Raw genomic sequence first — 1,022,145 nt, forward strand, 5'->3', positions numbered from 1 at the left:
AGGATAGAGGCAGTGGCATTCTCCCCCAGAGAGCAGTGCTGGGCTCCTTGAGATGGGAATTGGGTAAGGTGGCAGCAGCAAGGTCAGGGAGCTCTGGGTTGGTTGCAGAGCTTTGCAGGTACAGTGGTACCTTGGGTTAAGAACTTAATTTGTTCTGGAGGTCTGTTCTTAACCTGAAACTGTTCTTAACCTGAAGCACCACTTTAGCTAATGGGGCCTCCTGCTGCCGCTGTGCCGCCGCTGCATGATTTCTGTTCTCATCCTGAAGCAAAGTTCTTAACCTAAGGTAATATTTCTGGGTTAACAGAGTCTGTAACCTGAAGCGTATGTAACCTGAAGCGTATGTAACCCAAGTTACTACTGTATATGCATACCTGCAGGATGGCCAGCTCCCCTGACTTTGTCATCACCACTCCATCCCAACAAGTGTGGCGCCACCACCAGGACAATGTCACGATATCCCAATCCACTGCTGCTCATATGTTTACCAAGGCTGTACTCCCTCCCTCTTCTGTTGCCACACGGGCACTTACTACATCTATTTGGTATGAAGAATGAAAGGTCTATATATGCTTTCCATTTCTCAGCCCAGCCTTCCTCCTGCTTCATCAAATGGCATGAGCTCTGAGCTTATGTTGGTCTATGTCCAACCTGGGTCCCATCCACACGGTACAGTTAAAATACTGTTGTGCTACTTTAACAGCCACAGAGAATGTTGGGAGCTGCACTCTGACTGCCAAAAGTGGTACTATAGTGCTTTAAATATATAGTGTGGGTATGACCCTGGAGAGGGATGCTGGAGAAAGATAGGTGAACTGGTGTTGTACAGAAGTGTGTTCACATGTTGCATTTGACAAGTATGTAATCTGTGTACTCATGTTCACATAAAGCAGAGCTGTACATATCAACAAGTGTAACCCTTTTACACAGACACTTGTACATGTGTAGATACAGCTTATGTGTTGTACCACAGAAGTTTAATACTCTTTAAGAAAAGTAATGCACACAGCTGCCCAGATGATGATGATGATGATGATGATGATGATGATGATAATAATAATAATAATAATAATAATAATAATAATTCACATCACCAGTACAGTCTTATTTTTAAAGTCTAACTCTATGGAAACTCTGGATTTGCAAAGAGTAATTTTCAGACATAACAGAAGATATGTAAACACTGCAATATTTGCAGATATTTGGAAAGTATTAGGGAACCTTTCCCTAGATTATTCCTTAGGCACAACTGCCTCCTGCTACTGAATTTGGACGATTCTCAATTGCTACAGTTTGCTACCCAAGCTGTGAGTAAACAGGCTGGCTCTGCTATTTCCTGGCAGCCTCACTAAAGCAACTTTGCTTCTAAATGCTGGTGAAGGGGATGTGTCCTGAGTTTTGAGTGGTTCGGCTAGAAGACGTAGTAGCTTCAGCGGACCATCCTGAGTTTTCCTTGCACTGTTTTTGAATAATCATGAAGCATACATCAAATATTAAATAGTACAGCAGCTAATCAGGCATTACTGTCGCTCAGATGCCAGGCAATTCATGTTTGTTTCATAAGAAATCTATGTTTGTAATGTATGTATGGCTTTCTGCGGTATGTCTGCAACCAATATTTGCATAAAATATGGATGCGCTATAAAATATAGTTGTGCAGAAGAGGGGAGGGGGACACAAGCAACCTAAGGCATTTTCATATAAATGGTTGCAATTTAACTTTAAAACAAACTCTCCATTTTATTTGTCAACAGTCTGCGCACTTCAGAATGCGATTCATGCGTTTGATCTAGCCAGGCATCTAAAACAACAAGACAAAACTCAATCAGCTGCATCAATTATTAATCCGTGAGGATCCATCATGGATTAAATATGAATGGGGACGTGGCACAGAATGAGGTCAGCACATTTGCACTTTCTGTCGTTCTAACAGCAAGCTTTTGCATGCAACGCTTCCTTGGGTAGATGTCCTGTCACATCACGCCTTGGGTAATAGTCATAGAATCATAGAATCATAGAATCATAGTATGGTCGAGTTGGAAGGGAACCCAAAGAATAATCTAGTCCAACCCCCTGCCGTGCAGGAATACGCAGCTTTCCCATCGGGAGAATCAAACCTGTGACCTTGGTGTTATCAGCACTACACTCTCACCAACTGAGCTATCGGAGGAAATGCACAAGAACCTGTCAGTAACCTGGAAACCCTTGATCTGGCTCTCGGAGCCCATTTTGGAGTCCCAGTTAAATGGCAAAAGGCTTTATCACCTTCTCCACATGTATACACACTGCTCACCATAATGGGGCTACTGATACCATCACAGCTAAAGGAATATAACATGTGTGCTGTCCAGAGGAATGCATCAGAAGCTATCAAATGTAAAATAGATCACCAGCAGCAGCCTGAATGCTGCTAGCACAGGTAGTTTTCAGGAAGCAAAGGCATTTCACCTTCAGAAATGCAGGTGGCTGAAAAGGGAAACTAATTTGGAATGTCTACTTGCTGGAAAATTTAGGGGATAAAAATCAACTCTATAAAATGTACACTTCCAGACAGGATTCAGCAATAGTGGTGACATAAAAGTTTTACAGGCAGCTTTGGCCAGTGGACGAGTTCCTGTGTTATAAAATCAATGTTTATTAGGATTTCGGCAGGCAGAATAGCACCTCTTTTTATCTACATAGGGAAAGCTCTGTCAAATGTATTTTTCTCCCAACTGCCAACTCAGTTACCGTTTTCATTAGGAATTTAGTGTCCTCGTGCTGTAGAGAGAGGCATAACAGACTGAGTACACATATACATCATCCTGACAGCTCTTGAAAAGTGGGCCTACCTTAAAAGCTTGGATTCTACTTTCTGTGGGCTGTATGTTTGGAACATAGGCAGGGCTTTTGGTATCAGTGCAGTCAGTGTAGTTAGTCCTGAGCCTTGCTTTGCTTCACAAACATTCCTCAGCATTTTAGTGTACATTTCTCCTAATATACACATTTTGTAAGCAATTTTGCCTAATACAATTCATTTTTAGATATTATTTTCACTAACATATGCACATCTATGCATACTTTACCCTGGCATACTCTAGTTTATTTTGGACCTAAACTTTGGAACTCCCTGTCTCTTGATGTCGGACAGGACTTGCCGATCAGAAGGTCGGCGGTTCAAATCCCCGCGACGGGGTGAGCTCCCGTTGCTCGGTCCCTGCTCCTGCCAACCTAGCAGTTCGAAAGCATGTCAAAGTGCAAGTAGATAAATAGGTACCACTCTGGCAGGAAGGTCAACGGTGTTTCCATGCGCTGTTCTGACTCGCCAGAAGCGGCTTAGTCATGCTGGCCACATGTCCCGGAAGCTGTACGCCGACTCCCTCAGCCAATAAAGTGAGATGAGCGCCGCAACCCCAGAGTCGGCCACGACTGGACCTAATGGTCAGGGTCCTCTTTACCTTACCCAAAGATGTAGAGTGCTGATGCACATTTTGATAGGTTTTTAGATTATTATTGATTTTAACATTGCTGAACTTTTTTTTTTTTACAATCAAACAGTGTGTATATTTTATTAAATAAATAATAAAATAAAAACAACACATGTGGACCGGATCACAGCTAGTCTTTGAAATTCGCACTTTTCTGAATTTTGCAATGCAGTTCTCCAGCAAATAAAGTGTTAAAAAATGCATACAGTAGTTTAGAAATGCATATTTTGAGAGAAAATATATCATTAAATGAAAGTTTTCATCATGTGGGTTTTAAAAAGACCTTTCAGATTAATGTGAGGAGAACAGATTTATGGTTGAACACATACGAATGTGATGTGGACTGAGTGATCAACCAACCCTTCCTTAACCTTTCCCCCTGCTTGTTCCTTTTCTTCCTAACTCACTTTCACAAAGTCCCCTTTCCTCTGACTTGGTTCAAGGTCTTCTGTATCTCTAATTTCTGCAGAAAGTGGCTCAGGGAAGTGGGTTGTAATTCAGCCTTTTAGTCATTGTAAACCAAAGTCACCTCCAAATGGCCAGTAGGGAGGGATTCAAAAACATGTGGGAAATTTGGGTTCATGCAATTAAAGCATATTGAAGCGCTCTGTCACTCTAGTGCAACAAAGCTGCTTTGCAGTTAGGTAAGTGACAGGGAAGTGCATAGATGTGTATGGGTTGAATTAATGATGAACAGGAAGACATCTAAACACCCACAAGCAAATCAGGATGAATGCTTATTGGCATATAACCTCTCTGTGAACAAATCAGCATTAGTGCCCATTAAGATCCAACATAATCAAACCTCAAGGTGAGCTTTGTGAAACCAGGCTCTTCCAACTCTGTAATTCTATGGTTTAACAATAAATCCCTCTTCTCAGGGAACTCTAAGAATTGTAGATCTATGAGGGGAAATAGAGATCTGCTAACAGCTCTTAACCCCCTTTAACAAACTACAGCTCCCAGAATCCTTTGGGGGGGGGGAAAGCCATGACTGTTTAAAGTGGCATCATAGTGCTTTAAATGCATAGTGTGAATGTGGCCAGAGTCTGATTCATCTACATCTCTGGATAAAACTGAATGGGTGGATGGGGAGAGAGACAAACAATAATTGTGATTGCTGCTCATTGTACTAATAATAACAGAAAAGCTGAGATGTCCTGCATTTCACAGATAAACCCAAAACTTCTATAAGGCTATTGGATCTGAAAACTAAGGAACACATGAAACATTCTAGTGAGAGAGAGGGGGGTGGACGGGATGAGAGAAAAGAGAGACTGAGAAAGAGAGGGAGACGGAGTCAGTTTGCTGAAGGCGAATGGAGCTATGAGAGCATAAAGGACCTCAAAGTTCTTTTACTCCTCCTTTTGTGTTATGGTCCCTTTTAAAACAACGTACCCTTTTAAAGTCAGCTTTTTAAAATCACCAGAACCACTTCTTTCATTCTTCAGATGCCAATTTTTTTTTCAAGGGCTCTCATAATTTTGCCTGAAAAGCTCCTCTTCACTAGTGCTCAGATGCTGTACTTAATGAATGACATTTCCCTTATAGCGAAACATGAATGAGATACATGTGCGCACACACAGAGGTCCAACCTGCATAGAGATTTAAGAGCTTAGATTTCTCTCCCCGCCCCCCAACCTGAGACACTCAGTACTGTTGAGGGTGAAGCACCACACGCAGTTTAGGAACATTGAATAGATGCAGCTGTTTAACACCATGAAAAGCCAAGGCAATACATGCATAGCAGCAGTAAATCCCTGAACCCAGGCACCAGGAAGTAAAAAAAGAGCAGTCAGCTGGATATTAGTGCTGCCATAAACATATTAAACTATTACTTTGGGTGGATGCTGCTATCTATATCAGCAACACCCTCGCACTTACCCTTGGCAATTTTGCCGTATTAAAAATTCAGACCTTCTTTCCTCTTATTATTTGAGTTGATTGAAAGTGCTTGTGATCAATAAGGGGAGGCTTCATCTTAACCACAGATTGCTAGTAAAGATGCAGCTTTGTGCAGCCCCACTAGTGCCGATTACTTTGGGATGGGTGACCCAGTGGAAAGAGAAGACACCTTTTCACATCTTTGTGAAAATCTATATAAAGAAATTAAGTGTGTTCAATTCACCTCTGCCACTAAAAGCTTAGTGGTAGTGGTACCCTTCGCTATTGCTACAATGCATGAAAATGTCTATTAAAATGCCATGGAATTATTCATCTCTAGATAGTAGACATGTTCCTGCATGTTTATAGGAGGCTGCAGAAAACACACAAAGCAAGTTATCGATGTTTTGATTAAAATTGCTTTTCAGCAGCTCTGCTGCACTTAAAGGTGGGCACATATGAATCTGACTCATATGGACTCAGGCCAATGGCTCTTGTAATCCACGATTGTCAAAAAATGCAGAATGCTGCAGCCTGACTTTTGGTCAGAACAGCTCCGCATCAGCATATTACGATGGTGATGAAAGCTCTGCACTGGCTGTCAGTACCTTGCCAAGCTAAATTCAAGGTATTACTGTTAAGGCATGAAGTCCCAAACCATCTAAGACCAGGTTACCTGAAGGGACCAACCTGTCCTTCACACACACACATCACAGATCACTGTGATCATCCCAAGAAACCCTCCTAACTGTCCCATAATTATCTTATTCATTTAGTATCTATGTGAAGCAAGGTTACAGGCCCAGTATTTTGGACACCGTTCCTGTCTGAAATCAGACAAGAACCTGGTATTTTGTCACTTGCTGAAAACATATCTACATACCTTCCAACATTACTCTGATGAAAACCAGGATGTCGTGATCTCAGGGGAGCCAGCTGACTCACATGAAAGTGCTGGCAAACACTGGCTCATCTTCCTCCCTGAGCTCAGAAGTGGCACTGCAGGGGGGAAATGGGACATTTGAGGATCAAATCAGAAACTGGGGTGGCTTCTCTAATTCTGGTATGTCCTGGGAAAGTGTTACCTCACAGGTGAGAGCTGAGTGGAAGGTGGGGACCAAAGTGCACATGTTACCCCCAAAGCAGTGTTACCTCAGCTAGACAAGTAATATTATGAAAATCCTGCTAAACTCTGCTGCACTTAAAAGGGTTCTGTTTGTGTAAGATAGAAATTTATAAAGAAAGATGCTCCAGTTGAGGAGTTGTAGAACTTGTAACAGGTGCACATTGACACTCTTCTCATCCACTGCTGATGGCCAAATGATGGCATGACAAACTTTTCAGATTTAAAAGACTCTGTTCTTCTGTCAGAGGAAGGGGCTTTTAAACTCCACAATTAACAACAGCAAGATAAGAAGTGCTAATGTTTTAAAACTGCAAACAAGATTTGGAAGACTGAGAAGGGGGCATTTGGCTCTTAAAATGGACTGCCTGGCTATATGTTCTGGGCTCTGTCATTAACCCCTCTGTCCATTTACAGGTTTTCAGACCATATTTTCAGTCCACAAGTTTTTAAAGCAATAAAGGTGGCTCTTTAAATCTTTTTAAACTAAAGAAATAGATGAAATGGAAAGTATTTCAACAAAAACTAGTTTATTCTGAATTCCCATGCCTCAGTCAGAAATTCAAAATTCACATAATTTTGGATCAGTAGGTATGTTTTTTTTAAAGGAACCTTCCTGCCCTAGAAGGTATTAACTGTTGTTTGTGTCTGGAAGTCGTGGGGTAGATTTGCACATTCATTTCTTATATAGAGCATAGATATCCAAACTCAAATATCAGCTCCCAAGGTTAACAATCACTGTAATTCCTCCATAGTTAAGGATTGTTGGGCCCCATGTGGTGAAAAGGAGGTAGAACAGCTGAAAATGTATCTGTTTGACTTTGTGTAGGGCAGTTCTGCCAAATCAAGAGATTCCAAGATGGAGCAGACATAAGTTTCTTTTCTAGAATCTGCTTAAATTTAAGTGTGAGGAGAAATAGACTTTGAGGAAGAGAATATGCAAAAAATCCAGTGATAACATCTTAGGGACTAGTTTTAAAGTCTTTAACCCTTTTCGTTTTTCAAATAAGTGTTGTGTGATTGTGTTTCCAGTTTTTAAAATATGCTTTAAAGCCATAATGTTTGCATGATATGTGAATTCATTTTCCATTATAAGCTTTTTAAAATAATCTCTCTCTCTCTCTCTCTCTCTCTCCCTCTCTCTCTCTCTCTCTCTCTCTCTGTGTGTGTGCGTGTGTGTGCGCGTGCGCACATGTGCTATGTATTATTAGAAATCCACAACACCACTTCATATCATGCAATGGTAAGGAGAAACCGAAGTCCCAAAGTCATGTCTGATGATTACTAAAGCCAAAATATTTATTCACAAAGTGTCTCTGTATCAGTTCCAGGCAAAGAAAAGCTCCCTGAGCCCCTTTCTTCATTTAGGTCCAAATGAAAACATTTCACAGGTTAATCACAGGCTGTGACAAGCAGTAAGACATTCTATACTGGGGTTTCTGGCCGACATTAGATGAATTCTAATCATAAATCACACAGCAAATTAAACTTGCTTATAACGCAAATCCCACTGGATCTGTTGCATTATGCAAGGCCAATTCATCCATCAAAGGCACGGGACATTTATCTGTAAGATTTGATTTCTTTCATGATGTGGCCCATGCGTAATGCTCATCCTGTCACATTTACATGTGCACACACCATGTATGCCAGTCTATTCACATGAAAGCTTGGCACGCCAGTATTCAGGACTGATAGAAACCATTTTGGGCAAGGAGATGGTGATGGTGGTTGAGGTTCAGGCATGCATGGAGGAAACAGATTACTTGGGTCCATTCCAGTCCGGCTTCAGGCATGGCCATGGCACATAAACTTCCTTGGTTGATGACAATTGGCAGGAAAGAGACAGGGAGACTGTGACCTTGCTCGTTCTCCTTGATCTCTCAGCAGCTTTCAATACAGTTGGCCATAGTAGCCTCCTGGAGGGAGGTGGGGCAATGTGCTTTAGTGGGTTCTGCTCCTGCCCCCAGAGTCATTTCCAGAAAGTAGTTATCAGAGGCTACTGTAAGCCTCTTTTTCTGTTCTTACATTCCAGGGTCTGGCTGGTTTGCCCTTCCCATGCCATCTCAACCCCGCCCATTCAGAGCACCATTTGATATACCAAGTTTCCAGCCTCAAGTCGACCATTCCTTAATTTCTGCTTCTGTTTTTTATTTCATTAGGCTGCTGAGAGTAATAGCTAATGACAGGAATAAAGTACAATAAGATTAACAGATAATCATTTAGGAGTTAGTGCCCTTTACTGTGTTGTGGGATTATGAAATATTATATTCTGTACATTTCACAAGACAATGGGCTCCTGTAAATCTCAGAGATTAATATGGAGATTTACAGCGGAAGGTTTCAAAAGTATTAAAGTGGCATTTATGGTGATTGAAGCACAGGCATGTTCCAGGGAGAGATGGCACAGCGCTGTGCCTGCTGTCACACAGTATAAATGCAAAATTAAGACCTAGTTGCTGCATTTAGGTGGAAAGAACAGAGATGGCTTTAAGAGCTTTTTTCTGTGGCTGGCTTTCAAGTGCAAGAAAGAATAGCTGCGTGCACTGAAAACTGTCAGCAACTTAGAGAGGAGCATTTCATGCCTTGCTATGCACAGCTACCATCACACAGATACATTTACCCCACAGGCTGCACATATGAACTTGGCTGAAATCAGAAATGCCAAGTAAACCTGGTGATGGTTAAGGAAATAGCCAGTGTTGACTGTTTACATGTACAGTATAGCATGCATTTTGCCCAAATACAGACTTTGGAACATAAATAGCTATTAACTGTAAATTAAATATACGCCAAACTATAGTAACAGTAACTTGCACATATGATTCCAGTTACAGATAGGTAGCCGTGTTGGTCTGCCATAGTCAAAACAAAATAAAAAAATTCCTTCCAGTAGCACCTTAAAGATCAACTAAGTTAGTTCTTGGTATGAGCTTTCGTGTGCATGCACACTTCTTCAGATACACTGAAACAGAAGTCACCAGACCCTTCTATATAGTGAGAAGGTGGGGAGGGGTATTACTCAGAAGGGTGGTGGGAATGGGTGATTGGCAGATAGCTGTGATGAGCCTGTTGACGACTCTTAACGACTGCAATAGGTCTTACAGGAAAAAGCAAGGGGTGAGAAGGTGAAAAATGGCTTTGTCATGACAAATAGTGATTTGTTTCACTGGTTTAGTGGGAGACCAAATGCTAGAAAGAGAGCGAAGCACTTTGTTAGTGAAGTGTGCTGTGTGCCGGATTAGTAGGAGAGTTTCCAACTCCCAAGCTGAACTGAGTATAAGGCGAGAGGGCCATCAAATGTGGCTTCCAGCAGTCCTTTTCTCTAATCAATGCATCCCCCTTCCAAGAGCCTCACATTAAGCGTCACCCCTTGCATCCTCTTCTGCCCTTTAAAGAGATGGATACTGAGAACCTGCAGAGATTAAGCAGTATCTGTATTACCACATGCAATCGTAAGAGTTCATTGCTCCAAGCATGAAGGTAGGTTTCTTGCTTTTAACAAGCAATCTTCATAACTTGCTAATTAAACAATAAGTATAATGAAAAACTGTTAATTGCTTAGTTGCATTTTTTATGATCTAATGGAAATTTTTAATTATAAAGCACTGTTGTGATATGGAGCCTGTAATGACAAGGGGGAAATGAGCCTGATTTACTGGTGTTCAGCAGCAACATCTTTATTGCCTTCCAAATAAAACGGCCCATCATCTTACTTTACAACATGTTTGCTTACATCACCACCCACTGTCTTGGTTTTAGACAGTGCAGGGCACAGCCTTAAAAGCATGAGGGGTGCGTGGGGGGCATATGTGAAGTGAATGAAAGAAATGAATGAATGATCATAGACTCATAGAACTGTAGAGTTGGAAGGGACCCCTAAGTGCCATCTAGTCTAACCCCTGCAATGCAGGAATCTTTTGCCCAAGGTGGGGCTTGAATTAACAACCCTGAGATGATTTACTCACGTGCCAGATTTAATCTTTGCTAAGGTTTATGACTTTATGGACTCAGCTACATTGGTTTTAAAAAAGTGTTTTAAATGTATTATAACACTGTGGCACCAGATGATGCTGGAGAGTGTGATCCTGCAGCAACATGATTTCTCATTATGAGCTTTACAGTGCAATTTCCTGAAATGTTTTTTTAATGTGTCTAGATCCAGCCTATATGTTTTGGTTTTCCATGTTGGTGATCCCATAGAACAAGGACGGGAAAACTTTGGCTCTCCAGATGTTGCTCAACTATAACTTCTATCATCTCTGACCATTGCCCACGATGGGTGGGGCTGACAGGAACTGTGATCCAAAACACCTGGAGGCTATAAGTGCCTCATCCTTGCCTTTTTGGTTGATGAGGTCAAAGGTCTTTGTCAGGTCTATAAAGGTGATGTACAAGGGGCGTCTCTGCTCTTGGCACTTCTCCTGCTGTTGGTGCTGTGAGAAAATCATGTCGAATGTTGACCTCTGAGCTCTAAAGCTGCATTTTGAGTCAGGATAGACCCTGTTAGCCAGTGACTGTAATCTGTTGAGAACTACATGGGTGAAGGCTTTCCTCACAGTACTCAGCAGAGAGACTCCATGGTGCTTGTTACAGTCATGGTGGTCACCTTTGTTCTTGTAGAGGGTCACTGTTAAGGGCGCTTACCAACCAAGGAATGCACACAGTAGAGAGTTAACTCTTTATTGTCAACTACAGTGGTACCTCGGGTTACATATGCTTCAGGTTACAGATGCTTCAGGTTACAGGCTCCTCTAACCCAGAAATAGTACCTCAGGTTAAGAACTTTGCTTCAGAATGAGAACAAAAATCATGCTCTGGTGGCGCGGCAGAGCGGGAGGTCCCATTAGCTAAAGTGGTGCTTCAGGTTAAGAACAGTTTCAGGTTAAGAACGGACCTCCGGAACGAATTAAGTACTTAACCCGAGGTACCACTGTATTACAGTCGCTTCTACAATTCTGGAGGCCTATGTACACCAGTCTAGCATCTAGGCAGCTGTTCCCAGGGAATAGGGGATTTGGAGGCAGGGAATAGGGAAACTGCTCTAGGGAGCAATTGCAGCAACTGGAGACCCTTCCCCATCTACCTTCCCCTCATGGGCTGTGCACATATAGCCAGAGACCACACCTGTGTGGAAGCAGCTTCTGCTCTTCCCATTTCAATTTCCCCTGGAAGACAGTGATGCAGGAGAGGGTGGGGAAGAACACGGCCCTTCACTTACCTGGCCTGCCTCTTTCCCCAGCTCTCAAGCTTCCCCTGCCTCCGATTCTTGCATCCTGGCTGATACAGGTCCCCATAGACCACTGCCTCCCTCTCCTGAGTCAGACTCAAGCCTCCCTTCCCCTGATAAACACTCATCACCGTCCTGCCAGTCCCTGATGGTCACAATGCTGGAGTTGCACATATCTTGTGGCACAGATCTTGTTTCCCTGCACTGCAAGAGGAGGCTGTGGAGGTGTGTCATGAGGTCAGCTGTCAGCACTTCTGTTGGGATTCTGTCCTGCCCTGTGGCTTCCCCACATGCCTGAGGGTTGATGGTAGGCAGAGTCCAGATGCTGTCAATTGCTGTGTTGAATACCAACTTTTCCCATGAGTACCGTTCTTGCTAGTGATCTGCCCATCACTTCATCTACTTGCTGCAATCTCTGATGGTTTCTCCAGACAAGGTTTTCAGTGGTGCAATTTTTCTGATTGTTGGTCCAAAAGCTTTCTTCATGCCTTTATACATTTTGCAAGTATTGTCACCATCAGCTGCAAGTTGAATGCTCTGACAGTGTTTTAGCCGGTAGTCATTGGCACACTGTCAGGCAATCCATTGGACATAGCTCCTTGCCTTTATGATTGCGTAAGAAACCCTTAGTTTCCTGACTAGTTGCGGAATTATTTTAAGGAGTTCTATAATGGGAGCAGAACCCCTCTCTAGCACGTGCTGGAAGTGAATAGAATTTAGAACTGGGTGAACAAGTGATCTTAACCATAATTTCAAAACACCAGTAGCCAATATGATGTCCTCCAGAGATTGGTGAACTACACCTCCCATCATACCTGAACACTCGTCATGTTGTCTGGGGCACACCTGAAGGTCACCATTTTGGCTGTCCCTGTTCTAAGCGATCATTTCCTCTTTATTATCAACCCCATGCCCTTCTTTCCCATCCACATTTCAGATGGGTTTTGCTAACAGTAACCAGCACACAACAAATTGGGATTTTAAATACAATCAGAATAACCACAGAAGACAATGTCATTCTCGTGCTATGTTGTGTATATATATACCGGTATATCATTTTGGGAAGTATGAGTTTTCTTTCGGTCCTGGGAAGGCAGATTTGTAGCATGGCTGACTACGAGCATCACAAGCCTCTGTGGAAGTTATCAAATTCAGACCTCAAAGGCAATGTTATGGTTTGCTGGTTTGTTCATTTTTTTATCGCTGTAATAAAGACTTTTGAAATGGCTACCACTGCGTATAACTACTTTACTGGTCTACCTTGATGGGTGCTTTGTGACCTCCCAGGTTCAGGTGAGCTTGTACTAACTGAGCATCTTAAATTGCTAAGGGTTTGTTACTTACTTCTGAAGGTGGTTGTACCTTCAATCTTGATTTCCTAGAGGCATTATGAATCCCAAAATAACATTAGGCTATCAATTACTTTTATACTGCATGTGCAATAGGACCCCATAAACAGCTAATGTTCCAGTAGGTCCAAGGGTATGGTCTGAAGGAATGTGAGGCCACCATCTGGCTGAAGCTAAGGACATCTGGATCTGGCCATTGCCTGGGTGGGGAACTGCCAGGGAACTACATGGATGCTGCCTTGGATTCTAGGATGGGAGAAAAGTGGGGTGTAAATGTAAGAAAGTATAAATAATGTTTAAAATGGAACATGTCACACCAGAAATTATAATCAGAATAGGAGAGTGGTTGAGGGTGAGGGTTCATGGTTCTCTCAGTTTCCAGACCTTCATATTTGTGTAGGTGGGTGGATGTGAAATCTGGATGATCACTTTATTCCATTTCATATATCCTGCAACTGGGTCAGTAAGCCCAAAGTAAAGGAAGGTGTGACATCCTGTTTTTGCTGGCATCCATCTGTCTTGGAAGACAATGGAGGAGTGCACCTTTGGGGTGAAGTCAAGGTGTTGGAAAGTTATAGCACCTGGTGTGGCTGTAGAGACCGATATGGGAGAGACATGTTTTGTTGCAGCTGGGGCAGATGAAGGCTTCCAGCTGTGCTGCTGCAAGTGCTCCAAGTTTCATTACCTTCCTGTCATCAAGAATTGTAAAAGGCCTCCACACGTCTAATAAAATCTTTGCCCTTAGATGTCAATTATACTGCATAAAGCAGAATTTCCCAAAAGGGAGCATCAGATCTACTTAATATTTGTGTAGGTAGCTTGCTAGAGTCCACAAGTCTCTGGTGGGATAAAGAGGAGGAGTTTGTAGCTGCCTGTCATGACCTGGGGGTCAAACTTCCCTTCTTCAGGGGATGAGGACAATAATTCAGAATTCAGAGTAGGAAAGTGAATTGCCCTCAGGCCCAGCTCCAGAAGCACTTAACCAACTGGAAGCACTTCCAAAGGAAGTACCTGTGATGCCAGCACTCCAGTCTGAAGACATCGTGTAGCCTTCCTCAGGTTCAGAGGATTTCAGCTCAGAAGCCCTAGGTCAACCACAGTCTCCTCTGTTCCATCAAAGTCAACCAATGCTAAAGCAGATGGAGCTTATTAAATGAAGAGCCACTAAGCTGCTATGTAAGCCTAAGACTCAGTCTGAGGATGCCTGCTGTTGAAACAACACCTGAGCTCCGCTTTCATGATGTCTCCAGCCTTATCTCGGCTAAGGTCAGTGCTCACAACAGAACATTGCCTGATTCTCCAGTTGTCCAGAATAGATGTAGCTGCAAGAACTTAATTAGGATAGTCACTCATAGTGTAAGGATGGAAAGCTGGTGATTTGAGTATGTGTGTATGGTGTGTGGCTTTGGTTTCGGAAGTGCAAGCACTTGAAGTCTCGAATTGATATTAGTAGATAGATGATATTAGTATACAGCATTAATACTCCTGGATTGCTTTATATTGGATCTGGGAGCAAGGCTGCACTCACCCTCTGGCATCTGCACAATGAATGTGAGAATCTGTAGTGGTGGAGCCTTTGCATATACAGCTTTATGTAAGAAGCGTTCCATAGGACCTGGGATCCCTTTGCCACGCATCCTTCCCATTCCCAATTCCTCTCCTTCTGAATAGATGCTGGCAGCAAGGAAAGGACTGCTATACTTGCCCTGCCAGGACTATTCCACCCATTTCCTCAAACAGCTGAACAGCCATAGAACTCCCTCACACTACTGTCAATAGTAGCTAATTGGTTCTAGTTCAAAAGAGTGCTTTGCCTTTAAACTTCTTGATCAAACGAATTAAACCTAACAACTGGATTTGAGTTGTCTGGTTCTTTCCCCTCCACACACAAGATCTACTGCTGGTCTCACAGTCCTGTCTGTATTTCCATTTGCTGATGAAACTGGCGTTAGGTCCCATGGTTTGAGAACTTCATGTGTTGCAGCTTGTTAGGATGAGATGAAGGTAGCTGTCAATTTATAAAGGTCTCTGGATGTGTTGCAATGATTGCCGTTCCACATTATCCATTAATCTCACAATTTAAATTTGTCACCTTCGCATTGTAGCCTGCTGGCCACGTAAGCTGAAACAGGCCTTGCCCCCATTCTGCCCCAGACCATGCATATAGCATCTCATTAGCTGGCAAATACAGTTACCACTTGTGGTCTGACATGAAATATTCATTGGCTGCTTTGTACAAAAAAAGAAAAGGAAAAAAAGATTGGCTGTTAACTAGTTGAGAATATATGAGAAAACAGCCAAAGGAATTACAATTGATTTTCTTGTCTTATCGGTGAGAGCACATACTGTATTATTAATATAACGCACTCAGTGCAGTTCTATCAATTGGGGATTAAATTGTGATAAAAATACCAAAGTTTCTGCATTTCTTTGCAGCTTCATGTTGCCCCAGTATTCCACCACTGATACGTGCTAAATAGAGGGTAAAGTGGAATTTATTAAGGGTGTGCATATGAATAATTTTTAATGATATGCAGATTCCTCACCTGCACTTTAGGTTCACAATGGAAATCATAGGGGGGAGGGTGACTCTGAAGGTTGGCCCTGCCCCAAGTTGTCCCCCAAGCTTCCATATATCATTGATGAGACATGCCACCCAATCAGAGTTTTCCATGGCCATGCTAAAATCGCATGCATCCACTGGGATCTTGACTCCGCTGCTACAGCAGGGGACTCTCAAGGGGTGTCCAGATCACTGTCTAGTCCCGTTGTGTTAGGTGGGTCTCAGTTAGTAAGGCTCAAGGATGTGGACAAGGTGCTTGGATTGGTCAGGGCCATCACTTGCACTCTGGACCCTTGCCCTTCTTGGCTCATAAAAACTAGCAGTGAGGGGACAGCTGGCTGTGCCAGGGAGGTGATTAATACCTCCCCATGAGAGTGGGTGGTCCCTGCATGCTTGAAGGTGGGGAGTGGTAAAGCCCTCCCCAGACCTGGAAAATTTAAGTAATTATGTACCGGCCAGTTGCCAATCTACCCCTCTTGGGTAAGGTTCTTGAGTGTGTGGTTGTGGACTGGATCCAGCTGCTATTGGAGGAAAATGATTTTCTAGATCCATTTCAAGTGGGGTTTAGGCCTAGTTTTGGCACAGAAACTGCTTTGGTTGCCCTGGATGTTGACATCTGTCGGGAGAGAGCTAGGAGAAATGTGTCCCTGTTAATTCTCCTCAACCTCTTAGTTGCTTTTGATACCATTGACTATGGTATCCTTCAGCAGCAGCACCCTATTGGCCCTTCCTCAGAGTGAAACTCTGAGGGGGGAGGAGGTGGTGGAGAGACCGGAAGAGACCATCACCTCACTGGCTCAGTTGGCAGCCGGTGGGCAATAACAAGGCCAGTAATGAAGCAAGCAGGGGGCAGGCAGACAGGAGAACACCAATCTGCCATTCTTCTGCATCTGTCACTTCGGATAGTTATCTCATCCCACCTCCTGACTGGACAGCTCCTGAGAACATGTGAAGCAGCTCTGAGCCTTAGACATAATAGCACCATCTCTCAAGGTCTCAGGACACATCTCACTGTCACATCTGACCTTTAGCTGTTATAAAGATGCCACTTCACTAGTTGCATTGCAAAAATGCAACATCCAAAGTGGTCATGATGTACTGAGCTTCACTTAAGGAATGCCAGAAGCAAAAATTAACGAAAGCCTGGAATCTCTTAAGTACGCTGGCGTGGGAGATATTAGAGCTGTGTGCAAATGGCCCCAGTTTTTTCTCTTCTTATTTGTGGCCAGAGAAGTGGGTGCTGGGAATGCATTTCACCCAGTTTTGGCAGGGAGGGAGAACAGGTTCTTAAGGGTGTAGCAGAGCATTATTAGTGGCAGGAGCCAGACAGCTTTTCTTCACCAGACTCCCTCCCCCCCCCCCTGCTGCTACTGCTGTTATTAACATTCTGGCTTCCAATCTACAACCTCCATAATGTCCCTGAACTAGTGTCTTTTGGGGGAACTGTAGAGGGGAGTTGGAAGTTGCACCACACACAAAAAACTGTGGAAATATTGAGAGAAGTTTCTGCAATGTGCCGTTCTTTTTCTAGGGAGACGGGTGAGGTGAGAGAAAAAGAAAAATCTCAGAAATTTCCTCAGGAAAAGTTTCTGACAAATTTCTAGTAAATATTCTTTAAGATGAGATAATGTGCACCAAGGACAACTCCTCCTCACTCCCTTGGCTTCCGGCCTGAGACATTTTGCCTACTATTTGTTTCTAACGTTTCCTTATTATAGCTCTATCTCATTAGCCATGATATATCCGCAAGCTGGCAGCCAAAGGTTAACTGTGACATGCAAGAGTCTCTTAACATTACAAACCCCTCTGCTCCACCCATTTGTATTCATTTCAGTGGCTACTGCAGGCTCCATGAGCGGGTTTAACAAGTCTCTGAAGGTCTCTCTTACTTACAGAGCACAAGTAAAATTTGCAAAAGGAGCAATTACAGCTCCTTCCTCCTTCACTCTCTCCATGCTCATCTGAGTCAGACACCAGCGTGGCTGGGCCTGCAAGATCAATGGTCTGAAAAGGGCTCTCGCTATTTGTGCATTCAGCTGTGCTTTCTGAGTTGGTTGTCTCACTGCGCAGCTGCCTCCTTGCATGCCAGATAACCTAATAATAGACTATAGCTGGAGCCTGAATATCATAATTCTGCTGAGTTCACTTTTGGTGATAATCTTAGCCCAGGGTGCACTACTTGGATACAGCCTTTGCCTTGAACACTGGCACCTATGAATATGCAGGGTAATCTCCTTTCTTCCATAGTGACCTTGCCCCGGCCTAGCTTTTCACATTTTGCCCCACTATTGGTTGGGAGAGAATAAACAGGGAGCTGGACCCTCAGGGCAAACACAGGGAATAAGTCCCATCACATTGCTCTTCAAGTTATCTTGTGTGGTGTATGGGATACAAGATGGCAGCCTTCTTCATGGGATGTGCTAAAGGTCAGTTTTGGACCCTTGGGGATGTTGCTTAGAGAAGGCCAGCGCTTGCAATGCTGTGCAAAGAAATTTGTGGCATTGGTATGGCAGGAATGGGGAGGCCGAAGCGTTCTGCTCATATGATATGCTTTCTCCATCATACCAGCTTGTTTACAACTTGAACTGAAACAGGCTTCGCACTTTCTCATTTATAGCCAATTACTAGTGATGGAAGAGTCTGCAGTAGATTTGAGGGTCACAGGTGGAGCAGCGTTCAAGCTACAATTCCAGGATTTATAGAATCATTTCTGCCCTCTTGGGCAGAAATATGTGTGTAGAATATCTTGAACAAATGGAACATCTTTTCTACTTCCTGTCTCACTGCATGGCAAGGCTGGACAGCTATTCCATTAGGACGTGCAGGAGTAATTCTAATGTATTGATAAGGCAGGGAGTTGGAAAAGGTGGGTTGCCGGGAGCAAAACCACTGGGTCACATTTCACCCCAGCCATTAATTCTCTAGGGAAGTTGGCCACATATGCATTGTGAAGAAAAGAAGACAGAGGTTTTATGCATTTGCATAAAATCTGCACGTGCAAATTTATATGTAAACATGCAAGTGTACATCTCACTGTAATGTGAAAGATCATGACCAAGTGGCCTGACAGCTAACTGAGTGACTTTAGGGGCCCTGCTTTCCCTTCTTATACAGTAGGTCTTAATCTTCAAGCCAGACTTGTACCAGACACTTCTTCAAAACATAAAAGCTAACTCCCCCCAATAAAATACCCCATGGGATGGGGCTTTCCTGGGGCCCCAATATTTTATTCAAGTTGCCACCCTTGCTTCCAATAGAGGACTTCTTCAAATGGAGAGGGAAATGAACAGCTTGTGCTTCTGTTCTTTCTCTTTCTTACTACAGCAAATTTGGAAGTTCTATCTAGTTGGTAGTGGGTCACTGCCAGGGCTATTGATGCCAGGCCTGGAGGTATTGTGAGGTTTTTGGTTTTTTTAAGGCATGGTTGATGGATCTAAAACAGACACTTTTCTTCGCTGAAGTGTTTATCTAAGTCTAATTGAAGTTCTGTGTGGAAAGCACCAGTTAATTGCTATTAGAAGATTATTATAACAGCTGCAAGATTGGAGTCAGGTCAAGGGATTGATGGGAGAGGTGGGAGAATAGCTTCAGTGGTAAACACCAAAGTTGTGCATCTTCCCAAAGCTTATTTACCAAGCAAACAACATGTTGTTAATTATGTTTTTAACACAGCATGCAACTTCACTTGGAGAAATCTGAAATTTGAGAGGGGTGTGTGTTCTAACCTAATGTAGTTTTAGTTCAGGCTTCCCCAACTTAGTGTCCTCCAGACTTTTTTGACTACAACTTCCATCACCACTGACCATAGGCCATGCCGACTGGAGCAGATGGGATTTCTAGTCCAAAACATCTGGAGAGCACCAATTTGGGGGACGCACCTAGTTAAATAAAAAGGTGCAGGGTCTGAATGTACTTTAACTCAAGTGATGGTTTATGTAGATTGAGATGGAAGACCTGATGTTTTGGAGCCTGGATCATCAACTGAGTCATAATATAAAGAATACGATGACGTGTTTGTGTGTGATCAGGCTTCCAATTCTACTGGTGACAAGGAATCAAACTGAATCTGGTCCTGAACCTGGACTGAAAGGAAGGTGAACCTTATTTTCCCCAGAACTACTGTAGAGCACACCTGGAACATTTTTTTTTTTTTGCAGCCTTTGTTGAACCTCAACTAAAATAGAACCTTTTCCCAAATTCAAGTTACCCATTCAGAATAAGGATTTAACAACAACAGCAACAACAACGCTAGTGGAGTGATAAATGTATTGGCCCCAATCAGGCTGAATAATGATAACTACATTAAAAAGTGGAAGGGTTTTTTAGTTTTTGTTTTTAATTTAAGGGCTGGTCTGACTTTGCCCACTTTGAGGATGGGAAAGTTGTTGTCAAAACCCGATTTTTTCTAACTTTTGACCTAAAGTGTCAGCACAAGCCCTACTGTTCAGGTTCCCTGACTGCATCTGTGATTGTTAGTCCCCAGGATCTCAGCTTGTGCAGAGTCTAACCATCTCTCAGAGTCCTGGCTATGAGGTCCTGACGAGAGAAAGCCATTCTGGCCTGCTGAAGGTGGCCGGTACCTAAGTGAGCAAGAAAGTGCTGAATATTAATTTAAGTTATAATTGAAGATTAGCACTTTTCCCCTCTTCATCCCATCTTAGCTAGACAAACATGCATGTGGTTTTAGCTGCACAATATGAATTATAATAACAAAACCAAAACTAATATTGCAAGGGGTTGGACTGGATGACCCTCGTGGTCCCTTCCCAATCTGATTATATGACTTTCTAAACCGTAAAATAAAATGTCATTTTTTGAAATGATGCAAAAATAAGTTAAATAACTTATTTATAGATTTTCTAGATGACTACTTAGTTGCTTTTTTGAAATCAGATGTCAGTTTATTTTATTTATTTTAAGCACCTTGCTGTTTCTCGTGCCCTATTGGGTAATCCAGCTCTGGTTTATGGGCAGCTTCTGGGCCCCTACTCTCACTTCTTAGGTTTACTTATTTTTAAATAGCACTTGGTCCAGAGCACCCTTCAGATTTAGTAAATGCTCCCTCCTTTAGTCAGCGTTAACCCCAAACCTAAACCAAGTAATTTTTTTATTTTTTTTTTAAATGGAATAATTTTTTACTTTCTGCTGCTGTCATGCCTTCTGGGGCCCTGATGGAATTTAATTGCCTGCCACTAGTTTAGATGAGCAAGCAGTAAACGTGGCCAAAGGAGAAAAGGTTCTGACCTTTGATTCCTCAGAAACTCTTTCATAAAACCTTGATCCTCACTTTAGCCTGTGCATGTGGTACAATTATGTATCAGAAACCTCTGAGCAGACAGCATGGAGGCACTATGCTGTCAAGTAAGAGATGCTCTGAATGAGAGATGGGTCCTGGTTAGTGAGTTGTGTAGATAGGTGACAGAGACCTGGCAACAACGCCCTCCACCCCTCAAGGAAAGCTCAGGGGTGAGGCATGAAATTTCTCAGGAAGAAGATGGACTGGTCACCTTATGTAAGAGGCAAGAACCTAGGGGATTAATAGCTTGAGTCCAGGAATCCTTTGAGCGTGGAGCATTTATCACACTGAGATTTGAGAGGAGACTCACCCCCCCCCCAGTTAATATAACATGTAGCAAAACTGTTGTAAGCCCTTTCAGGGACTGGTGGGTCAGGTTATGATGTTCTTTGTACTGTATTCCCAAAAGGGGAATGTGTGAGAGAGGTAGATAAGGACCCTAGAGAGGAAGGACCTACCCATTTTTCTTTGCCTCCTCAATTACTCTGATCAGCCCAGCGTGGCCCCTGCAGGCATTGTGCTTTCGGCTTCTGTACGGGAAATGTGCAAGGGGTTAATGAAGCTTTTGATCTGACCAGCAAGCAAAACATTAGTTGGAGGCTCTCTGAAGCATCGCTACTTTGTCTCAGCCCAAGAGCACGGGGATTATTTCTCGTTTCCATGAACAGCGTGAGATTTGCTGGGATTTCAGTGCTGCATCCAGGCCTGTAGTGTTGATGAAAACCAGAGCTTGGGGGGGGGGGGTCGGGGAGAGGTGATGTCCAGCACTCTGACAATATTTTCCAGCCTGTTTGTAGTTCATCTGAGGAGGATTCTGCATTTTGTATAGTTCCTCTGTCACTGATCCTCCGGGTTTCGCCATTCATTAAGAGGGACAGTGAACTGCCGAGGTTGTGTCAAGTCCTAATGAGAAATGCCTAACAATGCTCAGCGTTTGATTTATGAGCGCTGCTTAAGTTAGGCTTAGAGTCATGCCAAAACAGGCCGACGAGATAAGCACACATTTATCTATAGAAGTTACGGAATAATTATGCGAAAGCGTTACATTTTTAAGAGAAACAAAGACAGACCTGCGGGGAGCACATTTTCACAGCGTGATTTAGCAAAGCCCAATCAACCCCCTTGCGGGAGGACAATTAACAGAATTAAAAGTTGGAATTTTAATTATCATACAAATTAGGGGGAAATTAATCAGCTCATATTTTATGACCACTGCGCTCTCAGCCTTGCCAGTTGAGGTTTTATGGCAAATCTTTTGATTAATTGAGATGCAGCATGAAAGCATAAAATCTAAACTTGAGTGGCATTTTAATACTCAACCCTCTCGTTCATTTGCTTCTCCAGCATTAGGAAAAGAAAGTGAAAGCTCTTTGTTTACCTTGCAGCTCCACCAGACGCTGCCTCTTTTGCCTTAAGTCTGCCTTCCCCAACTAGGTGTCCTCCAGACATTTTGGACTACAATTCCCATCAGCTGCTGACAGGCTGGGGCTGATAGGAGTTGTAGTCCAAAACATCAGGTTGGGAAGACTTCCTTAAGTGTTCTCTAGCACTCTGTTACACTTTCTTTGTTTCAATGTAGAGAAAACTTCTAATCGGTGCTTTTTTCTACAAAAACAAGGTGCAGGAACTCACCGCCTCAGTCGCCAACCTGACGCCATAGGGAAACCAGAATTTCGTGACAAGATGCCGGGTTTGCAGTTCAATCTGCCACCTGCTTTGGCCGCCATCGTGCCAGTGTGCACCTCGCCCCCACCAGTCCAGACTGCTTTGGCTGCCATGCTGAGAACCTTGCTGCTTGGGAACTTCTTGGACAAAGCAAGGCAAAAAAAGGTGCCAGAACTGCACTCTGGCATGTTCTGGCAGACAAAAGCCCTGCTTCTAATTCTGGTGGCAACTGGAGTGAGTGTTGGCATATACCCAGGGATGGGTAAATATATCCATTTTGGTTTATCTCAGTTTTCCATGGCTAGCTGTAGTTTCCCACATTTTCTCATCAGTTGTTTTTTTAAAAGACATTATGAAAATGTTTTGGTATTTTAGCACAATTCTCCTAATACAGTGGTACCTCAGGTTAAGTACTTAATTCGTTCTGGAGGTCCGTTCTTAACCTGAAACTGAAGAACTACTTTAGCTAATGGGGCCTCCTGCTGCCGCCATGCCGCCATAGCACAATTTCTGTTCTCATCCTGAAGCAAGGTTCTTAATCCGAGGTAATATTTCTGGGTTAGCGGAGTCTGTAACCTGAAGTGCATGTAACCTGAAGCGTATGTAACCCGAGGTACCACTGTAGACACATTTTTGTATGCAGCTTTATTTCATATGCAGAGTTTTTGCAAGTCATTTCCCCATATAAATTGTAAGTTTGCATGTTATTTCTCCTAATATTTTGCACATCACCTTGGGGCATATGGGGCGTCATTCGTGCCCCCAAGCCTGAGGTTCCCCACCACTGCTTGTAGGGCTCCATCTTGTCCTCTCATCTGTTCCGTATTTATGTGAAACTGCTGGGTGAGATAGTTTGTGGTTTTGGCACTAGGTATCTTCAATATATTGATCATGCACACTGATATTTTCTCTTTTTTATGCTCTGGACACAAGACTGAGGGCATGTTGGTTGATGACTTTTCTGCTGTGAGGTGGAGAGATAGGGATGGGGTATGTGCACTCAAAGGGAAACTTGCACAAAAGCTTCGGAGAACATTAGAGAAACAGCAATCCAAAGATAATAAACAGTGGCAGAGGAGGACATTTTGCCTATAATACATCTTGACATGAAATATTGCTCAGTTCTTACCTACTTAAAATGCAGAGTAGAGTGTGCTCCAGGAGGCCACAATATGTTGCCATGTATGATAGGCTAGGAATACAGCCAAGGATGGCACTGGTCAGTTTTTTTCTAGCCCTTGAAGCGTCAACTAAGATGCCTTACATATCCCCCTGTTGGAGATTCTAACCCTGTTCTGTAATCATTTGTGAGAAGTCGCGTTAGGAACCATCAAAAGGAAATGCTACAGCTAATGGTCAATAGCTAGAGATTCATGTTCAATTTGACTAGTTTTATTTCCGCCAGAAAGGCTCAACTGGCACATGCTGCGGTCTGAATATTTCGGGAACCATCTGCTGGGATGTCTTTATTTTCTAGCCCAGCTCCATTTGCATCCATGATCAGTACTGTGCATTTGGCTGGAAACAGCAGGCTGCAATGGTTCTGCTTGTCAGTATTTGCTTCAGCCAATCTAGGGCTGCAAATTAGCCTTACTTCCAGATCAAAGCATGACTACTCCCAGGAAATCTCAACTGAGGCACAGCAGAAATATGGATCTTGCATAATAACTTCTGCCTAGTACAAAATGCAGTCTTTAACCTCTCATATACCTTCAGAAGTATAGCGTCTGCATAGTAACGGGATGGGAAAGATTGGGATGGAAAAGTCTTGTCCATTTTGGTTCTCTCGCTTTCCCAGTTTCCCAACTTGAAATTCACTTCTCTGCAGCAATTTAATTCTTTAGCATTAGAGTGTGATTTTCTGCTAATGAAAACATTTTTGTATGCTCTTTTGACTAGTGCACACATTTTTGCAAGCAACTTCTCCTAAGTATGTTATTTTTGTTAATATATTCATTTCAAAGCACTCTTATTTATGCATTTTTGTAAACATTGGGCAGAGAGCTGCATCACAAAATTTGGTGTGAATTTCCAAGGCTGGGTGTGTTTTGGGTCTCCTTGATTTTGGGAAATGAATACTTGATAGATTCAGTTTTAAACATGAACTGAATTGATTTTCTCCCCCATCCTTAGGGTAAGGGTAGCTACCCAACTGCATGTGGGCAATTTGTTTGATGGAGGTAGGAAGGAAGGAAGTTTCATCCATGTCCACCAACACTTACCCACAGAGCGCCTAGTGTCCAAGAGACAACAGCATTCCAATTGCCACAGAGGGCCCCCAGGTTGAACCAATTTTCTGCTGGTTAGTCATGTGTAAAAGTGGCCTTTAACAGGAAACACAGCTTTTCATCTGCGTAATGCAACTTCAAAGCCTCTGATTTTGCTCGTGCCTCCAAATGGTCAGGGCATTCTGCAGCCAGATGGTGTGGAATTAAGGATTGCTCTGCAGGGCTGACTAGTGACATGGAAGTGATTATTTTAATTAGCCCAAGATCAGATTCTGGATGACAAATGAGCTCAGACCCACTGTCTCAGAACAGACGCAATTTATGGTTCAAACACAGCCTCCTGACCTCAGCAAAAGTTATTCTAAACATAAGGATAGAATTAGGGCTGTGCTTTGACGAACAAAAGTTGAACACAGCTCAAGCTGGACTATTTACATTTCTGATTCATAATCCAAATGCTGTACTAGCATGTGAAGATTGCAGGAAAAGCATATGCGATAACTTCAGTGGACAAGCAGTTAACAGGTTCGTCCCCAGAAAGTTTACCCTTCAAGGCTGTTCCAAGAAGGAATGGAAACCTCGGACCTTTGATATATATGCAATATCCATAATGGTCCTCCTGTGAGCCTTGACTTGGTGTACAAAGTTTTCCACGTTTTGTGTCGCCCATAATTTGGCAAGTCAGGATAAGACAGAACAAGGCACCCCATTTATCTCAACAGAGACTGCTCCTTTCTCTCTGTAGCTGGGACAGATTTGCCACACACCCTTTTTCTGGGAAAAGTTGATTTCTCCCAAGGAAGGAGGTCTAGGGGAATATAGGGGCAGGAGTTCCCAATAGGAAGGGCCGGCTGGCTGGCAAGTTAAGCTGCCTACATGCCCACAGCTCCACCTGCAGCACACATCCCCCCTCCCACAATGTAGGCTTTTGCTATTCACCTTTTGGGGCTCAGCAGGAATAATTTTGGGAGTCTCTGATGGGCTGCTGGAACTTCCAGCCCCACTGAGTGCCATCTAAAACACAGTAGCTAATGAAGCTGTTGAAAAAAGGTGAAGGATCTGGGGTCCCTCTTGAGCACTGCAGAAGTGTGCCAGCTCAAAAAGAAGTAATTCAGCCACCCTCTGTGTGGCTCCTGGTAGCCATTTATTGCCCTACCGCCACCCCAAGCATCTACTGCTTAGTTCCCGGTGGGGCTTCAAGAATGTGCTAACCACTGAGTTAGGGCTCTTGTATACTTTTATTATGATTATTTTGGATTCTGGTATTGTCAGTGAAGCTGTTCCAAATGGCTGGGACATTTCATCAGCCTGTTTATTGGGACTCCAGGACACTTGGAACCCTTGGGCAGTAGAAAACATTGACTGAGAGGAGGTCTATCTTACCAAACCAAGTGCCTGGAGGGGAGGGTCCAGAAGGCAGGTAGGGATGTCATTCCTGTGCAATAATATTGGTAGGGATGGCCGGTCTGGATGGATGCTGTAATGCTAAGCTGAAGAGCATACTTCTGTCTACAGTCAGGCACATAGCTACAGAGAAACATGGCAGAGAAACCCAGGCAGGGGAGGTATGGCAGCCCTTGAATCCTTACGCAGCCCAAGACCCCTGCACCTAAAGGATCATCTTTCCCTATAGGAACTTGCATGGAACCTGAGATCCAAGAGATGTCTGGAGGGTGGTGGCGAGAGATGGGTCTTTTCTGTGGTAGCTCCCCATCTATTGAACACTCTCCCCAAAGAGGCCTTCCTAGCAGCAAGTTTGTCATTGTTTTGGCACCAGGCAGATGTTTCTGTTTGCATTTTGTTTGTACAGTGATTTAGTGTTTTTATTCTGGCTATGTTTGACTATCTGATATTGGGTGGCACTGGCTGTGAAAACAGCTCGGCTCCAGAGGATCCTCAGCATCACACCCTGTCCTTTTGGAAAACCCCATTTCAGAGCCTTCCACTGGGTTCTGCCAGCAGCAACACACATGTCTGGTGGACAGAAGGGTGAGGTTTGTGTTGGTGCTTCCAACAGAACCTAGCAGAGGGGCACCTGCACTTAGTCCAATCCTTCTTCAGCCTGTCATAAGGGTTATTTTTATTATTACTGCAACCTAAGAATTATAAGCTATTAGCCTGCTAACCTTGGTGTAGCACTGAACAACCTTTTGGTCATCAACTCTATGTACAGTTCAGAAGAGCAGCAAATGCATGAAAGACAGGTGTGCGTCATTTGATAATGTTGAGAATATTTAAATACTACGACGAGAGAATAAATGCATTCCACGCATACTGTAGATGGAAACTGTCAGGGGCTCAGGAGCAGAAGCACAGGGAAGAGAGGAGATGGAGAGCGAAGGGGAAGAATCCGAGGGGAGCGTAGGAGAAGAGGACAGTGGACCGAGGGATTCCATGAGCCTCTCCAGCGAATCGGAAGATTCACAGAAGGGGGCGCCGGTGGCCAGGGCAAGGGGGGTCCCAAGGGGGACACCCCAGAAGCAAGGGGCCAGCGGGGACTCCCAGAGCAGCAGTTGGAAATCAGGACCAGCTTCCCCACCAGAGCATAGTGGGGGGGAAGAGTCACAGGTATCGGGAGTAGCGTCTCCCCCAGCAGGGAGAGGAGAGGAGTCAAGGCTGACCACGCCTCCATCGGAGAGTCAGGCAACGGAGGGGAGGTCAGATCTGGCCAGTATCCCGGAAGAGGGAAGCAGTGACAGAAGTAGTGTAACGGTCAGGAGGAAGGTCACTGGGTTGGCGCGAGAGGCAAGTTCAAATGTACAGGAGCGCGGGACAGCAGAGAATGAGGATTGGGAACCGGGTCCTAAAGCCCGCCGGAGGCAGGGGGAGGAGCTAAGCGACTCAGCGTCAGAGGAGTCCAGAAAGGGGAATGCACCAGCGGGCAGGAGGACCCAGAGGAGAAGAGAGCAGCGGAAAAGGTGGAGCAGGGCTAGGATCTTAAACTGGTGTCAGAAGGGAGGAGATTCAGACGGGACTTCGCCGATCTAGGGTTTAAGATGTAGGGCTGCGCGCTGCGGCTTTGAAATGGAAATTGAACTTCAATAAAGACTTTTGTACATTACGACAGCCTAGCGTTGGTCCTCTGTGAGCTGGGACCTAGAGGCAGCTCTGACAGAAACTATTTGTTCATTCACTGATTACCACACGTGAGCCGGAACAACATTGGCAATATCAGTGTTTTTGTTTTGCTTTTTTACCCTTGTACTTACAACAACTGCCCTTGTGCAATTCAGAGTACATAATCATGATTGGTGAAACATCATTACTAGAGAGAGCTCCCCCCCCCCTTTAAGCCCCAAACTAACAAACAATCAAGAGCACTAAAAAGTTCCAGATGGCAAGGTGTAAGCAAACTCTTCCCAGATGTAACATCTGGTTTTTTGACAAACTCCTCGAGTTGGTCCTTTCCTGAAGTCTTGCCATAAGATCAGACAATGAGCTGATGGCCTGGAATAGTGGCCTCGTTTTAGATCTGCTCCTATTTGCTCTTTTCTTTAAAGCAAAACAAAGCAACAAAATACAGAGAATTTTGTTATAAGCAACAAAAACGAAGCCCTTCCTTAAGGCTCTTCTCTCTTGTGTCGCCTCCAAGAGATGTTTTGGGGGTGGCAGTGAGGGAAAGGGCCCTCTCTGGGGCAGTGCAGTCCCCCACTATGGAATGCTGTCCCCTGGGAAGTTCACCTGGCATTGACTCTGTTATCTTTCTGGCGCCAGGCAAAAACATTTTTATTTTCTCTGGCATTTGAACTGTATTAATGGTCCATATTATAGCAGCTGTTTCTAGTCATCATTCCTATGTTAGGTGGGGTGGATATTCTTGTTTTTTTATTATTTTGTGTGCAGATTTATTTATTTTTTACTGTGTTTGTATTGCTTTTCTGGGTATCTTATTAATTTGTTATTTTACTTTTCTTGAAAAGCCACATCGTACTTTTGTAGGAAATCTATACATTTTTGTGCATTCCACAGTCTCCACTTCAACAGTCTTTGAAGTGTGCTGAGACTTTTCAGGAGATCTCCCACAGAACTATAATTCCCAGCACCCTTAACAAACTACAGTTCCCATGAATCTTTTGGGACAACCCATGTCTGTTAAAGTGCTATAAGAGTGCTTTAGACATATGGTGTGGATATAACCTAAACCTCCTTTGGGACTCATTTCAGTTGCGCGAAGTGATAAATAAATTTCATAAACTAAATTAAAGATTAGTAATGAATAAAACAAATCCATAATTATTTATGAGCTAATCACACATGGAGTCATTTTCCTCCTACGGGTGGTTTCTTATTACTCCCCCCGTTTTCTGCAGTAATAAGGAAACTTATTTCCCACTAGCCCTCTGTGTGCCTTGGATAAACATTTCCAAGTTTTTAAATGCAATGACTGAAGAATGAAACACCAGTCTAATTATTGTTCAATACTGTCTGTCAGCACCTCTTTATAATTTAGCAATACTACTAAAAGGGAAGAGCGGAGGAATAATCCTTGCAACTTCTGTTCCTCATCGCTAACATGCAGTGGTGACGAGTGCCCATTTGGATTGGTGGGGAGGAAGCCAGGGAGTCCAACAGTAGGTGGTGGCAGAGTCAACGAATGCAGAACCAGCTAATTCTAATTTTGCCCCAATCCAGCTCCCTCCTGGTTTTTAAAGGAGAAACACAGAGATGGAGACGGAAGCTATCAAGGGGTGTCTTCCTCTGGACTGGATGTATGCAAGAAGGCAGGCAGGTGGCAACAGGCCTAGAGCAGGTTGAAGTTGGTGGGGCAGAGCTCCACTTGCCCTCCTGGACCAGACTCCACTACTAACATCCCTCTGTAGTGTTACTGTGACCTCAAATTCTTAAGAAAGTTGGACCTTCAAGGAAAAGGCCTGACTTGGCTCCCATAGAAATCACTGGAAAGCTTGCCTCTGAACTCTGCGAAATCTGATTGAGTTGTGAACACGGGCTGCCTTACTGAAGTAGTTGCTTTGTCGATATTAAATTCTACGCAGCATTTGAAATCTTTTTTCAAGGCGTATTATCTGTTGAAACTTCTTTCACAGCAAGGGCATGCTTGTTTATGGAATGTCATATTTCACCTGTTGTTGAGAAATGCCCACATCTTAAAGTTGAGTGCTAGAAGAAATCTTTCGGTGACCAAATTTGCATTCGGTGTCCTTGTGCACTAGGAACAACAGAAGAAAGAAATATTGAAAACGAGGACACTGATGGTTTGGTAAATAATTCTTTGAGTGACTATGGAGGGAATGCTAGTAAATTCTACAAGTGTGCATTGGATCTGTATGAGGGATAAATGAGATGAATTGGGGTGATTCAGGGGTCTCCCCTGTCCACAAGGCAAAGGATGATGCCATTAATCTTTGCCCAAATCAAATTAGGGTCCCCACAAAGTCTCGTGTCACTGAATTGTTTCTGTACTTTTATGTACCATAGAGGTCTGCCTTTTCCTTTATTTCCATGCCTCTCTAGATTAGGGGTGGGAGACTTTTTCAGCCTGGCAGACTGGAATCTTGGGGAAAACAGCCACACATGCCCAGTTAGGGGCGTGTTGGGCAGAAGTAAGCCAATAGGACCAGAGGCTGCCAATTGCTGGGGGAGGTCCATGGCTTTTGCAAGAAGTGAGAATGTCCAAAATATTACATGTGGAGCACAGGAGACACAGCAGGATTGTTTTTTTTTTTTTTTTTTTTTTGTTAAAGCAGGTCAGCAGAGTATTTTAAAGATGAAGTTAAATGCTTTATTTAAGTTTTTTAAAATCCTATGATTTAACAAACAAGCAATCCTACCCTCAAAAAAGCCACCAAAATTTTTCAGAACTTTGGAGGCAACATTTTGGACAGCCTCAGACTGAAGGTCCACTGAATATATCCCACATTGCTAGAATCCTTCCCTTAAAAATATTCATAGTTATAAACAAGAATAGGCACTATTTACAAATTAATTACAGCTGCTGTCAAGGACAGAACAATAAAATGATAATTAATAAAGCCTACACAGGAACTTCCTCCTATAGCTGCCCGATTATAACACATCTGTAATTTATAAACATATAATATTAAAAATTGAGCATTAGAAAATAGAAGATGACATTTAATGGGACTCAGCTACAGGTGATTTTAGTTGAACAGCTTTGATAATGATGGGGAGCACCTGTGAAAGCTGTTGGCATCTTGCTGGAGGCCATATGTAATTACAGTGGTGCCTCACAAGACGAAAATAATCCGTTCCGCGAGTCTCTTCGTCTAGCGGTTTTTTCGTCTTGCGAAGCATCCCTATTAGCGGCTAAGCGGCTATTAGCGGCTTAGCGGCCTAGAAAAAGGGGGGAAAAGGGGAAAAACTTGCAAGACTCGCAAGACGTTTTTGTCTTGCAAAGCAAGCCCATAGGGAAATTTGTCTTGCGAAGCGCCTCGAAAAACGGAAAACCCTTTCGTCTAGCGGGTGTTTCGTCTTGCGAGGCATTCGTCTTGCGGGGCACCACTGTACACCAAGTCATATTGCCTCTGTTAGGCATGTCCTTAGAAGGGATTCCCTATCAGAAATACAACAAATATTTTATGCTTCCTCCTAGTGTTTTAAATGGATTTTGTTCTTTTTTGGAATCTGCATACCACATATTCAAGGGCTTCTATGGGTGGGGAAAGTCTGCAATTGCAAAATAGTAACAACATAACATTGAAACTGCTTCCTTGTGGTCCCCAGGCAATGAATTCACAATTAGCCACTAATGAATTCTCTTTAAGACTTGATGTTTTGTCTTCATATCCACCACTTCTCAGATAAAAAATACTTTTGTCACTCATTTCTATAATTTGAGTTGGGTACTGTCGGAGCGACATTTCTTTTGTGCTGGCATTTCAACTGTGTCCCCTGTTTTCAATTAGGAGCCTCTTCTCCTCCCACTGTCTAGCTACATACTGTCTTGCCTCTCTGGTCAACTGCTGCTCCAAGATGCTACCTCAGCATTTGTCCACCCCACTCCAAGTGATTGCTTCAGATGTTCAGAGAAGGATGAATAATTGCCTATTGGATTCCAGTTAGCAGAGGTCAAGGTGATATCTGCCTGGCCTCTTCTGGACTTGCCATACAACTTGCTGTTATTACATGGGTTATTCAAGCCTATAATTGGCTGAGTTCCACTGAGATGGAACCGTCTGCTTCAGTGAATTGTTTTTTTGCAGCACAGCCGCCAGGATTTTTCTGCCCTGGACAGCAGGAACAGGAGCGGTCAGTAAATTTTTACTCATGCAAACCCATTCTATTTTTAGTTATTATGTAGTAGATGAGTAATGAACAAGATCAAGCAGTGCTTTTGAAGCAAAGTGACTCCCCCAAAGCTACAGTAGTTTGTACAGCAGTGTTTTAAAATGTTGCGTTGTTGTTTTGGACTGACTGAGAGCACAAATAGTTGTGCCCCCACCATAAAATATGCTGGGAGGAATCACTGTGTACCAGAGTTTATTCTAAAGGAGGGTTTCTTCTTACAGATATCTCAGGCAGAGGCAGCCCAGGGAAAATCTTGAACGCAAATAGATGACACTCACCAAAATTAAGGAGACATTCCTAAGAATGAAGCAGAAAAACACAAGTCTTCTTCCACATGAAAAGAAAGCCTTTGAGAAATTGGAAGAGCTTTCAGCACAGCACTATTGCAGACCAGCCTTCTCCAATTTGGTGTCCTGCAGATGTCTGGGACTACAGCTGCCATCTTCCCTGACCATTAGCAAGGCTGGATAGGACTGATGGAAGTTGTAGTCCAAAATATATTGGACGACACCAAGTTGGAAGAGGCTGACATAGACTATACTGAGCCAGATGGACCGGTGGTCTTACTCAGCATAAGACAGCTGCTTTTAATCTGAGCAGCTTTCCATTTCTCCACAGAAGCTCCTAATTGAAAGTGCATCAAATGGACATCCATCAAAACTTTGAACCATGCTGGAAAACACAGAAAGTAGGGAAGATGTGTACGACTCCCCACAGATCACATTTCTGTACCAAAGCGCCACGATGAAGGACTACAGTTCTTGTGAGGTTTTTCCAGATCAATTTCCTTCCAGAAGGTGAGTCTGGATGACATTCAGAAGAATATCTGAGCAACTGGTATAGATTACTATTGCTCTTGAGGCAATGGCTTCCAAGTATCGGAGACGCCTGTGTATACTGCACATATGTTGCTTCCACTAAGGAAAAACAAGTGGGATTAGCTATAGGATCCCAGGCTCAAAATTGGTATTTTTCTTGCTGCAACTTGACTTGCTATAAAAATGGTTATGAAGACAAATTCTGTGAGCTAAACTTGGCAGCTCTAGCCTGAGGAAACAGCCTGTCACATACCCTTAAAAAAATATTGCTCTTTATACTTTGCACAATTGGCCAAATTTGTTTGAGCCATATTAGGTGCTAATTCAATGGACACAGTTAGTGTGCAATTTTTCTATTATGTAAATAGAAGCATGGGTGAAGTTTGAGCAACTGCTAAACAACGGATGAGGGAACTTGTAGTCATCTGGATGTTGATAGATTCTATTTCAATTTTTAATCTTTTGCTTGAGCCACCCCCCCCCCCCCAATTTCTATACCAGCATTCATCAGAGGATCACAGGAAAGTTTACAATATAAAAACACAAAAATGTACAACACAGTAACAAACAAAAACAATCCCCCCTCAGTGTCTCCCATCAGCCCCAGCCAGCAGGGCCAGTGATCAGGGATGATAGGAGTTGTGGTCCAATAACATCTAGAGGGCCACCAATTCTCCTTCCCTGTTCTAAACCATGAATGGGAACATCACTTGAAATCCAAATAACAGCATCAGAGTGGAGATTCTTGTTGACAGGTACAGGAAGAGTTAAACTCCCCTTTGCTATGATCCTGTGTCTGCTGTAGCTTCCCCTGAGCTGCTTTTCATTCACAGGTGCACTTTACCTGCATGCCTAAGTCTGGCCCACAGTAGTTTTCATGCAAAGAAATAAAATATAAAACGTACAAGATGCTTACCTGAAAGTTGATTGCAATTCAAAAAGACAAAACTTAGCAATCTTCACACACATGCGCACACACCTTAAAACAGCATGGACTCTATCTACAAAGCTTCTGTCACAGGATCCAGGATTGCCTACAACTCAGATAATCAAAATAATAAACTGTAAAGGGGGGCTTCCCAGATAGATGGTGAGTTAGCTGCCGCACCCCATGAGCCCACCACCAGAGTGAGCAACAGACAGAAGAGCCCACCCTCAGCACATTCGCAAAGCTTCCATCTGCTGCTGCAGAAGGAGAAAATGCAAGAATTGCCTCTAGCCAGAATTAGAGACTTTGAAAAATAACAAAGCCTGTGGCTGGCTATGCAGACCTACGGTGGCTAAGTGGTTGGGGCATCCAACATGGTTTCCAAGCCTTCTCAATGCATATATAAAAACCAGAGTGCCTGTTTCAGTTAAATTCATGTAGTGACTACAAGTGGGGCAGTTAGGAACAAGGAAGCTGCCTTGTACTCAATCAGAGCACTGGTCCTTCTAGCTCAATATTGCATGCATTGACTCTAACAGCAGATCTCCAGGCAGAAGTCTCTTCCAGACCTACCTGGCAATTCTGGAACTGAACCTTCTGCGTCCAAAACGGCTGCCCCACCGCCAAGCTTCTTCATTTTTTTAAAAGCTCTCCTAGCATATCAGAAATCACTTTCTCTCTGAATTAATTTACACTTACATCCTGCCCCTTCTCCCAGAGCTCAGTGTTAACTTATGTTTTCCCCTTCCTGCTCCCGCCCTTTATCCTCCAAACAACCCTGCAGAAATTTGGTCCTCTGTAACCAGTAGACCTTGGATTTCTTGGGCTCTCCTTCCCACCTACCTGGAAAACATGCATGCTGAAATGGGAATAAATTATGCATATTAGCTTAGTACAGTCACACCATTGAACTTATCTGTGCAAACCTGAGGGCTAGGAACATTTTAAAGAATGAAAGTCCAAATGCTCATGATTTTTTCATAAGACTCATGGCTACAGGCTTTTAAAAATAGGCTTTTACAGGCTTTTATGATTGCAGGCTTTTATCTACTTATATCCTCTCTACCACCCCTCCCTATTACAAGCCCAAGGGATAGTGTTAGCGTTCTTGCTCGCATAAATGCAGAAATTGTTACACCCCTTTTACAGTCAAATCAAAAATTCATACATGTAAATAATTCTTGCCAGCTTCTCCATTTTCTACTAGACGCATTCAAAGCTATTATCAGAATTAGCACACTTAGCTGGGTTTTGAACCCACCTTTTATCCCACAGATCTTCACCTCCAGAGCCACCACATGGGTCAAGTGACTGCATCTTGCCACTTTTATCACATTGCAACTTGCATCACATTGCATGGCAACTCAAATGGTCGCTGATACTTAAAACAACAACAAACAAACAAACAAAAAAAACCCCAGTGCATAAACATATGCAATTCCACTATGACGATCTTGCACCATTGAAACAATTCTGATTACACAATTCTGATTAAGAAGGGCTATGGATGCAGCAATGGTTCTGCCAGTGGATCCCACATCACCTGTCATAGGATAGCTTTGCCTTACGCTAGAGCTTTGTTGTTGCCATTAATTATTATTATTACTTTGAATTCTCACCTGCCCCTCACCCTAAGGTCCCAGAGTGGATGTTGAATCACCTTGTAAATGGTTCATAAGGCTGGGCTGACACAAGCTCTGCAGATTGATTTTGGAGGACAGCTGAGTTCATGCTGACCCTTGATCCCAAAACGGTAGGACTGTTTTCAATAACTAGATCCTCATGCAGTTCCATCAGGATTGCAGTAAGTCCTCTGGTGGATCCACAAGACAGCATGAAGCTATCTTACATAATAAGTGGCAGATTGAACAGCATTCTGCTATTCTAGAATGCATTCTTCTTTTAACTGTGTTTTAGTGCTCTTGTGTGAGACTCAGAGCTAAGCATAGAATATTGACTCGCTTGGGCCAGTAGAAGCAGCAGACATAGCAGTGCCTGCTTTATCTATAAACTAGGCATTAAGAGCAGGCTGTTGTCTCTGTTCTCTGTAAGTTACTGATTCTGTCAACACCACGAAGGTGAACTCAATAGGTGATTGTCACGGGGGAAGCAGTGGTGAAGAGCAAAGCAATTTGTGATTTAATTATTTTTTTGCAAGTTTCCAGTTCTCTTGTATTATACAAAATGTCAAACCCATTTTGGAAAAGAAAGCATTTCAAAAGTCTCTGCTCACTTTATGCACTGGAACTTGGAAGCCCTTTAAATTAATCATTTCTGTTGTAAGCTCAGAACATTTAGCTTCTTCCTTTTGCCTGTGGAAGAGCTATGCAAAATAGGAAAGTTTATGCACAGTCACCAAAAGATGGGAGAATTCCCCCAGCTTTTCATATCATGATGTTTTCTTCATTAGTTGGATTGCAGAATCAACTTTTCTTATGCATTTTTCTTAGGGTTGGGAGAGCAAGAGAGCTTAGATACCACTGTAGGTTGGTACTGGAGCCAACTGGGTCTTCTTCTACAGAACTTGGTCTTCACTATGGATTTCTTGCAAGCGGAATAAGATTATCAGTTTGGAAGGGAGAGCAGCTCCAGGTTTCCAGTACACAGTGCTTGAATGGTAATGAGAGCTGCATCTCATTAGGATTAGCAATGCAAAAAGGGTTCCATTTAATGAACTGCACAAACATTTTGGCAGTTGCCAAGCAGCCTATTGCGGGGCTGCTCATGCTGTTGTCGTTCCGAGTTCCTAATGAGGCTGTCCATTACCAAATTGGAATTTTGAGGGGTTATTACTTCTCCAGGAAATTGATGCCTCAATGAGACTTGGCACCTAAGCACTCATCTCAAGGAGTATGTTCTGTGATGTGTAATCTCCTTTGTGCCACGTACAAAACTTGCACTTCAGAGGTTGTGAAGGATGGCTTATACTTGCAGGAGCCTGCCCAGAAAGGCTTCATGGCTTGGGAAAGCAGACGGAAGCGGGTGGCTTGCCGAAGCCAATTTGAAAAGGCAGCCCCTTTCATGGTGTTTTCACTGAATACAAACCACATCTACATGCCTGCAGATTTGCTTGCCTTTGGTGTAAGTTGTCTACTTGCTACTCATAGAATCATAGAATTATAGAGTTGGAAGGGACCCAAAGGATCCTCTGATCCAAGTCCCTGCAATACAGGATTCTCAGCTAAAGCATCCATGTCCAACCTTGGATTTAAAACCTCCATGGAAGGAGAGCTCACAACCTCCTAAAGGAGACCGTTCCACAGTCAAACGGCTCCATATGTATACCTTATCATTGACTGTACAAGTTCATGTATGCTCCCCCACCCTGGCAAATCACAGCTGTGGGAGGGCTTTAAATCAGGAAGCTTGTGCAGGGGAAAAGGACTCGTTCCTGAACTATTATGGCCCTGTCAACTTTCAGATTTGAAAATAAGGGATCAGCAGCCTTGAAAATAAAGGATCAGCAGCCTCACCTGTCCCGGGGACAGTCTACAGGGTATCTAACAATCCGGAATAGCAGCGGGAAACAGCGGGAAATGGCGCTGAAATAAGGGAATTTCCCACAAAAAAGGGGAAGGTTGACAGCTATGGCTCTGATCTCTCTCCACACCTACTGTGATTACCTTTTTTTATAAAAATAAACAAACATTGGTGCCTCAATGGGATGGCAAGGGGGGAAACCTACCAAGAACGAACTCACCAGTTCCTGAGTTCTCGTCGCTCCCCACAATTTTAACAGACATAAAGTAAGTTGGGCCTGTGTTGGGATGGTTGGGATGGTTCTAGTCTTCCAACAAGCCATGATCTCCAGGGAATTTGGTGAAGGAGTTTCCCTGCTCCGCAACCTTCACATTAGACTGAACCTGGAACCTTAAACATGAATACTGAAATAAAAATGATAAAAATAATTTTTTTATTTGTACCCTGCCCTCCCCGGCTGGAGCCGGGCTCAGAGCAGCTAACATCATTTAAATAATACAATATGCATAAAACAAGCAATCAATCCATTAAAATGCACCCCAAAATTAATTCAAATAAATTAAAATTAAAAACTGAACAAATGACAATCCTCAGGTTAAAATTGAAAGCGGTTAATACTAGCCAGGACCAACTGTTTCCACTGATATTATAAGAACCTGTGAGAAGGCTGGGAAACCTCCTTTGTGCTTGTTCTTATACACAGAGAAAATGAGTCAGACTGAACCCCGATCAAAGGCCTGGCGGAACAGCTCCATCTTGCAGGCCCTGCGGAAGGATGTCAAATCTTTCAGGGCCCTAGTCTCTTGTGAGTGAGTGTTCCCCCAGGCCAGGGGCACAGCTGAAAAGGCCCTGGCTCTGGTCGAGGCCAGTCTAATCTCCCTGGGACCCAGAATCTTCAAGGTGTTGTTATTTGTAGACCATAAGGTCCTCCGTGGGGCATACCAGGAGACCACATCAGCAATGGTCAGGTTTATGAACAATGAATGGACTGGGGCTGAGGAGCAAGGTTGAGGACACCTACCTGGAATTAGGTTTGTGGTTGCGGCATCACACCCCTACTTTTTGGTCATGTCCATGATGGGTACTGAACACACTTTGTGTTCTCTGATGGAGAAATGCTTGCAGTCTAAAAAGCATTGTCTGTCCGTCCCCCGCAAGTGGGGTCAGCACAAGGTTTCAGGACGTGAACACATCCCATTGCAATAGATGTCCAATTTAAACAGCTACATCAGATTTTACTTTTTTTCTTGCCCAAAGCAAATCTCCCCAAATAAAGAATGATAGTTGAAACGAGCAATGGCATTTAGTAGATATGCTAATTAATATCTAACAGCTATTTTCTTTGGTGCAATTAAATCCAGGCACATCCTTTTAAATTTTTAGTGCTTTTAATCAAATGGCACCTTCATTTCTTTGGCTAACCATTTCGCACACAATAGTTAAAAATACAAAGTAAATGCTCCGCAGCAAAGTATACTGGAATTTAATGAAATTGTAACAACTGTCCTACTGAATCTAATTTAGGTGCTTATTTCAGACGCTTCATTTAATGTGTTAACAAAATAAATTGCGTGTAATTGGAAGCATCAATACTGCAATGAAGGTTACTGAATTAGCAATGGGATGCAGGCAATAACACATTGGTATTAAAGAGGCAAAAGCAATGTCAATTCTTTTCAATTTAAATAATTAGGGAGGGGGAAGTGGTTCAAGGTATAACATTAGTCTTTGAGTCCTCATTGTTTATCTTTGCCATATTCTGTTTTCTTCCCAGCATGTTGTATAAGTTATCACTTTAAGATAATTCGGTTTTGAAGGCCAAATCCGCAATTAGACCCAGGGGCTAAAGTACAAATTGAAATAAATGTATACAAGATTCATAACCGCTCTATATCTATAGTGTATAGGTCAACATTTTCAGTTCTTTCAGTTGCTCATTTTCTGCCTACCAAAGACAATATATTTTAAAGCCCAGCTTTCAAGAATTATTAATCATTTACTTTGGGGAAATCAGACTTGTGAGGAGTCTCAGCTGACTCCCAAACTCTCTGGTTCTGGAAACGGTACATTCACAATTTAACTAAGTACTTTGTAAAGTTCTTTTAAACATAAACGGTTTAAAGGATGCCAATTTCTTTTTCAGCAGTGTCTGTTTCCTGTGAAGTGTATCATGGGGGGGGGGGGCAATGAAATAAGTATTCTGAGTAGGGATGCCACCAAACAATGACTTTAAAAATGGATTCTGTGGCCATATCTGAAGTTACCCTGTGCAAAGAGGATGATTCCATGGGATTTGAAGAGGTTATATGTGTTGAATGTGCTTCAAATGTACAGTGTGGATTTGCCCAAGACCTGGAAGGCAGCAAGTTCTCAGTCTAGGCTTAGTATTTCACCTTATTTTATATGCTTAGTTGTCAAACATAGGGAAGGTAAATGGACCCCTGACCATTAGGTCCAGCAGTGGCCGACTCTGGGGTTGCGGCGCTCATCTCGCTTTATTGGCCGAGGGAGCCGGCGTACAGCTTCTGGGTCATGTGGCCAGCATGACTAAGCCGCTTCTGGCGAACCAGAGCAGCACACGGAAATGCCGTTTACCTTCCCGCCGGAGTGGTACCTATTTATCTACTTGCACTTTGAGATGCTTTCGAACTGCTAGGTTGGCAGGAGCAGGGACCGAGCAACGGGCGCTCACCCCATTGCAGGGATTCGAACCGCTGACCTTCTGATCGGCAAGTCCTAGGCTCTGTGGTTTAACCCACAGCGCCACCCGCGTCCCTTCTTGTCAAACATACCATGTATGAAAAAATATAATGCAGTGAAGAAAGGTTTTGATTCCGGAGAGCTGCCCATTAAAGGAATGATTCTACAAGGCTTATTCTGAAGGCTGTGGGTGGAATAAGCTCTCCCATGCAAAGGCAAATCTAGCCCAGACAGCATCTCACTTTGATCAGTCATGATAGGCCTGCAAAGAGAGATAAAAGATTATTTATTAAGGGTGAGTGAAAGGACTCACAGCCATTTTAGACACCAAAGGGCTCATCATGCATTACTGGATCGTAAATTCTATGATGTTTGCACAATGAAATGAATTTGATTTGGCTAATTATATCTGCCAGTGGTTGCTGACATCTAAAAACGCTTTGTTATTTAAGTGCTGGTGGTCAGAATGATGTTAATATGGGATATTTGAGTCTGAACCAGATAGTTTGTATATTCATTTTAGAGAAGACTATGAATCGTGCCTGCATATGCTAATTAAATAATGAGTTTTCTTCCTTAGGAGAATTTTGTGCAGCTGACTAAATGGATAATACGCTTTTCACAACTGGAGATCCATGAAACTTCACAGTACATACACAGATGCAGTACATACTGCAGTGGTATCTGTTTCTCACACCCACACTCCCTTAAGAATACCCTGCAGTAATATTACTTAAGCCTGCCAGAGACCACCTTATACCTTGCATATTCCGTGGGTCACTGTGTTCTGCTGCCGAGCTTTTCCTTGAAGTTCCTGAAATATCGGAAGCAGGGCTTTCAGTGAAGACTGCTCCTGTCTTGGGGAATAGCATCTTGTTGAGATACATCAGGTGCCTGCTATTTGTAGTTTACAGGGGGAAATGAAGATACAGGCAGTGACCATTTTGCACAGGGGTTCCTTTCCTGCCTCCCACGCTTATTAGTGCGTTGTGCCCCACCCCATTCTGCCCTCTTCTGGATCAAAAAGGACCCATTTGTCAGCATCAACTGGAAATGCACAAAATGGTCACTGGCTGTACCGTTTTGATAAGTTTTTCCAGCTGGATGAGTAAAATTGAAGTCTGTGCCCTGGGTGTTTATTGTTATAGCTTTACACTCATTTTTAGCTGTTTTAATTCAGGTGTGGGGAACCTGTGGCCCTCTAAATGTTGCTAAACTCCAACTTCCATCATCCTGGACTGTTGGCCAGGCTGGCTGGGCTGATGGAAGTTGGAATCCAACAACAGCTGGAGGGGCACAGGGTTCTAGTTTAGAGTACTGTTGTAAATCACCTTGAAATTTATATGAAAGGCATTAAGTAAGTAAGTAAATTGTCCCAAGGGTTCACTAACTGTACAGAGCCCTAGAGCATCACATTTCCAGCGAATATATAAAGTAGTACAAGTGTAGCCATAAGAAGGCATGGCAGAATTTAATGCGTATAAAGGAGTTCTAATTCCCCAACTAAGGAATAAGAGCATGAGATACAGATTTCCACTGAACCAGGACTACAAGCTTTCTTTCAAAAAACTTGCAACAGGCTAAACTCCAGGCTCCTGTATATGTATAACTCCCTGCACTGAGATTGTAGAATCTACTGCTCAGTGCTTTTTTCTTTAAAAAAATGTTTAGGGGCACTCTCATTTTCCTACTCATATTGAAATATTGCCCCTCAGTGAGGCCAGACTTAGATTCACAAAATGTTTAGGGGTATGCGTACCACTGTGTCTGACACACAGAGAGACAGTTCTGAGCAAGTGCCATCCTGCCTGCAAGTCTGTCAGCAGTTGCCATTGTTCCTCCTCCTAGTTTTTTTGCACACATCCACAAATGCGTTGAAGGAGGCTTACCTCTGTCACACACACCTTGCAGCCCCTGATATTTGTGTGGGTGAAGCAGGCATGGCCCACAGGGGATTCCAGTCCTTATCCCCTAATCCTTATAGTCCTAAGAGGCTGACCTAGGGAAGCCCACTTCACCATCCAGTTAATGCCTCAGGGTGCTCACAAACACCTTCCTATTCCCTTCTTACCTGCACTGACCCAAAATCCAAAAGGAACATCTATGGGCAAGCTGAAGGGGCAGGCTGCTACTTGGAACAGAGCAGCTATTAATGCTACATTGCAACCGAAGAAGGCTAGACATGCTACCCTGCCTTAAAGAAATGCTTAGGGGGGAGCTTTTAAAATCAGAGCCCCCCTCTCCAATTGGCCAGGCTGTACAAGGCTGGTGCAGCAGTAGTTCACCATTAGCACATTTTGCCTTGCCCCCACTTGCCCCCACTCCTATTGGGGATAGAATTTAAACTGCCTTTGCATTTTAACAATAAAATACCTAATCTGCAATTTTCAAACCAATACGCAAATCAAAACACGATTAGCCTTCTAAATTGACACTTCGCTGAATTTTGTGACGCAGTTCTCCAACCAGAAAATGTGTACATTAGTAGGGCATGCATGGGGGGGGGGGCTTAATCTAGACCAGTAGACATCTAGACCTCTACTGCATTGTCATCCAGTTGGGAGTTTGGTGAAGGAAGGTTCAATTCCAATTTCTATGGCAGGGATAGCTCAGTAAGTAGAGCACAAGACTCTTAATTTCAGGGTAATGGGTTCAAGCCCCATGTTGGGCAAAATACTCCTACGTTGCAGGGGGTGGACTAGATGAGCTTTGGGACCCCTTCCGACTCTACAATTCTATGATTCTGTGATCTTGCCAATGTTACTGTCCACTTGCTGTTAGACAAGGTCTTTCAATCAAGTGCTGTGATAAGTGTCACGGGGTGAATCATTGGTGTGGAAGGCTAAGAGGGTGGGTGCAACAAACATCACAAATTTGAAACCTTAAGAATAATCCTGATCATTTGTGGCAACTGTGTTCTAGATGAATATAAATACCAACAGGAGAAGATTAATCAAACTTCCCCCCCCAAATGAGCAGTGATGGAGAAGAGAAAGAGGTGTAGTGGAAATGAATTGGAATTACACATTGCAAACTGTTCTCATAATAAAATCTCTCTTATATTAAAGACTGCAAGGAAAGCTGCATTTTGCAATAAATCTTAAAATCCTGAAGAGAGTCTGAAGATTTTGTGGCTATTCAGCAAACTATGTCATTAAATGTTGGAAGACCCATTTAAACACAATCTCCCAGATTGTTAGCTCATATACAGATCTGGCAAACCTAGGCTGAAATCCTAGCTCTCATTACCAATTCTGTCCGCCTTCACTAAGCTGTTTCGGACCTGCTCATTGAATATCATAATATCACTGAACAAAGGCCACCTGCCATCCAAAAATGGCTGGATCCAGTGACAGGAAAACACAGCAAAGTTGCTCGTGTAGGGAGTCTCTCTCTAAAGCAGGGATGGGTAACCTCTGCATTGTGCATAAGATTTGTGAACATCCCAGCTGTCCTTTGGAAAGGAGCCTGGACTCTGTGGCCTTTTTTATCTCTCCCATCACTATGATAATTTGAAACATCTTTTAAGCAAGCTTTGATCTTGCTTAAAAGAACTGATAGTAAATGAACAGATTCATATGCAGAATTCTTAACATGCCGCCACATGTAGAAAACCCTCTCCTTTCCCCTGGGGACCCAAAACAGAGAACCGTAGCTTGATAGAACTTGTTATGCTTCCTTCAGGGGCAGACCTTAGTAATATGGTGCCCTGTGTGGAGGAACCAGCCATACTGTGGGAGGAGCTTATCAGAGCTTGCAGGGCAGCAGCTGAAGAAGGAGCAAAAAGGGTTTTCTTGTGTGTGTGTTTCTTGTGGCTGATTAGCTGCTCTCCCTGTGCAAAGGGCAGAGGGGGCAGGGTTTCTGTTGAGGCAGGTGATTAGCTGTGGGAGGAGCTAATCAGAGTTTGCAGGGCAGCGGCGTGCGCCTAGCAGCGCGCGCAGTTTGATCCATCTTTTAGATTTAGGGGAGCTAGTCTCAAACGTTTGTTGGGGGAGACCTAGGTTTTTTTTGGGGGGGAGTTATTTGTCCTGTCTTCACGCTTTTTATGATGGAGGACCGCTGTAGTCACCCCCAACGACACGTTCTCAAGATGGAGGGTGAGGGAACAGCTGCAGTCGCCTGCGGTTCCTGCGCAATGTTTGCCATCTTGCCAAAGGTTGCAGGCAGCTTTACCTGCAGCAATTGCATGTTGATTGCCCTCTTAGAAGACAAAGTCCAGCAACTGGAGGAACGTGTAGCTACGCTCCAAAGAATTAGAGAGCTGGAGCTCTTCTTGGAAGCAACAGAGCACACCGTCTCCACCAAGGAGGAGACAGGGGACTCCCCTGAGAAGGAGGCTAGTTCACCAACACAGGAGCCAGATATATGGAGAAACGTGACTCAAAAGAAGTAGGAGGCCCAGGGTTCGCTCTGATTGTTTAGAAATACACAATCGCTTTGAGGTCCTCTCCCCTAGCATGGAAGACGAAGAGCAGACTCCATTTGAGGATCTCTCCCTCATTACAGTCGATCAGGTATATGAAGACAAGCAGCAAAGTCAGTCTTCAGGGAATGTGCAGGCGACCTTGGAACCGACAGCTCACGGAAGAACCCCGACCAGACCTAAGAGGAGGCGTGTAGTGGTGATAGGGGATTGCCTACTGAGGGGAACAGAAGCAGTGATTTGTGGGCCTGACAAGATGTCTCGGGAAGTGTGCTGTCTCCCTGGGGCTAAGATCCAAGATGTAACTGAACGACTGCAAGGAATCATAAAACCCACTGACAAATACCCCTTCCTCTTGGTTCATGTGGGAACCAATGACACTGCAAGCAATAGCCTCCAGAAGATCAAAAGAGACTACGAGGCTCTGGGCAGGAAATTGAAGCAATTAAATGCACAAATTGCCATCTCATCTGTCCTCCCAGTTGAACGACGTGGCCCAGGGAGAGGGGAAAATAGTGAAAGTGAACAGCTGGCTTCGCAAATGGTGTAAACAGGAACGGTTTGGATTCTTAGATCACGGACTGCAGTTTCTTGAAGATGGACTTCTAGCAAGCGATGGTCTGCACCTCACAACGGTTGGGAGGAATGTTTTTGCCAAAAATCTCAGAAACCTCATCAGGAGGGCTTTAAATTGACTAATGTGGGGGAGGGAGACAGTGCTCCTGAAGGTAGGAGTCTATCAATTGATGAAGATGATCATCCAAATGTCATAGACCAAATGGAGCAAACAGCACGCAGACCTAGTGGTGGGAGGAAAAAATCCTTAAATAAGAGACACGGGGGAATGATTAATGGACTTCAATGTCTGTACACTAATGCGCAAAGCATGGGAAATAAACAAGATGAGCTTGAGCTCTTGGTACAGCAAACTAAATATGACATAATAGGCATCACTGAAACCTGGTGGGATAAGTCCCACGACTGGAATGTAATAATGGAGGGATACAATCTATTTCAGAGAAACAGACCAGACAAGAAAGGAGGAGGAGTGGCATTATATGTCAGGGCTGTGTATACCTGTGAAGAGATCCAAGATTTAGAACCTCAAAGCCAAAGTGAGAGCATTTGGGTCAAAATTAAGGGAGAGAAGAATAACAGTGACCTCATTGTGGGAGTTTACTATAGATCCCCAAGCCAAACGGAGGACATAGATGATGCCTTCCTGGAACAGATGGCCAAGCATGCAAAAGGAAGGGAGATAGTAGTAATGGGGGGCTTCAATTACCCGGATATTTGTTGGATGTCAAACTCAGCCAAGAGCATAAGGTCAAACAGATTCCTCACTGGCCTTGCAGACAACTTCGTTGTCCAGAAAGTGTCAGAAGCAACAAGAGGAACAGCCATTTTAGATCTGGTCCTAACCAATGTTGATGACCTGGTTAGTGGGGTAGAAGTGGAAGGATCATTAGGCGCGAGTGATCATGCTCTTCTGAAGTTTACTATACAGCGGAAAGGAGCAGCCAAGCATACTAGGATTCAATTTCTTGACTTTAAGAAAGCCGACTTCATAAAACCTAGGGAAGTGCTGGGTGAGATCCCATGGACAGTAATACTAAAAGGAAAGGGAGTTCATGATGGCTGGGAGTTTGTTAAGAGGGAGATAGTAAAAGCACAACTTCAGGCAATACCAATGAGACGGAAACATGGAAGGTGCCTAAAGAAGCCAGGATGGCTATCTAAAGAACTTTTAACTGAGTTAAGATGAAAAAAGGATGTGTACAAAAAATGGAAAAGGGGGGAAACCACCAAAGAGGAATTCAAACAAATAGCCAGCACGTGTAGACACAAAGTCAGAAAAGCTAAGTCACAGAATGAACTCAGGCTTGCTAGAGAGGTTAAAAGCAACAAAAAAGGCTTTTATGGGTATGTTTGTAGCAAAAGGAAGAAGAAAGAAACAGTGGGGTCACTCAGAGGAGAAGATGGTGAAATGCAAACAGGGGACACAGAAAGGGCTGAACTCCTCAATGCCTTCTTCGCCTCAGTCTTCTCCGATAAAGAAAACAGTGCCCGACCTGAAGAATTTGGAGCAAATGATTCAGCAGAGGAAACACAGCCCAGAATAACTAAGGAGATAGTACAAGAATACTTGGCTAGTTTAGATGTATTCAAGTCTCCAGGGCCAGATGAACTGCATCCAAGAGTATTAAAAGAACTGGCAGATGTGATCTCAGAACCACTGGCAGTCATCTTTGAGAATTCCTGGAGAACAGGCGAAGTCCCGGCAGACTGGAGGAGGGCAAATGTTGTCCCTATTTTCAAAAAGGGGAAAAGAGAGGACCCAAATAATTACCGCCCAGTCAGTCTGACATCAATACCAGGGAAGATTCTGGAGCAGATCATTAAGCAAACAGTCTGTGAGTACCTAGAAAGGAATGCTGTGATCACCAATAGTCAGCATGGATTTCTGAAAAATAAGTCATGTCAGACTAACCTGATCTCGTTTTTTGACAGAATTACAAGCCTGGTAGATGAAGGGAATGCAGTGGATGTAGCGTACCTTGATTTCAGCAAGGCATTTGACAAGGTGCCCCATGATATTCTTGTAAAGAAGCTGGTAAAATGCGGTCTTGACTATGCTACAACTCAGTGGATTTGTAACTGGCTGACTGACTGAACCCAAAGGGTGTTCATCAATGGTTCCTCTTCATCCTGGAGAAGAGTGACTAGTGGGGTGCCACAGGGTTCTGTCTTGGGCCCGGTCTTATTCAACATCTTTATCAACGACTTGGATGATGGACTCAAGGGCATCCTGATCAAATTTGCAGATGACACCAAACTGGGAGGGGTGGCTAACAGCCCAGAGGACAGGATCACACTTCAAAATGACCTTGACAGATTAGAGAACTGGGCCAAAACAAACAAGATGAATTTTAACAGGGAGAAATGTAAAGTATTGCACTTGGGCAAAAAAAAATGAGAGGCACAAATACAAGATGGGTGACACCTGGCTTGAGAGCAGTACATGTGAAAAGGATCTAGGAGTCTTGGTTGACCACAAACTTGACATGAGCCAACAGTGTGACGTGGCAACTAAAAAAGCCAATGCAATTCTGGGCTGCATCAATAGGAGTATAGCATCTAGATCAAGGGAAGTAATAGTGCCACTGTATTCTGCTCTGGTCAGACCTCACCTGGAGTACTGTGTCCAGTTCTGGGCACCACAGTTCAAGAAGGACACTGACAAACTGGAACGTGTCCAGAGGAGGGCAACCAAAATGGTCAAAGGCCTGGAAACGATGCCTTATGAGGAACGGCTAAGGGAGCTGGGCATGTTTAGCCTGGACAAGAGGAGGTTAAGGGGTGATATGATAGCCATGTTCAAATATATAAAAGGATGTCACATAGAGGAGGGAGGAAGGTTGTTTTCTGCTGCTCCAGAGAAGCGGACACGGAGCAATGGTTCCAAACTACAAGAAAGAAGATTCCACCTAAACATTAGGAAGAACTTCCTGACAGTAAGAGCTGTTCGACAGTGGAATTTGCTGCCAAGGAGTGTGGTGGAGTCTCCTTCTTTGGAGGTCTTTAAGCAGAGGCTTGACAACCATATGTCAGGAGTGCTCTGATGGTGTTTCCTGCTTGGCAGGGGGTTGGACTCGATGGCCCTTGTGGTCTCTTCCAACTCTATGATTCTATGATTCTATGCCCTAAACACACCTCCATGCCATGCCCATGCTGGTGTCACCATGCATCATGGCCTTAGATTATAGCACTCTTCTTCAGCAACAGAGTCCCTCCCTCCCTCCCTCCCTCCCTCCCTCCCTCCCTCCCTCCCTCCCTCCCTCCCTCTTCTTTCATTTGGGTGCATTGCAGTTTCTCTATTGATGGAAGCAGAGGTGTGATCTGATGTGAGCTTCATTATCTGACATAACGCTCAGTGATGTCACCATCTCCTCTTAATCACCATAGCCACAGCTTCCTGCTTTCTGTTCCCTTGCAACTGACATATGAACATACAATGCTGTCCTATATTGCCGAGACCTCAGTTCCGCCAAAGTGGGTGGTAAGCTTTCGGTTCTCCAGCTGGGTCTAGCCTGCAGAATGCTGAAACGGGGCATTTTGGAGCAGCCTTGCAGATTCCACACTCAGCTATGTCAGACTGGAGCTGACACATATTGGGAAGAAAGGTGGCTCCCATCTTCTGTCCTGGCCAGCATAAAGTAGCAGGGCTCTGAATAAAGTGGAAGACTCCTTGCCCTCCCGGTCCCTCTTTAGGATTATTCTGCCCATCAACCCATAGCTGTCCCAGATGAGATACTCTTTTTCTGAAGGTGTGGGTACCTCCTGCATGCAAAACGCAGAGATCTATGGTACTTCCCCCTTACTATCCCTCTTACACTTTCAGGTTTCCTATCTTAGCATTGCCTCCCCCCCATCCCGCAAATAAATATATATATATATATATATATATATATATATATATATATATATATGCTGAAAGTTGCATGTGCACTTATGCAATATAATTGTTTTGCACACCTCCTTCCATAAGTTAAGTGGAAAGTTTTAAAGTTCTAATCCATGCAATTTGGAATTGTTGCTCAGTGAGTTTGCCCTAGAATAGGCTGGCATTGTACATTAGCTGAGTTTGATTGCCTTATATTACTGATCTCTTTAATTGTATCTTTAAAATAGCTTCATTTCTTCTGGCATGATGAAATAATTATCAGCAAGTTGTTGTGCTTTTTAATCATGTTTCTTTCATTACGTTTTCAATACACATTTTATTCAATCTATGGTACACTCCGGGGAAATGCTTTCCTAATCTAGAGAAATTGTTGCAATAGTGAGGACTGGAACCCAACGGTCTCTTGTCAAATAACCTGCTTGATCCCTATCTGATTGTTTTCTCAAAGGGTTTAAATATTAATCTAATTGTTTTCTGGCAGAGTATAGATATTAATATGGCTGTTTTGGAAATTTAATATAAAATAGCAGAGTGCTCACAAGAGCTAACACTCACCTTTCTCTCCCAGGGTTAGCAGTTCTCAATCCTGAAAAGAACATAAGGATTAATAGGTCAATAAACTGTTTTACAGCAATAGTTACTCTTCTCTTTGCATTTCAAGTGTTGCTTGTCTGCAAAGATGCTCCTTTCCTCTCAGAACTTTGTGAATAACATTAAGACAGTACTGAAGGATGATCTTAAAAAAGCATGATCTGATTCACTTGCCCTAACTTCTGTGCCCCATCAAACTGAACAGGGGAATTTCAGCTTTAATTGCACTCACATTTACCCAGTTGTCAGCCTATGTGTAATTTATTTACTGTAGTAAATTTATACTGCCCCTTTCCAACCATAGTTAAGTATAACCATAGTTTCTGGTTTGTCTATGATATAATGAACCATGGTTACTGAAAACTGCCTAGCTCCTGCTTGTGGTCATGTTGGAAGGGCAGAGGGAATGCACAAGCTCAAGGCTTGAGCACATAATGCCAAGCCTTAATTTAGGATTACAGTTGTGCCTTGGTTCTCCAATGGAACTGGAAGTTCATTCGACTTCTGAAAATGTTCAGAAACCAAAGCGTGGCTTCCAATAATAATAATAATAATAATAATAATATAATAATAATTTATTATTTATACCCCGCCCATCTGGCTGGGCCTCCCCAGCCACTCTGGGCGGCTTCCATAGAAAGCAAAAATACAATAAAATATCACACGTTAAAAACTTCCCTGAACAGGGCTGCCTTAAGATGTCTCCTGAATGTCAGGTAGTTGTTTATAGCTTTGACATCTGCTGGAAGGGCGTTCCACAGGGCGGGCGCCACTACCGAGAAGGCCCTCTGCCTGGTTCCCTGTAGCTTTACTTCTCGCAATGAGGGAACCGCCAGAAGGCCCTCGGCGCTGGACCTCAGCGTCCGGGCAGAATGATGGGGGTGGAGACGCTCCTTCAGGTATACTGGACCGAGGCCGTTTTGGCTGCAGGAGCTTCCTGCACTCAATCTGAAGCCACGTCAGCCACGTCGAATGTTCGGCTTCCAAAAAACGTTCACAAACCAGAACACTCACTTCCGGGTTTGCAGCGTTCGGGAGCCAAAACGTTTGAGTCACAAGGCATTCGGGATCCAAGGTACAACTGTACATGCAGACCAGATCAATGAGACAGTTATTTGCACATCCTGCTGAAGTTGAAATAAAGGCAAACAAAAGTGATTTCTACACAACAGGAGCAAGTTTCATAGCTCCTCACACCCAACCCAGAAGCTTAATGTATAGGGCTCATGTGGAATGAATCACTCTGGCCTTTTGGTGCAAGGAGGTTTACTTCACTGGTGGGGCTGGTCTCCTTGCAGTCCCCTGGCCAGAGCTGAGTTGGTGGCATACAGCCCAACTATCTTGCATCCTGTTCTCACAATGGCCAACCCAATGTCTATGGGAAGCCTACAAGCAGCATGTGACTGTATTGAGCTAAATTCTTGCCTGACGTTCTATATTTAGATCACCAGCTCACAAGCCACTATGATCTTCTGTTCCAACACCTGCTCCTCTAAGCACTGACTCACATTTCAGCTGTGCCATGCAACTTGAAATCAAGGGAAAGAGATCCAAATGTGGGTCCGAGGTGTTAAGGCTTTTGAAAGGTATATCCAGTCCTAACGATGTCATCTCTTTTAGAAATATGAATCGCTGCGTGTCACTGGGTGGCATCTTCTCTGATTCCCTTTTTATGCACATGTCTGGGTATAAAATGAGAAGTATTTCAGAAGTGTAAATTCAGCATCTGTGTACAGTCATGAGATGGAAGACAATGCTGCCGTTAACCCCAGCCTGCCAAAGAATTCTGCATCCATTTCTATTGTGTTGCTGTAAAAGAAATCCAGGGGGGAGGGAGGCTGGTTCCCCATATCCATGACCCCCAAGCCCGTGATAGGAAGCATAATGCAAAGAATTCTCCAAAGTGAATAGCTTGCCCAGCTTCTATTGTTAAAAACATAATGAGTTCATGCATCTGACTGTAATACAATTATTTCCTGGTGATGTTTAACAAGTTGCTGTTCCTATAAAATGTTACAGAGCCCTATTAATATTGCCCTTCTTTGGCTATGTAATTTTGCTAATGATCCAGCATATTTAGTGGCATTATTATGTCCTAAGAGAATGATGAGCCTGACTAGCAAGCCTCATGAAGCTTGGGTGCGCTGTTGTAACCCGTTCTGTGCTGAGAAATTTGTTCTGCCCTACTGCACCTAATTGCATTTTAACTCGTGTTGTGAAGTGGGGCTTTCTTGCTCTTGATAAATGAATAATAATTGCTTTTAATGGAAGTTTGGAGAGCTGAATCTGTTAATTGTGCAGTATTGCTGAGCATAGTGGTGCATTTAGCTAACAGCTTTCCACAATGCTGCTTTTTAAAATTCAGATGGAGGTTGCTGTTCCAATATTTTTATATTGACTTTTATGTCAAATCATGGTGCTAATTATAGACAGCAATGCAGCTCAGAGACTGAGATCAAATACATCTCTACTTTATGGGTGCTAGGAGACATTCACCTGTGAGTTAACTGGGTAATGTAACTACTAATAATAGGCACCTAGGTTTTTTTCTCCTTAAATGCCTCTGTAGCCCCTATGTGATTCCTTTCCTCTTCTCCTGCCTAATACTGTTGTTTTGCTACTCAAACACAAAATAGCTGTGGGTGTCTTACTGCTTTCCTGATCCTAGGATAGGGCTCCATTAACAAGTCCCTCAAAGTTCTGAGATCACTGCTGAGAAGGTTCCTGACATTTTGATCCCTATAATGGCGACTTTCATTGGAATAAAATAATTTCTCTCACTCTTGTTACACATTCCATCACTTCCTGAAAATGTAGAGAGGGACAGTTAGATGCTGTTAATCCATAAGAACATTGGTCTGTATAACTATCCTCTTGACAGTAGTTTTACTGCTTATTACCATTTAGTCTTGCAATTCTTCCAAATAGTTCAAGCTGGGATGCATGATTACACTCCACTCCATTTTATTCTCACAATGGCCTTCAGAGGTAGGTTGGGATGAATCATATCTGCTGGCTCAAAAGTCACCCAGTAAACTTTGTGGCTCAGCAGAGATTTGAGCCAGAGTCTCACTGGCCAAAGCACATTACTATATTGAGGGGCAAGAAGAAATCATATATATATATTAAACTTTTTCTTCAAAACTGGCATTTTATTGTTTCTTGAGGAACATGTTATATCCGGTCAAACAAAATATGCTGTCTTGTACACACTTATCTAGCAATAAGCCCCACTGAACACAGTGAGAAACTTACCTCTAAGATAGGGTTGCCATATTTCAAAAAGTACAAGACCCCAAAATTGTTGTGTTTTTTTTTAGACAACCCCCTCCAGGTTGTTGAGTGCTGCTTTTTGGAAATCCCCCTGGATGTCAATTCCGCCTTTGAAATTCCGGTAATGTCCAGGAAAATATGGACGTATTTGCATTATAAAGCTGTTCTGATATTGTAGAGCATGTGAAAAGATATCTCCCAGCTGATATTCTTGAGATAATTAATGATATAATCAGGATTCTGCTATTATATGGCCAGGCTCCATGTGATCAAAGAATAGCTCAATAGCCTTTGTTCAAAGTTTCCTTCATCTTTTCTGGCTGCAATCCTATTAACACACTTACTTGAGAGTAAACCCTATTGAATTCAATGAGACTTAGTTCTGAGTAGACGTATATTGGACAACACCATTAATGTGGCATAATTCACTGACAGATAAATTCCACAGTTACAATAAGTCAGAGAAAGAGGGAGACTAAATTGTATTTTTCCATAGAAAGCCACTACGGCAAATAATTTCAGTGTTGCTTTGGTACTCATTTTGTTCTGAGATCATTCCGGTAATGTGGGCAGTTTCCATTGTATTAAGATAAAGACATGTTTGGCAGACGATCCTCCCTCACTCTTCCTTTGGAGCCTACCGATGACTGAAATAGGCTTTCCTTTCAGGTTTAATAAGCAAACAGCATAATCTTATTTAAGCCTATGGTTTAAACAGCTGTGTTAAGGGGGGAACTGCAGAAAATCTATTTCTAGTAATGTGCTTACAGGAGCTAAAGTACAGATATTGTTTTCATGAGATTTCTGGACTGTTTGATTCCATGTGGAGTAAACCAGATTATAGTGAGAAAACGTTCCATAGTTCTGGTGCATTGTTTCACTTTATCTAATATAGGTTACCTTAATAGGTATCCTGCAACACTGATGGGTTGTTTCTCCACCAACTCCCTTGTAAACTAATAAAAGCAGGTGTTGCGTGTGGAATTCAAACAGCCCAGTAAATGCTGCCCCTTCCCTGCCTGTGCTTTAGTCACAATTTCTCTGGTAGTCTTTACGGAGGGCAGCTGTGTCTCTGATGGAATTCCTGAATCAGGCAACCAGGTTTGCACTCCTTTAACATCAATGAAAACAGTCATTTCTCCCACTCGAAAAAAACGGGCATTTCTTCTGCTGGGAGAAAAAAAAAAGCAATTATCTTCAGCACATCACCAAATCAAGGACAAAATAGCATTTTAAAAAATGACTCCAGTAAAGGTCAGGTGAAAGCCTTCTGTTTTGCAGCTCTCCGCCCTGCTTCGCAGGAAGGCATTTAGCTGACTCACAGTATGTGACTCATGCTTTGAATTTGCTTAAGTACAAAGGCAGCTTAAGCACAGGAAGCTCATCCTTTGCCAGGACTTAGCTGGTTGAGAAGAGAGAAACTGAAGGAGTTAATGAATAGGAAAGGTGCCTGGCAGGGAATTGAATTTCCTGTATAGGTGAACAGCACTGAATCTCCTTCAGGCATGTGAGGGAAATAGGATGGTAAACAGTGCTGGGCAGAACTCTCAAGCACTGCTTTTTATTAATTCGCATCAGTTGCTGTATCTTGCTGGTATTTTTACTGCATTTTAAAGGGTGCAATTATATATTTGAAATTGTGGTTGGGGTGTGTGTGTTCTGTGCTCTGCCTTGTGAGAGTGCCTGTCCTGAAAGGCGGGATATAAATTTCTGAATCAATATATTGCAAGCATCCCTCGTGATCTGCTACCTTGCCACCAATAGCTTGGAGAGCGAGGAGATGTGCTGGCTTCATTCCTGCTGCCTGGCCCCCTGTGTTAGAAATCTGCTCTTCAGAAACAGTCTTATGAACTGTGACTTGTCCTAGTGGTTAGCAGGAAGGTGACTGTTTATTTCCTCTCTGAAGTGTCTCATGAGGTATTTCTGAGGAACAAGAGTTCTTGGGAGCAAGAGTTCACCATCTTATGATGGTGAACATGAAAGAAGTGGTTCTTCATATTTAAAAATCTTCTAGCGAGTTGGAGATTAATAGATTAGATACAATCAGCAGATCCTAACATTTTCTAAGGTTATGGTAAGCTGTGGAGAATGTGATTTGAATACAGAAACTGCTTTCTCTCTCTCAACATTTAACGTTATTAGGATCAAAGCACAATCACCATGAAAATCCTTTACTTATAATTCATGCAAATTGACTTCCTTTAAAGTAGACTTCTCAAACACTTGATATCTGGCTTATTATTGTGTTATTAAAAGTGGAGTCTGCAACAGAAAGCTGCAGTGTGAAATGTTTCTCTTCAGGATACTCCATTCCATTTGCCTTCCCATTAAATTTTTTCACACATACACCCTGCCCTTTATAGTCAGACACCATTCCCTGGCCACTGAGCAGACTCAGTTTTCATTGAGCTGTAAAGGGGTGCCTATAAGCCCACCTTGTCCCATTCCACCCTGTATCACCCTGCCCCACCCTACCCCCATTACGCCCCCTTTCCCAGCCACTTTTGTGTTTGTGGCGTTGAGCACATGTATGGTCACGCATGCTTTGAACGTGTGCGAATTGGTTGTTGCTTGTACAAAATTAGATGAGTAAATGGTTAATTTTTACTGGATAAGTAACAACACTTTAAGATAATGTACATAACTGTCTTTCTAGGTTACAACTTGTACTTAAAAAAAAAAAGTATTAGTATTAGTATTATTTCTTTCGATATACCCCAACTTTTCCCTAATGGGACTCAGGGGGAAGAATGAACTATCAGATGGACCATATTTTTTTGCTTGAAACATATTAATTGTAATGCATTGGTACTACTTTGTTTTTGTTATATATATAAAGAACAAAAAATTCACTGTTATGCATATATTTGAAATTTAAAATAAGATCTAAAGGGAGAGGATGAAAGAAACAAAATCTCAAACTGGTGAGTCAATGGGGCGAACTGAGAAAAATGAGAAACTGAAACCGAGACCTTTGTTCATTTCTTCTCCCAGGTAAGAGGGCACTGGATTGCAGCCTTGGTAAGAAATTTGCCATCATTCTACAAGAAACTCTGGTACAAAGGGGCCAAGCACTCTTCTTGACTGTGCAGTTTGTTCAGGTTATCCTGGGGGACGATCTACTTTACTCCTTTGAACAGCTGCAAGATTAAAACTTAAATGAAATAAATGGACTCTTTCTTTGAGTGTCAGAATCTGTCTTCTAAGAATCACTGTCCTTCATGCCTTTCCAGTTTTGGGGCTGCTGAGTAGACTCATCTTCAGCCTGCTTCTAATTCACGCTTCTAAGACGATAAGCGAGAAGCCTTCAGTACGGTAAGTTACGCTGGTAGGTATGTTGATGGCGAAGACACCCAGGAGGCATAAAGCTCGACATCTTTTACTCTCAACAAATATCGGATCACAGTCCTTCAGTGACTTACAACAATGTCCACACCTTTCAGGAATAGATAAAATACATTCTGCTTTGTGTGAAAGCTTTAGCAACATTTCTGTTCTCCTTTGAAGTTAAGTGCTTAATGGAAGTTCAGTTTCATATTTTTCACAGCCTGTCAACAGAGTTCTGTTAAGAAATTCCACTTGAGAGTTCAGACATGTATCCATTACACAAACTCCCTAAGAAGTAAGTGGAGCGACTCTGGCCAACTTAAAATGATTGCTGTATACAGCCTTGTGATCTGTTTCCCTTCTGTTGTCCAAACAAGCTTGTTAACAAGTTCCTTAAGAACCTTTGCATCTCTCTTTCTGTAGCAATGAACCTCGGAAAAGTTCTGCAAACAACTGTATGTGTACTCATGTTCTACGGTGACCAAAGAGGACAAGTCTGAAAAGTGAGTGTTGCAGACTGCCTGTTTGCAGTAAACATGTTTTATACCAGCCTTCCTCATCCTGGTACCTGGCAGTGGTCTCCCTCAGGAGGTTGTGGACTCTCCTTCCTTGGAGTCTTTTAAGGTTTTTAAGCAGAGGTTGGATGGCCATCTGTCATGGATGTTCTAGCTGATATTCCTGCATCGCATAGGGCTGAACCTTTGGGGTCCCTTCCAACTCTACAGTTTTATGATTCTATGACTACAACGTCCATCACCCCTAACCAATGACTGGGCTGGCTGGACTGATGGGAGTTGTAGTCCAGAAACAACTGAAGGGCAGAAGGCTGATTCCGTAGTAGTCAATTGTTGCTTTTATTTGCACAAATGTGAATCAAGAAACAATGTTGTTCAGCCTATATTTTTAGTATGGGTTCCCTTCTTCCATATGTTCCTCACTGCAAACTCTGATTGTCATCTGCTCCAAATCCCTCATCCTCAGAAAGTGAGGGGGTGGGACCATTTCTGTTGTGGTACTTACCCAGGGCTGGTTTTCAGGGGGAACTCACAGGAACTCAGTTACCGTATGTCACCTCTCAGGTGGCTGTCATTGCCATTTTAAGAGAATAAGGGAGGTGTTCATCATGAGTTCTGGCACCTCTTTTTCTAGAAAAATAGCACTGTACCTGCCTAATAGCACCATTGCTATTCTGCTGCAGACCTGATTTTTCTTTTAAAAAAATGACTGCGACAGTGACAGTGACTGAATGAAGAACATAGGTTGTTTACATCATCATCTTCTTCAGTTTTAAGAAATAAATAGTGAAAAGATATTTGATTAACTGTATTTTTTGCTGACTCAGCTCTATGTTATTTTTGTGCTGCTGGGATTTCTTCAATGGGTCGGATATTGTTAATTTATTAATCTGAATGTATGAAGGTGTTTAGATAATTTTGTTTCTTTCATTCTGTTTTTCTTACAGTTTGTTAGTCGCTTAGACTCTCTTTGGAGAAATACACAGGACAGATTTTTTTAAAAATAAACATAAATAAATAAATATTCTGAAATATCATGTACATAAAGGTAAAGGGACCCCTGACCATTAGGTCCAGTTGTGACCGACTCTGGGGTTGCGGTGCTCATCTCGCTTTATTGGCCGAGGGAGCTGACATACAGCTTCTGGGTCATGTGGCCAGCATGACTAAGCTGCTTCTGGCGAACCAGAGCAGTGCACGGAACTGCCGTTTACCTTCCTGCCAGAGCGGTACCTATTTATCTATTTGCACTTTGACACTATTTATCTACTTGCACTTAGACATGCTTTCGAACTGCTAGGTTGGCAGGAGCAGGGTCCGAGCAATGGGAACTCACCCCGTCGCGGGGATTCAAACCGCTGACCTTCTGATCGGCAAGTCCTAGGCTCTGTGGTTTAACCCACAGCACCACCCGCGTCCCTATCATTTACATAGCATATTGCTAATAAATTGACATTTTCAGTTATCACGTTTTCATTCCCTTTTATAGTGATTTGTTTCAGAGGCAGGATTATAGCAAATGTGACATCATAAACTACATCACTAGAATTCTTGCCACCTCCTGGTTATGGAACAAATGACAGTCAACCCTTGAAATAATTGGTAAGAGAGGCTCAGCCTTTTATCTACATAGGATTACTTCTCTGAAGCCTGAAGTGCTCCTTGAGAATAATAAGATCTTTCCACAAACTGCAATATGTTTCAAGAGGAGATGCATCTCAGAAGAGTTTATCAAACCTTATGAACTCACATGTCACAATCACAGGTATTAGCTCCGTAATGACTCCTGAGGATAATAGATTGAATCTATCCCTTTTTTGATGGGAGGAGGAATGCCATTTTTCATATGCAGGGTGGTAGATAGATTCATATTGGGGAAATGTTTTTACATGAGAGCACATCCAGCAATTACAACTATATTAACCTGAAAAACATTAACTTGTGGGAAGAGGTTTGGGTTCCCTTCACACTTGATAAACACACAGCATAGATAGTCAAAGTATTTCCACTTTCCTTCCTCAGCCAGCAGAAGCATCTATTGAAAAATACAACTACTTGAAAACTATTTGAATGCCCAGCGAAGCTTTATTCCTGTGACTGTGGTGCTTTTTTTGTAGAGAGAGTGTTTTTCTGTCCCTAGTATTGTGCAGACTGTGGCATCTGCCTCGGGTGGCAGGTGCTCACTGATGGGAAATAGGGGCAATGGTGTGTGTGCCATGTACAGCTTTTTCTGAGCCCCCTAAGCTAGTCTGTTGCTTCAGATGTGGTGGAGAATGCTGTCCTCTTTCCAGTGCTGAAGGAAGCCAGTCTGGCTGGCCTCTGTATGTGGCTCTGGGAGGGGGCGCCATCTTATACCAGCTTCCTAGTAAGCTTCATGACTGAGTCTGGATTTTCTATTTCCACGTCCACCACTCTAACACTAGTTTACTCTTCATATTAGATTAGGGGTAGAGAAACCTCAGGCCTGGGAGCTGAATGTGGCCCTCCACATCTTTCTATCTGGCACTTGTGACTCTGCACCAAAACAGACCCTCCTTAGGCCATACCTCCCAGCAGTGCTTTTTTTCTGGGGGGACACAGGGGTATGTGCAACCCTAAACATTTTGTGAATCTAACGGGAGAAGAAACTTTTTTAGTTTCTTCTCTAGCATGGTGAATTGTCAGTTGCGTTGCTACCCCCGATGGCAGCCTCATTTCCTGTCATGGTGTTTCCTGAGTCTCAGACAGAAGCGGGCGTTTAATGTGTGAAGTAAGAGTTGGAATCTAGTTTCGTTGTTACCACCCCTGATAAGAGCCAGTGTGGTGTAGTGGTTAAGAGCGGTAGACTCATAATCTGGTGAACCGGGTTCGTGTCCCTGCTCCTCCACATGCAGCTGCTGGGTGACCTTGGGCCAGTCACACTTCTCTGAAGTCTCTCAGCCCCACTCACCTCACAGAGTGTTTGTTGTGGGAGAGGAAGGGAAAGGAGAATATTAGCCACTTTGAGACTCCTTAAAGGGAGTGAAAGGCGGGATATCAAATCTAAACTCTTCTTCTTCTTCTTCTTCTGATGGTGGCTTTCCTTGTGTTTCCTGAGTCTCAGACGGAAGTGAGCGTTTAATGTGTGAAGCAGGGTGGAATGTGGATGTGTGGAAGCTGCTGTGAGCTGTCAGCTGTGTAATATGAGGTAATGCGTTCTTTGTACTTTTGTCCATTTACTGTATCGTTTTCCCCAATTTGAACTAAAAAAATGGTGGTTTTCTTGAGTCAAAATGAGAGTACCCCTAAACATTTTGTTTAGAAAAAAAGGACTGCCTCTCAGACACCCTGCTCCACACACTCCTCAGGTGTTTTTGTGTATTCTTGAGCTTTACTAATGCCTTTTCCTTGCTTGGATGGAAAAATGTCTACATAAAAACTGAAGGCAGCCTCTGGTGCACAGGTAAGAGTCACACCTGTTGTTCCACCTTCTTTTGTCTCTGGCCCCACCCACCAGTGGCATGCCGTCCCTCCCAGATGGTTGCTCATTATGGAGTGGAGTCCTTGGGCTTAACAGGTTCCTTACCTTTGTATTAGATGAAACATTTCTTTACTAAAAGGGGAGGGAAAAGTATATCTTCACCCTTTTTAGAATACATTTCCAACATTTTAATTTATGGAACAATTCAGATTTCCCACCACCACACACACACACCTCCAACAGAAGCAAAATGTATTGGCTGAGGAGGGGAGGATATAATGTGGTTGTATTTCATCCCCCAACCATGGGTTAAGGAGAAAAAATTTAAGATGCAAATTGCATGTCCCAATAGTAAAAAAATAAAATAAAATAAAAAATGGTTATGACACGAACACTTGTAGACTAGTACTTGAATTTGAAGATGAGATATAGTTTAATGTTCCTGTTGTAAAGCATCCATGTCTTCTTCCAAACCTTTGCTGAGCAACTTTCCTGTCAGATTTATTGCATGGGAAATGAACCAAGCAATAAAGAACAGAAGTAGTTAAAGACATTCTATTTGAACCTGGAAACCAATGTGGAATGGACAATTAATAGCTTCCCCCCTCCTAGCAGTCACAGTAGCTCTAGTGGTTCTTTCTGTGATATATGTAATGAGACACATGTCAAATCATAGTTCTTGGCCTCCATAGATTTTTAAATCATGCTGTGATGTCCCGTCAGTACTCTGCAGAGTTATTGGTGGTCCTGCTGTTTTCTATCTGGATATCAGACCCATTTTCCCAGCAGTTTCAGATCTACACATCTTATTAAAAACACTGGGGTGCGGGGTTCTTTCCTTCCCTTTTTAAAGCATTTACATTGTGCACAAAACACACACCACAGTCTAAAAATTTCTGCTAAATTAAATGTTTCCTGTGAGAAAAGGTAGATGAATTAAGCAGCTATGAGGGGCTCTAATTTTTTTTGGATTTTTTTTTACATTCTGATGCTCAGTTCATAGATCGAAAAATAAGTCCTGAGATTATAGATACTCTAACTGAAGCACTCTCTCCTAGAGATAAGCTAGCAGCCAACCAGAGTTATGCCTGTCTAGCAATGGGAAATGCCATTAAAAGTATGTATTTCCAAGCTGGGTTTGAAGGTCACATATTGTCAAGCCCTGTAATCGTCAGGCATAGTATTCCAAAGTGAAGTGACTATGACCTGTGAGGAATGGAACGAATGCAAAATATAGCTGTGATTCTCAGGGCTTTGACCTTCCACAGCAGATCAGACTTCAAAAGCAAGGTCCACACACACACACACACACACACACATACCCACAGAGTGAGGTTCAGAGGTTTAAAATCTTCTAAACGTTGCCTCTTGGAGTTTGCCCCCTGGGCCTGTTCTGAATTTCTTCTGATGTTTTTCAGGGGCTCAAAGATGTGTAAAGTACACTTTGCGATTCCCCAATTTCCAGGAGAAGGTAAATAATTATGGTTCGGAGGATTTCTCTGCTTTTGCTTAATAGAAAAAAGATTTATGAACAAATAAACTGTCACAGAAAGAGCTTTCTTCTGCTTCACTCACCATTTTGCTCAGAACACATCCTAAGCGTACTGCTTGCAGGGAAGGGGGGACCCTAACATTTAAGTTGATAGAGCAAGTTTCTTCCCTAAAACATAATGCATGGGGGAAAGAGTGAACTGTCGTGATTCCTTAGTCTGGCTAGTGAATTTTAGCGAAGGGCAAGCTAATGAACCTGCCAACTAATTCAAAAACCATCTCATGAAAGTAAGAATATTTTTTTAAAAAACATTTTAACATCCAGTCCTAATAAAAAAATACAATTACTATGTTTATTGCTTCACTATGGCTTATTGTACAAAGACCTAAGTTTGCATTCAATAGCTCTTGCTCGTCTAGAGATAGGCCACCACTGGAAGTATTAAATGCAGTTCAGGGACGGTAGTCCAAAATCTGGCCTCTTGCCCTGGTTGAAAAACTTACACAAAGACATAAGCTAATGAGGGATGAACGCAGGAGAGACAAATTTGCAGATATGTGGGACCCCTTCTTGCATTATGTTATTGTGGGCAATTTGTTTGGTTTTTTTTTATTATATATGTTGTGTTCTCATTTCGTATTTTTATGTTGTGAACCAACCTGTGACCTTTGGGTGAAAATTTAATAAATAAGTAAGTAAAAATAAGTGGCTGGTCAGAGAGGTGTGATCCAAAAATTCCCTCTCCAGAATATTTTGTATGGTTGTTTGTTAGATTTATTGCTGAGATACCTCCTTGGCTAAATAGTCCCTGGTGGTGCTTGCTAAGTGGATGTATTTAGTGTGTTTCTGAATTTTCTTTTTTAACAAGTAGTATATTGTTGTGCATTGTATTGTTATGGTTATATTAAAGTCCTTTTGCATAATTAGGTATTGTATGCTGGGGGAACCCTATTTAATTCACCTCATTTTAAAGCAGTGCATACTTCAACTGGCCATTTTGCCTCATGAACTTCCTAACTCACAAAACAGTTTACATAAATAAATAAATAACACCTACTTCATCCAATAGCTTTCCTAGCCTATTGGTCTTTTCATCGTTTAGTAAATTTATTGCACACTGAAGTATATTCGACAGATTCCCCCAGAGACTGTTCATAAAATCTCACTGCTTTGCAACACGATCAATTAACAATCCAGAACTCACGTTTCGCTTTGTCTATGCCCTGGAAATTTTTCACATGAGGATGACATCTCTAAAGCACATCTGTTTGATAATTTTCCTTTTAAATCCATAGAGAAAATCCACACAGAATAAGAAATAAGGGGAAATAAAATATGCAGTAAATTAGCTTGTAAATAATACAGTAGCTGCTAATTTTTCCCTGTGAGTGTGAAGCAAGGTTATGAGCAGAATCCAACAAATTAAACCTATGGAGATCAATAGACTTTACCTAGGGCAGGGGTGGCTAACCTCCAGCCCACAGGTCACATCTAGCCCCAGTAGATTTTTGTCTCTATCCCCCCTCGCTGTAAGACCCTCCCCTCCAATTAAAAAGTTTTAATCACACCTAATTCTGTTGGGTTGAAGTTGAAAATAGAGCACTAAAACAAAAGGAAGCAAACCCTCAAGACCACACTGAAAGAATGCCTTTATTAACAGTCCCAATGAAAAAGTAAAATGCTCAACACATCAGTGACAACCTTCACTGGTGGCACAAAAGTTTCCCTTTCAAGGCAACATGTCTGACATGCCCCGAGGAAGGCTGTCATCAACCAAAATCCATTGTACACGTTATTTTATAATTATAGCTATTATCAGTGCTATTTTTCTAGAAAAAGAGGTGCAGGATTTCACCATGAACAGCTCCCTTGTTGTCTTATAATGGCAACGGTGCCCACCTGAGAGGTGCCAGAACCTCTCTCTCTCTCTATATATATAAATAATGTATGTATGTATGTATGTATGTATGTATGTACCGTATTTTTCCGTCTATAAGACGCCCCCATGTATAAGATGCCATCTATTTTGGGGGACTCAGATTTAAGAAAATGTGGGGGGGGGAGATGTAGCCATGTATAAGATGCCCTCTAATTTTTGACATTACTTTTTAGGGGGGGGGAACCTAGTCTTATACATGGAAAAATACGGTATGTTTATTTATTTTTCTGTATTATTTTTGCTTCCTCTTAATATTAGGCCACCTTCTGTTTTTCAATGTACTTTCAGGAGTTGGTGTTGTTTTTAAATGGGTACATTTATATCCCACATTTATATACCACCTTACTTCCATCATGTGGTTCTCTTTTGCCTAAGACATGACATTTTTTTTGAATGGAAACTCACAGAGACACTGTAAAGGATCTCAACATTGGTTTCCAGCAGGGATGGGGAACCTGTGATTCCCCAGATGTTGCTGGGACTCCAATTGCCACCAGCCCCATCCAGCATAGCTGATGGTCAGGAATTATGGGAGTTGTAGTCCAAAAATGTCTGGAGGGGTTCACTGGTCCCTCACCCATTGTTTCCAGTATACTTCAGCACAATCCTGGAATTCATGCTATTGTGTCTCTGTGTTGAGGATCATGTAAATGTTTTGCTATGGGTTTCTTTTTGTTTGTTTGCTTGTGAAAGCTCAAAAAATGTCATGGCAGATTGTTTAATGGTCAATTGCATGCAGTACTTTACTGTTTCTGTCCAAGTAGCCTTTAAATTATACATATTGCAGTAAGATGTCTGGAGTTTTTTCTCCTTGTTCGCTGAGTATTTCCTTTTGTGCTGGGTTTCAACAGTGGTATGACTCACTAGGAATTATATATTAGTTGAAGGGGCATAGACCCCTTTGGAATGTACATTCCAGAATATTACAGACCATAGCAGAATATGAATATTTCTATGTTGCCTTGTGCCCTTCCTAGCTTTAATTGTGTTGACACTTACAGAGCTAAACTTAAATGTGATAAGAGGAGCACATTCATTCTGCTTCTTCCTCTGTCTTATTCAAATGCATATGAGGACAATTATCTGTTGACAACGCTGATGAATAACAGTGCTCTTTTACTTAACTTGTCACATTGATCACCAGCTACTGATACAATTAATAAAGCATTGCTGTCCGCATAGCATATTAATAATTAGGCTGAATTGGAGACAACAAGACCAATGCATCCAGTGCACTTAATGTTTCATCTTTTACACCCTGCCAGTTCCCAAGATAAAATAAAAATCTCCAACACAGCTCACCTCCCAGCCTCCAGATCACAATAGGCTCCTGACCTTCTCAGCTAGAGCAAAAGCTGGGTGAACATTTCTTACTGGGTGTGTGTGAAATGTATTTGTCAAATCCAAATGGATGCTTGCAAAAAAAAACTGGGCATGGCCTATGACTCCTCCCTCCCTTTGAATCACAGGTGGGGATTGGGAGAAATTTGACTGTCTTGCCATTTTAATGTGAAACTACCTAATTTACACTTTCTGAAACAATATGCAAACTGAAACTCAGCTGTCCTTCGAAATCCAGACTTCTGCAAAGTTTGCAATGCAGTTCTTTGACCAAGTAATGTGGACAAAAATGCATACAGTGGTACCTCGGGTTACAGACGCTTCAGGTTACATACGCTTCAGGTTACCGACTCCGCTAACCCAGAAATAGTACCTCGGGTTAAGAACTTTGCTTCAGGATGAGAACAGAAATTGTGCTCTGGCGGTGCGGCGGCAGCGGGAGGCCCCATTAGCTAAAGTGGTGCTTCAGGTTAAGAACAGTTTCAGGTTAAGAACGGACTTCCGGAACGAATTAAATACTTAACCTGAGGTACCTGAGTGGTACCCGAGGTACCCAAGGTACCACTGTATATTATTGAAAAGTGTTGATGAAAATGCATACGTTACTAAAAAAAATACAGTGCTACCTCGGGTTACAGATGCTTCAGGATACAGACTCCGCTAACCCAGAAATAGTACCTCAGGTTAAGAACTTTGCTTCAGGATCAGAACAGAAATCGTGCGGCGGCGGCGGGAGACCCCATTAGCTAAAGTGGTACCTCAGGTTAAGAACAGTTTCAGGTTAAGAACTGACCTCCAGAATGAAATAAGTTCTTAACCAGAGGTACCACTGTAATAACAGAGTCATAGTACTGTATAGCTGGAAGGGGTCACAAGGGTCATCTAGTCCAGACCCTTACAATGCAGAAAATTATTTTGCCCAAGTTAGGGCTCAAACCCATGACCCTGAGATTGGGAGTCTCATGCTCTACTGACTGAGCTATACCAGCATACAGAACTCCATTGCATTAGGGGAAATGTGCATGAAATTGCTGGTGAATTTCCATAAAGATTTATTTATTTTTAATGTGAAATGATTCAGATTTGGAGAACAGCTTAAGACTGGGGAAGTGATTATTTTATAAAAACAAACCAAGGTTTTATTAAATATTTTTCGTAAGATAAAAGAAACTAATCTAAATAAAGACAAAAACAGAGAAAGAAACTGAAATAGATAGATTCGCTCAGTCCCAAGTCCACAGACCCCTGTGTAATATCATTAACTGCTTTTGAAAGTTCCCTCCATTTCAAAAGTTGTTTGCTATTGGCTTAGAGAACTGTTGTCCAAGACATACAAACCCAAAGGCCTCCTAGGGCACATGGAACTGATTAAGCCTATATTTTCCTCATCCTTTCCTCTTGCTCTTCCTGTTTTTCATTCATACAGGATAAGATTTCATTACCAGTTTGATCAATTCAATCAGGAATTGTTAAAATGAAAATGTCTTTCTGATTTTACAGGAATGTTTCTTAGTGTTAATGAAAACATCAAGTTATAAACAGCCTCACCTGTGAGACAGACCAAAGACTGAATTGAACTCACTCTGTGATTACAACTAAAAACCTGGATATTCACAGCAAACTTGAAATCCTATTAAATGAATTAATTGACATGGCGGGAAAGAAAATGTGAGCTTTCAGACAATGCATGTCATTGGCAATGGGTTTGTATGCCTTGTGGCTTTATTCATTTGTTTCAATTGTGTCTATATTGTCTTTCCCAAATTCAAGATTGTACATATCATATGTGCAATTAGTGAGCTCCCTCCCCCCTCATTTTAGAAAGAAAGGTGCCAGTATTCACCATGAAGCTGTTAAAGCAAGTGCCACACTTTTAACATTTGAAGAAGGAAAGGTGCCTTGAGTAGCCCTAGGAAAAAAAGCACTTTGTGCAATAAAATAATATACAGTGGTACCTCGGGTTAAGTACTTAATTCGTTCCGGAGGTCTGTACTTAACCTGAAACTGTTCTTAACCTGAAGCACCACTTTAGTTAATGGGGCCTCCTGCTGCCGCTGCGCCACCGGAGCACGATTTCTGTTCTCATCCTGAAGCAAAGTTCTTAATCTGAGGTACTATTTCTGGGTTAGGGGAGTGTGTAACCTGAAGCGTATGTAACCTGAAGCATATGTAACCCGAGGTACCACTGTAATGGTATCCAAGACAGTAAACAATGTAAATGCTGTAGTTGAACATTAAAGTCAGCAGCTCCCCCCACCCCTCACAAAAAGAAGTGATGCAAGATTACTTTCCCATTGAGTAAAGAGGGTAGTCATTATGAATTGTGGTGCTAAGAGCCATCAGTATGCTGGTGACACTCTGCTCTATTTTTCCATAGGAACTGAATCAGAAGTCATGGTAGTCCTGAACGGGTGCCTGCATGCAGTGATGGGGGAGATGAGGGAAAGTAAGCTGATCTTGTATCCTGGCAAGATTGAAGCACTGTGGGCGAGTGTCCAGAAACCCTGTTCTGGACAGCGTTGGGCTCCCCCTGAAGGAGCAGGTTTGGGGTGCTTGTGGATCCAGCCCTGTCCCTGCAGGCCCAGGGAGCTAGAAGGACCTTTTACTAGTTTCCACAGGTACAACAGCTAGGGCTGTTCTTAGACCAGACGATCTTGAGCACAGTAGTTCAGGAATTGGTGACTTCAAAGTTGGATCACTGCAATGCACTCAATGTGGGGCTTCCCTTGCGCTTGACCCAGAAGCTGCAGTTAGTGCAGAATGCTGCAGTATTGTCGCTGGCAGGAAGGAGACCTGATCAGCATACAGCACACTCCAGACCAAGTTCAAGGTGCTACTATTAGTAAATAAAACCCTTAATGGCTTGAGACCAGTTTACTTGCCTTATCCCATGGATACTTGCTTATCCACTTCAAATCTGTGGAACTGGCACTGTTACAGCTGCCACATAATACTTGTTCTGGTCTAGTGGTGCAGCACATTCTTCATACCCCCTGCAGTGGTGGCTGCTGGGCTCTGTTCTCCTAAGTTGCCCCACAGGTCAAACATTAATTAAATGTTCTATCTCTGCACCATAGGCTTGTTCTCTCCCAACATATTAACTGCATTGATTTCACCCTGTAATTGATTTCAAATGTAGAAACCTTTACATTTTTGTTGTGAAACAACATGGCTACCTTGTTCTGATCACAGCTGTTCTTACATTCGCCTTACAAATTAGTCATCGCAATAATCATCCAACTCTTCCTCAGTGAAATGTCAACTCTTCTCTGAACTTAATGTCTGGTTTCCAGATTTTTGGAGTTTGCACATATCAGTGCGCGAGAGCTGATTTTTCAAGCAGACACATTTTTGGTAGCTCATACTTTGTGGCTCAACTGCAGGCTAGCTTCCAGTGGGGTGCACTTGCCCCCATACTTTATTTGTTTTTACATACATTAAGGTTTTCTGGCATTGGGGAACTATGCTTAAGCACATCATGCTCCCAGGTAGAAGCCACTCTCCTGGAGGTTTAAATATATAATTTGGGGTAGCCCAAAGCTAAGGTTGGGGTGCACACCCTCAACTCGGTTCTTCATTCATTTATACATGTTTGGGCTGTTATCAGTATGCTTGACAGTGTTTGCTGCCCAACTAAAATACTGTGATGTCAAATGTGACGCTGTGGCAACTCAGAGATGACTCTGTACTGGAATTGTGAGTGACCACACAAAAGACTCTGGGCAGTCTGCAAGGGATGTGTGCTAGCAGAATGGAACTTTCCCCTTCTTTCTTCTCCCCTGCAGACTTCTGTGCACCCACAAAATTGGTTCCAGGGGGTTCTCTCAGTTTATATTCTTCCAAATATTAAATTCAATGCTCCACATTTTGCAGCAATTTTTGAATTTTTAAATCATCATGAAAATTCCTCAACATTTTGGAGAACATTAGACTCTTAATCTTCGGGTCATGGGTTTGAACCTCATGTTGGGCAGAAGATTGCTGCATTGCAGGGGGTTGGACTAGATGACCCTCATGGACATTTCCAGCTCTACAATTCTGTGATTCTATGACTCACGTACACATGTTTGCAAGCAATTTCACATTCAGCATTATTCATCACATCTGGTCAGAATGTTGATCACAAACTAATTGAAACTGATTAACAAGAGGTTCAAGACAAACACAAGGAAACATTTCTTAAAGCAAAGAATAATTATGGGATTCATTAATTGTTGCCATGAGGTGCTGTTATGGTCACTGGCTCTAAAAAGGACTCACTAAATTCATGGATGACATATCTGCTAATTGCAAAATTAACCGTAAGAGCAAGAAAAACAGACCCTCTGTGTCCAAAGGCAGTCTAACTTGGAGAACTATAGAGAAACACAGGAAGCTACCTTAGACCAAATCATACCATTGGTCCATATAGATCAGTACTGTTGATACTTAATGGCAGTTCCTCTACCTGGGATGGGACGTGGGACCTTTGGCATGCAAACAGATGCTCTACCACTGAGCTATGACCCTTGCACAGATGCTGAAGGCAAACAGCAGAGAATGGCTCTCTCCATTATGCACTATAATAATTTTAATAATAATAATTTTATTATTTATACCCCGCCCATCTGGCTGGGCTTCCCCAACCACTCTGGGCAGCTCCCAACCAACTACTTGTTGGTTTCCCAGGCTCACCCATATGACCAAAGGGAGTGATAGAAAGGGTGGTTCTTTGGCCTGACTCAGCAAGGTAATTCCAATGCCAAGTACAATTTCTTCCAAAAAGCTGTAAAGGCCTTCTGTTTTATTGCCGTGTGCTTCTATTGTTGCATGTTTGAATTTGTACAAACGTCAAAATATTGCTCATTGGCTACTAAAATGCATCCATTTGTCATTTTCCTTAATGAATGTTTCAAAAGCTACTTAAGATGTCTTTAAATTCTTTTGTATAGCAGTCCATTAGCTAAGATGTTGCACAGCAGGCAGCAAATGGAACATTTCTGAGGACTGTTGACAGGTATGCATCTTTGAAATGGTTTGCCACACAGCAATATCACCGGGCAGAATGCAATTCAGAAACGGAGAGATGATGTGGAGTGGAGAGTTTTCAGCAACTGACAGCTTTGGAAAAGCTCTGCAGCTGACTGCGTCCCACTGTGCAAGGGGCAGCTTCTAACATGTGACAGATCACACAAGATGGGAAGCATGCAGTGAATCAGCAGTGCCCTTGATGAAATCCCACACAGTGTAATGCTGCGGTGGGAAACCTCTGGACTACAAGTCCCATTATCACTCCTTGTTGACCATGCTGGCTAGGGCTGATGGAAGCTGGAGAAGGCCAGAGGTTTCCCATCCCTGGTGGAGTGCATAGCAGGGGTGGTTAAGTTGTGGCCTTCCAGATGTTGCTTGATTCAGGTCCCATTAGCCCCAGCCAATGGTCAGAGATAATGGGAACTGTAGTCCAACAACATCTGGAGAACACTTTTTTAAAATAATAATAATAATTTAATTTAATATATTTATATCCCACCTTTATCCAAAACTGGGACTAAAGGAGGCTTACAACATTTAAAACATTATAAAATGCAAAGTAACAAAACCAAATTAGTTAAAAACAATAGTTAAAATACATCAAAAGACATTTCAAACCAGTAATTAAAATACAGTTTGCTCCAATAGCACCCCAGTGATCAGCATCATCTGTACCTTAGTTTTGTAAGGTGTGTCTGAATTGGACTTAGCCTGCTGGTGGAAGGCTAACAAACAGAGAGCCAATCTAACCTCTCTTGGGAGGCAATTTTCAAAGATGGCAGCAGCCACAGAAAAAGCGCTCTCTCATGTCACCATCAATCGTGCTTCTATTGTTGAAGGGACTGAGGGTAGGTGCTCACCTGAGGAGCTTAGCACCTGGGCAGGTTTACATAGGGAGATATGGTATTTCAGGTAGTCTGGGCCCAAGCCAAATACAGTAGTGCTTTATAGGTCATAATCAGCACTGTGAATTCTGCCTGGAAACAGACTGGTAGCCCGGGAAGTTGTTTTAAAAGGGTCTTGGGCTCCATGATCACTGCAGATGGTGACAGCCATCACGAAATTAAAAGACACCTGCTTCTTGGGAGAAAAGAAACGACAAACCTAGACAGCATCTTAAAAAGCAGAGACATCACCTTGCCGACAAAGGTCCATATAGTTAAAGCTATGGTTTTCCCAGTAGTAATGTATGGAAGTGAGAGCTGGACCATAAAAAAGGCTGATCGCTGAAGAATTGATGCTTTTGAATTATGGTGTTGGAGGAGACTCTTGAGAGTCCCATGGACTGCAAGAAGATCAAACCTATCCATTCTTAAGGAAATCAGCCCTGAGTGCTCACTGGAAGGACAGATCCTGAAGCTGAGGCTCCAATACTTTGGCCACCTCATGAGAAGAGAAGACTCCCTGGAAAAGACCCTGATATTGGGAAAGATGGAGGGCACAAGGAGAAGGGGACGACAGAGGACGAGATGGTTGGACAGTGTTCTTGAAGCTACCAGCATGAGTTTGACCAAACTGCGGGAGGCAGTGGAAGACAGGAGTGCCTGGCATGCTCTGGTCCATGGGGTCACGAAGAGTTGGACACAACTAAACAATAACAACAAACATGCTCCCTATAACTAGCCTCAGACAGCAGTCTGGTCACAGCATTCTGGGCAAGCTGAAGCTTCCAAACCCTTTTCAAAGGCAGCACCATGTTGTGGAAGACTGGTGCCTGTGGAATGACTCAGTCTGAAGGGATTGCAGACCCTGTCCCTTCAGGATAACAGAAAGCCAGTTTGCAGAGGAGATAATGATGATGATGGTGGTGGTGGTGGTGATTACTGCATACAGTGGTACCTCAGGTTACATACGCTTCAGGTTACAGACTCCGCTAACCCAGAAATATTACCTCGGGTTAAGAACTTTGCTTCAGGAGAACAGAAATCATGCTCCGGTGGCGCGGCAGCAGCAGGAGGCCCCATTAGCCAAAGTGGTGCTTCAGGTTAAGAACAGTTTCAGGTTAAGAACGGACCTCCGGAACGAATTAAGTACTTAACCCGAGGTACCACTGTATATGCATCAAAGGGGAAGGCATCTTCATCCTCAGCCAGTCAGGCCAAACAGCAACACAGTATTTTGCAAATACAGAAACAGCAGGATTATCTTCCCTGGAGAGAAAAGCAGGATCCTGAGTCCAGTGCAGACATTACTGGTGTTTGAAGAGCAGGGACTAAAGGAGATTAACTGCTTCAAGAGAAGTAACTGTGACCTACATAGGAGGGATTCAAGTTTGCTATAGGTCAAACAGAAAATACCCCTGACCTCTTTTCCTTCCTAAGTAGTGTTTGTGTGTGGACCTCTTTGTGGAGAACACCTGGATAAATGCACTGGAATTCTTATGGGCAGGTGAAGACTATTGCTCATTTGTAGGATCACAGATCAGCTTTGCATGTGGCAAGTTGCCCATCTAGGGTTGCAGTTTGCTAAGAGAAGCTCCTGAGAGGACACTGGTATCCTTAAGAGTTGAATAGAAAGGGGAGGGGTGATTCCATCAGTTGCAATGGGGTTCCCCATTGCAGTGGGGAAAGCTGCACCTGGTACAGTTCTACATTCTGTGAAATTGCAGGAGCTTTCTCCATGTCTGCACAACATATGTGAATGAAGGGGTTGAAGAGGCATGGAAGGTGCTGCTGAAGGTGACCCTCGGCATTCTTTTACCTGTGCACATGGACCATGGTACTGACACAAGGTCACAGTCCATCCTTTCTATGGTATTATGGAAGTCTAATTTTGGAATAGATTTGGTGATTTTGTCAACAGCTTTTCTGAGCTTTGGGAACAGGGAGCTCCAGGGGTTTTCTTCCCTTTTGTAATGTTTCTTTTCAACTCCTCACTGCCTCCACCCCCATCCCAGATCAGATCAGGATTTCCATGGGTTCCTAGAGGTAACCGTCAAAGATGCTCTGGGCTTTCTGATGGAAAAGCAGCACCAGGTTTTAATCTGAACTCTTCCCTTTGCATTACAAGGACCCATAGTTCTGCCACAAGGGTGATTTCACTATGAGAGTTTTAATTATGTGTTAGTTTGTCTTTGGTTTCAAGGGCATGTTTAACTTACCTCCAGGCTAACACAATGGGATATCTTATTAGTCTATTTACATTCCACTGATATAAAACTGACATGGTGGTAGTAATGTGGATTTGGGAAGCCTTCAGTCACAAATCACATTTCAGTTCCATCAAAAGGGTTATTAAAGGATCCTTGACTTTCAGTCATGGAGTGGAAGCTCATGATGTGGCCTGATTCTTTCCTGTTTTTGTCTCTCTCGTTCGTCGGTGCCTCATAGCATGTCAACAATTACCTAACAAGTCACAGTTTGTTGGCCATAGGGAACTCAACTTTACTGAGACAGGTTGTTAGCCTATTTTACTGAGTATTGTGCACATCAGGCTGTGCTGGCTGGGACTGATGGGTCCAAAATATCAGGAGGGTGCCAAAGTGGTGAAAGCTCATCGGCATTGACTGGCATCATTTCTCTAAGGCCATGATGTAAAACCTGCTTCCCTGACCATGCTAGTCCAGGAATTTGATTCAAGTCACTTTTGGTGAGACTTGGCTTCTTTTCTTTTCCTTTATAAACAAGATGGAAAATACTTTTATTCCACCCTCAGTACAAGAGTCTCTATGCAGACGATAGCTGAACTGAGAATACATAAATAAACCTATTGATTGTGTGGTATGTACTGCATATGAAAGTATAAGAATGTACAGTACCACTGGACAAGCTACTGGTGTTGTATGTTGCTCTTGTATGTAAATGAAAAATTATTGGGGGGGGGGAGCTCTCTAGGATTTCCCAACCCTATCTGAGAATGCCACCAATTGAGCTGCTTGTACATGCAAAAACATAGTTTTAATAGCTACATTCAGATGTTCATTCATACCATCGTAAACCATGGTTTCTGAAGTCATGGAGGAACACTGTGGATGTGTGTTCCTCCCTTGCTCCTCCTCCCCAGGTGCACTGGTTTCAGCTGATAGATCTTGCCTTTTGTTAAGCCACAGTTTCCCATGGCATGCCCAGGCGCTGTGAACCCACAACCCCAATGAAAGGTGGACCAGATTCAAATCCCTTGGTTTGCATGAGTTTGTCTCCCCTGGTTTGTCTCCCACCAGCCAGAAGTTCGGCAGGAGGAATTTAATGTCAGTGGCAGTGGGGCTGGCACCATGAAAAAGGTAAGCAGAATTATATCCAAACCAGGGAATTCTGGGTTAATGCTGGTTAACAACCCAGGATAATAAGCCATGTTCTGATCGAACAAGATCATTCACGTAGCACTAAATTTATGGTTTAGTGCTTACATTCAAACGGGACGCAACGTGTTTGTCACATAACTCAGTTCTCACTTGCTTCTACTTCCTTGCCAGGTGGTAGTTATGCATGAGACGTTATCAAGTTACTCAAACTGGTTTCTCAATAAGAAAAACAAATACAGATTCACAACACCCAAATGAACAATCTATTTTTGTAACACCAGCTTTGGGAATTCATGCAGCTGATTAAAAATACATCTTTTCCTGAGTCCCAAACTGTTGTCTATAGCTAGGTTTGTTACACATTGGTATACATTTTAGCTATGACAACCTTTCTATAAAACCTAAATGCCTCTGCCCCTACTCATCCATGTGTCTTCCCCAGCTCTCCTGCGTAACCCTCATCAACTGTCTAACTCTCCGAACCATCAGTTTAAATCATCATATGACCTTATGTCCTTTACTCTAGTTCTGCTTCAATTCTCCAAGTGCTCTCACTTCTGTAGCCAAAACAGAAACCACCCAACCTACACACCAATTGGGACTCAACATGCTTAATAGCACAGAATGCTGAGAGGAAACTGGGTGGGGCAGGGGGATGGAGTGGCTGAGAAAGGAAGATGGAAGAGGAGGCATATGGATATAAAAAGGTTAGAGAGACCCATCTCATTGTCTGGATAGGACATTTCCTGGTTCACTATTTTATGCCCCAAGAAACAGGAGTAAGAGCTGCCCACATAAATCAATAGACAAATCCATCTTGCTAATGTAGCTAGCATAGGGCATAAGTATGTCTATCCCAACCCAACCCATTAAAAAAACAAAACAAGACAGACCAATCAATGTGGGAGCCATGCAGTCACTGTAGTAGCTTGTAACGCTACGCAGTCCCTCACAGAGCTCAGTGAGGCAGCAGTATAACCATATATGGAGTTGTGTTTCCTCTGGGCAGTGATTACCTTATATGGTGATGGGAGTGTTAAACCATTACCAGGTGATGACGTGAGACATTGCCAGATGACCATGCTGTTGGTGAGGACAAAGGATAATAAAAGTTACCGGAGGAGAGGGAAGGAAAAGGAGCTGCCCCTCCATTATGAAAATACTCGCTGCCTCTTTGTGTCTTTTTTCTATGCTATGCTAAGCACCCTCTAATGACGGCAGGACTTCCGTCAGGTGGTGTCCTCTCTGAGGCTAACTTAAAAGAAGAGGCTGACTAAAGAAAACAGCGTGAGGCTGACTTCAAAGGAAGCCGTGTGAGGCTTCTTGATCCAAGTAACGGATATCATCGACTCGCTATGCCCGGCAAGGGTTTCAAAGCGCTATTCATCTTAGGATCCCTGGTGAGTCGATCCCTTTTATATTGATTTTAGAAAAATGGGCAGCCCTTTGTCTATTCCCCAACAGAAATTTTTAAAAGACTTAAAATTTCTCCTCTCCTCCAACAAATTGAAAGTTCCTGAGGGTGATCTGATACAGCTTATTCAGGCCATCGATGAGCATTGCCCCTGGTTTCCTGAAGATGGGACTTGGGAATTAAAACATTGGGATAAGATTGGAGCACATTTTCATGGACACCCCAGCATTGGTGTTCGGATTCTAAATGCATGGTGCAAGGTTCGTTATGCCATGGGCTCTTTATCACCAAAAATATCTCCATGGCTGTATTGCCAACATTACCTCCGGCTTCTTTAGTCCAGCCTGCTGTGTTGCCATCTGTTCCGGCACTTGCCTTGCCAACACCACCAGACCCCAAGCCTCCGGACTATAGTTTCTCACCAGAGGATCCAATCCTGCAAAAATACCGTGGTCTGGCTGGCAATGATCCTACTCTCTCATCAACAGAACCAGCCACCCCTTTTCAACGTGCAGTCCTTGCCTGTTCCTTAATTCAGGATACTGTGGCATTTCCCGTTATAGTGCCACCTGCTGGCGCTCCAGCAGGAACTCAAGCCCAACATCAACCTTTTGACTTTAAAATCTTGAAAGAGCTGCAATTGTCAGTAAGGACAAATGGACTCCAAGCCCCATATACGCAAGTGCTTTTGGAAGCCACATTTGGTTCCAGATGACATAAGGCTTCTGGCCAGTATGTTTTACCCCCATCAGCAGGTGTATTGTTTGTCCATGAATGGGAAACTGCCCGCCGTGTTTATGCTCTGGCCTTATTACAACAAATCAGGGGAAATAATCCAAATATTACCCTCGCAGACGTCCTAGACGCCATGATGGGGCGTGGTCCCTTTGTTCAGGCTTCAGTGCAAGCCACACTGTCGCAAATCTTATTGAGGGATACCGCTCTTGCTGCTAAACAAGCAATGAGAAAAATTCCAGAACCCTCCAGTATTCAGTCTAGGTGGGGTTCAATCAGACAAGAGCCAAGAGAATCATATTCTTCCTTTATGGACAGGCTGCTTACAGCAGTGAGTCGCCAAATTGATAATCCTGAAGCCAAACAAATAATTATCAAACAATTGGCCTTTGAAAATGCCAATGAGGATTGTAAAGTTGCATTACGACCAATGATACACAATCCCACCACAGACACAGCAGCCATGCTTCGCATTTGTTAGTCTGTAGGTACAGCCACCCATAAGGCTCATTTGCTGGCGGCGGCGCTAAATAAAAACCAGCCTGTAGCCACCGATAAAACATGTTTCCAGTGTGGCAAACCAGGACACTTTAAGGCACAATGCAGATCCACGCCACAGCCTAGGCGTCCTTCTACGAAATGTCCAATCTGCAAAAAAGGCTTTCATTGGGCCAATCAATGCAGATCGCTTCCCCAGAACCAACAGCAGGGTCAGTACACTGCCCGAAACCAGCAAGGACAACAGCAGGGAAACCGGCAGCCGGGCCCACCCCAAGCCCAGACAAATCAATAGGGGACCCCCCGGAGTCCAGGGAAACAGCACCACGGCTCCGCCTGACTCAGGACGTGGAATTCCATTTGCCTTTCTGCCCTTTAAAGACTCATGTCCTCGCTGAAACAGGGTTGGACAATCATGCCACTTGTCTGGTATTGCCTTTATTATCTGCACAAACAGCAGGAATTCATGCGGTACCGATGCTAACACACGGACCATATGTGAATTTCCCTGAGATCACGCTTTACGCGGATCGTCCATGCAGGGTACAGTCAAATACTTCAGTGGCAAAGATTATCATTTTCCCCCCATCCGAACAACTACCCCTAATTGCAGCAGCCATGAACATTACAGCCTTGCGCCCTTCTGTGTCTCTGACAGTGGGAGGTCGACGCATTGAGGGAGTTCTGGACACAGGGGCGGATGTAACAGTCGTGGCAAAATCTGCTTGGCCATCCAGTTGGCCCACCTGTTCAGCCACACAAGTTATTGGTGTGGGAGGTGAATCACAGGCACGGCGCAGTCTCCACCCAATACTCATCCAAAGCGATAGCGGGGTTCTGCACACCCTCTATCCGTTGATAATGGACATTCCAGTCTCCTTATGGGGGCGCAATATTTTGGCTATTGCAGACACCAAATTGGAGTCAAATTTATTCTAAGGGCCGCCCCTGCACTTCCTCACACGGCACTGCCGTTACGATGGATCACTACTACCCCAGTATGGGTAGAACAGTGGCCTTTACCAAAAGAAAAATTAGCGGCCCAGCTTATTTCTGAACAATTGACTCTTGGCCACATTGAATCGTCCACATCTCCCTGGAACACCCCAATTTTCGTTATTAAGAAGAAATCAGGGAAATGGCGTCTTCTGCAGGACATGAGAAAAATTAATAAACAAATACAGCCAATGGGAACTTTACAACCTGGCATGCCAAATCCAAATATGCTCCCGCGAGGATATCAGTTGGCGGTGATTGATTTAAAGGACTGTTTTTTTTCTATCCCACTGGCCCCAGCAGACAGGGAACGGTTTGCTTTTACATTGCTAGTATATAACAATTCGCAGCCCACCCAGCGATATCAGTGGGTTGTTCTGCCTCAGGGCATGCGGAACTCCCCTACACTTTGTCAACATTTTGTGGGTGAAGCATTGAAACCTTTCCGCATGCGCCACCTAGAGGACAAGCCTTTGTGGTTTCCAGCTCGATGCATACGGCCATGGCGAGTCCCTTCAACTGCGGAAGCGCCTTCCTAACCATTTGCCTTGCCATCCTTTGTTGCACCGTTATACAAGGAAGAGAAGCACATGACCCAGTCCAGTTGAAACCACCATATTTCACCTTATCAGCTGGCAAGCCGCTGTCATCAGAATCCTACTTTGGCTGGCAGCATCCACGGCTCAGCCACTCTCGAACTAGAAGAACAGCATTGTTGAATAAGACTTTTAGGGGAGAAAATTATCATAAGATATGGAGGGATAATATTTTTGTACAAGATATGATTATGTTTACCAGTTTATTGCATGCTTCTAGATGCTGGTTGTGTATGCATATGCCCCCTTTTGCCCGTCATTCAGGCATAATGCTTCATGGTGTGCCTATTAATGGATCCTTTCAATTTACAAATGTTATATCTCCTAAGCAAACTTTTTGGCCTCCAGTACAATTGACCCTCCATGAGCCTGCCCCCCATTTGTTTTCAAATTAAAGAGGGGAAAGAATCATGGGGCATATATCCAAACTGTCAATATACATTGAATTTCACTTTTAATAGCTCTTGTTCTCTTACAAGCTACTACAGTGACTGCATGGCTCCCACAAATCAGAGCTAAGAATGCTCAGTGGGTACAGAATGATGATTGACTGTTGGGAGGGGGGGGCAGAAAACTGGGGTATGGGGCAGATGGAATGGAGTGGCTGGAATCCTGAAAGCTCTTGTTGTTGTTAGCCCACTTCTATATACCAATCACAAACTCATGTGCTCCTTTTATGACAATGATGCAGCCCAAATGAGGCTATTGAGAAACAAAAGGGGGGATACCACAGGCCAACATTGGTTCCAGCTTAGCTGATGAGGCCATTTCCCCTAAGCCATGCCCACCATCAGGTGTGGGCCAGGTAGAGACATGGATCCTAAGGAACAAAATGGTATGTGCCCAGTTGCTCCCTTCAATTGAGATGTTCTGTCAGTGGCAATCAGCTGACTGGTAGAATCAGCTGTGTGACAGAGCCCCCAGTCAGGTTTCTGTAAATGCAAATAAGCTGATTGGGTCTTTTGAGAGCCATTTTAGAAAGCAGCTAATAAGGACACAAATCACCCTCCATGTGGGAGGGGCATTCCACAGTGGAAGGGGCAACGACTGAAAAGGCTCTGTCTTTTCTCCCCACCAATTTGATGGAATTGACCAGTGGGCCCCCTGTGGATAATCTTAAGGGCCAGGCAATCTCATGCAGGTGCAGGCAGTCCTTCAAATTGCCTGGTCCCAAGCCAGTTAGCTCTATACTGTAAAGATAAAACCAGCACTTTAAACTGGGTCTGGAAATTTCCTGACAACCAGTGCAGCTGGTCCAGAATAGGTCTTATATTCAAAGTAACTGAAAGTTTCCCATGAGCTTTACACACAGCTACACAACATATTTTGCTTGACTCTGAACCAGGTGAGAGTCACCAAGTAATGGAAATGTATAGTAGGGAATACTTCATCTTCACCAGCAGTTTTCAATATGAAATGAAAATATATAGGAAGCAGTCTGTGCTCCACTGATCAAATGGATCTGCAAAGCTCTGGTATCCCCCTTAGGCCAACTCTGCAAGACTTCTGAATTGTGCCTGGGAGGAAGGAGCTATCCATTTCAGTGTTTACACAATTATTTGTTTTATTTGGGCCCCATGAGAGTTTATTTACAGGTATGCAAGCCACCTTTTATTCTTCATCCGGAAAGCACTGTGTTGTAGGGTGCAATGCAGTAGGAATTTTTCATGTCTCCCTGACAGAGGCACCAATACTCCCAGGCAAGAACAGAAGATTCAGAGCCAGCATTATCAGATTTCACACTCAAACCCAGGAAGTCATGGAAAGTCCAATGACAGTGCTGGGGAAATTCCCACCAATTATAAAACAGACTGAACTGAAGGAGGCCTCAGGGGAACATTTCTTGGAAACAAGAATGAAACAAGGATCAGGTACATGTCCTTATGTGATCTTTCCAGTATTATATTTTCTGGGAAATGGCAGAATTTGGGGGCCTCAATGCCTGCACAGGCAAAGCAGGGGACTTCCAGATTCCAGTATCTTCAAACAGCCAATAATAAGAGGAATAGGCAGTTTCAGGAGCTATCACAAGCTTAGCTATCTGAAGACACACAAGCTGGATCTCTAGTAGAAACAAGACATGTTGATGTGGGGATAAAGGCTGGAGATATCATACCAGCAGGTGCAATATGATAAAGAGTCCTTTCCAATAGAAGCAAGGGTTTGGCCACCCCACCATACCAGCAATTGATCCATCATCAAAAAGATGCAGAGTAAACCGCACCAGATCTTTAAGACAGACAAGCAGGAGCTATTTCTGCTCTCTTACATACCTTAGTTTTCTGGGCCAGTCTTTGGCATCACCATGGTCCAGGTGGACAGCCAGTACTGTAAAAGATGGTGAGGGAGTGACGAGTCTGCAATGAGGGATCAGCAGAGATGTTTCAAACCCTAAGAAGGAATAGAACCAATAGTGATTCTTAGAATAGAGTCCACAAAGATGCAGGTTTTGTGTGCACAGGCGAATGTTCTAATAAATAGACTGTGGGACATTTTAAAGAGCAAGAACCCAATTAGAAATGTTAGGTCAGAGGGATCTGCGTTCAGATCTCCACCCAGCCACAAAATGTTCTGGGTGATAATGCAGTTAGTCACCAATTCTTATCACAAAACAGCTTGCAGAAGTGGTGTTCACACATTACATCTGAGTACCTGTATAGTTAAGCTGTACATATAATGATCAGCAAGTGTATAGCCTGTTGAACACAATAGCTAAGCTGAACAAATCTAGAGGCATACACACTTTCACACAAACACTTATACATGGGTAGAGTCAGCTTCTTCAGTATAACTTGTGAAAAAGTATTTCATTGCTGTCAGGCTAAATAGTGTGTGTATGGTGGTGGTGGGGAGGGTGTCTTATATGCTTTTGTTTTTGTTCCACCACACCAGGTGGCAGCCAAAATCTCCACTCCACTGAATGCCATGGATGCTCCAGGACATTCTGGGTAAAAAAGTGGGTGCCACAGAAAGGGTGCCCCCCAATTTATAAGCTCCACCCCATGAACATTTCCGCAACTGCAGTCACCCAAAGTACTGAAATGGTCTCTCCAGTTTGCCATCTGTAAATAGAGCACTGAGCTGAGGTGCATTTTTGCTCAGTCGTATATTCTTTGTAAGGTAGTGGTGAGGAATATTAACCCAATATAGGTAGAAACCTCTATCACTTCTTCACTTTGGTCAATATACCTTATGATAATGCTTTAAGTGCTGATAACCCCCTCACCACAGCCTCTTAAAAAAAACTTCAATAAAAGCTTGCTCCCCACTCTCCCTGCAATAAAATGCTGGGAGCAAGGTGATTCAAGTTGCAAATAAAGAAATGCAATGAGCAAAACAATGAACTTTACTGCTTTGGTTGGATGAAATGAGATCTAAAAATAAAGTTTGGCTCCCCATTTAGCTGGCCTACCATCAGTATAACGGTTCAGCTAATGCAGTCGCACTGTACCCAGTGAACAGCTGGTCTCTAGCAAGCATGCCTCTGCCAGGATCCCGTAAGACAGAAAGAAGTGGGGGCAGGAAATCAATAAGTGCAGACCAATTGCAACCTTTAAAATCACTTTGGATGGCCTCAGGGTGGCTTTCCAGAACAATATACTGCAGAGTAGATTGGTCAAATACTTACAGGCCTTGAGAAATTGAAATGCATGTGGACTCTGGATTATGGAATGTCAACAATTATGTTTGTATTGTAGTGCAATTGCTTTGCAATTAAGAAAGCAGTAACAAGTAGCAACAGTGGAAAGGTAACACACATGCACCTCCTACAGAGCCTGCAAAGGAACAATCAGAAACCTTGAAGTGCACTCCCAATTATTCCTTGGCAACTGGGGCTTGTATTCGCCACCTCTTAAATTTGGCACCAAATGCAAGCCCCACTAGGATTGCTTCCACTTGAGAGTTCCGGTGGTGGTTGCAAACCCCACTGGCATCAGCTACATTTGGGTGTTCCCAAGACCACCCTGAATGGCACCAAGTGCAAATCCCAGGTTGGGCAGGGATCTTTCTTTGCAGGCTTGATGTAAAGAAAAGAAGAAAAGAATCTTGAACACACTCAGTGTGGGTTCCTGATTCTTTGCTTTGAAGCTAGGATCCTTGATGTCATGGTGACATCAGGTGATTGACAGGTGGGTGGCCCTGCCCACTTGTCAAAGTGGCCCATGAGGGAGCTCAGCTCACTGGCTGGATCCTGTTCCACACCCCTGCAATATAACAACAACAACAACAACAACAACAACAACAACAACAACACAACAATAATAATCATAATCATCATCATTATTATTATAATTTATACTCCGCCCATCTGGGTGGGTTTCCCCAGCCACTCTGGGCAGCTTCCAACAGAATATTAAAATGCAGTAGTCTATTAAACATTAAAAGCTTCCCTAAACAGGGCTGCTTTTTATGTGCATATTATAAACAGGGCTGCTTTTTAAGTGCTTATTATGGGATGGACATATTGGCAACAGTGGATATGTCAGTCATCATCAGGATGTATAATCTGTTCCATATGAAAAAAGGAGTGTTTCAAATTGATTTGCAACACTCCTTTTTTCATATGGCAACTTATGCTCACAACAGGGCTCATTCCTAGAGAAATGCCATGGCTACAGTCTGGAACAAGTGCAGCACGTTTACTAAGGCATATATCCTAGTAACTTCATTAGGATTTAATCTATAATCCACGTGCATAAGGTTTCAGCCTGACCCATGCAATGTCCTCCAGCTCAGTAGGACTCAAATGCAAATAATTATATGCTGAACTGACACCCGTATGTTTGAAATAATGATGGTGACGCAGAATAAAAGCTCTTGCTTAGCCATCCCTTAACAACCATGTCTCATTCCATAAAAGTTGACACTTATCTTCTTGTTGTCAGCTTTTACTGATAGCTTTGCAGCAAACTATTTTTCCTTGTTTTTCCTTCTCTTCTTCCAGTTCAACCTTGTTGAATGGTCAGTCATTTCAAGAAATACAGTTCCACTGACTCCAAGCAGCACATTGGCAGTAGGATTAAATGTTCCCTGCCACAATATTACCATTTTTCTTCATTCCAGAAAAAACTGCAGTCGTTAGGATACCAACTTCCATGTAAACATATTCAATATTGGGCTGCAAGTTCTATTCAAGCCAATAGTGTCCATCGCTCCCACCTTTGTAAAAAATAGATATTTAAAGCGCATCCCAGTACTATGCATGTTATTTAGAAGTCAGACCTTCTTTCCAGAGGAAAGTGTGAATAAGATTGCAGCCTTAGTTCAGTATTTTCAGGCTAGAATATTATTACCAAGCAGCAACACTTGGTAAGTGTGTTAGGAAAAGGGCTGTTATCAACAAGCAAAGGGTTGCAATGGGTTTCATTGTGCTCAGTAGGCCTTACTCCCAGAGTCAAGCAGGCATAGGATATCAGGGTAGGTTTGGTATTTTCAGGCTGGAATATTATTCATAAGCAGTGGTGTTTGGTAAGCATGTTAGGAAAAGTCCAGTCCTCTCTATGGGTCCTCTTCTAATACAAAGAAACAGCCCACTCCAGATTACAGATAGGCAAGAAATGCAGTTTCATTTGAGCTTTAATGAGAAACCACCTAAATTCCTACTTCTTGAACCAATGCACAAGCTCAAACACACCTATCCTTCAAAAGTCACATTCTTTGAAATGTCTGATGCAGTTCTCCAACCAGTGTATACAAACGTGCATATTGTTACAAAATTTGTGTGCCACCCCCACACTCTGCAAGATTCCTGGGGGTTCCAGGCATTCACCTGGGGTCTGTGTTCCTTTGGAGAACTGAGACACAGTGGAAGTTGTCGTAGCTTTAAGAAATATGGTTTATTCAGCTATTTACACCTTCAGTCTACATGGAAGGAGGCCAGATCTGGCAGAATGATTTCAAGAGGGCTTTGCCCCCAACAGCAGTACAGCCCTTGAGTCCAAGGCATCTTAGCCAGCCTGCCCAAGAGGGATCCCAGATTTTCTTCTTCTCAGAACAACCAGCTAAAAACTCTGTTTTCCTGTCACCTCACACCCAGTTAACCTGGCAACCTTCCAAACCTTCCAGGTAGAGCTAGAAGAGACTCCTACATGAAACCACGGAGAGCCACTCCACATCACTGTGGACAGTACTGAGCTAGAGGCACCAATGGTCAGACTCAGTATAAGACAGCTTCCTGTGTCCCTTCCTAAAGATGGCATCCTCTGACATATGTTGATAGACCGTCGGATCTGATGGCTCCGTTAGCTGCAGCAGAACCTGAGCATATAAATTTCAGGTCAGCATTTAATTTAGCTTCGAGAAGCGTGAGTAATGGTGCTGACAAATACTGCCAGAGGGGCTGGGGCAACTTCCAAGGGCCCTTGCACTGAGGATGGGATCTTTGAAGCTTGATTTCATGCACTCTGGAAGCAGAGCTGTTAGTTTCACCCAAGCATGTTATATAGAAGGATATGCAAATTACCATGAACACGACTATATCAGAGTGTGCAAATGAGCATGGAGGAGTGGAGATGTTGATGACGGCACCCTTCAGTCTTTCATCTTCCAAACTCATTTACATTCAAAATTAGAGCAGCGGGTTTTTGATGGATTTGGTTATTTTGCACATTATTTTTTATATGTTCTTATTAGAATGTTCAGCTGGAGTCATCCAAAAGTCCTTCTTATTTAAATCACCAAATTATGTCCTCAAATCAGTCAATTGCAGCAACAAGAGACGAATCTGGAATGCTGGTCAGGTAAACCGCCAGCCTTAAGGCAGCGTCCAGAATAGCAAACTATTGAATATTTCACAGATGAGAATAGGGATAAGCTTGTAACATCCTTCTTCTCATACCAAATATAACTTTGTGAGCCTGATTGCTTCCACTGTGGCATATCATCAATGGCTTTTCACCACCTGGTTATATGCTCTGCTTCTTTGCTCTGCAAAAGTCTGCCCTCCACAGAAGGCTGGTTATTTCTTTGGGTTCAATAAATGCTAGAAAAACATCATTGTCCTATAAGCAATACCTTACCAATAGTGCATGTTAGAACACTTATGGTTTTATGTGACTAAATGTGAAGTCTCAGCATTAGCCAACATCTCAACTCTAACCACCATTCTTGCCATTCCTGTCAGCACCCCAGGCCTTTGCAGGGGGGGAGGGAAGTGTCATAGATGATGCAAAACGTCTATTTGCCTTAATCCCGTGGGTTTCTCCCAATCCCCATTAATTTCCTCAGAATTTTGTTTCATGAATGCCCAGCTAAATCCTGAAGAATGCTCTCAGGAGGAATGTGGGGAAACAGTTTGAAAAGGCTGACCTATATATATTTTTTAAAAAACCAAAAAAAAACAAATACCTTGCAATTTCCATAAGGTTGTGGGAGATCTGTGCTCTTGGGAAACCATGTCTGCTAAATTCTCCAACATATTGCAGACTTGTCCCTTCAACCTCAATTAATTCTTAAGTTTGCTTTGCCTTCTCTCTGCAATGATGTTCCTTATAAGAAAAATCTATCAGTTGCTCTAATGAGAGTTGACTTCCAGAAGTTAAAAAATATTTATAGGAGGCAGACTGCCCTGTTAGCTCTGTTACACACTCCTAGAGTTTAAAACAGCCTTTGCCAACTTGATGCCCTCCAGATGTTTTGGACTACAACCAGTGCTTTTTTTTTCTAGAAAAATATGTGCTGGTACTCAACATGAATCTGTTACAGTAAGTGCCACCGTTTTTTACCAAAAAAGGAGAGATGCCGGTACTGCATACCCTTGAGTACCCCTTTTTTAAAAAGAGCTACAACTCTGATCAGCACCAGCCGCCATGCTGCCTGGAACTGATGGGAGTTATGGTCTAAATTATCTGGAGGGCAGCAGGTTAACAAAGGCTGATCTAAAGCATCTTTTCCTTGGAGTCTTCTTCGGGGTCCTACCACTAGCTGACTGTTGTATACTTCCTCAGAAGTATGCACCACACCAGTATACTGGGCTGGATGATTCACTGGAAGAGCTCTGCTGGTTCTTTGTCTTATAGTGAGAACAGGTTCCCCCCTGCAATTAGCTAAGGAAAAACAAGATGAATAGCTAATATTTAAGTGCATATACAGTTTGGCCCTAAGAAAGCAACTGTGGTTTCTGTCCGGCCCCCCCACATTACCTTCCTCTCCAACATTGCTCCAGTGAAAATAGGGATGCCCTATTCCATACTCTCCAACATTGCTCCAGTGAAAAGCGGGACATTCTGGGATCAAATCAGAAACCAGGACAGCTTCTGTAATTCTGGGACTGTCCCTGGAAAATCAGGACACTTGGAGGATGCGAATCACTCCCTGACTTTTGCATTCCCTAAGCACTAGATCCCATTCCCTGTGGAAACTGATCATGAGAAGAAACCAACATCAGCACAATCTGCTGGGAGGTTTTCCTGCGCAAGGTCCAGGGAGATGGATGGGGGCAGCAGAAGTGCACAGCAATTCTCTTGCATTCATTTGGTTTTTACAGGAGAACTCCCCACTGGATTATACTGCAGGCTTCCAAGGAAGTCAGCTTTTCTAGGCATGGTAAGCGTGCGCGCGCGCGCACACACACACACACACACACAGCTCCTTCCAACAGCTTAGCTCCATGGGGATCATGCTGCAAAAATCAAGGCTTATATGGTGATGAAAACTGAACTGAATTGCCTGTTACACATCCATTTCTTGCAATGCTTTTGACTCTTCTTTTTAGAATCCCATGATGGTTCTAGTTTCTGAGAATTAGGCAGGGAGAGAAGGATAGATCAATTCACCCTAATTCACATAAGCCCAGCTGTCTGGCATCTCAATGCTTTTTTCTTTTCTAACTTGTGAAAGCTACTTTTCTCCAGACCTGCTATTTCACCCCCTGTAGTTTTGGGGAAATTGTGCAAAAATCAAGACATAAATTAAGCTAGCACAATAGGATTCCCAGCATAGTAATTCAGCTTCTCAGGTCTCGTCTTTGACTGACCTGAGGAATTCATAGGGATTAGCTGATCAACGGCTTGGATGCTACTGCAGGGGTATCCCAGTGTTAGTTCCATGTTATTCTCTTTAGGTGTCATTAGCAGGAATGAGGGACAAGAAGAGAAAAGCGGAAGAGGAACAAAGCACTTAACTACCATCAAGACTAGAGCATATTAAAGTGTGAAACAGATGCTTTATTCCATTAATTTTTCACCATCTGTTGGCATCTTTTGGCAGGTCAGAGGCAGGAAATATAAGATCATCAAACAGCATGAACAATGTCACTTTGATTCTGAAGATCAAATTTTAACAAGGACAATGTAACTATCTACGTTACAAACTCTGTTTTATACCACTCTAATTGCCTTGCTTTCTCTTCAAGAATCCCAGACAGGGATGGATGAATCCGTTAATTTCACTTTCTCCATTTTTCATTTTTCCAATATTAAGTTCAGTTTTCAACATTCTTGCATACACTTTGTGATTTACTTGTTGTTTTACAAAAAGTCCTCATGAACATTTTGGAGTGCATTTCTCCTAATGCACAGATTTCTGGTTGCAATATTGCCTACAAATAAGCACATTTTTACAAGCAATACCCCATGGAACCCAGGATTAAGAACAATCAGGTCAGCTCTAATTAAACTTTACTTTGGTGTTACTTACGCCTGTGTTACTGGACCTGTGTTATTTATGCCTGCTCTTCACCTAAGGTTTTGTGCTGGGAATATCCTTTCAGGTGGCATTAAAGAGAAGCAGAGGAAAGCCTCTGCAGATCAATTCCCTGGCCTTGTTTGGCTCTGTCAGTCTTAGAGCAGTCATACAAGGGTGGTGTATATACTTCCCTTTTGTTTCCTGTATTCTGACCTTTATTTCAAAATAAAATTCCATTTTAAAAAGCACACCCCTGTTTTTGTACATGGCAGAGCAGCTCCCTTGCGAAAGTCAGTCCTCGATGCAAGCTGTTGGAGTTGAAAGTGGCTGTGAAATTAGTTAAGTCTTTAGTGCATATACACCCTGAGACTCTCTCTCAGAAAGGATACAGTACAGCTGGAAACAAACTGAATGCACACTGAAAATCTGGCAAAAATGTCATAATTCAAAATTATAATAGCCAACATTTTAAACTGTTGCTGTTGCAACCTGACCTGCATTCATGAGCTAGTGACGGTTTTTGGGATATTCTACCACAGCCCCTGAGAGTACTTAATGTATGGGAACCAAAAATGAGTGTGGGAACTGGGCAAACTGGTGACTCAGTAGATGTTGGAAGACCAATGAGAGAAGGTCCACCAGATGGATGATTCACTAAATAATATATCTCATGCTGTCACTCAGATGAGTCAGAATCAGGTCTTGCATTGATCCTGGGCCCTGAGCTGGGGTGAACTCACCCTAAGCTAAGTTGGAGAGAGGCAGTGAGAAGGCATCTGACACTGGGAATTTGAGAGCTAACAGTTAAGATCATAAAAATCAGCAGATGGGAGAACCTTTTTTTTTTTTTTTTTTAAATATTTTTATTAATTTCCAATTTTTAACAGAAACAAAAAACAACAGAGAAAACAAACAAACAAAAAACTCATATTTTCATAACCTTATTTTCATAACCCTCTTTTCCCGGACTTCCCCATACCTTTCCCTTTTTGCATCCTTAGTTTAGTACCATTATTCAGCAACCTATCAGATGGGAGAACCTTTAAGAGGCGGATTTAGGGCAGCATGACCGATTCTTCCCATACTGGGAAGGGGTGCTGCGGAACATCGCAACTATGTCACAGTGAATTGAGCAGAACAGAAGGTGGGAGGGCATGCCAAATTTTGGTCTCATACAGGGTGCAGCTGAAATTTGAAGACCAAAGTCTGCCCCTGCTTTAAAGACTTCAATCCTAAACCTCCAGGGTGGGGACTCTCACGCAGGGGCCAAATGCGTCCCTCCAGGCCTCTCTAACTGACCCTTACTACTCTCTCCAGGCCACATCCTCTCTCCCTCCTCAGTCATACTCTTCCCCACCCCCAGGCCACAGCTTCAGATCCTCCTGAAGTGTTGTTGTCCTTGACCTCTGTAAATGCCTCTTGCTTGCCTGGATGGAGCATGGAGAAGGGTGTGTGTGCATCTGTAAATACTAGGATAGTGTACGTGCATGGCACTGTGGTGTAAACCACTGAGCATCTTGGGCTTGCTGATCACAAGATTGGTGGTTCAAATCCCCACAACAGGGTGAGCTCCCATTACTCTGTCCTAGCTCCTGCCAACCTAGCAGTTTGAAAGCACACCAGTGCAAGTAGATAAACAGGTACTGCTGTGGTGGGAAGAAAGGTAAACGACGTTTCCGTGCACTCTGGTTTCTGTCACAGTGTTCCATTATGCTAGAAGTGGTTTAGTAAAACTGGCCACATGACCCGGAAAGCTGTCTGTGGACAAACGTCAGCTTCCTTGGCCTGAAAGCAAGATGAACACCACAAACCCATAGTCGCCTTTGACTGGACTTAACCATCCAGGGGTCCTTTACCCTTTTCTTTTTACCTTTACTGTACAAAGATAAAATATACATTCATTGCTCTACCCACTTTTGCCTCTGGCCACACTCATCACTGGCAACGTGGCCCTCAGAATAGAATAGAATAGAATAGCATAGAATAGAATTTATTATTTATACCCCGCCCATCTGGCTGGGTTTCCCCAGCCACTCTGGGCGGCTTCCAACAAGGTATTAAAATACAGTAGTCTGTTAAACATTAAAAGCTTCCCTAAAGAGGGCTGCCTTCAGATGTCTTCTAAAAATCTGGTAGTTGTTCTTCTCTTTGACATCTGGTGGGAGGGCGTTCCACAGAGTGGGTGCCACTACTGAGAAGGCCCTCTGCCTGGTTCCCTGTAATTTGGCTTCTTGCAGTAAGGTAACCGACAGAAGGCCCTTGGCGCTGGACCTCAGTGTCCGGGCAGAATGATGGGGGTGGAGACGTTCCTTCAGGTAGACTGGACTGAGGCCGTTTAGGTATACTTCAGGTATACTGGACCGAGCTTGCGCAGAACGCAATGTGCTCTTCAGGGTGAAAAGGATTCCCCACTCCTTTTGTGGGTTAAGTCCCACACTGAATTAAATAGGCCTTACTCCTGAGTCAAGTAAGTTGCTGTGTGTTATCAGCAAACTTGTAGCTCTTGTTTGACCCCCAATAATTGTGTCTCGCATATTGGTATTCCTAGGCCCCTAGGCAACCAAGGCAGGGTGAAGGCAGACTTGGCTTGGTTCCTCAGTCTCAGCGCTAGGATTGACCTGAAAAACGGTCCTGTTATTTGCGAAATATAGCCTAGGAAAGCAATCACTACTTGATTGCTGGTTACTTGCTGAGTTGCTAAATGGAAAATTTCTTGTGTGAATGATCCCTTAATGTAATGCCACCTACACCAGGGATAGTTTTAGTTTCTTTCTGCTTCACTTGAAAGCACAACTCCTTCTGTGAATAAAGTGGGTGAATGTGACTGGTAATGAGTAAAGGCTAAATGGTCTAAAGCGTCTCTTGACAGTGAGCCAGCTTGTTCAAAATAAAAGGAATGGTACATTTAAGAGCTTAACGTTTTTATATACTTTTTTTTAATGTCATTTCTATCTGTAATTCAAAACTTGATGAATTAAAGATAATTCAGATAATTGCCCAATTTCCATTTTAATGGAGAGCTCATATTCCCATTTATGTTATTGTATTCCCATACACCCCATCTTCCTATCAATATGGAAATTTGGCAATTATCTGAATTCTTTTTAATTCATCAAAGCTCTGAATTATAGATAGAAATGGCATTTTATGAACAGAATTCCATGAACTTAAACACGCTTGCTCCTTTTATTCGGGAAAATTCTGGCTTACATGTTAACAGAGGGACCTGCCAGTGTCAGCAGATAATGAGGCCACTAGGAGAGGGCCCCAAAGTATTTAGGTGCCCCCAAACAGGTGTGCCGCCAGGCCCATTTCCCAATGTCAAAGGCAGGATGGACAGCTGCAACTTTCAGACCATGGGGATCATCACAGTCCATGAACTGCAACCCAGAAACCTCTACAGCACAGCAGCACACCTCCTGGATTGCCAGTTGCTCCATTTGTGTCCCTAGAATGACACACATACACCACTGGGGTTGCTTGCATACCCTTGACTCAAGCTCCATGTCTTTACATTTTAAAAAAACTAGCTTTTGGGGAAATTAGGGCTGTGGTGCTAGAGAGAAAGGAGGTTTATTCTCTCTCCTCCCTGCCCCCCCCCAAAGCTGGTGTATTTGCACTGTACCACCCTTCCCGCCATCTTGCCCTCCTTTTTGCATGAAACAGCAGCAGCACCTGCCAAGGTAAGCAAGCGCCTCTGATACTTTTCCACCTCCACAGTCCTGGCAGCACACAATCCAGAGAAAAGAAAAATGAAGAAGAAATGATGAAACTGAGAATAGTCACATCACTATTGCAAAAGGAATAGAGAGGAACCAAACCCTTGAAAGAATTAAGCGTCTTTATCTTCTGAGTTTGGCTAAACAGAGATGTTGAATGAAAAGGGATGTAACAAGATTTCATTGGTAAAGTGAAAAATGGTGGAATTAGGGGGCTATTACATGGCTGGTGTTACTAGAAACCTCATTCTTTAACTCACATCCAGTGCACTGATTAGATCACCCCATGCCTTAGTAGCTGGCAGGAAAACAGAGATAGTTAAAACTCATTTACAAGTGCGAAAAGTTTAGCAAAGAAGGTCAAAAACCTGCCCACCTTTTCAGAGACAACAAAAGAAAATTTCACTACAGCCTTACTGAAAATTACCACTGTGTTTATTTAGAGGGAAAGGTGTCCATGGGGGCAGGAAGTCAATCCATAACTCAGTATTACTAGGAAGCTTGTGTTCAGGACTGGGCTAAAATCATTTTCCTTCGGGGGGAAAGTATGTATTCGATAAGGAGCTCTAATCAGTGGTGTTGTGGTAAATTTTGGAGTGCAGGAGCCACACCCACAAAGAAAGCAAAAAATAAAAAATGCAGGCAGCTGTGTTGATACATAATATTTGGTTCTTCTGCCTTCCTCTCTGAAAGTTGATTGCTATGGCAACATACTGAGCTTCTCTTAGATCCATCCATTCCATCTATATTATATTGCACTTCTGGCAGTAAAATCTATTATCTTGATTGGATGAGGTGATGAGATGGCATGGAATGTGTCACAGGCATTTTGAGTGCTCAGGAAACAAATCTGTTAACTTCTGGGAGGGAAAGGACCATTGTCAGTTTGGCTGGGATTAAAAACCCACACACTCTAAGAGACAGATATAGCTTTGGGAGTTATACTATGAACTGGGAAAACACCCAGGAAGATAAAGGGGAAAGGGTAGGTAAACAAAGTGAGGGGGGAATGCACAGGAAACTGAAAAGAAGTGGGTACTGTGGTACCTGAGGTTCCAGATGCTTCAGGTTACAGACTCTGCTAACCCAGAAATAGTACCTCGGGTTAAGAACTTTGCTTCAGGATGAGAACAGAAATCATGCGGCAGCAGTGGGAGGCCCCATTAGCTAAAGTGGTACCTCAGGTTAAGAACAGATTCAGGTTAAAAACAGACCTCCAGAATGAATAAAGTTCTAAACCTGAGGTACCACTGTAGTAAGAAACAGGGGAGTTTAATTTCACATTGCTTATAGAATCATAGAATCATAGAATCATAGAATCACAGAGTTGGAAGAGACCACAAGGGCCATCGAGTCCAACCCCCTGCCAAGCAGGAAACACCATCAGAGCACTCCTGACATATGGTTGTCAAGCCTCTGCTTAAAGACCTCCAAAGAAGGAGACTCCACCACACTCCTTGGCAGCAAATTCCACTGTCGAACAGCTCTTACTGTCAGGAAGTTCTTCCTAATGTTTAGGTGGAATCTTCTTTCTTGTAGTTTGGAACCATTGCGCCGTGTCCGCTTCTCTGGAGCAGCAGAAAACAACCTTTCTCCCTCCTCTATGTGACATCCTTTTATATATTTGAACATGGCTATCATATCACCCCTTAACCTCCTCTTCTCCAGGCTAAACATGCCCAGCTCCCTTAGCCGTTCCTCATAAGGCATCGTTTCCAGGCCTTTGACCATTTTGGTTGCCCTCCTCTGGACACGTTCCAGTTTGTCAGTGTCCTTCTTGAACTGTGGTGCCCAGAACTGGACACAGTACTCCAGGTGAGGTCTGACCAGAGCAGAATACAGTGGCACTATTACTTCCCTTGATCTAGATGCTATACTCCTATTGATGCAGCCCAGAATTGCATTGGCTTTTTTAGCTGCTGCGTCACACTGTTGGCTCATGTCAAGTTTGTGGTCAACCAAGACTCCTAGATCCTTTTCACATGTACTGCTCTCAAGCCAGGTGTCACCCATCTTGTATTTGTGCCTCTCATTTTTTTTTGCCCAAGTGCAATACTTTACATTTCTCCCTGTTAAAATTCATCTTGTTTGTTTTGACCCAGTTCTCTAATCTGTCAAGGTTGTTTTGAAGTGTGATCCTGTCCTCTGGGGTGTTAGCCACCCCTCCCAGTTTGGTGTCATCTGCAAATTTGATCAGGATGCCCTTGAGTCCATCATTTATAAAAGTCAATATTCTTTAGGAAAATGAAAGCTAGTGAAATGTTTTTCCTTTGGTTAGTGACCCTGTTGGAGAGCTGACATGAAAAATATAATAAGCATCATAGGAACATCACACTTTAGGTCAGACCAGCTCAGCTTGTGATTTCCAAAGCCAAATGCAGGCCACCAGCGGCCATGTATGGTGGAGCACCAGGGTCACAAAATACATTCCTTTCTATAGGCTGCCTGGTGGGTCACACATTGTGCTTTCCTCCTGCAAAAAATTAACAAGTGCACCAACAACATCCATGCTATACCTTGCAATATGTGAGGTGGATACATGCCTCTTCTGAGACTATCTGCCCATGCTTAAAGAAATGAGAGCTTGGACAAATTGTGACTCTCTGCCTCTTGTGGGAGCAAGTGTGTCATAGTTTAAATTGCTTTCTTTAATCTGCCTTGAATCTTTGAACATTCAGCTTCATTGAATGTCCACAAGTTCTAATGTTAGGAGAGAGGGAGGAAAACTTCTGTCTATCCACTTTCTCCTTAATTTTTCCATGCATAATTTTATAAACTTTATAAATTAAATATTTCAATAATAGAAAGTTTGGAAAAGTTTCTACTATTTGAAGTAAATGTATATGCTCAATACTGAATGTTTGTTATAATTACAAATTACATTGGACTTTCGGAGTCTGTAACTACGTATTATGGGAATACATAAATATTTATATCCAGATTGTTAGAACAATATACTGTATAGTACAACCAGAAGACAACAAAAGAAAAAGCAACAGAGTTTCAAAAATGAAATACCATTGTAGTTGAATAATTTATATGTTTTTGAATATGGATACAGTGAAATAGCTACGTCTACATTTTTAAGGAGGCATACAGGATTTAAACAGGGACTTTTTAAACATACAGTTCAATGCAAAAAAAAAAAAAAAAGAAGAAGAACCCACCTTCCATTAAAATCAGAATGAAATATATACAGTTGAGAAAATTCAAATGCCCCAATGCAAGGACATGAAACTTCCCCTTCTGTGTTCCAACTTCTGGCGTTCAGAAACCAAATAACATTTCCGATAATGGCACCCAGTCCTGCACTAATGCTGTTGGATGAGGATAGGAGGCAGAGCACCAAGATATTCCTGCATGTGGGATCCATGCCAACTAAATATTACAGTTATGGTGGCATAGCCATGCACCAGGGCAACTCCACTGGTGCAAAAGTAAACCAAACGAAAAGGTGGTGTCAGGGGTGTCCCCTCCAACATTTATCTGATGAAAAAGGGACATCCTAAGGAAATGCAGGGCATTCCAGGATCACATCAGAAACTGCAATGGCTTCTGTAAATTTGGGACTGTCCTTAGAAAATAGGGATACTTGGAGGGTCTGTGAGAGGCATTAGACTAAGACTGAGTACACATGATACCTTTAAAGCACTTTTGAATAACATTCTTTCGCACAAAGAATTCTGGGTACTGTCGTTTGTTAAGGTTTGGTGGGAATTGTAACTTTCTTTGGTGTAAGCTACAGTGCTCAGAATTCTGCAAGGGAAAGAAGGTCCTTTGACTGTGATTTAAAGCTATAGTGCGTGTATTTTTGTAAACACTGGTTTGTTTTTTTGAGAATTGCATTGCAAATTCGAATAAGTGCACCTTTCCAAAGAATGGCTGTGTTTTGGTTCTCATATAGTTTTTGAAAGTGTGGGTTTCATAGATCTGCCTATAAATGCAAACTGAATTGACTTCCTCTTCAAATCCCTACCCAGTAGGGAACATGCATGTGTGAACCAGTTTTCTGGCATAACTTTTTCAAATGGGCTTCATATGAGGGGGAAGCCTTTCGAAGAACTCTTTGCCCTGGCACCGTGCTAAAGAGTTGCACTCTGCTATTGCTCTCTCCTACTTGGTATGCTCAGCACCCCTGTTCCCCAGTTAAAGTCTGTGCTCGTCCAAAGAGGACACGGCCTCAGCTCAGCAGCAAGTGTTCTAAATTGGAAACACACAATGAGGCTTAAAGGTCAAGCAGGACGAATTAAGGGATGATGGCATGAATAATTTGTTGCAGTAATTTAGCATCATTGGGGTGTTGTTATTGCCACCAACTCTTTCCCTTTTTGTATTCATAATAGAGCGATCTCACAAGAGTTATCTGATGGAGAAAGTAAGAAAGATTATCTCTGTTGTGTTTTCTTGTTGCTAACAAAACTTTCTTTTGTCATTCGCACGATTGGTACTCAAATATATTTGTTATCTTTGAAAGGTTAGAGCCTCTACGAATGAGAGAATGCCAGACCCTTCAAGTATCCCTAATTTCCAGGGACAGTCCCAGATTTACAGAAGCCATCCCTGTTTCTGATTTGATCCCAGAATGTCCCGCTTCTCCTTAGGACGTCCCTATTTTCATCAGAGAAATGTTGAAGGGTATGGAGTTATGTGACACCCCCCCCCCCCCCAAGCCAAGGAGATAAGTAACTATACAACCTGTAGAAAATATCTGAAGGCAGCCCTGTGTAGGAAAATTGTTTAATGTTTTACAGTATTATGTTTTTATATATGTTGGAATCTGCCCTGGAAAAATGTTGGAGGGCATGGAATGCTATGCTATATGCAGGCTTTTCCCAAAAGATCAAAACTGGACCCACAATCCTCAAATTGCTTTTTGCTATGTAATTCTGCTGAAATCCATGACGTCTACTTTGCACTGACATAACAGATAAAAGGGCAGACAAGAGCAATGAACTTCTAGCATAGATTCCACCCTGCTGGCGCCATCCAGGTGTTTGGGACTAGCTGGGTCTTATGGGAGTTGTTGTCCAAAACATCTGAAGGGCATCAGGCTGGTGAAAGCTTCTCTAGCATCCTAAGAAGAGGGTGAGATCTGCTTTGTTTAGAGCCTACAACTACCACAAACTCAATAAGCCAGCTGCCTTTTCTGCTTTTTAAAATGCACTTTTGTGCTTCAGCCTGCAGACTGGGCTTGCTTCATGCTGGGCAACAAGTTACTCAATTTTACTGAGAGTGGAGGAGAGGCAGCAGGAGAAGACTGTGTGAATAAGTTGTGGCAAAGAGCACAGCACAGCGCACCTGGATGGTAAATGGCTTAGGTGGTTAAGGCGAGGAAGCGGGGAGAAGAGTTATTTTTAGAAACAGGCGATGCCGGGGATTGGGCCACAATGCAGCTCTGCTAATGAAATCTGTGATATATTTTCCATCGCTGCCCTGTTTGGAGTGAAGCAAGAAATTGACCAGCACAAGGTCGCCTGGCAAGTTTTGTGGGGAGTGAGGATTTAAACCCAGGTCTTGCTGGTACTACATACCCTCCAACATTTATCCAATGAAAATAGGGACGTCCCATTCCATAATGATAATTTTACTATTTATCTCCCCACACATCTTACCTGCTACTCTGGACAGCTTGCAACATATATTAAAACATTAAACATTAGACACAAAAAACCCTCTCTATACAGGATTGCCTTTAGATGGCTCGGGGGTCTGATAACTCCATACCCTCCAACATTTCTCCAATGAAAATAGGGGCATCCGAAGGAAAAGGGGGACATTCCAGGACCAAATCAGAAACCAGGATGGCTGCTCTGACTCAGGGACATCCCTGGAAAATAGGGACACTTGGAGGGTCCCTTAGGTCCAGTTGTGACCGACTCTGGGGTTGCGGTGCTCATCTTGCTTTATTGGACGAGGGAGCCGGCGTACAGCTTCCAGGTCATGTGGCCTGCATGACTAAGCCGATTCTGGCGAACCAGAGCAGCGCTCGGAAACACCGTTTACCTTCCCACTGGAGCAGTACCTATTTATCTACTTGCACTTTGATGTGCTTTCTAGGGCCCAACTACATGATAAACACACTTTAAATAATAATAATAATAATAATAATAATAATAATAATAATAAATAAATAATAAATAATAATAATAATGGTGTGCTTAAATTGGTCTCTCTTAATTTGAAGGGAAAGCAGTTGCAGGGCCCTGGTCTGGAATGTGTTCCTGATTTCTGACCAAAAATAATGCTCCCCCTACACACACACACACACACACACACACACACACTATTTGCAGCAAACTACAAATGGCATCTTTGGGAGCAAATAACAAGAGGAACTTGGACAGGAAACTGGTGTAGGGTCCCAATCCAGGTTACGAACACATTCAGGCTGGCATCAGGCCCCTGTGACTATAATCTCCCTCTGCCTGCCTGCCTGCCTGCCCGCCGCCGCCACCACCAGACCCCCACACCAAAGAAGCCAGTTTAAGCACAGTATTTTAAAAACATGTTGCTTGGCCTCTAATCTAACATTCAAATCACTACACCATGCTGGTTATTAAAAGGAGACTGTCCATACTCCGTGTGGGATGCAAGTATGTTCTTCATGTCCTTATGCAGGTCTTCTGCATGCACAGGCTTTCATTTCCTTGGGGAAGAAACATAGCTCAGCAATACAGCATCCATTTTGCAGAAAGCCCTAGGTTCAGTCACTGGTATCTCCAAAGGAGATGGCGGGTGGCGGGTGGCGCTGTGGGTTAAACCACAGAGTCTAGGACTTGCCTATCAGAAGGTCGGCAGTTCGAATCCCCGTGACGGGGTGAGCTCCCATTGTTCGGTCCCTGCTCCTGCCAACCTAGCAGTTTGAAAGCACATCAAAGTGCAAGTAGATAAATAGGTACCGCTCCGGCGGGAAGATAAATGGTGTTTCCGTGCGCTGCTCTGGTTCGCCAGAAGTGGCTTAGTCATGCTGGCCACATGACCCGGAAGCTGTATGCCGGCTCCCTCGGCCACGAAAGCGAGATGAGCGCCGCAACCCAAGAGTCAGCCACGACTGGACCTAATGGTCAGCGGTCCCTTTACCTCCATCTTTATCTCCAAAGTAGAGGTGGGAATGTCCTCTATCTCAATTTCTGTAGAGCTCCTCCCAGTCAGTGTAGACAATATCCAGCTAGATGGACCCATGTTCTGACTCATACTTATTATTGTCTGCACAGGAAGACAGCTTCCTATATTCCTGTTTACCTTACATTATTGAACTCCAACTCCAACATAAAGGAGAAAGTTATATTATTACTACCTCCTAACAGTGTCTAAGACAGAACTTTGACAACAGACTTCTTTCAGAAGGGTGGAACAACATATATCAAACTTTCCTATTAAACTCATTTGTAAGGAAGCATTTCTTAAAGATTAGCAAAAGGGTTTACAGGAAAGCCAGTTGTGAAGTAACTTGAGCTGGGGATTTATGTTTCTCCATCATTCAGTAGGGCTACAGAGCACCTCACAGCAACTGAGAATGCTATAGTCTAAGGATCTAATTTTAGCCCTATGTTAAAAGCAGGAGCCTTCAAATGCTGCCTTTTAAGACAATCTTTAAAGTCTCCCTTTTTTAGCTGCACTACAAAAGAGCATGAGATGTAAGAAAAACTATCAGTCTGGTCTTCCCATAGAATGTTCAAAGCAATTAAGAAATCTCAGAGGCAAACCTTTCAAACGCTCCTTTAGAACTGACATCCTCACAGACGGAAGCCTACTTTAGAATCGCATTAATGACTTCTTTAACATATCTCACGGTGCCTTTTCTTCAGGATAGCACTCTAAACACGACATATTAATGTGTCATTCTTCATTACTGGAGGTCTGGGTATGGGTGTGGGTGTGTTCAAGACACATGTGGGCCCACAATCTGAACACCTTGCGACAGGGCAGACAATTCCAGCCGTGAGGGAGATGGATATAAAACATTGGTCAGCAATTCAATTGCCCCTCAGTAGAAGAGTTAGTTGGGTTTGGAATGTTGTGAGGTACTCCCACATCTCATGTTTCTCTACAGAAATCAAGGCCACCGCTGCTTCTTTCTTTCGTTCCTCTCTCTTCTCCTTCTTGATTCCTGAAATGTCCATTTCTAGGAATATTTGGAAAGAATAGTGCTACTTTGCACATGAAAGCTGGCAGCTCTGCTTACTTAAAATGAGGTAATGACATTGAATCCCAGTTGCCCTGCCACATAAATGAAGATCCAGGAAAGGGGCATGCCGTGGAGATAGAGCATTTGCTTTTCTGACCGAAAGTTCTAGATTTAATCCATGACATCTCCAGGCAGTGACGGACTTTGGTGTCTCAAATTTCAGTGGCACCCTGTGTGATGCCAAAATCTGGCACCCCTTCACCTCTCACCTTCCATTGGATGTAATAGTGGTGGCACCTGCTGCAGCGTCCCAGAAGTTCTGCACCCAGTGTGATCCTACCACTCATGCTCCCATAGAGCCACCTCTGCTCCAGGTAGGGCTGGAAAAAACCCACATCTGAAAACCTACAGAGCTGCTGCCATTAAGTGTAAACCAGCGTTCTTCAACCTTGGGTCCACAGATGTTGTTGGACTAAACCTCTTCAGCCAGGTTGGGCAATGGTCAGGGATAATGGGAGTTGTAGTCCAACGACAACTGGGGGCAAAAAGTTGAAGAACACTGGTGTAGAGCAATGGTGCGGTATAGTTTAAGGGAGCTTCCTATGATGGTGGTAATGAACCTGTGTCATGGACTGGCTGGCTGTGGAGGAGTGGGAGATGGCACCAGCTGGGGAACATCCAGGGGAGGAAGTCTCGGAGCCAGCGGATTGGTGGTGGGATGACGGTGCATGCTCAGAGAGAGAAGAGGGAGCAGACTGGGAAGAGGTGGTGTCAGAAACTGAAGAGGTGACAGGGTTTAGTCAGCAGGAAGAGGCTGGGACAGAGAGCAGCCCAGACTCGGAGGCAGAAGATGAGGGGAGCCAGGAGACATAGATGAGGCAGGCTGCTGAAGAATCCAGGGAGTCTCCCTCTCCTGCTGCAACCAGTTCCCTCCCTCCTCCTCTCCCCATCTCCCTGAACATGTAGAGAAATGAAGAAGGTGGAGCAACAAGAGGCAAGATGATGAAGCCTGCAGCTGCTGAGGAGGGAACAGGGGGAGAGCGGTGGGAAGGCAGGGACCTTCAGTCCTCACAACTGCTTCATTGAGGCAAGACCTACTGGGAAGGGTTGCTGTGACCACTAGGACTGAGCTGCTTTGTTTCTTTGAATAAAGAGTTAACTTTGTTGCATCTGGTGATTTATTGTAGACCTATGTCTGATGCCAGCTCCTGACAAACAGTGGCCCTCCAGGTGTACAGCTTCCATCATTCCTGATCACCAGCTGTGCTGGCTACGGCTGAGGGGAGAGGGAATCCAACAACATCCCTGATTTAGCTGCATGTGTGACTGTACAGTACCTTCCTTTTAGGTTTGGGGAAGGCCCCAAGTAAATGGGACTGGCTGTCAGTAGCACAGTCAGCAGAACAGCTAACTCCTTTTAAATAAAGCCTATTTTAATTTTAGACTTCTTCATGCCTCTTTTCCTGGTGCAATCATTCTACAACACATCCAACATTCCTTTTCGGTCTTGCTGTTTGCCACATTGAAAGTTTGATTCACACCACCATAAAAAGTGACTGGAATAAAGCAAAGGCTCACCCTATGATGGCTGAGTTCCTTGGCTGAACTCTAGAAAACTGGAATCTGATCCCTGAGCTTAGCAGGAAATGCTATTACACTACGGGTATCAGTGAAACTATCACAAAAGACACCTACTAGAAATGGAGAGAGGGCGGTTCGCTGGGGAAGGCAGACACCGAGAAATCTCCAAAGCACCAAATATGTATTCATAAATAAATCACACATGCTGTGTGGCCCAACAACTGTGTATTCATAATCAGGCGCTCGCGGACACCAACGCACACATATTGAAAGCCTGCGTTTGTCAAAATTTCAATCAGCAGCAAAAGGCTTCTTCTTTAAAACACATTTTAACATCTGCTAAGGCAAGATGCTTGTTTATAGCTTCTCCTTGCGAAACAGAGTAGTGCTTCTCACCTAATGTACAAAATGATGAACAAAAGGCTATTTAAGAGATCCACGCGGGGGTATAATTGAAAGAATATTTCTGGGGGCGGGCACCATATGTTTCCTATTGCCACTAAACCTATAAATATCCTTATAACAGTTTGGAGCAATAAATGCCGGGACTGAGATTTTAAAGCATTTCCTTAAAACTTTTTTATAGCTTTAAATTTCTTTTCCCCCTGACAGCGCCTTTAATTTTCCTTCCTAGTGCACTGAGTAACGCTGAGAATAAATCTGAAGTGTCAGTGAGATTGTTGGGATGTATTTAGAGCCGACCTACTTCAGTGCTTTCCAAACAACCCGATTTCAGTGGAAGCACATAACACACTCCCTCTTCCCCCCGCCCCGCCGCCACCCCCCTGCACCTCACTGACACTTTTTATTTGCAGATGGTGTCCGCCCAATGAGGTTTGTCTACTGCTGCTGCTACAATGAAGTGAGGGAGGGCAAGGAGGGGTGGTGGTGAAGTGAGGACGTTTTACTGAATATTTCCCCAAATAACCAGTGAAATATACTCAGAGTCGCAAAGTGATTTCATGCTCTTTATTCAGCTCATAGTGGTGAGGAGGAATGAATGAAAGTCCCCTCAAGGTATCTGCTTTATATACATTATTTACACAATGGGCTGCACATGATTGGCTAATTCTGGAATTCTACTGTAAGCCAATCAGGTTGTGGATTCACTTCTATCTGGAGCATGATTGGGTAGTTCCTGCCAACCAATCATACTGCTGCATTGTTCTAGGACCAATCAGACTGCTGCATTCTGAATCCTATTGTTCTAGGACCAATCAGGCTGCTGCCTTTTGGATCCTATTGTTCTAGGGCCAATCAGACTGCTGCAGTTTGGATCCTATTCAACCCAGTACATAACACCCCTCCCCTCTAAGTTCCAGTCCTGCCTGGGAGGTCGCATTCATAGTCCTCGAGGTACGCCGGCGGCCTACGTGTGCGTTGCGGCCTGGGGTGTTCCCTGGTCCGGGGTTCAGGTTCTGGCTCGTGTTCCAAGGATGCTGGCTGTGATGGGGCTGTTTGGTCTGGTGCAACCGGCTCACTCAGTCGTGGTTCTGGTTCCGGTGTCCTTTCGGCCTCGCAGGTCCTCTCTGTATTTACTGATTCTGCCTCTCCTGCTGGCCCCTCGTGCTCTATGGGCCTCACTGCCCCTCTGTTCCCTTGGGACTCCTCTGCCCTTTCCTCCTCCTGGTTTTCTCCTGGGAATCGTCGCCGTATCTGGTCGCAGTGGCGGCGCCAGCATTGCCCCCCATCCGTTAGCACCTCATACGACACGGGGCCAGTGACCCTGGTGACTGTGGCGGGTACCCATGCTGGGCCTGCCCCAAAATTCTTTGCATACACTGGGTCCTGAGCCTCGAAGGTCCGGGGGTTCTTGCCTTCCCCCACCACTGCCTCATCCTGAGCTCTATCGGGGTGAAGGCGGTCCAATCTGATTGCAAGGCGCCGACCCATTAGTAGTTCAGCGGGGCTCCGGCCAGTCGTTGAGCTGGGGGTGCTGTGCTGTGCTAGAAGGAATGTGGCAAGGCGGTACTCCCAATCCCCTTGTGTCATACGGCGAAGGGTGTCCTTGGTGGTCCGCACCATGCGTTCTGCTTGGCCATTGGTGGCAGGGTGGAATGGCGCCGAACGGATGTGGCGGATGGCGTTCTGCGTTGTGAAGGTTTGGAATTCTCCTGACGTAAATGCAGTCCCGTTGTCTGAGACGAGAGTGTCAGGGAGCCCGTGGGTTGCAAACAGCCTGCGTAGTACCCGGATGGCTGCGGACGTAGAAGTGGACGGTACCAGTGCGACTTCCAGCCATTTGGTGTAGGAGTCCACCACTATGAAGAATGTTTTCCCCTGAAAGGGGCCAGCGAAGTCCACATGCAGGCGTGACCATGGTGCTCGGGCGGACTCCCAGGACTGGACTGGGGCCCTTGGGGGATCTGGGCGGGATTCTTGGCAGGCCTGGCAGTGTTTGACCCAGGCCTCTATCTCTCCGTCGATCCCTGGCCACCACACATAACTCCTGGCAAGGGCCTTCATTCTTACTACCCCTGGGTGTGTCTCGTGTAGGGCTGTGAGGACCCTTTTGCGGAGGGGCTGGGGAACAACGACCCTGCTTCCCCATAACAGGCACCCCTTGTGGGCCGACAGTTCATGTTTGCGGGTTGTGTAGCCGGCGAATTCTGGCCCGGGGCTGTTGCTGGGCCATCCCCTCCACACCCAGTCCAGGACCCGGGAGATGACCCTATCTTTCTTGGAATGGTGTGCAACTTCTTGTGCCTGAATGGGGCGGTCAGGAAGCAGCTCCAGGCTCATAACCTCTTGTGCAGGTGCTGGGTCGGGGCCTGTTTCCGGTAGTGGTAGCCTGCTGAGGGCGTCCGCATGGCCCATCGCCTTCCCCGGACGGTGAATCAGTGCATACTGGTAGCTGGCAAGGAAAATTGACCACCTGAGGACGCGAGGAGACAGCACTTGGGGGGTCTGCTTTTCAGGGGCAAACAAGCCAAGCAACGGCTTGTGGTCAGTCACCACGGTGAAGGGCCGCCCGTACAAGAAATCATGGAATTTTTTTACTCCCTTCACGATTGCCAGACCCTCCTTGTCGATTTGCGAGTAGTTCCGCTCGGTTGCGTTGAGTGTCTGGGAAAAGTATGCCACTGGTACCTCTCTTCCATCCGGGAGTTGGTGTCCCAGGACAGCGCCAATTCCATAGGGCGAGGCGTCGCATGCTAGCACCACCGGCAGCCTCTCGTCGAAGTGTGCCAAGACCGAGTTTGAGACAAGCAAGTCCTTGACTGCCTGGAATGCGGCCTCCTGGCGCTGGCCCCACACCCAAGGGGCCCGCTTGTCCAGGAGTCTGTGTAGGGGCTCCGCTACCGCCGCCTTGTGGGGAAGGAAGGAATGGTAAAAGTTCAATAGTCCCAAGAAGGCCTGAAGTTCAGTCTTGTTCTTGGGAGCTGGGGCATCACAAATGGCCCGTACCTTGTCCCCAGTCGGGTGGACCCCTTCTGCGTCCACCATAAATCCCAGAAAGTCCACCTGAGGCACTCCTAGTAGACATTTTTCCCGCTTCACCTTGAGACCCGCCGTCTGGAAACGATGCAGAACGGTGCGGAGGCGGTCCTCAAACTCCTCTGGTGTGGGCCCGGCAATCAACACATCATCGAAGAAGGGGGTGACGCCCGGAATCCCTTTAAGTAGAGAGTCCATTAGATTCTGGAATATGCCTGGTGCCACGCTGATACCGAATTGCAGCCGCTTTACCCTGAATGCTCCTCTGTGCGTCACAATCGTCTGTGCCTCTGCTGTGGCCTCATCTACTGGCAGCTGTTGATATGCTTGGGCCAAGTCCAGCTTGCCAAAAATTTTCGACCCAGCCAGGGTGGCAAGAACATGGCTGACCACTGGCACTGGGTATGCATGGGCCGTAAGGGCCTTGTTTATGGTACATTTGTAGTCTGCGCAGATGCGGACCGAACCATTAGGCTTGACGGGTGTGACAATTGGGGTTTCCCAGGGGGCATTAGGCACCGGCTCCAGCACTCCTTGCTCCACAAGCCGGTCTAATTCCTCGTCTATACGGGGTTTCAGGGCGAACGGGACCCGGCGGGCCTTGAGTCTGACCGGTCGTACTGCGGGGTCAAGCTGTAGAGCAATTGGGGGGCCCGTATACTGTCCCAATTTCCCATCAAAAACCCCCGAAAATTCCTTGCATATGGCGTCCACGTCCACTTGTAAGCTAGTGTGGTTCACCCCGGTGACGGCTAGCCCCAGTGGTCCAAACCATGCCAATCCCAGTAAGCTAATGTAGGGGCCCTTGACCACCAGCAATTCCAGTTGCCGCGTCCGCCCTCGGTATTGCACCCTGAAGGTCCCCACCCCCATTGTGGGGACCTTACGTTTCTGGAAGTCCCGGAGGGTGAATGGGGCCGGCCTGAGTTTGGGACCCCCAGTAGGACACAGTTTCCTTAAGGTCCTTGCCGAGATTATGGATAGAGTTGAACCCGTGTCAAGCTCCATGCGGCATGGGGCCCCCTCTATCTGTACGTCAACATAAATTTTCTCTATGTTGGGGTGGGGCAACTGGTATACCTGGAAGTCCGTGAGCTCAGTCGAGTTGCCTTGGTGCGTTGGGCCCCGGGACCTGGGGCTCTTGGATTGGTCATCTGATGCCTGGCGTCGGGTGGGCCGAGCCCGACACACCCGGGCGATGTGTCCCGATTTTCTGCACTGCCTGCACTCTGCGTTGCGGAAACGGCAGGTCCTCCTCTCGTGACTTTCTCCGCAGCTTGCGCAGTTCCCTCCTTCTCGTCGAGGCAGCTGTGGTATGTGGGCTGCTTGAGTGCGCTGCTGTACTCGGTGCACCTCCTCCCTGTTGGATCCTGAGTCGTCGGTGAGGTCTTCATGGTGGACCCTCGGTTGGGATGGCTGGCTCGGCCGTGCCTCTTGCGTCGACCTCTCGGCAGCTTCCGTTGCCAGGGCCTCCTCCAGAGCGACCTGGAACGTTAGGTCCTTCTTAGCGTAGAGGCGTCGTTGCAGCTTCTCATCCCTCAGGCCACCGACGAGGCGGTCACGAAGCATGTTCTCCAGCTCTGAGAAGTTGCAGAACCGGGCGGCTTGGCGGAGAGAGGTCACAAACCCAGTTATGGTTTCCCCAGGGGCTTGCCGCTTTGCGTAGAAGGCATTTCGACGAGCCACCACTGAGGGCTGCGGCGAAAAGTGCCCCTTCAGCTGTTCCATTATTGTTTTGTATGGAACAGTAGCGACGTCTTCAGGCGCAAGGAGAGCCCGGGCGATTTCAAACGTCTCCTCTCCGCAGACGCTGAAGAATATTGCCCTCTTCTTGGCGTCTTCTTCATCGGTGACCCCTTTGGCTTCTAGGAGGAAGGTGAAACGGGAGGCGTATGCTTCCCAGTCTCCAGATGCTGGGTTGAACGGCGAAAAGCTGCTGTTGGTTGCCATTCTGAGTTCCTTGTGTCCCGGAGCTGAAGCCTGGATACACGGTGCGAGGCAGCGATGCGGCAGGTGGCGGTGCTGCGGTGCTGTGTGTGGCAGTCAGCTCAGCGGGATCCCACCTTCGTCGCCAGTGAAATATACTCAGAGTCGCAAAGTGATTTCATGCTCTTTATTCAGCTCATAGTGGTGAGGAGGAATGAATGAAAGTCCCCTCAAGGTATCTGCTTTATATACATTATTTACACAATGGGCTGCACATGATTGGCTAATTCTGGAATTCTACTGTAAGCCAATCAGGTTGTGGATTCACTTCTATCTGGAGCATGATTGGGTAGTTCCTGCCAACCAATCATACTGCTGCATTGTTCTAGGACCAATCAGACTGCTGCATTCTGAATCCTATTGTTCTAGGACCAATCAGGCTGCTGCCTTTTGGATCCTATTGTTCTAGGGCCAATCAGACTGCTGCAGTTTGGATCCTATTCAACCCAGTACATAACAACCAAGAAGTGCTTTTCCTTCCTGATGCATTTACTGGAACCGCAGAGCACAAAATTGTAAAGAAAGAAAGTGGTGAAAGGGCTTCCAAAAGAGATAGGAACAGCTGCCACGGACATAACGCATTATGCAAGGCCAACTTTGCCAGGAAAAACTGCTTAGCTGCTTTCCAGGAGTTGGAATTTCAAAGGCGGCCACTTAGAAGTATTGTTAATCACATAAGCATTTCCCAGAAAACATTGCCTTCCTTTTTTCCCTTGCTGGGTCGGGGTGGGAGGCTGTTCAGAAGTTGCTTGTCTACTATAATACTGACTCTGATGTGTGTGTTTTCATATTATGGTGTGAGGGTAATTTGCACTGCTCTATCTTTGTGCCAATGAACTTGAAACAGCCAGGGGTCCACAACCCATCACAGACCCCACTGATAAGAGCAACCCTGGAGCTTGTCGACCACTTCATCACTGTGACGGCCTGCTCACCCACCTCACACTCTGACCCAGATCAGCAGCGGTGCTGAAAAGGAGGAGCAATTTATGTCACTGCCTGCCTGTTCGTTGGCTCTCCATGGCAAGTAAGCAGGTGGCAGAAAGGATGGGGAAGAGAACAAAAATGTGCTGAGGAAATAGACTCAGGCCACATTCACAGCATACATTGAAAGCACTATGATGCCATTTTAAACAGTCAAAGAATTCTGGGAGCTGTTGTTTGTTAAAGGTGCTGAGAGTTGTTAGGAGACCCCTATCTCCTCACAGAGCTACAATTTCCAGAGTTCCCTGTGGAGAGAGATTGGATGTTAAACCATTCTGGAAACTGTAGCTCTGGGAGGGTCTTCTTTTTATCTGTCCTGACAAAAGAGCACAAGAGTACCTAATCCACTTTGCACAACCTACATTTGCTGACATATAATATCCTAGTCTGGAAGCAGCCATAGCATCCCTCCAGATGTCCTTTGTTTTATAGTGCATTCATTAATATTATACATGATTCTGCTTTCAATGCTGTTTACACCTACAAAGCTTTTGGTGTAGACATACTGCCTCGTTTCCAATTGGGACGTATCCCATCGCTTCCAACTGAAATCCAGTAACTTTTTATACCGCAAATGTCCCAGGGGTGTGTGTTTGTCCTGCCTATGTTGTGCTATAGTGCAAAAGTGCCCTGCCAGATGGCAATAAAGCGGTAACATTGGGGAAGCTTTGCAAAACAACTAATAAAGCAGAATGTTGTGTGAATGATAAACTATATATCCACTGCAAAAGCACTGTTGTTGTGCCAATGACATCTTACAGGACATGCCCTCACACACAAACCAGTCTAGAGGGGCCCACAATAAGTCAAGAGCCAAAATGGTGCATTATAGCAAGCTGGAGGTGTTCTTATTAGGAATTGTTTGAAGAAACCAGGGGATCTAATAATAAATAGTAAAGCAGTATGAAATAGTCTAGGAATCAGTAATGTGATTTTTGTCTTCATTCTGTCAGTAAATATGTGACAAACCTAATTATGAATACAATACAAGTGGTGGAAACATTTGCAGGAAGATGCTTTGGTTTCTTTGCAATTCATCTAACATCTTTGAAGTTTATGAAGTTTGATGAAGAAGTCACTGACAGGAATTGCAAAGGTTCTCATTGCTACTTCTCATCTTGAAATGATGTTGCTCCTTTAGTTTCTCGATTTCTTAGGCAAAGAGAAATAATTTCCTCTCTTCTCCCTTGAAACACGGAATTGCATCTGAACTCCTTTCTTTCAAAGTCCATATATGGCAACCATCCTGCTAAAGCACAAGGGCCTGTCGAGATGTTGAGGATACACACTTCCAATGAAAGCATTACGAATTGCACTTCTTAACCCCGTGGAATAATTTACATAGCCAAGCAAATATCCTGATGTTTCTGTCTCGCTAAAGGGGCCTGTACCGTTTCCACGTAGAGTGGATCTGCTTCATAACATTGGTAAGGCAGAGAGATGAGATGCCCTAGAACATAATATGACATGACAGTGCGTGATGTCAGGGGAGTTCTTTTCTTGAAATAGTCTCTATCTCGAGTTGAAGGACGGAGACATGCCTTTTTAGAAATGCAACTCTTTGAAATCAAAAGAAATGTTGTACTGTCTGTTGAACATGAGGTTACATTAATAAAAAAAGCTCTTCTTAAAATATATTTTAAAAATCAGCACACAGAAAAGGAAACTGGCTGATCCAGTAATTACTTCCTCTATGTTTTCATGGGAAGCATGAAACTCTCCTTAGAAATATAAGCTTTGGCTACCCTGATTAAGAGTTTGGGAGTTCTGCTTCGCACACTTCAGTACAAATTGTCCTTGCTGATCTTAACCATGATTAAGGCTTATGCTGACGTTGACTTCAACCATGGTTGGTGCGAACTAAGGTCCACTTTCAACCATGGCTTTGAGAGCTTGGTTTCAAAAAACATGGCTAATATTGAATAGCAAAGAGTCTTGTGACATCTTAAAGACTAACTAATTTATTATGGCTTTGACATTTGTGGACTAGAGTTTGCTTCATCAGGTGCATGAGGTACGGTTCGCAATTACAGGTTGGCAGCAGGGAAAAATTATAAGCATTGAGCTCAGAGAAAAATGAAATGCAAGAAGTACGCAGAGGGAAAATTAAATTAGAGCTAGAATGTATGGAACTAAGCACAGTGACTCTTTGCAACTAATGTGGTAGGTGCTAAAACAATCAACTTGGTGATATTGAGTTAATGAATATCTGCAGTGGAATAGGAAACCATTGTCTTTATTCAGGCCCCACATGAACTGATGTATGGATCATAATATTATGGTCTGTGCCAACATATGGCTTAAGCATGGTTAAAATAAAGATGGGAGAAAGTTGGGGAATTCCAATTAAATGGGGGAATGTTGAGGAATTCCAGTTAAATAGGCTTGGGAGTGCCCCATCCCTGATGTGGCCTAGTTCCCATGCAACATTAAACTATAGTTTAAAATGTGCAAACCTGGGCTCATGGTTTGGTTCCTCTGAATGCAGAGGTGGAAGTCAAGAACCAAACCTGGCTTCTGCTCATGGTTTGCTTAGAGAAACCTCAAGCCTGGGTTCATGAGTTACAACAAGTAAGACTCTGGCTTGTTTCCTTCCACAAGTGGCACAATCTGGAGCAGAGGAGGAGCAAATCACTCTTGCACATGAAAAGAGAGTTTATTTTAAAGTATGGCTTAGTGAACCGGGCCTGTATGGGCAAAGGGGTTAAAGAGAGAGTTGTGTGTACCACCCACTAGTTAGAGCTTAAGGCTGAAGCTAAGACTATTAGCAAAGGGAAGAAGAGGGGGAAAAGGGAAGATAAATAATGTTGGCATCCTGAAAAAAAGTATTTTGGAGCGCTTCCAGATGACTTGTCTCTCATCTCCATTTGTTTGCAGGGAGATTAGACAGTGACTGTTTAGTGAGCATTCACTCTTATTTGTTTGCATGGAGGCCAAATAACATTGCGTCAAGGAAATGTCATCCCACATGTTCAAGTGCATTTTCTCATCACTTTCCCTATCGCAAAAAAACCCTGATCTTTTGAGGAGGTGGATTTGTTGCTTAATACCTCCCAATCCACTATAATTACACAACCTGAATTTGCCAGTATGCAATTGACTCCCACCAAGAAATACTGACAGTCTGGAAATGCTCTTACTTATGAGTCTCTGTGAGAAAAGGATAGCAATGTTTTCTTTTACATTAGATATGCTAGACTACAACTCCCATCATCCCTGACCATTGGTAAGACCACCTGAGGCTGATGGGAGTTGTGGCCCAAAAGCATCTGGAAGGCCACAGGTTGCCTACCTCTGCTTTAAAATGAAATACTTTAAAAATACTAATCTGATGGACTCAGAGCACAGGATTACCTATATATCGAAGAGCAAGCAGACATATAGGAAGAAGAGGAGGCTGTGCATATGCTGTACATTTAAAGCACCGACCCCACCCAAAGAATCCTGGGAAATCTAGTTTGCCCCTTGCAATCCTAGAATTCTCAACACCCTTAACAAACCTCAGTTCCCAGGATTCTTTGGGGGAAATCATGTGCTTTGAATGTATGGTGGGAAGGCAGTCAGAGAGACTGCTGATGGCACAGATAAAGAACGTCCTGCTGTATTCTGAGGGTTGCATTACAGAGAAAAACAATGCACAAGGTACTTTGTTTCTGACATGAGCTTCTATCTCAGCTTGAAGAGCACTAATCATCTTTCAGGTAACATATTAAAATCACAAATGCAGGTTGCAGGAAACAACTCAGAGCAATTACTGGTAAATACCTTTGAAGAGCATGCACTTCCGCAACAAATGGATATATCCCATGTTGTCCACCCTACAGTGGATTTTGGAGTATTTGGGTGTTACTGGAGGAGGAGTACCTCTGGTGGGGAACACACTGTGTTCCTTTTGGGGTAGTTTGTCCACCTTTGGTCCTCATCCTGCACTCAACTCTCGTCTGTGACTTCTAGAAGCTGTCAGCATGTGACAGTGGCCCCATCCCAGAAACTGCTATGACTGGTCAGCTAAACCAAGTGAAGGTAACTAATGAACATCCATACACACTGCCCAGGCTTGTGCCCCGGGGAGGTCACTTTGGTGCTGCTAACGCAGCAATTTTGACTTCACCTTCAGAGGTGCACCCCACTGTCTTTTGAGACAGATAAATGCTGCCAAAAAGTCACTAAACACAGTTCAAAACTCAAGAAGCATCTTTCTGTAACAGTCCTCTCCAGCCCTATCAGTAGCAACTTCTGAGGTTGGTGATATATCCCAGGAAATGCCCTAGTTTCTCAACCAGTAATTTCACCACCTACAGTCAAAACAATATTGATCCTGGAAGGCATAGCATCATCTATGGCTCATCCTATCCTGGAAATGTCAGCTATTAGCAGTCATTCCTCCTGGCTGCAGCTAGGGTAGCCATATGTCTATTTTACAGGGAAGAGTCCTCCGTTTCAATCAGTCCTCTATCTGAAGAGCTGTCTAATCTAGAGAAAGAGAAAGAGCCAGAAGAAGGGACAGGATGGTCCTTGAAGACTGAACTGTCAGCAGCTGGGCAGCTGTCTGATTAGGCACACAGATCATCTGGTTACAGACTTCAGTCATTATTTTTAGCAATTGTTTAGCATTTCACTCCTAAATCTATTATAATGCTAATATAAATTAGCAGATACAATTTTTATGCAAATATGCATCCTAAGTGGTTCCCATAGCTGCAGCAGAGGGAGAGATGGGGCAGCCAGCACCCTTGACTCAGTGGGAAGATCATTTGCTATTTGACTCTTCTCCTCTCTGAATTGTCTCTGTTCAAGCTAGTTGGCCATTGTAAGAGCACCTATGCAACTTTAAGAAGGGGTGCTTACTATCCTCCTCTTCCCTCTTCATTCCTTTTCCCTCTTCTGTCATGTTCATTAGATTGTAAACCTGCAGACAAGGACTGTCACACTGTAGGTCATTTGATTGTTAATAACAATGGATCTCTCTTAGCAGACTGTGGCTAAAATCCTATGTGGACAGGATGGCCAGTGTTATGTACTGAAGTTCTCACCCTGGGCCAGCAGGGGGATACTGTAGATAGTTCAGGTCCACATATGCAAATAAGGGATCGAAAGTGATGTTCAGTGATTGGATAGTTACAGAAAGTTGTTACAGTTACATTGTACTGGAGCTCTATATAAGCAGGCTGACTGAACCCTTCAGTTCAGTTCTGTTCTGACCTGTGAATAAACAAGAGCTGTTTGGAGAATCGCTGTGTCGTCTGATATGTTCACCTACAACTTAACAGCCAGTAAGCAGCACTGAACTCCATGAGACAAGTACAGTGGTACCTCGGGTTACATACGCTTCAGGTTACATACGCTTCAGGTTACAGACTCCGCTAACTCAGAAATAGTACCTCGGGTTAAGAACTTTGCTTCAGGATGAGAACAGAAATCGTGCTCTGGCGGCACAGCGGCAGCTGGAGGCTCCATTAGCTAAAGTGGTGCTTCAGGTTAAGAACAGTTTCAGGTTAAGATCGGACCTCTGGGACAAATTAAGTACTTAACCCGAGGTACCACTGTACAGAAGATCTGGACTAGCACCCCCAATTTAAGCAGATTTGGAATGTTGCAGAGAAGACACCCTGACGGATTGACTGAAACTTCCAACATCTCATGACTCTTCCAGCAGGAAACTTCTTGCTTTAGGTTGGACTCAGCCAGGAGATCACGCAGGCTTTTATTATCATATATAACATGAACAGATGGCAGCAGAATATAAACCTACATCCACACACTCCTTCAGCCTCCTTCACGATGACTATCATCAGCATGCAGAGAATTGCATTTCATATCCATTGCCTATTGCACCACATTCCAAATATGCCATAACTCAGCTCCAGTAATTCCTATGTCAGCCCAAACCTGCATCTCAGTGTATCCATTGTTTTCTTGAAAGAAGTTATAACACTCTATTTATTACATTGCCATTCTGACACTTCATCTAAGAACATACGCCAGGCATGCAAAGGCCAAGCATTGTGAGCAGATACCAAGACGGCTTCCTTTCCTGCACCTGACGCCACTCAAATTTTTGCTTTTGTGAGAGCAAGGTACTTTCCAGGAAAAAAACAAAAGGGGGTGGGGAGAGGAGAATAAATTTCTGTCCCATTTCATTTTTCAGCAAGACTGTTCCACATGACAAGTTCACTTGGCAATAGAACCGGGAGAGGACCCCTTGAATAATGAATAGCTCAGGCCTGTGATGTGCACTGTATAAGAAAAGATAAATAGAATGGTCTAAGTGAGATGTAAACAAATAAATCTGTTGCTCTCCCACGCAGCCTCCTAAACTCCCTGCTTAGCTTTGTGTTTTTATGCAAAGAAGTCACCTCATGTACTTTTTTTTTTTTTATAAATAACAAAAAATAATTTCCTCTTCCAGCAATGGCAAAGGAAAGGAAATGCAATTTAGGTGCTTTCCAGTATGAAATTTTATCAATTTCCCCCTGGCACTTGTGTTTATAGATTATTGGCAAATGGAACAATAATACTTTGCCTTTCTTTTCGAGCAATTATGTGGCACTTTTAAGGCTCTCTCTACACCAGGGGTGGAGAAACTGTGGGCTCCCCAGGTGTTGCAGGACTCCAGTGATCCCTGACCAGTGGCTGGAGGTGGTGACAGTTGGAGTCCTCTACCTCCTTACTGTGAGGCTGCAACAGTGCCAGAATGGGATAGGGGGTGAGTGGTCTACTATAGTGCCTCTATAGGGTAGAGCCACTCACCCTATAGAGCAAGAGGATGAGGCTGGCTGCCGTCCCATTCCTTTGTGTACTCCCTTAAGGATTTGCTCAGTGATGATGCAGTAACGATTCAGGAGTCAGGCAGCCTATTAAACCTGATTGGCAGGGTTTGCAAGGAGTCATGCAAAGCCCCACACAAGTCCCAATGATCAACTGATTAGGCTTGCAAATAAAAAACAAGCAAGGGGCTTTGCAAGTCCCACCAATCAGCTGCGACCAGCCACATCTTTACCTGCCCCACACCAGATGTCATGTTTGTCATATATGATGTCAAGTGTAAAGCACTTGGCTTGGCTGAAACGGCCTCAATCACCATATAGGGAAGTCTGGTAGGTCTAGTGAGATCTATGGGCTGGAGGGTTAAAGCTATGGTTTTCCCAGTAGTGATGTATGGAAGTGAGAGCTGGACTATAAAGAAGGCTGATTGCTGAAGAATTGATGCTTTTGAATTATGGTGTTGGAGGAGACTCTTGAGAGTCCCATGGACTGCAAGAAAATGAAACCTATCCATTCTTAAGGAAATCAGTCCTGAGTGCTCACTGGAAGGACAGACCCTGAAGCTGAGGCTCCAATACTTTGGCCACCTCATGAGAAGAGAAGACTCCCTGGAAAAGACCCTGATGCTGGGAAAGATGGAGGGCACAAGGAGAAGGGAACGACAGAGGACGAGATGGTTGGATAGTGTTTTCGAAGCTACCAGCATGAGTTTGACCAAACTGCGGGAGGCAGTGGAAGACAGGAGTGCCTGGTGTGCTCTGGTCCATGGGGCCATGAAGAGTCGGACACGACTAAATGACTAAACAACAACAACATGGGCTGGGCTGGAGGTATTCCCCACTGCTCCACCAGGTAAGCCCACCCACAAGCAAGAAGGTGAGGCTGGCTGCTTACTCCTGGAAGACCCAAGCAGCAGCATGCTCTGGCGGTCCTCTAAAGGAAGCTTGCCTGAGGCCCTGAAAAGTTTGGAACCAGTTCTGAGACCTGCTGTGAAAGAAATAGCCAGCACAAAACTGTTGAAGACACAATCAGCATGAGATATTAGTAATTAACTAGCATGACTTGTTAAGTACTATCAGTGCTTTTTTTCTATTAAAAAAAATGTTTAGGGGTACTCTCATTTTCCTACCCATATTGAAATGCTCCCCCTCAATGAGGCCAAACTTACATTCACAAAATGCTTAGGGGTATGCATACCCCTGCGTCCCCCCAGAAAAAGCACTGTGTGTGCATGTTTGTGTAACACACACACGCACACACATCACATTCTCATGTCTGTGGTGGTCGAATCAGAACTATTAACTCTTCAATTAACCCTAATAATGAATTGTAATACAGTGGTACCTCGGGTTAAGTACTTAATTCGTTCCGGAGGTCCGTACTTAACCTGAAACTGTTCTTAACCAGAAGCACCACTTTAGCTAATGGGGCCTCCTGCTGCTGCTGTGCCGCTGGAGCACAATTTCTGTTCTCATCCTGAAGCAAAGTTCTTAAACTGAAGCAATATTTCTGGGTTAGCGGAGTCTGTAACCTGAAGCGTATGTAACCTGAGGTACCACTGTACTCATTCTTATTCAACATGAGTCTTCTGAATGTCTCTTCGTTGCAGTGATCCAAAATATTTACGTGAAATGCATTCTGTCTCTACAACCTCCCTGGCTTCTCTGCCACACTCATTTTTGCAGCTTTCCAGAACTGTGATGGAGATTCAGTACTGCAACATTATCGCTGAATGAAACGTGCTACATTGTAGAATCCCATTTACAAAGCCTGCTGCAGAAGAAGCCCTTACGGCAATGCTGCGGTTATATTTTTAACTGACCTAAACAAAGGAATGCCCAAGAAGAACTTTAAAATAGGAACAATCTGGAAAATGACCTCCAGAGAGGCCCAGGGGGAGGTATTAGTGTCTCCAAATGATTAATACATTTAAAAGAGCACAGGCATCAATTACTATACAGATTCCAAGGCACGGACATTTGTATTCCAGCCCAGTGGAATGTGCTGATGAAAACCTCTGCAAATGTTGCTCTCTAGAAATGCTGCATCTGTGGACAAAAGGGATTGTGTGCATTGCAGTTAATTGCAAACTGAACCTTAAGGGGTTCTGCTCATCCTTAGAAGAGATCACAGTGGGCTTTTCCTAAGCGATAGATAGATAGATAAATAGATAGATAGATCCAAAACTAGCATTTTATTTACTTAAAGGCTGCCTGTGATCACAAAGAATTCCACATGCCTGGACTAGAATTTCAAAACATAGCAATAGCTTCTACCCTCTGAACTGTTTAAAATTTGACTTCATTGTATCTTGTTCATATTGCCGTGTGGAGCTGCCAGACAGAAATGCGGGATGCGATTTGAGTGAGCAAGCAAATAAATAAATAAATAAATAAATAAATAAATAAATAATCACCATTTCACAGATGGCAAACTATCTGTGCTCAGACCAGCTATGGGGTGTGCATATATCCAGTGACACTAAAAGCAAGGCAGAGGATTATCCAGATTCTAGGGCAAATGTGAGCACCCTTTTCCTTCAGATCTGACAAGGAACCTTGTGTGCAGGGAATCTAGGTTGGGGGCTAGTTTTGGGGCCCCAGGGAATATTCCTTCTGCTGATGCTGATGAGTCATCAGAGTGTACCAGGGCCTTGGACAATGTATAACTAATTTGACCTCTGGAATTATTTCCCAGATGTCCACTAATGCCATGAAGGTGAATTTGATATATCCAGCGGGTTGTGCTCATCCTTAGAGGAAATCAGAGTCTTCAAACAATGTAAGTTTCCTCATTGAAATACAATGAAATGTAATATTGGGTGCTAAATGGTGCCCGTGATTATTATTAGTATTATTTTAAAAAGCTCAAGGTTTATCACTGTCATGGATGTTTTCTAAGATTTCAACTGTCACATATACTGCACCTGTTTTGAAATTGGCCAATCAGACTGGGTATGTGAGATGCCACTACAGACAAACAGAGCTGGCTCAGAGTGCCAGCACATCATTTCTTTTTACCAAAAAAGAAAAGCACAGTATATACATGTAATGTCTAGTTAAATCCCAAGTAGAGAGGGGGAGGGAATTCAATTCAGTATGCATTTAAAGATGATTCACACTTAATTCACACTTTCCTAAACAATATGCGAACTGAGCCATCCTTTGTAATTCACACCTCTCCAGATTTTCCAGTGCAGTTCTCCAGCCAAATAATATGTACAAAAATGTACATACTAGGCTAAAGTGTGCATAGGAGTGCATATAGTAGTGAAAATAACATGCAAAAAGGCATTTTATTGGGGAAAGTGTTGTGCAAAAAAAAAAATGTGTCTATTAGAGAAAATTGGGGGGGAGTTGATTGTGAGAAATTTGCAATAAATGCTAATGAATTTTTATGAGGGATTTTAAAAAAAAGAATTGCAGATTGCTGAATAAATGCAGAGAACCTATAGTGGGGGGGGCGATGACGAGGAACTGAGAGAACTGAAATTGACTGATCCATCCTTCCCTAGCCCCAGTAAGAAAAGATGGAATAAATTAAGAATAAAATGGAAGGACAGCACCTGTAAAGGCCCAGAAAAGGCTCCCAGTTGGCAGCTTTTCATGCTACATTTTGATGACAGATATCTCCGAGTACAAAATACATGACTACTCAGCAGTTGTAAAAAGGTCCCATGTGTGTAAATTGCATGCTTTCCCCCTTCAAAATACAGAGGCAGAAACCAGGAAATGATTGAGTTCCCCTCCTCCTCATAAGAGCCTTCCATGTATTTCAAACTGAAGCAGTGGGCTTGCATTTTGTACATAATATCTGCATGCAAATATTAACTGTAATATGATGCACTTTCTGGTGAGTTCAAGGTTACAATCCGAAGGACACCCACTTGGACACTAAGGCCAACCCACCCACTGCGTGCCACCGACTAGTGGGCAAACAAGGATGGAGGGAAGTATAAGTGCCATTGCCCTGTGCAGGTCTCCAAACCAGTGGCAACTGGTGTCCATTCGAACCAACAGAGCAGAAGGCGGGGGAAAGCAAAAGGAAGTGGAGCCAGAGCCAATCACAGGAAGAGCCAACTAATTTTAATCTTGCCCCCATCTTCCTCCCTGATCAGTTCTGTGAAGGATATGCAGAGACTAAATAGGAGTAGTTACCATGCGCAAAATCTGAACCTTATTAGACTTCCTTAAACTCCAGTGCACACTCTTCTCCCATATTTTTGTTCTCTGGTTTTGTTCAAACCAGGGTGTGTATGTCCAGGGTGTGTAGACTGCATAGCTGTCAACTGTCTCGGAAAAACCGGGACATCCCACTTTTCCCTGCGAGAATATGGCAACCATTTTGGGTGTCTTGCTCTTGCACAATTTCAGGCCAAGATCTTGCCCTGAAAAAAGTGGTATTTTCGGATCCACGATTTTACTCAACACCCCAAAAGAGGCGTTTTTTCTGGGTCTGCAATCTTGCACGGGTCACATGACTAGTAAAAGGTTCAGCACCTGTGAGTTAAAAGATCATGTAGCAGGATGCACGAAAGACCTACTGCCAGTCAGAGTAAGGCAATACTGAACTAGAGTCTTGAAAGACACTGGTCTTGAAAGACCTTCATTGGCTCCCAGTATGTTTCCAAGCACAATTCAAAGTGTCGGTGCTGACCTTTAAAGCCCTAAACGGCCTTGGTCCAGTATATCTGAAGGAGCGTCTCCACCCCCATTGTTCCACCCAGACACTGAGGTCCAGCGCCAAGGGCCTTCTGACGGTTCCCTCACTGCGAGAAGCCAAGTTACAGGGAACCAGGCAGAGGGCCTTCTCAGTAGTGGCACCCGCCCTGTGGAACACCCTCCCACCAGATGTCAAGGAGAACAACAACTACCAGACTTTTAGAAGACATCTGAAGGCAGCCCTGTTTAGGGAAGCTTTTAATGTTTGATGCATTACTGTATTTTAATATTTTGTTGGAAGCCACCCAGAGTGGCTGGGGAAGCCCAGCCATATGGGCTGGGTATAAATTATTATTATTATTATTATTATTATTATTATTATTATTATTATTATTATTAACAATACTGGACAAATAGTATGATCAGGTACAAAACACCTTCCTATGTTCCTAGCCACCCATGCAGAATATTGCAGTGCCTGACCTGCTCTAACTGGTTTTCAGGATCTTTCTGTGGGGATAAATATCAGCAGCCAGCTTAAGCATCTGAGATAGTGAATACATTATTTCATATGGATGAGCAGAGCCCTATATCACAAGAAGTGTAGTCCACATCATTCTGATTTTTGATCACATTTAACTTGTGCATTCATTCATCCATTGTCTTTGGGGGAAAGCACGTTCATAACTCTTTATGTCTTGGTGTCTGGCAAATTATATCTCAAGCTCCATGTGGGAATTTTAAGGCCTATTTTAAATGAGCTCAGGTTGCAAAATGAAGTTGAAAAATGCAGTGTTCGCTGCCTCTGCACACAATACAATCCAGCTATTAAAAATGAAACGAAGTGATTCAATGGTACTGCAAATGACAACCTGAATTCATTTAATTTCACTTTGAAATATATAAATCTACTGAAGTGCTAAAGGTAATATTTATGAAGCATTGGCTTAAGAATCTCTTAAATACTTTAGAGAGCTTGTTTCTGTTAAAATTATTCATCCAGGTTATCGTGGATCTTGGAATAATCTTGACAACAGGCTAAAAAACCCCTCTACATTAGCCAAATAGTCTAATTTAGGTAACAATTCTAAACAGTGATAGGCAATCTGGATGTTTTGGGAAATGCAAATAGCATCCCACTTTAGAGAGAGGCTTGATAATTATTATGACTGGAGCACGTTTGGAGGAGAAATGTGGCTCTTTCCTCTCCTGCTGTGGCCACGAGGAAAGCCCTACATCTTAAACCAGTGTTTGCATCTGGGGTGAATCCTTCACTGATGAAAAATATAAATAAACCTATGTGCTAAATGCAAATACACATTTAATGTCACATCTATTTTAGCCCCAGGTTCCCACTTATCATTAGTGGAACGTACTTCTGAGTAAGTTATTTATTTAAAATAAATCAGCTCCCCCGAAAATTCCCCATTACATTGGCTTTCACAGTCTGTACCTAATATCGTGGGGTCTCTGTGTCCTGTTGGAACACGCGTTCCATTTCTGAGGAGTTCACAAGAACTGTTGTTCCCCAGAGCAGGCTGGCCCACTAGGGCACTGTCCCACCAACCTAATTCTGTTCTCAGCCAGCCCCTGCTAATCCAGTACAGCAAATGTTGAGTGAGACCCAACAGAAAGGTTAGCTACAGGACGAAAACTATAGCAAAGGCCTCCAAGGATGTAAAGTGTACAGGTTATCAAATGCAGACAAACTGGTACAGCTATGAACTTGGTTTATATGACAAAACTTTTCAAATTCTTGACAGGCAAGCCTGGAAATACAGAGTGAGATCCTATGCTGCACCCGTTCTTATATGCAGCAGGGGAGTTCGCATCAAAGCCATTTCCATCAAAGGGGCATTTATTGGTGCTCATCTGAACCATCTCTGAGTGATTTGTATGAAAATATCAGTGCACTAGAGGGTAATCTTCAAAAATACAAGAAGAGATGACAGCATCTATCTTCTAGGAACAAAACACATTTCAGAGAACAAGCTGCAGAGTCCAGCCAGAACACACAGATTCATTTTACCAGGGTTACCTTGAATGATTATTCAAGCCCAGCCTATATGCCACTAAAGCATTTGAGAAATATGTGGGCCTCCTCCCTCTCATGCAAACAGAACATTTTGCTGTCATTTTTATACTCCCCATGGGGGAACCACAAGATTCTCCCCAGATGTTAGAAACATCAGGGTTGGTGCCCACAGCCAGCATCCTAGGGTAGCCTGAGCACCCAGTGTGGCTCATTGCTTGTGCCTGTCTTGCCCCCATGAATTTCTGCCCCCTAGCCTACCACCACAAGCAGTGCCAGGCAGCAACTTTTAACCTCCATTTTCATTTTCCACAATGCTGTATATTGAATGTATGAAGTTACTAGTGTGCTTCACATGGGCACCTGGCCAGCTACTATGAAAAGAGGATCTGCCCTGAGCCAGCATGGCTCATATTCCAATGTCTCATACCAAGTCAGACCCTTGATCCATCCAACTGAGTATAGCCTCTAATTAGTAACAGCATCTAATTAGGTTCATGGACTGGAGGATCCTCAGTTGCTCTCCAGGGTTTCAGACAGGCTATTTCTCAGTCCTCCTTGGAGATTCTGGGGACCGAACCTTTGGAGTATTGTGGGAAATTTTATTGGTGGCAAGATGCAGCCACCTGGGGCTGCTTAGGGTGCTGCTGCCCCTACCACTGCCATATAAACCCATTGACAAAGGAGAGGACCTTTTGCTCAGGGCCTCCTCCTGCCTGGAGTTGGCCATGAGTAGCATACAAAACCTGCAGATGTGGATTTCGTGTGTCCGCTATTGCTTCTCTATTTGAAACTGGCTTCCTTCTGAAACTTGTGGGTTGTTAATGAGTTGGTTCTTTTGAAGCCTGCACTTGCTCTCCAAGCTTCTCACTACCACCACGGCCAATTATTCTCAAATCTCACTAGAGATATTCCATGCACACTCACACAAAAAGGAACTGCACAGATCACCTTTAAAAGTCTTAAGACAAAAATAGTTATGTACAGGTGCTTCCTGGAGAAGCTGGGGAGGGAGGTGATTATAACTTCACAGGTATAGTAAAAGTGCTAGAAATAAGTTTGGAATGAAACCTGCACCATTCAACCTGCACTGTGGGGTCAATACTGCTTCAACCAGTTGCCAGCCCAAGTATGCGACCAAGCTCTGATTAGCTATCTGCTTTAAGGCCAAGTACTGATACAGGCAACTACCCATCCATCCAAGGTACAGCCAACTATTAGATCAAATGACTCACATAATGCCACCACGACAGAAGCCTAGGAAAGATCAATTCAATATAAATCTCACACGCTGCCATGACATTTTCATTTGTGTAGCAACAGGAGCCCATTATGTTATGACAGTGTCCTTGCTGATAAACTCAGTAAAAGAGCAGCAAGTGGAACTCTTTTTGAGGAAGCCAGCAAGTGAAGGGGTATTCCCCCCCCTTAAAAATAAAATTAAAATCTGTAACAGCAAACCCAAATCATGCTTGAGGCAGAAGAACAGGTATGAAAGTATAAACCAAAAGTGCAAATAGAAATTGTGGGGGGAATGAATTTATTCAGGCAATGTTGCTAATAACGACACCAATATATTAGCCTAACAATGATGTTCCAATTACAGATAGGTAGCCGTGTTGGTCTGCCATAGTCAAAACAAAATTAAAAAATTCCTTCCAGTAGCACCTTAAAGACCAACTAAGTTAGTTCTTGGTATGAGCTTTCGTGTGCATGCACACTTCTTCAGATACACTGAAACAGAAGTCACCAGACCCTTCTATATAGTGAGAAGGTGGGGAGGGGTATTACTCAGAAGGGTGGTGGGATTGGGTGATTGGCAGATAGCTGTGATGAGCCTGTTGACGACTCTTGACGACTGCAATAGGTCTTACAGGAAAAAGCAAGGGGTGAGAAGGTGAAAAATGGCTTTGTCATGTATAATGAGATAAGAATCCAATGTCTTTGTTCAGACCAGGTCTCTCCATGGTTTTAATGTTCCAAAAGCTGCCAAAGTTAAGTTCATACGCAACGCATAGATGTTATTAATTTGAAAGGGGGGGCGACTACCCTGTGCTATAAAGCCCATTCAGTTTCAAGATGCTTTGCTAGACATCCTCATCCCCATCAGATTGGTACCCTAATTCCTTTCTCCCTGTTTCTTCCTCACCTCATATGGTACCCATTTATGCCCCTGGAATCAGGTTTCTGTGGATACTGCAGAGAGTTGCTGAAGATTTGTTTGCACACTATTTTCCTTCTAACTGACAACTGTATGGTCTTTGCTTTCTCTAAAAAGAGATGTTTTGAGCATGTATTCTGTCTTTTACTTGACTACTTATGCCTGCATCTGTGCAACCCACGCTTCATCTAAACTTAGATGAGATGGGTCTGTCTCAATTATGGCTGAGATACAAACACAAACTCTTACAGACCCTAGGAAAGACAACCAGCTCTTCCTGAGCTCTGCTGGGCTTTTGCTGGCCAGGGCAGAAAGTGGGGTGTCCCCTCTCATATCTTTATCTTCCATTTTTCCTTTCTTTTTAGCTTCCTGTCCCCTTCTTGTAGCACTCAGCGCAAACAATATCAAGCTCCATCCATTTTTCTTCTCTGCTTACTGATATTTCACACTATTAAACAGTTACTTTAGTAAAGATTTCTTTACTAAATCTTCCCTTTCACCTCAGTCACATCCCTGCACATTTAAAGAACTCTTATGCCACTTTGCCAGGCATGGCTTCCTCCAAAGAATCCTGGGAACTGTAATATTCTGAAGGCTGCTGACTGCACAGAGCTACAAATGACGGCACCCTTAACAAATGGCAGCTCCAAAGATTTTGGAGTGCTTTAAATGCATGGCGTGAATGTGCAGCTTCACCTTTCTGTCTCAATTGGTAACATTCTATATTTTCAGCAAGAGGCTGGGTGTTACCTTTTATGCATCACTATCTGTCTTAATTCACATAACTGCTCTAGCTAAGGTTTGTCAGTTTTTTGTAATCAGTCAAAATATTGTCCTCTCTTATCTACTGATCTCACTAAAACCCTTATACAGACATGCAGCATCAGGGATATGCACAGCAATGCATCCTGCGAGAATCAAAATGGTGACAGAGGTAAATCTAGCTGCATGGGGCCAGCGCTCCTTTCCATGCCACTGGATGCCTTCTGTACTGGAAGAAGCAAAGACCACCAGTGTCGAAGCAATGATTCTTTGACATCAAAATTGTTGGACTGGTCATGTTGTTCAGATGCCTGATTATCATTTTCCAAAGCAACTACTTTATTTCCAAATGGAGAATGGGAAGTGAAATACCGGTGGACAACAAAAGAGGTTTAAAGACGTTCTCAAGGCAATTTTTTAAAAAATGTAATTTGTTGTTGTTTAGTCATGTCTTACTCTTCATGACCCCATGGACCAGAGCACGCCAGGCACTACTGTCCTCCACTGCCTCCCGCAGTTTGGTCAAACTCATGCTGGCAGCTTTGAGAACACTGTCCAACCATCTCGTCCTCTGTTGTCCCCTTCTCCTTGTGCCCTCAATCTTTCCCAACATCAGGGTCTTTTCCAGGGAGTCTTCTCTTCTCATGAGGTGGCCAAAGTGTTGGAGCCTCAGCTTCAGGATCTGTCCTTCAGTGAGCACTCAGGGCTGCTTTCCTTAAGAATGGATAGGTTTGATCTTCTTGCAGTCCATGGGACTCTCAAGAGTCTCCTCCAGCACCATACTTCAAAAGCATCAATTCTTCGGCGATCAGCCTTTTTTATGGTCCAGCTCTCACTTCCATACATCACTACTGGGAAAACCATATCTTTAACTATACGGATGTATAGTTAAAAAATGTAATATGAACACTTATTACTGGGAACCACTGGCCTACGAGCGCTCCAGTTGGAGAACAGCCTTTACCAAAGGTGTTGTGGACTTTGAACAACCATGAACTCAGGATGAAAAGGAGAAATGAGCTAAGAAGAAGGCACCCAGAAAGCTATCCTCACTGTGGAAGGACGTGTGGATCCAGAATTGGCCTCCATGGTTACTTACAGACTTACTGTTAAGACCGTTTTCATGGAAAACCATCTTACTTGGCTACGAGTGATCGCAGAAAAAGAAAGAAAGAAAGAAAGAAAGAAAGAAAGAAAGAAAGAAAGAAAGAAAGAAAGATGCCTTCTGCTGCCAGGCCACTCTAGCCAATGACCTCATGCATATTTTTTCAAAATGTAAGGCAGTAAGACTTTTCCAAATGTACATCTGAAAATAAATTGTAGGTATTCACTCCCAAATAGTCTGGGATGCACAAACAGAAGTACATTGTCCTGGATTAAAGTATATGATATCCTATGCTGAACCACATTCTAAGATAACAGAGAAGCCTGTGCTCCACTAGAATTTAGAAGTATGCATACAGTGTCACACTAGAAATCTGCCATAGCGCAGACAATCTGAATAGAATCTTCTGAGTCATATCTGGAGTGTTCCACTGGTGTACCTGTCGTGGACTTCTGTGGAATCCTGTAGCCTTTCAGTCAGGGTATCTTCAGTATAGGATTGCCCTCTTTATCTTTCCTTAGGCATTTCCTATTAGCAGCCATGTAAATATTCATTAGTATTGCAAGCATGGAGTGGGGAGGAGAATTTTTAAAATGTGGAACTGAATTTGCTAAAGGTGCATGTGCATAATATTAATGCCACTGAAATGTTGGTAGTTCTGAAGGAACAATTTGCATTAACAGGGAAGCTGTTCTCCAGCATTTATAATGGTTCTTCCTCTCTGTTAGATTACACATTTTAAAATTTTTTATTTTTTATTAGCCTGCACTTTCCCCTTGTCCTGGAAAGGCAAATGTCAACCACATATGCAGAATTAAACTGGCTCTGCCCTTAGCTCTGCCTGTGCATATAGAATTTTGTACAAAATGGTATTTACATATAATCTGGGGAAACCTTTTGAGTCCAAGGTCCTCATTCCCCTTTGGGAAACCATATGGGGGCTAAATGCCAATAGTGGGTGGGGCAGCAGATGTAAATATTAACTTGGTGCAGTGGGCTAGTTTCTTCATACATTCTCACAGTGCTCTCTATCCTCTACCCAGGCAAGGAAGAGGAATTATTAAAGTTCAAGGAAACATTCCATTCAGACAGAAATGTGTTTGAAGGAGGGTCAGGGAGGGGCATGGCCTAGAGATAGGGGTTGTGGGTGAGGCAAGAGGGCGTGGAGCATGGGTAGGCAAACTAATGCCCAGGGGCTGGATCTGGCCCAATCGCCTTCTCAATCTGGCCCGCAGACGGTTTGGGAATCAGCGTGTTTTTACATGAGTAGAATATGTCCTTTTATTTAAAACGCATCTCTGGGTTATTTGTGGGGCCTGCCTGGTGTTTTTACATGAGCAGAATGTGTGCCTGGAGGAAGAACTGTGAAGGGAGAGACTCCATCAGGCAAGGCCTCCTTCCACCTGCCTTGCTCCACCCTTTAGTTTCTGCTTCTCAATTTTATTGTATTATTTTATGTACTGTGGCTTTTTGTTGTTTTATTGATTATAGTTTAGAAATTATTTATTGTAACTGTTAAGTGGATTTCTGTTTAACTTTTATATGTTGATATTATTATTTTGTACTATTCTAATAATTGTTGAATGTTACTTTTTGATGTAGGTTGCTTATTTTAAAGTATTGTCTTATTATCACATTTTTGTATTGCATTATATTGTTATAAGTTGTATATTTTTTGTTTCTTCAGCTTGTAAACCACCTTGAGTATTGTAAGAGAGAAAGACGGAATACAAATAAAAAAATGATAATGAGATGATGATGCTTTTATTTAAAATGCATCTCTGGGTTATTTGTGGGGCATAGGAATTTGTTCATCATCCCCCCCCCCCAAAAAAAATATAGTCCGGCTCCCCACAAGGTCTGAGGGACAGTGGACCAGCCCTCTGCTGGAAAAGTTTGCTGACCCATGGTGTGGAGATATAGAGGCTTGGATTTGGACTCCAGGCCTGAAGCTCATCCCCCTTGGTCTAGGCCCTGTGCTGTCCATGACAACATGCCTAAAGAGTACCACCACTCTTTAAGTGCAAGATAGATCTGGCCCATGCCCCTTTCTTCTCAGAGGGGAGGGCAGTGAACACACAGCCGTGCTGGATTTAGGGTGGTGTGGGTGGTTCTTCTGCACAGGGTGCTGAGCTAAAGGGAAAGTAATAGTAATAGTAGCAATGATAATAATAATACCTATATTTATACAGGTACCTACTCAAAGTAAGGCCCTGGTCAGATGGCGACTGAGTTGCCGCAACTATGATGTAGTTCACTTGAGAGCATGTGCAGAACAGAAGGCAAGAGGGGAGAGAGGGTGACAAATAAATATTTAGGGCATCAAATTTTGACCTCAGTCAGGGCACCATATTACCGAAGTCCACCTCTGCATACATGATTGGCTTTTTCTGAACTGCCTCTCACACCAAGGGAGCACTGTTCCTGGCGAGGTTCATCACCCAACCCTCACTGTTGACTTTCCATCACCTGGTAAAAAGGAAGCTTTTTTCAGCAAGCTTGCTCTGCAGACTGACTCTCTGTCTGTCTCATCTATATGTTTCTGTCTAGGTGTTTTTCCACTGTGAATTTTACCATCTGGCTGTTTTATTGCAGAGCCTTCTTGTATTTCAGTTTTGTAAGCAACTTCAGGTGCTATGTGAACTGCAGATAATTTCAGTATATAAATATTTAAATATGTATCCCCCAGGTGGGCTTAGGAAGGGGTGGAATCCTGAAAACTCAAAGCAAGAGTTAGTTGTTTATTAGGCTTGGTATAAACATATAACAGCTCAGTCCCATATTTGTCTACACAGAAGTAAGACCCACGGAGGTCAAAGGGGCTTACTCCCAGGTAAGAAAGCAGGGCGCCAGCCATTGCTTATCTGACCAGAGGAACCACTCCTGTCACTGCAACTTAAACATCCAGCTGGGTTGATGACAGGAATGGTCTATGAGGATTGATTCACATTTTGATTTGGGGTGGCTTTTACACTTACCATTACACATGAGATTTCTACTCATGTGAGCAACAAAATTTATAGCCTGTGGAATCTGAAACAATGTTAATGATCTCACTCTGTCATAAATTTTGGAACATCAGAGACCTTAGAATTCATGGCTGCTTTAGTTCCGCATGCTGCAAATACTTTACTAATTATTCTTTTCTACTACACTTTAGTGCAATTTAGTTCATTACCTTGCTGGTTATCCAGTGCTAGTGCCTGATGTGTCCACCTGTCACCCTAATTTATTACTCTCACTGCTGGCGTCTCTACTACCAATTTTGTCAAGTCCTCTTGAAAACATCTTCCTGCTTGAACCTTAATTGGTCTTTCCATGCCATCTCTCCCTGCCTAAGCCTGCCTTGCATTCTTGGACATAGAGTAAAACCTGACATTTGACAAATCTGCTTTAAGTACCCTAAGTTAAGATCTTTAAATTCCTATTGATTTCAGTGGGGGAGTCCAGCAATTACTTGACTCTAGTCTCTTCTCAGTGAAATTATTGAGATGCAAGAGCTTAACATGGGTAGGATCATGTCCAAGAAAACCACTAGGGAATAACTATACCTCAGTTGTGGAGCACCTGCTTTGCATGCAGAATGTATTGGGTTCAATTCCTGGAATCTCCACGGAGGGCTGGGAATGTCGGAAATACTGGAGAGCCATTGCTAGTGTAGACCAAGTATGGGGAGCCTTTACCCCTGAGATGTTACTGAAGTACAACTCCCATCATCCCTAGCCATTGGTCATGCTTGCTGAAGCTGATGGGGGTTGCAGTTCAGCAACATCTAGAGCTCCAGCAGTTCATCACCCTTGGAGTAAACAATACTGAACTAAATGTGGGGTATGGCAGCTTCTTATGTTCCTACACTCAAACTACTGTGTCCCATGTCTCTTGGCAGGCGCAAGGGATGAAACATATCTATTTCATCATGACTCCCTCCTATGAAATAGCAGAGACACTCTTAAGTTCCAGTTTTCTCAGATGAAAACTAAAATGGCAGATGTTAGACATATTCAGGAATTCAGCCTAATCTGTGTGGAAGAGGCTGGATGCACACATTATCAGGGTTCCCAATCTCAAAGAGGCTTCTAACTTGCTATACTCCCCTACCCCTCCACACACTTTTAATCTGTGCATGTTCTGGCAAACATCTGAAGAGGGCTATAGTTCATTCAGTAAAGCAGTGTTACTCGTTAACTGGTTATTCATGCTTTTTCATTTGTGTTTCTAACCCTCGAGTTAGCAAAGGGAATGTGAAAAGAAATGCACTATATCCCATAGGGACTTAAAAGCTTTTAATGAGACCTATAATTATTTATTGTTCTTTTCAAAAACACATTGTGTTGTTTACCTAAGATTTTTTTTTTAAGTTGATCACATTATTCTGCCTGCCACTGCATCTGCTTAGACAAGGAGAACATCTCAGCATAGTCACATACCCAAGTAGCATTCTGCGCTTTTAATCCCTTTTTGTATAGCTTCCCAATCTCCTTGCCTTCTCTTATGCTATAATGATCCTCCTGTCCTTTTATTCTCTGTAGACTCCATCATCCCCAAGTAAGTCACCAGCATTTTAATAGCCGAGAACTTAATTATAATTTGAAACAGAGCCACCTAACTACAGATTTTGCTAGGAGTTTCTGTGGGGAATAAAAAAATTAATTTGGCGAAGCATCCAATTACTTGTTCTAAGGGCAAAAGAAAATCATATACATGCCTCTGTTAAAACCTGTATTATGTGCTCAGAAATAAAAGACACCAGCCATAGATATCTACTGTACAGCTGGTGTCCCCCACTCACCGTATATTTTTGCCAGAATGAGCTGCCTATTTCTCTGCAAACTAGAATAACAGAATCATAAAACTGTACAGTTAGAAGATACCCAAGAGTCATCTACTCCAACACCCTGCAATGCAGGAATCTCAGCTAAAGCATCCATGACAGATGGCCATCGAATCTCTGCTTTAAAACCTCCAAGGAAGGAAAGTCCACTACCTCCAGAGGGAGTCCGTTCCACAGTTCTTAACAGTCAGAAAGTCCTTCCTGGTGTTTAGTTATAATTTCCATTCTTGTAACTTGAAGCCATTGGTTCAGGTCTTACCCTCCAGAGCAGGAGAAAACAAGCTTGCTCAATCTTTCATGTGGCAGCCCTTTAGATATCTGAAGATGGTCATATCTCCTCTCCGTTTCCTCTTTTCCAGGCTACACATACCCAGATCCTTCAACAGCTCTTCATAAGGCCTGGTTTCACAAAGCTTACCTGGAGGTTTGACTATATTGGGTTTTAATGGGCACTAATTCTGATTTGTTCACAAGGAGGTTACGTATATGCCAATGAGCATTCATCCTGATTTGCTTGTGGGTGTTTTGAATTCAATGAAATTGAAATTGAAATGCAATAAAATTCAATATAAGAACTAAAAGAAGCAATAAAATACAAGTAAAGATCACACTGCATCTAGCACATCGTATGGCAAATGCTACGTACAACCAGCAGAAAACCCATTAAGTGATCCACCAAGAAGACCCTTCACAATTTTTGAGTGGTCCACAAGAAAGAAAAGGTTTGGGAATCATTCCTCTAAATGCATTCTTAGAGTAATGAAATGAGTGTTACTCAGCAGAACACTCATTTCAGCTAGAGTCAAGAAAGTGTGTGTTCTCTATATCTACAACTCAGCATGAAATCCGTATGGTGTCTGGCACAAAATCTGGCATCCTGACAAACTCAGTTAGAATCATAGAATCATAGAATCATAGAGTTGGAAGAGACCACACGGGCCATCGAGTCCAAGCCCCTGCCAAGCAGGAAACACCATCAGAGCACTCCTGACATATGGTTGTCAAACCTCTGCTTAAAGACCTCCAAAGAAGGAGACTCCACCACACTCCTTGGCAGCAAATTCCACTGTCGAACAGCTCTTACTGTCAGGAAGTTCTTCCTAATGTTTAGGTGGAATCTTCTTTCTTGTAGTTTGGATCCATTGCTCCGTGTCCGCTTCTCTGGAGCAGCAGAAAACAACCTTTCTCCCTCCTCTATGTGACATCCTATTCTTATTGTTTTACAAGCAAATCACTAGCCTTCTAGCTGCAGAGGAAAGCTTAAGGGTGTATGGACAGTATCTGGTGAAATCTACAAAGCTAGCAAGGTCCAGATTCAGGAAAGACATGGCATTCCAATGCTCAAGAAGTATGACTTCAATGTCTTGCATTCTTATTTCACTGTCACAAGTGTTCTTTCCAGGATACTACGCTTGCATTTCCACACTTATTATTTTGTATGGGTGCACCGCTCTAAATTTGTAACCCCATTATGAATGTGTCCTATACAGTGTCAGCCCCACCCAATGCTCACTTATCCTAGGCAGCTGAACTGCCTTCCAGAGGTCACCTAGCCACCTTTACCATTGTTTCTATCTTCACTCTCACAGATTAGACGGTGCAAGTGTTGTCCGTTGCTAGCTGGTTCTTGCTCCTCCGCTCCCCCTATCTCCCAGGCTCATTGATCAGTACCAGATGTACTGGTCACTGATGCCCTTTGACCTGATATCCTGGGAAGAATACACAAAGGGAGAAAGGCTTCTCGTGCATGTCAGTTCCACACCCCCTCCATGTTAATTGATAAAGTCCTAAACCCAATTGTTAAGCTGAAGTTCCTGACAATTCTTCTCGGATCTTCAGGGAAGGTTCATGGTGTACACCGTGTACACCATATGTATACAGTGTGCACTGCAATACTTGCTCCTGGAGAAATCAAGTTAATAGATTTTACTGTCCAAAAGCAGGGCAAAGCAAGGCTCAGGGAGGTCCTCAATTAAATGAGAGGAGAAAGCTCTCCTCCTCCCTCTCACACACTGGCCACTCAGCCCTTGGAGAATGACACCTTTGTAATCTTTCAAGACTGTCGCCTTTTAACGTATAACATGTCAAACTTGAAAGCTGAGAGAAGACGTACAATGAGGCTACAAGCTGCATGAGACATAACGCTGCCTAAGCCTTTGCCCATCCGCCTCTTGTTACACTTCTTTCAACTAATTGTTCTCACATTGATTCCCAATCTTTCCCTTTGCCTGGTTGTGTGACAGCCTGCACTACCACTGTCAGCATTTGTTACATTGTCCATTGTACAGCCTCTTGTCCAGTCTCCCATCAATTGACTTTCCTGTCATCACCATTTATGTTTCAGACATCATTGTTTCTGCACAACTAAAAGTTCAGGGACACTTTCCACAGCAATTTATTTTCCTCCTCCTCTTCCTTTCCAATTATTATCACTCCCATTTCCAGTTCTTCCACAGTTGCATTGTTCCAAGTTTGCAGATTTGCTGCCTTACAGAATAGGTTTTTCTGTATCAGCATCCTCTAACAAGGTCTTTCTTACTGAACTTAGGTGCATGGCTGAGACTTCCTTGCTCCAGCAGGCATATTAAGGTAGCGTTTGTTTTTATGAGAACTATTTCATTTTGCGTGGTTTGTTTTTATGTTCGCCACGTAGAAATGCATATTATTAAGCAGTATATAAATCCCTAAAATAAATCAGCAGTTTGTTAAGATTTTGCATTATCTGTAACATTTGTCAAAATATGATGCTTTGGATTGCTTTATAAGTATTGTAATCCTTTGCCCCAGGGCTGCGCTATATTTGTTGGATATTGAACAAGTTATTATTTGTGAAAGTTCTAAATGTTAGTTTCCATCTGCAAATTTCCACTAACAACTGGAGACTCACCCAGATGCAAGACTGGACCATAATTGTAACAGAGATAAAGATTCCCTTTTGCATTTTGAGACTGAGGCAATATAGGTTAGCTGACAGATTCAGATTTTAAATATTTAGGCCTTGCTTCTGTCTTACCCAGAATGTAAATTAAGTGTACTCAGCTCACTGAAGCCAGGTGCCACATCAAAAAAAGAGGAGAATTCATTTCATTGTTTCCTTATTGTCTAATTAGGTTGTAGCTGATTATCTGTGACATGCTTTTCACAACACCTGACAAGGTAAAAGTAAAATACATGATTCCATAGAGCTCTCGTGTCAAGTTTCTGGAGCAAAAGGAAACAGCCTATCAAGAGCTTGATGAAATGCTGATGATCTGCTTCCATAAGAACCTCTTTATAGATCTGCCACCAAAATTTAAAAGAAATTGAAATTCAGGTTCAACATTAGCTTTATTAACACATCCAGCTGAGCACTGGGGAGAGACTGTGCCCACAATCCCTGATCCTGAATTCTGTGCAGCTAAAGGTGTAAAAGGACCTCTGTGCAATCAAGCTATTTGGTGTGTAGGCAATCTTTGCCCAGTAGGAAACACTGCAAAATGAGGCTCCCTGTTCATGTGTTGGCATTGTTCAGCTGTTCTGCTGAACTCACAGAAGCCTTGGGTAACCTTCAGACATAATGCCGCTCCCACTTCATGCATTATGTGAAGACATGGAAATGGTGTGAGCACAGGACTGCCCCCTATCATTAGGCATGTTGAGGTTTGTGGCTCATGAGCAGGGCAGTGGATTATGCGCTCCCCCTCCATATTACCTTCAGGAGACATCTGAAGGCAGCCCTGTATAGGGTAGCTTTTTAAGGTTAAATGTTTTACTATATTTTTTAATATGCTGGAATCTGCCCAGAGTGGCTGGGGCAACCCAGTCACATGGACAAGGTACAAATTATCATCATCACCATGTACAGGGCCAGCCATCAACTGTCATTCACAGGTTGCTGCCAGAACCACTTGGAGGAGGCATCATGGGTGATGTGTCCCAGACAAGTGTCTGCACTATGACCGCTTTGATGTGCTTTGTAATAACTTCCAAATGTTGGTCCAGAAATTCTGGGAGCCACGCTTTCAGTGAATGTGTTTAGGAGTCTCAATTAAATGTATGAGCCTTCTGTATTCACATGGCATTTGAATTCTTGTGAACCTTGAACCTTTTTGTTGCAAACATTGTAGAACTTTTTTAAAAAATGTACCGTTTAACTCCGAAAATCTTATTTGCATAATTTCAACCCCTCCATAGCAAACTTCCCTCATTCCTATGATCCAAATGGATATGCACAAGACTGACTTCTTCGGTAGCCTTACATTACAAAATCTATTATCCATTGCAACTGTGGGGTGAAGGTATTTGGGCAGAAACACCCAGGGTCATTAACTGAGGCAACTGAATGGTAACACTGAAGGAGTGGTTGTGCAAATCTAGGCAGATGTCAATCTAGGAATGTTGGATTTTCTATGGAAACTCACTTGCTTGGGGCAAAAGCAATTCCACCAGCGAGTTTCAAGCAGTACAGCTTCTTAGATACTAAACAACAAATGGATCACACTCAGCAGCTTTATACGGCTTTTATCATTTTCTATCTTGAGCTGGCAAGAACAGGAAGCAGAAGGATTTATGAAGGATGAAATAGTTCAAGAATAAAATTCCAGAACTGTAAGCAAGTTGGTTCTACTTCCAGCAAAAGCCTGTTCTAATCTGCATTGTTTGCACTGGCCTAAGGAACTGCTGCTTTTAAGGGGATGGTGTCTGGATGAGTAGGATAACAGTTACACCTGCCAGCTGTGCTTTGGTGCACAGGCGAGTATTGCCTCCCTTCTATCTCTCTGACAGTACAGGCTGATCTCACAGATTGCTGTGCTATTTATTTAAACGCCGCACAAAATGATACTCAGAATCTTGTGGAATGAACCAGATTTTTGACAGCGCAGTTTACTCAGAAGAAAATCCCACTGAGTTCAATTAGACTTCATCCCAAGTAAGCGTGTGTAGGGTTACGGCTACATGAGTTTTTAAAACGTTTGAATTACAGTTTTAAGTCAAGAAAGAAGCACATTGAGAGATCTCAGAATGAGCATGTACACAGGTAGAAGTTGGTGCTTTCATCACTTTCGGTGGGAAAAAACCAGTCTGTTAACCACAGCCTGGATAAAATAAGCATAGTCTCAAAGTTTCCACATTAATGCTGCAAGGGATGGTGTTTAAAATGCTGCTAACTAATTGTTTTAAGTCTAACACTAAATTGGTTACTTTAAATGTTCTGCTCACACACATAGGTAATAGGAGGAATAAATTGTAACATATATCCTATCCTACCTACAAAATCTATCCAACACCAACAGTGTGAGAAGCAATGAGAGAAGAAAATCAGTAAATTTATTTTGCTGAACTGTATCTATCCATATCTGGAGAATACGGGACAGAGGTCCATGATATATCTCCAATACAAGCAACATAATATAGAAGCTTTATTTATACCAGAGAACATTAGGAATATATATATCACATATTAACACATTCCCACTGTAGTAATTAATCTTAATTGTTCCTGAATATTTAGGTTTAACTTTCAACAAGTCTATGCACCCTCTGTTTTCTGTTATCTTATTATATTTCACTACACTTTCAATAAACCTATCTGTGAGTGGAAATGAAAATCCAATTAAAATTCTTTGCCCAAACTAGAGTTACATTTGCACCGTATGTCCAAAGCTTAGTCATTGCATAATATGCAATTAAGCTGCAAGAATATAGCCAAGATAACAGTATATCTGTCTTGTGAAATATGTTGGGAAAGCAATGGCAGTATACCAGATTGTACAACTTCCTGGACAAGAATAAGAGATGGATGATATTTAACAGTTCCAAGTATGCCTGGGAATATATGTTTTTCCTAGGAAATAATCAGCGGGGGAAAAAAGAAGAAAGGGCAAAGGAAACTTGGGTGATTACAATATAATTGATGTGTTGCAGCTGCACCAAGCAGGAAAAGCAATTCTAGGGTATAAGAGGTACAGGTCTTCCAGCAGACACATGGAAAATTAATAGACAAGGTACTGTCAAGACATCAATAGAAATTGTGAATCCAGTTTCTGTCATTCTAAGGAGAAGCGCCTAGATGAATGTAGCCTCTTCCTTGCCCCATAGTCCTATCATTTCAGTCCAACACAACCATACAACTTTCATCTAGCTTATAAAATAATTCATATTTCACACTGAAGTCAGTGTGAGGGATATATGTAATAAGGTGCGTGTGAGAGAATTTTTTCATTGCCCATAAAACAAAATGGCAATGTCATGACAATCGTGTGGTGACCAGGTGGCAAAGTTCACATCTCAAAACGTCAATAGTCCATAATTGGCCCCAGTGTGGTTCCCCAGCAGGTCAGTCAGAGGCCAATTTCAGTCATGTGAAAGCACAATAACCTGACTGAAATTGCTTTACTAGAAATATGATTGGAAGGACACCTTATAAAACTTCTTGGCTGTTCATGAAGTTCATAAAACCTGCAGATAGCATGCTTCCTCCTAAATATGTCTGGAATGTTTGGCAGCTTGTGTCTTCTAACAAGCACATACAGAAACTGTTTCAGACTCATAATTTTAGGGCAGTATAAGACTATTATATAGGTGTCGCTAGAGATAGGGAGAAATGCATTTGGTTTGGATTTTAATGGGATCCTATGTAATTTGCATTTTCTGAACCAACATGCAAAGCAAGACACAGCTATCCTTCAAAGGTTGCACTTCCGCTAATTTTGCTATACAGATCTGCAATTCAAAAATGTCTACCAAAAAAGCATTATGTTAGGGAAAGGTGCACACAAAAAAATCATATCTTAGTGAAAATAACATTAGAATGCACATTACAAAAAGTTTCATACTTGCATGTATATTTTTGTACAAACTCACAGATTGATGCAAAAATATGGTGAACTGAATTTAAGGCTGGAAAAATGTGAGAAACTGAGATGGAAAGATTTGTCCTTCCCCAGGAAAAATTGTGCACTGAGTAAGTTTCATGATTCTTCAATACACTTGTGATAGTTTGGCTGATGTAAATATAAAAGATTGCGAAGTTCTGAATACAAAATGTATACATTCGTAGCTCTTATGGTTCAAGTGAAAGCTAGTTGTCATGGCATAGCCTCAGACTTTCCTAAATGTGTGAAGATGCACACATGCCCATATTTCCTAACTTGCTCAGGTCTTTCCTGCCTCCTCATCTTCTTAATGTCTCATGTCAACCTCTCACTCTGCAAACTGTTCAAACTGTCCCTTGCAATTAGGGGTTTTCACATTGCACTCCAGTATAGTTGAAGGCTCTCCACTTTCAGTGCCGTGGAGCTTGAACACAGGAAGTGCAAGGCACTTGTGTTTTCTGTCCCTCCTTCAGCATTTTTCAATGTCTACAGCCACTAATAGATATGAAAATTCATAAGACTGATCAAGGAAGAGATGACTTGGTTTACATCTCCACCAGATGCGAGACAGCAAGGCTTTTGTGGCACATGAAATGTTGAGCCCTTCAGGACTCTTGACATCTCCAGTCTGCAAGGGGCTCTGAATCAAAACTGTAAACAGCAATCTAATGTAAATCATAGCTGAGAAAACTAATCTTGACTTGGCAGTTCTTGGCCCTAATGTTGCATTTTACAGTGGAAAGGAAGTCAGCGCGACCAAATGTTTGCCTAATATAAGTTCACTGTCAGTGCACACTGTAACCCAGAAGAGCCTTTATTGAAGAAACCATCAGTATGATGGTACATGAGCTGCAATAACCATCTGGCACACTAAATTCAATCAACACCTCATGCAGGTCAAGAAGTGGAAAGCTGCAGATCAGTGTAATTCATAAAACAATGAAGAAAACAGCAGCATGCCTTGGCAATTCTCCAGCCTGACATCCTGCCAGAGAAAAGTAAATTGCCGCCAAGTAACTGGATAATAATCCTAGGTTTACATGTGGCTATAGAAAGTTGAGCCCACTATAAGTGACTATGTAAAATCCTGGAAATTCATACAAATGGAACATGCTGATCCAAAAACTAATAGTAGCAGTAGACTGTCAAGTATGCCAGGTGTTGGTTGTCTTAACCGCTGCTTTCAAAGACAAGATTTTCTCATTTACAAAACAAAATGCAGGAAACCATAGAGAAGCTACATCATTATAGAGCTAATATTCAATGAACCAACTATTGGGTAAACAGTGAGTCCTAAATAGTAAGAGGCAAGATGTATTGTATCAAGATGAAGTTAAGTTTTCAGGGGGGCTAAAGATTTTGGAGAAATTGAAAAATGAGGAGTAATGCTATAGCAGCTTTCTCCGAACCTGATGCCTTTCAAAAGCAGTCCCAGCTGCCTGGAATTGATGGGAGTTGCAATCTAAAAACATCTGCAGGGCATCAGGTTGGGGGCAGCTGCCTTACAGTGCCTTATTGCATATTGCATAGCCAATATGTTGCTAGGTTTATGCACACAATATGCACAAATCATTTGCCTGAATTCACATTCTACTTAACAACCTGGCAACATGTATCAGTCTATATATATAGACCAGACAATATACAAAATTTGCAGAAAAATGCTCATTGCATGCACTAATGTCAATATTGAATAGGAAAATTAATGCACATGAATGCACACAAATGTGTAGGCGGCACGGTAAGCAACATGCAGTAAATAAGATGTTTGCATTGATGTCATGTATAGAGACATTCCACCCACTATCCACTCTGGAAATAAACTTTGAGAACCATAGGGGCCAACTCCTAGGGGCCAAGGTCCCTTCGCCTGCCCCCAATAAAATATTTGAGGGGGCCAGCCCCCCCATTGGCACCCCTGTTGAGAACCAAAGTTACTGCATATCCTACATTGATCAAAATAATCTAGTCTCCAAATAAGGTTCAGAGCAGATACCTAATGTCAGCAAATGGCACCCAACACAAAAATTCTTCCCACTGTTTCTCGCCACCCACCCACCCAGAATATTACCACGGTGTGTGTGTGTGTGTGTGTGTGTGTGTGTGTATGTGTGGAGCAGAGCTCATCTCAGATGCTGTTGTAGAGCCTTCACTGAATGCTGTCATAATCATGGACACCATCTGAGGAAACTGAGTGCAATAACTGCACATACAGTTTTATCAGCCCACAGAGTATGTTCACAAAGTTAGCTGAAGGTATGTAGGATGGGGCAGAACCTGCCCGCTGCCCCACATGTACACACATTCACAGTCACTCATCCTGTATTTCTTGGAAAGAAAGGGCTGAGAGTTATCTCCATGTAAGAAAAAAATAATCTCGTATGAACTGTCTCTTGAGAGTCAAACTGGAATCCACATAAGCAATCTGCCACAAGAAAAATAATGAGTTCTGTTTACTGGAGCGGAGACATCCCTTGATTTGTACCTTCTCAATTTCCCAAAACAATGCATTTCAGTGAAATAGATACATATACAGCAGAAACAATAGTCTTGCTTGATAAACTACTTTACTACTGCTGCCACTATATGCAAGTTCAAACAAAGATATTTACATGGAAATGAGTGGAGGCTCTTTCAAGCAGCATGTTCCCAGTAACTCCAATCACAGCCCACTGAACCCAAAACATTTGTTTCCCAAAAATAAATGCATTTTAAAATTCCAACTGATACACTGAGTTGCACGTACTGCGATCCTTCACTAAACTAGGAGTAGCTGCTACTTATAAGATGACCTCACTTCCCAAGAAGAGAATTAAGGTTATTTGAGCATCTGTGTGCATTCCTTATATCAGACTGGAATGAGTTTATGCCGCCATGGGAAGCAGGCAATGCTCATCAGTATATTACTTCTTGTGAGTCTATATCACATTTGTAGGGAGCAACATCTGCTGTCCACAAGACTGTATGAATCCAGAGAATGGCACCTTTGCAACATTTTTGGGAGGGCTGGTGCTGAAGAGGCGCAGCAAACACTTGCCTCACTCTGGCAGTGTGGGTAAAATCCTTATTTTTTAAATTTATTTTGCAGACGGGGGAGTCTTTTACGTTCTTCTTTCCCCTCTCCAGCTGACAAGGCTTTGTTGCCCCTTCAGGCAGTAGCAGAGTCACAGGGAGCAGCCATTGGCTTTCTCCAGTCCTATATAATGCCCCGACAGAGATGACACAATGTCATTCCCAAGTCATTGTAAAAATAAAATAAAAGAAAGAGATGGCAGTTCCCAGTGGCTGCCCTTTCCTGAAAGTCTCTGAATTTCTTGGGGCACTTTAAAAGGCCTAGCATGAGTCTGAAGCATGAGTCTACTTTTGGCCTAGCATGAGTCTGAAGGCACATAATGCTGTCATGTTGTTAAAGCTAAGCATAGGCGCCAACTGCTAGGGGCCGAGGGGCCATTGCTTTCCCAATAAAATATCTGAGAGGGCAGCCCCCCCCCAGTTGATGGGTATTACTATTCAAATGGTGTGTGTGCACCATGTCATGTGATCGCTTATGTGGGGCGGGGCTTACCTCCCCCCAATACTTTATTCAAGTTGACATCCCTGAAGCTAAGTCTCAACCTTGGATAGAAGAGTGATTGAAAAGCAGGAGTGTATGAGCAAGTGAGTGAGAGTGAACGTTTACCTTCTTAACTACCTTGCTAAAACAAATTCTAGATAAATGTGTGGCTCTGATAACTAGGGACGGAGGAGAAATTCTATTCAATTCACATATAAAGGTGAACCTACCTAATTGCCCCTTTCTGAAACAATATGAGAACCAAAACACACCCCTCCTTTAAAATGCACACTTCCTTGAATTTTGCAACAATAAAATGTACCAAAATACACATACCAGGGTAAAACGTGCAATAAAATGCATATATATGTGAAAATAACATTAAAAAATTCACTAGATTAGGCTAAATTACTTTGCAAAAATGAAGGTATTAGGCAAAAGGGCATTCAGTTTTGTGTATATTAGGATACGTTCATAGTAACATGCTGGTGATTTTTTTTATGAAATTAATTTTTTCAAATTGCAAACTGATGTGGAAATGTAGAAAACTGAACTTACATGAGGAACTGAAAGAAATCTAAAACAGCAGTTTCATTCATCCTTCGCAATGGCATAAAGGTGGCTTAAGTTGCATTCTGCAGAAGGAAGGGAGAAAACAGGTAGCTGTGAGGCACAGAGCTAGATCACAGGCCTCTTACAACATCATGTCTCAGCAATCGCAATTTTCAGTATCTAGTGACATCCCCCCCCCCAATATTCTACTAGAATGGCTATATGCATATTATATATGTATAGTAGCTCTAAAGTGATCAAGGAATGGCCATGTTGACTACTACCCCTAGCACAATTAATACTTTCTTTGCCAACTGTTGGTTCAAAAAATGTATATTGTTGCAGGCCACCCCAACCTTTGAGCGGCGCAAGATTCCAGGGGTTCTAGGTGCTTAGCCAGGGTTCGGTTTCCTCTGAATGATGGAGAGCGGAGACTGCGGCATCTTTATGATATATGTTTTTTATTTGCACATATATACCACCTGAGCCTGTGAAGAAGGGGCTCACAGCGTCAACACCCCAAGAAGGTCTTGCTTCTCCCATGGCTGCAGCCTTGGATCCCAGCAGAAATCAAGCCTGGCTCCGTCTCTCACTATCAACTAGGAGAGGTGATTATATGGTGGACATATTGGTGTGGAAGCCAGTTGTGGCTCTAAAAAGAAATTATCTGCCAAGCAGGAGGTGAAACAAAGATCCTGAATATTGCGCCTGACAATAAGGAAACACAGCTATCCTTTTCGGAACAAAAATGTATGAGGAATGAGGTGTCATTTAACAAAGCCCTAAGTAATTCTGTGCTACACTGGAAACAGTGATGTCATGCAAGGCCCTTCTCATTCTGTGAAGCTGTGGATTACCTTGTTTGCCCTCCCATCAACATTTATTCTGAGAAGCAGTTTAGCACAGCTGGAAGGATTGCAAAAGGCAGCAGTATGTTCCTGTGTTTTTGTTTAAGCACATGAACCCCTCACAGATACCAAAAGTTGCACTAAATGCACCCTTAGAAACTTGAAAGCCGGTTTCTAACAAAGATGCATGGACAAGTAGCGCGTATGGAGGAGAAAGGGGGAGACACGGTTTTTCCAAAGGAAATGCTTGCCCACAATGAACTTTATGAACTTTTAAAGAATAAAATGCAATGCCGCACACTATTCACATCATTCACATCATGCCTGTACACATAGCATTTCTTATCTTTGGGAATTACTTAGATGGGGTAATTTATATTCCCTGCCTTAAAAAAAAAAAAGTATAGTACAAAAGGGCAAGAAAGGAATTTGGCTTCCTTTATAACAACAAAAATAGCAAACCTTTAAACTGTATGGGCTGCTCCTGCCTTCTAACAACACAGATAAAAATTAAGTTATTTTCATGCCTTATAATAAAATAACTGTGTGTTCTTTCTTGGTTTGTCCATGTTTAAAGCAAAGAAACCTTGTTGTCTTCTGTAAATGGATCACCTATGTGCTGGTTCATCTGCACTTCCCTCTGCATCCTCCTAAGTCTGCCCTGCTTGACATTTTGTGCTTCATTCAAGGCTCAAAGTGCTGCATGTGCCCTCAAAATCCCCTCCACCCTGTGCAAATATTCTCAAAAATCGGGAGTTCTTTGCACTGTGTTCATTGGGGCAACACAACTGAGGACTCTGGCAAACAGGCACATGTGTTGTTGTTTCTTCTACTTGTTGGATCTGCTCCACAACCACCAGCTCTGGCTGTGGTTCCATTCTGATCTACTCATTATTATAAATGGCAAGTCAGAGAAAGATGCCTTGCGATGGATGATGTGATGCACCACGTGGAAAAACAGGGTCTTCCTACCCATGTCATGTTTCCAAGATGCCCTTGGGGGCATGCATGTAAATGCAAAGATGCCTTGAAAGATTGCTTATTTTTATGCAAAAGAATTTATATACTGCTTGCCAGTACAAAAAAGAACTCTAAGCAGTTTACAAGATCAAATCATAGCATAGGAGAACTTTCATTTGATTTTATAATGCTGGATTCAGAGCTTGGCTGTTAGATTCCAAATGTGACGGGGTTAAGTCAGCCATTACTAGCAATGCCTGCAAATTGTCTTGAAGCTCGTGTGAAAGGCAATTCATAAACTAACAAAATAAAATAAATAAGTTTGATTTTATTACAGTAATGTGGAGAAGCAAACGTTTGCCAGTAACCATGGTATTTTATATAAATTTAGCACAGAGATAATTTGCGCTGAGCCTTTATTTTAAGGTATCCTTCCCAGAGACTTTGCATTTGTGATACAGCTGAGCAAGAGACATCATCAGCTCTCCAAATCCCAGCAATAATTCCTGCTGCTGATGAAAACATTTGAAATGACATATTAACCTGCTGGTTTGGAGTAGAAGGCATGGATGTGTTTTGTAAGTTTCTGCTGCGGTTCACATTGTCTTTAAAAAGGAGGAAAAAATCCGTCTGGGGTTGAAAAATATAAGCTCCGGTGGTGCCTTCTCAATGCTTTCATGTTGCTGCACCAGTGGCGAACATTATACATCACAGCTTCTCCATGTATTCATTGCCATAACTTTCAGAGTGGGATTAGGATGATTAGCACACGGTTACTGCTAAGCTGCTGCATATCAGGATGATTGGACAAGCTGAGCACAATCACAGCATGACATTTTATCCGTAGAGTTCTGCACGCTCTCACAGGTAGAAACAGATGGCAATGTTTTTGTGCTATCACACAAAGTATTAACTATGTGAGCAGAGGGCTTAAGGATATGTTTAAAAATAACTTCATCATGTCAACATGTAGGTACGGTCCTGAATTTCTACAGCAGCCGGCTGTTAGGCTGAAGTTAACACAGAGAAACAGGATCCCCACTCCCACCCGGATCTGTTCAGTACTCTTAACTCCTAAAGCAAAGAGAGCTTAGGTCTTTGCAAGTCTTTTGGCCCCAGCTTCATCTTTTTCTACCCCACACCTGATATGATATATATGATGTCAAGCCTAGGGCAGGTGGGTGTGGCTTGGCCAAAGGGGCCAGAGGTTCCCCACCTGTGGTTTAGGAAAAAGAGATGGAGGGTTGCAATTATTTTTATATTGAAAATATAGATCCAGGTTTATATTTTAGTTCAAAGCTGTTTACATTTGTATTAGGTCCAGTCACCATTAGGTCCAGTCACGGACGACTCTGGGGTTGCGGTGCTCATCTCGCTTTATTGGCCGAGGGAGCCGGCTTACAGCTTCCGGGTCATGTGGCCAGCATGACTAAGCCGCTTCTGGCGAACCAGAGCAGTGCATGAAAATGCCATCTACCTTCCCGCTGGAGTGGTATCTATTTATCTACTTGCACTTCATGCTTTCAAACTGCTAGGTTGGCAGGAGCAGGGACCAAGAAACGGGAGCTCACCCTGTCATGTGGATTTGAAACGCCGACCTTCTGATCGGCAGGCCCTAGGCTCTGCGGTTTAACCCACAGCGCCACCCGGGTCCCTAAGCCATGATTACCCTTAGGCAAATTCTATGACCTGCAAATTCAGCTTCACAATTCAAAGTCCTAGAATATCAATCCAGGATTATATAATTGCTCATTCTATCCCCCACCCCATTCTTATATCTCCCAAGCAGACCTGAGTTCATGCTAGTTCTTCACCTCTTTTCACAGCAGATGAGGATGAAATCAGGTGCCGTGCAATGCCCCATCTGCTGCAAGGTTCACGTCCGTCACATTGTACCACCTCTGTGCAAAAATGATAATAAAAATGGACACAAATCTGACATTTAAAAATGACGATATTCAGACGCTGCTGGTAGAACTCTCAGGACACGCTGCTGCCTGATCTGAAACCATTATTCTTCAGCAATGGAACTTCAGTGAGAGATTCCAGCATGAGTGCTGCCGAAAATTATTATGGGTTTAATCTACTTCCGGGTTAGCGCCTCCGGCAATGGTGGAGCTCCTCCGAATGGGAGGAACTTGCTCCGTGAAAAGTAGGGTCTGAACCGCCACGGCGAAGGCGAAGACCCACTGAAATCACAGGCAGAAGAAGCCTGTGAACTTGGGATTCGGCTGGCACCCTTTGCGCCTCTCCTACTCGCGAGGAAACCCTGTTCTGGGGATCCGGAGCAACGTGGGGTGAGCGGCGCAGTGCTTTGAATCGACTGCTTCTTTCACGGAGTAAAGCCGCATTGCTGCTGCCGGAGAGCGCTGACTTTTTCCTGTGGACAATTGGACTTTAAACAACAACCCGTGAGTAGTACGGAAAATTGGATCTTTAAATACCTTAATTTGACAACGAACGGGGAAGGTTCAAAACAGGAAGTCCGCCTTCCCCTTTTGTAAATAGACTGAAGCAAAGAGCTTACAAGTTAAGGTCTTGGAAAGCCTTATGTAAAGGATTAAACTTCCATCGATTGAAATTATTAGACCCCCCCTTGGAAGCAGGAGAAGAGGGGGAAATTTTGGAACGTGCATCCTGCAGGAGAGAGTGATTAGAATTAAATTCCCACTGCTCTGAACCTGGGAACAGACTGACAGTGATTGACGTTTGGGAGAGTTCATTGACAGCGAAGAGAATGGATGTTGACAGTCGGTTGAATAAGAGAAATATATTGTTTCCATTGTCTGCTTCTGCATTTAAAAGGGAGGAAAAGTAACTGAAAATTGAAACCAACTTTACTTTTTGAACTTTCTTTGAAAGGATTGATACAAGTGGAGACTGTTTCCCTCTAGAGGGAGCTTTTGAAACTGTTACAAGAGCAGAGCTGGGAAATTTCCAGCTGCTTGATAAGAAGTGTGGGAACTAGAGATTGACCTTGGACATTCGAGAATGTCGACAGGAGAAGCCTTAGTAACTGCATTTTGCAAGATAAACTATTTGTTGGAAGAGCTTCATAAAAAAATGGATGTTATGATTACTAAAACTGACATTTTGGGACCAAAAGTGAGCACCAATACAGAAATTATTCAGGATTTGGCACAGGAATCTATTTTAGCAGGACAAATTGTTGAAAAGGAGAAGGAGAAAGTTGTTGTTGTCGAACCTAAAGCAATACAAGGGGGAGCCTTAGTCTTACAGAGGCAAATCGAAGACTATAAGTTGAGGCCCTTTATGATTGAAACTAGAAAAAGTCAGACTTTGAAGATCGGAGCCTGGCCTGGACTGGAAAAGGAAAGTTGGAAAGATCCCTCTATGCAGGGATTAACTGACTTTTGGAATATGGACTTGGGTCAGGAGGAGATTGGAGCTCGGGGGGCCTTTGGAGTTGGAGGAACTTTGAAATATGCCCTGAAATACTTTATGGATCCTAGTTTTAATTGTGGAAATTTGGCTGACCTGTCGAGAGGGAGTGGAGGAGTCACTGGATTGGAGTTTTCTCGAGATCTGCTCTTTAGCATCAAAGAATATGAAGAACAACTGCGGAAGGGACGTGGAAAACAGTTAAGAGCCTCGGACATAAGAGCTCCAGGTTGATGGACTGTATGGAGTGGACGGAAGTGTCTGTCAGAGCCCGAGACCGGCGAGAGGAGATGGTGGAAGAAGATTGGAAGATTTAAAGTCTATATATAGAAATATTGTAAAATTAATGAGTGACAGGAAAATGTTGGAATGAATTTTTATGGCCTCAGTAGAAATGCTATAAGGAGTTAAGCTTAAATAAGTATACTAATTTTAATGGAAATAAGATTAAAAATATGTTAAGACATTTATATGATAGAAAATGGAGAAAGATGGAAAGGAATTGCTGAAACAATTAATGGAAGCGGAAAACAAAGAGGGAGGTGAGAGGAGGTCGATGATATAAGGGAATGAAAGTTAGAATATGGAAAAGGTATGATGTATGTTTTTAAATTGTTTTTGTTTTGTTTTGTTTTGTTTTGTGTTAGACAATGTGTTAAGGTTGTGTGTTGTATGGTTTATATATTGTATTGTATTATTTTATTTTTTCTTGTTCTTGTTCTTTTTTTTCCTCTTTTGTCTCTTTTTGCTTTTTAAAAAGTAATAAATATTATTAAAAAAAAAATAATCTACTTGTTTAGATCTTAAATGAGAGCAGGACATCTCTCCCACTACAGGTGTTAAATAAGCAGAGCAACAGAAATTGTCCCACCAGCAGTTGCAACTGTTCTGCTCTTATCTTGTATAGATTTTGAGCTTAGCACAGAAATGTTGTTGACCTTTTAAATTTCATGGTCATTAGGCCCCATTCATGTTTTCTTCTTCCTTACATATCTGCCAGCTGAGGTGACACTTCCTGTATCTGAAGATGACAGCACTAGTCTACAACACCTTATGCCACAATACATTTGGGGGTTGTGAAGCAAACTGTTGTGAAGTGGTTGTGAAGCAAACTGCGAGCATTCCTGGAAGACACTGATTATCTAGATCCAGGTCAGTCTGGGTTTAGGTCTGATTTTGGCACTGAATCTGCCATGGTCGCCCTGGTGGATGTCTTGAATTGGAAGAGGGACACAGAGTGTGTAACCCTGCTATTATTACTTGGTCACTCAGCAGCTGTTGATACCATAAGCCCATGGTCCAGTCCTGGATCAAATGAGTGAGAAGGATATTTGAGGAACTGTACTACAGTGATTCTGTTCCTATCTGTGTCATTGAGTTCAGAGAGTAACACTGGGGGAGTTCTCATCAAACCCCCACCACAAAGGGAGAGGCAGAAGCAAGCAAGTAGGCAGCAGAAACAGCTGTGTGCATACAGGAAGGTGAACCCACTGGTGATATATTGCCCAAGCTCCACCACCCCAAAACTGGAATCTGCAATGTTTGCAATCACCAGGGCAAGCCAGTCAGTCTTCTATGTCCTGCACTAATAAAAGTGTCCCAGTTAAAAATGAAAGTTAAGTGCAATAATTGTGTGCACATACCTTAAAGCAGGCTTCCTCAATCTCGGCCCTCCAGATGTTTTGAGACTACAATTCCCATCATCCCTGACCACTGGTCCTGCTAGCTAGGGATCATAGGAGTTGTAGGCCAAAAACATCTGGAGGGCCGAGGTTGAGGAAGCCTGCCTTCAAGAGATCTTAGCAATGTGTACCAATGATATGCTACACAGAAAATCCCCACTAACTGTGTCATTCATTGTCCTGCAACATCAGCCAGTGAAACTTGGGGGAATGGAGACTAGCAGTTGTCCTCTTTGGACCTTTAACCATGGATGGATGGATGGAGATGACCCCTCTTTGCAATTCTACCTACCTGCTCACAGTGGATGGTACAGACAGGTGCAGAGAGCAAGGATGCCGTGTTTACCTTGGAAAATTTTTTTTTTCCTTCTTGTTTTGTCTACTGAGCTGTACTCATCAGGAGTGCAGCTCTGTGCTCTGACTTTGACATTGTAAAACACATTTTTTTAAGCTACACATCTTTTAAAGTTAACATGAAAGCTGCACACATAAAAAAAATGAATCAGGAAAACTCGGATAACAGTAGAACTTCATCTTAATATACTTTTATCCTCTTTGTCATGTCTTTGATAAAGACATTTTATTTGTGACATTGATTCTAAATGACCCTTTTTAGTTTGTTGCCTGTGGGTCATAATGACCTGCTCATTCCAGGGATATCAACATTAACATGCAGTTAATTCTGCTCTAAAGGGAGAGGCTGTTATCTTTTGAGAAGCAGAAAGCTCATAACTACCCAAATAAAAACCTTTCAAGCTTCATTATTCCACCAATTGATGCTTCATTATGGTAAATATGCTTAATGCTTTAATCCTTTAAGAAATATTGTTTTGGTGTGTGGGAAGAACCTACTGCATATTGATTGCACGACACATTCACAAGTCACTCACACTGTGCATGACCATGCACATAAAGTATTGTACCACACACACACTTCTAGATTTAAAGATTTGTGCCTAGGATGTGCATTGATCCCAATCTTACTCTCTCTTGCCAACAGACCATCTAGCCTAGCATCCTGTTCTCACAGTGACCAACCAGATGCTAGCCTCCTGTGTAAGAATAGAGACATAGTGTTCATTACCTAGTGCATCGGTTCCCAACTGGTGGTCCATGAACCCCTGGGGGTCTGCATAACCTGCCCAGGAAGTCCATGGCACCATTTACATAACAAAAACCATAGAGATATCAAAATTTTCAAATGTAGAGGGTCCATGGCATGGCTTTTGAAAAACAGGGGGTCTGCAGAACTTAACTAATTGGGAACCACCGACCTAGTAGATGAAAGTCAGTCCTCATTAGCTCAAATGGGATTTGACTAGCAAGACCACCACTCTCAAAAACTGTTTTCCCATGTGTAATAGATTTTATTAGCTAGATTGGATGTGGTTGCCACTGGTCATTGGCAGAGCATCCCCATGTTGGGAGAGGACAAGTTCAAGCTAACCCTTGCCACCTCACTACAACCATGGCAAAGCTTTTCTTTACATTTTAAGCCCTTTATGTTTATATTCCTCTCCCACTGTAGTCAGAATCATGTGGATCCTTGGCCAACTCCAGCATGCTCTGGCCATAGCTCCAGAATGCTCTGGTTTGGTCCCCACTGCTGTACGGGGGTGAGGGTTCCAGTGGTGTAAGTGTTTCCCCACCGAATGGATTTCCTCTCTCCCAGCAGAGCAGCTGTAAGATTGCTCTCTTACTGACAGGCGCGCGTGCACACACACAATTATATGTGACAAATGAAAAGTTTTTCTCCCTTTCTCATAACACTAGACTAGGCATAGGGAAACTCGGCCCTGCAGATGTTTTGGGACTACAACTCCCATAATCCCTAGCTAACAGGACCAGTGGTCAGGGATGGAGTTGTAGTCCCAAAACATCTGGAGGGCCGAGTTCGCTTATGCCTGCACTAGACCTCTTGGACAGCCAACGAAGCTGAACGTTGAGAGACAGGACAGTGAAAAGAAAGTACTTCTTCATATAGTGCAGAGTTAAAACTATGGGATTCACTCCCAGAAGAGGTAAGAATGGCCACCAACATGGATGGGTTTAAAAGAAGATAAGACAAATTTGTCTTTTCATTTACATATATATATAGAGAGAGAGAGAGAGAGAGAGAGAGAGAGATTGAAATGTTAAAACAATAGCAAAGCTGTTTTCAGCAATATAACACAAACATTGCTCAGAATAATCTTATAACAACCAGCCTGTGTTAGGTGTGTGTGCAGGAGCCAGGGCCTGTGACCAATAGAACTCTGCAGGACTGGGGCCTTTCTAAGTTTGTTCTGAAGAGTGCAACTGCACTGGGTCTTCTTCCTAAGCAAATAAATTCCACTTCAACAATTACCTACCAAAGTCTTCATTTGAAGTTCTTTTATTGAAGTGGGAAAAAATATGACCACTTTCAGAGCAGCAGTAGAACATACTGGAAGAATGAGATGCTGCACCTCTGTTTTTTTTAATGTTGCAATTTTGAAATTTGTTTCCATTTATATATTATTTATTTGCGTAGAGACTAACCTGTTTGTCATATTGAGATGGCAGAAGGGCACTGTTGGTGGGTGGTGGCATATATCCTGCTGAAGCCTGCTGCTAAGCCCTCTTTCAATATTAATAGATTATGTGAATCGGCCCAGAAACCAAGACAACCCTGAACAGGGTTGCTAGATGCAAAGCTAGAGAATTGACACATCATCTTCCAATGCAAGCAGGAGGAGGTAGTTGTGGTTCCTTCTGCCTTCTCCCTCCCCATTCCTGACCATCGTGTCTGCAATGTGAGAAGGCATGGGAGGACAGAACCAGAAAGGGCAATAGTCTAGAGAAGCCATGGTTGTCATCTCCTAAGTTGCACCCAAAGATTTAATGGCATATGAATGTTCTTGAACTGTGAATCTGGCAACCCTATGGCTGATGCTCCATTATTTCATCTGACACTGTATTGAAGCACTCAAATTTTAATGAGAGGCTTTGCCTGACACACTCGTCACACTGAGTAGGCAATACCTCAGCCTTTGGACTAAGACAGCTCAGGTTCATTCCTCTGAACAACCTCAGTATATATCCTATTGAAGAGTGTGTAAAATGACACTCTTTTTGCTTCCTCCATAGCCATTTTACATTCTTTCAAGCACCGAAATCACTTTTCTTTGGATGGGTCTTAAGAAAATGTCACCTGTTTCAGATACAGGTGTGAATAACATTTAAAAAAATGACACCATTTTGACTCACAGATATAAACTATTTTAAGTTTAGCCTGAACAAAATTTGCCTGTATCTCTAATGGGTTGGATCCAGATGAGGTTAGTTGAATTTAGCCCCCACCCCTAAAAAACCAATGGGACAAGTACCATTGATTTCAGTAAGAATGAAGCTCAACTAACTTAGTCTGGGTCCAGCCCAATATTTGCACTATTTTGAATCATAGTGATGAACTTTGGATTGCCACCTTTTAATATATACACCAGTGCTAATATTATTTGCTTACTTCTGCTCAATTAATTGTTTTTTGCACAGTATTAATTAACACAGGAGTAGCCAACACAGTGAGGGACGCGGGTGGCGCTGTGGGTTAAACCACAGAGCCTAGGACTTGCCAATCAGAAGGTCGGCAGTTTGAATTCCCACGACAGGGTGAGCTCCTGTTGCTCAGTCCCAACTCCTGCCAACCTAGGAGTTTGAAAGCACGTCAAAGTGCAAGTAGATAAATAGGTACCGCTCCGGTGCGAAGGTAAACTGCGTTTCCATGCGCTGCTCTGGTTCGCCAGAAGCGGCTCAGTCATGCTGACCACATGACCCGGAAGCTGTACGCCGGCTCCCTCGGCCAATAAAACGAGATGAGTGCCGCAACCCCAGAGTCGGCCACAACTGGACCTAATGGTCAGGGGTCCCTTTACCTTTGCCAACACAGTGTCCTCTAGAGGTTGCTGGAATGCAACTCCCATCATCCCTAACACTGGTCATGCTGATGGGAGTCAAACCATATTGGGAGAGCCACAGATTCCTCAGCTACATATTCATCATTTTTTAAGTGTGTTTGTGTGTTTGTGTGTGTGTGTGTGTGTGTGTGCGTGTGTGTGTGTGGACTCCTGACACTACTTCAAATTCTCTTAAATTTGGAGAGTTCCTTTCAAAATCATTACATTTGTAGAACCCAGAGTTTGCATCAGATATTTAATACTGCTCCAAAGTGAGAGACAGAAAAGACGTTGGATATTTGCCTGGGGGGAAAAATAGAATGACATCGCACACCACCCCCAGCACCAGGTGCCAGCTAAGAGAACCAAGTTTGCTTTTAATTTAAAGAGCCAGCTATTGAAGGATACAGCCACTGATGAACAATGGATAAAAAACAAATCACCAGTTTCAGTATTCCCTGCTAAACGTGACTCATGTCTCATGCACTTTTTTAAGGATCCTACTTTGACAAACTCCTGATGTGACAAAGCAAAGGAGTCCTTTAAGCCTAACTAGAGATAGGGGGCTACCATTTATTATGTTGCTGGTGTTGGTCAGTGCATGGGCCTTTATAAAGTAAATATCTGGTGTAAGGGATGGGAGAATCTGTCAATTTCACTTCCTCCCAGTTTCTCATCTTTCCAATCCGATGTTCAGTTCTTCACATTTCCACATCAGTTTGTGAATGTTTTCACAAATGGCTCAGGACCACAATACCTCAAGGACCACCTCTCCCCATACGAACCAAGCCTGACCCTGAAATAATCACCTGAAGCCCTTCTTTATTTGCCTCCTCCATGAAAGGTCTGGAGGGTGGCAAAACAAGAAGGAGCCTTTTCTGTGGTGACTCCCCGTTTGTGGAATGCTTTCCCCAGGGAGGTTCCAGGCAAAAACATTTCTCTTCAACCAGGCATTCAGCTGATTAACATTCTATGGCTTTTTGGATGTATTTGGGGAGAGGGGGTTATTGGTTTATTTTTATTTTTATTTTATATGCATTTTATATTCTCGTTTTGGTTTTCTGTTGCCACCCTGGCATCTTTGAATGAAGAGTGGTATATAAATAAATTAACAACAACAACAGCAACAACAACATTTTCATAAAAAGTCATCATGAAAAATCATCACATGCAAATTTCTTCTAATATACACAATTGTGTTGATAATATATATGTTTTTGCAAAGTCATTTTCTTACAATACATTTTTGTTATTTTCACTGATATTAACACATTTTATTTTACAAAAATTATATACCGCTTGACTATAAACAAACATTTAAGTGGTATATAAATGATTTGCCCTAATACGTACATGCATTTTTTTACTGAAGGGCTGCATTGCAAAATTCAGATATGTGTGAATTTTGAAGGATCGGTGTGTTTCTGTCCACATATTGTTTTGGAAAGTATGAATCGGGTAGGAGTGTCTTTAAATGCAAACTGAATCAAATTTCTCCTCCATCCCTACTAATGATGATACAGCCGTAACCAGTACGTGATATTGAAATATTGGTGGTTCGACTTTATGTATTGTTCTATATCCTTCCATAGCGGGCCTTTTAAATTTAGCACGCACACAAGCACACACACAACCATTAAATGGTGCCTGGGAAGAGATTACATTATGCCTTTTCCTTTGCTCTGTAGCACCTGAAATGCTCCAGTGATTAAACAAATCCCCAAGGTAAACTGAGCAGAGGGGGCTTGATTTAGCCTGAAACATCTTGATGAAGCCATCTTCATTCAAAGAAAATTAGAAGACAGCACCATGGCTGTTTTATTATCAGAGGAAGAAATTTAAGCACAGGAGGGAATTTAGGCATACATATGAAAATCAATTGTATCTTTTTCTTATTCTCTCTCTCTCTTAATTATTTATCGCCTGAGTGCTGCTGACTCAAACACACCAAAGCAGATAATTATTAAAGTTAAAAGTAGTCAATAATATGATTAACACCAGCGGCTTGGATTCACCCATCAAACTGAAGAAGAGTCAGCACTGAAAGTGCCATTTTTCTTCATGCATCCCTAGTAGGCTGCCTGTATCCTGAAGCAGTCAATAACAATCAGGAAGGTGTCCTTTAAAATGAGGGCTATGAATAGTGTAAACCAGATAAATCACACCACTTAAGATGGTTCCCTTCAGTGCTTCCCTGGGGTCTAAGAGCCTGATCCTATAGATTTGCTTAGCTGCTGCTGACAAAAGGTTCAGCAGCATCCTGTGACAGGTCGGTGTGAAGCAGAGCCATCCATCTCTTTCAAAAATTAGAATGTAAACATGTAGGTGGATCAAAAGCCCACCCTGCTGATTGCACAGGCTCTGTCATGATCTGTAATGCAACGTATAGAGAAAACCACAGAGAACTTAAGCAGTAGACCATCCCCTGTGTTCCCCACCCCCTCTTCTTTGGGAAATTGTAAGGTAAGGAGGAAGAAAAGAGAAAGAGATTGGCAGGCCCAGCCAGAAAGCGCAGCAGCTAGAGCAACGCAGCAGCCTTTTAAAACATGATCTGAGTGCCACTCTCTGTGGTTTGCCTCAGAAGGTAGTTCCTAAGGATGCTATGCCGCTCTAGCCCCCATGCTGTGTACTGTTTCCTGTACTCACTGTGCCCTGGGGTGTGTGGGTGAGAGAGAAAGAGAGTGTGTTAGTTTAGTTCACTGCCAGTTAATGTGAAAGAATGAATGACAGAGAGGGTAGCTGACAGATGTTAGATCAGGGCTACCCAACATGGTTCCCTCTCCAGATGCAGTTGGACTACAGCTCCTGTCAATCACAGCTGGCATGGTCAATGTTCAGGGATGATGAGAGGTGGGTTTTTTTTGTTCTTAATGTTTAATGTTTTATTATGTTTATGTGTGTTGGAAGCTGCCCACAGTGGCTGGGGCAACCCAGCCAGATGGGCAGGGTATATAAAAAATACAAAAAATGAATTAAACAACATCTGGAATGCATCCTGTTGGCTACCCCTATGTTAGACAAACAGGGCACATATTTCTGTGGATATTGTGTGTGTGTGTGTGTGTGTGTGTGTGTGTGTGTGTCCCTCTGTGTGTGTGTATGTAAGAGAGAAAGGGAATGCATGGATAGATGCAGGATAAATGGATGTGGCACAGCCTTGTATATACGAGTGATAGAGTTCACAAATGGGCACTTGTGCAAATGAAGGAGTAGTGTGCATGTGACAAAATAATGGATGGATAATGTACATAGCTGTCAAGTGTCCCTTATTTGAAGGGACAGTCCCTTATTCCAGCGCCATGTCCCGCTGCTGTCCCTTATTGATGGATGTCCCTTAAATGTCCCTTAAATGATGTCCCTTCAATTTCAAAGGAAGCAGCTCCTCTCCCTCCCTCCCTGCTGGCCAGGGAGGAGGGAGGCTCCAACTGTGTTGCTTGGCTGTGTTGCTCACCCAATAAGAAGTCTAAGAACGACTGGGGGGTGGAGCTTGCATGCCTTGTGCTGATCAAATCGGCTGCGTTCCCTGGGGACTCACCTTTGCTCAGCGCTTCCCAGCAGAGAGGTGACGGTGGTTTTCCTTGAGGCTTCATTTGGCTGCTGGCTGGGCTTTCTGCCTTTGGCTCAGAGGGGCTCAGAGGGGCTCAGAAGTTGAACATACCTGTGCTGAGTGCTCGGATCGGAATCGGATGGATACGTCATCGAAGGCCCACTCACCCTTACTGGTGAAAAGGTCTGTCTGGAGCAGGGGCACATGGTGGGGGGAAAGGAAAGGAGATCTCGGGGGAGGGGGAAGGCCTTGTGTGTGTGGCTAGTTAATGCAAGCTGAAGGGGTTTTTGAATGCTGGACACCATTTTGTTGCACATGCTGCTGCAAACTTTGCAGTGCAAAGCCAGGCCGGGGAGCCATCTTATGTTGAGGCTGCATAGGCCTTGTGGTGCATGTGATTCAGATTCTATTCAGTTGAACCTCTGGTTACAAAGTTGGTTGGACAGTGTTCTCGAAGCTACCAGCATGAGTTTGACCAGACTGCAGGACGACAGGAAGACTGGAGTGCCTGGAACAGGTGAGGCTGCAGGTCCCTTATTTTGGCTGCTGGTCCCTTATTTTCAAGGCTACTGGTCCCTTATTTTCAAATCTGTAACTTGACAGCTATGATAATGTAGGACTGAAGGAGTAGCGCAGAGAGAGAGAGAAGATAATAAAGCCTTTTGGAGCCAAGGTGTTGGGGAACACACTTGGTGGCACAACTGAGCCCAACTCAGTCATCAAACCCCCTCCTTTGGTCCTGTATCCTCTTGCAGATTAATACTGCTTAAAATCACTCCTGGATCTTTTGTATTTTCTTACAAAATGGAAGGTCGTAAGGCAAGATATAAAAATATATCTTATTACTTCTATTTGTGTACTATACTGGAGTGCATGTGTGTAAAGGTTTCTTGAGGCTACTTTTTGCCACAGGCTTTTACAATTTTTTGATGTAAGGGCTGGGTTTTATGCCTGAATGGTTCTATAAGGTACCACTTGAATTAGATTTACCGGGTTGTGAACAGCAGTGGCAGAAGCATTGAGCTAATCTGAATTAACCTATGCAGCCTGAATACACCTCAGCCTATAAATGTAAGATGACATTAATCATAAATTTCCACTGAGCTTGGATCAACTTTGTATAGTGCTGAATACTTTTGGGAACAAGATGGCAAGGGGGAGTTGAAAAGAATATGAATTTTTAAAGGCGGGAAAATCTGCTCCATAAGGACTAGTATAGAAGCATTTGAGTTTCTTGACATGTTTACCATTTCAATTGTTATGGAGCAATATTTTGGGAAGACTTCCTTTTGTGGAGGAGGATTCTCTATCAGTCCCCTGAAAACCTACAGCCAGGCCGTTGTCCCCCACCGGAACTCAGTTTCAGCACCCTTCAGGTGGGCGCCATTGCCGTTATAAGAGAACAAGAGAGGCGTTCATAGCGAGTTCCGGCACCTCTTTTTCTAGAAAAATAGTACTGTTATTTTTGATGTGGTGTCCACATCAGCTGTGCCTTGCAAGATCAAGGAATCTGGAGCAGGGCCAGAGATGATGGCTGGAGCATGCAGGGAGGAACATATGGGGGAAAGTGGTCCCTAGGGAACCCAGGTCCGAAACCTAACACCAAAAGCTTGAAGTGAGCCCAGAAACAAAATGGCAGACTGTGCATGTTGTGCAAAACCATGCCAGCAACTTGGTTTCAGGATGTTGTAATAATTGTAGTTTCTAAGCACTTTGCAAGGGCAGACTCAATGGAGAGCAAATTACAGAGGTCAAATATGGAGATGACTTGGGCATGAATGATTGTGGCAAGGTCCAGTTTTTCAGGAAAGGCAATAGTTGGCCTTTAGTTAGTGGACTATCTAGGGCTCATTCACCTGCATATATTCTAATATCCCAAATGCCATCTACCTGCAAAAAATGCCTCTAAACCAGAAAAGAAATATACAGTGGTACCTTGGAACTCGAACATAATCCATTATGGAAGACCGTTTGACTTCCAAAACATTTTGAGTTCCGAGGCGTGGCTTCTGATTGGCCAACAGCTAGGTTTTTGCATAGCGGAAGCCATGTCAGACATGTTCTGAGAAACGTTTGAAAATTGGAGTACTTACTTCCAGGTTTTCAGCATTCGGGAGCCAAAACGTTCAAGAATGGAGCCATTTGAGTTCTGAGGTACCACTGTATAAGCAGTAGCAAGTTTCTGCACCACTAAGCCATTTTGCCTACAGAAAATGCGGCTACTTTCTACCACTACACGGAGACATTGTGATTTTGTCCTTTTGAAAAATGTGGCCTAGCTTCTCTGGGAGAAGCTTGTTGCAAACAGAGTTTAGATGAGTCAGAAGTGAAAACTATGAAACATGACAATGCAGTGAGCAATGGGTGTGAAGATATCCCTACAGGGCACAAAGAGTTCAGTGGAGCAATTAAAAAGAGATGTACTCTCGCTAATGAGATTTATCCAAAAATAGGAGCTTGATCACGTTTCTGGTACAAAGTGGAGAAGTTATTACGATTTGACATTTACTTGTAGGATGTGAGGTCACTGTTGAGATTAAGAGACAACGAAAGGAGTAGTATGAACAGAAAATGAGAAATCAAACAAAGGAAGTTCTTGGGTGAGAAAAAGAAAAGAAGCTGTATTTCTAAAGCTGCAGGTAAGAGATAATTGCTTGAAACTTCTGATGAACTAAATTTTAAAAACGGGAATTTAAGAACATAAGGCCCCTTGCTGGATCAAACAAGAGTCACATTTAGTAAGAGGATTTTGCTTCCCACAGCAGACAATCAGTTCACAAGTGTTGAAAGTGCAACAACAGGGATCATTCAGTGTGCAACTGAATAGGTTAATTCTGTTAATGTTAAAGTCAGATATCCAAGAGGTGGGTGGGTGGAGGTGTTGCTTAGCAACCAAGTAGAATTGCATGACGTTTGCATAGTAGCACATGCTCTGATTGGCTATGTAGTTCTGAGGGAGTTTTTCCTCTGAATGCTTAGTTGAATGTCGTCCTACTGTGTTTAAGGCCTGAAGTAAGAAAGACAAAACCTCCCTGTTCCTTTCTGCTCAAAGTGTGCCCTATTTGTTCAGTTTGCTCAGTAAATTGTTATCAGAATTCATTTTCTTTTTGGACACTGTTATTTAAGTGACTTTGCTAAAAAAAAAAAAAAAGAGAGTGTAAGAAATGTCCTGCTCGATCATACCAAAAGACTGAAGAGAAGAGATCTGAATTCAAATCCCTGTGCAGCTGACTGGCCCATGAAGCTCACTGGGTGGCCTTGGGCCAGGCACTATATCTCAGCCTCACCTACTTCACAGGGTTGTTGTGAAGAAAAAGCCCACCAGAAAGCTGCTGTTGTGGGATAACCAGCCTCATATAACCAACATTTTCTTTTAGAAGACACCTGAAAGCAGCCCTGTTTAGGGAAGCTTTTAATATCTGAAGGACTATTGTATTTTAATCTTTTGTTGGTAGCCTCCCAGAGTGGCTGGAGAAACCCCGCCAGATGGGTGGGGTATAAATAATAATTAAGTCTAATTAATGTATGAAGGGGTAAATGTCAAGGAGTAAAGTGCCCTGCCAGGCAGTTCCACTCACCTTAGGAGGAAACTAATCAAGCCTATTGTTGTACCTCAGTCTACCTCAGAAGCTCAGCATGTAAACAGGTCAAAGCTGGTTGCTCCCAGCTGAGACCACATGACTCTAACAAGCCTTCATTGAGTTCCTATGCCAATAATTTAGGAACTTTCACCACAGTTACTAAGCCAAGTTTTTCTGCCCATGTTTTCTGCCTGATGTAGTAAAAAGCACATAAACCTGACCTTTGGAGTGTTTGTAAGTAAACCATTTTTAACTTACCAAATGTGTGGTCTTTTCTATGCTAGGAAAAGTAGGAACTTTAGAAGGAACTCACACAGGAATATTTTAAAGGTATAATAGTCTACATTTCCACACTTGACTTTGATGCATATTTTTGATTTTAAATCTCTGCTGGGGTTCTCTCAACAAAGAATACTTGCCCCAAACCTACATTGTAGCATCCAGGGAATTCTCCATCTATACCTAATTTGTTTACCCCAGTTCTGAGAAAGGAGGACAACATCCAAACGTGAGAATAGATGAATGACACTCAGGCATCACCTGGCTCAACATACAACATCAAGGCCAGCATTCCGACCTCACCTGGAAACTGATATATACATGTGTTCAAACATTCATACAGAAGTGAGATATATGACCTCAGTGTTTATATTCAAGCAGCCAGTGGTTAGGCACTAACATTTATTTCTTCAAGCGTTTCACAGAGACAGAGTCTTCAAGCTTGACTTATATGTTTCAAAGTGTTTTATACTCACAGGTACAATGTTCACATCTTGATTTATACCTCCAGGAGTGCTTTATGCTCAGTGGTAGACTGCTCCAGAACTGATTTATAGTAAGGTTGAGTGAACCAGTCCAGTAAAATGTGATTTAGTCTGAGCCTTAAGCCAAAATAAAACTAAACCTTTTTCTGGGATTCAGAAAAGTTCAGCTAGATTCTAGACTTCATTCATGCTCTCAAGTCCTGGCCAGGGACCATGGCTAAAAACAAGGATGAAAAGCTGTTAATCCACCCAGCAGTGCCTTAATTTGTTTAAAAGGAGGATGGAATGAATATTTTAAACTATATAGATCAGCTGTGAATTCAGCTCAATACTAATTTGTCAACTTGAATTTGATATTAGCATTCCATTTGCACATGAAGTTGGCGAAGTGTCTTGAATTATTTTTGGTTTAGAACACATAGCTCAGTATTCAGTACCCATGTTCAATATCCATAAATATTCATTAATGTACTAATCTTGCAAAATGTCATTGGTCCGTCGCTGTCACATGCTGCAGACTATGTTGTTTAACATGAATAAATGTTAACGCATCCAAAGACTCAGCTCAAACTAGCTTTTTACAAAGCCCCTTGGAGTTGAACTTAAAATTTTACTTCCTGGAGAATCAAACAAATAAAACCTCATGAAATAATGTAATCACATTTGAAGCTTTGTTATCTGAGATCCATCTTACTCTGCATTTTATAGATTCGCAGCAGAGCTTTTTTTCTGTTTTTAAAAAATCATGCTCTCAGTGAAGATTTAACCCCAGCTGGGTAGGCAACTTACAGATAAGTAACAAATGAGACAGTGGCTGCCTCATCAAGCAGACACAAGCACCAAATCAGACAGAAGTTGAACTGGGCACCCAGATGAAGCAGAAGCATATATAGAAGAATGAGATAGCACAAAACAACTAAACCCCAGAGCAGTTCCAGTCATTTAACAGGACTGCTTTTGATTCTGAACAAAATGGGACCTGTATTTTCCAGCACACTGAACTGGAACACTTCTCAAGAGCTTCCTTTTACACATCGTCTTCCTGGGAAAAATCTTTATTCGTGGTATCTTTCCACAAGCTTTCTTTTCCCAGGCTTTGGCCTAGCATAAATTTCATATTTGGTGTGCTGAGAAGAAACCTGATCTCACAGCCAAGGAGTCCCCTCATCCCATGTACAGTACGGTACTTTTTTTTCCAGCAAAGAGTTTTCCATTAAAAAGTAGCCTTGCAAAGGAGAGTGGCATTTGGCAGACTCAGGTTGGGAAACAGAAATCCTTAAGAAACTCCCCCCTGGTACCCAAACCAAAGATTTCAAATCCATACGACAGCACGGGTGACAGGGGACCTGGGGGGGATAACAGAGCTCCCTATATATTTTTTTCTTTCAATTTCCCTGTGTGTAACTCAAGACCAAATTAGACAAGGTGCCATTCATGCAATTAGGAATTGCAAGAATGGCTTCTCTAAAGTAAATTGCAGGAATGGGAGGGTTGATCTGGATCAGGGCCCTGCTGTGCATGGTAGTGGATGTAGCCCTTTGCCCTGGCTATGGTGCTCATTGGGCCAGGCCACCTTCTATTTTCAAGGGTGGGGGAACAGCAGAAATAGCAGCTGTGGAGGGTGGGATCATCACAGGGGCAAATCCAATGGTAGCCTAGAACTTGGAGTAGATCTGTGGAAGTTAATAAACATGAATAACTTAGGTTCAAGAATTTAAAAGGCCTTCTCTGTGTAGAACTTAGTTGGATACAACCCATAGTCTCAGTTATAACTCTCAAATGAGCATATGCAGGTTGGCAATAGGGGAAAGTCAGGTGAACCCACTCCCAAACTCCATTCATTGAAATAATATATTGATAGCCATGAGAAATGGAAGTTCTATCTGTTTCTCATTTTTCTAATCTGAAATTCAGTTCTTCACATTTCTGCAGCAATCTGCATTTCTCCCCAAAGAATCCTCATGAAAATTATTCAGCGTTATAGGGTGAATAGGGGACGCAGGTGGCGCTGTGGGTTAAAGCCTCAGCGCCTAGGGCTTGCCGATCGAAAGGTCGGCGGTTCGAATCCCTGCGGCGGGGTGCGCTCCCGCTGCTCGGTCCCAGCGCCTGCCAACCTAGCAGTTCGAAAGCACCTCCGGGTGCAAGTAGATAAATAGGGACCGCTTACCAGCGGGAAGGTAAACGGCGTTTCCGTGTGCGGCTCTGGCTCTGGCTCTGGCCAGAGCAGCGATGTCACGCTGGCCACGTGACCCAGAAGTGTCTCCGGACAGCGCTGGCCCCTGGCCTCTTAAGTGAGATGGGCGCACAACCCCAGAGTCTGTCAAGACTGGCCCGTATGGGCAGGGGTACCTTTACCTTTACCTTTATAGGGTGAATATCTCCTAAAATGTATGCAGTTTCATTGTATGCAGTTTTAATGAATATGCACATTTTTGCAAGCAATTTATTCTAATGAAATGCATTTTTGTATGTTATTTTAACTAATATATTCCTTTTTATGCCCACTTTCCCATAATATATGTATCATTGTAAGTATTGTTAGGCTAGAGGACTACACCATAAAATTTGGGTAAATGCAATTTTGAAAGGATGTCTGTGTTCTCATATGGTTCTCATATGGTTTCAGAATGTGCAAATCCGGTAGATTCAGCTTGAAACATGAATCAAATTGAATTTATTCCCCAGCCCTGGTTACATAGGTGTATCAGTATGGATACCGTATGGCACTATTTTAACACTACAATTTCTTGTGAAATGACATGGGAATGAGACCCATGAGACTGTGCAAATATTGTTGCCAAAAGGGGGAAGGAATTATACCCTAGAAACCTCAGCTTCTTGAAATCATCAATTTTTCACTTCTTGATATAAGCAAAAACAAAAAACAAAAAAACACCTCTGGAACACTAAAATGCTATTTTACTCATGAGTTGATGTTCAACAGAACATCCTTTTTCGCCAGTTGCAGAAATCTCTGCTGACTGCCAGTATAAAGGAAATTATCCACAGTACAGCAATGATAATGCCCTGAATTGCAGAAGCAACCTTTTGCTCCTGAATCACTCAAATAGTTGTATGCTCTAATTAACAGAAGCAATGTAGAAATATTGTGGGGTGAGGGGAGCATAATATATGTCAGGCAGAATGTAGGAAAAATATCATCACTAAATAGCAGAATTAAAGTGGTGCACGTAGGAAACTTGCCTCATACCGAAGTTGCATTTTTTTTTATATATATATTTTATTAAGGGTTTTCTTGTTTTACAGTGTAAGTGTAATGCCTCGTATTTTTTTTTTTTCCCGTGTAACATTTTTACAAATCCATTTCATTTGTTGAGGCATTAGGGGGAGAAGAAAAAAGAAAAGAAAAAAAAAAGAAGAAGAAAGGAGGGTGGAAGGAGGGGAGATGGATGGGGGTGGGGTGGGGGTAGCGGTGTTTCTATTATGCTTAATGTATGTAGTTTGGTGTCAGCGTGCTTGTGTTGTTCACTTGTGTTCCTTTGGTGGTGAGAGAGGTTGGGGTTGGCCTAGGATGTGATTGTTTGTTTGTGATTGGCTGTGGTGATCTTTGTTTTCGTGTGTGAGTGAGGTGGGTGGGTGTTTTGGATCAAGTTAGCCATATTGATTTGTATGCTGTTGGTGGATTATTGTCATTGTCCTGTTGGGCTGTGTATGTGATAAAGGGGAGCCATACCGGGGTGAAGGTGTCTTCTTCTGTTTGTCCCCGTGTCAGTTTCAGTTTGTTAGTTAATTTTTCTAGTAGGGCTGTTTCCCATACTATTTGGTACCATTGGTCCATGCTTACTCCTGACAGGTCTCTCCAGTGTCTGGTTATGGTGTTTCTGGCTGCTGAAAGTAGGTGGGTTATGAGTTCTTTGTGGAGTAAATGGGCATTGTTGTCTTGGAAGATGTTTAGTAGGGCCAATTCTGGGGTGAAGTCTAATACTTGCTTTGTTATTTTACATATTTCTTGCATGGCTGTTGTCCAGAATAGTTGGATTTTGGGACACTCCCACCACATGTGGAGGTATGTGCCTGTGGAGGTGCACCCTCTCCAGCATTTTGGTGAGGTTCCTGGGTGTATTAGCGCTAGTTTCCTTGGTGTTAGGTACCACCTGTAGGTGAGTTTCAGTGTGAGTTCTTTTCTTTTCGTTGATATGGATTTAAAGGGGGGTTTGGACCACATTCTGGTCCATTGAGTGGGGGTTAATCTCATAGCCAATGTCATTCTCCCATTGTTTTTTGATTGCGTCTAGGGGATTTGCGGGATTTTGGAGTAGTATTTTGTATATTGCGGATACCGTCCCTTTACCATTTCCCTTTGTTGTTAGGAGGAGGTTTTCAAAGGTTGTCAGGGGCCTAGTTGCTGCTGATTTTACTGTTGGGTTGTTTAAGAGGGCATGTAGTTGGTGTTGTGTTAACCAGGGCATTTGGGTGTCTTCTAGTTTGTCTTGTATTTCTTGTGTTGACAAGGGTTTGTTATTTTTATAAAAGTCTATTAGGCGATATAAGCCTTTGGTTCGCCAGGCTTTTATCTGGAGGTTTTGTGCTGCATGGTGGAATAATGGGTGGTACGCCAGGGGGATTAGTGGGGATGGGGTTGGGGATAGTTTGCCTATTTGTGTTTTCCATGCTTTGAGCATGGTCTGTGTGTACCTGTTAAGTGTTGTGGGAATTTTCTTTAGTTTGTTTGGGAGGAGTGGGTATGTTGTGGTGCAGGTATTTTCAATTGTGTCCCTCTCTAGGTGTACCCATTGTTTTGTCTCATCTTCTAGTATGTATGGAATTATATGACGTATTTGGTTGGCAATGTAATATGCTTCTATGTTGGGGATTCCCCATCCTCCTTCTGAGGTGGGGAGGTGCAGGTATTTGGGGCTTATTCTTGGTTTTTTATGTGAGAAGATGAAAGAGTGTAGTTTTCTCTGCCAACTGCGGAGTTGGGTTGAGGGGATCCAGATTGGGAGGGTTTGGAATAGGTAGGTTAGTTTTGGGAGTGTGATCATTTTGATCATGGCTATTTTGTCTGAGAGAGTGAAATTCGTGTAATTCCATCTCTTTAGGTCTTTGTTAATTTGCCGCCACAGGGGCTTGTAGTTGTGGAGGTACAATTTGTTGAGGTTTCTGGTTATTTGTACCCCTAGGTATCTGAACTTGGTGTGGCAGAGTTTTATTTTGGTGACCTTCGTGAGCTCTTTTTGGGTGTGAGGAGGGGTGTTGAAGCACATAGCTTCTGACTTTGTAAAATTTACCTGTAGGCCCGACACCATTGCAAATTTGTTGAGTTCTCTGATTAGGGAGGTTGCTGTGCTTATGGGGTCTGGTGTTGTCACCATTAGGTCATCTGCAAAGAGCCCTAATTTGTAGGTTCTGCCTTTTATTTCCACTCCCTTGATGTCTGTGGCTGCTCGGATGCGGATTGCTAAGGGTTCCAGAGCCAGGATAAATAAGAAGGGAGACAGTGGGCATCCTTGTTTCATGCCTCTTTGGATAGCTATAGTATTAGAATCCATATTGTTAATTCTGCATTTTGCTGAGGCTTGGGAGTATATTTGTTTGAGGATTTGTAGGAAGTTGGGGCCAAATTTCATGTTAGTTAGTACTGCTAATATGTATTTCCACTCTAAGCAATCAAGGCTTTGAGGATGTCTAGGGACATAATTGTCAGTGGGAGTTTCGTTGCCTTGCTGTGTTCGATCAGGTTCAGTAGTTTCCTGATGGGGTCTGTTATATTGCGGCCAGGGACAAAGCCAGTCTGGTCTGGGGCTATTAACTTGTGTAGGAAGATTTTTAGGCGGTTGGCCAAGATTGATGTGAATATCTTGTAGTCTTGGTTTATTAATGAGATTGGGCGGTATGATTCTACTTTGAGGCTGTCTTTTAGTGGTTTTGGGATGGAGACTATTTTGGAGTGGGTCCAGGTTTTGGGGATGGGGCCCCCTTTTATGATGTCGTTGAATAGGCGGGTCATGTAGGGCATCAAGGGTTCTTTGAATTTCCTATAGAATTCTGCTGTGAAGCCGTCTGGGCCTGGGGCTTTGTGTGGTTTCAGGTTTTTGAGGACCACATCTATTTCCTCTGGGGTGATAGGGCTGTCCATGAATTCCTGTTCCTCATCAGTTAGGGTAGGCATGGTCAGTCCTGCTAGAAATGTTCTGATTTCCTTCTCTGGTGGGTTATGGGAGGTGTATAGGTTGGAGTAGAATTCTGCAAATTCTGAGGTTATTTCTTCAGGGGAGGATGTTATGTTGCCGTCTTTTTTGGTGATGCAGTGTATTCTTGTTTTGAGTGCTTTTTTCCTACATCTATTTGCTAGTAATCTGGAGTTTTTCCCTCCATATTCATAGAAACGTTGTTTAGAATATAGAATGCTGATCATTGTTTTGTTAATTTCTAGGGAGTCTAGTTCTCTCCTTTTTTGTTCTATAAGTTTGAGGAGTTTTTTAGATCCTGTTTGTTTGTAGCGTGTTGAGAGGGCTGTGATGTCTTGTTCTATTTTGCTAATTTTTGAGGAGGTTTGTTTTTTAAGGAATGTTTTCTCTTTTATGCAAGCTCCTCTGGTGACCGCTTTCATTGTGTCCCATAGGAGGGGGGTTGTTATATTGTCTACATCGTTTTCCTTGAAGTAGTTTTGGAGGGTTTTTGTGAGACTCTCTCTAATTTGTTTGTTTGTAGTTAGGATGGGACTGAAGGACCATGATGGGGTGGTTTGTGTTCCTTCTCCTATTTTAACGATGACTTCTACTGGGGCGTGATCTGTGATTTTAATGTTACCGATGTTTGTTGATTCCACTGAGGGGATCAGACCCTGTGTGAGTAGAATGCTGTCCAGTCTGGACACTGTATCATGACGTCCCGATTGGAATGTATGGCTGATGTCTCCCGGGTTTTGCTCACTCCAAATGTCGTAGAGACCCCTGTTTTTTAGCATTTTTAGTAACTTGTAAGAGTTCCTAGTTGTTGGGGGTTTCCTTCGGAGGAAGGTTGCCCATGGGGTTGTAGGGTGGATATCTTTCAGGGATATACCTTTCATATTTAGATTGAGGTCCCCTCCTAGGATTGCTTCCCCTTCAGAGAAGGAGAGGAATTTGTTTAGTGTCTTCTGGAAGAATTCTAATTGTTTCGCGTTTGGGGCATATATGGAGCCAATTGTCAGTTTGATTTTACCATCTAGTGTCCCTTTAGCGAAAATGAATCTGCCTTTTTTGTCCCTGAGGACTGTTGTGGCAGTGAAGTTCAGGTCTCTACTGAGTATTATGGCTACACCGCGAGCTTTCCCTGAGCCTCGTGCGACCCACTGCTGACTGAAGCGGGGGTCGCTCAGGAGTTTGCTGCCTTTGGGTGGGTTGTGTATTTCTTGTAGGAAGGTGATGTGTGGTTTCATGGTGTTTATGTATGAGGTGATGCGTTTTCTTTTGATGGGGTTTCCCAGCCCCCTCACGTTTAATGTAATTGCTTTTAGGTTAGCCATCTTGCTTATCTATTATGTGGGGCGATTCCCTGCCAACCCGTTCGGGTTGTCTTGTGTCTCTCTCTTCGTGTTGTTTAAAGAACCAGTGGGGTTGCGCTGACCTAGGGTGTGGTGGGTGGGGGGCTAATGGGATTAGAGTAAGATTTGGGTTAAAGAGTAGGGGGTAAGTTGTAGAGAGTTTCCTATATGTAGCCATATAGGTGTTTGTTTGGGGTATTTTGGGCCATCTGGCATTTAGCCGGTTGGTCCTAGGTCTCAGCTGGTGTGGAAGGCCGTGTTCAAGGACAGGCCGTCCCCCCTGTTGTTTGCGAGAGGGGGAGATCAGTGAGACAGTGTGAAGTGACTTTGTAACGTCGCTGTCAAGTATAAGGTTCATGAGCAATGTTGCCAATGTTATGAGCAACATTGTTGGTGTGTTGGTGTGTGGGTGTGGGTGCTGGTACGCTCTGGTGCCACCATAGTGCTGGTTGGGTATCAGATTTTAGCCTGATTGTGGGTTGTGTTATTGAGGTTGGAGGAGTTGTTTTTCCTTAGTATGGAGTATGGGAATGTTGAAGGTGTGGGTGGTGGGGAATGTGGTTGAGGTCGTCTGGGCTGGTGTTGGGGTGGGGATTTCTGTGGGGGTGTGGGGCTGGGGGGATGTTGATGGTGTTAAGTAAATCTATGTTTTGGGGGGGGGGAGAGGGGGAATGGGGGGGGGGAATCACCAGTCCTTCAGTTTGTGGCTTCATTCAGCTGCGGTTGTTGTTGTTGTAGGGTTGTCCATCTGCGATGAATTGGTTTGGTTAATCTTGGTCTGGTTTCTTGTGTCGTATGGCCGGCGGGGTGGTTCTGAGCATGATGCTTGTCTGTATTGGTTTGCGTTGTTGTGCCGCTTCTGTTGTTTCCTTTTCTTCTTCTCTACCGTCGTCCAGTTGTTTGCTGTTGTTTCCTCGTGGTTGGGGCTGTCACTTGGTGGGTTTGTCGGTTGCCATTCCGGTGGGAGGTCGAGTTCAAGGTTCTTTAGTAGTTGTAGGGCCTCAGATATGTTGGTGGCTGTGTGTTGTGTTGTATTAGTTGTTACAATGAGGCGGAAGGGGAAGCCCCATCGGTATTTGATCCCGGCTTGTTGGAGACGCTGGGTGAATGGGCGCAGGCTTTTCCTCCGGTTTAGGGTATCCTGGGATAGGTCCTGTAGGGCCAGAATGGGGGTTTCTCCATATCGAAGGTTGGTTGAGTTTCTGAGGTTGTTCCATACCTCTTCCTTCTTTTTGTAGCGCGTGAAGCATACAATGATGTCTCTTGGGGGGGGGCGCTGGGTTTTGGCATGGGTTTTAGGGCTCTGTGAGCCCTCTCCAAGTCATCTGCCTCGAGTTTCAGGCCTGGGATTGTGTTTTTCAGCCAGCGTATAATTAGGTCTGCTGGGCTTTTCTCCTCTGTTTTTTCAGGAAAGTTGCGGAAGCGGATGTTACAGCGTCTATTGCGATCTTCAAGGTCGGCTTGCTTAATTTTCATCTCTCTGTGTTCTGCTTCCATTTGGTTTACCAGTTCGTCCAGTTTCTTGTTCACACGTGCGTTCTCCTCCCGGTATTGCTCTATTATTCTTTCTTGCATTTGGTTCTTGTTCTCTAGAGCTTCCACTTTGGAGGTTAGATTGTTGATTAGTGCCTGCATGGGAGCCATTGTGGCCTTCACTGTTTCTTCTAATCGTGCTTCTAATCTTGCTTCCATTTCCCTCAGATCTCGTTTCGTTACTGGGTGGTCGTCATCTTGAAGGGGAGTTACGGTATTGGCATTGTTTGCCATCTCCCTGGTTGGTGTCATCTCAGTCTCCCTAATGGTTTTGGTTTGAGGTTGGCTTGGCATCCTCTTGGAGTAGGGCGTGTGGTGGTTAGGAGTTGTGGCAGTGGTGATTCCTGGGTATTGGGTTGCTGGGCTGATCAGGCGTTGCCGGTGGCTTTTACAGAGCGTTTGGATTAGGTGGTCATTTGTGTCACTTCTAGCCTGTGTTTTAAGAACTTGTCTAGAGTTTCTGTGGTTGCCTCAGCGATGCCGCCAAAGCGGGGGGGGGGGGAGGTAAGTAGAGATGGGTAGACTAACGGACAGACAGTTCATATAAGGGGGAGGGGTTAGCAGGTAGAGATGCAAGAGATTAGAGGGGTGGGGCCAGGGAAAATATGTGTTTAGGAGGGGGTTGTATATACCCAAAAAGGGTATTGGGGTCCGGTTAAGGTGGAGGTTGGGGTTGGGGGTGCGCTCAGAAACAGAGACAGACAAATAGGCTATATGTAAAGGGTGGAGGGAGAAAAAGGAAGAAGAAGAAAGAAAGAAGAAGGGGGGAGACGGGGGGGGAGAGGGGAGATTGGAGTAAAAGAGAAGAGAGAGAGAGAGACAAAAAGAGAGTTGAAAGAGAGAGGAGAGATAGTACAGTAATATCGGCGGTATTAGATTGCCGCAGTAGTTTTAGCTATAGTATGAGGGGGGCAAAGTAGGATATGGTGATATGAATGTGTGTATGTGTTTCCTTTAGGGGAGGGGGGGATGGAGAGAGGGAGGAGGAAGAGAAAAGGAGAGGAGGAGGGGGAAGGGTGGGAAAAGGAGGGAGAAGAAAAGAGAGGGGGAGAGAAGGGAGGGGGAGGGAGGGGAGCTGTGGCAATGGTATGGGGGGGAGGTCTTATTCTAAAAGAGGGGGTGGGGGGAAAGGGCTCCGCCCTCAAAAACAAGCTGACGAACAGGCTAAAAAGGGGGTGTTGATTTTAAAAGATAAAGGGGATAGAGAACAAAATTGGGGATGGAGAAAGGTGGGATAAAAGGAAAATAAAGGGGGTGAAGGAAGAGAGAGAGGAGAGAAAAAAGGGAGAGAAAAATAAACGGGGGGGGGAGTATCAATAGCAATAGCAGTGATATGGAGGAAATTTTTGTTTAAAAAGAGAGTGGTGGTCGTGGATGGGGGTGAAAGATCCCCCCCTCGAGAACAAGCTAACAAATAGAATAGAAATAGAAATAGAATAGAGGGGGGGATTGTGTTTTTTTTTTTTAATATATATAAAAAAAGAAACCTATTTCCCCCTAATTATTATTATTATTTTCTGTTTGAAAAAAGTAAGGGTGGCTGCTGCAGCAGTGGCCCCTCTTTTAAAAAGAAAAATGATCAAAGTAGGTATATGGGGGGGGGGAATAAAAAAAAAGGACTTTTTTTTTAAAAAACAAAAAAAAGGGAGAGGGGGAGGAAGGGGTTAAAGGATATATTTTAAAAAAAAAGGGGGGGGAAGAGGGTAGTTTCTTCCTTTCTGCGATCTCCTTTGTCATGCGGTTTTCCTCTGTTTTCCGGAGGGGTAGGCTCCCGTCGGCTCAGCCACGTGTTTTTTCGGAGCCTGTTTTTTCGGAACCGTGCTCACCTACCTCTCGGGGGGCAGCAGCGGTAAAGTTGGGGCTCTTTTTTCTTTCTTTCCTTTTCTCCTTCTTTCCCCCTTTTCTCTTCTTTTTCTCCCTCTCTGCGTTGGCTGCACTGTCCTCCTGGTTTTGGAGCTCCTCTTAGCTGTTGGGGGGGGTGGTCGGGTGCCTTTCCGGGTGCCTTTCCAGCTCAATCTCAGTCCTGGGGGGGGTGTTTTGGCTCCTTTGATGGATCCCCGGGCACCCCCAATTCCTCTCTGCTGGCAGTGCTGGCGGCAGCAGTCCTGGGAGTCCGGGAGTCGGCCAGACAGAGCCTTTTACTCTGGCTGGCTTCAGGAGCTCTTTTCTGCTGTTGCAGCCGCCATGCTGCCTCGCCGGAAGTCCCACCGAAGTTGCATTTTGATCTGAAAAACTATTTCAACTTCCTTGTGTTAGCCTAGGTGATACTGAAGTCCCAGCTCACACAATGTAATATAGGTTCTGGGCTTCCTTACACAGCTGCCCACATGCCCTTGTGTATAGAATGATATGTGTAATCTTGGGAATGTGCCCAGGTATCAGAATCATAACTTATCAGATTCCATAAAATCTATCAGTTCAACCACGCAGTATAACAACAGCATTCAATAAGACTTTTTATGACAAATGAAACCCTCTATAAACTGAGCAAAGAACTTGTAGAAAATCATTATAGTATTTCACCATTGCAGCTTTGTTAGCCAATTAAGAGGCACACAAGCAGAAGCCATTATGCAGGGACTTTCACAATTCAAGCTCATATAGTTGGTGGTGAAAGCCAAGTTGGTACGCAGCACTGATTTCCCTCACAGCATCTTGGGACTGAGGATACTGCAGGTCACGGTTTAAGCATGCCTGCCCAAGTCCTTGCACCAAGACAGTAGCAACCACACATACAACAACACAACACAACAGAGAGAGAGAGAGAGAGAGAGAGAGAGAGAGAAGGCACCTCACTTAATACAAGCAAGTTCTTCACTTCTCAGCTGCCTGATAGTTACGTAGCATCCATATCCCTCTCCAGGAATTCTCTCTAGGACAACCTCCAGGTTATTCTACATCTTTCAATATTGTCATCATGGCTTCCTCCATGATTCCTCTTAAAGCATATCTTCACAATAGTGTTGAAAGAGGAAATTTGTGCAGGATAGTGTGCAGTCACAACTTGTCAGGAAGCTTTCCTGTGTAAGTAGGGATCAGCAAATCTGTCGTATTCCCCCAGCCCTCATTTTAATAGGATGGTGGAGAAATTAGATTCACTTCTTGTTCAAAGGTGAATTTTCATTTTTGATCACCTGTGCCAGTCTGCAAATGACCATTACTGTCAACCAAGGTATAGAAACAAAAGGAGTATGCTGTACTGGTTGTGCTTTATACTACCCCACTCAGGAGAACTTAGTACTGACTGCTCAAGAATGAATATTTTTCCGCTGAATTGGAACAAACGGCAATCCATGTCTGATTGTTGTTTGCTCTGGTTCACAAATACCCAAATAAACATTTAGAAATACAGAAATGTGTAGAAGGGTTGTTTGTTGCATGAATGCATGAAATTATGTTATGTATTCTACAGGTATTCTTCAAATCTTGCCCCCCCCCCAATTATATTGTAAGTGATATAACTGCACAGACATCTACATTCAATAAATAACAAACTGCAAGACTCTGGATAAGTATGTGTTGGCTGTATCATAGCTTTATGTCTGGTATACAGAAAATTCCATTAGAGGATGCTCGAGTTATTAAAACTACTTTGAAAAAAGGAAAATGAAGTATTTCAGTATTGTGTGGATTGTTCAATGCACTTATCAGAAGAAAGGCCCCATTACGGCTATAATTATGACACTTTTGCATCTGCAAAACCACCATGACATTTATGGGTCAGTTACATTGCACAGGGCTTTATTCCTCTATGCCCTTTTTTATAAACTCGGTCAACTTTCACCAACCAAAGCCTATTGTCCCTGGCCAATTTCCAGTTCAACCTTGGTCTATTATTGCTCAACCTTGGAACTGTCAAATTCCAAGTTTCTGTCTAAAACCTCTGGAGAATTACAGCTGTTAGAAAGCAGAAATATCCCAGCTATTTATTTACAACGAGAAGACAGCACATTCATTGTTCTCTTGGTTTTTAAAAACAGCTGAACCATGCATTCTCTTCCCAAAGTTTAGTGGGTTCAGCTAGCAATACAACAGCATTATGGAGATCCCTGGATAGATATCAGTAGTCACTCCTAGGCCATTGTTAGAGAATGGCACAGCTTTCCCCATTTCCCCACATCATGTGTGCATGGAGTCACATTACATACATAGAGCACAAAGCCTTTCTCTCAAGGTTTCTCAGCATGTCGTGGCCCTAAGACCCTTAGACTGCAGTACTGCACAATCTTACTCTTCCCAAGCCAGAGGTGGAACCTTTTCTTGCAAAAGCTACAGTGTGGAACTTCTAGAGTGTGGAAGTGGATGCTTGGGGGTGAGGAGGTGAGACAAGCTTGGTGTTGGAGAACAGAGCTCTGCCCTCCACTCCTTTAAAGAGCCTACTACTCTTCAGTGAGGTAGAGGATGCTGCCCCATTGCTAGTGTGGAAGCTAAACTGCTGCTCTAGAAGGTTCAATGTAGAATGGAAGGACACAATCTTGTCCTTTGCTTCAGGCAGCAAAACATCTTGGGACACCTCTGTGTGGCTACCATTAGGACTGTATACTTCCCTTCTCTTCAATGAGCAGCTAAGACAAGAGATCAATGAGCAGAGAGGACTTACTTTCTCAGAAAATTACACAAGTGTGTTGAAAAGCGGAATTCATGCATGATAGTGTGCAGTCATATGGCATACCTTCTTAGACCACAACTTGTCAGGAAGCTTCCCTGTGTAAGTAAAAAAGTAAAGTAAAGTAAAGTAAAGTAAAGGGACCCCTGACCATTAGGTCCAGTCGTGACCGAAACTGGGGTTGCGGCGCTCATCTCGCTTTATTGGCCGAGGGAGCCGGCATACAGCTTCCAGGTCATGTGGCCAGCATGACTAAGCCGTTTCTGGTGAACCAGAGCAGCGCACAGAAATGCCATTTACCTTCCCGCTGGAGCAGTACCTATTTATCTACTTGCGCTTTGACGTGCTTTCGAACTGCTAGGTTGGCAGGAGCAGGGACTGAGCAACGGGAGCTCACCCTGTCGTGGGGGTTCGAACCGCCAACCTTCTGATCGCCAAGTCCTAGGCTCTGTGGTTTAACCCACAGCGCAATTTCAGATTCTCTTTTTCTCCCAATCTTATGGGAGAAAGTGGTGGATAAATTAGATGAAGTTCTTGTTTAAAGGTGAATTTACCCAATTTTCACTTTCTGATCATCAGTGCCAGCCTGCAAATGACCTCTGCTGTGAACCAAAGTGCAGAAACAAGAGGAGTGAGCTGTCCTGCCTGCCTCAAGGAGAACTCTACTGGCTGGTCAAGAATTCATGGTCCATATATAGCAACGACCATGCCATCATTTTCATGACAGCAGCTATTGATACCATGTTCCAAATAATGGTTTGCATTCAACAAAGCACTAGGGAGATTGCTCCTTCTTCACAAGCATTTCTGCTTGCCCAACAGAACAATATTCCCTCTTTCCCCCAATGTGCTGTTCTGGGGTTTCTACAGTCCCTCCAGAGAACTTTTTTTGGGGGGAGGAGGGGGAAAGTCCCATTTCACTAGCAGGAATCATTGCTCTAGCTTCCACTAGCAAAGTGATTTAGTTGAATGGCGTGAGTTGACCACAGCATGACAATATCCTTCCGAACCGCCCTGAGATCTTCAGATGAAGGGCATTAGACTGATATCACCATTATAATCATCATCCAACCATCCATCCTGGGCCCTAGAGAGCTACATCTATATCCTGTATATCTAAAGTAGCAGAAAAATTGGGCCAATGTATTTTCTACCACAAAAAGAAAATATTTTAACTGTCATCTCACATAGCTCAAAATTAACTTGGATGCAAGCTATGGGAAGAATGAAATCTGCTGAACTTAAACCTCATTTTGTAAAAATGTTTGTACTTGCTTCGAAGGAAAATTCCTATGGTACATTGTCTTATACATAACGTTTCAATAAAAATCACACCTCCTAAAGAATTCAGTTACTGACTTTGTAGGGAAAGAGATAAATATTCAGAAGATACTGCTTGCTGCCAAGCAATCTAATATCCTACGGTTCTTTTTCACACTTTGATGTTGGTGAGCAAATCATTTGTACTTAGCTTTACATATAGATCTCAACAGATAATATCTTCCACATCAATGAAGAAATACTCGGAAGGAATATACTGCAGATTAAAGATGGGCTATTGTTTTCTTAAAGTAAATTATTGGAGGGGGGAGAAGATGAGCTAATGTAGGACTGAATACCATTAAACCATTTCTCCTCAAGGCATATCCTTGGTACTTCAGAATTAATGGACCATGAACTGAACATCAGACAGTCTAGGGGTTTTTTTGCACGTTCACAAATGTGGGTATACTGCATGGATACCGGGCCAGCAAGGTCACATGCCTGCTCATTCCCTGCATGACCTCACTGAAAGTGATTCTATTTGGGGAAAAGGAGGAGGAAGATGTATGCTCAACTTCTATCTCTCCGCCTTTCCTCTTCTCTTTTCACCCCATCCCCTCTGGGCAACAATTTTGCTTGGGGGAGGGAGTCCCATTTTGCAAAATGGGGACAGTTGTCAAGAGTAGGAACATGGCAATCTGCCTTAAACTGAGCTCCATCTAGCTTGGTACTGGCTACGCTGACTGGCAGCAGCTCTCCACAAACCCGGCAAGTGGAAGCCCCATGAAAGGACTTTCACCTGTGCAATGTGGCCATGCAGGTGAAAGCATGTGTTTGGTTGTCTTTGCAGAGGGATTTCTGCCACCTGCGTTCTAGGCATCACCCAACTTGTTACACCATAGCACTCCACAGTGGCCAGAGAGGGCACTCCAGAGCTCTCACTGTTCAATAGTGAGATGAGGGTCTTGGCAGGATTGTCAGTTCTATCCACCATAAAATCCCCCCAAAGCAATCAGGAATCCATTGGAGTCCATAAATCTTCAGGGCAGACCATCCAATGGAACCTACACTCCTACAAGGGGAAGTTGGAACGAGGTCACAGAAACCCTCCCTATTTCAGAGCCATCAGTCTTGTCATCGGGGGTAAAAACCAAACCAAGGATACATCCACCAAGGTCACATCATATGTTTAAAGCACACAAAGAACCCAAGGAACTGTAGTTTGTTAAGGGTGCTGGAAATAGCAGCTCTGAGAGGGAATGACAGTTCCCAGGATTCTTCAGTGGGAAGCCATGTGTTTTAAATGTGGACTGTGGATGTGATCCACGACAGACCACCGGTCTTAGCTTAGTACTGTCCACACAGCCTGGCAGTGTCTCTACAGGTTTTCATACATTCACAGCCTTACCTGGAAATGCCAGGGGGTCTTCTGCATGCAAAACAGCTGCTCCACCACATTTCTGCAAGCAACCCTTGGCCAGCATCCTACCACAAAGCGCCTGACCAGCCAGAACTTGGTCCAATTTAAGCCCCATTCAACACCACCAATTTAAGCCCCATTCCATACCACAGGATCTTTCCCATTCCTGCAACACCCTCTAGCCTGAATAGGATTTCAAACATGTTCCTGGAATGCAGAACCTTGATCCTTTTCTCCTGACTTCCCACCGACAAAAAAGAATGAAAACTTCAGGCAAAAGTAGTAGAAGGAAAGCTCAGGGCACAGCAAGACTTCCTAGAGGCCAGACACATCCTGGCAGACAAATTCCTGCTTCCACCCTACTCACGGTGGTCCCTTTAATGTCTAATTGCATATAATTAGAACAGAATAGGAGTCTATGGGAAGTGCAGGGGAATTCCACGGGACCCAACGAGCGGTACACTCAGCATTATTATTTCAATAAATACTAATGAGCTCACAGTCATGCATACAGTTCCAAACATACAATTACTAGTTGCTATAGCAAGCTCACTTCTAATTACACCTTCTCTTTAACTGGCTCCTGCCAATTTGTGTTTGTATCAGTTGGCAGGTCCGACAATTTAGCTCTATTTTGAGTGGTAACTGATGCAATTATTGGCATTTTATTGGGGAGGAAAAGGTCAGAAATGCAGATTGCCGCAGCCCTGTCCTTTTCGTTGGAGGGCCAGCGACGCAGCCATTCAGTCGCAGGCAATTTCTAGATACAAGGGGTGAAATTACTGTGTCAATATTTTCAGCTCCGGGGAAAGCTGTATATTTTTCTGACCAATTAGCATGTTTATAGATGCCGTATAATTATATCTCTGTAACTTAAGTGAAAATCGATGTTCACGCATCACAAGAGAGGTTATCGAGCAGCATGTGTGACACTTGGCCTCAGAACAAACAGTTCATCCAGAAACAGCGCTGCAGAAGTTTGGACACCTCAAAAAAAAAAAAAACCTGCCTGCAATGCAGGGGGGTCTAACCTATGGTCCACTGGCTGCAGGCCGACCCCATGTGGATTTTGTGCACCCCAAGACTCCCCATTTGTATTTTTTTATGTTAAAAAATACACTAATCCTATAGGTCCTTTGCTGTGTTTTCATTCCATAAAAAGTTTATTTCTGCCCCAAGATGCCCCCAAATTAAAATATTAAAAACACATTAAATTCTTCTTTAATAAACTTTTTTAAAAAACTGTTCTCATAGATTCCTCACTGTGATATTGTGAGGACAAAAAAAAAATGGTGTCCAAGCCTCTCACCACAAAGTTGTCCACTTTTAAAAAGTTTTAAAATAGGAAGACACAAGATTTGCCCACTCTGGAAGAATGGCAGATGCAAGTGATAGACTATATGGAATTGGCAGAAATGACTGGCAGAATCCGAGACCTGGGAGAAGAGTCGGTGGAAGAGGACTGGAAGAAGTTTAAAGAATATCTTCAAAAACATTGTAAAATGTCTGAATGTTAAAATGATGTTGGATATAAAGATAATATGGCATCAGTGAAATAGCTAAAAGGAATATGCAAAAATGTTTTAAAAGAAAAGGGTGAAAAGGCCAGAGTAATATTATGTCGAAATTAAACATAATGATATAAGGGATTAAGTTATAAAGAACATGTAAAAATGGATTTAAAGGGAAAGGAAAAATCGAAGACATAATAGGTTGAAATGTATAATATTGAATAAGATTTGAAAGAGGGTAAGGAATTGCTGAATTTGATTGTGTAAAGGGGAACACAGAAAAGGGAGATGTGAGGAAGTCAGGAAAGAGGGTTATAAAGATAATAAGCAAAAAACTAGATTTTCTTTATTTTTTGTTTTTTCTTATTCTCTTTTTCTTATGTTTTTTACTGTGCTTCTTAGTCTTGCTGGATTGTGTTGTTTTTTATTGTCTCTCTCTTTTGTTTTGCTTGACTGTGATATTTGTTTTATTATACAAATTCTTAATAAATATCTTTTAAAAAAAATAAAAAGTTTTAAAATAAAATCATTAACACTTAGTATTTTTAATTACTGACTGTTCCCATAGGTATGCCACTGAGATAATGTAATGTCAGACAGTTTTGTCGCCTCCCCAAGGTCCCACAAGACTCTGCCTATTTTAAATAGTCTGACCCCCTCCTTCTGGTATCCTCATAGCACTCTAACCCAATGGTTGCCATTTGATTTTGAATTGATTTTAGAATGTATTTCAATTAATTGATTGTGATTTTATGTAAACTGTGTTAATTTTACTGTTGTTAGCAACTCTGAGCCTGACTTTGGCTGGGGAGGGGGGATATAAATAATAAAAAATTATTATTATTATTACTATTATTAAATTTATATCTAATAACACTTGCTTCTCTGACCACTTACATGTGGCTGTGATTCAGTGATTCAACCAAAAGGCTTTCATAACAGAGAGAGAGAGAGAGAGAGAGAGAGAGAGAGAGAGAGAGAGAGGGAGAGATCCCCAAATGTGTCCTGAGAGCATTGGCAATGGGTTACTTGGGCCCTCAACCTGAAAAAAATTAACTGCTCCTGCTCAAATGAGTACAAATGGGAATAGTCGGAATAGATGGGAAATTGATGGTGGGGAAGGGGAGGGGAGGGAGGAATAAATACAAAAGAAGCTCATGGGCATCTTCAAGAGCAACAAGGGGTGTGGATTTGTTGCACAATATCCATACATCATCCTCATCAAAATGCCATCCCATATTTTTCTCATTTAATCCAGATTTATTTTCTGCAAAAAAAGGGAGGGATTATTTAGTCGTCAATCCAGATAAATTTAAAAAAACGGGAAAGCATTTTAAAAAATAAGGATAATGTCATCAGGATGCAGTGCAAAACTTGTATGCACAAGCAGCGCCAGGTCCACAATAAACTGCTGCTTGGAAGCGCCCAAAAAGTATTGTGTCATCTGTTTTTGACATGTGGAGCAACATGGTCCTCATTTGCTTTTTTTTATATGGTCCTAGCAAACAAAACAAAAATAGACATTTTAAAAGGGACATTAACGGGAGACCAAGCACAGCTCCTCCTTTGGAGTCAGGTGTGCCTCAGCTTCCTTGGAGAAGGGAGTCAAATGTTGTTATGTCAACTCCTGGTAGGCAGCATTTATCTCCCATCACACTAATGATGTAGATAATTAAGCACAGTTTTATATAACAAGGAACATCTGCCGATGCAAGAAAAAAAAAAAAGATCACAACTAGCCAGAATGTGGGCTGTGTCTTAATGGTTTTGTCCCCCTCATTAATATCAGCAGTCATTGTAAGGTATCCTTGTTTTGATCATTTAGCCCATTTGTACTATGTTGCTTTAAATGCACACATTTATACAATGTTGGTGAAAAAAATCTTTCCAGTATACATGATTTGACAAATTATCATAATCAAAATTGTCTCTTTTCCCCATCAATGCCCAGAAAGCAGCAGACTGGAATACCTTAATATTTTCTTGGTTGCAGGACTCTTATCCAACTCTATTTTTTTTTTTTGAGGGGCCTCCTTCACGATATTCTACAGCAGTGTTTCCCAACCCTGGGTCTCCAGCTGCTTTTGGACTACAGTTCCCATCATTCCTGACCACTGGTCTTGCTAGCTAGGGATGATGGGAGTTGTAGTGCAAAAACAGCTGGTGACCCAAGGTTGGGAAACACTGTTCTACAGTACTCCATCTCCTCTCCCTGCCTTGCAGATGCACAAAGTAAAAATAAAAATAAAACCCAGTAACTAGTCTTTCTTTTTTTAAGGTAATGTTTGTATGAATTACTTTCAAGTGGGACTTGGAACAAAATGCTGCAAATCGTGGAGAGCACCTGCCTATTAATCTAGTGAGTCAGCCATGCTCTTCTCCAGTAACCTTCATTCTATTGCTCTCTCCCACTCAGTTTCCTATTCCCTATCACAAAACGTTGATCAATGTTCCATGGATATTAACCACCCAGTCTTCAGTGGGTTGTTTGCAAGGGGGAGGGTACCTCCTTAAATCTTGAACACCTGTCTACTAATCCCCTCCCCTCTGGTGAATCGGCAGTGTTGTTATTATTATTAGTTAAAGATTTTCTTGGGCTGCAAAAGAAGCCAGTGTGGTGTAGTGGTTAAGAGCGGTAGACTCGTAATCTGGGGAACCGGGTTTGTGTCTCCGCTCCTCCACATGCAGCTGCTGGGTGACCTTGGGCTAGTCACACTTCTTTGAAGTCTCTCAGCCCCACTCACCTCACAGAGTGTTTGTTGTGGGGGAGAAAGAGAAAGGAGAATGTTAGTCGCTTTGAAACTCCTTCGGGTAGTGATAAAGCGGGATATCAAATCCAAACTCTTCCTTCTCTTCTTCTACAGACATCGTCTCTATTTTCAGATCATAAAGTCCTTTCTACAGATCAGTTATATTCCATTAATGTTGTATACCAGTGGTTCCCAATTGGTGGTCTGCAGACCCCAGAGGGTCCACATAATTCACTCAGGGGGTCCATGGCACCATTCACGTAACAAAAACTTCAATAGAGATACCTACATTTTCAAAAATAAGAGATTCATGGCTTGGCTTCTGAAAACCATGGGCCCTGTAGTAGTTAGCTAACTGGGAACCACTATTGTTTGCAGTATAAGGGAGGGGGGAAGAGGAGGGTAGCAAACCTGCATTCTTTGACACAGTGCATGTGCAAGGTTCTTGTGACTACATAAGCATTGTCACGTCTTCATCATTACTTCTTCACACATTGCAGAGATAAACGTTGGAATGCACTCCCATAACTTGGGTGGCTTTAAAGAAGGATTACACAAATTCATGGGGGGTAAAGTTATCAATGGCTGCTAACCCTGATGGATATGTTCTTCCTCCACTGTCAGAGGCAATATGCTAATGAATCCTAGTTGCTGGAAACCTTAAGTTCATAAGAAGAAGTAATGACCCATCTACTTCAGCATCCTATTCACACAGTGGCCAACCAGATCCCCGGAGGAAACCCTCAAGCACCTCCTGCAGCTCCCAACAACTGGTGTTCAGAAGCAGGGCAGAGCCATCATGGTCATTGGCCATGCTGGCTGAGGCTTCTGGGAGTTATAGTCCAAAACATCAGAAGGGCACCAGCTTGGAAAAGACTGCCCTGGAGGATGCTTATTCATGTCAGAACTCTTGTTAAGGCCCCATCTGCACTATACATTTAAAGCAGTATCACACCACTTTAAACAGTCTTGGCTTCCTCCCCAAAAAATCCTGGTAAGTGTCGTTTGTTAAGTGTGCTGAGAGTTGCTACCCCAATTCTCCTCACAGCAGCTACAGTTCCCAGAGATCCCTGGGAAGAGGAGTTGACTGATACAGCACCCTGATAACTGTAGATCTGTGAGGGGAATAGGGGTCTCCTAACAACTCTCAGCACTCTTAGCAAACTACACTTCCCAGGATTCTGTAGGTAAAGCCATGACTCTTTAAAATGGTATAATGATGGCGCCTAAGAAACATTGTTCAAGAGCTGCTACAGCACTGCGGCTGACAGTAATGAACTGGGAACCAGGAAATCACTCCATTCAAACATCACCTCATCCGTCTATTATATATTTTCTGATGTTTGGAGAGGTTTGGAGAATAAGTTTTGAAAGTGAACAAAATCACGCTTTAACGAAGTATATAGAAAATAGAACTTTTCTTCAGTCTTTGTAATGCACTTTTCATTTTATCTGCCTGCCATGGTTGCTGAGTTATATGGAGAACATTTACCTTGCTTGAATGGAAAACCTTATCGGCAGCTGCAATATGGCTATATTTTTGTTGTTGCAGTTAGACAAAAACAACAATCAAAAAAACCACCCCTACTCTAAGGACAGCTTCTCTCATATAAATACCCCAATACATGTTTAACTCACTGGCTATGGAAAGTTATGTGAACATAAAAATCACTACGTTTTCTTCAAAATACATAGAAGCAGGGTATATCGCCATCCACTGCTTTCATATATGTGAAAATATACGCAGTAGCAAAGAGTGCGCAGTGAGCCACCACTCCTCACCTGACCTGCAGTCTGTCAGTTGCTGCTGCTTCCCAGGAGGTCTATCACGGTCCGGTTCACGAGTGACTTAAGTCCTGGCTGGGGACATCGGGATGGGGGGCAAGATGGCGGGGTGGGAGCAGGAACGGGAGTCCAGAAACCAGGAGTCAGGAAGCCAAGAGTCCAAGGGTCAGAGAGCCGGGAATCAAGAAGCCAAGGGTCCAAGGGTCAGGAAGCAAGGAGCCGCGAAGTCAGGGGTCCGAGAATCAAGAAGCAAGGAGTCACAAAGTCAGGGGTCCGAGGATCAAGAAGCAAGGAGTCACAAAGTCAGAGGATCAAGGAGCAAGGAGTCACAAAGTCAGAGGTCCAAGGAGCAAGGAGCCAAATACAGCAAAGCAGGGAATGTGTTGCTGTGGCAAAGAGCAAGGGAAATGCTGACCTTATATCCCTTCTGGCTCTTGCCACCAGGTGCTGTGAGTTACCAATCGGCCTCACCTGTGCAGCCACGCCTTGCCTCTCCAGAACAAACTTAGAAAGGCCCCAGTCCTGCAGAGTCCTACTGGTCACAGGGCCTGGCTCCTGCACGCACTCCTGACAAGGTCAATGGCAAGAGGCGAGGTGGTGGTGAGGGCAGTGTGGTGCAGACACACTCTTGGAGACAATGCACTGTATTGGCACCACCCTAACTTTACAGCCACTTTGCCTCTCCCTTGATACCTCCTGATAAATGACAGCAACTGGAGGTCAGGTGAGTGATGAGATGCAGATTGACCAGTTTATCACACATCTGCAGCAGATATGAGAGGAAATCCTTCTTGCCTGACACCAGTAATGAAGACACTAAATGTGTTTAAATGGTTAACAACTTTATTTAAGGAGGGTAATTAAATTCTGGTTACGTGAAGGTATATCTGAGGAGGAAAAAAAATACCACAACTGCCCAGATTGGCAACACCACTCAGGCCCCACAACGGTAGCACTCAGGCCCCACAACGGTAGCATTGTTAGTCATGTGAGTGAACTGAGGAGATCCTATTAATCCATCTCACCACCACCACTTGTCAGCCTTCAGCAAGACAAAGCCACCAGATCCAAAGTCACAGATGAACATTCAGTTCCCTTAATATCAGTTCAAACAACATATATCCCGCCCCCCCCAAATGAAACCAGTTCATACATTTAGCTGTAAATTCTAAACTAACGATTAATGCACATGCATGGGTGAACTAGCTCCAAGTTTCAGTTAAATGAGCAGAAAACTCTGTTCACATTATGAATGTTTTTTGGGGGTGGGGGACTTAGTTACAGTAGGCTGTGAAATTGTTTCTTTTTTTCCTTTGTACACACTTTTCAGTACTATTAATTGCTGGAGTCTAAATTGTCTCAGTTTGGCCAAACTACTAAGAGTAATTTTTACTGTCTTGTTGGGCTTCTATAATCACTGCGTGTCTGTGGCTTGCTAATTAAAGAAAACACTTTTTGTTAGAGAGATGAATTCTGTAAGAATGAAAGACTATTTTTGTTCTGAGGCAGGAGCCGTTTCCCTTCCAGCAAAGTATTTCTAATACATGGAGAGTAATTATTTTTAAACTACATGTGTCACAGTGAGATCTATGCCAAGTTCATGTCTCTTGTAGAAATCAGTATCTAGACCTGTATCCTATGGACAGATTACAGTTTCTCTTTCTTTTAGATAAAGGAAAACATGCATTCACATTAACACTTGTGGGACTGAATTAAGTTTCCATTGTCTAAACAGCAAATCATTCCCTATCAGTCTTTTCTTTTGGTAGCATTCAATGACTAAACATCGTCATCCTTTTGTAAGCCTCCTGTGTCTGCCTAGTGATTCTTCCTTCTTTTTGCTACTGTGGACCAGCTCTGCAGCAGCCATCAGAATATAGTCTCCCTCAAATACATTGATAGCGCTAGAGGACCCCATTCCGGAAGCACCATAAGCCTGTCATTCTTAAATGGCAATGGGGCACTCAGGTGGAACTGAAACTAATGTAAAAAAACTAGGGTAAATGTATCCAAATATTTAATTAAACAAAATGGAGGGCTAAAATACACACAGGGAGTACAGTGGTACCTTGGGTTAAGAACTTAATTCGTTCTGGAGGTCTGTTCTTAACCTGAAACTGTTCTTAACCTGAAGCACCACTTTAGCTAATGGGGCCTCCCACTGCCGCCGTACCGCTGCTGCATGATTTCTGTTCTCATCCTGAACCAAAGTTCTTAACCTGAGGTTCTGGGTTAGCAGTAACCTGAAGCGTCTGTAACCTGGAGCGTCTGTAACCTGAGGTACCACTTTACAATTCTATGCCTGCTTAACAGTAAGTCACTGAGTGCGAACAGGACTGCAGCCTAAACTGATTAATCGCCCTGTATTTGAACTTTTTGCACAGATACTTTAGAACCCTGGGTGAACAAGAATCATTCTTTCTCTTTGGTGTTGCCGATGTTAATTTTGTTTTCTACTCATGGCTTGAAAAGGTTGGAAGGTGCAGCTGCTGAATCCTTTAAAAAAAAAAACAAGAAGAAGAAGAAAGAAAGAAATTCTAATCTCTTTGAAGTTTTGGATGAATTTCAGACTCAAATCTGAGCCAAATCACAGCAAATGTATTTGCAGCCTTTCAGAACTTCATCAGCTTTTATTCTGAATGGAGCATTACCTGTCTTGTCCCACTTGCCCAGGAGCAAAGTTCTTTCTTGTCTCCTGACTCTGAGCCTTCATGTCAATAATGTTTGAGCTTTATTTCTCTTTTGCTTAAGCCAATGGAATTCGGGGTGGGTTTTTTGTGGCAATATTGTTTAATTGGTCTCTTGAGCTACAAACTACTTTCAATGCAGGGAATTAGTCCTGGACCCTCTTCCTAGCCAGACGTCCCTATATCTGCCTGAAGCCTCCTTCTATTGGCATCTTTGTGGTTTTCCTCCACACAACCTTCTTAATCATTATATAAGTCTCCTGCCATATGCTGTTTGCGGCATGCCCATTCCCACCCCCGGCTGTTACTCTTTTATCCTTGGAAAAAATGCAAAGGAGGACGAGAGTCAATCAACCAGCTGTGGAGGTCATGAGGAGAACACATAGCAGTATGTCGAAAATAAAATATGAAATAGATGAAACAAAATACAGGTGTATAACCTCCTACTTAGCTTTAACTCGTATAAACATGCTAAAACATCGCCTTCTGAAAATGCAGAGGCTTGAGAATCCTAAATGGTAGGCGCATAAGAAACCTTCAGTTCCATCTTTAGTTCTATAAGCAGTGAAGTTTAAAAAAAAAAAAATCCACCTGCCATTCCTTCAGAATTATCGATCGGTCACCTAAAGGTTTGACATGGCACAGAGAAAGTGGGTAGAGAAAAGGTTTCCTCACTCTCTCATGACGCAAGAACTTGTGAATATCCAAGGAAGCCGAATGTTGGAAGATTCAGGACAGTTAAAGTGCTTCTTCACACAACACACAGCTGAACTGTGGAACACATTCCCACAGGAAACACTGGTGGTCACCAACCTGGGTGAATTGGACAAGAGAATCAGACAGATTCGTGGAAGATAAATGTTTCAGGGCATTATCAATGGCTAATGCCTCTGCAGTCAAAGATTGTATGCTTCTCAGTACCAGTTGCTAGAAACATCAGGAGGGGAAAGTGCATGGATCCCGCTTGCAGGTTTTCCACAGTCATCTGGGCGGCCAATGTGAGAACAAGATGCTGGACCAGATGGGCCTTTGGTTTTCCTTACAGTCTTACATTTGAGAAGGTGTGGTTTTTCATGCACACATTTTGCTTGTGATCACTCGCTATGTCAGCGGTTCTCAACCTGTGGGTCCCCAGATGTTGTTGGACTACAACTCCCATCATCCCTGAGCTCTGGCCTTACTAGCTAGGGGTGATGGGAGTTGTAGTTCAACATCTGGGAACCCACAGGTTGAGAAAGGCTGCTCTATGTGATCACTCATTATTGGTTACATTAAATCACTCGTTATTGGTTACATTTTAACCTTGATTTTTGAAGAACCCAAAGGAATTTAGCACCCTCCCCTCAGGTGTTCCAAACAGGGCTAAATTAAACATGTGATGAGGGACAGTGGTGTGAGCGTGGTAGCTCTACCTTCTCTCTGTTGCTGTTTTCATGGCCTTGCAACTCATGGAATGCAGCTGTCTGCAGTGGGGAGCCCATTGTATCTGCAGAAAAGCAGGGTTCTAAAATGTGTGGGAGGCCTCCATTGATACAAAATGCTATATGAAGCATTATCCATGCTACGCCCTTTGCCAAAATAACCCTATTTTGACTACCTGAAATTATGTTGGCATCTCAACTACAAAAAGAGGTATTCTAACTAAGGGTGCTGGAAAATTCTGTCAGAAATGGAAACAAGATCAGAAATTGTTGCAATTTGCATGTTTGTCAGAGGTCAGGATTAGAAATCACACTATTACCACTTCTGAGTCCACAGACATGTAAACAATTACATTATTTTTCTGCATTTCTTGTTGTTTCCCTTCTATTGAGATGCAGTGAAAATGATTACTTAATGAATTACTTTACCTTTGGCCATAGCAGATAGCAAAACCACTAGCAAAGGTTTTAGCAGAAGCTGAACTGCAGCAGATTGGAAACAGCACTGATTGTGGCAAACATAGGACAGAACAGAAATTGCTGCCTCCTTACATCCCAAATTCTAACACAGGGTAATATATCAGTAAGATACAGATGGAGCAACTGAAACTACCATACAGCATTAATATCTTCAGGCTATGAATCAAAACCCCTTAGAATCTGGGTTCCATCTCAGGCATCTCCCTGATCATAAGTTTTCTCATAAATTCTTTACAGCTCCTCTGAAAGTTGGTCGGTTCGGGTAGTTCATCACCAACCAGCCGTAGGCATTTAAATATGCTAAGTATGAAGGGAAGGCGAAACATTCCCTGCTGTTACTTCCATGTGACTAGCCACCAAAACAACCCTTCAGCAATTATAGCTCCTCTATTCACAGGGTTGAGCAGCACGGTGCTGTTGACCCCTGACCTCGAGAAGAGGGGGGATAACAGGGTCAAATACCAACCTATTTATTGCTGAGCAAAGGCAGACATGTCTCCAAATGTAAAGACGCCTTGTCTGGTCTCCCCAAAGCAAGTATAAAATGAAATAACTCTCATTCACATTCTTTCCCACAATGAAATTCTCTCATTCCTTGTTTGTTCGTGAGGTTTACTGAGGGACCAGGATACAAGAAGCGGCCTGGAATTGCATTCCAGTCTTTTAAATACACCATTGCAAGAGTTTTGGAATTAAGGATAGCAGTGTATAGTTTCAACAGAAATTAATTATTATAGTAGTGTGGTTTTTAAGGGAGTTCTTAAAGAGTCTCGCGGTGCCACAGACAAATAATAATCTTTAAACAGAAAACAGCTTCAAGTCTGCTTTCCAGCTACTGTTAAGAATATCACATGTTACAATCTAAGAATGTTATTTTGCTACAAGACAAGGTGACACTGAGCTATGGAGATAATGCAAGAGCATTGGAAACAGAAAGCTGGGTGGAATGTCATTCCAAACACTTTTTTTATAACTTAATAACAAATGCAAATAACGGCAGCAACTTTGGAACATAGGTTGCAAATAACAACCTATCATTTTGTGTCATTTTGCGGGGTGAAACTTAACTTTTGCAAATTTCTTCAGTGAAGGGTCTTAAAAATATTTTTTGGGGTGTGAGGAATTCACATCTGCTATTATTTTTGTGGCTAGACAAGATTTAACTTGTCTCTGTTTGATGAAGAAGCACATAAGCTGCTTCTGGAAAACCAAAGAATTTTAATTTTACCTTATGAAAATGTAAGGTAATGCTAAAAAAATTATATAGAACTGCAAGTACTTATGAATCATTTTTAATTATTTCTTTGCAATTTCACAGACATTTTACTTATCAAGCAAAACTAAGTTATATTTATTAAGCTCAAATATCTTTGGAATTTCCAGGTCATGTTACAACTTGTTAGCACCCTTCATTTTTTTGAATTTGCATAATATCCAGTCACTTTGCACATTCACCAGGCCTCAAGGAGAATAGGCACATACTATAATAATTTGATGAAATGTTGAGGAGGGTCCATTAGAACTGTGACAGGGGTAAAAGTTTCATCTTCCTGTAAATTCCCTCACACTGTTCAGCTGACTGGAGAACAAGTGAGAGCGCTTAAAAGGGGGCTGGACTGTAAAAAAAAAAAGGGATCCTCTGAAGGAAGGGTAGGATATAAATTTAATAAACAATAAATAAATATTTATCTGGAGCCCTGACCCACTTATTCCTTTTGTTTTGCTGATGAATGGAAGGATACATTGTGAGTCATGTAAGATTAGTCAGCAAGCCAGAAGGAGCCCAGAAAGCACAGACTGCACATCTGAACAAGAAATATGGGGGAAGGCATGTTTCTTGGAGACTATGCATATTGACCAGGGAATGTACAAAATGCAGTTGAGATATGTACACAATTTAGTCACTATATGCACATGCCTCAAGGCCTGTTGGGGATTATTTACATTGACAGGAAAATGTACACAATTCCATCTTCATGGGAAAATTACTGTATGTGCACATTTTCCACAAGGCCTAGTGACTGTGCCCAATGGCTAATTATTATGCACATTAACTTCTCAATTTGCATTCCCTTTAACATATATACACAAACAGTTCTGAGGCAATGATCAGCCATCACAACGCAAAAACTAACCAGTAAAGTCCCATGCGTTATATCTACACAGTGTAGTCCTTCAGTTGCACTAAAGAAACACAAAATAGTATGAATGAAAAATGCAGAATTCTCCTTCAAGCTTCCTCATGGCGCTAACACTTATAAAGCAGCTTTCAAAAAATAAAATTGTCAGAATGAGGATAACCATCAAAATAGTAACAAAGAACCTATCATATACATGATCTGTCCTACTGCTTGGCCACAACAAATGCCAAAGAAGCTATTAAACACGAGGGGAGGGAAATTAAAATTAGGGGTGGTATCCAACAAACATGTCCCATCAGCACAAGGATCTATGTGTGCACAATGGAACTTCCCCCCTCCTCCCTCACACACACTGAATTTGTTCACACAATTCTCCACAGCAGATTTGGGAGTGTGCAGGCTGTGCATGGGAAGGGAGAGGAGAGTTCTACTGCGCATGTGTAAATGCTTGCACTGACAGGGCACACCTCGGTCTTAGGCTGCAACCCTATTATGGAGTTACGCCACCTGAGGGACTTTAGGATTCACCAGGAGCCTCACAAGCAGAAAATCAGATATGTTGTTTCCAACACATATGTCTGCAGAATCTGCCGACAGAGCCATTTTGCTAATGAATACACATGCCAGCAGAATTATATTTTATCTATTTATTAAAATGGCCAGAACACAGCACAGTTGTGGATGGGACGTGGGTGTCCTGTTCAGGTCCCATTTAGTAAGTCCACAGACAGGGTAAGGCAGGGGTCAGCAAACTTTTTCACCAGGGGGCCGGTCCACTGTCCCTTAGGCCGGACTATATTTTGAAAAATAAAAATAAAAAATGAACGAATTCCTATGCCCCACAAATAGCCCAGAGATGCAACTTAAATAAAAGGACACATTCTACTCAGGTAAAAACACGCTGATTCCCGGACTGTCCGTGGGCCAGATTTAGGAGGCGATTGGGCCGGATCCAGCCCCCGGGCCTTAGTTTGCCTACCTGTGGGGTAAGGTAATGCAGTTCTTGCAACACCAAGGAGAGCTCTCAGGGAGCAACTACAATGAAGTCTGGAGGTGAGCGGAGGCCTTTTGAGCCTCTGCCTCCAGTCCACCTCTTCTTGGCTCTATCCCCTTTGTTGGAGAGGTACAAACTCTCCAAGGGTCAAACCTCTGACCCGAGGACAGATGTTCCACTTTTACTTTGTGGTCTCCAATCTGCTGCAGTCCCTGCACTGTTGGATTGGTGGGATAACCTGAGAGGCACTAATTTCTTGGGCCCAAGGGAAGACACATGTGAGTGCCATGGGGTTCATGGGCCCAGGAACAACAACGGGCCCAGGACAGAACCTTGTGGCACCTCATTTGGCCATTTTTTCCCAGGATGACAAAGAACCATTGGTGAGCACTGTTTGAATTTTGACAGTCAACCAGCTACAAATCCACCAACAATTACATCATCTAGTCCACATTTTACCAGCTTCTCTGCAAGAATATCATGGGGGACTTTGTCAAAAGCCCTCCTGAAATCAAAATACACTACATTCACAGAATTCCCCTGATCAATCAAGCTTTTATCAGGAAAAGAAGTGAGATTCATTTGGTATGACTTGTTTTTGAGAAACCCATTATGGGTCTTAGTAATCACAGCATTCTTTTCTAAGTGCTCACAGAATGACTGTTTAATTATCTGTTCTAGGACCTTTCCTGGTACCAATATCAAGCTCACCAGTTGGTAGTTACCGTACCTCAGTCTTCTCCCCCCACTGCTCTCAAAAATTATTTCCTGGTTTGTTTTGAACTAGAAAAGCTTGCTCCAGTTTGTTTCCCATCGTCTTCTTGCTGAAAACTGAGTGAAGGAGCTCTTTTCAAGCCTGAGAATTCCCTTACCACTATCCTGTACTAAATTTTGAGAGAGACTTGGCTGTGTGGCTGAGTTGTTATCTGTCAGTATAAATATTTTGCTACAGAACCAAACCGGGTGCTTTTTATTAGCTTTATAAATCCAACTGAGTCAACAAGTAAATAAATAGAATAAATCTTTGTTCTGTTTTCAGAACCCACCAAGGGTTGTTGTCAGGGAATGGGGCTGGGTTTTCTTTGGAACAGCTTATTTTTGCTAATCAAAACCTCCAGCATAGATCTCATGAAGTGAAATGGAAATGGTCTCCTCCTGGCAAATTGTCTTGTATGAATTACTTTTGTTTGTGTTTGGTTTCCCTATCACTGTCTGTTTATATAGCATGAAATGCAGAATAATAGAAGACTGAGTATTTACATTCTCTCCCGGGTAATTTAATCCTGACCACAATTCTCCTGATGTGCCGCAGCACAATTACATTCTACAAACATGGATCGTTGCAACGCAGTGATGCATAGATGTTCCGGTAATCATTTCTGCATTGCCATGCAGTTAATTCATTGGGGCCTTCGAGGCAGCAGTGTTGGATTGCTTTAGGCAATTACTGCTATTTATTATTTCCAACATCACCCACAACATGATAGGTGCTTTGCCAATACACAGCAGGCACCATCCTGGCACCAGGGAGAGTGATAAAAATTGGCCTGATTAGAAAAATATCACATCTTATTAAACTTCCCATGCTTTCCATTTTATTATGATTGAGCTTATAGGACTTTTTCACTGAGTGTTATAATCAAACTGTGGAGGTATGCATATATTTAGAGAAGCGTCGCTCCAAACCTTACGCCACATGCTGTGAAGTGCACCTTAATGAGATTTGCATCTTCCTCAATCTGGCTTCCATAAGTAGAGACTGGGAAGGGAGAAGGGATTTGCTCTCGGGAACTCATAGAACCTGCAAGAAGGGCTTCCATTGCACCAGATTTGCTCCTAAACATTACAGTCGGTTTCCCTAATTTAGCACATATTATGCAAGGCACAATCTCTGCCGGTCAGAAGATCAATTTCACAGCTCTTTCTGTTATAATCACAGTTAAAATGTTAAATGATTAATCTGAAGGTTACCTGTAAGTTTTGTTAGAAAAACATTCTTGGGAGGGGGAGTAAGAAGGGCAGTTGTTTGTGGAAGAAACTCTGAAGGTATAGCACAAAGACGTACAGCAACTTTTAGATCAGTGGATATAAGTACAATAGCTCTGGAGAATCTGGAATAGAAAGCCCTGTTGAAATGGACAGGTCTATGTACTGCAGAGAGGATATGTCCTAAGCTAGAAGATTTGACCTTGAAAAATTTCAGTACCTTAACACAATGTCAGTAGCTGCTGTAATGTACACGCGGCTGCCCTGTGTGGTAAATTGCTGAACTACAGGAGCCAGTGAAGTACCTTCTTAACTGCGTCTGCACCCCGGGCTGACTATGGGATCCTCATTCTAGACAGGAAGCAGAGGCGGATTTAGGAGGGTATAAGCAGTTCTGTTGCACCGGGTGCAGAGCATTGGTGGCACCACCAGGGATGCCACAACCATTATTTACAATGTATCATGACAGAAGGAAGGGCGCCAGATTTTGCCATTGCACAGGGCACTGCTGAAATTTGAGACTCCAGGTTCTGCCATTGCAGGAAGGAATATAATGGTCTTCCCTTGCCAGCTTCGCTTCGCTTGAGCAACAAGGTATTTTGGAGCTCTGACATGTTCTTGCATCCTTGATTATTCTACAGCTATGCAAGCTGAGGCTTTTGGGAATCATAGTCCAAAGCACTTACAGCTCCGGCCTAGATTTCTGATGATACTAAAAAGTTTGGGCTTGTTAAAACATAAAGAAGATCGTGAAGAGCTCCAAAAGGACCAATCCAAACAGAGTGAATGGGCAGTAAAGTGGCAAATGCAATTCAGTGTAAACAAATGTAAGGTGATGCATGTCAGAACAAAAAAAGAAAAAAAGTAACTGAAAAGAAAACTGCTGATAACATAGTGCCATTATACAAATCTGTGGTGCTACCGCAATTGGAATAATGTGTACAGTTTTGGTTATCTTATCTCAAAAGGGGTATTATAGAGCTTGAAAAGCATTCTGAAAAGGGCCACCAAAAATATCAAAGGAATGGAGCAAATTCCATAAGAGAAAAGATTGTGGCATTTGGGACCTTTTCGTTTAGAGGAAAGGGGAGTAGTAGGTGACACAACAGAAGCTTATAGAGAGTGGATGGAGAAAGGTTTCTCTCACTCTCTCATAACATTAGAACTCATGAACATGCAATGAAGCTGAAGGTTGGGAGATTCAAATAGATAAATGTGCTTCTTCATGCAGCTCTGTGGAACTCACTCCCACAGTGATGGCCACCACCCTGGATGATTTCATGGAGGAGAAGCCTATCAACATCTACCAGCCACAAGGACCATGATCCATCCCCATTGTCAAAGACAGGATGCCTCTGAATACCAGATGCTGGAAACTGAAGGTGGGAAGAGTGCCATTGCGCCCATGTTCTCTTTCCAGGTTTCCCACAGGCTTGTATCTGGCCACTGTGAGAACAGGGTGCTGGACTAGGTGAGCCATTTGCCTGATCTAGCAGGCTTTTCTTATGTATGAGACCACTAGATTGCCAAAGACAGCACTGGAGTACTTTCTGGGCCCTGGTTCTCCACTAGTGTCAAAGAGGAAAGTTCTTGGGATTCCATTTAATGCCCAGTATTCACCAATTGAAATATTTTTTTTAGGGGAAAACCAAACCAAACCTGAGATAACTTAACAATAGGACAAGGCTGCGAGGGCTAAGAGCGCTAACTCTTAGTATTCACATGCATTGTGTAGCTATACAAATCCACAAGAGGCCCTTTCAACAAAGAGCGAGGGGAGCATATTTTAGCATATCCCATAAATCATATGCACTTACAAATGGCCTAGCTGTTCATTGCTGCTAGTGTAAACACTGCTCTGTTCTCATCCAACCAAGAAAAGAAGCAGGAGGAACTGACTTTGACAAATGTAAACTATTCAGCGTTTGTTGGCAGGATTCATTTTACATCAGTCAACAACAATTCTGCCAGGACTGCTAAACATCTTTGGGGAGTCCACACCCTGACAGTGATTTCTAAAAAATATCCCAAGGAGAACCACAGGCTGAAGAAAAGTGCTAGTATAAATTTAGCTGGAACTTTCCAGGATAATGTTTCAAATCTTTGGCAATTCAGGCCAGATATAGACAGTGACAGTCAATGGACTTATGCATACCCTCCAACATTTCTCCGATTAAAATAGGGACATCTTATTTGATAATGATGGATGGTGATGATGATATATATATACCCCACCCATTTGACTGGGTTGCCCCAGCCACTCTGGGCTGCCTCCAACATATATTAAAACCTAATAAAGCATTAAACTTTTAAAAACTTCCCTATGCAGGGCTGCCTTCAAATATCATCTAAAGGTTATATAGTTACTTATCTCCTTGGCTCGGGGGCCGCATAACACCATATCCTCCAACATTTCTCTGGTGAAAATAGGGACGTCCTATCAATGAAAAGTAGTACATTCTGGGATCAAATCAGAAACTGGGATGGCTTCTGTAAATCCAGGACTGTCCTTGGAAAATAGGGGCACTTGGAGGGTCTGATTATTTTCAGTAAGACTCCACATCACCTCCCACTAAATTTGGTAGATACCTGAAGGCCTTTTCATACATTATATTGTCTCAAATAGAAATTAATCTCTGCAGAAAACAAAATTTTATCTGGAATGTTTGAAGGATGGCATGGGGGGGGCAGTGGTAACTTTCAAATATGTGTACCCAATCCTATAAAAAGTACTCACAACTTCCTTCATGCATTACAGTACTCCCAGCATGTCAGCTACTATGGGCAATAATAGTTTGATTTGAAAGTTGTTGCGTTTGGCACTCTAATTGCATTGACTTTAGGCCTTAATAGAAATGGAATAATTGAATAACCCTGTTTTAATGGCAGGTTTCTGTTTTGGTATACTACTACTACTACTACTACTACTACTAATAATAATAATAATTTTTTATTTATACCCCACCCTCCCATATTAAAGTTTGCTGCAATCCAATCATGTCATAGTAAGGTTTGGGCTTATGTTGACTTCTTTCCCTGCAGAGGTGGTAAATCTATTTAAGTGTCTGCCCCCAGAAATGGATAGAACTAGAAGGCTTCTTGATGGACTCACCCCAGGGATTCCCCAGGGTATCTCCAGATGACATGGCTGCTGCTTCTTTCAAAGCCTAAATTGGTCAGAGGGATACTGAAATAATTTGAGCTGTTGGCACAAGACCATGAGAGCACCATCTTTCATTCCATTGGGAGTGAAAGTCCATCACTGTACAGTACAATCCCTGGAGGATACTGCCTCCCCCACTGGGGAGCTGAGAATTGCCAAGGCTGTAAGAGAAACCTTGAGAAAGGACAGAAGGAAAGAAGATCTTTGGCTACCTCATATTTAAGCCTAACACAACCCACCCTGTCACAAATCCTTAGACTCTGCTGACTTCTAAAGATTAATTGAATTTTCACCCACACACACCCTTCCTGAAACTTACAAAAACTGCTGGGCTGAACACCCTCAGCGGTGACACCCTGTAAGCGGTATTCCCCTCCCTAGCAAGACCCACCTGGCACCAACATTGCTATCTTTGGGGCGCAAGGCTAATTTCATTCCCCTTCGCTTTTCCATGTATTATTTTTAACATGTTGTTATTATATGCAATGTTTGTATTTCATATTGGTTTTGTAAGACGCCTTGAAAGCTCTACATAGAAATTGTTCAAATTGACCAAATGAGCAAACCAGCAAATAAATAAACCAGATGCATCTCTAAGAAGAAGAAATAGCCCTGATAGTAATTACCAGGTATGATTTGCTATATCACTTTCTGTGCCTCCTGATCAGCACTTCCTCAGCAAGATAACCATGAGCACGAACTTGATTCTGAGTAGACATGATTAGTGTTGTCCTGTACAGATATCCTTTTGCTCTTCTTTCCTTTCCTTTTTGTAAAGTATATTTCTATACTAGGTTGCAAACTAAGCCCGCAGTTCGTGCACATTCAGCTTTACATGTATGGGCAAATTTTTAAAAAAATTAAAAAGGGGGCAGAAAGGGGGTTCCTGGAAAAATGACTTTGGTAATCCTACCCACCATTGAACCCAATGGGTTTTGACTATACATGATTTGGCTTTAGGTGCAATCCCCAAAATGTAATCCCTATGGAGGTTATGGGGCTATGGTACTCTGATGTTATATTAAACCTGGAAGCAATTGGTATTTTGCCTTCTCAGTTAAAGACTCAAGGTGGAGCCGCTATACTAGCTTTTTGGAAGGTGGGTCACTGTTGCTTACCAGGGAGGGCAAGGTGGCAGTGAGATTGCCATGATGCTAATGCAACAGCAGGAGTGCCAGTTTGGCTCCACCGGACCATTTGCACTGCACCAACTTCCCCGCTGCCTCTCCCCTTGACCTCTCAGTAAGCAACAGTGACCTAACTGCCAGGAAGCTAGTGTAGCCCCCCCCCCTTCTGCAGCAGAGTGCATCATTTTTAGACTTTTGGCCTTTAAGCGATAATTTCCAGGTGAATCCTTCCTTAACTGCAGCTCCACAGCCAGATCAGCCTTCCCATAACCTCTAATTAGTTCACAAAACCTTTTTTTAAAAAAAATATTCTTGTACCCATCTCTGTATCTCTTTAACTTAGGGACAAGCATTTCCTTGAACACAGCATGCTCGGTTTTTCCGGCTTGTGGTGCCAGAAAGGAGGGATTACATTTTGGCTGCTGGCTGCCTTCCAAACTATTTTAAACTCTATTCCCCCATGTCTTTGCAAACACATTGATCTTTAACAGTCTCAGCATTTCCCAAGTTTCAAGGCTCAACGCTGATATTATTCTAAAACCAGATTTATACTCTTAGGAGACAATGCTCTCAGAAATATCGTGGTGCTAACAGTAAGGCCCCTTCCTAGACATCTAATTGGGTCCTAGAGATTCATTTCTTTATCTGGGGTAAGCAAGGACTGGAGGGTGACTGGTAAAGCAATGTGCTATTATTGAGCCATGTTCACCAAATGATGACTACGCCCTCCTCCCCACACAACCTGAATAAGGGGTCTGCAGGAGCATTGTTCTTACAGACTTCCCATATTTCAAATAGGAAGTACTAAGGTGAGCATCTTTCTGCTGACACCACCTTTTCAAACTGTGAAATGTATCATGCACAATAAGCACTCTTCAAATCAGGACAAAAATAGCTCCATGGTGTAAAGGTTGATACTTTATTTTGCCTCCAAGGGCAGCGCAACGTGCTGGTCTTGCATGTAGGCAAATTAGTTTTTCTTCCAGAAGATGTTTCATCAATTCTCCCTCAACTGATACCAATGCGGCTGCCAATATCAATATCCCACAGAAGAGATAACAGGAGAAGTGCTGGAGCGAGGTGGGAGATATGCTGGTGTTTTGTCTGGTTTTTTAAGGTAATTTGGCTCCTGCCTCTCAAGGTATTTTGGTTTATTGCAGTATTACGCCTCTTCCTGGTGCAATACTGCACAAATTTCGCACACTGCCTTACGAAGCTGTTTTCCTCCATAGCATTTGAGCCCCCACCCCAATATTAAGCATTGCGGACACTGACTTTGGTTCCCGCTGTAATCACTGTCCTGGTAGATCAGATGCAAAACAGCATCAATAAATGTCCCCACATTGTGTGTAAAGACAGAGCAACAGAACAACAGAAAACAACAGGTTCTAATTTCCCCTCCCATTACCCGTTGCATTCTATTGCGTGGACAGGCGGAGTCCCCAGATCCCACGCGGTCCCCACGTCATGTGGAATAACGACTCAAGACAACGTGCTATGGGATTAAATTGGCCACAACTTTATTAAATTTCAAATGTGGGTAGACCTTGGCTCAGGCATTGGGCGTTCTCCCTCCCCAGTCCCCAGCCGGGGACCTAGGGAGCATCAGGGTTATCCAGTGTGTGGGGGGGGGATGGGCCGGCTCTGGAGAACATATGTTCAAGCAGAGATAGCCGCCCCCGTTACGCCGCCACCGCAGGGGAGAGCAATGACGACCTTTCGGCGTACGGTCAAAGCCTCCCTTCAGAAAACCCCTTTAACGGGGAACCCTGGTATCACCGCCGCAAAGAGGAAGATGGACTAAAGGATTCTGCCCAAGGCCTGATACCGCCACCCGAGATCGCAAAGATTGCGGTCTCGCCGCCAAGACTACCTACATCTGAAAAGTGCCTTTGCCATCCTCCAACCAGTCAAGTCAGGCCATGCCTGATGTCGCTCAGCCAACGCTTGTTACCAAGGTCCGATAGGTGCACGCCATCGGGCCGAAATAGCTCCTGCATGTAAACTTTAATGTTGGGGTGTTTCACGACCTGACCTCCCATGCGAGTGGTTGCAGAGCGCACTGCCCTATTGATTTTTTCCACAGTGTACTTAAGTCTAGTGGGTTTGATGTTGCCACGCCAATGCAAGCGTGGCAGAAGTTCAGACCAGAAAATCGTGATACTGGGGTGAGTGGTGTGTACGCTTTCCAGGTCTGCGATCGCTGGAGCCAAGTGAGGATTCCCAGGTAAGATCCTCCCTCTATTGTGTGGGCAGGTAATCCCTCCCCTACCTGGCCTGGTCTCCTTGGCAACGCTTCCCCCAGGTGGGATTGGACAACTGGCTGAGGTAGGCGGAGACCTTCAGGTATCCCACCTGAGGGAAGGCAAAGCCAAGCCTATGCTGTTGGAGCCGCTCCAGATCTAGGGGCTGCACGCGTCCACGCAAAGGCCGCCCCCCATTTTAAGCACTTTGTTATATTAGTTATCATCCCAAAAAATTGCCGTTATTTATATACACCATGATGAAACTAGTTATTCTTTTGACATCTCACTGCCCCCCTTGCAGCAATGATCCATTGTGTGGCAAGTCTGTTCACAGCAACGCTGAGCAAAGGGGCCTTTCTGAACATTAGAAGAGCCTGCTGGATCAGGCCCATGGCCCATGTAGTCCAGCATCCTATTCTCACAGTGCCCTCTCAGATGCCCGTGGGAAACTCCCAACCAAGACCAGAGCATAAGAGCATGTGGGTTCCAGAAACTGATGTTCAGAAGCATTGCTGCCTCTGACTGTTAAGGGTTTACATTGCACTGGGTGACCTTGGTCCAGTCACCATCTCTCAACCTAACCTACCACACAGAGTTGTAGTGAACGTAAAATGGAAAGGGGGAGAACCACGTATGCCACTTTGAGCTCCTTGGAGGAAAGGTGGGATAGAAACATTAGTACAGTGGTACCTTGGGTTACAGACGCTTCAGGTTACAGACGCATCAGGTTACAAATTCTGCTAACCCAGAAATAGTACCTTGGGTTAAGAACTTTGCTTCAGGATGTGAACAGAAATTGTGCGGTGGCGGTGGGAGGCCCCATTAGCTAAAGTGGTACCTCAGGTTAAGAACAGTTTCAGGTTAAGAATGGACCTCCAGAACAAATTAAGTTCTTAACCCGAGGTACCACTGTAGTAGTAGTAGTAGAATTTCTCTTTCCAGTTTTGCCTGTCACATTTTCAGTCTAGCATTCAAGAAATAGCTTTTTTTTTTTGTCAAACAAAATCACATTCATTTTATACTTCAAAAAATAGTAATAGCTCTTGTAGCTTATTTAGAAAAAAAGTGCTGAGAAATACCAGTGAACTTAGGATTTGTTGCTATACATACTGATGCTACTGTGCACATAACAAAATGGCTGTTTGGAGAAGAGGTATAACGGTAACTCCTCTGAGCTATGCTGGGTTTCTGGCTTGAATCTCAGTGGATACTCAGAAAGTATGCTGCCAGTTGTGCACACACACACATACACAATCAATGAACCTCGAGTTATCAGTCTAGCTGCTGCTCTGACTTTGATTGCCTTTAAGTGTATGATGGCAAAGGGCCCATTGTGAGAAGATGCTATTAAATTTGCATTAAATTGTTACTAAATTCATAATATCATCTGTGAATACCAACTAGCCTCATAATGATAGGCCGGGAACAAAATTACAGAAAATTGTAGTCTTTGCTTAGAAATTCTGCCTATTATGATGAAAATTGTGAGGGGAAACCCAGGCAAACTGTTTAGTATTATAAGAAAGTAACAGTATTCATATCTGACCCCTGGTCTGTAATAAAGATGATTGCAAAAAGCTGTGTGCTGATCAGAGGAGGCTTGTGCCCCTGGCTCTGCTCCCCTAAGCTAGTCCAGGCCTTTCTCACCAGCTCACTTTTCACCTCCTGTTCCCTGAGTACAGCATTTACTGAGGTGAAAATTCTGTGCCTAGGCGCTACCATTGCAGCTTGAAGGTGGCAGCTCACACAACAGAAATGTTCTTCACAAAGAAAACTAGTGTCAGGGAGAAGGGTCTGCAGAGGACAAATGCCCATTTGTAGGGACAGTTTAGATACAAGCCACTCTTGCAAACGGACATTGCTGGGCTCACTGTTTACGTCAATCAGTTGACTGGCACAGACAGTGGGCACCTTCAGTGTCATCATCTGATGCCATAATGGCATCAAGTGGTTGACAATGGAAAGCTCCACCCACCTGGAAATTTGGAAATGGGGTTCCTGGACATAGGACGGGACACACCAGTGGGCACTTTGCTGAGGCCCATTCATATCTGGATCAGGTCATGTCCAGACAGCTGGAACATCAGAGCAAGTCATCTAGATCTAGAAAGACTGGATAAGCAGATGAAGCAGAGGTGGAAAAAGCAAAGCCAGAACTACATATTACCTGTAGTTCCATGGTTATTTTCCTGTAGACTTTCCTTCTTAGAATAAAGCAGCTGCAGATGCCTTCAGGCTAAGCCAAGGATCAGTGGGCTTCTCAACATGTCCCCCTCTTGATCTCTACAAACTATGAGGGAGAAGATTCAGTGACTTCTATCCTTATATACACCACTCAATCAGAAGTCAGCTGTGGTGGTTTTCTGCTGTAAAAGAAAGTTGCTGGTTATGTGTAGCTCTGCTCCAAAAAGGAGGAGGGAGTCTGGACCTTCAACGGGAAGGTTTGATGACACTCATCGCCCATCATGCTGACAGGCCCTTAGCTTATCATGGATATAGTGACAATTGCTAAGACTTATAAAGTGAAAAGGATAGCTAGCAGCACACAATAAATGGGATAGCTCCAATCACACTGAAGTTTGAAACAGAAAAGAACTCACTTGAAACCATCTTGCCCAGTTTCTCAAAAATCTCAGTTTAGAATCTGCTTCAAGATACCAGGTTCACTTTAGAAAAGCAATCCCAAAAGACAAACATTTCCCCCATACGCTTAAATGTTTTGCTCGCACTCCAGCATATATTTCATTCTTCTATATTACTCTCTAATGAAAGATTCCTTATTCTGAAGCATCTCTTGTCCCTTTTTTACTTTCTTGGCAATAATGAAATGCTCATACAATCAGAGTAAGGGTATTTTGTACCATCAGAATAATTAGTGATCCCTATTCTGTAGTGATAAGAACATCTGGAAATGTAGCAGCTGTTTGGGTCTGATGTAAAAGAGAGAAAGGACACCAAGAAGGTGACTGTTTTTCATGGACTATTGGATCCACACTTCCTACAACATGATATGGAAACCACAAAAAATGCATGCTTATTTCACTAAGAAATCAGTAAGTCAATTACCTCCCTACTGGGGAAAGCAAATATTACTTAATTTGGAGCTTGTAAACATTTCCGTTAAAAATGACTTATAGGTATGGCAGCAAAACAACATCAAAGGATGGCTATCTCATATTGTAGCTGCCTACTGAGACATCAATAGCAGCCAGCCCAGCTCAAGTCATTAGTCAATGTCTTGGAGAACAGCCAATATCAGAAACTTCAGGGAAATTCAGTTTCCCCCTTAGACATTTGTGGACTCACCTACAGAAAGGGAAATTTCTAGAATCCCTTACAGGAAGGTTTAGGCGATGAAAAATGTGTGGTTTTAACCACACTGCTGTAATCATAAATGTCTTAATTATCCACAGAAATATCTCATCCTATTTGAATCCTGCTAAAACATTTAGGTTTCTGCCCTCAAACCACATATTCTAAAGTAGGACTATCACAGGATTCAGGCTGCAATAGTTCATTCTGGCATGCTCTCTCTGTTTGTCTGACACAGAGATGTGTGTGTGCACATATGTCTATATTTTCCTTCTTCCAATTAGCTAAAGAAACACCAAAATTATTACCCCATTTTATCACTGTAAAAACTCTGAGGTGGGTATGAGATAATCAGCCTCATATAGCCAACATGTTTATCTCTAATTAATGTATGAAGGGGTTAAGACCATAGAGTTAGCTGTCCTGCCAGGCTTAGCTAGGTCACCCCCCTTCACCTTAGGAGGAAGGGTTATGAAGCCTTTTTGCACCATAAGAACACTTCCAGGAAGGAGGTCTAAGCTGGATGTTCCATGGCATAAGCAAGCCATTTTTGTGTTTCTATGCAAATAATTTAGAAACTCACTACTTTGGAATCTAAATCTTATTGCTTGTCTTTTCTGAATGCTGTATGGAGAAGCACGTGAAGAAAACCATTTTTAACTTACCAAACAGGTGTTCTTTTTCTATGCTAAGGGAAGTATAATTTAAAGATCTAACAGTACGTATTTCCACGCTCTACTTTGCTGCATATTTTATGATTTTAAATCTCTGCTGGGGTTCTCTCACCAAAGAGTATTTGCCCCAAACCTGGATCTTGGCATCCAGGGAATTCTCCTTTATACCTTTTTTTCCCCCTTGCCACCAACAGCTCTGAGGAAGAAGGGCAACATCTAAATGTGAGAATAGATGGATGACATTTTCCTTTAAACATATTTTTCCTTTGACCATAATACAAAAACTAAACTAGGATAGGCTGGCATTAACTGGCTCAAGGTCACCTACTTAGTTAAGTGGCTGCAGAGGGATTTGACTGGACCACGTCTACCTCGCCCACAACTGGACCTATGTGCCTAAACATATTCCAAATCCACTTAGAGCTTGCACTTTTCTCAGGGAGAGTGGGGGGGAGCATGAAATTTCAATTTCAGGTGAAAAATAGGGGCCCTTGCATTTCCTTTTCCCTCTATGTAATTCGCATTTTCCAACAAAATATGTGAATTACAACCCATCTACTTTTCAAATTTTGCAGTTCTCCAAATTTTGTAATGCAGGTCTCCAACTAAATAAATGTGGACAAAAATGTATATATTAGGCGAGAACATGCATAAAATAAATGTATTAATGAAAATACAGTATTAAATGCATTATGAGGATATTGCTTGCAAAAATGTGTATTTCAGGCACAATTGTACACACACACAAAAATTGCCTGTCTGGAAAAAATTGCACTAAAATGCTGGTGATTTTTATGAGCATGTTTTATAAAATGATGATGATGATGACGACGACAAACTTATGAAGAAATGTGGAGACTTAAGGACTGGACAAATGAAAAACTGAAAGAAACTTTAGCTGCCATATTTGCCGCTCCCTACGATAAGGTCTTCAATGTGATTGCAGCAGCTTAGTGGAACTTGGATGCAGGGACAAGACAACTGCCTTCTATTTTCTCTTTTAGAAACCTACTGAAGACTTTTCTATTTCATTAGACTTTTGTCAACTGAACTGCTATTAGTTTTGCCTGTGGCTCACACTGTTAAACACAGGAGTGACTGATGCAGTGTGGCAGTAGTGCGCAGCTATCCTCCCAACCCCAGCATCACTGCTATATAACTGGACAGGGCAGATTGACAGTAGGGTTGGGGCTCCATTAGAGCACTGGTGGGAGGGTTGGATTGGTTCTGCCAGTACACCCGCACAGCCCTGACCTTACTGCCATTCTGCCCCTCTGTGACACTGTCCCATGTACAAAGCAGCAGCGCCAGTTCTAGGAGGGTAGCTCCACCACTCCCTGTTATAGGATGCAATCTTACTTGTTGTTTAGTGCTGTTTTATGATGGAAGTGGGTGGTGCTGTGGGTTAAACCACAGAGCCTAGGACTTGCCGATCAGAAGGTCGGCGGTTCAAATCCCCGCGACAGGGTGAGCTCCCGTTGCTTGGTCCCTGCTCCTGCCAACCTAGCAGTTTGAAAGCACGTCAAAGTGCAAGTAGATAAATAGGTACCGCTCCGACGGGAAGGTAAACGGCAGCCTTATTCAGAGGAGCACAAGCGTTCCCTTTGTGTTATTGAACATCTTCCCTTGTTTATTCTAATGTATTCATTAAGGCCTAAAACATTACTTGTTTAAGTATGCCTATTGGCAGGCTTTTCCAAGGCTGTTCCTGACTCACTCCTCCAGAAGGAGAAAATTCTGATGCAGTCCTTAGTAACATATTGCATCTATATTAAAATTGCTTCCTCTGTTTGCTTTTTCCGCCCTTCTTTCTAGTTGAAGAGTAGAAGAAAATAGCCTTGGGGTCTAAGCAGATGTTTTTGAGAAGTGGTGCCTTCTGGGAAGAAAGGAAGAGCAGGTGAGGTCACTAAAAGGTCACTTGGAAAGAGTTTAAAATGCCAGGAATGGCATATTGATTTTTCACTTTTCTTATAAAGAAAAAGTAAGTAAATGCACTCTTAATGTCCTCTGTTCCAACTGCTAGCAATGTTTGTTCTACAGACTATCCAAGCTAAATGGAGCTAACAAATGTATCCTGTGGAACTAGCCTTTTTTTAAACCTGCAGGTAAGGGTGTGCAAATAGGACAGTGTTAGCTTCTCTTGGTTTTTCATTTTTCCAACCTTCAGTTCAGCTCTTCACATTTCCACATCAGCTTGCCATATGAAAATTCTTCAGCATTACAGTGCAAAATTCTTCCTGGTATACCCTTTTTTGCATGGAATTTCCCCTGATATACACATTTTTGCAAAGCACATGTCTCTGACAATATAAAAACAGATTCTCAGGACCTCAGATGCTGGATTCCTTGCTTGCAAGGCAAATCTTACAGACACAAGGAGCACACGCAGTCCTGTCTGTCTGGAGTCCTACAGATCTCTTTGCAATTCATTTGGTAATTGCTTCCATACATCCGTTTTCACGCCAATGTTAATTGTTTCCATTTAGTTCCTTATCTCTGACATACATTCCTATCTCAGCGCTTCACTTTGAAAGTGGAGCCAGTCCCTGAAGTCATTGCTTTCATTTTGGCTGGCTAGCTGGAATTCCATTGTTAACCAAAGACAGTCGAGAAACCATTGACCCAGAGTTGGAATGGACAGGCTTTAAATCAGAAATAAACTGCATGGGATGTAGTTGGACTAAAAATAATCAAGGTTAGTAAGAAGAAAAGCACTTGATGGATAGTGAAAATCCACCTAACAATTGAACAGAAACGAAAGGAGCCAATAGGTAGGTACACTTCTGTCTGTTTGACAAATCCCTTTATCTGTTAACAAAATCCATGTTTCTTGCATGTCTCAAAAGGATCAGTTTCTTTTATGCTAGTGATGCTGCAAAACCATCAGCCTATTTTTGCTATCCCATAAGAATCTGGCTCTTTCCTTACTAGTTTTGAGCAAGCCCCCATCCCCTGCTGGAAGTTTGCCAGAGATGACTTCACGTGTAATTAATGGAAGCCCTATCTGGCTACGTTGCACAGCAGTAGCAGCTAATGATCAAAACACCTCCTCCTATTAAGTTACCAAGTGAGTTTCAAACTGTTGGTCTGGCGAGAGTTCTGTTTTCCCCACCACAGGCTTTCTTTGGATCAAACTACAGGGACGCTGGTGGCGCTGTGGGTTAAACCGCAGAGCCTTGGACTTGCCGATCAGAAGGTCGGCGGTTCAAATCCCCGCGACAGGATGAGCTCCCGTTGCTCGGTCCCTGCTCCTGCCAACCTAGCAGTTCGAAAGCACGTCGAAGTGCAAGTAGATAAATAGGTACCGCTCCGGCGGGAAGGTAAACGGCATTTCCGTGCGCTGCTCTGGTTCGCCAGGAGTGGCTTAGTCATGCTGGCCACATGACCCGGAAGCTGTACGCCAGCTCCCTCAGCCAATAAAGCGAGATGAACTCCAGAGTCGGTCACGACTGGACCTAATGGTCAGGGGTCCCCTTTACCCTTTACCTTACAGGGCAATCACAGAGGTATGTTGAACATGCAGTTTGTCTTGTTCATAAACACCGATACAGTGGTACCTTGGGTTAAGTACTTAATTCGTTCCGGAGGTCCGTTCTTAACCTGAAACTGTTCTTAACCTGAAACACCACTTTAGCTACTGGGGCCTCCCGCTGCTGCCACGACACCACCACACGATTTCTGTTCTCATCCTGAAGCAAAGTTCTTAACCTGAGGTACTATTTCTGGGTTAGCGGAGTCTGTAACCTGAAGCGTATGTAACCTGAAGCATATGTAACCCGAGGTACCACTGTAAAGCTGGTGGACCCAGAAACATAACTCCGGGCTATACTAAATAGAGTTTTGTTACAGAGGAGAAGGAAAATTGTTCACCCACCCCACCCTACCTAGCACTACACAACACTGCATTGCAGTGAAGTGGTTAGATCGAAGGTCTAGGACCTGGGAGACCAGGGTTCAAATTCCTGCTCAGGAAGCTCACCTTGGGCCAGTCATGGTCTCTCAGCCTAACTTATCTCACAGGGTTATTGTGAGGATTAGATAGGGATAGGAACAATGATGTACACCATCTAGAGCTCCAGTGGCAGTGGAAATGAGACATAAATATAATAATAAATGATTTTTTAAAATAAGTGATTCCCCCCCCCCCATGCTTGGTTCACTTTTGAGGGCTAAGTGCTTCAGAGCTACTAAAGCACAAGGTAACACAGGGAAAGGGGGGAGATTTCAAGCCCCTCTCCTCTGGGCTCATATTTTGTGTAAAAAGTAGACCTCCGTTCCTCTATGTTATAGGTGATTGGAGCAACTATGAGGCTGCGTATACAACTTTTCATTAAAGCACATTCTTCTCCTCAAAGAATTCTGGATACTGTAGTTTACCCCTCACAAAATTACAGTTCCTAGCTACCCTTAAGAAACTATAGTATCCATAATTCTTTTTGGGGGGGGGGGATGCACTTCAAATGTGTTTTAAATGTACAGTGTGTATACAGCCTGTGTGTAACAAACTCATGACTGTGATACATAACTAGTTTGGCCGTACATCTGGAGAACAGTGGAGCCCCACTTCATAAAAATGTATAACAGGAGAGCCAACCCAGGGCCATTTTATAGTACAGTAGACTCGTAGCTGCCAGCCTTAGGCATGTAGGTCTAAGAAAGGGGGGCCAATTAATATATTATCCAGTGTATGTATTCCTGTTCCACTTTTGTTGTCAGAATTACAGATTAAGAGATTGGATTTCCTTTCCCCAGTGGCCAATCAACACATTTCCTTTCCCCAGAGGCCAATCAACACATACATAAAGTGACACAAGGAAAACCCTTCAAACACTTGCTTTACCCCTTTCACTGACTCATAGTTTTAAGGAGAAATCTGCTTCTATTGCTGTGCAGCAACCCAGCACCTAACTTCCTCAATAGCAGACTTTGTTTCAATAAGAATAGGCAAAAATACTTCACTTGCTCTGGCAGCAACTGCCACATGAGATATCTTTTCTCCCAAAGAGGTTGGGTACTCCCTTCTTAGCCCACTCAGACACAGGAAGTAATTCCCCTTCTTTCCTTTTCTCAGATTAACCATGGTTTGCATCTTATGTGTACTGATGCAAATCATAACCGACAAACAATAATCCCCTCAAAAACCACAGATGGTAATCACAGTCTTCAAAGTGTTTGCAAACCATGGTCACAGCGCACTTGGTTTGTGCTAACCATGGCTTGTTTGGGTGCAAGTGTAATGTGAAACCATGTTTAATGCTCAGAAAGGAGGGAGAACACCCCAGAGATTAAGAAAAGGCTGGCTCCCAGTTTGCAAACCATTGTTTCCCAGGGAGCCAGTGGTATGTCTGCCATGGGCCGGTATGATACCCATGAGTCTTTCACCTTTTTAAATGATGTCTGAAATCATGTCGCAGTTATAGCGTCTGGGTTTCATCAAGCTACCTAACAAATTAATTACTTGAGAAATTAGATGTAATGCATCGCAAAATCTAAGTGCTGCTGAACTTACATTTAGTACATAGCTGTAGAAGATGTTAGCTAAATCACAGACAATGATGAGTGAAGTTTGGCTTCAACTGGCGGCGAGTGTTGGCTGGGTGAATGTGTGACTAAGTAGCAATAAAGATTTTAGTAGATGCTGGAAAATCCAAAGCCTGATTAATGTATCTGTGAAAACTTCTCTATGAAAGCCAAGCCGTTATCTCTAGATAGCTACGAGTCGCCGTTAAAAATTGAGTTAAAGCTATGGGAAGAGTTGAATTCTCAGGCCTCATTCACAAACAGCATTGCACTCGTGGGAATACCCTTTTTATGTATATGATGTCACAACAAGAGGTTTTTAGTAGCCTGATTTGTTCGCAGTCGTACCAGAGACTTGACAACATTCTGGGTGTAAAAAAGGGGATGCAGCTGGAAAATGGAGTTTTAGCTGCACAGACACAATGGTGGGATTTATTTTAAACTTGTCAGAAGAGAAGCTTTTGAAATGCTTGGAAGTTTCTTCCATGCTTGAAGAGGGCGCAGTAAAGAAGCCTAGGCAAACCGAATGGGTAACCAATTCTCCCTGTATATGTTCTACCTCAATACATGTTATGCCTCCACTGCTGGAGGCAGTATTCTTCTGAATACTAGTTGCAGGGAATCACAAGTAGGGAGAAGGTTGTTGCACCCAGGACCTGCTTACAGGCTTTCCATAGACATCATCTGCTTGTCTACTGTGACAACAGTGCTGTGCTTGATGGGCTTCCCATAGGCCTGTTTTTGGTTGGACACCATGAAAACAGGGTGCTGAATGATATGGGTCTTTGGCCTGCTCCAGCAGGGTCTTTCTTGTTCTTATGTACTTGGGCATTATGAGTAAAAGCAACAGGAGAGCAGGGCTGTGCCAAGAAGTCCCAGGGCTCTGCTGTCATGTTGAGCAGCCATTCCACCAGGCACCTCTGTATCCAGCACAGGGCCTGCAGAGAGGGCAACTTTCACACAAACAGCTATACACACAGATCCCAGGGTGAGGAGCTGATGGCAAACCCTCCAACATATCTCCGATGAACATAGGGACGTCCCATTCCATCATGATAATTTTACCATTTATACCCCACACATCTTCCTGGGTTTCCCAAGCCACTCCAGGCAGCTTTCAACATATATAAAAACATAATAATAAGAAGAAGAGTTTGGATTTGATATCCCGCTTTATCACTACCCTAACGAGTCTCAAAGCCGCTCACAATCTCCTTTCCCTTCCTCCCCCACAAAAAACACTATGTGAGGTGAATGAGTCTGAGAGACTTCAGAAAAGTGTGACTAGCCCAAGGTCACCCAGCAGCTGCATGTGGAAGAGCGGGGAATCGAACCCAGTTCACCAGATTACGAGTCCACCGCCCTTCACCACCCTACCACACTGGCTCTCACATTAAACATTTTAAAAAAACATTCCCTATAGAGGATTGCCTTCAGATGGCTCGGGAGCCAAATAATTCCATACCCTCCAACATTTCTCCAATGAAAATAGGAGTATCCTAAGGAAAAGTGGGACATTCTAAGATCAAATCAGAAACTGGGACGGCTTCTCTAAACTAGGGATGTCCCTGGAAAATAGGGACAGTTGGAGGATCTGTAATGGGCATGCACGACTACCTGGTGCAACCCCCACCTCCAGTTCATGTACAAGACCTGTCTACTAAACGTTCATCCTGGTGTGTTTACAGAGAGATTAGATGCCATGGACTGGCTGGACACAGGAAGAGTGGGAGGCACTAGCTAGGGAACCCCCAAGGGAAGATGGTTCAGAGCCTGGGAATTGGTGGTGGGACGGTCAGAGGAAGTGGTCAGAGGAAGAAGAGGGGGAAGAGGGGCGGAGGAGGTGTTGGAAGCTGAAGAGGTAACAAGGTTTAGTGAGCTGCGAGAATATGTGGCAGAGGGAAGTCCTAAATCAGAATCCGAAGCAGGAATCAGGCTGATGAAGAAGCCAGAGAGTCTCCTCTTTCTGCTGCAACAAGCCTTCCTCCACCCTAGGCTCCCGGGACCTGTAGAGGTATGAAGAGGGAGGTGCAGAGACAGGCATGTTGGTGGAGTATCAGATTGCTTGGGAAGGACCTGTGGGAGTAGGAGATTTAGGCTGCTGTGGGAAGGCGGGGACTTTCAGCCTCCGCAACTGCCTCATAGGGACAAGACCCACGAGAAGAGTTGCCATACTCATTAGGCCTGGGACCCCTGAGCAGGTCTTCCTTATTTCTTCAAATAAAGAGTTAACTTCGCTTACTCCATGTGATTTATTATTGGCTGGTGCCCTGACATTAGACAATGTTCCATCCCACAATTTCCAGGGCATTTTTTCCATCGCTTTCCATATCACAGAAAGGTCTGATATTCAATGGGGAAAACAGGTTTGTTGCACAAGACCTCCCAGTCAACTAGAACTGTGCAACCTAAACTGGCTGATAAGTGATTAATCAAGCTGTTTGTTTCTTTTTACATATATATTGATCTGTTCTGGTTTGGGATTAACAGAAATACGGGGGGAGGAATAAATCATGTTTCGTTCAAGCTTAAGAAAATATAAAGTTGCAGGTTCGTGTGATTCCCTGGCTAAAAACACCTTGTATCGCTGCTTGAAGGCGGGGGGGGGGGGAGAGAGAGAGAGACCAATTTAGCTGCTTTTGTAACAACCTTGATTGTAAAAACAATATGCCCTCTTGGCATTATGCACCATGGTTCCTTCTGTACGCTATAATTAAGATGAGTGCAGTTCTAATCTCTTAGGGGTATTGGGGTACTAGGGAACTGTAAAGGCCTGAAAACATTTCCATTTAGAGCTGAGACCAAATTTCTCAGAACGTTTCAGAGAAAATTGTTGATATTTTTCTTTTCCTAACCCCTCTAGAAAAAAGGTCACTTTGCATAATTATCTGTGAACATTCTTAGCCATTTTCCTGGTTATTCCCAAGGCTTTCTTTATTTCAGCATCCTAATGTTGGGGGGTGTGGTGGGAGAGGGGGGAAGCAGGTGTTTGCAATTGCTAAACAACTGGTCAGTCAGAAATCTCAGGTGATCTACTGCAAATCAGTCAGAGACATTCCAGTTGATTCTGATCTACCTTCTGCTCACCCCTGTCTTGATGAGGTCTTTTTGTTTTATAAGCCAGGAGGTTGCGCTACATTTAGGATTATGATGGAGGGGGGTTAGGGTGGGGGAGGATATAAAAACATTTAAAGGTTGGGATGATCCTTTGGGTACTCATAAAGATTAGCCAAATACACGTCTGAGGAGAACCGCAGGAGAGAAACCATCTGTTCCAAGGTGACCAGTACATTACTAAGGAACAGGTACCTCCAAAATCTGCTTCTCATCACCCCATAACTGTCACACATGACAAACTCACTTCCTACTGAAGAGTTAATAATACAAGAGAAAAATACTGACTTGAAAATCTGTATCCATTGGATGTTAAAGGCATGGTGGAGTTCAGAGATAAGGGAACCACACCTTAAGGCAACAGCAGATTCAGAAAGCAGCAGGCTAAATCTCAGGCAGTAACCTTCCATCTACCCTTTAGTGCTCACAAGTATTTATCACATTATTTTGCAGTGTTTACAATCAGTTCACATCATCCTTCCTTCCTTAATCTGGGTTCTTTTTAACCGAAATGGATTGAGAGAGAGAGAGGAGAGGTATATATAGAGAGAGGTATATATAGAGAGGAATATATATGTGTGTATGAAAGTATGTAGACCAGTGGAGGAGGGGGCTTATACAGGCTTCCTCAGCCTTGGCCCTCCAGATATTTTGAGACTAGAATTCCCATCATCCCTGACCACTGGTCCTGCTAGCTAGGGATCATGGGAGTTGTAGGCCAAAAACATCTGGAGGGCCGAGGTTGAGGAAGCCTGGCTTATCACCTCCTTCCTACTGGTCAAACTATCTGATGACCAGGGTTGGGGCGATTTCCAACCTCATCAGGGCACTGACCTTTTCCCAATTGTCACATCCCTACTGCAATTTGACCCCAGCCCTCTCTTCTGCAGAGTATGATTCAACATAATCCCAACTCAACCATAAAGCACGGTAGGTGACCACAGCCCAGACACTCTCTGTTTCAGCCTAACCTACTACACAGGGTTGTTGTGACGATAAAATGGGGAGGAAGAGAAATCTGTATACCACCTGGAGTTCCTTGAGAGGGGAAAGGTGTTCACTGCTTGCAATGAATTGCTTCTAATATAAACGTAATGCTAACTAAACGAACAAAATCCATCCAATGAGCACAGATCTGAAACACCCGGCATGGAGTGGGTGCAGGGAGAAGCTCTGTAAAAGGACATTGCAACAGAAAGGCAGGGGGAAGAGGAAGGCCCATCCTTGTAAGAACATAAGAGCCTGCTGGATCAGGCCAATGGGCCATGTAGTCCAGCATGCTGTTCTCACACTGGCCAATTGGATGCCTGTGGGAAATCTGCTAGCAGGAGCCACATGCAAGAGCCCTCTCACCTCCTGCTGTTTCGAGTAACTGGTATCCAAAAGCACTGCTGCCTCTGATTGAGGAGGCAGAGCCGGGCCATATTGGCTAGAATAAGGTTACCAGATTTTTTTCAATGAATCCGGGGACACTTTTCAACTTCCTACTAAATAGATGGATTTTATCACGGGGTCTGATTTGTGGAAACGGGGACGTCTGGTAACCTTAGGCTGGAAACCATCGACAGCCTTAAAGGTAAAGGGAACCCTGACCATTAGGTCCAGTCGTGACCGACTCTGGGGTTGTGGCACTCATCTCGCTTTATTGGCTGAGGGAGCCAGCGTACAGCTTCCGGGTCATGTGGCCACCATGACTAAGCCGCTTCTGGCGAACCAGAGCAGCACACGGAAACGGCATTTATCTTCCCACCGGAGTGGTACCTATTTATCTACTTGCACTTTGACGTGCTTTCGAACTGCTAGGTTGGCAGGAGCAGGGACCGAACAACGGGAGCTCACCCCGTCATGGGGATTCGAACCGCCGACCTTCTGATCGGCAAGCCCTAGGCTCTGTGGTTTAACCCACAGCGCCACCCGTGTCCCTATCGACAGCCTTACCCTCCATGAAATCATCAGCACTTCACTACTACAAAACTCCTTTCTCAGTTGCCTTGACTAAAAGAAGCAGCTGGCAGGGTTTTATTAAGCACATCTGTGTGCAACATGCAGTTTAGGTCTATACGTTCCAGTAATCAGCATAAATTGAAAGTGTATCTCATGCGTACATCAGCAAGCCTTCCTATTTAACTGCTACAACTTCATCTGAATGAGACACAAACTGATTGAAACACTAAGGACTTCAATGAGAGTTCATCCTTTTGAACTTCTAAAAAAACGTTAACATACGTGCCAAGTGTCCCAATTTTCCAGGGACATTCCTGGAATTATGAAAGCCATCCCAGGTTCTGATTTGATCCTGGCATGTTTCTGTTTCCCTTGCCAGCACTGCCACCACTGAGCTCAGGGAAGAGGGTGAGCCAGCACTTGTCCTGAGCGGCGGTAGCTGTGCAGGAGCATCCCGTTTTATCTCCATGGCCTCTCCACTGTAGCGGCTGCTGGAGAACGGGGGAGGAGGAGGAGGAGAGGTTGTTGCCACTGAGGCCCAGCACTTGCTCCCCAGGGCAGGTAGAGGGCAATGCAGTCCAGGGCGGAAAGAAATGGGGAGCACAAGGAGTCTTGGTTGATTTTTTTTTAAGCTTTGCGTACACATCTAATCTTGCCCCTTTCTAAAATTTATCGGTATATGTTTTTCTTTTTATAAATCTACCAAAGAATAAAATAATCAGGATTAAGGGGTTTTCTCAGGATTGTGGAGGGTGTGTGTGCTGTGTCCCATTGCGACACTTGCCTTTCTTCTGCTAGGAAATGTTCTATGGGGGTGGGGAGCCAAAAAAGGGGGGTTGAGGAGGGTCAGTTGTGAGGGTGAGAAAGGTCCCTACAGTGGTACCTCAGGTTACATACGCTTCAGGTTACATATGCTTCAGGTTACAGACTCCACTAACCCAGAAATAGTGCTTCAGGTTAAGAACTTTGCTTCAGGATGAGAACAGAAATTGTGCGGCGGCAGCGGGAGGCCCCATTAGCTAAAGTGGTGCTTCAGGTTAAGAACAGTTTCAGGTTAAGAACAGACCTCTGGAACGAATAAAGTACTTAACCCGAGGTACCACTGTATTTTCATCTGAGAAACGTCAGGGGGTATGTGTTAATGTTTGGGTAGTACTGTATTGGCCTGAATATAAGCCGCACCATTAAAATTGAAGGGGGGGGGAGAGAGAGAGAAAAATACCCGAATATAAGCTGCTCCGTTTCTTGTTGCTCCTGGCTGCATCCTGAGCGGGGGGGCGAGAGCCGCGCTGTGTTGCCTTTCCCCTTCCTCGCTCTCTCCCTTCCCAGCCTTGGGGGAGAGGACAAGGGACTACACACAGAGCGCTTAACCGGAGCGCTTAACCACGCTCCTGGTGCTGTTTGCCCTGCGCTCCTGGCTGCATACCATAAGGTCACAAATAAGCCGCACTTTAACTTTTCGCAGTCAGAATTTGGGGGGAAAGTGAGGCTTATATTCAGGCCTGTACGTTATATGTCAGGCATAGGCAAACTCAGCCCTCGAGATGTTTTGAGACTACAATTCCCATCATCCTTGACCAGTGGTCCTGTTAGCTAGGAATGATGGGAGTTGTAGTCTCAAAACATTTGGAGGGCCGAGTTTGCCTATGCCTGGTATATGTTGTCTGAAACAATAAACCTTTCGCTCTAGTCCTCTTCAGATGCTCAGTTTGAATGTGCAAAGGGGCAAGCATAAATGGGCAGAAGGAACCCCACCCAACTCGAAAACACTGTACCTCAGTGTCCCTAAATGACAGGGGCACTCTCTGGCCAATGAGCGGTCAGCATGAGTCAGAAGGCGAGTGGCTCATTTGCACATAGGATTTCCAACACAGATGGAAGCGCTAGTCAATCAGGGTTCCCATCCTGTCTTGGAGACCCAACCTGAGTAAGGCAGCCGCTCCAAGCACACATCAGGCAGGGACCATGTCCAGTATATGCAGTATTATTAAGGGAAAGGGGGCTTGCCCTACAAATTCCTGTGTGCCCCTTTGTGCATTCAGACTGATCATCTGAAGGCAGCTCATGCTGCAGGAAAACGTGCTTATTTTGACATATGGATCCTTGTTTGAGAAATTGCGCCAAAATAGTTTTGGAATCTCCTTCAATATTTTGTTCAATATCTCCAAATATGCTTTCCCCAAAATTCAGTAACCTTTGTTATTTGGACAATAACGTTTTCCAAATGTTTAGCTAGGTTTCTGGTTAGCATTATGCTATGGGTGTCTCATGCACTTGATAAAAAATGATAGTTCCTATTTCCCTCCACGTAATGTTAGAAGGGGACTCTCTAGCTGTTGGCTGGATACGCCACAGCAGGAGCCCGTTCAAACAGAAGCAGCAAATGTTCCAAAGCTGACCTTACAGTCTGCTGCTGTTACCCTCCTATCCTCTGATCCTTCTCATGTGTTCCCACTCGCCTGCTTATAGAAGCAGTGGATCATGCACCAAACAAATTAGCACAAAGATCAAAAGAGTATAATTCCGTCTTAAATTAATTCTCATGTGGCATAATCAGAAGGAAAGGCTGAAACGTACGCTCAGGCACATCTCATGAGCATTTATTTCTGTTTTCTGTTTTCTTCTCCACTGGCCAGCCGAGCTCCAATGTAACATAAGCTGCTCGGCTTTCATGTTTGATTATGTAAGATATCAGTTGGTATCTGAATTTGTCTGCGCTCCTCTTCCCTTCCCTTCTATGCCCACTCCTTTTTCTTTATATCTATCACAACTCTTCAACTGGAAGCCATTATTAACAATGGAGGACCACCTTGACTGCACTGGCAGGAAGCATGGCAACTAAGGCTGCAACCCCAGTTACCTGTGAGTAACACCAAGTGAACTCAGTGGGACTTACTTCTGAGCGGAAATGGTTAGGAACGCACCGTTACAAAGTAAACGTCTTCTACAGGAAATATCCAAGTGTCTGGTGAATGTTGTGTAGGCCTTTTATGAAATGGCCCTGAACTATTTGTCATAGGTGACAGCTCTCTTGGTTAAGGGTCACATCAGCCTTTGCTAACCTGGCACCTTCCAACTGCCGTGCACTACAACTCTTAAACAACCAAAATACCTGGAGGGCACCAGGTTGGCAAGATGCTACAAGGATGCATCTTCTGGTACAAGGGTTTCTGGGCAGGGAATCAAATCATTACAGATTATTAGTTTGGTTCCAGTTCAGGTACAGCTGTGACTGCAGTTCTGCTTTGATTCCGCTTCAGGCCAATAAAGGCTGAGTAGATGCCTGAATAGATTCAGTTCTTCTTCCTGAGGAGAAATGTAAATATAATTCACATGACTGTGCCTATTTGCATATGCCATGCAGCGATTAATGTCACAGAGATATTGTACCCTAATCTCAGTACTAGATGGTTAATCACACCAGACAGAAAAGCCTGTACAGGAAGTTGGAAAAGAGCTAGAAGGGGAATGGGGAAGAAATGCAGGAACTGTTTGCTGATTCCAGATTAGAACCCCTCCTTGAAAGACAAAATGGAATGTATATAGAAAGATCAAACAACAGATACATATTGATCAACTGCATCCACCTCCATGCCAGCAGATTCCCTCCTTATGGCTTAGAACCCAGTTGAGAGGCCCAGAAGGTTTGGGTGGTGTGTGTGCGCAAAATTAAATAAATAAATAAATAAATAAATAAATAAATAAATAAATAAATAAATATTTATACCCCAACCATCTGGCTGGGTTTCCCCAGCCACTCTGGGCAGCTTCCAACAAAATATTAAACTACAATAGTGCTTCCCTAAACAGGGCTGCCTTCAGATGTCTTCTACAAGTCTGGTAGTTGATTTCTCTTTGACATCTGGTGGGAGGGTGTTCCATAGGGCAGGTGCCACTACCAAGAAGGCCCTCTGCCTGGTTCCCTGTAACTTCGCTTCTTGCAGTGAGGGAACCACCAGAAAGCCCTCGGCACTGGACCTCAGTGTCCGGGCAGAACAATGGGGGTGGAGACGCTCCTTCAGGTATACTGGACCGAGGCCATTTAGGGCTTTAAAGGTCAGCACCAACAGTTTGAATTGTGCCCAGAAACATACTGGGAGCCAATGTAGGTCTTTCAAGACCGGTGTTATGTGGTCTCGGCGGCCGCTCCCAGTCACCAGTCTAGCTGCCACATTCTGGATTAGTTGTAGTTTCCGGGTCACCTTCAAAGGTAGCCCCACGTAGAGCGCATTGCAGTAGTCCAAGCAAGAGATAACTAGAGCATGCACCACTCTGGCGAGACAGTCCACAGGCAGGTAGGGTCTCAGCCTGTGTACCAGATGAAGCTGGTAAACAGCTGCCCTGGATACAGATTTGACCTGTGCCTCCATGGACAGCTGTGAGTCCAAAATGACTCCCAGGCTGCGCACCTGGTCCTTCAAGGGCACAGTTACCATTCAGGACCAGGGAGTCCTCCGTACCTGTCCGCCTCCTGTCCCCCCAAAAAAGTACTTCTGTCTTGTCAGGATTCAACCTCAATCTGTTAGCTGCCATCCATCCTCCAACCACCTCCAGACACTCACCCAGGACCTTCACTGCCTTCACTGGTTCTGATTTGAAAGAGAGGTAGAGCTGGGTATCATCTGCATACTGATGAACACCCAGTCCAAACCCCCTGATGGTCTCTCCCAGCGGCTGCATATAGTTAAAAAGCATGGGGGAGAGGACAGAACCTTGAGGCACCCCACAAGTGAGAGCCCAGGGGTCTGAACACTCATCCCCCAACACCACTTTCTGAACACGGCCCAGAAGGAAGGAGCGGAACCAAGGGAGATTAGGAACCAATTGTCCCATCAAGGAACCAAGTGACAGTAGTGGCTAACTTGCAAGGAGAATATGGAATCAGAGGTGTCCCTAGACGAGGGGAAAGGGCAGGAGACATGTTCTTTCCCAGACAAATAGCCTGGGAAAGTTATACATAGACGTTATAATTGAATAATCTTCTGGAAATTGAAATAAGACTCCAACCCTAATAATGGTTCCTTGAAAGCCAATGCAGTCAAAACCAATAGGACTTACTTCAGAGGAAATGTGTTGAGGATTAGAGCCAAAATGTGAAATATTCCATTATTTCTCTTTCAGGAATCTAACACAAGGGATAAAGCTGGCTTCTTTATACCAGAAATCTAGTGTGATTAGGGATGTCAGAGAATTCCAACAAAAAATGAAGGAGGAAGCAGAAATTGCTGCAATTCCTGTGTTTGCTTGCCATCAGGAATAGAAATTAGTCAAGTGAATAGGACGGCATTCATTTACATTGCTGCTGGTGGTTATTTTAATTCTGCAAATAATACATAGTTGATCACAGGGATTTAGATTATCTTCACATTTCCTTTGCACTGAAATGAATGTAAGTTACCTAAGTTATATGCCGTGGAACAGAAGCTGAGGCGTTGAGCCAACAAGTGACACCCACCTTGCACCTTCCTTAGGAAGAGTGGTGTGGGCTCAGCAAGGGGCCAGAGTCCTGGGACTCAGCAAGCAAACAGGCACTCCTTTGAGTGGCTTAGCTCTGTGAGGTTTGCTCACACCAGTGCACCAGTTTGCCAGAAGAAGCAGGCTCCTCACTGAGAGGAGGAGGGGTTACGTTAGGGACGTTCCTTTGACAATCTACTTGAAACGGGAGTTTCAGACCCTAAGGAGGGACCAAGACCTCCCTCACCATCTGACACTTCTTGGGGCCCCAATTCCACCATCCCACTGGGACTTTCCCAAGGATTCTCCAATTCCCCATCTCCTCCCACTCCTCCTTTGGGTCGGACCATCCCCTCCATGACATCTCATGAGCCTCATGAAATTGACAGGGGTAGCCCCTTAAATAAAACAGGAATTGTTAGGCCTTTTCTTCTTAATCACATTGAAGCCATTGAAGCCATGCCAATAATAAGACCTGCTTTCACACGGCTTCTCAAGCTAGCAGCTGCATCCATTTCTAGATAAAGACACATCATTTTCACATTTCTTTCCAGCACATTTCTTACATAGGGGCCAAGCGCTACATAACAAAATGACTTGTCAGCAACCCTTTTGCAAGCCCAGCGTGCAGTTATATGGTCAGGCTCCAAGAGTCTGAAATAAGGATTTAATTTTTATGTAATGAGATGGGTTCAGGATCCTAATTAAATACAAAATTGATGATTAAAATATATTTAGCTTTAACAACTGTGCCATAAGAGATGCATTTATTACAAAGCTGTTGAACCTCAGTGGCTGTGTTCTCAATCAATTAGCAGCTATTTCATGTTCAATAACTGAAGCCAACCCAGTTTAATTAAACATAAAGTTCAGGCTATGTAGGACACTGTATAAACCGCTTCCTCCCCACTCCCTGCCCCCACCATGCCTTTTTAACACAAAAACTTCTACACAGCCCTGACATTATTTTGAATGAAACGTGATTTAACTTGCTGGGTTTGCTTTGAAAGAAGGACCCCTAAAGAATCGCTATAGGTAGTTAATTCGATTGAATGGCAAGATTTTTGCTCTGCACCTCCATGTCTATCACTGATAAAATTGTGGGTGGGATGATATGCTTAATTAACCCTGTAATTCTTAACATGTGGGCTAATTAGCATATAAATTAGGGTTTCCTTTGGATTATGTGCCTGATGCAGGAGTCTCTTCTATGCAATTTAGTCCTCTGGCAGGAAGATAGTGCGGCTTCTCACACGGGTAGATTACATTAATATTCAAATAGTGCAAGTGTTCCTTTCTACCTTGCTAACCAATCATCTCTTCCATAGAGTTTACTGATGCAGAAGCCTACATTCTGGAAAATCTATGCCTTTATGTGTTTAAGCCTGTAACGACTAGGAACGTTTCTGATTACCGGAGTGATTTAAAAGCTTCTCGCTTTACATGCCATTTCAATGTCCTCTCAAAACCCAGCAGGATTCCAGTACGCGTTCGCTTGCATTACTGCCTAAAATCAGAGACCTACTAGTACTTAATACTTCTATTCCCAATGAAGAACAAACTATTCCAATGCTGTTAAGAGGAAGAGGTACTTTATGAGGCCTTATAGAAACAAAATATTCCAGTGAAATGTAAACTATATAGAAACATCGGATGAGTAAAAAAAAAAAAGCATCGAGCTAAAGAAAGTTGGTTAAAGCACATACTCTTCAGATGACTATCTGAAGTTTTTGAAAGCATTAATGTATCTGCTTTGAGAAATGTTCCTGCATAGGGGCATCAGGGTCCAGCCGGGTCAAAGCAATGTCCCATCAAGCCCAGCATCCTGCTACCTCAATGGCCAGCCAGATGCCTAAGGGAAGCTCACAAGCAGTTTATGAGCACAAGAACTATCTCCCCACTTGCGATTCCCAGCGAGTGGCACTCAGTGGCATGCTGCTTCCAACACAGGTCTTCGAACTGAACTGCATTTGGCCTGCCAAAATGTAGCTTCCTCAGCACTCTAAATATAGACCCCGGATCATTGGGTCATAGGAATTTAGGAAGCTGCCTTATACCAAGTTGGATCATCGGGCTCAATGTTGTCTGCCCTGAGCAGCTCTCCAGGGTCTCAGACCAAGGGCTCATGAAACTCTGCTTGAAGATGCCAGGGATCAAACCTGTGACGTTCTGCATGCAAAAGAGATGTTCTAACCCAGGGGTCAGCAAACTTTTTCAGCAGGGGTCTTGTGGGGGAGCCAGACTATATTGGGGGGGGGGGGGTGAACGAATTCCTATGCCCCACAAATAACCCAGAGATGCATTTTAAATAAAAGCACACATTCTACTCATGTAAAAACACCAGGCAGGCCCCACAAATAACCCAGAGGTGCATTTTAAATAAAAGGACACATTCCACTCATGTAAAAACACGCTGATTCCCAGACCGTCTGCGGGCTGGATTGAGAAGGTGATTGGGCCGGATCCGGCCCCCAGGCCTTAGTTTGCCTACCCATGTTGTAACCCACTGGCCTGGGGCCCTTCCCAATAAAATGCACAACCCTACAGTCCTACAATCCTGCACAGGAGCCATAGGATATTGCATACCTCCCTCTCTGCAGCAGGCGTGCCTCTACTATGATACTAAGGAAGCTTCAGCTTCAGGGCCTCCTAATCCCGGAGGGGCCCCAGAAGTGACTCTAGTCTACACTGCTTAAAATTTTGGGGTCTATTAGACGCAACGAGAGTCGCACAACTCAAAAACCATAAGGTGTAGGAAATTTTTATGCACACCAGAGACTTTGACATGTGAGATAATCCAGTACAGCAATTCTAATCAAAATCTGAGGTGTTGTAGTTAACTTAAAAATGGCTGGTGATCTGTCATGCAGCAATCCCATTGGAGAAGGTAACAGTGGTTACCCAGACATCATTGCTGGTTGCAAAGAGGAGCCCTATATAAATTCAAGCTGCAGGAACCCAAAAATGGAAGTCCGCCACTGCTCTGCAGATAGAGAGAAAGATCTGCCTCTCAGCTGCCACCACACAAACCTCCTCAGCAGCCCCATCTCCTTCCTCAGAGCTTGGATGGCAGGAGAGCGGGGAGCATTACTATGCTCCTTGCAATTGAGGCATATGCCACAACTAGGTTGGCAGCACTTATCTTTCTCCATACTTCCAGATCTTTATGCCTTATCAAACAATCGCTTAATCTGCATAGTAATCTCCTTCCGAGTAGGGCTTCCTTCAAATCTAACCTCCATAGAGCTGTCCTCCTCTTATTTCCGTTCACTCTGAGGTGGCCTAGCTTTCTAAAATACACAACGGCCCCAAGAGGGAATTTGAATTCTGCCCCAGCTTCTGCATTGGGGTGAGCAGAAAAGCTGCTGAAAGTATCTTTAATCCCTCCCACACAGACATACACACACACCTCCCACTTGCCTGCCATCAAAACCAAGAATTGCATATTTTGCATATAATTGGCCCCAGGCACGCTTATGAAAGTGGGGAATAGAAAAGTACAGTTCTTCTCACTTATAATGTATCCTGCACAGTATCCTGCTCTTACTTATCTAAGGGTGCATTCATATATTAGAGTACATTAAATAATTTCACAGGGGAAATTACCATGGAAATTGTGAAACTCTACTGCACTCAGGGAAATAAATCCTTGAATAATTATTCAGCAGAAGTACTTCTGGCAACCTGCCTTCATCGGCAAAAATTCAAACATGTGAAAAAGTGGAAAATAGATTTTCTTCATTTTCAACCCAAAGCACGGTATTTTTTTATTTTTTATTTGCTGTATTTAGAAACCACTTTTCAACACACTGCAGCCACAAAGCACTTTCCAATGTGACCAATAAAATAACACAGCATTTACAAACATAAAACACAATTAAAAGGATCATGAATTAGCAACAGTGCAGTGCTTCTGCACAATAAATAAAGAAATCGTAAGCTCCAGAGCAAGCTTAGCCAAATCTTCAAAATGCATGGGAGAACAGAGAGGCTTTGATTAGGCTATGGAAATTTATCAGTGGTTTAACCATCCATACTTCCAAGTGGAGAGTATTCCATAGGTGATTCCATAGGTGGGGCATAACTACAGGGAAGGCCTTATCCCGGTCCCCACACAATGAGCAACACTCAGTAAGAAAGCCCTTGCTCAGCTGATCTCAGAGCTTGGGCTGGTTGATAATATGAGGAAAGGCATTCCATCAAATGCCTAGGTCCCAAGGCATTCAGAGCTTTATATATTGGAATCAACTTCTTAATTTGAGCCCAGCAGTATATAGGCTACCAGTACAGATCCAATCATGACAGGTGTTGTATGGCATTATATCATAAAGGTAAAGGTAAAGGGACCCCTGACCATTAGGTCCAGTTGTGACCGACTCTGGGGTTGTGGTGCTCATCTCGCTTTACTGGCCGAGGGAGCTGGCGTACAGCTTCCGGGTCATGTGGCCAGCATGACTAAGCCGCTTCTGGCGAACCAGAGCAGTGCACGGAAATGCCATTTACCTTCCCACCGGAGCGGTACCTATTTATCTACTTGCACTTTGACATGTTTTTGAACTGCTAGGTTGGCAGGAGCAGGGACCGAACAACGTGAGTTCACCCTGTCGCGGGGATTCGAACCGCCGACCTTCTGATCAGCAAGTCCTAGGCTCTGTGGTTTAACCCACAGCACCACCCGCGTCCCATGCATTATATCATAGTACCCAGCTGGTGCAGAATGCTGCTGCTAGAGTATTGCTGGGCATTATATCATAGTACCCAGCAATACTCTAGCAGCAGCATTCTGCACCAGCTCCAATTTCTGAACTGTCTTAAAGGACAGCACTATGTAAAGTGCATTACAGTAATCAAGACAGGCAGTTACTAGGGTGTGCTGGCGATCCTGCCAGAGCTGGAAGCGGACCTGGGTCTTGCGTGACACAGATGGATCGGTGAGCACCCCCAGACTATGTACCTGCTCCTTCAAGGGCAGTGCAACTCCATTCAGAGCAGACCAGACACCCAGTTTCCTGCCACAAGAACTACCTATCTACAGGAGCCCTGTCCTGTCAGGCAGGGCTGACCCTACCATGAGCCTTCCTGAGGCAGTTGCCTCAAGCAGCACTCTGGGAGGGGACAGTAGGTTTGGATCTCCAGATACTGGCTCAGCTTGTCCCACCTCATGCAATAAGTGCACGACTGAACTAGGAACTAAGCCCAGGTTCCCCAGGTTTCAGAACTGACCACTTGCCACAACTAAATACTATCCTCATTGTGTGGGTTATCCAGTGGAACTGATTGTCAGTAGATTCAGAAGAAAAGAAAGTATACGTATTTAGCAGAGCTGGCTGGCTTTCAAAGGCATTAAACCAATTCACGGAAGGTGGCTCTGTCAGTGGCACTTAGTCATGATGGCTAAACTGTACCCCTGTTTCAGAGGAAGTGTGCCACTGGATACAAGTTGCTGAGGAGCAACAGCAGGAGAGAACTACTGCCTTCATGCCTCCCTTGCAGGTTTCCTGAGGCAATTGGTTGGCCATGGCAGTCTGAACCAGGAAGGTTTTTAACATGTTGTGACAACCTATAAACTGTGGGTTAGCATGTGCTACATACATGGGCTGTAGTGTGAGGGACTGGATCAATGCTCTTGCTTGTGTTGTGTGTGCTTTTAAGCTTTCTTCTTGCTTGTATGTAATTTGGCCATATAGTTTAATTAGGAAGCTGTTGCCACCTTATATACGTCATTTATAGCATGCTGTAACCCAAAAGCATACTATAAAGATAGCAGCCATTGTTTTAAAATAAAAAGTAAAAAAATAAAAATAAAATAAGTGTCTCTCTATCCCAGATAGACTTGCTATCTAAATAATGACCGCTGACTTAAATGGGACTTCTGGACAACATATGTAGGACTGGGCTGTTAATTCAAATTGTGCACTGGAACAGATTTGCTCAAGAACTGTAGAAACAATAAGATGGTTCTGCTTTCCTTCGAGAAAGCTCCCTCCCAAATAAATAAATAAATTTGACTTTCTCTTCTTCTTCTGTTTATGGGTGCATGCTCTATGTGTTTCCTTCCAGAGGAGTGTTTCTCATTTCTCCATTCTGAAAAGAATTCTGTGCATAAAAGCCTTGGCCTAATTTCACAGCTTGCCATCTGGCAGACCCACGTCTGTACTGTCGTTGGACTCACTTGAGCTCTGGTGCACCCAGCAACGGCGAGAAACCAAAGCAACTGAAACCGCTCAAGAGAAGATTAGAAAACAGAAGGGAAACTGTCAGTCACCAGTGGAGCTTGCACTTTGCCAGGAAAGAGGGGGAAAGGAACTTCACTCTCCAAGGGCAATTATGTAAATGTCAGTGAGTTACTGAGCATTCATTTGGAGGCCATGGTGCACAAAATGACAGGGATGAAAAATCTGTGTGGCGAGGGAATGAAGTGCCTCAAACCTCAGGAGTGGGAAATGTGATCAATGTGTCAGCTTTTGAAAGGTTACCTCTAGGAGCATTTGTGTCACTCAGTTATGAGGCCAGCGAAAAAAGATCTGGAGGATATAGAAGGATGCATCAGAGGATGTAGAAAGATAGCATGGGGTGAATGAATGAACAGGTCGGTGCTGCAGAGAGACAAATGGGACATGATCCAGTGGCTGGCAAACACACATCCAATTTTCCCTGGAGATGTCTTCCTATGGCAGCACCTCCTGCAAATGGGCTCTCATCTGTGCTTGGTTGGGTGGATTATAATTTTCCATCACTGTCACTCATCCCATCTTCCCTGCTACTTAATTGTCTAAAGCTAGGGAGATTTGTGAGGAAGACACGGAAGACAGCACTTAAAACCTATCTAAAATCTATCATATTCCAGGCATCAATCCTATATTCCAATCAGCAACCGGTCTTTGACACAACATCCAGTGAAGTTTAACTGACAATGTCCTAAAACATTTTGGAAACCAATCAGATCCATCAGCCAGCCATTAGTGGTGGGCTGTCTTAATTGATCCACCACTGCTGCAGAGGCTAAGTGGTACAGTAATAGCCACACTAACTGAAACGTATCTGACCATGGTAAGGAAGTTGTTATTGCATCCCCTCTCACAATCCTATCCACTAAGCTTCATGCATGACCTGCCATATGTGCTGGAGGAATTGGATGCTGAGACAGATTCATCTTTGCCATGGTGGTCAAGAAGTCCCAAGTTGCTCCCAACAAAGAGGTCTCAGCACTACAAGATTTGGTGGCCTCTAACACCATCTCAGGGACGCAGGTGGCGCTGTGGGTTAAAGCCTCAGCGCCTAGGGCTTGCCGATCGAAAGGTTGGCGGTTCGAATCCCTGCAGCGGGGTGCGCTCCCGCTGCTCGGTCCCAGCGCCTGCCAACCTAGCAGTTCGAAAGCACCTCCAGGTGCAAGTAGATAAATAGGGACCGCTTACCAGCGGGAAGGTAAACGGCGTTTCCGTGTGCGGCTCTGGCTCGCCAGAGCAGCGATGTCACGCTGGCCACGTGACCCGGAAGTGTCTCCGGACAGCGCTGGCCCCTGGCCTCTTAAGTGAGATGGGCGCACAACCCCAGAGTCTGTCAAGACTGGCCCGTATGGGCAGGGGTACCTTTACCTTTACCTTTAACACCATCTCAAACACCTCTGATGGTGTATGATAGTGAGATGATCAGTACAGTCACAGATACAGAATCTTGTGGACCTTTGCAACAATGCCCAACCCCACTCACTTGCTCATGAAAACCAGAAAACCTAATTGGGTGCATCTGAACCAACATAAATGAGCTCCCCTACCTCTCTATGCCAAGACTTGGAAAATTGGATGCCAATTGGACAGCCTACCTGGCATTTCAAACCAAAAGGGGTGGGCTCTAGGGGCAGCCAGCTCCTCTCCCTAGGCTGTCTAGGCTTCGAGAAGAACCAGAAAGAGAGAGGCATTCAGAAATAACTCCACTGGATTGAAAGCACTGGTCTTCTATTCAGCATCATAGAAAATAAACACTTTTAAAAATACCTATCTGCATTAATTTCCTGGATTCTATCTAGCTTAGAAAATTAATCATTAAAACTCATTTACTTTGCACTTTTCCTTACAGTTCTGAGTTGAAAGAGATTTTTTTAAAACCCACACCAGCAAACACAAAGGTAGAGGAGTCCCCAGCAATTTTTAAATGGCTTTAAACAGTAAACTGTGTGCGCACTATGCATTTAAAATGCCTGTGTATTTAAAGGTTGCAATTGCATTATTGATTTTTTTTGACAGCAGAATTGTTTTAACCTTTTAATCTGTTGCTGTGTATGGTGCTATTAGAAAATGTTAAGGAGAACTTTCTCTGCTAGCCTAGTGTCCAGGGAAGCAGACCTACAGACTAATCCCCCAATAGGGTTATTGCTGGCAGATCTGTAGAACAGTCCATTTTTTAAAGTCCTTCGCTTTTTTTTTACCATCTCTGGTGAAATGGAGTCCTCCCATTTTTAATACCTCTAACATTTTCTCAGCATGACAGACCACCATTTTTAATCCTCTTGTAATCCTGCTCAAAGTTGCCATGAGTTCAGGAACCACCTAAATTAGCCTTTCTGTGAACTCCTCTCTCCAAAAAAGCCACCACTCTCTAAAATTTACAGATACTAATTTTAATGCTGTGGAACAAATAAGAGAACAGGCCCATTCTGATCAGCCAACCATTTATATCTCTAATGGTAAAGTGCAATAGCTGCTTAATACTTGACCTGCTCATCAGCAAAACAGTTGCGCAAACTAAGAACACAGTCAAAAAACTTATTAACCTGTCCATTTGGAAGAACAAATAATAGTGAACTGATTACACAAGCAGATTTGCAGCCCAGCCCTATACAGTGGTACCTCAGGTTAAATACTTAATTCGTTCTGGAGGTCCGTTCTTAACCTGAAACTGTTCTTAACCTGAAGCACCACTTTAGCTATTGGGGCCTCCCGCTGCCACTGCGCCACCGGAGCACAATTTCTGTTCTCATCCTGAAGCAAAGTTCTTAACCTGAGGTACTATTTCTGGGTTAGCGGAGTCTGTAATCTGAAGCGTATGTAACCCGAAGTACCACTGTACATATTTACCTGGGAGCAACTTGGGACTTCTCAATATGCAAATGACTGAAGCCTTGGGGCTCCTCCAGACTGGGGTGCTTTTTTGCTGTTATATTCTGTAGCACGCCAATGATTCAATGATAATGCATTAGTGTTGGACTTACACTGGACCATCCACCTATCATCCAGCTTTGTTAGTTGTTCTGCAGTGCTACCCTAAAGTTGCCACGTTACTTGCCATCTGGAGGTGCACTCCTCTGCTACAATGCAATTAAAGCAGAACCAAAAACTTTGTAGAATGAAAAGTTACAAGGTTTCATCAGGAAGCTATGGGATGTGCATCACTGAGAAAGAAGACAGTTTACGCACCATGAAACTTTTGCAGGCACAAATAGTATTGAAAGCGGGATTGCATATAACTGCCACATCATGAGCACAAATCATCATGAACGTCCAATATAAAAAGATGCCTTAGTGTAAATTGCTTAAAAAACACACACAAAAACCCCAAGTATATGGCAAATGTTAAAACCATACAAGCTGAGGTGCTTTTCTGTTTTGATCCACTTTCCAAGCCGAGTGCCAGCAAATGAAGCTCTTTGTGTCGTGCCCATGCGAGGTGCACAGAATCTCTGTGCTCAAATCATTCCTACAGAGGCAGCTTATGAATTATCTCACTAGTAAAGTATGCGGTTTCTCAGCCCGGTTTAGCATCACGAACATATTCCAGTTTCCCATCAAGGAGGAAACACAGACGTTATTTGCATTAATGTTGTGGTTTGGTGAGTGAAGGGATTTTCATGCACAGAGTTCCGTGACTAAAAGATGCCTCTCCGTTCCATTCTTAGTAAGTTACCATGACATGTGTCTAGTTATAGAACCACATACCTCCAGACTTGCAGATTAAATTAAGCTCAATGTCTTGGCATCTCACAACAAATATTTTCTTTCATAGCAATTCTGTGCTGCGAAAACAAGTCAAGAGAAATGGAGCGGGGCACTCAAAGAGGTGAAGGCGAAGCTGCCGATAGCAACCAAAAAACGGTTTGTTTGTGTACCTCTGGAAAATCAGAATTTCCTAATGCATTATTTATTAGAAGCACATTAAGTTGGGATGACATCACTGCCATTCAAAAGCAATTTGGGGAATGTATTGTCTAGGAATGCAGGCATCATTTACCTTTGCAACTAAAATGAGATAACTTGGCAGAAACGCTGTGACTTTATTTACTTTTCAAACCCTGAGCAAAAAATTAAGTGGTAAGGAATCTAATATTCTTCTGAGCACGAAGGAAGAAACGACTATATGTTATTCATCACCTAAGGTTTCGTGTTTGTCCTGGTTGGTTGTTCTGTTTTTCAATGCGAATTTGATGCTATGATATGTGGGTGGAAAGTAATGGTTTTTAATTTGAATGATAGCCCTTGGAAATGCAGCTATGAAATTAGAGCGATCTCTTAGATGTGCTTTACCATGCTCCTGGAAATAAGCAGGCTAGATCCATTTTTCATAGTTTTTACCAAAGACAAATGTATGAGCTGCTTTTGCCTTGTCCTTCTGTACTTTGTGAACTTTTGAGGAGGACCAGGGCGAGGAATCTGAACTCTAAACCTTGTTTTGAATCCTGAACTCACACTATGAGGTTGCATTCAATCTGATTTTTTTACATAAAATTTGTTTGTGGGGAGTGTATACACCATTGCATCCGCATTACTCCTGTACTTTCCTGTGCATTTCCCCATCACTTTCTGTACTGCAAAATGCCGGGGGGGGGGGTCTGGAGGGGGGGTGCTTAAGCAGTATTTATGGCTGTTTTGTGGGTGTTTTTAATGATGTTTCACTCATGCTTTTTGCTACATGCCATATACCACCCTTGATACATTTTAATGATAGTGCAGATTATAAATAGGTTAATAAATAATCAGTCAGCATTAAGCGTGCAGCCTGAATTTGCTGGTATGTGATTTAATCCTACCCGAAAATTGCAACAAGTTGGAAGTGTCCTCAGATTATAATAATGTTTTGTTTTGTTTTTTTAAAAGCTTGAAAACATCACTATTTGGACCAGCATAATGAGGATTGGTGTGAAACCATAGCTCAACCACAGGAAAACAGTATGATTATTTATTAAAGGAAAACTACAAAATGGCCAAGAATCTGGATTTAAACTTCGTTTTAATAGCAGCAATGAGGGTAAGGTAGGAAAGTGGTCAAAAATGTAATGTTTGCTCTTCCTTCTTTTCTTTGTCCTCTGTCCCCCACCCCAGAGAACCGCCAGTAAACAGCGGTGCCTGGAACCGCAGCTTTTGAAAGAGCAATTTGAAAGCATTTAGTGCTGTGAGTAAATCATTTCCAGTCTTTTGCCCACATTATTTTTGCAGCTGCAAGAAGATATGCCATAAAGCTTCTATTCTTTTGCATAAATAATTCCTTCAGACAATCCCAATTTTTTTAAAAAAACAACAACAACCAGCAATCCATATCCTGTAATTTAGAGATGGAACACAGGAGGTCTTTCCAGAAATGTATAACAAATGCATGAAAATTCTTCCAAGAGAAGCAACACTTTGGAGCATGAATTCAATGTATCTTATCTTCATTGTTGAATGAGATCAGGGCCAGACTACATATTACCTTTACTACATTGCTGTGCCTTTAAGTCAGGGATGGGGAATCTTCCCTGGCTGGTGGACCAGATACTGACCTTCCCCCACCTTTCATGGGCCACATTGACGGATGGGTGGGGTGACCACTTGTCAATCATCTGGCATCTTAACGACATCAGAAAGGCACTCTCTGTCATTGTCAATCATCCAATGAGACCACTGGGGAACTCCCACCTGTAATGACCTGACATCAAGTTTAAGTAGAGGGAGGTTTACACGAATTGACACCACAGGGGGACCACTCTGGGTAGGAAGCCTAGCATGGGTGAATAACAGGGCTATAACCTTTTATCTTTCACTACCGTCCCAATCCAGATCAGCCCTATCACACCTGCAATTTGCATTTTAGGAGCAGGGAGGAACTCCCTTGGCACTTGAACATAACTGTCAGGAACATCCATCCACTTCAAGAGATCCTGCCTGGGTTGGAGATCTTCAAGGGAGGCCCTTCTCTTGGTCCCTCCACCCCCACAGGCACGCTTGGTGGGGATGCAAGAGAGGGCCTTCTCGGTGGCTGCTCTTAGATTTTGGAACTCCATAAAAAGCAAGACTGGCTCCCTCCTTGTTGTCCTTCCACTGGCAGGTGAAGACTTTTTTGTTCCAACAGGCTGCTAGGAACTGACTTCTAATGAAAGGGCTGGTGCTGTGCTGTTTGCATTGCTATTTGTATGGTTTAAATATATTTTAGATATGTATATACTTGGACCTCTAAGTATATAACTCGGGTTAAGAATTTTATTCGTTCCAGAGGTCCGTTCTTAACCTGAAACTGTTCTTAACCTGAGGCACCACTTTAGCTAATGGGGCCTCCTGCTGCGCCACTGCTGCATGATTTCTGTTCTCATCCTGAAGCAAAGTTCTTAACCCTAGGTACTATTTCTGGGTTAGCGGAGTCTGTAACCTGAAGCGTCTGTAACCCGAGGTACCACTGTATTTCATTTCATTACACTTTTAATTTGTATACAGTGGTACCCCAGGTTAAGTACTTAATTCGTCCCAGAGGTCCGTACTTAACCTGAAACTATTCTTAACCTGAAGCACCACTTTAGCTAATGGGGCCTCCTGCTGCCGCCGTGCCGCCAGAGCACAATTTCTGTTCTCATCCTGAAGCAAAGTTCTTAACCTGAAGCACTATTTCTGGGTTAGCGGAGTCTGTAACCTGAAGCGTATGTAACCTGAAGCGAATGTAACCTGAGGTATCACCGTACCACCATTCCGCATTACTATACATAAGGTGGCTTACGGCAGCAAAATATACAACAAAGAACACACACCTTATAATAATCTGATCCAAACAGAAAGTTATAATAAAACATAATAATCTGCACCACCCATTTAACTGGAGCTCATCAAGAACAGGCACTGCCCACCTGGATGGAAGTTGGAACTAGGTCTTCTTCAGATCCTTCCTGGTCACATCACCCCTGCTCCCTGTGACCCCCTATGGCCCTTTTGGCCATATGACAGCATGTAAAGCCACTGAGCATTCCCAGACTCTTCATGCTGAACATTGTATCAGAATACCCATGTCTCCCATTTTTAAAGGGTTTTTTTTAACCTTTGCCAAACACGCACACACAAATGTGGATAGCAAAATGATTTACTGTATAAGCCATAATGAGGTTTTATAATTTTTGGTTTTTTAACAACTTTTATTAATCATTAAATCCATGGGGTTTTCCTTCTTGGTTCTGATTTATGATTATGAGCAAGGGAGGTTGCCGAAAGCACTTGAAAGCCAGCTCATGCTTTGCCTTTCTGATGATCTGAACTCCACAGACTCCCCCCTCCTCTTAAGTTTCTGGACCTTTCATTAGAAATAATTGACCCTAGCATACAGTATAACTTCAGGAAAACATGGCACGAAAATGAATCCAACCTGCCAAATAAGGAATGCATCTCACTCCACTGTTATGAGAGCTGGATCGGCAGTTCAGAATCCCATGGGAGCTGCTAGACTGGCTACTCTTTTTTTCCCTAGAATGGAATAATTTTTTTAAGTTGAAACAGCACCGTTCTCCACTTCTCAGCTGCCTGCAACAACAAACTTCCAGCCCAGAGTAGGGCTAATGCCAATAGAACATCCCAGTCACTTCTGCCCACCTTAGAGCTGCTTTCCCATGACCCTTCAGAAATGACCCTGGCTGCTCTCCACTATATATGGTCCATGAGAGGCTGCTCTTGTTCATAATATTATGATAGGATAGACAAGATACAGAGGATCAGGAAATAAGTAAACTATCTCCATTTTAGAAGCATAAAACAGAGCCTAAGAAACAGTAAACTCAATCCTGGAGGCCCTCAAGTGAGAGGCTTCCCAGCTGACAGAACCAGCAGCCACTTCAGCCATTTCTTTAGCTTAACCACATGGATCATTCCCGCCCATTTTGGCGTTCCACCTTGAACCAGAATATTTCACAATATCTGGATTTGTCCACCAGAAAGGTACATTTTTTTAGATGTTCAAGGAGCACATCTGTTCCATTCCTATCTTCCCCTTAAGAAATATTCATCAACTTAACTTCCATTTGAAGGAATATGTCTGACTTACAGTTAATACTGAAGCACTAGCAGAAATCAGGGCTGGCCAAATACATTTTGCTGCCTGAGATAAAGGACAAGATAGCACCTTGCATGTACAAAAGCTATACAGACTGGAAGCTTAATCTTACTTTGACACTGGCAGCAAGGCAGCAGGCTGGCTTAGGGGACACAAAGCAAGCCACGCGGCACACATAGCTTTATCTACTCTGTTCTTCAGCATCTGATGTCTGATGCAGCTGCCTTACTCTGCCTAATGGTAGGGCTGGCCTTGGTAGGAATGTTTAAGGCACTGATGTCATGAGGCCCTCAGCTAGACCATGAATGAGAAACATAGAGTTCTATGTCATTGATTCCAATTCTTATAACTCTTAAGCTAGAAAGGCCAATGACCAGGGATGATGGGAGCTACAGTACAGCAATATTTGTAGGGCCACAGGTACCCCATGCCTAAACTAGACCAATGAGAGAGCAAGTTAGATGCAGAGTGTCCTGAACCGCTGGTCTACCTGGCAGTAAGTCAGTATGTCAAATCCCCAGTCCAGGGTCAATCCACAGGTCCAAAATCCTACAGAAATCCTGGCACATCCAAACTGAGATCCTTCAACATGGGCAGTTGAGAAGACACAGCACCTCAGCTCTGCTGCCCTGGGCTTGATGAGGCATGTGAGCTTCACCTGTTCTGAGTTTACTCCAGCTGAAGAGCTAGCAAGCCCCACCTGGCCAGCTAGGGAGCTGGGCTGTGGGCTCTTGCCTGCCTCAACCTCCTACAGTGCCACTCTGCTGCTTCCTACACATCAGAGTCCACTGTGTTCATGGAGACAGGAGCCCCTCTGGCTCTGGTGATGTGTCCTGCTGCGCTGGTTCCTGTGCACTGATCCCCATCCCCTCATCATCCTCTGTCACGCCATGAGTACTTCCTACACCAACCTCCCCTTCGCCATGCCCAGCTGGCCCCAGTCCCGGCCACACCCCTTGCTGGAATCCTCTCCCTCCTCCCTGTTGTCCTGCCAGTCCATGAGACACAGAGAGAAAGACCTTTGGGGAATTTTAAAGCAAACGAGCATTTGGAGATAAGGGGAGCAGAGAAGAAGAAGAAAAAACTACTGGAGAAGAAAAGGAAAAGACACAAAAGATGGAAAAGGAAAACAAATAGCTAGCTAGGCAGAATGCCAACTGCTTTGAAAAGAGACAATTTGGCTGATCAATGGACTACTTGGACAGACGACTGGAACTTTCTGCAAAGAGCTCAACGAAACAATAGCTGCTGTTTGTTGCTGGATGGAGGAGCCTATTCTGATAGAGCCAAAGAATTTCCTTTGGAGGAGATTCATGAAGTAATACAATATGACTTGTTGAAGATTAGTAAACAGCATGATTGACTACAGAACAGATATGATTTGCATTATATTGTTATTTGCTCCAGTGGTGCTACTGTTTTTAATTCTGTGCAACAAAGAGACAGGGTGTGCATTTGTGATGAACAAATTTCTTGTGGCAGAAGCATCCATAGACTAGACCCGTTCATCAAGTGCATTAGATGCAGTCTTCAGGTGCTGTACACACACACACACACACACACGGGTTAGATACAGTGAAGAAAAACTGGAAACAGTGGGAGGCATAATGCCATAAAATGTAATGTAGCAACAGGTCAGTGGCATTTTGATGCAAAGCCTAAAAGTACACTATTTAGCATAAGTACAGAATGAACTATCTGCAATATCACACAATGTGATAATACTTGCTTTCTAGATATGCTATGCTAATTTAACACCAGGGGTGTGCTATCCAACAAATTTTTCCTCAGAGGAGACCTACTGAATTTAATGAATATGACTAAGTTAGTTTCACTAATTTCAATAGGTCTAATCTGAGTATAACTTAGATACCACCCCAGGAGCGGCAAAGAAACCTGGACTCCTAATTAAGTTTCATCAAGAAATAATTTTAGAGGTAGTGCTGGTTATCACTTTTGCACATCCTTAACAAATTTCTGTACTTTTCGTGTTCATTTTATGGAGTCAATAAATATATGCGGCTAATAGTAAAATGTTATGCTGGCTGGGGCTGGTGGGAGTTTTAGCCCAGAACATCTGGCGGGCACCTGACGAAGGAAGGCTGATAGGACACATTTCTTACCAATGACTGGGGCTGTCACGGAAGAAGCATTTCATAGACGGCAGCCAACATGTGCTATCTTCTAGCCGGGCTGCCAGTTCCTTCTGTCACTGTGTATCAGTATTAAGAGAATAAATCATTCTTCTAGCACAGAAAAAATTATAATCTTTTGGCATCTTAAAGGCTAACAGATTTATTGGGGCATAAGGTCTGGTTGACTAGGGCCCAGTTGGTTAGGAAGTGTTATTTTGAAGTTGGCAGCCTGATAGCATGATACTGCTAGACTTTTAGAAGCAAGCCGGTGCCACTGATGTAACTTTTGAGAGCTACAAAGTCACAAATGACAAATGCAAGTTAATTTTTTAAAAACTTCTGAAATCAAATGCATGAATGCCAAGAAGAAAAGCGTTTTAGGAGTCCCTGGTGTCTCCAGAGCTTTGAGAGTCAGAAGTAAGAGTTGCAGTCCATATATATATATATATATATATATATATATATATATTGCCAGAAATGACCCCTTTCCAGAAGGGGTGTGTAAAAGAGCTATAAAATGCCCAACACTAAACTGCCTATAAAATATGCCCATGTGTACAGTGCTGACTTGCCTGGCCTTTTATTGCGGAGGCAGCAGCTATTTTAAGAAGAGCTGCTGGTGCTCTGGGCACTGCACTAGATCAGGTGAGAAGGTCACAGTGACCTGTAGTGACCTACACTGCAGGAAAGCAGACATGCCAGATGGCACTACAAGAACAATTAAAAATATGGTTTTCAGTCAGAGCCCTACCACAATGATCCATGCCTTTGAGCAATTATGAAGGCAAGAGGGCACAGCACAGAGAAAACCCAATAGGATACCTCAGACAGATTAAACTCTTTTAGGCCCGCTGCAGCTGGCATGGGACTAGTATGAACGATGGTCCCCTGTGGCCACACTTTTTGCTTATTATAGATGCTAACTCTTCATTTGGAGCCAGGACTTTGAATTGTTGGCATCTCTGTGTCTCAGGAGGCAATGGAGATGAGGTCAAATCATTGGAAGCCTGCAGTACCTGCTGTGGCTGTAGAGATCAATGCAGGAGAGAAAGGTGTGTGTTAATTTGAACTTTTCCTATGGTTTATTACTTTAGATCATGGCACAAGTAAGAAGGTTGGCATAACTTAATACAGTGTTGGCCAAATTTGGGTCTCTGGCTGTTTTGGGACTACAGTTCCCATCATCCCTGACCACTGGTCCTGTTAGCTAGGGATGATGGGAGTTGTAGTCCAAAAACAGCTGGAGACCTAAGTTTGGCCAACACTGACTTAATATGGCAGGAGATCCCCATTATGAACTTTCTTGACCCTGGTACCAGTTGAGACAAGACGGCAGAAGGTCCGTAACTCACTCACTCTCTCTCTCTCTCTCTCTCTCTCTCTCTCTCTCTCTCATGCTTCCTCTGAAGAACACATGCAGCTGCAGGACGCACAACTTGGAATGGGACTGCAACACCATGTTGGTTTTCTGACTCAAATCTCCCCCTCCCTGAAGTTGCTATTTGCTCCCCAAAGCATACAGGTACAGTATCTACATAGTACTTGCATGCTTTCCATAAGCAGAGGTTCTCAGAATGTGGTCTGTGAGCTCCATTCAGATGGGCCATGGAAAGTCTGTGGAAGAGCCAAAAATATTTGTACATGATCCTGAGTTTGATTTTTGTTTCTGATAACAGAGACCAAGGCCATTTTAACAAGGGCTGGATTTATCAAATAGGCTATTGAAATATACTCAGAGTCCTGTAGTGATTTCTTTTTTTTTTTTTTTATAATATTTTTATTAAATTTTCACATTTTATAAAGACAAACATACACACACAAAGACAAAAACAACACGTATAAAATTTCATAACCTTACTTTCCTAACCCCAGTTCTTGACCTCCCCCCACCCCCCCTTCATACATCCTAGTTCAATTACATTAACTCAGCAAATTCAAATCTCTCATCCATTACATATTATTACTATATCTGGGGAAAAATCTGCAGCTGAATCAGAAGAGATAACTTTGGAACAGGGGGAGAGCGAGCAAGGGCTAGCACAGATGGAGACTACCAACCACAAGCCTTCATTGTTAGAATACAAAGAAGAAGACCCTTGGATTACAAATCTGCGAAAGATGCGAAAGAGGAGGGAGGAAGCCCCTGGAACATCTGGAATACCTGATTTTAAAAGAAATAAGAAATATGACCGGGGCTTCCTATTTGAGTATGGACTGGTTGATCTTCTGCAGCAGCTGGTGTCAAGTACTTTGGATGGAAGAAATTTTGATGAGACTGAGCTGAAATTTCCCCGAAACCTGAGGACCAATGAGGAGGGTTACCAACAAGATCGGCAAAGAGAGACTGATAAGGACTTAAAGGCCTCAGATGTGAGGAACCCAGGCTAAAAACTGTTGTTATGGATGGGGGGACATTTGGAAGGGATAGAAACCGGGGAAAGAGAACTTGTTTTTAAATCTTCATGACTTTTGTGTTTGACTATTATGACCTATTTTTAAGATTAAAGGGAAATTCGTGGAAGGAACTCGAGACGACCTTAGAAAAGGTTTTAATGTTTTATAAGAAAATTGGATAAGTAAAATCTGGCCAAGTAAATCGCCTTTTTTATAAAACAAAACAGAGTCCTGTAGTGATTTCATGCTCTTTATTGCAGCTTGTAAAACAGTGATTGAATTGCCCCCCAAACCTCAGGCTTTTATATACATTATTTACACAATGAGTCTCGCCTGACTGGCTAATGCTGCTTCCCTCCTGGAGCCTGATTGGTCTTTTCCTGCAGGCCAATCAGTTGTTGCATTCTACGATCCTACCAGCCTAATAGGCTGATTAACTTCCCTCCTGGAGCCTGATTGGTCTTTTCCTGAAAGCCAGTCAGTTGTTGCATTCTAGGATCCTACTTGCCTATTGTTCTAGGTTCCAAGCTTAGTACAAAACAGCTATCAAAGCCCTGGCCTAAGACTCATGATTTTATTAGTTCAGGGTTGGTGCAATCAACTAGTTTTTCCTTCAAACAATAAAAATGAGCTTTTCAGTGGCCTAGCTATGGCTCATGATTTGAATAGAACGCTGGTTTTGACAGTGAAGGTATGTTAAATGAGAACAAAAGATCCACCCCAAACACCAACAAGAGATCTGGAGGGGAGGGGGGATTTGAGAACCATTGCCTTTAAGAGGAAAGTAGCAAAGAATTCTACTTTTTTAAAAAAAATCTACTTACTTTTTTTAAAAGTGCCTTTGTAGAACTTTGTTCCTTCACATCTGACCCTGTTTTACCAGTGCTCTTAAAAATGCCAATGCAAACTTTGAAGTTGCCTAGTTAATAATAGGAGGGGGAAAAGATTACTCTCCTCTCTTCTTTACTGTCTTGTGATAAAAAACAGGAAATATTGGGTGTTAGTATTGCACTCAGTCTGAAATCCCCAGGAGATTCCAGGCTTCAATTTCACAGCTTACTGTATTCTCTTTTATTAAAAGTAGTTTAATAATACACAATTTTTAGTGCTGCATTGGGGTGTGGGATTGTGCTGGGGTGTTTTTTTGCATGTTCTCTCTATATATATACAAAATTCAGAAGGGCGGGTCAAAGAAGGAATGAAATATCAGCTATCAAGGAAAGGTTATTAAAATACTATTTCCCTAGTAATTTGCTCTACCGCTGTGACTGCAACCTTGCCAGTGGGACTTCTCAAGAAGATGAAAGAGATTATCACCCAGGACAAGAGTTTTCAGCATTTTTGACAAGGCCCTTCTATTGGCTAGTCAGGTTCATCTTGAAAATAAGGATGTATGATATTCCCATCTCATGCTATAGCTATGGGTGGTGTCGCCTCGCAATTCTTAGCTACCAAGCAGCAGTGTTGCTTCTGAACCAGGCAATGTGTGGGAAGGCAACGGGGGCTGGCTACAGTGTGTTAAATGGTAATAATGGCAGTAACAGTTTTATTTCTATAGTTATAAGCCATAACATAACTAAGAGGGGGAAATACATTCAGAGCTGAGCCACAAAGATGGCTCTCAGTTTGCTGCCACCCAACACAAATAGAGAAACATGCAAGGTAACATCATTTTCCTTGTTCAACATCAGAAGGTACACAAACACACTGAATGTAACAAACTTTTTCCTGCAGCTAAACTTAGGCAGATACTTTTTCATGAGGATGTTTACACAGAGGAAAGTGAGTAATGTCGTGAACATAACCATTTTACAAAAGTTATCCACCTGAATGAATGTGTAAACATGCTCAGTCAATTGTGTCTTCCTGACTCCACACAGAACACAACTGCAAAGGCCAAAAGCCAGCATTTGTGTTGCCTGATTTAAGATGCAAGCCCAAGCCCATTGATTCCTATCGAACACGGCAATTCATTAAGTTTCTAGCCGTTTCTCATTGTTGCAATCTTAAGCCCAGTTCTCCACATTTCCACATTCATTTGGATATTATTATTTTTTTGAAAATGAAAATGTCCAAATGAAAATCCACCAGCATTTGCATAGAATTTATTTTCACTAATGTGCATTTTTATGATCCCAAGTATATCCATTTTTGTACACAGAAATTGGCTAGAGAACTGCATTGAGAAATGTGAATTTCAAAGAATGGCTGTGTTTTGGTTCGCTTATTATTTCATAAATAATTAATTAGGTTCACTTTTAAATGCAAACTGAATCAAATTCCATCTCCCCCTATGAAGACTGCATTGTCTATCATCCTAAACGAGCCTAACCCTTTGAAAATTAGTATTCGAAATCCTATTCTCACCTTACAATTACACCTATATTATTTCCTTGTAAACTGCTGGTAACTGCAGCATTGGGGGGAGGGGAGGCTTTTACTGCAACTGATGCTTTCCAAAACTCATTCTGCTAAGGGTATATGATGCTCTAGGCGAAGGGGGGAAACCCAGAAAGAATTCAACTAAGGCTGTGATAAAATGCCAAACTTTTCTAACCATTTTTTTATTGTAGCTGCAAGCGGAGACTAAAAATCAAAGTCATACAGAGCCAAGTCAGTTGTGCAATCAGATCTCTATTGCTTTTGCCCCCATACTCTTGTCTGTGACCTTGAGCCAGCAAACATTCACCTGCAGGCCCAGCAATGTTTATAAGCATCGTTCTTTTGAAGAAAAAAAGAGGGGAACCAGACAATGGGACAACTTAAGCGTTTTAGCCATAAGAAGAAGAGTTCAACAGAACATGGTGCCTTGCAGACTACTGAAACCATTATGCAAAATGTAAAGCATAACAACATTCAGCATCAACAGAAAGGTTCAAGTATTGTGTCTGAGAGTAAGAGCCAGGACAACCGGGGGCGGGGGGCGGGTTTGAAAAAACCTACTTAAAAGACACATTTGGTTGCATTTACAGCAAAGCACTCTTTGTGGAGTAACTGAAAATGTTCAAGCACACTTGTAAGTGTAACTAAGATCTTGGATCCAATTCCTATCCGGGGAAACCTGGCTGTAGTTCAGTATTCAAGTTGACTGTATTTACAAGGGCATGTATTTCAATTCCAGGAAACCATTCCTAGATAACTGTGATGACTGGGAACCCTGAAGCATATAGCTGCAAACATTCAAATCTACAAGTAAACCTCTCAAAAATCATGAGGTGTAGAAATCTCAAATGGAGATTTTTTTAAAATTATTATTCTGTGCATTTTCTCTTAGATCTTCAGGTTTTGAGAAGACATTGCTCTAACGTGTTGAAACTTTTGTCCAATACCATGCAGCTACAGTTTGGGGTATGTTATTTTACAAGGATGAAAGCTTCTGTACACTTAATCAAGCATCTGTGGGCCTCTCAGTTGTGTCCCTGGAGCTGAATGTAGCCAAATGGCCTGTTTTTTGCCAATTCCCAACCTTGACCTCACACAGAAGGGAATTATCAATCAGAAGCAGCCTGGAAATAGACTTGTAGGCTGGGCTGCAAAATGTTTTGCCTTGATATAGCTAAATTAGTATCCTAAGCAATGGCAGCTGGGGCACGAAGAACCATGTAGCTCTGTCCCACTGTCTGTCCTTCAAATGACCTAAAAGCCTTTCATATATTTTTTTAATCATGCCTGCAGAATTGCTGCTCCAGTAGCAATCTGTGTCCTATGCAACACAGTGTTGCAGTTTCAATCTCTTCTCACCCAGATAAACAGTCTGCATGCTATGGTTGGAAGAGGTATGCAAAACTATGCACAACAGCTTTGAGAACTGTGGTCAAAGGAGGATCAGACTGTCCTGGTTCAAATACACTTGCACAATGGGCAGCATCTCAAGCATTGGGACCATTTGATCTAACCACCCAGCTGCTCAGCAGCCAAATCATTTAAAGAGGTTATGTAGCTTTTAGGGAATATGACACTCAATAGCATCATCTAAGCCTTTATGTAAGTTCTAGAGAGTTCTTTTAAAATAACTGAACAAAGCTTTTGAAATTTAGTTTTCTCACTGCAGATTTAAAACTTTCCAGCGATCCACAGAGCAAGGGCTGCTCATAGGTTTATGTTTCTGCATTTCATTACTCTCTCACTTCACTGTTTGCACTTTCCCCTCCTCCTAAAAACCCTGTAACTCAGGATAAACATCTGATGAAGTAGATTACAGTCCATGAAAGCTGATAACATAATAATTTTCTTCAACTGGGGTTGATGAGAGTTATAGTCTAAAGCTTCTGGAGGGCACAGGGTTAGCAAAAGTTGCCACAAGAGGGCTCCTATTCAGGTGTGATGTTTCTTCCCACAGTGCTACACAACTGGCAACCATTCATTTGAGATGTAAGCAGCTAAAGGTATGGGAACATCCTTCAAGACTATCACCATGGCAATCAAGGCCAAGTATTAGCAACCCCCAACCTGTGATTTGACAATATGCTGTAGGCACAAGGCAATCTATTCATTGATCAAAGATGCATCTTGGTTGACTACAACTGCATGTTTGTTGATCACAGATTATAAGGATTTTACCATAGATTATAAAGAGGCCTAAGCAGTTTAGGGGCCAGAATGCATTCCAACATCCCAAAGTACAGCATCATGATCTAATTTATTTTTTTTAAAAAAAAAACCCTATCTGGCACCATTCCAGTAAAATGCTTAAATGATAGATTGCTGGAGGGCTGTGGCTTTGGACGCTTCCTCCTCAAAAGAGAGATGCACAAACCTTTAACCTCCATAATGTTTCCTTCCTGCCCTCCGCTCTTTTATCCCTCTATGCTCTCTTTCCAAGAAAGGTTATTTGCTGTGTTTTAACCATCTTAGTTAATGGACTGGATTTAATGGAAACAACTAAGAAAACTCTTTCCAGTTGGTATGCACACTGTGGAAAGAGGTGGGCTGCAGGGCTCTTGAACAGAACTAGAATTAAGGGACTGGAGAAATCCAGTCCAGTTTGCATTTAGAGGCAAAGCTACCTATTTTGTACCTGCCAAAACCACAAGGGACCCAAAGCACAGCCACCCTGAGAAATGTGCATAACTCTGAATTTTGCCATGCAGTTATTTAGCCAAGGGATGTACACCAAAATGGATATATTGCTGAAAACAACAAACAAAAATGCATTATATTAGAGGGCATTGTTTTGCAAGAATGTGTATATTAGGCAAAATTGCATTTAAAATGTGTGTGTTAGGAGAAATACTGAAGAATTTTCATGAGGACTTCTTTTTAAAAAAATCCACAAACTGATGTGGAAATGTGAAGAAATGCATTTAAGATTGGAAAAATGAGAAACTGAGAGAAACTGAAATTGGCACATTCACCTATCCCTACCTGGAATTGAATACCCAAGGCAGTGCCCACTGGTAAATAGCATAATCCAGGGTGTTAAAGAAAATCTGGGTCTTCAACAGAACATTGGGATGCCAATTCTGATTTAGGGGTGGATATAAAATTACTTTAGAAGACTAAAGTTCAAGACTGACTATGGTTGTGCCATTTTTAGCCCAAACACTTTAGGAAGTGTGCTTTAATTTGTTGCTTTTTTAAAAGTCTTATAATTTCAAGCACCTATCTCATGACCTGCCAACCTAGCAATTCGAAAGCACGTCAAAGTACAAGTAGATAAATAGGTACTGCTCCGGCGGGAAGGTAAATGGCGTTTCCATGAGCTGCTCTGGTTCACCAGAAGTGGCTTAGTCATGCTGGCCATATGACCCGGAAGCTGTCTGCGGACAAACGCCGGCTCCTTTGGCCTATAGAGCGAGATGAGCGCTGCAACCCCAGAGTCGGTCATGACTGGACTTAATGGTCAGGGGTCCCTTTACCTTTTTACCTCATGACCACACAGTCTAATTTTGCAGTTGGACATCTGATTTGTTCTGCCAACGTCTTAAACAAACGTTGTCCTATTGGAAGTGAAAAGAAAGAAACAAAGAAATCCTCACATATGGAACATTAAAGCATGGACCTCTGCCTGGAAATAGCAGGGCAAAAAGTGAGTGTGGATGAGCCCAACGCCTCTTGCTTGTCCGAGTGTGTGTGTAGAAAGTAACCTACTATACAAAGGTAACATTTATATTCATTGCTCATTCCACTTTTGCCTTTGGCTCTGCCCACCACGGACATAGGGCCCTTGGAATGGCAGCGCCCAGGCTGAGAAAGTTTCCTCACTTCTGCCCTAGGGTCCCAGAATCCACTAGAATCCATTAGCTTCTGAGGGTAGGCTATCTGAAGGGGTCCTTCACCCTTGCAAAGGGGAACAGCCACATGAAAACAAAGTAGATGTGAAATCCTCTGCTTTCAGATCGCAAACCCAGTTTTTGTTTTTCATCAAAAGCTTTTCAATTCACATGTTTACAAAAATACATTGACAATAAAATACAGCCAAAAATAAACTATAAAAAGGGAAAGTCAAGATAGTAAAGAGTGGCATAGGTTAAGGCTGAGCTGCCCTCCAGATGTTATGGACTACAGCTATCCACCCTAGGAACAGTCTGAAATTATGGGAATTGTAGTCCACAACATCTAGAGGGCACAACACTGGCTGCCCTTGGGTTAAGGTATTTTGACCGTCCAAATTGTTCATCTATCTGAAGACCTGCTAGCTCAGAGCAGATGAGAGGGAGAGGCGAGAGAATGGAACTATTTTATATGCCCAGGTGCACCGTCTGTCTCTTTAGGGCACTATGACTAAACTACCCAACAAGTCCAGGCAGTGACTGTCTAGGGGATTATTGCTCATGTTCAAGTGATTAAAATTGTTCTGTTTGGGCTTTGGATTCAATGGTTCAAAACACCACCTGAGGCACATCAAGCTAATTGCCCTGAAATACACTCTCTCTCATACCAGTTGCTGAAACTCATAAAATACCATGTTGTGCATTCTCGCTCTGCTTCCAGAGAAGTCAGCAGCTTCTCAATAGCTTCGGGGGGAACCAGGTCAGACTGCAAAGGTGTATAGTTTGCAACCAAGTATGCCTTGAGCAGCATTCACATTAGCCAGTGGATTTAAGGCCCCATTTTTAAATGCTTAACATTCCCTTGGATTTTGCCACCAGAGGGCCTTCCTTAACCAGAAAATGCATGGCAGCATGAGAAGAGCACCCTGGGAAGAGGAGGCCATGCAGAGGGTAGGTCGGGCTTGCAAACCGTCCCTTGGGCTCCCTAGCGTGACACAGAGGTGGTGCTACACAAGCTAAGCAGGGCTTTGGCATATCTCATGGATGGTATCAAAAGCCCAAAGGAGCCCACAGTCTGTGACTGTGACTAGACATCTGCACTATACATTTAAAACAGGATCGTGCCACTTTGGCTTCTCCCAAAGAGCCGTGAAAGTGGTAGTTTGTTAAGGGTACTGAGAATTGCACGGGGACCCCTATTCCCCTCACAGAATGACAGCTCCGAGTTCCCTGGGAAGAGGGATTGACTGCTAAAGCACTCTGGAACTGTAGCTCTGTATGATACTGCTTTAACTATATAGTGCAGGTAGGCCTAACTATTAGCGGGGCTTCTTCCAATTGTTGTGTCCCAGCAGGCGGGAGGGGGGCACTCAGGTAAATAGTGGTCTAATTACTTACAATCTTATTGTTAGTACAAGAAGATTGGAATAATTATGATAGCAGACACAACTTTTGTGAGCATAGTAGGGGTGGTTTCCTGCCTAACAGTTCCCAGCTGTTTCCTAACACATTAGTTGTTTTGGTTATGAAATGGGAACTTAAGTAAAAGAAGAAGAAAAGGCCCAATCTCACAAACACAATTATGGTTGCCTTGTTGTTAATTTCCAATACTTTCTGGTGAAACTTAAAACAGCATTTGTTAACTGTGCATCAAACGCCATGCATCACTTGTTTCAGAAATGACTGAATGAGCTGTGCATAAATTAGCTACCTGGCTCCTGGATGTTAAGACAGTATAAGAAATAAAGGCCCTTTAAAGCCTGTGGGCCCAAGCAAATGTTTGTGGTGGCTGGCGGGGGGAAACGGTCAGGCATTTGGCAGATCTTCCTGCCTTGCTTCTGTTATGTGTTCCTCTGAGATGTGTTGTGATCTGTTGTTGGCAACGTGATCAGTGGCTTATGTGATTTGCTTTAGGTTTGCTTTAAGGTTTTGTGTTGGATGTAGTTCCTGGCCATCTCTCTTTGTCCAACTCGCAGCTCCTTCAAAGCATTCCAAATTCCTTCTCATTCTTACCAAATAACAAAGGGACTCTATTCACCTACTCTCAGAACATTTACCTTTTTTAATTTAAAAATTAAAACTGAAGCACTGCCATTGTCCATAAGCAAACTGGAAGAGAAACTGCTGAAGTCTATCAACTGCTTAGCTATTATTCCCTTTCTTTCTTTCTTTCTTTCTTTTTGGAACAAAAATACAAGCTACCAGTTTAATCAGCAACAAGAAAAAGTACAGCTAATCAGTAACAGACACACACGTGCATACACTGACCTTTTTGTACATTGTTGTAGTCTTTTGGCCCTTTTCTTTTTGTCCTGAGACCTATTGTCCAAGCACAAAGATGTGGCACCTAACTTTTTTCATGCGGTAATGTTCTCGGGTACATATGACCTGCAGCAGCAACCATTATCCCTATTACTCCAGAAAGCTTCTAGGCCCCAGTAGAGCATGCGTTGTGTCCCAGTGGCATGCTGGGATAATAAAGATGGCAGCTGCTGCAGCCACGTCATTCTCCACTCCTCTGCTGAGCTGAGTGCTGCCACTTGTCCCTGCTTGACTTAGGAAGCTTACATGGGATGCAGGGAGAAGATGGCACCAAGGACAGCGCTCTGCAGAGAATGTTGTGGCAGCAGCAGTCACTGCTATCCCTATTTTTCTGGGGAGGATCACCAGGGTGGTGCGAGGTGGTGTTGTGTCAGGCTCATGCACAAAGCTGGCATCAGCCTGGCACAGCAGCACAGAAAAACTTTACTGTGAAGCCTGAAAAGTGAGCTGTACCTTCTCTTCCACCAGATTTCTTGCATAGGATGAGCACCATACAAATAGAGCACCATACACATTAACAGAGATTTCTTCCTTCCCTTTCACATGTATTGTTATGTACTGAAGTTCTCACCCTGAGCCAGCAGGGGGATACTGTAGATAGTTTTCACTCAGATCCGCATATGCAAATAAGGAACTGAGAGTGACGTTCAGTGATTGGATAGTTACAGAAAGTTGTTACTGTTGCTTTGTAGTTGAGCTCTATATAAGTAGGTTGGCTGAACCCTTCAGCCCAGGCCTGTGAATAAACAAGAGCTGTCTGAAGAATCGCTGTGTCATTTGATATGTTCACCCACAACTTAACGTGTATGTTGTAGTGAATGTCTAAAACGTGACTATCACAAGGAGAGGAGGTAGCCAGATTTTGTAAAAAGGGGACAGGGCTCCTGCATCCTTCAAAGTATTGTAAATGTGGGAAATTTAGCAGATCATGCAATCTACTCCAGCAGAAACATCTCCTTCCGCATAACTATTGAAGGTGTAGGAGCACCTTTCCTTGTTCAGCACAACAGTTAAAGGTACAGGAGTCCTATCGCCTTTTTTTGCCTAGCCATCCTACTTCCAGAATAGTACCTCCAGAATGATTGCTCACCAGCCAGAAAGCCTGCCTATCAGTTCTGTGTTCTCAAAAGCACATTGACTTGAGTGCGTGACACCTGTGGCCAGGGCACGTTTGCGCTCCGTATTAGTTGTGAGCTGATCCATAAGTACGCTGCAACAGTTCTTGGCAACAGATCATCAAATTAATAACCAACTGCACCCAAACAGAAAGCGCAAGACAGTTTTATGCCATGGCTTTGTTTCAGCAAGTGCATTAAGCCACCTCAAAGCATATAGAACACAGACTACTGAGTTTATTTAGTTAGTCAGATTAATTCTATTTCAATATTTCCATTAACCACTTAATTCATTTTAAACTTGGCACTGCACTGTAATAAGTCCTTTCAAATATTGACAGATAGGAAAGTAAATGCCACTCAGCCTTGTAAATCTGTTTTTCAGCCAACTTCTTGGAGATTGAGGGACTGCAATCATCTTTTATTTATATATTAATAGTTGTCCTGGTTTTATTACCACTTCTTCATTTTGGGGGAAGGATAAGATTTCTGCTGGATTACATGACCATGTTTGTTAACTCGTGAACATTCATAGCGAAAAACTTTGTAGTCCATGTGTTGGAAAGGAAGAAATAAATGCATACCCTCACCAACAAGACACTTAGAGTCAAAAGAGCAAAGGAAATGTGTGTGGGGGGGGGTATTGTTGCTTTAAATGGCCAGAGCTTTCACACTGACGTGGAGATCTGCCTGATTGCTAGATATACTTGCTCTGAGACAGCCAGGCTTTAATTTAAGGACTTGGGAGCCTGCATCTTGGAATTTAAGAGCAGCCCATCTGAAGTAATAAAGGAGAGAACTGAAAGAGACGATAAATTAAAATAGATTTGTTGGTCCTTCCAGCTTTGCTGCATTTCATAGTCAGTCCAAACATTATGCTATGAGAAACACTTGCGTACAGGAAGCAGCATCAAAACTGGGGGTGACAATGAACATCAGGCTTGGAGTACTGAGGGGAAGACGGCGGACGGACTCTCTGCAGGCTCCGCGCTGCTCAAAAAAGTACAGTCATACCTCATGCTGCGTTTGCTTCGGGTTGAAGGTTTTCAGGTTGCGTCCCGCGGTGACCCGGAAGTACAGGAAAGAGTTACTTCCAGGTTTCGCCGCTCGAGCGTGCGCAGACGCTCAAAATGATGTCACGCGCATGCACAGAGGTGGCGAATCGCGACCTGTGAACGCACAGACGCGGGTTGGATTCCGCTCAGGTTGCAAACGGGGCTCTGGAACGGCACACCCCACCCCAACGGCTCGCCTCACCCCATGTGTGGTGCATGTGCGCAGGCTGTGAACACTGCCCCCAGGTGCCCAAGCGGCTAGCTACACCACTGACTGGAGGCGTCTAACTATGGATCTATTTGTCACCAGATGCAGCTGTCTGGTGACCAAACATGGGTGCATTAAACATGTGGTCACCTTGTCAACATACGCTAGTAGTGCTGCTGTTGTCCAATCAGGATGGCTGCATTCTGGAAAAATTCATTCTCAGATGAACTACAACAGTTTAATGCAGTTGTGAAGTTTCACAATGTCTGAGCATTTTCCTCCGATAAGGTCCAGGAGACCCGCCTGTCATTAAGTGTGCACTTGGCTTGCACAGCCGGCCACCAGGCTTTCCATTAGAAGCATATCTAGATTATTAGAGCTATCGGCTGATATGATTTTCTAAAGGGACATTTGGATCTACTTGGTAAGAATACAATGGAGTTATGTACATCAGAAAGGAAAGGCATTAAAGTGCAGTCTTGTTGCTGTAGCTGCAATTTCCTAGATTTGTTATCTACATATTGGGTCTCTAAATTATCTCCACAGTTCTTACTGGCACCCTCTGCAGAATTAATGAGGCTCTGTTTAACCTGCAAATCTTGAAGCTAGCAGAAAAGGGAAGGGGGGGAGCGGGAGGGGGAATTGTATTTCCACAACCAAAATAGGAGTTCATAAATTTTCCTCAAACTGCTTCATATTTATAATTTACATATCAGCCACATTGGCTCAAATCACAAAAGAAATGTGAATCAGAGTGTGGAACAGGTCAATAAAACCAGGTGGCTGAAGGATTTCATAATTTCATAATTGTCTAGATTATTTTTATGACCAGGCATGTATCATTCCATAATAATCACTCTTTTTTGGGGGGGTTAAGATGAAATGCACCCAGGGAATGCAGTCATATGATAAAACATAACCTGTAAGGGTTGGCTGGGTAGTGTGTGTGTGTGTGTGTGTGTGTGTGTGTTCTCATTCAAATAGCAATATTAATTTAATAAAATCTCTCATTTTTTTGCCTCATGGAGGTCCCAGGTCCCAGGTCGCAAGGTGGTTAGATTGGTCACAACTAGGGCCAGGGCCTTTTCAGTACTAGCCCCAACTTGGTGCAACACTCTGTCACAAGAGACTGGGGCCCTGCGGGACTTGACATCTTTCCGTAGGGCCTGCAAGACAGAGCTGTTCCGCCTGGCTTTTGGTTTGGACTCAGTCTGACCCTTATGTTTTCCTCCCCTTATGGTTTTGATGAGGCTGCATTTTAAATTGCATTTTAACCTGTATTTTAAATTGGGTCCCCCCCCCATTATGTTTTTACTGTAAGTTTACTGTTGTTAGCCACCCTGAGCCCGGCTCTGGCCGGGGTATAAATAATTTTTATTATTATTGTTGTTGTTGTTATTGTTTAGTCGTTTAGTCGTATCCGACTCTTCGTGACCCCATGGACCAGAGCACGCCAGGCATTCCTGTCTTCCACTGCCTCCCGCAGTTTGGTCAGACTCATGCTGGTAGCTTCGAGAACACTGTCCAACTATCTCATCCTCTGTCGTCCCCTTCTCTTTGTGCCCTCCATCTTTCCCAACATCAGGGTCTTTTCCAGGGAGTCTTCTCTTCTCATGAAGACAAATCCAAAGTATTGGAGCCTCAGCTTCAGGATCTGTCCTTCAGTGAACACTCAGGGCTGATTTCCTTAAGAATGGATACGTTTGATCTTCTTGCAGTCCATGGGACTCTCAAGAGTCTCCTCCAGCACCATAATTCAAAAGAATTATTATTATTATTAGCAATCAAAAGCTCAAAAGTGAAGTTATATTCAGCCCTCTGTGAAAAATATTGCCTTCAGGAATTGATAGAAAGAACCTAGAACGCAGAAAAAGGGGAAATAAAGCAAATAGAGGCCAGAGCCTAACCTCCCCCAACCACCCTGGTCACTTGTGACTAGGAGGAGTGGCTACCCAACTGTCAGTTGCCTGATATCACTACTATATCCGGTGAAGCTCAGTGGACTGTCAGCTCCTGCAAAGGCACTTTGCAGGCACTGATCAGCCGCACTTGCCCTTGGGGGGGGGGACACTCTCTCCTCACATAACTACAATTGTATTGAAATTTTCAGGGTTTCAGACAGTGGGCATTGCCAGTCCTACCTGGAGATGCCGGGAATTGAACTTGAGATCTACCATTGAGCTAAGATCCTTCCCAGTAAGCTCACCACTTCAGACCCTCCACTCCAATGCAGCGAGGATGTGGGGGAAGAGCTCATGAAATGGGCTGTTTCTTCCCGTATGCTAGTTTTCTGTTTTTAAATAGGGTTGTTGTTGTTTTTTTGAGACAGATAGAAGATTTAAAAATTGTAAAGCCTCCCCCACCTGCAGTCTGAGACAAATTCTACCACCTAATCATTCTTACACATCACTCTTCTGCATTAGTTTCTTCCTGTCTGCACATCGCCTGCTTCATCTTGCCACCTCCCACAAGCATGGCTTCCATTATTAACTGCATTCTCTGCAGCATGCAAGGATTCCATTGCAGATACAGTACACAGAGGTTATTTGACAGACAAATCAATTGTGAAGAAGCTAGGGATGGATGAATCTGTCCATATCAGTTTCTCCCAGTTTTTTCATTTTTCCAACTTTAAGTGCAGTTGACATTTCTGCATCAGTTTGTGATTTATTTTTTAAGTCCTCTTAAAACTTAATCAGCATTTTTGTGTGCATTTATCCTAACATACATATTTTTGTTTTCAATATTCCCTAATATAATGCATTTTTAAATGTTTTCACATAGACATGATTTTCACGCACACACACACTCCCTTAGTATATGCATTTAGTTGGAGAACTACACTGCAAAAAATCAAAGAAGCTCATGTTCGGGGGGGGAGGGGATAGCTGTGTTTCAATTCATTTATTGTTTCAAGAAGTCCAAATTAGGTGGGCTCACATTAATAGGTGTACCAAACCAATTAGTCTTCCATCCCTAGAAAAGGTTAACTCCGCTGCCACCTGCAAGCGTTCAAAAGAGAAGTTCCAACTTTCCTGCAAAACAGTTCAGGAATAGCCCTAAAGGTAGAGGCACTCATTCTTTACAGTTGGCTCTTGACTGGGTCTTCCACATTACACATCCCAGAATCCTTGTCTGTGCACCATACACCCAAGTCCAGGAAAGGCATAAATCTAAGTAAAGAGCTCTCCACACTGTACTGTCATTAAGGCACTAGATTGTTAAGTGGACAATTACCCGGAAAACGCATATCCGAAAGAATAATCTGGCACTGCTAATGAAGAAGGTCCTCAACCAAAAAAAATGTTTTTGAAAGCCCAAATGTGGAACAGCTAAACATTGTCATGTTTGTTTTGTTTTTTGTTTTTCTGTGTAAATACCTTTCTTCCCCGAGAATAATTGAGCTTTCTATTGCAGTGATTTATGAGAAATACTTGAGGACATTCTGCTGAGATCTATCTTTGTCATGAAAAAAACTCCTTTGCTAGACTTACTAACATGCAAGATTAAGTCTTCCAAACTGTCCACCTAGAAAAGTCTTCATAAAGCTTAAGAGAACACACACACGCACGCACGCACACGCACGCACACACACACACACACACCATAGACTAACCACATTTGGATTTAGTGGTGAAGACATGGAATTGTTTTTGCAGATATCATGAAGGGGTTTGATGCAGCAATAAATGCCAGGAGTTCTTCCTATTGCTTCTTTCTATTTTAGGCTTGCCGACACTGACATTTGGATTTTGAATTGCCCTTGTAGCTGGCAGGCAGGGTGGTCTCTTCAAATTCAAGACAGATTGGAAAGATAGCTGAGAGTGCTATGGGAAGTCAATGATGCTTCACCTCACAAAGATTAAATATTTCAATACACTCTAATTCAGAATTGATGAGGACATTATTGAAAGTGCTGCTTACCAAAGGCATTTCCAGATGACTTCTGTTTCAGGACCAGTGTAGTGTTTCACTGTTTCACATCACTGCAGTTCAGATTTGCAGATTTAAAATGGTGGTGTGACCCCTTTCTGTCCACATGACTGACGGAAACCAGGACAGAACAAATGCCAGTTGTGCAATCTTCATTCTACCTTATTTTGTTGTTGATGATATGCTATATTATTGTCCCAAGGATCCTTTCTGCACTCCTGGTTAAGTGCCAAAGCACTCAACCAGTAGGACAAGAGACTGGTATCTGAGAATGACCTAATGCGCCAAATGGTGTGTTTATGCCCCATTTTAGACAACCATTCATATCTATGGTTGTAGTTTATGCCACACCCCTTAACACTCTTGTGTATTAATACTTTGTACTCTTAATACTTATGTGTCAACTGGAGTGGGTGTGGATTCTTACCTCCTATTGTTTCCCATCATGTAATTCTCAAGAAACCTATGATAGTCTTTTTTCTTTCTTTCTGAAGAATGCAAAATGTAGTATTTCATCTATCAAATATGTCTTTATCAGAGTCCTTCATTTTACAAGTGCTTAGTTCAGCACCAAAACATAATAAACCACAATGCCTCATAATAATGAGGGTATGAAGATTAAATTGGGACAGTGCACAGAAGTCTCCATGGTACTGCATTTTAAATATGTTGCATGCTGTTACAAATCATGTTACCATACTGCATACCCCAGGAAAACCCACTTTTGTCCAACCAGTGAAACTGGATATTAAGCATGCATCAATGAAATCATGTGATCACAGTTGCTGTGTGGCACATACTAAACAACACATCCTGAAGTGGCCATGTATTTCCATCCATATTTCTGTACTGATCACAGCTACTGTATATAGTTAGGGAGCCAAATTCTCATCTGGGATAAACTGATGTAGACCTTGGAAACAGATTGCCCCGTAAGGTGCCTAGGTACATAAATGGCAGTAAGGTGGAGGAAACCTTGATTAAATTATTGATCAGCAACCACAGGTGAAAAAAGGCCCATAGGGAAAAATAAACCATGTTGATCTTACCCATGTCAGAAGGGCATAAGGAATAGTTTGCTTTTCCCATATTCTAAAGTCTAGGCAAGGCTTCTAAGCAGGGCAAGTCTAAAACTGCTATTGAGCTAAAACGTATCAGGAAAAAGTCCCTTGTCTTCAATGGAATAAGATCAAAGATAGTGTTTGATTCATTTCCCCTACAAATTCTAATGGTCATCTCTAAATCTGCTTATCTAAATCCAATTAGTAGCCACAGAGAAAAGAAATCTATTTTGCAGTCCTGCAGTGCGAGAAAACAGATTCAAGACTAAGCCCACTGCATATGCTATGCATAGCAATAAATGTTTCCTTTCACGTGGTGATTCTTCCCTCTTAAGAGCCCTTCTGTACAATCGTTCTCCTCTGCAGTACACAACATAAATATGCACTTGTTTCTCATTTCACAAAGTCCACATATCTTAGCGCAAGGCTTCACTTCAGTTGTGAAGATGTATTTTCTCAGTACTCAAACTGCGGTATTTGAAAATGCCATTTTTTTTCTGCCTGACATTACACCCATTTGCCTGGTTTGCCCATCATATTAAACCATAGCTAAAATAAATGATAGTTTAAGGTGTACAAACAACATGCTGGTGCAGGTTGCTGCTCCTGCTGTTGGGAAACAGGTTGTGGTTTGGCTTACCATGTTACCACAGCACAGACTTGTGAACCCATCTCTTCCAAGCAACAGCAACCATTCCACCCAGCTGGAGCAGGAGAGATGGAAAACAGTGTCCATCTCATTAGTGCTGTTGAAATACCAACTCCATTTGGCTCCTACTCTCCCTGAACAGTTTCTATAAGAGCAATGTAACTTTAAGAACTGAGTTTATCAGTTTCCCTCTTCCCTCCTCATCCCCTTTTTCCTTTTATGTTGTGGCAGCCTGGGGGCTTTGTTTATTATTAATATTACTTAAGCTGTTCTGGGATCTCTTTTGGCTGAAGAGTGAGGTTATTTTTAAAAAAATAAACAACTAATAAATAAAATATATAAGGGACGTGGGTGGCACTGTGGGTTAAATCACAGAGCCTAGGGCTTGCCGATCAAAAGGTTGCAGTTCGAATCCCCACAACAGGGTAAGCTCTCGTTACTTGGTCCCTGCTGCTGCCAACCTAGCAGTTCAAAAGCACGAAGTGCAAGTCGATAAATAGGTACCGCTCTGGCAGGAAAGTAAACTGCGTTTCCCATGCACTGCTCTGGTTCGCCAGAAGCGGCTTAGTCATGCTGGCCACATGACCCGGAAGCTGTACGCTGGCTCCCTCAGCCAGTAAAGCGAGATGAGCGCCACAACTCCAGAGTTGTCCGCGAATGGACCTAACGGTCAGGGGTCCCCTTTACCTTTACCTTTAAATAAAATATATAAGTAGAGAGAATCCAGTCAGACTTCACCAATTCCAGTCCAGGTAGGAAGAACTGGCGATACAAGAGCAGTGACGAGAGCGGTAGGAACCAGTGTGGTATAGTAGTACTGGGCTAGGACTTGGAAGACCAAGATTCAAATCCCCACTCAAAGGTGACTTTGGGCCAATCACTGCTTCCCAGCTCAAGCTACCTCACACAGTTGTGAGGTTATATTGGGAGGAGGAGGAGAGCCATGTTTGTCAGCTTGGAGGAAAGATGAGCATAAATATAACAAATAAATACATATGAATGAATAAATACAACATCCCTCAGTTTTGCAGTCTAGATCAGATTGCACACACTTTCATTCTGTGGAAAGTCCCTCAGAAACCTCCCTGGGCTCCTTCCCTTAGTTTGCAGCATTGCTCCTACAATGGGTGATAGAGAGGGCAGAGAAATCTCAACCTAGGTAGGGGGAAAATAGCTATTGCTTTCCCAATCCATTAGGGAAAAGGAAGTGAAAATGCAGATATGTGTCATTCCAAGGTATTTATAGAATAAGCAGCCATCCTGAGCCAAACAGCTATTTTTTGCTGATGAGATCCTTGCCTGCCAGATGCAACGCTCACATCCTACTGTATTAAAATGATTGGTGTGAAACTGTATTTCACAAGGGATAAAGCTATTTGCTTGTCACATATCCGGCCCCTCACAAGAGGCTCTTTCATCTCTAGAGGTTTCCCAGCGTGTATTTAACTGTCACCAGGAATTCTGGTAGCAAATAATTTTGGCACAGAATGGCTGCAGCAAGCTCCTCAATATGTCATTGTCAGAGCTCTTTCCAGTCACTGAAATACCAGGAGTCCCATCTGTCTTTGTAATAAAGTAGATTATCTCCATGACACACAAACCAGTATCTCGCCCCCATCCTTTCCTATTCTGCTGTAAAAGGTTGTATGATGTCAAGATAGCCTAGCTTGATGAGGGAGATAGTCTCCCAGGAAAGATGATAATGTGATTAAGACTCAGATTCAAGGAAAGTGGGATTGGTTCCAATCTCAACCATATACATTTCTTGTATGACCTTAAGCAAGGTCATTCCATGTCTTGAGTCTTGCCTGCAGACATGCGGACAAAAGCTGTGTGTTATATTAAGGTTCAATGAGGTTAACTGAAAAGCACTCTTTTAAGATCAGCCCAGCCTCAAGTCTGGCCCTACTGTTAGGCAGAGTGAGGCATCCACTTCAGGTGGCAAATGCTGGCGCCATTAGTGGCAGCCCCCACCTCCAACTTTTTCTCCTGAGCCCCCAGCTGTTCCCCTCTGTTGGAGGGCAGGAGCTGTATGTGCATACAGCACAAAAGAAGGAATTAACTGCTGGTCAAGTGTGGTGTTCTTTTCCTCAGGCAGCAAATGTCTTGGTCTAGCCCTCCCCAGTTCTCAGACTATCTCCTTCCCTCATTTCCCTTAGGCTAGGGGAAAACATCAATTGCAGGCCTGTATTAACAGACCTGCTAGGTAGTGATATAAAATAGTTGAGTAAACCAATATGCCCGAAATTTATGTGGTGGGAGCCTGGACGAAGGTTTAACACTGCCCATTATCTGCCAAGTTAAAGGTGGCAACACTTTATGGAACTAGATAGGTTATTGGTCTGAATTCATGTGTGGAAACTTACCATCTTTTTAACATCATGTGAAGAACCTCACAACCAGATGGACAGAGATCATCAGCTTTGAATTCTACTAGATTAGTGGTTATTTTTACTACACCTAAGGCTTCATAATGGTTAAATATTTCCTGATAAATCATGTCTGCTTACTAAACCTTCTGGCTGCAATTAAAGCTTTCCTCAATTTATATGGTCTTTTTCCTTTTAGATCTCTGCCTTGAGCCATGCAGTTAAGCAAACAGGGAAAGGAGTGAACATTTAGGCTTTGTATAGTTTCCACAAAAAATGTTTCCAAGGATATAAAGTATTTGTCCTGATGAGAATCTCATGAACACAAGCATGGCTGGATGAAATTTAGAAAGACTACAAACGTTCCAGGATATATTTCCATTCCCTTAAGAACTGGATTACTGCTTTGTCAGAAAAAAAAAATGGCAATGGGCTGAAAATATGCACACTTATTTTTAATTAGTGTTACAAAAACTGCCGATATGATAAAAAGCAGCAGAGTCTGTTAAAGCAAAGCTGGCAGGTGTGAAGCTGAGACAGCTCTTATTGTGAGAACAGCAAGGCAGCAGGTGTGAGGCAGATCTGCGTTTGAAAGGATGTTGAATGAAGATTCATAACACATTAGACAAACTAGAACAATTAAAAGTGATGATGTTTGTGAAGGCCCCCCCAACTCCCTCACTCAAAATAAAGCTCTCCATTTTTAGCTGTTTAAGCGCATCTTGGCTTTACAAACTCCCTAAAGCGGCTGAAACTGCCCCTCACTTTCCTCCTGCGCCAAAGAACTTTTTAATACCTTGAAAACTGTGAGGTAGGCTTAGCCACATTCACACCATATGTTTAAAGCACTATGATACCACCTCAAACTGCCAGGGCATCCCCCAAAGACTTCTTGGAGCTGTAGTTTGTTAAAGGTGCTGAGAGTTGTTAGGAGACCCTTATTCCCCTCCCAGAGTGGTTTAACAATCAATCCCTCTTCCCAGGGAACTCTGGAAATTGTAGCTCTAGGAGGGGAGTAAGTGTCTCCTAACAACTCTCAGCATCCATAACAAACTAACAAAGTCCCATAATTCTTTGGGGGAAGCAATGCAATTTGAAAGCAGTATCATAGCGCTTTGAATGTGTGATGTGATTGTGGGCTTAGACAGGTATTGACACTGTCCCAGCAGGCATATAACCCTAAGGAGTGTGTTTACAATACTGTGGGTTTAGGCCAGGGGTCAGTAAACTTACTGCGCCTCAGGCGGGTGTCTCCAGCACCAATCATGCGGCGGGCCGGAGGGCAGGGGAACGCGTGCCCATACACGTGTGCACACACTATTTCTGGTGCACTTCCGGGTCGGAGGAGCACCGGAAATAGCTTGTGTGCATGTGCACGGGCCTCCTCCAACTCGGATGTGCAGCGGATGTGCACAAGCGATTTCCGGTGCTCCTCTGACCCGGAAGTGGGCAGCCGAGCAGCGCAGAGCACCACCAGTAAGGGCGGGCGGCGGCAGCGGGCAGAAGGGTCGCCGCAGGCTGGATAAACAAGTCCCTCAGGCCTTATCCAGCCCGCGGGCCTTAGCTTGGGGACCCCTAGTTTAGGCCCTCCAGCTCACATACAAAGTGTGGAGGCAAAGGTGACATGAAGATAGATGCCAGAAGACTTGAGGGCACAGAAGAGGATTACAGTGAAGGTACTGAGGGTATGTGGGCAGGTCTCTCGCTCTCTGGAGATATGATGTGGGGCAGGGGATATGCTTCACACTAGCAGAGTCAGTGTTCCTTGCCTCCAATTACACTGTTCTTATATAATGGTAATTAAATCAAATATTACAAAGACAAGCCCTGGTAAGCGCTGTCCCTGGAACTTCTCACCACCCAGGGAGGTGAGAAATGCATAATAGCAGTGCTTTTTTTCCCTTTTTTTTTTAGAAAAAGAGGTCAGGAACTCCCACCCAGAAGCCTCCGACACACAGCTCTGGGCACCTCTGGGCACCGTGCCTCTCTCTATACAGCTGCCATTATGCTACAAAGAAGTGCACCAAAGAGGTATATTCCGGTTCAAAAAAAGCCCTGCATACAAGTATCTACAAGTCAGTTGACAGCATTCTGGCTGCAGTGGCTTCAGGAAATAGAATCCAGGCAGTAAAGGGACGCCTGACCATTAGGTCCAGTCGTGACCGACTCTGGGGTTGCAGCGCTCATCTCGCTTTATTGGCCGAGGGAGCCGGCGTACAGCTTCCAGGACATGTGGCCAGTATGACTAAGCCACTTCTGGCGAACCAGAGCAGCACACAGAAACACCGTTTACCTTCCCGCCGGAATGGTACCTATTTATCTACTTGTACTCTGACATGCTTTCGTACTGCTAGGTTGGCAAGAACAGGGACCGAGCAATGGGGTTCACCCCGTTGCGGGGATTCGAACCGCCGACCTTCTGATTGGCAAGCCCTAGGCTCTGTGGTTTAACCCACAGTGCCACCCGCATCCAATCCAGGCAGTACTATGCAGCTAAAGGCAATAATGGCTAACCAAGGCTCCCACTGAGTTCTATGGAGCTAAGAATTGCTCAGTGATGAATTGTCCATCATTCTCCATTGACTGTGATAGATCATTCACTAGTCAAGTAAATAAAATAAGGTGGTAAGTCCCTGTCTCCAAGGTGGAAGACAGGTGTTTATGGGGGTCAAGAAACACTGAAAGAAGATTTGATTTGTAAATCCTAAGATTTTCTTCTGCCTCAAAATACTGTCTAATTTTTACTGCACGTAATAATCATTTGCAAAGACCCTTACATGTTGCATAAATTGCTTTACAGTCTTTATTGTACTGAACCTTAGAGTGAACCTTGGAGGAAGGTCGCTTAGTGTTATCCCCTCTTTACAAATAGAGAACTAAGTGAAAGAAAATGCCACCCAGCGAACTCATGGCTGAGATGGGATTGAACCCAGATTTCTGCATTTAATACGCAGATCCCTGTTTCTGTGGAAAACAACTATAAATTGGAAATAAAGTGTTTTACCTGGCTCCAGACAGTGATCTTTAAGCCATAGCAGCCCTTTTAATTAAAAGCTTATCGGTTAATTGGTTTGACCTTACAGGCTGCTGTTCATTAAGAGAGGTCATCTCTGTACCCAATCAAGCCAAGTCTAAGCTTTTGCATGGCTCACTGCCTAGATTCATACCTGGGGATTCATACTTCTAACTTTACAACATCAACTCTATTTTGTGGTCATCCAACTAAAGTGAAGATTTTCCTACAATCCCCTTGTTGAGAGTTCTTTTATTCATTACGAAAACAGAGAATGGGAAAATTTAATGGGCAGGTCAAAAACATTTAAGAAAACATCGCTTAACAATTTCCCAGAACGTGTTATGTTTGATAACCCCATTTGTAGCTGTCAAAACAGATTGCTCATTATCATATTGCTAAATTAGTTGCTTTACCTTTTCTTTTTCAGTCGCCTTTGCAACAACTTATTTGACCTCTACAAGAGGTCTACTGATGTTATTGACAATTCTAAAGAATTCTAACTGGAAGCTAATGCCCCAAAAGAGGTTTGTTCTGTGATAATCTTTGTACTTTCCTTCCATTAAACTGGTAGTGCAATATTTGTTCAGGTCCAGAGGTGTTCATACTATGAGGCAAACTCAAATAGTCACCTCAGATAAGCTAGTCTGGGACGTCATGGCAGTAAATTGTTAGTGTATTACTCCGCATGTACACCATACATTCCCCCCTCCAAGAATCTTGGGGACCATGGTTGGTTAAGAGTGCTGGGAATTGTAGCTCTTTGATGAGGTCAACTACAGTTTCTAGGATTTTGGAAGTGGGAGAAAGTGTTTAAATATGTTTTAAATTTATGGTGTTTATGCAGTCTTACTGTTCTTTTTTATTTTTTATCTTTTGCCAGAGTGAGGGAGAAGAGTTTGCAGGCCTTTCCGTCCTAGTGCCAAAACAACTTAGGTACTATGCACCTTGACTCCAAGTGAGCGCTATTTGCTGCTCAGCCTCAGGCAGCAAAACATCTTGGCCTACCTTGTTCAGGTTCTACAAGCACTGTGAGAGAGTTTCTACCATGACAAAACAGATGGAGGGCAGCCCTATTAAGGGTAGTTGACCTTCATTTTTACAAGGGGAAGCTATCCTAATGGCAGACTGGACTGGCAATCACTGTCTCCTGGACTGATCAAAGGAAGGAGATTAACTACACCATCCTATAGATGTTAACTCGAAAGGCATTTAATTAATAAATAATCTGTCTTTCTGTCTGCAAACCACTTCCCAGCACGTGGCTGCTGCCCCCCAACATCCTGTCAGATATAGAATCTCCTATGCAGATAGGAGAAAGTTCAGTTCTTGTGTCACCAGGGGGGAAACAGGTTTAGCTTCTTCTCTGAGTGTACCCTTTTACTATCTCACATGTAAGCAAATGCTTGGCATTCATTATGAGTGGGAAGGGCAAAATACTGCAGTTGAGGTTGCTTGCTGTAAGGATAAGACCTTCTTTCCTTCCAGCCCTGACATGGGGGTCCCTGGAATGGACACCCCTTCTCTCTGCATGCATCCTACCCATCATAACAACAATAATTGGTTTGCATATTCATAACTCTTGAGTGTGTTGGGCAGAATGGGACGGCGTTAGCACAGCAAAATGAATGATGTATGAACAGGAGGCACGTATTTATGTAAGCAGTGACCTTATGATATATTGGACTGAACAATAATACTTGCTCTAAACATGTGTGGTATGCTATGTCACACAACTGAGGCACACAACTGAGGCACACATAAACACACTAGCACAGAGCTACATGTGCTTAACCCCATGGAAATCAATGGGTTTCTTATCTCTTAGCTGTCCTTTAGCCAGAGCAGTTTGTGGCACTTCTCAAGAATGATTTCATTTCATCTGCATCTTCCTGCGTATTCCTGGCTCTGTCATGCCCGATTCTCCCTTGGATCAAAAGCCTGAAAGGGGCCAGTATTTACTGTTATGGGATAATTCCTCTTTCCTTTCGGGAACTTGGATATATAAAGCAAGACTGCAAAATAAACAATTACATTAAACTAGCAACAGCAGACCTGGGTTGGGCTAAAAGGTCAATGCTAGAAAGTGGCTGCAGGATTCTGAGCAAAGATGCTATATACCTCTGACTTATTGCACAGAGGAGTAAACAAAGTGAAGTTTGCCTTATCTCACCAAGCCCAGAGTTGAAGGGCTAATGCAGCAGGGGATTTATTTGTGTGCAATCATGAATGGAATAACCTACAGTATCAAAAATTGGAAAGGCATGGAGCAGATCAATAAAGGATCAAATAGTGGCAAAGCTGAGGGCCTGATATTTCTGTGCCACTATGCAGCATAAAGCTAATCTTATCTGAACTTCACTAAGCCTAAAACTTTCCAAGCTGCAATTTACAATTATTCTTTTCACACTCTTAGTTTTCAAACTATCATGGAGTCTTCATGTATCATATTGGTCTAGGGGCATGGGTGGTGCAGTGGTCTAAACCACTGAGCCTCTTGGGCTTGCTGATCGGAAAGTTGGCAGTTTGAATCCCCATGACTGGGTGAGCTCCCGTTGCTCTGTCCCAGCTTCTGCCAACCTAGCAGTTCGAAAGCACACCAGTAGATAAATAGGTACCACTATTGCAGGAAGGAAAATGGCGTTTCTGTGTGCCATGGCTTCCATCACGATGTTCCATTGCGCAAGAAGCGGTTTAGTCATGCTGGACACATGACCCGGAAAGCTGTCTGTGTACAAACACTGGCTCCCTCGGCCTGAAGCAAGATGAGTGCTGCACCCCATAGTCGCCTTTACCTCTTTACCTAATATTGGCCTATTGTTCTTCCTAGGATGAAGCAGCATCCAGCCAGGTGGAGGTGTGGGAAGGGCCCACTCACCTGTTTCTATGGCAACATGGCCCACTCTTTAGAATACTAATGGGGTATTTAGCTAGGCCAGCTAGGGGCATTATCCTGCAAAATGACTAGTTGAACCAGTTCAGCAGGTTCCCTCTGCTACAATTACAGGCTTGGTTGGGATTCCCAGGACATCATCTAACTCTAAACCAGTGTTTTTCAACCTTTTTTGGGCAAAGGCACACTTGATTCATGAAAAAAATCACGAGGCACACCACCATTAGAAAATGTTTAATATTTTTTTCTTTAATGGCAAACAAAAATGTTGCGGACCGTTCTCTGCTCAGCGGGGATCGATCCGCTGATCCCCGCTGAGCCGGCGGATGACAGCTCCGTCTCCACACTGTGTGCGGAGAGGGAGATGTCAGAGCCCCGCTGCTCTCTATGGGGAATCGGATGAGAGCAGACCGCCTGTCCACTCTCATCCGATCCCATCCGATCTGATCCCCACCCAGGATGGATGGAAAATAGGGTGGACACAGTCCGGCGCCCGCCTAGTGGGCGAAAATTTGACATTTTTTTTAAAAAAAAAATCTTTCGAATTTTTCAATTTTTCCCATGGCACACCAGGCAACATCTCGCAGCACACTAGTGTGCCACGGAACAGTGGTTGAAAAACACTGCTCTAAACCAACCCCCAGTCCTATAACAATATATTAATGGAGAGGGACAAAAATACATTATATTAGGAGAAAATTGTTTTCACAAATGTGTGTATTAGGTAAAAATGTGTCTGTTAGGGGAAATGTACACTGGACAACTGAATCATTATTGTAGGGAGTTTTACAAAAGTACAAACTCAAGTTCAGTTTGTCGCACTTCCACATAAGTCGGGGGAGGGGTTAGAAACTTAGAGAAACTGAAATTGAGAGATTCCTCCATTCCTAACCAGAAGGCAGTATCACATTTTCAAAGATAATTAGTGAGCATATAACTGTCTGGTGAGTCGCCCTTGGGAAAACAGAAGACACCTAAAAAGGGGGCAAAGTCCTGGGAAGGTGCAGAATCTCTGCATACACTGCTGTGGAACAGATGCTGTGTTTGAGGGAAAGCAGAAGGTGGCATAAAGAGATGGGAATGTAGAAAGATGCTGAAGTTTCTGTGTGAATTAGACAACAGTAGACTCAAGAGCAAGCTGGTGCCATTTACAGGTTTAAAATAGCTAGTTGCCCCCTCTGTCTTATGCTGCCTACAGACCAGCAGCTCCATTCAGAGAAAGTGAGCCCAGGCTTGCTGCCTTTAAAGATTCCATATTTGCAAGAGAGCTAGGAATCAACCTGAGCCCATGCAATTATGTGACAGACATTGTTAACTGCAGACTAACTTTTTTAAAAGGACCTGATCATCTCTGGTTTCCTTATCAAAGCTGTCTGAGCAGAACAATGAATGGTTTCTCGAAGCGGAAAAAATAACTGGGCTAGAAATACACTAAGGGAATGTAATGGGGTATGAGGGCTGGTATTCCTGGAACTTATTCAAATTGGAACACAAATCAGCCGAAGACATCTCTGGAGTGCTGATCGTGTTCCTGGAGTGATTGCTGTCTGACAGGCAGGGGCAATCCACCTCAGAATGGTCTGCATGCTGTGCAAGTTTGCCTCGGGTATGACTCCTCCTGACATACAAAGGATGTTAGAGAAAGCCATTCCCCACCCCACCCCCACCCCACCCCCACCCCACCCCACCCTGAGAACCCCATCTGACAAACAGCTCACCACAAGACAAAAAGGGAAAGGTTGCTGGTCACCTTATGAATGCAACACTGCGTCTGAGATTTTAGGGGATTCGGTGATATAGACAGGTGATTTTAAAGCTGTGTTGGCACTTGGATCAGCTGTTTGTCATACCACTTCATACTGTTTTTACTTTATTACTTAATGTGGACTAATTCAGGCAACAACGCAAACACAAATGGCACTTTACAGAGTAACATAAGCCCCCCCCCCAAAAAAAATGAATTTATAATCTAATTTTTAGCAGTTAGGAGAGACTTTAAAGGGGGGGAGGAAGAGGCAAGGTAAGGCAAGAGAAGCTGAATGGGAGTACAGTGGTACCTCTGGTTACGTACTTAATTCGTTCCAGAGATCTGTTCTTAACCTGAAACTGTTCTTAACCTGAAGCACCACTTTAGCTAATGGGGCCTCCCGCTGCTGCCACGCCGCCGGAGCACGATTTCTGTTCTCATCCTGAAGCAAAGTTCTTAACCCAAGGTACTATTTCTGGGTTAGCGGAGTCTGTAACCTGAAGCGTATGTAACCTGAGGTACCACTGTACATATAATGAATGGACTCTAAGACTTTGATTCAGATGAGGATGGGAAGGCATCAAGAGTTCTGTTCTGGGATGGCCTAGAGATGAAGAGGCTAAAAGAAAGTAGACAGAAACCAACAGCAGAGTGAAACTATTTAATTAAGATGTGAGCTGTTCTGCCCTATGGCCATCTCCACTTATAGCTGCCTCCACCTCACATTCCTGATTGGGTGCTCATCATACACAGGCCGCATAGGCACTAACTTGTTTGTAGCACAAATAATTACTTGAATCGCCCGTGCTTATCCTCAATCTAGATTGATTCTAGAATTTGCTGTCCACAAGAGTAAGTATGATTACCTGATATGCATTTGAAAACCCTCCCCTTGCTTAAGTTATCCATGCCTTTTCTCCCCTTCACATGCCCCAGGTGAATGAAGGAGGAAGTGGTGGTGGCAGTCTTGCTATATGCCCACCTACAATGTTTTTGGGCAGGTGTGGCTACTCACCCCACTTGCTGGGACTGCCTACAACTGTTACTGTTTTCATCTGTTTTCTAATGGACACGCTTGAATCTACAATGAGCTTTTCTTTTGGGGACTATCAAGAAGCGAAAATTTTCAGGGGCAAACAATTTGCAATAGCTCTTGATGGTGTGTGGACTATATGGAAAAATGAGTGCAGAGTCTCCATTGATTCTAGAATAAAATATCATGTGTACGCAGCCTTAGTGTCAAAACAAGGCATTTCTCCATTCAGTTGAAGTTCCCAATTCTATGCTCCCTCCCTGAGGAACCAAAACAGCATTAAGGGTATTACTGCTGCTGGAGTTCCAAGTGCTCACTATCAGAAGTTGCTGAACCACAACAACAAACTTGTTAGCTGGTACAGTGGTACCTCGGGTTAAGAACTTAATTCATTCTGGAGGTCTGTTCTTAACCTGAAACTGTTCTTAACCTGAAGCACTACTTTAGCTAATGGGGCCTCCTGCTGCTGCTGAGTCACCACTGCACGATTTCTGTTCTCATCCTGAAGCAAAGTTCTTAACCCGAGGTAATATTTCTGGGTTAGTGGAATCTGTAACCCGAGGTACCACTGTATAGACCAACGTCAGTCTCTCTCATTTCCCTCTTTCAGCAGCAGCAACATCCAGCAGATGAAGGTGTACTTTGTTACACTCAGGGCTGGCCCTGCCATGCAACAGGGTGAAGCAGTGATCTCTGGTGGAAGGTGGAGTAGATAAAAGCAGGAATAAATGGTGCAGCAAGGCTTCTTTAAGCGGTGCCCCTAGCAAGGGGAGGAAGGCATCCTTTGGTGGGGAGGCCCAGCTGAGAAAGCATCTCAGCCCCAATGATAAAGCTTCAAGGTAAATAAAAAGTTAAAGAGGAGGTGAATAGTCCCAGCTGCAGTTTAAAGCCTGTAGCTGATGCTCCACACAGCCCTGAATTAAATGCTGGCCAAATAATAATTTCTGACCTGAAAAAGTAAATGTCCTCTACAGGCAAGTAGGTTGTACTAATGACTCTCAAACCCAAGGCATGCACAACTTGCTTTGTTTTGGCTGCTTTCACCAAATTTTAATGACAAGGAAGGGATATGTCTGTAACCCAGGGGGGTGTGAAATTTCTGCTACCTAGAAGTTACTGTCAATCTCCCCCTACACCCCATGGTAACAGTAGTTATTGTAGGTCAATGGTAGTATCCCAATTCCTTTCTCCGGATTTAATCAGCACAATGGATTCAAGCACAAGTGCAGCTCTGTGCAGATGGCTCTGTGCAGCTGTGTCTATGGCACAGAAGTAATCTCTCAGAAGGCTTCCATTCTGCTGTTACTGGAAAAATCCGAGGGCTCCCTTGGACAAAAAGTAAAGACACCAACCAGAGTAAATTGGAGCAAATCAGCAGCCTGTAGGCTTGGCCTTTATTGAACTGTTGCAACAGGGTGCTCCCCTCACTTGCAGGTGAGAGAAAAAACACAGAAAAATGGTGTGCAAGACCTTATAAAAACTTTTGAAATTCCCCTCCTCTAGGTCAAGCCCACCCCCAGAAACATCATGCATACATTACAGAAAGGAGGGGTTGAGGGAGGAGTTGCAGTGGTAACCTGAGTGTCCTGTCACCTGGCTGGTTCCCTTCTCTCCCCCTCCCCATGAGTCATTTCCAGGAGACAAAGGGGAGTTTGCAGTTTCCTGCCCCCTGAGGGAAGATCTGATCAGTGTCCTTTGTTTCAGTCCATGCTGAATCCACTCCCATATGCAAGTTCTTTGTGATCTTGATTGTCTTCTGTCTAGCACCACCAGGGTTGGCATAGCAACTGGGCAGGGCTCCTGTAGATGTGCTGGGATGGTGAAAGGATTATGGCTGCCCTGTATCAAACCTTCCCCATTTTGTAGTCCTTCCTTCATGGAGTAAAATAAAAATGGAACAGTGCAAATCCGGTGTATGGTTGATTTTCTTATGAATTTATAACAGAAGTGTGGCGTATGTAGTGTGTGAGTGTGAGTGTGTGTGAAGTTTGTACAAACAGAATGATTGGGGTGGGGGTTCCTGCTACACTGCCAAATATCAACTTAAGGCACAGAGTGACAAACTCCATAGGACCATATTTTCTAAAACGGGGGTTCATGAGGACACAAGGTATAATTCGCCTTGTGATAAAGCCATAGTAGTTATTCTAATTCATTTGTTCCTTCGTTCTCCAGGCAGCCTACAGGCCTTGTGCCATATCAGCACGGAAATTAAATTTCATAGTTTTACTGAAACTCACAAGGGGCCCTGTGCATCATTTTAAGCATATTTTGTCGTAATAAGAAAAATATACCATGTGCTGAAAGTAAAGATGTGCCTCCCTTCACATCTGGAACTGTCTGCTCTTGCAAGCTTATATGATTAAATGTTGTCCTGGCTTTCTTTTTATGGCTGGCAAATAATCTTCATCCAATAAGTTAATGGAATGAAGCAATGACAGGACAAGCCAGTTGTGGTTCCTTGGGGGCTTATGACGGTTCTTCATCAGATGATCCACTTTAAGCCAGCAAAGTTTGTGGTGTGCGTGTGTGTCCTCCCCCATCCCAGAATTCACACAGATATTTTTAAAAGCAAGTAGAAGGGATTATGTCTGAGAGGAGACACTATCCTATCCTTGCAGGATAGCCATGCATTTAAAGTTCAGAGGCTTTCAACTCAGTAGAAATTGTAGTAATGGACTTGCAAATGTAGATGTAGCTCCTGTTGCTGGAAGAGAATGTTGGCAAGAGCCCCGGGAAATAGAGTGCAAGATGCAAAACGGATGCAATCAGAGGCACATTTTCCATTTTGTCTGCTTGCAGAATCTCTCCAAACATGCTCAGTCATTCTGCATTACAGGGAATAATTAAAGTAGAAGTAGAAGCTCTGCCACTTGATTTTCAACCAATTACCACAATTTGCAGCAGAACCGCTTCACTCTCTTCTTGCTGCATTAGGAATCTACTGGTAGTTTTAATTCATGTTTCTAGACACAATTTAGTGTCTGCTGTTAAAGGTGGAGGTTGAAATGCTTCCTTTCCCACATGGTGATTAAACATGCACTTCCTTTCCCATGTGATGATCAGACATGCTATCTAAGATATCTGACAAGAGAAGGAAAACCCTGATCCCTGTCTGCTTCAGCCAGTTTGAAATTCAATGGGACTGGGAATCCATCTACTTGCATCTGTGACATTCCAGGCTTGTGTTAGTGACAACCAATGACATCCTTTCAGATCTCCCAAATACCATTTTATTTTAATGCTTATCATTGCTGCAAATAGATCCCATGTAATCTTTTGTTCCAGAGCATTCAGAAACACTCTGGGTTTCCGTTTTAAAGCTTTGTCCAACCCCCCACAAAAAATATATATATTCCATTTGATGTGTCGCTCCACAGAGAAAAAGAAAGATCTCTGCCAGATGGAAGGCTTAGGGCAAACTACATTTGTTCCAGGACAGCTCAGAGGGAACAATAAAATTGCAGGCATCTCACCTTTGGCACAGCAAGGTTTCAGACTACACAAACCAGTGTGCCCTACTGACTGCATTTATTACACTGAAGATATTATAATCTCCTTTCCTGAGGAGCAGGGCTTTGGGGGAAAGAGGGATAAGGATGAGCCCTGAATGTAGAACACTATTTCATGGTAGTAGATAACCAGGCAATATGTGAGATACAGGGAGTGGGAAGATGTGTCTGTTTGTGCAAAAACCAGGCCCCAATGAAAGTAATTAGGCTACTTTCAACATCTGACAAGTATGAACTGGGTGTGTCTTAAAAAAAACTGAGAATGAATACACTCTATGCATTTAAAACACATGACTTCCTCAAAAAAATCCTGGGAATTGTAGTTTCTTAAGGGTGTTGGAGGTTGTAGCTCCGTGAGGGTTGTACTACAGTTCGTTGTTCCAAGGCACAGACCTGAATGGATTTTCAGCCATGATTTGACAGTGGGTTTTGAAGGAAACAATTCTAAACATATTGAGGGTTGATAAGGATCCATGCTTCAGAACCATGTTTTCCTCCCTTCCTCATATACATCAGGCAGATGATAGGCATACACTCAAGAGAACAAACAAAACAATAGTCATAAAATATTATTCCAATATATCTAATAATATCAAGGACATCCACTGAGCTAACAGAGGAAAAGTTGAGAAGGATGATGAGCAAAAGGCTATATATCTATGTTTTGACACTATATCAGTGCTGAAAAACATTGGATCCATATTATGGTTCATATAACGGAGACAGGTGCGATATGTGATTTGATTATGGTTGCAGTGAGAGGGGAACTCACAAAAATATGTCATTTCAAAAGAATCCATTTTCTGAGTCCTACTTTTATGTTTGTGTGCACGCATACAACTTCTCTTTCTTCTCTACTTCAAACTTTGGCTTTGTCTCCTAACTATCTAAGAGCTAGAGGAGGGACACCACCCACTTGCTATCTGGCCCAGAGCCCCCACTCCTTAGCTTTCCAAATGGTCCATCACCTTTTTTTTTGTTCTTTCTTAATAGCTCATCTCCCAGGTGATTACCTCATAAGGAATCTAGCCTGGCTTATTTTTTAACCCTTGCTGGATCCAGGTGTTCAGGAGGCTTGATTAATTTCTAACACTTACTGGGTCCAGGAATTAAGGGGAGTGTGGCACCCACAAACTCATAACAATACTTTTCAAGAGAGAAAACAGGTAGCCACCCTCACCATCTCATGACGAAGAGGATAATAGAAGACAATATGAAGGAAGCACTATACAAATGTTGTTGTTTCCAGCTGTGTTACCCAATATCCTTTCCACTACAGATGCCAGGGACTGAACCTGAGAATCGCTGCATGTAGGGTATGTGCTAACAATGAATTATGGCTCCTTTCTAATGTCACACATACCGTAATCAGACTGTTGACTGAAAGTGCTAAATGCAGACAGTAGCACAATGTAACTCCATGCTCACCCCTCATCTCTATCATGCCTTGCCCAATTTGCCTGGCACCAGTTACACTGTACACAGCTGTGTCCAGCTGGTGGCAAACCTAAGCAACTTCCTTGATGAGTGACTAGTGGTTGATGTGTGTTTTGTAAAAATAAATAAATATGTAAGTAGGAAATCATAGGTTGTTTTTTCCAAGCCTCAGTATTTTCTCCTGTGCTATTAAAATGCTGCTATTCAAAAAGCAACACAGAAAGCCCACTCACTCCTTTGCTGGAAAGTACACAATACCAAGAATTAGGGCTTTCTATGACCTCAGCAATGTGGATAGGTGGGAGCGCAGGGTGGGCTGAAGCACTTTGTTATGCACCTGCAGCAGGTATCAGATGTGCTGGAAGTTCCCCAAAAGCACTTCAATTACTCTAAGTGTGGTGGAGATGTTGCCTACCCCCTTCCTTCCTTCATAACAAGTGCCTGGAATGTTCTGTCCCCTCTCTGCTGGTGCATAAAAGCTCACGTTATGCATGCTCCATCCCTCTGCACTCTCTGGCAGAGAGAGATAATAGGTGAATGAGAAGTTTTCCAAAACACTCGAAAAAGAAGATTCCTTTCTTTGTAAGTCTATAACCCCACTTGGGAGTTCACCTCCACCAGAAATAAATGGTGTCATTCTCTTAAACCGTTCAGAGAGGGGAAAGGCAGAAACAAGGGGGGAGGACTTCATGTGCAGCCATGCACATTCTCCTACACACACTGAACCCCTAGGTACATCTGCCATGAGCAGGGCTGTCCACAGAGGAAAGTGGCTAAGTAAATCAGCTTTACAAAATAGTCATAGGAGAATGATTTTTTTAAGAGGCTCCACATGAATTGTAGCATTACTTTATAGACTATAATAACGATAAAAGAAAATTTGATAAAGATGTTTTACAGATGGTATTTAACACCAACCAAAACATGTAAAATGTATAAAACAAAATCAAAATTATGTTGGAGGTGCAACCAAGTAGAGGGGACGCTTTTGCATACGTGGTGGTCGCGTGATAAAATCGAAGGCTTCTGGGATATGGTGTATGAAGAACCAAAGAAAATGTTCAAACAAAATTTTGCCAAGAAAATAGAAGCTTTTCTGTTGGGAATATTGGATATAGGTATAACGAGGGAAAGTAAGAAAATATTTTTTTATGCCACAGTGGCAGCGAGAACATTAATTGCCAAAAATTGGAAAAAAGAAGTAATACCAACAAAAAAAGAATGGCAAGATAAATTATTTGACTACTGGTATATAGAATTGGCCATAATGACAGATGCAATTAGGGATGAGACCAAACATAAATTCCAAAAAGAATGGGGAAAATATAGAGATTACAGTGGTACCTCGTATTACGTACTATCCACTAACCCGGAAGTAGATGCCTTTGTTGTGAACTTTGCCCCAGGATGCGAGCAGAAGTTGTGCTCAGGCAGCACGGCAGCAACGGGCGGTGCCATTAGCGAAAGCGCGCCTCATGTTACAAGCGGTTCTGATTATGAATGGACCTCCGGAACGGATTAAGTACGTAACACATGGTACCACTGTACCATAAAAAGCAGTGCCCTCAGATTAATACTTGGACTTGTTTTGATTAACTTTTGCAAAACGAACTATAGGGTAAAAGCTATAAACAGAAAGAAAAAGGAGTAAAAATGAAAGGAGAATGAAAGTAGAACCGTGCTGAGGATGAAGGAAGTCAATTGGAAGAAAAGAAGAACTGAAATATGGTATATAATTATTGTTTAATATTTGCTTAGTATAAGTTTTTGTATTTACCTTTGATTTTTTTGATTTTTTATGTGTTATTTTTCCTTTTTCCTTTTGTTAGTGTGTGTGTTTGTGTTGCAAAATAAAAAAAAATATTTAAAAAAAGACTATAGGTCACCAACCCTTTTGAGGCCTGTGGGGACATTTAGAGTTTTGAATAAGTGCTATAGGCACCAGCCCCTCTGCTCACTCATCTCCCTGCATCATTGCCCTCTGAGAGGGCAGTGCCGCCTCAAAACACATTGCTGATTGGAGCGATGTCTAAATGGTACCCCTACCCTTCAAAAAGCCTTGCTGCACCATAGGAAGCTGCCTGATCCTGAGTCACACCACCAGTCCGTCTATCTCTGCATTGTCTTCCCTGACTGGCAGTGGCTCTCCAGGGATTCAGGCAGGGGACTCTGGCAACCCTCCCCAGGGATTGAACCTGGGACCTTCTGCATGGAAAGCAGATGTTCCACTGCTGAGGTACAGCCCTTCATCCATCTCTCCTTCTGGTGCTGAAGTTGGTTCACCCTGCTATGTCACAGGGCCAGCCTTGTCAATAGGAAGCAGTGATGCATGAGGGTGGAGAGAAGCTAAGAAGAGGCAGAAGCTTCTGGCAGAAGATTGTTTTTGACTGCTGATCCATTCTGTTAACTGATCACTGGGAAGTATGTGTATTATTAGCAAATTGGAAGAGCGCTAATCTGTTTCCAAAGACAGGGGGTGAAAGTTTCTCTGTCTTGTCAGTACAGTGAGTATAGGAAAGTCTGCATCAACACTTTTGTAGTCAAGGCCATGTGTTTTACAAGTGCAATGTATCAGATGAGAGGCTCAGTAAACTTGCCGGAATCTAATCTACAGAAAGAGGGGTTTATAAATATCACATCAGTCACCAAACACAAAATGTAGACTCCAGCCAAGAGTGAAACATTTGCTCAGGCCCCAAGCTGCACAGATGCTTATCCTCCATGGTCTGCTTCAGCTAGTGGCACCATAATTTGTCTATAAATCTAAGAGAAGCAGAAGTGGGGGAAGCTATTGTCCCACTCAGTTCCAGTTGTTATATCACATACCTCAGATCTTTCTCTCAACCACTGGTAAGGCCACAACTTTCAACCTCTAATTTTCCTTATTTTGTTGGTCACTATCAACTTACCATCAACCTAGATTAGCTTCCAGGACACACCCGGCAAGATTATGCTGGCAGTCACTATAATGGAAACCATCCCAAACTGAAAGTCTGGCAACCTGCACTTGCAGATAGTGGCATACAATATCTTTGGAAAGATTACAGGGTAGTAAGCCCAAGAAGATGACTTGACTGATAGCTTCCACATGCTCAAATCCAAGGAGGACCAAGAATACAAATATCTTAACAGGGCTGTATGGAACGCCTAGAACCATACTATGATAAAAATCACAGTTCCAGCCCTCTAAGAATTCTTCAGTAGTGGGCAGCATGGTGGAGTGACAGTGCTTACCGGACCTCCTGACAGCTGAGTCATTGCTGCTTACCAGGAGGGAATGGGCAAGGCAGCAAGAAGCTCAACACGATGCTAATGCATCAGTGGAGTCACTCTGCTACTCCTGCCAGTGCGTTTGCACTGTGCTGACTTTGCCCCCTCCATCCTAATAAACAGCACTGGCTCAGCTGTCGGGAGACAGGTAAGTACTACTGGAATTCTCATGTTGGCCAAAGACTCCTACTTCTGTAACAGCAAAGCAGGCAACACACACCATCCTGAGCTTTGCCTGACTGCAAGCAGAAGCATATGTCAAGAAAGGCAGCTTCTTCCATGGGCTATGGGAAAGATACTAAGTATTGTCATCTGCACACTTTTTGGACCCCAGGACCATACCTAATTGGATACTTACTATCCCTCATCAATCACCATCCCTCCTGGAATACATCATAAAGCAGTATTTTGCCTCTCTTTGCCTGGAGGATCTCTGCTTGCTCTCCTAGATGACAGGTCCCATGATGTTTGCACATCAGTTTAAGATACTCTGCTTGTAAATTATAGAAGTTAGGAACTAGAGATTAACCGTGTGTGTGTGTGTGTGTGTGTGTGTGTGTGTCCCTTTCAATGCAATCTCCCCTTCTCTTGTATTTGAAATTAAACAAATTTCAGACTGGTCATAAAAACATAAGAAGAGCCTGCTGGATTATAGCAATGGCCCATCTAGTCCACCATCCAGTGGCCACACAGAGATGTGTGGGAAAGCCTTAGGCAGGACCTGAGCACGAGTATTTCCCCCTCCTTTGGTTTTCAGTATCTGGCATTCAGAAGTATTGTTGCCTCTGACCATTAAAACAGAGCATAGCCATCATGGCTAGTAGCCATTGATAGCCTTATTCTCCAAGAATTTGTCCAATCCTCTTTTTAAGCCATGCAAGTTGATGGCCATTCCGGCCTTTCGTGAGAGTGAGTTCCACCGCTTAACTATGTACTGTGCAAAGAAGTACTTTATCTGCGCTGAATCTTTCAACATTCAGCTTTGTCCCTGGGTTCTAGCGTTAGGAGAAAGGAGCAAGCACTTTTCTCCATCAATTGATTTATCATTTGATTATAATAGTAATCAAATATACTATTAAACATTTCCTAAAAATTAGATGCCAATTGCCAGGTGTGTGAGAGTCATCCCACAGCATTTGCATGCATTTGATGGAACGCTAGAAGATGGGAGAATGTTTATTTCTTAGTGAATCCCGCCTGCACCCCCCCCCCCCAGGGGTGAGGAACCTGTTGCCCTCCAGATGTTGCTGGACTTTGAATTCTGATCAGTTGCAGCTAGCATGCATTGTCAGTGCACAGGGATTGGGGGAAATGTACTGGAGTCCCCCATCCCTGGGCTAAAGACTCTCTTTTCTGCTTTAAAGAAAGCAGATAACCCAAGGAAGTGGCCTGGAATATCCCTTGGAGTGGGGTGGGGGCCTCTGGCTAGTGCACTGGATCTTAAATATACAGTATATTGTTTCCTTTTGTCCCCCAAACCAAAGTACACTTTCACAAAACTGACATTTTCCAGGGGCTGAGAGGGTGGCAGGAACTGCCAGTGCTAGAAACAGGAAACTTCCCTTCCCTAGCCTCATGCAGTGAGTCAACCAAGGTTACAGGTCAAAAGGTTCCTATAAATCCACTGCATTTGTTGATTTGGTCTGGCCTGACCTGGTTAAGCTGTCAAGGCATCTAGGTTAGGCTTGACTTTTGCCTGGTTGAAGATCGACCTTGACTGCATCTGCCAAAGCACATTTAACCGGAGGTAAGTCTTACTAACTAAATGGGATAGCATTTCCCAAGCTTGTTCTCTGTTTAGAAAGGACAGCAAGAGAGTGAAAATAAGACCAAGAACAAAGCAATGTAATCCACATGTGATTAAGCCTGCTTCTTCACACTGACAGCTCTGTTAAATGCTATTTGGGAGAAGCAGATTACAGTTTTACTGAGAAATCATTTAAGATAACATTATGCTTTTTTAAAAAGAAAACGTGAATAAAATCTGGCTGCTGTGTTTAGAAATCTGTGTTGTCTGTATTACTCTTGTGCTTTTTTTGATATGAAAGTTTACATGTCGCTCATGCTTTTCACTTGGTATAAGAAGTCAGGGTGAAGAGGCAGACAAAAATACAATATACAGGACATAGCCAACCTCAGTGACTAAATTATAAAAAGTAAGGCTTATTTGGCTATGTTATGTCAATATTTCCAATTTCTGAGGATGCATCACATACCGAGTAACTGGTTTTCAAGGTCATGTGCACCTGGAAAGCAATATTAAGCAATATTTTGGGAATTAAGAGATTGAGAAGAAAAATCTTGCTCTGTGTGTGTGTGTGTGTGTGTGTGTGAGAGAGAGAGAGAGAGAGAGAGAGCACATTAAAATCCACCACTGAGGACAAGTTTAATAATATAAGTTAGTAAAATGCTTATGCTAAAGCGTGTGTGAAATTCATGAACATTTACACCCCTGCAAAATCAGCAATTTTCAGGGAAGAAGGGGTCGTGCGTATCTGATAGTAAGGGCTTAGCCACCACTGATGTTCAAGTGCCTCCCTATGCTCTGGGCAGGGGCACCGACTATAGGGGGTGGGAAGGGCTTCAGCCCCCTTGATATTTGTGGGTAGGGGTCTAAGCCCCCCCCCAAAAATTGAGGGGGCTGCCATCCACCACAGCCCACAGTCGCGGGCAGCACTCACCTGCCAGGAGGGGGCAGGGGGCATGTTGGGTGAAGATCGCCCTCCACACGCCCCACACCCACCATGTGAGCGCTCATGCTCCAGGGACGGGATGCATGGAGGGGCACACGACATCATGCGTGTGATGTCATGTGACGCTGGGCCCCCTCAATGTGTGTGGGGGGGGTAAGTTGGCGCCCCTGGGTATCCCTTCCAGTGACTGGCATTCAGTTAGAAGCACCCTAGAACAAGCTCTTCATAGCCCCGATAGCTGCAACTTTGACACCATGTTTTGCTTGAAAAATGCTATTTGTTTTTATCACTGTTACAAATATTTTTAAAACTTGAATTTTTTGAAGCAAATTACTGAGGGAAAAGAAACATTTTTTTTTTTAATCAACAGTGACATGTGGCCAAATCTGACATGTGATATTACCACCATGAAGAAGGGCTATTTTCAACTGCGTATGTAAAGCACCAAAGCTGCAGCTGATCAGAACTGAAAGCAGCCATTTACTAAAGCAAAAGAGAGGTAGTTTTCTGGGTGCCCATTGCCAATCAAAAGCCACTTTTTTCATATGGAAAATGTTTACCCTAGAATATTCGGCACAGTCTTATAAGCAGTGCTGTACGGAAATACCTTGAAATTTGCCACAAGGTTCAGAGCTGCCCTATGTATTGTGGTTTCTTTACTATTTGCTTTCTATTTTACTTTTTTGCACTGAAGGCGGGCAATGGTAGCAGATGCAGTACTAGCAACAATGCTCTTCAAGTCACAGTCTGAAGTTGATTTAATATCCTGGCTCGCTTCAAAGCTGGTAACCATAGTTTCTCAGTTTGGATGAAACAGAAGAACTATGATTAATTAAAGGGTTCCTGGCTTGGTTTATTTATTTGTTTGTTTATTTATGCATTCCAAAGGGAAGGACAAAGAAACTCCACATGCGGGCAAAAGGCTTATTCATATATATCCCAAATGCATTTACTGTATCTGAACATGGATATTACAGCAATGACCAAAAATATCACTTTTGAATTCTGAATGTGAGTACATTATTAACAGCTGTTTCTATGTGTCACAGTGTCGCATCACAGAGAACAGATAGTGTAGAATGAAAACTTCCTTTATGGGTTCAAAGGTTCGTTTAATACTAGTATTCCAGGAATAGTTTGAAATGACGGTTTGATTCTAAGACACCCTCTTGGCTGCTGGGCAAGAGTAGATAAGTGAAAGTGACCACTATTAGAACACAGGTTGTTATCAGCTGGTGGTAATCAGCTGCTAAATATTTATATATATATATATATGGAAAATGGTTTGCCACACTAACATGGGTATAAGGAATGTTTCAAAAATTTCTAAAACAAGCATAAGGCAATGATTTCTAAATGGTCAGCTGTGACCAACAAGGAGTGTGTGTCACAGAGGAGCCTTGTGAATAGATCACCACATTACAAGCAGTAGTAGGTTTTTTTTTGGGGGGAGGGCTTTCCTTAACTGTGTTGATGCAAAAGAAAGAAAGAAGGGATTCCTGGATGCCAAGATCCAAGTTTGGGGCGAGTACACTTTGGTGAGAGAACCCCAGCTGAGATTTAAAGTCACAAAATATGCAGCTAATTAAAGTGTGGAAATATAGGTTGTAAAACCTTAAAATGTGCCCTTTAAAATTCCTTCCAAAGTTTCCCATTTCCCCTAGCATAGAAAAATACCACACGCTTGGCAAGTTAAAAATTAGTTTACTTACAAGCTTTTCAAAGGTTCACTTCACGTGCTTTTACAAACATCAGTCAGAAAAGCTGCACAAGCAGTAGAACTTAGTTACAAAGTGGTAAAAGTTCCTACATTATTGGTATAGGAACTCAAGAGTGCTGATGAGAGTCATGCAGCTGAGCTGGAGCAACCAACTCAAACCTTTTCACATAATGAGCTTCTCAGGTAGACTGGAAGAAACAATAGGCTTGATTACCTATTTCTTCCCAAGGTAAGGTGAAATGAGGTAGCTAAGCCTAGCAGGGCAGCTTATGGTATTCAGAGTTGCCATAGGTCCAGGATTTCCCAGAGATGTCCTGTTTTGGGGGGTCAGCATCCCCATCTGGGCAGATTTTTGCTTTTCGGATTAAATGTCTGGGTTTGGAGGGTGTTATTTTCTTTTCTTTTTGTGGGGCACGCGAATGCTCAGAAGGCGCGGTGCCCCGGAACAGAAAGCACATATCGGGTGGCCTGGAGTGGCCTGCCGGGGATCGCAATAGGCCCTGAGCTGGTCCTAGCAGCTGCCAGGAACTTGTGCAGTTTTCCTGGGGCTGTGCTAGGCTCCACGATAAGAGAGGAGAACGAAGAAGGGGGGAGCAGGTAGGCGAGGAAGGGGTTAACAGCAAGGAGGGGCGAGCTACGGAGATGCTGGATGGTGGGGGGTTATCCCTATGGTGTGGGAGGTGTCTGGGTTTCTGATCCCTGGAATATGGGAACCCTAATGGTATTAACCATTTCATGCATTAATTAGACTTAAGCTTGTTGGTACACGCTTGTCCCACAAACTGCACAACTGCTGCTTGGCCTCTTTGCAACAAATAAATGTGCTACCAGTTCTCGGAACTAGCTTCTCCAGCCATCTCACTGCTACACCATCATGCATCTGGCAACCTTTATCATTGAGTACGTGATAGGTCTGCACACAATAACAGGCTCTTTGTAAAGCTATGCTATAAAATGACAGGGTTACTAAATGCAACAGAGGTCAGGAGTCCTATGCTCTTAATGGCTGTGCAGAAGAGAGAGTTTTAGCAGCTGTGGTACTATGTCACAGCACTGCAGAGTTGAGATAAACTGCACCTGCCCAAATCCCTTCTTCTAAACTACATTCTAGGATTCCTGTCCTCTGTTGTGCACTGGCCGTCCTGTAATCACGGTCCAGCAATCGTCTCACAGTGGCAGAAAGTTGTGTGAATCAGCCCTGTCCATGTTCTCTGTCTTGGATGGTACTGACCGTGATGGTTTTGAATGAAGGGAAAATGCTACCCATGAGGTGAAATATTTGTGAACCCAGTTAAATTCCAGTCAGCTACACTTACAGATACAGGGACCGTCTGTAATTATGATGGTGTTCAACTGTTTTGAATCTTTTTATCTGGGTGCAAATTTTATTTTATATTCAGGCACAATGATTTTACTGTGCTCTGTCCCCCATGGACAGTCAAGCCTTCAGGTTCCCACTTCCCATGGACTTGGAGAAACCCAGCTGAAGACCTGCGCTAAGAGCCCTCTTGGCCACTGTATATAAGCCTGTTTAATAAACTTGTTACATTATTGATGTTTGTGTGGAGTCCAAATGTCATAGTTCAGCAGGCAACACAGCTTTCGCATCATATATAAGAAGGCGCAGATGCTTTTGCTATGCTTCATCCACCTCATTTCAAAAAACTCATTGTGAGAGCGTATTGGGGAGAGACAACAACTAAATCCTTGAATGCAGAGGCCTGATTTCCTCGTGTCAGTCTAAGGAAATATAAATTCACTTATTTTGTGGAGGAAGCTGATTCAAACAGTGTCCCCCTTCTTTTCTTGGGTTTCCTTATGAATATTCTGTCTGTTATCCTGTTCATTCGACCTCCTTTCCTGCCTGCCTTCCACTTCTCCTTGTCACCGTGTTATCACGCCGCCACTACCTGTCTCCTCAATGCAAATCTCTTTTCAAGTCTCCTTCCTTTCATTTTATTTCTTGTATGTCTTTCTATGCTTATGTCAATTTCATCATCCTGCACAGCAATCATTAAGGCTCTTACAGAGCCAATAACATCATATATCCTGATCCAATATATATTTGCACAAAGGCAAGCCCCAGCACAGAGTTCAGTAAGACTTACTCCAAACTGTATCTGCCTAGAACAGCAGTCTTTGCCTCCTTGGCTTACATGTTGGGGAAGCGCCATTACTCAGGAGGGGTACAGCATATGTTCTGCATGTAGAATTCCCAGCATATCCAAGTGTTGCTGGGAGAGAACTCTGTCTGAAATCCTAGAGAGCTTGAGCTTGGTGGACCAGTTCTGGCTCAGGATAAAACAGATTCCTGTGTTCCTGTGTCAAATGCATTCAAGAAAAATGTCTACCCTAAAGTGCACTGAAGTGCATTGCTTGGTTATTTCTTGTACTGGCAAAAGATGAAGCTATTCCTTTACATTACTCTGTTTAAGGAATACTCAAGAAGCAGTCTTCTTTTGTGACAGGGCATCCCTGAAAGGAACGATTAGGACTAGAGTCCTAGACTGTTTTTGATATATGCTCTGTAGACTCACTCTGCCCTATATATTGATTGCCTTTCTAAAATCCTCTTGAAATGTTATTGGTGAAAAGATTAGGATACTTCTCCAGCTCTGAGCAAACTTTCCAGGAAAGGTACTCATATTTTCCCATGAAATAAATAATCTCCTCTTCGTTGTTTTAATAGGAATTGGGACATATGCAGAAAAGGAATATTATGTGCCACCAAGACAAAATGTGAGAAATGACCCCCCTGAGATTGTCTGTGCAAAACTGTGGATACTTGGCTTTTGATGGGGGTCCTTGGAACAAATAGTCCGTCCTCAGCCTATTTGATACTTTTATTCCTACATTTTACATACCCCCTCCTCAAAAAAGAAAATTGTTTACTGAAGCTATAATGTAACAGATGGGTCACAGGAATCTTGTGTTAAAACCACAAACTGACTGAAACAGAATTCTGTTATTTAATCGCATGAACATTTTTCAGCTGGTATAACAACATGTGATAGCAAGACAAGCAGGTTCAGATATGGCACATCAACAGATTATCATTTCTAGATGTTGTTTCTTGACTTCTGCTTTTTGAAGGTGACTTTACTTTGCCCAAAGCCACTGCTTAAGGCTGTCACAGCTACCAGGGCCCAGGAGGAATATTAGGAAGGAATTACGCTTTTGAAGCATGCTCTGGTGGTACAGTGACAGCAGAGAGGAGGGATAAACCAACATTTATTTCAAAATCTTGGTCTGAATCAATACAGGCATTTGAAATTGTTGAAATGTTTAACTGTATGTTCTCATTCTGTATTTTTGCCAGATTTTAAGGTAATTCAAAGTTTTGCTTGAACTGTCAATGGCCACTTGCACCCTCCAATCTATTTTGAAACTTAGATTTCCATATTTAATGAGCATTCAAGTCATACACACCATACATTTAGGGCACATACCCCCCCCCCAAAAAAAACCCTGGGAATCCCTCACAGAATCCCTTACAGAGCTACAATTCCAATCATTCTTTGGGGGAAGACATGTGTTTTAAATGTATGGGGGTAAAATGAGTCACTGTGCCGCAATATACAGCAGTAAGTCATCCTTTTAGGTCTATGCTAACCCCTAGTACTGGTGCTTGCCATGGTGAAGTGATGCTTAAGCCACTCCATAAAACAGAGATGTCTTCACCAGAACTGCAACTCAAGTCATCCCTGACCATTGGCCATGCTGGCTAGGGCTGAATGGAGTTATGGTCCTGGAGGACGCTAGGCTGGGATAGTGTAAGTTAGACTGCAATCCTAACCATATCTATTCATAAGTATTCTCTCCCTAGGAAGGCTCGCCGGGTGCCATCATTACTTATTTATTTTTGCCAGGCAAAACTAAATCTTTTCCACCAGGCCTTTGGCTTTTAATTTTCTGCAGCCTCCTGCTGTGAGCATGATGTTTTTTTAGACAGCCCTGCCTTTTAAAAATATGAATGAGTTTTAGATTTTCCTGTTTTATTTTGTGCTGGTTTTAATGTATGTGTTACTTATTTATTTCAGTAAATCTAATACCCAGTGCATTGTGGCAAACTGTGGGAAAGAGGAAAATATTTAGTGTCAAAGGCAAGATGGTTCCCTTTCCATAGCAAAATATCAGCAAATAATTTCCATGCAGTAGGCTTTTGACATCTGCTTCAAAGAAGAAGAAGAAGAAGAAGAAGACGACGACCAAGAGTGTTGTGGCGCTTTATGACAAATAAATATAAACACAGGATGGCATAACCTTCCCTTGACTACATTTGATGAAGTGGATTGTAGTCCATGATAGCTTACACCATAATGAAGGTGGTGTCACAAGATTCTTGGCTGCATTTGGAAATGACTGCCTAAGGAGAAGCATATATTTGGTCTAAAATGTTAGCTTCTGTGACCTTCTTGTCCACAACCAGCTAAAGATATTTTGCTGCCCAATGAAGAACTGTGAATGATGCACAGACCTCATCTCATCAAGTTAACTATATAGGGGCGAGGAGGATTTTGCTTCACGCCACATTTTTGGAAGAACTTTCCCATTCCCCCCACCCCTGGGCCCAAGTGTGGATTGAAACACTGATCTGTGGGGGTCAAGTCACATAATCAATTGACAAAATGGCACATCAGTCCATACAATAGTTACAAGGTGATCTAAGAATCCCCTCTTTTTCCTTTTTGACATGGTACATGGGGGCAGCCATCTTTTTTTCCTTGGAACATTTTCAAAGACACGATTTACCACATGGCCATGGCTCTCCTCTGAGCAGCTTAAAAAGTTAAGCAGGATATAAAAAGAAGAAAAAGGCCATTTTTAAGGTGCCAGGCAAAAGTCCTCATAAGTCCTCCTCCGCTTTTTCTTTTTTGTAAAGGGACAAAGCCAAGCTGGTTTCACAAAAACCGAAAGTGTCTTAGGATGGAAATAGGATGATTTGTCTGTCTCTAATAGCACCCAAGGCCAGCCAAGTTATTTTGGCAACTCACAATCACCTCTCTTTTTCCCTAGCAGTAAAAATGCAGCAATATTACATTACATAACTAACCATTTGCTGCTCTTTGATGGCACCTAAAATCAGATCCCTGAGAGGTGCCTGCCTTACTCTGCCAAACTGCGGGATTGGCCAACTGTCTTACTGCAATATAAAACATTGCATTGGGCACCTAGTAGGAAGAGGACATACAGAACTTCCTATCATAAAGAATAAACTGCAAAGAAATTTTCAGGCAGGGGCTGCAAGGAAAGACAATTCTTTCCCCCAGACCCATTAGGGATCACATGAATTTTATATTGGCCCTTTCTTAGATTGAAAACGTTTCCTATTTCTGGGAGTGGTGGTTCAGCCTTTTCCATTCCACTGCCTCACTTTGCAAAACATGAAATGGCTTTTTGCCCTTGCACTTTCCATTTCATTTCCATTCCTCGACAAGCATGTTTCTATTGCCAGACGTATACAAAGGGCAAGGTATATGCTTTCAATCTGAATTACTTTCACTTCCCACAAAGGGAAGAAGCCTGAGTGAATGTAGCATTTAGAAGCACGCCCCGTGCATCTCATTTGCACAATGGAGACTAATAATTCTCTAAAGCCAAGCCTTGTGCTGCAGAGATGTTAGAATTGAATGCTCAGCAGATGCTGTTCAGCTCTTCTGCCTGAGCCACAGTGGTTGACCCGATATGGTCGCCATCCAACCACCAGAAGCTTCTGCTGCCGCAAGACCTCCCCATTTCCATCAAGGTTCCTTTTCTCTGACCCCTTGGAATTTCAGACTAGATAGAGGTGCCCTGCCTCTTTCCCTGCTCCCACATTGCCCTTGTCCTCAACAGTCACAACAACCTGGAGCACAGGTGTGGAACCTTCAGCGCTGGTCCAACCAACAGGTGGACTGAGGCAACCACCTCAGGCAGCAGAAGCTGGGAGATAGCAGCAGAAACCCTCCAGCTGCTCTTCCTAACCTCCTGACCACTCCTCTCTAATGGAGGACAGAGCTGGGTTCCAAGTGGCCAGCTGCCCAAAGGAGTAATGAAGGTATTAGTCTGTCACCAGTAGTTGGGTGTAGTTAGGTATGGAGGAAAGGACATGGCAGTTTGAAGCCCCAGCAATCAGCTGATTGTCAGGACTTCAAAGCAGTGATCAGGGTCCTTATAAGAGCCCTGTGCAGTACTTTAAAGAACAAATGATGGGCATGGGTCTGCCATGATGGCCCTGTGGACCGAGTTAAGAGGTCTGATGGGCTTAATTAGGATGGAAGTTCCCCCACCCCTGACTTTAACAACATCATCATCATCATCATCATCATCATCATCATCATACAACCCTTTATCAAAAGGTCCCAGGGTGGTGCACAACATTAGGAATATATTTTACACATCATAATAATAAAAACATGAAATGAAGAATAGTAATAATCAGCAAAATGAAAATAATCACAACAACAGTCTGTCCATCCCCGGCTTTAACAGGCCATAGATTATTTAATGGTTGAAGGCCTGGGTGAAAAGGAATAGTTTTGCCTGGTGCCTAAAAACCTGTAATGATGGCACCAGAGGAGCCTCTTTGGGGAGAGCATTCCACAAATGGGGAGTCACCACAGAAAAGGCCCTTCTCATGTTGCCACCATCTGAATATCTCAGGGAGCAGGGACACAGATTAGGGCCTCAGATTACAAGCACAGGGTCCAGGTCGGTTTGTATGGGGAGAGGAAGACCTTAAGGTATTGAAGTCCTGAGCCATGTAAGGCTTTATAGGTCAACACCAGCACTTTGACTTTTCAGTCAGAGCTGTCAGACAAGGATTGGCATTATATTTACCTACTAGAATACTTCAATAAGTGTGATGCAGCTGGTTCCCTGTTTCAACAGTAATTGTGAATGTAGGCACCTTGCCCATCCATCTATCTACATTGCAGACTCTACAGGGCATTGCTGTGATCACAGCAGAATCAATGCTCCTGTTGGTTGTTTGCATTTTTTTTTTCATTTAGTTTGTATATTTATGGCCTAATTCCTTGCCAAAATTAGCTCTCAGCAATCATAATCCATAGCAAAGATACAACACAAAAAATTGGGAAATGGGTGTATGGCAGGGAGAGAAGGGGGTAGAATGGATGTTTGCAGCTCACAGTCCTCACTTCAGCTTTTTGCTTCCATCTTGCATTTTGTGTTGTTTTTGCAAAAGCGAGGACCAGGGACGGCATAGCGGGGGGGGGGGGGGGGCTCTTTGCTGGGGAATAAGTTCGCATCCCTACAAGCAAGTAAAGGGAAGACAAATAAATGTCCTCTATGGGTAATTTATTCCCCTCTTCCTTTTTTCATTTAGGAACCGTGCCTCTAATGGCTTAGAACACCCCAAAGAAAGCTACCTTAAGAGTATTATTTTGATTCAATTAAAAATTGGTTAGGAGCTATTTGCCTCTTGCAATCCTCTAAGAGTTTTTTTGTTCTCCATATTTTATGTCCCTTAATTCCCGAGATCTGATTTCATGCTTTCTAAAAGGGTGTTTTGATAAGATGCTGACAGAATCACAACTAAAGAACCAAGTGTGGAAAATCCCATAATTTTGTAACGTCAACTGGTTTGTAAATAGATCAGAATTATTATTGACAGTGCTGCCCCCACGCTCCGCAAACCAGCATTGCACTGAGTTTCAGATCCAAAAAGAAGCTTCATAGGTTGATCTTTCGTTTCTCAGACATGAAACTCCATGTAGTGAGAGGGTGGGAGGTGGGTTTTTATTAAACTCTACCTTGAGACAAGAACTCTACTAAAAGACAAGAAATATAGCCTTTAGTTCTGCAATTTGTTTTAAACAGGTGGCAAATTTAAATTCCCAGTCTAAAATAACAATAGGTCTTAAATTACTAGTTCAAATAGCTTACAGATTTTAAATGTCAAGGAAGCAAAGTACAATTAAGGATAGGGATGATTTATTGCTGAAATATTAGGACAAAATGCTATAAATACAGCTTTCTATGGCTTTGTGTAATCAGTCCCAGTAAGGCAATGGTTCTTTAATATCACAAAAATGTATATGATTCTGAATCATAAACCTTTGTAGTATATATGGCATAGGTATTCCTGTGATTCTTTAGAAAGCTCTGCAATTTACTCTCTTCACAGGTAAGAGACACACATGAATCTGATACTGTAGGAATATAGTACAGGCACACCTATTTATAACTTGATTGCTATTTAAAACTTCTATTTTAAGTCAAGTAATAATAATAATAATAATAATAATAATAATAATTTATTATTTGTACCCCGCCCATCTGGCTGGGTCTCCCCAGCCACTCTGGGCGGCTTCCATAAAAACCAAAAATACACTAAAATATCACAGATTAAAAACTTCCCTGAACAGGGCTGCCTTAAGATGTCTTCTGAATGTCAGGTAGTTATTTATTGCTTTGACATCTGATGGGAGGGCGTTCCACAGGGCAGGCGCCACGACCGAGAAGGCCCTCTGCCTGGTTCCCTGTAGCTTTGCTTCTCGCAATGAGGGAACCGCCAGAAGGCCCTCGGCGTTGGACCTCAGCGTCCGGGCAGAACGATGGGGGTGGAGACGCTCCTTCAGGTATACTGGGCCGAGGCCGTTTAGGGCTTTAAAGGTCAACACCAGCACTTTGAATTGTGCTCGGAAACATACTGGGAGCCAATGTAGGTCTTTCAAGACGGGTGTTATGTGGTCTCGGCGGCCGCCCCCAGTCACCAGTCTAGCTGCCGCATTCTGGATTAGTTGTAGTTTCCGAGTCACCTTCAAAGGTAGCCTCACGTAGAACGCATTGCAGTAGTCCAAGCGGGAGATAACTAGAGCATGCACCACTCTGGCGAGACAGTCCACAGGCAGGTAGGGTCTCAGCCTGCGTACCAGGTGGAGTTGGTAGACAGCTGCCCTGGATACAGAATTGACCTGCGCCTCCATGAACAGCTGTGAGTCCAAAATGACTCCCAGGCTGCGCACCTGGTCCTTCAGGGGCACAGTTACCCTATTCAGGACCAGGGAGTCCTCCACACCAGCCCGCCCCCTGTCCCCCAAAAACAGTACTTCTGTCTTGTCAGGATTCAACCTCAATCCATTAGCCGCCATCCATCCTCCAACCGCCTCCAGGCACTCACACAGGACCTTCACCGCCTTCACTGGTTCTGATTTGAAAGAGAGGTAGAGCTGGGTATCATCTGCATATTGATGGACACCCTGTCCAAACCCCCTGATGATCTCTCCCAGCGGCTTCATATAGATGTTAAAAAGCATGGGGGAGAGGACGGAACCTTGAGGCACCCCACAAGTGAGGGCCCAGGGGTCTGAACACTCATCCCCCACCACCACTTTCTGAACACGGCCCAGGAGGAAGGAGCGAAACCACTGTATAACAGTGCCCCCAGCTCCCAGCCCCTCTAGACGGTCCAGAAGGATGTTATGGTCGATTGTATCAAAGGCCGCTGAGAGATCCAGCAGAACTAGGAAACAACTCTCACCTTTGTCCCTAGCTCGCCGGAGATCATCAACCAGCGCAACCAAGGCAGTTTCAGTCCCATGATGAGGCCTGAATCCCGATTGGAAGGGATCCAAATGGTCCGCATCCTCCAGGCGTGCCTGGAGTTGTTCAGCAACCACGCGCTCAATCACCTTGCCCAAGAAAGGAAGATTTGAGACTGGGCGATAGTTGGCCATACTGGCCGGGTCTAAAGATGGTTTTTTAAGAAGCGGTTTAATGACCGCTTCTTTCAGCGGATCTGGGAATGTTCCCTCACAGAGGGAAGCATTCACCACCGCACAGAGCCCATCGCCCAGCCCTTCCCGGCTTGCTTTTATTAGCCAGGATGGGCAAGGATCCAGGAGACAGGTGGTTGGTTTCACGCGTCCAAGCACCTGTCCACATCCTCGGGGGTAACGGATTGAAATTGATTCCATGCAACTTGACCAGACAGAGCTCTAGCACTCTCCCGCCCCGGCACTGCTCCCACGGTGGTGTCTAGCTCCTTCCGAATATGAGTGATTTTATCTGCAAAAAACTTTGCAAAATCGTTGCAGGAGATCTTGGGGTCTTTACAAGGCCCCGGTGGTAAAGGTGGTTCCGTTAAATTACGAACCACCTGAAAGAGTCTCCTGCTACTATTTTCTGCAGATGCAATAGAGGCGGTGAAGAAAGTCTTCTTCGCCATCGCTATCGCCACTTGGTAGGCTCGACGTTGAGCTCTAACCTGTGTCCGGTCAGATTCGGAGTGAGTTTTTTGCCACCGACGCTCTAGCCGTCTCAGCGATTGTTTCATCGCCCTCAGCTCTGAAGAAAACCACGGAGCTGTCCGGGCTCCATGCAATCGGAGAGGGCGCTTCGGAGCCAGACAGTCGATAGCCCTGGTTAACTCCGCATTCCAGCGGGCCACCAGGGAATCAGCTGAAAGGCCATCAACATGGGATAAAGCATCCCCTACCACTCTCTGGAAACCATTTGGATCCATTAAGTGGTGGGGGCGGACCATCCGAATTGGTCCCACCTCCCTGCAGAGGGGAAGGGTCGCAGAGAAGTCCAGTTGCACCAGGAAGTGATCTGACCATGGCACTTCTTTTGTTTCACTTTTACTTAGTGTCAGATCACCCACGTCACTAGAGGTGAACACCAGGTCTAAGGCATGTCCATGACTATGAGTTGGGCCAAACTTATTCATGGACAGCCCCATGGAGGCCATGCTTTCCACGAAGTCCCGAGCAGCCCCTTGTAAGGTCATGTCGGCATGGATGTTAAAATCTCCTAGGACAACCAAACTAGGTGTCTCCAGGAGAAAATCCGCCACGACCTGAAGCAGCTCAGACAGGGAGTCCTTGGTGCAGCGGGGAGGTCGAAAAAAGTAGCCTCTTTTGTTGGATTCCAGCTCCTATCAACACCACCAGCATGATCCAGAGGGATGATAGTTCAAGAGCAGTTGGAGAACTACAGCCCCCTCCCCAGTAGTGGGCACCATGGTGGGGCAGTGCTGGTCACCTGACCTTCATTTGGTCATGCTATCGCTGCAGACTGGGAAGAAGAGGTGGACAGGAAAGGTGGAGGTGCAGCGCAAACACACCAGTCAGGAGCACCAGATTAGCTCTGTTGGTGCATTTGCACTGTGCCAGCCTTGCCACCATCTTGCTACTCCTCTCTGCCCCCCAGTAATCAGCAGCAAAGCACCTGATTGGAGGTCAGGTGTGCACCACTGTATCACCACCACTAAGCATCACCACCACTGGTCTAGGAGAACAGATGTGCATGCAATATTCCAGTGGCCTGAAGGCTTTCCTGGGACTCCCAAACTGACCCTGGATAATCTTATCTCTTGCTGTAAACATGAGGACGGCAACAGGTCTGATGTGTTTGAAACTGCCGTTTCTCCAGGCTGCACACAATTCTGCTCTACAAGTTATTATTGACTGGAAAACGCTTTGTATTTTGACAACACAGTTCAAAACCAAGCCGAAGCCTATAAGCATTTAACAAATTTATAACTTTCATATCTTCAGAACAGCTAAATCAATGTCGAGAATGAATCAGAAGGCAAGTGAATTGTATCTGTCACCAAACTGCAACTATTGTCATGCAGATGCATGCTTAGGAACTTGGGGGAATGAAGGAGAAAATTCAGATATAACTCAGGTGGAGGGTTTTTTTGCGGGGGAGGGGAGGCTGTCTACATAAAGCCTCCAGCTCTCTCTTTGGTGAGATCACATGCCTACTCCTAAGTGGCTCAAGACCCTGCTATTGACTCAGATTCTTTGAATTTTGTATGATTCCGCAGCATTTGACAGTTGCTTGATCACTTCTGTATTCCTGTTTCCTTAGGTGGATTAGACCGGTGGCTTCCATGGACCTGTGTGTATAGGAACAAAGGAAGCGTTACGCTGAGTCAGACCAAGAGCCATCTAGCTCAGTGTTGTCTAAACGGAATGGCGGTGGCTCTCTAAGGTTTCAGATAGAGAGTATCCAACCTGGAAATATAGAGGATTAAGCCTGGGGCCTTCTGCATGCAAATCAGCTGCTCTACCACTGAGCCATGCACCTTTTCAGTTGCTTGATGCTCCAGGCAGATGCAGAGTTCAACTCACCTGCCATCTCCCAGGCTTTCCCCCAGGACTCTCCCCTCCTGTGGTTTCCAGTAACTACTATTCAGAAGCATTGCTGCCTCCAACTGTGGCAACCCAGGATTAAATGGAAGGGAAACGCAGACTTGCATTCTGATGCCAGTGACCTCATGCAAAATTGGAAACAGCAGCACAACTGCATGCATGAGGAGTGCCCATCCCACAATAACCATCTTATTGGGAAGCCTCCTTTATCTTTCCTGGGAATTTACTAGCTAATACCACCTATGACACAGAGAACATAGCTTCTCTCCTTGATTGCTTCTGGGTTTCGTTCTTGCCAATTTGCTTGCCTACCAGAAAGAAAACAATTCATAACAAGCCTGTGGCCTACAGGGACAGCCCAAGGCATTTTGCTGCCTGAGACAAAGTACAAGAAGGTCCTCCCACATTTCACATATAACAGCTGCCCAGGCTAGGAGTTCAAATTTATTTCAGCACTGGGTATAGAACGGTGTCCTGCACCAGAGGGCAACAGGCTAACTTGGAGGCACTGGGAGCAGGCCATAAGACACAAAGTCCTTTCCTTCAACACCTCACTACCACTCACCCATCTCTCCATCTGGTGACTCTAGTAAGTGCTGCAATGCAGCAACGTTGGTACCAGCAGGCATGTGTCACATGAGCAGAGCAATACCTGCCTGTAAGAGGATGTGGCCTGGGCTGGCTGCTTATTTGCCTGACCCCAATCACAGTACACTAGGACAGTGGTAGCCAGCATGGTATCTTCCAGATGGCATTGGCCTACAACTCTCATTAGCCCTTGCCATCATGGCCAATGGTCAGGGATGTTGGGAATCGCAGTCCAACATGTGGCAGGAGCCATGTAAGTTATCCCTGCAGTAGGAGAATGAGACGAGACTGCCAGACCAGGCCAGCAACGAGCAAAACTGCTAGTATGGGAGCAGCCTGCAGGGGGTGGAGTGCTCAGGAGAGCAACCAGAGGGGGCTCAGGAGGAATAGCTGGGGGGGGGGGCTGCTGCAACCCACCCCCTAGCATCTGTCAATTGAGGAAGCCACCTCGTTCTCCCTAATGGTATGGCCACAGCTTAGTCTAACATGAAGCTAGGCATGCTTTGTGTGAGGTTAACAAAGCACAACAGAATACTGTGCAGCATTACATAAGCTTTTGTATAGTTGGGAATAGTAGATTTAATAAGAAGTTGGGCTGCTTCTAAAACAAAAATCAATAGGAAAGAGATAAAAAGAAATAAATAATGAAGATGAATACTGTTGCCTTTCAGTCTTCATAACCTTTCACTAATTGCACGTTACAAGACTAATTACTTGCTAGGCAAAGGCATTTATTGTCTCATATCGAACTCGGCTTAAACAGTCAAAACAAAGATTATGTGACTGTGCCATGATGCCTCCTCTCACACGATCCTGAGCAGTTGATTTAGCTTGCTTTGAGATGTTTAGATTCGCACCATTTAGGGCTGGGTGGCATGACCCATTTTCCTTGCAAGCCTCCAAGTAAATTCCCTTAAACCACATCTGCTGCCTTGTGTCAGCTGTGTCTTCACAGCTATGGCAGGAGCAGGCCCCCCAAATAACCCATCCAGTCAGATGCTGAGTCCTGCCTCGATCCCCAGTTCTGTCCCTTCACACCCTGGGGCTTGAGGATGAAGAATGGCATTGGACCCAGTGGGAATCCCAGAGTCGCCACAGAAGTGACCATTTGGCTGCCAGAAAGCTCTGTTGCCAGGGTTCTGCTCTGGAGGAAGCTGCCTCCACTTGGAAAGATGAAGAGGATCCACCCAGAAGCAGGCAATGAAAAAGATGAGCTGGCAATGAATATACAGGCATCTCCTCTGAATGCCTGTTGAGTGTGGAGATTATCAGTACCTATTGTACTTGATCTAAGGTGCCTTCCTTTCTGGGCAACTTTCTGGGGACCATAAGTGGGTGGTTGGTTGGGGCCAGAGGCAAAAGTGGGTTTAACAATTTAACACACGTTTTACCTTTGTACAGTAGGCTAGTTTGTACACACACTCACACACCAGTGTTCAAAACTCCCATTGTTCTAGGCGCATTTTGCGACAATAAATTTCATTAGTGCAAGCAGTTTCTGAGCTGTGGACACAGTACTGGGCCTAAGATTTCAGAATAAAACTGCAGAGTAGAAGGAAAGGAGGACCTTTTTCTGCCTCCCCACTTCCAGCTACTCTCTGAAGACTAGAGAAGAGACCCTCTTAAGAATACTAGGGGGGTGGGCAGGGGAAGGACTAGGCTATGTGAAAAATGAACATAGTATTTTAGCTGCAGTTCATTCATTTTCAGCTGTGTATTCTTGTTATTAAAAAAGCACACCTAGACATTCTGCTGTTGCACCCATAACCTAGGTTTAAGGTGCCATTTAGCTCCTAGCTTTCATATCTCAGTTTCTAACACTGTCACACACCCTTCTCTGTCCTTCATGCAGACATGTGAGAGGTATTTCCAGAAGTCAAGGACACATTCCAACTAGGCAAAAGCAAAGCTGTGAAGGAGGTGTGGCCTGGAGAAAGGGGTGTGGCCTGGGAAGAGTCTGAAGGGTCAGGAAGACAGATAAGTTCTCAAGGAAGACTTGTCTTTTCTATTACTAATCTCTGGCGTTTGGTCATCATTCCAGCATGCTGTTCATGAAGCTGGATGGCTGTTCAGAGACTGCACTTTAGAAATGTGCAGCTGAGTCTTGTGTTTGAATGTGCTGCAAGCTGAGGAATGCAACTGCATTCATTACAGTGGTACCTTGGGTTAAGTACTTAATTCGTTCCGGAGGTCCGTACTTAACCTGAAACTGTTCTTAACCTGAAGCACCACTTTAGCTAATGGGGCCTCCTGCTGCTGCCACGCTGCCGGAGCACGATTTCTGTTCTCATCCTGAAGCAAAGTTCTTAACCTGAAGCACTATTTCTGGGTTAGCGGAGTCTGTAACCTGAAGCGTATGTAACCTGAAGAGTATGTAACCCGAGGTACTACTGTACTTTAAAAATATGTAACAATAAAGTATCTATCTTACACAATAAAGTATCTATCGTCTCTGGAGATAATCGGCTCCTCTTTTTAAACTGTGTGTGTGCATTTTATCCCATAGTCACCAAACAATATACTTGCCAACAACATGAGCTAGGAAGGAGATCTATTAGAGCTGCTCCACTTTTACCACCGACAATCAACATGGTACAGGTAAACAAAGGTTTCTTAATATTCTCTTCATCCTTCACATTTGCTGCTAACTCATTCTACAGTAAATAACCCTTGCTCAGAATTAACACTCAGCGGGTTATTCCACTAGTTATATACTTTTACAACCAGAGGCAAACATCAATACCACAAACTGCTTTGTGGCTCTTTATAGCTTCACATATATTTCAGCCACTTACATAAAATAGTGCATAAATGCCAGCACTTCCCAAATCAAGGTATAAATTCCCAAACTTAAATTGACCTCCAACTGTCCACTGTGGTCTTTCCATAATGATGATATAATTATTCTGAAATAAGATACACACAAATATAGAGAAAGTAGCAGTATTTTTTAAATGGGGAGGGGGAATCAAAGCTAATAAAGAGCACGAACGCAGCATGATTCTTTGGAGTGCTATAAAGACTTTTATTTTATCTAGTTTGGGAAGATCTGAGTTGTGTAATTCACCCTGCCTGTATACCTTGTGACTAACACAGCTGTCTCACTCTAGCTTGTATATTGGTTAAAAAAAATTAAACTGAAACCTTTGCAATATTATTTTCCTTCCAACTTATGCATATGGAAAATAGCTCTTACAAAGAAATATAATCCTAGCTTTGTTGGATTCCCCATCCTTCCCTTTGGTTTTTCACACCATATTTTTATGACAGACTTTTTGGATTCCCCTTCATGCTACTATGGCTGCCTATGAACTCAACGAGTGTTGCTTACATCCACTAAGAGAGGTGGCTGCTTGTAAGCTTTGTCTTTCAGCGATGCACCAAAGAAGTTTTACCAGACCTCCACATTTAACTGGAAGGAAGGAAGGAGAGCACCACTGGATCAGACCAAAGTCCAGCTTCCCATTTTCCACAGTGACCAGGCAGATAGCCCAGGGAAGTCCCCAAGCAGGACTTTGCCTTCTTGTTGCTCCTCAGCAATTGCCCCTGAACTTGAAAGGTCCATCTAGTTATCATGACTTGGAGTCATTTATCACCTCATCCTCCATAAATTTGTCTAACCCCCTTTGAAAAGCATCTGAGCTAGTGACCATCACAACTGGTAGCAGTGAAATACCATAACTTAATGATGTCTTGAATCTCCTGTTAGTCTGTTTCACTGGATAACTTTGGATTCTAGTACAGTCATACCTTGGATCCCGAACACCTTGCGAGTCAAACGTTTTGGCTCCCAAATGTCACAAACCCGGAAGTGAGTGTTCCAGTTTGCGAATGTTCTTTGGAACTCGAACATCCAATGCGGCTTCCATGGCTTCTGATTGGCTGCAGGAGCTTCCTGCAGCCAATCAGAAGCTGCACCTTGGTTTCCGAATGTTTTGAAAGTCAAACGGACTTCCAGAACGGATTCTGTTCAACTTCCAAGGTACCAATGTACAGCGAAAGGAAAAACACTGTCCCCACACCATGCAAAAACCATGCCCCTCCCCTTTAGATAGGCTTTCTATGCAACTGTCAGTACCACTATAAATTTTTAAACAGCCTCTGTGGCACAGGCAACTCTGAACCCACACTTGCAGAACAAAGAAGTAAAAAAACGCTTGGAGAACTCTAAAGCATAAATACCGTGATCCAAAATAACTTTAGAGTAATTTACCTCTGTTCAGGGATTGACATGTAAATTCAGTTTTTCTCATGGGGAACTCTCACCCATCACCCAGGATTCCACATCATTTGCAGGACAGATCACATGGAGAAAAAGAGGGAGGGGCTGGAAATAGGAATGGAGAACTTGTAAGAACCCACAAACAGCATTACCCTCCACTGTCTGGTACCTGCAATCACTATGGGTTTTAGAAGGACACAGAAGGCAATTGAAACTGCTTTGAGGCAGGGCCACAAATCCACCCAACCCAACAAGAGCTGGTCCTCTTTCTCCTCAATCAGGAGTTACCACTGCTGTCAGTATCCCGTCAGCTTTACTGCCAAATATTTACAACTACTGTCAAAAACATGGCAGTTTCACTGCTTGCATTCTGGGATTTCCTTGACCTCTGTTACACTTCAGAGCAGCAGAGAGAAAGCCTTCCTGGAGGCAGATTAGCCCCTTTTGGATTTGTGTGCTGTGCCTTGTTGAATCATCCTCCTCCACAGTCAGCAATTGTGAAATCCACAAGCCCTACTTGTGCACTGTTGTTGTTGTTGTTGTTGTTGCTCTAAAAAAAGTCCCAACCATTTTGGGTGCCAACTGCTCCTTTAAACTCCATACGTTCATGCCAAATCAGTTCCCCATAGATGACACTGATGTGGCTGGATTTGCCCTCTTAGCCATTTCAGGTTCCTTCATGTTTTCCTTAATCATGGGCCTCTGTCTGTTGCATGCTTCTGCTATGTATTCTCTACCACTTCTCATCCTCATAATCCTGCCTTTGTGACATCAGAATAGCAGCTATTTGTGACATCACAATGAAAGGATTACTGTGGCTGATGTGAAGGGGGCAGTCACATTTGGAAAGGAGGGGAAGGTTGTTTCTCATGAAAATTCTCTTGCTGCTTGTGTTTTCCCTTGCAGAAGTAAAGACATTAACAAAACAGCAACAAGATTCCCTCTTTAGATGGCCAAGTTAAAAGGCAGTTATTTAAAAGCGTTCCTTGAAGTGGTAAATGCAGACATAGAATGAATCAGAGAGACATTTCAAGTCTTATCCAGCAATTGTAGTTGTGTGGCTCCGACAGTGTAATCTTCTACATGTCTACTCATAAATAGGCCCCAGTGAGTTCAGCGGGGCTTACTCTCAAGTAAGTGAGGATTGTTGCTCAGAATTCTCATGATTTGGCTGTTCTTCACTTTGGTGAGAGATGCAGAACCTCTGTCCCTTCCAGATGTTGTTGGACCACAGCTCCCATCACCCCCAACAATTGGTTGTGTTCTCGGGGGCTGATGAGTTGGGAGTCCAAAAAATATGTGAGGGGAAATACCTAGAAGACCATCCCTGATCTAGTGATACTGGGCTGAACATGAGGAAGGCAAAACCAGAGGCAGTCTTTTAAGGGTCATCTGTATACTTGGCTCAGTATACCTGAAGGAGAGTCTCCATACACATTGTTCAGCTCAGACACTGAGATCCAGCTCTGAGGGCCTTCTGGCAGTTCCCTCACTGCGAGAAGCGAAGTTACACGGAACCAGGCAGAGGGCCTTCACGGTAGTGGCGCCTGCCCTGTGGAATGCCCTGCCATCAGATGGCAAGGAAATAAACAAATATCTGACTTTTAGAAGACATCTGAAGGCAGCCCTGTATTGGGAAGTTTTTAATGTTTGATGTTTTAGTGTATTTTTAATATTTTAAATATTTTGTGGCTGGAGAAATCCAGCCAGATAGGCGGGGTATAAATAATAAATTGTTGTTGTTATTGTTGTTGTTGTTGTTGTTGTTATTGCAAATGAGCTATCTCTAGATGGAATCACAAAATTCCTACAAACACAGACATGAGAATTTCCATGTTCACTGCTGCTCATGGCTGTAGAGAAAAGCTTTCAGCTGCTGGCAGGTACTCCCAAGGGCTCCAAAAAAGAGGCTTGTTATGAAGATGCCTGAATGACGTTTAAAACCCCACCATTTAGCTGGCTACGTCAATATTGTATTTTAACTTAAAAATAGAAAACTCATTTATGAGAATGATATTTCACCACAACTGGTTCTCAAATTCCTTTCCAAAACCAGACAGCAGCAGGGCGGCCACTTTTATTCTTTCCGCTGGGGCTCTTGCGCCTTTTCACATTCCCACAACGAGCAGAAATGAAGAGGCCACTCTTTGCCCGGCGCTGCACCGAGCGGGAAACCGCACCTGTTGAATTTCTGCCGATTCCTTTCAATTGTTCAAGAGGAGGAGGTGAGGGAAAGCCAAGAAGCCCCTAAAGCAAGAGCCTGTAGGCTCTGTTCATGCAGGGCTTGGGGTGGAGAGACTCAAGCTTTTGGCCTCAAAGCTTAATGCCCCCTTTTCTTTCTTAGGGGGTGGTGGTGGAGGGAGGTCAGGAAAGCTCCCTTGAGAGAGCCACCTCCGAACGCCAGCGCCCCTCCGGGCTCGAGCCGCCCCGCTCAGTGCGCTTCCCCATTGGCGGAAGGAGAAAGAGGAAGTGAAAGAGCCTCGAAAGAACCAGGAGGAAAATAGCGAAATTATCCTGCGGGCGGGCCCTGGCAACTCGGGAGCCTCCAGAAACGCTGCCTTTGCGGCGTGCCTGTGTGGTGCTGCCGCGGCTGCTGCTCTGCCTCCCTCCGCCAGCGCGCGCCTGGAGCGGCGAGCGGAGCGCGAGGAGGCGGCGCTGTGCATGCTGGGCTCGGAGCGCGGCGGCGGCGGCGGCGGCGGCGGGGCTTTGCCCTAGGAAGCGAGGCAGGAAGGACTTGAACTAGCGTGCAGCCGCCTCCGCCAGCCCTGCCTCCGCGAGACCCCGAAGGGGCTGCGCGCCCGGCGCCTCGGCCGGGTGGGAGCCGGGGCCAGGAGCGGCAGAGGCAAAGTCCCGAAGGCAGAGGCGGGACGGGGCTGCGAGGGAGGCGGAACCGGGGGAGGGCGGTCGACCCTGGGAGCCGCGCGCTCTCTCTCTCTCTCTCGCCGCCCCCCCCCCCCCGCAGTCCCCGGTGGCTGATCGCCGCTTGGCAGGAGGAAGCCCCCCCTGGCTGCGGATCTGACTGAAGGGGGGCCGGGCGGGGAGGGAGGAAAGGGGTGGGAATCCCTCGCCCTCCGCGCGCTCTCCGGGGCGCACGGCGCTTTTTCGTCGGGGTGGTTTCGCGGGGCTTCTTCGGAGCCGGGGAGCGGGCGAAAGGGGAGCCGACGTCGCCGGGGGCGCCTCCGCCAGCAGCAGCAGCAGCAGCAGCAGCAGCAGCTCTCCCGCCGCCTCCCCCTGGCCGGGAGATGGTGACATATGAAGCGCGCTGGAAGGACCATGGTTGAGCGGAACAGCAAGTTCCTGCTGATCGTGGCGGGCTCGGTGTGCTTCATGCTCATCCTGTACCAGTATGTGGGGCCGGGGCTGAGCCTGGGCTCGCCGAGCCTCCGCTCCTACCAGGACGAGCTGGACCTCTTCCCCACGCCGGACCCGCACTACGTGAAGAAGTACTACTTCCCCGTGCGCGAGCTGGAGCGCCAGCTCGCCTTCGACATGAAGGGCGACGACGTGATCGTGTTCCTGCACATCCAGAAGACGGGCGGCACCACCTTCGGCCGCCACCTGGTGCAGAACGTGCGCCTCGAGGTGCCCTGCGACTGCCGGCCCGGCCAGAAGAAGTGCACCTGCTACCGGCCCAACCGCAGGGAGACCTGGCTCTTCTCGCGCTTCTCCACCGGCTGGAGCTGCGGGCTGCACGCCGACTGGACCGAGCTCACCAACTGCGTGCCGGGAGTGCTGGACAAGCGGGAGAGCGCCGCCGCCGCCGCCGCCGCCGCCAAAACGCCCAGGTGAGCAGCAGCAGCAGCAGCAGCAGCAGCAGCAGGACGGGCAGGAGGGAAGCCTGGCTCTCCTGGCGCCGGGAGCTTCAACCTCCTTGTTTCCTTTCCTTGCTGCTTCTTCTCCCCACTCCTTTATCCTGGCAGCAACCCTGGGAGGTAGGCTAGGGCCCCAACTTCACTACTGATTTCGCAAGTGGGTGTTCTCTCTCTCTGACCTGCTAACCACTGGGCTACACTTCCTCTCGAGGAAGAGGGCCTGGTTGGATCTCCTGGACCCGGGTTCCAGAGTGTGTGTCATTCCCATAGCCTGCTTATATGGCATTGGTTGTACTCCAGCAGACTGTGGTGGTAAGGGTGCACACAGAGATCACACGTGGCTTGGCTGTTCCTTCAGACTTGGGAACTTGCATTTATTGCACTTGCTGCTCAGCCAGCTTCTGGGGTAGGTTTGGTGATGAGGCAGAAAAGAACAAGAGAGTTGCAAGTTGGGCACATGCAGCCTAACAGACTCTGTTCACCCGGCCCTTGTCCTCAACATGCCAGCTTAGTCCTGTGGAATTGTCCTCAGAGCAGATCCCCTTCATCAATAGGGTCACCACTCTGTCCCTGATCCACACTTGTGCACCTTTAATAGTTGCACAATATACAGAATTTAGCAGCTGATGTTGGGGGAGGAGGAGGGAAAGTACTGTGCCTGTGGAATTTCTGCCCATAGTGAAGCTGTTAAATCTGCAACAGAAGCCGGGGCAGAAAGGTGTCAGCCCTATCTGCAGCAGCCCGCCTGTCCGCCTTCATATTGTGCTCATGCTGAACCATCCCTCTACCTCATAATAACCATCTCCCCTAATACCAAAGCCACTTGCTACTCTTTTTCTTCCCTGCTCTGTACTCTCCAGGGCATGCCTTCCTCCACAGACCTTAACTGGACTTGGAGTTACGATATTGGAACCACCCTCCCACTTACATCTACATTTGCAGGCTGGCTTGAGAGAAAGAGCCTCTGAGTATGAGCAGAGTACCGTGAATTGCAATGGTGATGTGCAGGTTAAAGAAACAATTAATAAACAAAATGCCCCCTCATTCCCCTTAACAGCCTTTCACTCCCCATTTGAGAAAAGGGAGCAGAATGTTTGAAAAAGATTGGGTACTCCTCAAGCAAATTTGAGCCCCGGGATTTTCCAGTTCGCAAATGAATCCCTGCATCTCTCCCAGCACATGTTGGGCAGATGCCTCCGCACCTAATTCTGGGATGCCCACATCACCCCAATGCTGCAGCATATAGTATTACTCCGGATCTTGCACCCTGCTCAGCACCGACCCCTTCCCCTGCTCTGCAGTCTGCACCTCACAGCCTTGACCTTTCTGACTGCTTAGCCCACCTATAGGAGGCACACCACAAGGGCCATTGATCCATTGATCTCCTGGCCATTGTACTTCGCATGTCAAGTATCTGAACAGTGTTTCTGCTTGTTGCCCCTTTCTCATACTACCCTAAGTGTTGTCCTGTAGCCCTACATATCCTACCCTTACTAGTAGCATTTTTCTCTCCTGTAGTCTCCCATCTATATATACTGCACAGAGTGCATTGTTCAAAGAATACTCCGCATTCCTGCTTGTGTGCCCTTGTCCTCGACTGCATCCCTAAAAACTTTTTGTTCAGGCTTAAACTGCCCTGCTGTTCATCCTTCCTTTCCCCCAAACCTGTGGACACACCCGCTTGATTAGCCTGTGAGCCCTGATCCTCCTTTTTAGATGGCACAAATTTGCCTTGTTGCAAAGCATCATTCCTTCCTCATCTGGTTGCCTACCCCTTTTCTTGCCATGTGTACTTGAACCCAGTACTTCCACACGGCAACCACCGAAATCTTCCTCCTGTGGTTGCTTTTCCTTTCTCTTGGATTAGTGGGGGTTTTTTTTTGGGGGGGGGGGGAACAGGACCGCTGAACACCAGCCTTTGGGAAGCAAGGAAAGTTGTCACTAGGCATGAGTCCCATTCTGCTGCCCTGCTTTCCACTTTCCGTATCCTAACTTAAATAAATAAATGTCCCCTGCTCCTCTTATTTCTCAGTTAATATCTCTTGGCCTTTCCTGATCCTCCAAACCGGCTGTGTTTCTTTAAATCTTTTAGAGATGCTTCTAATTCCTTCCTCTGTAATTTTAATATGTTGGAGTCTCATTCAGAGAGCTATTGTTCCCTCTGTTGTCCTACCTAGTGAATGTAAATCATCAATTGTTACTACCCTTTAGAGCCTTTTGTTCCAAAGTTTAGCTCCCATAGCTCCGCAGGATTTTATGTTCACATTTGTTAATGCCATGTGCTGTGCATGTATATTGTTAATATCCTTTATAATCCTTGCAGTGAGTAGGCAGCCTTGGAAGGCAGAACCTTGTATTTTCCCCCCTTTCTTCACTGCTGCTATGCTCATTTCTTTCTCTTCTCTTTTTTGCTCCATTTCGGTTAGACTTGTTCGTCATGCAGTGCTGCATGCAGTTATCAATTATGTCTATTGATTCTGTTGTTCTTCCTAGCTTTTTAACTCATTTTGGTGGATTTCATCATTAATCGCTCTCGCCCTGCCTTATGCAGGCTGACGCAGGAGTATCAAAACAGGGAACTTCTCCCAGAAGGGCCAAACCCATTTAGGTTTCTTTTCTGGGAAGACAGACATGTGTAAACAGTTACAAACAATGCCCTTCCATGTTTACTATGTTGACATTTGGTCAAGAGCTGTGATGTCGGAAAATACCTTGCAAAGTTAAAATGGTAGAATGTTTATGTTCTTGTGGCTTTTGTGTTTAAAGAAAAGAAAAAAGAAAAATCTGACCTTTGACTCTTAGCTAGCAAATCATTAACTTTGCATAAAGACCAGTACACAGATTTATGGGTGAATTATCCTTTCCTCGAATTAAAACTTACATGCTAATGCTAAAATGGGTTTATATTTTGTTGGAACAATGACAAGCTGGGATAGTGAGAGTAAGGGCTTTGCTATGTGATTGCTGGGGTAGCAGTGACCACTAAATTTACTTGTATTGGCTGAGTGGTCTGTTCTTTTGGGAAGTGAATCCCAGAGAACCCAGAAGTGCTTTTCTTAAGGCTGTGTTTGTGATGAATTTTGTATTGTAAATATTTTTTGGATTTGTAATGACTCTAGGTTTGGGATTTCTTTTTCCCTGGTATCTGATTCTAGTAGCAGTTAGCAGCTATCCTTTTTTAAAAAATAACAAGCTGATCTTAGTGAGTTCAGTGATGAGCATGGATAGGACAATAGCCTCAAACTGAGGTTGTGTAAAAGAGAAAATGTTATTCTGCAGCATACAAATTCTGATGTTTGGTTTTGGCCTCTGGCTTAGTTTGCTTATTTTTTTGTCTCCCTGATGGTTGCCCTGCTAAGGTTGAGGAAGGTCTTGATGTTCAGCCATGAAGGGCTTCTGGTGATGAGGAGGTTTAGCAATCAGCTGCTCATAACCTTTCTCTATTAATATCCAATGTTCTGGCCATTCATTAACTGTGTACAGGGGAATGTTTTTGATAACGATAAACAAGAGCTGCTGGCTTGACTTTGTAATATTGTCCTATCAAACAGGCCTATTGTGCTGCAGTCCATTTCAGCATGTCCACAGAAAGATAACATTTCTCGCCGCTTGTAATGAAATCTGGCTTCATAAACAAGAGCTGTTTATGTAAAACCACTGGTGGAGCGTATTTCCTTTGTTGGGATAGAAAAGGGATTCATTCTTGCATTATTTCCACTACAGTGGTGACTGTATCACTTCATTTCCCCCCTCTGAATAATGTATCTAGGGTAATGGAACAGCCTCTGCTTTTCACGTCTGGCGCACGTTACAGAGCCTGCTGAGAGCAGCGAAATGCGTTGGGTGATACCTTTTGTTGGACTTGCTTTCTTGGCTCAAGCATGCGCAAGGTCCTGAGATTCACAGAGCTCACCCTGTCAAAACTGGGCTCCAACATTTTTTATTTGAAAACAGCAGCCGACAAAAGAGCCGTTATTTCAGATCCATTTCACTTGGACGAATTTTGTCTGCAATTCCAAGTATGTATATCAGGAAGGAAGCTCCATGCAGTGGTGCTCAGCTTTTTGAAAATATGCATAGGATCAGGTTGTCAGTTGCTTAATAGCACAGGCCTGTACATGTCTACTCAGAAGTAAGTCTCATTTCGTTCAGAAGCTTTTACTCCCATCTTAACAGGGGTATAGGATTGCAGCCTAAACAACTTTTTTCTCAAATGCACCTGTTAGGATTACCAATTTGAATTGATATAGTCTCTTCCATTCTGTAATTTTCTGCTTGCTGATGTTCTCTTTCCAGTTGTTGCATCAGAGCTGTAAGTGTAGGAAAGCTGTTTGTTTGTTTGTTTGTTTGTTTGTTTGTTTAGAGCTTTTTTAAAAAAGAAAAGAAAAGATTTTTGAGTTTCTCTAATTCACCCTGCCAGTGTCTTACAGGCATTCTTGAAGGTCGTTCAGCAGTGCTCATAAATACATACAAATCATCAGCTAAAAGATTGTTAACCTTGTAAGCTGTGCCATTTCAGCGCTGCTAAGTGCATTCTTCCACTACAGTCTGTAGCCTGGTACAGTACATGTACGGAATGCAATGGCTCTTGTTGCTTTCCTGCTCCACCAGTGACACCAGGGCCTTTTTCCTTCCTCTCTTTCTTTCTTTCTTTCTTTCTTTCTTCAAAGAATACTTAAATTGCTTCCTTCATTTCCTCATGTCTCTCTGACGACATCTTGCTAAATCCAGTTCTGTGTGTTCAAATGCATTGTTGTGTTTTGCAGGGAGGTCTGATGAATTGTGGAAAGATTGCTGTTAGACAGTTATAAAGTTGTTACAATATCTTACAGATTTTGGTTTAAGAGCCCACACCTTTTCATTGTTTTCCAGTTCTCATCATGGGGTTTTTTTTTTGGGGGGGGAGGGATTATTTGATGTTCGTTTGGCTTATGATCCCTTTTCCTGAGGAACAACAGAGCAAAAATGACTCATGTGTGCATAAACCCGTCACACTGTGGAAGAAGCCCTTTCATGACATAGGCGGTGTATGCACCACAGGCTTAAAGCACATGATTTCCCCCAAAGACTCCTGGGAACTATGGTTTGTTAAAGCTGCTGGGAATTGTCGCTCTGTGAGGTTTTCAGGATTCTTTGGGCAGGAGCCATCTTACAAGCCCAGACAGTGGAAGCCCTGTGCAAGGACTTCGGGGGGGGGGGCTTTCCCCAATAATAATAATAATAATAATAATAATAATAATATTTATTTATACCCCGTCCTCCCTGGCCAGAGCCAGGCTCAGGGCGGCTAACACCAATAAAATCACAGTAAAAACATAATAGGGGGCGGGGGGGGGGGAGAAACACCAATTTAAAATACAGGTTAAAATGCAATTTAAAATGCAGCCTCATTTTAAAAGTAGCCGATAAATCAAGACCCATAAGGGGAGGGAAACATAAGGGTCAGACTGAGTCCAAACCAAAGGACAGACGGAACAGCTCTGTCTTGCAGGCCCTATGGAAAGATGTCAGGTCCCACAGGGCCCTAGTCTCTTGTGACAGAGCGTTCCACCAAGTCGGGGCCAGTACTGAAAAGGCCCTGGCCCTAGTTGAGACCAATCTAACCACCTTGTGACTTGGGACCTCCAAAATGTTGTCATTTGGTCCTCTGTGGGGCATACCAGGAGAGGCGGTCGCGTAGGTACGTGGGTCTTAGGCCACATAGGGCAACCCCTCTAAAAATTGGCTTGGGATTTGTGCCAGGATAACCTCCAGAACAGTGCATTTCTCTCAGTGCAACTTCAAATTCCACCCCATGTGCTTTATGTATGTGTACACAGTCATCAAGGAGGATGAAATGTGCCTCACTAAAGTGATAGGTGGATAGGTGTGTTTTATTACTGGTCATTCCGAAAGGAACACCACCATCAAGGAACTACCACACACAGGATTGTGGTGTTTAACTTGGGAGTGAGAGCCACTGAATTCAATGCCACTTACTTCCAAGTAAGTTTAGTTAGTTCCTTTCGCTGCATACAGAAGCAGGCCCCTGTTACATGTTTATTGATGGGCAAACTGGTCATTTAGTTGGAGTTGTATAATTAGTCTTTCTCTCTCTTCCCCGCCCATGCAATTATCCTGCTCCACTTCAGGGTGGGGAAGTGGCACTCTGGGTAAGAGTGTGTCAACCCTTTCCTACTCTGAAAATTCCGCCTCCCGAACAAGTTACTCATGGCATAGGAGGAGATGGAGACAAACAGCAACCTGGTGTATATTTTGGTTTTGAAGCTTGCAGCCTCTTTAACCTCTTTAATACAAGCATCATGTTGGTGTGGAAGGCCTTCTGCAGTTGCTACTGCACACAGAACTACCGTATTTTTCGCTCTATAGGACGCACTTTTTCCCCTTCAAAAATGAAGGGGAAATGTGTGTGCGTCCTATGGAGCGAAGACGCCATAGCCCCGCGACCCTCTCCCGGCTGGAGAGGTGACGCGCGGCTATGGCAGGAGCCTCCATAGCCATGCGTCACCTCTCCAGACGGGAGAGCGCGCGCGGGGCTAAAGAAGGAACCTGAAACCTGGAGAGTGAGAGGGGTCGGTGCACACCGACCCCTCTCGCTCTCCATGCTTCCAAGGTAGCCGCCTGAACGGCACCTTGTTTTAGAGTGGGAAAACAAGAGGGGGAAAATTCTCCCCCTCTCTGCGCAGCGCCTCCTGGCGCTTCGATGAAGGGGCGCTGGGCAGAGAGGAGGAGAATTTTTTTTTCTTGTTCTCCCTCCTCTAAAACAAGGTGTGTCCTATGGTGCGAAAAATACGGTATCTCTTTCTTTTCCATATTTCTTTCTATATCTTTCCTCCCACACCCTCTATTTCTCTGCCTCCTTCTTCCTCCCCAAATTGACTTCTTTTTTAAAATATGAGCTTCATTTGGAGGCTTACTTAATCTCTGTTTTGTGTGCACATTCATGTGAGTGTGTCACTGAACTCTTACCTGCTGAGCTTTTCATTTGACTTTGTCACTGCTTGCAAAACTGTTAGGAACACCCCTCCTGTGACCACAATCTAAAATAATAATGATAAAAAAACCCTCTGCTATCAAGTGGCCTGGTTGATTGTTTCTTAAATTCAGAGAACCTGCCCTCAAGGATCAGGGGGAAAATAGACCTCTCTGTGCCTTTTTCCTTTTCTCTCTCTCTCTCTCTCTCTCTCTCTCTCTCTCTCTATTTTGGCATAAATTTCATTTAATAGATCAATGAGATGACTTCTCTAACATCTCTGGCAAGCTATTTTTAGCTTTTTAAGCTTTAAAAGAAACAACAGGGCCCTGATAGTGTGGTGGCTTTTGTTTGCGTGTTGTGTTGTGGACTTTCACAGCTTGGTACCAATTCTTCCACCCTCGCTGTAGATTCGGCATATCCATTTTGTGCCCATTTGGAAATGCCATTGGCATCATGCCAAGAGGCAGACTGACTTGAAATGTTTCTCATAAATACATTTTAATTTGGGTGCTTCACAATGGCAGAGCAGAGAAATATCACCCTGATCAACAAAATATCTAACTTGTTCAGATTCTTTGGTGCTAGAGGTCACCCGGAGGGCATTTGGAGGTGGTGTAGGTAAAATGTAAAGGTAAAGGACCCCTGGACAGTTCAGTCAAAGGCGACTATGGGGTGCTGCGCTCATCTCGCTTCAGGCCAAGAGAGCCAGCATTTGTCCACAGACAGCTTTATGGGTCATGTGGCCAGCAGGACTAAACCACTATTGGCACACAGAGGACCGTGACAAGTGCCAGAGCGCACAGAAACGCCGTTTACTTCCCGCCGCAGCGGTACCTATTTATCTACTTGCTCTGGTGTGCTTTCGAACTGCTAGGTTGGCAGAAGCTGGGACAGAGTAACGGGAGCTCACCCTGTCGTGCAGATTCGAACTGCCGACCTTCCGATTGGCAAGCTCAAGAGGCTCAGTGGTTTAGACCACTGCGCCACTTGTGTCCCTTGATATAATAGCCAGCTCACCCTACAAACATGTATTCTCTGTTCTCCCCATTCAGCTCCGCCTGGCACCTTCATTGACTTATTTTTGGCACCAGGTAAAGACTTCACATTTCCCCCCAGGCCTTTGATGGACCAAGCTGATTCAGTGCACTGCCAAAGCTTACTATGGCTGCTATGGGGTGGGGAGTTGGGGGGTTGGTATGTTATATAAATGATTTTTCCTAGGGTATAATGTTCTTACATTTATGCTTTTAAATGTAAGTCGCTTGGATACCTTTTAGGTAACAAGCAACTAATAAGTTTAATTAAGTATATCATATCACATTGTACCGTATCATTCCTGCCTTATACTGAGGAACACCATTGTCCCATCTAGCTCAGTATGGTTTAATGCCTGGCAGTAGTCCTCCAGAGATTCTGTCAATGACAGATCTTTCTCAGTGCCCCTTCAACCCATCTGCTGCTGCCTCTATCCACCCACAGAATTGCCTGCTGCCATTTCACCAGCCGGCGAAATACCACGGCCACCACGACTGACAAGCCCCTCCCAACCTGCCCACCTGAGGCAAGGAGCTCATTTTAGCCAACCCTATCTTGATGCCTGCATGTCTTTATTGCCTTCCTAAGATTGAGGGACGCGGGTGGTGCTGTGGGTAAAACCTCAGCGCCTAGGACTTGCCGATCGCATGGTCGGCGGTTCGAATCCCCACGGCGGGGTGAGCTCCCATCGTTTGGTCCCAGCTCCTGCCCACCTAGCAGTTCGAAAGCACCCTTAAGTGCAAGTAGATAAATAGGTACCGCTTTATAGTGGGAAGGTAAATGGCGTTTCCGTGTGCTGCTCTGGTGCCGGTTCGCCAGAGCAGCTTCGTCATGCTGGCCACGTGACCCGGCCTCTAGAGTGAGATGAGCGCACAACCCTAGAGTCTGTCAAGACTGGCCCGTACGGGCAGGGGTACCTTTACCTTTTTTAAGATTGAGGTACCGGTGACCTGGACAGCCCTTTGGGATTATCACCCCTACAGGCAGCAATTGTTCCAGGTGCATCCGATATATGCGTGAACACAACTGCACACTTTGCACCTAACATCATAAAAAGCAATGGGGCAGGGGCGGAACAGTGTGTTTGCAAGTGAATGTGTGTTGCAATTATATTAGGGCTGCCATACGTCCGGATCTTAGGCAAGTAAATAAAAAAAATCACTTTTTTGGCATTTTTGTTAAAAAAATAACCCCAACAATTTTTGGGATGTCCTGGCAAGCCGGAACGCAACGCCCACGTACATTGGTCACTACCTGTTCTTTGCTCTTAGGCAGTGATTGCATAGATGGCTTGCCAGTTCTTCATTAAATGAAGTATTTAGGTGGGTTCCTGAGAAAGCTTTTAGAATAGCACAGTATGTAAACTCCTAATATATACACCAACTTAGGCTGCCGTCTGCATACATGAACCTCATAGTAAGCCCCACTGAAAACAGGGGGGCTGAATTCTGCGTAAATATGTACTGTTTGCTTGCACTGTTAAAGAGTTATCTCTCACATGTTCCCTAAGAGCTCTTAAGGGCACTTCCTATAAACAAATGGTAAAATCCTTTGCAAGGATGGAATAATATCAGGAGCTTACATGGTTAGAGTTGTTTTCCTATTGGGGATTGGTCAAGACTAGGGCTGATTCAAAGGTTCAACCTCCTCCAGAGAGACAAAACTCCTCAGAAGAAGGGCTTGAAAACAGCTCTCTGTGTGAATGTTGCTTTTTGAACGGAGAGTCCATACTGGCACCAACAATTTCACGAATACGCAGAGCTGATCCCAATATTTCTTTGGAGCTTGGTGTTTGTATGGCAGGCCGCTTTCCAAACTTTATGCTCACCATTTGGAGTGCTGCCATCAAAAGTGCTTTTTACGGCGCTCCCTTCCCAGGAGAACTTTAATGTTTAATGTTGTGTAGCACATAGTGTATAGAAGGGTTGGGAAATTCTAGCCTATGAGCCTGCTAGAATTGAACTGTGAGGCCATTTCGACCAAGCCATGCCCACCTCTCCTATACCTGATGCCATATATGACGTCAGGTGTTCAGCTGGTAAAAACTCGGCACACAGGCAAAAGGGAGTTTGCAGGCGCCCTCTGCAAAGCGCCCCGCAAGATAGCACTTTGAAAGGGACCCTGCAAGAACCCTGTGGGCAAAGACGGTCATGTGATGTCATTGTGATGTCAGGTGGGTGGCCAGATCAAGCCTCCCCATCCCTATAGAGGCCTGGGCTTGAATTTTTGTTCAGCCATGGAGCTCCCTAGGTGCCCCTGGACCTGTCTCCTAGCGCAGCTCATTCCCCATCATTAGGGAAGTTATTGCATGCTGCCTTGATCAGCTGCAGGAGAGGGTGTGGTGATTTTTTAATGTAAGAAATATATATGTGTGTGTGTGTGTGTGTGTGTGTGTGTGTAATATCTGTAAGCTACTTGGTATAAATTTCTATGGGTTTTAACTTATAGGAGGTGGAATGATTTTCTGTGTTTCTGCTGCTTCAGAAGACAATTGAGCACAGCAGTTCTCTTCTTTGTGAACTTCTTTGCTTGCCTGCTTTTAATTTCTTGTCGGGATACTTTACTTCTGAGTAAACATGTATAGGACTGCACTGTCCCTGATTTTCCCCGTCACTTGTGAAACCAGCCTTAACTTGCTTACACTATAGCTATTCATGTTTGTAAGCAGAGTAAACATTGTTGCTATGACTTTTGTCTTGTTTTAATGCTCCCTCCATTGGCAATAACATCCAATTTCTTATAGGAAAATCATTTGTAAAGCAAACAGCATTTTAATTCAAGTTATTTAATTCAATTTATTTGTTGCTCTCTCCGACTGAAGAAGCTTCAAAGAAACTACGACTGGAAAAATATAAGAAAATACACATCAGAGAGATCATTTTATTATCATGTATTTTCAATTTTAAAATAATGTGTGCTAACACTAAAATGTTAATCAGCAAATAATCAGTTACAAATAATAAAATATCCTTTCACACCCAAAAATCAAATCAGCAACTGTAATAAGTTTTTTTTTTTTATCTTTCTATTGCAGGAATCAGAATTTCTTCTTTTAACTGGTGTACTGTAGTGTCTTAGAGACTGAGGGCAGATTCACATCATACATTTCAAGCAAGTGACTCCTCACATTATCTTGGGATCTGTAATTTCCCTCTCACAGAGCTACAATTCCCAGCATCCTCAACAAACTGCAGTTTCCAGGATTTCCTGGGAGAAGACATGTATTCCATATGTCTGGTGTGAATCTGCCCTGAGTTATGAATCGAGAATTCACCAGTCTAGATCTCAGAACTGCCATGAACTTGCCAAGCAGCCTTAGGAAAGATGTTGTGTCTCAGCCTCAGTCCCCTCGTCTAGTGAATAATAATAATACAGACTTTAATTGCATGGTCTCTGTAAGGATAACAGCTAGATGATGCAGGTGAAACACTTTGAAAGGCTTGAAAGCGCTATACAAATGTATTCTTACTGCCTCTTGGGGGCCTACTTGAAAAATGTGTGTCACGTTAGTCTTTTGGAAACCTGCTCCCTTAGATCATAATCAAAGCAATGTTCAAATCCCTTTTCCGTGGAGGATATTTTTTATAAGGCTTAACTACATGAGATGTTCCTTTTCCCTAGAAATGGTTGTGGGGCTCTTCTCGTCTTGTTCTTAATTGAAAGGTGCTTTTCTTTTCACAACCAAGTATCTCAGAGCATATTCTTTAGAGCTTCTGCTCGGTAACTGTTTCCTCTGGGACCACGGAGCGTTATGAAGTGCTCGCCGGTACCCTTAAGGGAATTATGATCAGAAGCAATAATGCAGCGAGGCTTTGGAAGGTGGATGGAAGAGATAAGCAACTTTTGAAGACAAACCCTGCAGTGTGTACTCAAAATCCAGAGCCGGCAGGTGAGAATGGATGGGAGACTTACGTCTAGCCACACATGAGATCTCTTTATTTTATTCTTTATTCATGGTATTCTTATACCACCCAATAACAGAAAGTTCCTTGGGAAGCTTGCAGGAAATAAGTATAGAAACAGCTTAAATACAAAATAAAACTTAAACTCATGTGCAACATAAATCCAACCAGAGAAACAGAAAGCACCATAAACCCAAATTTAAAAATAAAGGTTTAAAGATTAAATAAAAAGGTCTGCACCTGACACTGAGAAGACTTAGACAAACCAGTTGGTCTTTAAGGTGCTACTGGAAGGAATTTTTTTATTTTGTTCTCTCTAGGGCTATAACTTTGTGGTAGATCATCTGCTTTGCATGTAGAAGGTACCTGGTTCAGTCCCTGGCATCTGCAGCTATAGCTGGGAAAGACTTGTGCCAGGAATTCTGAAGAGCTGCTTGCCAGTCAGTGTAAACAATTCTGAGCCAGATAGATCAATGCTCTAACTCAGTATAAGGCAGCTTACTATGTTCCTGTGAATATAGAAATTGGGATGCCACTACTGAAAAGGCCCTGTCTGTGGTGGTTCCCTGCCCCCACTTCATTTGGCAGTTTCTTTGTCTTACATTCCTTTTAATCACAGCCACTTCATTTCTGCCAGAATTGTTGACTTTACACAGGCATCTGAAATACACCTAAATTTACCCAGCTCAGCTCTGTTTTACCTTGAGTTAATGCTAAGTTCATCTTAACAGCTGAGAACCTCTTTTTAAAAAGCAATTCTTTGCAATTGCCTGTCATCTTTAAGAAGAAAACGGTGATTTGCAATTAGTGATTTTTATGCTAACACCACAGCATGTTGCATAACTCTTCTCTACCTTATGAACCAGTGATTCTTGGTGATGCTTTGCCATGGATTACATCACCAGCATTTTCTTTAGTGCATTTTGAGAGTTTAAAAACCTCTCTTTCTTTTTCTGCAAGCTTTTAACAGTGCAAACACCAAGAGATATTGATATTCTCTTTTTAGAAAAAGTGCTTGCATTAGCAAACAGCCCATGTACATATGTTAACTGATGATGGAAGTAATGTGAGCTTCAGCATGGTCACTAAAATGCTCTTCAGATAAATGCATGGCATGTCCCCATTTCCTCCTGCTCTGGTCAGACACGCATAAATGAAGCTCCAGAAATGATCTCCCATTTAGGTACTGGCCATTCTAAGAGATAGAATGGAGTCAAACACTTTGAGAACCTTCTTAAGAGCTATATAATTTTTGGTGTTTTACTCAGCACCAGAAAGTTTTGAATTCTCCCTGCTTCCCTGGATCATAAATGCCATGGTGGAATCTCATTCTGCATCCTGAAATCGATGATCAGTGCAAATTAGACTTGATCGTCTTAAAGTAGAGGTTGCCAACATGGTGACTATGTGCCCACCAAGGGATTTTCCACAGGGTATCTGCCCCCACAGCTGAAATTAGGCCTGAAAAAAGCATTCTGTTGTAGCCAGTACAATAGGTTGTGTTGTCAACTTGAATTCTGTATGTGTGTGTGTTTGGTGCCATTTGCAAATGTGTCCCCTGATCCAAAAAGATTGGTGACCCCAGTCTTAAGATATTGCTATAGAATGAGTTTTTGTGGCTGTTCTTCAGTGTCTGCTTCAATGAATATCATCTTCAATGGGAAATGGTCCCACACAGATGGAACCCCTGAGTGAGATTTGCATGCATCTTGTATTTTATTTTCATCTCTAAGTGCTTTTGATCTCAGCCATCTACCATCAACAACTTTCCTGCTCCAACCAAACCTTGTAAATCAAGTATTGGTTGAGGGAGTGGCTCTTGTCTATGGTCCATTTTTCCTTTCAGCAGTGATTACTGTTAGGATATCAATGACAGCATTGACAGTATTGGGGTAAGAGGGTGGGAGGGAGATCAATGTTGCATTGCTGAGACAAATTGCAGTAGATTGCTGACTCGTCCATTCTTAACTGTCTTCTGCTTTTCCTAATGGAGACACTGGGCAGACTAGGAGTAGAAGCATTAAAGTACAATCATAAGCAGTCAACAGTTTCTCCTGTTAACACACTTGAAATCAGAAAAGACAGGATTAATTTTCTGCTTTCCCCCTCCACTTGCTGGACTTTTAAAGCTTCCTTTAAAGAGGCTTTGCCAAAGTAAAGTGGCATATACAAGTTGTGTTGCTGTGCAAGAAGAAAGAATAAATGGCTTTTATCCTGTCTAATGCTGTAGCTGTCTGTTGAAATGAATAACTGTCTCAAAGAAAACATGCTCCGTGCCCCTTTGCCAAAAGCAATAGCGTGCCCACTTCCAGAAACTTCTGGAATTTTGGGGGGTAGCCTGCAAAAAGCTCTCTTTCCAACTAAATGGCCGACTCATGGAGTTTCTTGCACTCTGACATTGACTGTTAGGCGAGTATGGATTTTGTAGCCAATGAGAGTGGGTTTCCTCGTTCTAAGTGTGATGGACCATAATAAGCAAGTCAGGTAAGTTCTTGCGTGCAAGTAATACATTACCAATCTGACTTTGTTTTGCTTTTGTGGTGATACACAGATAATGAATAATATTTGGCAGATCTGCAACACGCGCTGGCCCTCACAAGGGCCGGCACCTGAAATTAGATGAAAGCAGCACAATGCGTGTAGCAGCATGGGAGAAAGGAGGCTAAGCAATATGAGGGTGTGCGCTTTCTGTCTCTGCCAAAGACTGTGAGCAATCTCACAGTCCATATCACTGCATGATGGACCAGTTTCAAACCCAATAAACTAAACAAGAGGTAGGCAGCACTGATCTGTATCTGACCTCTCAAGGCTCTCTCTGGCTCATGCAGCACAAATCATTTGATGTAATTTCAGTGTTTGTATTGTTTTCTACCTCCCAAGAGGAATCGCAAAGCTGCTAACAATAGCATACTGGAAGGAATCCAATAATCATGAAAAACCACAACACAACTGGTAAATGTAATACAACATTCATAAAATGTTAAGGCTTGGACCTTAAGTTGACAACTCCCCCTCCAGCTATAGCCCTCCACATGCCAATTACAAAGGTTGCCCATTTTCTAGGAGTAGCTTTTCAGGGGGTTATGGGAGGAAAGGAGAGGTGGGAAAGACATTGTGTTCATGGGACGAAAGGTGGGATCTAATAAATCCCTACAATAGAGGCATTTCAATAGAATAAGAGGTTCTCCTGTATCGTGGTGGGACTAGGTGGTCTTTGTATCCTCCACGTCTCTGATTCTAATGGAACACAATATTTATTCTTAATTATTGTTTAACTTAGTCCTCAAGGGGACCAACTATACTTGGTTAACAAAAAATGGAATACAAATAAAACAACATCAAATCAGATATAATGCATTGGTCTCAAAATGATACAAATACTTAAAAAGTACAACCAATAGCTTCAGCCAAATATACACACTCTTATGCCCCCTACCTAGTTTACTGAGGCTATAATACTATAAACACTAATTTAGAAGCCCCGGTCATGTGTATAGGGTTGCATGATTGCATTGTGAGACTTTAATCCTATGCAAACTTCCCTGGGAATAAGTCCCAGGAGAAACAGTGGGATCTACTGCCAAGTAAACATGCAGAGGAACTGTTAAGAAGCTGCTTAGTTTCCCCCTTAATCTCTAGATTTCAGGAATGGGAGAGGAGGGCTGGAGCAAGACTGGATTCAAGCCAGATGTTGAGTACCATAGAGGCAGACATTCAACAGAACTCTGGGTTGTCCTAGTACCTCCCACTCTGCTGGGAAGACAGAGAATTGACAGAATATTGTGAAAGAGTCTTATCCAGCTGTCATCTGCAATTTCCTCAGATGTGCACAGTGGCACACTTTGACTCTGTGAAACTCTTTGTGCTGTTGAAGTTGACAGTTCTCTTGTTCCTAACTGAGCACAGGTTGGGTGGGGATTGTGGAAGAGAGGGGCAGCACGGTGAGTCCTTTCCTCGCCCCCATGATTCTCTTTGGAAATGTGTTGCTAACTGACTTGATTTTGCTGCTTTCTGTAAGTACATTGCAGAAATTGGTAACTGTTCCTTTCAACCAAGTCATACTCAAAGTTGACCCACTGAAATAATGGACTTAAAATCCATGGGCTTACTCTGAGTGTTGCTTAGTTGGGTACAACCCATAGAGTTCAGCAAATCACAGAATGCCAGAACTGCTTGTGAGACATGGTTTAGACTTTGCCCGCTCATCCCTTGGATTTATTTTCCCTCCCTAGGGATTTTCTGAACCCCACAGCCACCCATGTTCCAGATGAGTTTTGTAGGATGGGAATCTGCTTATTTGATCTGAGAGGCAATGTGAGTTGAGAAGTGCCTTGCAGATGGTTAGCAACTTTTAACACTCCCAGCATTAATCTTTCAACCTCCATTTCAAAGTTTCCCTGACTTCTTGCGTCTCCCCCCTCAAAAAAATACCCAACACCACTGAGTAATTTGTCTTGCAGTGGTTGGCCTTGGAACACAACTCATTCATTTAGATTTTTGTCTCTTCTGCTTTTATCTTTGCTGAGAAAAAATAGGAGTAAACCCACCCAGTGCTTTCCCACAAGGACTTGGAGGTGTGGTTTAAAAAGAACTACAGAGAATGAACTTCTATATGGAGTTCAAAGGAAATCTTAACAACAAGGCCTTTGTTTCAATTTGCATCCTGAACTTTGGTATAAAATACTGTACTTCCTGGCTCTGTAGTTTTGGCGTTGGCCATTAGTCACGTTTAAGTAGATTATGAGCGGAAAGAGAGGAAAAATAAAAGCCTATAATAAATGAAGACTATTGCACAAACCACATCAGTACTGGTTTGCTTGCATATAACGCTATGAGAACGTGCGTCATTTTCTACAGAAGTCCACAAGAATGTTGAGCTGGTCTAAGCAATATTTGATGTTAAAGTTCTTTGTCCATGTAAGGAATGAGCAAGGATGCTATGCATGGTCCTCTAGTGCTAGTCTGTTCAGAAGGTCCTGGAGGATGCATCTTACCAACCAAGGTCTGAAGTCTTCCTCTTTTGTAGACAATGCATTAAGGAAATCAGAGGGTGTGGTATAAAGGCAGAGAAAGCTGCAGTTCCTGTCTCTTCAGTTTTCTGGAATCAGCTTGGGGCAAAAGTGTCTCTAGCTCATCTTCTCCCTGGCCGAAGCTCTGGTATGGGGAAGTGCAAAACAGTGTTTGCTGTCCTAAGGTTACAATGAGCCATGTATGTGTCAGATCTGGCAAATAATTTTCTCTCAGCATTTTTTTTTTAACGAGTCTCTTTCGGCAGAAAGGAAGAGAATTAATCAAATTTGACTGCTAAATTTTGGATTAAAATGTGTGCTTCCTGGAGAGGGGTGGGATCCTGTATGAGTTGAGATTCCTGCATTGCAGGGGGTTGCAATATATGGCCCTTAGGATCCCTTCCAACTTAAAAAGCTAATCTTAAGGGTGATGGGATCGATGCCACTTCAGTTTAAATAGCTTTTGTTTGCATACTGAAGCCATGACTGCCTTAACAAGAAGGCAAGGGAACACATCATTCTGAAGTCTTTCCCCACTGAAACACTACTGCGGTTGGGAGAGCCAAAGCGAGGAGATACCCCCCCCCCAAAAAAAAACCACTCCATAAGTGTTGGGAGTCTCTCTCTCTCTCTCTGCTTGTTTGACATAAAACTTAACACAGTTCTAGATTCCCCTGGCACTCTGTTGTGAGAGAGTTGTCCACCTTGGCTTTGTGTTACTCAAAAGAAACTGGCTGCATCGCACTTCTATAACCTTTGGGTCTTAGAGAGGAACAGAGCGTGGGGGGTGGTTTGTTTTTTTTAATACATTTTGCAAACTCACTGCAAGCCAGGCAGATTTTGTGATGCATGACAGCAGTTGCCTCTTGATGAGCCCAGGGCATATGTGCAATTGCATTTTGCCAGTTTTGTGATTTGGGAAAGCACCCACGGGATCATTAGTATTAGCACATCTCAAACAGAAATGGGCCACTTCCTTACAGCAACAGCACAGAGATTTTCTTGAGAAACACCAGTGCAAGGATTGGCTTGGTTCAGGCTTGTTTTCAATTACATCTCTCTCTTCCTGTTGATCATTTAAAATACAAAAATAACCTCTTACTGTGGATAAAATAGATTTTGGTTGGGACAGAATTTTTATTCCCCTCGAAGCCAATCTGCTGATTGGTTTCTTGGGAGAGAGAGAAGCTGAACGCTCTGGTAGTATTTTGAATGCAAGTTGCTTCCTGTTACTATTCTTAAGAACTGGGTTTGTAACCAGACCAGGTACCCATTTCATATGCTGTTCAAAGCACCACCGATTTCCAGAGCAAGATTGTTTTTTGCCCCTGCCCCCCTCCTCCACTTGTTCACACTAACAAAATCAAAAACGGCAGACACAGGCCCAAGTCTTATAAATACAGTCGGACAGGCAGAGAAGATGGAATTTGGTTGGTTGGCATTCAGCCAGCAAAGCTAACTAACCCTACTGTAGGATTTGCTGCGCTCACGCACACAAAAAAGAGGGGGGGGGCGGTTTGGTTTCAGTATCTTTGCAGAGCAACCCATCTGTAGCTAACTGTTTGCATTTTATATACTGTACTCTTGAAGAAGGAAAACACACGAAGCCTTTAGGTCTGGTCCTAGTTGTTGACCCTCACAGAGCTGGGGCTAGTTGTGTCCGGTCCTTCTGTTCCAGCAGATGAAGTGTCTCAGTTTTTGAAACCTGGATTGTACATTGAGGTCAGGGAATAAAATAAAGGATTCTCACCTCCCTTCCCACTCCTGTCACATTTTGTTGTTCCAGTATAAAACCCTTTCCAAAAACCAAGTGATACTTTTCATGACTACTCCAGAAGATGTTGTTTCTCTCCCGCTCTCTCTCCCTCTCTCTTTCACACACACACACACACACAGAGAGAGAGAGAGAGAGAGAGAGAGAGAGAGAGAGAGTTTAATTATGAAGAATGCAGGGTGGATAAAAATTGATTTTAAAATATTTTAAAAAAAATGAAGTCACATTTTATATTAAGTCACTTAAAAGACTTGATTGAAAATGAAATCTGAATTGAATAAAAACATAATGAATTCTACACTTATCTTTTTGCAACTGAATAGAATTAACACCTGTTTTCCTATGCAACAGGACAAAAATGGAGAAAATGTTTTATTTGTGAGGTCAAGTACTGTAAATATGTTACAACAGGTCTCTTATTGTGCAGCATTATTGCAAACTATAAATATTTATGACTATAACAAAACAGCTTGAGCATTTATTTTCGTTTTCATAGCTTACTAACTTTACTTTAGGGAGTTCTGAACACTTAGGCCATAGTCCAGTATGGTGTGTGGCTCCTGCATTCTATCTTTGTTCCCTTGCACATGCCCTTTTCTAAAAGAGAGTGTCCTCTGTTTTTCAGCATCCGTCAAATCCTGAGAGCAGTTTAGTAGGTTTACCAAAAGTAAAGATTTCTTTTTCTCCTATGCACAGTGTGTCTTGGGGATGGGAGGTGCCGATGGAGCAGTAGTAAAGTGAACAGCAGTTGGCAGATGCTACAGTTTTCCTGTGAGTATCTCAATTCAGACTTCATGCCAAAATATAGTTGAGAATGCTTGACTTAGAATTTGGCAGATGTCTAAATGGATGGACCATGATTTGCGATCAGCCAGAAATCCAGAAACTGGTGTGTGAAGCAGGTTTGCAAACCGCCCTGAGACCTCTGCGTATAGGGCAGTACGTATATAAATTCAAATAATAATAATAATAATAATAATAATAATAATAGTAGTAGTAGTTTGGCTGAATTGAGAAGCCATATTTACCATAGTCACTGTGCCTCAGAAATGCACAGAAACAAACCAAACCCAGCAGCTGCATATATGTCTGGCTTTTCTGCTTTCAAGGACACTTAAGCTGAATCTAAATGTTTCCAAACAGGAAGTCCTAAATACTTAGTGTAATGTTACCTTAATTCCTGGGTAGCTGATCCAAGCCATATCCAGCCCCCAAGTGACTTTTGGTGACCTGCAATCCACGCTGCCCAAATTTGGCTGCATTTTGTCAAGGTTTTAGAGAGGCTTAGGAAACAGGAAGAAGCATGGCCTTCTTTCACCTCAGAGCTGGGCTGGTGTAGGAGGAGACAGTGCTACCTCACTGCTGCTATGGGAAACAAACATTGCATTATTGTCCCTCTAGGGAAGTACTGGGGCAGGAGGAGACCCTCCTTCACTGGTGTTGCCCTAGAGAAGCTTCCCCCCCCCCTGCCTCCCCGGCTCTCTGTGTATGTCTGTTTGCTTGTCTGTTTCCCACCTCACTATGGATGTGCATATGCATTTTCCCACCACTTGTCTGTGTCCATCCCCTCTGCAGAATGCATGCATGTGTGAGTGTACATCTGCTTGTGAAATGGGCACAGGTTAGCATGCCAACGCTCAACATGGTCCTTCAGCCGAAAACCGACAAAACCCCAAAGAGATAGCGACCTCTGCCTTATTGCAAACTTTCATATAATTCCACATTTACCAAAATGGCTACCAATCTTGCTCTTGGCTCAATTCAAGTGTGGCAATCTGATGTGCCCTTTGGGGCGCTGCATCAATGGCATACAATGCTTAGCATCTCCCAACTCGACTGCTTTACTTGGTGGTGGGCAAATCTCCAAGAGCCTCTGCTTGTGCAGATTCTGCGCAACTCCATAAAACCCCCAAATTTGTCAGAAGTGCAGAATTCAAATGTAATGATTAGAGATGGGCTATCAGGGCCACAGTTTTCCAAGCTATGGTTTTCCCAGTAGTGATGTATGGAAGTGAGAGCTGGACCATAAAGAAGGCTGATCGCTGAAGAATTGATGCTTTTGAATTATGGTGCTGGAGCAGACTCTTGAGAGTCCCATGGACTGCAAGAAGATCAAACGTATCCATTCTTAAGGAAATCAGCCCTGAGTGCTCACTGGAAGGACAGATTGTGAAGCTGAGGCTCTAATACTTTGGCCACCTCACAAGAAGAGAAGACTCCCTGGAAAAGACCCTAATGTTGGGAAAGATGGAGGGCACAAGGAGAAGGGGATGACAGAGGACGAGATGGTTGGACAGTGTTCTCGAAGCTACCAGCATGAGTTTGACCAAACTGCGGGAGGCAGTGGAAGGCCTGGTGTGCTCTGGTCCATGGGGTCACGAAGAGTCAGACATGACTAAACGACTAAACAACAACACATCAGGACCATTGTGCACTCAGTAGCTTCATGGTGGCCTACAGCCCGTTTGTTTTGTCTGCTTCCCCCTCCTCTATTTCTGTGTCTGCTGAAGGCATTCCAGTGTAGATAAGCAGAGGGCAGGGCCATTCTTTCTCTAGCATGCTCTGGCTCTGCTCTTGCGTTCGTTGTACGCCCCTTGAAATTCCATGGCGCCCAGCCTCCTATATTAATCCCTTTTCCTATCTGCCGTCTTTAAGATGCAATAAGGAGTTTGACTGCCTTGTGCCAAACAGAGTGGCACAGCTGCCACCCACTTACTTGATTGTCTTTGGAAGCTGTGCCCAACAAGAATTTCATGCTACTCAGTTATCAGTGCCAGTGTGCTGTAAATGTGCAGGAAATATATTTTCATCTCTTTGTCATAAAAAGAAAACTAAGTGCATTATCTCTTTTGTATAGAATATGCAACCAAAATGTTTTGGGTTGTTGTTTTTTTAAAATGAGACTTCACTGGTTTTACCATCAATTGCTGGTTTTGCAGTCCTTTTGCCACTCCCTGAGAAATTTGACCAGTGAGGCTAACAGGAGCAGGCCTTAGTTAGAGCCTGGAGGCATGTCTTACTCTAAACATCAGTCTGTTTGCTTATTGCCACTGGCTCAAAATTACCATAATCACCCTAGGCTAATATCCGAAGGGTTAATATTTGCTTTTGCTTCCCAGAAGAGCTGATCTCTGCAAAGTGTGCAATGAGATGAGGGAAACATTTGTACTCTGCTATCTTGGTGACAAACACCCGAGGGTTGTCAAAGTAATGATGGCTTTCCCAATTGGGATGAGATTGAATAAAGAAAGATTCATTCATGCTGATCTTTCTGTTGCTGTTCTAGGTGCTGTATGACTTTACATTTTGTTTTTATTGCTGCTTTTATTTCTTATTTCTTACATCATTCAAAGCAGAGAGTCACCCAAAGATTCTTTTTTAGAGTGGATGAGCAGAAATTCACTGGTGAGGACAGGATTTCTCTTTCCTTTCTACATCAGGCAAATGTTTTAATGTTCCAATTAGAAGCAGCCTCTTAAAATGACCATGTAAAGTTGGAGACTGTATGTTCCTTTCATAGGCACTTTTCATAACACCACAGGCTTTGAGTTGTTGTATCTTGATGTGTATTGTGTCTCTCCTCAGAGCTCTAGGAAAATAGCAATGCTGTTAATCAAACCTAAAGATAAAATATTGAATAAATGTCATTAAAATTGTATACATCTAATCCACTTATTTTTGACATCTTTATCCTGCCTTTCTTTCTGAAGGGCAGCTAGCAAAAGATGCAAAATGCCAAAGTACAAAATGATGGTCGTAACAATGGTGAAAAATGGTTCCATAATGGCTTATCAGTGAAAGCCAAAAGCCAAGCCAGACAAAAAGAACTTGAAGTGCTTCTAGAAAGTTATCCTCAGTGAGAAAAGGAATTCCACAGCTGGGAAGCATCTTCTGAGAGGGCCTTGTATGTGAAGCTTCATTATTTGATCACGCTACACAGAATAAGGTAGTAGCCTTTGGTTGCTCTTGGCAAGTGCACTAGACTACAATAGGTGAGGTCATCTGCTAACATTACTGGACCCAAGCTGTTTAGGACAGGTGCCAGTCCTTTATTGCCCACGCTGGCTGATGAATAGTTTCAGATCCCTATTTAAGGTGTTGGTTTTCACCTAGAAAGCCCTACATGACCTTACATCTAACGGAACACCTCTTCCCAGATCTACCTACTAATACCTTCAGATCACCTATGAAGGCTCTTCTCTGTATACAGTAGCTCCTCAATCTGAAGGGTGGCCACAATAGTGGGTGGCTGAAAGAAGGCCTTTTTGTTGGTCCTTCCTTGATCTCATCTGCACTATACATTTAAAGCAGTATCATACCAATTTAAACAGGGTTCTGAGAGTGTCTAGGAAACCCCTAACAGCTGGGACTGGTAGGTCTATGAGGGCAAGGGGGTCACCTAACAACTCTCAGCATCCTTAACAAAATACAATTCCCAGGATTCTTATGGAATGCTCTGTCTATGGAAAATTGCCTAGCACCCAGGTTGTTGCCTTTTTTGATGCCCTGCTAGGACTTTGCTCCCCCAGGCTTTTGACAATTCTGTAGAATCCATGTGAATATTTGATAGCTGCTTCAGTTCTGTGCTGAAAAAACTAAACTGGCAAGAAAACACCATCATCCAAGTGATCACTAGTTTACCATTTCAACAGACTTGCCCATCAGTGAGCAATCAGAGACACAGCACTGACTGGATGTCAATATCGAGAGTCAATGTCTTAAGCAAAGATACTTATCTCAATTCATTTGCAATGAGGAAACAGCAGCACTTCCTCTGTATTGTCTGGGCTATAAACAGGTTGCAAATACATTGTACAGCACTTAGGATTGCCCTGATTTTGCTCAGGGCTTCTGAGCATGGCCGTCATGTAATCAGATCTTGAAAAGAAAACATTTGCAAACTTTCAAAAAGCCCATGAAGACCTAGACGCTTTGAATGCTCCTTATTTTGGTTTGATATTGACTCTTGATATTGACTTCCAGCCAGTGCTCATTCCCTCTTGATTTTAGAAACTTAACTGCGGTTTTGCATGAACAGCCCAGGTTTTAGGTTCCCATATTGACTTTGGCCCAGCTAATAATATTGAACTGCCTAAATCAAGGGAACACAATTTGCATGTTGATAGGAAACAGTTGCAAAATTGTGCAGAGAATTATCGCAAGTCAGCTCAGCCAATGGTCGGTGTGATGGAAGTTGTAGTCCAAGAACACCTGGGGACCCAAGTTTGAAGAAGACTGTGGGTGATCCCTTTAATTGGAGATGCTGGGTATTGAATGTGGAAACTTTTGCATGTGCTTATGATGGTCTGTCACTGTAAAGGAGAAGGATCTTGCTGTTATCTGAATGTCGAGGTAGTAGCTAAGTTTGATTTGATATGGAAAGATATATCTACACTGTTTTCTCCCCTTTATTTTTTTCCTCCTTTATGGTGCCTTGAGCTTCTGTTTGTCAGCTTCTAAACAACAGAATAAATGGGTGATTTTAAAGCTATTTCACAGTTGCTCTTACAAGTTTGTGAGTAGCTGTACTGAAATTGATCAGATTCTTGTTAATTTTACTTTGTTTGGGGAAATCTGTTTGGTGGAGCTGCAATTTTGTTATGGTTGCCAGTGTAATCTCAAGCCTTGTTGTGAGCAGAAATCAATTTCATGAAATTTCATGATGGGGGTTAAAGGCTCCCAGGCAGTGGAAGTGATTGCAACATCAAGGTGCAGCAACAATCAGCCTGCGGTTGATAATAGCGCACCACACTCAGTAAACAAATGCCATAGCACAACAACAGCCATTAGTTCAAATCTTGAACTTGGCCTGGGAGACGTTGTTTGGAACAATTTAAGCTTGGCTTTCCTGTTTGAATATTTGTGCATTATACATAATTATCCCACCTTCCGCTCTCCATGAACCCAAGGCTGCATGCAATAAAATAAAATAGCATCCTGTTTCTCAAAATGCAACTGTTTAAATGAGAACAGCTTTTAAAAACACCAGCCAGCACAAAAAAGTACTAATAACAGAATCTTGAAGGTGTGAGCAGCCCAGAGACCACACACCTTAAGAAACCGGACCCTAGTAATTATGTCATTGGATGTAATTGTGCAAATTTGCATAAGGCTTGTGCTGGCATTCGGTTATTATAGCTTGGCCTTTACATGACTCCGTTTTCTCTCTACACCTCTCTTTTAAAACCCGCTGCAAATTATTGTGGCAAAGTGGAAGCACTAGAGTGTGTTAAGGGCACCCTTGGAGAGGAGGTGGGTGGGGAGAGATATTCTTAATCTCCTTGTCTGGCTCCTCATTGGACCATTAAAGGCATAAGAGCTTGAAGCCTCAAGTATGATACACTGCAAAGTTTTCCTGCACAATCCCCATTGAAATGAATGATAGAGGGGCAGCTATGTTACTCTGCTGCAGTAAGACCAACAAAGAGTCCCGTGGCACCTTAAAGGCTCACACATTTTATTGTGGTTTTAGCTTTCATGGACCAGAGCCCCACTGGGTTATAAATTCCAGGACTCCTTGGAATTTCTCTTTAAATGAAATAGAAGCTAGCCAAGGGAACTGCCACAATGAAGAATATGGGGCAGAGGGATTTTCTTCCACAGTAGCAAGAGTACACTGGGCAACAGGTTAGGCATTTAATCTTTCTTTAAACTTGTGTAGAATTTGGAGGGCAAGCATCTTTGCATTTTTCAGCGTTTCCACTTCCAGTTGGTGGGTGTCGTTTTCAGGCTCAGCTTAAACGGTTTATTAATAACAGTTGCTAAAAATCTCAACTGGTTATTTTAGGAATGATGTGTAGGAAACATTTAGTGTGTCTCAATTTGTTCCTTCTTAAAATAAGATGTGTGTGTGTGTGTGTGTGTGTGTGTGTGAAGCTGGGTGGGGGAGAGATTTGGTTTATGGGGGAAGGAAATGCCTTGAAATCTGAAGGAAACAAGAAAAGAGGGAGAAGTTGTTTTGAGTTGATAATGTGGGGACCTTCTTCCATCCTTTGCACCAGATGTTCCCAGACCTGGGAAGCAACTAATGTCTCTTCAGCTATTTTTCTTAGCAACTGTTACCAGGAAGGCCTGAACAATTTAAGAGGAATTGCAAGGACTTTAAATCATAACATTTAAGGCAACTCGTAGAAGTGCAGTCAAAATACCATTAGCTGTTTGAACGGAGAAGATGGGAGCCGGAAGAGGAAGTCGGTGGACCGGAGCCATAATTGCTCCAAGATAAATTTCAAGAGCAGGCTCTGAGATGACATTCCTCAAATAAAATCAAGGGTGACTCATGTTTGCTTGGATTAAGAGTAACACCAAATACATGAGACTATATTGACAAATATCCCAGATTTTTCGGGCTGGATTTTTGAAAACTATTTTGTAAGCCTCCTGGGGGAAAGCCTGTGCAAACATGCTTAAGTGGGGAAAACACGATACGAAGATCCAAGTTATATCAAAAGTTTATACAGATCTTAAAATGTCAGGCTAAAAAACACACACCAATGTTTCCCCACCACCACCTTAAAGTTGGTTCTTATTCAAGTGTGCTTTCAGCTTTTCTTGTCAGGTTTAAGGAATACTTTGGGGCAATTTCATTCTCTTCTTTTTCAGGGATATCCACCACCCCACACCCCACCCCGGAAGCATTTATTTCCCCTCGGATCTGATTCTCCTGATCAGCTGCACAAAACTCCATATCACTAGCCACCATTTTAAGCTTGTCAATGTCTGTCTTGTGTTCTAACCTGAGATTCATGGCCCCGTTAGCTGTTTTTAAAATGTCTGTTATTTGTGAGGAGAGAGAGTCGGGGTTTTCTTCTAAAGGTTGCAGGGCTGCAGCCTAATCAACAGCAGTGCTTTTCTAATTTTCATTATGTATTCTTCAGAATCATAGTCCTCTCCCTGCAGTGCTGTCATTACCTGCTGCGTGCCGTGTCAGTTTCACCTGCTGGTCAGGTCAGTCTCTTCCAATAGAGATTCATCAGGTGGCGTGTGCATGTGTGTGCGCGCGCATGTTTGTGTATGTGTAATACTGTTTGCTGAAAACCTTCCTATGTCACCAGGCTTACAATAAAAGAAAAAAAGTTTTTCTTTCACGGTTAGCCACTGATCTGTGATTCTGGTTTTCACATGGTTTTTACTGAAATTTTACTCAAATCTGACCTATAAGTAGGGTTGCCATATTTCAAAAAGAAAAACCACAACACCCCAAAGGTTGTTGAGCTTTTTTTAACAATAAAATTAAATAATGTCTGAAATAACCCTCAAGTGTTTCCTCGTGTCCTGTCCTGCACAGCGCACCCTGGCGTCATGGTACCTTCAGATCTTTGTGCAGAATATCTTTCTACTCCTCCCTTCTCCTCCCAGTGCTATTAGTGTCAAAGGGAAACGATAATGCTATGTACCTTTTGGAAACAACACAGATATATTCAGTATTTTGTAGAATCTTGCCTGATTCTGTATGATCTCAAAACAACCTCGTCTTTTGTTTTGTTTCCGGAGGGAAGGAAACATTTTTTCATCATTAACATTCACTCTGAACCTATATTCAGTACCTTATTAGGAACTAGGCTTTAATGTTATGGAATTTAAATAACAACATATTTTGGAAGTTTCCCTCAAGATCAAGAGAGGTGAAATACAATAAGGGGAAATGCAATTAGGCCTTCGTTTCTTGTTTTAACATCTTGGGAAATATGGCTTATCTTCTTCCTCAATATTGTTGGCACTGTTAATGAAAGGGCCTTCAACAGAGGGAGAAAAATAAGATCGTTGTTTGCACGATGATTACTTTCCCAAACATGGGGAAAACTTTTTCAAAGCGTCTGATTACATTTCAGTCTTTGCTTATTCTCTGACCACTCCTGGCTGACTTCATCACAGACCCCCCAGCTAATGGTATTTTGAGACAAGTTTGCTCTGTGAGCAGTTGTTCTTTTGAAAACTTGCTATGAAATATTTGGTGTTCAGCTGATTTTGCCAATATGGTGACCACCTTTCAAAGCCAGTTCCATGTAGATGAAAATGCATAAATGGGATAAGTGGTGGCCCACAAATATTGCTTAACTCATCTGCCAGCCTCTTTTATGCTCCTTCAAAGCAAATTCAGGGAAAGCCTTCCCAATGCTGGCACCCTAGCTTTGGAATTCTCTTCCCTCTGAGATACAGGTGGCACAGACTTGACTGGGTTTTCTTCATCAATTGGAGTGCTGGGGTTGGACTTGAGGGTCAGAGTGGATATCATCTATCTACTTTGTTTTCTTAGGTGACTGTGTTGTGTATGCAGTTCTGTTTTTAATTGTAACCTCCTGCAGAATTACCGGTACATTTGCAATGAAGAGTGGGTAGGAAATATGATAATTAACCACTTCCCCCATCTTTCTCCAAGTCCTCTGGCACCTACAGGCAGCTTGGGAGAAAGGAAGGCATTTCCCTGACTTTATGCCAGGACTATAGAGAAACGAATAAGCAGGGAGAGAGAGCACCCTGCAGATGCTTCACCACAAACACCCTTTGACCCTACCTCTTTGGCTGCTCTCCAGGGCAGAGACATAAGAAATAGGTTGTCTGGTTGACATTCTCTTGCTCACCGAGATTTGGATAAGACAAGAAACAGTGCAAGACAACTCCTGCTGTTTTCCATCTTCTCCAAAGGGCAAATCAAATGAGAGCTCAGGAGATGGAATTTATGCTTCCTTGATTGTCCTTCTCACCAGGGGAACACTTGGGGAGTTGGTGAGTGGATTTGTGGATGCCTGCTGATAACTGGTTTTCAGATATGGCAAGTATATGCTGCACCTTGTGAACTGTAAGGGCTGTCATTTTTCTGATATCATTGGGTGAAACACATTAAATGTTGCACCAGTTTATGCTCTGTGTGGATGATGGCTCACTGAATTATCCAGAATTAGCCTACTTTGGGACCTTGTCTTTCAGAAGTCTACATCACTGTGCAGTACAAATTGGAAATATCCCAGTAGATGGTGCTCAAGAATGTGCGTCATTGTTTATTGGCTCTGTGTGACTATTAACATTCGTTGCCTGTACACAGGCATTCATTCATGCATGATCATTATGTACAGAACGGTATGAATGCAGGTGCTTCTGTCATCAAATCACTGAGCTGAACTATCATGTTCTGGGAGAAAAAATTTGCTGCTGGGAGCTTGGCCAGCAAATGGGAGCATGCCCAGATGCATGTCTGGGAGATCCATTCCATTTGTTGGTTCAAGAGGCAGCTAGTTACTACGGTCAGGAAGATGAGCAGGGGACCAATAACCAGGAAGGTAAGTAGTACAGCAGAACCACAAGCACAGGCAAGGCAGGAATTGAGATGAGAGGAACATGGTGAGGCAGATGGAATAGGGAACAGGGGAGTCCTAATGAGGACAGATGGACATAAACACAGTGCAGCAGGGGATTGGGCCTGACCCAAACCCTTCGAGGCTGTAAGCTGATTGGGGAGTCAGCCAATTAGGTTTCAGAAAGGGCAACTCTCCTGTTTCCTTACTGAATGTTATAGCCAGATCTCAGGGCAGTTAGTCGTAGGTGAAAGCAAAGCTGCAAGTATCCAGTAAAACACCAACAGCCACCAATATTGTAAAAATAGGCTTCTAGGGGATTTCTGTGTTAACACAGATAACCGTTTTTTTAATAGATGTGGCTTGGGATCTTGTGATTGCTATTGAGACGGAGCCATGATTGCAATGTCTGCTGGGTAGAACTTGAATAGCAGCTCACATTCTGGGCATAGATTTTGGTAATGGACAAAATAGGGGGTGATCTTTGGGTGGGAGTCCATAGATCACCACTTTGATGAAACTGGAGTTAAAGCTCTAATCCAAGGGTTGCCAACCTGGTGCTCTCCAGATGTTGTGGACTATTGGCAATGTTTGCTGGGGCTGAAGGCCATTCCATTCCACAGGAGGGCAGCAGGCTGTCTGCTCCTTATATGACATCTACAAGGGTGGAAGGCCAGTTAGAAAGGTCCACTCCTGAAGGTAAATAAATGTGGATGAGACCCAGAGGCGTTACAGGAATATTTGTCTGACTCTCTCTGCTATTCTGTCACGAGCCTAGAAGAAAATGGGGAGCCTGTTGTGCAGTTGACAAAATAGTTCATAGACTCCCTCTAGTAACAGCACAGACACCTTCTTGCTTTACTGGGAAGCTAGAGTCAGTTATGAATAACACATGATTTAGAAATAATTTGAAGACTTCTTCTTTGGTAGCATTGGAAAGAAACGTTCTTCTTTCTCTCACCACAGTTCCCATGCATTCTCATTCTGCAGAGCTTTTCTTAGTGGTGAGAAGGCCAAAGGTTGCCCATCCCTGGTATAAAGGACTGATGCCAGCTGTCCTTAAAGAGGCAGTGGTCAAACTGTTGTTATTGAAGCCTTCCCTTGAAACCAGGTGTCTGCAAACTGGATGCCAGTTTTTAATGGACTATCTTCACCTAGGTGATTGAGCAGGTGGTTGCTTATGAGCTCCAGGTGCTCTTGGACAAAGAGCTTGGTTCAAACCAGGATTTGAGCTGGACACTGCCTTGGTCTGCACACAGCCACTGCCAAGGGACACACAGCCCTGTTGATGATCTCTCAATGCTGTCCACCACAGCATCCTTCTGAACCACTTTAATAGGTCAGTAGTAAGAGATACTGCTTTGCAGTAGCTTTGTTTCTATGTTGGCTGAAGTTTCCAGAGAATGGTGCTGAAGATGGTCCTTATTTTACCAGCAGGAATTGTCCTGTGAGGTTCCTCAGGGTTATATATTGTCTCCCCTTATTATTAACATCTACATGAAATTGTTGGGAGAGGTTATTCAAGGGTGCAGAGCACAGTGCCCTCAGTAAGCTGGTAACACATTGCCGTATTTCTCCTTTCCTTTCTGCAGTGTGACAAGAGTCTTCCACGAATGACTGCTTGAGATCAATAATGGACTAGATGAGAGTGAATAAATTGAAACATAATCCTGACAAGATTGATTATTGTGGGTGGGCCCAGTGGTATTGATGGGGTCAGACTCCTTCTTAGGGAACAAACTTATAGCTCAGAAGTTCTTAGACACCCAGTGCCCAGGGTCGTTTGAGTGTGTGTGTGGGGGGGTGCTGTGTTCAGCCACCCAGCTTTTTGCTGTTCCACTTTCTGTAGGCTGAAAACTTGTCTACTGTTGTGTATGCTCTGTTGATTATTATTTTTTACTTGACTACTGTAATGTGCAATATGTGGGACTGCCCTTGAAACTGTAAAATATGGCAATGCAGCTGTTAGCTGAAGCAAACCAGGTCTTTGGACCTGCACTGGCTACAAGTTTGACTACCTAATAGTTACAAGGTGCTGATTTTGACTTTGAAGCCTTAAATGGCCTGGGTCTTGGCTCTCTTACAGAGCACATTTTCCTAAATGAACCTCTGTATCAGCAGTGAAGTTAGGTAGCAAGAGTGTTCTTCTCAGTAGGGACCCTGTAGTATGAGTCTCTCCGTAGAGCAGTGCTTTCCAAGCTTTTCAAGTTGGTAACACACTTTTTAGACATGCATCGTTGCGCGACACAGTAATTGAGTTTTACTAGCAAATCAGAGGTTAAACTAACCCCTTTCCAGCCCCGAAAGGAGTGTGGGGAGTGTTCGTGTGACACACCTACACACTACAGCTGACACAGTAACGCGTCACGACACATAGTTTGGAAAGCTCTGCCTTAGAGAGATGCATCAGGCTATTTTTGCCAATTTTAGGAGATTAATTTTCTTTTTCTTTTTTAAAAGTGATTTCTTTGTCAGACTTTTATGGTTTTGATTTCATTTTGCCTTCTATCTCAGAGTTGCTGCTTTTTTTCCAGATCACATTAGGTTTTAAGTTGTTTTGGTAGGGTTTTAATTTTTTTGCCTTAATTTTCTTGTGCCAAGGACCGCTCTTGGTGGAAAGGTAACCTATCAATTTAGATTTAATAATTAAATTCCCAGATTTGGGTTTTAGTGAGCCTCTGGGGAAGTTTGGCAACAAAGGGGGGGTGGAACCACCGAGAGTCCTCTGTGGGTCTCAGCTGTCATGTGTTTGGCTCATGCTATTAAGAGGCTGCTCTTGACTGACTGGGGCAATTGTGACGTGAGGCAATCATTAGGTGTATTAAGTTTCAGCCATTTGGGGCTTTTCTAGGCAAAATTTGACGGCAGCTTTGTGGAAGAGTGCATTATACGGGTGGTGCTGTGGGTTAAACTACAGAGCCTAGGACTTGCCAATCAGAAGGTCGGCGGTTCGAATCCCCACGACGGAGCGGTCCCTGCTCCTGCCAACCTAGCAATTCGAAAGCACGTCAAAGTGGAAGTAGATAAATAGGTACCGCTCCGACAGGAAGGTAAACGGCGTTTCCGTGCGCTGCTCTGGTTCTCCAGAAGCGGCTTAGTCATGCTGGCCACGTGACCCGGAAGCTGTACGCCGGCTCCCTCGGCCAATAAAGCGAGATGAGCGCCGCAACCCCAGAGTCGGCCACGACTGGACCTAATGGTCAGGGGTCCCTTTACCTTAACCGTGAACTCCTTGGCAGTTGCTACTGTTGAATCAGTGAGAAAAAGATTTGTGGGCTTCCCACCGATTGGAAGATAGCACTCAGTACCATTTGTGGCCTAGAGCAGGGTTAGTCAATATGGTGCCCTCCCAAAGTTGTTGCAACTTCCATCAGCCTCAGGCAGCATGGGCAATGGTCAGGGAAAGTGGATATTATATAGTCCAACAATATCTGGAGGCACTATGTTGCCTGTCTCAGGTCTAGAAAATAGCAAGAGTTGTCAGTTACCTCAAACCTGAATGCCCAAGGGAGCTGAATGCTCTCAGTGACAATGAAAGGCATTTTTGCCCAGCACTATTACTTCAGTACTGCCTGGATTCAGTTCTATGCAAACGCTCAGTCCGACCATGGCCAGATGCTCAAGGTGTAAAACCAAGGTAAAGTGAAAAGAATGAAAGCCTGAATATTATCCACATATTGAGAGCACCAGACTTCATTTTGCTTTATCCAAGAAGGCCCTGTTAAAAGTGGGCGGAGTCTGTGTCTGAGGACCAATCTTATAAATGCCCATCGGCTCTCATCATTGTCACAAGTGTGTGTGTGTGTGTGTAGATATATCTGTATCTGTTGGTGATTAATGGTATCAAATGTAAGAACTGACTAGCTTTAATGGTGATCCTGTGGATAATGTTAGGGAGTAGGGTGGTAGCTGATTGTTTGGGAATTAGTGCACACTTTTAGTGTTCACTTTATAGAGTTTTATTCCTTTATGCAAAGTTTTGCATTTTATGTTTTGGGGGATGACGACAAGTAATATCAAAAGCGGTATTGTGATGATTTGGTAGATGAGAAGTAATTGTGACTTCCTTCACGTCTTGGGGTGGCCTCTTGCATCTGCATGCAGAACTTAAGGCTCTGGTTTTTGCTCCCAGGGCATCCGGTAGCCAGCTGCTGAATGCTGCATGGAATGCTTTGGTGCTTTCAACAGCCTCCACCCTCTGCGGAAGGGCATGGAGGAGAAGAAGAAGAATCAAGCCTTAAGCAGAAAGAAAAACAAACCATTATTGTTTTAATCACAGCAGCAGAGAGGTCATAAATCTAGAAGGCAGGTAAGCAGTTGTAGGAAATGCACATGGGTGCAAAAGGGTTAGATTTTGCTCTAATTATATTTTAGATGATCCTGGTAAAGCTAAACTTTCACCGAGTGAGTAGCACAGATAGAAAAGCCTGTGCAAAAAGCAGATAACCGCTGGTGAAAGTTACTTGAGCAAAAGAAACCTCCCCAGAAATCTTGCCCACACTATTTTCCGTTCTTCTCGCAAGTTCTCCTTTCCCCATAATAAACTTCCTAAGATCTTGGTAATTTAAAGTGCGGTTCCTGGGGTTCATGTGTATTAATGTGGGGAGGGGGGGTGTTTCTGTCTCTCCTCAGTGATGTCAAGGGAGCTTTTATGTTTGGAAGCAGACATGGTCAGAAGCGATATTGTTTCTTCTTCTTTTTACTAGGGAGAGTTTTCTTCTTTCCTTTTCTTTTCAAAAAAGGGGGGAAGAAACTCATTATTGAATTTCACAGATTTTTATTTTTTGTCAGATCTGTTCTGCGCAGAGCCTCCACATCCAAAAGATAGCTTGGCATTTAAAGGCTAAATGGGGTGAACCACAAACATGCCTTTGAGGCTTTTTTCAAAGGTTCCCTCTTCAAAAGGCTCTTTCCCCTCCTCTGTTAGAAAAAGCATAGAATATGGCCAGAGATTTTGAACAGTAGGCTAGAGCAGAGGCCTCTTGGGTTGCTTGAATCCCTCTATGTCCCTCTGTGATCTGAACATCTGACAGGCTCTTGTTTTTCAGAAGGATCCTCATTCTGGCTGCCTCTGCTTTGTGTCCTTCAAGGAGGAGACACACACAGACTTAGGGGACCTCTTGTTGTGTTTCTTCTAGAGATGCTGACCTTGCCTTCATTCACAGAGCATTGCTACCAGAAGCTCTGTACAAGTCCACCAGCTGTAAAGGGTGGGGGGTTTTTTTTTGGGGGGGGGGGGAGAACGTGACATGTTTTCAGACTAGATAGTGGGTGCACAGTTTTGCACTAGGAATGTGTTGGAGTTGGTTACTGTTGGCTATCTAATGGTTGTAGGTAAAAGGTAAAGGTGAAGTACCCCTGGAATGTTAAGTCCAGTCAAAGGCGACAATGGGGTTGTAGCACTCATCTCGCTTTCCCTAATGGTTGTCCTCAGTGCTGAAAGAGCTTCGTAAGCTGGTCTGTCCCCTGCCTACAACTAATCCTTCCTTGGTAGAGCGGTTACGGCTTCTAACAAATTGTAATTGTGAAGAAATGCACATGTTGTTTTCATGCATGACAGTGTACGCTGTGATTCCCCCCCACACACACACACACAAAGAAGTTGTGTGTAAAGTTATCTGCAAGCTTCTAAAGGATTCCTTTCAAGAAGAAATTGTCTGAAATTTGGCTTTGATTCAAAAAGTATTTAATTGGGGCATTGGGCAAGACTCTTTGAGCCGAATTCAAACATGTTTGCTTCTGGGCATTGGACAAGGCCCTCTGTGAGAAGATATAATAAAGGAAAAAAGACAAGCCAATTTTATGGCCTTCCAGCCTTGGCCTTGACTCTCTAGTGCTGTATTTGATATTTGGATCATGTCCTAATGTCTTAACTCAGAAGTTGGCGTATCTAATTTCTTGATTAGCTGAAAACTGCTTCTCCTTTCCAACTTTGGCGCTCAAATGCAGCTGGATGGGTACATGCAGCTACTGAATAGGTTAACATGTTACTTTTAGGAAATAGGACAAACCAAATCTCAAATCAAATCCATTATTTCTCTGACCTTTTATTATCAGAATAGGCTTTGTTTATGTTCTCAGGTCGTCGATTGCATGAAGCATATCTTACTGCATTGTGGGCAGTACGAGCAAGCAAGGGACCAACAGATCAAACCCCTATTGGCAAATCTTCCGGGAAAATCTGAAGCCTCCCATATTAAATATCTATTGGATGACAGGTCTAATGATATTTCACTGGCCGTGGCAAAGTTTCTTTTGGAAGTCAAAAGAAACAAAAATCATCAAGCTCAAGACAAAACAAAATGTCCACCTTGGTTTCTCTCCCTTTTGTAGTTGTCTTGTCTTAACTGTATTTTGTTCTGAAATTGTTCTATGGGTCTTTAGACCGCAATAAAGATTTATTCTTATTTATTAGAGAAGATCTCCCTCCATGCCTTTGGCCTGCTTTCTGCAAACCTCTATCATGTCCCTCCCTTCCTAATCTTTTTTTCTAAGTTACAAAAGCCACAAACACTGTCACCCTGAGAGTGCGAAACTGCTATCGTTTTCCAAAGGCCTAATCCACAAACCTTTCTCAGGTTCTCCATGTCAGCTCTCTTGGTCTGAAGGAAATGAACTTGTTCCAGAGAGGCAGGAGCTCATGGCACTGAGCAGACACCCGTAACTTCTGTCCCGTAGGTAGATTGCTGCACACCCAACACTTTACTGGGGCTTTCTTTCACCTGGAACTCAGTTCTGGCACCTCTCAGGTGGGCACCATTGCCATTCTAACAGAATGAGGGAGGTGTTCATGATGAGTTCCCGCACCTGTTTTTCTAGAAGAATAGCACTGCATTTCATGCAATACACCAGATAGATAGCTCGCACACCCCTGTTGACTTTCTTCCTTCAAAACCGTTTCATTTATTGGACTTACTCATTGGAAAATAAGGGTAGAGAAGACTACCCTATCCTCCTGCCCAGCCCCTTTTCCTCATTCTGTTGCAAAACTTGCACAGCTGCTTAATTCACCTGTGTGTGAATCACCTGCTTAATTCACTCCAGTGTTTACCTTGATGCTTTGTCACTGGGGATGAGACGCTTCTGTCCCTTGGGACTTCCTTTGTGATCATAGAGCTACCTTCCTTTTATACTCCTTGTTGCTTCCTCCAACAATTGAGGCAGCCAATTAGGTAAGAGTGTGTGAATCAACTACTGGGCTGCATCAGACTCCGGTGAATGAAAATTTAATATAAGTTGAGCCTCCTGGGAATGCTGATGTTTTGCCAGGGGAGTCGATAATGAGTCATGGTTAAGGAGAAGATGTGGGTTGTTGGAACCCATCTGGGAATGCAAGGGTCTACCTTACTTTGCACTTTAGAAAAACCTATACAGTGGTACCTTGGGTTACAGACGCTTCAGAACGAATTAAGTTCTTAACCCGAGGTACCACTGTACTTAGGGTTTTAAAGTTTCTCAGTTGAAGTGATATCTACGCTGATGTCAGTTTATATTCTGTGATTGTAAGTTGTTTAAAGCACAATACAGTGGTACCTCGGGTTGAGAACTTAATTCATTCTGGAGGTCTGTTCTTAACCTGAAACTGTTCTTAACCTGAAGCACCACTTTAGCTAATGGGGCCTCCTGCTGCCGCTGCGCCACCGCTGCATGATTTCTGTTCTCATCCTGAAGCAAAGTTCTTAACCTGAGGTACTATTTCTGGGTTAGCGGAGTCTGTAACCTGAAGCCCAAGGTACCACTCCAGTTTAAATGCTGGAGCCTGCACTGGAGATGATGATGATGATGTAAGCTGCATTGAACTTCAGCTGAAAGCTACACTGTTGTTGTTTTCATTTTTAAACTAATTTTTCTACTAGCTAGGTCTGTACTGTGGCCCTTGCTGGTACAGAACTCTACATTAATTTCCATCCTCTTTCCCAGCTTGGGTTTAGTTTAGGTTTCTCATTATTTAGTAGGTGAAAGTTTGTGAAAAGTTGGGCGGTACAGGGGTTTTTTGGCCCAGGAGTGTGTCTGTCAGCTGCTCCTGGCCTGACTTTTTGATATGAGCCCCAGTAATGACAATAATAGTTCTGATTAGTAGCTTGTTGTGTATACATGATTATTTCCAGTGGGTGGTGGTGTGCAACTTGGTTTTGCTTTTTATTTAAAGCTGTTTGATTTGCAGCCTTAATTTGGAGGCCCCTTCCTTGTTGCTGGCAAGTGACCTGATAATATTCTAGTCTCTGTCTCTTTTAAACGATTGAGGCTCTCAACTAGAAAAAGGAAATTCTTTCACATTAGTCCATTTGAACAGCAAGGCAATTTTCCACATGGTGGCTTTATGGAAATGTGCTGCAGCTCCTTCCAACCATGACCAGGACATTATAGGAAATGTATTTTCATGGAAGATTTGCTTCAATTGCCAAGTGCAGGGTGTGGTGGCGGTGGCAATGGTGAGAATGGTGTTTGTTCTGTTAATGGACAACTGTGCGCCATGATGTGAATCCCTTCTGTTAAATTAAATTGGCTGTGTTTCCCACCATGACCAGCTTGTCGCTACTGATGCATTGTTCCTTGCCGTGAAGACCCTGCTGTGTGATGTGGCAAGACATCTTCTGGAGAGAAAGTGAGACACACATGAGGTGTGTGCAAAGAATTATTTTGGGGAGGCGGTCAGGCACAAACAGTTGCCATTGGCAGCATCCACACTAAACCATGGTTTAGTGTTTGGAGGGCAAGCCATAGTGAGCCTCAGGTTCACACACTTTCCCCTCCACTCCCTTCTGATGTGGCCACAAGGAAGATTAACTGTAGTTTTAGTACTATGTGCAAACAGAGTCATTGGAAATGTGCTTTTGTACACCTAGCTACTAACAGCATTTATTTCAGTAAGCCATGAATTCTTCCAACACCCAAAAGGCATCCTCTTGATGTGTCAAAACTAACTATATGGGGAAGCCTTTCGTAGCTTTCCTGAATCTCTTGATTTTGTAAAATTACCATATAAGGCATTTCTCCACCTCTCTTTCTGTTTAGCTCCAAGGCGTTTTATTTATTTATTTATTTATAAATAAATAAATAAATAAATAAATAAATAAATGTTACTTTTTGTGTTTTTTTAATAGTGTGTTTAGTTTTGATAATATGAACCCTGCTGGACGTAAGCTGCTGCTTGTACAGGTCTCCCTGGATAGCTTCCACTGGGCATAATCAAAGCAGAGTTAAGTCCCATTGAATCAATGGGTCTTAAGTGCTTAATTGTGCATTCAAGCCCCATTGATTTCAATGGGATTTAAATACTCAGAGCTTTCTCTGGATTGCACCCAAGAGAATTTGCACATCTCACCCAGAATGCATAATTTTGATTGCATTTTTTTTTTCCTTTAAAGGAACCTACTAGTTCTTAATGCCACTGGGGTGATTTTGGTAATTAGCTGACAGGGGCACTGATGTTCAGTGGCTAATTATCACTAATTTAATTGGCTTTCAGCATACCAGTAGCTGTACCTGTTAAGAAGGGAAACGGCAAAGTCTTTCAGAAAATTGGCTCATTATTAATCCAATTCATTCCCCTCCCCCTGTCCCTGTGCCACAATTGGACTAGATGAGAAAAGAGATGTAGGTCTGTTTGCAGACTGCAAAAAAAAAGCTGAAATGAGCAATTAGAACCACACACATGTGGACAGATGGCTTATTCACTTTTGATTAAACATATGAGCAGGGTTGATAGATGTGTGTGTTGTGGTTTATGTTTTGTTCCTCAAACCTATCTTTTAAAATATATGTGGAGAACAGCTTCAGAATGATGGCAAGGGAGGCCCCTGTGAATGAACATGACCCTAAATGTTTCATCCTTCAAGTTATGATAACTGTAATTTGCTGTATGTTGGACTTCCTTCGAATACAGTAGTTCAGATGTGACAGCTAGTTTACTAACTGCCTGAGACCAGGTGTTATGGTCATATTACCCAAGCACTAGGCCAGTTTGTCTATTTCCTGGAAATTCAAAGTGCTGGTTTTAATCTTCATCCTGACACAGGATGCCTGCTCCTACAACAAGATCCTCACTAGAGGATCTTTTCAGGGTGCTCTCTTCCTGGTCGGAGGTGAGATGGGAGGCTGCCAGGTAGATGGCCTCCTCAGGGGGGCACTGAAATTATGAAATGCTCTTCCAAGAAATTATGAAATGCTCTCCTAGTGTCTTCTTGCTTATAATTTCACTGCCACCCAAAACCTTTCCATTTTCCTCACGTTTTTGATTATAATTTTTAGTTCCACTAAGCGTTTTACCTGCCTTTTAGGTCTTGTGCCTGCTATGACGTGCAATATTTGTGCTTTAATTATTATTGCACTTTATTTTTTGCAGCCTGCCCTTGGGAGGTTTATTATTCTTACTAGGTATAAAAAAATATTTAGAATAAATAATCATTCACTTCTCATTGATACCTATTTAATTTACTTCGGTGCAACTGCGCTTGGGATCACAGTCATCCCCCTTGTTTATGGTCTGCTATGGAAATGCTGATTGCTGCCTAGACATGATTCACTCTTATTGGGGATTAAAACCTACCATGTAAGGGAAAGGTCTCTGTACCATCAAGACTGATGAAAGTGGTGCATTCCGTCTGTACGATGACAGATAAGGTGCTCAGGATCAAGTGACCCTAATCATGTGGTCAGTGACAGGACCTGATTTAATCCCTTTGTGAGGTAAGTGTGAAACATGCACCTGATATTATAGAGAGAGACAGGCGCTCAAGCACAGTAGCTCTCTTCAAATGATGGATTGACTTTTGTGTGGAGATAAATCGGTGCCCTCATGAGGATGAAGAAAGAAATGTGGTAGGAAGTCGAAAGACCTAAAAGTCTCTCTTAACCCACATTCTTTGGGAAATGGAATCAATCTTTTGAAAGTTTGCTACACGATACCCAGTATAATATAAATCCCACGAAGATTTTGACCACGGAATTTAGCGAATCCAGGCTTTTACCACACCACAGTTTTTGTTCAAGGAAACGCTCTCACAGTTCGCTCTTGCAATTAAAATCATGATGTGGGAAACTTTTATTACAAGAGTTACAAGCTTTAATCCATTTAATCAGTGCAATTAAAGCTTTAAAAGGCAGGTTTTAAACAACCCCCCGCCCCCCAAAAAACCTGATATATGGGATTCATAAGAAGCAGAGACTCTGGGACTTGCCACTGTGCAGCTGCATCAGAATCAGTGCAGGTAGAAAAGAAACTCACAGCACAATCCTATGCATATCTACCCAGAAACAGAATTAGAGTCTGGAAAAGGACCTTAAAGGCCAACACCCTACCAGTGCTGGAAATTCACTAGTACAGCACCCCTGCTAAGTAGCCATGCGGCTTCTGCATAAAAGGAGAATCCTCCGCCTTCAAGGCAGCGTGTTCCACTGTCAAAACTACTTGTCCTGTCTGGAGGCTATTCCGAAAGCTATCCCTATTCCAACAACATTTGGATGGCTCCAGGTTGGCTCGGGCTGCTCTGAGGCAACCCAAGAAATCAAAGTTGCCCCTTGACAGTGAAGAAGTGCCAGACCAATATGACCGTTGCGGGAATTTATGGATTCTTTCCTTAGGCAGCACTGAAGAAACCAGCCATTCATAAACCAGCCACATAAGCTACAACAAAGCAAAAATAATTTCCCTTCGGTTTGTGATTTAACCCAGCTTGCCTTGCATTCCCCAGCGTTACCCATGTGCTTATCTGGTTTTCTGTTATCAAATGCAGATGGGCCATAACCATTTTTTGGTTATTTAAGTCCTTTGTTGTTCTGTTAATTGTTTGTTTCTCTCCCAGATACATCAAAAACATATTAAAAACAAAAACGGAAAGGGGAGGGGTCGAATTGTTCCCATCATTGATTATATTGATTCATTGGGTTATGAATCATGAAGCTGATGTACAGACATATCATGAAAACACCTAAAATAGTTTTTTAAACAATGCAAAAAAGCCACTGAAAATAGTCTTGGAAACAATGCAAAATTAGGAGACATTAATGTGATGGACATTCAAATATTTGAAGATGGCTGTCATATTTCCACTTAATCATCTTGTTTTCAGGCTAAATGTACCCCCAACTCCTTCGCCTTTTCTCATAGGACTTGGTCTCCAGAATATGTCACCCTCCTCTTGACGTGCTCCAGTTTGTCCTTCTTAATACCCTCTTAAACTTCAGTGCCCAGAACAGTAGTCTTAAGTGATGTCTGACCAAAGCAAAATAGATCTGGACATGGTACTTTTGTAGATACAACCCAGAATTGTGCTAGCCTTTATGACCATCCCAATGAGTTCAGTGGGGTTTCTGTCCCCTTCCCATTACTGTACATTGCCATGGTTTCCTGTTTGCATTCAGTGTTTGTAGAGTCATTAATTTTATTTGTAAAAAAATTAAAGGTGGGCTTTCTAAGTAAAAGAGGCAGCATTCATTTAATTATAATTGCACCTACTCCAAAGAAATAGTCCCCTTGAAAATCCTCAAAACAGCGCTTTCCTTGAGATTTATCAATATGTAAATTTAATTAATAAATTAATCAGTTAAAAGCCTAGCATCTAAACCAATCTTTGGTTGATTGATAGCACTCTTTTATGTTCGTGAATCCAAAATGAATGAGCCAATCTGTTCACAGATTCTTAATATATCTGTACCTGAGCTGCAAGTAGATGCTGATTTTGTCCTGTGAACAGACCTTCTAACATGCAAAGCAGCGCTTGATTCACTGCTAAACGTTCACAATATGTTCCCATTTATTACGCTCCCCATTGTGCTCTGCCAGTGGGCATAATAAAATGGTTTCGCAAAAGAGCAGTGTCCAAGAAACTGAGGCTGAAAGGTGGGGAATAAATATTTTGAATTAGTAAATTAAAAATGGATAGACACTGCTATCTTTAGAAACTGCTCTGAACAGTAATTTGGGGGTGTTTTCTGGAGATTGCACCATTGAAATCCATGGGATTTATCTAGCAACCAGAGGGCTCTGGTATGTGGCTAAGGAATTACAAGGTTGGCAGGCATAGCCTAGATTTGTTGAAAGCCCACTGGGCACTTTGATGGGGTACAAGTTCTGCTGTCCCAGAGCCAGCTGTGTCCCCAAAAGGCATAAAAGGCAGCTAACTTCATTTGCCCTCTATAGACAATGGAGAACGAATAAAGAAGATCTGTTGCATATCATTACAGTTGTAGAATATAACGTTTAGCCCCTGAATTGGTAATAAAGGCAAGCAAATGGATAAATGGATTTGCTTTGATACTAAGAAGAAATGGGATCATCGAGTAAATTGGTGCAAATTAAAACACTGCAATTTGTAGAAGCATGTTGCATTTTTACCAGGTTAGCTTCTAGGCCACAAACCTTATATTAGAATCAGTTTGGTTCTCTTGGGGATTTGCCAAGCCATCAGCATTGCCAAGATGAAAGCTTGAGCAGCTGGGGGGGATGTTTTCAGTTGCTGCTCTGGGCAGCCTGCCTATTGCATGGTTAAACCCATCTCTCTCTCTCTCTCTCTCTCTCTCTCTCTCTCTCTGTGTGTGTGTGTGTGTGTGTGTGTGTGCTTGTAGGGGGGGCAGTGAGAGTAGTATGAGTTTGCTTGCCCTATATTTATCATTCAGGAGATGTGATAACACACTGTCCTTCTCAATCATGCCTTTTGCTTGTTTAACAAATATGTCACTTTTTTCATATGATTGCACTTGTGGATGCCTCTATATAGGAAGCCTTGGAAAAGATGAGACATCATCACTGTTTCATTCCTATCCTGCTTTTCTATACCACACTCCAAGCAGTGTACAATGAATCAATCAAGAGCAACGTTTAAAAAGCAATATTACAAACACAGTTCACCATGACTTGTCTCCGTGTCCTTTCCATTTGTTCATTGCTACAGTTTTTCATGGACGGTTCACATGTAGTTTGCAAAGTACTTCGCGGTGTGGACTTCCAACCTTGTAACAAGCCTGTGAGGAAAGTTGCAGTGATTTCCATTTTACAAAGGGAGAACTGAGGCAAGAACTTCTTGCCAACATGAGCAGGTCACACAGTGGGTGCTTGGCAAAGCTGAAGACTTGACTCTTTGGCTCTTTCCAATCTATGAGCTCACATGTGCGCATATTCATCAAGCCATGGCATCAAGACAGACTTCCGTGTGTGCAACATTCCCATTGAGATCAAAGAGCACAGCACAGTGCTTTCATATTAGATCAAGCACACTTTATTTCCTAGTGGAGGCAGCTGGCACATGCATCTGAGAGTCCAAGAGGAAATTCAGGCAGTTCTGAGAGCTGTATGCCTGTCTGAATTGTCCCTAAAACATTTTATCCACAGGCCCAGGGAAGGACCATAGCTCAGTGATAGAGCATCTCCCTTGCATGTAGAAGGTCTCAAGTTTAGTCTCCAGAATCTGTAGGGAGGGCTGGCAAATACCTTTGCCAGAAACCCCGGAATGCTGCTGCGTGTCAGTGCAGACAATAAATAGCTAGATGGACCAGCCTGTATAAGGCAGTTTCTTAAGATCCTATGAATGGTTCTCACTGAGACCTGAAGCTGTTGTAAATAGATAAGTATGATGCCAGATGGGTGAAGCTCTTTGTTGCCTTTTTAAAGTGGCTTCTCCTGTTTTCAGGCAAGAAGACATTCCCCTGCTCCCCAGTTTCTGAACCCAGAAAGGTCCCCATCGCTTTCAGTGAGAAATGTATTGTTATCTTCTAAAATTAGACACACTGACTGGGTTGGGATGGAAGAGTAGAAAGCATAGCAAAAACAACCTGAGGGAACAATGATCTGATTGGCTTCGAGTGGTGGAAAGGATATGGAATAAGAGCAGTGCGGAAAAAACATTTTAAATTATATTAGAATGGCACCAGCAAATAATTGGAAAAATACTGAAACTCTCCAAAGTGAGTTCCCAGGCACACAGCTGTTAGTAAAAATAAATAAATACACAAATAGGAACTACATAAATAGCATCCACCAGAGAAAAACTCAATCTGAAAGTTTAATAGACATTCACTGTGGCTTGGAAACTAGTGGAAGTGAACGTGCATTGGTGTAACATAGGCAGGCCTATTGCAAGGTAGGCCTCCTTGAGCTGTGGCTTTGAAAGTCATGGGGCTTCCTCACACCATTGCCACTTGTCTGTGTCATTGTACCTGGGCCAGACACGAAAGCTCTGCCTTGACCCTTTCCAGACAAAGTTATATAAGCAAGTGAGCTGTGATGCCCTGTGAACACAGCCACTGTGATGATGTCCAAAATGGCGGAGGTGTGAGAGTGAATGTCGCAGCCAGTGTGTGTGTCTGTGTCATTCTTCTCTTGCTCCCACAAGAGGTAATGATGGCCACCAACTAGGAAGGCTTTAAATTCATAGAGGCTGTCAATGGCCACAAGCCACAATGGCTATTCTCTGCCTCCATGGTCAGAGGCAGTAATGTTTCTCTGAATACCACCTGCTGGAAACTGCAGGAGGGGAGAGTGCTTTTGTGCATGGGTTCTGCTTGAGCATTTCCCACTGGGCGGCTACTATGAGACTAGAATACTGGCCTAGATGGGACATAGGCGTAAAGGGTAATCATCTCGCTTTACTGGCCGAGGGAGCCGGTGTACAGGTCATGTGGCCAGCATGACTAAGCCACTTCTGGCAAAACCGGAGCAGCGCACAGAAACGCTGTTTACCTTCCCGCCAGAGTGGTACCTATTTATCTACTTGCACTTTGACATGCTTTTGAACTGCTAGGTTGGCAGGAGCAGGGACTGAGCAACGGGAGCTCACCCCGTCGCGGGGATTCAAACCGCCAACCTTCTGATTGGCAGGCCCTAGGCTTTATGGTTTAGACCACAGTGCCACTCACGTCGCATAGATGGGACATAGGCCTGATCAAACAGGCTTGTCTTATGAGACAATAATGCACTTCTTTCTCATGCAATTAAAGAGGTTGTTAACTTCACACTTACGTGCCTCAAGAATGAAACGGGGCAACTCGTAATGCAAATTAGCACTACTGCCCATTTCTCCAACTCCCATTATCCCTGACCATTAGCCAAGCTGGCTGGGGCGGATGAGATTTAGAGACCAGCAATCTCTGGAGGGCCACAGGCTCCCCATCCATGTGAAAATGTTGGCAGGGTTGTTGTTGGACCCCAGTTAAGTCGCCCACTAAAACCACCTCCTTTAAAAAGTGGTGCTGTTTGCAGCAATGAAGCATATATTTATCCACGTTGGTGCAGAGAACTAGAGAAGCTAACAGGCTTCCACATTTTTATGCCTCATCCGTGGAATAAATGAAAAGAAAGGGTTAACATTTTCATAAGCAAGCATATCCTTTTAAAAGTGTTGATGGCCAGCTGGAGCATGGAGAAGAACAATGATTCACCCCAGTGCAGCTGACTCGTTATGTTTCTGCCTAATGTTTGGTCTCAAAAATTCCATCTGTTCTTCTTATAAGAAGGCCATGACCAGAGAAGGGGCTCAGAGCTCTGGGAGGATTCTCTCTTGTTTTTCGCTCTGGTATCTGTAGAGGAGCAATTTCCCCTGGGTCGGCGGGGAGGAGGGATCAAGATTGAAAGGTATTTGCAATCCCAGTCAAGGATGGACTGCAGGGCATGGTGGACAGAGAATAAAGTAGGTTCACAGACTGGTCTGCAAACCATAGTCAGGTGATCTAAAGAGAAGGTGAGGAGTAATTAAAATATCTGTACTTGATTGATCATACACACACCAGAAATCAAGGCCATTTTGACAAGAACTAGATTTATTGCATAGGCTGGCAAGGCCCAGTCCTAGGACCTGTGATGCCAGTGCTGAGGGATGGGTAGGAAGTTGATTAAGTGGTCCACTGAGACCCCAGGCAGTTTTCAAGCGGACCATAGAAGTTTGAAAACTACTACAGTAGAGCTTTCAGTGGAAGTCCAGCATTGGCACCTTGATCGGCTAACTGGCAGCCAGCGACAAGAACCTTGTTGCGAGTTTTTCCAGGACACGGATGGGGAAGCTGTGGATGTGGTTGGACTGCTCCCCTCATCCCTGACCACTAGCAATGCTGGCTTGGAATGATGGAATTTGGAGTCTGATAACATTTGGAGGGCCACAAGTTTCCTATCTTTGCTCTAGGAACTTTGGGCCCACTGAGAGCCAAAGTGTATCACAGGAAGCAGTGTATCACAGGTCCTCCCTCCCTTGTAGAATTCTCCTTTTTAATTAAAGGAGGTGCACTTGGCTCCTGAAGTTTGTGCAGGACTATGATGTCTTCTGCTACCCCCGGATTCCTCTGTGTCTGAGAAAGTTGGTGAGAAACCCTGGGATGGAAATATCATGGTCCTTTTGGGTGGTTCTTCCACATCTGTGGAAATCTGTGGTATAGGAGAGGTTGCCTTGGTGGCTGCTTTTCAAGATTGTCCAGGGGAAAGGGCTGGTAGTGTTAATGGCTACCAGCCGTGATGGCTATGTCCTACCTCCACTGTCAGAAATAGTAACCAATAGTACTCAGTTCTGAGTACTAGTTGCTGAGAATCAAAAGTAAGGAGAGGCCTGTTGTGCTCAGCTCCTAGTTGCAGGTTTCCAATAGGCATAGGATGCTGGACTATATGGGCATTTGGCCTGATACTGAACTTATATCCTTATGTTCTCCATCCTCAGAGTCACAGGACTCCCTTGTGGTAGTTGGCTTTTGCCAGCCCTGGTAGAGCTTGAATGCAGGTGGTTCCTTCATGAATTGGCAAAGAGTAACTCCTTCACTTTCTCTTCTCATTTACCTTTTCCGATACAAGGCTGATCAGATTACTCAAGAGGTGTAACACTGAAGAACTATAAAGTTCTTCTGCCCGTTTTTGTGATAAAGACATGACATTAGTATTTTTGAGACACCAATCACTGTTTGTAATCCCAACTGCCTGGACTGATGTACTGGGTGAGGGTTACAAAATGATGAATGTATTTTCAATGCCCAGAGCATCAAGACAACAGCAAATACTGCTGCTTGAATGCCTTTCCATGTAATAAGTGGGCAATACCTGCAACACCTGCAATAGAGGACTTTTATTCCTTGGAAAATGTGAACCCCAAAACAGCAGCAGTACTTCAAGGGAATGCATGTAGAGTTTGTGCTAGACACTGAAAACTACCTGCATGGTCATAAAGGAGAAGATGCTTAAGTAAACCAGTTATTTTCTGGATCACTGTGCACATAGGGAGCCCTGTGCGTGTGATCCTAGCCACCTAGAAATCTCTTTTCCATGACAGCTTCCTGAGCAGGTAGGATATTTCTTATGAGGAACAATTGGGAGAGTTAGGTATGTTTAGTCTGCAGAATAGAAGATTGAGAGGTGATATGATAGCTGTCTTAAAACACCTGAAGGGCTGTCACATGGAAGATGGAGCACACTTGTTTTCTGCTGCTCCAGAGTATAGGACATAAAGCAATGGATTCAAATTGCAATTAAAGGAGATTCTGATTAAGCATTTTCCTGCTTGGCAGGGGGTTGGACTCAATGGCCCTTGTGGTCTCTTCCAACTCTATGATTCTATGATTAGGAAGAACTTTCTGGTGGTAAGAGCTGTTTGACAGTGGAAATGACTACCCCAAAAAGGTGGTGGACCTTCCTTCACAAGAGGTTGGATTCCTGCATTGCAGGGAGTTAGACTAGATGATGCTTCCAACCCTACAAGTGTCTGTTTCTGTGATGTTAGGATTAATTTATATAGCACCATCACATACATTGTGCTCTAGAAGACAACGGCCAGGCCCTGCACCCAGGAGCTTACAATCTAATGCTCAACATAGGGAGATCAGAGGAAGGGGGCGGGGGAAGAGGCTGGAGTAACTGGGGAAAGAATATGCCATTTTGGTTACATGTATTTGAGGCTAATTTCAGGCTTTGTTACAGTCGGGCAGCCTTCCCCAAGCTGGTGCCCTCCAGATGTTGTTGAAGTACGACTCCCATCAGCCCCAGCCATCGCAGTAGAACAGCCACTTGGAGGTCACCAACTCTGGGAGGCATATAGTAGGGCAAAGGTGATATTTAAATGGCCCACCCATGAAGATGGAGGCTGATTACATGGTGTGTGGGTCTGCTCATCTAATGTAATCAGCACCTCCTTCTTAGCAGGGTGTCCTCAACACTACTGACTTAATGGTTGTACCATTTAACTATTGCCCCAGCCACACAGGATCTGTCACAGAAAAATATCTCCCATATGGGTAAAGGTTAAAGGGCCCATAGAATTCTCATGTAACCAATTGTGCTTCTTCCTTCTTTTGTTTTGTAACAAAAACAGTTCCCAACTTGTTTTTTCTTATATAGCACTCTAGCAACCCTGTTCTGTGGTTTTGGCTGATGCTTTTGTTTCTAGTTCTGTAAACTCTCTCTAACCTTCTCTGGGGGCAGCCTGGAATTTCAGCCACTGGAGAGGGTGAATTGTTTTATTTCCAATTTTAATATTTAGCTCTTATCCACTCTGGCACCTTTCTGAAAGGAGTACCTTTTCATCTCCAGCGTTCTGATCTGGCAGGAATTCCTTCTGCCAAGTCCCCGGAGCTGGGAAGATCAATGGAGTTCCAAAAAGAATAATTAGTCATTTTTTCCCCCTTACCTTAAATTGAATTTCCATTCTGTGCAGTATTGACTTTTAACAGTTTATTGAGAGAGAGATTTGAGAAAGTCTGACTTGCATCCGACAGGCTAATCAGTCAATCGCTAATAGACCTGTGATGCTCCAGAACTACAAGCTAATGGATTTTCTATCGTTGCTTTGTCCCTCTTGATCAGATAGTCTTTCCTGGTGGCTGAGCTGAAGCACAGGGCAAAGATCTGTCTACCCCACACCAGGGCTCTGTCTTTATACAGAAAGAGAGAGGTTTCAGTTAATTTGCATTTTGCGATGTTTCTTCCACCACTTTTTAAACAACTGTGCAGTGACCATGACAGATGCTGAGTTGGCAACCCTGCAAATTAAAGTTCCCAAAAGAAAATGCCGCAGACGTAGAAAAGAATTATCTAATCTCAGAGCCAATGCATTGCAGTAGACACAAGTTTGGACATGGTGCTGGAACCAGGATTAATTCACTGGGCAGGTTTCTCATATATGTGATCACATTGTAGAATTCAGCTTTTTAAGAATCCCAGGCTCCTTTTTTTGTTTAATTTTAGAAAAGCAAATGTCTTTGACAGGTAAATCTTGGAAAGGTTCTCAGCATTATCTGGTGAAATCTCTGAAGACTGAGAGAGGCTAGGGCAGGATTTCCTTGTGGGATAAGGGATGGGTCATAGTGCTTTGCATAATGCCTTGTCCCTTTCCGTGTCTGGCACAAGCAAAATAAATGATGCTTCATTAAAAAAATAATGTGCTCAATTTGCATGATTTATTCATTCTGCTTTTCTTTACAAAGAACTTGAATTCTTTTAATGCAAAGACCATGTCAGCCTTTGCTTAGGACAAGTCTTCCAACCACCAATCTGCATCAGTAAAATGGAAATAATAACCACTTTTTTCTTAAAAAAGAAAAGTTGTCTTTTTTAAAGTGTCATGGACATTATTAAGAATAATAATCTTATTGCAGAATGAAGCTGATGAGGGCTGATTTAGTCTTTAGGTGTCATGTGGCGACAAGGTTAGCTGAGTGCTGAAGACTGATCCAGCAAAGTCAAATGCCATTAATTGTCTTCAATAGAGCAAGACGTGTGTTTAACTTGTGCTTAAGTGCTTTATTGGATTGCAGGAGAAAAAGAGCTGCTATTTGTACAACCCAGGATTAATAGTATGACCAGGTTGTGGGGGGGGGGGGGGGAAGGAGGGAATGACTAAGGGAGGCTGAAGAAACTTGACACAACTATTCTGATTCTGTGCAAAGGTTAGAGCCAGAATTGTGGTTCTTTCCTGATCCCTTTTCTGGCATTCTAGTGTCATAGGAAAGTATATAGAATAATTTTATTGCTTCTGAGATATTTCAAAAGAAAGCTGCTATCCTCTGTGTTCCAAGTTATATACAACCTTCTTTCAAGCCTCAGTTTTCTCTTTGATGAATGGAAGCTTTTAAAGGGAGTTATTGAGTGCAGCACTGCCTTTGATCTCTCACTGCTGTTTGCATGTGTCTGCGAATTCGGGTTTTGCATGATAATTAATGTGAGCCTGCACAGTTCTTGTAACGTAATAGACTGTGGATTTCTATCTTTCACATATCCATGCCTATGATATTTTCACAGGAAATTATCACTTGTACAGATGCTGCTTTTATTTCCTCACAGGAAGACCACAAACCTAGCACCGTTTCTCATGATTGGGGGATTTTAAGCCAAGCAAGTAAGCACAGGGCATCCTATGTTGAGCAACCAGTGTGAAAAGGATGCGGCAGTGCCAGATCATCTGCCTTGCCTGCAGAAGGTCCTTGGTTCAATCCACAACATCTCCAGGTAGAGCTGTGAGAGACCTCTGTCTGCAACCCTGGAAGGTCATTGGCAGTCAGTGTAGACAGTGTGGAGCTAGATGGACCAATGGTCTGATGCGGTATAAGGCAGCTTTCTACGTTAACCTGTCCAGTAGCTAAAGGAGCTGAAAATGACTGACCAGCTGTACCTGTTCTCTCTTATATCGACAACTGCCTGCTTCCATTTTAATGCACCAGTCATAGTATTGTCCTAGTACCAAACTGCATCTGTGGTCCTGTTCAATTATTCACCTGCACTGTGTTGCCTCTCTGCGACTTCATCAAATCTTTTTGCCCCTGTTTTTTTTCTCCTTCATGCCTTTCTTCTTTTTTTTCATGGAGACAATCCAGCTCAAATACTTCCAGACCAATCCACAGTTCATGCAAATGCAGATCCTGTTGCATTTGTTTGTAGGTGCAACCTAAGCCACACCCCCAATAGGGAATCCGTATTGCACCCTAGAGCATCTATTCCCTGTCAAATAGGTAATTCAGAAATCATTCCTGCGGCTTGGAGCCAACATAGTTTTCTGATGACTCCTCTGGATGATTTAGGATCTCTTTCAGATCATTTCCAATCATCTGCTCGAACCAGCCTTGCAAACTCAGAGGAGTGTAGCTGTATGAACTTGTAAGTCTGTACACGAGTACATGGTATGCATGGGGGGGAAAACCCCCAACTGATCTGTACTGTACTGTACTGTACTGTACTGTTGGAACAGCAAGGAATAAAAATTCCGCGCTTTCAGTGTTCATCTGGGTTTCCCTTGCATTTGGTGGTTTGCCAGGTATGAATTAGGGGTCCCTAGCGATCTGCTATGTCTGCCCTTGACATAAAAAAACATGAAAGTTTGGAGAAGGAAGCATTGGAGAGTCTCATATTGTCAGAGTAATCGTCTCTTTTTTAAAAAAGAAACACCACAGATTTCTTGAAACTGCCCCTTTGCTAGAGTCCATTATCCCAAAAGCAGCTGTTTAAGTGAGGAAGGGAAGTATTGCAAATTCTGTCCTGCTTTTAAAAGAGAGACGCCTGCACTTTTGTGAGACAAGGAAAGCAAGGCACAGTGCACCACAGGAGAGATTTTTTTCAAGCTGAAGCTACCCTACAATCTTACGCTAAGAAGCTCTGATGTAACAAACTGTTGAACCTCACCAAATGTGGCGTTGCATTGGGACTTCTCTCTCTCTCCCACCTCCCTTTGCATGGTTCATAAACACCAACCACTGACAGATACATTTGGGAGTTGAGTCATCCTTTTGCCTTGAGATGTATACACTTTGAAAAGCACTAAATGTTTCCTACGTGTCCTATATCTTTGCTCTCTCCTTTCCTCTTGCATAGCTAAGTAATGTACAGCACTGTAGCAGTCAGAGATCATTTTAGTTGTATCTCATAACATCTTGGGAGCCACAGCTTCACCATCCCTCGTAAATGCTTATTTCACTACAGTCGTACCTCCGCTTATGTATTCCTCTGGATACGTAAACTTCGAGATGTGAACGCGGCAAACCCGGAAGTGTTTTTCCAGGTTTTGCTGTGCATGCCTGTGCAGAAGCGGTCCTCCGGTTGCGAATTCCTCGGGATGCAACCAGACCTCCGGAACGGATCCCATTCGCAACCGGAGATACCACTGTATTTGAGATCTTCTCCTAGAACCTCAATCTGGTTCTATCTGCTCTGCAAAGTACTGTATTTTTTGCTTTATAAGACGCACCAGACCACAAGATGGACCTAGTTTTTGGAGGAGGAGAACAAGAAAAAAAAATGAATCTCAGAAGCCAGAACAGCAAGAGGGATGGCTGTGCAGTGAAAGCAGCAATCCCTCTTGCTGTTCTGGCTTCTGGGATAGCTGCACAGCCTGCATTTGCTCCATAAGACACACACACACATTTCCCCTTACTTTTTAGGAGGGAAAAAGTGAGTCTTATAGAGCAAAAAATACGGTATATCCTTTTTGAATATTAAAGTCCAGTTTTTCAAAGGATAACCAATCACTTGTAATTACCCAGTTCTAGAGGCATGCCACACACATATACAGTACATTGTAAACTCAATGGTCTGATACATGAGTTTTGTGCCCCTCACCGGCCTGTGCCCCCAAGCAGGGGCTGGTTTCGCCAACCCCTAGGTATGTCTCTGCTCAGTTCTAATTGTAAGTTGGGTTGTTTTTGTAGCCTTTCGTAGGTATTGTGTCACATATAAAGAGAACACTTCAGAAGCCACTGATGTCATAGAAGCCAGTGATATATTAGCTTCAGCCACATAATGTTGACATAAGGGGAGACAACAGCCACTTCATGGGCCGTGACTAGAGTCAAAAGGGAGTGAAGATAAACTGTTCTCAATAGGCCTGCAGAAAGCGAGACAGGGAGAAAATAAACAAAAGCTCTGGGATTCCCAGAAATAAACAGTTTTGATAGGCAGTAATTTGGAAGTGCTTCCAGAGTTGACAGAAAAGAAAAAATATCAGTGGTCTCAGGACAATATTTTGCAATCATTTGCTCAAATAGCAAAGTTATTTGGATGGAATAGCCTCTTAGAAGAGCAACTAACGGCTTAGCTAATTGAAAAAATGTTAGTTGTGATCCCTCAAAATTAATACCAGTGAAAGTGGCAGCCAAAATGTTCAAAGCTGAAGCAACTTCCCTTGAAGGAGATGTCACAATGTTGGGGGGTTTTGTTCAGAAGAAAAGTGAGTAAGAGGATCATGATGAAGGTGTATAAAATCATGCATGGTATAGAGAACGTGGAGATACGTTTTTCTCCCTTCTTACAGTGCTAAAACTAGGAGACCTCCAATGAAGTTGAATGTTGAGAACTTAAGGACAGGCAAAAGATTTATTTAAACCATGGAATTTGCTACTAAAAGATGTGGTGGTAGCCACCAAATTGGACAGCTTTAAAAGCAAGTTAGACAAATTCATGGAGGACAAAGCTATCAATCACTATCAGTCATGATGGTAGAATATATCCTCAAATATCAGAGGCACTAGACCTCTGAATAACCAGTTGTTGGAGAGGACATTAGTGTCACTGAACTCGCATTCTCCTTATGCACTTTCAGCTGGCATCTGGTTGTCCACTCTGATAACAAATTGCTGGACTAGATAAGCCTTTATTCTGATCCAGCAGGGATCTTTCAACGTTGTTACCTGTAGGAATCAGATTTCTAAGTGATCTCAAAATCTAGTATATTTGTATATGTGTTTGTGAAGATAGGTAATATGCCCATTTTGAACATGGAATTATCTTCACAGTCCACCTGTGTAATGTTGCTGGATACATTATACAATTGTTCTACATGGCAGCAGTAAGGAATGGTTTTTCTATAAAAGGCCACTGATGTATGGAGAAAATCAGGCCAAGGGTGGGTAGAGCTGGAATCAAAAGTGGGTGGAGCTCATAGTAGGAAGAAAGAATAGAAAACAAAACATTAAAATCTCTGTCCATTTTGCACATACCGTACACAGTTGCATAAAGCTCTTCCCTCCTAAATTAAAAAAAACCCAAACATTATAGCCTATAAGTTTCTGTACCTTTCCTTGAATGGGGACAGACCAGTGTCTATCACAGTAATAGGGCAATACTTTAGTGCACACATCTCTTTTAAATCAGGGCATTTGTGCAAGTATGTGCACATGAGAGAGGAGTACTCTGCTTATCTGTTGCATTTATATTCTACCTTTTGTCTGAGGAGTTCAGAATAGCGTACATGGATATGCTATCCAGGTCAGGCCCCAGAAGAGCTAAAATAGTTCAGCTGGTTCTGTACCACACACTAGAGCCACGAGAAAGGATTTCACAATATATTTGGGAAATTGCTCATTCATGTCTTACAAAGTGCTGGTACTCTTCCCTCCACCCTTTATTTTTTTTAAGGTGTTTGAAACAGTGAATGGACTCTTGGAGGCTGATGATGTAACCATTTTATACAAATGTAAGGCTTGATTTGTTTGTGTGTGTTTTTTCTAATGATCCACAGCAAAATGTAAACCTGTGCAGAAAAACTGAGAAGATGCATGAGACGTCTTATTCTGTATGATTGTCCTCACCCTCTTGTCTCTAATCTCTATAAATAAATAAGAATCTGTAGGAAATCCTTAAGACAACATCCCACTTGCTCCTGCCCTTTAGTAAAAAAAACCTTTTCTACAATACCTGGAAATAGCTATTGTTCTTACAGACATCTAGTTTGGGAACCTTGACCCTGTTTGGAGATAACTGGATTTATTTCCTAGATGGCATGGCTTGCATTTGGCCAGTAAGAGTTTCGATGCCTTCTATCTAAAACTTGGCCTAAATGAAAGGAACAGGCTTGTCAGCAAGCAAAATACAACACAGGTGCATTTAGAATAAGAAAAATCCACAGTGGTTGCAGTTTTCATGTTGAACAGCACTTCCCCATTAAATAATTAACCAGCTTCAGCCTCAAAACCAATGACCTGAAACTTGACATGCCACCAGGGTATGACTGTCTGTCAGGTTTTGGGCAAATCTGAGAAGCTCTTTAAGGAGATGTAGCTTTTGTCTCTGAATTGTTTTCCTAACACATTTTAGCCCTCCATAGAACTTGATGCAAGGAGGATTTGCCTTGAAACTGTTCCAAATCTTCTTTTCTTTAAGTCAAAACCTTGGGAGACAACATTTGGGGGAAGACGTGGGAGGAGAAAATTAAAGCAATTGACTGTTTTATCTAAATGTTCTCTATACCCGCCCACCCTCCATTAGTTCCAAGTGAAGCCTTTGTTTTCTGGGTCAAAGTATCCAAACCTTCTGCACCTATATTTTCTAAGCTATCTATGAACCAGTGCTTTGGTGTAGGGATGTAAAGCTGTGCCTCTCCAGATGTTGTTGGACTACAGTTCCAGTCATCTTTGACCATTTATTTGTCTTTCTGAGGTTGATGTGAATTGGAGTTTAAATTTTTTTAGAAGGATCACCATCCCTGCTGCATGCAGTCCCCCCTCATCCATACCCCCATTCCAGGTGATGAAAGGAGAGACAACTTTGTTGAATTTTGGAGGGTATGTGGTGACATACCAGATGGATAGGAATAGCCTGACCGCTGTGAGAGGTGTGGGTGCAGAGGGAGTAAGAGCTCTCAAAGCAGTTCTCTGAATTTGCACATACACCCATTTTTTGAACCTGCTGCGAGCCTTTGTCAAGTGTTGCAGGATCCTTCTGTTAAAAGTATCTTAACTCTTCATTAGCTTATAATAGCTGAGCAAGAGGATCAAATAAAACTTCTGCCAGCTGCATGTGAATGTCGTGTCTTATTTATAGTTCCCTTGGTCCTGGGAAGGGTGATACCTTAGTGGTAGCACACATGGTTTGCATAACAATGGCCCCATGTTCAACCCTTCAACTCAGGTATCAGGCCTTGAAGAGTTGCTGCCTGTCATGAGTGGCCAATAACTTACGGGTGACAAGTTTGCATATTATTCCCATCCCCCAGTTTTCATTGAAGGGGTCTATGTCTATGATCGGAAAGGGTCATAGCTCAGTGGCAGAGCATATGCTTTGGATTCACAATGACCCAGGTTCAATCCCTGACACCTCTAGATTGTACTGGAGTGGGGAGACCCTGTTTAAGAGCCTAAATGGGTGCTGCCAGTCTCTGTAGACAATATTGGAGAGGATGGACTGGTGGTTTGACTCTATAAGATAGCTTCCTACATTCTTTGTATTATTTTAGGAATTGGAAGCTGGAGTTAAAGTGAGGTTTGACTTTCATCCTCATAGTACATGTATAGTGAAATGCTTATTTTGTTTGTAAAAGGCTGTCATTCATTCTGGATAGGTTGTCTTCTCTTAAACTGAAATTTATAGAAGCCCATTTGTAAATTAAACTGAAATTTACAGAAGCCCACTAAGAGCCCATTCAAACATTCAAGTGCCATAGTCTTATTGCACAATTACCGTATTTTTTGCACCATAACACTCACTTTTTTCCTCCTAGAAAGTAAGGGGAAATGTCTGTGCGTGTTATGGAGGGAATGCCTACGGGTGGCATGCCTACAGATTTTCCTCCTCTAAAAACTACGTGCGTGTTATGGTCGGGTGCGTGTTATAGAGCGAAAAATACGGTAATCCACCTCAAAACTTCTGTAGAATACTATTTGTTTGGAAGCATTCCTATATCAGAATCTTGCTCCATATAGAAAACCTACACACCAAGGACAAGCTTTCAAACAAATGTTTTTTCCCTGTGCATTCTGAGGTGCATTATATCTCAGTGGCTGGACATTTGAATATGCTTTGTTCGCAAGGCCTCCAGAGACAAAGACACCTGTGGTTTGTACCTTCTGCACATTCACCTGTGTGTAATTAGGTCAGACATTGCTAGGGGGGGGGGGTTATTTTTGCTGCAGAAATGATGAAATGCAACCTGCTGGGAGAATGCTCTTTTTATGTTACAGAACTTTAAACACTTGATGGCTCACCCAGGACCACAGGTGTATGACTTCAGAACTTCTGGATTATTGCTGGAAAATACTTTCAAGTGCTTTATCTGATTATCTTTCTTATCTCTGTGTGGAACAAATTCCACTAGGATTCACCACGTATCCTTTATCCTCCAAGACTGCTTTATCAGCTCATTTTAATTACAGGTATAAGCTCTGTTTATAACTAAAAGATTTATCAACAACTCTGTCTTCAAAGCACAGTGATGTTGGTGAAGAAGATTGGGTATGAGTCCTAAAATATAAAACTAACTCAGTTCCTCCATATGAACCAGTAACAAGTAGTAGTAGTAGTAGTAGTAGTAGTAATGTGGGACAGATGCCTGAGAGGAGGAACATATCTGTGTTTACATTCCTTTACTTCTAATTCAGTGCATGCTGCCATCTTTCTAGCTTTGTGTGTTGAAGTAGCTTATAGCAGTTTGGCTTCCCACTGTAATAGGCAGGGAATAGGCAACAGCTATCCAAACACTTTTATGACTATTTCATGTTTACTACTGTAGAATCATCTTGCTAGGGGGTTATTCTATTATAATTATAATTATCATTATCATTCATCCTTAACATGCAACTTTTTGGTATAAGTTCATATATTTCTTACAAAGTTCTAGGTAGAGACTTATTTAAAACAATGACTATATAATGGAACAATTATTTTACAGCTCAATTCTATGGTAGTTCACTAGGAAGTAAATTCAATTGTATTCAGTGAAGCTTACTTCCAGATATCAGCTAGAAGTGTTGCTATCTTAATTAACGATATAATTTTTAACTTCTATATTTACTGTTACATTTCTGTTCCTTTAGAAAGAAATGATCCTGAAGGGCATAGCTTCTCTTACAAGTAATCATACAATATTGGCAAACAAGATCAGCTATCTATTTTAGGAAAGCAAGGGCACCTTTAATATTTGCTTTTTTGTTGAATATGGGAATAATTGAAGACAGCATCAGGTAAAAATGGCTTTAAAATAAGCAAGTTCAATACTCACTGGTATTGTGGAACACTCAGATTAAAAGCTGTGTTGTCAACAGTTTTAACTCTAGATGCATCTGGATTTTTATATTTTTACAAAACAGGTAATTGTAGTTTTCTGACAAGCTGGAAGTACCATTTTAAGTTTTGACTGTCTCCTGCCATAAAACTTGTCTCAGGGAGGAAATGAGGAGGGGTTGTCTGTGGAGCCTTCATTGCAGTAGGATCTTCAATAGTTGCCCCACAGCTAATTGTTTGGGCCTATTGACAGTTAACTGAAAGGAAAATTTGTACCTGCAGCAAAAAACCTTTGGCTTATCACAGGTATACCGGTAAGTTAGGCTGCAATCCTTTACACTTTCGTTGTTTAGTCGTTTAGTCGTGTCCGACTCTTCGTGACCCCATGGACCAGAGCACGCCAGGCACTTCTGTCCTCCACTGCCTCCTGCAGTTTGTAAAACTCATGCTCGTAGCTTCGAGAACACCATCCAACCATCTCGTCCTCTGTCGTCCCCTTCTCCTGTGAGGCAATATAGCTCTGAATGCTAGCTGCCAGAGGACAAATAGAAGGATGTTGCCTTCATGCTGTGGTTGTAAATATACCTGGAAGCAGTTGACTAGCCACTGTTGGAAACAGAATGGTGGCCCAGATGGATCTTAGCCTGATCCAACCAGGCAGTTCTTAAACCACAGAGAAGTAGTTTAGGATGGTGGGAGACTTGTTGCCATCCAGTTGTAATTGGTCTGCAACTCACATCACCCATAACCAGTATGCCCAGTAGTCAGGGATAAAGAGAACTGGAAGACCAGAAGTTCCCCACCTTGATCAGTTCTTAAGGTGAGACAAATCAATGTACACACAGTTCCCTTTCTTGTATATTAGACAGGATTGTTGTATAAATATTCTGTTGTATAAATATTTTCAGACATGCATGTGAGTGAGTTTAAATGTATTTTCAGTTGCCACATGGTTTTCGCCATCACTATAAGCCAGGAATAGCCAACATGGATCACAACTCCAATTAGCCCCAGACAATATGTCCAATGGTCAGGAATGATGGGCGTTGTATCCCAATAATATATTAAGGGTGCCATGTGAACAATGCTATTGAATTTAAAATGGGTCTGATTCGTGTTAGAATTCTCAGAGTCCTTGTTGTAGTTATACTAGGATCAGAGCTTTCCATAAAGAACATAGAATATTTGTATTTCTTAAAGCCATATAAACCAGAATGAGATAAGCTGCTCCTGAAATTACTGTCTGAGCGGAAAACATGTCAAATATGCATGAGCCTCCCAGCCCAGAGGGTGTTGGGGGCTGGGGAGGGATATTGAAAATGGAATGCATTTGTTCCCCTCAGCTAGGAGACCATTTGCTCTCTGCCTCACCTCTAATCCTCATTAAAAGAGTTCACTGAACTCAGCTGCTTTTGAAAGAAAATTGAAGAGCATCATCTCATCTTATTTCTCAGAGCAAGCTGAAAGGATGGCAGTGGTGTCTTCACATTTTCCATTTCCTCTTTGGAGTTTTGAAAATAAAAAAATATATACCCATAGTGACAGGCTCTTTCATTAGCTTTTTGTACTTCCCTGCCCCTCAGGATAGTGACAAGGAATTCAACACAAGTCTGTTACATGTCTGCAGTTGTTCAAAAGCATGAGGGATGGGCATATTATTCTCACAATACAGAAATCTGAGCTGAGGGGCTGGCATACAGGAGTGAGTCGATCAGAATACGCTTGCTCAGACTGTGTATTCCTTGGGTTATGCATTCTACATAGTTTGTTTATTTAGTTTTTATTGAGATATCTTGCCTTCTGATTGTCTTTTTCTATTTTATACGTTTCCAAGTTCTGAGGGAGGAAGCATTGCTTCTTATGGGACATTTACTTTTTGTTACTGGCATGTTTTGTTACATGCCTTGGAGGTATCTCTAGGCCAAAAGGTGCTCCTGGATTCTCATATATAGTTGTAGCTGTTGACTTATTTTCTCATTGGTGAGTAATATGGAAACCTCAACCAGAAGTAGTTGTCATGGCGCATGTGAGGCTGCTGTCAAAAGCAAACAAAACACTCTTGCATCTTCTCTTCTCCGCCACCCTGGTAATGTCTAGCAATTGCTGTTGACTTTTAAAAAAAAGCAATTTGGTTTGATCGCAAATGAGGATCACCCTTAATACCTCGCTTTGTCACTGAGTTAAACCAGCTGCAGAAAACAGACCCATTTCCTCTGTTTCCTCTCTTTATCTGCTGTCTGTCATTTCTGAGGGAAATTTATGCTGACTTGGTTCACTCACCATCTCTCATGCTCTGGTACCCATAGACAAGACAAGAACAGGGGTGGGTGGGAATCTACATTAACTTGAGGCCATGGTGATAATGATTCACCCCATTGTTCTGTTGGCTAACTCAGCTAGTCCTCCTGTTCAGGAATTTATTTAGCCATTACTTTGGAGTGGTGGATGTCTTAAATGACGGAAGCCTTGTCAAAATGTATGGATTAAATCTGAATTTAATCTAGTAGTCAGTGACTGAAGCCACCAGAAAAATCAAAGTAATTATGCAACAAAAACCGTCCTGAGTAATTTTTAGTTGGAAGAATGTTCCATGTTTTGATAAGGATGCGTTACTACTTTGGGATCGGCTCCTTGCTTTTACCAATCTAGTCTCCCCGTACCAAACTAACTACTGGTACCTGTCAATAGTTACTGTGCTGCAGCAGTTGGGAGACATTAACTGTTCCTCCCTAACAGGAAATTAAGGTAACGTGCTTGATCTTGTATCAGATGGCTTGGGTAATAGAAAACTGTCAGTGGCTCAGTGTTTATGTATCCCATTTATTTATTTAGTCATTCATTTTATATTCTGCCCTCCCTCATGAAGGAGCCCAGAATGGCAAACACACCAATATAAAAACATTGTAGAAGGATTCTAAAAACAGTTAAAAACATTCTCTCAGCTAGTGATTTCAGGGTTACCAGGAACAGTATCTTTCAGTCATCAACTGCCTAGGTGAAAACAGAAATGCTTTTAAGTTCCTCCTTAAACTGAGTAATGAGGGAGACAGATGCAGGAACAGGGAAGCTGAGAAGGCCTTGTCACAGGTTAACACCCAGCAGGCAGTCCCCAGGGGCAGCACCACCAACAAAGCCTCACTTGCAGTAGGCCCTGCCCTGTGTTTTCCATAAGGAACTGGGAAAATTTGTTATTACCTAATTGGGAGGAATATTCATGCCCCCCACCCAAAAAACAACAACCCTCACACACCAGATTCAAGTGGGCTACCTAGCCTCACCCATCATGTTAGTATGTTACTTGTGCTTGAATTTCCTTGTTTTTGCTGTGTGCCCTTTTTCTGAATTGATGCATTCTCTCTTTTATTATTTTCAAGGTCTTGGGGCTTTTCCTTCTCCCTCAATATTCCAAGAGTATAAAGGCCTTGCTACTGTTCCTCTTCATGCTAACAAAAAGTGTTTGCTGTGCCAAGCAATAGGCAAATGAGCGCTGAAATGGAGGCCAGGGATGGGGGGAAGCCTTCGTGACTTGCCATGTTTTAGTTGGGTTTTGTATTGAGCGACTATTATAACAGTTCCAAGTAGTTGAAGGGAACAGGCTAGAACGTGCGTGGATGTGTGTAGAACGTGTGACCTTGTGATTCCCTTTGACAGCTGGACCATTGAGCTAGTTGGGGAGGAATTCCAAGGCATTGGCTGTGGGTTTCATTTGGCCCTTGTATTGCCTGGACATGTTATTTTCCTATTTTTATTATTTTTAAGCAGCTCAGTTGTTTCTTTATAGCCTTTGCTGCTCTCTGGTCTCTTCCTATTGCCAGAGCAACACCTGCTGGCTAAAGGGAATACAGTTGCTTTCTGTGGCTGCTTGCTGACTTTTTGCAGCCACTTCTTATTCTCTCCTTAACTTGCTTGCCTTCCCTGTGCTCTTTTGTTTTCCCTGTTTGTTTGCTGAATTGGTTGCAAGTCAGATACTCCTAAATTCCCACTTTCTTGTGCTACCCGAATGGAAACAAGCCAGACTCCCGTTATCACTTTTCCCTTCATCACCATCTCCTAAATGCACAGCTTCACATCCTAGTGTCAATTAATAGTGACTTCTCTGTGGTTCCAAGCTTTCCAGGGATGAAGAATCTGTGGCCCTCCTTAGGCTTTTGGACTCCAACTCCCATCACCCTAAGCCAGCATGACCAGTGGTCAAGGATAATGGGAATTGTACTCCAACAACATCTGGAGGGTCACAGCTTCCCTATCCCTGCTTTAGACTGTGACCATTACTGTTGTTGTTTTCTTTCTTTCTTTTAAAAAAGGAATAGCAAACAGACAGAATGAAGGAAACAGAGCAGTGTGCACTTGAGGCACCCAGACACCAAGATTTCAATGCTGCATTTTAACATTATAATTGGTTTTTCTGTTAAGTTTTTGCCTGAATCTTCTTTATTATTTTTTTGCTGTATATTTTCTCACAGCATTCTGCATTGCAAAGGCATTTTTACGACTCCCAGTTACAAACTGTCCTTGGCATGCATGTTTTGGGGGTCTACTTTGTTTTGGTTTTTGAGTTTTTAAAAAAATTAAGCTTTATTAATTTAACAGTAAAATACAATCAAATATCAATAATAAACCCAAAAAGAAGAGAAAAAAAGAAAAGAAAAAGATTACAAAAAAACAAGAAAAAAAGGAAGGAAAGAGGAAAAAGAAAAAACAAACAACAACAAATTCACAATACATAATTTCATTTCAGGAACACAAACCGTTATTTAAGTAATCTATACATGTAATGTCTAGAAAGAATTTACTTTCATATTTATACTTTTCAACTTGTCGCGTTCTTTCCATTCCTTTGGGTCCCTTCTTTATATTCTTTGACTTCTGTCTAACTTATTTTGGGGGTCTACTTTGAACCAGGACTTACTCTTAGAGCTGGTTTTCATTGCATCGTGAAGTCTGAAGTAGCAACAAGGAAACATTCAGGCCTATGCAAGATGTTTTCCTCTCACCTCAGGATAACAACAATCAGGCCTCATACCTATTGGATTTGTGGGAAGGGCTTCCTGGCCAGAAAATGCAAGATCCAGGCAGATTTAAATTCCTGTACCTGCCTCTTAAGAAGTTAAACAGTAGATGATTTCATAGTAGTCAGAGACGAAGAAGTTAATTGAAGATGCAGAAATAAGCCTAAGCTGGGTAGCTAGCACAACTTGAACAAGAGATCCAGTGTGTTCCCTTGAGACTCCATCCAGTGTTACTGTGTCTGCCTTGTTTCATTCATCTGTCGCTTTTGACCTTTTACCCAACTAATTTTTGCAACTAGCTCAAAAGTGTGCCTTGGTATTTGTAGACATGTTGGTTCTGTCAGTAAGTATTAATAATCATCCAGACAGAACAAATAATTCAAATTCCTAGGCACCAGCATCAAATATTTTTTTGTGTCTAAGTAGCAGGTACATGTATTTATCTCACCTTCCATAAGGCAATGTTGAACAACAAACAACTTCCCAAAAAATCTAGAACTAAATCAGAAACAGGATGGGAGGGATGAGAGATGGGGCTTGGGGGAAGTGTGGGGTTTGGCTAACCCAAGAGTGGCCAGTCCAAGACTACACAGCAAGTCCCAGTCTTGAGCATTGTACACTGAATGTTTTACGTTTTAGAAGGATGTGTAGTGGATATGTTTAGCTGTTTTGTAAGGTTTTTAAACTTGGCCTTCACATTTCCTTCAGAAAGAGCATGTATTATTATTTCAACCCAATGGAGTAATCACAGTGTATATTTCCTATCATTCATAGAAGCAGGATAAGATCAAGGCTGGATTATCCATTAAGCAAATTACTCTGTAGAACCAGGCCTCAGCCAGATATGATTTTGCTATCTGGAGCTTCCCAGTGTGAAAAGTCCAGCCTGCTGGTTGGATTTTTATCTCCATCCTCCTCCACTTTCACACACAACGCAGAAGATGGCGCCTGTTTCCATGTCACAAAAGACGAGTTGTGTACAACTCTCCGCCTGGAAAAAAAATAGACGTTATTGTTTGCCTGACTGATACAAAAAGCTAAATATTCCCATATTACAGGAAATCTAATTGGTGGGGCCATGATTGGATAAACTGAAAACTGGCATCTGTGTCCACAGAGATGCATTTGTCTTTGTGTATGAATTGTAGCAGATGAAGAAGCCTGGCGCTTAGAGCTAGGAGAGAATATGGCTCAGTACAAAATCTCCTGTCTGGGAGAGACTGCCCTAGCTGTGGGCTGCCGCCTCCCTGCTTCTAAAGTGAGAACAAATATTGGGGGCAGGGGGTAGGAATTAGTCAGGAAATTGAGCATCTGAAAACGGAGACACAGAGATGAAAATACTTGCTCTTGCAGCATTGCCTCTAGTGGGCCCATATGGCGGGCGATGCAGAGAAGAAGGGGTGTGGGTGTGGAGGAATCTTGGCAATGAAGTAACTTCAAACAATGTTTTTTTTAAAAAAATCAAAGATGGCTAGTTATTGCTGGATTCCAACACAGTAGGGTCAGACAGCAGAAAATGCTCTGATGAAACACCTCCATCCTAGCTGGCAACCTCCTCCTAAGCTGGGCCAGCTAATTGTGCCAGAACGGTCTGTGGTTTTGAAGCAATGAGGGAGCTGGATGGGGCTTGCCAAATTCCTTTATGCTTGTGACTGAAGCCAGAACTAATACTTCTAAAACACAGCAGCCTTGTCCTTGTTATGGAAAAGTGTTGCCTTTGTGGACTGTTCTTCACTCCCCCCCCCCCCTTTCTTCTTCTTCTTTCCTTTGCCTTCCCTGTCCTTAGCAGCAATCTTTGGCTGCCCAGATACCCACAGGGCTTTTGTGCTCTGCGTTTTACAGCAAAAATAAATAAAGTTCAGAAATGCAAAACTTCCCCCCTCCTTTTAATGGGTGGGAAAGCTTCCATATTCTGCAGGCTTTTACAAATCTCCGCCACTTCCTCTGGGATGTCAGTAAGCAGAAAATATCCCACTTCCTGGGCTGCATAATTATATTGTCGCTTTTGAACTGTCCTCTTTAAACAAGAGGATGGAAAATTGGTCCCGATTACTGAACCAAGTCTCTTCCTTCTCGTTGCTTTTCTTCTTTTTATACGATAGATCTCCTCCCCCTGTCTGGCCACCCCAATCCCTTTGGCATCCTATTGAGTGACTTCTTTTTGACACTTCCCTCCCTCTGTGCAAGTGGTGCTGGATCTTGCAACCCTGGGCTGCGTGCAGAAATAAATTGCTCCTGCTGCTGGGATCTGGGAAAGAAGAAGTGCTTTTAGCGAGTGCCGTGTTTCTCCAATGTAGATTAAAACAGATTCTGGCATCCCTTGGGAATGCTGGGGCAGGAGGCCTGCACCCCATTCAAGAACAGGTTAGCTGAGTGTGGCTTTCCTTTGTTAGGGCTCAGTGTGTTGATTAGGTTACACATTTGTGCTTGCTTTGAATAATGTGGAAGCACTCTTGAGAAATTCCTTTGCCTGAAGAAAGAGAATGAAAGGAAGAGAAGGGGAAGTGTTGAGGTGCACGGGAGGGAGGGACTAAGGGCTTGTTGAGACTGGCAGCTGAAGGTCAAAGGTCTGCTGCAACCTTGAGACGCCTAACTGACCTTTTAAGTCTGTTGTCTGCATTGCCATTGCTGGCTGAGACTAATTGTTTGCTGGCATATTTAGAAGGGCTGCTAGAGACCAGTATATTTGCCGCTGCTGTTTCACTGAGCTCTATAGAATGACACTAAGCAGCCTCATGACAGGCAGTTGTCATCTTCGTCGCAATAGTCAGTTTTTTATATTTATTTAAGGGATAGATGGATCAGGCAGTTTCCTGATCAGCACATGAACAAAGAATTAGTTTTTCTTGTCCAGGGTGCCGAGGGTTCATACATTGCTTTGATATGGAAATAATCTCCTGATTGGCCTCCTTCAGAACTGGTGCTCTGGGGAAAGTGCCACATTTGGTTTCTCAGAAATCCAGCCACAGCTATATACTTCTCCACAAAATGCCTAACTGCATTTTTTTTACAGAATAGAGCATTCAGTTCTCAAGCTATCTCTTTATTCACTTTGCCCTCATAGGTATTTCCAATTTCTTCTCTTCAACTGAGGTGGACACTTCCTTATGTTAGCTCTTGCCACCTTTAGTTAACACCATCAGAGTCAAAACATCCACCCCCCCCCATCCTGTCACAAGGCTCTATTCTTGCTGCTGATTTGGCTGTACTTCTGGTATCCGTTGCCTCCTTTTAATTCTACACACTATCAGCCATGTGCCAATTAAGCTTTCTGTGGCTACATGGCTCCTACGGGGAATAATCAGCTTAATGGCAGAACTGTGAGAGTTATATTAATCTGTCTTCACTGACTGATCAAAAGTAAGCAAAAAACCAAAGAACAAGTTTCATAGGTCTGTACTTCCTACACTGAGATTTATTTATTTTGTGATAATGGTGGTGATGATGACTCTTCACCATATGGTCCCAGGGTGGGTTACAACAATATGCAAACACGTTATTAAAATCAGCAAACGCCATTTGCTATCCAAGGAATAGGGTGGGTCCTATCAGTGTCAAAGTCCAAGGTAAAGAGGAGTTTCTTCAGCATAACATGAAAACTATACAACGAAGGGAATTCCACAGCTCAAGGCTGCCACCAATGGCTCTCTCATAAGAGCATAGGATGAATCTGCTGGATCAGAGCATCTAGTTCAGCATCCTGTTCTCTCTGTGGTCAGCCAAATGCCTGCAAGCTTGAACATAAGCACAAGAGCACTTTGCCTTCCTGTGATTCCCAGCAAATGGTATTCAGAGGCAGACTGACATAGGAATATGGCCATCATGTGGTTAGCAACCGTTAATAACCTTGTCCTCCATGAATTTGTCTTTTAAAGCCATCCAAGATGGTGGCCACCACTGCCTCCTGTGGGAATGAGTTCCACAATTCAACTGTGTTGCATAAAGAAGTACTTTCTTTTATCTATTCTGAAGCTTCCAACATTCAGCTTCCTTTGAATGGCCACAAGTTCTAGTGTTAGCAGAGAGAGAGAGAAACTTTTCTCTATCCACTTTTTCCATTCCATGCTTAATTTTATAAACTTCTATCATGTCACCTCTTACTCACCTGTTCTCCAAACTAAAAAGTCCCAAACACTGCAGTCTAGCCTCATAGAGCAGTTGCTGCACCCCCTTGATCATTTTCTGAACCTTTTCCAACTTTTCCAATATTGTTTTTGGGGAGAGACGACTAGAACTGTGAACAGTTTTCCAAATGCAGTCGCACCATAAAAAATTTTCTCCCAGGCTGCCCTCCCATCCACAAACCTCCCAAAAGCAGGCAAAAGCCCCCCTCTGCCAATCTTGAGGATTTGTAGGGAATGAGGCAGTTTTTCCACATATTTGGGAATTGAGACATTTAGGGCTTTAAGCACTAATGTCAGCACCTTGAATTTGGCCTACAAACAATCTGGCAACCAGTGAAGCTATAATAAACAGGTGTTATGGAAATTCTAAATGTAAACTCAGCCAGAAATCTGGCTACTTCAGTTTGGTCAGGTTTCTCTGTAGTCTTTAAGAGCGGCCCCACTTGGAGCTCATATCAGTAATCCAGTCTGGAAGTTATCCAAACCATCTCTTATGTTCCCTCCCTATCCCAAGGTTTCAGGGTAGCCAATGGAAATGTTTGGCTGCATATATGGATCTCTGCCCCATAAAGATCTTGCCATAAAAGCATCTCCTTGTAACCCAGCTATTAAATACACACCCAGTTTTTAATATTTTCACTAGATATTGCTGGGTTTAGGGGTATTTTAAGTGTAAATACCCCATGAAAACTTTTTAGACCTTGAGGCAAAATCACCAGTTCAGCTCTCTACTGCCACATGGAGAAATTTCTGCATGGATGATATAATAATAATAATAATAATAATAATAAACCTTTATTGTCACTACACCACCTGTGTGCAGTAAAATTAAATGAGCCCCCCTCCCCCCCACACATACACTCAGTCTTATTCCATTTCACAAGCTGATTCAAAGCAAGCTCAATCTACCATGTCTGATAGGTTTTATACTATAAATTACAGGAGTGCACCTTTTTAAAATTGACCTTATGATAACTTAAGAGTCACTCAAAATCTTCTCCATGCCATGCACATCCATTGTCTCCAAAGACATATAATTTTTTTCCCCCGCATAACTGTACTAAATTGAAGGATGCAGTTGCAGCTTCTGATGGCAATTAGATGCTATCATGGAGTACATACTTTTCAGCTCTCATGAGTATGCCTTTGAGTAATTGCAGACATATCCATGGAACTAGGCCATATGTTTTGTTCTCTATGAAGTGTGTCTCTGGGGAGTACAGGTAAGCATTGCGTGGGGAAATTCCAAGTGGGCCTAAATGTAACAAGGTCCAGCTTTTTCACCAAAGGGATCCTTCCTAGCATATGGTCCAGAAACTTGGTTCTTCAGGGTAGCACAGGTTAGAAATATGATTTGAAGAAGTAAGTATTTCTCATGCCCAGTTATGTAATTAAGAGATCCATGCTTCATATAGTTTATAAATAATTATTTCAATTTCCTGTTTCCTGTCCTGAGACTTTTGAGACGGAGTCAAATGTGTAAATACATTCCACATTAGACTCTGGTGTTGGGTTTTCAGCTGAGTGTCTTACTTGTGTGCCTGGCCTGTGTGCCTGGTCATTCTTGGTAACATAGTCTGAACCAGTGCTTGGTGAATCCATTAAATTTGTTCATTGTAAATCAAAGCAGCAATTTCAGCAATCATAGCTCTGCTCAGAACTGGTTGTAATATGCTAAAGTCCCCACATAAAGCTGAGTTATATCATTTGCTTGTCTACTTTTATAAAGATTTGCAACAGCCGTCTCTTTTGTTGTCCCTCCAAACTTGCACTGGATTTTGTTGTTTCTAAATATAGCATCTGTCATCAGGGTGATTGTAATTATTAATTCGCCTCTTCTCTCTTTCTCTCTCTCTTTTATAATGGAACCCTGATGTCATCCTTCCCGACCTACCATTCAATTGATGCATTTAGGTAAGTCTTTGCATGCTGTTCAAAGCCTTCCCTTCTTTTCTTCCCTTGTGTTGTACATTGTTGGTGATAGGTTAGTCTCACAATCCAGTGATTTACATGATTATTCCAATTGTTATCTTGTCTAAAGAAACTCCGTATTGAATGTGTACAGAAAATATGTATCTAATTTATTTTGAATATGAAGTCCTACCTGTTGCTACACAAATGATCCCCCCTACAAACACACACACACACACACACACACACACACTCTGTTTGGCTTTTTCATGAAAAATCTCCTGATTTCCCAGGTGGAAGAGTCACGTCCCTTGAACTGCAAAGGCCAGATTGGTAAGCATCTATTCCTGGCCAAGGAAAGACCCTGATTACCTCATTAATAAACCATACATCTACACCTAATCGTTCCAAAGCATTATTTTTTCAGAATTCTGAGACACAGGTACAAGATGTGTACTGACTACCTTTCGTCCTTTAATAGATACTTGTGTGTGTAATTAAGGGTATATGTCAGGTTCAAATGGTTAAAAAAACCAGTGTCCATGAAGAGGAAATAATTGTGAGCCATGACACACACACGCTATTGCCAAATCCCCAGGAGGCACTGCTCATCTGTTGCTTCTCCTCTCCCCTCCATTTTGGTTTGTTTGTTTTAAAGAAAAATCATGGAGGGTCAGGCATCACCCATGAACGCCCTAGCTCATTCTTCCTCCATGCAACTGTAGTGATGGGGCTATTCTGTTAGGGTTTTGTTGTTGTTTTAATGTATGGTCTTGAACTATGACTTCCCTGGCCACTGTTTTACTATGCTACAGTGACTGACTGACTGACTGACTGACCGATTGACGGATGGATGATTTTTGTTTCAAATCATAGACCACTTTTGAAACAGAAACATACACACAACCATATATGTCAACCAATAAATCATACTATGGTTTTGAAACTAGATAATAACAAAACGTTTCACAACAGCACAAAATACTGCGGTATATGTATAATGAAGGAGTGGGAGATGAAGATGCTCTAACACAGAAAAATAGTGTACTTGTCTTCTTGCAGCCTATTTGTATGTTCTTTGAGATTATCAGTCCACTTTTTTTTTAAGATAGCAAGTTGTTCATAGAATCATAGACTCAATTGTTGAGTTGGAAGGGACCACAAGGGTCATCTAGTGCAACCCTCTGCACTGCAGGAATCTTTTGTCCAACGTGGGGCTCAAACCATACTCTACCGACTGAGCTATCCCAGCATAGTAAAAGTAAAGATACCCCTGCCCGTACGGGCCAGTCATGTCCGACTCTAGGGTTGTGCGCCCATCTCACTTAAGAGGCCGGGGGCCAGCGCTGTCCAGAGACACTTCCGGGTCACGTGGCCAGTGTGACGAAGCTGCTCTGGCGAGCCAGCACCAGCGCAGCACACGGAAACACCGTTTACCTTCCCACTATAAAGTGGTACCTATTTATCTACTTGCACTTAAGGGTGCTTTCAAACTGCTAGGTGGGCAGGAGCTGGGACCGAAAGACGGGAGCTCACCCCGCCGCAGGGATTCGAACCGCCAACCATACAATCGGCAAGTCCTAGGCACTGAGGTTTTACCCACAGCGCCACCCGCGTCCCTTATCCCAGCACATAACCTATTTAATCCTGTCTAAGCTATTTGCATACTAAGCGCATACATGATCCCAGAGGTTGGGATGGAGGCACTCTCTTGGGATCTGGCTTGGCATCTTTGAATTCTTTCCTGAATCTCTAAATAATCTTATGGCCATGTGCTCTTAGCATGTACTCCAATCTCATTGAATATTTTCAATTCCACCTTAGAAAGTTGGGTACATTTGCACACGTCTATAGAATCACTAAGGGACGCAGGTGGCACTGTGGGTTAAAGCCTCAGCGCCTAGGACTTGCCGATCGAAAGGTCGGCGGTTCGAATCCCTGTGGCGGGGTGCGCTCCCGCTGCTCGGTCCCAGCGCCTGCCAACCTAGCAGTTCGAAAGCACCTCCGGGTGCAAGTAGATAAATAGGGACCGCTTACCAGCGGGAAGGTAAACGGCGTTTCCGTGTGCGGCTCTGGCTCGCCAGAGCAGCGATGTCACGCTGGCCATGTGACCCGGAAGTGTCTCCGGACAGCGCTGGCCCCTGGCCTCTTAAGTGAGATGGGCGCACAACCCTAGAGTCTGTCAAGACTGGCCCGTACGGGCAGGGGTACCTTTACCTTTACCTTTATAGAATCACTTGGTCCCTAGGTTCTTTCTTGTTTGGAGTTCTTTCATAAAGAGCACACAGGGTTGGACAAGACCCTGCTGGTATAACAGCAGCAAAGAGCAGTTGTAAAATTTGGGTACATGTCTGCATTGGACAACAACTTGTTCTGGGCCATTTCCATCCACACACAGAGCAGTGGGGCTACTATTAGAAATAGAAATCTCTTACTTATTGTCTGCCCTTTATTCATACTCTTCCCCTGCCTCATCTCAACTCATTGCGTACAGCTCTTGTGGCTGTTCAACCTGGTTCCTGCCTTCATAGTGCCATTTTGGCTGTGCCTCCAAGTACCGTAATCAGTCCTGATAACTGCTACAAGCTGGGGCTCAAAATGCCTTTCAACTCAAGCAAAGAATAGAATTCACCTGCCAGAATATACTGCTTTGTTTTGAAGCCTCATTGTTGAGGGCTGTATGATGTTCAGTGCAGTTGTTGGTCTTTCTAGTCAGCTGACAGGAATGCCAGAATTTTCTTCAGTCGTCGAAGTTAGGTAATTATCCAGATGATTCCTGCTGGAGTTTCAAGAGAAAAACAAGTAGGAATATTCCCATGTGAGATATCCTCTACACAAAGAATTGCTTTCTTTGTGTACCAAAACAGGATAAATTAGCTCAGAATTCACTCCTGGGAAATTCCAGCCTGCCAGCAAAACAGATGGCAAAGATATCCCAAACCTGCAGCGCTAGGCCTTCCTTATATCATTGCTGTAAGCTTCTTAGTCCTATTCTCTTGTGTTAATGTCTCTAACAGTTATATTTCTGACATAGGCAGCAGCCAGAGGAGGAGAAGCCTGGAGAACAAAATCTCTCTTTTAGCACCTTGGCCAGCACCAGGCTTCTGGCCTGCAGTGGGAAGCTTTTATAGGTGTAACATTTCTTTTGGGAACGACAAAGTTTGAATGTTCCCTTTGCAATGATTTCAGTCTTCCATATCATTAGCAACACAAATTTGGCATGCATCCCTCCTTGCTATTGTATTGGGAGAACTCTTACCATCAGCAGGCAAAGTTTAGCCTTTTAAGATGCTTCTTTAGCTCCATTTAAGTACACTTGGAAGTGCAGCACAGGATTGCATATTAAAATTATCCTATTAGCACAAAGCTAATCACATCTCTACAGGTAGCTTTTATTATGTATGTAAACAAATATTGCTTGGTTTTTAAAAGTAAATAGATACAGATGAGAGAGAGAGAGAGAGAGAGAGAGAGAGAGAGAGAGACCCCACCCTTATTCAAACAACATTCCAGGTTTGTTGATAACAATGCAAAAATAGCAATAACATGCAAAATGTATTTTTTTAAAAATAAACAGATTAAAAAGTGGCAGACAAAGCAACTACAGCATACTGATGAAACATCAGTCAAAAGAATTTAATGTGTCCATTCATTCAGGTGTGATGCTGGGGTGTCAGTATGGCAAGAGCCTGAATTTCAGCACCAATGATATTGAAAAGGTGAGCTATAAGAAGACATAATCTGGAAAACAGCCAATGCAAAGCAGGAAGCTGCCCAACAACATTCCACACTACGTGTCTCACTCTATGGTACACTAGTCTCTCACAGGGTCACCATGCAGGCTGAATTTATATTGAAGTGATTGAGTGTTGTCCTTTTAAACGGAAGGCCTTCTGCTTATCTGATGCTAGTGAAAACACCCACATCATAGTATAAACATGTTGTGGGAAACTGTTCAAAGGTTCCTGTAACATTTTAAGAGTATTGTGTGAACCTGCTCTTTTGGTTTGTTGTCTTAAGTGTCTCATAGAAGGCACAGTCAAGAAAGGGGTTCTCCTCTTTTTCAAAATACCCCTGGTGAAGCAGAAGACTTGGAAATGCTTAGCATCTTGATAGAGGCTGTGTTCCACTGGAGATAGTGTGATCAAATAGAAGCTAACAGTCTGACGTGAAATATTCATGCTGCTTGATGCATTCCAGCCTATCATCATTCTGTGCTCCTGAGAAATAAGAGAAAGCTGTACATCTCCACGGACAAATAAGGCATTTTGCAGCTATTGTTATCAGCTTCTGCTTGTTGGTGGATTTCTGTATTCAGCTGGCCTTTATATTGGCCATACACTGCATGTAATCTATCCACATCACCCGATCTCCCTCTGATAAAAAATTGGAGCAACTGAGGTTCCCAAAATCTATTTTAGTTCTTCTTAACTTGTAAATAACATTTCCTAGCATGTCAAAGGTTTTATTTTATTTATTTATTCATTTTAAAAAATTTGTAGACTGCTCACCTTATAATATATCAGAGTGGTTTACAAGAAACCAAAAGTAAGGATAAAATACACACCAAAAGTAAGACAGTTAAAATAGTAATTCACTACTAGAAGAAAATGCTTGGATAAATTAAAAGTCTTAAGCATGCATCTAAGAGAGTAGCTAGCTTGTTGGAGCATGCCTTATATCAAATGGTAACAAATTCCACATTCAAGGTGCAAGTTGTGCTGGACTTTGTAAACAAATAACAACCACTTGAATCTGGCCCGGTAGCAAGTAGGCACAGGGGCAGATCTACTATGAAACTAATGAAGCTTAAGCTTCAGGGCCCTTAATCACGGAGGAGCCCCAGAAAGTGGCTAGTTCACATTCTTAAATTTAGGGGTCAAGTAGACACTATTAAGAGTCACACAATTCAAATTGATTATTTTTTGTTGTATTGTTGTTGTTTAGTTGTTTAGTCGTGTCCGACTATTCATGACGCCATGGACCAGAGTAGGCCAGGCACTCCTGTCTTCCACTGCCTCCTGCAGCTTGGTCAAACTCATTTTCGTAGCTTCGAGAACACCCTCCAACCATCTCGTCCTCTGTCGTCCCCTTCTCCTAGTGCCCTTAATCCTTCCCAACATCAGGGTCTTTTCCAGGGAGTCTTCTTTTCTCATGAGGTGGCCAAAGTATTGGAGCCTCAGCTTCAGGATCTGTCCTTCCAGTGAGCACTCAGGGCTGATTTCTTTAAGAATGGGTAGGTTTGATCCATGGGACTCTCAAGTCTCCTCCAGCACCATATCATATCACTTAAAACAGGCATGGCTTCCTCCAAAGAATCTGGGACAGTGTAGTTTTTTAAGGGTGCTGAGAATTGTTAGGAGACCACTGTTCCCCTCTTAGAGCTACAATTCGTAGAGTTCCTTGGAAAGAGGGATTGACTGTTAAACCATTCTGGGAATTGTAGATCTGTGAGTGCAACAGGGATCTCCTTACAATTCCCAACACTCCTAACAAACCATAGTTCCCAGAATTCTTTGGGGGAAGCAATGCCTGTTTAAAGTGATATGATGGCCAGGATAGCTCAGTTGGTTAGAGTGTGGTGCTGATAATGCCAAGGTTGTAGGTTTGACCCTCGTATATGATAGCTGCCTATTCCTGCGTTGCAGGGGGTTGGACTAGATGATCCTCAGGGTCCCTTCCAACTCTTGTGATTCTATTATTCTATGATACTGCTTTAAATGTATAGTGCAGTTGGGGCCTAGGTTGCAGTGTGTGTATAGCCCCTGACTTTTTCCACTGGTTTGCAAATATTACCAAGGGCCCAGAAAGGTTGGCAACTCCTGCATTAGCAATACCTTGAGTTTCTTTCTCCATCTCCATTGAGAAGAGGGAAACTCTTTGCCACTTTTTAGAGTGAACTGCACCTGCTCTGGCAGAATTTCCTCTTGTCTTCTGCCTCTGCCTCCCATCTCTCTGGTAATTATGGCACCAGCCAGGTTTACAGTGCTGCAGGAAGGCCAGTTGCCCATGCTCCTTCATGGATCCAGGACATTTTCCCTTGAGGGGCCTCTCTCATCCTGTTTATGTTAGTTCTAATTATTCTTCATGAGGGGGAAAAGCATAGGATAGCCATTTTATAATACAGCTGCACATTCCCAGCTGATGCAGGTTTCCTGTTTACATTGCATTAGACACCAGATCGAACTGAGAGCCACTTGTGTAAAATGACTGCTGTTACAGTGGTGAAACCCTGCTCATTCTACTTTGGCTCCTGCTTTTAACATGGTGCTCCCTCTACTGCTCAAGGAGCCCTTGGAGGAGTACAGCACAGGGGAATGAGAAATATTTTCCATGTCTTCTTACAGTCAAGACTTAAGGGTTCCCAAAGTGTGAAAACCCAGTTGCTGATTTCTACAAGCCAGTTGCTGCAAGCTGGGGACAAAGTGTCATGGGAAGGATGAACAATTAAGAGCCAGTAGGAGAAAATAGTATGGAGGGAACTTCAGATGTTGGATGCAGTGCTTCATACATGTACTTGGAAATGTAGATTTTACGATATGCGCAAACAAGATGCAAGCACAATATTTTAAAGAACCGGATTACTACTTGTCTCTTTTCATCTGTAGTGGGTGCCCTTAGATGTGCGACTTTAAAGCGAAATTGTGTTTGCCCGCTTGCGTCACCAGCATGGAGTTTCGGTAGCAATTTTTGAAAACTATAAATAATGCAAAATTGCACACGTGCACAGAGACACTTACTAATGTGTGTTGAGTGTTCTGTTAACATTTGCTTGATTTTTAAAAAGCATTTATTGCAAATATGAATACGCAGTTTGCGAGGGGACGCATATACAACGAGGACAGGTATCCTGGTTCCACTTGCTGACTCAGTTCACAGTTTGGGGCTAATGTTTCACACCACACTATCCATCCTGGAAACATGCAAAGCAAACATGGGGCCGAGCGGATATAAACCATCATCTATGCAATAAGGAGAGAATGTTGATGACTTACAGAAGGTGAATAAAAAGGGTTGGGGGGTATGTTTTGTGAGACCATCTGCTACTGTGATTTGGAGCCTCCATATAAAACCATGGCTCCAGCTCATACAAAAGCCTTTAAATAGGGTAACTAATGGGTCACATGCATCTTTGCTTGTAAGGTTAAGACCCACAAGTCATCATTTGTAAGAAGGTGGGGGATGAATTGTTCACTGGAGAGAAAAGACATTAAATCTAAATCCATTGTAGCAGCCACAGGGGACTCTATTGTTTCTCAGTATTATGTGTCTTAATGAAATGCAACTTAATGCATGTCTGTTGCTCTTGCCCCTCCGATTTTGAGCTCTACTGCTACCTTCTTAGAAAAAGGGTGGTTCTCAAGTCTTCACCACCATCAAAAGCAACTTTCCTCAATCACCTGCTGTCTGCTGCTTTCTTATCATAGAATAGCCTTGGGTTTTGACACAAACTAGGAAATGCAGGACCATTAGTTTCTGTGTTTGCTTTTCTGTCGCCATTGGGGGAAAAAATCAGTGTTTAAAGAATGGAGGCAGGGAAGTCTCAGGAGGAGGGGAGAAATGTCTGGTATGTACCTAGTATGAATGGAGATCTGGACGAGGAGTTCATGCTTGGGTGGGCAAAGCTTGTTCTGGAAGACTATGGCAAATCTCACCCAGGGTTCATTTGCTGGTCAAAACCCACTAATCATGAGAGAGGGATTCTGTGCTGGAGAGGACAGAACAGTGGGTCAACACAACAGGCCATTGATATTGCCTTACAATACCATATTGGGGTAGCTGGGAGGTTTCATTGCTTAATGGCATCTCTGTCTTATTTTGGACCCCAAGCTGCTGCTGCTCTTTATCATTTTTATAGCACCAACAGTATGTTGGCCTAACTAATTCCATATGTGTTAGACTAGATGAATGATCTTTGTACACGTAGGGATTGTTTCAAACACTGAAGCTATACAAGACTTCAGTTTTTTTCAGGGCATTTTTATGGATGGCATTGTTCAGCAGCTCCATTTTGGCTTCTACTTTAGTTTAAAATGATAGTAGCGATGCCTTCTCTTCCCAGCAACTAGCTGGCAATTCTTTGTCTTTTGAAAGAGGTGTTTAGGCATCTGGTTTTCAATCTCCTCCTTTTACCTTCACTCCATTAATCAAATTGGAAAAGCTGTGTCCTGGTACTGAAGTTTCTTTCCGATCATCACATTGACCTCACTTTGTCAAGAATGTTGCTGCTGCTTTCAGGTTAACTTTATCTTCCATCAGTTTTGAGTACCATTAGTCTCTGTGCTTTAATCTTTATGTTTTGTGTTTCTCCCACTATGTTCTTTTCTGGAGATATTAAAGGTCAATCTACATGCGCATATATACATTTTTTCCTTTTGAAGCTGGAATTCGTTTTGGCTCTCCTAACTAGGCGAGTGTTGAAAATCACAAGTTCCTTCTTGCCCACAAAGCTGATCTCTTTTGATCATTGTTAAGGGACTTCGGGGCAGGAAAAGCATGTGCTCTGGCTGCCAGACAGCACTTGCTGTAGGTAGATCATTAGCTTTGCTCCACTGAGAAGAGCAGATTGCTCACTTAAACAAGACCTGTGACAAAACAAACTATACAAACAAACAAACAAACTATAGTTTTGATTTGGTTCTTTATAATATCACATAGTGTTTGTGGGTGAAAAATGTATAGGTATTCAATGAGAGAGAGAGAGAAAGAGAGAGAGAGATCTGGACTTTTAATTGAACAAGTTCTGTTGAAATCATTTTAACAAGCTAGTCATGATTTAAGTCCAACTGATTTCAATAGGAACTGTATACAACTTAATCTGTTTGGGTTTAGAAGCACTTCCCCAAACACAGTGGAACTCCCCTCCCCACCTGTCCCCTTGTCCTGCACCACCCCAAATTTGCTCTGGGAGTCTGGGCAGATTTGTGTGGGGAGTAGAGGGAGGAGATGTTCCATAGCACTTACAGAAATCATTTCTTATGTGCAGTGATTTAGTTGGATACAAACTGTAGGCTGGATACTACCCACTATATATGTGAAATGCAAACCTATCTGGTAAAAGCTATACAGATGTCTACCCATTCTTGGAATCTCAGTTAAGACTGAATTATGTATGTATCTTTGTCCTTTGGGATAATGTCACTTCAGCAGAAATATGTGTATTCCTTCTCATCTACCACATATATTCTGCCAAACATTCAAGGTTTCTTGGAACAGCAGCAGAAAGTAAATTTCTGTACTTTGCCAACTGTACCCTGTAAATATTCAGCTCCTTATTTCTCCTTGGGGAGTAGATATCTTGAGATTCCATATGGGCACTTACTGAGGCGGGATTCCTTCCTGTCATTCATTCATAACAAGCTGATTTCCCTTGAAACAACACTGGGAAATTGAGGGGCTCCTGTGAGGTCAGGGCTATCCAGTGTGGTGCCCTCCACATATTGTGGACTACAGCTCCCATCAGCCCCAGGCAGCATGGCAAATGTTTAGGGAATTATTTATTTTTATTTTATTTCATATAATGTTTATACTGCTCGGGTGTTAGGGGAAATAAGCCCTATCAAATCTGTTGGCAAAAATCATGGGAGTTGTAGTCCAAAAATCTGGAGGGCATCACATTGGCTAGTCCTATATTAGGTTCATTGTTCATAATTTTGAAGATGGAGATGAAACTAACAACAACTGGATCCTTTAGATGGAGAATGAATGACACCCTATTTAAGGATGAAGAGATTCACAAGAAGGCCCTTAAAACATTAAAAGATTACTTTGAGATCAACAGGAAAACAGATGTGGAAAAAAGAATAATCTGGGACGCAAGCAAAGCCGTGATGCGAGGTTTCCTAATTCAACAAAATTCTATTAAAAGGAAGCAACAAAATGAGAAGAAGGAAAAAATTTTAGAAAAAATAAAAGAAGGAGAGAAGAAGTTGAGGTCTAAACCAAAGTCCCATGAGATTTTGAGAGAAATAAAGTTTTATCAGATGCAGTACATGGAGCTCATGAACCAACAAATAGAATGGAAGATAAAGCAAATGAGACAAAGAACTTTTGAATCAGCGGATAAATGTGGGAAACTTCTGTCATGGCAATTGAAAAAAAGGCAGAAAATGAATACTGTAACAAGTCTAGAAATGGATGGAAAAATTATCCACAAACCCAATGAGATCAACAATTGTTTTCAAAGTTTTTTTAAGAAATTGTATGCACAAGGGCCTATCAACGAGCAAGAAATAGAAGAATTCATCAGAAAATACGGTCTACCAAAAATCTCAGAACAAAGTAAAAGGATCTTAAATGAGGAAATAACAGAACAAGAAATAGAGGGTGCCATTCAAAATATGAAATTGGGAAAATCACCAGGACCAGACGGCCTGACGGCCAAATATTACAAAATGCTGAAAGAATGGCTGATACAACCATTGAAGGAAGTTTGCAATGAAATTTTGAAGGGGAAAAAGGCACCTGAATCGTGGAAAGAGGCTTTCATCTCACTTATACCGAAAACAGAGACTGAGAAGAACCAGGTCAAAAACTACCGCCCTATATCTTTACTCAATGTGGATTACAAAATTTTTGCAGACATTTTGGCAAAAAGATTGAAAAGAGTTTTGGCAGAAGAGATTCATAAGGACCAAACAGGCTTTCTCCCAGGTAGACATATGTCAGACAATGTGAGAAACATTATAGATATTTTGGAGCTGCTGGACGTTGACATCAACAGGAAAGCAGTTTTGATTTTTGTGGACGCGGAGAAAGCCTTTGACAACATTTGTTGGACTTTTATGAAAAAGAATCTCCAAGGGATGGGGGTAGGTCAAGGTTTTGAAAACGGTATAGGTGCAATATATTCTCAACAAAAGGCCAAATTAATTGTAAATAATGTGGTAACAGAAGAAATACCTATAGAAAAAGGTACACGACAGGGTTGCCCAATATCCCCTTTGCTCTTTATATCAGTCTTGGAGGTTTTGTTAAACATGATCAGAAAGGACCAGTTGGTCAAAGGAGTTCAGGTCGGAGTTAGACATTATAAATTAAGAGCATTCGCAGATGATCTAGTATTGACTTTGCAACAGCCAGACACTAGTACTAAAAGAGTATTAGAACTAATTGAAATATTTGGTCGAGTAGCAGGTTTTAAATTGAATAGACAAAAAACGAAAGTGTTGGAAAAAAATTTAACAATGGAAGAAAGAGAGAGTTTTCAGAATGAAACAGGCTTGGAAATAACTAAAAGGGTAAAATACCTGGGGGTAAACTTAACATCCAAGAATGTGAATTTATTTAAGGATAATTATGAAAAATGTTGGTCAGAAGTTAAAAAGGATCTGGAAATATGGTCAAGGTTGAAACTTTCCTTGTTAGGCCGAATCGCTACTATTAAGATGAATGTATTGCCTAGAATGTTGTTTTTATTCCAGACGTTGCAGATTGTGGACAAGATAGAATGTTTCAAGAAGTGGCAGAAAGACATATCAAAATTTGTCTGGCAGGGCAAAAAGCCCAGAATTAAATTTAAGATTTTAACTGACGCAAAGGATAGAGGGGGGTTTGCCCTGCCGGACTTAAGACTTTATTATGAATCAGCAGCTTTCTGCTGGTTGAAACACTGGCTACTTCTTGAGAACACTGACATTTTGGATCTGGAAGGATATGACAATAGTTTTGGTTGGCATGCATACTTATGGTATGACAAGGTAAAGGTGTATAAAAGCTTTAAAAACCATATTGTAAGGAAAGCATTGTATAACGTTTGGATTAGATACAAAGATTTGTTGGAAAGTAAAACCCCTAGGTGGGTGTCACCAATGGAAGCTAGGGAAGTAAAAAAGCTTAATATGGATTCTAAATGGCCAAAATATCATGAGATTTTAGAATACGATGGTGAAAGGGTGAAACTTCAGAGTTATGAGAAACTTAAGCCTAAGGTTCGAGATTGGTTGCATTACCATCAGATAAATGAGACGTTTAAACAGGACAGGAAAATAGGATTTCAGAAAGAGAAGTCAAAATTAGAAACAGAATTGCTGGAACCCAATACTAAGAACTTATCAAAAATGTATAACTTGCTGTTAAAATGGAATACACAGGATGAAACGGTGAAATCAGCCATGATTAAATGGGCACAAGATATCGGTCATGATATTATGTTTGCTGACTGGGAACAGTTATGGACCACCGGTATTAAATTTACTGCATGTAATGCCTTAAAAGAAAATATTATGAAAATGATCTACCGGTGGTACATGACCCCAGTCAAGCTTGCAAAAATTTATCATTTGCCTAATAATAAGTGTTGGAAATGTAATGAGACTGAAGGCACTTTCTACCACCTTTGGTGGACCTGCCCAAAGGTTAAAGCTTTCTGGGAAATGATCTATAATGAAATTAAGAAGGTCCTTAAGTGGACTTTTCCTAAGAAACCAGAGGCTTTCCTCTTGGGCATGGTGGGCCAAGTGGTGTTAAGGAAGGATAGGACTTTCTTTATGTATGCCACTACAGCAGCAAGAATTCTACTGGCAAAGTATTGGAAGACGCAAGAACTACCTACTCTGGAAGAATGGCAAACAAAGGTGATTGACTTTATGGGACTGGCCGAGATGACGGGCAGAATCCGGGACCAGGGGAAAGAGACAGTGGAAGAAGACTGGAAGAATTTCAAAATATATCTTAAAAATAATTGCAAAATTGAGGAATGTTAGGATGTCAGGGGGTAAGAAGTAAAGAATTGCAGCAGTAAACAAAAAAAAACTTAAGAAATTTTTACGAAAGGGAACTAAGACAATGGACTTAAGGGTTGCTAAAGAATTATTAAACAAGGATGCAGGGATGGGGAGGTATGGGGAAGTCAAAGAAAGAAGGGTATGAACCGATGAGCATGAAGTTATACTGTTTTACATTGTTCTTTATTACATGTGTGGAAAATTAATAAAAATTATTATAAAAAAAAAAAAACATAATTTTGATTAATGCCACGCTTTGTTTCAATATGAGTCATTCAGAGCTTCTATTGATGATGATGATGATGTTCTGTCATAATCATGACATAGAACCAATGAATAAAATAGCCATTCGTTAAAACAACCTTTTAATAATAGCTTTAAATTGTTTAAAAATTAGCAGTAAATAATGAGCATTAAAACGGAATGTCCTAGTAAACCCTGCCACCCTTCAGGTGGCCTGACAAGGACATGTGGGCTTTTAGGATGTATGGAATGATGAAGCATCCGTTGAGGGTGCATGGGAAATGGATGTGCTGGAGAAGGAGGCGATGGTCTGCTCAGGCTCCTAATTTGTTGTTGTTTAGTCGTTTAGTCGTGTCCGACTCTTCGTGACCCCATGGACCAGAGAACGCCAGGCACTCCTGTCCTCCACTGCCCCCCGCAGCTTGGTCAGACTCATGCTGGTAACCTCGAAAACACTATCCAACCATCTCGTCCTCTGTCGCCCCCTTCTCCTTGTGCCCTCCATCTTTCCCAACATCAGGGTCTTCTCCAGGGAGTCTTCTCTTCTCATGAGGTGGCCAAAGTACTGGAGCCTCAGCTTCACAAGCTGTCCTTCCAGTGAGCACTCAGGGCTGATTTCCTTCAGAATGGAGAGGTTTGATCTAATAGCTCATTGTAAATATCCCAGAAGAGAGATTAGGGTTGTGGGTGGGTGTTGTCCCTTGAGGTCTACCTTGTACTATATGGAAATGTTTCAGGAGGAACAAATTAAAAAAGGTTTGATGTCATGTTGTTAATAACTTTTTCTGTTAGGTGGTAGCAAAGTGGGTGAAAGGAGAAACAAACCAGAAGCGGAAGTTGAGGGAAGCCTACAAGGGGAGGGAGGAAGGAATACATAATAAATGTTAAGAATCTGAGATGCATGTAATGAATGAAAAAGAAAAATGAATAAAAATTTCTATATATAAAACAGGGACCCGACCTTCCCTTTTCCGTTCTCCAGAGCCATCCTACTCTCCAGCTGCTGTCTCCCCCACCAACCCTTCCTCTAACTGAAACAGCACTACAGGACTCCCAGTCAAGGCCAGATGGAGCCCTGGAGTGCTCCTCCTGAGGTGGGGGTTGCATTCCAGCATTTTATTATAAACGTTTAATGAGAAACTTGTCAAAGAATCCTCCTAAAATGGTTCTCCCATTTATCCTGGTGAGGCTTTTTTAATATAAAAAAAGTTCCTATTAAATGTTGAAATGCATCTTCTCATTCTCTCATGTTTGATATGTAGCCAGAAAATGGGAAATAATCTCTCTTGTATAAAAAGGATTTTCCTCCCTTTAAAAGGGCTTTTATACCTTAATAACACTATGTCACTAAAAAGGCCTTTGAGAGGCCATTTTGGCCATCCATTCAGCCAGCAAATAAAGATTTCTTGTGCGTGTTTTTCTGGGATGAATAAATGAAGATCTCGGATGGCTAGCCTCTTATTGTAAGGATAAGCAGTCCTTTGAGAAAAATGCACCATTTAGAAATCCCCCTTTCTTCCAGTTATATTCCTAATAGCTGTGTGCGTATGGGTTGGCAGTTAAATATAATACATCCAAAATGTAGCGTGTTCCTCTAAGTATAACACTTTATCTGCTTTTGGTAGACCAAACCTGTCCTTCTCTAGTATTTTAGGTTTTAATAATGTGATGGCCAATTTGGGTTCAGATTTCTTGACCATTAGCTAAAACCTGGATAGAGCTGAAACTATTAATTTCATGTTGTTTTCTGGGACTTCCTTACCTCCTTCCACCTTGCTTAAGTCTCTCGCTGTATTATTAGATGGCTTCTCTTCTGCCTGGCCTCCTGTTCTCCCTGACTTCTACCCAAATGATTAATGGAGATAAATGTGCCATATGGTCAGAGCATCTCTCATCTCTGCTTCCATGTTTGTCTTTCATCAGCCTAACTCTGGAGCCGGGTGGATTCTCAGCCAGGTACAAAGATCAAAAAAATCACAACCCAGTTCCTTTGATTTTTATTATGAGCTAGCTATACAAACGACTCTGTTTTCCTTGCCTGTTTTTAGAGGCTGTATCTGCCAGTCTGCCACTACACAGAGTGTGTGGACAGGGCAGTTTCCCCTTTAAGTGGGTTGTGTGGTTTTTTTTACTCTGTCTGGAAGGATTTATGTGTTGTTGTTATTTTATAATTATTAATTATTGTGAGTTTGCTTGGTGAGCTTGCTAGAAGCAGGGACCTTAACAGCTTTCCATTTCCATCCTTAAAGGTACAGGTGTTCTTCTGTTTTGAATAATGGCTGTTCCTTCAGTTGTATAGCTCTTGCCTTCAGGAACAAGTTCACTTGCTATGGTTTCTCCTTTGTTCACGTCGGTTTTTTGTTGTTTGACCATTTCACTATAGTATTCTGTGGTCTTCAGTTTTGAATTCCTAGATATATTTCATTGTTGTGTTTAAGTAACATTAGTAAAGAACACAACAAAACACAACATGAGCTTTGCAGGATCAGGCCAAAGGCCCATCTAGTCCAACACTCTGTTCTCCCAGTGACCAAGCAGATACTATGAGAAGCCCATAAGCAGGACCTGAGCACAGCAGTTTTCTTTCCATCTGTAATTCCCAGCAATGGTATTCAAAGGTATACTGCCTGTGACAATGGAGATGGAATGTACCCATTGACGCTACAAATACCTGTGTTTTTATACTTTCTGGGTAGTAGACACTTGGACACACAGCCTCTGAAAAACCAACGGCAATCAATCCCATCTGCATCTCTGGAGTGGATTCAGGCATGCTATTTCAGTCTCAAAATCAATAAAACTGAATGTACAGTAATCGCTCCACCCTAACCCAATTTATCGAAGTTTAATGTTCCTCCTTGTTTGGAGCAGATCCTTTTGTTAATCTGTTAAATGAGTTGAATTTGTAATTCAGCACACCACGACTACAGTTTCACCATGCAAGCCTATACATGTTTGCTCAGAAGCCCATCTTGCCTGTGTTCACTGAGGCTTCTTCCCAGTAAGTAAGTGTCCACTGCCTCTTAAAAAAGACAAGGCAGATGAAACAGCAAAGCATTTAGGAAATGAGTGGGCATTGCTGAGAAAGATGAAAGTTACCAGAGTTTGAAATGGTTACCACTAAAGGACTTCATGTAGCCACCCTTGTTGCGGCAAAGCAGTTGCTCAACCTTTTCAGTTACATTTTTGAAGAAAAATAAATATTTCAAGACGAATTTGGGAAGAAAAAATTGTCACCCGTGTAGTGGCACTGTAGGTCAACAGGAACTCATGGAGCCACATTATATAAAATGACAAAATATTGAGTCTTGAGGAAATGTGATATTTCTCTAACAGAAGTACAACCTTGAAGAAGAACACTGGTGCATTCTTTGTATTGAAACAAAAATAGTATTTGGAAAAGTCCCCTCATTTTAGCTGTGGTATTTCACCAGAAGTAATTATATATTCCTATGGGAGTCTGAATTCAGTGATAAAAATAATATTATACATGATAGTTTCATTTTTTAAAAAACTATTTTACTTAGGAGTTCACAAACATATGTCCTATTTGTTTTCAGTTCCATTCTACCACTCTATAAAAAGTCTCTAGTTACTGGATGCACAATTTACATAACCTTGTTACAAATGCAGAAGAATGAGTACTTAAAACTATTTATCAAGAATAAGCATAATTATAGAGATGATGCTTAGATCTTATTAATTCTCAGTCATTTTCTAATCCCCCTAGCAGCTTAAATTTGAATGTAGTATGATTTGTTGCCAATATTCATGAGCAAGCATTAAGTCTTATAGGATTACTCGACAGTAGTGAATGTCCTGCTAGTTTGGAAAGGGACTTCTGGTTTGGAGCAGCGAAAAGACAAACACTGACTTCATTTAGAGGATCAAATCTTTTTTTAATAACAATGATGAACTGAGGTGCATGAGCTTCAGGCACCCACATGCAGTAGAAGCTGGTCCACTAGAGTTACCAGGGCACAACCCTCTCAAGGAGAATGTCAGACATTTTTACACCACCACCCCATCAAAGCCACACACCCTTTCCTGAACCCACAGTAGAAATTGTGACAACAGGGAACCCTTCTAAACCAAAGTAAGACCCTTTTCAGTTTAGTTACGTGCTATTTGTAAAACTGCAATGCTTAAGTGTCCATAATAGCTTTGCAAAGGAGAAGAATGGGGAGAAATGCAAAATAACTTGGCCTCGCCCTGTGATCATTTGATGGCCATGCCCCAATGACTTCCTAGCACCTCCACCAGGTCTAGTGGGCACCAACTACCACCCCCACCACTTCAATCCTCTTTCCATCTAACCTTATCTTACATCCAAACAAGGAAACTATGGTGAATGACTTCCAAACAAGCAAGAATTTTATGATATAGTTTGAAGTTGACCTTCCAACCCAAGATTGTTTGGGCACCATCAACCCATAGGGAAATTCATTTTGCGAAGCGCCTCCAAAATGGAAAACCCTTTCGTCTAGCGGGTTTTCCATCTTGCGAGGCATTCGTCTTGCGGGGCACCACTGTGTTGATTATTTGTAGTTCAATACTGGTGTAACTATCACTCACATGCCCTGAATGGGTCATACAGTCCCTGTTTCCTTTCTGAATAGATTCTTGGAATGTATTTCCCCCAAATAACTGGTTAATTTATTCTATAGTGCTGCGTCTTCTCAAATTTGGGTTATGGTATATTCTTCAACTGACTTCCTTTGCCCTATCAGTTATTTTACACTTGCCAGTGCTATCATGTACTTTCATGTTGAGTTGTCCATTCATTACATCATACAGTATATGGGGGTACATAAACTTTGCTTTTCTCTCACACCCCCATGCTGCTCCAAATTTGCTCATACTCTGATTCCTAAGCACCCGTGTTTCACCAAGGTTTTCTTAAGTGATTAATCTGGCAAGCCATTTGCCGAGAAACAATTGTTACTTGCTTTGGGCAAATAAATAATTGGCTAACTGCAAGGCTTTCTGTGCCCTCTTTGACATTTCTGCATCATTTTCCTGTTCCATTGCTGTGTTTCAAGTCCATAGGTCATTACTGGCAAGCTGGACTGAATAAATGTTTTCCGTTCCAAACAAATACTCAGATGCTTGTTTTTCTGTGTTGCACATGCTCCTCTGTTTCCTCACAAACGGGGTCAAAAGTAAAGGTTGTCCCTAGCTCTTATATCTGGTCTTATATTTGCTCCAAGTTCCACAGTGGAAGATTACCTGGCATTGCCAAATGTTGCAGGGAGAGAAGTAAATGCATGCCAATTGTCATGTTTTCCCTCATAGTTACTTCTCGGTGCCACCCGAGCTTGTTACTTCACTGTGTAATCTGCTCATTTTCCCTTGTTGGGAGGTTTGTGGAGCCTTGTATTTACAGCAGGAGAATTAGCCTGGCAACTCTCCAAAAGTATTTGGAAAACGACATTGTGGTGCCTTGCTTCAGCTGGGGTTGTGAGGGCTGATATATTTTGCCGGTCAAGACTTGAGAGCATTTAGAGTGTTTTCAGATCAGGATTTCTCACTGGGTCTGAGCGTGGGGCGAGGATTTTATTAATAACAGCAGCAGCATTATCTGATTACTTGCACAGACATAGATTTACAGATGCAGACTGGCTTAAGTCTTCTGTTGGTCTCAACACTTGGTGTTAAGTAATCACATCCAGGGTTGCTTTGCAAGAATTGCCAACACATACTGTGAAATAAAAGTCTGCTCAGAAGTAAGCATCACTGACTTCAGTGGGGCTTACTCCAAGGTAAGTTTGTTCAGCCCAGACACTGAGATCCAGCACCGAGGGCCTTCTGGCAGTTCCCTCACTATGCAAAGTGAAGTTACAGAGAACCAGGCAGAGGACCTTCTCGGTAGTGGTGCCCAGATGTCAAGGAGATAAGTGACTATACAACATTTAAAAGACATCTGAAGGCAGCCCTGTATAAGGAAGTTTTTCATGTTTAATGTTTTATTATGTTTTTTATATACCGTATTTTTCACCCTATAGGACGCACTTTTTCCCCTCCAAAAATGAAGGGGAAATCTGTGTGCGTCCTATGGGGTGAATACAGGCTTTCGCTGAAGCTTGGAGAGCGAGAGGGGTCTGTGCGCACCGACCCCTCTCGCTCTCCAGGCTTCAGGAAGCTATCAGCAAGCCTGGGGAGCCCGTGGCAGTTCCCGCAGGGCTCCCCAGGCTGGGGATGTCTGCCTGGCGCACGGGGCGCTCTGCTTCAGGGCGCCCCACGAGCCGGGCAGCAGGATGCTATCCGCAGCCTAGGGAGCCCTGCGGGAACTCCCGCCATCCCGCTGTTCCTCGACCTGGTTTGGAGGCTGGCGCTGGGGAGAAGCGCACTTCTCCCCAGCGCCAGCCCCACAAGCTCGGGGGACAGCGGGGAGGCGCAGCGTTGCCATCTCGCTGTTCCCCGACCTGGTTTGGTTTCCCCAACCTGGTTTTGGGAGGGAAATAAAAGGGGAAAAAATTCCTTTATTCCCCCCCCAAAAAACTAGGTGCGTCCTATGGGACGGAGCTTCCTATGGGATGAAAAATACAGTATGTTGGAAGCCATCCAGAGTGGCTGGGGCAACCCTGTCAGATGGGCAGTGTGTGTGTGTGTGTCAAAACAAAATAAAAAAATTCCTTCCAGTAGCACCTTAAAGACCAACTAAGTTAGTTCTTGGTATGAGCTTTCGTGTGCATGCACACTTCTTCAGTGTGTGTGTGTGTGTGTGTGTGTTTCTTTTGTCAACAGCATATTTGTAATACAGCTTTTTATCACTAGTGAAAGATAACATGGATTATCTTCATAACTAGTAATAGAATTTGGAATAAAAGCCTCATGTGGGGAATATGGCCCTCTTATTGGATTGTTGTAAAAAGATGCTCATTTTAGGGTAGTTGCTTCTCTGCTTTTGTTACTCAATCTGGGACACGGCAACAATTCCTGAGTCAACACTCAATGCAAAGGGCTGTGTGCTATGACCTTTGTAAACACAGTGGAGCATTTGAGCCACCCATATCTGAAAGCATCCTTCTGTGCCACTGGACATGTGCCTCTCAATGCTTGAGGCAACTTCATAAACACCCACTGAGGCAACATGAAGAGGTGCCATGGAGGAAGAAAATTGGAGAGACCTTCATGTATTGGCCAAAAGGCTATTGAATCACAGCCCTTGACAGCTTGCCTCTAGGAAGGCCTGTCACCTTCTGTATTGGGAGGTAGAGATGGAGCAACCCCAAGGACTTTTCACGCAGAACTATGGCTGCATAGATGAAGTTCTTTCTAGGTTTTCCTTTCATGTACTTGATTTTTGCTCAAGATAGTAGCATGGGATGTTGGATCCCATTTTTGTTACTAATTATTATTGTTGCTGCTGTTACTGTTCTTATTTATTAATCACCTTCCACATACATCCTAAGGCAGGTTACAAAATATAATTAAAACAGCTAGAAAAAACCAGTTACGAAACAGATACAGAAATAACCAAAGATGAATTTAAAAGCAGTACAAAATGGGCATTTGCGACAGAGGCCTATTCATCCTGCTGGGAAAGCTTGATGATAAAAAAAGAGAAAATCTGTGTTTCTGTTACTAAAAGCCATTGCATGCCATTGCCTCAGGTACAAGCAGAATGCTCTTTTGTATCTTTGTATAAAGATGGACAGCTTCTGTTACACTTGGATAGCAAAGGAAATTATATATTAGAAATGAAATGCGTTTTCTTTTCTACTCTTCATCTAGGCGCATTTGCTATCTAACTTGCTTGTTGTATATGACATTCCATGCATAAAACTGGGAACACTGATGCCATATCTCTAAAGCACAGAACCATATCCTCTCTCTAGATTACAAATGATGCAGTGATTCAGAGACAAGCAATTTTTTTCACACAATGATTACCCTTATCACCTACAGCCTTATTGTTTAAAATTTCCATCGTGTTGGCTTTTTTCATGATACTTTTTTCATTGTTTGCCGATGGCTCCCATTAGTTGTCCATGCAGACTTGCCCACGATTAGTTTTATTTTTGCACCAAGAGCTCAAATGACCACTCTCTTTCCATCCATAGAACTGTTGAATTGGAGGGTAAGAAAGGGCTCAGAACAATTTCTAATTTAGTCTTTTCTGCCCATTAATGTAGGAGTTTGGATTGAGACTGTTAGCCACCCTTAGATCCTATTGAAGTCAGTATGAAACGTTAGCCATGAAAAACTTAATTACTATTTATTTCAAAAGGAACCAAGCTTGCTTCCAGGTGATCTGTTTATTGAGCATTCATCCTGAATTAAATTTGCACAGAGGTTATAATGATATTGTGTCAAGCAACGGTTATCCCACATTCCCCAGTACATTCTTCTGTAACTTTCCTTACTGTAAAAAGTCTGATTTTGGGAAGGTGGAGAGTAAGCTAGAAGGAGGACATTTGAAAAGCAGGTTTAACTTTTTCCATACTGCACAGCAACATACAAACTGACTCCCCCATCCCTCAGAGTTATTGTTTTGGCAATTGCATCAAAAGCTAGGGAACCATATATTTCTCCCACTGGCTTGAGAACATAGTGAACTTGGAATGGAGATAAATTAGTGTCTATGGTGATCTCCGTTGTCAAAGTAATTCATGTCACAAGACCATACCAAAACAGACACAGGGGAACAATCTCAGATCATATGTTGAATCAATGCTGACCTGTTTTATAGCTCCAACATCTATTTGCATTGTGCTGTCAAGTGGAGTTCCAATAAGTACTCTGAGCCAAATTGAATTAACTTGCTATAATGAATGACTCCTGGAAAAGCATTAAATATTATAGCTGGTTTTGTGTCCTTTGCCTGCTGGATGTTTTTTTGCTCACCCTAGATTTTCCCTGATAATGTCCTCAAATGTTTTAAGGCACTTTTCCTCTTGAAGAATATTCAGTATATTTGACAACTCATAAAGGAACCTGGAGTTTCTTCAAATCTTTGCATTGGCAGTAATGAGTATTTCCAGAAAATAGCATTATGGTCATATTCAAATGTGTAACAAGTATGACTCTGCTATTAGTTGTAATTTATCTTAAGCTTTGAAAACATTTTTTATTAGCCATGAATTATTCTCAATTTGATCATATTCACAGGAAGAACATTTGGAGACTATGTTATTTTGAAGGATTCTTTGTTCACAAATGGGTCTGTATTTACTAGTAAAAGGCCAGGTTGTTTCAATGAAATGCAATTTAGATGACAGCATCAGCATTTCCTCCATTAGAATATTCTGCATATTAGGCTGAATGGCTTAGATTACAGTGGTACCTTAGTTCTCGAACGTAATCCGTTGGACTTCCGAAACGTTCGAAAACCAGGATGTGGCTTCCAATTGGCGCAGGCATCATGGAAACAATAGCTGACAGCCACGTAAGACTTTCAGCTTCCAAAAAATGTTCAAAAACTGGAACACTTACTTCTGGGTTTTCAGCATCCAGGAGCTGATTTGTTCATCAACTAAGCCGTTCGAGGACCAAGGTTCCACTGTATTCCAAAGCAGACTGCAAAATCTCAATGATTTCTTTACAACTGAATGGGTAGGTGATTGCCAGTTCATGGTACCCTGCTAAGTTTTGGGATTTCATAGCTTGACAAAAAGAACTTGCCAAAAAAGTGGATGGATGTAGATCGTAAGAACATGGCAATCTGCCTTATGCTGAATCAGACCACTGGTTCACCTACCTCAGAATTGTCTATACGCACTGGCAGCAGCTATCCAGGGGTTCAGTAGGACATTCCACCTAGGGGTGCTTGGGATTGAACCTAGGACTTGCTGCATGCAAAGCAGATGATCTACTACTGAGCTATGACCCTTTCCACTTAGATAGCCATCACTGTGTTGACAATTTGGCATTACTATGTCTGCAGCTCAAAAAATGAATAGTATATACATGGATGATAGGTGAAAACTAAACCTGAAAATTAGATGATAGGTGAAGTCTCTGGACAATTGTAGCTGGGGATTCTCTGTAGACTGCTGAATGATTGCATAATAGTGGTAGAAGAAGCCTTGGCTACAGCTCATGGTTAGCAAAGAGACAGCATGTCATCTGAACCCAGGCTAATGGTTAAGCTAAGGCCAAACCTTGGTTCAGCTCAGTGCAGTGCAAGAGTAAAAAAGATGGGAGGAGGTGAACAGCCTCAGGCTCACTTCTAGAAGCATGCACATTCATTCAGCCTGCTAAATCATAATCTGGCTTACCGTGACATGTGAACCAGGCCATTTGGTTTGCAAAAACTCCAGAAGAATAAGCCTAGGAAGGGTGACAGTGGGAATCAAGGAAAACTAAAAATGTCTTAGAAAGTAAGCATAATTGTGGTGTGGGGGCGGAGAATTGAAAGCGAGAAATGTAAATAGTGACAGATGGGCATTAGCCTACTTCTGAGAGATTGCCCTGTTGATCCCAGATAATGAGGGTGGATCTGCATCAGCAATTTTTCCTGAGAGATGTCCCAGGCACAGCAGCCCTGGTCTACACCTCATCTCTGCAGGGTCCCTGTTTATGTTATTTTTATTTGAATAATGTATACCCCACTTAACAGTTCTCAATTCAAAGCCACTTCCCATTAAAATTACAGTTGGCCCACCTTTAAAGCTAGCCACTCAAACTGAGAAATCACTCAAAGTTCAGCTTGGGTGCATTTTAATAAGCCTCATGTTAACAGGATGAATATGTGATGTGCAGTGCCACCCCAAGCCTTAGGATCTACCTTACACACAGAAACACACTTTTGGGAATGCAAAGGCCTCTTCACTGAATTATTTGCCTTTTATGAAACATTAATCATGAATGAACCTATTCACAAGTAGGAGGGGCAGCAGCCCCATGCTCCAAGCAGCAGTCTGGATGCCTGGTTAATTTTTGTGGATCTGCTACTGGGCAAGGGCTCCAGCTTGCCACTTGGCAATAACACTTCCTGTATGGCAGGCTTGATTAAGTGCGAAAGTACACTGGTACTTCAAAAACATAAGAGCTGAATGGGGTTTTATGTGTTCTTGCCTTAATGGAGGTGTTGTTGAAACAATAGCCAGAGCCCTGTTAGAGATGATGTAGAGGAAAACACTCTAAAGCTCGCAAGAGGAAATGTAGAAGGCTTGGCCCAGCTCCGAAGCCAGCAGCTCGAGCTGGGAAAGCCTGGGTGCATTTTAATAACCCTCAGGAGTATCTCATGTTACAGGATGAATATGCCACGTGCAACATAATCCTAAGCATCTTTACTAAGACAAAAAGTCTGCTGGGTTGACTACAGCCAGTGTGGTACTCTTCAGATGCTATTAGACTCCCATCAACACTAGCCAGTATGGCCAGTAGGGGTGAATGAATTTGTAGTCTAACAATCTCTGGAGGTTCCCATATTGGCTACCCTTGACCTACATTAACGGGACAGGTGGAATGTTTGCTTTTCAGTATCAGTTAGATGACTCTGTGCTAGGTTAGAATGCAAGTGTCTTGCACAACTATAGTTCAATAGCATGGCTTAGTGTTGTTTTCAATCACAAAACTAGAGTTCAGAGCAGATATTTAAAATCACTTGATCCTTGTTAGAAAATCTCTTCCAATTCCATTCATGGGAATCGGGGCATATGGGGGAGGGGTTAGCTTCAGGAATAGGTTAGGTTGTACTAAATTTGGTGCTTTGATTCCAAAGTTATGTATAGAAGTAGACTGTTGAATCATGCACACATACATCGGGAGTACAGTGCATTGTTTATTGACCAGCTGTTGTTCTGTTTAGTAAGAATAGCCTACAACACCTGTCCCTGCTTCATCTGCCTCATATCCCAGCCAGTACCCTGTTCAAATCAGCTGCCAAGTGCATTTCCCCAGAGTAGAAAAGGATGTATAATGTGATTCTGGCTGGGGACTTTACCTTGGTGTAATTGTTGTTGTTAGTGAAAGAGGCCTTGTTAGAAACAGAGAGAGACCCTTAAGAAAAATTGGTTAGCTTCTGCTGTGTAATTAGCAATCATTTGAAATGTGTGAACTATAACTGCCCTTTCCTCAAGCGTATTATACCTAAATCCAGAATTCAAAGCGTCTAGAGACTTTCTATATTATTTTCCATAAGTTGCCAGCTTTAATTAAGTGAAGTTCTCTTGGATACTAGTCCCTTGCTTTAGATCTGTGCCAAATTGCTACTTCTTCATTTACAAGTGGATATTGTCTTTTCACTTTGAAATTGATGGGAGAAGAAGGCTGTCTTGCGATATGCATGACTTACGCAGGCTGTGCAAGAGAAGTACAGTGGTAACTCAGGTTACATATGCTTCAGGTTACATACGCTTCCAGTTACAGACGCCGTTAACCCAGAAATAATACCTCAGGTTAAGAACTTTGCTTCAGGATGAGAACAGAAATTGTGTGGCGGCAGCGGGAGGCCCCATTAGCTAAAGTGGTCTTCAGGTTAAGAATAGTTTCAGGTTAAGAACGGACCTCCGGAACGAATTAAATACGTAACCAGAGTTACCACTGTAATGTTAATGGGGATCACACCTTATGCAAACCCACAAGGATAGCTTAAAACATCTGCCTTATACAGACACAAGTCATAGGTCTGTGTAGCTCGGTACTGTCGGCTATTGCTGGCTGTAGCTCTCCAAAAGTATTGGGAAAAGTTGTCTTCCCAGGTCTATTTGAAACCCTCACCTGGAGGTGCCTAGGATTGAATCTGGGATCTTTTACATGGAGGATGGGCTGTATTACTGAGCTCCTGTCCTTCCCCACTTTACAGGATACTACTTTCTTTTACTTCTGGTTTAATAATTAAAAACTGACTAGGGAGCATGGGAAACTGAGATTTTCCTAGCTGCTACCATAGCCTCCTATAATTTCTTGTGAATTTGAAGTAGTAAAAATTTAACTGTACAATTGGTCTCCTCTTTCTCATACCTTTTTTCTTTCCCATATGCATTAACTATGGATATTTACACTGGCTGTTGCATCCAAAATGCACTATCAATGCTTTTTACTATACAGCAATTACTGCTTTGTTCTTGGGGAAATTCTAATACCTTTACATCCCTATTCACAAAGCAGTTTTGAGGATCTGAGAATTGATATTGCCAGGTTCTGTGTTTTGCACTGGGCTATTGGTTTACATTTTGCGTAGGGTGTGCAATTTTCTTAATCTGTTTGAAACCTATTTTTGTATTTGAAAGTAGTTATTACTTGCCCTGAGCCTCAAAAACTAGCTCAGAATTAAACATGAAATAAAAATTAGAAAGGGGGGGGGGGTAAAGTAATTGAGGTCTACCTCTTCATTCCTTTGAATTTCAGCAAATATAAAGAGAAGAAGAAATGGGTTATTCCCTAATCTATAAACAATAAGAGACTCAACCCCTATGAAAAATTACAGCTGGCCAGATTTTTTTTGGCACTTTGCCACTCCTATTCTCATAATGAAAATTAAAGCCCAAAACCTTTCCCTATAATTTTTGTGGTTTCTCAGTTTCATAAAGAAATAAATACTTCAGAAACCTAGAGAACAGAAGATGTCTCAGTAGAATGTACTGGAATGTGAATATTTTTCCCCACTTTCATTCATAGAGTTTCATAATCATGTTTGAAACAGCTTACAGAAGCAGTTATGGCCAAGTACAGAGGTAACGTGGTTTCTGAGTTCCATGCTTAATGTAGTTAGGCAGTTACAATCATGTTGTGAGGTCAATTTGGAAGCACACTGGAGGTGGTAAATATAGCATGGATGTTAGAAATAACAGTCTTGTCCCCAGACATAACTGAGTAGGAAAGACAGGTCACAGCTGCAGTATAATTTCATAGCATAGCTCTTGGCATTTACTTTTGGCTAGAACTACAGCATAGTTCTAGGGCTTTGTCCCCACCATGCCTTGTTCAACATTCCTTTCATCATGAGCCCTCATTTTCAGCTTAAGGAGAAATAAAGACAGTGAGTATAATGCTGATAACCAAACATTTTTTTTATAGAATTGTTAAATGGGTCTGGTTCTCTTTGATAGAACTATGTATCATTAATGAGAGAGAGTCAATAATAAACATAACCCACTTGTCCTCCTATTACTTCTGCCTGGCTGTCTTTGTCTCATCAAAGCAACTGATGATTTGATATAAGCTCTGATTGTACAGTGAACATAAAACACCAGCCGTCTCCTACTTGGTGCTCTCCAGATGTTTTAGACCACAACTCGCATCAGCACATGTAGGCCAAAACAAGAAGACTGCAAGTCATGCACCTCACTTGTGTTCTGAATGGTGCATGCATGCTTTAATCATCATTTGCATTGGTAAAACCTTCATTTTATTTATTTATTTTTAAAATGTCTGGCCTGCCTAGTTTTTCAAAGAGGTTCAAGGTGGCTAACAAACATAATTCCCCTTTTAAAAAATTCAGCATACATTCAAATTCATACACTAACATTATCCATTTAATGAATTCCACTGATATAAAAGTAGCACAGAAGTAAGCCAGCCAAAATTACACTGTTAACCAAAGGGCTTTTTAAAAAGCTGGTTCCTCACTATGAGTTCTTCAGAAAGGCATTCAGTAGGGTTAGGTGCCATAACAGAAAAGGCGCTATCCCTAGTTGACAGCAGTATAACAAAATAAAATTGATGGAAACAGCAATTGGATAAGGATGTAATTGGTCTACCAACCATCTTATCTTTCACACTCACAGATGCCATAAAAGACTGCTTTTAGTTGCAGCCATAGTAAATAGTCTTTCTCTTGGGTTACCCATATGCATTTCTAAAGCATAATCTGATTGAATTCAAGACCTAAGCAGATCCAGCTGTTGAAGAGGAAAGGTAGTTAATTTTTATTAAAATATGTGTTCTCTTGAAAACCTGGAAACGAGATAGGAATGCCCTTAGTGATAGTGTCAGAAGTAGATCAAAGTCTTAGTAGGTATGTTGGTCACATACAACAAGAAGCATGTGTACACATAATTAAATAGACAGCTATGTCCATGAGCATTACACATACAAATGATCTATATATGGATTTCACATTTTTGCCTGCCTGGAAGCAATTTCAATGCAAGACATTTTAAGAATCCCTTAGTTATACGGCTGCATGTTGCATTTTAAACACTAGTTGGTCCGAATAAAACAGTATCATTTCTCTTGGTGTTTCAAGTCCTAGGTGGCAGGACTAATGAGAGGGAAGATTCCTGTTCCTCTTTCATTTGGTTTTGAAATCATGTAAAAACTGGGAGACTGCTGAGTTGACAAGTCAGTAGATGAAAGGATAGGTAATTATTCTTTGAATCATTCAGCTCTAGGTCATCAGGTACATTTGACCTTTCAGTGGGAGCATATTCTAAATATTAGGTGGTCTCAGGAATATAAAACAATATAGTTTCGTTTCGAAGAAAAAACTTGCCATTGTATCCAGTTTCAATTGTCTGTAGGGATGCCAGTTTGCAGCCTAGATACTCACTTAATCTTTTAAAAATTACTAAGCAGGAGATGCCACTTCTGTACATACTTAATTTCCAAGTTGCAAGCTGTCAATCAGTCCCTGTTTTCAACATTGCTTTCCCATTGAAAATACGAAACATATTGTAATTTAAATACCTCATACCTCTATATTCTGTGTTATTTGGTGTAGAATTACTATGCCAACTACCATTGGCGTAGCCAGGATTTATGTTAGGGGGCAGACCTTACGTCAGGAGGGGCAGAACCAAGCTGTTAGTTAAGTATTTCTATATATTTACTGGGGGGGGGGGGCAACTGCCCCCCCTTGGCTACGCCCATGCCCGCTACTACTTATAAGTCATGGTGCCTTGCAGATATAATGAACTACAGGTCACATCATTCCTGACCAGTGGCCATAGCTGGGACTGAAGGAAATTGGTGACCTCCAGATGTTGTGGACTGCATGTGGGCTACCGCTGCTCTAAGTCCTCCTCATTCTTACTGCATTGTTACCACACATCCCTTCTATTGTGTTCCTCTTCCTGCTTTCCACTCTCTCTCTTTTCCTCTTCTCTCCAGACAACATCTTCTGCATGCCCCACAATCGGGGATAGAGGAGCCGACTTGGGCCTCTGGTTATGGGTGCCCCGCACGTGACATCATGATGTTACATCATAATGTGACGTCGTGACGTCACATGTGTCCCCCGGTCTCGGAACCTGGAAGTCAGATTCTGATACCTCGTGAGACTTCTGAAAGCATCTCGGAGATCTCATAAGGCCTCAAACATGACTTCTGGTGCTTCCAAATCACCAGAAGTTGCACCAGGGACACTGCAACAAAATTTCTGTGGGTGCTTGGTTACCCAGAGCCCCCTACATCTGGAACCCCTGATCTGGGATAATTGTTACTCTGCCTTTTAGCTACACCCAGTGAAAAGGGCTGTAAATGTGCCCATGTGGTTAAAAGCTGCTAACAAGTTTTTTTTTTGTATTAAAAATTCTTGCCTGTGTGCCCTTCACTGTGATAAGTCATCTGATTACTTTTGAGGATGTCTGTCATTGGAGAGCCTTTAAGTCAGGTAATAACCACCCCTGCCATCATTTAATTCTGTGGGTACCACATGTGTGACACAAGCTTGAGTTCAGCATCTTCCAAGTAGCTGTGTCTTGTTTTTAGGTTTCAGTAGTTATCACCTTAGAATTAGACCTAGAAGCCACTCCATGCTTAACAACTGTTGCCATGTTAGGGAGGGTTTATTGCCCCCTGGCAGAGAGAGGTCTGAAGCCAGGAAGTGCGGCCTGTGGGAATGCGTATTGCTAAAGGCGGAGCATACCAAGGGAAGATGCTCCTGGAGAAAAAGCAATTAATAACTGATGAGACAGGAGCAGGGGTGGAGGCGGCAGAAGGCAAGTGCACATTAGCCAGCCTGGATGCAAGAGCGAGGAAGTCTTTGCACAATAGGGCCTGGTCTGGGTGTCCTGGGAGATTCCGCTGCAGAACAAGGACTAGAGCAAAGGGAGAGCTGGAGGCCATGTGGCAGGGTATCCTAGACCTGCCAGCAGGAAAGATCTGTAAAAAGGAGAAAGAATCCTAAGGCAGCAGTCTGACAGGCTGTCAGGCAAAATGGCCCAATTGTGCATGATCTGTGCCTCTTGCCAACTGATTAAGGAGAGTGGGAGGTGAAATAAGCTGTCACTCGCAGCAGCTGAGGGAACCAGGGGAGCATGTGGGTAGGGTTTCAAATGGCAACAAGCAGTTCAATTTTGTTTATTTGCAAATTCAGTTTTCCAGCCTTCTCTTTACATTTTCATCCAGTTCACACAGCAACACTCCACTCACACACACACACACACACACACACACACACAAATACTTGAGTACAGTACTGTAAAGCCGGCAAGGACCTTTTCCTTGGAATCTGAATTCCAAAACTCTTATTTGGAAATGTGGAAACAGAGAGATATCCTCTCCCACCCCCTTCATCAGTAGATTTAATGGCTTGTCTGTATCTGTATATATGTACACAAACAAGAGCCCCCTACACTTTCCTTTGCTAATATTCAAGGTAGATCTGACCTACAGTGTTGCTAGCCTATTCTATTCCTGGCTTATTAAACTTTTCTTCAATGTTTAACTTTGATTATCCGTGCTGTGGTACAGTGAAGGTCGCAATTTCTAAGAGTTCTTTGCATTGAAGCACAGACCTTTTAAAGGGCGGCTTTGTTTTCACTTTCTGGCAGCTTTGGGGAAGCACTCACTCTGCAAACTTTTTTTGCCATGGGTTTTGTGAAGATGATGGAGGGGGTGCTTGCAAGGAAGGGGAAGAGGAAAAAGGAAGACACCAGCACCCACAGCTTGTTAGAGCCATTCACTGAAAAGAAAACAGTGCTTGTGCCAGACTGAACAGCCCTGCTCCTAATTAAGCTCAGGGAAGCAATGGGATGGTTTAATTGAGAACAGCATCCCTGTTTAATGGTGCCAGCAATATAAAAAAAGCACACCCAACCAACCAAATTCAAAGCATAAAGTGCACAGAAGACAGTAGGCAAAGGGTGGGGGGGGGTGTCGTTCCATAGGGCCACGTGGTAAAACCCTCTTCCCTGCATGTCATTTGGAAGAATAATTGGATTTCATTTATAGGTAGAGTTTGTACTTAGTGGCTTAGGGAACTGGATATTTGCTAGATGAAGAGCCAAGCAGCCCAGTTTTGGGAAGAAAGCACTTCCTGGTGATTTTGACAGTGGGAAGTAAAAGCCGGAAAGCTTCACCTAGATCGGTATGCCTCCAATTAGCCTAACTTTAATATTTGTAAAGGCGTCTCCTCAGGTCATAAGAGTTCACCTTCTAGCATGTGCAATACTTTTGAATTTTAGACCCATTAAATATACCTACTAAACTATTAAATTTGCTTTGAAACACAGGCTGGGATCACACACACACACACACACACACACACCCCGCCAGATTTTATCCATTTTTTAAAAGCAAACACTTACTTCCAGATCTATGCTAATCAGGTTTGTCACCTGCTCTGGCTCCTGTTTTCATATTGGTTAATGATGTGTGACATACTGATTTAGCCATCCCACCCTTCTCAGCAGCGCACAGGCAATGGAGGCATCAGCCTTTAAAAAACTCTGATGCAAAGGACTTAGGGGCATCGCTGCAGCCCATCTGTTGTCCTTCAGTGCCAGGTGGAGCCACCATCTTGAGTAATGATCACCGTTTTCAGACACTCATAAAAACAATTTTCCGACCCGGTATCTTTTACAAGTGCTACATAATGTTTGTCCCACACTTGTAAGAAATCATTTTTTTATGTGGCAGCACATATTTTCTGAAAACCCCTGCCAGTGAATATTCAGCGGGCACCTTCATTGTATTGTTTTCTATGCCTGCTCAAAACCTTTTTGCTTAGGCAAGCCTAGCCAGACATGTAATTTTATTGTGCATATTTTCTTTTTAAAACTCTTGATGTTATGCATCTTTTCACAGTATTGTCTGCTGTTTTTAAACTCTGTATTTATCATTTTTAAAATATTTGTATACTATTGTGTAAACTGCTTGGATCTTTTTTATTTTATTTTATGAAGCGGTGTATAAATCTTGCGAAGCAGAAAGCAAAACAAATCAACATTGATAGCTGCTGTCATTTAACCTCTGGAAAAAAAGTGCCATTCATATAGTACAGCACACACGCACACCCCAACTCTTAGCCAACACACAGCCTTGTGTATACTGAGTGCTGCTTTAGACTAAGTTGCCTGATACTGCTGGTAATTTGAATATTTTAGCTGCACATATTGAATTTATTATACCTAACCACAGTGTTAATGAAAGTGATAGCAACCTACAACTGGGGCTCATGTGGCACTGTACTTCAGATCTGTGCAGAGCAGGCTAGTCACCTGTTCTGTTTGCCTAATAGGAAACTGTCTCCCTCAGATGTGGAATGCTGGAGTGACTCAAGGGGTGGTGGACTAAGCACTCCCCTCCATGAAGGCTGAGGGGCAAATGGTTGACCTGTCTTCCTGTTGTAATTGTCTGCTGTCTTTCACTGCTTCTCTCTACCAGGGGTCAGCAACCTTTTTCAACCGTGGGCTGGTCCACCATCCCTCAGACCGTGTGGTGGGCCGGACTATATTTTTTTTTTGGGGGGGGGGAGAGAGAATGAATGAATTCCTATGCCCCACAAATAACCCAGAGATGCATTTTAAATAAAAGCACACATTCTACTCATGTAAAAACACCAGGCAGCCCCCACAAATAACCCAGAGATGCATTTTAAATAAAAGGACACATTCTACTCATGTAAAAACACACTGATTCCCAGACCTTCCACGGGCCAGATTGAGAAGGCGATTGGGCCACGGGCCTTAGGTTGCCTACCCCTGCAGTCTCTACCTTAGTAGGTAGTTGCTGCCTTTTTAAAAAGTTGAGAATTGCTATTCCAAAAGTCATATATTTCAAGACATGCATATTCTGTGTCTTCAGCGATGAATTGTGCCTCAGTCCAGTTTAATTTCCAGAAAATCATGCATAAAGTAATGCATAAGCAGTTTCATGAAGATGACTTGGAACCTGCCTAAACCCAGGCCTTTGGAATTTTACTGCAATATTTATTTATTTTTAGTGAGGTCAAGTTAGATTTGTTCTTTTATGCATATTACTGTATTTTAGGTCATTTTGACTCAAAGCAAGTGACTTTGAGGTTTTTTTTTTATAAAGAAACTAATAATAAAAATAAAAATAAATCTATCAGTTACATTAAATTGGAAGGACAGGGAAGCAATTTTATCAATTCCAGGGTTTTTTGTTTTGTCCTGTTCCCAAAGTGAATCACTTTTGCTTCTTTCTCTTGCCTCTCCTGCCAATCTACCTGAGCCACCTTTCAGAGACTAGATGTCTGAGAGAGCTGTAACCCCATCACCACCGTTAGCAGGTTGCCCAACTTCCACTGTGCTTTCTTTAATGGAGTCCTCAGAAAGTGAATTTATTCCATTCATGGTTTTCCAGAAAGCAGCATTTTTGGAGTCTCCTCAAGGGGACAAGCCTGTCAGTCAAATTGTCACAGACAATAATTACCCCCCACCAGATCCGCACACTCTGTCTTCAGAGCAGTCAGTTAGAGCTACCAATACAGACAGGCTATTCTTACCAAGTTGGTTTTCAACCTAATTAAAAGGATCCTGTCATTCCTTTCCCGTACCCCTCAGGCCTCCAATGGTCCCTTGTTCATTGCAGAATACAGACAGCTAAAACACATTCTTCCCTAGTACCTTTTCTGCACAGATAAAGAAAAACACTGAAATTCCCAGAGGAAATTCGGCAATGTGTAGCTAAAATTACAGCTGGCACTAAACCACTTAGGCAAGAAAAAATAAAAATCCAATCTATTGTCCCAATCTTAGACAGGTTTACTCAGTAGTAAGTATCATGGATTCTACTAGGGTTTTATTCCAAGTAAGTATACTTCAGTTTAAATATTAGTGGTGAAATAAATAGCTTTAAGCTCATAACATTAAAAGTGTAGAGTAAGAATTAAAATTGAACAACACTTCTGCATTATTCTTTGAAAACTTTTGCTTATATTTGTACTACCAGCTATTGTGCCTGTATACAACGTGGTAAAAGCATAATAGATGGTTTTTGTTTTTATTTATTTATTTTTAAAACTTTCTATACCTTCCCTCATCAAGTCTCGAGGAAGTGTATAGCAATATTAAACACATTTCAAAACATTAAAATACGGGATTAAAAGAAAACCTAGGACAATGTTAAAATTTATAATATTCTGAAATCAAGTCCTGGCAAAGGCCCGAGTGCATGAATCAGTTTTAAAAAGGTACCTAAATGTCATTAACATGCGTGTTCACCTAAGCTCAGAGGGAAAGTGCTTCCATAGTATCTGAGCACCACCACAGAAAAGCCTTCTCTCCAGTAGCCACTAACCATATCCCACCACCATTAGGGCCTCATCAGCTGATTGTAATGATAACATGAGGTAATAGAGATAGATTTTCTTCCATGGGAACCTGAGACTAAAGTTTGTACATGTGATTTTGCAAACTTCCCTGGCCAGCTGGCTCAATTCTAGCTGGATCTATAAATCTCTCTCGAATTTCACTCACCTTTCTGAAGATTAAAGAAGAAGGGGCCTGATAGAGAAAAGGGATGAACTGGAAGCAGTCCATATCAGCTATGCACCATTAGCTGTGGGTGTAAGATCCCAGAGTGGGTTACAACAATATTATGTATGCTTACAAGAACAGATAAAACCAATACAATTATTAAACAAGTAAAACCATTCCAAATGGAACAGAACTTTATAAATTCAACAAAAGAGGTGGGTCCCAGAGCTGTATTAGCCAGTCTATAAGACAGGCTATAAAAACTCTACAGTAGCTGTTAGCTGGTGTTAAGGTAGTAACTTGTCTCTTTCCTCAGTTGCCGGATTGCTATCCATGGTCCTGAATTCATTCCAGAATTTGGGCTGGTACCAACAGTTCTGACCAAGTTGCTGAAGCCAACTCTGCCCTAGATCAGCAGCAGGGATCTGCCTTACCCCACATAACCTGGGGATTACTTCCTAATAAGCAACTTCTGGAGAACACCATATTGACTCCCCCAGTATACAGTACTGTACATACATTTTAACATGTGTATTTGCCAGACTGGTGGTCTATGGAGAGTGTAAGATCTTGAAATATTTTCATATACCATATATGTCAGGCCTCGTCCTCCTAGTGCTCTATTTTGGACTTGCTGGCTGAGGTTCTTGGGAGTTGGAGGTTGGGAAAAATGAATGTATGTATATATAACCTACAGCCATGACTGTTCTTGTGAATGTGATGAAGTAGACTTGAATTTTGCTTATGGGGAAAAAATCAGCAGTTCATCTTTTTTAGATAATATAGGAGAAAAAGTGCTAATACGAAACCATATTTCTTCAACTCGCAATAGAAAACCTTATGTCTGTTTTTCCTTTGTTTGCAACAAAACTCTCAGCCAAATGTATTGATTTTGTTCACTGCATAGCCTTACAATTATAGGGCTTCAGTCTGATTCAGGAGCTCAGTTTTTTAACAGTTTGTGCATCAAAATAGTTTTTTTATGATGAGGAGAAACTTTTAAGGCATTTTACGCCAGGACTCCAAGTAATATTATGGATGTCCCTGTTGAACAATGCAGTATTCGGTATGGCCTCCCATACTGCTTATCAGGCCAAATGCCATTGGTAAGGAAGTTGGGCAGAATTTAAAGACAGCTTGAATTTTATTTTTCTTACTTTGTTAGAGACAAGTAGTATTATTTCTGTCCTTTAACTCACAAGTCCACAGAGACAGTAGAAAAGGAACTGGAGCAAAGAAGATTCAAATCGATCTTTTTTCTGCCAGGATTTAAACCACTGAAAATCTGATTCCCAGTTCATGGGCTGTGCATCTGTGGTGCAGAAAACATTCATTGCAGTCATGAAGCTCCTGGCAGCATATTGACAAGGAGAAATGAAATCCACATCTGGCCTCTCTTGAATTATTCCTTATTGCTATGGAATCTTATTCCACAAATCATCCTGAGTTGAGTGACACCAAAGCTTCTCTCTTCACATGACAGATTACAAACTCTTTGTTCCTCCTAATCCTCTTCAAAAACTAATGAATGGCAAATTTAGATTAAGCCTGCCCCCAGCAAAACTGTGTTTATTCCACAATAGTCCCACAGTGCTGAAATTTGGCAGGCCAAGAATCCAAATGGCTAACCCAATTGGTGATCAGATACTTCTTTATTTCTGCATAACCCACCTAGAAACAGAAGAGAAAGCAACTCAGTACAGTTGGCAGTGAAAGGAACAATAATCTGAAAAGGATCTGATCTGCAATATGATGTTTGGAAGTGAACACACTGTAGCCAGCTACAACAACATATCAGTTTCAAGCTACCTGAATTCGTATGAGAATAAAACTCGCAGTAAAGTAAGAGCGCAACCCTGAATAGGTTAAGCCTTTGAAGTTCAACTGTTACATTATGAAGGCTTGTACCAGAACTACTAACGTGTTTGAAACACACATCTAGCAAAACAAGTTTAATGTTTTATTGCTCAGATCAGGTGTGTTTTGAGCAGGTTTGTTCCATAAGTAAAAAAGAAAACTCTACAAAATTTAAGGAAAACGTGGCAGCCCATGATTTACCTTGTTGTTGCACAGGTTGCAGTCCCATGAACACTGGTAAGCCTTCTAGGGCTAAATGGGTAGGGAAATAAATATCACTCAGAAGCTGCTGAGATCTATTCTCTGCCAAGAGAGATTTATGATGTGGTGGGAAATTGCTTTGGTAGCTTTTAACCATACTTCATATGCTATTGCAAGCAGCAAATATTAAAATGAATTGTTGACTTAAAAATAAAGAGAAGAAAAGGCCTGTTTAGCTAAAAATGCAAGTCTTAAAAAAAAATCAGCTGAGGTGGAATTTGGCAGTACTGCCAAGAGTGCCTTTTTCAAAGATTATCTGTTCATTGATATGGTTGAAGAAACACCCTGACGTGTGTGGGCCCAACATTCCTTGCCTGTGGCAATGCAGTCTTCCCTTTCATTTTTCCCCCCTAGGATCCTTGACCTTCTTTTTACTTCTTTTGCGCAGTCAAATGCTGCTTTGTAGTTTATGGAGATAAAATTAGAAAAGGCGCTTCTTAAAGAAACTGCTGATCCATTTGTCAGACACCGAGCACTAACACATTACTTTGTGTGCTATTTTAGCTTCGTCTTTCACATCTGATTCAGTGTGACTGAGAACAGACCCCAGCTGCATGAAGTATAATATATAATATATATGTTCTATATATATTAGATATTTCTACCTAATGCAACTTAGAAAGGAAAACCACTTGGTGGAAAGAGACCATGAGAAAATAATTCTTTGAGAAGAATTATAACCTTTAAAGTTGGGGTAGAGCGGCAAGTTTGAGGTCTTGGACCTCATAGCTAGTCCTAAAATCAGTCCTAAACAAGTAACTATAAGGAGCTCTCCCAGACCAACAAAGAACCACAACAGCAATAAGCCAGAATTGGTCAGCAATGCTCCATTCCCCCAATTTTGTGAAAACAAATAGGCTACAGGGAGAGAATGGTTAATTGAGCTATGCTACAAGCCAGTCAAGACAGTATCATTGTAATCAAGGGTCAATGGTGGCTAGCATCTCAGTCTCTGTAGTGTGAAAATGTGCGCTTGGTTCTGTATTTGTTTTGCTTTAAGAATAAAAGTAATAATTATTATAAGAAGGTATGATAAGAACAATCTTTGAGGTCAGACTCGCTTGCTGACCTGAGCTAATGGGGGTGCTGCAGATTACACTGTGCTTCTTATTTTGAACCAGCACAGCAACCTGCAAACGACCCACAATAGTAAGCAAAAGGAGAGTCACTGAAACATCATGAAATTCCTTATTCATGTAGATAGGACCTGGTATAAGCAACCTTCAGATAGCAGCCCTGGCATCTTGATTGTGATAACAAATCCCGAATTTGGGGGGGGGGGAGACGTGTTTCCAGTTTTATTGTAGTCTGACAAGGTAAAGGAATGAATCAGTGGATCAGCCTGGATTAGAACAAGAATCCTCCTAAATTCATAGGGATCCTCCTAATAACAGATGGCAAGACTAATCTTGATGTGGCTGCCTTATCTGCAAATGTGCTGCATCATTTTGATGAGTTTCCTCCTTTCAGTAGCTGTCTCAAATGAACTACAATTTTCCAGCTTATCTTTATGTATTATTAAAATTGTTTTTTTATTGTGCAAGGTATATTTTTGTTTGTAAGGTGCCTTGAGTTTGAAGTGAATCCCTATCTTCTACACAACACAAGTATAAAAAAAAAATTACTGAGCAGCATCAGTAAAGGATGGAATAGATTTTGAAAGCAGCCTACTCAGTCCCTCCTGTAAGGTTCCGGTATCTTGGAAAGTGACGCTAAAGAAAGCAGGGCGACAGGTGTGGAATCACTTATGAGACCTGCACAGTGTTAGGAACGTTTTCACCTGCTGCATAACTCTGTCAGAACAACACCTTGATTTTGCAGACAGCATTCAAGTCCAAATAGGATATGGACATACAGCTCCTCACAGTTGCCCCATAAGATTACCTGATTGTGCTGTGGCAGGGAACATGGATTTTCATATCAACATGCCACCATTTTTCTTAAAATACTCCTTCCCTTCTCTGGACTCCATCTTGATCTATTCACTTCCTGTCTCAAGGAACTCCCTCCCCTTAGCAACCCAATTATTTAACTCGTTCTTCTCAAGAGACCACATTGTTCAATTTGCTTTGGATTAGTCAGGGACCTTAAGGCAACTTGAAACTTTGGGCACTCCTTAAATAAGCTTTTCCACTATTGGAACCATGTTGGGAGACTTCAAAGTAATCCAGGTTGTTTGCTTGGAGACTGCAAAACACAGAGACCCTGAGCTGCACCATATGCAGAGCTCTGTCATTCTAGGGTAAGCATACCAGGAAGCAGTGAGGACCTGTTGTAAAGTTGTGCCCTTGTTGTGGGCATGTTGTGGAAACAAAGAGGCTTAGAATGTGATATAGCTATACACCCACATTCTCTACATGACGCACACTCCCCACCCCAATCAACAAAGCATCTACACCAGCAGAGCTTTCCATTAGTATTCCACATCCTCTACTTCCTTAGGCCTCTTAGCCAGGAGATCTTGGGGACAGAGTTGCTCTCTGAAAAGCTTCTGTGTTCCGTTTAACAAACTTAAGACACAAACCACTTTTAATCCTCTATGAAAGCAAATTGCAGCATTAAGATTAATGTAAGTGATTTTGAGGCCGAGCCATGGTCTATCCAGTCTCCTTGTCGTGCTACTTTTGGAACCTTTGGTATCCTATATTACTTAATGCAGCTGGTCTCTTTTAGCTTGTTTGGGATAAATAAGACGAGTATTTTTTAATAACGGGACAAGAGTTATCCTGTTGCATTTCCTTTTGCAATAGTTCCAACACAATTTCTAAGGAAGCAATCTTTAGGGCCTTCATATTTGTTCTATGGATCATCTATTCTAAACTGTTTCCATTTCTTTACTTATTGTATTTTCTGGTTTCTCCTCCAACCCTTCCTGCTCAGTTGCCAGGAGGGTGGAGTTAATGAGAAAGAGATTCTCGTTAAATACATTTTCTACCTTGAAGGGTATTGATTGACCTGCATTTATCTAAGACCTTAAAAGTGATGCTTCTCCCTAGGGTAGGGTTAAAGGAAGGAATTCCAAAAATCTCCCTATTGAATTGACTTGTTAGAGGAGCCAGAGGAGGGTGTGTGTGTTTTTCCTGCCCCCCTTTTTCAGGAGAGGGAGTGGGCATACTTCAGCCTGTCATTCTTGTGTTTTCTCTTTTTGATTGTCAGGTATTAAATTCACTGTGAAGATGGTCTGAGCCTTGCAAAATGCATTCCTCTTCATATATTTAGTGGCTGCTGGTTATCGAAGGGGAGGGACCTGGGATCAGTTGGCTTTTCTTTTCTCTCGCTCTCTTAATCCCAGGCAGCTGTCACTCACTCCTTCACATTCATTGTATGTGCCCAGTGGCGGAACGGATGGTAATTATGCACATTTAAACTACAGTACTTTTCTCATGCTGAAGTTAGCATTGCTGCCACGCTAACTTCTCATATCCTTTCAAAACACCTGGCAAAATATTCAGTGCCGTTTCTCTCATTGTTAATTAAAAGGTTGAAAATAAAAGTATTCTATCTTAACAATCCATTTTCCTATCAGGCTCAAAGTCTGGGCATAATTGTTAGGTTTGGCAACATGTTTTATTTATACAAGTTCTCTCTTCATTCAGGCAAAGATATGCTCTTAACCCACCACATTTCACGAACATGAGAGCTAGATGAGAAAGTTAGAGCATGTGCTTGCTTATTTGCGGAGACAAAGTTCAAATCTCTTACATGGGGTTTTAATTAATTATTTGAATAACCCCTGATTGACTAGGCTTGTCCGTGTGACTAGTTTGGAAAGTGTTGCTGTAGTTTTAAATGGGCTTCATTTGCCCTTAGTGAAGTCAGAAATCTGATTGGATGCAGAGCAAAAATGTAGGATCATATCCGCAATGAGCTAGAATTGTTTGTGGATGAACGAAACTGCACACACAAATGCTACAGAAAGAGCAGCATTGCAGGGAGGGAGGGGGGAGTTAAGAACTGCCACAAAACTGTAGGATTAAAGGGGGGTTGGGCAAAGCCCCCTCAACCCTGAAAATTCCTGCTTTCAAGGTGAAAAGGGAATCAGATCAGCCCTAGTTCTCTTAATCTTTATGCTAAATGGCTAAACATGCTGAACAGAAAAAGGAGGGCAGTAAAACAATCAGAGTGAAAGATACAACAATATGGGAAAACATAGGACGAAACTTTATACTGAATTGATCCATTTGGTCAGTACTGTCTACACTCGTTAGTCCTGACTACCCAGAGTTTCAGACAGGATGCATTCCCTGCCCTACCCAGAGATGTCACGATTGAAACTGGAACATTTTGCATATGAAGCAGATGATCTACCACTGAGCTATGGCCCTTACAGTACTAGATCCCTTCTGTCTGTCAGACAGAGCAGAAGCAATAGCATCCTGGCAGGGACTTACTAGTTGGGGTGCGAAGGCAGCAAGATGGTTGGTACACCACCAGTGGAACTGATGGATTGGCTCCATCAATGTGCCTTGTAGCACTGACATTGCCAATGCCTTGCCCCTCTCCTGTCAGTTAGCAGCAGCAGCTACACCCGTTCCACCAGCCATTCTTAGTCTCCTGTCTTGGTGTGATGTACTTTAGAGTTTGGCTACCAGGATACAGCTCAGTTAGACCTGCACTGTCTGGAATGCTGCAAACAGATGCCCTCCAGATGTTATTAGACTCCCAACTCTCACCAGCCTCATCCAGCATGGCCAAAGGTACAAGAAAGTTGAGAGCTATAGCCCTGCAGCATGGATTCCCCACCCCTTCTCTGAAGGAACTTGCTCACCTTGAAAGTAAGTCAGAAAAGTTTTCAAGAGCAGACTCAATAGCTTGCAAGGTTATGGTGCCCTCAAGATGGCTAAGGCTGGTGGGAGTTGAAGTCCAACAACATCTGGAAAGTACCATGTTGGCGACTGTAGCATGAGATTAGCTGAGATCTACAACATTTCTGCACTCTTTTCTGCACCTGTCTTTTTCCCCCTTGTGTGCTATTTTAGATTTTAACCCAGCAGATAGGGACTGTCTTGTTTTGATTGCATGTAAACTGCTCTGGGAGCCTTTGTGGTTGAAGAGCGGGGCACAAATGCTCCAAACAAATAAGTACAGTGGTACCTTGGCTTACAGAAGCTTCAGGTTACAGACTCCGCTAACCCAGAAATAGTACCTCGGGTTAAGAACTTTGCTTTAGGATGAGAACAGAAATTGTGCGGCGGCAGCGGGAGGCCCCATTAGCTAAAGTGGTGCTTCAGGTTAAGAACAGTTTCACGTTAAGAACGGACCTCTGGAACGAATTAAGTTCTTAACCCGAGGTACCACTGTAACTAATATATATAATAATATAATATAATATAATATAATATAATATAATATAATATAATATAATATAAATATTGTTCTTCTTCCCCCACTATCCTCTACCCTTATAATCTGCTACAGCCTTAATGCCTCAAGCCTCCATCTTGCTTTCTGCTTCCAAGTCCTTGAAGACAAATACAGAAGCCTGCACAGATTCCAAAACTATACAAATCTTCCCAGATGCGCCCCCCCGCTTATTTTGCTGAGGGTCAGCTATTAGCATTTTATCAATATTGTTGTTTTACCAAACATGCCTTTCTGGTTTGGGTTTAATAAAGACTCTGATATAAAAGGATTTGACTCTATTTTTGTTAGGAATAAATAAAGATTAGATCTAGTTTTCAGCAGGTTCAGTTTTGGATCCCAATGAAACGATGTCAATCAAGGCATGCTTGAAGGAGTAGGGTAGGGACAGATATTGCAGATTAGGAGGAGGTCCTGACCTAGGCCAGATTCAAGCAGGTTGGCCCTTAGTTTCTCCCATAAACGCAATCCTGATACTCTCTTTGAGTAAACCTATTTTCCTGTTTGAGTTCTGGATAAATAATATTAATAATAATAATTTATTATTTATACCCCGCCCATCTGGCTGGGCTTCCCCAGCCACTCTGGGCGGCTTCCAAAAAAATATTAAAATACTGTAGTACATCAAACATTAAAAGCTTCCCTAAACAGGGCTGCCTTCAGCTCACACTAGAAAGAGCATTGTTACAGTTGGGGAGTGCAATCTTAATGTGAAACAGACATAGATGTTAATGTAAATGTGCAGGCTTTTTTTACAGGCTAGATGAGAGGTGGGGAATCTGTTTCCTTCCCTAAAAGAAATGTTGTTTGGAGCGTAACAAGTTCCTTATATCTGGGCTCAATCAAAGAGTTAGTGGTGGCTTAACTATATGTTACTATAAGTTATTGGAGGAGGTACCAAATGAGAGAAGTTTAGAATAACAATAATTGTATCTTACCAATGCTTACCAATTGTATCTTGCTGATGCTTTTATTACAGAAGAGAAAGTTAAATTGGGAATTACGATCCTTAAATGGAATGAATCTAAATGAGACTTTCCATTTTAAATTTGCTTCTCCTTTTAAAAATACTGTTTTATTTGAAAAATTGAGGTACATTTACACAGCATCTTCCTTAATATTACCTAGGTTTATTACATGCTAATGGGCCACTTTGTTCTGCTTATAAGACTGCTACAGTTAGGCCCATTCATTGTCAGCTCACAAGACACAATCATAGCTCTCTTGCTTGGCAAAAGCCTATCTGGCTCATGTAAACCATTGCAAAACTTGTTTTTAATATGTAATGGACTAGCAGGTGGCGCTGTGGGTTAAAGCCTCAGCGCCTAGGGCTTGCCGATCGAAAGGTCGGCGGTTCGAATCCCTGCGGCGGGGTGCGCTCCCGCTGCTCGGTCCCAGCGCCTGCCAACCTAGCAGTTCGAAAGCACCTCCGGGTGCAAGTAGATAAATAGGGACCGCTTACCAGCGGGAAGGTAAACGGCGTTTCCGTGTGCGGCTCTGGCTCGCCAGAGCAGCGATGTCACGCTGGCCACGTGACCCGGAAGTGTCTCCGGACAGCGCTGGCCCCTGGCCTCTTAAGTGAGATGGGCGCACAACCCCAGAGTCTGTCAAGACTGGCCCGTACGGGCAGGGGTACCTTTACCTTTAGTGGCTTTTTGAAATTCAGTAAAAACTCAATAGCCAATTTGGGTTTGAATGAGACAAAGAGTTCTGTCATTATATTTGTGCATTTTCATAATTTGATAGACAGTTTTAAGATTGTACTCAAGTCTTCAGATGGACTGTATTATTTAGAATTTTATTGGGGTTTTTTTTTTTTAAGAAAACTGAACTTCCAATAATACCACATTGCATTTCAACCAAGGCTTTTATTTCCTGGTTAAAAATGTAAAAGATTGAAAATTGAGGGCTTTGCATTTGAAACTTGATTGCATTAGCTGTGGATGAGAATTTATTACAGAGTCTCAGTGCAGACATCACACCCAGGCAACTGGTTGGTATTATGTTCAAGTTGACAAACTGTGATTTGCTGTCAAACCAGAATCTGAAACCATGATTTAAAGTGCAAACTGTAGCCTGTCTATGCATGGTTTGGCATTATGTTTCTATTGAGTAATTATAAATATGGCCCTAGAGACCAAAGTGTTGAATGGGAAAAAAGTGAAAGCAGATCAGAAACTCTCCATGTGTGTGTGGTGCTCGCGCACACAAATGGGACTGTGCACCAGCCCCCCTGACATTTTTCCCACATTAACTCCTTAGATCAGTGTTCACCAACTGATGAACCACACCAGCTTTTTAGACTAGTGGGCACATTTGAATCTTGAATGAATACTGGAGGCACCAGCCATAACATGGCTGCCATGTGGCTGTTTGATTATAAAATAACTGTTCTAAAAAGTATCCAGTATAACAGAATTTTGTATTGTGTCCCCACATAAAGATAGGCTGGAAAAAATACAGTCTGCATTGGCTCCATATTGTACTTTGGAGGTGTAGTAAACAGAGGAGAGCCCAATATGATGAAAAGAGGGATCTGGCACACATATTTACAGCAGAGAGCTAGCTGTGTGCTTCTGTCTGTGGGCTCATGCATGAGAATTTTAGAGTATTAGAATACCGTAAAAAATGTTCATTGAAGCAAGATCTAAATAATGTTTTACATTTTAAATTAGATATGGCTTTTGGTGGAAACAGCTGGGAAGTGCAAGAAGGGGAAGGTACAGTAAGAGAGAAGTAATGCAACGACACTCCTTAAAGATGCATTAAAACTTGGGGATTCTAAAGTAGGCTTATAGATAGATGAGCCTGCAGAACTGGAACAAAGTCTGCTCAGCATCCACAGATGGGCCTTGGCTTTCACTATTATCTGCTTGAGATCACAAAAGGGGAGTTTAAGGTGATTCTCTCTCCCAGCTCCCTTCCACATTTGCATTGAGTGAAACCTATTGTTTGTTGCCACTTCCACAAAGAGAGGAGGATGGGTAAGAGATGCAAGCAGCCTGTTCCTATTCCTGGTAGCTTTGGGGATCAGACAGGCAGCACTGGATTCTTCTACTCTACCTCTGCCAGGCAGGGTGTTAATGTGGCGTGAAAGCAGTTTAAAGCCTTGGGCCTCTCTTGGAGCCAGCAGGGTGTCCGAGGCAGGCCCGCATCCCCAGTGGGTGGCTGTCAGTGGCAGTGCGCTCTGTTAGGCAGAAATTTATTAGTATTATTTCCCCCCCCCCCTTTATTTTTTGTTAGAGCAGCAAGGAGTGTAAGTGACAGCTGTATTAAGAACCACAGTGCCTCCGAAGGGGATCAGAAGCCATCTGCACAGAGGTTCTTGACAAAAAGCCTTTTCAAAGTGCTTAGTCGCGTCTTAAGAAATGGGAAGGAGAAAAAAAGGAAGGAAAATGAAGGGGTGCCTGCTGTTTCTGCAGATTTTTAGCCTCCTCTTTTTTATTATTATTTGCCTGTTTGCTTCATGCAGTCCTCATTCTTTTCTGCCCCTCCAACAATGTGGAGAACTCTCTAATTCAGATCCCAAAGCCCAGTCGGAGGAATGACCTCTCCTCTCCCTCCTGTGGTTTACTGTCTCCCCGTATCTGTTTTCCCAAATGGTTGAGAGTGGCAGCTTGGATTTTTCTTCTTCTTTTTTAAGGAGACATAAATTCAAGACTCGCACTCCAGCACCTGGCTTTGCAACGGGTGCTGCTATCAGGCGGGCCAGAAACATTTTAAGAAGCCAAAATCTCTTTGTTCTTTTTAATCTCCCCTTCCCCCTGTCTGTCCTTCAAGCTTCCTGGCATGTTCAGCTGCATGGCTTTGGTGAAAAATAATGCAAGCAGTTTTATCATTAACCTGCTCAGCTGCAAATCTTCCCACCCTTCCCCTGCAAATTCACACATATATTTGCATATGCAATAGGCTGTATTCTTCCATTCTACAGCAGCTTCCTATCTGGGGAGTTCCTTGTGAAGAGCTATATGGGAAATGAGACCTCTACAGATTAAATGTGCACAATTAGTTTCTTCATATTAGATAAGGTGTAAGTGGGTGTGCTGTGTTGCTTTTTTGTGCTACTTATAATTGAAACTGCCTGTTTTCACTTTGGCTGCTACATTAAGACTTCAGGGAGGGGGGTATTTAAGTATATCAGATCAGAATTTCTGCCAGTAGCTTTAGAAAGCCTCAAAGTACTCCCGAGCTTAATCCTTTATTTTCATGTTATCTTATCTTTCTTTGCAGTATGTTTATATTTATCTCCATTTTCTGGTATCTTACAGCTTCAGTGTTATTTTAAACATACATGTTTCTTTTAACTGTTTGTGGGATTTTCTAGTGATGCAGCATTACTGACCCACAGACGAATGATGACTGATAGTGCATTTCTACATGTGGCAATAGCCACAAGCTTAGATGGGTTTTTTAAAAGCTTTTTTGTGACCGATGGAAAGTTATCTGCATATGCTAAAATCACCCCATAATGTATGGGGTGCAAATAAGAGAATGTGATAACTTATCCATGTACAGAGATTTGCATGCATCAGAAATGCTGAGTCCAGGATCATTAAATGGAAATAAATTCAGTTTGTTTCAATGTGTGCCTTTGTATCATGACCATAGTTACACATTCTTAAAAATGCACACAAGTATTTGAAGTGCATGCAATATAGTAGCCAAAAATCAATCGCCAAAGTAAGTTTATTTCATATATACACTCAGAGGTCAAAATTATCTTCCTATGTATAACAGTACAAGCATATATTGACACCCTGCATAAAGATGCAGGAAGAAATTTATCTCTGTAAATATTTGTATGGGTTGTTTTTTACCTTGAAAATGGTTCATCCTGAAATTATGGGGAAAGGAATGTACATTCTTTTCAGATATGTTCTCTTTACATGCTGTAGGCTGGGCCAGGTTCAACACCTAGGCAACTTGGGATGCTTCCTGGTGTCCCAGCGCAACAAGGGAACCCAGATAAGCAACACTGGAGTCAGGCACTTTCATCCTACCTTCTTCCAGGATTCATGTAGAAAATCCATTATCGTGCAAAGTGTCCAATGCTATCACAAAATTACCTACTGAATCTTGAACTCTCTTTGCCCAGAGCCCCTCTCCTCGGCTGCCAGGATGGCATTTGCAGGGGTTTAACTCAAAGTCCTGAGCATGAGCCACACAAATCCCTCTGAGCAGGGCCAACTGAGAGTAGATAAGAAATCAGGAGTTTTCTTGCATATTCTATATTTCAGAGCTGCAGGAGTGACACAATAATTAAGGTGAGTGACTTTCTCCCTCCAAGCATTCTGTTTTTAAAAAGCCTGAAAATTCTATTCCTCATAAGTGAGACTGACTGTCCTAACAGTAAGACATGTGGCATAGAGAATCTACCTCATGAGGGGTATAATTTGATTAAATTTCAGAAAAGTCTCAGGAATGACGGAGTTAAAGCAGTTTAAAAACTTTTCAGTTAAGGTTAAGTGGCTGCTGTATGCCCACACAAAATATATCTGAAATTTCTCCCTTGGTTGGTTTAAATAATATTTGCAGAGAAACCAAGTATATTAAAAGAGTGTGACTTTAGCAGGTTTGATGTGAATCAGTTATGTATCATTAGCCTATGAGATTCCAAAGTTCCCATTTTAAACTGTTCATTAATTAGGTGCAGGAATGACAACTCATGCCTATTTAGCAGATTGAAACTTCTCTGTTGGAACCCACTTCCAAAAAAAACATTAAAAATAGCCTTCTCTGGAGTTAACAGTCTGCAGTGGCATGTTTGCATTTGACATGCTCCTGTGTGTGTGTGTGTGTGTGTGTGTGTTTGTGAGGCAGACAGAAAGAAGAACTACCTCTTACAGTGGTGCCTCGCAAGACAAAATTAATTCGTTCCGCAAGTCGCTTCGTCTTGCGATTTTTTCGTCTTGCGGAGCGCGGATTGCCCGGGTATTAACGGTTTTACGAAAAGGGAAGCAAATCCGCAAGACGTTTTCGTCTTGCGAAGCAAGCCCATAGGGAAATTCGTCTTGCGAAGCACCTCGAAAAGCGGAAAACCCTTCCGTCTAGTGAGTTTTTCGTCTTGCGAGGCATTCGTCTTGCGGGGCACCACTGTATTTGTAGTCTCTGGCTTGGCTCACTTTACTGATCTGCTCCATGCACCCATACTTCCCCTGGTTTTTCAGTTCCACTCTTACATCTGCAGACCAGAGGAATATTAAACCACTAAAGCATCATGCCCAAACAGGAAATAGCAACCCAGATATCTCTATCCCTAACACATGCGTTGGAGAACCCTTTCCAGCCCCAAAGCCACATTCTCTCATGGAGAACCTCCCAGAGGCTATGATACCACTAGCAAGGTAAGGGATATGACAGTAGGCTAAATTCCAACCACACAAAGCCATAGTTTGCCAGTTTGAATGCAGTTGCAAACTATGGTTTGCACTAAACAGAGTTGAAAGGAGCACATGAGCCTGAAGTGCGCTCACATAACTCTAACCATGGTGTAATAGTAGTATATAGGTACTGAGCAAGTTGTGACGCGAGAAGAGGCAAGGAATTCTCTCTCTCTCTCTCTCTCTCTCTCTCTCACACACACACACACACACACACACACCATTTTTCCATCCCTGCCAGATGCCAAAGGAGACAGTTAAAAAGCTGGTCTTCTTTCTCCTTTGTTGTAAATGCATCAAGGGAAAGAAAAGCCTGGTGGGAGACAGAGGGCTCTTGCATGTTCACAGCAACATAAACAGAGGATGAAAGGACTATATTCCTTTGGGGCATAGAGTAGTTGTTGCTAGATTTCTAATAACTTGTAATCTCCAGTGTGCATGCACGTGTCCTAAGGGATGGAGGCCATGGTATACCAGGACCAGAAAACCCTGTTGGCAGCCCAATTTATTTGCTCCTATTCTGTATATTACTGGAGCACTTCAACATTTAAGCTTTGTGTTTACAGCTTCTCACAGTACCATTTGAATTCAAAACAATTTCTAAAAGAGGGGTTTTATTTCCTTTATCTAATACTTCTCTTCTGGGATGTCTTGCTCTGTCGATGAATCTACTCAGGGGAATTTAGAATAAATGAGTTGGGGAGCAGGGGGCGGGGAGAGATGCTGTCTCTTATGAGCTAAGCTCATTATTGCGCTGCCTTTTTAGCCCCTTTAAATGCTAACATGCTTGTATTCCTTCTCACAATTTAGGCTTGCCATATGTCAGGGGGCAAAAGGTCAGAGAAAACCTGGATGTATGGCAACGTGGTGGAAAAAGCAGCCGAAACAGCTCAAAAAGCTTAAACTCACTATTTTGGGGTTAGGTTACTCCCCCCAACCCCAACCCCCCAATATTTGTAGTTTCCTAAAAGACAACTTTGCGGGTGTCAGGAATTTTAATTTTTGAAATATGGAAACCCTATCACAATTATCAGACTTGAGATGTACTCCTAAAATGATAATATAATCCGTATAGCTAATTGCTGTGATTTTTTTAAGGAATAGAGGAGGCAGAAGGAATAGTTTGTTAATAGGGCTGAGTTGCTGTAATGCTTTCTTATAGAAACTAGTATTATTATTGGGAAGAGCTTACCAAACCAAGACTTCTTCCTTTGGAACAGAGGCTCTCAACCTAAGCCTTCTAGGGTTCAACCTTTATGGAAGCAGAGATGGGCAAGCAAAATGTATGCAAGGTATAATTCCCAATTGACTGTATTCATACTTAGGCAGAGAGCCATTCTTTAGTTTGAATTTTACATCTATACATTCTACTGCAGGCAGGTGCCTCCAGAAAGATGCATGTCACCATAGTCATTCATCTCTGTTTAGGGTAGATATATGGGCCTCCTCCCTACTTGAAGCCTGGTGTCCACTAAAGAACTGCATGTCCAACTCATGATTAGCTGAAGTTCAGAATGCCCAGCTGTGAGTCAATCGGAAGTTTTCCCTCCCAGTTCAGAGCTGTTGTTCTGTAACAATTTTGGTAAAAGACACACAGAGGTTTTCAGTTATTCCCTCCTTAGTCCTGCAGTTAATATGTCAATGCAGTAGTACCAGGTCCATAGTGGCATGCTGCTGTTGCACCATTCTTGTTTCCAGAAAAGGAGGGGGAGAGAAACAGACCGACAGATGGACCTTGCTGCTAGCAGTGCATCTCTCTGCAACAACAATGGAGGGGTGGATTTGGGGGAAAGAGAGTTGGAGTGGACATGGGAGGGAAGACTAGCTGGCAGAAGTAACAGTGGTGGGCAACTACCAGTACATCGCATTCAAAGGTGTGGGCCTCTCCAGCCTTTTGAATGAGTGGAATTCATATTCCAAATGCCCCATTCAAACTTCACCTCCAGCATTACTCCGCACACCATCCTTCTAACAGCTTGGTTTACGCAAAATGGCATCTGCTTTATCCAGACAGCCTATATCTCTTGATCAGAATCTCATAAAGCAGAAGAGTGACTCAGTATATGCATCAGATATTTCTTAGATAAAGAAGAATCTGTTCAGCATACAGTGTAGATTGTGGGAAGCATAAAGGAAGAGAATAAATAGCATATACTTCTAGGCAGGTGGGGGACAGTAGACTTAAGGTATTAGAAGTAGCTAGCAGAAAACCAGTAGCACATGATTGAATTACAAATCCAGGATTTTCACATTTGAAGGCCTGATAAGACTATGTCATTACCCATTTTTGTCAGCATGGGGAGAATCCTTGTTCAAAACGAACTACCGTTCCAAATTTCCGTGGATTTTGGTGAACCCGAAAGAGCAGGAGGGTTTCAGGTAGACAGGTTAACTTAATTGATACATGCTACAAATCACCAAAGTTTTGTCTTACATCACATTTTCACAAAATGTAAGTCTGGCCAGAACTTATTGCTAAACCCCTGTTTGTCAGAAAGGAGTGGGATTGGAGGAATGAATGCTTATTTGTCCTCTCAGCAGCAGAAAGAAAAGTCTGGAGGTCAGGATTAAAGAGCCCAAAGGTGTCCCTCTCTAAATCTCCCATTAGCCTGATTCCTGAAAATCAGAGCTGAAAACTGCAAACAACAAAGTCTTGAAACATCCATTGCAAATAGCTCCTTAGGATGCTGTCAGCCCTCCATACATGCAAGCACAAATTAGAGAGAGAGAGAAAATATATATATATATATATATATATATATATATATATATATATATATATATAAAATCACTTATGATTGTATCAGATATGTGAGAAGGCAATGCTGTCGTCATTTGTGCATCAAACAGATTCACTTCAGACACAGTCTCTAATCACAACGTGTATTGAAAAATACGGTCACATTTTTAAATTACCATGGAAAGCAAATATTCCCTCAATGTTGTCCTGTGAAGTAGCCATTAAAATGACAAATGCATTGAAAGGTCCTGCGTATAGAGAACAACTGGTTTGATTTCTCACATCACACAAAAGCTTCCATACAATAGGCAGGGTGTTCCAAAGTGCAGATGCTGCCACACTAAACGGTTGAATTCTTACAAATGTGGACCGGGTGTTACGTGGCATCTGTAGTAGTGCAAATTCCGCCGACTGAAGCGGTCGAGTGGGCACAGGTGTGGTATAGCCCTTCCCCTTCATGTGAGAGACTTTAATAGCAATTCCCATATGAACTGCAAGATCTGATTACTACAATTATTTCTCCTTTTGCCTCTTTTACGGGAGATGGAGGAAGTACCATCTGTTTTGCTCTGAGACCTTCGGTTCTTGTTAATTAAGACATGCTGCACTAGTCTCTTGTTAGTCTCCAGATAAGGAACTGCCAGCTTTTGCTTTTCTTTGCAGATGTCTCTCTCTCCCCCCCCCCCCCCCGCTGGGTTCCATCCATACTCAGGTGACAGGTGGAAAGTAGCCAGGTTCAGCCCCCAGTTTTTATAGTGGCTGAGCCACATAAACACGGATAAGGAAATTTCCTTCAATTAGAGCAGGGATGGAGAGAACCTGTTAATTCTTCAGGTATTCCTGGACTCCATCCCTGGCCATTGGCCATACAGCCTTGGATTAATGATGGAGTCCAATAAGACATGGAGGGCAACAGCTTCCCCATCCCTCATTCAGGAATACACTTCTTTTCTTTTTTTACTCAACTTCCACTATTCTTTTTCTCTCCATGACCATCCTTCCATTTACCTTGTCAGCTGAGGGAATTTATATCATACCTGCAAATCTCACCCCACCCAACGCTGACTCTATTTTAAGGCACTTAGCAAGGTGTGACCCACATTGGCCCCAAGTCAAAGGGCTGGGTGCTGACAGCTTCCATGCACAAAGTAGGACTTCTGGTTTTCCTCCTTTCAGTAGCAACTCACTCAGCTACGCTGGTCCTTGGGAACAGGATCCAATGTCATGTTGTTTTGAAAAATTTGGGGCACTTGCACTGAGGATATTGTGAGAGGCCTTAAAAAACATAGCTTTGGTTCAAATATTAGCCTTCACGGGCTTGGAGATAAATTTACATTCAGGTTCAGCATACAGTAACAGTGCTTGAAATGTCATCCGCTCTCTCCAGTGGACCTACTTTTTCTGTTGGTGGCTCCTATGTGGCTAGAATAATGTTTAAATGAACCAACAAAGCAGTGATCAGCCAGGCAGCTCTCTACCATTTCCAGATGTTTGTTGTTTTGCTGGTTTTCAGAAAAAGAAACATCATGAAACACATGTTATAAAATATATTTGCAGATATTACATAGAAATAAGTAACCCCTGGAATATTTGATTGCACAGGCTTAATTCTTTGACAAATGTTTGTGTGGGTTTTTATTTTTATTTTAGGAAATTTAGAAGAAAATAATAGCCTTCCAAGAGAAGCTACCAAATCAGAACACAAGAGAAGTGTTTGTTTTAAACTTCTGTTTCACTGTGATACTTCAGTCTTTGTGATACATAATTTTTAATGTATAGGGATAGCTGTGGTGAGAGAGGAGTGGAAGACTATAAACAGCAATTGAATTTTTTTTTTCCTGGGAAAGGAGCTCAGATTGAGGGGGAGGATGTGTCAGAGATTAGTTGGTTCTTTGTGAGATGGATGATTGTTCAGACAGCTAATGGGGGGATGTGAGCTTGCGTAAGCTGCCTTCAGGCAGTATTAGGAAAGTGTTGAAATAATTGAGGTTCTTCTGAGTGGTTTACAGAGAAATTAATTAATTAGAGCAAATTTCAGGCATGCAGTCTTTGTTTGCCTGGGTCATTCTCTTCAGGGGTATTACATAATATTCCATTCCAAAGTATTGTTGTAGTTCCCTTTCTTCTAGATTTTTTTTTAAAATTATATTTTGTTAAGGTGATTTCAGTTAAAAGAAATAAAGTGATACAGAAAAAAAGAAGGAAACATGAGAGAGGGAAGAACAACAACACAGTTACATATAAAAGCGAAAATAAGCAAAAAAAAAAAGAAGCAATATACAATATTCCCATACATTCGTGTATAAATTGGTATAGTGTTATTGTCCTAGTGATTATGTAAATAGCCTACTACATTTTGTATAAACTCATTCCAAATGTTATCATATTTATCCATACAGTGTCTGTGCCTATAAACAGTCCATTCATAAATTACCAGTGATATCCTATCGTCAGTCCATTGATTGAAGGGTATCATATTTTTATTTTTCCAATTCCTCAATATCAATCTCTTGGCCACCATTAGGACATGGAAACTCCATTTCTGTTGTCCCATTGATAATTTCCATACTGCAGGTATATACTGTAGTTCAATAAAATATTCTCTGCTGAAACATTTTAACTTTTTCTGCACAGTCATAGTTACACAGTCCAACACTTTCTCCCAAAACTTGTTAAGTAAAGAACACTGTACAAACATGTGTTTCAGAGAAGCATTGTCCTTGCCACATCTCCAACACTGAGCTATCTTAGCTAACCCTTTTTTATACAATTGTAAAGGAATCCAATAAACTCTAAATATTATTTTCTGTTGTATTAGTCTTAGTTTTAAATCTAATGACACCTTAGGTATTGAAGCTAATACCCACTTTCTGGGTAATAATGACAGTTCCAATTCTTTATTCCAATCATCTCTTACAGTCTGCGTAATGAAGGCAGATATCTATAAAAAGTAATTGCTGGCTTTTTTATTTTTGAATGAGTTGTCCAATTGCTCCAGTGTCTCAGGTATCTCAATCTACCTTCTAGATTGATGTGAGAGGGAAGAAGCAAATGGAGAGGAATGTCATGCTTATTGCTTATGGCTTATTGTATCCATTTTTCAGTAAGAAATATCTTGCCTTAGCTTGCCAATTCTGTAAATGTGTTTCCAGCCTGATTTAGCCCTCAAGGAATTCAAAATAAGCTGCAACAATGTCTGTTTACTTATGTCCTTAGCCATACAGCCCCACTTGCCCCAAGGACTCTGTAGCACGTTAAGAGATCCTCTAGACTGAGCTAAAGGACATGCAACTGTGTGCCAGTGTTGGTGACGCAGTGGGTGCATCACTGCCTTCTAGTGATTCATCCACTTAAGGTCAGGGAGAAGGGCTTATCATCTGATTCAGCAGCATAGTATAATGTTCTAGCTCCTTATTCCATCACCTAACTTTCCCCAAGGATTGAAAAAGCCACATTGCTATTTTAGACAGCTGCATTTCCATGTCACCTCCTTTTAGCTAGTTACAGTATTTGCTCTGTTCAGTTCCCACACTCATATATCTCTGCCACTTGTCTTCCCTGCTTGTATTCACTCCCTCTCCCCAGCAGCCTTGTTCCCATTTGAGAGTAAGTGGTCCAACAGCTCCGAAAAATATGCAGTCCCAGCCGGGTTGGAATTTTTCTTTGAGAGATGCTCAGGTCCTGCTTTTGGGCATCCCATAGGCATCTGGGTGGCCACTGTGAAAACAGGATACTGGACTAGATGAGCCATTAGCCTAATCCAGCATGCTTTACTTACATTTTTAGGATGATGGTTTTACTGTTAGCAGCCATGCCATCAATAGGGCAATCAAAACTGTTTGTCTTGCCCATTTCTGGTGCCCTCTAGGTTGTTGTTGTTGTTTAGCCATTTAGTCGTGTCCGACTCTTCGTGACCCCATGGACCAGAGCACGCCAGGCACTCCTGTCTTCCACTGCCTCCCACAGTTTAGTCAAACTCATGCTGGTAGCTTTGAGAACACTATCCAACCATCTCGTCCTCTCTCATCCCCTTCTCCTTGTGCCCTCCATCTTTCCCAACATCAGGGTCTTTTCCAGGGAGTCTTCTCTTCTCATGAGGTGGCCAAAGTATTGGAGCCTCAGCTTCAGGATCTGTCCTTCCAGTGAGCACTCAGGGCTGATATCCTTAAGAATGGATAGGTTTGATCTTCTTCCAGTCCATGGGACTCTCAAGAGTCTCCTCCAGCACCATAATTCAAAAGCATCAATTCTTCGGCGATCAGCCTTCTTATGGTCCAGCTCTCACTTAGTCTGCGCCATTCCTTCCCAGCTGAGAGAGATTGCTAAAGATTATCTTGCTGGCACTCTTCTGTTAAGAAATGGACTTTTTCACTTCCCTTGTTGCTTTGATTATATTGACCTCTGGAGTTCAATTAATCATTGTTTCCCTTCAGCCAGGTTGCTGACCCTTCCTTTGTTTCTATGATTCAGTCACTGAATTTAACCCCTCTTTTTGTACCTACTGTAAACAAAAAGAACAGACTTGCAATGAATGAAGGGGCAAAGAAAATCACACATCTTATGTAGCTAAAAAAAAGGTAAAGGACCCCTGACAGTTAAGTCCAGTCACAAACGACTCTGGAGTTGCGGCGCTCATCTCGCTTTACTGGCTGAGGGAGCCAATGTTTCTCCACAGACAGCTTCCGGGTCATGTGGCCAGCATGACTAAGCCACTTCTGGCAAAACCAGAGCAGCACACAGAAACGCCATTTACCTTCCCACCTATTTATCTACTTGCACTTTGACGTGCTTTTGAACCGCTAGGTTGGCAGGAGCAGGGACTGAGCAACGGGAGCTCACCCCATTGCTGGGATTCGAACCACCAACCTTCTGATCAGCAAGCCCTAGGCTCAGTGGTTTAGACTACAGTGCCACCCACGTCCCCCTTATGTAGATAGCAGCACATAATTCTGCAAACCCTTCCTGTCTAATAACACCAAAATGGGTTGATAGTTTCACTTATAAAGTCTAGAAATAAACACCCCACATGGTATAACTTTGCCTGACATGTTGAGCAAGATGCTACGCTGTGAAAAGTCAATTCTTGTCACACATCTTACTTAGTTTTCAGAATGGCTGGTCACAGGATAACCAGCCAGTTATCATGTATTATCTATGTTTCATATATCCTCCAGAAATAAGAAGGTCTATTTATCATATTTGAAGTGCTGGGGCCTGAGAAGAGAGTGAAAAATTAGGAGCCTGTTTCAGGTACTATATAGAAATTACTATTAACAGGACTACAGGCCAAGCTACCTACAGACAAACATAGTGGTCCCATGGGTGTCCACAGCAGAAGTGATGGGGGAGCTGTTGTGTCCCCAGCCTCATATAACTATAATCTGCAGATCCCCAGTTTTCGTTTTTTAAAAAAATAATGTAAGTTTTCAGTCTTCGTAGAAACTTAGATATGAGCTGCTCTTCTCATTTTTGTGTGAGAAGAACTGGACTGCTCCCCCTTTCAGTTTTTTACACCCCACCCCACCCTTGCCCTAGCAAAATTCCTATGGGTACCCGATAGCCCAACACCCCCTTTTAAACCAGAGAAGTTGCTTTGAGATGAAGCAGTTGGGATTAGAGAGAAACAGAAGTGCTTAATCTTTCCCTGCCCACCCTTTTTCTGAAACAAACTTCTCCTTCCCCACAAAGATTTACTTCCACGGGGTTTGAGATTCTGGGTTCCAAAAACATGAGAGAACAAGCATTCATTTAAAATCCTGCATGTTGATGAGCTGCCAAGAAAAGATTGGGTGTTCACATCTCCGCTCCCGGTTGCATTTCTGCTTTTCTGAAGTGGTTCTTCTGGTTTCACCCCCAGAGCACACAGAGATCTAGGAACCATTTTTCTCTCTCCTGCTGCGCTCCCCCACCCCCCCAAAAAAGATGGCACAAAGAGGAAGGCTGGCATAGCCCATACTAAGGTAAAGGACCCCTGGACTGTTAGGTCCAGTCAAAGGTGACTATGGGGTGTGCCATTCATCTCGCTTTTCAGGCCAAGGGAGCTGGCGTTTGTCCACAGTTTTCCGGGTCATGTGGCCAGCATAACTAAACCACTTCTGGCACAATGGGACACGGTGATGAGTGCCAGAGCGCATGGAAACGCCATTAAACTTCCCACCACAGCAGTACCTATTTATCTACTTGCACTGGTGTGCTTTCAAACTGCTAGGTTGGCAGAAGCTGGGCCAGAGTAACGGGAGCTCACCACTGTTGCACGGATTCGAACCACCAACCTTCTGATTGGCAAGCCCAAGAGGCTCAGTGCTTTAGACCACAACGCAACCTGCATCCCTAGCCCATACTAGCTTGATCAGAGCTTTGCAATCTGCTTGTAATATATAGCAAGCCCAAATCTGGTGTTTTAGCATGATATAGTATGTATGTATGTATGTATGTATTTGTGATTATCACGTGAGGAGGATGACTGAGAATAGTTTCTTCCCTGTGTCATTTCTAAGAGCTCAGAGGCTTAGTGGATTAATCTTCCATCGGGGACTGTGAATCAAGTTGAAGTATAGGACAGGATTATTATTAAGACTGAGACTCTCTGTCAGTTCACTGATGGAAATTGGTCCTTCTTCATCAGGACAGCAGCAGGGAGGTTCTGTAGCACGTCTGGCCTTCAGGGTGGGAGCATGAAGGGGCATGGTGGACATGTCTTGTTCCAGTATACTCCAGTGGCAAAGGTGAATGTATTTCTGTTCTGCATCATTCCCCTCAGGCTGCTTTTGCAGTGTCAGCCAACTAAAGCAGGATTTATTGTCATCTTTATAGTGTCTATTAAAAAACTTCCCTGGATAGTCTGTATTCCATCTAGATTAAAGAACATTCCTGTCATTTTGTGGAAGGTCTGCTGAATTTCTGTTGTGGTCCTTTGATTTCCTCTAAGACAGAGGTGAGCCAATATGGTATTGTTGGCCTACAACTCCCATCAGCCCCAGCCAACATGGCCAATGGTCAAGGATGATGGGAGTTGTATTCTCACCAACATCTGGAGGGCACCACATTGGCAAACCCTACTCTAAGGGTATGTATATATAATGTGTTTGGCAAGTTCCACCATACCAGTTGGGCAAACCAGTCCCCATACGCCATATGGCAACTAGGTTGATCCCCATTTAGTTCCCCGCCCCTCAAACTGAGTAAACAAATGCAAATAGGAACAAAGTTCAGGGACTTATTTTTTCCAGGTGTATTCTTGGCCTCAGTCAGCAAAAACAGCAGAGTAGAACATTAGATTCCCACCCCACCCCACCCCCTTTTATTGGCATTATCCTTGTGCCTCAACAACAGTATGACATGAATAAATTTAAGTGGATGAAGCTTTCTCCCTAACTTTACCACCATGAAAGCCCTGACATCTCCAGCATGAAGAAATCACTCAATTGGCTAAGATATCTCAGTTGCAACCATTAGCCACTTAAACTCTTACCTCTGCTTTGGAAGAGGCCACAAGTCAAAAAATGACTAGTAATGGGACAGGTTTCTAAACATGCAGGTGCATGAACTGGAGAGAGAGCAAGAGCAGATCATGGTGAGATTTATAAAGCTTGGCAGATGGGAAATTTAATACAGTGGAAATTTCCTAATAAATAGCGTGGGATGCTCAGAAATTTGAAATAGAGAGAATGTGAAGGTGCCAGTAATGGTTTGTTAATAAAACACCAGCCAGAAGGGATGAAAATTATTTATAGATATATGTCTGTAATTATTTTTATTTTATTGTGGGATAAAGTGTGTGACAGTATGGGGTGCATGTATTTTTAGACACATGCAGGCAGCAAGTACTGTGTGGTTTTGTGAGAAGTTTAGGTCCAAAAGAAGCCCCTCCCATTTTCTGATTCCATCGTCCCCATCAGCAGAGTGTCTTGGGGCCAAGCTAGAAGGATGTTAAATTAATTCAGAGCAGTTTCAGGTCCACAGTGGTGGAGGAAAAGGTCCAAGTTCCCCTTGTATTCTGCAGTGATCCTGACAGTTATCAGCTGCTAATATTATATGCATTTTCAAAATCCTGCGTGCTAACTGCATATGTAATGGGTAGAAAATTAATTTGGTGTAGCCCCAGGAGGGGCCCCATCACTTGCGGACAAGCTCCAAATTTAACTATGACTTATGCTGGAAGCCTTCTGATAACCCAGATGTTTTTACAGCTCAGATCTCCAGCCAACCCTCACACCTAGGTCACCACTGTTCTAAGTACCTAACAGGCCTGGATGCCTACACAGTGGGTTAGCAGCTTTATCTAAGATGAAATTCTGGATGCAATAGGTCTTACTAGTCACTGGTTCTGCTTAAAGGAGCCACGAGGTGGTTGTTGTTTCCTAATCTCAAAAGTCTTTCTAACTAAGATAGTTTGAAGTATTTGTTAAATCACACTTTGAGGACCATGCTGGAAGACATAAATGTTCCTAGGAAATAGTTAGTTAGATAAATAAATAAATAGTTAGATAGTTAGATAAATAGTTAGATAAATAGTTAGAATAGTTAGATAAACTAGATAAAACAGTGGGTGTATCTTGGAAAGAGCGTTAGCATTATTTGCATTACCGTATTAATACAAACTCAGTCTCCGTCTCCTGTTCCCTTGGCTGCAGGGAACAAAGGCCGTTCCCCCGCCCCTGCCATCTCTGGCCTAGAGATGGACATGGGAAGCAGCATATAAAATAACAAACCCTACATACAATTGCAAACTCTGATAATCTCTTTAGCTTGGTTTCCTCTGGTAAGCACCAGTTCTTTCAGTCCCCTTTGAGAAACTCAGAAAGCACCCCTGGAGCTGTGCTACGGGAAACTCACTTTTCCTGACTTCCAGACTACATTTTGTTTTTGTTTTTATTCTTTTCTGCTGTGCACCCCTCACCTCCGCCGTTGCCTCGTTCTCTTTTTTTCCATGCAAACATTATGAAAGGCCTAAAAGTGGATAAGTATCTGCTTCTAGGTTATTTAAATGGGATGCCATGCAGAGAATCCCTCGAGGCAGCTGCTTTGGTTCCAGGCCAAGCCTGCATTAGTCCTACAGGGAATTAATTACAATACATTAATATGTAATATGTGACCATTATATCTGTGGCTGTATTGCCATTCTTTAGTTAATACGATGAATGATTATTATGCTTTGCATCTGCAACATTTTCACCTTAGGTTCAGGAAGAGCTGTGAATGGTCAATTAACTTGCAAAATATTCTTGCCAAAAAGGGTTTTCTAAAAAGAAATTTATTAATATTATCCCCATTTGAAATCACACATTTCAGGACTATAGGCGTTTTCTTTTGGAAAGCTGTCTGAACCTGTTTCAGACTGGTACTCACTCCTTAATATTTCTTTTCCTGTGATCTGTTTATAGTTTGCTCATAAATCTAACCACAGTATATCATAAACCACCCTGTAATTCTTGGGTGAAGGACAGTATATAAATTTAATTAAATTATTATTATTATTATTATTATTATTATTATTATTATTAGGTTATTAACACAGGTTTTAAGTCCATGTAGTTTAATAATTAGTCTATCCTAGGTAAGAGCCAAAATCTTCTTTTTGGCGTCCAGACTTTGCACATTCAGTTTCTGCAAGCTAGGCATTGTTGGAAGGATCTTCCAATCTAACAGGCATATTGAGATTCATAGGTATGAAAATACTTTCCAAGGTCTAGTGCAGCTTTAGTGTTTCCCTAGAATTTCCCTCCAAAGCAGTGTGGTCCCCTCCAGTTTCCAAAGCATTGTCTTCAGATTAAAGTCCAAAACATCCCTTTGCACATGCTTCTGACAAATTCATCGTCTGTCTAGTGTGAACTCACTGCACATGGGTAATAGCACAAATTAGAATCATTGGCCTGTTGCCTGGGAGAGAATAAATGAGGATATTTCAGAGAAGATTAATATCCACCCCTTGCTTCAGCACCTCATGTAGGTAGAAAAGTGTGACCATGGAACACAAAAGTCTCCTGGCACACAGAACCTTTGCCCTATAGTTATGGGAACTGAGAGCTTTAAAAGACAAAGTGATCATATAATTCTCTGCTGTTATTCTGGATCCATGCCTCAGAGTAACCAGGGGAAATTTAGGGGGGAAAGAAAGGTGAAATTATTGTAATTGAGAGAGAAACCAAAAAGTCCCATGGAATGGACTGGGAATAAAGATAATATTAGAGGAAGCCAGCTGAATTTTCTTTAAAAGGGTCAGGTAGAAAGAATTAATCAATATAGACATGTACACACACAGAGACACGCACACAGACACACCCCACAAATTATCTTCATTCAGGAACTATATTCAACATTTAATTTTTTATTACAGAAATGCAAGAGAGAGAAGGGGAGATGGATGCTTAAATGTGTTGAATCTGTTTGTTGGCTTGGGAATGGCTTGCAGTCCTGCATGTGCTTTTAGTTTAATTGTGGCAGACAGCCGCAATTGGACAGCAGCAGAGTGCATACATCATCTGGCCCCTCCGAACGACTTTAAGAAAGATCTGTACTCACTAATTATGTTCACCTGCTGAGTACACTGGATATAATATTAATGGGTCTAGTTCCAGGGCCTGAATTACATGAATAGTTGTCTTTGAAAATGCAGCAATACGCCCAGATTATTAGGGTTCCTATATTACAGACAATGAACTTGGGCTGTGTATTCATTCATCTTAAAACAGTCATGGTTACCAACTCTCTTAAATGGTGCTTGGCATAAATAGCATTATAGGAACACAATTCATTTTATTCAGCACTGCTGATATCTGCTCATACATTTAAGATACTACATGGTGCACGTATTTGAAACTGGCCAGAAGCCAACATTTCACCCTTCTGCATGAATGAAAAAGTGACTTCCGGGTATCTTCCAAGTGTTAAATGGTGCAAGCAGAATGCAATTTAAGTATTCTTCCTTCTTTAAAAGAATGGAGAGAATTCTAGATGTTCACATAAAATGTGTTAGAGGTATATATGTGACAAAATTATTTGATGGTGCTTGAAAAAAACAAAGCAAAGAATAGTATTTTACTTCTAGGTTTTTATTTCATCAGTGAGCCTCTACATTTTACAGTCTGGCAAAGGAGGAGCAGGTGGCATATCACTTTGTTCTTCTTTTAAGTAAAGGAGAAAGTAGATTTCTGCTATTGTTTCCAAACACTACCAGCACCCTTGTCTTTCACTCATCCCACAACACCATCAACAGGCTGTGTTTGAAATTAAAGCTAGTTAGGGACCATTTATTAATTTTCTGCTCAGTTATTAGAGATTGTTGTGGCTTATTGTGCTGCCACCACTACCCACCAGATTACTGCTTTTAACAGCCAGCCAGTTGCCACAGACTTGGAAATCAGCTGTCCTGGGCTAGTGAGTAAGCCTCCATCTGCTTGCGCTTCAGCAAACATAGTTATCTTAACCAGGACCCCCCTGACTTTATTGCCACAAGAGAAGCCAGCTCCTCCACTGGTCATTCACTGCATCTGCCCTCCAACTTCCATCACTCCTCCATTGGGTGTCCCTGTCCCCCTTACTCTGGCCACAGGAAGCAGCCTGCAGTTGAATCTTGAGGCATACATCCAAGTAGCCTCAACCTCCTATCCTAAATGCTTGCCTGAGCAGCAGCTTATAAGATCAGACCACTAGCAAAGTATGGGTACAAAAACAGGCTACTGCAGTACATTTGAAACCATCTCTTTTTTTGTCTGTGCACGTTTTCTCCTTTCCACTATTCCCGTGATGAATGGCAAAAGGCCCTTATTACTTTTTTTATATTAGTTTGCTATGTTATCACAGAATCAAGCAGTAGCTCATCATACACCATTTACCCCCGTTATGTTGTCAGTCACAGAAATAACTTCAGATTCACAAAGCTACACTTTATTGAAAGCAATTGGGTTTGATCGTTTCTTGATTGTCCTGGCCTGAGAAGTCCTTTTCTGTAGGAGCATTGCATCATTTCTGAAAGCCTTAAGTTCTTTCCTTTTCAAGTTGGTGATCTGTTTGCAGTGCATCCTTCTTCTCATACTATTTGTTTTATAGCATGTGCACACACACACACACACACACACACACACACACACACACACATTTGTACTGATCATTTCTGAGACAGATATCCCCAGATGGCTAATGGCGCCAGAACAGAAAATCGGCCCAGTCTAACCTCAACTTGAATATCCCCAAAGGAAAGTCTACTTGTTAAAAAAAAGAATGTTAGGTACTTGCCAACTAAAATGTTACGAGAGAGAACATTACATAATATACAATAAATCTCATCCCTATTGTGTGGACAAATTTGTCAAGAATAATTTCTAAAATGGCTGTGGAAGGCTTAACCATAGCTGCAGAAAAAACTGGAAGAGCAAAAAGATGGGACAGGGATAGCCAATGCCATGCTCTCCAGTTGTTTTTGGGCTACAACTGCCATCAGACTACTTGGCTCATGGGAACTGATGTCTAATAATATCTGGATAACACCATGTTGGTTCCCCCAGCAGTAGGATAATGAGGGATCTGTAATTGCATTGGTACATCAAACTGAGGGGATAACACCAAGACCGTGCAGTAGCAGCACAAATGGTTATCATTCCCCCCCCCCTCAAAAGCAAACTCAGGTGGTGAAAGTTGAGCCAATAGGAATGGAACACTGAAAAACAAGAGGGAGCTATCACTAGGCTCAGAGGATGAGCCTGAGATTTACGGAAGTATGAAAAGCCTTTTTTGAAATACAAAGCAAGCAAATCCATCCCCCTGCCCCTCCAAGAATACAGCAGTGCAGTGAGGACTGAGCTTGCTCAGTAGACACAAGATGTTGCATGTCAGTTCGAAAAGAAAAGTGAAAAAACAGAGAATGGGGCAGAGAATGTTATGCCCTGGTTGAACTTTTCCAGGTTATATCTTGAATGAGGTAATGAGTGGCTGGAGTTCATTTGCTGGAAGGTGACAATACAATGCAGCATTTCTTACAAACCTCACAGGAGTACATTAGGAGCGACTATCCATCAGTGCCCACTCCCCAGTATTTGATAAGCACAGAGGGGCAATAGGCCCCACCCTCCCAATTTAGCTGATAAGCATAGAGCCAGTGTGTGGTGGTAAGGGTTGGAACAAGAACTAGGAGAATAGAGCTCAAATCCCCAGTCAGCCATGAAGCTCACTGGGTGACCTTGGGCCAGTCACTCACTCCCAGCTTTACCTCCCTCACAGGGAGAAGAACTATGTATGCCACCTTGAGCTCCTTGGAGGAAAGGAAAGGTGGGATATAAATGTAATAAATAAGCCGAGATAAAATCCACAGCTGAGAATGAAGGGCAGTGTGTCCTGTTTGTGTGCGAGAGCAAAAGTGGACAAACCCACTTTTGGACATAACCACAACTGGCATGGAGCCCCTGGAGGATTGTCCAAGGGTGAATAAGTAGGCTGTTAAGATAAGGTGCTGTGGGTTAAACCACAGAGCCTAGGACTAGAAGGTTGGCAGTTCGAATCCCCACAACGGGGTGAGCTCCCGTTCTCCCGTTGCTCGGTCCCTGCTCCTGCCCACCTAGCAGTTCAAAAGCACATCAAGTGCAAGTAGATAAATAGGTACCGCTCTGGCAGGAAGGTAAACAGCGTTTCCATGTGCTGCTCTTGTTCACCAGAAGCGGCTTAGTCATGCTGGCCACATGACCCAGCAAGATGAGCACCGCAACCTCAGAGTCGGCCACGACTGGACCTAATGGTCAGGGGTCCCTTTACCTTTAAGATAAGGGAAGAGTAAATGTTTTGGTCAGAGAAGCACAGAAGCAACAGCTTTCTAGATCCTTCTGCCATTCCTGCCTATTGACTATTGTTGAGATTTAAATATCTATTCCATGTTCAGTGAAGCAAATATATATTTAAATAGAAGCTTAGAATAACTGCCTAAGTAACTAAAACAACAACATAAGATTAAGTGACAGGATAAAATTGCATTTTTGAATCCATCCAGGATCCATCTGGGTCTTTGTTAGTCAACAAGATTCTGTCTTTGCTGCAACAGAATTACCAGTAACCTAGTCTTTCTTCCAGTGGAAAAGCAAGTTATCCTTTGGACTGCTGGCCCAAACAGCTTCCAGAGATGTTGGTCTTGATTTTGAATCAATTTAAGAAGCTAATTTTATCCCTAGCCATTACACAAAGGCCTGTACACTCAGATGACTCAGGACTACTTCCTTTGAAAGCAACCTTCACTTAGTATGCTGAAAAGTTTCCCCAATCATGGTTCTTTATAAGATTAAAGAGTCTAGACTTGCAGAGTTTACAGCTTCAAAGGAATGGATGGGCTATTAAGATAAGGGAAGGGTAAATGTTTTGGTCAAGGATGATCATTTGCATTTGACAAGCACCTTAAGCAAGTGAGACTAAAGGACACCTTAGTAATTACTTTGAAACACATATTTCCTAGCAGTGATATTCTGGGCACATGATTCTGTCAGCCTGCCTGATCTTATAAAGGACTTCTAAATGGATCAAGGGGTGGGGGCTCTTTTATCACACCATCATCACATCTTGCAGTAGTGAATTAATAGGCTGTTTGCTGGTTCCTAATGCAGGGGGGGGGTTTAAAGGCTGGTCTTAGGGGAGGTGTTGGTGACTGCAGCCCTCACCTTTTACCTTTTATGTGCACAATTAGGCTTGTGGGGCAGAGGATCCCCCTGGTTTAAAGGTAAAGGTAAAGGGACCCCTGACCATTAGGTCCAGTCGTGACCTACTCTGGGGTTGTGGCGCAGAGGGAGCCGGCATACAGGTCCGGGTCATGTGGCTAAGCCGCTTCTGGCAAACCAGAGCAGTGCACGGAAATGCCGTTTACCTTCCCGCTGGAGCGGTACCTATTTATCTACTTACACTTTGACATGCTTTCGAACTGCTGGATTGGCAGGAGCAGGGACCAAGCAATGGGAGCTCACCCCATTGCGGGGATTCGAACCGCCAACCTTCTGATCGGCAAGCCCTAGGCTCTGTGGTTTAACCCACAGCGCCACCCATGCCACCCCTTTTTTTACATTTACATTGGTTTACATTGATGTAAACATTTCAGTCATGTTTTCAGTCATCTCTTTTTCTAGGCAAAAAAGACACACACACACCCCAAAAAACCCCATAAAATAAAGTTGCAATTCATTTATCATTTTAGTTGCTCTTTTCTGTACCTTTTTCAGCACCTTGATGCTAAACTTTTCTGAGGTTAGGCAGACAAAACTATATACAACATTGCAAACACAGCATATTGGAAGATACTTTTGTAGCATGCAGAAAATCCTAAATTACTCAGATATGCCATGTTTCACCTCACCTCACTTTGAAGGGAAGCCATCAAGCAGCAATCATTCTGATATCCTACAGTGACCCTCTGGCTTCAAGCCAGGAAGCGTTTTAAGAAATAAACAGGATATCTTAATGCAATGGTTTTCAGTTTTGCCTAATCTATGCAAATTGATGACTTAAATCCCTTTACATTTCCACCCATTTTGAAAATTCACATGGTGAATATTGCCATTCTTGTAATTTATTTCTTCCTTCTCCACTCCATATTACCATTTCTGTACAGTATAATGCTAGTGTCTATAGCTTCATTTCAAAGTATAGCATGTCTGTTTGTGTATAATTCAATGGTTGTTTGTGCCTCTGAATTCGCCAGCACTGCCTGTTGCACCCAAGCTTTTTGAAGGGGAGACTAGAATTTACTTCAGTTTTATTTAAATAAACATCATTTAAATGGGAGTGGCTGGGCGGGTGTTTAAAATCCTAAAGTTCTCATATCTTCCACAGAAGAGATTCCAGGCTACCTTTAAAGTTCCTTCACAAGTATTTACTGTGTGATTTGGCTTTAATAGAGGAGACATGCAGTGCACTCATAAATGAAGTATCTATGTCATCCAGCTGCATCCAATGTACTAATAGCAAACTCAGTCTCTGAGTGCCAAGCCTTTTGCAACCAAAATGGCATCAACCACATACAAGAGAGAGATGTCAACAGGCTTTGGGGAGCCCCAAGGTTTGCAAGAGTCCAAAAAAAGGGGTGGGGGCAAAAGAGAGAGAGATTCCAAAACAGCTCATTGAGTACTGAACACACTCAGTAGGAATAATTTTGACTGACTGTTGTGAGGATACAGAAAACCTGGGAGGGGAGGTGAAGGAATGAAAGAAGGTCACAAACCTCTGTGGCAAAGGCACCCACTTCTTATATTTTACAGATGAGGAACCTGAAACTGAGAGTTAAGGGAGTAACAGAAGGCCAACGCTAGCAGGGGGTCTGCTGTTATTGTTGTTTTGTAGTTTGCTGCTGTTGAACTGCTGTGTGCCAGGAACCATTACTGAAGTAAAGTAAACCCGCAACTTATGTGGGAGTTATGTTCCAGGGATCATGCCTAAAGTCAAAATCACATATAATCAAAATGCATTGGGTTCAAGGGCAGGTGGCATTGATAAAGTCAAAAGGGGGAACCATGGCCTAAAAATATTTTTGCCATCCACGTAAAGCTGAATGTGCACAAGTGCATAAGTTGTAGGCTTACTGTACTGTGAATCTGGCAGAGGCCTACCACTAGATCCTGTTCCAGCTGCCGTACTCTAGGCAGATGAGGAACAGGAGGGTTCCTGTACAATGCGAACACGTTTCATAATTAGGATACAAACATGTATAATCTTCTTTGAGATCGTTCTCCTTCAGTTAAGTGTATTTTTCCCCCTTGGATGGTCAGGAGAGAAAAAGGGATTTTCTGCCACAGAAGCACTACAGCTGCAGCTGATGGCAAGCTATTAGTTAGTTGCTTTTGGGAGATTTCCTCAGTTTAGCTGCCTAAAAGCATTACTTTGCAAAGCAGGAAGATTTCACAAAGCCCATTTGTCTGGCAGTTTTCAAACAGCTTGTCCCTGGTGCAAAGTGGTTTGAATTGAAATAAACGGTACAGCTTGTCTGCAGTAGATTTCTTCAGGGATGCTTGCCCTGCCAGCCTAGAGGTCAGTCTATTATCTCCAAGATGATATCTCGCTTTTTTATGTTTACCATTGTTTGTTGTGTGATTCTTAAGCTATAAAGGAGTCAACTTTTTGTGGGGAGAGGGGAGATGGCTTTGCTTAAACTGCACTTGTTTACACTTCTCCACACCACTGTTTCTGAATCTCAAATCAGTTAAAGGAAGGCCAAGGTTGTTCCCAGAAATCTCAGGAGAGAAAAAATAGAGCAAGCAGGGGCCTCTTGAGTTTTTCTCTTCTCACTGAGGTCATGCACAGTTGGGATTCCAGATTCTCAGACCAAAAGGAATGTGAAAATAGGATGTGACAAATATATGTATTTGGTTGAACTATAGATTAAAAAGATGTGATAGCAAGTGGCTAGCCAAACTTTGGATACAGCTGTAAACATGGAAACGTCCTTAAGAGCAACAGGAAAGGCAGCCAACAGAAACATTAGTCTATGTCAACCATGGCACTTCATTTGTGTAGAAATCGGAGAAAGCCGACCGTCTCTTTCCGCTTCCAGACTATTGGGCAGCACCAATAATTCAAAAATATGAATTGCTAGCAAAGTGGTATGACATGATCCTGAGATTTTCCTCCATCCTCTCCTTCCTCCCATCTTGCTTTTGAGCTTACTCCTTATAAATACGTTACATCTTGTGTGGCATTCTTTTGTATTGTCCTTGTGAAGCTTTGTCATAAATGGCACGTACATCAGGGACAAAGGTGGGAGAGACAGAAGAGGAGGAGGTGGAGAGGGAGAGACAGACAGCTCTATAACTGGCAAAGTGAGGTGGCCACCTTTGGCAGCAGATGGTGTGGAACAGCAATCGAAGCCAATCCCGGATGTTTCTCCTGAGCCATTTACCTCTGCAGGAAGACAGACTTTGTGGGTCATGCAGTCTGCTTATTGCCGCTAAAGTAGCCTGCTGATCTCAAAGATGGTGGAGGATGTGTTCTCATTACCAGCGCCAAAGTGAGATTCAACTAACAGTCCAGTCAGCATCTTTAAGAGGACTGATGGGGGAAACCATCTTGTCCTTTGTCTCCAGCAGCAAAATCTCTTGGGCTGAACCAGGAGAAAGAAATGCATCGGAGCAAAAGTGTAGGGAAAGAAAGATATAAATAAGCAAGGAAGTAGTGAGGTGGGGAAGAGATACTATTGAAGAAAAGACAAGCTGGTCAAGAACATAGTGAGAAAGACAGTTATCTTTGCAAGAAAAATAATTGGAGGGAGAGGAAAAGAATAGTGAGAAAATGGAAGGAGACTGATAGAAAGGTCCCCATGGTTTGCTGTTTGGGTAGCATGCATTGGAATTTACATGACAAAATGTTGAGTACAGGCCTCTGCTTTGTGAATAAGATAAAATAAGTGTACCAAAAAATGCAAACAAGGTCTTGGAGGGCCTAGAAAAATATTTTAAGTTGTGTAACCACAAGGAAATTGCAGCACACAAAATAAACACTACTGCAGCAGGAAAGTTAAATGTTCTGGAAAAACAAGAAATTGGCCTGTGAGGAGAGCATTCTAGAAGGCTCCCTTGCAAATTGCTCAGGGGTGAGGAAAATGTAGCGCTTGCTTACATAGCCAGAAGCTATGGTGATTCACATACCTTTATTATATGTGGGAAATGTTTCTAGTTATGTAGTTCTCCTGCCTTTTCAGCTTAATTTCTGCATTTGACAGGCAGAAGGGGCAGTAGCTTTCTTCTAAAGCTAAAATGTGGCCAGTTACAGGTTAAGGTTTATCTTTCAGTTGTCAGGAAACACATATGTAATAAAAAATACATACGTAAAAACAACATACAAACAATTTAAACATTTTTAAAGTGTTAAAACATCTAAAAACAATGAAACACAACAAAACATGTAACCAATCATGTGTCTGAATAGGTCCACTGAAAGAGAAATCTTTTCAGCAAGTGTCTAAAAGAATGCAGTGATGACAGCTGTCTAATGTCAATAGGCAGTGAGTTCCAAAGTGCAGGTGCTGTCATGCTAAAATAATGAATTATGGCAAACAGAGAATGTGCATTGTGTGGCACTTGTAGGAGTGCAAATTCTGCACATCAAAATGCTCAAGTTGGTACATATGAGATAACGCGATCCCTTGATAATCCTAACCTCCTTTCTATTCCATTTTAGCTGACTAATGCACCATCAGTTTTACTAAAAGAGCTTCCATCACAGCTTCAGAGACTGTGTGTTATTAAATAATCTGAAACTCACCAATAGGGTGATTCAAATAAGAGATTAAAACATTTCATTTTTAAAAACAACAGCAAGCACCCAGACAATTGTTTTTTTCCAACACTTTTTTTCCTGCCGACTCAGCAACATTCATTAACTTAGGCTGTAGAGCAGCTGAATCTCATTTCTCTGGAGATTATCAGGAGGGAATTAAATTAATAATCTTCAAGAGGAACGACTGGTGATCACTTTTGGCAGGCTACTATATATATGTAAGATATTGTCAGCCAGTCTTTCCCCTTTTTTGAAGGATGCCTTGAGCATTGCCAGGAGATGCAAGATACTTCACTCTTCAGCCAGACAGAGCTCTGTTTTTCTTGCGACTGTAGTTAAGTCATGGGTAAATGGGCTTTTGCTGCTCCTCCACTTCCCCACTTTTCATCTCTGCTCTGAATGTGTCACTTGCATGTGGCATACGTGAATATTTGGTGGAAGGGAATTGCTGTCACTTCAACATAAAATGCAGGGCACTTGTGACAGCAAAGGAGCTGGTTGGGACAGGTGCATTTTTAATGGCTTTTTGATGCACAGCCATGTGACAGACAAAAGACAACATGGAAACCATGCCCCTTGTTTCTAATGCATAATTTTTTAAAGAGATGGGACTTTCCTCCCCACACATCTGGGCAAACTGCTAATACCTTGAAAACCTTCTTGGTTTCCCAGATACTACCAGAATTTTCTTTGAAAACTCTACCTTCGGCTTTCCCTCACCCAAGTCTAAAGATAGGCACAGAAACACTTTAACCAGGTTGCAGTGGCTTCCGCCTGGCACCTTAGATACATATTTTAGGCCAGGCAAAAGTATTCCTCTTTTCCCAGGCCTTTGGCTAATTAAGCAATCTATGGTCTTTTAAACTGGGAGGAATTGTTTTTATGTGTTGCTATGGTATGCATTTTTGTGTTTTATATTGTAAACTGCCTGTGATCCTCGAATGAAGAGGGGTGTAGAAATGTAACTGAAGAAGAAGATGAGGATGAGGATGAGGATGAGGATGATAGTACACACCCTCTCCCTTCCTCCTCTCACCACTCTGTCTTCCCTGGTGATGCACTGCATCAAGTGTCAAAGAGCAGGGCTGTCAAATTCTACAAATTTTATTGTGAGTCTCCTGAGATTTGTTATTCTCCCTCCCTTCATGAAGCCATGGGCCCTTGAGTGATTTAAATAAATCAGAATTCTGCCTCCGATTAAAAGGAAAGTGTGGCATTTCTGCTTCTAGCCTGCAGAGACTCACAAAACCTCTAAGCAAAAGAGAGAGAGAGAGAGAGAGAGAGAGAGAGAGAGAGAGAGAGAGAGAGAAGGCGGCAATGGCTCTTCTTAGAAGAATTGCAAAGTCTTGGAAAACTTAACACTCTGAGCTGCTATGCTGGCTCCACTGGTTTTTGGAAACAGATGGGCAACCTATGCTGGCAAGATTCCCTTGCCAGTTTGCTAACAAAAAGGCATTTCAACGGCAGTGGTGGGCAGCATTGAAGATGAGGTGGCTCTGTGTTGCTGCTAGGGAGTAAGGCAGGCATAGGGTGGGGGACTGCAGCCCTTCGGATGTTACTAGTCTGCAGTAACCGCCGTCTGTAAGAGTTGGCCATGCTGACTGTGGGATGATGGGAGTTGGAGTCCAACATCTGGAGGACTGTTGTTTTCCTGCCCCTGGACTAAGAGAACCTAGGGACACCTTGAGGGTGGTTTTACTTCTAGTAAAATAATCCCTGAGTACAGAATTGCCTTGGCAGGAGACAGCCAAATGCCTTTTGCCCTAGTTGCCAAAGTTCAGTTACGATAATGACCGCACTATTACCCAAGTTCCTGGGGGGTTATGCTCTTGGTGAAAGGGCATATGCTAGAATTTAGAAACATAAGCTACTTTCAAATGGGACTATGTAGTAAAAGTTACCTGTGTAATAAGTATTTCACCTATGTCTTTACAAAAGCCCTGACATTGTTATAGAACAATGTACTTGCAACTTCATATAAGTTAATGGTGTAATATATACAAGAAAAAAGCTGTGATAATTTATAAATATTTCCAGCAGTGTTAACAAAAATGTAAATAAATAAAAACCTGTAAAGTTTTCACTAAAGAAAAAAGTTGAACGGCTTTTCAAGAATAAAATGTTTCGTGATATCTTGAGGAAAATACAGATTTCCTTTCCTTTCCCCCTCAGGAATAAGCTTTCAAAATTGATAAGATATTCGGAGTTGCTTATATCTTTTGGTGGTGGTTCTAAATGCTGATGTGGGATATCTTCCCAATGTTTTATATTGTTATATATATATTTGTGTGTGTGCACGCACGTGCACAAAGATCACATGGAAATGTAGATAAGAAGCAAGCTGATCATAGTCCTTCTTTAAACTCCAAATACACTTCCTTCACTTAAGCCATATATCTTTGATTCCATACTAAGCATGACATTCAGTTTTCAGGAAATCAATACTACATCCTTTCCCTAAGCCAGAATGCCTCTCTCATTCATCTTACATACTGTGTTATAACTAGACATATTTCCCACAGGCACATTCTTCAAACACTTGCCTCCTCCTCTCTGCCCCCATGACTGACAGCCTAGCACGCTATCTCAGAGAATAGTCATCATACCTGAACAAAATTTGTACCTTTTCCATGGTGCCATGTTATACAGGGTCAGGCTGCCCTTTGAGCATTGCCAGAGCAGATTAGGGCAAATGGGAATTGCTCAGTGCTATACACAAGCTGCTGTCTGTGAAATTAGGAAAATGCAAGGAGTGTTGTGATTAATAGGCAGATTTGGGAACTTTGAAGCAGGGCAGCCTGTAGATTTATCACAGCACTGATACCATTGGCAGTGTTTTAACTCTCGGCTGCAGCTGTGTTGAATTATTCATTATTGTATTTTTTAAAAAAACAATGAGGCTTCAGAGGGCAAAGCTGTAGGATCTATTTGAAAGCTGAAATGGAAGATCATGTAATTAAAAATAATTATTAAACTTCATTTATCCAGCCAGTTGTAGTACTCTCTCCCCTCAGATACGGTCATCATTAAAATTATTGCTTTTCTTGTTTTGTTTTTTTAAATCTGCTGCTGTCCAGTGAGGGGAGAAGAATATTGTGTTTAAATTAGAGAAGCTATTGTGTTTGCTTTAGACAGTTCAGAGAGCATTTTCATCTTGATGTCCTGCAAAGGCAGTTGACTGGTGTGAATAATGACCTAGCTCATGGAAGTTGGCTCCAAATAATATAAGCAAAAACAGAAAGCTATCTGTTTTGTGCAAGCTTGTCTTTTAGATGAACCTCTCAGAATTGCTCTAGATTTTGTAATAACTTGGATATGTAAAGATAGATTTTTGTCAAGACAGAGAGAGTGGCCTCTGTAGAAAAAGACACAAACAGGAATCAAGTTTAGCTCTTTACATGCAAAATTGCTTTGGCTCATTCTCAATAATAATACTCAGTTATGTTCATACTATCTTGCGTGAAAACTCTCGTGTTTCATGTGCAGGCGCAATCGTAAGAGTGGACAGGAAAGCCAACCACTCTTTGTTAAGTTGTCATTAAATCTCACAGGTAACACTGTTCATAAGACTCCTTCCATACTTTGTGGTCTGAAAGTACAGTGGTACCTTGGGTTACATACACTTCAGGTTACATACGCTTCAGGTTACAGACTCTGCTAACCTAGAAATAGTACCTCGGGTTAAGAACTTTGCATCAGGATGAGAACAGAAATTGTGCTCCGGTGGCGCGGCGGCAGCAGGAGGCCCCATTAGCTAAAGTGGTGTTTCAGGTTAAGAACAGTTTCAGGTTAAGAACAGGCCTCCGGAACGAATTAAGTACTTAACCCGAGGTACCACTGTATCTTCTAAGTACAAAGGAACTTGGCCACACAGCAGCATGCTTTCTGAACCAATAGATCTGTAATGTATTCTAGCTCAATTCCCTGCAGTGGCAGGATATCTAGATGTGCAGCATAATCCTAAACATATTTACTTGAAAGTAAGTCCTGACATCTCAAGTAAGCTGGCAGGGTTGGTGACTTACTTTAAGATAAGTCACCTCCTCTGATGTGCAACTACAGGGCTTTGGGGGGAAAGTTTCCATTAGTGTCACGGGATATTTTTCCCAAGCCTTGTATCCACACAGGGGGATAGGCTTCTTGTCTGCATCACAGCTGGGGGGGCGGGATAAACCTCACTTCCTCATGCACTGCAGTCCTGATAAGAACTGAGGCTATGGCTCCTGTAATTCATTAAAGGGAAACCAAAGTTGTAGCTGCACATGATGCATTTAATATAATCTGTTTGGCCCTGAGTGTACAGACAGGCCTGCGAGAAGGTAGCTGATCCTTGATTCGAAGACCTGAAGGCCTTTATGAATCAAAACTAAAGACAAGCCAAAATTCCCCACCCCACTTTTGTGGTACCATTCATCTCCTGAAAAAGTTAAGGGATTTTCAGCTATGTTTGGAATTTCTGAATAGTCTTCAAAGACAGCTCCATGTAAAACATATTGCATTAGTCTAATCTGGAATTTATCAGAGCATGCATTAGTGAATTGCAGACTTAATCCATCAATTCCACATTTATAATTCTTCTAGAAGCTTTAAGAGGCAACTGACTTTAAGAGGCATCTATAAGGGGTGCTTTTCAAGCATTGTGCCCGAACATGAAACCTCCTGAAAAGCAGGAGCCTCTCAACACCATCCACCTTCCACTTAGTCCCAGATCTTCCCAGGGATGATCAGGGACAGTCTACAGGGAGTTTTTACTTGTGTTTGTGAGCAGACCCCTCTGTGTGATCATATTCTACTCAAGCAAATGTGATTTAAAGCCCCCTATAGACCATCCCCAAGGGACACGGGTGGCGCTATGGGTTAAACCACAGAGCCTAGGACTTGCCGATCAGAAGGTCGGTGGTTCGAATCCCCGCGACAGGGTGAGCTCCCGTTGCTCGGTCCCTGCTCCTGCCAACCTAGCAGTTCGAAAGCACATGAAAGTGCAAGGAGAAAAATAGGAACCGCTCCGGCGGGAAGGTAAACACCGTTTCCGTGCGCTGCTCTGGTTCGCCAGAAGCAGCTTAGTCATGCTGGCCACATGACCCGGAAGCTGTACGCCGGCTCCCTCGGCCAATAAAGCGAGATGAGCGCCGCAACCCCAGAGTCGGTCACGACTGGACCTAATGGTCAGGGGTCCCTTTACCTTTACCTTATAGACCATCCCCACCTAGCATGGGGAAGGCCAAGGACTGAGTGGGTGGGACAACGTGCAGTGGGACATTGCTAGTGGGGCTTGCATGCATGCCCCTTATCCCTCCCCTCGTTTTAGAGCTCACGCGTTTAGGCGAATACCCACACAAAGGTTTTAATTCTTGGGAATCCTGCTGTACAACAATGATTTAATGAGTGTTAAGCGGAAACGGAATTTCTTAATAATAAAGGTGTATAGAGACCCTCATAGGGAGGGCATGATACGCAATAGTGCACAGACCCTCTTAAGTTTCTCAAAAATGTTCCCTCTTGTTTGAAGAAGGAAAAAAATTGAACAAAGTAAATTGGTTCCCCGAGTTTGTTTTCATGCAGAATTGAGAGCTTCTAAATTAACCCAATCCAATCCTCTTGAGCACTTTACAGTGCTAGGTTTTCATTTACTAGAGCTATTAACTGCTTTCCCTCTTATTCAGTCACTCTCAGTAGGGATTGCATGAATTGCCTCCACCACAGAACTTGATCTGTCACAGAATAATGGCATCTTAGCAGGCACCCTGTTAGAAGGCTGACGTGCTTTCTGGTATGAGTCATAAGGATAGTCTACGCTCCTGCTTATTTAGGTGACCCCGTGAACCCAGAATAATGTGTATCTCATTACAGTTCTTTTTATTCATATCTCATTCATCATTCTTTTTAAAAAATACTTCAGAAAGAATGAGATCATAGCTAGTGTTTATTTAATAAATATACTGCCTCCACCTTTCTGGCTATTTCCATAGACTGAGCTTATGGAAATTGTCTGTCCCTTCATGTTTTCAGGAGTATCTACAATGGTCTCCTGAAACAACAATGCAAAAGAATAAATATACTAATTGAATGTCATATACTTTAAACAACATAGATATTAAATGAATTTAAAACTTTACAAAAAAATAAATATAGGGCCTATAGAATATACAGTAATAACTATGTTGAATATCCAATAGGCCAAAGCTTTATTTTTGACAAGTTTTTTAATCCTTTCATCTCTATGTTATAAAAATACATTTAGTACCTTGACATTATTATGCATCTATTGATTGATTAGGTTTGCTTTTTCATTCCTAGAAAAGTAAACTTTGAGACTCTGCATTTAAAGATGCCTTTGATTTCTTCAACAATTGAAATCAGGATAGTAAATATCTGGCCTAAAGACTTTCAGTTAACATTCCCCTTCCTCCTTTATTGATTTGTAGTCTTCCTTTTCATTTTCACCCTGCTATTATTTGGCCAGGAGGGCACATCTGCACATGAATTTCTCCTTGTTTATAAAAGAAAAGCAAGTAAGTGAGGAAATTTGAGGCGAGCGCTGCCAAAGAGATGAGAAGTGGATTAGTTGACTGGCCAAACATGCCAGAATTGGCCAGGTATGCCACACAGCTATGCACACCAAAACTGATATAATAATACGTCTGTCAGAGCTGCCTCTAGGTCCCAGCTCACAGAGGACCAACGCTAGGCTGTAGTAATGTACAAAAGTCTTTATTGAAGTTCAGTTTCCATTTCAAAGCCACAGCGTGCAGCCCTACGTCTTAAACCCTAGATCGGCGAAGTCCCGTCTGAGTCTCCTCCCCTATGACACCAGTTTAAGATCCTAGCCCTGCTCCACCTTTTACGCTGCTCTCTCCTCCTCTGGGTCCTCCTGCCCGCTGGGGCATTGCCCTTTCTGGACTCTTCCGACGCTGAGTCGCTTAGCTCCTCCCCCTCCCTCCGGCGGGCTTTAGGACCCCGTTCCCAATCCTCATTCTCTGCTGTCCCGCGCTCCTGTACATTTGAACTTGCCTCTCGCGCCAGCCCAGTGACCTTTCTCCTAACCGTTACACTACTTCGGTCACTGCTTCCCTCTTCCGGGACACTGGCCGGATCTGACCTCTCCTCCGTTGTCCGACTTTCTGATGGAGGCGTGGTCAGCCCTGCCTTATCTTCTCTCCCTGGTGGGGAATGCACTGGCCCCGATCCTTGGGACTCTTCCCCCCCACTCTGCTATGGTGGGGAAGCTGGTCCTGATTTCCAGCTACTGCTCTGGGAGTCCCTGCTGCCCCCTTGCTCCTGGGGCGTTCCCCTTGGGAACCCCCTACCCCTGGCCACTGGCGCCCCCTTCTGTGAATCTTCCGATTCGCTGGAGAGGCTCATGGAATCCCTCGGTCCACTGTCCTCTTCTCCTGCGCTCCCCTCGGATTCTTCCCCTTCGCTCTCCATCTCCTCTCTTCCCTGTGCCTCTGCTCCTGAGCCCCTGAGGCAGTCCTCTCTTTTGAAGTGCTGTCAGAGGACAGTCCTCTATTCAGGAGTAGCTTGCCTGGTGGGGCAGAGCCCCAGAAATAGTCTCCTGGCAGAGGAGGAGAGGGGAGTGAGGAGTGAACAACGAGGTCAGGTCTCTGCAGGTGCACCAGTGGGAGTCCCGGATTGGCTCCATGCAACCCCAACCTCACTACCACCTCACCCTTCCTAATAAGCAGCTGGCTGCTAGGAGGCTGCTACTGCAGCTCCATCTCACTGGGCGAGGCATTCCTGTCCACTCTAGGTTTCTTTCAAAGATAAGGAACCATAAATGGGGAGAGCAGGAGCCTTGAAGTTGTCCATCAACAGTTAGCAGCAGACAAGTCACCTGGCGTGTTGTATTCCTATTTAAACTATAATAATTTAAATTACTTCTAAATTTGTATCTAATCGTATAAATTTAAAAATGCAAATTTTATACAAATTGGCACCCTCTTTCTCTTATTTTATAGCAATGCAAATCCTCTTTTTTGTGGTGTGTGTGTGTGCATAACTGTCCACCCAACTTAACATGAAAAAATAATGGTAAACCAAGCGTTTTGGAGTGATGCTTGCAGCAGGTCTTGGGGTTGTAGGCTGTAGTTGGACAACTATGGTGACCCTGTTCTGATTTCTGGCTGTGATGCAGGGAACAAGACTCTTTAAACCCTCTTCTCCAAAACTTGGATCGAAGCCTTTAGGCCTGAGTCTTAAGTGCTTGAAGAACGACACAAAAAAATACCCCATGTTCAAAAATGGAAGACTTCAGGACAGTAATACAACATCTTTTGACCATTTGAAACTGAATGAAGACTCTTCACCAGACACGATACACACATTTTCATATATATTTTTCATGACCCTGATCTAGATGCTTCATTAAATATTGTCAAAATAGCCTCTGCATTGTGACACTGTGTTGTTATAGTTCATCAGTTGGTTAAAATGTAATTGTAATAATTAAATAGTGACAGCCATAATTAACATCGCATGGAATTGTTAACCAAGACACCACAGTACCACTGCTTGTAGATAAATATTGAGATGTATGCTCTTTAACATTAGTTCTTGGGAACTCAGGATATCCTTTGGAGAAGAGGCACTGAAAATGTAGATCCATATTAAAAACCCATGTATAAAAAGCTCTGAGGATGCTTGTATGACAGCTTTCCATGTCCTCCAGATTCTAGCCAGCAGAACAAGCTCCCCCAGTCCTGCTTCTCCAAGAATTTCTTACTAGCTATACAAGATAAGAAAAATATATTCTGTCTCTTTCCTCTCCCCCTGCCCCCACACCACATACACTTTTGTTATAGCGGGTAGAGACCATCTGCATTCCAACAAGACAAAAAGCTTTTAAGCCTTCCTGCTGCAGCTAGTTGCCTATTAATCATAATCAATTTTGATTGTTCTATCAACTAGCAGGTTCCAGCAGGCCCAGGAGAGGTCAGTTTCTCCACTATGTGTAAGAGAAAGCAATGACCATGTTATCCTCATTTCTCTTTTTTATATCCAGATACCTGATTCTTCATTACACCCCAATAATATAATGGGTAAAGTTTTAAACACATGAAAGTCTTTCCTCATTGTCCCCAGAGGTCGTCAAACTCCTTTCCTACCTTTGCACAAGCAGAAATCTTTTCACATTCACAACAGCCCCTCTATGTTGTGTTAGTCTTTCATGGCTGTTGTATTTCATGGACTGAGTTTTTCTTAAAACTTTTTTTAAAGGATCTGTCTTTACGGTATTATTAAAAGAAAAATCTAACTGTATTTCCCCCCCTTTTTTTCTTTTAACATGTTTGGTCTGGCTTTGTTCTCCCTTTGGATCTAAAATCACCATCCTCTGTGCTTCATAACTATCACTGTGCTGCAGGTAAGATAAGTATATTTGCAGATAGTCTTATGCATAGATCTAATATTTTTAGCATCAAGTGGAAAACAACTTAAAAATCATTTTGAATGTCATGATCAGGAAGAGGAAAGCAGGAGGGACGATGAGATTAGGAGCATCTAGCTGAAGTGCACGTGTTCAGGCTAGATAGATGATTTTTAAATTATGTGAGCCTCTTTCCAGTGTGAGGTTTGGCACTTAAGGGACGACGTTTGATATATTCCATGAACTCGTATGTTTGGGAAAGTTGAATTGTATTTGATTATCTGTACAACATTTCCAGGGACAGATCTGTCAGGAACTCTAAGTTACTTTTGGCTCATGTTCAAAGTACATGCACATTTAATATCCTGCCTAGATATTAAAGGGCATTAATTTGCTAGTGCATTGGTTTATTTTTAGGCATTGTCAAGGCCCTCTGTATTTTGTCTTCCTAAACATTTCAAGACAAAGTCAAGCAATGTGCAAAGGTTGGGTGCTGCAGAAACAATTTGGGGGCTGATTTTAAAAATATAACGATGTACATTTCATATAAAAAAATTGTCCAGTAGCACCTTAGAGATCAACTGTCTTTGTTCTTGGTATGAGCTTTCGTGTACATGCACACTTCTTCATATACACTGAAACACCAGACCTTTATATATAGTGAGAGGGTGGGGAGGGGTATTACTCAGAAGGGTGGTAGGTGTGGTAAACCTGTTGACGACTGTTAACAACTGCAATTGGTCTTACAGGAAAAAGCAAGGGATGAGATGGCCAAAAATAGCTTTATCATGTCAGTCGTCCATTTATCATGTGTCCGTACTGCTTAGCAGTGTAAAAAGTGCAATTTTACCAAAAGCTTGTTACAAGAGCACGGCATTTGAGCTAAGGGATTCTGCAAGGATCTTTCTTATCCTCCATGCTCTTTAACATCTGTATGAAGCTGCTGGGTGAGGTCATCTGAGGGTTTGGAGTGGTGTGCTATCGATCTGTATATTGATGATACCCAGCTCTATTTCTCTTTGTCATGTGAGCCAAGTAAAGCTGTTGATGGGCTGAACCATTGTCCAGGATTTGGTAATTGGCTGGATGAGGGTCAATAAACTGAAGCTGAATCCTGACAAAATGAAAGCACTTGTTGACTAATGGTTCTTGGTTCTGGGAAGAACAGGCATGGAGTTTGGGGGTGCTCCTTCATCTATCAGGTATCCTTGATATTGTGGAGTACATTTTACCACATTTTACCAGATTCAGCTGGTTTGTCAATTGTAGTCATTACTGTAAAGCAATTCATGTCTGGTAGTCTCCTAGTTAGATTACTTTAATGTGTTATACATGAGGCCTCAGATGCTTCAGTCAGCCATATTGCATCAATATTTAAATAATTATTTTGGCTGCCTATATGCTTCCAAGCTCAGTGGCTTAGGACCCAAATACTTAAAGGAGCACATTCTCCCATACCAGTTTGACCATGCATTAAGATCTTCAGAGGAGGCCCTTCTTTCAATAAAAATAATTGGGAAAGTATGTTGTACGTATTTGGAAGAGAAGGCCACTTCTGTGGCAGTAATCCATCTCTGGAATTTCCTCCGTAAGGAAGTTTGATCAGCACCAACATTACAATATTTTCAGCACCAGGTCAGGCATTTCTAATTGATTTTTACAGCCTCTGCCTACTTCATAGTTTGATAGTTGCCTCTCAGTTGTAAAGCAATGTTGATGTGATGTTTTATTAGACAGTATTGCTGCTGCTGCTGCTGCTGCTGCTCTTGTTACTGTTAGGCACCATTCTAGAAACCATCAGAATGAAGTTACAGGTAGGTAGCCATGTTGGTCTGCCGTAGTCAAAACAAAATTTAAAAAATCCTTCCAGTAGCACCTTAGAAACCAACTAAGTTTGGGGGGGCCACTAGGTGGCGCATCGGAAGATGGCTGACAATAACATCTCTCCGACCCACACGAGGTAATTTGGAGGCTATGATGGGGGTAATTAGCCTCTTTAACCCTCCCAGGATTATGGGGGGGATGGCCCTTGCCTGCTGTGCCCTATACCACCCCCAAATTTGTGGGGGTGGGGGCACTAGGCACAAAGCCCTCCTGTGGGATTTTCGGCACTCCTCGACGCCGTCCCCAATTCGCGCCGCTGGTTGCAGTGATCTTTAAAAGAAACAATTTGGACGTGATTAATTGCACATACATCAAGGGGAGTAAATACTGCTGACAGAAGAGATCTCTGATAACAAGACAACAATAAAATACGAGAAGAACGTCAAGATACGGTATGACAAATGACTGAGGGGGGGGGGAAACCTGCCTCTACCTTTTTATGTGATTTAACAAGAATCCCCCTCCCCTAATGAGTCAGAAATTAAGGACTTAAGCTGTGGATTTAAGGTTGTGTGGAGATAAACTTTCGATCCAAAGCAATGTTTCAAGATAAAGCTGAAAAGCTAAGAGTTTTGGAGTGTCGCACTCAGAAAAAAATACCGTCGCCATTTTGTGAGGCATTGTGGGAGCTCTTGGGTCTGGGAGGAGAAAGAGAGAAATAGAGTTGTTTACATATTGTGAATCAACTCCTCGGTGGGACTTAAGAGCGACAAATGCCAAAATTTACGATGGAAAAAGTGATGTTATCTACGAAGGAGATATATGGAAACCATCTGGACTTAGTGGAGGAACGGGAAATCCACACAGGATTATTACACTTGCTATCGGCTTAAGGAGACTAACAGAAGAGATCGTAAAGGAAAAAGAGAAATTACACGAACAAGATATGATGTGGCAACACCAAGATAAGACTGGATAGAATTATGAACTTTGTTTGGACTGATTGGGACTGATTTGGACATTAACGCAGTAATAAGAAGATGATCTGAATTCCCCTTTGGATCTTGAAGTATGGGTTCCCCCAACAAAATTTAAAAATTTGGCTTTGTAATTCAGAATTTATATGATGTGATTTAATTTGATGTGATTGGCCAGTTAATAAAAATTATTTTTTTAAAAAAAGAAACCAACTAAGTTTGTTATTGGTATGAGCTTTCGTGTGCATGCACACTTCTTCAGATATACTGGTCTCGTTTTTTGACAGAATTACAACCCTGGTAGATGAAGGGAACGCAGTGGATGTAGCCTACCTTGATTTCAGCAAGGCATTTGACAAGGTGCCCCATGATATTCTTGTAAAGAAGCTGGTAAAATGTGGTCTTGACTATGCTACCACTCAGTGGATTTATAACTGGCTGACCGACCGAACCCAAAGGGTGCTCATCAATGGTTCCTCTTCATCCTGGAGAAGAGTGGCTAGTGGGGTGCCACAGGGTTCTGTCTTGGGCCCGGTCTTATTCAACATCTTTATCAACGACTTGGATGATGGACTCAAGGGCATCCTGATCAAATTTGCAGATGACACCAAACTGGGAGGGGTGGCTAACACCCCAGAGGACAGGATCACAGTTCAAAACGACCTTGACAGATTAGAGAACTGGGCCAAAACAAACAAGATGAATTTTAACAGGGAGAAATGTAAAGTATTGCACTTGGGCAAAAAAAATGAGAGGCACAAATACAAGATGGGTGACACCTGGCTTGAGAGCAGTACATGTGAAAAGGATCTAGGAGTCTTGGTTGACCACAAACTTGACATGAGCCAATAGTGTGACGCGGCAGTTAAAAAAACCAATGCAATTCTGGGCTGCATCAATAGGAGTATAGCATCTAGATCAAGGGAAGTAATAGTGCCACTGTATTCTGCTCTGGTCAGACCTCACCTGGAGTACTGTGTCCAGTTCTGGGCACCACAGTTCAAGAAGGACACTGACAAACTGGAACGTGTCCAGAGGAGGGCAACCAAAATGGTCAAAGGCCTGGAAACGATGCCTTATGAGGAACGGCTAAGGGAGCTGGGCATGTTTAGCCTGGAGAAGAGGAGGTTAAGGGGTGATATGATAGCCATGTTCAAATATATAAAAGGATGTCACATAGAGGAGGAAGAAAGGTTGTTTTCTGCTGCTCCAGAGAAGCGGACATGGAGCAATGGTTCCAAACTACAAGAAAGAAGATTCCACCTAAACATTAGAAAGAACTTCCTGACAGTAAGAGCTGTTCGACAGTGGAATTTGCTGCCAAGGAGTGTGGTGGAGTCTCCTTCTTTGGAGGTCTTTAAGCAGAGGCTTGACAACTATATGTCAGGAGTGCTCTGATGGTGTTTCCTGCTTGGCAGGGGGTTGGACTCGATGGCCCTTGTGGTCTCTTCCAACTCTATGATTCTATGATTCTATGGTGTGCATTCTTCAGTGTATCTGAAGAAGTGTGCATGCACACGAAAGCTCACACCAATAACAATTTTAGTTTGTCTCTAAGGTGCTACTGGAAGTAATTTTTTTTTTAATCAAAATGAAGGACAGCCTAGAAACTTCTTTTTTAAAAAAACAAACAAGCACCACTGGGCAGTGTGCCTTAGGCACTGATGTATGATAACATATGTCTGGTATCCTTTCAGCAACCACAGTTTTACCAAAAAGGGTGGGAAATGTTGGGCTACCCACTTATTGTGAATGTTAATCCTCAGCCCCTCAGGAAATATACATGACAGTGGATTATCTCTGTGTGACACCCTTAGTTTTTATTCACATTCACTGTACAATGCGTTTGAGACAACGGTTTTCTCAGCAAGTGTTGTTTCAAGTCTAAAGGAGAGAGCCTAATATCCTCCTACTGTTAATGATATTTATGAACCTTATTTTTTTTCCCCAAGGATCCTTATGAACTGCTGCTATTATTTCCAAAGCAACAGCTGCCCATGGAAGGCTTGATGTTATGTCTGTCATGTGGTAATGAAGTTCAACATCTATTTTCTCCCCTTAATGTTTCAGTGGTCAGTATGGAAATCAGCATTAACCTTAACAGATCAGAGAAAGGTCTGTTAGGGAGAGTCAGTGGAGCCTTCAGGTGTAATTGAGAGACTCGCTATTCTAGTCAGGGCAAACGCACGCTTGATTAATCTCCCTGTGCTCTTGCGTATGGATAAATACTGCTGCCAATTCCATATTCATGTGACCTAACAGCATCAAACAGGTTATCAAGGTCGGGCAACACTGAAGGTACTGATGAGGGAATGTCAGAAGACTTAGTGAGCTGAAACAGAATGTTGAAAGGGAAAGCCATGTCCTTGCAGTGACAAGAATAATAAGATGGAACAAACTGCATTCCATTTGAATTTTTAATATTTTAGCTTCATCTAGTTGATTCCTGATTTGGATTATTTGTGATACTTTAGGATAATTATTTCCCATTTAGGAGGTTTCCAGGAGCATGTTGGGGAGTAATGTGAGGCCTCCAGTTTGAGTAGGATGGCTTGGTCCGGTTTTTGTCTTTGGCTCCATGTCCAGTTTGGCTAAATGAGTGATTTTCCCTCAAAGCAAATACCAACTCCAGAAGACAGATTTTTCTTTGAACTGCAGCAGGAGAGGAATGGTTACACTCCATCTCTGTGTCTGCTTTGATCCCATTAATTATCAACCTCCACAGATGATGCAACTTGGGTTTTAATAACCTTGCACTTTAGATGCAAATAATGTTTCAGTTAGGATTTGGCCACTGTGTGCTTCCTATGATTTTTTTAATGGGCAGATTGGAAAGTAAATGTGAAACAGGACATAACTTAAAACAGGAGTTGCCAACCCAGCAACCGCAGGTGTCCTGGTGCTCATGTTAAGTCTTCCAGTAGTTTCCCTGGACAGGTGCCCTGAGCTTTCATTTTTCTAAAAGTAGGTCTCTAGCCCTCCTAGAAAGAAAGTTATGTGGCAAAATGTGCAGGTACCTCCTAAGCCAATTTCTTTACAATGCGACTGGCACTCCACCACTCTCAAAATTCAGAATGTGCCCATAAGTCTATAAAGCTTATCAAGCCTTGCCTTAGAATATAGGGACAAAAAAGGACAGTTGATGCATATTTGTAAAGCTGTGGTGTGAATTTTGTGAGGGATGTGTTCCCCTAATCCAGTGCCTGTGCCATTAAATTACACTAACTTGCCCCCCAGTCTTACACCTACATCTTTATCTCTGTGTGTTTATACACATTTGAGACTGAAATTATGTTGCAGGCAATAATTCTTTCTTACAGATGGGATAACAGTTGGAGATTTGGACTTCCTGCTATAACTTTCATGAGTTGGCTTGATTTCATGGTTGTACCAGCAAATTGTGCATTCATCATTCCCTTGCTTCCTTTTCACCTCTCTCCCAAAAATGTACCTTGCTGGGAAGATGAAAGTGATAAAAGCCTTACGAGTGAGGTCTCAGAGTGACTTGGCTTGTGGCTGTAATTTAAATGATTGCTTGAGTGGCGTTTGCACTCTCTGGATCACTTCCCTGCCCATCCACATGCCCTGTCAGCTCCATGTAACATAGACTATCAGGTCAGAAATAAGACCTCTCTCCTCTGTACTGTTGCTGCTAAACTTTTCATTGTTCTTGCTTTTTGTGTGGAAGCCTGAGGCAGTTCTAAGTCATGGATGCTTAATCAGATCAGAGTTCAGGATTATTTTAGTCCTAGGTCACCATGTCAAGTGCTGCTGTTTACAACAATAGTTTGAAGGATTTAACTTCTTAAAGAGTCTAATTATCTAGAGAATGAGCATGCAGGTTCAGGGAGTTACCATTGCTCAGACCAGCAAGTCATTGTAAAGCATATTTCCTGTGAGCATATCTTGGGAGGGCTAAGTGGAGCCATAGCTAGTTTTTCTTTCTAGCCTTATATTGAACTTGCATATCTGACAATTTAGTGGGAATGTCTGACAATTAGGTATTCCACACCACTTGCTACCCGATCCTTTTAACTGGAAATGCCAGGGATTGAAACTGGGAACTTCAGCATACAAATTTATGTGCTCTACCACTGAACTATAGGTCCTCCCCAAACAAAATTTTGTCTTAAATCTCCATTTCATACATAAACTTACCACACTGTGCTATTCTATTGAGCAACCATATCTGAAGAATATATTGTAAACTTCTAGATCAGCCTTTCTCAACCTGTGGGTCCCCAGATGTTGTTGAACTACAACTCCCATCACCCCTAGGTAGCAAGGCCAAAGCTCAGGGATGATGGGAGTTGTAGTCCAACAACATCTGGGGACCCACAGGTTGAGAACCGCTGTTCTAGATAGAAGCCAAAGAATTGACTGCTTAGGTCAAATCAATATGTGAATTTTAGCTCCACTCCATTCCATTTGGTTCTCCCTGCCCTCTTAAGCGAAGCACAGAATTTGCTCCTTATATGCTACTCTTAAGGGCTATCTTAATATTAGTCTTGGTGACCTTATGCCTACTTGAATCCTTAGCATACTGTCACCAACTCTTTGCATCAAGCCTCTAGTCTCTTCCCCTTCTCTTCTCTCAGACTTCTGAACTCAACTATCTACTTTGTGGCTTTCCTTCAGCCAGTTTGCTTCTGGGCACTCTGCCCTTTTGGCATCCTACCTTCTTTTGGCATCCTACCTTCCTTCCTGTCAGCTTGCCAGTACTTAGCTGCCCTACATGGTTCCTTCTCTAGGGCTTGGGTGAAGCTTAAAGGTAAAGGTAAAGGTACCCCTGCCCGTACGGGCCAGTCTTGACAGACTCTGGGGTTGTGCGCCCATCTCACTTAAGAGGCCAGGGGCCAGCGCTGTCCGGAGACACTTCCGGGTCACGTGGCCAGCGTGACATCGCTGCTCTGGCGAGCCAGAGCCGCACACGGAAACGCCGTTTACCTTCCCGCTGGTAAGCGGTCCCTATTTATCTACTTGCACCCGGAGGTGCTTTCGAACTGCTAGGTTGGCAGGCGCTGGGACCGAGCAGCGGGAGCGCACCCCGCCGCAGGGATTCGAACCGCCGACCTTTCGATCGGCAAGTCCTAGGAGCTGAGGCTTTAACCCACAGCGCCACCTGTGGGTTAATCCTAGCCAAAATGACAAGATTCCCTTCCTTCACAGAATTTGGACAGTGATAAGCTGCCATAAGCTTTTGGAATGTTCACAGACAAAATTAGTCTCAGAAGCTTCAATTCACAGAGTACAGTACAATATATTGTCCGTTCTTCCTTCCTTCCTCTCTCCCTTCCTTCCTTCCTTCCTTCCTTCCTTCCTTCCTTCCTTCCTTCCTTCCTTTGTAATTTTTCTTAAAGATTTTCTTTAATGAGGAGGGGTGGGGTGGTGAGATTTATATTCTTTTCTATAGTGTATGTGTGGGGTTTTGTGTCAGCATCAACTGGGTAGGTTCTCTTTCTATTCGCTTGTTACATTTCCTTGGCAGTAAGAGGGATTGGGGGGGGAGGCAGGGTGTAGTTGGTTGGGTGTGGTTGGCTGCAGTGAGGCTTGTTTGCATTTATGAGATCTGGGTCACATATGCCAGATCACTTCGTATGCTGTCAGTGGGTTCTAGTTGTTGGCTTGTTGGGCTGTGTATGTGATAAAGGGGAGCCATACTGAGGTGAAAGCGTCCTCTTCTATTTGTGCCAGTGTCAGTTTCAGTTTATTGGTTAGCTTTTCTAGTAAGGCTGTTTCCTACACGATTCAGTACTACTGGTCCATGTTCACTCCTGACAGGTCTTTCCAATGTTTGGCTATGAGGTTTCTGGCTTCTGAGAGTAGGTGGGTTATAAGCTCTTATTGTGTGAGTGGTCATTATGATCCTGGAAGATGGCCAGGTGAGGTGAGTTCTAATACCGCTTTAGTTATTTTGCATATCTCTTATAGGACCGCTATCCAGAAGGGTTGGATTTGGGGCATTCTCACCACATGTGGAGGTATGTGCCTGTGAAGGTTCTGCCTCTCCAACATTTTGGTGAGGTTCCTGGGTGTATCAGCTCCAGTTTCCATGCTGTTAAGAATCACTTATAGGAGTACAATATATTGTCAATCTGGTTATCTATGGTGATTTCTATAGGATTTAATCAGCAGCAGTTGTACTGACAGACCAAAGGGGTGTGGGGTCATGTATTTGGGTTGGTGAGCCAGCTGGTTGCCCCAAACCCCTGTACACTAATGCCAACAGTGTTGCAACAGGGAATTTCATTAGCGCAAGCAGTTTCTGAGCTCTGGGAACAGTTCTGTGCCTAAGATTTCAGGTTAAAACTGCAGAGTGGAAGGAAAGGAGGACCATTTTCTGCCTCCACACTTACAGCCACTCTCTGAAGACTGGAGAAGAGACCCTCTTAAGAATACTAGGGGGGTGGGCAAGGGAAATGTGAAATGTGAAAAATGAACACAATATTTTAGCTGCAGTTCATTCATTTTCAGCTTTGTATTCTTGTTATAAAAAAAGTACACCTAGACATTCAGTTGTTGCGCCCATAACCTAGGTTTTAAGGTGCCATGTAGCTTCTAGCTTTCATATCTCAGTTTCTAACACGGGATACCAACAATTAAACTCTCTGGCCATGCAGCTAATTTTCAGTGATCTAGGAGCTAACCTTTTACTGTGGCCATGAAGAATTCTGTGGTTGGGTAATTAATTATTCTCATTGCAGAAGTCTGACTTCAACTTGCATCTCTTTGCAAGCCATTTGACTGGAATTCTGGTTGCTCATCAGTTTCTGAATAAATACAGCATTGCCAGCTGTCTACAAGTTTCCCCAGTGTGCTTAACCAATGTATTTCAGTTCTCCCCAGGTCGGATGCATACTTTTTGGCTTCTTTAGGGAGAATGCCACTTCGCTGTAGATTTGAGTTGAGCCACAGCTCCTGCTTTTTTTTTTTTTTTTAAGAAAATTGTTTTTACATATTTTTACCCCAACTTTCAGGGTATAATATACCTTTGCAAGGTGGCTTTCACATACAGCAACATACAACAACAATATAACAAAATTCCATTAAAAGCCCATAAAGCATCAGCGTTTAACAGCTGGTGATTATGTTCTGAAGATACTGATCTGGTCTTAATTTAAACCAGTGATCTAGACATGAAACATTTCTTAACAATCCTTTATTTTTACAGTTGCAACTTGATATTTTAATAGCCTGTGAACCAGAGGGAACTTTCTTACTTAGTTTTATGCAGCAACAAGGTGGGATCCCATTGTTGAAAAGCATAAGCCAATATCCATCTAGCTTTAATGTGCTTAATAGCTGTGGGAAGGGAAAGATTTTCACTTCACCTACTCAACATCTAGAGGTGAAAGCCCACAAACCTGATTACTGACTCCATGCAATCTTCTGCCCCATTACCGATAATAATTTATCATGCTAGTAAAGTCACCTCTTCATCCCAGGATGCCCTTGTTAGTTTTATACTCCTAAGGGATTCCAGCTGTATAAGAAAAGTGATGTATGCACAGTTAGGAAAGGCAATTTCCTTTTTTCAAAGCCAGCCTAAGAGAGAGAGAAATTGTTCAGTTACACAAAAGCAGCATCTTGGAGAACTCTGTTTCTGGTCCTATGGTAAAAGCAGGATTTCAAGGCAAGGACCGTATTTCCTTCTCCAGCTGCAAAAGGCCTCTGGAGATGGAAGTACATTGTATGCTTTCAGTCTGAAGACTCTCTTTGCTTTCTTGTACCACTGTGTCTAATGCTATTTTCATCCTAAGATGAACAATCCTCCTGTGCCATGTTTGAAGAGGCCTTCTCTGAAGGAGGAGGAAGGAAGACTAAATGCAACAGGGGTGGCATCACTTAATGTGGGACCACTGATCATGAGAGAAACCTGCAGGTACCTCCTCAGCAGGAGAATCCTGGTGGCTTCAATGTGTAGATACCTCTTTCCCTGCACACCAGATGTGAATTTTAACAATGAACCCCAAGCCTGCCCATTGCTTCTTTTTATGATGTGGTCTCATTTGTTATGTGGCCCATACCAGATTCTTGGCTGCCTGGTCTGATGCAGCTAGATTTCAGTACACACGATTTTTATTAGAAATGTTGATGCTCTGCATTGGAACCGGAAATAGGCTTTTTCATTTCATTCAAGAGCCTAATGCCCTAGAAGCCACTCGGCAAAAACTGCGATTGAATTTGAGAAGTAATAAACCGTTCCCAGTTGAAGGCATCATGGTGATCACAGTTGGAAGTAGTAGGATTAGAATTCATTGGCCTTAATGGGTGTCTGCCACTTTCCCCATGATGATTTCAATCATGCTGGCTCTTCTGTTTCACTCTTCTTTGAGTGCATTGTTGCTGTCAGTGCCAGGGGAATATGGCTGTCACTGAAAAGACAAAAGGAAGTGGAGATAATAAGGGAGCATCCAGACTGTGCCCCAAACACATGCTATGCTTTGCATAGGAGTCCCCCACATCCCCATTCAGGCAGTAATGCAAAACCCAGTCAACACGGAAGGGATGGAATCTTGCTGTGTGAGGAAAACAGGCTAGGGAAAGACAAAGCACAAAGCCTTCAAAGGACAAAGAGAACAAGAAAAGGTTCATAAATGGTGCCGGGGCGGGGGATTGCTGTGCCATAGTGCAAGGCAAGGGGTAGCTTTGCTGTCACTTAACACCAAAAATGTTGGTGTTAATGCCTTCTTAAAGTGAAGGAGGCCCTGTTGGATGCTATTGCTCATCATCGATTTTGTCACAAGCAATGTCCATTAGGGGTAGCCATGTCCCTTCCAAGTTGGTATTTCTCACAGCAACAGATAGCACTGCCTTAACAGAAGCAACACATGTTCTAGTCTATAGGATGAAGCTTCCTTGCTTCATAAAATCATAGAATTGTCCAACCCCCTGCGCTGCAGAAATATTTTGCCCAACATGGAGCACAAACACACAACCCTGAGATTAAGAGTCACATGCTCTACTGAGCTATCCCAGCAAAGAAAACACGTTATAGAGTATGAGTTGGGTTTCAATCAATTTGTATTTGAAACTAGCAAAATAGCTGCAACATATGGTGGGAGGGATGAGGAGAGAGCCCATACATTGCATTTGCAAGGTGTAAGTACTGACACAGGCCTTTGTGTCAAGAATTCAGACCAGACCACAAAGGTGAATTCACAAGACTCAGTTTTAAAATAGCAAAAAGCATATAAAAGGAACACAAACTGAAGTTAATCATGTGAAATAGTTCTCACTTAAATATGTCCCTCTGCTAGCTGTTTCTTTCATAAAATTTTCAGCAAAAAAAAACCCAGTTCACTGAGATGTAAAATACAATGCCAGCTGCCATGCCAAGGTCATCCAAACAATGTAGGGATGTCAACAAACCAAAACAGTGATGTCAGAAAACCAGTGTAGTATGTTCAGCAGAACAATATGAACCCTAATAAAATATTATATTAAAAGTTCAGTAATGTATGCTGTAAGATAAATATATGCTGTAAGATAATATTTAGATTTTAAGCAACATCATAAACCGCTTCTATAGTCCCCATAGTCCAGGCATAGGCAAACTTGGCCCTCCAGATGTTTTGGGACTACAACTCCCATCATCCCTAGCTAACAGGACCAGTGGTCAGGGATGATGGGAGTTGTAGTCCTAAAACATCTGGAGGGTCGAGTTTGCCTATGCCTGCCATGGTCATCTCTTGCACTTCTTCATGGAATTTGTTCTTCAGGCCCTCTCTTCATGCTCCCATCCATGGCCCCTTGTTTATGTCAGTATCTAGTAAGTTTTATACATTACGTGTTTATCCTCATGCAAGCCCTGATCCATTAATGGAGGCTTTTTTCCACACTGTTCTATGGAATTAAAATGGGAAGGTTGTTGCAGCTTCTAAATGATTCTATTCATAAAGAATGGGAGAGTCCCAGATCTGCAGACCTCCTCATTCCTCGCTCAAAGCATTATTTGATTGGCTGGCACAATATGTCTTATCACAAGCAGACTTTCAGCTTCCTTCTTGAAATCATGTTCTTTAAAAATTAGGGGAAAATCCAATTGGAAGTTTTCCTGGCAGGAATTTTCATTTGTAAACTCTCACAGTAGTGTTCTTGGCCATTCCTGTTCATTTCAGTGGGACCTGGATAGAAGTGCCTGTGCCCCAAATAGTTCCCCACATAGCCACATTTACCTCCATGGCAGATTTTGGAATAATTTTCTTGGAGCAAAAACAAGTACAAAAACATCCCTTCAGAGTTGGTCATCCATCTTCTGAAAAGATCCCATAAACAGGTACTGGGGGAAATTTAGCTCCTGGAACATTCTATGAACACGTGGTTGCCTATTCTTCTTGTTCTGAAAGGAATCTACTATAAGGATCGATTTCAGTGTCATGTTTCCACTTATACCTCTATGACAACAACTCAAAAAATGCCCTACACCAACAAGTCATTTTACCTTAAAGCTGACGATGATGATGATGAGACTTAAAGAAATGTTTACTTAATATTAATTCAGGTTTCCCCCCCTCTTCTTCAAGAGTCTGTTTTTGGCTATTTCATCTGTTGTTTAGATTTTGATTTCTTGTTTAAAGCGTTTCATATGTAGGTTTTGGAAGATCAAGGTCTCTTTCTATGGCAGAGGGCCAGCGCGATCTTTAAAAATATATAAATATTAAGCGGGAACTTGTTGGTTGTCAGAGATGAAATGTGGATATTTGGCACTCAGCATCCTGAAAAATCTCAGCAAGGTGGAAGTAGTTAGTGAAATGCTGCAGGTTCACTCAGGTGTAAAATGGAACATGTTTTGTAAAACTAACATCCATCAGGTGTGATGACTGGTCTCCAAGGTATCATGGCAACCTAGTCTTTCTGGTGGTGAAAGAAATAAGATGAATAGACCCTTCCTTTGAATTGGTATGCCTTAGGCTCTGTTTGAACATTCAGGCTTGGAGCTTTCTCTGTGTGAATCATTAATAGGACCCTTCCTGGTATTCTTATGCCCTCAAGTTAAAACTGAGCCTCCAAAAAGAATTTCCCTGCTCTGAGTGTAGGACTCTTGCAAAGACCAACTTTTCTAACTCATCTCTATGACATGCATTAAATTTTGTCTAGAAAGGGAACTCATTTGCTCTCTATATAGCTATATCTTATGAGATCCACTGTAATTGTACTGGATAGAGATATCTGATTTAGAACAGGGAAACCTTGGCTCGTATCCTCACTCCATCACTATAACTTACCTGACTTACTCCACAGAGCTGCTCTGAGGATAAATGAGATATGGGACTGTGTATGCAGCTCTGAGCTCCTTAGAGGTTGGAGGAGATAGAAATGTAAGAAATGCTTAAGTATTTCTGATTTGGCCTGGTTGTCTGTGAACATGATATTAAGGCCCTTACTGGGGTCGTGCATTTCTCAGAGACAGTTTGCAAGTTGAAAAGCAGCCAATTTTCTACTCCTAGGAAACAATATTTTCTCATCACTGTCAGCTTTAGGGCTGAAGATCAGGGACCACACAGTAAAAAACCGTTTGAATTAGTAACTCTTATACACAATTCCCCACCCGGTCCTTAGCTTTTGGTGCTTGGAGGAGAGTTGGCTACCTTTTCTAATTCTCTTCTCAAGCAAAATATACCATTCCAGTGGTTCACTTAAAGAAAATGCTGCTTTTCAGCGGTTATCTCTGCTACAGTTGAGAAGGAATCTTTGTTGACTTCATTTGGGTTGAAACAAAAAGCTTGATTACATTTTTACAATAAACATTGAGAGTTCTCTTCATGCCAGCATGATATTCTGTTAATGGAAGCAGACGTTGTGTGCTTGTCTTGGGGTGAGTAGCCACCATCTGAGTAAATGTGTGCTGACTATGAGGCAGTGTTCTTTTGTCTACTGCTAAGGTATAGGAGCCCAATCTGTCATTTTTAGCTAATCTAATGGAGGATAATAGCTCTGTAATGATGCATTGCCTCTTTGTTCCAGGACATGGATGAGAGGGAATAACCTGTTTGTTCTTTCAAAATGACATTCCTTCCAGTCACATGAAGGAGACACAGGCATTGTATTTCTGGTACCAGAGTATTCTCTTAACAGTACATTTCTGGGGAACACCAGAAGAGATTTGAAAATGAGGGTTGCTGTCAGTGGGGAAAACCCAGAGAATAAGAAAAAACAAGAAGCTAGAGGAAGTTCTAGACTTGTATCAAGAGAAGAACCTGGAACTAAATAATAGAAAATGCAAATCTGTTGCATCAGAGATAAAATTCCTAGGGCATATCTTAATGGAAGCAGGGTTGAAACCTGAAGCAACCAAAACAGAGCCTACATTTGAAATACCTAGTTTAAACAAGGCTGATCTATGAATATTTCTGTGAACAGTTGCTTATCTTACACAGCTTATCCTGAATTTGGCAACAGTGACAAAACCACTAAGAGCAATGGCCCAGAATAGTGAGTTTTCTTGGATGCCAGACCATTCAAACAGTTGAAGTAGTTGTAAAGGCCCAAAAGAGGCAAGATATGGAAGATCTTTCATCTGGTCCTCCAGTGATCTTGGTTTTACCTGTAAGTTGCCTTTGGGGAGCTCCAAATCTGATCTGAGCAGTGATGATGAAGGATATCATTTTTTTTCTATCTAAATTGCCTCCAAGATACTATTTGCCCTATTGGAGAAATCACCTTTGTGATTTCTGCAGCAGGAGCAATGCATTATTTTGTGTTCTCATTTTGCATTTTTTATATTGTGAACCACCCTGTGTTCTTTGGATGAAGGGCAGTGTACAAATTTAATAAATTAAGTAAAATAGGAGATATTTGGATCAGTGAAATCTCATTGGGATGAAGAGAGTTCAAAATCATCATCCTTCAGCCAGTCATTCTCAGTGTAACCCATTTCACAAGACTGTATGGAGAAAATTGGGGGTGATGGAGATGAATGCTGTCCTGATCTCTTTGAAGGAAGGATAAGATAAAAGAGCAAACTATCAATAAAAAGGATGAGGCTGCATTAGTTAATATTACTTTAAGAGTTGGAATAAAAAGGAATACAGAGAACAGGGGAAGGAGATGCAATGATAGTGGAAAACAAAGAGGGAACCAGCTATATACCCAAGTCCTATGTCTGATTTGCACCAAAGTGTTCCATGACGAGGTGCATGGAGGGAAGCAATTGTAAGATGCATCGTGAGAGAGCTTAAACCTTGGTCAGCAGCCATTTTAAATTATTAGTCATAAGACTTGCAAAGTGTAAAGTTTGTTCCACACTTCAGTCTCCTGTGGAACAAAGTTTATAACCGCAGATTTTACTGGTGGGGGTACAAAATTTTCTGTAGTTTGCACAGTGTATGCATCAAAGCACTGTCATAAATACTTATACATCAAATACATTTCTTCCTTGCAATGCTTATTTGTCAACCTGTTTGTTAACTTCCAGTATCAGTCATAGATAACTACTAATTGCAGTGTAAAAATGCAATGCTTATAAATCAAATAAATTTAAACATGCAAATATCACACAGGAGACTAATATGCAACATAAATATATTGACTTGTTAACCACATATGCGGTTATATGTGCGTTATCTTTTTGCTCAGAATTCATTTCTTATTGAAGTGGGCACTCCCTGAGCTTCTGCCCTCTAGTTTTCCTGCTTGAAAATATCTTAGCAAGTGCTTTCATCTTCCTTTTCAACCTGCCCTGTTTGGCTCTTTCCTCTCCTTCCCCCACCCACACGTTGCCTGATTTTGCTTCTTAAAAGTCCCCAACAGGTAGAGCCAATCTGAATGAAATTCAGTAGTGACTTAAGGGGCTGATCTTTATAGGACTATATTCAGCAGCGATTTGTTTTATAATTTTCTTAGTTCATTTAACATAATAAATAAATAAAAAGTAGAAATGTCTCTCATGTTTAGGAAACCTTTCTCTTATAAAATCATACAGCAATGGGGAGCAACCGATCTAAAAAGGCAGAGGGGGCATTTAAAAGATTCTCACATCTTCTTCCAACAAAGAAAGAAAGTCTCTGAAGCAAAAGATCAGTGTCAAAGAAGTAGCTGACTTACACAAAAATTCCTTTATGGGACCCCATGGACCTTGGGAAGCTCTGTTTGCGTTTGACCAATGTTTCCTGCAGGGTTTCCCACACCACCATCACTGTCATTGTCAATCACCAACATGAAATAAATGGATTTATGCAGCCTGCTCTAACAAAAAACATTTTAACAACATACTTGGGGAACAAGGGTCTGTCTAGAACAGAGGGACTGGGGAAATAAGCATCTCCATAAACATATGAAGGAAATCTACTTCAAAGGATAATTGAGTGGGAGACCCATCAATAAATAGGCATTTTGGTATTTATGCTCAAGTTATTTCAATCAGGTAGAAAGGGAGATAGTCCCTTGACTTCATTGAAAGGAAATTAATAGAGTAGCAGAATAACTTGGAGGTTTTGCTCTTGGTTTAAGTATCCCACTGTGCATATTAGGAGTATTCTCATTTAACAAATGTTTATCCTTCCATGGGAGAGTGTTGTCATGCGTAGTCCATCTTCCTATTATCTCATTAACTCCTATCTTGGATAATTCTTGAAGAAGGGTGAGTTCTGCTCGAGGCATATTTGAGTCAAAAGCAAAATAGAATATCCAGTTGCAAAGTCTTAAGCTGAATGCTGTATTGCTTAATTCAATATTCTTTGCTACTAAAGGCACTCTGACAGGGTATTCCATATCAGGAAAGCTTGCCCATCTTCTTGGTAAACATCTGGGTGGTTCAAAAGTATCTTTAGATACCAGCCCCCGCCCACCTTCCTGTTGCCTCTCATACCAGCTCAGTTATAAACACAGGTGTGCTGCATTGCCTTTCTGAGTAACAGCTCAGCACTCTGAATAGACGGACTAGGGTCATAAAGGACATGAGCAGCTTTTCCAAGTAGCAGAAGATTTACTCATCCCCCCACCACTTTCTTCTTCTAGTGTCAGGAGTTCCATGAGACAAACGTGACAGTCTTGTTTTTTTCATAAGACCCGATATGTAATAGGGTTTTACTGATTACTTTTGTATGCTACCCTTGCTATCAAACCTGCGTATGTTGTATTGGCAGCAGGTTTTCCATTGATGTAAAAGTCAAGCCCAAATGCATTTGGCTTCAGAAATGGAACAATTTGTATGAGAGAGAGAGAGAGAATGAATGAATGTATTACAAAGAGGCAAGTATGAAGTCTACAAAGGCTCCAAAAAGACATTCTAGAAATCAGCTGCTATTTGTTATAGATGTCAAACGATTAAAGATTTTAGCTGGTTATAAAAGGATATCAGTGTAAGCATTTATTTATTTTTTTGCGTGCTTACTGGAGATAGCTGACCCTCTTGACTAAATAATGTTGGCAAATCTTTTAGTGTTGATAATTATTATTATTATTATTATTATTATTATTATTATTATTATTATTAATTTATTTATACCCCGCCGATCTGGCTGAGTTTCTTCAAAACAGCACTCCTCAGTGTTGAATACCCTTTCACAAAAGACAGCTTTACTTACATTCAATGAAAGCCTACCTTTCCAGACTATGGTTTATGAATGAATCAATCGATTCCTTCAATTCTGCCATAGTATTGGTCAGAGCCCAAAGCAAACTGCAGATTACAAAGCACAGCCATTGGACTGGCACCATTCAAGCAATCAATGCCTCAGATGAACCCAGTGTTGCAAAGCCTAAAGAGTTTACATCCAGCTGGGTTGCTTCTTGTTATTTGCAACTGCCAACACAGTGAGGCAAAACTGGGTTTCTGTTTGGAATTGGTTCTGTCTATTCCACTGTTCCTTCCTCCTAATCTGTAGAACTAACAAAAAGCAAACCAAAACACTCCACTGCTTAACATTTCCACTCTGCATTTACTCTCCCAATCATTGTTCGCTGCCCCTGGAGGCTAATTATCACCTAAGAGATGTTAACAGCCAAATCACTGAAACTTCCAAAAGATTTAGATCAAACGAGAGCAAGATGTAGTTTGTATATTGCTGCCCCATATTCAGGGAACAGCTGGTCTCCTGAGGTAGCAAATGCGGACTAAGTTAATGAATTTAAGTATATTTCTGGTAGATCTTTTAATTGTAAATGTAATTGCAGTCAGTAGTTGTTTAAATTTTTAAATCTAGATTATATGTTTGATTTTTTGTAAAAAAAATGTTGCTGCTAAAGCACTTTCCTCATGAGGTCCTTTTTATCATGGGCTATCCCTTCTCTGCCTATTGAATCATAGAATCATAGAGTTGGAAGAGACCACAAGGGCCATCGAGTCCAACCCCCTGCCAAGCAGGAAACACCATCAGAGCACTCCTGACATATGGTTGTCAAGCCTCTGCTTAAAGACCTCCAAAGAAGGAGACTCCACCACACTCCTTGGCAGCAAATGCCACTGTCAAACAGCTCTCACTTGGCTGGTTTGGTTCCCTGAATATGGTTTCCATATCCCATATCCCGCCTGTTATTCTGTTCTGGTAATAACATTTACCAGAGTCTGTTCCAAGCCAAGCAGATCAGGACCCTGGGCAGCTCCAGTGGGCCCTGCTGTGGAAACTGTTGTCTCAACAAAGAATCAGAGCAATCTGATAGCTTAGGATGACTGGTAGGCCTTTTCTTCCCATTGCCTCCATCCCCCTTGGAGAGCGGGCAATCCTTGAAGGACTCATAGCTGATTCTACATTCACATGCTCCTGTGTGGCTGTGGAGATAAAGAAGCTACAGTGGAGACATCCCCAGAGGCCTGGGATGATGGTAGAGCCTCAGGTGTCGTGCAGAAGAAGGTTGTAAGAGTGGAGTGACCTCTGAGCCATTCAAATCTTAGTGCTCCTCAGGGTGGCATTCAGACCCATATGAAGAGGAAACAACACCTGCTTCTCATCTATTCCTTTGGGAGTATATAGTGCACTGAGATGCTTGTGATCATCCTAGCATTGATTGGGAGATATTTAGTGTTTTTCAGTTTCTGGGTATCATCACACATTTATTTATTTTTATGGCAGCACTTTCTGATTAGCAGGGGGCATGCCAACCCTTTTTTCTCAGGGACAGAAGATAAAAGTGTTAGCAAAGGGCGGTTCAATCCAAAGTTTTCCCACTATGACACAACAAGTTTGTTGTGTTAATCAATGTGGATTTTAAACTGTTGTTATTTGTGTCCAGTCATTCCCTACAAAGAGTTCAGTGGAAGCAACTGTGGCAACCATCCCATTTCAGGCTCAAAACAGCCTTGTGAGGTTGTTCAGGAGCAAGACCCTTGGATGGCATCCACATGCAAGAGCTGTGGATCAGGGCTAGCCTTTCCTCCACCGGCAATGAAACTGCCCAACTCCCGCCTGTAAGCCCAAGGGCACCACTGTGGCCATGGCACAAGTCAGGAGGCCAGAACCCAAGGAAGGAAAACAGTGGTGGTTGCTGCATTGACAAACTGGTGGGCTTAATGTCATCTTCCCAGGCCCCAGATCACAATATGTTGGAGGGCCCCCATACACATATGCAGGATGTTGATCTTTCTTTAAGTAGCTGGAGGTCAGGGCCAATGCAGAGACTTGCCAGGTGCCTCATTAGTCAACTAAAGGGGAAGGGGGAGGATGACCCATGGCATTACTAAGCTCACCCCACCACATCTTGAGGCCTGGGGTCAAGTCCAGAACAGAGCTTCTAGGGAGAATAAGCACAAGTGATAGACCAGAAGGTTGCTAGTCCCCACTCTCTTGGCAAAGGTAATTAGACTGAAAGATAGTAATTGGCTCTAGGAAGTGGTCTCAGTAAACTTTGTTGATGAGCAGGGATTTGAACTCGCATCAACACTGGTCCAACACTTGATGCTGTCTCAAATAGGAAAGTATTTACCATCTCCAGTTGTCTGCCTGTCTGCACAGACTTAATATTTGTAGTGTGAATGGTAGAATAGCTGTACAGTGGTACCTCGGGTTACATATGCTTCAAGTTACAGACTCCGCTAACCCAGAAATATTACCTCAGGTTAAGAACTTTGCTTCAGGATGAGAACAGAAATTGTGCGGCGGCGGCAGGAGGAGGCCCCATTAGATAAAGTGGTGCTTCAGGTTAAGAACAGTTTCACGTTAAGAATGGACCTCCGGAACTAATTAAGTTCTTAACCCGAGGTACCACTGTACTAGTAAAAGGACATGATATGAACAACTCTACTCTTTATCTTTCAGAAGCTTTAACCTGGGGGAAAAAATCCTTTACAGGAGAGATCAATATGCAGTAACTCAATAACTCTGCAGATATAGGGCCCCTTATTTGAAGATCAACATTTCACAGCTGTAGTATATCACCAGGGCTAGAAAACCACTTTTATAATTGCAACCGTTCACTATGGGCTACTCCTCCTCTGAAGCGTCTGCCTCAGTGCAAGTTCTTTGGGAGTTATCCTCACAGAGAAGTGCATGTGGAAGATGCTATGTTAGGAATGGTCAGCCACATGAATATTCTAAGGAAGATCAGGAAGTGGCATTAACTGGAATCTTGTGTCCTTTTCCAGAGTGGAGGGGAGGAATGTAGATAATCAATTATGGCCTAATGTTCAACACAAATAGTGCACCATAGCAGAGGCAGCTGCTGTAGGGTGGGGTGGCATTGTTCCCAGGTTTCTCCCTTTTTTAATAATTCCAAATGCTTGCAGGTTATTTGTGTTTACATAGAGCATAAAAGGATCGTAGTCTATTGTGCTTTTGATAACATTGCAATGAGAAGCCTGCATGATTTAGCGGCCTTTTTCATATGGGGAAGACCAAAGCCTTATCCAGGTGTTCTTTAATTGTATCTGTGGAGAGGGATGTGGAGGTGTGTGCAGCAATCCCCTGCCACCTCACCCTGACGAAGGAAGGTCCTCCATGCAATCAGGAGCCCTATGCACAATCAGGCGAGGGCTTGTAGGTACATTCAGTCAAACACGCTTCCATTTCCCCTTCAGTGTTTTCTGCTCATTGTGGCAGGTTGGAGTTGGAGGGGCAAAGCCAGTGCATGTGGCCCTCCTCCCACTCCACAAATTAAAATTAAGAATGCTTGAAAAGGCTAAGTTACTTGCTTGAATATATTTATAGTCCACATTTCCTCCAAGAAGCTCAAGATGGCATGCATGGTTCTCCTCATTTATCTTCACAACAACCCTGTGAGGTCAGTTAGGCTAAGAGCCGGCGACTGGCTCAAGGTCACCCAGTGAGTTTCATAGCTGAATGGGGGTTTGAACCCTGGTCTTCCAACTTCTAGTCCAGTGCTCTAACCACTACGCTGCACCGGCCATGCATACAGCTCATCATGCATACAGCTGTTGACTGAGCTGAGCTGGAAAAAGCACTTCCTCCACTTCTCTCTGGAATTTTCCCTTCTCACTCTTGTCTTCCACTCACTGCAGAGTAAAAGAACTATTGGAACCCTTGAGGAAACAAAGAGAATCTTTCCTGTTGTAGGCCAATTGCAGCGTACTTAAAGCAAGCTGCAAAGAGACTTTATTATGCTCGCTCAAAAATAAAGGAGTTCTTCTGAACCAAGTGCACAACCAAAGTTGTGTTGGGATTCTGAACATGCTACCACCAAGCAGTGGCCAGGAATTGGGGGGGGGGTTCCCTACATTTGGCAGGCAGTATCATTCCCAGGTGACGCAGGTGGCGCTGTGGGTTAAAGCCTCAGCGCCTAGGGCTTGCCGATCGAAAGGTCGGCGGTTCGAATCCCTGCGGCAGGGTGCGCTCCCGCTGCTCGGTCCCAGCGCCTGCCAACCTAGCAGTTCGAAAGCACCTCCGGGTGCAAGTAGATAAATAGGGACCGCTTACCAGCGGGAAGGTAAACGGCGTTTCCGTGTGCGGCTCTGGCTCTGGCTCTGGCCAGAGCAGCTTCGTCACGCTGGCCACGTGACCCGGAAGTGTCTCCGGACAGCGCTGGCCCCTGGCCTCTTAAGTGAGATGGGCGCATAACCCCAGAGTCTGTCAAGACTGGCCCGTACGGGCAGGGGTACCTTTACCTTTACCTATCATTCCCAGCACCCCCATTGGCTCAAACTGTGGAAGCCACAAAAGTACCTCAGTTTTGTTGCTAGATTTTTTCCTCTCTCTTCCATTTCAAATACTTTCGGTGAAACTCCAGAAATTGTTGTGCTTGGCTATCTGTGTGCATGCTTCGAGCACATTTAAAATGCTAGATTTTGGCATTCATGTCAGAGAAACCTTGGCGCGCCCTGCTTTTTTTTTTTAGCAAGCAGTGACTATGTTGTACAAAGCTGCAACCATTAATATAACACGAAAACCGGTGGCACATCCTGTGAATTCTGCGCAGCAGAAGGGAGGTTCCATAATACGCCAAGGATGTTCTTGTTTGGCTTGGTGTGCCCAGCTTTCCTGGCAAAGCATGCAGTTGGTACCCAGATGTGTCCTGGCGCCAGTTGGTTCTGCTCGTAGATCCTTGTCAGCTCACTAGCCTCCTGCAGCTGAGACCAGCACAGCAAATGCAGGCACTCACAACTGTCCCTCCCCCACAGTTATGCTCGCTTCCACTTGTGACCTTAATATGTAAGACACATAGGAAACCCCATGGGAACCAGAGTAAATGTGTTGTAATAATATGAAATGCTACAGTATTATTGTGGGGTTTTTTTAAAAAAGAAAAGACTGCAATATGTTCGCAGACTGTTTCTTCTCATCAGATAGATTTTCAAAGTAACAAAGTGCCATCTAGTGGATTTTTTGCACCCCAGAATTGCCAGACATTTGAAGCATCCTTTGCTCTGGCTGCAGCTACTGCTATATTATCATCTATAGAGGGCATTTCAGGGTGGTTGTTTTCTCTCTGTGTGTGTCAGTCTCACTTTGTTTGATATTACTTTATTCCTATGACTCTTTGATTGTTAACGGGTTTTTCACATGAAAACTTATTGTCGTGTATGAGTCTTCACAGAACGCCAAGGACACGGGCTGCTGCATTAGCTAGAATATGTATGTATGTATATATGTATGTATGTATGTATGTATGTATGTATAAAACTGCAGCATCGTAACCAAGTAACTGTTGTTTTATACTACATTGATGTATCTCTTGTACAATGGTGGTGGGTTTGTTTGTTTGCATAAATAAATCATTGTATTTTGTTGCAAGGGAACTAAAGCCAATATGAACCTTTTGTCATTGCAAAATTATTGGATCGTGTCAATTTCACATGGCTGATCTCTTTTGAAGGTGTGTTCATGCACATAGCACACAATGGCATCTCAAGTGTGACCGCATGCGAGGCGCACTGATAGTTCACTTTGTGAAACTGACAAGAGAAAATAACTTTGTTATTTCCTCACTCTCCTAAGAACCTAAGAAGGGCCTGCTGGATCAGGCCAGTGGCCCATCTAGTCCAGCATGTTCTTCTCACAGTGGCCAAGCAGATTCCTATGAAAACCCAAAAGCCAGGGCCTGAGTGCAACAACATGCCCTTGTGATTTCCAGATACTGGTATTCAGAAGCATAATGACTCCGACAGTAGAGGTAGAACATACTCATCAGGGTTAGTAGGCATGTTTTATCACATTTCAGGCATGATAGTTACACTTTAGTAATGAAACAGAAAAATGACTTTTCCATTTACATTTAAAATATTCCATTGTGCTCTCTTTTCCTACAGGGTTTCAGTTCCCAAATGTAATTATTGTTTTTCAGAATTGCAAAAGCAATTTAGGAATGCAGGATTTAGAAACACTCAATAATGCAACTGTAGTCAAGCTAAGTGAACTTCCTATCAGACTACCCAACTCCTTTTTAAACAATAGGCTACACCTAATATGTGCAAAATATTAAACTATATTTCAGGCCTGTTTGTGATTTGCTTTTTAAGAATCAATCCAAACGGATTAAGGCACAGCGTTTTTCCAGAGTTAGCTAGCTGGCCATGTGCTGGGAAAGAACAAGGGATGGTGCGAAGAAATAATTCCAGTTGCTCTCCTTCGGCATGCTTATATGTTCAGTGCAGAATAATGGCCACATGTCCATGTCAGTCAAGAGTATCAGGGGGGAAACAAAAGGAAATGCATAGTGTGCATGCATGTACATTTGCCAGCATGCTGTTATTCTTAAATGTCCATCTTCTAAAAGGGCGCAGGAGTTAACCTAGGAAACAGTAATGCAGAAGATTTAGTTGTTTTTTGGTGCTTTTTAAAGGGAGAATCTGATGATGGTGAAAGAAATGAAAAGGAAGGGACTGTCATCTGTGAAAGTGGGCTGATTACAAAATACAAAAAAAATGAAGGGAAAGGGCAGGAGGATGTGAGTTCTGATGAAAACGAATGTGAATTTTAGGAAGAAGGGAGTATAAAATATAGTTCTGTTGCTTAATCATGCACAGTAGGTCAGAGGAGCCTTTGCAGATTGCAACAATGAAAGTTGAGGATAAAGGAATTCAGCCCTGATAGCTTTTGACATCGAAGCTTGGAACATGCAAGGCCAAAACACTAGATAGGGCCATAAACTTCTAGACGAAAAGACATTTACAATTTCTTACAAATCTGTTTATCTGAAAGAAGAGGGCTCCCTGTGAAAAAATAAAATTTTCCTGGCCTCAGCAAATTACTTTTGTCACACCCAGAAAGTAAAGAAAACATGCTGCTCCAGTTTTCCCCCCAATAGTGCTTAATATTCACTCTTATAATGAAAAGAAACAGAAGAAACTATTCCTTTAGCCAGGTACATATTGGAGGGCAGGTAGATAAGGTCACTGTGCATTCCCAGCCTTTCCTCTAGCTTGTCCTGGTACCAGCCACCTGGTCTGCATCTCCTGTTCACTATGTAAAGTAAGTAAGAAATGAGAGAAACCCGTATGAAGGTACTTAGGCAGCTGAACAGAAAGTACAATCCTTTGTGGTTTGATTAAGGCAATGTGCACACAGTGGTTCAAAATGTCTGTAATGAAGAGCTCTAGCCTGCTGCTAAACTCCATTGGTCCAGTTCTTTCTTAGGTGCCTTTTCTACCATACCAGTGATCCTAAAGTTGGAAATAAATGTACAGGAACAAACGGCTGGATGGATCTCTTATCTGATTCAGCTTGATGGCTTCTGAGTGCTTAAATTCGGTCAGCTAAACAATTTTGCCATCACATTACAGGATGTCTGAGATAAGTCTTTGGGTGTGATTATTTCTACACTGCAATAATTGCTTTTGTTATTTAAGAAGCCACTGCAGGTTATTCAGCTAGCCATTACATATGTCTAGACCAGACCGTTGATACAAGTTAGCCTGGTGCTTTGTGCAGCATAGTACTATGGCAATTGTGTACTTCTCTTCAAAACAGGAGGAAAACCTTAATTTCCGGAGAAAATGTGCTATGGTCTTTTCAGGCAAATGAAGTTGAAACCACGAATTGCCCTGCTGTTTCCAGATCAGCAGTTTGTGAAAAATGATTAATGAGGCTCATAAAGTCTCTAGCTGCATTTTCAGAAAGCAGTGGTCTTGGTTATTCTACTAGAATAATGAATAGTTTTGCCATGTTCAATCGGCAGTACATTTCCAAGCCGCTTGCCTTCTGGAGAGCAGTCTCATATTTCAAGCCATGTTCCCATTGCACTTCTAAGACCAGGTTTTCGCCACCATTTTGACCATCTCTGTAAGATGTTTCCCTCCCCTATTTGCAAAACCACTTGACTGTTGGCACTTTCTATAGGTGTCATTCACAGCAAGAGCTTTGTGTGCTACATAAAGCGCAGAGAACATCGCTTCACATTTTTCTCCTTTGATTTCTGGGTTCCCCCTCACCCCAGAATTGTAAGTTCCTCTCTGCTGCTGGAGATAGTCCCCCCCCCCACAAGCCTAGGTGTGTACACCTGCTACACGTCAGTTTCTCAAAGAGAGTAAATGTAGTTGTTAGGTACAGTTTCATTTTCATTTTATTTCCATAGGCTTCTGCATAGTCTAGTGTGTAAACGTATGGAAGTTGTGCCATGGCAGTGATCAGTTCAATGCCCCCTTCTTAAACCACTGCAACAGCTGTGTTAACTGATGTGTTTTGATACAGACTTACAGATGACTATTGTTTGAGTCGCTTTATAGTAAATCATTCAAGAATCTATCCTAGCCGGTAAGAGGGAAGATCGGAAGCAAACAGAGCATGATTTACAGCACCATCTGGCAAATCAATCCACCCCCACTCTTTGTTTTATTTTGGTACAGAATATTTTAATTCTACACAAATGTGTTTTCTTTTTATCTGATATTACAGCACTAGGATTTTCCACAACCAAATACTAGTAATTAAATAATAAGTGCTTTACCGTATCTGTCTGACTCATCCTCACAGCAGCCCTCGATGAAACATTAATCACTAATATTCCCAATTTAACAGATGGGAAAGTGAGTGTAAAAGAAAGTGTGATACCCAAGACCACCCAGGGAGGTCAAAACAGAGCAGGGAGATGGCCTGAGATTTGGCATTCTGCCTGCATTCCATGCAAGCCATACTACTTCCATCAATCTGCTTTAAGGTCTTTATGCTTTTGGTACCCACAACTGTATCTTTATGTTGCCCTTTTTTCAATGAGTTCAGGGCACCACGCAGAGGACACGTTCCCCTCTCCATGTTCCCCTATCAGACAAGGTGTTGGGATCAGCTGATAGATAATGGGCTGCCAAGGTCACACAATAACGTCCATGACTGAGTGGAATCCCAGGCTTCACCAGGCCAGGACTGATGCTCTAGTCTAGCCCATGAATAGCCAACATTGTGCCTTTCAGTTGTTGACCATTGGCCATGCTGGCTGAGAGTTGTGCTCAAACAACACATGAAGAACACCATGTTGGCTACCCATGCACCAACCACTGCACCACACAGGCTCTCATTTATGTCCCAGAAGTGGCCTTTTTCTCATTTATATTTAGTTTTGCCCTGCTTGTCTTTTATTCAATCTGGCACTTGCTTCGCTTGGATCCAACTAATCAGAGAAGCAGAACAATTGGATCACAGTCGAATTAAATTTAATTATAAAATTCCAGAGGGGTAGCCATGTTAGTCTGTTGCAACAAAAACAGTACATTATTTTGGGCCTCAACACTATGAAATTATTGTGGCATAAGCTTCCGCAGGTTTGTGGTCCTGGTGTGTGCACTAATTAAAGTAAATGACTAGTATTTATACAAACCACAGTCTCCTACTTCAGATAATACAGGGAACTGTGGTTATTGTAAAACCTGAAGTAGATGCTTCCAGACTCCTCCTCTGACAAGCAAAACTTGAGTCTCCCCACAATTCATTCCTGTCGCCCATGTTTTCCTGTTACATCTCCACTGGTGGCAAGAGAGATAAAATCATAGCTTTGCTTAGACCACCTGGTATTTTGAATGCTGCAAACTCTTTAACCCCAGCAGTTCCTTCATTTGGCACAGATATTTAGCAAAATGATAACAAACATAGATTTAATTATTGGAGTTTTCAATTAACGGCAGACAGGCTTGAAGGGCACCAAATAGCTGTTCTTTGAAAATGGTGTTTGTGTGGCTTATTTAAAGTATAGCAACCAACTGTTGTTGTCCAATGTTGCCTGATTTATTTATTATTGATTATTTGGATGACACTGCTGAAGTATTAATTATACTCCCTCCATATTGTATTTCTGCTCACTTTCCTTTTACAGTCCTGGTCTTTTGACCTGTTCTCCTTGCAAACCTCTACTGGATCAGTGTTATCTGCTGGATCAGTATATAGCGTGTGACAGGGCCACTGAAAGCATTCAGTGAGTTATGACCTGCGAGCAGAGGAGTGTGTTCATGAAGCTGCTCAGCATTTCACATCATAAACAATTCATCTTTTTAACTTCCCAAGGGTACCATCCATCAAGGGTTTTTTGTTTGGCTTTTTAAAAAAGGTCTTTTATAATAAATGCAGCTAGCAAAGCACACATTCACTTGATATGCACAAAGCCATGACTGCTGGAAACATGAAAAACATAACGGTTTGTTTTGCTACTCCTCCCCGCCCCCAGCCGCCTTTAATAGCCTAAGAAAAGAGGACTGGATTTTTCTGGCTTTTGTTAATTTTTACTGCAACCATTATTTTGCATACGCATGTACATATATAGGGAAGTGTGTGTGTGTGTGCGTGTTTTCTTTTCGCTGGTGACATTCGGAAGTCTGAGAGCTTTATTTTGTTCATGCAGGGGAACAGGAAGAGCTATAATAAGTGCCATATGAGAGGAAACAGGTTGAGGAAAATTAAGCCTATTTTCTACCAATCATTATACACATATTAAATTACATTCAAACAGAGAGGGCATGTTATGTAAGGATGGAAGATGAGAAATGGAAATCGAATCGTGTGGCGTCAAATGATAAAAGACTTCTAGGGAAGTGGCTTTTTCATATTTTTCCTTTACAGGGAAGTCCATGACATAGTTATCAAATAAATTCCTTTAACACAGAAGCAAGAGCACAATGAATTAAGAGCTCTGACTTGTGAAACAGGCACTTTCAGTCAACAATTTTATGCGGCCAAAAGAAATTCCATCCTCCTCTTTCTCAATGCGTTCCCAGTACATTCCTTGCCGGTCTTTCTGACCCAAGAACTGTGTCTTCTTCACCTTCAGCTAGGACAGAAAGTATCTAAAATGTCTTTTTGGCATGTTCCTTAGGTGTAGTGGGGGGGTTGTTTGTGTGTGTGTGTTTGGCTGTAGGTTGCTTTGGGCTGCCTTAGGCAAGATAAAGCGAATTATTATTATTATTATTAGATAAGTGTGTCAGGTCAGAGTACCCTTTTGACCTATATAGTGGTACCTCTGGTTACGAACTTAATTTGTTCCGTTCTTAACCTGAAACCTTTCTTAACCTGAGGTACCACTTTAGCTAAAGGGGCCTTGCACTGCCGCCGCACAATTTCTGTTCTCATCCTGAGATAAAGTTCTTAACCTGAGGTACTACTTCTGAGTTAGCAGAGTCTGTAACCCGAAATGTTTGTAACCTGAGGTGTTTGTAACCCGAGGTACCACTGTAACTACATTGCACTCATGGCTTGAACCAGTAAAAGTGTTCCTTAGGTTCATTCTAATGGTAATTTATCATGTCAGTGCCCATCTACTTGGGAGTAAGTTACTGCTTGTTTCTTCCTAGCTAGTGTGCATCCCCATATCATTTTTGCAAGCATAAGGTAAGTCCTTTGCTGTTTGTTCAGCCAGACATGAAATATGGGTTAATTGGCCCAAGTTAGACTGGTAAAGATGAATCATCTCCCAATGCTTGGCATGGCCTGGTCATATGGTCCTAATCTTGCTGTGCATTTTAACCATGGTTTTTTACAGGCTATGAGTCCTTTATACCATAATAGGCACACAGGATACAGGTCTGTGTGAGGGAAATAAGCACTTTATTTTCTTGCTGTACATTTTAACTAATTAAAAATTGCAACCTCCAAACCAGCCGTGTGAGTTATATTTCCTGCATATGGCTGACTAACCAAACTAATACCAAACGAAAGCCTGTGCACATAAGTGACTTTTCAGTTGATACTGAAATGAATAAATTGGCACTGCCAACTGCATATTTGTTACTGTCAGGACTCCTACAACACAATACCTACCCTTACAGGGTGGGGGGGCTTACAAGTGTGGGGGGTTCAAACCCACATTTCCCATTTCCCATTCCATGGTTCTTTCCCATAAGCTACCTTGCAGCCCACTGTGCCACCTGCTTTAACATTTTTGGAGTAAGTGTGCCTTCGTCTTGGTTAGGACCCTATGACCAGGAGAAGGGCAGGTGGGCCTGTTGTACCAAGACGAAGGCACACTTACTCCAAACATGTTAAAGCAGGTGGCACAGTGGGCTGCAAGGTAGCTGGTTTGGAGGTTGCCATTTTATTCATGTGGTTATTGCTCCAAATTACTGTTAAGATTTTAATGTATGCTTATGTTTTATGGATGTTTATATGGTTGCCACCCACCCTGAGAACATAGTGATGAAAATATTCTAAGTAAACAAGTAAAAATTTCAGAGCCATTAGAATGGCCGACTGCCTAAGTGGCAACTCTGGAAGCAAGAGAGAATCCTCTCTTTCTTTTCTGTAACAGATTGGTGACCTCCTGTGTGAATGGCTCATTAAATGGCACTGTGTTTGATGCAGGGATAACCTTGGAGAAGGGATCGATAGGAGCACAATAATTTGCTTAATTGCTTCCATGAAGCTAAAAAATGAATTAGGCAAAGCAGCAAGAGTTCTTCTTTTGGTGAGAGAAAGGCTGACACAAAGAAAGCTTACTCTCTAGGTACAGTACTCAAAGCCCAGGTATATTTTTGCAAAAGTCTAGACCAGATAAGCCCTGCTGCATTTTATCACGGGCTGTTAGCACCAAGGATAAACACTCTGGATTAAAGCAATGCCCTATAGGTTGCAATATAGGCAAAGTTGAGCTTGGCACAGAGGACTGTCTTTTTCCTGAGAAATATATATATTGTACCACACTGTTAGTATTTGTTTAAACAAAGCTTGAGTTTTATAGAGGTAGGAGTTTGACAATTCCCTAATGCGGCTTCCCTTTCTGTCCCAGTTTCTCTTGACAACCATGAGGGAAACATTTAACAAGATGGAGGCTCATTAGGCTTATGGTTGCAGGCCACCAAAAGAGGATTGTAGAGAGCCATAGCTCAGTGGTAGATAACCTGCTTTGCAGGCAAAATGTGCCTGGTTCATTCTCCAGCATCTCCAGGTACGATTGGAAATGTCCACCATCTGAAACCCTGGAGAGTCACTACCATCCAGAATTGGCAAGACTGAGCTAGATGGACCAGCAGTTTGACTTGATAGAAGAGAGCTTTTGATGTTCCTGTGTTATTCCTACATGAATGTTGTTGTGTGAGAGGAAACATCTGTTGTCCTTTTTGTCCATTAAGAAAATAATGATCTAAAACACCCTTCATCCAAAAGGGATCCAGGGCAGTGTCCTATAATAACATCAAATACATTATAATCAAAGCACATGCAATAAAGTAATAAAAACTAAAAGAGAAAAACCAAACGTAGCCCTTTTAACATGGCTGAGCAAACAAGGATGTCTTAAGCTTGCTGGAAGCCGCCCAGAGTGGCTGGGGTATAATTTATTATTATTATTATTATTATTATTATTATTATTATTATTAACCTGGTGCTGAAAACATCATAAATAACCAGTCTTCATGTCCTCCTGTAGTGCATAAGATAGGGGGAGCCGGTTCAGTGGTCACATCTGAAAGATCAGCACCATGAAGGGCAGAGACCAGCCCTGCCAATACACGCACAGCTGTGGAATAGGAAGGATTAGCATACAATATAGAAATAGTACAATCCTATACATTTCTAGTAGGTAGTAGATCACTTTGGGTGTGATTCACATAACAAACCCCATCAGTGGAAGCCCTGTGCAAGGGTGAGGAAAACATGCTCACGTAATGTCAATAAAAAGCTAGGACCAGAGTCTCTGTGCCCTGCAGTGGCTGCCTCGTTCTTTTAGAACACATGGTTGTGTTTCCCTTTCCGGGAAACCCAAATCCCATCCTGCACCATGTATTGATCACTGGCAGAAGTTCCATATCTGGTTCAGAGCAAGTCATGCAAACCAGTTTAGAAGCAATGAATTTCCAACATATTTGATAGGTGTATGGGATTTATATTTTACTTAGCATCCATCTGGGGTTTCTTGACACAGGATTTGGATTCTTGTGCGATTGTAATCATCATCCACTCCAGGTGGTCACCTTTCACAGCGGAAAACCCTAGCTCTAAGCAGGACTGCAGTAATAATAAAATACTGCCTCTTGGAAGAACCAGGGTGAGGAGGGGACGACTTAAAATTATATTTGGAACTTCTAGTCTAAAGACAGATACATCCACCAGAGTTCACCCTTTTTAAAACTAAAAGGCTATAATGTTTAGAATCTGTTGCTCACTCTCGCTCTCTGGAACATCTGGCATCAGTCATCACTTTCCGGTGCCTTCCGTTGTCATATTTTATCCCTGCCTGTTAGGGGTTTCTTAGCACTGATAATTTAAATCATAGCTGCATCCTGGTCAGAGAAGATGAATCATTATTATGGGCTGCTATTAAATGGAATGAGAAGAGAAAGAAACACATGGGAAGTTGACCCCCCCCCCGTCTCCACCCACCCTCTATGGTTACTTATTAGACAGTGCGACATCTTTAGCTTGGTGAGAGCCTGAATAGCAGACATTCCTATTGGCTCTGCTTACAAAAGCAGAAGTTGAAAGACATGCACTCTGGACTTCCTCCAATGCCCATTAAATGAAATTAAATTTCTGTCAGTGTGACTTCAGCTGGGGGGCAGGGGGAACGATGCATTCAAGACCCTCGTGAATTACCGTATTAGCCTGAATATAAGCCTCACTTTTCCTCCAAATTCCAACCATGAAAAGTTAAAGTGTGGCTTACATTCGCAACTTTACAGAATGCAACCAGGAGCGTGGGGCAAACAGTGCCAGGAGCAGCGAGGAATGGTTGGTTCCCCCCCCCCCCTATTTTTCTTTCCCCCCTCCAATTTTAAAGGTGCAGCTTATATTCGGGTACGGCTTATATTCGGGCCAATATGGTATTAAGAAGTAAGGACATACCATTGTTTGCAGTTTAATTTCTTTGCCAGTGTCTTTGGTGCACTTTTAAATGAAATGGCTGCCTTGTGCAGCAGTGGGCATTGCCCATGAAAGAAAAGTCACATTGGAACTGTTGACAGGTGGAAAACTTACCTGCTGGTTTTAAGAAGGGCAATTTTTTATTTTATTTTTTATGTTGGGCATCAAGAGCTAAATACAACCATGTACATCACTAGATAATTGGTGACCTGCCTCCGCCGGAAAGTGCAAGGTCATTGGGGAGGAAGCTCTGTTTGAGGTGATGAATTGTGTGGTGCCTGATTCAGACACACAAGTCTTTTACTTGACGTTGCACTCATTGCCCGATGGACGTGCATGTGTCCTTAGTACAGTGGTACCTCAGGTTAAGTACTTAATTCGTTCCGGAGGTCTGTACTTAACCTGAAACTGTTCTTAACCTGAGCACCACTTTAGCTAATGGGGCCTCCTGCTGCCACCATGCTGCCGGAGCATGATTTCTGTTGTCATCCTGAAGCAAAGTTCTTAACCTGAGGTAATATTTCTGGGTTAGCGGAGTCTGTAACCTGAAGCGTATGTAACCTGAAGCGTATGTAACTCAAGATATCACTGTATATTTCCAAACAGCACAATATTGTCTCAGTCTACTTCAGCATTCAGCCTGTTAATTTCTGTTTGCATTTTTCAAGCAATGCTTTCAGCCATGGTATATCACAGTCAGGAGGAAAATGATTTGGGGTTGGCCATGTTAGAAAGTGTGAGCAACCATTTTCAGCCTTCACAGGCAACATTGGTCACATGCCAGTGGTGGCAGGCTACACTCCAGCCATGCAAATCCACAGGTTTCTTTCTACACATCCATGTCCCACATCTCTCCATCCTCCCTCCAGGCAAAAACACTTAGGGCGAGTGCAGAGTAGGCCATGGCCAGGGGAGATTCCAGCAATGCTGTAGTTATGCCTGGGCACTCTGTGTGTGAAGTGTGAGTTATCTGAGTAGTAACTGTTGACCAGTGCTCCAAAATGAGTCTTCTTGACTGAATTTTAAGGTGCATGGTAGTCTGAAAGGCCAGTTGATCCCTAAAGCAAGCAAGCTATATGAGGGTGGTAAATCATTTGAATTCCATTTATTTATTCTGACATTGAAGTATATTGCTGGAAACAAATACAATGGAGCATTCCTGAAATTTTTTTTTTTGGGGGGGGGGGGGAGACGGAGATGATTTCTGATTAGGGGAATGTAATCCTTTTGTACATAAGTGAGTTTATCAAAGAGATTCTTATGAGAAAAAGGAGACCAATCATAACTGCATTTAGAAATTGGTCTGTTTTGCACGTCATGGTAAGCCATCGTTCAAAATAAACTATGGTTTTCTTTGAAGCTGCAGTCTGCTGGTGCATGCTGCTCAGTTTCACATTCAGCATTAAGTGCAAACCATGATAATTGGAAACCAAAGCTTATTCTTGACTTTCTACACATAGATTGTCTGGAAGAAGCAAACCATGAGCACTGATTCATACATTATGCTAAACCAGCACTCTGGTTTGCTTTATCCTGACTGGAGATATGGATGAGTGAGTGAGGACTGAAGTGTGCATGATTGTGCAATGTGCACCAGCATGTTGCTTACAGGAATAATTTATCGCCGAACATGATGTGCAAACTCTGGGAGGAAAAATATGAATCCCTGTTTGGGAAGTAAATAACCAAAGAATTGGCTGGGTTCTTGGATTCAAAACCTGGGGCTAAACTTACTCCTCCAGCAGGAGAGAGCCCCAGTAGTAGAGTCTAAATTCACAAAAATTACCGGTAAGCAGCAGTTAGCACCACCCATGTCTCATTCTACAGCTTGTTAGACCCTTTTGTCCCATTTAGTCTGCTTGCAAATTTCTACCCCTCTTGCAATGAACAGACCACACACTGTTAGGTATGTTTAAAATGATTTACTTATAAAACATTCCAAACATCAAATTCATGCATTTATCTAAGCAGCAACAGTGAGAACACAGGCAGAATGCTCTTGGGTAGGAAAAAAACAGGGAGATAACTTCAAACATGTGCTGTGAACGTGGAACTTGCTTAGATACATCTTTCTTTGTCATTTACATGGCATGGAGAACAAGGGAACAGGAAGTGGGGGCGTGACTTGGCTACGTCTAGGAATCCAACTCTATTGTCTTAACCCCTTCATGCGCCAACTTGCACTCATGCATAGTTATATTTGACTGCAATTTCCCACACAAAGCAGCTCATTGATTATTGTCCCATCTTCTATATATACTAGGCCTCAGAGTGCCAAACAATTATATATTACAATGTGTATAAAATCCTTACATACAATTCTTCTTTCTTACAGGAAGTTTTATTACATCACTCTGCTGAGAGATCCTGTATCCCGTTACCTCAGCGAATGGAGGCACGTCCAACGAGGAGCCACCTGGAAAACATCCTTGCACATGTGTGATGGCCGGACGCCAACCCCCGAAGAGCTGCCATCATGCTATGAAGGCACAGACTGGTCAGGCTGTACTCTTCAGGAATTCATGGATTGCCCGTATAACTTAGCCAACAATCGCCAAGTGAGGATGTTGGCTGACCTGAGCTTGGTGGGTTGCTATAATATGTCCTTCATACCAGAAAACAAGCGAGCACAGATACTGCTGGAGAGCGCTAAGAAGAATCTCAGAGACATGGCCTTTTTTGGCTTGACAGAGTTCCAGAGGAAAACACAGTACTTGTTTGAGAGAACTTTCAATCTGAAATTCATCAGGCCGTTCATGCAGTACAACAGCACAAGGGCAGGTGGAGTAGAGGTAGACAACAACACCATAAGGAGGATCGAAGAACTTAATGACTTGGACATGCAGCTGTACGACTATGCAAAAGACCTCTTCCAACAGCGATACCAGTACAAGCGGCAGCTGGAGAGGATGGAGCAGAGGATAAAGAATCGGGAAGAGCGGCTTCTTCACCGGTCTAATGAGGCACTTCCCAAGGAAGAGACGGAAGAGCAAGGGCGCTTGCCTACTGAGGACTACATGAGCCATATTATAGAGAAGTGGTAGCCTTGACGGAATTTTATACTGAGAACAGGATTTTAGGGTTTCCATAATAAAAGAACATGGAATTAAAAACAGCAACTCTTATTTAAACAAAAAACAAAAAATGGTCTGTAAAACAGAAGGTAGAATGCTTCTATAAACAAAGGGTCTTTTTACTGTTTCTTATAAGACCAATGGGGTTCTTAATAAAATAAAATAAAACAAAAAAATATTAAGGAATCAGTCCTAGAGAGCTCAGAGTTTAAAATGCACAAGCGTAGGTCCCCCAGCTCTGACGCCAAATACAGTGTAATGTTTCATATCCTCCTAGATGCAAATCTAGAGGTCACGGATAGTAGCTTTGTAACCACTGTTCTCCCTTGGCAAGAGTAATTTGATCCTCAGAAATGTCAAATGTTTTTCTCCCTTGCTCAAGCGAGGTTTTCAGTTGCGAAAGTCATAATAAATGGCAGCGAATTTGCCAGACAGTGACTTCCTTCCAGTTTCAGCTGCTTGGCTTCAAATGGAAAACTATGGTCAAAAAGAACAGAGCAGTATCAAAACAAGCAATCAGAAAGGGAAAGGGAAAGTTGAGAAAGAGAAACATTCAAGGAAGCAAAATACAGCCTGGACCGCATATCAAGCACAGAAGTTTGAATACATGGCACTGGTTGACCTGCATGCACACACTCCCAATCCTACATACTGCACTACCAAAACAACCGGTGGGTTTGTGCACAAATATTCTCAGCTTTTACCTCATAGGCAGTTATTCAAATGCTAACTACTAAATCCCACATAAAACCAAACATGGGTTCTTATCACATATTCACGAAAACGTCCTTTCCTAGAAATAACTGGGGGGGGGTGTACACCAATCCCTGACATTTAAAAGGAGATGGTCTATGATGTTCCCTGCAAACTGCTGATCACCACATTGTTGGCTGTTTTCTTGCTTATGTTTATGCTTCAAAACACTCTTTGCTTCCAGTGAGAAGGCATTTTCTTTGAATTGGCACAGATATTACATATTCAAAATGCTCATTGTTTGGCATTCCATGCTGTCCTCAGTGCCCACGAGTGGTATGGAGTATAGGGCTTCACTTTAAGCGTTCAACGGGGCACAAACTCCATTGATTTCAATGGGATCTGGAAGCAACTAACATTTGCTGCATTGCATCCACCAGCTGTAGGAGTGCTGCTTTGTTGAACTTAAGAGGCAGTGTTACCACTGTTTTCCAGGATGGGCAAAGCCTGCCTTGCCTTTGTCTTATTTTAACAAAGCTGTAGCATTTGGAAAACTGGGCATCTTGACCGATTCTCTGCTTCAGGCACTGGTGTTCTTTTCCAGCCTATAATAACCACAATAATCCCTTTTCCTCTCTCTCTCTTTTTTTAACATCTAAGTTTTGTTTGGAGAGCATCAAGTGATAATTTGATCTCCATCCAAAGCATGTGTCTTTCTTTTCTACTAAGCCTTTCTGAAAGGGGGAGGGGAGGCTCAAGCAAGCTGTGTTTGTCACCTTCCTTCCCTGTTCCCTAGGATGCAAATGACTAGGTTATAGATGAAGTCGAAATAAGCTGGCAGTTAGGTTGATGCTCAATGGATGGACTCGCTATGTATCGGAGAGAAAACTGGAAATATAGAAAGAGAGGCTGATATACTTGTTCACAAAGAAGCACGGTTTCCCATGGTTTGTAATGGATTTCCCTCTTCCTAGGCTACTCTTGTCTGCATAGTTGCCAAAGCTTTGGGTTCCAAACTGTAGTGTGTGTGTGTGTGTGTGTGTTTTTCCCCAGAAGGAGGGAAGCCATGTCTCTAGTATAGAAGCCTGCCTGATTAAGCACACAGAGCTTGTTATGTCTACGCATTCTCTACAACCAGTCAGTGAAAAGGGACTTGGAGTGATATGGAAATTAAAAACCCAGTAAAAAAAATCCCACCCCATGCAGGCTGATTGAAAAACCTGTCCTTTTCTTTCAGTGTTTCTCTGATCAGCCCAAATGCCCAGGTGCTCCTGATTACCCTACACTGAAAAATATGCAAGTTCTTAAGTACTTTGCCAGATCTATTTGTCAATCAGTGCTAGTGTGGGTCTCGTATGGGCCTGGCAGTGTTTCTAGGAATAAGGCCTTCCTGTTCTCTGAGTGTGCACAGCTGGCTAAAAAGATGCCCTTGAGGTTTAGGAAAGGAAAACTATCTCATCCTAGTTATTTTGGGTTGTTGTTTTTTTTAAGCATTATTTTGGGTAGAGGAGGCTGTAGGTTAAAAATCCTACATTTGGGGATGAATGGCAGTTTGCTAAATTCCCAGGACACCTGTGCATTTCTGTAACTAAAGAAACTCTTTACAAACAAAAGCAAATGCTATTTCACATTCCCTTTTCCCACAAACGTATGTGTGCTATGAAGAAGCAGCTGTTCTATATGCAGAGCATGTAGCTTTACCTAAAGGCTTTCTACTGTGCATTCATAGTTATGGATCTATAATATAAAAATGGTTGCAGCAGCTAATCCATATTCATAGCGTGAAGACTGGAGAGCCTGCTGTGTTATACTTTGCAAGATTGGTAGCAGGTTCCAAAGGCCAAACTCTGCTTCCGCATTTTGTGTGGTTAAGGATAAAAGTGGAGTGTTTTGTTTGTTGTGCCTAAATTTTATTTCCACAACAACCTGAGTAAACCTTAATGGATCTTGCCTGTGGAAATCTTAGACCTCTGGGGAGATCAGTGGTAGTCTTTCTCCAACATTTTCTTTGTGTAACATTGTGTTTTAAGAACAGACTAAGGAAATAAAACTACTGAATGTTGTTTCATCAGCTTCCCTTAAATCTACCCAAGGAAGGTGAGTAGGTGGGTGATTGTTTCTGCATAGACCTCCATACTTGCAGCTAGTGGAGGGGTTCCCCATTTCAAGTCCCAGCTTTGACATATTATCTCCTTCCCCTGAATTTTCCTGTTTACAAATCAAAAGCATTAATCTTAAAGCATTACAAAAAGACTTACTAGTAGGCATGTCATAATTTGAACTTAAAAGCCTGAAGGAACTCAGGATGCAGCTAAATGGCTAAGAAGCTATAATAGAGTGCAGGAGGCAGAGGGAAACTGGTCTGTGGCTTTCTCGAGGGCTGAAAAGAAAAGAGTGTGATAGAGTGTTTGCTTGGACACCAAATGTCCTTTCTTGGGTGGCTTTAAGCATTGATGGGCCTCCAACATTTTGGTGAATAGTGTTTCCACCCTTTCACCTCCTGTGTCATAGACTGAACTTTTCCTGTGTTGACAGCAACGGTGTATAATGTTTGTAGTCTTGGTGCCAGAGAAGTCTTGCAAATATCTACTGCAGCCACTGAAAATTAACATCTGTATTCAGCCATGTGAGTGGCTACTGCAGAAAAAACACTTCTGGCTCAGGACAAACTTCTCCCCCCAGTGCTCATAGCTTTCCACTATTGCAGTCCTTAAGACAGTAAGTAGGTTTTGTAGTGTCAGCCAACCACCTAAAGTCACACTGAAAGTGATTGAGAAATGTTTTTTCATGGAAGCCGTTTGGAGCAAAGGGCCAATGAAAGGGATCTGAAGGAACAAACACAATACCTTTAAAGTACATTCAAAGTTTCATTCAAACATTGTTTCCCTCAAAGTTTTCTGGACACTGTATTACCCCACACAAAATTACAATTCCCAACAACCCTTAATAAACTACAATACCCAGAATTCTTTGAGAGGGGAAATACACTTCAAATGTTCTTCAAAAGTGTACATGCTTTAAATGTGTGTACACAGCCTATGATAGATCAGACCCTACCCTAGCAAAACATTTTCCATAAAAACAAGATATATTAGATGTGTTGTCTATCAACCATCACTGCAAAACTATTTCCAGAAGAAAGCATTGTTAAGAATGCTTTCCAGTGAGTAACAATGCAGGATGAGGATGAGGGTAGCTTTTCCTAACAGTGGTTGTACTAAAAATAAAAGTTGGAGCGAATAACTCTTCACAAAAAGAGGTATTAAGTAGCCAGAATGGCAATTCCAGCACATGCACACAGAACATGAGAGAATAATGGCCAGTTTTGGTCCAGGATCCTATGGGATTCCAGCACAGCAAGACATCGACTTGGGAAGCAACCTTAGCTCAGTGGTAGATTCATGCAGAAGGTCCCTGGTTCAACCCCTGGAATTTCTACTTTTTTGGGGGGGGGATAGCAGGTGATGGGAAGGTCGTCTGCCTGTTGCCAAACACAAAGTAGACAGTGGGCAAAATGGACAAATAAGCTTGACCTGCTTTAAGGCAGCTCTCTCTGTTTCTTCTTCACTCCTCAGAAGCATTCTGGCCAGCACGTGTCTGCTCTGATCCAAGGAAGAAGGTGTAGCCTACAAAGCTTTGCAGCATCTCTACTAATACCTTGCCTGGATCCTGGGTAGCAGGAAGGAACTAGGCCAAAAAATAGATTGGTTTGTGCAGCCTCTGAAGTATTACAGCAAAGGGTCACAATGGCATACACAGTATGCCATTTAGGCCCCACTTTCAAGGAACTTCTCCTTAGGCAATTTGAAATACATGCTCATTTGGGTTTTAGGCTGACTATATCACCAAAAAGGATGTTCAGAGTGCCTGCAAAGAGCTTTCCTTGCGGACCAGGTGCACTTGCGACACCTGACACCTGCAGTGCACATCCTCATTCAGCCCACTCTGATCCCTCAACAGGCATGGCTAATAGCACACTTTGCACTGTGCAGTTTCCGCATGAGGCTATCTCATGAAGACGCGTACCTGTCTAGGAGAAAGGCAGGTCAGAACTTTCACAATTTAGTGCTAAAGTGTCAAAGCTGGAAGTAAGTTATGCGCCTTAATCATAATGGGAATGTCAGTCTCATTGAAACTTGTAGATGCTCCAGAATAGTTCTGACCAGGTTCCGGCTGGTGCTATAATGCCTTAAAATCCATTTCAGCCATGCAGCTCTTCATAGTTAATGATGAAAGGTAACAAATTGACGCCAGCACCACGGAAATCCTCATACTGTTCGTTCCCTCCACTGTTTTACAAAGCATATGCTTCAGATCACAGCTCTGCTCAGTTTTCCTCTTTGTTGAATGATGCATTATCACATTCCACTAGCAGAAACAAATTCAAGGGTTGAATTAAAGTCCCTTAAAGCACAGAGCAATTACCCAACCAAATAATTGTCACCAGGAGTTGACTGCATGCACTCATGCGCTGATCCATTGAAAAGAGGCTGGGTTTTTTCTTCTTTTATTATCATTTTGCTCTACTGTCAGTGAATGTTTTGGTTTCCAATAAAATCTGAAGGGCATTATATGCAAATGAGCCTCTGCCCCCACCCCCACCCCCACCCCACACTTTTCTCTGTGGTTTCTACATTTCTCTTCCCCTTTCTCAGGTGCTCCTTCTACATGCTGAACTTGGGAGCCATGCTATGAAAAAAAAATTATGTTAAAATTATTTTCAAAGGATGATTTGTTTTGTACATGTTGGAGTATGTTTTTAACTTATTTTTATTGCCTCTTTCAAACTGCTTTTAAAGTGCTTTTTGCAAACACTTTCACTGTGATGTTCCTATACTCCTGTGTTAATCGCTGGACAAATCTTCAGGCGTCGCCAGGCTTTGCCAACATAAATACTCTTGGAATCAAATGAGATCTATCTTGTGCCATGTTGCTTGCTTTGCTCATGTAGGCCTTGCTTTCCCCATCACTGCGTAAGAAGCACCAGGAACCACATGGACAATCCAAACACAGGATCCCATTTCCCTTCCTTGAGTGTTTTTCTCTGCCAAGGAACAGAGTGCTACTTACGATCTCTCTAAACCAAGTCCCTCTCTATTTTCCCACCCACTTGAGATCTCAGAACAGGCTCTTCTGATCAACACTGACTGAGAGAAGATCCCAACAGTTGTTTTCCAGTGGACTGAATCTGTAAGGTCTGCATGTTCGCTGCAGGAACTAAAAGCAATGTTTAATTTGAATGAAGCAACATTTAAAGCTTTATATATTTATTTATCACATCTCTCTCTTTTTTTTAAAAAAAAAAAGTGTTAACGAAAAGGAAGCCTGTTTCCTTTTCCTCTCAAAACCTATGACGAAAATGGACAAAGCAAAGTAAAAGGAACAGTCATCTAATTGTGGTTTTTTCCCCTTTTCTTTTTTGTTTAGATCGAGACTGGATGTTAGCAGATTAAAATAAACCCTAAAAACATTGTTTGGTGTACATGTTATCTTTGTTCTGCCTCTCCAGGCTCTGTTTTTCATTGATTTGGCTAGTACAAAAGTATGACAAATCCCCAGGCCTCTATTACAAGGGATGGAAGGAACATGTTAAAATGGGCTATGGGTGGGGAACTTTTCACAAGTTTTCCTGTTCAAAACAGAAATAGGCAGTAAGATCATTATAACATAGTTTGAATGTGAATACTTGGGTGCTGGGGGTGGGGGACTGTGTTGTTTGGGGTGTTGTATGCTAACATTATGTGCCCTCCTTTGAGAAAGCTTTTTTTTGGCTGAAAAGTAATACAAGAATAACTTTATCCTAACCTTCCATTCTTAGAGCTAGCTTTCGACAATAATATTAATTGTCATTCTTTGCCATTGAACACGACAACCATTTTCTATAGACGTGTTAAAAATGACCACTCATGGTGAGCGCTTCTGAAAAAGTGGCTCAGTACTCAGGGATACTTCAGATACCAACTGTAGCACAATAAAGTAATGCCATGCGATACATCTACACCCTGAACACATCAATTTCAAAAAGACTGTCCCACCAAGGCGCTATGTATCATGTGCAAATGTGCATGACACAGGCAAAAAATTAAAGCACTATCCCTGCTGCTTTGGCTGACAAGGCTTCTAAGAAAGAAATACCTGTGGAATCAGAGGTTGGTCTCTGTTCCTCTAGAATGCAAAGTCTCATTAGTATGAAAACGCCATCTGGTTTCTGCTAATGGCTAGCAAAATCTCCTTGCGCAGGAACAAGAGTAAATTAATGGCTGCTGCAAGATAGCTGCAGGGACAAGGGCGCCAGCTCACTGCCTCAATAAAAACTCCTGGTTGATGCCTCTGGGAGAAGGGAGAGAGGGAAGAATACCTCCTTGGGGGATCCCCGTCCATGTTTCACTGTACTGTGTCCTAAGATGCTATAGCACCACCTATTCGCCTCTGGAGCAGGTAACATTTCCTGGAAGGCACCGTGGGAGGAGGGAAGTAAAAAGTACGCATGCATGTGAAGGAGCCACCTGATTGATACGTAAGACACCAGAGCACCAGAATCAAAAGTAATACAGAATATGGGTTACAGATAGGTAGCCGTGTTGGTCTGCCATAGTCAAAACAAAAAAATTCCTTCCAGTAGCACCTTAAAGACCAACTAAGTCAGTTCTTGGTATGAGCTTTCGTGTGCATGCACACTTCTTCAGATACACTGAAACAGAAGTTTCCAGACCCTTCTATATAGTGAGAAGGATGTGGGATGTGCAAGCACAGTCTATGGCCCCCCTAAAAGAAAAGTCACACCTGGGATGTCTCAAACTCAATGAGGCATATGCTAGTGGCAACTCTCATTTTTTTCTGAAGAAGGCCATTGCAACTTGCAATACCAGTGTAGCTCACAAATGTCTCTCTATACATGACCCATTCAGGGTGTGAGTATAGTTATGATCACAGGACATTGTTCTATCCACAAATGGCATCACAGTAAATTGTGGGCCGTTCAAAAACCCTCAAGGTCAGCATAATGGAACAAAAATGAACCCGAGTGGGGATTGTGCACTTTTTTTTAATGTCACACAGCAATGTTTCCATAGGGATCTTGCCAGTAAGTAGAGAACATAAGTAGAGAAAAGACAGTAATTCATACCTTAAATCAGAACTTTTTTCAGCCGGAACTCAGTTCCAGCACCTCTCAGGTGGACACCATTATCATCTGAAGAGAACAAGGGAGGCATTCGTAGTGAGTTCTGGCACCTCTTTTTCTAGGGAAGCCTTGTATAAGGAGCTTTTTAATGTTTAATATTTTATTATGTTTTTATATATGTTGGAAGCCACCCAGAGTGGCTGGGGAAACCCAGTCTGATGGGTGGGGTACAAATAATAAAATAATACGTATTATTGTTGCTGCTGTTGTTTAAATATTGCACTGCCTTAAATGCTTGCTTGTTTGGAAAAGAGATTCCATATCTATATTTTCATTTCATTTCATTTCACTTTTAATTTGTATACCGCCTTTCTTTATTACTATATGCAAGGCGGTTTACAAAATGGGCAGCAAAGATCACACACATATTAACGAGCTGATCCAATACAAAAAAGTCACAATAACTTTAAAATATACAACATATCAAATAAAGCAATATTCAATAATCCATTAGAATATAATAGTAAACAGTAAAATTAAATATCAGCAAATAATAATCAGTTTACACTTATCAGTTACAATAAAGAATTATTAAACTATCATCAATAAAAATAATGGCGAATCACAATGCATAAAATACCACAAAACATACAAAACCATGTAAAAGGATCAAATTGAGAAACAAGGACACATAACTTATAAAAATATTTTTTTTTAAGTATCCCTGGACTACTCTCAATTCTTGGTGATACTGAACACAGACCTGATAACTTTATCACTGCAGGTGACACACTAAATGCACTCTCAGCCTTTATACCTTACTAGCTCTCCAAATGCCATTGAGTCATTATTTCCTAGCACAGTGAGGAAACAAAGTGGATGGATAGATAAGCAAATGCTTGATTGCTATGCTAAAACTGAGCTTCTCGTAAGACTCTGCCCATCCAAAAGTTTGTTTCCATATAGGCTGTATACCCCACCTTTCAGTGTGGGCAAGAGGGCTTATCATCATCAATAAAATAAATGTAAACAATCAAACCCACAAAGGTAAAAAGGATTGAGCCCGCAGATAAAAAGAACAGTTGAAACATTAAAAGGATCTTAAAAACTATTACGGTATGTGCACAAGGCAACAGAACAGACCTTGCCTGATGCGCCAAAGGTAAAGGAGATGGGCACATTTGGGCACAATCACAAGCCTGTCCACACGCTCTGCTGGGTAGTCCTCCCTGCTCTGTCCCTGATCACTATGCTTTGGCTGATTCCAACCCCTAACCTCCACGTGGTGAATATTGCAACACTTGTCACCCCAGTTGTCACTTGTCTACTCACTTTCCACCATAATCCACTACGATTCAGTTACTTAGGCCAGACATCTGAATGAATTTGAATGAATATCTGACAATCCGAATGAATGTCTGTAAACCACAGGAGAGAACAGTGTTCTTGTGCTCTGGTGCTGCTTCCCACCAGCATCTGAGTGGCCACTGTGAGAACAGGATGCTGACCTAGATAGGCCATTTGCCCAATCCAGCAGACTCTTCTTATGAATTCAGAAATAAAACCTCTACAACCTAATTGTATTAGCTTTACTTGGAGTGGCAAAAAAGGGAGCAGGGCTCCAAGATTAGAGGAGCAAATATCTACCTCTTTTGGAAAAGTTGAGGTATACCCAGAAGTATACCCCAAAGCAATAATGTTGACAAATGATCTGTTTATATTATGCTTTGTCATATTATGCTTTCCAAGATGAGCTCCTGGGATTGGGCTGGATTGCTGATTAAACCTTCCCACCCCATATATCTTTCGTATGCTCCTAACAATAAGCAGCTGCTCATTATTTTGCTGCCCCGGGAGACTGCCTGCTCTTCCGGCATGCAAGAGCTGACCCTGACAATCCCAGCGTCATATCGGAAGAAGAGACAATGGCAAATTGCTGTCAGAACAACCTGCCTGGGTCGGCAGAGCAGGGCTTCTATCTAATCCAGGATTTCAGCTTCCATTTCAGCCTTGGAGACTTTTAACAAGTGTGCTCCGTAAAGGACTTAGAAGCAGTCCTCTGTTTGAAGGGCTGCCAGGGGACAGTCCTCTGTTTGCCCCATAGAAAAACCTTAAAAGGGGGGCCTTGAATTTCAACAGCTTCTATGTTATGTGGGTGCTGCAGTTTCAACAGCCTTGTGAAAGGAGGCAGTGAGTGTAGGGGACCTGGCTGCCATGTTCCAACCATTTTATTAGGTGACCAATACCACTTCAGTCAATCAGACTCTAGTCCTCTACCTTGATATATGAGAAATACTTAGGTAGTGTTATGGTTTGAGGGATCAGCCTGAATGATATGTCTGCATGTGGGGTTAGACTGTATGACAGGAAAGCAGTCAAACCAGTTCCTTTGTTAAATTCATGGTTAAGCACCACCACTTACATTAGAAAATATTGCCCTGCTGCCATAGAGATTGGGGTAACTTACTTCCTCACCTAGTTGGAAGCTACATCACCTTGTAAGGTAGAAGAATGATAGCCAGAGTTTGTATTAGTTTTGTTTGATGCTGGAAGCTGGAGAGACAGAGACATGTCTTGTTGGGGGTTTTCCTGGAACTCTAATGAGGAATGCTGTGAGCCCCTCCGTCCTGTGATCAAACTGTATATATGTGTAAATGAAAACACAGTCTCCAACAACTTTCATTCTAAGGAAACCAAAACCTGGGTAAGCTCAGGCACCCCTGGAATCTCTCACCGCTCAGAGATTGGGCTGCACGCAACCGTCTGTTCTCATTTTTGTGAGGCCTACATCACTCTTCCAGCCAAGACATCTCCTTCCCAATCTAGCCAAGAAAAGTTGTACGAAGCCAACAGTAACTTCACTATGTCCTCTAGATGGGCTGTTAAATCACCTTGGCGAAGCATGAGACACAGGAGAGTCAGCATCCCAACTGGCTACCAAAGGGGAATGCCAGGAAAATAGGTGAGTGCTTTCAAAATGTTTAACAAGCAGCAGGACATTTCCTCTCTGCTCTTTGGACTGAGAGCATTCTTCAGTCTGGCTGTGGTGATGGAAACCAGATGCTTAGTTAGCAACATACAATCAAACATCACGTTGGTCTGAATGTCTCCAGTATATGTCATTGTCATGAACTGGCAGGACAACAGGGAAGAAGAAGAAGAGGATCCTGGCGAGGGATGTAGATGGAACAAGCAGAGGAAGGGAAAGGAAATATTCACAGGGTAATGTGGGATGGCGAGGGGATGGAGGTCAAGGTGCAGGAACCAGAGCAGCAGGACTCATCACCAGAGCCAGAGGAGCTCTTGTTCCCATAAACACAGTGGGCTCTGAGGCATAGGGAGCAGTGGGGAAGGTACTCTAGTAGGCTGAGGCTGGCAAGGGCCCACAGACCAGCTCCCTAGCTGGCCAGGTGGGGCTTGCTACCTCTGGGAGGAAGTGTGTGCTTCCTCAGCTGGAGTAGGCTTGGAACAGGTGAGGGTCATCTGCCTCATCAAGCCCAGATGCTGCAATCAGCATGCAAAGTATAAAAAGGAAGCAGAGCTGAGGGGCTGTGTGTGCTCCACTAGCCATGTTTCAATGCTCCTGGACCTCTATGGGGCTGTGCTTTGGGTTTGGCTCAGGACTGTATCCTGGCTGCTGGACTTCAGACTTGGCTACTTGGATTGACCCTGGACTGTGTTTCCTGAATGCTGGACTTTGGATTTGACATACTGACTTGCTGCCAGGTAGGCCAGGAGTTCAGGACAGTCATGTACTTATGAAGATGCCTTTTGATAGATTGCATTCAATAAGCATGTGTGTTGTTCCAGTCAAACTGGGCTGGGCTGTGGGAAGGGCCTTAGGGGCAGCATTGGCACACATGATTTGCATGCAAAATGCCCCAGGTTCAATCCTTGGCATCATCAGGTAGGGCTTGGAAATCGGACAGGATATCCACCGCCTAGTAGTGTAGTCAGTGGTAAGTAAGATGAGCCAATGTATCTGACCCTTTTGTTCCATGAGTTCTGCTGCCTTTTCTTCTCTGGTGAATCTGGGCTGAGGATGCAACTGCAGAAATGAGATGCCCCAGTTATTGTTGTTTTTTCTATTTTCCTACATTGCAAGACCAGCTTCACAGATGGAGTTCAGTATTTGTTTATTTTATTTTCAGGAAACCAAATTATATGCTGTTTGATTGTTTGATTATATGCTGCTTAATTGATAATTAAAGGAGTTTAACGGATAATTAAAATTAATAGTAAACTTAAGAGATTAGACATGTATCCTAAAAAAATGTTTAAAGTTGGCATAGCAAACAGTACAGCAAAGGTGCCTGCCTGGTGTCACTAGGCAGGGAGTTCCAAAGTTTAGGTCTGATTCCTTACAAGTGCAGAGCAAATATTATGTGACACTTGTAACAGCATCAACTCCACAGATCAAAGTAGTCAAGTGGATACATACGGAGTAAGGTGATCCTGCAGGTGTGTGGTGTATGAGCTGGAAAAGAATTGTTGAGAAGATTCTTTAAAATGTCCTCAGAAGAACAGGGGTTATAAAAAGACAGCTAGCTACTTACTGAATAGCGGGCTGTCCTAAGGCCATTTGGTGAAGGGCAAGCTATACATACAATTTGTACTTATACAGCTTTATTAAATATATTAAATAGCCTTGCCCATTAAAGTTCATGCCACACTATTTGTTAGTTTTGTTTTGTTGTTGTTCTACAACAGCCTAACACAGCTAAGTATCCCTCTGGACTTTGGAATAAGCAGGCCAACGGCCTCTGGCAGAATATTTTGCTATGGTTACAGGCATCCCAAAGGCCCAGCACTTGTGAAGAATGCACAATATCCTTTTCCCACTCCTCCTGCTCCCATACTGTTTCCCCCCACCCTACCCCTTGAAATTGTCATTTCCCCCAAACGTCAGAGAGCAGGAGAAAGGATAAACATTATACCTTTCAAGTTCATTTGAAGCATGCTTTCTCCTCAAAGAATTCTGGGCACCACAAGTTTGTTAAGGGTTTCTGGGAATTGTAAATCTGTGAGGTGTAAATGGCAGTACCCAGAATTCTTTGAGGGCGGAGGAAATGTGCTTCAAATATTGTGTGTGTGCAGCCTGTGTCAGGATTCTCCCATTCTTCCCCTCAGTCCTTGGCATGACACAAGCAAATGGAAGCAAGAAGCTGGAGTGCGGGGGGGGGGGGTGAGCCATCTTAACTCCCACTGCCATGAGTATGTCATTGTCTGGTCTTTAGTTCCATTTAATTTTTAAAATATTTAGTGTCTTTGCTTCCCTTCCACACTTCCTCAGTGCTGGAGCACTCACCCTGCATTCATTTAAGTTCAAAGAGCAGAAAGGTTTTTCTGACAGATCCATTGGGCCTTCCTTTTTTTAAAAAAAACCCACCTATTTCTAGTCAGTGGAGGGCTTCCTTGCAGTATAAATGAGCATAGGAAGTCTTCTCTAATACAATTTTAGTTGTGAACATAAGGATCTCTGTTCCCCACAACCCCAGCAACACACATAGCAAGGATATTCCCTTCTATTATTTCAGGATGATATATTGCACTAGGCTCATGGGAGCACAGCATTGCTAACGCTTAGGGGGAAAAAACACTTTTAAAATGACTGGGGCACCTTTTTATTTTATTCTTTGGGTTCATGCTTGCTGTTACATAGGTGGATAGTTTGGATAGCTCAGTTGGTTAGAGGTGGTGCTGATAATGCCAAGGCAACAGGTTCGAATCCCATATGGGACAGCTGCGTATTCCTTGATATTGCAGGGGGTTGGACTATATTATCCTCAGGTTCCCTTCCAACTCTATGATCTACAAAGGGAGAGCTGGATTAAGAAGGTAAACACTTAGACTGCTTACACACCATACATTTTAAACGTGTTTAAACACACACACACACACACACACATCAAGAATCCTAGGAACTATATTTTGTTAAGGGTTGCCAGGAACTGTAAATGTGTGAGGGGTAAACAACACTTCCTCAAGATTCTTGGGGGTGTTGAGTGTGCTTTAAATGTATCCCTAATGCTGATAGCATCTGCTAGAGGAGCAGAATTAGAAGCTAAGTTGGCATTATCTACTTTTTTAGGGAAATGTTTGATTTCAATTTGGGAACCTCGTTAGGTGTGGGTGTCTTTAGAGCACAGCTTTTGAAAGGTTAATTGGGAGGGTGATACATTTCTCCTCTTGCTTTGCATAGGCAATCAGTAAGTCTTGGTTTTTTTCTGAAAGATTCTAAAATTGGCCAAATGCAAGATCTTCAACAAAGTACTTGTTGTTGCTTTTCCTAGTAAGGAAGTAAAAAACTAGGGACTGTTTCTTTAATTCCGGCCCAGTGAATTTCTACATATATATATATTCAAAAAATTTAATTCTGTTCAACCATAGGACTACACAATACCTGCCTTGAGGTTTTAACAAGAGGGAAAACTCCACTTCTTGATATTGGCAGGACTGAAAGTTAACAAATGTTTCTGTTTTGAGAGTGAAGATCAATGCTGAAGTTAGCTTCAAGGAAGAAGATTCCCCGGAATCAAATTGTATTTACTTCAAAAGAGATTTCTTAAGCACTGCTTAAAACTAGTTACATTAGTGCATGTCAAAATGTAAAGATCGTTATTAGAGTTATCTGTAGACTGTTTAAATACCCTATTAATCTATCAAGCTCTCCTTCTCTGCAGACTAGAGAAAGCGATAATTTATAAGGGACAATGATTTTATGACACTGATGAGGAAGTCTGAACTCTCAAACTCTATTAGGGTGAATGAATCACAAGGTTTCCTCATGAGTTAATTAGAAAATCATTTTTCCTAATATAATGAAGTTGTGTTTGATTCTTAGATTGCTATGGCTGTCAGATTTATTATATCTCCAGATGGTCTGGTGAGCTCCTCTCCCCACCCCAAAAAGCTCATATTACGAGGTGAGGATATAAGCCTATAATGCTGGCCAGATTCTGTTGGATTAATACCTCTTCTAGCATTGCTTCAAACTTTAAAATGAAAACCTTCAGAAAGGTGCAATTCACCTTTTGGGACAACAATCAGTTCCACATGAGAGATGATTAATAGTCTGACAAGAGACCATTAATTAACGCAACCCGAGGGCATTGCAGCCATAACTCTAACTAAATATTAGAATTATTAAAGGCAACATGTCCCTTAGATAAATGAGATCTGCTCAGTTGGTACTGGCTACTTACCAACAGGAGCATAAAATTGCTTTGGAAAGTAAGAGCAGCACTGGGGCTGCCCTTATCTGGCATCTCTCTGGTCGTGGTGTTGGTGCATCCCATGATGGAGAAGGGATGGGTGAGGCATTGGTAAGGTCAGTCTGGGCCAAATGTGATGGTTGCAGCCAAGCCAGTGCTCTTGCTGGTATATTTGTCCCGCACATCCCTCCTTCCGACTTGCCCCTCCCACTCTCCATCACACTATGTAGCAAGGACTCGTCCGGAAGGAGGTCAGGTAAGCGAACTTTCATGTTCCCTACCCTTGGGAGTTCAGCTATATCAATATCTGGAAGGCTAGTTATGTCTTAAAGGCAGTGTTCATAGATTTTCCTCATAATAATTTATCTTTCTGCAGCAAAATGTTTCTCCAGACATGTGTTAAGATTATTGGAACTATCCTGCTGCCTAATGATCACCATAGGGCCTCCATAACCTTTAAACAGAAACCTCTCCCTGTTAGGTTGGTAATCAAAATGGTAGTTCAACATGAACTTGAAGAAACATTACACTTAAGTATGGCACAGCACAATACCTATGACAGATTAATATATAATTATTATGTGGTCAGTAGGTTTTGACTTAACTTAATTCCAAATTCTTTATTACCGATTTTGAAGAAATCAATATATTCTATTTGTTTTAATCGTTGGGCCCCCTTTTAAATAACAGCCTATTTATTCATTTTAGACGTTCACGTCCCTGTGGTTCATCTGTTTCTGTAGCAATAAACATTCAGCTGTGCCCTGAAAGTGTTCAGCAATTGACCTTTGGCTGATGGCAAGACCCTGATGTCCGGTAGGAATCTCAGCTTTGCATTTTAATTCTTAATTGCCGATAATGAGCAGCACAGTCATCACTAAGAGAGGACCCATGCTTGTGCATCTCTTTTGTTATAAACCTTTTGGTAGCCCAAGACTTGCTGACAATGACAACACTGTGCTTGATCTTATCACTTGCTCCGCTCTTCATTAAATTAGCTTTAAAATGCTAACACAAGGAGTTAGGGACCTTACTCTCCTTGCCTTGCAAAAAAGAAGGGCAATACAACTATGGAACAATCTTAACTTTTGAGTACTGCATACCAAGGTGTTTGCAAAGCAGATGCCAATAAAGAAAAGAAAGTCCAAAGTAAGAAATAATTTTTCCAAACTATGTACATTCAGACACAATCATGTTACAACTCTGAGAAGTGATCCCAGGCTGCTGGGTTAGTAGATTCTCTGTTGAAAACAGATACCAAGTTGAAGGGCTACTTCATGAAGGAATTGAGGGGATGCTCATAAGATTTGCAGATGACCCCAAACTGGGAAGGGTAGCTGATGCTGTATAAGACAAAATTGGGATTCAAAATGACTGTAACAGATTGTAAAACTGGACCAAAACCAACAAAATGAGTTTCAGTAGGGACAAATGCAAGGTTTTGCACATAGGCAGGAAGAACAGCTGCAAAACTAAGATGGGGTGGTGGTAATCTGGCTTGCCAGTAGTACATGTGGAAAGGATTTTGGGGTCTTAGTGGATCACAAGCTTAATATGAGTCAATAGTATGATGCAGCAGCAGATCAAGGGAAGTAATAGTATCTCTCTGATAGTACTGCCTTGGTCAGACCACACCTGGAATACTATGCCTAGTTCTGGGTGTCAAAATTTAAGGTGGGTATTGACAAGCTGGAACATGTACAGAGGAGGGCAACAAAGATGATCAAGTGTCTGGAAACCAAGCCTTATAAAGAACAGTTGAGGGAGATGAATATGTTTAGCCTGGAATAAAGGAGTCTGTGAGGAAACATAATTGTTTGTTTAGTCATTTAATCGTGTCCGACTCTTCGTGACCCCATGGACCAGAGCACGCCAGGCACTCCTCTCTTCCACTGCCTCCCGCAGTTTGGTCAGACTCATGTTTGTAGCTTCGAGAACACTGTCCAACCATCTCGTCCTCTGTCGTCCCCTTCTCCTTATGCCCTCCATCTTTCCCAGCATCAGGGTCTTTTCCAGGGAGTCTTCTCTTCTCATGAGGTGGCCAAAGTATTGGAGCCTCAGCTTCACGATCTGTCCTTCCAGTGAGCACTCAGGGCTGATTTCCTTAAGAATGGATAGGTTTGATCTTCTTGCAGTCCATGGGACTCTCAAGAGTCTCCTCCAACACCATAATTCAAAAGCATCAATTCTTCGGCAATCAGCCTTCTTTAGGGTCCAGCTCTCACTTCCATAAAGCACTACTGGGAAAACCATGGCTTTAACTATACGGACCTTTGTTGGTAAGGTGATGTCTCTGCTTTTTAAGATGCTGTCTAGGTTTGCCATCGCCTTTCTCCCAAGGAGCAGGCGTCTTTTAATTTCGTGACTGCTGTCACCATCTGCAGTGATCATGGAGCCCAAGAAAGTAAAGTCTCTCACTGCCTCCATTTCTTCCCCTTCTATTTGCCAGGAGGTGATGGGACCAGTGGCCATGATCTTTGTTGTTGTTTTTCTTTGTTTTGTTTTTTTGATGTTGAGCTTCAGACCATATTTTGCGCTCTCCTCTTTCACCCTCATTAAAAGGTTCTTTAATTCCTCCTCACTTTCTGCCATCAAGGTTGTGTCATCTGCATATCTGAGGTTGTTGATATTTCTTCCGGCGATCTTAATTCCAGTTTGGGATTCATCCAGCCCAGCCTTTTGCATGATGAATTCTGCATATAAGTTAAATAAGCGGGGAGACAATATACAGCCTTGCCGTACTCCTTTCCCAATTTTGAACCAATCAGTTGTTCCATATCCAGTTCTAACTGTAGCTTCTTGTCCCACATAGAGATTTCTCAGGAGACAGATGAGGTGATCAGGCACTCCCATTTCTTTAAGAACTTGCCATAGTTTGCTGTGGTTGACACAGTCAAAGGCTTTTGCATAGTCAATGAAGCAGAAGTAGATGTCTTTCTGGAACTCTCTAGCTTTCTCCATAATCCAGCGCATGTTTGCAATTTGGTCTCTGGTTCCTCTGCCTCTTCTAAATCCAGCTTGCACTTCTGGGAGTTCTCGGTCCACATACTGCTTAAGCCTGCCTTGTAGAATTTTAAGCATAACCTTGCTAGCGTGTGAAATGAGTGCAATTGTGTGGTAGTTGGAGCATTCTTTGGCACTGCCCTTCTTTGGGATTGGGATGTAGACTGATCTTCTCCAATCCTCTGGCCACTGCTGAGTTTTCCAAACTTGCTGGCATATTTAGTGTAGCACCTTAACAGCATCATCTTTTAAAATTACAAGTACAAGTACAAAATTACAAGTAAAAGTACAAGTAGATTCAGAGCTGATGAAGCGGCTGGGCCAAAGCTGAAAGGACTCTCAGTTGCGGATATGCCTGGAAGCGAAAGGAAAGTCCAATGCTGTAAAGAAAAAATATTGCATAGGAAACATAATAGCAATCTTCAAATATCTAAAGGGTTGTCACATAGAAGATGGAGCAAGCTTTTTTTTCTCCTGCTCCAGAGTATATTTTTGGATGCCACATTTCATTTACATATGCATTTATTTGCATGTCTTTGGGTTAGAGAACTGCACTGCATTGAAAAAAAAAAGTCAGAGATATGAATATTGAGTGATCACTGTGTTTCGATTTGTGTATGGTTTTGGGAAGTGTGACCCAGATAGCTTCAAAATGCAAACCAAACGGAATTCCTGCCCCCATCCCTAACATGTGGCACGGATGAGCCATGTATGGACAGGAAAGAGCACCCAGCTCTCTGGAGCTCCCTGTCCGGGGAAACCTGCCTGGCAAGCCTTCAGCATAACTTCTGCCAGAAGGCAGAAGCGTTTTCACACTCATTCCAAAGGTCTTCCCCACATACTGACTCGACTGTTACTTACTGAAGTCTAATGATGCAGCTGCTGCTTTTAATGTTTGTTTTGGTTTTCTATTTTAAATGTTCTAATTGTCAGAAAAGCTGTTAATAACAACTCGCAAGACGCCACCAAATGGCAGCTGTTAGACTAGGGCTGCCAGTATCCTGCTTGGGTCCCACAGCAGCTGGATAAGTGGGTTGGCTGCTCCCTTGTCCTGGCACTCAGATCTTGGCCGCTGGTCCTGCTGGCTTAACACAGCAGCAGCAGCAGCACACCACTGGCCTGTCAGACGTTCTTCAGTTGTAATTATGGTACTCCAGTCTACTTCTGGTAGAAATTGGACACGGTGAAATCATGCTTAAATAGTTTAGTTTCAAATTTAGCATTGCTCTTGATGACTTTTCCCTACTTTGGGGCATTTGGAGAAAGGCTGGACTGGGACAGGTCCTGGTTTTTGAACAGCAGCTGTTCCCACTAGTCACTTGTGCACCTTACTCAAAGTTGCCATTTTACAAAACATCTGCGTCAAATTACTAAGTAGCTGCCATCCCACACAGACAGCTGTAAAAATTGTATCAGGGCACCTGCAAGTATATTATTCATTCCTGTGAGTTATTAGCGACCTTGTAATTCTCCAGTGACACAGCATATCCTGTCCACAAGTGAACTATGACAGGTCATAAATAATCAAAATAAATAATGTATCCACCAGCAGCAGGCAATGTATGTTTTGTTTCCACAATGGTGGCCTTGCTCTCTTCTGGCACCTCCCCGCTTATTTCTCCTCATTCTTTGCCCGTTCTTCAGGGACTGCTCTTATCTGGCCATTTTGTGTGCTGCTTGGCCAGGTGTATCTGATCTTCTCTGTCAGCAGAGCATCTAATGACAAAGGTTAGCTTCTGAACAGCGGATGGTACAGTATGAGGGAAAATTTCCTGAAATCAAAACAAAACTAAGAAACACTGACATACCCTGTAGCTCCTTAGTACCTTGTGGAAGACCATAGTCTTTGACTGTGTTCTCATGTCAAAGCAACAGTTACTGAGAGAGAGGAGGGTGAGGCACAGGCTGTGACATTTTTCTAGAAAAATGGTGCCGAAGCTCCCCATGTTCTCTTGTAATGGCAATGGCGCCCACTGAGAGGTGCCAGAACCAAGTTCTGGCGAATTCTGGCTGGAAAAAAATGCCCTGGGCACAGAGAGCTCAATGCCAAGCACCACTGCTGGGTACCAAGAGGGGGGGGGCGAGGAGCTCTGTGTGGTGTGGGTGCAATGGCAGCAATCTGATGCGGCACCTGCACTGCACTGACCTCCTTGCACCTCAGCCCTCTCCCTCTCAGTATCTGGCAGTGACACTTGGGGCGCAATGCCACCCTGCCTGTGCCACCCTGACAGCAGCTACTGCAGTTGCTATTCTGATGGTAGCTTAGAATGTAAAAGCAGCTGGCTAGGCGTCAATTGCCTGGAAGCAGCCTTAGGATTTGGAACCCCCTCACACAGGGCCGGATTTAGGTTTGATGAGGCCCTAAGCTACTGAAGGTAATGGGGCCCAGTGGCGTAGCGTGGGTTGTCAGCACCCGGGGCAAGGCAAGTAATTTGCGCCCCCTAACCCGTGGATTTGCGCCCCCTAACCCTAATCCCCAGATGTTGCACCCGGTGCGGCCAACCCCCCTGCACCCCCCACGCTACGCCACTGATGGGGACCTTTATATGTCCAGCTGTCCTTTGTCAACAACAAATTGTCACTGTTTTTTGTGTTGAATATATGCTATATTGTAATTTATGGGCTTAATAGATATCTGAGGGATGCAGGTGGCGCTGTGGGTTAAACCACAGAGCCCAGGGCTTGCCGATCAGAAGGTCAGTGGTTGGAATCCCTACGACGGGGTGAGCTCCCATTGTTCGGTCCCTGCTCCTGCCAACCTAGAAGTTCGAAAGCATGTCAAAGTGCAAGTAGATAAATAGGTACTGCTCTGGCGGGAAGGTAAACGGCGTTTCCATGTGCTGCTCTGGTTCGCCAGAAGCGGCTTAGTCATGCTGGCCACATGACCCGGAAGCTGTATGCCGGCTTCCTTGGCTAATAAAGCGAGATGAGCGCCACAACCCCAGAGTCGGTCACGGCTGGACCTAATGGTCAAGGGTCCCTTTATCTTTACCTAATAGGTATCTAAAGCCATTTGCACATAACAAAATATGTATTTTATCAAAGTAATTGTTGAACTGAAATACAATTAAGAAGTATATTATATATATCTTATATTTTGGAAATGTACGCCCAGTTTTTGTTCCCTTTAAATTTTTTGGGGGGCCCCCAAGAGAGTAGGGCTCTAAGCTATGGCTTGTTTAGTTTATACATAAATCTGGCACTGCCCTCACAGCCCCTAAGGTCATGACAGCACTCTGGTTAACACACAATACAACTATCCTGCTTTGCAGGGCCTGTAGGAGAGAGCAGCTTTTGTTTGTTTTTCTGCTGCATGGACATTTAAACTTTAAAGTCTTAAATAAATGAAGCAGTGGGTAGAAGGTCAGGCCCTTCCTCAACAAGCCTTTGATGAAATGAAGTGACGACTTATTTTCATTCTCCGGCCTTCCTCGTGCTCCAAAATAACTCCCATTTGCTGAAACATCTTTAAAACAAAAATGCACATGCATTTTAAAAACAACACAGCAACTCAAAATACTACATCAGCTTATGCTTGATAGTACTGGAACAACTTTCAAATCATTTTTCTGCTTGTGGAGCACAGCTCTTGCTTTGATCAACGCCATAAAGGGAACAGGGACATTTATTATTCTGTTATAGTCAAGGGCGAGTGCAGAAGGCCTTCTGCATCGCCTCTTGAGCTAGCAGAACAGACTAAGGCTGTAATCGCAGCCCCACTTACTGACAAGTAAGCGCCATGGAACAATTTGGGGCTTACCTTTGAGCAAAGCATTATATGATTCATCAGACACCCCTGCAACCTAACATTTCCGCCATAACTTGTTTGCTTTGTGGCAGTCTCACATATGCCCAAAATGAAAAGACTGACCACGAAATGGGAGCATGAGGAGGGAAAGACAAGGGATACTTCCTTCTTCAGATATATTACGTCTGATGAGGAGTAAAATGATTAAGGGTTATTTATTTATCTTATTTGAAAAATGTACTTGCCACTAAACATTTCTGGCAGAAATCCCTAAGTAATCTACATAAATTTATAAAATCAAAATGCCAAAAATGCAATTAAAATACAAATAAAAGTTCACATACATACATTGTTCTGAAAATGAGCCACACTCCCCCCCCACCCCCACCCCCAAAATAATCTGGCTTGTATAATTGCATTTTTATATAGATAGAGAAGTGGTGACTTGAGACCTCAGGAATTGTGCAGCATTTTGGTAGTTTTTGTAAAAGGATCCCCCATGCTTCTTGACAAGGTGATGCTGGTTGCCCAGTGAGTTATTCATTGTGAGATAAGTCTAGAGGTTGCACGTGATTTTAAGATTATAAAAAGCACTGGATGCTACCATAGATTTATGGGTGTGGGTGTATTCCATTTAACAATACCTCATTATAAGGGTGCAACCTATATTCAGGTTTGGCTTAAAATTGAAACAACACAGTACATTTAAGACCCATAATTTAAAACAAGTCAGTTGCTGAACAGGATAAGACTCTCAAACTTCCAAAATAGGCCTGGGGAGACAATTGGGTTTTTAGGAGATGTTTGAAGGACATTCCAGAATATCTTTTTGGCGAGGGTATTCTACACAGGAAAAGAAAGTGTCTGAGAGGCTGAATGCAAAAAAAGAAAAAATGAAATGTATTAGCAGAAACTAAAATCCCCAAAGGGAAAGCTTTGCCAAATCAGTTAACCCATAAGAAGTCAGGGGCGAATTATACTCCCCTAGATGGTTGCTGCTCATCAGAGGAACACCTGAGCTTCTTGAAGAAAGGGTGGGGTAGCTAGATTACACAGCTATTTACGAAAAGGCTGAATCCTACCTGGTTTTTAAGGGGGAGCACAAACTCCTCCAAAATAAGCCATTTACTTACTCCTAGTAAGTAAATGCGGGACGCAGGTGGCGCTGTGGGTTAAAGCCTCAGCGCCTAGGGCTTGCCGATCGAAAGGTCGGCGGTTCGAATCCCTGTGGCGGGGTGCGCTCCCGCTGCTCGGTCCCAGCGCCTGCCAACCTAGCAGTTCGAAAGCACCTCCGGGTGCAAGTAGATAAATAGGGACCGCTTACCAGCGGGAAGGTAAACGGCGTTTCCGTGTGCAGCTCTGGCTCGCCAGAGCAGCGATGTCACGCTGGCCACGTGACCCGGAAGTGTCTCTGGACAGCGCTGGCCCCTGGCCTCTTAAGTGAAATGGGCGCACAACCCCAGAGTCTGTCAAGACTGGCCCGTACGGGCAGGGGTACCTTTACCTTTTTTAGATCACCAGAATCTTTGTCTTATCTGGATTAAGCTTCCGCTTGTTTGCCCTCAACTAATTCAAAACTTTGTATTAATTCTGGATGTTCAAGATTAGGAATGTAACCCAAAGCTGCTTATGAGGCAGTGGTTATGCTGCAGATCCTCATTTTTATGAATTTGGTATTTGTGCTTGCACTCTCTCACCTTGGCTGTGTAGCGAAAAAGCTGTAACGCATAGTAGTAGCTGCTCTTGATTTAAAGACCAATATGCAGGAAACCTTAATAGACCATTCTAGGGGTACATGCAGAAACGCAAGAACTGTGCATTTCCTGTACCGAGGCCTAATTTTAATAGAGATCACTAAGCGCCATTTGCCTTTCTTCTTTGTTAATTCTCCTAACTGAAATGTCATTTCAAACCACATGGAACAAATGCGTCTCCCAATTTCAAAACACTGCTGGGAATTCCCGGTTCAACAGTGCAAGTGCTCCACCTACAGTCACCATGGACAATACTGTATTCCGATGAGCAGAAATTCATGGAGGTGTTGCTAGACTGTGTCCTTCTGCCTGCTCTTCTATGCCCACAGCGGCCCCTGGTGTGTAGAGCAAAATGCCTGCCCAAAGATGTTCAGTGCTAAGCCCCAAAACAGTTTTGTTTTGATTGTCTCACCGGAAATAATTGAACAGATTGTTCCATAAGCCTCTGGCATGCAGCTGGGAATCATGTGTGGTTATCAGAAAGTCAGGAAAGACCAGCAAGCTGGCACAAACAAGATGGCGAGCATATAAGTCACATAACCTGTACATGATGCAACTTGGAAAATGGACCTAAATACTTGATGATAATGGACCTACTAAAAGACAGAAATTCCTCCAAAACTGGCCATATACGCCCCAGTTTCTTTGGATCTATATGCAGGAAACTGGAAGATTCACAGGCTAGCTGTTAAGATGCCACTGCTTAAATACTGGTGTCTGGAAATCAGAGCAACAGAAACACTTATTTCCTGCTTTGCAATATTTAAAACTCCAAATGAATAATCAGCAGTGCTTCCAGCCCTTGACTAAGTAGAGCAGGAGAGCAGACTTACCAGTGTACTTTCAATAGTTTATGGTTTCAGCTTACAGTTAACTATTTTAGTTAATATACTGGCAACTGGGTAATCTATCCCAACTGGGTAATAAAAGTGAAACATTTAGTTAAAGCCTATCTGGGACATGAGCACTTCATTGTGTAAACTCTTCATATGACAGAATACACTGCATATAGTTACCTTTGTTTGGTGCCAGTGTGGTGTAGTGGTTAAGAGCGGTAGTCTCGTAATCTGGGGAACCGGGTTCGAGTCTCCGCTCCCCCACATGCAGCTGCTGGGTGACCTTGGGCCAGTCACACTTCTGTGAAGTCTCTCAGCCCCACTCACCTCAGAGTGTTTGTTGTGGGGGAGGAAGGGAAAGGAGAATGTTAGCCGCTTTGAGACTCCTTAAAGGGAGTGAAAGGCGGGATATCAAATCCAAACTCTTCTTCTTTGGTTGGGTATCTAGGGCTGGGAGCTGGCATTTTCTGCCTACACATACTCTCTCTGAAAAGGTAGACGTAGGAGTGGCATTTGTATAACATGGATGCAATTTGCAAATGTACACATGCTTATTAACATGAGAACTAGATCCTGGCTACAAAGCATTAATGGCATGCAATATTGGGCAATGTAATGAAGAACAGGTAACCCAACACCTTGAATATTTTATTATAATCGCTGAATGGGAAACTCCATGATACTTTTGAGTTCCCTGCAAGAACTGGGTACAAGTGTGAATTCTAAAATAATTCTCTCTGCTCTTTTATGGTTATATTCCATCTTTTGAAACCTGCTCTCATGTGTTCTGTCAAGTCATTTATTCATTTAAATAGTAGTCTGAGTTATGCATTCACCCTGAGCCCATGACACAGCAAGGACAAAAAACAAATAAAACGTCTCACCTGAATGGCCAAGTTCCTTTAATACAGTGGGAAGGACAACCTTTTAACTACTGGAATACCTCATACCACTTTTCAGTGGCTAACAGAAAACCCTGACACACTGCAAGTTTCTCAGATACCGTTAAATTCTGTAAATTCTGCAGACCCCAAACTTAGTACATTATCAGAACCCAATAAATCAGAACATTTGTTAAAGAGGAACAATGAAAATAGCTTTATTGTGTTTAGCAGACCTGGGAGGATAAATTATAACCTGGTAACATTCTGAAGGTACTGAACATTTTGTACATCAACAGATATGAGGAGCTTCACTCAGCACATTATTATTGAATGTGGACACAGCTGAAAGAGAAAAAGGTATATAAATGCCGTAAAAAAACCTTTGCTCATTCCCAATTTAAGCCCAACAGCTAGCTAACAATTACTTCCATCTCTGACTTTCATGCTTTAAAAAGAAAGGGTGGGGGAGAGAGAAAGCGAACTGCTGGAATTTCTTTTGGGGTGGGCAGGGGAAAGAGAAGAGCAGAAATTACTACAACACAGGCAATCTTCAAAACAGAGTTTGCAAAACCAGCTTGATATTTAAGTCTCAAGGACATTAAAAGTACAAATAGGGACCTGTCTATTTGTGCTTACAGTATTCTGTACAATGAAGGTTCTATAGTGCTTTTGTAAGCCAGCATTATTCTTCAACCAGTGTGATTTAATGATCACTAAAAAATAGTGCCGTTTTTCCAGGTCTAACAGATAGGGAAGCCTATAAATGAGCCAATATAAATAGTAATGTACTTATAACCCAAGTAACCCAGCAGTGCCATCCTTTTAGGAGAGAATGGTTTGTGCAGGGACATGACCACCATAAGCTGTGTAACTACTGTAAACCAAATTGCTTAATACAGCCATCTAGGTCCCTTAGCTTTGTTATCCCTTTCACCCCTCCAATACCTGAGCCAACCCACTTTATCTGATGGGCCTCCTGATGGGCATAACTACTCCAGGTTTCTAAGCTTCTCCTCCATACTTAAGGGAGAGAAATTGAGCATGAAAAGCAATGACCTTATGTGGATCCCTTATCAGCTTGCCTCACCACCACCCTGCACACCAGATATCCCCAAAATCCCTCACTAGCTAAGCACCTAGGTTCCCCCTTCAGCCAGTTGTCAGGATGCAGTAACCTAGATAAGGAGCCAACAAATACAGATAAGGTAAGCATTTCATAGGAAATCTGCTACAGTTATTTTTCAGGCAATGCTTTAGAGTTAGATTTAGTTAAGCACTAAAGTTTAATGTGTGTAATTATGTCAAAATAAAACAGATTTTATCTATGTCAGCCTGAATATTTGTGTTCTGCACTGACTGGCAGGGGCTGGAACTTTGTGTTCTCCAAAGTCTTTAGGTGAAGGAAGTTCCCTCATTTGGGGAGCGCCCTCTTCATATAGCGTCATAATGCACGGATGGTGAACAGAGACACTTTCTGTTGAACTTCAGTCTTATAATGGGACATAGAGGTGGCTGTGAATCTGAGCAAATATGAATGTCTGCTACCTTTCAGTTGCCACAGATCCCATGTGATGCAGAGGAAACAGAGAGAACATGGAAGAGGCAACTGCATCAATAGCCTCTCTCATTCTCTTTTTCCTTTGTTCAAGTTGTGAAACCTGACAGAGGAGTTGTCATCTCTTAAGGAGCTTCAGAACCCACAAGTCTAAAGACAGAGCATTGTTGCTTGATCACCACCCAAACTGGGGGCAAATGAATGTTAAATAAGGGGGTGGGGGAGAGAATCAAACTGCCAATCCTAAAGAAATGGCAGTTTAGAAAAATAGTGGTTTCCATTTCTGTATTTTTCTACTTCGATTTTCTGGAATGCTAACACAACCTTCATACACAACTGGAAAACATTTCACACTGAACTTTAAAAAATCCTCTTTATGAAGCTAAGCAAGCATATAAAGCTGTCTCAATAGCTGCAGCAAGTTTAATAAATAGCTTTCCAAGTGCCTTTCTTTAAAATAGCACAGTAAGTGCTATACTTTATGCTCTATTGGTGGCGCATATGTCAAGAAAATGCAGTTCAATTCTGTTCTTGTTGAAATCATGTCACCCCTAGCTCATTCAAGAGCTAGAAAATTACACATTTCTTCTATAATTAAATAATTGCTCACAACTAGAGGGTTTGGCATATCACCCTGACTAGAGCATCTGCAAATCTTCACACTGGATCATGTACACCATATTTCAGAAGGTAAATGTGTTCCTTTACAATCAGCCCTCCTGGTGTTTCCATAAATTTAGCACTACATCAAGTCATTTGTGTACCAGCTGAATTACCTTCACTGAAAGTTGGATACACCTAAGCCTGAGCCACTTACGCTCCACACTCTTTCTGATGTGCATGGTCTGGTATCACTCAGAAAGGCATTTGGCAGCAAGGTGACCTAGTATCCATGTGTATAGAGTATCTGGTGTGGTGGTGAAACTATTTTGACCTTCACGAAACTGAGATAAGCAGCTGTATGCTGAAGGCGAGATTTAGGTCCATTTTACAGGCTACGTGAGAAGCACTCTATATTTACTGCTTAAGTCCTCCACCCTCAGCCCAATGTGGAGAACCTGAAGAACTTCTTCTCCATTATCAATGGACAAATAATTTTTTCACCCACAGTCAGTGAAGGCTCATTAGTCTGTTCTCTCAAAGAAGCCCTGCTCACTGGTCAATCTTTTGGAAACAGCCCAGAAAAGAGCATTTGGGTAGAAGATATTGGAGAGGGTCCATGTTCCTCAAGGCTGTGGCTCACCACTTTGGGAGCCTTACCCGAGGGATATTTCGGCTCCTGTATATCCCCACTTGTGTAAAGATTGTCCTTTGGATTAAAAAAAGAGAGACTGGTTAAAACAAAAGCATGAGTTCTGGGCATCCAGAGGGCTGTCTACCCTATTGGGCCTTGGGTGTTTCTGGCCAGCCCTCACCTTTTGCAGGCTAGTTTGTTAGATGTCTTAGGCAGCTCCTGGGAGGTAGGGGAGGAGAGACAGCCCCTATTCCCTTTTGGAGGCATCTCCCTCTTTGCCTCATTTATCTTCAGAAAACTTATTGATACAGACAACACGGGCCAAAGAAAAAGCCCATCATGCCCTTTGTTACCATTAATCTCCCCTGAGTGTTCTTCTTTTCCAGCTCAAATCAAATAGGGAAAGGGTTCTATGATCCGCCTCAATCTACGGGACCCTTGCTACTGCTGAGCAATTTATTTGGTAGGCATGGAATCCTCAGCAGGGGTACGGATGTGAGACCAGGTCTACCTGTGGACTTTCAGGATGTTGTGCTTCCTACACTGTGCCTGGATCTGGAATGCTCTGAGCTGGACCCAGGTAAGCTAAGGGAACTCATGTGGAAGCTGCTGGATGTTGAGTATCAACATGATATTTTTTGTTTGCTGCCCATCTAGGTGGGAAGCAGCTGGTGTCTTCAGTCCAATTTTCTCTTCCCCAGCTGAGGGGGAAGGCAGAACCAGATGTCAGGACAGAGGGGGAGATGAAGGAAGAAGCTGCTCTCTAGTCAGCTTAAATTTATTTAACCCCTTTATAATTTCCCTTCCCCAACCATCTCGTCGCACTGAAATAGTGGGGGGAACAATAGCAAGTACTCAGGGAAAAAGTGAAAAAAAAGTGAAATCCGAAGACAGAAGATGAAAGAACTCTGAAAAACACCCTGCTTCCTTGCTATGAGCCAGGGCCAGTCAGGGAAGAGGAGCTTCTGCCCTTAGTGAAGTTAAAAGAATGACCTGGTTTGATACTTTCTGTGGTGATTTGACAAGATTTTACAATCACAAATGGCTGTTTAGTACATCTCAAACATGGTGGTTTTGTGCCAGACTTGCCTACTTCATATGAAATGGAGATTGTGGCGGTGGAGGGAGAGTTATTGGAGATAGAAAACGGAGTAAAGTACAAGGTTGGTTATCTCCTTCAAAGGTCAGTTTTCTAGAGGGAAATGTTTTCCACAGCTGGAAACCTGGCCAAAATTTGGAAAGTGTGAAAGCAAGAGAAGACTGACATTTTATAGTAAGAAGCATTTAAGGAAAAACTGAAATGAAGCAATTAGGAAGGGCATGGAGCCCATGAGAGGAGGATTAGAGTGTAAGATTTAGGAACTCTAAGGCTTTATTGACCTGAAATCACTCTTGTGTTTGAGGGAAAATAAACTTATGAAACTTACAAAATCAAAAAGCTTCCACAGTTTTGCATAAACAAAAGTACATTCATGAGAGCCACAAATTCACAGAAGTCTTAATGCCCTACTAATTTTGCAGTCTTCAATAACAACTCTCTTAGTTCTGCAATGAAAAAAATATTAGATGCCACACAGTTTGCTTCATTAAAATATGCATTCATTTGTAATGTATATTTCTTGAAGTTGGCTGGGTTGCTTTGAAATTTTGCCTTACAACGAATGAGTTATTCACAATGCATTTTAAATAGAAGGAACTGTAGTTCTTCCAGAACTGAAGGTGTAATTTTCTTTTTTTAAAAAAACCTGAATCCGTTTGACATCTATACCTGTGTAATTCGATTCAAGGCATGACAACAAGCCCTGTTCAAACCTGAAAGAGTTGGCCCTACCTCAATCCACAAAGCAGGGCAGTGCCTGTGTATTCTCAAGGTTTTACCCTCTCAGAGTAGTACCTTTCTTCTGGGCTCCTGAGAAAGGCAGAGGTGACCCAGAATCTTGATGTCCAGTGGTGCAGTAGCCAAAAAATAGATGAAGAGACTTGCTGCTTTTCAGCATACATCAATCATTTCCAAAACTGTATATTCCTCTGTGGGCTCCTCCATCTCTTGCAGGCGTAAAGAAAGATAGTTCCGCTAATCCCAATCATCCAGATTCTATTCCATCAGCCAAAATCAAATTTGAATCATGTGTAATACAGCTTGTCACCCTCCCCTTCAGTTTTTCTTAGCAGTCTTGCAAACATACTAGAAAAAACTAGCATTTGATAGAAAAATTGTCTATGAAATAGTCTCACATGGTGGGTCACCATAGATCATAATTCCATATGCGCTGCCATTTCTGTGGAAGAGAAGTGGAGAGGGGGAATATGTATGAAAGTTACATAACCATGACTTTAGAACCAGTTAATATACTGATTTTCCAAAGGTCAAAATAACTGAGGGACTGACTACCATTTCTTCTAGTGCAGACGTCTCACCTTTGGCACAATAAAATCTGCATAGTCAGTTATCACAGGTTGAAGTTTAAATGGCTCACTATAGTATATTTTCTGCATTTATGCCTTAAAATGGTCCAATTTGAGCTTTTGTGTCTTAGGAAATGGGCAGACAACTCCATCAGCAGGCACACCTGACCTCAGTGTACAGGTAACAGCTGCATCTTAAAAGCAGTGAGGGAAACCAATTACCTTCTCGACTTTGTGGTTTAGTTTCATTTGTCTCAAAAAGCGCTCCCGATTCTTTTTCTTCGTGGAAACGCCTAAAAAGCTGCTTAATTTCTTGATCGTAGTCCTGCCACTCAGGGACGATTCTCATCGCCGCCTGCAGCTTTGGCTCTTTGGTCATTGGGTTATTGCACTGCATCACAACACAACACAACACATAAGTCATTGCCAATAAATCTGTGGCCTTTCATACATACAGGGAAAACTTACTGAACAGTGCCTGTGTAGCTCAAGCCCTGAATATGATTGGACAGCGAAACTATGCTGCTCATTCTATTTTAATTTCACTGTTATTGGTCTGATTCACATGCCACGTTAAAACCATAGTTAAAGCAAACTATGGTTTAATAGGAATACCTGGCATGCTGGGAAGCAAGTCAGAGTCTGGGCTTGAGCTTGTGGTTTGTTTCTTTCCAAACAAACCTTTGTTACTAAATTAAACCATAGCTTGTACAGTGGTGCCTCGCAAGACGAAATTAATCCGTTCCGTGAGGCTCTTCGTATAGCGGTTTTTTCGTCTTGCGAAGCAAGCCCATTGACAGCTTAGCAGATTAGCGCTATTAGCGGTTTAGCGGCTTTTAGCGGATCAGCTGATAAGCGGTTTAGCGGCTTAGGAAAAGGGGGGGGGAAAGGGGAAAAAACCCACAGGAACTCGCAAGACATTTCGTCTTGCGAAGCAAGCCCATAGGGAAATTCGTTTTGCGAAGCGCCTCCAAAACAGAAAACCCTTTCGTCTAGCGGGTTTTCCGTCTTGCGAGGCGTTTGTCTTGTGGGGCACCACTGTATTTAAATATGGTCTAATGTGATATGCGAACCAGGCCACTAACAACGGTTGCAGTTTTTCCAATTTAAACACTGTAGAATTCCACAAAATTTAGGGGATGGGTCTGAGATCCCTGAACAATATGCATTGCTATGCCAGGTTGCATATGGTCCACAATTGTGAAGCACTCACTGCCTGAAGGCAACAACTTTACTAAGAGGTCACAATTGATGCTTTTGGTCCCCAGGCCAGTCTTTGGAGATTAAATTACCTCCTGGGAATGCAAAATCTGAACACAACACCCCCCTTATTTAACTGATGAAGTTTTTCTTTGAAAAAGTATGAAAGCAGGAAAGCTAGAGAAAGTATCCTTACTGCTGTGATAAAATTATAGAATTTAAACACATTGAAATCTTACTGAAATGTGGCACGTACCCCTTCCTGCTTTGTTGTGTACAAAAGAGTCTTACCAGATCAATGGTTTTTGCTCTTTTCTTCGAAGCATCATCGCACCACGTTTCACACCAAAGCCACTCTTGCGGGAGTGATTTAATGGGCACCTGATGGATCATGTTGTTTGGCAAGTCCTGTTGGAAGGAAAACAAAATTGCAGTTCCTTTAACCCAGTAATCATATGAAAACTAAGAATAGTGCGGGTACAAGAAATCCTGGAAAAGCAAGCATGAACACAAATAAACAGCCCTCCAAACTTTAACAGCAAAAACATGACCAAAAAAAATTATACGCTGGAACACAAATCTAGCTGAGATCACCCCATGTGGTTTTCAGACCATAAAAGATTCATGAAGAAGAGACAAGAATGATGGATTACAGTTATAACAACATGAAGACATTGGACAGAATGAGAATTTGTAAGCCCTCAGTATCTAGCTGTTTTTCTTTTTCAAGCCTGGCAACTATCAAACCATAAATTATTGGCTTTTAAAAGCAAAGAGCTCTAGTTCCATCTAAGTGACCACGTTTCCTCCTGTCCCACAACTGATACACTTGGTTGTCACACCGGTCCTAGAGCCCACATGCCACAGAAGGTCCCTTCAGCTTATGGTGATTGAGTTCCACTTGGCCATTCACCTGCCACTAGTGCTTTATGTGCCCTATTTTGCCTCCATACCAACCTCAATATGTGTCCTCCCGCCATCAAGCACCCATCTTAATTACCGTATTTTTTGCTCTATAAGACTCACTTTTTCCCTCCTAAAAAGTAAGGGGAAATGTGTGTGCGTCTTATGGAGTGCGTCTTATGGAGCGAATGCAGGCTGCGCAGCTATCCCAGGAGCCAGAACAGCAAGAGGGATCGCTGCTTTCACTGCGCAGCGATCCCTCTTGCTGTTCTGGCTTCTGAGATTCAGAATATTTTTTTTCTTGTTTTTCTCCTCCAAAAACAAGGTGCGTCTTGTGGTCTGGTGCGTCTTATAGAGTGAAGAACACGGTACCTATGTGCTGACCCTGCAGCTTTCCAAAAGATAGAATTCTGCAGATGCTTTAAAAATTAAGTTGTTTAAAATTATTTTAAAAAACACAAAACTGTAATGAAAGCATAACAAGTACCTGATCAAGGTTGGAGAGACTGTTGGGATCTTGGCTCAGGCCTTGATATTGTCCTCTAAGCCGATCCCCAGCAGCTATCTTCCGGAACTTCTTCAAATCCACAACATAGAGAGCACTAAGAACAAAGAGAGCAACTGTTTCACTGACTGCTACCTTAGGAGGTAAAATGCAAAATGCACAGATAAGATTCTCAAAATAAATATATCACAAGCAGGCAAATTGGATGAATGTTCTAAAAAACAGAATGCATCACATTAATCTATTTGCATTTGTTCCTATCAAAGGTAAACCCATATGTCTTATGATAAATTAACCTATGACAATGAAGATTTTGTGTCTATAAAAGGAAAGCATACAAGAAATAGACTACTATTGTCTAAAATGTCAAATGGACACTCTTCATTTTGTGATGGAACTTCCAATACAAGAGGCACAAATCCTACACACAAACACAAGTTTTCAACACCATTTCACCATCACTAGACAGCAGCAGTTGGATGATGCAGCGCTTTCAAGTAGTACTATAAAAAAAGCAGAAGCAAACAGCAGCACAGTATCAGGAACAACAAACTTCTATCACCTGATGTGGTATTTTCTTCCTGCCAAGTGACTTGCCCAGTATCCTGACTTCCAGAATCTGTATCCATCCATCTCTCTGCGACTTTCACAGAATGGTGTGTAACCGTAAGGGGCCCCGTCCAAGTTGAAATCTCTTAGCTCCTTGAGGTCTGTACGCACAATCTAAAGAAAAGTCATTCATACCCCACTTTCAATTTCAGTTCTGTTGAGAATGTGGGACTACAACCTCCAAAAGTTATGAGAGTTATTAACTAAAGGCCCATCAAGATTGACAGGTGAGATACACATGACAGTCCTGGCTTATCAACTTCGCTCTCATCTCCACTACCAAGGCCACTGCCATAGATGGGAACAACTCCAGACCCGCTTTACCAAATCAGGATCTGCCCTCTGTTTCTCTGACTGAGCATGACCCAAGATGGCAATGAGCTCTTCCTTCCCTCCTCCTGGGAACTGTACAGCTTCCTTCCACCATCCTAACATGGGCTCTGGGTGGAGAGAAAGAGCAATCAGCCACAAGCAGGTGTTAGTAGAGATATGGGATAGGCCTAACATCTGCTGAAGGCACAAGGCTTGCTGTGTTTTGGCTCCCAGAGCATTTTACTGCACTTTTCTGAGAGTACCCTCTTGCACGTGCCAGCAAAGATGTATGGCACTGACCTGGTACAGTGGTGCCCCGCAAGACGAATGCCTCACAAGACGGAAAACCCGCTAGACGAAAGGGTTTTCCGTTTTAGAGGTGCTTCGCAAAACAAATTTCCTATGGGCTTGCTTCGCAAGACGAAAATGTCTTGCGAGTTCCTGCAGGTTTTTTTCCCTTTCCCCCCCTTTTTCTAAGCCGCTAAGCCACTTATCTGCTTATCCGCTAAAAGCCGCTAAAAGCTGCTAATAGCGCTAATCCGCTAAGCTGTCAATGGGCTTGCTTCGCAAGACGAAAAAACCGCTAGATGAAGAGACTCGCGGAACGGATTAATTTCGTCTTGCGAGGCACCACTGTAATTTTTGAAGCTTGAAGACCACTTACCTGGTCAGCATCTACAAACAGGAACTTATCAACAGCAAGGGGGAACAGCACATCCAGAAAAAGAATTTTGTAACCCCAGATGATGCGCTGCTTCTCTGTTTGCTGGTGAAGCCATCGTGGCCATTTGTACTGGACTAGTTCATACTGGAAATTGTATTTTTCAGCCATATATGGGATGAATTCCTGGAACAAAATAATGCTTTGTGGTACCAACAGTTTCTGATACAAAATGATATTTAAAGTACAGTCATACCTCGGGTTACAGACACTTAAGGTTGCGTTTTTGGGGGGGTTGCGGACCGCCAAAACCCGGAAGTACTGGAATGGGTTACTTCCAGGTTTCGGCAATCGCGCTTTGTGCATAAGCGCCGCATTGCAACCCGCGCATGCGCAGGCGCACCGCTGCGGGTTGCGGACGCTGCAGGTTGCGAACATGCATCCCGAACAGATCACGTTCACAACCCGAGCGTCCACTGTACTTTATGCTTATAGCAACACAAAAACAAAACCCAATAAAAACCTTAAAGGAACCAGATATTTATTCCTCCCTGGGTTGCTTTGGGAGGAAGAGCAGGATATAAACATGACAACAAGCATCTATTGTTTTTGAGAAAATAACTTAAGAAATTTAATAAATAAAATTACTACCACTAATCTCTCAATGATAAAGGTGCACGTGCAAGTAGCTGAAGATACACAGAAACAGACATAGTAGAGGGACAGGGGCTGGGAAGCTTCGGGCTTCCAACAAAGAAAATATAAAGCAAGTTCTTACAACAAACCTTAAACGTAGGTGACAAATAGTTCTTCAGGAACCAGAACTTCACTGGAGTTTGTGTGTGTTTCAGCACAGATAGCATCATTATCCTGTTAAGGCCATAGACAGGCAAAGGTGATTTAAAAATAAATAAATAAATCTAGAACTAACCCAAATTAGCAGCGTACAGTGTCCTGCTCTCACATCTCGCTCCTTCAGGCAATTTGTATCAATGAAATTACTGATGGCACCACGAGAAGATCAATATTATATGACCCTTGCTATATCAGCATACTTTGACCAATTGTATCTTAATAATACATACCATAAGGCAAGTTATGGGTTTTTTTTGGTGCTGCATTATGGCTATATTCATACAGGGGGGGAAACCCACAAGGTTTTTACATATATGGTCTTATATTCCAGGTACACAGAACCATAGAGTTGGAAGAGACCCGAAGGGTCATCTACTCCAACCCCCTGCAATGCAGAAATGTAGCCTATAAAGGTTATATATAAAAGGTAAAGGTACCCCTGCCCGTACGGGCCAGTCTTGACAGACTCTAGGGTTGTGCGCTCATCTCACTCTAGAGGCCGGGAGCCGGCGCCGTCCGCAGACACTTCCGGGTCACATGGCCAGTGTGACATCGCTGCTCTGGTGAGCCTGTACCAGCGCAGCACACGGAACGCCGTTTACCTTCCCGCTATAAAGCGGTCCCTATTTATCTACTTGCACTTTAAGGGTGCTTTCGAACTGCTAGGTGGGCAGGAGCTGGGACCGAAAGACGGGAGCTCACCCCGCCGCAGAGATTCGAACCGCCGACCATAAGATCGGCAAGTCCTAGACACTGTGGTTTTACCCACAGCGCCACCCGCGTCCCCCCTAAAGGTTATATATAGAGTCTCTCAAACTGTGGTTTACAAGTAGTAGTAATATGCTTTCCAATTTGAGTCATGCACTACTGATTCTAGACTAACCGGAGAAATCTCTCGTATAGATGCCCTGATGCCACAGAAAATATGTTGATCACATCATCCTTTTCCTGCTTCACCTCTTCTTTCTTCTGTCCGCCTGTGAAGCCCCTTAAAAAGGAGGGGGGGAGAGAGCAATGTTTATACTGCAACGTCACATAAGACAGCCAGGTTTACACTTCCACTCTATATTCTCCACCTAACCAACACTTGTTGGGACTGTAGCAGTCATTGCCTGCCTGCCTGGGATGCTTCATATTATCATAACCTCAAGATGGGAAACCTAAAGACAGAAAATCCAGCCTCTTTTGAATGTGAAACATTCCATTCAAAAACAAATGCACTGATTTCATAGAACTTTCCAATGGAAGCTCCTGCCACCAAACGTTAATCACACTCGCTGAAAAAACAATGAACAATTCTGCAGACAGCATTACAACTCTTCTCAAATTTATTCACATTTGATTTAGTGGCAAAGCAATACCTACTCCTATGAAAGGATGGCACCAAGTCATTCTTAATCAAAAAAATTAAAAGTACTCTAAATTTAGTGATGTGGTATTTAATTATAACGAGACACATCAGGATTATATGTATTCTGTAGCAGCTACAAGGATCAAGGAATCTTTCAGGTTAGCAAACTTGAAAGGCAGTGAATGAAGACAGCCATGCTCACCATTTAAGAGATTCCCAAAATCCAGATTCGTTTTCATTTGTTCCATCACTTAGCAAATCTTCATTCAGCATATCCAATTTCTTCTGAACCTGTGAAGAAAGAACAGTGAATTAGCTTAAGCTTCTTACTAAAAGCTTCTTTTGAAACACCATCTGGCTTGATACATTTTGTGTTTTCCCCCCAATTAGAATTGTGCCACACTACCAAGTAAATTGTAGACAATGACACCTTGAGGGGCAGGGAGGATATGTTTGGCTAAGAAATCTCAAAGTGAAATTCCAGCTAGCTCTTTGGCTTGAAGGAAAGGTGAAACATTCAATTCGAGTAAACTGCATCTCCTACAATATCACTTCCAGATTACCTCGCATGATGAGAAATACTAGAAGAAAAGGTGGGCGCACTTCCTCTTTAATATATGTCAGGGGTGGGGAACCTGTGACCTCCAGGACTGCAGAGCCTTTCATCCCTGATCTCTGACCACGCCAGCTCGGGCCGAAGGGATTTGGAAGCCATCATCTGGAGGGCCACAGTCTCCCCATCCATGATGTATACAAGTAAACTCAGAAATGCAGGTTTGGCAGCTATATTCAAACACAAAAGGTTATTAAATATATTCTAGGACCTGCAGTGTGTAGTTCTGTATATATAGGCCACCCTTCCGTTTGCATCTTTCCCTACCCCCTCCTGTTCATGGGGTGTGTGAAAGCTTGGTTTCCAATGACCCCTTCTCCACATCAGCTTCCCATTCTGTGAGTTGGCAGAGCATTTGTAGGGCAGATGCTCCTACCTAACAGACAAATAAGGAGCCAAATGGAGCTTCCTTTTGCTCTTCTAATAAGCTGGGAAGTATAAATTCTAGGAAGAGGTGTTGCATTATGGATGATTATTCAGATGTTGTCCCATCTCCTAACTTACCCGAAACTTTAAAGGATTGCATTTCTCTGTTTTGTCCAGAAAGCCCTCTATAGGAGGGCAAACATTGTCATATTTTTTTATAAATATGCGGTGAGTGTGTGCATTTAAACAAATGTTGCTGTAATTACTACTTTTATTGTGTCTTTTTCAAACTCACCTTCACTTTAATAATTTTGCTCTTGAAGTTGTTGATAACAACAACAACATCACTGGCATCTGGTGGAGAATCTGTACCATCGTGGCTAAAATTGATCAGAATAATTAAATTAAATTAGCTCAATAATCACTGTAGGAGGAGTGCTGTTTTGTTACTAGTTCTGCTAATTCTTTCCTACTTTTCATCATGGACCTATATATCAAACAATGCTTTTCCTTCACAGTACGCCTCCCAAGTATTTCAGAAAGAAATATAAACTGAAAACATGAAACACATTTCACACAATTCCTAATTTGTTAGCTTAGGGAGGTGAAGAGAACCCAGATGTGAACTCGTGTATTGCCAAGTAAGAGAGAGAAAAACCCTGCTCAACACAATGCCATGCTGAAAGACCATACTAGCCCAAATGGATTTTAACCAAAAACATACAAACCCAAGAGTAATGCTTTTTACCACCTCACCTGTAAATTCTGTAGATATCATCAGACCTTCCCTTTCTAAGTCTCAGAAACCAGGATCCAGGATTGGCTTTCAGCTGGAAGTAGCCCTGTGAAGGGAAAAGAGAAAAGACAAAAACCCGTGATAGACAACTTGCTTAGTACTGAGCATCACATCAAGATGAGAGACAATAAAACGCTTCCCTTTAATTAGCAGTGGTTACACAGCAAACAAGCTCCCGAGAATATCATGGCGAACCCACAGTCAGAATGCTCTGTTAACTCTGTGTTCAAATTAGACCTTAGGAATTAGGCACTTCCAACACCAGAAAATTTAGGCTTGCCTCTTCCCATATTAAAAGCATAAGTCACTTGAGTGGCCAATTGGAGCACTCAGATCTGTTTCAACAGGTTTTCCACTTTAATTCAGTGAGGAAAATAGTCGCTTACTAAATTGGCCATAACAATGGTGTCGACAACCACGGGGTTTGTTGATGTTCCCAGTGTGAACTGGAGCCCTCGCGGGGGCTGCCCTGTCGTGATATCATAGCAGTGCCCTTCCAAAAGGAGGTGCTCTAACTCATACTCAGCTGCCACAACACTCTCCACCTGCGAAAAGGAAAACACATTTTTTAAGCAGTCAAAAAACACAACAAGGTAAAAGCTGAGGCTGGTGACAGATAAAGTCCAAGAGCACCTGGAGGTCCCCAGGGCCCCCACCCCTGTCTTAAAAGTAATACAACAGCAGCAAAATGGCTTATTAATAAGAACTCCCATATGCATGGTGGGGAAACCTCATGCAAGAAAACGATCTGCACTGATTTCAACTGAGCACAACTGGCTTCAGTTGCTTGTGGTTCTTGCTGCTATCAGGCAAGGCACAGTGGTCTGCCCTGAAACAAACAAACAGACAACATTTGGCAAAGGGAGGAGTGTGTTTGTGCAGTTTGCTCTCCAAATTTAGCTGCACCAGTTAATCAGAGCAGTTTTAACCTGAAATTAAGGCTAAAGTTGAATAAATGGTTTTGTTTGCAACCCAGCCAGATGCATGGGGTATAAATATTTTTATTTATTATAATTACTAGTAGTAGTAGTATAAATTCTGAAATGAACCCTCCTCTTCAGATTGGGACACACACATTGACTGGACTTACCTCCGCTAAATAAATGTTGTCAAGATCATATGGTGTCCTTACTGACTCCACCATCCAGCTCTCAGGCGTGTTTAGATTCAAAGTAAACAAGGGGGACTGGGGCATATCCAAGAATTTGGCTACTGGGCCAGGAACGAAGAGTTTCTCTGCACTGAAAGTTATTTCTGGCTCCAAAACGTAGCGATAAAAACTAAAATTTAAAAATGACAAGTATCAGAATGTTTTAATCTCAAATCCTGCAGGTGTCACAGTCAATTGTCTTTATGTTATGTCTTTCAAATCTGTAACCTTGATAGCCTCTGCATGCCTAGCATTTAAGATACACGGCTTTGAAAAAGCATACTGTTGGAACCCCACAAGCAAACAACCTTCTAGGTTCTGGTGCTTGAAGATGTGCCTCAGCTTTTCCTTTTCCTAACAAAACTCAAGCCAAGCATTTTTTAAAACTATGCGCCTCTCATATTACTCATTCCTTTCTTTGCCTTTCTGTGCTTCTATTAAAAACAAAACAATGACTGGGGCGTAAAATAGAGAATTGAATTCCTATGTTAGCAACAACACCAAAGCATCAGAAAGTAGAAGACCGAAATGAGTCAGAAACTTCACTCTCTTTCAGCAGTCTCCTGAAATGCCATCCTGAAGATTGACATTCTATTATACACAAAAAAACTGCAACATGAAGAGAAAAGTCCCAACCCCCATTGCATGAACCTTTATTGTAATAAAGATTAATTTTCATAATTTCTGCAGATCTACTACAAAGCTGACAGAACATAGGATGGCTTTTATCACTGAAAAGAAGCCTAAGATCACAAAACAAGATTTATGTGGAGGCAATATTCCTTCCAATATGGAAATCACACCTCAATTGAAGTGGAGGCTAATGCAGCTCTCTTGAAACTCACACAACCCTGCCCACACAGTTTGAATCTATAGTTTTCTAACAGTAGTATCAAGAGGCAAACTTGCAGTATTTTTTAATAAGTAGTGTAGTTTTGCTTCCCACTTGATTACATGTTATAAAGTTAGCCATTCCTCACCTTTTCAAAGGCATGTCAGAGAGTTTGGACTGGCAATTCATAAAAACTCTGAGGTTCATGTTTATTAGTTTGTTCAATACCTTAAAACAAAACAAGGGACATAGAAAGTTAAATTCACAGCTAATTGTTTACATTTCTTGTAATGCCCTGCAAATCTGCAAATTTGTCACTTTCTATTGGCTAGCTAAAGCTGAAATGCTCAGATAACTTTCTGTGCAGCAGCATCACTAAGGTTATTTAGAAACGATCTGGGATGAAAGAGAAAGGTTAGAAGGATCGATTTTTAAAAGGAAGAGATTAGAGGGGAGATACAGAAAATCTTGTTACATGATGAGCTGAGGTTCCCATTAAACAGGTTATATTTTATTTAAATAACCACCTTAAATGTTTTAGTCTTCTCCATATTGATAATAATTACTTTCCAATGTAAAATAACTTAAGTTCCGGATATTAAGCTTTACACAAAAGGCAATGTGTTTTCAAGAGTGATGAAAACAACCTTCTATATCAAGATAAGGAAAGGTAATGTTTGGTATATTATGAAACATTCTTCAGCTACTGGTACTGCAAACTAATAACATATTCACACCATTAGTAGTGGAGCAAGTCTTTGTGCATCTCTGGTAGCAGGGTCCACAACAGCCACAACGTCAAAATACGTCTCTCCTTCCTTTGGTCTTAACTTAATTGCGCTAAAGAAAAAGAAAAAAATACAAACTGACATTTGCATGTTATGTTTTAGCCCATGAGAGAAATATAAGCAACGCCTACCCCCACTCCCACCAAGAAGTGCATAATATATTCATCAATGCCTTCTATAAACAGAAATTGAATTGTCAATGCATAGGAAGAAGCAATCAATTTCCTATTTAGTCTTACATCCCAAATGATGTATTAGCATTCTCTAATTCTAGCAAATAAAAAAAACCCTAGTTAATGTGAAGCTTTTTGAAGATTATAAAGCAATTTACATAACCCATATACATAAAAGCAGAATATCTATATCCATATATTTACCTGTATCGGTCCTCAAAGAAGTGGTATTCAATTCTTGCCTCTCCTTTTGGCTGAGCAGACAGAAGAGCATCCACCTTCATTACAAGATCACTTGCACTAAAGAGACAAATTCCATCTGCTCAAATATTTGCTTTCCATGCTAAAATGGCCTAATCAAGTGATATTTTTAATATGGAAGCCAAAGACACACTAGATGTTTTAGCAAAAGATAAAATAGTAACTAGTTTGGATCCAGCAGTGTCATGCACAAATAGAATGACCCTGCCTTTGTACTTGCACAAGAGTAACCTACTTCTGTGAATATAAACCTCCCCCCCCTCCAATGCTGCAAACCCCACCTGAAGGTACTTGCACAAGAGTAACCTACTTCTGTGAATATAAACCTCCCCCCCTCCAATGCTGCAAAACCCACCTGAAGGTCTCCCAGTCTTCAAGTACGGCTTGGGAGGGGAATGGAAGAAAGGCCCTGTTCTGCAAGAGGAAGTCTGTCCTCGGTTCACAGAATCCAACCCATTATGAGAACTTACTTGGAACCTAAAAACTGGTATTTTGTACTAGTACAAAAATAAAAAGAATCTCCCTCATCTACTCTGTTCCTACTTATAGAAATCAAATGAACAAATGGAATCCCCAATTTTCAAACTGTCATTGGCTCATTTTTACTTACAGATCTTCCTCCACTCCTAGCTCCTGAACGTGAGATTTTATTTTCTGCCCAGAAGTCTTTAAAATAATATTCTCCAGCAAGTGAAAGTCATCTTGGTTAAAAAGCTCACCATCTTCCAATGGCCCAATGATCTAAAGATAAAATGGAAAATTAGGTTGCATTAGAGCAGTAAGACGGTCAAGGAGAGTGAAGAAAACTGTGGCGGGACCATAATTACTCACCCCCTGTGATGCACACAGTAATCCAACTCATATTACTGTTCAGAATTTAACCAGTCAAATATTCACTACTTCGAAAGTTCACATTGTCCGTCGTTGCACGAGCAACTGTGTCAATTGCTTCCTACCATATGAACCTTCCCAATGAGGTCAACATCTGAGGTCTTGGCTTTCACTTCATGAAAGTGAAGTGGTCACACAAGACAGGGGCATTTTGGTGCTGCCTCAAAGGCTCTGTAATGCGCTCCTGCGAGAAGCATATTTGTGCTTTTCTACTACTACTACTGGGACGCAGGTGGCGCTGTGGGTTAAAGCCTCAGCGCCTAGGACTTGCCAATCGAAAGGTCGGCGGTTCGAATCCCTGCGGCGGGGTGCGCTCCCGCTGCTCGGTCCCAGCGCCTGCCAACCTAGCAGTTCGAAAGCACCTCCGGGTGCAAGTAGATAAATAGGGACCGCTTACCAGCGGGAAGGTAAACGGCGTTTCCGTGTGCGGCTCTGGCTCGCCAGAGCAGCGATGTCACGCTGACCCGGAAGTGTCTCCGGACAGCGCTGGCCCCTGGCCTCTTAAGTGAGATGGGCGCACAACCCCAGAGTCTGTCAAGACTGGCCCGTACGGGCAGGGGTACCTTTACCTTTACCTTTACTACTACTACTACTACTCCTGCTACTGCGACTATTATTAAATTTATTACACACTCTTCACCAGCAGGTCTGGGATGAGTTACAATAATTTAAAATTCAGTATTAAAAAGGCTTAAAACAAATTATAGTCACAGGGATAGAATGGATGCTGAAAACACACATCTCAAGTGTTGATGGCCAGAGATGACAAGACACGCCTCTGTGGGGAGGGAATTCTACAACTTAGGGCTGTCACAGAGAACGCCCTCTCCCAGGCCATCTTTGTCTTACTCCCTGCCAAACGTCTGAGGAGGCAGAGGTACCAAGAGGGCCCCCTCTGCTGATCTTAACATCCAAGAAAGTCCACAGGAAATGAGCTGGTTTCTCAAACATTTGGGGCCTAAGTCATTTAAGGTTTTAAACACTAACATGAGCACCTCAAATTGGGCCCAAAAACTAACTGGCAGCCAGTGCAGCTGTTTTAAAACAGCAGTTACAGATAGTGCATTCTTATTTATCATCTGGTTGGTTGTTGTTTTTTGCAAAAGTTTTTTTTTAGTACAGATATTGTCAGAAGCCCTGGAGGCTTTGTTAAACTGAAAAGTATTATATAAATATGGCAAGGAAGCAAATTTTCTTATGATCAAAACCATTTCACTGCCAATCAGTTAAGAAAAACCGAATTTCAGGGAAAGCAAAATAGACTGCTTATAATTGACACTGCTGCCTTTTTTATTCTTACCGCTAAGACAAATGCAGTACATTAGAACAGCCACCAAAGTGCTCTTTGGATCCACTAGTTATGCATTCCCAGAGGACTGCTGTGGGAAAGTGTTTCATTCTGAGAAGCTGAATGCTGCTGTTAATTATTCAAGGTGGCTTTCACACACACACACACACACACACACACACACACGGATGTGGGGCTTATTAGGATAAACAGGTGTAAACAATAAAATTCCAGGCTCCAAGATACATTACTCAAATATATGGAAAACTCTGTTCATTTCCCAAAGTATGAAATCATACACTTCTATGTAATACAACATTCAACCTTTTTTGGGCCTTCCATTACAGGACTTTAAAAATTATATGGGAAGTAGCTCAATGAAAGTAAAGTGACCCCAGCTATTAATGCCACCCTAAACAAAGACCTATCATGTACTGGTAATTTTCAGCTCCATCTAATTTTCAAACACATCTCAAATCAAAAGACTGGATCCCATTATTTTTATTGACTAATAAAATTCTCAACTCCCTCAAGTGTGGAGAATTAGGTGGGCTAAGCATGTTGAAACAGTTTCCTGGAAGTGAAACAGCTCTCTTTGCGGGGGGGGGGGGAATCCAGCTTACCCTGCCATTGCTGATCACTGCCCTCTGCCCTTTTTTCAGTTTAAGAACATCCCTGGAGTACATGGTATGTGAAAGAACAAAATCCACTTTAGGAGAGTCAAAGGCTTCCTTGAAAATATCAATATCCATACCCTGAAAGAAAAGAGACCCTGAGTAAAAGTAAGTTCAGAGACAAGACAGGAAAGCTGTAAATTAAAAAAAGAAATGGGTACTGCTGCTCCATTTTACTAGTGTACCACCTCACAGCAAAAGCCAGCTTGTACTTACTCCAACAGCAAATTCTGTAATATCAGCTCCAGCCTCCAGCATCTTTGCATTCTCTTCCTTGGCTAATTTTGTGATGAAGTTCTTGGCATTGTTTGATGTTTGCGTCTGTAAGGCTGCCCATATAGCCCTAGCAATGATTGTGTTGTTGCTGGTTGGGTCTTCACTGGGGTTGCTGATCACGCCAATCCGGACATGGTTACTGGATTTCTGCATAAAAACAAAATGTGCATTAGAACACAGTTTGTACAAGCACCGAAGGCCAGCAAACAAAGGCAGTGTTTAAATGTAGAGGAAAGCTGATTGTGCCTGCTTCCTGCTTGTGCTGGGTAGAAACAAATCATCATTCCTGGGCTTAGCACTATAGTTGAACGAGGGTTTGTGCAAACAAAGCACGATAAACAAAAGTTTGTTCTCAGTTTATCTATTTTTCTTTGCTACGAGAAAACAAAGTAAACCCTGGCTGAAACATAATGCTACGCCAAGGATTATGGCTTGCTCCTCTCTGGTACTCAGATCTTAGGGTGCAGCAAGGCATGGTGCATGAAAGAACAATTGGTTCCTCTTCCTTTAAACACAGAGAGCCTAGCGATTAGTCATACCTGTCCCTCAAAGGCACAAAAAACAATCAGGTGGTGTAGCTCAGTACCCCAGGTATGCTGACAATACTGCTTCCCTTCTTCAACAAAGGCCGCTACATACCTGGTGTTTGATAGCATCATACAAAAGCTGCCTTCCAGATGGCTTGTCAAAGTCTCCCACAATCCAGAAAGTCACTGGTCTAACAAAAGAATCATCTGTAAAAGGAACAACAACGCATTCAAGAAAGAAAATTGAAGCTGATAATATCATAATGTGCATTTCCATTTCAACCTGGGCACATGCAGTGTTTCGAAAAGTCATTCAGGCAAGATACAAAAAGATCCCAATGGTATTAGTATTTATCAAGGGTAACAGCATGTGTATATATCTCTGTTAAAATTAAGTTTATCTTTTAAGGTACACAAAATAAGGCACATGCATAATTCTGTTTATTATCTGGGGTTTATTTAGCTATTCATTTAAGATTTTTATTCTTTTTATCAAAGAATATTTAAGCAACTTAAGTTTTCCTGTTAGCAAATAAACAAAACTTTTTAATGTGGACTCAAATTATATTTCTGGAAATATTTTAAAACATGCATCTATTTTTCATTCCCTACAGATTCTAAGGTCAATAACTAAGGGCTCTGAGCATGATTTAATGTATTTAAATTAGTAATGCAAAAAAGGAAAGAAATGCACTCAAGCTCATTACCATAAATTTCCTTGGAGGACATGCCTGACAGAAGTAAAACAGGAAAGAGTGGGAAAAGATATAATTAGTTTACAGAATAGACCTTGCAAGTACCCAACAGCCACAGCAGGGTATGCATGACCCTTGTAAACAGTGACTAAAGTCAGAGGCAACTATGAATTAATTCATTTCCAGCAATAAGAAACCACAACATCTCTAGTATTTCTCTAATTTTCAGAAGTCATGCACCCCTTCCAAATGAAATGGATCTGTCATGCCTTGTCCTCTACACACTGAAGCCTAGTTGATACACCTGACAAGATCCTATATGACACATGATTTTCCAAATACCTCCAGTTTTCAAAGCCAGCTCTAGTCTTTAGCTGTATGTTCACAAGGAGTGAATCATTATAGTAAAGGTAAAGGTACCCCTGCCCGTACGGGCCAGTCTTGACAGACTCTGGGGTTGTGCGCCCATCTCACTTAAGAGGCCAGGGGCCAGCGCTGTCCGGAGACACTTCCGGGTCACGTGGCCAGCGTGACATCGCTGCTCTGGCGAGCCAGAGCCGCACACGGAAACGCCGTTTACCTTCCCGCTGGTAAGCGGTCCCTATTTATCTACTTGCACCTGGAGGTGCTTTCGAACTGCTAGGTTGGCAGGCGCTGGGACCGAGCAGCGGGAGCGCACCCCGCCACAGGGATTCGAACCGCCGACCTTTCGATCGGCAAGTCCTAGGCGCTGAGGCTTTAACCCACAGCGCCACCTGCGTCCCAAGCCTACGGCACCCGGTATTCCCAGGCGGTCTCCCATCCAAGTACTAACCAGGCCTGACCCTGCTTAGCTTCCGAGATCAGACGAGATCGGGCGTGTTCAGGGTAGCATGGCCGTAGACAATCATTATAGCAGGTGTTAATTATCAATAACAGGGCTTATTGAGAAGGCAGTTGGGCCACAACTGGCCCCCGGGCCTTAGGTTGCCTACCCCTGCTCTAGAAGATAAGATTGCTTGCACAGGGGCAGTTTCATGGGGATGGTTTGACTATACACGTTTTTGTATATACGCTCTATAACCCCTGTGGAAGATGCATACTGTATACTGAAGATACTGAAGTCAAAATCTCTACCACATTTCTCACACTGATTTTATGTAGTTATCAAAAAGCATGGGTGACAGAATAGAACCCTATGCCATCCCAAAGGGTAACTCCCATAAGCGCTCCCCAGCACTGCCTTCTGAGAACTACCCAACAGGCTAAGTGGGACTGTAAAAGTTGTGTGTCCTGCATTTCCAATCCCACCAGGAGGATAGCATGGTTGATATTAAGTCATTGAGGGGTACTGGAAAATGAACAGGCGCACAGTGCCCCATGCTACCTTGCAACAAAGATGATCCACTAGTGTGACAAGAACATTTTCTGTAACAAACCAAGGCCTGAAGTCAGGTTGTCTCATTTAATCGAACCTAGAGCTAGCTGCCCAGCTACTCTCTGCTCTTATCACCATACCTAGACAATACACATTAAACTTGCCCATAATTGCCAGGATCTAAACTTTAGACTCTAAAGGTTCCAGGGAGGCTTTAGCTGTTGCCTAACTGTGGCTGTGTAAGGGGACCCAAAACCACATTTTCACTACAGGAGGAGATTAGAACCTGCCAAGTAGGACAAGGTTATAGATTGCAGCTTGCTGATCAGACTATTCCAAGGTTTTCACCTAGATAGTTGGAGCTCAATATCCGAAACAATTCAAAAAACCACTGTAAGATGAGGCCAAGGGCACCTCTAGTAATGAGTCTTAATAAACGGGTTCCTTAATGATGGATAAAATGTTTAGTTTACCCCTTTTTTAAGTTGTTGGTGTTAAAAGCCTATACAAGCAAGAAGACTTGGTCAATCATTGATAAATCTACCAAAACAAAATCCCCAAACTAAGCTTTTGTAGAATGTCTCAAGTGCCCTTCCTTAGCTGTTATATTCAAAGTGACTTATAGAAGAGAACTAAATAAAACCACACATACACACTACAAAACAAACACATTAGATACTCCTACATCAAAAGCCAGAGAGGATCAAGAATGTTTTCATGTGCTGTTCAAAATCAAACAGGGAGCATGTTCTATATTTGTGGTACATCACTAGAATGAAGCAAGGAAGTCTGTTTCTTCAGAAGAATTGCTGAAGCCCACAGACACAATCCAACACAGAATTTGACATATTTATGCTTCCTCTAATTCTTCATCTTTTACTTGCAACTTCACCAGGGTTATGGACAACAAGGAGAAATTTTTTCAGGATTTATATTAACCAGGTTGTTGAGATTGACTTCAATCGCAGTCAATAGCAATCTCTGGTTTGCATTATCTGTAGCTAAAGTTGGTGCCAACATAGGCCTTAGCAGAGAGACAAAAGAGAGGGGCTAAGGATGGGAGCATGTGACTCCCCCCTCTCTCCCAGACTCATTACCTAAGCTGTGCATGGTTTGCAAAGGCATAATAAATCAGAATAAAGCCTTGATTTGACAATTTTATATGAAAATCCAAACCAAAAAAAGCCCATAATGGCTATAAAAGCCCAAAGTAATAACTTACACATATATGCAGAAATGCAATAGCACTATATTTCATCCCATTTTTCTCCTAAGCTTATTTGCTCTTTTGGCATATATTCAGTCAGCTTGTAGTCTTTTATTGTTAAGCAATAAATAAGAAATGTGGTAACGAAGTGAAGAATTAGTGATTTTAGGGTGGGTGGGTGTGTTTTAAAATGTCTTAGCAACAGCTGCAATACTATTCTAAGCCCAGCAATTACCAACTACCATTGGCTGTTATTGGGCTATTTTCAAAAGCAATTAACACTTCCATTTTCTATAAGGAAACATATTGCTCATATATCCATATACATTAATAAACTAAGTGAAATTAAATGGTGAAGTTCCAAGCTAACATTTCCCAATAAACAAGACTAGCATTTGACTACTGTTGGGTCTACACAGCAAATGCAAGAGAAAAGGAGACTCTGAAAGTCTTTGCAACTTGGTGCGCTCCAGATGTTTTAGATCAGGCATGGCCAAACTTGGCCCTCCAGATGTTTTGGGACTACAGTTCCCATCATCCCTGACTACTGGTCCTGTTAGCTAGGGATGATGGGAGTTGTAGTCCCAAAACATCTAGAGGACCAAGTTTGGCCATGCCTGTTTTAAATGATAATTTCCATTAGCCCCAGCCAGCACAGAAGGCTGCTCTGCAAGGTGGTAGAAAATACGCTCTGTGAGTAATAAACTAGCATATCAGGGAGCAGGCTGAGCAAGAACCTCTTGCCCTGCTTCAAGTACAGACCAAGCCTAGCAGAGGAAATCAATTAAGACAACAGAAAATATGATGCTGCCTGGAAGCTAGACTGGCCAAAGAAATGCCATGCAAATACTTTTTAACATTATGAACCAATCTGTACTGTTTTCTTCTACAGTACCTGGTTCTTCAGATTATGCCAAAGCCATAATGACATGCTAAATCTATGGAGCCTTTATGAACACCCGAAGAACTTGATCAGATAAAACTGGGTATATATTTAAGGATCAAACTGGAGGGCAAAGTGAGATTACAACTGGCACAAAGAAGGAGCAGTAACATGGCATCATTAGAAACATTTTTAAAATGCCTTGCTATGATTCACAATGCAAAAGGAACCCTGGCTAAAGAAGTAGCAGAATAAACATTAATGTGCAGACTACAAAAGGGAAAGAGACAGGACTCCCATAATTGTACCTTTCTTGGTCATGTAGGTCATGCTGTTGGCTATAGCAGCTGTCTTGTGCTTGGAATCCATGAATGTAAATCTAGCATAATCATCCACAAAGAAATTATCTGCAAGAAAAATATTAACTCATCAACAATCACCACTTTAAATCAAATTCTATTAATTTTATTTTAAAAAGAAAATTACCCTCTTTGGTAGCAAATTCCCAATAAAATGTTCCTACAGGGTATGTTCCTAAATAATTCATCGTAGAATTTGGACAAGGACAGAGATGAGCAAAGGCTAAGAATGATAAAGCATAAGCAAGAACAGCTGCAAGGTCAAGGAACAGGGGCTAGGAGTGAGAAAGGGCAGAAAACCACCCAATAAAAGTACGGAGCCCTTGTATTTCTCCAATACAAAATGCCTGAAAACTTTCAAACTCTTAAACAACATTTACCAGTATACCTGAAGGAGCATCTCCACCCCCATCATTCTGCCTGGACACCGAGATCCAGCACCAAGGGCCTTCTGGCAGTTCCCTCACCGCGAGAAGCCAAGTTACAGGGAACCAGGCAGAGGGCCTTCTTAGTAGCGGCACCTGCCCTGTGGAACGCCCTCCCATCAGATGCCAAAGAGATAAACAACTATCTGACATTTAGAAGACATCTGAAGGCAGCCCAGTTCAGGGAGGTTTTTAAATGACTGATGTTTTAGTGTGTTTTTAATCTTTGTTGGAAGCTGCCCAGAGTGGCTAGGGAAACCCAGCCAAATGTGTGGGGTATAAATAAATAAATAAATAAATAAATAAATAAATAAATTGTTTGTTTGTTTGTTTGTTTGTTATTATTTAAATACAATGCTTGAATACAGTGTTGTCTGCAGGAGGCTTCAGCTAGTGAATTCCTTCGTCTCCCCTCCTACTCTGCCACATCCATGAGGAGGAGACTGGAAACATTTATTTGCTTCTGTTTTAAGATTAGAATAATTGTATTTTTTATTTGTCTTGACCAACCACAGTCTAAGCTAACTGCAGTTTGTCCAAGTTTGGACAAAACAACAAACTGCACACTTAGTTTAACATGGAAGTGGGTATTTCTGAACAGCTTGTGGTCATGCCAGAAATGGGGAGAGGGGGGAGTACAAACTAGTGTCCAAATCAGATCTTATTGTCCACTAACAAGTTATTGTTGTTGTTATTAAAATTTTGTATGGATTCAACAGCAAGTGTGCCTTACTAGTTGCGGTTAAATCTAGGTACTCTCTGTCAGACATCAAGATCCGTGAGTTGATTCTTGGCACAACATTAGGCTGGTTCATGATATATTCAACCACATCTTGATCATTTGATAATTCACCCTGAAAAAGAAAGAAAAAATCAGATCTAATATCCTCAAACAAACAAAAAGCATGTTTTGGAACTGGTCTGAAAATCAGAATAATATTGAGAAGTCAAATCATTTTTTAAAATTTTAGTTTTATTCCTTGTTCTCTCAGAACCTCCCCTTCAAAGAGGTCATTTAAAGACACAGTAGCATCTCAATATTTTGCAAGATGTTAAATTGCTTCTTATGTGCAACCCTTTGGATTTTTACAATTCTTGGAACAGCAGAACTGTGACATAGTAGGTTCCTCTGTGGCAATGAGGGGCTGCCATATGGGAAAAGTAAACCTACAGCCTGCTTAGAAGCACAAAACTAGCTGCACAGCTCTTTGAATCTTAGCCATCATCTTTAAGCACCGAAGAGGTCTTTGAAATCCCAGACTACAAGCAACATGGCTTACCAAATACACAGCCCTCTGGAAAAAGCTGGTGGTTTCTAGTATTTTATGCATTGTCACAGTTTCTAGTTCATCGGGATCTAGTTGTTCCTTTTGAAAGGGCATTCCGTTGAAAAGCACAATAGGTAAGGGCCCCACACCTGTCTGTTCATAATAGCCACGTCCTTCCTGAAATGTACAAAAGATACAAATAAGATTTTTTTCTTTCTGCCTCTACTGACTTTATCTATTGCAACATAGTCCATATTTCCAAAACAACCTATGCGAAAGCAGGTTATGGGGGGTAAATACTGCTGTAACTGGCCCAGAAAATCCTGTTGGCACCTCTGATCACTCCAATGAATAGCTTGGCAGAAATTTTATTCCACAAAAAGAGTTATGGGGTTTGAAATCGGATAAGCCAGACACATGAATGCCTTACCTTCCTATTGTGATCATAAGCAGAATCAACTCCTAAGATGCTGTTCACTTCTACATAAGGATACTGCTTCTCAAGAACACTAACCACATGCTCCACCTTGAGTTTTTCTCCTGTATTTACTTTGTTGTATATCTGTCAAGAAAACATTGACACATGCACAGTTAAAAACATTACCTCTTCTCCTTACACTTCAGAGGATCATCTATAAATCAGCTGTTCTCTCAATTTCACTTTGCCTGCCCTTATGTATCAAACTCCCTCCAGGAAGACCTCAGCAGTGCCTCTTCTCTCTTTCTACTAACCCAATTTCAAAACCCACATTATCCATGAAGCGTTTGGCTTAGTCTTTTTGTCCCATCATCCCCAGGCCTAAGGTAAACAAAAGTGACAAAAGTAGCAGCCTCATTTTTTGCTCACGTGCAGTGTTTTATAGAGCAACATAATATCACTACAGCCCAACACTTGGTGTAGGCTAGACCTGCAAAGCTGATGTCTGCAGGAAAATAATTATACATATCATACAGTATAGATAGATGGCTGTATGCATGCATGCATGCATTACAAACTGCTTTGGTTATCTATTTTACAAGGTCTTACAGTGAAAAGTTTCTCATGAGTTCTCCCAATATCTTTATTTTCCCAAGATGTTTAAGTGCCCAGCAGAATGTCATGAGGGGAAGTAAATTACTGATGGTGGCATGGATGAGCCTCTAAAAAAGGCCGATCACCATTATGAATCAACTTTGTTAAGAGCGAGTTGAAGGCTAAAATCAAACTGCAGGGACAACAGGAAAGGGAAGACAGCACATGGTACACAATGTAGGGCAGGAAGGATGGAGGAATCCACTCTTACCCACTCCCCCCCCCAAAAAAAAACACATACAAGCCTTGGCCAAGAGACAAGTATGACTGTGACAACAAGCTCTCAATTGCACAGGTACATCAGCAATAAGGTAGAGGGACCAGGGTGGAGACAGGAGCAAGGGAAGGGCAGCATTAAAAGCCTCATTGTGGGGCCTAGCATGATTTATATTCTGCCCCCCTATCTTCCAATCCCATGCTGCCATCACTATAGTTACAGGATTAGGAGAAGATGTGAAAATGCACAACAGTGTACCAGATCGTTCCTCACCTTACCTTTCTATTACATTTACATCAGGAATGCACAAGAGGGAGCAGATGTAACTTCGATTTTACAGCTTAACTTGGAGAACAGTGCAGTGGGAGAAAAGTGGCTTTGGCAAGAAAAGTTATCCTTCCAGGAAAGAGATGGTCAAGAACTCACAACAGAACCTGCCCTCATATCACTGACAGCAAGTACATTACCACTTTCATAATCATTAACCCAAATATTCTGAAAAGGCAAACTGCTGCAACAAGAAGTGTCTCTTCTTGTTGCAACAGCCTCAAGGCTGACATAAACAAATACAGCTGCATTAATTCTCTCCAAAACACTCACAGATATAACCGTCTGGAAGGCAAAATTATTATCAACTTCTTGCGCAACGTAATTGTAGGCTCGAAGGAGGGCGACCCCAGCATCTTGTAAACCATCAACATCTTCAGAGTCATTAACCACAAAAACCAGTCCAATCCTATTAATGAAAGAAAAGAAAACAGACTAAAATCCAAATCAGATATTCAAAAGCACAGCATCTGCAGCGGAAATGTTTAGGTTTGTGAACACGAGTGACACTGACCACCACTGAATACTACCGATCCTTTATCAGTGGTTGAAGGGATGTAGGAATGAGTTGTCAGATTGTGCTCTTTCCCCTGCAACCCCTTCCTCTCTTGATGCACAAACTAGCCAAGGTTAATGCTAACCAGGGTTCAATCCTAACCAGACAATGGAACTAACATCAAACTCTGATTTCAAATCCCGAGTTAGGAGCCAGACCAGATTAGCATTAACCATGGCTGACATTGGTGCAGACATGGAATGAGCCATGAATCTGGCTGGTGTGAAAAAGTCATACATGAGGAAGAGGCATTGTGGTACACAGTCATATAATGTTACATCTGCATCATTCCTCCCTGTCTGTGGTATTTCACATGTGTGCAAAACTCACATCATAGGCATAAGCATGTGCCCCGTATCAGATTTCCCACAGCCCCTTGGTACAAACCAGGACCTCCAGATACCTCCCATATGTGATCAGACCCAAAAGGCTCCTCTCTCATACAGTTAGGAATAAGAGGTAGTGGAGATGGCTGCTCAAGAAAAACTCCCATCATGCCAAATATGTACTTTTCATAGGTTCGGAAAGGTGATCAGCTGTGAACATTAAAGGTAAAGGTAAAGGGACCCCTGACCATTAGGTCCAGTCGTGGCCGACTCTGGGGTTGCGGCGCTCATCTCGCTTTACTGGCTGAGGGAGCTGGCGCACAGCTTCTGGGTCACGTGGCCAGCATGACTAAGCCACTTCTGGCAAACCAGAGCAGCGCACAGAAACGCCGTTTACCTTCCCGCCGGAGCGGTACCTATTTATCTAATTGCACTCTGACGTGCTTTCGAACTGCTAGGTTGGCAGGAGCAGGGACCGAGCAACAGGAGCTCACCCCATTGCGGAGATTTGAACCTCCGACCTTCTGATTGGCAAGCCCAAGAGGCTCAGTGGTTTAACCCACAGCGCCACCCGCGTCCCTGTAGCTGTGAACATTACTCAGCTTCAAAAATAAAATTCTAAGTTCCACACACAGAGAAACTGCAGCATTACCTCAATGGTATGTGGTTACTAAGGAACATTTCAGCCACGCTAAGCAACTCCGCCGAGCTCTCATGGGACGGGTCTACGATGAGCACCTGAAAGTCATAGCAAAGTAGGGATTCAGATGCCATTACATCACTTCAGAAGGACTAGAACTATGTTTCACAATTTTAATTTTAAATATGCTTTAGATCTCTCTATGGATTGCTGATGACTTAGTTTTGACTTTACAGGAGCCAGAATCTAGTACCAAAAGGGTACTGGAACTGATTCAAGAATTTGGACAGGTAGCAGGCTTTAAGTTGAACAAAATGAAAACTAAGGTCTCAGAGAAAAATTTAACTGTGAATGAGAGAGAGAAGTTCCAGGAGGAGACAGGATTAACATTGGTCAAGAAAGTGAAATATTTAGGGGTTAACATGACTGCCAAGAATGTGAATCTGTTTAAGGATAATTATGAAAAATGTTGGATTGAAGTGAAAAAAGTCTTAGAAATATGGTCAAATTTGAAGCTATCATTGCTAGGTTGAATTGCTGCGATAAAAATGGATGTATTGCCCAAGGATGTTGTTCTTGTTTCAAACATTGCAAATTATAGACAAGATGGACTGTTTCAAGAAGTGGCAGAGAGATATTTCCAGATTTGTCTGGCAGGGCAAGAAGCCTCGAATAAAATTTAAGATATTAACTGATGCTGAAGAAAGAGGTGGATTTGCCCTGCCAGACCTTAAACTTTACTATGAATCAGCTGCTTTTTGCTGGTTGAAAGAATGGCTGCTTCTTGAAAACACTGATGTGCTGGATTTAGAAGGTTTTAATAATGTATTTGGTTGGCATGCATATTTGTGGTATGATAAGGTAAAAGCACATAAAGCGTTTAAAAACCATATTGTTAGAAAAGCACTGTTTAATGTTTGGATAAGATATAAGGATTTGTTAGAAAATAAAACCCCAAGATGGTTGTCACCAATGGAAGCGAAGGCACAGAAAAAACTCAATATGGAGGCCAAATGGCCGAAATATTGGGAAATTTTGGAACAAGATGGAGACAGAGTAAAACTGCAGAGTTTTGAAAAATTAAAAAACAAAGTGCGAGATTGGCTCCATTATTACCAAATAATGGAGGCATATAATTTGGACAAAAAAGTTGGCTTCCAGGTGGAAAAATCAAAATTGGAAACAGAATTGCTAGATCCCAAAATTAAGAATTTGTCAAGAATGTATAACTTGCTGTTGAAATGGAACACTCAGGATGAAACGGTGAAATCTGCTATGATTAAATGGGCACAAGATGTTGGACATAACATTATGATGGCTGACTGGGAGCAGTTATGGACCACAGGTATGAAATTTACGGCATGTAATGCCCTAAGAGAGAATTTAATGAAAATGATTTATAGGTGGTACATGACACCAGTCAAGCTTGCAAAAATTTACCATTTGCCCGAAAATAAATGTTGGAAATGTAATGAGACTGAAGGTACATTCTTTCACCTTTGGTGGACATGCCCAAGAATTAAGACATTCTGTGAGATGATTTATAATGAAATGAAAAAGGTATTTAAATATACCTTTCTGAAGAAACCAGAGGCCTTTCTCCTGGGCATGGTTGGCCAATTGGTGCCAAAGAAGGACAGAACTTTCTTTATGTATGCAACAACAGCAGCAAGAATACTCATCGCGAAGTATTGGAAGACACAAGATTTACCCACCCGGGAAGAATGGCAGATGAAGCTGATGGACTATATGGAACTGGCGGAAATGACTGGCAGAATCCGTGACCAGGGACAAGAGTCGGTGGAAGAAGATTGGAAAAAGTTTAAAGATTATTTACAGAAATATTGTAAAATTAATGAATGTTAGAAAAATGATGGAATGAAGTTATATGGCTTTAGCAGAAATGTTATAAGGAATTAGGTGCAGACAGATTGTAAATGTATTAAAGGGAAAAAACAAGGTTAGACTATGTTAAGATAAATTACAGGACAGAAAACCAGAGGAAGATGGAAAGGAATTGCTGAAACAGTTAATTGAAGTGGAATACAAAAAGGGAGGTGTGAGGAGGTCGCAGAAACAAGTGAACGAAAGTTATGATATCGAAATTAATGGATGTGTTTTTAATTGTTTTTGTTTTGTTAGGTAGATTAAATGTTTTAGGGTTTGGGGTCTGTGGTGTTTTTGTTTTTGTTTTTGTATTGTATTGTATTGTATTGTATTGTATTGTTTAATTCTTTTTCTTTCCTTTTGTAATCTTTAAACTGCTAATAAATATTTTTTTAAAAAATAGATCTCTCTATGGATTCTTATTTGTATGGGTTTTTTATATTGGAACAGATATACTAAGCTAAATATATAGGATTATCTTAATTTTAGTGGAAAACTTATAATAGAAATTAATTAAAACATTGCATACAAATAAAATCTTTTGTTGCCCAACTCTGGAAATCTTAGAGTGACGTTCATAGACCAAAATAAGATACCACTTACAAAATTATGGAAGTTTTTCCTTATTTGTCTGATTACACCAGGGAAAGTAGGGCGCAGCAGCTCCTGGACACTGGAAGGCCACAAATTGTATCTGCTGTCAACTTCAAGATTATTGATCCACTAAAAAGAAAAGAAAGTCAAACAAGATAAATTAAAAATACTTGTTGCTTGGATGATTAGAACTTATTTCAATTTAGGGCCACTATTTAGCAATTCAATTGCAGTGGAAGTAACTGAACTGTATGGATTCGTATGTTGAACTAAAATAAGGTTCAAGACTTGCCTCAAAGAATTTACACTTCAGTAAAACATGTGCACAAGTGTTCCAGGATATATAACATACTGTGAATGATTTTTTTTTTACTGATCGATGGAAATCTCACCCCACATACTCACTGAAATAGCAGCACTTCTGATATCTACAGCATAGTCAGAGTCCGATGGCTGGATGTTCAGCTTTAACACATTGTGCATGGAAAGGCCAACAATTCCCAAACTATGCAGCCCTTCCATAACACGAGCTTCGTTCCTCAAGACATCAAACAAACTAGAAAGAGCACAGATCAGATAAAACTTTAGAACGCCACCGGCTGATAATACTGTAGCATTTTATACTGCTATACTGTAACCTAAGTTAAGAAGAATTTGAAGAGTTCATACCTAAATATGTCCTGTGTGTCTAGATCTATGTGCAGCCCATTGATGAACAGAGCAGAATCCCCGGATTGTAAACCTAAGGTTCCTTTGAAGTACTGTGGAAAAAGTGCAACAAAGACATTAATAGACTTTTTTAAATACAAGACTTGAATAATACATAACTTTAGATCAAATCTTTTCAAAGATGTGCATTTAAAATGTTAACTGATCCCAGAAATGGAAATTCAGTTGGTCCTGCCTTGACAGCAAATCAGCTATCAGTATTAATCTAATGCAGCACAGAGTGTGGATTATCTTATGATAAAAATAGAATGATGAGGTATTAATAGAGTCTGGATGAGGAGGTTTCCCTTTACCTGTATTCATGCTCTGTCAATAGCAGGGCTCACCTACCAATGAAGTTTCAACTGAACTGGAGTAGCCAAGTACAGGTGGATCCATGCAAAATGGTTGCTGCCTGTATTCATTGGCTTCTAAGTAACTCCAAGTTAATCCAGGCCTCTCTGTTGCACAAACCTGGAGCTGGTGCCACTGAACTAAACTATTTTCCTACCCATCATACCTTGCACCCTGCCTGGCACAAGCAGAGAGAGACTCCAGATGCTATTGTAGTACCTGTTAAGCCCTGCTGCCAACCACCAGGGGTTTGGATTGCATGCTAAATAAGGCCTGTTGACTGCCCATTCTTTGATGATCTGGAGCAATTACAAGCTGTGCTCCCATTTCAATTACTACTCTTCTTTATAGCATCCAAAGTTCTATGTAGACATGGGGAAGTAAAATGGATTAACTACTTACTTGTCCTCAAGCAATCTGCCTACACACTTGACCAATCAATAAATTTAACAAAGTGGTTTTATCATACTCTAGAATCATGTTAGCCATTTTAAGGAATATTGAGGTATGATATATGGCTGATATATGATATGGTGGTGGCAGCTTACTAGCTGAAAGTTTAACAGAAACTGATGTAAAAGGGATGTAAAAGGAATAAAGTCAGTGTACCATAAGCAAAATATAAAGGCCACTATCAGTGGCCATCATTTGCATTCAAGCCCAGATGAAATCAAAATGTGTGCACAAAGCTGTCAGAGGTCACCTCTGGGGGCTATATCAAACAAAGAAAAATAATCTTACCAAAGTTACTTCTCTCACTTCAACCAACCTACCCTCAAGACTGAGATTCATATATAATACTAATAAGCATTTTCTTTTGTGCCATTCAGTCCTCAATGTAGTTTTAGAGCAATCTAGGTTGCAATCCTATACCCACTTATTTAGTGGGGCTTACTTTTAGGTAAACATGTCTGGGATTGCACTGTTAAAACCTGTTATGCTGATCTGTTAAGTGGTATTTGTATTCTGATATCTGAACAACATTCTGCCCCACTGTTTCTTTTCTAATTGTTGTGACAACCCAGTTCCTCTGAGGTAATTCTTTTCTAGAATGGGACTCTTCTGGGAGCTTGTTAAGACAGCATTCCTGATATTTTGCACATTCACCCTGACATTTCTTACAGTAAATAGATATGCAGATAGATACATTATTCCCTTACAGAGAAAGTTAAACAGATATTATGCAGCAGATTCAATTACACTGTGATTTCAGTCTTAAACAGAGATAAAGAAGTCAATTGAGGGGATTGTACCGCTCCTGCTGTGCCAATTGTTAAAGTTTCTATTTGTTTAATCCCCAGAACACATCACAGAAGCCACTAAGTTTCAAGTTTGACACGCAGTGGGACTTATTCAAAAGCAAGGCAAAACCCAAAAGGCCAAGTTCTCCTTGAGTAACTGCTTGTGACTATTCCCTGGGAAATATCTAGGTAAAACCAGTTAAGAGCCACTTGGCTCATAGTTTCTGAGCTTGTGGAATATAAACCTTGCACAGAAAAGTGTTAGGGTTCACTGGAACAAACTCCCTCAGAAGGTAGTGGACTCTTCTTCGCGGGAGGATTTTAAGTAGAGGTTGGATGGCCATCTGTCCTAGATGCTTTAGATGAGATTCCTGCATTGCAGGGGGTTAGACTAGATGACTCTTGGTGCCCCTTCCAACTCTACAATTCTGTGGTTCTATGATATGATGAAGAACCTTTCTTCCAAATTCTGCCCTAGGCTGTAGCTAGTACAACAGTACAACCAGAAACCAACAAAACATTCTGGACATTCTGGAAGAAGAACAGCATTTCAAAGTATTTAGAGCTCGATAAAATGTACTTTTTAAATACAGAGAGGCAGTGTGGCTTAATGGCTAGTGTCAGCCCAGGAGACCTGGGTTCAAATCCCTATTTTGCCAAGAGGCTCCAATACAATAAGGCTCCATACAATTACCTTTTGGTTCTCTTCAATTTCTGATCTGAGTTCTGAAGAAACAACTGTTTTTGTTATTGCCCTACAGAAACCAAAAGAGTCACATGTTATCATTAATTGCCTGTCCTACCTCTTCTTTTGTTTTTATATCTGTTCCACTCCAACATGTCCAACTAGGGCATACAATTGTTACCAGTAAGCAGATATTGGAAATCATACAGTACAGAAAATATTGCAACTGCAAGGACAACAATTAATCTATTTCATTTAAGCTCTCTAGTGCAATCAATGGGGGGGGGGGGACTCCACATATTAAACCCTACAAAGTTTGACATCTTCAAAATTTGTGCCTAAAATGGTTGCACAAGAATTAAGTGCTTTCAGCTTTTAAATCCAAAAGGACACATACCAGGAGGAAGTTATTATCCCTTAAAAGAGATAGGTAATCTGAGCCAACTATGAACTTAACATCTCTTATTTAATAGAAAACACTAATATGCACTTAAGATTACAAATGCTGTAGTACCGATGATGCAGAAATACTGACTTTTCTGATACAGCCTGCCCCCCTCACTGAAGATATGATCAGTGCAGGTTGTTGTTGGCTGTATAGCTGCCCGGTTATGTCTTTCCTGCCCCCGTTGCTCACAAACCGATTATGAATGGTTTTCTTATTCCTGGCTGAACGCAGGCATTTTCTCCACCTCCAGCACCTTTCTGTATATGTGAATTCTTTCTGCTGTCAAATTGTCTCTACTTTATCAGAGAAACACCCTGCATTTTCATTGAACTTCCAAGGTGGCCAAATTTAATATTTTCAAATATGCAAGGGGTATTTCACTGCCAATTCATACTAAAGTTTTCAAGGTATTAGGAGCAAAATTATAGCAGAGATGTTGAAAAGCAAGTTTTCCCTTTTTAAATGATCTAATTCCACAATTGCTTGTTGCCAAACTATCAGTTAGCTGGTGGAAGCTGGATGGACCACACTGGGGCAACCATTTCCCCACAAGTAAGGGGGCCAAAGTAGTTTGTTTCCGTTTCAACAACCAGGATCCCCAATCTACTCCGAGATCTTTGATCACTTTCACCAAAGTAAACAGCACAATAATTTACATTTGCTTAGCAGCAGCAGCAGGAATTACCTACCTAGCCTTTGTGGGAAAATTCTGACTTAGATCTTTCATGACCATCAAAGCATCCACCGTAGGAGCAGCCAGAATACGGGCAGCAGTTTGGAAGCTCAGATCTAAAATTGAAAATAGTTTAATCATAAGGCAGTCCTCCAAACCTGGAACATTATAAAGCTTAACTCTGCTAGGTGCCAAGATCAGCCTAATCTCTTGAAGCTCTTAAACACCCAATTATTCCTCTCACACACTTTAATGAAATTGCTCACATGGCTGAAGCAGAGTTCATGCGTAAGGGCATCCCTGGATCAAGCTAGCGCATCCACCAATGTTCTGTTCTTAGCAGAGTACACAATTCATACAACTGGATATAATGCTGAGAAGCATTCACCAGTTGAAAATGAATCAGAAGGATTCGGGAATTTTACCACGCAGGTTTACACAGAAGAAAACGCCACTGCATCCAATGGGGCTTACTCCCAAGTGTGTTCAGGATTGCAGTCTTTTGCCACCTTATATATAATGCAACTATGAGCCGTAATTATAATGCAGCTGCGAAGAATGCAACTGGCAAAAAAAGAAAGAAGAGGCACTGAAATAAGAAGAATGCAAAAGGAGGAACTTGTTTGCTTAATGCCAACTAACAGAGCAATCCAAAGCCCTAGCAGGCAGTGTCAGGGTTGTGTTGTCACCGCACTGGCAGCCTTCTTGCTCCTGCTGGCCACAGCAGAAGAGGCAGGCAAATCACTGTGGCAGCCTGGAGCTGGTGCAATGATTTGGCTCAAAGACATCACAAGGCAGCAGTGAGGTCTGCTTGGGATCCAGCAGTGACAGTCATGGGGCTGGCTCAGTCCCTTCCCTAGAACACCCCATTATAGGGGCTTTCCATGAGCTAACACCAGGTGGAATGAGGAGCTGGGAGTTGATGCTGGCATCACTCTGTGGGTAGAGGGGCACCTTCATCTAATCAAAGTCCATCCCAGCCAGGCACAATGGGGTTTTGGATTGAAGACACAGAAGATGAACTCCAGGTGAATGCTGTTAGGGGCAAAGTTTTCTTCTTCAAAGTATGCAGAAGAGCTGAAGCAGTTTGCAGAAATATTGTACCTATCTGGCACCATGAGGAAACTACTTCAGCTATTCTATGTAATTCAAAAGTTTAAGATGGTTGCTGAAGAAGGAACCTGTGCTTTGAAATATGCTGGCATGTAAAAAATGCAACTGCATTCAACTCAATGCTTCGCACAAAGGGAAAATGCCTTGGGGTGGTGCTGATGGAAAGTGTCTTCGTGCTTCTATCTGTTCCAGGAACGGTTGCATTTATGGATGCTTCTGCTGACACAGGAGCACTTCATAACGAAGTCATAATAAATTTATTTTAGTGTGTGTATATAAGGACTTAAGTGCAGCGTAAGAGCTCCTAGGAAGTTGAAGTTCACATTTCAGATTTGCAGGAGAGGGGTCTAACATGGATACTTACCTTGTAATTGCCACACTTTTAAGGGCGCCATTTCATTGGTGCTTTCAACAAGATGTTTTCTTAGTTCTTTCAGTTCTTCTTTCAAACTGGGGTGCAACTGCCTGGAATAAAAAATGAATTAAGGAAACCTATTTTATTAAAGGTAAAGGAACCCCTGACCATTAGCGGATGACCCTGGGGTTGCACGCTCATCTCGCTCTATAGGCTGAGGGAGCCAGTGTTTGTCCGCAGACAGCTTCCAGTCATGTGGCCAGCATGACTAAGCCGCTTCTGGCGAACCAGAGAAGCACGGAAATGCTGTTTACCTTCCCGCACAACTGCCCTTAATAGATGTGGATTTGGGTCCCTTTTCTTAATATTTTGTAGGCTTTAGTCGGAAAATGCAGCTAAAAGTAACAGAGGAAGCTGCTGTATACAGTTTAGTTGGCCCATCTAGCTCAAGATTGCCAACACTGAATGGCAGCAGCTCTCCAGGGTTTCAGGTAGAAGTCCTTCCCATCCTCACCTGCTGATGCCGGGACCAAACTTGGGACCTTTCACAAGCAAAACGTGTGCACTATTACGGAGCCCCCTCCCTGCAATGTTCTTTATGTATTTCCTTGCAAGTCGTTTCTGGAATGCTTTAGGTGGAAAAGCCAAGGAAAATGAACACGTTTGTCAAGAGTATGACGTACCTCAGTTTTCCAAATAGAAATCCCTGCACTTCATCAATGGGGTCATTTTCACCTATTACGGTTGCATTCACATCTGCACCTATAGAAACATGAAAAAACTCCTGGTTATGATACCATTTAGGAAATGATCAGTCATAAAGAGTCTGACAAGCTTTGCAAGCCTTCAGCACACAATATTAGCACTGCAGACAGCCATGACAGCAAGCACATCTTGTTTCTAAGATAAGTAGACAATTGCTGCAATTTCTTACAACAGGCACCAAAGTGTAATGGGGTTATTCCCTGGTGAGGGGGGAACAGTGACATTCCTTGACACTCATTTCCTTCTGTCAACCAGTGAATAATCTGGTGCTGCTCTCCACTGCCACTGTGAAGAGTCTCAGAGTGAGACTCTCCTCACTCTGGCTCCAGAGGGAGCAAACATCAAACACTTTTTTCTAAAGAAGTGGCTTGTTGCACAAAAAAGGACAGAACGATGATGACACTCCTCATTCTGCCTCTGCATGTTTTTACTTAGTAGCCAACACCATGCTAGTAGCATTTGAAGCCAGCAAACTGGTGGAAGGGAGGGATTAACACAAAGTAGGATATACAAAACACAGATAAAAATTATAATGGTTTTTCCTTCATTTAGAAAATGTGCTACTTTTCATGCACCACAGCTTATTATCATAAAAAAGGATCTGCAGGAGTAAATTAAACATGTGTGTAAGAGGTTAGGCAGCTTTGCAAGGAAAGCAGAAGATGAAGAATGAAGTGTGAGGCAAGACCCTGAAACTGGGTCCTGAGGGGAAATTGGGTACATAGATTGCTAACAGCCAGGGAGAGAGCAAGTCCAGACAAGCTTCCCACTCCAGCTTGAACTGGTAACCTACACAATCCTGCCACGTCAAGGGAAGCTAATGGGTTGCCTGGGCAAGTTGCCTCATCCTAAAGTACATCAATATATGCATGAACCTTCCAGTCCTTAAGAGTATCAATCCAAAGGTTGCCTAATCTAGCTTCAGCAGCTCCTGTCAACGTGCAATCAATTCCAGAGTGATTGCTACTCAGTGGGTTTTCATTTATTGTTATTTAGCTTGTTACAAGCCATTTTGAGCAGAATTTCCTTGTGGAAAGGTTGTATATAAATAAATACGAATGATTCAGATTACTGCAGCGTATTGCTAATATACCCTGAAAAAGTGATTCAATTCTAAATAGAATAACAGCGAGAGCATATGAAGAGAATTTTAAAAACAACTTTGGAACATATGCCAGTTCATGGTGGAACCATCACTGCTCTTAAGGTAGGAATTCACCTTTCACCTGGGTATCATCCTTGGCCTTATATTCTGTGCTTTTAATGGCCAGCTCCACACCATAGCCTGACAGGTAGACTCTTTCTTTGCTTGGATTCTACAAGAGAGAAAGGAGTAAAGGCAAGGTAACATGGGCACAAGAAGACATTTGCTAGGTTTATCTCTCCCAACTTTGCCAGACCATAATCACAGGCAGCTGGACCATCCTGATTTAAACTTGGAACAAGTGCCCAGCTGTGTTGCAGCTCAGCTATAAACACCCACCCACCCTCTCTGTGATAAGAAAGTTGCAGTCCAATTCAGAACTCCAGCTGGTAGGAGGATGACAAATGTAGCTTCCATCTAAGAAGCTCTTGTAGTGATTCCTGCTGTCTTGGCAATGCTTCTCATGCTGGCATTTACATATCTGGAACCTCAAATTTCATTGCACATTGCCACAAAAGTCATAAGGGGCAGTAAGACTATAAAAAGAACTGTAACCAGAAATATCCTGAATCTATTACCTCTTCAAACTGAGACCTAACAGCTTCTAGATCTTTAAAACAGTGAGTCTAGATTCAGCTTCACAGTTGTCTTGTACGAACAGAGGAATAAATCTTTGAATATAATCAGAAAAGATAACCCCTCTTCAAAACACACAAATGTTGCAATATTGAAAGCAATCAAAAACTGGCAATATGGTTTATATAAAAACACACACGATTTTAGAACTCAATGCAAAATATTCTTGAAGTGGCACCTAAATAACTAATATTGCTCCTGAAAAATACTGGAAATCATGTGGACTTTCCTAAAATTGTTTTAGTACTTACAGCGATGTAATGCCTAAGAATGTAGATGATTTCTCCAGCATTGACTTTTGATACAAGTAGTCTGTGAAATCTAGACATCTCCTCAGAGCCAATCTCAGCATACAAGATTACCACAGGACTTTCGGGGTCTGAGACTGGGTATTTGTGGTCGCCTTTGAATATAAAAGGCTTTGGCCTGGAACAAGACGAACACCCCAATATAAATACTGTATTTAAACAAGATTAGATAATGCTTATGACTACACTGAACATATAGAAGAGACATAAATAGGTAACTATGACAGTCCTTATTCCAATGCTTGAATCATTAAATGTGATTCATGAAGAATTAAAATAAGATTTCCATATGGAAATCCCAGCACTTTATTGCTCTGCTTCTCACGATTGTGGAACTGAATAAATTCCTAAAATGTTGTAACTTTCAAAGCTATGGCAAATGGAACTGAACAGTATGCATTTTATAATTGTAATAGTTTTATCTATTTGTATCTTTGTTGTAATCTATTGTTGTAACCCACCCCAGAATCTTATGATTGCATCCCACTCTGGGACCTTACGTCCAAAGTAGCAACATGTTAAGATTGTAATCAATCATTTAATCAGAATATTTATAAATCACCAACTCATAAAAAATAGCAAAGCTGTGTACAATAACATTATTTAAACATCATGAAACTATGAAATCATAGAATTATGTAATACAGAACAAATGACCAACACTGAATCAGATTGCCCTATTTTAACAAAATAAGAAGCAGCATAGTTGATGCCTTGGTACAAAATAAAACTACCTTTCTGAAGCTGTTTGTAGAAGCATTTTGAGTTTGTCAGATTCACAAGTCTTCTCTCCGTGTACAACAAAAAATGCATTACATCCCTCTGGTGGGGGCTCATCAGCTGCTATCTGTATCAAAATGGATCTATTATAGTAAGATGTCAACCTTTTTCAGAGGTGGGGAAAATGGCATCATGGTCATAGTAACAGGATCACAAGATACTCTGCTTCTAATAGATTCATCTGTGCATTGTCATTTTTGATCCATATGAATGAACAGTACAGCACTGAATCACATCAAAAAAACTGGCCACGACTTGTGGAATGGGGGCATTTGCACAGCTTTTCTGCTTCCAGCCCAGATGGATACCAGCGAGGAAGGTAGAATAAACTTCTCAGATTCTTTCAAAGACAAATACCACACAAAATAAAGATCACTCCATTTTATAATCAATCAAGAAAGGTCTCCTGCCTTGGAGCTAAATGAGAGAAAGAGGGATAATCTTACAGCAACTTTATTTGTTTCCTTCCCTCCCCTCCCCCCCCCCCCCCCATCTCTCTCCCCTCTTTTATTTCTCTCAGTCTTGTTTTGTGTTTATTATTAATGCTGGGTGAGCAGCTATTGAGGAATCGTAGGCGAACAAGATGGTGGGCAGGATACTGAAGCAGTTTGCTTTGCAATTGCAAAATGAGAAGCCATTCCTTTTAAATTTAAGTTTTGGGGTTTTTTTAAAGGAACATAAATATCCATGTGGTAACTTTTGCAGCACTGGTACCATGCCCAATACTTCTCTGGGCAGTGGCCAGGAAAGAGGTGGAAGATTGTCAATGCCTAGACACCCCACCTAACCTTGGTGTCTAGGCTGGCAAGCAATCAGGGAAGGGGATATTATCTGTCAACTCAATAAGGTCCATCAACATATTACCACTCCCAATATACACAGTATAGTCAGTCACTGTCAAAAAATTAGTCATTGTAATATGGTCAAACACAAGGCTTAGGTTGCTAGTTCAGGGAGAGGAGACACCCAGTGTTTCCTTTTTGCATTACTGTCTGTATGAAAACATCAGAATCAGAAATGTTCCAAAAGCTATATACTAACCTGCTGGAAGGCTTGAACCGTAGCTGAATAAGAGCGCAAAGACAAGGCAAATTTCAACAAGTTCTGTTGCAAAGGTGAAAGATTCTGGGAAGCTGCTTGCAGCGTTGCGTAGTAAGAGGAATAATCAGTACCTGCCAACCCATAAAGTAAACTATTTAGTTTTTAATGCAAGTGCAGAGGGATTTTAAAAATCAGCGATAATTGTCGTGGTTCATATTACAACCGTATGCAAAAAGTGACACAATTTAAAACAACACAAGGAATCAGCATTCTGTGGAGTCATCAAGTTGGAAATATATGACTACAAGCTGGTAAACACTGTGATCCTAGGCTACCTCCATATAACACTGCATACAGAAAATCTCTTTCTTTCTTTCTCTGAACTTGATTATTCATACTCATTGGTCACTACTACAATTGCTAAGCACATAATTGCTTTTAAGATATACTTGGAATTCATGTGCATTATAGATATCACTGCTGGAATGTGTCTGATCCGTTTAATGAGATATCCTCAATAGTAAGCAGTTCTATTATATTATAACATAATTCTATTACAACGAAATATTATATATTTTTATTAATAATAATGGTGTCTTAGTTACTTTAGCTTGTTAACCTTGCAAAGACATATCAATTATAAATTACAGTCATTAGGCTCTAAAGAGGTGGTGAACCATCTCCCCACCCCTGAAAACACCACGTTCCCTCATAGACAGTGACTGGGGCCAAAGCATACATACACACAAGCTCTCTCTCTCTCCCCCCTCCCCGCCACACCACATGGCATTCACACCTCTCTCACATACATATCCAGCTGCACAATGAGAAAATGGCTCCTTCTTACTGCACAGCACTGAAATGATAGCCAATCAGAATGGCAAAGCACAGAACTGTCACTGCTTCCACCAGTCTGATTGGCTTCTGTACTAGATATTTAAAAGTGTTTTGTACTAGATATTTAAAAGTGTTTTTTGGAAAGGAAAGAGTGTATCATCCTATACCTAGTTTTTCATCCCTTAAGAGTAGGCTTGTATAACTTGTGACTCAGCAAGATGAACGCTGTCCACTATGTATTGTGGCATGTCAAAATATATCTGCTTTTGAAGACCAAAGTAGGCAGCAACGCAGATAAAGGCTCTGAGAGTGGGGAAATGCAGCTAGCAGGTTTATTTGGCTTGGTCAGTCACTAAGCTCTACAGATCTGCCTTAAATGGCCAATTTATATCTGCATAAGCTTTGACTGGTTACCATTTTCCATTAAAGTGTAAAGCATAAATGAAAATCTTTACTATTTTTATATTTAGCATTATTCTACAAATGGAAAGAAAAAAACAAGTTACAGTCGTACCTCGACTCCTGAATGCCTTGGGAGTTGAACGTTTCGGCTCCCAAATGATCAAAAACCGGAAGTGAGTGTTCTGGTTTTCGAACGTTCTTTTAGAAGCCGAATGTCTGATGGGGCTTCCGCGGCTTCTGATTGGCTGCAGGAGCTTCCTGCAGCCAATCAGAAGCCGCACTTTGGAAGTCGAATGTTTCGGAAGTCGAATGGACTTCCAGAATGGATTCTGTTCAATTTCCGAGGTACAGCTGTATTAAGTGTTTGTCATTTATACCAATGAGCCTTTACAAAGAATTTAGCGCACAGTACCCTATCTGATTACAAAGCAACCAAGCAAAGCAATAATTACCATCATGACTGGATGATCCAAAGTTCTGACAGGTTTCAACAAAGCTCCAAAATTTCTCTTGACCTTCTTCTGCTAAAAATTCACTGAAGAAAGGAGGTGAGAGGAATCATTATATTATGTTAAGTTTTGTTTTGGGGTTTATTTTAAAAAAAACTATGACACCGCATTTCACAAGTCCGGATTCAAATTCCATTCAGTAATTAATTTACTGGGTATTTTTAAGGCAAGCCACTGTCTAAGCCTCCCTCATATTTAACACAGGGACACAAATTATATGGGAGATTACATATTTAAACTGCTTTTTTTAAAAACAACAACATTGAGTTAGCCATCTTGCTTACCTTGCTTCAAGTAATAAAGGTGTGGAAAACCACTTAGTAGTCAAAGAAGTTGTCACTGCTTTTGAATCTGCTTTTACCAGGGAGAAGCTCACCCATATTCCAATAAGTGCAATTAGAGTTCCCATCTTATAAAAGAACCTGGAAACAAATGAAGACATTTAACTTAAGCATTGTATTTCAGCAGAAATAGTTAAGCAAGTGTATGCTTCTGTAAATCCGCGGGTGTGCAATCAGTTATAAGGTATATATCTTGACACAAGCCACCTTGCTGAAGCTAAGCAGCACCTGGTTGGATAACCACCTGAGAATAAAATGTGTGCCACCTTGGGTTCCATGATGGAAGAAAGGCAGCATATAAGAAAATAAATAAACAAAATCTGGGAAAATAAAGATGCAATTCTAGGACTGATTCAGAGGTAATGGGCTGATTCACATGTATTGGGGGAACACGTGTTGAAATGCCTACACTGCAGAGGGTTGGACTAGATGACCCTCAGGGTCCCTTTCAACTATACAATTCTATGAGTCTATCATGAGCTAGTGAATAAGCAGGTGTTCCAGTCCCGTTTCTTATTTTCCCCTCCTGATTCCAGTTTCCCCTTCTGTATCATGTCTATTAGATTGTAAGTCTATTTACAGGGATTGACTTCTCTTTTAATACATGCACAGCCCTTAGAAAATGCAGGCACTTTGTAAGTGAATAATGCTAATTTTACATTGCAGGAAGCGCAATATTAAAACACATATAAAAGCCTCATGGCAATTCTATCATCTGTGAAGTTGGCCTGAGAGAGTAGAGAAACAGAGGTCTCAGAAAAATGAATCCTTCCCAAAAACGTATCAAATTTGTCTCACTTGTACTTCATACTGTAAAGGTAACAAGTAGCACTGCAGAAATTACATAAGAAGCTGCTGAGTCAGAGCTAGTCCATCTAGGTCATTATCATCCAAACTACTATCTCCAAAATCCTCAGCAGAAACGTGTCATTCTCAGCCCTGCTACTCCGTGTTGTTTTTTTAAAAAACGAGTGCTTCCCCCTTGATCCAATGCATCCTACTGTGCATTCACGGTCTACTCTTTAGCACCCTTATGGGACTCCACGACGCAGGCATAATGATGATACTTCTGACCATGCCAATTGCAATCACAAATCCCATTGTGCAGGTAAGATTTCAGAAAGGCGATCCTGTCCCTCTGCCGCAACAACACCGAATCCAAGAGCCCTGGGGCTAACACCCTCGTTTGTTAGATCTTCCTTTCCGTGCACAGTTTTAGCAAAAAAAGGATCCAAAGGAGCTCTGCGAATTAACACCCAACTGCCAACCGCATCTCTGCCTGTCTTTCGGTTCGAGATATCCGAATCCTTGACAACGCCACAAAGTTGCCGGAATTCGGGCTGCAATCCTAACCCTGCTCACCTGGGGGGGGGGGTGTGAAACCCACGGGATTCAATAGCACCTAGATCTGAGCCCACTCTGTCAGGATTGCAGCCTTAAAATCGCGCGGCTGTGTTGCAAGGCTGGAAACACGAGCTTGCTCTGGTTAACCACCTCGAATTCTCCGCGCCCCAGTCCCTTAGACCCCCCCCCCCCGCTTTCCCTGCTCGTATGGACTCCGCCTCCTCCCATCTCGCCCCAGGAGAGCCCGAAAAAGAAGAAGCGGCGGCGGCGGCGGCGTCTTCAGAGGCGGGTGTCCGGGAACTCAGGCACCCACTCACCGTCCAGTGCTGGGGAACCGCACGGGGAGGGGGGGGAGGCGATGGTGCCGGTGCCGCGATTTAGCCAGAGGGCGCCTCCCGGGGCTCTCGCGCCGTGCGGATTATTATTGCGCCTGTAAGCTACCGCCACGCTCCTTTCCTGCTTCAGCCGCCGCGGCTCCTTCGGTTTCCTGACAGCTCGCTTCCGGTTCCGGCCCCTCGCCGGCTACCAGGAAGAGCTGGGGCGAAGCGGCTCTTTGCCCTACGGAGGGAACCAGTCTGGGAGCAACCCTTGACGCTCGCAGCGCCATTTCGGCTATGGGCAAACAAAGTCCCGCTCTAGGCGACGCTCCAGTCGCCCATCAGGGGCGCTGTTCCCATCACGAAGCGGAATGCAAACTGCAAGCAGGCGAGCGGGGGGGCAGGCAGCCGACGGTACCGCGAAGCTGTACCCTACCCTTCCCGCTTTATTGTCTGCCGACATAATAGCATCTCCCGCTTCCACCTCGCCACTGAATTATTATTATTATTAGTAGTAGTAGTAGTAGTATTTCCCCACCCTACGCACACGCACAGTCCGCTGCAAGAGACTTGTGGCTTTTTCGTTTCAGGGTAACTCGACTAGCGTTAGATAGTACTGCACAGGCTCCAGCCCTAGGAAGATCCTCTTTAGGAGCAGGCAAGAAGTCGTCCTCCCGAGCCCTTGCTAGGCTACAGTGCCGCTCTGCACTTTCATAGTTCTGCATCGTGGAGGAGGCACCTGTTCTCCAAAGGTGGTTGAGACGACAAGCGACCGACGTCCTCGTGCCTGGGCTCCAGCCATTGTAGGAGTTTGAGTCCAACAGCATCTGAAGAGCCTCACGTTTCCTTCGCATCCCTGTTCTACGCTGCAACATTGTTTCCTGAGCCCAGTTTAAAAAACTGCAGGACTTGAGACTCCTTTAATAGCAAAGAGATAAATCACTTCAATAGGGACCTTCTGCCCAACTGCACCCTTTTTCAGGATACAGTACTTGATTCCATCTCCTATCCCCCACAACAGTCTGCATGAGTACAGAACCCAAACCTAGTATCTAGCTACCCCTTGCTTGAAAAGACATTCCTTCTGCCTACTTATGGGCCCCCAGCTGTGGAAAAGAATACGTCAAGTCATCTGGTCTAAACCCAACCCAAGCCTCACCCATATATTCAAAGCCAGTCCCAGGTTTTCAAGTGGCAGAGCCCTCAGCAAGATTTATTCAGTGGGACTACCAACTTCTGTGAACTAATTTTTTGACAGGACACCATCTGTAGTAGTGTCTCCTCTTTGTCCCCTTGCTGCCCCTCCTTCCTGCTATATCTGGCACTTGCTTATATCATATGTTTATGATATTGTGAACCCTCTTGAGCGGGATATGCCCCCAAAAGGCAGCCAATTATTCACCCACCCAAGTGGGGAAGTGTGTGGCAATGACAGCAAGGAGCACTGGAAGTAGGATCAGTGGTTATTTATTTATATTTTTTCGCAGGACTTTTTAAAGGGGAAACTCACTGAAACTCACAGCACCTCTCAGGTGGGCACCATTGCCATTCTAAGAGAATGAGGGAGGTGTTCATAGTGAGTTCCGGCACCTCTTTTTCTAGAAAAATAGCACTGTATTTTCTTTATTTAACACTTTCATTCCATTATTCAGGCACAAAGACTCCCACAGTCCCTTACAGATTAATTAAAAAAAAAGCACCACAAGACAATTCCTGTCTTACTGTTTAAAATGCATGATGCCAAAGGGGAGGAAACAAATAAATTCAAGCACCATTTTGTAAGTTACAAAGGTCATAAGGTTGTTCAAACTGAAACCAAAATGAGCTGGTCTCTCGGAAGATCCAATGGAGTTGACCTGCTTCCCATTGCTCGTTTTGCTGCAACCTGATAGATGACAAAAAAAATTAAAACCTTGTAGATCATATAATATGATATGCAGTGCAGACTGTTGGTCATATAGCCATAAAATCTGGATTGCTTATTATTATTTTATTTATTGAATTTATGTACTGTGCTATACCCGGATGTCTCAGGATGGTTCACATATCAATATCTAATAGTACCCATTGTCATTCTAATATTGCTTGCCAATATTCATTCACCAGCATTGCCCACATCACCACCTCCCCTTCTATGAACTTGAACAACCTATATATATTTGAAAACTTCCCACCGAGGCTCCCCATTAGCTCCATATCTAAAATCCTCTCACGTGCAACACCACCTAGTCCCTCCCAATCCTGCCAGCCACAGTGTTGCTTCACACAAGTCTCCTTTTATCATAAAGGAATGGCCACCTCCACCATTTCACATTCTTCCCCATCAGCAGAAGTGTTGGCAGATCATGTACTCTCCACCCTCCTTAAAACTGCTGGTGGTGGTTTAAAAGAAGGATGTGGATGCTAAGGCTGTGGATCCTGAATGACCTGGTCCTTTGCCTCCTCCTGTACAGATTCTTGGGCTGGGGTGTTTGGAGTTTGTTTTTGTTGCAGGGGGTTGTTGCCGTTGCTTTTTTGTATCTTTATTTTCGATATTGTGATTTATGTGAAAATTGTTCAGTTTGGTTGTGTATTTTCTAATTGATTATGACTACTTTTGTTATGTTGTAGTTATGTATTTTTCACGTTGTAAGCCACCTTGAGCATGGCTCTAACTGCAGAAAGGCAGCATACAAAGAAAATTATGTAAAGGTAAAAAAGTAAATGACCCCTGGACAGTTAGGTCCAGTCAAAGGCAACTATGGGGTGCAGTGCTCATCTCACTTTAGGCCGAGGGAGCCGGCATTTGTCCAGATAGCTTTCCGGGTCATGACGCCAGCATGACAAAACCGCTTCTGGTGCAACAGAACTTCCCTGCCCTAAGGAACCATTTACTGGGCTGAAGTTGGTTCAGTAATTATTACATTCCTCCAAGGAGCGCAAAGTGGTGTACATCTCCCCGAATTATTCCTACAGCAACTTTGTGAGGTAGAATATGGAAATTAGTTTATGGAGCTTCACCATTGAGAAGGAATCTGAACCTGCCCGCCCACCCTGGCTTTCTCTGACACTGTACTGGCATTGCAATATACTCCAGTGGGTATAAGAGTGCCACAGGCTGCACTAGGGACCCTGAAGGCCCTTCCATTGTATATGACAGCCCAGTGTTGACTGCAATAGTCCAACAGTCCACGCCTGTCCATTATATTACATGTATTACAATATTATTAATATTAGCCCCGTTCATAACCAGTGAAAGAGATGCTGCTAAAATGCAGAGAACTTGTGTGTTTTAGAATAACAAGAGATCACAGCAACGGGGCAATAATAAAACTTTTAATAAGGGTCAGGCAGGTAAATGTAAGGCAGAGCGGGAGCAATGCGGCTTCGGGGCAGCTCCGCTTTTTGTTTTCTTAGCTGGGGTCGGAAGTGGGAGCGAGAAAAGGAACTGACAGCTCCCAGGTCGGTTTCCCGCCATCTCACCAAGCAGCGGACCGTCCCGTTCTCCATCTAGAAGCCATTTACTAAAGCGCTCCGAAGAAAGCCGACCAATCCTAATCTTGGTGGGCGGAGGCAGCTAAACGCTCGTCCCGCCTCCTTTCAGGCGGCCAATCGGGGCCCTCTCGCTTCCCCCAACCTCTCGCGGCGTTATCTATGGGCGACGCTCAGTTCTCGAACTACAGCCCCCAGGAGCCTCTGCGCAAGCGCCGCCTCAGCCAATCGACGCGCCTAGCGAGGAGAAATTATCACCGCTGTGGGCAGGACTAGGCGAGACCCAATCAATCGAAAGGGGGGAGGGGATGCTTTGCTGCGGCAGCGGAAGCAACACTCCCGACTGAGCCCCCTCAGCGTCGGCGAAAGAAGCGGCTCCGGAGGCTACTCCGAGAGGCACCGCCGCCCCCTCGGCTGCAGGTAACTGGGCGGGCGAGGGGAGGGCTCGTTCTGGGAGCGGGGCGCCAGGGAGAGGCGCCGCTCCCTCTGGCCAAGCCCCGCCGAGAGTTACTCGAGCTGGGCGCCCGACTCCTCCTCACTCACGGCGGCTGCTTGGGGCGTTCGCGGCGGCCGCCGCAGCCTTTTTATTCTTGCTGAACATCCGGGTCCCTGGCCCTGCGCGTCTGTTTCACATAGTGATCAGGGAGGGAAGGGAGGCGGGCCCTGGCTACTCCTGATTAGCCATTACCTGTTTTCCCATTGGTAGTCAGGCGTAGCCTGTGCGGGCTTTCCCATTGGTTGGCAGGTTGTGCTGCCTTCTACGCTGGGCTGGCTCGCCATGGGGAAGTGAGGGGTTCCCATTGGCTGCCCGCAGAGGGGGGCGGGCTTCGCGCATGCTCTAGTGGGCGGAGCTTATGCCGAGAGGAGAGCTCCGCCCGAAGCGAGCGAAAGGGGAGGGGCCTCGGGAGCCGCCCCTGACCGGCGACGGGCGCTGCTCCCTTTGCCGCCTTGTGCTGTGCGCTGCGGCGTCTCCGCTGCTGAGTGTCGGCTTCTCCCGTCAAGATTCCGCACTAAACTCGCCCCGATCGCGCCTGTCTCGGAAGCCAAAAGTTTGCGGGCGGGTGAGCCGGCCCAGCTGTTGCAAGCGGCGCTGTTCGTAATCGTATTGATCGTAGTGGCCCTTCCACGACCAGCGCAGTTTAGGGTCGGGGGTGCGGGGTGGGGCGAGGTATTAGGCTTGTTTCCCAGAACAAGGGGGAAAGAAAGCATCCCCGAATAAGGAGCTGCTCCTGGATTCCCCTAGATCTCGCACTGTGCACGTGCAGTCATTACCCCTGATGACTTCATGCTAGCTGCGTTCTGCTGCCAAGCAGGTAATTGAGATACTGTAGGTGTTGCCTGCAATTGATGTTAAAAGAGGGAGACAAACACATGAAAGTTGAATTTACGTTTGTATTGCGGTGTCATAAAGTGGTTTTGGAGTTGATGGTGATGTAGAAGTTATGATCGTAAAGGATGTGAAGACTGATTTAGTCTTCCCTAGCTTGCTACCATCCAGGTGCAGTTTGACTTTATCTCCGATCACTCCTGCTAATTAGCTATTTCAGCTGTCACTGATGGGAGCTGGAGTTCAGAACTAGTTTATGTGATTACTGTACTGATGTCAGGATCCAACGCCTAACACTCCATTATGCAGCCCAAGATTTGCTTATTCGGGAATAAGTTCTCTGTTAAGTGAGGCTTTCTCTCTGGTAAGTGTGCACAACAGATGCTTAGCTGTTCAGTGTAGTTGTATTGTTCTGCGTAGTTGTACACTTCCTCTGGTTTTTGCATGGCTGCTGTCAACAGAAGTATATAGTAGTTTGTGTAGAACTTTTGAGTTGTTTGGAAGCCCTCTGCCTGAGATCTTGGAAACTAGACAGTAAAGTAAACAATGCTGATATAATTAGATCAATGGTCTGGTTTTACAGTTATAGTCACTTTCAGTGTTTCTATGTTGTTTGCTCAGCTGTTGCACAGAATTAGCTGAGTCTTTCTGATTGCATTTGGGTACCTGTGTGTGACAGCTGTGTTGCTCATCATTACATTTACTGTCATATGTACATGTGCAATCTTTCAATATAGATTTAGTATTTAATACCAGTCTTACCTCCTTTGGAACTGCATGAGGAAAGAGTATAGAGAATTATAGCCATTTACAAAGTACAAGATAATTACATCTATCATTTCATTTATTTAAAGCATTTCTGCCCTGGTCTATAATCTTTAAACTGTATTTGTTTTGTGTAGTTGATGGTATGTTTAATTGATGTTCAGTACACAATTAAAATACTTTAATATAGGTGTCTTACACAGATGTTTGCATAGCAACTGTTATTTATCGATACTACTAATGCTAATATTGAGTCTTAATTTCATAATTATAGCCCTGGTGTTTTTTTCAGATAGTTAGTAGAGAAGTCCTAATGTCAAAATATTGGAAGGTTAATATCCTCTGTACACATTTCTGGGAGTAAGATTCATTGAAGACAGTGGGACTTATTTCTCAGTAAGCATAAGTTGGCACTGTAAACATTGGATTTGTGCCAGGCCTATGTATTGCTACTTTATTATTTGCATGTGGTGGTTGTCACTTGAACCTGTGTTACTATTTTTATATTTCAGTATATTAACGGACCAACATTTGTTTATTAAGTTACTGAACTTGGCTGAACTGTTTGTATTTTGTATTTTAACCAGATGGAGAGCTTGCATATCATTTGTCAGTGGCTACTCTGTGCAAACATACGTAACCTAACTGAATTTGCTGGGATTCCTCAGTAACAAGGGCTTCAGTAATGTGGGTGTATGAATTATTTGTAATTCTGTGTGTTCCATAGGTGGAAATGAGTTCTCAGCAGTTTCCCCGTTCAGGACCCCCTCCTGCAAGTCTAGGACCAGCTCCAGCTCCGATCTCTACCAGTGGATCTACTGGATTGATAAACCCAACAACTACAGGTAAGGCAACTACAGGATTTCTACTAAGGCTTCAGTATACTTTTTTTGTAAGTAAGTTCCATAGCAATCAAAACAGCATTCCTGTGCCTTGCCTGTTTCTAGTCCTGTTTTCTTTCTAAAATTTCATACATTTTTCTATTTAGTGAGTGATGAACCCAGCCGAGAAATGGAAGTTGCTCCCAGAGATCATGTGGTCCCTGGTGGCTCTCTGCAGTCCCGTGAAGAGAAGCAGGAAACAGTGGTAGTCCGGCCATATCCGCAGGTGCAAATGTTGACTCAGCACCATACGGTACAATCTGGTGTGCCAGTTACAGTAGCAGCTCCTCCAGCACATTTAGCTCCAGCAGTGCCACTTTCTTTTTCTGAAGGTCTTATGAAGGTAATGAGAGCATTGCTTTTCAAGTATGGAACAGGGGTATTTAATAGCACAAATTTAATGCAATGGCAAAGTTAGCTCAGGCTAGATTTAAGTTTAAGTGCAACTTTCTCTTCATTTTACCATGTACTTGTTTATATATGCCTTTGATTTCCTGGGACAGAGAGGGTTGAATACTGTTATCTGGGGCTTTCTAAAGAAAATCTACTGAAACCTTTACCATTGAAGGCAGTCTGACAAGGGATTGGACTAGTACATAGTTCACAGTGATGGAGCAAATATGTTTTCTGTTATGCCAGAGGGGTAGGACTTGAACCAATAGGTTGAAATTACTCCCAGTAGTTCCCAGAGGAAGAGGTTCACAGTAGTTAATTGGAAAGAGGCATCTTGTCCCTTGCATCATCTTCCCCGTACACTGAGGCTGGAGGTGAAATGATAATCATTGGTAATCTTAATCCTAAACAGTTTGGCTTAGAGAAGATACAGCCCCACAGGTTTTGAGAGTTGACTGTCTCTGTTCCAGCGCAACCAGTAGGGAGTTGCATAATTTCAAACCCTAGACCTAATTTTTGTTAAGCGGGAGAGAGCAGGATTACAAAAAGTTTCAAGGAAATTGGTTGATGTCTGTCTGTATAATTATTTGTGTGCTAACTCCCAGTAGCTGTGTCCAAGATTAAAGCTTTTTGTACTAGTGACTTGATCTTAAGAAAGCAATATTATTGCACAAAGATTCATCTTTTCATATGATTCTCTTCTGAGGAATAATGTGTATAGAGAAATTCAAAATAATTTAATTAGACTGTGGCTACCAGTAAGTTTGTTACAGGTTTTCTTTTCCCCTCAGGGTAAACTAACTGGTGCATACTTGTGTTGTTTTTATTTGTTCTGTTGCCACAGATTTCTAAGAACCAGTAGTTGTATATTTATGTTCTTTGCAGCCTCCCCTGAAGCCTACCATCCCTAGCCGCCCTATTGCACCAGCTCCACCCTCTCCTCTCTCCTGCCCAACCAAAGTCCCAGGGCAAGTTACTGTAACAATGGAGAGCAGCATCCCACAGGCCTCTGCTATTCCTGTAGCAACAATCAGTGGACAACAGGTAATCATTTTCTTCTTCTAAAGTAACTTTTTTGTTTGTTTAAAGTCATGGAAAGCAAATGAAGCACTGTGAACCACAGTAGCCACAGTCTTGGTTTGTATCTCCTACCATAATAATTCATATCTAACCTGTACTTTCAAACGGCTTAACTGTAGTGTGTGGTTGTATATGAAGCCTTTCTTGTAAATTACATCTAGACGATTTCCCCACACACAATCTGTTACTGTCTGCAGGGACATCCCAGCAATGTGCACCATATCATGACAACCAATGTTCAGATGTCAATAATCCGAAGTAGTGCTCCTGGACCACCATTACACATTGGAGCGTCTCACTTACCTCGAGGTACTTAACATAATACTTTCTTGGGATGATTGATTATGTAATAAACTTATTCTGGGCAATGTTTATACTGTGGTTAATGCATGCATCAATACCTTGGTAGAGTAGCTATAAAGATAATGGCTGCAATCTAAAGTAACGATTTTTAGCTTCTTGGTCTTGGGAAAGTGTAGGGTATAATTAGGGTTACAGTAGAATATGGTGTGTTGATCATTTTTATAAAAAAAAACACACACCCCTCATATGTTTTAGGACAGGGGTGCCCTTCAGACATTGTTGACTACAAATCTCATCATCCATAGCCAGCAAGGCCAACAGTTCAACCAGTGGGCAGGGTTGATGAGAGTTGTAGTCCAGCAACATTTGGAGGACACCATGTTGGCTGCCCCTTGTTTACAATACGCTGTGGATCACATGCCGTCTACATTCTGGGCAAATCCACCATCTCTAACTGCAGTTAACATTAATACTGGTGTCAACTGCAGTTCAGATGAACCAGATTCTTTATATACCAGAGTTAACAAATTGGTTTCAAGTCGTGTTCAAGAGATTAGGCTCAATTCAATATCCCTGTAAAATAATCTGCAGTTCAAGCCAGCTGGAGAAACTTGATGCATCTGAAGGGAGAAGGGAGCATACAGCTCCACAGCCTATTCTCTCATGAGATGCATGAGAATGCTGCTGAGGGATATTGCAGCTATACAACCCTGGTTGATGTTACCACTTTTTCTTTCTTTTATGCAAATTGCTTTGTTTAGCCAGCACTACTAATAGCACTCTTAATTCTTTGTGTCATATATAAAGAGTCGTGGCTGCTCTTACACTTTTTGAAAAGTGGACTGTCTTAGGGATTCTCTCAGTTTTATGTGGGATTTTCCTCAGGTGCGGCTGCTGCTGCTGTGATGTCCAGTTCTAAAGTGACAACTGTCCTGAGGCCAGCTTCACAGTTGCCAAATGCAGCGACAGCTCAACCAGCAGTTCAGCACATCATTCATCAACCTATCCAGGCAGGTGACAATTGTGCAGTATGATTGTTGTTGTTGCTTTCAGATTCTTTTGGGCTTTTCTTAAGTGGGAAACCACTTACATAGTTAAATGAACTGTGAAATCTGACAACTGGTTCTTGTGACTCAAATTCTTCAGCATTGCAGGCCAAGATTTAAAGAACCTGTAAAGGGAGCAAACTAATAATATTATCCAAAGAGTGAACTTCAGATTAACTCCCCCAGTTAAGAGCTCTCCATTTTGTTTGAAGCCCTCCTGTTAATGGTTGGTTGGCTTTTAGCTCCATTTGTGTGGAGTAGTGGCTGGCACAGGTGGGGCTGCATTGCTTTCCTGACTTCCCAGTGCTGCACTTTGCTGCCAGTTACTAAGGGGGATAAGCAAGGCAGCAGGGAGCTGAGTGGTGCAAGCACAGTTGTGGAGCCTACCATGCCAAGCTCTGTTTATATGTAAAATAGTTCCTAGTTTGTAAGGTTGCCAACAGTTTTTCTTTATAATATGTTTACAAAAATGATCTACATATTGCTAAGGGAGAAAAATGTGTCTGGCAATCAAATTACCGTATTTTTCGCTCCATAAGACACACTTTTTCCCTCCTAAAAAGTAAGGGGAAATGTGGGTGTGTCTTATGGAGCGAATGCAGGGGGAGGCAGGCAGGAAAAGCCCCCAAGAGCCACACACAAGCTCCGCGCGGCTCTTGCGGGCTTTCCCCCAGGAGCGAGAAGGGACTGACGCGGCTAGTCAGTCCCTTCTCCCTCCTCATAGAAAAGCCCGCAGAAGCCGCGCGCTCCTTAAAGGGTGCGCGGCTCCTGTGGGCTTTTGCGGGAGGTGGGGGAATTGCCATAGTCAAGCGCAGCCTCTCCCGGCCGGAGAGGTTGTGTGCAGCTAAAGAGGAAGCCAAGACAGCGAGCGGGATGGATCGCTGTCTTGGCTTCTTTGCTCTTTGGGGCTGGGGGGGAGAATAATATTTTTTTCTTGATTTCCCCCTCTAAAAACTAGGTGCGCCTTATGAGTGAAAAATATGGTATCTGACCCTTAGGAGACTCAGAGGTCTATTTTTACAAAGTTTTGCTATGTGTAATTTCTTTACATTTTAGGCAGTGAATAATTTTTTTTTAAATTATTGGTTGAAAGCCCTAATGTAATACTTTTTCCTTACCTACCACAGTCCCGGCCTCCTGTGACAACTTCAAGTACCATCCCTCCTGCTGTAGTAGCAACAGTGTCGGCCACGAGGGCCCAATCACCTGTTATTACAACAACGACAACACATGCCACGGAAGCTACCCTCAGGTAACCAGTATACCCATTAATAGTACAACCACAGATATGTTTATTTGGAAGTAAGTCACTCTGTGCTCAGTGGAGCTTACTCCCTAGTAAATGTGTCTTGGGATTGCTTTCTTAAATAAAAAAGGTACATTCGGTGATTTAACTGAGGGCCAGTTTACACAATATGGCCATCTAATGGGAGCTGCTTCAAACTGCCTCCCTAGGCAGCTGCTCCATGAAAGGAGCCATTCTGTGTGCAGCACCTTGCTATGCAGCTAAGCACCCTTTCACATGGTGGCCATATCATGTGAAACCGCATTGATTGAACTGTCCAGGAGAAATGCTGTTAGTGCATTAATTCATGTAATGCACAATGAAGAAGCCATTCTAAGCTCTATTGTGGTGTCTCTTCATAAAATGAGTCGACGGACTGTTAAGTGCTTTCAGAAAAAGAACCTTAGATTGTCTTTTCCAGCCGGCCAACACTGTCAATTCAGCAGCACCCACCTTCTGCACCTATCAGTATTCAGCGCCCTGCACAGCCACGGGATACAGCAACCAGAATTACCCTGCCGTCCCATCCAGCCATAGGTACACAGAAACAGCAGCTTCACACCATGGCTCAGGTAAATATTATAAGTGAGATCAGCGCAGTTTCTTCCATGTTGTTGTCTGACTTTTGTCATATGGTTTTATAAGGTAGTTGAATGAGGTTTCATGACATAGCATGAAACATATTGTTGGCCTGTACAGGGGGTGGGAAACTTCCAACCCACAATCCTCCATTCCTAAGTCTGGAGCTTCTTTCCTTTCAGGAACACAGTCTGCCTCCTTGCTTTCTTTAATCTGCCAAGCAAGTCTAGCCTTCCTTTCCTCTTCTAGGCTGCTGCTTTTCTACTTGGTGTTTGATATACCTAGCATCTTTCTTTTGCTCAGTCCTCTGGTGTTGCTGTAAGAGGCTTAAAAAACCCTCTTGGTTCATGGCATCCTGCTATGCTGTGGCTGATAGTCTAGGTAGCTTGTGGACTCTCATGAGCTGGTCACTTAGACCAACAATGGGAGGCCATCTACTCCAGCTCCTCTGTAAAGCATCAGATCAGGGGAAGTGCCATCTCTGTTCCAAGATGCCAAAATATGCCAATCATGGTTTCTTGACAGACAACTTTTTTCCCCCTGCAGAAAACAATATTTAGTACTGGTGCTCCAGTGGCAGCAGCAACTGTGGCCCCTATTTTAGCAACCAATACCATTCCTTCGGCAACTACAGCTGGTGAGTATCTACAGCTCAGCATTTCTTATGCACAAATACAAAAACCATTAATAGGGTTGACGTATCCTGCTTAAAAAAAAGCCCTTTATCTCTGATAATTATTGAGTGGCACAATCAAATTAGTGTATGATTTTAACATGTAATTTTGGAGGCTAGGCACACATGGAAAACACTACCCCAGTTACTGCAGGAGCAGGCTAGGGGTCTAGCTGTTCTACAAGGAGCAACAGAAATTTCCCAGCTTAGAAGTGATATAAATTTTCTGTCAAAGGCACAGACTCTGAAGAATGTTTAATTATGTGTGTACTTTTCTTCCTTTCAGGTTCTGTATCCCACACTCAAGCACCTACAAGTACAATTGTCACAGTGACTATGCCCTCACACTCCTCCCATGCAACGGCTGTGACCACCTCAAACATCCCTGTCGGTAAGAGAGCATTAGTTCTGAGCTTCATTGTCCTTTGATCTATCATTTTATTTTCTGCTGGGGCAGAATGGACTAGGTACATCAGGGGTGAGGAAACTTCTTTGCTTCCCACAGGGCAACTTTGACAGGTGTCTGGTTCCACCTACCTGCTGAAACCCCTTGTGTGGGGTTTCTAAGCTTGAGAACTACAGCACAACGGGTGTTGTCAGCCCTGTGCTTTGCAACCCTCCCTGCGCTGCTCCTTTCCGCCCGTCTTGTTAAAGGTGAAAAGTAGCCGCACTGGGTGGCTTCAAACAGTAGTGCTGGGCAGGAGAAGCAGGTTCCCCTCCTTGAGCAAACCATGCTCCTACTACCCACCAGTTGAATGGAGGTTGGGAGTGCATCTTGCTCCAGCAAAGGAACAATCAGTATCTGTTTCCTAGTATGAATCTACTACACTTTACTTTGTGAATAACTGGGATGTCTTTTTTCACTGTACAGCTAAAGTAGTCCCACAGCAAATTACGCACACTTCCCCTCGCATCCAGTCTGATTACACTGCAGAGAGGAGTAATCTCATTCCTATATCTGGGCACCGGGCATCTCCAAACCCAGTTGCCATGGAAGCTAGAAATGATAACAGGTAACAATGAATTTACTCACATAGGATAGGTACTTAATCATCTTGGTTATATTGCATGTATGTTATACGTGAGGACATCTGCAATAATATAATGAAATGTGTTTTGATCTCTCAGTTAACTTCAGTATCCAAAGCTAATCCTATGCGCACACATATCTGAGAGTAAGCCCAGTTGAACTTGGTAAGATTCGTTTCTGAATAGATGTGCATAGGATTGCGCCAGCTAAGACTTTGCATATTTCTGATGAAAGAAGCGCTTGTGATTTTGGATTGATTTGAACCAATCGGGCTGAAAAGACATCTAGGTAACCAAGTCACAATTTATGCTTCCAGTTCTGTGAGTTATGGACAGTGCTCTTCAAATTCTACAGTTTGTTTAAAAGGGTGTGGATTCAGGGAATTGTCAGGTTCCTGAGGAGCAAATAATGCTGCATGTCAAATTTGACTCCTGCATTTCTGAGCAGCTGTAGATGAAGGGAAAGGAGCTGCATTGTTAGGAAATGGAAATAGTGTCAGGTATACATGTTCTACAAACAGACTACATAGTGACATGAAGTATGTGCAAATGTAGAAACTCTTTCACTTCACTTCTTCTGTTTACTCTTTATTGAATTATACTGTTCAACATTGTCAGGGTATAGAAACAGGGTTTGAATTTGGAAGCTTTTTGGGTGTCCTTCCAAGTGGGTAAATGTGATAGCGCACAAAGAAGCTAGCAAACCAGAACAGTCAATTGCATTGCAACAAAGGTTAATTAACAACCACTGCTACAGTTCATTTGAAGGCTACAATTATACTGTTGTGTCTAACATTTAATTTATCTTCATTCCTCTAGACAGTCAGTACCTGTTCAATTCCAGTACTTCTTACCAACATATCCACCTCCTTACCCTTTGGCTGCCCACACTTACACACCAATTACCAGCTCTGTATCCACTATACGCCAATATCCTGGTAAGGAATCTCAAAGTTTGATTTACAGAAGAGTTTTAGAGCAGCTACATAAATGAGCTTTCTGCATAAACTTTTCTTTTTTAAGTTCAAAGTAGGGTTCCAAAGTACTTTGGGAAACAAGCAAAGGTTATCTCACAAATTTAATATTTAAATAATTAAAAAACCCTCTCTGCAAAGCTTGCTCAAGTCAAGATAATGATTAAGCAGATCATTTTGCTAAAGACTTCCGGCTTCGCAATGGGTTTTTCTCTCCCTCTCCTCTTCCCCATGCCCTCCCCAAATCTGCTCAGGAGAATTGGGGGAATCCCCAGAAAATACTGGGGGGTGTACTAGGGGCCGAGAAGGAGAGGAAATTCCATTGCACAGCTAGAGCTCTTTGTGCCAACAGAACTACTTTGGTGGCTACCACATATGGTCTGTTTTTTTGACCCAAAACATAGTGACTACCAAGGGGAATTTTTAATCTAAATGATTTGGGGAATTCTGCAGTTTTTAAGTTTTGGTGATTTGCTGTTCTGAAAAATTGGTATTTTGTAATTACTCTCAAATTGACTTGTTTGTTTCTTGTGATTTGTATTACAATGGCTACTGCTACAAACAATAACAAAAATCCTCCTGACAGTCCTCTTCCACCCTTCTCTTGGATGTCCTGTTGTTTTTGGAAATGGGGGTTTGCTGTTAAATCTAAATTGGCAAATTGTGGTTTGTGCAAGCTCTCCAAACCAGGACTGACAGTGTGAAATAACTTCTAATAGCTTGACAATTGAGGTGAAAGTTTAACTGCTTTGTATTCTCAGCCATTGTATTACATGAGCTCCACGTTTACAGCGTTCAGCTGCTCTATTCCAAACTATTGGAATATCCAGTAATAACCACTTCTAAATTACTTCAGCTAATCAGAAAACTTGTTATAGCTAGACCCTAGCTGTGAAAGGGCCGTATGTTTTCCTTGGAGTATTGGAATACATCTTTTTCTTTGCATATATAACCTCAACAGTCCTCATGAGGATTATTATAATTCAGCTTTAGCATTATGAAGCCACTGTTGCTGCTGTATAAATGTAATGCTGGAAGGGCTGGCTTATGAATCTTATTTAATCTGTTGGCATCTTCAGCAGGACCACAGATGTGTGCATAAACTACAAGTATTTAAATACAAAATCTAACTATGCTGCTTGGCAACACAAGATAATAAATTGGCTCTTTTGTGTGGAAGTAATTAAGTCTATTGTTTGGTATTTCCAGTTTCAGCTCAGGCGCCAAATTCTGCCATAGCAGCTCAGACTGGAGTAGGAGTGGCCTCCACAGTTCATCTTAATCCCATGCAGCTGATGACAGTGGATGCATCTCACGCCCGTCATATTCAGGGCATCCAGTCTGCACCAATTGGTGCACAGGGTATACAACCAGCACCCATCAGTGCACAAGGAATACAGTCTGCGCCAATTGGAACCCAAGGGCTACATCCAGCTGCCCCAATTGGCACACAGGGTCTTCAGACTGCACCAATGGGTGCTCAACAGCCACAAACTGAAACCAAGACATCAGGTAACTAGCCAAGAATGCTTGTGTTGTGAGCAAAATTGTCCATAACTATTCCTCTTGGGGTTTGCTTTTTAATTAATCGTGTAATTATGGCTGCAATACTACTATGAACACCTGCTTAGAAGTTCTGTTGAGCTTGGTGGGGTTTATGATTAAAAATGCATAGGTCTGGGCTGTCACTAATGTGGACAACTGCCATTTCTGTTTCTGAATCAAACACACTGCTAGAGTCACTTAAGCATTTTATTTTGTTTACCAGTATCTGCTGTTCCCTATCTCCTAGCAAAAATATATGATCAAGTTTGTGGGTGGTTTTCTTAAGCTATGGCTAATTAGAGTTTTAATCCTGTGTATACATTTTGAAAGAGCCCCATTGAACACCTTGAGTTAACGTTTGTAGAACTGAGCAGCAGATAGTTTTAAAACACTAAGCCTGATATCCAATTTTGGTTATACTCTTAGTAGAGCAATGTAAAAAGACAGACTTAAGTCTATTGAGTTCAGTTGTTCTTCTGCTCCTGAGTATCATTTGGATGGCTGCCTCCTTAAATTTGGCATTTGTTGAGCAAGCATAGAATGGAACAACATTCCCACTTCTTATTTTAAGAGAAACGGTTTCTGGTTAAATTTCTCTTGCTTTTGTCTGCTACCTCCCTATAACCTTTTTGTTCCTTCCATCAGTGGTCTTGGCAGATGGAGCCACTATTATGGCCAATCCAATCAGCAATACATTCAACACTGCTCCAGCTTCAACTACAGTGGTACAAACCCATAGTCAGAATGCCAGTTCTAGTACACCAGCCCAGGGTTCATCCCCTCGCCCAAGCATTCTCCGGAAGAAACCCACTACAGATGGGTGAGTAAAATTGCAGTTGCTTTGATAATGTGCAATCTGCTTGCCACTGTACAAGAAATAGTGTCGTATCTAATAAAAGCATCCTGTTGGTGCAAGGATTTGTGCCTGCGCAACGGGATTTCCTCTCCCTCCGCAAACCCCCCCCCCCAATGTCTTCTGTGGGTTCTCCAGTCCTCTGTAGGAGATTTAGGCCAGGTGTGCAGGGGTGGGAGAGGGAGAAGTCTCATTGCACGGATGAAAGTCCTTGCACCGACAGTACAATATTGTTGGATTCAGCCTTGTAGCAGTCTGTTCATCAGTCGTCTTATGTATGCTGAGCATTATGACAGAACCAATAAAACATGTGAGAACTCATGGAATATGTATTTATTAGTGAAGACTTATACCCTGCCTTACCTCCAGTATGTAGCTCAAAGCAGCTTACAAAAACAGAGATGTGTGTATTTTTAAAAAAATTCAAAACTAAAAACAGAGTAACAGAACAGTAAAATAGAAGAGTAAAAACACTTCAACACAGGGACCAGGCAATTTCTTAAAACTAGCCACTGTAGGGGGCAACTGTATTTCTTCAGGAAGTAATTTTCATAGTCTGGAGTCAAAGGTGCAGGGAGCACTACAGAAAATGCCTTGTCTCATGTCAGCAGCCTCCTAGCATTTTATGTGTGTGTGACCATAAGCAGGGTCTCAGTGCTGACTTCAAGGCACAAGTTGGACAGCATAGGGAGAGCTGTTCTTTTAGATAACTAGGTGCCAGGTTGTTCAGGGGGTTATATGCTAATAGCAGAACTTTGAATCAGGCCCAGTAACTCACAAGCAGCCAGTGCAGAACCTTAGGAATTAGTGTTACATGACCCAGGCTGTTCAGCAGCATTCTGCACCAGCTGTAGTTTCGTAACCACCTACAAGGAAAGAGTTCTGTCACCTGTGTTTGGTCAAACCTGCTTTACATCCTAAGTAATCTATGCTCTAGCCATCTTCCGACATGTTTCATTGCCCAAAGTCTCTTGGGAAACCAGGACTGGAGAGGGCCCCTAGGTGCAATTGTGTCAGTGGCCTATATCATCTTGCTTTTCCACAGCAAGACTAGGGTCTTGACAGGAGAAGCAGCTGTTCTGTTTGGAAAATTTCCCTGCGAATTCAGGAATCTTTTGGATTCCATTAATCTGCTGGAGCGAACAATTCTAATCAGCCCCCCAGCTGGAGCCTATATAGGATAAATACAGCAGAAGAGAATATTAGTACACCGCTTTTAAATTAAGCACCCTTGGCAACTATTGTAATAGTTTTGCTTTTCAGAAACTACTATATTCATGGCTATTTTGCAGGTTGGCGGTTAGGAAAAGCCTCATCCCTCCGCAGCCATCTGAGGTATCTGGCGCTCGAGTGGAAAGCTCAATGAGGAGTGCATCTGGATCGCCAAGACCAGCTGGGTAAGATCTCATAATAAAAAGATATGTAAAGCATTTGAAGTACTGTAATTCTAACTTGGCAAAAAGGTGAAAGAGATGCTGGCTGTTCTTACCCATTGCAAAATAATAAGCTCCGTGGAGACAGCTGGTGCATACTTACTTCTGGGTAAATGGGAGTTCAGTGAAATATTCAGTGATGATCACTGAGCTGTGCAAGCAGATTAGGACCTGGGGAACATAAAATAGGGAGCTATTTTAAGAGTATTGAATTACTTTTTCTCAGATCACTACAATATGCACATATTGGCCATGTTCAGATATAAGCCTACGCAAAGCCATAGTTAGGCAAGATAGTCTTGCCAATGAGCCATATGATGCTGCCTACAGTTTTAGCATCCCTTGTTTTTCTCTCCCCTTCTTTGAGTGGGAAAACAAACCACAGAGCAGGCGGCTTAGTGGATCAGACAAAAATGTGTCGTCCAAAATGGGGTCCAGTGTACTTTCTTATCTTGATGGTTTTTAGCATGTAAATTTGACTGGCTTACTGTCAAATTCTGTCCAAACCAGCATTCCTGGTTCCTTTCTGCATTTGAAAAAAACATGACCAGGAAGCCAATGTTCTTGGTTTCCTGAATGTGATTTCTTGGGGAGAAACAAATCAAAGGTTCTGATTCAGGCATAATGCTAAAACCTCTTTCATTTCGTACCTCATTTTTTGATCTAGCACTGGAACCCTAAGCTTGTTGCTTTCTGATGTTTTTACATGGTATTGTCAAGATTCTGAAGAAAAGGCATTAAGCTTGGTGACTGTATTTCACCATTTCTGGTGGGCTTGTACTACGTAGATTCTGGAAACCCAGACTTCCATCTACTTATGTGATGTCACCATATTGTAAGATATGTTTCTAGAAAAATGGAAAGGGAAAAAAACCCAGAACAAAATTAATCTTTCAGAGGCTCTGCATTTCTATACAGTCATGGTAGTAGGATCTTGAATAAGTGAAACTGCTAACTTTTTCCTTTTTTTCTTTTGTTTCATCTAGTGCCAAGCCAAAACCAGAAATCCATGTGTCTATGGCCACTCCAGTGACTGTATCTGTGGAGGCAGTATCCATTCAGAGCAATGAACAACCTCCAATTGCAGTCCCCACTTCCCAGCAGCCACCAGCTGCCATTCCAACCATCATCACAGCAGCTAGTCCACCTTCGCAGCCTACGGCTGCCCTGTCAACCATTCCAGGAACTGTTCCTGCTGCTGCACCGACTTCAACCACAATTGTGGCAGCTCCTCCACCTCCACCAGCCATGGGTGGCGTCCTCTCTACAGTATTGGGCCCCGTTGTGCCAGAGATAAAAATAAAAGAGGAAGTGGAACCCATGGATATAATGCGGCCAGTCTCAGGTAGATTTCTGCTTAAGCAATCACAAATGAGATGCTCAAAGTAGGTACAAAAGCCCCACAGGAGATAATAATTAGAAAGGGCCATAGCTAGCATGTCACTGAAAGCTAAAAGAGTTGCATAGTTAAAATGGCAGGTAGAAATAAAAGAATACAGTGGTACCTCTGGTTATGAACTTAATTCGTTCCGGAGGTCCATTCTTAAGCTGAAACCATTCTTATCCTGAGGCGCGCTTTCACTAATGGGGTTCCTGCTGCACGATTTCCGTTAGCATCCTGGGGCAAAGTTCGCAACCAGGAGCAGCTACTTCCGGGTTAGCGGAGTTCGTAACCAGAAGCGATCATAACCAGAGGTACCACTGTACACTTGCTATTAAAGTTTGTGGAGAGATCAAACATTAGTGCTTAATTCTGCTCTGTAGTAAACACTAAGAGAACAGTTGTGCAGCCTTATAGTGAGAAGTCTCTGTTCAAGGCTTTCACTCTTAAATTCAATTTGTTAAGGAATTTCCTGTAAGTTACTTTTGCCATAGTAGTTTGCATGTCAAACACAAACTGCCAATCGATTGCATTAAGGGTGCCTCGCAGCTTTATTGGGAACTGAAAGAGCCCAAACGCTGTCATAGTAACCATAATCCCAGAAAAAAAGAGATCAGGGAGGATTGAAACAAAAGACTTTGTTTGCTTAACTCTGCTCACTCTTATTCATGACGTAAGGCCAAACCATTCAAAAGAAAATCAGGGGGAAAGTATATATAAAAGCTCTAAGATCCTTGAGAGGAGGGACTCTAGAAAAACATAATGTTCTCCTCTTACAAAGGCACTGCACTGGCAGTTAGCATCTGGTCTCTAGCATTGCAGTCTTTGGAAAACAAGGGTGATGGCTCTAAAGCTGCCTTTGTTTTACCTGTCAGTCTCTTAAAACTTGTCCCTTCCTGTCTTCTCTTTCAGCAGTTCCTCCACTGACTACAAATACTGTCTCCCCGTCTCTTACACTGCTGGCCAACAACCTTTCAGTGCCCTCAAGTGACTTGCCACCTGGTGCCTCTCCAAGGAAAAAACCACGAAAGCAGCAGCACATAATCTCTACAGAGGAAGGGGATATGATGGAGACTAATAGCACTGATGATGAGAAATCCACTACTAAAAGCTTGCTGGTAAAAGCAGAGAAGCGCAAGTCACCTCCAAAAGAATATATAGGTGAATGGAAATAAATAAATTAAATAATTGGTTGGTAGGTTGTCATCTTCTCCAAGTAATACCCATCCACCCAAAATGTAAGATTGCCACTAGAAAAGGAATTTGAGCTAAAAATGATCAACTTTGGGTCTGGCTGTCCCCCATAAAGATCAGTTTTTCATGGCAGATTTTTATTTGGGGGGAGGCAGGGAGCTGTTGGAGCTGAATTAATCTCGAATTCAAAGTATGCCGGCCCTATCGTGGGATCACATTTTCTTTCCTAGCTCAAAACGCAAGCACCTTAAAAGAGGCTTTAGTTATTTTTCTCAATCTTGCTTTAGATGAAGAAGGTGTGAGGTATGTGCCTGTACGTCCTCGGCCACCCATAACACTGCTTCGCCACTATCGTAACCCATGGAAAGCTGCCTATCATCACTTTCAGCGGTATAGTGATGTCAGAGTGAAAGGTATGTCTTCCTGTCATTACATTTTGCATGGGTCGGTGAACAGATGTGTTACAATATTAGACAGGTGTCTACTTGCAAACATTTAACCTCTGATATAGGATGTGCAGCAAATTGCCTAGAAACATATCTACCATCTAAAGCCACTGTAATATTTGTACTGCAGAGGCAGTGCTAATACATATCAGTTTTCCTATTGTTATTGAGGTTTAGTTATACATAAGGTAATAGAGAACCTCAGCTGACAGGAAGTAGTCCCCGTATAGTTGCTTGCTCTCTGTGTGTCTGACTAGCAAAATGAATTATGCAAGAAAAGTGGGTGCAAGGAGACTTGCTTATTGAATTTATTGAATTTGACTTTTGGGTTTCTACATATATAGTCCCTGGCTATTAGACAAACTAAGTTTACCAACACTTGATACAAAGATTCAAAGCAAGCCCCACTCCACCCCTGTTCAGATCACAAAATTTGGCTGTTTCATTATTGCACATCTGACCCTGGATCCCTGTTCCTGCATTCTACCAACATCTGTGGTCAGGTTTCACATACCAGGTACACAAATGACTGCTGCAGTAAACTTAGTATTTTTGTAGCTCAAGGAATAAGGTACATTTCACCTTTTAAAAGCTCATTATTTGCTTGTGTCTCGTATTTGACTCTTTTTCTAGAAGAGAAGAAGGCTATGCTGCAAGAGATCGCTAATCAGAAAGGTGTATCCTGCCGTGCGCAGGGGTGGAAGGTCCACCTTTGCGCAGCACAGCTATTACAGCTGGTAAGTGGGGGAAATGGGATAGTTTCATATAAAATGAGGAAGAAATTCCTCCAAGAAAAGGCTTAGCCCAGGAAGCTTTCTTAAAGGTGATACAAAACTATATAAATATATATCATTTATATTATTTTTAAAAATTACCACCAGATTGATAAGACTATTGGAGGCAGCACTGTTCCACATTCATGGATGCTTCTATTTCAGGTGGGGGTGATGTAGGTGCTTTGTATTCTAGCACCAAGCTCCCAAGGCCATGAGGAGTACAATGGAAATGTGACATTACATTGTGTATGTAATTTAGGAGTGCTGGGGCTGCTGATGGTGTGTGAAACGAGGTTTTGATCTAAGTATAAGAGGTGATGGTAAGAGGACTAGAACCTCAAAGCATATCTTTCACAGGCATTGGATGACAGTTACTTGTATATAGGGAGTTACTGTTGTACTGCATTGTAAGAAGCATAGGCTAGGATCCATGTTTCCTCATTCTGAAGTGGGACAGCCCTGCTTCATTTTGAAGCATATTTCAGAGAGCATCCTACTGTAGTTGCAATAAAGACATTGTAACCTTAAGAAGAGGAGCACTGTTCTGTCAGCAGTGAAAAATAGTACTGAATCTTTTGAAAGCAGTTGTATGAGCAGATGGATTTTTTATAGCTTATGTAGCCCTTGATATGAAACAGTGTGAAAATGTTAGGTGTTCTTGCCAAATTCTAATATTTTATAGACCAACCTGGAACACGATGTGTATGAACGACTCACCTCCCTGCAAGAAGGGATCATTCCCAAGAAAAAGGCAGCAACTGATGATGATTTGCATCGAATAAATGAACTGATACAGGTAAAGGCTTATTGTTCACTCCTTCAGTTTGGTGATTTGCAATTGATATTTTTTCTTAATTTAAATGGTGGGACATGTTTTTTAAATGTGAAACAAAGAACTGTTAAAAGAGGGTAGAAAATGAACCACACAGTATTTTAGTATAGCCACTCAAAATATTAACGTATTAAAAAACAACACATATGGTTCTTTTAAAAAATGAATAATTTGGGATGTATTTAAACACTACAACAAATAGAAAATAGATATTCACAGGTTCCATGGTTCCACGTATCATTCAAAGCCTGAGCATAATATATGGGAGCATAATAGTTGGGAGCAGACACATGGGGGAGGAGGGAGAGAGAGACAGAGAGAAGAAGAACTAGTCCATTAGTCTAAAAAAATTGGTCTTCAAACACTGATGGAAGGCCAGTGCCTTGACACACTGAATTACTCCTTTAGGAAGAGCATGCATCCAGAGTATATAACTTCATAATAAAGAGTAGATACATGCATAGTTTTGTATACTTACATTTTATCTTTTTAATCAGAAAAGAGTATGCATTGATCTGTTTCTGTTGGGCTGCTTTGGACATACCGGTAATTTTAAACTGTGATTTAGTGTTGTGTGCAAAAACCTTTGGCTTCTGCACCTCCATCCTCTTTGCGGCAGCCATAAGGAAGATACCCATTTTTAATTAACTGCAGTTTAGTATTCCATTCAAATTCTAAATTATGATTAATATTAATTATGGTTAGGGAAACAAGCCAACTTAATCAACCATGGTTTGAAATTGGCTTGTTTCCCCAAACCATAATTAAAAATAACCGTTGATCCAGGTTTGGACATGACTCTCCTTGCCGCCATGCAAGAAGTGGAAAGGGAGAGCACACAAGCCTCATTCAAGCAGCACTAAGTTTAACATTGCGTCCAAATGAAGTTGCTTTCGCCTTGAAAGTTCACCATTATTACTATGTGTTTTGAAATGCAAATGTCTTACATAATACATTTGATGTAGAGAGTCTAATTTCCCAGATTATTATTAGCAGAAAGTGGAAACATACTTGTTCATCTGTTCCTAAACGGCTGCTTCATTTGTTTTAAAATTCTTTAGGTCATGTACTCTCTGACATTTCAATGTGGTTGTTTAAAGATTACTTGTGTGCCTATGAGGCATTCAGCTGTTTAATATCAGTCCTGTGTTGTGTTTCAGGGGAATATGCAGAGATGTAAGCTCGTAATGGATCAAATAAATGAAGCTCGAGAATCCATGCTAAAGGTCTTGGATCACAAAGAGCGTGTTCTGAAGCTTCTCAATAAGAATGGAACTGTCAAGAAAGTATCCAAATTGAAGAGAAAAGAAAAAGTCTAGAGCCAGAGGTATAAAGACTCTGGAAACAAAGGTTGTACAGAACAGTGTTAAGGCTCTTTTAATTGGGGGTTTGTTTTAGAGAGCTACATCTGAGTAAGAAGGACGATGGATGGATACGTTGGAGCCCAATGACCTTAAGGGATGATTATTGATCTATCAAAGGAACAAAGATTTTTCTCAGGCTTGTCCCTGTTTAAACTCTTCACAGTCACATTTTGTTTAGCCCTCTTGATGTGCCAGTGCCTATTAATTGGAACCATTGATGCAAACGTGATAGACAGTCCTCGCCCTTCCATCCTACAGTTTTAGAGATAACTCCACAGGTTTGTACAATGGATTCTGCAGCAGACCTCAAGAACCATCTATCTTGAAACTGTTTGGAGATGACACTACTTCCACGTAGCCAACTCAGTTTTTTGCTCCTTAAGATCTTGCAGTGGCTAGAGCAGCCTTCATAAACCCAGTGCCATTTGCACTGGTGGTTCTGCTACATTTAGAATCTTAAGTGGTTCTGAAGTCTCTAGCTGTCTATTTTTTAAAAAATACATTTCAAAGTGATTTGTAGTGTTGTGGAGTGTGTGTGTGTGCCCATGTTGGTGCTCTGGGATATTGTTTTCAAAGTACTCTCATACAGCACAGTACTTCCTGTAGCTGGTGTGATGCTCTTCATTGTGTTACATACAATTTGTGCTATATGACATCCTGGAAACATGAATAAAGGATTTGGAGGATTTTGTATAATAACAGGTGCATCTAATTCTGTGCTACAGATCCCAGCAAAGAAAAGCCAGATAAGAACTATAGGGAAGTAGCTGCTTTCGTTCATGACATTTAAAAAGAACAGATTGGTATGGACAACAATTACACTTTTAGCAATCTAGGTTAAACATATTTCCATCCATATTTGCTATTTTTGTAATAAGCTGCTATCAGTTCTCTTAGTACCATATATCCATATAGGATATAACACTGGCAAAATCCAGCACGTACAAATTTCATTCAGTGGAAGGGGCCACTGCCAGCCAAAAGAAAACAACTGCAGTGGGAGGAGTGCACACACATCCATAGCAATCCCACCTGGAGCAGCCAGTCTAGATGCAGCTCCCAGCAGGTACAATATCACCCACCGTGCACACTGCTGGCCAGGCATCCAATAGAGCACCCACCCATACTAAGGCAGAATGAGATGAGCTACCATTAGCAAAGGCCAGTGGGTCAGAGCAAGCCTGCTAGTGCAAAGATAAGGCAGGCCAGGGGGATGTTCACTCAAGTGTAGATTGTCCCTTGACTACAAGCTCCCCAACTTCTTCAGTTTCCCTTGAAGCCCATATCCAAATAGTAGCAGTGGGGGCAAGGGGATGTTTCTGGAGATCAGGACAGTGGTGCTCCAAAATCTGGGGGGAGGGGCCTGGCTAGGCAGTCAGTGGGAGGGTAGCCACAACAGTTGGTGGACCCTGGAGGAGTAGCATGCCTGTACAAAGAAAGGCAACTTATACCAGGGATGGTTCACAAGCTCATTGCACTGGAGCATTGCCAAGCACACCTTTTTTACACATTTTCAGGAGTGCTGAGCAAAGCCACCTCCATGGTTTGATGACTTTGGGGGAGGGGAGCTGCAGCTGGGCCAGCTGGTCAGCCTCTTGGGCACTGCCAACTCCTTTCTCTGCTTCTCTTAACATGGCACCACCATGTCCATTTCCAGCCTATCATGACTGCTCCATACTAATGGTATCAAGAATGTCCTCCTGGGCTTGCATTACCCAGTTATAGGGCATTTCCAATGGAATGTGGCATGGGTAGTCCACCCTGTGGTCCCATGAGGCTACACTGCCAGGCTTCTGTGAGGTAGAGCGTGCAAAATTAGATATGTGTTCTATGAAACTGTTGGCTTCTGTCTACGCTATCTACATGATGGTGATATGCAATACCCAGTGTCCATCTCATGAATGCCACAATGCCAGAAAATGTTCCTAACTTCTAGATCCTTAGTTTCTAACCAGCTACATCTGCTAGAGGACCACAGGGGGCTTTTGGGTAGATGTGTGAGATGGATTAACACATAGCAACATCCAGACAGGAGAGGCCATTGATAACCCTTTTACTTCCCCATGCACACAGCTGAATACCCATGGATACTCAGTGAAGCCCTTTATTCAAATACTCATTGGGGACACTGCATCACATGGTAGGGCAATGTGACCCACTCTCCTGAGAAGGTATCCAAAGTTGTGATGGCCCGTGCTATTCTCTATATTGTCATGCACAGAAAGCTATCCATGGGCTGCCACACCTCACTGTGGAAGGAGCAGACATGGTTGATGAGTGAGTTGCACAGGGTTGCAATCTTCATGCTGTTGGTACTTGGGACCACACAGGTAATTCATTTACAGACAATCCACTTGACTTGTGTAGCCCTTGGCATGCTTTCCTTTCTCCCCCCATGCCCACATTTAATAACAGTTTTTGGAATTACTTACATTTCTTTCTAACAGACATCTTCCATCAGTAATGTGGGGTGGTAACCAAGTAAGTATCCCCAGAGTTCAGGATTTTACTACTAAAATGCAAGTGCATAAGGCCTGCAGCTCCTGCCAACCTAGGAGTTTGAATGGGACGCAGGTGGCGCTGTGGGTTAAAGCCTCAGCGCCTAGGACTTGCCGATCGAAAGGTCGGCGGTTCAAATCCCTGCGGCGGGGTGCGCTCCCGCTGCTCGGTCCCAGCGCCTGCCAACCTAGCAGTTCGAAAGCACCTCCGGGTGCAAGTAGATAAATAGGGACCGCTTACCAACGGGAAGGTAAACGGCATTTCCGTGTGCAGCTCTGGCTCGCCAGAGCAGCGATGTCACGCTGGCCACGTGACCCGGAAGTGTCTTCGGACAGCGCTGGCCCCTGGCCTCTTAAGTGAGATGGGCGCACAACCCCAGAGTCTGTCAAGACTGGCCCGTACGGGCAGGGGTACCTTTACCTTTACAAGTGCAAGTAGATAAATAGGTACCGCTCTGGCGGGAAGGTAAACGGCGATTTTGTGTGCTGCTCTGGTTTGCCAGAAGCGGCTTAGTCATGCTGGCCACATGACCCGGAAGCTGTTTGCAGACAAAAGTCAGCTCCCTCTGCCTATAGAGCAAGATGAGCACTGCAACTCCAGAGTCATCAGTGACTGGACCTACTGGTCAGGGGTCCCTTTACCTAGCCATCTGTCATGTATGATCTAGTTGAGATTCATGCATTGCAGGGGGTTAACTAGATAGATGATCCTCAAGATCCCTTCCAACCCTACATTTCTATGATTCTTTTAATTCTTAGTGTGAGCTGCCTTGGCTGTTTGTTTACAAATACAGTAAATCAATCGATAAATCCTTTGGCCTTTAAGCTGCTAAAAATATCTTTATGTGTGTGTGTCTGGAGATATTTCTGCCTGCAGCAGACAACCACATGCACCGCACTGGAGTGCCTATTCAGGCTGCAGTTGTAAGCACAATTGCTGGAGACCAATTCCCCTTGACCTCAACTGAACCTCCTCCTGACTCAAGGCGTTTGGGCTTCAGAGGTACACGGCACCCCCGCTATAAACAACAGAACTCAGGCGACATTTCTAACCCATGGAGAAAGACATCGCGTTTCTGAAGCGAACGGTAACGCTCCCTCTGCCTCGAGCTTCCTTCTCCGTCTAAAAAACCCGATTTGGGAGGGGGGGGAGGCACGCGGCACGTTGAGTCACGTGACCTATTCAGACCCCCCCCCACCCCCGCTCCGAAGACGAGGGCAGGGAGGAAGGAGAGGCGGCTTCTATTTCCATTGGTCTCTTTCGCGCCTTCACGGTCTCACATGACCCGCCCCCCCTCCAACGGATCAGGCGTCGGCGGGCGGAAGTCCCTCTGCTCCCGAGGATCTATGGTTTCTTTGTAGGAGGCGCTCCCCGCTGCGTCTATGGTCCTCGCGGGGCCGGACGGGAGGCTGGCGGATCGGCGTGCACATTCCTCCCCCATTACCTCACACTCGGCGAAGGGGCCGCCGGGATAGTGGAGGACCTGCGCTCTGTGCCGCCTTGCTTCAGCTCCCTGTGTAGCCGGCGGCGAGCCCGGGATTCCTCTTCCGATTTCGCTGTGCGGTTTCCCCCCTTCCCCTCCCCCCGCCCCCGGGCCGCCTCGTCCTCCCCTGCCCCGCTGGGTCCACTTCTCCGGCTCTCGCCCGCCTCGGCCCATGGCTCCATGAAGCGCGAGGCAGTCGAGGTGGTGGTGGCGGCGGCGGCGGCGCTGGTGGCGGCGGCGGGGAGGCAAGAGCAGGAGCGGCGGCGGCGGCAACGCTGGTGGCGGCGGCGTTGGTTGGGCTGAAACGGCGAACTGGGGAAGGGAACCGTCTCCGCTCCGGGGAGAGAGAAGGTGGGGGCTCTCACGTCCTCGCCGCGGGGGGGGGGCTGCTCAGATATTACCCCCCCCCCTTGCGGGCTCACCTCATATTCCCCTCAAACCCCCCGGGCTTCATCCTCCTTTGCGCCGCTCTCGCTCCTTGTCTCTTCAGGTCTGGACTCTGGGGCGTCCGTCTTATGTCTCCCCCCGCCCGCATCTTCCTCGCGCCCCCCTCCCTTCAGGACCCGCTTTGTTGCTTTCCCCATGCTCGTGCACGGGGCCCTTCAACCTACTTATTCGCCGACTCCCGGCGTGGTGCAGCGGCTACAGACCGGGGCTTGGACCCGGTTCAAATTCTCGGTTCACCCGCCTGGGTGGCCTTGGGCAAGCCCGGCTATCCTTGTACATCTGTTTTGAGGATAAATGAGACATAATACCTTGTTACGGCGGCGGAAATGCTTATGGAACAGGGCTAGTCACGTCCTCCTCTTGCATTCAGTACAGTCACGTAGGTCGGCTCTTCGCTCCTAAACAGGTTTACTCAGCTATAAGCTCCGTTTCAGTTCAGTGGGACTTGGTGCCTAGCGTGTCTTTGAGGATTGCAGGCTGTAGTCTTTTATATTCGTTTGCCATAAGGTCCTGTGTATTTGTACCAACCTGCTGGGTCCAGCTGGGTTTTTGCTTCCAGATAAGGGAGCATAGGATTGTGGACTTAATTAGGAAGTAAAGTTCATTGGAATTAGGAAGTAAATTATTAGGAATTAGGATGTAAAGTGCATTTTGGAATATATATGCTTGCTCTGATGGTTTTCTGAAACTATTTCCATAAGACATTCGGCTGCTGGTTTTGCCCCCATCGACTACTCTAATAAATGTGTCTACCCTTTGCTGTGTCTTCCTGTTGCTAATCATTTTATCTATGTAATCTGCCTTCTAATGCTATCAGTGCCATCAGCTTTGTATATGCCTGAGTTGAAATAGTGAAAGAGTTGGATCTCATACTTGGAGATGGCTTTAACATTTTATTCAGCTTCACCAGAGCAGAGCACCCCTGTTTTATCTTCTCTGCAAGTGTGGCTGATGTACTAGAGGAGATAATTAGCCATGCCGGTGTATTCTATCCCAGTGTCAGTGTGGTCTTAAACTAAGTGAGCTAAGATGACAGTACATTTCTGGTCATGAGGATCATCTGCAGAGGTGCTCCTGGTTATGCCAACATGCATCCATTTGGAAGTGTATGTTTTCTGTAGTGCCACACTTGTATGAAATTGTCTCTCCCCACCCCCCACCCCGAAATAAGGCACATGCCAACAGTAAAGCAGTTCTGGCACATGCTGAAAACTTTGCTTATCATGGCATTTGCTGGCTACTGATGCCAGCCATTATAAGATTCTATAAGGATATTCTTATTGTCTGTCTGCAAGTGTTTTAATTATTTTGATTGTATTTGTATAATATTTTATATTGTACATCGCCTTGAGATGCCTCTGCCAAAGGCAGTATATAAATATTTTAATAAATAAGGCCCAAGCACCCTGCACCTAATACTTCTAGGGTATTTCTTCCTGTATTAGCTCTTTCATTTTGCTTCTTTCACTATCTTTTGTACACTCTCTGTACAAAAGTTCCCCCACCCCATAAGGAAATACAGTAACATTGTCTTTCAATGGTTTCAAAGCAGTAGTTTCTCTGAGTGCATGTCATAGTAGGAGTAAGATGGACTTTGGGTCAAGAACAGAAAAGATAGAAAAGCCCACATTTACTTTGTGTCTCGTACACTGTGTTAACCTACTATACCTCTTTCCATCTATTTCACTAGCAATGAGGTAGTGCATTTAGGTAGTGCAAGTCTAGTAGTGCAAGTCATAGTAGTAGTGAGGTAGTACAAGTCTAGTAACTGATTCAGTGTTTAATTTTGATTCAGTCTTAATTCAGTGTTTAATTTTGCCTAGATATGATTTTATAGCCCTTTTTTCCTGAATGTTTTTTTTTCCAGATTTGGGGAACAGGAATGGGCCGTGAGAAAAGAAAATTCATTCCAGATATAAAATAGCTTCCCCTTCCACTTGTCCATCTCCCCCCTTGGCAATACAAGGTTTCTGCTTTCAGTAAGTATTATCTCAAGCATAATATGTTGAAACTTATGGCACAATGATGCTGTGAATACTGGTGACTGGTATTACCAAAAAGCATATGAAAGGGGAGAGCTTTACCCACCTTACAACCTCCAGTGTTACTGTATTCTTTCTGCACCCCGCCCCAACCCCTAAGCTTGGTGGGGTTTTTTTTTGGGTTTTTTACAATTGCCACACAGTTCCAAAGTGATGCCAAGGTTAGATAATATCCTATATATTTTGCAGCCCTGTTTCAGTAACAGAGCTCAAACTGAGATGAAATAGGGTGTTCAACCCAATAATTAGCAAAGCAATAAAATTATTTGATGTAATGTTATAAGCAATCGCTGCCTATAAAACCCTTTTTCCATATGCTGAGGTGACTGCGTCCAGGTGGGGATAGGATGGCGAGTTAATTGTTGGATAAAAGTAGAACTGAATAGGTGGTTCATTGTTAAATTGTTTCTTTCTCTTTGCTGGTATTTACAAAATGTTAGCATCTGAAATACACCAGCCAGTTTCATCTACATTTGCTTTCTGACCATTTGCGCATAGGGAATAATAATTTTCTTATAAAATCCCTTGCAAACATCATACATTCTGTGCATGCTTTGGACTGACTTCTGAGTAAATGCGCCTAGGTTTGTGTTGCATACAAAAGGCAGTTCTGGCCAGCATGCTAACTAGGCCATTGACACAGGTGCAGCCACAATTGGAGAATTCTCCCTCCTTTTTCATAGCCTTGTATAACCTTCCATTTATAACTAACACTTTTCAGCCCCAAACCAAACCAAGGACTGAGGCCTACACCCAACAGAGAAGATTGTCCTATTCAGTTTTTAATTTGAATTTAAGATAGTGACATAAAAGAAAGTTCAAAATCTAAGGCTGAAGGTCTCATTTCTATCTGTTATCTGTGTTTTGTTAGAGGGATCCTTGATCAAACTCCTTGGTGGTTATTTGTATTTCAGTGATAATGGGCAAATTGCACTAGTTCCTAAGAAAGGGTGGCAGCAGTAGACCTGCATATGGGAATGTCCAAGAAAGGAAGACTCACCCTCTTGACTCTACCAGGCTAATAACTAGCATAGGAGAGGTGACTAGTATACTGCCTTCTTCCTCCAAAGTATTTATGACAGTGGGAGTTTTCACCTACTCTTTTTGCCCCAGTATATACCTGTCTCCTGCTGGTAGGTGTAGGGGCTATCACTGCTGATCAGACTTTCGCGAGACAGGTGTGAGCAAGGGATGGATAGTAAGAATAACCTCTTAAGTTATAAGATTGCACATCTAGAAGATGGTGAAATGGCTGCAGCCTTTGTTCTAGCAAAAGGCCAAGTCTGTTAAACTGAATATTTTCAATATCTGGAAGACTTCACAGTTCTCTGTGCCTTGGACATAGTATTTTGCAAGTGAACTGAAACCCTAGGTTGAAAGCAAACTAAAATTGCAAGCATACAGTGAGCACTTTGTAGCACTGTGGCCATTCAACCAATTGTATGTGTGATGATGTCACTGAGCACATCTGGAATGTTTTTCTTGGGTTTATCTAGCAGCATTCTGCCTTAATCCAAAGATAGTTCAGGTTGAGGACTACTCTCCATTCCTATTGCTGTATGAGGTACTAAAACACAGAAATGGTCTGCAGTTACATTTAACTATTGGATCACATGTTGCTCATGCAAACTTCACGGTAATGTTCCTTTTCATAAATAAAGTCTACATGACCTTTGTAAAAAATGTCTTCATAACTGTGCACATCGGTCTGCTTTCTATTTAGTTTTCCAGTCTTGTGCAATCATATGTGAGCTTTCTTATGGAACTCGGGTTTTTAATGTGAGAGGTGTAGTTTTCTTACTGTGGAAAAAATACATCCTTATAATTTGCTTTTCTTTTAGTATAATGCTATGTGTTGCATATTGTGTGTTTTGCCAGGGTTCTACAGTACTCCAGACAGCAAGTGCTGAATCAGGATGGGAAAAAGACGCTGTGTTCCTCCACTTGAGCCCAAGTTGGCAGCAGGCTGTTGTGGGGTAAAGAAACCCAAATTGTCTGGAAGTGGAACACACAGCCACGGGAATCAAGCCACAACCGTGCCAGTCTCTAGTTCAGGTCCTCTTCAGAACCACCAGCATGCAGATGGGGGCAATGGAAGGGAGAACGTATCAGATTTGACTTTATGCCCTGGAAACTCTCCAATTACGCGAATGAATCCCACTTCAGGAGCATTGAGCCCACTCGCCCGGCCTAATGGAACTGCCAACAGCACCAAAAACCTAGTGGTGACAGCGGAGATGTGCTGCTACTGCTTTGATGTACTCTACTGTCATCTTTATGGTTTCCCTCAGCCAAGACTTCCTCGATTTACCAATGACCCCTAGTGAGTAAATCCATGGGCATGGGAGGGAAACTGAAAATTCATCATCCAAAGTTCTTATGTTGTAGGGCTATTTGGAACACAGGTAAACTGTTAAGAAGGAATCTGCAGTGCTGTTTTGATGTTTGTAGGATGACATAAAATTTCAAATGAAACTGTTTTAAATGGTGGAAGCATAGGTAGATTGATCTATATTAGGCAAACATTTAAAATGGGCATGCGCATCCTACGGGGCGCATATTCAAGCACTGGATTTTACAGGGCCTTTGACATTGTAGCACTCTCAGTAACTAAAGAAGGTTAAGGGATTGGGAGCAGGCCAAAGGATATAATGCTCCTTCGCCTCTCCAATGCAAATTCCCCAGCCAAAGCAAGCCTTATGGTAAAGGTTTATCATGACACCCATCTTATCCATAGTTAATGCTACTCCACAGTCGGTATTAACCAGACTTGAGATCAGAGGGGTCTGTTTTCCACCCTTAAAAGAACTGAGAAGGGTAGTGTTTTATACTGAAGTCTGATACTTTGTTGCTGTGTTATATATACTTTACAATATCAAATTCAATATCTTTCTTTGTTGCAATTAGAATCTTCACGTTTGCAGAGCATAATTTTTAAGTGGCTCCATTATAACACGACATATTCTTTATTGTTGAGAAAAGTTGCATTTGGTGTAAAGGTTATAATTGGGAAACTAGGAAGCAGGAAAACAGCCTTTAGAAGAGGTTTGAAGTGAAATGGAATGAGGAGGTAGCTTTGCTTAGTGTGGCATAGGTTATGCAATGCATTATATACCTTATAATTATTAAATGGCAGCTCTTTAAGAATATTATGAAGAAGATTGGAATTTGCTCCCCTAGAACTCCATTCTGATTTTTGCTCTAACTTGTTGTTTGAGTGATGTGAATATTGTGAGTCTCCAACAGAAAAAAATATGTGGCTGCCTGCTAGATCCAAGGGTGAAGCAGATATTTCAAAAGTAGCATAGCTGTGGTTGCATTTGGATCCCGTCCTTGAAAAGATAATTGGTGTCTCCTTAGCACTTCTTAGCTTAGATTGTGTTTTTCAAATGTTTAGATCATTTGCCTCTAATGCAGATTTCACTGGAATTTTGTTGAACCATGACATGATTATTTTTTTGATAAAGAGTATTTGCCCCACATAGCTGTCTTTTAAAACAAAAACAAAACTGTGCTTCCCAGCCATAGGCCAGCCACCACTGGCTCTGCATGATCAGGGTTGGTCTAGACTCATGGTCTGAAATCTTCTATTTTCCTAGGAAAATGTATTGAGAGATAAATGACTTTAAGGGATCCAAAATTCGCCCCCCCCCTCAAAAAAATAATAATCAGAAGCTTGATAAGTTGAGATTTGAGCCAATATATTTGCTGGGGAAATAGTGATTGATCACTTTTCCTGCATTATTTTCTCTACAGACAGATTGGTCCAGTCTGGACAATTATATATTGGGTTAATAAGCAAAGATATGCCCAAAATTTTTACCCACGCATGCAACTTGCCCTTATGGTGTACCTGAACACAAAGTGGATATCATCAGTTAACCATTTTTTCTCATTTTGTCTGAACTGTAAAACCATGATTACCAAGTCAGGAACAAGCCAGAAAATCAAACTGTTGTTGGCAGTTGGTTTAAGATCTTGGCTTGTTCTGAACCTGGTTGCATTCAGAAACCCCAAGGAAGGAAGTGGCTGCTTGCATTGGTACCAGCTTTATTTATATCTTGGTTTATTAAGCCAAGATATGATCATCTGAATGCACTAGAAAGAAAAATATATATTTCTGAAGGTGATCATTGAAACCCAGCATTATCACAGTAACATCACATTATACCACATCTGCAGGCATATCAGAATGAGTGTCTTTGCCTGTGCTTTCTGTGGACCAAATCTGGATAAACTGGCTAGAAAAAAATCACATTGCCCTAGGTTCCTATAATCTGGAAGCTAGTGTTGAAAAATGCTGATTTCTTGGAGCAGTACCAAAAGTTTGCTGCACATTCATAGGAATTTGAGTTTAATTTTTATAGCCATACTGTAGTAGTATGTTGAAATTAAGGGGGGGGGAGAGATAGTTAGCAAGTAAAAGTCCAGAGTTTTTGATTAGACTAAACAAGCATTTTTTCAACCCTAGAATTTGGAGTTTTTCTTGAGAGTGAGAAATCTGTGTTGTCTGAGCCATCCCTTCATCTTGGCTCCCCTGATTTGCCCTCCCTTCTCTTCCAGAGATTTGTGCCTGTGGAATTAGCACAGGAACAGAAAGTGGATGTGGTCATTCTATCTTTAGTATTCACTTTTTTGTGTGCGCAGCCTAGCTGTACATACTCAGACCCCTGTTGAAAGGGAAACAAAACTTTGAAATAGTTTATCAAATAGCAACACAAGACCAAAAAGGGGCATCCTGAGGAAGTGGCATCTTAAAGATCAGAAGTTACCACCAGGTGGGTAACAATGCTTCTTACCAGCTAATCTGTGCTCTTATCTGTCAAAGTTTGGAGCAGTTAACTCAAGATCAATCAAAAGGATTACTAAAATTTTCACACCCTCTCCCCAGAACTGTCCAGTGTACAGTCTTCTGATAACAACGTGCTTGGAACCAAAGTGACCATCCATCCATGACCCTTATGGTGCTTTTAGAGCATCTTTGGATTAGTCACTTCTAGACTGCTGGTCAGTGGAACCTGATCTGATCTCGTCTATCCAGAAACAAGTATGCACCAGCTGTGCACTCTGTCACTTCTCTTGTTTTTCCTGTAGTTTTGATGTGTGTAATATATCAAGAAGACTGACTGAATGCTGGGCTAATCATCTCCCCAGTAGTGGGAATCTGAATACAGCAGCCAAGTTAAACAGTCTGCCCAAGGACATGCCAGCAGAGAGTGATATGCTTCTGCTGTGTCAGATTGTGTGTGTTGTTTTCTGTTTTAAAGGCCAAAGACTCTTAACACAGAATGCCTTCCCCAACCTAGTGACCTCCAGATGTTTTGAGCTACAACTCCCATCATCCCTTACCATTGATCATGTGGGCTGGGGCTGATAGAAATCCTGGAAGGCACCAGGTTGGTGAAGGCTAGCCGATAAACTCGTGTGCAATGTGATACTGAATTGGCAACCCTGATTGCCTCTCTTATTTGTGTGTGCAGTTGGTCTCTACATAAGGCTGTATGGAGTCAACTACATAGAGTTCGACTTCTCCCTCTAAGATGAAAAAGCATGCATCAGGTGGAGGGAGATAGCACTACATATTTCAGCTTTCTTCAGCTTGGTGTCCTCTAGATATGTTAGATTAAAACTCCCATTATCCTTACAATCGGGCATGCTAGCTGTGACTGATGGGAAGTATACCCCAGCAACATCAGAAGGGCACTGGGTTTGGGAAGGCATGATTTATTACTCAGGTGCTCTCCTGGGGAACATTGCTGGTTGCAAGAGGTGGCATATTAAGGTTTCATTTTAGTCACAATTATTTAGAACTTGAAATAACCTCCTGAATATTTGTGACTTAGGAGAAGCTTGTCTTTTCGGCACTTGATAAAGCTGCACTGTGCTGGAAATTGCATTCCTTTAATACATCTCTCTATTCTTCCAACCTAAATAACCAGATGATGCCTCCTAGATCATAGTACCTGTAATGATTTACTAGTACTTGGGTCCAGAAGAATCCTACACATTTAAATAAAACATTTAACCAATTGTGTCATTATTTTAATACTTGACTTCAAAAGTCAGGCCTGTTCCCTGTGTGGCTTTGTTTTTTGCATTAAAAACAAGTGCTGATTCAATTCGTTTGATGAAGGCTCATGGATCCAGTTTCAGGTTTCTAAGTATAGGCATGGCAGATTTGTTTGTATGAAGTTTATGTTCCAGGGTAATACCTGAACTTACCATAGTATAATTTATTAGGCCAGCTGAAATATCCCAAAGCAAAGGTAGTGTTCAAGCTTTCAGGTTCACCAGATCTCTTTTTCAGGCTAGATATTAAGTCAAAAGGGATGGGGGAAGATGTTGATGATTGTGATGAGAGAGCTCATGTCTGCAACTGAACATTTAAGATGGAATAGAGAAGATCCTAAATACACTTACCAAGGAGTAAATTCCATTGAACTTAGCGGGGGCTTACTCCTCATGAAATCAGTTAGCATTTTGAGATTTTATTTATTATTAAATTTTTCGCAGTGCTTTTATCATTGCAAGTGCATCTCTGTCACTGGAGGAGCCAAAACTGGATGGTGGAATGGGAGGATAGGAGTGGTGTCAAATTCTAAACACCCCTTGTACCTATTACAGGTACATCAGCCTGGCATCCTGCGTTGCAGGGGCTTGGCCTAGATGACCCTTGAGGTGCCTTCCAACTCTACAATTCCATGGTTACACCAACAAAAGAGGGGCAAGTCATAACTGAATTAACCCATTAAGTTCAATTGAGACCAAGAAACTACCCTACTCTGCCCTGGCATATTATAGGATTCAAACTAAGTTTGCATTTAGTCACAGCACATCCCCACCAAACATAACTCAGATGATAGCATTTGCTGCATGGAGCTGTACGGCTCTGGTTCCCGCATTAAGGGGGAACTAGCACTTGTCACGAACATCTTGGACTCAGAACACATTGCCGATACTTGTTGTCTTAGAACCCATACAGGTATATCGCCTCAGGACACAAGCAGCCAACAACACCTCTCATCTGTAGCCAAGGATGCAAGAACAAAGCACCTTGAAGAGGTAAGCAAGGGGAAAGGGAAATATTTTCAAAGTGTAACTGGTGCAACCTTGCTATATCTTGGCTAAACTATATTGGTGGAAGGATCCTTTTTCTTGTCATACCTAGAAACACCTTTACAAAGAAGCACAAGGCTAAGCATGCAGAAAGGGGTGCCCTGGTGGCCATGAAACCCCCATATGCAAGAAAACTATTAATGAAGGACAGACCATAACCACACATGCTCATGATTCTTTTTGTCATACAGGATCGTGACAGCCTGGACACATGGAACAGGACAAATGCAGTACCCAGAGTTCTGTTGTAACTCCCTAACAGAGAGGTAGGTATTGTCTTAGTTTCTACACTTTCTCACCCAACAGAGGGAGGGAGGTTAAGGCTAAGGGTATTGGATGAGCACCTAGGTGATAGCACTCACTCAAATCGCCTCCTCACAAACACCTATTACACATATAGCTCCAGAGACTATGCTGACTATTACTTTAGTGCTCTCCTTTGTCTCTTCGATTTTCCAGGTGCAGAGAACAGGACACATTCCACTCCCAGTGCCATGCAGATCTCAAGTGAAGCCTAAAGCGAGACCGGCAGTTGCGACTATTGTGATTCTAGCCATATATATCAATCCAGCTACCTTGAGTACTATATGTAGAAAAGCAAGATTCTGTAAATTGAAATACCTGATACTGTGCAATAAAAGTTTTCATCTGCAGCAACAAATGTCTTTGTTTTTTGTCAGTGTGGATGGCACTAATCCCATCCGCCAGTTCTCACTGGTCTCAAGATGGGAACTCTGACCTGGAAAGGGTTGGCTTATTATTAGAGCTCAGGGTCTGTAATGGCTCCATGCTCAAATGAAGGTAGTGGGTAGGCTCCTCGGAGTTTGCAAATGGCCTGATTACTACAGTAAGTGAAGCAGTCAGTTGGCACTGAGGGCAAAATGCATGATGAGGTCTGGTACAATAAACAGCAGCTATGTAATTATGTCAATCAATTCAGCATTTTCCCTGATTGGATGACACAGCACTTACTCAGGTGTGCCAGTCTGAACATCTCCCAACAGTGACTGCTGAGAGGCTATAGCAGTGGCTTGAATCTGGAACTCCTTGCATACCTGAGTAGTAGAGCATTGAAGCTGCAGGCAGAAGGTTCTTGGGATCTCCAGGTAGAGCTGGGGAAGACTCCCTGCTTGAAATCCTAAAGAGCTGTTGCCAGTCATTATAGGCAATAATGAACTTGGCAGATCAATGGTCTGACATGTTATAAGATAGCTTCCTGTGTTCCTTCAGCTGTTCCACAGGGTATGGGTTCCTTATGTAGCCCATATGCTCCTGATATAAATGGATTCTAATTCTGTCTATTCCTCGCTCTTGCATCTGACATGATTGAGAAAGGCCAGGCATATTGACTACCCCAGTATGAACAGTCCATCAGCCTTGCTTAGCTCATACACAAAGCACTTCCATTTCATCTTAAATCTGTTTAAACTAGACAAGGTTTTTCATCTTGCTTTCTTTCTCACACATGCACACACTCTTTGGTTGTTATTTGCTTAATATCCATCCTGGAGAAAACATCTGGTGAACTCAAAAACTGGCTTGGTACTTTGTTGTCTCTCTGTTGTTCCTCACAAATATATTACACTGTTGTTGAATTTGGTTCTTTCAACACAAACATGTACTTTGTCTGCATTGTACGCTAGGTATTTTTAAAAAAGGAATACTATAATTGAAATGTACTTTTTAAGATAAAATTATTTTGATTACATTTCTGTACACACTGAGTGTACAGAATTTTAGTGTATTTTTGGTCTCTGTGGAAGCCGCCCAGAGTGGCTGGGGAAACCCAGCCAGATGGGCGGGGTACAAATAATAAATTATTATTATAAATTATTATTTTGTTCTATTAAGTTGTTAGTGGGATGTAACATAGGGTTTCCCTGCTAATTTTTTAATTCTAGAAATATCCAGATTTTTATCCATTCTGCACCCTATTAATGTTTTTGGCATATCACAATTCTTGCAACTTGTTCAGATTCAACTACAAAGCTGAATCCGCTCAAGAGATTTGCAAGTTCATTTGGAGAACCAGGTCTGATCTTAGGATCCGTTGCTCTTTTCTGATGCACACATAACACTCAGGTATAGTTTGTTTAATGAACCACAAGTCTCATAGGTCAAACAAATCATGACTAGTTTCTCCAAAGTTTGGTCCCCCCCCCCCGCCAGCTGCTCTTTCTGTCATGCCTTTGTAGCCTGGTGAGGATTTGTGGTGCGGTGGTTTAGGAGGGGGTGCTGGGTTCGCACACATCACCAAGCCATAGTTAATACAAATCAAGGTTTAGAAGCCAATAAAAAATACAGCTTTAAATCATTGTTGGCAGTAAACAAACCATGGTTAAGCTGCTAGCCAGGGTTCATACATAATGCTAGGTTATGGTTTAATAAACCATGGTTTAGCATTACATGCAAACCAGGCTACTGAAAATTTCTCAAATGCCTAGGTAGCCCAAAGCAAAAAAAAAAAAATCCTTTTCCCCAACCACAGTCCCAATCCTGATATGCCAATCACAGTTCTCATTTGGGGCAAATAACAGCTATGGAGATGCGTGATTGGATTGGGACCACAGCAGGGGAAGTATATACTCATAATTGAATCAGAAAAAGGATGTATTTTTTTTAGTTTTATTCTGATTTGTTCTTTAATTGTGGCCCATCATATATTCTTTTAGCCTCCATATGAGATGCCACTTGAAATCCTGCTTATACTGCTTTATAATTTCTACTCAGTGGTTTGTGGCTGGAGCAGCAACTGAGTTAGGCATTCTCAGTACTAGAGTTACGATTTGCTCTCTAATGTCATCCTGCACACTGCCTGCATGTGACTTAAGTACTTTCAGAATTGAGGCAGGGAATACTGTGGTATTTTAGTATAAGCTTTACATGCAATATAGGGAAAGTTATTGGTACTGTGGTTAGCACTTGAGGTTAGAGAATGTTACCTCCAATTTTGTATGCATTGGGGAAAGAGAGAGATGAAAATGCTAGAAGAGATTTGAAAGTGTACCTATCTACCTACCTGCAACCCAGGATAACACTTCATGTATCTGATAGTGGACTGTAGTCTGTGAAAGTTTATGACATAATATATTTGTTAGTCTTTAAGGTGACACAAGATTATTTATTGAATTATCCTCGTTGAGACAACGTGGGGGCTGCATCCCAACATTTGTGACTTAATTATTTACTGTATTTTTACTGGTGCGACCTGTATCTGTTCAGAGCAACCTTTATTAAGCTAAAATACAAAATACTCAAATAAAACAGCAGAGGGCATAGCTCTCAAAAAGTACTGCCTTTGGAAAGAAGACAAAGATAAGAAAACTGAACATTTCAGAGTTCAAGGATGACTACAGTAAAGACCTTGTCCTAAAAGCAGATTTGTCCCAAGACTACTAGAAACCAGATCAAAAATCCAGATAATCAGCTTCATCCAGGAGTCACTAGAGTTATCTATCCCCTACCCAACCATGTTCCCCCAAAAGACAAATTTGAGACATTTGCTAGTTGTGTAAGAATAAAAAATAATGTTTATTATGGAGAGGCCTCACAGCCACCTTCAGTGTAGCTAGGAAGCTCTTCCAGATTTGTGGACAAAGATTAATTTGTAATAAAATTAAGTGTCAAGGGATTGGGTGTGTTTAACCTGGAGAAGAGATTATTAAGAGGTAATATTAAAATATTTGAAAGGTGCAGCAGATTTATTCTTTTGCCACTTCAGAGTGTAGGACAAATAACTTCCTATCAGTATGAGCTGTTTTCTCAGAGGCTGGATGGCCACCTATCAGGAATGCTGTAGTAGTGAATTATTTGAAGATGGAGTTTTTGTGTTATGCATTTTCAGTCCACTCTTTGTGACATGGAAGACAGGGCGAGACAAGCGACTTCGGGGCTGCATCGGAACTTTCTCTGCCATGAATCTTCACTCAGGACTCAGGGAATACACATTAACCAGGTAAAGACATCATCCATACTGCCTCAAGTCTGATGGGAAACCAGGCACAGTGGGGCATCCATGTTGTGACTTCCTATGTCTTGTCTGAGGCATCATTTATATCCTGCTGCTCAGGCAGATGTTCTCCACCAGAATTTTCTGGTACCCAAAATTAGAATTCAGGAGTCACTGTTGTAGCTGACTGCATATTGTACTATGGCTTCCAGTTAAACGGTACACTGCATTCTTTTGTTTGGGGCTGTAAAACCATCTTCAAAGCATGGTATGTAAAGTAGCAGTTTTGGATGCAAGCATGTTCCAGCAGTGCACTGGATTCCTATAACCTACAGGCACAATGTAAGTTAGTGGTTTATTTATTGTTTTTACCCATGATGGGGGTTTCAAGGGTGCACACCCACTTTGCAAAAGCACCCCTCCCCCAGGGGGAATATGGTTGGAAGAAGACATAAGGCTGCAAAGCAGAACCGAATGGCAGGCAGCAGCCCTGCTGCTGAGATAGGCAGCCACGTCACTAGGTGGCCAGTTCGCTTGAGCCAGAAGGAAGCCTCATTGTGATCAATAGCCTGCATAAGGTTGACGGCATGCTCGTTACTAAGGCAAGGTATTCTCTACTAGCATCAAATCCTGTTTGTCTGGGTTCTTGGCAGAATATGAGTGTTTTGGGGAAGCATTTCAATCTCTTCCCATTTCATCATTGTAATAGTCACAGACAGAAATCTTAGTGCATGGCTCTACCTTTGGTTTATCTGGTGTTCCATTCTGTATTTTATTTAATTCTCCATGTAATGTGCTTAAACCTGTTCTGACCTAAAGTGATGTCCCTTTTTCCTGGGATGAAATGAGGCTGCAAATGTAAGAAAATGCTTGATGTAAACCTTAATGTGCTTGTTTTTGGTTGTGCGTGTGTTCTGTTCACCTTCTATAGTGCACTTAAGGACAGCAGGTTTCCACCCCTGACTCGTGAGGAGCTGCCTAAACTTTTCTGCTCTGTCTCCCTCCTCACTAATTTTGAGGATGCCACTGACTACTTGGATTGGGAGGTGAGAACAGGTGCATTTGGATCTCTGCATCACTGTCTCATACCATTTGGGTTCGGGTTAGTATATGGTAATGTGTCTGTTTTATTATCAGGGTAGATTGTGGTTATATAGCTAGAAAAATGAGGTTGGAAAGATGAAAGACTGACAAAGAATGCAAAAGTGGAATAATATATCAATATTACTTCAGTTCAGCGTATGAGAAGGGAAGATAATTATTAGACTAACGTTGCAGTCCTAATTCCACTTAACTGAATTCAACAGAAGTCCCATCAAAGTTCCTGACATAATTAGGATTGTACTGTTCAGGGTCATCCTGTGCACATTTATATGAAAGTAAATTTCATTAAACGCTTTGGGACTTGCTTCTGTGTAACAAGCATAAGACCATACTGTTATAGTGGCATATGGGGTGAAGGGCATATATTTTACGTTTTGAAATAGTGGGGCTTGCTGAAACTAATTAATTTGGTCTGCCTTGGAGAAATTGCCTTTGGGGCCAAAAGAGATGGCAGTACACAGTAGAGTTGTCCTAGGAAATGACTTACGATATTGCAGATGCAAGAAATGGAAGCAAGGTGGAGGCCTTTATCCTGACAAGGTTGGACTGCTGGTAGGATGCATGGCAGCTGGAAAATGTTTTGTACATTGTTACAGGAACTACATCTCAGTTGACGTTTATGTTTCCATTGCTAGGTGGGAATCCATGGAATCAGAATTGAGTTCATCAATGAGAAAGGTGTCAAACGCACAGCAACATATTTACCTGAGGTTGCTAAGGAACAAGGTGAGTTTGAAACAATCTACACTGAAGGAAAGTGGTCTAAATATCAGGATTTGGATTGTGGATTTTGGCTTATACAGCAGCTGTGGAGGTCACCTAAAGCCATTAATTATCTATGGCTGAATTATTTTAAAAATCTGCCCTTTAAAATGCTCAAAAGGTACAGTGCTAGTTATTCATTCAATGGCACATGTTTTTCCCCCTAAGACCAACCATGTCTTAAAAGCAATTTTCTTTATTACTGCTAAGACTTTGGTGTTCTTCCTCCCATCCCCTTGCCATAAAGAATGCCTGGCTTAGTTTACTGTTGAATCAGGTTTTGCCCTTCTGAGGGTTTTTTCAACATTGTGTGTGCGTTTCCTCTTCAGCCTCACCTGATCACACAAGCACAACATCAGATGACCCTTCTATCCTCCCTCAGACCTAAGTTTTGTGCTGCAAACATGGACAACAGTTGAAGAATGCAGCAGTTGCCACCACTGTAATTGTTCAAAACATTTCTTCCACCATTCAGAGGATCACATCTCCTCCTGGAATTGAGTCAAAAGACCAAAGTGTAATTCATTAAATCAGGTCTCCACACTGCACCATTACTGGAGAGTAGTGGATTTATACTGTGTTTCATGTGCAGCTGTGTGTTACTTTGAAAATGTGACTAACTTGATTGCTATATATGACTAAAATAGGATAATTGGAAATGTCATATGACTTTGTTGACTAAATTGTTGTTTTCAGTTGGAACTGAATTTGTTGGAACAGTTGGAACAGTAATTTGAACTTGCTTATCTTTCTTTTGAGAGCCTATCCCTTTTTCTTGAAATGAGCCTGTATTTAGTTCACTGCTGCTTGCTTTTTTTTTTAACAGATTGGGATCAGATTCAGACAATAGACTCCTTGCTCAGGAAAGGTGGTTTTAAGGCTCCAATTACCAATGATTTTAGGAAAACTATTAAACTCACCAGGTAAATGACATATTTTACTTTTTGGTAGTTGTCAGCAACTAAAGTCATTACTACTTTCATTGCTGATGGTAAGTTTTAAGATTGCTCTTTGTGCTCCAGATCCTGCAGTTTTCTGAATTTCCTCACTGCCCCCAACAGTGGTGCCTAAACCTTGTTGTTTTGTTCAGTCATTGTATTTAAATTGTTGCTTTTAATTTTCACAATAACAAATACTGGCTGCCAGAGCCAACTTTGGTTTTGCCTGGGCAATGCGCACACCCACACCCACACCCAGGTTACTGGGCTGGCTGGGACACACTCCTCCCCACTGCTGGCAGTGGTGGCTGCTTTCTTTTTCTCTGCCATCAGTTACCATTTCCTCCTTTGTATGCTTTCTTTTTGGGCCCACTGGTGTGATGGTTAGGCAGCAAGACGAGATGCAGCATCCACTTCCAGCTCCTTATGCCTGGAGGGAGAGAGTAAGGAAGCAAATGGAAGCCGCTACCAGCAGATTTAGGCAAATAGGAAGAAGAAGCAAGCACAGAGGAAAGGAGTGAGTGAGGGATCTGGCAGTGAAGAGAAGGACCTTCCACCACTCTGCAGCCATTTAGAAGGGCTCCAGTCGGCAATGACTACTGAGCCCCTGTGGATTGTGAGCCTCATCCGTATTAAGCTGAAATTGAAATAAATAATTTGAAAGGTTAAACAATTTTTGTTGCTACAACAGAATTCCGAATACAGCTGTTGGTGATTTGCTGACTTTGTTTCGTAGACAAATGTATTTTTTTAAAAAGATCCAATGCTTTTTTCTTTCAGATACCGCAGTGAGAAGGTGACAATCAGTTATGCAGAATACATGGCTTCTCGTCAGCATTGTTTTCAGAATGGCACTCTTCATGCCCCGCCCCTCTACAATCATTACTCCTGACACAAGGCTGCATGACCAGTCCCGCCCCCCAGCTACCACTAACGGCTATGACATCATTGGGGCAGATGCCTCCTCTTCCTGGTCCAGTTACTTCTATTACTGCACCATTTTATGATGCTAGCTTCCGTTGCCAAGTCTGCCTTCCAGCTGACTGAGGGATGGGGGATACCAGTGAGTGCAACTGAACTTCAGGGGCCCATGCCTTTCCTCATCCTTCCTTCAGAATGAGGGTTCAGTTGGACTGAGGCTCCAAGACTAACAGTTGCAGTTGGGTAGAAAGAACCTTGAGGAACGGACGTACCGCTTCAGATTGCTCTGTGTGTTAAATTGCACTGTGTTCATTTGAATTGTTAATTGTGACAGCCCCCTTGATTAAGTAGGAGAGTTCTCCTGGCAGTCTGGGCAACGGAGTGCAACAACATATTTTTAGGTTATTTTTAATTTTTTTAACCTCTGATATTTATCTACCATGAGCTGATTAGTCCTTATACACCCCAGGCGAGCAGATGACATGACGTGTTACAAGGATGTATGTCAGCAGAGATTCCTCCCTCCTCCTCTTCGCAGAAGATGGCAATTGAAAGGGGAAACAAAATTTACTGCAGATGAAATTTACTGCGTGCACAAATCCAGGAGGGTTCAGTTCTCACACCTAGCTGCTCTTGGTTTTGACGAAGAAGGAAAGTAGCCCACTAGACAGGACAGTAATGCATAAATGAAGGTGAACTGTTCTGGGTTATGTTTGGGAGTAGCTTGCGTTTCCTTGTCTCCTGGAAGTACAATCTCCCTCTCCTTTGGGGTTTTTCCCTGGGTTTCTAACTTGAAATACAAGCAGCATGGTCTGCTGTTGGATTGGGGCTGATATTATTCCCCACAAAGCCATCGTTGAAACAATTCAAAAAGGATGTGAAAATTGTGTATCGGAAACACTCCATGGGACCTGTGTTTAACTGGCAGCAGTTTTATTTAGCATGACCCTGATATCCAGGTAATGAAATACACAGTAAATGTTAGCCTTTAAGTGGTTATCTAATATAGGTGCCATCGCTGCACTGGTGCTTCAATACTAGATACATATAATTGGAAGTCATTCAGATTGATTTAAAAGTACATAGCCTCCAGATAAGTGTACTTAGAACTGGAACCTAAGGAATATTTTCAACCCATACCTCCCCAACCCACCCCCGCAAAGTTAACTCACAACCATGTTTAACTATCCTGTGGATTTTAAAATTGCCCTTCCTATTGTTGCTGAATAGCCGGTACATCAAATCATAACTGGAAAGCTCTTTTTCCCATTCAACTATCCTAATTCTCCTGTGTGAGTCACTATGTGTTATCATGAATGCAGGCATTCTTAAATGAATCCACAGGGACTATAAAATAGTAGTGCAGGACTTGTGGAAATCTTGGTAATTAGCATTGATAGATTAAAAAAAATACAGGTGGAGAGCACAGCATTATGAGAATTTGATACCTTATATGCAGTATGTGTAAGGACAGTAGCTTTTATGGAAGGCTTATGGGAAGCCAGGAATTATCTGGGAATTACCTTTTACTGTGGGATGCAAGTTTCCAGATTCTTGGTGAATGAACATTGCCCTGGTGGGGAGGGTGAGGGGAGATTAATGCCTTCTATCTTGAAGCAAAGCCTCAAAGGCAGACTGAATAGATGTTGGATTACTGGAGAGGTAGACATGAATAGCCCATATGAACTGGTGAGCAATATTTGCCAGTATCTGGCTTGGTTGCATCTAAGTGAACTGCTGGCTAGAAGAGGGCAATCATATTATCTTCCTGGCAAAAGGACTGTTCAGAGAATCTAGGAAGCCTCCAAATTACTTATTTTTCTACCACTATTCCTCCTGTCTCAGAAGAAAACCTAACCTTAAAATTTTGCTTGTCAATGGACACATATCTAGATGGTTATGGGTGGGAATGAGAGAGAGAGTGGAGGTCATATTCCAGATATCTGCAGTACTGCCCCAGCTTTGGTTTTGTATCAGATCATTTGTATGGATTACCACTTTTTTCCCTTCTAATGATGATGAAATGTGTTTGAATGTGAAGGGACTGTTTCATGATTTCCTGCTACTGAGAATAAATCAGTCTTCTTACAAATTAGAGTGATTTGTAGTTAATGTTCCAGGTGCCCTGGACTGATGGGAGATTGTAGATGGGAGAGGAGAGTTCAGCTGTGGTCATGCCATCCATCTCTGCTCTCAGACAGTATTGAAACATAGGGCTACACTAATTACTATTCAAGTGTTCTACTTTAGAATTTAAATTGTAAAGATTTTTTTTAAAGCAAAAAGGAAAAAAAAATGGTGCTAATCTTTCACCCCTGAGCACATTCGGTGAGACTGGTCATGCAGGCATATAGTGCCAGGCTATTCAATATTGCTTTTTTTAAAAAAAAAATGTTTGCCCTGTTACGTGTCTTCAACAGTGTATAGTGTTAATTATTTGGTTTCATTTTAATGGGTGTGGGAGTTCAGGAGCCAGGTGGGGACCTTAGTTGCCATTTTAAAGAACAGACTTTTAGGAGTGACTTGACCTACTTGGTTTAATTTAACCATTTCACTGAAGTAAGCTAAATTGGTTTTGGAGTGAGAGGTGGTCTCATTCCCTGCCCTTATTTCCATCCAACCACCTAGTCTGTATAAATGGAAATGCCTCTGTTAAAGTTGGGTTGTGGTGTTTTCTTGTACTAAGTGGAACAGCAAGCAGGCCATGAAGCACGAAATAGTCCTGAGAAATGGGTACATTCAGCATTGGTCTCATAATGGAGTTCAGTTACAGTATCTTTGAACAAGTGTGTTAGTTGTGTCATTCCTGCAAAATGTATGGGGCAGAATAAGTTGTCTGCAGAAGATGACACTATATCTGGCTCATACATAGCAGTGATGCACCAAGATGAGCCAACACTGATATTTGAGTGATGTGGGAACCAACAAAATAGCTAAAAGAGAACCGCCTGTTCTGCAGCCGTAACCAGTTGTATTTTTCAGCTGATTAGTGAGTAACAGGATTGTATAAAGACCTTAGCAATAGTCTTCTGGTCTGACTGGGAACTGGCTCATCCTTAGCTACAAGCAAGTGCCTTTTGGTCTAGATGGGTTTATTTCAAGACAACTGTAGTTGGGAATCTTCCTTGCTGCAGCCATGTATCTTTAGTGTATGGTTTTTGTTTTTGTTTTTTCTCTCCAGCAGATAATGTCTTTCATCACTGGAGTCTCACTGTTCCCCCCACCCCTTTTCATAATGACAATGAGCCTATCTTGATAGAGGCATTTTGGTCAGAAAGATTTTATGGTCAGAATATCAGATCAGCAGAAAACTGCACCTGAAGACCATAAAGGCGAAGTAATCTGTACATTTGAACCAAAATTTTAAGTTTTGCACATAATTGTTTTCCCCGATTCATTGTTTTCCCCGATTCATTGCAGTCTTCATTGACTGATTGCTGTTTTGTTTGATTTCTAGCACCAAAATGAGTGACATTTTGGGGTTGTTTCTTTTCTTTTTCCTTTAAAAGCAAGGAATTTCTTTTGACCTTCAATGCAGAGATGTCAGACCAATTCTTTGTTATTACACTTGGTTGCCTCCTAGCTATATAACTTCTGGGTGTAAATCATTGAACTTTACCCTCTAATGAAGTATTGTAGAAAATAAATTGTAATGGATACATTTTTATCTTGTTCCTCTTTTATTGGTGTCTTTGTCGATTTTGACTTTTCACATTACAATCTAATACTAATAATTCATTTTGTGTTGTTTCTTTTTTATCCTACAAGGAAAATTAAAGTTGAAAGGCAAGCAGTGTGGATTCTTTAACAAAATTAGGAAATGCTCAGAAGTAACGAGATTGGAACTTTATTTTTTTTAAATTAAAACTTTCATGCTTATCTGGTTGTGGTGAACTGCCTGTTCTCATTAGTTTGAAGATAAAAAGTGATTTCAGGGTGGTCGTTTTGAAATTGACATTTACCAAAATTATGTATGCAAAGTGCTTTAAAAGCACAGCTGCAACATAAATGCTGAGAAAGGGTTTACAGTTCTGTATCACTTAGATTATGCATAGTAATAGTCTTAACTCAATATATCTGTATAAAAAGAAAGCTGAACCTGTCAGACTCATAGGTAGCAAGTGCCATAGGTATTTCCTTTGTGTTTTGGTAAAGAATGCCAGCAACAGTCCCAGATCAACTTCAGTTGATAATACCAACCAAAAAATCCCAACAGGAAAAGACTATTGTGATTTTATACCAATTAAGTGTTAAGCGGTTATTTCTTGCTTGAGGGTGTTTGGCCTGAAGACAAGTACCACTAACCTGTCCTGATGTGCAGAATGAGCAGTAATGTTTCTAATGGAAGGATACATTCTGCTTTACTGCTGCTGCATTGATTTGGAATCAAACATTCTCTAATAAATAGATTATTCTATCCCTTAAAGCACTTAATCTTATAAGACAATTGGATTCTACTTGGGCAAGCTCTGGAAAGTTTTGTTTTTCAAAACTAGTAAAGTTCTGAAAGTAAGGTGTTTTGTGATCCAAGTGTCCACCTTCCCCAGTGCCATGAATGAACAAGGTAAAATGTTAAAAGTGAGTAAAGAGTGTTTCATCAAGCTGCTAGTCAAAATTCTTTGAATCTAATTTCTCATCATAAGCTACAATATATATTTAGGACCTGTGATTTACGTTACTTTTGCTTCAAACACAGACCTGGATAAGCCAGCAAGAGACAAAATACAGTATTATCTATTATCTAATATCTATTGTTCACAATGGGAATGACCCATTGGCTTCAATGCCTCAGAGTTACCATGCAGAATTTGAGCCTGGTTATTGCTGGGGTGGTCATGGCTATTGCAGAAAGACTCCTCATTTATGTGTGACTCTTGGATAACAGAGAACATTTGTGAATTCACATAAATAAAATGTGAATTCTGGCTTGTATCAATTGATAGCTGAATTTAAACCTCTCGAGCACATTGCGTGCATGAGACACAATATCCAGTGCACAGGGCTATTGATGATACTATTTTAATGCACATTTGACCAACAGACCTATTCTATATATGTTTACTCAGAAGTTAGTTCCACTGGTTTTTAAAGTGGGCTTATTTCCAAGTAGGACTGGAACAATAGGGTACTCATAATGCAAACCTAAACATCCTAAGGATTGAGTCCCACTGAACACATTGGGAGTTACTTCTGAGTAAAACTGTTTAGGATTGTCAGAATTACTTCCCGACTCTTTGCTTGTTTAAGTAATCATATAAATATGCATGCTCTTGGAAATTGTAATGCATCATGCTTTCCTGAACTCAATGTTATTACAGGTGCACACTTGCTCAAAGGCTGCAATCCTAACCCCACTTACCTGGAAGTAAGCCCCAATGAAATCAGTGGCACTTCTCAGCAGATATGGTTAGTTAGGAGCGGGATTTAAATGGAAGAATTGACATCTGGGGGGAATTACCAAAAGGCGGCACTTGGCACTTTGTACTGGATCTTAGGCAAATAGGTGCTTTCGTTTAAAAAAAAAAGCTCAACAACTTTTGGAGTGTCCTGGCAACCCTACCTATTGTTGCCTTTGACTGGACTTAACTGTCCAGAGGTCCTTTACCTTTTTACCTATTAGTGACTCCTTCCACTCCCATTCAGAGGGAATTGTGAGTTAAACTCCTTAGGGTTATATTAACAACGTGAATAAGTTTCTGCTCAATGAGGTGCATGCTCACTTGGGTTTTTCTCTCTCTTATCAATGGGTAATGCAGAGAGTGAAATGTGTTTGCCACTTGTCCATTTTTCACCTGGACAGCATGGAAATTGCAGATCAATATTTGACGTCTAATGGGTGCCTTCGCTGCAAAAGGCAGTTGGGTTAGGGCAGGGCTTTCCTTTCTCTGCCGTCACTTTAGCAGCAGTGGTACTGCTCAGTTCCAGCGGCGTAGTTAGAGAAGGAGAGAGAAACAATTGGTTAGGGCAAAGTTTGGGTCTTGACTGTCACTTGGATGCACCAGGGCCTGTGGTTCACGCAGCTCTGCTTGCTGGCCTAGAAGTATTGAGGGGAGAACCCCTTCGCCCATATGCTCCCTAAGCGAATCAGTTGCAAAGGAAGGAAGGTGAGCTTGAAGCAGACAGGGGGGACCTACAACAAACAGGGACCCTTCCAATGCCACATTCTCCCTCTTGCCATCCTCCTGGCCTACCTGCGGGTTCTGAACGTGGGTCACACTGTTGCATCTAACCCAACATTCCGTTTACGAACCGGCTCCCTGCCAGCTAGGTAGTTTTGAGGAGGGATGGGGGCCGTGAGCACACAACACGCCCCATATTGCAGGACTCTAACCCCTGACTATCGGCCATGGCGGCTGCGCTTGAGGGGAGTGCAGTCCGATACCTCGAGGGCTGCTTATTACCCGTCGCGGTTTTAAGCGCCTTTGGGGGGCTGCCCCATTTCCTAGCCTGCAGACTTTGGGTACTCCAGACGCTTCAGCGGGGTTTCGGCTCTGCGTTGCTTCCTGGCCTAGAAACCTGCTTCCCTTGTGAGGAGCACTAAATATATACAATTAAAAAATAATAATTGTGAGGGTGGGCGATCGGGCGTTGTCTGTCGGGTCTGGATTCATTTACTGACAGGATCTTGCTAACAATCGCGGGAACCGTGTAAACCCCACTGGATTCACGCTTCGCAATCCTGAACACATAAGCCGTTCTGAACGTGATGGCATTTACTTCGGAGTAAGGGGGTCCAGGGCAACGGTGGGAGCGGGCGCTTTGAGGCCTTGCGACCCTCTCGCTCTCCTCCGCGAAGCTGCTCCGGAGAGAGAGCACACCGTGTTCAATATAGCTCGACACACTTTCCCCCCTTTCTCTTTCCTTCAGCACAAGCCGAGGCGGCATCGGGGCCGGCTCTTTCCCCGCCAGAGGGCGCCGCGGGCACCTGCTCAGGCCTCCTTCCTTCCTTTTCCGGCCGGCCGAGCGCTTCGGGTTTCCGGGGCTGGCTGAGGCGATGGCGGCCGGAGGCGCCGATGCTGTGGATGTGGAGGAGGATGCTTCTCAGCTCTTATTTCCCAAGGGTGAGCGGCTGGGCCCTCGGGGGGCGCAGGAGACGCGAGGTGCTCCCGGGCCTTGTCCCGGAGGAGACCTCGGCTTGTGAGGGAGCAAAGAGGCAGCAGGAGCCTCGCCTGGAGGGGAGCAACATTCCTCATTCTTGCCTGTAAAAAGCGCTCGTGTATCGCTAGCCTCACTCGCACCATACGTTGAAAGCGACATGGTACCGCTTTAATAATAATAATAATAATAATAATAATGGTTCCCCGCCGCCAAATAATTCGGGGAGCTGTGGTTTGTTAAGGGTAATTAGACTGGTTAACCAACAGTTCTTCACAGGGAACTCTGGAAATGCTGGCTCTGGATGGGGGGGGGGATAAGGGTCTCGGCGCCCTTAGAAAAACTACAGCTCCCAGAATTGTTTGCGGGAAGCCCTGTCTGCTTAACGTGGCACCATACTGGTTTTAAATGCACGGTGCTAATGTGCGTTTAATGTGAGTCTTCTCTCCGTTCCTGTTATCCGAGGCAAGTGGTGCAGCAGTTTTGAAGTTGAGCATCTCTGGCCCTTCCCTGGATGGGAGGCTGTTTAGTATTCTGTTGTAGGCTACATATACAATTGTTATATAAACTGTAGATAAATATATGGCTCTGTTTCTGGGGTCCATGCCATGCAGTTACTTTGATTGTTGGTTTATAGTTCACACTCTCAGAACAGCTGCCTTGAGCAAGCAACAAAACAGTATGTTTGTTTTGTTTGCTTTTTGCCTTTAAAAGCAGCATAGGATGCCTTCTTCGTTCCATTGAGATCTGAGGCCCTTTTGAGAGCCAGTGTGGTGTAGTGGTTAAGAGCGGTAGTCTCGTAATCTGGGGAACCAGGTTCGCGTCTCCGCTCCTCCACATGCAGCTGCTGGGTGACCTTGGGCCAGTCACACTTCTGTGAAGTCTCTCAGCCCCACTCACCTCACAGAGTGTTTGTTGTGGGGGAGGAAGGGAAAGGAGAATGTTAGCCGCTTTGAGACTCCTTAAAGGGAGTGAAAGGCGGGATATCAAATCCAAACTCTTCTTCTTCTTTAAGATTCAGGTTTTATATGTGCCAGTACTTTGGAAATATTCTGGAGAAGCATGTGACTGTAATGCACAAATAACTGAGCTGGAGAATGATCTAGTTTTGTAAATTTGGCAGGATGGGCCAGATAATTATTATTGTCTTTACATCAAGAGGTATAATTTGTGTATAACCGGATCTTAATATGGGATAGTAGAATAAATGGTACCACTTCAATCACATGTTTGAATGCTCCCACAGGTACAGCAAAGAGAGGATTCATCTAGAATCTTTCTTTCATATGTTTTCTCAATTGAGTGAGTGGGTTTTATGTGCCAGATCATTCAAAAATAGTATTCTCTACCCACCACCTGAAGTGCTACCACCATATGTGTACCCCGGCTTAAGTGTTACCAGTGGTGGTGTGTTTCTCTGTGCCTTTTGAACTATCAGTTTCTTCCTCACCCATCTTTGCATATAGAATTTGAGACTGCCGAAACCCTTCTAAATTCAGAAGTGCACATGCTTCTTGAACATCGGAAACAGCAGAATGAGAGTGCAGAAGATGAGCAGGAGCTCTCAGAAGTATTCATGAAAACCTTGAATTATACTGCTCGCTTCAGCCGCTTCAAAAACCGGGAGACTATTGCTAGTGTCCGCAGGTGAATAATTTTTCAAATAAATTATTATTTTATGTCAAAGCACTCAGATAAACCCTATGTTTCAAAGTTGTTATAGGCAATGGGTTGACACTTGTCCAAGCAGTTTCTTCTTTGCCTTTTGGAACAATAACCATGTAATTCTGTATATTTCCTCAGCAGTAAGTCCCACTGAGTTCAATGGGGCTTACTCAAAGGTATGTGGGAACAGAATTGCTGCCTAAATAGATGTAGAGTTGGTACTTACTTACATTTATTAAAAGCAGTGTGAATTGACAGAAACATTTGGAAATCTAGTGGGTTCCCTCTTGTTGATGGGAATGCCATCCTTCTGAAATCCTAACCAGATTTGTTAAAGAAGTAACTTTCAGTTAAAGTGATCTATCTAGGAATACTACTGTTACTTTTTCTTTGAAGCATGTTACAATATAAAGCCATGTATTTACTTTTAGTATTTTTGTGATACTTTTGTGTGATCTTTTCATAGACTATATATACCAGGCATAGGCAAACCTGGCCCTCCAGATGTTTTGGGACTACAACTCCCATCATCCCTAGCTAACAGGACCAGTGATCAGGAATGACGGGAGTTGTAGTCCCAAAACATCTGGAGGGCCAAGTTTGCCTATGCCTGATAAAAATAAATCCCTAATCCTTTTTGAGTAGCTGTACTGTTTTTTCTGCAACTTCTGTTCTCTTCTGTATTCCATTTTTTACATACATAGTTTATTTTATTTGTTCCTGCAGTTTGTTACTCCAGAAGAAGCTCCATAAATTTGAATTGGCGTGTTTAGCTAATTTATGTCCTGAGACAGCTGAGGAGGCCAAAGCTTTAATTCCCAGGTGAGTCACCCCAGGTGAAAGGATTCACTTCATGTTCCAAAGGGTTTGTAAAGCATAAACAACTAAAAAGTCAGAGTAATGGTTCTACAGTTGGATTTAAGGTTAGCATACCAGCCAGTTAACTGGTCAATATATTTTCAGTTGACTGCCTATTATTTTGACCATGATGAAGCATCTCTTGAAGCCCTGATGCTTAAAGAAGTGGCCTGCTGCCTATTTAGCTCAACTGTCTTTTAAAAACTCGTTATCTTTTTTAAATAATTGCTGCTACTATGTTTTGTTCTTATTTCTTTTTTAAATGTATTTTTTAACTTTACCTTTGTAGGATAATGCCCAAAAGTACAACCCACATTTGCAGAAATCTTACCTGCCATTGGCTACACCGAGACAATCCTCCGGACCATAATCAAATCAGATATGAGCCCTGTGCTCTTAACACTCCCCCTCACCATGCAACTTAATACATTATCCATAGTTTTTCCCTTTCAGGAAAGCTTGAGCATCAACCCTTAAAAAAAAAGAGAGAGAAACTTAACCATTGCTTGCTCCTGTCTTTCAGCTTAGAGGGTCGGTTTGAAGATGAAGAGTTGCAGCAGATTCTTGATGACATTCAGACCAAGCGAAGTTTTCAGTATTAGAAGGAACAACCAGACCCTCCAAACTCTGAACATGGAAAAAGAGAAATCTAAGAATGTTCATTTGTTTCTATACATCTTTGGACCAGTCCTGACTATCTCTCAGTAGAAAAGAGAAGCTGATGTAGGGTGATGACATGCTTTTAAAAAGGGTTTCTTAGCTCTTTGGACTTGTTGAATGTTGAGAGTTGGCAAGACTAATGAGGCATGAGCCACAGAACTCTGAAAAGTTTGCCTTGATTAGTTTAATATTTGTTTCCAAACTTTGTCTTCCTCCTGGGAATATGCAAAATGTTATGGGGCAGACAGAATGAACATACGTCGCCCAAGATAGGAGAAACTTTTCCTATTATATTTTGAGAATTGTAATAGTAGAATCAGGATAGATAAATTTGTGTGGGTTTTTTTTATCAAAAGCCTGAGTTTTTCTTTTCAACAATAATTTTGTACAATTGTTTGTGAATTAAAGTATAGTATTTCTAATGAGGGGTCTGTGATTTGTGAATGTTCTCATTCACTCATTGTTTATACAAAAGTCCTGTTGTCTTGAGGAAATACTCTGCAAGGGGTGGATGAACACAAGGAGCTGAAGGAATTTGTTGGATTATTAAACTGCATATAATATTTTTGCTGTATGTTGGTAAATTGATGTAAAGTTATTTATTGTATACATACGTTGCTATAAACAATAATTGCACATACAATGGATGTATGTCGGAGAGAGAAAAAAATAATACTTTTGTGTTTTGGGAAGTGTGACTGGAAATGTCAAACTGGGTGAATGAGCTACCATAAGTAGCACTTCTTAGTTTTGTAGTGTGAAAGGAAACTGCTAGCAGAACCATGGGGCTCATAAAGGTAGAAACATGATCCATGCCCTACACTTAGGCGGAAATGCACTAATGCTACAGAAATTGCATGTTACAATACGTCAGTCAGCTGTCATAAATGATAAGATGTCCCTCATCCAGCTGGCAACAGTGACTGAGGAATGAATTGGCTTACTCCATTCTCTCCACCTGCAGAATCACTTCTAATGTTATTTTATTTATTCATTACTCTTATTTATTAACAGCATTTATATGCCACCCAATAACAGTAGCCTACAAGCATTAAAGTGGGACGCAGGTGGCGCTGTGGGTTAAAGCCTCAGCGCCTAGGACTTGCCGATCGAAAGGTCGGCGGTTCAAATCCCTGCGGCGGGGTGCGCTCCCGCTGCTCGGTCCCAGCGCCTGCCAACCTAGCAGTTCGAAAGCACCTCTGGGTGCAAGTAGATAAATAGGGACCGCTTACCAGCGGGAAGGTAAACGGCGTTTCTGTGTGCGGCTCTGGCTCGCCAGAGCAGCGATGTCACGCTGGCCACGTGACCCGGAAGTGTCTCCGGACAGCGCTGGCCCCTGGCCTCTTAAGTGAGATGGGCGCACAACCCCAGAGTCTGTCAAGACTGGCCCGTACGGGCAGGGGTACCTTTACCTTTACAAGCATTAAAACATTAAAATACAGCAATAAGCTGTTAAAGGTTTGCTGAACTAGTCTCTTTACTCAAACCTGACCAAGTGAATAAAACAGGCAAAAGTCAGGAGTCATAACCTCAGCATTTAGTAAAAAAATCAGTGTACAGAAGCAAACAAGTTGAAGCAATCTGATACATCTTGATTAGATTTTTCTTTCTGCTAGACAGTAACCAATAATCATCACTCACAAGCTGCAGCAGTGGAATGATTACACTGGAAAAGCTTATATATGAAACCACTTGTTTTTGTACCAAAAACCTAGCATTTAATTTGTCAAGGAGTGTCAAGATTGGAGTGTCAAGATTTTTTAAAAAAAGACGTAAAACCTTGTAAAATTCGGTCAGATCTCAATCCACTGAGAATCACATTGAATTCCCCCCCCCCCGTTGAATCTTGCTTGAAAACTACTCATGCAATACCACCAGTCATAACATCTTCCATAAGCTTTTTATCTTGTGCCTGAAATATTTAAGGTTGTGGGTTTTTTGTGGGGGGGCTGCCCAATTGTTCTGCATAATGATTTGTAAACATAATATCCTAAACTTCTTGGATTCTACCTTTTCCACATCTCTTAGTAAAAGTTGGGAGGGGGGAATAAACCCTCTGGCTATTCCAATGCAAATATTAAACTAAATTGGGGAACGAGAGCTACTTTATACCACACTTCTAGTGGCCAGATTCTTTTGCCCTTTTGGAGATGCTTCCTATTCCCTTAGTTCCCTTTCCAAATTCTGTGCTGTGACACATTAGTGTGCCAGCTGCAGTGTGTAGGTGTGTCCCTATACATTTCATTATTAAATTTATGTATGTTTCTGTATCTCTTATAAGGGGTTAGTTTAACCTCCGGTTTGCTAGTAAAACTGAATTACTGTGTCACGAAATGATGCTTGTATAAAAAGTGTGTCACCAACATGAAAAGTTTGGAAAGCTCTGCATTAGTTCCCAGCCATACCAAGCTGAGGCTTTTAAATTGTCTTGTGCAGAAGCTATTACCAACTGACAGAGTAGGAAGCACATCTTTTTACTGCCATGGAAATCAGGGATTGCGTAGTTTTACTTTGACTGCAATAGAAGACAAACCAAGGGCTGGTGTAGATTTGTGCTCGTTACTGGAGCATATATAAGGGATACAAAGAGACTTAGGATGTGGCAACCTTGCACCGCCCTGTCTCACTCCATTGGCAATACACACCAAGTTTCCATGAGCAGTGTGGTCTTGATACTTCACCTCCATTTGCACTGGCTACCTATGGCCCTTTAAGCTGTTTTGTTAGGGTTACCTTTACCTTTTTACCTGTTATGGTTAGGATTGGATCCTTAACCCCCTAGTTTTTATCTGCTGCAGAAAATTGTGCAAATTGGCCTTCCTTCCCATCTTGTATTTTTACATCCCAAACCTATGGAATTATTAGGCTTGCCTAAGTCTACTGACTGCATTAGAGATGATAGAAAACCACTGAGGTATTATCTTGATTTCTTGTGATGATTGAGATAACGCATTAATTCATTCTTCGTAAACTACTTTGCAGGCTTTTTTTATTGCACCATACAACCCTCTCCTCTTTAAAAACCGCTTTATGTTTGCTTTCTCTCTTCTCTCTGCACCCCCCAATCTTTCCTGCCAGGACATCAAGGGAGGGGGGCCTGTGGTCGGTCAGGTGTCATTGGGCTCCAACTTCCACCATCCCTGGCCATTGTGCATGCTGGCTGGGGCTGGAACCCTCCTTTTCTCATTCCTCTTCTAGACTATAATCAGCACAGACATAATCCTTCTAAAAGTCAAAGAATCACCACTATTTGGAGACCTTTTGGGAAGTCTAATAAGGATTTAAGCTGCCGCTCCGGCTCCCCGGCCTGCTTTCCATGGTAAGCCCTTCCCTTTCCGCCACAGCAGCCGGAAACCCGTCTCAAGAAGATGTCGTCACTTATTCAGAAGAGGCACGCGCATGCTCTGCGCCTTTGCTCTCCTCCCTCCCTTTGGCTGGCCCCTCACACGCGCGCGCGTGATGACGTCGTTCATGTGCACCGCCTCCGGTCGCTGGTGGGGAAGATGGCGGATGGTGGCGACGGCTCGTGAGGCAGCAGCTTCCGGGATAGGCGAGCTCTAGGTTTTTGGGCCCCGCGTACGGGGCTCTGTGAGCGGCTGCTTTGTGAGTTTTTCTTCTTGAGGCGATTGGCGGTGGGGAGGCAGGGGTGCGGGAGGGAAGGAAGCCCGGCGACCCGGAAGACCGCCGCGGCTTCCGCCATCTTTAGGCCGCGAGAGGTGCCGCTGTTACGCTATTGGCGGCGGAGGGGCCTGTGGCTGAAAGCCGGGACAGGAGGAGGACGTTGTGAGGAGAGCGGGAGAGCGGCCGGCGTGGGGTTAGGAGCGAAAGTTTCAAAAGAGCCGCAAAGTCTTCAGTCGAAGCCCGGTAGGGGAAAGCCGACCATCCATCTGCCCTGCTGTTTCGGGCGCAATAAGTAATTTCGGCCTCGCCCTAAGATCCACAAGAGTAGCTGAAGAGTGCCTTGGGTGCAGGGTAGCAGCTGTGTGGGGGATCGGCGCTTTGGGATCCTTTCCACTCAGAGCGCACCTCAGCCACTCACTCGCTAGGTGTCCCTAAGATCAACGCCGCCTTACCAACCTCATCTCGTTTGCAAAGGAGGGGTGTGTGTGATTATGATAGGCCACCTTACAGGGGTGTTGTAAGGGCCAATCACTTGTAGATGTGTAGGACGCTTTAGGGACCTTTCTTAAGGTATGCTAGGTAGATGATAAATACATGCTTCATATAATTATTTGGGAGTGTAACTTCTTGGTGTATGAACATGCAGGGTTTCAAGTAGCATTCGATGTAAGCAAAACAAGTAGCACCTATAACTGTAAGAACAAGGTCAGGCTGTGTTCCCGAGTGCACTATTTGGCAGAAGCTCAAATGAGTACAATGGGACCTAATTTGAATAAGCATGCATAGGATTGCGCTGTTGCTGTCAGTTGTTAGTTTAAGAGCCAATAAGATGTATTAACAATGCAAACATATTAGATATATATTTCCATTGTGCAGGAATCTTACGAATATGTTAGGAAAGACTAATACTTTTGCATTTTTTAAATGTTAGAACAGCATATGCACTGAGAAATTCAATGCAAGTTCCAGAAATTGCTTAGGATCAGATTTTTTACCAGTTACACTCTTATGTTGAATAAGTACTTGCTAATTTATTTTATCAAGAAGTCATGATTCCACAATTTTCAAAAATACTGTGTGAGTAGGGCCAGTGTGTGAGTAGGATCATGCTCAGACAACATTCCTGCCATGTACTACTTGACATACATGCATTTGTTATAAAAGTTTGTATATAAACATTTGTTATAAAGCCTGTAACTTTCTAGTTTCTAATATATTCAGTATTAAAGTAAATTTCACATGTTCTCAGAACGCAGGTGTCTACTTTAGAATTAACTGAAACTTAATACTACAGAATGTTTCAGTTGAGTGAAATGTTTCAGTGGTGCAGGAAGTTAGGATGTAAGTTTACTTTAAAACTTACATCCTACCTTCCTGCACCACTGAAACATTTCACACAACAATGTTTGAGACAAACATTACATTTTTGCTGGTAAGCCATAGTTTTGTTCATCTTAAAGTAGAATATTAATAAACCAATAAAATGCTGCAGATTTTATTTCTAATGCTTATTAATCATACATAGCTTACACTTCAAATGGAATAGTTTAATCTGTTAGTTGAAATAGTAGCTATCATCTCAAATATGTAAATATGATACCCTTTGAAATAGTTATGTATTAAATTCCATGTTACATAATTCTGCAAAAGGAATTAGTTTGACTTCTTAATTTTGAGCTTTTATTTTTATTCCTGAAATTTGGATATAAAGCTAATTTGTATTAATTGCATGAACAGTTTTGAGTTGTTCTGCAAACAAATCCAATGGGGAGTGGAATGCCCAGAGAATGCATAGTTGGTACACTTACTGAGCAATCCTAACTAGGCATATATGCAAGGATTTCCAGGAAACAGACACGCTGATGTATATATTATGTAAGTTGAATTGCACCCTAACTGCTGCTGGCCATGGTGGCACAGCCAGAGTTTGGGTGTCCAATATAAACCTTCAATTTCTGACCTTTCCTTGCCTCTAGTAATTACAGTTGCATTTTTGGTGGTATAAATTAAAGCAAATTCTGTGCATGGGACAAATGAATGAATGAAATTAGGGCACCATGTAACTTTTTTTATCTCTCTGTTCAAGACATCCATCTGCACCCTTAACATACACTATTTTGTCCTTTAATTCTGGTAGCTTATTTTTGCCTCAGTAGGGCTCTCCCTTTGCCAGAGTTAGTAGGTATGCCAGAGTAAGTAATGTGCACTGGCCAAAGTGTGCAGTCAGCAAGTGGAGAGTTATGTCTCATCCCAATCTCTCCCACCTGGTGTATCTGGGGGTTAGGATTGCACATTTAAATTTTGACATGTTGAAATATTCACTTTGTCAAACAATCTATGATGAATACCATCACATTGCATGCTCTCTTTAGTTATCCATATGTTAAAAAAAAAGCAGGAGTATCAATACTATCCACTTGAATCAAACTTGCTCTATAATTTTTTTTAACTACAAGTCTGCTGCTCATTAAGTTATGCCTTCACTTTACTGAAATATTCTAACAATGCCGGGCAAACCCAGTACAGTGGTGCCTCGCAAGACGAAAAGAATCCGTTCCGCGATTCTCTTCGACTAGCGGTTTTTTCATCTTGCGAAGCAAGCCCATTGACGGATTAGCGCTATTAGCGGCTTAGTGGCTTATCAGCTTAGCGGATAAGCAGATAAGCGGCTTAGAAAAAGGGGGGGGGAAAACAAAGTCGGAAAAACTCGCAAGACATTTCGTCTTGCGAAGCAAGCCCATAGGGAAATTCATTTTGCGAAGCGCCTCCAAAATGGAAAACCCTTTCGTCTAGCGGGTTTTTCGTCTTGCGAGGCATTCGTCTTGCGGGGCACCACTGTAGTGACTTTCTGCTCACAGAGGCTTGCTTTCTATGAATGGAAGGAATTTTGGTCCCGCAGAGACTTTCGTAATGGGAGAAGTGATTTTTGATAGTTCTCCTTTCCCGCCTGCAGTGCCCTTTCAACTGTTCCAGAGGGATCTCCAACCCTCTTGAATATATTTGGGGAATTGGCAAAAAGTTCTTACCCACCCCTTCTTCAGTCAGTGGATGATAGGAGCACCCTTCCTGTGTCCAGATCTAACCTGCTGGTTTGCCTCACAGACAGTTCCTCTCTGCTTTATGGAGGAAAAAACCATGCATATATTTACTCAAACTAATAATAATAATATTTACAGAATATCTAAAAACATCATAAGAGCAACATCATCAAATAAAACCCTGATACAGGAATGCCTTCAGGTGTCTTCTAAAAGTTGTGTAAGTCTTTAAAAAAAAGGAATATTGTTTATTTAAGTTGTGCAATTCTTTATCTCCTTGATATCTGAAGGGAGGGCATTCCACCGGGAGGGTACCACTACCGAGAAGGCCCTCTGCCTGGTTCCCTGTAACTTCGCTTCTCGCAGTGAGGGAGCTAGCAGAAGACCCTCAAAGGAGAACCTCAGTGTCCAGACTAAGGGATGGGGGTGGAGATGCCCCTTCAGGTATACTGGGCCGAGGCCATTTAGGTTGCCACATGCTCTGTTACTGAGAACTTTGTCAGTTGGAGTGCTGCTGTTCCTGACAGATACTTTCAAAATGTCTTCTATTTGGAAGACTCTTACCAATGGCTCGCTCCACTCTTCACCCCATCCTGCATCAGAATGCAGAAGGAGTTGAGGGTGATTCAGGGTGTATCATTGTTTGGTCTGGAAGATGCCTAACTTTTTTCTCTATTTTTTGTCGTGGTCTTGTGGGTCACCTCAAGGCACACTGGGGATCAGAGTCATTGTTTATTTTAAATATAATTACTTGAAGATCCAATTAATTGCAGAATGATTTTATTATAAGTACATTATCTGTAAGACTATAATCTTAGCATAAAAAATTAGAAAGGCCCAACTAATCAGATGAGGAATCAAATCTAGCAGACGCATATTACAATTTTGAAATTTGTCTCACTGTTTCACCATTCCCCTGAAAATGAGATTTGGTGTGTGTCAGAGCTGCCTCCAGGTCCCAGCTCACAGAGGACCAACGCTAGGCTGTAATTATGTACAAAAGTCTTTATTGAGATTCAGTTTCCATTTTAAAGCCGCAGCGTGCAGCTCTACGTCTCGACCTTAGACCGGCGAAGTCCCGTCTGAGTCTCCTCCCCTTCCACACCAGTTTAAGACCCTCGCCTTGCTCCACCTCTTCCTAAGTTCCTTTCTCCTCTGGGCCCTCCTGCCCGCTAGGGTCTCATCCTTCCTGGACTCCTCTGACGCTGACCCTGACGATTCTTGCCCCTCCTTCCGGCGGGCTTTAGGACCTGGTTCCCTATCCGGGCTACCCTCTGTGCCGCTCGCCTGTACCTTTGAACTTGGCGCGCGCGCCCAGCCTGCAACTTTCCTCTTGACCGTTAACTCGCTCTCCGATGGAGGCGTGGTCAACCCTGACTCATCTTCTCTCGCTGGTGGTGCATATGTGGGCTCTGACACCTGGGACTCCTCCCCCCCACTACGCTCTGGTGGGGAAGCTGGTCCTGATTTCCAACTGCTGCTCTGGGAGTCCCCGCTGGCCCCTTGCTTCTGGGGTGTCCCCCTTGGGTCCCACCTTGCACTGGCCATAGGCACCCCCTTCTGTGAATCTTCCGATTCGCTGGAGAGGCTCATGGAATCCATCGGGCTGCTGTCATATTCTCCTACGCTGCCCTCGGATTGCTCCCCCTCGCTCTCCATCTCCTCTCCTCCCTGCGCTCCCGCTGAGTCCCTGACAGTGTGACTTCTTAATTAGTTGTCTTCAACAGTGTATTGAGACACTGTGGGGTGGGGTGATTGTTGGACTAGGTTTGAGAAGATCCAGGTTCAAATCCCTACTAAGCCATAAAGCATTTTAGACCAGTCACTATAACTGAAGACCAATCTACCTCACAGAGTTGTTGTGAGGATAACATGAAACTATAGAAACCATCTACCCTGCCTTGAGATTCTTGGAGGAAAAGTTGGATATAGATTTAGTGAATAATATAGTTGTTGTGTGGAATGGGCAAAATGTAATTGGGTCACAGTAGCTAGCCACGTAAATCAGTATGCCCATCTGTAGTTTGTCTTGGGCATGTAGTAATTGATATTTATATTACGTTCCAGGATCTAAATATTTTAAATAAAAACTCATTACAACAAATTTCTCTGAATGGAACCAGTTACTTGAATTATGGCTTTGCAGAAAAGCTGGCTTTCTAGCAGTCTTCAAGGAGCCTGCTCCAGAGTAAGAAAGAAGCCCTGGGAGTTACAGTCTGTAGAGATTTAAAACCAGTTTTGCTTCTAATTGTAAATAGTTAGTGTCTGGGGGAAATGCCTGGCTTTCTGAAGTTAGATGGGATTCATTATCTTCCACCTTGTTCTACAAATATTTTGTAGAGCTTCATAATTAAGTTACCTTTTGCACTCTGGAGAGGTTATACGAGGGCACGTACATTGTTCCTAAGACATGCAGGGTTTATAATAAGAAAATGACAAAATTCAAATTGTCTGCAGAACAGTTCATTGAAGAATAAAATGGGATATTTCACTTTGGACATTTGTCTGCATAAAATTCAGGTCTATTTCTATTTAAAGAAAGTGATTGCACATGAAGAATAAATATTAATATGCAAGAATCCTGACTAGCAGCACAACCCTAATCATACCTATTCAGAAGTAAGTCCTATTGAATTTAATGGGATTTACTCTCAGGTAAGTAGGGTTAAGTTTGCAGCCTAAGCAACAAGTGCTAGGATTTAGAAATATGTTGAACTTGCTTAGGTGCAGATACCAGGTATGTTAAACTATGCCATGTACACTTAAAGTCAGATTTCAGTGGTACAACATCCCACACTTAACCCCTAAAATGGGACTGCTCTCAAGCAGGAAATGTGAAACATAGTATTCATCAGTGGACTAGCTTATGTGCAATCAAATTACTGATTAATCTGTTGCAGAGAATCTGTTCGAATCTGCAATCTTTTTACTAGTAATATTCATTATAATCCATCAATATTCATTTATAGCAGGATGCTAAAACCATGGCTTGTATAAGTGTCCAGAAGCAAATTAGTGTCCTAAGCCCATTGTTCAGCGTCTTTATAAACTGTTTGGACAAAGGAATTGAGAGGATTCTCGTCAAATTTGCAGATGACACCAAACTGGGAAGCATAGCTAATGCCACAGAAGACAAAATCAGGATTCAAGATCACCTTATCAAATTGGAGAACTGGGCCCAGACTAACAGAATGAAATTCACTAGGGACCAATGTAAGGTTCTAAAGTTAGGTAGGAATAATCAGATAACACAAATATCAAATGGACACATGGCTTACCAGTAGCACATGTGAAAAGGATCTAGGGGTCTTAGTAGACAACAAGCTTAACATGTGTCAATAGTGTGATGCAGCAGAAAAAAATCAAATGGCTATTATAGGCTTACCAACAGAAGTATAATGTCCAGGACAAGGGAAGTAATAGATCACTCTATTCTGCCCTGGTCAGACCACACCTGGAATACTGTGTCCAGTTCTGGGCACCAAAATTTAAGTAGTATATTGGCAAGCTGGAACATTTGTAGAAGAGGGTAACCAAGATGGTCCAGGGTTTGGAAACCAAGCCTTATGGGCGAGAGCTGTGGGAGTTCCAGGAACCTGAAAAGGAGGAGCCTAAGAGGAGACCTGATAGCCACCTTCAAATATCTATAGGGTTATCTCATGGAAGATGGAGCAAGCTTGTTTTCTCCTGCTCCATAGGGTAGTACTCGAGCGAATGGATTCAGGTTACCAGAAAGGAGATTCTGACTAAACATCAGAAAGCTTTGTGACAGTAAGAGCTGTTTCACAGTGGAACAGATTCCCTTGGGAGGTGGTGGACTTTCTTTCCTTGAATGTTTTTAAGCAGTGGTTGGATGACCATCTGCCACAAATGTTGTAGTTGAAATTCCTGCATTGCAGGGGTTAGACTAGATGACCCTCAGGATTCCTTCTAGCTCTACAATTTTATGATTCCATGATTCAAAGGAACAATTCTGTGTACTTTTGCTATAATTTTACTATCTATATGGCACTACAAATGTGAGGTCCAAGCACCTCCTTCCTTTCTCATTTTTGAATTCTACTCATTTCTGGTTCCCAAAGATCCAACAAAGCATCTTAAAAGGAAAATATGCTGTGCTATATATTCTAATGGATCTTAGATATATTATATTGATAATGTTTTTGGACTGCGGTTTTAACTACAGATGTCCAGAAATGTTTCATAGTTATACCTTGCTTTGGAAACAAAAGATCATATATAGGGATTCCAAACCCATTTATGTGATATTTATCTTGTATGTAACTTTCACACAGATGTTTTTGTGCCCTTGCTGATGCAATTCCAGAATTGATCTTGGTAACACTGTTCTGGTTTTTTTGGAAAAAATTCTGGCATTCTAAATATATTAGAGTCTGATTTAGCATATTTATACAGTACAGTGGTACCTCGGGATGCTAACAGGATCCGTTCCAGAGCTCCGTTCACATCCCAAACAGAACGCAAGGCGCATGCGCGGATCACATTTCGCTGCTTCCATGCATGCGCATGACGTCATTTTGAGCATCTGCGTATGCGCGAGCGGCGAAATCCGGAAGTAACACGCTCCGTTACTTCCGGGTTGTCGCGGAGCGCAACTTGAACGCGCTCAACCCAAAGCACATTCAACTCGAGGTATGATTGTACATGGTATAATAATTTTGTTAATTACCCATTCATATATTTAGTAAGCATAACTAAAAAGAAATTCTGATTTTATGTGCTATATAAATATATCAAAAAAATAAATTTTCCAAAAACATTGTAACTGAAAATACACAATCTTATTTGAAATTTATATTTAAACAAATCCAAAACTTTAGTTGGAAATTATTTTTACTATAACAGTTATAAATATTCCCCCAAATGGAAACTCTGTAGTACAGTGGAACTGTTCAACTTCCAAAACATTTGAAAACCGAAAATCAAGGGATGGTCAGCAAAATCCATTGAAAAAATGGATAAACGTGCCTTGGAAGCTTTCAACGAAAACATTCACTTGTCGATGTTCAGGTTCTGAATTGTTCTTCAATGAAGTCGTTTGAGAACCGAGATTCCACTGTATATACCATATTTACTTTAATGTGCCATCGAATCTAATGTACACCTCAATTTTCAGAACCTTGAAACCAAAAAGTATTTGCTGGCGAATATAAATGTGCTATTGAATCTAATGCACACTTTAATTTTCACAATGTTATTTGGCAAAAAAAGGTGAGCGTTAAATTTGAGTAAATGCTCAAATTATATAATGTACTTCCTTATATTGATTACAATTTGGCAAAAAATTAAGGCACAGGAAACTTCTACTAATTTTAACTTACTTAAAAAAAACTACATCATCTTCATACAGTGGTACCTCGGGTTAAGTACTTAATTCATTCCAGAGGTCTGTACTTAACCTGAAACTGTTCTTAACCTGAAGCACCACTTTAGCTAATGGGGCCTCCTGTTGCTGCCGCGCCGCCAGAGCATGATTTCTGTTCTCATCCTGAAGCAAAGTTCTTAACCCGAGGTAATATTTCTGGGTTAGCGGAGTCTGTAACCTGAAGCGTATGTAACCTGAGGTACCACTGTATTTGACTCTTAGAGCTAGTCATCTGAAAAAGTTAATTAAAACTTTGAAACTGCCCAATTTTCCTATATCAGACATTGCTTGAAATAGAAAAATCTCTTTAGGATTTTTTCCATTACACACAATTTTATGTGGGAACTTTAGTGGTAGAGAAGGAAAAATAAGTAGCAGTAACCTGAGTAGTGAAAGAGAAGATCACTAGTCACCTCTGCTTAATTCTTTGTAAGACTGTTCAGATCAGTGTGATTGGTTGGTCTGCACTTAATGCAGGTAATCTTATGTAAGGCTGTTCAACAATCATTTCTGTACTGAGTTTGTAGGCTGTAGAAAGCCAGTTCTAATACTAGTGTTACACAGCTTCCAGCTTCATTGAGATGTTAAGTCTGTGTGAGCAGCTTGTACACATCCCTTTGGATACTCTACCACCAAAAATGAATGAAAATAATAATAATGTGTTATTTTATAAAAAGTAAATGATGTATATAAAGCAAATACATAGGCAAACTGTTTTTTTCGGGGGGGGGGGAGGGAACAAAAAATTCAATTTATCTTTTTACAAAAAAGCCTTTTTTATACTTGTGTGTTGGCACTTTCAGCTTGCAAATGCAACAGTGTTGTGCAGAAGAAAATTTGCCACTACTACATTTTCCATTGACAAAGACTTGTATAAAAAAGTATTGTTGGAAAAAGAGAAATAAATCCATAGCATAATGAATAAATGAATAATTTTTGTCAAGAAACTGTCCCTAGGAAGTATGTATGTGGTTGGTCTGGGTGACGTATTGATACATCACCCAGGACCAGTTTGAGGGCCAGAGTGTAATGGTGCCTTCACCCGGTGGTATATCAGAGGTGAAGCCACCACTGCTCCTGAGATTTCACTGGCAATGTACCATTGGGTGAAGGTGGCATTACACTCTGGCCCTCAAACCGAGGGAGGAATAAGCCACAAGGTACCTTGGCACGCCAGACATTGGTGGTAGAGGGATTCCCTCCACTGCCAGAATGCGGAGGAACAAGCTCCATCATGGCTTAGCATGTCATCTGAACCAAGGCTTATGCTTAAGCTGTCTTTGGAGCAACCACAAACTGTAACCTCCTGGTGTGGTATTTATGCAACATATCTACAGTGTACAACACTACAAGGCAGTGGTGGCCAAACTTGGCCCTCTAGCTGTTTTTGGACTACAACTCCCATCATCCCTAGCTAACAGGACCAGTGGTCAGGGATGGTGGGAATTGTAGTCCCAAAACAGCTGGAGGGCCAAGTTTAGCTACCACTGCTATAAGGAGTTTCCTGTGCTCCTAACACAGTACACTTTTTATCATTTAGAAACTGAACAAAGTAAATGAAATCTCAGCTTATAAAGGACATCATAATATTTATAGGAAGATAGTACTGCTGGTACTTAGTGTTCATCATTTATATAAAACTTTTATTTTTACAAAGTACTCTGTAATCTCTATTGACACATTCACAACAGCTCTGAGCAGGACACTTGTTTCTTTGCTACGGATTGGAAACTGGGGAAGATTATTGTCAGGGAACTGCCATCAGTTCAGAGGCGGGAGATAGAGGGGGAGTTGTTAGAGGGAGCCTCCAAAAATCTTGCGAAGCAGTTCCTCTTCCAGTGAGGAGGAAAGCCCCACCTCCAGTGGAGAAGAGGTGCAAGGGGCAGAGGATGCTAGAGAGAGCCTTAACACTGCGCCTGAGCAAGCCGGAGAGGAGGGAAGCACACCCCTGCCATCCTCGGTCATGCACAGTAGTTTGAGGTGCAGGGAAGGGCGGAAAAGGCTCGGGGTGACGAAACTTTTATGTTGGGGGAGGTACAAAAACAGATCGCTCCCAGATTCTGCTAGCGATTGAGCCAGACATGAACTTATGACGCTCTTCACTGTAAATAGCTTGCACCAAAATAAAGCCTGTAAAAGACAGGTCGGAGTCCTGCCTGGTTACTCTCGAGCAACCACAAGAGCATCTGACAATTATCTTCCATGGCCCAAGGTGAAGCTTGAACCCAGACAAGGCCTTTGGTATACCCACTGGCTTCTTAATCCATGTTAGCTATATTTTAGCTAAACAAGTAGCCTCTTGCAGGTCTTTTACATGACATCAAAGTTGTTGAAATTTGACATCTGAATTTTCAAGCAGAAATACAGCAGATGACTAATTTGGAAGTTAAGCATTTTAACACTTGTATTGCAACAGATGGTTAAACAGTTTCATATACATAATAACTGCAAAATTATTTCACTCTAGCCTGTTTCTTGAATCTTGTAAATTCTGTAATTATAAGCTGTTTAGAACAAAGATGGGAAATGGTACTTGTACGTAGTAAACAACTGAAATCATCATTTTTATAGTTTGGTTGCAAAAGTAGTCTAGTCCCTTTTGTTTAGAAATGGCTTGCCATTGATATTATTGGGGTGACCCAGAAATTTAGTATTCTTACTTATTTCTTCTTACCAGTTTTCTTTTAAACATACACCTTACATTTGCTCCCTGAAAGTAAAATAAAGGTGGCTGTCACAAAATATTCCAGAGAAATGCCATTTTGATTTTGTTGGTGGTTCTAAAGGCGTGTCATTGTCCCCATATGGCCTTTATATATACAGAATAGGCAGCATGGATGCATTCCTGTGCAAGACTATGAGAGAGGGGGAAAGTTAAGTGTGTCCTGACAACCTTTACCAGCAGCTGCTTGGTAAAGGGAAGGGGAAGGAGCTGAACTGGTATGTACGAGTCACTAGATGCAGCCCTTATAGGATTCAAGGACTCTGACCAGGCAGTTGTAGCTGGCTCCTTCCTCCTCAGTCCTCTTCCAGATACAGTGTGTCATAGGATCTAATACCATCATTTGCTACCCCTCTATCTTCCAAGAGGCATTACAGTGGTACCTCAGGTTACAGACACTTCATGTCACAGACTCTGCTAACCCAGAAATAGTACCTCAGGTTAAGAACTTTGCTTCAGGATGAGAACAGAAATCGCATGGCGGCGGCGGGAGGTCCCATTAGCTAGAGTGGTACCTTAGGTTAAGAACAGTTTCAGGTTAAGAATCGACCTCCAGAACGAATTAAGTTCTTAACCCGAGGTACCACTGTATCAGAGTATAAGGACATGTTCCAGCCATGCAACAACACTTAGATGTGATACGGCGCCAGTGAGGCGGGTGGCCTTGGGAGAGCTCAAAGCCCAGAGAGAGAGGACAAAGAGCTGCATTTGGCTCTGAAGCCTGAGGTTTCCCACGACTGGGCTAGATAACGTCCTGTATTTTCTTAGGGAAAAGATAAAAGGCCAGACTGATGAAACCATTTTTCATATGTATTTTTATTGATTTAAATTTGTATTCCAGTTCTTCACTGAAGTCCTTGAAGTGGCTTATAACATCCACAATTCTGTTAAAAGCCTTACAGTGTAATAAGCATAAAAAAGAAGTTAATCCAAGAGAAGTGAGTGTGAGTGGGGGAGAAAAGACATTAGAAAACAGAAATATAGAATACCAAGCAGATTGAAAACTTCTGTTTAAAAATAAAAAATCCTGCCACACATAGAATATGTTAATTTGGAAGAGAGCTGCAGAAGGGACTGCTTGGAGCTGTTCAGAAGTAGGCGTATAATGAGACCTTTGCCTGCAGCCTCATCCCCTGAGTTCTCTCTTACAGTGCAGCTAGTGCTGCTGTGATGGGGAAGGTGACATCATAGCTGAACCCAGGAGCTTGTAGTGATGGTGTATTTGCCTGCCTGCCTCCAACAGAACCATTTTAAATTAGAAAAAATAGCCTTAATTTAACACTGACAATAGTTTAACAAACAAGAAATGAGCTTTCACTTTACAAGTGGAGTGTAAGAAAATTCATACGATGTCCTTCTCAAAAATCGAAGTCAATACTTGTCTTTGGTTGTAGCTAAATACTTATTTAATATAGTATTACTAGCTTGTGCATTGCCACATACAAGGTAATTACTGTGTTACTTTGCTTCTGTGGTGTGTGAGATCAGTTACTAATAGTTTTAATTGACTCACAAGGGAGTACAAACCTATTCTGGGAAGCCATATCCTGTTTTCAGTATTGCATTGTACATTAGTTGTACAATAGGAGGCCCTATTGATTGTTCCACCACTCTCAGAAGCTGGTGGGTAAGAGTGGGAGAGGACATTATCTATAGCAACCCCTAAGTTGTAGAACTCCCTCCTTGCATGGATGTGTCTGGCATCTTCCTTATATAGCATTTGGCAAATGTTGAAGACACGCCTCTTTACCCTGACTTTGGATAGCTGATATGTATATTTTTAGGTCCCACCTTATTTCTGTGATTGTAAGTTGTTTTAACTGTTTTTACTATTGTGTTTTAGTTGTTGTAATGGCTCTGGGGCCTAAGGTGAAGGGTGGATGATGATGATGATGATGATGATGATGGATAAAATATTTTTTCATAAGTTTTAAATTCCCTGTTAATGATGGGCTAATGTTGCACATGTTTAAAAGCTGCCTTGTTTATGTGAGAAATTCTAGTACTATTTAGATTTCTTATATCTTGGCATTCCTAGTTGAAACCTTCATTTTTAATTGCTTTGTTTTAGATCTTCCAAAGCAAAAGACACCATGGCTACAGAGATTGGATCACCGCCGCGGTTTTTCCATATGCCAAGGTTTCAACACCAGGCCCCTCGACAACTGTTCTATAAGAGACCTGATTTTGCTCAGCAACAGGCAATGCAGCAGCTCACTTTTGATGGAAAACGTATGAGAAAAGCTGTGAACCGAAAAACTATAGACTATAATCCTTCTGTAATCAAGTATTTGGAGGTATGTTCAGAACCTGTTGTACCTGCAATTGTTACAAAATGTTTTAGCTTAAAAGACAAAAGAAGCAAATAATTATTAAGCATGAATTTCTAGTTAGTAGAGATTTTGCCAAATAGCTTAATAGATTTTGAAAAATAGCTTAAAATGCTGAGAGTAGCTATGGAAAAGGAGGGATTCTGTTCCCAAGTCTGAACCATTTCTCACTATGCACTTAAAAATTTCACACCAAAAATGCCCTAGAAAGAGGAAAAAAATTATACTTCTTATCAGCCCTCAGGAGACTAATAGAAACACCAGTTCATCTTTCATATCAGGTATGTGAAACCTAGGGAAACAGCAACACTTAGAACTGTTGTTTACTTTTCCTGCCAGTGAGAGGTTACTTTCCTGCCCTCACTAATGAATGTTTAAGACTCAAGCACTAAGCTTTAACTGTGGTCTGATCTCTTTAGAGCACAGATGTGTTAACCTGTGGGCCTTCAGATGTTGCCAGACAACAGCTTCCATCATCCTTGACCATTGACCATGGTGGTTGGCCTTGGGAGTTGGAATCCAACATATACCGTATTTTACACTCTATAGGACGCACCGAACCATAGGAGGGGGAGAACAGGATTTTTTTTTCTTGTTCTCCCCTCTAAAACAAGGTGCATTCACCCAAAGCCTCCAGAGTGCAGCGGGAGTTCCCGCTGAGCTCTGGAAGCTTCAGGCGGCTACCTTGGAAGCCTATAGAGCGAGAGGGGTCGGTGCGCACTGACCCCTCACGCTCTCCAAGCTTCAGTGAAGGCATCCCGAAGCCTCTGGAGTGCGGCGGGAGTTCCCTCTGGGCTCCGGAGGCTTCAGGTTCCTTTCAACCTGCTCTTTGGGGCTGGCGGGGGGAAGAGCAGGTCGGGGAACAGCGCAAAGGCTGCGCGCAGCCTTGCCGCTGCCCCCCGAGCTTGTGGTGCTGGCGGGGGGTAGCGCTGCTTTCCCCCGCCGCCAGCCTCAAAGACCCCTGAAGCCTTTAGAGCGCAGCGCAAGTTCCCACTGCACTCCAAAGGCTTCAGGCTTCCGGGACAGCCTTTGGAGCCTCCGCAGGGCAGCGGGGTGCAGGCAGCCCTGCGGAGGCTTTGCGCAGCCATCCCCAAGCTAGAACAGCGAGGGTGAAGGCAGCACCCCGCTGCCCTGGAGAGGCTTTGCGCAGCTAACCCCAAGCTAGAAGAGTGAGACGGAGCGCTCCGCAGTGCTCCGTCTCCCTGTTCTGGCTTGGGCTTAGCCGCGCAGCCTGCATTCGCTCTGTAGGACGCACACACATTTCCCCATAATTTTTGGAGGGGGAAAAGTGTGCCCTATAGAGCGAAAAATACAGTATATAGTGTGTCACAGGTTAGCTACTCCTACCCCAGAACAGAAGTGGATCTAGAGGAGCATGACCAGTTTGCCCACACTGGGCACCAAGCCGACAGGGCACCACAGGAGGCGCTGCAACAATGACAAACAATGGAACACTAGAAGTGGGAGCGCCAAATTTTGGTGTCTCACAGAGCACTTCTGAATTTTTAAAGCCCAAAGTCCTGTATTGCCTGGAGAGTGTTTCCCATTCTGAGTGCGATGTGGGATTTTGTTTATCTTGTGGCCTGATTCGAACTGGTGCACTTTGGTTGCAAATTTGAAGAGGAAGGGATTTTTTTTTTACTTTGGGACATTGAGTTCAAGTTCTTGAACTGATTTGCACTGATTTGAAGAAGGAAATTGCCTGTTCCTTCTAGAAAATGAAACACGCTGCATTCCTTTTCCAAAAATAGCACTACACTGCAGACACCGATAGGCAAACATTGTTTCTCATTTGGTACAAGCTAGCTAGCAGGTTTTAACCAATAGTATTAATGAAAATGTTTTTTCATCTTTCCAGAACAGAGTATGGCAAAGAGACCAACGGGATATGCGGGCAATTCAGCCTGATGGAGGGTATTATAATGATGTAAGTACACATGTTTATTTATCCCCTGGACAGTAAAACATTTTTCTTCTTCCTGAAAGATTGAAAAATTGGTTTAAGCTGTAATTCTCTATTTAAGTGTGGGAGAAGTGAATAACAACATTAATTGTACTATAGAAACTTGATTTTACAAGTGGATTTGAAAGAAGATGAATTCATTTAGTCACATTCTAGTATGATGATCCTGCTAAAGCTCTAGACATGGATTCAAAGATCCTATTATGTGAGCAGAAGGCACTTTGGCTCTGTGTGTATGTGTGAGAGAGGACTGCATGGGAGGACTGCATCCATGGTTTTTATCAAAGCAGATGTGCCTTCTGTTCTCATGGTGGGATTTCTGCATCCAAGCCATATTGTAATATAATTCTGAATAATGATGTTAGGTATGCTTTTGTAGTGTCTCCACAAAATTGAGATTCTTTGGTTTACTCATTCAAGAACATAAGCTTGCAAACAATTTTTTAAAAGACTGTTTCCACATATTAAGTACCAAGAATAACTTTTAACATTTTTTCCTCTCTTTTAGCTGGTCCCTCCTATAGGAATGTTGAACAATCCTATGAATGCTGTAACAACAAAATTTGTTAGAACATCTACCAATAAAGTAAAATGTCCAGTATTTGTTGTTAGGGTAAGTATAGTGTTACACTCCATGGCACAGTGATAAATTGCTAAGAATATAGCAAGCCAGTTAGTAGCTGTTTTATGGATTTTTTTTAGTTCTGTTTTTGTTTTAATCAGTGGTGTAATTCTGTTGTTTATCTTTTGTTGTCTGTTGCCGTGTTCTGCATTGTAGACAGGGTGATTTATAAATACAATAGATACTACTACTACTACTACTACTACTTCTAATATTAATATTAACAACTTTTCAGAATGGATATCTTTTTATGGGATACAGTGATAGTCCAAAGTATTTTTGTCAGAAATGGACAGATTATTCATCCAGTAGTATTCAGGCACTGGAAGCAGGACATGGGGCAACAAATAAATACCAGAATGTGGGATGGAGGGGTGTACAGACAGTGTGTAAGTGAACCCAATACAGACAGAGCTGCAGAATACAACTGTGCAGACAACATGTTGTCTGTCCTTGCGATAGACTCTGCTGTAGTGTCAAGGCAACAATTTGTGTTCTAATACATCTTAATTCTTGTCTTCCAGTGGACTCCAGAAGGGAGGCGCTTAGTTACTGGGGCTTCTAGTGGAGAGTTCACCTTATGGAATGGGCTTACTTTCAACTTTGAAACAATATTACAGGTAAATCACTATCAAAGCTGTCTTGATTAGTACTTCTTTCAGTAATCTGGTTTCTTGCCACTGTAAACAGATGGAGAGTCAGCACCGTTTTGAGCTTTATGCTTCTTGCCTTTGGCTATTGAGATTTTGATTGATTAATTTAAATCTTAGCATTTTTGTCATTCTCTGATATGAGAGACATTTCTGTTCCATTGGTGATAAAAAAATCAAATTTGTAGACAAAATACTGACTCATTACTCAATACTTACTATAACACTGCTGAAGCTTTGATAACAGTCCTCACAAAATGAATGTATGGATCTATATATAAGGCATTTTCATTCTTATATCTACCTAAATTGAAATTAGAAAAAATCATTTTAAAAGAAAAGTGAAAGTGCATGATATTATTTGAGTATGCTCACTAGAGGTCTTCCTTTATTTTTGACTTTGTAGGCTCATGACAGTCCAGTGAGAGCTATGACTTGGTCACATAATGACATGTGGATGTTGACAGCAGACCATGGGGGATATGTGAAATATTGGCAGTCCAACATGAACAACGTCAAGATGTTCCAGGCACATAAGGAGGCGATTAGAGAGGCCAGGTTTATACACAATATACCATTTTCTGTAGTTCCTATTTCCATGATTAGACTGTTCTCTAAGTGTATTCTGGGTGCAGATATGCATGGGTATTGTCAGATTCTGGGAAATGTTTTGCACCACATAAACATATTTTCTTTTGTTTCCACAATTTCACTGATTTGCTGGCATATCTCTGAAATAGTGTTGTCCCGGTATCTGCCTCTGCAATATGTTAGAGATGTGTTTGTCTGCTGCATTTTGCACTGGTATTGGTTTCTTTTTATATATGATCACAATGTGTATCAGTTACTCTCTTTTTATGCTCACTTGTGTACGATGACAATTTCATTCCAAATAAAGAATTCAGTATTTAATAATATAATTGAATAAAATATAATCCAGAAATAAAGCAGCTGCATAGTTCTCACAACATAAAAGCTAAATAAAGTGAAGAACTGCTTGGCTTGGTGAGTCCAAGATTTATAGTAGCATGTAGGACCCACACCAATTTCCACATCCAGGTCATGATTAATATTGAATGGGTTATACAAGTTTGGAATCTAAAGCTGACAAGGCAACTTTAGGACATCTACCTGGTTCAGTGTCAAGTGTTCCAATTGTGCAAATGTATGCTCAGTATAACAAGTGAACTGAGATTTCCTTGCTGAGATGCATGTGAAGAATGCTTACAGTCTTTAGCAAATAATGCAAGTGGAAGAAATCTTACTCATTTAAAGTGTGTCTGAAGAGGAGCTGAAGAAGAAACTAGACCTACCTAAAAAGTTTTGGGTTCTGTCCATTGGAGAAGAAGATTCATTACCACAGAAGCACTTTCTGCTGAATTTATCATTTTTCCTTTTGATTCAGAATTTTATGGCAAAGTTTAACAAGATGTGACCTCATAGGTGTATGCTATTGTATCTGTGAAGTGGATTTCTCCAAACAAAAAGTTTATCTCACATATAAAAGGTTCCAGCAATTTCAGGGGGAATGACTGTTTGAATAATCTCAACAAGAGCATTACTTGATTCTTCACTGCATCACAAAGGATGTGGCTCCCCATCTGTAACTGATGATGGTCCAACCAAATGCCTAACATAGCTCAATAAGAAACTGATGCCTGGCTCTCCACATTTTACAACAAGCTTTTCAAGTTCTGAAACATATTCTATGACTCTAATGTTTCACTGGAGTGGCAAATATCTTCTCAGTAACTTTTTCTGCATATATAGGCCATATGATATGTTTTTATTCTTATTTTTAGTAAGCAAGTACTTTTACCTGTCTTCCCCCACCCCCTTGTATTTTGAAATGTTATCTGTGGATGAAGAAATAATCTTAGTATTAACACTCTTGGGATTGCCTATTTCCATCCTTCTTTCAAAAGCATGGAATGCATGTTTTTGTCAGTTTCACATCTTATACAGATGATGCACAGAATTGCAAATCTATTCAACTGTGGGTGGAACAGTGCAAAGTGTAAGTTCCCCTTTGGTTGGGGAACAAAATGCAGGAAAAAGTGCTTTGGCTGCATCAAAGTACAGAGCTGAGCTCTGTTATGCAAACGGACTCAATTATGTCAACGGATTGAAGTATATTTTTCCAGGCACAATATGTTCCAATTTCTCCATCGGTATATTAACACTTTAGCTAAATTTTGCCCTGTCTGAGAAGTTTAGATATGTTAAATGCTGACTTCTTTCCCCTGCTGTGTGTCTTCATGTAACAGTTTCTCACCCACGGATAATAAATTTGCTACATGCTCTGATGACGGCACTGTTAGAATCTGGGACTTTCTACGTTGCCATGAGGAGAGAATTCTTCGAGGTATGTGTACCAGAAAGTACTGATTGAGATATATGAATAGAGGGAAATTATTTGTAGTTGCCTACATAAGGACTATACAAAAACCTCCAATTCCAGCACCCCATCCTTAATAATTCAATCAGTTGTATCACAAGGTACAACCTATTGGTTACTGTTTATGATCTGTTTAAATTGCTTTAACATTGGAGCATTGTGTACTATGATTATTCCCTACTCCCAGGACTGTTGAAACATCTGTGTAGGAAAGCAAGCTGAATGCCCAGTTTCATGTGCCCATTTCTGTATATAACAACTGTAATGAGTTATACCAGAAACACTTTCTCAAGAAGAAGGGGTATTTTCCCTCAAAAACGTAACTTGTTGATGCTATCCATTTTCATGTGCCTGTATCAGACTATGCCACCTTATGGAAAGTGCAGCTTTTCATCAAGTAAATGCCATATAAGCACAGCATCCTGACTTCCCACATGGTGTGGACACTACAAAGTTTTAGGGAATGAATTACTGTTTCTAATTAATAGCATAAAGTTAGGTAAAATACATCTTTTACTGAGAAGAAATAAAGTTGTCAACATATTCATAGACTTATTTATTTGACAAGATTTATATACTGCTTAATTAATAAAAAAACCTCTTATATACTAGACAGCGAGGAACAGGGATTGTAGCAACACTGCTTTCATTGTCATTATATCACATGGTATTTTAGTTTTCATTCATTTTGTAGGAAAGTTTACCTAGTAATTTTTTTTAGCTTTGTAGCCTGGCTTGATGTCAATACAGAAAATAAATAGCAAACATTCAGAGACTATTACACTTTAGGAAGTAAAGAGTTTGTGGTTTGGTTTTGTGTTTGACTCTTGATGCATTATTACCTAATAGTTTAACTCTGAAGAAATCCTGAACTCTAAACTTTTATTTTGGGCTTCAGTAAGGTTCTCCTGTATTACTTTAGGAAATAGAAATCATTAATGAGAAACATTTCTTCAGAATTATATCTGAAACAGCCCCCGTCCAGTTTCTTAAGTTTTCATAGCTGTCAGATAATATACACACACAGGATAGAATCCAGACATTGAGCTCTGTCTCCCTTTTTGTAGGCCATGCATATACTACCTCCATTTGAAATACAAAAGTGGAAGCAAAAGAAATAAACATGCTAAATTTACAATGCGGCCAAACACTACTTTTGTTCTTAAAAACTTTGGGGCAGTAGACAGAGAATACTTCCTCCCTTATCTTCTTAGAGCCTGATACTGGGTTACAAAATAACTTGTAAAAATGATACCTTACAATCTAATTCTATGCATGTTTACACAGAAGTAAATTCAACTGAGTTCTGTAAGACTTACATAAACATGTAAACATTTGAGGCTTGAAAGATGCAACTTCATCTTACTCCCCCAGCCATTAGCAACCTCCTGCAGCCTATCCTGCAACCATTTCCAAGCAGATCTGGGGAGAGGGGGCTGATGGGTGCAGAGGGAAGGAGAAGGCTGGAAAGCCCTGTTCCATGAACAGAACAGAAATTAGGATCTAAACTGTTAGGATTTGGCATATAAACTTTATTCTCTCCCCCCCACCCACACCTTTATAAATTAAATATAAAGATCCATTTAAATTGGGGTTTAGGCCCAGTTTTGGCACATAACTGCTTTGGTGGCCCTGTATGATGACCTCTGTCCAAGTTAGGGGTGGGTGGTACCGCTTTGCAGTGCTTCTGGTCCTACTTGGATGGACATTTCCAGAGGGTGATGCTTGGGGAGTTCTTTTCAGCCCAGTGGAGCCTTCAGTGTGGATTTCTCAGGGTTCAGTTTTATCCCCTGTGCTGTATAACATCTACATGAAACCACTGAGTGGGGTCACCCGGAGTTTTGGAGTATGTTGTCAGCAATATGCTAATGACACACAGTTCTACTCCTTTACATCTGCAGGTATGGCAGTTGTCTTGCCTTAGTAATGGACTGGATGAGAGCCAACAAACTGAAGCTGAATCTAGATAAGGCTGAGGCACTGTTAGTGGGGGTGGGGTGGAGGTTTCCCTAGACTGGATGGATGGGAAATTACCTGCTCTTGATGTGGTTACACTTCCTCTGAAGGAGCAGGTACACAGCTTGGGAGTACTTCTGAATCCTTTGCTGTCTCTTGAGTCTCAAATGGGCCTTGGTGGTGCAGAGTGCCTTCCACCATCTTGGGCTTGTGCCCCAGCTGCGCCCCTGTCTGGACAGGGATAGCTTAACTACTGTTGTTGAGGCTCTGGTAACCTTTAGGTTAGATTACTGCAATGTATTATACATAGGGCTGCCTCTGAAGACAGTTCAGAAACTTTAACTGATGAGCAGTTTGGCAACCAGGCTACTCACCGGGGCAAGACGGTTTGAGCATATTACACAGATCCTGGCCTAGCTGCCAATTAGTTTCCAGGCCCAGTTCAAGTGCTGGTTTTGACGTATAAAGCCTGAAATGGCTTGGGACTGCAGTACCTCAACGACCACCTCTTTCCATATGAACCTGCGATATGTGCCTCCTGCACAGGAGGTCTGGAGGGTGGCAACACAAGGATGGGCTTTTTCTGCAGTGGCTCCCCATTTGTGGAATGCTTTCCTCAGAGCAGGGTTTGCCTGGCACCTTCATTATACACATTTAAGTACCAGGTGAAAACATTCTACTTCAACCAGGCCTTTGGCTGACTAACGTCCTATTTTAAATGAGCAGGGGTTATTGGTTAATTTTGTTCCTGTTCTTTTAATTATGTGTTTTTGTCTTGTATTTTTATGCTGTGAACCACCCTGAGATCTACAGATGAAGGGTGCTATAAAACTTCAAAATAATATTAATAATATTGGCAGCTGATGCAAACTTCCATCAAAATGTGTTAGACTGTATAGTCTGTGACCCTTTAGGTGTTGGATTTCCAAGTCCCAACTTCAGTCCCATTCAACATCAGCAGACAGAGATGATGGGACTTGGAGTCCAACAACATACATGGGGGAGGCACAAAGGTTCCCCATAGTTAGCTACACATAAAATGTTTTTGTTTAAGGAAGCTTACTTGGGTCATAAATAGAACAATTTGTGTTTATTAGAGCCTTCTTCATATATGTATGTAATTCTTGCTAAGTAAAAAAAAATCCTGCTCCTTCCTACTTGTGAGTAGAAAAGATTGACCTTGATAGAGGTCTTCCTCCATGCTTTTGGTATATAACGCCTTTAAATCAGGGATTTCTAACCTTTTTGGGCTCAGGAACATGTGGAAATATAAGGAACTGTTGTGTGCACCACAGAATACCTGTTTTATAGAAGAAAAACTGACAATGCTCAGAACCCTGCAAAGCTGCCAAACCACACCCCCCCAAACAAATAAGACACAGACAAAAAGTCAGACAGTATCCCCCCAGACAGACAAACCCTCAAACAAAAAGCTTTCCATCACTATCTTTTGAAAATAAAAAATGAGGAGGGGCAGGGGAGTTTGGCAGTCCCATAGGGTGTGTCTGAGGGTGACAGCACACACTGTGTTGTGGACTCCAGCTTTAAAAATTGTTCAGAACGTTGATAGGAAAACTTAAATAGGTAACTTTAAGCAACTTCTTCCACCAGCCCCCAAGGCACTGAAAGATGGCATAGTTTTATTTATGCAGGTGTTAAAAGTCAGCTCTCCCTACTTGTTGCTGTCCAGTGGTCCAGAACATTGGACCACCTTCTTCACTGTCTGGCAAACAAGTAGAAGGAGAATTCTCAGGTAAGCAAATTATGTTTTTAATCAACTATAGATTAAAACTTGTATAGTGAAATCATAAGTATCTTTGTTCAGAAGTGACTCACACTCATTTTACTCCCTATTAAGTTTGTTTGGGATGCAGCCTTAGCATAGATGTTAACAGCCAAACAATAGCACAGCACATAGCACAGCTCTACCTAGTTCTATTTGTGTGGACTAAATGACTATCAGGGATGTTGTACTATGATAGACCCAGTCTCCAGAAATCCATCATACTCAGCTAGCTTATAACTCATAAAATTCCTTAATGTACCAGTCTGTTTTTATATTAAACTATAAATACTGTTTTGGGTACTCCATATGAATCTGTCAACAAACATGACATTTGAGACACCAATAATCTTAGATCACACAACTTAGGTGATACTACCTGCATCATCAAAGAGTTTCTCCTAATCTTCCATGAAATTCCCAACATCTCATTCAAATATACTCTTGAAAATCTGCTTTGCTGAAGTATTGCAATTTAGAACTAAAGTAGGAGAAACTGTGGAGGATAAGGCTCAGAGATCTGGGCTGTTACAATAAAACTGAAAGTTTTTCGCTTAGGACCAGACAGAAAGCCTCTTTAAGGATAATATATGTTTATGAAATGGAAGCTTCAAACTAAGCCATCTGTAGTATTATTTGTATTTCATGATGGGTTTTTAAAAATTACCTTTCTGAAAATTGCCTTGTTTGATCCTCAGCTTTCCCTCTTGATTATTTTTATAAGTAAACTAATTATCAGGTAAAAAGAATTTTGTCCCTTGAATTCCCATCTAAAATTACCTGTTGGTTTTTTTAAAAAATCCTAAATCCATTTTTCTACCAGCTTTGAAAAAGTATAATTATAAAAAGAGCATGGAAAAAGCAATTAGTTTGGTCACATAAGTGATCATGCTGGTTATGTGAATAAGTGATGGATCCTATAAATGCATTCTAGCCATTTGTACATGTTTGGATGCCCCAAACATATCAAGCAGTGGTGTATCTACTGTATAGAAAACTACAGCTACTTCGGTTGGCAGATTATTTGTGTAACAAATCATATTTTTCTGTTTCCCTATCTCCAAGAATTCATTATGGGGAGTTAGTAAATGCATTGCTGCTGATTTAAGGCAATGGATTTCAAGCTGTGCCCAGAAAACCTGTTTTCTCAGAAATTTGTTGAGATTCCTCAGACATTATCAGCCAGGTCCTTTGAAAGATGCCATGCCCACTACTTGCCACTCACCTTTCTCTGCTGTATACAAGGCGATGGTGAGACCCAGTGGATTTGACCAACATGCTTCATGTATCAAGTATGTGCTCTAAAACACTTTCAAGAATCCTCTACAATGCACAGTGGTTCCTTGGCACAAAAGTTGATGTGGAAGGGGTTCCCTGAAACTAGAAAGTCTGAAAGCCAGACTGAAGGGATGTTTAAGGTAGTAGCATCCTCATCGTTACACTAAATGGTACATGCAGGATCTACCTTTGAGGGGTTCATAAATTATACAGGTCATATTGGGTGTGGAATGTTATTTTTATGATAGTGCTCTTCATATGAGTTCACTAGGAGGGATTAAAAAAGTAGAAACAAATGAACTTTTTATAGGCCCATTCAGCCTCCAGCAGATGTGAATTCTGAGGTTCTGGCTAATATAGACAGTGTTGCACAACATACGCTTTTCTCCTCCCAGTAGTGTTTTAAATACTCTTGTGTGATTTTTTTGTGTGATTATTGAGCCTGTTAAACTTGGGTTCTCTTCATCTGGAGTATGAAATATACTCCATACATCTAAATAAGCTGGATTTAGCATGACTTGATGGGCATTAGTTGGGGCTCAGATCTGTCATTGTATGAATCCATTTAACTAGGTACTGCTTTCCAGGTCAGAAACAGAATGTGTCAACATAGACAACTGATAGCAAATTTGATCACAACAGTCAAATACTGCTAAGAGAAATGTGGGTTGTTGGCTGGTTGGGCACCGAATCTTCCTTTTAGGCTGGAGGGTGTCCTGTGGTCTAAACCACTGAGCCTCTTGGGCTTACTGATCAGAAGATTGGTGTTTTGAATCCGCCCGGCAGGGTGAGCTCCCATTGCTCTGTTTCAGCTTCTGCCAATCTAGCAGTTCGAAAGCATACCAGTGCAAGTATATAAACAGGTGATGGGAAGGTGAATGGTGTTTCTGTGCACTCTGGTTTATGTCACGGTGTTCCGTTGTGCCAGAAGCAGTTTAGTCATGCTGGCCACATGACCCGAAAGCTGTTTGTGGTCAAACGCCAGCTCCCTCAGTCTGAAGCAAGATGAGCACCGCAACTCCATAGTCACCTTTGACTGGAATTAACCATCCAGGGGTCCTTGTCCTTTACCTTTACCTTTACTTTACCCTTAAGTCAGAAGTTTTCTAGCTGTTTCCAGAAATCCTATCTTCATTAATTCCTCTGACAATGAATGGATTCATTCCCTTTTGGATAAGGTTTTGAAACAAGCAACTGTCTTACATCTACATGTCATGTAATTCTTTGCCCTTTTCCAAATAAGTGTTCAGAGATTAGCATGATAAAGAGATACGGCTTGTAGCCATGGTCAGCTGTTTACATTTTGAATTTGGAAGGGCAAATTATCCTTTTTAATTTAGTTTATCTTTATACCATTGATGATGTGACTCTTGGATCTGTGTAGTCCTTGCAGGACCACAGGTTCTCCACCCTTACTCTTGAGGTAATTCTTATATCTGGTAGGGAGATCCCAGACTATACACAACCTCTTCAAGACGTCCATAGAGGAGTTCTGCGTTTTCATCTCCTAATCACTGGGGCTTACAACCTGGGGTACTTCCAAATGCATCATTTCTCCCTGGAGTTCCAAGATTGCAGTAGTGACAAGGGACATTTATGCCTTTCTCAGAAAGGACCAAAAAAAACACACCAGTTGGACTTGCCTATTGACATTCATATTTCATAGTCTTGACCTTGCAGTCCTGGTTACCCTTGTTGAGTTTGCAGGTGCTGAACATGCATTGCTTCTCCAGGGCCTGCAGTTTCCTTTAGCCTCCCAGAAACATTTCAACGTGCTGTTTTTAACTAGTAAAACACAACAATAAGTGTTCATATCATGGACATTACTTCTTTCTATGTGTGTATGACTCTGACCTGTATTATCTGCTGGGATCAAGTGCTTGGCAGTAAGCCTAAGTGGAATTGGTCCCTATGTTACAGGAAGAGACAAAATGGTTGTTTAGGTGATTTGGGAAGATATGCAAGTTCCAAATGAAAGTACTGTTCATTAATCTTCCCTTAAATTTCCCTTTCTCGTGTTATCCTAGAACTGTAAAAATCAGATACGCAGGGTCACTGAAACATAGGATAGTCTAGATGCAGGTCCATTTTCATGAATTCTCAAATCCATGAGTAGAGGCATATAGAGAGGTATTCTTGACTTTAGATTGCCTGACAGTCTAAACTTGTGGATACAAAAGCATTTTTGTTTAAGAAGGCAGTAAAATAATAGATACACAGGATTAGCTGAATAATTTCATTGGATGAACATTTAAATATTTGGAATTTTGTTCATTTCCCTGAGCATAATAACTTAAGAAATCTAAATAATTCTCAAACATTTAAAAGAGCTGCAATTCATGATTGTTCTTGTATTTTCAAAATCATAAGGCTGCTGTTGTTGGTAAAGCTGCTCACATAAGAGTAATACATCTTGATGCAAATGTGTCTTTCAAGTTCAATTATATATATATTATTTATATTTATAAACTGCTACTGCTACTGCTGCTACTAACTTTGTAAACCACCTTGAGGTTTTTTCTTCGATCAAGGGGAATATGAATTTTGTGAAATAAATAAATAACTGCTATTCTGCTGCTAACTACTGCTACTACCAAGTACTTTTTGAGCTGAAAGTCTCAGACACTTGATGCTTGTTTTTTGCGCAAGTATTGATTTATCCATATGATGGATGACAAGTTAGCACAACAACTGCAGTTACTTATACGGCTGGCAAACCAGCATTTAGAGTTGGACTTGACTTGCACACCTCAAATGTTTTGATTAAGAAATCTACTTCTAGAGGTTCAAAACACACGGCAGGATTCACCTAATGCTCCCTGTCAGTGGAAGCAATTCTCTCTGCATGCACCCCCAAATTGGCTCAATGTGAGGGGTCAGAAGAACACCCAGAGCAACTTATGAGTGAATTGTGCCATCTGGCAAACTGCAATGTTTGCATAGACAGGGTGTTTGTTTTAGCACAATGTTGAATTCCACCCATAATCCTGAGTTTCATTTCTATGAAAAATAAAAACAGACTTTAGAATGGCCAAGATTAATGGGACAGATATATGGAGCTCTAGGGACGCGGGTGGCGCTGTGGGTTAAACCGCAGAGCCTAGGACTTGCCGATCAGAAGGTCGGCAGTTAGAATCCCCGCGACGGGGTGAGCTCCCTTTGCTTGGTCCCTGCTCCTGCCAACCTAGCAGTTCGAAAGCACGTCAAAGTGCAAGTAGATAAATAGGTACCGCTCCAGCGGGAAGGTAAACGGTGTTTCCATGTGCTGCTCTGGTTCGCCAGAAGCGGCTTAGTCATGCTGGCCACATGACTAGGAAGCTGTACGCCAGCTCCCTCGGCCAATAAAGCGAGATGAGCGCCGCAACCCCAGAGTCGGTCACGACTGGACCTAATGGTCAGGGGTCCCTTTACCTTTACTATATGGAGCTCTAGTATCCTTTTCTCACCTGTGTAAACATGGTGATTGAAAGTGCTCACCCCCTAGATGCGGTGATCTTTTGCTGTCATAGCTGGGGATCAAGTAGATCAGGGGTGGGGAACTTTTTTGGCCCAGTAGACCAGATCTTTATCCCACCCCCACCCACATCGAGGGATCACCCAATAGTCAGTCATCTGACATAATTACATCAGGTGATTGACTCCTGTCAAAGTGCATCACTTTCCACAGTGCTTCCCAAATGTTCAGCTATCAGCTGGTTGTTAGGTGCCGAGGGGGGGGGGGCTGAAAAGGCCTCAGGTCAAATTGAGAGGTCTTGCAGGCCAGAGGGCGCTTACCCTTGAAGCAGATGAAGGAAATTTATTACATATGATTCTCTTCATGTAAAGTTAAGTTATAAATGATCAAGTCGGCACAGTATTGTAGGAAACCGTATCTATGTATACTTGAGGGACGCTTTGGAATAAGGTACATAGGTTCTCCTTAAATATGATAATAAGATGAAACTTTTAAAATAATGCTGTGTGGTATATAACTCCTGAAGTTATAAGCAAAATAAATAAAAAATATTTCAAATACATATTGGGAACGTCAGAAAGAACCAAGAAACTATTCCCACATGTAGAAGTGTAATTTGTAAGCAATATGGGGCAAAGTTTATAGGTTTTTTATTTATTTATTTATTTATTTATTTATTTATTTATTTATTTCATTTGTATACCACCCTTCATCCGAGGTTTATGAAATCCCAAATGACCCTGTACTCCTGTTATTAAATTATACTAATGACTCAGTAAAGAAAGAACAAGGAAATGGAGGTCTCAAGTCACACCTAGTATTACTGAATGAATAGATCAAATTAGGCACTTCACTTTACTGTCTTTTTGGCACATTCTTCTGAAGTCCAAGGAACCAGGACAAAGGTGAAATGATTCTGTAACAAACGGGATCCTGTTTCTCAAGTATTGTTAAAAGAACTTTCTTCTCCCAAAGATACAGTACAGCTTTGAAATTTTAAAGAACTAGTTTTGTTTTCATTTATCAGCCTCATATTGTTACTCAACTTAATTCATAAACACTGTATTTAATGAATTTTCCCATTTTTTCCTTTATTAAAAATCCACTTTACAAAAAAAAAAGCGCCAATCCAAAAACACCCTGAGTAATAGTCTCTGCCATTCAGACATTACCAGAATGCAGACATCTATTCAATCTAAGGAGAGAATGAAATTTCTGTTAAACTTATCTTCTATCTTATCATGAAACAACTGCATTATGGGGGGGGGGGGCTCAAAGTGTAGTAGAATCCAGCAGATAAAGTTTTATCAGACCTTTTGGTGTTCAGTTTACTACTCTTCTGCTAGTATCTGTACCCTGTTTTCTGATGCTTTGTCTCTCTATCTAGTCCTCAGTTTTAGGACACTTTCCATTGTCATTGAGTTATACATGAGTGTCAAGGTGCCTATCGCTTCTTATTCTGCAAGCTCTACTTAGCCACTGGCTGAGATACAGTGATGTCTTGGAATATTCACAAACATAATTTCTCAAGGAAAGATGGCAAAACAAAAGTCAAAGGAGCAGAAATTGGAAAGTAATAGATAAAAATAAATTAACCATCTTTCCAATATGTCCAGTATTTATATCACAGAATACCAAGTATTATGGGGGACGCGGGTGGCGCTGTGGGTTAAACCACAGAGCCTAGGGCTTGCCGATCAGAAGGTCGGCAGTTCGAATCCTCGCAACGGGGTGAGCTCCTGCCCACCTAGCAGTTCGAAAGCACATAAAAGTGCAAGTAGATAAATAGGTACCGCTCTGGCAGGAAGGTAAACGGCGTTTCTGTGCGCTGCTCTGGTTCGCCAGAAGCGCCTTAGTCATGCTGGCCACACGACCCAGAAGCTGTACGCCGTCTCCCTTGGCCAATAAAGCGAGATGAGCGCCGCAACCCCAGAGTCGGTCACGACTGAACCTAATGGTCAGGGGTCCCTTTACCTTTACCAAGTATTATACCTTATCTCTGTCCACTAAATGCCAGTTTCTGGAAGATGTAGATTCAGGCTTTGGGGAAAAGAGTGAAGGTTGAGGAACAGCCATTAGGATATGCCTCTTTATATGCCTTTGCATACTTGATTCTTGAAGTTTATGACAGAACATGCATGCACAGTCAGTCTCATGGATATGCTTAGTCCAGACCCTTTAGAATTCTCTGTGCACAGCCAGTCCATACACTAGAGCAGTGTTTCCCAACCTTGGGCCTCCAGCTGTTTTTGAACTACAATTCCCATCATCCCTGACCACTGGTCTTGCTAGCTAGGGATGATGGGAGTTGTAGTCCAAAAACAGCTGGAGGCCCAAGGTTGGGAAACACTGCACTAGAGCACTGTTTCTGTCAATTCATCCCTTTAGAAGGTAGTCCTCCAAACTGTCGCACAAAATGCATTAAAGGAGTTTAACCTGGAAGTTATGAAGACATGAATGAAGATTTCTAGGTTTACATCTGTGCAAAAAATACCAGTTTTTCTCAGCAATGAGACTGACAGAAAACACCCATGTCTCTTGTGTTATCTAGGTTCTGTGAACCTGAATGATCAAATGGAGCCAAAACACTGTCAGTGCTGGGAATCCTGATACCCTCCCATGTCACAAAGCCTGCCCAATGACATATGTGCAGTCTTACCTGTATCCAGTCTTCAACCTTACCCAGATAGTTGGAGCGCACAGATACTGTTCAACCCAAAACAAATGAAAAGGGAGGTGGGAAAGCTGAATCTGATTAGCATCCTAATGGCATCCAGTGCTATGCTTCCATATTATTTTATTTGGAAATATCAAATGCGTACTGAGCAGGAATGGCAGCTAGAGTAATTACTCATCAGCACTCTCCACTTCCTGCTAAGAACAAGCCAAATATATTGTTTTTCTATTATGATTTCTATGAGTTATCTCCCCTAAAAAGAGCAATTTGCTTGAAATGCATTGGGAACTGGAATTGTTCCAGCAAACCTCTGTATACTTATAGGTGTTCATAGCTATTCGCCAAGTGTAGCAATGCTTCCATTTTGCTCTCATCCTACATATTCACATAGCTGCATGAGTGCAGGCAGAATTTAACTGCATTTAAATTCTGGTTTTTTTCAGGTAACTTTCCACCTGATGGTTGTAGCATACGGTTAAATAAATGAGAATAGTGATCTGGTTCAACAACATTTACAAATTTCAACTATATGGTTCACAACATTTAGAGATTTTTAATTTGGATAGATGAGACCCATTTACTTTTGTGAGTGTCCTGTTTCAAAATGAACTTCAAAGTGTTATTTTAAAACTTGCAGTAAATGCCAAGTGTGTAAGAATAGTACTCTGTTTGGATTTTTTTTCTCAGTGGTAGTTACAATGACCACAAAGGACTGCCATCTCATTAAAGAAATCTTAGTTGCTTTAAATTTGCTTATGAGTAAACAGTCATTCTGAAGAAAAATCCTGCTTACTATGTTCTAGATACTGTGTATTCACAGTATAGGAAGGAAGAGAGAATACCTCTTTTAAGACAGTCCTTGATAGCCATGTTTTTGTACATCCTTGTGTGAACAAGAAATATTTGGGTGCTCCAGATAATTTGATTAACGCAACTAGTTGGAAAAACACTGCAGTCTTGGCATATTTGGCATACTAGGGCCAATAAAATTATAATTTATGTGGAGAAAAATTATATTTTAAACATCAACATAAAAATCAAAGCTGTCCCTAGAAATACAGGAAGCAGTCTTATACCCGGTTATGTTATTTGTCCAATAAGTCCAGTATTATATACACTGACTGGCCATGGCTCTGTATGGTCTCAAGAAGAAGTCTTTCCCATCAGCTGCTACCTGAACCTTCTTGCTAGAGATACCAGGGGTCGAACCTGAAACTTTCACCCTGCAAAGCTGAATGGTGTGTATGTACATACCATACATTTAAAGCATGTAGCTGCCTCAAAACGATCCTGGGAACTGCAATTTGTTAAGGGAGCTGGACATTGTAGTTCTTTAAGTGGGAACTACAGTTCCCAGGATTCTTTGGGGGAAGCCATGTACTGTAAACATAGAGTATCTACCCAGCCATAGTGTTTATTTTTTCTTCTGTTTGTCACCACCCAGTGACCCAGAACGCGGAGGTGCTACCCAGTTACAGACACTGTAACCTGTGAAACACTCACCCTTTTTTATTTCTCTTGCCCCCCTTCCCAGTCTCTGCTGGTTTATTGGGGGGTATTATTAAATAATTATTAAATATAATTAAAGAAGCATGGTTTGGGGAAAACAGACTAAACACTGAGGAATGCATTCTATATGATAGTTCCTGGTGATGAGTAATACACTTTTCTTTTTCCAAGGGCTTCTATTGAATCTTCTTTAGAATTTCAGAGGAATGTTGAGCCAAACTGTTCCCACTCAGTTACTAGGTTTCTGGAGTATAGGATATCCAGAGGTATTTTTGGAGGGGGGTACCTTGGAACGAAAGAATATTTTCAGGTTTGACTTTTTTGGCTTATGATGACAACACCGTGCTAGACATTGTAATGGAAACCCTGAATTCTAGTCATTCTGCTAAGACATTTTCACATACTTACAAGTATTTTGTCATAAGGGAACTTTTTGCTAGCCACCAAGATCAAAACAACAAACCAAGGTAACATGAGGGTGAGAGCAAGTTTTCAAATCTGCTCTGTTTCACTACTTTATTTTTTATTTTAATATTTTCCTTTCTACTCTGCTTTGCAGCCAAGATTAGCTTACAATCATTCAAATCTATCTTAAAGGTACTATGTCTCTTCGGGTTATTGGCAATTTAGTATATGTGCTGCCGAAGCGAGCACGGGTTATTGGCAGTCAATAGGCTTCAGGCTCATTTTTCAAGATGGGAGAGGGTAGAAGGAGCTACAGGTAGATTCAGGGGCTGGCTGATGATAAAGACAATAATAGCCCACAGAAGCAATCATTCCATTCATCTGCAGTCCTTTTACATATAAATATATTTGTTTTTATCTCGATGTATTCTGTTTCTATGCTTAGGCTATTCTAGAGCTTAGTCAAAAGGGCAGCAGCTGACTTTTGCAAATATTTTCACACCCTCAGAAACCCCTTCCCTTCTTGGTCATTTAGAGGGGTCAAGAAGAGACCAAAAAAAGCCATGAGAGAAATCAGGCATACTCATACTCTCACTGCATAGCCAGTCAGGTTTAGTAAAAGGGCCATACCATTTTGGATAAAAAATGCCCTCCCATTGCCCTCCTTATAAATTATGGGGAGTGGGGGAGAGGAAACATGTCAGTATGTTGTCTGGTCAAGTGATGCTCCATGTCCTGCCACATTACACTGCAGTGGTTTCATTGCACGCTAGCACAGCCCAACAATACAATAGTGTCACTCAAGACTATGCCTTGATAGTGGCATAGTCTACATTTCCCCTCTTGCTCTAATTCATAGTGCAAGGGCTTTTTTTGCCATTAGTGACATTACCGTGTAGCCATCTTTGATTGATTTTTGCGACATCACATTCACTATGTGGTCCCTGATTGGTTGGGATCCTATAGCTCCTGAACCTTTGGGGTATCCCAACAGTGTAGTGGAGCGCCCCTCCTCTAACTCTCCTGGACTGTCCTTGGGTACACTAACTACAGTGGTGGAGCCACTTTGTCCAGATAGGGCCTGTGGCTCAAGTCCCAGAATCCCAGGGTCTGGCTCCACTGACTCAACAGTCACAGGTTTTGTTCCCTCGATACCTCTGCACTTATTCAGAAAAGAACCAAAAAAACCCAGTGAAAATGGAACTGAAGCAGCTTGAGTTTGGAATGCAAACAGGTGCCGAGAAGTAAATACCAAAATAGGAGAAGTGGGGATTGGAAATCACTTTACCCCTAAAAATCACACTTTTTATTTCATAAATTTTGGGAGTAAAAATTCTACATGGCCCCAATTTCTTTGGAAGTTATGTGCACGCACAGTCAATAAGATGCTGGGGACGTTTAGGGTACAAATTGCATTTTTTCAGAATTGATGGAAATTTGCCACCAACATTAATAGATAGGATTTGTACCAAACTATTCTTTATAATATTGGAAGCTTTTAACACATTTTGTAATGGTTCTTTGATTTTCCTTTCGGTTCACTGAATATATTTAATTGAGGAGTTGGGGGCTAGTATATTAGGACACATGGCAACCCAGCCTTTTTGCTTCAGTGTTGGGGGCAGCTGCTGAAACAGATTTCCACTGCAGCAGCTCAAACAGCATCCTCTCACTTGGTGTAAAACTACCTATCAAGCTCCCAGGTCTTTTTTTAGAGCTAATTTATGCCAGAAGTAGCAATGACATCCCCATCTCATCTCATTCTGGAAATACCTGGTGCCTATGGTGGCAGCTGCCCCACCTTAAGGGGCACGGATAACTCAGTTCTGGAGCAGGGGACTAAGGCAATACCTCTGTTTTGTAAAAAAAACCCAAAAAAACTGGAGAAACAGTCATCCTACATTGTACTGAATGCATTGTCAGGTGTAGAATTAATTTTATTTAATGTTCCGTGACTTGATTCTCCAAATCCTTTGTATAATTACTCTCACAGTACTATTTTGAGGTAGATCTTTGCAAAAAGCATACATTCCTAATTATAGGAAGAGACCAGTGAGACCTACAATAAAATGCTGCAGTGTAGAGTGCATTTGTTTGGGGTTCCAGCCATTCTGCCCCATTCCTCTTGCACCCTCAGCAGTGAATCAACATTCCATAGTATTAAACCATTCCTCATTGGACTGTTTTGGGCACACCTCCTTGAGACTTTTTTTCCTAAATATTTTGTGGTGCTTATGCAAACCCTGGAGTTCCCCAGAGCCTGTTCTTGTGCCTGGATGGTAAGTGTTGTTTTAGCTATATAAACGGCATTGCTTACAGTCGTCAGGAAATAGAGGGAACCAGCCGTCCTCATAGCCTGAATATTGAAAACAGAAGGAATGAAGTAAACATGTTGCCATGTTTTATTCCCTTGTTTCATACACCATGTGTCATAAATGTTCTCCTTCAGGCAACATGTATATCTCTTGTTCATATGACTAACAGTAGATTGTGTGTTCGCCTGCTCACTCTTACAACAGCAGCCTGAAGTTCCATTCCCAAAACACGGGGGAATTTGTGACATGTAGAGTTATAAAAAGGCAGCTCATGATACATTGAACAGCACATATACATGTGTAAGAAACTTTGTTTGATTTCAGACTTTGCTAAACCAGGGAAGCACAGTCAATAAAAAGGCAGAGAAATGTTCTGCATGAATTAATGTTGTGCAAAAGTGAAAATGAAATATAGTCTGATTTAATTCTAAAGATTCTAAACATGCTAAAGAGAATGCTGTTCCTGTATTTGCAAGAAGCTACTAACCTTCTCTTAGGCACTCAGAGGTGGCAAGTGGTCATTTCGTTGCACTGGGAGCTAAAAGACTTGTGCTCAGGTTCTGCACACTTGCCACTATCAAAACTGCATTTGAAATATCACACATTATTGACTATCAACATTTTAACCTATTAATATGTCTCTTACAGATATGTATCTCAAACTTTCTCTCCCAAGCCACTTGAATCAGAAAAGGCCATGAGTTGTTAGGGATTCTTTATTTTTTATTTCTGCATTGCAGGGGGTTGGACTAGATGACCCCTGAGGTCCCTTTCAACTCTACAATTCTATGATAAAGGGTGGTCCTGAAATTCCGCTAACTACTAATATTTAATAATTATTACCACTTTAATTACTGTTCACAGGGCCTGTTTTGAGTTTGTAGGTTAATTATTCCTTGTCTGTGTCAGGCTTTAGTTTAATTACTGATAAATCATAAGATAACACATTTTCCATTGACTTGTAAACTTTTATTGTGAAAATACAAAATTGTTCATAATTTTAATCTGCGTATTTCCCGTATAAAAAAACCTGCAAAAAATTAAAAGTAACCATGAAGCTTATTCTTTATTTTAAGTTTGAGACATAAAGACCGTATTTAAAGTGAAAAATATGGTCCCTGCTTTGCCAGCATCGCTTAAAACAGGGATGGTGAATTTGTGCCCCACCAGGTGTTGTTGGAAATTATGTTTGGAGGATTCTTCTGTCAGAGTAAGCCATTTCCCTGTGTGTTGTGCTGGGGGGTTCTCTTGACCATAAGAGTGAATTAGTTCTTTCTGGCCCTATGGATCCAAAGAGTTACTTTAGGTGCACCCAAGGCTGCATAATGGATCCCCCCCCCCATTTTTCTTTCATGGCAGACTCTATGTCATATCACAAGCAGTTTTGAAAAATTCCGTCACTTTCAAAAATGATTTCCTTGCTTTTGGGGGGAAGGAGGCTGATTGATTCAAACAATGAAGCCCATAATATAAAGAAACAGATATTGATTTTTTTCTTCTTTGTCCTGTCTGGGTGGGTAAAGTGATCTCAACCTATGAATGTTTTCTGAACAGTTGTTTAGATCTCTAAGATCAATTAACAGTTGTTGTGGTTCTACTTCAATAATTCATCATTAACCAGTTAATGTTCTCCAAGAATCTAAGAACAGTCACCACTGTAATACCTCAGGGTTGTAGATTTGATCTGGTGAGCACACAAACCATTGCATTACTTATGTGAGTGTGTCCAGGGGGCACTTCCTGGATTCACTTCCTGGCTTTCGCTATAAAAGTAGATCTGAGAGTGGAAGCAAGACCCAGTTTGCATGCAGGTGTTGCAATGCTGTGGCCCATGGAGTGCTGCTTATGATCCATGCAAGCAAGAGCTTTCGAAATTTGCACCTGTAGGCCATCAGACTAGTGCACCATCTGTACAATGAATTGAAACCTTTCCAGTCGCCACTGCCTGGCTTGTTGATGGCATACCAGCGCTAGCTTTGAACTTTAGTGCATACTGCTTTGAATATAGTTCTCTGTTTGTGCATGTTTGTGTGGTTTGGTTAACGCGCAAAGAACTTCATTTCTGCATCTGGGTTTTTGTTTTGCCTGTGGTAAAGGAACTATGAAGTACTTGCACACTCCTTGTTCACATTAAACCTTAGTGTATCGTAAAAAAAGAATAGAAAACCTAACAGTTTAACGTGATGTGGAAACTGGTTCAAAGTAGGGGAAATAGATAGCAAAGAAAATAAAAATAAAGATCAACTTCCTGCGTTTATATCTGTGATCTGCTTAGATGATCCAGTGACCTAACCTTTTGGTATTGTTTGAAAGTTCAAAAAAAAGGATGTTACCAATGAATAAATATTGATCTGATGATAAAAGTTTTTAGGGTTTTTTGTGGGGTGCAAGTGGGGAGTCTAGAACAAACACTAGTTGTAAAATTATTCATAATTTTGCATGGAATTCATTCCTCTTCAGTAAATAAATAGATTGTTTTGTGTATACTTTGATAGCTGTCCAAAAAAGAGCAAAACAAATATTAAAATGAAAGAGAGCTTATTAATTTTGGCAGCTGTAGGTTGAGTCATAGCACAATGTTATGAAATGTTTGGTTTTAAAGTAACTTTAAAATAATCTCTAATGTCCATGCCACTTAATTGAATCATTTATTGCCTGTTACCATTAGAAAAATGTCTTTCACAGATGGGGAAACTGTGGGCCTCCAGATATTGCTAGATTACAATTCCCATCTTCCTGAATGTTGGCCATGCTGGCAGGGACTGATGGGAGTTTGAATCCAACAGCAGCTAGAAGGGTCATTCCTGATTTATATGCATTATTGAAACCGATATATGAACAAATGTTATTCATGTTTAGATTCCAATAAGGAATCTAGACAAAGTTCGTGTTAATACATCTTCCTGCTCCAAACTAGTTTTTGAACATCTATTGAAAGGTAATCACATATTTAATATAGTATAGCATGGACTGTATCCAAAACAATTTTGTATAACTTTGAAATCCTTGAAGGAAAAAGAGCTGTCTTTTAGGGCAATAAAGACAAATCAAGATGTAACCTGTCCAAACAATTATGCCATTTCATAGTTGGGATAGATTGTTTCATTATTTAATTTTCTGTGTGAAGTCTCTTCAACAACAGTACCTTTGTATTTTAAACAGGCCATGGTGCTGATGTCAAGTGTGTTGACTGGCATCCGACAAAAGGTTTGGTGGTTTCTGGAAGCAAAGATAGTCAGCAGCCAATCAAGTTCTGGGATCCAAAGACTGGCCAGAGCCTTGCTACACTGTAAGTGCAATTGCAGTTGGTGCCTGGGCTCTTGTTGCCAAAAATTTCTGGGCCTTCAGCCTGTATAGGTTTATTGAATACTGTACTTGTTTAGAATATTATTGCTCAGTGCATTTGGAATAATGTGTGAGATGGCTGCAAAAAGTGTTGAAACAGCAATTGAAACAAGGGTTTAGCACAGTTTCACTATGAGAAAATTCCAACGTGTTTAGATCTGTTTTATTTCATTATGATGGGGTCAGGGGACACATTCGATGTTTCAAAAAATTATGCATACTGTGGAGAAAGTGGATAGAATACTTTTTACTATCTGAACGGTTTTGAAGACAAACAGTGGGTTGCTTTAATTGCTCATTTCTTTAAATTTTGCACAGTTTATTCTTTTTATGATATATTCCAGTCATGCTCATAAGAACACTGTGATGGAAGTCAAATTGAACCTAAATGGCAACTGGCTACTTACAGCATCTCGTGATCACCTCTGCAAACTCTTTGATATTCGAAATCTGAAAGAAGAGCTTCAGGTCTTCAGAGGTCATAAGAAGGAGGCAACAGGTTAAATATAACTTTTGTGTCAGTTGTTTCTGAACTTGGTGGTTGGATATTCAAAACCCTTGAAAGTAACTATTCAAAGTCTGCATTATATCACGCCAGTTTCTATATCTGTAGTTGATAGGAAAGATAGCTCAAATCAAGCATGCCCAAATCTTCTAGATCCTTAATCCGTTTAGAAAGCTTATAGCTTCTCCCTCTCTACAACATTTTCCTTCTCCTAATCTGTCTGCTACGTTTGAAGCTATTGATCACACTATCCCTCTTGATGTTAACTCTTCAGAGCACTCCTGTCTTTCTAGCAGCACCTTTTGTCCCTGCTGACAATTCAGTTTCCACCTCCCATATTACCCATTTTCCTACCCATTGGCTCTGCCATGCTGTGTGTGAACTTCAAGTTTGTGTATTTATTTCTCCATACCATATCTATTCTCTTGTATCTCCTCTCTTCCAACATCCTACTTGTTTTTGCTTTATTCTCTGCTTCCCACCAGTGAGCCTTTTGGCAAGCTGTTGCTTAAGTAGCCTTCTCTTCATTCATTAAACGAGGTGCCCCTCCACAGGTCCTCCCATGAGAACTCCAAAGGCTACTCTGAACTGTCAGACTCTTTTCCTGCCCCTCCACTGATGCCTGTTGTCCACTGCTCATCGCTGCACTGTAATCCATCCTCTCTCATCTAGTCAGATCCTACGTTACTTCTGTTCTAGTACACCATTGGAAAAATGTAAATTAGTAGTAGTAATTGTGAATTTCTTCATTGCAGCTGTTGCCTGGCATCCTGTTCATGAAGGATTCTTTGCCAGTGGAGGGTCCGATGGCTCATTACTGTTCTGGCATGTTGGGTAGGTACCTCTGATGAGAAATTACAACTGAGAAGTCATCCATAATTTAATATTGTCTTTTGATACTATAGAATTATCCTTGTGATGATTTGTGAATGTCTCCATCCTGAGCTGAAGGGCTTTACTTTAAGAAAACTAAGTAAAATATTTATTAATCCAGAGGTTAGGGACCCTCTGACCTGCAGACTAATATTGACCCACCAGGGGGTCCAGTTTGGCCCACAAGGCCATTTCCCCCCAACCACGTCCACCTGCTCATCAGCTGACATCACTGGTAAAATCCTGCTTTGGTTGTGCAAAGGGCTCTCAGGCAAGCCACAGTGCTACTGTTTGAACCTCCAGGTTGAGCCTCAGGCTCAAACAGGAACCCTGGGCTACTTGTAAGCACTTTTGGAAGGCACTTTCAAACCTCCCTTCATGCCTGTTGCCTCCAAGACTCAAACTGGTGGCTCAGACAGGAACATTGATGTTGCCTGAGAGGCTTTTGCAAACAGCATCCCTTGGTTTCATAGCAACAGGTGATTGACCGGGAGTGACTTTTCCCACTTGCCAAATTTGGCCTGCTAAGGAGTAGGGATATAAAAGTTTTGCCTGCTAGCCAGGAAAGACTCCCCACTGCTCCCCTGATCCTTGTGGAGATCATCATTAAATATATTAATTTTCTAGTGTAAATATTTCTGCCTGAAAGAATGTGGATATGGCTTCTCTTGTTTGTCACAGCAATCTTCCTAATTAAAACAGCAGTCAAAATAAGTGTGTGTGTGTACACACACATGTGCACACACATACAACCTCTTCTAAGTTTTCACATAAATAATAACTTCTGAACAAACAAATGCAGGTAAACATTAAACAAAATAAGTTTCATTGAAAGCGTTGTATTTAAAAAGAAAAGAAAAGAAAATAGGCCTTGATGCATCCTTGTTCATCCATTTAAGCACTATTTTTGTATTATTTCAGGGTGGAGAAGGAAGTGGGAGGTATGGAAATGGCCCATGAAGGAATGATTTGGAGTTTAGCTTGGCATCCTCTAGGACACATTCTGTGCTCAGGATCAAATGATCACACCAGGTATTTTTATTTAAATATTTTGCTTTGCACTCGTTTGATCTCAGTAACATTTTGTTTTTCATTGCTTCACTTACGTTTCTTTGTCGTCATCATGCATTTGTTTGTACCCACACGAACATACCCTACCAAGAAGCTTCAAAAGAAAAATTGTAGTTTACTTATGCAGTGGAAGAATAAAATACTAAGAGTGTTGTCAGGAACTAGCACTCATTAGCGTTTAATATAGTACATTCCACTTACACATTCATACTAATGCAATCAGCTGTTATTCATGGTACTTTACCTTTCATCGTGATTAAAAAGAATACACTGTGAAATGAAATGAAATTAAATGTGATCATTCAGCAAGCTGGAAGATTTAACTAGTGAAAGAGACGGGGTGAAATATAGTACATTAAACATAGAAAAGCTGCAGGAGATGATTGTCTTGCCAAAGGCAAGGTGGTTCTTTTAAGATAGATTCAGAAGCAATACAAAATACAGAAGAAGATTACAGATTTTATTCTTTGACAACAAGCAATGTATACATACCAAGCAAGCACTTCCCTCTGCCACTTGGAAGCCCTCAAGAAGTGGCAAAGCGACTTCCCCAGGTAGCCTCAGTTTGCACGGCCCTGCGGTCGATCAGTCCCTGCACGAGCTTCAAAGAAACTCTGCCCAAACGGTCCGGTTTTATAGGTAGCCTGCGGCTTCCAAGACTGACTACGTGCAGATCATCCATTAGCCATCCCCTCCCAGTGCCTCACTTTCTCAAAACAATGTCCAACATCAAAGAAGGCACCCAGCACTATCCTCCGAACTGATTAAGGCAGCTGTGTGGGGGACTTCACCTCCTCCCAACATTCTCAGGACATTAAAAACTGTTCTCACACCATCAAAATACTTAACAAGAGCGGGGGAGGGGGAAGGAGTAGAGGCAGGAAGGGTAACCGTGTCAGATCACTAACTCCTTGATACATTTTTGTCTTCCGGATGCATTTCCCATACAATCATTTGACTGTTTTGAGAGTTTAAAAAAGACAAATTTATTGTATCATCACTGACACTTTGTGCCCCTTCTTATCAAGGTGAAAAGGACTACAGAATGGCCATTGTGCTCAAACAGTTATACACACCAGGGCAGGTATTCAACAGCACAGTTCCCTTAGCATGGGGAGTTCCATTTGTTTAATGGAAGTTTCCATCCCCCACCCACCCCGCATCTGCTCCCGAGGATTGGGAGAACCCCAAGAACAGATTTGGAGGGGGGGCACAAGGCGAGATGAGGGAGAGAAAATTATGATGTGCAATAAGAACTCCTTGTACTAATAGGACTACTTCACTGGATAGTAGCCCAGATGTAACACATTATTGAACTAGATTATTTCTTTTGGCATGGGTATCGCTGAACGTAATGAAAGAGTAACTTGTAAGTCTGCTTTATTATAGTTTATTATTGTTTTTATCTCTTTTGATTGCTCTGATAGTATTCATACTTAAAGGGTGAAGTGTAATTTTTTAATATATACATTTTCAAGATATAGCAGAGTTCTGTACAACCCTGTTGGCACCCAATAATATGTGAAACAAGCCTATTGGTTAGGTACAAGTTTACACCATTGTAAGATGTTACACAAATTGTATTATTAGTCTGGTTTTGGCTGGTAATAGTTTTCTACTGTGGCTGTTGATGCAGAACAGATTTCCCCTTTCTGCTTTAGAAGCAACTTTAGAAGCTTATTTAGGTTTCTTGGAACTATGTGCACAGCAAGGAGTGGGTACTATACCTCTACTCTCTACTACTGGCAGATGGTGAGGGACCACCCAATTCAGTAGCCATCACAACTTGAAGTGGTCCAGTAGAAAACAAGAAGAAGCTAATACACATTTAAAATAACTTTTTTTAATAAAACTTCAGAGTTAGAGGATGTTAAGAGTTACTGGCTCTGAGTAATGAAGGCTTAACTTATAAATCAACAGAGGATACTATCTCTTAGTTTTATTTTAACAGCAAATTCTGGACCCGGAATCGTCCTGGAGATAAAATGCGAGATCGTTATAATCTGAACTTGCTTCCAGGAATGTCAGAGGATGGAGTTGAATATGGTATATTTATTTGTTACACTTACATTTCGTCTTTCTTCGAAGGAATTCGTGGTGTCATACATGTCCTCCTCCCCCTTTTTACCTTCTCAACAATCCTGTGAGACAAGTTAGGCTGTGAAGTGGTGACTGGCCCAAGGTCACCTGGTGAGCTACATAAATGAGCAGGGATTTCAACCTGAGTCTCCCTAATTCTAGTTCAACACTCTAACCAATATGCCACAGTTGCTTTCTTGGCCATTTGTATGGGAATATGAAAAGACAACAGACTCAAACTTAAGCAGTGCTTAAGGTAATCTTTAAATCGTTGTAATGTAAAAACACGTAGTTCCTGAAAACTCTTTCCCCCTTTTCCTTTGGTATTCTGTTTCTTTCAAGTGAGTTCTGCATTCTAACACAACAACATAGGAACCATGGTTGTGGTCTTATTTCCAAATGTTTGTCATCGCAGCACACCTAGTTGTTACCTTGTAAAGAAAACACATATTTTACTCAATATTTATTTCAGCAGAAAGTTTGAAATGCTATATAGGTTACAGACTTTAAATTAGGGATGGGGATCCTCAGGCCGGCGGGGGGGGGGGGGGGACAAATATGGCCCTCTAAGGTTTTCTTTTTGGCCCTCAGGACTCTCCCTACACCACATACCCTCCCCAGCCACACCTCATTTCCTCAAACCCTAAGATCCTGTGAGGAAGGGTGGTGTATAAATTTGATAAATAAATAAAAATAAAAAGTCCCACCCTCAGATTGCAACCTACTAGAGTCCTTTTACCTGGCTTGATTCTGTCCTTAAACTCTGCTAATGTATTTTGCTTGGCTGAGTGTGGTTTAAAAGAGGATATCGAAATTAACCTACTGTATAAAGGTAAAGTTTACATATTTTATGCGAGCCACTTTTCACTGTGGCCTCACCCATCAAAAGCAACACTAGCTGAAAAGGGTTCTCCAACCCTGCTTTAAATCCTTGCCGGTCAGTAAAAGAGAAAATAATGAAATGGTTGATTGTAGGAAATTAAGTAATAGTGGTGAAACATCACTGAATGGGACCTAAGAAATATCAAATATTTTGTTGATAACAGTTTACTCTCCCTTTCCAGATGACCTAGAACCCAATAGTCTTGCAGTGATTCCAGGGATGGGAATACCTGAGCAGCTGAAACTAGCCATGGAACAAGAGCAGATGGGTAAGAGAGAAATTGTGGCTGTCGTATTATGGATACTTTCCTTGGCGTAACTCCTTGAACATAGTGGGACTTGCTAATAACCAATAGCAAGAGAAATACCAATTGATAGGAAGAGAATCCCAAATAGGATTGTGTTGCTTTTCTGAAAATTTGCATGAATCATAAAGAAATGGGTTGGATCTTCTTTTCTGTTCCTTTTTGGCATCCTTTTGTGCCAAGAAAAATTTAAAATTAGCTAATGGATTCTGCAAAAACCCCTCCGCCCCATCTCTGGACATGAAATTAAGTTTCCTGATGACTTTATTTATGAAGACATAAGTTGTTCATCATACTGTGTAGAAACCACTATTCAATTCTTTTCATTGAAGGGAAAGATGAGACCAGTGAAATTGAGATGACTATCCCAGGATTGGACTGGGGAATGGAGGAGGTGATGCAAAAGGACCAAAAGAAAGTACCACAAAAAAAGGTCCCCTACGCAAAACCAATCCCAGCCCAGTTTCAGCAGGTTAGTAACTTCTTTATTTATTTCCACGATCAGCACCTATTAGAATGCAAAACATCTTTATTTATTTCCACAATCAGTACCTATTAGAATGCAAAGTCCTCATTGATGAATTCTTAAAAGGAGCAAATAGATGATTGACTTCAGCAGCTGGGCCTAAAATACAGTGCAGTTGACATAGTCTACTTTCATCAAGTCTCCAGCGTAAATGCACTTGTGGATGGATTCATCCAACAGGTTTCATTAACACTGTAACCATGCACCTTTATTATCCTATTCAGGCTTGGATGCAGAATAAAGTTCCTATTCCTTCACCAGCTGAGCCACTGAATGACCGAAAGGAAGACCTTAAACTGGAGGAAAAGAAGAAGTCACAGGCAGAGATTGAGCAAGAAATGGCAGCACTTCAGTACACCAACCCACAGCTTCTAGAGGTATGTGAAAAGTCAGGTCACTGATAATGTTTGCATAAATGCACTTACTCCCACCAAAAATTAGAGGAAACCAATGAGGATATTGATAGGCCCTATTTGCAACATCACTGCAGCTATGGGTAACATAAACTTTTCTGGCTTAATGAATAGTCCCAAGTTACATGATGCTGTAAGTGGGTCTGCCCTTGAGTACTGCTTGCATGAGAGGCTATCTGGGAACCACATATAATCTGATCTGTGTGCAAGGATAAGAATAATGAATAAATGATTGCCACAAAACCCTCTGAAGAAAGTGGCTTTTTGTTTTGTTTTTTTGCTCCTGACCAGTGTCTAATCAAGTGGTGTATGCTGCTGAAGTAAACATTCTGTTTGAGAAGGTTATTGCCTTCTAGCTACATTCTTCATTTTGCTTTCGTTGAAAAAACAATTAAAATTAGAAATTGCCTGGTTAGTACATAATGATAAGCCATAGTTTGTTTAGCCAAAGTGTGGCTTGTTTGAACATCTGAGTTCAGCCCAGAGAATAATTATGGTTTGTTTTCCAGTAACAAACTACTATCGGCAACCATGGTTTGTATTTGAGAGTCTAGCCATATTTTATCCTTGGATCGGCATTATCTCCAAACCCAACAGTCTTACTTAACTGTGGGTGGCCACCCCACTCCAGACACTCACCAAGCTACAGAGGCAATAGGCAAGAGCAGCTAGAGAATAAATCAAGCATTGGAGAAACAAGTCAAGGGATGTTTACTTTTCTGTGAGGCTTAGCATTTGTTGAGCAAGCCATGGCTTAATACTAAGTAGAACAAGCTACACAGAAAGTGCCCTTTGGTTTCCAATAGTTTGTCATAATTGTGTGGGTGAGTAAATTATTTTCTTCTTTTTTGCAGCAACTGAAGATTGAAAGGCTTGCACAGAAGCAAGCAGAACAAGGTCAGCAGCAGCCACCTCCAGGAGGACCTGTTCATGGACCCCAACATTTCCCAGGACAAAGTCCAATGTCTCAGGTGCCTCAAGGCTTTCAGCAAGCCCATCCACCTCAGCAGATGCCAATGAATATGCCTCAGATGGGACCACCTGGGCCACAGGGACAGTTCAGACCTCCAGGACCTCAAGGACAAATGGGACCACAAGGTCCTCCTTTACACCAAGGAGGTGGTGGACCACAAGGATTTGTTGGGCCTCAAGGACCTCCACAAGGACTGCCAAGACCTCAAGAACTTCATGGGCATCAAGGAATGCAGAGACATCCTGGCCCTCATGGACAAATGGGCCCTCCACCTGGAGGGCCACCTGGTCCACAGACGAATTCTGGACCTCAGGGTCACTTAGGCCCACCAGGCCCACAAGCTCATTTAGGTCAACAAGGTCCACCAACACCACAGACCCACTTAGGTCCTCAAGGGCCACCTGGGCCAAGAGGAATGCAAGGACCTCATGGAGTGCAAGGAGCTCAAGGGATACAGGGTCCTGTATCTCAAGGGCCCTTGATGGGACTTAACCCAAGAGGCATGCAGGGACCTCCAGGACCAAGGGAGAACCAGGGTCCTGGACCACAGGGGATGATGATGGGCCATCCCCCTCAAGAAATGAGAGGGCCGCATGGTTTACTGGGGCATGGTCCCCAGGAGATGAGGGGTCCTCCACCTCAGGGTTCAATGATGGGACCTCCGCAAGAATTGCGTGGGCCACCAGGTGCACAAGGACAGCAGGGACCTCCGCAAGGTGCTATGGTAGGGCCTCAAGGAAACATGCAAGGGCCACCAGGGCCTCAAGGACAGCAGAACCCTTCAAGGGGGCCACATCCTTCCCAGGGCCCTCCACCCTTTCAGCAGCAGAAAACTCCCTTGCTTGGTGACGGTCCTCGGGCCCCATTCAATCAGGTATGTCTGGGAAGGATACTCTTCATGAGAAGAGGTCTGGTCGGGAAGAAATTAATACCATAATAAATTGCTGTTAATAGCATAATAAAATGATCAGGCAGGGCAGTGATTTCAGTGGTGTAAAACTCTTTTAAGAACAAAACTGTGGCTGTTGCTATAACCCTAGTGTAAATGAAATTAGATGGATTTGGGGACACATGCTGTTTTTTTTGTATTCTCAGAATATGGGTGAAATCCAGCATTGCACCAGCGAATATGACTGAATTCCCCTTCCTCCCTACAGTCTCCCAACTGATTTATGTCAGCAGAAGTGAGATACCAAAATTGCACGTCACCTCATTATTTTCATAGTTCCAACAGACTGTTATGAAAATGGGTTTCACAGATATCTCAAGCAAGTTGAAGTACATAATGGCCAGTGTACCAGGAGATTTCAATTTTTTTATATATATTCACCAGATCCCCCCCCCCCCCAGGAAGCAGGTCTTATTGATGACTACAATCCAGAGTGTCATAGGGTGACACATGCCCACCTGGGCTGACAAAACACATTTTCAACAGCAACCGTCTTTGCCTCTTTATAAGCCACGGTTGATTTTTTCAGTATTTGATGCAGTATGAGAAGGTCTCTGATTCCTTATAGTGAACTGGAATGAAATATTTGGGGGGGGGGCTGATAGAAGTGAAAAGAGAAGGAGGGGAATCTCATATATTACTCCATCTGCACTGTTGCACTCCATCTGAACTACATCACCTGAGTTGTGTGAATGCTTTCTTAGGAACACTCACTCCCCCATTGGCAAATACATTTTTGTAAATTCCTAAATCTATAGTCTATGAGTTTGTGTATAGGGTGACAGATGCCAATGATTAAAAATAAAAAAGCTTACATACTTTTAAAAGGTATGTAGAAGAGGGGAGTTCTAGCAGGGCAATTTGTTATTAAGGGCTGAGGAAAGCTGCACCTGCCCAAAATTCCTCTTCTGTACAATCACTAAAGTCAAGGAACACCCTTTTGTTCTTAGTAGGTGGTAAAGAATACAGGAATGTTTTTGGGTGGGATCTTATCCACATGGTAATTGCTAGAATAGGCTGCAATAAAACCTAAATATTTCTTTGATTTTGACTTCATTTGTCCTACTTATCTTTTTTTGTCCAGTGTAGCCTGATTCCACAGTTCATCTTTTTTTTGTTTTGTTCTGCTCTATTAGCTGTTTCTAGCTGAAGTTATTCCAAAACTGGGAGAGAATTCCATTTTAATGTTGTTTGGATTTACCCTTAGAGCAGGCATGGAAAGCCTCCAGCCCTCAAGCCAAATTAGGCCCATCAAGAGTTCTGTGTTCTCCAAGCCATGCCAACCTGCCCCCCACCTGATATTTTAGATCAGTTGGGAACTCCTAAATACAGTAGAACCAATCCCTAGTGAAAGTTGCCATCAATCAGCTGATCAGTGGTGACTTTAAACCCTGCTGCATTTTTTTTGGTGGCATAGTAGGAACCCAACTTACACTTACATAGGAACCTCCTTTGTAGCTGGGCTTGAGTTCAAGCAAGGTTATAAAGGAAAAATGGGTCATCTCATGTCCTGGTAACAGGTGATTGACAGATGGCCAGTCAAAATGGCTTGCAGGGGGTGGGAGAGTTCAGGATCTGGGTTGCTGGCCCCACTTCTGCCTCGTAATTAGAGGATGAGAACCATATACAGTGGTACCTCGGGTTAAGTACTTAATTCGTTCCGGAGGTCCGTATTTAACCTGAAACTGTTCTTAACCTGAAGCACCACTTTAGCTAATGGGGCCTCCTGCTGCTGCTGCTGCCGCCGGAGCCCGATTTCTGTTCTCATCCTGAAGCAAAGTTCTTAACCTTAAACACTATTTCTGGGTTAGCAGAGTCTGTAAACTGAAGCGTATGTAACCTGAAGTGTATGTAACCCGAGGTACCACTGTATTGCCTGTTCTACGTAGTAGACACAAGGGATTTCTGTTCTGCTCTGCTTTGCTCTATTCTGTTCTTTCCATGATTCATTAATTCCTAGTTTTTCTTTCTTGCAGGAAGGACAGAATCCAGGTCCTCCACCATTGATACCAGGACTGGGACAGCATGGAGGCCCAGGCCGCCATGGCCCTCACAACCAAGGACCTGGTCCTAATAAAGGTAATTAAATTCACTTTTCCTTTAGAACAAATGGCATAAGCTCACTATTATTGCAAAGCAAGCTTTAGCACAATTCAGTGCTTTATAGTTCTTTGGGGCTTTAATCCATAGACTAAGTCAGGCAACATGTGTCTTTATTTTCGCTCTTACGATACGCTGGGTCTGGAATTCTCTCCCCCTGTAAATATGTTCATTCTCTACCCTAATGATTTTCTGGCATAGGTGAATATTTCCTTGTTTCTTCAGGTCTGGAGCAGTGGGTGGTGCTGATTTAGGAGAAATTGTGCTCTTTGTTGGGTTGTAGTATAATGTATACTGGTTTTAGGTTTATATTTTATGGTTGAAGGATTTCATTTTGTGATTTTTTTATTGTTACATTTTAGTGGAATAGTTTAAGGTGCTCTGTGAACCTTTAAGTTGAAAATGAGGGTACAAATTTACAAAATTAAATGATTAGTAGTGGCGCCCGCCCTGTGGAACGCCCTCCCATCAGATGTCAAGGAAGTAAACACCTATCTGAATTTTAGAAGACATATGACAGCAGCCCTGTTTAGGGAAGTTTTTAATGTTTAATCTTTTATTGTGTTTTTAATGTTCTGTTGGGAGCCACCCAGAATGGCTGGGGAAACCCAGCCAGATGGGCAGGGTATGTATGTATGTATGTATGTATGCATGCATGCATGAATGAATGAATAAATCATTGCCTTTTGGCACAGTAGGGACCAGTGCGACAAAAAGCACTCATATACTAATATATAATATACTAGTATATAATATAATATGTGTACCATTAAAACAGGTAAAAGTTTTATAAGAATATTTTGCTGATAGTTGTAACTTCATTGTCTGCACTTACGAAGTACATTCAGTTATACCTTTTATATTATTAATATTTTGTTACAAAGCACACACACATATTTCCTTTATCTTAAGGTGATTCTCGTGGGCCGCCAAACCATCACATGGGCCCTCTCTCAGAAAGGCGGCATGACCAGAACAGTGGTGGTCCTGATCATGGCCCTGAGAGGGGCCCCTTCCGAGGTGGCCAAGATTGGGGTGATGGTAGAGAAAATAGGGGCATGCCAGACAGAAGAGGACCTCATCCAGAGTTCCATGATGACTTTGATCGACCAGATGAATTTCGTGAAGACTTCCATCCAGACAAGCGATTTGGCCATCGCTTACGTGAATTTGAGGCACGGGGAGGCCCACCCCAAGAAGAGAAGTGGAGACGAGGTGGTCCAGGCCCACCTTTCCCCCCTGACCACAGAGAATTCAATGAGGGAGATAGCAGAGGTCCAAACCGTGGACCTCCTGGGCCTTGGGAGGGACGGAGACCTTCAGACGAGAGATTTCCTCGTGAGCCTGAGGATGCACGGTACCGAGGAAGAAGAGATGAAAGGTAAAAATCATACAGTTTTTATTATTTGATGATGAACAGTTATCTCCTGGTTTCATATTAAAAGAAATGAGCCTCATTTAAGTGAATTTGTACATTTTATGAAAAAAAAATCCTGTTTGTAGGAACTCATCAAATCATTTATTAATAAAATAAAATTATGAAAATGACATTCTACAAAGTTCAGTTTTCCTAAAGTGGGCACTAGGTCACAGCCAAGTGGACTCATAGAATCCAATTGCAGAGTTGGAAGGGATTCCGGGGGTCATTTAGTCAAACCCCCCTTTATTGTGGGAATCTCAACAAAAACATCCATTACGGATGGCCATCCAACCTCTGCACAAAAAACCTCTTGCACAAAAAACAAAGCTTGCTCCATCTTCCATGTGACAGCTCTTCAAATATTTGAAGATGGCTATCACCTCTCATCTCAGTCTTCCCTTTTCCAGGCTAAGCATACCCAATGCCCTCATACCCTTTCCAGACCCCTGATCATCCTAGTTGTCCTCCTCTGCACCCATTGCAGCTTGTCAATATCTTTCTTAAACTGTGGTGCCCAGAACTGGACACAGTATTTCAGGTGTGGTCTGACCAAGGCAGAATAGAGTGGTAATATTACTTCCCTTTATCTGGACACTATACTTCTGTTGATGCAGCCTATAATAGTAGTAGCTTTTTTTGCTGCTGCATCACACTGTTGACTCATGTTATGCTTGTGGTCCACCAAGACCCCTAGATCCTTTTCACTTGTACTGCTAGTAAGCCAGGTGTCCCGCACCCTATATTTGTGCATCTGGTTCTTCCTGCCTAAGTGCAGAACATTACATTTGTCCCTATTGAAATTTATTTTGTTACCTTGTGCCCAGTTCTCCAATCTGTTAAGGTCATTTTGAATTGTGATTCTGTCTTCTGTGGCATTAGCTACCTCTCCCAGTTTGGTGCCATCTGCAAATTTGATGAGTATCCCCTCAATTCCTTCATCTAAGTTGTCTATAAAGACCCTGAACAATAACGGGCCCAGGACAGAACCTTGCGGCACCCCACTTGTCACTTTTTTCAGGATGATGAGGAACTATTAATGAGTACTCTTTAGGAGTGAGTAGCAAGAGGCTTGGGTATAATAATTTAATTAGGATTATTGAAAAGCCACTTTTATTGATAATGACTTTCATACAACATAACATGTATTTAAATTTGACTGATTAAACAATTGGAAACCAGACAGCTAACTAAATAATATTCAACTGGTTGAAAACTTTAGTTTCTGATTCCTGGCAAAGGTACAAAGTAAATAATGTGTTTTAATAATACAATCCCATTCCAGCAATGCGGAGAAATTGGGCATTTTTTTAAGTAGTTTGAATTTCTGAATAGACAATGGAATTTTTCAGCATGGAGCTATATAGCTTCAAGTATATTCTTATGCTAATTTATATTTCTTTGGTTCAGCTATAGGAGAGGAACACCCTCAAGACATGAGGGCCGGGGATCCAGGGGAAGGGACAGCTTTTCTGGGCCTGACGACTTTGTGCCAGAAGAAAAGTTTGACTCCTCAGAGGATAACACAAGAGGAAGAGATCATGGTGGCCGGGGGCGAGGTCGGGGTGCTGCTAGAGGTAAGAGAGCTTTGATGGATAATTTATACTCAGCTGAGGAATGTATTGGTGCAGTTAGAATTTTTATAATTGTTCTTTGCATCGTTTGTCACTTCATTATACAGGGGGACGGAAAGGTCTGCTTCCAACGCCAGATGAATTTCCTCACTTTGAAGGAGGCCGTATGGATGGAAATCGAGAACCAGGTGAAAATATATTACTTTATGCAAGACTGACCACCATCAAATGTGCTGTCCCTTCTATTTTCCAGTTGCAGCTTAATATAGTTGTTACTGTACTTCATAAATAGCCTAATGGCATCTAGAAGCACTTCACCAGATTTTATATTAGCATTTATCTGAATACTGTATTACAAAAAGGGGGGAAAGCTGAATAGGCTACCATATGATCTTTCTTACTGCTTTTAATTCCTAGATAGATACAGGTACAGGTACATATACATGGAACTACAGATTAAAACTGGCCTGGATTTTCCTAGCATGATCCGATGGTCCTCAATCTGTTTTAGATTTCTCCAAAAAGTTTCTCCAGCAACCCCCTTCAGTTCCCTGTTGGGTAAGGGGTGGGAAATATTTAGCACTCTGGCAGAATCTGGCACACAAATTTCAACCAAACCTCATACATAAGAAGTTAATCAGCAACAGATTGCAGAAACTATCCCATTCTTACAGAGAAGGCAGATTATTTCAGAGAGACACATTTTTCCTTAATATAATGGACTGTACAGTTCAGATAATTGGTAATGAGACAAAGTTGCTTTCCCATCCTTGCTGGGTGCTGCAAAAGAGGTTTCCCTTTCTCAGTGCCCAGCATGCAAATGCAGAGGAGGTTCCTGTAAAGCAAGAATGAGCTCTGCTGCTTGAAGTTTTTGATAAGGGAGGGGTGGAAAGTGGTACTCATGAACCATAGAAAACCACATTTTTACCATAATCTACTCCCCCAGTCTCCTTCAGTAGCACCAAGAGTTTGGTGATTTTTCTGCAAGCACTGTTCTTGTTCCTTTCTCACAAGAAATATGTCCATTGCCTGTTTCCCTATCAATCTCTATCCCTTCTCTGTCTAACGAAAGCAGAAAGTACAATCTCTACAGCAGCTCGCCTGGGGTGGAAAGGGGGTAGAACCTTCACCATCAGAGATAGTGGAACAGGAATTATTTGTGTGCTTAACTAAGAAAAGACAATGAGCCATCTTCCTGAGGTAAATTGGATGCTACAAAACATTTATTTTGTTGTAATATTTACAAAAGATATTGCTAGAAGGGGTTCCAAGAAGAGATTCATTGCTGCACTGTACCAAAATTGGTCCCTCTTGATTTTTTTCCCCATCATGGTTAGGTCTCCGCCAGGATCATCCACCTCATGATGGTCATTCTCCAGCAAGTCGAGAACGTTCTTCCTCAATCCAGGGAATGGACATGGCATCACTGCCACCTCGCAAGCGTCCTTGGCATGATGGACCAGGAACCTCTGACCATAGAGAAATGGAAATTCAAGGCGGGCCTCCAGAAGAGAGGGGAAAGGGTAAAACATAATTCTTTGAGATTAGAGAATTGTCTCTAGAAATTTTAATTTCAAATATTAATGGAAATATCAATTTGGAAAATGTTGATTTATTTTATTTTTTACTGCATTGATATCAAAATTCCTATACGCAGTGCTAATTTTCCCTACCAATTATCTTTAACTCTGCACTGTTTCTGCAGTGGAACAGGAGGCAGGAAACTGAGACACCATACTTTGATCCTCTGTATTGCATGACTGGAAAGCAAACAAACTAGTGCATTTTCTTACTTTAGTTTGCAATATTTTTATTCCAGGGCGTGGGAAGTCAGGACCTTCACAGAGAATGTCAAAATCTGGGAGGTCCAGCTCTTTGGATGGAGAACACCATGATGGATATCATAGAGAAGAACCCTTTGGAGGACCTCCAGGAGGCAATAACCCTTCCCGAGGGAGGAGTGGGAGTAATTGGGGAAGAGGAAGTAACATGAACTCAAACCAGTCAAGGCGAGGAGGTTCTCGAGGTGGCGGAAGGGGTCGATAGAAGAGGTTATGACTGGGCAAGTCCCAGTCTTTCTAGGACAGTATTTAAATACACCTATTGCAGAATCATTGAGAAAGTAATTCTGCAATCCCACAAACCTGGACTCTATGAATGGAGATAAATGAATGTGCATTAGTTCCTAAGAAGGTCTATTCAAAGATTAAATGCCAGCTAGTAATGCCATCACAACTACCTTTGTTTCATTCTCCTTGCCATCCCAGTCCCTCATCACTTCCATATTTCTTGCATTGATTTTTGAAGATAAAAGCTGGATGTTTTTTTAGTGTTGTGAGACATGGAGCACCTCCACAGATTTCAGTTCATGTCCAGAAGAACTTGTTTCTATATGTACAGTTGTCAGGAAAAAGTTGAGTTGTTTTTGTATGAATACAGAATGCAATTTGTCCAAAAATTAACAAACGGAGTTTGTGATTTTTTATATACATATTTTCACATCTTCCCTCTGTCATTCCCCACACAGTATCTTTCATGTAGTATAAACTGATGCATAAACTGCATTCTTGTCTCTGGATACAAAAGCATCCAGTGGTCAGAATCTTGGCAACTTACTACTGTTATACTGATCTTGAGGGATATCAAACAGAAGCAAAATTTCACAAAACAAGACGTTATTTGAACAATCAGTTCCCCCAAAATTTGTGTGAATGTATGCAGTGTCTATATTTGCCATTCACTGTGGACAAAGAGTCACTGGAATTAAGGTATGAGTTGCAGAAACAATTCCTTGAGCAATCTTCTGACACAATCTTGAAAGTGCAATTTCAACAGCTAATATTACCAAAGTTTTGGATTCTGGCTAGTAAAGAATACCCAGAATTGGCAGGTGAAGCTATTATCCATATTTCTCAACAATAAAAAAGGTAAAGGTACCCCTAACCATTAGGTCCAGTCGTGACCGACTCTGGGGTTGCGACGCTCATCTCACTCTATGGGCCGAGGGAGCCGGCGTTTGTCCGCAGACAGCTTCCGGGTCATGTGGCCAGCATGACCCTTAAAAACAAAACAAGAAACAGTTTAGCTGAAGGAAAGGAGTTGCTTTTCTAATATCACCCCTTACTGGAATGAAATCTGGAAGAACAAACATGCTCAGGTGTTCCACTGAAAGTGTCTTTAAAAACAACAACATTGCTTTTCAAAAGCTTTTCTGTCTTTTTGCTAAAAGTCATTAGTGTTATTAATTATTATTATTATTATTATTACTAAATAAGTAAACTATATATATTGCTCTAAATTATTTTAGGATTATTAATGTACATTATTGGCATTATTAAGTATAAATCAAAAGTGAAAGTGGGTGCCATGTTGCAGGTTTGGACTTGGAAGTGGGTCTTGGGTCTGGACAAGTTTAAAACCACTAAGGGTTATACTGCATACCAAACATGGGGGGGGGGGGTGGGAATCACTGAGCCTTAAGACTTCTGTCACAAGGAATCAAGACTCCTTGGCCTAGGCTTTAATTATTCAATTTTATTAACAAAAATGACACACTGTACATATCTGCAAAGCAAGTGAACGTAAAGCACATACTGTACATGTTTCTCCATTTCTCTTTGGTAGACAGTTTATTCCAATAGTGAAGCCTACCCAACTGTAGAAGAAAAGAACTAGAAAACAGCATTCTGGTGAAGTTTATTTTGTGCTTTTAAGTTTTGTTAAGTCTTTGTAGACATATGTCTACAGAGAAGACATATGCAGTCTCTACGTTATGCTGGTACATTTCTCAAGAGATGATCTGGCAATATTAAAATATCTGAAAACCTTTTAGATGTGGTCAGTGCAGAGACAATACTGGTTCCAGCTAGCTCTGGGAATGCCTGCTCCTTCCACCTCAACCACAGTTAAATGGGAAATACACATAGCAATCTTAAGCACAGTTATAACCAACCATCTAAAAAAAACCACACACACACCAGTAAAATATTGTTTTCAGCCCCTATTTAGATCTGAGGTTTTTTTAATGTCATTCAAATCAGTTTCACTTCTGAAAGTGCTATCAGCTAGTTCTGTAAACACTTCTATTGAGACCCAAAATACTTCAAAATAAGTTTGCAAAAACTGAATCTAACCTTTCTTTCAAATGACAAGGGACTGAACAACTATGTATCAACATGAATACAAAAATGTACACTAATATAAAAACCAATCACTTACAGCCCAAATCTAATGTGCCCTCCCAATGTTGGTGGCTTGTGGGAAGATAGAATACTGTGCTTGTTACTTCCTGACAGCAAAGAGATGTGCTGCTGGTTTACAGGGTGGGGGCTCTAGTATAGTGCAGGCTCCACCTTTGATGGGTGGAAAGCCAGCAATAAGACGTGAAATGGGTCAGGATGCCAGGGCTCTGGATCCTGTGCTTCCTCTGAGAGGCTTGATCCGTAGGCTTCTCAGCTATGCTAGCCTGGAGCTGGCACAGCAAAAATTTAAGAAAGAAAACCCCCTTCCACCCTGGCAAGCAAAAGCAGCAGAGTATGAGATAAAGCACCCTCTGCTCTATTGATATCAGGGCAGGGTTAGCCTACCTGTTAGGCTATGTACTTCGTTGTAAGTCCCTTTTAACTCAGCAGGGCTTCCTTCTGAGTAAACAGGATTGCACTGTTAAATGTGCTCTACAATGTGTCATGCTAATTAACACTATTTTTTAAAGTCCCAATTAAAAGATTTCAGAATATTTTTATCACACAATTTAACAACACTTAGCACCATTTTGATTCAGATCTGCAGCATCTGCCATAGCCTGATTTCACTACAATGCAGGACCCACAAATCTCAAGTTTGAAAATGTAAACAAATAGGCCATCTTAATAGCAGATCACAACCTAAAGCCATAATCCTATGCATTTATTTTTTTAAAAAGTCTCACTAGGACTTGCTTCTAGTAAACATGCACAGGATTGGGCTGTACATCAAGTAGTCAAAGTATCTATTCAGACATAAAGGTAAAAGGTAAAGGTACCCCTGCCCGTACGGGCCAGTCTTGACAGACTCTGGGGTTGTGCGCCCATCTCACTTAAGAGGCCAGGGGCCAGCGCTGTCCGGAGACACTTCCGGGTCACGTGGCCAGCGTGACATCGCTGCTCTGGCGAGCCAGAGCCGCACACGGAAACGCCGTTTACCTTCCCGCTGGTAAGCGGTCCCTATTTATCTACTTGCACCCGGAGGTGCTTTCGAACTGCTAGGTTGGCAGGCGCTGGGACCGAGCAGCGGGAGCGCACCCCGCCGCAGGGATTCGAACCGCCGACCTTTCGATCGGCAAGCCCTAGGCGCTGAGGCTTTAACCCACAGCGCCACCTGCGTCCCTATTCAGACATACTAGCTACTAAATTACTTTCAAGTTTTACACTTCATGTCCCACACTGATGCAGCATTTGTGTTTGACGATAGTGCTCTAACATTCCCACTACAGCAAGAAGCCTTTCTCAGTAACGTACTTTTGAACTGGAAGTTATTTGCATATCATTTTTTATTGTTGTCAAAAATGTTTTATTGAGAGCTACAGACTTTGAAAAACTAATACTTTAACATTTGGCTGCAAACTCTAAGCCATTTTGCAAGGCTTACTTTACTGACTTCAAATAACACTAAGAGCCACAATTAAGAGGCAGCTTCAATGGTTAGTTTTAAAATTACATTATAGCAACTTACACTGCCAAAGTGTAGTGCTTGCAGCTGCTGTTGGTTTAAGTGGTTTACAGATTACATTTGTGGAGCAAAATGAACTTTACTCAGGTGATTTTGGTAGTGCATATTGATATATTAAATATGTCTATGTGATACCCATCCATCACACCACTTATCAATACTTCTAAGCTGTAGCAAGAACTAGGAGCCTGTGCAGTTCAGATTCAACCCATGGGCTTACAAAATCTTCAATGCAAACATGGAATAAGTTATGACAGAATCATATATGACAGATAGCCCCATGATCCAGAGAAGTTGAGGATAATCAGGCACAGCTTTTTCACATATATTGTGATTTCCCAAAGTCACAACAAAAGCATAACCCATTATGGCAGAATTAGGCCCCATGTCTATATTATACTTGTCTTTAAAATCACTAGTGTGAACTTCAGCAGTCTCATGGTCATGCCGTTTTGAATATGATCAGACATAGAAGTCATTGCTTGAATAGGAAGTATGCTGGAAGTCAGCCCAAGAAAGAACTTGTGTTATGGATAAACAAAGTACTATATATACTGATACTGCTGAGTTTTAGTAAGGCAAGAGGTTACATGGCAATTGGGAATGTTATGATGCTAGGGAACTGAATGGAAGCAAATCACAACAGCTTCCAAATTTATTTCCTGCTCTGGCTCTGAAAAGATGAAGAGACAAACTGATGATTTAGACCATCTCATTTTAAAAGAGTTTAAGGTTCAACTACTCATTACCGAAATCACACTTTTTGAGCAGCTTCTTCTGAAGGAAAAAGAGCTGATCAGGCAAGTAGTAAATAGCAACTTCTCTTACCCCCTACCATGCATCAGAGGCTGGAAAGGGTAAGGAACCACCCAGTCAGTAAACCTCTAACACATACACACCAGAGTAGCCATCTCATCCTCACTCAGTTGTGCTCTTCCTCTGGATGGTGCAGAGATGGGGACTGAACCCAGCATAGTTAATAGCAAGTGGGAATGTCATTCTTGCTACTATCATATAGTCTTTCAGCCACTCTAAGCAGCAAGAGACAGGCAAGTGAGGCTTGCCACTACTTGGGACAGACCATTCCAGAAGAAATGAACTATCTGCTTGTACTCTCTCTTTAAGCAGCGCAACAAAACAGAAGTGACATCATTGAAAACACTTTCATAAAAGCATGTTTGATATATTATGCAGTTGGGTTCTAAGACAAAGAGATAGGTCTGGCATCAATGTGCACCCTCAGGGAATATTCCAACACATACTTGTACACTTGGCTGGATCTGCCTATTAAAAAAAAAACCCTCATCACCTGCCGCTGAGAGGGCATCGTGAGTGGTTTCAGAGAGCAAGGGGAGACACAAAAAGACCTTTATCCAGTACCACCTTTAAAGCCCTTAATTGGTTCAATTGCTTGAGTAGCTTGTTCAGCCAAGTTCATACACCTTTGTTGCAATTAACTTCAACTATCCTTTTCAACTGCCTTGTGCGAAGGATGCAGTGTCCCGGTAAGGTTACTCAAGTGCTCCTCTGCCCTCGATTCGAAAAGATAAACAGTAAAGAAACGTTATCCTACAAAATGCCCCATGGGCAGTCGGGTCTGGCCTGGAGACGACATCCCGTGCTGCGCGTTGGTTTGGAGACGGGCAAGGGGCTCTTTACCACAGACATCGATCTTGTTTTCCCACGTCCATGAAGGGCTTCGCTTCGACGACCGTCCTCACACGGGCAGAGTTTTCGACACGCTGCGTCGCACGGCGCCGCCCAAGAATCCGCCGACATAGCGCAGCCCGGTAGTCCCGCCAGGTACCGAAGACAGCAAGTAGACTCCGCCGGCTCCCAGCTGGACAACGGCCCCCAGCGTGGTGAGCAGGGTGCTGCGGAGCCCAAGCGCCGCGTACAGAGTGCCGCCCACCGAGGCTAAGTAAAGGAGGGCCAGGCCGCGGCGGTCGGGCTCGCCCAGGAGGCGGCTCGGGCCCCGTAAGAAGCCCGCGGCGCCCAAGGCGAAGGTGGAGCCCAGCGACCAGAGCAGCGCGAACTTGCGGAGCAACAGGAGCGACCCGTAGAGAGCGGCGAGGCCGAAGCAGAGCGCGGCCAGCAGCAGGCACAGCGCGCTCCCCACCAGCCGCTGCCAACGGGACAGACCCGTCGGCAGCCACGGATCCGGCTCCGGCTCGGCTGCCCACGGCCACGTCTCCGTCGCGGGGAAAGGGTTGATCCGGCCCAGCCAAGTCCCCAACCCCGAGCCGGGCTTCTCCGCCTCATCTCGCGGCGGGTTCTGGGGCGCCGACAGGGCCGCCGAGCTGCCGCCCGCCTTGGACTGAGCTAAGTACTCCTGCAATTGCCGGTTTAGATCCGCCATCTTGGAGAGAAGGCGAAGGGCCTTTTGGGAAAGCGCCGGGGTGGGAAGGCAGTTGCCGATTGGTCAACTGTCGGCCGGAGTAATGCACTTCCGTGGTTTCTCTTGTCGCCAAGGGAATAGGGTTTGCGTCATCAAGGACTTGGGTCTACTTTTTCCTTTAGAGACGCTGAACTATAGAGATATGAAACTTAGAGAGTGACCATCATCCGGAGAAGAAACGCCAGTCTCTTTGGACTTTGTTTTCCCCTTCCCCAGGGCGGAATTGAGAGCTGGCGGGGGCGGGTTCTAGAATTTTACTATCGCTGTGATAAGGCTGTGATTCAGTCAGAAACAATTACGTAGCGGTAACAAAGAAAGAAATGTTTGCTCTATCTTATTGTAAAAGTTCTGTAACGGTATGCTAGTTTAACTGAAGTCATTTATTACAACAGCAGCTCCTCTTTGGGATGCCTCCCTGATTTCATTTGCCATGTCAAGATCACTATGAGCAATTTGGTCATGGGGCAGGGGTGGCAACTTGAATAAAATATTGGGGGTCCAGGTAAGCCCTGCCCCACATATGACCCGGTGAATGCACACTATTTGAATAGTAATGCCCATCAACTTGAGGCCCCCTCTATAGTTCTGCGCCCTTCTCATTCCTATAGAGGTTGGGTTTGGAGATACAGTAAGTGACCTACTGATTCTCTCCATTACATCAGGCTTCTGTTATGCCCACAGTGCTGTCTTATCAGTGCTGTCCTGCCTGCTCATCTTGGCTCAGAGGCTTCCAGCTTTTAGCATATAAATGGTGTCTTACCTTCAAACGTATTTACCAGTTGCATTTCAGCCCTCTCTGAATTGCAACCATGTCCCCTTGCACTCTCGATATCTGCCACTCCCTAACTTGAGGATGTTAAATAAGAAGAATGCGCGAAGATTAGTTTCAATAAGGGCAATAAGCTTGTCCTGAATAACGGCTGCAGATCTGAGAGGTTTATTGTTGAAAGGATAGCGCAGAGATTCTAGCATAACATTAGGTGGGAGAGGCATGTAATGGACTTCTGTGACTGCCCCTGAACGACCATAATAAGGATAAACCGAACAGCTTTAGGGGGGTCTTCGTAGTCTCCGCTGTCCCTTTGGGGCTGCTCCCACTGCGGTGCTTACACGATGGGTTTCCATTCCCTACTCAGCCTACGGAGCACCAACAGCCGCGCCTTTAGCTCCCTACATGTCCCTCTCTTTCCCGCAAGCTTGGCTCGTGCCCTGCCGCCCAAGCGCTCCCACCGCCTGGCCCGCCCACCGGCCGGCCACGGCTATTTCATTATTTATTATTTCATTCCCTTTCTAGGAAAAGTATGTGCTGGGCCGAGCCGAGGGGCGGGAAGAGGAGGCAGCCCGTCTTCTGGAGGCGTTGGGGGGCGGCCCGCCACCGCGGCTGACCCAGGGCGGAGGACAGGCGAGAGCCAAGCGGGCCGGGCGCTGCTGCCTGAGCCGGGGACCGAGTGGCTCTAGAGCGCGGCGGGTCTCGTCCTCTCCTCACTTGTCAGGACAGCCGCTGCCGCCGCCTCAGCGCGGGGCCGGGAGCCGCCATGACGGGCAGGTAGGAACTGAGCAGCAGGAGAAGCCCTCGGGGTCCCCTCGCCAGCGCCGGCGGTGAGGATGGGCGGAGAGCGACTCCGCGGCCTCTGGCTCTCAGAGCGGGCAGTTCAGCCCCGTTTCCAGTCGTGAGCCTTCCCGCCGCCGGCAGCCCCCTCCTGGCCGGTGATATTATCACTTGCACGCTCGGAGCAGCCCTTGGGAGTGCCCAGAAATCGACCAGCTTAGCTGCTCAGGCTTTTCGCCCTTCCCTTCGGGATAAAAAAAATGAAATGATGTCAGGGAGGTGTTTACGAATTGGGCTTTCCACGGAATTTGAGGCCGTCTTTTTTTTATTGCTGCAAACCGCTTTGTTAGGCCTTTTCAACATACAGCCCCTGAAAGATTCCTGTTCCACAATGCGTCCTTTTTAGGGTGCCCAAGACTCGCTGTTGCTTCTGCTACAACAGACTAACCCCACCCTGGAATGTGTGACGCTTGTCATTTTTGTTTTAATTGTTTGGTTCAGTAGTGTACTGTATATATATGCAAAGCCCAGACACTTAGCTGCTACTGGGCATGTGAAGGAAATAATGAAGGGAGCATCTCTCCAGCAAGGGCAGAGTGAACTTCCCTCAAGGAGGGACCGCAGAGAACTGGCAAAACAAAAGATGGTTTGGGTACAGAAATATTGTAACAATGATAAAACCATCAAAGAGCCTTGTGGCAAATTAAAGACTAACAAGTTTATTATGACGGGAGGTTTCATGAACTCAAGCCCACTTTGCGAGATGCATGAAATTTAGTTGGCAGGTATAAAGGAGAAAATTTCAAGGTGGGAGTTGAATAGCAATGAGATGCAAAAATTGCAGTCAGTGAAAACTAGAGTTAAAATATATGTTTAAGGACCATGCCCAGAGGCAAATCTAGATGCTCTGCCCCTGTGTCATTCTGTTTACACTAGAACAGGATCTAATAATGGCATCAATACCAGGGGTTTATTCACCTAGTGAGATTTATACTATCATCTGCCAACAGTACCCTTCATAGGACAGACAGGTCAGTCTGATAATTTAAATGGTAATATCCATAAATCAGTGAGAGAATATTTCCACCTCTCAAGTCACTCTGTAACTGACCTTAAGGGTGACCATTCTGCAACAAGAAACAATACAACATGAAACTGCTAATTCATCAATAAGTTCAGTGCCATCACTTATGGGTGAACTTGAAAGAAAGGATTTTTATCACACTGTGTGTGTGAATTAACTTACCATTATCAGGATATGACTTTCTTGTCAATGGTTTTCAGCCATACTACAGGAGTTAATCTTAGCAATTAGCACCAATCTGCTACTGCAAAAAGTGTACATATTTAACATATATATATTTAAGTTCATATTTTTATTGTAATTTTTTGCATCTCATTGCCATTCAACTCCCACCTTGCAATTTTATTCTTTTTATACCTACCAACTTTCACTTTATGCATCTGAAAAAGTGGGCATGAGTCCCAAAAACCTTATGTCATGTTACATTTGTTATTCTTTTAAGGTGCCATAAGATTCTGATTGTTTTCTTGCAAGGAATTAACACAGCTGCACCTCTGTAACTATAATTAGACATTAATTGCTAGTGTGAGTGACCATCCTGTGAATGTTCCCCATGTTATCTGTCCCTTGAATAGATGTAGGTAGGAAGAAGAGTGGATTGGAGATCCCAATTCAGTTTTGTGTTTTATGCATCCCATCTATTGCTTTCTGCATGGTTTTCTGTGGTCCCTAACATTTAGGGCAGGAGGAATCAGAACTTATTTCCCACCCTGTGTAAAACTAATCGGGACAAATGGAGCACTGACCACATAATTCTATGCATGTTAACTCAGAAGTAAGTCCCACTATGTTCATTCGGGCTTACTCACAGGTAAGTCTGTATAGAATTGCATTTGAATGTGTTTCATAACTTGATTTTATTTCCCAGTTCTTTGGGCTCCCTGTAGCTCAGGTGGAAAAGTTATAATGATTGATTATTACCAGAATGAATTAAAGGAAGCATGTGTTTAACTTTCTCATACTCACCTGTTTGATTATATGGCTATTTTGTTAAGTAACTAAAAGGAGGGAAAGCTATAATAATTTATAGTTACACAAAAACAAGACATGATTGTTAGAATTAGATTCTTAACAGTGTATTTTTTAAAACAGGTCTTATGAAAGACTTTGAAAATATAAGTTTGTTGAAGAATCCAGTTTGCTGATTATAGCTTTTCCTCCTTTTAGCTACTTAACAAAATAGCTCAGGTGGAAAAGTTATAATGATTGATTATGACCATTCTATGAAATGAACTGATACTCAGCTGTCCTTCCATTTTCTCCCAAAAGCAACCTTGCATAAGCAGTGTAAGTTCAAGATTGATAAGGAATTGTTTAGGAAGTACTTGAAACAAGATCAGGTATTCAGGGTCAGATGAATTTCTTTATAAAATACTAAAGGAACTGGCAGGTCTTGTCTCAGAAGTTATTTGTATCATCTGAGAAATTGTGGAGAACAGGTGAGGTGCCACAGAACTGTAGAGAAAGTTTGTTGTTGTTGTTGTTTTATCACTTATATGCCAAAGTGGCATGTTGTCTCAATCCTCAAAAATGGGGAAAAGGAAAATTTGGAAAACTATAAACTATAGAGTTGATTTTATAAGGTTAAAGTCAGATCAGTGCCTGGTTGAGATACTGCTTGGGAACTACAGAAATGCCACTTTGGGTTGTAGGATAGAGAATGCAGGATATAAATGTAAGAAATTTAATATATTAAGAAGTCCATTTGTGAGCACTTTGATAATAGAAGACAGCATTGATTTTTCAAAAATGTGTATTGTTGCTAAACTTAGTACTTTTTTGAACATATTATTAGTTTAGTGGATTGTGGGAATGCTTTTGCATATAAATTATCTTTATTTCAGCAGAATGTTTGACAAAGTTGATGATGATATTTTCATTAGCAAACAGCTTAATGTCAGGTGATTCCCAGAAGGTTGGGAAATTGTTCAGAGAGGGCTAATGGAAATAAGTTTCAAGTGGGGTGCTGCAGAGCTTTTCCTTTGACCCAGTACTCCTTAATGTTGGAATCAATGACTTGGATGAAGAGGTAGAAGGCATGCTTATCAGATATGTGGATGACACAATACTGGTGAGGATACCTAACACATCTTAAATAAAATTCAAAACAACTTTTATCAAATATCTCACCTGGTGTCTTCATTAAACATCTTTAGGCACCAGGTGAAAACATTCCTCTTCAACCAGGGCTTTGTCTGGTTAACATTCTAGGTCCTTTAAATGCGTTTGTAGAAGGGATGTTATTGGTTTGGATCTTGTTTTTATGATGTGTGTTGTACTTTTGTTTTGTATTTTTATGCCCTGAGATCTTCAGATGAATGGCAGTATATAAATTTAATAAAATTTTAAAAAACCAGAAAAAATTACAAAATGAAATTCAATAGCGACAAATGCAAGATTCTAGATTTAGGCTAGTTAAATAAATAAAATATCCAGGTACAGGATATGGGATACCTGACTTGGCAGTGGCACATGTGGAAATAATCTTGGAATTGTAGTCAATCACATGTTGAAACGAGCTATTTGTGTGCTGTGGCTGCACAAGAGGCTAACATGATTTTTGGCAATACAGTATTAACAGAACCGTAATTTCCAAGCCACAGAAAGTAATAGTTCTACTGCATGCCACAGTCACACTTTCTCCTGAGCGCTGTGTCCATTTTGGGGTGCTGCACTTTAAGAAGAGCATGGACAAACTGAAAAAGGTTGAGGAGGGCAACAAAATGATCAGCAGTAAGGAAAATAAGGAATAGATGAACTGTGTATGTGTAGTCTGAAGAAGGAAAGACTGAGAGGAAACATTGATAGGGCTCTTTCAATACCTGAAAGGCTTCCACATAGAAATAGGAGACTTGTTCTACTTCCTTAGAGAACAGGGGTAGACCTAATGGGCTTAAATTACAGGTGAGTAGATTTCAGCTGAACATTAGGCAAATGTTTTGATGGTAAGAGCAGTTTGACAACAGAACTAAAGTGGGTTTGACCTCACTGGAGGTCTTCAAGTAAAGGCTGGACAGTCATCTGTTGGCAAAGTTGCCACTTTAGATTTCCAGGCACTCACCAGCTTTATGATTCTGTGACTAATGGATTGAGAGAGGGATTAAGGCTGCATTATTACAGTATATGCATAAGCCAGGTGCACTAGGCCAATATAATGTTCACCTCCATATCTTTGAGTGGAATTAGCAGGTGCAAAACCAAAGGTACTTAATTTCAGTACTCCCTGCTTGAAATATTTGGACCCATTGTTCTGAAAGATAATTAAGAAAGCTATTGTTTCCGTGTTTAAAAATGTTAAAAAGCAGGTAGAATATAGGAGGGAGTGATTTTTGCCAGTACTTTTTTGTCATTTTTATGAAATAGATTTTGGAATTGTCATTTCTTACTTATAATACATCTAATTATGCATCTGTGCTTGGTTGGGATACTGGGAAACTTTTCTGCTACTTGTTTGTGCTTCTTAATTTAAAGGACTGGTTTTCTGCATTGTTGGATTTTGCTACTTTTTCTTTTTTTGGCTTGGATTTTTATATAGCCAGAATCAGCAATAGTAAGCATAATCACACATAATTTTCAGTATATGAAAAAAGTTGTTTTTTTAAAGGAGAAATAAGTTTAGGGGGGTTAGACTAGATGACCCTCATGTCCCTTCCAACTCTACGATTTGATGATTCTGAGGTTAGGGAGGTCTGGATCATCCAAACAATATAAATGCTAGTCATGACTCCAGCTTATGTAATGTGATCTCCCTAAAGTGGGCGTGGAATTAGTTGTGTAAAGGAACAGCTTGAGTCTGTAACACTACTGCATCTCAGAGAGAACATAGTGGGGAATGGAATGTAAAGTATGTTTCTTTTCTCAGCTTATTGATATTCTGACTTTATGTGGCTTTTGAAGTAAGCTTCAAAGCTAGCCTGCTGTTTTCCAGCATTTGTTTTCCCAAGTGGCAATCCGATCACTAGGTAATATAGAATTGTGATGGAACTGGTCAAAGAAGACTGATACGAAGGAGTCTATTTCAGCAAGTAGTCTTCAGTATTAATTACTAAACAAATTTGGTGGGGGGGGGGGTTCTCTCAAATTCAGTTTTTTTGATTCTGTGATTTTAGTAAAGGAATCAAGGTAAAAAAAAATCAAGATTTTTTAAATTTTAGTTCTTGTTCAAATGACTCTGAACAAATTACACTAATTCCATACTTGAAGAAAAGAAGGAAGATGTTGAATAGTTACAGTGCAGCAGCTGCTGCATAAGAAGCACGGACTTGTTCTTGTAGTATTTCTGATAAAAGCAGTTATCCGAAGAAACTGCTTCCTTGAACCTACAGTGTTATTTGTGGACTGCTCTTCAGTTATCCTCATACAGCTTTTCTACCCAGAGGTAATGAATTCCATGGCTGGCGTGAAACTTCGGGGGCTAGCATCTTCCAAACTCTATCAACGCCGGCAAGATCGTCTGAGTGGCACAGGGTCACTATGGAATGATGGGAAAGACAGGGCAGCTGGGATATTTAGGTAGGTTATTTGGATAGCTGTTTTAGATTAATGGTCTCGGATTATTGCAATGTTTCCTTTGAAGCAGGAAGGAAGGCAAAACTAGACAGGCTGACACGACTGTGTTTCAGTTTCCACTCTTTGTTTGAAGAGGTATCTTTGGCTCTGGTATTAACAGTTCTGAACAATAGCAGGAAAACAACCATGGGAACTTTTGCCTCCTTGGTGATGCTGGGCAGGCTAACAATGTGGGAGTTGTAGGCACCACATAAACAAAAGCTAAGGCGCTGTGTAGTCTTAATAGTCTTGTGAAAGTTCAAGCTTTTGTTGACACCTGGAACAAACCAATACTTTTATACCACCTGAAATAAGTCTTTTCCATTGTAAATAGTTTTCTATGTTATTTTTTTCTTTCTTTTCATCATATATTGAATTGTCATACTGAAAAAAGAATAGGGATTTGCCCTTCCCTTAAGATCTCTAAAGCAGGGCAAAGTTCAGCAAGCACAGTGTTTCCTGTCTTTGTGATATGTCCCCATTGAATTTCGGTGGTATTCAAAATTCTTACAAGAAACAATACCCTTATCCCCTCTGGAACATGATCATATGCAGGATAAATTAAATAAACACGTTGATACCTATAATCACCTAGAAGACTCCTGCTCAATTAGGCTTTTAATTTTTTTGCCAAATAGTCGTCAACTCATGTCTATTGCAGGGTTGCCATATTTCAAGTGAAATCCAGACAAAAATTCATTGAGCTTTTATTGGAAGGAGCAAAGTTGTTGAGCTTTTTTTTTTGGGGGGGGACCATTGTTTCGCATAACATAAAGCTATTTCTGCTACAAGGGTTCACTGGATTGCATTTGGTCTGGTAGTAGAACCAGAAGGCTTTTCTTTTGTTCTAAGCAAATAATGTCTGGTCTGAATTGCACTAGGCTGTAGGCTCTGTGTCTTAATCTCATTTCCCATAGTAATTCATACACTAAAACGTTTCTGTTTTCGTGACTCACTTACATCCCATATGAAAATGTGTGGTTTTGGTTCATGAGAGGGTACTGCTTTAGATGCAGGGGAATTAAAGGGGAAGATTCTACAATAGGAGACAGGTTCATTTACTGAGATACTCTGGAAAAATACTGAAATAATTCAGAAGGGGAAGAATTGTAGATAAAATGGAAAGTGTAGGGCAGTGCTTTTCAAATTGTTCCACTCTCTGAGAGATGTTTGAGCATGTTGTAGAGAACAGGTGGCATCAGTTGGGTCCACCAATTCTGTCTGGCATCTCAGAACCCAGAATCCTCAGCCAACTAACTTACTTAAATAAGATTTGTTTATGTACATTAAAGGTGAATCAGAGACTTGGCTCCCAAGCTCTTGATTTGTTTCTCTCTACTCCTGAGACGTGAACACTTACATCACAGCAGGTATGTGGAAGTGTTGTAAGTGCAAAGGTCTTTCAGTCAACATGGATAGTGAGTATCTGTGAGGCAGAAACAGCCCTCCCCCAATTTTCTTGTCTGTATTGAAAGGTAGAATTAAGAACAGCCCCTTCTGAATTCTCAGTTGTGCAAACAAGACTGATTGTTTAACACAATGGCAATGAAATACAGTCCGTATCTACAGGAAAAGGGCTGCCCCCCCACCCCAAGCATCTTCTTCTTAAGGAATTAAATATAACATTGGTATGTTTAAGGAATTAAATATAACATTCACCACGCCTTTATGCTACATTGCCAACTCATCTTTTACAAGAGACAGAGATACTGTAATTCTTTTGTTAGAGTTCCTAAATATATCAGAGATCAAAATAAATTCTGGTTGTGGACTGCCTCTCTTGTGCCATCAAGCTCCCAGCTGAGTTGTCACAAGGACCTCCTGAGCAGCTGTGGATTTCAAGCACCGCAAAGCTCCAGGAGAATTAATAATAGTGATGTGTTTGGGTGTGCACTTGTGTTATTTCTAATGACCTCTTCCTCATGCTGATTTCCATGTATGTGTGAGCCACAGTGTGAAGAAAATTCCACAGACTTAGAGGTCTCTTTCGTTTTTGCCTTTTCTTGCTTTTTGTTCATCTTGACTGACTAATTTGCACATGAAGACTTTTATACCCAAAACAGAATACCTTCATTGTATTAATTAAAACTGATGACTTTTAATTATAAATCTTTTAAGCTATGCATATCTGATTATGCTTTGACATTAGACATCACACTTAGTAAACAGCCTTCCTATGCTATCTACACTGTGCTTTGGTTATGAGTCATCTCTCTGTTGATCTCCAGTGGATCAATGGGATGTGTTTACCAGTCCAGCACAATCCCAGGGACAATTACTGCTACAGAGCTTATGTTGCTCACTTTCAGTGGTGGTGCAGGTGCTGCATTGTCCTGTGTTGTCCCACTCCTTGGTTCTCAGGTACAAACATATGAGCTTTCTTTAAACCATATGGCACAGTCCTTTCCAGATGGCACTTTTCAGATATCTCCATTTCACTGCCTCTAGTCTTGTCATTAATAACTATTACTGTCCTGCAGTTTCTCCAGTGAAGCCTCAACATGAGTGTGGAGTTGCTATCTGAAGCAAGCTGTCCTCCACCAAACTTTGCTACCAGCTTTGTGGCATGAATAAGTCTGAAAAGTTTATGCTGTTCATATAAAAGTGGGAAATGGATGATTGCTAGAGCTGCTGCAAAGGCTGAGCAGTCTTAGCAAGGGGCTGGCAAGCACAGTTATAAAAGTAATTAACTAATAGTCTGGTTGATGGAGATGAGTACTTTAACAAGGTAGGAACAATAATGGAAAGACCTTTTGTAGGATCAGACAAGGGCAAGGTTGAAGAGTTACTTCCATTTGGAGATGGAGATGTATATTTAAGGGAATTTTATAACATCTGTGAAGTTTGCAGTTTTAGATTTGTCAGTGGCCAGGATAATAGCTCATCCTGTTTGATTTCATAATTATGCGTAATATTTTCTGAATTAATCTTGATTAATTTACATCAGGCTTTCTTTAAGGCACTGTGACTTCTGCATGGCCTTTGTACTTCTCATTACCAACGACATTTTTATTTATAACAGTCACTTATTCTGTTTACCCTTTATCAGTTTTATTACATCTCTGTATATCCCAAGATAGTTTTGGGATGTAGCACCTAATTACTCAGTTTCATTATAATTTTTCCTGTGCTCTCATAAGATTGTCTGGATAGCTGATTGTTTGTAAGATTCTGCTGGGAGTTATGAAAGCCTGCTGCCACTATGATGTTAAATATGATCAATCCTCTCACATTTGACATTTTTAGCCTGTTGTGTGTGGGTGGATGAGTGGGATGGATGAATTTAAGACCTGCATAGCTAGAATCCAGAAATGTTTCCAAGGACAAAAACATGGGCCTGCAAGGACACAGATTAATTATTTGTCTCTTGGTGGGAGTTTTCATTTCTGTTTCGTAAAGCCCATTAGGACTCCTTCAGCTCTTGCATAAACATTCTTTCAATTGTGTTTGTGTCCTGTTCAGTATGTCCCACATTATCTGTATTTACCCATGCTTCCCTGGTAGTTTTTGCACTTTTTGTTGTGGAATATATTTGTGTTTAAATATCAAAGAGCATGAGTAAATCAACTGCATTTTGCTCCAAGGTGACCTTGCTTGCTTCCAGTCCCTTCCATAGTAGCATAGGTGGCCTTGGGTGACTCTGCTCTGCCAAGGCAATGATGGAGGGCAACTGCTGATGTGTCAGGAGCCCTGGTGGCTGATTCTGTACTAACAGATATGACTTTGGAGTTAGATCTCTTGAAAGCATAGTATTTGTATTTTGCCTTTTGCACAGTTATCCATGCTTCAGAAAGTGCCTATAGGCTTAACTTTTCACATTAAAACTCTGGAGGGGTTTGTTCACTCTTTCACATCTGTTGAAGAACACAGCATCAAGGCTATCTCCAAACTCAGAAGATTACTTGTGAACTTTTATTTGCATGAGTGATGTTGATTAATAGTGTCTGGCTCTGTGACCCAGTAGCATTTCTAAGCCATAGATTATCTGAAGCAGATATGGCTGGAAACAAGACTGTCCAGATCACAGAATTCCACACGCAGTCAGAGCATGCTTTAAAACCAGCCAATGGATTCTAAAGGTAATGTAAAGCACTTATCTGAAAGTGGACATTCAGTTATTTGTTTTTTCATTCCATTGTCTGCTTGAGACACTGGCATCTAAACACATTTACTGTAAATTTCCATTGCTTTCAGTGACATTTAAGACAAATCTAGACATCAGCAAAGTTGACTATTACAAAGAATATTCTGTAAAGGGCACAGAAAATTTATTGAGTTTTCTTGGTTTTCTACTTTGTGCTAGCAAATGCCTTATTCAGTCCTCTTATGCAGTTTGGATTCAAATAGGCTCATCATTGAAGTTGACAGAAAATATCCCATTGACCTACTGGAAGATTTGGCTTTCTAACATGGAGGGGTTGATGAGCATATATGGAACCCTTCAATATATACATTTTGTATATGGTAAAACATAAATAAATTTGTAAGCATGGACTTCTCATTGATTTGATTAATTTGACTTAGGTGGTTTTGATGGCTTCAATATGTAATTGTGATATTTCTTTTTCTGTTTTGTTCCCCAGTAACATGTCAGATGCCCTTGCAAATGCTGTGTGTGAGCGCTGCCGAGCTCGCTTTGATCCAACTGAGCGAATCGTGAACAGCAATGGGGAACTATATCATGAAAACTGCTTTGTCTGTGCTCAGTGCTTCCGCCAGTTTCCAGATGGACTCTTCTACGATGTAAGATCAGCATCTTTCTGATAGTGTGAAAAGCTACTTGACTTTTTCCTCCACTTACATGATTTTAAGAAGCTTGACTGAACTTTCTGTGGGGTTTGATTATCCAAAATTCATTTGCAATTCTTACATCAATGACCCCCTTCCATTTCCTCCATGTATACAGTAATTTAGCTTTGATATGATTCAATGATTCAGTCATCAATGAGGTTTTGCTTTCCTAGGCAGGACACCAGTATTGTCAATAATGCCCTGCTTCAGACATAAAGGTAAAGGTACCCCTGCCCATACGGGCCAGTCTTGACAGACTCTGGGGTTGTGCGCCCATCTCACTCAAGAGGCCAGGGGCCAGCGCTGTCCAGAGACACTTCCGGGTCACGTGGCCAGCGTGACATCGCTGCTCTGGCAAGCCAGAGCCGCACACGGAAACGCCGTTTACCTTCCCGCTGGTAAGCGGTCCCTATTTATCTACTTGCACCCGGAGGTGCTTTCGAACTGCTAGGTTGGCAGGCGCTGGGATCGAGCAGCGGGATAGTGCTGAGCTATTGTTTAGTGTTATGTTCTTGAGCCAGGGCTTGCTTGCTCCATCCTTCTCTAGGATAGCAACAAGGATGTGATTAGAAGCTTTCATTTTCATTCTCAGTTAACCACAGACAAGCATTAACATCTGAACCCTAAACTGTGATTTGTTTTAACTGTGGTTTATTGAAATAAACCAATTTCATAAACCACAGTTCAAAGTTGACTTGTTTTGATTAACCATAGTTAAGACTAACCACAGCTTGTCCTATATTGGGATTAGATGCTAAACTTCAGTTAGTTAAACATGGAAGCAACATTCTGTTCTTTTATTTGGAGATGTATTGGAGGAAGTGTGCGGGTGGGGGAAGTGAGTAAGCTGATGAATTCAAGGCCCGTTCACCTATGGAATGCTGTCACTGCGCTGACCCATCTCAACAAATGCAACATTGCCTGGTCCATAAGGGTACCCTGTTGCTCTGCCGCCCATCATGCTCTGTTCTGCAGCCAATATAATTAAAATGAGAGAGTGTTGTAAGAGTGCAGTACATGCTTATAGAACAAATATATTGTTATTAAAATGTTAATCCAAAATAGGTTGCATTAGGGATTAGCTTTCCTAAGAATTAATTACTTCAAAGGAACACCAAAAACTGCAGTGATTGAAATAATGGTGGTAAATAGTTTGTAGAAGCTAGAACTTTGCACTTACATTCTGTGTAACAGTAGCTTCATGCGCACCACACATTTAAAGCCCACCCCCTTCCCAAAGAACCCTGGGAACTGTGGTTTAAGGGTGCTGGGAATTGTAACTCTGTGGTGGGCAAACTAGAATTACATAGTGGATTTTTTAAAAAAATATGTTCTTCTGCATCTTTTTTTACAGTTTGAAGGGAGGAAGTATTGTGAGCATGACTTCCAGATGCTGTTTGCGCCATGCTGTGGGGAATGTGGTAAGATGCAGATCATTCAAGCCTTCTCTCTCTCTCTCTCTCTCTCTCTCTCTCTCTCTCTCTCTCTCTCAGGAAAGCTACACAAAGGTGAAAGAATTATTAATGATGGATGTTGTTCTCGTTAGGCACTCTGGTCAAGAGCAATAAAATAATTAGTTTTGAGGTTTTAAAGCCAAAGTTCCTGACATTCAGAATATAGTTTTTTATGTTTCAGTGGCATGGATATTAGTCCTGAGCCTGAAAAATGTGGGTATGAATTATTCAGTGGCCTTCATTAAGTCACTCTCACTCAGACTCAGTTTCTTCGATAATAGATAATTGCAGGCTTATTCTGAGTCTAAGATAATTGTAAATTGCAATATAAATTATTAAAATATATCATCCATGGAATTCTCTGTGGGGATGGCGGTGCACATAGAGAAGAGTCCTGAAATAAATCAAGTGTTTTAACTGAAGTGTCGTGCTTCTATTCTAAGGTGAATTCATCATTGGCCGTGTTATCAAAGCAATGAACAATAACTGGCACCCAGAATGCTTCCGTTGTGAGCTCTGTGATGTGGTTCTTGCTGATTTGGGCTTTGTGAAGAATGCTGGCAGGTAAGAAGGATCAGAGGACGTGAACATGAGATAATTCTTTGGATGTCAGGACCACTTCACACTCTAGATGGATAAATCCCAGGGTGCGTGGTGGGATCTGCAAATGCATGCTTTAAATACGTGCACACCCAGAGAAGGAGATGCCAAAAAATCACAGGCATGTATGCACTTTTGCAGAGCTGATAATGTCTTCTGAAACACCCATTCATCTCTCTTAAGTATGATGGTTTAACATGTGAACTGCATGCATATATGAAATGTGTGAAATGTTAAGCAGCCTTGTTGTGGGATAAGCAAGGAATCTGGACCTTGCTTCTAAATGCATTGAGGCATATAGCAGAAATGAACTGGGAAGGTATTGGCAGAAAACTAGAGAATGAGTGGAGAACCATCATCAATTGTAAACAAATTACTTTTAGACAAAATGTGAGGGAGTAGAAGAGGAATAACCTATGTAAACATGAAGATTAGGGATTGGATAATTACTCACCAGAAACAACTTGGTGGACAAGACAGCACACTGAACACACCACATAACTTCTTTTTTTCCTCTGAATTTAATAGTTTTTGATGTTTAATAAGTATAAACACTTTTTTTAAAGAAAGTATAAAATATGAAGCTAAATGAAGTAAAAATCGACACCCAAGCAAACACCCTTCAACGGGGAATTAAAAAAAACAACAGCGGGGAATTAAAAAAAACAACAGCCTAGTAACTGCGTCACAACATTTGAATCTTAACTTTTGGCATCACTGCATGCGATTTCTAGCTAGAAGAGTCTCTGAGTTTATATTCTCACTTCTTGGGTAGGCAGCGAATAGAACAGCTATGAAAGAGTGAGGCAGTTTATCTGGTCATAGTATAAACCTTCTGAAATGGCCTTATACTGATACATTTCCTATGTAGTCCTGGTGACTAGCCTAGTAGAACTGAGCTAATTAAAAGGGAACAACTTAGTATGATTTGTGCGCCTTTTTTCTTTGTTGCAAGGTATCTGTAGTGAATGCAAAGTCTGTTATAGGAAAGCAGTCATCATTCCATAGTTAACAGGCAAGTTGCAAGACTCCATAATATGGTAGCTGAACATTTGCTTTTCTTCTAAATAAGGGTAGAATGGGGTAATTTTTAATTACCTCACTGAGGACTCAGCTAGACTGGTAAAGAAAAAGTGATTTATATGTGTTGTATGTGTGATCTAATATTGTGCCACCAGATGGCGACGTGGAGCCCCATTTTTCTCTACCTGTTTTCCCTGTTCACAACTCTTTCAACTGAAATGCTTCTTTGATGTGTCCAGATCCAGCCAGGGCCTCCCCTTTTAGATAGCCATGTGCATTACTTCAGTTGTGACGCGTACAATTCACATTTCTCTTCTCCCCAGCCCCTACCCTGGCCGTGCTATGCTGTACAACTGCTTTGTTAGAGCATCAAACTAACAGTTTGCCAACCTGATTTAGAAAAAAAGAAATACTCTGAGCACGTGCCATTTCACATCATCATGACTACAGGAATAATATGAGGTTTGCTTATGCTTCCCTGATGGTAGACTCATTTACCTGTAGAAAAGACAATGTATATTTGAAATACAAAATAAAAAATGAGCTGTAGCTGTGCATATGGCTGGCCAGCCACCCTCTCACTGTATAACTTATATATAAGTAATAAAAAAATACATTGAGGTGACCACCATTAGAATGTATACTCTGGCATGTCAATACCTGCCCAGGTGCTGACGTCGGGTCTACCCATTTGCTGCTGTCCTCATCACCTTCCACTCTTTGGTGATAATTTAGAGGGTTGCTGGACTCCAGGGTCATAGATTTAGGCCTAGCTGCACCACTGTTTCCAAAAAAGCTATGGCAACAAGAGTTCAGTATAAATGATTTCTTGCACAGCACCTAAGTGCTTAGGATTTGGGTGTAGCAATTATCAAAAATTACAGCACAGACTTGACATTAAGACAAAGGTTCTGGTGAAGTGGCTCTTGACTGAGGATTTTTGTTCTGTTAAGGTGGATATGGTAGGTACAGTCTGCATTAAGCAAGGGCAATTGCGTCAGTAAGAGTTGCATCGTAATAGTTAAACTGAACTAGATTACTCATTCGTAGCAAGCTCCCTAGAAATCTTTTAGTCTTGTGCATGTGATTCATGAACCATATACTTCATATAAAAACTTACAGATAAAATGAAACAAGTTGTGTCACGTCATTGTTTCTAAATGTTACTGAAAATAAGAGCTGCAGCCAAGGCTGTAACAAAAGAGAGTTTTACGTTGTAATGTGGTGTTTATATCAAGTTTAGTGCTGTCCGTAGTCAAAAGGTCAACAATGAGATGATTGAGCTGTCTAGAAAATCAAATGGTTCTCCTTTCTTGCAGATGTGTTGGAGGCTTTCCTTTTCTTATCAGGTCATGTCAAAATCTATATGCACAGTCTTCTCAAAGCTCTGCGGATGTAAATTTAGAACACCTTTCTTAGAGAATGTCAGGACTGTTGAATCTTAGCTGTGCAGTTTGCTTGTTTGATAACTGTGAAGACGGAAGTATTTGCCTCAGTTATTTCTCAGTACAAAAAATATTTCATGGAGCAATCATGGCGTTATTAAGCAAATGCTTTCTTCCTTTATTATTCTTGTTTGAAGACAACCAGAAGGGTGGCTATTATAGTGTAATGCTGGTTATATTTGTATACATTGCGATTGCAGTCTACCTTCCACTGAGAATTAGCACTTGCTGGTGGTAGCTGTGCAAAAATTACTATCTGTTACTCGTTTTCTCAAGAATGAAGCGTAGATCAGAGTGTGCTCTTGGAGAAACACAGTTTCGCTATCTTGGAGATTTAACTGTATCAGATAGAAAAAGCCTTTCTTTTAAAAAGCGCTTGATTTCATTAGTTACAGTTCAGTTTTAGTGCTCAAGGAGCTGTCATTCGTTTTCCCATCATAACTTGAAGGTAGCCTTGCAGCTTTTCTGCTGCAAAATAAACCACATAAGGCCTCTCGGAACTTCTCAGCTACAAAGAAATACATGATGGGATCTAGGGCACCGTTCAGGCTGGTGAGGCAGGAAGTAATTCGGTTGCCAAGAGCCAGAATTCGCTGCATTTCACAGGAAGTCTTCACACCATCATAATTGAGAATGTAAATGTAACGGTTGATATGGTAAGGCACGAAACAGACCAAGAAGATCATGAGAACCATTATTATCATTTTGATGGCTTTTTCCTTTAGATGGTTCTCAATTCGGTTTCCTCTTTTCAGGCTGCGTATGATCAGCAAGTAGCAGGTCACGGTAGTAAAAAATGGAAGCGTAAATGCCACAGCCAATGACACGAGAGCATGGCGTGATGCCTTTTCTCTGTAGAGCTGCAGGCAGATGGTGGTATTGTTCATCTCAGCTGTCTGCACACTGACCAAAAGAGGCGCCATGGCCACAGCAACTATAACCCACAGGAAAGCACAGGCCAAGTGGGCATAGAGTGATCTGCGGAGTTTGAGGGACTTTACAGGGTGCACGATAGCTAGGAAGCGATCTACACTGATGCACATGAGGAAGTAGATGCTGGCATACATGTTGAGGTAGAAAAGGAAGCCTGTGAGTCGGCAAGGGATCTCTCCAAACGGCCAGTGATTGCCTGAAAAGTGGTATACTAGCCGGGTTGGCAAAACTAGCACAAAGGACAGATCGGCCATGGCTAGGTGCATCAGGAAAACGTTGGCTGGGGTGTCTGACTTTTGGTCCCGGATGAAAAGCCAAAGAGCCAGAGCATTGCCAACAAAGGCTAGGATGAAATCCAGAAGGTAGAAAGTAGCAAAAAGGATGTTCTCCGTATTGGTCTCTTTGCCACATTGTTCTGAACTTTCCAGTGAAGTGTTGAAGAACAGGCCTGAAGAGTCAGCTAGGTTGTTCATTCCTCACTGCGGGACTTGAAATATGAACCTGAAATAATAAAGAAGAAAAAGCTGGAGAAGTATATTACAACGTAGGGGAGGCAACATGGAAATCAGCCAAGCCTTTGCTTATGTTTGTGATCCAAAGCATCCTATGTCATGTTCTGCATATGTTAGAGGGGTTCCCAGTTTTACTCCTGATAGCTTCCACTCTCTTAAAAAGCCACCCCCAAATAGTGAGGGGCTCCCTTAAAGTAGCACCCCGTGAGATAAAAGGGGCTGCCATCAGAAGTAAAAATTGGCCAAACCTTGTACATACTCAGTTTGTATGTGCACAAGAGCCTTTCTAGATCTTAGCCACACTTTTTCTGTGCTCTCCATGACCATTAAAAGTGTATGTACTCTATTTTGTTTTAGTAAGTTTAGTTTTTAAAAGTTTTGCAGTATGATAAACTGGTTCTTAGAATCTCTTAATTGCTAAAGCTGTAAAGTTTACAGGATGATATACAACGGACAGGCATACCTCACTTTATTGCGCTTTGCAGATATTGTATTTTTTTACAAACTGAAGCACTGGAGGAACAGCTACTGCTGGATTGGAGACGAGGCTGCAGGAGCCTGTCCTTACCACACAGTGGCTTCTGCTGCTCCTTACAAGAGCGTGCATAAGATGAAATGAAGACTCAGATAATGGATGGCATTTTTAGCAATAAAGTACTTTTAGTTATGTGTTTACATTTTTAAAAAATAATAATGCTAAGGGCACAGTGGAAGTGAGAATTACAGGATTGTTTAAATGCCAGACTGTATGATGACCCATTAGAACAACAGCAACAGCTGCATAAAATGTTTCATTAGAATTAGGAAAAAAATCACAAAGCAGAGTGTAACTCAAAAGGATGGAATGGAAGGATCTGTCGATTTCAGTTCTCTGTATCTCATTTTTCCAATCTTAAATTATGTGATCCACCTTACTGCAGCAACTTGCAATTTAAAAAACAAAACCAGCATTTTAGTGCCGATTTCTCTTAATGAACGCATGTTTGTATGCAGTTTTGTCAACGTTTACATTTTTGCAAGCTTTTCTAACAGGCATTTTTACATTCCCCCCCCCCCCAAATGTATCCATTTTTCTGCACAGTGTTCTCTAATATGTGCATTTTTAAAAACATTGGTCAGAGAATTGTGTCACATAATTCAGATAAGTATGAATTCCAGAGGATAGCTTTATTGTGGTTTGTGTATTGTTTCAGGAAGTGCCATTTTGGTACATAAGAAAATGCAACATCCTAAGAGCCTGCGGGATCAGGTCAACAACCCATCTACCCTGTTTTCCCGAAAACGAGACAGTGTCTTATATTAATTTTTGCTCCCAAAGATGCACTAGGTCTTATTTTCAGGGGATGTCTGATTTTTCCATGAAGAAGAATACAGTACACATTTATTGTGAGTCAGCCAGACTCCGTCAGAGCAGAGCTAGCAGCAGGCGGCAGCTTGTCCTGGCAGTGGCATGGGCTCTCTGATTTAAAGAGACCTCGCACTGCCTGAACAGCTCCAGCTGCCCTGTGGCCAATCAGTGAGCTGCGTGGTGGTGCCCACCGCTATGGTCCAGAGGAGTCAGACGTCTTACGGTAGCTTCGGGGGCCTTTTATTCTGGGGAGGCCTTATGTTTGGGGGAGCCCTTATTATCAGGGAGGTCTTCTTTTCGGGGGATGCCTTATATTACAGCGAGAGGCAAAACTGGAAGTAGGTCCTATTTTCGGGGGTGTCTTACTTTCGGGGGGGAAACAGTAGTCCAGCATCCTGTTCTTACAGTGGCCAACCAGTAGATTAGCCTTTAAATGTGAACAGAATAAAATGTCTCTCACATCCTTATATGCCAGTCCTATTGAACTCAGTGAACATGGTTAGGATTGCATTGCTCATTAACCTATACCATGTGTGATGCAAAGCACTCTCAGGTTGCTGCAAAGCATGCTGGGGTAAAGGACCCATGGCTCCTGCTCTCTGAATACAGTGGTACCTCGGGTTACAGACTCCACTAACCCAGAAATAGTGCCTCGGGTTAAGAACTTTGATTCAGGATGAGAACAGAAATCATTCAGCGGCAGGCCCCATTGGCTATAGTGGTACCTCAGGTTAAGAACAGTTTCAGGTTAAGAACGGACCTCCAGAACAAATTAAGTTCACACTGTATGTAAAAGCTGAAAATTGTTTGAGATCTTAACTTGAGCTCTAACTGGGACAGACTGCTCTTTTGTAATAGACTTAAGTGTAATTCCTTCATCTGACCACAGAGTGCTCTCTTGTACAACATTTTTAAAAAGAGGCAAAATAAGGAGTTTCTTCCTCCTACACACACAAGAAGTCAGCCTTCCCCTTGTTCAGAAGAGAAAACTTTCCCTTAAATGTTGGGCAACAGGACATCACCATCAAATGCTTTAGAAATTCTCTCCACTTGTTTTTCCCAAAGTTGCAATAACACAGCAGGCTTTTAATTCCAGATTTTTCATAGACAATTTTGATGGCTGACATTAAACAATCTTCAGTGTTAACTTAAAATTATTTTAAAAATATATAGCAAATATCTACAGCACAATTAAATGTCACACACAGGAATCTTGCTAATTATTTCCATGTGATCCCTAAATTAGGAGCTTGTTATCGACATGAAAAATATTTGGCAGTGTACTCCCTAATAAACCTATTTGTTTAAACTGCATCCTTATTTGACTTGTTTATCTTAAAACTATTCCCTGAAAGGGCTGGCACATGGAAGCTCGCTAACATGGTACAGTATTTGTCTAGTGGCTGCCTCTACGCAATGACTCTGGAGAATTTTTCACCATGAGGCAGTTTTGTCTCCACTGTTGCTTCTGGACAACTTGTTTAATCAGCATTCAGCCTGATTTGTCTGCGGAGAGTTTAGGCAACACTGGCTATTAAATGAGCATTCAGCTTTATTTGTTTATGGGGAGATTAGACAATGCTGTGTCAAGCAAGTGTTATCCCACACTTTCCAGTACACTTGCAATCCCTTCCTTATCGCAGAAAGTCCATTATTTTAGGGAAGTGGGTTTGTTCTGCAAGAGCTCCAAATCAGCTTCATTTGTGCAACTTGAATCTGCAAGTTGTGCAAAAATAGCAGTAGTCTGGAAACACCCCCATACAATTCTCCAAACAAACTTATCGGTGATGTGGAGAATACTGAATGGGGGCATCTCCTCCTTGTGTTGAACCGCTGTACCTGCACAGTTCTTCACTGGATGCAATTTCAAGCAGCCTCCATTTGGTACCTTTCCATGTGAAATAAACAGAACCTTAATAACTGTCTGAAAGATTTTTGTGGAGCAGCTACCTCTGTAGAACACATTGAGATATTCACATGAATAGTTCTTGTCATCACTTTCACTGTCTTAAAGAACGTGATCTAGAAGAGGTTTTAAAAGCACTCCCTCATTCATGTCTTTCACTGGTGTAGTTACTGCAGTTGTGAGATTTTAAGAATATGAAATATAAAACATTTATACTTTTTGGAATTATTCGTATTGGCTGTAATAGTCAATAAATAGGAAATAGGAAAATGACTGGCCACCTTCTCTTAGATTGTGTTACTAGTGAGTTGTTAGGGTCTATAGCAACAATTGCTTTATCTATCTATTCAGTTCTGTTTTAGGAGTAAGTTATCCACAATTTTGCACGAACAGTAGGTAGAAGTGTAACTTGGCACACAGCTGCTCATTTGTTTTGTGTGCTGTGCATTCAAGTCCATTTTATGCAAACTCATTTTGTGTGTGCAGTCTTCTGGATCATTGCTACCATTTTCACAAGAGTCTTTACGTTCTTGCTAGTATTCCAGCATGCTACTTCTATTAATAAACTTCATTTCCTGTCAGGGTTTGTATATCATTCATAAGTGTATATCTGGGTGACTTTGAATAAATGAAAGTAACATCATTACTTGCACACGATAACATCAATCCATTGTTACTAGGCCCCCAGAAATCATAGTTTGTGAGATATCAAGGAGAGTCTGCTTAGGAAAGCAGAATGATTTTTCAAAAGCGTAGTGGCAAGAACATTTTGTCAACTGGAAAAATCCCAGGCATATGCTATTGTTACAGTGCTGTTGCTCTGTTCTTACCACTTTAAGATACTGTATATGTTCATCAGAGGAGCTTTAATTGACTGTTGCATGCTGTTTGTGTCTAGTTTCTAACTGCCAGACCATTTTCACACAAGTTGCTAAAAAGTGCGTCACTTGCACTGTCTGTGCAAGGCATACCCATCATTAAATTAAAGGCAGAATGCAAAAGAAAAGTGGAATGCACTGTCTGTGTTGCAGAGCATTTTGAGCATAAAACTTCCAACGTCAAAATGTCCTTGCAACTCCTTGTACTTTCCCTTCTAGCTTGTATAATCTGTAAGCCCTGGGGAACACTATGGTGCTCTGTGAGAACGTTCTCAGTTTTCACACCCCCACACCCCAAGGTTGTAATTCCCATTGAAACCAAAGTGCTTACCTCTTGCAGCTTGCAGTCCTGTAGAAAAGAGAGGTAAAGATCTTGTTAGCTTCTTAGAGTGCCAGCAAATGTAGGTAAGACAGAAAGGCTAAAAACAGTGGTGATCCAGAAGATGCAGACAGTGGCAGGTTCAGTGGAAGGGTGAGTTGCACTATATAGAGCCCTGTTGGAGATGATAGTCCATTATCATCTTGCTCACATGAAAGGAGGGTAGATAACACATTTGCTGTGAAAGACAGTTTTCATTCCAGCTGGGCTGTTCGGAAGGGGGGAGTTGCTGTGGTAATTATGAATATTCCAATGTTTCTCTAGCACTCTCTCTCTCTCACTCTGAACCTCTGCCTTTTACGCTGACTCTTTGGATCCCTCTGACCATTTTAGAGAGTTTGGAAAGCGTTGCAGAAAGGGAGAGGAAATTTGGTGTTGCAGACACAACAGGACATTTCAGAAGGGGATAATTCCATAATAGTGGGAGTGGGGGTGAGAAGGACGGCTGCCATAGAAACGGCTCTGTGATTCTAAGACCTCCCTTTGCTTCCAGTGGAGGAGGGTCTATAGGATGGTAGGGGGGGTGCTTCTGAATGAGCCTTGCTGATAATGGGTTGTCAGTGGAAAGGGCTTAAGGCCCCTTATTCAGTTGAATGAGAGGGGGCTCTTTTTAGGACACTTGCTATAGGGGTCTCAGTGTCCTGCCCTGTATAATTAGACTCCGTTCCACAGTGTGGAATAAAATTGAGGCCTTTATCCTGAGATGAACACAGCTGCATGCCCCCATTTATAAAGGAACGCTGTCTGCTTTCTTTCTAGGGACCGTGGCTCTTGTCTGGGACAGCAATATCTTCAGCTCTAGGGAGGAACAGAGTAGAAGACTTGTGAAGAGGGAGTGTTAATAACATTCCTTTCCACTTATGCTCACTGGGACTTTCTATTTGAGGCTTGTAAAAATACAAGGCTGTACAACAGCCTTGTGACATTGAGATTTATTATTAGCTTTATTTTACTGGTAGGGACCTGGAGGCTAAGTGACCTGCCTGGAACTCTCAGGAAGCCAGTGAGACTGCCTGGAATAAGCCCAGGGTCTCTTCGCTCCTTTCCCATAGGTATTTGCATTGTTGCATCTACCAGCTGTCCTCTGTGACTATGCACTTCGCTCCGCAGATAAGCAAACCGGGTGTGTCACTGGAGTTCCATATGTACAGAGGCACAGTTGCATACATTGCATTTGGAAATGTACACGCTGGCATTTCCAAATTGTATGTACTCAAAAATATGTATTTGGAACAGTCTAACCATTTATGCTTCTTTTCGTTATGGATATCTAAATTGTGCTAGGAGAGCATGAGTAGGGGAACCAATAGTTTTGGTAATGAAAAAAAATAAAATTCAGTTTGATTCTTGCCATCAGTGCCAGTTTTAGACCATTCATGCAATGTTTTTGTCTCTAAATATACCCTACTGGTTGCATTCACAAGTAAGCCTTCTCAACTACAAAGCTGAGAAGCTCTGTAGCCTAGAAAGCAACCTTGTGTAGCTTATACCTGTATGATGTCCCCCAACTTTTTTCTTTAATTCCTGCTCTAGGCACCTCTGTAGGCCTTGCCATAATCGCGAGAAAGCCAAGGGCTTGGGCAAGTATATTTGCCAGAAGTGCCACTTGATAATTGATGAACAGCCTCTGAGGTTCAGGAATGATTCCTACCATCCAGATCACTTCAGCTGCACCCACTGCGGGTATGTCAACTCTCTTTCAGCTAGGACTCTGGAGCAAGCGAAAAGGCATAGAATGAGAAATGGTGGTGTCTTGCAAGGGACCTGAGCGATCTTAAGAATAAGCTGCTGCATTTCTGCAGACTGTCTAACAAGAATGCGGAAGTTCAAAAAGCATTTGAATAATAAAAAAGAACCACAGAGGAACTGTAGTGATTGTGCTGAGCTGTAATAAACTTCGCCTTATACAATTCATTGTTCAGCTGGCACTATTCCTGACGGGTGTTAACATCCTTGGAAAGAGCCAGTTGTGAAGGCTCGTTGTTACAAAAGCAAAGGCATTAGAACTTAGCAGCAGCTTCATGGGCCCTACAGTTTACAGTATTTTAGAATCCCTGCCATTTCTGATGGAGCCTGCTTATGTAAACAGATTTCAAACTGGATTCACAAAAACCAAGAGGCTCATTATAAAATAGCTTTTTGTATGTCACAATCATGTTGTTAATCAGCAGGCAAAGGAAGGATGTTTGTGTTTAATGTTTCCTTTTGAGAGCTTCTCTTTATCCCAGGTGGCGCTGTGGGTTAAACCACAGAGCCTAGGACTTGCCGATCAGAAGGTCGGCGGTTCGAATCCCCACGATGGGGTGAGCTCCCGTTGCTCGGTCCCTGCTCCTGCCCACCTAGCAGTTCGAAAGCATGTCAAAGTGCAAGTAGATAAATAGGTACCACTCCAGCGGGAAGGTAAACGGTGTTTCCGTCGCTGCTCTGGTTTGCCAGAAGTGGCTTAGTCATGCTGGCCACATGACCCGGAAGCTGTATGCCGGCTCCCTTGGCCAATAAAGCGAGATGAGCGCCGCAACCCCAGAGTCGGTCACGACTGGACCTAATGGTCAGGGGTCCCTTTACCCTTTACCTTTATCCCTATTTGTCAGGAGAGTGCCTGGTTTATTTGGATGGAGTGACTATCAGCATGATGTGTTGAGGACAAGCTTTTTCTGCTAAGGTTTTGATTATTCCTTCTGTTGTGTGCAGGAAGGAGCTGACAGCTGATGCCAGGGAGCTGAAGGGGGAGCTCTACTGCCTGCCTTGCCATGACAAGATGGGCATCCCAATCTGTGGGGCCTGTCGCAGGCCCATTGAGGGTCGAGTGGTCAATGCTCTGGGGAAACAATGGCATGTGGAGGTGAGAATTCTCCTGTTGTGCTGCTTGCTCTGGGATTCATGTTACAGAGAGACTCCTGACACAGCCTGTGTTAATAAGTAGATGCTGCCACAGTTCTTTTGAAGCCATAGGAGCTGCATGCCATTGTTTCAGGTGGTTTATCCATTATTATTCTGTTTGTTTAGATCTCTAGCCTACTCCCCAAAATATACTATTTAGGTATCAAAGCACATGTCAAACATATTACAAGTAATAAAGCCACACCTTCTTCTTCTTTTGCAAAGCATTACATTTCAAAAAGATTTAGTGAGTCATCAAAGAAAGGAGCTTCACAATTATGGGACAGTCACCGGGAATACATTTCTGTGTTCCAAACAAAGATATAAAATTGACACAAATATTAATCTCAGCAGGGCAGTCTTAGTTTATCCATAGTTGAGAAAACAGTGTCTTTAGTATGCTTTGTCAGTATATTAAATTACTCTATAGAGTGTATCTGAAGAAGTGTGCATGCACACGAAAGCTCATACCTAGAACTAACTTAGTTGGTCTTTAAGGTGCTACTGGAAGGAATTTTTTTTTCTTTTATTTTGTTTTGTCTATAGAGATTATAAGCAGCACCTTGAAGTGTGGCGGGGAGAAAATCAGAAGCCAGAGCTGATGCTGGAGGGTTGATATAATATACTCCAGTGACTAATCCCCATAAAGAGGCAAGCTGTGCTGAAACATCTGTCCACCACATGCTGATCATTCATATACCTAAATGCTTTATACAGTGGTACCTCGGGTTACATATGCTTCAGGTTACAGACACTTCAGGTTACAGACTCCGCTAACCCAGAAATAGTACCTCGGGTTAAGAACTTTGCTTCAGGATGAGAACAGAAATCGTGCTCCAGCGGCACAGCGGCAGCAGGAGGCCCCATTAGCTAAAGTGGTGCTTCAGGTTAAGAACAGTTTCAGGTTAAGAACGGACCTCTGGAACGAATTAAGTACTTAATCCGAGGTACCACTGTACTCAAACTATTATTAGGAGTCTGTCTAAGGTGTGGTTCATATTTGCTGGCAAATATTTGCATACTACTTATTTTATCCAGGCACTTTTCTGGCACAAAACTGCCTGTAGCACAGACCCCTGGACCCTGACATGTCTTTTAACCTTCCAGCATTTTGTTTGTGCCAAATGTGAGAAGCCATTCCTGGGACACCGGCACTATGAGAAGAAAGGTCTGGCTTACTGCGAGACTCATTACAACCAGGTAAAATCTGCTCTTATTTGAACTCTGCACTCCCAAACCCCCACTCCCCCCCCCAAAAAAATGAGCAAGAGATAAGAGGTTGTTTCCCAATGAGGGATTTAAGAAATCCCTGCTGTTTGAACTGAAACACCTACAAATATGAGGCGTAAGGAATTTCAAACTTTTAATATCTTAAGAGATTCAGCTGAGTGAGGCTGCTAACCCCTAGCGGTATCAACATGCGAATTTAAAGAACTTAAGCAACCTTAACCATAAATAAACATTCTTTAAATTGACTAGAATTTATTTTTTTGGGGGGGGGGGGAGAGAGCCAGTGCCAAGAGTTCTCTAGCTGGAAACTTGGGGGGGGGGGGGCTGCACAAGATTGCTTTCTTTCCAAATACATCTCCAGAGTTTTTGTCTTTCAAAGGAAGCTATACCCAATACTGTAGCCTCTAGCACTCAGGAAGTGGGGAACATGTAACAGTACATACCTATGCCCGTTTTTCTGTATCTCGCTGAGCTTCAGATACCATGCAGCCTCATCACTGTACGGGATTATGCATGCGCTGGAAGGCCAGTGTCAGAAGGAGCCAGTTGAGAGGGGAGGGAAGACAATGGGCTTCTGCCCATTAAGCACACGGGTGGGGGTGGGGCTCATTGTCTCTTGCTACTTCTTTGCAGGGTCACTCAAAGTTCTTAACCTTACCCTGCTTAACTTGTAGCTGTAAAGCTGCATTTGGAAATACTTGAGATTGGAGCATGTGCGAGGCTTTTATTCCACCTCAACAGTGTCATTAATTGCTGCACATTTCCTTTCTCTTACAAAAGTTAAAGAGAGATGCATCCACTTTGGTGGGAGAAAGTAAACACAGACTGTCCTACTAATGGCACTTTGCTAGCACTCCATGTAAGGCACTTAGCAAATCTGTAAGGGGAAGAAAACAGACAACTGGGTACACACCTGCAAATTGTCTTTGATGCCAGGTTGCACTGCACTCAGGATGGAATAAAGCAAACTGTACAACAAAATTGCTTGGAGGCAGCATTTAGGGACAGCCCATTCCTGCCTCTTGCAGATCAGTTTTTTTCAAAGCACCAAACACCTGTGTTAACTTTAATTCCTGAGTAAGTGAAACCCTGAGGAGAAAACACAATAGAAACCTTGTGAAGATGAAATGGATTGCAGGCATGTTGCCCTCCAACAGATCCTCGGCCTGTCCCTTACGGATTAACAGATTCAGAATAAGCAGTAGCCACTATTTTTTAAGTCCAGAAAACCCAGTACACATCCTCTCTTAGAAAGATATTTCTGGTCCCAAGGATCTGGGTTGTTATTTTTTTAAGCTCACATTTCCCCCCTGGCAGGTATACACGACACAATACTGTGGTGTGCCATTCCTATCAAAGGGTGCAAAAAGCAGCCTTGGGAATGCAAGTTTGATTGTTGTGCAAATGTGTGAGAAAAGCTATTGAGGTGTCTGAAATGTGTAAAGTAATGTGGGGCACTATTGTAGAGGCACTAAATTAATCCATTGTTGGGACCAAGTTGTCTGATTTGATAAAGAGGGGCAGACAGACCCCCTCCATTAGTTTAAAAAAGCTCATTTTGTTTTGCTTTTTTGTTTTTCTGCACAGCTCTTTGGAGATGTCTGCTATAACTGCAGCCATGTGATTGAGGGGGATGGTAAGTTTAAGCCTGTTTGTCAATGCAGCTGCTGCAGCCCTGCACGGACAAGGCCTCAGTGATTGATTTCCCCCCACATCTGTCCTTGCTCAATTTGGTACAGTTCTGCAGTTTGATAACCCACCCTTGTTTGATATTTTCCACTAGTGGTCTCTGCTCTCAACAAGGCTTGGTGTGTGAACTGCTTCGCTTGTTCCACCTGCAACATCAAACTCACATTGAAGTAAGTGGCAAGCAAAGGCTGTCCTGGTGGGGAAGGTAACATGACTCAGGGAGTTCCTGCAGTCTGGCAGTGTTACATTGTGGTCAGAGTAACTGGCTCGAGTTTGGCAAGAGAAGCGTGTAAATCTTAGGAGACACTCCTTGAAATCACTGAGAGAATATGTATACAAGTATACACTCAAACAAGTGTTCCATCACCAGCAAGTAGTTTGACATTTCTTTTTGGGACCAGATAGTCCAAACTGCCACCCCTTATCTTGCAGTGTTCCTATGCTAGTCCTGTTACATTTGCAACTAATGTGTGATGGGAACAGTGCCATAATTACTTTCAAGGAGGGGACATGTCATGTCAACTTGCAAGGTGCAGGGCTCATTCATAAGATTTGCTTTCAGATAGTCACTTAAGCCTGCCAGTAGGGTCACTGTATGCATACCTGTAAGCAAATCTTCTATCAAGATAGGCTTTATTCCATTGTGTCAATTGGCTGGCCATGGCACTTGCTCACTACCCAATCTGCTTGTATTTTGATTTCCCAGTTTGTTGATTGACATGACAGGCCGGAGCTTGCTCCACCAGCAAATTTTGTTTTAGAAGAAGTGCCTTTCCCCCCGCCCCAAGCCTGCTGCTTGAAGTAGCAGGCTGGAGCAAGTATCTAAGAAGATCTAGTCACAATTGAGCACACTTACCTGGAATTTCAAGCACTGAGTTTATGAGACATATTCATTTTATTAAAAGATGTGAAAAATGCAAGAGAAAGAAGCAAGCGTCAAGCCGATTCCCTTTCAGAAATCATGAAAAGTCCACACATTTTGATCCTAGCCTTCTTCCGGAGCAGTCATGTTTTCTTTCTTTCTTCAGAGAAAGCTCTGATTGGGATCCTTTGTATCTCAGACAGAGAACAGAAATGGACAAGAGAAGCAGTCTGCATCCAGTACCTGGCAGGCAGTGGCTCCCCAGCCTCACTAGCAAATATATTTCTTTGTTTTACCCTTTTAAACCTGCGATACTGAAGACTGGACGTGAGATCTTCTACTTGCATAATTCTAACTCATTCATTTGGAACAGATTTTATATTGGCAAGTTTTTAAAAAAAAAAATGAAAGGAATGTATACCACATACCTTACTCACTTAGATGTTAAGCCTCACATGACTTCCTAACTGAAAATTAAATCCTTCTGTATTTCTTTGAAAGGAATAAGTTTGTGGAATTTGACATGAAGCCAGTGTGCAAGAAGTGCTATGAGAAATTCCCTTTGGAGCTGAAGAAGAGGCTGAAGAAGCTGTCTGAGTTGGCCTCCAAGAAAACTCACCCAAAAGCTCTGGACTTAAACTCTGCTTAAACAGGTCTGTACCCTCTGCTGACTGTATGCACCCTCACCAGCTACAATCTGCCTCAGCTACTGATCACAAAAGGAACTTTTAAAAATGGTTTCAAGGACTCAAGACAAACAAAAGCTCACCAGTTATATCTTGCACTCTGAATGTTTATTCTGCTCAGGTATAGTGTGTGCAGAGGCTGTCCTCCAGAAGAGAATGGTGGCAATATGCAATAATGCACTATGATTTTTCCTTTTGTATAAGTTGTGTATCGTGTTCTCTCACTATTTGCCCGTTTTGTTTTGAGATTTAGGCTCATGTTACACACTTACTTGAATTCTTCTGTCTTCTTCCCCCTTCTCTCTCTCTCTTAGCCTGGCCACACTGCAAGTGGGAACATAGGAAGGTTGGGTAGAAAAAGACTACTTAACCCTTTTCTTCCAAAAACAGCACAAAAACACATTTTTTTTTTCATTTAACATGCCTCTTGAACATTCTCTTAAATTGCAATGGACTAATCAAAACCAAGTAATAATTTTCCTTGCAATTGTTAGTTAACTCATTTTAATAGTTTGACATTATTTAGTATAAGCCTGCATTGTTTTTATTAGCTGGCTGACCTTTCCTGCTGTAGTAGCTAAGCTGCATAGGCCAGGATTCCATAATATAGAATCTGGATGGACCAAAGTGGCTGAACTGTAAGCCTATCATTTTTGAAAGAGGCTGTTCTTGGTGCCTGCATTATTGAGATTTCTGAGTGTTTAGACTAGGCTTCCTCAGCCTCAGCCCTCCAGATATTTTTGGCCTACAACTCCCATGATCCCTAACTAGCAGGACCAGTGGTCAGGAATGATGGGAATTGTAGTCTCAAAACATCTGGAGGGCTGAGGTTGAGGAAGCCTGGTTTAGGCCTCTCCTTCTCCATATTAGCGAGCACTCTTTTTTGTCTGTTGTGACAAAGTGTAAGTAAATCCCTGGAGTCTTAACCCAAACGTAGTCTTCCTACAATGTACATTCATTTCAGTGTTAGTTGTAAAGCAATCCTCTTAATGGTCTCTCTCTGAAGCTGGAACTATTTATTACCTCAGCAAAATACATATTCCAGCACACATCTGAAAACAGCTGTGTGTGCTTAATCCTTTTCTCCCAGCCACTTTTCTGTCATTTCCAGTCTTGGAGCTCAGGGTATGTGCCAGAGGAGAGGGATGGTATGGTGCAGGAAGGGAGAGGTTGCTGGGTCCATACCCAGCAAAGTGGCAGACAGTGGAAGTATGAAGCAGTCCTCCACTTGCCAGTTCTTCACTGTGTGCTCCTTCCCACCCTATCATTAGCAGTACCAGACCATGTGGGTTTGGGAGCCCTGTGTTTCTCCATAATTTTGTCATTTCAACCTAAGTTCTCCTCAAATTACACCATAGTATTTGCTTTCCTGTAATAGGAAGATGGGACGCAGGTGGCGCTGTGGGTAAAACCTCAGCGCCTAGGACTTGCCGATCGCATGGTTGGCGGTTCGAATCCCCGCGGCGGGGTGCGCTCCCGTTGCTCGGTCCCAGCGCCTGCCAACCTAGCAGTTTGAAAGCACCCCCGGGTGCAAGTAGATAAATAGGGACCGCTTACCAGTGCTGCGCTGGCTCGCCAGATGCAGCTTGTCACGCTGGCCACGTGACCCGGAAGTGTCTGCGGACAGCGCTGGCTCCCGGCCTATAGAGTGAGATGAGCGCACAACCCTAGAGTCTGTCAAGACTGGCCCGTACGGGCAGGGGTACCTTTACCTTTAATAGGAAGATAAACACTAGCACAGAACAAGACTGTTTAATATAGAAAAGCATAAATCTTTCTTAACTTACATTGTTATAGCAGGAAATAAGTGTCATGTATTGCTTCTACTGATGGGAAAGGACTAGTTTTTCTATCCTCTTCTCCCAAACTAGTCCCTAAATACCATTATTTATCTGCTACTTACTTACTAGCACTTAGTTTGTATTGTCACAACTAATAGCACAAGAGGATTGCCCACCTCTTGATTTGAGACTATCCTCCAAGCACAAATATAGAGGAACATGTTTCACAATGTAGGACATAATTTTTTTAGGTCTCTAGGATAAGTACTTCTGAATTTGGACTCTCACTGAATTGGTTGTCAGTCTCATACAGAGCCCTCTATGTGTTCCATTTAAAATGGGACACATGTATACGTGCTGTCATATTTAAATGGAGTTAAACACAGAACTTTGAGTCTATGTGGTTTGCCCACAACAGTGAAATGAAAGCGATATCCCTTGTGAGTGGAGAAGTTGTGTTGAGAACATTGTGGTTCCCATTATTACTAAGGCAGTGATGGCTATGGCAGACTGCACTGCTGTAGGAACAAAGCACAGGTTCTACTGTCAAGAAGACAAAATACAATTCGTGCAGAATCTTCCTCTGCAACATACCTAGACATAGGTGCCAATTCCCTGGGGCTCTGGCTGCCGGAGCACCCACAAAATTCCCCATGAAGGGGCTGGACACCCACAAATTTTGGGGCCAGGGCCATGCATGCTGCATGGCACCCACAGCCCCAAGTATCCATGGTTGAAGGGCCAAGCTGGCACTCCTGTACCTAGAGAACACAATTCTTATGCCTTAGAACAATGCTGGTTATGCCTTAAAATGGCATATATGTGACTAGTGGAGATGCATCTTTGAAAGTAAGTAAAGCAATGTAGATTGATGATACGGATTCCTGATCCAGCAAGTGATATGGATCTGCTTTAACCATTTTAATGTAGTGCTCCATAGAAAAACAGATTTTATTATACTATTCTTCCTAATACAAATATGCCAAGACTGGGTGCCATATCAGATAGGTTTTCAGGCCAGCTTTAACAGTGTAAGAAATCAGTGCTATCCTTTCAAAATGAAATGTAAGGCAAATACATTAAAACATGAAATTTGTGATGAATGGAAATGTCCTGTTAAAGATGGATTAGGGAGAGATATTTGAAATGCCGTAGCTCAAATTAATCTTAGGAGACCTTCAGGAAAGTAATCACTGTGGTACAAATCTCCAGAGTTATCTAATATGAAGTATCAATTGTTTGTCACAATGTTCATCTTCCAAATACATAATCTGTCCGTTGAAAAAGAAACAAAATTGATTAGCCGGGAAATAATTCACTTTTATTGGGGTAAGTAAATGGCTGTTTCAGGGCAGCCTAGTAAGAGTGATTAGCAGAGCTGAACCAAACCAGAAGCCTGAGTTTGTAAATATTTTGTGCCCCTTGAAAAAGGACCCCATCTTTGGGTTAAAATGGTGTATGTGTTGAGGTGGCGAGCAAGATTGAACTTCTACAATGAAGTACTATGAAAAAGAAAGTATTGGCTGGATGTGCAATGCAATGTGCATCCAGCAGTGAGTGTTGTCTGCTGGAATGTGTATTTGGGTGTGTACTGGAATGTGTAAGTCCAATATGAGTTCTTGTGTGACTCTAGCTCGATTGAATCTTCAGAGGGAGGGCACTACAGTCTCATTTGCTCTCACTGTTGTCACCACAGAGTCTAATCAGACTGATTCCATGAAGACATATTGTTCACAATGTGGTTTCTCATTGCCACTCACTTGGTGAATGAAGGAAGAAGCTGCCTTGTTTAAAAATGGCACAGAAGCAGCTCATCAGGGGAACCAGGGCTGTGAGCAAGCATGAAAAATGTCATGTAAAGGCCAAGCATTTACGCAGAGATGCTGTTGTGTATTGGTGTTATCAAATGTGTATATTTCTTATTAAAATAAGTAATGGGGGGGGGGATGGAAAGTAAGGGTGAAGTTGCTTTTTTGCAACTGTTGAAAGCACATTTTACATCTTAACTATAAACAAGTATTACAGTTTGTTACAGCTTTATTGACCAGTCTATGACAAGCGACTTTTGCTCCATCAAGGCAATCTGAAAGTGCCAAAATTATAGGTAAATAGCAATTTAATTCATATTACGTATATTATGCTTCCAGTAATTGCACTGAATGTAGATTTAACTGCTTATAATATATTGTTATAATGATATAGTTTTTGTATTAACATATTTTATATCACTTGCTACTAAAAATGATTCATTTTGTATAAGATCTCATTCATACAATAATGCATGGCATCACACTTTTATAAGATCTACGTAGTTTCCTGCCAGTATTTTGCTCCAGGATCTTGTAATTTCACTAGCAAAAGGGTACATCCTGATGATTAAAATACTGTATTCCTCCATTTTACCATATACTCTTGAAATGACAACTCACTGCTATAGATCTTTTAACTCTTCACAGTAAAAATTATTTTAAACCTGCACATCTTGGATTGCTTTTATTTGGTGCAAGAACTTGCTGCAGTAAGTTCTTTTGCAAAAATGTGCAAATGTTATTGAAATGTCATTAAGACGTCTAAGTAATGTAATAGTAAAGGTATAGCATTGTAACCTGCTCTGGCCAACAGGTGTTCTACTGTAGTTACTGGACCATTTGTTTGTTCCTGATGGATTTACCAAATATTCAGCACAATATGGTTAAATGCCTGCCAGCTTTCACTAGTAAGGAAATGAAAGAAATGCTTTACGTTATATTATATATTCCAGAGTGTAATGTTGCATCTTTCTTCTGCAATGTGCAAATGTACATATTTACTTCTAATGTAATGCCCCATAGCTGTGAGACCCTTATTGTTAGAGGATTCCAGCTTTATTGTGGTGTCCAATTACTTGTGAATAATCAGTTTCTGTGACAAAATATAGTTCCAGCCCCAGGCCACTGTGTGGAGAAAGAGTAGCTCTCAAGAATACAGAAGCTGGTCATTTCCTTTAACTAAAGTAGAATGATGATTTTACTGCTTAATGTATTTCACTGGAATGACAGCTGTTGTGCAGGAAGGATTCTTTGACCCAAGCTGTAGCCTTAAGCATTTTGACAACAGAGGACTGAAGTAAGCTGTTGAAGAGTTTGATTTATTCTTAGATATACATTTCTATAAGAAAGTTGACAATATCACTCCTATTACTTTGCAATTCTCTTTAGAAAGTGGAAACAATTTGGCTGTTACCATTAACAGAAAGCAGACACCCAAAATATTTTAAATCAAAAACTTCAAATTGAATTTACATGAAGAATTCAAAAATACAGTACAATCTTGACCCCAGGAAAGCATTCCCTGCCAGCAATGGATGCTGTGCATGGAATGTATGGATGTTCTTTTTCAAAGGTCAAGTACTCTGAAAGGTGTGGCACTCATTTAGCTGCACAAAGTTACTGAAGCTCTAATCCCCCAATACCCAAGCAGGAAAAAACCTTCATTGCAAAACTGTGCACCTTCTCCTAAGTTGAACAAAGACTAACTATTGTGACTACTTTGGCAAATGACAGGGGGAAGCCAACAGTAGTCTTTCCTCATCTGCTGAAAATGTGAAGACACTAAAGGCAGCTTCACTGCTGAAACTGACAGAACACAATCCTACACATGCATCCTAGCAGACAGCAGAAGCATGTTTCTTAAGCTAAGGCAACAGTCACGGAGTAGACCGATTCTTCACATCATGAAGATGCTGCTTCCATTCATTTGTAGTACTTCTCCACAACTTAAAAGGTAACAGCCACCTTTTGCCATGTTTGCTGCAGGTTTGTGCTGATGCCTGGCACATGCCAGGACTGCCCTGCATCCCTGTCCCTGCTCAATAGGCAAGGATGGCATAATCTAGTACAGGATATACTTCCAGAAAAGCAGGGGGAATGACAGCTAGCCTTGTTGAAATCAATGAGTCATAAAATGTTTTAAGCTATAGTTAGTTTATAAACAAATATGTTTTTGCTACAACAGCAGCTTTTGGTTCACTCCCCTAGGGTCAAGAAGAGGTAAAACTAGAGAATGCGCTGACAAATGTAAAGCTAAAAATGAATTCCTTCCAATATTTGACATATTTTCAGTTTGGCACAGCCTGTGAATGATGGTCTCTGCACATCCTTAGGCAGGGAGATGCGAATCCTTCTGTTTGTTTGCAGCGTTCAATAACAAGTGCACATATGACGTCAACAGGTCATCCATTTTGTATCCCTGAAGGAAAAATAAAAGACATTTAATGACCTACCCTGGAAAGAGCAAGACAGACATGAGATCCTTTAGCAGTCATGGAATGTTTCACAATAGTAGACCAGCCAGTTAAGATAAGCAGCATTGTGTTGCTACTCCTGCAAATACTGTTGGCTTAAGATATTAACACTGCTAAGCAGTGTACAAAAAACTTATGTTTTCCTCTGATAAAATTGGAATCCGGTGGTTTGTGGAAAAGCAACATAAAATATCATAAGTCACAGGAGATGGGTTCTAAACTGGTTATAAAACATTAATTGGGCATTTCAAGGGTGAAGTAAATGATGCCCTTCCCAACTAATTTGGTGACTGCACAAGTAGTCTTAAGGATGGAAATTTATCTATCAGAATGTCCTGGTTGATCATGAGACAAAGAAAGCCACTTTAAAAATAAATTAAAAGTTAATAATGGTTGCTGATAGACAGTTTTTTGAACAAGATGTATATATCTGTCTAAGTAGTTTGAGGCATTTTAATTTAAAACACAAAACATTTCTCTGTGTATGTATTTTCCCTTTTGATTTAGAAGGTTGACACTATGGCACAGCTGTGGGAGCTTTGACTCCACAAGAAGTGAATCTTCTACCCCATATACCTTTTGTAGTAATATGACATGTGTCTGAGTTCCCAAAACCACCAATATGCACATAATACAAGCCAGTTCTGTTTCCTCCACAATCCAAGCCCGTTACAATTACTGTATGTTTCGCTCTGTAGGACGCACCTTGTTTTATGGGGGAGAACAAGGAAAAAAAATCTCCCCCTCTCTACCCAGCACCCTTTCAGTGAAGCGGCAGGAGGCGCTGCGCAGAGATGGGGAGATTTCCCCCTCCCCCTCTAAAACAAGATGCCATTCAAGGTGTGTTCAGTCACCTTCAGGCGGCTACCTTGGAAGCCTGGAGAGCGAGAGGGGTCAGTGCGCACCGACCTCGCTCGCGCTCTCCAGGCTTCAGTGAAGGCAACCCGAAGCCTCCAGAGTGCTGCGGGAGTTCCCGCTGCGCTCCAGAGGCTTTGGGTTCCTTTCGACCTGCTCTTTGGGGCTGGTGGGGGGAAGCCCACCGCCAGCCCCAAAGAGCAGGTCAGGGAGCAGCAGAAAGGCGAGCACCCTTCCCACAGCTTCGTGGGGCTGCAGTCCCCCCCCCAAAAAAGAGCAAAGAAGCCAAGACAGCGAGCAGGACGCATTCCGCTCTCTGTATTGGCTTCTGCCATAGCCGCATGCAACCTTTCCAGCCGGGAGAGGCTAAACGGGGCTATGGCTTCTTTAGCCCCGCGCAACCTCTCCAGCAGGGAGAGGCTGCGCATGGCTATGGCAATACCCCCACCTCCCGCATAAGCCCACAGGAGCCGCGCACCCTTTAAGGAGCGCGCGGCTCCTGTGGGCTTTTCTACGAGGAGGGAGAAGGGACTGACTGGCTGCATCAGTCCCTTCTCCCTCCTGAGAAAAAGCCTGCAAGAGCCGCTTGGAGCTTGTGTGCAGCTTTCAGGGCTTTTCCTGCCTGCCTCCCCCCTGCGTTCATTCCATAGGATGCACACACATTTCCCCTTCATTTTTGGAGGGGGAAAAGTACATCCTATAGAGCGAAAAATACGGTACACCTTTCTGCTGTTTAACACACACACACACACCCTGTCGTCTCAAAATAATAGGACACAAATATCTAAGGCAAGAAGAGACTTCATCTGTTTCAGAATTTTTCCCCAACTACCCAAGGCAGAACTATTACTCAGGTTTGAGAAAAGTGGAGCAATGTGTAAATATTTGAAATAGCTCTTGGTGACATTTACTCAGTGCAGCATTAGAGGAAGGAGAAAAAGGGTTAACCAGTAATTACCAGGTCCTTCCTTCCTTAGTGGATGGTCTTGAGCAAATCTGAAATCATAAGCTTTTCTTACCAGGGAAGTCTCACAAAGGATCCGGCTCCCTCGTACCAGGTTCCCTATGGTCATGTGGAAATATGTGCTGCCACTGCTCCAGTTGGAGATTTTAGTGAAAGGGTAAACTGTCAAGATCTCCTGCAATTTAAAATCAAAATACATGCTACATGTAAGTTATATTAGAACGAACAACTCAGGTATTTCTCTACAAAAAGAGACATGTGGCACATCTGGTTTTCCAGGAAGCAGTTCTGTGCTGATGACTCATCAGATTATCTTCTGCGCCAATCCCTATTGATCTTAAATAGCACTTCTGACCATAGAATAGAAGCCAAGCTTCTGTTTATCTGCTGTCTGGCAATGTTGCCTGAAGGATCCTTCCAAGAAGATACCACCTAAGTTTCTCCTTCCTGGGTGTGCAGGTCTCATGTTTATCCCTTCTTTATAAAATTGTTTTTATTTCCCTTAATGCTTAAGGGAATACTAGATAAATGTCTGAGGCTGAAAACTAAATTCTGTTGGCCAATGTACAGTTCTGCTTCTGTTGAATAAAAGTACATTTCCTGCTGGAATCCACAACTCTCATCACATCTCCCTATGCCTTTACATTAAACGGTTTTTTGAATGAAACTTATGGCATAGCTCAGTGTGTGTGTGTACCTTTTCCAATGGGTAGGTATGCTGTCAAGTATCAAAATATGACTCTTACCTTAGACTTCATATGTATTAGAGAGACACCTTGTTTGTTGATAGCAATCAATACAATGTCAGGGATATTTGGCTCTGAGGTTTGCTAGTAAAGAAGAAGAAAAAATGAGTGATAGCTGTTGAACTATTTTAAATCACCAGCTGTCAGTGTCCTCTTATTTGCACAAGAATCTAAAGAATTATCAGTCAAAATGTATGTAACAATAAGAAAATCAAGTGTGTGTGTCATGGGAATACTGCACGCTGCAAATAATGAATGTTCTTACAAACACTCAGTGGCTTACTCCTCCCATATTTGGCTTCAGACACATGGGAGCTATTTGGAACTGGGAACCAGCTAAGGGAGAAATGGTTAAGTTTCATCTCCTCCTACAACTTCACCCCACTCCCAAAGTGGCTTTTCTTCAGAACGGAGGTGGCATCAATGCAGAGGACGCCACATCACAGGAATGGGCCCTAAGTAGACTCAAGAGCTTAAAAGAAGCAGGACAATAGAAGAAGCTTCTGCTCTGCAGAAAGCAGCTTTCCAAATGGAGGCACACATAAAAACAGCACCTTTGAAACTCACCTTCACTTCGAAGAAGGCTGAGCCAAATGTTGGCCAACGATGTATGTACTTCAAGAAGGCAATCTTGGCCTCGTCCACAGTCTTCTGTTCATGTTTGCTGGCGGCAGAAGTAATATTCTGCATAAAAATACACACGAGTCAAAACGGAGGGGCATCTTTCTCTCACAGTAATGAGTCTCAAGTAATTGCTCCCAGGTATGAAGAATGCAAAACTTATCTAATGCTCCTTGTTACATAAATTTATTTACTGAAGCACCTCTCCACCCTTGGATTAGAATGATAGAAAACACCCATCCTTTGGGTTTGAGTGAGTTAAAAATCCAAATAAAGTAAGTACAGCATGATGCCTGCCATTTTTAAAGAGTTTTAGCAACTGTGGTGACTTCAGAGGGTCTCTGAAAGGACTGCCATCAGTAGGAAGCTTTGTGGACAGCAAAATTGGTTTTATTTGCTCATAAACTGGGAGGGGGTACTATTGAGGCATGATCAATAGCCGCAGGGTGGTCCCAACCCAAACAAAAGCCAGGACAAATATAAATTTATGACACTCTAGAGTTCTCAAACCTTCAACCCTCAGGGCCTACTTGAAAAAGTTACTGAGGCCACCAGAAACAAAATGGCAGTGCAGGAACACGGTCAGTGGCAAATGGAGGCAGAGAGCAGCCCACTCATGGGCCCCAGCCCACTGTTCAAGAAGCAACAATCAAATGATTCTTCTTACCCGTTTCCACTCCTCTGGAGATGCTGTTCGGATCATGTTCTCAGGCACTAGTTCCTTCAATATTTTGGGAATTGCTGCAAATTGCATTCGATCATTGTTATAGTTAACCTTGAAAATCAGCCCAGCTAATTGGATGGCATCCTCTTTTGAGCACTTGTGATATCCGCGTAGATACTTTGGTTGCTCCTGAAAGATACAATTGAAGACACATTGATCTGTTAACCCTACTCTCTGCAATGTGTGTGCGCGCGTGTGTGCGTGAGAGAGAATGAGTGATTGTGCTTTGCTTTTGGTTTCAGGGTAGGCACTGTATTTGTCCCTGTAAAATTAAAGCAAGGAACTTAGAGTGAGGGAAAGCATTAAAACATCTAAATTTTTAACCCTGGCCCAAGAGACCACACTCAGTGCTTTATAACATTTACTGGTTTGATGATGAGACATTTTCCAGGAATTGTAAATAACCACTGTCCACAAATCGTGTGAATCTTCATCTCATATCAATTCTTCACAAATCTGTATGACTCAGAGAAACCACAGTGGGTTCAGCAAGGACAGTCCTTAGTACATTCTATCTGCTCTGGGCATTGGACTTGCAGCCATTCCTATCCAGCAACAAGAGGGAAATGATTACAGGAGAATCCCAGATATCTCCAAGATTAATCTCACCTGTGTATTCCAAAAGATCTACCTCCTTCAAACCAAGTAACCCATCAGTTCCTTTACCTTTTAGTATGATGATTAGCCTTCAACAAAACCACTTGCCAAGGTGATTGTGCAACCCTCCCTGCTCTGGAAAGTTAATGAAGTGATAAAGAACCTTTGAAGTTTTACTATTGTTTGGGACAGTTAAGCTCAATTTCAAAAGGTGGAGAGACAAAGGAAGCATCTTTAGGAGAATTCTTCCTTAGGCATCTTATCTATGCTAATCAATTAAGCAAGCAGAGAAACCAGATCAAACATACATTGGGGTGGAATTCAACTAGAAACTGGAAATTAATGATCATTACTAAAATAGGTCTTCATTTCAATGGGTCTACTCTGAATAAAACTTAGTTGAATACCACCCATAGAGCTTGATTCCTTCTACCTGCAGCCCCTGAAGTTGCTGCTTTGCCCTGCTGCATCTGCCGCTGGTAGAGAACCATCACCACCATCAGTGCTGATTTGGGGAAAGATTGGATTGATTTTGGGTGAAATCTCCCTCCCCCCCAGATAGTGTGAAATTTTGAGTGCTCTGCAAGCTCTCCCCAAATGGATATGATTCTGCTGATGGCGGTGGTGGGGCAGGTGGGGCACCCATAGGCATGCTGCCTGCAGGGCCTCTGCCACTTGTGTGTTGTGGTGGGACAGGACTTCACTATCAAAACTGGCCATGATTTGTAGACCTCTCATCATTATTGTTATCGTTACTGTCAGTGGCATGCTATAAATATCAACCCTGTTAATTACCTGATGATAATGAAAGATGCAGTCAGCCTTCAAGTCCTTCCCAGGAGTCACATTTAACCACAACTTTCTCATGAAATACACCTGGTAATTCACAGTGGTGGGAGCCACTAGGAAAACAGTGTTATTTACATTTAAATGGGGAAGAAATCTCGTAACATTCATTTATATAGCCTGATTATGCATAAGTATTTTTTATGCTTCACATTACTCTCAAGAAAGCCAGGTGCCAAAAATATGGTCCCTAGCCCACCCAACAATGAAACTGAATCCAAATTTAGAAGTTGGCATATACAACAAACGAAGACAACATGGACTCAAAATTTAGCCTTAAGTGAAAGACTAAGGAGAAATTGTGAAAATAATTGGCTTTTAAAAAAGGAGAGCATTTTCTTCTCCTGCTTCAGATAAGAAGCAGTCAGTATAAATGAAGGTACAGTAGGATTATACTGATGAGCAACAAGATTTAGCTGAAATGGAGTGTACTTTTCCAGAACAGTTTGTTCCCACAAAAATCCCCCCCCCTCCTTTTATCAGTCTCTGAACTGGGGGCAAAATGTTTCCATCCTTCACAGTGACAACTGCCACTTTAAAAGAGGTCACTGTGTGCAGCACAGTCTTCCCCTCCCTTGGCAAGTGCTGGGGGTGGTATTGGGATCTGCATATTGCTGTGGATGGGGCCTTCCTCAAAGAGGCAACTCCTGCTACTTGAAGGAAGGCAATTTGCTGCATTGCGAGCCATGGGATCCTTCTCCTTTCTTGACAAGTATTTTGTCAAGAGATAGGAACAGGGGCCTCAATTTTTAAGGAAAAGGTGAATCCACTCGCTTTGGAGAATGCTGCATTTTCAGAGAAAACTTGCACCTTTCTCTGCGAAAAACTAACTGCATGAAAATTCAGGTCAGCCCTTTTAAGGAATATTTTTACCCCCTTTTTAGTAACGGAACAGTGGGTGGGAGTCACCTAATTAGCATCATCAGCGGAAGCTCTGTGCAAGGACTTCCACATGTGCAACAGGGCTCCCCCTCATTCTCCCCTGCACCCCCTGAAGTTGGCTCAGGAGTGTGTTCCATCAGGAGAACCCCCAGAGCAGCACATAGAGGAAGGAGATCATCCCATTCTGCAAGCTGCAATGTTTGCACAGATGGAATGATTGGAAGAGCACAATGCCAAATTCCACCCAATATGCTTAGGGAAGTTGTAGAATTGTGATCCTCAAACGTTTTAAAAAAGAGGATGGATAAGCATCTGAGGGATACAATAATACATTGAGCAAGCCCTGCTTTACCTGAAAGATTTAAACTGAATAGCAATGCTCAAGGTTGTCGGCAAACACACTAAGAGTTTTAGGTTTGTTCAGGAAATTGAATTGTGCTGTCTCCTTTGAGGATGTGGGGGCTTATGATATCTTATCTGGCAATGAACAAATTTCAAAGTGGGACAAGCAGTTGTCAGATCCACCATGTGGCAAATGAAAATTATTCAGTTATTTAGTGTCTGGACTCATTCCACTATTTTTAAATGAGCCTTTTTGTCAAGCTGAGCCAGCTAATTCATGCCACCAGGTGTAGACACAGAACACACACCAGAGAATATGATAACAAAGAGAGAAGTGATTAATTATGGCAATAAAATGGGTTGCTTCCTGAACTCTTCCTGTTTCCTAATACCAGAGCTGTCCCTGGTAAACAAACACCCAAAAAGCCATCCACCCATTTCCATACCCTCTCTGCTCAGCCTGTTCTTCCGCGTCCAATCAGTCACCTGTCTCAAAGAGTCAAAGAAGTAATCTGCTTCATTCTGGCTGATCACCTAAGAAAGAAAAGATGAATGAGAGGGGAGTTTGCACAAAGAATCGGTTCAATCCCCATAGTTCCCGTTGCAGTAACTGCAGTAGCTTATGGAATTAAACACAAATGATGCTGGCATGTGTTACACCATGGGTCTTATTAAACAGGTACAGTAACCCCGCAACTTACAAACATTTAACTTGTGTGCATTCAGCTTTGTGTGATAAATAAAAAGGGGGTGGAAAGGGGCAGCATCAGATTTAGGGCAATGAGGGTGGTTCCAATGCACAAGGCGCCAAGCCAAGGGTGTGCAAAATTGAGAAGATCCATTTGGGGGTGCCAAATTTTGGCCTTGCAAAGTGTGCCATAATGCAGGTTTGCCAAAGTCCACTCCTGAAAGGGCAGGGTTCTGGGGGCCACTGAATGTGTTTTTGAGTATACACAATTTTGGCTTTAGGTGCGATTCCTGGAATGTAAACCCTGCATAAGTTGCAGGCTTCCCGTATGAAGGAAAGAAATTAAGCAAAAAAAGCATTATTCTTTAACCCAGAAAAACAAGTTGAAGCATGCATTATTAGCACACAGAGCTCACAGTGGATATGTGACCAAAAGGGCCCATCAAAGACACTCGCTTTATATGGCTGCCCTCTCTGCCAACTACCTTGTCTGCAGTCTTGACAAAGAGGCTGAATCCTTCCCAGGAACTCAGTTCCATCTGGCTGGCGATAGTCTCACACAGAGTCCGTACTTTTGTGTTTGTCCCTACCACAAATGCCTGGAACATAACAGTGGAGGGACCAAAGTGAGTAGACTGGAAGGAAAGGGAACGGAGGACAACTTGCATGATGCACACAAACCGCTAAGAGCGGGCATCTGCCTCCTTGGCTCCAAGCTGCACTAGAACCCAGTGAAGGAAAACATGCAAGTCCATGCTGAGAGGCAGCACCTCTCTCTATGTCCACTGGATGCTGAAGGCAAACGTGAGGAACTGGCTGTCACTGCAACCCAGTTTCTGAGATCTTCTCAAGGGCATCTGGTTAGCCACTGTTGTCAACAATCCTGACATTATTGTTATTAGCGTTTATTGTCTCCTTTTGTGTCCATAGCGTTTTGTTTAAATACATATTTTTAAATCTTGCAAATATAAGAAAAAGAAAAGCAACATAGACAGCTCACATTAAAAATAACCCATCAATCCTGATCTAAACATATATATTAATATAAGCAGCCCCAGTGGCGGAGCTTCATGCTCCAGCACCGGGGGGGGGGGGGGCAGAGAGCAGGTGGGGGCAGGGCTGGTGCGCATCCTGGGGGCGTGGCACGCCGCCTGTGGGGGCATGATGCTCAGCGCAGGCAGGGGGGCAGCTGTGATGACACCCCACCAGGATCGCGCTGCCAGGGGCGATGCGCTCACCCTGCACTTCTCTTCCTCCACCAGTGAGCAGCCCATGTGTTCAGACAGATGCCTGAATGAGTGGCCATGCCAGTTATGAAACATTATTAAGGAATTTGCTAATACGAACAGTAAGCCCACAACCTATACTCATTTAGCTTGTGCATATTCAGCTTTATGCACCTGACAAGGGTGAAAAGGGGGCCGGGTTCCAGGAAAAATAACCTTGGCAACCCTCCCACCATTGACCCAAATGGGTTTTGATGATAATGCGATTTTGGCTTTAGGTGTGATTCCCCAAAATGTAACCCCCATGCAAGGTGCGGGCTTACTGTATTCATTCCCCCCCCTTCCATGTCCCCTTTTTCTGCAGTATCAAGTCTATTAGATTGTATGTAACTGTACAATATGGGACGCGGGTGGCGCTGTGGGTTAAACCACAGAGCCTAGGACTTGCCAATCAGAAGGTTGGTGGTTCAAATCCCCGTGACAGGGTGAGCTCCCGTTGCTCGGTCCCTGCTCCTGCCCACCTAGCAGTTCGAAAGCACGTCAAAGTGCAAGTAGATAACTAGGTACCGCTCTGGCAGGAAGGTAAACGGCATTTCCGTGTGCTGCTCTGGTTCGCCAGAAGTGGCTTAGTCATGCTGGCCACATGACCCAGAAGCTGTACACCGGCTCCCTTGGCCAATAAAGCAAGATGAGCGCCGCAACCCCAGAGTCAGTCACGATTTTACCTAATGGTCAGGGGCCCCTTTACCTTTACCTTTAACTGTACAATACAAAGAACAACCTTCCAATATATTTAACAGATACGGGTAGATCGCAGAGTTGGCCTCACCTGCTCTGTATCATTTGGAAAGTAAACCTTGTGGGAAATCTTTGTGATATTCTTCTGGATCGCCTCCACTTCCACGCTGTGTGGGGCCCACTTCCGACAGCCACTCCTGGAAAATAGCAATGCAGGTAGAAATCTCAGAGGTGGGCATTTGCTCATGGGCAGCTGCCATCCGTCTATTGCAACTCAGCCTTATGCCAAGTCCGAAAATTGGTCCACCTTGTTCAATCCTGTCTACACTGACTGGCAACGGCTCTCCAAGGTTTCAGGCAGAGAATTTTTCCCAGCTCTACCTGGAGATGCTGGAGAATCTGGAGACCTTTGCATGCAAAACAAGAGCTCTGCTACTGAGCCAGGGCCATTCCTCAAGTTAAGCCACTAAACAGCTATTAAGAGAGCAGGAAACAGAGGCTTCTTATGGAAGAGTAACAGCTACCCTGACATGAATTTTTGTGCTCATAGATGGCTCCTCTCTTACCCCAAGTTCTTCCTCCTACTAAGGACTGCACCCTAAGACAGGCACAGGGCTCTGAGGCACCTGTTGCTTCAAATATAGGATTTGTGATGAGGCTTCAGCTGAGGAACCAAACCGTCATAGAAACCACAGGGCTCTCATTCCTTAAATGTAATTATTTTGAATCTAAAACAAACCCCACTAAAGCAAGAGCCCTCCGGCATCACCTGCTATTCAGAGGGAGCTGCCTGTGAGTTCTGCAGAAAAGAGAAATGTGTGTATGTCTTGAGCACACCTGCATTATGCTCACATCTGTCATGCTATCAATCTGTCCTGGCATGGAAGGAAGGTTAGTCCCTTTCAATTTCTTTTGTACATTAGCTTACATGTTGCATATGCTTTACTGTATATGTTTTACATTTCCTGCCACCTTGTACAAGGTGGGACTCTGCTGTTACCTTAGGGACAGAGGACACAAAACCTTCTCAAAGGATTGATAAAGCCTCTGTACCTCATCACCCTTTGCATCCTACGCCTGCAGTCCACAGCCAGGTTCTCTTTCAGACGAGTCTCCATAAATTTCTGAGCGTGACTCAGCAGGGATTTACTAGGAGGGAAAAGGCCTGTGCACAGCCAGAGTAATTGCCAACCACTGTTCAGGCTGTACCTGTAGTTTTGAGGGAAATAATAATAATTACTTAGAAACGTTAATATATTTTATTTACTTAACCCAACAGCTCTTGAGACTTAGGAAACTATCCAAGCTGACTTCTTTGTGACCCACCCCCTCCATTGTTACCACAGGGGTGGAAATGGCCTTCCACTGCTGGATTTGGAGATTCTGGAAGCCAGATACCTCTGAAGTGCTAAAAGCTCAGTAAGTTCTTTTTCTGACAATGACCAAGAAATACGGTACATTGATATAAAAAGGAACTGTCCTGTAAGAGATGGTTGGAAAGGTCTGGCCCTTGGTACCTGTTGGTGTTCTCTGTCAGCTGCTTCATGATCTGGCAGTAGATCTCATCGCGCAGAACTTCCTCCTGAATTGCCACTACAAATATCTGGTCAGTGAGCTCCACAGGGGACCTCTCCTGCTTTGAGGGGTAGTCTCCCATGTATCTCATGATAGGTGAGCAAAGAGGTAAGGAAAAGTTTGCAGAGATGACGTGCAATTTCAAGCACATCTCCTTTTTCAGAGAACTCCTAGTGACTGAGCCCTCCGGTGACAATTAGGCTGTGCTGCCTAGCAAAAGCAATTAACAGGTCACCTTACCAATTAGCACTGCCTTCTGTGACTTCTCTTTTGGGGGTGTGAATGCTATGAACCCCTCCATCATAGGCTCAGATTGTATATAGTATGAACCATTTATCATAAGGACACCACAGCCTCTGCTGTGCCTCATTTCCAAAGGAAACATGAACCCTGGAATATGGCACCACTTGGAAATTGGGGTGGTATGCAACCCTATCACCAGCATAAAGGATATCAATGAAGGACTGGCAAGCAAAGTCCCAGAGGTCAGAGTTGGTGCACACCTTCTTCAGCAAAGGCTGTTTTAGGGGTTCCCTAGAGTGAGCCCATAGGTGAGTCCGCCCACGGGACTTGTGTAAGACCGCCTTGCTGATGGACTCCTTTTCAGGAACTCTGGGAAAACAAAAGAACATTTTCTCAAAGCACTGCCATTTGGACTTAACATTTGCTTGGGATAGGGTAAAAAATGTAACAGAGAAACTCTATCTGGACAGGTATAACCTGGCTGCAGTATTCTTTGCTCTGGTAACCTCAAGCTTCGATTGCTGCAGTGCAGTACATGGGGCTGCCTTTTAAGACTGGAAATTGCAGCTTGTGCAGAATGCGGCCACTCAATTGCTGGCAGGTTCAAAGCAATGCACTTGCACCACAATTTTGCTTCTCCCCCTCCCAGTAAGCAGGGGTAATACACCTGCGAAAAAGCTAGGATTATGGCTGTACCCCGCCTGGCATGGAGCCAACCTAAAATTCCCTGCACCTGCTAACATTTACCAGTACTGAACAGGTCACCCTCTAGCACAGAGGTGGGGGACTGGACCCGGCCAATGGGTCAGGTGCACCCCCCACACTCTTGACAGCGCCATCTGCTGAACAAGGGAGTTCCTGATAGGCAACTCCCTAGTGCAGTTGATCCCAGCAGCGCTTCCTATTGGCACCAATCAACTGAAGAGTATTAAGAGTGACCTCTGCTTGCCTTGGAACAGTTGGGAGTGCATGTTGAGCTCATGAATGTTCCTATGCAGCCACACCTGATGACACATATGGCTTAAGGGGGGCATAGAGAAACAGCCTCACAGGCCAAATTATGACCCTTGCAGGAGCTAACTAGACCCAAGGGGAGGAGGTTTCCACTGTTTCTCTTACACTTCTGAAGATTAGGACCCTTTTTTCTATGTTGCCAAATGAAGATTGGTGCCAACTCTGATTTGCATTTGAATATGGGGAAAATCCTGGCTGGAACAGTATCTCAGTGCCCATCAGCAGAGGAGTGGTCGACCTTCACTGTGTCCTCTGCTTCACTGCAGATAAGGAACAGCAAGAGGAGTCACCACAAGAGTAATTTCCATCACATGGAAGATGGAGTGGAATGCAATAACTAAAACGGGTTTAAGCGCAATAACATGCAACTGTTGGTTGAAAAAGCAGCATGACTTTCGGGAAGTAAGAGGCTCTGGGAGAAACTGAATAGGAAGCTGCAAGGCACAGGAATAGACATACCTGAAGTGCTCGTAGGAGAATTCTTCCAGAGTATATGGCTTCACTTTTGCCTCTTCTTCCTCATGCTCCTCTGTGCGAGAATTCAGTGACGCCAACCTCCGTTGTTCAGGCGACATCATCAGCAGGCTCTGAAAAGACACAGCCCCTTGAAGGCTACAGGCTCCTTGCCAAGATGTCAGACACCGACCACCCGTGCTGATGCTTCAGGAAAGATTTGTGGGCAGGATACTCATTTCCTGCCAGATCTGCTTACAGACACTTCTTCAGAGCAAGGAAGGATTACCAGGCCTGCCAACATTTCCCTTAATGAGGGGAATAGTTCCAAAAGAATTCCCACAGGGACAAGCATTGCATTAGAAGAGGCCCCAAGAGAGCACAATGTCAAATCCAGAAATCAAGTCAATGTATAACTGGAACTACTGTTGCTGCTTCGATGTACTTGAAACTCGCATGAAACTGCTAATTGAAACAAATACTGTACTCAAAACAGAGAACGATGTTAAAAATGCAATTTAAAGTACTTCAATAATAATTACAGTCCACAACAGATCAAAAGTTTCCCTTTATGGGGGAATAACTTCCAAGTTCTGGTCTCAGTTTTAGTTTTAATAAGCATGTGAAAATTCTGAGCATGCTCTGCTAAAGATTTAGGAATTCAAGAGGAAGCCTGATTTCTACTCAAGCTCTAAAACAGGATCAGAGTTAGCTTTGACAATTTCCCCAAGGCTCCAGCAAGCCCTTGTTCAGTACTGCTATTTTCTTCCATTCCTCTGAAACACTCTCTACGGATTTTTTTGTGGGTTCCAGCATGTTACCTTAATAGAGGTCATATCCATGCCATACATTTAATGCACATGGCTCCCCTGAAGAATCCTGCAAACTGTAGTTTACAGAACTACAATTCCCAGCACCCTTAGCAACCTACAGTTCCCAGGACTCTTTTTGGAAGTGGAATATGTGCTTTAAAAATATGCTGATGATGTGAGCAGAGAGGGGATGGAAGCCATTTATCCTGGTTATCCTTACCAGTAATTGACTAGAAGGTTTCGTAACGGTGGGGATGATGTAGATTGCATCTTGTGACACAAGCCCAGATTTACCAGTTCGCTCATTCTGAGCATAGATCCAGCCTTGGCTTCCTTCCAGTCTTCTGCCACGGGCATGCATCCTGCCTTGGCTTTTTTCTAGTCCTCTGTCCTTGGCTAAAATCAGCAAATCCCCCTTCTTAAAGGCCAGAATTGTGGAGTCATCTGGGAAGCAAAAAAAGAGAGAACTGCAGTAATGCTGTCCAGCCATTGCACATCAGAGAAAATTGGGGGGGGGGAGAGGTGTTTTCAGAGTTAGACCAAGCCATGAGTCCTCAGACTTTCTCACAAGACCGGTTATGCGGGATCGGTTATGCAGCCATTTTGTGCAAATATTGATATCTGAGTTTGTATCAGGGGGGCCACTTTCTAGAAGTTGAGCCCTTTTGGTCCCCCTGTGATATTTTTTGGAGGGGGAGAGACCTGCCCTCTGTGGAGGAGGCCAAGCACTGTGTGGAGCTGAGCACAGTGCAGCTTCAATAGCCAGCTCCTCCTTCTTCTCCTCCTCCTGCCACAGAGGGGAAGGAGCTGCTGACCATGGAAGACATGCTGCCGACATGTTCCTCTGTGCCCCCAGGTTGATGTCCTTTGATGTTGGCCCCTCATTCTCCATCAGAAGCTGGTACCTCTGGTTTGTATCAAGCATGTGACAAGTGGGCCATGAGAGTAACATGCCATGAAATGAACAGCAAATCACATTTGTTTATCTTGTGAACTGCCTGAGATCTTCGGGTGAAGGGTGGTATATAAATTTAACAATAAATAAATAAGGAAGATGTATGTCAAATTGTGTTTTGTGCTCATAAGGCTGTGTACACATCATACATTTAAAGCAGACACATCCTGCTCCAAAGAATCCTCTAGACCAGTGTTTCCCAACCTTGGGTCTCCAGCTGTTTTTGGACTACAACTCCCATCATACTTAGCAAGCAAGACCAGTGGTTAGGGATGATGGGAAGTGTAGTCCAAAAACAGCTAGAGACCAAAGGTTGGGAAACACTGCTCTAGACTGTAGTTTAAGCCACACAAAGCTACAATTTCCTGCACTCTTACCAAGAATCCTAGGATTCTTTTTGGGGTGGGTGGGGTGTGTGCTTTAAATGTGTGGTGTGTACAGTTTCCCTTCTTTCCCAATCTTGTTTTGTTCCATTCTTTTGCTACATCATTACCTGTTTCTGCTCACGTTTCCCACTGACAATTTCTCATGCCACCTCAGGGGATGAAGGAGATTTGTGACTGGATCTCTCAACACTTTCCACTTAAGAGTATTTCTTAGAATCAAGTGGTATTTAATTGTGTTTAATAAATCAAGAACATGTTTTTCCTTAAAAGAAGGTGGAGAAGCTGAAGCATTTGAACTCAGACTGCAGGAAAGGCAAGGAAAATTTTCCCTCAGTTCTTCCAATAGCAAAAGTCCATCCTCATCAAGAGCTGGGTGTAAAGCTAGGCGATTTGCTGTTTACGAGCCAGGAATGCTGCCTCAATTTGGTAAACAGTTCAATGACATCTTTCACTAAGAGGGGACAAATGATGCACACAAGTTTGGATGGGACCACACCAGCAGCTGATGGGAAAGTCATAATCTGCACCTGACATCTATCAGCAGAGAGAGAAGCCCAAACCAGCCCTCCATTGGACACACTGATTCAGTGTAACCTGACCCTTGGAAACTTCTCCATCTCAAAGCACCCTAAGCTACCTTGCTGCTTGTTTTCTTGCATTGCCACAGCATACTGTGACCTCTCTTTCAGTCCTTGCAGAAACATAACCACCAGCTCAGCAATGACAACGCTGTTGGCCGATGTCAAGACAAACTCTTCAGCACGCAAGGTGTTGAGGGTGCAACTTTGTCCGAACGCCTTGACTGCCCTGTGAAACACAGAAGTAATTTGTTAAAGAGAAGATGGCTCCGGAAGCTGCAGGAAAGCAAAGCTCTACATCTACCTACAGCCTTCAGAATAAGAGTTCAAATGTCCTCAGATCCATTAATTCAAAGACACAGTAGAGTCTCTTAACATGGATCAAAAAGCAAGGGGTGGGAAGGACGAGACCTGATCATTTCCAAAGCTGGAACAGAATCAGCAACTCCTAGAGGGAGGTCAAATTTGTACATTCAGCCCTTCCATGTCTCCTTACAGAGACATCTTATCCTGCAAGGCTCATTCTCAAACAAAGGGGGAACAGGAAACACAGCGTTGTAAGGGATAGTGAGATGATATAAGATTTAATACTCTGAGTAAACAGAACTCCAGACCTGCTCCTTGAAAAAGAGGATGCTTTTTAAAACTTTGGGGAAGGGCCATAGTTCAGCAGCAGAGTTTGGTAGGACTAGGAAAGAACACTCTGAAATCTTGGGAGAGCTACTGCTAAGCCACTGTAGGCAGTACTGAGCTAGGTGGACCAGTGATCTGGCTCAGTGTAAGGCAGCTTCCTGCATAAAACCTCCCCCGGCATAATTGCCGAGATAGGAAGACAGAAGAATCAAATGTGGCCAATGATATGAAGAGGAGGTAGGAGCTGAGCACCCTTTGGTTTCTTGAGAGTTCCAAGAAGAGACTCTGCTGCTCTGCTGTGAGGGAGCACTCTGTCATGTCACCTGCCTCACTGCAATAGTCCCAGTGGAGTGCTAGCCCCTGCATGGTGTTTTTGAACCCCAAGTTCACAATCCCACTGACAATGGAAGACTTCCAGCACTGTCTCCCACTCAGTTCTTGACCTTTCCTTGCATGGTCAATAAGGGATTATTTCTCAAGCTTCCTACGATCAGAATGTGCACTTATTCCAAAGTTTCCCAAGAGGGTCCTGCGATGATGAAATGCATTTCAAATATTGTGCAGAATGTCAGTGAGGATGCAGTACCTACACTCTCTTGGGCCCACCGTGTCCCAGCAGACTTACCTGTTTGTGTGGATGCCAGTGATTTCTGGGAAAGACAGGTCTAGAAGTCTCTTTTCTGACTCATCTAGGAAGCAGATCCCTTTCCAATTAATTGCCACTATGAAATGGTTCTTGGGCAGACTTGGCCCTGTAAACACAATTTTTTAAAAGGTAGTGTGGCGACCTTTTCTTAGCTCAGATGTTCCTCCCCTCTGTACCCTCACCCACACAAAAGGGGTTGACATTACCTGAAAATTTGGTGACCTCAAAGAATCTAGAAAAGAGCAGAGGCCACTGAAAGCGGGCAAAATCCACCAGCTGCTCCTTCACGTTCTGGGGGGAAAGTCGGTCCTGGGTATAAGGGGCCTGCAACATAGAGATGGAGAGGCAACTAAGTCTGCACCCTTCCAGATTTCCCTTCAGTGACAGCCATCTCTCTTCTGTGTCTATGCAGACTTTTATGGGGAAAACCCTCAAAACTCTATTCAAGCCCACAGATTTAGAAATACTTTAAAATCCTTTGAAGTGGCAGAGCTATCTTTAAATACCTCCAAGCTGCCAAAGGCTAGATATGAGCTGTCTCCTTTTGACTTAGCAACAGCTGCAGCCACATATACAAATAAGACTGCAATTCCCTTGGGAAAACAGGTACTGATGATGCACTTCTGCTCTCAAGAGGAATTGCAGATGTGCAGGAACGTGGATATTTCCATGGGCATGCATGTCATCACCGCTCTTAGAGACTCTGGGATACTCGACCGCCTGATCATGGAATGTGGACCGAGTGTAGATTCTCAAGTGGACCCATGTCCAATCCATATTTCAGCCTGGAAGGTATGGATCAAGTGAGTCCAGTTTGGAATTCATGTTTGCTGAATTCCTCCAAATGCTCTGCAACGCATAGGTGATACAGGGGATTTCCTGGTGAACATCCACCGAGGATAAAATACTGAAAGACGACAGTCAGTTCTCCCCAAGTGTTTCAAAGACTGTTCACATCAGCTGCTATTGCCACCAACGCAGAGGGGGAAGGGCAAAGGGAAAGAGAAAAGCTGCAGGAGAACAGAAGAGGTAAGTGGGAAATCAGCAGCAGCAGCAGCAGCGAATGCTCAGTGAAGTGAAAGAAACAGGGTGCACCATTAGCAATCCATCACCCCTGTCAGGCCTATACACAATTTGTCAACTTGTTGAAACCTCTCAATTGTCATAAATTCATTCAGTGGGACACCCCGCTCAATCCTCCTTAGTAAACCATAGGGGGCAAATATATTGGTCCTCTTTTCCTCTGCCACATTCCTCTAGGACACTTATTTTCTGTTCCAGAAGAAAGCACAGGAGGACAAATGCATTATAAAACAAAGTTATGTAAGACAGAAGCTATGGGTTATGTTAGTCCCAGTATGTACCCCTGGGTGTTCTTACCTTAGCGTGAGCATATGTGATGAGGCTCACCCACTTCTCCTTGGATTTAGACTTCAGCAGCTTTGCTGGGATACACTCCTGGAGCATGTTTTGAACCAACTCATTTTGGATGGACTCTCCAAACTGGACGTAGCAATATTTGGCTCCTATCTCCACCAAGTCCTCTTCCTATGACAATTAATCAGGTTTGGTGATTTGCTAGAAGAGGCTTTAACCTAATGTCAGTCATTGCCCAGACTAGACAAATTAGATATTCATCTTCTCCCAAGCAGGTTTGATCCAGAGGTTTGCATAGCACACATACACAGAAGAATGAATTGCACTAACGGCATTGAATAGAATATTGAAACAGTAAGGAAAGATCCATTTTGTCAAAGAATGCCGCTGGGAAGACTGATTATGTATACCCAAATCAATCCATTTCCCAAAGTGCCTTTGGACTCCATGTATTAGTGAATTAAAAACCCACCTTCTCACAGCGGTATTCTCCATATCGAATGCCACGGATGATTTGATGATAGATGAGCTCAGTGCTGACAGGATCTTCCTTAGAGTTGTGCCAGGGAGTGAAGACCTCTTTCCTGAAGTACAGACGCCAGGGAGTGTGTCGTTCGTGGCCACCCTTCTCCTTTTCCATTTGTTCACACTGGGAAATGGCATCCATTATGTGTTCCCGTTCGCCACCAAGCGACCAAGCCTAACAACATCAACATCACCCATTTCAGAGATAAATGAGGTTGTTTTCCTTAATGGATAGTCTAATCATCTCGGGAAAATGCCCCCAAGTCATCTCATGTAAGGGGATAAGTTGTGAGTGAAAATTACACAGTAAGTTATATTTCACCAGGATAATTAACTAGCAGCATGGTGTAAGGCAGCCTTCTCCCCATATGCCCAGACCCTACAATCACCATCTGATACCCTTCCTCCTGCGCCTCCTGCACAAGAGGTACAGAAGGTGGCCTTTTCTGAGGTGGCTTGTGGAATGCTGTCCCCAGGGAGGTTCGCCTGGCACCTTCATTATACAGTGGTACCTCAGGTTAAGAACTTAATTTGTTCCAGAGGTTCGTTCTTAACCTGAAACTGTTCTTAACCTGAGGTACCACTTTAGCTAATGGGGCCTCCTGCTGCTGCTGTGCCGCTGCCGCCGCACAATTTCTGTTCTCATCTTGAAGCAAAGTTCTTAACCTGAGATACTATTTCTGGGTTAGTGGAGTCTGTAACCTGAAGTGTATGTAACCCCAGGTACCACTGTATATATCTTTAGGTGCCAGACAAAAATGTTCCTCTTCAACCAGGCCTTTGGCTGAATAACATTCTACAGCCTTTTAAATGTGTTTGTGGCATGCGGGGCTATTGTTTTGTTGTTTCTGTTTTAACCAGTGCTTTTTTTCTGGGGATAAGAGTACGCCAGTACCAGCAGTTTTTTTCCTAGAAGAAAAGCACTTGTTTTAACTATTTATTTGTGTTTCCATCTTCTTATCCTGAGATTTTTTGATGAAGAGCAGTATATAGATCTAATAAAAAAACAACAACTTGGTACCCTCCTACAATTCCTATCAGCCCCAGGCCAGTGTATGGTAATGCAAGGATGGGAAGGTGGTTTCATTTTATGCCCTTCTAGGGTATTGTTGAGGGACGCAGGTGGCGCTGTGGGTTAAAGCCTCAGCGCCTAGGGCTTGCCGAACGAAAGGTCGGTGGTTCGAATCCCTGCGGCGGGGTGCGCTCCCGCTGCTCGGTCCCAGCGCCTGCCAACCTAGCAGTTCGAAAGCACCTCCGGGTGCAAGTAGATAAATAGGGACCGCTTACCAGCGGGAAGGTAAACGGCGTTTCCGTGTGCGGCTCTGGCTCTGGCTCTGGCTCTGGCCAGAGCAGCGATGTCACGCTGGCCACGTGACCCGGAAGTGTCTCCGGACAGCGCTGGCCCCTGGCCTCTTAAGTGAGATGGGCGCACAACCCCAGAGTCTGTCAAGACTGGCCCGTACGGGCAGGGGTACCTTTACCTTTACCTTTTAGGGTATTGTTGAGGTCAGGGCAGGGACTTGATACAAACACTATTCCCAAAAAAAAAAAAGCCTTGTGTAGAACTTTGTAGATAGACACATTTGTAGATATTCAAACATGAGGTATAAATGCATACCAAAACCACCACATTTATTCCACTGTATTTTGAGATCCAGATGATTGCTAGAAGATAACAGGCCATTCCTTACTTGAGTATCCACGGTAGGTTGATATAAATGGGCTTGTTCTTTAAAAAGAATGTCATGTAGACTTTTTGCCCATGCAGACTGAATTTGCACGTGACTATTTATGTGAATCTGCTACCAGGAGCACAAAATCTACAGGCTGCATGCAATGGGCTACTTATCATAGGGATGTTGGCCATTTTGATCTCATAGTATGACTTTCACATGACCAGGATAACCACAAGCGCATTCAATCTACGTCGGTATATGTGTGTGTTTGTGTAAACTCTGGCCACATTAAAAAGCCCAAAACGCAAACTGGTCTTCAGCTCTAAAAGCACACCTTACTTGCTGGAATTACGGTATGTGGGAAGATGGCAAACAATCAGGCTTAGAATATGGGAAATTGCATTTTCACATGTGAAGAGTTGGGCTACACTGATGGCAAAGAGCCCTCTCCCCCCCTGCCCCGCCCCGCCACCCACACACAAAACATAACTCAAATTTAAAAGAGTTGTGTAGATGCCCCCCCACGCCCTAATGCATTTAGGCAGATTTCACCCCACATGCAATGTTCTTTCACCTTGTCATACAAAGCAATATAGAGAGAGAAACCAAATGTATCCTTCAGGTTAGTTTTCTCAGCAACACGCTGGCAAATTTCCTTTGCAATGGAGGCTGAATCTGCCGAGACTGTGATGCTGCTGCCATTCATCAGGGTCACACTAAGTGTAATCGGCTTCTTATTCTTTGTTGCCTGAAAGCCAAAGAAACACAGGGGCAGAGTCGCACAGCAACTTTCTCCACACTTGCTCTATATTGCAGATATAATGAGAATGCCAGATCGTTACACAAATATCCACCTTTCAGATAAAGGGGAGAAACCTGACTCTTCTAGATGCTATTAGACGAAAGTAATTACCTATGTAGTAACATTCAGGCTTCTTCTACTAAGCCCTTTAGTACTGCAGACACATTGCTTCTCTGCAATTAACTGGAAGTGTTTAATAACGAAAGTTCGGCACACCACTTAATCCAGCAGTGCTCTTGCTTGTGGCCAGTAAAGATCCTTTCCAATATTAATTTTTTAAAAATCTTCCCCATGATCCTGGATATAGGATTAGTAATATATACTGCCTTAATTGTCCCTTGAATAGCTTATCTTAACTGCCTTCATTGTTCTTGCAGGTGGAGTTGGGGTTTAATTACAAGTATTCATTTTAAGAGCAAAATATCAGTGCTGAATTTCACAATAAAAACTGAGATTCTACATAGCAAGATAGCATATTCACCAGAAATGCACTTCCTCATGGCCAAACTCCAAGGACAAAAATTGAATAAACGAATACTTAAAGACTCGCCACTCCTGCCACAGGAATGGAAATTGGTACTGGGACAACCAAAAGAGGCTGTTCAGTGGCTGGGGAGCATGCGGGGGGGGGGGCGCAGCATGAGACTCAGCAGTATTTTGCCTATCCACAGTTGCTGCAATCATGTTTTATTGCAAAAATTATATGTTTTTGCCATCTATCAGAACTGGAAAAACAAGCAAGGGAGACAAGACACAAACCATCTACTGCAACAATCTGCCAATGGAATCCACTGCTTCCAAAGTGGACACTTTCTGTGACAAAGCCACACTTTCCTCACTCACTTTTTAACGTGCATCTGTATGACATCATGAACAAGACAGGTCTCCCTCTCAAATTTTCCTTGTTCCGCCTTTCACATTTCCCCCCAAAGCTCAGAAAAAAAAACTTTTTAAAAAGCCCTGAATTCAATAGTTGCCCTATTTCCGCAAGTGCAGATGCCTATTGTGCTGCTGTTCCAGCTGATTAGACTGCTCTGGTCATTTCTTAGCTTGCTCTCTGTCCCGTTCCTTCTGTATCATCTGTCCCTCATCAGTAGGAATCAAAACTATCACTTTAGCCTTTGTCTAAAAAGTAAACACAAGGAATCAATTCCAGACAGACTAGTGCAGAAAGCAGTAAAACGCACAGACCCTTTAAGGAGGTTAACTGCCTTCTGTTACAACCCAGCAAGATTAATCAGTGTGAGAAAAGGATAAAATGATGGTTACCTGCAGCTCCAGCCAACTAGGTGGGTCAGATCGTGTTCCATTCATATATGTGCGCTTCAGTCTTTCAGCACAGTATGGGACATATAATGTTGGTCCACCCTGGATGAAATTCAGTAGGTACTGGAAGTATAAAGCAGACCACAGTATTAGAAAGCAAAGAATATCCCCAAATCCTTATTAACCATCTAATACAGGTATGTAGAACTTGTGAAAATATTTACTCATGGTTTACACCTCTTCTCTTTCTGGGTTTTGAATATCATTTCCCAAACAACATGATATTCTTTGATACCCCTTGACCTCAAGGGAAGTGACATTTTTTTTCAAGGGTTGTTAATGTGAAAGGAGGAATTTCTACCTACCCTACAATTATGCACTGCTACCTTCACTGCCACAACCACCATCTCCACTGCCTCCTCCTCATTCATCCCCTCTTCTGTGGTTGCCAGGAAAGAAGCCCCAAGATGGCACCAGGATCCAGGAGTGCCAGCTTGGCCCTGTGACCATGGGTGCCTGGGGGCTGGGGCCATGGGTGTCATGCAATGTGCATGGCCCTGGCACCGAAATTTGTGGGTGCCCGGTCCCTTCATGGGGAATTTTGTGGGTACTTGGGCACCCAGGGCCCCAGGGAGTTGGCACCTATGCCAGGATCTTAGAGTTGCCAATGAGGTTATTTTAGGGTAACAGCATCTCAAGATGGTGAAGTGGTGGAAGGAGACAGAGTGCGGGGAGAGAAAAGAAGAGAAGAGAAAAGAGGAAAGGAAAGGAGGAGGTGGGGAGGCACCATGAGGGTGAGGGCAGCGGAAGGTGTGGTGTTGGTGGTGGTGAGGGGCAGTAGCTGTGGGCTTTTGTCTTAGGCAGTTTCCCCTCTCTATGCACACCTATCACAGACACAATCCTGTACATTCTTGATATTCTAGATTCCAACCTACTGTAAAAAAAACAACCCCGCACAATAACTACCTTCACAAACTTGTCTGAAGGACAGAAGGAACTAAGACAGAGAGAAAGCAGAATCCAACCTCTCAGATAACTGGTTTGGTTTTTATTCTCACTGAGTTGCTTGCAGATCTGACAGTAAATTTCATCCCTGTGAAAGAAGACTAATTAGCAAAATAATCCTCATCCCCAATGACAGACTTTTTGCTAAACAGATCCATGTACAATTTCCCTGCTACAAGTGGGTGTACTTGAAGTCTGTTTGATTACATTGTGCTTTTTGTTTTGTAAGAAATGCTGCACCTAGGTACCTTATGCTCAATCTGGTAGAGATCTACACAATTTTTAATACATTTTTCTAAGGGCTATATGCAGGACTGGCTCAACACATTTTGCTGCCTGAGGCAAAGGCCCTCGTATCCCACATATGAGCCCTACCTATGCTACACTTCTACTTCATTCTTGTTCTTCCAAGAATGCCTAATTCAGGGGTTGCCAATGTGGCACCCATAGGCCTTGCAGAGGGCTTTCCTGGCACCCACAGGGTCCTTGCTCCCACCCCTCTCCTTGCTGAAATTAGGCTGGAAAGAAGCATCCTATTGTCACCAATTAAAAAAAACTGGTGTTCTGCATGTGGTGCCCATCTCAGTTTGCAAATGGCCACAGACCCACAAATGTTGGCCTAGTTAATATACCAGATATACAGAATGTTAAAAAATGGATGAAGTTAAGATGAACCCAGGCTTTTCTAGCAGGTCATTTGGATATACTCTGTACAGTGGTACCTCTAGTTACGAACTTAATTTGTTTTGGAGGACTGTTCTTAACCTGAAACTGTTCCTAACTAGAGGCATGCTTTCACTAATAGGGCCTCTTGCTGCCGCTGCGCTGCCACACACGATTTCCATTCTCATCCTGGGGCAAAGTTCTCAATTCAAGGTAACTCTTCCAGGTTAGTGGAGTTTGTAACCTGAAGCGTTTGTAAGCTGAAGTGTTTGTAACTTGAGGTACCACTGTAATCTGAAAATGTAAGCTGCCCCTTAATATATAATACCTGATGGCAGGACGCTGGATAGCATTGCCAATAATGAAGTGCACTTTCTCAAGATTAGACATAGGTCCCTCAGACACAGTGCTTTCCTCCCGAAACATATCTTCCCCATTGCTCAGCTGGTTGGCCACCTAAAATGAAGCAGGAAACCATTTTCCACCTCTTGCCTGAAAGGTTATTTTTAATAAATACACTTAATTCTGGGATAGGAAATTGTTACATATAACTGATAACATTCTCTTCTATGGAATGATCCCCTTGCCTCTACACTCACACATACACAAATCTCCTATATATACTTAATTTTAATTTTATTCACATATAGGAGCATAGGAAGTTGCCTTAGACTATCAGTCCATCTGGCTCAGTCTTGTCTGCACTGAATATCAGCAACTCTCCAGAGTTTCAGTCTGGGACATTCCCATCCCTATCTGGAGATGTCCAGAATTCAACCTGGGGCCATCAAAAACAGATGCTCTGCCACGGAGCTATGGTACTCCCCCTCATTTTATTTTGTTATTTATATACCTCTCAATTAGCCATGATCTTTCGGCAGTTCACACATTGAATCATCAATGAAAACAACCAAATACAGAAGTAAGCACCAAAACAAAAAGTAGCACAAAAGCATACAAAACCAATAGAACGTCACTAAAGCATAGCAAGGGGGGAAACACAGAAGTTTTAAAAACTAAAATACATTTAATCTTAATTATTAAATAACCTGAAAGGGAAAGAAGGGGGCTTAACCAGCCACTGGAGAGATCCTAATGCAAGCGATGGACGAGTCTTTCTGGGGAGAGCATTTCATAACCAGGGTGCCACCACTTAAAAAGTCCTCTCTCTAATAATCATAGAATTGTAGAGTTGGAAAGTACCACCAAGGTCATGTACCCCAAACCCAGGCAATGCAGGAATCTTTTGCCCAATGTGGGGCTTGAACCCACAGGCCCTCAGATTAAGAGTCATGTGCTTTACCAACTGAGCTATCCCAGTTGACATAATCTGACTCATTTCACTAGACAGGGGAACCTGGTTGAGGGTCTCTGATGAAGATCCTATAGAAGGAATTGATCCTGCCTCCAAGCCATTTAGGGATTTAAAGATTCAGCTCAATATTCAGTGAATGACTGAAGATTCAGGATAGACAAAATAAAGTGCTTCTTTACACAGTGCATTGTTAAACTAGATGCAGTGATGACCACCAACTTGGATGGCTTTAAGAGGATTAGACAAATTCATGGATATGGCTATCAATGGCTACTAGCTGCATTCAGGATGCTTCTGAATACCAGTTTCTGGAAACTGCAAGAAGTGCTATTGTGCTCAGGTTCTGTTGTGAGCTTCTCATACGCATCTGGCTGGTCACTGTGAGAACAAGATGCTAGACTAGATGGGCCCTTGTTTGCTCTCACAGGACTTGTCTTACGTTCTTAATTCTTAATTCAAACTGATGCACTATGAATGCTTATTTGGAAGTAAATTCATCTGTCCCGTCATATTTATTGCTGATCAGAGGATCAGCGCCAACAAAATGTGTTTGGTGGGACTTGGTCCTGCAGCCTTCATTTCCTTTTAATTCTTGAGACATAATCCTCCCACCCCCTACTGCAGGGGCCAGCAAACTTTTTCAGCAGGGGGCCAGTCCATTGTCCCTCAGACCTTGTGGGGAGCCAGACTATATTTTTTTGGGGGGGGGATGAACGAATTCCTATGCCCCCAAAATAATCCAGAGATGCATTTTAAATAAAAGGACACATTCTACTCATGTAAAAACATGCTGATTCCCGGACCATCTGCGGGCCGGATTTAGAAGGCGATTGGGCTGGATTCGGCCCCCAGGCCTTAACTTGCCTACCCATGCTCTATTATCTTTGTGCCTTCTTTATAATGTTCAGCAAGGCGGTTGGGGTTCCTTTTGTCTATTGAGTTCTGTGCAAGCAACCAAATTGTCCTACTCTTACAAACATTTCTTTTTTCATTTAACATCAAGTCTCTTTACTTGACTCAAAGCACCGGCTCCCCTTGCTTTCAGAATGGACATGTTTTCATATGCAATTTTTCTATTAAATTACTGTTGCCCAGAGTACTTATTATTAAACAATGTAGTTCAAGCCCAGGGCTTTTCCCCCAGCTGGAACTCATCAGAACTCAGTTCAGACACCCCTCAGGTGGACACCATTGCTATTTTAAGAGAACAAGGGAGGCATTTGTGGTGAGTTCTGGCACCTCTTTTTCTGTAAAAATAGCACTGTTCAAATCCAATGTCAAAACATAGCCTACCTTTCCAGTCAGCTTGGAGTTGCGTTTTAGTTTCACAGATGAAATGACATTGGAAAACTTGTCCTTCCTGTTGTCCCTCTAAGACAGAAATGTTCATTATGAACTTTGATCCTCAAAAGTCAGTGGCAACTGCTAAATTAAGGGAAAATATTCTCTACAGTCTCAAGCACTGTTTCCTGAGAACTTTCCAGTCAAGTAGTACATGCAGGAATTCTGATGCAAAAGAAGAATGATTTGTTGTCCACAGTATATGTTATACTGGTGATTCTGGATTCCACAGTATGAAAGACACACGTGGATGACATATCAGACTAGTACAAACTTTCGGATTTAACAAGTTCTTCATAAGGCACAGGTAATCACATAAAGAAGTGGAGAGAAAAGATGCTATGGGAGCATGTGGAGCTTTTAGGCATGCATAGGACAGCCAGGCTCCAATAAATTCACCAGCAGATCACCTGGAATCAAAAACACTTTCTAGAATGTTGGTAGACTTTCATATTAAACATTTGGTTGAAGAAAACACTTTGAGGAACAGAGTTAGGTTGTTCTGCAGCTTAGCCAAGGATTTTCTGAAACCACTTTTTCTGAAACCCTAACTCTGCTTTCACTGTAGTCAGAAGCAAGACAAGGGTCTTGCCAAGTACTCTGCAGATTTTTATTTTAAAAAAAGAATCACACACTAGACTATCTCCCCCTCCCAGCACTATAAATCATGTACTGAGTAATGTAAATGGAATGTAGGACTTTCTTTTCACACAACAGAGTACTAATGAACTATGACCCAGTTTTCTTCCAAACCAAAATGGGTTACAATTAACAATGGTCCAATCATAGACAACTAGCCTGTCCTCATTAATTATACCAATTCAAGTCTGCAAGGACTAATTGCAGGAAATTAACAATTAAGCCCCAGAATCCAACTACAACATGGAACAACCATCTGCAAAATTCCTTTCATCTTGGCCAATCAAACGCAGACCCCCTGGTCCATACACACTGTACCAGTTATATTAATATAGCACTTAATGACCCTCTTGGCTTTGCATCTCTGTGATGGCTGCAAAATCAGGATAATTATCAAGCATCTCATAGATGGCAATTCTTGGTGAGTGTGTTACTGGCAGGAGTTGCATGGGTTTGAATTAGGAGATTTGGCTCTAGTCTACAGCTGCCTGGTGTGTTGCACCTACATGAAGGCCATTTAGCATTTCCAAGTTCTGGGTAGACATCCCAATCATCTACGTGGGTCATCGGATCCTCTAGGAAAGGAAGAACTGTAAGAGATTTCCTCTTTCTTATTAGGTCTTCCATGAGCAACATGGTCTTCCCAAGCAACGGTGTGTGCCTGTATCCTTCGGTTGCTTTTCAGTCCTGCCTCCTAGTTTCTCCTTTGGTCTGGACTTACTCTCCACCCCTGCTCTCCCAACTCACCTCAGGCTGCTCCCCACAGCCCAGCCTTGACAGCCCCACATACAGCTTGAGAGTTTGGGGAGGTCTGATTCAGTTCTTGAATGTAGCAAATTAAAATGCAGACTTCTAGCCTCCAGTTATCAAGGTCAAGCTCAACATGCGTTTGTAACTTAGTGTGCTTTTTCTGTTTTATAAAACAGTTGTGAGAGTCCCTCAGTCCAAGTCAGGATTGCAGCACTTGGAGATGGGGGGTGAAAGGTCATCCTTCCTACACACTGACTTCCCCCCTCTGAGATCTTTTCCCTCCCCAAAGATGCCACTGCAAATACAGTAGTACCTTTGGGGGCAAATAACAATTTTCTGGGTAATTTTCTGGGGGAGCACAGGCGAAAAGGTTAAGATGCAAATACTTCAAAGGGAGTGGTCTAATTTCCGTAAGTTTATAGCTGTGAAAAACAATGCCCTCCTCTTACCACATCAGGACTGTAGCTGCCTGTGGGCTGCAGCTGGCTTTTCTTGCCAAAGGTATCATAGACCTGAGTCACTTCAGAGCTGCTCTTGCTGTTGGTGTTTTTTCCTAGCTCTGGTAAGTCACCCATGAACTGCAAGATGGTGGTCCAAACAGCTAGAGATGCCTAATATGGATAGGACACACATTGAGATAGTTTTGCATAGTAATGGTAAAACTAACGTGTCACATATTTTACCCATGGGTATTTGCATGCACTTAATTCCCACGGAAGTTTGTGAGGTTCTGTGTGCCTGTACTGAAACCATAACAACTTTGTGATATAATCTGCAATAGTAGCAGTAGCTAGGCAGCAGCAGTCCAGTCAGTAGCTGGCACTGGTTTTTGCTAATACTGTAATGTAAAACCAGCTTGTTAGTTTTTCCTGTGTTGAGACACAATATGATAGTTTCTTTTATGGAGGATTGTAAACCAATTCAGTAAATCTTAGTCAATCTTATAAACCTCATTTATTAAATCTGCATATGAATAAATACATATTCTCCCTTTGTTTTTAGATAGCAACTGCATGAAGCATTCCCTCCCATATGTGAGAGATAGTGGTATTTTTTTAAGTACCTGTGTTTTAAAAAAAGTTCATAAAAAAATTGCTGCCCAGTAAATTAGGGTTTTGCTTTTAACTGAACAAATATATTGTAAATCAATTAGTCTAGCAGTTGTATTGACTGCATACACACCATGAATTTAAAGGATGTGCCTTCCCAAAGTATCCTGGGAACTAGTGTTTGTTACGGGTGCTGGGAATTATAGTTCTGTGAGGGGTAAACTACAATTCCCAGTGTTATTAAGAGGGGGAGAACATCCTTTAAATGTATGGTATATACACAATCTAAATCTTGCATTCTAACATCGATGTTCTTTCTGTTTTATTTCTAGAACAGCATTTTGTGGCCTGCAGAAAACAAAGGGGGAAAAAGAATAAGATCTAGGGTGCTGCTAGTGTTGTCAGCAGAACTTAAGCAGCACAGCGAAGAAGAGTTACACTACCAGAATATCATCCTTCTCCTCATGGTAGAGCAATGGGTGGCGCAGCGGCCGTCGAATGTGCGTATGTGTAGAGGAACCTTGGAAGTAAGTGGCTGCAAATTTGGGGAATGAATATTCTGCTAGACCACTCGTCTCCTCTTCCTCTTCCTCCAGCTCCATGGCCATTGGGATCATATCCAGGTCCACCTCGTTCAGCTTGTACATCTGTGTCTTTGTCTCTAAGTCCTGCAGGGCAAAGAATCACAGAAACATCAGTGCTTACTAGTCCTGATGGCTGCATTACCTCTGGGATCAGAGGCAGTGTTTGGAGAACATGAGTCAGAGAGCGTTGCTGCATTTGTGTCCTGACTGTGAGCTCCCCACATGCATCTGGTTGGCCACTGCAAGAACAGGATGCTGGGCTGGGCTAGATGGACCTCTGGTGTGACCCAGCAGGGCTCTTCTTATACAGAGGCTCCAGCAAGGCTGTCTGCTTGTCTGAGGCATTTGTACCCTGCCTTTTAGCAAAGACACTCTACAAAACTGTGTCAATGTCGGCTATTAATAAGCATCATTTTAAGGTGTGCGTAGTGGACACCTTCATAATAATAATAAATACTTTATTATTTATACCCCGCCCATCTGGCTGGGTTTCCCCAGCCACTCTGGGCGGCTTCCAACAAAGTATTAAAATACAGTGGTCTGTTAAACATTAAAAGTTTCCCTAAACATGGCTGCCTTCAGATGTCTTCTAAAAGTCTGGTAGTTGTTCTTCTCTTTGACATCTGGTGGGAGGGTGTTCCACAGGGCGGTGCCACTACTGAGAAGGCCCTCTGCCTGGTTCCCTGTAACTTGGTTTCTCGCAGTGAGGGAACCACCAGAAGACCCTCGGCACTGGACCTCAGTGTCCGGGCAGAACGATGTGGGTGGAGACACTCCATCAGGTATACTGGACCAAGGCCTTTTAGGGAATTAAAGGTCAGCACCAACACTTTGAATTGTGCTTGGAAACATACTGGGAGTCAATATCTGGGAGATAATATCTCCAGGTGGCCACTTCATATGCTGTTTTTCCCCTGGGGGTGAACAGGCCTATACAATACTGACTTTACAGCTGCTTACCTCAAAGCCCAGAGGAGCCTGTCCTTCTTGGCCTCCAATTAAAGAAGGTAAGAAACCAAATACTCTGTCCACCATTTCCTGGTCACTGATGACATCATATATTGCTTCATGTTTGTCGTCAACAGCTTCATATTTCCTTAGCTTCTCAGCGTCCTCTTCCAGCTGTTCCTGTGGGTAAGTTATATGAATCCATGTAGCCAGCACTAGGAACTTGCAGGAATGAAAATCTGTACACACACACCAAATCCTCATAAGCACAAAGTGCAAGTTTGGATTTCCATGGCCAGGAGGACAAACAGGTTTACAAAGTAAGTTACTACAATGCATATGGGAACACTCAAGAGCTGCTACTCCTGACCAGATATTTTCAAATGTTTCTAAATCTCATCTAATTCTGTAAGCAATCTACTCCTTATAAGCCTAATTTCTGTCACCTAGTTTTAGATTTCCAGCGACAGGCACAGTAGTATCTTGGTAAAGCAGATCTAAGTAGTAGATATCTGACCATATACAGTATATATTTATATACAATATACAATTAACTGTGTAATCTCACTGTATACAAGTTGTACAAGTGACAATAAAGTATTTCAATATAACATGCTGGAACTAAGCTTGCTGAGACCCAGCATATGCTCTTGGATTCCAAGCAAATTATTTCATTTTCAAATACGTATAGGGAACAAGAAGATTTCATGGTGAAAATAATTTGCCTGGCTAGTAAAGGTAAAGGGACCCCTGACCACTAGGTCCAGTCGTGACTGACTCTGGGGTTGCTCATCTCACTTTACTGGCTGAGGAAGCCGGCGTACAGCTTCTAGGTCATGTGGCCAGCATGACTAAGACACTTCTGGCAAACCAGAGCAGTGCACGGAAACGCTGTTTACCTTCCCGTAGGAGCGGTACCTATTTATCTACTTGCACTTTGACGTGCTTTCAAACTGCTAGGTTGGCAGGAGCAGAGACCGAGCAACGGGAGCTCACCCCGTTGCGGGGATTTGAACCGCCGACCTTCTGATCGGCAAGGCTCTGTGGTTTAACCCACAGCACCACCTGCGTCCCAATTTGCCTGGCTACTTCTGACTTTAAAAAACCAGATGACCTTATAAGGAAAGGCGTGGGGCACCTTTAACCCTCTAGATGTTGATAAACTACTACTCCTATCAGCTCCAGCAACCATGGCCATCAGGGATGATGGAAGTTGTAGTTCAGCAACACCAGGTGGGCCAAAGGTTCCCCACCACCTGTTATAGAACCATAACACATGCATGAAATGAACTTCACTTTCACAAACAGCAAAGTAGTGACAACAGGTACAGATGGGAGGACATTTGTTGTGTATGATGAACTTTCCTAATATTTCTGCACAGACAGAACTCTCCATCAACATGCATGTCTTTCTGCTTTGGAAATGTGAGCACTTGCATCGCTTTATGTGACCTGCTGTGGAAGCACACATTTCTTCTGTGGGAGTTTCTTCTGCCTGAATGCCATCATACATGAGAGCCCGGCGACCGAGAGAACCTACCTTTTCTATTCTAAGCGCTTCTTCCCTTGCTTTCTTTGCTCCAGTTATTGGAAGGAGATGCTTATCTTCCTTGAAGCGTAGCTGTCTGGCTTCCAGTTTGAGTTGCTGCTGCAGGTAACAGAAACTTACTATTGTTGTCTTTAGCCAGATTTATCACTTTGCACTCCCTCGTTTCCAAATGATTCCCAGCCTAACATTTGCATATAGCAAGGGCAAAAGTCTCACTGTGGCTGGGGCCCCCTTCCAGACAGCCTTTCTATTATATGCATCCATGATGATTTGTGCTCATGATCTTGTGGGGGAGCCACATGTGATCTCAATTTCAATACTCTTTGCACCTGGAAAAGTTTGGGGCTGGTCACACTGCTTTATTTCCGTTCAGGGCATACCTAGTAACTTCCTGCTGAAATCCTGTAACTTTTTACACCAGGAATGTTCTCGTTTATTTTTGTTCTGCTTTTGTTGAGCTATATCCTCTCCAGACAGCAATAATATGGTAGCACTGGGGAAGCATCACAGAGCAACTAATAAAGCAGAATAAATGCACCACGAATACACTATTATTGCATCAAGAACATAAGAATCGTAGAGTTGGAAGGGACCACGAGGATCATCTAGTCCAACCCCTGGAATGCAGGAATATTTTGCCCAACGTGGGGCTCAACTTCATGATCATGAGATCATACTCTACCAACCGAGGTATTCCTGCAATAAAACACCAGTTTCACCTTTATAATTAGTAAATACTACTGTTAGAAACTAAGTATCTATAAAGGTAAAGGTAAAGGGGCCCCTGACCATTAGGTCCAGTCATGGCTGACTCTGGGGTTGCGGCGCTCATCTTGCTTTATTGGCCAAGGGAGCTGGTGTACAGCTTCCAGGTCATGTGGCCAGCATGACTAAGCCGCTTCTGGCGAACCAGAGCAGCGCACAGAAACGCTTTGTGCTTTCAAACTGCTAGGTTGGCAGGAGCAGGGACCGAGCAACGGGAGCTCACCCCGTCGTGGGGATTCAAACCGCCGACCTCCTGATCGGCAAGTCCTAGGCTCTGTGGTTTAACCCACAGCGCCACCCATGTCCCTTAAGTATCCATACTGGTGTCCTTATAAATCAATAGCTTTCATTCTGTATTTTAAAGTTGCATTTGATTATGAGGTCTCCAAAATATTTTGGAAAATTAATGTCTTTTAAAATCATCACGTAACATTTTGGCCGTGAACGATTTAAAAAAATTTATTGCAAGTGCTAAAGGCAAAACTCATTCAGTGACATCCTGGTAAACCATAGTTAATGGTTAGTGTGACTGTGCCTAAGAGGACTTTTTCACTTCTCCCTGCTAGTACTGGGAGGAAACAAACCATGTACTCTGGATTTGCAATACATCCAAAACAAGGATTACAGCTTGTTTCACTCCCAAAAATGCATGATCTGCAGCCAAGGTTCACTGACCATAGTTTGTTGCAGTAAAACATGGTTCATTGGACATAAAGCAAAGGCAGAGATTGTGGTTTGTTTCTTCCATGCTCCAGTGAAGAAGAGCTAAACAAGCCTCTTAACCATGGCTTGTGACATGTGAACGAGGCCAATATATCTAACCCTGAACACAAACAAATTGAATTGATATGTATTTTAAATAATTCTGTTCTTATCACCTTGTCAAGAGTTCCAAGACCTCACCCTCAACTGTAGTAAGCAGGGGGTCGTGATTAAATGCATTATGTAGTATTCAGTTATTTTGTACCTTGAGGATACTAAAGTCATCGCTAGGCCAACTCTCTATTCACAGGATTTGGCTGCTGTCAAGCTTTCCTACTATGATGCATCATGTGCTGATTATGATCCAACTGTACCCACCTCTCTCTTCATTCTCTGGAAGCTCCTACGAGCAAACATTCCTCTGGCATAAGCTTGTATCACACACACAGCTTTCAGCTGCTCAGCTGTTTTCTGGCGCATCAGGTAACCTCGACACAAAGCTTGGAACTTAATCACACTTGCCCGGGCAGCCTCATATTGCTTCACAAGCTGCCTGCTCCGGAAAAGGGCCTGCAGGCGCTCAAAGCCCAACATGATCTAACCACACAAGAGAAGAAACGGACAAGGTGAATGAACAGCAGGTTAAAAATGCTTCAAATAAATAAATATTCCATTGTCTTTGAAAGCATCTCATGGAGGTCCTTGCTACAGTGACAAAACCAAATTTATCTTATCCACCTCTTATCTTATCCATACACTAAAAGCACATCAGGAATACATGCAAGCAACAGCCCCCCCCCCCTGGATAAATCAGCCATCTGTTAGACCTTAGACAGTTGTTGCGTTAAAAACAACAACAACTGAACCAGGCAGGGATCCAAAGAACTATGTGAAAAGCACATCCAGGGGGATTTTTTGATACTTTCCCCTTTGCACAGCAGAATGCCGTGCCATAGCACAACTTGCAACATTTCAAAAGCAGCCCACCATATATTTTGAGGTGTGTGAAGTTCCATAAATAGCTGTGCAGCTGACTCTTTGAATCCCAGTCAAAGTAATGTTTGAGTGTTCTAGGTCTTTTAGTGTAAGAACCTATGAATAGTGTGCCTAGCTATGCAGAGCCCATTTTGATAACTGTATCTGAAAGATCCACGCAAGCTTTTTACCATCTTGAAGTTCTTCCGACAGCAATATCCCCTCCAGGCTGTCTGAATAACCACAGCACAGCGCCTCTGCCTCAGAAACTGTTTCCTGCAGGCAGAAGAAATTAAAACAAAAACAAAACAAACCTCAATATGCTAACATTAACCCCAAAATACAGTGGTACCTCAGGTTAAGTACCGTATTTTTCGCACCATAGGGCACACCAGACCATAGGGCGCACCCAGTTTTTTTTTGGGGGGGGGAATCAAGGAAAAAAATATTTTTTTCCCCTCCCGGGAGAGGCTGCGTGGGGCTAAAAAATCCATAGCTCCGTGCAGCCTCTCCTTGCGGAGGGGTTGCGCGCAGCTATGGAAGAAGGCAAGGCAGCGAGCGGGATGGATCCTGCTCGCTGCTTTGGCTTCCCCTTTAGCCCCGTGCAGCCTCTCCTTGCCGGGAGACGCTGCGCAGGGCTAAAGAAGCCATAGCCCGTGCAGCCTCTCCCTGCCGGAGGGGTTGCGCGCGGCTATGGCAGAAGCCTGCATTCGCTCCATAGGACGCACACATTTCCCCTCAATTTTTGGAGGGGAAAAACTGCGTCCAATAGAGCGAAAAATATGGTACTTAATTCATTCCAGAGGTCCGTACTTAACCTGAAACTGTTCTTAACCTGAAGCACCACTTTAGCTAATGGGGCCTCCTGCTGCTGCCGCGCTGTCAGAGAACGATTTCTGTTCTTAACCTGAAGCACTATTTCTAGGTTAGCGGAGTCTGTAACCTGAAGCGTATGTAACCCAAAGCGTATGTAACCTGAGGTACCACTGTAGTGGGTCTAGTGGAATAAACCCAGAACTGCACCCCCTCCTCCCCACCTCACACAAAAAAGCCACTTGCACCGAGCCCAAGAAAAATGCAATTCGCTCCCCATAGTTAAAATACCCAAAGGAAATTAACAATCTGATTTCATTTGCTACCTTTAAAAGCATTTTTACCTTTCCTTGAACCCTCTCAGCACTTTCTGAATTAGGATGGCTTTCTCTGTGAGTGCTTTGTCTCGCTGCACCTCCAGTACTGTATCATGATAGTCCTATTAAAGAATGGAAAAAATAATAATTCACATGTTTATCACCAACTAATCTAATCTAAAAATCACCACATATAAAAGGGTTGTAACAAAACAGAACCAATCAGTCTGTATATAGGACAATATACAAGTTATTCTATTGCTCTTAGCAACAAAATGTATTAGAGAATCTGTGATGGAGATGGAGGAAACACTTCTGCTTTGTCATCTAGTGTCAACTGATTTAGATCCAGGTGAGGGGAACAAGGGGGGCAAGTACAAAAAATTAGGCTGGATGTTACAACAGCCGTGAGGTCAGCTTGTAGACTCAGCTTCAAGATGGAGAGTAAGTTCTTCTCAAGCATGGGTGTCCACAGAAATATTTTGGGCAGGAGAAGACAAGGTCTATGACTTGTAAGTACAAGTTACTGAGTTGTGACTGAACCCTGTGCACCACTACATAGTGCTGAAGGGAAGCGATGAGAAACAATTCATAGAAGATCAGACAAACAGACCTGAGGGAACAGTGCTCTCACATAGGCCTTATCTGTGCTATACGTTTAAAGCTGTGTCGTATCACTATAATCTGTCATGGCTTCCCCCAAAGAATCCTGGGAAGTGTAGTTTGTTAAGGGTGCTGAGAGTTGTTTGGAGACCCCTATTCTCTTCACAGAGCTACAATTCTGAGTGGTTTAGCAAACAATCCCTTTGGGGAGGGTCACTCTGTGAGGGAAATAGACGTCTCCTAACAACTCCCAGAGCCTTTCATGATCTAAAGTTCCCAGGATTCTTTGAGGAAAGCCGTGGCTGTTCAAAGTGGACAAAACTGTTAGATTAAACCAGTAACTTACTTTCAGGAATACTTTGGTTCTTCCAATTTTCCACTCATCATCTTTTCCTATCACCTTCTCACAGATGTAAATGCAGCACTGGCGAGCATCATTCTTCAGCTGAAATGTAAATCAATTGTCACATTTATGTTTGGTTGGAAACTTAAGAGGCCTCATGATAAATAAGTAAGAAATGGGCACCAGATTCTGGTCATACTCTGGAAGTGCTTTTTTGAACTAGAATTGGTGAGATTTATATCACTGGTAATATTGCCATATAAATTCTTGCAACTGTTAAAGGATGACTTAAGAAAAGCATAAATAAAGCAACCCCCTTCTTGGTGATGTGCTTACTGGATATGTATATAGCAGTAAGAAGGGATTTGAGTTTTACAAATCAATATGCCTCTTACTGCAGTAATAAGTTTGATCAGTCCTGCTAACTTGCCTGCTCACGAGAAGACATTGGCTGCAGAACTCGGTATCTCTCAAAGAATTCTGCAAAGCCATAGCGAATTGGGTAGCCAGCTTTCCTAATCCGGATGGTTTCCATCATTCCAGAGTAGCGCAGCTGACGGATACAGAGTTCTCGGTCGAACAGCTGAAAATAAAACACACAGCAAAATTTAACACAAACAATCTCGGTTCTGTATCATATGCATTAAATGTTCCTGTTTATTCTTTTCACACCTCATCTTGGGTCTAATGAAAAAAATATTTATCTCTTTCACATTTTCAGTCAAGTTGGGATACCAGAACAAGCACAGCAGGGAACAAGGGATGTCAATATTGCCGTACATTTGCTAGTGTCACCCACTTGCTTGCTTCTTATTCGTACCTGCCTATTAATACACATTTTCACCAAGATGAATGAGCCAGCCTATTAAACCCTGGAATGTCAATCAGATAAAGAAAATTAGGTCTGAATGTGCCACCTGCAGGAAACTGCCCTCATTTGGAAGCACCCTGTCACACGCACCACCTTGCCCCCGTGACTGGGGTGGTGGTGGTGGGGACGCCGGCAGGGCCATGCGACGTCAGCACATCATGTATGCATGCCCTGCTGCGTGCATGCATGGTGAAAGCATGCCCTGTGGCATCCTGGCGTCGTGCACACCCACCCAGTGGCATGCTAACATCACTCACACATGCTATGGTGTGTGGTGACCTGTTGTGCAGCTGCCCTGCAGCTTGTGCTTGTGACACAAGTGTGCCCCGCAACATGCAGGGGGGCTAGCCCTTTCATTGGATTTTTTTTTTTTTTTTGAGGAGCTGGCCCCCATCCCCCAGCTCTGCTAACTACATAATTCCTACCAAACGAATGTCCTTTCTCTTGAAACCAACAGATGCTACAGACAAAAGCTTGATCAAGATATTTTAATGAAATATTACCATTGGCCTCTTGTAGTCATTGGGTTTGATACAGCGGATAAAATACGGCTGGCAGTTACTCAGGATTTTCATCAGCTGCTCCAGGGACTGTTTGAACTGCCCCCCTAACGTAGAGAGACGCTTGGTGGTATCTGATCCCTGGGAGAGCAAACCACATGTCTTGAATATCAATTCAACACCCACATGCATTGAATGACTATGCTGCATTATATATATATATGTACTGCCTTGGTGACTGAACACCCATCCTACACATGTTTACTCTGAAATAATAAAATGCTGATGAGGCACATTTTGCCTGACGTTGTGGTGTAGACAAACCAATAATGACAATGCTAACACAACCATACAGGAAAAAGCCCTTTCTTACTGCTTTGCATTCATATTAAAAACAATCCAAGCAATGCATTTTCAGAGAAAATGTGTTCTTAATATTGCTGGCAAATATGCCCTTAATAAAAAGCCATACTTTTTATGACTGACAAGTTCTCTCTTTGTCTACTGTGTCCCCCTAGCGGACGTTTGTAATGTGTGTCTGAAGCTGTGGAGCATATATACCCATTGCCTCTCCTGTTATGTTTGTAGACCTGAGGTTCCCTTTTCAACATGATTTGTGGGATCTATTGGTTTTATATGTGAAGTACTACTGCCCTCCAATGGCCAAAATCACAAACCAAAGGAAATCATCCTTTTATAATACCAACAGTCAACTTGCTCAGAATTCTCCAACAGGCAATGTTTCTGTCAGCTCTCACAGAATCTCATAGAATCATAGAGTTGGAAGGGATCCTGAGGATCATCTAGTCCAACCCCCTGCAATGCAGGAATATGCAGCTGTCCCTTATGGGGATCGAACCTGCAACCTTGCCGTTGCCAGCACCACGCTCTAACCAATTGAGCCATTCTGTTGGGAATAGGCATAGATGTTTAATAGAAAAATGACAAATGTAAAAGAGAGGGTGGTATTGTGTGTCTCTACTGGAGCTGACTTGATACTTATTGTTGGATATTTGTTTAAAGAAAACAAAGAACAGAAAAGTTTAAAGAAGAACTATGGGTAATATCCAGCATTACTCATATTCAGAATAGACCAATTAGTTAGAAATCACCCTCTATGAACTAGGTTACAAACAAACATTTAATTATCTCAACGCTGTAATAGTGTTATTGTTAATGCCACAAAATGGTGGAGTGGCAACTCAGATGAGCAAATTCAACAGAGTAATAACATAGGGGTAGCTCTTGCCTGCTCTGAGGGGAAAAACAATAACTGTTGACAGAACAAAAGTCTAAAGAAGAAAAGACATGCCAACCAAGAGAATAAAGGAGGTAAAATGAAACAAAATTACTATGAATAAAAACATATTACATATTTTAACCATAGCAAGAATTATACATGCTAAGGCATGGATGAACATTCGAAAACCCCAATGAACTTGACATAATTAGGAAGTTTTGGGAATACAGGCAAACTAGTAGCAATGTTACAAAATAATGGTAATAATGGTAACTACAAGATACATTAAAAAGTTAGGGATAGCAAGACAAGAGGACTTTTTATCGTTTACATAATTTTTTCCTATAACTTCAATATTTAATGTTTATATATTTTATTTTGGAGGAACTGATGCAAAAGAATTGTGATTATTCAGGATGTATTTACTCTATTCTGGTAATTTCCTTCAGTTTTTGAGCACTGGAAAGCTATATAAGCTTGAAAATATCTGAATACAATTGTGTATGTACCAGGAGTACAAATGTGGATGAATAAAACAAAACAGGATCTTCCATTCTGTATTTCAATGGACATCTATGCCCAGGGATGGCAAACCTTCAGTCTATAGGTGTAATTAGGCCCACCAGTCCTCCTACAGGAGACCATGTAGGCCAAGGCACAACCAACTGCCCAACACTTGACATCATATATACTATGTACAAGCCTGGCTCAGCCAAAGGGAGGTTTGCAGGCACCACCAACCAGCTGACCATTGGTGCCTGTAATGCCATATGCAAACTGCTGGGGAAAACAGCACTTGGTAAGGGGCTCCTGGTTAAATTTACTGATTAAAATCTATCTTGCCCTTCCTCCCAAAAGAGCCCGGGTTCAGGTTTTCAAACCCCCCAAGAAACACAGAAGCAAAAGATAAAGGAGCAGCTGTGTGTATACATAGATGAAAAATATCTGAACAGGGCAGGTGGCAGCTGTTTTTCAAGCAGCCTTGAAACCCTGCAATTATTCTGGAAGCTGCTGTTTTCAGAGAGGGATAAACACACAAGATGCTTTCCTGCAAGGAAACAAGGACATCTAGGCATGGGCATATCTCTCAATGTCAGTTTCCCTCAGTGTCTTATTTTTACAAGCTTAAGTTCAGTTAGCATGAGCTTATGCTCCAGAATGGGGAAAATGTGGCTAACAGGACATGCACGTTCTGCAGGTAACTAACTACTTAGCAACCTTTGTCAGAGTTGCAGGGGAATGCCTAAAATTTTCCCAACAGTAGGCACAATCCAAAGGAAATAGTTCCCATTCCAGCCTACTGAAATAAAATAGGAATTGCACAAACCCACAGCTGCTACAGAAATAATTAAAGCCAGGTGATGGCTTTAGGGCTTTTTTTATTATTTCAATTGTGGCATTTCTTCTCTAAGCAGTTTACCTGTCCAAAGGCAGCAGGTGATGTTCTGGATTGCATAAAACCCCGGCAGGACAATGACTGGTGGCAAAAGGGAGAGCAAAAAGGGTAGAATTTTGAAAGAATAAAGGAGGAAATGAACAGATAGATAAGATAAGTACAGCAATTATTTGATGTTTCGCTACAGTTATATTGAAGGTAGTGCAGGGGGAAATCTGAAAATCATGTGGATAAATCCTAAACATTGGCACAACACCACAATAATGTCCCACCAATGCTATTACAACATGATAGCTGCAAATTTGCATAGCCACCGCGTATCCTTTCTCCAAATAGCTGAGGACAATGTAGACTGATGTTATCTCATTTTACCCTCACAATAACCTTGCGTCTGAGAGATGTTGGCTAGTTCGAGATTACCCAATGACCTTCACAGGTGAGTAGGGATCTAAGCCTAGGTTTTCCTGGTTTAGGGCCAATATTCTAACCACTTCATCACACTGGCTAAATGCTTAGAAATGCTTCATCCTGATTTGCCAGTGCTATGACTGCAAAATTGTAACACCTGCACTAGTTGGACTGGGCTTGCTCCTCCTCAGCCAATGTTTTGCAGTCAATAAACATGCAGATCTTCCCATACCTGTCATACAAGAATTGTAGGGGACCCCATCCCCTCACAACAGGCCAAGGTTGTGTACAAACTATAACTCCAAAGCACATTCAAAGCACCTTTTTCCTCTCAAAGAATTCTGAGCACTGTAGTTAGTTAAGGGTTGCTGGGAATTGGAACTACAGTGACCAGAATTCCTTGGGGGGGGGAGAGAAATATGCTTTGAATGTGCTTTAAAGATATCGTGTGTATGCAGTCTAGGAGTGATTGTAACTGTAGAAGATGCTTTGCTTGCTATATATTTCTACTCTCCTGTTTTGAATCTGGTAACCCTAGGAAAACAAAACTGCATATTCTGACCAAACCACTCATTCTAACTAGGAAAGTACAGTGGTGCCCCGCAAGACAAACGCCTCGCAAGACGGAAAACCCGCTAGACGAAGGGGTTTTCCGTTTTGGAGGCGCTTCGCAAAACGAATTTCCCTATGGGCTTGCTTCGCAAGACGAAAATGTCTTGCGAGTTCCTGCGGGTTTTTTCCCCTCCCCCCCCCTTTTCCTAAGCCGCTAAGCCGCTAAGCCGCTTATCAGCTGATCCGCTGATAAGCCGCTTAACAGCTGATCGCTAAAAGCCGCTAAACCGCTAATAGCGCTAATCCGCTAAGCTGTCAATGGGCTTGCTTCGCAAGACGAAAAAACCGCTATACGAAGAGCCTCACGGAACGGATTAATTTCGTCTTGTGAGGCACCACTGTATTTTCTGAATTATAGAATAAAGCAGCTATATCTAATATAAATAGCTCGGGATCATTCCTACTATTATACATTTAAAATATGGCAAAGGCTTAAAATTGAGACAGAAGGTAAAGTGCAGCTAGAATGTCTACGAAACAGAGGCTGAGAGTGCATCTACATTTCAAGTCAGTGCTGGGGGGCAGCTAACCTTGAGGGTGGGATCCACTCCTAGATGCCTAATGCTCCCACGGCCAAAAGGAATCACATTCACGGGTGTCTCCACCTGAAAGACCTGTCTGAGGAATTTGTTTTTGGATGAATGAACCATCTGCAGGATGTCAGAGCTAAGCATGTCACGGTTTTTCTCGAGAAAACCTATAAGAAAGGAGAAGCAAGGTAAATAATTTTTTTCTGCTTGCTGCCAATTTCCGTATTGTACTGAGTTCCCTTGGCCATTCTCCCTCCTCTCTCTTTGATAGTGGACCCTGCCTACCACACCGCTTCAGTAAAGGAATGAAACAGCTGTTTATGAACCAAGAATTAGTCTGACAGGATCAATCTGCAGGATTTGAAACTGGGGAAAAAGGAACTCTCTTTGAATTGATAGAAGATATAATGATGGGCAGGGAACTTTTATTACTGACTCACCTTTAGACTGGTAATAAACAACACCAGCAAAATGGTTGATACCAAAGACTGTGTCATGGACGCTTCTTGGTGGAATGTAGATTTTGCTTCTGCAATGATGATTGTTGATTTTGTGCAACATGGTTGTGTCTGTTCCCTGGAAGCAAACCACAACATGAGATTAAAATGGGTCGGGGAGGATGCTAATACGTGCTCAAAACAAACAAGGAAAATGTGTGGCAAAAGACTTCCTGAGATGCGACAATGTGGCAACAACATTTTTAGAGTCAGGAAATATTTTAGAGATACAGAAACCTGAGGGGGTCTCTGTTAGGTTGCCTGCACAGCAAATAGCTCCAGATGTTTAAAGCAAGAGAGCCAAGCTACACAGCTAGATTCACAACATGCAACACAAATCAATACAATATAGCAACAGAAAAAAATAAAAACAAAGCTAATTCCCTGTGGGCAGCCTGGAGAAAAAACACGATGCTCACCTTAGGGAACCTGCTTTCTTCATCAATGAGTGACACAATATTCATGGGTTTGAGTGCAATCACTTCCAAGGCGGTACAGTTATCTGTGAAGTCAATGTGACTCCAGGTGATATGCTCAGCCAAGTATTCCTCCTGCTCTAGCTTGAAGACATGCGCTACGAAGAACTGCTGGAGATGCTCATTGGCAAAGTTGATGCACAGCTGCTCAAAACTGCAGGGACACAATTATTTCTTATTTATCGTGAACATTTATATTATTAATATAATCTTCCCTTCTAGTCCTTCATAGGATTCAGATATTGAGGTGTGGGTAAAATATACACTTAAAGAGAAATACAACTGGCTGAGTAACCAATTAAAAGACAAATGATTAATCCACTAAAAATCTTGAATCACCAGGCAGCTCTCATGAAATCTAGCATATATCAAGGGCAAGTAACAAACACCACACACTTTCACTTCAGCATGAAGCTGTATCAGTGGACCTCAATCATCTTCAGTGTGGAAATTAATTAACTTAAAATATAACTTCCATCAATACTAATGGTTACAATTTGTTTCTGACATGGTGTGCTATTTCTCAAAACATCCCACAAAACAGTTAAAACTTGAATGTCATACCTGTTAGTGGTAAAATTTTCAAAGCCAAAGATGTCCAGTAGCCCAATGGACCTGCATGTTTTTTTATGACCCTGAGATGATGGGTTGTAAATTGCAGTATTGATCTTATTAACTATCCAGAGGAAGAGGAGTCCATAGATCCCCTGGGTAAAGAAAAGGTGCATAAGAGCACGGCATTTAACATAAGTTGCATTCACATGTGGGGTTTATAGCATTGGTTTAGCTGATTATAAGGCTAGTGCTTCTGTCCCATTTTCTAAAGTTCCTTTCACACTGTACAAACCTGTTTCATCACATCTCAACCACTATACCATCGGGTTGCAGTAAATGCCATGAACACAGCAACAAGAAGCTGCAATAAATAAATAAACATCCACAGATGCCAACATGCCATCCCTCTCCTCCACATTCTGCCATTCTGTGCTGAAATACCAGCTCCACTGACATCAAGAAAAACATGCAACATTCACCATGAGAGTAAGCCCATGGATGAGAGCTAAGAGTGATAATTTTTCTCTCTTGATTTAGGAAGCATTATAGCTGTAGGCTTTTATAGATTCAAACTTCCTTAATAAATCAGATGCTAAAGCTGGAATACCAAAGAGGACATTGTAGGATTTTGTCTTTAGACTGTTATTAAACTTCAATGACATGTACAACCTTATCATTTTTATTTTATTTATTTCTTCATAAAATGTATGAACTGCCTCATTGTAGAAAACCTCAAAGCTGTTTACAAAACATAACTGAGAACCACACATGAGGAGAGCTGTTTATCTTCTTTACCTTTACGAAGGCATCTCTCACATCAGCAGCCTGGGCTACACTTAGGGGCATAGAGACGCTCTCTCCCCTGATGATGATCGAGTGGTTTGTAAGGCTGCTGTGGAGTTCCCCGGAATCCACCTGTAAGAATGACAATTGAATTGCGTCATTTTTCTGTAGATGCAGGAGATCTGGCGAGAAAGGGCAGCGCCTCCTTCAAGAGAAGGGATATAAAGACACTTAATAGAGATGCGGGTGGTGCTGTGGTGTAAACCACAGAGCCTAGGGCTTGCCGATCAGAAGGTCAGCGGTTCAAATCCCCGCGATGGCGTGAGCTCCCTTTGCTCAGTCCCAGCTCCTGCCAACCTAGTAGTTCAAAAGCACATTAAAGTGCAAGTAGATAAATAGATACCACTCTGGCGGGAAGGTAAACGGCGTTTCCATGCACTGCTCTGGTTTTGCCAGAAGCGGCTTAGTCATGCTGGCCACATAACCCGGAAAAACTGTCTGCGGACAAACATTGGTTCACTTGGCCTGTAAAGCGAGATGAGCACTGCAACCCCAGAGTTGTTTGCAAATGGACTTAACTGTCAGGGGTCCTTTACTTTTACCTTTAATAGAAAGCAGGGCAGGGCAAGGCAAGCCTGCCATCATAGCAGTGGCTGGTGGCAATGAGAGCACAAGATGTGATCTCTAAGCAGAGAAGACAATATGGTAAAAAGTGTGCTACAAAAAGGAGGGGGAAACTGGCAGGGGACAATGCAATACAGTGTGGTTAGAATGTCAAATTAGGAGCTGGGAGATCAGGTTCAAATCCCCACTCATCCATGAAGCCCACACCGCTTGCGATGGAGTGGGAAGCTATATTCACTGCCCTGAGTTCCTTTGGAGGAAAGGTTGTAGGGATGAAATAAGTAAATAAATAATATTCATGTGCAATGCCAATACCTCAAGCAGTTTAGTTGCAATGGAAAAGTGTGCAGAATCCAGTACAGCACAACAGTCCAAATTATCATACACAGCAGCTAGATAAAGGAAAAGGTAAAGCTTGGTGATCATTTATAACATAAAGCATGTAACATACTTTTTCTCATTCAAGAAGCAGCCATTAGGCTAAAAAAAGTAACAGCAGAAGAGGAATAATGTAATCTCCCTAAGATACCAGGGTATTTGTGTTCATAATCCATGTGGAAAATGGGAGATGCCCCTTAAGGTATGGTCCCTGAACCTTCTTACATGAAAATGTAATATACTGTACAGACATTAAGCAGTGCCAGTAGTTAAAATGGTGATTTTTTTTCAACTGTGGTAGATGGGATCCTTACAAATATACCTGCCATCCCCTGCCCACTTCTCAAAATGTTGATCCCTGAAGATCACTACAGAAACATCCCATGCATCATTCATTGCTTTCTTGCTTTTCCACATATGGGCAATCTGTTCTGTGGTAACTGTGTGAAATAAAACTGAATTATCCAACTTCTCCAACTAAAATATTTCCCCCCCCCCTACACTACACACAAGTATCACAAAGCATTCATCTTAACAGTATGTATAATAAGGAAAGTCCTTTTCAGGGTAATGTATCTACATTCCTGTGCACTTTCTTATGTAGATAACAAAATGTTGTTTTCTGCTCAAGGTATAGTCTGGTAATTTCATTAACCCCTATTTTCTCCTCTTTGGTCAGTGTGTGTTTGTGTGTAGGCGCACACGCTGGACCTACCTTCAAACTCCATATTCCCCAGATGCAAAATGGCTGCCAGCAGTTTGCTTATGTCCCAGTGCTCAGAATCAGAGAACATCAGGATCTTCATGGCAGAGCGAATATGAGCATATTCCTTGGCATCATTACGGCCTTCACAGGAAGTGCAGTCACCCTGGAAGACAGCACAGTGATGACATTTTTATACCGTAATGATATGGGGTGGTTCGTTTCAATGATTTCTCATGGATGGTATCGTGATTCTGTGAATCTGGTTGCAAAAGGAGATTGCTAAACTGACTTGTGAACCTTAGCCAAGCAGATTTCCTTTCGTTGCGAAGATTGGCAGTTCACCTATGCTCAATCCGTATATGTATAAACTAGGGGCTGTAACCTTGCTTATTTTGTTCACCCAACCCACCTCCCTCCCTACGTCTCTTGCCAAAGCCACAAACCCTCCCATTCATTACACCTTGCCAAAGCCACCTGCCCCTCTCCTTCTCACCAAAGCCACTCCGCGCCTTAGTCCTCAGAGACTGTGTGCACACAATACATTTACAGCTAAGAAAACTGGCATAGAATCATAGAATCTTAGAGCTGGAAGGGACTCAATGGTCATCTAGTCCAACCCCCTATAATGCAGGAATCTTGGCTACAGCATCCATGACAGATGGCAGTCCAACCTCTGCTTAAAAACCTCCAAGGAAAGAGAGTCCACCACCTCTCGTGGGAGTCTGTTCCACAGCCAAACAGCTCTTATTGTCAGAAAGTTTTTTTGAATGTTTAGTCAGAATCTCCTTTCTTATAACTTGAAGCTATTGGTTCAAGTCCTACCCACCAGAGCAGGAGAAAACAAGCATGTTCCCTCTTCCATGTGACAGCCCTTAAGATATCTGAAGATAGCTATTGTATCTCCTCTCAGTCTCCTCTTTTCCATCTGTACCCATAAGCAAGCAAACACAAAGCAAAATGCATTCTACTGTGTGTTTCCCTTTTAATCTAATCTAATCTGTGTGTGTGTGTGTGTGTGTGTTTTCTGTACTTCCTCATGAGCCACAAAGACCTTCAGACCTTTTGTGAAATAGGCAATCTTTGAATTCCAGAAGTAAATTCTGCCCTGCCTAGTTATCAGATTAATTTCTACTTGCTTCATATTTTATTATGATTGTTATGATTATGATTATTTTACTTTACTTTATTTATTAAATTTATATACCATCCTTCATCATAAGATCTCAGGGCATTTCACAGAATAAAATACAAGATAAAAACACAAGTAAATAATTAAAACAAAACAGCAAAACAATAACCCCCCTTCCCAGAGAAACACATTTAAAAGGCTGCAGAACATCAGATATAACTGAATATTAATCAGTGTGACTGATTTCAAAGAAAATATGTGTCCTTTAGCAAATGACATTCTCATTCTGTGATAGCTGGTGAAGCCCTCCTTTGGTTAAGATGGTACCAAAAAAACCCTCTCCAATTTAGGGAAATGCTCAGAGCAGAGAGAGTGTTTCCTTTTTAGGACCACATTCCTTTCATAAACATTTCACTTTCATGTATGTCTTTTTAAAGGGAGGAGGGGAATGGCAACTGGGTTTCTGTTTCTCATCTAAGAATGGTTTGCAGATGCTCAGTGGGGAAAAGTGCCCAAAGGCCAAAGTACATGCTTTATGCAAATACATAAAACTATCACCTGGAAGTTCTTTTCTTCTTTATTAACTGCTTCACTAAGCAGGAGTGAAAGCAGGGAGCGTGGGGTGTGTAAACTCTTCCCCCACTCCACACTCCTGTTTCTCTGCTCTAAATTGCCTCTTCCTCTAGCTTTCTTCCCTGTAGGGTATATAAAAATGCATGGAAATACATGTGTAAACTTTGTGGGAGGAAAAGCCTCTGTGCGCTTGTACTGGTGTGAAATGGCTGGTAAGGACCAGGTTCACTGATAGACATAAGGCACAACTTGTCAGTTTGCATTTCTTAGTACAGAAAGTATTGGTCTGATGTGCAGAGATCTTTCCTATTCTAATAAATTTAAGAGGGTTTTGAAAGCTGCTCTGTGAAAGAAACAAGCAGAAGGCTCGTGATGTTTGGGTTATCCTTCAGAGAAGCTGAGTATAGCTGGCTCAAACTGCTCCTGTTATCTCTTTCTGTCAAGGTCATGCTGACAATAATAATAGGCCAGAAGGAGCCTGGGTTTCACTCTTTTTCTTTTTCTCTTTCGTTCTGTGTGGTGTTCTGTATATAGTATGCTTCATATTAAGTTTTAGTCTTATTATAAGTTATTTTAAGTTTAAGTTAAGTCTGCTGCAACTGGACGTCTTACGGACAGTGCCAGTCCTGAAAGTATTGGATTTGTGACTATTATGCTCATTTGCCTTCAGTAGCAGTAAAGCTCTGCTGGATGAAATACAATTGCCTCTGGTCCATTTTTTGGGAATCCTGCAATGCATTTAAGTTTTTTACTCTGCTAACTATACGTTGGAGTTCTTCTCTGGATCAATATTGAGTAGAAATCCGTGACACAACTTACCATAGTAAGATAGGTGTACTCTGAAGCTGTGCCCAGATTCAGCATCCTCTTCTGTTCCAGATTCATCCCCATTAACATGCAGTAAAAGATGTGGTAGTTCCTTTCCTCAGGAGCCTAGAATGATAAGAAGACCCCCACAGACATAACAGCAGCACAAATGAAAATAGGAACACTGCCTCAATTAATGTGTGCTCTGAATTACCTGGCGACAAACCCGAGACTTCTCCAGAAGGAACTGTTCTATCCGAGCTCCTTCTATCACCCCGCTTTGATTGAAATGTATATCGATGTATTTCCCGAAGCGACTGGAATTGTCATTCCGAATTGTCTTGGCATTTCCAAAAGCTGTAAGTGGGTGAGATGGCACCATGAAGGGGAGGGGCACTCTTTTGCTTATTTGAAATCATTCAGGGCACTAAGATACTTGGAAGTTCTTCTTCACAAAGTAAGAGGTGCTCATTTTATTTTATTTTATTTTATTTTGATTTATAGTCAACTACATCCCAAGATCTTGAGGGTGGTGAGCCATCTTTAATGTATAAACATTTCAGTAAAGTAATCTGATTAAAAAACCATTAAAAGTCCATAAACCTCTGCCAGATATTGACTGTTTACAGTGTAGCCAGCTAAAAGTACAGCTGTATGTGCCACTTCCAATTTCTTTTAGGAATATTCCAGAACTGGACGATACTTTCTCCCCAATATTTTCCTTATGTGTGACAGCAAAGGCTGACTGCATGCCCTTCTCTATGAGACATCCTCATATATTTAATAGCTGAATAGGGAACGCAAGTGGAACCTCCAGACTGAACAGTGGATATAATTGTATGAGTGGAATATATGATGTACATTCTAGGGGTGCTTTCAGACATGCAGAATATTGCATTAGTTTTCTTGATTATAATGTTAGCACTTCTCTTCCATTTTCTAATATTCCTTTAACACTGCAGCACCTGCTGTGATACAGAACTGTGGCTTTTTTACCAATTTGTGGGCATGTTGAACTAAATTCCATTCACACTAGTGAGCATGGTGCCTCACAACAACAACAACCATCGTTGAACAACATCACTGCTTCACCACCCTTTTGCACATGAATGCTTCTGCTATACAGTGGTACCTCGGGTTAAGTACTTAATTCGTTCCAGAGGTCTGTACTTAACCTGAAACTGTTCTTAACTTGAAGCACCACTTTAGCTAATGGGGCCTCCTGCAGCCGCTGCGCCGCCGGAGCACAATTTCTGTTCTCATCCTGAAGCAAAGTTCTTAACCTGAAGAACTATTTCTGGGTTAGCGGAGTCTGTAACCTGAAGCATATGTAACCTGAAGCGTATGTAACCTGAGGTACCACTGTACAGTGGTGCCCCGCAAGACGAATGCCTCGCAAGACGGAAAACTCGCTAGACGAAAGAGTTTTCCGTTTTGGAGGTGCTTCGCAAAACGAATTTCCTATGGGCTTGCTTCGCAAGACGAAAATGTCTTGCGAGTTCCTGCGGTTTTTTCCCCTTCCCCCCCCCCTTTTTCTAAGCCGCTAAGCCGCTTATCTGCTAATAGCGCTAAGCCGCTAAGCCGCTAAAAGCCGCTAAACCGCTAATAGCGCTAATCCGCTAAGCCGTCAATGGGCTTGCTTCACAAGACGAAAAAACCGCTAGACGAAGAGAATCGCGGAACGGATTCTTTTCGTCTTGCGAGGCACCACTGTACTGGAATACAACCCCAACTTTATTCACTTTACTCCTGCAATTTTATGAATTAAGAGGAATGCAAACAGATTTTTTTCTGGAAACAAATAACATAAACGTGAGTGCTAAACATCCATTGGTTTTTCAGAAGTGGCTTTTACATCTCCTGAAAGCTGAAATATAATGCAGAAATTTACAGTCAGGGAAAGGTCAGGGAAATAGAATGAACTGCCATGTGAATGGCATTATATAGCCTACCTTCTAAAATGGGATTGGCCTCTAGAATCTGTTGTTCAATCCAAGAATGTTGGCCGCTTATAGCTGCTAAGAACTGCAAAATCAGCTTTGTGCTTTCGGTCTTCCCTGCTCCGGATTCTCCACTGAAATAAGATATCAAATCTGGTGAACTCAGTGATGGACTCTCTTGACAAATTGGAGTAAAAAGTGGCCTGTTTCTTCTTGCTCTTGAATAATCTTAAATCAATCGTTGCAGGAAAAGAGTGAATTTTGCTTTCCACCATCACACTTCAACAAAGTGGATATTCTCTGAACAACTGTTTAGCTGTGTTTTGATACCTCTTGCCTACACCTGTGTTCCTCTTCTTTTGCATTACCATCGTCTCATTTCAAATGTGTGGCATTTGAGGGCATGTGCCTGTTTTTACTGTACACCTATCAAAGTCAGGCCCATGGTCACTACATGAACAAGCTGGACCACAGCAGAAAAGCAGCTTGCTGGGTGGGGCAAAGCCACTATGCTAGCGTACCAGCGGGTGGGTCACTGTTGCCTATCATCAGGGTGAGTGTGATGGAAGGTCAGTGTGATGGAAATGCCACAACGGAGCCGATCCCACCTGCTAGGAAGCCAGCATAGTGACTCTGCCCACAGCTGGCAAGTCACTTCTAAACCAGAGGCCTTTTTCTTTTACACCATTGGAGCAAAGTGCCATAAAAATAATGGCGTTGTCCTTATTTCTACGCTGGGTGGTTCAATATGGGGGCTTGAACTGCAGATACATCATTAAGATATCACAAATGGGTAGGTGGCTGGCAAGTGGCTTTTTTGATTTACCAGAATTTCCCTGGAAAGGGTAATTTTGGATTAAATGGGCAGGTTTGACATTTTGATGCCAACGACACTGGACGGCAGTGCAAAAAGTCTACATTCTTGAGAAACACAATAAACACCCATCAGGAAGCTTCCCTTAGATGTTACTCTTTCTCTCCCACCCAACCCTACCATCTATTCTTCTTTGATAGCATCAAACTTTCCCTCTACTAGTTGCCTCTACCTGATGATGCAGCATTGGTCTCTTTTATTTCTCTTCATGTTGAAATAGCAATTGTCAGCAATGGCAAAGACATGAGGTGGCAGTTCTCCAATCCTCTTGTTACAGTAGAGTCTAATCTGTTCCATGGTATACAGTGGCAGCACTTGGTATGGATTCATAGCTACCAAGATAGATCCTGTGTAGGTCTAAATAAATTAAGATGCTTATGACACAAACCCCAAACAATATTCTCATCACCTCATGCTCTGCCCTTATCAAGTATCATAAAACATGTGTAGGTAGATTAGAAGCCTTTGAAATGTAGTAGAAAGCAGAATAAATGAATGAAAGCTCTCTGCCTTTAGAGTCTGTCATACACTACTATAGGGGTCAACAACATTGGACACATTCATATCATATAAACATTTTGGGCAGGAGTCGGCTAAGTTGTTGCCTGCAGGGAGAAATGTCCACCTGCACAACAGGTCTTTCCCCACTCTTCTCCCATTCCTCCTAAAGCTGCTGTAGAGGATTGAAGGAATCTCCAGAATGGGTTTAAGGGATATGCGAGGGGAGGGAGCATTTCACTGCACAAGCAGAACTCATTCCACGTACACATACCCCACTTAGTGCTATGTTGCATTTGACTCTACATTTTTCTTATCATTCATAATCAGTAGTCCAGGGGCACATTTAAATGGAGAATTCTGTTATCCCTAGACTGCAAATAAAGTTAGTAAAACCCATTCTTCCATCATCCCATCAGAGTTTCTTCCTTACCACTTTTCCATGTAGGCTCAGAAAACAATGGAAGTGACTCCCCCTAGCAATTTGAGAATAAATTGGTAGGCTTCTGTCATGTGTGTGAGTGAAGCACAGTAAAGTCAGTAAAGCACAGTAAAGTCAGAAAGGAATTCTTTCACTTGCTTTCCAGAACAGGTGTACAGTGTTTTTTTAAATGCCTCTGTAAACTTATTTGAGATTAACCTCAATAAACCCAGTAGGGCTTACTTCTGAGTAGATTCTAAGGCAACTATGGTGAAAACTGAAGCACACTGGTTTTTATTCCTGATTAGTTATTCCATGACACTTTTGTCTCTGGCTCTGCCCATCACCAGCTGTGCCTATCGCTGCTGGCATGTGGCAACTGTCAGACCAAAGGCATATGGTTCTCAAAAGAAATAGGTTGCCCACACCTTTGTTGATGTTTTTAGAGAATGTATATTGAACATATTTATTTTACTTAACAAAATGCACAGATTTCTTCATCAAAAAAATCTAAGTAGTCTTACAATCACATTGAAGTATTCCCTACTAGGTTTTTTTTTTGGGGGGGTTGTTGTTGGATATCAATTAATGTCAATTGAAGGGAAAGTGAAATGATGATTAATTCACTGAGAGGAAAATCTGTGATCAGACAAAATACAAGCTTTTATTTCACATTATTACTTGACAATGAAATGTCACATTTCTAACTTACATAGATGTTGTGTTCCTTGTAGCGGATAAGCAGGTTGCGCACCATGCCAGCTTCATTCATGTCTCCAAGGCGTATCATATCTTCAACTCCTTTGACAGAAGTGGGATGCATTGGCCGCACATTGCAGATGTTCCGAGCCATGATCCAGTGTTCCTTAAATACAACTGCTTTTAACTAATCAGCTTAGATTTTATACACCACCTCAGGTCACTCCTAGGAACTAACCCTTGAGACACATTAGACAGGCCATTGATCAAAATTATTTCAGATGTGCATTCAAACACTAAGAACAGATTGTTCAGATATGGGCCTCCAGTTTGTCCCATCTCACTGCATAACTAATTTGCATAAAGTTCCAGCTATGAATCCTAGACTTGTATCAAGACCAAGAATAACTTGATCTCTGGTTGTGGCATTCAGACCCATCTCTAGCTCTTTTGCTTTATGTAAAACATTTGCATCTGTTGAATAAATGTTGTGACACCTACCTTGCCTTCATCATCTTCCAGCAAGAACCGTCCAGAGTCAGAAATCTTTACAACTGCCCCAATGGGCACATTAAACTCACTTCCTGAAGAGGCCTCCAACCATATATGGTCACCCTTGTGGAAGAAAGGATATAAAAGTCATTAACTTATTTGTGGATATGTTACACTTCTTGTGCTTTGGAGAACTGATTCCTCCAACTTGATGTTGATTAAACTGTGGGAACCTTTGCTATGGATCTTATGATAATTTTTCAACCTATTTAACATTTCCTTCTTTAATAATGTTGTGAGTTTGGGGGGTTTAGACTTCATGATGCCTGAGTCCTTTCTAATTCCTTGAATCCTGGATCCAGCAAGGCTTAAAATCTAATGGAGGATTCCATTGTTGAACTAGCAGGCAAGCTTCTTGGTAAAGTCTTAAGTATGGTGAATGGCCCTAAGTTTGTTTGTTAGTGTAAGAAAGGAAGCTGGCTCTGTGCCAGAAGGCAAATGGGCGGAGGCCCTCCCTCACTTGGCTGGCAGAGAGGACAATAGCCAAAGTGTAAGCAGTGGCAGACCTTGGTGTCTCAAATATCAGTGGTGCCCTGTGTGACGCCAAAATCTGCCACCACCACCCACCCTCTCATCTTCTGTTGGACGTCTTCCGTTAGAAGCCAGAGAGTGAGAGCTGTCTAACCTCAAATTCTTTTTCTTGATTGTCTTATTGATTTTTCTGACTTAAGGCCTGATTGGTCAATTTCATAAGCATTTTGTTTTCTCAGAGCATTGGTGCAATTGCATATTGCCAAGGTTTATTACTATGGAACAGTTTACTGGTAACCTTTGTTATTTCTATTTCTTCTTTAAAGTATTTTATTAGCTTACCTTTTATAGGCAAACAATTGTAAAATATAGCAGCTGTTGCAGTACTTCATGGACTCATGCAACAAACTGCCAGAGGTGATTTCCACATCACACTCGCTGGATTTCATTCTTTTTTTAAAAAAAAAATAAGCAAAACCAAAGGCTGCAAATTTAAGTAGAATAACTATAGGGAGTGGGGACAGTTAGCTATTTCCCCTCTGTATGTAGGTTCAAAATCCCACTCCCCACCCCAGAGTTGGAACTTGGGGATATATCCTCTTATCTCATTTATATTTTTGGAAAGAAACACACATTGGATGTAAGATAGCAACTGTATTATAGTTTGCTTCTTTTGTGCTATGACAGTTTTGTGTTGTATATAGCTCAGATCTTAAACTGCACCATCACCCCCAATGTATATATGATGTGTCACACCAAGATAAAGGACTAGACTTACTTTTCTGAAAACAACCATCCTGCTTCAGGGTGATACATGCAGCCTGTGTTCATAGGGAGAAAAACATCAATAGAAGGTCAAATCTTCAAGGGACAAGAAAAATCATAATCCAATATGTAACTAACAAATTGGTTACAAAGTTTAGAGGAAAAACCAAATGGGAATTCTTTGTATGGTAGATGGAAAAGTGGCAAGTGAGACCAAGGCTAGATGTAGGAAATATATTTAATGGCCTGCAATCCCAGATTATGTTTTATGTACTTGCTGGCTTTAAGAGACAAATCCATAAATGTTTATCCATTTTTCTGTTTTTCTCCTTACAATAATTTATCAGCATTTTGGGACACACTTCTCCTAACAGCAAGACAAAACAGGGAGTGTTTCCAAATCTGAGTAAAATCTATTCCCTAAACATTCAAAAATCAAAACATTCTTCCCAAATGATTAAATACTCCGTAAGACAATTTTAATAGGAATATTCACCTGAAACTCTGAAATCTTACATGTTTCTGACCTTAACATAGTGTTTTTATTATTATATGTAAAGCATTTGAATATAAAATTATTATTTGGTACATCACTGGGTGGCAAAGGCTCAAAGGTAAAACATTGGAAACATTTTTGAAAGAACAGATTATCTTTTTGAACATAGCACTTACTGTACATTCCTTGTAACATAGGATGTCTGGCTTCAAATATTAAAAGTATGGTAAATCAAATATTAAGAGTATGATTGAAAACACCCGAATAATTATATTTTAAAATTAGTTTTCTTGATTCATATCTTCCTCCAGGATGATAGTTGCTAAAATTGTGCCTTTCTGGAACATTGCAATTCTGTTATTCAACTATTGTAAAATTTATATTTTAAAGGTTAAAGGCCTTTGATTACTCAGAAATGAGTTGTGATCAATGGGGCTTACTTTAAAACAATTTTGTCACATATTTTCCATTAAAAAAATACAAATAAAAAAACATGACTGCAATCTTACAATTGGTTACAGGATGTCTGTGGAGCCTTTGGGAGTTCCCGAAGTGGGTGCTGTGTCAGGAGCTCTCAGTATGCCCACTAAAACCTCAGTGGGCATGGATGTACCACTGAGGGGAAGCACCAGGGTTTGAAAACACATTGAGGGTGGATCAGGGGAAACCTTGGTCCCACAAGTTCCCAAGTCCCTTTGATCCTCCAACACACCAAAGTCAAACAATACACCAAGCCCTAGACCTGATGCAGTTAATTTCCCTCCCTCCTACTAGTATAAGGGGGAAAGAGAAAACACTCCCCCCGCCGCCGCCATCTTCTGCCCTGGCCACCTCAAGCTGGCAGGGCATAGAAAGTGGCAATAGATTTCCCATGGATTCTCCTCCCTCTCCCCCTAGCTCCGTAGGATTGCTCTCTTAAAGTTCACCCCCCAGCCTCCTAGCCTGTAATAACTTTGTTATCCAATACTGTATGTCCACATCAAATGGCTATATTCCTGTGATAAATTAATAAAAATTAACTAAGATGGAGAAGGATAATTTTCAACCCTTCTGTGTGGAGCGGCTTATAGGAAGCAATTTCTCCTTTGCTGTTGCATTTTAAAACCCACTATCCACACCAAATGAAAGAACAAAGAGTGTACTTACTCCCTGTTCAGAAGATTGGTTATGTCGGATGGATTTCACGTCTCTCTTTTACAGAAGTAGTGTAATAAGAAAGGAGATTTAGCCACAGAAGGCCAGTTCTCAAGAATTCCACCCTGAAAAGACAGTCCTCTGTTCAATGAGGAAGAGAAGAAACGAATGACGTTCCCTTCGTAGTTATTTATTACAGGACTTTGCCCCCCTGTTCGAATATCTTCCATTTCTGCAGCTGGCATTTCAGTCAAGTGAGGTCAATTAATACCTTCATTCACAACTCTTTTGAGTGTCCCTGTAATTTTAAATTCATTACCCCAAATAAATTTGGTTTAAATATTTCTAAAAGGTATTCTAAAGAAAAATCTGAATGCCTGGTGCTTTTAAATAGAAACCAAAAACTCAGATGCAGTTGAAGGATATCATATACCCTTCTCTCACACCTAGAAATGACTGCCTTTTTTGAGATGGTGCCTGCTGTTATGCATGGTCCACAGCTGATGCCTGCCCTGGAACTCCCTTTAATTGTTTAATTTCCTCCACCTGTCTGCGATCTAAATTTCCCACAATGCCTCCAGTTGGAGCATTGCAGGAAATTAAACATGTGGCTTTCAGATATCCATTGCAGGCTACCTTTGGAAGAAAGGGTGGGATATAAATTCAGGAAGTAAATTTTAAAAAACCTGATAGTGATTGGAGTCCTACTGCTTTGTGTCATTGTGAGGCATCTAATCATAAGCATGCATTTTTATTAAAGCTTATATGTTTAATCAGGGCTTGTATTTTAAGAATGAGTTTAAAAATGTTCTGTTTCATGCCAGGCAGAAGACCATGCCTAAAAACCTTGGCAAGATATTTTTACTCCTAGACAAGGGGCCCCCCTGATTTATAGCAGAAAACAATTCTCAAAGTCGTAAAAAGGGAATTACAGGCTGACAGCCAAGGTTACACTGACCCTACAAATTAAGGGTGGATAAATAGTAAAATGAGCCAGATCTTCTTCCTAAGGTTAAGAAGGTCAAGAGCAGTGAAAAAGCATCTAGCTGGCAGAAACAGAACATTTTCTGGGAAATCTTTTCTAAAGCTGTTTGTTTCTTAAACTAAGATCCTTTTAAGATTTCTTTTCCTTTTAAAAGGTTATTTATGTATTAAATATATTAGTTTAAATATAATTATGCAAAGGATTTAAGAAATGCTAGATTCTTATTTCATATAGTTGGAAGAGATCACAGGGGCCATCAGCCATCAGCCCCCCCCCCCTTGCCAGACAGGAGACGCCATCGAGCACTCCTGATATATGGTTGTCAGGCCTTTTGTTTAGAAACCTTCAAATGAAGGAGATCTCTCAATGTTGATGTGAACTCAATCCTTGACATGCATAAGATAAAAATTCAAGATTAATTATCTGTTTTGGAAGGCAATAGGGCAAGGAGGGCAAGAGGTGAGCTGGTAATTAAGATTCCTTGTTGAGACACATGTAAGATATATTACTACTTATTTGTCATTTATAGATAGAAGAATATATAGCTTTTTGATTTCCATAAAAGGGCAAGAAGGAAATGGGTGTATCTTTTGTGATTGGCTCTAGCAAACAGCCAATAGGAATTTCAACCAGGCTGATTGGACAGAGGCAGCCACAGGAGGAGCAAGGGGGCTGGATTAAGGAAATATAAGTGCTGGCCAGAATGGCAAGAGGCCAGGCCAGAGCTTGGTAACCATATACCACTGTGCCTCATATTTATTTGTCTGACAAATAAATTACTATTTTAATTTCTCTATTGCTGCGTTGAATATTTCATTCCAGCTAAGCGTTAACCACAAGCAGGGTGCTACAATTGCTACTACCAGTCAAGCCGGTCAGGAAGGCCACTGATTTAAGGGGGCAGTTTGCTAAGGGCCCCCTCAAACTTGGAACTAGTCCAGGAACAAACAGGTGTGTTCTTTTTTCTTAAAAATTATTAGATTCAAAAATAATTTTATAAATATTTTTAAAAGAACTCCTTTTCGCCTACAAATGTGTGCAGCTTCAGCCAATTAATCAAAACAAATATGATTCATCAACTCAACTAAAAATTGTTTACTCAGCTTATACTCTTATAAAAACCCATTCTGAATCATGTAACACTTTCTCCACATGCATTTGTTTATTTGGGTTGCTGTTCCACTGTTTATATATTCTTTCTCTTTCTTGCATATTTGCCAGCGCATTTCCAATTAGACAACTCTCTATCACATATTAGGAGATGTAATTACTGCTGCTGATTGAGTGAGACAATTTATACCATCAGCAATCAATAATGATGAACAAATTAGATAGCACCGTGCATGCTGAATGAGTAATGCTGAGTGACATTAATCCTGCTATTCTGGAGAACAGAAGTTCATCTGTTTGAACGTATACAGAACTTCTCAGCAGCTTCTTAATAGTCTGCTGCCATATGGATAAACGGGACTTAAAAAGCACGTGGGTGTTACTCTTGTTGTTTTTCTCTTTCTTGAGAAAATGCACAATCTGTCAGTTGTACAGACTAAATTAAGGTCTGCTTCAGCTCCTATTGCAGTTATGTCTCTGAGCTCCTACAATCCTGGACATAACACCTCACAGATAAATGCTAACTTCACTTCACTTTACGTACTTTTTGCCTGCAGCAACTACTTATTAAACACTTCACTTTACCTAAGCACATTTGTACTGCTACATTAGTGAATACTATTGTTAATTTTTTTAAAGCTCATGGAAGGGAGTTAAAAAGGGAGAGAGAGAAAGAAAGAAAGACATACCAACAAAAGGCCTCAGGTATTTCCCCAGTTTTCTTGAGCATCTTATCTTTAGACAAATTTGCTTTTCCCAGATCATTTATGCTGCTGTGAGAAGAATATAACTGGGATAGATATTGGGTGCATGGTATTGCACACCTATACACACACACCATCCGGTGGGGTGTCTTACTCCTGGTGTTACAAGGTAGGTCAATCTTTCCTGTCAAGCAATCTCATTAGGACCTGCGTGACATCCATCCTTCCCTCTGGGATCCAGCCAACAAAGTATTAAAAGCACGAACTGCAGACTATTTTGTGCCAAGATCTGTCTCATCAAACACAAGTAGGTGCACACGTAACAAGCAGAATACCTTCAATAAGCACTCATACATTTGTCACATCGCTCACAGGAACTAGGAAATAAGTAAATAAACATAATTAGAATTGGAAGTATTAGCCTTATAAATAATCAGGGTGTTTTTTTGCAGTATAGCCTCATTAAAATGATAGCAGTCTTGTTATTTTAATGTACGAGGAATGCAAATAAATTGCAATAAGGGGATATAAAACTCTGAAATATGTAAATGATCAATTACCAGTCTCACACCATAGCTCAATGGTAGAACACAAGCTTTCCATGCAAAAGGTCCCTGGTTCAATCCCTGGCATCTCCAGGTAGGACTGAGATACAACCTGGAGCCACTACCAATGGCAGACAGTACTGACCTAGGTGGACCAACTGCCTCAGCATTAGGCAGCTTCCTATATAGCTAAGTGTAGCTAAGTGTCCTGTTGTTAGAATAATACTAAATGGTTGCAGCACCAGCAAGAAAACGTGTCTCTGACTGGAGTCTCAGAGCTGAGAATATACTTTTAAAAGTATGAGCAAAACCCTGGAGAAACACTGGGGTATGTCATGTGCGTTAATGGATAGCGTGCACGAAGCCTGAAAGCAGATGCACACCCTACATTTAAAGCAAATCTAACGCAGTTTAAGCACTTGACTCCCCCCAAATAATAATGGGAACTGTAGTTAAAGGGTGATGGGAATTGTAACTCTGCAAGCAGCAACTACAGTTCCCAGGTATCATTGGAACCCATGTGCTTTAAGCATGTGCTGGGTGTGCTTTAAATGGCTGTTGTGGATCTGCTGGCTACACCAGTGCCAGGATGCACATTTTTTAAAACTTTATTTCTACCCTAACCATATTACTTCAAAATTTAGCTGCACAAATGGAGTCTGGCCAGTCAGTTTGTGTCATATTCGTTTGAAACTGGAAAGTTTTAGAAAGGGTTAAGTTGTGATAACGCCTTTCTTCCTTCTAGTCAGGGAAAGAGCTATATATGGGGAGGCTCCTCCGTCAGAGCAAGGCTCAGCAAGGTTACAGCGAGGCCACTCGGAGCCGCCGCCTTCTGCGTCGCCCATGATGCGCTCAAAACAACACCACTCCTGCGGCCGATAGCACGCGAAGGCTGCTACCTCGTCCCACAAGCCCCGCGATATATTAACCTCTCGCGAGCAAATAGACGCCATGCCAGTCGCTCCGAAGCACGTGAGCATTTTTCGCTGGCTCTCCGCATAAGCCTATAATAAATTACTCTAACGGAAGCTGTGCATTTACTATAGTACTGGATTCCTCGGGTCCTCCCCTCCCTCTCCCGGGGTGGAAGTGAGAGTTGCTTACAGAAAATATTGTTAAAATCTGGTTTTATACTGGACTCCTTGGCAGGTTTTGAATAAACATACACAAATTTATGGAGGGTTAATATAGTAGATAAATAAAAGGATTTACAGTATGCAGAGAATAACATGACTTGAGGAATCAGAGAGGAGCTGAGGGAAGTCTGGGGGCGGAGGGAGGGTTCTTTGGGAAGGGAGGGAAGAAAGGGGGGAAATAATAACGATGAATTGTATTGATAATATGTTATGTTGAAATTGTTAATAATTTTTTTATAAAAAATCTGGTTTTATATAGTGGGAGGGTGTATATATTTTACTGCAGGTGGGACTGGGCGGTAGCTCTTCCCTCCCTCTGAGCAAAAGGTAGTAGCTCTTTCTAACAGGCGTTCAGCTTCGCACGGGAAGGAAATGCAGAGAAAGTGAGACGAGCCTTGGCAAAGCCGTAGGAAGCGAGGCTGCTGCTTGCTTACGATGGATCTCTCAGAATTTAAGATGGAAGGAGGTGGTGCGAAGGCAGATGGTGGTTGCTGCAACCTGAGGGATGCTTTGTATAGGAGAGTTTGGGCTAAAAAAAAATTCCAACCAGCCTTAACCTAACTGGCAATTATTGTCACTGCAGGGCTGCCGTAAGCCCCCTTTTCCTAGCCGCCTTCGATATACGGACTTTAAAAAGTTTCAGAAGTGAGTACCAGTGGCAGGTTCAAATCCCCACTCGGGCCATGACGTTTTCTTGGGCCAGTCACGGCGTCTCTTCGCCTAAACTACCTCGCTGGGCTGCTGGGAAGATAAATATCTCGACATCATTGGGAATAAATATGGGATGAAAAGCCAAATATTTTAAAAGCCAACATTTCCTTTCCACACGAGTAAGACCGGAGTTCGAAAAAGCAGCGGTTTATTTGTTGCTCCTTATTTCTTCATTACGAGGGTGCTGGGTGGGTACGGAAAAAAACCGAGAAGTTAGCGCTCCAGACAGCGTGCTGCACTACTCTTGTTTTCTGTCTCTACGGCTCAGGCACACGGCAGGGCGGAACGCCTTCCCTCCCTCACGTCACAGCGATATGGCCTCAGACCAGCAAGCCGCGCACGCGCAAGAGCTTCCGGATTCCATTGAGGGTGACGCCATTTCGCGGCTGCGGAAGTTCCTAGGCTCCGCGCGGGGGCGGATGGGAAGGTCGTGGGTACTGTTGCTTCCGGCTTAGAAACTGGAAGGTGATTTTCCTCCTTCCTTCCTTCCTTCTCCCCCCCTCAAACCCCCCACCGCGTCCCGGTTTCTGCGGTGCTCGCCGCCAAGCTCGGAGCCCCGCCCCCTCCGCTGGTCGCCCTGTAGTAGTGGGAGGCGGGGCTATGGAGACGGAGTATTACGGTGGGGAACCGTCAGGTACAGTCGGAGGAGCGGGGAGGTTGTGCTCAGCTTGCCTTAAGTGGATGAAAGACTGAGTGGCAGGGGGATAGGGGGCCGGGGAATGGGCGCCCACGGGGGCAAGCAGGGTGCTGGTCGGGGACTCAGCAAGGCGATGCTACTCTGCTCTCAGTCACCCCTTTTTGTCGTGCCTTTTCATGATAAAAACTCGCGTGTGTATGTGCACACGCAGCATAGCCCGTGACCCGTACAGCACGTAGCCTAACGGCCCTTAACTTCCATGCAGTATATTTGTGTTTTGCTCATAGCTGAATCCCTATCGTCTCCTCACAGTCTTGCACCCATAGACCTGGTGCTGATAAATGCGCTCACAAATATTTCGGCTGCCTGCATCTGATTTGGATTGCATTTTAGTGGAATTTCTGTTTCCAAGTTACATACATGACCCTCCAAATTGAACCAAACAGGAGGAAGCCAAGATCACCTTTAGACCTGGACCGTTTCTTTTAGTTGTGTGAAACTTAGGCTGGGTAGGCTGAGAGAGCAAAAAGTACTTGTTTCAGCCTGCTAGCAGTGGGCAAAAAAACACATTCAGTTGGTTTCCACAGTGCTTGATCCATGTGCACTTTGTTAACCATGCATCTTTCTGGATGATCTGGTTGGTCTTCAGCTCACTATCTCCAGTTAGTTGGTATAGTGTATGGGTTCCACAAAATGATTCTGTAAGCCATAAGTTGCTCCCTGCAGAAACTGAAGGCTCTTAGCAATTTCTCCTGTCTTCGACTTGCATCCTTGTTTTACAGCGATACCGAAAATTGATTTGTGCTTAGGCACAGCTAGCAGAATACAAAATGCGTAAGTCTTTAATGAAGTACAAAGAGCATCCTTTCATATATATATGGTTTGCCACATATTGATTGAGTCCTAGCCTCTGTGTTTTAAAGGAATATGTGCATCACATATGATCAGAGGTCTTGTTTATTTTTATTAGAGCACTTATACCCAAGCACAAAATGTAGACTGAATCAGCCCTCAGATGCTGAAACCCAGAGCGATCCTTGATATTTCAGAAAATGGGAATGTGCTTCCCTAGACAAGTTCTTTTAAAGCAAAGTTTATTTCTATAGTCTAAAACAGGCATAGGCAAACTTGGCCCTTCAGATGTTTTGGGACTACATCTCCCATCATCCCTAGCTAACAGGACCAGTGGTCTGGGATTATGGGAATTGTAGTCTCAAAAAAACATCTGGAGGGCTGAGTTTGCCTATGCCTGGTCTAAAACAAGTGTGTTAGATGATATTGAAACATATTTGGAGACAGTGTGGTTATATCATGAAAAGCTAAGACTGTCAGCGGCTGCTAACTAGGATGGATGTGTTGTGCCTCCGCTATTGGAGAGTGTGTGACTGAATACCAGTTACTGGGAATTACAAGTAGAATATGTGCTGTTACACTTAGGTGCTGCTTGTGGGTTTCCAAGAGACATCCGTTTGGCCACTGTGAGAAAAGCATGTTGGATTAGGCGGACCTTTGGCCTAATCCAGCAGGGCTTTTAGGTTTGGGACTTCTTTTCTGAAAGCAGTCACCACTTGTTGATTTTGCTTTGAGTCTTTTTAATTCTGTATTCATCTTTTTTAAAAAAAATGTCTGCAATAGGAAGGTTAATCAGTCATGTCTTATGCTGTTTGCCACCTTAAAAGCTAAGAGTATGGTGAATATAAAAATAATAGTAGCAGCCTCTAAGATTGTCCAATTTGTTGCTAGCTTCATAGAGACTTTTTGGCTTCATACTGACCACATTGATGTCACCTGATGTTAGCTTTTTTGTATTTGAACAATACCTCACAAATTGTGACATTGTTTGCAAGTATTTAAAATTTTTGTTAAGCTTCATTCTGATCTAAAAATAAGTATCATGTTACAGATGATGGTGGAGCAACACCAGTGCAGGATGAACGTGATTCAGGATCGGACATGGAAGAGAACGGAAATGAACAGCACTCTGGATCAGAGAATGGAAGCATAGGACAACATTCAGAGGTAGTTGTGAAAGAGTTTCAAGAAATCCTGGTTCTTATGCATAGGAAAAAAACATTTCTTAATAAATATAACTTACTAAATAGTTGCTGATATTTGAAACAGCCCTAAATACATTGGGTGGTATCCAGCTTTCTCATCCTGTCAGTGCAAGGAAGGATTGCTACTTGTGCAACGGGAATTCCTTCCCCTCTGTGCTCCCTCTTCCATTCTCAAATCTGCTCCAGAGGTTGGAAGAATCCCCAGAACAGATGGAGGAGAATGGTGGGGAGAAGTCCTGTTGTGCAAGTGTAAATCCTTGCAGTGAGGGATGGTTACTTATCACTATTTAATACTTTGCTTTGGTAGGAAACAAAGGACACCACTTTTTTTTGCAAGTGTTCACAGCTTTTCCCAATAAAATTATCAAGAAAATGAAATACATAATAAATTTTAAAAAACAACCTGACAATTTTGCACAAATCCCTGAAATGCATTTATTTGCCTCGTACCATGTAATGTAGTGATGCTTCTAATACATTTTTTAAAATGGTCATTAACACAGGTATTGTAAAATATAAAAAGAAATTGGTTTGTCGGAAGATAAGCCAGATTGAAAAACAGACGTGTGAACTGTTTCCATCACCTTAAAAATGTTTTTCATAGTTACATTCAAGCTTTTTTTTTCAGCTTTAATTTGCCTTTTTGTGGCTTTCCTGGAATTACTTGTTTTTTCCAGAATGAACTTAGTGATGGAGAAGATGACAGACAAACTACAGAACACCCCATGACAGACTCTGAAAACGAAGATATTCCAAGGCAGAAACATAGTGATTCCGAAAACGAGGATGCTCCAAATGATAATGCCAGTGACTCAGAAAATGAAGGGACTCATAGAGGTAAAGACAGTGATTCTGATAATGAGGATCGCCCAGTTCACCATGCCAGTGACTCTGAGAATGAAGATGCTGTAAATAACCAGGCCAGTGATTCTGAGACTGAGGAGCCTCCTAAAGGCCATGGTAGTGATTCTGAAAATGAGGAGCCCCAGAAGCCCTTGGCCAGTGATTCTGAAAATGAGGAACCCCAGAAGCCCTTGGCCAGTGATTCTGAAAATGAAGAATCACACAAAGATCATACGAGTGACCTAGAAAATGAGGAGCCACAGAAACGTCCAACCAGCGACTCAGAAAATGAAGAGCATCAAAAATCTCATGATAGTGATTCAGAGAATGAAGTAGCTCCAAAACCTCTTGCCAGTGACTCTGAAAATGAGGAGCCAAAGGTTCAGCCCAGTGACTCTGAAACTGAAGATATCACCAGAAACAAACCAGAAATAGAGACCGGTGATAGCAACAAAGAACATAAAGAGGAGGAGGAGGAGGAAACAGAGAATGGTGCTCAGCTTTCAGACAATGAGCAACTAGGAAAAAGGCTTCAGGACTCTGACAGCGAGGAAGAAGACAGTCCTAAAAAACAGAAGCTAGTAGACAGTGATGAGGAAGAAGGGAAAGAAGAGGAAAAATTGACAAAGAGGAAAGCTGCTGTCCTCTCTGATAGTGAGGATGATGAAAAAACACGTAAGGAAATACTAATTTTAGACCCCTTGATTATTCAGTACTGATTGAATCCCTAAAGAATGCATGAGTGGACTTTGTTGAAAAGGTGGTGCTTGTTCTCTGATGGCTCATTCACACCTGCAGTCGCCACTTGCATCATTGGTCCTCCCAGTGATGAATATGCATATGTGAAATAGCTTAAGGATGGCTGGCTGAGTTTATTTCTAGTCCATGCCACTTGGTGTATGTCTTAGTTCCTGAGTTCATTCTCTCCCATTTATATTGCAGTTAATTTGCCCTAAAATATATATTATAAAACGTTGCTAAATTTTACACCGTGATCCGAAGTCTGCCTTTAAAATATGTTTTTTATTTAAAAAGTTAATTTAAAAACCCAGCAAGGACAGTACAAAATACACAATTCACAATGTGCCTTTGAACAAAATGCTTCTGGGACATGATGACATGCTACCCTCTCAGGGACATTGCGTGCGGAAAATAGATGAGTGCCCCCATGGACCTGTACAGTTTCCCTGAAATGGATTTCATGTCATGTCCCTTTTAGAGACACTGCAACAGAAGTGATATTCTAGCCTTGGCAGGATTTTGGATTAGATTATCTTTGAAGTCCCTTCAAACTGGACTTCTGATAATGATATTCATACTAAATCAGACAAATATATGGGGGAAATGAGTGGGACTATATACTACGTGTGCTGTAACATTTACATTAGCCCAAAGTCATAGCAATAAATTGCAAAATGATTAAAAAAGGGAAGGAAAGAAGCTGATACCAGAAACAGCAATTTTCGCAAAATATCCAGAAGTAAGTAATATGTGTCTATTTACATTAGAACTTAATTTGGAGGACTTTCCCAAAATAATTAATCTGTGTCAGTTTACCAAGCAGACCTTGATCCAGTTTTGGCACCTGAAGCTTCCACCTTTTCTTTTTACCTAATTGGATCAAGAACTGAGAGTGGGAATTGCTTCCCAGGCTGGTGCAGCAAAGAGGTTCAGAATCAGGCCTACTACAGTCACATGACAGGAACAGCGCTGGCTCAGCACCCACTGGGACCATGTGCTGGATCTGCATCTGAACAGCCCCATTTCACGAGCTTTTGCTGTCTATTGCCCTTTGTGGGGACAGATTGGGGCTCCTCATCAGCAGGGATGAACAGAGGGACACCTCTGCCCCATGCAAACCCCCTCTAGTACAGTGAATCAGAGGTTTGGTTTGCTGTGCTAGTCTAGCAGGGACAAGAAAGGGAGGGAGGCACCAAAATAGTGTGTGCAAGTTTTCCTTGGTGTTTGATTCTGGCAATATTTTAAGAGCTGTGAATGATTGTGCCTTCATCCAGGAAACTGTATATTAGGTTATTGATTCCATGTTATTGGTGGTACATGGGTCATAAGATAGGCTCTCTGAAGTGTAATTGGAAGCTGATTGAGTCCAAAACCAAGTTCTAGAGGAAACAGATAATTGCTTTATAAAATTATTGTGACTGCTAAGTAAGAGATTTGCAGTACATCTATGATGGTATGTTTAGCCACAGGCTTATTATATGATGATGATGATTTTTTCCAAAGCTGAGGTTGTTGACTACTAACAACGTCTTTGAATGATAAGTGAAGGAGACTTTCCCCTCTGCAAGTGTTGACTGTTTTTGGCTCAGTTGTTGATGCACTTCTTACTTTGTCCACCTATGTTAGCAGCTGTAAAAAAAAGCCGCATAATCTCAGATGGTGAAGAATCTGATAGTGATGCTGCATCAGAGAAATACGAGAAGCAAAAGAAACCTCTAGAATCCGATAGCGAGGATGAGGGTGACAAGGCTGATGATGGAAAGAAGAAAGAAGAGAAGGATCTTTTTGGGAGTGACAGTGAGTCAGGAAACGAGCAAGAGTAAGTGTCAAGTAACAGAGTGGTACACTTGGGGCAGCAGTGGATGGGACATGGATGTTACATGGAACAAAGTTGATAAACTGGGTGGGGAAGAGGAATGCAGTTGCTGGAGTTCTCAGTTCTGTTAGAATTGAAGTGAACAAGGCTATAGGGAATTAATAAGAAAAACAAATAGCATATTTGGAAGAGGAATGCAGTTGCTGGAGTTCTCAGTTCTGTTAGAATTGAAGTGAACAAGGAATTAATAAGAAAAACAAATAGCATATTTTTCTTGCAGAAACCTTATTGCAGATATATTTGGAGAATCTGGAGATGAAGAAGAGGAAGAATTTACAGTAAGTATGTTGATAAGATGTTTTTTCCCTTGTCTTTCCCATACTCCCACCTTTTTTAAGGCTTCCTTGTCTATATCCATTTAGTAGACCTTGTATTCTATTGTTACTGAATTAAATTTCACCACTTCATCAGCTCTACTATGTGTTGGATGCAGTGTAGACATCCTTGGAAAGGGCAGCCTGGATTAAATCGTAATAGGAATTTTGAGAACTATTAAAAGGCTTATATGTGCGTTGTGGCAGAGCTGTATTTGGATGCATTGACTTGTATTGTCTTTGTAACTAAAGGGATTTAACCAGGAGGATTTGGAGGAAGAGAAAGGAGAAAGGAAAGGAGCAGCTGACGATTCAGACTCTGATGACAATATAAAAAGAGGAAAGCAGTAAGTGTTTATTATGATTGTTACAAGAAACCAGATTTTATTTGTATACATATTTGCCTTAAAATATTTATATATTTTTTGTATTTTACTACATTTATATCCTGCCATTCCACTAGGAAGCTTGAGAACATACATTGTCCCCCACGCCTGCACCCCATATTATTCTCAAAGTAGCCTTCTATACTGGATTAGACACAGAGATTTCAACACCACTTGTAGGCTGTTGCTTTGAAATGTCTTCACATAAAGCTTCAAAGAAGAGACTGCATTAGGATAAGGAGCAGCTCTCATTCTTATCAGAGTTTGGATGTTCGGCTTCCCAAAAAACTTTCAAAAACCGGAACACTCAATTCCGGCTTTCGATCGTTCAGGAGCTGAAACATATGAGCACCAAGGCGTTCGACAACCAAGGTACGACGGTAATGCCTACAAGCAAGATAAAGTGCTTGTGTCGATTCTGTTTTAATTGACTGAAGTGACTTTGGCACGTACACTCATAAGGCTACAGGGTGGCTAGTTCCAATCTGACTTCATGGAAACTTTCTGCATTACAGCATGGACTTCATGTCAGATTTTGACATGATGTTACAACGGAAAAAGAGCATGAGTGGCAAACGGCGGCGCAACCGTGATGGTGGGACATTCATTAGCGATGCTGACGATGTAGTCAGCGCTATGATTGTAAAGATGAATGAAGCAGCAGAGGTACGTTCCTTGCATTCAAGGCACAATTCACTCAAAAGAAACTCTAGGTTATGGGAAGCAATTTCTTTTGCAGGAGTGGCAATGAACAATTTGAGCTGAATGTTTTTAAATGCTGAATTTTTCATCTGCAAATACTGAAAGCACTTCTTATGTACAAAGCATAATAATGCTGCTTGCAGAGCATTGTCCGCATCTCACAGTCACAGCGGCAGAGAGGCAGGTGGAGGCAATGGCAACACAGCAGCCAACTGACAGAAATGCCCTCATTCAGTGCAGAAATAGCCCGTGTAAGAGTGGGATGATTAGGTGATGGCAGCGGGAGCAGCTAATTGGTGGAAGCACATCAGTGTTGCACAAATATTCCATACAAATTACAGGTGGATAAGACTGGGAATGGTAGCAAGAAATGGGGATTTTGAGCATTAGAGAGGTAATAGCTGTCTGACAACAAGCTAACCTCATCACAAAGTTGAAGAATAGATCTAGGGCATAGGAGGAGACTGCAGTAGCAAGGCACTATCCAGAACAGAAGCTGAGTAGCCAGCACCCTGCAAGCTAGTAATTAATAGACACCTTTCCCCCACCCCAAGATGCAGCAGGAGGGCAGTGAAGTTGTGCACACAATTGTTATGCGCTATGTCTTACACAAATTCAGATACGTTGTCTTTCTGTTGTGAAACCTGACACTTCTGTGATGAAACAACTGCAGTGAAATAAAGTGTCTGGACTGTGCATTGTAACCAAACAATCATACTGTTTTCAAGACTCAGATATGACGTGTATAACCTCTAAGATTTTATTTAAGGCCATGGCACCAGGCAGACAAAAGGGCCAGCAAATTTTATACAAATGAAATTACTTCCTCGGTTTGCTTCTTCCTAGTTATTCTGCTAGAGGAGAATAATCAGGCTGCTTTACCAGTCTTCTGAACTGGGATTTTGAGTGTTCTGCTTTTTTTCTGCTATTTTTTAATTACATCTATAACTTCCTGCAGGAGGATAGGCAGCTGAATACACAGAAGAAACCAGCACTAAAAAAGTTAACTTTGCTGCCAATTGTTGTTATGCACCTTAAAAAGTGAGTAAAAGCTCATCTAAATTATGTTTCCACATGATGGGAAAGAGGGAACTGGATGTGTTTCTAGGGCTACTATTTCCATGTTAAATTGTCTCTTGTATTGGTTTTAGAACAGGAATGTTTGTGTGGTTGATGAATTGCCAAAAGATATTCCCATTCCTGCTTCTGATAGATTTCAATTTGAATTTCTAGGCAGGACCTGAAAGAAACTTTCATTGACAGTGGTGTGATGTCAGCCATCAAAGAGTGGCTTTCACCACTACCAGACCGGAGTCTACCAGCACTGAAAATTCGTGAGGAGCTTCTGAAGATTCTGCAAGAGGTTAGTTTCTAATACCTAGCTTGTAGAATCAGCATTACTGATTCAGTTCTATGCCTTTGTGACAAGTTTCTGAGAGAGGATAGATGAATAGTCCCATATGAGGAAGGTATTTGTACATATCAGGAAGATGAATGGTACGGCAACAATAGCATCCAAGTGTCCACAGACCTGTTTTCTAAAACCAGTTTTAAAATGAAGCTGCTCTAAAAGGTATAAAACAAATGTTTCATGAAAACAGTTAAGAAGGAACAGAGAAAGCTGAAGCTCCTGCCAACGTAGGACTCCCTAATATTGAAATATTCCCAGTAGATTGAAATTCTCAAGTTTACCTGGGAAACTTGTCCCACTCTTTCTTACTATTTAAAAAAACAGTTTGCAGGTATTTAAGTCCACTTTGCTGAAATGTTTGCATCCTATGTACAGAATGCAGTCTTCAATTCTCAAGGTTTAGTAGGTGATGGTTTCCTGTGTGTGTATGTCTTCAGTTGCCTAGTGTAAGCCAAGAGACCTTAAAGCACAGTGGGATTGGACGAGCAGTGATGTATCTCTACAAACACCCTAAGGAGTCACGACCCAACAAAGACATGGCAGGGAAGCTAATTAGTAAGTAAACATCGGCTTTCATGAGATGCAGTGCACAGCCGTCTCATACTTCAACATTTGCAGTTCACAGCCAGCATGCCCCCCTCCCTGTTAAGTGTGTATGTGCTACAAAAACCTTCAACCTTATACAAGATTGTCTATGGTGCTAGATGAAGTTTACATTAATTTTTCAAAGCTTGTATATCTCCTAGATTCCTTATCTTTCATTTCTTCATTAATAGTATATTGCAGTTAGGGGAGATAGGTATGACTTTAATGTAACTTTTGTCCTAACTAAATTAGACTTAAGCCAAATTAAGTACAAGGGGCTTGACAGCAACAAGTGTTAAAAATGTATATATTCTTGTCTGTTCCAGTGTCAATCATTTTTGCTGATAGTGTCATATCTTTAAATATGGTATGAGGAACCTTTGGCCCCCAAACTCAGTCACAGCCATAATAGTCAGGGGTCAGACACGATGAGAGCTGTAGTCCATCTGGAGGGCCACAAGTTCCCCATACCTGTTTAAATGCTAACTTAAAGTTCCTGTTTCTTCAGGCTACATTTTAGACTGTTAATTTGAACTAACATCTTAAGTATATTGATGAACAGGGTGGATGTTAAACTGCAGATACTGTGCATACTTCCCCCCCCCCTCCAAATTTAGCCACAGTCATTAGGTCTAGAAACACTGCTTGAAAACAGAAACCAGAATTCTGGAGTTTGTAGGCTAAACAAAGATAGAGAAGCCATTCACCCACCCTGTATATCTTAAATGGGCTCAGTATCTGTGTTAAATAGGCAAAATTGCCTGTTCGATAGTAGGAGCTTCTAGCAGGTGCAGTATATATGTGTAGTGCTGCTGTCTGTACATTCACTTTTTATTTTAAAAACAACAGATGAGTGGTCTCGGCCTATTTTTGGTCTAACATCAAACTACAAGGGTATGACCAGAGAAGAAAGGGAACAGAGGGATCTGGAGCAGATGCCACAGCGAAGGCGGTTGAGCAGGTATCTTGAGGAATATTCTGCACTGCTAACTTTATAGCATAGGCTGATTTTCTTTCACACTCTGGACTCCATTCCCAGGAGTGTCTGGCATCTTAGCTGGTCGAGAGTCTTGCTTTTATTAGTATTCCGTTTATTTTTACTGAATTTTATGAATACCTAATCGTTTATAAATACTTACTAAATTATCTCTGTTTGTGTGAGAGAAATGGTGATGGTGATTGTGATGATAATAATTCTCCCGCAAAACAAAATCTCTTTTGTCTTTACAGCTCTGGTGGTCAAACACCCCGCAGGGACTTGGAGAAAGTATTAACAGGGGAGGAAAAGTAAGTCTTTTCTTTTTTTGCCATTTTAGTATCTCTAGAGAAGCTTTGTGCTTTATGTTGGGTGGAGCAGGGAGATGAGTAGAGAATAATTTGAGAGAAGAGATGCTAATAGCAATCTTATGTTACTTAGCAACATCTCTTGTCTTATTTCTTCAGAGCTCTAAGGCCTGGCGATCCAGGATTTTGTGCTCGTGCAAGAGTTCCAATGCCCTCCAACAAGGATTATGTGGTCAGACCCAAGTGGAATGTGGAAATGGAATCTTCTAGGGTAAGTGATTGAAAAGAAAGGAAATAAGTTTCTTCTGCAACATTGTGCCCAGACCAGTTCTAGTTTAGATATTATGGAAATCAGTTGAGCCTATCCTCACTGTTGCTTTCCATTCATATATATTGCATATGCCTTAAGTCACTATCCTGTCCAAAGACACTACATAAAAATCTATCCAAAATAGTTTAGTGTCTCAAAATACCATTGGAAAGAGTTGAACATTCATTGTTCCTGGTAGTAAGAACCAGCAGTTCTATATTGATTTGGTTATGTGTAGTCTTGGACCCAGTAGTGAGAAACAATCTTCCTCAATACAATCCTTTACTTCAACCCACAATATTTTTCTGCACTACTTTCCCCCCTAATAGCCTGAGGATTATGAAGTCAGTAGGTTTCCATCCTCCAGTATTTTACAACATGGCACTGGGTAAAGTCCATGTTGTTTATTTGCAAACTTAGACAAAGGAAGAGAGCAGTTGTTTAAATGTATTGAAATTTTCTATTCTTATTAATTGTTAGTCCTTTGACTGAGATGTTGTTTCTAGCCCGGGACTGTTAAGAAAGGTATTAGTCGGTTGGAAAAACACAAGAGGAAGTTTGCTGAACAGAAACGACTCAGCAAAGTACATCGAGCTGTCAAATTCAGCATTGAAGGCAACAGGATGCCCTTATAGCCCTGTAATTCTGCTTACCCCAGGTCTGAGAGGTATCCAGAAAGGATGTTTGAACAATGCATGTGCTTTAGCTGTTGCCGGTGTGCACTGTCAGACAAAGCAGCATGTCTCCACTAACTATAGCCTAGGAAACTTTATCCTTCTGGCACTGTGATTCACAGAGCAAGTCAGGAAAAACAGCTTTAATGTGCTAATTTAAGTTTCCACAACTGCATGATCTACTAAAATAGGGAAATCATGTCGTCAAAGATCATAAGCCCCCCTCCAGCAAAAAAAATTGAGCAAGCATTAAAAAATTACTCAAAGGGTACAAAGTCCCATCACATTTTAAAGCATGACTAATCTTCCCTAGGGATACCTAAGATAATTTCAATACAGTTCTCTAGTGAACTGGTGATGAGTTTGTCTCCGCAAGTTGAAGCATGAATATCTAATTTAAGTGTGCATATAGTACAATTAGACTACTTTGGGATATGAAGATGACAAATTGTGTAAACTTGCATTGCTGTTTTAATGCACGTAGATAGGAGAAACATGAAGTGTACTTGCTGACTTTCAGAGTCCATATAATAAATGGGGAAAGCTGATCAACTAGTTTTCATTAGTTAAATTTGAAAGTGACTGTGGTCAGCTATCAACTTTCTGTTTCATAAGCTTATTAGCAACAGTGAATGGGAAATTGCAAATGCAGTGGGCAGTATCCAACTAACTAGTTGTATTTCAAACCAGGGCATCAGATAATTTTCTGATGCAAACTGAAAATTACACTTCAGTATTTTCTAGGAAATCCTGATCACTGACATCGTGACATTGGACAGAATACTGTCTATTACTACCTGCAAGACATTATTGCCTATAAGATAAGAGAAGAACCGTAAAGTGTGTAGCATTCTGAAATATGCTACAGAAATAATCAAACTTTAATATTTGGAGAGAAATGTTTAGAGAGATGGATGCCATAGCAATAATGATAGATGGTTATTTTTAGATTTTGTAAGCCATTTTGAGAAATACTTTTTTGGAGGGCAAAAGTTATATATATATGTTTGTATAAATAAATAACAGATGGCATAAAATGGGAGAGTTGCTGAGTTCACATTGTAATCATTGCTTTTAAAAAAATGGATGCTGGGGCTCAACCTTTCCTGGTTGTCCTAAACATGGAAGTATATTTCTTTCAGGTATGTTCAAGCATGGGTAGGCAAACTAAGGCCCAGGGGCCAGATCCAGCCCAATCGCCTTCTAAATCCAGCCCGCGGACGGTCCAGGAATCAGCGTGTTTTTACAAGAGTAGAATGTGTCCTTTTATTTAAAATGCATCTCTGGGTTATTTGTGGGGCATAGGAATTCATTCCCCCCCCCAAAAAAAAATAGTTCAGCCCCCCACAAGGTCTGAGGGACAGTGGACCAGCCCCCTGCTGAAAGTTTGCTGACTCCTGGGTTAATGGGTAGTTACAGGGGCTGACGGTAGTTATAGTTCAAAACATCTGGAGGGCACCAGGTTGGCAGAGCCTGGAATAGAGAGTGCATATCCCTGTTACAGTCTTGGTTTGAAAATATGCTGTTGGAATCTCCTGTGGCTTTATCAGCTTCTGTATAGAAGGACTGCAGTTGCTGGACGAGTTTGGTGTGCATGTTTTGTCCTCTTTGAAAAAAGCAAATCTGGAATTCCTGCCTCTTCGTAAAAGTAAGCCTAAGTTTTCTTTTAAGTTCCAGGCAAGCTCCAAGAAAGGGGTCAGCCGCTTGGACAAACAGATGCGGAAGTTCACAGACATCAGGAAAAAAAGCAGAACGTCCCATGCTGTGAAAATCAGCATTGAGGGCAATAAAATGCCATTGTGACTCCATCCAGGAAGGATATTTTCTGAATTCTGCTGTGAGAAGTGCACCTACAGACTCTTGGAAAGATGTCTACATTTTTTAAAACGAACTCTGGGTGTGTTTTTTAAGTGTATCTTCAGATTGTTGGTTCAGATGGTAATAATACATGTTGGCGGAGGGTTGTGAACCCTGGATGTTGTTCATTATGATTGTATTTAACCTGGTCTCTCGTGTCCTTTGTACAGATGAAAGCTTGTATTGCTACAGACCTCAGACATTAAAATCTTTCTGATGTGTGGGGCTGTGTGGTGCTTGGTGCAATGAATGTATATTTAGAAGGTTCAGCACAAGCTGCTGAATCCTGCAGATTGATAGGTGTGACTACAGTATTTTTTTTATACAAATACACAGCCTGCTGTTGTTATATACACATGTCTAGTGACTGACTTAGTTACACTAGTAGTCTTTTACTTCTCTCTTGGTGCTAATGAAAAAGGTAAAGTCGCCTGTTCTACCAAGTAATGCTGTTTCATTTTAGAGATAAGGGGCATAACCAGCTGAAAGATTACTGTGCCTAAGTCTAATTGGACTTAAGCATTTAACTGAACCTTTTTTCTGGGCTGTAGCCTATGTTTTAACACTATCAACAAATGTTTTAGAATGGGTCTGTGTCACTTTGATCAAAGCAAATGGTAGTGACTACCGTAGTATTGGGTACACTTGGAATTGCATTTAGTGATTCATGAGTGGACTTACTCTTCTCTCTACCCTGCACCCCTCTCAGAAATCTGATACAGAGGGTTGGGAGTGCAGGGGGCACTGATGTTCTGTTGCACAAGCAGGTGTTTGCTTGTACAGCATTGAACACATCCCCTTCTTTATACAAGAAAAAGGTACACGTGGGATACTAGAAACCTAAGTGGACTTGAAGAAAATACTTTGCTACTGTTTTTGTCTGATGGAATTCTGCTATCAGGTTATATAACTGCCTGTTCTTCCTTTGCTCTGTAACATTGATGATGAGAATGAGGAAAAATCGCTTTTAATTTCAAAAGCTTTCTATAAGCGATCTTTGTTATAAAATATAATTTACAATAATTGAATAATCGTGAGAACGTCACAAAAATCCATGTCTTAATGCAATACTTCTGTCATTTGTTGAACCAGTTTCCTCTTCGTTATATGTAAACTGAAAAGCAGAGATTAAATCAGTTTTAGACCTGGCATGTAAACAGGGCCAAAGCCATGGCTTGAAATCTTGGTTTATTTAAATCCCCCGTTTCCTGGATTGAACATAAGTAGAAACGGTAGTTTAACAAACCCAGAGGGAATTGCCTTCTGAGGAGAGTGGCAGCACACTACTTAGTACTGGTTGAAATAAATTGGTTTATCAGACGCAAGGTTGTTATATCTGAAATGTGCCTGAGCACAAACAAATACTAGTAATACTTCTGGTATTAGAGAGATCCATCCCTAGCCTGGTGGCACAGTCCACCCCCGAAGACATTGATAGTATATTTATAGAAGCAAAATGAAATAAATTTAGACACAACACATGGGTGGGTGGTGAGATCAATGTCTCTCTGAGCAGCTCCCTGCTGCGGATGTAAATTGCCCCCTCATTGTTCATCAGTCTCCACAGATCAGCAGAAAAGAGAATTGGCTACACCCCATTGTGTGAAGATGGCCCTTTGGCCAAAGAAAGCTAGCTATTCCTGCTCTAGAGAATTTAAAGGAATTATACCTCTCCTGTGCTGTTGAAGAAAAGAAAAAAAACAGTATAGTAACATGAGTGGCTAAGTCTATGCCAGAATAACTTTCCATATTGGACACTTGAAAATTAATTTAATGATTTTTTTATGCCATTAATCTGAATGGGTGCCAGGGAGAATCCCTGACATGACAGACCAAGTGTACATACATTTCCCATGCAAAACAGCAATTGCCTGCAATTCTTACGTTCAAAAACAAGTCCAAAAATACAACTGTTACTTCGTAAAGTATTTGGGGTTACTTAAGTCACCATGCTCAGCAAGGTGGGGGGCTGCAGACTAGATATTTAATGAAGTTTAAGTTGGAATAATTATGAGAAATAAATTGCCATGGCTAGGTAACATTGATTGCTTGAGTCCTCTTTCATATCCTGGTTACTGCTTCAAGACTACTGCAAGATGTATGTGTGTAGAACAGTGAACTAAACTTACTACACACTATTACTCAAAGGAAATTGGCTACAAAATCTTCATTTTAAAAAAGTTATTAAAATAAAGTTATCCCCAGCTGAAGATGTGTGTGTAAATTCTCCCATGCCTCATATTTCTGGATACTGGAGCAACTTTCAAGAACAGCTGAAGAAGCGGTCCTGCAGTGTTAACTCTGTACACAAGTACTTGGAAATAGTTATCAAATGTGGAGAGAGTATACTAAAAAATTGCTTCCGTTACAGGGAACGTGAAAGCCCTTCCGAATCAGTCGTGCTTTCAATGGTTTCTTTTATCCATGAAATGTAGTTGGATACTCGTGTGTAAGCCCCATATTTTCCCACTTCGGCGCAGCCTTCCCCCCAACTGACAATCCCCAGGAGATACCAAGTGCTGCGATAAGCTACAGCAAAAGGTCCTCCACTGTCTCCTTTACAAGCATCTTGTGCTTCTTCAGTATAGCCTGCACAAAACATGTTGTCAGTGATGAGCTTCTCGGTTGACGGCCGGCAAGTGTCTGTGCTCACAATAGGCAAGCTGACTTTCATGAGGAAGCGAGTTGACTTACCCTTGGTATGCGTAGCACCCCATCCACTAACCATTCCTGATGCCCCCTCTCCAATCAGTAAAGTAGTTAGCTGAGGGTTGGGAAGGCAGATGGGGAGTACGTGCTCGCTGAAAACCACACTGCTGGTCAGCTGGATCAACGCAATATCATTGTTGAAGTTTATAGAGTCATAGTGAGGATGTTTCCAGTACTGTCGAACTCCCACCTTTTGTTCATGCCGTTCTCGCTGATGTTTGTCAAAATCTCCTGAAAGGCAAATGAAATGTAAGAAGAGTGTGATACCTTTGTGCAGTTAGTTGTTACAAATGGAAGCAGGTTAGGGGGCAGGGAATTAAAGCTGATTTTTAAATAGCCTTAGGAGAAATAGGAAAAGGATCCAAAGAAACCAATTTTAGTGTGCAGATCCAAAATGTTTTAAGTCACAGTCTCATATTCAATTAATGTTCTGCCATAAGTCTGCAGCTTATGTGGGTATTAGGTTCCAGGGATCACACCAAAAGCTAAAACTGTGTACAGGTGTCTCCTCACTTACGCAAGGGTTACGTTCTAGGACCCTGGGCATGTAAGCGAAAATCGCGTAAGTGGGGTACACCCTCTAAAAAATCTCTAAATGCCCATTTTCTTCCTGCTCTCCAGCTCTCTCCCCAAGCCAGACCAGAATATCTGGAGTTGAAGCTCTTGGGTTGGCTGGAGGCTGGAGTATGTGTGGAAAAGCAGCAGCTACTGCTGCACTACCCCACACGACAGCTGTTAAGTGGGGCAGCTAAGCAGCCTAAACAAAGCCCCACTATGCCTCCAGGGCTTCCTCCACCCAAACTGACATCCTCTTCAGGCTCTGGGGAGGTTTTCTGTAGCTCTCTCTTGCCATTTCCTGGTATGATTCTATCTATCATCTATCTATCTATCATCTATCTATCTATCTATCTATCTATCTATCTATCATCTATCTATTTTCTTCCTGGCACTGGACGTATACGCTGTCACACGCAGGTGGGGGTGGGGGCACGGGGCGTCTGTGTAGTAAAAAAACATTGGGTTCAATGGCAGGTGCCATTGCCAAAGTCATTTTTCCCATACAGTGGTACCTTGAGTTACAAACACCTCAGGTTACAAATGCTTCAGGTTACAAACTCTGCTAACCTGGAAGAGTTACCTCGAGTTGAGAACTTTGCCCCAGGATGAGAACGGAAATCGTGTGCCGGCGGTGCAGTGGCAGCAAGAGGCCCCATTAGCGAAAGCACGCCTCTAGTTAAGAACAGTTTCAGGTTAAGAATGGACCTCCGGAACAAAATAAGTTCGTAACTAGAGGTACCACTGTTAATTGAGGGTTTGCTGTATTGCACTTCAATATCAAGTCTTCCATGAAAGTGCACCTATAAGTTTAACTTAAAAACTGGCAATTTGTTGGGTGCTGATAACAACGTTGGAAAAGTTTGTAATTATATGCACTAATCTCAATGACGTTGAAGGCTCTTTTTAAAAAAATAGTGAAACAATGATAGGTGTAAGAGTTCATTGTATCTTCTTGGGGGCATGCATGGAAAAGAACAAACCGTGCTTGTCCTTGTGGCTCACCTACAGTAACTTGATGTGGGATAACGGTATCCAGGCAGTGTGCCGCAGTGAGCACCCACCGACTGCTGATTAAGCTGCCACCACAAAAACCGTAACCTCTCTTATTTTGGAGCAGTACCTACGGGGAGAAGTAACACTGATTCACACAATCAAATATGCATACACTCTACACAGCACTTGTGCCTGCCCTGTGGAACACCCTCCCATCAGACGTTGAGGAAATACTGTAAACAACTATCAGTCTATCAGAAGACATCTGAAGGCAGCCCTGTATAGGGAAGTTTTTGATGTTTGATGTTTTACTGTGTTTCATGTTTTAATTCCTGGAAGCTACCCAGAGTGGATGGGGCAACCTAATCAGATGGAGGCATATAAGGTGGTGGTGGTGGTGGTGGTGGTGGTGGTGGTGGTGGTTGCTGCTGCTGCTGCTACTGCTACTACTACTACTGCTGCTGCTGCAGCAGCAGGCATGTTCAGATAGAAACCTTAAACAAGTTATGGAAAGAAAACAAAAATCCAAGGAAAGGAGATCAATAACCAGCAATGTAGGGAGAGCTGAAGGAATATATGTATGGGAATTTTCTTTAAAGGTAATTCAGTTATTTAGCTGTGAAACAAAATGCAAGAAGGGGGTCTTATAGAGAGATATAATGATGTGCAGCAAATGTCTCTACGTATGTGGGATACATTTGCAGCTTCCCACAGCATCAAGCAAACAGACATTAGGGGACAATATTCCAACAAAGGCCCATCTGCATTATACATTTGAAGCAGGATCACACCACTTGAAAAAGCCAGGCTTTCCCCCCAAATAATTGTGGTTTGCTCAGAGTGCAATTTCCAGAGTAGTTTAACCATCACTCCCTCTTCTCGTGAAACTGGGAATTACAGCTCTCTGAGGGGAACAGAGGTCTCCTAACAATTCTCAACACCCTTATCAAAGCACAGCTCCCAGGATTACTTGAGAGAAGCCATGGCTCTTTAAAGAGCTTTAAATGTACAGTGCAGATGGAGCCATGCTGTTGAAGGGGAGGTGATGACAGATGCTCACTGTGCAGACACAGTGCTATTTTGCTGTTTGTTTAAAGTTAATTCACTGGCCATATGACCCGGCCCTGCCATTGCACAACTACAACAATGTAAAGTGAGGCAATTTTGTCAAAACATTATCTGTACCTGCCAGGGACAGCCTCCTGGGCGGCAGAACGAGCCTCCAACTACCCTGGAACCATCCATTTCAGCAGTGTCATTGAAGTTGAGCCAGCTGAAGGAGTCTGTGAAGTTTCCTTTCATCTCTTCAGTGCCTTCTTCCTCAGCCTCTCCCTCCATTGTGTCATTCAGGCTTGCTGAGGAGTTGAAAGCCAATGACTGATTCCAGTGGGCCACGTTCTCCTGAGCAACTCTTGTATCCGTCCCAGTCATTTCCCAAGCATTAGTTTGGTTGTACTCTTCTGATCCTTCCTTGTTAGAGCGTGTTGATCTCTTAACCAGTCCACAGGGAAAGCGATCTTAAAAGGGGTGGGATTAGACAAATTTGCTGTGTGTAAAGCAGTCTGTTTAAACAAGTAAATGAAGGTGGCAAAACCACATGACATTTCCTGGCATTTATATCCCATAGCTTGTAACATGAAAAGTGAGAAACCTAAGGAAGAATAATCACTTTCAACACCTCAGAAGATTTTTGCCCCATCCCTTCTGAATCAATGAAAAAAAAAGGGGGGGGAAACATTCCCCACCTCCTTAACTGTACCAAATCCTTAGAGATAGGGTTGGGAAGTCCCAGGTTCAAATTCCTCCTCAGCCATGAAGCTCATTAGGTGACCTTAGGCCAGTGGTTCCAACCTATCTTACTACCTCAAATGATTGGTATGAAAATAAAAGAGAGAACCATGCACTTTGCCCTAAGGGCCTAGGTGGAAACGCAGGATATACATGTAAATAATAAGCATTCAAAAACACTGTAATGTACAGATAAGCCAGGATAATTTGTTCCCATTTCTGAAGGGTGTGAATTAGTATTGGGAAACAGAGAGCCTAAAGGTTGGTGGTGTGATGCATCTAGTGGTTTTTTTTCCTGGGGGACGGGGACGGATGCAGGGGTATGCATACCCCTAAACATTTTGAAAATCTAAGTTTGGCCTCATTGTATTTCAATATGAGTAGAAAAATAAGAGTACCCCTAAACATTTTTTAAGAGAAAAAAACCACTGGATGCATCAGATGGGAATCAGCTGTTTGGATATTCCTTATGGGGGTAGAAAGCTGAATTAATAATTTGGAGTAGCCATTAAGTGGCAGCAGGTGCAATTACAATTGCATAGCAAATAAAAACATGCTGCAGGATACAGTTCTTTTTAGTGGGATGTTTGGCTCTGGGTGTTCACAAAATGCAGGCTTGGCCCTAGGCAAACAATGAAGCATTCAATTAATATGGTATCTAAGTTGCTAGAATGATAGTGCTGGTATGAATGTAGGAGATACTTTTCACAGAATTATAAACTCATTCTAAGTTGGTAGGAGCAAGCCAATATTGCTTCAACTTTCAGCAGCAGGAGGGAAAAATGAGAATGAAGCATTTTGCAAGATGGAAAGCGCTATTCCAAAACAGGGGCATCTCAATCAGTATGAAGTACCTGACGGTGTGCACCTCTCCCCATCTTCACTAAGTGTATATCCCAACGCACAGGAACAGGTCACTTGAAGCGAATGTTCATTGTCATGGCAATATTGCCAGCAGCCACCATTCTTGTACCAGCATTCAGATTTCTCTGCATTAGAAGTATACATTTTATTTTGGATCATTATTTATCATGTGTAATGGATGCTATGATATGGCTGCATAATAGGCAGTCATTATACATAACATGTCATAGATGCTATTACATAATAGCAACAGGTGCTGTAATGCAGCTACACGGGCAACAGAAGGACTTCTGCCAAAGAAGTCTGGAAACTGTAATATATCCCTCAGAGATAAGGGTTCCCAGCACCCTTAACAAACTCCAGTTCCCAGGATTTTCTGGAGGAAGCCATATGTTTTAAATGTACATTGAACACAAACTCCAGTTCCCAGGATTTTCTGGAGGAAGCCATATGTTTTAAATGTGCATTGAACTGCTTTCAGTTTTGTACTTAAGCCATTCAGTGTTATTGGCTGGTATATAAATATCTTAGGCAAACAAGGTAACAAATGTTCATATCAGCCCATATTCTGTACTCACCTATTTCACAGTGGCTCCCTCCAAATCTGGGAGGACAAGTGCAAACAGTTATATAGCGTTTAACCTTGCAGATGCCACCATTCTTACAGGGATTCTCTTTACAAGTGTCCAAATCTGTATGTAAGGACAAAATAAAAGAAAAAAAATTCCTTCCAGTAGCACCTTAAAGACCAACTAAGTTAGTTCTAGGTATGAGCTTTCGTGTGCATGCACACTTCTTCAGATACACTGAAACAGAAGTCACCAGACCCTTCTATATAGTGAGAAGGTGGGGAGGGGTATTACTCAGAAGGGTGGTGGGAATGGGTGATTGGCAGGTAGCTGTGATGAGCCTGTTGACGACTCTTAACAACTGCAATAGGTCTTACAGGAAAAAGCAAGGGGTGAGAAGGTGAAAAATGGCTTTGTCATGTATAATGAGATAAGAATCCAGTGTCTTTGTTAAGACCAGGTCTCTCCATGGTTTTAAGTTTGGTGATAAGTTGCAATTCAGCAGCTTCTCTTTCCAGTCTATTTTGTTTTGACTATGGCAGACCAACACGGCTACCTACCTGTATGTAAGGAGAGAAGCTTGTGATAAAAATCAAGGCATTAAAAAGATGGCCTTGCGGGGGAGAGAGGTATTTATTTATTTAAATGCTTTACACTCTGCAATACACAACACAGTTATAACATTAAAATTACATACAAAATTAATGTCGGTAAAACTTTGTGACACTTAAACAAGGGAGATGGGGAAAATAATCTAACACATGTCAGTATACATTTAAAAAAACCCTCAGCATAGCAAGCCAAAAGCCTGGCAGAAACAAAAATGTATTCAATGAACAATGGAAGATCAAGAGGGATGAGACCAAAGGAAACTTCTGAGGGCTTTACTGGCCTTCACTTTGCATTAGGAACCAGTTGACAGCACAAAAAAGAAGGAAATGAAAATCTCTTACTGTTGTACATGAACCAAAACTCCACCTGCAAAATGGTAAAAAATAAAATATTGGGTAAACAGGCTGGGTAAACAGAAAGGACTTTCCATTTTTTTTAAAAAAAATTATATAAATGATTTTCTGTATTAGTTAAATTAAGATACTTCAGATGGATGAAACTGCCTACTTCTATATATTGCCACCCCCCATTGTTCCAATGCTACAAATCTTTGCCTTACTAACTCAGGTTCTTACATAGTACATTGATCCCATTCATACTGGGTCTGGGTCATAGGAGAGAAAATAGGCAGTGACCCCACCTACCTCTTTAGTGTGACATTCCGTAGAACACTTTCGTTATGTTTAATCATTGATTTTATTTGTTGATTTTAGTAAGTTATGAGGTTGAGTTATATATTTTCTAACTATTTCCCCCCTCTTCCTTCCCATCCTTTCTTCCATACGTCTTTTAGACTGTAAACCTGAGGGCAGGGACGGTGTTCATTTTTTCAAAATGTGCAAGTTGCTCTGGAAGGTTTTCCAGCTAAAGAGTGGGGTAACAAATAATTACAAACAAACAATTATGATGCTGATCCATATGAGTGGGTCAGCAGACTATTCTATGCCCATCTGATGTGATTGACTCTGTTGGGTATTTGGATAGGTATATCTCATTGTATTTCACAAGTGTCCAAACCAGAATTAGATTTCCTCAAGTTCAATTCCTCACCGTTTTCTCCTCTGATTTGAAAATCTCTCTTGCCTCTTCAAACGAACACCTTTCTTCATTGCATTCTCTTTCCATATTTCCTTGGCGAACCTCCTCCAAGAAATGGTTGGCACGTTTATGAATTCTCAGGATTTGGCTTGCCTCGTCTTTTCTCAGAAAAACTACCGGTATGAAAGCAAAATGAGCTGGCACTATGAACCTTGATTCTTCCATTCAAACTGCAATCCTGCAGACTTCATTCAGCAATTTTATACCAACAATTTAGTAAATAAAAAAAGTTAAGTAACTGACCAACAGTGTCACAGATAACTCAGTTCTCTCCCCTCCAACATAAAACCTTCCCCCCCCCCCAATAAATTCTGGCTACACCCATGTCTCTCAGCATAGCAAAATGCAGCAGCAGAATCAGACACAAAATGAATGGAAGCCCAGGAAACTCAGGGGAAAAGCACCAATCAGAAGAGCCAGAAGGAGAAGGTAAACCAATCAGATAAGCTGGAAGCAGGAAGACCCCTGAATAAGTTGTGGCTTGGTCTTTTGGCTTCTTTTGATCTAAGTGCTGCTCCTCTCCGGCTTCAAGTGCTGTTGCTGAGCTGCTGGAGCAGACGTCTCCCAAGGCAGGCCGCAGGCATCAGCACTGGCATCCGTGCCAGTGGCGGCCACTTCACCTGCAGACAACGAGCAGGTTCAGTAGCAGGATCTGCCACTCCTGGATCACAGAATCACAGAGTTGGAAAGGGACCAAAACGTCATCTAGTCCAACACCCTGCAATGCAGGAATCTGAGCTAAAGCATCCATGACAGATGGCCATCCAACCTCTGTTTAAAAACCTCCAAGGAAGGAGAGTCCACCACCTCTCGTGGGAGTCTGTTCCACTGCCGAACAGGATCCTGCCACCTGAGGCAATGGCCTTGTGACGTGTTGTTGTTGTTGTTTATTGAGTTTATATACCATCCTATACCCGGAGGTCTCAGGGCGGTTCATCATAGTGCCGGCCCTGGACCTAGTACCCTTTCATCACATACATGACAGAACATCAACTGTACAGTGACATCCACTAGACTCACTTTTGAAAGTTTGGAATAATGTTTCCCCATAGGGATCTGTGGTTTAGGCAAGGCAGTTGGGTAGAGGAAAGTGTTTAACGGGGGGGGGGGGGGTTATGTTCCCATGTTTCCTTTGAAGACCCAATACATTAAAAAATAAATAAATTCAAGCTGAAATCCTAAACACGTTTACTAGGAAGTAACACACTCAACACAATGTTACTTAGTTCCAAGTAAGCATGGATAGGATTCTGTTTCATGTCTCCTTGTGTGTAGAGCTAAGAAGTTAGGTAGGAGGCACACAAGGTCATTCCCCCACCCCCTTATGTAATACAGTAAGTGAAAGGGGAAAATATTTGCTGACAGTGATGCAACTCCAGGGTTAATCCCAGGGTAGAAATTATGCGAGTAAAATGGAGGCCACAACAGTGATTTAGGATGGAATTCCTCTTGTACTTACAGTTAAGTACTGATGGTGTTAGGTCTTAGCTATGGTATGGATATTCATATTGTCCTCTCTTTTTTACAGTAGTGGTAGCTAACCTGTGGCCCTCTAGCTGTTGCTGGACTACAACTCCCATCAACCCCTGACTAATGGCCATGCTAGCTGGGGCTGATGGGAGATAAAGAGTCCAACAACATATGGAAGACCACAGGTTAAGCCATCTCCAATCTACAGTCACAGTTGCACTCTGTGGATAGTAAGTACCTACCTGACAATGAACTTGGTAGGCTGCTGTAGAGGGAGTACACTAGTAAAAGCAAGGCCACACCTGAGGAAACTTTAGCCATTATACAGCTGAAGTGGGTAGACTATTTAGCGGGATTTGGCGTATAAGTTACCTACACGTGGAAGAAAAAGAACACCAATGTATTGCTCAAACATAGGAGATGAAAGATAACCAGGAAAAATGGGAGCAAAACCGGGGAGTAGGGACTGGATTAAGGGAGAAACAAATATAGAAATAAAGGGATTAAAAGGCAAGAACAATTCACAACTTTGAAGGATTTTAACGATCGTCTAAAACCAGTCAGTTAATGCATTGCAATAGTAACTCAGCTGCTCTGCTCTTACTGTCAAATCTGCATGTGGAGAAGATGGAAGCCTCTATTAAGTTCAAACTCAAATAGCAAAGAATAGTTGCATTTTATTGGTAAAGCTGATATCTTGAGCAGAGAAGCCAGTTCCTTTGACTGTCCTGTTTGAAGTCTGAGGAAGGCATCAGATTGGCATAGCTTATCCGTTGACTTTCTTACAGTTACTGATGGATGCTAGATAAAATTTTCAAGTAACACATTTAATTCCAATCTTTACAGGGTAAGGGCATCAAGCAACTGAAACCTCATCAGAAATGAAATGGTATGGATATTGAAAGGAAATGTGCAAAATAAAAATTCCAGGTTCCATCTAACACCCCTTTTCCTAAAGGAAGCAGCCCCCAGGACAATGTAAGATAAAAAGACTGTGGTCTCTTACCTGATTAGGAAGGACAAAGTGCTATTTAGATCAACAGCAAAGAAAGCTATGGGAATTTATCTGTTGATGATTAATCTACCACAAATATTGACAAAGTAGCCTGGGCCCTCTGGATGGGGTATCCTTTCAGCTGAAAGAAAAGAGTATTTAATTCAAAAGCTGATCAGATCCTAAAATGTCATTACAGTGGTACCTCAGTTTACGAATTTAATCCTTTCTGGAAGTCCATTCTTAAACCGAGGCGTGCTTTCCCTAATGAGGCCTCCCGCAGCCGGTGCTCTTCCACCATTCGGATTCCATTCTTAGACTGAGGTAAAAGTTCACAAACCAGGACACTACTTGTTTTGGGGAGTTCGTAAACTGAACCATTTGTAAGCAGGACTGTTCTTAAACTGAGGTACCACTGTACTCTAATTATGGTGCTTTTTTAATATAAATGTTCGCACTTCAGAGGGGTGTGCCCACCATCTGAGCTAAGCTAGGTGCCTGCCAGAGAGAGGGCCTTTTCCTACAATTTTTACCCGTATGTTCTCAATCTGCTTTTCATGCTCCAGGTCATGGATTTCTTCACAAGTGTACACATCCTTTATATACAATGCTACTCCTCCTCCCTTTCTGTTTGATCTATTCCTTTTGAACAATCTTCCTTTTGAACAAGTTATATCCCTCAATTCCTACATTTCAGTCATGAGTCTCATCCCACCAGGTTTCAGTAATGCCTACCAGGTCGTATTTGCCATCCTGTATTAAAAGCTCCAGTTCATCTTGTTTGAGTCCCATACTCTGTGCATTTGTGTAGAGACAACTGAAACCATGAATTGTTCCCTGCAGCTGCTTCCTTCCTGTAGTTTCTTGCCCTTTAGCAGGTTTCTGGAGTGCCACCTCTGTTTCCTGTGCATCAATTAAGCTATTATCCCCAGTGCCAGGTGCTCTTTTGTCGTTCTTATAGTTTTCTCTCTGCCCCTCAAGATCTATTTTAAAGCTCTCCTGATCAGATTCCCAAGACACATTCTTGCCAACTGCTGTGAGGTGCAGCCCATCTCTCGCCAGAAGTCCTACTTCAAGGAAGCGGAGACCATGATCCAAGAAGCCAATTGCTTCCTGATGATATCACCTGCACAGCCAGTGGTTTACCTCAAGTATTTTCCTCTCTCTTCGTTGGCCGCTACCTTCAACAGGAAGGAGTGATAAAAAGGCTACCTGTGCCCCAGATCTCTTTAACTTCCTTCCCAGTGTCTCATAGTCCTTTCACTATGTGTTGCAGGCTATGTGTGGCAGTATTATTTGTACCCACATGAATCAGAAAGGGGTAGTGGTCAGTGGGCTTTAGAAGACTTGGCAACTTCTCTGTCACATTGTGAATCTTTGGACCTGGAAGACAGCACACCTCCTGTGACATCCTGTTTCCTCCACACAATACTGCCTCTGTTTCCCTCAGTAGGCAGTCACCTATCACCACCACTCTTCTCCTCCTCCTCCTCTGGGGAGTAGCGGGAATCATTCTATGGAATAGGCCTTCCAAAGTCTGCTTGGAGTGTTCTGAGGTCTGCTTCTGTTGTTCTCGAGTCTTCCCCTCTTGTTTATTGGATCTTATTTTGATATTGTTGGGATAAGTTACAAACTTATGGTTTGAGTACTTCCTACTCCTTCCTCCCAGCTTGTCATCTCAAGGCTGCAATTCCCTTTCTCTAATGTCGTCTACACAAAAGGTAGCAAGTACGTTATCAGCATACTCATCCATGGTCAGTAGCCTTGGATCTGATGGGGTTAGATCAAGAATGGAAAAAGATTCCTCCTAATCCATCGCCTCCTGTCTCTTTCTCCACCGAGGGTGGGGGTGGCAATAATTGTTCTGTGCACTGTACCTTTCATAGTCACCTTTGTGTCTTCTAAGGTTGGCAACTGCTGTCCTAGCCCAGAATCGGTGTCCAAGGTGAGAGCTTGGAAGCGATTTTGCAACTCTAATGACAAAGTGTGGTCTGTGACTGTCCTACTTCTGTGCGTCACATTCCTCCAGGGGCTAGACTCTTGCAATGGGCGATCTTTCTCCACCCTGGGGGCACCCCATCTATCTTGGTGCTCAATCTCAGTCAACTCAGTTCTATCAAGTAATTCTGCATGTTGTCCTGTTGCTTGAGGTATGGCTAGGCAGGCCTAAAGTTGCTGCACCTTCTCTTCCAGCGAGACAACCAGCTTGCACTTAAGTGCACTGTTGCTTGTTCTCTGGCAGAATGACAAACATGGCACAGGTGTTACAGGTCACTGCAGCAACTCCCTCGCCCTCCATGTCTCTGGTCCTATGCACACTAAGAGACAGAACTCTGGGCCTCCCCCTTTAAACTCCCCGCTAAACGAGCTAAGTTTGACTGCTGCTGGTTGCTAAGCCCTCCCTCAGTTTTGTGGTGCTATTATAATTTGGTGGCTTTTACCTGCTTCTTCTTCTGGTATTTACATTTTAATTGTTTGATTCTTTTTTGTGAACCACTCTAGAAATATGATTAAGATATCAAGACTTTAAATAAATAAACAAACCACTGCCTGAAATGCTTTCCACAATCACGTCTTCTGAAGGCATTGTGAACTTTTGCACCAAACTTTCTACGCATCTACTATTTGCAGGCAAAAAAGATGCTTTCTGGAAGGCAAATGTTCGTACTTCCTCCCCAGAGCCACAGTTTTTATTTTTATATTTTCTGCTTATAGCAGAAACCCATACTGTTAAATATTTGGTATTTGGGAGCTGGGTGACAGAATATATTGTTTACTGTGCGCTGAGACACAGTCTTTCCCTCAGGCGCTCAAGGCAGGTATTTATATTATATTATATTAATAATTATTTTCAAAGCATTTTCAGAGGCTTGCTCAGTGATTAAGCAACTGGAAAACATAGAAAATTGCAACAGGCAATAAAAATCCAGCATAAAAACAAATCACAAAATTAAAAAGGCCCAGGCAAATAGAAAGAGAATAAACATGGAGCCAGTCAAACCTCTCAGGGGAGAGAGAGTTCTAAAAATACTACAATGAAAGCAAGAAATGCAAAATGTAAACATTAAGACAACAAAATTCTTTTGGCTCTTGGCAGTCTCTTCAGGAACAATCTGACCTTCCCCTCCCCACCAGTTCTTTAAGTACAGTAAACATGCAACTTACATGGGGGTTACGTTCCAGGAATAGCGCATGAAGCCAAACTCACATATAGTCGATATACACTGTGTGCAATGGCAGGTAGGATTGCCAAAGTCATTTTCCCCCAGACACCCAACCAATTTCCACCTCCTTTTTAATTTTTTTTTTTGCCAGGCACATAAAGCTGAATGTGCACAAGAGACTACCTTGGTCAGCCTGACCAGTGATGCCAATGGGTTACTGGGTGGTCAGTAGAACAACAGCACCTCCAATGTGTCTCTATGGCAGAACAGACCTTCTAAGCCTGTTCCAAGGTCAAGAGGTTAAAGAGGTGGTGTTATGCACAATAGCAACAAACTCTGTCCCACACGTGTTATTATGTGGGTGGCTGTGGCTGCAGTGATTGGCCTGTGGTTCCCAACAACCTGCCACTCCTGCATGTGGCCTTGGAACCAAACAAGTTGTCCACCTCCTGATTTAAGAAATGCAACACACAACACATACTCACTTTGTATACTCTGTATTTATTAGCAGAAGACAATGGGCATACCGAGTGTACTGCCAAGGTACTCTCTCATCCTTCTTTTGTGACAGTGTTTGGTGAGAGTATGCTATCTTTCATTTGCTGATAGATCCAGTCAAGATATGCACTGACTTTGGTGTAGATTCCAAAGTTATCAATTGCTCCACAGCCTTCTCCCCAGCTCACAAGTCCAATTAAGAACCAGGTGTTCTTGAATTTGGTGACCATAGGGCCGCCACTGTCTCCATGACAGGAATCCCGGTTATCTCCCAGTATCCCGGCACAGAGCATGTTTTCCGAGACAGAATTCAACATAGAATTGACACAGTCATTCCGTGGTGCCACAGGGATTTCAATATAATTGAGAACAGAGGAGTAATTCACCTTCGAGTCCTCACTCTGGCTCCCCCAGCCTGTCACCACAGCCTGTGTTGCTTCTCTCTCCAAGTGCCCTGCCAGCTTCTTGGAAGGCAGGCAAATAGGAATTGTGAACTTGTTGACAAGAACTGGGCGTTGTAGGTGCAGCAGTGCAATGTCATTTTCAGAGGTAAGTTCAGAGTAGTTTTCATGAGGCAATAACTTGTCTGCAAAAATAGTTTGCTCACTTTCTTCTATTCGCCGACGATAATATTTACCTGTAAGGGCAATAGGGAAACTTGGAAAGTGTCCTTTCTCTTGGGATCTAAGCCAACCTTACCTCTCTCAAAATACTTTAGCAGAACTCATAAAGAAGAGGTAGTATTTCTTTCTTGCATTTCAGGCTCAGCAAAATCCAAATCCGTAACAGGAACAAGTGGCAGTATAAAAAAGGGCCTGTATGCCTGCAGAATTTATGTGTAGAGTATAAAAGGCTTGTGTCTCTTCAGAATTTGTGTACATTCAGCAGAATTGTATACCACACCGTACTTGTAGCAGTGAGGTTGTACCATAAAAAGCACATAGAGGAAGAAGAGAGAGTGCAAATATATATCCAGATTTGGACTGAATCATGGCCAGGGAGAGGATTCTTACCGTTCATAAGCAAGTAGTGAATGAAAAGAATGGTTTTGTGCACTGTAGGGCTGTACTACTTAAAACTAGAGGTCAAAGATCATATGCTTGAATGTGCCTTTCCTGCATACAGAAAGCAATACATCAGGGAGAAATGCCTGACTAGCTGTTTTCCAGAAATACTGTTTTGTTTAACTGTGAGAACATCGGGATGCAACAAGAGCTCTGCTGGATCGGGCCAAAGGCCCGTCTATTCCAGTATCCTGTTGTCAGAGGGGTCAAGAGATGCCTACTGAAATACCATAAGCAAGACTTAAATGCAACAGCATGCTCCCCTGCTGCAATTCCTAGCAACTTGTATTCAGAGGTATACTGGCTTCTACAATGGAGGGAGGACTTAACTAACATGAATTTGTTTAACCTTCTTTTGAAGTCACCAAAGTTGATGGCTATCACTACATCCTGTGAGAGTGAATTCAATAGTTTGAAGATGCACTGTATAAAGAAGTATTGAACTATTCTGAGAGAGGGAGAAACACTCTCTCCTTTCTACATCATGCAAAAGTTTATAACTTCTAACATGCCCCCCCCTTTGCTTGTCTTTCCTCTAAACTCAAAAGGCCTTTGTCATACCAGCACCAGGAGTCATGCCAGCATGCAGAACCCATAGCTGCAACCTAAGGAAATGTTTTACCATGTGATTTGCTGATGTATAAATTCCATCCCTACTCAATACAGATTCAAGAAGGCATAGAATTTTCAGAAATTAATTCCTTCTGCTATCTTTCCAAAGCAGCACAAACCCAAGATAGATTTTTTATTCCCTTTATGTCAGTTCCATATATCAGGTTTCCAGTATGGTAACTTCCATAATTTCAGCAACAGGTGGCCAGATCTTTATATCTGTTCACATGTGTTAGTACCAGTCACCACATTTAGTCTTTTCAGTCTAGACTGGACCATACTCCCTGCATCTATGGCTTGGACATTACTTAGTTTGAAAGAACTTAAATAGTATCGATTGAGGGTTTTGCTGACCCATATTAAAAAGAAATGCAGTCATGATTCTCCTTACCAAATGTCAGTTTGACTGTTCGTAGGCTTTTCAAACAATGTGCAGCTGTCAGCACCCAGGTGGGGTGAATGAGAACACCACCACACAAAAATCTGCCTGCACTATTGCTCAGCATAACCTGCAACGAAGAAGAAAGCTATTGACTTCATTCATGCATCCTTGTCTGCGTGTGTCCAATACATCTGTGCTGGTTATTCTACCGACTTAGGTTCCTCCAGATGAGCTATTTATGCAGCATTCCTCCCAACTTGCTTGCACAAAGCTTCTGTGGAGTTTAGATTATATCCGACCTTTACTGAGCATTTGTTCCAATTTGTTTGTGGGAAGGTTATATGAGCATTCATCATCATTCATTTATTCTGATTTACTTGCAAGGTGTTTATGTGTCTTCCCATTAATCATTTGTTCACCCCACACTTTTCAATGCATTTCCTAACTGTACAAAGTCTGTTTTTTTTTAATTTAAAAAAGGTATGCTTGTTGTGCTAGGGCGACAGAACACTTTAATTCACTATAATTGTGCAAACCTAAAATTTTCAGTATGCGTATGAATTCCACCAGCAAAATACTGACAATCTGGAAGCATCCCTCATATACTCAAGTTGCTGTTCTAGGTCTAGAATGACAAACATTTTCAGATGTCTTTTCAGATGTCTTTCTGATGCTCCTCATAAACTTACTTACAGAGATGGATGCATTAAAGCCTTTGGCAAAAACTGAGCTGAGTCCAAGTACTGCATCCACCAGAGAAAGCCAGGACAGGAGAGGGTAAAAAAGAGCACTTACCTGAAGAAATACAGGTGGGATCGATGATGATATGAGCAGCCAGAAGTATGAGAACAAGGGCTCACCAGGTGGTCTCTGAAAATAAGAGACACCCCTGGGGTTCTGACAATCACTGAGACTGACAGAAGCAGCAGGGCCTGACCAGCCCATTCAAAGGCAGAATATTTTTATTAGTTCTTACCTGCCAGGGACTCTGTCCTTTTCTTCCAGGTGTTCCCCCAATTACTTTAGCCGTCTTATAGCTGAAATTATGGACTTTTCCACAGGCAAACTCCACTGTAAAAGAAAGAAAAAAGAAAGGCAAAATAAAGGATAACCTAGGAAGGTCTGTACAATTTCTATCACTTTATGGCAAAAAGAATCCAGCCCAGCCTCCAAAGCTACTTTGCTGATTTCTGGAAGTTGTATAAATTATCTAAGCTATCTCCTTCCCAATTTCTCATTAGCTCAAGCTGTGGGAAATCCTGAATTCTTTTGGCTTTGTAAGTAATCTGTAGCAATAATATAACACACTAAAATGTTTTAAGTTGTGTTTGTTTGTTTGTTTGTTTGTTTGTTTGTTTGTTTAACTCCTTTGGTACCTTTGAGACCAGAACTAGATGTTATGCCAAAATATACAGAATCTTAGCCTCTTTCATGCCAAATAAGAACATTTTATTATTCATATGTTTGCTGCTGCGGGCTTCCTTGGGAGGCAGGGTGGGATATAAATCTAGTAAATAAAACAATAATACATTTATTATAGGATCTATTGGGTTCATGCATGTGAGTGGTCCTCCCGCCACCAGCATCCATACAATGTTGTCATCAGAATGCCATTTAACCCAGAGTTACCCTTTCAGGGGGAAATCAAGTAAGTAAAAACAACAACATGACAACCTGGTATCCAGTTTTCTGTTGCCAAATTGAACCTCCACTTGGAAACATCCACAATCCAGAGAATGTGAAATATGCCTCAAAGCCATTCAACATCTGCATGTTAGCTTAACCTTAGGTCTTTTTGTGTTCATGCAACTATTTTAATTTTAATCTATAAGCTGTTAATGTTTATTGTATATTGTTTTAAATGTCTATTTCACTCTTGTGAAAGCAGTCTCAGTTGTGCTTCTGAACTGGTCTTTGACCGTAATAATAAATTATTATTACTAACATGGTGGTAAAATTCTGGACTCTACCACTTCAGACTGCATGAGGACTTGAATAATTTTCAGTGCACCCATTTTTTTAAAAAAAATCTAATTGCATATTGTACATAACCCGTCAGGAGATATTTTTAGCTACAGCCCATCACCCGAATGTGCCAATTTACTACATGCAGGGAATTTGTTCTTGTTATTATTGTTATTATTAGAAACATGGGGTCTGAAGTCTTAGATGGTAGAGTCCAGAATTCTACAACCTAATTTTATATGTATTATTATTAGGTTTTTTTCTCACACGGTGACCCAAATTAAAGACATCCAATAAAATTCTAAAAACACAGCTATACAATGGTACCTCGGGTTAAGAACGTAATTCATTCTGGAGGTCTGTTCTTAACCTGGAACTGTTCTTAACCTGAAGCACCACTTTAGCTAATGGGGCCTCCTGCTGCTGCTGGGCGGCCGCTGCATGATTTCTGTTCTTACCCTGAAGTAAAGTTCTTAACCCGAGGTAATATTTCTGGGTTAGTGGAGTCTGCAACCTGAAGCGTATGTAACCTGAAGCGTATGTAACCTGAGGTACCACTGTACAGATAAAAGGCAGGACATACAGATCCCACCCCACTAAAGGCCACCGTGCCACCCTTCTTTTAAATCTAATTTCAGCAGGGAGAGGGACACTGTGGACATCAGGGGAGACCTCTGTGGGCACCTGTGCACATGCCAGCACCATGTTGGCAACCACTGCCCTAGTACACATGTTTAGGATGCTGTGGAACTTATCTAAGCATGAGCTAATTCCTATTTGCAAAATGGCAACCCCCCCATCTAAGTGCATTGTACTTCCTGAACATATACAGCCTCCCCTCTATTGTTGTCCTGTGTATTTTGGGTCTCTGGACCACAATAAAGCTGTGTGTGTAAAAAAAGTGTGTTTTTTTATGCTCTCACAGCATAGCATGGGTTGTGGGTACCTGGCATCCACTTCAGTTGGCTCCCTCATTTTGCCTAAGGGTAGGACTGCCCTCATTTCCTTTCTTATACCTTCATAGTAACAATTAAATACTTGTGAATGCAGCTAGAGAGGCAATACTACTGAATAGTATTTAGAGGCCCAGTATACCTGAAGGAGCGTCTCGACCCCATCGTTCAGCTCTGAGGGCCTTCTGGCAGTTCCCTCACTGTGAGAAGCGAAGTTATAGGGAACCAGGCAGAAGGCCTTCTGGGTAGTGGCGCCCACCCTGTGGAACACCCCCCCCCTTTCAGATGTCAAGGAGATAAAGAACTACATAACTTTTAGAAGACATCTGAAGGCAGCCCTGTATCAGGAAGTTTTTAATGTTTGATTGTATTTTTAATATTCTGTTGGGAGCTGCTCATAGTGGCTGGGGAAACCCAGCCAGATGGATGAGGTATAAATAATAAATTATTATAATATTATTATTATTATTACATGGCTATACCACAATGCCACAGGCCACTGAACAGGAAGAAGGAAGGTGTGGGGGGGGGTCCACATACCTGATATTGCAAAGAGACTGAATTATAAAATTATGCCTTAAATAATGTGGCTGCCTCTGATTTGAAAAGCCAAGCTCGTGCTTATCCATCTTTCTTACCAACAGGTTCACAAGAAGTATAATCATCAGCTAGCCGATAGCCTGAAGCGCAACTGCAGTAGCGGTACTGGTCATTGTCTTGTTGGCCCTCATTACAGAAATGTTCACAGCCACCATTGGAAATTGAACAGTTGGTGTAGTCAACCACTGGGCATCAAAAGAAGTAAAATACATGTTAAAAGGAGGCAGTCCTATTCCTTGAAGGAGCTATTTATGTCACTCAACCTTCTCCTCTTAAACTGTGAAGAAACAGAACAATTTGATGGCTGAACTTATTCTTTTCATTATTGAACATTTGTCTCCTCCTTCTCTTATGACACAGCATTAACTTTCTGAACATGGTGAGCTGTGCTGGAAATAATGACTCTCCTCGCAGTGAACTACTGGGGAAGAAAATCCAAACTCAACAGAAGAACAACCTTGACTGACTGTGTTGCAGTTGGAGATGGGGAGGAATTTGATTTAGTTTGCATTTAAAGGCAAAAACTACAGAATCCTCACTTTCCCAAACAATATGCAAACAGAAACATCACTGAGTGAACCTCTGTCACCACGATTCATAGCTTGTCCTTCCAAGCTCACCTGAAGCGAGAGGCTGCCCATTACAGACAGGCACCCACCTAATGAGGGGCATCTTTTAACTGTGGGTCAGGCTAGGATCTGGTGGCTGTCAGATAGCTCAATCTGTAGTTTCAAAACTCTTCTCAGGCTGGAGAATTGCTTTCTACTTGTATGCTGCCCCCCACACACCGTTTTTAGTGGGTCTGTGGCTCCTGCCTCAATACAATACGTACATAGATTTAACAGCCTATATATGAAGAAGCATGTTTACTGAATGAATTGGATTACCAATCACAATATACACCTCTCACATTGATGAAAGTTGCCACCACCATGGCCCTTGGCAAACACAAACCTTTTGCTTATTTGTTTTTTAAAAGTGCCAACAAGTAAGACCTTTCCCTCTGCAGCAATACCCTGGGGACATGCTGACACGCTACTAATGCTGGATTAGAGAGCTAGTATGTGTTGATAACTGAGCACCAGTAGTATGTTAGCCTGTGTGTCTCCTGCTCATGGAGGGGAGGGAGTAAACCTGACTGCAGGCGGAATGTCCTTAACTTCTCACTACTTAAAAAGAAAGAAGCATAACTTTTCCATTTGCAAGTTCTGTAGTTAGTGTACATCAAGAAAGGGGCTTTAGAACAGCATGCATATTCTATACGAAATTGTTGTATTATCAATCTGAACTCGAAGGAATAGAGAAACCCCTTATACAAGAACAACAGATGCATTTTGATAGTAAAATGGAGAATTGAAGATTATATTACCATATTGGCACTGGCGCCCCTCCCAGCCTTTGTTACAAATGCAGTCAAATCGTCCAATGCCGTCTCGACAGGATCCATCGACACATGGACTGGATTCACACATATCTCCATCTGAAAACATATTTGCAGGGAAACCCAGACCGTATGTCGTATGCCTTTTTGCAAGGGAAGAGTTAACTACATCACCCCATTATATAAACTTGCTCTCTTGGTTATGCTTCATCTACAGAAAATATTAGCAGACACAAAAGCGTTAACTTGCTTAGGATACAGAGGATCTTTACAGTGGAATTCTGCTTCCAGACTACAGAAATAATTGGCTAATCTGTGACCTCAGTGCTCGCCCCCAAGGGTTAAATCGTTGAGATCTTCCAGAGTGCTGCGAACCTCGCTATTAAGGAAATCTGTAGAAAAGTCCTAATAAAACATATTTAAATATGGGGACACACAAATACATGGTAGAAAAAAAGAGACAGAGATTCCCACTACACTCAAAGGGGTGAAACTTCTTTACTTACCAAAGTACTTTGTCCAAAACTCCAGCTGAAAGAAACAAAATCGAGGTTAATACTTGAAATGGAGTCTTCTCCATGATTCGATATGGATTCTGCCACACAACATTTCGGTGCAGATAGGAAAATCAACCTTCTTGGAACGAATTATTATTGGAGACCACCTACCCAATTTGGCACAAAAAAACATGACAGCTGAATAGATTCAGCATTTGGGGAAGCATATTACTGCTTTACAGGGATGGCCGACCCATTAGTTTCAGTGAGGCAGTTGCCTCAGGTGGCAGGGCAAGCTGGGAGGGGCAGGAGATCAGGGCCCACAAGGAGCACACCACTGCCATTTCCTGCATTTGCCATTCACAGCTGCCACTTGGAAAAGCTAGGCCACAGCTGCCGCCACCTGCACCTCTCCAACCTCTTTTTTTCTCCCCCACTGCCTACAATGTGCTGGGGCTTCCCTGGCCTGCATATAGTCACCTCAGGTGGCAATTGCGGGGGGGGGGGGCAATGGAGAAGGAGGTGGCAGTGGCAGGGGATGCCATTTTCTGTTTTACCTCAAGTGGCAATAGGATTCAATGCTCAGTTCCCAGTCTTTAGCAATAACTTACTGTTGCTTCCTTGGTTTCAAATATTTCACTGGCTTCCTCAAAATCACATACTTCCTCTCGGCATTCCCGTTCCAATGAGCCCTGCTTTAATTCTTCCAAAAAACTATTTGCCCGCTTCTGGATTTTCAGCACTTGATTTGCTTCTTGGCTGCTATAAAATACTTCAGGCAGAAAACAAAACAAAAATATCCATCTGGGCCATTTATAGCAACATCATGCTATCTGCAGACACTTATTCACAGTGTATTCCCCATTTATTTTATATAATGGATGTAGAGGAGAGGGAGAAGAGTTTTTAAAATAGTAAACACTAAATACTGAGGGATTACTAAAACCTGGAAAGGAGAAAATAATGTTGACTTTAGCAGTTTATTTATTTATTAGTCACCTTTCAGGGTTAAACCCTCACAGAGAAATGTGACAGCAATCAGAGTACGAAGCACTGAGTGAATGGAGTCAAATAAACATATGTAAGATGCTGAATTAGATCACCAACATTCGCTTAAGGAAAGTCAACAGTGAAAAATGTTTTTAAGGTCTTGGATGCCAGACCTGAAGGGGCCAGGGAAATATTAACTGAAAAGATGTTTCACAACTGCAGGGCCAACAGCAGGAAGGCCCTGCCTCATGTGTTCACCAACATAACCAATTTCACCAGTGAGAAGAGACATATGGGTAAAATAAATCTTCAAAATAATCCAGTTCCAAACCGTTTAGGGCACCAGCACTCTGAACTAGGCCCAGAAACACACTGGTAGCCACGGCTGCCGCTAAACTATCAGAACAGTGTTGATGAATACTGGGGCCTACCTAACAGTGCTTTGCAATGAGATATACTCTATTGTACACCCCTCCTTGCCCAGACTGGCTTCCATGTCAAGTGAAAGCACCGACATTCTAACTCCCTATGTAATCTGAAACTATTTTGAAGAGAATTCTATAGAGAGAGAATGCAACTGTCTCTGGGGCTTGGGCCCTTACTATCGTACCCATAGAAATTTCATAGGACACAGGATAAAGAGTAATGCAGGAAAGAGGAAGGATATACCTGAGCCTTCATGTCCACTAGGCAATATGAAGGCAGCTGAAAACACCGAGAGGGTAAAGATTCTCCACATTGCACAACACATCACACACCTAAGAGAATAACCACCGAAGATCTGACCATTTGTTTTAAGGAAATACAAGCTCCTATAACACTATATATTTGTATTAAGATTTAATGCAGTTCCACATTTATAACTGTTATAGTTTACACAGGCATATATATCGTATGGTGGACAGTTTCATACTTATATTTAGACTTATGTACTCTACAGACATTGGAACATTTTTTTCCACAGCCACCACTCCTGATCCCATTATATATTTAACTAAATTATGTTTATCCTTCACAGTAGCACATTCATCCTCCTAAAAAAAAATTCTATGCAAAACACAAAGTTGCTTTACTGTCTTTAATATCATTGTGTGTTCCCAAAGCAAAAAGAACACCACACTCATGTATTTGGGGGAGAACGCCACACTAAATGTACTGCTGATTCTCTTTCCAGATTTCCCACTGTTATCTCTCCCACTTTTTACCTCTTCTGTTTTTGACTAGGTTAAAAAAATGTTTTAAAAAGGAGAATTAGTACCGGAAAAAACCCTTCCAAAAGACTTACTGATTTCACCAGCTGAATCACAGTTGTCTACTTTTCTGCCATCAGACTCTGAGAATGCTAGTTAATCCCTAACCTCAAATATTTACTCAGACACACACTCAGAGAGCCTTTGTTTCAGTCAAACAAAAACTGCTTCTATCGTATTTCTACAGAGCATTAAGGAAGACCAGGAATCACTTGCTTTCAAACATTTCTCCCCCCCCCCCCCCCCGGCCTTTTTCTCCAATTAAAGTAAATGACTAGCTGAAGTAAATGTTAGCATTCCATGAACACAGCTATGCTCATAATCCTTGTGGGATTTCCTCCTTCTTAGAAGAAAGAAACCTAATCCACTTCATTTCCATTTTAATCATTTGAAGTTCCATCTTTATCCACCAAGCAATTTCAAGTTGAAACCAGAAGGGAGCACTAGAGAGCTTCCTTTCCCTCCTTTCCCTCAAGGCATTGGAATGGCACCCATGCCTGTGAAAGGATGTTGGTATACTGGTCTCTATTTTGTCCTTCTACCCTCTCCTGGTGTTTTTATTGCCTTCAAAACAATTTACCATTTTATTTTGGTTCTCCTATCTACCATGTTCACTTGTTCAGTGTTTCGGCAAAGGAAAGCCCCGTCGAATTTTCTCACTAGTAAGCTGATCTTAAGTGTTTAGCCAAAATCTGTCCCTTTGCAATTTCCACCCATTGGTTTTAGTCCTGCTCTCTTCTGCATCAAAGAACTTCAGGGATTTGTAGGCGGCTATCAGGCTTCCCCTAAAACTCATCTTCCCTGAGATAAAGATAACCTTCTCCTTCAACCATTCCTCACACAACCTTGTTTCCAGAACCCTCACCATCCTGACCATTGTTAATGTTCTTCTTTAAATGTGGTACTCAGAACTAGACATGGTTCTCTGGAAGCAGGCTGGCCAATGCAGAACAGAGTGGAAATGCTACTTGGGATATGAATACTGTGCTTCTGTGAAGGCAGCTGCATCATATTGTTGGCACCTAGATCCCTATCACATGTACTGTTACTAAACCAGATCTGCTCCATTCTATACTTGTGCCGTTGACTTTTAATACCTTTTACATTTCTCTCTGTAGTGTTTAATCTTAATGGTTTTGGCCCAGTGTTCCAGCCTGACAAGATTATCCTGAATGTTGGTTTTGTTTTCTATGGTGTTAGCTATACCTCCCAGCTTTGCATCATCTGCACAGTTGGTAAGCACCCTCTCTACATCATCACCATTTGATGTTGTGCAGAACAGGGCCAAGGATTGAGCACTATGGCACTCCATTCAAGACCTCCCCTCCCGGCTGATGCAGAGCCATGAACACTCACTGGGAATGGTTGTTCAATCAGCCTCAGATCAACCTATAAGTAATAGTGTCCAGCCTACACTTTTATCACCATGTAAACAAAGATATGGGATGCGGGTGGTGCTGTGGGTTAAACCACAAAGCCTAGGACTTGCTGATCAGGAGGTTGGCGGTTCAAATCCCCACGACGGGGTGAGCTCCTGTTGCTCGGTCCCTGCTCCTGCCAACCTAGCAGTTAGAAAGCACATCAAAAGTGCAAGTAGCTAAATAGGTACCGCTCCGGCGGGAAGGTAAACGGCATTTCCGTGCGCTGCTCTGGTTCGCCAGAAGCAGCTTAGTCATGCTGGCCACATGACCCGGAAGCTGTAGGCCAGCTCCCTTGGCCAATAAAGAGAGATGAGCGCTGCAACCCCAGAGTCGGCCATGATTGGACCTAATGGTCAGGGGTCCCTTTACCTTTACTAAAGATATAATAGGAAATGCTTTACTGTTCTCACAGTATTGTTGCGCGCCACCCCAATCTCCAAGTGCTGTTAGGATTCCAGAGGTTCCAGGCACTTACCCAGGGTTCGTGTTTCCTTTTGGAAAAGAGGCAGGTCTTGTTTCTCCCAAACATACATCAAACTTTGCTCTTTAACTTTGTTCTCCTCCTATCTCTCCAGCTTGCTGCTTTCCTTCCTAGGTCACATAACTGCTCTTCTCTGGCTTTATCTGTTGAGTGGTCCCCACCCATTTGCTGTCTCACACCAAGCCCCTTAATACCCCTTAATGGCCCCTCACCCAGGTTATCACCCTCAGCAGGCAGCTACCTTGGCCGTTCCAAAAATTAAAAACCTTGATTAAATTCTAACACTTGCTTGATCCAAGGAATAGGAGAGCCTGGCACACATCTTAACAGCCCAAACTTACAACACTATTTTCACTATCTACCAAACCTGTAAACCTTTCTTTAAAAAGAGAGACAATTGGGCTTATTCTTAATCAACCCATGCTGGCTCCTGGAAATAAATGCATTATTTTCTATATGCTAAAAAAACCCTCAATTTGTTTGTATTCAATGATGGAAGCAGGCAGACAAATAGAAGTGGGTACTGAAACCATTGCAGTCAGGAGAAACAAATGGTAACCAACAGGATAGTGGATTTTTAAAGAAAGTATTGTCCTAAAAATTGAAGTGAGTGAATTACTTTGTACAACCAGTTACATCTATATAATGATCCCGTTACTAATACTGGATCCAGGGTAGGGTTATGAAAGGTCATACTCCATCCTGGACTGCATGGAAGTCTTGCTTTGCTAAAGAGCCATAGATGCAACATCTGGAACCAATGGTCAGATTGCACAAGGCATCCTCACTCATAAAAGGGTTGCTCTTGACATTCGGTGACCATGGCATGTAGGAAAAAAAGTGAATATGCATTAAGCATCAGTGAAATGGCTTGCAGAAGGGAGCTTCTCAGCAGTATGAGACACATTGAGCCTCAGGAGTGACATGACTCATCCCAGGACATTTAAGAGTGATGAAGAGGAATCAAATGAAGCACCTTGTGATGATGGCCCAAGTATAAAGCTTTGCCCTTGGCACTCTCTCCTCCAGTCACATGTTGAAAGCAAGGGTGCCCAAGTCATAGGAGGAGGCAACAGCTCTGTCCACAGAACAGTAAAGTCAGATTGCACAGTTGACTCTTGGCTCTACTTATAAGAGCAGCTTTCCCAATATCAACCACCTCACATCCTTCAACTGGTAGGTGAGGCCTTGTGGGTGGTGCTACCACTGGGGGCTGCCTGGTTTGCACTGACCTGTGAAAGGCTTCTTACGTGGTGGTTTCCTGCTTGCCAGATGTCCTGCTTGTCAGATGTCCGTCTCCATTATCGACTTGCAAGAAGAATTAGGAAACATTCCTGTTTACCCAGGCATTTGATGGCTGAAAAGATACTGTTCCTGAAAAAACCCTGAAATCACTGGCTGAGAGAATGCAATTATTTGTAAACTGTTTAAAGGCTGTTTTTAATGATAATTGTTTTAATGTGTTTGATGCCCTGGATTCCTTTGGAAGGATGGGTGGGATTTAAATAGGATACATAATAAAGTGGGGTGCATCTTATCGCATTAAGATTTTGGTATATATCATTCTTAAACTTTGTAGTTCATTGTTGAAAAACTGGCTTAATGCATCAGTGCTGTCCCTGATTACTCCTCAGAAGAGCAGGTTCCTGCTACAGTGCATCATAGCAAAAGTAGACAAAAAGCTGTCCAAGGTAGGTCAAAATGAGTCCTAATGAAGGTAGTTAAATGTTTATGGACAACTTGCAACACCTCACCTCATTCGTCTTGTTGCTATTCATGACTTACCTCAATTTTGTTCATATGTTTATGGTACTCTCATAATGCATCTCGTATGATGGGCAACAGTCACAAGAAGAGAGGGGTATGCCAGCTCTCACTTAACAGAGTCATTCTGTACCTCTGTCTACTTCTCACTGTAAGTGCAAATTGGCTGTATGTTATGGCTGCAGCCCTTGTATAGACAGAGATAAGGAATAATATTTATTGGAGATTTCTGTGTATCCTAACATCTCAATTCCCAGAGTTTCCTGGGGTGGTGATGAAAAAATATGAAAAGGAGGGGAAAGCCTTAAAGAAAACAAATGTTTTTGTATGTGTCTTAGATAGTTTCTAAAGAAGGAAAAGTTATTCTGAAACCTATTGGGGATTTTATACAATAAACCTTTCTTTGGGGCACTTGACAACCCCTTTCTCATCTGTTTTATTGATATGAAAATACAGAATATTGAGGCTTTAAAGCAGAGGTTGAATAGCCACCTGTCATATACGATCTAGTTGAGATTCTTGCGTTGCAGGGGGTTGGACTAGATGATCCTTGGGGTCCCTTCCAACTCTACAATTCTATGAGTCTTTGATTCATGCCAGTGTGGTTAGTGTTGGCCTAGGACTGAAAAGCCTGGGTTCAAATCCTTGTTTAGTCATGAAGTGCTGTGGGTGGTATTAAGCCAATCATTCCTCTCAGCCAAACGTATCCCATAAAGTTGTTGTGAAGATAAAAATGGAGATGAAACCATATATGCTACCTTGACCTTCTTGGAGGAATGGCAGGGTATAAATCTAATCTAATTAATAAAGAGAAAACCCAAAGGGACAAGATATACTCTCAAGTTCTCTATTTTCTGTTATGCAGAAGACTACCAAAAACTACTAAAATCAGAATGGTGGTTTTATGGTTTTGACCATGAGGTTTTAAACATACAAGAGTTGTATCCAATGTTGTGAGTAGACCCTCTGAAACTAATGAACATTGTGAACTTGAATTCATTAATTTCAATAGATCTGTTCAGAGTAAGATTTAGTTGACTGCAACCCATATACTACCAATTCAGCAAAATCAACTGGATGAAATATAGCTATAATACCAAACACAGAAAATATATTTCTTCACTTGAAAATAAACTCCTCCTGCACAAAGTTTGGGATTGGTCTCATTTTTTTACAAGCTGCTATTAAATTCTACTCCCTGCTTGATAAATATAGCAACAGATCCATTATTGATAGGAAGCTCGGAAACAGGATTTTCTTTATATACAAGAACAATATATTTACAACAATCAGCTGCAAAATATGTACATACAAGAGGTGTCTCCATGGTAATCACTGTATAAATTAAAATAATAAATAGCACATTCTATTCTTAAGGCACGAAACCTTCTTCCCAAGACTGTACAGGATTGAAATGCCTCCCTATGCTTTTGACAGATCACCGGAATGGTTACAACACCCCTGAGGGAACAGTCATCAGTGGACAACAATACAGACATCAAATGACTTATAAAAACATTTTTCTTTCTTTTCTTCTTCTTTTTTTTACATCACAAATATCTGTTAAGATACAAGGAGTTTTGTGTAAACAGTATTTAATTTACCACACATACTATATTCACCTTTAAATAATACTCAAAAAAACAATTTTAATATGATATAGGTGGTCAGAGCTTTTCTTTTCAAGAGATACTGGCACTAAGTGCCTCTTTACAGTTCCTATCAGAGATGCAAAATCTAGTGGAATTAATATTTCTTGAGACTGAAAATGTGAATATATCCCACTAAGATTAAACAGAATAAATAACTCTGGCTACAATCATCCTATGCACATTTACTTGGAAGAACCATCCGATTGAGCAGGACTTATTTCTGGAGTAAATATGCATAGGATTGTACTGGACATAAGTCTAGTGTTTAATAGCTGCACTGAGCTAAAGATGGATATTTTGGGCACTAAAAAGTAATGTCAGCTTAAAAAAAACCACACTGAACCAGGCTATTAAGATACAATCCCTTTTTTCCAAAGGAGTTCAGGATTAGCACTTTCTTGGATAAATTCTTTTACATATATTCAATATACCCTTAATGAAATTTAATGGACCCAATACATAACACTAGCAGGTATGATTCCAGTGTAGCGCCAAGCAAAATAGGCATTAAACACCCTAAGTTTTGTAATTTTCCTCCATGTCTTGTTTCCAACTCAAAATATTTCAAAGATGTAAAATGTCTGATGTCCAGATAGTAGGGTGGGTCACCTTATGCCTCAAGTGTCATCGTTTACAGAATCATAAACTATATAATGGAAGTTCTAAATTCTCACAGGTGAGATGTCTAGCTTGCCATGCCATTGTGAACAGTGTGCCTTTCCTCCATAGTCTTTTCATAGCATTTGCTTAGCTAGCAGACACATCTTCCAATAAATACAATCTCTCTAGATACCAGAGGCACAACTTTTGGTAGTTACTCATTTTGCCAACCTGATGCACTGACATTTTTATAAAATGTCTGGGATCCAGGACTCCTGTTTTGCACAAAGAGACCACCATATTTCCAGTTGCAATTAATAGAGTTAGAATGTGTCTTGGAAGTTTCTGACTCTTAGACCCAAAATGTCAAGTGATCCTTACAAAGAAATGCATGTGCTGAAGGGGCAATACAAGTGCAGAAAGTACTTGAGAGCACTGCAATGATGCAATCCAGAACTCCTTGCAAATATAGCTCTTATCAAAGGGTGATGACACCTGGCTGCAATACAGACTGCAACTGAGTCAAGGGAGTATAGCCAAGCTGGTCCTCTTAAGCCATTTATCTACTCAGGAGCTAATAATGAGAGCACCTTTGCTTCTTCGTGAGATTTCTAGGAGAAGCACAGAAACAAGCACTGTAGCTCATCCACAACAAAGGAATAGAAAATATCCATTTGTTTTGCTGCATCTTTCTCCCAAGTATCATATGATGGTTTTGCTCCCTGAGAAGTTCACCAGGAAATGAAAGAGGCTTCCATGTGGTTATCACCATTAATAAAGTGCAGGAATAATTTTTACTATCTTCTGTTTGATGGTGGCAATTGCAAACCTACATTAGCATAATAGAAAATGAAAGCACTGGGAGACTGAGTTTTCTGGTGAGTGATACCTGTGTGCCTTGCAATTTACAATCCTCCAGATTCAGTACAGGGAGAGTAATCTACACCATTAAGGCAAACTGTATCTGCAAAACTGTGGTAATGGAACAGAGCCAGAGATGTAGAACCCAGGTTCAAGATTTCCTCTGTAAATCTTATTACAAGCTTGTCTTCTTTATAGAATGCTATAGTCAATGTTCTCCTGTACTGTAAAAGAAATGGCCAAAAAGAAGCAAGACTTGATGGAATGCTAAAATAACCACATAAGGGGGCAATCTGTAAAATTCAGTGGATCTACATCAGAATTTGGCAGTGGTTCTCCTAAAACAGAGAAAATGCTATGTACTGTATATCTTAAGCAACGATACACTGGCTTTGCAAAGTCTGGGAAACAGTGATGAAAAAAACACATTATTTTACCCTGCCTAAATCTATGCACAGAAACTTCCTTCATTGTTTCCAGAAGTGAGAATCCTATTATATGTTTTAAAAACTTAGTAGAATCAGAGGCAAAGCAATGTCATAAGGAATTAGGGTATTCTCCCTTGTTGGATGTACTTCAGAGATTGTTCAGTATTTCTAGGCACTTGATGTTTTAAGCCAGAACAACATGCAATCCCACTCCTTTGGCATCCACAAGCATTACAGAGCAGGAACACAGGAAACTGAGAATTTTTTTGTTTAAGGATAACTTATATCCTTGGAAAGGAAAAAAAAAAGACTCTGCACTGATATATCACGCCACTATATCTGGCACCACTGAACGAGCACAGACTGAAAAAGAATCTTCCTAATTTGAGGTTGTCCCAAACAGTTAGCGTACAATCTTCTCAACAGCTGATTTTTATCATCTTGCATGCACGAGTGCTTTCATAGCTCTTAATATCTGGCACAATCCTTAGATCATAGGGTAACATTTGCTTCTGTGACGGTCCACAAAAAGTTTTGGTCCACGGGCTAGTATACTGGGGTTGGCTGAATGAAGTCTAGCATGCAGTGAGTGTGCCCAGGCCTGAGTAAAGGTGTTGAGGAGGTGATTGTTAAGGACAAAGTAACACTGGCTTTGAATACAAGGTACCACTTGAGTGGATTGTGGTGTACCCCACATCAGAATGGTAGCACCAAGAGAAGTTGGATATGAGCTCTGAACACTGCTAGCGTTTGGCTGATCCCTTGAGACGATTCTGATCAAGTCTGCTCTGTGAGGTGTCAGTTGTGCAGACATCAGGGGGAATGGTAGATACAGGCTCTGAAAACAGAAGTTAAGCCTCGCTGGCAGGAATATTCCTGCTCAGTTCCTTGATCCCATGTAATATCCTCTTCATATGGCCCACTTTGGTCACTCCTAGGTCCTGAAAAAGAATGCGAATAATAATCTTAGCCCACAAAGAGCTAGTCAAGAGCAGAACACTACGCAGCTGAATATTAAAAATGAAACTTGAGATAAATGACAACATGACAAATGTAGTACCTCAAACACGAAGCAGTAAGGTCATAGAGCTTGACAAAGTATAGCAAATAATTATGGAATAAGCTCGAAGCAGCAAAAATCATCCAAACGACACAGACATTCATAGATGCAAAACTCAGTTACTAGCTATGATGATTTGCACAAATCTTAGAAACAAATTCAGCACAACCAAAAACACAGGGCAGTAGTCAACTAAACAGTCCAGTCAGCGCAAGGATGACCACTACTGCAACAGGATTACACCACAGCCCCACACTACTCCTGGATCTGCTTCAGAATGTTGGGAGAACTCCTGCAGCAGATTAAGGGGGACAACAGTCCATTATACAAGGACAAATCCTTGCGCTGACAGAACTGTAGCCTTAGAACCACATTGAATACAACCCACAATTCAGAAAATCTATTTTAAAATACAGTTTCTCCTGTACCAGAGACACATGACAGATACAATATACAGTTTATAATTACACACATCTTCCATTAGACAGTTCTACTTCCACATCAGAAGGGCATCACATTAATCTCCTCTAGCAGAAACAGCATTTCCCCAAAGCTAGATAAAGCTTAGCAGAGAATGCTTCATTGGACCCAGTGTTGTATTGCCTAAAGTTGTGTCTGCAGTTTTTGCTGCCACTGCTTGATCATAAGCAGTGGAAGCAAAGCTTGAAAAGGTACTTTGATACTGCAGGGCATATGGTCCACACAATTCCTGAAACCATCCAGATCCTGGAACAATAAATCACATTAGCAGTTGTGCTGGGCTGCTGTGTGGATCCTGCTGCTTATGCAGGTTCGGTTGAACTCTGCATGCATCCAATCCGAAACTGTTCTACATAAGAGGAGCCAATGGCCCATCTAGTCCAGCATCCTGCTCTCACAGTGGTCAAACAAATGCTTGGTCAAACAGAGCGGTCAAGCAGGCTCTGAGCACAATAGCACTCTGTCCACCTGTGATTCACAGCAACTGTATTCAGAGGCACACTCCTTCTGACAGTGGGTGGAACATGACCATTGTGCCTAGTAGCTATTGACAGCCTTATGCTCCATGAATATCTCTAATCCTTTCTTAAAGCCATCCAAAATGGTGACCACCACTGCCTCCTGGGGGAGTGAGCTCCATAGTTTAACTATACACTGGCCGTAGTTTGCACCAGTGCAGACACTGCTGGCTCCAATGCCATGTATTTCCTCAGTTCACTCAAAACTGTATATGAACATTTATGAAAGAAGGCCAGAATATTGGTATCTTTCAAGTAACAGTATTCAGAAGTTCAAATCGCATAATTCAATGATTAACTGCAGGCCTTGTCTACAACTTTAGAAGGCTTGGTTTGTGGATTTTAAAAGGCTTGGTTTCTGGATGAAGAGTTTTCCTGTCTGATCTGACCCTGCTAGCCCACAGCTGTAAAATACTCTTGTTACTCTGTCTAAAGCCACCTAGAACGGAGAGTACGCAGACCAGCTCCAAGCACAGTCAGCACAGACGGCCATGCAAATGTAGATGGCTATTCTTGGTAAGTCACTCATGAAGTACCTTGAGGTCTCTCCGTTCAAGATGCAGGAGCTCAGAGCCCCGGACGTCATGCCGGATGAAGATATCCTTATACTCACAAAGACTGAGGTGCTCAAGCCAGGCCGCAACCTCCTCCGTTCCCCAGAGGTGAACTGTCAGAGATGGAAAAGCAGGAGTGTGTTGAGTACCCAAAAGCCCAGAGGAGAGAAAAAGGTGATCACCAGCAAACACCGAAGCAGATCAAAAAGAGAAGGGGAAACAATACTAGACCCCACAGTAGAAGGAATGACAAGTGATTCAACAATTGCAGAGCAAGAGAAAGGAAGCAATATTGTAAGACAAGACGTGGTTTTAAATGGAGGCTGGATGTAGTGGAAGCTGTTTTTACTTAGGACTGATTTTATGCAACTGATAGTATGCCTGAATGGATGCTTGCCACACGGTCTGACCAGCAACTTAACAGGATAAAATGTGTGAATGTGCACTAAACTATCAAGTAATTCAGCTAAGGTGAATATCAGTTTGCCACAAGACAAATCTGGACATTCACAGAAATAGCACAAAATCCCGTCTTTAAAAATGTGTGCTCTGCACCTTTGGGTCTGTTCAAATAGATACAAAAACATACACCCTGGATTTTCTATGCACAGTGAAAACAGAACCTGGTTTCAGGCTTATGCAACTTCTTCCATGCCTTCCTCCCCTAACCTGCATGGAACGCAATGCCCAAATGGGAGAAAAACCTCAGAATTATAGTATAAGATATGGAGAAGGGGAGCAGAACTAGACTCAAGAAAGTAAGAAAAGCCCCGCTGGATCAAGTCAAAGGTCCATCTGGTCCAGCATCCTGTTCTTACAAGGGCAAATGAATGGGAAGCCTGCAAGCAGGACCTGAGGGCAACAGCACTCTCCACACTTGTGGTTCCCAGAGACAGGTATTCAGAGGCATCCTCCATGAATTTGTCTAATCCTCTTTTAAAGTTGATGTCTACAGTACATCATGTGGGAGTGGTCTCCGTAGTTGTGCTATGTGAAGAAGTACTTCCTTTTGTTTGTCCTAAATTTTTCAACTCTCAGCTTCATCAGGTGACCCTTATTTCTAGAATCCACTTTCTGCACATCATGTATAATCAAATATTACACACGGTTATCATATATATCCTATTACTCGCCTTTTCTGTAAACTAACTTTTTAAAAAAGTTTACCTTTATCCAGTCATCCTGGGCCATAGTGGCTGTGCTTGGGTTATTCTATTTTAGCTTAACAAGTTGGGATAAGAAAAAGTCTTTTGTCCATGAATATAGCCCCTTCCCCTTCCTTTGTAGAATACATGAATTAAATGTGGAAACCAAACAGGGAAACTATGGCTACCAGCTTTTGAACAAGCCAGGATCTTAAACCAATTTCAAACTATGGTTCAGATCCTGGCTTGTTCCAGAGATGGTAACTATAGTTTCCTGGTTAGAACAGATGCTTCCTAATTAGAAGCTACAGTCAACTGAAGACTTGGGTATATTATTCTGGTGTGCTGTGAAGGGAGAAGAGAAGGGACTGCATGCACGGAGAAAGGGATCATTCACACATTCACACACACACACACACACACACACACACACACACACACACCTTATTAAGACAAGATACAATAGTCAGAACCCAATCTATCTGTTCCCTAATGCCATGCCCATGAATAAAGCAAATAGAAACCCTGATACTTTTGTCACTTCTTTTCAAGGCAGTAAGTCTTGTTGCACATATTCTTGGTTAGCAAACTCATTTGCGTCCCTTATAGGCACAGTGGCAATGCCTTTTTGTTCCTCTAAAGGGAAAGAAGTTTTATCGTGATCACACACAGCCTCTCCACTAGCCTCGAAATAAAAGAAGAGCAAATAGAACCTTAAAGTCCAGAGGAAAGCGAGAGAATACGGATATGCCACAAAATTAATGGGAGAGAGGATGGTACATATTAGCACCATGGAACCAACAGAATTTACAGATGTAAAAGCCAGAATGTTTTCATAAGAAAGAATATAAGTTAACAAATCAACTAACCCAACTGGAAAGGAAGTATTCTGATACCAATTGATTCATTGATTTCAAGGGGCTATTTTTAATATCATGCTAATCGATAAGGATTAAAGCTAGGGATGCACCAGTGATGATGCAGAATTCCCAGACATTTAGACATGAGGACTTGATTGAAGACTGAGAGTGAATCAATGAGAGAAAATCATTAACCAAATCAGTGAGTATTAGAAGTGGGAGATCTGGAGTTATGCGGACTTGGGCTCCACAGTCCTTTTGCTATCTAAAACTACAAATCCTTGAATGAATTGCCTTTGAAATTCACTGAAGGGCTCTTTGAAGGATGTTATCAGTTTTTTAAAATATTTTAGTGCTGTACATTTTCTAGGAGAGAACCCAGCAAGTGTGTTGTTTTTGCTAAGGGGAAAATACTGCTATGGGAATAGATACCTGATAAAATAAATGAAAGGGTCAAACACAAAAGAGTATGGGAGGAGAAGTAGGGAGTGTTCAGAGAGAGGCAGAAGAGAAGGGTTTTTGCATTTAGTGGGGGCGCAGATGTGCAGGTGCACATATGGCTACACGTGTGAAGAAGGGCGAAGAGGAAATACACAGACTGGCGGTACCCGGCAATCCCAAGCTGCTACGAGTTTCCTTATTCTTGTTGTTCTTCTCCTTCTTAAACTTTGTCACCAGACGAAATTTGCCACTCCGGCTGCGTTTAGAATAATCCAGCATTTGGTTCTGCAGGGCGGGGAGAATAACAATATAGATGTTTCATGATAAGGAATGTGTATGAGTAAGGTTTTTTTTAGGAGAGAAGTGAAAAATTGCCATCTCAACTAATTAAGTTTAATTCAATTTAGTTACATTAATCTTATTCAGATTAGCTCAGGATGCTTTGAAAGAGGAAGGCACCAAGCCAATTACTCTCACATTCCTGTGCTATCCCAGTAACAAATCACAACAAAAGGCTCCCAATAGGTCTACCCTCCTCATCTGATGTTACCTCCTCATCACTGGGTTCCATTAGCTGCCACAGCCAAGGAATGTCTGCTAGCTTCCTCATATGAAAGTCCATTTCTGCCAGCGCTGCTAGGAGCTGCTCCTTCTGTGGGGGATCCAACTGCTGCATCAGAAATAAAGCACACAAGCACACCTAAGAGCTGCACAGATTAATGGAGATCTAACCACTATCAAGACAACCAGAGAGCCACTAATTAACTGTAATTTTCTATTTTGTCTAAAAAAGGGAAAATATGGTTACCAGATTCAAATAGCCAGGATTTTATACCAACTTCAAGATCAGGCTTGTTCAAAAGTTGGTAACTATAGTTTCCTGGTTTAAACGAAACAAGGAACTATACTTTAATTGCATCTTGTGTGAAGGAAGGACTGAAGGAGCTCTGTGCACAGGCAAAAGCCTTATTCACATCTTAGCCAGGATATGATTGTCCAAATGTTAACACACGTCCTCGTGCTGTAATTTGGCTTTAAAAAAAACCACCCTTCTACTTTGTCAAGCCCAATTACAATGGAGATGTTATTTTGCTGGGTGGAGGGGTGCTGCAGCAGCTAGGTTTGACTTTCCCTTCCCCAGCTGTCATCCCTTCTTCTGGACAATTAGGCTTGGAAGAAGCTTTCTTTTGTTCCAATAGAAGCCTAATTGTTGCAGGGTGTGTGATCTTCCTTGAGATTGGAGTGGAGGAAAGGTTAACTCTGGACTTCTCAGCTGCACTGTCTAATAAGATCACTCCTCCACTACACTACATTTTGCAAAATACACACCCACTGAACCTAACTTCTGGCAATGGAAGGAATACATGTGGTTCCAATGTGTGTGTGGTGTGTACACAGTTTCTATGGTTTGCAAATGCGCCCATGGCCCAAAAGGGTTAGCAATGAAACACATTTTTGTTTACTGAATATCCAGGCAAACTATTATTCTAAATAACTGCTGTTATTTTTCTTCTGACAAATGGAATTATATTTCTAGAATATATTGGTATCTATTCTTCTAAAGAGCTCTAGCATGTGCTGGCTGCATCATGGAAGATAAAACCATGGATCTAATGTTGCTAAATTGCAGAAATAGGAAACAACAATATTTAGGGACTGGATGAGGGAGGTAAAGGCACTGTCAACTGTGTGAGTGCCTAGCTGTGGACTTGAAAAAACAGGGAGAATTATGTTCTCAGCAAGGGCCGAAAAGGTAACAGAAATAACTAACAAACACCTTTCCTAATATTTATCCCTTACCAGGGCCATTTTGCCAGCCAGGAGCAGTTCTGTTTCATTATGCAGGGCTTTAATATTATTCGCCATCTCTACAACAAGGTTGCAGCTCAGGCCCTGTGGAAAGACAATACGCATAAGGACTGGAAGTCTGAAACTCCAAACCAATATAAAACTAAATAAAACAGTCACAGAGCCCAAGCTACAGGAACAAGTTGGGTTCAGGCAAAGAGAAACCCGCCCATACCTCTGTAGACTTGGACTTGGCATATACTTTGTCCATAGACTTGGAGCTAGCATTGACTGCATGAGCAAGTTCTTGTTCCATGTCCTGGTACGACTGAGCTATTTCCCGAATGCTGTGGGTGGGAAGGAGAGAGGTGAAGAAAGCAATAGCATAAACTTTCTGGACTGTTGTCTCATTCTGGCACCACCACCTCCAAATGAACCCGAGAAGAAAAGAAAATGGCCTCACCTGTGAATCAGAGTGCCCGCTGCTTGGCAAAACTGATTGATCTGGGTGGACTCTTCTTCAGATATAATCTCTGGATGCAGGGAGAAAGAAGCAGGGCGGGGCAGCTCACATTTTTGTTTGTCTTCCCAGGACTTTAGGGTGCTCTCAAATGCCTGGAAAAAAGGAAGGGAGGCTATCACTATTCCATGCCATCCATGATTATTTAGGAGAAACTGATATCTTTATATTATACTTTCTGCATGCACAGAAACATTTCCCCCCATCTCTGTAAAATCTATCATGATTTTATTTACCAGATTTTTAGACCAACCTTTGTCACATGTAGTGATCTCAGGGTAGTTTCTAAAATAATTTATTCCATTCAGCACAAATATATCACATTCAAGAACAATAATATGCAATGCTTAAAACCAATCATTAATAAAATACTACAGGAAAAACCTAAAATATTAGACAGCATCCACTAATTTCCCTTAAAGGCCTGGGAGAACAGATAAGCTTCCATTACCAAGTGAGAACATAGCAAAACTGTCTCCATCTGCACTTCCATGGGAAGGGAATCCCACAATCGGAATCCTCTCCCTCTATCACACAGCAGACCAAGCCCACTGGCAGGACGACAAGAGCAGCTCTCCCAACCACAGAGTCCAGGATTAACTATATTCTACATCAGCCTTCGAGTGGAGCTCAGATTTCTCTTTTGCTTTATAGGTTCATCTCTCAATGTATAAGAAGGTTCCTCTTACCCTATCTCTGGTTAGTGTCTGTGCCCTGTTTTTATGAACAATCCAAATATATCCTGGAGGTTGGATCCAGGCCTCTCCATCAACTTGCACAGGAACTCCTTCGTCTCCCAAGATTGCTATCTTCACTGTCCGGCACTAGGAGAAATCCTTGTGTTAAATGTATCCTAAATCATACAGCATGTCATGTTTTGTTTACAGCAGCCCAAGTATCTCCCTATGTCCCACAGTAACTAACAGTTTTCCCAGCTTGTTTCCTCTGGTGCTGCTAGATGAGAATTTGAATTTGTAAGTTCTACCCAGCTCAGTGCAATATTGAGAAACCAGTCTATGCTGAATGCTGTTGATCACTGCCTTTATTAGCCTTGAACCTTATATCAACCACTGAATGCAGAGCTATAGGCTATAGACTTTATGGAACAGATAGTAACTCTTTGATTCTCTCAAAGAAAAACAGGTAATGTGCAAAATCTCCTGTGGACCGCAAGCAGAATAGTAAGCAGCATGGACTGGCTGGATGGTGGGGTAGGAGTCATCAGCAGGGTAATCCACAAGGAACCCTAGAGGAAGAAGGCTCAGAGCCAGGAAACTGGTGGTGGGACAACAATGAGTGGTCAGAGGGAGAAGAAGGGGCAGACTAGGAGGAAGTGGTGTCAGAAACTGAAGAGGCAACAGGGTTTAGTGAGCAGGAAGAGGCTGGGGCAGAGATCAGTCCAGAATCAGAGGCAGGAGAGGAGGGAGGCCAGGAGACAGATATGAGGGCAGGCTGCTGAAGAATCCAGGGAATTTCTCCCTCCTGCTCCCCTCCCCTCTGGTCTCCCAGAACACATAGAGGAATGAAGAGAGTGGAGCAATGAGAGAATAGATGAAGGAGTCTGAAATTTCTTGGGAAAGACCCAGGGGAGGAAGAGTCTTAAGGAGCGGTGGAAAGGCTGGGACCTTCAGTCCTCACAACTCCCTCCTTGGGGCAAGTCCTACTGGGAAGAGTTGCTGTGATCGCCAAGCAACTAAAGAGCTAACTTCACTGACACTGGATGTTTTATTGCTGAACTATGCCTGACTCTCACTCCGGACAGATACCTGGGCAATTCGGTGATGCTGTAGGTTAATCACACGGGAGACAGCCATTTGCATACTACCAAACACTGCTACCACTTCCAGGATCTTGTCATCGAAAGAAGGAGCTGTAAATGTCTAAGAGAAACAAAGAAAGAGAAACTAATCCAGCTTGAGCTTCAGTTATAATGGCCTCCTTTGCGTCTCAATAATGTTAGGGCAAGATACAGCTATATATCCTCCTGGCATCCCTCTCTTCCCACACCCCAACCTAGTTGCTGCTAGTATAGTAATAAATCAAGTAGTGTTGCTGCCTTGTGGAGAATAATAATAGTGGAGTAGATAATCAGCAGACACTGGCAATCAACCAAACGAACATATCAGCATTAAAAACCAGGAGACCTTTGGCTGGACTGGTGAATATATTCCCCTCAATCTGACCCATCTTGTGGAGACAAGTGAGAGTGTGCCTGTACATCCCAGGATCATCTGCCCCAACTCTGATGACATCTGTGAATGTTACATTTGAATATGGTTTACACATACTGAATTACTATATATTCATATAGGGCAAAATCGTGCAACCAATGCCTCAGGAGAAAAACAACATTTGTGCAATCTTAGCCCATCACCATAGATAGCATTACAATGTGGCGCTCATGTTAAAACAAACATGTATCTAAAACCCTCTAGCTACGAGTGTTTAATTTGAAGGTTTTTGGTACAAAGAAGAAGAAATGGAAGGTGAATGACACCTTCACTTGCAAAAAATTTAAAGTACTCACATCATCTTCCTTTGTGCCCCCCCAGAAGTTGGTGCCTCCTGCATAGCTGGGAATGTTGAGTACGGCAATTCCCTGAAGACTGGGCAAGGGAATTGGACGTCCATCACACTGCATGATATAAATAATATTGTATATACAGTGGTACCTTGCAAGATGAATGCCTCGTAAGACGAAAAACTCGCAAAATGAAAGAGTTTTTCGTTTTTTGAGTTGCTTCGCAAGACAGATTTCCCTATGGGCTTGCTTCGCAAGACGAAAACGTCTTGCAAGTTTGTTTCCTTTGTCTTGCAAGTTTGTTTCCTTTTTCTTAAAACCGTGCATTCACTTCGAGGAGCAACTCATAGCACGCGGTGTGGTAGCCTTTTTTGAGGTTTTTGAAGACTTTGGTGATTTTTGAAGCTTTTCCAAAGTCCGTGCTTCGCAAGACGAAAAAATCGCAAGACAAAAAACTCACGGAACGAATTAATTTCGTCTTGCGAGGCACCACTGTAGTGTGTAAGATTCCACAGGTTTCAAGGATCAGTAGGTTACTTGCCTTTAAAAGTGTTTAAGAGATTGGCAATTAATCAGAGTTTATCTCAGGGTGAGAAACCTCTTTCAGACACAGGACCTCGTTTTCTCTTGGCCAACCTTCCAAGGGCTGCATGACAGCGGCTTCTGTTGCTTAGACAAAAGTGGGTGTGGCCAAACCTCCCCCAATGCATAGGTATATACACACACAAAGTGTACATGCCCACACATACCACCCCCTGCCCCCCAGCAATGAGACTTGAAAAAAGCATGTATTTATTTAGAACATTTGGAAGCTTTTTAAAGCTCAATAGCAAGGGGAAATATTGTTAGAAATTGCACCTGGGGGTGGTTATTCCCTCCATTCCCAGCTGTATTATTCAAGAAGAACCTTCCACCTGCAACAATTAGACTTAAAAACCCCTTTTTGATTGCAGTCAACAGAAGACTTATTTCAGACCCAACTGCAGTTGGGGTAGGGTGATCTGGGGTTCACAACTGGAAAGGGATAATTAATTCTCCCCTCCTCAGCTGTAACCACCACTGTCAAAACAGCTCCTCCACCATTACAATTAAACTTGAAAGAAACCTTCTATTGTAGCGAATAGAAAGGATTTTTAAAACCTAATTGCAGTATGGGGGTTTGAGTATCTGGGTACACAGCTGGGAAGAGTTCAACCAAGCAACAAGAGGCTAAATAACACCCATTCAATTATTTAATTAAAGCAGCTCAGACTAGTAAGAGAACAGTGAAGTTGCCATGCTAGCAGACAAATCCTGTAATAACTCATAACTCAGGAGCTAAGCTCTAGGGTTAGGAAGCAGGGAAGCATGAATCATACAAGTTAGGTTAATGGTGCATGGTAGCAAACAAATAATTTCATGTTTGCATAAACCAAGGAGGTTAAGGGCTACTCATTACCTCTAGCAAAACTTTTTGTTCTAAGTTTTTGTAAGTTCTGTGTAGCAGCTCCTTTGTTCCAAGAACTCCGTACCACATCATGTTCTTCGTACGACTTCTGAAAATGGAAAGCAAAGAATCAAGTGGTGCAATGGACCACAAATTGCACTGTAATTTATACTATGATGTTCAGATGAAACCTCGCTGCCTGAAAGAAAACAAAAGCCAGACACTGAAATACTTTATCCACTATCCTACAGCAAGAAGTATTAAAGGAGCAAAAAATGTGGTAAATTATAATTGGTTTCTCTGGAAATAAATAACTTTGGAAAAAAAATTTATTGGACCTAGCAACACAAATCATCAAAGCACTCAGCCTATGGTTTGCAGTTCTTTAGAAGTAAAAGTGGCCTTATAAGCACATCTGCCAATGCAGTTGTGAAATAAAAGAAGTGCTGCATCCAATTCCTATCAAAGCCTGCTTGTTATGAAGAAGATGAAGAAACAAATTACCCAGTATGCTGAAATTTCTTTTTAGTTAAATGCTACCATTGAATGATGCACTGACACAGTCAAGTAGCTTGATGAAATGTGAAGGAGATTTATAACTGTAGTTGACACAACAGGATACAGGTTTTTAAAATGTATAAAACAGCTCCACAAATGATTGATTACCTGCACTTTTCTGGATGCTCGTCACGCTTGTTGTTGAAGTCCAAAGAGATCTTTGCATCCAGTCCGATTCCAAAATAGTTATTCATCACACATTTCTCTACGTAACAATCACTATAAAGAGCAACGTAACAATCACTATAAACCTTTGATTTAAAGTGGTGGGATATTTCAGCATTCTCCATATGCCCCTGTGCCCAATATGGCCACTGTATATGAATGAGCTGTCCACCTGTGCACTAGGAATAAAGCCTCTCAGAGGGGGCCTCTGGATTATGTCTCCTATTTCAATAACAAATGACTCAAGAACCGAAAACAAAGAGAAGCAAAATAAAATTCCTTTCCATTTCCTTCTTGGGTACAAAAATAACTGGATAGCTCAGTTGGTTAGAGTGTGGTGCTGTTAATACCAAGGTTGCAGGTTTGATCCCCGTATGGGACAGCTGCATATTCCTACATTGCAGGCAAGGAACTAGATGATCCTCAGGGTCTATGATTCTAGGAAAAGTTTTAGAAACCTCTCAGCCAGAAGAGCATAGCCAGCTTTCTCATCACGACTAGCAGTTTCTGTCACTTAAAAAAACCTGAAACCTATTACAGGCAACTCCTCATATACATGCACTCTATTTTGTGTCCTCTATTTGTGAGGAAGGTGTCCTCTTTGGGCTCTGGGGAGGGTCTCCGCACAAGCCAGAGGCGCAACAGGGCTTCCTCAATTGACATGTAGGGAAGTGGCAACTGTTGCTGTGCTATCCCTCACGTCAGCTGTTAGGCAGTGAGACTGAGCAGCTCCACAAAGCCCTGCTGTCCCTCCAGCTTGTGAGGAGACCCACCTTGGAGCCCGAAGAGGCTCTGGGGTGGGTCTCCTCATGAGCCACTAGGACTCTCCAGGGTGCCCCCTATTATAGGCAGTTTTGTGTATGCTCGTGGGGGACTGGAACAGAACCCACACATAATGTTTAATATGAGACCAGCCATCATGATGGAGGGAGACTTTACTAGAATTCAGATAAGCATGTTAGTAAGTGAAGTCATCTCTTTTAAAAAACAGGGCTGCTTTCAGTGTTACCACTTTCTGCAAAATCAAAATACTAGCCAAGCTTCATAGAGACTGTCTTGCCTTGTCTACATTGTAAGAAAAATGTTCCACTTGCTGTTGAAATGATTTATTCCTCAGTAATACAGTGGCAAAGGGAATCAATTCCCTTCACTCTTATTTGAATACTCACAGATTTTCTGGCTCAGAGTTAAACGGGTCTGCATTGATCAACAACCGGCTGATGACAGAACCTCCAGGTAGAGAACCAGATGCCCCAGCACGGATATCTGTCAACAGAATACAAAACTTACAGGAAGCTGCAAGGAGTTTATGAAGCACACAGGACACAGCATATTTTCAATTGGCAAAACAGGATCTATTTTACCTCCAAAATCAACAGGATGTCACTTCTGGAGCATGAAACATTATCTCACACTTTCACTGTTGCTGAACAATGAGGAAAAAACAGGAATTTAGACCTATGAGTAACTCCAGCCTTAGTCCTTAAATTCTACACAGAAGCAGATTCAAGCAAAGAAGTTTTCTAATTCCTATGAACAATTTATGTGTGCCTGAGAAAAAACAGAACTTTCTCTACCATATATTTTGATTTAATGATATCAACCTAGATGTGATATTAGATACGTATGTTTTTTACATTTAACATGCATATTTTTAGAAAATTTAGATTGGCAGCAGCTGATAATTATTGGGCAGTACATGGAGAAGGGGGAGTTTAACCCTTTCTTCTCCAACTGTGGTCCCAACAAAAATAATTTTCATGCTGCAATGGGGGGCAAATCCTCCGCTGGTGCCAATGGTAGATTTCCTTCCAATACATAGCAACTTCAAATGAAAAATTTTCTTCAAGACCACAAAAGGGATGAAAGGGTTAACCCCCGAATGACCTAAAATCCTTGTATGCTGCAACCCACATTTATCAGCCACCTTCCCTCTTCAGTAGCCATCCACATTTTTAAATGCACATTAAATGCAAACACAAATTTAAACTTATGTCTAGTTTGGTTAGAAAGCTAGGAAAAATATGCTCAAAATTTTGTTCTGAAGTGGAACCCACTCAGCTTCCCAACTCCTATAAGGAAAATCCTCATAATTTATATGGAAGTGCATAAATGTGGTCCCAAAACAGAGATGTAAGTAAAATGGGCCACTATAAAGCAGAGCTTGTAAATATTGCTTCTATCCTGCTGTTATTGACATGTGCCTCTAAATACTGAATAACAGACCTCATTGTTCGTATAGCATAGCTCTTGTTCAAAACCTTGTTTACTTGTTTACTTTTTTTTCTCTGAACAACAATTAGCTTCCCTGGTGATGATCAGTTCATCTTAGGAGTAAGATTTTGAAAATTTGTAAGTTTTAAGCAGTATACCCTAATTCTATACTTGTTCTCACAGATGGGCTTTAGGTTTACCATACATGCCCCTTTTCCAGTGGTAGATAAAAGGAGACAATACAGAAAAAAAATCTCAAGCTAACAGAGGAGACAGATATAAAAGGAGCAGGGGTTAAGTTTGAGAGAAAAGGAAAAAATAGAAAGGAACTTATTGTGTGCCCCCGCCGCAAGAGGTCTGGAAGGTGGAAACACAAGAACAGGCCTTTTCTGCAGTGGCTCCACATTTGTGGAATGCTGTCCCCAGGGAGGCTCACCTGGTGCCTTCATTACATATCTTTAGGCACCAGGTGAAAACATTCCCAGGCCTCTGGATAATTAAACGATCTATGGTCTTTTAAACAAAAGGGGGGATAACTGTTTGTTTGTTATCACATTATGTATTTTTGTGTTTTTATATTGTAAACTGCCCTGTGATCCTTGGACGAAGGGCGGTATATACATTTAATACATAATGAAAATATAAATAAAATAATAATAAAGAGAGAGAGGTGCTGTACTGGGCAAGGCAGGGAACAAACTGGGAGCAGAGTCAGCTAACCTAGTCTAGGACCCAAAAGTTGGCTATGTGTTCCCTGCCTTTCTGGGGTGGTAGAAGAAGCTGATTTATCAGTAATGGATTACAGAAAAACCATGTTATGTCCTCAGTGGCAGAAGAGGTCATCTCTGGTTTAGCTAGACGGGAAGAGTGTTGTTGCACTCACTGGGGTAGATGATCTTTGCATTCAGCATTGGCAGATTATCCCGATTTCCTGCCTGGGGAGGAAGAGAGGCAGAGCTTCCCACTGATAAAGTTCCTTTACTTATTAATCTTTCACAAGGAGACTTGATAACTACAAAATACAACAAAAATCACAGGTACCATTAGAATGCTATGAAACGATGAATAGAGAAAACTTAGGTGTAGTGGGCCATACTGTTTGTTAGTTACAAATTGTGCTATGAAAACCAACATTTTCAGCTAGGTACTCTTAATCTGGGCAGATTCTTTAAAGGTTTTTATATTGTAGCCAAAGAACAAGCCTTAGCTGGAATAAAGATGTTCTGAAGTGCTCCCAGTTCAAAATATAAAAGAAACTTAAACTAACAAATACTATGCAGTTCTCTGCCATGATTTCCTGTGCCCTTCTGTTATTTTCTAACATATTCTAGCCAACACTGAAAGTGTTCCAAGAAAGACCCATCATGATGTTGAAGCCAATATTAAAATACTGTATATTCAATCTAAGAGATAATTAAATTGTCATAATTAAAATATCTGAAAGTCCAAGGAGATCTGTAAGTATATGGAATTGAGGACAAGCTTCTATTAAAAACTAAATAATGGGTTCTTTTGGAAACTATACTAAGTTATGCTTTTAATGAAACAAAGGGACTTATGAAAGAACTATTAATTACTTAAGTTTGTTATAAATATTTAGAATTCCACAGACTTTGTGAAATTTTGATGCTTTTGAAAAGAAGCTTTTTCTAACTTCTGTAGCTTCCTTTGCCCTACTGACCAATGCATTTTAAAATTATTTATGGTTATTCAGAATAAAGTGAGTCAATAGTATTTCGGGGAGAAACACAACTGAGCTTATTAATAGCTGCTACTAAACTATGTACTGCAAATCCTGGATCCTAATAGCTTAGCTCCTAGCCCTATACCTAAAGTCATAATAACAACTACAAGGTGAAAACAAAAAAAATCCTTCCAGTAGCACCTTAAAGACCAACTAAGTCAGTTCTTGGTATGAGCTTTCGTGTGCATGCACACTTCTTCAGATACTTGCACACGAAAGCTCATACCAAGAACTGACTTAGTTGGTCTTTAAGGTGCTACTGGAAGGAATTTTTTTGTTTTGACTATGGCAGACCAACACGGCTACCTATCTGTAACTACAAGGTGGTTCAGGAACTCTAGGCTGAGATGATCTATTGCTAAAACAGCATAAAAACGGAGAATTTAAAGCTGTATGTCATCATTTGCTTATCTCACTATCCAACTGATAAGGGATGGTGTAACACTTGGAACAAGATCTCAGACCCAGGGCTATGGAAATATTACAAATTCCAAGGCGACGCCAGAAAGACACATATAAAGATGCTGCCTTCAACAAAGGTTAACTAGGTTTTTACCTTTCCGATGGCTCCTCCCTTTTGGAAATCCATAGTTGCCAGTGTGTGAAGACTGTAAGGAGATTTTATTTTCATTCCTTAAGTCCTTTCCCTCTTCAGCGGTAGAGAGACCCAAGAGGAAGCTCTCCTGTTCTTGGGTTTGAGCATTCTGTTCATCTACAGCTAAACAGTAAAACAGTAACAGAGTCAGACAGACTTGCTTGGTACTTATATCACACTGCACTGAGGGAGGGAACTGGGTAAGTGGAAGACAGCAACACTATTACATTTTCATCCTAGAACCTTCATCAAATGGCTTTCCCAGATTCTGTAAACATGAAAACACACAGGCCACTGCTCATCTTATTTTTGCAACACCTGTTATAAAAAAACAACAAAAAGAACCAAAAGAACTTTAGACTGTTCAGAACATACCATGTTTCAGTAAAGCACTTGGATTACAATCTACTAACTGTCAGGAACAACACTGGAGAATTGCTGACAGTCTAGGCACACCATAAAATGCTAAGTGGAGCTGTCAAGGTATATTTGTAGAGAGCGGTGGAAATGTAAAGAGACTGAAGGTACCTTTTTCCACCTTTGGTGGACCTGCCCAAAGATTAAGGCCTTCTGGGAAATGATTTATAATGAAATTAAGAAAGTGCTTAAGTGCACCTTTAACAAGAAACCAGAGGCATTTCTCTTGGGTATGGTCGGCCAGTTGGTGCCGAAGAAGGATAAGAATTTCTTTTTGTACGCTACTACGGCAGCAAGGATTCTTCTAGCAAAGTATTGGAAGACACAAGAGCTACCCACGCTGGAGGAATGGCAGGCGAAAGTGATTGACTTTATGGGACTGGCAGAAATGACCGGCAGAATCCGCGACCAAGAGAAAGAGACTGTGGAAGAAGATTGGAAGAAATTTAAGATGTATCTTAAGAATTATTATAAAATTGAGGAGTGCTAAAATGCTGAGGGAAAAGAAGACGTAGAATTGCAGCGGAAAATTGTGTTTAATTTTAGGGTGGAATTGAAAAAGAGAATGAATTTGTATTTAATTGATTAAGAAGAGTTGCTGAATAATGGTACTAAATTAAGGATGCAAAAAGGGAAAGGTATGGGGAAGTCCGGGAAAAGAGGGCTATGGAAATAAGGTTAAGAAAATATGAGTTTTTGTGTTTGTTTTTATGTTGTTTTTTGTTTATGTTAAAAAATTGGAAATTAATAAAAATCTTTAAAAATATATATATATATTTGTAGAGAGCGGTTATAAACATAGCTTCTTTAGGAAAGACCCATGAACAAGTATTAAAATTCTTCCTATTCACATATCTTTTCTCAACATAGATATCCAATTTGGATATAAAATTTACACCTCAAAGCATTCATACATAGAGCTGGAAGAGGCATCTGTAACCCATGTTCTGATGAAAGTGCATCATGATCCACTCGACTTCAACGTCACAATGTAACTTCAGTATTGTTTATAAATAACAGAAGTCAAATGACTACTGTAACTATAGTGGAACCTCGGTTGTTGAACGTAATCCGTTCCAGAAGACCGTTCGACTTCTGAAACATTTGACAACCGAGGCACAATTGCTGGTCAGCCATTTCCTTTTAAAAAATGGAGAAATGCACCTCGGAAGCTGTTCAACTTCCAAGATCCGTTCGAAAACGGAAGCATTCACTTCCGGGTAGTCAGTGTTTGGCTTCTGAAGCATTTGACAACTGAGGTTCCACTGTACCATTATAAAATATTACTTTAGAGTAATTCAGCTGACTTGCACATTTCGCACTGTAGTTCCTGCCCACAAACTGCATCTATGTTCAAGAATGAAGATAAGGAACACTTGCAGGAGATAGGAGCCTTTCTAATCAAAATTAAAATGGTTCTACCAATATGGAAAAAGGTGCAACTTCGAAGGATATATTTCTCATGTGACCAAAGCCATTTCCAGAAGACCTGCCTTTATTTGTAAGAAGCATTTGGTAACCAAACAAATGATACTAAAAAGTGGAAAACAAATAAAGGACACTAAAGGAACAAAAGGATTTATTCTGCTTATTTACCCTCTGTGTGATGACAGAAAAAGTCATGTGAACCTGGTCCTAAGCCAAGCTTAGAAATACAGTTCCTTAGTTTTCAAATATTTATTGTTAAGGTCAATGACCATCACAAAACAAAAGGGAACAAAATAAGAAGCACATAAAACACATACTCCAAATATGTAGAATAGAGTAAAATAAAATAGACCCCAAAAAACCACAGAGCATGGTTTTAGCTACAGAAAGCCAGCATACAAATAAAATTATGCATGTATGTATGCACAACTGAAAGAAAGGAAAAACCATAAGCACTGATTCACATGTTACAATAAACTCTTGGTTTGTTACTCCCAATTTGAACAGAGTAAAATGGGAGTCATTCAGCTGCATGCACTACCATGCTGCTTGTTTATGACTTAGCATGACAGGTGAACATGGTCAGTCAGTTAACATGTTTGAAAAGGGTGATCTGATAAGTGTTTTTCTTACTTCTGACATCAGAAAAAATGGCAGCTTCATGGTGAAAACCATACATAGTCTACAGAATTCATTTCTGACTTTTGAAGGAATTATACAGCCTATTTAAAAATGCAGTAGTTGAATCTCAATTCTTGTATGTCTTGATAATACAGTAGCATATTTCCTTTCATATAGCACTTGAGGCGCACTCAGGATTTTCTAGTCCTTACCTTTTTCTGCATGCTCTATAATCTGACGAATAGCTTTTTTCAGACTGTTGGCTCTCAACATCAATTGCTCACGTGGACGAAATATCTGAGGACGGGCAGCGCAAGAGGAGCCTACTGAACGCTCACTAGAAGAATCACAAGCGCTGCCTGAACCATCGCCATCTTCTGTCTCTTCTGCTATGGTAGGAGGCGGGTTTGGCAAAGATGACAAAGCTTGAGATTCTTCATTCAGTGTTTTCAGAAGGGAGTCGAGCTTCTCTTTCAAAACAGAGCACTGCAAGTAGAAAGCATAAAGTTTTATAGAAATTGTATAGTGTGTGTGTGTGTGTGTGTGTGTGTGTGTGTGTGTGTGTGTGTGTGTTGGAGAGAGAGGGAGGGAGAGAGATTTGAATTTCCTTTCCCCCCAAATACCTTTCTGGCCATGACGTCTGACTCCTCAGAGCTTTCTGGTGCTTTCTCGTAGGCTTTCCCTACTCGAGCCACAAAATCCTTCACAGTCTCACAGAGCACCCTATGTGAAATAGAACAGATAAGCAATAATTATTTCCCCAACACGCATAATATAGCAGACTTCTTTATACCACCTATCTCTGGAGTACTTACTTGGCTGATGAAATGACCACTGAGTGTTGGTCGGATGTCAAGATTTTGGATAAATGAGCAGCCACAGAATCTTCATAGAAGAGAATCTGCTGCACCTTGTCATAGTCAGAAATGGATAATTGTTATCAACTCAACTGGACTTGCACATTACAGGGTCAACAGGGAGCAGTACATGCTGTATTCTTGGCTCCCCATAAAGGTGTAGCCATGATTTCAGTTTACTCTACAGTGAGCACTCACAAAACATACAAAAAAAGTCAAGCAACTTGGTATTCACTTCACTGTGGCATCAGACAAGGGAAATGATTGCAGTAAAACTTAACATTTGTTTGAGCTATGAAAACAATTATAAATATTTTTTAATCTGGAGAATGCTTTAGTTTTCAGTCTCTCTGAGTCCTTTCTACATATCTGAGTATAGAAGCCATGCCTCCCCTTAGAGCTATTTCCCCATGTATCTATCTCATAGGTGTTTTGCTCTGCTATCATTAACTTTTCTTAGTTCATTTTCATGGTCCCCCCAATGTATACAACTACCTCAGAATCTTCACTGAAATCTTCAGTGACTGTAGAAGCAGATGCTTGTCGAGGAAGTTTTGTTTCATACACCATGATGCTCCACCTATTGAAAAAGAGACATCACAGCATTTAATACAAATTAGATACCCTTAAAAGGGCACACATGGTTTATGAAGAAGCAACAGGAAGTGGATGCTTAAGGCAGATGATTCTAGAAGGAACACACTTTTCCTTATTACATCCCTGTTCGAAAGCACCTCTGGGTGCAAGCAGATAAATAGGGACCGCTTACCGGCGGGAAGGTAAACGGCGTTTCCGTGTGCGGCTCTGGCTCGCCAGAGCAGCGATGTCACGCTGGCCACGTGACCCGGAAGTGTCTCCGGACAGCGCTGGCCCCTGGCCTCTTAAGTGAGATGGGCGCACAACCCCAGAGTCTGTCAAGACTGGCCCGTACGGGCAGGGGTACCTTTACCTTTTTATTAAAAATGAACAGAGGAAATTGATTGTTTTGACTTTTTTTCTGGTTCAGGTGCAACATGTGCAATGAGGCAGGGCCAGCATGTATGGATGCCTTCACACAGAGACAAATCTCATCTCTTCAAACTCACAAAAATACTCTTAAACTATTGGGAAGGAAGGAGAGCAACGTTCCTGAAAAAGCAACTCCTCTTAAAATTAGGGAATCCTGGGGTACATAGGAGGAACTATTCAGCACAGTTATTACTATACTGACTGATACAGAAAACAGCTGCTGTTAAAAGAATGCCATACAAAAATCTTTCAGAGATGCCTTCCTCTTTTCCACTGCTTTAGCACACAGCTCATTAAACACCCACAACCCATTAAACAGACCTAGGGCAGAGTAAAACAGACCCACTGACAAAAACTTCAGACTTTGGGCCATATCTAGCACTAAAGCTCCAGAAGTGCAAGGGACTTCCATGTGCACATTTGGTGATTCTGACTATCACTGTGTTAGGGAACAGGAGCAGAATCATAGAACAGCACCTACCTGTCAAGCATTTTGGTACTGGCCCTTTCCAGCTTTTCCAGTATCTGAGGAAGTTGAGTGTCATCATCACAAGCAGATCCCCAGCCTAGCACACGGGCAAGATCATTGCCTGTGCCCAAGGGCAACACTCCCAACTGGCACTACATAGGAAGGGGAGAACAAAAATAAGACTAGCCCAAAGGGATTCACTGCCCACACCAACTCTGACCACTGAATGTTTTCTAGTTGATTTCTTACAGTAAAGACGATGTGAGAAAATTACACAATAAAGAGTCCAGTTAAAAAGAAACTATGTCGTTAATATTTCACCCATATTGTTTCACCATTTTCAAATTATTTTGTTGTTTTATTTTTTGCAGATTGGAGTCGCCACACCCCAGATCCTTATTTAAGAATTCCTACCCATTATATATATATATATATATATATATATATCCCCAGCTTTCCATTACAAGGAATGGTGGCTTATTCCTATTCAAAGCAATTATTTAAAATCGACTTTTTCTTCACATCTTGCCTTTCAACATTTACAGGTCTTTAAAAAAAAATATGGAGACCCACTGCTGGAGTTTACAACAATAACAACAAGAAGGATGCAATGTAGGGCTGGCAACAGTAAAAAATAGCTGATAAGAAATCTGTTTCTAAAAAGTTAAAGTGTGAGAAACAGAGTTCAATTACATCCTTGACATTGAACAATACTTGAAGGCTTTGTTAAAGATCAGTATTTCAGTTAACCACAAAGTGGTGCTATTGCCATTTTGAAACAAGAATTATTTGTTATCATAAAGGCAATACTTCCATTCCAAGCAAATAGCTATTTCAAGAACTAGGCATGAGTTATATGATCAAGTATCAGCCCAACGATAACTTCAAAACAGCCTGCACAGAGGCTACTCTACATGGTTTGTGCCATGAAACTGTGAATTGGAATAAAGGGTTGGAAGACTGCAGCGGCATAGTGAAAGCTGAAAGTTACGCATGGTGAACATCTACACATGAATGAGTTGCTATGCGGAACAGTTGCTATGCTGGACTTAAACAGGGCCTTGTGAACCAGCCCTAAGCAAACAAACACATAAAAGACTATACCATTTAAGACTTCCTGAGACCAGAAAGATATTTGGCTGGGGGAAGATATTGTGATAAACACTAGGTGGGGGCAACACCTACTGCTGCTCTCTTGCAAATGAACCTTACTCACATTCAGTAAACACCGAGTTGGGAATCCCATGTTTGTCATGCAAACTTTCAGTCTTAGATATTTCATTATTCTAGGCAAAATTGTATTTCATAAGTTCCTCCTTGCTCTCTTTTGTCATTTAGCCAATACACATGTAGAATGGCAACTTAGAGAAATTACCTGTTTATGGAGACTAAGGCTGTCAATTTCAGAGAGAACCCATCCAACGCTTCCATCCCCACCACATACCAGAATTCGGAAGGTGTCGAATTTCTGGAATAAACGTAAACTGCACAGGAAAAAAAGGTGTATCTGCTGTAATGTATTATTAAAATACGAGAGAGTTTAACAACTAAAATCTATTCAACAGGAGTAATAAAGACTTCAAATTAATCAGAATCTGTATTTGCAGGGGCAAAGTAACAGCAGTATACCAGTTAGCCATCTATGCAACACAAAGACATAAGTTTGGGTACTAGAGTATTTGGGTTTTTTTAAGCAGATACTTTCTTCCCAGAACAAGAACCACAGAGAGTGGTTTGCAATTCAAGAAATAAATGAAAGGTTCTATGGAGCTTCGTATCCCTGCAGTAAATGTAACAGAATGAACACATATATTTTGAGACCATAGCTAAGTGGTTGAGCATGTGTTTACATCAAGAGGTCTCTAGGCTCACTCACCTGGCATCACCAGTTAAAGCAGCAGATAGCTGGTAATGTGAAGGACCTATGCCCCAAATCCTAAAGAGTCACTGCCAGTCAGAGTAGGCAATAGTGGATTAGATAGACAAATATTCTGACCTAATAAGGCAGCTTTCTAAACTTTAAATGCGTTCTTATTCAAAGACACAGAGAAGCATAAATTGCGGTAAGTCTGCAACTTGTGTGCATTTAACTTGTGCACATTCAGCTGTATGTGCATGGCCAAAAAAAAAGAAAAAAAGATTTAAACATTTAAAAGGGGGTGGAGTTCCAAGAAAAATGACTTTGGCAATCCCACCCACCATTGAATCCAGTGGGCTCTGACGTTATAATCATCATCATCATCATCATCAATCATCATCATCATCATAAATAAATTTTATTTATATCCCGCCCTCCCCAGCCGAAGCCGGGCTCAGGGAGGCTAACAACAATAAAACAATACAGCAGTACAACACAACACAACACAACACTCTAAAATCATTCATTATAAAATTAATTCAAATCAAACCAATGGCAACCATTGGGCCAGAGCTCCGTGATGATTGCCAAAGGAGGGAGTCAGGCTGTGTCCTGGCCAAAGGCCTGGTGGAACAGTTCTGTCTTACATTTTGAAGTTAGGCAAGACCCCCAGAATGTAACCCCAACTTAAGTTGCAGACCTATCATACAACACTCAGGCATCAAGACTTTCAATATAATTTTCACGCAAGGTACACAACAATTCTAAGTAGAGAAGACGTCCCTAGATATAGTAGCTTCCAAATCTACTTATAAAATGAAATCAAATCCTCATATATCACAAACTTACTGAGAACAGCAGCCTAACTTTTGTTGAAAGCAGCAACAAAGCATAGATACAGTGGTGCCTCGCAAGACGAAAATAATTCGTTCCGTGAGTCTCTTCGTCTAGCGGTTTTTTCGTTTTGCGAAGCACCCCTATTAGCGGCTTAGCGCTATTAGCGGCTTAGCGGCTTAGAAAAAGGGGGGGGGGAGGGAAAAAATCGCAAGACGTTTTCGTCTTGCGAAGCAAGCCCATAGGGAAATTCGTCTTGCGAAGCACCTCAAAAGATGGAAAACTCTTTCGTCTAGCGAGTTTTTCGTCTTGCGAGGCATTCGTCTTGCGGGGCACCACTGTACATGAATGTTAATCAATGTGGATATACAACAGATACCTACACCCCAGAATTTGAGAATATTGCCACCGATCACAGATGGATACATTAGAGGTTATATTCTATACCCACATTATAGAGAGCACTCACCCTGTGAGCATTAGGATTCTCTCTGATTCCCTCCTCCTCAAGTAATACAGTCAAGCCTCAGTTCTCGAATGGCTCCGTTTTCAAACATTTCGGCTCCCGAATGCCAAAAACCCGGAAGAAAATGGTCCAGTTTTCGAATGTTTTTCAGAAACCAAACATCCCCCGTGACTTCCACTTGAATGCAAGAAGCTCTTGCAACCAATTGAAAGCCGCGCCTCAGTTGTCAAACGTTTTGGAAGTCAAACGGTCGTCCAGAACAGATTATGTTTGACAACCAAGGTTTCACTGTATACACATTCTTTTTCTCCAATATTGCCACATTATATAAGCTCATGCTCTGTCCCTCATGCCTGGGGCCACTCTAAGTATTTGCAGGCATCTGTACATCAAGAGAGCATCTCTTACCCGAGGTGAGGTCCTCCATTCATAAGATCAAAGACCTGTGCAGGATTCAGCAGTTGTTTGAATCTTCGTAGGAACTTTACTCCCTGGTTGTCTCCACTTTTTGAGTTAACAAAGACCAGCAAAGGGCTTGTGCAAGAAGGGGGACAAGTGGCTTTCCAGAACCCTGAAGGGAAAAGCAAAAATTAATAATAATTGAGCTCTATTACCACAGGGTGGCTAACAGTCTGCAGGTCTTTAAGTGATCTTTAACCAGAATATTACCTGGAACTATACAGCTGTTTCAATATACTAACTGTTTTTTCCTCTTTTTTAAAAAATTGAAATATTCCAATGGTGACATTTTAATTCTGTCTTTTAAGATTTGGAGAATGGGTTCATTATTAGCACAGTGGCTGCACTAGGTTGCCTTTAGTACAGAATGTTGTAGCATGATGGCTGATAGGATTGAGATTCTCTCAGCATATGACATTCCTGCTCAAAGATCTGCACAGGCTGCTGCTTTGTTACTGGGCCAAGTTCAAGCATTTACTAATGCCATATAAAGTCTTTAACGGTTAGTGGCCATGGATTGCATTGCCCCAATGTGGTTATTTGACTGCTTTGATCTGCGGACCTTGCACTTTTACAAGTACCTAACAGTTGTTCCAATATCTTAGTGTGACAACACCTATACTAAATTTGAGCTCTACAAATTTGCAGTCTAGGTCTCCCGTCCTTGTGAATGTAAGAAAGAAGATAAGGAACGAAACAAGGAAGAAGGAAAGAGAAGAAGATTATGGTGCACATAATGAGTATTAGGCGCTATAATGAGAATAACTGTTGGTTTTTTGAGCTATTTGCTTGATTGTCAAAGTGTGAAACAAACACTGAAAAGCATTAGCTGATACCTACCATCCGAATCAATGCTGTTGAGAGCTGTAGGAGGGATGACAGAAACTTTGCAAAGGCCAAGCGGGCATTTGGTTGGTAACAAGTCTCTGCATGAGGTATGTACCTGGGAGGAAAATATATTAGCTAAAGTTTTGCTTCTATTCAGGTGTTTTAATGAAGAAGAAATTCACAGGAATGGAAAGGAAAAGAAATATACACTGAAATCACAAACTAGCTTAACCTTGGGAGTCCAGTCCATGATCCGTGAAACACAGTGGTTACAAGTCCAAAATTAAACCACAGTTTCCAGTTGGGACACAACACAAAACCTGCCTAAGGAAGCCCACAAGGAAAGGAGCAGGGTGGGAGTTCCCAAAGCAGGGCCATTACATCTGAACAGGCTTTAGCCCTGTAGTGTTTTGTTTGCATGCATTTACAAACCTGTGTGCATAGCGCAGGATGAAATCGTTATATCAACCCTTAGTCTATCCAGCTCAAAGGAATATAAAATCAGTTCCCTTCTTACAATACTTGGGACACTTGATTCTGAAAGTATCCTAAGAATACTGACTTATGGCTCCAGAGATTGGTGAAGAGTAGGTTTGTTAAACTGGAAACACTGATGAAAATGTAGGCGTAAACAAGAAATTCTACAGTCGACAAGAATAAATAATGAGAGCAGTACCTAAAACAGGCACAGAAAAACAACTGATCTTTCACAAAGGCCTATGGTTTTTTCAAAAGTTTTGCAGTTAATTGCATATCATTTTCCTTAAATAATTCTGTGAACAACTATAAAACATCAGAGGCCAAATGGTTTATCTGGATATCTTACGCTTCCCTGGCTATTTGCTTACATTTCAAATACATTTTCCACACACACTCATGTGCATGTAGAATGCCAAGAAATTCATTATCCTTAGGATTTACACTTAAGAATCAGTAAAGTATCCAAAATAATTCAGTGCTATTCTGCTTGACTGTCAAGGAAAGGCAGGCCTTGCCAAAATAATATACGGCTTGTTAATAAGCGATTCCCAGGATACAAGAAGAGCATATATTTAGGACTCTACATTCTGCATCAGAAAGATCTGTAATACATTTATTATTGCTTTCAGATGTGACCTTTATTTTCTGGCAAAGGACCAGTAAGCAAGCAATCTCTATTAATCTAATTCTGTTTATTCAACATAGTGAAATTTCCTTAGGCTGCTGTGGTAACATCATGAGAGATCACCGACATTTCTACCCATCTTAGAATCAGTGGATAAAGAGCATATAGATGGCTACACATTTTGCTATGCTTATCCACGACTATGTAAAAGACTGGTAATTGGCAAAAGCAGCATAAAATCTTTTAAAAATATCTAACAGCTGGCTTATTTTAGTTGAAATCTAACTAGCAAATAAATAAATAAATAAATAAATAAATAAATAAATAAATTCAGTGGGATGCCTTTGAAACTTTCTCCTTACATAGTAGCATTATCAGAATACACAGGCACAGTGCAGAAAAGGGGAGTAAAATTGAACAGCATTGCAACGTTAACTGACCATTGCTTTGCACCAGAGACAGCGCCAGTCTTGCAAGCGCAGTACACTGCCACATGTTTTATCACACACTGTGCATTTGGCACTCACAGGCAGGTTTCCTTCAAGCCACTGGTGTGGCATTGAAATCTGCAAACAAGCAGAAAATAAATCACTTTCGTTATAGGACCGTTACTAGACTCTATGCCCTCTTTGAAATATAGAGCAACACTCATCTTTCCCATTGCTTTATTATTATTAATATTTATTGAATTTGTATACTGCCCTATACCTGGAGGTCTTAAGGCAGCTCACAGAACAAAATCAAAATATAGAACCACAAAATATATAATCAAAATAAAAACAACAACCCAATAACCCCCCCTGTACTTTAAAAGTAAGTATACATGTTCCTCTCTGAAGTCTCTAGAGAATCTAGAGAATCTTAGCAGAAGCAGAGGTGTATGTGAAATGCCTTCTATATGCCTGTTAACCTTCCCCACATGAGAAATGGCCTCATACATACCCCGTCTTCATCCTCAATGATATCCTTCCCAATAGATGCTAGTGTTGTCCATTTGCAGTTATTAGTTGCCCGGACAGCACACCTCTTGTGGGCTTTAAATTTGCAGACTAGACAAGCCAGGAGGAGAGGGAAAGGAAGAAAGAGAAGAGTAGATATGAGGTGAGCTGAGCGAACACTCCATTTAAATCTACATGAAAGTGTTACAAAACCCATTTCTTTTCTTCTGCTTTTAGCAGTCTAATCTAAACAAGGCATGTACAGGAAATCTTAAACCTGTTCTAATTAGGAAATAATTATCCTCAGGAAACATTACATACACATTATCAAACTACAGATAATTTTATTTGAATCAGACGTATTTTCTGAAAAATATTCTAAAACAATCCAGTAGGGAATAGTTATGTTGATGAATTACCTGCAGAGAAAAAATAATTCATGTCATATTTCTAAAAGATTCCTGAATTTAATTGTGGACCTTAGATGTATTTCTCTCCCCTTATATCATGTAACACCCTCTAAGGATCTACATTTATTTAAAAACCTAACCTGAGAGAGGTTGCTGACCACAAAGCCCAACCACAGTTATCTTTAGTAGCCAGGTTTCTGCAACACGCAATGAAGATTTGTGAATGTTATATAACTAACTTAAATGTTAGATGCAGGTTTTTTGATTACTGGTTTTATTGTACTGAACCCTCCTGGAATCTTTTATATATGCCAACAAAGTTTAGATTTTTTTTTAAAAAGAAGTTATCTTTCTCATTCATAAGGTTCTTAGCTCCTATAATTTAACAAAAGTTATGAAGCACAATAAATGTAGAATCAAACCTAACCAGTTTTATTTTGTACTGTAGCTAATCCTGTTTTGGTATAATTTTTCTCAGTCATTGCATAAGCAGGATTTTTAGATCAAGGCCTATTTCATTTGCAAGATGTCAAAGTCTGGCAGGGAACATTTCAGGATCATACGGTTATTCCCGTCTTGGAATGGTGACCAACCAATGGGGTGCGAGTCTGACCAATGCCTTCTTGGAAGCCTAACAGCTTTATGTTCCAAGCACAAAATAATGAAAGGATTTTACCTTCGCAGGAGAGTCCATGGGACGTGACTCCAGATAGTGCCTCCCGACACACATTGCAGTATGTTGGCCGAGCATGCGAACAGGCGTACCAGTTATGCATCCCTGAGAAATGGTCCATACTGTACTGTGTAGACTGAAAATGAATTTATGGTAAACAAATGAAGATGACATCCCAATGGGACACTGATATAGATATTAAATTGTGCAAACTATATATTTCTGAGGCAGAATCCACACCTGTATAATCTGTGGAGCATTGTAACCACGGAAGAACAGAGGAACAAGAATGCCCTGCTGTATGTGGGGGTAAGGAAATGAGCAATAATCTGAAAAGTACATCAAGGGGTGAAATTGTAAACTTCATCCCATACGGTACAAGCATAATGAGAGGAATGTAGTCTGGAGGCTGTAAGAAATGTAAATGAAATGCTCACCAAACATTTTTGCACAGAACTATGGAGTACAATCGGCTTGAAATGGTCTGGATTGGTAATTCAAAAATTTGCCAGCTATAAGCGAGAAAGATAATAGAATCATAGAAATGTAGAGCTGGAAGGGACCCAAAAGCTAATCTAGTCCAACCCCCTGTGATGCAGGAATCGCAGCTGACAGCTAAGTCCACCACCTTCCAAAGCAGACCAGTCCACTGTAGAACAGCTCTTATCATTAGAAAGTTCTGCTTATCATTAGAAAGTTCTTTAGTTGGAATCTCCTTTCTTGCAAATGGCAGGCATGAGGGCACCAGTCCTGACATGTCCTGCAGAGTGGGGCAAAGGCACCTAATCCCCCCACCGAGGTTCTGAAATGGATCAGGTACTCTGCACCTGCAATTTGCTAACTGCATGCATGGAGTCTTGCCTAGTTTTGCCCTTATTAATAGTGAGAAATGGTGTCAATACATAATATTCAAATATTGTATTCTTTCTCATACATGTTAAACATTTTTACTATCTTAAGTATTTTAAGATCTGAATTCTCATGGCATTTATCTGCTTGGAGTTTTTTTGTGTGTTTACTGATTTTTAATTTATGTAAATTTAATTTTTTATGAATGTTTTTGATTTTTATTTATCAATCTACAATTTTTTTCCACCGAGGGCACTCCAAAAAAACAGCAGCAACATTACAAAATTACATCAGTACCTTAGAAGTGGTGGTTTCCAAAATAAAAATAGTACTTTTGAAGTTCCAACTCTTTATCATATCTGTACTAATCACAGTCCACCTACTTTACTGTTTGTACTCTTGCAAAATCAAAGACATCACTCCACAAAATCAAAGACATCACTTTCACTTACGGGAAAGTGCAACTTTCTTTCCTGATCTTGGATTACTCATGATGACAAGGCCTGAATGACTAAAGTGAGCAATCACTTTAAATTCAGACAGTTTATATACATGTTCTGATGACCACTGACTTCAGAGAATATTTAATTATAACTGCTGAAACAAGCAGCATAAATGAACTGTAAACAGTGTATGCGTTGGGGGTGAGGCTGTCACTGCATTTAAAAAATAAAGGGCAGATATACATCTATACCTAACCTATTTCATTACCTCAAAATGTTCACGATTCTGTACAGTCTTCAGTGCTGCAATCCAGTCCTCCATTTCTTTTCTATTATCTGCACACAAGATGAGTTTCCGACATGGAGTAATGACCTGTAAGGTAAGAGAATAGTCTGGTACTCTTAACTCCCTGAGAGGAGGATAGCAAAGAATGACTGTTTCATTCTGACTTAAAGGTTTCTGGAGACATGAGACTACTTCAACAGATGCAGGAGAAGGTAGAGAACCAAGCTTTGCAAGTGAGCAACAAAAGGGAAATAAAACCTAGGGCCTTTCCAGGTGACCAAAATAAAAAATCCTGTGCCAGAGACCACATCTTCCAAAACACTTTAAAAATGATTCTCTGTACTTTGATGCTATGTGGTTTATGGAAATTATGAGCACTGAAGGAGTCTATTCAAATCTTCCAGATGTCCTAACTATGAAGCATTATTAAAGTTCTTAACTCTAGCACAGATTTCCCCAACCTTGGTTCCCCAGATGTTGTTGGATTACAACTCCTATAAACCCTGACTAACAACTCTGCAAGGGATGCAGGTGGCGCTGTGGGTTAAAGCCTCAGCGCCTAGGACTTGCCGATCGAAAGGTCGGCGGTTCGAATCCCTGCGGTGGGGTGCGCTCCCGCTGCTCGGTCCCAGCGCCTGCCAACCTAGCAGTTCGAAAGCACCTCCGGGTGCAAGTAGATAAATAGGGACCGCTTACCAGCGGGAAGGTAAACGGCGTTTCCGTGTGCGGCTCTGGCTCACCAGAGCAGCGATGTCACGCTGGCCACGTGACCCGGAAGTGTCTCCGGACAGCGCTGGCCCCTGGCCTCTTAAGTGAGATGGGCGCACAACCCCAGAGTCTGTCAAGACTGGCCCGTACGGGCAGGGGTACCTTTACCTTTACCTTTACCAACTCTGCAGGCTAAGGATGATGGGAGTTGTAGTCCAGAAACACCTGGGGAATCAAGGTTGGTAAAAGCTTCTCTGGGGTAGTTGAGCGACTGAAGAACTTGCCATAGGCACATTATTCTCCTGATGTTTCTTAATCTAAGACAATGCAAGTTGGACATCTTTATTTCATAGTTAAGCTGCATACACACAGTCAACCTAGGATATTGAGCCAAGTGATATTAAGAGCTCTAACAACAGATTTATTTTGATTTGTTCTAAAATCTACCCATCAGTAATGCCACTATGGGTTTTTTGTTCTCATATATTGAATGGGAAAGCATTAAAACAAGGCTCTGGTTAGATTAGAGATTGTGCAAAATGTCCAGACTCCTAACTGCAAACAAATCCTTCAAAAAGCCAATGAGAGAGTTCTTGTGAACTTTCTCTACACACTTTATAGTTGGTAGCATTCATACCCTGCTCAAAAGCTTATTTCAATATTTTACAAAATTAAATGTATTTTCTACCCAATATGAAAATGACAAGTTCTAAACAGCAGTTTTATATACACTGAAAGCTGAAGCTTTCTAGCTCTTGGGTATGATTGCTGCTATACCAAATGCCTAAATTTATAGGTCTGAGATGCTATGCAATTAAAAGTCCCGGCTGTTATGTGGGACAAATTGTCCAGTGTGGCCTAAGGAAGCATGGCTAGTTGGAGAAGATGCCTTTTGTCTAATATGTACTCACAACATTCCCAGCTGTCCTGTGTCTTTTGTCCCATTCCTCCCCCAAGTGCCCAAAGCTTTCCCAGCCATTTCGAAGACAATTGGAGGCTTGTAATTAGCTGGAGTAGAGGGGCCTATTACACTTTCAGCTAAAACAGATTTAAACTAACAAACAATAAAAGAGGGGAAACTGTAATTGTGTAGACCTAACTAAAAACAGCAAAATTAACAGAGTAACTGAATTATCAGGAACACTAAAACAATACAGTTAATTAACACCAACTATTATTGATAATAGGGACGCAGGTGGCGCTGTGGGTAAAACCTCAGCGCCTAGGACTTGCCGATCGCATGGTCGGTGGTTCGAATCCCCGCGGCGGGGTGCGCTCCCGTTGCTCGGTCCCAGCGCCTGCCAACCTAGCAGTTCGAAAGCACCCCTGGGTGCAAGTAGATAAATAGGTACCGCTTTATAGCGGGAAGGTAAACGGCGTTTCCGTGTGCGGCGCTGGTGCTGGCTCGTCAGCCACAGCTTCGTCACTCTGGCCACGTGACCCAGAAGTGTCTGCGGACAGCGCTGGCTCCCGGTCTCTAGAGTGAGATGAGTGCACAACCCTAAAGTCTGTCAAGACTGGCCCGTACGGGCAGGGGTACCTTTACCTTTACTTTTATTATTGATAATACGGGAGGCTTCATATGGCAGGGAAACCATATACAAAAATACATTTTAAAAAAGAAAACAATATGTACTGAGGATATGGTATTAAGTCTGCATGCAAAGTAAGTGATCTACTACTAAGCTATTCTTCCTCCAGTGAGATATACTGGTCCTTTATAGGGTAGGGAAACACAAAAACTGTAACAGTCCCCATATTAGCTGACTTGAGTTTAGTTTTATAAAGCACATTAGGTACAAAACCCAAAAGAACCTAAACAGAATTGTGTGACCTAGTGGCTGGAGGAGTATGCACTGTACCCCTCAAACCAGAAGTGAGCAGACTTCCGGTTTGTGGCCTTTTTCCTTTATTTTTGCCACATGAACCAGGATCCACAAAATGCCAGTCAAAGTTACCTGATCACAATGCAATCAAATCCACATCTCTGTTAATGCAGATTAGGAAAGCCACACAAAAATTGGTCATAGGCAAACAAGTAAGATTATCATTTCATAGGTGCAGATCACCAACACTGAGAGATAAATGTTAAATCAAAGCCAAGAACTTAATCCATGGCAGCAGCTGCCCCTCTCGCCATTTATTTTTTTCCCAGCAGCATTTTAAGTCACCACTCTTATTTATAACTTAACAAAATAAAAACTGTTTATAATATCATGCAAAATATTTAGTATTATGGACATGTTTCTTTTTAAAAAATTGTTGGGTTTGCATGGAATTCTCAGCATCTACGATAGGGCATTATGGGTTTAGCAACATCATTTTAGCCTAGTATGTTGAATGAAACCATGGCTACGAAAGGCAGACTAACACTTTTCACAACCTGAATTAAAGCAGCTACTGTTTCTTTTAGAGCTGTTAATGGGGTAAAGATAAGATAAATCATTTGAAGGAGTAGGGTAATAAATGCAAGGAAAGGAGAATACCTCTACGAACATAAGCAAACAACTCCCATATAAAGGGTTACTAGTGCATATTGTGTGCCTGCTGCAGTACAGTAACATTACATTGAAAACTGAATAGAATGAAGACAAGGGGAAATGGAAATATGCTAAACCACAGCCTGGAGAAGAGCAACTCTGGCCACAAAATGCCATCCACATAAGTACATCAGACCTGCACAATCAGAAAGCAGGATAATGCATACAGAACATATAGAAATACAGAATCATAGACTTGTAGGATTTGAAGGGACCACGGGGATCATCTAGTCCAGGGGTCCTCAAACTTTATAAACAGGGGGCCAGTTCACTGTCCCTCAGACACTGTTGGGGGCCAAACTATAGTTTGGGAAAAAATATGAATGAAATTCAGAGCTACAAAAACAATATAACAGCAATAATGACTAATAGTGATGATGCACATTAAACACGGGGAAGCCCATTTTAAAACCTGGTCATGGCTTCTAAGAGGAGTAGTATGAACTTCAAATGTACGGTACTTTAAAGGCATTGCACATGGAGCTGAGAGACATTTAAGGATGAACAACATGCATAGGTGGCCCACACCAAAGCCCTTTAAAGTCTCACGTCACCAAAAGTCCTTAAAGAGAATTTACATCCTCAGTTTGAGGGTCCAGGGACCCAGCGCTTGCAAGCGGAACAAACAAAAGGGGGGGGGGAAACCCCTCTGAGTTTGGACATTGTGTGAAAAACAGCTTTTTAAAAAATAGTAATTCTGGGAAGCGAGGGAAGCGGGCTTGGTGGGTAGAAGCGTATACTGATGACAGGAAATGGGAGAATGAAAAGCAAAATGTGGCGCTCAAAACCAAATGACTGTTGAGGGAATAGTTGAGTAAGAAACTGCCTTTGCACAAGAAAGACGAAGAAAAGGAAACAGGGGGAAGAAAGGGAAGCAAGAGGAGAGGCTTTTTGGTTGAAACTGCCAGGAAGCAAAGCGGGGAGGGCGGGAAGTGCCAAGTGGAGAAAGGAGTATGGAGTGAGAGAAAACTTCGGGGCTCAGTCCACAACAGCCTTGCCGCTCCTGGGGCTCCTCCATACCTTGTCAAGCTAGAGCAGCCTCTCTCCCAGCTGATGGGTCCTCGCCTTCCCCGGCCCTCTGGACCCGCGTGTTCCCTGGCGCCACCCACCATGTTCCTGTGCCACTAAAGTTTTGGGCCAAGACCCATTAGACAGTGGCGGGTTCTGCACTTGCCGGACGGGCTGGGTTCATGACCCTGGTGGGCCGGATCTGGCCCACAGACCGTAGTTTGAGGACCCCTGATCTAGTCCAACCCTCTGCAATGCAGGAATCTTTGCCCAATGCGGGGCTCAAACCCACAACCCTGAAATTAAGAGTCTCATGTTGTACTGACTGATCTATATGATGGCTATATGCATATAGCCAATGCATATCATCGCAGAATTCAGGACAAAAAACAAATTTTAGGAAATATTTTCCTGCTTTACAGATATGGAACTCTATGGCTGAGATTACTCTCAACGTCAGCATGTGAATCTATGATAGAAAACATAAACATAACTGCTCTTTATCAGTATTCCCACTCCTATTTTCAGCAGACATCACAGACACAGGAAACACAGAGACACAAACATTCTGCAAAATAAACACAATCCAAAACTAGCTGAAACTATCAAAAAAGGCATCGAAATAATCAATCCTATAATAATATAAATTATCATAATTTCCAAGTACAATTAAAATTCCAACCCTGTCCTGGTGTGTGCAGTAAAATTGGTGGAATGACACACTTTCACCTCTCCCACTCACGAGCCACTGCTGCAGCAGTGCGTGAGCAACACACATGCACACACAACACACTGATGAAGAGAGCTTACTCACTGTTTTCTTTGCCACTGTCTAGTTGCCAAGCTGCCGCAGTTCTCTTCATTACTAAAATGTCCAGAAATAGCTCACTCTCCACTCACCGCTCACCCTGGCATCACCAATCACAGATAAGGAAGACAAGAGCACAACGCCAATCACAGACAAGGCAGCTTGCAGACCTGCCCAGCTATTGCTACCACCACTGCCACTAAGCTCAACACAGTATGTATGTGGGTTCTTCACGCAACCATATATGAATATAATATAATATAATAATAATAATAATAATAATAATAATAATAATCGTATTTCACTTTTCCAACCACAATATTGATCTCAAAGTGGCTCACAATAATGCCAATAGCATTTGTTGCAGTTATCTGACCCTTGCTGTGTCTTTGCAAGGGTCGGAACTCACATGAGATCAGGTTTAGGAGAGATCACTAAGCATGATATGAGAGCTGCATTTAAGGAAGGGTCAGCAGTCTACCACAACCCATCCTACAGTAAACCAGTGGACTGCCTTGCCCCTGTCTTAGGCAAAGTCCTGTCTCTCTAGATGGTGCCCACAATGAACTAATCTTCATAAATGTATGCACTAACAATTTGATTTTCTCACTTCTCCTGGCTAGTTGTTATCTCTCAGTATTAAGACATAGCATCCTGCTCTTGGCAAAACTATTCTCATGTTAAAATAAACAGGTTAAATGATCTGGATAACAACTAGCGAAAATAAGGAATAACTACGGTAATTTTACTTAAGAGCAGAAAAGGTATTCTTCACCAATGAGCAACTGCAAGCATGAAAATTCATGAAAGCAGCTGTTTTTATTCCAAAACATTAAGTAAATCCCCATGCTTCAATCTCTCTGGTATTTGCTACCTTTTCCTTCACTGGTTTTCACTATGCTGTTTATATTAATTTCCTCACTTGATTTATATCAAAAGGAATCCTTACCCATTGTTGTCTCCAGGTCTTTCCCAACATTTTTCAGCTGCCCTGAAAACTCTCAAAATGAAGCAGTGACTTTGGCCAAGCATGTAGTGAAATGTCCTTTTATCAGAATAGATGTCACATTGACCACAACAGACAGAAAAATAACATAATGATACACTGGCTGGGTTTTAGATTAGCTTGAAATACACAGACATATACCAAGAGATAGAGGTGGTCTCAGTGCATCTGCTAAATATAGATATCCTGATGCAGCATTCTTTTGCAAGCAGCCAACACTGGAGTGTGATAGGGACTGATAACTATAGCTGTTTCCTCTTTACTCACATCCTGCTTGAAAACAGCCCTATGAACAATTTGTCAACCTTGAGCTCCCCAAGAGACTGTCAAGTATTTATAAACAGCAAGAAGCATAACGGAAGCTGCTTATTTTCGTAAAAATAAAAAAAATAAAATAAAAAATCAGTACATATATCCCATTAATACTAATAGGGCTGAAGAGTTTGTTACTACAAGGTCAAAAACATATATATATGACAAAGCACTTTAATATCACTTGGGAAAATTTGCAGCTTCACTTAACATCGTGCAAAAGTTATGCTTTCAATTTGAATGCACCCCACTAAATTTAACCTTGATGTTTGTTCATAGCTGGTCTGGACTCTGACAGAATCCTATAAAACTGTGTAATATTGTCTTTCCGTATTAACTACTGTTCCTAGCAATGCAAAGCAATGGCAAGCACTGTTGTCACAGATAGAACTTTTATTCACAGGTGACATAAAAATCACATAGCTACTGGCGGATTTAAAAAGATGATACAAATACAATTAAACTGAATTTCTGTTTTCACAAGGCATGTGTCAGGGAACTGCCATCGGAGAGTCAGGTGGTGGAGGGGCTCAAGGAGGCTAGGAAACCCTCGGATGCAGAGGAAGGAACCAGCAGGGGGAGAGAGAGAGTTCATGGAGAAACTCAGTCGGAGGGATGGCTCCAGGAGACTTCCAGTGAGAACAGCGGGGAGGTCTCAGGACCTCCTCTGGGTACACCTACTCCTCGCAGGAAACTGTCACGCCGAGAATCCCGAAGGAGAGTGTCCGTTAAGGAACTCTTAAAAAGGTAAAGGTACCCCTGCCCGTACGGGCCAGTCTTGACAGACTCTGGGGTTGTGCGCCCATCTCACTTAAGAGGCCAGGGGCCAGCGCTGTCCGGAGACACTTCCGGGTCACGTGGCCAGCGTGACATCGCTGCTCTGGTGAGCCAGAGCCGCACACGGAAACGCCGTTTACCTTCCCGCTGGTAAGCGGTCCCTATTTATCTACTTGCACCCGGAGGTGCTTTCGAACTGCTAGGTTGGCAGGCGCTGGGACCGAGCAGCGGGAGCGCACCCCGCCGCAGGGATTCGAACCGCCGACCTTTCGATCGGCAAGTCCTAGGCGCTGAGGCTTTAACCCACAGCGCCACCTGCGTCCCCTAAGGAACTCTTATGTTGGCGCAAATTCCGGAAACGCCCACTGACAGATTCTGCCAGCGATTGAGGGAGTCATGCTTTGAGGGCTCCCGTAAAGGCAGAGCTTTGAAACCTTTGCAAAGCTCTGAGGGATTCAGCTTTTACGCACAAGCAGCTCATTATCCCATCACAGCATGCTAACAGTGGATGAGACATACAAGAGTTCTTTAAACAGCATGTATGAAATCAGTATTCAGTTCAAAATTTCACTCATTTGGGGCTTTATGTTCCAAGAAATATCAATCAGTTGTAGCGCTTAGATTCTTTCCCCCACTCCTGTTCACTTTATAGGCCACCCCTCTGTGCTACCACGGCACAAACCCTGATCCAGAACCTGTAGCTTGAGAACTGTGCAAACATAATGGGAAAGAAAAAAGGGGAGCCTGGCTGTGTCAGTGGAAAAGCCAGATACGTCTGTTTTCCTGTTTTCTAAATACAGCTGCTTCCCTGGTTCTACGCAAGTAAAAAAACTGACCATACCAATTCACAGGCAGATTCTGGATTAGTAGTGTGTTTTACTAGAAAAGATGAAATAAAAACAGAAATTAAAATATAGGAGAATGGAAATGGCAGAGCATTTCTCAGTGGAACTGGATAGCCTGGATTGCCTCATTCAGGTTCAGTGATAGATACATGCCATTCTTCGTATCCCACCTAAGATGGAGGCACTGCTGGTGTCAAGGGTCTTTTCAGTACTTGTCCCATATTGTGGGACACTTTGCTCCACGAAGCATGGATACTCCCCACCCCCACTCTGCCTCTCCTCCTTTGGCTAAGTTTTTTTTTCTGGTAAGCTAGCTTGTTAAGGTCATTTGCAATCTCTGCTGTTGTCATTTTCAAATTTTGTGCGTTTTATTGTTGCATTTTAATTTTTTTACTGCATCGCGATTTTAAGTTGTTGAACAGATGCATGCAATATATAGTAAGCCCACAGTGTGTGTACTTTTAAATTGTGGGCATTCAGCTTTATGCATGTGGGGGGAAAATAAAAATAAAAAGGGGGGAGAGGTTCTGGGGGAAATGACTTGGGCAATCCCACCCGCCATTTAACCCAATGTGTATACATGATTTTGGCTTTAGGTGCAATCCCCAGACTGTAACGCCCATGCAAGATGTGAGCTTACTGTAAAAATAAAATAAAAGTAGAGGAAAGGTAATATTGGGAAGGATCCAGACCAGGGCATGTGGTCATTCTACTTGTGGGCAAGAGGCTCCAAGCTGCCTCCTCTAAGAAGCAGCACCCCACACCTCCTAAAAAGCCTTCACAAAATTTGGGAGGCCCTCCAGAGTGGCATCTCATAAAGGATGTTATTGGTAGGCATCCGGGCCTGCACTGAGAGAAGAAGTGTTTCTGTTTGAAATGAGATCTCTCCTTATGTTACTCATCATTATTTATGTGGTTATTGCTAGCTAACAGGTGCCCACAACAGCTTTTACACACATCTATTTCAGCACTGCTGACCACACATTGCTGCGAAGTAGTTTCATTTTTTCTTCAAGGCACTGCTTGAAATGCTGCATAAACTTGCAAAACTGGTTTGACTGAAAATATGGCGGGACAAAGGGGAAATGAATGTTTGAACAGTAAGTAATGAGGGCTGCACAATGCTACCTTCAGGTCTCTAAAAAGTTATCATCTGCACACTGGTAGAAAAACAAAGGCAGTTTTCTTAAGACATTCTAGGAACAAGTGAAGTAACTTTATGGTTGCTTCCCTTGCTAATATTTATATGTCAGTCATGTCCACAGATAAAGTTTATATTCCATCTTGCTGTCTCTGTCTCTTTATCTTTTTTGAGGTTACCGTGGAACAGCTGACACGAGACTGCTTTCTCTGGGAAAAAAGTAATCTCCCAACCCAGGGTCAAATTCCTTTCTCCATCTGGAAGTTTATTCTGAACAACTCAGAATTTCAACAAATCCAACAACAGATTCGTATTTGCAAAAGTGCAATGAAAAGTGAGAAGTTAGCAAAGCAAAAAAAGAAAAGAAAAAAACAACTGCACTGTTCCCTATCCATGGAAACTAAAATTTCATTTTCAAGTCCCCAAATTGTATTTTGCAACTCAGTCTGAGTAACATAGACCAACAGGGGTTTTTTTAATGGACTTAGATGTGACATATTCACCATCACACTTCATAAGCATCCCTCCTGCATTCTCCTTTTAATCTCAGCCCTTGACCATGAGGTGGCCACCCAGACCGGTGATCATAATCTGAGGTCCTTCTTCTTGTGCAACACAAGAGTGGGCCTTTTCTGCAGTGGCTCCCTGCTTGTGGAATGCTCTCCCCAAGGAGGCTCACCTGGGGCCTTTGTTACATATCTTTAGGCGCTAGGTGAAAACATTCCTCTTCTCCCAAGTGCTTGGCTAATTAAACTATCAATGGCCTTTTAAACTGTGGGGGGGGGGGGGTATTGTTTTTGTTTGTTACTATTTTTTTTGTGTTTTTATATTGTAAGCTGCCCTGTGATATTTTGGTGAAGGGCGGTATAGAAATTTAATACATAACAATAACCTATTGCTTCCAGCATTCATGGCCAGCATTATAGATCACTGACATTTGTTTTGTACTTCCTAGGACAATGATTCCAAACCACTAGGCTACAGGATCTTAACAGATGAAGTCCTCTGCTGCTGGTTATAGAAGGTTGCCTGCTGTGTAAATCAGGCATAACCAAGTGCTAGCAACTGTTGTTGAGCTATTGAAAACACTTTCACTGTCAGCACAGAGAAGCCGAAGCTCAAACATCACTACCATTCAAAACAAGAGGTGTTATGGTATCTTAGATGTATCTTTAACTGGGCATCCTTCTTATGGGTAGTAGGTTTATTTGAACAGAAAATGTGGCAGACATAGATAACTCCTAAAATAATAACTCAGGACCTCATATTTGGGTTTGTGGGCCAATGGAGTATAAATGAATAGGCGAGAATGCAAAACAGACAATTGATAGCTGAAATGTGGAACATGAATATGGTATGTAACTTCAACCAAACTTTTACAACAAAAACCACTGGGGCATGGCATTTACCTCATTTGGACATAACTGTAAATAATTGTTTAGAGTGGTGATCTCTCTTCATTTACTCCATCCTGCATGGCCACAAGAAGATCAATAAGCATTTACTTCCATTTTCAACTGCTCAATTTTATGTCCAAACTGGGAACTGCAGGTAGTACTTACTACTGTTTATCTGAACAAGCCAGGATTGTAAACCAGTTTGAAGCTGGTTTGTTCAGACAAACCTTAATTAAACTAACAAAAATATGTTCTTGTTTGGAAATATTAATAAAATGGGGTTAGTTGAAACCAGGAAGCAAATGCTTCTGATCTCCTTTCCCTGCTTTGCTCAATCTTGTATTTTATGTAAAACTTTTTGGAAAAAAGAGAAATCCATTGCCATCATTGTAGCATTTCTGTCTCAAAATTCTAGTGGTTGCCTAATGAAAGAACTTCAAATTTTCATCACATTCACCTGTTCATATAAGCAAACAACTGGGACTAAATGTTTTGAAAAACTGAAGTACATTAAAGCAGATTATGTTGAACATAGGTTACCAACCAGCCAGCCATGATTGGGTGTTACATTATCTACCAGTAAAACAACTTTCCTTTCCAAGAGAACAAAATCTTTCTACAAACAATCTCAATCTCCTTTTCCTTCCCATTTCTTTACTCAGCAATGAATAACCATGATCCATCTCTTCTTCAGTTTGACGGTTCCTGAAATGTGCCAGAATGGATGATTCTGAGTTGCAAGTTGGATATGCATTCATAGTAAACTGTACAGAAACACCCTTTCAACAGTAAATAATTCCATAAAGTACTATTGTCAGAGATCTAAAATAATCCGCAGAGCAATTCTTTGGTAAATACTGATTAAATATTTCAACCTTAACTCATGAAACTAGAATATGTTTACCAAAGGTCTGCCTCTTAAGTTACACCTTCAGAAAGAAGAAACACTGAGCTATTGAGACTATGCAAATGATAAAACAATATCTAGAAATACTCACATTTACCAGAATCTAAGCCACCTGCACTGAAAACAGTGTAAGATGAAGTCATCTATTTCTAGCCCTATTATTTATAGACGACAAAAATATTGTGCATATCTTACTACTGAAGTTGTTAATGCTAACATCAAGGATTACCAACTTGGAAATCAAGTCCACACCCGAAGCCAATTTTCTGTGGTTCCCAGTGGCTCTACTCTTTTTGAATTAAAGCCATTTTTCAGGTGGCAAACAACTTTGCTGTTACATCCATCTTTCAAATTTGAATGCAGCAAGTTTGTAATACGTAAATATTTTTATTTTTCGGGGATGCGGATGGCGCTGTGGTCTAAATCACAGAGCCTCTTGGGCTTGCTGATCAGAAGGTCAGCAGTTCAAATCCCCACGACGGGGTGAGCTTCCATTGCTCAGTCCCAGCTCCTGCCAACCTAGCAGTTCAAAAGCACGCCAAAAAGTGCAAGTAGATAAATAGGTACTGCTCCAGCGGGAAGGTAAACGGTGTTTCTGTGTGCTGCTCTAGTTTCGGTGTTCTGTTGTGCCAGAAGTAGCTTAGTCATGCTGGCCACATAACCCAGAAAAACTGTCTGCAGACAAACGCCAGCTCCTTCGGCCTGTAAACCGAGATGAGTGCTACAACCCCAGAGTCGTTCAAGACTGAACTGTCAGGGGTCCTTTACCTTTTACCTTTTTATGTGTACACAATGCTATGCCTTACCACAGAGGCTCCAATGGCATCAAATTTATTATGAAACCTGGTCATTTTTGATGATCCCTCCCCACACTACAGAGGGCAGAATGTGCTCCCATCCAAGAATCTATAACCTGTCCATTACTGTTCTATATAACATTACCATATTGTGAAAACTACCTTACATCTTCTCTCTTTCTCCAGGAGAGACTATAATACATATTTTCTGGGGATAAAACACTTGAATGGTATTTTCACAGTTTTATTTTCAAATGGAGAACTATTTTATGGACTTAAAAAGGAACAGGAAAATGTAAAAATGCCTCTGGCCTCTGAGCAGCAAGGGGCCACTTACTATCGCTACACTCCCAGAATTAGGTCAATTCACCAGCCAGCTCCACCCCCTTCCCTGTCCCCCTTCCCCAGCTCCCCAATAATATTTCTGGAGTAGCAAAAATCTTGTTTCATGGTGGCAGAGCCGATACTTGAGTCAAATAATTCTTCCATATCTATAGGTACAACTGGTAAACAAAGCTATTTAGGAGTAAATTCCATGAACTTTGTGCCAAACAAGCTGACCAAAACCACCCCCAAAAACAGTTTTGCTGAAGCCTGTCAACAGGGTGATCCCTACTCATCATTCTCCCTCGCAACAGCCAAGGTAGTACAGTGGTTAAAATTCACTGGGTGGCCTTGCATAAGCTACTAACCTACCTCACATAGTAACCCGTAAAGTACCCTTATCTACATTATAAGGGAGACTAGAATGTTACTATGAGTTCCTTGGAAGAATGGGATACAAATGTAACAATAAAATAAAAGAAAAAATGTAATATGTATAACCAAGAATAAATGAGTGTACTAATTCGTACAGAAATGTGCTCTGTTTGCAAGCCTGAAAACAAATTATCCAGATTTGCCAGAAACAATGGAACAAATCAGAACTTAATGCTCAGTGCTGCTATTTAACATAAAGAAAGAAACCTTCAGTATTTGATTTCTCTTCAAACAAAGCAGAACATATGCATTTCATCAGAGAAGTACTACAGACCAAGGTCTAATTCAAATGTCAATATACTATATTGCCTACCTTATCCTTACCTAGTTAAATTACATTCAAGATAAGATAAACAGTGAAAACAAAAATGCCTAAGTCCAAGAATAAAGCAATATATAACTTATTCAAGATAGGGAGAAAGTAACAAATTTGATTGCTACAGCCCCTTACGCAGAACTAAAACTATGGCTACTTAACAACAAATGTGCAAAACAAAAGTAGACTCTCACCAAATAAGTGTTTGAACATAGCCAAGATTCTGAAATTGACAGACGCAATGATATATACCACTGATCCCTACTTCTTAGCAGGTATATTTTAAGGATGTATTTTCTCCATATATTACAACACGTGGTTATAGGTACCAGTATAGCTTTTGCCTCAGCCTGTTTCCAAAATTTGTTTCTCTCAGATTTCTCCCTATACTGCCCAGGGACTGTACATTTTCAAGATTATTAAGTGGGTAACTTACCAAGTCAAGGACTACTGATTGGCCTCTTAGCAGATTTTGCAGAGGATGAGGTAGGAAACTCAAGCTCAGGGGGTAGTGCTTCAATGGTGTGGGTGTGTTTCCTTCTTTTCCTACAGAATATGGATGTCAGCTAAATGCTGTTGAGATTGACTGGCTCTGTAGGCCGGATTGGTAATTCTGCAGGAAGTAGAAATGCACGCCCCTCCCTGTTGGCAAACATACAGGTATTGGAATGTGCATTATTCTTTGGTGATGTACAGGATGTGGGCAGACTGAAGGATTTCAAGTGACTGGCAACAGCTAGAATAAAGAATTTAGTATTCTGGCAGACATGCCACTTATATTAAAATAGGGCAAACTGCATACTATGGAAGTGGGTGGGTTCCCAAGTGTTTGGTAATAACGGAGGACTATTATTCTATCACATGTTACAACTCTTACCATCTCCCCCACTTGATGAATGTTGGGATTGCTTCCATTGCTGCAGTGAGATTTGGGCATACTGAGGCAAGCAAATTCTGGTCCAGATTTATACTTGAGTGCCATTGGTGACAGGTAAGGGGGTGAAGCACCTTATGGAGAGTGAATGACTAAGCAAGACCTTTCTTCCTCCATGTATCTTTTGAGGACTAGATGTGTTCTCATATATCCTGCCACAGCACTTTACAGCTGGAATCACAAACTGGTAGACCTGCTCCTGTCCGACAACACAATAGTCTACCCCATTCACAGTTTCACACCATCCTATTCCCTATTCCCATGCATGCCTCCAGGATCTCCAGGATAACCAACTTTGATCTCCAGGATAGCCAAGCCCCCGAAATGCAATTTCATTGCCTTTCTGCAAATACAGTGGACGCTCGGGTTGCGAATGTGATCCATATGGGATGCACGTTCTCAACCCACAGGGTTCACAATCCGCGTTTGCGCATCTCTGCACGCGTGGGTTGCGATTCGGCACTTCTGTGGATGCACAAATCACGATTCAGCGCTTCTGCGCATGCGCAGCCACCGAAACCCGGAAGTAACCCGTTCCGGTACTTCTGGGTATCGGTGGTCCGCAACCCGAAAAAACGCAACCTGAAGTGCCTGTAACCCGAGGTATGACTGTATACCAATCTCTTCCTTTTTTTTTTTTTTTTAATATTTATTAAGATTTTTTTAAAATACAAAATGCAAAAATAATAAACAATATAACATGGATCATAACATATTTTTCAGAACTTCTTTGGACTCCCTCACGTCTCCCACTCCCACTTACATCATTATAAATTTTTCCCAGCAATTTATCATCTTGTTTATATTCTTAAATTTTGTTCAATTAATTTGATCTATTCTCCACAAATTTTATATTTCCCTCAATCTCACTTATCGTCAATTTCAAATCTAATTCAGTGGTAGGCAATTATTTATGATCTAGCATCCTTCTTAGCCTTCAACCAAATTACAATACTTTTGTAGATATATCTTGAATTTCTTCCAGTCTTCTTCAACCCTCTCTTCTCCCAGGTCTCGGATTCTGCCCGTCATCTCGGCCAGTTGCATATAGTCCATCAGCTGCATCTGCCACTCTTCCAGTGTGGGTAAATCTTGAGTTTTCCAACTCTTGGCAATGAGTATCCTTGCTGCCGTTGTTGCATACATAAAAAATGTTCGGTCCTTCTTTAACACCTTCTGGCCGACAATGCCCAGAAGGAAGGCCTCTGGTTTCTTAGTAAAGGTATACTTAAATACCTTTTTCAACTCATTATAAATCATTTCCCAGAAGGCCTTCACTCTAGGGCAAGTCCACCAGAGGTGAAAGAATGTTCCTTCATGTTCTTTACATTTCCAACATTTATTATCAGACAAATGGTATATTTTGGCAAGTTTAACTGGGGTCATGTACCATCTATATATCATTTTCATTACATTTTCCTTCAAAGCATTACATGCAGTGAAGTTCAGCCCGGTGGTCCACAACCTTTCCCAGTCCTCAAACATAATATTATGCCCAATATCCTGAGCCCACTTTATCATAACCGATTTAACCATTTCGTCTTGTGTATTCCATTTCAGCAGCAAGTTATACATTCTTGATAAAACCTTAGTTTTTGGTTCTAACAATTCTGTTTCCAACTTCGATTTCTCCACCTGGAACCCTAGCTTTTTGTCATTTTTAAAAACTTCTTTAATCTGAGCGTAATGTAACCAGTCTCGCACTTTATCCTTCATTTTCTCCAAACTCTGCAATTTCCAATTGTCTCCGTCTTTTTCTAATATTTCCCAATATTTTGGCCAGTTGGCCTCCATATTGAGTCTTTTTCGGGCCTTAGCTTCCAGAGGTGAGAGCCACCTCGGAGTTTTATTTTCCAATAAGTCTTTGTATTTTGTCCAGACTTTAAAAACTGCTTTCCTGACAATATGGTTCTTAAAGACCTTATTAATCTTAACCTTATCGTACCATAGATATGCATGCCAACCAAAGGCATTGTTAAACCCTTCCAAGTCCAATACGTCAGTGTCCTCAAGAAGTAGCCAGTCTTTTAGCCAGCAAAAGGCTGCGGCTTCATAGTACAACTTTAGGTCTGGCAGGGCAAAGCCCCCTCTTTCTTTCGCATCAGTTAGTATCTTGAACTTAATTCTGGGCTTTTTGCCCTGCCAGACAAATCTAGATATATCTCTCTGCCACTTCCGGAAACACTCTGTCTTGTCCACAATCTGCAATGTTTGAAACAAAAACAACATCTTTGGCAACATAACAGCAAAAAATTTGAGTCTATTTAAGGATAATTACGATAATTACGAAAAATGTTGGTCTGAAATTAAGAGAGATTTGGATAGTTGGACAAAATTGAAGCTTTCTCTGTTAGGCCGAATCGCTGCTGTTAAGATGAATGTATTGCCAAAGATGTATACCAATCTCTTCCTACAGCAAACGGTTAAAAGCCCTGAGTATACTCTCATACGGTAAAAGGTAAACGACCCCTGGACAATTAAGTCCAGTCAAAGGCAACTATGAGGTGAGGTGCTCACCTCGCTTTCAGACTGAGGGAGCCGGTGTTTGTCCACAGACAGCTTTCCAGGTCATGTGGCTAGCATGACTAAACAGCCTCTGGTGTGATGGAACACCATAATGGAAGCCAGAGAGCACAGAAACGCTGTTTACCTTCCTGCCGCAGCAGTACCTACTTATCTACGTGCATTGGTGTACTTTCGAACTGCTAGGTTGGCAGAAGTTGGGACAGAGCAACAGGAGTTCACTCCGTTGCACAGATTCGAACAGTCGACCTTCCAATCCGCATGCCCAAGAGGCTCAGTAGTTTAGACCACAGTGCCACCCGCAAGTAGCTAAATAGGTACCGCTGTAGCGGTTTCTGTGCACTCTGGCACTTGTCACTGTGTTCCGTCGCACCAGGAAAGCTGCCTGTGGACAAACGCCGGCTCCCTCAGCCTGAAGTTGAGTTGAGCGCCGCACCCCATAGTTGCCTTTGACTGGACTTATGCGTCCAGGGGTCCTTTACCTTTTTTACCTTACTCTCATAGGGAGAGACTGACATGACAGTTTTTTAAGTCCCAGTGAGAGTAGCAAGGCACATAGCACACCCTATATTTAAAGCAGATAAATCTTTTAAACTAAGTCAGGCTTAAGGTAAACAAACAGTAACGAAGATAGCTGTATGCCTTCAGGTTTATTTTTAAAAAGGTAACGTATTTAACAATTTTGAACAAATAAGCAACCACTGATGTTGACTTCTTTTCTGCCACTAATGCATTACAATGCTACAGGATCAGGTACTTTCAGAAAACTCAGGCTGCAGTCATATACAGTGGTACCTAGGGTTACATACGCTTCAGGTTACAAACGCTTCAAGTTACAGACTCCGCTAACCCAGAAATGGTACCTCGGGTTAAGAACTTTGCTTCAGGATGAGAACAGAAATCGTGCTCCGGTGGCGCAGCAGCAGCAGGAGGCCCCATTAGCTAAAGTGGTGCTTCAGGTTAAGAACAGTTTCAGGTTAAGAAAAGACCTCCAGAACGAATTAAGTACTTAACCCGAGGTACCACTGTACATACTTACCAGGGAGTAAGGCCCATTGTTTACCTGGGACTTACTGTCAAGTAAACATGCATAGGATTGCACTCTCGGAGAGTGAAGTACAGTGTACTCACTAGCCTCGTGGGGGAGGGAAACGGGGGACGGGACACAGCATGTCAAAGTACAGCTTCAGTTTCAAGTATGAAAGCAGATATTTACTTGCAAGGCAGATATACCCACTTCTAGCACCACTAAGACTGTGGCAGACATTTTGTTTACTAGATTAAAGATAATGGGAAGCCTGCAAGAAGAAAGCAAGGGAGAGCAATTCCAAAGCAGGACCAACTCTAATGAGAAAATTCTAATGAGAGAAAACAACAGCCACATGTTTTTCCTTACACTTCTTTCCACAAATGAGGAAGCTCTCTCATTCCCAAGACTCTGCTATTTTATCGACACTTTCATACACCTCTAAATCTATAAAAACAGCTCTTCTACTTTTATCTCATCTGTATAAAGAGAAGAAACAAACAACACTGCATAACTACAGTGTTACATTATGAGAGACCCCAAAACCCCAAATCTACAACCTTCCTGTGCTGGAAAATATGACAACATTTCTAATTTTACCTCGGGCAGCAAGGTCTTTTCCTGTGTACTTTCAGCCCATAAAAACATTTACTTATGCAACTGTACAGAAGAGTGAAATGTGTCTCTATTATTAACTTCACTACAAATAAACAGAAAAGAGTCAGAAAGAGCCTGATCAACTTACTCTAAAGTATCTGAATTTCTGACGGTTTCTAATAATAAAGAGCAGTTGCAGTCTTCAGCAGCGTCTGGTGGAGTACTTTCAGTCCACTTCTCTCGTCTTGTTTGTTACCATCTCACACACAGTATTTTTCTAATCCACATGTCTGACCTCATCTATATCTCCTCTTCTTCACAATGAGCAAGTTCCTCAGAATTTGATGCAGGTATTAATAGGATTATTCCTGCATTCAGCCAATTTTGAGGAATTCTGTGCAACTCCCCACAAGCTGATTAGCTGTCTGCTTAAGGAGGAGCAGGGACAGATTTGCTCCTACTGGCAGCAAACTCAGGAGACAGGCACTGACTGTGAAAACATGCTGTTTCCGGTCTGCGGTAGAGCTAAGAGGCACTTCCTAACTCAAGAGGGTGTATGGAAGTCTCCAGGAGTCTGAACTCCACCTCTTCACCAACTCAGTATTTAAAGAATAGGTCTAAGGTAAGAATTATGATTATTGACAGATCTGCTGCATGCCATGCATATGCAAACTCCAAATAGCACAGGAGTACCAAGCAAACTATCCTGCCCACTCACTTACTACATGTCTCAGTTTTTATCTGGGAACTTTCTCCTACATAATCTCCAACATCAGAGAATGTAAATGTGAAATTGATGTTGTTTTAAAATAGTTTATAATGGAGAGTAAACTGCATTCCAGACAGTATGTTTTGCTGAATTATTTTGAAGGAATCATATTTTAGAGTGATCGCCAAAAATGATTATTTCAGATGAGGATCTGATGCTGGATTAAATGATCATCTGGTTCACCCACTATTTGTAGCAGGTACAAATATCTTATAGCTGGAAATATATTTAGCTGCACAAAGGTCTCCTGTTCTCTTAAACAAACTCTGCCCATTCCTCCATGCGGCCTCTTTTAACTAGAACTCCTTACCCAGAACACTTATGTGGTGCCACTTCTCACTTTGAATCCCAGTTCAAGAGTCACAACTTCTGTGAAGCCTTTAACCTACATCAGTGCCAAATGAAATGAAACCTAACTACATGTTACTTATTAAATGAATTATGTCCTTGTTACCTTCAATGTCCCATTATAATAAATATTACTCTAAAAGTCTACATAGAGGAGACAACAGTGGAGGATAAATGGGAAGGAAGTATGTTCAATTCAATTTGACACATTTAGCCTTAGTTTTACTAGGGAATGAGGAATTGGGGATTGTGCCAGAGGTTTCAGGGGGATAGTGGGTTCTGAGGAAAGATTTGAAGGAAAAAAGCATGGCAGCACCACACAGGTATTCTGGGAAACAGTTTATAAGAAGGAGCAAAAGAGAAAAGGCGGATTAATTTGAGTTAACAAGACACTTCCAGATGACTGAGGGTGGTATTATTATTATTTATTGAATTTATATACTGCTCTATACCCAGAGGTCTCAGGGTGGTTCACAGAAAAGATCAACATAAAAACCGCAATATATATATATAATCAAAATAAGAACAAAAACCCAATAACAGACCCCCAAGAGCCACATTTTAAAAGGGCATAGGATGTGAGGCAGATGGCCTGGTTAAAAGGGAACGCTTTTGCCTGGCACCTAAAGATGTATAATGAAGGCCCCAGAATTGGTAGAATGCTGCTCACGGGCAGGATATGACAGCAGAGAAATGCAAAGATGAAAGATCAAAGTACTGCCAAAGGTGGAAGGGATGAAGTACATAAATCACAGAAGTGATCACCTATCCTTTCCTTTATTGCTTCATGGGTGAAGAGGATCTTCATAAATCACATCACCTAAGTAACTTCAAAACCCCCTACTAAAGAAATCTAAGAATGGCCTTTATTTTAGTCATTTAAACATATTTATATGTTACCTTTCTTAGTGTAACTTTTGCGATACAAAGCATAAAACTGCTGCCAACACCCCATAATCAATAAGCTAGCAGTAAAACACATTTCTATCATAATAAAAAAAACACAATTGCCACAATATTAATAGTTAGAAAACATCACAGTCAAGTGGATTCACTAAGACAGCATTCAACTTCCAGAATCTAGAAGGGGCTGTTTAGCGTGCCCTATAAAGCTGAAATCCAGTGTTCTAATTTATTTTGCTAATCTCACTAGTCAAGAAAAAAAGTAAGCTTGGTATCTTCCCCTTTCTCTCAACCAACAATTACTTCTAAGAGAGTCCCACAAAGTCTGGATGAATAAATATGTTTTAACATGATGTGTAACAAAGGCCAAAATTGAGAGCTGTTTAATTTAACTTGCAAGTTTCATGAACTTCAGTTTATTGGCCTTCATCCAGCCCATCACTACCTGCAGACATAATTCAGCACCTACACAACCTCTCCTGAATGGCATATAAAAGAGTGATAGAGGTGAGTATCATCCCCATATTGACAACACAGCAGTCTAAATATGTTTTATAAACAAATAATAAATAAATCTGAAAGGGTAGAAGCTTTTTACAATGTGATATGATGAGAAATATGAAGAAGCAGGAAATGATAGAGATAACTTAGAAAAATAATTTGTAAATATTGTCTGAATAAAATGAATATTTAATATACCAGAGATAATTCCATGCTAAACTAATGCATTTTATGTTCCTAAAGTGACAAAGTGACTTTCTGTATGTAAAGAGTACAGTATTGCACTTTTTCATCCCCCCCCCCCAAGCTGGCCCTAAAAGAAATGTTGTCAGCTAGCAGTAGTTATCCAACTAGTCTTGCATGCTTCCCTCAAATAGGAGAGAAGAAGAGGAGGAGGAGGAGTTTGGACTTGATATCCCGCCTTTCACTCCCCTTAAGGAATCTCAAAGTGGCTAACAATCTCCTTTCCCTTCCTCCCCCACAACACACACTCTGTGAGGTGAGTGAGGATGAGAGACTTCAAAGAAGTGTGACAAGCGAACCCGGTTCCCCAGATTACGAGTCCACAGCTCTTAACCACTACACCATGCTGGCTCACTCTCTCCCTCCATGAGGTTATTCCCCATCCCCTGGAGCCACCCTGTAGTCAACTCCTCTATGCTAGATTTCAAAACCCAAAATTGCCACCCTATTCATATAATCAGGCTACAGCAACAGCAATTGGTTTTATAGACTTGAACCAGATGTGCTCTGGACATGTCTTCCAGGTATGCATCAGCTTTGGTGTCACAGTTTACCAACAAAATATACTAACAATACAAATGCACAATGCCATGGTCTACCACAGGATTATAGAAAAACAGGCCTTTGACTTGAATAAACTATCCCTTAAGTATTCTTACAATATACTTTGGTCTGTGATCCTCCAAAATTCTACATACTATAAAAATAGTTCCATCCATCATCCTTTAAAATACATATATACTGCACAGATCCCAAAGACATGCAGAGCATTCAAATGCAGCGGAGATAAAAACAGAATAAACTAAACCAATTTCCTGCCAGCATAAATGGAAACTAACAATATGACCATAATGAACTGGCTGGAAAAATTCAAGTACCTTCTCTTTTTCTAGCTTATGCTGCTTACATTTGGCTATCTGTGGACACCAAGAAACTCCCAGAGGTTGTGGCCAAATGGGATTGGTATGTTAATTTATTTCTGTCTCTTGCACAACCCAAGAAGATACATCCAATATTTGCTGCAACAGGAAATGATGCTGTCCTCTTACAGAAGTGAACATCAGTAATATCAGTACATTTTGGCGAAGCTTTTAACTCTTTTTATATCACATAAAATCATCTGATATGTCACACTCAACATGCAAAAAGTATTATGTAAAATTCTTTGGAATTCAAGTCTATCTATTTGGAATTAATGACTTCATAAAGCATGGTTTATCATCGCGAAAATGAGCTTAGCCCTCCTCACTCCTCTGGCATGGCCACAAGGAGGTTGAAAGCTTTCACTTTTGACTTTCCAGTTATAGTATGTCCAAATCCTAAACGATGGTAATTTTTACTACAGTTAGGTAAAATAAGCCATTTTCATAAATGATGGCTTGAGGTTAAGCTTGCTTTCACTAGCCATTGACCTGGACTCATTTTTGCAATGCTAAAATGTGGTTTAGCATTGCACCTGAACCAGAACATTCAGTGGCACACACAGAATTCCAGCTCCCATGTACCAAGTGGAGGCCCCAAGTAATTTCCAGGGGAGAAACAGCAGGTGTATACTTGACCCTGGCTCATCTACTATTTTTTTCTTTGCAACTCTCTGCCCTAACCACTTTCCCTACCATCAAGTCTAAGTGTTTATTGATTAAAACTGGGAAAATTAGCTGGGAAAAGATGTTGCACAGGGAAATCTTCCTGTTTCTCCTGAAATGCTACCCCCTGCTCCCATTCTGCACATAGGAGGCAAACATCAATATCAATGCCACTTGCTCCCACTATCTCCTATTCACTCTAATAATATTTGCCCATTACAGCTTCGTATATTATTATATTATTTACTTTATCAACAATGGAATTATTGTGAACAGAACTGAGATACTTTTATAATTTCATTCCACAAAGTGATGAGTAATCCTACCGTGAAGCTGTTGTTGACATTTTTAGTGCTGGATTCTGCCACGCTGGCATCTGTCAGATCCACCTCATCAAAAATGATTGACTGGGAAAAGGAATAATAAATGTAAAACTTCAATTGGGTTGTTTGTTTATTTCATAACTGTTACAAATCATATATATATATAACGAAGGGTTAAAAGAACTGCCTCTGGTAGTTGGTGCTGGCGAAGAATAAGATGGATTCTGCAAGACAAACAATCGGAGCTTCCTCAAAATCCTGCATGGTGTGTGTGGATGAGGGCAAGGCGAAGAATTTGCACAGCATCTCCCATAGAGGCAACCTATAACACTCCATTTCCCTGTCAAGCCACTGCCGTATGGGGAATTCCGGACATGACTCCTGCACTTCCCAAATTGCACAGTGAAGGTGCACCTTTTTACCCTGACCTCTGACCTCATTATAAATATAGTTTTAAACTGATTTTAATATTGCATTTTTAAGTAGCCATAACCCACCCTGGGACCCTGTGGTGAATGGTGGGCACGAAATTGAAGAAATAACTATTCATTATTCCACAGGTACTCCAGAAATAAGCATCTGCCAGATGCTTTTAAGTACAAAGAAGCCCGTTGATTAAAATTAAATTAAATTGGCTATGTAATTTTTGATCTGGGGGCATTATAGGAGATTAGGAGATATCTATTTCAAGCATGGGGAGCCTCCACCCCATGGGTCAAATTAGGCCTGGCAAGCATCCTGATTTGGCCTGTGAGGTCGTATTCTTAAAGGCACAATCATCTGTTCCCCATTAGACATACATGATGTTAGGTGTGAGACAGGTAAAGACACAGCTGAAGTAGACCAATGGGGAGCCTTCAAATGTGCTCCTGACAGTTTGTTGGCAAGCAGGGTTTGCATTCAACACCTTTTAAATTTGGTGCCAAACACAAGCAGCCCTTGGTGCCAAACATGCAGGCAACCCCTACTTGCAAGCAGGGCTTCTTTGTAAACATGGCTTAAACCCAACCTGCATGTGCAAATGAACCTTTTCCCTTGCATCCTGGCTTGAACTCAAGTCACACTGCAAAGGAGAAGCAGGTGACCTGACATAACAGTAACATCAGGTGCTTGACAGGTGAGTCAATATGACCTACCAAGGGAGGGAGCAGGGAAAATCTCCTTCTGGCTGAATCCTAATCCTCACCCTAATCCTCTGCTATTGAGGATCTCTGCTGAGAAGATAAAAGCAAGGGGCAGAAAATAAAACAAGAGAGAAAGCAGCAAAATGATCCTTGGGCTTGGTAATGGACACACTTGGTATACATAGTTTTGGCTGAGGCTCTTTTGAGTACTAACTTTCTCAGTGAAATCCATGTACAGTACATCAAGTGCTTTCACTATCCAGTCACAAGAGACACCTATCCTTTCTGATCCTATGGGTGTTAGGATCAGTGTCAACCAATGTCATGCAGAAATAAACTTTGGGGAGATCCAGCCTCCTTTTGCTCTTAGCAATATAGGCCCCCTTTAATATATGTAGAACTTCTACTACATATAGAAATGTGATGCCAGTTTTTATTATTTAATCATATCTTTGTAATAATTTTGGCATCAATGTTCTGCTCAGCAGTAAAGCATCTGTTTTGCATTCAGAAGGCACCAGGCTCAATCCCCAACATCTCCAAGTAGGTCTGAGAGAGACTTCATCTGCTGTCTGTCAGGGTAGACAACACAAAGCTAGATAGTCCAATGACTTGACTCTGTATAAGGCAGCTTCCTGTGTTTCTACCCCTCATGGACACAAAGAAAAACAATCTATCAGTACTTAAGTAAGGGATAACCAGTTCCTATTTTAGAATAGTTAATAGTTTTACCAAAGTAAAGCAACAATTATGAACTCCTGAGTAGCAGGTTTGTGAGTGTAAACACTCTTAGTAGCTAGTAACCCTTGTGCTGTAGTCATACAAACTGGATGATTCCTATTCCTTATTACCCTCCCATAATTTCATGGAGAGCCACATACCTTTGCTGTTTTGGCATAGTATAGAGTTCGTCCTCGCAATTTGAAGTAACGTCTCTTCCAGCGCTGAAATGAGCTGGTCTGTTTCATCAGCATGCCCTCTTTTATAATAGTCTAGAAGTCAAGAAGATATCAAGTCATAGAATCAAAGAATTGTAGAGTCAGAAGGGACCCCAAGGGTCATTATATTGTCCAACTCCCTGAAAAGTAGGGATCTCAAGTAAAGCATCCAGGACATAGGGCCATCCAACCTCTGCCTAAAACCTCCAATGAAAGAGAGTCTACCATCTTACAAGGGAGTCCGTTCCACTGTTGAACAGCTCTTACCGTCAGAAGGTTCTTCCTGATGTTTAGTTGGAACCCCCTTTCTTGTAACTTGAATCCACTGGTTTGGGTCCTAGCCTCTGGAGCAGGAGAAAACAAGCTTGCTCCATCTGCCATGTTAGAGCCCTTTAGATATGTTAAGATGGATATCTATCTCCTCTCAGTCTCCTCTTTTCCAAGCTACCCAGCTCCCTCAACTGTTCCTCATAGGGCTTAGTTTCCAGACCTCTGATCACCTTGGTCACCCTCCTCTGCACACATGAAGCATTTCTTTATGAACAGCCAATTTTTCTGATTTTACCCCTCCCCAACCACAAAAAGAAGGAAAGTACTGGCTTTGATATCAATATTCTTTATTGTTTGACTGCCCTCTGCTGGAAATATCCAACACATTCATAAAACTGAGCTGATGATCTTATCTATACCCAAGTGCAATAAACAACAGTCAAACACACAGTGCAGAGATTCCTTTCCTGTGTGAGAGAGATATTATCTTGGTGTGAGAAGGATACAATTCTTCAAACTAGTCAAGGTGATCTTATCAAGCTTTGATGAAGATACAGCAAACATTTTTAGAAAAACCTCAGTGTCTGAAGTCAGAGCTCTGTCCTGTCCAATTACGGCTCTGATCTCACCTGTTTGACTAAAGTGAGCACACAGCAGTCTGTCTCCTGTAAAGCTATCAGCATCTGACTACCACAGGAAACGGTCTGCATATTTAAGGGAGTGTGGAGGGCAGTAATAAAAAGACAGGAATAATCCTTCCAGCTTTTATATTTGGTATTTTTTTTCAGATACTCTTGGCTCTGACTCACTGCTTACTGGCTGGCTGGCTGGCTGGCTGGCTGGCTGCCATTTCCCAAGGCTAAAGTGCCAAGTCTGTCTACACACAGTTTCTCACTGCTCCACATCTAGCCCCACACACTATCATTCGCATAATATGCATATCCAGGCTACAAGGCTATGTTTAGCTGACATTCATTTAGTTGCTCTTTATGATACACATTTGTTAACCCAGCTTAAGAACGTATTAAATACCAAAAGATACATTAAAATGCTACCAACACAGAATCTTAACAATAACTGAAGGACTACAAAACGAAAGCAAAGGTTAGAGCTTTAATTCACTACGAATACATAGCTCCTGCCAGTAGCAAGTGTCATAATATGGGGTTTTAATGCTCCATTTAATACACCCCTTTTCCAAGGAAAGCACCATCTACAAGTACTTCAAGTAGTTCAATGTGGGAAAACATCATTAAGAGAAACTGCTGCAGGGATATCATAAAGCTGTCTGTTAGGTCATTCTGTAACCAAAGGCTACAAAAGCAACATACTGTATATAGAGCACAGCAGTGTTCTTAAATGTATTCACTAGAAGCCAGTACGACAATCAAGATACAATAATAACCTTGTTATACAGTCCCTACTAACTTAACATCCCACTTGAGTGATTTGAAAATTCTTCAAGAGATATTAAAAGCTGAAGTAGCTAAGTCTGCTGAAAAGTCAGATTGCCCCCAAAACCTTTGTTAGTTACTTGTTAGAAATCAAAAGTCAAGTTTTTTCCAACTTGCAAAAGCTTTCCTTCCTAGCTAGTCAGAGGCAATTCCTGTTCACCATAGATTATTAGGCAAATGTCTATTTGCAATCATAGGATGTCATTAACTTAAAGTGCCTGCCCTCCCTAACAGTTGCAGATTTATTTATGCTTTTTCATATTTTCCTTTGCCAAACTGCTGTTCATCAGCAAAATGCTATATGCCAAAAAATGTCATCTTGGCCTAGCATGGAACTTCTCTCTTCAAAATCAGAATGACCTGAACTATAAAGTGGAATTGCGAGAGAAGTTATTACTGTTTTCCTATGACTTTCAGTGAGATTCAACAGATATACAGTGAGGAAATAGGAAAGGTTTGGTACAACACACTCACCACACACTTTACAGAGAAAAATACAAAACAATTTTCAGACAAGTAAATTCTGAAATAATATAGGAAGATAGAACCAATAATCTGTGGAGGATGGAATCACTCAATATTGGCACCTTGACTGTGGAATGCTCTCCTCTCACATATTTGACTAAGGTAAAGGTAAAGGTAAGTGAGGTGAGTGAGGCTGAGAGACTTCAAAGATGTGTGACTAGCCCAAGGTCACCCAACAGCTGCATGTGGAGAAGCAGGGAATCGAACCCAGTTCACCAGATTACGAGTCCACTGCTCTTAATCACTACACCACACTGGCTCAGCAAACTCATCTTCCTACCTCCAGTGAAAACTGAAAGGGATCAAAAAGGATCATAAGTACCTCCCACAAGTCAGTCCACATAATGGCATGCCACAATCAAAGATTGGATGCTCTACAAAAAAACCCAGCTGCATGTGACTCAAGCAAGGGAGTGAATTGATGATGCACTACAGGGAAGAAGCAGAAGAACAGCTGAGCTTAACCATACCTAATTTTCCTATACCTGTCTCAAATCAGTCACAGCATGGCAGAGGAGTTTTATAAGAGCTCTACAATATCAAAGACGATAAATAAAATTAGGGAAAGTCCTAAGTTATCAGGAGAATTTGTGCCTTCAAACTGCTACTCCTAGAAAGATAATGAGCTGAAAGTAAATGAAAGAACTGAAAAAAGTGGCAGTGATGGACTCTACCTCAAAGAATGAAAGTGATAGGCTACTGGAAGTGGAACTGCCATTTTGTGAGTTCCATGAGGTATCAGGTAAGTTACAGAGATACTACTATGGCAGGTTTGAACACATCTCCTAGTTCATACTCTACACCCATGAAAAAGAAAAGAAAAACGTATTGGGCAGAAATATTGAGAATTTTTATTGGTGAGATCCTGTGACTATGCGGCTTCAGGAAATTATGCAAAGAGTCCCAAACTTGGTCTGCAGAATAAGAAGATAAATGCCACTGAGGCTCTTAAAGAAACAACTGAAAATTATTATCCAATAGTCCAAAGACTTAAAAACAGGCTAAATATAGGCAAGGTTTGTGTGGTAAACATGAATAATAGTTTGAAGAACTACTGGGAGTACAACTGAATGGTTCATGATTTGATGAACTAAAACAGAAACAAATACCAGCCCCCAAAAGGGTAACAACAGATCCTAAATTATACAGTTTAGCTTGTTTTCTGGAACTTTCCTACCAACGCATCCTGATCAAAGAAATATTTCAGGCTCAACCAGCAAACTGCTGGTTTGATTTTGTATTTAATCAACCTGCAGTTTAAGCACAAGTTTGTAAGACTGATGCTCTGTACTCAATTCCCATTCTATTCTTTTTATTCATATATTTGTGAACCGATACCCCAACCCTGTTTCCAGTCTATTCAGGGACTGAATTTACACCTACAGAACAAACTCACCTGTGCAAATGATGAGCACTCCTCCATCTCTTTTAAAGAATGCTCTTTCAAAGAAAACAACACCACCCAAAAAGGCTGCCAACATTCTTGTCCCCCAAAGTAAACCAATGCATTTTCCTGCATTAGACTATCTACAGGAACCTCATAGGTACACGACTTAAACATGAAAGGCTAGCAAAAAAAACCCCTGACATAGTTGTTGGGCTGCCTCTCACACAACACAGATGCTGCTGGGGGAGAGAAAAAGCCTGTAGTTTACAGCTGCCCATCTCTGCAAGAGAGCTGCTTCTATTTATAGGCAGACAGCTTAGTAAAGACTTTGGTGGGTTTGGGCGGAAAGGGCTTGAGATAAGATCAAGATGACTTTATAGCATGTTTTCTTTTTCAAGCATTGCTGCTTTTCTTTGGCTTGATGTTCACTTCCCAGCTAGCATATTGCTCAGTCCTTTTGATACTGGTGAATGCTTCTGAGCAATGAGATCTGATGAAATGGTGACGGTTGAAAGCAACGTGACATGTTCCTTATCCTCCCTTTACAATCCTTACAAGAACTTAGAATCTATCTTCAACATCTGGTCATGTATCATTACGTGAACAGTGATCCACAGCAAATGGATAAAGGGAGAAATCTTACTCTGCCTCCTCACTCAAAAATAAACTGTCTTATTATAGGAATTTATTCTTAAATTCCGTAGCAACCAGTCAGTCATATGAAGCAATGATACTTTAATTATCTGCATCATTACTGGGAATAAATGCATGTACCAGTCAACTAAAAGTTATCACAATTACCAGGAATTAATTTGGAATTCTATAACCTCACTTCCCTCCCAAAGGATGCAATGACTCCTTAAAAGAGGAATGAGTAGTTGCAAAGAGTTGTTCAAACTGCTTTCTTTCCCCTTGCTGGCAGCTGAGTGTCCTATGTGAACCAAAAGACAGAGGCTGCATGGTATTTGTGCCTTCTACCACTTCCTGACAATGCTCGGGATCTATGGTCGCTTCCTTTATTTTATTATTGCAGGTCCATGAGGTCCTGCTTTCTGCCATCTGCACAGGAGTCATCAGGATAAACTTAAACTTAATCAAGTCAGATGGCTCTGATTCAGCTGGTGGTTTTTGTAGACCCATGTACATATTACTGGCTATACACATCTTATCAACAATATCCAGTTGAGTTGCAGGACTTTGCTTGTCCAGCTAATGTAGAGGCAACATTGTAGTGATAAGAGGGGGTGTTGTAGAAAGGGGGTGGCAGATTCTGTATTCCAACTGACTGCTGAAACCTATTCATTTTCCAGCCAAACACCAACCCTGAAGTCAACAACAACAAAAAGACTACTGTACTAATATCTAAATCATCATGGTATGAGCTTTCGTGTGCATGCACACTTCTTCAGATACACACAGTGTATCTGAAGAAGTGTGCATGCACACGAAAGCTCATACCAAGAACTAACTTAGTTGGTCTTTAAGGTGCTACTGGAAGGAATTTTTTTATTTTGTTTTGACTATGGCAGACCAACACGGCTACCTATCTGTAACTAAATCATCATGTTTTTAGAAGAGCCTGTCCATTCAAACACGTGTGATAGATGTGTAAAATGAAACTGGGAATACACCAAAGTTGTGAATAAGTGTGTTAAAAAGTGAACATACTTCAATAAGTACTGCCTCTGGCATGCAGGGTGAGCAGCAAGCCTTCCACCTAGATGTAGAAGTGGGTGGAATCATTCAGGCAGTTGTGTGGCAATCCCTGTCATTTCCAAAGGTGCAACCATATGTCAGGAGTGCTCTGATGGTGTTTCCTGCTTGGCAGGGGGTTGGACTCGATGGCCCTTGTGGTCTCTTCCAACTCTATGATTCTATGATTCTAAGGAAGGCTGGGGATTGTCCTGCACCTCCAAGGTGAAGGCTCCTGAAGATCCTTAGCTACACAGGGCCAAACCAGTAATTACTTTCCACTCCCGTATTCCTGCTTTGGAGCAGGAAAGGTGTGGGGGGGGGAGTATTAGGCACTGTGACCTGAGGGTGCTCTGTGTACCTTTGAGCACTGGCACTCAGTAACACACATTCCACAGTGGCCTTATCTTCAAGAATGAATGGATGCCACTACAAAGCACTTCTGGGACGCCTTATGCAAAAGCAAAGACTTTTCTCCACCACCCAGCTTCTGCCACTCAGGAAAAAATTAGGGTGGATGAGCTGGAGGCTACAATTTTTGGCTTGGCCAGAAAGACCAGCCAAAACCTGTGGACCCCGAGAGCTTGGAGCTGTGCTTTGTCCTCAAAACAACCCTTTAAAGTAAACTGGCTGAGACATTGTAACTTGCACCAAGTTACCCACTGAACACTGTAACTTGGTGCTGAATTTGGGTTTTCCACATCCAAGTCCAACACTGTAGCAACTACATACACCTCACTAGCTTTCAATTGCAGTCATGAAAACAGCTTTCTTTCCCCTTTCTGCTAGCCTATGTGAACCAAGAGACAGAGGCTGCATGGGATTTGTACTCATCAACTATTTCTCAAACTATCACTAAGTCTTCAGGCAATGAGGACCCATTAATCTAAGCATCACATAATCTTTAAAGGAGACTCACAGTCAGGATACTAACTGAAATTATGATAAGAATGTCCCTTTTTTGCAGTGTGGTAAAGATAAGTTAAATATTAGATTTCAGATATGATGACATCTTGGAAGATGTACTACAGATGAAATTAATCCGGTGGCAGCTTTTTTTGTATTTCCATATTTAATTTTTTCCATATTAAGGAATAAGGAATGAGAATGCACACTATGAGCAGGATCCAGACTAGCTATGGATAGAACACCACAAGATGCTGCACTGGAGGAGAAGCAATGATTTTTGCAGATTCCCCCTTCCCTCTGCAGACCCCTGAAAACATGCTCTGGCAAGAACAGCGTGGGAGGTGGAGTTTTGGACTATAAGAGAAAGTTGTCTTCCCTCCTTCCTCCAGCAGGAGCCTTCACTAAAGCTCAGTCCCTTCTGTTTTTGTTCACAGAAATGCAAGTCTGGATCCAACCCCATGTTGTTTGTGAGTTTGGAGGAATCCATTTGTGAACATAAAAATAAATAATGTCTGCTTCCAGACGACGTTTACTGTGCAATTGCTATGGCTTGTTAACTCATATTTAACAGGGGGTCCACATGATGCAGTCATCATTCCATAAATATACGGTACATTTTCCCAGTGCTCATTCATCTTTTTTCTTATATAAAAAAACTGACTTTGAGTAAAGGAGTGAAATAGAAGAGCAACCTCTCTGCAGTTGTGGTCAGAAAAATTTCGAATTTTGAGCCACATTGGGAGGAGCTGACCTTGGGGTAGGTGAAATTGTATGCTGGGAAAATCCCTCCTTTCTGTATCACAAACTTTACAGTTTCAGTTACAGAGCTATTTCTTGCCCGGCAATGCAGGTCCTTTCCCCTGAAGAAGACAATTCCAATATTACACATTTTGTAAAATAAGTAAATGTCTTGAGGCGCTTAGAACTTCAAATGGGAGGGACACTGCAAAACAAGAGGAACATGAGAATTCTGTTCTCCCCAAACCACATGTCTAGGATTAGAAAGGAGAGATTCCACTAAAAATAGCAGTGTTTACTTCTGAATAAACATGTGTAGGTTCTGGCTCTAATCCTGTAAGGCCTCTTGCCCTGTGCTGCAGGCTTTAATTTTTTGTTGCTGTTGTTAAAAATAGTTCGGAATTATGGAATTGTGGTACAGTGAGTGGCAAAGCACAAGACCAGAAAATTAGGTGCATTTTTATTGGAGCACCCATGTAGCAGCAAAATATTACATCTGTCTACTGCCCATTTGAGCAAATCAAATAATATTTTAGGGAATTGTTTCCTCAACTGAAATGAACTGTCCCCAACCTCCCTACTGCGGTAGTTTGTTTTTTATGGTAGTAAGGGCATGGTTAGTAGGAACGCAGGTGGCATTGTGGTCTAAACCACAGAGCTTAGGACTTGCTGATCAGAAGGTTGGCGGTTCGAATCCCCACAACGGGGTGAGCTGTCTGTAAGCATTCATTATTTATTTCTTATATAACATAAATGCTAAATACATAAATTTTCATGTTTCTTTTTCAGGTGTGCAAGTTGATGTCATAACCTTCTGAAGAGGCACTAAAACACTTTAAACTAGTCAGTGAATCCATTCTGAAGGATGTCAAGATCCAAATGATTGTGATGTGCCCTGAAAACATTAATTGAGCTGCACATAATGCAGGTGCATGTAATGCAGGTGCATGTAATGCAGGTGCATGTTATGCATAATGTTGATGGATGAGGAAACCACCATTAGCACATCAAATACCTGGGAGTAGAGAAACATCTTGACCTGGGGCTGAAAAAATGACAAAGTCTGCACTAGGTGGGTCTCACCAGGTGAAGCATTCCACAAACCAGGGAGAAAATGGGACTACTGAAAAGGTCCTCTGTGGTTTGTTGTTATGTCTGAATTCATATACTATTAACAAATCAATTAGGATCATTGCTTTGCCTCAAAAGGCTGCTACAACAAGGAGGCAGGAGTGAACTTGTGAAGCTGGATGCTGAGCCAGTGGGAAACAAGTGGGAAACAAGCATACAAGCAACCATGGTTTGTCTACTACACATCTGGAAGCTCAAACAATGGATACTTGACTATGGTTAGCACATACCACGGTTTCATATTATGTCTGCATCTGGTCATTTTTTCCACTTTCTAATCATGAATTGAAAATACACTTCTACAGAAGAGGAACCATTTGAGAAAATCTGGAGCAAATATGACTGAATGTGTCATTGCTTCATTAGCCCTGGTCAACAACACACATACAGCCGTTTAAATAAAATATATTGTCTGAACTACTTTGTCTCACATTTCTATTTTTAGCTAGCTGGCAACTATTTTTAAGGTCTTTATTGCTGCTGGTCCTCACCACGTCCTGTTGCACTGCAAACTACAGGTAAACCGCACTGTTAAAAATAGGACAAAGTAATGATGTAAAGAAGACTTCTTAATAAAACAACATAAGCGCCAGAAAACACAATGAATTCTAAAGCAGCAAAATACTGCAGATTGTAAAATATTATGCAACATAATTAATACTGGTTTAATTTTATTTAAAAATCTGCATTCACATTTCTCATTTACATACTTTAATGCACTAAATGTTTCATAATATTTACCTTCCCATGCAAGGGAAGTAATCATTATTCCCACATTCTAGATGGGTAATTGATGCTTAGGATAAAATCCTACCCTCTATTTTGAACCACAGCCAAGACACACTTACAGAACATGTGATCTGCATGGAGAAGATCCCTGGCCTCAAATCTATGCATCTCAGCCATGGTGTGACAACATGAAAACCTCAATGCAATGGGACCTGGCTTCTGCAACACATTGCCCATTTAAGTTAGACAAGCTCCAACATATATTGTATATATTGTGTTGATGCTAAAATATTTCCTACTTCCACAGGGTTTCTCGAGAGGCTTTTCCAGATACTTGTGGGCAGCATCAGATTTCCCTTTGGAAAATGTGAAGGCAGAAATGCTTTTGAATACCAGTTGCTGGAAACCACAGGCAGAGAGAGTGCTGTAGTGCTCCAATCCTGCTTGCAGATTTCCTACAGGCATCTGGTTGGCCTCCGTGAGAACATGATGCTGGACTAGATGAGCCACAGGCATGATTCAGTAGGCTCTTTTTATGTTATTATGAACTGTTGTATCTGATTTATTTTGTTATATTTTTATTGTCATTATACATTTGCTATGGTATTTTGTAATGTTTAGTAGTTTGTAAATATTCCAAATAATAAGTAAACTCAGCCAATGACTAAAGGGAAGTCAGGAGCAACATGGAGCCAGTGTTGTGTCTATAACTAACTTTGTACAATTACTTCCTAAACATTCATATAAATTCACAGAAATGCTTCTCTGGTTCCTGGAACCTGGAAAACACAGAGAGCCATGGGTGTCAACTTGTAAAGTGAACTCTCTTTGGGAAAATCTGAGTCTTTGTTGATCCTTTTCCCTCCAGCCCAGCTTGTGCATCAGCAAAGGTCAGTAAAGACAGGAGTATGAGTAATACTAAGCAGGCTGTACTACAAAATTCAGTGTTTCATAACACATAACACCTCTCCCAAAATCCTGTCTCTCTCTACAGGTCCACTGGAGTAAAGGCATAGTACAGCTTTTAATGTCTAATGCAATATTATGCTTTTACTGAGTCTCTCTCTCACACACAAAACTCTGTTATTAAAGTATTGTACAGTGGTACCTCGGGTTAAGTACTTAATTCGTTCCGGAGGTCCATACTTAACCTGAAACTGTTCTTAACCTGAAGCACCACTTTAGCTAATGGGGCCTGCTGCTGCACCGCCGGAGCACGATTTCTGTTCTCATCCTGAAGCAAAGTTCTTAACCTGAAGCACTATTTCTGGGTTAGTGGAGTCTGTAACCTGAAGCGTATGTAACCACTGTACCACTGTACTTCAGATTCACAGTTTTCTTTATCACAGCCAGTCTGCCTTCGGTTTACTGCTTCCATCACTAAGCAAGGCTGTCACTTAGTCTAAAAGGATCTTAAGCAGCAATGTTATATGCTAGAGCAGGCATAGGCAAACTCGGCCCTCCAGATGTTTTGGGACTACAACTCCCATCATCCCTGACCACTAGTCCTGTTAGCTAGGGATGATGGCAGTTGTAGTCCCAAAACATCTGGAGGGCCGAGTTTGCCTATGCCTGTGCTAGAGGTACCACCTGTTCTTTAGTGCACACTGCTAAATAACAGGAACCTTTAATTGCTTTGTGAGCGTGAATAAGAAACTAAAGTAAAAACAGAATCTTCTGGTTAGCCATGTTTCAGGCCTTCAGGACACTTTAGATCATCTTGCCAATGGTTGAGATGCAAGCAAAGCAGTGGCTTAGCACTTGAGATTTATTGCAATGAGCACTTAAACTGTAACTCACTGGATGATTTAGGAGACTAAATTCATAGCTGAGAACTAACACTACAATTCCAGAAACTCCTCAAGGCCAGTAATTGTTCAGAGTAACAGCAAGAACAAACCTAAGGTACCTATGTGGAAATATATGTTTATAATATATTCTTGTGGTTTATTGGAAGCATACTGTCACGTGTATATTTCTCTTTTATTGTTCAGGACCTGTTGAACCTTCCTATATCTTAAATAGTCAACCTTATGTGACTGAGCAGCTATAAAGCTCAAATTAACATCAGAGTTGTCCTTTTCCCTGGAATTGCCATCTTTTCTTCACTCACTTCTTAGGGGGAATCCTCACCAACCACTCTCAGATTATTACATTCCACTGTTTTTCTGTGTTGTTGCCCAGTGTTTTTTCAGGCCTGACTTGTGGCTTTTTCTTTTTGCAGCAGCAGCCTGTTCATCATGGACAGGCAACATGAAATTAGAGCTTTTAAGGGTAACTGTTCCTTTAAACAGAAAGCTCCCGTCTGCAGGTTTAAGCCCATTCCATTTCTACCCTGGCCAGTGCAGCTGCAGGAATAGTGCTGAACTGCCCATTTGGCCAATTTCCCAACTCCCAAAGTGTGCATTAAATTAGTGGTTTCTCACCATTCCCCACTCTTTTCTTTTCACTATAGTAAAACAGCAATACTTTACTGTAATGGAAAGAAAAGATAAAAAGCTACAATGGAAGAGAAGTCATTAATTTAACACATATTACCGTCAGGGGGTGGGGGCTAACTAAACAGGGAACAAATGAGTATTAATCCCCAAACCACACTTCCCAGAAAGCAGTAACATGTCTGAACCAGCAAACACGAAGCTTGCCATTAACAATGTAAAGCATCTTAGCTAGCTGAACTTAGATATGAGTAGACATTAAAGAAGTATCTTGGCCAAGATACTGGATAACATAATGCTATATTGTGTGCTGTGAAGAATCTGCCTTACTTCCACTACCATCTAATTACAGAAACGCAATTCTTCAGCAGCATTAAAGAGTTCTAGCATGGAAGCAACCCAAGTCAGTTTTGAAGAAACCCCTCAAAATGACATGCCCAGTATACACATTAATCATGCATTTGTCTTCCATCTCTCATTGGAAAAGAAAAGGTGATCAAAAGCTAGAGCGGAAGTAAATGAAGAAATGTATACATAATTAAAATAGCAAGTCACAAAATAGAGCAATTGGTAATTCTAAAATTGTTATCTTGAGAATCCAGTACTGCTTAGCTAGAGGTTTTTTTAGATTAAAGCAATGGAAGCTTAATGGCTATACACAATTTCTGTTTATAATCCTTGTACTTAAAATGTTTATATTCACATAGCACAAGCAGAGTGTTTAGGCTTTTTACAACCACATTGACGTAGGAAATGATGCAAAGCATGGCAAGTGATTAAGTGGGAATTCAGAGCAGAGTTTGGCCTTATATGAACTATGGCAAAAATAAAACGTATCCATCCATGTCATAGCTCTAATTACTGCAATTAAAGCATTCTAATTTGGGAAAGGATCATTCTTTGTTTTTCTCACTCACACCAATGCTTAGAGTCCAAATTTGAGACTGCTGGATCCTTCCCTATTCCTAAGGGAGTCACTTCAAGTGTACTATTTAAATATGATAAAAGCATTTAAGGAAGCAGAATTTCAAATGTCCATCTTCAAACAAGATGAAGTTCAGGAATTTTCTCCAATTGTAAATGTCATAATCACCAAAGTATAGATAGCGGCTCTCCATATACAAAGAATTTGGCTACCTGAGGTAAAAAGCAAGTAATCAATTAACAGTTTATGATGTCACTGCCAGTGACTTTAAATCAGTACCCCAGAAGAAAATACTTCAGCATTAATACTACAATGTCAATAGTAGGCTTAACTACATGTTTTATGAGGTTTCCTCCTGTTTGTTTGTTTGTTTGTTTGTTTGATTAATCAATCAATCTATATATACTATGTATTCATAAGTTTGACCAATGCAGCAGAAATTAGAAGTGATTTTTCTATCTTAAACTTAAGGCTGTTTCCAGACTTAATTTAATAAAGAAAAAAAATGTGTCATTCAGAAACTTCATATTGGTTGAAACCCCCAGTTTCCCCACAGAGTTCTCTCCAAATATATGTTAACTACGGGCCTCTGCTCACCATTCCCTCACTAACATACTTCCATTTGCTGAATATTGTGTCTAATCAAGCAATCATCCCAGCCTTCCACTTCTAATCTGCAGCCCCATTTTGTACCAAATTTCACCTTTCCTCTCATAGCCATGCCTTCTTCCCCCCTCCTCCTTTTCTGCAACCCCTATCCCAGAGTCCACCCCAGAGTCTTCCTCCTCCATACATTCTAACTACCAAGCACCCTTTTTACCTTTACCCAGTAATGAAGCCACCATCCGTTCCTTTTCTGCAGCCCCTTTTGTATCCCTGCTTTCATCTTCACTCCCATACCTATGCCAACTCCTCCTTCCTTTTTCTACAACTCCCCCTTTGCACACACCCTTTTTCATCCCTCCTCTACTGTCATTTCTTACAGTAGGCACTACCCCCATTTCCATGCCTCCTCTTTCCTCCTATTCTGCAGCCCATCAGTTTCTGCAGAAACCAAAATCAACGTCTGAAACCAAGATCAATGGTTTGTACGTAACAAGGAAATACTAGTGGGAAAGTGAAATGTGAACACTGTGCAAGTCCTCAGTTCATCCATGTAGCAGAGGGAGAGGGGTAAGCGAGCCCAAGGCTTCACTCCAGCCAATTCCAAATCATGCACACAGCGCTAAACCATGCTGTTGGATTGTTGCAGTTTCCATTACCTCTGACCAAAGGCCATGCTAGTTGAGGCTGATGCGAGTTGCAGTCCAAGGACATCTGGAGGGAAATAGGTTCCCCATTACTGGTTTAGCATTATGTGTGAACCAGCCGAGTGTTTCTCCTCCTGGATGTGAAATACATTGCTGAGCCATTTCAATGTCACACGACATTGTATGATGTAATGAATCTTTATAAAGCAAAGATTTTTTCATCCTTCATTTTTGCTGTTATTGCTATGCAACCATATGGTATGAAGACTACCAGTTGAAGTACATATAACACTGCGTCAGAGATACAAGTAGCATCCCAGAAGTTTTGCAGGCAGCAAATGCTTCCAGGATGCACAATAGGGATTTTGAATGCTGGGTTCACAACTTGAAACATAACCCATTATTTGCAGACTTCTGAGAGACACCAGGGGTAATTCCAATAAGATTCTTTTTTTTTTTTCTAGTATGGCTTCATATCCATGTTGCAACATGTAGAAATTCAGTGGTTGCAGGTTTTCCTGGCAACCAGATGCAGCAATAGGATAAGCTTCCCTGGCTGAATTGCTGCTGGTCATTCAAAATAATCAAACCCGTGCCAGAATAATGGAAATGTTCATGAGATACACAGCAAGGACTGTAGATGCACAGTTCAAAGAACAAGATACAACACTCTTCTAAATTTCCAAACTCATTAAGGAACAATAGTTTTTGTGGTAGTAAAATTAAAATGGGTATGGGACACTGCAGGAAGGCCTGGGGAGGGTTAAGTGGGGACATTTAAGCAGCTCCAAGCATCCTGATGCAGCAGAGGAATTTGTGTGTGCACGCACATACAAAGTGTGACCAAGACATCAGGACTCAGCACTGTCGGGAAGGTGCCAAAGCCCCAACACACTTTGGGAGAGAACACGGGAATTGACCAACTCTCACCGAGGAAGAACTGCCACCTCTGACAGAAGGAAACCCCCTTGGGAGGTTTGGATCACCTTTGAATAGGTAGAGTCCCTCCTCCTTGTCTCTTTGCAGAAACACCTTCTCTTCTCCACCTCCACACAGACCCTTCTGCCCAGAGTCACTCATGACTTAAAGCAAAAATGTGACAGTTGCAAGAAGGAGCCACCTCTGCTCACTCACCTGCTCTTTTTCTAGGCTGCAGTAGAGATTGGACCCCTAAGACACCTAGAGGGTGCAGAGCTGAAGTAGCTGTTCCTTTCCACTTCACCACCCAGAAGAGGGAGAGAGAGAATAGAATTGAGCTGGACTAGACCTACCATCAAGGAAGAGTGAAGTGATAACCCTCCTTCATTCCTCCTGAGTCCCTGCCATTTCCTTCCTTCTCAGTTACCAGGGAACAAAGCTTGCTTGTTTGCTAGGCTGGATGAATGCTAGGTATCCATTGTATGCCAGGTGAGCATACAGTGGAGGTCACATTAGTTGCTGCCACCTGAAAGGAGCACTCACTTCTCATTATCTGCCAGCAAAGACCCCCACCCTCTCTCTCTGGAATGACTGCTTACCATAATTTCTCACCTCCACATAACTCATTTACCTGCCCTTTTACAGCCAGGTGAGATGAGACCATGGCTCCTTACCAATGTCAGTAGTTGCGCACCTATCCAAGTGATACCTCTGTTAGGCCTAATCACAATCACCATGTTGCCCAGAGAAAGACTGTGCCTCCCCTTGATCACTGTTTCTACTCTTTCTTAAAGTCCTCCTCTGCCCAGTGGAGGGCAAGATAGCAGAGACAGCCACCGACTCCACTTAGTTGCTTACACTTTGCATATGGGCTGCACCAAAGTTGGATGCACTAACTTTGGGTGACATGGCAGCTTCTTAACTTACCACCTAGATAAGGAGAGTGAAGGAGAAAGAGACAGTGCCTTGTCACCTCTGACCTGCTTACTTAGTAGCCCCTCTGGGCAATATATTTGGGATATCACTGCCACATCAGAGAGAGATAGCGTGCAGGTAAATGGCTTACTTACACTCTCTCTCTGGGTGGCTAGAGCTGAGCCCGCCACACAACCCACTGAGAAAGAGAGTGAGAGGCAATAAGCTCAAGTAAGAAAGCTGAGATGATGACTCCTTGCAGGGACAGTTGCCTCCACACACTCCTCTGCCTTCTCCCTCAATTCAGTGTGACAGCAAGGGCTGGGCCTATACTATTTTTTATATATGCAGCTGTTTTGTATATGGTTTTTTATTGTGTGGTGAAACCGCCTCCACAGGAAGCCATTCGTAAACAAAATAGATACATAACTACCCTGGGCCCCAATCCCAACCACTACATTACCCAGAGAGCAAGCGCAGTCAAGCACACTGAGCGGAGGTTGGGGTGGCGGCACGGAGCCACCCACCTCTATTGGCTCCCTCCTTCTGGGTGTCGCAAAGCATGCGCTCGGGAGAAGGAGCAGAAGCATCTTCTCCCCCAGCCCCACCTCCGCACCTTGCTCACTCAGGTGGACGAAATGCCAGGGCAGCGCAAGGACCAGCTGCTGCCTTGGCCCTTGCTCACCTGTGTGCCCTCTCGCCCTCCCTCATTGGGAGACCCAGCAATTGGGATAGATGGGAGGATGCAAGAGGTGGATGAGGGGTTCCCCACGACCACCATCAATGGCATTTTTTTTATTTATTTTTTGCTGAAGGCCCTAATAAAACCTGCAAAGCGCAGTAGCCATTGGAGGGGGGTTGGCATAGACCATGAGGGGAAGGGCAAAGGGCGATGGAAGTGCCACCCCTGCTGCTGACGAGAGGGCCGGGTTAGGGGAAGGCGCTGAAGGGCTGCTGGAGAGCCCAGGCCCTGCACGGCAGCGCCGTTTACCCGGGGCTGGTCTGGGGAGGAGAGAGTGGGAATGAAATGGAGGATGGGAAGAAGGCTGAGGGGAGGGGGAAGCGCATAACCACCTCCTCCTCCTCCTCCTCTTCCCTGAAGGCCCGACCCTTACAGCGCTCACCTTCTGGCGGATCTGGCCGGACGTGGAGACCTTGCGGATGAGTTTTTGCGGGGAGCCGGGCTCTTGCTCCGGCTCGCTGTCCGACGACTCCTCAGTCGCCACCGGAGGGGCAGCGGCGGTGGCCCCGGCCTGGGGCTGCGAGGAGCCCGCCGCCGCCGCCGCCGCCATGCTGCACCGTGAGGAGCAGGGCGGGCAGCACCACCTAGCGCCGCAAGCGCCGCGGTGCGAGCCGGCAGCCAGGGAGGAGGGAGCGCGGGCAGGCGGGGAGCTCACTGTGGGGAGCGGAGAGGCGTCCGCAGCGGACGTGGCCGCCCTCTGGCGGGTCGGTTCTGCACTGGTCCTGAGGCGACCTCCTCAGGCCCCTCAAGTGGCTTGAAGCGAATAGGGGGGAAGGAGAAGGGATGCAGCCTCTCGGGCGGGCTGTTAGTTCGCACGCAGGGAATTAAGAATGCGCCCGCGCGCGCACACAGACGCCCTACTCGCCCATCTTTTGCAGGGCGGGTGTATTGAGGGGCTGCTGACAATGTTACAATATTGTCGTGTCCTCAGTGAACGTCGCAGCACATCGATCTGAATCTGGCGTAGGAGGACTCAGGGGATAAGGCCCCGCCCCATTTACTTACTTCACCCTGGCTTAAAATCTACCCCTGTGATAAATCATGCTCGCCTTTACAACTCAGTTCATATTAAAAACAAATATACATTAATAAAAGACCTGGCGCATGAGGGGAAAGGGGATAAAACAGACTAGAATTTGTTCTGGGTTTTCATTTCTTTTGCTAACAGCAGCATTTTGTTTCGAACAGAAGGGAGCATAATTTTCTCTTGACAATTTTACTGATTTTGGACAGAAAACTGTGGCTTGAATTTAAGTTCAAAAACACAAAAATGGGAAGAGGGGAGAGAAGGAGACAATTTATTCAAGATTTGCCGGAGTACTATGAGGATAAAGGTAAAGGTAAAGGTACCCCTGCCCGTACGGGCCAGTCTTGACAGACTCTGGGGTTGTGCGCCCATCTCACTTAAGAGGCCAGGGGCCAGCGCTGTCCGGAGACACTTCCGGGTCACGTGGCCAGCGTGACATCGCTGCTCTGGCGAGCCAGCGCAGCACACGGAAACGCCGTTTACCTTCCCGCTGGTAAGCGGTCCCTATTTATCTACTCGCACCCGGAGGTGCTTTCGAACTGCTAGGTTGGCAGGCGCTGGGACCGAGCAGCGGGAGCGCACCCCGCCGCAGGGATTCGAACCGCCGACCTTTCGATCGGCAAGTCCTAGGCGCTGAGGCTTTAACCCACAGCGCCACCTGCGTCCCTACTATGAGGATAAACCCAGATAATAGCTTTTTTGCTTGAACACTGCTGCTTCAATACTTCAAAAATTGTATATGGATCTTCTGTAGGCAGTTTACTTTTTTGTTTTTAATTTTAAAGGGATGGCAAAACAAATGTTCTCATGTGTAATATGTTACACATCGGTATGTTATGTATTGTCCTAGTAAGAAAAAAAAAAAAGAACAGAAGGGAGCATTAAAAATGAAGTTATTGTACCTGTAATCTGCCACCTCATAAATATACCATATCATTTTGGTTTCAGATACAGAGCATGTCACAGCCACCTCCATTGTCCCACTGCCTTGTACACACATAGTTACAATAACCCCTCTGTAAAATAGATACAGTGGTACCTCGGATTAAGCACTTAATTCGTTCCTGAGGTCCGTTCTTAACCTGAAACTGTTCTTAACCTGAAGCACCATTTTAGCTAATGGGGCCTCCTGCTGCTGCCACGCCGCCGGAGCCTGATTTCTGTTCTTATCCTGAAGCAAAGTTCTTAATCTGAAGCACGATTTCTGGGTTAGCGGAGTCTGTAACCTGAAGCGTATGTAACCTGAAGTGTATATAACCTGAGGTACCACTGTATATGAAGACATGGCACTGTACACTGTGTTCATACGCTCATTACAGAACTTGCAAGTCATAATCTTTTAGCACATAAAACCAAAAAAGCAGGAAACCTGCTTGTAGATTATTACACCCAATAACCAATACATGTTTATTTTGCAGTTATGCAGCTATTACATATGCTGCATGTTAGAAGTGCCTTCTGTGTAGGAATTTCACAAAGTACATGGCATTCATCAAACAGCATGAAAGGGCACTTGACACAACAGGCATTGTATGGTCCATATCATGAATACCACAACTTCTGAATCGGAGACATAAACCTGAATTATAGAATTGAAGAGTTGGAAGCAGTGGTTCCCAACCTTTTTTTTGCCCATGCCCCACCTAAGCATCCCCAAAATCCTGATCCCCCCCAGTGACATATAATCCTTATTATTCAAAAAGAGAACTATTCACATGGAGGAAGCCTAAAAGGCCATTAACTGTTAATAACTCATTCTTAAATTGCCCCCCTTAAAAATCTAATTGCCCCCCTGTGAGGTGTGTGCCCCATGTTGGGAACCAGGGGTTGGAAGGGTCCCAAGGGTAATCTAGTCCAACCTCCCACAATGCAGGAATCTCAACTAAAGCATCCATGACAGATGTTTATAGTGTAAACTATAGCAGCTCCCTAGTGTACATTAACCTGCTCACCTTCCCTCCAAACATAAAAAGGGAACATAGTGGCACCTGCTAGGGCTTATCAGTTGTCTCAGTTTGGCTTGCAATGCCACTTTCCTCAAACCGTGCACATCCACTCCACACCTGACATCTTATGTTGAAACCACAGCATTTCCCTTGAAACTACTGCTAAAATGGAGGTTCTCAGCTAGGGAGACCAGCATATTTATAGTACAAACAGATCAGATACAAAAACTGACATGCTGTGTTGTTGTTTTTACAAAGATTATTTTCACTCCATTTATGTGCTATTAAAAAAACAGTGCATGCACACATATAATCTGTTTTACTGGATTTTATAGATCAGGCTTGTAAGGCGCTGAATACAGTCTTGCCCTCATTTACCAGCACATACATTCTTCCAGATTCTTGCATTTTACACACAGTAAAATACTCCATACCTCTACCTCATAAGAGATGGCTGGGAACTAGGCCCAGAATGGTCGCATTACAAGTTAAATGGCAGCAAACCTGTATTTGCCACTATATGTACATAAAGCAAGGTGCTGTGGTCAATTGTTACTCCCTCACACACACCGACAAATGTAATGCCGATGATCAATACAAACACATGCTTATAGCCTCCAACATATTTAATATTTTTATATGAACACATACAAAATGTAATAGATGAAGCACTTTCAAGTTCTTTCTTGTAGGGTGAATGGTTTCAGTTCGTTCCTTTTTTAAAGTTCAAGCAAACAAAGTAGCACCCCCAGCCTTCCATTTAATTCAGGGACATGGGTTAGTTATGCTAAGCAGTTTTTTATTTTCTAAACAAATAATACTGGATTCACTCTTCATGCTGCAACTAGATGTTTATAGTGAGGCAACTGATTTAAATAAAAGCCACCACCACAATCATCTCAAGTATTCAGTTTCTTTATTCTAAAAAAAGGAGGGAAGACCAGTGTTAACTGACATAAAAAAAGAAAACTCTCCTGCTGTTTAATAGAATGATTTCCCTCTGTGTTTGCCATTAGACACAAATTGTGTGGCTTCCACAGCTGGCTCAGCCTCCTTTTTCTGTCATTCATCATTTAGTGATTCCGCCTTCTCATCCTCATCTTTCAGCTGCTGGCGAGAGAACTCCTCAAACATGAGGTCACTAAGAAAAGATAAAGTCTGCTTTCAAAATTGCATTCTTCTTAATATTTGGATACCTCTGCATTGTGAAGCTCTATTTTTCTTTGGAACGTTTAGACTAGCACACAGTCAGTTTACACTTTACATAATTTTCACACAACACAAAAATCATAGCTGTCAAGCGTCCCTTATTTGGAGGGACAGTCCCTTATCCCAGCGCCATGTCCCGCTGCTGTCCCTTATTGATGGATGTCCCTTAAATTTCCCGGGTTTCAAAGCAGCTCCTTTCCCTCCCTCCCTGCTGGCCAGGGAGGAGGGAGGCTCCAACTGTGTTGCTTGGCTGCCCGGCCTGCCCTCCTCCAGCCTCCTCTCACCAGCCTCGGCCCCCAGGAGCCCCTCCCCACCGGGACTGGTGAGAGCCTCCGGCCTTCCGCCATCCTCCTCCTCGCGGCCGCTGAACTGAGCGTCTCTGCCTGGGGCCTCCGCTCTGCCCGTCACCGCCACTCGCACTCCCGCTAGGCCGTACTGCGGCCAAAGGACCCGAATGAGATGGGCAGCCTGGCATGGTCTATGAATTGATGAGGAGCCTTGAGAGGAGAGTGAGGGCAACCATAGGGAAAGCAGTTCAGAGAGAGGAGGAAGAGGAGGAGGCGGAGGCGTGGGCAGGTGTTCCAAGGGCTACAAGGGAAGGACCGCAAGCGCTTCTCCCATAGATTTGTAGTGGTAGACTAGCATAGATGGTCTGATCTGTGGGTTTACTTCGGGCACTATTTCCCCCCTCCCCCTTCCTCCCGCCCCACCTGATGGAATTGAGAGCTGCAGATGAAGCACAAGAGAAAAGATACAGAACTGCAGCAGCATCTTCGTAGCTTGGACTTCGTTTTGCGCGAAAAGTGGTTGCTGCTTGTAGTTATTTAATTGCAGTGTTTCACCGGCTGGTGTCTTGAGCAGCAACCTCTGGAAACGAAGGGCTAAAAACTGGCGCTGCTCTCCAAAATTATTTGGTTCCTTTTAACTGGTTGACTAAAATCCCTTATTTTGGCTGCTGGTCCCTTATTTTCAAGGCTGCTGGTCCCTTATTTTCAAATCTGTAAGTTGACAGCTATGACAAAAATGCACTTTAGCATCTCTTGCAGTATTCATTTATTTAGATTTTTAAGACTGCCCTTCATCCAATAAGATCCCAGGGCAGAGCACTAATAGCAGAATCAAATCGAACAGCACTTGCCACTATATGTAGTATGTAGCATAACAAAATGATTAAACCATGCAACCATTCAGCAGCAGACATAAGAATGCCCACATCAAAGCTTAAACATGTCCCACAATTGCCTGTGTAAAAAGGTTTCTCATTCTTGGCTCAGCTTCAGTAAGGTTGCTGCATCATTTCCTCACAATAAGCCATTCTCTGGAGCTTAGACAGAAGTTTAGCAGGTCATCCCACTGAACTAACAGTCCAATTCCATGCATATTTCCCCTATATGTAAATCCCATTAGATTTCATGGAGCACATTCTAAGGAACATAATGTTTGTATAGACTTTTTACAGTCCAGTTCTATGCAATGTGATATAATTTTGCTATTAGACTGCAATTTAATACATGCTTACTTGTGAGTAGGTCCTATTTACAGGTACACATATGTAGGATTCCAGCTATATAATATCTATCAACATCTTGTGAGACAATAGCTGCAAATACTTCACTCTGCTATATCACACAGCTGTAGCTTCTCAGTGTTTGTATGCCTTAAAATGCAGAAAGCTCTGAGCTGAATCCAGCCATGAAACAGAATCAATTTCCACTGTCCTCATGCTGCAACTTTAATAAAGTTTGTTTATGAACAAAGTCATTGCTCATGAAGGAATAAGGATTTCAGGGCAGAGTTGGCTAGAAATATAATGAAACAATACTTACTTTTCTTTTCCTGTAGTCATTGGTACGCATTGAGAAGAAAAGCGGGAGAAAGGCTTAACTAAATACGTTGTCTTGATTTTGATTCCTTAAAGTAGTTGGCAAATATTGTAAAGTCCATTTGAAGGGGAAAGTGTAAGTTACAGTGCCCTCCAGGTACAACTATGCAACAGGTGTGTGACCTGACAATAAGTCAGTGACCCAGGCTCCTCGGGCCATGCATAAAGCTTGGAAAGGAGAGATAACAATCTGTGCCTCTATGTGCACTGAGGTGAAAGGAGGAGAGAGAAAGAAAGAAAGTCCTAAGAATAAGCAAAGTTTCATTCTCTTCAATGGATTTTCATTGAACCACAAATTTATGGCAATCATGAAGAAGAGGAGGAGTTTGGATTTGATATCCCGCTTTATCACTACCCAAAGGAGTCTCAAAGCGGCTAACATTCTCCTTTCCCTTCCTGCCCGACAACAAACAGTCTGTGAGGTGAGTGGGGCTGAGAGACTTCAAAGAAGTGTGACTGGCCCAAGGTCACCCAGCAGCTGCATGTGGAGGAGCGGAGACACGAACCCGGTTCCCCAGATTACGAGACTACCGCTCTTAACCACTACACCACACTGGTGTAGTGTGTAGTGGTCTCAAAGCTTGTCCAGCTGCTCTCATTGCACCAAAATATTCCTTACCATCAACAAAAAAATCAAAAACCATATTTGGGCAATACCTTAATCACGCCAGCCAAAATATTACAAAACAAAGGTTCAGTTTAATCCTTGTGCTAGTTGATTTGTAGTAGACCTCAAAATTATTGTTTTATTAAACTTTGAACATTCCATTCTGTTTCTTTGAAGCAGGAGGTGTTATTGTGTGCATTGTACAGATGCAAACTGAAACCTAACTGACTTATCCAATATCATACCAAGTTTTGGTACTAACTGAGGAAAGTAATTCCAGAGGAAACATGAAACAAGTTAGGATTGCTCATATGACTGGATTCCAAATTGATTGATTGAAGTTTGAATTCCACCAGCTCTGTGATGCAATTAGAGCAGAGCTAGAGAATTGTTGGCTCTCCAAGTGCTGCTGAACTGTGCCTCCCATATCTTTGATCGTTAGCTGTGGCTGATGGGAGTTGGAGTCCAACCACATCTGGAGCATCAAAGGTTCCCTGCACCTGATTTTTCTTAATAAGAAAGTTATTGCAAGCATAATTGTGAGAGCACACATACACAAAAGATTTCAGGGTAGAGCAAGCCCCACTGAACTCAATGGGACTTTTGAGGAGACATGCATAGGATTGTGCTTCAAGAGCACAAGAACTTCTACTGGGAAATATGAAAGGAGAACCATCTAATAACATCCCTCTTTCTACACCATCTGAAAACACCCCTCCCTGTGATTAAAATCTCCCTTAGAGCTGCTTACCATTTCAATGGAAAAATAATCTTCTAGCTTTCAAAAAAGACTTAAGGGTATCATCAGAATATTATAAACAATGCCCCAAGCAAGGGCAATGATATCCTACTGACCTGTTGTGTTTACCTCCTCTCTCCTGGGGTGCATGAGACGGAAGGGCAGTTCCATGGCCACCTCACTGTGTAGAGAGAGGAAAGAAAGTACGATGATACCTACATAGCACCAAACAACCTTAGCAGTTCCCCACACTATTTGGTTTATCTAGTCATTAAAGGTAAAAGTAAAGGGACCCTGACCATTAGGTACAGTCACGGACGACTCTGGGGTTGCGGCACTCATCTCGCTTTATTGGCTGAGGGAGCCGGCGTACAGCTTCCGGGTCATGTGGCCAGCATGACTAAGCCTCTTCTGGCTAAACCAGAGCAGCGCACAGAAACACCATTTACCTTCCGGCCAGAGTGGTACCTATTTATCTATTTGCACTTTGACGTGCTTTTGAACTGCTAGGTTGGCAGGAGCAGGGACTGAGCAATGGGAGCTCACCCCGTTGCAGGGATTCAAACCGCTCACTTTCTGATCAGCAAGCCCTAGGTTCTGTGTTTTAGACCACAGCGCCACCCACGTCCCTTTATCCAGGGATTACCCAGATCTAAATCTATGGGGGGCTATTTAACTCAGAGTAGTCCTGCTGAAATTAATGAACATGACTAAGTTAGGTCCATTAATTCCAGTGGGTCTGCTCTGAATAAAGCTTAGTTCAGGCATAGGCAAACTCGGCACGCCAGATGTTTTGGAACTAGAACTCCCATCATCCCTAGCTAACGGGACCAGTGGTCAGGGATGATGGGAGTTGTAGTCCCAAAAACATATGGAGGGCCGAGTTTGCCTATGCCTGGCTTTGTTGAATGTTACCCTATACCTATAATCCCCCACAAGTATTTGGAAAATCAGCAAAGTGTTTCTTGTAAAGGCATAAGAGTCCAGGGTGCAGATGGGAAAGGCCCTGGGTCTATTTCTACCCCACCTTTCAATCAAATTGTTCCCAAGGTGATTGTTGCTAACACTTTTTTATTATGATTGCTTTCCTCCTGCTGCATTCTTTTGCTATTAATTGTTGATGTAGTTTATATTTTTATTTGAAAGCAGTGTGAATTTCACTATAGAAAGGTAAGATATAAATGCATTAAGTGAGTAAATAATGATAGAATACAAATACAATAATTAATGACCAGTGCCTGGTTTCTGTTACTACACAAGTGCTGACAATGGGTTAACAAACGAGAATACTTGTTATCCAGCTAAATTTTACGAAAACCACTATTAGCATGAAGGATTGAAAATAACTCTGCTCTTGCTAGTTTATTGGCAATTTCTTATACAGTAGGCAATTTGAAATGTTCCACCTTGACTGTCACTTTCACTTTTCCACACTGTCTGTAACCACTGAAGGGGCTGGCACTGCAGTTTTCGTTTATTACCCAAGAAACTCCCACCAGAAAATCGTGTCCTGTTGGGGAGGGCATGAAAGGCGAACACACTAAAGAAACTTGCCTAACAACACTAGAAGTCAATGATCTGGATGCTCAATAATCTGGACGCTCAATAAAAGGAAGTGAACAAAGGATGGGAATTCAGAGAAAAGGTATATTGTAGAAGTATTAGTGTTCACTCCTCTGTGAGTAAACATACCTCATACACAGAATATTGGGCCTAGTCCGTGGTGGAAGCTCATAGTTATTAAGCTAAGACTGTGAACACACTGTACCTTTAAAGCACATTTGAAGTGCATTCTTTCCCTCAAAGAATTCTGGGCACTGTTGTCTAACTCTCACAGAGTTACAATTCCTAGCAACCCTTAAACAAAGTGCCCAGAATTCTCGGGGGTGGCAGCAGCTAAGAATGTGCTTTAAAAGGTATAATGTATAATAAGAGTAAAAAGAGAAGATCCATTTTCAGATAAGCCTAGCAATATAATCAAATGTTGCAAGAGCAATGGGGGGGGGGACAGAGAAAATCTTACAGATTTACCTGGAAATGAAATCTCCCAGCAGGCTAAGATATAATCAAATAAAATAAAAACAATCAAAGCTTACAAAATTCCACAGCAAAGTCAGACATATTTCATATCCTCTTCATACAGAATGTAGCTCAGAATTATCCATGCTTGCAATGCATTATCCCATTCCACATCATTCAAGTATTCCTTCTTCATTTGGCTTGGCAGCATCTACTTACTTTTAATGAAGAACATGTTGATTTCTGCTCTCTTTCACTGTGCAGCGAAGTGCTTGTCACGAGACAGGTGTTTACATTCCACAGTCAGTTGCTGTTGGGTTTTCCCACAGGAAAGGGAGACTGGATGTGACGTACACTGGTTTCCTGTTTTTCTCAGTTCTCTCCGTGCTTTTGAGGAGAGAGGATGCTTTCTCTGCTCCGGCAGAGGCAAGATGTTTTTCTGTAATCTACCAGCTTTGAAGTGTAAATAAAGTAATATAGAGTATGTGGCACGTACTCCTCATCATTCCGCTGTGCTTGGGACACTGCAATTCAACATTCCTGGTTATCGGGCCCAGAAGAAAACGCAGTCGTCTTGAGAATGGAATTTAGAATTCGAATCAGAATGCCGGCAAAAGGATCAGAATGCAGAGGGACGGATCGGACGATATCTCTGCGCGTCAGGATGATTGATGAGAGGTATGTTGCTCATGCTCCGGGCAGCCTGCCAGCTCCTAATTAATGGCTTTATGGCTGGACTTTGAACTTTTAGAGCCGTTTGCCGGGCACAGGCAAAGGCTCAAAGGCACAAGCTCCTAGGCTTGGGGGAAACCGAAAGTACCTTTTAAAAGTGCCTTTGGAATGAGGTTTGAGGCAGCAGAGACGCAGCTTGTATAAAGCAGCTTGATTTAAAGCAGCAGAGATGACGCAGAAGGCTAATGCCAGAGTCATGATGGCTAGCTGCAGAAGGCTGGCTGATGCAAGTGGGGAATCTGATGCCAATCAGCCACATGCTCAGCTCAGAGTAGCCTGTGATACTGCCATGATTCAGAATGAAGCAGACCGCCAGGGTGATAGCTGCATGGGAAAGGGGGAGTCTTCACAGACGTCATCCCAAAGTGCAGTGGAACCACCAGATGGCGCCAAAGCTTTGAAGGCAGTGAAATGCTACTCGTGTGGACGTCTAGGCCATATGAAGAGGGAATGCAGATATCCCAGGGCCAAGACAGAGCAGCGCAGCGGAAGCTCATCGCGTGGAAAAGGCCAGAGCAAAGGCAAAGGTCCGGTGTCCAGGACAACGCAGCACAAGGCAATGGTCTCACGCTTCACTCCAAAAGTTGCAAAGGTCCAGAAGACGTCTAGATCTTTCTTCGTTGTTGATTCGGCTGCAACGCACCACATGTGCAACGATAAGCGACTGTTCATGTCTTTTACACCGCAGGAAGGTGCGATTCACCAGGCGGATGACCACACAATCCCCAGTAAAGGCTACGGAACTGTTGTTCTTCACAATTTGGACTTATCGATAAAAGATGTGCTTTACGTACCGGATGCCAAACATAATCTGCTCAGCGTTGGACAGCTGAATGAGCAGAAAATTGACGTTTCCATTAAGAACAAAAGGTGCATCATCACAAAGAAAAATGATTATGTATTGCATGCTGAATATGTTGATCGTTTGTATGTTTTATATTATGATGATGTTGTGCAGGATGACACTTGTTGCATTGCAGGTTCTAACAAAAGTTTGCATGCAGAATGTATTCATGATTTTCATCGAAAATTTGGTCATTTGAATTTTGAGGCAGTATCTAAAATGCCTGCCTTGGTTGAAGGTATGACTATTAAACCCTGCAGGTACCACATGAAGTGCAAGGCATGCGCAGCAAACAAGGTGAAAATGGCTGCGAAAGGTAAGGTGTCTAGTAGGCAAGCTACAGAACCATACCAGGTTGTTCATGCTGATTTGGTTGGACCACTAGCGCCCTCTTTGGGTGGAAACAGGTACTTCATGGTTCTCATTGATGCATTTTCCAGGTATATTTATGTGTACAATCTCAAGCAGAAATCAGAGGCTTTTCCAAGGTTCAAGGAATTCTGTGCTTGGTTGGAAAATGTGCATGGTAAGAAGATAAAAATTCTTTTCACTGATCGCGGGGGGAATTCACTTCTCAGCAGTTTGAAGCTTTTCTGTCTGAGAAAGGAATTCAACACAATTTGTCTAGTCCTCGCTCGCCATGGCAGAATGGACTTTGCGAGAGGGCAAATCAAACATTGCTTCAAGGGTTAAAAACCTTGCTGCATGATGCAAATCTTCCAGAGAGTTATTGGGCTGAATCTCTCTCGTGTTTTGTTTACAGTTATAATCGCAGGTTGTCTTCAGCGATTGGTTGTACCCCCTATGAGAAGATGTTTGGCAAAAAGCCATACATCAAACACATGAAAATTTTTAGTTCTGACATGTGGGTTCACTCACCACAAAACTCCAAGTTAGACAAGCGTGGTTTGCATGGTATCTTTCTAGGTTATCAGAAAGGTTCTTACAGAATAATGATGACTGACTCTAAGACAATTAAGCTCACAAGAAGTGTTGAGTACAATGCCAAGTGGGGGGAGAATGTGGGAATTTTCCAATGTTATCCTGATGACAGTGATGAGACTGAGGATAGTCAACAGCAAAAGCAGCCGCAACAACCCACACCCACTGATGAAGGTTCTGATTCTGAGTCTGAAACTGAATCGGGTGATTCAGAGGATTTCAAGAGTGCAAAAGCCTCTATGCGACCCTCTGAAAGCTCTGATCAAGAATTGGAGGAACCATTGTTCACAATAGGTCACTTTTCTCCTAAGAAGGAAGAGGAGAGCGTTGAAGACCTAAGACTAATTCGTAGGTCACAGAGAGCCACAAAAGGCAGACCTCCAAAGAGATTTGCTGATGAGTTTGCCAAGATAGCAGTAACAGCTGTTAAAAGCTCCAAGAAGGTATTTGAACCTTCAAGTTTCCAAGAAATCCAGGATTTGGATTCAAAGGAAGCTGAGCCATGGTTAAACGCCATGAAGGCTGAGCTTGATTCCTTAGAAAGGAACAAAACATGGGAACTTGTTCCAGTAGTTCCAGGAATGAAACTGCTTGGAAGCAAATGGGTCTTCAAAGCGAAGACTGATCAAAATGGCAAGATAGTCAGACACAAAGCCAGATTGGTAGCCAGAGGTTTTGCACAGGTACCAGGTGAAGACTATCACGAGACCTACTCACCCACAGTGAGGTATGAGAGCATTAGGCTTATGCTCAAGCTAGCTGCAGAGGAGAATTTACACATTAGTCACCACGATGTGAATACAGCTTTTCTGTACGGATCTCTAAGTGAATCTCTTTATATGCTTCCACCTGATGGCGTACAGGTAAAACAGGGATTTGTTTGTGCTCTGAAGAAGTCCCTTTATGGTCTCAAACAAAGTGCACGGTGTTGGCACACAAAACTCACTGAAGTATTGTTTTCTCTAGGTTTTAAGCAAGGGAAAGCTGATCCATGTGTATTTGTCAAAGAGGAGGGGCAAAAGAAACTGTATTGTTTGTTTTATGTTGATGATCTTTTATTCTTTTGGGATGATGTCACAATGTACAATAACGCCCTAGCTCAACTGAAAGAACACTTTGACGTGAAAGATCTTGGTGAGGTAAACAACTACCTATCTCTGGAAATAGAGAGAGATCAAGATTGTAACATTCTAGTACACCAGTCACGGAAAATTGCTGATGTGTTAAGCAAACTAAACCTGATGGATGCTAACCCTGTAGACACACCGATGACAACAGGTTATCAGGTAGATGACACTGAAGAAGCATTTTCTGACACTACACTGTACAGAAGTGTGCTAGGCAAGCTAAACTTCATTGCCAGATGTTCAAGACCAGACATTGCTGTTAGCTGTAATTTGCTAAGCAGACAAGTCAACAATCCTACTGTTAAGGATTGGAAAGCTCTGAAACGCATAGCGCGCTATTTGAAAGGCACTATGCATTACAGACTGAGATTTAACAATCAGAAGTCTGGTGGTCTTGAGATATTTGCAGATGCAAGTTTTGGAAGTGACACTACAGACAGAAAAAGCACGTCTGGAGTTTGCTACATGTACAATCAGGGTCTATTTGATTGGTCATGCAAGAAGCAAACAACAGTTAGCTTAAGTACTTGTGAAGCTGAACTGAATGCACTGTCTTATTCACTCAAAGATTGTGAATGGTTGTTACAATTGTGCAAAGACATGAAAATTCCTGTCAAATGTCCAATCCAGGTTTACCAGGACAACAAAGCATGTTTGGCTTTGCTGAATTCTGAAGGTTGTAAGCAAAGCACGAAGCACTTGCAATTGAAGGTGCAACATGCTAGGGAACGTATTCAGAAGGGACTCGTAACGGTGTCCTATATGCCAGGTAATGAAATTCCTGCTGATGTATTGTCCAAGATTGTATCAAGGGATCAACACTGTACCTATGTGCAGAAGTTGGGTTTGTACTGATATTGTACGAACACGCTGCCTAGTGATGTTCACAGAAAGGGGGAGGATGTTGGTTTCTGCTCTCTTTCACTGTGCAGCGAAGTGCTTGTCACGAGACAGGTGTTTACATTCCACAGTCAGTTGCTGTTGGGTTTTCCCACAGGAAAGGGAGACTGGATGTGACGTACACTGGTTTCCTGTTTTTCTCAGTTCTCTCCGTGCTTTTGAGGAGAGAGGATGCTTCCTCTGCTCCGGCAGAGGCAAGATGTTTTTCTGTAATCTACCAGCTTTGAAGTGTAAATAAAGTAATATAGAGTATGTGGCACGTACTCCTCATCATTCCGCTGTGCTTGGGACACTGCAATTTCAACAGAACATTCATACAAATATTCACCATTTTACAAGATAGCTAATTTATTAAGCATGGAACCAATGTGTTAGAATTGGCTATACAGTGGTACCTTGGTTTGCAACTGCTTTGGATTACAACTGTTTTGGATTACAACTACGTCAAACCCGGAAGTGTGTGCCCCTTTTTTTGGATTACAACCAATTTTTGGGGGGAGGCCCCATTGGCGAAAGAGCTCCTTAGGTTACAACCTGTTTTGGTTTACAACCAGACCTCTGGAACGAATTATGGTTGTAAACGAAGGTACCACTGTATAATCTAAAGTAATGAGGATGCCGCATCCTCATTTTGTTGCCATGACTCATCTTACTCTAACAAAACAAAAGCACTTATTACAAAAACTTTTAATATATAAAAAAATAAAAAAAAAATGTCCAGTAGCACCTTAAAGGTAAATGTAAAGGGACCCCTGACCATTAGGTCCAGTCGTGGCCGATGCTGGGGTTGTGGGCGCTCATCCCGCTTTATTGGCCTAGGGAGCCAGTGTACAGCTTCCGGGTCATGTGGCCAGCATGACTAAGCCACTTCTGGCGAACCAGAGCAGCGCACGGAAATGCTGTTTACCTTCCCGCTGGAGCAGTACCTAGTTATCTACTTGCACTTTGACGTGCTTTCGAACTGCTAGGTTGGGAGGAGCAGGGACTGAGCAACGGGAGCTCACCCCGTTGCGGGGATTCGAACCGCTGATCTTCTGATCGGCAAGCCCTAGGCTCTGTGGTTTAACCCACAGCACCACCCGCGTCCCTTAGTAGCACCTTAGAGACCAACTAAGTTTGTTCTTGGTATAAGCTTTCGTGTGCATGCACACTTCTTCAGATACCTGCACACGAAAACTTATACCAAGAACAAACTTAGGTGGTTCCTAAGGTGCTACTGGACACTTTTTTATTTTTTTTATATATTTCAACTGCATCAGACCAACATGGCTGCCTACCTGAATCTAAAAACTTTTAACTACAGGATACTGAAAACCTCTCTTACCCTGAGACAGTGAGCTTCACCTTTATCTTGTAAGCAACCAGGATCCCCAGAACTGTCTTGTCTAGCCCATCTTTAATACTATTGGGGATAAAAAGAGTAGGATTATGACATGCAATTGAAGCAACTTACTGTCCAACAGGAAGGAGGATCCTCCCAGGGCTGTTACACTAATTGAGAAGGTTCCAAGGCAAGATGAATCCTAGGGTGAATTCAACTAAGCATACAGGAAGCTTCTGCACTTACATTTCTTGCTTAACACAGCAATAGAAGATATCCTATTTCCATATTCCACAGGCTGTATACATGCAACATTTTATTCCAGAATCAGTGGGGATTGAGTAATTTTTTTTTTTTATGTAGTCCACAAACAATTTAGATCTAATTTTTTGACCATGAAAAGTACTTCTGAGGAAACTGGCTTCATTTTGAAAATAAACATTTATTTTGCATTACCCTGCTGTGTGTCCATTTGAAAATGGATGTAGTCGGTACCAATGACGGTACCCAATGATGTTGCGGTCATATGAAGAAGAGGTTGGATTTGATATCCCGCTTTATCACTATCCGAAGGAGTCTCAAAGCGGCTAACATTCTCCTTTCCCTTCCTCCCCCACAACAAACACTCTGTGAGGTGAGTGGGGCTGAGAGACTTCAAAGAAGTGTGACTAGCCCAAAGTCACCCAGCAGCTGCATGTGGAGGAGCGGAGACACGAACCCGGTTCCCCAGATTACGAGTCTACCACTCTTAACCACTACACCACACTGGCTCTCCAAGTGATATGCCAAGATCATAATCATCAAGTCCTTCTTCCTTCATTTGTGGCACGTTTAGGGAGGAAAAGGTGTGGGTAACTTAAGGAAGGGGAAGATTTTCAAATGCATATCAAGGTAGCATACTCAGGATCTAGAATTAATCTAGATGGAAAGCAGCATCTTGAGGATGAGCATGAATGAATCCAGACTGAGGGGGGAAACCTACAGTTTTCTGCTGCAAATGGGTTACCGGTATATGTCTATACATATTCAACTCACATTGTACTAGAAGCCAAGTTGGTGTCTTCATCTTTTAGCTTCCCATCCAGGGCTATGCCTAGTTTTACTCGATTGTTTGACAGCAAAGGCAGAACTGTTATAGTCTTTGAGATGATGCAGTTGGGCTGTATCTTTTCCCTGGAATACACATTGCAGGGGATTAAATAGAATACAAGTTTAATTCTGGAACAGAAAAATAGCTGGCCAAAATTCAACCTTCCAACTTCAGTAGGATCCAGATGAGGGGGCACAAAACATGAGACCACAGTTGAAGAAGGGAGGGGGGGGGAAAATATATATCAGAGCAGAAAGATGCAAAGTTAGACCTCTGTCAGAGAGAAATCAGGAAGCAACACAATGTATAGGTGTGAATTTCTATGTTCTAGTGAGGTAGGCAGCTAAAGGGAATGTAACAGAAGGGGAAACTGGCAGAACAGCTTAGGATGTACTCACTCTGCCTCTTCCAGAGCTACTGTCTTGGTGTAGAAATCACTGGAGTACAGGACCACATTGGCAACTTGTTCCACTGAGGAGGGAACGAGATGGGAAATTAACAACTGGAAAACCAAGAGGGTCTAGCCTATTTCTCATAATTCTTCTGAGCATTCTGAAGGAAGTTGTCACTTCTCTTTATGCCTCTGTTCACCTCTACTCTCTTGTTTGTGGCATGATATACAAAATTATGGACTGGTAGTAATTTTGCTGGCAGAGTGCAGGGAAACATGCTTCCAAGGCAATAGCAATAGCAGTTCTTGCAAAACTAAGCGGAGATCCTTTCACACTGAAAGTGCTGGGTTATCCCAACCCCACCATCACTGCCTGTTATTATATTATGGACCCCTCTAGATTGCTGATTTGTTGCAGGTGTGTTCTGCCACATATTCTTGACAAAATACTGTAATAGTACATTAGCGGTGATTTGATTCTGCTTTAGTTTGTTTAGTGATGCTTCCCTAGTGCTGTCAGTGGGGCTGTAGTGCAACAAAAGCAGGACAAAAAGAAACCAGAACATCTGTGGCATAAAAAGTTACAGGATATCAGGAGGAAGTTATGAGATATACACTGATTGGAAATGGAGCAGTGTGACGATGACCCCCCCCCCCAATGTTGCAGGTGCAAACCATATTGAAAGTGGAATTATGTGTGACTCCCTCAATAGCATTGTGGGCATAAATAATCACGGATGCTCAATCCTTCTACCCTGCTATTCCCTGATAACAAACATCTCATGGCATTATGGGAAAAATTAGCATTTTACCTGACACACTGATCTTCTTAACCACCTTATCAGAATTGTTGATCACAGTCACCGTAACAGGGATTGCCTCACCATGGTAAAAGACCTGGAACAATTGGACTGACTTAGCAGGAGGGTTCATCTGGTCTACATAATACATCTTTCATCTTCTATGCATTTGCATGGTCAGCCTCTTGGGCCTTGTTTATATCTACTGAGAGTCAGCAGAAGGCTTTAATATACTAGACATCCAAAGGCTGATCCATACAATACATTTAAAGCATATCCCATGAATGTTTAAAGCAGATGGTTTTCCCCCTCAAAGAGTCCAGGGAAATGTTGTTTCTCCCCAAGAACTACAATTATCAGCACCCTTAAACTGCAGTTCCCAGGAGTCTTTAGGGGAAGCCATGTGCTTTAAATGTGCACTGGATGTCCTTTAAATGTATGCTGTGGATCTGTCCCCAGTTTCTCCCAAGAAGAACTGTTGTTGCAAATAGTTCCAAAGCCCTTGAGCAGTGGTCTCTTAAATAGGAGATCAAATAACTCAGAGATGTAAAATGCACACTTTTTAAAAGCCAGAGCATTAATTTCCAAATGCAAGACCAGCTCACCTCTTTGCTGAGGCATGCCTTCAGGTGCAATGGTTTCTTTGACAGGAAAAAATGCCAGCTGGTCTCTGCATGAGGCTGGGGTCCTGGCACTTCTGGAGCATACTGGACTTTGCGGATCAGCAGGCGTGCGGAATTCCTAAGGGGAGAAAAACAGGTTTGTTTCTGTGCTGAACTGCTGGCGGTGGCGAGCAGTTGTGGAAGCAGCAGTGCCAAGCTGTGAAATAGGGATGAAAGAGGTAGCACCAAGGGCAGTGACAGAAGGTCTTTACTGCCATTACAAGTCATCCTTGGTAAAGCAGCAATAGGGTGCAGGGAGTGGTACACAAAGTAAGTAGCCGTTCCTCTTCTCCCCCTGCCCAGATATTCAGAGCAGGCTGTTAATTAAACATAGCTCCTTATTCAGCTGCTCCATTTCCCCCATTTTCCATCCAACATCTGTCCAACAAAATGTCACCTCTTGAGAACCTTCTCTTCCACATTTTCTGTCGAGAACGCTTTGACCTCAAAATCCACCCCACAGCACTGCAAGAAAAGACGGAGTGACAGGTTATGGCTGTTGGGCTTGAGTATATTAAGCATCAGCATGTAAATGAACCCATCCAATAGCCAATTTAAGAGTCAAACTATGTGTTACATTAGCTATGTAGCTGTGCTTTTAAGAGCAGTTAAACAAACAAACCATCAAATTACCATTGTGGGAATCTCGGTAATGTCCGGACATATGGCAGCCCTAGTGGTGGTAGTGGTAGGGGTAAAGGTAAAGGTAAAGGGACCCCTGACCATTAGGTCCAATCGTGACCGACTCTGGGGTTGCGCGCTCATCTCGCTTTATAGGCCGTGGGAGCTGGCGTTTGGCCGCAGACAGCTTCTGGGTCATGTGGCTAGCATGACTAAGCCGCTTCTGGCGAACCAGAGCAGCACACGGAAACGCCGTTTACCTTCCCGCCGGAGTGGTCCCTATTTCTCTACTTGCACTTTGACGTGCTTTTGAACTGCTAGGTTGGCAGGAGCAGGGACCGAGCAACGAGAGCTCACCCTGTCATGGGGATTCGAACCGCCGACCTTCTGATTGGCAAGTCCTAGGCTCTGTGGCTTAACCCACAGTGCCACCTGCATAGGGGTAGGGTGCTTTAACTCTCTGCACCCTAGTATGGCCCCAGTCCATGTCAGGGGCCCCACACTTTCAATTTGCACAGGAAGAAAAGCTTCCTATGCATCTGCCATGGGTCATATGCACAGACCTTTTCAATACAGGTGCACATTCATTGAGAAATCCCAACACCATTTCTGCCTAAAGCAGGAAACATACCATTGGGCCTTAACTGGAAGGAGATAGGATGCATTTTAAAATGGGTATGCTCACTTGGTTTTTATAAACTTGGACTCCACCTGAGCACATCACAGAGTACCTTCACATGAGCTTGTTTTGTTGGGCCTGGGAAGGTGAGAAGCAAACCAAACACAGAGAAAAGGCCCTTGCTTAGCTATGCTTTCCTAGGGTGACCCATAATATTATCTAATACCATACACAAACTTTCACACGACATGTTCCTTTCCAGTATTGCCTGATATTTTTTGTTAAGAGAGTGTTGCAAAAGTTATTGTCTTCCTTGTTATTTGTGTCTATTTCTGTGGGACCAGCTGTGTCCAACATCCACTTGGAAAACAGTTCCCCTGAAACAAACTTCCACTAGGGAGCATCATGTCACCTCATCAGCAGTGAGAAAACATGGGAGCAGATGCTAATTCTTGGATTTTACTTTCTTAGTATATATATATATATACAATCCTGTTTCCACAGTTCTCACCTTCTCGACATCCTTGGGATGCTGCAAGCATACTGAGCAAGGTAGATAGTCTGGAATCTGTAAGGGTGAGGAAGACAAAAGACACTGGACACAGGTCATTCAACTGCATGCTACAGTTAGTTTAGCTGCTACAGAAGTTTAGTTCTTGAGGCATGGCCACATTCTCCACTGTCCGAAGCAGCAGGCAGTCTGCCTCTGAATGCCATTTGCTGGGAATCAAAAGTTGGGAAAGTGCTTTTGCGCTCAGGTCTTGCTTTCAGGCTTCCAGTGGGCACCAGGTAGGCCATTACACTAGAAGAGGATGCTGGACTAGATGGGCCTTTGGCCTGATCCTGCAGGGATCTTCTTACATTCTTAAGGTGCTGCAAAGCACACTGCCTTAGGTAAGATGAGAGACCCAGCCGAAGGTCAAACCTTACTCAAACCACCTCCTGTATTCTGCCCACCTCATGTATTCTGCTGCTAGATATGAAGCAAAGAGTTGATATGGGGGGGGGGGGATGAATGTATGGAGACACCTAAAGTGAAAATATGCTGTAAAGCCACTTTCTAACCACTTTCCTTTTTTTTCTTTTTCACTTAATTTATTTATTATTAATGTTGTAATACATATATGAAATCTTTACATATTGATACATATACATTATATTCGTAAATTCACATTTTCACATTTCATTATGTAACAACATTTATCCATTTCTTATTTCTTACCCTGTGTCTTCCCTCCACCCATGCGTGACTTCCTTGTTATTATTTTGTGACTTTATTATTGAGGTTGTAATTTTGTATCTTAATAATTAAACATTCAATCTTATATATCTGCTTAGCTTAATTTAACTTAACTTTGTGAAATCAGTCTATACATATCAATAAATTCTTGTTGGAGCGTCTTTTGGTCATGTATTTCTTCTACACATTTCCATTCCTGTTTGAGATTTTGATTAGCTTGCATTCTAATTGTTGCCGTCATTTTTGCTAATTCAATCATTTCAAAAGATTTAATATTTCTAACCACTTTCCTATCAAATTGTCAAGTCACAGAACTGAGAGGAGTCCCGCAGAATACTTACTGTTAACACAAAAGGATGTGCGTTTTTACCCAGTTTATTCAGTAGGCATTCCTGCAAGCTGGAGAGCGGTCTCTGTTTTTCTAGCGATGGGTATACCTGTACCATGCAAAAATAGAGGTCCTTCCGGAAAGTCAGGCCCATTATATCAATATCTTCTTGCCCATACCGAAAAGCACAAGTGAGTGTCACATACACTAGGAAGAAGACACAACGAATGTTAAAAAACACTGTGCTAAACCAACTAGGGGTATCATCTGCTCACATGGAAAGTCTGTGCTTAAAGGTCTGAGAGTGGACACCTGCAAGCTGAGGGCCTGGGACAAAGCTCAAGGTTAAACAAGCTCACTTTATGTCTGTCTCAGCTAGCAAAAGACAGTCAGAAGAAGCTGGGTTCATTTGGTGGCTGTGGTTTTCCACTGCTCTCTTGGGGAGTGCAAGGTGCTGGGGTCAGTAAGCTTTTCGGGCCAGTGGGCACACTTGAAAACCAGCTAAAGTATTGTGGGCACAACACACACATGCTGCAGCCAGGAACAATTTGCAATCTGTTATACTGGCTGCAATACAATGCCTCTTTCAAGCCTGATTTTAATAAAGATTCTGTCAGCATGCATCTAGGAGCAAACAGAAGATTGTATAAAATGGACATGTGAATGCATTTGGCACCAATTACTGTGGTTATACTAACATTTGGGACTAGAGGAATTACGTATATATCTGGTCCAATGACATAACTCTTATACACCTCTGAAAACATGCTTGGTAACCAAAGGGGCCTTTTCTTTTCCTGAGTGGAGTTTATTTGTGTAAATCTAGAGACATTTTAATTTTAAAGCTGGATATTAATACTTAAATCTCTAAAACACCAGTTAAGTCATCTGACCTTTTTTATCCTTGACAATATCAGGATCAACCAACACCACACCATCTGTATTGAGAAAGCACAGAAAGGAGCCACTCTGGGACACTGAATACTCAATCTTTAAAAAAAGAAGTGTAAAAAAGATTTTAAAAACTTGAAATCACGCTGGGCTTACCCACAGGTTCCACCTCATCTACATGGTCAATGAAATCTCGCTTGCCTATGTAGATCGTAACCTGGAAGGCAAGGAAACTCATGATTGGACAAGGCCGCTTCATAGCTCAACTTACGGATGTGATTCTGTTGTAAACCAATGCCAAGCAAAAAGTGCACCTTCAGGGCAGACAAGACTACTCAAACCTCTTGATGCATCAGGACTCAGAAATGTAATAGAAGTAGAGTGTCCGGATGCATTGTACAAAACAAAATACCATATTTTTCCGTCTATAGGACGCCCCCATGTATAAGACCCCCCCCCCATTTTTGCGGGCTCAATTTTAGGAAAATGAGGGGAGATGGCCCAAAGTTGTTGAGCCTCCCCCCCCCCACGCAGCTGCGGGTAGGAAACACCCCCTGGATTGTTTCCCTTGCGCAGTGGCACCGGGGGAAGTTGTGCTCCCGGGAGCGCAACCTCCCCAGATGCCACCATGTGTGGGAAGCGACGCAGGGAACGCCCATCGCACGCAGCAGCATCAGGGAAATTTGCACTCCCCCGAGAGCGCAACCTCCCCCGATGCCATCGCACGTGGGAAACAACCCAGGAAGCATCCGCCGCAACCTTTCCCAATGCCGCCACCGCTCGCAGGAAATGACCCAGGGAGTGCCCGCCGGGCGCAGCATTGGGGAAGTTGCGCTCCCCCCAACGAGCTGGCTGGCGGTGTGGCGCTTCTCCTCCCCTCCCCCATGCCACTATCTGTGTATTGGATGACCCCAGTTTTTTGACGTGATTTTTGAGTCAAAGAACCTCGTCCAATACACAGAAAAATACGGTATTTAAAATTAAGAATCAGTGTCCAGGAAAACATGGTTAAAAATACAGATTTGTAAGATGTTCATTACTATCTCCACAAATTACTTGAGGGAGAGCATTTCAGAGGATGGGTGCTTCCACCAAGAAGGCCTACTTCCATGCTCTCACCTAGTGACAATCTGCTGGTTGTGGAATGACCAGTAGGTTCTTCTTGGAATAAATTAAAGAATGGCTTGGTCTGTACTGGCTTGGTATCAGAGATTGTCTTGGTCTGACAAGGGGGATGAGGAAGCCTCCATTGGTGCCAATGGGCTCTTCCTGCTGCTGCCACCAAACCTCCCCTTGATGCACACTGAATTCTGAATGAAAATCCCCCATGCTTACTATTTAATATTTTTTTACAACTCTGGTGTGCTTCCAAGCTTAGCATCTGTAGGGGAAACCTACACGGAAGACATTTTGTAGCTTGAGGAAATAGGTATCAGTTTGTACGATTCTTCCTCCCTGCTTATTGGTACCTTGGCGCTTGGTTTGATTTGTGGTTTGGACTCCAGGGATAAGTAGCAGCAGAATGGGGGAGAGTCTCTTGAGGTTTAGCTGCTGGCTGAGGGCTTGCAGGTAGCAGTGTGCTGGAAGGCTGATTATGCTGACCAGGTATATTGGCCTAACTTACCAGGTGGGAGGAATTGAGCTATTAGGCCAGGCCGCATGAGGCCACTAAGGGCCTGGAGTATATATACCTCTCAGATGGGTCTGACCCTTCAGCTTCAGTCTAGGCTCTAATCAAGAGGGTGTTGTGTATTGGCCAACCGGAGTCTCTCTGTTCTCAAACTCTGGAGCTCCTGATAACAGAAGTATACCATCTGGTTCTTGCTGTGTTGTTTTGCTTAAAGACTGCTTTGTTTGTGCTGTCTCTTTAATAGGAGCACCGAGGTTCCCTCCATTTGTGTTGCTGTTTGCCAGGGGTGGCCAAAGTCACTTTGGTAAAACATACCCTGTGATGGGGTGACGTGATGAGGCTCTGCAAAGCTTTACCACCAGGGGGGGGGGTATGTCAAACTCTACAAGTGTGTCTGCAACACCTCCCTCTTGCTGTATTGGGGAGAAAGAGGTTTATGGAGAGCTTTGCCACTGGCCTGCCTCCATCCCTAGCAATGGAGGGAGGCCAATGGCAATGCTGTGCAGCAGAATGTTCTGCTGTCACTGAAGCCTTCCTTACCTGGATTGCTTCTCTGGCGGCAACAAAATTGGTGGGGCACCATGTCTTGTGTTTCTGCCACCTGAGGTGCCTGCTTCACCCTGCCTAATGGGTGAACCGGCTCTGGATATTGTCATTGAATCCCAAAAGTGCCCTTGCATTTGGCAAGGCAGCATCACATGTACTTTTGTCTCCTAGAAAGAAGCACTTCTGTATCAGAAGCTTACCACTGAAACAACACACTGCTTCCAGTCCAAACCATTTGTCATGCTAAATACTCACAGCTTTGTCATGAGAGGTCTTCTTGTAGACATGAGTCTTAAAAGGCATAACATTCTTCAAAGAAATTTCAGAAACAGAGACCATCTTTGGAGTGTCGGGGCAACTCATCAATACGGTTACGTGACCTGGTAAGAAGGAATGTTTTTTGCATCAAGGGATCATTAGATAAGTGACACACAGCTATAAGACAAGCTGAGGATGGTTTGAAAGCATACTGAGAGCATGCAGAAAATCTTAGTAACCTTGTGTGGAGCATTCAACAGTGGCCCAGGAGTCAAAATAGCATGTAGAGCAGATGTGGCTGGCCTTTCTTGGCCTGAGGGTCACATTTACTTGTGGCATGTCATGCCACCCCACCTCATTCTTGTACACATACTTGCATGCACACAATTCCCTCTCTGCTCCTTGGATGAGTAAGCAGATCATCGGAAGGAGGCAATTTGTAAACCCATCATGATGCTGGGCTCCACCAACCTCAACCTTCGTGTGTGTGTGTGTGTGTGTGTGTGTGTGTGTGTGTGTAAAGGCACTCATATAGCCCTGTATTAAAGGTTCAAGCTTGAGATTTGAGTGGAGCTGTTGAAATGTTAATATTGGCTGCTGCCAGACCTTGGTTGCTTCCAGACTATCACTATTTTGCAGGATGGATTCAATAAAGCCGGCAAATGTAGGTTTGTGCCATTAAACCCATTAAAAAATATATATATTTTCCAGTAAGGCACGTGACAGGTGGCCAACCAAATGTCCTTTCTGTGGTGTATTCCTGATGAATTGTGCTCATGAGGGTATTTGGGTGGTTATACACAATCCCACTTTCAATACTGGCTGCATTTGCAAATGTTTTGCAGAAAAACTGGAGAAACATTGAAAAGCAACTTTCAAAGGAGAATGATGTGTGGACAGTCCTGTACAAATCCATTACTAATGCGCTATTATTGCATCAATGACATGTTGCAGAATACGCCCACAGCTCCCCCCACCCCAAAGTCTGCAGGGGCTGGTAGAAATGCACTTGAATGTGTGGAATGGCAATTGAATAATGGAGAGTTGTAGAACCTCTGCGACAAGAAATCTTAATAACTACTCAATAAGCAGGTAATGTGGAAGCAACGTTAAAAATTCAGTTATCTTGCAGCACTTATGTTCTGCTCCAATACCATATGAGCACTGTCTGTTTATAGTCTACACTACAGTGATAGCCCAGTTTGCAGAAGGGCTGGAGATTGCCTATGACCCTTGTGCCGCCGCTTGGCACCAAGGGAACTAACTGCAGTGGTCAGGATGGAATACTGGAGCCAGGAGCTGCTGTTTTCGCTATTGGCTAGCAATGGTTTGTCTAACAGCTATTCCTCCTTAATGAGAGCTATTTCTTGAGAGATGTCATCAGGCTGGCTCAACAATTATGCTCCAATTAAGGTCCAATTATGATGTAGAAAAACTAATTAAGCAATTCTGAACACATTATCTTTCAGTTACAATTCTATTAATTACAATTCTGATATGATTGCATAATCTTTATTAGCATACAACTGATTAACCAAACAGTGTTACTGTCATAGCAATAAGAAATTGTGTTCACTTTTAAAATGCATTTACCGTATTTTTCGCTCCATAAGACGCACCTGACCATAAGACGCACATAGTTTTTAGAGGAGGAAAACAAGAAAAAATATTCTAAACGAAACAGTGGATGTATGATTTCTTGGGTGCAGGCTGTAGTCATGGACATGCTATGTGATCTGATGGTGATTTTGGGGTGACCCAATAGAAAAATCCTGAGGATCCATGGGCTTTTACCTCCCCTCTCCCTGGCAGCCTCCGCTAGCATCCCTTATCTCTCTCCCGATCCCACCGATCAGCTGCTTCCTTTCAACACTCCCTTCCCTCTTGTTTGCCTTAGTGTCTTTTCCTTAGCTGGAGCAGTTTTTTGCTCCTCCTTTTCTTCTAATTTCTCTCCTCATTGATTTAGTCTTCCTGTTTCCGCTCTTTGCATGTTTGCTGTCTTTGCCTCCCCCCTCCCAGGCAGCCTCCTTTATTGCTAGCATCCCTTATCTCCCTCCCCAATTGCTTGCTGATTAGTGGCTTTGTTTCCACACCCACTTCCCTCTTTAAAAAAAAAAAAAGCATGATCTGCTTTTTGCCCCTGGGCAATTCGGCTCCAGGGACCACACGTTCACTCCATAAGATGCACAGACATTTCCCCTCACTTTTTAGGAAGAAAAAAGTGCGTCTTATGGAGCGAAAAATACGGTACATGCTTATCTCATACCTGCCCCGTATATATTCTTTATTGGATTTAAAAGCTTAGATAATATTATAAAAGATACTCTTTTTGAAAAAGTGAAGTACGATTTATAGAATACGTTAATTCCCACCCCTTGTGTCAATGCCGTACATTCAGTAAGGGGGCGGGGCGGGGAGAACCATTAGTACCTGTATACATGTTGTCATTTTCCCTCTCTCTCCATCCCAAGATGGAAGCAATCTTGTTGGTTATCAAGGGCATGATCCTCAAGAAATGAAATGAGCTTCTCACCTTCTTTCCATCTGTCCAGGTGAGCCAGACAGGGGTATCTTTGTGGGGAGTCCTTTGCCCCTGACAGATTCTATTTTCACATTATCTTACAAATCAACTTCATCACAAGATTTCTTACAGAAGCATCCCATGCATGCTTCTTCTGAAGTAAAGGTACTTCCCAGATTACCTATTTAGAGCATTCATCCACATTTGTTTGCAGGGAGGTTAGAAGACATTGTGTCAAAGCAAGCGTTATCCCACACTTCACATGCATTTTCCCATCACTTTCCTTTTAGCAAATAAGTCCAACCTTCTGGGGAAACAGGACTGTTCCACAAGGCCTTCCAAGCAACTATAACAGCACAAACCTGAATTTGTCGGAATGTGGTTGAATGCAAATGGAAAATGGCGACAGCCTGGAAGCACCCCAAGTCTCAATGGGTTCACTGGAGATGAGCATTACTCGCACCAGAGAAATCAAGAGTAGGACATTTACATTGCTTACTTAGAAATAGCCCACCAAATTCAATGGAGGCATTCTTAGGAATGCTGCCTTAGGCAGCAAATTTGCAACAACAAAAAAATATCATACCTGGTGGAATTCCAAATACCCCAGTGGTTGAAGGAAAGAGAAACTTCCAGGAGCAGTAAAATGAAGACCCAACCTAACCCAACATACAAAACAACATAATCCAGGCCGATAGAGCTTGCTTGGTCTTCTGTTCTCTAAGAAGGTGAAGCATTAGGCCCTTTAGAGGCCAGCGTGGCAATTTGTAGCGGATCTGGAAATGGGATTTTAGTGCTTAGGGAGCCAAGTTTCCAATAGCGAATCCAGAGCCAGAATGTTATACCTGGATTATCAGATTGGAAACTGGTTAGATCAGCGGTGCTGAGCATTATCTAAGGGACCTCAATTCTACAATGTCAAGCTTCCCGATTTCACAATGCACACAGACAACACACAGAAGATCTAGCAAGCAGGTTATTGAAAGCAGCTTTATTTTAAACCTCTTTATCTCTTCCTTACTAGGGCTGAAAATCATCCCAGCCTGCTAATGAGCTAAAGATAAGCACTTGTTTGTGCATTACCGATTCTGTAATAGTTATAGCATGCCTTTATAAAATGCAAGCACCTTATAGAACTGTATATGCCTCACTACCATCTCCCCAAACCAAAAATTCCCATTTTGTTTGTGTTTCTCGTTTTTCCAGTCTTAAATTCATTTATCCAAATTTCTGCAGCAGTTTGCTATGGGGAAAAAATGTGTATTCATGAAAATTCTTTGCATTTTTTGTGAATTTCTCCTAATAAACATATTTTTATGTTTATGTACATTTATGTACAAATTTATGCAAGCAATTCCCCCAGTGCAATATACCTTTGTATGTTATTTTCACACTTATTTTCATTTTTATGCACACTTGCCTATAATGCATGTATTTTTGTGGACAGTGTTTGATTGGAGAACTGCATCATAACATCTGGGCAAGTGTGAAATATGAGAGAAAGTAAAGCAGTGTGTTTGTGGGGACATCAGGGCAAGAACTATTATGTACCTCATGGCTGTGTTCTCCCTGTTCTAATATGACTAGAACAGTAAGAACATTTCTCCTTTACAACTCAATGGGTGCTATGGAGAGCAAAGTCAGGCTCCATGTGCTAAGCCTACAATACATTCCATTTCTTGTGTTTTGATAGGCTGTTACAGCAGAACGTGACAGAACCCAGGAACTGTTTTTAGTATATATTGGAAATGAATGTGGCACGTTTCTCTGCGAATAACTGATAGAGCATTTTGAATCACCTGCAGCCTCCTTGATATAGCTATCAGTTTGCCCACGCAACAGTGGATTTGGAAGCAAAGAACTGCTGCACATGTGCGGCACTGTCATTAGCTATGGGCCAGGGAGGGAGGCAGGGAGAAACAGAGAGCACATTCTGAAATACATCTTCTGCACGTGCATATTGGAGGCTGATGTGCACGTTAAGCTGAACTACAAAAAAAGATCTGGGTGTGCTCAGCACAGACAGCATTTCTTCCTCACCCCACATCATCTCATGTGGTCCCCGTTAACTGCCCCCTCTGGATGGTGTGTACAACCTCACAACCTGGTTAGAAATGCAATCTACTAATAACGGTCCAAATTTTCACTAAAAGAGGTTGCAGTGACATGTTTAATTTCTAATATTTATGACTGCTTGAGACAGTGTGAAGCATTCTGAGGAACAGAATGCACAGAAACTGTAAAAATATAATTCACTCTATTTGGGATTAGCTGAATAATAGCTAGCAACCCAAAAGTGATTGATAAGGAGGATGGCACATCTGAGAAGTACACGTTAAACTCACCAATGTTTAATCATTTTTTCGGTGGCTGGAGTAGTATTTTGTATTGCAAACAAATTGGAAGTGGCATTAATGTTCAAAGATTATTTTGAGATTATTTCGAAAAAGTCTTTCACTTTAAAAACCCCACCCCCCACATCATAAGGCTCACGACACTTCTATGGAAGGCAAAAATTACTTAACTCATGGCAAAAATGTATTAAGCCCGGGGATGTGGGGAGGGAAGCTCCTTCTAATTAGTGCAAACAACAAAATTTCCATAGGGAGGGAGCAATTTGACATATTCCTAAGCATTCAAGTTTGTGCAGACCTCAATTCTTCTGAGTTTTATTCCAAGGCTTGTTGCTGGTATTTAATAAAATTTATAATTCAATCATAATAAGGCTAAACAATAATACTGAACAATAAAATATGCTCAGTATCCCCTTCCAGTGTTTGGCTGCATCAATGTTTCTCTAAAATGAAAGCCGCAGCTCCTTAGTGAGGTGGTGTGTGGAGGCAGGACGTATAATCATAACTCTCCCTATGGAAGGTTGCATTGGGCCTCCATTTCACTAGGTCCTCAGTTTTGTAGCACAAGACTAACCCTGCCTAGTTTATTACATTACACCTCACCACTCCCACCTCTGCCTGCACCATTCTCCTCATTTGGAAACAATGCATAATCCTTAAGTAATCCTTCATCCCACTGATTCAGCACTAGGAACTGTCCTGGGTATTTGCTAGATCCCCAAGGTCAACTATGCAGAGTGCAGATGATAAAGGGCTGTAGCTCAGTGGTGGAGAACATGCCTTCCTTACAAAAGGTCAAAGGTTCAATTCCAGGCAACCCCAGCTAGAATTGAAAGAGCCCCCACCCAACCACATGAAACCCCCAAGTGCCACTACCAGTCAGTGAACAATAGCTAGATGGAGCAACGGTTTGAGGCAGCAATCTGTGTTGATGCTTTCTTAGCCAGGATATGCAATGTTAGATTTTTACTACATGAGGCGTCAAGGCACCAAACATACAGATTCCGTGGAAAGGAGGCAACTGCGGACATTTTGTTAAATCCATCTAACATTGTAACAGGTTTGTTGTCAGGGCTTGCATAGCTCTGTGCAATGCACTTTGCAAACCCTGACAATCCACTGAGTACACGGGTCTTTCCAGGTGACTGCATCTTCACCTGCCCCACGCCTGACATCCTGGTGGGATTAAGCTCTCAGGCCCAAAGTTCCCACTCTTCCTCTAGCAGGAGGAAGACGGAACCCCCAACCTCAGCAGCGGCACGAAACATTGCACAAACGAGAAGGGGGGGGGATCCTCTTGCTAAATGGGGAAGACTGGCATTCTCTTTACTACTGCACAGCCGCTAAGGGCTCTGTGCACAATGGAAAAAGAAACAGGCAGCCTGTTAAGCAGGTGAAAAAACAAAGGAGTCACACTGTGGAAGTCCACAGCATGAACTTTGTTCCCCCGCTGCTCCTAGCCCTTCCTCAACCTGGAGGGTTTAATTCTACCAGGTTTAACTCTCTTCACTCCTAGCCACTGTTGCATATGGAACTGCTGCTGTGAGAAGACACCGTTCAGGTGACCACCAACCTCGCTTACAGACCAGCTCAACCTTTTTTTTTTTTTTTTTTTTTGCAGCGAGCAGCTTTTACTCTGGATGCTGCCATGATGATGGTCCTTGGAAGAGGATGTGAAAATAATTTGGCAGCTTTGCTATGGAAACCTGCTGTACTCCAATTCGTAGACAAGAGGTTGTGGAGGTTTGGATCAAGGGAAGGTGCTCCAGGCTCTGTGTGTGAAATTGTCTGTTCCAGTAGACCTGAACTATGTCACGAATTAGTTAAATTTTTAAATATCAGCTGTGTAGACAGGAGGGAGAGAAATTAAAAAGAGCCACAATGTGTGCAAGACTACACTGAAAGGATGCTAAACCTCTGCAAGCTGTGATATGAACTTCCCCCTTTGCAGTATGAAACGAAAAACTCATTTGACCTCCTTACAAACAGATTCCTGGGTAGAATGCTTAGCTAGGCTGTTACGTTCAGGTGAAAATTACCTGAGTCATCCCTTCTTCTGCCTCCACCACCTTCCAACAGCAGCTTGACACAACGGTCAGCAGCAACAAGCAGAGCCCACATGTAAAGAGTTTCTTGCTTCCCACCACCATGGTATCCCACCACAGATTTGCAAGCCACAATATTTAAGAGAAAGCCTTCTGCCATCTGTTCAGATAATTTTCTACACTTCCCCTACCCAAACTGGATAACAGAAGAAAGGGAAAGCAGCGTGGATTTAGAAGCAGGACACAGGTTTATTTATAACCGGTCAAGTACTAGTGGGCGGATTAATACAATAAATAAGATTTTTGTCCCGTGTCCTGTTTTCCTCTGCAGAAGTTGTCAAAACAAGAGGGGTCCCCTGGCAAAAACCCTGGACATGAATAATTCCTGCTCACCTCTGCCATTCAATACAAATACTTCCCTACAAAAACAAGCTTAGGAAGGAAGCAAAATTATAAAGTGCAAATTAAAAGGCAATTAAATGCTGGTGGCTTGTCTCACAGCCCACTGGATGTGGAAAAAGTGTTTGGCTGCATCAATGTTCAGTGCCACAAGCTAGCCCCTCCCCAAACCATATTGTGCATTTGAATGCCGAGGGCACAAGCCAACCACCCTGCTCCATGGCAGAGAAGAGAGAGAAAGAGAGAGAGAGAGAGCTCGAACACAGGAAGAATATTGCACATTTTCTCAGCGGCAAGTGATCTGGATTTGCCAGCACCAGGACGTTTACATTCAGGGCTCTATCCCCCCACCTTTGCTCCTCTGCACTCAAGAGGCTCCAATACAAGGAGGACAGCAGAAGTAACTGTGTATTTGGTTTTGGTGCTGAAGTCTTGCTAGTTGTACATTCTTCATCACAGCAGCAGCGCTTATCATTCTAGCTCACAATTAAAACCCAATACAAACTGGGTCACATTAAAATGCTTCTGTTCCACTGCCACCTGGAAAGCCTTTGGAGGATGCAGCATCTCTGAAAAAACAACAACCCTAGAACAGACAATTCCCTCAATGGCAAGTTAAGATGATACAGGGCGCTGTGATTTAGTAAATGCTAGTGTCTCCCTCGACGCAACTGCCAATGTCATGGGCTTGTTCACGTGAGATTACAGCCGAGCCCCTACCCTTCCTATGTTTCAGGATCCTTCACATCGCATCTTAAGCCAGCCCACAGAAGAGAACACAGGTGACAGTAATGCATAACATCAGGACAAACAGGAACTCTGCTAGAACACTCCAGAGCTTGAAGCGCCACTGGAAATTAAGGAATTGTTTGGCATTGCTGTCTGGTGTGGAAACTCTTTCCAATGCACAGATGATACATCTTAAATGACTCCACCCAATGAAGTCAATCCTTGACGGAGGCTGAATGCTAGCAACGTACTTTCGATGGGAAGGGGTTTTCTTCCTTGGCTGATGCATCAGCAGCTCTTTCCCAGACCCAAACTTTTGTGTTTAGCAAAAGACTTTTGCCTGAAGTTAGGCAGTGGACTTCTGCCCTGTCCAGACAGATGCGGACCACTGCCCTCCCATGCAGGTTTTTGGCATGCTGGTTTTTGTGCTTTCATGTCAAAATTCAGACCACAGCACAGCCTTGTTTCCTTTGTCCACACTGACCACATGGGCTCCAGATGGTGACCATGCCACAGCATTGATTGAGTTGCTGAAACGAAGCATGAAATCAGTTTATTAGATTGCGGAATACACTCAGAGTCCAGGTTAAAGCAAGAAATGCTATTCAGTCTCAGCTGATTCATTTTTTAAAAGCGTGTGCTGCAACTTACTTGAGCCACTCAAGTTTGCTCGGATGTCATTTCTTAATCTCAATGCATACCAATGATACACTGAATTACGGGATGATCCTAACCAAGTCTACTCAGATTTAAGTCCTACTGAATTAGATGGGGCTTACTTCCAGGTAAGTGGGGTTAGGATTGTTGCCTTAGTCATTAAACCAATCACTGAGGGAGCATTAAACTTCAGCTTACAGGCTTCTATATAACTACCTCACCATCACACAAGATCTCTGGCATTCTGACAGCATCATCTTGCCTCACCTGTGATGCTTGGAGAGTACCCTCTCCACTTTCCCAGTAAGCACATTCCAAATATAGAGTGACCCGTCTGCTGAGCCAGCCGCCACATAATTTCCATCAGGGCTGAAGAATCATGAGTTTGGTTCAGGGAAAGAGCAGAAAAAGATTCATTTATTTACCTTTTTGTCAAGATAACTGGCCTCCACCACTGATTTATACTGTGCTCATAATGCAAAATCACTATGTAAGCCCGCCCACCCAAAGACTCCCAGAAATGCAGCACAATAGCCATAGTTTAAACTAGAGCTTTGAAGTCATAAACTAAACAAGACTCTCTTCAGAGAGTCAGAAAGGACTATAGTAGTGGTGTCAACACAAATTATTCAACAAAAACTGCAGTAGATGAAAGGTGGCCATGTTGCAGATATTTGGCAATTAATCTGCACTATTTCCAAATTTCCACCCGGCAACATGACTATGGTAGAACAGCTGCTTGTCTAGCCAGGTGGCAAAGTGTCATAAAGGAATAGAATGATGGGGACACCCCTTCTGTCAGCTTGGGGAAGTGGGGGAAAGCACACATTTAGTTGCAATGCAATAAAGAGTTGATGCTAAATTACTTTCTTCCTGTCTAGAGCACCATAAAGAGTGTGCTCCACTCACCAGCACTGCAAGCTAGCTTAGGGGCTCTAGAATTCATAATTTTTTTCAGGAAAATTAGTCCAGTTTAATGAGACACTCAACCTAAAATCTCTTCTTACTAATCGGTGGGAACAGAATCTTGAGACCAAAGCTTCATACACGCACAGAACTCCTTATCTACCTTGAAGGGAGAGTACCAAGTTCATCTCTCCACTTTTGCTAATAAGTTTTATTATGTTTTTATATATGCTAGAAGCTGCCCAGAGTGGCTGGGGCAACCCTGTCAGATGGGTGGGGTGCAAATAAACAACAACAACAACAATCATCACCACCACCACCCATTGATCAGATCTTTCACTATGCAGAACCCAGTAAGCAGCATGTGCAAAAATAGTAACATTCACACAAGGATGTTAAAGTTCTGAAGCTAAAACTGGATAACTTAATTCTTAGAATAAAAAACTATTTTGGAACTCTGGTTACTTGGACATGAAATGCAACATTACTTTTAATAAAGAGGATCTTGAGTGCATAAAATGGAAAGTATCACACATCCCTCTCAAGTGCCCTGTAGTTCAACTAACACTACTGCTTACCTGAATACAGCTCTGTTCCAATCAGACCCACATTTAAACCCTTGAGCACTGGAAGGAAAAAAAAAAGGTAAATAAAACTCTATCTTTCACATTTTACTTTCAGGGCAGCTATGAAATAATTGACATTTCATCTCTACAGACGCAAATATTAATAACCCAACAACAAGAGCACTCCTCACAACACCCCTTAGATACACAAACCTGGATCCCTCCTGGATTTAACAAGCTTCTATATTAGTATGAGATGTACAAAATAGAGGTTTTCCAGGACCAGACTAGCCTACTTACTACCTTTGCCAGTTATCATCATGGCTAACCCTGCAGTCCTAGTAGCAACACTACACATACAGCAGGCTTATAACTCCACAACCCACTTGTAAAGCAGTACTCACCTGAAAGTCTGTTTGACAGCACTGACTCTGAGATCAATAATCTTCAACAGGTCATCTCGTGAACAGGTGAGGAGTTCTGTTCTCTCTGGGTTGAGATCTAGAGCTGTAATCCTACCAAGCAACTCCATTTCCCGTACCACACACTCAGTTCTAAAAAACAGAAGGTGACAAGAGTTAGCACTTCTTTTAAGAGTGCTTTGCTCGGTGCTCCCAGGCATATGAGAATGCAAAGCCTCACTAGTTAGCAGCAGCATACTATAATAAGGGATGGAAACCAGATATCATGGTTCACATGCTATACACAGGATTAGTTAAATTCTGTGCTGTACCACTTGCAGTCTGAAACAGAATTAGTTTTTCCAAGCATGTGAGCAAGAATTTAAAGGCAATCATATTTCTAATCTTCATGCATGCAGAGGAGTATTTTAAGTAGTGGTAGGTGAGCTCATATCAGTTTGATTCAGAATTGGCTCAGCATCTATGAATTTTCTTGGAGAATTCCAGAAAAACTCATCTATTTTCCAAGGGTTCATTCCCTAGCTCATGTTGTTTTCAATAAAAATTATCACCTCCTTTTCATGCATTAATAACAACTCAGACACAGCTGTGCAACATCCTGCAGGGAACTGTGCAGTCTGAACTATCTGCATAAATCACAGCTCAAGGAATCTCCCATGCCCTGGAAGCAGCGGAACTTCACTGATCACGCTGCCCGTTACAAATGAACCAAAGCTAAGTCAGAGGGCCTTTTCAATGTCCCCTTACCCCAGCGCATCCTCCATCTCAAACTTACCTAATATCCCAAAAGCGAATTTTCTTGTCGAAGTGTCCACTCATCACACACTGTTCTGTGCAGACCAGATCATTGCAGCTGGAGCCAGCAAACACTGTTTTTATACCTTAAAAGAAGAAGACAACAACAACTATAACCCCCACACTCCAACCATACTCTTCTCTCAGCAAAAAAACAGTTGAACCCATCACTCATGCACCAAACACAATTATTGTCTTAATCCAATTTCACTAGAACTGTGACTGACCAGTAAGAATGCCAGCCCCATGTTAACCCCTCTAATCACAAGCAAAGTAGCTCCAAAGACGTTGTGAGCAACCTCACGCTGTCACAAGAATCTCAAGCAGAATGATAATGTGGTGCCCTCTTGCTGAGCATTATGGTAATACAACATGGTAGAACAAACTAGTTTTGATTCCAAGTGCATATCAAAATCTTAATAGAAGGGTGATCAGTACCAAGCTTGTACACTTTTGAGAAATAACAAGTCAATAAAAGTTTTGCTCTTGTGCCCTTCAACACATGCGAGACACACAAAAAACAAGGGAACTGCTATTGTATACGTGGAATAGCTTCCTTACAGACTTTGCTGCGCAGGTCCCACAGTTTGAGGGTTCTGTCGTGACTCCCAGATACAATGCGTGCATTGTCCAATAGGAATTTGGCCGACAAGACTTTTCCACTGTGCCCCGTGAGCGTGTGCTAGAAAGAGATTGACATCCTATTAGTGAAAAGGCTTTGCAACAGTTGCTCTCTCAAGCCATGCCATCCAACCATTGAGCAAGAACAGAACTCTGAAAATGTTACCTAGACTCAAACCTAGTTTGAGATCTAAACAATCCTAGTTTGGTGTGCCAAGTGCTGATTTGCCAAGCACCTGCTGTATAGCAGACCGCATCTGCATCTCTTAGTTGGGTAAGGTGTCAGCAACCATAGAGGGTAGGCCTATGAGCCATGGTTGCTAAATGGAAACTCAGCGTTCAGTGGGAGTATATCCCAAATTACCTGGTGCCAGGGATATGCAACAGGAGATGGCTTTCACCACTTTGTCCTGCTTCCCAGAGATATATGGCTGGCCATCTTTGGAGATGGAATACTAGTCTAACTAGACTTTTGTCTGATCCATAGGGAACTGCCTTATACCAATTACAGATAGGTAGCCATGTTGGTCTGCCATAGTCAAAACAAAAAAATTTGCCTTATATCAAGTCAGACCATTCGTCTATCTAGCATAGTACTGTCTACACTGACTAGCTGCAGCATTCCAGGGTTTCAAGCAAGAAACTTCTCCAGCCCTACCAGGACTTGCTGGGGATGGAACTCAGGCCCTTCTGCATGCAAGGTAGGTGCTCTAGCATAGAGTCACAGTCTTTCAGGGAAGCAATTCCTAGAATCTTGAGGCCTTCCCCCCTCCCCCAAGTTCACACATATTAGTATTTACAGTTAAATGAAGCTCCTTCTACTGGGTCCCTTCGAGCCTCTAGTCTACTGTCAACTCCAACTAACAGTGGAGGCTACTGCAGCTAACCTATCCTATCCTAGAAGATTTTGAACTGGAGTTGCTGGAAGCTGGACCATCTGCACGCAGTTTGCATGGCAGAGAGGGAGCAAACTAGAGAGTGAAAGAGATGAACGTGAAATGTGTCTTTATGCTTACAAACATCAACTTCAAAATGCAAAGGAGAAATACGCTACTTTTATCTGTTCACCAACCTAGAACTGGTCTGCTTCCACCAATATCATTCTTCAGCAGTGTTTTAATATTAATGTTAAGCAAAATTCTGCAAAGTATAAAAATTTCTCAGGAAGGTTCTCCTTCAGAACCTCTCCTGGTTTGCTGATCTCTCAAACAGTACATTTTACCTGTATCAGCAATCTGCACCTGCCAGGTTAACTGTAAGAGCTCTTTGTAAGTAAAAGCGGAAAAGAGATTAACGAGCCACTCAATTTTGAAAGGTGTCAAGAGCTGCAGTTAAAATCCTGCAGCACATCCCTACAAATTTCTAACCCTTTTTTATATTTAGAAGACAAGTGAGAAGCAGGCATACATGCCACACCTGTGGGGAAAAGATACTCACCCGTAACCGATGATCATCCACGGTCCAGATCCTACTGGCAAAGTCATTTGAAGCGGCTAATAAATAAGAACCCTGGGGAAACACAATTTTAAACTCTTTCAATATGATCTTTCTTCTTCTACAACAAGGATGGGGAACCTCTGGTCTTGCAGATGTTGTATGGACTACAACTTCCAGGCGACCTAACCCACTGTCCACGCTGGTCCACCACCAACTGGAGGGCACCTGGTTCTCTCATTGTTGTAGCAATGTTTTCTAGAACCACTACCACCAGCGTGGTCATCTGCATCAAAGGAATATTGCATCCGTCTGTCGCCATCTTATTTCAGATCACTGCCACATCCTGCTACTTCTTCTTGACCTCCCATTAGGTCTCTTACTGTCCTCCCTTTTGATGCTGAGACAGTGAGTACCCTTATCATTAAGATTCTGTATTGTCTTTAAGCTGCTTTCTGTTTCACCTTCTTGCCTGAAGTTAAAGAACCTCTCACCCAATTTTCTTTACTCATCTACTACTTTTCACACTTAGTGTCCCGTCCCACCCCATTCCTTCTCCCACTTTCTTCCTGCCGCAGCTGATAACTTGACAAGAGCTCTTGAGAAAGATGTTTTGCTGCAAAAGAGGTCTCAGCTAAAAATTTGAGATCATATACCCATAAAGTGGCTCCATTACCTCAAAAACTCCATTATCTGTTTATGTTGGATAACAATGTCAGTCACGTCTACCCAGTGCTCTAGAGTAACACAAACTGAACGTATCTCTATTTATCAGCAAATACTCTCCCAATCATAGCATGTCTAGAATATGATGGAAGAGAAAATGCTGGGAGCTGCGATGGTAAAGGAGGCAAAACCACTGGGCAAATCAGACCTTTTACTGTTCATCACTGACCTCAGCAAAACACTGTTAGATCTCAAAAGAAGCAGAGACTTATGCCATGTGCCTCACAAGTTATGAAACTGTGACATTTCATACCTTGGCAAAAAATCAGTGCATGTTATATACAAAATGCACAAGCAAGTCAATCTTACGAAAAGGACAGTATTAATCAGTGCAGAATGGCTCTAATTTTGTACCTATTTCTGGACGATTGTGGCATTTCCTCCCTTATCTCTTTTTTGCTTACTTCAGAGACATGGTTTGGGAAGTGCGGTGGGAAACAGTTGCAAAAAAAAAGGGCTATAATAAATACTCACCGCACTATCAAACTCTATGCTTGTAATCCCTGCATTACTGCCAGATAGAGAGCCTTTAAGTTCACACTTTTCTGTGGTGCAAGAAAAAAGAAACAAGAGTTAGGAGGCAGGAAAAAGATTGAACCCATGTCTATTTCATTCAGCCAAAAGCAAGAGTAACATGTATTTATTTCATTTCATTATTTTCTTAGAGGATTTAAAACTAGTTCTTCATTCAAAGAAATGTCAGGGCAGGGTTCAACAAAAATACACAAAAAAATGGCCTGAAAAAATATCAAACCATCACAATAAATCAATTTATCAAGTCATGTATCATTATGGAGGGATACTTTGGGATGATTTCTGATGTTGTTATAGAGATATTGAAGGAAAGTATTTGAAAAAAGCAACATCATAATGAAAAGACACAGATCTGATATTTCAGGATCAGTGACATACAACTGTAAGTTGTATACATTTTCTTGGCGATAGGAAGCTGATCTGCAAACAAGACAGACTACTACTCCTGGCTTACTGGTCCACTGTCTGACTGACAGTGACTCTTCAGAGTCTTGGTCAAAGAGACAGATAGAAAGACAGACAACACAGACAGACACTCTTTCCCAGTTCTGGTACCCAATAGCCTTTTCACTAGAAATGTTTGGGACCAAACCTGGAACCTCTTGCATCCAAAGCAAATACTGTCCCACTGGAATGATGCGTTCTCCCTTCTCTGAGGAGCAAACAGTTCTGGAGAAGACATTTATCATCACAGCTGAGTGGGGAATTGAAGATGAGTTTCCTACATCCAAACCCAACATCCTAGTCACCATATGAGAATGGCTCTTTCAAATGTTCTGCACTGTAGCTGCAGATCTTCACAATTATTTTGAAGATGTCAACTATGGGATCAATCTTAGGAGGAAGCTCATTTGTACCTATTTAAGGAACTTACCTCCACAAACTTCCCAGAGTTTGACTCTCCGGTCCAGGCCTCCTGTTGCCAGTAACCGGGAGCCAGGGCTGAACTGCACCGCATTCACCTCCCCATCGTGCGCATCCTAGGGGGATGGAAAAGAAACAGGACATGAACAGTTATAGATGGTATCAAGAGACACTCCAGCCTACAAGAGATACTGCAAGCTTGAAGCATGAACCACACTCACACAGTGTAACACCAAGTGGATCATTTGTCAAAACTACTATTTTCCTGTTTGATTTCAACTACATGAAAGCAAGCATATACAGTATAACAACCAGATCTCTAGAATAAACATCCCTAGAACAATGGCTGTGGTCTCTCAACCAACTAAGATGGTTAGGGGACTCTTGCCCATTATATTTTAGATGGAACGTATTTCTCCTCTCACCATTCACAATCACGAGGTCTCAGCTTGAAAACTAAAGATCATGCACATTAAGACACATCCCAAAACTACCGGCTCCTTGGCTCATTTTGTCAGATAGCAGTCGGCGCCAAGCCGCTTACACTTTGGCAGCATGCACTGACTTTATCCGCATATTGTCAGCAGCCTCGTAACACCTCACAGCATTACTAAAGTGTGGATGGGAGACAGAAAGCAGAAAGCTGCTGGGAGCTGAGAAAGTAGTGGGTGTGCAATTCACCAGTGCAATCAGAGATTTATGACATCATCACTGACCTCAGCAAAATATCTATTAATGAACGAGTTTGTGACTTGTTTTAGAAAACTCTAAAACCGGGGCCCAATTTCGGGCTCCCCTTGTCAGCCAAGTCAATTATTGTGGGCATCGGGACCCTGCCTCTCCCTCTGCCATGGGCAATTACTTGGCTCCTCTCCTAGGCTCCAGGCCTGTTTTGCACAGCAGCCAGGTTAACCTCTAGCCTTCCTCCCAATCTTGGAGCTGGGAAGGGGTCAGGGATTCCCTCCCACTTCTGCTGCTCCAAAGTTGTGAGAAGGCAGGCTGGAACAGGTCGGGCTCACCAGCGGATGGTAGGACACTCACCACTGCAAGCACGGTGAGTGAAGATGTGAAAGCAAGAGAGGGACATCTACATAAATGGTTACAATTACATAATGACGACATCAGTAAACAAAAAACAGATTTACCTAGAAGTTAAGCTACCAAGTTCTACATCTAAAGATAATGTCTCTCAAATATACTTACAAAGACACACAGAGCGGTGGTAGGGACTCGCACCTCTTTGCCTGCGCCTGGATGTGCCTCCACGTTATCTTGAGGGGTGGGGCATGAGGTTAAAGAGCGTCTCCTGAGAAAGGGCACAACCAATGCATATAGTTAGGCACAGGTGGGAACCACCTCTGTCTTCAAATTATAGGCAAGGAGATGATCCCGACTACACAATAGGGTAAGAATGGGAGGGAAGGGGCAGAGAAACTTCAGCCCGATTCAGGTATAACAGCAGTTGGGTGGTTACACCCACAGAGATGGCTTTGCATGGTTGGGACTCCCCTGGCTGCTATAATCTTTGCAACTGGCTTCTCCCGTGGACCTGATGGATGGCATGGTAACTTGAGATTGATGTTGGCCTGGGGATGGGCTCACCAACATTACAGCAGCCTTATGGAGTCCTGAGTTAAAACTAATCAATTCAAAGATCACTGCTAAGACAAGCTCCTGCAGCTTTTCAATTTATTTTAAAGAAATGTTTATTTTTCTCCCATATAAAGTAAATCCCACTGAATTGCAAAGGTATATACTCCTCAGTCTAAAGCTCACATTGCATTTCTACACCTAGACACGGATGCTCAGCTCAGTGCAGGAAGGACTACAATGAAAGGCCACAGCACAGTCATTGCAACTACAGTTAACTTAGCAATTAATTTTGCTCTTGCTTTTAACCCAGCCCTCATCTAAGAGGGTAAAGTGCACCTTTTAACAGGGAAGTCTTTTCACTGCTACAGTTAACAACATCAAAACAAGGCAGTTACTTCAACATCCCTCACTCACATGCTGGATTAAGTGTGAATAATTTCAAGCGAATTTTCACCTGGCAGTATCAGAAGAGTGATGTCCCAAAAGGGGAGACTCAGACAGACTGGAGGGAAAGATCAGAGGTCAGCACACAGCAGATGTAAGGAACAGGAAGTTGAAAACAAAAGAAAAAAAGGGGGCAGGGAGGCAGAAGCTAGAAAAAAAGGCTGAGATAAGGACAACTGTTTGCAATCCTTGCATCACTGTAATATCGGTGCATATTGTACTGATATGTAACAAAAGAGGCGAATGTATTCTAACCTACCCAAATATATTAGTGATAGAGTCCAGAAGGCCTCCAGCTGGCTGGGAGTGTCGCTTACTAAAGAGGAGGGGAGGACAGATTTAAATCTTGTTGTTCAAGCAGAGATCAAAAACACACATAGCCCACAGCATGCAACAAGGAGAGCATTTCTCCTTGAACCCCAACTTCAAGCAGGAAATTCAAATTCAGGACAGTCAAAAAAGTCACCACGTTGGAACTGAAGAAATAAAAATGCTCGCACCACCAATTATGAATTGAGTGCAATTCATGTTGGCCTAACAGCAGGAAGAGGAGGCACCTTACAGAGGTTTAAGCCATTTAGACTTTGAGAATAAAATTAAGAATTTGTATTAAGAAATAAGTTTCAGAGCTAAACAAAGCAATCAGGCGGTTATGATCCACAAGAGGAGCTTATACAGAAATATTTTCATAGCCGAATATGAAACTGGAAGAGTAGCTTCATAAGAAAAGGATTTTTAAAATAAAAATTGTGGTAAGAGCCTTGGCCCACTAAGGGTGGGGGAGATAAAGATCTGTCTCCATCACTCTGTCTATCAGTCTTCCAAATACTTAAAGCCAGCCTGCTTCCTACTTCCCTTCCACCTGCAGTTGCTGCCACTATTACAGGGCTTTGCCACACCCAGACACAGAGTGATGGGTTAATTACAGCTCTCCAAAGCTGTGAGAGCCAATTTAGGTAGCTGTGCCATGGTCCTTTCAGTCAAGAGAAGAACTGTCTGCAACAGCTCCACATCATGCCTCCTCTTCACTGGAACAGGACCACAGACCTGACCATACCGCCAGCTCTTGGCCTCCCTTGCATTAGCGCTGCAGTGCTCCCTCCAGTTCCAGGAACAAGAACCAGCATGGCAAAGGGAATTTGTGGAAAACAAGGCAGCAGCTGCTCACACTCTGTTTTCCTGGGAGAACTTACAAGTCAGGAAATGGTAGTTCTGGGATACTTCCATTAAAGTATAATGATATTGTTTAAAAAAAGAGATCTTCCTAGCTAAAAAAGGTTCTGTGAAAAAGTGAGAGGTCACTCATACTAAAAACAATTCTGATACTTCACAGGGCTTCATAACTACTGACATTTTGAATGGCATGGGCATAGTTCACAGGACCTTTTCCCAATGAAATGAATGGGAACACAGAACTCCAACCCAACAGGGACTGCATAGGCAATATACTCAAGTACATTCATTGCTTCCTCAGATGCTGGCATTTGTTAGCCAAGAAATCACAAATACATCCATACTGGAAATAACAACTCTCTCAAAAGTATTTTCCCTTTCAGGATACAATAGCAGCAGTTCTCAAACCGCTACACCATTAAGGATATGTGCAATTCCTCCCCCCACCCTTGGAATTCTTTATTAGCTTCTTGTGGGTCAGGGCGGGGGATCCATTATTTTATCCCCATTCTTCTTACCTGGCTGTTCGATTGACAGCGCGCACCGGAGATGTCTCATCAGCAGGGTCAGAGGTTTCATCCGCCAGCACTTCAATATCGTCATCCCTGGAGGACAGGACCGTGCCTTTTTTGAATCATTTGAGAGTTGAAGGACATTCAGGCATTTGGGCTAAGCAACTCCATGCCCTCTCAACAGAATTCATAAGCTTGCTTCCTTATATGGCTAAAGGGAAAGTGCACTTTTACAGACACCTTCTTTATGCGCACTAAGGAATTAATTAGCCTAACAGTAAGGAGAGTTTTGCCACTGATGTTTTATTTGCTTTTTTGTTTTTATTACCTGTTGATTTTTAGAGTATTTTTACTGTGAAGCATTGGTTTTGCCCAATCCAAACCTAAGCTGCCTTGAGGATCTAAGTAAGGTGGGATTCTACCCATTCTTTTCAGTCAAATTTTGCCTTTAAAAATTCAAGCTGAGCCTGCATACATTGTTTACATTTTACAAAGTGTGATTTTTGTGCACTCCAGGGATAATAAAAGAAAATGAGAGAAAGCAAATTTGGACTCTAAGTCAACGTAACCTCAAGCACAGAACTGATCAGCTTTCACATACTAGTAATTTAGATCAATATTTTAAAATATTTTTTATTGTAGGTTGTTGTTGTTGTTGTTGTTTTAAAAAAAATGTATTAAGTATAAACTAACAGCAGCTTGTTACTTTCCAGGAAAGTAGGAAATTGAATTTGATGTGGAAGCTTGAGGTGTCTTCCCGACCACTGCCTTGTGAATTCTCTCAAATCAGCAAGCCAAGGATAGCCCAGAATGGTTGGCTGGGGGTTCAGAGGTGTGCATGGACCACAGGTTAAGAACCCCTGATGTAGTGGAAAATTTCTTGTTTCCGAAGAGGCTGCTGAAGGAGGAGACGCACCACAGTAACAGCTCACCGGCTTCCTTTTTTGCTGGTCCCCCACTGCATTCCCTAATGCTCACAATGCAGGGACCTCCAGTTTCCTGATCTCACAGGGAAACCCTTCCCATCTCTTATCTATCTTATCCATTTCTACAATCAAGTAATGCAACATTGCCAACTTAAAAGTTGTGAACTTATTTTGCATTCCTCCGTTCTCTTACAGATAAAATTAAGAACCTCTTCCCCCACTTGACCGCACACTTCAAAGTGCTATAGTCAAAATTTAATGAAGAACATTCAAAGCTTGAACAGACCAGTAATGTTCATTGTGGGGTCTGTGTCTGCTTTCTAGGACTGGCACATGTAGACATTAGGGAAGAATGAGGTGAGGGAAGACTTACTGTTCAATTGGCAGTGGCTCCTTTGCAGCTTCTGCTAGTTCCTTCTGAAGCTTGGCTTGCCGTCTTCTATGAGGGAAAACAAAAATGCTAAGAAATCCTGTCACTGGCTGACATTCTCTGAAGGAGTGTGCAAATGATTCAAAAATATCAAAGGTCCAATAATTAGAGGCTGAAATCCCAACCGTCTTACTGAGTTCAGCACAATCACCAAGAAGTGCTTCAATAAATATCTCTATATCATATTGACTTCTACTACCTTTCGAATTCTCTCCCAAAGGAGGCTCAGCCGATGTTCACAATTTTTTGCATTGTATCTCTATGTACCACTCAATATGTTTGTAGTTAAGTGTCATAGAAATTGTTTAAATAAACAAATAAAAAGTACTCCAAGCAACTGAAACCACGTGTACCACCAGTGACATAGCTAGAACCAAGGATGCACCCAACCTACACACTTGCTCTTTCAGGTAGAGTTCAATCCCATTTTCAGAAGGTCACCTGCCCAATTCTGGGACATGAGAATCACCAACCGACAAGGATTCAGTCTCAGTTTGTTGCCCCACCTCCATCCCATTACAGTGCCCAGACATCAGTTCAGTATTCACATAGCCTTCCCTGACTCAGATGGCACAAAGAAAAACAACTGGGTGTCATCAGATGGTACCCAGCCCCAAACTTCACCTAATGCTTTCACTCAGGAGACAAGATTAGCATTACAAGCACGCATGCAAATAAGGCTAGTGAGGAGCAATTGAACAGACACAAGCTGTATTACATAAACCATTCTTAAATTGCTCTACATTCAGATCAACTTCAATCTCAAAAAATGCCCTTCGCCAGGATGCACTGAGTCGTTAAGTGGCCAGGTTTACTGGAAAAAATACTGAGATCTACACACAGAGAAGCAGAGTTTCTATGTTCACCCAGAAAAGATGGGGATAACATTTGAGGAAAATAAATTTTGGGGAGGGGCTTTTATTGCATATTTAAGCTCAACTCAAAGGTTTTAACTTGCTGGTATACCTGGAATCTTTCTCATTTTCTGCATTGAGCCGATTAGCTTCTTGAGCTTTCTCTGCCATCCAGCGTGTTACCAACTCTTGGTTATCTTCCGTAGTTTTTCTCAGTTTTTCCTCAAGGGCAGTAAAGGTAATCTGGAGTGCATCATACTCATCCTTAAGAGTCTGGTTGGCTCTTTCAAGATCTTGTAGCTTGTTCCGCAGGTCCTGGCACTCTGTCTCTAGTTCAGATATCTTCTGCAAATATTCTACAATCCTTTAAGAGAGGCAACCCATATATTTATTATTTAGGTGGCGCTGTGGGTTAAACCACAGAGCCTAGGACTTGCCAATCAGAAGGTCGGCGGTTCGAATCCCTGCAATGGGGTGAGCGCCCATTGCTTGGTCCCTGCTCCTGCCAACCTAGCAGTTCAAAAACACGTCAAAGTGCAAGTAGATAAGGCGGGAAGGTAAACGGCGTTTCCGTGTGCTGCTCTGGTTTGCCAGAAGTGGCTTAGTCATGCTGGCCACATGACCTGGAAGCTGTAAGCCGGCTCCCTCGGCCAATAAAGCGAGATGAGTGCCACAACCCCAGAGTCGGTCATGACTGGACCTAATAGTCAGGGATCCCTTTACCTTTACTTTACCCCAGGCTAAAGCTTAAACATGACTCAGGTAGCTCACTACACTTAAAGATCACTTAAATAGTATAACAAAACCGAAGGAAATAAAAACAGGCAGGCAGGCAGGCAGGCAGATAAAGCAAAAAAAGCCACCAGCTACCTGTCAGGGCAAAAACATGTCAGAATAAAAAGATATTCACCCACCAGTGATAGCAGAAGAGGTGGGCATCCAAATTTCACGAGGGCAAAATGCTCCACAAAGTTGGTGTGGCCACTGAGAAAACCCTCTGACGTTATTACAAACCGTGATTCTGATGTGGGGTATAAATAAGGGCTTCTTCACCTGTTCTTACAACAGGCAGGTGAGTACAAAATAAGTCAGTCCCTTCACTTATGATGGACCCAAGACATTTAAGGCCCTAAAAGTAGTCACCAACACTTTTAATTGAGCCCAGAAGCAAAATGGTAGCAAGTGCCGGCTATGCAAGGCAGGTGTAGTAAGATACCAAGGTCACCCACCCACCAGCCTCCTTGCTGCCACATTCTGGACTACTGAAGCATCTGAATACTCTTAACAGTAGCCATATGTAAAGCACTTTTCAATAATCCAGTGTAACCAAGGCATGTGTTACCACAGCCAGGTCTGGCTTCCCCAGGAAAGGGCAGAGCATGTGCACCAGCCTAAAGTGGGCAAAGACACTCAGTTATAATGAGAATTCAACCAAAAATTGGCATCCAGCACCAAAATCAAATTCTTTAAGTAGTAAATGGGTTCTACTCACTTTGTATTATTCGTTTGCATCTCACTGTCCTTCTGTTGTATTTGGTTTTTCAGGTCAATCACAGACTGGGCCAACTGTGAAGGAAACTACATTACTGAGGGAAAGCAACTATTAATACAGTCTACTTTTTGTGTTTGATTTTCCTCTAACCTCAGTGTTTCAATTGTTTCCTGAACACCCAAGTATACATATACCTGACAACTTAGCATAACATTTCATGCATGCTGAAATCTTACTATTATTTATTAAATATTTACTCTAGTCTTTGAAAACATATGGAATAGCATATCTGCTAGACCCAAAGAGTTGCATTTAACTAACTTTTACTTAGAGTACATCTACCAAAAGTAATAACGATGACTTAGGTCTGTTGATTTCAATGGGTCTACTCTGAGTAAATGTTAGCTGAATACAACCTAAGTGTCTTTATTGTTTTTCCTTGAAGAGATACCTGCGTCATTATTAACCAATGTTACAGTATTAGTATACAGTCAAACCTTGGTTCTCAAACAGCTCCGTTTTCGAATGCTTTGGCTCTCGAACACCAAATACCTGGCAGTAAATGCTTTGGTTTCGAATGTTTTTGGGAACCCAAATGTCTGACGTGGCTTCCGTTTTGAGTTTCCCTATTGAACTAAGGCTTCCGCTTTCAGTTTTAGAATGTTTCGGAAGTTGAATGGTCTTCCGGAATGGATTACGTTTGAAAACGAGGTTCTACTGTACATAAGTTAAGACACACCTCATCTGAAGTACATGACACAATTAAGGAACATAAAGACTAACCTTCTGGGCACAAAGCACGATAAGAAAAGCTTATTAAAATCCCCTTTTGGAGATCAGTTTTCAAACTTCTGAATCCCACAGTAAACCTATAATTACTCTGGTACCACTGCAAAAGAACAGTATTGAAATGTTACACATGGATAAAATGGGTGCTCCTAACCTCGCCACGTTTCTTGTGCAGCTCTGTCAGCTCCTCTTGATGCTTAATTCTAAGCTGGGCTATTTCTTGCATGTGAGAATCATTCCTTGCACCATCATGTCCTGGACTGGAATTTCCCAGAGGATGAGAAAAGAAAAATTCTCAGTTTTTAATTCACAAAGCATTTCAAACCACTTTTTATCCAATTTCCATAATCCATTTTTCCATCAAAATTATCGTTTCAAATGGCTATCCCTATATTTAACATATTTCACTTCATTTAAAAGAGTAAAATTAATGTTTCAATGTAGAACTTAGATTACATAAGCAGAGCACCGTATCTCCATATCAAGATTTTCTTTTTTCCTGTTCGGTACACCAGTGATTTTATGTACTTTGTTGACCATTTTAGCTATGGGTGAATTGATCTCCAAGATAAATGCCCGCAGTTCCTGCAGATATAGTGAACATCCATTCTCTCTTTATACCCTATAGATAATCCTATATGGCTCAAAATCTTACTAGCTAAACTTTTCAAAAACCTAGTATTACCAACACATTTAGCATATCATTTCTATCACTGGATATTAAATAATATGTACCCTTCCTTGGGAGTAAGCCCAATGGTATTGAGGAGTTACATCCCAGAAAATATGTGCAGGGATCAGACAATAAGCATTATAGCAGTTCTTAACTGTACAGTGGTACCTCTGGATGCAAACAGGATCTGTTCCTGATCCCCGTTCGCATCCTGAAGCGAATGCAACTTGCATCTGCGCGTCATGATTCGCGTCATTTTGAGCGTCTGCGCATGCGCAAGTGGCAAAACTCGGAAGTAACGCACTCCATTACTTCCGGGTCGCCACAGAGCACAACCCAAAAACACTCAGCTGAAGCAACTTCAACTCGAGGTATAACTGTAGTTTTAATAACTGCTATACAGTGGTGCCTTGCAAGATGAAAAGAATCTGTTCCGCGAGTCTCTTCGTCTTGCGGTTTTTTCGTCTTGCGAAGCAAGCCCATTAGCGGCTTAGCGCTATTAGCGGCTTAGCGGATCAGCTGTTAAGCGGCTCAGCGGGTCAGCTGTTAAACGGCTTAGCGGATCAGCTGTTAAGCGGCTTAGCGGATCAGCTGATAAGCGGCTTAGAAAAAGGGGGGGAAAGGAAAAAAAACCCGCAGGAACTCGCAAGACATTTTCGTCTTGCGAAGCAAGCCCATAGGAAATTCGTTTTGCGAAGCACCTCCAAAACGGAAAACCCTTTCGTCTAGCGGGTTTTCCATCTTGCGAGGCATTCGTCTTGCCGGGCACCACTGTACAAGAGAGCTAAAATATATTCATATATTAAGAACATAAAAGCCTTGCTGCATCAGACCAAACACCCATCAATTCCAACATTCTGCATTCAGTGTGATCAGCCAGAGGTCTATGGGGAAGCCCTAGAAGGACATGCATGCAACAGCACTCTCTCACTAATACTGGAAGCAGTACATAGCCATTATGACAAATAGCCATCGTTGCTGGAAAGGGAACAACACCAGACACAGTAACCATCACTTGTACTGATTCAGCAAGTACCTGATCTCATGCCGGCTTGGCAAGTCATATTTTTCCACTTGTAGCTTGTCAGCCAGCACTGAATGGAAATCTGACTTCTCCAGGAGCTTGTTATCTAATGAGGAGTTCAGTTAAAAACAAAAGAAACCACCAGTTTTACAATCCAGCAATAAGATGATAATGTTTTAGTTACTATAACCTTTGCAGTGGGAAACAACATTATAAAAGCAATGTTCTCCATACATGCTGTTATAAGTATAATGCCATTAAAGCAGGCTGGCTACTTCAATCTGACTAAGAAAATTTCAAGAGACTCCCACCCAGACTACAAGATGTTTACAATCCCGGAAGAATAACGTTCCTCACACACTATGGCCTCTCACACACAATCATTTGGTTGGGCAGTAAGTTTTGAACAATGTGTGTTGTTGGGGCTAAGCTGGAGACTTTCAAACAGCCACCAAAACCCTTACTTACACTGCAAGATAATCTCTTCAAAGGCCTGTCTTTGCAGCCGGTCCCGTCGCCTCAGTTCGTCCAGGATGTGCCGCTTCCAGGCGGGGAGGCTCGCTGCCCTGAGTCCAGAAGACATCTTGCCTTATCAGCCTCCCCAAGAGTTGAGCCGCCGGCCTGGCAACACCTTCCCCCCCTGCGAGGGGCTCTATGAAAGCGAAACGACGAGCCCTACGAAACAAGCAGCCAGCAGAGGAGAAAATGAATCAAGCGGGCGCGGCGGTCGGTTCAAGGAAAAGAGAGAAAAGGAAAAGCGAACAGGAAGCACCAGGAGAAGGCGGCGGGATGGGCTGGGGAAAGCATGGAGGGGAAAGGGAGGCGTCCAGCTACCCTGAGCTGACTGGGGCGGCCCGCAGGAGAGGGACGGGCGAAGAGCTCACCGCCGGCTACTGAGGAGAAATGGCGCAGCCGCGGAGCTTCCCTCCTCTGCAGGGGCCCTTCGCCATTCTTCCCCCGGGCCGCAGCCTCCATCCAGCCCCACGGCAACTTTCCGCAGGCGCTCTGTCGGTCCCGGTCGTATAGCGTCAAGAGGGACCTTCCACCCCGGAGTCACAACTTAATGACGTCAGCATCCTAGTTCGCTGCGCCTGACTGACCACTTCAGCGCCATTAGCAGCGTCATCCCGCCGTAACTGCACGCCCCTGATTTGATCTCTTATTGTGTATCCTCCTCCACACACTCCAAACGTTGCTGAGACTCTGCCTCATTTAGGAGAGTGGATTTAACAGACTGGCAAATGCGCCAGACGACTCTGTAAAAAAAATGGCCGCGGGCAGGGGGCTTCCCTAAGCTGCTCCGTTTTTTGTTTTCTTTTTTAATAGTCTGTGGACCGACCTCCTTCTTGGGAACGGATCCTGGGAAGAGGCGTCTCCGAAGCCGCCATCTTAGGAAGGGAATGCGGGGGGCAAAACAGATTTTGAGGGTGTGGACAGCTGCGTAATAGGGGAATTTCAAGCTCTTTTCGTTTGTAGCCGTTGTAGTGAGCGGTTGGTGGAGCTTGAGTATGGCTTCCCACAAGACTTTCAAGATCAAGCGGTTTCTCGCTAAGAAGCAGAAGCAGAACCGGCCCATCCCGCAATGGATCCGCATGAAAACTGGCAATAAAATCAGGTACAACTCCAAAAGGAGACACTGGAGGAGGACCAAGCTCGGCCTGTAAAGAGAAGCAGCTCCAATCTTACCGGCACAACCCTGAATCTTGCATCAAACTCTCAAGCGCCAGAATGGTCTGTTCCTACCAACCTGCCACCTTATCAGGGCTGGAATTCTGTCTTGTGCTGTGCATTCTCCCCCCTTTGTAGAAATATTTGTTATTACAAATATTAATGAATTAAAAACTGAATTATGGAGGGGGGGAAAATAGGGGAATTTCAACACGTTCTTCGCCTCGCCCGTATCCTGGCCGTCTGCAAATGAAAGCTGTGCCTTGTCTATCTCAGCTGGGCAACTTTTTCCCCGTTTCAAAACATGCTTCTTAGTTAACACCCCCTCCCCTGCACCGCCCAAAGGCTTGGAGCCCACACAGCTGCTCCACTGATCCTCCTCAACAGAAGGAAGCAGTTTTTCCACCCCCACCCAGGTCATTGCACATTGGCCACACACTCCGGATGAGCATGAGTAATGTTTACTCAGAAGTAAACCCTAGTCAGTTTCATGGGACTTAGTGCCAGGTAACGGGCTCCGAAGGGGTGACCAACGTGTTAGTTTCTTGCAGCAAAAGCAACAAAGAATCTCGCGGCACTTCAAAGACTAGCAGGACTGAAGTTTTCGTGGACTACAATGGTACCTCGGGTTACATACGCTTCAGGTTACAGACTCCGCTAACCCAGAAATAGTGCTTCAGGTTAAGAACTTTGCTTCAGGATGAAAACAGAAATCGTGCTCCGGCGGCGCGGCGGCTGCAGGAGGCCCCATTAGCTAAAGTGGTGCTTCAGGTTAAGAACAGTTTCAGGTTAAGAACGGACCTCCGGAACGAATTAAGTACTTCACCCGAAGTACCACTGTACTGTGTACTGCACTTCATCAAATGTATAAAGTGTTGTCTTGAGTTGCAGGTACATACACTAGGGAAGCGGGGGAGAGAGATTGTAAACAGTGTGGTCAGAAGGAAATGAAATGCCATAAACTACAGATGTTACTAACAGTGGGCATTCACACAAAAACAGTACAGTTGTATCTCGGCTCCTGAATGCCCTGGGAGTTGAATTTTCTGGCTCCCAAATGATTGAAAACTGGAAGTGAGTGTTCCAGTTTTTGAATGCTTTTTTGGAAGGCGAATGTCTGCCGTGGCTTCCGCTATTGTTGCCGGTGTGTCTGCACTATAGGAAACCAATTAGAAGCTGCGCCTTGGTTTCTGAACATTTCGAAGTGTTACAGACTTCCAGAACGGATTCTGTGTAACTTCCAAAGTATGACTGTAATGGATAACACAGGTAAACTAATGAACACCTGTAGTGTAATAAAAACCTGCTGTGCCAATTCAAACCACAAATCACAGCATTGAAACCAATGGTGCACTCAATGGTTTCATGTTGCAGTCTCTCACTTTAATTTTTCTTTGGCTACCTTAAGATCAGTTACAGAGGGACTGATGGACAGTAATGTGTATGTATACAAAAGTATACATAAGTTCTGCATTATTGGCCTGAGGCTCCTTTGTTTTTAGGCTGTCAGGTATAGGGCAGGTGGGCATGACTTGGCCTGGAAGGCCTGGTTAGCCTCATAAGGCCAGGGGTTCCCCACTCCTGCATTAGTGAGTAAGGCATTCATCTCCGGCAGCAGAAGCTGAGCTGCAGATAATGGTAGTGAGATGTTGGAGGACAGAGCTGTGCGCTCCTTGAGTTAGTCTGCTGCCCTCAAATGTGGTGGAGAACAGTGTCCTATTGCCAGTATTGAAAGAAGGTTCAGCTGCCAGTATCGTGGGTTTCTGTATGTGGAATGGAGCAAAGGCACCATCTTGTTCTTTGCATGTCTTCAACCAGGCGAAGCCACCATTTGTAGGTTCTTAAGAAGGGACCAGGCCAAACATTTAATATAAAATGGGATTCTGTGTTATATATCCAAGTTTATTGGACTTGATTTAGGAATCTTTTTATAGGCTGTTGGGTAAAATGAAGCTTCCAGTCCTATAAATGTTAACTGCAAGAATGTAAAATGATATACTAGAATTGTATTATGCATCCATTTTCAATTTGCCAAACAAAAAGTTACCTTAAACAGAGGAAAGTGTGAAACATTTCTAAAAGCATTGCCAAATGAGTCTGAATGTTGCAAAATGAGTCCTGTGATGTTCCAGGAAATCTTAAAGTGTATCTGTTGCAAAGCAAGCCTCATCGTATTCAGTTTACCCAGGTGTGGGTGAACATACTTGCACCCTATATTGATTTTGAAATCTTTGTAATTTCAATAGGACTCTGTAACAATGAAAATGTTTCCTTCCTCCAAGGAGCCAAACAGTGAGCACATGCAGTGGCTTTTGTAGGAATTAATGATGCTTCTAATTTTTAATAGGTGGTGAAAGAACACCATTTCAAGAATCATGACTCAGAGTGTATAAATAGCTCTTCTGAGAGCACAACAAAAGCATTGTCACTGTCTTGCACAGCACAGTCAGAGTACATGACAGTTTAATGGGTGTTTAGTGCAATAAATAGCTAAATGCATGTGTACCATGAAGCATGTGCTACTTTGCATGAGTTTCAGAGGAGCTGGGGATTTTAGTTGCTACCTTCAGTCTATAATAATATTAAAATATGCTCCAAAAATACTTGTAGGCAACCTGCAAATAAAAGTCCCACATTTTAAAAAATGTCATGTTGGTATCAGAAGAGAGAACCTCACAGGTATGCCCATCTGTGTGAGGAAAGGAATCTTACCTCCTCCTAAGACATTGCAAATGTGGGGAGACAGCAGGGCCTTGTCAACACTGACCCCATTTTTCTGGATATTTCTGAAGCTCTAACATGCATGTTAACCTTAATAGAAGCTGCAGTTTGTTTACCTTGGAATAACTCCCTGGTCCTGAATGGGGTAACTGCCCCTCAAGGACCAGGTGAGCAGCCTGGGACTCATTTTGGACTCATAGCTGTCCGTGGAGGTGCAAGTTAATTCTGTGTCCAGGGCAGCTGTTTATGAGCTCCATCTGGTACGCAGGCTGAGACCCTTCCTGCCCGCAGACTGTCTCGCCAGAGTGGTACATGCTCTAGTTATCTCCTGCTTGGACTACTGCCATGCGCTCTACATGGGGCTACCTTTGAAGGTGACGCGGAAACTACAACTAATCCAGAATGTGGCAGCTAGACTGGTGACTGGGGGCGGCCGCCAAGACCACATAACACCGGTTTTGAAAGACCTACATTGGCTCCCAGTACGTTTCCGAGCCCCTTTCAAAGTGCTGCTGACATTTAAAGCCCTAAACAGCCTCAGTCCAGTGTACCTGAAGGAGCGTGTCCACCCCCATCATTCTGCCCGGACACTGAGGTCCAGCGCCGAGGGCCTTCTGGCAGTTCCCTCACTACGAGAAGTGAAGTTACATGGAACCAGGCAGCGGGCCTTCTCGGTAGTGGCACCCACCCTGTGGAACACCCTCCCCACCAGATGCCAAAGGAAAAAACAACTGCCAGACTTTTAGGAGACATCTGAAGGCAGCCCTGTTTAGGGAAGCTTTTAATATCTGAAGGACTATTGTATTTTAATATTTTGTTGGAAGCCGCCCAGAGTGGCTTGGTTGGAAAATGACATACCCAACAGTGCTAATATGGCACTGGAATCAACACTACAGTAGTTCTGGGCAGATTTAGAGAGGGGGTAGAGCGCTGGAGGTGGAAAATGAAGCAAGGAAGCAACTCTGTAGCATCTTCCCCTTTGCATCCATTCCACTTCTGCATTTCACATTTTGAGCTGCAGCTGGATGAGTGTTTGCCGATTGCAGCATGAGTAACATAATTTCATTTTATTTTTTTTAAATAGGTCCAAGAAATTATAGACCTGTCAGCCTTAACCCTAGGGCTAGTGCTAGGAGGGGAAATCTAGATAACTAAAAATAAAGCAATTTGAAGATTAGAAGTACAAATCCATAATTTATTTGCAACCAGAAATGAAGTGCTTTAGGAAAAATCTTAAAACCGAGGGCTTGCCTTACAATTAGACTTCAGGGCACCTGGACTCACCACCTTTAAGTCTGATCGTGTAAATTAATTTTAAGTTATCCATATTTTAACTGTACTCTGCGGATAACATGCCATGCCAATTAATGGACTGCAAATATATTGCAAATTCTCTTTTTTAGCCAAGTTCCTTAGGTGTAAAGGTAGTCTCCGCCATTATGGAGATCTCATTTCACCAATGGATCTAATGGTAGGAGTGTAATGTAATGGTAGAAGTGTAATGACAGCGGTGTGCATGTGCATGTTTCAAATTTATTTCTTTAAATCAATGACTAGGACAAATATGTTCAGGCATGACAGAGTGCTCCATATGCTTGCTTTTATATACAGTCTTTCTGTCAAAATGTAAGCGTTTTTTTAACAACAGCTTTGAACTACACTTCCTTTTTATGTTAATTGTTGTGTGATTTTGATGATACTGAAGCTCTAGCATGTATGATATCCTTAATTGAGTTACTTGGGGCAAAACTGCTTTTGCTTGTTAGGAGCTGAAACAAAAATAAAAACAGAGAAAGAAAAGAACAATTGTAATTAAGCATAAATTCATGCATATCATTCTAAGCAAGGAGATAAATCTGTGTGGGTGAATTTCTTGTATTGTGTGAATGCTTTTATTGTCATTCTCACAGCTTTTGTTGTGCTGCTTATTGAATCCACCGTAGATGTGAATTGTAAATAAAATTTACAAGGAAAAGAAGTACAAATTAGCAATTATAGTGTGGATTAGTTTTGTGTCCTGGCCTATGTTGTACTATATTGACTATATGCTTCTGCAGTATTTGACACAGAGCAAGAATACACCTTAAATTGGGGTGGGGGACAGTGCTTTCACAACAATATATTTTGAACAAATGTGGCATAAGATTTGTCTTTTAAATTATGTCAAGGTTTTCCACATGCCTAAGAAAACTCTTTGATGCTTTCATCAACTGAAGTAAGCAACCAAGAGGAAGTCTCTGAAAATTACTTATACACTGAACTGTTATTATGAATAATTGCATAGCTTCTTGAGAGAAACTTTAAATGGAGCTCTTTACTAACGGAGAAAAGGGCTTGCTATTAATGGAGAAAAGAAATACTTCAGCAATCAGCTGGAAACAGTGGCTCTACATGGCTTTTAATATAGCACATTATTAATATCTATCTTCATGTCCAAAATCTTTCTATAACATTTTCTCATCTCATTTAGCAAAGGTCCCCTGCAATGTTAGTTAGAAGCTTCCTCCTTCCAACTCACCTGATTATTTCTGTTCAGCACAGTGTTCCTTAATTTTTCTGTAACTTGTCAGTTGTTTCTTATGGGGTGGGTTACTAACTTCCAGACTTTCAAATCATTAATTGCAAAACACTACTAGTGATTAAAGCCCCTCCCTTCCACTTGCACTGTTTAAGTCTCTCTTTTTTTAAAATAATATTTATTAGCAGTTTAAAAATTACAAAAGAAAAGAAAAAGAATTAAACAATACAATACAATACAATACAAAAACAAAAACAAAAACAAAAACACCACACAACCCAAACCCTAAAACATTAAATCAACCAAACAAAACAAAAACAATCAAAAACACATCCATTAATTTCGATATCATAACTTTCGTTCACTTGTTTCAGTGACCTCCTCACACCTCCCTTTTTGTATTCCACTTCAATTAACTGTTTCAGCAATTCCTTTCCATCTTCCTCTGTTTTCTGTCCTGTAATTTATCTTAACATATTCTAACCTTGTTTTTTCCCTTTAATACATTTACAATCTGTCTGTACCTAATTCCTTATAACATTTCTGCTAAAGCCATATAACTTCATTCCATCATTTTTCTAACATTCATTAATTTTACAATACTTCTGTAAGACTTTAACTTTAATCTTTAAACTTTTTCCAATCTTCTTCCACCGACTCTTCTCCCTGGTCTTGGATTCTGCCAGTCATTTCCGCCAGTTCCATATAGTCCATCAACTTCATCTGCCATTCTTCCCGGGTGGGTAAATCTTGTGTCTTCCAATACTTCGCAATGAGTATTCTTGCTGCTGTTGTTGCATACATAAAGAAAGTTCTGTCGTTCTTTGGCACCAATTGGCCGACCATGCCCAGGAGAAAGGCCTCTGGTTTCTTCAGAAAGGTATATTTAAATACCTTTTTCATTTCATTATAAATCATCTCCCAGAATGTCTTAATCCTTGGGCATGTCCACCAAAGGTGAAAAAATGTACCTTCAGTCTCATTACATTTCCAACATTTGTTTTCGGGCAAATGATAAATTTTTGCAAGCTTGACTGGTGTCATGTACCACCTGTAAATCATTTTCATTAAATTCTCTCTTAGGGCATTACATGCTGTAAATTTCATACCTGTGGTCCATAACTGTTCCCAGTCAGCCATCATAATGTTATGTCCAACATCTTGTGCCCATTTAATCATAGCAGATTTCACCGTTTCATCCTGAGTGTTCCATTTCAACAGCAAATTATACATTCTTGACAAATTCTTAATTTTGGGATCTAGCAATTCTGTTTCCAATTTTGATTTTTCCACCTGGAAGCCCACTTTTTTCGTCCAAATTATATGTCTCCATTATTTGGTAATAATGGAGCCAATCTCATACTTTGTTTTTTAATTTTTCAAAGCTCTGCAGTTTTATTCTGTCTCCATCTTGCTCCAAAATTTCCCAATATTTCGGCCATTTGGCCTCCATATTGAGTTTTTTCTGTGCCTTCGCTTCCATTGGTGACAACCATCTTGGGGTTTTATTTTCTAACAAATCCTTATATCTTATCCAAACATTAAACAGTGCTTTTCTAACAATATGGTTTTTAAACGCTTTATGTGCTTTTACCTTATCATACCACAAATATGCATGCCAACCAAATACATTGTTAAAACCTTCTAAATCCAGCACATCAGTATTTTCAATAAGCAGCCATTCTTTCAGCCAGCAAAAAGGAGCTGATTCATAGTAAAGTTTAAGGTATGGCAGGGCAAATCCACCTCTTTCTTTAGCATCAGTTAATATCTTAAATTTTATTCGAGGCTTCTTGCCCTGCCAGACAAATCTGGAAATGTCTCTCTGCCACTTCTTGAAACAGTCCATCTTGTCTATAATTTGCAATGTTTGAAACAAGAACAACATCCTTGGCAATACATTCATTTTTATCGCAGCAATTCGACCTAGCAGTGATAGCTTCAAATTTGACCATATTTCTAAATCCTTTTTCACTTCATTCCAACATTTTTCATAGTTATCCTTAAACAGATTCACATTCTTGGCAGTCATGTTAACCCTGCACTGTTTAAGTCTCACAGTAATAGCTGGCGACATGAATGCTTGGACTGGGCAACGACCAGTGGCGTAGCGTGGGGGGTGCAGGGGTGTGGGAATATGGTTGAGTTTACCTATAGGGAAAATGGGCGCATGGGTGGAAATGTACTGCAGCCTGACCTTTTGGTAGGGCAGGCTGTGTTAAGCATGATCAGCGCGTGGACACCTTATGCTGGCCTGTGATTGGCTTATACAGCATACCCTGATAGTGGAGTGATTTTCCTTATATGGTATTGTCTTTTACTGTTGAGTTGATACAATGTTCTGTGAAATAATAAAATGCTAGGCCGCAGCAGTTTGAGCATGTGCAGGCCTGATCAGTTCTGTTCAGCTCAGTTCAGCTCAGTTGTTGCTGGCTAGGCCTATTCAATACATTTTTGGTGTGAGACTGATTTATTTCTTATGGCGAGCAGGCCCTCGTCATTTGGTGCCCCGTGTGAATAACTTCGGACTCCACGGTGTTTCTCATCGTCCAGCATTCACCACGCGTCTTTCATCCACTTCGGATCCCGGTGTGTGCTTTCCTTCTGCCTTTGTGGGACAGTCTCTTTCGGACTTCGTGCGCTGCGGCCCTCTCAGCACTGACCACACCCGGCCAGGGTTCCAGGTACCACTCATCCTCTCCTTTAGGATCCCGGTTAGTGCTCCCTACTTTTGTCGCTTCTTTTCATCCTTTGTGGATCCCAGCGACTGCTCTCTTTTTTCTGCTGTTCTCACTATCATGGGGCAATCTCTCTCTGCACCACAGAAGAAATTTTTTGATGACCTTAAATTCCTCCTGGCCAGTAACAACCTTGTTGTACTTGATGCTGATCTCAAGGCCCTTATTCAAGCTTTGGACACCCACTGCCCCTGGTTTCCTCAGGATGGCACTTTTGATTTAAAAGACTGGGAAAAAATAGGACAATTTTTCCAGAATCATCCTCAAATTGATGTTAAAGTTTTACATGCCTGGTGTAAAGTTTACAAGGCTTTGTCAAGCCTAACTCCTGCAAATATCCTCCTGGCTGCCTCATCGCCTGTCTCACCTGTCATTTTGGCTCCTCCTTCGCCTCTGCACCCCACGTTGCCTTCTTCAAATCCTCCGGTTTATGTGCCTCCTAAACCACCGGATTTCTCCCCTTCGGCTCCTTCTGTCTCACCGCTGCCTCCACCACCTTTTTCGCCTTCTGTCCAGCCCTCTACCACTGTTTTTCAAGAGTCTCTTCGTGCAGCTGCTCCTTTGTTGGCTTTTGATTCTGCCACCCCTAATCTTTTTCCTGTGATTGTTCCTGCCGCCCCGGGGGGAGGCCCAGCCCGGCACGAACAGTTTGACTTGAGAATCATAAAAGAACTATATTCCTCTGTCAGGGACAATGGCCTGCATTCCCCTTATACCTTGGGACTTTTTGGTACTCTTTTTCAACAGAATATGGTACCAGAGGACATTAAATTGTTAGCCCGTACTGTAATGCAGCCTCATCAGATGATTTTATTTATGCAAGCTTGGCACTGGGCTTGCCAACGTCGCGTTGATGGTATTCGTGACAATCTCAATAACGCTGCGCAGGCAGCTCACCAAGCCGCGGTTGCTGCCGCAGGTGCTGGCGCTGCACCCCCAGCCCCTGTTATGTTGACCCATACGGATGTTTTTGATGGGTTGACGGGTGGGGGCAACTTTTTTACCATCGCCCAGCAGTTAGCCCTTAATCCTATGTATTGGGAAGCCACTACCGCTGCCGCTCAGGAGGCCCTGTCTGCCGTGCCTGATGATAAGACAGAACATGGTGGTCGGTGGGGAAGCGTCCGTCAAGGCCCTGCAGAGCCCTATGGACAATTTATAGATCGCTTGTATAACACCCTCAAGCGGCAAGTTCAGGACATAGCTGCCCAAGAAGTGATTGTTCGCCAGCTTGCGTTCGATAATGCAAATGAGGACTGTAAGCAAGCGCTGCGCCCTTTGATGACGACGCCCAATATTGCCATTGCTGATATGCTCAAAGCCTGCCAGTCAGTGGGCACTGAGACGCACAAAGCTCGCCTTCTAGCCGCGGCTCTGTCCTCCGCCGCGCCCCAAATTCCTGCCAAAGACAAAACTTGCTTTGGATGCGGCAAAGTAGGGCATTTTCGTGCGCAGTGCAGATCTACCACACAGCAGCGTCGCCCTAACTCAAAGTGCCCCATTTGCAAGAAGGGTTTCCATTGGGCCAACCAATGCCGTTCCGCCACGCCTCAGCAAGGTCAGCAGACTCAGCAAAACCAGCTATACCACCGAAACCAGCCGACGGGAAACCGGCAGTCGGGCCCGCCCCGGGCCCAGGCACAACAATAGGGGATCCAGCGCTTCCTCCGGTCATCCCACCTCCGGCCTTGCCTCGTCTTTTCTTAACTCAGGACTTATGCCTGCCAGTTCCCTATGTGCCACAACAAGTTAGAGTGTCAGTAGGGGCTGGTTTTTCTTCTTCAGCACAGTGCCTTGTCTTTCCATTGTCAGACATCTTGCGACATGGGGTCCACCTTGTTCCAGATGTTTTACATGGGTTACAACAAAATGACCCCTATGTGACTGTTTTCTCTGATCGTCCAGCGCATCTGCAATCTGGCTCTCCTGTAGCGAAAATCATATGCATCCCAGGGTCAGCCCAGGATCATGACCCTCTCATTGCCGCTACCTTTTCAGTCACGGAAGAGCGCCCTAAGATCCAGATGACCCTTGGAGGCCGCACGATTGACGGTATTTTCGACACAGGGGCTGACTGCTCCGTGATTGCTGCCAAGGATTGGCCCCCCGCTTGGCCCACCGAACCAGCTTCTTCTGTTGTCGGCGTTGGAGGCGCTGCCTCGGCCCGCCGCAGCAGAAACCCTATTTTGATCCAGGGTTCACAAGGTTTTGAAATGACCATTCTACCTCTGATCTTGGACATCCCTGTCTCCCTTTGGGGGCGAGATCTGCTTGCTGCAGCGGATACCACCATTTCTACAAATTTATGCTGAGGGCTGCCCCTGCCATGCCCCGGACTGCGCTTTCTCTCTGCTGGACCACAGACACCCCCGTGTGGGTAGATCAATGGCCCTTGCCTAAAGAAAAGCTTGCAGTGGCAGCCCAGTTAATTTTGGAGCAACTCGAACTGGGGCACATTGAACCTTCCACCAGCCCATGGAACACACCCATCTTTGTCATCAGAAAAAAGGCATCTGGGAAATACCGTCTTCTTCAAGACCTTCGAAGGGTTAATGAACAATTGCAACCAATGGGGACCTTGCAACCCGGCATTCCTAATCCCAACATGCTGCCACAAGACCATCAACTTGCAGTCATCGATCTCAAGGACTGCTTTTTCTCTATTCCTCTGGCACCACAAGACAGACAGCGTTTTGCCTTTACTCTGCCTGTCCTGAACAATTCCCAACCTACCCAGCGCTTTCAATGGGTGGTTCTTCCACAGGGAATGCGAAATTCTCCAACTTTATGCCAGTATTTTGTGGATAAGGCACTTCAACCATTTCGTGAGCGCCACCTAGCGGTCCTCTGTTACCATTACATGGATGATATTTTGATTTCCTCATCGCACATCTCTGATGCTCTTCTTGAGGACTTAACTCATACTATGATGCAAGCAGGATTGACTGTGGCTAAAGAAAAAATTCAGCGGACTTCACCTATTGTGTATCTGGGACACAAGTTGACAGCATCTGCAGCTATTCCTGTCACGCCTCAATTGCAGTTCCCGGAGCATCTTAAATTGGTGGATTTGCAACAGCTCTTGGGACAGTTGAATTGGATCAAGAATTACCTAGATCTACCCACTTCTACCCTGTCTCCATTGTTTACTGCCCTGAAAGGACACAAGGATGCAGCAGACAGGATCACTATTACCCCTGCGATGGAAGAGGCTTTAAAAACTGTGAACGATCACCTACGCAGATGTATGGTGGATAGAATACCATCTCTATCCATGTCCCAGTTGTCCCTTGCAGTATTTGCCACCCCACTCCTTCCAACAGCTATATTGTACACTACAGGCCAGAAGCCTGGGACTGTATCTATTGTGGAATGGCTTCACCTGCCTCATACTCCTCCGCGTAATGTGTATGCTACACCCAACAGTGTCATGGACCTTGTTGTAAAAGGCCGACATCGGGCCCTCGCCCTCTCTGGAATGGACTTACAGTCAGTGTACCTGCCCTTCTCCCAAGAAGAATTTATGCATTTGATGATGACAGCCGTTTCTACTCAAATAGCTTTTGCTGACTTCTTAGGAAAAATTATTCACAATCCCCCTAGAGACCCTCGTTTGTCTTTCCTTACAGGGCTACGTTATGTCCTGCGAACTGCCTTGTCCCCCCTACCCTTACCCTCCGCCCTCACTGTCTTCACTGATGGTACCAAATCCAGGGGGGTGGTGGTGTGGGAAGAGGAGGGGGAATGGAGAAGTTTGTATACCTCTGTGCAGTCCTCAGCACAACGTGCTGAATTAGCAGCTGTAATTTTAGCATTCCAACAGTTTGCTGATATCCCTTTCAATCTCATTGTGGATACTCAGTACGTATATAATCTGTTGAATGTGCTACCGCTGTCTTATATTACTCCTGCCATTGATGACAATTTGTTTACATTGTTTTCCACCTTGCAGAGCTTGGTACAAGCTAGAATTTGTCAGTTTTATGTGGCACATCTTAGATCTCACACTGGCCACCCTGGGTATTTGGCTGAAGGTAATGCCCGGGCAGACCAAGCTTTGAAGAATGGTATTTTTTCATTGTTTTCTGATCCGTTTGAAAGTCATTCTGTATTCCATCAAAATGCTAAAGTTCTGGCAAAATCTTTTTCGTTGCCCATTTCTCAAGCTCGGGACATTGTGTCACAGTGTGCTGTGTGTTCCAAATCACCCACAGTCATCCCTTATGATGCAGTCAACCCTAGAGGTCTGCATCCCCTGGCAATTTGGCAAATGGATGTCACCCACACACCATCTTTGGCTCCATTTTCTAAGGTGCATCTCACTGTGGACACTGCCTCTGGTTTTATTTGGGCCTCTCCTCTTAAAGGAGAGACTACTCGTCATGTTATTCAGCATTTGATGCGTTGTTTTGCTGTTATGGGAAAACCCCATACCTTAAAAACCGATAATGGCCCTGCATATATTTCTCAGGCCTTTTCTGATTTTTGTTCTTTGTGGGATGTTAAGTTGATTCATGGCATACCCTTCAACTCTACAGGGCAGGCGATCGTCGAGCGCGCCCACCTGACTTTTAAGACTCTTCTCAATAAGCAATTGGGAGGCCGCTCGGCTACTGTTTCTGAAATACCTCTTGTTGTGCATCAAGTGTTGTTTACCTTAAATCATCTGTTGTACCCTCACAATAAGAATTTTACGCCTGCTGAACTTCATTTCAGGAAGGAAGAAGTACTGCAGCGCCCTCTAGTGTCTTATAGGTTGCTTCCAGATCCACAGTGGAAGGGTCCAACTTCCTTGGTTTCCTGGGGTCGCGGATTCGCTGCCATCGACGTGGACGGAGAAATACGATGGGTTCCAGCTCGGTGTGTTCGGCCTTGGCGCTCTTCTGTTGCCTCGCCTTCGCCCAAGGGGACACCAGCACCTTGAAATCGTATTCTACGCTGTCTGCCAGTGATGACCTTCCACCTGATCTCAACCCGCACTGCAGCTGGAGACGTCGCCACATTGATGTGCCCTGGATGAAGTCACCTTCCACAGCTGTTCCAGTGTTTCCTGGCACGTTGAAAGACCATCTTCGTCCCTACCGCCTTGACCCTCCTCCCCCCTGGGAAACCACCGTGACTGCTAATCACCCCTCTGTGGACACTGTGAGACATCGTTTTCATCGTGCTGCTCTTTTGCGGAAAGCCCAGAGACCTGAACCTTATCATCAGATTTGGAACAACAATACGTATGTTAGGGACATAAATAATTTTGCTTCTATACTTAATCTTTCTGAATGTTGGGTATGTATGCATATTCCTCCTCAATCGAAGAGATCTGGTATATTATTGCATGGTATTCCAGTAAATGCCTCATATAAGATTAGTAATAATACGAAGGATAATCGTACTAGTTCACCCCCTGTGTTTTTGTCACTTATGGAAACAGCGTCTTATTGTTTTCTTTTTAATCATAATAGTAGTAACTTTTTAGGTCATTATCCCTATTGTAATTGGACCTATGAGTATATTAATGGATCTTCTTGTTTTCTTAATGTTACCACTATGAGTGGTAGGCCAAAAGTTTTAGTTAATAATGTCATGACCAACATGACTTATGGGCAACAGGCTGCGTGTAGAGATTTTAATGTTTGGCTTGATTGGATGAAGAAAAGCCACCAATCTACATGCTTGCTTCAATCTGATTTATGGTTATTTTGTGGTACAAGAGCCTACAAAGAAATCCCCTCTGCCTTTTCTGGAACCTGTACTTTAGGAATAGTCATACCCCTGGTGTATAAAATGGACAAGCTCCCAACAGTCCGTTTGCGTAACAAAAGGGAAGTGCATTCACCTATCTCTCAATATACAGGGACAGCCATCTCTAGGTCTCTTCTGCCCTCTTTAGGTGCAGCTATGAATTACCGTGATCTGCATAAATTGGCAAATTGGACTGAAGCCTTGTTTAACTCTACCATTTTGGCTTTAAAATTAATTAACAAAGAAATGTCAGAATTGAGAGATGTGGCTCTTGAAAATCGTTATGCTTTAGATATTATCCTTGCTTCTAAAGGTGGAGTTTGTGCCTTAATTCATTCCCATTGTTGTATGTATATATCTGATCAATCAGCCAATATTTCTGCTACTATTGATTATATGGAACAAATGATAGCCCATAATCCTTTGAATCCACCTGAAGGTTTTGATCCATGGGAATGGTTATCTTCCTGGTTACCTAATAGAGTATGGTTAAGAAAACTTTTGCTAATTGTAATTTTGCTTGTTGCAGGATTCATTGTGTTGTGTTGCTGCATTCAATGCCTACCTTCTCTGTATGGTCAGTGTACTACGTGGTGGTACAAACCACAACCCGCCACAGGGATGACAAGAAGGATTTATGTTGCAAGTTATAAGCGTTTAGAAAATGAGACAAATGACTCTGCTTAGGTTTAGTTAAGAAAAGCTTTATTTTTCATAAAATAAATAAGAAAAGAGGGCATGTGGGAATATGGTTGAGTTTACCTATAGGGAAAATGGGCGCATGGGTGGAAATGTACTGCAGCCTGACCTTTTGGTAGGGCAGGCTGTGTTAAGCATGATCAGCGCGTGGACACCTTATGCTGGCCTGTGATTGGCTTATACAGCATACCCTGATAGTGGAGTGATTTTCCTTATATGGTATTGTCTTTTACTGTTGAGTTGATACAATGTTCTGTGAAATAATAAAATGCTAGGCCGCAGCAGTTTGAGCATGTGCAGGCCTGATCAGTTCTGTTCAGCTCAGTTCAGCTCAGTTGTTGCTGGCTAGGCCTATTCAATACATTTTTGGTGTGAGACTGATTTATTTCTTATGGCGAGCAGGCCCTCGTCACAGGGGGGCCCGGCTGCACCGGGCGCAACATCTGGGGGGTAGGGTTAGGGGGCGCAAATTACTTGCCTTGCCCCGGGTGCTGACAACCCATGCTACGCCACTGGCAACGACACTTGCCAAGTATGGGAGAAAATGGGTTTTCCATCAGAAGAGTTTACCTCTTTCCCCATTAGGGATTCTGAAGAGCATGGAATTAGTAAAGTGAGATCCCGTCTCTTTTTGTCCTTGTTTTTAAGTTCCATCTATGTATTTGTAACAGGATGGATAGAGATGCAGAAACGGATCTTCCTGCATGTATTGGATGAAAGGGTAACAGTGTGGTAGATTTTTTTATTCTCTCATAGCCAGCAATTTCTTATTTTGAGAACTTCAAAAATTCTCACTAGGCCTGAGAGTGATCATGTGCCAGTCCAGTAATAACAATTTTTTAATCACTTGGACTAATACCACCAGTGATAGTTCCTACAGATACAGCAGCAGTGTGTGTGGTAGTGCAGATGGGTCACTGCTGCTGCCTGGCTTCTGATCACAATGTGTTGCTGGCCCTTAGCAGAGGGGAGGGACGAGACATGGGGCACTCGGTGCTGTGTGGCATGGCACAGCCCATTTGACTCTCTTGCTGTTATGTGTCTGCACAGCACCTCACTCCCTACACCTTGCCCCTCTGTCTCCAATAAGTGCCAACAATATGCCATATTCAGAAGCCAGCAGAGCAATGGTACCCCCACCTACTTCACTGCATGGGCTGCTACTGTAATTTGAGTCCAAGAAAGCAAACAATTGTGTTGAAATAGAAAAGTGGAAGAAGGAATAAACTAGCTTGCAATGTTCCCTGAGGATATTTTTCTTCGAGAACCATTTTTGACTTACCTGGAAATCGTTGACACAACAGCACAAGTAATTAGACTCTTCATGGTTATCTCTAAAGCTGCCTACCCAGTTAAACAAAATAACAAAAGTGTGCTGCTCAGAAATGCACTTTAGCTGGAGCGATAAGGAAATGGGGGCAAGATGATTCGCTAGAAAATGTCACCTATATACATGTGCACAGAGGGTATTAAAATTCATTGCAATCTACAAGGGATTTGATTTAAATCTTCTAAATTCAAAACATAGCCCCATGCTCTACAACTGCTTTGTCAAGTCTGATATCTGATTTGGGGGACCTCTGGCATGCAGGGTCTCTGAAAAACTGAGTGAGAGTGGATATCTCTTTGGAACTAAAGTCGTGAGATGGAAACTGGAGTTTCCTTGAGTAGGTAGAACAGTAAGGAATTCCCACAAAATTCCGAACCTGAAGAAAACAATGTGCCAACTGTGGCATCTGTTGTCCTATAAAGGGTGCAGTTTTTATACTTTTGAACCCTATAGTTCAGATATGAATGATGCTTGAGTTTGTGCTGATCCACACAACTTACAGTGAAAATTGTGTCAGGCTCCTACAGCGATTGCAGTGGTGTCCTAGGAAGAAGGTACCTGACTTATCTTTGGGACACTTCCTGCTTTTCCTGCCCTACATGCAGCACTCAGCCAGAAGTCTGGGCAAATAGATATCTAGATAGGACCTTGTTTAAGAAGACATATTCTACCTAGCTCCCCATCCTTGAGTTTTAGATATGGCTATAAAATCAGGCAGCTCACAGATAAAGCTGATGGCACAGCTCACATAGGAAATGGACCATTTAAGTGTTTCAGATTGACTGGCAATCAAATCTGGGACCTGCATTCTTTAGGACTGACCTGAGAGTGACAGGTAAAAGCTTTGCGAGCGATCTCTGCTGTGGGGGAAAGCAATCATGCTTTTAAAATGTCATTGCATTCTACATGTTACAAACTGTAGCTGAAAACCTTCAAGCATTCCTGACAGCTGGATCTCCATGGAAATACGGCACACTGAAAGAACACAGCTATTTTAAGAACTGGGCTAAAGTTGGGAAGTGTATCTGTGGGAAACAAACTGCATTAGAGCACTCACAGTAATTTAACAGGGAAATGGCTGGGATAAGTGGTGGGAGTGTGTGGCAAAAGCAGTGATATTTGATCCTGAGTCTCCTCTTAATCAGATATGACCTTTCTAGGCAAGAAGCAGCAGGAAAGAAAGAAAACTGATTGTCCTTAATATATATTTCAGGTGGCACTTTGAAAGATTCCTAATCGATCTGCCAGTTGGCTGTTTACCTTCTTCTTTTCAAAGCCAACAGTGTATTAGTAGGGCTATTTATAGATATAATGTTACTGGTACTGAGCCTTTGGCCCAAACTACACGTTTTGTGAGAGATCCATAGTTAATACCTTTCTCAGAAGAGCTGACTTTTGTGATCTGTGGGGTCTCTAAGATTCCCCATACCCCTCATTCCTCCAGAAACTACCTCCCCATAGCTCTACAGTTTATTTCCCCATGCTTTCCCCCAAGTTGTGTAAGCAAATGAAATAAATTTTAAATGAATATTGATCACCAGTGGGGGGGGGTGTCAATTACTTTAAAAGCCATTACTTAGGAGGCTTATGGAGATATGAAATAATGAGTGCTAGCAAGAGGCTGCCATCTTTCGGTCTGAGGCACAAATGCTCAGCAGGGCTGAGAACTGATAGCACAGGTGACAGCAGGTTTGTTGAACCATGACGATATATAGCTAGCTGTGATCTTGATGCATTCAATTTATTTTGAAGTGGCATTCCATTTACCTAATTTCCTTTAATTTCAACACAAATTTTGATTTCCTCCAAATCAGCTAGAAGTGCTGTGCTGTCAAGGGGTTGGCTAGTCAATGTTGGTCCCACAAAAGATGGCATTCCTGTTTTCATTACACTCCCTCTGAAGGAGCAGATATGTAGCTTGGGGGTCCTTCTGTATCCATCACAGTTGCTTCAGTCGCTGAGTGCCTTCCCTTAATTTTGGCTGGTGGTCTAGCAATGCCTGAACAGTGATAGACTAATTTATGTTGTCTATGCTCTAGGTTAGTAAAGAAACGACCATATTTTTTGCTCTATAAGATGCACCCAACCATAAGACGAACCTAGTTTTAGAGGAGAATAAGAAAAAAAATATTCTCTCCCTCTCTGCACAGCGCCCCTTCAGCGAAGCGGCAGAAGAAATGGAGCCCCTTCCATTTCTCCTCCCGCTTTGCTGAAGGAGTGCTGCACAGGGAGGGAAAGCTGCGCAGTGCCTCTCCAGCGAAGCGAAGCCAGGAGAGCAAGAGGGATCAGTGCGCACCGACCATAAGACGCACACACATTTCCCCTTACTTTGTAGGAGGGGAAAAGTCTGTCTTATAGAGCGAAAAATAGGGTAATTTTTATTATTCATAATTTTCATGCCAGTCATTTAATTCCTGGTGTTCACACTACATTTTCTGTTAATGTAACTTTTACATAGCCCATTAGGTAAGTTAACACACTCTCTGCATGGAGGAGAGGGAAGATCACTGCCTTTTCCTTTCCCTACCTTGGCCCTCAGATCCTCTCTACCAGTATGGGGGCGTGGCATTAGCTAGTACTGTGAGTCTGCCTCTCAAATGCTTTACCTAGAAATGTGGCTGTCCCACTTAACAAGGAAGACCTAGCTTACAGGGCTAGGTCTGGGAGATCACCTGAATGATGTGGGATAAGAAAGAGGGACAGGAAACTGTCCTCCTGTGAATTTCATTACATTGCATGCCTTAGGATGCAAGCCAATCCATTTCACAAAAAGTTGGAAAAGTGCTCTGTGGAAATCCACAGGCAGGACCCAAGCACAAGAACACTCTCCCCTCCTTTGGCTTCCAGCAACTGGCTTGCAGAAGCATGCTGCTTCCTACTGTAGAGGCATAGATAGCACAGCTATCATAGCCTTCGATAACCCGCTCCTCCATGCTTCTGTTCCATCATGCAGAACCAGCTTTTCTCCAGTTCAGCCATGGAGAGAAAACAATTCATTTGGATAGAACATGGCAAGCATGCTTCCCAGCACCCAAATAATGCTACATCTGTATTTACTTACTTGATTATTCAATACAGTGGTACCTCGGGTTACATACACTTCAGGTTACATATGCTTCAGGTTACAGACTCAGAAATATTACCTCGGGTTAAGTACTTTGCTTCAGGATGAGAACAGAAATCGTGCTCCGGCGGTGCAGCAGCAGCAGGAGGCCCCATTAGCTAAAGTGGTTCTTCAGGTTAAGAATGGTTTCAGGTTAAGAATGGACCTCCGGAACAAATTAAGTACTTAACCTGAGGTACCACTGTATATTTTATATCCAACTTCTCTCCCATTGAAGAACCCAAGGCAGTGCACCCTGAGCACCCAGGTGGCAGCTGCAGACCCTTTATAATTATCAGCACATAAAAACAAATTATCATATTTTTTTATTTTAGCAACACGTTTTAACAAAGTAGACATAAGAAACTGCACAATTTTATGACAAAGCTGTGCACATGAGTCTGAGAGAGACAAGTAAAAAGAAACTAAACATTATCGCTGACGTCATGTTCAATGAAGTCAGCATGTACCTAATGCCACTAAAGACATACTACTCTGCAGTAGGATTGACTTTAAATAAAATGCTAGACTAACTTCTAGTGGTCATTTTAATTTGCTTCACATTTGTACTTAAAAATTATATTTTAAAAAACCTCCACATTTTTTCCTACTTACTAATAAAAAACCCCCACAAGGACAGATCAGATTGCTAAGGCTCTTCTGGTATTAATACCTAGGAATCTTTCTGTACCTAGTAAGGAGCCCCTTTATCCCAAACCATGCTACCCATCAAACTAATTGGAAGAAAAACTCGGTGGCAGCTTACTATTAATAGACCTGCAGTTTCAAAGGACACACATACTACCAGAAAATCCATACCCTTTCTGTCCTAATCCTGTGAAAAATACAAAGTTACAGCACTTTTGACAGCATTGTTTGTTCTTGCTTTTCCACTCCACTGAGGGGAGGAATGCCATGAAGCTCTGCCAATTTCAAGATGGTTCCTGCTGAGAAAGAATTGCCCTCATTCAGGTTTGAAATACAGTAACCTACAAGCTTGTGTATACAGAGCACTTTTTGGATGTACCTAACTTGTGCTTTTCCCCTTTTCCCATCCTTAGTACCTTTCGTAACACAAATGTTCACAACTCCTTTGCTCTCAAAAGAATTACCAAAGCTGCAATGTAAAAAAATCTATTATTATTATTATTATTATTATTATTATTATTTTAATCATTACGGCATTTGCTGGTATCGGACATCTTCATGTATCTTGGTCTAAAGTAGTCTTGCATGATGTCTCAGGAGATGTGTACTGATAGACAGAGATTATCTCTTTCAAAAAATTAAAAAGAATTCCAGGGCTTTGTGAACCAGATCAGAGGATATAGACATGAACTCTCGGAAATGTCCATGCAGGTTCACTTCAGGACTCGTTTCAAGGTCTCATCTGTGAAGTTGTTGTTCACTGCAAAGACAAAAAGAACATCCACTCTTCAGCTTACCTACAGAATAATTATATAGCATTTACACTGCCCAAAGGCAAGGACCCTACATCTTAACCTAATTCTAAATGTTAAGCCAGGCCCTCCACCAAGACATTGTTTGCCTCAAGCAATATCTGCCTTGTAGATGACACTGGGAGCCATTGTTGGTGGATGCATTTTGCATTAAGCCCAAGTTACTGTTTGCTTTGCAAAAGCACTACAGTGGTCCCTCGCAAGACGAAATTAATCCGTTCCGTGAGGCTCTTCGTATAGCGGTTTTTTTGTCTTGCAAAGCAAGCCCATTGACAACTTAGCGGATTAGCGCTATTAGCGGTTTAGCGGCTTTTAGCGATCAGCTGTTAAGCGGCTTATCAGCGGATCAGCTAATAAGCGGCTTAACGGCTTAGGAAAAGGGGGGGGGGGAAAGGAAAAAAAAAACCGCAGGAACTCGCAAGACATTTTCGTCTTGCGAAGCAAGCCCATAGGGAAATTCGTTTAGCGAAGCGCCTCCAAAACGGAAAACCCTTTCGTCTAGCGGGTTTTCCGTCTTGCGAGGCGTTCGTCTTGCGGGGCACCACTGTATCTGTATCTGCTCTGGTGATGCTCTTGTGTAACACCTCAGCAGGTATTTTATCTCTGTGCAAAGGGACCCTCAGATATAAGACTTTAGCTCCTAAAGTTTTAAGCAGCCAACAAATACTTAACAGTTGTCTCTGGTGCCATTGAGGCACACAGCTAAAAAGTATTCTCCTTTATCTTCTTCCCACTACCCCAAAGCTACCAGTGCAGCAGAAGACCTGAAATTGATTAGCTTGCAATCAGGATCTTCTCTAAAATCAAGGAAAGGACCAACACCAGCACTTTAGCAGGGTGCATTATCCTGAACCTAAACTCACTGCCTGTTACTACTAACATATTTTTCAAAATAAGTTTTAACCATTGTGTTTCCGGTTATCAGTCTAATATTTGCATTATTAGTTTATTCACAACCCAAAACCACTTTGTTCTTTGGTGGTAAATGAATTGGACTCTCATTTACCACCCAAAAGATTAAGTGGGTTTGGGTTTAGGGAACTGACTGCTTTTAATGAAAGGGCAGGTGTTATGCTGTTTTTATTGTAATTATTGGTATGGTTTTAATAGGTTTTATATATGCATCTACAGTAGTTTTACTTCTATCAACTTTTTTCATGATCCCTGTAAGCCGCCTTGAGTCCTGCCATGGAAAAAAGCGGGATAAATATATAATAATTATTATAAAGTAACTATAAATGCAAACACTGGTGGTAAATGAGAGTCAAACCTTTTGGTTCTGTGTGGCCTTACAGCAAAAGTAATCACCAAAGCATGGCAGCATCCTGCCCCAATTAAAATTTGGCCCCAAAACTTCAGCAGGCTGTTGAAGCACATTTGCAACAAATGGTAAGTCCCTTTCACTACAATGATACAACGCTTCTAATAATTGCAATGCATCACACTGGCTTACAACAACAAAAAGCAAAGACAGTAGTAGCTCAGTGGCAAAGCACCTGCTTGTTATGCAAATAGCCGCAGGTTCAGCCCACAGCATCTTCATGTAGGGCTGGGAAAAATCTCTGCCTGAAGCGCACTGCATAGCAGCTGCCACTTCCTGCAGTCCTATCCTAAACGTACCGGTATCGTTGTCCGGCTTACAGGTCCATTGTCGTTTTGGTGCTTTCTGTGGTGTGGAAGTTCTGAGCTGTCTCGATAATCTTTTCCCTTGGTGTTCTGCATGTCAAGCACCACTTGACTCTTGGATGGAAGAGGTGGTTTGCTGTGTCCTACTTCAGACCTTGAGAATTTGACAGGTTTCTTCAGTGGTGGCACTAGGGGGTCTAAGTTGGAACAGGGCTTCTGCTTGCCAAAAGTCTTTTCAGGCACTGCAGTCTTTCCCTCGGATTGGGTGGAATAGGTGTGACAACGAACTCTGGATGCAGGAACTGGGAAGGGTGGGGAGGACTGCTGCTTGTATGCCGATTTGCTACTATCAGGCTCTGGTAACTTGGGGAAAGGGAAGCTCTGGTCAGGGATATTTGGGAGCTCTTTTCGAGACATCTTAGAGAATTCCTGCTCTCTCTTGGACGGCACTTTGTCCTTGGTTTTTGCAAAGTCATAAAGTGGGTTATCAATCATTTCTGGTTTAGGGTACATGTCATCTGGTAGAAATGGCTCTATCATGCTTTTCCTCACCTCGGCATACCTGCAATGGGAAAGGAGTGGGGGAAATATCAAAGGGAAAGCAAGGACAGGTTAAACCAAAGAAATTAAATGAGGCGGGGAAGTAATCAAAATGACTGTGATAAAATACATGAGAATAAAATGCTGGTGAAGACTGAACTTTATACAAAACAGTGGTATTAAAAACCTGTTCACCACCACGACAGTGCTCAGATTTTAAAAAGTGCCTTCTGCTGGGCTGGAAATGATTTATTGAAATTAGATGTACCAACTATGCACTTCAGAGAGGTTACTGTGTCTGCTTACTAGGAAGGTGGTGATGCTGGTGGCACCTCACTTAATATTTTCTACTTTCTATGGTTCACGGGTGGGGAATCTGATGTTCTCGAAATGTTGGACTACAGCTTTTTTTAGCTGCAGCAAGCATAGCCAGTTGTCTGGAATAATAGGAACAACTGGAGTGTCATAAGTTCCCAATCGCTTTTAACACCTGGCACCTACAACCCAGTCAATCTCTCAGACGCTGATGAATCACTCTGTTAAAGAGCAGGAGAATGAGGAGGAATTAGAACATCTCTAGAGGGTGTGCAAAAACTCACACTTGATCCTTTCGATGAGTTGTAGACTGAGTGGGTGCTCTTGGAGATCCGGGTGACTGGCTGGAAGGCGTGGTGGGAGACTCTAGCCCCATCAGACAAGTACTGTCTTTGGATTGTAGGTCATAGTTCCATGCAGCAGGCAGCTGGTCTGGTGAAGGGATCTGCTTAAGCTGGCCTGTTGCAGGGAATTGTTGAGAGGCAGCCGCCATCCGTAAGTAGCTGGGATTATTGATATCTGTGGTCACTGTACTTCTGAGGAGAAACAGTTGCGGAAGACAGAAAATCAGTCAGAATACAGAGTTAGAGAAGCGAAACCCAACCCTTAGCATAGAATATCAGTAGCTGGGAAGTGCAACTGGGCATGTTGCGCTCATGTCCAGTTTATAAGCTTCTTACAAACATCTGGCTGGCCACTGTGAGAACAGGATGCTGGACTAGATGGGCCACTGGCCTGATCCAGTGTTCTTAATACAAAGTTAGAGAAGCAAGGTTTTTATCTAGAGCAGCTTTTCCCAACCTGGTGCTCTCCAGATGTTCTGAACTCAGCTCCCTATCAGCCCCAGCCACCACAGCCAATGGTCAGGGATGCTGGGAGCTGGGAGTCTAGCAATATTTGGAGGCTGCCTGCATTTCCAGGCTCTTCTTCTAGGCAGGAAGAATTCTTTAGTGCATACAGCAAAGCGCACTAAGGTAAAAATCACTACCGCAAAGGATCAGTCTTGCTTGGTTCATCTAGAGAAGTTGTCGCCGTTCCTCGATAGCGGGCAATAGCTGCTGCTTCTTTGGCCATTATGTGAGTGGATTTTCTGCTGGAACAAGGCTCCCTTTCAGGGGAAGACAGTGCGTTAGTAGGTTCCATAATCTGATAATTTTCAAACATAATGGTAGCATTTTCTCCATGCAGCCATTTCTCACATCTGTTACTTTATTTGGAGATAGTTTTCAATGCTCTTATTATATTCTCTTGGTGTGCTGGGGAATAATACATGTAAACAACTTTCTTGTTTATTCTGCAATGCACACAAGCTCTGGCAGATCCATATCTGCCTGAGGGCACGTCACCAGCCAACACGTCAGTCATCTTTGCACACATAAATTAACTGCCTTTATCCTACCTATTCACCGGCTCCCACTCTTTGGCATAGTCTACACAGCTCGAGACCCTCACTGGTTTCTGGCCAGCAGCCTCATCCCGTTCAATCTTCACAAAATCTAGAGGAAAGACACAAAAGAAATATAACAGTGCTTAGGGCTGCAGTACAAGTTTGTAACATTTAGGTTCTAAATCCCTGAGATGCAGTCTCCAACTAAACAGTTCCACAAGCACAAGGAATTTTTGCCATGCAATGGAACTTCCTCAGCCTCTCCTCCCCCTGTGTGACTCCTAAAACTGTTCCAGGGGTCCCAACAGGCGGGTTTCAAGACCAGGCCCATCTGCCTCATTCTCTAGTAGAATTTGGGTGGTTAGCTGAATTCATCTCCCCTCACTGCCTACATAGGCCTGAGAGGGTCTCTGTACTTGTTAAGAGTTACATAAATGGGAAAAAAATCCATTCATCCTAGTGTAACATGGAGGTAGTTCATGGGGGTGGGCAGTGGCATTCTCTTGGTACCAGGGCAAGGATGAACCAGTGTAGTGAAGGGGGCAGGTGAGCTCCAGGGATGGCACTGCAAATAATAATAATATAATAATAATAAAATTTTATTTCTATGCCGCCCTCCCCAGCCAGTCCTCACCACCACCACCTCTCCTTGCCCCATCTCTGTCATGGTGAGCACATTGCTGCCAGGAAAACATCACTGCCTCCACTACCCCTCACAAGCTACAGTAACATTGTGAGAACCACAACTAGTGAAATGGCCCTATGCTGGAGCCACTGGCACTACAGAGACAGGAACAGCTGCACCTTGGAAAAAGTCCCCCTCCAAGTATCTCTTGAAGGTTCAGATTGAATATTCAAAAAGGTTTGATATCTGCAGGTCTTTCCAAGCACTATAAGGCATTTCTTTTTCTCAAGAAGAAACAAAGCATAGCTACTTCTCTTCCATGAACGATATTTGAGATCAATGCTTTTCTATCAGGATTTTAATTCTATTTCGATTACGTTTGACATCCGGATCAACAATGCCAAAGACCACTAATGTTTTCAAAAAGACAACAGCTATCTCTGCATTTTAGAGCCAGTTTGGTACCCATTTTTCAACGTATCTGATGAAAAGGAGAGGGAGGGAGAGAGGGAGAGAGAGAGACCTGCTCCCAGAGCCTGATCAGCATTCACATTTAATTTTTTTAAAATTAAATACTACACCCTGGATTGTGATTGGCACCACAGCACATGGGAAAGTTGAAACCTTCCCACCCCAGCCAAATTATCAGTAAAAATCACACACAGCTCCTTGCACTTGCAGCATTTAGTACTGGGGGTAGGGGAACATAGAAAAAAAACTTTTCAAATGCTTATTACCAGAAACATTCTTCAGGATTTTCACAGTGGTTACGGCTCTTCTCTTTCACACACTGATATTCCCATTACAAGGAGATTATCTCCATATCTCCCTTCAAATATCAAAATGTCTAAAGGGCATTGTGGGTTTTCCTCCTCATTCTAATTGCTGTGCATGGGTGTGTGTTATTTTTTACCAATATAGGTGCTGGGGAGGGAAAATTTAAGCCACCCCTCCCCTGTGATGCTGATGACAACCCCCCTGTCCACCCACCCCCAGCACATGCCTGTTATTAAATTTTTAAAAGCCTATGACATGGCTGCTAATCACATCATTCATATAATACAGAGTGAAAATAAAGCAGAAGCATGTGAAATCTATATTGCTGACCGTCAGGTAGAGGGCTCCCTCTCGCTGTTCATTTGGTTGGAAGCAGGAAAGAAGAGCTATAACTTTATTCTGTAGATCTCCTGTATATTTGTTTATACCTCAGTGTGGGGGCGGGAATTACTTTTCAACCCCAAAAGCCACAGTGGTTTGTTTTTTTAATGCTTAAACACTCCATTATCAGAGTCAATCTTCAGGTTCTTCACAATAAGGCTTCTTCACACACTGATACTCTCCTTACAAGGAGAATCCCTTCACACAGGAAAACATCTCTTCTTTTATATATATATATATCAAAATATATAAAGGGCAACGTGAGATTCTCCCCTGCCATGTATAAGCGATTTTAGCAGACAAAGACTCATGCTACCCGTCACATATTTTCTGCTTATGAATGTAACACACAAACAATGGTTTACCATTTTGTGAATGAACCTTGGGTTCATGGCCTCCCTAATCCCTGAGAAGAAGATCAGAAGTATTCACTTCATTTTTTTTTAACTAACTGTTGCTTTGCATTATGTCTGAACCCAGAAAAATTGTGGTTAGGCTTAACTATGGATTACCAAAGCAAGTCAACTTCAAGTTGTGGTTTATGAAGCTGGTTTACTTTAATAAAGCCTTAGTTAAGATTAGCCACTGTTTAGGGTTTGGGCATAACACTAAACTAACTATGGTTAACTGAAAATGAAGTGAAAACTGATCTTCTTGCAGACAGGTGAAACAGGAGAAGGGGGGGGAGAGCCCATGAGCCCATTGTTTGTTCATGTAAATTGCCTTACCATATAGTTTTTCTCTCTGTTTCCCTTCAGATGTTTGCAGCTTGAATTCACCTTGGAAGATGCCTGTCTTTTCCCCATGGTGTGTTAGCATAGTTTGGATTGGGACTTGGGATTCTGTAGCTCCACTTCGAAGGGCAATGCAGCCTTCACCTAGAGAAAGACAAGGGAACAGATAATGCCAGAAGGACAGGTTTGCACAGGCAACTTGTTGGAGGGAGACTGGATAAATCCATAGCGATTATGTTCCTCGTGTAAAGAACCACAGTTCTCAGCAATACTTAAAATTACATTTTAAAAAGATATGCTGTTGTAAAATGTTGCTATCGTAGAAAAGAGATCCTAGAAACCTAGAAATTCATACATGCATTTTCTCCCACACATTAAACAACTTTGTGGGGAGGGGGAAATGTAAGGAGAGGTTGACTCATGTATAAGCTTTAGAGGCAAAGTCTTACCATAGGATTCATCACTATCTGATGATTTAATGCTGATCAGAATGTGCTGGTCTAGCAGGTACTCTGGATCTGAAATAATTGGAGTCAGCTGCAAGAGAAAGCTCAGAAAAGTCAGTGATACCAGAGAGGGGACTGTATATACAATATATATCCCAGAAAGTAGCACATTTCCCTTACAAATGCAATTGTGTTAAAGTTAGCCTCTGTAGTCAGTCAAAGCTTATGCTATCAAAGCTAAGAGTACTACAGGACTCCTTGCTATGGTTTTCGTTACCCTTTTGGAAATTGCAATTAAAGTTGCTATCCTACTTGCACTTTCATAGGAGTGAGTCCTATTGTGATCAGGGGATTTACTCTCAAGAAACAATGTTTAGGATCTCAGCCTAAGGGTAATATCAGAGCTGCTTTTGAATTAAAGTGTTACAATTTTTTACTTGCTGAACAAAAATTACAATGACTGAAGGACCTACATTGTAGCCAGTCCTGGATCTCCGATTACTACATTTAGATAACATACAAGTTTCCCGATACGTTCATACGTTGCATTTTAGGTGTACATGCTTATAAATGTACACCTAAAAATATGGGATGTGAAGGAGCTCTCAGAGAAAGGAATGGTGGAAATCCTGTAAGCTATAGAGCTAGTGCAGTGGGAAAGAGACAAAGCTGGAAGTCCCCAGTCTGAGCCTTGTCTCTGTGAGATGAAGTCACAAGGCAGTCCTAGGCAGAGATGTCAGGAAATGTGAAGATCTTGGAAGGTTGCCGAAAACACCTGTACACCTAAAAGATAATCTTATCCCTGTAGAGGGCATTCTGCAGATACCAACTTATCGGGAAGACTGTTTTCACACCATGTTGGAATCAGGCCTTTAGTGTGGCATTACCTTCCCTTTGGAACTCCTTCCCACTTGATAGCAGAAAGGTGTCTTCTCTATTGTCTTTTCAGCACCTGCTGAAGACGTTCCTTCTAAACAAGGACAAGCCTTCTAAAATATTTATCCCAATCAATTTCTCTTGGATTTGAGTAGCTTTTATGTATGTGCTACTATTGTTTCAAACTGCTTTTATTTTTATATTTGTTTTTAACTGATTTTACATGTGCAGTTCTTTTAGCTATTTTTATCTATTCAACTATTACACATGCTGTGTAACCCTAATCTTCATAGGAAGTGATTTAATAATAATAAATAATAATAATAAAATAATAATAATAATTAACTAAGTTATGTGACGTGCTTTGGGCATTAAAACACACTATATAAATGCCAAGCAAATGTATTAGCGTATCTCTGTCTGCCTTCTAAGAAACCACTGGTACGATTCTTTCTGACATTAATGACTTAGGATGCTTTGCATGTGCACTTCTGATATCAGAACTCTAAAGCAATTGTAAGTTAAAATACAACATTTTCAATGAGACACAGTTAACGCTGTGATAAAAGAATGCTAGAATTTCCCTGATGATTTTACAACACATATATTAGCAAAAGTGGAGACAAATATTCCAGTTGACCAACAATGGTTTTCAAGGAAGAAATCCCTGTTATTTGAAGCCACATAATATAATCTCTTTCATCTTGTAGCTGCTTTAATATATTCTTCAGGTTTTTAGAACATCTGGTTACAAATACGGGTTCTGTATCTGAAAGCGATGCCCAACTCCAGTTTCTGAACTGAAAATCTGTGAAGGTGAGACCATGTATGGCCACCATACATGAAAAATACATCGTACACCGGGTGTCATCATCGTAACATCCTGTTAAAGTAGAAGGGAGAATCAGCCATAAGGTCTTGTCCCTGCTTATGCTTGTTATGTAGGAGTCTGGAATGTAGCACACCACAAACGGCTAACTGGGGCTACTAGATTTCTCTTGGCAGCCCTTAGCTGCAAGTCCTTTTAAGGACACCAGTTGGAATGTCATTTCAACATGTTCTTCCAAACTATTTAATTACCCATATGTTCATTTAGTATAAGTATTTGGAGCAGGGCTCCTAAGAAAGCATTCTATAGCCTATCTAGAAGAGAGAGAGAAATTCAAAAATTGGGAGATCTGAACTTTTGATTATGTGGAATCATGAAACCTTAGTGTTAGAATGGATCTGCACTGTGGGTTGTTGAAGAAGATCTAGAAGCTTTTCTCCCTACTAGGACTCCTGTTTTGGGGGAACTGCATTTTCACAGCAGTCAAATCTCAAAATGTCGGTGCAAGGAAAATGCAAATTTCACCCCAACCTTGTCATCCCAACACTTAGACACACTGGGATGTGCTCATCAAGAGTGACTCGTGACATAATAATATCTCTCCCACATGATTTCATGATTATGTGTTAATTTTATTTATGTAACTTTATTGTGTACCTTGTTGTACCTTTTATTTCAGTATACCCTCCATCTGGCCCTGCAATCTTAAAATGCTTCCCTGCTTTAGCACTCAAGCAATGGGGAGAGTGCTTGCTGAACTAACAAAAGTGGTGGTATACACTCAGCAAAACGACCTTGTAATTTTGAGGATTTCCCCCCTAATTATTTTTTAAACTTCCTGTGCACCTCCTCCTCTGTTGCTGAATGTTAAAAAAGAATTTGGTCAATTCCACTTCCCTGCTGTTCAGCAGGAGGGAAGTGAAACTGACACAAACATTTCTGTGCAGCAAGATGATTCCCTTGTCTGTCTGTTGAGTACTGGATGTAGCACAATCAGAGACACGTGGAAGGATTGTACAAGCAACAATGGTGACCGAGGATGAACTTTGCACAATCTTTTGTGCTTTTATATAAACTGCAGCAAAGCTACAGATGGAAGACATTTGTTAAAATAAGCATGAAACAAGGCTACCTTAGGAAGGGCTTCAACAAACTTCACCACTAGTTCGCCTTCATTTCCTTCCTCATTTTCTCCCTCCTGGCTCTTTACAAAGCCTGCAAAAGTGTGAGAAAAGAAAAATCATTTGCCAGCTGAGAAATGCACAACAAGCACACACATTTGCAAAACTAAAATAAAAAAAACTTGGCAGCAAATGGAAACTGCTAATTATTCTGCTTCCTGGACACAAAAATGGGAAGCATTTGTGTGTACAAGAATCTGATTCTGTCAGAATGTTTGCAAAGTCCATTTATTGAGTCCACTGAATGACCTTACTATCTTGTCTTTTTATTATTTCCTTTCATTTTAGAAAGGCGTTAGAAGTCCCAGAGCATGCGTGGACAAGAGGATAAGGAGAACATAACAGCTCTTCCTACGCCACTCAAGATAGCACATTTTTAAAATTCTAATTTAAGATTCCTAACACATGGTTTCCATAGAAATGTATGCAAATCTCTGTATATTCCCCCCCAATTTTTTGTGTGTGGAGCTGGATTAATCGATCTCTGTGACATGTGAATAAGAGTACAGTAGAGGCATGCTATTTTTCTTTGCAGAGGAAAGAATAGTCAACAGACTTTGGGCATGTGCTCTCTCACTGCATAAATGGCTCAGATTCAGGAATTCATACAATTTCCAGCATTGATGTACAGTTCTGCTTACAAAACAAACAAAATGATTGTCTCCCAAGGCATCAACTGTTTTTATTGGCTGCAATTCACAATGCGATTAAGCTGCAGCATTCCAATTTAAGTTCTGATAAAATATAAGGCAATTCTCCCAATCTTGGGAGAATCCATTTACATGGCTACCCCTAATATTTTTCTGCCCAAGTTGCTCTGCGGTTGTGACAAAGGAGGCTCTGAATTGCTTGTCATGAAGATAGAAAACTGATTTTGCATGCCACTGCAAGCCTTCCAATTTAAGGTAGAGAGGTTTTGTGCAAAGACTATGCAATCTGGAGACAAGAAAAGCAAAAAAATGATCTCTCTCATACACACACACACACACACACACACGAGAGAGAGGGAGAGAGAGAGAGAGAGAGAACGAACAAGTTCATTCTCCTACAGTGAATATAGTCATTCCACCAAATGCTGTGTACTACTATTGTACAATACAGAATTAGGTTTAGGACTAGAAATGACATCTGTTGACTGCACTATGCTACCTTGAATGGGTTCAGTAACTTGGTATATGTCCAATATAACATAGCAATGATGGACTACATCCACATCACATTTTCTTCCAAGCTCAGACCAGCATGTATAGTATTTCCCCCTCTCTTCTTAACCCTCACAATAACTGTGTGTTAAGTTCCAGAGCATGGTCTGAAGCTGCAAGATGCAGCAACCTTCTTGAAGCTAAGTAGGTCTGGTGAGTGCCAGAATGGGAAGCAACCCTCTGAGAGCGCTATATATATCACCTTCTATGGTATAACATAAATTAAAATACATGATTTATGGAGAAATATAGGGATTTGCCATGCAGCAGCAGCAGACGACTATATTGCAGGGTCTGTGGCTAGTCTCAGTTGCCTGGCTGGCTTGTGCCCTTTGGATAATAGAACTGTAGGGCTTTTTTTAAAGGTATACTACATGTATGAAACTTAAGTGATAATAAGGGAAACAGCCCTGATGATGAAATTTCAAGGGAAAGCAACAAATAAAAATTGGCAAAATACAGCAATTAACACCAAAGAGTTACTACAACAAAGAATGAAGTATTTCAAAAGACATAGTGGATATATTCTGATTCTTTCTCTCTCTCCCCCCCCCCCCCACTTTTGAGTCTGTCAATAGCCCCCCTTCTGCAATATTGTCCCTTCTTGATAACCTAAACATCATTAGAGCTTCTGTATAATAAAGACAAAAGGTGGAAGAAACAGTACTTTCTAGGCAGCTGGAGTAGAACTCAATGTAGAATTTTGTCTGAGACTTCGTCTTAAGGGTGGCACTGCAGCGCAGGAACTCAATCTGTCCCAGGGAGTCTGTGTACTTATCATCTGGAGAAAGGAGGACACTTGTTCAGGTTAAAGATAATAGTTTTAAAGCAATGAATGAGATTGTTTTCTACTACATCTTTCTTTATTAAGGGCAGGGAAAGTTTGCATTGCGTTTGCTTACCATTCTTTGAGACAAACTGAGAGGTGACAGCAACCTCAAACGTAGCAAAGACAGGACTGTGATCACTTGTCATGATGTCACTGGTGCATCCTAAGAGGAAAGTCAGATTCTAAGAACCTGTTTTTCTTGACCTCCCAAGGATGGAGAGAATAATGCAATTGTCTGTCCTATACTCAGAGTTATCTATGGAAACAGGAAGCCCCATCTCTCCAAGGGGGATCAGTCCATCTAGTACATAAAAGTTTTCTGACACAGGCTTTAGACATGGTTACTTGAAACACCACATGTTCCTGAACAAATCAGTCCAGGTGAGCCTTGGGGACCTTCTTCAGATTTCACCCCTCTCTGAAATAAGATAGGTGGTGGCGGCCAATTGCGGGACCTTCTCTGTTTTGGCACTACACATTTGGAATCCCTTCCCTAGAGAGCTTTATCTTATACCCATTTTAATTTTCCTGCCATCACCAGGTCAAAATGACCTCAGATTGAGTACCGGTATTTGCTGTAGAACTATAGTTTTACAGCATTTCATGTTATAGTTTGCTATATATCATGATTTTGATAAAATATTTCCTAACTGTGATTTTATTTTATGTGTGTCGTTTTGGTAAGACTCTGACAGCATTTGCCGAAGAGCTGCTTATAAGCATTTGATTGGGAACACATTAAAAATACATTTAAAAGACAAACAAACCCAGAGGCCAGAACTGGGAACCAGGATTAAGAAACACTAAACCACCAGCAGCCCTCTAATGCTACACAGCTTTTGACTTAGAGAAAATGGGATATTCTACAGGTTACTGGCGGTAGTGAGGTTCTTCCTGCTTAGTGAAAGCGGCTTAAGAAGGTGTTCTAACATCTGCAAGGTGCATTCCCAGCCGATTCTCTCCCCACTACACATCCAAGTTTTAGGAGCAAGCATTCCAAGCCAGAAACGACAGGGTGCATCCGTTGCTGAGAACTTGGCAGCGAAAGGCAATGCTACAGATTCAGCTCTGAATCATTTCCGTTTGAACCAGCTTTGCTGCTATTCCCAATCTGTTCTCTACCCACCATAGGATTGACACACCACATGCACCAGGGGATATGATTTCCAGAGCACTCGATCACACCAGGATGGCAAATTGTATTTCACCTGCAAACAAAAGGAGACTCAATATCGAAAACACATCACTCCACAAGAAGGAAAGCTCTGGTGCCAAAAAGCCAGCAGCTTGTTCCCAATTAGAGTTCTTTCACGGGGCTCCTCTATAGAAAGAGGAGCAGTTCTGGCAACAGACACCATTTGAAACATCGTAATATGCTGGAAGATATGGCATACCCCTGTTGCTTTCTGCTTGGTGTAGACATAATGCTCCCGGGTGTTCCTTTCAAAGCGATAGGTTGGGGCAAATGTTATTTCTTCCTCCTCTGAAAGAGACAGATAGCTAGTTATTGTTTTAACCAAAACCTGGGTACACATGTCAAAGCACATCATGCAGGTTACTTCAAATCAATGTATGGGGCAACTCCTAGAACACAGTTAGCTGTTAGTATATATGGTCTCTCACAATATGGATTGGGCAGTTTTCTTAACGCAAAGAAATCAATTGCATTGCAAAGAAAAAAAGGATTGTCACAAAGAAAACATTTACCACATGTGTCAGTTTCTATACAGAGCAATTTAAAGCAGGTAATCACTCTCTCTACTGAGATTACTCTCTCAGTGATTACCCCTTTAGAAGGGTGTTTTTCAATGGCAGAGTAAAAAAGGGCAAAGGAATAGAAGCAGAACTTACCAAACTGCAGAAACACCTTTTGATCCCTCTTTTCAATGAGAAGCTGGTCGTAAGGCAGTAGCTCTGTGTACTGCATCTGTTTGATCTTATGGACGATATTGTCTGCTTCCTGATAACAAGGAAATGTCATAATGGCAGATGTACCACTCTCTTTTCTTAAAAAAAACAAAAAAACCTTCCTGGTTAATAAATAGCACACTAGCATCTGAGGCCACAAAAATCTGTTACTGATATGCAACTGGATCTCCTGACACTTTGATTCTCAAAACTGGTTGATAGCAGTGGTACATTTTCCAATCCAATTTACATACATTTTTCAAAGTTGCTGCAAGGGCTAAGAGCAACTTGGAACAGGAGTGATTTAGATCAGGAAAATGACATGAGGAAAAGAGGATTTTTAAGGGTTTTTTTAAAAAAAAGATTTTCAAAAGCCACCCCAAAGTGTTCCTGCTCTGATTCCATTTGAAGCTTCCTGTAGCAAGTTTTAAATAACAAACTAAGAACCTATCAGTTTTTCTCTGCATTTTGTGTAGTTCCTATCCTTAGTTGCAAATGCACCATCAAAAATGTTATCACCCTGGAATAGAGTTCAATGGGGCTTATGCCCAGGAAAGTGGATATAGGATTGCAGCCCTCAGGTGTTTAGTTTCCTAGGACCAAAATGTATTTGCTATACTGATCTCTTGATTACACTGCACCCAGCATCAGCACCCATTACGCCTCTCGTAACACCCCTAACCATCCCTTGGTGCTTTCCCACATATCCCTAACAGTCTTCTTCCGGCTTTTTCTTCCTGCTTGGTTACTCAGCAGCTGCAAATAGCCATGCTTTCCTTTAGGCTCCATGATACTTGCTTGCTTCAACTTCAGTAGCAACCACATATCCAGAGAAAACACAAGTCTGATTATTGGAAGAACAGGTTTCACCCAAGCTCAAGGGGGTGGTGTATGTGTGAGCAAAATGTATGGAGAATGATTCTAACATAGGTTCATCACTAAAATCATTAATGTCTGCATGAACCCTAAGAGTGTGACCTAATTCAAATCTCATCCCACCCAAAAACTCATTAGGTGACAGGGATTCTCTCAGTTTCAGACCTTTGCTTTGATACGGAAGGCGGGGGCATGTCTTCTTCACCTTCTTCTTCGCTACAATATGGGACGCGGGTGGCGCTGTGGGTAAAACCTCAGCGCCTAGGACTTGCCGATCGCATGGTCGGCAGTTCGAATCCCCGCAGCGGGGTGAGCTCCCATCGTTCGGTCCCAGCACCTGCCAACCTAGCAGTTCAAAAGCACCTCTGGGTGCAAGTAGATAAATAGGTACCGCTTTATAGCGGGAAGGTAAACGGCGTTCCGTGTGCTGTGCTGGCTCGCCAGATGCAGCTTGTCACGCTGGCCACGTGACCCGGAAGTGTCTGCGGACAGCGATGGCTCCCGGCCTATAGAGTGAGATGAGCGCACAACCCTAGAGTCTGGCAAGACTGGCCCGTACGGGCAGGGGTACCTTTACCTTTACCTTACAGAACTTTAATGCAAATCTATCTCCGAATGGGGGACTGATATGGAAGGGGGGGGGCATGTCTTCTTCACCTTCTTCTTCGCTACAATATATCCCTTTATTTCCAATTGTCAATGTCAAAGGGGACTAAAATCTATAAAATTCGTAGAAACTCAACGTGCCAATTTGCTCAATTTCTCTAGGACTCCATGACACCTCCCCTGTCCTCCATAATCCCTTAAGCAAGGTGTCAAGACCCTAATCCTGTCAAATCACTCTGCCAAGCCTTTCCTCCGGGCAATGCCAGTACATGGACCATTGTCTTCTCATCACTGGTACTCAGGATGTGCTTATCTGCGCATATCTCCAGCTCTGCATATTTCCCCCTCCCTCCTCCATATGTTAATCCTGTGTAACCCAACCTCTTCTTAATGTATTCATGATGTAACTGGGCTGTATTTTGCACTGTATTCTGGGACATGGAGGGAAGTTTCAAAAGTTCATGTCACCCCTTTCTCACTGTTCAATCTCGCCTTGAACCTGTTGCGCAATAAACCTGGATCTTCTGCAGCTTGCTCCTGTCTCCGGCTGAGCTCATTTTCCTCCGCAGGGACCCGCGGACTTAGTCCGACGAGCTGGGTGGCAGAGTAGCCTCGCACCCAGATTTTACCGTAACAGCTTGCTATATGAGGATGGTGTTATATGTTGGGGGAACCTTGCTAAACCCCAGAAATTAATAAATTGATTATTTGGAGTATTGAAGGGAAGATTGCAGGCCAGTGGAAAAATACAAGCAGTGCCTCACCTGGGATAGAGGCATTAGCCCTACGAAAGGTGTTGATGGCCCATCTAAGAGGAATCTTGGGCCTGGGCAGACAAAGATTTGCCAAGGTGATGTTGTGTGGGTGTGAGGTGACAGGAAAAGAGTGTCTTTAGCAAGGTGTGCTGGGAAGAAGAAGGAAGAGAACAGAGAGAGAGAGAGAGAGAGAGGGAGGGAGATGCCTTTGACTCCAGCACTGAACTGCTGTGGGGAACAAGCCCCTCTTGAGATGGCCAAGCTGTAAAATGGGAACTCCCTCCATGCAGAGTGAAGGTGTAAACATATGAATAAACCATATTTCTTAAAAGTTACGACCATCTCCGCCACGTCTTCAATCCTCCAAAGGAGGATGGGTTCTGGGTGAGTGCCTGGAACCCCCTGGAATTTTGCTACTGCTCAGCAGAAAGTGGAAGTAGTGCCCAACTTTTGTAACAATATAATAACAGAAGTCTACTTTGCAACGTTATTGTAAGGATAGCCTGGTTAATGTATGTAGAATGCTCCACTCACTCACAAGAGTTCTGCATAAATGCAAAGTGCTATTAGCTAGTAGCAGAGTGCTGGACTAGGACTTGGGAAACTAGGGTTCAAATCCCCACTCAGCCATGAAGCTTACTGGGGGACCTTGGGCCAGTCACACTCTCTCTCAGCCTAACCTACTTCAGAGGTTTGCTGTGAGGATAAAACTAGGAGGACAAGGACTATGTACACCACCTTGAGCTCACTGCAGGAAATGTGGGATAGAAATGTAATAATAAAATGCAATAATAAATAAACGGGCTCTCTAACCGCTGTGGGCAACTCTAGGCGATAGTTCAGGTCTCCCAGCCAAAAGAGATGAGTAAACCGGTGGGTGATGTTAAATGGACTCAACTTCTTGTCTCCCAGTGACAGAAACCGCAGAATACTTGTGTAGTTCTGGTTCCGCCTATTAAAACACAAGAGCAACATTCGGTATACCATTTTATTATATGGCCTCTCACCAGCAGCATTATCAGCAGAGACAGTTGGCTCAAGACAACAATGGACTAGATAAGCCCATGAATCTTTCCCTGTCTTGGCTCTGGCTAAAGCCTCAGCTTCCCAAAGGCAATATACAGCCAGACAATCAGTTCAGTATAGCTATAGGAGTAACTGGTCTCTGTGCATTATTATGGAACTATCTGATCCACTAGCTTGGCATTGTACACATTTAAATGGAAGAAGTAGCTGCTTGGTTGCCAGAAGAAAAGGTTTATGGGTTCTGTTTTTCTGTTTCCTACTGATAGTTAACTGACTGGTGAAACTGGTCTAAACTTGAAGGGTCAGCAGCTTGTGGTATAGTCCGTTTCCTCTAAAGGAAAGCTTTTTTTAAAAAAAATGGCATTCACTGTCGAAAAAAGAGAAAGCACATACTATTTAAATGTACTGAATAAAAAGTGAGAGCTATTTAAATGCCAGGGAGAGAAGGGAACCTTGCGTTATTTTTGCAGTATTTTAAAAGGGGCATCTTTAAGTGGATATATACACACACATTTCACTGTAGGACACACAAAAATTAAGAAAAACCTTTGGAAATAGCCCTGTGTGTATATGTATGTGCAGTCATACCTTGGATCCCGAACGCCTTGGTAGTTGGACGTTTTGGCTCCTGAATGCCGCAAACCCAAAAGTGAGTGTTCCGATTTGCGAACATTCTTTGAAGCCCGAATGTCCGACGGGGCTTCCACGGCTTCCAATTGGCTGCAGGAGCTTCCTGCAGCCAATCAGAAGCCGCGCTTTGGTTTCCGAACGTTTTGGAAGTTGGACTTCTGGAACGGATTCCATTCAACTTCCAAGTTATGACTGTATGTGCATATTTGCCATCAGTAGCACTATACAACGGCTGCCTTAAACATCTGTATACAATGCATTGCAATAGTGATAGCTGCATTTCTGAGAGCTTCTTGTATTTGCCTCCTGCTGGCTTCCAGGTATACCTTGATTTAAACTGATTGACCAGAGAATATGGTACAATGCAAAAAGAAATGCATATAGGAGCAATTCAACATTATTGCTTCCAAATCTCTGAAAAGTTGTTGCCTCTACACAACCAAAAGCGCTCTGGGAATAAGATCCTCGATTCAAATGCCCTAATGCAATCGAATGTGCAGAAAAGTGGCAGCTTTAATTTACCATACATACTGTCTCTGTGTGAATTTATTTATTATTTATTTGTATTTATTTTCTGCTAAGTAGTCAGGAGTGCTTCAATACCTTCAGAGCTACTGCAACATTGGGCCTTGCACAAACAAAAAATACAGGACAACCGCCAAGCCTGGGGTACCTTGTTGCAATCTATGAGTGTGCCGGAGGACAGAAGGAAGACCTTGAAGTATGTGTTGCCATGGGAATTTGCAACTGCTTCAGGAAGCAAAAATTGGGGCATGTGAAGACGGAAAAGTACTGCGATATAACACAGCTCGACTCTTCTGCTTTATATTGGCATGTTTGCATGGTTTCTATTTCTGGAGCACACAGCAAAGGGAGGGCTATACATTGAGTCAACAAACAAGCGAGACCTGTAAGCACAAATAGTTACAACCCCTCTGTTCCTGTTTTACTGGAATGTTCCCTTCTAAACCACAGGAAGAAACAACAATGGAAACCCAATCTTCAGCTATTCACTTGTTGTTTTTAGAAAAAGAAGAAATTGTACAATCACAGTTACAGATTCTTCAGCTATCTAGCTACAGTTTGTAGCCCGTGTCCATGCCCATGTGTGTGTATTACTGTTAAGTTGCACATGGTGGGGAGATGCTGTATAGCAACTCTCTGGTGCACTGAAAAAAATGAAGACATGTTTAAGGTGCCTAGGACTTACGTATCTGCCAATGTTTGTGAATTTTGTTTACACCACCAGCAGGACTGCAGCCTCAGGTCTTTGGTCCAAATAACCATCTGGGCCAAGATAAATAATCTGTGCCTCTTTGTATAGAAAAAAAAAAAGCTTTTTGAATACATTCTATGTGTTCCATACTTCAGTGGGGCTTCTTGTTCCAAAGAATGCAGCTCAGGGTCATTAACAGCATGCTTAGCACTGGCCACTTTCCTTTGTCAGAAAAAGCAGCTGCACAGAGCCCCAATCCAGTTGGGACTGCAGTGCATGGGAAGAAGTTTTTCTTTTTAAAAAAATTCCCTGTGCAAAATTCCACCCCACACCCTGGTGCTATTTGCTGTCCAAATGTGCTATTTGCAGAAACCAGCACCTTTAGTGAAGAGGTAAACAGAGGAAAGGATTATCCCTTTCCATTGGGTTCCTCATCCCTGAACTAGATGGATTGTTGATTTGCTCCAGCTGGGGCCCCTTTATGCTATTATATTCTTAAAATTGGCGGGTGGCACTGTGGGTTAAACCACAGAGCTTAGGGCTTGCTGATCAGAAGGTCGGCGGTTCGAATCCCTGTGGCGGGGTGAGCTCCCGTTGCTCGGTCCCTGCTCCTGCCAACCTAGCAGTTCGAAAGCACATCAAAGTGCAAGTAGATAAATAGGTACCAGTCCAGCGGGAAGGTAAACGGCGTTTCTGTGCGCTGCTCTGGTTTGCCAAAAGCGGCTTAGTCATGCTGGCTACATGACCTGGAAGCTGTACGCCAGCTCCCTCGGCCAATAAAGCGAGATGAGCGCCACAACCCCAGAGTCGGCCACAACTGGACCTAATGGTCAGGGGTCCCTTTACCTTTACTTACTAAATGCCTAGAGATAAGACATGCAAGGGTGACTATTTTAAATCCTTCCCATGCATTTCTTTTCTTGTTCAAATAATACCCACCACCACTACCAAGCTGTCACATCTAATTTGAATATTTGTACTGATAGGAACCTCTCTGTCAGCAACTGCAAGGCTCTCCAATGGCCCTCAGAATTTTACCTGTGTTTCTTCTCACTTCCTGAAGTCAAATGGCTGTTCACAAAACCAAAGGAGGTTCCATTAAACATGAATGACACCCCAACAGCTCCTTTGTTGCCTGAGAGGTAAAACAAAACAAGTGTAGTGCAGAGTTCCACTGAATATTTTCTTCCAAAAGCTTAGGAAAGAAAGTGAAAGATGAATTTCCCTCTGCAATTGAACAAAGTTCTATTCTTCCAGTTACGGATTTTTCAGCAGAGCAAGAAACCCTGCGGTTTTCATTGATGGGACAGTTCCTGCAAATTATTCCTGTGAATAACATTGTAGTGAAAAAGGATTTACAGTGGTGCCCCGCAAGACGAACGCCTCGCAAGACGGAAAACCCGCTAGACGAAAGGGTTTTCCGTTTTGGAGGCGCTTCGAAAAACGAATTTCCCTATGGGCTTGCTTCGCAAGACGAAAATGTCTTGCGAGTTCCTGTGGGTTTTTTCTCCTCCCCCCCCCTTTTCCTAAACCGTTAAGCCGCTTATCAGCTGATCTGCTGATAAGCCGCTTAACAGCTGATCACTAAAAGCCGCTAAACCGCTAATAGCGCTAATCCGCTAAGCTGTCAATGGGCTTGCTTCGCAAGACGAAAAAACTGCTATACGAAGAGCCTCACGGAACGGATTAATTTCATCTTGCAAGGCACCACTGTATATATATTTGCAAGGATGCAAGGCATGCCTGAATTCCCATCATACTCACATCTGATCTGACTTACGACAGTATCAATGGAATGATTTGTGGGAGCACATCGATGAGCACACCTCTAACACTGAGAGTACATTATTGCATGTTGAGTACACTAGCACAAATCACTGTAAGATTATATCAGCTATTATAGTACATTTCCAAAGGATACATACCATACAGTATCAGTAATTTTGCTGACAAAGTTGAAAGAGGAAGCAGTGACTTTCAAGAGTGGTCATGAAAAGAAGCATATCTTACGATACTCTTTCATATTCTGTTTCAGTCTTTGGCTTCCTCTCATTTATTTGAATGTATAACCTTTGAGATCCAATGTAGGATTTTTTATTTTTTATTTAAAAAGGATCTATGTGGCCAAAAAAAGGTAAGCCTGCCCTCCATACCTTCTGCCCCGGTAAGCCAGCAAGGCTTTGGAAGTGGTCTTGCCACTTCACACACAGAGACAACCCCAAATCGCACCGTTAGAATAGTGCACAAATGAACCTTTGGCTCGGGTGCATGTTTTAGGGCAGGAAATCCCATCGTGGGAATCGGGTACTGAAAACACCTCTCTGCATATCTTTCAACCTTGGGAGACTTGTTGTGATGAGAGTGTCTGTCAAGTACATTTTGTGCAAGCCTTACCCAGTCTGTTTGCAATTCCTGTCTTCACGTTGTCAATGCAGAGGTGGCTTATGCGATTCTCATGTTCTGGCTTGGCCAGGACAACAATCCTGATGTTCCAGAGGGTATGGATTGCTACCTAATCAAGAAAAAGGAACAGATAGGTAGCCGTGTTGGTCTGCCATAGTCAAAACAAAATAAAAAAATTCCTTCCAGTAGCACCTTAAAGACCAACTAAGTTAGTTCTTGGTATGCACACTTCTTCAGATACACTGTGTATCCCAGTGTATCTGAAGAAGTGTGCATGCACACGAAAGCTCATACCAAGAACTAACTTAGTTGGTCTTTAAGGTGCTACTGGAAGGAATTTTTTTATTTTGTTTTAAGAAAAAGGAAGTCAGCTGTCACATAGTTTGATGCAGCTGAACTGTAATATAGCCTAAAGCCATAGTACAGTGGTACCTCAGGTTACGTACTTAATTCGTTCCGGAGGTCCATTCTTAACCTGAAACTGTTCTTAACCTGAAGCACCTTTTAGCTAATGGGGCCTCCTGCTGCTGCCGTGCCGCCAGAGCCCGATTTCTGTTTTTATCCTTAAGCAAAGTTCTTAACCTGAACCACTATTTCTGGGTTAGCGGAGTGTGTAACCTGAAGCGTATGTAACCTGAGGTACCACACTGTAAAGGTTATTTGTATTATGACAGACAGAGGTCTATACTAAATCCTCTTCAAACAAACCTCTGATTCTCATTTTTTAGGGGAACGGCTGTAGTTCGTTGACCAAGTACCTGCTTTGCATGCAGAAGGTCCCAGCTCAACCCTTGGCATCTCCAGGTAGGGATGGGAATATCCCCTATCTGAAACCCTGGACAGCTGCTGCCAGTCAGTGCAGGCACTATTGAGCTAGATGTACCAATGGTCTGATTCAGTATAAGGCAGTTTTCTATTGTCTAAGCATGCGACCCAAATGAGAACGCTACTGAGTTGTAGGCCACATCCATGCTAAAGCACATTTAAAGCACATGACTTCCCCCAAAGAATCCTGGAGACCATACTTTGTAAAATGTGAATGAGAATTGTAGCTTTTTGAGGGGTAAACTACAGCTCCCATTATTCTTCAGGGGAAACTTTGTGCTTTAAATGTGGGGTGTCAATGTGACCCTCATTGCGTACAGAAATAAATTACTGAATGGAAGTTGGGTTCAAGATATGACCTGCTTTTCGATAACGACTGGCACAACATATTCCTGCTTATGGGGAACAGCATTTATAGCAATAGCATAAATTCAAGTGAAGCACAGGGTGCCCCCCCATATAATACCTAAACTGTATTTTACCTAATATTAGAGATGAGAAGCAGAATCAATTTTGATCTTTAACATCCAGCGTAGAACGATAATTAGTGGCATAAGATTTTTGACCCAAATAAAGTATGTGCTGTTGAGTGGCTGGGGAAACCCAGCCAGATGGGTGGGATATTGTTATTATTATCTGTCTAATATATCTAACGGGATACGGGTGGCGCTGTGGGTTAAACCACAGAGCCTAGGGCTTGCCGATCAGAAGGTCGGCAGTTCAAATCCCCGCAACGGGGTGAGCTCCCATTGCTCGGTCCCTGCTCCTGCCAACCTAGCAGTTCGAAAGCAGGTCAAAGTGCAAGTAGATAAATAGGTACTGCTCTGGTGCGAAGGTAAACGGCGTTTCCGTGCGCTGCTCTGGTTCACCAGAAGCGGCTTAGTCATGCTGGCCACATGACCCGGAAGCTGTACGCCGGTTCCCTTGGCCAATAAAGCGAGATGAGCGCTGCAACCCCAGTCGGTCACGACTGGACCTAATGGTCAGGGGTCCCTTTACCTTTACCTAATATATCTAACAGCCTTCAGAAACAACATCTAAATTTTCTTCAAGAAGCAAGTATGCAGGCAATGTGGATGATATACATTGCTAGTGAAGTCTACTATCCCAGTTTTGCTTTAAGCGTCAGAATAAAAATGTATTTCCTTACCACTTTGAAGCTGATACTTGTAATCTCTTGCAAGGATTGTCTTAGAATCTCTTGCCATTCTTTCTCTCCCAGGGAGTCCTCTTGTGTGCCAATCACATAGATGTCATGTGGAATGTAGTCAGCTGTGTCATCTCGGGTCTTCCCCTGCCCCTTGGAGAGAAACCAGGAGCTGATCTTCTTTGGTGGAGGAGCATCACCTAGATGGACAAATCCAAAACCAATATGAAACTGATTCATCTAGTGCAGTATTGTAGTTTCCCCAGCCCTTCTCAGAGGTGCTAATGACCTTCTGAATGCAAAGCAAGAGCTCCACCACTGAGCTGTCCCGCAACTCTCCACTAGCCTACGAGGAGATAGCTTTTATATGGTTTACTACATGCAGAATCTCACATGGACATACACACATGGATAATATGCTTTGTGCCACATTTTATCTGCATTTCTCTGATGGACAAGTCACCACCTCCTTTCCTAGCAGATGTTTAATTCAGCAGAAAAATCACTGTGGGGAGGGTTCTCCTTTTTGATTCCCCCACCCTGTCACCCAGCTCTTAGAAACAGGATCCTCCGTCAGAAAAGGAGTAGCAATTGGGGTGCCCTTGAGATGCTGTTGAACTCCCAACTTCCATTAGCCCCAGCAACACCGTCAATGGTCAGGGATGACAGAAGTCCCATAACATCTGGCAAACACCATGTTTGGATATTCCAGGAACAGATGAATCTGCCTATCTGATGATTCTCTTATACAAAAGAAGGCCATACATTAAATGACAGAGATGTTCAAGCAATAAAGGAGTATAGCAATGAGGGTAGCTGGCAGAGCTGTGATATGGTTACTTTTGAACCAAGCAGCACAAACATGCTAAACTTTATTGGAAATTCATTGAGACGAAACTTGTAGGAATCTAAACAGCAAAGATTGGGACACAAAACTAAAATGTATACCCAGGTTCCAGGTCCCAATGAAGATGGTGATCATATCAGGCTCTGGCTGCTCAGAATGCTTATTCTTCATCTGCTGTAAAAGTTGGCAGAAGCCTTCTCTCTTCTAAAAATGGAAGAGCAAAATACAAAGAAACCTGGCTAATAAGATTACACTTGTTACACGGAGGCTGGAGCAAATTCCTCCCTCATGGTGGCATGCCATGTGGCAAGGACTAGTTATGCTGGTGCTGAATTTTGAAAAATTCAGATTCTTCTGAAGTTAAAAACCAGGATAAGTATGTGAATGCTTGGGTCTGGGGCAGCCAATATGGTGCCCTCCAGACCATCCAGTAGAGGTCTAATGACTATTACAGTCTGCAATATCTGGAGAGTACCACATTAGCTATGCATCCGTTCCAGTCATTCTTTTACTTAAACTACGTGCAGATTGAAGGCAGTTCAACTAATTTCCACTAAGCTGCTCCAGAGTTGAAGTTTGTATTCTCCTTTCATCTATTACAATGAATGACTGAGATCTAATCTGCCAATTTCCTTGACCCTGTGCAAACACAAAGGATAAGCATGACTCATATTACTGCATAATTTTTATTACAGACTCACTTATGCTTAGAAAATGTTCTCTGGATATATTCTAGCTTTATTTGAACTGAATCGATGAGAGCCCTTAAAAGAATTCACTTAGTTTTCTCTTTGATATAGGGTAGGGGGAGCCAATGTGGTGCCCTCCAGATGTTGCTGGACGACAACTTCCCTGAGCCCAGCCAGCATGGCCAATGGTCAGAGATGATGGGAGAGTACCAAGTTGCTGGCAAAGGCACACAAAGATGCCAACATTCTTCTCCAGAAACTCACATATGGAATATGTTATTGAATACCATGTAGGGGTGCCATCTCCTAGGAATGGAACCTTTTTTGGGGGGCCCAATGTTTTTTTGGGAAGGGGCCAGCCACACAGTGTTCAAATGGGGTGGAGGAGACCAAGCCTGGAACCAAAAGTGGTGTGGCTTCAGTGGCAAGCTCCTTCTCCTCCTCCTGGGCACTGGCAACCGCTGCTACACCACTGGCCAGATTCTCTTACTGGGGATGGGGACATAACTTGATTATCTTCTCTCTTTACATTTTTCTCTTTTTAAAAAATAGCAAAATAATGTCATAAATAGCAGTGCCTTGCCTGCGTTAAAGGGCTCGTTGTGCACAAGTACCCATAGTGAGGAATTTACCTTAGAATCAGCAAATACATATTCTTTTCGGTGTGTTTTCTCTTTTTCTGTTTCCAGTACAATTACCAGCTTGTTAGGAAACTTCTGAGACTTGATGAGCTGTAGAACTAAGAAGAAGCAAGAGAACACTGGTTCTGGCAGCACAAATTCTGAAATGAAATGTACTACAATGCTGATACATGTCTGTGTATATGAAGTTGTAAACTCCAGTGCTATTTATAACCTCCTTGTCTATGATGAATAAGGTTAGATTAAAAAAAAAAAAAAGACAGCAATTTAAGACTGAGCCTGAGCTACAAGTTTGTTATGGTTTCAAGGCCTAACTATTTCTGGTCATGAAACACTGGAGCTGCTCAGCACAAAGGAATATTGTGTAGGCTCTATGGCCCCAAACACTTGAAGGGCTTGCCCACACTAGAGTTTATTGAGTGTTTGCAGCTGTTTACTGAATGTTTGCATTCCTCTTTAATTTGCGTAGTCCACATGACAGCCTCAACCTCAACATTTCACCCCTGTAAAATTGGGTTTATCTGATATGCAGCTAATTCAATAAATTGGGGAAAACCAGGCGCTGAACTGCTCTATTCAGTGTCACAGATTATTTGTTTGGGTGGGGTGTCTGGCGGGGGACTCGATATTCCCTTTCTGCTCTCCCCTTTCCACTACTTCCTCAAAGCTTTCATTTCTTTTTCAGCTGTGTCTCTACCTATTTCCTTTGCACTCACGAATGGAGGGGTGTGTGTGTGCCCCCCTAAGATTTGCTCAAACCCAAAAAACTCACAAGTAAACAACTTAAAAAATTGTGCACTGAGAATTTATAACTGCCATTGTGAAACACATTTCCTGTACTGTTGGTTGCCAGATCTCTGGTATATCAGCAAAAATATTCAGTGAATCCCAGCGTTCTCACACATCTCAAATGAGCCCAGTATCTTACTTTTATTGTGAGTATAGAACTTGTCTTCAGGGCCATCCTTAGCTTTCTTGATAATGAGTTTTCCTAACTCAACATCAACCTTAAGATGTATTTTGGATGGAATTCCAAGAGAATCAGTTTTCACCTATGAGAAAAGGAAAACATTATTCATAAGGGATTCCCCCCTACCATTTTGAATGAGATAACTAGCTCTTAACACTGCATAATTACATGCAAACACACACACACACACACACACACACACACACACCTATATATATCCAGTATGCAGATTTTCTTGTGGCACTGTACTGTATTGAGGAACTTTGGTTGAGTGAACATGGAATGTTATTTTTTGTAAGAAGGAGAGCACTGTACCCGTGATTTAAAAACATGGGGCTAGGCAGATTGCTCCATCAGCACACAGATTTCTCATTATTCTATAGAATGACCTCCCCCTCTTCTCCCACCCACCCCCTATTTGTTCTGCGGTTTTCTCCGAGCCTCCAGAACAGATTTGGGTCTAGCGCAGGACACACATCCTGGGGGAAGCAAAGGTGGGCCCTCTTATGCTAGTCCTAATTCTTGTGCTAACCCACAAATGACATTTAATACCACTCAACGTGCTGTTCTGACAGTCATGGTGCTTCTCTATAGCATTATAAAAACTTACTATACTACTGGAAGGGGAAAATAAAATTCACCTCAAAAGTTACAGGAGGGATAAGCGAACGTCGATGTGTTGAGTCAGGCCCTTCAATCAACAATTTTTTCACCTATAAAAACGCAAGCACATAGTTTTCTATTTGAAAGTCCTAAACTGCAATTGGAGAGATCCCAGATTAAGACAATCCATGTCAAAATGTGCAGATCAGCAATGATAAATAAGCACTCTGATTTAGCGACAGAAATTCAGATTGTCAAATTAATTAGGAAGAAACTGAGATTATTATTACTGAGATTAAATTACTATATCGCCCTTCATCCAAGGTTCATAGGAAGGTTTACAATATACAAACACAAAAACACATAACACAATAACAATCAAAAACAGTTTAAAAGGCCATATACAAAAACACATACTAATGTAAAGTGTGCATTAAAATGCATCTATTAATGAAACTAGAATACAAAAATATATTAAGAAAAAATTGCACTAAATTGTTGATGAATTTTCATGAGGACTTTAAAAATAATAGTGATCAACTGATGTGAAAATGCGGATAATTGAACATAAGATTGGAAAAAATGAGAAACCGAGTGTCATTTGCTGAGGATGCTAAGAGTAGTTAGGGGACCCCTATTCTGTTCAAAGAAATGCAATTCCCAGAGTGGTTTTTAACCATCTGTCCCTTTTCCCATGGAACTCTTGTAACTGTAGCTCTGTAAGAGGATCAATTCTCAGCACCCTTTAACGAAGTACAGCTCCCAGGATTCTTTGTAGGGAAGCCATGACACTTTAAGGTGGTATGATACTGCTTTAAATATATGGGTATGATACTGCTTTAAATGTATGGTGCAGTTGGGCCCCAGATCTATGGAAAGGAGAAGCTTGGGGATTTGACCAATGCATTGTTTGAAAGGAAGGAGGCTAGACACCTTACAAGAGCTTTTAGTTCCTGGCTAGCAGAAGAAAACAGAATTTCATGTCAAAAGGTTTCTGGCCTCCCCACTCCCACCCTATTTCCCTCAATAAGCACTGGGATAAAGAAAACATAGACATAAGAATGACAGGTGTGTGAATAAAGCTACTGGAAAATAAAGAGGGAGCAATGAAGAATTATTGTTTCCAGTGTTGAACTCATTACTTGGCCTTCAGCAGCTGTTCCAAGAGTGGCTTACAACAGTTGAAAGTTCAGTATTAAAAGCAGTTAAAATTAATTAAAACAAACATCGCCATACCTTGTCTTCAATGGAAGAAAGCAATCCAGTCAACTGGACAAGTTTTCCACGGGTGGCGTCACAAGATGGCTAGTAGAAATAATGCAGAAGAAGCAAAGTGTTAGGTACCAGAGAAGTCACTCCCTCCCTCCTCAGTGGAAGCTTGAAATTGCACCACAAGCATAGATCATCTGTGATACGTGTCAGAAAAAAGAAAGACAAGCCAGCATTGGAGTGCCTCATATTACGTCAGCAAGTCTCCTGCATCCTGAAACACTGCAGCCTGGAATTTAAGCGAATTTGCTGAACAGATAAATCAAAGACAATGCATTTCAAACTTGGCATGTTGAGGCTAGCGAGTGATGCAAAGGCAGTCCAGAGCCGAGCCATGTAGGAAAACTGAAATGGTGACATTTACAGAGCCACAGGTGGAAGAAGTACTTGGAATACCTGATTTATGTGGGCTGATGGAAGGAAAGTTGTTCTGTATTGAAGTTCTCACCCTGGCCACCAGGGGTATTGTGTATATAGTTTTCACTCAGGTCCACGTCAGTTACTTTAGGCGGGAAACCCTGGGTTGTTGTTGCTACAATGTTGATAGCTGGCTGCCTATAAAAGCAGGCCGGCTGAGCTATTTGCTGTTCAGTTCTGTTCCAGCTTACAAATAAAGAGCTGCTTTGGAAGAATCACTGTGTCGTCTGATATGTTCACCCACAACTTAACAAAAGTCTTGCCAGAGGAATGTAGAGGGTCCATCCAAATAGCCTGCTTATTTAACATGCATCCTGATTTGCTTACACGGAGGTTGGACCATACCTGAGGATGCCAGGGAGGCGGCGGGTGGACCGTTTGGGGCAGCGCAGAGCCTGCAGGCACCCAAGCCACCATGTCACTCCCAGGAGAGATGTGTGGCTTGGGTGCACTGCAGGCCCCACCGTGAGTGCCACCCAGCATTTTGTCACCCCCCTCAATGGTGACACCAAGGGCGGCTCGCCCCACCACACACACCCTTCTTCTGCCCCTGCATGGGGGACGCTGTTGTAGACCAGAATGTCTCTATTTTCATCTGAGGAATGTTGGAAGGTATGCTATATCCCTTCCCCTAAAAGGGTGGTGAAAAACTATACACTGAGAGATGTAACAACAAACTTGCAGTCTTGGGCCTGAGCAACCTTGCTGCCGTTACATTATAAAACTGAGGGAACTGAGAAAACAAATGCTAGCACAGTGCAGCTGACCCTGCTCCAAAGCTTGCAGTGTGCTCCATCCCTTGGAGTCAAGAAACAATTTATTTGGCATAATTATGCAGTAAGTGCTTTCCCACATCCCCGCCAGTTTGATGTTCTCATTTCGACCTGCTCCACCTCCTGCCTCCTCCAGCAGATGATACCTGAGAATGTCGATGGAGCCCTGGAGGCAGCTGCTGGTCAAACACCATCTGTAAGGACTCCAGAGAAGGAAGAGTCCGAGACACCTCACTGAAAGCAGAAAGATATGAATTTGATATTTGTGGTCATAAGAACCTCTCTTGTAGTGCTAGACAGACAAGCTGTTGCTAATCAGCCCAAAGGAGTCTGCTTGAAATTATGCCATGCTGATTTTCTGCAGCACAAGCTGCAAAGGCCAGTCTTTAGAAACTTGAATTTAGTTCTAGGATGTATTGCTAAATAGGCAAGAAGCTCTAAAAAAAATGCAGGTCTTCAATACAGGATGTGACTGTGTGGGTAGAGCTGCAGAACTGATAACAAGAGTTAAGCTGATAGTAATTCCCATGTGTGCTCAAAAGGGAAAGGAACATCTATATTTGTCGGTCAGATTCTGCAGCAAACAGAGTAGTCTCCCACCAAAATGAACAAGGTTTACAGCAGGATTGCTTCAGTAAACTAGCCTTCAGGAAAGGCTTAACATACAAATTCTGTACACACAGAATTTCCCTGTTAGCTACCAATCGAAATGTGCCTCCAGAGTCCAGACTAACTTGTGTTTACCTGAAAAGTCCTTTGCAAAGTGTTGCAAGCAATTTCTTCAGCTGAGGGAGATTCCAAGGCGCTTGCTGTACTGTCTCAAGATCACTGGTGACATGAACTCGCAAATAATCCTGGATGAGTTTGAAGTGCTCTTCTGGAATACTGTGAAGGAAAGGGGGGAAACTGCTTGGAAGACCACTAAGGCTTATGAGCTTGCAAATGGGCAAAATATCCTAGTGAATGAGAGCTAGTGTGATATCAGACCTGAGAAGAAAGGGGTGCGAGGGAAGCAGGGGAGGCAGCTGTGGCAGGGAGAAGGTCCCAATTCTGCTGCTTATCCCTTAAAAACTGATGATTATTTTCTAAGGAAGGGAGCTGTCTGGGGGGAAAGCTGCCAACACCACTTCTGTAATGGTAACTCACAATCATATAGTGATTTTGGGAGTGTTCAAACTACTTCATTCAAACTACTTTTTCAAGGTAGGTAAATAATGCAGATAACAGGGGCAATAAAAAGTAAACAAAAAACTTTGTGCTGTAGGCAAGAATTAAAGCAGGGGCACCTTGATTTGTAGCTCAGTGTTGCACAGCTTGGTCCTATGAACCTTTACTCAGAAGTAAGTTCTACTGGGCCCAATGGAACTGACTCCCAAGCATGTACACAGATGACTGCAGCTGTGACCATGATGCTCCACCAGCTATTTATCTCTTTCTTGTTCATTACTATGTTATGTATGAGTAACTCCTTATACTGAGGGAAGGAAGGCGTTCTTCCTGTCTGCAACCCACACAAAAACAACCCTTCTAACCTTTTCCTGAGAGGACTCCCAGCCAGCTCATTTAGCTGCCATCTGCAAAATAATTTTGAGCCCCACCCTCTTATCAGGTGGCAGATTTTTGTGTTTGCAGTATTAGGGTTGACAGCCTCCTGTACCTTTTATATAGGGACAAAAAAAGAGAATTCCACTGCATGCAACGTCTCCTGTTACTGCAGCACCTAGTAAAAGGATCTCCCTTGGGGGCCCTATTCAAAATGGCTGTGATAAGCAAAACACAGTAAAATACGTTTCTAGACTTACTGTTGCTACGTCCTCAAATAAATGAATGGCTAGATCTCACCTGCTGGTGTCTTGGTGCTGTAATCGCTGGAGCAGGGTCTCAGAAAGGGATGGTTTGCTCACTTCCACCACCTGGGCATGTTCATTTGGAGGAAGATCTTCTTTTGCCTCAGTTGCCAGAGGTGGTACTGACATGCTGCGTGGAGGTAATAGAGGCGGCACAGGTATAGGATCTGTCGCAAAGGGGAAGGAAAGAGTAAGATCCAAAAGCTCTCCAGCTGTCTTTCCATGCTACTTTTAAATGGCTTTTTAAATTTTCAGTTGGGTGCTATTCTGAGGGTATCTGTGCTGTACTCTGTGTAAGTCAACAGAATATACACTGGCTTAAGCTAAGCCAGCATATGTTGCCCCAATGTCCTGAGCCTGGAAGTGGGAGAACAAACCTTTAAGAGTTTTACTTATACCACCCTTTTGGCTGGCCTAAGTTCTGCTAGGTTGCCAGGTCATGTGATAGGACTGAAATAGGTGTCTCTCCTTAACCTGCCCCGCCCTTGCCCCACCCCCAAAACAGTTATACCCATAGGTTCCACAGGCTTTCATTCCACTGGCTAAGCACTGGCTGAGCCAGACAGCCCAGTATCTGCCTATTCCAAACTCGCTCATCCTGGAAGATCTTGGGTTTTGATTGCACTGTTAAGAGGATTCAAATCCCCACTCAGCCATGAACATCACTGGGTGACCATGGGCCAGTCACTGTCTCTCGGCTGGTTTATGCCACAGGGGTGCTCTGAGGCATAGGAGCCAACTGCTAGGAGCCAAGGTCCCTTCGCCCCCCCATAAAATATTTGAGGGGGCCAGGGCCGCCCCCCAAAAAAGTTGATGGGCATTGCCACTGAAATGGTGTGCATGGATCACATCATGTGATTAATTATGTGGGGTGGGGCTTACCTGCCCCCCCATATTTCATTCAAGTTGGTACCCCTGTTCTGAGGATACAAGGACTGGGGGAACACCCCATGTACTCTTCAGCTTCTTAGAGGAAAGGTGGGATATAAATGAAATAAATCATTTTACATCTCATGGTAGATTGACATCAGCAAACACACCCACCAAGCAGTGGAAAAATTTACATCCTTGCAAAATACATTCTCTTGGGAACCAAATATCAATGAAGAATTCACAAATTTCACAGCCAGAGCTAGTGCGGCTTTGAAGAGGTTTCATGTACAATGTACACCTTCAGACCACAGTGGAAGTATACAACCTTAATTATCAGCTTCCTTTCTTTATGCTTGCAGAGCAATCAAAATACAGCTGGCATATTAAGAAACTGAACCATTTAAATTTAAGTAGTAGATTAGAATTTTCTTTTAATGATCTTGCTGAATTCTAATTGACAAGAACTGCAGCCATGGTTATGAAAACTTAGCTGGAAGTGAAGGGGCATAGCAATATGGTATTTTAAAAGTAGTGTGGTATTACTTTTCAGACTCTTTCCCCTGCTAACTTTGGTTGCTTCTGCCTTAGCTGTTTTGTCAACAACTGCCAAACTTCATTTACACACTTTTTACACAGAATCTAGATGACCCATTTCATGCCAGGTTTTTTTGTGTTGTCATTTTTCAGACCTGATTTGTGGTGCTTGCTATCACTTTAGATGCAATAGCAGTGTCAGCATCTTCATTACAGATTGGCAAACTGTTACTGGGTTTTTTCCAGGACTACTGGGTTTTTTCCAGGACTACAGTACTGTGCCTTTAACTATATAAGTTTTGTCTTCGTGACTTCTGATCCTGTAACTGCTTTCTGTTCCATGAGGGCACAGCAATACTGAATTGCCTCTCAATTAATCAGTTTCTCTTCCTGAAGTGGGAGAGGGGTGTGTGTGATTGAACTATTGCTTTCCATTTTTAAAAAATTCTTATTATTTTGTTTTAAAATGGTGAAATAGTAATTCAAGGCCCACATTGGTAGGACACATAAACAAAATATTAAACAACATTTGAAACAACTGTTTTAATTGCAGTTCCAAATGAGTGTACTGTATAAAAATTATGTTTTAGCAGTACTAAATGACCCTGGTGCGGAAGCTGCCTTCTGCAGCTTAGAAGCACAAAAGAACATTCAAAACTGAAGTAAGAAACTTTAATGAACAAAGAACAATGAGTGTGCTAAGTGAATGAGAAAAATCGGAAATGGGAAAAGAATTATAGATGCAACAAAAGAAAATTGAAAACGACACCTCTGTGGAAGTACTGAACTAAATATGCCTTTGTTATAGAGAATTTAAAATGCACAGCCAATGAACCTTAAATCCATTACAGGATATGTAGCAGCTTATTCCTGTTACTTAAAGCAATTAGCTGTTGTATAACGTTATGTATTACCCTAAGCAATGAGTCTAAGCAATGGTCAAAAGGGCAGATATTTAGAAAATTAAGAACAGTTTAAGCTGTTGTCCTGCAAACTTGCAACAACAACAACAACAACAACAACAACAACAACAACAATATTGCCTAGACCTGCACAAAACTTGTGCAAGGTGAATGCAAGCAAGGAGCAAAATCAGGACATTTATTGAGCCCCTAAGAGGCTGGTCACCATACATGGATGGTAGACTACCTTTAATTCAGTGAGTCAAAATTTCTACTGGCATGGCTTATATATTTGTGGTACTGCCCACCTGCTCCTTGAAGTAAGTAAGTCTCTCTCTCTCTCTCTCTCTCTCTGTGTGTGTGTGTGTGTGTGTAAGAAAGACAGCCTTTATAGTGGGGCAAAGGCTAAGAATTTACAATTCCTTCTTCAACTGATAGGTTTTATTGATTAAGTCTGGACAATTTAACACTGTTATTTCCAATACACTGACAGTCTTGGGAGCACAAGCTTCTGTGTTTTGAATTTCTTACCCATATCCTCCTCTGGCTCCTCTGCTGCCTCCTCCTCTTCCTTCTGGACTGGAAATTTAAGGCTCCGGATCAGACCCATATTCTCTTTCTTGTAAAACTCTATCAGATCATCCAAGTTGTTGAAATACTGCACCGGAACACCTTCAGATGCCTGAAAACACCCCACAAAGCATAGATGTCAAATATTGGTAAATATCATTCCCATCAAAAGAAAGAAAGAGCATATAGTGGTGGACAGTAGTAAAATGAAAGCTCAGTCCACACAATGTCACATCCTTTGTCATCTTTCCAATTAAGTCTCTGGCACTACAGCAGCTAGGGATGATCAGAAATGGAAACAGAAACAGCCACTGCCACAATTCACATGTTCGTCTAGAGTCAGGAATGGAAATCATGCAATGAATACAAGCAGTATTTGCTATCGTTAAATTTTTTTAGTCCATAAATGTTATGTAACCAATTATCTGCAGTTTGTTAAGAGTTGCTCTGTGAGGGATAAACTACAGTGCCCAGAATTCTTTGAGGGAAGGAATGTGTTTCAAATGTACTTTAAAGGTATGGTGTGTGTGTGTGTGTGTGTGTGTGTGTGTGTGTATGCAGACCAAGCAGGACTATTATCAGCTATAGCCCATTGACTCCCCAGGAACAGTTTTAAACAATGGGCAGCTGGTTAACTTACTTACATACAGAGGAACTCTGTCTTCACAAGCGAATAGCAAGATCAAGAGTGTACCCCTCTGCCCTCTTTCGTTGGAAGCATAAAGCCCCATTAAACTCAGTGGGGCTTATTTCAGATGAGACATGGATAGGATTGCACTGTAGGTACATCAGACCAGACAAGCACTCCCGTGTTTCAAATGATACAAACCTACGCAAAAGCTTCTCTTCAGATGGGCTACATATACAACAAATATTTAAGCACCCCCCAAAGAATCCTGGGAATTCTAGTTGCCCCCCAAAGAACTGTTAACAAACTACAGTTCCCTGGATACAGCCTAAGTCAGCAGCGTACATTTCCCCCTCACACTTGCCTATGCCTTAAAGGAGAAAAAGTAGAGGTTTCACATAAAATTTTCTGGTACAAACAGATTAAGGTCACAGATAGGTAGAGTAATACCCCTCCCCACCTTCCCACTATATAGAAGGGTCTGGTGACTTCTGTTTCAGTGTATCTGAAGAAGTGTGCATGCACACGAAAGCTCATACCAAGAACTAACTTAGTTGGTCTTTAAGGTGCTACTGGAAGGAATTTTTTTATTTTGTTTAAACAGATTAAGGAACAGCCTTTATGTACAGTGGAACCTCGACTTACGTACGGCTCTACTTACTGTATTTATGATTCCAGTTACGACCTTCAGTAGGTGCTTCGACTTACGAACTTTCCTCTAGATATGAACAGAAGCCTTGCTGGCAGCCCAAAGCTTCGCCGGCCGGCTGCAGAGCAGCACTGGGGCCCAGTGGCGTAGCGTGGGTTGTCAGCACCCGGGGCAAGGCAAGTAATTTGCGCCCCCTAACCCGTGGATTTGCGCCCCCTAACCCGTGGATTTGCGCCCCCTAACCCGTTAAATTGCTGAGTTAGGGGGTGTTTTTCATCGTCTAGAACGGATCAATTCACTTTTCCATTACTTTCTATGGAAAAGTGCACCTCTACTTATGTACGTTTCTAGTTATGACCGGACCTCCGGAATGGATTATGGTTGTAAGTAGAGGTTCCACTGTATAGGCATTTCATTTGAGACAATAATCACAAGAGTTTCAGTTTCTTCAATTCATTGAGAAGGGATTTACTTCCTTGTCCCTTAAATCAGATCACTGTTGTTCTTTTCTGGCTTTCAGCAAACAGAAGTTTATAATCTATGCACCATAATCTTTCTATTCTGGGGAAAAGAGTGCTGTGGCAGCAACCAATCTTTCTGGGCTGATTTCCATTTACTGCAGGCACAATCATTTACTGGTTCACTCTATTCTCTCTCTCCCCCCGCCCCTGTTTAGCTTCCATTTACTACTACAGTACTAGCATTTTCATTCCCCTTCCTCCATCACTTCTTTTAGACAACCTACTAGAAAAATTACCAGAGCTAAAGCCAGGAAGCGGATCCAAAAAGAAATCTCCTATTTCAGCCACTTCACACCAATATTCTTGGATCCTCTTACATTCCCACCACAAAAGAAAATTGTCAGCATTTGTACTCATGCATCTCTATCCAATCTTTGCATTCATTCTGCAGAATGTACTGTAATTAATTTTGTAGCCAAGAGGCACCATCCATATGAAACCTTAAAAGAATTGTCTCTCAGACTTGTAGAAACTGAGTAGCTGCTTTCAGTGTGTGAAAATAACTTGCCACATTTCTTCTGAAATTACTGGTTCACAAATATTAACCCTACTTAACCTTCAGTGTCAATCCCTTTCCCCTTTACATTGGTTCATCCCTACATAACAATAGCTTGTAGACTGTTGGCAAAAGCACTTTGGGGGATTTTAACCTCAACAATATTTTTTCTAGCATACATTCTTGATCTGCTTATGGTGTGTGTCTCCTATATCAATCACTCCAACGGCAGCCCATCTATTATGGAAAGTGGGGTACTGCTCTACCAACCTCAGCCAGCCCCCATCTATCTTCCTTTCTTCCTACTTACCTTCTTCCTAATCTCAGTGTTACCCTTGTAGAAGGGAAGAGGATGGGGACAAAACTAGAATTAGTTCATTCTCTCTCTCTCTCTCGTTAAGGCCACATTCACACCATAAATTTAAAGCCCTGTAATACCACTTTAAACCACCACGGCTTGACCCAAAGAATTATGGGAGCTGTAGTTTGTTAAGGGTGCTAAGAGTTGTTAGGAGCTAAGAGCTCTACAGTGGTAGCTCAGGTTAAGAACTTAATTCGTTCTGGAGGTCTGTTTTTAACCTGAAACTGTTCTTAACCTGAAGCACCATTTTAGCTAAATTTGTAACCTGAAGCGTATGTAACCTGAAGCGTATGTAACCCAAGGTACCACTGTATTCTCCCTCACAGACCCACAATTTCCAGAGTTCCCTGTAAGCAAGATGAACTTTTAAGAGAATTGTAATTTTGTGACAGGAATAGGCATCTTGTAAGTTAACAACCCTCAGCACCCTTGACAAGCTGCAGTTCCAAAAATTCTTTGTGGGGAAGCCATGACTGTTTAAAGTGGTATCATGGTGCTTTAAAAGTACAATATGAAAGCAACCTGAGTCTGGCTCCACCTCCTTTTTGGGCTCCCTGCCTTGTACCCTACCAGTCACAATGGGCACCAACCACCCCTGAATTCCCACCCCCACCAGAGAGATCAGTCCTTCCTCAGTATGGCTTGGAGACTGGAGTGCACATAGCCATATTTATCCCATACAGACCCAGTGAAAATACCAAAAAGTGCTATTAGTGTGTCGCCAGGGCTGCAGCAAAATCTTGGGGGAAATATTGATTACATTTAATATAAACCATCTATGTAAGAATGTGGAAAGTTGAGGAAAAACGTGAACAACATGGATTCAGGCTCTGGGTGTTTTTACTTTTTTAAATTTAATGAGGAACAGAAATGGAAACAAGCAGTGGAAGCAGAAGTGAGAAATGCACAACCGCAGAAAGCAAGCTGGGATGACGGCTGAGGTCCATGAGAGTCACTATCTTTAGTAGTCAAAAATCACAGTTTCAAAAGACAGTCTCTTTTCTCCCCCTCTGCTCATGTTTGAAATGCAAGCCCAAATATATGGGCACAGCACACTTGCTCAATGTGTAGAATAAGGCTTAAAGCTAACACAGAGAAGCCGATCGGGGGAATTGCTTCACCGATGTGTTTTAAGGTCATCTAGCCCAAGTACGCCAGATCACACCATCAGGCACATGGCTTCCATCAAGGAATCCTAGGAACAAACTAGAGTTCTCAGGATTCTCTGGGGAAAGCCATGTGCTTTAAATGTATGTTACATTTAAATAGGAGTATAGCATCTAGATCAAGGGAAGTAATAGTGCCACTGTATTCTGCTCTGGTCAGACCTCACCTGGAGTACTGTGTCCAGTTCTGGGCACCACAGTTCAAGAAGGACACGGACAAACTGGAACGTGTCCAGAGGAGGGCAACCAAAATGGTCAAAGGCCTGGAAACGATGCCTTATGAGGAACGGCTAAGGGAGCTGGGCATGTTTAGCCTTGAGAAGAGGAGGTTAAGGGGTGATATGATAGCCATGTTCAAATATATAAAAGGATGTCACATAGAGGAGGGAGAAAGGTTGTTTTCTGCTGCTCCAGAGAAGTGGACACGGAGCAATGGTTCCAAACTACAAGAAAGAAGGTTCCACCTAAACATTAGGAAGGACTTCCTGACAGTAAGAGCTGTTCGACAGTGGAATTTGCTGCCAAGGAGTGTGGTGGAGTCTCCTTCTTTGGAGGTCTTTAAGCAGAGGCTTGACAACCATATGTCAGGAGTGCTCTGATGGTGTTTCCTGCTTGGCAGGGGGTTGGACTCGATGGCCCTTGTGGTCTCTTCCAACTCTATGATTCTATGATTCTATGTTTTGGATGTGATCTGACTTACTTGGGCTAGCCATGTGTGGATCACTATATAATTGTGAAGGTCCACACTCCTTACCTAAGCCATGCATAGGGATATTTGCCACATGGAGCTGGGAGCCAGTAGCAGAACCACTGATTGGCAACTAAAAACCTCATCATTGCCCACTCCCAATATGCCCCTCTTCCACCGCATCATGCCTACTAAGAGCTCTTCAGTAGCAGTCCCAGGTTTCCAGCTACTTACTGTGTAACACTCCCCTTTCTACATGCCACTGTTTGCTTTCCAAATTCCCCAAATGCCAACATTTGATTCACTGGATCCACTATCCATTATGCAGACCTTTCAATCTGACTTCAAACCGGGCTTTGGTACAGAAACTACCATTCAGTGCAGATGTAAAATGCATGGCTCCACACATTAGAGCACATGCCCCCCCCCACCACAGAATCTTGGGAACTGTAGTTTGTTAAGGGTGTTGGGAACTGTAACTCTGTGAGGGGAAAACTACAGTTCCCAGGATTCTTGGGGAAAGATATGTGCTTTGAATATACAGTGGTACCTCGGGTTAAGTACTTAATTTGTTGCAGAGGTCTGTTCTTAACCTGAAACTGCTCTTAACCTGAAGCACCACTTCAGCTAATGGGGCCTCCTGCTGCTGCCGCACCGCCGAAGCACAATTTCTGTTCTCATCCTGAAGCAAAGTTCTTAACCCGAGGTACTATTTCTGGGTTAGCGGAGTCTGTAACCTGAAGCATCTGTAACCTGAATCGTATGTAACCCGAGGTACCACTGTACTTTAAATGCATGGTGTGGTTCTGCCCTTGTGGTCACTGGATGGATAGCAGGGGGAATTCCACACTCTCTGTATCATTGAGACCTGCACTGTAAATTTTAATAGAATGGGGTGGGGAGTTGATGTTGAGGTGTCCACTAGCAGCCAGTTTTCATGGCCCCCAATATCATCTCTGTGGAGTGTAGCTAAACTGCCACAGACAATGATGCTGTCAGAGCTGGAGATGACAGAGATCAGTTCCTCCCCTCAGCAGAATAAGCAGGAGGGATCCCAAATGCAGCAGAGCTGTCATACAACATTCTGAAGTGAAGCAATACACATCAACTTGTTAAAAATATAATCCCTCCCCGAGTAAGGCCACTGAGTTTAAAATTATCTTAATTCACCACAGGCCAGAGAATGCACTTTAGACCTCAGTAAGCCCCTTGAGCAGAACCCCAAGAGCTGGAGAAGTGAGATCTCACCAAAAATAGCTGTCATAGCCACTGCTTTGCAAGCACCACCCACAACTTATGTAAAGGAGGCTTTGGCGGAGGGGCCTTCAGTGGTGGCGGGACAGCGGTGGGATGGCAGCTTCCTGTTTCACCTCAGGTGGCTAAAAGGGACAGGCCGTCCCTAGGTGCAACAAGCCCTGCCCCCTACTGTGGGTGGGAAACACTGAGATAGCATTTGATTGGAAGTGCTCATGTGTGGGTGAACATGCACAAAAATGCACATGTGCATTAGTAGTCTGGTGAGTGTGTGGCCTCAGTGTGTGTTTGAGTGGGTGAGAAGGAAGGACCTGTGAAGCAAGGAAGCTGGGGGGTTGGGAGAGAGAAAGCTGTTGGGGAGGGAGAAAAGGTTATCCAGGCCCTGCTCCCCCGTCCCCTGCTAAATATGCTTTTGTAAACATCATTTACTAAATCTAAAAGCCCTGAAACCCAATTGGGGCAAAGCAATTCCAGAAGCCTATCACAGTAATGTGACCTTAAGATGGGACTTGCAGCTGGAAGAAAAAGCTGTTTCCCAAAATACAAGCCAGCCGCAAGTTTAGACTATTTTAAATGCAACTTTGCGGGTGGAAAGGAAAGTGGAACTGAATGAGGATGACAGGGGGAGTGTGAGCTTTGTTGGTGTGGCTGACAGCAAGCTGTGCTCATTACTTGTACCGAGGTTTAGCTGTTCCTAAAAGCCAATGTGTCGAAATCTCATGTTCGTCTTTCTACAAAAGTTCTCACTAACAGCAGATGAGGTAAACCTGTTTCTGGGCTGCAGCACTGTAGACTGGAGGGGCCAGTTCTCATGACTGAGTGCATGAAAATCTCCCTTTAGATAGAAACCTAGCTTTCTAGAAAGAAGTCTAGGCTAGAAAACTTCCCTTTGACATCTAATTTTTTGATAGGGAGGGGATTTTTGTATGGAGGAAAAGTCTGTCATATGAACCCCCGACCTGCATGTACAACCTGAAGTGGGCACAGAAGGGAAGCATTTTTTACCTCCTCTGCTGTTCATGGTAATTGGGATAAAACTAAACACGATGTTTCCTCACAGTGCAAAAACGGCACCAGGGGCTGGGGGAATGTGATTTTAACTGAGACCATAACCGGGCTGTGGGTTGGTAAGAGTTAAACTCTTCCTCCCGGTCCGCTGTGGCCCCCAGTGCTCCTAGGATCCAGCTGTGATGATTACTTGCATTTTTTTTAAATGCTCACATTAAAGAGGGATATAGGCAGCTGCCTTATACCAATGAGACCATTGATCCATCTAGCTTAGTACTGTCTACACTGACTGGCAGCAGCTCCCAAGGTTTTCTGATGGGGACCTTCCCAGCCCTAGTTGGAAATGCTGGGGTTGAAGCCTGGACATTCTGTGCATGAAACATATACCATACCTCTAAGCTACAGCCCTTCTCCATTTTAACATCATATTTAATCTGGGCCAGGTTTAGTCTCAGAGCTGCATTCCCTCCCTTCCAAAGAGCAGATGCCCGTGGGGGGCAAGGCCAGAGGCAAAAAGTGGTCTGAGCAACAGATGTGCCTCCCACCTTTGCACATAGTACCTTTTAGCCATGCAGAGGTTTCTATCACCCACCCAGACAAGTTAAAATGTATTATCAGAGTTCAAGTATACATTCTAGCCAGGTGAGAGCACAGAGCAGGGATGGTGAATTGTCCGGGGAGATGAGACATGATCAGGGGAGGGTCTTGAGGGCCAGATCGAGAGGCTTGGAGGGCCACATCAGACCCCTAGTGTTCCCCTCCACTGCTTTAAGCGTTTATCGATAGCACTGAGTGATAAAAATGTCTATAAATTTCTTCAGCTCCAGTCTTTTTTTTTAATGTAATATGTGTTTCTTTAAGGCATCAGCTCCTGGGTTTTGATTTTATTAGGGTGCAACGGCGGTGGGGACACTCTTATTCCTAAGTCCTTATAGAAAGTAATATTGAAGACACAAGCCATTGAAATCTTAGAGAAAGATAGAGAATGCAACAAACTCCCTTTTGATTTTGTTTGGGGACATAATTTACAGGCAGTCACATTAATCTATCAATGCTGGTGCTGTTTTATTTCTTCAGTTATTTACAATAATCATGTTCACAGGATTGTGTGCAACGAAGCTGTATCATTAGTGCAATGATTTTTACCTGCACAATAGGAGTTTCTCTCCCATTCCTCTTCCCATGCCACCCCTGCTCCGGAAAATTCTATTCTAGTGGTTCCCCCAACCCACTGGAGCAAATCTGAGGTGTGGGGTGGATGTATGGAGAATGGAGAGGGAGAGGTCCCATTGCACATGGGTTTTTTTGCTAGTGGGAGGATTTTGTTGGATACAAACCATTGTTTTCTACTAAAATAAATTGCATGTCATAATCTTCTATCATTTTCTAATTTCCTGTTAAGAGTAAATCATGTAGAATATATATCTTAGCTAATTTCTCTTTTCACGGTTTCTCAAATATTGACGATTACCATCACTGCCTTTCCTTTTCCTGACATTGGAGATGCCCAAGGGGTAGGGGTCATCCCCAAGTAGCCACATGCAGCTGTTGTTAGTGGTACACACTGCATTTCCTCCCCATTCATAAATGCCAGAAATTTGCTTTTAAAATAAATGTTTTTCACAGGTTTCCAAACAACATCCCGTTGTTTATGGAAATGTTCTAGTTGCCCTGGGTTACCAGGAAAATGGGTGCTTGCATGCTTCTGATAAGCACCTAAAATTTGAAAATAAGCTATTTAGAACACTCTATTCTGTGTATGCCCTAAAACAGTTATGCAGGAGACTATGTATGTAGTTGAAAAATAATTATCTGCCAACATATGCATTATAGTACAAGCGCACAGCATTTACGGAACATACCATGCCGACATTGTCTAAAATACTGTACTTAGGGAATGGGTAATTAATTTTTAAAAAACATACTGTAATTAAATAACACATGGTACTTCCTCTTTCCAACAAGTGTTGGCATAAAGACAAGTAACACCACTCTTTGCGTTTTCAAGCGGTTCTGTCATTTGAAAAGCTAAAATAGCAGTGGGGTGGTTTTTTTGGCATGCTGTTAATCTGAACTCCTAAATGCAAGGCATGAAAAGATTTATATGTGGTAACAATAGCTGTAATGCACAGTGACATATGTAATCAATTGAATCTCCTAAAAGACAGAAGCATCTTCCGAAAGCACTTTGAGATTATTTACACAGTCAGTATCCAGAGATTATTATTGCAAGATTGTCATACTGAAACAGCAGCCTAAATCTACATGAACCAGGTATGTTTGAGCTGTGCAAGGTTTTCTTTTCTTTTCTTTAGTATATCTATCTCTAGGCCCCAACTGCACTGTGCATTTAAAGCACTATTCCATGACTTTAAGCCAGGGGTCCCCAAACTAAGGCCCGTGGGCCAGATAAGGCCCAAGGGACTCGTTAATCCAGCCTGTGGCGACCCCCGCTGCCCACTGCTGCCGCCCATTCTTACCGGCACTGCGCTGCGCAGCTGCCCACTTTTGGGTCGGAGGAGCACCGGAAATAGCTTGTGGACATGCGCAACCGTTATTTCCGGTGCACATCCAGGTCGGAGGAAGCCCGTGCACATGCGCACAACCTATTTCTGGTGCTCCTCTGTCCCGGAAGTGCACCAGAAATAGTGTGTGCGCACGCGTATGGGCACATGTTCCCCCACCCTCCGGCCCACCGCGCGATCGGCACTGGAGACACCGCCCAAGCCATGTTAAGTTTGCTGACCTCTGCTATAAGCAGTCATGGCTTCTCCCAAAGAATTCCAGGAACTGTAGCTTGTTAAGAGTGTGCAGAGTTGTTAGGAGACCCCTGTTCCCCTCACAGAGCTACAATTCCCAGAATTCCCAGGGACTGATTGTTAAACCACTCTGAGAATTATAGATCTGGGAAGTGAATAGGGGTATCCTTACAATTCTCAGAAGGAAAAAAAAAGTGTAGAAAATGCATACAATTTTAATGCATTTTTGGTGCTTAACCCCCCCCCCCACCAAACCTAGGGTGGAACAGACCTATGATTGAGTGTATTCAGAAGTAACACAGAATGCAAACAATTTGATCCATCTATCCCTAACTGACATACAGGCTCATGTGGAGAAAGGCAATCCTCTTGGTATTCCTGCCTTGGGTCATGCAAATCTTTAAAAGCCAAAATCAGCCATTCATTCTTTTTGGCCATTAGCAGGTCACTATGTTCTTCTATGGAACTGTGCATCACCCACCAGAGGGATGGATCCTACTCATATTTTACATGGCTATTTTCCCCAGGACACAATAGAGATAAGCCAGGGGTTCTTGGTCTTGCTGTGAGCAGGTGACTTTCTCCACTCACTTCAGTTCTTCAGTGGCTGTGTAAAAAGGCTTTCAAATATGACATTTCCAAAAATGATGGAACAGAATGCCAATACACACAAGCTGAAAACTGAATGAACTCTTGGTTTTCAATACTGAAAATATGAAACTGCTTAGCACAGTGCTTCGGGCTCTCTATGGGAGCATACCAGAATTGTTTCCAGGTGTTTGTGCTCATATGGGCAAATATTGTGAAATGGAATTGGTACAGACAGCATTCTTGCTTGCCTGGGCGCCATATTACATTTGTCACCATGAAGGTGTGACAGGAGAGAATCAAAACTACTTGTAAAAGGTAAAGGTAAAGGTACCCCTGCCCGTACGGGCCAGTCTTGACAGACTCTAGGGTTGTGTGCTCATCTCACTCTAGAGGCCAGGAGCCAGCGCTGTCCGGAGACACTTCCGGGTCACGTGGCCAGCGTGACGAAGTTGCTCTGGCGAGCCAGCGCAGCACACGGAACGCCGTTTACCTTCCCGCTAGTAAGCGGTACCTATTTATCTACTTGCACTTAAGGGTGCTTTCAAACTGCTAGGTGGGCAGGAGCTGGGACCGAACGACGGGAGCTCACCCCGCCGCGGGGATTTGAACCGCCGACCATGCGATCGGCAAGTCCTAGGCGCTGAGGTTTTACCCACAGCGCCACCCGCGTACCTAAACTACTTGTATTAACAAATAATAATTGTGTGAGCCAACTCAGTTACTGCTCCTACATGCTGTAAGGTTACATAGGTAAAGGTAAAGGTAAAGGTACCCCTGCCCGTACGGGCCAGTCTTGACAGACTCTGGGGTTGGTGCGCCCATCTCACTCAAGAGGCCGGGGGCCAGCGCTGTCCGGAGACACTTCCGGGTCACGTGGCCAGCGTGACAAAGCTGCATCTGGCGAGCCAGCGCAGCACACGGAAACGCCGTTTACCTTCCCGCCAGTAAGCGGTCCCTATTTATCTACTTGCACCCGGGGGTGCTTTCGAACTGCTAGGTTGGCAGGCGCTGGTTACATAGGGTTACATAAGGTTACATAGGGTTACGTAAGGTTACATAAGGTTACATAAGGTTACATAGGGTTACATAAGGTTACATAGGGTTGCCATATTTCAAAAAGTCTTTGAGCTACAGTGGTACCTCAGTTTACGAACTTAATCCGTTCTGGAAGTCCGTTCTTAAACCAAAACCATTCTTAAACTGAGGCACGCTTTTCCTAATGAGGCCTCCTACCACCGGTGCCCTTCCACCGTTCGGATTCTGTTCTTAGACCGAGGTAAAGTTCTCAAACTGAGACACTATTTCCGATTTTGCAGAGTTTGTAAACCAAATTGTTCTTAAACTGGACTGTTCTTAAACCGAGGTACCACTGTATTTTGAACTATTATTTACGAGAATCGGCAAAAACAGCACTGTCAACATGGCTTGCCATATGTCTGGAATTTCGTGTACATATAGCTGATTTCCACTCAGACACTGCTTTTGACCACAGTATTCTGTGTATGTCCAGGAAAATTCTGGACGTATGGCAGCCCTACATTATCTCATGTCAAACAGCCATCAGCTGTGTGCAGGATAGGTCACATAATTTTTAAACAATGGAAAGATAGCTTCCTAAGGTCATTATCAGATGGTTAGAACAGCAAACTAGGGAGGGTGGACTGGCAAAAATTCCAGGGCAGGAACTGGCATACTTCCCAGTATAGCCCTTATTCCCATTTCCACATAGAACTGACACGGGAGACCTGACGCCGTGTCTCATTTGCACAGGAAAATAAAATAAAATTCTGTCTATGACGTCAGTGACAAGGCCAGTTGCAGGAAATACAGGATCAATTCTAAGCTGCCAAACTAATCATACTAGGGGAATATACTACACAGACAACGGGGGGGGGGGGGGGGGGACGACTGGTGTGATTGTTGACTGAATCGTTTTACTTAGGCAGGAGCAAAATTTTCTAGCTGTTTTGTAAGTTATGTTCTGTATGTTTTATATTTTAATGTATTTTGGTTTGTTTGTTTATTCCATTTGTATACTACCTGTCTGCTAAGGTACCCAAGGAAGTTTAAAGTTTAAAAATACTAAAATTAATAAATTGGAAGGTAGAAGGTCCCATGTCCAATCTCTGGCATCCTACCTAGTGGATGCTAATATTGATATGTCTGCAAGACCCTCATAAAACATCGGTTACAACGGCTGACTTCATGGCTTTGTTGTTGTTTAGTCGTTTAGTCGTGTCCGACTCTTTGTGACCCCATGGACCAGAGCACGCCAGGCACTTCTGTCTTCCACTGCCTCCCGCATGGCTTTAGCATCATGCTATCTTTCTCTTTAGCTTGTGGCTATATAGCTCAGTTGGTAGAGCATGAGACTCTTAATCTCAGGGTTGTGGGTTTGAGCCCCACACTGGGCAAAAAAGATGATGACCCTTATGGTCGCTTCCAACTCTTTAATTCTATGCTTCTATGCTCTTACCTCCCTGTGGAGAGGCATGGGGTTGAATATATATATATATATATATTTGGAATTAGTACGCCTAAACCTGAGTTATTCAGAACATTCATTTGGAGAACTCTCTCTCTCTCTCTCTCTCTCTCTCTCTCTCTCTCTCTCTGTGTGTGTGTGTGTGTGTGTGTGTGTGTGTGTGATATCCAATAGGTTCTGAACACAAGCTCCATTTATTACAATGTGACTTGCAGCCTGGCTATGTTAACATGCAGCACAGTTCTTATGTTTTCAGTGGGGAATCCAACAGGAAAAGCACCTTCATGTATATCAGGCCCCATCAACTCTCCAGCAAGCTGATAGCTTCTAGTGTGATAAGAATGCATAAGCATCCTACAGTTTCAGCTTCTTCTGGTGAGCAATGAGTCACAGTTGCTGGGCTGCTTTCGAACTACGCACTGTGTGTCATCAATTTCCTGTTACACAGAGTCCCGACCTCAGAGGCGGAGCAGGAAAAAAAGTGACCAGATGCGCAAAGCTTTCATCAGTCTGTGCAAGGCCAGAAACTACCGTGGAATCTTGAGGTCAGGAAGTGCTGAAGGAGAGCAAAATCAGAGCCCTTTCATGCCAGGAATGGGAAGGATATCCGTAGACGACATTGGATGAATGAAGTGCTTATGAATAATGCTGGGCATAAAAGGCAATTATTCAAGTGTATGAGCAGCCCAGTCACATCCCTGCTTTAGGTCAAATGATGGAAGAAGAACGATGCATGGCAACAGGTAAAGTAGTTTCCCATCTCACATAAATGGACCAGACATCTGCAACTTTGTCATGCTTGAAATAATAATAATAAAAATCATATAATTTCCCCCTATACTCAGTGGGATTGCCCTTAGGATGCGCCTCAGGCATTCTCCTTCCCCCAGAAGACTCACTGAGCAGAAAAGCTGGATTATATAAAGGCCTTTCCCAAAGGGAAGAAAATGCTGCATCTGGAAATCAGAGGCCAAGTGTAGTCAGTGGTTTCTGATGTCCCATGGTGGGGAAAAGGTAGGACTGTGGATGGTTCTACAAGAAATGGTTGAAAGGATTGTGTGTGTTTAGCCCAGAGAAGAGAAGTTTATAGGCTGACACTTACTTATTTTAGACATTTATATACTCCTTAATTATTTGAATTTCTAAGTGGCATGCATAAAAAATAATCCACAGAAAATGGGAGAATAAAGCAATAAAGAATTATCACAAGACCAAACGCTACCTTAAAATACCAGCTGGAACAAGAAAGTTTTAGCCATTCACCTGAAGGTCAGCAAGGAGGGTCCCTGCTGTCAAATCTCAGTTGGGAGTTTAGGCCCAATTCACTGAATGCATGGTTTCTGGTAGTTATGAGCTGTGCACCTGAGCCATGGGAGACCACCATCAGAGAATGCCCTAAAGGTCTCAGTAGATCAGGAACAGGTCTCCCTTAAGATGGATCCATACCATTAAGAGCCTTGGTTAATGTATACAAGAATGTTGAACCTGCCCTGGTAACATCTGGGCAGCCAGTGCAAGCTTTTATGTGCTGGTGATTGTCTCTCCCCATCAACAGTCCAGCTGCAGCATTTTGTCCAGTCCCAAAGTCTTGAGGTTACCAATGCATGAATCACCACAACTGGGTGATTCCATGATAGCAGTCTTTCTACAATCACAGAATTATAGAAATGTAGAAGGGACCCCAAGGGTCATCTAGTATAACTCCCTGCAATGCAAGAATGACATGTGAAAGACTGTACTGCAGAAGACAGAGCTGTTTCACAGTGGAACATACTGCCTCAGGAGGTGATGGGCTCTCCATTGCGTTATGCACTGAGCAGAGAGTTAGACTTGGTGACCTCAAAGGTACCTTCCAATTCCACGCTGTGCAGTAGAGTGTAAAATGAGACTGCATATGGCTTTCCTGAGCAATCAGCAGCATTTATTGCATAGCCTAGGAAACATCTCCATGGCAATCGGCCGCCCACAGTTAGGGAATCCACTGTGAATAAAAATACTTAGAGCTACTGACACTAGGGCAACAGTGCACTTCCACTGCACTCCTCAACATTTTGTTTACCAACACACCACTCACTGTTGTCTCTGGTTAGTATCATATTTGAGATCCCTCTACAACACGAATGGTAAATCTGTGGCCCTTCAGATGTTCTTGGACTAAAGCTGCCATCATCCTTGTCCTCCCTCTTATGATATATTTCTCATATAAGACAACAGAATGTGAAACTAAAGTCCCATATTTAGCATTAAACGAGGGCTTACCTGGATAACTAGCTTATGTTCTTTATTTGGTAGAATCCTGTAGGTATACACACAGTTCCGATACCTGGGACACATAAGAGGAGAGGATGTTAGAAGAAGAAAAGGTAAGTCTGGCAAGATATGTTGATCACAGTGTTTATTGTTGTGTTGATAGTCTGTAGGGGTAGAGAACCTGTGCCTCTCCCAATGCTGTTGAGCTCTCATCAGCCACAGCCAGCATGACAAAGGATCATGGCTGATGGGAGTTATAATTCAGCAATGTCTGGAGAAACAAAGGTTCCCCGCTTCTGGTCTGAAGCATACAAGACCAACTTGATCAGTCTGAAAACTTTATTTTTATTTCCTCCTTGATATCTAACTGCCTCGCCCCATTCCTGACTCTTGAGGTTGCAAAAATAAGCTTGAAAATGTCACATTGATACGTAATCATCAGGAAGGTTGTACAGTGACCCCACATTTATTGTGTTTTCAAATGTCACCATTATTCAAGTCCATCTTGAGATTTCAAAGGCTGTTTCTGGGATTCCAAAATTCTTAGTATACCTGGAATATTGAGTCTGAAGGCCTAATCAGACTTTACAAGCTACAGAGCTGTTCAGTATTTCTCTTTGTCTTTTCCACTGATAATGCCTAATGTTACATCAAGTAAGAGTGGATGTCATCATGTTTCTCCTATGCCACAGATGACAGATAATGAACTGAGCTGGGGACAAGGAAATGTTCAGCAAGCTGTTAGTAGTAAGAGAGGAAAAGAGATATGGTGTTGGAATGGCTCCATATGTATTAGTTTTAACATATTTGAGTTTTAACATCTTGTTGGCCTGGAATTCTATGGATTGGGGCTTCCAGGACAGATGGAATGGTTTCCGCTTTCTGCCTTGGACTTGGCATTTATCTCTCTCCATCCATTCCCTTCTCTTTTAAATTTTCCATTTAAAAAACAGAACCTCTAAGGGCTTGTGCCTTTGACTGCAAAGCTATGATGCCCACAGACGTGGGCCGGGGGGGGGGGGGAGCAGGTTTCCATCATATCAAAAAGTGGAATTAGCAGAAAGACAGATTACCGGTACTTTACAAAAATCCACCAAAGAACCTAAGACCATTTTTGCATCCGCCACTTTTTTTGGCCATGGTCATGCTTAAGGATAAAAGTATCAAATCACAATGTCACTTAGGACAGAAACTGCTGTTTAGCAAGGAGAGAGGAGGTTATTTGTTTCAAAATGGGAAACTAATCTCTTATGCAGCAGAGACATACATATAATTGAAAAAATGTCTGTGGTTGCATCAATTCTAATCAAAATACTAGCTGTTGAATGTGCCACTTGTCATAAGGTACATCATCTGTCTCCAGCCATAATCACATATTTTGAAAGACACTGTCTTCTGCAAAAATTTTCAGAGGCAAAGCAGAATTTCTGCTGAGAATGACTAGCTGTTCCGAAAGAGACCATGCTATTTGCTTCTTCATCACTTCCAGAAAATAAGAGCAAGCAGATCATCTCAGGATTTGTCAAGACAGTTTTCAGAAATGTCATGGGAAAACATTCTACACAGATATTTCTCCAACACTGCTGCTCTCCCAGTGTGATCGAAAACAGGCAAATCCACCAGGCTGAACACCTCAAAGCAAGGAACCCCTAAAAGTGAACTAGTGGGTTTCACCTTCTGAGACTCGGGTAAAGAAAGGACTTCTCACACAGAAAGCATATCCACGCCATACATTAAAGCACATTTAAGCACATGGCTGCCCCCAAATAATCTTAGGAACTGTAGTTAACCTTTGCAAAGCTACAATGATCAGCACTTTTAACAGACTACAGTTCCCATCATTCTTTTGGGGGAAGCTATGTGCTTTAAACGTATGGTGTAGATGTGGCCTTAATCCCCACATGAACCACAGCAGACTCTATGCCCACTTGCCCACTACTAGAGCATTCCCAACTGCCTGTAAGCTGCTGAGGTAAATGAGGGGAGAAGTATGGAAGGGTCTGTTGCTGTATACACTGGGAGGAACTAGAATGTCATTAAAGACTTTTGCCTCTTTCTCTGAGGTGCCTACCGTAATTAAAACCTCTGGTTGTTGAAAATAAAAGGGCCAGAAGTCATTTGATAAGGAGCTACACAGGGGCCAGATGAAAGCCCTCAGTGTATTTGTGCTGGTGCTTATTTTCTATGATAAAGTCATTTTGCTGCTGCTTCTTTCTTAAAAAAAAAAAAAAAAAAAAAACACTTCTCTAAATTCAAGCATTCTTTTCCTTGGGATTCACTGTAAATCTCTGTTTGTGATTGTGAATGTGCTTTAATGTTTTGCTCCACTCAGGATTCTATGTCATTGAATGCAGCGGGGCTTATTTCCAGGTTTACAACCTTAGGCTGAGAATTAGAAATAATTCATTTCATTTAAATTTATCTCCCAAAGAACACAAAGTGGCATATACACAGTAGTTCTCCCTGTACGCACGCCCCCCCCCCCATTATTTTCACAAAAGCCCTGTGAGGTAAATTATGTTGAGAGACAGTGACTGGCTCAAGTTCACTCAGTGAGATACATCACTGAGTGGTGATTTGAACCCTAGCCTCCCAGATCCTAGTCTGACACACTAACCTATCCTTTTTCAACCTTGGGTCCCCAAATGTTGTTGGACTACAACTCCAACCATCGCTAGCTAGCAGGACCAGTGGTCAGGGAAGATAGGAGTTGTAGTCCGACAATAGCTAGGGACCCAAGTTTGGGAAAGGTTGCTGTAACCACTACACCAGGATTCCTCAACCTCGGCCCTCCAGATGTTTTTGGCCTACAACTCCCATGAGCCCTAGCTAGCAGGACCAGTGGTCAGGGATGATGGGAATTGTTGTCTCAAAACATCTGGAGGGCCGAGGTTGAGGAAGCCTGCACAACACCATATTAGAAGTGGATCAATCTGTCGATCTCATTTTCTCTATTTCTCTCTCTCTCTTTTTAAATCTTATATTCAGTTCTCCATATTTCTGCATCATTCTGTGAATTTATTTTTAAAGTCCTCGTGAAAATGTGCCAGCATTTTAGTGCAAATTTCTCCCAATGGGCACGTTTTTGCTGGCATTTTCCCCTAATAAAATGCATTTTACATGCTATTTTCACTAATGTATGCAAACTTCTGTACACATTATTTGGTTGGAGAATTGCATCATGAAATTTGAAGAAGTGTGAGTTTCAAAAGGTAGCTGTGTTTCGGTTTGCATATTGTTTCAGAAACTGCAAATTAGGTAGGTTCTTCTTATTGAAGTTCAAACCAAAACCAGTTTCTTCCCCATCCCTACTCCCCAACAGCTCATCAGTGGTGTTATGTACTGAGTTGAATAGGATCCTAAAGGCAGCAGTCTGATTGGTCCTAGAACAATAGGATTCAGAATGCCGCAGTCTGATTGGTCCTAGAACAATGCAGTAGTATGATTGGTCCGCAGGAGCCACCCAATCCAGCTCCAGGTGGAAGTGAATCCGCAACCTGATTGGCCAACAGGAGAATCCCAGAATTAGCCAATCACGTGTGGCCCATTGTGTAAATGTATATAAAGCAGATATTTTGGGGGAACTTTCATTTCCTCACTACTATGAGCTGAATAAAGAGCATGAAATCCACACTCGACTCTGAGTATATTTCAAGTAATATGGCTGAAGAGTTGAGGACTAGGGAGGGAATTGGATTGCTCACAGGCCAAGATTAATTCTACCCACTGCTCTTTACAGAGAGACCTCAAAGTATAAAGAACAACATGGGTGTGGAAACAGCACTGCCTCAGCCAGATCCAAAGAGTTTGGGCTGTTTCTGCAACTTTAAGAATAATAAAATGTGGATTGTGAGGTTTTAGGGATGCAACTATAGCAGGCATAGGCAAACTCGGCCCTCCAGATGTTTTGGGACTACAACTCCCATCATCTTTCATGAGTCAGTTTCCAGAGTTGTTGTTGTTAAGAGGATGTTGACTTATATTGGCCCATAACCCTAAGCACTTTTATCCCTGTGCAATATACTTCCCAGTATCAACACCAGACTTGGGGAGAAAAGGATTCAGAGAAATGGATTTCAGGAATATAATGGGGATGGCGGTTCAGCTCCTTTCATCCACAGGACACTTTTTATGTAAAAATCAGACCTATTACCACCCTCCCTTTATATGCACTCCTGGCAGATATGTGATTCAACAAATGCAACATTTCACATCTATTTAGGTTCTGAATGTGTGAGACTTAAACTGAATGTGTGTGGCTGCACTCTGTCAATTCAGATGCATTCATGCTTTTGAAAAACTGATACAGTGCCTCTGGTCTGCATTGTTATAATGGTTATTTTCCTCGATGGATTGCCAAGTAATTAAATGATCCTTAACTGAACACAGAATCAAAACACCACCCAAGAGTATTCCCCTTCTGTTCTCTTTCTGTTGTATTATTTTTTTAACTCAGGGAAGAAAGAGCAGAAGATAGTTTTATCTGAAGAGTAGAAAAGATCAGAAAGAGCCATGAAAAAAAACAAAACCAAAACCAACAGCTTTTAGGCTTCATTTCCAGACTTCTATAGTAATGGGAGTCTCAGCTCCAAAAAGGACAATTAATGGGATGCTTTGCTTGGGGCTGGAATTATTGAACCAGCATGATTAGAATATCTGAGGGATCCTCACTTTTGACTGTGGGCTTTGATGCAGACAGTTTTCTGAAGGTATTTTCACACATGACAATTAAATATATTTTTGCAGTTACTGTGGTTCTGTTTGAAATGTAAACCCGCCCTTGCCCTAGAATGTCTATTCACTTTCAGATGTGGCCCTCTCCCATGCTCTGTTCTTTCCTGACAGCAGTGTAGTCAAAGGGCATCTTAAGGGCATTTATAAATATATATTTTTAAAACAACAACAACCTTCTTTTATTTAGCTACAGGTAGTTCTGTTAAAGACAGGAAGAGCTCAGAGAACATACTAGTGCAGCTATCTGTCTCATCTGTCTTTATTCAAATTTTTATTTCCATCTCAGAACATGGTAGGAAAATTACTACTTCTTCCTTCACGGTAAGCACTATAGGACCTTTATTCTCTCTTTGTTAAGCTTTGAACACTTTAGCTAGACAAACTAGTCCATTGAAAGGGTTTAGTTAGCAAGCTGTCTCATCCCTGCTTGAATTCTTATCAATAAGCTATTTTGACGTATGTTACGAAACCACATTTTTAGCTTACGCTTTGCTTGTGAACTTTTACAAGAACTGCTGCATTGAAGCATGATTTACGTAACAAACTGTTAAACACTGAATGTCCAGACAGTCTGTTCCGTTCCGAATATATTTGTGTCACTCATTTGCTATCATGATAAAAGTTGCCTACCTAATTCGCAGTTTCTGTAACAATATGCAAAGTGAAACACAGCTACCTTTTAAACTTCCACTTCTCCAAATTTAAGTATGCAGTTGTTTAACCAAATAATGCATATAAAATGTGTGTATTGAGGCAAGATGTGCATAAAAACACATATGTTAATGAAAATAACACCATAAAATAACATAATAATAAAAAATCATGCCTTGCATCCAACTAAGTCCTGCACAAAGTAGACCCATTTAAATTCATGAACCTGATTTAGACATGTCTGCTCTGAGTAGGGCTAGCATTGGCCACAATCATAGATGTAACCTAAAAGATCATATATATCCAATTCCACATGGGTGACCACATGATCACCCAGAAATTGCTGTTATGGTTGTACAGCAGCCAAGGCAAACATAGACACATTTCTGTGACTTCTTTGTTGTCATTCTAACTAAAATGCTAATTCCTCTGATTTTGCTCAGTTGATGTGCTCCTTCAACAGCAGGCAGAAGAAGCTTTTCTCCTGCTTCCTCACCACAAACACAGCATCTTAAGTTATATGGAATATTTTGATGTCCCATATCAAAAAGTAGAGGGCATAACTGAAACATAGCAATGTTAATCTAGACAGATCAATGAAATAATTTTGCAGTTCATGGTGAAGCTATCAGGAAGCATTCTTAACATTTGCCGTTAAATAAAGATCACCAAACAAAGATATCTCCCACCCACATCTTGAATTTAAGCAACTGAATTTAAGCAACTGACACATCAGAATTTAGAAATCTAGATATCTAGATAAAAGTCATATAACTTGACCACCTGACTAACAAGTAAGCAGTACTGGTTGCACAATCCAACTGAAACACTTTGTTAAAACGATTCCTTGAAAGCTTCACCCGGCCTTCCTAAGCCTGGTGCCCTCCAGATGGCTAGAGTCCTGGACTAGGCTGGAGGAGATCACTCAGCCAAGATACTCACTGGATATCATTTGGGCAGTTTCTCCGTCTAATTTACCTCACATATGAAATATGAAATATCTTAAATCTATACTATTAAAAGTGACATAATCATATTCTTATATTTACCAGAAGTACTCCCTTCATAATATAGCTGATGGGGGTACCCCCTGAATGCCAAAAATTGCGTTTAGCACCTTGTTTTGATTGAAATTATTGAAAGGATTTCAAGTGAGGAAGCCCATCAAAAGCCTGTGATTCTGTGGGTTTAGTTTAAGCTGCAGTTCTTAACACATATATTAGGAAATAAGCCCCATTGAACTTGGTGGGACTTGCTTCTGAAGAAACATGCATAGGATAGGTCTTTTAGTTTACAGGATTTTTTAAAAAATGAATTACTTACAACTCCCCATATGCCCTCTAACATTTCAGGACCCCACTAATATACTGCTCATTGGATCAAGTTTTTAAAACATAGATGCCTAAAGCTGGGTCTCTAGATCCACATTTAAATGTTAGCATGCCAAGAAGTGTTGATGCGTCAAGCAATTTGTAGATCATATGCTTATGTTCTGGAGTCTATAAATGGATTTCGGCTGCTAATTTTGGCCTTCTTTTTTTCATATCTTGCCTGGAAATTTTTGTTTCAATGCATGGCTATGGCTGTACTGCAAAACAGAAACATGGTTCCTGAGAAGCCCAGTTTTCCTTTTCTTTTTTTAAAAAAGGAATACTTTTAGGCTTCTACATTTGTGCAGGTAGGTTTTAGAAGGTATGGGGGGGAGGGCCCACTTTGCAGACGACATTCCACTCCTTGAAAGAGTGCCCAGTCCAAGTGTAGTTTAACGTTAAATAAAGGAGAGCAGAGACCTTGAAGTTCCTCACTTGGACAGTAGACTGGACACCTCATCACCATTTCCCTCCACCGTGGTAAGATATATTTGTAGTTTTATCATAACAATTATTTCTAAATTTGCATATATGCACACAAATTAGCATGTGCACATTTTATGCAAATCTGTGTCCTCATTCATCCTTTTTCTTCTTCTTTTTCTTGCAATGCATTTCCTCTTCTTTGGCAATCTGTGAGTGGCAGCTCTAAGGAGATGTGGTTATGCTGACATTTAAGATAGTGTTTTCTCCACTTCCCCAATGCTACAGTGTTGTGTTTCATACGGATGAAAGAAAGCTTGTGGTATTTTTCTAATATTTGTTTTACATAGCAGAGCATAGTGGAAGCCAATAGGCATCTGCAGCAGGGAACAAATCTACTGACTGATCTCAAGATTCCCAAAGCAACAGGGTAGACTCACTTCTAAACGGCTTCCAGTCCAGCTAAATTCCAGCTCAGAAACTGACCAAGAGAAATTGATGCATGTTCTTTGCTGTGAGTAGCTGCTGAATTAAGGATATGAAAAGAATAGGAGAGATCAGAGGTGGGTCATCTAGGTGACTGCAAACAGGCCCTTCACGGAGCAGCTGATGAACAGTCAGTCTATACCATCAAATAATATTCATATTTCTTTACGATTGGGGATTTCTCTCCAAACTTCTGAGGCGCTACCTTCCAGTTTCCAAGGTCCAAGAAATTATTAATTCAAACTTCCTGAATTTTGCCAAATGTCCCATTCATGTTAAGCCATGTTTTACCTCGACAACCACAAACTTGGCTTGGGAAGTGTCTGTCTCTGCAACTCTAATTTGAAGTGCTTGTGATTCATTTCCATGCTTCAGCCTTTGCTGGTCTCAACTACTTTGCATCCCTGACAGCAACAGTCAGTTGCACAGTCCATATAGCTGATCTCCCAGTCCCACAGTAGGGTCAGTATCCAAAACATTCATTTAATGCATTCTCATGCCTCTTTAATAGGCTTGGCTCTCCCCCCCCCCCCAAGAATCGAGGGAACTGTAGTTTGTTAAGGGTGGTGAGAATTGTAGCACTGCGAGGAGTCTCCTAACAACTCTCAGCACCCTTAACAAACTATAGTTTCCAGTCTTCTTTGGAGGATGCCGCAACTGTTTAAAGCAGCACAAGAGTGCTTTAAATGCATGGTGTTGATGTGACAAATAAATGGATTGCATTCAGGTCCTGCTTGTGGGCTTCTCGCAAGCATCTGGCTAGCCTAGATGGGCCATTGGCCTGAGCCAGGAGGCTGCTCTTATGTTTTTATGGATGATCATGAGGTAAACAGGTTTTCCCTTCACATCTTCCCAGTTGTGCACTGCAGCAGCGGTGGAGCATATGCCCGCACTGCCTGGGGTGGGCGGGCAGGGTGCCTGCCTGCGTGCCACAGTTCAGAGTAGGAGAAAGGTGAGGAAGCTGCTGCCCAATCTCCTCCTGCTGTCCGCTATCCGGTCAGCCAAGGCATCCCCTCTCAAAATTACGCCCGGGGCTGCAGCACCCACAGCACCCCTCACACTATGCCTCTGCACTGCAGTACCCTCCAAGACCACGTACATCCTCTAAATATGTCTGAGGAGTTATTCAGAAAACCAGCATGTTTGTAGTATGCAAAAAAACCCAACACACCTGTTATGGTTATATCAACTCGAGAGACAGAGAGGGAAAGAATGAACTGGTGGACTCCAAATTATCAGTCCAATCCTGTACACACCTACTCAGAAGTAAAGTTCATTAAGTTCAATGGCGCTTACTGTAAAAGACTGCAGCCTCAGCAAATTAATGGATTTTTTAAAAAAATAAAACAAAACAAAGCAAACCATAGGTGCAACAAGATGAAGCCTTACTGCTACCTACATAATTGTTTAAGAAATTGCACTTTTGCCGCTGTCTCTCTTTAAATCTGCTCATGTGTAGCAACTCTTCTCATGTAGCTTATTCTGTCATGCCAGCCATACACCCAAGTTCTTTTGCTGCCTCCAGTTGAGCACAGGCATCACCTGTCACATACAGAGAGATCAGACCGTACTTTAGCTCCATGCACGGCTTGCTGCAGAAGGAGGAGAGGAGCCGCTGAGTACAGTGGAGGCACAAGCCATACTTACAGCAAGCACAGGGCGTATGCTGAGGGGATGGACTCACTGGCCCGCACAAGGAAGCTTCCATCCTTGCCTACTTTAGAGAGCAGGTCCTCAGCTCGTGAGCGGGTGATGGTTCCGTGGTACCAGCACTGATCCATGCCTTGACTCGCGAGGGAAGGAGCCCGTCCCGAAACGAAATGAAAACAAATGTTAATTTAAAAATAACGATAGCCACCCAACCGGCAACTTGTGTGGAGATCCCAGAGCTGTCTGTGTGTAGTGCTCAGAAGCAGAAGCAGCTGCTCACTCAGCTTCCTGTTTCAAATTGTGCAGAGAGAGGGAAAGGAAACAGAGCTGAACTTCCTCATAGAAATCAAGAGAGAGAGAGAGAGAGAGAGAGAGAGAGAGAGATGCCACGCACACTTCCCTGGCCCCTCCCTCTGTGCCATGGCACAGCCCACATCAGACGGAAGCCCATTCTAGCCACCAGCTTTGCACAAGTTTGATGGGTACAGTTTGCATTGCAGCCTCATTTGTCCAAAAATGAATCTGACCCCAGTCAAGATAGCATTCTTCCCCCTTTCCCTCCAGCCCACCCCACCCCCATTTTGCATGTCTCTCTGTCCTTGGACACCTCTGACTTAAAACACAATTGTCTTTTATCTGCTTTGCCTGAAGAAAGGCCCAGTTTCAATTCCTAGCATTTCCAAGTAGGCCTGGAAGAAACTTCGGCCTGGAACTCTGGAGAGCCATGGCCAGTCAGTATAAAGCAGGGGTGCCAGCTCCAGGGGGCCAAACCGTTTTGCCTCCCACCTTTGTATGGAGGCAAAGTGTGGAGCTAACCATGGTGGCCGGCTCCTTCTCCTTCTCCTCCTGCGACAGAGGGGAATGTCTGAAGCAGCTTCCTGCTGCTGGCAGCGCCTAGAGGAGGAGGAGCCACATCTCCTCCTGACATCCTGATATCATGCGCGTGACATTGAGACGTCACATCACACATGTGATGTTGCCCCCCACCCCCAATTGCCTGCGTAAGCTGTTGCCTCTGGTATAGACAGTACTGACTAGATGGACCTATGGCCTGACTCGGTATAAGGCAGCTTACTATGTTCCCTCAGTACAGTGGTACCTCGGGTTAAGTACTTAATTCGTTCCGGAGGTCCGTTCTTAACCTGAAACTGTTCTTAACCTGAAGCATCACTTTAGCTAATGGGGCCTCCCGCTGCCGCCAAACGATTTCTGTTCTCATCCTGAAGCAAAGTTCTTAGCCTGAGGTACTATTTCTGGGTTAGTGGAGTCTGTAACCTGACGTGTATGTAACCTGAAGCGTATGTAACCCGAGGTACCACTGTACACCACTGTACTGAATATCAGGGGGGTCTCAGACTTTGATGCAGATAATTGTTGAGAGGGGAGAAATAGTTTAATGCTCCACAAATACAAGCTGTTGCTAATAGTGGGGAAATTGTGCAAATGATTCTTGCCCTTGTCCTGAACATGTTGGAGGATTTCAGCATGTTGGTCAAGGCTGATATTAGAGGGCAATCTCAGGACCTTCTGGCTTTTGTGAGAATTGTGAATTATTTCATATAATAAATGGACTGACATACAGGTATGTGACAGAACATTAGGTTGTGAACGTGTGCTCCAATGATAGAGATGGGTGAATCTGACCATGTTGGTTGTTCCCAGCTTTTTATTTTTCACAGTCTTGTTACATTCTCCACATTTCCATATCATTTGTGGCTTTTTAAAAAAGTTCTCATGAAAATTCAGCAGCATTTTAGTGCAAATTCCTCATATTTTGCATGCAATTTCTCCTAATATAATGTTATTTCCATGAATATATTTTAATGAACAATTTACCCTAGTATATGCATTTTGTATACAGCAGGAGAATTCCCTGCAAAATTCAGAGAAGTGTGAATTTTTGAAGGACAGCTGTATTTTGGATCACATATTGTTTTGAAAAGAGCAGATTCTGCAGGTTTGCCTTTAAATGTGAATTGAATTGGTTCCCTGTCCAGTGACTGAGGGTGTGTTGAGAAGACACTATTGTCAAGATCAAACTTTGACCTTGTGAAAACATAGGTCCCTACCGTTCAATGGCCCTGTTATAAATGTATGGACTCTCTTTCACCCCTGCTCCCAACCATGCCTATTTGAAAATTTGGAGGATTGGTAAGAGGCCTTTAACTTCTTGTGGTCCCTTTGTGTAAGCTCCTTATATTTCTAGCCAGCTAATTTTTATGTATAGCCCAACATAGCTGGCATATATGAACATTAATTAGTATACAGCATTAGCAAATGAGCCTTAGATGTAAAACCAACATCTGCCTTCTGTGATGAACCTACCACCCACTTTGGGGGCAAAATTGCTTGTATATGGCTTGCCTGGGAGCTGCTTAATTACAGTATTAGTATTTGAGGTATCAGCCTTGCCTTGTTTTTAACCAATTAGTTTCATCTGGTGCACTTAGAGGGCTATCTGAACAGACACTTATGAACCAGTTCCTACTGGCCGGGTTAAACAATGCATTTCTAAGAGTTAGTGCCAGGCAGCCTCAAATGGATAGTGGATCCATGTATCCACTGTCTTGTTCAAAAAGCCGTATCATTATATAAATTCAGCAGCCATTTCATGTCTTCTCTCCAACTTTCCTTCTTGGGGGAGGTTGTGTTGGAATTAGAGATCACCAGGTTATTGTTCGGATTTTAGATCTGGGCCCAAACATGGCTTGTGGGTTTGGTTGATGGTGCCCACCTGCCCTGCTAGATCAGACTAAGGCCTGTGCAGTCCAACCTTCTGTTCTCGCAGTGGCCTACAAGATGCTTATAGGAAGCCCACAAGCAAGACATGCATACAGTTGCACTCTCTCTTTTAGACTAGTCTCTTGCTTTCAGTTCTCTGAACCATGAAGCTTTGGTGACTTGTCTGCAAGAACTGGCAGGTGTTTATAAAGTCACTCTTGATTTGAGAGGTTCCACAGTTATTCTTGGTAAAAACATCTCAGGGTTGCTGAAAGGCTGAATACTCATCCTCTCCCACAAATTCCCCAGGGAAACTCTTAGGCCCCATCTTATCCCTTCTCCTGTTCAATGAATGTATGAGGCTGCCATGCAAGACCAGACATAGGTGAGAGCTTTGACAAAGAGGTTCCATAGTGTGCTTTGATTTTCAAGCAAAGGTGCTATTTTGGGTATGAACATAGGCAGATCAGTAGAATTCATGTAAAATCTGAAGTTTCCCAGCAGATATCAAAGACTCTGTGCATTATTTAGACATGTGTTTCAAACAGTGGTTCCACAGCATAGAATAAAACTAGCTTAAAAAATGCTGGGGAGAATTTTGGGAAAGTATATTTAGTATTATCTCTGAGATAGTACAGCAACCTATCCAAGCCTGATCTGTCATTGACTCTCCTGTCAGTCACTTAAGAACCCCATAAAAATATTTTCCACAGGGAATTCACCCTTCAGTTTAATCGCTGCTACCAGAATGGAGGTTGCAAAATGTGTGTGTGTGTGTGCGTGCCTGTATGTTTGTGTGTGTGTGAAACGCCACAGTCGCTATAGATTGCTCACTGTTTTTATAGGAAACAGCATTGTACAGCAACAGACCAATTCAGTCCCTGAGACAGTGATCCGAAACAAGCATAAAGCAGAACACCAGATTTAGTTCATCATAGCACCTGTAATATTTCATTCTGATTGAGGAAATTAGGCCATACCTAGAGGCAGAGAAGCTCAAAACCTTGGGATAGTCTCTTTTCTGCAATTCAGTCTGAAGTCTCCATTGTCTGTTGACAAGAGCATAATGTCCAATTACTCAGAGAAAATGCACAGAGCATCTTGCTGTGGCTGTCACAATATTTAATAGACAAGATATACCTATGTGCATATGTATGCGATGTGTGCATGTATATATATACACACCCATATATAAATCAGATACTTTTAAAGGAAGATTTTAGAATATTTTTAGTATTTTATTTTAACAAAATATTTACAGAAGCGTTCTGACGCTGAATAACTATTCTGGTACGGAACACCTTTTAAACGTTGAAAACAGGCTTTGCAAATT

The 1,022,145-nt window shown here is 42.5% G+C and overlaps 18 protein-coding genes and 6 long non-coding RNA genes across 60 annotated transcripts; 12 read left to right on the forward strand and 12 right to left on the reverse strand.

Annotated features, from left to right (window-relative positions):
* Window positions 1-27,961: 27,961 nt before the first annotated feature.
* Window positions 27,962-295,421, reverse strand: LOC307217497. Its single transcript, XR_013839618.1, has 10 exons — window positions 294,822-295,421; window positions 294,296-294,409; window positions 141,034-141,110; window positions 80,565-80,682; window positions 50,985-51,158; window positions 49,441-49,471; window positions 40,090-40,259; window positions 37,518-37,701; window positions 32,258-32,368; window positions 27,962-29,972 (listed from the first exon to the last, which is right to left on the reverse strand). It is a non-coding gene; the product is annotated as an uncharacterized lncRNA (long non-coding RNA).
* LOC307217500 lies at window positions 202,506-218,377 on the forward strand. Its single transcript, XR_013839622.1, has 4 exons — window positions 202,506-202,535; window positions 204,129-204,210; window positions 215,677-215,753; window positions 218,013-218,377. It is a non-coding gene; the product is annotated as an uncharacterized lncRNA (long non-coding RNA).
* A 1,562-nt stretch (window positions 295,422-296,983) lies between the features above and the next one.
* On the forward strand, window positions 296,984-489,383 carry HS6ST1 (heparan sulfate 6-O-sulfotransferase 1). The gene is made up of 2 exons (XM_079978685.1): window positions 296,984-298,089; window positions 482,481-489,383. Exons 1-2 carry the CDS (start codon window positions 297,557-297,559, stop codon window positions 483,187-483,189), a joined length of 1,242 nt encoding a protein of 413 aa, XP_079834811.1. The 5' UTR covers window positions 296,984-297,556; the 3' UTR covers window positions 483,190-489,383.
* LOC307217498 lies at window positions 320,081-321,470 on the reverse strand. Of its 2 annotated transcripts, none has more exons than XR_013839619.1 (2): window positions 320,997-321,470; window positions 320,081-320,418 (listed from the first exon to the last, which is right to left on the reverse strand). It is a non-coding gene; the product is annotated as an uncharacterized lncRNA (long non-coding RNA). The 2 variants fall into 2 exon arrangements; XR_013839620.1 differs by having other exon boundaries at window positions 320,986-321,470.
* Window positions 358,573-420,930, forward strand: LOC307217499. Its single transcript, XR_013839621.1, has 3 exons — window positions 358,573-358,728; window positions 414,127-414,295; window positions 419,802-420,930. It is a non-coding gene; the product is annotated as an uncharacterized lncRNA (long non-coding RNA).
* A 19,277-nt stretch (window positions 489,384-508,660) lies between the features above and the next one.
* Window positions 508,661-554,694, reverse strand: UGGT1 (UDP-glucose glycoprotein glucosyltransferase 1). 2 transcript variants are annotated; one of them, XM_079978671.1, is made up of 41 exons: window positions 554,515-554,694; window positions 552,797-552,934; window positions 552,456-552,538; window positions 550,765-550,895; window positions 549,678-549,790; window positions 548,887-549,061; window positions 548,075-548,171; window positions 546,774-546,852; window positions 546,100-546,200; window positions 544,639-544,738; window positions 543,511-543,571; window positions 541,183-541,274; window positions 540,919-541,069; window positions 540,523-540,642; window positions 538,045-538,130; window positions 536,784-536,919; window positions 535,325-535,456; window positions 534,907-535,071; window positions 534,360-534,480; window positions 533,151-533,249; window positions 529,408-529,431; window positions 528,813-528,907; window positions 528,114-528,320; window positions 527,847-527,978; window positions 525,655-525,785; window positions 524,988-525,083; window positions 524,560-524,662; window positions 523,971-524,050; window positions 522,931-523,120; window positions 522,227-522,385; window positions 521,801-521,886; window positions 521,340-521,424; window positions 520,268-520,356; window positions 519,598-519,702; window positions 518,645-518,729; window positions 517,863-518,045; window positions 516,840-517,000; window positions 516,260-516,374; window positions 515,161-515,277; window positions 513,892-514,060; window positions 508,661-513,542 (listed from the first exon to the last, which is right to left on the reverse strand). In XM_079978671.1, the coding sequence occupies exons 2-41, from the start codon at window positions 552,919-552,921 to the stop codon at window positions 513,517-513,519; spliced, it is 4,605 nt and encodes a 1,534-aa protein (XP_079834797.1). In that variant the 5' UTR covers window positions 552,922-552,934; window positions 554,515-554,694; the 3' UTR covers window positions 508,661-513,516. The 2 variants fall into 2 exon arrangements, with proteins under 2 accessions (XP_079834797.1, XP_079834798.1); XM_079978672.1 differs by lacking the exon at window positions 529,408-529,431.
* Window positions 554,695-557,839: 3,145 nt separating this feature from the next.
* SAP130 (Sin3A associated protein 130) lies at window positions 557,840-578,843 on the forward strand. Of its 4 annotated transcripts, none has more exons than XM_079978487.1 (21): window positions 557,840-558,405; window positions 560,805-560,922; window positions 561,066-561,301; window positions 562,237-562,395; window positions 562,629-562,740; window positions 563,620-563,744; window positions 564,908-565,032; window positions 565,487-565,637; window positions 566,191-566,281; window positions 566,604-566,708; window positions 567,189-567,330; window positions 568,166-568,284; window positions 569,530-569,832; window positions 570,511-570,685; window positions 572,011-572,115; window positions 573,138-573,496; window positions 574,445-574,693; window positions 575,014-575,139; window positions 575,809-575,909; window positions 576,631-576,744; window positions 577,941-578,843. In XM_079978487.1, the coding sequence occupies exons 2-21, from the start codon at window positions 560,811-560,813 to the stop codon at window positions 578,097-578,099; spliced, it is 3,168 nt and encodes a 1,055-aa protein (XP_079834613.1). In that variant the 5' UTR covers window positions 557,840-558,405; window positions 560,805-560,810; the 3' UTR covers window positions 578,100-578,843. The 4 variants fall into 4 exon arrangements, with proteins under 4 accessions (XP_079834613.1, XP_079834612.1, XP_079834610.1 ...); XM_079978486.1 differs by having other exon boundaries at window positions 574,448-574,693; window positions 575,806-575,909; XM_079978484.1 differs by having other exon boundaries at window positions 557,841-558,405; window positions 575,806-575,909.
* Window positions 578,844-582,067: 3,224 nt separating this feature from the next.
* On the forward strand, window positions 582,068-603,066 carry AMMECR1L (AMMECR1 like). 3 transcript variants are annotated; one of them, XM_079978489.1, is made up of 8 exons: window positions 582,071-582,477; window positions 584,441-584,552; window positions 586,494-586,938; window positions 595,576-595,686; window positions 596,612-596,726; window positions 597,420-597,510; window positions 598,373-598,469; window positions 599,265-603,066. In XM_079978489.1, the coding sequence occupies exons 3-8, from the start codon at window positions 586,532-586,534 to the stop codon at window positions 599,374-599,376; spliced, it is 933 nt and encodes a 310-aa protein (XP_079834615.1). In that variant the 5' UTR covers window positions 582,071-582,477; window positions 584,441-584,552; window positions 586,494-586,531; the 3' UTR covers window positions 599,377-603,066. The 3 variants fall into 3 exon arrangements, with proteins under 3 accessions (XP_079834617.1, XP_079834615.1, XP_079834616.1); XM_079978490.1 differs by lacking the exon at window positions 582,071-582,477 and adding an exon at window positions 582,930-582,952; XM_079978491.1 differs by lacking the exons at window positions 598,373-598,469; window positions 599,265-603,066 and adding an exon at window positions 597,876-598,366 and having other exon boundaries at window positions 582,068-582,477.
* Window positions 586,989-593,451, forward strand: LOC307217373. Of its 4 annotated transcripts, XR_013839584.1 has the most exons (5): window positions 587,027-589,393; window positions 589,507-589,662; window positions 591,587-591,677; window positions 591,923-591,997; window positions 592,191-593,451. It is a non-coding gene; the product is annotated as an uncharacterized lncRNA (long non-coding RNA). The 4 variants fall into 4 exon arrangements; XR_013839582.1 differs by lacking the exons at window positions 587,027-589,393; window positions 589,507-589,662 and adding an exon at window positions 586,989-587,020; XR_013839583.1 differs by having other exon boundaries at window positions 587,027-589,662.
* Window positions 603,067-606,146: 3,080 nt separating the features above from the next.
* On the forward strand, window positions 606,147-610,105 carry POLR2D (RNA polymerase II subunit D). The gene is made up of 4 exons (XM_079978492.1): window positions 606,147-606,466; window positions 607,967-608,147; window positions 608,892-608,987; window positions 609,547-610,105. Exons 1-4 carry the CDS (start codon window positions 606,400-606,402, stop codon window positions 609,623-609,625), a joined length of 423 nt encoding a protein of 140 aa, XP_079834618.1. The 5' UTR covers window positions 606,147-606,399; the 3' UTR covers window positions 609,626-610,105.
* Window positions 610,106-613,128: 3,023 nt separating this feature from the next.
* On the forward strand, window positions 613,129-667,268 carry WDR33 (WD repeat domain 33). The gene is made up of 22 exons (XM_079978483.1): window positions 613,129-613,286; window positions 626,522-626,747; window positions 628,639-628,707; window positions 629,252-629,356; window positions 629,890-629,985; window positions 630,422-630,573; window positions 632,283-632,380; window positions 650,953-651,079; window positions 651,480-651,634; window positions 652,396-652,474; window positions 653,435-653,545; window positions 655,536-655,630; window positions 656,728-656,814; window positions 657,183-657,322; window positions 657,601-657,753; window positions 658,644-659,636; window positions 661,688-661,790; window positions 662,724-663,192; window positions 664,639-664,805; window positions 664,910-664,990; window positions 666,140-666,325; window positions 666,622-667,268. Exons 2-22 carry the CDS (start codon window positions 626,544-626,546, stop codon window positions 666,846-666,848), a joined length of 3,897 nt encoding a protein of 1,298 aa, XP_079834609.1. The 5' UTR covers window positions 613,129-613,286; window positions 626,522-626,543; the 3' UTR covers window positions 666,849-667,268.
* Window positions 667,269-668,321: 1,053 nt separating this feature from the next.
* Window positions 668,322-669,909, reverse strand: LOC307217374. Its single transcript, XR_013839586.1, has 2 exons — window positions 668,986-669,909; window positions 668,322-668,939 (listed from the first exon to the last, which is right to left on the reverse strand). It is a non-coding gene; the product is annotated as an uncharacterized lncRNA (long non-coding RNA).
* A 402-nt stretch (window positions 669,910-670,311) lies between these two features.
* On the reverse strand, window positions 670,312-673,262 carry SFT2D3 (SFT2 domain containing 3). The gene has a single exon (XM_079976942.1). The coding sequence runs from the start codon at window positions 672,865-672,867 to the stop codon at window positions 672,226-672,228; it is 642 nt and encodes a 213-aa protein (XP_079833068.1). The 5' UTR covers window positions 672,868-673,262; the 3' UTR covers window positions 670,312-672,225.
* A 288-nt stretch (window positions 673,263-673,550) lies between these two features.
* Window positions 673,551-704,087, forward strand: LIMS2 (LIM zinc finger domain containing 2). 2 transcript variants are annotated; one of them, XM_079976916.1, is made up of 10 exons: window positions 673,551-674,452; window positions 684,671-684,830; window positions 686,233-686,299; window positions 686,776-686,896; window positions 696,890-697,039; window positions 698,048-698,198; window positions 699,344-699,436; window positions 701,054-701,102; window positions 701,250-701,325; window positions 702,519-704,087. In XM_079976916.1, the coding sequence occupies exons 1-10, from the start codon at window positions 674,442-674,444 to the stop codon at window positions 702,664-702,666; spliced, it is 1,026 nt and encodes a 341-aa protein (XP_079833042.1). In that variant the 5' UTR covers window positions 673,551-674,441; the 3' UTR covers window positions 702,667-704,087. The 2 variants fall into 2 exon arrangements, with proteins under 2 accessions (XP_079833042.1, XP_079833041.1); XM_079976915.1 differs by lacking the exon at window positions 673,551-674,452 and adding an exon at window positions 679,160-680,051.
* Window positions 687,582-701,041, reverse strand: GPR17 (G protein-coupled receptor 17). Of its 3 annotated transcripts, none has more exons than XM_079976929.1 (3): window positions 700,380-701,041; window positions 695,309-695,326; window positions 687,582-690,834 (listed from the first exon to the last, which is right to left on the reverse strand). In XM_079976929.1, exon 3 carries the CDS (start codon window positions 690,804-690,806, stop codon window positions 689,790-689,792), a length of 1,017 nt encoding a protein of 338 aa, XP_079833055.1. In that variant the 5' UTR covers window positions 690,807-690,834; window positions 695,309-695,326; window positions 700,380-701,041; the 3' UTR covers window positions 687,582-689,789. The 3 variants fall into 3 exon arrangements, with proteins under 3 accessions (XP_079833055.1, XP_079833054.1, XP_079833053.1); XM_079976928.1 differs by lacking the exon at window positions 700,380-701,041 and adding an exon at window positions 699,910-700,369; XM_079976927.1 differs by lacking the exon at window positions 700,380-701,041 and having other exon boundaries at window positions 695,309-696,883.
* A 3,503-nt stretch (window positions 704,088-707,590) lies between the features above and the next one.
* Window positions 707,591-768,733, reverse strand: MYO7B (myosin VIIB). 6 transcript variants are annotated; one of them, XM_079976799.1, is made up of 52 exons: window positions 768,592-768,729; window positions 768,017-768,100; window positions 765,245-765,373; window positions 763,616-763,658; window positions 762,316-762,429; window positions 761,828-761,980; window positions 760,369-760,553; window positions 759,335-759,456; window positions 757,597-757,739; window positions 757,395-757,508; window positions 754,883-755,036; window positions 754,105-754,181; window positions 753,178-753,297; window positions 752,392-752,534; window positions 751,771-751,981; window positions 751,295-751,430; window positions 750,855-751,021; window positions 749,329-749,385; window positions 746,672-746,809; window positions 745,728-745,880; window positions 745,301-745,399; window positions 744,379-744,473; window positions 743,413-743,497; window positions 742,625-742,843; window positions 740,771-740,878; window positions 739,243-739,410; window positions 738,142-738,366; window positions 737,099-737,260; window positions 735,213-735,290; window positions 732,933-733,060; window positions 731,903-732,029; window positions 730,940-731,059; window positions 729,443-729,616; window positions 727,136-727,367; window positions 726,671-726,834; window positions 725,497-725,614; window positions 725,270-725,396; window positions 724,071-724,240; window positions 722,313-722,536; window positions 721,287-721,414; window positions 720,025-720,182; window positions 719,513-719,666; window positions 719,049-719,204; window positions 718,087-718,192; window positions 716,517-716,630; window positions 715,790-715,877; window positions 714,069-714,175; window positions 712,620-712,805; window positions 711,899-712,015; window positions 711,332-711,415; window positions 710,641-710,760; window positions 707,591-708,711 (listed from the first exon to the last, which is right to left on the reverse strand). In XM_079976799.1, exons 4-52 carry the CDS (start codon window positions 763,631-763,633, stop codon window positions 708,622-708,624), a joined length of 6,636 nt encoding a protein of 2,211 aa, XP_079832925.1. In that variant the 5' UTR covers window positions 763,634-763,658; window positions 765,245-765,373; window positions 768,017-768,100; window positions 768,592-768,729; the 3' UTR covers window positions 707,591-708,621. The 6 variants fall into 6 exon arrangements, with proteins under 6 accessions (XP_079832925.1, XP_079832924.1, XP_079832927.1 ...); XM_079976798.1 differs by having other exon boundaries at window positions 765,245-765,357; window positions 768,017-768,733; XM_079976801.1 differs by having other exon boundaries at window positions 740,771-740,875; window positions 768,017-768,733.
* A 1,999-nt stretch (window positions 768,734-770,732) lies between these two features.
* IWS1 (interacts with SUPT6H, CTD assembly factor 1) lies at window positions 770,733-784,321 on the forward strand. 8 transcript variants are annotated; one of them, XM_079976855.1, is made up of 15 exons: window positions 770,813-770,888; window positions 771,843-771,894; window positions 772,964-773,079; window positions 773,795-774,635; window positions 776,328-776,520; window positions 776,798-776,855; window positions 777,144-777,238; window positions 777,793-777,943; window positions 778,938-779,020; window positions 779,213-779,342; window positions 779,828-779,945; window positions 780,825-780,936; window positions 781,206-781,262; window positions 781,419-781,530; window positions 783,915-784,321. In XM_079976855.1, exons 2-15 carry the CDS (start codon window positions 771,891-771,893, stop codon window positions 784,044-784,046), a joined length of 2,202 nt encoding a protein of 733 aa, XP_079832981.1. In that variant the 5' UTR covers window positions 770,813-770,888; window positions 771,843-771,890; the 3' UTR covers window positions 784,047-784,321. The 8 variants fall into 8 exon arrangements, with proteins under 8 accessions (XP_079832982.1, XP_079832981.1, XP_079832980.1 ...); XM_079976854.1 differs by lacking the exon at window positions 770,813-770,888 and adding an exon at window positions 770,895-771,057; XM_079976851.1 differs by lacking the exons at window positions 770,813-770,888; window positions 771,843-771,894 and adding exons at window positions 770,895-771,057; window positions 782,076-782,227 and having other exon boundaries at window positions 783,915-784,054.
* A 145-nt stretch (window positions 784,322-784,466) lies between these two features.
* On the reverse strand, window positions 784,467-809,353 carry PROC (protein C, inactivator of coagulation factors Va and VIIIa). The gene is made up of 16 exons (XM_079978628.1): window positions 809,147-809,353; window positions 808,531-808,619; window positions 807,483-807,643; window positions 806,881-806,905; window positions 806,363-806,473; window positions 805,032-805,178; window positions 802,452-802,546; window positions 801,485-801,602; window positions 799,473-800,054; window positions 793,244-793,404; window positions 792,535-792,559; window positions 791,591-791,704; window positions 791,003-791,137; window positions 789,546-789,877; window positions 788,370-788,487; window positions 784,467-787,040 (listed from the first exon to the last, which is right to left on the reverse strand). The coding sequence occupies exons 2-16, from the start codon at window positions 808,610-808,612 to the stop codon at window positions 786,466-786,468; spliced, it is 2,781 nt and encodes a 926-aa protein (XP_079834754.1). The 5' UTR covers window positions 808,613-808,619; window positions 809,147-809,353; the 3' UTR covers window positions 784,467-786,465.
* A 4,665-nt stretch (window positions 809,354-814,018) lies between these two features.
* DGKD (diacylglycerol kinase delta) lies at window positions 814,019-888,568 on the reverse strand. Of its 8 annotated transcripts, none has more exons than XM_079978646.1 (30): window positions 888,399-888,567; window positions 871,937-872,047; window positions 869,935-870,015; window positions 846,839-846,943; window positions 845,282-845,414; window positions 844,200-844,306; window positions 843,698-843,823; window positions 842,165-842,267; window positions 841,274-841,436; window positions 839,083-839,191; window positions 837,720-837,859; window positions 836,726-836,810; window positions 836,189-836,283; window positions 835,997-836,096; window positions 835,586-835,859; window positions 832,869-833,030; window positions 831,452-831,580; window positions 829,524-829,620; window positions 828,298-828,408; window positions 827,644-827,740; window positions 826,212-826,319; window positions 825,451-825,564; window positions 824,374-824,508; window positions 823,628-823,779; window positions 823,400-823,511; window positions 823,177-823,269; window positions 821,927-822,046; window positions 821,544-821,661; window positions 818,913-819,043; window positions 814,019-817,259 (listed from the first exon to the last, which is right to left on the reverse strand). In XM_079978646.1, exons 1-30 carry the CDS (start codon window positions 888,564-888,566, stop codon window positions 817,170-817,172), a joined length of 3,669 nt encoding a protein of 1,222 aa, XP_079834772.1. In that variant the 5' UTR covers window position 888,567; the 3' UTR covers window positions 814,019-817,169. The 8 variants fall into 8 exon arrangements, with proteins under 8 accessions (XP_079834772.1, XP_079834771.1, XP_079834773.1 ...); XM_079978645.1 differs by having other exon boundaries at window positions 836,723-836,810; XM_079978647.1 differs by lacking the exon at window positions 888,399-888,567 and adding an exon at window positions 875,639-875,658 and having other exon boundaries at window positions 836,723-836,810.
* A 3,043-nt stretch (window positions 888,569-891,611) lies between these two features.
* SAG (S-antigen visual arrestin) lies at window positions 891,612-918,519 on the reverse strand. The gene is made up of 15 exons (XM_079976914.1): window positions 915,495-918,519; window positions 912,385-912,509; window positions 910,110-910,170; window positions 909,956-910,000; window positions 909,076-909,269; window positions 908,006-908,062; window positions 906,652-906,719; window positions 906,198-906,333; window positions 905,605-905,689; window positions 904,800-904,872; window positions 904,347-904,484; window positions 903,315-903,392; window positions 897,458-897,481; window positions 895,543-895,607; window positions 891,612-892,130 (listed from the first exon to the last, which is right to left on the reverse strand). The coding sequence occupies exons 2-15, from the start codon at window positions 912,490-912,492 to the stop codon at window positions 892,093-892,095; spliced, it is 1,170 nt and encodes a 389-aa protein (XP_079833040.1). The 5' UTR covers window positions 912,493-912,509; window positions 915,495-918,519; the 3' UTR covers window positions 891,612-892,092.
* Window positions 918,520-919,532: 1,013 nt separating this feature from the next.
* ATG16L1 (autophagy related 16 like 1) lies at window positions 919,533-938,915 on the reverse strand. 5 transcript variants are annotated; one of them, XM_079976861.1, is made up of 20 exons: window positions 938,705-938,915; window positions 938,339-938,545; window positions 937,883-937,976; window positions 936,328-936,433; window positions 935,385-935,458; window positions 934,005-934,256; window positions 932,982-933,047; window positions 931,689-931,775; window positions 930,257-930,313; window positions 930,008-930,055; window positions 929,164-929,266; window positions 927,971-928,076; window positions 927,037-927,107; window positions 925,840-925,911; window positions 924,343-924,463; window positions 923,762-923,867; window positions 922,969-923,118; window positions 922,577-922,624; window positions 921,360-921,461; window positions 919,533-920,965 (listed from the first exon to the last, which is right to left on the reverse strand). In XM_079976861.1, exons 2-20 carry the CDS (start codon window positions 938,451-938,453, stop codon window positions 920,872-920,874), a joined length of 1,872 nt encoding a protein of 623 aa, XP_079832987.1. In that variant the 5' UTR covers window positions 938,454-938,545; window positions 938,705-938,915; the 3' UTR covers window positions 919,533-920,871. The 5 variants fall into 5 exon arrangements, with proteins under 5 accessions (XP_079832987.1, XP_079832986.1, XP_079832989.1 ...); XM_079976860.1 differs by having other exon boundaries at window positions 938,755-938,914; XM_079976863.1 differs by lacking the exon at window positions 930,257-930,313 and having other exon boundaries at window positions 938,755-938,914.
* A 408-nt stretch (window positions 938,916-939,323) lies between these two features.
* Window positions 939,324-939,722, forward strand: LOC307216535 (large ribosomal subunit protein eL39). The gene has a single exon (XM_079976955.1). It carries the CDS (start codon window positions 939,379-939,381, stop codon window positions 939,532-939,534), a length of 156 nt encoding a protein of 51 aa, XP_079833081.1. The 5' UTR covers window positions 939,324-939,378; the 3' UTR covers window positions 939,535-939,722.
* Window positions 939,723-949,841: 10,119 nt separating this feature from the next.
* Window positions 949,842-952,439, forward strand: LOC307217461 (endogenous retrovirus group K member 11 Pol protein; the record flags this gene model as incomplete). Its single annotated transcript, XM_079978629.1, has 1 exon — window positions 949,842-952,439. One exon carries the CDS (start codon window positions 949,842-949,844, stop codon window positions 952,437-952,439), a length of 2,598 nt encoding a protein of 865 aa, XP_079834755.1.
* Window positions 952,440-958,695: 6,256 nt separating this feature from the next.
* INPP5D (inositol polyphosphate-5-phosphatase D) lies at window positions 958,696-1,018,400 on the reverse strand. Its single transcript, XM_079976835.1, has 28 exons — window positions 1,018,089-1,018,400; window positions 1,008,787-1,008,850; window positions 993,883-994,033; window positions 991,038-991,209; window positions 989,940-990,080; window positions 989,342-989,429; window positions 987,973-988,041; window positions 986,775-986,846; window positions 986,092-986,215; window positions 985,155-985,261; window positions 983,935-984,037; window positions 982,990-983,186; window positions 981,006-981,123; window positions 979,650-979,746; window positions 976,553-976,691; window positions 973,446-973,554; window positions 972,989-973,077; window positions 972,721-972,802; window positions 971,668-971,757; window positions 971,433-971,546; window positions 969,515-969,597; window positions 966,681-966,768; window positions 966,226-966,375; window positions 963,727-963,823; window positions 963,316-963,435; window positions 962,612-962,863; window positions 961,467-962,034; window positions 958,696-959,794 (listed from the first exon to the last, which is right to left on the reverse strand). The coding sequence occupies exons 1-28, from the start codon at window positions 1,018,220-1,018,222 to the stop codon at window positions 959,792-959,794; spliced, it is 3,621 nt and encodes a 1,206-aa protein (XP_079832961.1). The 5' UTR covers window positions 1,018,223-1,018,400; the 3' UTR covers window positions 958,696-959,791.
* Between the last annotated feature and the right edge of the window lie 3,745 nt (window positions 1,018,401-1,022,145).

Source organism: Podarcis cretensis (assembly GCF_951804945.1).
Source record: "Podarcis cretensis genome assembly, chromosome: 5".
NCBI classification, from domain to species: domain Eukaryota; kingdom Metazoa; phylum Chordata; class Lepidosauria; order Squamata; family Lacertidae; genus Podarcis; species Podarcis cretensis.

Excerpts from the sequence above, each read along its gene's own strand:
- HS6ST1 (XM_079978685.1), top strand. The coding sequence starts at position 297,557 with ATGAAGCGCGCTGGAAGGACCATGGTTGAGCGGAACAGCAAGTTCCTG. Across the intron at positions 298,090-482,480 it reads GCCGCCGCCAAAACGCCCAG|GAAGTTTTATTACATCACTC; the intron begins GTGAGCAGCAGC and ends TCTTTCTTACAG.
- MYO7B (XM_079976798.1), bottom strand. Across the intron at positions 754,182-754,882 it reads GGGGAATATGGAGTTTGAAG|CTGCTGTGTATGATAATTTG; the intron begins GTAGGTCCAGCG and ends TCCTTTATCTAG. Across the intron at positions 712,806-714,068 it reads GCATCTTTCATTATCATCAG|GAGCAACCAAAGTATCTACG; the intron begins GTAATTAACAGG and ends TGTATCTTTCAG.
- AMMECR1L (XM_079978489.1), top strand. The coding sequence starts at position 586,532 with ATGGGAAAAAGACGCTGTGTTCCTCCACTTGAGCCCAAGTTGGCAGCA. Across the intron at positions 595,687-596,611 it reads AGGGAATACACATTAACCAG|TGCACTTAAGGACAGCAGGT; the intron begins GTAAAGACATCA and ends CACCTTCTATAG. Across the intron at positions 597,511-598,372 it reads TGAGGTTGCTAAGGAACAAG|ATTGGGATCAGATTCAGACA; the intron begins GTGAGTTTGAAA and ends TTTTTTTAACAG.
- GPR17 (XM_079976929.1), bottom strand. The coding sequence starts at position 690,806 with ATGAACAACCTAGCTGACTCTTCAGGCCTGTTCTTCAACACTTCACTG.
- LOC307216535 (XM_079976955.1), top strand. The coding sequence starts at position 939,379 with ATGGCTTCCCACAAGACTTTCAAGATCAAGCGGTTTCTCGCTAAGAAG.
- SAG (XM_079976914.1), bottom strand. The coding sequence starts at position 912,492 with ATGAGTTGCCCCGACACTCCAAAGATGGTCTCTGTTTCTGAAATTTCT. Across the intron at positions 905,690-906,197 it reads AGGCATGCCTCAGCAAAGAG|GTCTTTTACCATGGTGAGGC; the intron begins GTGAGCTGGTCT and ends CAATTGTTCCAG. Across the intron at positions 895,608-897,457 it reads CTGGGAGATTTCATTTCCAG|TGAGGTGGCCATGGAACTGC; the intron begins GTAAATCTGTAA and ends CTCTCTACACAG.
- POLR2D (XM_079978492.1), top strand. The coding sequence starts at position 606,400 with ATGGCGGCCGGAGGCGCCGATGCTGTGGATGTGGAGGAGGATGCTTCT. Across the intron at positions 608,148-608,891 it reads ACTATTGCTAGTGTCCGCAG|TTTGTTACTCCAGAAGAAGC; the intron begins GTGAATAATTTT and ends TTGTTCCTGCAG. Across the intron at positions 608,988-609,546 it reads GCCAAAGCTTTAATTCCCAG|CTTAGAGGGTCGGTTTGAAG; the intron begins GTGAGTCACCCC and ends CCTGTCTTTCAG.
- WDR33 (XM_079978483.1), top strand. The coding sequence starts at position 626,544 with ATGGCTACAGAGATTGGATCACCGCCGCGGTTTTTCCATATGCCAAGG. Across the intron at positions 661,791-662,723 it reads AGGACCTGGTCCTAATAAAG|GTGATTCTCGTGGGCCGCCA; the intron begins GTAATTAAATTC and ends CTTTATCTTAAG. Across the intron at positions 666,326-666,621 it reads TCCAGAAGAGAGGGGAAAGG|GGCGTGGGAAGTCAGGACCT; the intron begins GTAAAACATAAT and ends TTTTTATTCCAG.
- SAP130 (XM_079978484.1), top strand. The coding sequence starts at position 560,811 with ATGAGTTCTCAGCAGTTTCCCCGTTCAGGACCCCCTCCTGCAAGTCTA. Across the intron at positions 562,396-562,628 it reads CAACAATCAGTGGACAACAG|GGACATCCCAGCAATGTGCA; the intron begins GTAATCATTTTC and ends TACTGTCTGCAG. Across the intron at positions 569,833-570,510 it reads AACTGAAACCAAGACATCAG|TGGTCTTGGCAGATGGAGCC; the intron begins GTAACTAGCCAA and ends TCCTTCCATCAG.
- ATG16L1 (XM_079976861.1), bottom strand. The coding sequence starts at position 938,453 with ATGTCTTCTGGACTCAGGGCAGCGAGCCTCCCCGCCTGGAAGCGGCAC. Across the intron at positions 934,257-935,384 it reads ATGCAAACGAATAATACAAA|GATTGTAGAATATTTGCAGA; the intron begins GTGAGTAGAACC and ends CCTCTCTTAAAG. Across the intron at positions 925,912-927,036 it reads GCATAGAGTTTGATAGTGCG|GGTTCTTATTTATTAGCCGC; the intron begins GTGAGTATTTAT and ends GTGTTTCCCCAG.
- UGGT1 (XM_079978671.1), bottom strand. The coding sequence starts at position 552,921 with ATGGGAACTCTAATTGCACTTATTGGAATATGGGTGAGCTTCTCCCTG. Across the intron at positions 528,908-529,407 it reads GTCCTCCAAGGAAATTTATG|ATGATTCTTTTGTTAGACCA; the intron begins GTAATGAGCTTG and ends TTCCTTTTACAG. Across the intron at positions 524,051-524,559 it reads GACTTGCTCCACTACTAATG|GTATTGAACAAACTAATAAA; the intron begins GTGTGAATATGT and ends TTTTGTTTTAAG.
- SFT2D3 (XM_079976942.1), bottom strand. The coding sequence starts at position 672,867 with ATGGCGGATCTAAACCGGCAATTGCAGGAGTACTTAGCTCAGTCCAAG.
- INPP5D (XM_079976835.1), bottom strand. The coding sequence starts at position 1,018,222 with ATGGATCAGTGCTGGTACCACGGAACCATCACCCGCTCACGAGCTGAG. Across the intron at positions 990,081-991,037 it reads CAGCACCAAGACACCAGCAG|TATTCCAGAAGAGCACTTCA; the intron begins GTGAGATCTAGC and ends TTTCCTTCACAG. Across the intron at positions 983,187-983,934 it reads CATTGGGACCTGGAACCTGG|GTGATGCTCCTCCACCAAAG; the intron begins GTATACATTTTA and ends TTGTCCATCTAG.
- IWS1 (XM_079976849.1), top strand. The coding sequence starts at position 771,024 with ATGGAGACGGAGTATTACGGTGGGGAACCGTCAG. Across the intron at positions 771,058-772,963 it reads TTACGGTGGGGAACCGTCAG|ATGATGGTGGAGCAACACCA; the intron begins GTACAGTCGGAG and ends ATCATGTTACAG. Across the intron at positions 777,944-778,937 it reads AGATGAATGAAGCAGCAGAG|GAGGATAGGCAGCTGAATAC; the intron begins GTACGTTCCTTG and ends AACTTCCTGCAG.
- PROC (XM_079978628.1), bottom strand. The coding sequence starts at position 808,612 with ATGTGTTGTGCAATGTGGAGAATCTTTACCCTCTCGGTGTTTTCAGCT. Across the intron at positions 801,603-802,451 it reads AAGGACAGAGTCCCTGGCAG|GTTATGCTGAGCAATAGTGC; the intron begins GTAAGAACTAAT and ends TCTTCGTTGCAG. Across the intron at positions 800,055-801,484 it reads AACAGTCAAACTGACATTTG|GTAAATATTATCGTCGGCGA; the intron begins GTAAGGAGAATC and ends TTGCCCTTACAG.
- DGKD (XM_079978645.1), bottom strand. The coding sequence starts at position 888,566 with ATGGCGGCGGCGGCGGCGGCGGGCTCCTCGCAGCCCCAGGCCGGGGCC. Across the intron at positions 845,415-846,838 it reads AGAATCGTGAACATTTTGAG|TCTACACAGTACAGTATGGA; the intron begins GTAATGAAATAG and ends ATTCATTTTCAG. Across the intron at positions 839,192-841,273 it reads AATGGAGGACCTCACCTCGG|TTTACGTTTATTCCAGAAAT; the intron begins GTAAGAGATGCT and ends TTTCCTGTGCAG.
- LIMS2 (XM_079976915.1), top strand. The coding sequence starts at position 679,921 with ATGAATTCCATGGCTGGCGTGAAACTTCGGGGGCTAGCATCTTCCAAA. Across the intron at positions 684,831-686,232 it reads CAGATGGACTCTTCTACGAT|TTTGAAGGGAGGAAGTATTG; the intron begins GTAAGATCAGCA and ends CTTTTTTTACAG. Across the intron at positions 686,897-696,889 it reads TTTGTGAAGAATGCTGGCAG|GCACCTCTGTAGGCCTTGCC; the intron begins GTAAGAAGGATC and ends TTCCTGCTCTAG.